This window comes from Bactrocera dorsalis, chromosome 2 (assembly GCF_023373825.1).
Source record: "Bactrocera dorsalis isolate Fly_Bdor chromosome 2, ASM2337382v1, whole genome shotgun sequence".
Lineage (NCBI taxonomy): Eukaryota > Metazoa > Arthropoda > Insecta > Diptera > Tephritidae > Bactrocera > Bactrocera dorsalis.
Genome location: NC_064304.1, coordinates 64,335,838 through 65,357,271, shown reverse-complemented (window position 1 = coordinate 65,357,271; position 1,021,434 = coordinate 64,335,838). Strand labels below are relative to the sequence as shown.

The following is a 1,021,434-nucleotide window of genomic DNA, read 5'->3' as shown; positions in this document are numbered from 1 at the left end:
AGCCGCTCAAAATAATGCGCAATTTTTCATGCCTATACTCGGAGTATAGGCAAGCAAATGCGGTCGTACATGTACGCTATGACGTGTGTGTGATTGTATGCGTTGGCATTATTTTGAGCGGCTTTGATATAAATAATGTGGTTTCCTCTGACGATTACGTTATTGTCCTTTCACGGTCAATAAGAATGCAATGTTGTAACGGCGAGGCCGGAACAAGTACGTTTATTATAGATGGAATACAAAATACAAACTGAACTTAATATTGAACTCTAAAAATATTATTGAACCTAAAATCATAAGTGTGCGTTACTATATCCAGCAAGCCGAATCAACATACGCCAACACAGTCGCTTGTGACTGAGACAAGTGTCGGGTTACCGCTACTGGCCGTAGTGGCTGGGCAACGAACTTATGCGTCAGTAAACAAAGTGCATTGCATCATTCTTGCATTTCACAAACAAAAAGTTCAATTCTTACGTGTTAACTACTCCCCCCTCAAGCTCATGACCGTCCCCGGTTGTCTTGTAGTTGTTGATGGCCTTCCGTACTTCCTTCGACGTTTGTCTTCCTTTAATGATTTGCCAAACGATGATAAAGTCAATGCCAACAACACAGAGCAAGATGCCTGCTGCAAACCAAACTTTATGTGATCTGGCCTCCAAATCGTCCTTGAAATTTTGAATGCCGCGCAAATTGTGGTTATTCATCCTCTGAAGTTGGGGCATGTTTAGCACTGGATCGTGGCTGATGATGTTGAGTAAAGGTGACCCTGCTACGCCTGGCGATCTGTTTAAAACTTAGCATCGATTTACATATCTTGTGCCGTTGATTGTGGCAGAAGAGAGAAGTGACGAGATGTGTCCCGTTTGTAGTAATCTCCGGCCCATCGTCTGTGCTTAGATTGGCTCTCGTTCTTAATAATAATGCCGTCATCGACGTTACGCATTCATTTACCGCTAGTACGTCATCGTTGTATTCATCTTGCAGCTGTAGTGTGACGTGTTGGTGTGCCACCGGGAAGATGGTGATTTTCTTACAGACAAAATTGACCTTAGGATACGCTATTAATATATGAACAATATTCTCGGACTGGAGGACCTTAACTTTAGATGCTTCGGTTAGGCTAACTATGGGAATTCCGACAGGTTCTTCATTCATAACTGATTTCAAATCATTATGGTTAAAAATAGTGGGATTTATTATATCCGCCTTAGCTAACATAATTATGAGTATCAATTTCGATATTTGACAATATTCTATTTCTTGATAATAGTGTTTCATACAAACCAATTCATTTTTAGCTTTAATTATTTCGTTCACCATATCAGTAGTTTATTAATTTGTATCTGTGTTTGTGAATTAATAACTACCTGTCTATTGCTTGCATCAATTAAATTGGCTTGCCATTACCTTGAGTGCTGAGTCCAAAAAGTCTAAGCTTCTTGCCATTCTGTAGTGCACTTTTAGTTCGGACAATAAATTTCTAATGTGTTGTGTATCCACGTCTAGCACTTTTCGCATGTGTGACGGGAATAATGTTGTTAAATTTATAGTTTCCTCTGCTATGTTAGCAAGGTCTGTTAAATTGGTTGAGTGTCTTAAACTATGAAAATGCTATTTTATATTAGAAAGTTTTTACTTGAAAGCAACCACTATTTAAGGTTGTCTTTGTGTACCACAGTATGTTTCCTATGGGCTCCCTCAGGATGGCATCGATCGCTTTTTGAAAAATGCTTCCGGCATTTATTTTACGTACTTTTTTAAAGAATATTGACATCAACCTGCTTCAGTCATTATAAACTACAAAGTTATAAATATTGGAAATGACTTTCAGATATTAGAAGAAAATGTTTAGAATTTGTTAAGAATTTAACCAATTCCAATAAATGTAGTATAATAAATATTTGCAATATCCTAATTCAATCAAGTTTGTAATAAGCAAGCTGTTTCACAAAGCTTTAATAATCAAAATACGATTACATTATACCTTTAAATTTTCGGAATTTTGTAGCTCTTATCCTAAAAATCCTAAATCCTAAATATAAGAAGAATTTCAAATTTAGTATATAAGATTTCGAGTATGCAGAATGTTTTTTGGTATCCACATTTTCAAATGGAAAAATAAACATTTGAGGTAACTTTTAGCTACATAAATAATTAGTTATCTACGGTTAAATTAATATTTTAATTTTTAGATTCTTGAAAACATGTTGAAAACATATTGGGTGTCAAAGTGCATTGGTCGTAATGGAGTTTCATTGAAAAAAGCGCTGTATGCGACTATATGGAAGCTTATCACCAAGACATTCTTTAGAGATATTACCAACAGATTCCATATGGCTATGGGAACAAGCTATAAAATATTTATTATAACTATAAAAACATTTTGTTGGCGTTTCCGTTTGAATAGTTAAGAGAGAATTAAAAATTTGTTCCAGCTTGCATATAATAGACGATTTCGTATATCCATTGGGCACCTTTCTTTTGGTGCTTTATAAAGATAATACATAGTCTTTTAACATCTAAAGAAATTAAATAAATAAAACAAAATTTTATGCTCAACAAGAGCATTTGGAATTTAAAAAAATCCGTATTTTGAAACATATTGATATGTTACAAGCAAATTTACCAAAAACTAACATAATGGCCTGTGTAATTCTTCATAAGAAAATTATTGAAAATTAAGATCATGAGGAAAAGGCACAAGCATTTTGTTTAGGCCAGCTCCTAACTTCTTTTTACCACCCCTAGTGAGTATATAACAAACCATTGCCAGTTAGCCGTTAATAGTTTTCACTCAACTGTTAATAGCTTTCACTCAACTGGCAATGGTTTCGTTGAAAACTCCCACTTAGCAAGCGATTCTGCTAGTGAGCCTGAAGTACTTTTACTAGAGAGCGAATCGAGGCAAGACGTCGTCCACCGGCCACCACAACCAGAATCACCACAAGCACAAACCAGTAAGTAATTTTTGGTAATCACGATTTAATAAAGAACCAAGATTTTAATTTGCTATATTAAACACAAACTTTGTGGTTTCATTTACTAATACACATCCTTTTTCCTGTTTCATATTCTCAACGATCGACGCATCGTCCGCGAGTGACTCGTCGAACGTTCGAGACATATTCATGGCCCTTCGAGCCGGATATTAATCAAGTATTATTTCACAAATCAGCAAGCAAGTTTTCTCATCACCATAACAATTGGAATTCACGAGGCGCTGCAAACCAGCAATCAAGTTTTCTTAACACCACCCACAGGGATTCACAAGGCGCTGTACACCAGCAACTCTTTTTTAACACAAAGTGACCTGCCACCAAAGAACACAATACACTTCACACCAACGCAAGCAAACCAGGTACGTGATTGCTTTAATATCACTTGGATACAAATCGTTTAAAAAAAAAAAAAAATAAAAGAGTTGTTTTTTAATCGCATTTTATTGGTGACAATCATAAATCGTTTATACAAGAAAAGTGACAAAGTGACTAGTGTTTTTAGTGTTTCAGTGGGATAATTACAAAAGCAAAATAATCCGTAAGTGCACGGTTGCGTTTACCGGATTTTTTGCGGTAATATTTTTTCTCGTATATATTTTCATATACATATCACTTACGGCACTAATTTTCGATTTTTTCAATTTTTTGATTTTGTGCGGTAATATCCTTTTCACATATCACTTACGGCACTAATTTTCGATTTTTTCTCACTTTTTTGATTTTGTGCGGTAATATCTTTTTGACATATCACTTACGGCACTAATTTTTTGATTTTTCTCAATTTTTCGATTTTGTGCGGTAATGCGGTAGAAAAGTACATATGTACATATGTCATTCACCAAACAAATTACCGGCACTCACCTTTGACACGGTTGTAAGCGATCGAGCGATTTTTTTTAAGTACGTGTAGGCGCACTGGTTCATCGAGAAAGAGGCTCGACGCCGTCCGTCAGTTGCTTTTGTTCATGGTGTCCAGTGTCCTCGTGTGTGGTGTGAAAGGTGTGGTGTAGATGATGATGAGTTGGTGTGTGTGGAATGAAAGATGACGTGTGGAATATGGTGTGTGTAGGATGAAAAATGACGTGTTGAATATAGTGTGTATGTGTGGGGTGTAGATGTGGTATATTTTGGGGGGGGCGCAGAAGCTCATTTAACCATCCAGGCCCCCCTAAACGACTGTTTAGCCTAGAAGGCGCTGGAGCTGTTGCAGCGTTGCCACCACGCTGCTCAGCCCCGTAGATCGACGAGGTGGGGGTGCAGCCTGCCGGCGCCGCAACGAGGTTCCGCTTCGCTGGGGTGCGCCACGAGCTGCGGATTGGAAGCGGGGTATGCGGCCACGCTGGATGGGTGGCCGATTCAATTCGCGTACGGCGCTGCGATGTAGCAGCGTGTGATGCGGCTTGTGGCAGATTTGGCAGAGCCCTCGTGAGTCACACGCTGCAGTCCCATGGGTATGTGACAGGCAGTTCTGGCAATGCCCGTGGGCCTGGGCAACTTGCTGCCGTTGCACGGGTCGCATACCCCTAAATATGCCACAATGGTGCAGACGATGTGGGCGCCGACAGATGGGGCACCTTAGGGTCTCCGTGGTCCGTGATGGGGGTGGTGGTGGTCGAGTGCCACCACGAGGTGCTGATAGAAGGACCGCTGCAGGCGCGGTTGCCGGTACAGATGCCGGCGTGGTTACCGGTGCAGCGGCCGATGCTGTTGCAACCACCGTCCGGGGCGCTGGTGTAGGCCCGTTACGTGGCACATTCGTAGCCGCGCGAGCGGTGGACGTATTTGCGGCTGGCGTATCTATATCCATTATAATCTGTATAGAGAAGATTATTGATTATAAATTGCTATCAGATAGGCAGACATGGTGAACGTGCCACGATATGTGGCATGAACGTGTCGTCGCATTGATCGACAATTTTTTGGCTAAGATTCTTGGTTAGTTTATACGGCGTTTTAATTCGAACGGTTATTATTTTTTAGCGGTTTGTTATTGGCGTACTTCTCGTTTTCGTGATAACTTGTGTGACTGTATTATATCGCGACATTATCAGTTCGGGTTTTTTCGATTTTCGGATTCGCGGCCGTCGATGGTTGGTAAAAAGCACAGCTTCACGAGCGGTCTGGTTAGTGTTCCGTTTTGCGTGCGAAGATCCACGACGCGTATGTGACCGTCGGAGCCATAGTGTAGCTTTTCTATGCGGCCGAGCCGCCACTCAGTAGGGGGTAGACAATCATCATGAATGAGGACGCAGTCTCCAAGTTTAGGCGCTTGTTCAGGAGTCTTCCAACGGTATCTTTTGTGGAGATCCTTTATGTACTCGTCCTTCCAGCGGCGGCTGAAATCGTGATGGAGAATTTTAATTCGTTCCCATCGATTTAATAATGATAGCGACTCCACGCCTGGCTCCGGAATGGCCAGGATGGGTGCTCCTTTTAGAAAATGCCCTGGAGTTAAGGCGGTGAAATCTGAGGGGTCTTGCGATAATACTGTGAGTGGCCGTGAATTGAGAACGGCTTCAATTCGATTTAATAGCGTCGTAAACTCTTCGTAATTGAATTTATAATTTCCAGCTACCCGCTTGAAATGGCATTTGAAGCTTTTTACAGCTGATTCCCATAAACCGCCCATATGAGGAGCGCTTGGGGGTATAAATTGCCAGTTGATACCTTGAGGGGCGTACTTTTGTACGATGTCGGGTGACACTTGCTTTAAGAAATCCACAAATTGCTTTTCTGTGGTTCGTTGAGCTCCAATGAACGTTTTGCCATTGTCGCTCATGATCTTTGATGGGTAGCCACGTCGAGCGACGAAGCGAGCAAATGCCGCGAGAAAAGCATCCGTCGTCAGATTACTACACAGCTCAAGATGTACCGCCTTTGTCGTGAAACATACAAAGACAGCCACATAGCCTTTCATGAGAGTGGGAGACCTTAACATGGACGCCTTTACTTGGAAAGGCCCAGCAAAATCAACACCTGTTGTGGTGAAAGGCAGAGCGAAATTGCAGCGTTCCGGTGGAAGTGCTGCCATAATCTGCGTTCGCATCTTCTGTTTGTGCATAGTGCAAATCTTGCATGTGAAGATGCACTTCTTGATTTGCGGCTTAAGACGGGGGATATAATACTCCTGGCGTACCATCTGTTGCATGAGACGATGTTCGGCGTGTAGCATTAAGATGTGGATGTAGTGGAGGAACAGTGTGGCAAATGATGACCTCTCTGGGATTATTATGGGATGGCGTTCGTTATATGTTAGGCTCGAATTAGCAAGCCGACCATTGGCACGAAGCAGACCTTTCGTGTCCAGAAATGGGTTGAAGACTAAGAGTGAGCTCTTTTTATCAATCGGCTTCGATTCTCTTAGTAGTGATATATCGCGGCTGAAATAGCGCGCTTGTGTATATGTTATTAGTGCGACCTTTGCCTTTTGTAACTCTAGGTGCGTCACTGTGTTGCATGGGAAATTATGTGATCCCTTAACTTTGCTTTTGAGTTGTTCTATGAATTTGAACATATAAGCGACTACTCTGAGCGCTTTTGGAAACGAGGAAAATCGTTCAAGGATGTCGGCATCATCCAATAATGTGTGAAAGGTGGCGATTTTTCGACCTTCTGGGGCGATAATGTTGCGCATGGGGGATTGTGGCCAAGAATCGGGAGATTCTGTCAACCATTGGGGGCCATTCCACCAGAGGGTGGTAGTGGCAAGGTGCAGTGGCTTGCACCCTCTTGTACCTAGATCGGCAGGATTGTCAGCACTGGCTACGTGACGCCAAGTGGCTGATCCCACTAGGTCAAGAATTTGAGACGTTCGGTTAGAAATATACGTCTTCCATGCATGTGGTGGTTTTTCCAACCAGGCTAGTACAATTTCTGAATCGGACCACATATATAGCTTGCATTTTGTCATATTTAAATGCATTTGCACCATGGCTACTAATTTTGAAAGTAGTAGTGCCCCACATAACTCAAGTCGTGGGAGACTTATAGTTTTTAAAGGTGCCACCTTTGCTTTTGCTACTAATAAGTTGCTTGTGGTCGTGGTATCACTTTGCGTGCGCACATAGATAGTAGCGCAGTATGCCTTTTCTGAGGCATCACAAAAGCCATGTAATTCGACTTTGTGTTCGGGGGAGTAGTTTACCCATCGTGGAATTTGTATCTGAGAAATGTCATTCAGATTTTTTGCGAACTGGGACCATTTTTCTAAGCGAAGAGGTTTCACTTGTTCGTCCCAGTCGGTTCCATCTAGCCATAATTCTTGTATTAAGATTTTCGCTTGGATCATAATTGGCGAAAGCCATCCTGCGGGGTCGAAAAGTTTTGCCACCGAGGATAAAATCTGTCTTTTCGTTATGGCTGATAATGCGGATATAGACTCTGTCGTGTATGAGAACTGGTCCGATATCGCATTCCATTGGATGCCTAGTGTTTTTGTGGTACTTTCCTTTTCGAAAATAAGGAAATTAGTGTCCAACAAATTTTCTTTTGGTATATTTTTTAATATACTTGGGTGATTCGCTGTAATCTTTTTTAATGGAAACCCTGCGGATGTGAGGGCTTGGATTACTTGTGATAAGGATTCGTATGCTTTTGGAAGAGTATGACTTCCTGACAAAATATCGTCTACATACGTTTGAGTTTTCAACACTTCAGTTGCCAGAGGAAACTCTGACTTTGTGTTGTCTGCCAATTCGTGGAGAGTACGAATGGCTAAATATAGTGCACAGTTAACGCCAAATGTAACTGTTTTTAATTTGAAGTCGCGTAAAGGACTGGTGGGGGATCTTCGGAACATGATACGTTGAAAATCTTGGTCGTCTTTATGTACGCCTATTTGCCGATACATTTTTTCAACGTCCCCATTGAATACGTATTTGAATATACGCCAGTTTAATATCAGAAGCATTAAATCTGGTTGGAGTGTGGGTCCCGTAAATAGAATATCATTTAGGGAATTGCCTGAACTTGTGGTCTTCGAGGCATTAAAAACAACTCTTACTTTTGTTGTTTTTTTGTCTGGCTTTACTACTGCGTGATGTGGCAGGTAAAAGGAGTAGTATTTGCCGTTGACGATTTTCTCCCCTGGGTTTACTTCCTCCATATGATCTAAATGGAGGTATTCTTCTAACACACCATCATATTCAGATTTGAGTTCGCCCTTTTTAAGTAGGTTTCTTTCCATACTTAGAAACTGCTGTATTGCAGAGGTGCGAGAGTGACCTAAGGCGAGTGTGTTAGGAAATTGTTGCTTAAGTGGTAGTCGTACGACGTACCGACCATTTTCTGATCTAGTAGTTGTGGCTTTGTAAAAATCCTCACAATACTGATCTTCAGGGGTTGTGACTGATATGGGGGGGAGTTCTTCTAGTTCCCAAAATTTTCTCAATTGTGAATTGAGGTATTCATTTGAGACTTCCTCAACTTGAGTTGTTAATGTTGTAACTGGTTCCGCAACTAGTCCGCTTAGGACCCATACGAAAATGGTATTTTGCGCCAGAAGTGTTTTGTTAATTTTCTCAATACCTTCGAGAATAATTTGTGGTATGAGATCGCTGCCTAATAGAAGATCTATTTGAGCGGGAGTGTTGCAGTTGGGGTCTGCTAACTTAAGGTGTGAAACCTTTTGCCAATGCTTGCTATTTATATGATAGCTTGGTAGCATGTTGGTTAATTGCGGTAAGACAATAGCTTCTGCTTGTATGCGTTTATCCGCTTTGGGGGAAAAGAGGGTAATGGGGCAGATTTTATTTGAGTTTTGAACAACTCTTCCGCCCATTCCCGTGATTTCAAAATTGGCCAGTTTTGTTGGCAACTGAAGCCTGTTTTGAGCCCTAGACGCTATAGATGATCGTTGTGATCCTTGGTCTATTAAGGCTCTGAGTTTGAACAGTTCTCCTCGGTGTTCGATGGAGACAACTGCTGTGGGTAATAGTACCCTACTGTGGTTTTCGCTATGTAGCGTTTGGGTTTTCATCGCCTTTGAGCAGCATGGTGCTTCTTGGCAGTTTTCAGGATTTGTTGTGGCAACTAATCCTGTTGCTCGTTTTACGTTTGCATTGTTTGGGAGTGAGCTGGAAAATTTTGTTATATGTAACATTGAATGATGTCTCTTATGGCAGTAAACGCAATTAAATTTGCTTTCGCAATCTTTAAGCGTATGCGCATGTGACAGACAGTTGGTACATAATTTTTTCGTTCTTACGAAATTGTTTCTATCGCTAACATTCATTTTTTTGAATTTTTCGCATAATTTTAGCTTGTGACCTCCTCTACACAGTTCGCATGACGTTTGCTTATATTGTTCGGATGTGAACGATTGATTTTTAAAAAAGCTTCTATTTAAATTATTGTGGCTACTTGCTTGGGGTCTATTGTAGCTTCTATTGAGGTCGTTTTGAATGTTTTTCGTTTTGACTAGTTTTTTATCTACCCTTTCTGCAATTTCGTATTGGGTAGTAAGAAATTCCTTCATTTGCTGCCACGTTGGGCATTTTCTTCGCGATGAGAGCGATTGCTCCCACAAAAGTAACGATTTTTCTGGTAATGCAGCAGTGCATATATTTACCAGAATGGGGTCCCAATTATCTGTGGGAATATTCTGTGTCGATAAAATCGACAAACAATTTGAAACCGTGGATTGAAGCTTTATGAATTCTTCACTGGTTTCTTTCTGAATTTTTGGTAAATTCATTAATATCGTCACCTGTTTATCGACCAATATTCTTTCGTTTTCATAACGTGCTTTTAGAGCTTCCCAAGCAAAATTAAAATTTTCGTCATTGAGAGCGAACTGTTTCACTATTACGCCTGCCTGACCTTTGGTTTTGTATCTGAGGTGATACAATTTCTGCGCTTGTGATAATTTAGGATGGTTTATGTACACAGCTGTAAACATGTCCCGGAAGGACGGCCACTGTTCATAACCACCATGAAATATATCTGTATCGCATATTGGCACTTTGAGGTGAATGCCTGAACTTGCCTCTTGGGCTTGTCTTTGTGGCAGCTCTACTCTCGGTTGTGGAGTAGGTGCAATTGCTCTTAATAGCTTGAGTTGATCAGAAATCATTGCTTTTGTGTCTTCGAACTGGTCTAGGCAGTGTTCATACTTGGTGTAAGCTGATGATTTAAAATTTTCGGGTAGATCTGAGTCGTCAGATTCTACGATTGCGTCATATGCCGCTTGGAGACGTGACCAAAAATTGTCTAAATTGTCTTTTTTAATTTCTAAGACCGATTCAGAATTGTCTTGAATCGGTGAAGATGAAAATCGAGTGCAGTACCGTATCAAACTGTCACTCTCAGCAATGAATTTTGTATAAGTAATGTCTTTACCCCTCTTTAGTTTTGTAGCACCTTGCTTTGAGCGTGTAGCTTCTGCCGGTGTACACGGACTTTTTTCGTCTGAAATCATTTTTGGAACTTTTAGCAACTGAGTTGTTTTAGATTCCTTTGAGTCTGAGCTCATTTAAAAGATATATAGAATATCAAAACGTCTTAGTGAAAACTAGACTTGTAAATGTTTAGAAAAGTTTTGTATAAATTGTTCAATAGAGGACTCTTTTGTATGCAAGAGTTTCAAAAAGATCAATAAAACCAATGGCTTTTGACCGAGATTTCAAAAAATATTTTCGTTTATATATGTATTTAATTAGACGAGAACTCTTTTAGGTAAATACGAGTTTTGAACGAAATTGAAATATAAGATAACGCTTAACGTATTTAATAATATGCGCGATCGCGAACTCTTTTAAGTTAATAAGAGTTTTTAAAATGGAATAAATAATTAATCGCTTAAATTGGATTTAATTATTTTATTTTTTTTTTTTATGCCCGGAAATTATTTTAAGTATTTTATTTTTCTGAGTATATTCCTTTTTTTCTTATATTCTTTATGCCCAAATGTCCTATAGGGTATACCTATAGGTGGATATTTTATTATGTGCTAGTGAGCGCTCGTATTAGAGATCACTGCACTTTGTACATATGCATGTATGTACATATGTATTACGCTTTGTTTTTTACACAATCCTGCTTGTTTTTGTTGATCAAAAATCAAGGGGTATTGCGAGAATATGCCAATGTGGACTTTGAATATATGTTATACGCAATCCTGCTTGGTTTTGTTAGCCAAAATCCAAGGGGTATCGCGGAGCTTATGCCAATGTGGACTTTGAAGCAATTAGCGTATATAACGGGTGATTTTTTTGAGGTTAGGATTTTCATGCATTAGTATTTGACAGATCACGTGGGATTTCAGACATGGTGTCAAAGAGAAAGATGCTCAGTATGCTTTGACATTTCATCATGAATAGACTTACTAACGAGCAACGCTTGCAAATCATTGAATTTTATTACCAAAATCAGTGTTCGGTTCGAAATGTGTTTATCGACAAATTTTGTTCAGCGATGAGGCTCATTTCTGGTTGAATGGCTACGTAAATAAGCAAAATTGCCGCATTTGGGGTGAAGAGCAACCAGAAGCCGTTCAAGAACTGCCCATGCATCCCGAAAAATGCACTGTTTGGTGTGGTTTGTACGCTGGTGGAATCATTGGACCGTATTTTTTCAAAGATGCTGTTGGACGCAACGTTACGGTGAATGGCGATCGCTATCGTTCGATGCTAACAAACTTTTTGTTGCCAAAAATGGAAGAACTGAACTTGGTTGACATGTGGTTTCAACAAGATGGCGCTACATGCCACACAGCTCGCGATTCTATGGCCATTTTGAGGGAAAACTTCGGACAACAATTCATCTCAAGAAATGGACCCGTAAGTTGGCCACCAAGATCATGCGATTTAACGCCTTTAGACTATTTTTTGTGGGGCTACGTCAAGTCTAAAGTCTACAGAAATAAGCCAGCAACTATTCCAGCTTTGGAAGACAACATTTCCGAAGAAATTCGGGCTATTCCGGCCGAAATGCTCGAAAAAGTTGCCCAAAATTGGACTTTCCGAATGGACCACCTAAGACGCAGCCGCGGTCAACATTTAAATGAAATTATCTTCAAAAAGTAAATGTCATGAACCAATCTAACGTTTCAAATAAAGAACCGATGAGATTTTGCAAATTTTATGCGTTTTTTTTTTTAAAAAGTTATCAAGCTCTTAAAAAATCACCCTATACATACGTGACAATACACTTTTGTACAAATTTTAGATTTTACAAAAAATCCTTTTTTTTTTTTATATATATATATATAAATATATGTATTTATTGTTATAATTTGTACCCAATGTCGATTTGGTATATCTTTAGAGGATTTCGTATGTATATGTATGCGCCCGTGTATATATAAGTATATGTATACGCATATATGTACATATGTTTGTTCGCGGTACGAAGAAACCACGAAAAGAGAATTAACCGACGATGGTTTTCGCAAATTCACTAGTTAGTAAGTATATATGTATTTGTGTAACTGCGCCGCATATACATAAGTATGTATGTACATACTTTTGCAGTGAGAAGAGGCCGCGAAAAAGAGTGTTAAATGATATTGTGATTTTAGAATGTATGTATGTATGTACTATATGTACATATATATTTGAAATTGAATGTGGATAAACTGGCGAAAGAGCAAGTTATGCTCTTTCTTTGCTGTAGAAATATTAGAAATATACGTGAATTGTATGTAAGTATGTATGTATGTATGGTGTAAAATTTAATGCGCCCATATGCTTTTTTGTGTTTTTTTTTTCCCGAGATCGCCGTAGCTTATTTTAAGCAATCCTGCTTATATATGTATGTATATAAGGGGTCTTGCTAGAAATTTCGTAAATACTTGAATTGTTACGTATATTTTTTCGAGGTTGGTTTGGGTTATGACCCAACGGTAAGTATTTACCGGCAATCCCTAATCCGCTATATACAGTACCAAACTGCTTTGTTAACGGTTTTCGGTTTTAACCGGAAAATAAACCGAACACCGAAAACAGTTTGGTAACGGTTTTCAGTTATTTTTCGACCGGGATTTTGGTCTGAACCGTAAACTTTATGTTTTAGTCTGTTTTAGATTTTAAACCATACATATGAATATGATATATGAAGAATGAAAGGAGACGAGACTACTCACTTTGATTTCCGCCAGGGGCTTTTGGGGATGATATGAGTTTATGTGTCTATGTGTATTTGCCTGTGTCTACGCTTGTGCCTGTCTTATGGAGTGCTTCTTTCTCCTTTCCTTGTGCTGCTTGCTGCTGTGGTGATTCTCTGGTGGATTTGTGGTTTTTTTCAATGTTGCTTTTTTCCTCCTTTTTTTCTTGTTTGTGCGTTATTTCACCCACTACTTCACTCTTATTTTCACAGCACAATTATTATTATTATTTTTTTTTGTTTTTCTTTTCTTTTCACCTCACTAATACGGTTTAGAACCCTTTTTGCTTTCTTTCTTTTTTGTTGTTGTGTTATTTGTGCTTTGCTTTCCACTTTTCACTTATATGTATGTATAAACTGCCGTACTTACCTTTTTTTTTTTTTTTTCTTCTTTTTTTTTTTTTTTTTTTTTTTCACTGCACGTTTGTTCACTTTTTATGTGTTATGTATACATTCATATGTATATGGCAAAAATTTCTTCTCTTTTTTTTTTTGAATTTTCTCACCACCGTAACTTCACATGTATGTATGTATGTATGTATGTTATTTCCACACTGCACCTTTTTTTTTTTTTCAATCACCACAGGTTTTTTTTTTTTTAAATGAGGTTTTATGTAAAAAAATTTTTGTCACTCTCGGTTTTTATTTCTCCAAATTTTTACCACAGGTTTTATTTCAAAATTTTCACAGGTTTTATTTAAAATGAGGTTTTATGTAAAATTTTTTGTCACTCCCGGTTTTTATTTGTCCAAATTTTTACCACAGGTTTTATTTCAGAATTTTCACAGGTTTTATTTAAAATGAGGTTATATGTAAAATTTTTTGCCACTAACGGATTTTTTTTTTTTTGTTTTATCACTACCGTTTTTGGTATTTTTCACTCCCGTTTTCCTTTATCACTACCGTTTTTAGTATTTTTCACTCCCGTTTTTTTTTTTTTTTTTGTTGATTGTTACCGCGACGCCGCGTCACCGCAATTAATTATATTGTTTTATATATATTTTTTTTTTTTTTAATTTTTCAATTTATGTCACCACTAGTGCCGTCCGGTACGGCTCGAAGGACCAATAGAAAAGTACATATGTACATATGTCACTCACCAAACAAATTACCGGCACTCACCTTTGACACGGTTGTAAGCGATCGAGCGATTTTTTTTTAAGTACGTGTAGGCGCACTGGTTCATCGAGAAAGAGGCTCGACGCCGTCCGTCAGTTGCTTTTGTTCATGGTGTCCAGTGTCCTCGTGTGTGGTGTGAAAGGTGTGGTGTAGATGATGATGAGTTGGTGTGTGTGGAATGAAAGATGACGTGTGGAATATGGTGTGTGTAGGATGAAAAATGACGTGTTGAATATAGTGTGTATGTGTGGGGTGTAGATGTGGTATATTTTGGGGGGGGCGCAGAAGCTCATTTAACCACATATCACTTACGGCACTGATTTTTTGTTTTTTTCTCAATTTGTTCAAGAAATTTCCGTTTTTTTCTTTTTTCCACTGAGACACTGCACTTTTTTCACTTTCAAACACTTTCTTTTAACAAATTTATTTTCGTTGGCGTATCTTGGGTGGCTATCCATATAAAGTGTGGCATATATATACATACTTACGTACGTACGACTACAATATATTCTCGTTTTTTGGTTGGCAGTGGTGTGCTGCAACTCACGTATATTAAATAAAGTACACTAAGCCAGATATATTGCGATATCGGCTACTTTAGTTAAACATTTTTTGTTGCTGACTGATATTCAAGTTTTACTATAGTTAAAAATTTTTCGTTTGCTGACTTATATTCAATAAATCAAATATTATTGACCAGCCAGATATATTGCGATATCGGCTAAAACATTCAAAAAATTTTCTTTTTTCTATTTTCGTGTTTGGTTGGCAGTGGTGTGCTGCAAATAAAAATTTACAATAGTGGGGAATTATTTTCAAAGCGATTCCCATATTCTTTAGGCCAAAGTCTGCTCAGTCTTGAGTATTACTATATTCCTATAAATTTAAATTTGAATTTTCAATTCTTCTTGTCTCTTATACCAAAACTATGGAAGCTTTCATGCGCCTAGTGGACTACGTTGTCGAATACGAGTCCGAATTCAGTGCTGCGTCAAAGGACATCTCGAAGAACGCTCTTGTGATGCAACAAGACGAGCTGAGAGAGATGTGGTGCAAAGCGAAAGCTGCCCATGACGACCTCAACAGCAAAGGGGACATGTCCTCAAAGGACTATGCCCTTATTAAAAAAAAAATTCAAGCTAGGTGGTCAATGCTACATACGTTGCATGGGGGCAATGAAGGATATGTCTGAGATCCTCTCAACCCCCAAAGACACAGAAAAATCTGTTGAGGTAGACAATAACCACTCCCTTCCGCCTTGCGATACGGATGTTTTCAACTTTCATGGCCAACATTCCGGGATATGTTCACGGCCGTATACATCAAAAGCAAGCGCCTGTCACCTGTTGAGAAATTATACCATCTCAACAAAAAGACACAAGGGGAGGCGAAGGTTATTGTATCAAAATGCCCGCTAACAAATGATGGGTTTGCAATTGCATGGAAGGGTTTGACGGACATGTAAGAGAATGAGCGAATTCTCGTCGAAACCCAAGTCGACATACTGCTCGACTTACCGTCAATCGACAAGGAGTGCTCGAGTTAGATAAAATGGCTACAGCGGGAGATCAACAGCTGCATCTCCTGCCTGACAGCCAATAAAGTGGACATTGGGAACTGGGACCCAATCATAATCCGCATATGTTCTAAGAGACTGCCACAAGCAACATTAGCCCTGTGGGAACAGTCTGTAAAGAACAAAACAAAAACGTCAAAGTGGGAGGAATTGGACAACTTCCTCATGGATAGATACCGTGATTTAGAGGCAATAGAACGTGCCAAAAAATCGTCCAATTCTGCAAAGCCTGTCAGTGCACCCACACCAAATAAATATACGTACCAAAACATCAGAACAGACTCGGCGCCTTCCAAGTAAGCGTTGAGAAATCAACATGTCTGATGTGCAAAGGCGCGGATCACAAATTAAGATCTTGCCCCATGTTTCTTAACATGGCACCGGCGGACAGGATCAAGTTCGCTAAGCGCAACAATCACTGCATCAATTGCCTCGGCTTTAGGCATTTAGTGTCGCAATGCACCAGTGCATTCAACTGCAGCACGTGCCACGCGAGGCATCACACACTCCTACATTTGAGGACAGTGCAGCCTAGCAGCCAAAGAGGCTCATCCACGCCATCGGACGAGATTCCGTCTACGTCCAGGCAAACGCAGCAGAGACGCAACTTCAACAAGTCGAAAGGCAAGCCAACGACTCAAATACAGTCGTGCTTCGCTAACAGCGACAAAGGTGTCTTGTTAGGAACGGCACAAATAAATATAAATTACAGCGGCGTTACTTATGCCGCAAGAGCACTCATCGACTCCGGGTCAGAGTGCTCTTTCATCACAGAAAGGCTGAAGCGCAGAATCAACTTGCCAGTTAGGAGGATAAATGCCCAGGTGTCAGGCATCAACAACGCCGTATCTGCGCAAGTGAAGGAAGCATGTTGTGTCGAGTTGCGGTCGCCAATTGACCCACTTATATCGATCACATGATGGTTCTGCCGAAATTGACGGGAAACTTGCCGACTTGCCATATTAGCGCACTAACTCGGCAGGCTTTCCCAGATCTCACATTGGCGGATAAGAGGTTCTTCGTCAATGAACCCGTGGACGTCATACTCGGTGGTGACGTCTATCCCCAGATTATGCTGGATGGCATACGCAAGAACGTGCTGGGATCACTTCTTGCGCAAGAGACAGTGTTCGGTTGGATAGTCACAGGGCGTGCTAATACAATTAAGCCAACCAACACTTGCGTCTCGTATTATAACGAAATATCGCTGGAAAAGCGGTTAGCTTCGTTCTGGGAATTGGGAGAGATCTCCAAGGAAAAGAAGTTAAGCGTGGAGGACAGGTACTGTGAAGAGCTCTATAAAGAGTCAACGAAGCGAAATGAAGACGGGAAGTACGTTGTATCGCTACCATTCAGGAAAGATTATCCGGTCAACATTAGTCTAGGTAGTTCCTTAAAGATTGCGTACTCCCAGTTTTATCGCAATGAAGCTCGGCTGTCCAGAGACGAAAACCTGCAAAAAGAATACAACAGAGTGTTAAATGAATATGTTGAGCTGGGTCATATGGCAAAGATACATACCAATCAAACGGCCGACTCTAGTAACAACTATTACCTGCCTCACCACGCCGTAAAGAAGGAAGAGAGCACATCGACAAAGGTGCGTGTGGTGTTCAATGCATCGCAAGCGACTTCAAACGGCACTTCGCTGAATGACATCCTTCTCCCCGGTCCAGTTCTTCAGGCAGATCTGACCATATTAATTCTGCGATGGCGTTTATTTAAATATGTCTTCAATAGCGATATTGAGAAGATGTATCGCCAAATCCTGTTGAAAGCTGATCAAACGAAGTACCAGCGAATCGTTTTCCGCAACCATCCGACCGAACAAACCAATGTTTTTGAATTGAAGACGGTGACGTTCGGAATCAACTGCGCAATAAGGACGTTACTCCAATTAGCTGACGACGTTGAAAGCTCACTACCAGTAGCCTCAAACATACTCAGGAAGTGCATGTATGTTGATATAGAGGCTGCAATTAAAGCTAGAAATGAGATTAGAACAGCATTGGAGTCGGCAGGTTTCCCATTAAGAAAATGGACAGCCAACTGTGGAAGAATTTTACAAGGCCTTCCAAAAGACCACTTGCTAAACAAAGAGTTTTTAGACTTCGAAGACACAAGTGATGTCAAGGCTCTTGGGATAAGGTGGAATGCGCACACTGACTTCTTCTATTTTAAAAAAAAAACCTATACTCAGCCCAGAATCATATACAAAGAGAGCTATCCTCTCAGATATCGCCAAACTGTTTAACCCATTAGGATGGCTAGCACTGATAATCGTCACAGCCAAAATGATAATGCAACATATTTGCTTGGAAGGAACACAATGGGACGAGGTTGTATCTCCTACCACATTGGATCGTTGGCACACATTCATGGATAACCACAGGTACATAAACAACATTAAAATTCCACGATGGGTCCACTTCTCGCCGACAGACGATGTGTCCATTCATGGTTTCTGCGATGCATCAGAGAAAGCATACGCAGCAACGGTCTACCTGCGCGTAAGGACAAGCAACGAAGTTTTCGTCAGCCTACTATTGGCAAAAACCAGAGTAGCGCCTGTCAAAACTATCTCTTTACCGCGTCTGGAACTGTGCGGCGCCGTATTACTGGCCGAAACAGTTGAATCTTTCGTCAACAACCTGGAGCTGACTCATCTTAGACTTAAATTATGGACGGATTCGACCATCGTTCTCGCATGGATTCGCAAGCCACCATGTTCATGGTCAACGTTTGTATCCCATCGAGTGACAAAGATTATAGAAAAGGTTGGCAACGCAAATTGGAATCATGTCGATTCAGGATCTAACCCTGCAGACTTAGCCAGTCGGGGACTTATGGCACAGGATTTGGTGGAAAACACCTTGTGGTGGCAGGGACCTTCATGGCTGCTAGAAGATCAATCCAAATGGCCATTACGACAAAATGACTACGAGACGACAATAGAGGAAAAACAGGTACGTGTACATGCTTGTACAACAATACAGGGGGATTCTAACGACATCCTTGACCGTTTTTCGAGTTTGCCGAGAGCTTTGGGAGTGTTATCATACGTTATGAGATTCTCTCAAAGAACTCATCCAAACACAAAGGCTTCTTTTCAACAAAAGTCTTGCTTAATTTCATCCGAAGAAATTAAAGCAACGACAAGACGTTTGATAATAAATACGCAGAAGCAGAAATATGGTCAAGAGTATGGTTGTTTGAAATCCGGTAAGCCCATCGATGCAAAAAGTGAAATCCTCTCTCTTATTCCATTCCTCGATAAAGATGAAGTGTTGAGAACTGGTGGCCGTCTCGGTGCGTCCCTCGACTTGTCATACAATGAGCGCCATCCAATTATCCTTCCATACAACTGCGTATTGTTTCGTCTAATAATCCATTTTATTCATCAAGTCTTTTTGCATGGAGAAAATCAGCTGATGTTACGGCTAACGCGGGCTCAGTATTGGATTCCAAGGGTGAAAAACTTGATCCGATACACCATCCATAACTGCAAGACGTGCACTATCTTCAAAAAACGCGCTCAGACGCAACTTATGGGTGCACTTCCGTCCGAACGATCCACATTTTCACGCGCTTTTACGAATACGGGGGTAGATTTCGCGGGTCCGTTCGAAATAAAAAGCTACCGTGGAAGAGGATGCCGTGTATCCAAAGGGTATGTCTGTCTGTTTGTCTGTTTTACAACAAGGGCCATCCACCTGGAGGCCACTACCGATTTATCAACACAGTCATTTTTAGCAGCTCTCTCTAGATTCGTTTCTAGAAGAGGTTGCCCTAAGAATATTTATTCTGACAATGGTACAAACTTCGTTGGAGCATCGAGATCCCTAAGGTCCGAACTTAAAGCCTTCATAGCCGATGCTCGCAACAATGCTATCTCAAAGTATAGCCACCAAGCTCTTACATGGCATTTCATACCTGCTGCAGCTCCTCATATGGGCGGACTTTGGGAAGCAGGTGTGAAAAGCTTTAAGAGTCATTTCCGCAAGATTGCGTCTGGGCAAAAATACACTCTTGAAGAGTTTAACACACTCTTATGCCGAATTGAGTCTTGCCTTAATTCGCGACCATTAAGCCCAGCCTCAAACGAACCTACTGATTTGGAGCCACTTACTCCAGGACATTTTTTGGTCGGCGGACATCTGATGGCCCCACCAGAACCGGATATAAATGAAAGCAGTGCCTCTATCGTAAATAGATGGCAAAAACTTAAGGCCTTACATCAATCCTTCTGCAAAAGGTGGAAAACCGAATACCTGAATGAAATGCAGAAGCGTATTAAGTGGAAACATTCCAAAACAAATTAAAAGACAGGTGACCTTGTCGTCATCAAGGAAGACAATTTGTCACCGAACGAGTGGAGACTGGGTAGGATTGTCAATATACACCCAGGTGTATCGTTTGCATTCCCCTCAACGCAGCTTGAAATAAATTTTTTTATTCTTTTTGTATTATAAATTTTCGCATAGATTTTATTTAATTCTCTTAAAATCTTAAATCACATTTTTCACACAATTTATTTTCAGTGTATTCGCACATCTCTATTCATTAATAGTTTTTTTTTCTCGTAATTTTTATTCAATTTAATTGTAACCGGGCAAAATGTTAAATATTTAGTTACGTACTTTCTCATGCTATATTGTTTCACCTTTTAATAGCTAAACATAAGCATGGAAATGTACGTTAAAGCAACTGGAAGAGCGTAAATCAGTGTCGACCAAACTACCACACGCACAAAATTATACAAATGTTAGTTAAGAAGAACAGGAAGCGAAGCAAGCAGCGAAACAAAAAGTAAACAAAGCAGCTACACCGAAAATAAAGAGCAACTATAAACGACGCCTTTTTCTTTTGTTTACCCTTTTCTTCAGTATCAACTGCTTTGTAAATGTTCATTTTTTTTAAATTCGCTATTTTGTTTTCTCTTTCGGAAATTTCAAGATTAGAAATATCTTTATGAGAATTTAAAAAATGCTTTTCTAAATTGAAAAGACGCTTACTCTTAAAGTACTCTTGCACAACATGCATTGCGCAAGATTATTTTCATTTTCATACATAAAAAATTGATCCATTTTTTTGCTCAGTGCAAGAACAAATTTTGCCGTAGCGAGTGTCTAATTTGCTGCGAAGCTTCGGGCATGTTGGTGTGAAAAAACGAAGACTAAAAATAGTAGGAGCTGGTCGAGGCTGGCGTAAATACTTATGTATTGTACTCATAGCATGTATTTTTTGAAGTACTACGAGTTAATTTCCATTATTGAACAATAGACTAAGCGAAGCATATAAGAATATGTGTATATAAATGACAATTGCACGAAGTTCAATCAATCGGCAATTATTAAAATAATAAGTATTTATGATTTAGGATTTCAGCAAACGTTTCTCACAACATTTGATTTTTGCAGGTTTACATCGAAATATTTGTTAATCTGGCCTAATGTTAACGTCATATTTACTTGTGCGTCATTTTTTTTCATTTTATGGTTGTGTTATTAAATCAACTTACCCCCAGCGTTGCCTTCCTTACGTGCAGCCTTCCATCCCTTGAGCCAAGGCGTGTTGGTGGATGCTTCCGGAGATTGACACGAATGCAGCAGCATCTGGATTGTACCGATCTTCTTGATGTGTGAGGATACTCCCTTCGTGATTTCCTCATAGCAAGCCTCACTGTATGGTGGCTCGGACGAATCCATCTTGTTGACTCCAGCGATCGGTTGTACATACACCCTCTGAAAATTCAGGCGATTGTATTACAAAATGATAATGGTGTATGGACAATATAGTGAATATTTACTTTCTAGCCTACGCATAGAAGGTTGTTCATGCGTATTTGGTTTTTTAAAATTGTTCGGAAAGTGGATCACATGTTTTGCGGGCGACGGTTTCCTAGCTAGCGCGTATAGTAAGTCGAAACATCTGCGCTTGTTTATTTCGGTTTTATTCCGTAAATCTGTAAGAAAAAGAAAATATTTAAATAAATCTGCGAATTTCAATATGTCCACCTACTTACCTGTTCAGCCGGCTGTCAAATCTCCATGTGCACATGGTGTGCACATAACCATACATACGAAACGTCATTCATGACATACGGTGATGCCATGCCGTCATTTTTTTAATTCGCCTTAAAAATTTTACAACAGTGAATCTAAAACTGTTTTATTTCAAACTATGAGGCATAACTCATGCTTATGAATTTTAAATTCAATTTTTATTGCAAATACCATATTTGAAAAATATGTTTTGCTAGCAAATAACGCAATTGCAAGCCGAAAGTCTCCTTCTACAGCAGTACATGTATGCATTGCTCTTGAACTTACTGAGCAAAAGGTACTTTATTGACAAGTAAGAATTGAGAATAATTATTAAACCAAATTGTATTTAACATTTTCTTCGGTGGAAGGTCACTTTGTCGAAAACATACGACAAATAAAACAATAACGATAACATAAATTTGATGCTAAAGGCAAAATGTTTTTTATTTAATTATTATTTGCAACACTATGGTAAGGTAAGGCAGTTCACACCACATAAGGCCGCCTCCACACTATGCAATATATATAATATAATTTATGCACTTTTTCTCGCCACCCAATCAGTTTTAGATGATATTCAAAACCAAACAACACAAAATCGTCAACAGATTAATTTCAGGAAGATGACTCGCTACAGTACCTTGAAGAAAACCGCGGCGCTACACCCAAACCGGTACCCGCTTTCTTGCACGCTGTGCAAGGGAAAGCATCCATTGCGGCTCTGCTCGTCCTTCCGGGCCAAGACACCGGAGGAGCGCCTACGGGAGGCACTCATAGGTAAATACTGTATAAATTGCCTTGCGGTCAACCACCGGTCAGCGAACTGCTCCAGCGACGCACGGTGCCGGCGCTGCAACGAAAAGCACCACACAATGCTCCACATCGGGGAAAATACCCGTCGCCGCCCCGCAGTGCCTCAAAACCAATCATGGAGCGAACAAATAAGTTCCGATGATGCTCTCTCCATCGATGCATCGGACCCTGGAACGGAGACTAGGCCTCTCCAACCAGAACCGGAGGAGGGAGAACTCCTTGAAACCGGAGCGGAAACACGGCCTTTCCGCCCATCACAGAGAGGGGAAACGGAAACCCGGACTTTCCGCCCCCTTCTGCAACACGAACGTTGCGCGCACAAACGCCGTCTGCGCCGTCGCCAAGCGCACAACCCGGCCAGACTGGAGACCAGGTCTCTCCAGCTGCACCGGGCTAGCTCCTTAAGAGCCGGGCTAACAAATCGAGCCAGCATAGTGGCTCATTCCTTGCTGCCAACGACAGCCATTTTACCGACGGCGGTAGTAAAGATCGAGGCAAGAGGACGCCTACATTTAATCAGGGCGCTCATAGACGCATGCGCCCCTACGTCGCTAATTGCGCGCGACCTAGCACGAGAATTTCAACTAGAGCAGACGCATATCGGCGGTCAACGCGGCTGCCTTTTAGTACTGCGAGGCAGACATGGGACAAATACCCGCATATCGACACATGTAAGGATAATGAACGACTATGTGCGCATCAGCCCAACCACCACGTTGGACGCCGACCTAGCAGCCCCATACACCCACATCAAGCTGGCGGATCCAAGTTTCTACAAGTCGTCGCCGATACGCTTGGTGCTCGGCGCGGATGTATACTCCCGCATCATGACCCAACAGGTCATGCCACAAACGTTTGGGCAGCTCCTCGCTCAGGGCTCCATATTCGGCTGGGTGCTTTCGGGTACGGCCCGGTACTAAATTAAGCTATTTTAGTATTGTTTTTTTTTAACTTATTCTATTGTTTTTTTTTTTTGCATTCCTATTTAGAATAAGTATTGGTTTTTGGATTGTTATTTTAAAAAATATAATTATAATAACAAATAAATGAACTTAAACTATTTTCTATTTAGCTGTACTCATATTGTGCCATAAATTTGTACATCGTTATGGTGGTCGATGGACATGTAATTTTTTTTTGTTGCTTACCGCAAGGGGACCGGTATGTTTAGGCCAGCGCCTATCTTCTTTTTACCACCCCTAGTGAGTATATAACAAACCTGTTAATAGTTTTCACTCAACTGTTAATAGCTTTCACTCAACTGGCAATGGTTTCGTTGAAAACTCCCACTTAGCAAGCGATTCTGCTAGTGAGCCTGAAGTACTTTTACTAGAGAGCGAATCGAGGCAAGACGTCGTCCACCGGCCACCACAACCAGAATCACCACAAGCACAAACCAGTAAGTAATTTTTGGTAATCACGATTTAATAAAGAACCAAGATTTTAATTTGCTATATTAAACACAAACTTTGTGGTTTCATTTACTAATACACTTCCTTTTTCCTGTTTCATATTCTCAACGATCGACGCGTCGTCCGCGAAAACAGATTTTCACGATTACCGACTCCAAGTCAACAGAGAGAAGAAGACAACAACGAGACGCCATTGCCACTTTATTATCTGCATAAATACTTAAATAACAAGTAAGAAAGGGCTAAGTTCGGGTGCAACCGAACATTTTATACTCTTCCAAAAGAATCAAACCCTGGGAAATATTTAAGGAGTAAAACGTCAACGTAGCCATAAAAGGATCAAAATCCAAGCAATTTTATATATACATGTCCTAATTATAACTCATACATTGACCGACATATTTGGCATAAGGTTTGCTAGAAAAACGAAAATAATTATAATATATGGGAGTTGGGGGTAGTAGCTACCCGATTTAAGCTATTTTTTTTTAATACCGTATACTAAAAACCAATCGAATAGAGTGATTCTATTTTTAGCATAAAGATACACTGTCATGAGTAAAACTCTCTCTCCAATTTTCGTTGAGATAGCTCACATTATGACCGATATATGCGGTACAAAGTCACAGATTATGGACCAAATGTATTGGGGAATACAAACCAAAATGCACTGACACTCGCGCCAGTGTGTAAAATGAGAAGAGCCGGGTATTTAAGGACTACAATTTATTTAAAATTATCTTTCATTTACATAATAATATATGTATCAACGCGAAGTAATCTATCGCGTACAATTGGGGTGGTATCGAATTGATGTCCAAAGTAAGTCGACGTGGGCGGAACGATGTCGCTCGAAGCAAAGGTAGTGTTGTCACTGCGCAGTGTGTAATCGAATTTACAAGGTCAAGGTCGGTTCCATATCAGTTGAATACGGGAAGTGGTTAATGCTTATAATGTGATTTTTGATCAAATAATCGGTCACAAGCGTCGATCGATGAGACGGAGCATTATCGTGCAACAAAGGCCAACTTTCGCTATATTTGAGCCGAACACGTCGAATACGGCGCACCAAACGCTTCAAAACTCCAAAGTAGAATACCGCATTGGACGAGTGGAACAAATTTTTTGTGGACAATACCCTTGGAATCAGCATTGCCTTCATTTTTGACTTCTCCATGCGCGATTTTTTGGGTTTCGGCTCGTACGTAATTTATGTCCTAGCGACCACTATGAAAACATTGAAATCGTACACTCAGCTACGTGATAGACAATCATCGTCATAAACTTGTTTTATAAATTGAGACGTTTCGGTAAATGTTAAAACAATTTTAAAACAAAATTTAATGTTGCGTCTTTGTTCGAAGCTCATTTTCGCACCGATAACACAAACATACTGACACTTAAAACGTAATAACTTCACTTCCAATATATAAAATGTCATGCAATTCTCACTGGACAATCGATAAAGATAGCAGATTCTAACGCCCCAGTCCTGTTTACTTTGGAACACATGTATGTATATAAAGCAAATGTGTTGAATCTGCTCAGGGGACCATCCTTTATGTTGAGTGGATTGATGACATGATTGGTGATTTGTGTTGTGTACGCGTGGTGTCGTCGAATATGATGTTTTGTACCCATCAAGTGCTGTATTGGTGATCATGTGGTGTATTGTGCTGTGCTTTGTTAGGGTGTACCCTTTTGGTGTCGAGTGGAGTTGTAAGGGTGCTTAACTCATTTAAAAATCCTAAGGCCCTAAACTAATATTTTGCCTAGTATTCCACCCATATGCATGTATTTCGACGAACTGCTGGTGGAGTAGCCGGGGCGCAGAATATTATATATCACGAGGAAATAGTGGTAGTGGTACATGAATCCAGCAGTTTATTACATTTGTATGTAGACGACTTTTTATTGTACGTATAATAATAAGTGCGGTTTTTGTTTAGTTGTTTTATTGACGCTTATTTATTAGTTCTTCATTATAGTCTTATTAAGGATAACGACTACACGCCTGGCTCAGATATGGCGAGAATGAGCGCTCCTTTGAAAACATGCCCTGACATTAGGACTGTGATAATAAAGGAATCTTGCGAGTGTGAAATTGTGATTATTAGCTAACTTTTTTAAAGCTTGAAGCTTTTAGAACTGTTTCCCATAAACCACCCAGAAGAGGAGCGCTTAGAAAAATGCAATAAGAGGAATCATTGTTTTTTGTAAGTCTAGGTGCGTCTCTGTATTGCATTGGGAGTTTTTAATGCTTATATCACAGGGAATTCCGACTTTATTTTTTCAGCCAATTGTTGAAGTGTTGGAAAATGGTTTTTTAATGGTAGTGGTTCGACGTACTGGCCATCATTTGGTCAAATAGTTTTGGCTATAAGGAAGTATGCATAATAGGTACTGATTTTTTATGGTTTTATTTGGTACGGAGGGAATTGCCCTAATTATCGAAATTTTCTTACTTGAATTATTTGGTTTGCATTATCTTCAAATTGAGTTGGTAACTGGTTCTGTAACTAGTCTACTTAGAATCCAACGGAATATACTTTTTTGCGATAGAAGGATGGTTGGTTTTCAACACTTTTAAGTATTATTTGCGATGTATGGTCACTGCCTAATATACTATCTTTTTGGGATGGAATGATGCATGTGCGAGCTGCTAGCTTTAAGTGTGAAGCATTTTGCCCATGCTCGCTATTTATGTGACAGCGTGCAAGCATGTTAGTAAGTTGCGGTAGGACTATAGCTCCTGCCTTAATTCACTTATCCACTTCAGGGTAAATTAGAGAATGGGGCAGAATTTATTTAAGTTTTGTATTACTCTTTCGCCCACTCCTGTTATTTCAAAACTTGATTATTTTGTTGGCTATTTTAGCTGAATGATAGTTGTGATCCTTGGTCTATTAAAGCACTGAGTTTGAACAGTTTTCCTCGGTGATCGATGGACACGACTGCAGTGGCTAGGAGTGCCCTACTTTGATTTTCGCTGTGTAGCGTTTGCGTTTTTAATTCCTTTGAACAGCATGATGCTTCTTGGCAATTTTCGGGATTTGCTGTAGCAACTAAACCCGTGGTTCTTTTGGGGTGTAATGGGAAATGTACTGTAGTGAACCATTAAGTGATATCTTTTATGACAATATATGCAATTGAATTTGCTTTCGCAATTTTATATGTGTGCGCCAGTGACAAACAATTTGTACATAACTTTTTTTTAGTTTCTTAAACTTCTCGCAAGATATTATATAAGTTTATACCCTTTTGTCCATAGTTCGCGTAGCGTATGCCAATGTGGACTTTGAAGATATACATGTTTTAATATATGTATGTTTGTATATACAGTGTTCACAAATTACGTAGATTTTGTTTAACAGATTTTTTGTATTCGTTTTAATAAATGTATTTTGGAATACTCAGTGCTACTTTATCGTACCGTTTAGTTATTTCCAAAAAAAAACGAAAGCCCTTTTTATTTTGAAAATTAATTAAGATTTATTAATTTGATATTTAGAACCCAGCATACCCTACTATCACCGGCTGATTTTATCCCGTATGATTATATGTGCAAATAACAATGGCCTACAAAAAAATTTTTTTGGTTTGGTGCAGCTCTGTGCGCATCAGTAGTCGGTGTAGTAGGTAGGATGAACCACTTTCCCGCTACTAGATGTCAGCTGACAGCTCTAGTTTACCTACAATTCTCATTTTAATTTCCCCACATATGTTTGCAAGCACTTGCCAGCCACCGCATCGCGTATCACTCATACGCCCTGGCATGCACAATTAATGTAAGCTTGTATGGTACTGTCCTGCATGAGGTCAGCCGTTTCAAATATTGGCTTCTGGCAATTTAAGTGAATAAACCAATTACACTGGCCTACAAAAAAAAAAAATTGGTTTGGTGCAGCTCTGTGCGCATCAGTAGCCGGTATAGTAGGTAGGATGAACCACATCCCCGCTACTAGATGTTTTTTTCTTCTTTCTTATGAACAAGAGCTGATATGGAAAATGTGACTTGTTTTCTCGTATCAACTCACAAAATAGATCCAAAATCAGGTATAAAATCTTAGGCAACAAAATAAGTGTAGGCCAGTGTAATGTATTAATGTATATTGTATGTTCGCACTGGAAAGAAAGCGCGAAAGCAATGTGGGTAATGTTAATGTATGCTCCCGTATACACTTTGTTGAAACATATATTTATTTTGTTTCTATTTTGTAAGGTACTTGTGACCTATTATTTGACCAAGCCGAATATCTCGAGAAGTATTAATGATAGCAATTTTGACCTCGGACCTTTTTTGTAGCAAATAAAATTTCCTACAAGTTTGTCATGTATATTTTTTCTATAGCTCTTGTCATTCACAAGATATATACAAATAAAGGCGAAATACGTAGACAAATCAGGTTTAAAGCCCCGTACTACCTCGCCGGTGTGAGTTTCGGCTTTGTCGAAATGATTGTCGTATATTTTCAGTGGAAAATTTTTACATGCCTTGGTCCAGTCCTTAATGTTAATAAGTATTAACTGCTCAAATTTTTAGGGTATTTCCAAGGAAATTTCATAATAGGACTGAAAAAAAATTATTAGTTAAAAAAACACCCTAGTAAATATGTATTTTTAATATAAAATGTTAGCAAGTATACGAGGGCTGTCTGATAAATAACCGACCTCAACGTGAAGCTAGCGGCACATCTGAAAAAAAAAAAGTTTCTACTTCAAATTGTGCATATTATAATAGCTACTCGCCAAAATTTCAGAAATTTATCTTGCGCAATTATCTGTTGACAGTCGTTTTTGTGAGTCTATTTCGGTGATTTCCCCAAAATGGAAAAAATTGAATATCGAGCTGTAATTAAATTTTTATTTTTGAAAGGCAATACGCCTTCACAAATCAAAGATGAGTTGGACTCTGTGTATGGTGACTCTGCACCATCGTTTACCACCGTAAAATTTTGGGCAGCTGAATTTAAACGTGGTCGCAGGAGCTGGGAAGATGATGAACGTCCTGGGCGTCCAAAAACTGTAACCACTAACGATAACATCGCTAAAGTTCATCAATTGGTACTAGACGACCGCCGGATTAAAGTTAGGGAAATAGCTGGGATTATGAAGATGTCAAAAGAAACTGTTTGTAACATATTAAACCAAGATTTGGGCATGAGAAAGCTGTCCGCGCGTTGGCTGCCGCGTTTGCTTACGCTAGACCACAAACGTGCGCGCATGAACATTTCCAGCGCTCTGTTGGCTCAGTTTAGAGGCAATAAGACCGAGTTTTGGCGCCGATTGATAACTGTAGACGAAACTTGGATTCATCATTATACGCCCGAAACGAAAGTGGATTGAAAAGGGGGAACCTGCCCCAAAAAAACCTAAAGCTGTGTATTCGGCTGGGAAAGTGATGGCGAATGTTTTTTGGGACAGCCATGGAATTATTTTTATCGACTATCTTGAAAAAGGAAAAACTATAACATGAGCATACTACGCATCATTAGTGGACAAGCTAAAGGAAGAAATTTCGAAAAATCGGCCACATTTGCAAAAAAAGAAAGTCTTGTTCCACCAAGACAACGCACCATCTCACACCTCAACAGTCGCCATGGCGAAAATCCACGAATTGCGGTTCGAACTGCTTGACCATCCACCTTATTCACCGGATCTAGCACCAAGCGACTTTTCTTTGTTTCCTCAACTTAAAACTGCGCTCGGCGGCCAGAGATTTTCGTCAAATGAGGAGGCAATCTCTTTCGTGAACTCGTATTTTGCAGACAAAGACGCCAAGTACTATTTGGAAGGGTTGCAGAGATGGGAGCATCGCTGGGAGAAGTGTGTGGAGTTACAAGGAGACTATGTAGAAAAATAAAAAAAAAAAATTTTGAAAAAGTCGCGTGCATCATGGTTAGGTCGGTTAGTTATCGGACAGCCCTCGTATTTATTATTAAGAGAGCTGCAGCGAGTATGATAACATCAGAACAAACAGTCATGCCAAAAACGGAATTAAATCAATTCAGTTCCGCATAGACAACATTGTTTATCAATTCGTGTATCTGTCAGCGTCAACTGACCTGAGGCAACACGAACAGTCTGTTCTTCTGCAATCACGATGGTGTAAACGTATGACCAGCTTCGGTTGCAATCGTATCATGTCAGTTCATAGCGTGGCATATTGTAAACAGTGAGTGAAAGTAGACGTGTTTCTTAGTGGTTTAGGATATCTGCAAAAAATTAGTGGTCATTTAAAGTAATAGCACGCTTGTTTTTGTATAGGACTTACCGGGAGACTGGAACTGCACTTTTAATCTGATTGGAGGCTAAGCACAGAATTAGCTAAGTACAAAAAATCTTTTAAATAGAATTTATTTGGCACTTACCTGCCTCTTTCTTGGCAAATTTATATAAAACAAAATAAAAACTAAATATGAATTTCCCCAGGTAACAGCGAATCAAAACGTGCACTCAGTTCTTTTCTGCCGTTTTGATTTAGTCTGTCAGCTGTTTTTTGTTCCTTTTTCTCCTTTCTTCGTTTTGCTTTGGTTACGGCATTGCCAACCATCAAAATATAAGTAAGGTTTGTTAGGGCAAAGACTGAACGTACCCACTGACAGGTGTTCCCAACTATTCTCTGGCAGAGTCATGGCCTCTGAGAACAGTTTGGGATGTACACCAGAGAATCCTTTTCGGAGGAACTCCAAAATCTTGAGAACGCCTCCAAAAGGCAAACCGGAAGAACCCACCGCTGCTGGATCAGCAAAAATATGCGAAAATGCCGAAAAAGCAGGCAAAGGTGGCAAATCTGAGGAGCTTAACAATGGAGAAAATCCCAATATTTTCTGCAAACTGGGTAGAAAAATTAGAGAGCTCGAAAGTATGATGTCCGGTCAGAGACATATAAATCAAGCTATGCGTAATCTTGTAAGCTGTATCACAAGCTTGTATGATAATGCAGAAAAGCAAGAGAAGCCGTCGAAAATAATCATGGTAGGGAAAGCGTCGCAGGTATCCCCTATTCAATGTAAAAAAAATGCTCCAAAGAGACCACGCGAAATATTGGGATATTTGCCACCAACGAAGAAGCCCAAAAACATGAATCACAAAGTGCAAGCAACACATAGTGAGGTCACGGAATACATGCACAAAGATAGTTTGGGTGACAAGCCCGCAGTCGAAAAGTGGACAGACGTTGTTAGAAGGAAGAAACCGATCGAGAAGAGAATCAGATCGAAACCAGACGCTATAATCTTAACAAAATAGGAGGGAGCGTCGTATGCGGATATTCTGAAAAAAATAAAATGCGACAGAGGCCTTGAAGAACTGGGCTCAAACGTGAGGTACATTAGAAAAACCCTCAAAGGAGACCTGCTAATCGAACTAAAAAATCAAGCAGAAAAGAAAGCCGACACGTTCGAAAGCGCCCTAGAAGGAGTTATTGGTGAGATGGCCGTAATGCAGCCAAAAACTCATAATATTACCATTATGTGCAAAGCCTTGGATGAGATAACCACCCCTGAAGAAATCTGTGAGGCATTACAAAAGGAGTGTGGGATCCAAAACCTGCGGAAGCAAAATATAAAGAATTTGCGGAAAACTCGAAGTGGCACACAAATAGCTCTTATAAGCCTACGAGCTAAGGATGCCGAAATTTTACTCAAGTGTGGCAAAGTAAAGATCGGGTGGTCTATATGCCGCCTCCGAGAATTTTCACCTATTCCTCGTTGTTTTAGGTGCTTCCAACTAGGACATATAGCGCACAAATGTTGCAGCCCCATTGATAGGTCTTCCCTTTGTACACGTTGCGGAACCCCATGTCACGTGGCAAAGACATGCACAAATTCCCCATGTTGTATGCTATGCAAAGGAGAGCACTCCGTTTTAAGTACGGTCTGTCCTAAATACGCAGATATGTTGAAGACAACGAAAAAATGAAGATATTGCAACTAAATCTGAACCATTGCGCTGCAGCACAAGACCTTTTAAAATAGACGGTGCTGGATGAAAACATAGATGCCGCCCTATTAAGCGAACAATACTCTCAACGTTCGGAAAGCACTTGGAGTAAAGATATAAATGGCAAGGCGGCAATATGGGCCTGCAAAGGTCAAGCTTTCACATCACGTTCCAACGAATCCCATAATGGCTTTACATGGGCGAATATAGAAGGAATTTATTTTGTAAGCTGTTATGCTCGTCCTAGCGCAACAATTAGGGAGTTTGAAGATTTTCTCCTGGAGTTATCTCTAGAAATCAGAAGCAAATCGTCAATAATAATAGCGGGAGATTTTAACTCATGGTCTACTGCTTGGGGTAGCAGAATTACTAATCATCGTGGTCGCCTCATTCTAGAATTTTTGAGTCAAACAAACCTTACAATTTTAAACAGTGGCACACAAAATACCTTTCAAAAGGGAAATAAAGGTTCAATAATAGACTTAATGTTTGCTAACGACGCACTTAGCAGGCATACTAAGTGGAAGGTGTCAGATATGTACACAAATAGTGACCATATGGCGATAATTGCTGAAGTTTCGTTCTCCCAGGAAACGGAACGCTGTCCGAGAAATACCTCTCGAAAACGAAGTTGGCGTCAAAAGGAATTTGAAACCGACGTTTTCCAGAGCGTCTGGAGTACGGCAAATGCATCAGGTGAAAACGCAGCCCACTTAGTATCCGCTGTGCGGAAAGAACTAGTTGCAGCTTGCGATGCAACTATGCGCAGGACGAGATACTATAACAATCGAAAGCCGGTATACTGGTGGAACTACGAAATTGCCAAGCTGAGGAAGCTCTGTCACTCAGCTAGACGCCGCCTACAACGCAACCTGGGAAGTGATAACGAATTCAGCCTCAGAGAAGCATTTAAATGCCAAAAAAAGGTCCTGAAGTCAGCCATTATTCGTAGTAAGAGATCCTGTTTCGAAAAGCTCTGCGAAGAAGCCAACATAGATCCCTGGGGAACGGCATACAAAATTTGTATGTCAAAGTTCAAAAATAAGTCGCAGCAACCCAAGAATGCATTATTTACACATGCCCCCATTTCCTATATTAGACGAAACGAAGCTACGGAGCCACCCCTACTAGTCACAGAAGACGAACTATTGGCTATTGCGAAAAAGATCAAAAACTCCAAAGCGCCAGGAATAGATGGTTTACCAAATAGAGCCCTTAAAGAAGCCATAACCCTAAGGCCCAGTTTATTTGTTAACATGTACAATGCGTGTATATTAGAAGAGGTATTCCCCGATCCGTGGAAGATACTGCGTCTGGTTCTACTGCCAAAGCCAAAAAAGCCACCAGAAGAACCTTCATATTATCGACCTCTTTGCATGCTCGACACAATTGGAAAAGTGTGCGAAAGCATTGTAAGAAACTGCTTGGAGTTAGCAATCCACAAATCCGGCGGATTATCAGAGAGACAATACGGCTTTATTAAAAAGAGGTCCACTATTGAAGCACTAAGGGAAGTAGTTGATACCGCGAAATGTGCAATAAGTGGAAAAAGATGGAAAGGTAGTACAAAAAAATACTGCGCGCTAATAACCCTGGATGTGAAGAATGCGTTCAACTCCGCAAAATGGGCAAATATAATAACAGCTCTGCACGATATACACGCTCCTCATTATCTGATAAATATTATAATGAGTTACTTTCAAAATAGGAGATTGCTATTCGAGACGGATGAGGGCACTCAGAGCTACTCTATCTCCAGTGGAGTACCGCAAGGCTTGGTTTTAGGCCCGCTGCTATGGAACCTGATGTACGACGGGGTGTTAAGAATACTGCAACCAAAAATTGTGAAAACAATCGCATATGCGGATGACCTCATAGTGGTAGCTGTAGCCAAACATCTGGATGACCTCCGGGTCAAATGCAATGATAGCATAAATGGCTTGCGTCTAGTCTAGAGCTGGCTGAGCAGAAAACAGAAGTCTTGCTCATAAGCTCTAGGAAAATTTAAGAGAACATATCGTTAACCATAGGAGAATGTGAGATTACTTCACAGCCGCAGCTGAAGTATCTTGGGGTAAAAGTGGACTCAAGGCTCAAGTTCAAGGAACACTTGGAGAATGCGACACGTAAAGCGAATAAAATATATAATGCGTTATCTAGAATGATGGCCAATAAAGGCTGTGTGCGTTCCAGCCGACGATGTTTAATAGCTAAGGCAATAAGTTCAGTGATCCTGTATGCGGCTCCAATATGGATACAGGCGCTAGAAACAAAATCATATGGTAGACCAATTAACACAGTGCATAGGCTTTCAGCAATACGAGTCATAAGTGCTTTCCGAACTATTTCAAGTGACGCCGCCGAGGTATTAGCCAGTATGGCACCGATTGACATCCAGGGAGACGAATTCGCGCGAATATATAATTTATCAGAGTCGTCTACCACAGCAAAAAGAGAACAGAGAAATAAAAGAATTGCAATGTGGCAGCAACGGTGGCAAAGTTCATGCAAAGGACGGTGGACCTACCGACTGATTTCGGACATACACTCGTGGATAGGTAGACAACATTACCCAAATACTCAGTGGACATGGTTGCTTCAGAAGCTACCTTTTCAAATATAGTCATGACTTTAGTCCATACTGTCCGACGTGTTCGGTTTTCAAGCATAAGGGAAAAGCTGAAAACCACCCTTGGAGGTAGTATCACGGTGGAAAATTTGACAGCAATTATGTGCGAGTCCTCTGTAAAGTGGAAAGCTGTCAGTGAAGCGGCAAATCAAATTATGACAAAATTGAGACAATTAGAACAGATTAGGCGTCAGTCAGTCCATGCAATATAGGAGACTTAAACGTCTTCTTCTCTCCCATGAAGTAATACTTTGTCCAGTGGTCCCGTGGGAGAGACATGAGGTGGGAGTAGGTTAGGTTTAGCGGATTAAAGTCCCGCACTCCGGCTTTCGATGCTTCCTCCTACTATAAAAAAAAAAAAAAGTTCATAGCGTTGCGACGGTTGTTTGAATTGAAATGAAACTTTGGGTAAACTATAAGTAAATCGAGTAAGACTATGGGTAAATCTATGAAAACAGCAAAAAACAACAATTTTCTGCTGGACTGATTTGAATCATGTTGGCAAAAAATGTATCAGCTTTGAAAATGTGTGCATGTTTCAAATTTTTGAAGCGTAAACAATGGAAATTCCATCGAAAACGTACATACATATGTATATACATACATTTGTTGTTGATGGTACATGTACATGTACATGTATATGTATGTATTAGAAGTATTGCTTGTAGTCGTGGGACCATATGTCCCAGAAATACTGCTTCAAATACGTCACCCGCTGCAATTGCGTTAACGAAGACACTATGTTCATAGTGATGGCTTTATCTGGCATCGACAGTAATGATGTTCCAAACAATAGATGAGCCGGGGTTAGTGCTTCGCCATCATTGGGACCATTTGAAAGCGGCGTCAACGGACAAGAATTTAAAATAGCTTCTATTTCAACTACGACGGTTTGAGGTTCTTAATATGTCAAGTGTGTGCATTTGACATGTTTTCTAGCAAAATAGATTTCATTGATTTTACTGCTGCCTCTTAGTATAAAATTGTTAGTAGAGAGGTCGGATACAAATTCTGCATACTACTTAGATGCAAAACATGCTAATATATAGTAGACAACCTTTGCTTTGTTTACATACATATACTCACCTCTAAGAAATCTTAGGGTGTTGTGTAACACTATTTTTGCTACTTTCATGGTAATCAGGGTGTTGTTTTAGCATTTGAGCTACATATAAATTTTAAATTTTGATGATCAACACTTTAAAATACATATATTAAATAATGCAAGTGTTTACGTTATTTAAGTGATTATATTGAATTATTTTGAGTCTCTGTTCAATTTTATTAGGATATTACTTGTTGTTTGATGTTAAATCAGTTGTTTTTTTCGGGCAATTTTTAAACACGCTTCAAGCATTTCTAAACTTTTGCATGCAGTAGGATACAATCCTGGGTGGTAATTTGTCGTTTGACATATGTGTACAAATTGACAATTCGTTAGCCGTTATAGGAAAACATCAATTGGAAATTGAGTTTAAACACAAACGTAAGTATATTGAAGATTTTAACAATAAATATTAGTGTTAGTTATATTAGGGGTACTCAGACCAGCCTTGTTAATTCGTTAATCGTTAGTTCGGTAGTTTTTACATGTATTTTGTTTTTGTAAAATTAACAGACTATCGTTTTACCGAGTAACGAACTATCCAGCTGGCAAGCTTGATAATTGTTTCGTTACTCGGTAATATCACATCAGCTGTTTGTTTGTTGTTCGTTGCTTTATTCATTTTCAACGGAAAAATAAGTCTGGCGTTCGTTGCTTATTTTTAAAGGGAAAAATTAATTTGGTGCACACTCGTGAGTTTGAAAAAATTTTGCAAAAGTAAGTATATCTTTAACAAATAGTTGCTTTTTATTTCATTAAATACTTATTTTCAGTGGAACCTCAAAAGAAGATACGTAAGAGGGCAAAGCCTCAAAAAAATGGAGTGAGGAGGAAAACGATTTAATTCTAGAATATTTACTAGAAAATGTGGAAATTGAGGTAGTTCTTTATATTATACAATTAGCTTTAAATAAACACTTTAATACATTTTTTATGGAAACCAAACGCCCAGTTGTACTATAAAAAATTAGTTGAAATAACAAATATTGATGCGACTACGGACATGCTGCGCTGCAAGGTCCGGTACTGGAAGCAGATGTATAACAAAGCTGAGGAGTGGCGCAAATCGACTGGTGCTGGAATAGACGTTGGCGATGATGTTTCCTCAATAAAAGGTAAATGCGGCTTTAATGTTAAGTGAAACTTTTTTGAGTTTTTAATAATTCTCCGTTCTATCAGCAAAACTTTCACAAATGTGTCCGAATTATGAACGGTTTTCGGTTCTATTTGGGAGTAAATCCGAAGCCAATTGTGTTGTAGAGACGTACAACCCTGAAGTGTCACAATACTGAAGCGATTTTGCAGACCTTGTGGAGGTAGTGGAAATTCCAGCCGAATCATCACAATCATCTGCGGAACCATCGGGTTCACTGAACGACAATGCAGAACAGACAACAGTAGGAGCAGAGGTAGCAACAGATCTTCCTACCACTCCGTCGTTCCTCGAAAAAGTGAAAAAACGTGCTCCAAAAAATATAGGGGGTAAGCAGAGTCTCCAGCAATCCACTCCTGTCTGAAAAAAATCTTGGCTGATATTTGTTTAGTGAACAGTTTTTAAATATTTTTGCGTCAGTCACCGACTAGCAGTCAACGTGATCGGTCACGCTTGTTAAACAGTCCATAAGTTGCTTTCTCTACCATCAATTCTCTTTTCTCACGCGTCGCGCACCAGTGCCTAGTGTATTTGTTTTCTTTTTTCTTTTCGCTACTTCTATACATCTAGTGCTTTGTAAACACACGTGCTTGACTAAACTTTTGACGTGAGATGGCTCCCGGGCCCAAATATCTCGGGGACAATAGATTTGCACTATTGTCACCGAGCCCTCGTGCAAAAAGAAAAAAACCAGCAAACGGTATTGAAGAATTCCCAGAATTGCCCGTAACAAAAAAAGATAGCCCCAAATTCCTTGTGATAAAATCTAAAGACGAAAATAAACCACTAAGTAGCTACTCCATTTTTGCGGTGCACAAATCACTTCTGGCTATAAGCATAGAAATAAACAAAATTACTCCTCTACGTGATGGTAGCTTATTGCTGCTTTTGAAAAATAAAGAAATAGCAAAAAAGTTTATTAACACCCATTCTCTACCGGGCCTTTGTCAAGTTTCATGTGAACTCCACCATAATTTAAATTGTGTTAAAGGGACAGTATACGCGCCATTCTTAAATCAAGTTCCAGAGGACGAGATTATTGAAGAACTCAAGCAATACAACGTCACTACCGTCCACAAATTACTACTATAGTACTACTATCATTCGACACCTATTTTTTACCGGAAAAAATTGACATAGCCTGGGAAATATGCACTGTGCGGCCATATTTCCCAAACCCGATGCGATGCAAATCGGGTCAGAAACTGGGACATACAATTAAAATGTGCAAAAACGCACCCGCCTGCGTCTCTTGCAACCTACCTCCCCACCAACCAGAAAACTGCATCAGAACATCATGTGCAAATTGTTTTGGAGAACACGCAGCCTCGGCCAACACATGCCCCAAATATCAACAGGCCAAAGCTATTCTTAAAATAAAAACTGAGAAGAAATGTTCTATGCGCGAAGCGTTAAAATTACACAAAATACAAAATCCAATCGCAGTCACAAATTCCATTTCATTCGCCCAAACAACAAAAATACAAGACAATTCTACAGCACAAGTAAATACACATAATCCGCCTGATTCCAACAACTCTACATCAGAAGCTCCTAATATTACGCAAGAAACCGTCATAGCAACTACTAGCAAAGACAGTATACAAAAATTTTTAACGGAATTCAACGCCCAGCCAACAAATAAAACTAATCTGACAACAACAACTAATTCAACAAAAGATCATACTATTGTTACATTAAATCAACACAACAACTACGGTAGCGAGAAAACGTCGAAAACAGAAACTGAAAAAGAAGCAGATCACCACATGGATACCGACACGTCTACGTCTACAACAAATACCATGAATAGAGTAATAAGCAAAGGAAGTCCCAGCGTACTGAGACGTTTACCTATAAAAAAAAAACAACGGTGCCAAGTAAACAACTTAAACTTAAACTTAGACATCCCAATTATCATTTATTTTATAAGTTATATTATATTAGAATCAAGTGTTTAATTTAATTTTTGATATTTTATTTACAATTGAAATGTCATTAAAAATCATACAGTGGAATTTGAAAGGATATGGCAACAATTACAATGAGTTAGAGCAATTGATAAAAGATCTTAACCCCCATATAATTTGCCTTCAAGAGACCCACATCCTTTTTCAAGTAACTAACACTATAATTCCCAAGACGTATATTGGTTACTTCTATAATGACAGTAAAAACAGATATGCGAAGCAGGGGGTCGCAATACTAATAAAACGGAATATTCCGCACAAACTTATAGCTATACATACAAATATCCTATCAATAGCCATAGAACTGCATCTCCTTACACCTTTCTCAATAATAAATGCATACACCCCACCAAGTCAAACATTTTCCGACAAAGACATAAGAGATCTCCTCCATCAGACCCAGGCTCAAACGCTACTACTAGGTGATTTCAATGCATGGAGTCCCCTTTGGGGTTCAGCCACTACCAATGCTAGAGGTACACAACTAGAAAATGTTATATTCGCGGAGAATCTGATTGTGCTAAACAACGGGTCAGCCACGCACTTTTCTACACACAGAACTTTCACCCATGTCGATATCACTATGGCTTCACCTCAACTAACCTTAACTTCCTTTATGGAAGCGACCATTACCCAATTCTGACAGAATTACAAAATAACTTGAACGTACAGAACCCGAAGAGATCTCCAAAATTCTTGACAGACTTTGCAAAATGGGATCAATTCCAGACACACTGTCTAGAAGCGATACAAGAGTGGCACCCTGTAAACATTCACCAAGAAGCAGCCACAATTACCAAGATAATTAGAACAGCAGCCAACAAAACGATTCCTCAAAGCAACCCAAAGGGGCATAAATCACGCTCATCATGGTGGAATAACGAGCTTAGTCTATTACGTACAAATAAACAAAAACTTTGGCAGGTTTATAAAAACTCTTGTAACATTGTCAACCTTATCGCTTACAAAAAGGCAAACGCCCAGTTCAAAAAACGCGTCAAAGAAGCAAAACGGAAATCTATATCTGAATTCACCGAAACTATCAATCCAAACTCTTCGCCACAAAAGATCTGGGCAAAAATCAAGACGCTCACTGGTATTCCAAGAGCTCCCATTATTGCGATACGTCATAATAACGCCTTTATTTCTTCCTCCACCGAAATTGCAAATGCCTTTGCTTCTACCTGGTGTAATTACGCCCAAGACACTAACTTTTCCGAAGAATATAATACGTTAAAGCAGACAATACTGGCCGAAGTATATTACCCCAGCACAGTCACAAAAGACGCTCTCTACCTGGAAACAGAATTCTCCCAAATAGAATTAGATGTCGCTCTGCAACACGCTAAAGGGAAGTCTCCAGGAAAAGACCGTATAACCTACGCTATGCTCCGCAATCTACCACTTCCAGCTAAACGTATCCTTCTGTCATTGTACAACAACATCCTCAACGGGGGGGTTTATCCTCACACGTGGCTATCGGCCACCATACTACCAATCCCTAAGCCAAATAAACGCCAGGATAGTACAAGTGGGTATCGCCCAATCTCACTAACCTCCTGTCTCAGCAAAATATTTGAAAAAATGCTCACGAAAAGGCTAATGTGGTTTTTCTTGAAAAATAATTTAATAAGTCACAACCAGTCAGCATTTAAAAAGAAACATGGAATCATTGACGCACTCCTCCACCTACAACACTTTATCGCCGATGCGCTCTCAACCAAAAATCACATCACAGTATTAGCCACTGACTTCGAAAAAGCGTATGATCGAATTGGCATTCATGTCATTTTAAATCAGCTCAAAGAGTGGAAAATTGGGAAAAAGATATTTCAAGTCATAAAATCGTTTATGACTGGACGGGCATTCCAAGTTAATATCAACGGACAGCTTTCAAAACCTATTCCACTCAATAACGGCATACCCCAAGGTTCCCCTTTATCGGTTGTTCTATTTATGATAGCCTTTGAGCAAATATATAGAATAACAATAAACTACAAAAATATCAATTTAAATATTTATGCAGACGACGTCTTTTTTTATACTAAAAATAAGGACTTACTAAGCACTAAAAATACATTTTTAAAGCTACTACTCGAACTCAAACAATGGGGATTAAGATCTGGAGCCACCCTTGCTTATGAAAAGTGCAAAATTTTGCACATCTGTCGAAAACAAGGCTGCCCCGCAATTGATATCAATGTTGAGCTCACTAACATTCAAAACGTAAAAAACTTAAAAATATTAGGCATTATATTTGATTCTAAATATTCTTTCAAAGAGCACTGTCAGCAGTTAAGAAAAAATCTAGCTACCAGGCTTAATATTATTAAATACTTATCATCACAAAACCTTTGTATACATACTAACACTTTAATTAATATAACAAGATCAATAATGCTATCAAAAATAGATTATGGACTCCCTATTTACGAGTGGTGCGCTAACACACATATAAAACTTTTGCAAGCGCCATACCATACAGCAGCTCGACGTAGTTTGAACGCTTTCCCCACTTCAACAGTTAAATGTATGTTAGCAGAAGCAGGTCTCCCCTCCATTGTTGAAAGGCGCGAACTCGCTACGTGGAGACTGATCCCAAAGTTTATTAATACCACAAATAAAACGCTATTCAACATATTCCGTCTCGCTGCATCCCACAAACGCAACTACTCCACCAAATCTACTATTCGTCGGTGCATATCCTATTGCAAAGAATTAGAGATTCAAATATCCCCAATGGGCAATCAAATTTGTAAGCAAGCGCCTTGGTCGCTATCACAATCTTCTGTATCCGAGCTTTTACACACCTACCCTAAATCACACACCAGTAACGAATGCTTTAAACATCTATTCATTGAGCACTTTAACAGTAGGCAGATGATCAACTGGATCCCCATATTTACAGATGGATCAAAAACTGACCACAGTACAACGTTCGGTGTAGTGCACCAAAATGGAACACTCATAACAGCCGGTTGGCTCCCATTGCACTGTTCTATTTATACAGCAGAAGCAGTCGCGGTACTACAAGCCGCAGAATTTGCAACTAAAAACAAAGGGCACTTCGTTATTTGCACAGATAGTATGTCTGTAGTCTCAGCTATTAAAAATATTTACCACGATAACTCTATTATCAACCGAATTAGGGACAGACTTATAAAATACAAAAATAAACTCCAAATCTTTTGGGTTCCTGGGCATAAGGGCATCCCAGGCAACGAGTTTGCCGACGATGCGGCCAAAAACGCAGTCTCATCGCCATGTCTAACTTTTAATACATCGCCGAGCAAGGATTTACAGAAGATGATAAATAGACACCTCCGAAACAAACAAATTTCAGACTGGTCCCATTATCAGCATCCTTACTCCACCATTAATCGTGAATGTGCTAAAGCGCTTTACCCAGCGGATTTGTCAAGGAAAGAAATTACCTATTTCACTCGACTGAGGCTCGGCCACACAGTGATCACGCATAGCCACATTCTACAAGGTGAAACTCCACCAGTATGCCCGTATTGTTTAAACCGTCTAACTGTCCAACACATCCTTGACTATTGCCCAAACCTATCGGCGCTCCGAGCAAAGAATTTTGGTACCACTGTACCGTCAACTCTACTAAATGAAATTAACATCGGAAACGTTAAAAAAGTAATAAAATATTTATATCAACGATATTAATCTGAGCAGCAAAATTTAAACCATTTTTAACCAAATAAAATATATTACAATATCAATATGTTAAAAAAAAAAAAAAATTGTAACCATTTATTCGCACCGTAGGCCCTGTTAGCTAGTGTGTATTTACTCAAGTTAGTTTAATATTTCATATTACTCTAATAAATAATAATAATAATAATAATAATAATAATAAATATTTTTGCATCGTGAGTAGAGCCACTGTAGCCAACGACAACATCGCGAATTTTGAGCTTGTAGTCGCAAACCATTTGAGCTTTAATTCCATATATGATTTCTGGAAAAGAACGCTTCATGATTTTTTATTGGGGATTCGGCGAGTTTTATTTCAGTGCCATCCACGTAACCTACACATAATGGTAGTTCGTTGAACGTTTCTCGTACTATTAAAGAGCGCTCAGTATTATCTGGCCAATATATATGTACATATATAAATGGAGTTGTTTTAAAAATGCCTTGAATACTCTGCGAGTAATATTTGTTAACGTTCCTCCGTCACCAATCCCAAGAGTTGACGCAATTTTTCGTATCGATGCACTTTCTCCAGAAGAGCCTAATCTATATAGAACGACAGCTAGCTGTATATCAATCGGGAATTGCTTGCCACTACATTTTTTAAAAACTTCGTCACTTGATATGAGGGTCAATAAGTGAGTAAATTGAGTTCGGTCTACACGCAGCATTTGACGGAACCGATTGTCATCCATTGTGGTTAAAATATCACCGCACCAGTGAATTGACTTTGGAACAATATTTTCTATACCTCTACGACAGTTTAGTGTAATGAACAAATCCTCATACACCTCGTCAATGGTATCCTCTACCAAATCTTCATCTTCTCAAATATGTCTTGAAATAATTTGAAAGTTAGTTCCATGCTCCTCTGTACATCAATTTAAAGTACTTACCAGTAATAAATTTCATCTGATCCACATAATTTTCAATTAAATTATTGAAAATTTTTGATTTTGCACTTTGTTGAGGCATTTTAACTCTTTAATAAAATTGAATCAGCTGTTTCGGAATAAAATTTACCATACTACCAAGGTAGAGCAAAAAGTATGTTCACAGTTAAGCCTTTTAACGAAGTATCAACTAACGAATTACCAAATTAACAGGCTTCGGTCTGAATACCTCTATTATATTTTTTATATTGTGAATAAGTGTTGTTGCTGAGATAAAGCTAAATTAAGGTAAGGTGTATAAATATATTAGAAATATGTCGAAGTTTTTAATAAGTTTGTGTTTACAGAAGAATGCCGAAATCTTGTGTGTGTGGATGTGCGGCAGCTGAATCTTTTTACAAATTCCCATCGGTACGAAAATTAGCAAGGTATGAATTTATTTTGGAATATGTGTTAGTTATTTTATTGATACTTGGGTGAATTTTTATATATATGCGTATATATGTATATTCATCAAATATTTAAGGGGCTATACCAGTGTTACTCATGGAAAATTAGACGAATTTCGTGATTTTTCAAAGAAAGTACTCAGTCGAATATTTCGAAGTTCTTTGGACATAATAAGGTATATTTTCGGCTATATTTTAATTTTTTTACAAAAATATATTGAATAATAACGAAGTTATGTGCTGTCTTCGGAGGTTCCGAAAAAAGTGTCTTTTTTAGGTAAACAATTGTCGTTTTTTTAATGGCAAATTGACAATTTTCAACCAATCAAAAAGATCGTAGGTCATTGTATAATAAATAATATACTATAGAATACTCAGTTTCAATTTGAAGTCGATTGGTCAATATCTCGTTGAGTTATGATGTCAGCAATTTTGAAAACGTCGTTTAAATTAGCAAAAAAAAATTAAAAAAACCGATTTTTTGAAAGCGTCACACTGGTATAGCCCCTTAATGCGTATTAGTTCTTATGCATACATAAAAGAGTGCATTATAAAAATTTAAAATCTTTTTTTTATTAATTCAAAACCATTGTTTTGCCACATGTGTATTATCTACAGGCAGCCTTTCCACCAATACAAACTACCCAAGTGAAGTGGTTATGTTTTTTTTCGGGATGGCCTACGGAATACAGTTTTAGTTAAGAACTTTTTTTAAGTATAATGAAAACTGTATTAGTTTTAATTAGGTTAAAGAACAAATGGCTTACAAAATTTTTGTTACGAAAGTGTTTAATTATAAATATAATTCATTAAGTAAATATTATATTAACTTATAAGAGCGTATTTATACAAAATATGACTACATGTTACTTTTAAATTATCAATACCATAAATAGTATTAATTACTTAAGGTAATTCATTGAGTTAAACCTTAAAAATTAGTCATAGATAATATGATAGTTTTTAAAAGATAAGTTTTTTTGTATGAAAATAATCGTATAAATAGTTTATAAAAAAATTTCAGAGACGTTTTAAATGATGCCTCTAAAGGTTGGTTCACTTCATTCATTCATTTAATGCTTTTCATGCGTTTTCGTTTTTTTTTGCACCATTTTAATTTTTACTTAAAAAAACTAACCAAGATTTGCTTGTTTTATACTAACCATTTTGCTTTTATATTATTTTGTTAAATTTATGAAAATTTTCATAGGCGAGGAAAATGGATGCAACTTTTGGGGGTAACAGACACCCCAAAAAAGGAGCTATTCGCCTGTCAGCGCCATTTATCGTTCCGGATGAGGAACAAATTAAGGTTAAGTAAACGGGCAGTCCCCGATTCTAATTTGTACGCACCCACAGTGGATGTAATTCCAAAAAATAATTTAGTGTTTGAAATAGGTAGCTTAGTCGTCGAACAGACGGACGCAAATGTATTGTTTTTCGACCAAATCTTCAATATTTTTAATAGTAAATGCCTCGGAGCATTAAAAAAATATGGTGAACCCTTTTCGGGCAGCTTAGATCAAATGAATTTTTTAGTCGAAGCCGAAGAAGCATTTAACTCTATCACCGTTTGTGATATGTTTGGTCGAGATATCACAAATACATTTTCGTTTATTAGAGGTTGGCTTCTTAACATTCGCAGTTTAAGACGATTTTGGCGGATATTGTCCCGGGAGGGTTTTGAATATATCAAGACAAGAAGACTTTGCCAAGACGAACTAGAACACTACTTCGGACAGATTAGGAAAGGGGGAAGATTGAACTCAAGAACAACTCCGTCTATGTTTTCTGACCTTTTCCGCCAATCTTGGGGCCTTAGACATGTCAAATTCGTGACACGTGGCAATGAATCTCTGCAGGGTAGAGATTTAGAACTATTTTCTTTCAATACCCTTGAAATAGTATGGAATGACCCTTTGATTCAGGATAGTTTTTTGCAAACATTTCAAGGTATGCCAAGACCGTTCTTAGATAGTCCCTATAGTGTTAGGAATTGTATCGAAATCGATGTAATTGAAAGCGATTTCTTACAGCGAAATTCATTTGCATATTTTTGTGGTTATATGTATTATGAATATTTTAAATTGCATAATTGTTCCCAACCTTTGCCACTTTTTGAAAAAGATCAGATCCCTGAAGACGCATTCACTTTTACAAAAGAAAAAGTGTACGATTCGTCAAATCTGGTAAAAGCTCCTGAACCCTTCATAGATTTTTTGAAAAAACTTGATGCTATATTGAATGACAATTTTGATTCTTGTTGTCATCTTATAGGATTTTCAAAAAAAGTACATAGTATGATGGGAGATGTAGAGCCTTTTTATTGCTGCGAAAATTCACAACCCGACGTTCTAAAATACCTTTTTATAAGAATTAGAACATATTTTTCTTTAAGAATTTTTAATAGACAGGCAGCCAACCCTCATTTTCGGCACATCAAATTTTTGTGCATTTCACATAGGTAACCCTCCCCCTTTTAAAAGTTAGTTTCGGTAGTTTAATATATTTAGTAGAGTTATGGGATTTTGGATACATCTATTGTAGGAGATTAAAAATCTTTATAAATTATTTTGTGCAATATTTTTATTTAAATTATTAACTATGTTTATTTTAAGTTGTAAAGGTGAAAATAGGCCTACCGGGGAACCGAACACCTAAAAAAAGTCGGTAACGCGCCTTATTGCAAACCTCAGGGGTGGTGTGGAAAATGCAAAACTTAAAGATTCAAAAATAAACTATTAAAAATATTTATAATGTTAATAAAATTTGTTTAATTTCGTTGGAATAAAGAGTTTATGAGAAGTACATATTGACTAAGCTTTATTAAAAAGTTCGTTTACTATTACAAATTAAAGTTCACAAATTTGCATTTTTTTACAATTATTTATTATCATGGTTCGTTTTCTTTTCTTGCATTGAAATGTCTTTTAATAAAAGTCTCGCCAACAATCAATGGCGTTACTAAACTAGCTTCTGCATACACCTTAACTGGTGAAGCTTCTTTCTTTATTTAACCCCAAGAAATAGCCTCATCTGGTCGAGCACCACTGTCACTGCCATCGAATTCCGAAGATGTGTTAATAAAAACGGAATAATCGGCTCCAGTTCTCATCAAATTCGCATTGCATATGTGATGCTTTATAATACCGCCACCAATTATAATCATTCCCGATCGAAAATCGGACAAAATATCTACCACTAATCCGGGGTGACGGAAGGAGAGGAAATACATCATGGCACTTAGGCTACCATCTGTGAGCGCAGGGCAAAACACAGGTATTTTATGTTTCGCAGCCCAGTGGTATATTAAGCTGGTGTCGTTTATCCTTTCCCCAAGTCGTTGTATAATACGAGAAGGAGACCAAAGCATCTTCTTCAACGCCACCCGCCACAATCCACCATTTGATGTTCAACGAGGAATCGTAATGTCCCCAGTAATCCCGACGACACTAGATTAGATGTGAATCCAAGGAATTTTGTACAGCTATGTTTTCGTCTAATGAATTCATCCGTTTCATGCAAATCAGCTTCCTTCAGGTTTCAACGGCTGCTGCCTACAATCAAGCTAAGAATATTTTAAAATACATAAACCTTACATGGTTACATTACCATTAGATTGATTTCTCTTATTGCCAACACAAGATTAGTAGCTTGAAACTCCGTATTAACATACGACTCAAATAATTTTGAGTAATCCATTCCTTGATTCCAATCGTAGCCCCCACGATGGGTGTGTTTTTTCACTTTGTTTAAGTACCGCTTCTTTGACGATATCTGGTTCAACGGACATTTTCTATTGTATAAAACCTATGTTCACTCCAATTATTAAACTTTAAATAAAAGATTTAGTAACTTTATACATGGAGTCATGTGTAGAAGTTCACGCAAGGGAGGAAAGTTCTCTGATTGCCATTCACTTGGGAGTGGCCAGAAACGATTCTTTTACATGTGACTCAAGCAGCTCACGACTTCCGGTCTTTGACCAAGTATCCTCTGGGTAGCCTAAGAACATCCGTTTGAAGGCGAGCTAAAGTGAGAAGGCGAAACATCCCCTGCATAGGGTTGTACGCTGGGTTTGGGACCCGCCACGTAAAAAAACACTCCAGGGAATAGTCATAACCAGCCTCGGATGAGAGACCCCCCTTTTGATGACGACCATGGCAAACGAAATAAGGACTACGAATTGAGGGCATGCACCTGGACTGTCCGGTCCCTTAACCGGGAAGATGCCACTGCCCAGCTGGTTGATGTCCTCGTGAAAACAAAGGCTGACATCACCGCCGTCCAAGAAATGCCATGGACGGGACCAGGACAGAGACGAGTAGGTCCTTGTGACATTTACTACAGTGGCCATATAAAGGAGCGCAGGTTTGGTGTGGGATTCGTGGTGGGAGAGAGACTCCGTCGCCGAGTACTATCATTCACTTCGGTGAATGAACGTCTAGCCACAATCCGCATCAAAGCGAGGTTCTTCAACATATCGCTGATTTGCGCCCACGCAACGACGGAAGAGAAGGACGATGTGACCAAAGATGCCTTTTATGAGTGCTTGGAGCGCACTTATGTGAGATGCCCCCGTCACGATGTAAAAATCGTGCTTGGCGACTTCAACGCCAGGGTGGGCAAAGAAAGTATCTTTGGTACTACGGTCGGTAAATTCAGCCTCCACGAGGAAACATCACCAAATGGGTTGAGGCTGATCGACTTCGCCGGGGCCCGAAATATGGATATCTGTAGTACTAGATTCCAGCATAAGAAGATCCATCAAGCTACCTGGCTGTCTCCGGATCGAAAAACTACCAACCAGATCGATCATTTTGTGATAGACGGAAGACACGTCTCCAGTGTTTTAGATGTGCGTGCGCTCCGAGGTCCTAACATCGACTCGGACCACTATCTTGTTGCAGCTAAGATTCGCACCCGCCTCTGTGCAGCAAAAAACGCACGCCAACAAACACAAGGAAGGTTCGACGATTCTCTACTCGGCTTGCACTCCTGCTCTCTGAGAGCACTCGTCAACAACTCGGTATAAGGGAACTGTGGGATGGCATTTCAAACTCCTTACGTACAGCTGCAACCGAAAACATTGGTTTTCGGAAAGTGCAAAAGAACAGCTGGTACGACGAGGAGTGCCGTGTCGCAGCGGAGAGAAAACAGGCTGCCTATCTCGAAACGTTACGATCGACCACAACACGTGCGAGATGGGATAGATACCGAGAGTTGAAGAGGGAAGCGAGACGCATTTGCAGACAGAAGAAGAAAGAGGCCGAAATGCGTGAGTACGAGCAGCTTGACAAGCTGGTCGACAGGGGTAATGCTCGAAAATTCTACGAAAAGATGCGGCGACTTACAGAAAGTTTCAAGACCGGAGCATACTCCTGTAGAACCCCCCAAGGTGATCTAGCCACCGATGCCCAGGGCATACTTAAATTATGGAGGGAACACTTCTCCAGCCTGCTGAATGGCAGTGAACGCATAACACCAGGAGAAGGCGAACCCGATACCCCAATCGATGACGATGGAGCAGACGTTCCATTGCCCGATCATGAAGAAGTTCGAATAGCAATTGCCCGCCTGAAAAACAACAAAGCGGCAGGGGCCGATGGATTGCCGGCCGAGCTATTCAAACACGGCGGCGAATAACTGATAAGGAGCATGCATCAGCTTCTTTGCAAAATATGGTCGGATGAAAGCATGCCCAACGATTGGAATTTAAGTATGCTATGCCCAATCCATAAAAAAGGAGACCCCACAATCTGCGCCAACTACCGTGGGATAAGCCTCCTCAACATCGCATATAAGGTTCTGTCGAGCGTATTGTGTGAGAGATTAAAGCCCAAGTCAACAAACTGATTGGACCTTATCAGTGTGGCTTCAGACCTGGTAAATCAACAACCGACCAGATATTCACCATGCGCCAAATCTTGGAAAAGACCCGTGAAAGGAGAATCGACACTCACCACCTATTCGTCGATTTCAAAGCTGCTTTCGACAGCACGAAAAGGAGCTGCCTTTATGCCGCGATGTCTGAATTTGGTATCCCCGCAAAACTAATACGGCTGTGTAAACTGGCGTTGAGCAACACGAAAAGCTCCGTCAGTATCGGGAAGGACCTCTCCGAGCCGTTCGATACCAAACGAGGTTTCAGACAAGGCGATTCCCTATCGTGCGACTTTTTCAACCTGCTTCTGGAGAAAATAGTTCGAGCTGCAGAACTTAATCGAGCAGGTACAATCTTTTATAAGAGTGTACAGCTGCTGGCGTATGCCGATGATATTGATATCATCGGTCTCAACACCCGCGCCGTTAGTTCTGCTTTCTCCAGACTGAACAAGGAAGCAAAACAAATGGGTCTGGCAGTGAACGAGGGCAAGACGAAATATCTCCTGTCATCAAACAAACAGTCGTCGCACTCGCGACTTGGCACTCACGTCACTGTTGACAGTCATAACTTTGAAGTTGTAGATAATTTCGTCTATCATGGAACCAGCGTAAACACCACCAACAATGTCAGCCTAGAAATCCAACGCAGGATAACTCTTGCCAACAGGTGCTACTTCAGACTAAGTAGGCAATTGAGAAGCAAAGTCCTCTCCCGACAAACAAAAACCAAACTCTATAAGTCACTCATAATTCCCGTCCAGCTATATGGTGCAGAGGCCTGGACGATGTCAACATCAGATGAGTCGACGTTGCGAGTTTTCGAGAGAAAAGTTCTGCGAAAGATTTATGGTCCTTTGCGCGTTGGCCACGGCGAATATCGCATTCGATGGAACGATGAGCTGTACGAGATATACGACGACATTGACATAGTTCAGCGAATTAAAAGACAACGGCTACGCTGGCTAGGTCATGTTGTTCGGTTGGACGAAAACACTCCAGCTCTGAAAGTATTCGACGCAGTACCCGCCGCGGGAAGCAGAGAAAGAGGAAGACCTCCACTCCGTTGGAAGGATCAAGTGGAGAAGGACCTGGCCTCGCTTGGAATATCCAATTGGCGCCACGTTGCGAAAAGAAGAAACGACTGGCGCGCGGTTGTTAACTCGGCTATAATCGCATAAGCGGTGTCTACGCCAATTAAGAAGAAGAAGGACTTTATACAAACTAAACTTTGTTTTGATTTAATTTCAATGTTCGAATATGGAAAGCTGCACCTTTTATGTTTTCTGTCGGTCAAATGTAAACAAATACATTCAGAAGAAAACTCACCACCGAGAAATCTAAAAACAGGGCTGCTTTTTATTAATAAGAACTCACTACATAAAAAATATCTGACTATCAGTAAATGATATCTTTATGGGCGAACCATGACACACTATGACGTTTAAATCACATATTACTAAATATATGTCATTAATAAATAATTTCCTTTTATATTAAGCGACAATATTTATAGTTTTTGTTATTTAATAGAATAAATTTGCTAAGTATTTACTACCTAAATTCATACAGCACTGCGTTGCTACCACTGAAAATCCAAGATGGCCGCTGTTCACCCCTCAGAAAGCTAACACGAAAAGGTTATCGACTGTAAATACTGTGGTCAACTTCGCTAACTAGAAATGGGCGTTGCATTTGCAAGCGATTGGCAAGAACATCCGGCTCAATTTGACCCATTAATATCTATACTAATTATATAAAATCGCTTATATGACAAATGTTTGTAACGGCTAATCTCCTAAAGTTCTGAAGCGATTTTTATAAATTTTTTTTTGAAAATAAAGCATTTGCTCTAGGCTCGCGAGTGGCATACTTTTTTTTTAACTTTCCGAAATCAAATCCTTTTTCTTTCGGGTTGAAGTTTTTGAAAAACCAAAAATGTTGCAAGCATAAGGTTTTTCGTTCACCAAACGCAGTCTACAGCGAAGCGCGCTTTGTTTGTGTGCGTGTGCCCTTTATCGTTTGCGGCACGCACTCTCTCTCTCTTCCATCTCTGCACATCTTTTCCAGCATAACGTAATGAAGTAAAATACATATGTACATATGTATGCACTCTCTCTGTTCCATCTCTCACATCTTTTACTACATAACTTATTGAAGTAAAGTACAAAGCAAAAAAGTTTGCATATATAAATGATCGCAGAACAAGTGAAATAACGCTAAACAGCAAGAATGATAGAGTACAAGATTGCGCAGATGAGAGACAAAACATTTTTCGTTCTGCGCATCTACGTCACACGGCTCATAAATTTCGTGAAATAGCTTGAGTAGCAAGTAAATATTGCTTGTTAACAAGAATGTTAGAGCAGTAGAGTTTATATATATTTACTCTGTTTTACAGTTACTTATTTTGCAGCAACGCACCGTTGCTTGAATTGCTTTTCTTATTGTCTTTGTACTTTTTTGTAACAAAGCACATTGAAAATAAAAACAGAACGCTCCCCGTAAGGAACATCCAAAAACCAATAAAATCAAATATTAAGATGTAATGTGGTTTTCATGTGTGTCTGCGAAATACTTACTTGCTGGTTTCTTCTAACTTTATTATATTTATGATCGTATTCTGCAAAGGGTAGAGTAAAATTGTAAATTTATTTAGGGTATTCCATCAAACTCATAAATGCCTCATAAAATTCATAAACTCGTAAAATTCTGTGCCTTATAAATGAGCTGTCAAAATTTGTATGAAAAAGAGTTTACGCGTTTCGTATAAAACTATGAGGCAAAATCGACGCGTATTTGCTTCATAAACTGATATTTTACCTATTACGCAGCTTTTATACGTATGAAAAAAAAGGAGTGTTCCAAAAAACTAAAGCGTAAATTTTTGAACTTACAAGTTTCTACATTTACGAGTTTGGTGGAATACCCTAATTGTCTTTAAATCAAAAGGTAAAGATTAGATTTAAGCGAAACTAATTTGGTTAATAATAAATATACGTTTTACAATAAAAGCTTTCAGAGATGCCAAAAGCAAAATCTCAATTATTTAGATCTTCATCAAATAGACGGCAAATTCGGCTAAGACGAAATGAGACGGTCGACGAGAGTGCAAATCGCGTAGAGAATGTAAGGTTGCAAATGATGCAGAATAGACAAGGGGCGGTTGCTTTCAAATCAGCGTTTAACTATAGACAGGATTGTAATTATATGGACCATTCCCTTTTATTCATTGGTCGAATGAATGGCATTTGCAATTTTCGTAAGGCTAAAAAGTGGGTGAAAGAGGCACCAGGTATGTGTTGTAGCAAGAGCCATGTAAAACTAATAGATATAGGTGAGCCTCCGCAGACAATCAAAGCGCTGCTTACAGGTTAGCATCAGTCGTCCTGTCACTTTAAAAAAAATATAAGAAAATACAATGGTTGTTTCGCTATGACTTCGTTTGGTGGTAATGAAATTAGGGAGGGTAATTTCATGCCAACGTTTAAAATACATGAACAAGTTTACCACGTTATTGGGAGTTTATTGCCAGCGCCGAACACAACACCAAAATTTAAATTGACTGCCAATATGCGAATAAATCTTTGTGGAGCTGGACCATCCAATCGGTTTGCAGAGTTCCTACTTAAAATAGGTAACGGTTGCAAATCTGTCACCAAAGATGGTTATGTAATAATGCCAGAAATTGCAGGAACCTGTGTTACAACAGTTGACCAACTTATTGATAACGTGTATCCAGATATTATTAATTTGCACCACAAAGACTCTAAGTGGTTATATGAGTGCACTGTAATTACTTCGACGAATTCCGCTGCAGACGAAATTAACAAAGCCGTTTGTCAAAGAATATTATCAGAATATAAAATTTACAATTCTTTTGACACAGTGACAGATGAAGGAGACGTTGTTCACTATCCAACGGAGTTTCTTAACTCTCTTAATCCCTCGGGACTACCTCCATTTCAACTAGAACTTAAAATTGGTACGCCAATAATCCTTCTACGAAATCTTAAGCCTCCCAATTTATGTAATGGCACTCGACTGAAGATAACGCACTTGATGCCTAATATCATTCAAGCAAACATTTTAACCGGACCTGCAGCAGACGAAAGCTCAATGATCTCTCGGATACCAATGATACCTACAGATCTTCCATTTAGTTTCAAAAGAATACAGTTCCCCGTTAAGACGTGTTTTGCGATTACCATTAATAAGTCCCAAGGGCAAACATTTAATACTATTGGCATAGATCTTCGAAACGAAGTATTTTCTCACGGTCAATTATATGTGGCTCTGTCACGAATTGGTTCCCCGCAAAACAAACTGTTCTCATTTCTGGCAATGGAAATAAAACAAAAAAATGTTGTATTCACTGAAGTTTTTAATAATTAAAATATATCCTTTTTGGTTATTGTTCCAAAATACATCAATTATAGTAAACCTTATTTCATACCTTGAATTAATATTTACTCTATACAATCCTATTTATTTTATGTAAGAGTTTTGAATTGTTGCCTTTTTGTTATCTATTTTTAATTTTTCTGTAAAAAAGAATTTTATAAACAAATTATTTATATCGTTAATGAATTTAAAAGTGTTTGCAATTAATTCAAATATGGGTAGTAAATATTTGTAAGTCTAACATAAGTTACATATTATACTCATGTATGTTTGCAATTAATTCAAATATGGGTAGTAAATATTTGTAAGTCTAACATAAGTTACATATTATACTCATGTATGTGTGTTTACATGTACGAATAAAGGTATTCTTTTATTTGCATTTTAAACTACATTAAATTCTTTCCAATACCCTCATCGTTTCAGTTTTTGCGGCGTAACAAAGTACGCCGGGTATTTGCTAGTAAATCTATACGTTGCGGTTTGTAGAAGTTTGGCTCCGCAAGTTGAAGATTTTTAGGAATATTCCATTTAGAAGTCTTTATAAAACTATTGGGAATTTGTATTGTAATACATATGTTTAGTTATAACAAATTCCAACATACAAGTAAAATCTTCAAAACGAGATTTGATTTTCGCATTTACTGCATACTTTGAATTAAAACGAATATCTAAAATACCTGATATTTCCTGATATGAGAAAAACCTTTTAAGCTGCAATCGCTTTGCTGTTTCTTCGGTTATGAATTTCAATTCGGAACAGGAATCCAATAACGTGCGAGTTATGTCAACTTCCCATTCCATTGAGTAGTTCCACTCGCTTCCGATAAATTGGGACAAATGACAAAAAAGCACTTTCAGTTGTTTGCACAACGAAACTACAGACCGGTCAAAATCATTGATCGAATTTACACACTCAATTGTTTGCTTGCTTAACAAATTTGTACAATAACCAAATTAATTTTGTTTTTTATAGAACAACCAAAATTCATTGATCACTTCAATAGTAACTCCATACTTTAATTAATTTTGTGCAACGTTCGATTTCGTCGACTTAATCGATTTTACAAACATAAGTATGAGTGCAACTAACGTTATGTTGAGTCCACAGTCGCAAATTTAAGAACTATATAAATATAAGTAGTTTTGAAAGAAAGTTTGTTAGTTCTGAAGCAGCAACCGAACTGTAAGTTACATAATAAATAAAAATTTTAAAAATTAATCTTTCGTTCGGCTTTAATTACGAAAGTGGCGCACGTGGATTAAGTCGGTATTAATCCAAAGATTAAAAAGTCTAAAATTACGTCGACATTAATCCAAAGATTAATAAGGCTAAAACCACGTCGGTACCATAAATATTAGTTTAAAAAAAATTATAAATTAAGAAGTAAACCAAGTGAAAAAAGAGCTATGGCGACTGAATCCAACAAACCCATTCACTTAACAGGTTCAGAACTAATAAAAGAAGCATCCAGAATAAAGAAATTCTCCCCCTTTTCAACAACAACATGCCACAGCAACGATTCACCTTTGAGAGGTATCTAAAAAATAAAATCCAAGGACCCGCCCTTCATGCAATAAGGACATTGGAACAGGAATCCACATGGAGAGATATTAAAGAAGAGCTAATCAAAAACCTGTACCACCAAGCAGTAAACTTGAAAAATTATAATGTAAGCAATTATTTTTCTAATCTCAGAAATATTTTAGACAAATTAAACACTAAATACGAACAAGATAATAATAAACCTTCAGAATTTAAGCCTTCAATAAATGAGTCGCTAATTATAAAAAACATCAAGCAAGTATTATCCATAGTAGAAATATAGTATAGCGTGTCTTAGAAGTTCATATTATTTATTAGAAGAAACAGGCATGGTAAAAAGATACCACAGTAGGCCGAATATACAGAACAGGTTTATACCAAATAATAGACAACAGTCACAATACTTACCACAACATAGAGTTCCCAAAATAATAACTTAAAAACATTTACGAATAACAAAAACCATAACTTGGGACAGTTATGTCAAAATAGTAATAACCCATATAAGAACTCCGGACAGTTACGTCAATGTAATAATAGTCTACATAATAACTCAGGATCATTTCGCCAACAATTTCAAAATTCGCAACGAACTATGCACAGTGATGGATTACCGCCTAGGCCCGCGAGGCCTGGGCCTAGGGCGGCACAATTTGGGGGGCGGCAAATTTTTCAAAATGTCAACATTTTAAATCTGATATAATGTAACGACAATACATTTTAAGGATTTATTCTGATTTTTTTTATATAAATTTACAAATAAATTTCTATGAAATAGAATGTAATTCATTTTCTGATTCACTTTTTTATTCGTGAGTACAATACTGATAAAAAATGTTTTATAACAGAAATAATTGAATATTGATAAGCTTTTTCTGAAGAATTTTCAAAGCTCCGTTGACTTGTTGTATCTTTAGTAAAGTTAATCTTGCAAGTGAGCCGCTTCTAAAATTACACAATGTTTTCTTATTTTATTTTCAATGAATCCGGTGTTTCATATATGAATTGATATAAGTATTCATTTAAAATTCATGTTTTTGTTTGTATATAAAAATATTTTTATTCTTAAAAATGATTTCTATAGAATCAAATAAATGAATATATTCATTTTATAGCCAATTTTTAGAAAAATGCAAACAATTTGAAGAAAATAAAAATTTAATAACATTGATGTTTCATTTTCGCAATATTGTGAATTATATTGACGAATATTAACGAACTTTTATAGCTTAAAGCAATAATTCGTAATTATTGTAAAATGTTATTAAAATTCAAGTATATATTTATGTCGATATATACAGCCGTGGTCACGCAAATAGCACACATACTCATAAGAATCAATAAGAGCTTATACAATTGACAAAGTTCTTTAAGAGGCTAAAATGGGTTTATTTGTTTATTAATTTAATGAATGAATTAATGTCCCTGGCTAAAAGATTTTTGGGTTTTTAGCCGGGATTAAATGACACTTCAGTACAAGATACCAAAGAAATACAATCGAATCTTCCTTTATTGCAAGATACAAATACAAACAACACGTCGTCAACTTTTCTTTCATCAGAAGATGCGGAAGAAAGTCAAGCAACAACTGATATGTTTCAATTAAGTGGTGATCCTTTTCTATGGGATATAAATGATGAAACACGAGATTTTATAACTATAAACGGTTTACCACAAAATAATGTAACGGATTTTAAAAATTCACAAAATTTTTATTATGATAAAACGAAGTTTTGTTCTAAAAGCTTATTTCAACGTAATTTAAAGAGCGGAGAAATTCAACATCGTGAGTGGTTAATTTATTCAGAAAGTAAAGGATTAGTATTTTGTGCTCTATGTTTACTATTTGGTAGAAGTGGCGAAGTAAACGCTTTTACTGGTGAAGGGGTTAGAGATTGGAAAAACTCAAAAGCGCGCATTGAAGCTCATGAAAATTCTGATTTTCACAAAACTAACATTAGTTACTTCAAAGCTCGAGCTGTCATTCAAGGCCGATGTTTAATGGAGCAGCTCGATGAAGAAACTTTATACTGGAAAAAAGTTTCGCATCGAGTAATTGAGATAATTAAATCTCTCGCAATAAGAGGGCTGTCATTTAGAGAACATTTAGAACGAATTGGAGATCCCCATAATGGAAATTTTTTAGGTTCAGTTGAGTTTCTTGCTAAATTTGATTCGTTTTTATCAGAACATTTAAAATTATATGCGCACCCTGACCGTGGAAATACTTCGTATTTATCTAAGACAATCTACGAAGAAATTATATTATTAATTCAAAATAAAGTATTGCAACATATTTCTAAAGAAGTGCAATCTGCTAAGCATTTTGTTGTAATTGTGGGTTCCACACCTGATATTGCTCATGTTGATCAATTCACGATAATTATTAGATATGTACGTAACAATGGTAAGCTTATCGAAAGATTTCTGGAATTCATTCCAAATACTGGCCATAAGGCTAAAGATATTGAAGATGCTTTGTTAAAATCTCTTGAGGATAATGGTTTAAATATTGGGTTGTCAAAAAAGTCTTGCGGTATTTTCGCTAGTTGGCGCTGAAAGCGCGTAGTTCTAGCTTTATTCGTCGCATCGGGTCATGCTATTTCTTTTTGGAAAGCTCATTTCGCTAACACGTGTTTGATTGATTGTCGTTTCTTTTAAGTCGTTGGTGAGTTATAGCGTCGCAAACATGGAGCAAAATAAAGTGAAAATACGGCATATTTTACAGTACTACTACGATAAAGGCAAAAATGCATCTCAAGCCGCCAATAAAATTTGTGCAGTTTATGGAACCGATACGGTTTTCATTTCCACCGCACAACGATGGTTTCAACGTTTTCGTTCTGGTGTAGAGGTGGTCGGAGATGCGCCTCGCCCCGGAAGGCCTGTAGTCGAAAATTGCGATAAAATCGCTGAATTGGTCGAAAGAGATCGGCATAGTAGCAGCCGTAGCATCGGTCAAGAGCTGGGCATGAGTCATTAAAAATTCATTTCAATTTCAATAAAAAAAAATCCATAAAAATACCGCAAGACCCAATATAATGAATTATCGTGGTCAATCTTACAATAATGCAAGCAACATGTCAGGTTTATATTCAGGAGTGCAAGCACGAATCAAAACAACTAATCCATTAGCTGGTCACCCTTTAAATTTTGTGGGAGCTTGTGTGTAGAATAATTGTTCACTAAACTTTATTGGTGAAAACAAAGATGAAAAACCAACTACGCGAGCTGAAGCTAAGGGACTGCAGCAAAAATTACAACATCTAGAAACAGCAGTTCGAGTTATTGTTTGGAATGCAGTTTTGGATCGCTTTAATGCTGCGAATATGAAGTTTCAGGATTCTCAAGCTGATTTTATCATCTGTGATAATATATAGTTCTTTGGCATTATTTCTCCAAGATATGAGAGATAAACAATTTTCTGATTATGAAAAAAAAGCCAAAGCACTATTACCATTATGACACCCGTCGTAAAAAACCCCGAAAACTTCAGGCTGACGAGTCACGGGAAAATGAAAGAAGAGCTTTATCTGGAGAAGAAAATTTTCGAACCAACGTTTAATATCTAATTTTAGATACTTTAAGTGTACAATTGACAGGACGTAAAAGTGCTTATCATAATCTTTAGGAAAAATTTAATTTTTTTGGCAATTTATATGAAATAGATACCAATGAATTAAAAATTCGCGCGATGTATTAGTTATTAAGAATTCTGATGATTTGGATGATACTTACGCGAATGAATGTATTCATTTGCACTGTCAACTCAAAGATTCTCTAATGAACACAAAAGATATTCGCTCCGTGCAAGGAATATACAATTTTTTGCATCCTCAAAATCTTCAAGATGTTTATCCAAATGTAGACATTGCTCTACGTATTTTTTTGAGTATTCCGGCTACGAACTGTTCAGGAGAAAGATCTTTTTACACCTTGAAAAGAGTCAAAACGTATTTACGCGCAAGTATGGGCCAAGAGAAACTCAATGCTTTAGCACTACTGTCAATTGAAGACCAACTAGTTCAAGAAATTGATTACAACGACATAATTGATGATTTTGCTTAGACGAAAGCCAGAAAGAAGATATTTAAAAATTAAGTTATACATTATATTTTAAGAAAACTGACTGATTATTCTCGAATTCTCAACGCGTCACTCAAGGAGGACGATGCGTTGATTATTAAGAATAAGAAAAAAAGGAAAGTGTATTAGTTTAAGAAAAAACACCTAATTTTGTGTTTAATATATAAAACGAATTTATTGTGTCTAATACGTTAAATTGTTATAAATTACCTTTGTTAATAAGAATGGTGATGATGGCCGGTGGTCGTCTTGATTCTCTTCCTTCTTGGTTGAGGGTTGAAAAAAAGTGATTAGCTTGCTAAACTATTGAGTGAAGTGTAGTGATTTTAACGAAACTATTGCCAGTTGAGTGAGAGTTGTTAGCGGTTTATGTCAACAGCTAACTGGCAATAGTTTGTTATATACTCACTAGGGTGGGTAATAAAAATTTAGGCACTGGCCTAAACACTGACCTTTATTTATGTTGTTAATATTTATTTCTATTGTTTAGCAGATATACTTTTATGAAATAAATATTATATCTTAATAAACTGAACGGACTCAAAGAAATAAAATTTAATCCTTTAAAAAGGGCGGCTAATCAGACAGGGCCTAGGGCGGCAAAATACTTAATCCGCCACTGACTATGCAAAGCCAAAATAATAAAAGAACACAAATGGAAGTGCACCACATTGAAACTAATGATGGTGAAGAGGTAATATTTCAATATCAGGCCGAGAATATAGTTTACCGATAATCACAATAACAATAAATAACACAATAATTAGGTGCTAATTTGATCTACCAATTCTTTACTCAATAAAAATCTTTACCACAATACCAAATCAAACGACTTATACAACCTTTAACTTTTAACATTATTAACGGAATTTTTAGTATCAATGAGGCAATCATAACTCTCCTGCCAATCGAGTTTAATGAAAAAAATTTTATGTGTTGGAAATTGACTACTTTTGGGAATAAAAAGTTTGATGCTATCATAGGTCAAAATATTTTAAAGCCACTCTCAGCAATTATTAATCTAAATGAAGAGTACGTCGAAACAAATAACATTAAAACTAAATTGAGGATGGAGTCATGTGTAGAAGTTCACGCAAGTGAGGAAAGTTCTCTGATCGCCATTCACTTGGGAGTGACCAGAAACGATTCTTTTACATATGACTCAAGCAGCTCACGACTTCCGGCCTTTGACCAAGTATCCTCTGGGTAGCCTAAGAACATCCGTTTGAAGGCGAGCTAAAGTGAGAAGGCGAAATATCCCCTGCATAGGGTTGTGCGCTGGGTTTGGGACCCGCCACGTAAAAAAACAACCCCAGCGAATAGTAACAACCAGCCTCGGATGAGAGACCCCCCTTTTGATAACGACCATGGAAAACGAAATAAGGACTACGAATTGAGGGCATGCACCTGGAATGTCCGGTCCCTTAATTGGGAAGGTGCCGCTGCCCAGCTGGTTGATGTCCTCGTAAAAATAAAGGCTGACATCATCGCTGTCCAAGAAATGCGATGGACGGGACAAGGACAAAGACGAGTAGGTCCTTGTAGCATTTACTACAGTGGCCATATAAAGGAGTGCAAGTTTGGTGTGGGATTCGTGGTGGGAGAGAGACTCCGTCGCCGAGTACTATCATTCACTCCGGAGAATGAACGTCTAGCCACAATCCGCATCAAAGCGAGGTTCTTCAACATATCGCTGATTTGCGCCCACGCAACGACGGAAGAGAAAGACGATGTGACCAAAGATGCCTTTTATGAGTGCTTGGAGCGCACTTATGAGAGATGCCCCCGCCACGATGTCAAAATCGTGCTTGGCGACTTCAACGCCAGGGTGGGCAAAGAAGGTATCTTTGGCACTACGGTCGGTAAATTCAGCCTCCACGAGGAAACATCCCCAAATGGGTTGAGGCTGATTGACTTCGCCGGGGCCCGAAATATGGTTATCTGTAGTACTAGATTCCAGCATAAGAAGATTCATCAAGCTACCTGGCTGTCTCCGGTTCGAAAAACCACCAACCAGATCGATCATGTTGTGATAGACGGAGGACACGTTTCCAGGGTTTTAAACGTGCGTACGCTACGAGGTCCTAACATTGGCGCGGACCACTATCTTTTTGCAGCCAAAATATGCAACGCCTCTTTGCAGCAAAAAACGCACGTCAACAGACACAAGGAAGGTTCGACGTCGAGAAGCTGCAATCACAGCAGACAGCCGAGCGATTTTCTACACGGCTTGCACTCCTGCTCTCTGAGAGCACTCGTCAACAACTCGGTATAAGGGAACTGTGGGACGGCATTTCAAACTCCTTACGTACAGCTGCAAGCGAAACCATTGGTTTTCGGAAAGTGCAAAAGACCAGCTGGTACGACGAGGAGTGCCGTGTCGCAGCGGAGAGAAAACAGGCTGCCTATCTCGAAACGTTACTATCGACCACAACACGTGCGGGATGGGATAGATACCGAGAGTTGAAGAGGGAAGCGAGACGCATTTGCAGACAGAAGAAGAAAGAGGCCGAAATACGTGAGTACGAACAGCTTAATAACCTGGCCGACAGGGGTGATGCTCGAAAATTCTAAGAAAAGATGCGGCGGCTTACAGAAGGTTTCACGACCGGAGCATACTCATGTAGAACCCCCCAAGGTGATCTAGTCACCGATGCCCAGAGCATACTTAAATTATGGAGAGAACACTTCTCCAGCCTGCTGAATGGCAGTGAACACATAACACCAGGAGAAGGCGAACCCGATTCCCCAATCGATGACGATGGAGAAGACGCTCCATTGCCCGACCAAGACACAGTGGTCGGGCTTATATGGAGCGAGCGGCCAAAAATACTTCTAGTGGAGATAAAAATTCTAAATTTTTTCCGAAATTCTATAAAAATATAAATAAATAAATAAACATAAAATATCGTTCACATTCAACTCACTTCTTAAGTTACACCCCCTGCTCCTAAGTCCCCATATCACAGAATAATGAATTTGTTTGTAATTTTAACAAGTACCAAGCATATTATTGTATAATATATTATTCTAAAATATCATACACATATTTATTAAAAATTGACTTCATTTCAGGTGGTATCTTTCGTTGTCCCGTTATGAAAGGATCCGATGAAAGGAGTAGACGATTGAGTAGGTCTTCATTTGTTGCCACTCGAGAAATTTTCCTTGTTTGCTGCAGGCGAAATTTTTTTATATCCTTATTTCTTGACTCAGCAGTTTCTACCGACAATTCCCCAATCGACAACAGGGCGTTTTCAATTATGGATGGTCCATGAATTAAAATCTTATGAACAGTAGGCGGAAGGTAATACCATGAATATGTCCTTGTTAAATCAAAAGCTATTTGGAGTGCAAATGTCCTAAATTTTTCAATATTAATTGTGTAAATAAGTGGCTGTCTTCCAAACTATTGTTCGCCACTTTCTGCTAGTATTCACTGTATCCAGAGCTTCCGTCGAAACCCCAATTCCCTATAAGTTTTAGGTTGCAAACAGGATCGGCGACAACATCATGTATTACATTATCCTGCAACTCAATAATGCGCTTTGTTGTGTGGTCCAATAAACTTTGAAGCTCCACTTCTGCATGTGCTTCACTAACAGTAATGTTTTCCGGATAACATTTCTTTTTTTCTTTTAAAACATTATCATAGCTACAAAAAAGCTCTGTAGAAATTTTGCTATTGACAAACACCCTAATGAGGATATATTGGTGCTTTGTTAAATTCGCTTCCATTATAAGCGAAATAATTTCATTAGCACTTGCAGGCGAGATTTTTTCTACAACAGCAGTAGAACGCAAATATTCAGCAGCAGACTCATCCAACTCAGCAATCTCAGCAATCCGTCTTCTCTTTGTTCGGCTTGAACACTCAGAGAAACTAATTTTGTGACGACCACGTTCAATATTATTTTCAGGTGAAGTGTGTAGATCGGAATTGAATGAAAACGATTCATGTTTCGAAAGCCTATCGGAATACTTTTCCAAAACGAATGTTTTATTTCGTTTGCAGTCACTCCAAAATATTGCAATTCTCTTGCAGCAGTAATTAACGCGTTTTTCCAATTGATCCAATATACTTTTAATCTTGACTGGATTTTACCTGTCACGGAACCCCACTTATTATATATATAAATGCGACTTACTTCGCATTCGTAAGAAGCTCCTATATAAAAAGAAAAGAATAATATAACTAAAAATTATAAATAACTTAAGAATAGAAAATTAACAAATGAACGGAATCAAAAAACAACAAGAGAAAACGCACAAAGACAATTACGATATTAACAACACACACCACATAAAGCACAGTTACACAAACGAAAAAAATGCTCAAAAGCGGCGAGACCACGTTGTTCTTTTCAAAGTTACGCAGCGGCTAGCAAAAACTAGCAGCTAGAATTTTCTATATATAATCTATAAATATTGGCTTATATTCCGATATAAGTTTGATCGTTAACTTCGATTAACTTCACAACTAAAAGTCTAAGTGAAAATTTTGTTTACGTATAAATTTTTAATACAACCCAATTTTACATTAAATAAATTAAGTTAATTAATAAAAACTAACACAACATTTTGAGTACATAAATATAATTAAATATAGTAGTTCATACCTTTATTTACAATATTAAATACTTCCATTATTCGTCTTATCTTTTTTTTTAATTATTTTAATTTTTTGTTATAAAGCCTCACTTGCACGTTGCTTACACTGCAGCGCATTGAAAACCAATTAAATGTTTTGCTCTATGTTAAACAGTTATTCTTGCAGAGTACAGCTGGAACAAAACAAAAATAACGGCACATTAAAAAAGTTTGAGCTATTATGAGACAGTGTTGGCACATTTTTTGCGAAAACTTTAACATGATTTTTTTTATTTTTGGCCTATGGGGGCGACCACTGTGCAAGAAGAAGTTAGAATAGCAATTACCCGCATGAAGAACAACAAAGCGGCGGGGGCGGATGGATTGCCAGCCGAGCTATTCAAACACGGCGGCGAAGAACTGATAAGGAGCATGCATCAGCTTCTTTGCAAAATATGGTCGGATGAAAGCATGCCCAACGATTGGAATTTAAGTGTGCTATGCCCAATCCATAAAAAAGGAGACCCCACAATCTGCGCCAACTACCGTGGGATAAGCCTCCTCAACATCGCATATAAGGTTCTGTCGAGCGTATTGTGTGAGAGATTAAAGCCCACCGTCAACAAACTGATTGGACCTTATCAGTGTGGCTTCAGACCTGGTAAATCAACAACCGACCAGATATTCACCATGCGCCAAATCTTGGAAAAGACCCGTGAAAGGAAAATCGACACACATCACCTCTTCGTCGATTTCAAAGCTGCTTTCGACAGCACGAAAAGGAGCTGCCTTTATGCCGCGATGTCTGAATTTGATATCCCCGCAAAACTAATACGGCTGTGTAAACTGACGTTGAGCGGGACCAAAAGCTCCGTCAAGATCGGGAAGGACCTCTCCGAGCCGTTCGATACCAAACGAGGTTTCAGACAAGGCGACTCCCTATCGTGCGATTTCTTCAATCTGCTGCTGGAGAAAATATTTCGAGCTGCAGAACTTAATCGAGCAGGTACAATATTTTATAAGAGTGTACAGCTGCTGGCGTATGCTGATGATATTTTTTATTTTTTTTTTTTTTTTTGTTTCAATATCTTTTTTATTTATTGAATCTGCTTTTTGTTTTGAAAGCCTAACAATAAGTAATAAAATCTTAAACCTATTTAAAAACTAGACAGGCTCAAGCAAGTGATTGAGCTGTTTTGGTGATACATTGCTCCTCAGTACGCGGGCATATCTCTTCTTTTAAGGCGTGTTTGATCGTAGGAATGTACCAAAGCATTAGCCAAAGGGTTTGGGTGATCACGGAGTTTAGATATATATTTATTTCTGCTGTCTTCTACTTCTTTCCTTACCATAGAAATACCAAGGTCTTTATGGATATTTTCATTACGCATGTACCATGGTGAACACGTGATTGATCTAAGCATTTTTGATTGGAATCTTTGTATTATGTCTATATTAGTTGCACAGGTCGTACCCCACAGTTGAATGCCATACATCCAAATCGGCTTTATGACCGCATTATATAAAAGCACTTTGTTGTCTAGGCTTAGTTTGGAGTTTTTATTTAATAGCCAATTTAAATTTGCAGCTCTTATCTTCATGCAAGTTATTTTACTAGATATATGTTTTCTCCACGTAAGTCTTCTATCTAGGTGAATACCAAGATAAGTTACTTCATTCGCTTGGGGTACTAAAATATTGTTCATTTTTACTGCCGGACACATTTTTGGTCTAAGCGAAAATGTAACATGCTTACACTTTTGTTCATTTACCTTTATACGCCAGTTGGCTAGCCATTCTTCGACAAACCTTAAGTGCTCGTCTAATATTCCTGATGCTATTATGTGGCATTTGTTACGGCTCACTATAGCTGTGTCGTCCGCAAAAGTAGAAGTTAATACATTGTTAGCTGTTGGAAGATCTGCTGTATAAATGATGTATAGTGTTGGGCCTAGAACACTGCCCTGGGGTACACCAGCCCTTATGTGTCTTTCATCAGATATGAAATCTCCCACTTTTACGATAAATTTTCTATTTTTTAAATAAGATTCCAATGTTTTATATAATTCTGGAGGTAGAATATTTTTAATCTTGTATAAAAGGCCCTCATGCCATACCTTATCAAACGCCTGAACCACGTCTAGAAATATAGCCGAACAGTACTCTCTGTGCTCAAATGCTTTTCTTATTTCGTTAGTGATTCTATTTACTTGCTCAATCGTGCTATGTTTTTCACGAAACCCAAATTGGTGCGTTGGTATTATATTATTTTCGTGGAGGAAAGGAGTCATCTTTGATAGTAACAATTTTTCAAATATCTTTGAAAGACAGGGTAGCAACTGATTGGTCTGTATGAAGACGGCTGTGTTAAGTCTTTCCCAGGTTTGTCTATCAAGATGATCTGCGACTTTTTCCATGAATTTGGATAGTATCCGAGATTAAGAATTGCATTGAAGAGCAAAGAGAGCACCCTTACGGCAATATTTGGTAACTCAATTAGCATTTTTGGGGTAATATTATCATGTCCTGGTGATTTTTTGGGGTTAAGTTCTTTTATTATTCTAGTAACTTCAGAAGTAGAAGTCCTAATAGACACATGCGACTTGTTTGCGGTATTGGGCAAGGTTGGCAACTCAAAGTTGTTCTTTGGGCAATTGGGTTGAAATACCTTTTCTAGGTGATTTGCAAAGCAATTTGCCTTATCCTCATCACTACGTGCCCAATTACCATTCAACTGTCTTAGAGGCATGTTGGAATCTACTGGTGGCTTGAAAGACTTTTGTGCTTTCCAAAGAGAGTTTTGCTTGCGAGAATTTGGACACAGATTCTTTATATAATTTTCAGTGCTGTGTTCCTCTTCGCGTTTAAGCGCTTTTTTTAACTTTCGTACAGCAGATTTCAGTTGAAGCAGAGTTGAAGGGGATCGATTTAACTGCCATTCCCGCCTAGCTCGCCTTTTCTCATTTACAAGTTTCTCTATTTCATTAATGGTGATCTTTCTAAAACCAACAGGTTTGTTGTTTCTTTTTGGTGTTGCCAATACAGCTGCATTAGTTATTATGTCATTAATTTCTCTTATATTTTCATCAATCTCTCTTCCTGTATTTATTTTGCAATCAATATTGATGTGGGTGCTGATATACTTTCTATATTTCAACCAGTTAGTTTTATGTGATGTTAGAGAAACTTTCGGCTCAAATATCATGGGCTGTTCGTATAACTTTATTAGTACAGGAGAATGATCAGATGACAAGTCTGTACATGTATCAGCTGTAATAAGAGATCTATCTATATTTTTGACTACAGCAAAATCTATTAAGTCTGGTATTTTTCTTCTATCACTGGGCCAGTATGTCGGCTTACCAGGAGATATTATATCCAGCTTATTATGCTTATTCATAATAGTGTAGTACAACTGTCGTCCTTTCGGATTAATTAGCCGTGAGCCCCAATACGTGTGCTTTGCATTGTAATCTCCACCTGCTATAAATCTATGGCCTAGTGATTCAAAAAAGTCTTTGAATTGTATGTCTGTAATTTTAAATCGAGGTGGGCAGTATATGGCCGTCAGATTTAAGTCCCCGCAGCGATTTTTTATAGTTATTGTTGTAGCTTGTAATTGCGCTGTGGCATAAGATTCTGATGTGTGGTGATTTAACCGTTTTCTAACCAACACTGCTGTTCCTCCATGTGCCTTTCCATCTGGGTGGTTTGTAACATAGAGTCTAAATCCCGGTATAAAGAAATTGTTTTTGTTCGTAAGATGAGTTTCGGACAATAGCATTACATCGATACTATTTTCATCCAGAAATCTAATAAGTTCCAATTTATGTTGGTTAACACCGTTAGCATTCCATAAACAAATGTTCAATACACTCATTTTTTACTTAAAAAAGTTTGCAACATTTGGTTTTGAGATTTGATTATCTCTTGAATCATATTTTGCATTGAAGCCATAAATTGTGTCATACATTGGGTAAGGTTTAAAATCATAGTTTCAACGCTTCCATTTGGTTGGTTTTGGGGCAATTGCATTTGTGTAGTATTGCCTTTCACAACGTTTGCATAACTCTCTTGTGTAGCATTGTCTTTAAGATTTTCTGGTTTCGAGATATGGACGGGGATTTTAATATTTTCATTAGATGGAATATTCATCATTTGATTACGACGTGCTTGGATACCCTGTGACAATTTCGATTTTAAATCTTTGTAAACAGGGCAACCCCTGTAGTTAGCAGTATGATTTCCTCCACAATTGTTGCATCTTTTATTTAAATCCTCTTTTTTAAGAGTACATTTTGAAGTGGGATGTAGATCACCACATACTACACAGACACTTCGTAGAGTGCAATATGCTTTCGTGTGTCCATACTCTTGGCAGTTTGTACATTGTACTGGACCATTTCTCTTGTGTGGTTCCTCAACGGTGATTCTGCGATGGAGAAGATATTTTAAATTGTAAATCGGGTGTATTTCATTTTTCTTTTTTTTGTTAGAATCTGGCATCAATTCTATTTTGAACATAGGTTGTGGGACTTTGTTCCTGTTAAAAATATTTACTACTGATTTAATGCTAAAACCACCTTCTTCTAGTGCTTCTTTAACGTCGTTAGAGTCTACCGAAGACTCTATACCTTTTATTACAACAACTAGGCCTTTTGAGCTCTTCAGTTGGTAAGAGTAGTAATTCTTGTTATTATCTGATAGGAATTTTACAATATCCATGAAACTTTTTTCAGTGTATGTTTGAATTTTAGTTTCATCTATGTTACCTTTTTTCAAAGGCACAATGTGAAAATTGTTTGTGCCTATTATATTGCTCAATTTGGAAACAAGCACATTTGAGCTACGCTCACGCAAATAGATTGGAGGGGGTTTGGCATTCACGACCGTGGTGGTACCCTTTGCTTCGTTAGGCTCTTTGCTTAATAAGGCAAATCTGTTGCCATTAAGAATTTCTGGCTTTTTACTGATTGGTGTGCCTGCCTGAAATTTTTTGGTATTGACCGCTGTTTTAATAGGACTCAATTTCCTTTTTACATTAATATAGCGATCAATACCAGTCTGAACTGATGGCCCTTTTTTGCTTGGTACATTCTCACCTTGCATTTTCTTTTCCTTCGCTGTCCGGGTGCTTGCTGGTACCTGCATAGTGGCTGCTGTCAGTTGATTTGTTGTTGCCCGATTGCTGTTTACTGCTGCTTCTGCTGACTGCGCTTGCTTAGTCTCTCTTTCATCTGATCGCTGCGATGACTCATCATCGCCGTTACGTTTGTTTTTGCCAGGCGTTGTTTTTGTTGGCTCGACAAAGCTAAAGTAGGCATTTAAGGAATGCCTACGGTTTTGCATGTGAGGCTGCGAAGCACTCATACTCATGATATTGATATCATCGGTCTCACCACCCACGCCGTTAGTTCTGCTTTCTCCAGACTGAATAAGGAAGCAAAACAAATGGGCCTGGCAGTGAACGAGGGCAAGACGAAATATCTCCTGTCATCAAACAAACAGTCGTCGCACTCGCGACTTGGCACTCACGTCACTGTTGACAGTCATAACTTTGAAGTTGTAGATAATTTCGTCTATCTTGGAACCAGCGTAAACACCACCAACAATGTCAGCTTAGAAATCCAACGCAGGAACACTCTTGCCAACAGGTGCTACTTCGGACTGAGTAGGCAATTGAGAAGCAAAGTCCTCTCTCGACAAACAAAAACCAAACTCTTTAAGTCACTCATAATACCCGTCCTGCTATATGGTGCAGAGGCCTGGACGATGTCAACAACAGATGAGTCGACATTGCGAGTTTTCGAGAGAAAAGTTCTGCGAAAGATTTATGGTCCTTTGCGCGTTTGCCACGGCGAATATCGCATTCGATGGAACGATGAGCTGTACGAGATATACGACGACATTGACATAGTTCAGCGAATTAAAAGACAACGGCTACGCTGGCTAGGTCATGTTGTCCAAATGGACGAAAACACTCCAGCTCTGAAAGTATTCGACGCTGTACCCGCCGGGGGAAGCAGAGGAAGAGGAAGACCTCCACTCCGTTGGAAGGACCAAGTGGAGAAGGACCTGGCTTCGCTTGGAATATCCAATTGGCGCCACGTAGCGAAGAGAAGAAACGACTGGCGCGCTTTTGTTGACTCGGCTATAATCGCGTAAGCGGTGTCTAAGAAGAAGAAGAAGAAAAACTAAATTCGTTGAAAGTTGTCCATTGCAATACAACGAAATACAAACGTTCAATACGAGGGAAAATATGAATACAGAGGAAAAACTGATAAACCAAAATTTAGATTTATTCTTTTAAGAAATACAACATGAGATAGTAACCACAACAGATAGACCAATATATTCTAAAATATATATACATATGTCCTCAAATCCTTGAAAAGGAAATTAATAAGCAAATGAGAGATATGCTCAGCCAGGGTATCATTAGAGAAAGTTCATCTCCTTACAATTCTCCTTTGTGGATTGTTCCGAAATTGGACAATTCAGGAAAGAAAAAATGGGGGATTGTAATTGATTACAGGGCCCTAAATGAAATAAGTGTCAGTGACAAATTCCCAATACCAAACATTGAAAATATGTTGGAAAAATACGGCCGTGCACAATACTTTACAACAATTGATCTTGCAAAGGGTTTCCACCAAATGCTTATTAAAGGAGAGGACAGAAAAAAACAGCTTTTTCCACACCCCTAGGACACTACGAATTCGACCGAGTGCATTTTGGACTCAAAAACGACCCCTCCACATTTGAGAGCCTCATGATTTATGTATTAAGGGGCTACATAAATAAAACGTGTGTTGTTTATTTAGACTACATTCTAATATTTAGTAGTACAATACAAGAACACGAACAGAAAATCCAAAAATCTTTCAATGCGCTACGAAATCATAATTTATAAATTGAAATCGGCAAATGTAATTTCTTTGCTAAATCCCCGGAATATTTAGGACATATTCCAACCACTGATAGGATCAAGCCCAACCCAAACAAAATAGCAGTAATCCAAAATATATTTTATTTATTTATTTGTTTATAATAATTCATATAACAAAAGGAGTTTTATTATATAAATACATAAACGCAGCACTTGGCTACGAGGCCTTCAGCCGCCTTGTAATTATAACTAGGTAAAAAGTTCTATTTGCTAAGGATTAGTAAAGATGTAAGTTGCGTAAATATGTTTTAACAAATCGTTGGTTTTTAAGAATCTATAAACAATCATAACGTTTTTTTCTGAAGGTTCACTTAGTAGTTTTATGAGATCAATGTTGCCAGAGTTGTGGGCTGTTGAGTGAAGCATCGGACAGAGTGTGAGTAAGTGTTTGATAGAAGCGGTGTCATCGCAAAGGGGGCAAATGGATGGGCTTTTACCCGATAGTAAGTGGGCGTGTGTTATGATAGTGTGTCCAACCCTTAATCGAGTATATGTCTTCATTGCGCTAGTTGGAACTGTTGACGAGTAGATTATTCGATTTCTGGCTGGGTTTATGTCCGCGCAGTGATGTTTAAATGTTTTCCATTCGCTTGCGTTTTTTTGATGCCTTTTGTGCTTAATAAGGTTAGAAATGTCTTGCTTGGATGAGGCATAGTATGTTAAGGCAGGAATCCTGGCTACATTTTTCGCAGCGAGGCCTGCAAAGTGGTTGCCTGAAATACCAGCATGGCCAGGGATCCACATTACTTGGATTTTCTGAGGGGCACCAATGACCGCGTCCCTGATAACTTCTATTATGGGATTGCGATTGGAAGGAGACGTTATTGCAGACATACACGATTTGCTGTCTGTACAGATGAGGAACTTTCCTTTAGTCTTTTTTGCGTTATTAACTACATGAAGGATAGCAGATCCTTCAGCGGTGAATACAGAGCTCGTTGAGGGGAGAAGCCAATAAGCTTATTCTGTGGGATTTTATCATTGATCAGCCAGGGAGGATGTTGTGTGGTGAATTTGCATGTTGCGTTACGTAAAATATTATTTTCTTCAGCGAAACTTAAGCATCTCGAAATAGCCGATTGTATTCTTGGAATTTTTCTTTTTTTCGTGGCATGGGTGATAGTTGCATTTAGTAATGGGTTGGTGCTCATTTAGTAATGTGTTGGTGTTCTCAGCCGTTCTCGCAAGAATTTGAAGCGAAGAATCTATAATTTTATTTTGAACAGTTGGTAAACCAGATTCAGCCATTATCGTTTTTATTGGCGAGGTTGGAAACGCCCGAAGACTTTGCCGTATTGCGCAATGGTATGGTGCATTTAAAAGGTTGATACTGCTTTTGGAGCAATTGCCATAGATGGGGAGCCCATAATCTATTTTTGAAGTTAGCAAAGCTCTGACAACATATAAAGTTACCCAAAACTAAACAAATTAAGTCCTTTCATGGTGTCACCGGATACTACAGAAAATTTATAAAAGACTATACGAAAATTGCACATGGAATGACAAAGTATTTAAAAAAAGATATTAAGTTAAGAAAAAACCCACAATATATAGATAATTGACACACCAATTCTTTGTTACCCCGATTTAAGGAAAAAATTTAAATTGTGTGTGCTAATGCAAGTGAAGTTTCGATTAGCGCAGTTTTAACGCAAGACCATCATCCAAATATACTATGCTAAATGATCATGAAAAAAAATATTTCTCCACAGAAAAAGAGCTATTGCTATCGTATGGGGCATTAATTATTTTAGACCATTCGTATATGGCATGTATTTTGTATATATTTTGGCCTCATGACTGACCATCAGACATTTAAATGGTTACAAACAAAATATTATATAAAGCGAAAGATATAAACCCCAGGTTGCAGCGGTGGCTGCTTAAGCTAGGTGAATATGATATTAACATTGGCTATATTAAAAAAAAGAAAATACATTAGCTGATTTTCTTACTCGATTAAACGGCAATACTGAAGAAATTTGAACAATAGAATCCAAAAATTCAGAAATCATTGGCAGAAATGAGGTGGACAATATGAGTACATGTGCAACTATATGTATATTCTCAACAAGAAGAAAATAATGACCACTTTGTTATATTATACACAGTTGTCAAACGTTTTCATACACAAGTTATCTTAACGGAAAGTAAAATCAGAAAAATCGAAATAATTGGAAATATACGAAAAATATATATAAGCTTAGACGACATAAAAAACGAATTTATGAGCGATAATTTTAGATGATTTATTAAAACGAGAAAAGAAGGCATATACTCAGGTATCTCGGATAGGGATTATATTATTGTTCAATTAAAACTAATAGAAATGTTCAATAATACCATAAAATTTTACAAATGCACATACATATCAAGCGAAAGGCATGATAAATGAAGAAGAAACATTTAGATATATTAAAAAATATCATAAAGAAGAAACAGGGCATGGCGGGATCAATAAAAATTATCAAAAACTAAAAAATTTAATTTAGTATAAAAGTCTAAAACAACTTATCTAAAAATACATTAATAATTGCGATGTTTGTTGTAGAGCCAAATACGATAGACGACAAATTAAACCAGAATATTTTCTAACAGAAACTGCTACAGATACGAATGGAATAATCCATATGGACACATATGTCATAAAAAAGCACAGTTTCTTGACGTTCATAGATAAAGTTTCTAAACTAGCTACTGCGATTTATTAATTGCTGATAATGAATTTAACTCAACTAAAGTGAAGGATTTCATGAGAAGAGAAGAAATATAAATTCATTTTACAAAACCTAATTCTTACACTGGCAAATGAATGGGTGGACGTGGTAAAAAAGAGAAAGCCGGTTGAAAAAAGAATTCGTACGAAACCAGACGCCATTATTATAACCAAATGAGACGGAGGATCGTATGCAGACATTCTTAAGAAAATTAAGTGCGATAGTAGCCTTGAGAAACTGGGCGCAAACGTAAGGCACATTATGAAAACGCTCAAACGAGACCTGCTACTAGAATTATAACCCCAAGCAGACAAGAGAGCCGACTCGTTCCAGAGCACTCAAGAGGAAATGATTCGAGAAATGGCTGTAATGTAAGCCAACAACGCATAACGTCACTATAATGTGCAAGGACCTGGACGAGATAACCACCCCGAAGAAATTTGCGACGCGTTACAAAAGGAGTGCGGTTTTCAGAATTGGTCCTATAAATTGGCAAATATCAAAAAAAAGCGGATGACAGGAAGCGGCACACAAATAGCCCTTATATGCTTGCGGGTTCAAGACGCTAAGGCTGCCATTAAAATAGGCAAAGTAAAGATCGGGTAGTCGATCTGTCGCCTCCGGGAATAGAAAATAATAGAAAAGAACAATGATGTCGACTTACTGAGTGAACAATATTGCCAACGTTCGATAAGTACTTAGATCACATATAGCTGCAATATGGTTCTGCAACGGAAAATCATTCACATCTTGCTGCAGAGAAGCAAAAAATGGTTTCACATGAGCGCAAATAGGAGGAATATATCTCGTAAGCTGTTATGCTCGTCCCATCGCATCCATTAGAGAATTTGAAGACTTCCTCCTTGAACTATCTTCAGAAAGCAGATGCAAATCGCCGATAATAATGCCAGGCGACTTTAATGCATGGTCTACTGCTTGGGGTAGCAGATGTTCAAACCATCGTGGGCGCCTGGTTCTAGAATTAAAGGTTCTATAATAAACCTGATGTTTGCAAATGACGCACTTAGCAGACACATTAAGTGGGAGATGTCGACATGTTTACATATAGTGACCACATGGCAATCATTGCAAAAGTTTCGTTCTGTCGGGCCCAGGAACCCTCACGCATTAACACTACACGAAAAAGAAGAAGAAGAATAACACTAGGCGAAGGCGGCGTCCACTTAGTAACCACATTGCGAAAAGAACATGCGACACTGCAATGCGAAGGACGAAATGTCACAATAAACGAAGAGCTGTATACTGGTGGAATGAAGAAATTGCCAAGCTGAGAAAGCTTTGTCACCCAGTCCGACGTCGCATACAACGCAATCAAAGTGGCGAAAGCGAAAACCGTCTCAATGAAGCTTTTAAAAGCCATAAGAAGCTTGTATTCGTAGCAAAAGAAACTGTTTTGAAAAGATCTGTTAAGAAGCGAATAAAGACCCCTGGGGGACAACAAAATCTGTATTTTCAAATTCCAAAATAAGCGGCAGCAACCCAAATGCGCTTCGTTCATAAAGAAAATCGTCAAGGCATTATTTCCGACGCAAGCCCGATTACTATCGCTGTGCGACGAAACGAAGCTCCTGAATCACACCTACTGGTTACAGAAGAAGAACTACTGGCCATTGCTAAAAAAACCAAAATCAACAAAGGTAGCTACTTATAATTACAAATCCTGCTCTTTTCGCAAAAATGTACAACTCATGTATAAAAGAAGGAATGATCCCTGGTGAGTCCAGCGCCTGGTTTTAATCCCAAAACCACCAGATGAACCCTCTTCGTATCGACCTCTGTGTATGCTCGACACAATGGGCAAAGTGTACGAAAGCATAATAAGAAACCGCTTGGAGATTGCAATCCAGGAAGCCGACGGACTATCAGAAAGACAATACGGCTTCAGAAAACAGGGGTCCACTATCTATGCACTAAAAGAAGTTGTCGACACTGCGAAAAGTGCAGTAAGTGGCAAAAGGTGGAAAAGTGGTACAAAAAATATTGTGCGCTGATCACCCTGGATGAAAAGAATGCATTCAACGCTGCTAAATGGACAAATATATTTGCAGCCTTAAATGAAATACGCGCCCCTAGGTTCCTCATATATGAGTTATTTTGAAACTAGAAGACGATCCTAGTGGGTGGTACTCCGTTTCAGTTTTAAACCTCCTCCTATGGAATCTAGTATATTATTGGGTGCTAAGAATTCCACAAGCAAAAAACGTTAAGCTAATCGCATAAACGGACGACCTTATAATGGTAGCAGTAGCTAAACAACTTGAAGTAAAAAATAACAAAATAAATGCAATGAATGCATAAATGGTCTTCGCCAATGGTTTTCTTTCATGAGTTTGGAACTGGCTGAGAACAAGACAGAGGTATTGCTCATAAGCACAAGGAAAATTGAGGAAAACATAACTCTCACTATAGGAGAGTGAGTGATTACTTCACAACCACAGTTGAAGTATTTAGCGGTAATACTGAACACCAAACTGAAATTCAAGCAGCACTTGGCAAACATAGCAAATAAAGCTAATAAGATTTATAATGCCTTATCAAGACTGATGGCAAATAGAGGCTGTGTGCGCTCCACCCGCCGACTTCTAATCGCAAAAGCATTGATCTCAGTTATACTACATGCAGATCCAGTATGGATACAGGCACAAAACATAAAAGCGTATGTCAGGCCAATAACCTCATCTAAAGGACGGTGAACCCACAGACTTATACCTGACATCCATACGTGGATAATTAGACAACAGGGGGACCTGGATTTCCACCTCACCCAAATATTAAGCGGACATGAGAGGCTATCTATACAAATATCAAAATGACGTCAGTCCGTATTGTTCGATGTGTACGGAGTCAATACAAGACTCTGAACACATTGTTTCTCCATGGTCCTCGGTTTCTAAACATAGGAGAAAAGTTAGAAACAGCACTAGGTGGTAGTTTATCGGTTTGACTGCATTTATGTGTCAGTCCTCTGACAAGTGGATAGCTGTTCGCGAAGCGGCAACTTCCATCATGACTACATTAATACAGTTACAGCAGAATAGACGTCAGTCCGTCCATGCTATAGAGGACACGTAAAATGTCACTTCCATAAGGTAATACCTTATCTGGTGGTTCCGTGGGAGAGTCTTGAGTTGGGAGTAGGTTAGGTTTAGCTTTCTTCTAGTACAAAAACAAAAAAAAAACTGTTAATGCTGACATTGAAAGATAAAGCTGTTAGGCATAAACAGGAACCCAGATACAAAAAATGGCAATCGATAACATCCACATAGCTAATATTAAAAGAACTACCAAATTTTCAGATAAAATCCATATTGACGATTACAAGACTAATGACGTTTCTGATATTGAGCAACGGAACCCTGGTGGTGGAAAACGTTGATGGTACAAACGGTTTTGCTGAAATTTCTCTTGAAAACGCAAAGATAACAGCCAATTATAGCACACTACATAGTTATTATCGACCCGTTAGAAATTATTAAAGTTACTGAAACTCTTGAACATAATATCGAACAAATCACAGACAATAAGGAAAAACACTTTTTGATACAAAAGTTAAATAAGGTTAAATCGAAATTATTAACTATTAACCCACATAGACAACGAAGAGGATTAATTAGTATCATAGGTTCGGGTATGAAATGGCTATATGGTACAATGGACGATAGCGACAGAGAAGATATAGACGAGAATAACCATGCAATAATAGCAAACTTAAAGAAGCTATAGATGAAGATAGGGAAAAATTCACAAAAAAAAAATTAATGAAATTGCTGCATGCGATCAACAATTAGAATGGAAAATAATGTATCTTGATACTCTGTTAAAAATTAAAATTTTATTAGACAATGTTGGGCACATACAAAACAACCTTGTGGTTGCAAAAATGAATAGAATGAATAACAACATATTAACTGGAGAAGAAATAGTCCGTTACAATATAGATTTATATAAACTGCAAAATATTAAAGTTAGCATAGCTCAATATAAAAATAATGAAATAATTTTTGTTATATATACAAATATGTACCAAATGAAACAATTAAAGAAAAAAGATTTTTATTTATACCAATTCCAAATTATAAACAGGAAGAGCTTTTGTTTGAAATGCAAGAAGTCATAAATATATAATAACTAGCCTCAGCCGTTGTCCTGCGTGAAATTATGTTTTTTGGAATGAAAAGATAAAAATTTTTATTGTGTTGGTAATCATTTATTTGTGATTTTCCAAATTTTTTTTTCAATGTACCGCAGCTTGATAAACAACATTTTTTGGTTTCTGTTCCGGTGCGTAAATGTACAGAGAAGATGATTTTCCAACTCGTGAGCTCGCCACGTATAGCATGCCAGACTTCGTACAGCGTAATTACATAAATAGCAATAAAATCCTGTCAAAAAGATTTATAATGTGACATTTTTACGTACGTTCTCGAAGAAGCGCAACCAACGCTTTTGCCCCAGTGTGGTGATTTCGAAAGTGCAGGAACCGTAAGTAAGTGATAACGAAATGCTAATTTTTATTCAATAATTATGGGAATTTGACATCGTATGGGAGAAGTGTATTTAATAGGCGACCTCCTACTCGAATTAAATTGAATGACAGCGACATATCCGAGTACTCATGCAAAAACTCACTCATACTCATACTCATGAAAATGTTGAGTTTCGCAAGTTTGCGGGTAGCGTGGTACCTTTACGCAATTTTTGAATAACAGTGAATAGAAAACTCAAATTTAGATCTTCTGAAGTCAGATCTTGTTCCCTGAAGGATTTTGGTGGTCGCCTGATCCATCGTAATTTATGCGACCACACGAAGCAATTTTTTATCAGAAGAGAATTTTTCAATGAGGTCCAAAATTGAATTTTTCTCAGCAGTCGAAATTAATGTAAATGTAGTTTTCTTCTTCTCTAATGCTAAGTCTTCTGGTGAGAGCTGGAAGTGGTTATTAATTGGCCATAATGCAGGGTCTTCTAGGAGGAACTGTGGACCGCCAAACCATATTGCATTATATGGTTACATCAATTCGTCTAGGTTACAACCCCGAGACACTTGATCTGCAGGATTTTGTTTCGTTGGCACATGTTGCCAATGTACTTTGTCAGTCAACTCTTGGATTTCGGACACTCTGTTTGCGACGAAGGTTTGTAGTGAGGATGTAAAACAATTTAATCCAATGTAAAACAATTTCAGAGTCTATCCAAAATGTAATATGTACTTTCGAAATGTCGACTCAACATAGGCGCTACTCTTGACCATAATTTGGAAAGAAGATGTGCTGCCGAGAGCTCAAGACGCGGAAGAGATTTGATCTTCAGCGGAGCCACTCTAGACTTTGCAATAAGCAGCATACATACATTTAACACCACTAGCAGATTGACTTCGTATGTATATGCAACATCCGTACGCCCTTATTGAGGCGTCGGAGAAGCCATGTATTTGGCAGATGACACTCGACTCAACGCTTACGTAACGAGGAATGCTTATCGATGAGAGCTGCATTTGGTTGGCTTTAAAGTTCTGCCTGCTAGTGTCAAGGCGCAATGGAATCGACTCATCCCAGTCTAGTTTTTGGATCCAAAGCTCTTGCAATAAGATTTTTGCTTTGGTAACTAGTGGGGCTAGTAATCCAAGAGGATCAAAAAGGCGAGCAGAAACTGACAATATGTTTCGTTTAGTGGCTCGCACATCATTAAATTTGTCATCTAAACCAAATCGAAACCAATCCTCTTTCAGTGCAATCACTGTCGAAAAATTTAGGGTGGTTCGAAAACCATTTCGTTAAGGTGAATCCGGCCGATTTTAATATTTGAATTACTTCACTTCTCAAAAGATCTAGAGACTCAAAATTTTCGGACCCTGTTAATAAATCATCAACATAAAAGTCTCTTTTGATGGCCAATGAACCGAGTGGATATTTCATGGTATTGGCATCACTGAGCATTTGCAAACACCGTGTTGCCAGAAATGGAGCAGGCGCAGTGCCGTATGTTACGGTGTTAAGACGAAAAATTTGTATTTGCTCTGAAGGATGCTCTCTCCACACAATAAGTTGACAATTTCTGTTTTCTTCATGCATAATTATTTTACGGTACATTTTAGTAATGTCCGCTGTTAATGCATACTTATATAAGCGAAAACGAAGAAGAGTTGAGTATAACTCTTCTTGGATGGTTGGACCTACCATCAAAAGTTCATTCAACGCTATTTGAGTTGAAGATCGACTCGAAGCATCAAAAACAACACGTAGTTTGCTTGTTGTGCTCTCGGGCCTTAAAACGCATTGAGGCGGAATGAAGTAGTGTGGCTCACTCAGGATCTTATTGTTCGTTGGGCTCATGTAGCCCAATGCTCTATATTCATTCATAAAGTCCAGATACATTTTGCGAAGTTCTGGATCTTTTAATGCCCTTCTCTCCAGGGCCTGAAACCGCCGAACTGCGGTTTCATAGGAGTGACCGAGTAACTTGCGGTCAGCTTTAAAAGGCATTCTGACTTAAAGCCGTCCTGAAGGCAATACTTGAGTTGTATTTACGAAAAATTTTTCACACTCTTGTTGCTCTTGTGTGAATTTAATGCCATTAGAATTCGAAGGTAATACTTCTAGAGCCCAAAATGTTTGGACTACTGAATCTGTTGACGTGAAGTCTTCTTCGGCTTGGCATAATGTGCTATGTAATCTGGGAGGAGAACTTGTATTACTGGCGTATTTGCCAGATACGTTCAATCCTTAAAGGGTTTTCCGAAAAGTTGGCTGGTTAGGACCATTTTTAATTTGGCCAACAGCTAAAAGATCGAAAAATGTTTCAGCACCCAAAAGGATATCCACTTTTTTAGATTTGTGGAATTCTGGGTACGCCAATTCAATATTGTGCGGAATTTTCCAGCCACTAACATTGATGTTATGGTCTGAATGATTTGCCGAAATGCATCGCATTACCCAGAATTCCGCCGAAAATTCATAATTATTTAACCGCGACTTGACAAACGCGCTTAGGTTTGACCTCACTTTTGTATTGGAATTGCCAATTCCTATTACACTTAATGTTTTGTGCTGACGTCGAATCCGCAACTTTTGTGCCAAGTATCCGTCATAAAGTTGACCTGGGAGCCTGAGTCCAGCAAGGCTCTCGCAGGCGGGTAATCTCCGCAGCTGATCCTCACTAAAATAACTGCTGTTGCCAACATGACCCGATCCGGCATACTGGCTGTATGTATGGCATGATGGTTACGGGGAAGGACACTGGATACTGGTGCAACAGCGAGTGATGGGATCGATTGCATATGCGGCTGTATGCATGGCATGTGTGGATGATGGTTGCGGGGAAGGACACTGGATACTGGTGCAACAGCGACTGATGGGATCGATTGCATATGCGGTAACGATCTGCTGTGTCCCTTACGCAAGCAATTTATGCATAAAGGTACCGATTTGACGAACTCGAACCTCTGTTGCACCGGAAGAACCGTGAAAGTAGGGCAGGCAGTTAGATGGTGCCTCCTCGATTTGCACTATTGGCAAAGAGGCTGCCTCGTATTTGCTGCAACTAGCGCCGATTTGGTCCTGTCCATATTTTGTTGTTTCCCATGATTCGCATTGCTTGTAGGTATGGGTTTCGTCTTAGAGTGTGAAGCTCTTTCCGCTGATAGCTGCTGGTATCTTCGATTTAGGGTGGCTTCACAGTCCTTCCACAGTGGCAGTTTGTCATAGTCCAGCGCTTCTTCCCATTTGAATCGGGTGGCAGGGTCAACCTTTGTCATTAAAATGTGTATGATTATTGCGTTCGTTATTTGTTTTTCATCGCCCAGCGATAGCAATGAATCATATACCGTTGACACTCGTCAATCATTGAACGTAGGGAAGGCGCAGAAGGCTTTGGGATTGTTGGCAGCTCAAAAAGTTTAGATATTGTATTGAAAAATATCAAACATTTATTACCATAAACTTTTTTGCGTCTTGCCAACACTTTCGGATAATTTTCATCGGACATCTGAAACGCTTTAACTGTTCCCAAAGGCTCTCCAGGTAGACAATTAACCAAATGGTTAAATTTTTCAATATCCCAGATTTGGATCATTGGGCAACCAATACATATATTTGGTATCGGTTACGAAAACGAAAAAAAAATAATATCGATTCCCAAGTATACGAAAGCCAAACCAATAAATGCGCAAAATGAGCAATAGCACAAAAAAGTAATTTAATCGGAAAATGTCCGAACGAAATTCGACAAAAATTGCGAAAAAATTACCGATAATTGCAAACGCGGATCGAAAAAATTGCAAAAAACGAGAAAATTTAATTTTGCAATTAATATTTTTTTCACCTTTATTTCAAAATAAAGGACTACCGCAAAATTCCAAAATCCCTTATTCAATTCGTATATGTCTGAGCATGTATTAATATATGTATATATGTATGTGGAGGATGGAGTCATGTGTAGAAGTTCACGCAAGTGAGGAAAGTTCTCTGATCGCCATTCACTTGGGAGTGGACAGAAACGATTCTTTTACATATGACTCAAGCAGCTCACGACTTCCGCTCTTTGACCAAGTATCGTCTGGGTAGCCTAAGAACATCCGTTTGAAGGCGAGCTAAAGTGAGAAGGCGAAACATCCCCTGCATAGGGTTGTGCGCTGAGTTTGGGACCCGCAACGGAAAAAAACACCCCCAATGAAAAACAACAAACAGCCTCGGATGAGAGACCCCCCTTTTAATGGCGACCATGGCAAACGAAATAAGGACTATGATTTGAGGGCATGCACCTGGAATGTCCGGTCCCTTAATTGGGAAGGTGCCGCTGCCCAGCTGGTAGATGTCCTCGAAAAGATAAAGGCTGACATCACCGCCGTCCAAGAAATGCGATGGACGGGACAAGGACAGAAACGAGTAGGTCCTTGTGACATTTACTACAGTGACCATATAAAGGAGCGCAAGTTTGGTGTTGGATTCGTGATGGGAGAGAGACTCCGTCGCCGAGTACTATCATTCACTCCGGTGAATAAACGTCCAGCCACAATCCGCATCAAAGCGAGGTTCTTCAATATATCGCTGATTTGCGCCCACGCCCCGACGGAGGAGAAGGAGGATGTGACCAAAGATGCTTTTTATGAGTGCTTGGAGCGCATTTATGAGAGATGCCCCACCACGTTGTCAAAATCGTGCTTGGCGACTTCAACGCCAGGGTGGGCAAAGAAGGTATCTTTGGCACTACGGTCGGTAAATTCAACCTCCACGAGGAAACATCCCCAAATGGGTTGAGGCTGATCGACTTCGCCGGGGCCCGAAATATGGTTATCTGTAGTACTAGATTCCAGCATAAGAAGATTCATCAAGCTACCTGGCTGTCTCCGGATCGAAAAACCACCAACCAGATCGATCATGTTGTGATAGACGGAAGACACGTCTCCAGTGTTTTAGATGTGCGTGCGCTCCGAGGTCCTAACATCGACTCGGACCACTATCTTGTTGCAGCCAAAATTCGCGCCCGCCTCTGTGCAGCAAAAAACGCACGCCAACAAACACAAGGAAGGTTCGACGTCGAGAAGCTGCAATCACAGCAGACAGCCGAGCGATTTTCTACACGGCTTGCACTCCTGCTCTCTGAGAACACTCGTCAACAACTCGGTATAAGGGAACTGTGGGACGGCATTTCAAACTCCTTACGTACAGCTGCAACCGAAAGTGCAAAAGAACAGCTGGTATGACGACAAGTGCCGTGTCGCAGCGGAGAGAAAACAGGCTGCCTACCTCGCAACGTTACGATCGACCACAACACGTGCGGGATGGGATAGATACCGAGAGTTGAAGAGGGAGGCGAGACGCATTTGCAGACAGAAGAAGAAAGAGGCCGAAATGCGTGAGTACGAACAGCGTGGTAAGCTGGCCGACAGGGGTAATGCTCGAAAATTCTACGAAAAGATGCGGCGGCTTACAGAAGGTTTCAAGACCGGAGCATACTCCTGTAGAACCCCCAAAGGTGATCTAGCCACCGATGCCCAGAGCATACTTAGATTATGGAGAGAACACGTCTCCAGCCTGCTGAATGGCAGTGAACACATACCACCAGGAGAAGGCGAACCCGATTCCCCAATCGATGACGATGGAGCAGACGTTCCATTACACGGCCATGAAGAAGTTCGAATAGCAGTTGCTCGCCTGAAGAACAACAAAGCGGCAGGGGCCGACGGATTGCCGGCCGAGCTATTCAAACACGGCGGCGAAGAACTGATAAGGAGCATGCATCAGCTTCTTTGTAAAATATGGTCGGACGAAAGCATGCCCAATGATTGGAATTTAAGTGTGCTATGCCCAATCCATAAAAAAGGAGACCCCACAATCTGCGCCAACTACCGTGGGATAAGCCTCCTCAACATCGCGTACAAGGTTCTATCGAGCGTATTGTGTGAAAGATTAAAGCCCACCGTCAACAAACTGATTGGACGTTATCAGTGTGGCTTCAGACCTGGTAAATCAACAACCGACCAGATATTCACCATGCGCCAAAAACAAAAGACCCGTGAAAGGAGAATCGAAACCCACCACCTATTCGTCGATTTCAAAGCTGCTTTCGACAGCACGAAAAGGAGCTGCCTTTATGCCACGATGTCTGAATTTGGTATTCCCGCAAAATTAATACGGCTGTGTAAACTGACGTTGAGCAACACGAAAAGCTCCGTCAGGATCGAGAAGGACCTCTCCGAGCCGTTCGATACCAAACGAGGTTTCAGACAAGGCGATTCCCCATCATGCGAATTTTTCAACCTGCTTTTGGAGAAAATAGTTCGAGCTGCAGAACTCAACAGAGAAGGTACCATCTTCAATAAGAGTGTACAACTGCTGGCGTACGCCGATGATATTGATATCATCGGCCTCAACACCCGCGTCGTTAGTTCTGCTTTCTCCAGACTGGACAAGGAAGCAAAAGAAATGGGTCTGGCAGTGAACGAGGGCAAGACGAAATATCTACTGTCATCAAACAAACAGTCGTCGCACTCGCGACTTGGCACTCACGTCACTGTTGACAGTCATAACTTTGAAGTTGTAGATAATTTCGTCTATCTTGGAACCAGCGTAAACACCACCAACAATGTCAGCCTGGAAATCCAACGCAGGATTACTCTTGCCAACAGGTGCTACTTCGGACTGAGTAGGCAATTGAAAAGTAAAGTCCTCTCTCGACGAACAAAAACCAAACTCTATAAGTTGCTCAAAATTCCCGTCCTGCTATATGGTGCAGAGGCTTGGACGATGACAACAACCGATGAGTCGACGTTGCGAGTTTTCGAGAGAAAAGTTCTGCGAAGTTTTATGGTCCTTTACGCGTTGGCCACGGCGAATATCGCATTCGATGGAACGATGAGCTGTACGAGATATACGACGACATTGACATAGTTCAGCGAATTACAAGACAGCGGCTACGCTCCACTCGAGATAGAGTAGCTCTTGGTACCTTCGTCTGTATCAAAAAGTATAGCTCAATATTTGTTTATGAGGTATTCAGGGGCGAGTATTTCATCCAGGGCTTCGATTATGTGTGCCCATTTTGCCGAGTTGAACGCGTTCTTTACATCCAGGGTAATCAGCGCGCAGTACTTTTTTGTGCCACCTTTCCATATTTTGCCACTTACTGCACATTTCGCAGTAGCAACGACTTCTCGTATTGCGTCAATAGTGGATCTCTTTTTTATAAAGCCGTATTGTCTCTCTGATAATCCGCCGGCTTTCTGGATTGCTAACTCCAGGCGGTTTCTTATTATATTTTCGTACACTTTACCCATTGTGTCGAGCATACACAGTGGTCGGTACGATGAGGGCTCTTCCGGTGGTTTCTTTGGTTTTGGGAGCAGAACCAATCGCTGTATTTTCCATACGTCGGGGAACACCTCTTCCTTTATACACGTGTTGTACATTTTAGCGAACAGTTGGGGTTTTGAGTTAGCGAGAACGACAACTGCCGTTGTAGTCGTGTCGTCGTCAAAATAACAGTGTTCATAAGAACGTGTGTATTTTAATATTTGACAGATGTCGTTTGTCGTTTGTCGTCGTATTGTGTTCCGCACTTCATTGGGATGCGCGGTATGAGAACGTCTTCTTCTTTATATTTTCCATTAAGGCTAGTTGCTCATATCACATTGTTTAGTAATTTTTTTATCGCTAACCGTGTGCCGTTGCAAAAACGTGCTTGGTTGATATTTCGCAACATTATAACTACCGATCCAACCATTAATTGAAGATTGTGAGGTGGCAAACCTGGCAAATCCAGCGATTTTAAAAAAATGGATATTTCACTACATCATTTTGGTTAGTAGCCGAATCAATGGGTTTATATATCTTTGATTCGCCTTTAATTTGTTCTTAAATTTTTTAATTTAATTCATTTACATCTATGTTTCTTGCAGCTAATATAGCTCGTTCGCTCAACCGATCATGATTTCTGTAATTTTGAGAAACATCTGGAAACACCTTCTGAATAAGTTCATCTTTTGATCGAGTTAGCTGACAAAAATTTGGAGGAAAGTTAATGCAGCCAATTAACATGTCTATAAGTTATTTTCCATTACCAATGTCAATGAGTTGTTTAGAGAATATGTTTCTAGATTGGTGATTTTGCAACTCGACGCGCATATTCTTGCTTAAATGACATGTGTTCACAAATTGGAGGACTTTAGACATGCATTGAGCTCATCAGCTGGTGTTGATCGTGGAATCACTGGCAATGTTTGACGTAAATCTCTTGCTAATAAAATCATTGCACCACCAAATTGGTTATTGGTTCTCTGTATGTATGGCATGATGGTTACGGGGAAGGACACTGGATACTGGTGCAACAGCGAGTGATGGGATCGATTGCATATGCGGCTGTATGCATGGCATGTGTGGATGATGGTTGCGGGGAAGGACACTGGATACTGGTGCAACAGCGACTGATGGGATCGATTGCATATGCGGTAACGATCTGCTGTGTCCCTTACGCAAGCAATTTATGCATAAAGGTACCGATTTGACGAACTCGAACCTCTGTTGCACCGGAAGAACCGTGAAAGTAGGGCAGGCAGTTAGATGGTGCCTCCTCGATTTGCACTATTGGCAAAGAGGCTGCCTCGTATTTGCTGCAACTAGCGCCGATTTGGTCCTGTCCATATTTTGTTGTTTCCCATGATTCGCATTGCTTGTAGGTATGGGTTTCGTCTTAGAGTGTGAAGCTCTTTCCGCTGATAGCTGCTGGTATCTTCGATTTAGGGTGGCTTCACAGTCCTTCCACAGTGGCAGTTTGTCATAGTCCAGCGCTTCTTTCCATTTGAATCGGGTGGCAGGGTCAACCTTTGTCATTAAAATGTGTATGATTATTGCGTTCGTTATTTGTTTTTCATCGCCCAGCGATAGCAATGAATCATATACCGTTGACACTTTTTTTTTTTTTTTTTTTTTTTTTTTTTAAAGTAGGGGGAAGCATCGAAAGCCGAAGTGCGGAACTTTAATCCGCTAAACCTAACCTACTCCCAACTCACGACTCTCCCACGGAACCACCGGCTAGGTATTACTTCGTGGGAGGGACTAGACATTTAAGTCTCCTCTATTGCGCGGACTAACGGACACCTCGTCTGTTGAAAAGATCTAAGTTTGGTCATTATGAACGCTGACGCTTCGCTGACAGCTTTCCATTTATCAGTCGATTGACACATGAGTGTCGTTAAATTATCGACCGTAAAACTACCACCGAGTGTGGTTTTTAGATTTTCCCTTGTATTCGAAAATCGAGGGCAATAAAATAAAACATGTTCAGAGTCTTCTATATGCTCTGTACACGTCGGACAGTTCGGACTAACGTCATTGTGGAATCTGAAAAGGTAGCTTCTAAAGCAACCATGTCCACTAAGTATTTGGGTCAGATAGAAATCTAAGTCCCCATGTCGTCTGTCTATCCACGAGTGGATGTCCGGTATAAGTCGGTGGGTCCAGCGCCCTTTGGATGAGGAATTCCACCGCTCCTGCCACATTCTAGTGCTCTTGTTTCTCTCCTCTGTCCTCGCCGAGACAGTTTTAGGCGTTGATAATTGATACAAACGCTCGAGTTCATCTCCCTGGATGTCAATGGGCGGCATGCTGGCTAACACTTCAGCAGCATCGGTTGATATAGTCCGGAAGGCACTTATTACCCGGATTGCAGAAAGTCTATGCACTGCAATTACTTTTTTGGCATACGCTTTTATATCCATTGCCTGTATCCATACTGGTGCCGCATACAGTATTACGGAACTCATTGCCTTCGCTATTAAGAATCGCCGGCTGGAACGCACACAGCCTCTATTGGTCATCATTCTCGATAGGGCATTATAAATTTTGTTTGCCTTGGCGGAAGAATACTCCAAGTGTTCTTTAAATTTTAATTTGGAATCTAATATTACTCCCAGATACTTCAATTGCGGCTGCGAAGTAATCTTGCATTCCCCAATGGTGAGCTCTATTCGTTCTTCTATCTTCCTAGTGCTTATCAGTAAAACTTCTGTCTTTTCCTCCGCCAGTTTCAGACTCATAGAAGAAAACCATTGACGTAGATTATTTATGCACTCATTGCATTTATCTCTCAGGTCGGCTAATTGTTTGGCGACTGCTACCACCATGAGATCGTCCGCATAAGCTACTAGTTTCACGTCCGTTGGTTGCTGTATTCTTAGCACCCCGTCATACATAAGGTTCCATAATAGTGGGCCTAACACGGAGCCTTGGGGTACTCCACTCGTGATAGAGTAGCTCTTGGTGCCTTCATCCGTATCAAAAAACAGCTTTCTGTTTTTAAAGTAGCTCGTTATTATATTTATAAGGTATTCAGGGGCCCGTATTTCATCCAGCGCATTGATTATGTCTGCCCAGTTCGCCGAGTTGAAGGCATTCTTGACATCCAGCGTAATCAGCGCGCAGTACTTTTTTGTGCCACCTTTCCATCTTTTGCCACTTACTGCACATTTCGCAATATCGACGACTTCTCGTAGTGCGTCTATAGTGGATCTCTTTTTTATGAAGCCGTATTGTCTCTCTGATAATCCGCCGGCTTTTTGGATTGCTAATTCCAAGCGGTTTCTTACAATGCTTTCGTACACTTTCCCAATCGTGTCGAGCATGCAAAGAGGTCGATAAGATGAAGGTTCTTCTGGTGGCTTTTTTGGTTTCGGGAGTAGAACCAGGCGCTGTATCTTCCACGGATCGGGGAACACCTCCTCTAATATACACGCATTGTACATGTTTACAAATAAACTGGGTCTAAGAGTTATGGCTTCTTTAAGGGCTCTATTTGGTATACCATCTATTCCTGGCGCTTTGGAGTTTTTAATATTTTTCGCAATAGCCAGTAGTTCGTCTTCTGTGACTAATAGGGGTGGCTCCGTAGCTTCGTTTCGCTTAATGTAAGAAATGGAGGCATGTGTCGGGAATAACGCTTCGACAACATTTTTCATAAACAATGCGTTGTTAGGTTGCTGCGACCTATTTTTGAATTTCGACATACAAATTTTGTATGCCGATCCCCAGGGGTCTATGTTTGCTTCTTCACATAGCTTTTCGAAACAGGATCTCTTACTACGGATAATAGCTGACTTCAAGAGCTTTTTTTGGCTTTTAAATGCCTCTCTGAGGCGGTTTTCATTTTCCCCTCCCTGGTTTCTCTGTGCGCGACGTCTAGCTGAGTGACAGAGCTTCCTCAACTTGGCAATTTCGTCGCTCCACCAGTATACTGGCTTTCGATTGTTATTGTATCTCGTCCTGCGCATAGTTGCGTCGCATGCTGCAACTAGTTCCTTCTGCACAGCGGATACTAATTGGGTGGCGTCTTCGCCTAGTGCCTTTGCCGCACTCCAGACGCTCTCAAAGACGTCAGTATCAAATTCCTTTTCACGCCAACTACGTTTTCGAGAGGTATTTCTCTGAAACAGTTCCCTTTCTTGGGTTAACGAAACATCCGCGATTATAGCCATATGGTCGCTATTTGTGTAAATATCTGATACCTTCCACTTAATATGTCTGCTAAGCGTATCGTTCGCAAACATTAGGTCTATTATAGAGCCTTTATTACCCTTTTGAAACGTATTTTTTGTGCCATTGTTTAGAATCGTGAGGTTTGTTTGACTCAAAAATTCTAGGATGAGCTGACCACGGTGATTTGTAATTCTGCTACCCCAAGCAGTAGACCATGCGTTAAAATCACCCGCTATTATTATTGGCGATTTGTTTCTGGTCTCTAGAGACAACTCCAGGAGAAAATCTTCAAATTCTCTAATTGTTGCGCTAGGACGAGCATAGCAGCTTACAAAATATATAGCTTGTATCTTCGCCCATGTAAAGCCATTATGAGCTTCTTTGGAGCGGGATGAGAAAGCTTGTCCTTTGCAGGCCCATATTGCTGCCTTGCCACTTTTATCTTTACACCAAGAGCTTTCCGAGCGCTGTCTATATGGCTCGCTTAGCAAGGCGACATCTATGTTCTCTTCTTTAACTGTTTGTTTTAGCAGATCTTGTGCTGCAGCACAGTGATTTAGGTTTAGCTGTAATAACCTCATTTTTTCATTGTTTTCATCACTTCTACGTACTTCGGACATGTCGTACTTAAGACAGAGTGCTCTCCTTTGCAAAGCATACAGCTCGGGGCATTTTTGCACACTTTTGCTAAGTGCCCTGCGGCTCCGCAGCGCGTACAGAGGGCTGACCGATCAGTCTGACTGATACATTTGTGTGCTATATGACCCAGTTGAAAGCACCTAAAACATCGGGTAATGGGTGAGTATTCTCTAAGACGACAGATAGACCACCCTATCTTCACTTTGCCCAATTTTAGTGCAACTTTAGCGTCTTGAGCACGCAGACAAATGAGAGCTATTTGTGTGCCACTTCGGGTTTTCCTCATATTTTTGACGTTGGATTTCTCTAGGTTTTGGAACCCACACTCTTTTTTTAGTGCCTCGCAGATTTCTTCCGGTGTTGTAATTTCGTCCAAGTCCTTACACACTATTGTAACGTTATGGGTTTTTGGCTGTATCAGCGCCATTTCACCCACCGCTCCTTCTAAGACGGTTTTAAATGATTCGGCTCTCTTGTCTGCCTGATTTTTCAACTCGATGAGTAGGTCTCCTTTCATCGTCTTCCGTATGTAGGTCACGTTTGACCCCAACTCTTCAAGGCCGCTGTCGTTTTTTATCTTACGGAGAATATCAGCGTAAGACGCACCCTCTTTTTTGGTTATAATGATGGCGTCCGGTTTCGTTCTAATTTTCTTCTGAATTGGTTTCTTCCTTTTCACAACGTCCACCCATTTTTCACCTGCGCCCTGTTGGCCCGTAATATTTTCCTGTATTACTTTTGTGGGCTCGCTGGCCATTTGTTGCGCCTTCTCAGTAGCTCTTTTCGGTTTCTTCGTTGGGGGTAAGTCTCCCGATACTTCACGCAGCCGCTTTGGGGTATTCATATCTTTAAAAATATGAGTTAGCTGGGTTGCTTTCTCAACCATAATTTTTTTCTCTGGTTTCTCGGCTTTTTTATATAAGCTCATTATGCTACTCAGTAAATCGCGCATAGCTTGATTTACGTGCCTTTGACCAGCCATCATGCTCTCTAATTCTTTAATTCTACAACCAAGCTTGTTAAAATGGTCGGGAGTATCATTATTTAATGAATTCTCTTCACTTCTGCTTACTCTGTCAGCAGTTTCCCCACTAATTGTTGATCCAGCAGCAGTGGATTCCTCGTTTCCGCCGTTAGGAGGCGTTCTCAAAATTTTAGAATTCCTCCGGAAAGGATTCTCGGGTGTACGACCCATACTATTCTCAGAGGCCATACCTCAGTGAGAAAATAGTCTGGGCACACCTGACAATCAGTATGTTCAATCCCTACCGCTAAAAACTTTACTTATATTTTCAATGGTTGGCAACGCCTAACCAAAAGCAAAACGAAAACAGGGACAAAACGAAAACGGAGAACAGCTGATTAATCAAAACAAAACGGCAGATTAAAAGAAATATTTGCACGTTTTGATGTGATTTGCTGTTAGTAGGGGAAATGGAAAATAAATTAAAACTAAAAAATTTACAAATTTGCCACGAAAAAGAACAGGTATGTACAAATAAATTTTTGTTTAAAACAAATTGTACTTTATCTATTTCACTAGGCTTATTATCAATTTGAATCCTCCGGATTTCCGGTAAGTGCTTAGACAAAATCTAGTGTGCTGTCACTGTGAAAACTGGGATTATTCCGTGAACAATCCTAGAGCGCAAAAAACACTTCCACTTCACTCAACACTATCACTGTGTCCTGTGTCCGTTGACACTCGTCAATCATTGAACGTAGGGAAGGCGCAGAAGGCTTTGGGATTGTTGGCAGCTCAAAAAGTTTAGATATTGTATTGAAAAATATCAAACATTTATTACCATAAACTTTTTTGCGTCTTGCCAACACTTTCGGATAATTTTCATCGGACATCTGAAACGCTTTAACTGTTCCCAAAGGCTCTCCAGGTAGACAATTAACCAAATGGTTAAATTTTTCAATATCCCAGATTTGGATCATTGGGCAACCAATACATATATTTGGTATCGGTTACGAAAACGAAAAAAAAATAATATCGATTCCCAAGTATACGAAAGCCAAACCAATAAATGCGCAAAATGAGCAATAGCACAAAAAAGTAATTTAATCGGAAAATGTCCGAACGAAATTCGACAAAAATTGCGAAAAAATTACCGATAATTGCAAACGCGGATCGAAAAAATTGCAAAAAACGAGAAAATTTAATTTTGCAATTAATATTTTTTTCACCTTTATTTCAAAATAAAGGACTACCGCAAAATTCCAAAATCCCTTATTCAATTCGTATATGTCTGAGCATGTATTAATATATGTATATATGTATGTGGAGGATGGAGTCATGTGTAGAAGTTCACGCAAGTGAGGAAAGTTCTCTGATCGCCATTCACTTGGGAGTGGACAGAAACGATTCTTTTACATATGACTCAAGCAGCTCACGACTTCCGCTCTTTGACCAAGTATCGTCTGGGTAGCCTAAGAACATCCGTTTGAAGGCGAGCTAAAGTGAGAAGGCGAAACATCCCCTGCATAGGGTTGTGCGCTGAGTTTGGGACCCGCAACGGAAAAAAACACCCCCAATGAAAAACAACAAACAGCCTCGGATGAGAGACCCCCCTTTTAATGGCGACCATGGCAAACGAAATAAGGACTATGATTTGAGGGCATGCACCTGGAATGTCCGGTCCCTTAATTGGGAAGGTGCCGCTGCCCAGCTGGTAGATGTCCTCGAAAAGATAAAGGCTGACATCACCGCCGTCCAAGAAATGCGATGGACGGGACAAGGACAGAAACGAGTAGGTCCTTGTGACATTTACTACAGTGACCATATAAAGGAGCGCAAGTTTGGTGTTGGATTCGTGATGGGAGAGAGACTCCGTCGCCGAGTACTATCATTCACTCCGGTGAATAAACGTCCAGCCACAATCCGCATCAAAGCGAGGTTCTTCAACATATCGCTGATTTGCGCCCACGCCCCGACGGAGGAGAAGGAGGATGTGACCAAAGATGCTTTTTATGAGTGCTTGGAGCGCATTTATGAGAGATGCCCCACCACGTTGTCAAAATCGTGCTTGGCGACTTCAACGCCAGGGTGGGCAAAGAAGGTATCTTTGGCACTACGGTCGGTAAATTCAACCTCCACGAGGAAACATCCCCAAATGGGTTGAGGCTGATCGACTTCGCCGGGGCCCGAAATATGGTTATCTGTAGTACTAGATTCCAGCATAAGAAGATTCATCAAGCTACCTGGCTGTCTCCGGATCGAAAAACCACCAACCAGATCGATCATGTTGTGATAGACGGAAGACACGTCTCCAGTGTTTTAGATGTGCGTGCGCTCCGAGGTCCTAACATCGACTCGGACCACTATCTTGTTGCAGCCAAAATTCGCGCCCGCCTCTGTGCAGCAAAAAACGCACGCCAACAAACACAAGGAAGGTTCGACGTCGAGAAGCTGCAATCACAGCAGACAGCCGAGCGATTTTCTACACGGCTTGCACTCCTGCTCTCTGAGAACACTCGTCAACAACTCGGTATAAGGGAACTGTGGGACGGCATTTCAAACTCCTTACGTACAGCTGCAACCGAAAGTGCAAAAGAACAGCTGGTATGACGACAAGTGCCGTGTCGCAGCGGAGAGAAAACAGGCTGCCTACCTCGCAACGTTACGATCGACCACAACACGTGCGGGATGGGATAGATACCGAGAGTTGAAGAGGGAGGCGAGACGCATTTGCAGACAGAAGAAGAAAGAGGCCGAAATGCGTGAGTACGAACAGCGTGGTAAGCTGGCCGACAGGGGTAATGCTCGAAAATTCTACGAAAAGATGCGGCGGCTTACAGAAGGTTTCAAGACCGGAGCATACTCCTGTAGAACCCCCAAAGGTGATCTAGCCACCGATGCCCAGAGCATACTTAGATTATGGAGAGAACACGTCTCCAGCCTGCTGAATGGCAGTGAACACATAACACCAGGAGAAGGCGAACCCGATTCCCCAATCGATGACGATGGAGCAGACGTTCCATTACACGGCCATGAAGAAGTTCGAATAGCAGTTGCTCGCCTGAAGAACAACAAAGCGGCAGGGGCCGACGGATTGCCGGCCGAGCTATTCAAACACGGCGGCGAAGAACTGATAAGGAGCATGCATCAGCTTCTTTGTAAAATATGGTCGGACGAAAGCATGCCCAATGATTGGAATTTAAGTGTGCTATGCCCAATCCATAAAAAAGGAGACCCCACAATCTGCGCCAACTACCGTGGGATAAGCCTCCTCAACATCGCGTACAAGGTTCTATCGAGCGTATTGTGTGAAAGATTAAAGCCCACCGTCAACAAACTGATTGGACGTTATCAGTGTGGCTTCAGACCTGGTAAATCAACAACCGACCAGATATTCACCATGCGCCAAAAACAAAAGACCCGTGAAAGGAGAATCGAAACCCACCACCTATTCGTCGATTTCAAAGCTGCTTTCGACAGCACGAAAAGGAGCTGCCTTTATGCCACGATTTTGGTATTCCCGCAAAATTAATACGGCTGTGTAAACTGACGTTGAGCAACACGAAAAGCTCCGTCAGGATCGAGAAGGACCTCTCCGAGCCGTTCGATACCAAACGAGGTTTCAGACAAGGCGATTCCCCATCATGCGAATTTTTCAACCTGCTTTTGGAGAAAATAGTTCGAGCTGCAGAACTCAACAGAGAAGGTACCATCTTCAATAAGAGTGTACAACTGCTGGCGTACGCCGATGATATTGATATCATCGGCCTCAACACCCGCGTCGTTAGTTCTGCTTTCTCCAGACTGGACAAGGAAGCAAAAGAAATGGGTCTGGCAGTGAACGAGGGCAAGACGAAATATCTACTGTCATCAAACAAACAGTCGTCGCACTCGCGACTTGGCACTCACGTCACTGTTGACAGTCATAACTTTGAAGTTGTAGATAATTTCGTCTATCTTGGAACCAGCGTAAACACCACCAACAATGTCAGCCTGGAAATCCAACGCAGGATTACTCTTGCCAACAGGTGCTACTTCGGACTGAGTAGGCAATTGAAAAGTAAAGTCCTCTCTCGACGAACAAAAACCAAACTCTATAAGTTGCTCAAAATTCCCGTCCTGCTATATGGTGCAGAGGCTTGGACGATGACAACAACCGATGAGTCGACGTTGCGAGTTTTCGAGAGAAAAGTTCTGCGAAGTTTTATGGTCCTTTACGCGTTGGCCACGGCGAATATCGCATTCGATGGAACGATGAGCTGTACGAGATATACGACGACATTGACATAGTTCAGCGAATTACAAGACAGCGGCTACGCTCCACTCGAGATAGAGTAGCTCTTGGTACCTTCGTCTGTATCAAAAAGTATAGCTCAATATTTGTTTATGAGGTATTCAGGGGCGAGTATTTCATCCAGGGCTTCGATTATGTGTGCCCATTTTGCCGAGTTGAACGCGTTCTTTACATCCAGGGTAATCAGCGCGCAGTACTTTTTTGTGCCACCTTTCCATATTTTGCCACTTACTGCACATTTCGCAGTAGCAACGACTTCTCGTATTGCGTCAATAGTGGATCTCTTTTTTATAAAGCCGTATTGTCTCTCTGATAATCCGCCGGCTTTCTGGATTGCTAACTCCAGGCGGTTTCTTATTATATTTTCGTACACTTTACCCATTGTGTCGAGCATACACAGTGGTCGGTACGATGAGGGCTCTTCCGGTGGTTTCTTTGGTTTTGGGAGCAGAACCAATCGCTGTATTTTCCATACGTCGGGGAACACCTCTTCCTTTATACACGTGTTGTACATTTTAGCGAACAGTTGGGGTTTTGAGTTAGCGAGAACGACAACTGCCGTTGTAGTCGTGTCGTCGTCAAAATAACAGTGTTCATAAGAACGTGTGTATTTTAATATTTGACAGATGTCGTTTGTCGTCTGTCGTCGTATTGTGTTCCGCACTTCATTGGGATGCGCGGTATGAGAACGTCTTCTTCTTTATATTTTCCATTAAGGCTAGTTGCTCATATCACATTGTTTAGTAATTTTTTTATCGCTAACCGTGTGCCGTTGCAAAAACGTGCTTGGTTGATATTTCGCAACATTATAACTACCGATCCAACCATTAATTGAAGATTGTGAGGTGGCAAACCTGGCAAATCCAGCGATTTTAAAAAAATGGATATTTCACTACATCATTTTGGTTAGTAGCCGAATCAATGGGTTTATATATCTTTGATTCGCCTTTAATTTGTTCTTAAATTTTTTAATTTAATTCATTTACATCTATGTTTCTTGCAGCTAATATAGCTCGTTCGCTCAACCGATCATGATTTCTGTAATTTTGAGAAACATCTGGAAACACCTTCTGAATAAGTTCATCTTTTGATCGAGTTAGCTGACAAAAATTTGGAGGAAAGTTAATGCAGCCAATTAACATGTCTATAAGTTATTTTCCATTACCAATGTCAATGAGTTGTTTAGAGAATATGTTTCTAGATTGGTGATTTTGCAACTCGACGCGCATATTCTTGCTTAAATGACATGTGTTCACAAATTGGAGGACTTTAGACATGCATTGAGTTCATCAGCTGGTGTTGATCGTGGAATCACTGGCAATGTTTGACGTAAATCTCTTGCTAATAAAATCATTGCACCACCAAATTGGTTATGATTGCTCCGTTGATCTTTTAAGGTTCTGTCTAAAGTCTCGAAAGATTTTTCTGTGCCATCATGCATTCATCCCAAACAATTAATTTACATTGCTGCAAGGCCTTTGCCAATGCAGAGTTCTTCGAAATGTTACAGGTCGGAGTTTCATTGTTTTGCATATTTAATGGCAATTTTAATGCTAAATGGGCCGTTCGACCACCTTAAAGCAAAGTTACTGCGATTCCCGATGAAGCGAGTGCAAGTGCAATTTTATTTTGTAATCGAATCGTTGCTAAAATTAATGAAAGCAAAAATGTTTTTCCTATACCATCAGGTGCATCTAAGAAGTAAATACCTCCAATTTCATCATTTGTTACTTTCATAAGAGTATCAAATACATACTTCTGTTGTTAATTCAACAGTGAAAGATTTGTTTGAATTATTTCTTTCAAAGTGCTGAGATCATACTGATTCTCTCGATTCAACTCTTGGTTAAAAGCATCATGCATTGGGACGATTGGTTCCGGTCAGACCTAATTGAATTTATAGTTTGTTTGACATCATCAAGCACATGTCCCCAATTGAAGTCAGTGCTTCGTTGTAAATTTTTTCACTGATTTGTATATTTGAATTTCCCATTCTATTTTGTATTTGATACAAAATATCATCCCACATATAATCTTTGTACTTGATCCACAAATTAATCGGGTTTGATGGGAAGCATGTAGATATGATTATAGAAAACAATGTTCGTATTTGATGAGCGTGTGATGATATTACAGCATCATTGAGAGTTTGATCCCAATGAGCGTCATTTTCTAGCAATTGGAAACGTTGACAGGCTTCTCTGTAAGATCTACACAATTCACCATCAACAGTTCGTAAATGTCGGAAGGACGTTGGACCACGTACATTGACTAATAGCAGTCGTAAATAAAAACATTCGTCATTACTTGGATGTATTGAATAAATTTGACCAATGGCATCTGTATACCACCGATCTGGGTATCTTGGAAATTGTTTTCCATGTTTCCGTCGTAGATATCTTCTTGAGGATTGATTCCAAGTATAATATTTTGGCATTTCAGAATATAGCCCTGTGCGTACAAAATCATCGCAAATGGCATGTCTCAAAAAAACTGGTTAACGTAGTAGATGGTGGCTGAGCAGCTCTTTGTACTGCGTTCTGTGCTGTAAAATACACTCTTTGTCCATTTTCTAAATGCACAGCTAGGTGAACAACAGAAGGGTGTCTCTCATGAATCGGAAAAGAAAATATTCGCCACTCTGTTTCATTACTACAAACATAGCGGCAGTGGGTAACCGTCATTACCAGTAATTGTTTCCGCTATTAATGTTCGTGGATATCGTTTTGAACATTTACCATCCATCACACATGGTGCATTTTGATTAAGACTTCCACAGGGACCATGTATCATATTTTTGATAACTACCTCATGCAATCCGGGATCTATTTGTACGTTAGGGATTTCAGCTGATATCACTGCATCAACTTCATTTGGCCTTATTTTTTCAACCAACCAAATAAAAATGAGCGCATGTGGCAATCCTCGTCTCTGCCACTCTACAGAATACATCCAGCATCGTGTCTCACCAAACACACAATGTTTTACAATGAAATCCATTAAAGATTTCAATTTTTGTCTAAAGACTCTGGCTGTAACATCATGACGATCAATGGGTGATTGCCCAGGGAATAACTCCTGCTTGATTTCCATCCAGTGCGGATTACATGTACATGTGATGAACAAATCTGCTGTACCATAATGACGAACATACGACATGGCATCTTGAGCATATTCGTGCATATGTCGAGGGCTTCCGATGTATGTTACTGGAAGAATAGTCATCCGACCAACATTCTGTGCATTTCCATCAGAATTAATCGCATCTCAAAGGTGAATATACCCTTCAGATCGGAGTTCGGTCTGATTCAACCTGATGAATGTGAATCTCTCCGTTTCAATTTTAACATACATGTCACCAATATACATATTTGTGATATAATCGCCGACATTTCAATAAGTGATTGTCTTCATTTTCCCGAATCATTAAGCGGTATGAATAATAGTTCATTGAACTGACTTTTTTATTGGTTTCAGAGCCTTTTTTTGGTGTAATAACATTGACATATAAAATTAAAATACATAATATAGTGACTGAGATATTTATTATCGCCATTGCTAAACTAATATTTTAATTACCTGTAATGGGATTTATCATTTTTATTGAGAAATCATAGCCATCTTCACCTTGCCAAAATATAATGGCAGTGCATCATATGAGCGGTGTGTTTCTTTTATACGTTGTAATTGATCATTTCGACGATGTATAACAATATCACGGGATTCCAAGTTTTCTCCAACTACAACGATAGCAACTTTATCAATAGTTGGTGCGTTAAATCGTCTTGCATGTTGACCCGAAGGTGTTTTATCAGCTGTGATTACAATTTTGTGATTATCAGATCCAGGGCAGTTTTAAATAATATGATCAATTGATTGTGTTCTTGAAATAAAGTTTGTAAATTGTTCTACAATAGACCTCTTTACTAAATTGTTATGTGCACAACGCAGATTAATTTATTGTGCTGAATTATCCATAAGATAAATTTTGGTATTTGCAGTTGCTATCTGACACTGGTAACAGAGAAACTGCTCTGTGATATACGAGTATTTGGCCTTGTATCTTTAAATTTAAAAAATATTACGTTTGTACCAAACACTAGTTATAAATTGTCAGTGATCAAACTTAAGTAATATTTATTCTTAAAAATTATATCTGTCTCCTAATTAGTTGTAACTAATATCTTTCATCAAATAATTATATTGGGTTTCAAAATAATAAAAGTGTCGCCAAACTGAATCACCATATAATATGATGACTAAGTGATGATTATGATCAGTTACACAAGGAACGCAAACGACCCTTACCATCCTAACGGCGATTAAATAAACCGTTCAAACAACAACATAAGTTACACATCTTAACTTAGGTGACAGAACAATTGCTGGCTAAAATAATTGTAATTAACTGCTATAATACATAGCTTGAAAGTTGGCATTAAATTCTCCCGAACTACATTTGTTGACCCAAAAGAAGTCATTTGAAAACAACGTTATATTGTTGTATATTTGTTAAAAAGTGTATAGAATCTGTTCCTATTCCTGAAACCAATGAGTACAATGGCTCTGGTGGTGATTCCAATGGTATCAATTTCACTCTACCATTTGCGCAACACAATCCATTAGCTTCATTTTTATATTTTAATGCTTTACAATGTGAGCAAACCGAGTTCATCGAACCAATAAAAACACATTGGTAGTTACTGTAGTCAATTGACTCATCGTAACTGAAAACAGCTCGACTCAAACTTGTGCGATTTTGTGTTGAATGTCGCGCTAATTAATAACACTTGGGTTATTTTATTCAAAAAAAATATTTTAGTTCTGCATTGACAGCAGAACGTTCTTTATTCAGTAATATTCAAAATACAAAAGAGAAGCGTGTATGGTTATGCTTCTATTTATACTAATGGGTAATCTACAATACATATAATTTGTCGTTCTTGATAATGGTGTAGTTTAGTGTTATCACGTACTTTGGACATTGACCCTTTGGGTGCGGTCGGTTGTTGCCATGTGATAGTGATGTGCTGTAAGTTACATGTGCCTTAACTCTCCCTCCTTTTAAAAAGAGTAAAGGCTCCTGCCTTTTTATACGGTTGTAGTGGTGTTCTTCTTGATTAGGTATTTCATTCTTTGTTTTCGTAGTACTTCCTCGTAACGTTTTTGATCGTTGTGTTCTCAATATTTTATATCTAAGTACTGCATAATATAACTTAAATGATAAATACTCGTATGTTAAAATTATTAAAATAGCGATTATACTTATTGTTATAAGACTTGTTTTAATAGGGTGTTCCTCAAAACGGATTATGAATTTATGTAATTTTTGGATGTTGCTAAATTTATAGTTAGATTCTCCATTCAAGATTTCTAATAGTTTAATTTAAGCCCGGGTCCCACTATCGGCGCAAGGTACCAATTTTCGACGTATTTCATGTACCGATAATTTGACCGCATTAAATATTAAGAAATGCGACAATCATGGCCGATATTGGGCCTACAATTCACAACCAAAATCGACCCAGTTGCGCCGATAATGTGAACGCTATAATGTTTGAGAGCAATAAAAATTGGAAAATGCGCAGATTTTTTTCGGGCACTTGAGCACCGATCGAATACGCCAATCACCACCAATATCTCTCTTTTTCAGCAAATTTTTAAGTATTAATTTGAAAAATTTTTCAATAATCTTTGTCTAAATGACTCTCGGCCTACCCTATCATGAAACACAGCCACACCACATTTCACCACTCACCTTCCATATCACTACACATCACACCAATACACTCAAACATGACACCATACTTCAGTTTACGCAAAAAAAGGGACGGACAACTCCAGCCTCCGACACTTCGTTTTTTGCTCCCGTAGTGGTAACGACCGTGCACTTGCGCCTACGCTTCCGCAGCATCTTCTTTTTCCTTTTTTCATCGCTCGCCGATTCCGCCGCCAATTGGGTTATTCGACCAATCTATCATTTTGTGAGATATACATAAGTATATAACTAAAATAGAAAATTTGTATCAACAAAAAACCGTGCTGTGCATCACATAACATCATCTGTAAAATAAAAGTGAATTCCGAACTTTGAAACCTCGTTCAGTGCATTATTTCTTTACAACAATTGAGGTTGGAAATAAAGGTGAGTTGCACAGGTATTGAAACATGGTCCTTCGAGCCTACAGAAAGGCACTATAGAAAAAAAATTAAATTACAAAAAAAAAAAACATTAAGAGTGCAGTGACATTAATACATATAAAAACGAAATAAAGTGAAGTAAAGAAGTGCATTGCTGTGAAAAAACAAAGAAAAAAGGTAAATAATAATAATTGATAATTCGGGTGGTGGAGCACGGTGCTCGCTCGTTCCGTTGATGTGGTTGGCCGTGGGGAAACGGTCGGCGCAAATGTATCCACAAATGTTAAATAAAAAACCAAATGTTTCATATAATACAAATATTTAATTATAAACAAATTGGAACCACACTTACCACGTCTGTATAGCAGGGCTGTCGCAAAAGAAGAGAGCGCGCAACTTTTTAGTAAGTGTTTAGTTGCGCGCGAATTTAAACTTCGAAAAAACTTCGAAAAGAGAAAAAGAAAAGATTGCTCTGCCGATACAGACGTGGCAAAGAAATTGGGCGGGGGCGGCGTCAACATTCTCCCCGCCTTGCAGTATTACTGCAAATGCAGTTTACAATCAATTACTTAAAACTAACTTAACTAACTGGCTCCTGCACTTCCTCTTCCACGTCTTCTTTGCAGATGGGGTGCCCGACGAGACGAATCGAGTCTGGTTCGGTCCGGGAAATGCCGCTGAGTTGAATCGAACCTCAGTCGGTCATTGCCATGCCGCCAATTTGCATAGAAGCCACCACCTTCCGAGGTCGGCGAGACGACTCGAGTCTAACTCGATCCTGGGTAGGTGGTGAATGTGAGAGGCGTTGGCAGCCAGTGCACTTTATTGTGCCGATGTTATACGACACCGGATATTATATATCCCAGTGTCGTATTTTGGGCATTATCTGCCAGTCTTAAGTTGCGAAATTGTTGAAATAAATTGTCTTCCAGAGACCTTACTGGCGTTGGTGGTAACGGGCGACGTTGTATTTGGGCACTCACGGAGATTTCTGTTTCTCCACCCTGGTTGTCCCGAAACATTAATTCGCACACTCGGCTGTCTCCACGTGCATGCGTATGCAGTCGCAATCGTGCAACCGTGGAGGCGAGGATAACCGTGGCTGGCCTAACTGGGCTAATCATGGCCCGCACTGTTACGAACTTCGTTGCAGTTCGAACGCTTATTAAAGCGGTTGGTGATAGCGCAAGTCTTTGTTGCCAAGGTTGTGTTGCATGCCTGTTCTTTATGATACGGCGTGCATCGGCTTGACGACGAGTGTCTCGTCCACGCCTTCGCTTCGGATGGGGTGGCCGGCGGAACGAATTGAGTTCCGCTCGGTCCCGACAATGTCGCTGAGACGAATCGAGTCTCAGTCGATCGTTGCCATGCTGCCAATCCGAAAGGAAGTTACCAGCACGCCGAAGTCGGCGAGACGACTCGAGTCTGGCTCGATCTTGGGCGTGTGGTGTGCGGGAGAGGCATCGTCGGTCAGAGCTTTGCGGCTGCTTAACTGTTGACGTCGGTTGATGTGGTTGATGGGGCTCCGAATACGCCGATTGCCAATGAGTTTTCCTTCATTTCCGCTGTCATGCCCATGTCAATTCAATGATATCGTCGTCTTCTTCTTCGGCGTCTGAACTGATGCCATGAAGCATCGTGTGGTGTGGGTTGCCGCAACGTTTGCAGAGCATTACGCTGTCGCATTCACTCTTCGAATGGCTCGACGCGAGGCAGTTGCTGCAATAGCGGTTGATTAATGTGGTCCTCAGCTTAGCTTCTGGGGACATCTGACGGAACTTTGGACACCAGCGGAGTAGATGGCTATCTACGCATAGGGGGCAGTTGATTGTTGACATTTTAAATAATTTTCTAAACGAAAAGAAAGATTATTAACGTGAGAATATTAACATTGTTTGGGTAAAATTATAATCTTTGTTATAGGCCTAAAAATTAAGCCACGTTGAGCTTGGATGTCTACCACCCGAACTCGTTGGTACAACCCTGGATGCACTTTGATTATCCTGCCCAATCTGCATTCATTTGGAGGTAAATTTTCGTCACGAACTACCACTAGGTCGTTGACTTGGGCGTTCTGTTGGGAATGTTTCCATTTCTTTCGTTTTTGAAGTTCCTTTAAGTATTCGGTCTTCCATCTCTGACAGAAGTGTTGACTTAGCCTTTAATTTTTGCCATCGGTTTACTAATGATAATGAGTTTTCAGTGATTTCTGGTTCTGCTGGTGCTAGCAGGGGAGCACCGACCAGAAAATGGCCAGGTGTTAACGGAGTCAAGTCATTGATGTCATCCGTCAGAGAACTGATGGGCCGAGAGTTTAGACAGGCTTCTATTCGAGTTAACAGCGTAGTAAGTTCCTCGAAGGTGTACTTCATGGATCCTGTCAATTTTTTTAAATGACTTTTAAAACTTTTCACACCTGCCTCCCACAAGCCTCCCATATGAGGAGCACCTGCAGGAATGAAATGCCATTTTAGGTGGGGGATGGCTATCGCGTCAGGGCATGTCTTTGAGAAGGCTTTGAAATCTTTCTTGATTTCTCTCGATGCTCCAACGAAGTTAGTGCCATTATCCGAATAAATGTGATTTGGGCAACTCCGACGTGATACGAATCTTGTGAGGGCACTCATGAATGCGGCCGTAGATAAGTAAGTTATTAGTGGCTTCAAGTTGGATAGCCCTTGTTGAAAAGCAAACAAAAACGCATACATATCCCTTTGTTATTAGGCAAGCTCGGCCTGTATAGTTTTTGATGTCGAATGGACCAGTGAAATCTACTCCGGTTGACTCAAAGGGCCTTGTAAGACTTGTCCGTGGCGCAGGAAGTGATGCCATAAGTTGTGTTTGCTCTCGTTTTTTATATAAAACGCAGATCTTACAATTATGTATCACTGTGCGGATTAGATTCTTAGCCTTGAGGATCCAAAATTGCATTCGCAGAAGACGCAGGACTAGCTGATTGCCTCCGTGAAGGGAAGTGAGATGAATAAATTTGACCAATAATTTCGAGAATTGACAGTTTTATGGTAGTATAATTGGGTGCTGCTCGTCGAAGCTGAGGGAGGGAGCGTTGTTTAAACGTCCGCCCACTCTTATGATTCCGTTAGTATCAACAAATGGATTTAATGATAGAATCGAAGATTTACTATTGATGGGAAGATTCTTAGTTAAATCTGAGTACTCAGAAGCAAAATGTGCCTTCTGAGTTAACTGAATAAGTCGGTGTTTGACAAATTTAACTTCATCAGAAGTGAGCGTTGCAGACGGTGTAGGAGTTTTGTATCCTGGATGAATTTTGTTGTAGAATCTGAAGACTCGAGAAATTACGCGGAGTGCTCTTGAAAATTCGGAAAAACGTTCCAAAACATCTTCGGTCTCAATAACTGATCTATGATGTACACGAATGCTCTTGAGAGAGTAGTATCAACGTCTACTGCATAATTCTGGTTTGGCCACTCGGATGGTTGATGTTTTAACCACTTGGGACCACACCACCAAAGATCGTTTGGTTGTAAATCTTGAGGAGATATTCCTCTGCTGGCCAGGTCGGCGGGGTTATCTTCGGAGTTGACATGCCTCCAGTTTCCAATTTGAGTATGCTCGCAAATCTTTGACAATCGATTCGCGACGAAGGTTGACCACGAACACGGTGGCTTACGTAGCCATGCGAGAACAATGGTGGAGTCAGTCCATAAATATATCCCTTGATGTACAATGTCCAATTTGGGTTGAAGATATTCAACCATTTTAGCTAATAAAAGAGCACCAGATAGTTCTAATCTCGGTATTGAGATGGTTTTAACAGGAGCGACCTTTGTTTTTGCTAAAAGCAAGCCCGTTTTAATCTCGTGGTCGTTTACCTGCACGCGTAAATAGATGGCTGCGCCGTACGCCTTTTCTGAGGCATCGCAGAATCCATGGAACTGTACTTGACAGCTCGGTGTATAACATACCCATCGCGGGATCCTAATATTGTTTATGTGTGGGTAATTTTCTAAAAATGTCTTCCACTGCTTGAGAGATTTGGAAGTCAAAGCTTCGTCCCAATCGGTTTTTTCCAACCAAATGTCCTGCATTAAGATTTTAGCAACGATGATTACTGGACTTAACCATCCTGCTGGGTCGAACAATTTAGCTATCATAGACAAAACTTCTCTTTTAGTGAAAGAGTCTTTGTTGTCCAGCGGCTTAGTGGAAAAGTAAAAGTTATCCGATCTCGCGTTCCATCTAATTCCCAATGTTTTGGCTTCGCTACTGCTGTCGAATTCCAGAAAATCTGTGGTCAAAAGATGATCGTTAGGTATGCCCCTCAGAATCTTCTTGCAGTTCGATGTCCACTTTCTTAATGGGAAGCCGGCTGAGGCTAATAATTTAATCAACTGGTCTCTTGAATCAATTGCAGTGGAGATTTCATGAGCACCAGATAAGACGTCGTCTACGTACGTATTAGCTTTTATTATTTTCGCAGCTAAGGGGAACGCTGATTTTGAATCTTCAGCTAGTTCCATCAGTGTACGGATTGCTAGATACGGAGCACAATTGAGCCCGAAAGTGACTCTGTTTAATTGAAACTCATTGACCTCCCCGTCCAAAGAATCCTTAAAGAGGATTCTTTGATAAGATGTATGCTTAGAATTGACCAAAATTTGACGATACATTTTTTCAATATCAGCATTGAACACAAATCTAAAAAGTCGCCATTTGGTGATCATAATAGTAAGATCAGCTTGGAGTGCTGGACCGGTGTACAAAATGTCATTTAAACTTACACCATTGGATGTGGGACATGAAGCATTGAAAACGACTCTAAGCTTAGAGGTTTTACTTTCAGGTTTGTAAACGGCGTGGTGAGGAAGATAGTAACTTTTGTACGGATTTTCTGCTATATTGTGTGGAATTCGTTGCATATGACCTAAGTCTATGTACTCCCTCAAGACCTTTCGGTATTCTTCCTTAACGAGAGGTTGTTTATTGAGAGATTTCTCACTTCTCAAGTATTGTTTGAACGCAATATGGCGAGATGCTCCAAAATTAGTTTCTACTGGAAAAACTTTAAATGGGAGTGAAACAATGTAACGCCCTTCTTTGTTTCTAATGGTAGTTTCTGAATATAACTTGTCACAATATTGTTCTTCCACGAAACTTGTCTAACTCAACCCATTTTGGGATCTCTGCATCCGAATCCAGAGATTGTTCCCAAAGCGACAGCGTATAGTCCGGCAGTCGGATAGAACACAAATACGTGAATATGGCATCCCAGCTATCTGTATTGGTGCCATGTATTTGTAAAGCTGAAATGCAGCTATTAATCTCCCGCTGTAAATTTCTGAGTTCGGTCTCAGATTCTGTAGAGATGTGCGGAAGCTTGAATAGTAAATTTAATTGTGTGTTGACAAGCACTCGCTTGGTTTCATACCTACACAACAAATTGTTCCAAGCCAATGCGAATCCGTCATTCGTCAGTGGCGCTTTCGAAACGATATCTTTTGCCTCACCTCGCGTTTTTTGGTTCAGATGGAATAACTTTTCTACCGGAGATAGCCTGGGGTTATTCCCATATATAGCGGCAAATAAATCCCTAAATGAGGGCCATTGTAAAACATCGCCATGAAATATTTCGGTATCACATGGCGGTAAGTTGATAGAATACCTCACGGGTTCTACAGTTTGTTGTAACCGTTCAGGTTGAATCACCGTTGAATTGGAAGTAGGGCTTTGGTTGAACCCCGTGAGGTCGTGGATGTGTTCGCCCAACAAGGCCGCGCAACACACATAAGCGTGGTAACAGCTTGTATATTTAAGTTTAATGTCGTCAACTGTTCTTGTGTCAGAAGGATCCACTTTTGTCAAACACAACTTGTATTCTGACTTAACCTCTGCCCACAGAGATTTCAGTTCAGCTTGTTGAACTTCAAGAGAGTAGGCACTTTGATTGTTTGCTGTTGGAGTAAAAGACTCCTCAAACTCTAGTAGAGCGTCTGCAGCTGTGGTAAAGGCTCTGATTGATTCCATTTTTTTTTCAAAAATTGAACCGGAACTGCAAAAATGTTGCACAAAATCGGATCTAAAACTTGAAATTAAGATTTAAAAAATATTTGCAAATATGTTGCAAAAATTCAAAAGTTATAGTACCAATCACGGACAGACTCTAAATTAGTAGATGGTAGGCAGTGCGTTGTTTCTTTATAAAACGTGAATTTTCGAAGGCACAAAAAAAAATTAATAAATTTGGTAAACTATTTCTGAAAGTATTTTTCCGAATGTAATTAGTATGTGCTTGTTGGGTAATCGGCCCAATGCACTTGTACTTGCACTTGCAAATTTAGTTCAATCCCAAATTTAATTTGAAAGTGCTTGCTGGGTATGTACACAAACAAAATTGATTTGTGTTTAGTTGCTTTATTTGAATGAAAATACAAACACAAATAGAAATTCAAAAGCACTTATTTGATTTAAGTCCACTATTCACTTGCACTTTGTGCACTGGGTTATTTTCGAACTAACGGGTGATTTTTTTGAGGTTAGGATTTTCATGCATTAGTATTTGACAGATCACGTGGGATTTCAGACATGGTGTCAAAGAGAAAGATGCTCAGTATGCTTTGACATTTCATCATGAATAGACTTACTAACGAGCAACGCTTGCAAATCATTGAATTTTATTACCAAAATCAGTGTTCGGTTCGAAATGTGTTTCGCGCTTTACGTCCGACAAATTTTGTTCAGCGATGAGGCTCATTTCTGGTTGAATGGCTACGTAAATAAGCAAAATTGCCGCATTTGGGGTGAAGAGCAACCAGAAGCCGTTCAAGAACTGCCCATGCATCCCGAAAAATGCACTGTTTGGTGTGGTTTGTACGCTGGTGGAATCATTGGACCGTATTTTTTCAAAGATGCTGTTGGACGCAACGTTACGGTGAATGGCGATCGCTATCGTTCGATGCTAACAAACTTTTTGTTGCCAAAAATGGAAGAACTGAACTTGGTTGACATGTGGTTTCAACAAGATGGCGCTACATGCCACACAGCTCGCGATTCTATGGCCATTTTGAGGGAAAACTTCGGACAACAATTCATCTCAAGAAATGGACCCGTAAGTTGGCCACCAAGATCATGCGATTTAACGCCTTTAGACTATTTTTTGTGGGGCTACGTCAAGTCTAAAGTCTACAGAAATAAGCCAGCAACTATTCCAGCTTTGGAAGACAACATTTCCGAAGAAATTCGGGCTATTCCGGCCGAAATGCTCGAAAAAGTTGCCCAAAATTGGACTTTCCGAATGGACCACCTAAGACGCAGCCGCGGTCAACATTTAAATGAAATTATCTTCAAAAAGTAAATGTCATGAACCAATCTAACGTTTCAAATAAAGAACCGATGAGATTTTGCAAATTTTATGCGTTTTTTTTTTTTAAAAAGTTATCAAGCTCTTAAAAAATCACCCTTTATTTCGATTTCACCACTACACTCTTTTGTTTGTTGATATGGCTGCTGTGCTGCCTTGCCTTTGCTGCTTTTCCTATGCCGCTCTCACTTTTCTGCTTGGCCTGTGCTGCTCTGCCTTTGCTGCTTCCTTTGCTGCTCTCACTTCGCTGTTTGGCTTTCTTGCTGTCGCTCACTTCACTTTACTGCTTGGCCTGTGCTGCTTGTCTGTGCTGCTTTGCCTTTGCCGCTCGCACTTTGTTGCTTGGCCTTTGCTGCTCTCGCTCTTCGCTGTTTGGTTTTCTGTTTCTCTGTGCTGCTTTGCTACTTGGTCTTTGGGTCTTCGCCTTTGCTGCTCTGATTTTGTTGTTGGACGATCTAGCCGTCGCTCACTTCACTTTTCACCAATTTTTGGTGTCACTCACTTCACTTTTAATTTTGTATATTTTTTTTGTTTGCACTCGGGAAACTGCAGCTGCGTTATTGCTGCTTGCCTTTATTGCTATTCGAGCAATATATGGAAAGGCAGAGTTGAGCGATTAGACTCAAATTAACCATAAGAAAAACCAAAAAACCGAGAGAGATTGTTGACGCTCCAAACGATTTTGTGCGTCCAAGAAATTTATAATTTTTTCTCGAATAACAGAGAGTGTGGTTTTTTCGCAAAGTGAAATAGTGCATTTGCCAGGTGTATTTGTTGTTGTACTTAAATGAAGTACAATACTACCTGCAATCTTGTGCTTTGCTTTTGTGGGTAGAGTGCCAAAAATAAGTTTGGTCTCCACTTCACACAGCACAATGGGTTTTGTACATAAATTATGCACAAATTAACCAATCTATTGCCTTTAGCTTGCAGAGCACAAATCCAAAATATGTTTGGCTGTAACTTACGAGTTGCTAAAGCGGGCAAATTATGCACTTTCACTTTAATAAAAAAATCGACTTGTTACCTGTTATCCGGCTCGAAGGACCAATGATAATTCGGGTGGTGGAGCACGGTGCTCGCTCGTTCCGTTGATGTGGTTGGCCGTGGGGAAACGGTCGACGCAAATGTATCCACAAATGTTAAATAAAAAACCAAATGTTTCATATAATACAAATATTTAATTATAAACAAATTGGAACCACACTTACCACGTCTGTATAGCAGGGCTGTCGCAAAAGAACAGAGCGCGCAACTTTTTAGTAAGTGTTTAGTTGCGCGCGAATTAAAACTTCGAAAAAACTTCGAAAAGAGAAAAAGAAAAGATTGCTCTGCCGATACAGACGTGGCAAAGAAATTGGGCGGGGGCGGCGTCAAAATTTTAATTAAATAAAGTGTGGTGACTAAAACATATATTTTAAAACTATAAAAGTGAAAAATACCTAAAACCATAAAAAAAAATTTTACATATACAGTATTAGTGCAGTGCAACACAATTGGAATATATAATATATCTAATATAGTGAACCAAACAAAAACGCGCAAAAAAAAAAGGAAAGACTAAACGAAAACAAAACAACAACAACAGCGGCCCCGAAACTAAATAAAACACACTAACGGGCGCGGATAATAAAAGCAAAAGCAACATACACAAAACCACTTACACAATTTACACAGGAGAATAGGAGGCATACTAACTGCATACTAACTGCGAGGACAAAACGAATAAGGAAATAAACATTAGGGCAAGCCACAAACAAATACACTCACCCAAAATTCCCTTGATGCGAGTAAGGGTAAGTGTATCGCTTCCACCTTACTTATATGCATGTACATACATATGTGTGTTTAGCAAAAAAAAAGAAACAAAAAACTGGTTTACAAATTATAACTCGGTTATAACTTTAAACAGTTTCATCAAAACGGAAACTCAAATTTAATACGGTGCTTTAAAAGACCGATATTAAAGTTGATAAAATACATACTTGTATTTAAATTACTAATGCCTATGTATGCTTTTCTTGGTGAACACAATCACACAAAACAAATTAGAATCAGTACAACAGCATCCAAGTCTCTACTTGTAATATTGCACTAATAAGCAAAAGGCATATTGAAAAGTACAAAACAAGAAATAAAAGAAAACATAAATGCGGAACATATGATTTATAAATCGAAACACACATACATATATACAGGCAAACCAACTTTTCTTAGCTTGGTAATTAACTAACATATACTTACCGTAATTTATTAGAGGCAAATATAGGAACATACATACGAGCATATATATATGTACATACCGTCACACAAGTGTGTTGAGTGCAGTAGTTAACCCTGCATTACTAACCTCAAATCATGTCGCATGGTTACTAACCATGGGTCTTATCGACCCTCATTTGTATTATCTATTAAAATCGTTTAAACTTATAAATTGCTAAAACGAATACGTCTTTTAGTATATTGTAGTATTTTATTGTTAAAATTATAAAATGATGTGTTGAAAAATTAATTTATATACTTAAATTGAAATTAAGTTTGTATTCATTACAACATAGCTAAAAAAGTGAAAAAAAGTTATCCAGCCAGATTCCGCATAAAATGATAAGTTTTAAAGATATTGACTTCAAATAAAGTGCATTTGAAACCTGAAATATAAAAGTAGATTGTTAAAAAGAAAAATTGGAATGACTAATGCAAAACTTTTTCAATTATGTAATCTAATCGACCCAGGCTATTTTTTAAACCAATTTTTTATGCATAATATTTTACATGTTTCTTATTCTTATTGTTTATAAACGTTTAAATATGTACAAATTTAGATTACACATATTACTTGCGTTAAAAAATATTCTTTATTTTTTGTTAATTTAAAAAGTTTGCGTGTCTGGGTCGATTCGACCCTAAGGTTAGTAATGGAGGGTTAAATACCTGCAAATATCATTTCTCTGCGTCATTTACTAGTACCGCGATTACAACAATAAATTGCATTTAAATAAATCGCATGCCTAGTGTATACCACATACATAGGACAATAAATTACACAATAAATTACAAATAAATTACGGGAATTTAATACAATTTTGGAAAATAAATAAACGTTAAAGGAATTTGCTAACGCGAATTAACAACAAAACGAGAAAAAAAGAAAAAAATTATTATATAAATACATAAAAGTTATTATTAAACCATATATACATATGTATATGCACATAAATATTCATATACTCAAAGTCCAAATTGGCATCAGGTTCAAGCAATACCCCTTGTATTTGCACAACAAAAACAAGCAGGTTTGCTTCATATTAAAATAATTTAAGCATCCTTATATGCATACGAAGCACATATCGTGCACACATACATACATACTTTTATACAAAAGGTATTGACCCTTTCCGGCCCACAAGTACGAGGGCATACCAATAAATCCGAAATATATACTCGCAATACATTAAAAAAAAAAAAAATAATAATAATAATAATAATATTATAATATTATTATTATAATTATTATAATTATTATTATAATAATAATAAACACAAACGCCATCAAAAGTAGATACAACGGCGAGTAATATAAACTATAAACGCGGATTTCATTAATTTTTATACGAAATAAAAAACTCTTATTTAACTAAAAAAGTTCTCGGTTAATTAAGTTCTCAGTATACACTGAAACAAAATATACACAAATATTTTACAAATTTACATTTTCTAAATGAATATAGATTCTAAAGAATCTAAAACATCTCAATTCCTAAAAATTCCAAAAATGATTTCTGACGATAAGAGTCCATGTAAACCTGCAGAAGCTACACGCTCTAAGCAAGGTGCTACAAAACAAAAGAGGGGGAAAGACATATCATACTCCAAATTCATTTCTGAGAGCGACTGCCTCATAAAATACTGCACTCGATTTGCTTCTTTGCCGATTCAAGACAATTCTGAATCGGCGCTAGAAATAAAAAGCCAAACGATTGAAAATTTTTGGACACGTCTCCAAGCTGCATATGACGCAATTGTAGATACTGACGATTCAGATCTACCAGAAAACTTTAAATCTCCTACATACGCCAAATTTGAAAACTGCTTAGACCAGTATGAAGACACAAAAATTATGATCGCAGATCAACTGAAACTTATAAAGTCAATTGCACCTACTCCCCACAGTAGAGTAGAGTTACCACAATTGCAAGCCCAAGAGGCAACAGGCATTTATCTCAAAGTGCCAGCGTGCGATACAGAAATATTCCTTGAAGGTTATGAACAATGGCCGTCCTTCCGGGACAAGTTTACTGCCGTGTACATAAACCATCCAAAACTATCGCAAGCGCAAAAATTGTATCATCTCCGATACAAAACAAAAGGTCAAGCAGGCGTAATAGTAAAACAGTTCGCATTAAGTGATGACAATTTCAGTTTGGCTTGGGAAGCTCTGAAAGCCAGATATAAAAACAAAAGAATATTGGTTGACAAGCAAGTAACCATACTCATGAACTTGCCGAAAATTCAAAAAGAAACAAGTGAAGAATTCATAAAATTAGAATCCACTGTTTCAAATTGTTTGTCGGTTCTAACGACACAAAATGTTCCCACAGACAGTTGGGACCCTATTCTGGTAAACATATGCACCGCAGCATTACCAGAAAAATCATTACTTCTATGGAGCAATCGCTCTCATCAAGAAGAGACTGCCCAACGTGGCAGCAAATGAAAGATTTCTTAACTGCCCAATATGAAATTGCAGAAAGGGTAGATAAAAAAACAGTCAGAACTAAAAACGTTCAACCCGACCTAAACAGAAGCTTCAATAGACCCCAAGTCAATAACAACAACAATTTAAACAGAAGCTTTTTCAAAACACAAGCGTTCTCTTCTGAACAAAATAAATCCACGTCATGCGAACTTTGTACAGGAGGGCATAAGCTAAAAGCTTGCGAAAAATTTAAAAAATTGAATGTGAATGAAAGGAACAACTTTGTCAGGTCAAAAAGACTCTGCACAAACTGCTTGTCCCACTCACACAATGTCAATAATTGCGAAGACAAATTTAACTGCGTATATTGCCACAAAAGGCATCATTCTATGTTGCACATAAACAACTTTCCCAACTCATCTCAAAGTAGCGCTTTTTCAAAAAAAGCCACGGGTTTAGTTGCAACAGCAACCCACAGCAGTGGGTCTCCATCGAACATCGAGGAGAACTGTTCAAACTGAGAGCCTTAATAGACCAAGGCTCCCAACGATCCTTTATAGCGTCTAAGGCCCAAAATAAATTGAAATTGCCAACAAAACATGCCAACTATGAAATTACGGGAATGGGCGGAAGAGTAGTACAAAACTCTAACAAAATATGCCCCATTACCCTAATTTCCCCCCAAGCGGATAAGCGCATTCAAGCAAATGCTATTGTCTTACCGCAACTATTATTTTCCGAAAATCTGCCAATAGTCCACTACGCGACTTTAAATTAAAAACAGTAACCTTTGGCTTAAACTGTGCTCCATACTTAGCCATTCGTACACTCCACGAACTGGCAGGAATCACAAAGTCAGAATTTCCTCTGGCAACACAAGTGTTAAAAACACAGACGTATGTAGACGATATCTTGTCTGGGAGCTACAGCCTCTCACAAGCATACGAGTCCTTATCACAAGTGATAAAGGCCCTCAACACCGCAGGGTTTCCCCTAAAAAAGATCACAGCTAATCACCCAAATATCTTGAAAAATATACCAAACGACAATTTGTTGACTACTAATTTCCTTATATTCGAAAAGGAAAGTACAACAAAAACACTGGGCATTCAATGGAATGCGATATCGGACCAGTTTTCATACACGACTGAGTCCATATCCGCATTATCCGCCATTACAAAACGCCAAATTCTCTCCTCTGTGGCAACACTTTTCGACCCCGCAGGATGGCTTTCGTCAATTATGATACAAGCGAAAATCCTGGTTCAAGAATTATGGCTAGACGGAACTGACTGGGACGAACAAGTGAAACCTCTTCGCTTAGAAAGATGGTCCCAGTTTGCTAATAACCTAAAAGACATTTCGCAGATACAAATTCCACGGTGGGTAAACTATTCCCCCGAATACAAGGTGGAACTACACGGCTTCTGCGACGCCTCTGAAAAGGCATATTGTGCCACTATATATGTGCGCACCCAAAGCGATATTGCAACTACAAGCCACCTACTAGTGGCAAAAGCAAAAGTTGCGCCTCTAAAAACCATAAGTCTACCACGACTTGAACTCTGTGGCGCTCTGCTACTAGCAAAGCTCGTCTCCATGGTGCAGACCCACTTAAACATGGCAAAATATAAATTATACCTCTGGTCCGATTCCGAAATAGTTCTAGCCTGGTTAGAAAAACCACCACACGCGTGGAAAACATATATTTCTAACCAAACGTCTCAAATACTTGATCTAGTAGGATCAGCCACTTGGCGCCACGTAGCCAGTGCTGACAATCCTGCCGATCTTGGGACAAGAGGGTGCAAACCCCTTCATCTCGCCACCACCACCCTCTGGAGGAATGGCCCTCGATGGTTAATAGAATATCCCGATTCTTGGCCACAATCGCCAATGCGCAACATAATTGCCCCAGAAAGTCGAAAAATCGCCACTTATCACACAACAATGGATGATGCTGACATCCTTGAACGATTTTCATCGTTCCCACGAGCCCTCAGAGTAGTCGCCTATATTCTCAAATTCGTAGAGCGGCTCAAACTTAAGGTAAAGGGAGCAACTTGCCCCCAATGCGATACATTGACGCACCAAGACTTACAAAAAGCGAAGGTCACTCTTATCGCATCAACCCAAACGCGCTACTTCAGCCGCGACCTAGGGTTACTAAGAGAATCGAAGCCAATTGACAAAAAGAGCTCACTCTTAGTACTAAACCCATTTATAGACACGAAAGGTCTGCTTCGTGCAAACGGCCGGCTTGCTAATTCCAGCCTTACGTATAACGAACGCCATCCCATAATAATACCAGAGAAATCCTCATTTGCCACATTATTCATCAATTATATCCATATACTCATGTTACACGCCGAACATCGCCTCATGCAACATATGGTACGCCAAGAGTATTATGCTCCCCGCCTTAAGCCCCAAATCAAGAAGTGCATTTTCACGTGCAAGGTCTGCACTATGCACAAGCAGAAAATGAGAACGCAGATTATGGCAGCACTTCCACCGGAACGCTGTAACTTTGTTCTGCCTTTCACCACTACAGGTGTCGACTTTGCTGGCCCTTTTCAAATAAAGGCGTCCATGCTAAGGTCTCCCACCCTGATGAAAGGCTATGTGGCTGTCTTTGTCTGTTTTACAACAAAAGCAGTACACCTTGAGCTATGTTCCAATCTGACAAAGGAGGCATTCCTCGCGGCATTTGCTCGCTTCGTCGGACGACGTGGCTTTCCATCCAAAATCATGAGCGATAATGGTAAAACATTTATCGGAGCTCAATGAGCCACAGAGAAACAATTTGTGGATTTTATGAAAGAAGTCTCACCTGACATTATACAAAAATATGCTCCCCAAGGCATCAATTGGCAGTTTATCCCCCCAAGATTAGAATAAAACTGCATCAACACATTTTTCTAAGAAGTTTTTGTACTCTCACATCGAAGAAAACAGGGGGTGTATGTAGACTTTTGTCCGCCACTGTATGTACGACAGTGCAGTTGAGCCCATGAGGGCAGCACTCCTACCTACCTACCTAAATAGTTTATAGTTACATACATATGTATGTAAAAAGTTCTATGCATCACATATGGTTCATGCAATAGAAACAAAAATATCATCGCAGAAGTTAGGTGAATAAAAAATATTTATGTTGACAGACAAAGGGTTAACAAAAGTGTGTGTTGGTTTGCAATTTACATGTTATTTTAGCAGAGAACGTATATTTACAGAGAAGGTCCAACAACGGACAAGCGTGTGAACAGTCAAAAGCTAACAAAATGCGATGGGTGCATTTCACCACAGCTGGCTAAGAAGGAGAAACTTTAACAGTGGCGCGTGAACAGAGCAGAGCATTCAATGAAAATTATGCTCAGAAATATAACTACATTCTTATTACAGACGTATGTATGTTAGTCTTTTGGATATAATTATATACGTTTACATGCAATCATATTAATTGATATGATTATCATTTTGCATATTTTTCCGAATGCATGCAAAACTGCTAACATTCTAATAAAATTATGCTATTTTCAAAACTATATTTGTAGTTAATGTGCGAATAATAGTTATTTATTAAATATTTATAATGTTTGATAATATTATATAATTTCATATAAATATGTATGAATATGGTTGTATATACATACATATGCTATATATGTACATATGCATGTATAAGAGATACCCTAAAACACTTAATATTATATATTACAACAATATCATATGTAAATCACATTTCATCATTTAAATTTTCATATGCATCTAGATATTAGCACATAGTTACATACATATATACATACTTATGTAGGTAGAATTCAAATTCAAATCCTAATATCATTTATCAGTAAAAAGTGTGCGCGCACTGCTCGATATGTACATACATATGCATATGTGTACGACATTGCTGAACAAATAATGTATATACACACCAACATTCAAATATGCGTACACAAGTAAATATGTGCGTATGACATTCCCACACAAATAATGCATACACAACATACATACTTATATGAATTCATATGTAGATATGTCACCCGCAAAAAGTACAAATATTGTTCAATAATTCAAACACAACAATCGTCTAATGTAGCATCAGCAGCGTCACAAGTCAATATGGCAGCCGAATTTTGCGAAGCCTAAATGTAGTAAATTTTACAACAAAAACGATTTCATTCTTAACGCAGGGGCATATGCCGCAAGCGACCTCGCTTCATTCATATAAACAGACGCCGTAACATCTCCCCGAGTATGCCTTTGCCAACAAGCGTCTTTTCGCGACGATGGCAAAAGCTAAAAATCATAAATTGAACAACTTTCTGATGCTTCTTCACAGAAAGAAGTCAGAAAAGTGGCAACAACGGAGTTGTCGATTTATAATATTCAATTCTAAAATATTTTTCCGTAGCTCGCAAAAATCAGCGTCGATATGTAAGCAAGTTCATACATATGCATACATATTTACGCACGTTGGATGCCGAAGCTGTTACAGCGGCAAGGGAAGCGGTAACAATCGGCGATCGTTTGTTAGTTTCTTTCGCGTCTCGTCGCGTCAGTGCTTCGACAGATTGATGTGCTGAACACATAGAACGCGACAGACTGCAAGCGCCATCTGAATCTGATATTGAAATACACACATTCTTAAGGACACAGTTATTTAGACAGCTGCACAACTACATAACTGTGTCCATAAGAACGTGTGCATTTTAATATTTGACAGATGTCGCTTGCAGTCTGCCCCGCTCTATGTGTTCCGGGCGTGACTCTTTGAGTTTCGTCCATTGACAAGGGAGATGCGAAAAATGCGTGCGACACTTGTTATTATGAATGTATGTACATACATATGTATGTGGCTCACATTTGCTTTCGTAAACATACAAATGTGCCCGTGAAACGAAGATTTCGCATGAAGCAATAATTGTACACATTTACATACAAAGTTGTGGGTAGACAAATTTACAAACATTATGCGTATGTTTCTTTATGTTTACATCAGCGTTGTCCACGGCCTATGCGCACAATAGCGCACGGGCAGTGCCAGACACCTCACACCAACATGTCGCGACAAGTGTCCGTGAAAGCACGATTGTGCAACTGTATTCAACTTCGTAGGCAAGCAAAGCAGAATTTTGCGATCAGTTGACGCTAGAATAACCAACACAAGCTTAACGTGCACACAGTCACGTTTGGCTTGGTCTTTTAACAAGTTATGAAAACTTTTAAAGACCTGACCTGTAAATACGAGGGCTGTCCGATAAATAACCGACCTCAACGTGAAGCTAGCGGCACATCTGAAAAAAAAGTTTCTACTTCAAATTGTGCATATTATAATAGCTACTCGCCAATATTTCAGAAATTTATCTTGCGCAATTATCTGTTGACAGTCGTTTTTGTGAGTCTATTTCGGTGATTTCCCCAAAATGGAAAAAATTGAATATCGAGCTGTAATTAAATTTTTATTTTTGAGAGGCAATACGCCTTCACAAATCAAAGATGAGTTGGACTCTGTGTATGGTGACTCTGCACCACCGGTTTACCACCGTAAAATTTTGGGCAGCTGAATTTAAACGTGGTCGCAGGAGCTTGGAAGATGATGAACGTCCTGGGCGTCCAAAAACTGTAACCACTAACGATAACATCGCTAAAGTTCATCAATTGGTACTAGACGACCGCCGGATTAAAGTTAGGGAAATAGCTGGGATTATGAAGATGTCAAAAGAAACTGTTTGTCACATATTAAACCAAGATTTGGGCATGAGAAAGCTGTCCGCGCGTTGGGTGCCGCGTTTGCTTACGCTAGACCACAAACGTGCGCGCATGAACATTTCCAGCGCTCTGTTGGCTCAGTTTAGAGGCAATAAGACCGAGTTTTAGCGCCGATTGATAACTGTAGACGAAACTTGGATTCATCATTATACGCCCGAAACAAAAAACCAATCTAAACAGTGGATTGAAAAGGGGGAACCAGCCCCAAAAAAACCTAAAGCTGTGTATTCGGCTGGGAAAGTGATGGCGAGTGTTTTTTGGGACAGCCATGGAATTATTTTTATCGACTATCTTGAAAAAGGAAAAACTATAACAGGAGCATACTACGCATCATTATTGGACAAGCTAAAGGAAGAAATTTCGAAAAATCGGCCACATTTGCAAAAAAAGAAAGTCTTGTTCCACCAAGACAACGCACCATCTCACACCTCAACAGTCGCCATGGCGAAAATCCACGAATTGCGGTTCGAACTGCTCCATCCACCTTATTCCATCTAGCACCAAGCGACTTTTTTTTGTTTCCTCAACTTAAAACTGCGCTCGGCGTCCAGAGATTTTCGTCAAATGAGGAGGCAATCTCTTTCGTGAACTCGTATTTTGCAGACAAAGACGCCAAGTACTATTTGGAAGGGTGGGAGAGATGGGAGCATCGCTGGGAGAAATGTGTGGAGTTACAAGGAGACTATGTAGAAAAATAAAAAAAAAAATTTTGAAAAAGTCGCGTGCATCATGGTTATGTCGGTTATTTATCGGACAGCCCTCGTAAATATGTATGTATGTATATATCTTATCGAACCTACATTAATTAAAGATTTACATACATACATAGGTAACAATGCATGTATGACTTTATTATATATTTCCAAAGATTTTAAGGAATTCATCATGAAATTGATCAATTTGTACGTACATACATGCTTCTGTGCTTTGATATAAAATATGTATATAGAAAATATACATACATACATATGTATGTACATATATAAATTATATGCAGTCGTTTGCGCATTGTAAATATACGAATCTGTGAGCGTACATTTCTAAACATTGAAATTAAGATATTTTTTCCCATTGGGTCTACCAACTACTCAGTTCTGTTATTGTCGTGCCTCTGATGTTAAGTGGTGAAATGCGCTAATAATTTTCTGTGGTCATCCAAAACAGTAAATATCCCAAAATTGAAATATCCCTAAATTTTTGATATCGTGAACCTTCTCTATAAATATACGTTCTCTGATTTTAGAGTTTCTCTTAGTTAATTTTACCTATTTCATAATAATGACGGCACATAAATATAATAATTTTTATGCATTGAAAGCTCTACTACTTGATAAAAGCACTTAACAACGAGCTTTGGAAACTGCTTCATCGTATATTAGTGTTGTAAACGAATACTTTCCACAAAAATATGTTCACTATAATAGTGTAATTATACATATGCGCAGTGGTTCTTAGTTTATTTGATACAACACTCTTTTGAAACTACAAATTAAAGAATTATAAAAATTGCGCTTTACATTTTCAAATTCTAAAATAATTTAAGACGTAATATACAATATACAATTTATTAATCGCGTTGGTTCAATAGAAGCTAATTTCAATTGCACGGCAAAGGGTATTCGATAAAGAGTCTGCGAGTAAGAATTTTGTGCGCTGAAGTACAGAAAACGTCAAGATGCAGATGAGTCACAAAATTTATATGTATGCTGAAAAAATAATGCGAATCTTATAGCGACTGCTAAATATAGCATAAGCCGCAAGTCACTTATTTGACCCTCCTTATATTTACAAAACTAAATGAGTATAACTTTTTAACTAAAAAAGATAGGGAAAAAATGAGAACGCATGTTTTTTAGTGGATATTAAAGGAATAACAGAGCGCTTAAATTTTATTATATGAACAAAGGGTTTCATAATTATTTAGGGTTTTTACATAGTCTCATAAAGTTATAAGTTATAACGATTCGAAAACATACACAACAATTTTTTTAAACAAGTGTAAAAATTTATAATTTTACGATTTTACGATGCTTTACGACGTGTTGTGAGTACCCCAATTATAATTAAAGAAAAATACTGATATTCTAAATGTCACAGCCTATAACAAAAGATTAACAAAATTTTAATATTTTGTGTGACGCCCCTTCTAGTCTACAAGTATGACCGTTTTTAGGCGCTTTGGCATAGATTCCACCACCTTTTTTTTGGTTTTTGGAGGTATTTTTGTTAGAGATCTGTCGTTTCCGAATATTGATATCCAAAATGGACCAGAGGTTTTCAATGAAATTTAGGTCGGATGATTGTGCCGTGGTTTCTTCACATAGGGACAATTGTAAATTAGCCAAGTTTGAACTATACCCGAAGTATGTTTGGGATCGTTGTCTTGGTAAAATTGTCCTTTACTCCTATATCCTTGGCGCTTTGAATCAAATTATCCTTCAGGATATTTAAATAAAGCATTTTGTTTATTGTTGACTCTATGAACCGGAGCCTTCCAACACCTACATCCGACATACAGGCCCACACCATTACATAGCCACCGCCATGCTTCAGAGTCGGCTTTTGGTGCCTGTCTTGGTTGAAGCTCTGTATTGGGCTTCTTTCACACATACGAACGTCCCAAAAATATTGAATTTGGACTCATCAGCAAAAGTAACATCATTTCAGAATCCTGGATCCTTTTTTTATGTGTTCCTTTGAGAACATCAAGCGGTTGTCTCTATTTTTTATTAATGAGCGGCTTCTTGTGAGTAACTCAGCCATAAAAATCATGTTCTTCTAAAACTCATCGGATGGTTTTCATACAAAATGTTTTGCCGGTTATGTCCTACATCGCTCTGGCTAGTTTTACGGCCGAAAATCTTGGGTCTTTTTTTAATTTTTTGCACAATATAACGTTTATCAGTATCATAAAAAACCTTATTCTGCTCTTTTTCTATGCAGTTTTCAAAAACGAATCTGTAGATGATGGCTTTCACAGTATCATCTGCTATATGTACAATTTTTAAAATTTCTTGCCGAGAGTTTTTGTGATTATGGACCAATTCTCGTTGTTCGATCGTTATATGCTTTCCGATGGTTGTAACACGTGCATTCTTGACAAAATTCAATCAAAAGTAAAAATTCTATTAAACAAAACAAGAACCGTTTGGCAAAGCTTCTTGGAATAGAAGCTGTGCATTAAATGCACTGTCTCAAATAAGCCGTGACTTTGAAAATATCAGTATTTTTCTTTTAAGTTGAATAATTGTGAAACCTTTTGTTAATTTAATAAAATTTAAGCGCTTTGTTATTCCATTGATATCCACTAAACAACATGTGTTTTTAGTTAAAAAAAACGTTAACTTCGGCTGCAAAGAAGCTAATATACCCTTCACAGGTGAATTTCTTTTGGTAACTATGTGTTCAGTTTGTATGGAAGCTATATACTATAATTAACCGCAGCTTGTTGAAGAGAAAATGACGTTTGCAAATTTTCAAAACGATATCTTAAAAACTGAGGGAGTAGTTCGTATATATAGTATACAGACAGACGGGCATGGCTAAATCGACTCAGCTCAACATACTGATCATTTATACTTGTATATACATATACTTTATAGGGTCTCCGACGCTTCCTCCTGGGTGTTACAAACTTCGTGGCAAACTTAATATACCCTGTTCAGGGTATAAAAATATACTAATTTATTTAAAATAATAATAATAGTTGGGTCAGATAAGCTGCCACTGCATGGTTCACGCCTTAGAAGTGGAAAGTTAGGTGAATAAAAAATATGAACTGTGTTAATAGACACAGGGTTAACAAAAGTGTTTACATGTTAAGCATTGAAAGCTCTTCTACTTGATAAAAGCAGTTAACAACGAGCTTTGGAAACTGCTTCATCGTATATTAGTGTTGTAAATGAATGCTTTCCACAAAAATATGTTCACTATAATAGTGTAATTATACATATGCGCAGTGGTTCTTAGTTTATTTGATACAACACTCTTTTGAAACTACAAATTAAAGAATTATAAAAATTGCGCTTTATATTTTCAAATTCTAAAATAACTTAAGACGTAATATACAATATACAGTTTATCAATCGCGTTGGTTCAATAGAAGATAATTGCAATTGCACGGCAAAAGGTATTCGATAAAGAGTCTGCGAGTAAGAATTTTGTGTGCTGAAGTACAGACAACGTCAAGATGCAGATGAGTCACAATTGGATCGGACAGTATGTCCGCCTTACGAAATATATATGCTCGAAAAATAATGCGAATCTTATAACGACTGCTAAACAAAGCTGCAGCCACAAGTTGCGTGAGAAATCGGATGTTAATTAAAAAATAACTAGATAAAATTGTTAACCTCAACGTACCCTAAAACAATTTTGTACAGAGATAAAGATCATTTAAACAGGAAAAATATAATAATTTGTTTTACCGTTCTTAGTTTTAAAATGAGCTGTGTCATAAAAGCCATGAGCTTTTCTATTTCAATATTGTCAATTTAATAGTATATAAAATAAATACAGCTCTTTCTTTTAACTAATTATCAACCACACTACTAAATTATAACATAAGTTGTTATTTATATTTCTGGCCTAATAATGAAAATAGGAATTTTTATCAACGAAAATTGTTTTTTTTTTTCTTCGTTGGATTTGGCTCGTCTTGCAAGACCCACACGGTCGATTGCTGTGTTGTTTCGGGCTCATACGCATAGATCCATGATTCGTCACCTGTCACAATCTTATAAACGTCTTTTGAAGCACCGCGATCGTATTTTTTCAGCATTTCTTTACACCAATCCACACGAGCCTTTTTTTGAGCGATTGTCAAATTGTGCGGGATCCAACGAGAACAAACATTTTTTACGGCCAGGTGTTCATGCAATATCGAATGTATGCTGGTGGGAGAAATGCATAGGCATGCCTCTATCTGAAGGTATGTTACATGACGGTCTTGCATTATCAGTTCACGTACGTCATCGATGTTTTCTGGCACAACGGCTGTTTTTGGACGACCTTCACGGAATTCGTCTTTGAGCGAGCGTCGGCCACGATTGAATTCGTTGTAACAGTTTTTCACAGTGCTTTAGGATGGTGCTTCATAGCCATACAAAGATTTTAGTTCATCGATGCATCTTGTCGTGATAATCCACGTCGAAAGTTGTGAAAAATGATCGCACGAAAATGTTCGCGAGTTAATTCCATTTTTTGGCCGAGATGAATTTTTTAATTCCCTGTAAATAAAACAATTCAAGATTAAATGACAAAACGTTCTGAGTGATGTTATGCTAAAAAATGTCAAACTTTCTAATGGAAATGTCAGATTGCACCTGGCAACACTAAGTGTTGCCTAGTCCGGAAATATATATAGCAGCCTATGTATTGACAAGGAACGTATTGATATTGTCACAGGTACTGTATCTAGACAGCTATGTATCACTTTACACAAGTAAATAAATAAGTAGAGTAAATATTAACATATTACGTGAAGACATCATTTGGCGGTAATAAAAATTATAATTTATTTGTTTTATTAAAGGATTCTAATGTGATTTACCAAAGTATAAAGTAAATCGTGTTCATGACAACATTTGGTTTAATCTTTTTGTGACACAGTTGGAAGTTAATCGATTTTGAACACTATTGGTGCTTGTATGTCATCTACAGAAAATATTAATAACTCAACCAAGAGTGCTTTGCTGCAAAACCAAATGTCGGTTGTTGGCAGTCATACGCCGAAAAGTGAAGACACTGATGCTCTCGAAGGTACTAACATTAGTAATACCACCAAGTATAAGGTATGTAGAAACAATATGGATAATTACCCAAGTAACTAAAATTTCTAGACTAATCATGAAGATGCAAAACAAAAGTTTATGGAATTTGATGGAAACAAAAATTGGTAGTACTCTTGTTGAATCCGAACTTCTCATACTTTCGCAAATATTTAACACAAATCCCTTTATTCGTCATGTTATTACCTCAATATAGTTTCTACCAATCCTTACCGCTGGTGGGGGGCAATGATAGACTTTTATTCAGGGAGAACTTATTCATTCTGATTTTATTTTGTATTTTCCTTGCTTATATACATATTTTAAAACTATCTTAAAAAACTAAATATATGTGTATGTGTGTATGTTTTTATGTATTGCAGCACATTGTTTATTGCTGCTTGACATGGGGTTGTTTTCAAGTGTACAATTTAATACATGTGTGTGTGTTTAATCTTATCTCTTCTGTAAATTTATGACTTGTGTACCATGCATTTAATTATTGTATATATGTATACGAGGTGTGTTCAAAAAGTATCGCGAATTTTGTGTTTTTTCAAAAATTATTTATTTATTCATGAATATCCATTTTGTCCCCTTCAAAGTAATCCACATGAGATATTATACACTTGTGCCAACGATTTTTCCAATCTTCGAAGCACTTCAAAAAATCATTTTTTTTATCTTCTTCAGCTCGTCCTTCGATGCCGTCTTTATCTCGTCAAGAGAAGCGTAACGTCGTCCTTTCATAGGCCTCTTCAGTTTAGGGAACAAGAAAAAGTGACAGGGGCCAGATCTGGAGAATACGGTGGCTGCGGCATCATAAGTGTGTGGTTTTTGGCCAAAAAGTCGCGCACAAGCAACGATGTGTGAGCAGGGGCGTTATCGTGGCGCAAAAGCCAATTTTTGTTCTTCCACAAATCCGGGCGTTTCTGGCGGATTGCTTCGCGCAAATTGTGCATAACTTGCAGGTAATATTCCTTATTGACCGTTCTTTCCTGTGGCAAGAACTAATGATGCACCACACCCCTGCAATCGAAGAAAACTGTCAGTTACGATTCGCGATACTTTTCGAACACACCTCGTAAGTATGCATGTTCAATGCTATTTGAACATATTTCCGAGGAAAAGAAATGATTACTTAAATTAGTAGGCTGTATTTTTTATGTTATTAATATTCTATCAGTTGGGAATATTGACAATGATCCTATCAGCATGATTCGCTTTATATTTATAACGGAAATATAGTATTAAAAGGCATAATATTACAATTACTACTAACACTAAAGATACATGTCCGCTATGGTTTCTTAAATTTAACTCTCTTAATTTTAATTCGTTGTTGCTGATTTTGTCAATGTCTTCTCGTAGCTTTCTCTGCTCTTCGTTGTCGTCTATTCTACTTATTTGAAGAGTAGTTATATGGTCCTCCGCTATTTCCTTTATAGTTGTCACGATCGGGTCCAACGTCGGATTGATGTCGCTCTGAATTTTAAATATTTGCATGCCGATTAGGGGCCATCCATAAATTACGTCACACGACTTTAAGGACTTTTTAACCCCTCCCCCCTCCTTGTCACAAGTTGTCACATTTTGAACTAGTCCCTCCCTTTCGTGACGTCCCACATTTTCCATTTTATAGATTTATCAAAAAATAAAAAAAACAGGTTATTCTCTTTATTCTTATATTTATTGAATAATCTTTAATAATCCACATAAATACTTCTTGATGCAACGTCTGCTGGGTTGTCTTTAGAGCTTACATGTTTCTACTTCACTTTAGAAGTAAGCATTTTGATGTCTTCAATTCGATTTCTTATAAATTTGTCTTTAGTTTTTGAATTTTCAATCCAGCTTAGAGTTATAGTTGAATCACTCCATACATAGATTGCTTGACATATGCTAATTGTTTTTATCACTTTACTGATCAATTTAGCTAACAAGTGTGTGTTCGGAATTGTTTTTCGATTTTTTAGGGAGTTTACTTTCGTTTTTGCTGTTAAAAGTTTAACATTGATACCCTGATTTATGTACATGAACACTCCTTTTTGTAATAATTTTTGAATTTTTCAAATTAATTTTGTATTGAAATTGATCTTCCTGTGGATCCCAATGCAGTCCAAGTGTTTTTACAGCTTAATTTTCCTTTATTTGTATGACTTCATTCTTTCCAGTATTAGATATGTTATTGGTAATGCTGTTTTGATTTGATAACCACTTCCTGAGATGAAATCCAAATTCCTGAAGATGTTTGCTGATGTTTCATTGGATATATTCACATTCTTCTACTGAATTTGCACCGGTCATAAGATCATCCATGTAGAAGTCTTCTTTAATTATTTTTTGTAACTTTTCATTGGACACTTATTAGCGATTTCAATTAATGTACGCACTGCTAGATATGGTGCTGATGCGGTCCCGTATGTTACTATTGTTAGTTTATATTCATCTATTTGTTCACGCCATACAATCCTGTGATATTCCTGATCCTTTTTAGCTATTTTAATTTGCGTGAACATTTTTTCAACATCAGCGGTGATGACAACTTCGCAAAGCCTCCATTTAAGTATGATATCGAATATGTTTCTTTGTAATTTGAGTCCAGTACACATGATATCATAAAGACTTCTACCATTGGATTTTTTTGCTAATGCATCAAATACCACTCGAAGTTTTGTTGTTATTAGTTACTTGTTATCGGGGAATACAAACCACTGTCGCACTAAGTACCTTTGATTAACATAAAAATGCACATGATAATCAAGTTTACGAGTACAACATTTATTCGTGGTTCATCAGGAATAGTCAAAAGAAATTATAAGTACACTCGTATATATGTATAAAATCATATGAATATAAAATTGATGACCAGATCAACGGCGATCAGACGGCGATCCGATTTTTGTGTGGATGCGGTAGCGAAGCGGACCGGGTGATGACGACGGGGCGCAATGTGTCAGCGAATGTGTGTATGACGAAAGTTTAGAACGAATTATCGTGCGGCTTGTGGAGATCGAATTGTGTTTAAAGTTGTCAACGCGGCGTAGTATAGATGTGCGAACTGTATGTGACGAATTGCTGGCACGAATGTTTTGAATCTGCTCAGGAGACCATCCTTTATGCTGAGTGGGTGGATGTACAAGTGTGGTGAGTTGTCTTGTGTGCGAGTGTGGTGTCGTCAAGTATTAGTGTGTGCTAGTTTTTCCGGTTAAAGTGGGGGGATGCTTAACTCATTTAAACAGTTATATTATTTTCTCGAATAACATCTTGATGAGGTAAATAATATTTACCTTTTTGTTTATCATCAACTTTTCTCATATAACCAAGGTCTCTATATTCTTTGATGAATTTGCTGTATTCTTCTTTGAGTTTACTGTTGCTCTTGAATTTGTTTTCCAATGATATTTGACGCGCTACTGCTTTCTTACGCGATTCTCCTAATTCCTTATCTTTTTAGAATGAAATTTCCACAATAAATCTGCCATCTGCATCTCTTTTGGTAGTTTCTTCGTACTGCTTTAAGGTGGTGTCATCTTCTTGTATATCGTCATCAGTTGAAATGTCTTCGATTTCCCAAAATCGTTCCAAATTAGTTACCGCTGTCGTTATTTTGCCAGTAACTTTTTCTTTAATTATGCCAGATAATATCCAGCCGAATTTCGTCGCTTGGCCAAGAACACCGTGATCTTTTTTAATTCCGCTTTCAATTATACTGCTGAATATATCTCCTCCAATTACCATATAAATTCTGTCTGATTTGTTGAATAACGGATCAGCAAAAGTATAATTTTTCCATATTTTAAACTTGTAATTAAATGAGATATCCGGTTGTGCGATGGTTAGAACTGGTAAAACTATCTGTGCTGCTTCTTCGGATATTGTAGTTATTTATGATCATTGATCTATAAGTGCGCGTAGCAATATATATTCTCCACTTGCTGTCTTTGCTCTTATTTTGAGCTGTAGCTAGTATAACTACTTTTGAGCTATTTGTTGTGGACATAACTTTTTTGCTCTCTGTACACTAAACTCACCTTTTAGGCCACTCACACTTTCCTTTAAAAAAGCCAAAATGCACCAATTCCGAAAATCATTATAAAGCCGTTTATTTGTTGCGAAATTCACTTCAAAATTGTTACAAAATTAGTTTTAAACAGTAGTTTAAAACTTTAAATATATAAATTATATATAAAATGATCAAAGGTAATTATACTCGTATAGTAAATGGAAAATAGCCGGTTTTAGAAACGTTAAATATATATATACAGGCGGGTAATTAGCGGAAAGAACCGGTATGCTTCGAAAGCGGAGCAGTTGCCTGATCGACGTCGTATCGACAAAAGGTGCGCTAGATCCTTTCTCTTTTCCGTTTGTTCTAATTGGACTGCAGAATGTCATCTCGTTTGGGTGCATGTGCGTGTATGTGTGTTAATGTGTGGTGTTCTCTCGCGTGATGAGGTGAATGGTTGATTCGGTGTGATGAATTGATGCAGAGGTGATGCGACGTCGCTACTCATTTAGCCATCCCGGCCCCCCTAGGCGAGTATTTAGCCTAGAAACCGCTGTAGCTGCTGTAGCGTAGCTACAATGCTGCTGAGACCTGTTGACCGGCGGGATTGCGGCCTAAGCTGATGGCGTCGTGTTGATGTTGACCGGTTTTGGCGCCAGAGACGGGATTCTGCTGGAGAGGATCCGCGCCGGCGGTATGCCGTCACAGGAGTCCTTTGAGAACGCCTGACGTTACCACTGGTGCGAGGAGCCGGTGGGCGCCCGGAGTCGCGTCTGGTAGTGCGGTGCAGCAGCGTATGATGAGCCCGCACACAGATTTGGCAACGATTATGTGATGGGAACTCCTGAGCTGCGTGGGAAGTTACCAGACAATTCAGGCAATACCCGTGCGCCTGTGTCACCTGCTGGCGTTGCATCGGCGGCATGCCTTTGAATATACCGCAGTGCGATAGCCGATGCGGGCGGCGGCATAGTGGACAACGAATTCGTTGCAGATCCGCTGGTAATGCTGGCGTGCTTTGACGCGGAGCCGTTGTCGCGGTGGAGCCTGTCGTAGTTCGAGGCGCTGCCGGTACAGTGTTGGTCCGGGGTGCTGCTATTGGAGCAGCTTCAGAGCGAGGGGCGGAAACCGCCGAACGCATGGTTGGCGTTGACGATGATGCCATATCCACGTCCATATTACTCTGTGAGAGAAATGGTGATATTAGTAATATATTTTGAAATTTACAATAATATGGACTTTTGTGCCACGATATGTGGCATGAATAGGATGTAATTTTTTTATCAGACATTTTTATTAAGTCTTTTGTGTCGTTTATGTTATTCGAGGTTTCGATTTGGTAAGCGGTTTATATGTTTATCCGATTTATTGATTAATTAACATTGCGGTTTTGGTTTTAAGTTTCTTTATCTTCGTCGGTTGGTAGAAAGCATAATTTGACAAGCGGTCTGGTTAGCGTTCCGGTTTGAGTGCGGAGATCAACTACTCGAACATGACCGTCGGAACCGTAATGAAGTTGTTTTATGCGGCCGAGTCGCCATTCCGTAGGAGGGAGACAATCATCTTGTATAAGGACGTAGTCTCCAAACTTTGGTGCCTTTTCTTGAGTTTTCCACCGGTATCTCTTGTGAAGGTCCTTTATGTAGTCTTCCTTCCATCGGCGGCTGAAATCATGATGGAGGATTTTAATTCGCTCCCATCTGTTTAATAAGGATAGCGACTCCACGCCTGGCTCAGGAATGGCCAGAATGGGTGCTCCTTTGAGAAAATGCCCTGGGGTTAAAGCTGTGAAGTCGGAGGGATCTTGCGAGAGTGGTGAGATAGGTCTAGAGTTTAGTACGGCTTCGGAACGAGTGAGTAATTTAGTAAACTCCTCATAATTGAATTTGTGGTTACCAGCTGTTTTCTTTAAATGGGACTAAAGCTCTTTACTGCGGATTTCTAGAGTCCGCCCATGTGAGGAGAACATGGGGGTATGAATTGCCAATCGATCCCTTGGGGTGCATATTTTTTGACAATTTCAGGGGATACTTCTTTCATGAATTGTAAAAACTCCTTTCCCGTGGCTCTTTGAGCTCGACAAAGGTTTTCCCATTGTCGCTCATAATTTTTAAAGGAAATCCGCGCCGTCCGACAAAACGGGCAAATGCTGCAAGAAAAGCCACAGTAGTCAGATCCGAACATAGCTCGAGGTGTACTGCCTTTGTTGTAAGACATACAAAGACAGCCACATACCCTTTTCTAAATGAGGAAGACCTTAGTATCGAGGCCTTTATCTGGAAAAGTCCAGCAAAATCAACCCCAGTGATGGTTGCAGCGTTCAGGTGGTAGGGTTGACATGATCTGCGTACGCATCTTGTGATTGTACATAGAACACTGTTTACACATGAAAATGGTTCTTTTAATTTGTGGCTTTAGTCGCGGTATATAGAACTCTTGTCGGACCATTTGTTGCATCAAGCGATGCCCACCATGCAGTGTAAGCTGGTGGAGATATATTAGAAATAAGTAGGTAAAACGGGATTTCTCAGGTATAATGATGGGATGTCGTTCATTGCAACTAAGGCTGGAGTTGGCTAGCCTTCCATTTGCCCGTAGTAATCCCTTAGCGTCCAGGAATGGGTTTAACACGAGAAGTGAGCTTCCCTTTTCGAGAGGTCGCTTTTCAAGCAACTTTGATTTCTCTTTGCTGAAATAGCGAGTTTGTGTATACAAGATTAGACTGACCTTGGCATGTTGCAAGTCGGAATATGTTAGTTTGATATCCTCTACACCTTTTGTTTAAGTTTATGGATGAATTTGTGCATATAAGCGACTACCGTTAGTGCTCTAGGAAATGAGGAAAACCTTTGGAGAATATCATCCTCTTATGGAGTGATATGAAAATTTTCTATTTTCCGACTTTCCGGAGGTATGATATTCCGAGCAGGAGACTTTGGCCAGAATTCTTGTGATTCTGTTAGCCATGTGGGACCGTTCCACCAGAGTGTAGTGCTGGTGAGGTGAAGTGGTTTGCAACCTCTTGTCTCCAGATCCGCTGGGTTATCTGCACTTGCAACATGTTGCCATTTTGCTGAGCCAACTAAGTCTAAGTTTTGTGATATGCAATTTGATACATACTGTGTCTTCCAAGTAAAGGGTGGTTTTTCCAACCATGCTAGAACTATTCCTGAGTCTGATCAGAGATACATTTTGTGATTGTTTAATTTTAGATGGGTTTGAACTATCGAAATTAATTTTGCTAACAGAAGAGCACCATTTTGTTCAAGCCGTGGCAGGCTTGGTGTCTTCAATGGTGCAACTTTGGCTTTGGCTACCAAAAGATGTAAAGTTATTTTGCTATCATACTGAGTGCGTGTGTAGACTGTTGCGCAATAAGCCTTTTCAGAGGCATCACAGAAACCGTGTAATTCTGCGTTAATGTTAGGTGTGAAATTTATCCATCGAGGGATCCGAATTTCTGATATAGTATGTAGGTTGTTAGCAAATTGAACCCATTTTGCTAAACGTACAGGTTTTACCTGTTCATCCCATTCAGTGCCAATCTTGCCATAATTCTTGAATGAGAATTTTAGCTTGAATCATGATTGGCGAAAGCCATCCTGCGGGGTCGAAAAGTTTTGCCACCGAGGAAAGTATTTGGCGTTTGGTTATGGCGGACATTGCAGATATTGACTCAATTGTATATGAGAATTGATCTGTTATCGCATTCCACTGAATCCCTAGGGTTTTTGTTGTACTGGCCTTTTCGAATTTAAGGAAGTCAGTATCTAATCAGTCTTCCTTTTTTATATCTTTGATTATTTCGGGATGATTTGATGTTATTTTCTTTAGGGGAAACCGTGCTGAATTTAGTGCTTTGATCACTTGAGATAATGATTCGCACGTTATTGGTATACTGTGGCTACCTGATAAAATGTCATCCACATATGTTTGAGTTTGCAACACAGAAGTTGCTAAAGGTAAATTTGTTTCACAAGTTTTTGCAGCTTCATGTAATGTCCTAATGGCTAAATAGGGTGCGCAGTTGATGCCGCAGGTAACTGTTTTAACTTTGTAGTCGCTAATTGGACTATTAATTGAATTGCGGAAGACTTTGTGTTGGAAACCTTGGTCATCTTCATGCACCAGAATTTGGCTATACATTTTCTCAACATCCCCGTTAAAAACGTATTTAAACATGCGCCAATTTGGTATTAGAAACATGAGATCAGGTTGTAATGTTTGCCCTGTGTATAATACATCATTGAGTGATTTGCCTGAGCTCGTACACTTTGAGGCATTGAACACCACTCGTACTTTCGTTGTGATTTTATCTGGTCTTATTACCCCATGATGTGGAAGGTAAAAAGATAAATATCTACCTTTGGATATTTTTTCATATGGTACAGCATCTTCCTTATGATTGAGGTCAAGATATTCCTCCATCACATTATCATATGCTGATTTTAGCTCATTTTTCTTCGTCAGGCTTTTTTCCATGATTAGGAATTGCTGGACTGCTGAGATTCTAGAGTGGCCTAGAGCTACAATTTCTGGAAAGGTGGATTTGAATGGCAGTCGCACAACATAACGACCATGTTCGTTTCTTGTTGTTGTGGACTGGTAATAGGCTTCGCATGCCTGGTCTTCTTCTGAAAGTTTGGTAATCTGGGGTACTTCTTCCACTTCCCAGAATTTTTTAAGTTCATTATTTAAGTATTCGTTTGTGATATCTTCCACTTGTGTTGAGAAAGAATTTATTTTTTGCGTGACTTGGCCACTTATAATCCACCCAAAGATTGTATTTTGGGCTAACAATTTATTGGAGATTTTCTCTATACCTTGAAGAATTATTTGTGGTATTAAGTCACTGCCTAATAATATGTCGATTTGTGATGGGGTATGACAGTTGGGATCTGCTAATTCGAGATGTGAGCATTTTTCTCAGTGTATTTGATTTACTTCATAGCTTGGAAGCAAATTTGTAAGTTGCGGTAGAACGATGGCTTGTGCATCTATTCGTATATCCGCATTTGGAGAAACTATGGTGATTGGCCATATTTTATTAGAATTTTAAATAATTCTTTCGCCCATTGCCGAAATTTGAAAAATGGAATGCTTTATTGGCAATTTTAGCCGATTTTGAACCTTTGATGATATAAAGGATCTTTGAGAGCCTTGATCTATTAACGTTCTTGGTTTGAATAAATCACCTTTATGTTCAATTGTGATGACCGCAGTGGGTAAAAGAATTTTGCTTTCATTTTCTGAATGAAGCGCTTGAATTTTTGCTGCTTTAGAGCAACATGGTTGTTCTTCCCTTTTTTCGGGATTTGACGTTTCGGGATTACTTGATGTAGTTGTAGCGACTAACCCCGTGGTTTTTTGAAATGGATTTTTCTTCACATTTTGAAAATTGGTAACATGAAGCAATGAGTGATGTCTTCGTTGACAGTATACACAATTGAATTTGCTTTCACAGTCTTTTGTCATATGAGAATTCGACAGACAGTTTATGCAAAGTTTGTGTTGACGGACCAGATTGTTTCTATCTGAAACGGATAATTTTTTGAATCTCTCGCAAGATCTTAATTTATGACCTCCCTTACACAGTTCACACAATGATTGCCATTGACTACTTTGATTTGACACGTGTGTGTGACTTTTATTAATGTGTCTATTATATTGTATGTTACTCGTATTACTGGCTTGGGGTTTGAACAAGTTTTTACTTGACTCATTTTGATGACTTTTTGGCTTTATAGATTTTTTTGTCTATTCGCTCAGCTATCTCGTATTGAGCAGTGAGGAATGTTTTCGTCTGTTGCCAGGTGGGCATTATTTTTCTTTCCACTAGTGATTGTTCCCATCGTAGTAACGCAGCATCAGGGAGTGTTTCTGCGCAAATGGTTACTATAATAGGGTCCCACGATTCTGTGGAGATATTTTGTGGTTTTAACACTGATAATCAATTGGTCACTGTGGAGTGTAAGTTTTGAAATTCCTGGCTAGTTTCTTGTTGGATTTTTGGCAAATGCAATAAAGTTTTTATTGGGTTTTCTATCATAACCCTTTCATTTTCGTACCTTTCGACAAGTGCTTCCCAAGCCAGCTTAAAATGTTCGTCATTTAAAGCGTATTGCTTGACGATACTGCCTGCTTCCCCTTTTGTTTTATACCTGAGATGGTATAGCTTTTGTGCTTGTGAAAGTTTAGGATGGTTTACATAAACGGCAGTGAACATGTCCCGGAAGGACGGCCACTGGTCATAACATCCATTGAAAACTTCAGTATCACAAGCTGGTACTTTTAGATACATGCCTTTATCTAGGTCTTCTTTTGTGTTGTAACTACTGTGGAAGTGGGAGTGATGGCTCTACTTGGCCTTACTGAACTTATTTGTTCAGTTATCATTCCCTTTGTTAACTCGTACTGATCGCGGCAGTTAACACACTTGGCTGTCGCCGAAGCCTTTGTGTTTTCTGGGAGTTCTGCGTCGTCAGTATCTAGTACTGTATCGTACGCTGCTAGAAGGCGTGCCCATAGACTAGACTATAGACTTTCTAATTTTATATTTAAAACTGATTCCGTAATGTGAGTAATAGGGGAAGCTTGAAACCGAGTGCAATATCTTATAAAGCTATTACTTTCAGTGATAAATTTCGATATTATTTGATCTTTTGATCTCTTTTGCTTTGTACCGTGCTTAGAGCGTGTAGCTTCTGCAGGTGTGCTTTGTTTATCGTCGTCAGCCATTTTTCGAATGGTAAGAAACTGACCTGATTTAGATTCTTTTGAATCTGTGCTCATTTAGGATAAATAAGAATTTAGAATTAAAATTTCATAAGATACATATATCTGATAAATACCGAAGACCGAAAACTCTTTTAAGTAAATAAGACTTGTTATTCCCGTAAATTTACTAAAATACGCGTTAATCGTGTTTATTAACCGCACTATTGTATTTAAGTAGTTGCGATTTTATATTTATTTTTATATATTTTATATTACGGATTTATCCGTATGTCCTTGTATATAAGTACTAGTACAGGCGGTATACGAATTCAATAACCTTTGTACATACTCGTATATGTGTACGCTATGTGCGTATTGATGTCCATATGCTATGCTAAATTGGTTGGTATTTAATCCCGCTTGTTTTTGTAATACAGTCGAACTCCAATTATCCAAACTCCGACTATCCGAATCGCCGATTATCCGAATCACAAACAAATGAAAACAGCAATCAACAAAAATTTGGAAGATGCCGTGTTTAAATGGTTTTTGCAGCAACGTTCTATGAGAAATCCGATTTCAGGTCCAATCCTTTGTGAAAAAGCCAAAATCTTAGCAGAAAAGCTTGGTCATTCATCTTTTAAGGTTAGTAACGGCTGGCTAAGGAATTTTAAATTCAGGCATGGTGTACGCGAGTTAGATTTGGCTGGTGAGAAGCTTTCAGCAGACTCTGCAGCTGCTGAAAATTTTATTGAAAAATTTAAAACTGCATCAGAATCCTATGATCCGGAGTTTGTTTATAATGCCGATGAAACTGGCCTTGTTTGGAAAGCATTACCAAAAACCACTTTGGCTTCTAAAAGGGAATCTAGTGCCCCTGGACATAAGGTCAATAAAGAACATGTTACAGTGCTTAACAGTACCAACTCCACTGGAAATCATAAACTGCCACTTCTTTTGATAGGAAAATCAAGAAATCCAAGAGCATTTAAAAACGTAAAAAAATTTCCACTCTTCTACAAAAGTCAACCCAAGGCCTGGATGACTGCAGCTTTGTTTACCGAATGGCATGAACTCCAATTATCCGAACTAATGGGGACCGGGACCCATTCGGATAATCAAATATTCGGATAATCGGATTTTTTTTTTTTTAAATTGCCATTGGAGAGAATAAAAGCTACGTTTTAATATTGCACTATTTTTTTATTGAATTAAATGAAAGAAACATGAAATTTTCACATGTTTTAAATATAAATAAAATGTACTTCTGTACAAGTTTGGAAATAAAAATCATTGTTTTTTAAACATCTCCGTCAATGTAAGCAGCGGTAAACAAATCCAGGCCTTGGGTTGACTTTTGCAGAAGAGTGGAAGTTTTTTTACGTTTTTAAATGCTCTTGGATTTCTTGATTTTCCTATCAAAAGAAGTGGCAGTTTATGATTTCCAGTGGAGTTGGCACTGTTAAGCACTGTAACATGTTCTTTACTGACCTTATGTCCAGGGGCACTAGATTCCCTTTTAGAAGCCAAAGTGGTTTTTGGTAATGCTTTCCAAACAAGGCCAGTTTCATCGGCATTATAAACAAACTCCGGATCATAGAATTCTGATGCAGTTTTAAATTTTTCAATAAAATTTTCAGCAGCTGTAGAGTCTGCTGAAAGCTTCTCACCAGCCAAATCTAACTCGCGTACACCATGCCTGAATTTAAAATTCCTTAGCCAGCCGTTACTAACCTTAAAAGATGAATGACCAAGCTTTTCTGCTAAGATTTTGGCTTTTTCACAAAGGATTGGACCTGAAATCGGATTTCTCATAGAACGTTGCTGCAAAAACCATTTAAACACGGCATCTTCCAAATTTTTGTTGATTGCTGTCTTCATTTGTTTGTGATTCGGATAATCGGCGATTCGGATAGTCGGAGTTCGGATAATTGGAGTTCTACCGTATTGTTAAATAATACTCGCCTATACGGGTTTAGAGTACGTACTATATACTAATATATTTATCGTTAATAAGATTTTATTATTTATTAATTTTTTTTTTTTTGTTAAAATTCCGCACGGCTTATTGTTTATAATTAAGCTATTATCGCAGCTTCTAATAATTTTGGATTTATTATTTTTCTTTTTATGTTTTGGATATATGTACCTCCTAAATCAGGGTATGTAGCGTAGGCAAAAAGAATAACGAATATATGTATACACTATGTTTATCATATATATGCATATTAGGGTGAGTCGATTCCGGACTTTTTTCGATTCGGGATTTCTAATAGTGCGGAAAAGTTGCCTTAGTACTTCCTGATTTCAATGCAACTTTTTGTTTTGTGATCGGATTGCGTCTTCAACCCCAACTCCGGCCTTGAAATTTCGGAAATTCGCCAAAAATCGTGAAATTGTCTACATAGCGCCTGATATACGCATCTCATGGCAAAATGTATAAAACAAAAGTTATTTGTCATTTGCTACCGAAAAGGCGGCGCGCCACAGCGCAAGGTGAAAATTGTTGCAGCTCTCAGCTAACCTGTATTGGTCACCCAGAACCCACCGCGTGAAGGTGGCTGCTCTTCGGGTTCCTCCCAAGCCCAACCCAACCAACCAACCATATGTCAGGCTTGTTTTAGTCTGAATCTGTGTCAAATTTATTGATAAAATCAGATTTTGTACTAAACTTTGGCACTTGTTGCCTAGATTTCAGTGTAGAGCGTATGAAATGATCACGAGATTGGGGGCCAATAAATTTCAATTTCCACACCTCTGTAGTGTCTCCCGACAGCCCTTTTATGAGTTCTTCGTTAGAAACTGAACAAAGAACTGGTGGAACAGTCAAGGTAATAGTCTTCTATTTAATCATATCGTAATAATTATTAGCTTTGAAATTCAGCTTTGGCACTTTATTACATCGAACCCTTCCATTTACAGTGTCAGACTCTGCTTCTCTGGCTGCCAGAAGACGGTCAAGGGCCAACTTTCTGACTTCTATCCGTTCGTCAGTCATCATACTAAGGAGAATGTTTTCTGGAAGAGCAAAGAAAGCATTCTGTTGAATGGATGAATCGACAACCTTGCGCAGTTTAGCGGGTAAGTATCTCGACCTTTGAATTGCAGCATAGAGATGGCGCGAGCCATCTTTGATTGAACTGTTGAATCTTATTGAGAACCACAAAGGTGAGTAAACTGTAAGTATGTACTTGACCAAAATCTTTATTTCCTTTGTTGGTTTGTCAGTAGAAATGTGTAATCTCAGAATTCTATTTGCACAGGTGAGCCAGCGAGATTTGCACATGTTACCTGGATGCATCGACGCTAAATCTGAGGAACATTGACCGGAAATAACAGCTTCTGATATTTTATAGAGATAAGCTTTGTCTGTGCTAAGTTGGGTCGGATTAATAACCTCAGAAGGTAATTGGCAGGATGGAAAACTTTCAAATTTGACAACAGGGAACTTCACACAATCAGGGAGCAGTTTACCTATGTCGCCAGAGAATGTATTTGGACTCTTTGAGACACCATCTATGTGTTCGAAAAGAGCACGAAATGGAAGTTCGTTGAAATGTAGAAGACAAACAACCCACTGTAATTGCCTACATATTCTTTCTTCTAGTTTCCGAATGATTCCACCTTTCCAACCTGTGTTCGTGTTGGTGCCATCAGCACCGACAACTTCTAGATGTTCCACATCAACTGAATTGTCTTCTAAATGTTGCCATATAGCTTGCGTCTCATCCTCAGCTGACCCGGAAGGAGAGGTGACATGGCCAAAGTAATGACAACCAGATTCCGCTATAAGAGAAATATGTTCCTCTTTGACAGTGTCGCGGTTGCACTTTTCACCTTCGCTGACTTGTGCAAGTGTATTGTCTTTGCGGCCGTTAAAATACAGCCCATATACAGAGTCAATACTTTCGGTGTTTTGGAGCTTAACTACAACACTTTTTTTGGTCGACTAATCTTGCATTTGTCAGTGACAAAGCTAGCCTGATCCTCTGTTATCAAACCTGCTTTTTTGGCATCCGCTGCTCTATCACTTACTCCAAATCTTTGGGCAGCTAAAGCAGTGTGTTGTAATACTAGTGTGTTTTGTTTGGTTTTATAGGATGGAAGAGAAAATTCATCATCAGCATCGTTTTTGGAAGAATCCATGTGCGACGCACCTACATTGTTGACGTCTGTTTGAGAGTCTGGCTGATCTGAATGGTAACGTGTTCTAGCTGATACTTTTCTGGTAAGTGTTGATGTTGAATGACGTTTTGAAAGCTTTTCTTTACGTTCATTTTTCTTTGTAATTTTTTTTCCAGGTTCCTTCTGGTTCTCTGGTCCAAGAGAAATGGTTGTTCATTGATAGGAACTTTCCTTTCCTTTGGACAAGTGCAAGAAGAAAAATAAATGCATGTACAAGCAGCGATGTCAAATAATTTTCCGGCAGAAGAGACAAAGTCGTCTCTTTCTTAAAAACATTTTTTAAGAGTCAGAAATTTCTTATGGTATGTGGTGAGCATTTGTACAACTCTGGTGTGTGAAACCTATGTAACCTCTTTACTCCTAGGTTCATAGTTGTCGCCTCGGAGTCGCCTTATACGAAATCTTTCAAACTGATAACACAAAAGAACATCCTGGTAAGCAGGTAACTGGGACTCAGAGAGATTGTACGGATATATGCCAAACACAGGACATTTCTGTCTAAATTTATATTTAGATACAGACATTTTGAGTTCTGTGTTCTGTTGAGAGAATATAAGTGATAGCACTCGGCGAAATCGCCGACAAGAGTGAAGGAACTCGATGAAAAAATATTTATGTGGAGACCAGTCCGAACGTGTCGTATGGCGCAAGGAAATGAATGTAAGTGATAGAACTCGGCGAAATCACCGACAAGAGTGAAGGAACTCGATGGAAAAATATTTGTGTGGAGACCTATCCGAACGTGTTTTTGGCGTAGGTGAATGAATGTGAGTGATAGCACTCGGCCGCATTTTCGCTCGTATCTCGGGAACGGTTCGTCCTACGGCCATGATCACATATACCATTTCGGTAGCAAATGACGTGACAAATAACTTTTGTACATTTTGCCATGAGATGCGTATTTCAGGCGCTTAGTAGACAATTTCAGGATTTTAGGCGAATTTCCGATATTTCAAGGCCGGAGTTGGGGTTGAAGATGCAATCTGATCTCAAAACATAAAGTTGCATTGGAATCAGGAAGTACTAAGGAAACTTTTCGCACTATTAAAAATTCCGAATCGAAAAAAGTCCGGAATCGACCCACCCTAATGCATATGTACTTATGTTTGCGCGATCAGAATATAGCGAAAAAAAAAATGGACAAAGTGCAGGTCATTAGCCTCTGCACTTGCGGATAAGCAAGTACATATATGCTTCAATATATTAATACGACTATTAATATATGTATATTAATATTAATATTAATTTTTTTGTATGTGTTTGAAAGTACAAATTTATGTTTGTTGCATTTATGTATTTTAAGTATGCTTATGTAATATGTCAATATGTATGTTTGTACTTATTCTCGCATTGGAAATTTTGCTTTTTATGTCTTTTGCTTACCTATTTTATGCAATCCTGCTTACTATTTGAAGAAACAGAAGGGGTATTGCTGGGAAGATTTGCAAGTAAATACTTGAATATAATTTGTTTGTTTTCTGTTGTAGTGGGTGTGTTTTTATACACAAGGGTAAGCTTAGAAGGCAGTAAATGATTTCCTTTTGTATTTATAAAAATATGTGGATGATATATTTTTTCAATTGTATTTTGTTCCGGTTTAGAAATTGATCAAACGGATTATATACATAGGTTTTATATTTGATAAAACCGTATGATATCATACATATTTACATATGTTCATAAAAAATGGAAACGACTTACTTTGTCTCGCCTCAAGGGAGTTATGGGAGAATACAGTACATACACATATTTATACTAGAGGACCCGCCTACGTTTTACTGTGGTAGTACTACTAATACCATCTATATGATTTCTATTATTTGGATTATAAGTATTTGTTAAGGAGTAATCGCATTTTTGATGAAGCAACACAAATAAATTAAAAAGCATTTCGTGCGTTAAGAAAGAATTGGTTTTTGGGGTAAAAATACTATTGAATTTGGGCTGTGCATCAGTAAAATCAATCGAGTCCAATCGATTGTCAGCCTGGTAGACTGCATATTAAGAAACGGTTCTCATGCGTGGAAAGACAAAAAAATCGGCTGGCAAGGTTATGGCATCAGTCTATTGGGATGCCCGTGGTATATTATTCATCGAATTATAAATGAGCCAGTTTTAATTCATTGCATTGTGTATTTGATTGCAGTTCTATTCTACCATTCACAATATTTAACAACTTTATTATTTTTCAGGAAGGATCAGTTTGAAATTGTACGCATATATGTATTCATCGTTCCCGTTTAAATATTGTATTGCTCTGTGCAATGCTTCGAAAAGATTTCTGTATATCTCAAATTTTTTATCAACACTTCAGTTATGTCGCTATTTTCTAATGCCAGACCTTTTGCAATTTTAAATTGCCTGTCAAGATATCCCCTCCAATAGTTAGCAGGTATGAAAAAAATGTTATAGCTACCCATAGATGTATTGAATCACCCAATTTATTACTTAAGAACGAACTCTGTCCTCAATATAAAAACTTGATCCACAGATGTTGCCTTTTACTTTGGCATCGTTTTGTTTAATGCACGTTTACGCCAATTTAAGGTTTTAATATTGGATACTGCGATGGTGGCGCCATCTATCGGTCAAACATTCCAAAATTAACAATTGATTAAAAATGAAAAAATAATTTAAAAAAACATTTTCCAGTGGACCAAATTGTAAATCTAAACCATTCTCGAATCTCCTTGAACATACACACAAAATTTCATCAAAATCGGTCCATCCGCTTAAGAGCAGTTCAAATGCAAACACACGGTCAGAAGATTTATATATATAAAGATAATTTTGGGGATATTATCCGCTTTCGTTTCGGTTTCCTCCTGTGTTTAGTCCTATTTCCTCCGGTGTTTAATGTTCCCTTCCTAATTTTCTCCTTTGTTTAGTGTCCTCTTGCTCCCGTTTCCTCCTTTGTAGAGTATGTATGTATGTATTAATTTTCATCTAATTATATCGCGCCCGATGCATATTATAATTTTTGGTATTTTTATTGTTAGACCGCGCCCGATTTATGTTTTACACTCTTTTTAATATTATTATTAAATACTAGTCACAGCACTGGATAACTCTAGTGAATTTTGTAAACTTAGTAAATTTTTATTATTTTCCTAAAATTTTCTTCCTTTATTTTATTATTTAATTTTTTCACAGAAGTTATTTATAATCTCCCAGCTCCCGTTAAAGAGAGAGTGGCATCTATAGCATAGCAATAATTTGAGAAATTTTGCTGCTATGGAGTAACAAATGCAACCCTGGTAATAAGTATGCGATGCAAAGTCACCCGGAAGTTCGAAAATCTTAATATTAAAATATATATCTGACGCATTGACCGATACTTTCAATAAAAAGTCCGCTATAAGTACTGGGGGGTTATATTAATTTTCATACTGGATCTAGGAGTTCTTATAGTGTTTGCACTGAGCAAATTTGGTTTTAGCCTTAGTAGTTTAAGAGATATATACATAAAACTTATTAGAGGGAGGGGTCACTTTTACAAATCACCCACAGGTGCCCCTTGCTACAGCGATCCTCTGTGCTTACATAGAATTTTATATATTAATTAAGCGCTTAGGTTTAGCACTTTTTAAGTTTTGGAATAATGGTGATTTTTGGGCAGTTGCCCGATTACACGAACTCGAATTGCGACGAGATATCTCAATTTGCACTCAAGTTACAACATGCACGGGCGGACGGTCGGACGGACAGATAGACAGAAACCCGGATTCCAACTTTCCTCGTCATCCGGATATTTTATATATATGTATATTACCCTTTATCTATCTCGCTTTGCTTTAGGTGATACGTACAACCGTTAGGTGAACAAAACTACGAGGTTTGACAATTAAGTAATGAAACTGATTTTATTGCCGCTTCCTCTTCCTCTGCTTCCCCCGGCGGGTACTGCGTCGAATACTTTCAGAGCTGGAGTGTTTTCATCCATCCGGACAACATGACCTAGCCAGCGTAGCCGCTGTCTTTTAATTCGCTGAACTATGTCAATGTCGTCGTATATCTCGTACAGCTCATCGTTCCATCGAATGCGATATTCGCCGTGGCCAACGCGCAAAGGACCATAAATCTTTCGCAGAATTTTTCTCTCGAAAACTCGCAACGTCGACTCATCCGCTGTTGTCATCGTCCAAGCCTCTGCACCATATAGCAGGACGGGAATTATGAGAGACTTATAGAGTTTGGTTTTTGTCTGTCGAGAGAGGACTTTGCTTCTCAATTGCCTACTCAGTCCGAAATAGCACCTGTTGGCAAGAGTTATCCTGCGTTGGATTTCTAGGCTGACATTGTTGGTGGTGTTTACGCTGGTTCCAAGATAGACGAAATTATCTACAACTTCAAAGTTATGACTGTCAACAGTGACGTGAGTGCCAAGTCGCGAGTGCGACGACTGTTTGTTTGATGACAGGAGATATTTCGTCTTGCCCTCGTTCACTGCCAGACCCATTCGTTTTGCTTCCTTGTCCAGCTTGGAGAAAGCAGAACTAACGGCGCGGGTGTTGAGGCCAATGATATCAATATCATCGGCATACGCCAGCAGCTGTACACTCTTATAAAAGATTGTACCTGCTCGATTCAGTTCTGCAGCTCTAATAATTTTCTCCAGCAGCAGATTGAAAAAGTCGCACGATAGGGAGTCGCCTTGTCTGAAACCTCGTTTGGTATCGAACGGCTCGGAGAGGTTCTTCCCCATCCTGACGGAGCTTTTGGTGCCGCTCATCGTCAGTTTACACAGCCGTATCAGTTTTGCGGGGATACCAAATTCAGACATCGCGGCATAAAGGCAGCTCCTTTTCGTGCTGTCGAAAGCAGCTTTGAAATCGACGAAGAGGTGGTGTGTGTCGCTTCTCCTTTCACGGGTCTTTTCCAAGATTTGGCGCATGGTGAATATCTGGTCGGTTGTTGATTTGCCAGGTCTAAAGCCACACTGATAAGGTCCAATCAGTTCGTTGACGGTGGGCTTTAATCTTTCACACAGTACGCTCGATAGAACCTTATATGCGATGTTGAGGAGGCTAATCCCACGGTAGTTGGCGCAGATTGTGGGGTCTCCTTTTTTATGGATTGGGCATAGCACACTTAAATTCCAGTCGTTGGGCATGCTTTCGTCCGACCATATTTTACAAAGAAGCTGATGCATGCTCCTTATCAGTCCTTCGCCGCCGTGTTTGAATAGCTCGGCCGGCAATCCATCGGCCCCTGCCGCTTTGTTGTTCTTCAGGCGGGTGATTGCTATTCGAACTTCTTCATGGTCGGGTAATGGAACGTCTGCTCCATCGTCATCGATTGGGGAATCGGGTTCGCCTTCTCCCGGTGTTGTGCTTTCACTGCCATTCAGCAGGCTGGAGAAGTGTTCCCTCCATAATTTAGGTATGCTCTGGGCATCGGTAACTAGATCACCTTTGGGGGTCTTGAAACCTTCTGTAAGCCGCCGCATCTTTTCGTAGAATTTTCGAGCATTACCCCTGTCGGTCAGCTTATCGAGCTGTTCGTACTCACGCATTTCGGCCTCTTTCTTCTTCTGTCTGCAAATGCGTCTCGCTTCCCTCTTCAACTCTCGGTATCTATCCCATCCCGCACGTGTTGTGGTCGATCGTAACGTTGCGAGGTAGGCAGCCGGTTTTCTCTCCGCTGCGACACGGCACTCCTCGTCGTACCAGCTGTTCTTTTGCACTTTCCGAAAACCAATGGTTTCGGTTGCAGCTGTACGTAAGGAGTTTGAAATGCCGTCCCACAGTTCCCTTATACCGAATTGTTGATGAGTGCTCTCAGAGAGCAGGAGTGCAAGCCGAGTAGAAAAACGTTCGGCTGTCTGTTGTGATTGCAGCTTCTCGACGTCGAACCTTCCTTGTGTTTGTTGGCGTGCGTTTTTTGCTGCACAGAGGCGGGTGCGAATTTTGGCTGCAACAATATAGTGGTCCGAGTCGATGTTAGGACCTCGGAGCGCACGCACATCTAAAACACTGGAGATGTGTCTTCCGTCTATCACAACATGATCGATCTGGTTGGTGGTTTTTCGATCCGGAGACAGCCAGGTAGCTTGATGTATCTTCTTATGCTGGAATCTAGTACTACAGATAACCATATTTCGGACCCCGGCGATGTCGATCAGCCTCAACCCATTTGGGGATGTTTCGTCGTGGAGGCTGAATTTACCGATCGTAGTGCCAAAGATACCTTCTTTGCCCACCCTGGCAATCAGCGATATGTTGAAGAACCTCGCTTTGATGCGGATTGTGGCTAGACGTTCATTCACCGCAGTGAATGATAGTACTCGGCGACGGAGTCTCTCTCCCACCACGAATCCAACACCAAACTTGCGCTCCTTTATATGGCCACTGTAGTAAATGTCACAAGGACCTACTTGTCTCTGTCCTTGTCCCGTTCATCGCATTTCTTGGACGGCGGTGATGTCAGCCTTTATTTTCACGAGGACATCAACCAGCTGGGCAGCGGCACCTTCCCAATTAAGGGACCGGACATTCCAGGTGCATGCCCTCAATTCGTAGTCCTTTTTTCGTTTGCCATGGTCGTCATCAAAAGGGGGGTCACTCATCCGAGGCTTGTTGTTCCTTTTCATTGGGGGTGTTTTTTTACGTGGCGGGTCCCAAACCCAGCGCACAACCCTATGCAGGGGATGTTTCGCCTTCTCACGTTAGCTCGCCTTCAAACGGATGTTCTTAGGCTACCCAGAGGATACTTGGTCAAAGACCGGAAGTCGTGAGCTGCTTGAGTCATATGCAAAAGAATCGTTTCTGGCCACTCCCAAGTGAATGGCGATCAGAGAACTTTCCTCACTTGCGTGAACTTCTACACATGTCTCCATCCTTGCTCTTAGTCGTGCCTAAAGCTCACAAGGGTTGTCTCCGCGCGCCACCCACGATGATTATTGCCTTTTTTGATAGCCGTGGAATCGTCCACAAAGAATTCATTCCACCTGGTAAAACTGTGAATCAAGTCTACTATTGCCAAGTATTCGAAAGATTGCGAAAACGTCAACAGGGTACGCCCAGACATCGCACGTAACTAGATCCTTCCTCACGACAACGCGCCGTGCCACACCGCCCTCAGCGTGTCCCAGTATTTGGCCTCTAAAAGGATCGCCGTGTTGCAACAGCCGCCTTATTCGCCCGAGATGTCACCATGTGACTTTTTTTATTTCCTAAAACAAAATCGGTGGTCAAAGACCCATTTTGAGTAGATTGTGGATATCCAGGCGGCCGTGACGACGGTACTCGCGGACATCCCAGTCGAAGCGTTCCAGAAATGTTACGAAGCATGGAAAACGCGTTAGAATCGCTGTATAGCTGACTATTTTGAAGAGGATGGCAGAGTTGTAGAATATTTTTCAAATATACGGTTTTTATGGAATCAGTCTCATTACTTAATTGTCATACTTCGTATTATACTCTGTAGCAACAGGTTGCGAGATTGGTTATTTTTGTATATATGTACATATGTATGTATAAATGGCCACGTTTACAAGAGTAGCTGAATTCCGTGTGCTAACAAAAGTTTAAATAAAAATGAGATATCTTAATGAAACTTCTGAAATTCTTTAAAATACCATAACTAACACAGAAATAAAGATAAAATCTGTAATTTGGCTCAGAGCATTGAGGTACGAACGCAGAGGCAGTACAAAACGTACATAAATAAACACATAAAAATATTACATATGTATATACATACATATGTGTGTTACATACAAGGTCTGTCGCAAAAGAACTTTTTAAATATAACTGTTTCCGGTGGAGCCACCTATTGGTGGGTATTTGAAATAAAAAGTTTAATCTCTTGTTGACATTTCGTAAAAATTTTAAGACAATTGGATAACTACAATCGATGTTATCGATCAAAAAGTGACAGCAGCTTTTGGTCATCGGTCGTAAAATGCATTTTGAACAAAGAGCAAATATTAAATTTTGTTTTAAACTTGGGAAAACGTTTACTGAAGCGGGCTAAACGCTGTAACGAAGCACAAGGAAACTACTTTGAATAAAAAAATATAATTTTTGAAAAACATTTTTTTATTAGCTGACCCCGCAGCCGTTTTCCTGCGTGAAATTATGTGTTTTGAAATGAAAAGAAAGTTAAATTTATCATTTCTTTTTCTTTTTCAATGTAACACAGCTTGATAAAGAACATTTTTTGGTTTCTGTTCCGGTGCGTAAATGTACAGAGAAGATAGTTTTCCAACTCGTGAGTGCGCCACGTATTTTTGGCCGTGTGAAAAACGTAGCAGTTCCAAATTTATGCCACACATTTTTAGCGACTATCCTTGTGTCCTGATGATTGTCATCTCAAATGCAATTTTTACTGGAAACGGAATTCGTTTCAACTGAAATGGCAAATCGATAGAACTCACAGGAATTCGTAGAATCAAGCATTCTGCCCCCTTGTATTCGATAGGTGCGTAACAATCAGTCAGGTTCCATTACACAGTTTCGATGCATTGGGAAACATAATAATGACAGATCCAACTTTGAGACGCAAATGATGCGACGGATTACAAAGACTCTCCAAAGAATTTAGAATTTCGATTGGATAATTCACGGCGTCGTCTTCATTGTCAGGACGATCGATCGATTTGTATGATGAGCGCAAGTCTCCCGGAATTTGACTTTGAATCTTCCAGTTTAAGTCATCAACATCGGTATTTTTGGAAGCTATCATTGCACGTGCACTCAAAGTATCGTAGTTACGATAATTTGGCCAATGTTCGGATAAACATTGGTGATGAGTTCATCTTTTGTGAATCGATAAACGGCAGATGGAATTGATATCAAACCACCGAATGTATCAACCGGAATTGATCCATTTCCAATTTTTAGCGAAGACGATGTAAAATGTCTTCGACAATGTCATTTTGTTCGTATACCATAATAGGCGCGGATTGGAAGGCTGATATGTGAAAATGATTATCGCCAAAAGTGTGCGAACTTCATTTGTATTCCAGTGGTTATCATTTTCCAGCAATTGTAATTGCTGGCTTGCTTCTCAAAAAGTTGCACAGACCTTATCATTCACAGTACGCAATGACTCAAATGAAGTTGATCCACGTACATTTATCAATAGTAACTGAAGGTAGAAACAATCGTCGCGTTGTCGTCGGGTGGATTATGTGAATTGTCCTAATGCATTAGTTGAGAACACTCCTGGATGTGCTGGATCTACTGGTTGGCCTTGCTTTCTGCGTAACCATTTCTTCGACGATACATTCCAAGTCTAATATCAAGGCATTTCTGATAAGAGCAATGTTCTCGCAAACGGATCACTGACGAAAGTTGAGCAAAAACTCGTAAATGTTAATTTTGTTGCTGGCGGTGTTTCCACTGGCTGTACTGTATTCTCTGGGTTGAAATACACTCTTTGGCCATTCTCCAAATTAACAGCGAGACGCACAACAGTCGGAAAACGTTCATGATTTGCAAAATTAAATATCGTACAAAGCGCTTTAGTGCAGTTCACGTATCAACCGTATCGTTCAAGACCGCCATGTTGCTTCCTTTGGTGACGTACTTACAAACGTATTTTATCGATTACAGCAAACTACAATACTCCGCATTGATATTAGTTTTGAATGTGAATTAAACAACTGTGGGAAATATAGTAGGTATGATCCATGTGTTGTCAGCTTCGATATTCACTCTTCTAAATTGAATGCTGAATGTTCTGTCATTGTTATCTGGTGAGCGATGACGATATAGTGGATATTTTCAGTTTGTGTTTCCGAGAGAAGAGCACATGGATTATCTTTCGTGCATTTATTGTCAGACATACAAATCGAAATGGAACTGTGGTGCTCGCAAGGTCCATGAACCTTATTGGTTTTTATCACTTCGTACAATACTGGATCTTTCTTTGCATCAGGAATTTCCGTATGATTGAATGATTTCATCAATTTGATCTCGTGTAACCACCATCCTCCAACCAAAGAAGAATGTGTGCGTGCGGCAAACCTCTCTTTTGTCACTCAACAGAGTACATTTAGCATTTAACAGCACCATATATACGTCGCTTCAAGATAAAGTCCATCGAAGCTGTTGCTTAAAAAGTCTTGGTGTGACATCGTGACTATCGCCTACTAGTTGATGCCAAAAAGAACGCCGACCGATATTAACGCGACCTCTTCGTGGCATCGTAGCAAATTTCAATCTGTAATTGATTACTTTGTGTGCAACACACATAACATTTTCTCTGAATAATTTTCAAAAATTTTTGAAACAAACGACAAATTTGAAAGGTTTAAACAATTGAAAAACAAAACAAAAAAAATGAAAAGAAATGTGTATGGAAAAATTAACTTTTTGGCATTTTCCAATTTTCCGACTTTTCCTCTCGAAAAGCATACAGGTTTTTTATTTCTAAACCTTTCCCGATCCCCACAGAACATTCTCTGAACATTTCATCAAGATTGGTTCAGTTGTTCTCTTAGCGTTACTAATAAACAAGCATTCATTCGTTTGTGTGGAAAAAAAGGGCTGTTTTTAGGGGGTTTCCGGCAATTATTCGAATTTTTCTTGCCGTAAAAAGCATCTTTGAACGTCAACGAACATTTAGAAAAAAGAATTGGCCAAATTGATCCAGGCGTTTTTGAGTTATGCGCTTACCAACACATTTTGCGATTCATTTTTATATATGTATAAGATTAATTTTATGTTGTTTTTTTAACAGTCCTGTTTCTTTTGCGACAGACCTTGTATACATACTATGAACATTTATATGAGACACACATGGCTTCATATGCTATACGCATGCATTCAATAAATCAAATAAACAACAATACTAACATATTTACTTAGGTTTAGGCAATTGATTACAAATGCACACGTGCTTTTGAACACAACCCCACACCATACAGCATAAACAATATGTTACAAAAATAACATTTAACACACACATGTATTGAATTTTATACCTAAAAACAACCCCGATTGGTGTGCAATACACACCAACGTACACATATCTTTAATTAGATATGTAAGAACCCCAAAATAGTATATAAGCCTTAAAAATCTTCTTCTTTTCTCGCGTTGACACCGCTTACGCGATTATAGCCGAGGTAACAACAGCGGGCCAGTCGTTTCTTCTTTTTGCTACGTGGCACTAATTGGAGATTCCAAACGAAGCCAGGTCCTTCTCCACCTGGTCTTTTCAACAGAGTGGAGGTCTACCTCTTTTTTCTGCTTCCCCCGCCGGGTACTGCGTCGAATACTTTCAGAGCTGGAGTGTTTTCGTCCATTCGGACAACATGACCTAGCCAGCGTAGCCGCAGTCATAATGGGAATAACGAGTGACTTGTAGAGTTTGGGCTTTCTTCGTCGAGAGAGTACTTTACTTCGCAATTGCCAGCTCATTAGTGGTGTTTATACTGGTTCCAAGATCTACGACTTCGAAGTTATGACCGTCAACAGTGACGTGAGAGCCATGTCGCGAGTGCGAAGACTGTTTGTTTGCTGACAGGAGATACCTCGTTTTCCGCTTGTTCACTGCCAGACCCATTTGCTTTGGTTCCTTGTCCAGTCTGGAGAAAGCAGAATTCACAGCGCGGGTGTTGAGATGATATCAATATCATCGGCATACGCCAGCAGCTGTACGCTCTTATAAAAAATAACCTCTTTTGGTATCGAACGGCTCGGAGAGGTTCTTTCCGATCATGACTGAGCTTTTGGTATTGCTCAACGTCAGTTTGCACAGCCGTAATAGTTCCTTTTCGTGCTGTCAAAAGCAGCTTGAAATCGACGAAGATTCTATTTGCACGGTTTTTCCGAGATTTGGCGAATGGCGAATATCTGGTCGCTTGCTGATTTTCCAGGTATAAAGCCAGTTTGTTGACGGTGGACTTTAATCTTTCACACAATACGCTCGATAGAACCTCATACGCGACCTGTGGGAGACGCACATTTTTTTCCTTATTTTTCATTGGGGTGTTTTTTACGTGGCGGGTCCCAAATCCAGCGCACAACCCTATGTAGAGGATGTTTCGCATTCTCTCTTAAGCTCGCAATAAACGGATATTCTTAGGCTACCCAGAGGATACTTGGTCAAAGACCGGAAGTCGTGAGTTGCTTGAGCCATATGTAAAAGAATCGCTTTTGGCCACTCGCAAGTGAATAACGATGAGAGAACTTTTCACACTTGCGTGAACTTTTACTCATGATTTCACCCTCCAGCCTTAAAAATACCCAAATGAAATTAGAATGTAATATTTATCATTAACGATCTTTATGTGTTGAACACATAGAGAGTGACACGACATGACTGCACGTGAAGCCTGCTACGTGAACATTTTTGAGACAGCAGCGACAAACAGCCGATGTACAACGCAATGGCCGCAATATATATAAAACAACACAAATGTCCATTTATACAAAATTTCATTGTTGCCATACTAATACCTTTCACTTCAAAGAAATTTTTATATTTTGTTCAAAGTGAAATTTAGTAGGTATGCAAAAAATAAGTAATAATGTAAATTTATTTGATTTTAAGTATCAATTGTTATTATAAATGATATAATACTGGCCAAATGAGCACCTGACCACCCTCTTAATATAATACTCCTACACCCCACACATACACACCATAATCAACACGACTACACCATCTGTATCATCCACACATCATACTCAACACATCTGCACCATATTCACCATCCACACCTCACACTCAACACACCTGCATCATATACTGATTCGATCCGTGCGCTTATACGTATGTACATACCAATCGGTCAACCGAGTACTCGTATCCCGTTTTTAATACGTTTTACCAGCAAAATCGTCGCCAACACAACGGGTAAGTGCCGCGAGGTTTTTTTTACAAAAGATTTATTTTTTCCATGGTCCTTCGAGCCGTACCGGACGGCAGTAGTTGTAACAAAAAAAAAATAAAAAATAAATAAAATAAAGTATTAATAATAATAAAAATCGGTCACGGTAGCGCGGTAATTAGTAAAACAAAAAAAAAAGTGTTGGTGAATAATCCAGAGTGTAAAACTGTTTAAACGGGCCGTTAACAGGCTAGAACCAGTTGAGAAAAAAAAAGTGCAAAAATTTGTGAAAAACAACGGTAGTGATGTGAAACATTTTAAAACGAAAAATCTATTATTTTACGACAAAACTCGATTTTCGAGTAGTATCGGAATCGAGTTTACCATCCCTACTGACAGCTATCGGGGCACATATAAAACCTCCGCACAATAACCACCACAAAAAAAAAATTATTTTTTTTCCATGTAATTTATATGGAAAACAGAAAATTTGAAATAGACACCTCGTAAAATTAATATTAAGAGCTCATCTTTTGAGTGACTTTTTTTTTTACACATTTTCGAAAGTTTTGAGCCTGTTTTTCAGTTGAAAAAAAAGGTTGCCTCAGAATGACACACCTTAATATACATGCATATATACATCTAAACCAGTGGTCGGCATGAGAAGATCTGTCACAGTATTGGTGAGCACGAAAAAAAAGTAGCCCAGTGAGAAATTGAAATTAAAATTAAGCATCTAATCTAAATAATTAATAGTATAATGAAAATTAACAAAAATGCCTTTTAAGGATATACTCCCGATTATCTTTAAAAGACTTGGAACGTAAAAGGCATTGCATGGCACCATAAGCATTTCGAATCATATAAAATTTCTCGTAGGGCATATTTGGTTTTGCGCTATAGTCTTGCGTGATGTTGTGATGTTAATTCGTTGCTGGCTCGACAAAGACTGAACGATAGAGCGTAAGCGTACGTGTGAAGTTAGTTAGCAAAATTTTGCTAAGAAATGCCGACCACTGATCTAAACGGTGATAGTGGAGTGACATATTGTACAACCTGCAAACAAAAGGAAAAAAGGAATACAAAAAATACTAGCTACAACACCAGCAACAAAACGACAGGAGAACTGGAGAAGCAAGCGAAACACAAGCACAGGCAAACGCACACCACCCACACATCAGATAAATACGTAAACTCACAACATCCCCAAAAGCCCCTTGCGGAAAGCAAAGTGAGTTGTATCGTTTCATTTCAATTTATATTTTATACATATGTAAACATATATGTATGATTTAATATCAGAAAATTAAATTTGCGGTCTGACCAAAATTCCGGTCGAAAAAGTATTGAAAACCGTTTCCAAACTGTTTTAGGTATTCGGTTTATTTTACGGTAAAAACCGAAAAACCGCTAACAAAGCAGTTTGGTACTGTATACAGCGGATTAGTGATTGCCGCTAAATGCTTACCGTTGTGTTATAACACAAAAATCATCCGATAAAACAAAAAAAAAAAATTTGTTCAAGTATTTACTTGCAGTAATTTCCAGCAAGACCCCTAATACTTAATCAAGTATAAGCAGGATTGCTTAAAATAAACTACGGCAATCACAAGAGGAAAAAAAATCAAAAGCATATGCGCAAATAAAATTGTATAACATACATACATACATATATGTTACATATACCGCTATAACATACGAAGAACATAACTTGCTCTTTCGCTAAGTTAAACCATATTCAAATCAACACCCTGCCAACAATGAGCGGGTAAAAAACCAGATAATCAGTGGGTAATATGGTGTGTGTCTTAGGCCGAGCGAATATCCTACCGTCTTTTCCCTTCACACGTACGTATACATGTGATCATACATCTCTGTTGCGCTCATTCAGCAGTGTCATATAAAAAAGTATATCTGTCCTGCTCTAATATCCCTAATCGACGGTTGATGCAGGGTTGCATTTTAAACAGCTGATGCAGGGTTGTATTTTTTAATTCCTACTTTAAAAATTTCAAACAAAACTTTTAAATTTTTATTTTATTTTTAACATATTCTCATAAAATTTTTATAAATTATATAAATAAAAATATATTCTTCTTCTTCTTAATTGGCGTAGACACCGGTTATGCGATTATAGCCGAGTCAACAACAGCGCGCCAGTCGTTTCTTCTTTTCGCTACGTGGCGCCAATTGGATATTCCAAGCGAGGCCAGGTCCTTCTCCACTTGGTCCTTCCAACGGAGTGGAGGTCTTCCTCTTCCTCTGCTTCCCGCGGCGGGTACTGCGTCGAATACTTTCAGAGCTGGAGTGTTTTCGTCCATCCGGACAACATGACCTAGCCAGCGTAGCCGCTGTCTTTTAATTCGCTGAACTATGTCAATGTCGTCGTATATCTCGTACAGCTCATCGTTCCATCGAATGCGATATTCGCCGTGGCCAACGCGCAAAGGACCATAAATCTTTCGCAGAACTTTTCTCTCGAAAACTCGCAACGTCGACTCATCTGTTGTTGACATCGTCCAGGCCTCTGCACCATATAGCAGGACGGGAATTATGAGTGACTTATAGAGTTTGGTTTTTGTTTGTCGAGAGAGGACTTTGCTTCTCAATTGCCTACTTAGTCCGAAGTAGCACCTGTTGGCAAGAGTTATCCTGCGTTGGATTTCTAGGCTGACATTGTTGGTGGTGTTTACGCTGGTTCCAAGATAGACGAAATTATCTACAACTTCAAAGTTATGACTGTCAACAGTGACGTGAGTGCCAAGTCGCGAGTGCGACGACTGTTTGTTTGATGACAGGAGATATTTCGTCTTGCCCTCGTTCACTGCCAGACCCATTTCTTTTGCTTCCTTGTCCAGTCTGGAGAAAGCAGAACTAACGGCGCGGGTGTTGAGGCCGATGATATCAATATCATCGGCATACGCCAGCAGTTGTACACTCTTATAGAAGATGGTACCTTCTCTGTTGAGTTCTGCTGCTCGAACTATTTTCTCCAGAAGCAGGTTGAAAAAGTCGCATGATAGGGAATCACCTTGTCTGAAACCTCGTTTCCTATCGAACGGCTCGGAGAGGCCCTTCCCGATCCTGACGGAGCTTTTCGTGTTGCTCAACGTCAGTTTACACAGCCGTATTAGTTTTGCGGGGATACCAAATTCAGACATCGCGGCATAAAATCAGCTCCTTTTCGTGCTGTCGAAAGCAGCTTTGAAATCGACGAAGAGGTGGTGTGTGTCGCTTCTCCTTTCACGGGTCTTTTCCAAGATTTGGCGCATGGTGAATATCTGGTCAGTTGTTGATTTACCAGGTCTAAAGCCACACTGATAAGGTCCAATCAGTTTGTTGTCGGTGGGCTTTAATCTTTCACACAATACGCTCGACAGAACCTTATATGCGATGTTGAGGAGGCTAATCCCACGGTAGTTGGCGCAGATTGTGGGGTCTCCTTTTTTATGGATTGGGCAGAGCACACTTAAATTCCAATCGTTGGGCATGCTTTCGTCCGACCATATTTTACAAAGAAGTTGATGCATGCTCCTTATCAGTTCTTCGCCGCCGTGTTTGAATAGCTCGGCCGGCAATCCATCAGCCTCTGCCGCTTTGTTGTTTTTCAGGCGGGCGATTGCTATTCGAACTTCTTCATGATCGGGTAATGGAACGTCTGCTCCATCGTCATCGATTGGGGAATCGGGTTCGCCTTCTCCCGGTTTCGTGCTATCACTGCCATTCAGCAGGTTGGAGAAGTGTTCCCTCCATAATTTAGGTATGCTCTGGGCATCGGTAACTAGATCATCTTGGGGGGTTCTACAGGAGTATGCTCCGGTCTTGAAACCTTCTGTAAGCCGCCGCATCTTTTCGTAGAATTTTCGAGCATTACCCCTGTCGGCCAGCTTATCGAGCTGTTCGTACTCACGCATTTCGGCCTCTTTCTTCTTCTGTCTGCAAATGCGTCTTCCTTCCCTCTTCAACTCTCGGTATCTATCCCATCCCGCACGTGTTGTGGTCGATCGTAACGTTGCGAGGTAGGCAGCCTGTTTTCTCTCCGCTGCGACACGGCACTTGTCGTCATACCAGCTGTTCTTTTGCACTTTCCGAAAACCAATGGTTTCGGTTGCAGCTGTACGTAAAGAGTTTGAAATGCCGTCCCACAGTTCCCTTATACCGAGTTGTTGACGAGTGCTCTCCGAGAGCAGGAGTGCAAGCCGAGTAGAGAATCGTTCGGCTGTATGTTGTGATTGCAGCTTCTCGACGTCGAACCTTCCTTGTGTTTGTTGGCGTGCATTTTTTGCTGCACAGAGGCGGGTGCGAATCTTAGCTGCAACAAGATAGTGGTCCGAGTCGATGTTAGGACCTCGGAGCGAACGCACATCTAAAACGCTGGAGACGTGTCTTCCGTTTATCACAACATGATCGATCTGGTTGGTAGTGTTTCGATCCGGAGACAGCCAGGTACCTTGATGGATCTTCTTATGCTGGAATCTAGTACTACAGATAACCATATTTCGGGCCTCGGCGAAGTCGATCAGCCTCAACCCATTTGGGGAAGTTTCGTCGTGGAGGCTGAATTTACCGACCGTAGTACCAAAGATACCTTCTTTGCCCACCCTGGCGTTGAAGTCGCCAAGCACGATTTTTACATCGTGGCGGGGGCATCTCTCATAAGTGCGCTTCAAGCACTCATAAAAGGCATCTTTGGTCACATCGTCCTTCTCTTCCGTCGGGGCGTGGGCGCAAATCAGCGATATGTTGAAGAACCTCGCTTTGATGCGGATTGTGGCTAGACGTTCATTCACCACAGTGAATGATAGTACTCGGCGACGGAGTCTCTCTCCCACCACGAATCCAACACCAATAATATCGTTGGATGGTGCATATAAGTGCAAAAATACCCTTTACAAGGCCTTAAAAAAAGTGGAATTAGCGTTACCAAAAGACATTAACAAAAAAAAGTAAATTATTAGAATGCTTACAGAAAAATACTTGAAAGAGGAAGAAGAAGCTCAAACAAAAAATACGGTTGACGAAAATGTTAAAATGATTTATGAGTTTTACACTAATGATGACATCTCTACGGAAACTGCCGGAAGAAAGTGCACACTTATATCAAAATCAAATAACCTTCCAATATCTAAAAGATTCATGGTTATGACAATTAGAGAAGCATATGAATTGTTTAAAACAACGTTTCCTGGAACAAATATTTCACGTACTAAATTTCATAACAACCGACCAAAACACGTGGAATTGTCTAGTAAGCTTCCACATAACATGAGTGTTTGCCAGATTCACGCCAATTTTTCATTTTTATTGGAAGCTATGTTTGGCATTTTTCGTATGTTCCCATCTAACTTCGGCAAATTTTAAGAAAAGTGTGTTGTGACGAAACCAATGAAGTTTGTATGATGAATGAATGCAACAAGTGCATTAAAGACATTACAGACGCTTTCGTCCCTTTGATTTACATTAATCAACTCGAAAAGCTTACTGAATGGAAGCATTGGAGAATCGTTGATAAACGCATCATCATTAGTTATACGAAAGGACCAATAACTGATTTGATTAATGAATTGGATTCTCAGTTACCTTCCTTTAAACTGCATACTTACGTTAAAAGGACTCAACAAAAATACTTTCAAGACCGAAAAATATCTATTAAACAAGATGAAGCTGTTCTGCAAGTCGATTTTGCGGAAAACTATAGGCTCCTCAATCAAAATGAAATTCAGTCTGCACATTTTAGTTACTCCCAAGTTACCATTTTTACTTGTGTTGCCTGGTTGCACAATTGCACAAGATCATTTGCTATTACGAGCGATCAGCTGTCACACAATAAATATGATGTTTATTGCTTTCTCCAGTTAATTGTAAAGAAACTTAAAGAACAAAACGCTATTTCGAAGTTATTTTTATTTTCTGATGGTTGTGCAAGTCAATTTAAAAACAAGTTCATTTTGAGTATTATACCATTTTTTAAAGAGAAATTAGATTTGACCAACTTTGAGTGGAATTTTTTTGCAACTGCTCACGGAAAGGGTGCAGTAGACGGAATTGGAGCTGTCATAAAGAGAAAAATTTGGCAAATGGTGAAAGCTCAGAATATTGTTCTTAATAACGCCCATGATTTTTTTAAATTGGCAAAAATTAATATAAATGGTATTTCTATTTTATATGTAAGCAGTACATATATAAAAAATACAACTGCATTTCTTTCGGAGAGATGGGCTAACGTTAAGAGCATTCCCGGAATAAAAAGCAACCATTATTTTTCATTTCTTAATGAAAATGAGCTCGAAATAGCACTAACGGCAGATTCAGCAAAACATAAAATTTATTTATAAACATATATATATTAATAAATAAATTTATAAACATAAAATATGAATTAAATAATCTTATTAAAAAAAGAGTATAAATTGTTTTGTTAAAATAAATACAATTGTTTTTATTTATATACTACTGGAAAAAATGTAGCGTGCGTAACGTAGCGTGCGCAACGTTGGGTTCACGGCCACTGATAAAAAACTACAAAATTTTTTGGCTGCATGTAAGTTATTTTAGAATTCTCTTATTTTCATCTTTCTTTAAGGTATTTCATTTGGTGTGCTTTATTATACAAAATTTGCTAAAAATTACGAAAACATACCTCAACCTTCAAAGCTACTTCCATTTTTTGTAGCGTGCGTAACAATACTTTGAGATCAAATTTTTGGCAGCTTAAACCTGTTACAAAAAATATTTTGATGACATTCGAAAGTACACTCAAATCCCACTAAACACTGTGTATAACTTGAAGGTATGTCTTTTGAAAGACCAAAAAATTGTTATATTTCAATCCGAAAACGCGTACGAATGTGGCGTGCGTAACGCAGGATTTGCCCATATACATATGTACGTGTAATATTTACGTGATTTGGAAAACTCTTATTTACATAAAAGAGTTCACGTCTAAACATTTCGTTCAAAACTCTTATTTACCTAAAAGAGTTCTCGTCTAATCATATAAATACATACATATACTAAAATATTTTAGACATCTCGGTTTGCCAAAAAGCCGTTGGATTTATTGATTTTTTGAAACTCTTACATACAAAAGAGTCTTCTATTCAACATTTTATATACTATATACTATACTTTATATACTTTTTCTAAACATATACAAGTCTAGTTTTCACTAAGACGTTTTGATTCATTCTATACATATCTTAAATGAGCTCAGACTCAAAGGAATCTAAAACAACTCAGTTGCTAAAAGTTCCAAAGATGATTTCAGAAGAAAAAAGTCTACGTACACCGGCAAAAGCTACACGCTCAAAGCAAGGTGCTACAAAACTAAAGAGGGGTAAAGATATTTCTTATACAAAATTCATTGCTGAGAGTGACAGTTTGATTCGATACTGCACTCGATTTTCATCTTCACCGATTCAAGACAACTCTGAATCGGTATTAGAAATCAAAGAAGACAATTTAGACAACTTCTGGACACGTCTCCAAGTGGCATATGACGCAATCGTAGAATCTAATGATTCAGACCTATCAGAAAATTTTAAATCCTCGGCTTACACCAAATAAGAACACTGCCGAGACCAGTTCGAAGAGACAAAGGCAATGATTTCTGATCAACTAAAGCTATTAAGAGCTATTGCACCTACTCCGCAACCGAGAGTAGAGCTGCCACAAAGACAAGCCCAACAGGCAAGTTCAAGCATTCTCCTTAAAGTGCCAGTATGCGACACAGATATATTTCACGGTGGTTATGAACAGTGGCCGTCCTTCCGGGACATGTTTACAGCTGTGTACATAAACCATCCTAAATTATCACAAGCGCAGAAATTGTATCACCTCAGATACAAAACCAAAGGTCAGGCAGGCGTAATAGTGAAACAGTTCGCTCTCAATGACGAAAATTTTAATTTTGGTTGGGATGCTCTAAAAGCACGTTATGAAAACGAGAGAATATTGGTCGACAAACAGGTGACGATATTAATGAATTTACCAAAAATTCAGAAAGAAACAAATGAAGTGTTCATAAAGCTTCAATCCACTATTTCAAATTGTTTGTTTGTAAAAAGCTTCAAATCCCATTTCAAACGGGTAGCTGGAAATTATAAATTCAATTACGAAGAGTTCACGACTTTATTAAATCGAATTGAAACCGTTCTCAATTCACGGCCACTCATCCTGGCCATTCCTGAGCCAGGGGTGGAGAAGGAATTAAAATTCTCCATCATGATTTCAGCCGCCGATGGAGGACGAATACATAAAGGATCTCCACAAAAGATACCGCTTGAAGACTCCTGAACAAGCGCCTAAACTTGTCCAACTTGTCCTACATTATGGCTCCGACGGTCACATACGGGTTGTGGATCTCCGTACGCAAAACGGAACACTAACCAGACCGCTCGTGAAGCTGTGCTTTTTATCAACCACCGACGACCGCGAATGCGGAAACCGAAAAAACCAAACCGATAATATCGCGATATAATAAAATCACGAACTTTCACTATAATATAAGAAATACGCCAATATCAACCGTCAAAAGAAATAACAAATCGTCAAAAAATAACACGCCGTATCATATAACAAAGAACCTTAACAAAATTGTCGATCAATACGACGACGCGTTCATGCCACATCTCGTGGCACGATCACCATCTCCGCTTATCTGACAGAAATTTATAATCCACAATCTTCTCTATACAGATTAACATGGATGTAGATACGCCAGTCGCTATAACGCCAACCACTCGTGCTACCAATGCGCCACGCACCGGGCCTACACCAGCGATGGCACCCGACCACCACCGCTCACATCAAGGACTTTGGAGACCCTTTGGATAAGGTGCCCCATCTGTCGACGCCCACATCGTCTCCACCATTATGGAATATTCCGGTGTATGCGACCTTTGCAACGGCAGCAAGTTGCCCAAGCTCACGGGCACTGCCTTAAGTGAAGGTTGCACACTCATGCTACTCCAGAGTGTGAGTCACGGGGGCTGTGCCAAACGTGTCACCGGCCGCACCACACGCTGCTACATCGCAGCTCGTCACGCGAAACGAACCGGCCACCCAACCATCGCGTTCGCGTATCTCGACTTCCACCCGCTGATCGTGTCATACACCATCGGAGTGGAACCCAGTTGCGGCGTCGACAGACTGGACCACCACCTCGTCGATCCACGAGCCTGAGCAGCGTTGTGGCAACGCTGCAACATCTGCAGCGCCTTCTATGCTAAACAGTCGTTTAGGGGGGCCGGGATGGCTAAATGAGCACCCGACCCCCTCTTAGTATAATACTCCTACACCCCACACATACACACCATACTCAACACGACTACACCATCTGTATCATCAACACATCTACACCATATTCATCATCCACACCTCACACTCAACACACCCGCACCATATACACCACACACGAGGACACCGGACACAATGCACAAAAGGGACTTACGGACGGCGCCGAGGCTCTTTCTGATTCGATCCGTTATACGTATGTACATACCAATCGGTCAACCGAGTATCCCGCTTTTAATACGTTTTACCAGTAAAGTCGTCGCTAACACAACGGGTAAGTACCGCGAAGTTTTTTTTTACAAAAGAAGACTTCTATTTTTTCCAAATACTATGTTCGGACCAACAACGAAAACATGTTTTCGTGGAAAAACTGGTTTTCGCACGAAAACTTGTGTTTTCGTCCATGTGAAATCTGTCAAACGAAAACACAGCTTTCGCTGAAAACTACTTGAAAACTTACATTCCACTCATTATAATCGGTGCCTGCTCTAGTTTAATCGATTTTTTTGGAAGACATATTTTGCCGGCCCTAAATAGTCACTTGATATTTGTTTATATTCCATATAAAAATACAGCTAGGATATTAATTTCAAAAATGGAAAAATAAAAATATAAGAAAAAAAGTTGTTGGAGCGATAGGGCAGAAGCCCTACTAATTGAATTGTGGAAGAGCAAAATAAGTGCTTTTCGCAGTCCTAGGAAAAACAACCATATAGTGGAGGACATGGCAATGGAGTTGCAGCAACAAGGTGTGCATTTCACGGCGAGTGAAATAAAATCGAAAATGCACAATCTTTCACAGAGATATAGGTATGTAATTAAATAAAATTAAGGAAAAATAGAGTTTTTACATATATATTGTTCGCTGCACTTAGTTTCACGGGCTATACTTACTTGTAACCTTGAATTATGTATCCCTTTTTTGTTAGCGCTTAATTGAAAGAATTATAATTTAAAGATAAAAGAGTAAAAATTTAAAGTAAAATCACTTGTATATTTGTCTTTTCGGGGAAAACATCAACAGGTTGACATTTAAGTATATTGACAAAGTTTTCGATTTTTTATTAAATATGTATGTATAAATGTTTTATTTGTATTTTTTACGTATATTCACTGCTACTGCTGCCGGTGCACAACCACACGACCGAACGATTTTTTTTGCAATTTGGACCACAACTTCGACGAAAAGAAAAAAATCAATAGCTGGCGAGACGCGTGTTGAGTTTACGGAAGTAGAAATCGAATTGTGAGCCACCCCGATCTAACCAATCCTTTTTGATCGGTTGGGTGGTAAAAACGATGTATGTTGTGGTATGGTGGTGGTGTGATGCTGTATGTTGTGTTGTATGATGAATGTTGTGTTGTGGGATGAATGTTGAGTTGTGGGATGAATGTTGTGTGGTGGGGCGAGATACCATGAAGTCGCACAAACATCCCGGCCCCCTAGGCGAATTAATTGCCTAGAATCCTCTGTAGTTTTTGTAGGGTACTCACTACAGCGCTGAATCCCGTCGCTTTTCGCTGGTTGCGATGACTACGATGTGGTGGTGTTTGCGAACGTGCACCTCGGGACTGTTTAGAACGATGGGCTCTTCGCCGTTGCACTTGAGTCCCATGTTGACTGTGCCGCTGTTGATTATGCCGGTGACTGGCGTGCGTTGACTGATCAGCGCGTCGAGGGAAGCGGTGAAATAATATGTGATGCGGTCGGTGGCAGTACTGACACTATCCGTCTGACATGCACTCCAATGTGGCGTGTGTGTCTGCCAAGCATGTCATGCAGTGGCCGTGGGCTCTAGCGATTTGTTGGCGCTGAGCGGGCGTCATCGTCTTGAATTTCGTACATTTCTTCAGGATATGGGGTCGATGGCATAGGCTGCATCGTGGCGGTACGTACTCGTGGCGGTACGTACTCCTCGAACTGCTCCTCGCCTGTTTCCCTGGCTAGTTGCACGGAACGATTTAAAAATCGATTTTCAGTAGTCGAAGTGGATTAAGAATCAGTTCTTGACATTCGAAAAATCTATTATTTTACGACAAAACTCGATTCTCGAGTAGAATCGGGATCAAGTTTACCATCCCTACTGGCAGCCATCGGGGCACATATAAAACCTCCGCACAATAACCACCAAAAAAAAAAAAAAAGATTTTTTTTCCATGTAATTTATATGGAAAACAGAAAATGTGAAATAGGCACCTCTTAATATTAATATTAAGAGCTCATCTTTTGAGTGACTTTTTTTTTTACACATTTTCGAAAGTTTTGAGCCTGTTTTTCAGTTGAAAAAAAAAGGTTGCCTCAGAATGGCACACTCTAGTGTATATATATATAAATGTATATATTTATGTCTTTATATGATATTTTTATTTATATGTATTATATATTTTATTGATATATGGATTTACTTGTTTATCATTAATCGCGTTCATTAGGGTTTTGGTTTGTACGTACGGATTGTAAAACGGTGTATTTTTCGTTAATTATTGCTTGATTTTATGTATGCGTTTGCATTCGCTTGTTTTCGGTGATCGGTTCTTCGGTATTCGGAAGAAAACACGATTTTACTAGTGGTCGAGTTAGTAGGCCAGTTTGTGTTCGCAGATCTACTACTCTTATATGACCATCTTGTCCCCGATGTACCTTTTCAATGCGACCTAGTCGCCATTCGGTTGGGGGAAGGGATTCGTCCTGTATGATGACGCATTCACCTGTACTGGGTTCCTTCTGGATCGTTTTCCATCGATATCTCTTATGGTGATCTTTAAGATAGTCCTCCTTCGATCTGTGGATGAATTCATGATGGAGAATCTTGATTCTTTCCCATCGATTTATTAAAGTGAGTGAGTCTCCTTCTGTCTCAGGTAGGTGTAAGAGCTATGAAATCGGAGGGATTTTGCGAGAGTGGTGATATAGGTCTTGAATTTAATACGGCTTCGATACGAATGAGTAGTATAGTAAACTCCTCATAATTAAATTTATGACTTCCAGCCGTTTTCTTTAAATGGGACTTAAAGCTTTTGACTGGTGATTCCCAAAGTCCGCCCATATGTGGAGAACATGGAGGTATAAACTGCCAATCGATCCCTTGGGGTGCACATTTTTTAACTATTTCAGGGGAAACTTCTTTCATAAAGTTTATGAACTCTTTTTTGGTGGCTCTTTGAGCTCCGATAAAGTTTTTCCCATTGTCGCTCATAATCTTTGAGGGAAATCCGCGTCGTCCGACAAAGCGTGCAAATGCAAATGTAAAACATACAAAGACAGCCACATACCCTTTTCTAAATGAAGAGGACCTTAACATCGAGGCCTTTATCTGGAAAAGTCCAGCAAAATCAACCCCAGTAATAGTAAAAATTAGAGCATAATTGCAGCGTTCAGGTGGTAAAGCTGCCATGATCTGCGTACGCATTTTATGTTTGTACGAGATACATTGTTTACACATAAAAATCGTCTTTTTAAGTTGTGGCTTTAGTCGCGGTATCTAAAATTCTTGTCGGACCATTTGCTGCATCAAGCGATGCTCACCACGTAGTGTAAGCTGGTGAAGATATATTAAGAATAAATGACCAAAACGGGATTTCTCAGGTATAATAATGGGATGCCGTTCGCTGTAACTGAGGCTGGAGTTCGCTGATCTTCCATTTGCCCTTATTAATCCCTTATCGTCCAAGAATGGATTTAAGACGAGAAGAGAGCTTCCCTTTTCGAGTGGTCGCCTTTCGACCAACTTTGCTTTCTCTCGACTGAAATAGCGATTTTGGGTGTAGATAATGAGACTAACTTTGTCATGTTTGCAAATCGGTATGCGTTAGTTGTACGCAAGGATCATTTGGTATCCCTTTCATTTTTTGTTTAAGTCTTTGGGTGAATTTGTGCATGTAAGCAATTGCTCTTAGTGCTCTAGGAAAAGAAGAAAATCGGTGGAGAATATCATCCTCTTCTGGAGTGATATGAAAACTTTCAAGTTTCCGACTTTCCGGCGGTATTATATTACCAGCGGGATACTTTGGCCAGAGTTCTTGTGATTCTGTTAGCCATGTTGGACCATTCCACCAGAGTGTAGTGCTGGTGAGGTGCAGTGGCATGCAACCTCTTGTCCCAAGATCCGCTGGGTTATCCGCACTTGCAACATGTTGCCATTTTGCTGAGCCAATTAAGTCTAAAATTTGGGATATTCGGTTAGATACATAGGTCTTCCAGCAATAGGGTGGTTTTTCTAACCATGCTAAAACTATTTCTGAGTCTGACCAAAGATATGTTTTATGATCCGTTAACAGAAGAGCACCATTCAGTTCAAGCCGTGGCAGACTGAGTGTCTTCAAAGGTGGCTTTGGCTACCAAGAGATGTGCAGATATTTTGTTATCGTACTGTGTGCGTACGTAAACTGTTGCGCAATAAGCCTTTTCAGAGGCATCACAGAAACCGTGTAATTCTGTGTTAATGTTAGGGGTGAAATTTACCCATCGAGGGATTCGAATTTCTGATATAGTATGCAAATTGTACCCATTTTTTGTACAGTAGCGCGTTTCTGTAAGGAATCGACAATATACTCGGTTATAGTGACGTCATTTCGATTCGATCCAAATTAGTCGATTGATCGAGAACGAGTGTTTCTGTAAGCATGAGTCGACAAAATATGAAACAGTGAGAGAAATGGAACGCCAATCGACGAGAAATCTATCGAATCGGACTGACAACTTCATGTTTGAGAAACTATTATTGAGAAAAGTAAGCATTATAGAAATGTGTGCATAAATATTTAATTCTTATTAATAAATAAAAATTGATTGTGTTTCAGCTATGAGTTTATTGGTAATAACGCTCGCCATACGGCATGGCAGAAGGAATATGTTGCGAATACAAAGGCGCACTTTAAGGGACTCGACAGATCCATTCAGCATTCCCGAGCCGTGTTTTCTTGAGTTATTCCGCTTCAGCAGAACTGCAGTACGGGCACTCCTTGTGTGAGATATAATTTTCCACTTCCTAAAGTTGATCCACTTGAAAATTCTCCGCATGGAGACAATGGTTCATTACTTAACATTTTAAATGAAGGAAGAGCTATACGAAATACTATTTTAAGAAACCACTTTTGTAGTTAACTCACATACAGTGGTGTTCAGAAAAATATGAGGAACACTCCAAATGATACTGTTTGCAAATTACATTTAACTCTTTATTTTTTATAATATATATTATAATAACAGTCGATTGTAGTGAACATTACTGTCCTTCCGGGAATAGATTTCAATGCAACAACAATTGGAGCGCGACTATGTAACCCCGTTTGAAGCAGCTACTGCTACTGGTGTACATACGCAAAGCCTTGGTCCCAACCAATGAATATAATATTTAGAAAATACTATGAATATTTTGCTGTGCCTACTCCTTATGCAACAGTCGCTAGAAGAAAAGGAATATTTATGAGATCTAAAGAACGTAAAAATTGTATCGCAAATTGTTACCTCCCGTCATGGTTTCCAGCAGAGCTCTCAGTGTATCGTGAATTCCATTTAAAACACCCATGTGCTCCTTGTGTTGTCTCTCCAAAATCTCTTTCAGCTGCGCATGGTGATTTTCAATGAGACTGCTCGCCTCTTCCACACAGCTTTTGTTTGTGCGCTGTTTGGGTTGCTGTCTGTTCGCCTCTTCCACACAGCTTTTGTTTGTGCGCTGTTTGGGTTGCTGTTTGTTTGGCACAACCTCAAGCACCTGACCCATTGCAACCTCTTCAAGTGCCTCCACTTCGAAGATGTCCAAACTGTCTGCGTTTGCCTAGAATTCCGAATGGATCACTAAATAGCTTAGTTTTTAGTTTTGTAATATGTTACTTACGGCCAACCCAATGTTGGCAGTAGCATCACCCTCATCCTCAATGGTAACATCGACCATTTCAGCAGTTGTCTGCAATATACACCAATTTTATTATCACATTTATAATCACAACTTTAAAATTTGACAGACGTTACTCACCGACAAACCAATTTCGGGAGTGAGCCCATCTTCGTACACCATGTCGCTGGAAAAAAACTCCAGAATTTTTGGACGGTTTTTGCAACGGCAGGTTTCCAGTTCGTCTGGCGAACGCTCTGTGGGCATTGTGCAGCTTCTTGACTGCCGATTTCCAGTCTATCCAACACTAAAAAAAACCAACACACATATGTAAATTTTAATGCTATACACAAGAATATTTTAGTTTTACCTTTTTCCACTGATTAGGGGACTTGTGGGTCCCTCCCAATGCATTTAATTCAGCAGCAACGGCAGCCCAAACCTCTTCGTGCTCCTTCCTCGCGTTTGGTTTCATAAATTGGTCCCTTCCAACTCTGCGGTGCTGCTGCATTAAGTGCAGTAACCGCCTCTTTTGGCCATTCGTAACACGCCCCGACGTACTTCTCTGTAAAGAAAATGCATCAAATCTTTTTTAACTATTCATATATAATATATTAACAAAAATATACTTACATTTGCTTTAAATTCAACTAATTCCATTTTGAATTTAAGGAAAAATTTGTTTGTCATCACCTCAAATAGAAGTGAGAAAACCAGTCGACAGTATTTCATTCAATTTGGTTACAGAAACACATTCAATCGAGCATTCCTACTGAAATGGAATGGAACATATTTGCTGACTATCGATTAAATCGAGTAATTATTTTAGAGAAACACATTGAGTGAGAGTGACGTCAAATTGAGAATTTGAATCGAGAACATCGATCGAAATAGGTTACAGAAACGCACTACAGGTTTACCTATTCATCCCATTCAGTGCCATCTTGCCACAATTCTTGAATGAGGATTTTTGCTTGAATCATTATTGGCGAAAGCCATCCTGCGGGCTCGAAAAGTTTTGCCACCGAGGAAAGTATTTGGCGATTGGTTATGGCAGACATTGCAGATATTTACTCAATTGTATATGAGAATTGATCTGTTATCGCATTCCATTGAATCCCTAGGGTTTTTGTTGTACTGGCCGTTTCAAATTTAAGGAAATTTGTATCTAATAAGTCTTCTTTTTTTATGTTTTTTATTATTTCGAGATGATTTTATGTAATTTTCTTTAAGGGGAATCCCGCTGAATGTGCTTTGATCACTTGAGATAGTGATTCGCACGCTAAGGACAGACTGTGGCTACCTGTTAGAATATCATCCACGTATGTTCGTGTTTGTAACACAGAAGTTGCTAAGGGCAAATTTGTTTCACACGTTTTTGCCACTTCATGCAGTTTCCTGATCGCCAAATAGGGTGCGCAATTGATGCCAAAGGTGACGGTTTTAAGTTTGGACTATTACTCGATTTGCGGAAGACTATACGCTGGAAATCTTGGTCATCTTTATGTACTAGAATTTGTCTGTACATTTTCTCTACATCCCCATTACAAACGTATATAAACATGCGCCAATTTAACATTAACAGCATGAGATCAGGTTGTAAGGTGGGCCAGTATATAGTACGTCGTTGAGTGATTTGCCTGAGCTCGTACACTTTGAGGCATTGAACACCACTCGTACTTTCGTTGTGATTTTATCTGGCCTTATTACCCCATGATGTGGAAGGTAAAAAGATAAATATCTACCTTTGGATATTTTTTCATATGGTACAGTTTCTTCCATATGATTGAGGTCAAGATATTCGCCCATCACATTATCATATGTTGATTTAATCTCACTTTTCTTTATCAGGCTTTTTTCCAGGCTTAGAAATTGCTGGACTGCTGATATTCTAGAGTGGCCTAGAGCTATGGTCTCAGGAAAAGTTTGTTTGAATGGTAGTCGCACAACATAACGACCATGTTCGTTTCTTGTTGTTGTGGACTTGTAATAGGCTTCGCATGCCTGATCTTCTTCGGAAAGTTGAGTAGTCTGAGGTAATTTTTCTACTTCCCAGAATTTTTTGAGTTCATCATTTAAATATTCGTTTGAAATATTTTCAACTTCAGTTGTAAAAGAATTAATTTTCTCTGTGACTTGGCCACTTAATATCCACCCAAAGATTATATTTTGGGCTAACAATTTATTGGATATTTTTTCTACACCTTCAAGAATTATTTGAGGTATTAAGTCACTATGTAATAAAAAATCGACTTGTGATGGGGTATGGCAGTTGGGATCTGCTAATTTGAGATATGAGCATTTTTCCCATTGCTTTTTATTTACTTCATAGCTTGGAAGCAAATTTGTGATTTGCGGTAGAACGATGGCTTGTGCATCTATTCTTATATCCGCGTTTGGGGAGACTATAGTGATTGGGCAAATTTTGTTTGAATTTTGTATAATTCTTCCGCCCAATTCCTAAAATTCGGAAATTTGAATTTTTGACCGGCAATTTTAGCCGATTTTGAGCTTTAGATGATATAAAGGATCTTTGAGAACCTTGATCTATTAATGCTCATAACTTGAATAATTCTCTCCTATGTTCAATAGCGATGACCGCAGTGGGTAAAAGAATTTTGCTTTCATTCTCTGAATGAAGAGCTTGAGTTTTTGCTGCTTTAGAGCAACATGGTTGTTCTTCCCTTTTTTCGGGATTTGAGATTTCGGGATTATCACTTTTGGTTGTAGTGACTAACCCGGTGGTTTTATGAAATTGATTTTGCTTCATATTTTGAAAATTTATAATATGAAGCAATGAGTGATGTCTTCGTTGACAGTACATACAATTAAATTTGCTTTCACAGTCTTTTGTATCATGAGAATTTGACAGACAGTTGAGAATTTGACAGTGTTTGGTGCGTGGGGTTGGGGTGTGATGCTGTATGTTGTGTTGTATGATGAATGTTGTGTTGTGGGATGAATCTTGCGTTGTGGGATGAATGTTGAGTTGTGGGATGAATGTTGTGTGGTGGGGCGAGATACCATGAAGTCGCACAAACATCCCGGCCCCCCTAGGCGAATTAATTGCCTAGAATCCTCTGTAGTTTTTGTAGGGTACTCACTACAGCGCTGAATCCCGTCGCTTTTCGCTGGTTGCGATGACTACGATGTGGTGGTGTTTGCGAGCGTGCACCTCGGGACTGTTTAGAACGATGGGCTCTTCGCCGTTGCACTTGAGTCCCATGTTGACTGTGCCGCTGTTGATTATGCCGGTGACTGGCGTGCGTTGACTGATCAGCGCGTCGAGGGAAGCGGTGAAATAATATGTGATGCGGTCGGTGGCAGTACTGACACTATCCGTCTGACATGCACTCCAATGTGGCGTGTGTGTCTGCCAAGCATGTCATGCAGTGGCCGTGGGCTCTAGCGATTTGTTGGCGCTGAGCGGGCGTCATCGTCTTGAATTTCGTACATTTCTTCAGGATATGGGGTCGATGGCATAGGCTGCATCGTGGCGGTACGTACTCGTGGCGGTACGTACTCCTCGAACTGCTCCTCGCCTGTTTCCCTGGCTAGTTGCACGGAACGATTTAAAAATCGATTTTCAGTAGTCGAAGTGGATTAAGAATCAGTTCTTGACATTCGAAAAATCTATTATTTTACGACAAAACTCGATTCTCGAGTAGAATCGGGATCAAGTTTACCATCCCTACTGGCAGCCATCGGGGCACATATAAAACCTCCGCACAATAACCACCAAAAAAAAAAAAGATTTTTTTTCCATGTAATTTATATGGAAAACAGAAAATTTGAAATAGGCACCTCTTAATATTAATATTAAGAGCTCATCTTTTGAGTGACTTTTTTTTTTACACATTTTCGAAAGTCTTGAGCCTGTTTTTCAGTTGAAAAAAAAAGGTTGCCTCAGAATGGCACACTCTAGTGTATATATATATAAATATATAAACATATTTATGTCTTTATATGATATTTTTATTTATATGTATTATATATTTTATAGATATATGGATTTACTTGTTTATCATTAATCGCGTTCATTAGGGTTTTGGTTTGTACGTACGGATTGTAAAACGGTGTATTTTTCATTAATTATTGCTTGATTTTATGTATGCGTTTGCATTCGCTTGTTTTCGGTGATCGGTTCTTCGGTATTCGGAAGAAAACACGATTTTACTAGTGGTCGAGTTAGTAGGCCAGGGGACCATCTTGTCCCCGATGTACCTTTTCAATGCGACCTAGTCGCCATTCGGTTGGGGGAAGGGATTCGTCCTGTATGATGACGCATTCGCCTGTACTGGGTTCCTTCTGGATCGTTTTCCATCGATATCTCTTATGGTGATCTTTAAGATAGTCCTCCTTCCATCTGTGGATGAATTCATGATGGAGAATCTTGATTCTTTCCCATCGATTTATTAAAGTGAGTGAGTCTCCTTCTGTCTCAGGTAGGTGTAAGAGCTATGAAATCGGAGGGATTTTGCGAGAGTGGTGATATAGGTCTTGAATTTAATACGGCTTCGATACGAATGAGTAGTATAGTAAACTCCTCATAATTAAATTTATGACTTCCAGCCGTTTTCTTTAAATGGGACTTAAAGCTTTTGACTGGTGATTCCCAAAGTCCGCCCATATGTGGAGAACATGGAGGTATAAACTGCCAATCGATCCCTTGGGGTGCACATTTTTTAACTATTTCAGGGGAAACTTCTTTCATAAAGTTTATGAACTCTTTTTTGGTGGCTCTTTGAGCTCCGATAAAGTTTTTCCCATTGTCGCTCATAATCTTTGAGGGAAATCCGCGTCGTCCGACAAAGCGTGCAAATGCAAATGTAAAACATACAAAGACAGCCACATACCCTTTTCTAAATGAAGAGGACCTTAACATCGAGGCCTTTATCTGGAAAAGTCCAGCAAAATCAACCCCAGTAATAGTAAAAATTAGAGCATAATTGCAGCGTTCAGGTGGTAAAGCTGCCATGATCTGCGTACGCATTTTATGTTTGTACGAGATACATTGTTTACACATAAAAATCGTCTTTTTAAGTTGTGGCTTTAGTCGCGGTATATAAAATTCTTGTCGGACCATTTGCTGCATCAAGCGATGCTCACCACCTAGTGTAAGCTGGTGAAGATATGTTAAGAATAAATGACCAAAACGGGATTTCTCAGGTATAATAATGGGATGCCGTTCGCTGTAACTGAGGCTGGAGTTCGCTGATCTTCCATTTGCCCTTATTAATCCCTTATCGTCCAAGAATGGATTTAAGACGAGAAGAGAGCTTCCCTTTTCGAGTGGTCGCCTTTCGACCAACTTTGCTTTCTCTCGACTGAAATAGCGATTTTGGGTGTAGATAATGAGACTAACTTTGTCATGTTTGCAAATCGGTATGCGTTAGTTGTACGCAAGGATCATTTGGTATCCCTTTCATTTTTTGTTTAAGTCTTTGGGTGAATTTGTGCATGTAAGCAATTGCTCTTAGTGCTCTAGGAAAAGAAGAAAATCGGTGGAGAATATCATCCTCTTCTGGAGTGATATGAAAACTTTCAAGTTTCCGACTTTCCGGCGGTATTATATTACCAGCGGGTTACTTTGGCCAGAGTTCTTGTGATTCTGTTAGCCATGTTGGACCATTCCACCAGAGTGTAGTGCTGGTGAGGTGCAGTGGCATGCAACCTCTTGTCCCAAGATCCGCTGGGTTATCCGCACTTGCAACATGTTGCCATTTTGCTGAGCCAATTAAGTCTAAAATTTGGGATATTCGGTTAGATACATAGGTCTTCCAGCAATAGGGTGGTTTTTCTAACCATGCTAAAACTATTTCTGAGTCTGACCAAAGATATGTTTTATGATCCGTTAACAGAAGAGCACCATTCAGTTCAAGCCGTGGCAGACTGAGTGTCTTCAAAGGTGGCTTTGGCTACCAAGAGATGTGCAGATATTTTGTTATCGTACTGTGTGCGTACGTAAACTGTTGCGCAATAAGCCTTTTCAGAGGCATCACAGAAACCGTGTAATTCTGTGTTAATGTTAGGGGTGAAATTTACCCATCGAGGGATTCGAATTTCTGATATAGTATGCAAATTGTACCCATTTTTTGTACAGTAGCGCGTTTCTGTAAGGAATCGACAATATACTCGGTTATAGTGACGTCATTTCGATTCGATCCAAATTAGTCGATTGATCGAGAACGAGTGTTTCTGTAAGCATGAGTCGACAAAATATGAAACAGTGAGAGAAATGGAACGTCAATCGACGAGAAATCTATCGAATCGGACTGACAACTTCATGTTTGAGAAACTATTATTGAGAAAAGTAAGCATTATAGAAATGTGTGCATAAATATTTAATTCTTATTAATAAATAAAAATTGATTGTGTTTCAGCTATGAGTTTATTGGTAATAACGCTCGCCATACGGCATGGCAGAAGGAATATGTTGCGAATACAAAGGCGCACTTTAAGGGACTCGACAGATCCATTCAGCATTCCCGAGCCGTGTTTTCTTGAGTTATTCCGCTTCAGCAGAACTGCAGTACGGGCACTCCTTGTGTGAGATATAATTTTCCACTTCCTAAAGTTGATCCACTTGAAAATTCTCCGCATGGAGACAATGGTTCATTACTTAACATTTTAAATGAAGGAAGAGCTATACGAAATACTATTTTAAGAAACCACTTTTGTAGTTAACTCACATACAGTGGTGTTCAGAAAAATATGAGGAACACTCCAAATGATACTGTTTGCAAATTACATTTAACTCTTTATTTTTTATAATATATATTATAATAACAGTCGATTGTAGTGAACATTACTGTCCTTCCGGGAATAGATTTCAATGCAACAACAATTGGAGCGCGACTATGTAACCCCGTTTGAAGCAGCTACTGCTATTGGTGTACATACGCAAAGCCTTGGTCCCAACCAATGAATATAATATTTAGAAAATACTATGAATATTTTGCTGTGCCTACTCCTTATGCAACAGTCGCTAGAAGAAAAGGAATATTTATGAGATCTAAAGAACGTAAAAATTGTATCGCAAATTGTTACCTCCCGTCATGGTTTCCAGCAGAGCTCTCAGTGTATCGTGAATTCCATTTAAAACACCCATGTGCTCCTTGTGTTGTCTCTCCAAAATCTCTTTCAGCTGCGCATGGTGATTTTCAATCAGACTGGTTGCCTCTTCCACACAGCTTTGGTTTGTGCGCTGTTTGGGTTGCTTTTTGTTTGGCTCAACCTCAAGCATCTGACCCATTGGAACCTCATCAAGTGCCTCCACTTCGAAAATGTCCAAACCGTCCGCGTTTGCCTAGAATTCCGAACGGATCACTAAATAGCTTAGTTTTTAGTTTTGTAATATGTTACTTACGTCCAACCCAATGTTGGCAGTAGCATCACCCTCATCCTCAATGGTAACATCGACCATTTCAGCAGTTGTCTGCAATATACACCAATTTTATTATCACATTTATAATCACAACTTTAAAATTTGACAGACGTTACTCACCGACAAACCAATTTCGGGAGTGAGCCCATCTTCGTACACCATGTCGCTGGAAAAAAACTCCAGAATTTCTCGGTCCATGGCATCCAACGGTTTTGGACGGTTTTTGCAACGGCAGGTTTCCAGTTCGTCTGGCGAACGCTCTGTGGGCATTGTGCAGCTTCTTGACTGCCGATTTCCAGTCTATCCAACACTAAAAAAAACCAACACACATATGTAAATTTTAATGCTATACACAAGAATATTTTAGTTTTACCTTTTTCCACTGATTAGGGGACTTGTGGGTCCCTCCCAATGCATTTAATTCAGCAGCAACGGCAGCCCAAACCTCTTCGTGCTCCTTCCTCGCGTTTGGTTTCATAAATTGGTCCCTTCCAACTCTGCGGTGCTGCTGCATTAAGTGCAGTAACCGCCTCTTTTGGCCATTCGTAACACGCCCCGACGTACTTCTCTGTAAAGAAAATGCATCAAATCTTTTTTAACTATTCATATATAATATATTAACAAAAATATACTTACATTTGCTTTAAATTCAACTAATTCCATTTTGAATTTAAGGAAAAATTTGTTTGTCATCACCTCAAATAGAAGTGAGAAAACCAGTCGACAGTATTTCATTCAATTTGGTTACAGAAACACATTCAATCGAGCATTCCTACTGAAATGGAATGGAACATATTTGCTGACTATCGATTAAATCGAGTAATTATTTTAGAGAAACACATTGAGTGAGAGTGACGTCAAATTGAGAATTTGAATCGAGAACATCGATCGAAATAGGTTACAGAAACGCACTACAGGTTTACCTATTCATCCCATTCAGTGCCATCTTGCCACAATTCTTGAATGAGGATTTTTGCTTGAATCATTATTGGCGAAAGCCATCCTGCGGGCTCGAAAAGTTTTGCCACCGAGGAAAGTATTTGGCGATTGGTTATGGCAGACATTGCAGATATTTACTCAATTGTATATGAGAATTGATCTGTTATCGCATTCCATTGAATCCCTAGGGTTTTTGTTGTACTGGCCGTTTCAAATTTAAGGAAATTTGTATCTAATAAGTCTTCTTTTTTTATGTTTTTTATTATTTCGAGATGATTTTATGTAATTTTCTTTAAGGGGAATCCCGCTGAATGTGCTTTGATCACTTGAGATAGTGATTCGCACGCTAAGGACAGACTGTGGCTACCTGTTAGAATATCATCCACGTATGTTCGTGTTTGTAACACAGAAGTTGCTAAGGGCAAATTTGTTTCACACGTTTTTGCCACTTCATGCAGTTTCCTGATCGCCAAATAGGGTGCGCAATTGATGCCAAAGGTGACGGTTTTAAGTTTGGACTATTACTCGATTTGCGGAAGACTATACGCTGGAAATCTTGGTCATCTTTATGTACTAGAATTTGTCTGTACATTTTCTCTACATCACCATTACAAACGTATATAAACATGCGCCAATTTAACATTAACAGCATGAGATCAGGTTGTAAGGTGGGCCAGTATATAGTACGTCGTTGAGTGATTTGCCTGAGCTCGTACACTTTGAGGCATTGAACACCACTCGTACTTTCGTTGTGATTTTATCTGGCCTTATTACCCCATGATGTGGAAGGTAAAAAGATAAATATCTACCTTTGGATATTATTTCATATGGTACAGTTTCTTCCATATGATTGAGGTCAAGATATTCGTCCATCACATTATCATATGTTGATTTAAGCTCATTTTTCTTTATCAGGTTTTTTTCCAGGCTTAGAAATTGCTGGACTGCTGATATTCTAGAGTGGCCTAGAGCTATGGTCTCAGGAAAAGTTTGTTTGAATGGTAGTCGCACAACATAACGACCATGTTCGTTTCTTGTTGTTGTGGACTTGTAATAGGCTTCGCATGCCTGATCTTCTTCGGAAAGTTGAGTAGTCTGAGGTAATTTTTCTACTTCCCAGAATTTTTTGAGTTCATCATTTAAATATTCGTTTGAAATATTTTCAACTTCAGTTGTAAAAGAATTAATTTTCTCTGTGACTTGGCCACTTAATATCCACCGAAAGATTATATTTTGGGCTAACAATTTATTGGATATTTTTTCTACACCTTCAAGAATTATTTGAGGTATTAAGTCACTATGTAATAAAAAATCGACTTGTGATGGGGTATGGCAGTTGGGATCTGCTAATTTGAGATATGAGCATTTTTCCCATTGCTTTTTATTTACTTCATAGCTTGGAAGCAAATTTGTGATTTGCGGTAGAACGATGGCTTGTGCATCTATTCTTATATCCGCGTTTGGGGAGACTATAGTGATTGGGCAAATTTTGTTTGAATTTTGTATAATTCTTCCGCCCAATTCCTAAAATTCGGAAATTTGAATTTTTGACCGGCAATTTTAGCCGATTTTGAGCTTTAGATGATATAAAGGATCTTTGAGAACCTTGATCTATTAATGCTCATAACTTGAATAATTCTCTCCTATGTTCAATAGCGATGACCGCAGTGGGTAAAAGAATTTTGCTTCATTCTCTGAATGAAGAGCTTGAGTTTTTGCTGCTTTAGAGCAACATGGTTGTTCTTCCCTTTTTTCGGGATTTGAGATTTCGGGATTATCACTTTTGGTTGTAGTGACTAACCCGGTGGTTTTATGAAATTGATTTTGCTTCATATTTTGAAAATTTATAATACAGTAGAAACTCGTTTATCCGGCCCTCAGTTATACGGATTCGCGATTATCCGGACTACCAATCGCGACCAATTTATATGTACCTACGTAGAAATTATGGAATCATGAACGTGTCGGAACTTGCATATTCCGCTCGCGCAGTGTGGGGTCGCTGCCGCTGCCCCGCGCGTTTTTCTGCGTGTGTTTGTTGTTGTGCCAGTGCACCGAGAGGAAATATATGCAATTCTTGCACCGTGCAAGGGGTTTGCAAGAGCGAGAGAATACCCCTAGAGTAATACTGTGAGTCTACTACAACTGAAACGAATTCGTGATATAGCAGCAATGAAGAGAAAAAGTTGCTTACGTTAAATGACAATTACCATTTTAAACCAAATTAAACTTATTACCTACCTACTTATTTCATGATTACCAAATGCAAATTCCCAAATACATATTGTAGACAAATTATTCGTACATACGTACCTAAATATTTTATTGTATTTCATGATTAATGCTGCAGTTTAGTATTACGTATGTAGTGTAATCTAAGAAAATATGTACATACATACATAAGTAAGTGTTCATTTCTTAATAAACATTGATTTTCGTTGCAGGATATGAATATCTATTTGTTTTTCTTCATACATTCGATTATCCGGATTTTCGATTATCCGAATGCATATCGACAACAATTAGTCCGGTTAATCGAGTTTCTACTGTATGAAGCAATGAGTGATGTCTTCGTTGACAGTACATACAATTAAATTTGCTTTCACAGTCTTTTGTGTCGTTAGAATTTGACAGACAGTTGATGCAAAGTTTATGTTGTCCGACAAGATTGTTCCTATCTGAAACAGACATTTTTTTAAACTTCTCGCAAGATCTTATATTGTGACCTCCTTTACATATTTCACATAATGATTGCCAATGATTTGTTTGATGTGTCACAAATGTTTGGCTTCTAACTATTAGCGTGCCTATTATATTGTGTATTGTTGCTGGCTTGGGGTTTAAAAAACTAGTGATTGCTCCCATCGTAGCAAAGCAACATAGGGCAGTGTTGCTGCACAAATATTTACTAGATTAGGGTTCGATTCTGTGGAAATCTTTTGTGTTTCTAACACAGATAAACAATGCGTCACTGTCGAGTATAGTTTCTGAAACTCCTGGCTGGTTTCTTGTTGAATTTTTGGTAAATTCATTAAAATTGTTATTTGGTTGTCTACCAGTACTCTTTCATTTTCGTATCTTTTGACCAGTGCTTCCCAAGCCAGATTAAAGTGTTCGTCATTTAAAGCGAAACGCTTGACGATACTGCCTGCTTCCCCTCTTGTTTTGAACCTGAGATGGTACAGCTTTTGAGCTCGTGAAAGTTTGAGATGATTTATGTATACGGCAGTGAACATGTCCCGGAAGGACGGCTACTGCTCATAACCTCCGTGAAAAACTTCAGTATCACAAGCTGGCACTTTCAAGAATATAAAGTCGTAACTACTGTCGGGGGAGGAGTAGTGGCTCTACATGGGCTTAATAAATTTATTTGGTCCAGTGCCATTGACTTCGTAATTTCATATTGTTCGAGGCAGTTTTCATATTTAGCTGACGCCGAAGCTTTTATGTTTTCTGGGAGTTCAGCATCGTCAGTATCTAGTACTGTATCGTATGCTGCCAGAAGGCGTGCCCATATGCTATCTACTCGTATGCTTTGAATTTTTAAATTTAGAACCGATTCTGTGTTATCATTAATTGGGGAAGCAGTAAATCTTGTGCAGTATCTAACAAAACTGTCACTTTCAGTTATGAACCTTGACTAAATTATCTTTGGTTCTTTTTTGTTTGGCACCCTGCTTTGAGCATGTAGCTTCTGCAGGAGTGCTTTGTGATTTGTCATCATCAGCCATTTCCGGAATTTCCAATAATTGAGGTGTTCTCGGTTTAACCTCTTTCGATTTATCAGATTGCATTTCTAGAATTAAATTGTAAGCTTTGACCTTAAAATTGTTTTGATTTGAAATACAATTAAAAAATTGATAATGGGAGCAAATGTGTAATTAAAAATAAGAAGAATAATAGAATTGAATCTTTTATTATTAATTAAATGAATTAGTAGGGTGGGTCGATTCCGGACTTTTTTCGATTCGGGATTTCTAATAGTGCGGAAAAGTTGCCTTAGTACTTCCTGCTTCCAATGCAACTTTTTGTTTTGAGATGTAGTGAGTAAACTGTAAGTATGTACTTGACCAAAATCTTTATTTCCTTTGTTGGTTTGTCAGTAGAAATGTATAATCTCAGAATTCTGTTTGCACAGGTGAGTCAGCGAGATTTGCACATGTTACCTGGATGCATCGACGCTAAATCTGAGGAACATTGACCGGAAATAACAGCTTCTGATATTTTATAGAGATAAGCTTAGTCTGTGCCAAGTTGGGTCGGATTAATAACCTCAGAAGGTAATTGGCAGGATGGAAAACTTTCAAATTTAACAACAGGAAAATTCTCACAATTAGGGAGCAGTTTACCTATGTCGCCAGAGAATGTATTTGGACTCTTTGAGACACCATCTATGTGTTCGAAAAGAGCACGAAATGGAAGTTCGTTGAAATGTAGAAGACAAACAACCCACCGTAATGGCCTACCTATTCTTTCTTCTAGTTTCCGAATGATTCCACCTTTCCAACCTGTGTTCGTGTTGGTGCCATCAGCACCGACAACTTCTAGATGTTCCACATCAACTGAATTGTCTTGTAAATGTTGCCATATAACTTGCGTCCTATCCTCAGCTGACCCGGAAGGAGAGGTGACGTGGCCAAAGTACTGACAACCAGGCTCCGCTATAAGAGAAATATGTTCCTCTTTGACAGTGTCGCGGTTGTACTTTTCACCTTCGCTGACTTGTGCAAGTGTATTGTCTTTGCGGCCGTCAAAATACAGCCCATATACAGAGTCAATACCTTCAGTGTTTTGGAGCTTAACTCTTTTTTTTGACCGACTAATCTTGCATTTGTCAGTGACAAAGCTAGCCTGATCCTCTGTTATCAAACCTGCTTTTTTGGCATCCAGAAAAGCGGATGAAACAATCAAGGCCGCTGCTCTATCACTTACTCCAAATCTTTGGGCAGCTAAAGCAGTGTGTTCTAATACTAGTGTGTTTTGTTTGGTTTTAGAGGATGGAAGAGAAATTTCATCATCAGCATCGTTTTTTGAAGAATCCATCTGCCACGCACCTACATTGTTGTCGTCTGTATGAGAGTCTGGCTGATCTGAATGGTCACGTGTTCTAGCTGATACTTTTTTGGTAAGTGTTGATGTTGAATGACGTTTTGAAATCTTTTCTTTACGTTCATTTTTCTTTGTAATTTTATTTCCAGGTAGATCAACACTTCCAATGCGACTAATTCTTCTGGTTCTCTGGTCCAAGAGAAATGGTTGTTCATTGATAGGAACTTTCCTTTCCTTTGGACAAGTGCAAGAAGAAAAATAAATGCATTTACAAGCAGCGATGTCAAATAATTTTCCGGCAGAAGAGACAAAGTCGTCTCTTTCTTAAAAACATTTTTTAAGAGTCAGAAATTTCTTATGGTATGTGGTGAGCATTTGTACAACTCTGGTGTGTGAAACCTATGTAACCTCTTTACTCCTAGGTTCATAGTTGTCGCCTCGGAGTCGCCCTATACGAAATCTTTCAAACTGATAACACAAAAGAACATCCTGGTAAGTAGGTAACTGGGACTCAGAGAGATTGTACGGATATATGCCAAACACAGGACATTTCTGTCTAAATTTAAATTTACATACAGACATTTTGAGTTCTGTGTTCTGTTGAGAGAATATAAGTGACAGCACTCGGCTAAATCACCGACAAGAGTGAAGGAACTCGATGAAAAGATATTTATTTGGAGACCGGTCCGAACGTGGCGTATGGCGCAGGGAAATGAATGTAAGTGATAGATCTCAGCAATCTCCGACAAGAGTGAAGGAACTCGATGAAAAAATATTTGTGTGGAACATGTCCTTTGGCGAAGGTGAATGAATGTGAGTGATAGCACTCGGCGAAATCAACGTCAAGAAGTGTGGCCGTAAGCCGATTTTCACCTTGCGCTGTGGCGCGCCGCCTTTTCGCTCGTATCTCGGGAACGGTTCGTCCTACGGCCATGATCACGTATACCATTTCGGTAGCAAATGACGTGACAAATAACTTTTGTTTCATACATTTTGCCATGAGATGCGTATTTCAGATGCTTGGTAGACAATTTCACGATTTTAGGCGAATTTCCGAAATTTCAAGGCCGGAGTTGGGGTTGAAGATGCAATCCGATCTCAAAACAAAAAGTTGCATTGGAATCAGGAAGTACTAAGGCAACTTTTCCGCACTATTAGAATTCCCGAATCGAAAAAAGTCCGGAATCGACCCACCCTAATGCATATGTATCTATATAATACGTATGTGCAATATAGCGAAATGTGCGGAACAATAATACTAAATAAGTATAAAATTTTTTTTATGTTTGTAAATATGTTAACATTTAAGTATGTACGTATGTTTGCAAATGTTTCGTTAATCTGCATACGTTAGTCAAAAGAAGCGCGAAAAAGAAATTTCAATAATTACCCGATGTATGCACATATGTATGTATATACTATAAGCATGTATGTACATATATATGTAAAAATGCGCATACGTAAATATGTGTGTTGGTTAATTTTATTTAATTTTCCAATGTTTGAATATGGATATCCTCCATGTACATATACTTTGATGATTTTTCTATGTTCCGTTTTGACGCCTTTTCCTTTGATTCTTTTTTTTTTGTTTAATTTTGTTGACCGTAGTAATAAATATATTTTATATATTATTACTAGTATGTAGGTATGTTTGTATTTGTAACCTTTATATTGGTACGTTGGTATATATTTTGACAGAGAGAAAACGTAAGAGAGATAAACGAGAAATAGTTAGATCGCGGTATACATATGTACATATATGCACATACATAAATATCCAGTGTTATGTTGTTGTTGTTTTTTTTCCTCTGCCTTTGCTTTGTATGTGACCTGGTCTACGGAAAGGAGGCTTAGGTGTCAAAAAATCAATTTTCACTTTTTAGTTGATTCACGTGATAGAATCCGAAAAGTCATAACTTGTTTGAAAGTTCCCTAAAAATGTAGAAAAAGAAGAGTAAAAATACGAAAAAATATTATTTTTTGTAATGAACAAAATACATTGAATTATAAGCTATAAAGACATGATTATACACTAGAAAAAGGTATTATGGGCCAAAAATAATAATGCTGTATTTTTCTTTGTTGTCGTTTTCCTTGAGATCTTTTTACGTGTTGATTCTGAGGAAGATGGACCTGGTTCCTCGTCTGGTTTGAGAACATCTTCAGTAGTTTTTGCCTTCCGTTTCTTCGATGGCAAATCTTTCGGCAATGGAGCCACAATATCTACTTTAGATATATCCGAAACTAAGCTGCGAAGATTGTGATAGATGTACCACTGACGTTCCAAAGATAAACCGGCTGGTTGTATAACTTTCGGCATTTCAGGATCGATCCGCCCAGCAAGCTTTGCGTATACACTTTCTAGCTTTTCGTTACTCATAATTCCAGCTTCAATGTGACTTAGTATCACTAAATCAAGTTCATTTTTCGACATCTCTAAACAATTGTTCCGCGTACTCTCGATCATTTCCCGTGGTATCAGTGTATGACATTTATTATTACAACAATCTTTTGAAAGAAATTTTGTTACAAGCTCCTCTTCCTTTACTTGAACAACAGACAGGTCAATCTTAACAAAAGTTTGTTCGGTATCATCTTCTGCCTGAGATACACATACTTTGTCTTCATCATAATCGCTCTCTTCATTGTTTTCATCATCCTTTTCATGAAAATATTGTCCGTATACGGCACTGAACTCCTCATCAACACTCATGTTTCATTTGATGCGAAATGCGAAGACGATAATCAACAGAAACACTTATGCAAGGCATACACACATCAATTAGTTGGTTGATTGAGTTGGGCTAGAAATTGTCCTTGTCGCTACACACGACACAACTTTTAATAGAATTTTGAGGGCAACTTCATTTTGAATATTCACTTCGTTGAAGTTGTTGCTTTACTTATTACATATGACGCGCTCTATTCGACAGTCGAAATAAAATGCCGAAATCGTTTGAAATCGCACGACTAACCCAAACACTATCCAACTAACACAACCAACTTCACAAAATATCAAAAAATTTTGATTTTCATCCAACCAGTTGATTCAACTCATACAACTGCCCCATATACGTAGCAATCAGTTGTTCAATTCGTTGAAGTTGATACAATAATTGGTGCATGTATGCCTTGCTTTACACAAATGTGATAACAGAACATCCGGAAAGAGAGACGAATGAAAACAAGACAACAGCAGCTGCGCGGTATTAGAGTAAACGTCACTTCTTCAGTGTTACTTTTTTAAATGTTCCACACTAGCAACTTACACGATGAACTAACGGGTGATTTTTTTGAGGTTAGGATTTTCATGCATTAGTATTTGACAGATCACGTGGGATTTCAGACATGGTGTCAAAGAGAAAGATGCTCGGTATGCTTTGACATTTCATCATGAATAGACTTACTAACGAGCAACGCTTGCAAATCATTGAATTTTATTACCAAAATCAGTGTTCGGTTCGAAATGTGTTTCGCGCGCGTGTTTTGTTCAGCGATGAGGCTCATTTCTGGTTGAATGGCTACGTAAATAAGCAAAATTGCCGCATTTGGGGTGAAGAGCAACCAGAAGCCGTTCAAGAACTGCCCATGCATCCCGAAAAATGCACTGTTTGGTGTGGTTTGTACGCTGGTGGAATCATTGGACCGTATTTTTTCAAAGATGCTGTTGGACGCAACGTTACGGTGAATGGCGATCGCTATCGTTCGATGCTAACAAACTTTTTGTTGCCAAAAATGGAAGAACTGAACTTGGTTGACATGTGGTTTCAACAAGATGGCGCTACATGCCACACAGCTCGCGATTCTATGGCCATTTTGAGGGAAAACTTCGGACAACAATTCATCTCAAGAAATGGACCCGTAAGTTGGCCACCAAGATCATGCGATTTAACGCCTTTAGACTATTTTTTGTGGGGCTACGTCAAGTCTAAAGTCTACAGAAATAAGCCAGCAACTATTCCAGCTTTGGAAGACAACATTTCCGAAGAAATTCGGGCTATTCCGGCCGAAATGCTCGAAAAAGTTGCCCAAAATTGGACTTTCCGAATGGACCACCTAAGACGCAGCCGCGGTCAACATTTAAATGAAATTATCTTCAAAAAGTAAATGTCATGAACCAATCTAACGTTTCAAATAAAGAACCGATGAGATTTTGCAAATTTTATGCGTTTTTTTTTTTTAAAAAGTTATCAAGCTCTTAAAAAATCACCCTTTATAATAATATTCCGACCAAAAACAACACTTACTGGACGTCCTTGAAGCCTCTGGAAAGGAGAACAATTAATGAGAAACTGACGAAACGAGTTGTTTATTTTTAACAACTGTTTCCCAGAAAACTAGTTTTCGCACGTTAGCACCCTTTTCGTAGACCAGGTCACATATGTTAAAGCGATCCTGCTTGTTTCTTTGTTAGCCCAAGGGGTATCACCAGAACTTGCAAGTAGGAATACCTGACTTTGAAAAATTTTTTTTTTTTTTTTTGTAGTGTGTTTGGAGACGCGAAGTAAGCTTGAAGGCTGGTAGTTTAACAACAGTTTTTCAAAAATTTTCCTTAATACAGTTTACTTATGTATGTACCATATGTCTATGAATGTATGTATATTAATTTCGGAATATAAAATTTGTTGCGGAAAGTTTGATGGCCCATCAATTTTTTGTATGTACATATGTAAGTTATGTTTTCTAGGGCGAAAACATATAAAAAAAATTATTTATTTTTTTTATTTTTTATTTTTTATTTTATTTTATTTGGACAGTATGTCCATCTTTATTCCGAGTCAATTCACAACTGACTTACATCTTAATAGCTAGTTCTTTTATATGCTAAATTTATGCTAACGCACCTGAAAGTTTGCTGGCTAAATTCTGAGAAGAGGTTATTGAATTTACGTACTGATCGGAAATCGCTCAAACAGCTGTGTCAACATTATTGCATTAGTGAATTACGTGCGATCTGTATTGTAACAATTGCACTAGCAAATTACATAGAATCTGAATTGGCACAATTAAATAAAAAGTTTAATATTTTTGATTCTTAAGCAAATTAACAAAAAGCTCGTGCCGGATGTTGGCTAAGGGTTATTAACATTGGTGAAATAAAGTGCGTGTGTTTGTAACACTTGTAACACTGCTTGTGTTAACTCTTCCCCTCTTAAATCGATTGTCCTCAATCGGTATTATTACTAGGGTGCTGAATTTTTAATTTGTAGGAATGGACCATTTAGCTCACTTTCATTGGTTTTTAGCGTTTCAGATGTAACATAAAATTTTTGCTTATATTTAAAAATACAAATAAGAATAATTGCTACAATAATAATAAAAATTGCAAGTGCTATGTCTGTGCTCAAACTAATTACATGAGTGCTTCTATTTTCGTTTAATAATATCTTAATATAATCATCATGTTTTAGTTGCTTTAGGTGCAGATTCTTTAGTTTTAATTCCGTAGTTGTTATATTCGTATTTTCTCTAATTTTTGTGATTAGGTTTGGCAATATAATTTTGTCGTATATTTTTATTTTAACGTTTGAGTATGTTTTGTTTTTAGCAAAGATTTCACAATTTTCAAATTTAAGTAGGAATGTTCCTTTTATTTTTAAATCTACTTTATTACAATTATGAGATAATTTAGAGAAAAAATTTTTGAAAATTAATATACCAGGTAATATTTCGATTATATCAGTGTTTGTTAACGTTTGCATAGCGCAGTATGCTTCTTCAAAGTTCAGTATTTTCGATATACATATATCAGAATTTCTTTTTAGGTTTTTCTTAAGATTATTTTTGATATTTATGTCATATACATTGTTGTTCGAGTCCGTAAAATATTCGTAAGTGCTTAATTTTATAGATTTATTGTTCATATTAGGAATAGGTTCGAAAATTATTCTTGAAAGGATATTAGGAGAATATTGGGGAATTTGGAGGATTATTATAATGTTTTGATCTTGCGTGCCGACTGCTATCTTTATATTTGTGTAGCTGTCAAAGTCAGTTATTATGTCTAGTTCTGTTTTTGTTAAAACGTCCGAAGGGATTATACCGAGCTTACTTGAAAAAATTATTTGTCCAATGTCGTTAATGTGATCTCGCAAAAGAGATATGTCATTGCCTATTCGGTACACCTGTTCTATAAATTGTACTTCGTCTTCTAATGTTTTTATCTTATTCTGTGTGTTTTCTTGAAATAAATTTATGTAGTCCTGAATAAGGGTCTGCTGCTCATTTATGTGACTCGTAATGTTACTAATTTGATTTGCTAAGATGTTGTTAAAGTAAGTTAGATTACCTATGTTGTTTTCCATAATTTGGTTATTTTGGTGAATTTTACTAAGGGCGTCATTGACCTGTTCTTCGTCCTCACTGTCCATAGTGCCTGCTATAAATCTCAGTCCTTTACCTAATATGTTTACTAAGCCTCGTTTCGTCTTAAGATGTGGGTGCAAATTATCTATTTTAGCTCTTAGTAAAATGAAGTTTTTATGTAAAGTATCCAATAATTGTTTGTCTTCGAAAGTTATTGCTGTTAATGCTTCGATGTTACGTGAAATTAAAAAAGTCGTTTCGTCGTATGCTGTCAGATTGACGAAGTGAAGGATCTTGTCGTAATGGTCGATTACTCTTAATTCGTCCGTCTTGATGGGAATATACCCGTTATTATTGGTCAAGTCTTGAATGTCAATTTGTTGAGCCATAATCGTCGTTGTCAGTAACAAATAAAATGCTATTTTTTCCATGATCCTTGGGGAAAACAAAAATAAGAAAACGTGTATTTATCGTTTACTGCTTAATATCATTCTTATGAACTATTTTTGCAGATTCTGTTTTGATTGTTGAGTTATAGTTTTGTGCTACAATCTCTTTTCTATACCTAGGTGATAATTTATTGCCTAATCTACGATTAATTTTTACGAATATTATGTCTCCTTTTAAATATTGCTTTGGTTGTGAACGATTTTTATTGTGGTAGCATAGGTCAGCGATTTGTTTATCCTGAAGTTTCTTTATTGTCTCTTGCCTATCAGCAAGTAATAATTTTGGATCGGAACTAACTCTTCTTCCAAAGAAAGTTTCTATTGGTTTTTTTCCAGTGGTGGAATGAACTGAATAGTTATATTCCTTAACAGATTTTTCTAAAAGTTCCTGAAATGATCTATGAGTTTTTTCTACTTGTAGACAACGCATTATTTCTTGAAGCGTGGAATGAAAACGTTCTACTTGTCCGTTTGAACAGCTTGTATATGGAGGGGTTCTATATATTTCTATCCCAAATTCATTTTCTATCATAAAATTTATTGATTCGGAGTTAAAGGATTTCTCATTGTCCATTACTATGGTTTGTGGCACAAAAGAGAAAAGAATGTCTCTTAATGGTTGCCTAATGTCTTCTGCTGCTTTTGATTGTATCATTTTTGCAATAGCGTATTTTGAAAATTTATCTACAGCGGTGAGAACTAATTGCTTGTTGGTTAGGAATATGTCTATGTGAACGATCTGACCTGGAAATTCTGGAATAGGTGTAGCCTGTATTTCGGGCTTTGACGGATGACGATCGTATTTATTTTCTTTACATGTAGTACATAGCTTTATAATTTTCTTGATTTTATTTGCCATTCCGGGAAAATAATATTTTTCTAAAATTTGTGTCCTGTTCTCCTTGCTATTTCTATGAGCACGATTGTGTGTTTTAATTATGAGTTCTTCTTGTTCTTGTTCACTAGTTATATCTTTAACTTCTACTTGTGTGAACCTGATCCGATATTTACTAAAATGTAAGGGATACAGTTGCTGAATCTTGCTCATTACAGGTTCGTTAGTTTTTATGCAATTTATCACCGACGGGTTGAGATATCTTTTGAGAATCGAAATTAAAGTTTGTTGGGAGTAGTCTGGTTCTGTTACAATATGACGATGGTATGTGGGAAATATTATTTTGAATTGATAACTAGAGACTTCATCTTGCTTCAGAAAAATTTGATTTTTGAAGACATTAATAGGTACTTCGATGCTGTATATTAAATTATGTGACGAGCTCTCGTCCGAGTTTGTTGCTATCGACAAGGTATTGACTTTAGACTCTTTTATTGGTATTCTTGACAATGCATCGGCAACGACATTCTGTTTGCCTGGTTTATAAAACAATTCATAGGAATATTCTTCTAAAGCTGCTTTCCATCTTTTCATTTTTGTATTACTGTTTTTGTTACTCAGCGCATATGTAAGCGGCTGGTGGTCAGTAAAAATTTGTACCTTGGCTGATCCGTATAGATAGTTTCGAAATGTGTTTAGAGCCCATATTATGGCTAACATCTCTTTCTCGTTAGCTGCATAATGCTCTTCAGTTTTATTTAGTGTTCTGGAGATGAACGCTAAAGGTTTCGAATCTTGAGATAGGACGGCTCCAATAGCATAGTTGGAGGCGTCTGTTACTAACTCGAATTTCTTACTGTAATCAGGGTATGCTAGTACAACATCTCTAGAAATAAGTGAATTTTTTATATTGTTAAAGGCTTGAACTGCTTCTTTATTCAAAGTGATTTTCACATGTTGAGATTTATTTTTGGAAATTCTCCCTTCTTCCCCTCTTAAGAGTGATGTCAAGGGTTTAGCTAATTTTGCATAGTCTTTTATAAATTTGCGATAGTATCCAGACATTCCCAGGAAGCTTCGGAGTTCCTTTAGGGTTGCTGGTTGTGGAAATTTGGCAATTGCATCTACTTTTATTGGATTTGTTTTTACACCATCCGGGTGATAACGAAGCCGAGAAATTCTACTTCTTTTTTAAAAAAATTACATTTGTCTAATTGAACCTTCATATTGGCTTCTTCCAGAGTTTTGAATATTCTTTTTATGTGGTTAAAGTGTTCTTCTTCAGTTTTGCTGAAAATAATAATGTCATCGATATAAACATAACAACATTTTCCAATGTGCTCCCGGAGTATATCATCCAATGCTCGTTGGAAGATAGATGGGGCATTTTTTAATCCAAATGGTAACCTTGTAAATTCGTATTTACCGTTGTTAATAGAGAACGCGGTTTTTTCGATGTCAGATTTTTTTAGTGGAATTTGGTGAAAACCACTTTTTAAATCAAGAACGGAAAAGAAATTGCTATTTCCGAGCTGAGATATTACTTCTGATATCTCGGGTATAGGATATCTGTCTGCGGTTGTGACAGCATTTAGTTTCCTATAGTCAATTACCATACGGTATTGTTTGTTACCGGCTGAATCTGCCTTTTTTGGTACGATCCATACTGGTGAATTGTATGGTGATCTGGATGGCCTTATGATACCATCGTTTAAAAGTTTTTTTACTTGTGACTCTACCTCGCTCCTAAGGGATGCGGGGTAAGGATAGAATCGTGTGTAAACGGGAGAGTCAGTCGTCGTTCTGATCTGTCCCACGACCTTTGTTGTGTAAGTAAGTTTTTCGTCTGGTTCCGAGAACAATTTTGAATTAACACTTACAATCTTTTCCATTTCTTTACTTTGTTTGGAGGATAGGTTTTGCATTTTAATATCTATTGTATTTACGCTTGGCGAAGGAAGCTGCTTAAGGTAAACAGTGAAACCGTTTCCTAGCTTCATATAGTTATTATTGGTATAGATTATTGCATTAAGTGCTTTTAGGGTGTCATTTCCTAATATTCCATCAAAAGTCTTCAAGGACGGCATTAGGTAAAGTCTTATTTTATTTGGGATATTAAAGAGTTGTACGTAAGTATGCTCACTAATCTTTACATCACCGATTATTGATCTTGCAAAAAATGGGTTTTCATTTTGTATTCTTTTTACAACTAATTCAGGTTTAACATAATTTTTACTTGATCCAGTATCTACCAGAAACTTTAAAATATTACCGCTCTCCGTCTTCACTTCGAAATAAGGAAGAGAAGAGCTAATCATGCTAAAAAATGGATATCGCTAGGCTCTCCATATTCAATTTTTTCATTTTCTTCTTCCATTGTATCAATGTGGAAGGTTCTCTGATGTTTGTTATGTTGGAAATTATTGGGCGAAGGCGGTCTCTTGCCTTGAAAGTGATTTTGAGGTGATCTATTCATATAATTAATTCGCCTTGAGTGGATACTTTGGTCAATATCCATTGGTTCAGGTTTTGGTTGGGGTTTTGGTGGTCTAGGAGGAGCATTTGTATTTTGGAAATGCATCTGTTGTCTACCCTGCTTGTCTAATTGCTGTGGTTGTGGCACATGTGCCAATTGAGGGTAAAAAATTTGGCGTTGACCTTGAGATGGATAATTTTTAGGAGAGAATCGATTATTGTGGTACATCTGTTTGGCGTGGTTTGCATGGTTTGTGCGAAAGTTCTGGTTACCTAATCTTAAGCATAGATGAAGGGCTTGTGGTAGGTCACGAGGTTCCTTTATGCCTAACAGTCTTGGTAGGTCTCCGTTTAGTCCTCTAATGAAGGTATCTAATGCCTTATCTCTATAGGACTGGGTCATAATGCGTAGGGATTCATTACCCATTTCAAGGCATCCTAATTTGTCCAAAATTAATGAAAGGTGTTTGTAAACTTGCTCATAAAACTCAGAAATTGTCTTGTTACCCTGTATTAAGGTTGTCATTTGATATTCCAAAGTGGAAAGATCGCGTTTGTCTGCATAATGCATAGTTAAGCACTTAGATATAGCTGACCAGTCAAGAGGCGTGTTGTATGATTCTAATGCCAGATCAGCATTCCCTACTATTTTATTTCTGACTACACTAAGTATACCGTAATATTTTGGTGTTCCCTTTTGGTTCTCATAGATATTGAGAATGCGGTCTACACTCTTTTTCCAAGAGTTAAATTCACCTGGACAACCGGAAAATTCTTTTAAATATTTTACTACGTCGGGTATTCTATCTAAATCCCCAAGATTTGTTAGATGCCTTTCTTCAATTGTCTGATCTACTGCGGAAGATAGGCTACTGTTAGGATTCAGTGTTGCTTCAACTACTAGTGGTCCTTGTCGCTTAAGAATGTCTGAAGCTATATTCGATATTAGGGCAGTTAAGTCGTCCATACTTAATTGGTTGTTTTGTGGTGCATTTGGAGCCGCCGGTGCTGCAGATGCAGCCGGTGCAAGGGAAGAGGGACGGATTAGGTTGTTAGGATTAGACATGGTTTTCTTTATCTATCCCTAGGACTCTCTCTTATAAAAATACTTAAAATACTTAAGCTTACGTTCTTGATGTATTTTCTGTTTTGTAGAGTTGTCTGTATTTTAGTTCCCTGATGGTCTCCTGGAAATCGGCGGTGTCTTCGTCTTCTCCGTATATTTGTCGTTTTGCGTCTTCTTCCGGGATTGGCGTGAACGAGGATATGGGGCTAGTGATGTCTTCCTCTGGATGTTGCTCGTTAGGCAGCATGAGTTTCTATCGCGTAGGCTGGTACGTAGTACCTCCTTTTTACCGAGGTTACTAAGGGGCCTTTGTCGAATTAAAAGTTTTTAGAGCCGCGGTTGCTAATGATTATATTTAGCGAAGAAGCTTTTTTTCTAAGCTTTTTTTTTTTTTTTTTTTTTTTTTTAATACTTTTACACGGCGCGTGATACAGATGGCTTTACGCTTCTTTGTATCCTTTCTTACACTTTACGTGATTTTTGATATATTTTTACGCGGCGCGTGATACAGACGGCTTTACGCTCCTTTGTATCCTTTCTTACACTTTACGTGGTTTTTACGTACAAACAGCTTTACGCTCGTTTGTAATCTGCTCGGGCGCCAGTTATGTTTTCTAGGGCGAAAACATATAAAAAAAATTATTTATTTTTTTTATTTTTTATTTTTTATTTTATTTTATTTGGACAGTATATCCATCTTTATTCCGAGTCAATTCACAACTGACTTACATCTTAATAGCTAGTTCTTTTATATGCTAAATTTATGCTAACGCACCTGAAAGTTTGCTGGCTAAATTCTGAGAAGAGGTTATTGAATTTACGTACTGATCGGAAATCGCTCAAACAGCTGTGTCAACATTATTGCATTAGTGAATTACGTGCGATCTGTATTGTAACAATTGCACTAGCAAATTACATAGAATCTGAATTGGCACAATTAAATAAAAAGTTTAATATTTTTGATTCTTAAGCAAATTAACAAAAAGCTCGTGCCGGATGTTGGCTAAGGGTTATTAACATTGGTGAAATAAAGTGCGTGTGTTTGTAACACTTGTAACACTGCTTGTGTTAACTTGTATATGCCCATATGTATGTATGTATCTTTTATACAGTTGAGTACCTTTACTTATATGTGTGCATATGTATGTATAGTATGTATATATGTATGTATGTATTTGCATATTCTTTTTTTGCTCGCCTTTGCTTATTTATTATAGGCGATCCTGCTTGATAATTCGGGTGGTGGAGCACGGTGCTCGTTCGTCCCAATGATGTGGTTGGCCGTGGGGAAACGGTTGGCGCAATTATTCCACAAATGTTAAATATATAAATAAAACCAAAAGTTTCATATAATATATATAATTTAATTATAAAAATTTGGAACCACACTTACCTACGTCTGTATCGCAGCGTTGTCGCAAAAGAAGAGAGCGCGCAACTTTTAGTAAGTGTTTAGTTGCGCGCGAATTAAAACTTCGAAAAAACTTCGAAAAGAGAAAAAGAAAAGATTGCTCTGCCGATACAGACGTGGCAAAGAAATTTGGCGGGGGCGGCGTCAACATTCTCCCCGCCTTGCAGGATTACTGCAAATGCAGTTTACAATAAATTACTTAAAACTAACTTAACTAACTGGCCCCTGCACTTTCTCTTCCACGTCTTCTTTGCAGATGGGGTGGCCGACGAGACGAATCGAGTCTAGTTCGGTCCGGGAAATGCCGCTGAGATGAATCGAGTCTCAGTCGATCGTTGCCATGCCGCCAATCCGAAAGGAAGTTACCAGCATGCCGAAGTCGGCGAGACGACTCGAGTCTGGCTCGATCTTGGGCATGTGGTATGTAGGAGAGACGTCGTTGGTCAGAGCTTTGAGTGACTGATGACGCCCGTTGACACGGTTGTTGTTGTTGCTGTGTGTCGTGTGTCAACGCGTGCGCCATTGCTGCTGCTGTGTTGTTGTTGCTGTTTGTGATGTGTTCGTTGTGTGGTGTGTGGCTGTCGACTGCGTTGCTCGTCTGTTTCTGCGCGCTGCATGTTGATTTACTGTTGTTGTTGTGGCCGCCGCATGTTGGTATTGTGTAGACGGCTGTTGTGACGTCACGTACGTTGCTGATTGGTCTTCTTGCTGTAATTGCGACGGCGGCGCCTGCTGTTGCTGGTGATAATAGGCTGCTCGCAGTTGATAACGCTGCTCGTATTGTTGTTGTAGCTGTAGCTGCATCTGCTGGTGGTGAAAGGCATCCGGTGGTGGATAGTGCGCTGTTGCTGATAAGGCCGCCACATCTGATGATGGCGGCAACGATGATGGGGGTGGTAGTCGTGGCGTTGCTGCGACAGTATGTTGGTGCGTTGCAGCTGTGACAGCCGTTGCTGCCACCGTTTTAGCGCCGCCCGTGTAATAAGCGAAACTATTGGTATTTGTCGCTTCAGCGCTGCTCGGCGGTGTGCTGCCTACAGATGTTGCTGACAGAGATAGCGCTGCTGCAGGCAGTGTCGGCACACCGACGCTACCATGCGTATCGGTGTGATTCGATGAGCCGGGCGCATCATTTGTTTCGCCATCATCGTTACTTTGATCCCGTTGTAGCTGGTACTTCTGCTGATGTTGTTTCTGTTGTGTAAATATAAAATTAGTATTATTTACTTTACAAAAATGATTTTGTGTTATTGTTGAATTTTGTCTGTCGCCTTTGCCATTTGTTTTTGTTTCTTCGGAGGGAACGGAACCTGTTAAAACCTAGCCGAACACCGTACGTTCTGCAACGAGGGATCCGAAGATTTTCGATTTTACCCCGTTTAGTATGATTTTAGGGTAAAGATCCGCTCCAATCAACAAGTCAACCCTTTGACTCGTATGGAAATTATTATCCGCCAAGGGGATATTAGGTAACCTTTTGACAATTGAAGGGTTTATTGATCTGGATGGAAGCAGTCCAGTCAATTTTGGCAGTACCAACGCTTCCGCTTCTAGTCTTAAACTTTTGTTACGGGACGAGCCAATTGTAATCGAGCATACCGATTGAACTCGTCCTGATAATGTATTATTCAGCCCTGAAACTCGGGCGCTGACCTTTTTGCTTGTCAGATTTAAGCGTTTTTGTAGACTTTTGCTTACGAAGGTTGCTTCAGATCCCGAATCAATCAGGGCTCTGACAGTGAAGATGCTCTCGTTGTGACATATGGTCACCATCGCTGTACCTAAGAGCATGCTTCGGCTGGTAGGCACATTTGAAACATTGGCCTTAATAGAGGCCACATGAGATTTAGTAGAAATCTCAGTAGTGTCTGTGCTGTCAGATATCTGAGCTATTCCCTCACTCTGATCCCGGTGAATCATAGAGTGATGTCTCTGTTTACATTTATTACAATTTAACATACTTTTACAATTTTTGACTTCATGTGAGTCTGATAAACAGTTTAGGCAGACGTGGAGTTTTCTGAAAGCATTTAATCGTGCATTAGGCTGCATCTCAATAAATCTTTGACAAGTTTTCAAAATGTGCGATTGAGATGAGCACAGTTTACATTTGATATTGTTTGTCTTGGCGTGATGGGCATTGATGGGTTTAGATCCAATCCTTCACTGCAAGGTTGGTGTCCGATCTTCACCATCAGCCGACCTAATTTTGGGTTGAGTATCTAACTCGCCTTTGAGATTTGATACTCTCTCAAGCGTTTTAACCCGTTTGGTTAGAATCTTGTCTAACTCAACCCATTTTGAGATCTCTGCATCCGAATCCAGAGATTGTTCCCAAAGCGACAGCGTATAGTCCGGTAGTCGGATAGAACACAAATACATACGTGAATATGGCATCCCAGCTATCTGTATTGGTGCCATGTATTTGTAAAGCTGAAATGCAGCTATTTATTTCCCGCTGTAAATTTCTGAGTTCGGTCTCAGATTCTGTAGAAATGTGCGGAAGCTTGAATAGCAAATTAAATTGTGTGTTGACAAGCACTCGCTTGTTTTGATACCTACACAACAAATTGTTCCAAGCCAATGCGAATCCGTCATTCGTCAGTGGCGCTTTCGAAACAATAGATTTTGCTTCACCTCGCGTTTTTTGATTCAAATGGAATAACTTTTCTACCGGAGATAGCCTTGGGTTATTCCCATATATAGCGGCAAATAAATCCCTAAAAGAGGGCCATTGTAAAACATCGCCATGAAATATTTCGGTATCACATGGCGGTAAATTGATAGAATACCTCACGGGTTCTACAGTTTGTTGTAACCGATCAGGTTGAATAACTGTCGAATTTGAAGTAGGGCTTTGGTTGAACGCCGTGAGGTTGTGGATGTGTTCGCCCATCAAGGCCGCGCAACACACATAAGCGTGGTAACAGCTTGTATATTTAAGTTTGAGGTCGTCAATAGAGCTTGTGTCAGAAGGATCCACTTTTGGCAAACACAACTTGTACTCTGACTTTACCTCTGCCCACAGAGATTTCAGCTTGTTGAACTTCAAGAGAGTAGGCACTTTGGTTGTTTGCTGTTGGAGTAAAAGACTCCTCAAACTCCAGTAGAGCGTCTGCAGCTGCGGTAAAGGCTCTGATGGATTCCATTATGTTCGAAAGTTGAACCGGAACTGCAAAAATGTTGCACAAAATCGGATGTAAAACTTGAAATTGAAATTTAAAAATATTTGCAAATATGTTGCAAAAGTTCAAAAGTTATAACCAATCCGGACAAGTTATAAATTAGTAGTGCGTTGTTTCTTAGTGAAGAGTGAATTTTCGAACGAACAAAAAAAGTAATAAATTTAGTGAAGTATTTTTTCCAAAATATTTTTCTCAAATTTAATTCGAATGTGCTTGCTGGGTAATCGGCCCAATGCACTTGTTCTTGCACTTGCAAATTTAGTGAAGTATTTTCTCAAAATAATTTTCCCAATTTTAATTTGACTGTGCTTGCTGGGTAATCGACCCAATGCACTTGCACGACTATGTACACAAAGAAAATGAATTTGTGCTTAATTGTTTTATTGAAATGTACAAATACAATGCAAATAATTGAATAAATTAACAAGCACTTATTTGATTTTATTCACTTTCACTTTTGTTCACTGGGTTATTCTAATTTATCACTGCACTATTCCGCTTGTTGCTGTCCTTCTGGAATGGCTGCTGAGCTGCCTTGCCTCTGCTGCTTTGCCTATGCTGGTATGCCGCTCTCAATTTTGCTGCTTGGCCTGTGCTGCTTTGCCTTTGCTGCTTGGCCTCGGCTGCTCTTCTTTGCTGCTCTCACTTTGCTGCTTGTCTTAGCTGTTTGGCTTTGTTGCCTTCGCTCACTTCACTTTTCCTAATTTTTCGTATCGCTCACTTCACTTGTAATTTTGTATATATTTTTTTTTGTTTTGGCACTCGCGAAACTGCAGCTGCGTTATTGCTGCTTGCCTTTATTGCTATTCGACCAATATATGGAAAGGCAGAGTTGAGCGACTAGACTCAAATTGACTATAAGAAAAGCCAAAAAACCGAGAGAGATTTTGACGCTCCAGACGATTTTGTGCGTCCAAGAAATTTATAATATTTTCTCGAATAACAGAGTATGCGTTTTTTTGCAAAGTGAAATAAGTGCATTTGCCAGGTGTATTTGTTGTTGTACTTAAATGAAGTACAATACTACCTAAAATCTTGTGCGTTGATTTTGTGGGTAGAGTGCCAAAAATAAGTTTTGGTCTCCACTTCACACAGCACAATGGTTTTTGTACATAAATGATGCACAAATTAACCAATCTATTGCCTTATAGCTTGCAGAGCACAAATCCAAAATATGTTTGGCTGTAACTTGCGAGTTGCTAAAGCGGGCAAATTATGCACTTTCACTTTAAATAAAATTCACTTGTTACCTGTTATCCGGCTCGAAGGACCAATGATACTTCGGGTGGTGGAGCACGGTGCTCGCTCGTTCCAAGATGTGGTTGGCCGTGGAGAAACGGTCGGCGCAAATGATTCCACAGGAGTATTAAATAAAAAACCAAAAATTTCATATAATATATATAATTTAATTATAAAAATTTGGAACCACACTTACCTACGTCTGTATCGCAGCGTTGTCGCAAAAGAAGAGAGCGCGCAACTTTTAGTAAGTGTTTAGTTGCGCGCGAATTAAAACTTCGAAAAAACTTCGAAAAGAGAAAAAGAAAAGATTGCTCTGCCGATACAGACGTGGCAAAGAAATTTGGCGGGGGCGGCGTCAACACTGCTTGTTGCTTTTTTAGCCCAAGGGGTATCACCAAAACATGCAAGTAATAATTTCTACGTGATTTTGAAACTTTTTGTTTACAATTTTTATTACACATTTTTCTTTCTCTCCATAACTTAAGTATATTTGATTTTTGTAATAATTGATTGCTTTTTCTGTAATAAATATATAATCCAAGTTATCTTCAAATGCGCTATGTATTGTAGCAGCTGTTGACAATGTCAACTCGTTTATCACTTTCTCTATTAACTTGGTTTTCTTCACGTAAATGGCTATTAAAAATATTCACATTTCCTAAATGTTTAACTTCATCTTTTACACAGTATCTACTTAGAACATCAGCGACTGTGGTATCTTTGCTTTTAATATGTGATATATCAAAGTCGTACTCATTAAGTAGGATTTTCCACCTTTGTAGTTTCATATTTGGTTCTCTAAAATTATGTAGCCAAACTAATGGTCGGCTGGCTCACTAGTAATAAGTTTTTTTAACGTTTCAAATGAATTTAGGAATTCTTGGCTTCTATAATCCAATACAGCATTTTGTTTTAAAAAACGAACCATGGGGAATGCAACTTTCGCATAGTCTCGCATAAATTTGCGGTAACAACCGGTGATTCCTAAAAATCATTTGATTTCCTTTATGTTTGTTATGTTATGCATTCTGTTTATTGCTTCAATTTTTGAGGGATCAGGTTTAAAACCTTCACCTGTTACAAGGTGTCCTAAAAATTTTGTGGTCAATGCAGCAAAATGACATTTATCTATTTGTATCTTTAAATTTGTATCTCGTAAAGTGCTAAATATTTTTTCAATGGACTCTATGTGTTCCTGAAAACTTGTGGAAAATATCAAAATATCATCTAGGTATACAACGTAAATTTTATTTATATGATCTCTTAATACATGATTTATTAATCGTTGAAATGTTGCAGGGGCTGTTTTAAGACCAAATGGCATACGATTAAATTCGTAATGTCCACTTGCAATTGAAAAAGCTGTTTTAGCCCTATCATCGGGGTGCACCTCAATCTGGTGGAATCCCTTAACAAGATCAATTGTGCTGAAATAACAGCATTTTCCGAACTTATCAAATAAATCTTCTATATTTGGAAGTGGGAACTTGTCGTCTATTGTTTGTTCATTTAGTTTTCTGTAGTCAATTACAATTCGCCATTTTTGCTTACCACTGTTATCTGGTTTTTTGGGCACAACCCATAATGTGGAATTGTAAGGACTACAACTCGCAGATATAACATTTTCGCTAGCATTTCCTGTATTTGTCTGTCCACTTCTGCCCGATGTATGACTGGGTACCTATACAGTTTACTATATATAGGAGTGTCAGTTTTTGTATTCATTCGATGACGAATTTCACTACTGAAAGGTAAGTTTTCACCATCTTTTTAAAAAATATCTTTAAGCTTATTTACAACAATCTTTAAAATTTCTTGATCTTTAGAATTTAAATGATTAGGAAATATACTAAGTGACGAATGTTCTACTATTTCTTTTTCTTCATTAATAAATATTTCCAAATGTTTATTTTTTTGATAATCATCTACTATTAATTCTTCTTCTTCGCAAAAATAAATTGGTAATGTTGCATCTTTTGTTATTAAAACTCTATTCTCGTAGTCGATTTTACAACTCAAATTAAGCAATATATTGTTATCTATTAGACCATCAATGTATGTAGTTATGAAATTTAAATTCTAGGAAATTAACATTAAAATTTGGTTTATGAAATTCTTTAAACAATGGAAAGCTATACTGTACGTCTATAGTAACAGTTCGATTTACAACTTTTAAAGTAATAGAACGTGATTTTATTCTCCATTTGGGATTACAAATATTTGGGTTTATGATACTAAATTATGCACCTGTATCTATTATGAACTTAAGTTTTCTCACGTTTGTTTCAACTGTTATATAGGGTAACTTCCTTGGCCCTCTAATTGAAAATTTTGTTCGTTTTCATTGACTCCTATTTCCATAGGCTCTACAACAGTCGTTTCATTATTGTTATTATTATTCTGATTAAAAGGATGGGGTCATGTGTAGGGAGGATGGGGTCATGTGTAGAAGTTCACGCAAGTGAGGAAAGTTCTCTGATCGCCATTCACTTGGGAGTGGCCAGAAACGATTCTTTTACATATGGCTCAAGCAGCTCACGACTTCCGGTCTTTGGCCAAGTATTCTCTGGGTAGCCTAAGAACATCCGTTTTAAGGCGAGCTAAAGTGAGAAGGCGAAACATCCCCTACATAGGTTGTGCGCTAGGTCTGGGACCCGCCACGTAAAAAAAACACCCAATGAAAATTCGGCTATAATCGGCTAAGCGGTGTCTACGCCAATTAAGAAGAAGATTCTGATTAAAAAAACTACTCGAGCTGCGATTAGTTCTGTATGTTTGGCTGCTGTAATTGCTATTAAAACTGGGTTGAGTAGAAGAGTTTAGTGTTGCACTGTTTGAGTTATTTTGTCGCTGATTGTTATTAATGTTTTTGTTGTTGTTCTGTTGTGTATGCTGTTGACTAAATGTATCGTTTGCTCTATTGCTGTAATTAAATTGCTGACTATTCAGTTGATTAACATAATTGCTCATATTAGCTTCTCTGTTATAATTATTATGTTGCCTATGATAAGAAAAATTCATGTTATTAACATTATGTTCACAGTTATTCTTTCCATGAGCGGTTTGGTGATGTTTATAGTTCAAGTAACCATTTGATTTTATAATTTCATATGCGTCTTTTAAAGTTTTTGGATTCCTGCTTACAATAATGCTTTTGACAGGATCGGGTAAACCATATTTAAATGAGTTTAAAGCAATCCTAGCATTGCTTTCACTAGGTGATGAATTGTTCACACTTCTTCTTCACATTTCGAGCGAATGCGAATTTCTTGGAAAAAACAAGTTTAAAGCCCCGTAATACCTCGCCGGTGTGAGTTTCGACTTTGTTGCTCTGGCCACTTTTGTAGAGTGAACAATTCTGAGAAACATGCGTCTAAAGTCAAGTGATGCCTTAAAATACCTCTGATCTGTAGGAATTTAAAGATAAATAAATATAGTTAAAAAAAAACTAAAAAAACACGCTTTTAAAGCATATCAAACTAAAAAGTGAAAAATAATTCTTTGTATAAACTAACAATAATAATGAAGGATTGCATTATTGTGAGAAAAGCGTGGCATGCTCGATATATGAAAAATATGTCACAAAGCAGCCCACGCTTTTCTCACAATAAGGAAATCCTTCATTATTATTGTTAGTTTATACAAAGAATTATTTTTCACTTTTTAGTTTGATATGCTTTAAAAGCGTGTTTTTTTAGTTTTTTTTAAACTATATTTATTTTTAATTTTTTAGTTTGATGTGAGAAACCTCAAAATTTGTTAAAATATGAACTATGACATGAAGTATTGGTTAAGTAAATCGATACTTTGGCAGCATTTAATATCTACTCGTAACATTTCATTGGCTAATTGTTACATTATTTGCGACCAAGTTCTATTGACGACTTTACGAATTATTACTTATAATCGAATCATTTCTTCTAAAGCTTCACTGTTACATGGGGTTTTACCTGTCAACTTTGAACAGTCCAGTTCTTCAATTCGAATACAGTCCAAAGATCTACAACGACTAATGTCGGTATTCTGCGTGAGACGATTGTCTCATGTCTCTAATAGTGACTATAGTAATTTAGTGATTCTGTTAGTCAGGAGTCTCATTTTGGTATTCTGGCAGTTACAGTATAGTAGTATACTGTAAAGTAGTATACTCTATTTGCCAGAATACCAAAATGAGACTCCTGACTAACAGAATCACTAAATTACTATAGTCACTATTAGAGACATGAGACAATCGTCTCACGCAGAATACCGACATAAGTGCTACATAAGCTTGTTCAGCAGCAAACAGTCGAGAGACCAGATAAATTACTGCATGTTCTACTGTACAACCTTGCATCTTATAACCGGTCGACGCTCAAATCAGTATGCTATTTAAATGTCACTAAAACTAGTTTTATATAGATTTTGCATACTTTTAAGCGCATCTTTTTGGTGAGCTGCTTAAACTTACTATTGCCTTCCTACAGTGTCGCTCAAATATTCCACGTTTCAGTACCACTTAAAAAAGTTACAAACATACATACATACATACATACAAGTGAAGCTAATAAAAGCGTATTAAAAAAGGAGTTTTCTACTACAGTTGCTTCTCGCAGGCATTTTGAAAACTAGTATCTGAATTTTTTTTTACTACAAAAATTTTATTATAAGTATTAATTTTTTTATTACCTAAAAGTCACATGTTTTGCATTATTTGATATTATTTCTTCTGGTGCGCGGTTATACTTATATATGTACATATGTAAGTATATGTATCTTTATAAAGTATACTTTCTTTATATTTCAGTATATACATATGCTACTCAAATGTCGCCAAAACTAGTTTTATAAAGATGTTGCATATTTTTGGTGAGCTGCTTAAACTTACTGTCGCCTTCCTACAGTGTCTCTCAAATATTCTACGTTTCAGTACCACTTAAAAAAGTTACAAGCATACATACATACATACATACATACGCCTTTTTGTATGATATTTCCAAGGAAATTTCGTGACGGGACTGAAAAAAATTAATAGTTAAAAAAAAACACCCTAATGTATACATACATACATACAAGTGAAGCTAATAAAAGCGTATTAAAAAAGGAGTTTTCTACTACAGTTGCTTCTCGATTTTTTACTACTGATATTATTTCTTCTGGTGCGCGGTTATACTTATATATGTACATATGTAAGTATATGGTATACTTTCTTTATATTTCAGTATATACATATGCTACTCAAATGTCGCCAAAACTAGTTTTATAAAGATGTTGCATATTTTTGGTGAGCTGCTTAAACTTACTGTCGCCTTCCTACAGTGTCTCTCAAATATTCTAAAACATACATACATACATACGCCTTTTTGTATGATATTTCCAAGGAAATTTCGTGACGGGACTGAAAAAAATTAATAGTTAAAAAAAAACACCCTAATGTATATAAAAAAGGCGAAAGTAATGTAGTTAAAATTAATTTCGAAAATTCATAGTAATTGAGTATTGTAATGCAATTGGAATAGATGATGTTTTTGGTAATATAAAAATGGTAAATATTTTACATAATAAAAAAATATATATAATTTATTCAATTATTATCTAATTGACTTTATTAATATATTTCTTAATATATTTGATTTTAGATTTATAAAGTCACTTGACGCAACAAGTGCCAAAATGATTTGCATAACATTTTTTTGTTTGAATTATTCAATTAATTCAAATATTACGACAGAGAATAGCAAAGAAAAGAAAAAAAACAACAAACATATGCGGGAGTTGTAGCACATGAAAATTTTCATTAGCTCTGCTGTGCTACCGCTCCCAATTTTTTGCTACTGCTACGCCAGAGCATAGCGCAGAATTTAATTTTTTTCTACCGCTCCAGCTATAGTTTTTTACCTAACAAAACTCGGAGCAGAGTAGAGCACTTCTTTTACATTGTTATGCTAAGGCTATGCTGTAGCGTGAGTAGCGTAGTTTTTCAAACGCTGGTTGTACTGCTCTGATTTGTTTTTGCTGTTTCATTTTTTCTTACTGCCTTCGTTGTCGTGTAATAACTTCAATACCTCTCTTGTTGTTCCTGCTTTTTATTCGTTGTTTTTTATTGGTTAATTTTGATTTGGTTACTTTTATTTCTGTTCTGCCGTAAGCTCTCTTTGAGTGCCAAAAATTATTCAAATACTCGTAGAATGATTTCTCTTTAAAACGGATTATTTACTGTTTTTTGAAACGGCTTCTTGATTACAGTTTTTTTCTTTTCTTACAATTGTATCGAAAAAAAAAAATTTTAATTTCTTTTGGATTTCAATATAACAGAAGTTCTTATGGAAACATTTTGTCTTTTTCCATACTTTTAATTTTTTTAAAAGTAATTTATTTTTCTTAAAGTTTCTTTCCGAACATATGTTCTTCAGCTTTCCTCTTTTCGAGTCACGTTAATCACAACAAGTTTTATTTTAAAACAAGTATTATTTTCGAACGTTTTGTCTTTTGTGTAATTAACTTTTTATTTAATTTTTTTTTTAACTTTTTATTTTTAATTTTTTTCCAAAACTTTTTATTTTAAATATTTTCCCAAAAACTTTTTATTTTAAATTTGCAGTGCGTGTGAGGTTCGCAATTGACTGCGCCAGAAACGATGTTGAATGTTTACTTCTTTGAAGTGTCTTTATTCAACTGACTCTTTACAAAAATTCTTATTAGCTAAAAGTTTAACTATTTTACAGTAATATTAATGAGTGTAGGAGAAAGTAGAGGTATTAATGTATGTTCGGGAATATGTTGTATGTATGTTTAGTGTGGGAGCGAACGTGTGGGTGTAGAGTGAGAGAAAGTATGTAAAGTGTGAGTGGGAGTAGTTTAAATAAGAGTAAGCTTAGGTAAGTAAATATAAGAGTAAGACTAAGTTAGAATCAAGAGTTCGATTATATAGGGCTATTATGTAACTATATCATTGCAACTTGGAGGAATTAATGCCGGGGAAATACCTTAAGATGTAAATTGTCAACCAGACGATCCGAATTCAAGCAACTTTGTATATACATATCGCTCATTTGCTGCAAGACCGGCATAATTCAAAAAACGTGATTTTTGAGTTAATGCTGCAGAATTGTTCATTATATCATACTTCATGTTGAGTGACAAATTCATATGAATACCTCTTATATGCTCCGCTTGAGAAGAGGTGTAAGGTTGGAGTCACCGTGTAAGGTTGTAGTAAGTTGAAAACTTTAAACGCGTTTTCTGGCGAATCGATTTTTTTGACTTATGCCGGTCTTGCAGCAAATGAGCGATATGTACATATAATATATACATACATAGCTATATAACTCATCCACTGATCTAGATATTCGGCATAAGATTTGTTAAAAAAAAACGAAATTATATGTGTCGGGATATGTCGACGGATGGGGCCGATTTCGTTTAATTAAAAGATATTCGTTTAGTTTTAACGTTATAAACTTCACTTTAATATGAATTAGGGTATATACGATATATATGTATATAAATGTGTGTGTGTGTATCCAAGATTGATTAAAGGTGCGTACTTTCTTAGTGGCTATTGTTAAATTTCAGATTAATATACATACATACGTATTGTTGTAATTGAATTATATTTAACTCCTTGTTGCGTGTTGGGTTTATTCCCTCGTTGTGGGTGCTTGAAGATTAAATTCGATGATGGTTGAAACTCAGGAAGTATCCGTGTTGTTTGTGTGGTAATAAATTGTATTTGACGTGTACCTTGTACGAATATTGTTCACTTCAAATATTTTCACTTCTTGTGGTTCACTTGCTGATTCACTGATTATATATATGTCTCCGTTCGCTTGTATATCGCTTGTGTTGTTCACTCCTATATCGCTTGTGTGTTGGCGGGATAATAACTTTTTGGTAAAAAACGCGGGAAAAATCGTCTCTTTTTGTTTCTCCTCCTGTTGCGTGAAGTTGGGGCGGTTGACATTCCTCTGCATTACGCCTGTATTACTTTATGTAATTTGTGGGAGTAATGCAGAGGAGTATTTGTTTGGATTAAACATCCCGGCCACTTTGCAGAATCTGCGAAATAATTGAGTATTAGTAGGGTAACATATATTGAAAGTTTTGAAATGAAATAGAGTAATTATCAGAAGTATACTTGGGGTTAGATGGTGCCAGTAAGGGTCCAGCCAAATGCTGTATTCTGCGCTACCACTGTACAATTGTCGGGTTTGAAAAGTCCACTTCTAATAATCTGTGGGTAGATATCCGCTCCAATCTCCAACGTTATTTCTTTGTTACTATGGAATTGAGGGTCAGCGAGAACTAAGTGTTCGAAGCGCATTTGCACATCGTCACTTAAGTCTCGCTCAAATGGTTTTTTGGGTAACTTGTGTGTTATAACTGCGTTACATTCCAAACAAAACTTTGTATCATTACTTGAGCTAATTTTGATGCTACAAATACGATAAGTGTTGAGGTATGTAATTGGCAGTTTTAATTTTTTAACGAGTTCGGCCGCTATATTTGTAATTTTTAGGGTAGGGCTCGAACTTTATACCATTCGCCATCGCATCTTAAACGGATCTTCAGTGTGGGTAATAGGGTCTGCTTATCCAGTAGGGATGGTAGTCGGGTCTCTATCGCAAGTGGATGTTTCTCAACAATATTTGCACGGTTGCCGGGTATAGCCTCGGATGTCCGTGTAGGGATGAATGATGTTTCTCATGACAAGTGGAACATCGATTTTTGCTTGTGCATCCTTCTGTCTTGTGCGACCTGGCTAAGCAATTAACGCAGTAGTGGTGTTTTATTACTGCTTCGTATTTTTTGCTTATATTGTATCCCGAGTACGTAGCGAAAGTCACTAGACGGTGGTCTTTTTTGCATATGCCGCAAGCGACATGACGGGATGACGTATTTTTTCTCTTATGTGAGATCGTTCTTCGGGTTGTGTGATCATCACGTTCCTTTTCCTCGCGAATAGTGGGAAGGGTCGACTTGAAAGGTTGAATGCATCGTGACATCGTTTCGTCTTCCGAAATCGGTGTAATGCTACGGGTTGCGCTACGGGACCGGATGGTGATTGTTGAACTCATACGACGAGTTTTGGGTGAGTTGGTGATTGTTGGGGCCATTTCACTAAAAAAGAAGAGAAAAATTGTATGTTATTCTGTATTTAATATCACAATTTTTGTGATGGGGCGGGTTATTGTGCCTTGAGCAGTTCGGATTTCAACCACTCGTGTTTTATTGTCTAAGCCGGGGAAGACCTTTTGGATTCGACCGAGCTTCCATTCGTTGGGTGAAATATTGTCGTTTCTTATAACGACTAAGTCGTTAACTTCGACATTACGTTGTGGATGTTTCCATTTATATCGTTTGTGTAGTTCCTTGAGGTACTCTTCCTTCCATCTCTTGCAAATGTGCCGGTAGAGTATTTTTAGTTTCTGCCATCTGTTAACGATGCTTAAGTTTGCATCCTCTAAATTGGGTTCGGCAGGGGTTAGCAATGGTGTACCTATAAGGAAGTGTCCTGGAGTTAGAGGTTCCAAGTTTGATGAGTCGTCGCTTATGGCGCTTATTGGCCGAGAGTTTAAACAACTTTCAATGCGGGTCAATAGGGTAGCAAATTCTTCAAACGTGAATTTTTGTAATTTTGCGATCTTTTTTAGGTGGGTTTTTAGACTTTTTACGCCTGCTTCCCATAATCCACCCATATGTGGAGCTCCTGGTGGGTTGAAGTGCCATGAGATATTTTGATGACTATGGAGAGATGTAATTTGAGTTCGAAGTGTCTGTAATAATTCACGCCGATCTTTCATTAGCAACTGTGAAGCTCCTATAAAGTTTGTTCCGTTGTCGGAATAAAGATTGGCGGGGCATCCACGCCTCGAGCAGAAACGGGAAAATGCTGCTAGGAAGGCTTGTGTAGTGAGATCGCTAACGGGTTCGAGATGTATTGCTTTAGTTGAGAAGCATACAAATACACATATATATCCTTTGGTGATTAGACATGCTCTCCCAGTGTAGTTTTTGATGTCATAGGGTCCAGCAACGTCGATACCAGTGGCAGCAAACGGCCGGGTTAGGATGGTTCGTTCATTTGGAAGAGCTGCCATTATTTGGGTTTGTTGAGCCTTGTTGTGTATGATGCACGTTTTGCATTGATGAATTATTGTTTTAATCAGCATCTTTGCTTTGGGTATCCAGAATTCTGTCCTTAGGAGTCGAAGAATTAGCTAATTTCCGCCGTGTAACGTTGCTAAATGGGTAAATTGAGTTAGTAATTTTGTTATACGACTATTATAGGGTAATAAGATAGGGTGGCGCTCATTATATGATAGTGCTGCGGAATTAGTTAATCTTCCGTCACTTCGCATAACTCCTTTAGGGTCAATGAATGGATTTAAAGTCAATAATGAACTTTTCTTATGTATTTGGGTTTTACGGGTCATATTCTTCTCTGAAATGTGTTTTTTGGGTGTGAATGATTAACTTCATCCGGGTTGTTTTGAACTCTTCCGGGGTTATTTCGTGGTTTGAGTAATCAATTTCTCGCCTCCTTGGTGAGGCATTTGCGCAAAACCTGAATAGGTAAGCGATAACGCGAATTGCTCTGGGGAATGAGGAAAACCATTCGGTGGTTATCGCAAACGTCTTAACGGGTTTGAATTCCACGGTGGTGTTGTATATTTTCTCCGTTGCTGGGAAATGCTCCTTTTCATGTTGTAGCCATTGGGGTCCATGCCACCAGAGGTTGCAATTCAATAGATCGGTGGGTGTACAACCTCGGCTTGCCAAGTCTGCGGGATTGTCTTGGCTTTCCACATGGTTCCAATTATCGAGATTGTAGTTACTCTATGACAAACCAAAGTGGTCCATGAGCAGGGTGGTTTGTTTAACCAAGCGAGAACTATGGTTGAGTCAGTCCAAAAATAATTTTTATATTGGGTTAGGTGTATTTGGGATAGGGTAGACTTAACAAGGTTAGCTAGTAGAACCGCTCCACAGAGTTCCAATCTGGGTAGGGATACGGTTTTAATGGGAGCAACTCTTGTTTTTGACACTAAGAGAGTTGTCCATATTTTGTGTCCAACTAAAATCCTTATATAAAGTGTCGCGGCATACGCTTTTTCTGAAGCATCAGAGAAACCGTGGAATTCGATGGTGGCTGTTGGGTTGAAATGGGTCTATCTGGGTATTTCAATTTTATTTATGTTTTCATAATCCTTCACGAAACTGTACCTTCGATGAAGGGTGAGGGGCTTCAGGCTTTCATCCCAGTCAGTTTTATCTAGCCATATTTGTTGCATAATTATTTTTGCCGTGATTATTATTGGACTAAGCCAACCGGCTGGGTCAAACAATTTTGCTATGGCTGATAAAACTTCACGTTTGGTGTGTGCGGGTTTTTTCTCCATTGGGTTGACGAGGAAGAAAAATGAATCCTTTTTGGAGTTCCATCGAATGCCCAGTGTTTTGATGTTCTCGGGTTCCGAAAGGTTTAGTGTTTCCGTCTCTAAAAGATGATCCTGTGGAAGTCCTTACAGAATGTGTGGGTCATTGAAGGTCCATTTTCGCAGAGCGAATCCTGGGGACTTCAGAGCAGAAATGAGTTCATCTCGTGCTGACTTTGCCGTGGTCAGGTCATGAGTTCCAGCTAAAACATCGTCTACATACATTTCCTGGCGAAGTATTTTGGCTGCTAATGGGTGGGTTTCTTCTATATCATCGGCTCGCTTCATGAGCGTACGGATCGCTAGATACGGCGCACAATTTATGCCGAACGTGACTGTTTGCAATTCGAAGTCTTCTATTGTGTCTTCTAGGGACTTCCTAAATAGTATCCTTTGGAACCGAGTATGATTAGGGTCTACGAGTATTTGCCGGTACATTTTCTGAATATCCGCATTAAAAACGAATTGGAAGAGTCGCCAATTTGTTATCAGAATAACAAGATCTTTCTGTAAAGTCGGCCCAATATGTAAGACGTCATTTAAGCTTTTGTTATTTGACGTGGGGCAAGATGCATTAAATACCACACCTAATTTCGTGGTTATACGATCGGGTTTAATGACTGCGTGATGTGGTAAGTAATACTGGGTCGCTTTACCAGAAGGGTCATATTCTACTTTCTTCATTTGTCCGAGTTCCAAATATTCCATAATTGCTTTGTCATATTCTGCTTTCACTTCGGGTTTTTTAAGTAAAGCTCGTTCATTTCTGAGGAATTGGGCCAACGCTATATGTCTAGAGTATCCGATATCAATATTGTCGGGTTCTTTGAAGGGTAGGGTTACTATATAGCGCCCATCTGGATTACGACGGGTAGTTTTTTGGAAAATTTCCACACAGATTTGGTCCGATTTGGAAACTACGGATTCCTTTGGGATTTCCACCACCTCCCAAAAACGTGTGAGTATATTCTCAGGGTTCACTTTATTGTGAAATAAGACTATGGCGGAATTTTGGGAGGCTTGGGTTATGGGTCCGGACAATATCCATCCGAATTCTGTCTCTTGAGCTAAGAGTGAACCTAGTACGTTTCTCTTTACTCCATTGAGTAAAATACTTGGATAGATATCACTACCGATTAGTATATCCACGGGTCTGGGTTTGTGAAATTGGGTGCCGGATAAAGTGAATCCAAGATTTTTAAGACACTGCATTGGATCTAAGGGGTATAAGGGTAAATTATCAGTTAGGCTATTTAGTATAAATGCCTATGCTGATACCTTATAATTTGTGTTTAAGGGTGAGCAAAGCGTGATTTCGCAAATACTCATTGGTGTTGCTGAAACTGCGTCGTTTAGTCCGGTCACTTGGGCTGATACAGAGTGGGTGGGTATATCCAAACTTTTCTGAAGTTTTCGAGATATAAATGTGGCTTCCGAACTTGAATCAATAAGGGCTCTCGCGGAATATCGCTGGCCATTATGTTCTATTTGAACCATTACAGTACCGAGTAATATCTGCTTCCTGCTTGGGTTGGGTGGGTCTTGGGTTGTTGATTTAGTGGACTGTATAGTTGTAGTGTAGGCTTGCCGATTTGTATTTGTGCTTTGAGTGGGTAGTGCGGTACTTGAAGCGTTTTCAGGGTTTGAACTAGTAACGTTTGGTATTTCCGGAGTGGATTCAGGTCGAAAGCTGGATTCTCTGTGTATCAGAGTATTGTGTTTTTTGTGACACTTACGACACGAGAATTTACTCACACAGTTCTTGTAGCTGTGTGATATGGCCAAGCAGTTATAGCAATAACCATATTTTTTGATTGTGGAGATACGCGACTCTACATTCATTGCGAGAAATTTGGGACATTCTCGAATAGGGTACTGCTTTTTGCAGAGCTTACAGCTTTCTGTATCTATATTATTTTGAGTAAAATTGAAATTATTATTCCTTTGAGTATTAGAGGGTCTGGAAATTGGCGTTTCAGCCACGTTAGCATGAAAAGTGTTATATTTCTTTTCATCTGTTCTTTTAACTGTACCGGTGTGGAATGGGGGTAATTTTGCTACTGAAGCTTTGAAGTTTCCAACAGATTAGAGGGTTTTGTATTTGTGGGTTAAAAAACTGTCGAAATTTGACCACGTCGGTATATCTGAATTATTAGCTAGGGTATATTCAAAGATTTCGAGAGTTTGTTTAGGTAGTTTTGAACTACAAAGATATATCAATATCGGATCCCAGCTTTGTGTGTCAATCTCAAGATTGTGTAAATTGATTAAAACGTTATTGACCGAACGTTGTAAGCTTTTTATAGCACAACCGGTTTCCTGAGTTACTTGGGGCAGATTAAAAAGGGTCTTTAATTGGGTGTTTACCTGCAACCTCTTATTTTCGTATTGGTCGACTACATTTTTCCAGGCAAGTATGAAACCATCATTTGTTAGGGGTACGTTTTGAATAACCTCTCTTGCTTCTCCTCGGGTCTTCTGAGTAAGGTGAAAGAGTCTTTCAACATTACTAATCCTTGGGTTACGGATATACAGGGCTGTAAACATATCCCGCAAGGTGGGCCAAGTTGTGTAATCTCCGTAAAAGATGTCGGTGTCGCATGGTGGAAGGTGAACTGCAGGAGCGAAATTCATCATTGTGGCTTCTGAAGTCCTTTCCTTAATGGGTTGGGTTGACACTTGTGTTTTACGCGCATCTACATCTTCGTTGATGGAAGCTAAGCAAGAGAGGTACATTCGATAACTTTTTTGGTATTTTTCTTTCACTTTAAAGAAATCGATGGTTTCATGACTTTCGCGAGAAATTCTTCTAATCGCATCGTATGAGCGCTTTGCTTTTTCATAAAGCGAATTTAGTTCGACCCTTTTAATTTCTAGGGTATAGACCGATTCATCTTCACTTTGGGTCTGAAGATGGTCTTCCACAAATTCCATTAAATCAGTTGTTGTAATTTTAAAATCTTCCATTTCCATTTTTGGGTAGGATATATTTAATATTTGGGTTGAATGAGAACAAGTCGCGTAGAGTTACGAAAATTTAAGAAAACAAACTTTAAAAACTTTTGTATAGTGATTTATTTATTTTCAAAATTTCAAATAAATTGGCTTGTTTTTATCTCGATGGTGTCCGATTGTTAATGTTGATGCGAAATTATTAAATTTCCGATGAATCGTAGAAAAAAAATCGATAAATATAAAATTTGTAGGGTTTTGCACTTTTTCCTACTGGGTCACCCTTTTAATTTCCTACTGGGTAATTGTCTTTTGACGCGCTGTTCGCCAACAAATTTTGTCGCCCACAAATATAAGCGAATGGGTGCGCTATTCGTATGCAGGTATGTAGCGGGTGTATATTTATTTAAGCATATAATTTTAGTTCAACGAGAAGAATGCAATAGCCGACGGCAAATTATATGCATATATTTTATTATTGCACTTCTTCTCTTGGGTAAGTATATGTAAATATGTGTATATACATATAATGAAATAGTGCAGCTCAAATTTTTGTTAACCCAATAAAACAAATAAATTGTGCTTAAGTCGGCTTAAGGACACAATTTGGCAATTGGGTGTTTTTAAACAATTTTTTGATTTGCACTTTATATTGTATTATTATAATATATTGAGAAATATATGAGTCGCACTTACAAATTTTTTCCAGTTTGTTAATTTCGGGTTGCTTTTGTTTATAATTACTTGTAGGCTTTTTGTTTGTTGGGTGCACTCTTTGGGTTTTTGGGTTTGGTTCAGGAACTCTAACGATGTTTTTGGTAGAATTCCCACGAAGACTTTTTCTTTTAATTAATCCGGCTCGATAGGACCAAAAATGTCGGGGTATGTCGACGGATGGGGCCGATTTCGTTTAATTAAAAGATATTCGTTTAGTTTTAACGTTATAAACTTCACTTTAATATGAATTAGGGTATATAAATGTGTGTGTGTGTATCCAAGATTGATTAATGGTGCGTACTTTCTTAGTGGCTATTGTTAAATTTCAGATTAATATACATACATACGTATTGTTGTAATTGAATTATATTTAACTCCTTGTTGCGTGTTGGGTTTATTCCCTCGTTGTGGGTGCTTGAAGATTAAATTCGATGATGGTTGAAGCTCAGGAAGTATCCGTGTTGTTTGTGTGGTAATAAATTGTATTTGACGTGTACCTTGTACGAATATTGTTCACTTCAAATATTTTCACTTCTTGTGGTTCACTTGCTGATTCACTGATTATATATATGTCTCCGTTCGCTTGTATATCGCTTGTGTTGTTCACTCCTATATCGCTTGTGTGTTGGCGGGATAATAACTTTTTGGTAAAAAACGCGGGAAAAATCGTCTCTTTTTGTTTCTCCTCCTGTTGCGTGAAGTTGGGGCGGTTGACATTCCTCTGCATTACGCCTGTATTACTTTATGTAATTTGTGGGAGTAATGCAGAGGAGTATTTGTTTGGATTAAACATCCCGGCCACTTTGCAGAATCTGCGAAATAATTGAGTATTAGTAGGGTAACATATATTGAAAGTTTTGAAATGAAATAGAGTAATTATCAGAAGTATACTTGGGGTTAGATGGTGCCAGTAAGGGTCCAGCCAAATGCTGTATTCTGCGCTACCACTGTACAATTGTCGGGTTTGAAAAGTCCACTTCTAATAATCTGTGGGTAGATATCCGCTCCAATCTCCAACGTTATTTCTTTGTTACTATGGAATTGAGGGTCAGCGAGAACTAAGTGTTCGAAGCGCATTTGCACATCGTCACTTAAGTCTCGCTCAAATGGTTTTTTGGGTAACTTGTGTGTTATAACTGCGTTACATTCCAAACAAAACTTTGTATCATTACTTGAGCTAATTTTGATGCTACAAATACGATAAGTGTTGAGGTATGTAATTGGCAGTTTTAATTTTTTAACGAGTTCGGCCGCTATATTTGTAATTTTTAGGGTAGGGCTCGAACTTTATACCATTCGCCATCGCATCTTAAACGGATCTTCAGTGTGGGTAATAGGGTCTGCTTATCCAGTAGGGATGGTAGTCGGGTCTCTATCGCAAGTGGATGTTTCTCAACAATATTTGCACGGTTGCCGGGTATAGCCTCGGATGTCCGTGTAGGGATGAATGATGTTTCTCATGACAAGTGGAACATCGATTTTTGCTTGTGCATCCTTCTGTCTTGTGCGACCTGGCTAAGCAATTAACGCAGTAGTGGTGTTTTATTACTGCTTCGTATTTTTTGCTTATATTGTATCCCGAGTACGTAGCGAAAGTCACTAGACGGTGGTCTTTTTTGCATATGCCGCAAGCGACATGACGGGATGACGTATTTTTTCTCTTATGTGAGATCGTTCTTCGGGTTGTGTGATCATCACGTTCCTTTTCCTCGCGAATAGTGGGAAGGGTCGACTTGAAAGGTTGAATGCATCGTGACATCGTTTCGTCTTCCGAAATCGGTGTAATGCTACGGGTTGCGCTACGGGACCGGATGGTGATTGTTGAACTCATACGACGAGTTTTGGGTGAGTTGGTGATTGTTGGGGCCATTTCACTAAAAAAGAAGAGAAAAATTATATGTTATTCTGTATTTAATATCACAATTTTTGTGATGGGGCGGGTTATTGTGCCTTGAGCAGTTCGGATTTCAACCACTCGTGTTTTATTGTCTAAGCCGGGGAAGACCTTTTGGATTCGACCGAGCTTCCATTCGTTGGGTGAAATATTGTCGTTTCTTATAACGACTAAGTCGTTAACTTCGACATTACGTTGTGGATGTTTCCATTTATATCGTTTGTGTAGTTCCTTGAGGTACTCTTCCTTCCATCTCTTGCAAATGTGCCGGTAGAGTATTTTTAGTTTCTGCCATCTGTTAACGATGCTTAAGTTTGCATCCTCTAAATTGGGTTCGGCAGGGGTTAGCAATGGTGTACCTATAAGGAAGTGTCCTGGAGTTAGAGGTTCCAAGTTTGATGAGTCGTCGCTTATGGCGCTTATTGGCCGAGAGTTTAAACAACTTTCAATGCGGGTCAATAGGGTAGCAAATTCTTCAAACGTGAATTTTTGTAATTTTGCGATCTTTTTTAGGTGGGTTTTTAGACTTTTTACGCCTGCTTCCCATAATCCACCCATATGTGGAGCTCCTGGTGGGTTGAAGTGCCATGAGATATTTTGATGACTATGGAGAGATGTAATTTGAGTTCGAAGTGTCTGTAATAATTCACGCCGATCTTTCATTAGCAACTGTGAAGCTCCTATAAAGTTTGTTCCGTTGTCGGAATAAAGATTGGCGGGGCATCCACGCCTCGAGCAGAAACGGGAAAATGCTGCTAGGAAGGCTTGTGTAGTGAGATCGCTAACGGGTTCGAGATGTATTGCTTTAGTTGAGAAGCATACAAATACACATATATATCCTTTGGTGATTAGACATGCTCTCCCAGTGTAGTTTTTGATGTCATAGGGTCCAGCAACGTCGATACCAGTGGCAGCAAACGGCCGGGTTAGGATGGTTCGTTCATTTGGAAGAGCTGCCATTATTTGGGTTTGTTGAGCCTTGTTGTGTATGATGCACGTTTTGCATTGATGAAATATTGTTTTAATCAGCATCTTTGCTTTGGGTATCCAGAATTCTGTCCTTAGGAGTCGAAGAATTAGCTAATTTCCGCCGTGTAACGTTGCTAAATGGGTAAATTGAGTTAGTAATTTTGTTATACGACTATTATAGGGTAATAAGATAGGGTGGCGCTCATTATATGATAGTGCTGCGGAATTAGTTAATCTTCCGTCACTTCGCATAACTCCTTTAGGGTCAATGAATGGATTTAAAGTCAATAATGAACTTTTCTTATGTATTTGGGTTTTACGGGTCATATTCTTCTCTGAAATGTGTTTTTTGGGTGTGAATGATTAACTTCATCCGGGTTGTTTTGAACTCTTCCGGGGTTATTTCGTGGTTTGAGTAATCAATTTCTCGCCTCCTTGGTGAGGCATTTGCGCAAAACCTGAATAGGTAAGCGATAACGCGAATTGCTCTGGGGAATGAGGAAAACCATTCGGTGGTTATCGCAAACGTCTTAACGGGTTTGAATTCCACGGTGGTGTTGTATATTTTCTCCGTTGCTGGGAAATGCTCCTTTTCATGTTGTAGCCATTGGGGTCCATGCCACCAGAGGTTGCAATTCAATAGATCGGTGGGTGTACAACCTCGGCTTGCCAAGTCTGCGGGATTGTCTTGGCTTTCCACATGGTTCCAATTATCGAGATTGTAGTTACTCTATGACAAACGAAAGTGGTCCATGAGCAGGGTGGTTTGTTTAACCAAGCGAGAACTATGGTTGAGTCAGTCCAAAAATAATTTTTATATTGGGTTAGGTGTATTTGGGATAGGGTAGAGTTAACAAGGTTAGCTAGTAGAACCGCTCCACAGAGTTCCAATATGGGTAGGGATACGGTTTTAATGGGAGCAACTCAACGGGTTTTTTCTCCATTGGGTTGACGAGGAAGAAAAATGAATCCTTTTTGGAGTTCCATCGAATGCCCAGTGTTTTGATGTTCTCGGGTTCCGAAAGGTTTAGTGTTTCCGTCTCTAAAAGATGATCCTGTGGAAGTCCTTACAGAATGTGTGGGTCCATTTTCGCAGAGCGAATCCTGGGGACTTCAGAGCAGAAATGAGTTCATCTCGTGCTGACTTTGCCGTGGTCAGGTCATGAGTTCCAGCTAAAACATCGTCTACATACATTTCCTGGCGAAGTATTTTGGCTGCTAATGGGTGGGTTTCTTCTATATCATCGGCTCGCTTCATGAGCGTACGGATCGCTAGATACGGCGCACAATTTATGCCGAACGTGACTGTTTGCAATTCGAAGTCTTCTATTGTGTCTTCTAGGGACTTCCTAAATAGTATCCTTTGGAACCGAGTATGATTAGGGTCTACGAGTATTTGCCGGTACATTTTCTGAATATCCGCATTAAAAACGAATTGGAAGAGTCGCCAATTTGTTATCAGAATAACAAGATCTTTCTGTAAAGTCGGCCCAATATGTAAGACGTCATTTAAGCTTTTGTTATTTGACGTGGGGCAAGATGCATTAAATACCACACCTAATTTCGTGGTTATACGATCGGGTTTTATGACTGCGTGGTGTGGTAAGTAATACTGGGTCGCTTTACCAGAAGGGTCATATTCTACTTTCTTCATTTGTCCGAGTTCCAAATATTCCATAATTGCTTTGTCATATTCTGCTTTCACTTCGGGTTTTTTAAGTAAAGCTCGTTCATTTCTGAGGAATTGGGCCAACGCTATATGTCTAGAGTATCCGATATCAATATTGTCGGGTTCTTTGAAGGGTAGGGTTACTATATAGCGCCCATCTGGATTACAACGGGTAGTTTTTTGGAAAATTTCCACACAGATTTGGTCCGATTTGGAAACTACGGATTCCTTTGGGATTTCCACCACCTCCCAAAAACGTGTGAGTATATTCTCAGGGTTCACTTTATTGTGAAATAAGACTATGGCGGAATTTTGGGAGGCTTGGGTTATGGGTCCGGACAATATCCATCCGAATTCTGTCTCTTGAGCTAAGAGTGAACCTAGTACGTTTCTCTTTACTCCATTGAGTAAAATACTTGGATAGATATCACTACCGATTAGTATATCCACGGGTCTGGGTTTGTGAAATTGGGTGCCGGATAAAGTGAATCCAAGATTTTTAAGACACTGCATTGGATCTAAGGGGTATAAGGGTAAATTATCAGTTAGGCTATTTAGTATAAATGCCTATGCTGATACCTTATAATTTGTGTTTAAGGGTGAGCAAAGCGTGATTTCGCAAATACTCATTGGTGTTGCTGAAACTGCGTCGTTTAGTCCGGTCACTTGGGCTGATACAGAGTGGGTGGGTATATCCAAACTTTTCTGAAGTTTTCGAGATATAAATGTGGCTTCCGAACTTGAATCAATAAGGGCTCTCGCGGAATATCGCTGGCCATTATGTTCTATTTGAACCATTACAGTACCGAGTAATATCTGCTTCCTGCTTGGGTTGGGTGGGTCTTGGGTTGTTGATTTAGTGGACTGTATAGTTGTAGTGTAGGCTTGCCGATTTGTATTTGTGCTTTGAGTGGGTAGTGCGGTACTTGAAGCGTTTTCAGGGTTTGAACTAGTAACGTTTGGTATTTCCGGAGTGGATTCAGGTCGAAAGCTGGATTCTCTGTGTATCAGAGTATTGTGTTTTTTGTGACACTTACGACACGAGAATTTACTCACACAGTTCTTGTAGCTGTGTGATATGGCCAAGCAGTTATAGCAATAACCATATTTTTTGATTGTGGAGATACGCGACTCTACATTCATTGCGAGAAATTTGGGACATTCTCGAATAGGGTGCTGCTTTTTGCAGAGCTTACAGCTTTCTGTATCTATATTATTTTGAGTAAAATTGAAATTATTATTCCTTTGAGTATTAGAGGGTCTGGCAATTGGCGTTTCAGCCACGTTAGCATGAAAAGTGTTATATTTCTTTTCATCTGTTCTTTTAACTGTACCGGTGTGGAATGGGGGTAATTTTGCTACTGAAGCTTTGAAGTTTCCAACAGATTAGAGGGTTTTGTATTTGTGGGTTAAAAAACTGTCGAAATTTGACCACGTCGGTATATCTGAATTATTAGCTAGGGTATATTCAAAGATTTCGAGAGTTTGTTTAGGTAGTTTTGAACTACAAAGATATATCAATATCGGATCCCAGCTTTGTGTGTCAATCTCAAGATTGTGTAAATTGGTTAAAACGTTATTGACCGAACGTTGTAAGCTTTTTATAGCACAACCGGTTTCCTGAGTTACTTGGGGTAGATTAAAAAGGGTCTTTAATTGGGTGTTTACCTGCAACCTCTTATTTTCGTATTGGTCGACTACATTTTTCCAGGCAAGTATGAAACCATCATTTGTTAGGGGTACGTTTTGAATAACCTCTCTTGCTTCTCCTCGGGTCTTCTGAGTAAGGTGAAAGAGTCTTTCAACATTACTAATCCTTGGGTTACGGATATACAGGGCTGTAAACATATCCCGCAAGGTGGGCCAAGTTGTGTAATCTCCGTAAAAGATGTCGGTGTCGCATGGTGGAAGGTGAACTGCAGGAGCGAAATTCATCATTGTGGCTTCTGAAGTCCTTTCCTTAATGGGTTGGGTTGACACTTGTGTTTTACGCGCATCTACATCTTCGTTGATGGAAGCTAAGCAAGAGAGGTACATTCGATAACTTTTTTGGTATTTTTCTTTCACTTTAAAGAAATCGATGGTTTCATGACTTTCGCGAGAAATTCTTCTAATCGCATCGTATGAGCGCTTTGCTTTTTCATAAAGCGAATTTAGTTCGACCCTTTTAATTTCTAGGGTATAGACCGATTCATCTTCACTTTGGGTCTGAAGATGGTCTTCCACAAATTCCATTAAATCAGTTGTTGTAATTTTAAAATCTTCCATTTCCATTTTTGGGTAGGATATATTTAATATTTGGGTTGAATGAGAACAAGTCGCGTAGAGTTACGAAAATTTAAGAAAACAAACTTTAAAAACTTTTGTATAGTGATTTATTTATTTTCAAAATTTCAAATAAATTGGCTTGTTTTTATCTCGATGGTGTCCGATTGTTAATGTTGATGCGAAATTATTAAATTTCCGATGAATCGTAGAAAAAAAATCGATAAATATAAAATTTGTAGGGTTTTGCACTTTTTCCTACTGGGTCACCCTTTTAATTTCCTACTGGGTAATTGTCTTTTGACGCGCTGTTCGCCAACAAATTTTGTCGCCCACAAATATAAGCGAATGGGTGCGCTATTCGTATGCAGGTATGTAGCGGGTGTATATTTATTTAAGCATATAATTTTAGTTCAACGAGAAGAATGCAATAGCCGATGGCAAATTATATGCATATATTTTATTATTGCACTTCTTCTCTTGGGTAAGTATATGTAAATATGTGTATATACATATAATTAAATAGTGCAGCTCAAATTTTTGTTAACCCAATAAAACAAATAAATTGTGCTTAAGTCGGCTTAAGGACACAATTTGGCAATTGGGTGTTTTTAAACAATTTTTTGATTTGCACTTTATATTGTATTATTATAATATATTGAGAAATATATGAGTCGCACTTACAAATTTTTTCCAGTTTGTTAATTTCGGGTTGCTTTTGTTTATAATTACTTGTAGGCTTTTTGTTTGTTGGGTGCACTCTTTGGGTTTTTGGGTTTGGTTCAGGAACTCTAACGATGTTTTTGGTAGAATTCCCACGAAGACCTTTTCTTTTAATTAATCCGGCTCGATAGGACCAAAAATGTCGGGGTATGTCGACGGATGGGGCCGATTTCGTTTAATTAAAAGATATTCGTTTAGTTTTAACGTTATAAACTTCACTTTAATATGAATTAGGGTATATAAATGTGTGTGTGTGTATCCAAGATTGATTAATGGTGCGTACTTTCTTAGTGGCTATTGTTAAATTTCAGATTAATATACATACATACGTATTGTTGTAATTGAATTATATTTAACTCCTTGTTGCGTGTTGGGTTTATTCCCTCGTTGTGGGTGCTTGAAGATTAAATTCGATAATGGTTGAAACTCAGGAAGTATCCGTGTTGTTTGTGTGGTAATAAATTGTATTTGACGTGTACCTTGTACGAATATTGTTCACTTCAAATATTTTCACTTCTTGTGGTTCACTTGCTGATTCACTGATTATATATATGTCTCCGTTCGCTTGTATATCGCTTGTGTTGTTCACTCCTATATCGCTTGTGTGTTGGCGGGATAATAACTTCTTGGTAAAAAACGCGGGAAAAATCGTCTCTTTTTGACATTCCTCTGCATTACGCCTCTATTACTTTATGTAATTTGTGGGAGTAATGCAGAGGAGTATTTGTTTGGATTAAACAATATGTATGTAGTTGGAGTAGGGGTATTAGCGACCCGATTTTATCTATTTTTGCTCATCCCACATACCAATAATACATACTCAAAAAATGTTCCCTGGGTTTCATTAAGATACATTACATACAATCACCAATCATATGAAACAAAGTTAGGTGGATTTTCGAAAATCTTAGTAATAGTTATATGGGGCATAGGTCAAGTTTTCGTCCATTTTTATCTCATTTAATCACAACAATATACTGTTATGAGTAAAACATGTTCTGTAATATTCATTGCGATAACTCAAATATTGGTCGATATATCTAGCATAAAGTCCCCTGGAAGTTCTAAAATCTTTATATTAGGTATAAGGTGGCTCAGGGAAGTATTTACCCGATTCAACCCCTTTTAAATGCATGCAATTATTATTGTTAGGAAAGGATTTCAATATCATATCCTCCGCATTGATCGATATTTTCGGTCAAAAGTCAACTATAGACACTGGGGTTCACATATTCTTTACCTAGGGGATTGAGCAATTTTGGTTGGATTTGGGCAATTTTCGATCATACTTTATGGCATACTTTAAAAGGATTTTTAGTGCAAATTTTTATCTCGATATATTAATTTGTGTACTGGAAAGTGAAAGAATCAAGTGCAATTTTAAATTCTGTTGTATGGGAAGAAGGCGTGGTTGTAGTCCCATTTCGCCCGTTTCCTCACGGTGGCATAAGAATATGAAAGCAAATCGGTCGAGCAGGTCCTAAAATATGTGATCTCACCTAAAAGTGGGCGGTGCCACGTCCATTGTCCAATTTTCCCACTGGCTTCTATAAAGCCCCTTTGATACCATGTCGGAGGTAAAAATTTAATGTCTTTGGCGTATTTAGTTGTTGATTTAATGCGCTTTTAGTAGTTTTGAACACTACCGTTATATGAAGAGTGACTGGGGTTATATTCCGATTTCATCCATTTTCACCCTATGGCTAGGATTCTAATAATATTTTTGGTAAGCAAATTTGTTTACTGTAGCTTTATTAGTTTAGGAGATATGTACATTAAACATATTATATAGCAGGGCCACACTCACGGAGGGACGGACAATCATCCGCATTTCAACTGATCACCCTGACCTATTATATAAATATATGTATATACATAACTTAAATATATAGACATATCTCGATTAGTTTTAGGTGATAGGTACAACCGTTAGGTGAACTATTACACTCGTTACAACTGCTTGCAAGAGTAAAAAAAACTAGGGGAAAGATCAAAAAATGTAAAACATTAAGAAGCAAAACTAAGCGCTGTATAATAACAGTTATCCCAAAAAATATTCAGCGGCTGTGAACCGAGGGACAGCAAGGTCAACTAGGCGACCAAAACAATTACCTCCAACGATTTTTTGAAGGATAAAAAACAATTTATTTAAAAAAAATAATAATTAAAAATGTCGAACACTGCGGACTTGTTACAACGCCAAAATGCGTAGAATATTGAAGTGCTATCTAGCGAATTTCACAGAAGCCATAAAAAGTTAGAACAGGCATTAGAAAAAGGAGTGAAAAAATTCAATATATTATAACAGAGGCAAAAATAAAAATTAATACTACCGACGAAACTGAAATCGAAAGATATGAACACCTTCTTAAAAATTTATTGAACTAGGAATACTTTAAAGTGTAAAACAAATCTTATAGAGTACAGTAATTCGGATGATCGAAAATCCTGATATTATTTATATAAAGGCTTGGCCAAGTTTTCGCTCGGATTCAACCCATTTTAGACCTACAGACATATCATTATAAGAGAAGGATCATCCCTTAATTTCACTCACATACATATATTACACATTGACCGACATTTTCGATCAAAAGTCAACTATAGGTACCGAGGTCTAAATACTTGGTACAGTTTTTATTGGATTTAATACATTTTTGGTCATAAGGAGCCACACACTAAAACCAATATTCGTGCAAAGTTGTATCCTGTTATATTATACTATGTTTGGACCGACATTGAAAACATTTTAAAAACACATTTGTGGGTTGTGGAATCAAAGTCGTTCGGACCGACAATGCGTGTTTCCAATCAGTTTTCACTGACAACTATCAATAGGGGCTCTTGCTCTTGCAAGATTGCACGATGACACAAAATGAAAAAACCCTATACCAAAATATGCAAGGCCGAGAGAGCACCCATTGCAGAATCTAGTGATATATGACGTCACCCAAATAAACATGGGTTTTGGTCTGACATATTTTGCAGCCATTCCAAATAATTTTCTGCGTATGTTTGTTGTTGTGCCGTTGCACCAAGAGGAAAATTCTGCAATTCGTGCACAGTGCACGGTTTTTGCAAGAGCAAGAGAATCCCCATAATATGAGAATATCAAGTGACAGCTGTATTTGTATATGGATTGTAAACAAATATCAAGTGACAATTTAGGGCCGGCAAAATATGTCTTCCAATAAAATCGATTAAACTATGGCAGGCGTCGATTATAATGACTGGAATGTAAGTGCTCAAGTAGTTTTCAGCGAAAACTGATTTTCAATAGGGGTATTCATATCGAAGCCTGTTAATTTGGTAATTCGTTAGTTGATACTTCGTTAAAAGGCTTAACTGTGAACATACTTTTTGTTCTACCTCTGTAGTATTGTAAATGGAAAATTATGTGGAGTAGATGAAATTTATTACTGGTAAGTACTTTAAATTGATGTACAGAGGAGCAGGAGAACAGCTGATGTGATATTACCGAGTAACGAAATAATTATCAAGCTTGCCAGATGGATAGTTCGTTACTCGGTAGAACGATAGTCTGTTAATTTTACAAAAACAGAATACATGTAAAAAACTACCGTTTGACAGATTTTACATGGACGAAAACACAAGTTTTAGGGCGAAAACCAGTTTTTCCCACGAAAACATGTTTTCATTGTCGGTCCAAACATAGTATAAATTGTTTCTAGTTTTTGTATGCTGGAAACTGAACGAGTCAAGCGAAATTTAAAATTGTGCTATAGGGGAAGTAGGCGAGGTTATGGTTCGATTTCGATCATTTTCATAACGCGACATGGGCATATAAAATTAATGCCACGTATCAAATTTTATCGAAAACGGTTTGTCGCGTCCCGAGATATGGGATTTCACCAGAAAGTGGGCAGAGACACGCCCATAGTCCAATTTTCAAACCAGGTCCCATAAAGCTATAGCATACCATCTCGGTGGTAAAATTTAATGTCTCTGGTAATTTAGTTATTGATTTATCGTGTCTGCTAAAAACACGACCGTTATATGGGGAGTGAGCGGCGTTACCCTACGATTTCATCCATTTTCACACTGTCAGTAGAAGTTCTTATAATATAATATTTGTACTCAGCAAATTTGGTTCTTGTAGCTTAAGTGGTTTAGGAGATATGTACATTAAATATATTAGAGGGCGTGGGCCCTTCCGCATTTTCAAAAAATTTTTGCCCAAAAGCGCCCCTTACTACTGCGATCCCCTGTACCAAATTACGGTTTTATATCTTAATTTAGTTCTTAGTTATGGCACTTTATATGGTCCGTTTACTCCCATCTACGAACTCAAGCTATTTTTTATTTGCTATTAAATCGTGTTAATTTACAAAACTAGTAATATGGCATTAGTTTAGAATGTGTTGACTTGAAATCACGAAAATTTCAAAAAAAAATTAATTTTCAAAGTTATAGCTGTTTGTGTTGACCCAGTTCCAAAAAAAGGTACTTGCGGTGACAACAATTTTCGTCGGTGAACACAATGTTTTCCCAAAACCAATACGGTTTGTTTAAATATTGTTTAGCAACCGCCGGCCTCTTCTTGTTATTAATCTTTCTTATGTATGGCTTACGACGTGCGATTCGTCTATGAAAACCAGCACTATTCAACACATTCCCTATTGTTTGGGGATTTATTTTTTGGCATTTTAAGCTTTAACATTAACTTTTTTTATTTATGTAAATAAAAATATTTTGATATGTTATATTTAATGCTAAATATACAACCTTGAAATGGATAGAAAGAAATCACAAAATTTATTGATTTTAAAACAAATAAACGTGTCCTAATTTAATAGAACTAGGTGTATGTAAACTTTATTTGGTCCACTGTATATACATACAGTAGAATCCGTTTATTATGACTCCGCCTATATTGACCAACTGGTTACTATGGTGTAATTACTCTACGAAGTTTGGTTTTCATATAAAATTCTTTATAAAAGAGTCGGATATAATGACTTCCCTTACAGTGACATGTCGCTATTTAGGACCCATTTTTAATAAATTATGTCCGGTTAGAATGACTGACATGATTCTTTACACCACCGGCAATGTTCGTTGATTCCCGACGCCGTTCGGAACGTGGCTCGATTTTGTTTTGAGTCTCTGTGAGTAATTGCTTGAGACGCTTGAAGGTCACGCATTGTTTTTTGTTTGTTACTGGGAAAAAATGTCATCACAACGACTTAAAGCATTTACAATTGAGGAGAAAGGTGCAATAATATGTAGATTAGAAAATGGAGAATCTAACTCATGTCTCGCAAAGGAACTTGGCGTGGGTCATTCGACAATCTCAATGATTTTTAAAAACAAGAACCGCATTAAGCAAACGCTTAATTCAAATGTTTTGAAACCGAAGAGGCTTCGAAAATCACGACAAGAAAATGTTGATCAAGCATTAATTCAGTGGAAACAAAGGAATACCTGTCAGCAGCCTTATGCTACAGGAAAAGGCAAATGGTTTTGCCGCGCGTTTTGGTATTCTCGACTTCAATTGTTCTGCAAGCTGGATCAGTCGTTTTAAATTTCGACATAACATTGCGGCGGGAAAAATTGTCGGTGAATCTTCGTCTGTTGATCAAAATTCAACAACAAACTGGTTGATATCTGTGTGGCCGGATTTACGAAGACAATTTTCTGATGATGAGATATTTAATGCTGATGAAACTGGACTTTTTTACAAATTAATGCCGGATAAAACTTTAAAATTTAAAGGTGAAAATTGTAGTGGAGTTAAGTTGTCGAAAGATAGAATAACTGTCATGGTAGCAGATAATATAAGTGGCACAGAGAAAAAGAAATTCCTCATTATTAAGTCACAAAAACCAAGATGTTTTAGAAGTGTCAAATCATTACCTGTCGATTATGCTAACAAAGCTTGGAAGACGTCAGAACTTTTTGAAAAATGGCTTCTTGATTGGGATCGTGATTTGGTAAAGAAGAAGAAAAAGATTCTATTGCTGGTTGATAATTGCCTAGCGCATCCAAATGTTACTGATTTAAAGTCTATAACACTTGCTTTCCTTCCGCCGAATACAACATCAGTACTACAGCCAATGGATCAGGGAATAATACGAACACTCAAAACGAATTTTAGGAAGAACCTTGTGCTCAAAATGATTAACTGTCTTGATGCTAATGAAAACAACTCTTCTACAAAAATAACGGTGCTAGGTGCAATTCTGATGGTTAATGAAGCCTGGAATAAAATGTCACAAAGTACCATTCGTAACTGTTTCAAACATGCAGGATTCATTGAAAGCCACGACGGTTTACCTATTTAAATATCAGAACATGAATTTGATGAAGTAAATGACATTTCTTTATCTTTGTGATCACGAAACCTAAATTCAGGTTCTTTAGAAGCACCGAAAATGTGAGAAGATTATGTTGACGTCAATAGCGCTCTCCTCACATCCCATGAAAATATCGTACAGAACATTAGTGCTAAGAAACAACTCGAATGTGATGGGGAAGAGGAAGTCGAGGAGGAACCATCACCTACCGCAGAAGAGGCATTAAAAGCTGCAGAATTATTATCACGATTTGTTCACAGCAATATTGAAAATGATAATTTGACCATAGCTACATATGTCTTCTATACACAATATTATTAGGAACTGTTTTTACAATAAAATGAAAAAACAAAAGCAGACAAAAATTACAGTTTACTTACAGTAAAAAATACACTTGTATGTGTTATAATGTGCTGATTACGTGCAATTTTGATTTTGATTTAATATGTACATATGTATACATATTTAATTACTATGCTTCTGTATTAAAATACTTAAGTACATACATACATATTTACATAAAAAAAAATTTTCATTTCACAAAACGCATTGTATGACGTCCGCTTATTATGACGTGTTTGTCAATTCCTTCCGATGTCATAATAAACGGATTCTATTGTAACGGGTGATTTTTTTGAGGTTAGGATTTTCATGCATTAGTATTTGACAGATCACGTGGGATTTCAGACATGGTGTCAAAGAGAAAGATGCTCAGTATGCTTTGACATTTCATCATGAATAGACTTACTAACGAGCAACGCTTGCAAATCATTGAATTTTATTACCAAAATCAGTGTTCGGTTCGAAATGTGTTTATCGACAAATTTTGTTCAGCGATGAGGCTCATTTCTGGTTGAATGGCTACGTAAATAAGCAAAATTGCCGCATTTGGGGTGAAGAGCAACCAGAAGCCGTTCAAGAACTGCCCATGCATCCCGAAAAATGCACTGTTTGGTGTGGTTTGTACGCTGGTGGAATCATTGGACCGTATTTTTTCAAAGATGCTGTTGGACGCAACGTTACGGTGAATGGCGATCGCTATCGTTCGATGCTAACAAACTTTTTGTTGCCAAAAATGGAAGAACTGAACTTGGTTGACATGTGGTTTCAACAAGATGGCGCTACATGCCACACAGCTCGCGATTCTATGGCCATTTTGAGGGAAAACTTCGGACAACAATTCATCTCAAGAAATGGACCCGTAAGTTGGCCACCAAGATCATGCGATTTAACGCCTTTAGACTATTTTTTGTGGGGCTACGTCAAGTCTAAAGTCTACAGAAATAAGCCAGCAACTATTCCAGCTTTGGAAGACAACATTTCCGAAGAAATTCGGGCTATTCCGGCCGAAATGCTCGAAAAAGTTGCCCAAAATTGGACTTTCCGAATGGACCACCTAAGACGCAGCCGCGGTCAACATTTAAATGAAATTATCTTCAAAAAGTAAATGTCATGAACCAATCTAACGTTTCAAATAAAGAACCGATGAGATTTTGCAAATTTTATGCGTTTTTTTTTTTTTAAAAAGTTATCAAGCTCTTAAAAAATCACCCTTTATGTATATAACAATCTATCTTCATTAGTTTTAGGTGATACTCTGTAGCAACTGGTTGCAATAGTATAAAAACATAGTTGAGAAATTGGAACTACCAGCGATAGAATTACAAAAATGCTGAACTAAGAGATGGCAACCATTAATAGAGTTCTTCGAGGAGTATATCCATAATAATAAGGAAAATAGTGACTACAAAAAGCTGAGTCTTCAAGGAGATGATAGACGAATACTTAGTCACCTGATAACGGGACCAGTTGTAAATTATAACACCGGTTGGGGGTTATCATCACGAGAGGCTTGTAGAACTACCACTGTTGACGGATGAATCAGCACACAAAATAAAAAGGTTCTTGGACGTCACGAATGGATGCATCACTAAAATCAAGAAAAAAAGGAACAATATAGGACGTGTTAGCACAACTGGTGTTAAGAAAATAGACAACTAGTTTGAGTGTACGAAAACAACGTTCGAAAACTGAAATACCAAATTTGCAGGAGGCAATTTCTTTTCCGGGGCATCAATACAGTACCCAGAATTCCATGAAAGAATCACATAAATAACTATCTCGAAGAGTAAACTGCTATCGACAAAACAAATTATATAATTCCATGCAAATTATATAAATTCCATGCAATAATCACATAGATATCTATCTCGAGAAATAAACTGGTAACAACAAAACAAGTTATATACTAATGTTATTCCACAACCGATATAAACAAACAATCCGGAAAGATAAGTTTTCGACAAAATTTTAAGGGCTGCCAAATGGCAGGGCGTGACATTCTTCGATGCGACAGTTTTCAAAAATTAAATGTCGAACGCCGCATAGAAGTAGTGCCCAATAATCAGCTATATACTATATATTTCAGATGCTTAGAGCAACACGCAACAAAATGTTGCTTCAGGATTTCAAAATGTATGGTATGCGAAAAATCACACAATACTTTACTACATGAAGACAAACCAAGTCAAAAAATATCGTCAAATATGAACAAGCAGAAAGGAGAAGGCACATTTTTAGCAACCACAATAATAAAAGCGGTAGCACCAATAGGAGCTTTGGAACTATGTGCCTTCGTAGATAGCGGTTCGCAGAAAACTCTCATTTATGAGGAAGGAGTTCAGATGTTAGGGTTACCGAAAATAAAGGTAAAAACCGAAATAAGCGGCATCTCAGCAGACTGCGCGGAAATTTCACGTCATAATGTACGATTGAAAATAAAACTCATACTTAAGAGCAAGTCTGAAGCAGAAACCGAAGCTCTGTTATTATCTAAATTGCACAAAGCACTTCCAATAAAAAGTCTAGAAAAGAAGGCGTATGTATGGAAAAATAATTTACTACAACACCCAATTTCAAGAAACCAAGTCACATTTAAAAGGTAATTGGATCTGATTTGTATCTAGAGGTATAATTAAAGCTGATGGATTATTAGGACAAGCCAAAGTGCTGGGTTGGATTGTGTGTGGTAATATTGATCCAGAAGCAATGAGGTAGTAGTAGCTATGACAATATTTAAACTAGATGAATTAGAAGAATCTTGGGAGATGGAAAGAGATGAAGAGGAGCTTGCACCAGAAGATGACATTTATGAACAAAATGTTATACAGACGACAACACGAGGTTCAACAGATAGCAGATTTATAGTAGCCATTCCATTTAAAACAGATAAAGAGCTTGGAAAAGAAAATCTAGAAATACAGTAGTCGCACGGCTTATCAGTATAGAAAAAAAATTGAGATCGGACAAGAGAGTAGAAAAGATAGGACAAGGTAAATATTACTTGCCCTATCAAGCACTATTAAAAAAGAAAGGACCACAACAAAACTGACAGTAGACTTTGATGCATCTGCAAAAACAACGAATACAATCTGAATGACATAATGATAATCGGACCGAGATTACAAAAAGACATTGTTGATATCATCGTAAAGTTGCGTATGTGGCGTTATGTAAAGAGAAATTGATACAAGCTTTACAGAGTGCAAATAATAGATGAGCATACACGGCAGGATAATGAAATTATTCAAATCGAGGAAACGGATTCAGTGCAGACATTAGGGTTACAATGTGAACCAAAACGTGACCATTTCAAGTTCAAAGCAGAACCTCAACAGATGGAAAAAATGGACGCTTGATTGGCTTGCACCAGTAACAATTGTTGGCAGGTACTTCTTGCCAAAACTTTAGTCGACAGGTGGATTTTTGGAAGAGCCGATAAAAAAAGTTAGAAAAAGAGTGGCTTAAATTCGCTGAAAAATTAGATCTATTAGATCAAATAACCATTCTAAGCTGGATTGGTACAAATAACTATATCAGTTTGGAATTATATGCATTTGAAGAGCCATCTAAAGAGCATATGCAGCAGTAATATGTATGTATATGCAAAAGTGGGGCGGCGAGTGAAGCTCTTGCTAGCTAATAGCAAAGTAAACCCTATTCAAAATTATAACTTTGCGGTGCACATTTGTTGGCTAATATATTAAAAAGAGTCAAAAAGACATTCAATTTACACCGTAAAATTTATGCATGGAGCGATTCGAAAAACAAGTAATTCAGGTGCAACCGAACATTTTATACTCTTGCAACTTGCAATCAAAGCCAGGGAAATATTTGAGGTGTAAAACGTCCACCAGAGGATCGAAATCTAAGCAATTTTATATAAAATATGTATATTAAATATAACTCATACACTGACCGCCATATTCGGCAAAAGGTTTCTTAGAAAAACAAAAATCATTATATATTGTATAATAGATGTGAGTTGGGGGTAGCAGCGACCCGATTTTATTTATTTTTCCAATGCCTGATACAAGTAAGGAAGGGTTAAGCTCCGGTGCAACCAAACATTTTATACTCATACAGACAAGTCAGCCGGATGTTCGAAAGTCCTGATATTAGTTATTTAGGGGCTAGGCCAAGTTTTCGCTCAAATTTATTTATTTCAGATGCAAGGATACACTCTTATGACTCTTATTTTCATCGGGATAACTCACATACTGGGCGATATATGCAATATACACCCGGAAGTTTGAAATTCTTTATATAATATATAGCATATGGGGGCTAAGGGAAGTATTGGTTCGATTCAACCCATTTTCGACATACAGATATACCATTATAAGAGAAAGTATATTCTTCCACTGCAGTTGTATATATCACAAACTGACTCACAATTTCGATCATAAACTAACTGTAGGTACCGGGGTCTTAATATTTGGTACAAAGTTGTATCCCGTTATATTAATTGCTTCGTGATTTGTGCACTGAAGACTGAACGAATCAAGTGGAATTGAAGCTTGTGTTATATGGAAAGTAGGCGTGATTGTTATCCAACTTCAATAAGAACATAAAAAGAATGCCACGTACTAAATCTTGTCGAAATTAATCAGTCGGGCCCCAAAATATGGGATTTTACCAAAAAGTAGGTGGTGCCACAACCATCGTCCAATTTTCACGGATAAAGCTTCTTCATATCATCATGGTGGTAAAATTTAATGTCTCTGACGTATTAACTTATTAATTTATCGCGCTTTTAGTAGTATTTAACCGTAATGTTATATGATAAGTGAGCGGGGTTATCGTCCGATTTCATCCATTTTCACACTGTCGGTAAAAGTTCTTACAATATCTGAACTCAGCTAATTTTGTGATTGTAGTTAAGTGGTTTAGGAGATATGTACATTAAACTTGTTGGAGCGCGAGGCCACGCCCACTTTTTCAAAAATTGTTTCTTCAGGTGTCCTTTGTAACTGCGATTCCCTGTGCCAAATTGGAGTTTTATATCTTAGTTGAATCCTTAGTTATGGAACTTTACATATTTTTTGTTAATAGCGATTTGTGGGCGAGGCAGTGCTTCGATTACGAACGAACCCGAAATTTTTTTTGTACCAAGGAACCTGCACACAGACAGTCAACCGGATTTCAACTTTTCTCGTCATCCTGATCATTATATAAAACCCTATATCTATCTCGATTAGTTTTAGGTGATACGTAAAACCGGTTGGTGATAAAAGTATAATACTCTATAGCAGTGTTTCCCAAAGTGGGCGATAACGCCCTCTTGTGGGCGCTGCAGGTGTCAAGGGGGGCGGTAAGAGACCCAGAAAGAAAATCGGGGCGTTGTGTAGAGGCTTGGGGGGTTATTTGTAATTTTATTTAGCTAGGAGGCCTCTTAGACAATGACTACATGAGCTCTCGACTCTCAATAAGAACTTGTGAACATCAACTAATATGAATTAAAGGATTGCTCAAACTCGGTTCTATATTTCTCTCCGCGTAGTTCATATATCTGTCCTATTTTATTGAATATAGAAAAAATGAAAAGCATGTCAATCGGTCGCTCCGTTTCATAACGTTTCATTTCGACAGGATAGAATTTATAGAATACTAACAGTCAAACGTATTGCTATTGCAATTGCCAAATCTGTATGTGGGCATTTGCTATCATACGAGTAATATAATCATTCGCGCAAAGGTGTAGGGTCAGTAGATTCGAGCTGATGTAGCGCATGCTTTGAGCTCCTGAACTATATTATCCGAAAAATTCCTTTGAGTAATAATTCTGTGCAAAGACGAATTGATGAAATGGCTGAAAACATTGAAGAATCATTGTGCGATCACCTGAGGATAAGCCAATTCTCAATTCAGCTCGATGTGTCACTTTACCAACTAATGAAGCATTGTTGTTGTCTTACGTGAGGTTTATTAAAGATGAAAAAATATATGAAGAACTATTATTTGCTAGAAATTTAGAGACCGATACAAAAGGCGAAACCATATTCAATATATTGGAAAAGTTTTGCGATGAGAAAGAGATTAATTATAAAAAATATTATTTCAATTGCTACGGATGGCGCTCCGGCTATGATAGGGTGCTATAAAGGCTTAATAGCGCACTTAAAAAATAAAATTCCAGATGTCCTTGGTGTACATTGCGTTATTCATAGACAAAATTTAGTTGCTAGAAACTAAAGTGAAAAACTATTTCAATCACTGCAATATGTATGCCATCAAAGCAGTCAATAAGATCCGCAACAGCTCTTTGAATGATAGATTATTTCATCAGCTTTGTGTTACTAATGACGAGCATATCAATCGTTTGTTGTTTTATACTGAAGTTCGTTGGCTATCAAGAGGCAATTTTCTGACTCGATTCTACAACCTGTTTGACTCTGTTATAGAGTTCTTGGAAACTAAAGACACAGAATTTCAAGACAAGCTCATAACATCAAAGAATGATATAGCTTAAATTGTTCAACGACATGAATCTCCAACTGCAAGGCGATAAACTAAATTTAATTAAAACACAAAACGTCGTTGCTGCTTTCGCAGCCAAACTGCTTCTACACAAAAAGAATCTGGGCAGACGTGAGTTTCACAATTTTTCGAATTTATCAGTATCATGCAGTAACGACGAATTGTTTGTCTACTGCCAACATTTGGAAAACCTCCACACTGACTTCATTGAACGATACCAGAACATTTTGAACTTGGAAATACCAGACTGGGTGTTGGATCCGTTTTCAAATGTCAACACAGCAATGTCACCTCAGCTGGAAGAAGAACTTATAGAATTGACAACAAACGAGGAAATAAAAATCAAGTTCAAAAATGGTTACCAAGAATTTTGACTACAAAAACCGATCTCGCAATTGTATCCTGGATTGTGGTCAATCGTTCAACGATTCCTGATAGCATTCCGATCGTCATATTTGGTGAACGTGGATTTAGTGCTGTGACAACACTGTTTACTAAAAATAGAAATCGTTTGCTTGTTACCGAACGTGACGACTTGCGACTGTTCTTGAGTAAATTGAAACCTGATATTAACAAACTTATTAAATAGCATCAGATTCATCCTTCACATTAGTTTTTATATATGGATCGATTATTTTAGTTTTATTTTTAATAAAAGATTCTCTGTTTTAATACTATAAAGTTGTGTTTCAATAATCATTCTTGCTGGCAGGTGGAGCCCGTACTGCGCTCAGGTTTCAAGTTGCTGGTTATAGTAAAAGTTTCGTTTAGAATTCTCCATTAATATACATATATACATAGGTCACAATAATTAATTTGAAGTTATAGTGGTTTTTAAATAGGTGAAAAAATGGGGACGCTAAAAAAATATTTATTCTCAAAGTGGGCGGTAGGCAAAATAAATTTGGGAACCACTGCTCTATAGCAACTTGTTGCAAGATTAAAAAAAAACCCATATGATGCGCAATACATACCAAATTACACATATATTTAATTAGATACGTAAGATTCCCAAAATATTATAAAAGGCTTAAAATTAGTCAAATAAAATTAATATGAAATATTTCTCAGCTCAGTAACGATCTTTACTTTTCCCCCACTTGCGGAAAGAACTCAAAGAATATTTATTGAGTTTATCCGTTTGATCCCACAAATCAAACAGTAATTATTGCTGAATGTTGCCTAAAAAATTTTTTACTATAAAGTTTTGTCAACATCTTAGGTTCTTGCGAATTTTGAGAGTACAAATGTTCAGTTTCATCCGAACGTGTCCCTTCCTTACTTGTTAGAGATTAAATTCCATACTCAGTGCATAACATTTTTTTTTTTTGAGACACTAGTCCTACATGGAGGACGGAGTCATGTGTAGAAGTTCACGAAAGTGAGGAAAGTTCTCTGATCGCCATTCACTTGCGAGTGGCCAGAAACGATTCTTTTACATATGACTCAAGCAGCTCACGACTTCCGGTCTTTGACCAAGTATCCTCTGGGTAGCCTAAGAACATCCGTTTGAAGGCGAGCTAAAGTGAGAAGGCGAAACATCCCCTCCGCAGGGTTGTGCGCTGGGTTTGGGACCCGCCACGTAAAAAATCTTACCAATGAAAAGGAACAACAAGCCTCGGATGAGTGACCCCCCTTTTGATGACGACCATGGCAAACGAATTAAGGACTATGATTTGAGGGCATGCACCTGGAATGTCCGGTCCCTTAATTGGGAAGGTGCCGCTGCCCAGCTGGTTGTTGTCCTCGTGAAAATAAAGGCTGACATCACCGCCGTCCAAGAAATGCGATGGACAGAGGCGAGTAGGTAGTCGACGATGTGACTAAAGATGCCTTTTATGAGTGCTTGGAGCGCACTTATGAGAGATGCCCCCGCCACGATGACAAAATCGTGCTTGGCGACTTCAACGCCAGGGTGGGCAAAGAAGGTATCTTTAGCACTACGGTCGGTAAATTCAGCCTCCACGAGGAAACATCCCCAAATGGGTTGAGGCTGATCGACTTCGCCGGGGCCCGAAACATGGTTATCTGTAGTACTAGATTCCAGCATAAGAAGATACATCAAGCTACCTGGCTGTCTCCGGATCGAAAAACCACCAACCAGATCGATCATCTTGTGATAGACGGAAGACACGTCTACAGTGTTTTAGATGTGCGAATTAATAATGTGGTTTGTGTTTGGGCAACTACGGGCAACTGCCTCGTTTTCTTTATTACATTTTCTTAAATACAATATTTTGCTTAAGCCTAGGTACAAATATTAATCTTACATTCTAGAAAGTATATCTACAATCCACTTGAGATAGGATATATGTATGTTACAAGTGGAAAGATTCATCTTACAATCTATGAGTTACATTTTTGGACCACCTAAGGCGGACAGTATTAGCAAAGTGCCATATGGGTTACATATTTATAACAGATATAGAATATATTCATGTAATCTGAACTGGTGGTATTAACTCCCCCACCTCTAAATTGAAGCGTCCCGATTCAAAGAGGAATAGTGCTTGATCCTTTCCATCATTTGATCTATGGGTTGGGCTTGATCTTGCATTGGAATTTGTTCAATGTTAATTTTAACATGTGTGCTTTTATTCTTTTTGTATTTACAGATTATTAGTATTACTATTATAAGGCTGACAATTGTTATCAGACTGTAATTTATCATTTAACTTTTTTTTTCTTCATATCTGAGTTCTGTTATTAGTAACCTTAACTGGATTTGGTAATAATTTCATTGTGAGAGTAAAGTTGTTAGAATTACAGTTGTGATAAATTGTTTTATTTTTTGCATTGATTACGTAAATATGGTTTGTATCTATTCTATCTACTTTTGATTGGTTATTATATTTATATTTACAATTCATCTTAATTTGACTCCTAAATAAATATTCGATGCAATCGTCTTTGTATTCTTCTAATTCTTTTTTAATGGAAGTCTTTTTATATGTGATATCATTTAGACATAAAATTTCCTTTTCTTGTATATTTAATTCTGCTTGATTTATATTCGGTATAAGTTGAATGTATATTGATTGATAGGTCTCTTTAGTAAAACTAGGAATCTTCACTAAAATCACAATATTTTCGATTTGAGTGACAATTACAATTTTGATCTTACCCAATTTTTCAAAAGTTATATTCAATTTTAAACTATCGTCATCTGAAATAATATCTCTACTTAAGAGGTTATTTTGGCTCGTCATTACAATATACATTAAATTCCCTAACAGTTTGTTTGTCCACCGTTCCTTTGCTACGAGTATTTTATTTAATTCTGAGCTAACTGCGTTTATATTCTGAAATAATTTGCTGTAGTGATTGTTAGTATTATCACTAATAGCTTTAATTTGGTAGTTAAATTTTTCATTAATGTTTTTCTCAACATTGATTTGTTCAATTGCATTGTGGGCATTGATTGTATTTATTTCTAATTTGCCTTCTATTTCTTGACGGTCTTCGTCGTCCATGACGCCATAAATATATTTAAGACCTGTCCCTATAATATTAACTAATCCCCTTTTCTCAATTCTATGATGTACGGTGAGTGTATATATCTGAGTTCTAAGTAATATGCTTAATTTTAGCCATTACAAGCGGATTCGGTTCTTTTTCTTTGAGTGCCATTTCTTCTAAATTGTCAACTATTTCTTTGTACATTGTTGTATTAATAAGATATGTAATTCTGTCGTATCTTTCAACCAACTTTACGTTTTCTAGGTTCAGAAGGGAATATCCATTCACGTGATTGAGATCCATGATTTCGATTTGAGCTGTGATGAATGGCATTGCCGTATAAAGTATGATGATGTATAACATTGTGAACCTAAAGAATTTTAAGATTTAATATTATCTTTATGTATTATTCTGTTTCTGTTTTGTATTTTAATTGTATTTCCTAAACCTTCTAATACTACTTGTCTTTTGTACTTGAGGTTCAATTTATTTCTTTCCCCATAAATTTTTTCATAAATAATATCTCCTTTCTGATAACTTTTCTGAAGCCTTTTCTTGTTATGATGCTCTAGCATTTTCTCTTGAGCATTTTGCAACACATTTTTCATATTATCGTTAGGCTCTTTATTAAATAAAATGTTGCAAGGTTGTTTACCTGTTACAGAATGAATTGTTTTATTATACTGTTGAACTTCTCTCATAATTGATTCAAAATTACTAATTAAGCTGTGTTCTTGCTTTAAACATCTGGAAATTTCAATCAGTGTTGAATGAACTCTTTCTATTTGGCCATTACTTGTACTGTGGCGTGGTGTACAATAATAAATTTGCACATTAATCCTTTCCATTAAAGACTTGAACTGTATCGTACTTAAGCCTGGTTCATTATCAATAACTATACTTTTAACATTTGTTTGTAACAGTTCAAAACTTTTTCTTCTAAATTTGATTTGTCTTCTATATATTTTATGATTAGAAATTTGGAATATGAATCTATACATGTAAGAAATTTAAGCTTTTGTGCGAAAAAAAATGTCTTATGGAGTTGTTCTCCCTCTTTTTTTGGTGTTGGTGCTTCCCCTATTGGAATTAGTTTCGGATGTCTTTCATATTTATTACTATTACATATGCATTTTTTGCATACTGTTTAAATTGTTTTATCATTAAAGGCCAAAAATATTACTGCCTAATTTGTGCCAAATTTTCCCTACAATTTCTATGCGCTCTAGTATGTGTTTGCTCGATTATCGATCCTTGATCTTCTTTATTGCATATATCATTAGGGAGTAGTTTGGTATATAGAAATTTTATCGTGGGAAATGTCTCCTTCACAATGTTTTTTATTACATATAGCACTTCAGGTGTGCAAAATATTCCTGTAACTACTTTTGGATTCATATATTCTTTTAAAATACCAATTATATTTTCTGGTCTGTCATATTCAATTAAAAAACGTTTATTATTAAAAGAAGAAATAGTCTCTAAGACAGTAATTCTTGCTCCATTATCGATTACTATCTGTTGCTTAAAATGATTCAAAGGTTTTTTTGTTTCATGAATTTGGTACTCATCGCTACTTTCTGCGGAATGTTGGGTTTCTATTAGTGAATCACTTGAGTCACTCGACTCACATGAACTAGTTAAATTATTTAATACTTGTCTTGATAATGCGTCAGCAACTACATTTGTTGTTCCCGGTTTATAAATTATTATTGGAGAAAACTCCTCAATAAAAGCTCGCCATCTTTTCATTTTAACATTTGGATTTTTTTTTCGGACATTGTAAATGCTAATGGTTGATGATCCGTATGAATTTCTAAATTTTTACTGCATAAAGATAATTGTCTTTAATGCCCAAACTATAGCGAATAATTCTTTTTCGTTTGTTGCGTAATTTTGTTCGGTAGTGTTTAATGTCTTTGAAATAAATGTTATTGGTCTTCCTTCTTGGGATAAAACTGCACCTACAGCAACATTAGATGCGTCAGTAGTTAAAATTAATTTTTTCTCAAAGTTTGGTTGAGCTAATTCAACTTGTTCTTGTAACGCTCTTTTTAAGGTTTCACAAACAACAATTCCTTCTTGATGAAGATTAATAATTGTACATAGATATTTTCATATGGGCTTCTTCGAGGGTTTGTGTTATATATTTAAAATGAGTTATATGTTCCTTTAGAGTTTTTGAATATACTATTATGTCGTCAACATATACGTGACAAAATTTTCCTATAAATTCTTGTAAAATATTATTCATTGCTCTCTGAAATATACTTGGACCATTTTTAAGTCCAAATGGCATTCTTAGGTATTCATATTTTCCGTTATTTACAGAAAATACTGTTTTTTTTCCTATATCGTTTTCTTCCATCAATATCTGATGAAATCCAGACTCTAAATCTATTGTGGAAAAGTATTTTGATTCTCCCAAATTAAAAAGTATCACGTCGGGATTGGGCATTGGGTACCTGTCGGTTATTGTTTTTTCATTAATTTTTTTAAAGTCGATGACCAGTCTTAATTTCGGACTACCATCTTCATTTATTCCTTTTTTTGGAACGACCCAAAAGGGAGAATTATACGGGCTTTTACTATGTCGTATAATCCCTTTTGCAACTTTCGATTTCCTTATTAACAAAATCATTTGCAGATATAGAATAAGGATATTGTTTGGACCATATAGGTTTGTCATCCCCAGTTCTGATTTCTGCTTTAATATCTGTTCTAAAAGGTAAATCCATGTTCACGTTTTGATGAGCTTTATTTATTATTTTAATAACATCCTCTCTTAGCAATGGAATGTTGATATCTTTCGTTTCATTATTATTATAGTTATACGTATCAGCAACTTCGTTAGAAATTTCAACATTATTTATTTTTAAAATATTGTGAGCATTTGGTTCATTAATTTTTCTATCCTTAGTATCATTTTTGGTAATATTATCATTGACGGATGCCTCAGGACTTTTTTGTCCCAAGGGGTTTAGTATAATTAAATCATTGAGAAAATTTATTTTCTCTGTTTTATTATTCTCATAAATCAATTTTCTATTCGGAATATCAATTGTCGCTCCGATTTTATTCAGGAAATTAATTCCAATTAAAAGATCGCTCTCTAAATTTTTAATTTCATAAAAACGTTCTTGTATACCAAACACATTGATATTATGAAAATGTTTTATTATGGTCGAACCATGAATGGTTCTAACCTTCTTCTTAATTACTAAAATGTTTTTATTATTATAAATTCCAGCCCGTATATATTTACTAAAAGTTTTTTATCGGTTTTAATAACATACGGCAAATCGGAGTTTACCCTAAAAAATGGTTCTCACCAATATTATTAATTCGTTGAATTTTTGGTTGAGGTTGCGTGCTTATTTGTGCACTTTCAATGGACCTTTTTGGTATATTTGTTGGCTGATAATTTGTTTGCCAATTATATCTGTTACTCCTCACATGTGGTTGGTTTCTTTGCACATGATTGGGTTTATTTGTTAATTGGATTGATTGATCCACTTCCATAGGTTCTGGGTGATTGGCATACATTTGGTATGAATTATTATTTGTTTGGGGGTACCTTAAGTTATTCTGAAAATTCGAATATCTTCGGTTAGCTTGAGGCTGGTTTCATGAACCAATTTCATGATTGTTTTTAGTAAATTTCAAAGCAAATTGCGATCGTATTTGGTTTGAATGAAGTTCTTGTGCTTTAGCAAGAGCATTTGGCAAATCCGTATGTGTTAGTGTAAATAATATTTGGTTTAGAGGGTAATTTAAATCAGTTATAAAAGTTCTTAACGTGGTTTCTCGATTCTTGATATTTAATTGTTTTGTAATATCTGAATTGGTGCCGTGCGTCATTATAGTTTTATTTATTAGTAATGTCAATTTCTGATTGACTTCATTATAATAATCAATTAAGGATGTCGATCCTTGTCTCATAACGCTCATTTCTGGATCAATTACGTGAATTGGTCGTCTGTCGGCGTAAGCAAAATCTAATGATATGATTAGTTAACATATCATTGGCATTACTACAATCTTATTTCAGAGGATAGTTAGCGCTCCAAAATACCTTCTACTACCTTCAATATATAGGCTCATCGAATTCTTAGCAGCTTCTCTCCAGCTGACATAAGATTTACCGGAAAATTCTGGCAAAGACTTTATTATGTCTAAATTTTCGTCACATTTTATAGAATCATTAATTCCTTGAGTTTCATACTCAGTTACGTGTGCCGCATCTGTTAAAGTTTTAATTCTATTACTCAACTGAGCTATCTCAGTTCTTAAGTTTGCGGTTTGTGTAGCTATTAATCTAGCTATATCGTCTACAGTAAAATTATTCACTGCCATTTTGGAAAATTATAAAATTATCTTGTTCTCTTAAAAATTCTTTATTCCTATCGCCTCTTTTTTATAATCGTTACTTTTCGGGTTTGCCTTTTTTATATACTATATGTATTTGTGAGTTTCATAAAGCAGGATATATAGTAAAACTCACAGTAAACAATTTTTATACTTAATATTAGAGGGTTTATTTCCCATTTAATTAATAACTATAAGCCTTACTTACAACTAATTTTATGTTGCTGCTTCTACTGCTGCTGTTGTTACTGTTGCTATTGCTGCTGTTGCTGCTGTTACTACTGTTGCGGCTATTGTTGCCTTTGCTGCTGCTGTTGCTTTTTGAGTCGAATTTTGGCGGTTGGTTGTGCAATGGCCATCGTTGGCGGCCGTGTGCGAGGTTTAAATGAAATAAGTTTTTTGGTGAAATTTCTGATTTACAGAAATTTCTTTTTATTTATTTGTTTTAAAATCACTTTATTTGTGAAACTGTTGTAGTCTTTTGTTTCTCAATTTTATTTATTTTTTCAATTGTTGTAACGCGTACGTTAGCTTGTTTTTCGCCCGTAATCCGTATAGACGTGGCGCGTTCGATAGGCAGTTGGCACAAACACACACTCGAATTTTTTTCAATTGTGGCGCTGAGATTTTTTCTTATGTCTCTTTTTGGACTTAGCGATTTTTCTTTTGCCGTTAATTGCTTTGCGCGCTTCTAATTACCACCGTACGCTTTAAGTAACACAATCGTACTTTTATATTTCTTTTCTCGCGACTTCGCGATACTTGTTTGCGTTTTTTTGTTGTTGTTTTTTTTTTGTTTCGGTCAAACAGGAGTTTTACGATACTCCTGGCAGGATCGCCTATTAATAATGTGGTTTGTGTTAGGGTAACTACGGACAACTGCCTCGTTTTCTTTATTACATTTTCTTAAATACAATATTTTGCTTAAGCCTAGATAAAAATATTAATCTTACATTCTAGGAAGTATATCTACAATCCACTTGAGATAGGGCATATGTTACAAGTGGAAAGATTCATCAATCAGATTACAATCTATGAGTTACATTTTTGGACCACCTACGGCGGACAGTATTAGCAAAGTACCATATGTGTTACATATTTATAACAGATATAGAATATGTTCATGTAATCTGAACTGGTGGTATTAACTTGCGTGCGCTCCGAGGTCACCACTACGAGTATATTGTTGCAGCCGGAATTCGCACTCGCCTCTGTGTAGCAAAAAACGCACGCCCACAAACACAAGGAAGGTTCGACGTCGAGAAGCTGCAATCACAACAGACAGCCGAACGATTTTCTACTCGGCTTGCACTCCTGCTCTCTGAGGGCACTCGTCAACAACTCGGTATAAGGGAACTGTGGAACGGCATTTCAAACTCCTTACGTACAGCTGCAACCGAAACCATTGGTTTTCGGAAAGTGCAAAAGAATAGCTGGTACGACGAGGAGTGCCGTGTCGCAGCGGAGAGAAAACAGGCTGCCTACCTCGCAACGTTACGATCGACCACAACACGTGCGCGATGGGATAGATACCGAGAGTTGAAGAGGGAAGCGAGACGCATTTGCAGACAGAAGAAGAAAGAGGCCGAAATACGTGAGTACGAACAGCTTGATAAGCTGGCCGACAGGGGTAAAGCTCGAAAATTCTACGTACAGATGCGGCGGCTTACAGTAGGTTTCAAGACAGGAGCATACTCTTGTATAACCCCCCAAGGTGATCTAGCCACCGATGCCCAGAGCATATTTAAATTATGGAGGGAACACTTCTCCAGTCTGCTGAATGGCAGTGAACGCACCACACCAGGAGAAGGCGAACCCGATACCCCAATCGATGATGATGGAGCAGACATTCCATTGCCCGACCATGAAGAAGTTCGAATAGCAATTGCCCGCCTGAAAAACAACAAAGCGGCAGGGGCCGATGGATTGCCGGCCGAGCTATTCAAACACGGCGGCGAAGAACTGATAAGGTGCATGCATCAGCTTCTTTGTAAAATATGGTCGGACGAAAGTATGCGCAACGATTGGAATTTAAGTGCGCTATGCCCAATCCATAAAAAAGGAGACCCCACAATCTGTGCCAACTACCGTGTGATTAGCCTCCTCAACATCGCATATAAGGTTCTGTCGAGCGTATTGTGTGAAAGATTAAAGCCCACCGTCAACAAACTGATTGGACCTTATCAGTGTGGCTTTAGACCTGGTAAATCAACAACCGACCAGATATTCACCATGCGCCAAATCTTGGAAAAGACCCGTGAAAGGAGAATCGACACACACCACCTCTTCGTCGATTTCAAAGCTGCTTTCGACAGCACGAAAGGGAGCTGCCTTTATGCCGCGATGTCTGAATTTGGTATCCCCGCAAAACTAATACGGCTGTGTAAACTGACGTTGAGCAGCACCAAAAGCTCCGTCAGGATCGGGAAGGACCTCTCCGAGCCGTTCGATACCTAACGAGGTTTCAGACAAGGTGACTCCCTATGATGCGACTTTTTCAACCTGCTTCTGGAGAAAATAGTTCGAGCTGCAGAACTCAACAGAGAAGGTACCATCTTCTATAAGAGTGTACAGCTGCTGGCGTATGCTGATGATATTGATATCATCGGCCACGACACCCGCGCCGTTAGTTCTGCTTTCTCCAGACTGAACAAGAAAACAATGCAAATGGGTCTGGCAGTGAACGAGGGCTGTCATCAGACAAACAGTCGTCGCACTCGCGACTTGGCTCTCAGGTCACTGCTGACAGTCATAACTTTGAAGTTGTAGATAATTTCGTCTATTTAGGAACCACTATTAACACCACCAACAATGTCAGCCTGGAAATCCAACGCAGGATTACTCTTGCCAACAGGTGCTACTTCGGACTGAGTAGGCAATTGAAAAGTAAAGTCCTCTCTCGACGAACAAAAACTAAACTCTATAAGTCGCTCATAATTCCCGTCCTGCTCTATGGTGCAGAGGCTTGGACGTTGACAACAACAGATGAGTCGGCGTTGCGAGTTTTCGGGAGAAAAGTTCTGCGAAAGATTTATGGTCCTTTGCGCGTTGGCCACGGCGAATATCGCATTCAATGGAACGATGAGCTGTACGAGATATATGACGGCATTGACATAGTTCAGTGAATTAAAACACAGCGGCTACGCTGGGTAGGTCATGTTGTCCGGATGGATGAAAACACTCCAGCTCTGAAAGTATTCGACGCAGTACCCGCCGGGGGAAGCAGAGGAAGAGGAAGACCTCCACTACGTTGGAAAGACCAAGTGGAGAAGGACCTGGCCTCGCTTGGAATATCCAATTGGCGCCACGTAGCGAAGAGAAGAAATGACTGGCGCGCTGTTGTTGACTCGGCTATAATCGCGTAAGCGGTATCTACGCTAGTAAAGAAGAAGAAGAAGAAGATGTACATATATAAAACGATCTGGACGAAGAGAAAAATTGAATTTCGGTTGACTGTCTGTCCGTCCGAACACAAATCGCCACTAACCGAAAATATATAAAGTTCCATAACAGCGCTCAATTAAGATATGTATGAAGCTGTAAGCACAAGGAATGGCAAAACGTGGGCGTGGCCCCGCCGTCTAATAATGTACATAGCTCTTAAACCACTTAAGCTACAACAACCAAATTTGCTGAGCATAAATCTTATAAGAACTTCTACCGACCAAAAGTGAATGAAATCGGCGGATAATCCCGCTCATTTCTACTAAAAGCACGATAAATTAATAACTGTATACGCTAGAGACCACCAGGATGGTATGAGAAAGCTTTATGGGAGCCGGTTTGAAAATTAGACGATGAGTGTGGCACCGCCAACTTTTTGTTGTAATCTCATATCTCGGGACCCGACTGACCGATTGCGACAAAATTTAGTACGTGGCATTCTTTTTACATTCTTATGTAACATTGTAAAAATGGACGAAGTCGGACAACAACCATGCCTACTTCCCATATAGCACAATTTTAAATTCCACTTGATTCGTTCAGTTTTCAGTACACAAATCAAGTATATAGCTATGAATATAACCTGATACAACTTTGCACAATTAATATCTTCAATGTATGCCACCTTATGACCAAAAATTGTTTAAATCCAATTAAAACTGTTCAAGCCCCCAGGAAACCGTATACTTAGACCCCGGTACCTATTTTCAGATTTTGTTATGTATTCTTGTAATGTTAAAATAATAAAAAAAATTATATTAAAAATATTAATTTACATTTTTTACCTGAAATTTCTGAATCTAGACTTAAATACGAGTATTCCCTTAACATCGTATTGGACGGAACGGGAAAAATAAGTTGGGGTCAAAGTAGAAGTTTCGAAGACCTAGACCACTGGTTCCCAAACTTATTTTGTCTACCGCCCACTTTGAGAATAAATATTTTTTTAGCGCCCCCCTTTTTTCACCAATTTAAAAACCACTATAACTTCAAATTAATTATTGTGACCTATCTTTATATGTATATATAAATCTTCTGACTGTGTGTTTGCCTTGGAATTGCTCCTAAACGGATGGACCGATTTTGATGAAGTTTTGTGTGTACGTTCAAGGAGATTCGGGAATGGTTTATATTTACAATTTGGTCCACTGGAAAATGTTTTTTAAATTATTTTTTCATTTTTAATCAATTTTTAAATTTGGAATGTTTGACCGATGGATGGCGCTACCATCGCAGTATCCAATATTCAAACCTTAAATTGGCGTAAACGTGTATTAAACAAAACGATGCCAAAGAAAAAGGCGACATCTGTGGATCAAGTTTTTATCACATCGCTTAATATCTATAAAAGAAAGTGATGTTAGTTACTACGCTTATAACTAGAGAACGCCTGGACCGATTTCGGTGATTACCACCAATTCGGATAGGTCTCCTCTCAAACAAGGAGAATATTTTTTTTTTAGGGTAATTCCAAAAAGTATCTTTTTTCCATAAACATTTTTTTTCAATTTTTGTTTGTTTTGTTTTTCAATATTTTGATTTGTAAATTATTTGAATAGTTCAATTTCGGTGGCTTGCTTTTTTATTCCGGCTATTCAAAAGAAAAATTATTCAGTAAAAACTTTACGTGCGTTTCACACAAAGAGGTCAATTGCAGATTGAAATTTGTTACGAAGCCACGAAGAGGTCGCCCTAATATCGGTCCATCAAAGTATGGCAGCCAAAGGCAAGGCAAGGCAAGAAATACTCCCAGGATGCGGTGACATACGTGCGGAATTATGGATCGCGGTCAATAAGCAAGCGATCGTCACTATGTCACAGCACGACTTTTCAAACAACAGTTACGATGTTTCATGGAGTTTATCTTGGAGTAGGGTAGGTACATATATGTGGTACTGTTAGATGCTAAATGTACTCTGTTGAGTGGCAAAAGAGAGGTTTGTCGCACGTACATATTCTTTGGATGGTGGATGGTTGTCACACCAGATCAAATTGATGAACTCATTTCTGCGGAAATTAATGATGCAGAGAAAGATCCAGTATTATATGAAGTGATGAAAACCAACATGGTTCATGGACCTTGCGGACACCACAATCACACTTCGGTTTGTATGCCTGACAATAAATGCGCGAAACATTATCCATGTGCTTTTCTGAAACACAAGCTGGAAATGATGGATATCCATCATCATCTTCGTAAATATCGAAGTTAACAACACATCAAAGTTGACAACACATGGGTCGTACCATATTCGCCACTATTGTCTAATTCACATTCAAAAGTCATGTGAATGTTGCGTATTGCAGTTTGGTGTAATCGATAAAATACGTTTGTAAATACGTCACCATAGGAAGCAACATGGCGGTTATTGGTTTTAAACGACACGGTCGATACGTGAACTGAAATAAAGTGCTTTGTAGGATATTTCTTTTGAAATTCATGAACGTTTTCCGACTGTTGTGCGTCTCGAAGTTAATTTGGGGAATGACCAAAGAGTCTATTTCAACCCAGAGAATACAGTACAGTCAACAGAAACACCACCAGCAACAAAATTAACATTAGCGAGTTTTTTCTCAACTTCCGTCAGTGATCCGTTTGCGAGAACATTGCACTATTCGAAATACGTTGATATTATACATGGGATGCATCATCGAAGAAATTGTTACGCAGGAAGCAGGGTCATCCAGTAGATGGACATCCAGGTGTGTTCTCAACTAATGCATTAGAATGAACTTACACAATCCACCCGAAAAACGAATGCCACTGTTCACACACATTTCGCGATGATCAGCCTTCAAATCCGCGTTATGGGATACGACCAAAAATTACATTGCCGAAGACATTTTACATTACATACGCTAAGAATTGGAAATGGGTCAATACTGATTGATACTTCCCATGGTCTGATATCAATCCCATATGCCGTTTATCAATTCACGAAAGATGGACCCATCACGAATGTTTATACGAACATTGGCCAAACTGTCGTAAGTACGATTCCTTGAGTGTACGAGCAATCTTAGCTGCCACAAATACCTATGTTGTTGACTTAAACTGGAAAATTCAAAGTCAAATTCCAGGAGACTTGCAATCATACAAATCGATCGATCGTCTGACAATGAAGTCGACACCGTGAATTACCAGTGGAATTTGTAAATTCTTTGGAGAGGCCTGGTATGCCACCGCATCATCGCAATCTGATTGTGATGCACCTATCAAATATAAGGACAGAATGTTTGATTCTATGGATTTCTTTTGAGTTCTAACGATTTGCCAATTCGGTTCAAAAGTATTCCGTTTCCAGTGAAAATTGAATTTAAAATGACGATCAACAGAATAGTCGCATAGTGGGTGGCATACATTTGGAAATGCTATGTTTTTCACACGGCCAGATATACGTGGCGTGCTCAAGAGTTGGAAAACCATCTTCTCTGTACATTTACGCACTGAAACAGAAACAAAAAAATTTTTTTTATCAAGCTGCGTTACATTGAAGAAAAATGTAGACAAATAGCAAATAAATGATTATCAATAAGATATGAATTTTTGTCTTTTCATTTCAAAACACATAATTTCGCACAGGACAACGGCTGCGGGGTCAGCTAGTATATGTATATTAACGGAGAATTCTAAACGAAACTTTTACTATAACCAGCAACTTGAAACCTGAGCGCAGTAGGTAACATACAACGGCGCTTAGGTCTCAAGTTAACTCTTACGGGCTCCACCTGCCAATAAGAATGATTATTGAAACACAACTTTATAGTATTAAAACAGAGAATCTTTTATTAAAAATAAAACTAAAATAATCGATCCATATATAAAAACTAATGTGAAGGATGAATCTGATGCTATTTAATAAGTTTGTTAATATCAGGTTCCAATTTACTCAAGAACAGTCGCAAGTCGTCACGTTCGGTAACAAGCAAACGATTTCTATTTTTAGTAAACAGTGTTGTCACAGCACTAAATCCACGTTCACCAAATATGACGATCGGAATGCTATCAGGAATCGTTGAACGATTGACCACAATCCAGGATACAATTGCGAGATCGGTTTTTGTAGTCAAAATTCTTGGTAACCATTTTTGAACTTGATTTTTATTTCCTCGTTTGTTGTCAATTCTATAAGTTCTTCTTCCAGCTGAGGTGACATTGCTGTGTTGACATTTGAAAACGGATCCAACACCCAGTCTGGTATTTCCAAGTTCAAAATGTTCTGGTATCGTTCAATGAAGTCAGTGTGGAGGTTTTCCAAATGTTGGCAGTAGGCAAACAATTCGTCGTTACTGCATGATACTGATAAATTCGAAAAATTGTGAAACTCGCGTCTGCCCAGATTCTTTTTGTGTAGAAGCAGTTTGGCTGCGAAAGCAGCAACGACGTTTTGTGTTTTAATTAAATTTAGTTTATCGCCTTGCAGTTGGAGATTCATGTCGTTGAACAATTTAAGCTATATCATTCTTTGATGTTATGAGCTTGTCTTGAAATTCTGTATCTTTAGTTTCCAAGAACTCTATAACAGAGTCAAACAGGTTGTAGAATCGAGTCAGAAAATTGCCTCTTGATAGCCAACGAACTGCAGTATGAAACAACAAACCTCGTCATTAGTAACACAAAACTGATGAAATAATTTATCATTCAAAGAGCTGTTGCGGATTTTATTGACTGCTTTGATGACATATTGCAGTGATTGAAATAGTTTTTCACTTAAGTTTGTAGCAACTAAATACATTTGTAAGAAAGGATAAAGATCCTTTTTTATTTTCCACATAAAAGATTTAAGGAGTTCAAAAGCTCAAAACGTGCGCTACATCAGCTACCTACCCGACGTCATTTCGCAAGTGATAAAATAAATTTTTCAAGAGCTCAAAGTATGCGCTACATCAGCTCGAACCTACCTACCCTACACCTTTGCGCAAATGATTATATTATGATAGCAAATGCCCACATACAGATTTGGCAATGGCAATAGCAATACGTTTGACAGTTAGTATTCTATAAATTCTATCCTGTCGAGATGCTCGTTATGAAACGGAGCGACCGATTGACATGTTTTTCATTTTTCTATATTCAATAAAATGGGACAGATATATGAACTACGCGGAGAGAAATATAGAACCGAGTTTGAGCAATCCTTTATTTCATATTAGTTGATGTTCACAAGTTGTTGTTGAGAGTCGAGAGCTCATGTAGTCGTTGTCTAAGAGGCCTTCTAGCTAAATAAATTACAAATAACCCCCCAAGCCCTACACAACGGCCCCATTTTCTTTCTGGGTCTCTTACCGCCCCCCTTGACATCTGCAGCGCCCACTAGGGGGCGTTATCGCCCACTTTGGGAAACCCTGACCTAAACTATATGGAGACATTATATGTTTAATAACACACACCTTTGCAAAAAGAATCCCATCAATGGGGCAAGAAACTGCAGCGAAAGTAAGCCTCGGCTAAATAAAAGAAATACGTATAAACACCACCTATACCCAAAACTTCCAAGTCGATTGTAGAGAACTAGGAAATGTGAAATTCTTTTAGTTACTTTGGCAAGTTATAGGCATGCACATTTGGTTTTACCAAACTTGACTATTATTTTGTTATTCTAGTTATTAATTTGAATTACATTTTTTTTTTTATTTTACGTAATTCATTACGAGTATTTCTTAAAATACTAAATTTTCTTAATACTTGTCCGTACTTAAATAAAACAAATCAGCAAATTTTTTTGCAAATTGTATCGATTCTTTATTAGCCGAAGGAACTTCGTTCCTACCTGGTGTCCCACGACACCACATTTCTTTTTTTTTTATAAGAGAGAGGAGAGTTAATACCAGTATCAACGACACTTATACTACACAAGTTAATACAACAAATATTTATTTCAACAATATTCATTGATACAATGTAGTTGTTAAAATTCAATAACTTAAAAGCTAACACAACAAATATTTATTTCAACATAACAACAATCATTGCAACAATGTTGTTGTTAAAGTTGAGTAACATAAATAAACATCCGCTGCAACTCCCAAAATTGATCGACATTATTGCTGATCAATAAATAATAATATCAACAACAATAATCAACTTCAATTCTTATATTTATGAAAAAAATATACAGATATTAAGTTTAATCTATATATATAAAATTAAGTGGCAAAACTTCCTGTTCGCATACTCCTCCTAGACCGCTTGCCCGATTTCAATGAAATTTTCAGGGGTGATTGGGGTCTGTTTGGAGGGTGCACATAAGAAATTTAATGTGTGTATCATTGCACGTTTTGCAAAAAAAAAAAAAAAATGATACATCCCGCCTATACAAATTCTCATGAAATAATGTTTTGCCGCAAGATTAACAGTCCTGTCAAATGCCTTTTACTAATAAAAAGGAACAACTGGCGGATGTTTACAATTAATAAAAAAAAAAAAACATTGACATCGCATGTTGATCGTTTTTGCCTGTCATTCGTTCTTTCTATGGATGACTGTCAAGCTAACAAGACATACAGAACGTAAGAGTTCCGAATGCACTGAGTGTATAAAAAAATGTTTCAACATTATGTGTATTTTTCTCAGATTTCAATGTGATTAACATTCTGCGTACAACACAAAGCAAGTGAGTATTGTTATTGTTTCGTAAGTGTTTCCATGCGGTTTGCAAATACACTGTTTGTGGGTCTTATTGCATATGCGTGTGTGGGTAAAATACATAGTTTAAGATGTAGTTTTAGGTTAATTTTTCCATTTTTATTTATGTACTTCAAATATGCATACTCTAGAAAATGCCTCGACTACGCCAACGTAATACGGTTGGCAGGCATACGAGTGATTCACGTCGAATGTCAATATCAAGAAGAAATCAAAGTGAAGAGCGACGCGCTCAAATGAATGCCCGAGGTAGAGCGGTGTACAGAGAGCGGCGCGCACAGAATCAACGGCCAAGTTACCGTCAAGGCCGAAAATGGTCAACGCGTTTATTTCACTGCAGACAATGTACCACAGAGCGCAGCACGACCACCGGGGACAACACTAACTACCTTTTTCGAGTTGTGTTCCGAAATACCACAATATTTCACTTGGAATCCATCATCGAAAACATTTCAACGACGAAAGCAAGAGGAGCGTGTTGACGGTTATCCAAATGTCCGTAAAACCGATGCCATAGGACGCATTTACACCATCCATCCGAACAACACCGAATGTTTCTATTTGCGTCTGCTATTAGTCAACGTGCGCGGACCGAGATCATTTGATGATTTGAAAACTGTTGACGGTCAGTTGTGTGCGAGGTATCGTAAAGCATGTCAGCGATTGCATTTGTTAGAAGATGATATGCATTGGGACACCGCACTTCATGACGCATCACTCACATCTCATCCAAAACAAATACGCGTACTATTCGCCATAATAATATCTACATGCCTTCCGTCAAATCTGCAAGAACTGTGGAATAAGTACAAAGACTGCGTGACCGAGGACTTATTAATTTTGGCGCGTAGTCGAGCATCGGACGCAGATTTGCTATATACATTACAAATGTGTAATGATGCTTTGATGTTGGTTGAAGATCTGTGCCTTACAATTGCGAATAAGGCATTAACGCAACTTGGCATAGCTGCGCCCAATCAAAAAAAGATGATAAGATTATACGAGCGGTTGACAATAACGCCGGTGGATTCTACTTTCTGGATGTGCCCGGTGGTACAGGGAAAACGTTTCTGACCTCTTTAATTCTTGCTACTATGCGGTCACAGTAGAAATTGCGCTGGCAATTGCTTCGTCAGGCATCGCTGCTACTCTAATTGAAGGCGGCCGAACAGCACATTCTGCGTTGAAATTACTGTTGAACATCTAAGTCGTAGAAACACCAACGTGCAACATATCAAGGAATTTAGCAATGGCAAAAGGTTTGCGAGGAGCTGGAATAGTTCTATGGGATGAGTGCCCAATGGCTAACAAAAAGTAATTACAAGCAACAGAACAATGCAAGATTTACGCCAAAAGCAACAACTTTTATCCGGCGATTTTCGGCAAACTTTGCAAGTCATTCAACTCCTGCCGACGAAATAAACGCATGTTTAAAATCGTCAGTTTTGTGGAGACATGTTCAAAGGCTGACTCTTACCATCAACATGCGAGTCTAATTGCAAAATGATCGATCCGCAGCGGCGTTTTCGAAGCAGTTGTTAGACATTGGCGAAGGCAAAGTACCAATCGATGATACCGGTTTGATCACATTGCCGAACAACTTTTGTAGACTTTTACAATCGAAAGAAGAATTGATTGAAAGTGTATTTCCGAATATTGTTCAACACTATCAACGCAACGATTATTTAAGTGAACGCGCAAATGGCACCGAAAAATGTACACGTCAACGAAATCAATTTTGCCATTCAAGAAAAACTGCCAGGAGAAGCTACAACATATACATCGATTGATAGCGTTTTGGATCAAGATGAAGTAGTCAATTATCCAACTGAATTCTTGAATTCTTTGGATCCCCCCGGTCTGCTACCGCATTGTTTGGTCCTGAAAGTCGGTTCACCCATTATACTTCTACAAAATCTGAAGCCACCGACTTTGTGTAATGGCACAAGACTTTCAGTCAAAAAATTGTGGCCAAATTTGATTGAAGCAACAATACTAAATGGCAAGGCAGCAGGTGAAGTTGTACTCTTACCACGCATTTCCATAATTCCAACGGACATGCCGTTTGAATTTAAGCGCTTGCAGTTCCCAGTACGTCTTGCCTTTGCGATGACCATCAACAAATCGCAAGAGCAAACGTTCCAAGTGTGCGGCGTCAATTTGGAAGAAGCGTGCTTCTCCCACGGCCAATTGTTCGTCGCATGCTCGAGAGTAACAGTTTTACAACAAGAAATAAAACACTAAGTAAAACCCCTCAAGAGTTTTAATCGATTTAGGAGTAGCGAAGCGCAAAGGGTAACAGCTTGTTGAAAATAAAAATTATATTTGAGAATTTTAAATTTTATACAAACAAATTGATATGAAATCTCAAAACTTAATTATTAAGTAGAAAACTATAATTTTATATAAATATGTCATAAAAATATTGAACCTAAGTGAAAGTGAAATTAACTAATTGAAATTGTGCATATAAAATTACAAATAATCAAAAGGGCGTAAGCGATAAAAAAATAATAGCTCCTACTTTTGCAAACAATTAACTTAACGAAGTTAAAAAGGGTAAAGCCAGCTACTGGTTTTCAAAAACAATAATAATAAATTAAAATAATGATACTGATTGATTAAGGCGAATCAAGAAAAACTTATGGTAGTAAAAATACTCCAATTAAGTTAATAATACAAAATTAAATTTTGAAAAAACGGATGGCTAATCCAAACAATTTAGTTAGACCTCCATTAATTGGTATTGAAGAAAATCCCCACCAAGCGACATTTCAAAACAACAGAAATACATATGACCCAACCTAGCGACTTAACAAATGCCATTCGGCAAGTTTTATATGAACAATTACCGATTTTGTTACAACAAACTCAAAGTCAAACATTTGATTTTAGCAATGTAGAGTGTCGAGAAATTGACCAAGAGCACCTAGGTAATTTAGGAGAACTAGACAAAGTGCCAGACATAGTAAAAGGTTTAAGAGAATTTTCCGGAGACCCAGCCGAGTTTGGCTCATGGAAAAAAAGTGTAGACAGAATTTTAAGAACTTACGAACACACAATTGGTACGCCAAAGTACTTTGGTATTTTGCATACCATTCGCAATAAAATAACTGGTAACGCAGACACTGCGTTAAAATCATACAACGTACCTTTAAATTGGAGGGCCATCTCCAAATGCCTTACGCTACACTATGCACATAAAAGGGACTTGGGTACATTAGACTACCAAATGACTACCATAACACAAGGTGCTAACCAATCTGTTGAAGAATTCCATCAAGCCGTCTATAAACATTTATCGCTGATCCTTAATAAGATAGGGTCTATGGAATTAGGCAGAGAATCGGAACAATTAATGACCAAGCTGTACAGGGATAAGGCTCTTGATACCTTTGTTCGCGGATTAGAGGGAGACCTTCCACGTCTTCTCGGCATGAAGAAGCCTGCTGATTTACCAACTGCATTGCATTTATGTTTGAAATTGGAAAATCAAGCATACCGTACCAATCATGCGTCAAATAGAGGACAACAAAACTTATTTAGAAATCAACCCAATAGAGCAACGTTAGTACCACGCCAGGTTCCGACACCTCACTTTTCATATTTTCAAGCTAGACCACTTCTTCCACCTAGAATTAGCACACCGCAAAACCCAACTATGAATCCCAGACAATTAAATAATTTTTTCAAACAACCACAACAAAGGCCATATTTTACTAATATAGGTAACCAATTCGCACAGAACCATAATGTACAACGACCATTATACCAACCATCTCGTCCTATGGTTGCCAAACCACAACCACGACCAGAACCGATGGACATTGACAGAAGTATCCGAGATAGCCAAACGACAAAGGAATTTTAATATTCAGACAGATACTTACCAACAAACAGGCACAGAAGAACCAGTACCAACTATGACTGATTATCAGCAAAGTATATCAGAACAAGAAGAACAGACAGATTACGATGAAACACTTAGCGACTATACCGAAGTTATTGAAAATAGTGACCAAGAACAGCAAACCGATTCTATTTATATTAATTTTTTAAAAATAACTGACTCCTCACTTCCATACTTCGAATGTAAGGTGACGAGCGGACAAACGCTTAAAATACTGATTGATACCGGATCCAATAGAAATTGTATTCAGCCAAAACTTGTACAGAATCCACTACAAAATGAAACCCCATTTAATGCAGGATCCGTAGGAGGTAAAATAAAAATAACCCATTACAAAATGGCTAATTTGTTTAATGATCCAAAATCAATAGTTAAATTCTTTTTATTACCCACACTCAGAACATTCGACGGAATATTAGGAAACGACAGTTTGAAGGAACTAGCTGTAATTACTGACACTGAGAGAGGTAAATTGTTTTTTTTTTTTAGAAATGGCATGAGTATTCCCATAAATAAGGGAAAATTTGAATCAGTAAATGCAATTACGTATATACCCAAATTAAATCATCTCGCAAATTGTCAACGAAAAGAATTAAACCATTTGTTAAAAAAATGCCCAAATTTGTTTGCAAAACCCGATGACAAACTGACTTATGCCACTAACTTACCTCACTTGGGTGAACTTCCACACATGACTCCATATATGTACATATGTATATATATATAATCCTATATCTAAGGACTGTCCCGTAAAAAATTGACGCTTAGTTTTTCATTAATAACAAGAAAACCAAACAATTTTTTCAAAGTCTTGTTTTATTTTTTATTAATGAGTACTATAGAGATTACAAATTAAGGCCCTTCATTATGTTTTGTACAGTGTTTTCATCGATAGTAACGTACGACCTTCGCCACTTATTTCCAAAATCTTGTAAATTTTTTGCAGTACCTTTACTCTTCCGGAGATTTGATTTTATTAGAGCCCAATATCTCTCAATAGGTCGAAGCTCTGGGCAATTAGGTGGATTTCTGCCTTAACGTAGGTTTCGTCGTCCATCACGCAACAGTCAAATTTTGTTAGGTATCCTTCATACAAATTTCGAGCTCGTTTTTGAGCAACCAATTGCTTTTCATCGGAACGGTCTGGGACTCTTTGAACTCTATAGAGCTTTAGCTTACTATCACTCTTTATCCTTTGTACAGTACTTTTAGAGGTACCTGCTTTAACAGCAACATCTCGTACTGAAGTGTTGGGATTCTGCTTAAAAACTTCCTTCACTCTTTTTGCCAAATTTCCTTCTGCACCTGATTTTCTACCCGAACCTTTCTTTCGTATAGTAGGTACACCCTGTTTGTAATTCGAAACAACCCTTTTGACAGTACTTTCCGATGCTCCAGTTTTCTTAGCTATAACTGAATATTTTAATTCTGGATTTTCCAGGTAAGTGGGCAAAACCAATTCGCGCACTTTTTCTTGATTGCTAGACATCTTAATAGTTTGAAGTATTGACACAAAGTGTTATACATTTTGTTAATCGTTTGTTTATCGTTGTTGATTATATAGAAAAAAACAAGTCCCCATTGAGACTAATGCCATGAACAAGTACGTCACAATCTTAAGGAATAAAAGGGTCAATTTTTTACGGGACAGTCCTTATCTCGCTTAGTTTTAGGTGATACGTACAACCGTTAGGTGAACAAAACTATAATACTCTGTAGTAACTGGTTGCAAGAGTATAAAGAGTACCAGCTGATACGAGTAATGTGTGCTGATAACCCACATCAGAGTAGACCGTCTTATTAAATCAATTAATTTTAAGGGGACCACTCTATTATCGAATGCATTCCAGATTATGAAGTGTATTGAACGCCTCTTCGAAGTCGATAAAGATGAGATAAAGAGGGAAGCGTCATCATTTCATTAATTTTTTCTATACCGGAAACAAAACGCTTTCTGGAGTCTTTGTGACAGGGGCCTAAGATCCTGGGTCTCAAACAAAGATACTTATAAATAGCCTTTTGAGCTCGAAGAGCTTACGGTCTTTTTCTTACGGATTTACTCTCACTTTTTTCAGTTAGGTCCCGCAGCAAAATCCCTATCTCCTCAAAGTCTGCCGTAAGGAACTGCCAATAATTCTTCGCTAAAATAAAAGTTAAATACTACATTTTGAGCATTATAACGAAAACTCAAACCATTAACCAACCTGCACCAAAAAATATGCAACAATTCAACTCTCCATAAACGTACCTAGGCAAGCACAATTCTCACCCAAAACTAATTTGCATACACAATTTTGCAAAACCTAAAGGTAGGCTATAGCTAGCGATCTTACAGTGTTTTTCTTACGGGTTATTTCTTACGGGTTATTTCATACGGGTTTTTTCTTACGGTTTTACTATCACTTTTTTTCAGTTAGGTCCCGCAGCAAAATCCCTATCTTCTCCAAGCTTGCCGTAAGGAACTTCGTTCCAAATAATAAAATGCCATCATTTTTATAATGTAAAGGTGGCTGTGAGTTGTTAAAGTTCGTGTAGTTTCTTTCTTTCTTGAGTAACTTGTAGTGTCCAAATTATCAGGATTATAATTTCAAAGGTTGTGATTGTGTAACATAAAGTTTGGATCGGGTGATCCTCAATTGGAATGAGTAGTTTATGTAACTTCCTGATATTCGTATACTTAGTTTCTCCATTGGAGTTGATTACTTCATCAATTGTTATGGTGCCTTCATGTTGGGTTATCTGCTTTATTGTATCCTGTATGTTTGTGTACTTTCGTCCATTTATTTTAATGGTGTCATTAAACTGTATCAAGTTTACTCCTGAGATAGTTTCGTTATTAATTTCATATTTTCCATCTAATATTATATAATATTACCATAATCTAATATTGTGATATTTGCATTTGTTTCTTCAATAATTTTACTATTTGCTTTTTCTTCTAATTTCGAAATACATTCATTATCCTTGTTGGTTTTACATATAAAATTATTTAGTGACTGTTTACATTCTTTTACTCTTGAATAATTATTTATATTACATTGAGCTATATATTTGTCTAATATATATTTGCCATGTAGATAGCTTAACGATGTTATTTTAAATAATTTACATTTTTGCGTTATTAAAGGATATTTATAAATGGTTACATATGTATCCTTAACTCTAATTACATTTATTGTGGAGTATTCCATTTCATTTAAAACTGGAATATCTAATTTTTCGTTTTTTATTATTTGTTTTATATCATTTAAATTTAAAGAATTAGACAAGTAATTTCCTGTCTTTACAGAATTTACAGTTTCGAATGGGGTTTCTAATTCCTTTAAAGTTTCAGATATGACCAGGCTTTTTGAGATTGATGGAGGATAAACCTTTGAGACTAATTGTTCAAAGTGTGAGTTAATGACTTTTTGTTGATTATTATTTTCTATTATTTCATTTAAATGTGTTTTTATTTCAATAAGATCGTCATGATCTGGAGTCCCAGTTGTAAATTTTATTATAGTCCCTAAAATGTTTATTGATCTTTTTTGTATTGAGTGTGAAATAGTTTGTTTAATTAAATTTGAGATTCTATTCTCGTTTATGATATTCTGTTGTGTCCTGCCAAATGATCTATATTCTATCTGTTTATATTTTTCCATTATTGTCGTTAAATTAAATAAATGGTATAAATATTCGGTATCTTCATATAGGTATGTGTCGTCAGGTGAAGATACATTTTTTATTTTTTAGATTGCTCAATGTGTATGCTTTTATGTTTATTATTAAATTCAATAGGAGTGTTACGAATGTTATCTTTATGTAAGACATGTTGTCTTCCTCCTCTCTCTACTAAAACTGTGTCCTCACGGTTGTCTATAACCATGTATTTTAAATATTTTTGTTCCGTTTTTGTACGTCGTTTTGACAGTGCGTAAATTATTTGTTTTGGTTCATAAACTTTTTGTGTTCTTTTTTTATTATGATATTTTAAAACTTTGTCTTTGTTTTTTTCAATTAATTGTTTTATTTCCGGATGATTCTTCCTATTGAAAAATATTTCCACTGGTTTTTGTTTTGTCACCGAGTGCATTGTCGTATTTCCTAAATATTTTCGTAACTGGATCGGTGTTATTTTGTTTAGCTAATGTTCCTGCGATTTCTATCAGTGTGTTATGTAAGCGTTCAACTGAAACGTTTATTGTCGAATGAGCTGTTGGCGTACGATTATGTGTTACGAGTATATGTAGTCGTCGGTATAGTGACATACAAGTTATCGATGTGAATATACTCTCATTGTCGGTTTGTAGGTTTCTACAATATGGATATGTAAGTGTGAGAATTTCTTCTAGTTTGTCTACGGTGTTGACTTTATCTGCTATTTCTTTCATTAATAAATATTTTGAGTACCTACACATATCAGTTATATATGTTCTATTCCCTATGTGGAATATATCCATACTTATAGATTCTCCTGGTAGATTTGTTGCTGGTGTTTTCCCTATCAGTTGTTTTATTGGTCTACGTTCGTGTTTTTGTTCATAACAATTTGAACAATTTCGTGCAAAGTTTTTGATTTGCTTCGCCATATCGGGCCAAAAATATTGTTGTCTAATTTTCATCGCGTTATTTTTCTCATTTCTATGCGCTCGGTTATGTGTATTTGTTATAATTTCCAATTGCTTGTTTTTGTCTGTTATGTCTTCGACTAGATTTTGTGCTATAAAGAGCTTGTAGTTTAGAAAATGTTATGTTTAATGTAGTGATTTTATTGTGAATAGTTCTTGTTCATCAATTTTAATCGCGTTTTTGAAATTAGGTATAAAAATTTCTTTTAAGGTTTTTTGTTAGATAGTCAGTGTTTTGATATTCAATAATATGTCTGTGATACTTTGGAAAAGTCGTTTATGTTTCTTTTTTATTTTGTTTAGTTTTCTTTAATATGATTTGATTCTTAAATGAATTTATCGTTTGTTTTGTGTATGTATAGTTTTCGTTTGGTGAACTACGTGTCGAGTGCATCGATTCTATTGTTGAAGTGTTAATTTTTTGTCTTGATAATGCATCTGCTACTACGTTTTGATTTCCTGGTTTGTATACTATTTTTGCTCCAGATTTTTGTATAAAATTTTTCCATCTTTTTAGTTTTATAGTTGGATTTTTGTCCGAAATAGAAAATATTAATGCCTGGTGATCAGTGTGTATAGTTAAATCTGCTATACCGTAAATATAATTCCTAAGTTTTCCTATAGTCCATACTATTGATAATAAATCTTTTTCCGCTGTACAATAATTTTCTTCTGTTTTCGTTAATGATCTTGATATAAAAAATATAGGTTTTTTTTCTTGTGATAAAACTCCTCCTATGGCGAAATTACTCGCATCTGTAGTTAAGTCAAAAGGTTTTGAAAAATGTAGTTGAAATAGTCCAACTTGTTCTTTTAATCTTGTTTTAATTATTTGTATAGCTTTTACAGGTTCTTTATCTAATTTAATTTCTTTCTTAGCTAACATTTTTTTACTTGTTATACCATTTTCTCCTTGTAGATGTATGGTTAGTGGTTTTGTTATTTAGCTATATCCTTGTATAAATTTCCTATAATATTCCGCCATACCTAAAAATGACCTTAATTCTTTCAGGGTTTGAGGTATCGGATACTTGTCTGATGTTTCTACTTTCTTTGGATCTACTGTTATCCTATTATGTGTTATTATATGTCCTAAATATTCGACTTGATTTTTAAAGAAGTGTGATTTTTCATCAGAGCTTTCCATATTTGCTTTATGTAATGCGCTTTCTATTATTTGTATGTGTTTAATATGTTCTTCAGGTGTCGAAGAATATATTAACACGTCGTCGATATATACAAACGCAAATTTATTTATATATTCTCGTAGAATATCATCAACACATCTTTGAAATATTGAGGGTTATGGAAAATGCTGTTTTTTTCCTATCTTCTTTTTTTTATCACAATTTGGTGGAATCCTGCTTCTAGATCTATCGTGGAAAAATATTTAGCTTTACTTAACGCTTGTATTGTCATGTTTATATCCGGAATAGGATATCTATCTGTTATAGTTTTTGAATTTAATTTTTGAAAATCTATCACTAATCTTTTCTTCACCTATACCGTTTTTGGTACTGTCCAAACTGGTGAGTTATAAGGACTTCTACTGGGGTGTATTATACAGTAAAAGCTCCTTATTCGCGCTTCCTTTATTCGCGTTTTCACTATTCGCGGATTAAAAAAATGAGACCTAATTTCTTTATTCGAGCCTTAACATTTTTTTATTCGCGAATCTAATACATAATAAAAAAAATTATTCCAATGGGTCTCCAACCCAATATTCTTGTCAAATGGACTAATAAAAAAGTAAAATAGATCTTATTACAAGTTAGCCTTAAGTAATGTTGTTAAATGATATCGCCGAGGACTTTGATACAAGCCGCCTTCGCCGCGATCGGTTGAATGAAAGCAACCTTATACCTCAATAAATAAAGTACATATGTTTATTTTTAAATGTTGTTGTTCCGTTTATAGTAAAAGCCGCTTTGCGTGTTTTATTGTTTTGTCTTTCACGTTAGTTACAAAAATTGTGGTCGAGTAACACGTCTCTACTGCACTCTTCCTGGTTCACAATGTCAACTAAAAAAAAATGAGAAACGAGTTTCGACACGAAAAAAAAAACGCCTTGGAGAGTCATTTGCATCCATATCACGTTCATTCAATGTCAACGAATCAACTGTCGTGATCCACCAATAGAAAAAATGGAAGTGGCGTTGTCATTATGGATCGAAAACCGCAACCAAAATAGGGTGCCCCTGAGTGGTCCAATGGTCCGGGAGAAGGCAAAGCGTCTTTACGCTCATTTTAAAGAACCTGATGGTAGCTTTAGTGGTGAATGTACAGATGGAGGATTTCAAGCATCAGAAGGTTGGTTCAATAAATTTAAGGTGAGACAATCATTGCATAATTTCAAAATCGTTGGAGAAGCAGCATCTGCAGACACTGCTGCAGCCGGACGATATCCAGAAGAATTTGCAAACCTTGTAGTTGATGGAGGATACAAACCTGAGCAAGTATTCAATGCAGACGAAACTGCACTGTTTTGGAAGAGAATGCCAAACAAAACAATCATTTCTAAAAGCGAAAAGTCTGCTCCTGGATTTAAGGCAGCAAAGGATATAGTTACACTGCTGCTATGTTCTAAGTCATCTGGAGATTGTGTCATTAAGCCACTGAATCTTTACAGATCGTTTCATCCTCGGGCTTTAAAAAATCAAAACAAAGACAACCCGCCAGGTTTTGGCGTGCTAATGTACGTAAAGCAAGACAAACATGCACCAATTATTGTATCAACTTCAACGAATTGGACAACTGATTGCTACGTATATGGGGCAGTTGTACGATTTGTATCAACTGGTAGGATGAAAATAAAATTTTTTTGATATTTTGTGAAGTTGGTTGTGTTAGTTGGATAGTGTTTGGGTTGATCGTGCGATTTCAAACGATTTCGCCATTTTATTTCGGCTGTCGAAGAGAGCGCGTCATATGTAATAAGTAAAGCAACAACTTCAACGAAGTAAATATTCAAAATGAAGTTGGCCTCAAAATTCTATTACAAGTTGTGTCGTGTGTAGCGACAAGGGCAATTTCTAGCCCAACTCAATCAACCAACTAATTGGTGGTGCCTTGCATAAGAAAGCGTGGGTTACGAGCATTGTATAAACCTACAAGTAACCAATCCTTCATTTTTCACTAACACATACGCAAAAATCTACTACAAATTAGGCACTTGGTACGGGTTGCCCTTAAATATTCTACAACAAATTAGGCACTTGGTACGGGTTGCCCCCAAATATTCTACTACTAAAACGTTCAAATGCCTCACATCTGATATAGTGTGTTGCCGTGTTAGGTTTTAAAATTTATAACTTTAACAATATTTTTATAAAATATTCATATATTTTTCGATTATTTAAATTCCTAAATATTAAATTTAATCAGTCCAAAATATTAATTATTGTATCAATATATTATTAAATGTTTCCAATTTTATAAAAAAAATATCTATATAACTTTTGAAAGTTTACCAAGACCTACCAATTCTACCTCATTTCAAAATACAGGGTGGCTGATGAATTTTGCTACATTAAGAAACTCAAATAATTTTTTTTTCAGTGTATGGAATTCATTTTTCTTTTATTTATGTTAAAGCTCATTCAATTTTATTAAATATAGCTTAATTAGTTTTAAAAAAAATGGTATTTAAATGCCCCCCCTGCTCGTTGATGCATGTGCGGCATCTTACCAAAAAGTTGTTCATTACTGCTTGGAGAGTTGAGACAGGAATAGCCGCAATTGTTTCTCGAATGGATAGCCTTAGTTCATTCAAATTTGTTGGTTTTGCTTTGTAGACTTCCTGTTTGCAATAACCCCACAAGAAAAAGTCAGGTGCAGTAAGGTCAGGCGACCTGGGTGGCCAACGGAATGTGGAGTTTCTGGATATCAGTTTATTGGGAAATTTTCGTCGCAATTCTGTCATAACAGGTTGGGCTATGTGAGGAGCTGCACCATCTTGCTGAAACCACACAGAGTTGAAAGAAATTCTCATTCGGCGTAATTCTGGATAGAAAAACTCTTTTAACATGCTCAAGTAATGGTCTCCAATAACCGTAACGGTGTGACCGTTTTCTTCGAAGAAGTAGGGCCCGACAATGCAGCGTGATGAAACTGCACACCACACTGTGACACGAAGTGGATGCAATTCCGTCTCATGGAGTATCTGTGGGTTGGAAGCACTCCATATTCGACAATTTTGTTTGTTTATGTTGCCGTTTAAATCGAAATGGGCCTCGTCAGACATGAAAAGTCAGTTCAACATGTTTTCATCCTCTTCCACCATTTGAAGCATCTTCTGGCAAAATTCCAAGCGAATCGGCAAGTCTGCAGCATGCAGTTTGTTGGCGATTTGAATTTTATATGGGAATAAGTCCAAATCTTTGTGCATAATTGACTGTAATGACTGTCTGCTTACACCCATTTGAGCAGATAAGCTTCTTGTCGAAACATGTGGATTGTTTTGTATGGCAGCAGCTACAGCAGCGATCGTTTCCTCCGTTCGAACTGAAGGGTTTCGATGGTAAGGTCTTATTTTGACTGTCCCATGCTCGGCAAAATTGTTTACAAGCCTCATTATGGTCCATCTGCTCAGTGGATTGCCGCCAAACGTGCGCCTATACTCTCTTTGAACCGAAACTACGGACTCGAGTGCGTGATAGCGACGGACAATCCAAATTCTTGTTTCAGTGTCCCAGTTATCCATTTTTGTTAAATGTAAAAGTCAATCTGCAAAATGAAAAAAAATTAACCATTTTTGGTAGCGGCTTTCATCAGCCACCCTGTATACAAATCGAGGTAAATGTGGACTTAGATGAAAGCAGCTTTCTACATAAAAATGCTTTTGGGTATTTTTGCGGTTATTTGTACTATAAATATTTTAAACAACATAATTGTTTAATGCCCTTGCCAAGATTTGATGGTGGTATTACTGAAGAGGATTTTTTCTTCACTTCAGAAAAGCAATATAGTAATTTCCAAATAGTAAAACAACCCCTTGAATTTATAGATTTTCTATCAAAAATCGAAGATACTTATACACAACATTTTGATTCTACTTACCATAGGATCGGGTTTTCCCAAATATTATTTGAAAAAATGGTTAACGTAGAACCATACTATTGTTGTGAAAATTGTAATTCTGATATTATAAAATGTCTATTCATTAGAATTAGAACATATTTCCTAGTAAACGCTTTTAATAAAAAAGTAAAACAAAGTGATTTCAAAAACGTAAAGTTCTTGTGTGTTACACATAAATAGTAATCACGTCCGTTTGTCTGTCTATATGAGTCGGAATTTATATGTATATATGTCTGTCATTTTATATTTGTCAAAAAGTTTATCTGTCGAAGGCCGCATTTCCATAGTTACCTTGATCTGTGATTTTGAAATGAGAATTTTAGCGGTTGGGTTTCTATGCTTATTATCAATATTTTTTCTTTGTTTTTTAAGTGTTTTCGTGTACCAGGTATAGGACCCTTCTTTCCACCACTATTCCTTTGATGGGGTTTTTAATAAGTATTTCGCTGTGGGTGATTTAGAATATTTTGTAAATATTATATATTACTTAGTAGATTGTTTTGAATATTATTGTTGTTGTTCCTGAATTGTACCTGATTTTTTATATTTTTTTTGTTAAAATAGTTTCCAGTTGATTGTTTTGACATATATTGTCAATGTTATATTTTTAATGTAATTAATATGCATGAATTGTACGTGAGTTTATATATTTATTTTTGTCTAGTCATATTTTTTATAATAAGTAGATTGATTTAAAACTGTATATATAAAAAGGATGAAAATAGGCCTCCTGGGGAACCGAACACACAAAAAAGATCGGTAGCGCGCCTACATTCAACCTCAGAGGTGGTGAGGAAGAGCAATAAATATCCAAAAAACTTTTGTTTCAAAAATATTCTTGAAATTTTACATTAATGTTTTCCGTTACAAATACTTTTTCACAAAAAAGTTGATCTACTACATTTCTTTTAAGTACAACTCTGTGCCTAAAAAAGGCAGATTTCGATCAGGTGATCTCAGCTGTGAAAAATTCTTGGAAAACAGCCAATTCTTTTGTTACTTGTAGGGTTATACAATGGGTACAAGCGCTATTTTTTGTGACTGGTTCCGGAAATGTTTTGTTCTCAGTATATATGTATGTACAGTAATAAACCTTTGCTTTGTTTACATACATATACTCAACTCTAAGAAATCTTAGGGTGTTGTGTAACACTTTTTTTGCTACTTTCATGGTAATCAGGGTGTTGTGTTAGCATTTGAGCTACATATAAATTTTAAATTTTGATGATCAGCACTTTAAAATATATTAAATAATGCAAGTGTTTATGTTATTTAAGTGATTATATTGAACTACTTTGAATATTTGTTCAATTTTATTGAGATATTAATTGTTGTCTGATGTTAAATCAGTTGATTTTTTTGTGCAATTTTTAAACAGACTTCAAGTATTTCTAAATTTTTGCATGCAGTAGGATACAATCCTGGGTGGTAATTTGTCGTTTGACATACGAGTATGTGTACAAATTGACAATTCGTTTGCCGTTATAGGAAAACATCAATTGGAAATTGAGTTTAAACAGAAACATATGTATGTTGAAACCCCGTATTAACATACGACTCAAATAATTTTGAGTAACCAATTCCTTGCTTCCAATCGTAGCCCCGCACGTTGGGTGTGTTTTCCGTATGTTTTTTCACTCTGTTTAAGTACCGCTTCTTTGACGATATCTGGTTCAACGGACTTTTTCTATTGTGTAAAACCTATGTTCACTCCAATTATTAAACTTTTAATAAAATATTTAGAACTTAAACTTTGTTTTGATTTAATTTGAATGTTCGAATATGGAAAGCCGCACCTTTTATGTTTTCTGTCGGTCAAATGTAAACAAATACATTCAGAAGAAAATTCACCACCGAGAAATCTAAAAACAGAGCTGCATCTTATTATTAAGAACTCACTACAAAAAGAATATCTGAATATCAGTAAATGATATTTTTATGTTCGAAATATTGCACACTATGGCATTTAAATCACCTATTAATAAATATATAACATTAATAAATAATTTTCTTTTATATTAAGCAACAATATTTATAGTTTTTGTTATTTAATAAAATAAATTTGCTAAGTATTTATTACCTCAATTTATACAGCACTGCGTTGCTACCACTGAAAATCCAAGATGGCCGCTCAGAAAGCTACCACGAAAAGGTTATCTACTGTATATACTGTGGTTTTGTTTCTGAAGTTGAAACTTATTTAAAAAAACAGAATTTTGACTTTAAAGCGCTCCTAGTTTTGGCCAATGCACCAAGTCACAAGTGACATTTTTACCTTCCAACATGACGGCTTTGCTTCAACCTATGGACCAAGGAATAATCCAGGCCTTTAAACTCTATTACATTAGACGAACCTTCAAAATCATATTGGATAATGTGGAATGTAATCCTGATATGAATGTTATGGAATGCTGGAAGAAATTTGACATAGCAAAATGCATCATAAATATGAAAGAATCAATGGAAGAACTGATGCCACACGCATTGAAGTCATGCTGGAAAAAACTGTGGCCTGCTCTGACTGCAGAAAATGACGAAGAATATGTGCAAGCTCAAATTTTGACGGCAAACATAGCCAGAAATCGCGAATGTAATAGGAAGAGATGGATTCGAACAAATAAAATCAAGTGACATTCAGGAGTTGCTTGAATCGCAAGATGAACATTTGACTGAAACCGACTTGGAGGAAATGTTAAATACACAACATATTGAAGAAGAGGCTTCAACAAGCACTGGAAACGTGACATTTGAAAAATCTCAGTGAAGATTTAAGAATGGCAAATGAGCTCTGCGATTTCTTTACGAACATTGATCCGTCTATGGAACGAAGTGTAATTTTTAAGAAACAAATTGCTAATGCGACTGCTGTGTATCAGTCTGAATAGAAGGAGCTTTTGAAAACTGCTAAGCAAGAAAAAATTACAAAATTCTTCAAACCATTGCCTAAGCCTTAATTTATGGAACATATACCCGGCGAATAAAGAGCTTTTACTGTATTATTCTTTAATATTTTTTAAAATTTTTTTTTATTTCTGAATTGATGAAATCCTTATCTGCATACGGATATTGGTATATTGTTTCGTCCAAACAGGTTCATTACTTTTTGTCCTAATGGTTGCTTCTATCGTTGCGGTAAATGGTAACTTTTTTGTTTTATTATTTCTCCTAATTATGTCTCTAATCTCCTCGTCATAATCTTTATTATCATTTGTGTAATTTATTTTTTGATTTTTGTTTTTATTTGTATATTTTAATTGTAGTGATGTGAAATCTATTTCTGCATTTAATTTTTTCAAATCCACAAAATCCTATTACCGTATCAAAATCTTTAATATCTTCTGGTTCAAAAAATGGTAAATCATAGCTTAACTGATGATTATTTTTTTTACTAGTCATGGTGGAATATCCATGCATTGATTTTGTCCATACAGGATCTATTGATATACTCTTACCTATTCTGCATTTTTTTGATGTGTAGTTGTTTGTAGCGCCTGAGTCGATCATGATATTCACTTCTTGTTGTGTCGGACCATCCTTGAGTGTAAGGCAAGGTAGTCCACCCCTAGCCTAAAAAAGTACTCGATGTATAGTCGGCTCCTTCCATGTGTCTGAAGGTTTGTTCTAGCTGCGGTTCAGGTTGTTGGTGTGTGTTGATCCTTGTATCTTCTGCGGAATGATGTTTTTGTTAGAGTGATTTCGTTTGTACCCACTGTTTCTTTGAGGTTCGTCAACATCCATGCGTTCTTGTAGAGGTTGATATGTATTAAATATTCTTTGAGGTTGTGCATAATTGTAATTGTTTCTCGTTTGTTGCCTTGGTTGGAATTGATTTTGTCTGAAGTTGTTATTGTGATGATTAGGTTGATTATATTGGCTCCTTGACCATTGGTTTAAATTATTATTTTGCGATTATGGTGGATTAAAATTAAAAGGGTTTGTCTTTTGTGGTTAAAAGTTATTTAAATTTTGTTTTCTATAGGTCGTCTTAGGTTTTTATTTTTACTAGTTTGTTGTAATCGTATTTCGATTTGTTTAGCACTTCTTTATGTTTGCATTAACAGCCCTATTCTGAAAAAACCTCTCAACTGAGTTGAGAGGAAATATTTGAGAGATTTCTTGTGAGGCATAATTTGTGAGGCTATTCTAGCGCAAACCTCATAAGAAAAAAGCTTAAAAAAGTCACCACGTGAGGTAAAAAGCTTTTAGCTGTCAAACAGCTGTTTTAAGAAAAATAAGCAAGCAAAAAAGTACACTACAATGGATAATCAGCATATGTAAGTAATTTTGCAAATTTTAAATATATATACATATATACAATAATTTTATATATTCCTAGGCGTACAAAAACGGAGAGAACAACTCAGGAGCAGCTGCAACATTACATAATGTTTTGCAAGCAGCATCCTGAGTTGGAACGCGGGAAGCTAACTCCGACCAACCCTCAAGGGCTGCAAATACTTTGGTCGGAGTTAGCAGACAATTTAAATGCCTTAAGAGGCCCAACTCGGTCGGCAGCCAAGTGGAAGGAGGTAAGTTAATAAATGCTTGTGTTTGTGTCTCATTATTGAAATACATACATATATTTCCATAGTCATTAATGCATTGGAAACACCAGTTGCGATCGCGAGCGCGCAAACTGAAAACACATGCGCAAGCGACTGGTGGAGGCCCTCCGATAAGTGGAATGACTCCATTCGAGGAGCAAGCCATAACAACATTTGGGGCAGCAGCGGTAGATGGATTGCCGGGTGTTGCGACTTTGGGTCATCAGGTAATTTTTTAATTTAATATTTGTCGGACTATTTATTTTTTTTTTAATTACATGAGGCAATAATTGGTCCGTTTTATACTTACAGGTTTTGCCGTTGTATATAAATACACTTGAAGCTCCAGCTTCCTCGCCAACACCAACAGTCGCATCGCCTGCTCCAGCACCCTCACTAGCAGTCGCATCGCCTGCTTTAGCGCCAACACCAACAGTCGCATCGCCTGTTCCAGCATCTTCACTAGCAGTCACGTCGCCTGCTCCAGCTTTTCCTGCTTTATCAATCAATTTTTCTTCCTCGCCATCACCTCATTTTTCTTCTTCACCATCACCTCCATCTTCTTCCTTATCTCCTCCCATACTATCTTCTTCTATGCCATCGCCTTCTTATATCCCTCCCGAAAAATTTACTGCAGCGAAGATGCTTGGAACAGTGCTAAAAAAAATGGAGGACAGAGAAAAAAGAGAGGAGGAGGCCATTGCTCTACAAAGGCAAATTGTAGAGCAAAATGCGCAGATGACAGGGGTGCTGACTCAAATGACACAGGCACTAACCTCGCTGTCAGAGGTTATGGCTAAGTTGTCCCAAAAATGGGATAAATAATATTAAAAATGTAAAAAATGAAATAGAAATGTAAAAAATGAAATAAAAATGTAAAAAATTAAATAAAAATGTAAAAAATGAAATAAAAATGTAAAAATGAAATAGAAATGTAAAAAATGAAATAAAAATGTAAAAAATGAAATAAAAATGTAAAAAAATGAAAAAGATTAAATAAAATAAAATGAATTATTTAAACATATGTAGATGTCTTTTTATTCATTCTTAGAGGAAGTAAAATGTACAGAGACAGTAAGTAACTTACATATATGTATATATATTTATATATATATATTTATAGTACATAACGCCACTGGAAATATATACATAAGTATGTATATTATAAAGACATAATGTAACGTTCTCTTACTTTAGCACCCTCCCTAAAATTAGGGTTTTCGAAAACAATTTCGGTGTCTTGTGATTCTTCTAAAACTTCTTCGAAGCCAAGGTCTGCAGCCACACCATGCTTCAGTAATATGTTGTGAAGAATTGTACACGCGTAAATAATCAAAGACGCCTTTTCAGGGCTGTAATGAAGAATGCGGTGTTTTGAGAGGCACCGGAATCGTGACTTCAAAACACCAAAGGCCCTCTCAATGGTATTACGTGCTTTGGCGTGCAACTTATTGTAACGCACTTCCCTTGCGTTTGAAGGTTCAGCGACTGGCGTTAACAGCCATGGCTCCAATGGATATCCTTGGTCGCCTAACAACCACGAATCACTTTGCGTGTTATAGGTATTTGTGAGGTGCATACCTGTTGGGGATGTGGTCCAAATACCAGAATCATGGCAAGACCCGGGATATCTCGCGTTGACAGCGGTGAACAGAAATCGATGATCACAAACCTGCCAAAAATGCAAATATATACATATGTATTAATAGAAAGATTGGTAAATAGTTTGTATAATATATAACATTACGTACTGCTTCTATATTAAGGCTGTAAAATCCTTTCCGGTTCATAAAAAGTGAGAGAGGAGTAGTGGCGTCTGTGCTTGAGGGTGAAACAATTCCAATATGGGTACAATCGATTGCGCCGATTGTGCCCTTGATCCTAAATTTCGTGTAAAATGTGTAAGGAAAAATTTATTTATTTATTTTTATTTATTTATCTTACCCCTTCTTTGCATTTGACACATCCTGCGCGCTTGAAGGGAAATAAATTTCACTTCCCTTAACATCAACAATTAGTTTTGAAATAAAGTGCAGAGCTCTTGATACTGAGGATTGGCTCATAGAGAGCATATAATTATTACCAACGCATTTTTGATACGAGCCATGCCCGTAAAAATATAAACTCGTCAGGAAACGCAGATCAAAAGGAATATTTGACTTCTGCACATCATGCGGCTCCAATTCACTTATCAGCAATTTACATAGCGATTTTGGGAATCGAAATGTGTTAATAAATGCAGTGTCTTGCATAGTAAAGGGATCGCTTTTGTCTCGCAAACCTTTTAAAATTTTTCTCCTACCCCCCGATTCCTCCTCCTCAACAATTGCCGCATATACAAATAATAGTTCCTCCATGCTAATAACACTCAATTCTCAATATTTAAAAAAATGTCAAATATGCAAAACAAAACAAACACAGATTCTTTGTATTATGATGCCTGCTTTCACACGTCACAGATATTTGTGAGAATAGTGAGCATTTGAGCTTTTGAATTTTCGCCAGAATGAGGTAACCCTCACTATAGTGAGAAACATCATTGTAGTGAGGTTGGTGACTTTTGTGAGGGCATGAGAATAGGGCTGTAAGCTTGGATATTTATTAGATGCTAAGGCTGTTGCCAGATTTTTATTTTTTAATCCTTTAATAAATTGTGTTATAGATTCTTGTTCAATATATTTGTTAATGATTTCTGTTTTTAGAAGGTCCACTGTATTTTTCATCAGCTTCCTGTGCAGTGTCAATATGTAAATAAGTGTCCAAAGCTTCCATGATACTGTAGAAGTTGAGAGGTGTGTTGTTGCATTCAAGTAACATATCTGCATGCCCCGTGATTCTTCTTCTGAAAGTTGTAATAATATTGTAGGATTGAGGTGTGTTCTGGAATACTTGGAGTGGTTCCATGACTTTCATTACATGTTCCATATCGTATATTCTTCTTTGTTTCCTTGAAAAATAGGTAATTACTTTATTACTTCGATTTGTACATTTGTTACTTTCTGGTATTGCATCGTGGGTTCTTAGTATATTGTTGGAGTAGAAGTTTCGCTAGTACTAGGATTTGTAGTTTGGAACATCCGTAATATTAACTCCTTGTCCTTTTTCCTTTCCTCGTCCAATTTCAAGAACTGATTCTGAATGTAGGACATTATGCAGTTTTCAGGAGTGGTATGGATTGTAGCTGAAGGATCTATGTCCTCGTTTGGCATTGTCCGTTTTGCTCCTTGACTCATTTTGTGAGGAAGATTTAAAGATTTTGGCTTTCTTTACTAAAGATTTCAGCTTAAGGATTTAGATGTCCTTTTTTATGCGCTTCGAAGATTCTTAAGGATGCCGAAGTCCTGCTGTACGATCTCCTTTTCCCCAGCAAAGAGCGGTTGAGGCCCAGTTAATTTATATACATACTTATGAATGGTTAAAAAAATACGTATTTACTTTTGCAGAATAAGATCTTTATTCTAGAAATTCACATACTTAAATGAACATGTTTTCGTATTATCCTATGGGTTACGAGTATACAGTCCCTGGCCAAATTATTAGACGCACTATTGATTTTTATGCAAATCTCAGGTTTTTGGTTTTTCTTTTCGGACTCAAATCTTCACATGATTCAACTTTTTTCTTAATACGTCGCACACTAGCTTCAGACAGCTTCAATCTTCGTGAAATTTCACGGTTTGAAAACAGTTTTGTATTAATGAGAGCTTTGACTTCGGCTTTTTTGCGTGGTGAAAGGTCCCCCACTTTACCCATCTTAAAAGATAAGAAAACGAAAAAAAAATCACGTTAATAACTTTTCTAAACAAAATAAACACCCGAGAAGTCGAAAGTCACGTTGCAAATACAAAAACGATACTGAAACACATCCACACTGTTAGTAATCACGCACGCAACCGGATCATGTTCAAACATGAATGCGACTTCTCGCTGTCATAACCCTACCTACCTACTATTGTTTATTATTGTTACGTCTTTTTTTGAAAATAAGTAAAGAATACTACTAGTCAAAAAGGTTTGGCTATAAAAATTAAGGTTTGTCTTATTATTTTACACTAAAAAGGCTATTAAAATAGGTAACCACGAAAAATCAGTGATGCGTCTAATAATTTGGTCAGGGACTGTATATTATTCGTTAAGTTGATAACATATTCGTGCTTTGTGGCTTAGGTCTAAAGCAGAGCCGCTCAAAATAATGCGCAATTTATTTACCAACGCATACAATCACACATTTGATATCTGCTAGTTAGTACACTGAGTGAAATCGTGCTATTTGGTTATTTTGTTATTAAAAATTTAGAAAAAAATAAAAAATTATGGTTTTTGATTAAAAAAGCAATTAAGAACAACAATAATTTTAAGTTAATTTTTTTTAACTTTCCATGATTCTTTCCATATCGACTTCAAGATCGTAAGTTTTGATTCTCATTAAGTCCTCTATATGCTTATTCGAAACTGAATTCCTGTATTTCGAGTGTATTTTTGACGCTGGCAGAATTAGCGTCATAGCGTACATGCTTCGACTGCATTTGCTTGCCTATACTCCGAGTATAGGCAAGAAAAATTGCGCATTATTTTGAGCGGCTCTGGTCTAAAGTCTAATTGCATTATTTGTTGTAAACAAGTGCTTATCGTGCGGTCTATGCATGCCTATGCATGTGTATGCATGTCTTGCATTCGGGTATGGTGTGGTATGAGTTCAAAGTCTTGTGTTTGATACTTTTGTTTATTTGATTAGGACAGATCTGGCTTTATCAGCGTTTCTCATATACTTGTGTATAAGAGTCGCTGATACTGGTATTAACTGGCGCGAAAATAAAAACAAAACAACAAAATTACTAACCCCGCGCGAAAAGTAAAACAAAAAAGAACAGGAACAGGAGGGAGGAACGGAACGCACTCAGTAGGAATCGCCGACGCAGAGCCCTGCACATATGTAAGTATTCAAAACCCATGCCCCTGGAGGAAATCTAAGTGAGTGGTATCATTTCTATATATAACTATATACTACGAGGGCTGCTATATATGTATATTTCCGGCCTAATAATGAAAATAGTAATATTTATCAACGAAAATGTTTTTTTTTTTTGTTTTTTTTTTCGTTGGATTTGGCTCGTCTTGGAAGACCCACACGGTCGATTGCTATTTTGTTTCGGACTCATACGCATAGATCCATGATTCGTCACCTGTGACGATCTTATAAACGTCTTTTGAAGCACCGCGATCGTATTTTTTCAGCATTTCTTTACACCAATCCACACGAGCCTTTTTTTGAGCGATTGTCAAATTGGCCGGGATCCAACGAGAACAAACCTTTTTTACGGCCAGGTGTTCATGCAATATCGAATGTATGCTGGTGGGAGAAATGCATAGGCATGCCTCTATCAGAAGGTATGTTACATTACGGTCTTGCATTATCAGTTCACGTACGGCATCGATGTTTTCTGGCACAACGGCTGTTTTTGGACGAACTTCGAGCGAGCGTCGGCCACGATTGAATTCGTTATAACAGTTTTTCACAGTGCTATAAGATGGTGCTTCATAGCCATACAAAGATTTTAGTTCATCGATGCACTTTTGTTGTGATAATCCACGTCGAAAGTTGTGAAAAATGATCGCACGAAAATGTTCACGAGTTAATTCCATTTTTTGGCCGAGATGAATTTTTTAATTTCCGGTAAATCAAACAGTTCACGATTAAATGACAAAACGTTCTGAGTGATGTTATGCTAAAAAATGTCAAACTTTCCAATGGAAATGTCAGATTGCACCTGGCAACACTTAGTGTTGCCTAGTCAAGAAATATATATAGCAGCCTATGTATTATATGATGCTGCTATGTATGCATGTTCAACTGCGATTTTATGCATGTATGTATACATATAAAATCGGTAATTTAAGAACCGCCTTAACGGTCGAAAACGGATATCACACTGCTTAAATTTTCGGTAATTTACGGGAAAACCGAAAATTCCGCTATCAAGCAAAAAACAGTTTGGTATAATATATATATGTATAGTAAACATATAAAAAATATATATTTAAAAATATATACATACATACATACACACAGAAATCACATATCAAATAAATGCCTATAAGCTTACTATTGTGTTCTAAAAACACACGAATTTTACAAAGAACTCACGTTCAAGCGTTTACTTGAAAAACATTTCCGGCAATACCCCTTTTGCTTAATAAAGCAATAAGCACGACTGTATAAACCAAAGCAAAGGCTGGACAACGTATGTATGTATATAATATACACTTTATATAAAAAAAGAGAAGAGAAGCAAAACGACAATATGTACATACATATCTGTCTAGGGCAAACATATTTTCATATATTACGAGTATATATGTATATACATATTACATTCTATAATACATCTCCATTTTAATAAAATTCTTATGTGTACAATAAAAGAAGCGAAAGCTTGAAATTTCTTATATGCAAAAAAATTTTATACTTACATACATACATATATACACATATCCAAGTGCAGACCGTTTCACCATTTCTCTTTCCCTTCGTACCGCGAAAATTAGGAAATACGCATACATATATACATACATATTAGGGTGATTGAAAAAAAAAATTCGTTTGGTACTCGGAAAAATAGGTTCCTAGACACCTCTAAGAAAGCCTCTGCAAATATGACGGAAACGTCCTCCTACATACAGTTTTCTAGTTTTTCTTATTATCAGATAGAAAAATTTATATCTCGCTTCCAACTACTTGAAGAAATATCTTGTTCCTTACATTTTATAGGAAATTGAATGCTCTACAAAAAAGATCTCGTATGATTTTTTCGTAAACTCAACCGTTTAAAAGATATTAACAGTTAAACTTTGATTATTTTTGGGAAATTTTTTTACTTCTTATTCTCTACGGCACGAATGAGCGAGAATTGTTAGCTATTGTCTAGGCTATAGGTAAATTACAATTACCTCTATGGAGCAAGAGAAATAAATATTTAATAATATTTTCACTGATCACGCATGCAAAAATGAAACGATGGAAGGCATTCTTTGATAAACACGACGCAAAAGTATTCTACAAACTAGGCAAAGAAAACTATGTGGCGGATGCCCTATCACGGCAAAATTTAAACACCTTACAAAACGAGATACAGTCAGACGCTGCAACGATTCACAACAAAAATTCGTTAACCTACACTTAGAAAAACCTTTAAACCGTTTCAAAACTCAAATCGTTCTTGAAGAATTAAAAATCCCATTGAAACGAGTTATCTATTCGAAACAATAGCGCCACTCATTAACACAGACGTAGTAAACGCAATACACTGCCAGAGAATTTAAAGCATAGAGAAGGTGCAAATTGAATTCTGTATGATGTTCGATTTGGCGGCTAACAGAGCTGATAGAATCATTGTAAGGAATTCACCATTTTTGCTGCTATTTAGCAGAATTGAGCACGTTCAATGGCAGAAATATATATGTATAAAACGACTGAATTTATGCGAGAATGAATAATGAGAAATGCTTTGAAGCAAAATATACAAAGTCACACAGAGAATGTAAAAAAGCAGTCACATAAGTATGCGTGATTATTTTTTATTATATGAACCATTGTTTTCCGAAAAATTGTAAAAATTTTCTTTTTTTTTACAAAATCGGAAAAAATTAGGTAAAAATAATTTAATATATTTTTTAATTTTTAAATTATTTCAAAAATGTAATATTTTTTTCGAATATTACAAAATGAAGATGTGCCAAATGAACTGAAATGTGCTCATAATTAAAAAAAAATTAATGACCTTCACATTCGTACCTATTCTATGGCATACGCACGCAAGCTATAGAAGCATAATACATACATACATATGTAGATACTTACAAATATTCATACGCCTGTGAAAGTCGCTAAAAATACAAAGCACAAAACATTAAATGTATATGTACACATGGCATACATACATATGTATGTGCACCAGGGAATCCCTTGTCTGTCACAACCATACCAACATAAATACGAGCCAAACAAAGAAACACTTGTATGTGTATGTGGCTACAAAAAGTTTTAAAATATGAATGAAACAAAAACAGTAACAACATTCGTATCAACACATCTTCCCGCACAAGCGTCGCTGCCCATAAATTATTTCTCGACAAGATGGCTAACCTTCTTAGAAGAAATGTTGCAACAGTGCAACATGTGCAAAAATGGCAAAAGAAATTATTTTACAATTTATTCTCATGGAAGAATAAAAGCTAAAAATTAAAAATAAATTCTGTCGACATTCGAACCCGTGTATTCATCTTGACTTTTGAAGCGCTTACCACCAACGTCACCATTGACACTTGAATTGCGTTGTCCTAATTATGGTTTGGTTATGCATGATAGAAATAATTTTGTTTAAGTATGAAATATGCTTTTGTCGAAGCACTAACGAGAAGACAAAGCGTCACAACATTGTGTTGTTGGTAGAATATCCGAGCTGTGCAGAAAGAAACTAACAAACGATCGCTACCGCTCTCACTTTTCCGGGAGCCACAGCATAGTCTTATAGCGGGATTCTGTAACCAGTTTCTAGTCTCTATTTGAGACATTTTGAGGCAAAGTCTCAATTTGAGACTAATTACTATTCACTAAACAGTCTCTAGCGTTAGTCTCAAAATATTGAGACCTGGCAGTTAGCCGGTCACAAAACTAAAAAGAGCTCTTGTCTGCCATTTTGAATATACTGAATAGAGATCATCATAGATATTAATCGATTGTCGTATTTTTATATTTTGTAAACAACTCAAACACGAAAAAGTTAAAAATGAATAAATTTTAGATAAATTTCGTAAATATTGTGAAACAAAGTCAACATATATTTTAATTTTTATTGATAACTATGTTTTTTGACGATGTTGTAGAAATTTTAAAATTTGTTATCGACATATTTATTTCCATCCAAGTGTAAAAACATCTCTGAATGATGAAATGTAATAGATTTTGTGACTGTCACTTACAGAATAGCAAAATCGTCTCAAGTCTCAAAAATTGTCTCTAACTTAAAATCTCAAATTTAGAGACTTGAGACTGTCTCACGTTACAGAATCGCACGGTTAGCATAATAATGTAAAAGAAGTGCTCTACTCTGCTCCGAAATTTGTTAGGTAAGAAACTATAGCTGGAGCGGGAGCAAAAAATTAAATTCTGCGCTATGCTCTGGCGTAGCGGTAGCAAAAAATTGGGAGCGGTAGCACAGCAGAGCTAATGAAAATTTTCATGTGCTACAACTCCCGCATGTGTTTGTTGTTTTTTTCTTTTTTGCTATTTTCTGTCATAATATTTGAATTAATTGAGTAATTCAAACAAAAAAATGTTATGTAAATCATTTTGGCATATTTTAAGAAATATATTAATAAAGTGAATTAGATAATAATTGATTAAATTATATATATTTTTTTATTATGTAAAATATTTACCATTTTTATATATTACCAAAAACATCATCTATTCCAAATGTATTACAATACTCAATTACTATGAATTTTCGAAATTAATTTTAACTACATTACTTTCCCCTTTTTATATACATTATTGTGTTTTTTTGAATTATTAATTTTTTTCAGTCCCGTCACGAAATTTCCTTGGAAATACACTAAAAAAAAAATTCCCTGAAAATTTTAGCCCTAAATATTAACATTAAGAACTGGACCAAGGCATGTAAAAATTTTCCATAGAAAATACACGACAATCCTGATTTTTTATCTTTAAATTCCTACAGATCAGAGGTATTTTAAGGCATCGTTTGACTTTAGACGCATGTTTCTCAGAATTGTTCACTCTTCTTCTTCACATTTCGAGCGAATGCGATTTTCTTCGAAAAATCAAGTTTAGAGCCCCGTAATACCTCGCCGGTGTGAGGTTCGACTTTGTTGCTCTGGGCACTTTTGTAGAGTGAACAATTCTGAGAAACATGCGTCTAAAGTCAAAGCAATGTAAGCCGTTCCTCGACCGAACTGAGGTTTGCTGTTTCGCTATAATTATTGCTTACGTTACCATTATAGAGTATATAGAAATAAGTACTAGTAAGTAAGAATTCGTACATATGTAAGTTTATAGTAAATAAGCAAATTCTGTATAAAAGAAATGTGTTTAATAAAGAAATTTGAGTTCAACTTCACCATTCAAAACAGCGTGTTGTTAATCATCTGGTGGCAACCATTAAATGGCCCCCGAGAACTTTAAAAAAACTTGAAGTTGCCTACACCAAAAGTATTAAAGTGAATCTGCACAAATATCATTATCCAGAAGGATAAACGAACGATTTTTATAGAAGGTTCAGTCGAATTTGACATAAGTCATTAAAAACAGTACATATTTAAAACCTTGTTCGGAAATTTAATTACAAGTGTACGCAAAAAACGCCGCAAAAACAAAAAAGCTCGACAAATGTCGTGACATATCTTAAGATTTGTTAAACAATAAAGCTAAGTGTTTGACAAATCAAATTAAAAATACTTATAAAGTGTGCAATTGAAACAAGAAGCCGCCAAATCAACGCCTGGAGTGACGTCATCCACCCCCAGTAGAGGACTAACGCTTCAAACAGGACCAAGTGGACCGTCCAAAGAGAATGACAAAGTTGATGCTGATACTCCTGTAAGTTAATATTAAGCTTACATAAAAATTATAACTACCCAATATATTAAAAATATTGCATAGCAATAAATATCGGTCAAATAAATTTTAAGTATTACAATAAGTACCCGATATCTAAAAAATATTAAAAATCTTGATAAGCAAATAAAATTTATACCCGATAGATAAAAAATCTAAAAAATTGTTAATAGCAATAAATATATATAAAGTATCATATTGTTAAAGCAAGAAATAGTCGAAATTGTAAATCACAGTAATGGAGCAAATTCAAGAAGCTATTACACACCTAACAGGTGCTGTTAATGCACAAATAGAACAATCAAAAATATTGAGTAGTAGGATAAATCAGTTAGAAAGTAGAATTAGTCCCCATAACGAAAGTTCTATTTCAAATAACCATATTCGCTTAACTGAGTCAGACTTAATAGAAATTAGAAGATTACCTGACTGCGTGAAGAACCTCCCAACATTCGAAGGAGATCCGATCCAATTCATATCCTGGATCCACAACGTCGAATCTGTTTTACAGGACTACGAAATAGTCAGAACAAAGCCACTGTATAGAGCCATCCTACGACATATTAGGCAGAAAATTAAAGGCCCTGCAGATACGGCCTTAATCTCATACAACATATTCAATGATGATTGGGGAACAATCAAAAATTGTTTGTCACTACACTATGCAGACAAACGTGACCTTAGGACTCTAGAACACGAACTAGGAACCTTATCCCCAAAACACTTCAGCGTAGAGAAATTCTACGCAAGAGTCAATCACCAACTATCGCTGATAATAAATAAAATAAAGAGTTATGATTATTCAAGAGAAACAAATAATGTTTTCCTGGAAACCTATAGGAATCGAGCCCTTGATATATTTATCAGAGGCCTAAACGGCGAATTGTCTAGAATGCTAGTCATTCAACACCCCAGCAACCTACCCGAAGCATACGCTTCCTGCCTTCAAAGTAAAAACATTAACTTAAGTAACTATTCAATATGTACAAAAAATGGAGGTAGCTCTAATCAAATGCAAAAACATCAAATGAATCCAAAACCAATATTTGTACCAAGGGTATTAAACCCTGCCGAAAAAAATTTAATCTCTAATAAAAACATGCAAAATCAAGCACCGCCACCACCCAGACGAACCAATCCTAAACCACCAATCCCTATGGAGGTGGACCCTTCAATACACTCACGAAGAATAAACTATATGAATCGACCGAACAATACGCCTATAGTAAGGCCATCCAATTATTCTTCAAATATCCCTAGGAAATCCCAAAAACTATTTAATGTGCAAACAGAGGACGAGGAAATAAATTTTATGACAGACGCCTGTCTACTCTACCCTATTTAGAACTAACTTTAAAGAACGGGGATATCGCGAAGTTCCTTGTAGATACGGGAGCTAATAAAAACTTTGTCTCCGAAAAACTTTCAAAAAATTCAATGAAACTTGAGTGTCCTTTTAAGGTTCACTCAGCCACAGGTCAAGTAAATATAACCCATAAACTACGTGGACCATTCTTCGGAAGTATAGGTATTACAAATAATTTTGATTTCTTTGCATTATCCAATTTAAAATCCTTTGATGGCATCATTGGCGATGATACCGTCAAAGAATTGGGAGCAATCATAAATAGAAAAAATGACACAATAACCATCAAAGATGTGGTACTGCCACTAAAACAAAATATCTCTAAACAAATAAATAATATTCAAGAAAACCCCTATGAACATGACGTTAAGGAAATGATAAATAAATATTCGGAGCTTTTCGGACCAGTCTCCGACAGTGGGACAATCAACACAACTGTATTAGCAGAAATTAGAACAACAAGTGAAGAACCGATATATAAAAAATCATATCCTTGCCCAACCAACCTACGGGGCGAAGTAAAAGAACTTCTAAACAATAGTGTAATAAGGCCTTCAAAGAGTCCATATAACTCCCCATTGTGGATTGTTCCAAAAAAACCAGGTCCATCAGAAAAAAAAAAGTATAGAGTATTTGTTGATTTTAAACGACTAAATGCAATAAATATACCTGATTCCTATCCAATACCTGATATAAACAATACTCTCGCTAGCTTAGGCGAATGTTAGTAATTTACTACACTCGACCTTACATCCGGATTCCACCAAATCAGGATGAAGGAAAAGGACATAGAAAAGACAGCTTTTTCTACAGCCAATGGTAAATATGAATTTACTAGGTTGCCATTCGGTCTTAAAAATGCCCCTTCCATTTTTCAGAGAATGATCAATGATGTTCTCAAAACGCTTATAGGAAAAGCCTGCTACGTTTATATCGATGATATTATAATAATGGGAAAAACTAAAGAGAAACACCTACGAAATATTGAAGATGTGTTCATGCTTTTGTACAAATCAAATTTAAAAGTAAATGTGGAAAAATCAAAATTTTTTAGAACAGAAGTAAATTTTCAAGGTCATATCGTTACGGCGAAGGTATTTTGCCAGATCCTGACAAAATATCCGCTATTAAAAAAATTCCCGCACCTGCCAACCTTAAGGAATTAAAAGGTTTCCTGGGTTTAGCATCGTATTATAGGAGATTTATAAAAGACTTTGCAAAAATTGTCAAGCCACTTACCAATTTAACTAGAGGTGAAAATTTACAGAAGGAAAGGAGGAAATTACACACGAAGAACCTCATCCAAGCTTCCACAGACATCTCATTAAATGTGAAGTTTACGATAAAGAAAACCTAAGTAAAATCTTGAAAAGCGTTCTAAACCCAAACATAATCAATGGAATTAAAATTCAAGAGAAATACATTACATTACTACAACAAATATATCAAGAAAGTTTCTCACAGTTTCGTATCAGGATAACACAGAAAGTAGTTACCGATATCACAGACGAAGATGTCAAATTTAAAATAATAGAACAAGAACACAAAAGAGCCCATCGCAATGGTAAAGAAAATAAAGACCAGATATTGTAAAAATACTATTTTTCACAAATGACTAAACTTATTGAAAAATATACTAAATAATGTGAAATTTGCGGATGCAATAAGTACGACCGGCATCCACAAAAACCCAAATTACAGGCAACACCCATACCTTCGTATCCAACAGAAATACTGCATATCGACATTATAGAAATGTCCGGCGAAAAATATATCTCGTGCGTTGACAAATTCACTAAATTTGTAAAATTTTTCAGGATAAAAAATAAATTAGTACTGCATATCAGGGATAAATTGATAAAGCTTCTACACTATTTCACTGTACCAAAGACTTTGGTCATGGACAATGAAGGCAGCTTTATAAATCCAATAACTCTGAACTATTTAGAAGGGTTAGGAATTGAAATCTATCTAGCACCACCTCATAAAAGCGAAGTCAATGTTGCGATAAAACGTGTGCATTCCACTATTATTGAAATAATCAGATGTCTCCAAGTGGAATATCCTGATTACTCTATTAAAGAAATTGTCAACATTGCCGTTGACAGATATAATAACACGATACATTCAGGTACGAAAAAGAAACCAGCTGATATTTTCTTTGGAAGAACACAGAGAATCAACTACCAAGATTTAAAAACTTTAAGGAAATAGTTAACTCTAAACTTAGAAATGAAATAGCTAGAAACCAAAAAAATACACTAAATTATCACAACAAAAATAGGTCAAAAATAAGGAATTACGAACCTGGTGATACTATATTTAAAAAGAACAAACAAATTAAAGGGAAAACGAAACCCATTTTTGAAAAAGAAACTCTCGCTAAAGACAATACCGTCACAATAACTACTAAAGATAAGAGAAAGATTCATAAATCACATTTAAAAAACTAACTGACATTTACTCTTTAGACTCTTACCTTACTGGACAACTGCAACAGTGGACACCTACGAATATGACAGCCCGCTCCGGACGATCAAACAAGGACTAGGAAAGATTGCAAAAGGGACGTATAAAATTATCCACACTATCGACTTGGACGACTACGAAAAAATTACCAACGACGTTAGACTTACTATATACCACGAAATTAGTAAGACAAATATTTTATTTCCACAATTAAAACATCAACTTTCCAAGATAGATAGCTTATTAAGCCAACTACGAACAAAAAATGCAACTATTCAAAAGAGATCAATCAATTGGATAGGATCTGCTTGGAAATGGTTAGCAGGAAATCCCGATGCCACTGACTGGGACCAAATACTTTCCACAACACATGAACTGACTGAAAACAGTAACATACAGTACACCACAAACCAATACCTTATCAAGACAAATAATAAAATATTAGATAGTTATAACATGATTGTGGATGAAATAAGTAAGAATAACAAGGAATTATTCGCACAAACATTTTATAATAGGTTAGGTATCGCAAAAGGCGAAATTGCAAAAACTATAATGGCACCCCAATTAGCAAAACAAGGAATCGTTCATTCTCAAATTCTAAACAAAGAAGATATAGCAAATATTCTCTCTCTTAAACTGAGACATTACCTTTTAAAAATGAACTGCAAGCACTCAAATATGGAGAACCTTCTACGATTATTAAAGACTCACTTCTAAATCAAGCTATAATTGAATAAATTAGTGAAGGAACAATATTTCTTTCAAATTTTATTGGAAATATCTATATATGTATATAAAATTAAGTGGCAAAACTTCCTGTTCGCATACTCCTCCTAGACCGCTTGCCCGATTTCAATGAAATTTTCAGGGGTGATTTGGGTCTGTTTGGAGGGTGCACATAAGAAATTTAATGTGTGTATCATTGCACGTTTTGCAAAAAAAAAAACAAAAAAATGATACATCCCGCCTATACAAATTCTCATGAAATAATGTTTTGCCGCAAGATTGACAGTCCTGTCAAATGCCTTTTACTAATAAAAAGGAACAACTGGCGGATGTTTACAATTAATAAAAAAAAAAAAACATTGACATCGCATGTTGATCGTTTTTGCCTGTCATTCGTTCTTTCTATGGATGACTGTCAAGCTAACAAGACATACAGAACGTAAGAGTTCCGAATGCACTGAGTGTATAAAAAAATGTTTCAACATTATGTGTATTTTTCTCAGATTTCAATGTGATTAACATTCTGCGTACAACACAAAGCAAGTGAGTATTGTTATTGTTTCGTAAGTGTTTCCATGCGGTTTGCAAATACACTGTTTGTGGGTCTTATTGCATATGCGTGTGTGGGTAAAATACATAGTTTAAGATGTAGTTTTAGGTTAATTTTTCCATTTTTATTTATGTACTTCAAATATGCATACTCTAGAAAATGCCTCGACTACGCCAACGTAATACGGTTGGCAGGCATACGAGTGATTCACGTCGAATGTCAATATCAAGAAGAAATCAAAGCGAAGAGCGACGCGCTCAAACGAATGCCCGAGGTAGAGCGGTGTACAGAGAGCGGCGCGCACAGATTAGAGCTGAATTCGCCGACAATCAACGGCCAAGTTACCGTCAAGGCCGAAAATGGTCAACGCGTTTATTTCACTGCAGACAATGTACCACAGAGCGCAGCACGACCACCGGGGACAACACTAACTACCTTTTTCGAGTTGTGTTCCGAAATACCACAATATTTCACTTGGAATCCATCATCGAAAACATTTCAACGACGAAAGCAAGGGGAGCGTGTTGACGGTTATCCAAATGTCCGTAAAACCGATGCCATAGGACGCATTTACACCATCCATCCGAACAACACCGAATGTTTCTATTTGCGTCTGCTATTAGTCAACGTGCGCGGACCGAGATCATTTGATGATTTGAAAACTGTTGACGGTCAGTTGTGTGCGAGGTATCGTAAAGCATGTCAGCGATTGCATTTGTTAGAAGATGATATGCATTGGGACACCGCACTTCATGACGCATCACTCACATCTCATCCAAAACAAATACGCGTACTATTCGCCATAATAATATCTACATGCCTTCCGTCAAATCTGCAAGAACTGTGGAATAAGTACAAAGACTGCGTGACCGAGGACTTATTAATTTTGGCGCGTAGTCGAGCATCGGACGCAGATTTGCTATATACATTACAAATGTGTAATGATGCTTTGATGTTGGTTGAAGATCTGTGCCTTACAATTGCGAATAAGGCATTAACGCAACTTGGCATAGCTGCGCCCAATCGTTCAGCGATTGATATACTTGACCATGAGCTTCAACTTGAACAACAATACGATTGCAATGAATTGCGTGCTTTCTTACAAGCTAACATTACCAAATTGAATATTCAGCAGAAAAATGCTTATGATAAGATTGGTTTTTACAATAAAAGCTTTCAGAGATGCCAAAAGCAAAATCTCAATTATTTAGATCTTCATCAAATAGACGGCAAATTCAGCTAAGACGAAATGAGACGGTCGACGAGAGTGCAAATCGCGTAGAGAATGTAAGGTTGCAAATGATGCAGAATAGACAAGGGGCGATTGCTTTCAAATCAGCGTTTAACTATAGACATAATTGTAATTATTTGGACCATTCCCTTTTATTCATTGGTCGAATGAATGGCATTTGCAATTTTTGTAAGGCTAAAAAGTGGGTGAAGGAGGCACCAGGTATGTGTTGTAGCAAGGGCCATGTAAAACTAATAGATATAGGTGAGCCTCCGCAGACAATCAAAGCGCTGCTTACTCGCGAGCATCAGTCGTTCTGTCACTTTATAAAAAATATAAGAAAATACAATGGTTGTTTCGCTATGACTTCGTTTGGTGGTAATGAAGTTAGGGAGGGTAATTTCATGCCAACGTTTAAAATACATGGACAAGTTTACCACGTTATTGGGAGCTTATTGCCAGCGCCGAACACAACACCAAAATTTTTGCAAATATATTTTTCGTAGGAAGAGGAACAACTTTCTTTACGTCAAAGTGCTACACCAACTCTTCAACGAGACATTTTGAAATCAATTCAAGAAATTCTTCGAGCAAATAATGTGTATGTTAGAAGTTTCAAGACATCTATAGACCGTATGTCCACTAATTCGAATAATTTTAAGGTTGTAATCCATAGACAATAGACAATAGAATAAATTGAGGTAAGCACTGCGACCTTGGGTCTATTGTGCCCTCTCCTAACTCACAGCAACTCACCAAGCCCCAACAATTCGATGTATTTTAGCATTTTGCTGGGAGCTAGTGAGTCGATGTGATCCCTATCCGGAAATGTAGTTCCAAGGGCCTTAGACCTGCGTCTGCAGACTGCAATGCAATCGATCAGCAGGTGCTCCGGGGTTTCAGGTTCCCTGTCGCAGAACCGGCAGTTAGAGCAAGAGGCAAGTCCTAAATTGTACATATGCCTTTTCAACTTGCAGTGGCCGGTGTAGAATGCGACCAGGAGCCTGAGCTTGATCCTTGGGAGGTTAATTATTGATTTAAACCTTTTGAGGTTGTACCCCCCTATCAGCAGCTTTGCATGCCGCATGCCATGCGCCCGTTGCCAATGACCTTCTCTGCCCTCTCTTTCCTCTTTGCGGAGCAGCTCCTTTATCGTATGGGGGCCCACCCCGGTAAATGGTTCGGGCCCTACCATACTTGTGGAGGCTGCAGAGCGGGCGAGCTCGTCAGCCAGTTCATTTCCGGCTATGCCTCTATGACCAGGTACCCAAACTAGGTGCACCTGATTCAATTCCGCTAGGCTGTTTAGCCGTTCTCTACACTCCTGCACTTGCTGCGATTTGATCTCGTAGGCCGAGATCGCTTTTAGTGCCGCTTGGCTATCGCTGAGTATGGTTATCCGCTCATTGCGATAGCCGCGGTGGAGGTTTATCTCTGTACACCGACTTATTGCTAAGACTTCGGCCTGGAAGATACTTGGGAAGCAGCCCATCGGTATGGATAGCCTTGTACGTGGGCCCGCGATCCCTGCACCAATACCTTCCGACGTCTTCGAGCCATCGGTGTACCACTTTAGTGTACTGTCCCTCAGCAACAGCTCAAGAGTGGAGTCATTCCACTCGTTCTTGCTGCCCAGGGTTACCTTGAATTTTCTCGTGAAGTTAACTGTCTTTGTAATCCCGTCCTTCGGGAGGAGGGCAATTGGATTATCTCCACTTATCACCTCCATCCTCTGGGTCGAGATTATTTTTCCTTTACCGCATCCCTCTGCCGTTATTTGCAGGAGTGAATGCTTGGCTACTTGGCCGATCACTATGTGGAGCGGTGTGAGTTCCAACAGGACCTCCAGCGCCGCTGTTGGGCAGGTTCGCATAGCGCCCGTCATGCAGACGCATGCTAGCCGTTGGAGCCTCGATAGTCTCATCACCACCGAGGCCTGTGCCGCCACAGAGGCCCAGGACACCGCTCCATATGTCACGATCGGTCGCACAATCATGGTATACAACCACCTGACAATCCTAGGCTTGCAACCCCAGGATTTACCTGCCAGCCGATTGCACACCATTAAAGCCTTTGTCGCCTTGACCAAGGTTTGGTCCACATGCTGCTTCCACCGCAAAGTGGAATCCAGAGTGAGACCGAGATATTTAACATTGCTGGTCATCTCAATCACTCTCCCCCCAAGTGTGAGGTTCCTAAGCCCGGGTAGGGATCTTCGCCTTGTAAAAGGGACGATGGTAGTCTTCGAGGGGTTGATGCTGAGATCAACTCCCCTGCACCACTCCTTTGCCAGATTTAGACCTCGTTGCACTAGGTCACAGAGAGTGTCCTCGAACTTGCCTTTCGCTATGATCACAATATCGTCCGCATAACCCTGGCAGCGGATGCCGTTGTCGGTTAGCAGTGCTAACAGGTCATCCACGACAAGGCTCCACAGCAAGGGCGATAGTACACCACCCTGCGGACAGCCCCTTGTTGTGCCTAGGCGAATCTTTGTGCCCCCTGCAGTGGTCTCAGCAATCCTGGTGCGGAGTACCGCCTCTATCCATCTACGCACTGGTGCCGCCACATTCCTACCTTCCAGTGCCATTGCCACACTTCTATGAGAAGTGTTGTCAAAAGCTCCTTCAATATCCAGGAAGGCGCATAGCATGACTTCCCCTTTCTCCAGTGAACTCTCTATTTCGGAGGTCAACTGGTACAGAGCTGTGCTGGTTGATCTGCCAGCTCTGTATGCATGCTGAGCTGCATGCAGGGGTACGGTCCTCAGCGCCTTAGACCTTAGATGATGATCTATAATCTTCTCCATAGTTTTCAGTAGGAAGGAGGTTAGGCTAACCGGGCTGAACGATTTGGCCAACGAGTAGTCCTTCCTCCCCACTTTCGGTATGAAGATTACCTCAGCTGTCCTCCATGATTCTGGGATGTAGGCCAGCGCCAGGCTCTCCCTCAGCAGCCTAATCAGGTGTGGCAACAGAATCTGCTCACCCTGTTGTAGAAGCGCTGGGAAGATGCCGTCCACTCCCGGAGACTTGAACCTTTCGAACGAGGCCATTGCCCACCTGATCGAGTCCGCAGTAAACAGCTGTTTGGCGATAGCCCAATCAGTGCGAGACGGCCTATGTTCGGATGAGGGTAGACACCGATAAACCGGGTCAGTCTCCGGGAAGTGAGCACGCAAGAGCTCTGTAGCTCTGTCCTCCGCGCTGGTCGTGAATGTCCCGTCGTTCCTTTTGATGGCTAGCACTGTGTCCGTCTTCCCTTTAGCCAGAGCTTTGTGCAGCCTGGCAGCTTCTGGTGTGGAGGAGACGTTTTCACAGAATCTCCTGAAGCTAGCCTGTTTTGCAGACCTGATTTCTTTATTATATAACGTCAGGTTGCTCCTGTACTCCTCCCAGACCCCCGTACGTTTTGCCTTATTAAATAGCCTCCGTACTTTCTTCCTCAGGTCTGCGAGTTTCCGTGTCCACCAAGAGCATTTGCGCCTGTCTGTGGGTGCAACTAAGGGGCAGCTGTCGTTATACGCGCTAATAATGGACTCACTAAGTGCGGTCAATCTGACCTCAATGCCCCGGCCCGTGGCGCTATTGTCAGTCTGCCCCTTCCTCCTTAACTCCTCGTCCAGCCTCTCCTTGAAGGTAACCCAGTTGGTCCTTCGAGGGTTGCGTCTAGGGGGGAATAGCTTGACCTCCGCCCTCAGCACGAACCTTACAATTCTATGGTCCGACAGGGAGGGCTCCGTTGAGACTCTCCACTGCGAGACCATCCCTGTTGCCGGCTCATTACTGAGGGTGATGTCTAGCACCTCCCTCCTGCTTATAGTTACGAATGTGGGTTCGCACCCTACATTCTCTACCGCTAGATTTCTACCTACTAGATATTCTAAAAGGGACTCACCTCTCGCGTTGCAGTCGGTAGTGCCCCATTCCGTGTGGTGGGCGTTCGCATCGCAGCCGATGATAAGCGGGAGCTTGTGCAGCCTGCAGTGCTCCACCAACCTTTCCACCGCCTCCGGGGGTGCCGTTGCTGCCTCTCCCGGAAAGTATGCTGAGGCTAGGACGAAGTCTTTGCCCTCACTGTCCCTAGCCTGCACCGCCACCAAGTCCTGCGTCAGAAACTCTGAAATGCAAAAGAAATCAATATTGCTTCTGACAACTATACACGTCCTAGGCCTCTCGCTTGAGAGGTCCCAGATTACCTTGTTTGCCTCCGTCTTGAGGCCCTTTACCTCGCCTTTATGGATCCAAGGCTCTTGGATCAGCAGCGTGCCCAGTTTATCCGCAGTGAACCTGCTTGTTATGACAGCGGACGCTGCCGCCGCATGATGCAGGTTCACTTGGGCAATCTCCATGTTGACGGCCATCATAAGTTGGGCTCGAGGAGTGAAAGATCCTCTACCCTGCCGTCAACCGCGCTGCTGTCGATTGAGTCTCCAAGTCCGTCTAGGAGCTCCTGTGTTGAGGGTAGCTCCATGCTCCGGCCATCGTCGGGGACGTCTGAAGTCGGCCCTGGCACTGCCAGTTCAGTCCTGCTCCCGCAGGGCTGCTCCGACGACTCGTCCACCTCCATCTTCGTTTCCTCCGAGGCGGATACCGGCACTGCCTGGCTAACGACGCCTTTGTCCTGTGGAGGCGCGGGCGTCTTGGCTTCCTTGCTCCCGGCGTCAGCAGTCATGTACGGCCGCATAACGACCGTGCTATACCTGTAAAACAGGCGGAAGCCCGCGGCCCGAACGTACTTGTATGACTCGTCGTCAATAAACACGTTCAACCTCCAACCCTCCATATCGCCTAGCTTTTCTTTCTTGCTACTGGCGACACACCAGGCCGAGATACTGAGCCCCCTGTTCTGGTTCCTCACCAGACTCAGGGCGTACTCGTAGGACCTGTCCCCACACCGAGGGAGGAAAACTGTCATGCTGTGCATGATTGGCACGTCCTCCACCCTCTCCCTCACAGAGGACAGGGCCCGTCCAGCCTCCCAGCTTTGGAGCGTGCTCCTTCAGCCAGTTGGCGGACGACTCGTCATGGCAGTCTACCTGCATCATACCTCCCCTGAAGTCGATGCCCAGGAAGGACGCCGTGTAGTCCACTCCTTGACACACCTCGTCCATGAGGATGTCCTGCAGCACGGTAAGCTCCTCCGGTTTTAGCGCCTCCGCCGGGTACTTGAGAGGCAGAACAGCCATGCGGATGCCTCTGACAGCGTCCGCATACCCGCGCCGCACCTCCTCCACCCGGTGAGGAGCCGATCCAGGTTGTTGGCCCCCGGTTTCCTTTACGTCTGTGCCCCGCACCCTCTTGGATCGTGGGGGCTCCTGTGGCGTGATTTGGCCGCTTTTCCGTTTTTCGGCCTGGGCGCTTGTGCCTGCGGGCAATGCCCTGCTGTCGCCCCGCCGCACGGACAGCGTAGTGCTGACCGGGCCACGGCCGCCGCTGCCGCTGCCCTGCGCGCGAGCTGGCACATTGTGGTCGCGTCCAGTCGCCGGGTTGACGTTACTCCTTTGGCTCTTGCTCCTGGCTAGAGCCTCCGCCTCCTCCGGGGTTTTCCCATCATGTAGGTGGCGTAGGTACCACCTCATGGTGGAGCCACTCATTCCTCTCCTACGTGGATCCCCACCCCCGCCGGGTTGGCCAGCTTCTGGGAGGGGGCGTTGCCCACCTCTCCTGCGCCTTCTTCTCCTTCTCCTCTTGGCGCCGTCAGGCTCTGCCCGACTCGATTCACCAGAGGCCGACCCACTGCACCCTCCGGCAGGGGATTTGCCGATGCTCCTAGGTACTGCTTCAGCTCCAGGCGTACCCCCCAGGTGAGCTCCGCTGCCAGAGGGCACGTCGTCGTCATCCTCCCTGGCGTGCTCCTCGAACAGCGAGCGCTCCTCAGGCGTGAGATCGTCAAAGTATTTAGGCTTACGCCTGGCACCTCGACCCCCCTTGCCTTCCGCTGCTGCAGTTTCCTTCTCCGTATCCGCTACCGTTGTCCTCTGTCGTTGGCCTTTGTCCGTCATCAAATCCGGTTTTGTTGTTGTTATTTTTTGTTTTTGGTCGTTCATCTTGTTCGTACGACCCTTGGCTCAACAAGGTGAGCTGTCGGGTCTATAGTCTATATGGGGAACGGGAAGGTCCGCCACACCAGAGCCCCTTGGCGTGGTAAGGCCACCGTTACTTCCCAATTCGGCCCGGTGTTGGGAAGGCTCCGTTAAAATACAGCCGAATTTACCTCCTGGCTGCAAATCATCCAATGGGCACGGGTCGCATGACACCCTGGATTAGGAGGTGGTAGACCTTGGTCGTCGCACGCATGCAGCTCCCGACAACCCGCCTGAATAGCGCTAATCAGCACTATCCATACCGGTTGGGGGGCGCCGAGTATGCCTTGCGACTAAGCCTCTACACCACGGCAAGGTGCCTACCAAGGTAGAGGTACAAGCGCCCCGCTAATGAACATTATGGCCGCTATAATGCCCCCGTCACAGATGAGGCCGCAGTATTGATGGTTAACGAAAATTCTGGCCCCCGTGATATTATTTTACATTCACGTGACAACACTCTCCATAGAGTATCAGAACTTCATCGTTCATATGATACCTTGCAGTACCCTCTTATATTTTTGAATGGTGAGGACGGTTATTGTAAATATTAATATACCGCAAACTTGTCCAAACAGTGGGGCGCCTATTCCACAAAAAACAATTTCGTGTATGCAATTTTACGCATATAGAATTATGGTAAGGGAAGATAGCTTTAATGCGATTCATAGGTATGGATATCGAATTGTTTCCAAATCAACGACCATGTGAGCGTCATGACATTGTTTGAAGAATATTCCATATCAAACTACATCAACTCATGAGTTTAATTACGAAAAAAGAAATTTTTGGGAAATTTAGGTGCCATATGTTTACAGTTGAATGGCAAAAACGGGGTTTGCCTCACGCGCATATTTTAATTTGGCTAGCAGACAAAGTTCTACCCGATGAAATGGATCGGATTATATCAGCGGAAATTCCAAATAAAGAAGTAGATCCTTTGCTGTATGATATTGTTACTAAAAATATGATCCACGATCCATGTGGGTCTAATAACCCATCAGCACCCTGCATGTCGAATGGACGATGCTCAAAAAGATACCCGCGCGAGTTTCTGCAGCATACTCAGACCGGAGAAGATGGATATCCAAAATATAGGCGAAAGTCTCCAGCGGATGGTGGACATAACCATTTACTTGCCTCTGGGTACAAAGTCGACAATCGATGGATTGTTCCGTTCTTTCCAGGTGTTTCTCCGCCCACATCAATGTAGAGTACTGCCATTCTGTGCAAGCAATTAAATACATTTGTAAATATGTCAACAAAGGCAGCGACGCAGCGACCTTTTCTGTTCAGAACAATAAAGACGAGGTGCAAAATTTTTTGAATGGACGATATCTAAGTACATCGGAGGGTATTTGGAGGTTATTGGGATTTTCGGTTCATGAGCGTTTCCCAACAGTTGTACATTTATCTGTTCACTTAGAAAATGGACAAAGAGTTTACTTCACACCGAATAATGTTGAACACGTGCTACAGCAACCACCACAAACAACTTTTATGTTAGACTTACAAATATTTACTACCCATATTTGAATTAATTGCAAACACTTTTAAATTCATTAACGTTATAAATAATTTGTTTATTAAATTCCTTTTTACAGAAAAATTAAAAATAGATAACAAAAAGGTAACAATTCAAAACTCTTACATAAAATAAATAGGATTGTATAGAGTAAATATTAATTCAAGATATGAAATCAGGTATACTATAATTGATGTATTTTGGAACAATAACCAAAAAGGATATATTTTAATTATTAAAAACTTCAGTGAATACAACATTTTTTGTTTTATTTCCATTGCCAGAAATGAAAACAGTTCGGTTTTGCGGGGAACCAATTCGTGACAGAGCCACATATAATTGACCGTCAGAAAATACTTCGTTTCGAAGATCTATGCCAACAGTATTAATTGTTTGTCCTTGGGACTTGTTAATGGTAATCGCAAAACACGTCTTAACGGGGAACTGTACTCTTTTGAAACTAAATGGAAGATCTGTAGGTATCATTGGTATCCGAGGGATCATTGTGCTTTCGCCTGCTCCAGGTCCGGTTAAAATGTTTGCTTGAATGATATTAAGCATCAAGTGCGTTATCTTCAGTCGAGTGCCATTACATAAATTGGGAGGCTTAAGATTTCGTAGAAGGATTATTGGCGTACCAATTTTAAGTTCTAGTTGAAATGGAGGTAGTCCCGAGGGATTAAGAGATTTAAGAAACTCCGTTGGATAGTGAACAACGTCTCCTTCATCTGTCACTGTGTCAAAAGAATTGTAAATTTTATATTCTGATAATATTCTTTGACAAACGGCTTTGTTAATTTCGTCTGCAGCGGAATTCGTCGAAGTAATTATAGCTCGCTCATATAACCACTTAGAGTCCTTGTGGTGCAAATTAATAATATCTGGATACACGTTATCAATAAGTTGGTCAACTGTTCTAACACAGGTTCCTGCAATATCTGGCATTATTACATAACCATCTTTGGTGACAGATTTGCAACCGTTACCTATTTTAAGTAGGAACTCTGCAAACCGATTGGATGGTCCAGCTCCACAAAGATTTATTCGCATATTGGCAGTCAATTTTAATTTTTGTACATGAGACCACAATTCCGATTTCTTTATGCACGCGTTAACAATATCTGCTCTTGTACCCTTAGGAACCACCGGTAGAGTTTGTCTAAAGTCTCCTGTGAATACGAATGTAACTCCACCCATTGCCGCATGCGAAGATCTTAAATCTTTAAGAGTTATATCGACCGCATCAATATGACACTTATGAGACATTGTGCACTCGTCACATATTATTAGCGATGCTTTCTGAAGTATTTCGGCCATAGGGCTATTTTTTTTGATCGAACAAGTACACCTTTGTTCCGGTAACAAACTAAGTGGTAGCTTAAACGTAGAATGAGCAGTTCTTCCTCCACACAGAAGAGTAGCAGCAATACCTGAAGAAGCAACTGCAACAGCAATTTTGCCCTCACAACGAACTTTAGCTAAAATTAGTGAAGTTACAAAGGTTTTGCCTGTCCCTCCTGGCGCGTCTATAAAAAAAACATTTCCCATATTATTATCCACACTTGAAATGATGTTATCGTATATTATTCGTTGCTCTGACGTTAGCTTTGGTTCATTTGCTAGTAAAAATTGCTGTAGCTCATGGGTATTATACGTTGTTTCCCGCGTGTAACAAATGTGGTCTAAGTTTGAGTTACTTCGATTTGGTTCAGGCAAACCGAAATCCTTTAAGTGTCTTTCTCCGTAAGAGAAAACTAAATTCTCAAGTAAAATTAGTCCTGTATTAAAAATGTCATCAGTAAACTCCATCTCAGGATCATTACTACTCTCGCGCATATTATGTAAAATATCTGCACATAAATCTTTGCAGAATAAATTCCATAATCCTTCCGGATCAGAAATTTCGCAATAAATAAGCATTATCGCAAAAAGCTCTCGCATTTTGCATGCGCTATCAGAAATGGTGGCATCAAACAATGTATTCTTCCAGTGGCTATCGTCCTGTAGCAATTGTCGTGCTTGGCAAGCCGCCTGATATGTTGAATACAGTTGACCATCTACTCGCCGTAAATCAGTGAAAGATGTCGGTCCTCGAACATGATGCAGCAATAGTCTAAGGTAGAAGCATTCTGAGTAATTGAGATGTATTGTGTATACCCTTCCTAACGCAGTATCTCGCTTAATACCGGGATGATTAGGGACATTCTGTCCACGTTTTCTACGTTGCCATTTTTTATTAGTCCAGGTGTAGAATGTGGGTACTTCAGAATACAACAAAGTTTTTGCAAAATTATCAACGGAACAAAGGGAAAAAAATCCTGTCAAAGTTGTTTGTGGTGGTTGCTGTAGCACGTGTTCAACATTATTCGGTGTGAAGTAAACTCTTTGTCCATTTTCTAAGTGAACAGATAAATGTACAACTGTTGGGAAACGCTCATGAACCGAAAATCCCAATAACCTCCAAATACCCTCCGATGTACTTAGATATCGTCCATTCAAAAAATTTTGCACCTCGTCTTTATTGTTCTGAACAGAAAAGGTCGCTGCGTCGCTGCCTTTGTTGACATATTTACAAATGTATTTAATTGCTTGCACAGAATGGCAGTACTCTACATTGATGTGGGCGGAGAAACACCTGGAAAGAACGGAACAATCCATCGATTGTCGACTTTGTACCCAGAGGCAAGTAAATGGTTATGTCCACCATCCGCTGGAGACTTTCGCCTATATTTTGGATATCCATCTTCTCCGGTCTGAGTATGCTGCAGAAACTCGCGCGGGTATCTTTTTGAGCATCGTCCATTCGACATGCAGGGTGCTGATGGGTTATTAGACCCACATGGACCGTGGATCATATTTTTAGTAACAATATCATACAGCAAAGGATCTACTTCTTTATTTGGAATTTCCGCTGATATAATCCGATCCATTTCATCGGGTAGAACTTTGTCTGCTAGCCAAATTAAAATATGCGCGTGAGGCAAACCCCGTTTTTGCCATTCAACTGTAAACATATGGCACCTAAATTTCCCAAAAATTTCTTTTTTCGTAATTAAACTCATGAGTTGATGTAGTTTGATATGGAATATTCTTCAAACAATGTCATGACGCTCACATGGTCGTTGATTTGGAAACAATTCGATATCCATACCTATGAATCGCATTAAAGCTATCTTCCCTTACCATAATTCTATATGCGTAAAATTGCATACACGAAATTGTTTTTTGTGGAATAGGCGCCCCACTGTTTGGACAAGTTTGCGGTATATTAATACAATAACCGTCCCCACCATTCAAAAATATAAGAGGGTACTGCAAGGTATCATATGAACGATGAAGTTCTGATACTCTATGGAGAGTGTTGTCACGTGAATGTAAAATAATATCACGGGGGCCAGAATTTTCGTTAACCATCAATACTGCGACCTCATCTGTGACGGGGGCATTATAGCGGCCATAATGTTCATTAGCGGGGCGCTTGTCCGCATGGATTACAACCTTATAATTATTCGAATTAGTGGACATACGGTCTATAGATGTCTTGAAACTTCTAACATACACATTATTTGCTCGAAGAATTTCTTGAATTGATTTCAAAATGTCTCGTTGAAGAGTTGGTGTAGCACTTTGACGTAAAGAAAGTTGTTCCTCTTCCTACGAAAAATATATTTGCAAAAATTTTGGTGTTGTGTTCGGCGCTGGCAATAAGCTCCCAATAACGTGGTAAACTTGTCCATGTATTTTAAACGTTGGCATGAAATTACCCTCCCTAACTTCATTACCACCAAACGAAGTCATAGCGAAACAACCATTGTATTTTCTTATATTTTTTATAAAGTGACAGAACGACTGATGCTCGCGAGTAAGCAGCGCTTTGATTGTCTGCGGAGGCTCACCTATATCTATTAGTTTTACATGGCCCTTGCTACAACACATACCTGGTGCCTCCTTCACCCACTTTTTAGCCTTACAAAAATTGCAAATGCCATTCATTCGACCAATGAATAAAAGGGAATGGTCCAAATAATTACAATTATGTCTATAGTTAAACGCTGATTTGAAAGCAATCGCCCCTTGTCTATTCTGCATCATTTGCAACCTTACATTCTCTACGCGATTTGCACTCTCGTCGACCGTCTCATTTCGTCTTAGCTGAATTTGCCGTCTATTTGATGAAGATCTAAATAATTGAGATTTTGCTTTTGGCATCTCTGAAAGCTTTTATTGTAAAAACCACATATTTATTATTAACCAAATTAGTTTCGCTTAAATCTAATCTTTACCTTTTGATTTAAAGACAATAAATTTCCAATTTTACTCTATCCTTTGCAGAATACGATCATAAATATAATAAAGTTAAAGAAGAAACCAGCAAGCATTTCGCAGACACACATGAAAACCACATTACATCTTAATATTTGATTTTATTGGTTTTTGGATGTTCCTTACGGAGAGCGTTCTGTTTTTATTTTCAATGTGCTTTGTTACAAAATAGTACAAAGACAATAAGAAAAACAATTCAAGCAACGGTGCGTTGCTGCAAAATAAGTAACTGTAAAACAGAGTAAATATAGTTGACACTGTATTTACATATCTACATACATGCATACATACGGCAATTTATGCGAGCAATTGCTTGTGCTGTTTAGCGTTATTTCACTTGTTCTGCGATCACTTATATATAAGTACAAACTTTTTTGCTTTGTACTTTACTTCAATAAGTTATGTAGTAAAAGATGCGAGAGATGGAAGAGAGAGAGTGCATACATACTTATGTATGTAACGGGTGATTTTTTTGAGGTTAGGATTTTCATGCATTAGTATTTGACAGATCACGTGGGATTTCAGACATGGTGTCAAAGAGAAAGATGCTCAGTATGCTTTGACATTTCATCATGAATAGACTTACTATCGAGCAACACTTGCAAATCATTGAATTTTATTACCAAAATCAGTGTTCGGTTCGAAATGTGTTTCGCGACAAATTTTGTTCAGCGATGAGGCTCATTTCTGGTTGAATGGCTACGTAAATAAGCAAAATTGCCGCATTTGGGGTGAAGAGCAACCAGAAGCCGTTCAAGAACTGCCCATGCATCCCGAAAAATGCACTGTTTGGTGTGATTTGTACGCTGGTGGAATCATTGGACCGTATTTTTTCAAAGATGCTGTTGGACGCAACGTTACGGTGAATGGCGATCGCTATCGTTCGATGCTAACAAACTTTTTGTTGCCAAAAATGGAAGAACTGAACTTGGTTGACATGTGGTTTCAACAAGATGGCGCTACATGCCACACAGCTCGCGATTCTATGGCCATTTTGAGGGAAAACTTCGGACAACAATTCATCTCAAGAAATGGACCCGTAAGTTGGCCACCAAGATCATGCGATTTAACGCCTTTAGACTATTTTTTGTGGGGCTACGTCAAGTCTAAAGTCTACAGAAATAAGCCAGCAACTATTCCAGCTTTGGAAGACAACATTTCCGAAGAAATTCGGGCTATTCCGGCCGAAATGCTCGAAAAAGTTGCCCAAAATTGGACTTTCCGAATGGACCACCTAAGACGCAGCCGCGGTCAACATTTAAATGAAATTATCTTCAAAAAGTAAATGTCATGAACCAATCTAACGTTTCAAATAAAGAACCGATGAGATTTTGCAAATTTTATGCGTTTTTTTTTAAAAAAAGTTATCAAGCTCTTAAAAAATCACCCTTTACTTTTCTTCATTACGTTATGCTGGAAAAGATGTGCAGAGATGGAAGAAAGAGAGAGTGCGTGCCGCAAACGATAAAGGGCACACGCACACACACAAAGCGCGCTTTGCTGTAGACTGCGTTTGGTGAACAAGAAACCTTATGCTTGCAATATCTTTGGTTTTTCAAAAACTTCAACCCGAAAGAAAAAGGATTTGATTTCGGAAAATTAAAAAAATAAGTATGCCACTCGCGAGCCTAGAGCAAATGCTTTATTAAAAAAAAAAATTCTAAAAATCGCTTCAGAACTTTAGGAGATTAGCCGTTACAAACATTTTTCATATAAGCGATTTTATATAATTAGTATAGATTGGTATACAAATTTTTGGTTTTTCCACCTGGCGCGTAAATGAATAAGCACCTTGGTGTTCCCACTCTCGAGCATGCGACGAACAATTGGCCGTGAGAGAAGCACGGTTCTTCCAAATTGACGCCGCACACTTGAAACGTTTGCCCTTGGGATTTGTTGATGGTCATCGCAAAGGCAAGACGTACTGGGAACTGCAAGCGCTTAAATTCAAACGGCATGTCCGTTGGAATTATGCGAATGCGTGGTAAGAGTACAACTTCACCTGCTGCCTTGCCATTTAGTATTGTTGCTTCAATCAAATTTGGCCACAATTTTTTGACTGAAAGTCTTGTGCCATTACACAAAATCAGTGGCTTCAGATTTCGTAGAAGTATAATGGGTGAACCGACTTTCAGGACCAAACGATGCGGTGGCAGACCGGGGGAATCCAAAGAATTCAAGAATTCAGTTGGATAATTGACTACTTCATCTTGATTCAAAACGCTGTCAATCGATGTATATGTTGTAGCTTTTCGTGGCAGTTTTTCTGGAATGGCAAAATTGATTTCGTTGACGTGTACATTTTTCGGTGCCAATATTTGCGCGTTCACTTAAATAATCGTTGCGTTGATAGTGTTGAACAATATTCGGAAATACACTTTCAATCAATTCTTCTTTCGATTGTAAAAATGTACAAAAGTTGTTCGGCAATGTGATCAAACCGGTATCATCGATTGGTATTTTGCCGTCGCCAATGTCCAACAACTGCTTCGAAAACGCCGCTGCGGATCGATCATTTTGCAATTGGACTCGCATGTTGATGGTAAGAGTCAGCCTTTGAACATGTCTCCACAAAACTGACGGTTTTAAACATGCGTTTATTTCGTCGGCAGGAGTTGATCGAGGAATGACTGGCAAAGTTTGCCAAAAATCGCCGGATAATAAGACTAATGCTCCGCCAAAAAGTTGTTGCTTTTGGCGTAAATGCTGCTGTGACCGCATAGTAGCAAGAATTAAAGAGGTCAGAAACGTTTTCCCTGTACCACCGGGCGCATCCAGGAAGTAGAATCCACCGGCGTTATTGTCAACCGCTCGTATAATCTTATCATAAGCATTTTTCTGCTGAATATTCAATTTGGTAATGTTAGCTTGTAAGAAAGCACGCAATTCATTGCAATCGTATTGTTGTTCACGTTGAAGCTCATGGTCAAGCATATCAATCGCTGAACGAATCGCTGAAGTTGCGTTAATGCCTTATTCGCAATTGTAAGGCACAGATCTTCAACCAATATCAAAGCATCATTATACATTTGTAATGTATATAGCAAGTCTGCGTCCGATGCTCGATTACGCGCCAAAATTAATAAGTCCTCGGTCATGCAGTCTTTGTACTTATTCCACAGTTCTTGCGGATTTGACGGAAGGCATGTAGGTATTATTATGGCGAATACTACGCGTGCGGTGTCCCAATGCATATCATCTTCTAACAAATGCAATCGCTGACATGCTTTACGATACCTCGCACACAACTGACCGTCAACAGTTTTCAAATCATCAAATGATCTTGGTCCGCGCACGTTGATTAATAGCAGACGCAAATAGAAACATTCGGCGTTGTTCGGATGGATGGTGTAAATGCGTCCTATGGCATCGGTTTTACGGACATTTGGATAACCGTCAACACGCTCCCCTTGCTTTCGTCGTTGAAATGTTTTCGATGATGGATTCCAAGCGAAACATTGTGGTATTTCGGAATATAGCAATGTTCTTGCAAATTCATCGTTTTCACACAACTCGAAAAAGGTAGTTAGTGTTGTCCCCGGTGGTCGTGCTGCGCTCTGTTGTACATTGTCTGCAGTGAAATAAACGCGTTGACCATTTTCGATATGAACTGCCAAATGAAGAACAACGGGATGCCGGTCGTGTATTTGGAACGATAAAGTGCGCCATACCGCTTCGTTGCTGCTTATACAACCGCCCATTTGGTATTGCTGAATTTCATCGATACTCTGATAATCAGCCACTCCGAAAACTGCCATATCACTGCCTTTATTTACGTATTTGCAGATGTATTTGATCGATTTGACAGAGTTGCAATATTCTACATTGATGTGCGCTTCGAAAATTTTTGACAACAATGGTGAATACGGCACGACCCAACGATTATCAGCATCAACGTCTTGATTCCGAACTTTTGTGACCATTGAATTACCGCCATCTTCAGCGGATCGACGCCGATATAATGGATATCCGTCATTTCCAGTAATTGTACCATCAACTAAAGCCTAGGATAGCGCTTTGAACACTTATTGTCAATCATGCATGGTGACGTTGAATTAATAGCGCCGCAAGGGCCGGGGATCATGTTTTTTGTTACAACGTCGAACAATTGTGGGTCGATTGCTTCATCTGGAATTTCCGCTGAGATGACTTTATCAATCTGATCTGGTCGTATTTTGCGAACTAACCAAATCAAGATGTGTGCATGCGGTAATCCTCTTTTCTGCCATTCTATCGAGTACATCCAGTATCGAACTTCTCAAAAAACACGAAGTTTCACAATTAAACCCATCATTGCTTTTTGCTTTTCGCTGAATGCACGTGCTGTTAAGTCGTGACGATCAGTTGTTGATTGACCGGGGAGCAAATGGCATTTGATGTCATTCCACTTGGGATTGCACGTGAACGTTATGAACAGATCCGGTCTGCCGTAATGGTGCACATACGACATCGCATCTTGCGCATACTCGTGCATATGGCGCGGACTGCCGAGGTATGTGGCTGGCAATATTGTCAGACGTCCAATACTATTCACATTTGCATCATTCATTACGGCATCTCTCAAATGGATGTACAGAACGCATTTTCGCTTGGTGGAATCGAATAAAGTTCACACGTTCGGTCTCGATCTTCGCATACATGTCAACCAAATACTGATGGAAAAGCTTGCGACATTTCAGGATGTAGTTGTCTTCTTGCGGACGAATCATTATTCTGCACGAAGAGAAGTTCATCGCACTGAGGTTTTTCAGTGTTTCTTGGCCTATAAATGAACAATATACAAAATATTGAATCGTAAGTAACATTTCTTCTGGAGCCGTCATCATCTCTCCAGGATAATATCGGATACTGTAATACATCATAACTACGGTGTAGCTCGGAAACACGCTGAAGTTGTTCGTTTCTACGGTGCAGTGCAATATCTCGCGATTCAAACTGTTCGCCAACAATGAGGATTGCCACCTCATCGATTGTTGGTGCGTTGAATCGGCTGGCATGCTGCCTCATCGGCATTTTGTCTGCTCTGATGACGATTCGATGGTTATCAGACGGCATGCGGTCCAATGCGATTTTGAACAATCGAATCAATTCATTGTGTTCATGGAGAAATCTTTGCAAATTTAGTACGATTTATCGCCTTGTGCCGGTCGCAATTTTACATCGTTGATTTAGTTGGTCAGTTTCATTACCGATGAAATATATTTGCAAAAATTGATAGTCGGCATCGGCAAATGGCCTGCTCGATGGTATATTTGTCCCTGAATCTGTAGAATAAAAATGTCAAATGTTTCACTAGAAATTCCATGCAAAGTAATCACCTTGAACGTCGGCATAAATGGATCTCTAATGATCTTTGTGACACCAAAAGAAGTCATTTGAAAGCATGAATTGTATGCTTGTATGTTCTACAAGAAATGCTTAGACGTCGGCGATTCTCCAGTGAGCAAGGAATGTAATGGTTCTTTGGCCGTTGATTGTCGGCGAATTAAGCTCTAATCTGTGCACTCTCTGTACACCGCTCTACTTCGGACACTCACTTGAGCGCGTTGCTCTTCGCTTTGATTTCTTCTTGATATTGACATTCGACGTGAATCACTCGTGTGCCTGCCAACCGTATTGCGTTGGCATAGTCGAGGCATTTTCTAGAGCAGGGATGGGCACATTAGCCCTCAGTGGCATTTTGCCCGTGCGGGCACGAGTGCACATTTTGAGGGCTAGGTGAGGGGATCATCGTGGGCAAACATAAGGAGGGAAGTGAGAGCAACTGTTTACCACTCCATATTTACAAATGAGAGCAACGTATTTTCCACCACCATTGACTGATCTATCACATGTACAGTGGTGTGAACAAAATAGAAACAACCACAAGGTGTGGTGAAGTTTTAAAATATGCTGTTTTCTTATTAAATAAAATTGTTTTTAGATACATAACATAACATATATATATTTTTTCCTAACAGTGATTAAAATTTCCCACCATGCAAAGGTAAATAAAAACAAATTTTAATGCGAAACTCTAAACTCTGCAAATTATGTTTACCCCTTTTTGTTCACACAACTGTACAATTCCGATATGAAGTAAACTTCCACCCTTAAATTTGTGTACAATGTCAGTATTGCCGCAACCACTCTGCGATGAACATCCAGTTACGGAGGAATGTAATTCATTTTTTTCGCAATTTTTCTCAACTTGTTATGCCCTTCTCTCCGTAAACTGACATTCCCCTCATCAAGCCCCCGTGCGCACTTTGCTAACTTTGCGGGCTAAAAATGTGCCCATCCCTGTTCTAGAGTATGCATATTTGAAGTACATAAATAAAAATGGAAAAATTAACCTAAAACTACATCTTAAACTATGTATTTTACCCACATACGCATATGCAATAAGACCCACAAACAGTGTATTTGCAAACCGCATGGAAACACTTACGAAACAATAACAATACTCACTTGCTTTGTGTGTGTTGCACGGTCAGCAGAAAAACACAAAATCGGTCCGAATAAATGTAGCAAATCGATGGAATTAAATCTGGAAAAAATACACAATGTTGAAACACTTTTTTTTTACACACACCGCGCATTTTCAAGCGACAATCGAACCGCATGGCATCACATACGAAACAACAACAAGACTCACTTGCTTTGTGTTGTACGCAGAATGTTAATCACGTCGAAATCTGAGAAAAATACACATAATGTTGAAAAAATTTTTTTGATACACTCAGTGCATTCGGAACACTTACGTTCTGTATGTCTTGTTAGCTTGACAGTCATCCATAGAAAGAACAAATGACAGGCAAAAACGATCAACATGCGATGTCAATGTTTGTTTTATTAATTGTAAACATCCGCCAGTTGTTTCTTTTTATTAGTAAAAGGCATTTACAGGACTGCCAATCTTGCGGCAAAACAACATTAGGAAGTTTTGCCACTTAATTTTATATATATAGATTATATAAAAGTAAAACTATTAAATATGCAAGTCCAAATTGACTATAAATATAACTATACAAATAAATTCCCGCAACGAGGGAATTTAAAAAAAAAATATATATCTTTCATATCCGCGAACGCGCGGATGAAATGAGAACACGTGTGGTTTTTGTGGATTGCCAAATACAAATCTAATCTTTATTTCCGAAATACTAATATATATACATTTTGGTTTTATTTACTTAAAATTAAAGCTGAAGTGTAAGCATCAGCTTGGTTGAATCCACAACAAAGAGTTAATTACAATTTTAGCTGTCACAGCAAATTCCAGCAGAACGTTAAGCGTTCTGATTTCTTTGCGATTGTTATTGTTATGCCTTCTTGTGATGGCGAGCGATATTTTTTTGATAGTAATGGATTATTGGATTCAGAACGGAAAAAGCATATCGAATTCTTAAATAATCAAAAACGTTAATTATATTTCTAATTTATGAGACAGTGTAATCGTAATTGCAAAGTGCAAAGATTCAATTTTATTTGCAGTTATTTTTAAGGTTTCCATGCGGAGGCATAGAAATGAATCGTGCTCGATTCACTATTATTTTGAGTTAATATATATATTTGGTCCAAAAGAGCAGTATAAGTGATTTCTTGAAATTGCGCATTTTCAATTGGTTTGGGAATTTTGCGAGATTTTTTTAATTTTAGTATTAAGTAAGTTATGAAAATTAATCCCAAGATTAAAATAATGTACCAGAAATATGCATGGACTGTAATGTTCTTGTTCCGTTCTGCTAAAATATTTATATTATCTAATTTTAACAGTTTGTTGGTGGTTTCAAAATATTCTAAAATTTCAAAATTATTTATAAGGTTATTATTAAAATAACTGCAAATTTTTTCTTCAATGTTTTCATTAGATTGATTATTTATTACAGTATAATCTTCAAATGTTATTGAATATGTTCCATTTAATTTTTGATTATCTACAATATTTTTTCCTGAAACTAATATCGCTCCTGATTAAATTCCTTCAATTTGTAAGTTTCTTTCTTTTAATTTATTACATTTTCCTTGTTTTTTGTTTAAAATATCTGACAAACAAGTGTTTTTTTATTTAGTTTACAATAGGTTTTTGAAATTTCTCTTTTTCAATTCTGAATATTAAAAAATTTAATATTACAGTATATTATGTTCTGGTCAATAATAAGCTTACCATCTAATTGAGCTATGGCTCTTACATTATAGTACTTACATGTTAGTTCTATTTTAGGGTATTTTATATAAATTATAATTACGTTTCCTTTTTGGGCTATTTTAAATTTAGAAATGTCCATTAGATATATAATATTTTCAAAAAAAGATTAATTAGTAATGTGAAACAGGTCCCCGTATTACTCATAAATGGAAACATCTCCATTTTCGATAAGTACGTAGTCTTGTCGGGTGTAGTCTACAACATCAGCGGTTGCTGAGCTGATTAGTGCAGTCAAAATTAAAATGATCATTTTGGAAACATATAATAATTATGATTTTATATTATCTTTATGAATAATTCTATTTCTATTATTAATTATTATTTTATTCTCTAAATTTTCCTTAACTTGTTGATTTTTATATCTAGGTTCTAATTTATTCCTCTCTCCTATTATTTTCTAGTAAATGATTTGGCCGGGATGATATTGCTTATCTGATCTATGTTTATTATGAAACGTTAGCATTTTCTCCTGTGTTTGCTTTAAAGTTGTTGGCAAATTCTCATGGTTTATTTTGTTATAAAGTCCTTCATTTGGTTTAAAATTTGTTACTGAATGTATTGTTGTATTGTATTTTTGCGCAGCTCTAAGTATTGTTTCTAAATTACTGACAATATTGTATTCTTCTTTTATACATCTGGCTATTTCAATTATTGTTGAATGGACTCTTTCAACTTGTCCATTTGTTATGCTGTGACGTGGATCACAAAAATAAATTTCAATATTTAACCTTTACATTAAGGATTTAAATATTGGTGTGGTAAAGCTTGGTTCATTGTCTAAAGTAATTTGTTTTACATCTGTGAAGCTTTGAAGCAATTCTAAAACCCCTTCTTCGATATTTGATTTATCTTCTATATGTTTTAATATTAAAAATTTTGAATAAGCGTCTACACATGTGATAAATTTTAGTTTCTGTGCGTAGAAAATGTCTAAATGAAGTTGTTCCCCTTCTTTTCTGGGATTGGGGCTTTGCCTATTGGTATTTTCTTGGGATGGCGATCATATTTATTTTTGTTGCATATCATACAATTCCGAACGTATTCTTTCATTCTTTTCCTCATTTCTGGCCGGTAATATAATTTTTCTATTTGTTTAATATTTTTATTATAGCTTCGATGAGCTCTATTATGGGTTTGTTCGATTAATCCGGACTGATCTTCTCTATTAATAATATCCATTGGAAAAAGTTTTGCTAATACAAATTTGTTCTGAAAAGCTTGTTTGAGAGTTTCTTGGATTCCATGCAAATCTTGAACAGTGCAGTGGATCCCCATCAGTAGCTTAGGCTGAATATATTCTTTCAAAATTGTTAATACGTTTTCTACGGTATCAAATTCTATTAAATGCCTTTTATTTCCAAAGGTTTCAATTAACTCATGAACCGTAAATCTGTTTTTACACAATATTATTTGTTACTTAAATTGATTTATGGGTTTTTGTGTTTCTTGTATTTGAACACTTTCACTGCTCTGTGCTGAATGTTGGGATTCCTGACTCTGGGAGTCATCGGAAATGTTATATAATTCAAGACGCGACAATGCGTCAACTAGAATATTGGATTTACCGGGTTGGTATACAAATTTTGGAGAAAATTCTTCCATAATTGCGTGCCATCTTTTCATTTTTGGATTAGGATTGCGAGGTGATAAAGCAAATGTTAATGGTTGGTGATCAGTATGTATTTCCCAATTGGTTACACCATAGAGGTAATTTCGTAGATTTTTTACTGCCCAAACAATGGCATAAAGCTCTTTTTCATTAGTTGCATAATTTCTTTCTGTTTTATTGCGATAGTACCGCACCCATTGCAACGTTAGATGCATCGGTAGTTAATACAAATGTTTTTCAGTAGTCAGGCTGTAACAGTTCCATTTCTGAAGCCAATCGTTTTTTTATTTTTTCCAAAACCGATATTCCTTCCTCATCTAGAGTTCTTTCAAATTTTTTTGATTTATTTTTAGAAATTCTACCGTTTTCTCCTGATAGGTATTTTGTCAAAGGTTTGGCTATCGCAGCATAGTCTTTAACAAACTTACGATAATATCGTGCAAGTCCCAGGAATCCTCTTAATGCTCGCAAACTTTTTGGTATTGGATAGTTTAAGATTAATTTTATTTTATTTGGGTCTGTTTTTATGACATTTTGCGCTACTATATAACGCAAAAACTCTATTTCTTCCGCGAAAAATTTTTATTTTTCATATTAGCATTTGGCTAAATGAGATAAGCCGCTACCATAATTCTCGCTTTCCCGATCGTTGCCTGCCCTAGTTTATCGTCAGTGTGCTTAAAACAGTTTGAAAACCGTTTGTGCAGTTATAAAGAAAAAAAAAAGTGTTACAACCAAAAGTAAAAAATTAATAATAATAATTTCAAAAAGCGCAAAATACTATTTAACAAAAAAAAAAAACATCCACACGGGCGCGAAGCTTAATGAACAAAATATAGTATTGGTGAAAATTAAAGATTTATAAACGTGAACAAAAAATTAAAAACACAAAAAATAATAATAATAATAAAAATAATACACCAAACAGGAAAGGAAACGGACAGGAAGCAGTTTGGACGAAGTGGCATAAACTAGACTAGAAAAACAAGAACAAACTAGTAGCTAAATACATAAGCACCGGGAATAAGTAAAAAGAAATACGCGTTCGCTATTTGATACATTGTGTATACAACAAAAAAAAAAAACTTTTTATCTTAAAGATTTCACGCGTACTTTTTGTTATCAAAAGTACACTGAGAGAATTTTTCTTTTCTCATGTACATATATGTTTCAATTATATCATATTATCTAAATGGACGGAGATTCTAAGGAATCTAAATCAACACAATATTTATAGTACAAAAAATGATTTCAGAAGAAAAGAACCCATGTACACCTACTGATGCTACACGCTCAAAGCAAGGTGCTACAAAGCAAAAAAAGATGAAAGATATTTTATATACTAAATTTATTGCTGAGAGTGACAGTCGATTGGATACTGCACTCGATTTTCATCTTCACCGATTCAAGACAATTCTGAATCGGTACTAGAAATCAAAAAAGAAAATCTAAGCAATTTCTGGACACGTCTCCAAGCTGCGTATGACGCAATTGTAGAATCTGACGAATCAGATCTACCTGAAAATTTCAAATCTTTAGCATACTCCAAATATGAACACCGCTTAGACCAGTATGAGCAAACGAGAGCCATGATCTCCGATCAATTGAGATTAATTAAAGCAATTGCACCTACTCCACAACCGAGAGTAGAGCTGCCACAAATTCAAAGCCAAGAGGCGAGTTCAGGCCTTCACCTGAAAGTGCCAGCATGTGACACTGATATTTTTCATGGTGGTTATGAACAATGGCCGTCCTTCCGGGACATGTTCACAGCCGTTTACATAAACCACCCAAAATTATCTAATGCACAAAAAATGTATTAGTCAAACAGTTCGCTCTTAATAACGAAAATTTCAATTATGCTTGGGAAGCTCTAAAAGCTCGTTACGAAAACAAAAGAATATTAGTCGACAAGCAAGTCACAATATTAATGAATTTACCAAAAATTCAAAAAGAAACAAGTGAAGAATTTATAAAACTTCAATCCACTGTTTCAAATTGCTTGTCGGTTCTAGCGACACAGAATATTCCCAAAGACAATTGGGACCCCATTCTGGTAAATATATGCACATCCGCATTACCAGAAAAATCGTTACTTTTGTGGGAGCAATCGTTCTCAATACGAAGAAAGTGCCCAACGTGGCAACAAATGAACGATTTCTTAACTACCCAATACGAAATTGCAGAAAGGGTAGATAAAAAAATGGTCAGAACTAAAAACGTTCAACACGACCTAAATCGAAGCTTTAGTAGACCCCAAGCGAGTAACAACAACAACTTAAATCGTAGTTTTTTTAAAACACAAGCGTTCACATCCGAACAAAATAAACATATGTACGTCATGCGAACTGTGTAAAGGAGGGCACAGGCTGAAATCTTGCGAGAAATTTAAAAAACGAAACATTAACGAAAGAAACAATTTCGTAAGAACAAAAAAACTTTGTACCAACTGTTTGTCTCATGCGCAGGCGCTCAAAGATTGTGAAAGCAAATTTAATTGCGTTTATTGCCATAAACGACATAACTCAATGCTTCACATTACAAACTTTTTCCAGCTTTGCTCAAAATAGCGTTATGATAAAAGAGCTGCGGGATTAGTTGAAACAGCAAATCCCGACTTACAAAATTCAGAAAATTGCCAGGAAGCACCATGCTGCTCAAAGGCTTTAAAAACTCAGACGCTACACAGCGAAAACCAAAGCAGTGTATTATTACCCACAGCAGTGATCTCCATCGAGCACCGAGGAGAACTGTTTAAACTTAGGGCCTTAATAGACCAAGGATCTCAACGATCTTTTATAGCATCAAGGGCACAAAGTAGGCTACAACTGCCAACAAAACTAGCTAATTTTGAAATTACGGGAATGGGCGGAAGAGTAGTACAAAACTCAAACAAAATCTGCCCCATTACCCTCATTTCCCCCCAAGCGGATAAACGCATTCAAGCAGAAGCTATTGTCTTACCGCAATTAACAAACATGCTTCCAAGCTATCATATAAATAGCAAGCATTGGCAAAAGGTTTCACACCTTAAGTTAGCAGACCCCAACTGCAACACTCCCGCTCAAATAGATATTCTATTAGGCAGCGATCTCATACCTCAAATTATTGTCGAAGGTGTTGAGAAAATTACAAAAACATTTCCGGCGCAAAATACCATTTTCGGATGGGTCCTAAGCGGACTAGTTGCGGAACCAGTCACAACAATGACAACTCAAGTTGAGGAAATCTCAAACGAGTACCTCAATACTCAACTAAAGAAATTTTGGAAGTTAGAAGAACTTCCCCCCATATCAATCACAACCCCAGAAGATCGATATTGTGAGGATTTTTACAAATCCACAACTACTCGATTAGATAATGGCCGGTACGTCGTACGACTACCACTAAAGCCAGAATTTCCCCACACACTCGCCTTAGGTCATTCTCGTACCTCTGCTAGCCAACAGTTTTTAAGTATGGAAAAAAACCTACTTAAAAAAGGCGAGCTAAAACCAGAATACGATAGGGTTTTAGAAGAATACCTCCATTTAAACCACATGGAGGAAGTCAGCCCTGGCGAAAAATTATAAAAAGTAAATACAACTCTTTTTACCTGCCACATCACGCAGTAATAAAGCCAGGCAAAAAAACCACAAAGGTAAGAGTTGTCTTTAATGCATCAAAATCATTAAGTTCGTGGAATTCCCTAAATGACATTTTATTTACGGGACCCACGCTTCAGCCAGATTTAATGCTCCTCATGCTAAATTGGCGTATATACAAATAAGTTTTCAATGGGGATGTTGAGAAAATGTATCGACAAATAGTCGTACATGATGATGATCAAGATTTTCAGCGAATTAATTTCCGAAAATCTCCCAATAGTCCACTACGCGACTTTAAATTAAAAACAGTTACCTTTGGCGTAAACTGTGCCCCATACCTCGCCATTCGTACACTCCACGAACTGGCAGAAGACACAAGTGGCAACACAAGTGTTGAAAACACAAACGTATGTAGACGACATTTTGTCTGGAAACCACAATCTTCCACAGGCATACGAGTCACTAGCATAAGTGACACAACCGCTCAATACAGCTGGGGTTTCCGTTGAAAAAGATAACGGCGAACCACCCTAATATTTTAAAGGACATACCTAAAGAAAATCTATTAGACACTAATTTCTTTAAATTCGAAAAGGAAAGCACAACAAAAACTTTGGGGATACAATGGAATGCGATATCTGACCAGTTTTCATACACTAATGAGTCAATATCCGCACTATCAGCTATAACTAAGGGGCAAATTTTATCCTCGGTGGCAAAACTTTTCAACCCCGCAGGATGGGTTTCGCCAATTACGATACAAGCAAAGATTCTAATACAAGAATTGTGGCTAGACGAAACTGACTGGGATGAACAAGTGAAACCACTTCGTTTAGTAAAGTGGTCCCAGTTCGCGGGTAATCTGAATGATACGATGGATAAATTATGCCCCAGAGCACAAAGTCGAACTACATGGCTTCTGTGATGCCTCTGAAAAGGCATATTGTGCCACCATCTATGTGCGCACACAATCTGACACAGCGACCACCAGCCACCTACTGGTAGCCAAAGCAAAGGTGGCTCCGCTCAAAACAATAAGTCTGCCACGACTGGAACTATGTGGTGCGCTACTACTAGACAAACTAGTATCCATGGTGCAAACGCATCTAAATATGACTAAATATAAATTGTATCTCTGGTCTGATTCCGAAATTGTATTAGCCTGGTTAGAAAAACCTCCACATGCATGGAAGACGTATATTTCCAATCAAACGTCTCAAATCCTTGACCTAGTGGGATCAGCCACTTGGCGGCACGTGGCCAGTGCTGACAATTGTGCCGACCTACGAGTAGGTACAAGAGGGTGCAAGCCTCTGCATCTTGCAACCACCACTCTTTGGTGGAATGGCCCTCGATGGTTAATAGAATCCCCCGATTCTTGGCCACGATCGCCCATGCGCAATATAATTGCCCCCGAAATTCGAAAAACCGACTCTTTTCACACGATATTGGATGATACTGACATCCTTGAGTGATTTTCATCATACCCTCGAGCCTTCAGGGTAATCGCTTACATGCTCAACTTCATAGAGCGACTCAAACTTAGAATTAAGGGAATACGCACAGTATATTCCCAAGGCGATACATTGACGCACCTAGACCTAGAAAAGGCAAAGGTCGCTCTTATAACTTATACTCAGTCGCGCCACTTCAGCTCCGAGATGTCACTACTAAGAGAATCGAAGCCGATTGACAGTGCTAAATCCATTTCTGGATACGAAAGGTCTGCTTCGTGCTAATGGTCGGCTTGCTAACTCAAGCCTGACATATAACGAACGCCATCCTCTAATATACCAGAGAAGTCTCGACTTGCAACATTGCTACTCAAGTATATACATATACTAATGTTGCACACGGAATATCGCCTAATGCAATATATAATCCGCCAAGGGTTTTATATTCCCCGACTTAAGCCTCAAATAAAAAAGTGCATTTTCATGTGCAAGATCTGCACTATGCATAAACAGAAGATGAGGACGCAGATTATGGCAGTACTTCCACCGGAACGCTGCAGCTTCGCTCTGCCTTTTACTATCACAGGTGTTGATTTTGCTGGGCCTTTTCAGATAAAGGCGTCCATGCTAAGGTCTCCTACCCTAATGAAAGGCTACGTGGCTGTCTTTGTCTGTTTTACGACAAAAGCGGTGCACCTCGAGCTATGTACTCATCTGACAAAAGAGGCTTTTCTCGCGGCATTTGCTCGCTTCGTCGGACGACCACCCACCCATTGCTCTCTGGAAAATTCTAGGAGCATTTTTTAACCCAAAAGGCATACTCAAAAATTCATATTTCCCATTAAAAGCTGTTTTCTCAATATCATTTTCTGTCATTAAAATTTGATGAAATCCTGATTCTAGTTCAATGGTTGAAAAATATTTTGCTTTGCCTATATTAGATAGTATTACGTTTGTATCCGGAATCGGATAACGATCAGAAATTGTATGCTCATTTATTTTTTTGTAGTCGATTACCATTCTAAGTTTTGGTGTTCCGTTATCATTTGTACACTAAGTCTAAAATTTGGGATATTCGGTTAGATACGTATATCTTCCAAGTATAGGGTGGTTTTTCCAACCATGCTAAAACTATGTCTGAATCTGACCAAGGATACATTTTATGATCGTTAATTAATTTTGCTAACAGAAGAGCATCATTCAGTTCAAGCCGTGGCAGACTGAAAGCTGCAAAGGTGCAACTTTGACTTTGGCTACCAGGAGGTGTGAAGATATTTTATTATCGTACCGAGTGCGTACGTAAACTGTTGCGCAATACGCCTTTTCAGAGGCATCACAGAAACCGTGTAATTCTGCGTTAATGTTAGGAGTGAAATTTACCCATCGAGGGATTCGAACTTCGGATATAGTATGTAAATTGTTAGCAAATTGAACCCATTTTGCTAAACGTAAAGGTTTTAGCTGTTCATCTCATTCTGTACCATCTTGCCACAATTCTTGAATGAGGATTTTTGTTTGAATCATTATTGGCGAAAGCCATCCTGCGGGGTCGAAAAGTTTTGCCACCGAGGAAAGTATTTGGCGTTTTGTAATGGCGGACATTGCAGATATTGACTCAATTGTATATGAGAATTGATCTGTTATCGCATTCCATTGATTCCCTAGAGTTTTGGTTGTACTAGCCTTTTCAAAGTTAAGGAAATCTGTATCTAATAAGTCTTCCTTTTTAATGTCTTTTATTACATCAGGGTGATTTGAAGTAATTTTCTTTAGAGGGAAACCTGCTGAATTTAATGCTTTGATCACTTGCGATAGTGATTCGCATGCTAATGCGATACTGTGGCTACCTGATAGTATGTCGTCCACGTATGTTTGTGTTTGCAACACAGAAGATGCTAAAGGCAAGTTAGTTGCATTTGTTTTTGCCACTTAATGTAGTGTCCTGATCACCAAATATGGTGCGCAATTGATGCCAAAGGTGACGGTTTTAAGTTTATATTCGCTGATTGGACTATAGATTTGCGGAAGACTATACGCTGGAAATCTTGGTCATCTTCATGTACTAGAATTTGTCTGTACATTTTTTCTACATCCCCATTGAAAACGTATTTAAACATGCGCCAATTTAATATTAACAGAATGAGATCAGGTTGTAAGGTTGGCCCTGTGTATAGTACATCATTGAGTGATTTGCCTGAGCTCGTACACTTTGAGGCATTGAAAACCACTCGTACAGTTGTTGTAATTTTATCAGGTCTTATTACCCCATGATGTGGCAGATAAAAAGATAAATATCTACCTTTAGATACCTTTTCATATGGTACAGCTTCTTCCCTATGATTGAGGTCAAGATATTCGCCCATCACATTATCGTATGCCGATTTAAACTCACTTTTCTTTATCAGGCTTTTTTCGAGGCTTAGAAATTGCTGGACTGATGATATTCTAGAGTGGCCTAGAGCTATGGTTTCAGGGAAAGTTGGTTTAAATGATAATCGCACAACATAACGGCCATGTTCGTTTCTTGTTGTTGTGGATTTGTAATAGCTGGGTAATTTGGGGTAATTCTTTTATTTCCGAGAATTTTTTAAGTTGATTGGTTAAAAACTTGTTTGAGATATTTTCCACTTGTGTGGTGAAAGAATTGATTTTTCCAGGGACTTGGCCACTTATAATCCACCAAAAGATTGTATTTTGGGCTAACAATTTATTGGAGATTTTCTCAATACCTTCAAGAATTATTTGAGGTATTAAGTCACTGCTTAATAATATGTCGATTTGTGATGGGGTATGACAATTGGGATCTGCTAATTTGAGATGTGAGCATTTTTCCCAGTGTATTTTATTTACTTCATAGCTTGGATGCAAATTTGTAAGTTGCGGTAGAACGATGGCTTGCGCATCTATTCTAATATCCGCATATGGAGATACTATGGTAATTGGGCATATTTTGTTCGAATTTTGGATAATTCTCCGCCCATTCCTGAAATTTGGAAATTTGAATTTTTGACAGGCAATTTTAACCGATTTTGAGCTTTAGATGATATAAAGGATTTTTGAGAACCTTGATCTATTAATGCTCTTAATTTGAATAATTCTCCTCTATGTTCAATAGCGATGACCGCAGTGGGTAAAAGAATTTTGCTTTCATTCTCTGAATGAAGCGCTTGAATTTTTGCTGCCTTAGAGCAAAATGGTTGTTCTTCCCTCTTTACAGGATTTGAGATTATCACTTTTGATTGTAGTGACTAACCCGGTGGTTTTATGAAATTGATTTTGCTTCATATTTCGAAAATTTGTAATATGAAGCAATGAGTGATGTCTTCGTTGACAGTACACACAATTAAATTTGCTTTCACAGTCTTTTGTCGTATGAGCATTTGACAGACAGTTGATGCAAAGTTTATGTTGTCTGACAAGATTGTTCCTGTCAGAAACGGAAAGTTTTTTAAATTTCTCGCAAGATCTTATGTTATGACCTCTTTTACAAATTTCACAGAATGGTTGCCATTTATTAGTTTGGTTTGACACGAAAGTGTGACTTTTATAAACGTGTCTATTGTATTGCTTATTATTGCTGGCTTGAGGTTTGAACAAGTTTTTACTTGAGTCATTTTGATGACTTTTTAGATTTATATTTTTGTTGTCAATTCGCTCAGCTATCTCGTATTGAGCATTGAGGAATGTTTTCATTTGCTCCCAAGTGGGCATTTTTTTTCTTTCCACAAGTGATTATTCCCATCGTAGTAACGCAGCATCAGGGAGTGTTTCTGCACAAATAGTTACTATAATGGGGTCCCACGATTTTGTGGAGATATCTTGTGGTTTTAACACTGATATGCAACTGTCGAGTATAAATTTTGAAATTCCTGGCTGGTTTCTTTTTGAATTTTTGGTAGATGTAATAATGTTTTTATTGGGTTTTCTATCATAACCCTTCCATTTTCGTATCTTTCGACTAGTGCTTCCCAAGCCAGCTTAAAATTTTCGTCATTTAAAGCGAGTCGCTTGACGATACTGCCTGCTTCCCCTTTTGTTTTGTACCTTAGATGGTATAACTTTTGTGCTTGTGAGAGTTTATGATTGTTTATATAAACGGCAGTGAACATGTCCCGGAAGGACGGCCATTGATCATAACATCCATTAAAAACTTCAGTATCACAAGCTGGTACTTTTAGATACATGCCTTTATCTAGGCCTTCTTTTGGTGTTTTAACTCCTCTGGGAGGGGGAGTTGTGGCTCTACTTGGCCTTACTAAGCTTATTTGTTCAGTTATCATTCCCTTTGTTAATTCATACTGATCGCGGCAGTTATCACACTTGGCTGTCGCCGAAGCTTTGCGTTGTCTGGGAGTTCTGCGTCGTCAGTATCTAGTACTGTATCGTACGCTGCCAGAAGGCAAGCCCAGAGATTGTTCACATTTTCTAGTTTTATATTCAAAACTGATTCTGTGATGTCAGTAATAGGGGAAGCTTGAAATCTTGTACAATATCTTATAAAACTGTCACTTTCAGTGATGAATCTAGATATTGTCTGATCTTTTGATCTTTTTTGTTTTATACTCCGCTTTGTGCGTGTAGCTTCTGCAGGCGTGCTTTGTGATTTATCATCATCAGCCATTTTTGGAATTTCTAATGATAGAGGTGTTTTTGGCTTAACCTCTCTTGATTTGTCAGATTGCATTAATTTGAATATAGGTTGAAGCTTTTAGCTTAAAGTTTTGTTAAATAGATATTGGTTCAAAATTAATATTGCTATAGCAATGTAGTTAATAGATTTTCGAAAGAGTATAAATTAAAATTTTATCAACAGAAGATGTTTTTTTTTGTAAAAAATTATATATTTTACCAAAAACATATTTGTGGTCAAATTTTTTGATTCGCTACCGCAAAAAAAGATTAAAGTTTTTTTTGTAAGAGTATTTTACGTAAAAGTTCGATAATTTTTTTTTTTTTATAAATGTGACTGAAAATTTTTAAAGTGTAGCAAAATATCTTTAGTTCACTCGCGCCTATTTGCATATTTGTATCGGCAAACGAATTAAGAACGCGAAAGAAAAAATACAATACGCAAAATTGTTTGTATGTATCTATTTATTTATTATATGTTAGCATATGCATATGCTTTATATGCGCCACATAACGTTTTCCTTTTTGTTTGGTTTTGCTCGTATGCCTTTTGGGTATGTAATTGTTATATATGTATGTACATATATATGTTATAAAAATGTAACATATAACAATTTGCTAATCGCACATAATTGTATAAATGCGCGGAAAAAACAGTAGGAAATAATATATATATGTTTATATATTTATGTCAGTATGTATGGTTTGAATTATATATGTATGTACATAAATGTGTATGTACTAAATAATCCGTTCAAATATGTATGAAGAAAGAATAATTGAAATATAATGTGCAAAAAATAAAAAAAAAATTGTATGTACATATGTCACGCGGAAGCTGCGCACATTGGTACATATATAAATGTAATGCCTTTTTTCTCTCTTTTTATTTCTTTATTTCCTTATTAGTTTTTTTTTCTATTATTATTACCTACCTTTGCTTGAATGTTATAAGCGATCCAGCTTGTTGCTTTATAGCCCAAGGGGTATCGCTGGAAATTTGCAAGCAACGAGTACTTGTCTTTTGTAAATTGTTTTTGTAATGTTTTTTGGTAGTGTGTTTCGATACACGAATTGAACATCCAAGCAGGTAGTTAATATTATAAAGGGTGATTTTTTAAGAGCTTGATAACTTTTTTAAAAAAAAAAAACGCATAAAATTTGCAAAATCTCATCGGTTCTTTATTTGAAACGTTAGATTGGTTCATGACATTTACTTTTTGAAGATAATTTCATTTAAATGTTGACCGCGGCTGCGTCTTAGGTGGTCCATTCGGAAAGTCCAATTTTGGGCAACTTTTTCGAGCATTTCGGCCGGAATAGCCCGAATTTCTTCGGAAATGTTGTCTTCCAAAGCTGGAATAGTTGCTGGCTTATTTCTGTAGACTTTAGACTTGACGTAGCCCCACAAAAAATAGTCTAAAGGCGTTAAATCGCATGATCTTGGTGGCCAACTTACGGGTCCATTTCTTGAGATGAATTGTTGTCCGAAGTTTTCCCTCAAAATGGCCATAGAATCGCGAGCTGTGTGGCATGTAGCGCCATCTTGTTGAAACCACATGTCAACCAAGTTCAGTTCTTCCATTTTTGGCAACAAAAAGTTTGTTAGCATCGAACGATAGCGATCGCCATTCACCGTAACGTTGCGTCCAACAGCATCTTTGAAAAAATACGGTCCAATGATTCCACCAGCGTACAAACCACACCAAACAGTGCATTTTTCGGGATGCATGGGCAGTTCTTGAACGGCTTCTGGTTGCTCTTCACCCCAAATGCGGCAATTTTGCTTATTTACGTAGCCATTCAACCAGAAATGAGCCTCATCGCTGAACAAAATTTGTCGATAAACACATTTCGAACCGAACACTGATTTTGGTAATAAAATTCAATGATTTGCAAGCGTTGCTCGTTAGTAAGTCTATTCATGATGAAATGTCAAAGCATACTGAGCATCTTTCTCTTTGACACCATGTCTGAAATCCCACGTGATCTGTCAAATACTAATGCATGAAAATCCTAACCTCAAAAAAATCACCCGTTATTATTGCATGTTATAGCTTCATGTAGATGAAGTTAGTTCACGTATGTACATATGTATCATACGATTATGTATGCATATAAATATGTACATATATTAAAATGGAAGACTTTGCAATATTAGAAGAGTAATGTGCTTATATATAAGTATGTATGTTTTAATTATATATGTATATATTTGGTTTTCTTTTTGTTCCGTATCTTCCGCTTTTGCTTAGGGTTTGAGCGATCCTGCTTGTTGCTTTTTTTTATAGCCCAAGGGGTATCGCAAGAATTATCGCAAGTTATACTTGACTTAGGAAAATTTTTTATTTTTATTTTTTTCGGAAATTATAAATATAACGGGGTGCCTAACGACACAAGCTAAGCAAAAGGCAGGTACTGTACTTTTTTCAGTTATTATTATTTTTTTTTTTTTGGTATATATGTACATATATACCATTGATTAGGTTTCTTCCTCTTTGTTGTTCGTTAGCGTAGTCTCTTGCGACTTATGTATATATGTGTATATGTTTGTTAATTTATGTGATTAAAACGGGCCCGTTTTTGATTTTAGGTTTTTTTTTTAATATATATTTATGTGTTTGCTAATTTATTTGTGGTTATAACGCGTCCGCTTTTGATTTTAGGTTTTATGTTTGTTAAATTCTGTTGCATTAATACCGCGCCCGTTTTAATGTTAGTAGGTTTTTTGTTGTTTTTTCACTCACTGTACAATTTCTGTTTCTTTTCTGTATCTTTTTCATTCACTTCAGGTCACTTTTCTTTTTTTTTGTGTGTTCAACTTGTGTGATCTTCCCGTGTTTTCTTTTTTTTTTTTTCACCGTGACTTTGTATGTTCTGTGTTCACTTTTGTTAACTTTAATATATATATATATACTAGCTGACCCCGCAGCCGTTGTCCTGCGTGAAATTATATGCTTTGAAATGAAAAGAAATTTGAAATGAAAATTCATATTGTGTTGATATCATTTAATTGAGATTTTTCTACATTTTTTCAATGTAACGCAGCTTGATAAACAACATTTTTTGGTTTCTGTCCCGGTGCGTTAATGTACAGAGAAGATGGTTTTCCAACTCGTGTGCACGCCACTTATATCTGGCCGTGTGAAAAACATAGCATTTTCAAATTTATGTCACCCACTATGCGACTATCCTGTTGATCGTCATCTCAAATTCAATTTTCACTGGAAACGGAATACATTTGAGCTGAAATGGCAAATCGTTAGAACTCAAAGGAATTCGTACAATCAAGCATTCTGCGCCCTTGTTTTCGATGGGTGCTTCACAATCAGTCGGGTTTCATTACACAGTTTCGGTGCATGAAGATTGCGAAACATAATAATGACAGGTCCAACTTTGAGACGCACAGGATGCAGTGGCATACCAAGCCTCTCCAAAGAATTTAGAAATTTCACTGGATAATTGACGGCGTCGTCGTCATTGTCAAGATGATCGATTGATTTGTATGAACGCAAGTCTCCCGGAATTTGACTTTGAATCTTCCAGTTTAAGTCATCAACATCGGTATTTTTGGCAGCTAACATTGCGCGTGCACTTAAGGAATCGTAGTTACGATAATTTGGCCAATGTCCGAACATTCGTGATGAGTTCATCTTTCGTGAATTGATAAAGGGAAGATGGAATTGATATCGAACCACCGGAAGTATCAACCGTTATTGTACCATTTCCAATTTTTAGCGAAGACGATGTAAAATGTCTTTGACAATCTTTATATCGAAAAGTATGCGAACTTCATTTTCATTCCAGTGATTAACGTGTTCCAGCATTTGTAATTGCTGGCTTACTTCTCCAAAACTTTCACATATTCCCATATACCATTCACAGTAAACAATGACTCAAATAAAGTTGAACCGCGTACCTTAATCAATAGCAACCGAAGGTAGAAACAATCGTTGTTTTTCGGGTGGATTGTGTAAATTCGTCCTAATGCATTAGTTAAGAAGACACCTGGATGTCAATCTACTGGTTGGCCTTGCTTTCTGCGTAACTATAGGGTGATTTTTTAAGAGCTTGATAACTTTTTTTTTAAAAAAAACGCATAAAATTTGCAAAATCTCATCGGTTCTTTATTTGAAACGTTAGATTGGTTCATGACATTTACTTTTTGAAGATAATTTCATTTAAATGTTGACCGCGGCTGCGTCTTAGGTGGTCCATTCGGAAAGTCCAATTTTGGGCAACTTTTTCGAGCATTTCGGCCGGAATAGCCCGAATTTCTTCGGAAATGTTGTCTTCCAAAGCTGGATTAGTTGCTGGCTTATTTCTGTAGACTTTAGACTTGACGTAGCCCCACAAAAAATAGTCTAAAGGCGTTAAATCGCATGATCTTGGTGGCCAACTTACGGGTCCATTTCTTGAGATGAATTGTTGTCCGAAGTTTTCCCTCAAAATGGCCATAGAATCGCGAGCTGTGTGGCATGTAGCGCCATCTTGTTGAAACCACATGTCAACCAAGTTCAGTTCTTCCATTTTTGGCAACAAAAAGTTTGTTAGCATCGAACGATAGCGATCGCCATTCACCGTAACGTTGCGTCCAACAGCATCTTTGAAAAAATACGGTCCAATGATTCCACCAGCGTACAAACCACACCAAACAGTGCATTTTTTCGGGATGCATGGGCAGTTCTTGAACGGCTTCTGGTTGCTCTTCACCCCAAATGCGGCAATTTTGCTTATTTACGTAGCCATTCAACCAGAAATGAGCCTCATCGCTGAACAAAACACGCGCGCGAAACACATTTCGAACCGAACACTGATTTTGGTAATAAAATTCAATAATTTGCAAGCGTTGCTCGTTAGTAAGTCTATTCATGATGAAATGTCAAAGCATACTGAGCATCTTTCTCTTTGACACCATGTCTGAAATCCCACGTGATCTGTCAAATACTAATGCATGAAAATCCTAACCTCAAAAAAATAACCCGTTATTTCTTCGACGATGCATCCCAATTATAATATCAAAGTATTTCCGAATGTCCTTGCAAATGGATCACTGACGAAAGTTGTGCTTCCTTTGGTCACGTATTTCCAAACGTATTTTATCGATTTCACCAAACTGCAATACTAAACACTGATATGAGTTTTGAATGTGAATTAGACAATAATGGTGAATACAGTACGATCCATGTGTTGTCAACTTCGATATTCACTCTTCTAAGTTGAATGCTGAACGTTCTGTTATCTGGTGAGCGACGCCGATAGAGTTGATATCTACCATTTCTAGTTTGTGCTTCCGAAAGAAAAGCAGAGTGAATAGTGTTTCGTGCATTTATTGTCAGACATACAAACCGAAGTGGGATTGTAATGTCCGCAAGGTCCATGAATCATATTATGGTGTAACCATCATCCAAAGAAGAATGTGTGCATGCAAAATAGAGGTTTTTGCCACTCAACAAAGTACATCTCATCCAACAGCACCACATATACGTTGCTTCAAGATAAAGACAATCAAACATCGTAACTGTTGTAGGAAAAGTCGTGCTGTAACATCGTGACGATCACTTGCTGATTGACCGCGAATTATAATTCCGAACGTATGTCTCCGCATCCTGGGAGTACTTCTTGCCTTGCCTTGCCTTGGCCTGCCATACTTTGTTGGCAAAAAGAACACCGACCGATATTAGGTCGACCTCTTGGTGGCTTCGTAACAAATTTCAATCTGCAATTGACCTCTTTGTGTGAAACACACGTAAAGTTTTCACTGAATAATTTTCAATAATTTTTCTTTTGAATAGACGAAAAAAAAGCAAGCGACCGAAATTGAACGAATCAAATAATTTACAAATCAAAATATTGAAAAACAAAATAAACAAAAATTGAAAAAAAAATGTGTATGGAAAAAATTTACTTTTTAGAAATGTCCAATTTTCCGACTTTTCCTCATAATGATATGTATATATCCAACGATATCGCCTTTTACTTTGGCATCGTTTTGTTTCATACACGTTTACGCCAATTTAAGGTTTGAATATTGGATACTGCGATGGTAGCGCCATCTATCGATCAAACATTACAAAATTAAAAATTGATTAAAAATGAAAAAATAATTTAAAAAACATTTTCCAGTGGACCAAATTGTAAACATAAACCTTTCCCGAATCTCCTTGAATGTACAGACAAAATTTCATCAAAATCGGCCCATCCGTTTAGGAGCAATCTCAAGGCAAACACACGGTCAGAAGATTTATATATATAAAGATTTTCCCGGCTTTATATATATATGTATATATATATATTTTTTTTTCTTTGTAATTAGGTGCCTTTCGGAAAGGCTCGAAGGACCATTTGTTCACTTGTAACACTAGTATACTTACTCGATATACTTGTAGTATACTTATGCCTTAAAAACACTTTCTAGCGCACACTGTATTCAATTTTTAAATTCAATTTTGTATTTTTTTTCTTCTATTTGTATAACAATTTAATTATTTCTTATTTCTGTATTTGTTTTCACACACTGACACTGTGGCGAAATCCGGGACTCACGTCACAACGTCACTTTGGCGGGAAGTCACAAAAAGGAAAAAATGGGGGGTTGCGGTTTTAGAAAAAAACGTATCGTTGCGGGTCGACCGTCTTACTTTGCGGATGAAACGAAAAAGAGAGTGATCCCGTTCGGATCTATCCCTTTTGATAGTTTGGGTGGTGAATAATAGATTGATCCGAGTCGTCCATTGATGATCGTGTGGTTGTTGTGTTGTAATAGTGAGCGGTGTCAGGTACTGTGTTTGATGCGTGTGTGTATAGTGGTGTGTGCTGTGAACTGTTGTGTGATGAGGTGTTGTGACGTGACGTGATGCGCTGCGACGTGAGGTGATGCGATGTGGGATGCTATAGAACGCTCATAGCTCATGTGAACAGTACTTAAGTGGTAAAATTTGATTATGGAATAGCCATTCACGGTTTTTATGCGCTTTTAAATTGCTAATTCGTTTTTATTATTGTAGACCCCAGGCTTGTTTTCTTTCATTGAGGGTGTTTTTTTACGCGGCGGGTCCCGCACGAAAAGGAGCTGCCTTTATGCCGCGATGTCTGAATTTGGTATCCCCTCAAAACTAATACGGCTGTGTAAACTGACGTTGGGCAGCACCAAAAGCTCCATCAGGATCGGGAAGAACCTCTTCGAGCCATTCGATACCAAACGAGGTTTCAGACAAGGCGACTCCCTATAGTGCGACTTCTTCAATCTGCTGCTGGAGAAAATTATTCGAGCTGCAGAACTTAATCGAGCAGGTACAATCTTTTATAAGAGTGTACAGCTGCTGGCGTATGCCGATGATATTGATATCAACGGCTCAACACCCGCGCCGTTGGTTCTGCTTTCTCCAGACTGGACAAGGAAGCAAAACAAATGGGTCTGACGAAATATCTCCTGTCATCAAACAAACAGTCGTCGCACTCGCGACTTGGCTCCCACGCCAGCCTGGAAATCCAACGCAGGATCACTCTTGTCAACAGGTGCTACTTCGGACTGAGTAGGTAATTGAGAAGTAAAGTCCTCTCTCGAACAAAAGCCAAACTCTATAAGACGCTCATAATTCCCGTCCTGCTATATGGTGCACACGCTTGGACGATGACAACAACCGATGAGTCGACGTTACGAGTTTTCGAGAGAAAGGTTCTGCGAAATATTTATGGTCCTTTGCGGATTGGCCACGGGGAATATCGCATTCGATGGAACGATGAGCTGTACGAGATATACGACGACATTGACATAGTTCAGCGAATTAAAAGACAACGGCTACGCTGGCTATGTCATGTTGTCCGGATGGATGAAAATACTCCTGCTCTGAAAGTATTCGACGCAGTGACTGCCGCGGGAAGCAGAGGAAGAGGAAGACTTCCACTCCGTTGGAAGGACAAAGTGGAGAAGGACCTGGTTTCGCTTGGAATATCCAATTGGCGCCACGTAGCGAAGAGAAGAAACGACTGGCACGCTGTTGTTGACTCGGCTTTAATCGCGTAAACGGTGTCTTTGTGTGCTTCCTGATTTTGTCCCCTATTGGCCTGAAAGTTTGAATTCGTTTGCATAGGTTTTACATTTCGATTAAAATTGCTATTTCTTTGTTGTTGGTAAAAATTGTTAGTGCTTTGTGGCCTCTCATATTAAAATCTATATTGTAAAGTCTGGATAGAGATGGATCTATATCCACAGGAGTTGGTTTCGGAAAATTATGTGTATTGTTATTGGGTGGGTTGTTCCTTTGAGAAAATCTTAAGTTATTGTTTGTGTACGTAGGCTTCACCCTGTTTCTGTCATACATGAAGTTTTGAGCAAACCGGGCTCTTTGATTATTTATTTCGAGTTCCTGAGCTTTTTCTAAAGCGTCGGGTAAACCTTGTGGGCTTAGAGAGAATATTATGTCTCGTAATAGGGTATTTAGTCCTGTTATAAAGATTCTTAAGGCGTGTTCCCTGTTCTTTTTGTTTAATTCTTTTGTCAGGTCTGCATTGTTTCCGTGTGTCATAACTGTTTTGTTTATTAATAGCGTCAACTTTTTGTTGACGAGGTTGTAGTATTCTACAACCGACATTGCACCCTGCCTCAAGATGCTTAATTCTTGTGCGATTATGTGTATTGGACGTTTGTCCGCGTATGCAAAGTCTAGACGAGATAGAATTGCATCGATATTTAGGACTGTTCCATGGTTTGTTAATGCATCATTTGCATCATGCGTTATTTTATTTCTAAGTATTGTGAGTGCCTCACGTATAGGCTCATGCGTTAAGCGCGGTCTCTCTCCAACTAACATATGAATTCATCCTACCAGTAAATTCAGGTACGGATTTAACTACATCTAACGATTCATGACAGGCTATATTATCTGTATTAGAAAATCGGTTGAACTAGTGGTATTGATTACTATTTGTGAGCGTAATTGCTCTACTTCCTCACGTAATGCTATCTTGCTGTCAGCAATAAAGCGAGTTATTAGGTTTACGGTCAAAGCGTCACCGTTAGCCATTTTGTCTAATTTTCAGTTTCTGGTCTTTTTTGTTGAAATTTTGTATTTTATCCCTTCTAGGAAGAGGTGCTTTTTTATTCTGGAGGGTCTGGAGTTCAGAATCGCAGAATTAAGCTTTATTATAAAATGTTTACTTTATTTTATTGGCTGTACAAGCCTTATTTATGTATTACCGTCTTTTTGGTAATTTTTTTTATTTTATCCCTTCTAGGAAGAGGTGCTTTTTTATTGTGGAGGGTCTGGAGTTCAGAATCACAGAATTAAGCTTTATTATAAACCGGAGGGTCCCCCTTGCGGTGGCGAATCGCGGTTTCAATATATTTTTATTGTATGGCTGGTCGAGCCTTTAATTATTGTTTTATTAATTTACCGGTAGCCTTTGAAACCTGGGTCATAGACACACTTTCTGCTTCTAAAGAATCCTTGTTATAATAGTCCTTTAATGTGGCTGTTTTATTTTTTCCTATGTAATTAAATACGCGTTCATGCAGTTTACTTTCTTATCTTCGTGGTGGAAGAAATTTAGTACATATTTTTTTAAATGTTTTTTTTTTATTAGAATTGCAAACCCTTATAACTATTTTGTCATAGTCCAAATCTCGGGCGCCCGAGTCTGGCATTTTGTTTTGATTTAAAAAATATTTTAGTTGAATTAACTTTTTATAATTCTCTGGGGGGTTCCTTGGGTGATGAATCGCAGAGAATTTTAAATTGTTATAAGCCGGAGGGTCCCCCGAGGGTGGTGAATCCCAGTTTTTAATTATGTTATTTATTGGTTGTACAAACCGTTAGTTATAGTCTTTATTTCTTTATTTTTTTAGTTTAGGACATTTCCTAGTATCGTGATCGCGCTTACAAAAGTCGAAGTACGGCAGTTTTTTAAATTTAATACTTGGATTATTTCTCATATCTAATATATATTCTAAGTATAGTTAATTTTAATTTAAACTTACAAATGTATTCTCTCGCGGTCTTTGTTATAATTCCTGCTAATGATGCTGTTGTTGCTACTACTGTTGTTACCGCTTGTTGTATTAAAAAGAGTTTTTTTTTTATGTGTACATATAAATATGTATGTTCATATGCAGTTTTCCATGGTATCTATTAGGACCGCCGTCTAATATGTATTATAGATATAGGATGTATGTGTGTAAATATACAAATAATTATTTTGCGCTTGGCAATTATGTAATATGTAACGCATACACATTAGGGTGTGCCATTCTGAGACAACCTTTTTTTTCAACTGAAAAACAGGCTCAAAACTTTCGAAAATGTGTAAAAAAAGGTAACTCAAAAGATGAGCTCCTAATATTAATATTAGGAGTGCTTATTTCAAATTTTCTGTTTTCCATATAAATTACATAGAAAAAATATCATTTTTTTTTGTGGTGGTTATTGTGCGGAGGTTTTATATGTGCCCCGATGGCTGCCAGTAGGGATGGTAAACTCGATTCCGATTCTACTCGAGAATCGAGTTTTCTCGTAAAATAATCGAGTTTTCGAATGTCAAGAACCGATTCCTAATCGACTTCGACTACTGGAGATCGATTTCGAAAAATCGATTATTTTACGAGAAAACTCGATTTTCGAGTAGAATCGGAATCGAGTTTACCATCCCTACTGACAGCTATCGGGGCACAATAACCACCACAAAAAAAAATGATTTTTTTTCCATGTAATTTATATGGAAAACAGAAAATTTGAAAAAGGCACCTCTTAATATTAATATTAAGAGCTCCTCTTTTGAGTGACTTTTTTTTACACAATTTCGAAAGTTTTGAGCCTGTTTTTCAGTTGAAAAAAAAGGTTTCCTCAGAATGACACACCCTAATATACTTATGTTTTCACTAAGTAGTTAGGTATTATTCGGATGCCCAATCAGCATTTCTATTTTGTGATAAAGCACTTCACTAGCATGTTTAATTACATATATCTAATGTAATGTGGAGCACACACTACTGCTTTAATTCAAATAACAAACACTTTGTACACTTTGGGTTTTTTAACGAATTTATTTATAAAATATAAATTTATATAAAATATGATGATTTGCCGGAGCTGGCGATCGAGATTCCGCGAATCGAGGGCGAATAGGTTAATCGCGGTAGAGTAGCGAGAAGATGAGGCGGCACCGTGTATATGCGAAGCTCTTGAAGACCAATGTTCGTGTGCGAATATTGATGTTGATGGGCGAACTCTCGCTGACGAAAATGAGGGTGACGAAAGTTGACGTGCGAAGTGTCAGTAAGCGATTATCCGATTCCTTTTTGTTAAGTTGATGGTGTATGGTGTCGTCGTGCGGTGATCGCTGGCTGAGCGTGGTGGTGTTGTCCTAGGGTGCGCCAGGTTTTCCCAGGCAGAGTGGTGTATATATGCGGGAAGTTGATGAAGTCATTTAAACATACTGAGCCCCCTAGGCAAATTTTTTGGCTAGTATTACGTATATGATGTTCTATGTACATTAGGGTGTCCGTTATTTACCAACTTGATTATTTTTGACGAGACGCCCCTTAACCCATTTTCGGCCGCACCTAGATCCACCGCATTGATTTCATTTCAACTTTTTATTTTGATTATAATTAAACTTTTAGTTTTCCATCTAAAAAAAATATCAGACCATAAAAAGCCCTTAATTTTCATAATAAACCTTGCCCCAAACACGATACATTTCCCATTGAAATTACATGGGATTTTGCCACTTTTTACAAATATTTTTTTTTGTCTGGAACTTTCTCGTTTGTAGGAATAAAAGAGTCATATTCTTCATTCAATATTGGATGAATAGTGTCGATTTTTTTTTTTTTTTTTTACTTTTTGAGACACTTTTGTTATGTTTTATGTTTAAGTGCGTATGCACTAATTTGACGTTTAGTACCGCGTTACATAGCTTGAGATTTTTTAAGCAGGATTTTTGTATCATTATTGGCGAAAGCCATCCTGCGGGGTCGAAAAGTTACGAACATACATTTCTGTTTTTATATGAGGTTGTCAGAGGGAATCTGACCTTCTTTTTCCTACCTTTATGTGGGGTATTGAAAAATTGTGGCATGACGTACCGGCCATTATATGATCGAGTAGTTGTGGCTTTAGAGAAGTGCTCACAATACCGATCTTTTATAGTTTTGTTTGTTAATGGAAGTTTCTTTAACTTTTGCGATTTATTTAATTGTGAAGTAAGGTTTTTGTTCTCAACTTGAGTTGGTATGGTGGTAACTAATTCGGTAACTAGTCCACTTTGTGCTTCGCTGTGCAGCGTTTGAACATTTTGTGCCTTTGAGCAACATGGTGTCTCTTGGCAATTTTTTGTATTTTAGCTTTCGTGATTTGCTTTTGCAATTGAACCCGTGGTTAAGTTTGTAAATGCGCTTCTTTGGAGAGAGATCGGATATCTTCTGTAATGAAGCATTGTATGATGTCTTTTCTGACAATATAAGCAGTTAAATTTGCTTTTGCAATTTTTAAAATTATGTGTATGGGACAAGCAATTTGTACAGAGTCTTTTTGATCTGACAAAGTTGTTCCTTTCGTTAATGTTTAATTTTTTAAACTTTTCGCAAGTTTTAAGTTTATGCCCTCTTGTGCATAGTTCGCATGACGTATGTTTTCTCTGTTCGGATGTGAACGCTTGTATTTTGTTAAAAATTCTATTTGATTGGTTTTTGCTTCTAGCTTGGGGTCTATTGAAGCTTTTATTTTGGTCGTGTTTAATGTTCTTATTTCTGATTATTTTTTCTTCATATTGGGTGGTGAGAAAATCTTTCATTTGTTGCCACGTTTGGCACTTTTTTCGTGATGGGAGCGATTGCTCCCATAGAATTAACGACTTTTCTGGTAATGCGGCGGTGCAAATGTTTACCAGAATAGGATCCCAGCTGTCTGTGGGGATATTAAGTGTCGATAGAACCGACAAACAATTAGAAACAGTGGATTCTAGTTTAATGAATTCTACACTTGTTTCTTTCTTAATTTTAGGCAAGTTTAATAGTGTCGTTACTTGCTTATCGACCAGTATTCTTTTGTTTTCAAATCTAGCTTTTAGAGCTTCCCAAGCCAAATTGAAATTGTCGTCATTTAATGCGAACTGCTTAACTATTTCGCCTGCTTGGCCTTTTGTTTTGTATCGGAGGTGATACAGTTTTTGTGCCTTTGATAGTTGTGGATGGTTGATGTAAACGGCTGTGAACATGTCCCGGAAGGACGGCCATTCTTCATAACCTCCGTAAAAGGTTTCTGTATCACATGCAGGCACCTCGAGTTGGATGCCTGAACTTGCCTCTTGATTGTCTATTTGTGACAGCTCTACTCTACTGTGGGGACTAGGTGTAATTGCTTTAATGAGCTTTAATTGATCGGAGATCATAGCTTTCGTTTCTTCATATTGGTCCAAGCAGTTTTCGTAAACATCGTAAGCCGATGATTTAAAATTTTGAGGTAGATCTGAATCGTCAGATTCTACAATGGCGTCATGAGCCGATTGGAGGCGAGTCCAAAAATTTTTAAGATTTTGGCCTTTTACTTCTAATAACGATTCCGAGTTTTCGTGAATCGGTGAAGCGGCAAATCTAGTGCAGTATCTTGTTAAACTGTCACTTTCTGAAACGAATTTAATAGCCTGTTTTGAGCGTGTAGCTCCAGGGGTACTTTGATTTTTGTTATTAACCATTTTTGTTATATTATATATTAAAATATTTGTCAAAATGAACTAAATTTTTCTCAGTTTAAACTGATTTGTAGTATTTAATAGGGCAAAAAGTGTAATAAATTGTATACTCTTTTTTTTTTAAATAAATACGAGTTTTTTCAGATTATATCGCTACAAACGTATTGTTGCGTCAAGCGACATATCTACAAATTTATACCTAAAATAAAAATAATAAATGAATTATAAAATATTGAATTATAAAAATTATGAAATATTGAATTGTTATAAATTAAGTTAAGAAAATCTATTATAAAATACTTACCCTAACATTGTTAAATATACTCACCTTAATCTATTACCATAATCTGTTACAATATTGAAAGAAAAGTTGAAGATTATTATACTTACCCCTTATTGATACATATTTATTTTACCACTAGTTTAAGCCGTTAGTTTTAAGATTTAGGCTTAGCAATTAGTTTAAGAAATAAAGAACTGCTATTGTAATTGAACCATCGAACCGTGCGCACGCGTTTTCATTTATTATCGCATTTATTTTCGTGACAGGCAATTAGGCTTTATTTTATTCGCGCATTTCCCAAGTTTATATTTTCGCATCTCAAAAACGCTTGAGATTTTTCATGGCGCCCGAGCAGGGACTAAGTGCGTGAACTTAGTATACATTTAATGTCTTTCGTTTTCGTTTATTAACTAATTATCGTTTCTAATTGCCTGTCAATCGGTTCGGTTTTCGGTCTTCGGTAAAGTGAAGTGGGAATAATCACCTAAAACAATAAAATAAAGACAATAAAAAGACAATAACATACATATAGTGGAAGTGACCAAGCAGTGATAGTGATACCTAAATAAGGAAAAAATTACAAAACATAAAATATAAAACACAAACCTAAAGTGAAAATAAAAAGTGGCTGGAAATGTGTTAATACTAACGTGAATACTTGACAAAAACAAATATACAGTGGCCAAATATAAACGCAAATATACATACATATATGTGAAACAGAAAAAATTTAAACATAATATAAAAAACAAATATAAATATATGGTATATACATACATAAACGTGAAGTGGAGTGCTAAATAAATACTTACCCATATACGTATCTAAAAGGAAATTTACAGTAGTGCAAGAACGAAAGACGAAGTGACAAAATTTCTAAATTGTGCTAAATTGTGTGCATATGCATATGTACGTATATACACTATAAATATGTATAATTCGCATATACATAACTAAAGAAAATAAGAAGTGGTGCTTACAAGCAAAGTTACAGTTGAAAAAAAAACAGTTTTCTAAACTGTTTGAAGTGCCGCAAATTAAAAAACCGGTTAGCACAAAAAACCGTTGCAATCATCCGTTCCTGCCAATCCGTTGCTGCGGTAATTACTTCGTTGAGATCACTTCCCTGTTATCGCACCGCTGCTGTCATCAACCCGCCGCTGCTGCCATCGTCGCTGCTGCCATCAAGCCGCTGCTACCATCACACCGCTGCCGTCGTGGGAATGAGCTGCAACTACATTCTCTGCAAAAGGGACGTAAGCGCCGGCAAACAGCCGACGCACCAGGTAACGAGTGCGATTTACTGAAAGCAGTGCAAAAAAAAGGCATACAACAAAACAAGTGCACTTTCAGTTTTTGGCTCTCTCTTTTCACTTTATATTATATTGCCTTGTATTTATTATACAAACATATACATATATATATACATATCTTAATATATGCTCAGACATATACGAATTCAAGTGAATAAGGGATTTTGGGATTTTGCGGTAGCCCTTTATTTTGAAATAAAGGTGATAAAATTCTTAATTGCAAATTAAATTATTATATTTTTCGCAATTTTTTCGATCCGCGTTTGCAATTATCGGTCGTTTTTTCGCAATTTTTGTCGATTTTCGTTCGGACATTTTCCGATTAAATTACCTTTTTGTGCTATTGCTCATTTTGCGCATTTATCGGTTTGGCTTTCGTATACTTGAGAATCGATATTATTTTTTTTTCGTTTTCGTCACTGATTCCAAATATATTTGTTGCCAACTTTTATTGCTAATAGTTTGGCTTTCGTATATTTGGGAATCGACATACATATATTTTTTCGTTTTCGTTATCGATTCTCAATATATCTGTTGCCAACGTTTATAATCTTTTTTTCGGAAATTTAATTTAACCAACGCAAAATGAGCAAGCCAAAGCCAACTCTCGCAAGCCTGTCTCCAAGTAAGGAGTTGACGGACTTAAAATCGTTAAGACGTCAAAGAACGGTTGCGAAGAGTAGTATTTTGCGCATTAAAACGGGCCTTCTTGAAAAGACAATGTCTTTAGATCCAATCGAATTGGAATATCGTCTAGATATATTAAATTCACATAGTGAAAAATTAAAGAAGTGCCAATCAAAGATTGAAGAAATTGATGAAGACGACATGGCCCGAGGGGAGTTAGAGGACATAATCGTTGAAACGAAGTCCATAATAAAATCAATTTTAGCGAAAAATAGAACTTCACTTGCCGAAACATCTTTTGTAGCTTCTCACAGCTCAAGGCTCCCTAAAATGAATTTGCCGAAATTCAAGGGAGAATATTAAGAATTTAAAAACTTTATGAGTTTGTTCGAGAGCTTGGTTCATAACGATCCAAATATCCCAGATATTGAAAAATTTAACCATTTGGTTAATTGTCTATCTGGGGAGGCTTTGGGAACAGTTGAAGCGTTTCAGATGTCGGATGAAAATTATCCGAAAGCGTTGGCAAGTCTCAAAAAAGTTTATGATAATAAATGTTTGATATTTTTCAATACAATATCTAAACTTTTTGAACTGCCAACAATCCCAAAGCCTTCTGCGCCTTCCCTGCGTTCAATGATTGACGAAGCGTCAGCGGTATATGATTCATTGCTATCACTGGGTGATGAAAAACAAATAACGAACGCAATAATCATACACACTGTAATGACAAAGGTTGACCCTGCCACCCGATCCAAATGGGAAGAAGCGCTTGACTATGACAAACTGGCACTGTGGAAGGACTGTGAAGCCACCCTAAATAGGAGATACCAGCAACTATCAGCGGAAGGAGCATCAAATTCAGGGACGAAGCCCATACCTACAAGCAATGCGCATCATGGGAAACAACAACATATGGACAGGACCAAATCGGCGCTGGTTGCTGCAAAAACGAGGCAGCCTCTTTGCCAACAGTGCAAATCGAGGGATCACCATTTGACTGCCTGCCCCACCTTCAAGGCGCTTCCGGTGCAGCAGAGGTTCGAGTTCGTGAAATCGGTGCCCTTCTGCATAAATTGTTTGCGTAAGGGTCACACGGTTTCCAAATGCAGAGCGGATCGTTGCCGCATATGCAATCGATCCCATCACTCGCTGTTGCACCAGTATCCAGTGTCCTTCCCCGCTGTACCTCATCCGCAACCATCAACCACACATGCCATGCATACAGCCAGTATGCCGGATCGGGTCATGTTGGCAACAGCAGTAATTCTAGTGAGGACCAGCTGCGGAGATTACCTGCCTGCGAGAGCCTTGCTGGACTCAGGCTCCCAGCCCAACGTTATGACGGAGGACTTGGCACAAAAGTTGCGGATTCGACGTCAGCATAAAACATTAAGTATAATAGGAATTGGCAATTCCAATACAAAAGTGGGGTCTAAACTAAGCGCGTTTGTCAAGTCGCGGTTAAATAATTTTGAATTTTCGGCGGAATTCTGGGTAATGCGAAGCATTTCGGCAAATCATCCAGACCATAACATCAATGTTAGTGGCTGGAAAATTCCGCACAATATTGAATTGGCGGATCCAGAATTCCACAAATCTAAAAAAGTGGATATCCTATTGGGTGCTGAAACATTTTTCGACCTTTTAGCGGTTGGCCAAATTAAAAATGGTCCTAACCAACCAACACTTCAGAAAACCCTTTTAGGATGGATTGTATCTGGCAAATACGTCAGCAATCTAAGTTCTCCTCCCAGATTACATAGCACGTTATGCCAAGCTGAAGAAGACTTAACGTCAATCGATTCAGTAGTCCAAAAATTTTGGGCTCTAGAAGAATTACCTTCAGAATCAAATGGCATCAAATTCACACCAGAGCAACAACAGTGTGAAAACTTTTTCGTTAATACTACTCAAGTATTACCTTCAGGACGGCTTTAAGTCAGAATGCCCTTTAAAGCTGACCGTAAGTTACTCGGTCACTCATATGAAACCGCAGTTCGGCGGTTTCAGGCCCTGGAGAGAAGGACATTAAAAGATCCAGAACTTCGCAAAATGTATCTGGACTTTATGAGCCCAACGAACAATAAGATCCCGAGTGAGCCACACTACTTCATTCCGCATCAATGCGTTTTAAGGCCCGAGAGCACAACAACCAAATAACGTGTTGTATTTGATGCTTCGAGTCGATCTTCAACTCAAATAGCGTTGAATGAACTTTTGATGGTAGGTCCAACCATCCAAGAAGAGTTATACTCAACTCTTCTTCGTTTTCGCTTACATAAGTATGCACTAACAGCGGACATTACTAAAATGTACCGTCAAATAGTGATGCATGAAGAAGACAGAAATTGTCAACTTATTGTGTGGAGAGAGCATTCTTCTGAGCAAATTCAAATTTTTCGTCTTAACACCGTAACATACGGCACTGCGCCTGCTCCATTTCTCGCAACACGGTGTTTGCAAATGCTCAGTGATGCCAATACCATGAAATACCCACTCGGTTCATTGGCCATCAAAAGAGACTTTTATGTTGATGATTTATTAACAGGGTCCGAAAATTTTGAGTCTCTAGATCTTTTTAGAAGTAAGGTAATTAAAATATTAAACTCGGCAGGATTCTCCTTAACGAAGTGGTTTTCGAACCACCCTAAATTTTTCGACAGTGACTGCACTGAAAAGTCATTAAGCTTCAATCACAAAAGTTCCACTAAAACGTTAGGAATCCATTGGTTGCCGAAAGAGGATTTGTTTCGATTTGTCTTAGATGACAATTTGAATGATCTGCGAGCCACTAAACGGAACATATTGTCAGTCTCCGCTCGCCTTTTCGATCCTCTTGGATTATTAGCCCCACTAGTTACCAAAGCAAAAATCTTATTGCAAGAGCTTTGGATTCAAAAACTAGATTGGGATGAGTCGATTCCATTGCGCCTCAACACTAGCTGGCAGAATTTTAAAGCCAACCTACTGCAGCTCTCGTCAATTAGCATTCCTCGGTATGTAAACTTAGAGTCGACTGCTACATGCCAAATGCATGGCTTCTCCGACGCTTCAATAAGAGCGTACGGATGCTGCATATACATACGAAGCCAATCTGCTAGTGGTGTCAAATGTATGCTGCTTACTGCAAAGTCTAGAGTGGCTCCGCTGAAGACCAAGTCTCTTCCGCGTCTCGAGCTCTCGGCAGCACATCTTCTTGCCAAATTATGGTCACGAGTTGCACCAATGTTGAGTCGACGATTCGAGAAAATTACATTTTGGACAGACTCTGAAATTGTATTGCACTGGGTAAAAACGCATCCATCTTCATTACAAACCTTTGTCGCAATTAGAGTGTCCGAAATCCAAGAATTGACTGACAATGTACAGTGGCGACATGTGCCAACGAAACAAAATCCGGCGGATCAAGTGTCTCGGGGTTGTAACGTGGATGAATTGATTAATTCAATATGGTTTGGCGGTCCACAGTTCCTCCTAGAAGACCCTGCATTATGGCCAATTATTAACCACTTCCAGCTCTCACCAGAAGACGAAGCATTAGAGAAGAAGAAAACTATATTTACATTAATTTCGACTGCTGAGAAAAATTCAATATTGGACCTTATTGAAAGATTTTCTTCTCATAAAAAATTGCTTCGTGTGGTCGCATATATATTACGATGGATCAGGCGACCACCAAAATCCTCCAGAGGCCAAGATCTGACTTCAGAAGAGCTAAACTTGAGCTTTCTAAAAATTGCACAGGTGGTCCAACATTCAGAATTTTCGGATGTTATTCAAAAATTGCATAAAGGCACCACCCTACCCGCAAACTTGCAAAAACTCAACCCGTTTTTGCATGTATACTCGGATAAGTCGCTGTCGTTCAAATTAATTCGAGTAGGAGGTCGCTTATTAAATGCACCTCTCCCATACGATGCCAAATTTTCGCTTTTATTAAATAAAAGTTCGCACTTCGTTACAACGTATTTACGGTTCCTGCACATGCGAAATCACCACGCTGGGGCTAAAGCGTTGGTTGCGCTTCTTCGAGAACGCATATGGCTAATTAATGCCCGAGAAGCTTGCAGTAGAACCGTAAGAAACTGTATACATTGTTTTCATTACAAGCCGAAGTTGCAAAACCAAATAATGGGAAATTTTCCAGTCGAAAGACTTCGAGCACTACGGCCCTTTCTTATATGTGGCGTAGATTTTTGTGGTCCGATATACACAACTTTAAAAATACGCGGTCGACCACCCGTAAAAACATATATTGCAGTTTTCGTTTGCTTTACGTCCAAATCAGTACATTTAGAATTAGTTTCAGACCTGTCAACTAATTCATTTATTCTCGTCCTAAAAAGGTTCATTGTACGCCGAGGAATCCCGACGAAGATATTCAGCGACAACGCCACCAATTTCATCGGCGCCGATCGCAAGCTGCGCGAATTGAAGGAGGCGTTTCTAGCAATGGGCCCAGAACTGCAGAGACTCGCAGCAGACGAAGGGTGCAGCTTCACCTTTATACCACCGCGGGCGCCGCACTTCGGCGGGTTATGGGAAGCCGCGGTGAAGTCCGCCAAGCATCACGTCGTTCGCGTAATCGGCAACGCGCTACTGACCGCAGAGGAATTGTCAACCCTACTGGCAGAAGTGGAGGCCATCCTCAATTCTCGGCCCCTAACACCGTTGAGCCAGGACCCCAACGACGGCGAGGCACTAACCCCAGCGCATCTACTAATAGGATGCTCCCTGCGGGCTTTACCCCCAGAGAAGGTACCAGTGGATCCGGTTCGTTGTTGCGAGAGATGGCAACTTGTTTGCTCTCTCAAGCAACAGTTTTGGCGACAGTGGTCCAAAACATATCTGACGGGCCTTCAGGAACGCAACAAGTGGCTGCACTCCACTCGCAATCTGCAGCTCAAAGACCTCGTCCTCGTCCACGAGGACAACGTGCCGCCACAGCAGTGGGTACTCGGCCGCGTCGTCGCCACCGTCGAAGGGCAAGACGGCAAGGTGCGAGTCGCAGACGTGGCGACTAAGGCGGGCACAATTAAGCGTCCCATTCACAAGCTGGCCTTGCTTCCAATGGAGGTTGAAGGAAATTGATCCTGTCAAGGTGGCCGGTGTTGCGTCAAGCGACATATCTACAAATTTATACCTAAAATAAAAATAATAAATGAATTATAAAATATTGAATTATAAAAATTATGAAATATTGAATTGTTATAAATTAAGTTAAGAAAATCTATTATAAAATACTTACCCTAACAATGTTAAATATACTCACCTTAATCTATTACCATAATCTGTTACAATATTGAAAGAAAAGTTGAAGATTATTATACTTACCCCTTATTGATACATATTTATTTTACCACTAGTTTAAGCCGTTAGTTTTAAGATTTAGGCTTAGCAATTAGTTTAAGAAATAAAGAACTGCTATTGTAATTGAACCATCGAACCGTGCGCACGCGTTTTCATTTATTATCGCATTTATTTTCGTGACAGGCAATTAGGCTTTATTTTATTCGCGCATTTCCCAAGTTTATATTTTCGCATCTCAAAAACGCTTGAGATTTTTCACGTATATTTTATTAATATCGTTTTGTATTTATTTGCAGTAGTATTAGTTTTATTTATGTTTTATTTTGAATTGTGAATTGCTATTAAAACCGTACTTTTTATTAATTAAAATATTTTATGTCCGAATATTTTGTATATAGGTACACCCTAAAATTTGGACTTATGTGTATGTTTGTATGTGCTTATGAAGTTGCTTATGTTTTGTGCAATTGAGAGCTCGTCGAAGAGATCAATATGCTTGGTAAATAAGTATGCACGAATTGTTTGTTATGCTTTGTTCGTAAGCAATTGAGAGCTCGTTAGAGAGATCAATTAGCTTTTTGTCCACAATCCTGCTTGTTTTTGTTTGCCAAAGAACAAGAGGTATTGCCGGATAATTGCAAATATGGACTTTGAACTTTTATGTTTTAATATAAGATGTATGTTTGCATATACGGTGGTACATGTATATATGTATGTTCGTACTGCGAAGCGAGCGGAAAAACGAAATAAGTGATGTGCAGGTATGTTCCCTATGCACTTATGTATGTACACTGGCGGACATAATTATTCACACATCACTGAGTTTACCACAAAAACGGTTGTATCTCTTAAATAATAAAAACTAGGTTATAGTTTTGTTCTAATGAAATCTTTATTCATATCTCTGGTATTTAAAAATAACAATAATTTGACAAATTAAGATTCTATTTAAAAAAAAACCTACAAAAATTGCATATGACTTCATTTATGTGAGGGACAAAATTATTCACACACTTTTGTTTAAGAAGGAAACTTATAATATAATAAAAAAAATTAATATTTGGTGGGCATACCCTTTTGTTTCAATACATCTTTAAGTCTATTTTGCATAGAGTGAACTAATTTTTTTGTCACACTGGGCGCTATATTTTGCCATTCTTGTTGAAGAACTTCCTTTAGTTGAGATTTGCTGGTAATATTTCGCTTACTCACACGCCTACCGAGTTCATCCCACAAATGTTCTATGGGATTTAGGTCTGGAGACTGTGGAGGAGTCGGAAGAATATGAGGCACATTGTATATGATTCACATACGCACGTCATGCGCAGTGTGTTTGGGGTCATTGTCCTGTTGGAAATAAAAGTGATCCTCAAGGTTTAGCTTTCGCGCGCTTTCTTTTAAGTTATTCTTTAGTATATTCAAATAAACTTTTTTATCCATTATTTCTTCAATGAATACGAGATTTCCAACACCCGCCGCTGACATACAACCCCATACCATGACCCCTCCACCCCCGTGTTTTACTGTACTTATCGTATTATTTTTCTCAAGTTCAGCATTGGGTTTTCTCCAGACCCGTATTCTGCCATCTGACTGAAAAATATTAAATTTACTTTCATCGCTAAATAGGATGTTGCTCCAGAACTCAGATGGTTTATCTTTGTATGCTTTTGCGAAGGCCACCCTCTTTTTTTTATTAACCTTGCTGACGAGAGGTTTTTTTTCGCGCTATACGTGAACTTTAGCCAGCACGATGCACAGTGTGAGATTTAGTCAATCTAGCATCTCGAAATTCAAAAAAAAAATGTTTTCGTAACTCGCTCATATTTTTTTTTACGTGAGAAGAGTCCTCAATTGTTACGCAAACAAACACAAAAGAGAATAAAAAAATGTTATTGCTGTGATAACAGCTATCAAACACGTGCAATTGCATAGCATGCTACAATTGATTTGCAAGCTTGCATTGATCACAAAAGTTTGAGTGATCAGGTCGAAGTTGTGAGTGGTTTTTTTGGCCTAAAATATTTTTTGTATTGAAGGTTATTACTTAAACTTAAAGTTTTTGTTTTATACAAAATTATTTTTGCACTCAAGTATTTTGAAAAAATTGTTTTATAACCACCTGAAAGGTAAGACTAATTTTAAAGTTTTCAAATATTTGATAGACTAGAACTTCCAAGTCCCACGGAGTTCCGCGATGGGAATGCCAGCAGAACCTTTGTTAATGTACCCAAAACAAATTTAAAAAATAAAATCCTGCCCATTTTTTGCCTTTTTTTAGTATGAGTGAAATATCGCGAGAGGAGCTATTTTGGATTTGGTTGAGCAAGGTGAAAAGCAAAAAAACAGAAGCGGTCGAAAAGCGCGTTATATCAATTTTTGGACCAGATATTGACGATACCAAAGTTAAAGATCGTATAAAAAAGCTTTGCTTCTAATTTCAATCGCGATGGAGCAAATCTCACCGTCATAAAGCAAGATTTATGCATGACAATGCTATTTGGCTAAGTTCAAAAATTTCTGCTGTTGATTTTGCTCTTGATCACGCACCATCAGCTTCAAACAAATACCTCAACGCGGAACTATGAATGAGATGAATGCCTTATCACAGCGCGAAATCGATGAAAATATGCTTGCTGTTGGTCTTTCACCTCTACATGTCTACATAAGGTTTATGGAGTGCTTGTTGCACATTTCTTACCGATTGGAAATAGAAAAATGGTACGTATCAGGCGATGAAAATAAGGAGAGCGTTGCAAGAAGGAAGAAAAAAATACAAGACAGGTTTAGGAACGAAATGGGTCTTCTTGTGGATATGCCGAAACAGAAAACAGGAAACACAAATGATGGCAATACGGCCAGAAGATTTTTCAAAGAAGCAGAAAAAACATCGGATATTACAGGCATAAATCAAGCGGTATCGAGTAATACTTATTTGCATAAACAGCGGCTATTTTATTAATATAAAGGGTGATTTTTTAAGAGCTTGATAACTTTTAAAAAAAAAAAACGCATAAAATTTGCAAAATCTCATCGGTTCTTTATTTGAAACGTTAGATTGGTTCATGACATTTACTTTTTGAAGATAATTTCATTTAAATGTTGACCGCGGCTGCGTCTTAGGTGGTCCATTCGGAAAGTCCAATTTTGGGCAACTTTTTCGAGCATTTCGGCCGGAATAGCCCGAATTTCTTCGGAAATGTTGTCTTCCAAAGCTGGAATAGTTGCTGGCTTATTTCTGTAGACTTTAGACTTGACGTAGCCCCACAAAAAATAGTCTAAAGGCGTTAAATCGCATGATCTTGGTGGCCAACTTACGGGTCCATTTCTTGAGATGAATTGTTGTCCGAAGTTTTCCCTCAAAATGGCCATAGAATCGCGAGCTGTGTGGCATGTAGCGCCATCTTGTTGAAACCACATGTCAACCAAGTTCAGTTCTTCCATTTTTGGCAACAAAAAGTTTGTTAGCATCGAACGATAGCGATCGCCATTCACCGTAACGTTGCGTCCAACAGCATCTTTGAAAAAATACGGTCCAATGATTCCACCAGCGTACAAACCACACCAAACAGTGCATTTTTCGGGATGCATGGGCAGTTCTTGAACGGCTTCTGGTTGCTCTTCACCCCAAATGCGGCAATTTTGCTTATTTACGTAGCCATGTCGTAGTCGATTATGTAGACCATAAATCGGACGTAAAGCGCGAAACACATTTCGAACCGAACACTGATTTTGGTAATAAAATTCAATGATTTGCAAGCGTTGCTCGTTAGTAAGTCTATTCATGATGAAATGTCAAAGCATACTGAGCATCTTTCTCTTTGACACCATGTCTGAAATCCCACGTGATCTGTCAAATACTAATGCATGAAAATCCTAACCTCAAAAAAATCACCCGTTAGATGCGTTCCAAAATTTTACGTCAGAAACAAGAGAGCTTTATTTGAGTTTATATCCTTGGTACTATATGCCAGTAACTCTCCACAAAATATTGTTTCATGGAGGAGCTATCATTTCTTCATGCATTCTTCCCATAGGAAACTTTTCTGAAGAAGCGCAAAAAGCACGCAATAAAGAGTCGAGATAGTATCGCGAACTGTTCGCAAGAAAAACGTCCCGAGTTGACACCAACATAGATTTATTGCAAAGGTTGCTTATCACGTCAGACCCTTTGATTGCAAGTTTACGTTTGCACCCAAAAACCAAGCGTTCTACTTTACCTTCTGAGGTCATTGCACTTCTGTCTGACACCCAACTAAATGATGAAATTGATTATGATTATGATTTAGCATAAAAAACTTTGCTTGCAGCTCTCTGGAATTTTTATTTTTGTACAAATTCCTTATTTTTTTTATTTCTACTTTTCGCTTTTTACTTTTGTATAATTTGTATATAATTTCTTTATTTTGGTTTTTGATTAATATCTTATTTTGAATATTTTCCATTCTTTTAAGAACTTTCGTTGAATGTTTTAGTTTTTTTTATTTTTCTCATTTGCAAAGAATCATCGAAAACTAAAGTTCGAAACTTGAAGAATTTTATAGAAATGGTTGTATGTGGGTGCTTATATCAATATATCGACAAGTTTTAGTTAGAAGAGAAAAAAAGAAGAAATTTTGAATATAAATGTGTAAAAAAAATTGTCCCCAACTAGTGTTTTTGAGGATAGTTCGGAACTAGTCCCCTTTGACACTAGTTGGAACTAGTTGTCTAACACCATATTGAAGCTTATAATCTCCTTAACGATCGTGCCAAATTTCAAGTTCATATCTCTACAACTTCATATAAAAATTAATTTTGAGATGCTAGATTGACTAAATCTCACACTGTGCGATGCAAGGTCCTGCGTACTGTTTTTGCGTGAATATGTTTCCCAATTTCTTCACGAACTTCTGCTGCCACCTGCGTAGAGGTAGTTTTGGGATTATTTTTAATTTTTCTTACAATCTGCCGTTCTTCAGCGTTGGTCAGCATTCGGGGTCTGCCGGTATGAGCACGACTCTGAAGGTCTTCTTCTCCTTTAAAGCGCTTTATGATGCTGTAAACAGTATATCTGCTTCTATTTACAAGTTTACCAATTTCAGCACTTGACTTATTTTGTTTATGTAAATTTAAAATTATTTTTCTTTCCTCGACGGTAGTTTCTTTTAATTTACGACCCACTTTCAATATCTACAACTTACTTGCACAAATAACAATACCGAATGTCGGAAATTCAATGTAAAATAACAAATTTCGAGTGTAGCGTTCATAGCGGTACTTCTCTAAATGCTTCCGTTAGATTTTAGTGCTAAATTTTTTCATTTAAATGATATGACTTTGAGTTGTGTGAATAATTTTGTCCCTCACATAAACGAAGTAAAATGCAATTTTTGCAGATTTATTTAAAATGGAAAGTTAATTTTTAAAATTAATGTTATTTTTAAATACCAGAGATATGAATAAAGATTTTCTTAGAACGAAACTATAACCTAGTTTTTATTATTTAAAAGATACAACCGTTTTTGTGGTAAACTCAGTGATGTGTGAATAATTATGTCCGCCAGTGTATGTAAGTATGTATAGTAATCAAAATGTTGTAATAATGTCTGCTGTTATAAGCATGTAATATGTACGTTAGCGTTTCTGTGAATATGTTTTTGTATATTAAGAATATATAAAGAGAAATATATTTCCACTTGATATATATGCGAATATGTATGTACATATGTCTGTTTTGTTGTTTAAAATTTATTTTATGTGTTGTTTTTTATGTTAAGATTTTAATGTTAGCCTTCGCTTACAAATTTTAAGCAATCCTGCTTATTACTTGACCAAGTATAAGAGGTATTTAATATTTATTTTGTTGAAAGGTGCTTTATGTATATATATATGGTATATACATATGTATCATATCTATTTATATTGCTCTAAGCGGTATTGAGGCTTTTATCGCATTTGGATTTTTTTTTTTGTATCTAGCCGTTTTTTATTACAAACTGTAACATGAATCGCACATATTTGCATATATTAAATTAGGATGAAAATAATACGCTCACTTTGTACTCGGTATGGTATGTTTTGTAGGGTGTACGTAAGTACATATGTTGCCCTATCACCTCCTCTTGGTTTGCTCCCCGTCCTGTGCTCCAGTGCTGCTGGGTTGTTGTGTGTACATATGTATATTTGTTTTAATGTTCGCGCCCGTTTGTTTTGTTTTATTGGTGCTTTAGTTTTTCGCACCCGATTTATGTATGTATGTTTTTTGCGTAGGTTTCGCGCGTTTTTGTTTGTTGAAATTGTTTTGTTTATTTTGGGAGTTTCGCGCCCGGTTTATGTGTTTTTTGTTTGTAAAGTTTTGTATGTTTTGTTTTTCTAAGTTTATGTCTTTGTCACTGCATCTTTGGTTTTTGTTTTTTCGTTACACTGCACATTTTTATTTTATGTCTTTTTTGTGTATATATCTACCGCAGTTTTTCACTTTTTGTTTTTTGATTTGAGCACACTGCGCTCTTTTCACTTGATTGCTGTTCTTGTTTTTTATTATTTTTTTTGTTTCGTTTGTGTCACTGCACTTTGTATTTTAGTTTTCTCCACAGCACTTTATGCATATATTATATGTATATATCGATTGCCACCAAATTTATTTATTATTGTTATTATTTTTTTTTTAAATTTGTCTGTTATAGGTGCCCTTCGTTAAGGCTCGAAGGACCATGTTTATTCGGATGCCCAATCAGCATTTCTATTTTGTGATAAAGCACTTCACTAGCATGTTTAATTACATATGTATATCAAATGTAATGTGGAGCACACACTACTGCTTTAATTCAAATAACAAACACTTTGTACACTTTGGGTTTTTTAACGAATTTATTTATAAAATATAAATTTATATAAAAGATGATGATTTGCCGGAGCTGGCGATCGAGATTCCGCGAATCGAGGGCGAATAGGTTAATCGCGGTAGAGTAGCGAGAAGATGAGGCGGCACCGTGTATATGCGAAGCTCTTGAAGACCAATGTTCGTGTGTGAATATTGATGTTGATGGGCGAACTCTCGCTGACGAAAATGAGGGTGACGAAAGTTGACGTGCGAAGTGTCAGTAAGCGATTATCCGATTCCTTTTTGTTAAGTTGATGGTGTATGGTGTCGTCGTGCGGTGATCGCTGGCTGAGCGTGGTGGTGTTGTCCTAGGGTGCGCCAGGTTTTCCCAGGCAGAGTGGTGTATATATGCGGGAAGTTGATGAAGTCATTTAAACACATATGTATGCATATGTGATAAGAATTTGTTAATTAATTTATTTAAGTTTTTAAATATTTAGATATACATATGTATGTACTTCTTCTTCTTAATTGGCGTAGACACCGCTTATGCGATAAACAACCGCACGCCAGTCGTTTCTTCTTTTCGCTACGTGGCGCCAATTGGATATTCCAAGCAAAGCCAGGTCCTTCTCCACTTGGTCCTTCCAACGGAGTGGAGGTCTTCCCCTTCCTCTGCTTCCCGCGGCGGGTACTGCGTCGAATACTTTCAGAGCTGGAGTGTTTTCGTCCATCCGGACAACATGACCTAGCCAGCGTAGCCGCTGTCTTTTAATTCGCTGAACTATGTCAATGTCGTCGTATATCTCGTACAGCTCAGGACCATAAATCTTTCGCAGAACTTTTCTCTCGAAAACTCGCAACGTCGACTCATCTGTTGTTGACATCGTCCAGGCCTCTGCACCATATAGAAGGACGGGAATTATGAGTGACTTATAGAGTTTGGTTTTTGTTTGTCGAGAGAGGACTTTGCTTCTCAATTGCCCACTTAGTCCGAAAAAGCACCTGTTGGCAAGAGTTATCCTTCGTTGGATTTCCAGGCTGACATTGTTGGTGGTGTTTACGCTGGTTCCAAGATAGACGAAATTATCTACAACTTCAAAGTTATGACTGTCAACAGAGATGGGAGTGCCAAGTCGCGAGTGCGACGACTGTTTGTTTGATGACAGGAGATATTTCGTCTTGCCGGCGTTCACTGCCCAACCCATTTCTTTTGCTTCCTTGTCCAGTCTGGAGAAAGCAGAACTAACGGTGCGGGTGTTGAGGCCGATAATATCAATATCATCGGCATACGCCAGCAGTTGTACACTCTTATAGAAGATGGTACCTTCTCTGTTCAGTTCTGCAGCTCGAACTATTTTCTCCAGAAGCAGGTTGAAAAAGTCGCACGATAGGGAATCGCCTTGTCTGAAACCTCGTTTGGTATCGAACGGCTCGGAAAGGTCTTTCCCGATCCTGACGGAGCTTTTCGTGTTGCTCAGCGTCAGTTTACACAGCCGTATTAGTTTTGCGGGGATACCAAATTCAGACATCGCGGCATAAAGGCAGCTCCTTTTCGTGCTGTCGAAAGCAGCTTTGAAATCGACGAATAGGTGGTGAGTGTCGATTCTCCTTTCACGGGTCTTTTCCAAGATTCGGCACATGGTGAATATCTGGTCGGTTGTTGATTTACCAGGTCTGAAGCCACACTGATAAGGTCCAATCATTTTGTTGACGGTGGGCTTTAATCTTTCACACAACACGCTCGACAGAACCTTATATGCGATGTTAAGGAGGCTTATCCCACGGCATTGGCGCAGATTGTGGGGTCTCCTTTTTTATGGATTGGGCATAGCACACTTAAATTTCAATCGCTGGGCATGCTTTCATCCGACCATATTTTACAAAGGAGCTGATGCATGCTCCTTATCAGTTCTTCGCCGCCGTGTTTGAATAGCTCGGCCGGCAATCCATCGGCCCCTGCCGCTTTGTTGTTTTTCAGGCGGGCAATTGCTATTCGAACTTCTTCATGAACGGGCAATGGAACGTCTGCTCCATCGTCATCGATTGGGGTATCGGGTTCGCCTTCTCCTGGTGTTGTGCGTTCACTGCCATTCAGCAGGCTGGAGAAGCTCAAGCTCTTCGTACTCACGCATTTCGGCCTCTTTCTTCTTCTGTCTGCAAATGCGTCTCGCTTCCCTCTTCAACTCTCGGTATCTATCCCATCCCGCACGTGTTGTGGTCGATCGTAACGTTGCGAGGTAGGCAGCCTGTTTTCTCTCCGCTGCGAAACGGCACTCGTCGTCGTAGCAGCTGTTCTTTTGCACTTTCCGAAAACCAATGGTTTCGGTTGCAGCTGTACGTAAGGAGTTTGAAATGCCGTCCCACAGTTCCCTTATACCAAGTTGTTGACGAGTGCTCTCAGAGAGCAGGAGTGCAAGCCGAGTAGAGAATCGTTCGGCTGTCTGTTGTGATTGCAGCTTCTCGACGTCGAACCTTCCTTGTGTTTGTTAGCTTGCGTTTTTTGCTGCGCAGAGGCGGGTGCGAATCTTAGCTGCAACAAGATAGTGGTCCGAGTCGATGTTAGGACCTTGGACCGCACGCACATCTAAACACTGGTGTCTTCCGTCTATCACAACATGATCGATCTGGTTGATAGTTTTTCGATCCGGAGACAGCAGGTAGCTTGATGGATCTTCTTATGCTGAAATCTAGTACTACAGATAACCATATTTCGGGCCCCGGCGAAGTCGATCAGCCTCAACCCATTTGGGGATGTTTCCTCGTGGAGGCTGAATTTACCGACCGTAGTGCCAAAGATACCTTCTTTGCCCACCCTGGCGTTGAAGTCGCCAAGCACGATTTTTACATCGTGACGGGGGCATCTCACATAAGTGCGCTCCAAGCACTCATAAAAGGCATCTTTGGTCACATCGTCCTTCTCTTCCGTCGGGGCGTGGGCGCAAATCAGCGATATGTTGAAGAACTTCGCTTTGATGCGGATTGTGGCTAGACGTTCATTCACCGCAGTGATATGTATGTACACTAGACAAAAAAAGCTTGCGTACAAGACTCATATGCTTCCTAATTATTAAAAAACTTCCAGAAATAACAAAAAACTCGAACAAATTTTCTTTTTTATTTACTTGTTGGAATTCAGTTTTAGTATACATAACATTTTAATACTTTTGGATAAATTAAATTAGGGTAAAAACAAGAATGAAATCAAAAATAGACAAAATTCCCTTCAGAAAAAGTTTGCGTACAAGAAAATAAAAAAATTACAAAAATGTATTTTATATGAAAATGACAGTTTCTAGTAACTAGTTGGGTACCCTTTGCATTGTAGGACCTCTCTTAGTCGTTTTGGCATTGAATTTACGAGATTTGATGTCTCCTCCGATGTGATTTTGCTCCATTCCTCAAGGATAACATTTTTTAGCATCTCCTTCGAAGAAATGTGGTGTTGGCGGATTCGACGCTCTAATAAATCCCATATGTGCTCAATGGGGTTGAGATCTGGAGATTGAGGGGGCGTATGTAGTTGTTTTGGCACATTGTAGAGGAGCCAGAGCTTAACAATTTCTGCAGTGTGCTTGGGGTCATTGTCTTGTTGAAACAAATACCTGTCTTCCAATCCCAATTTAACTGCGCTTTGCTTTAAATTCGCCTTAAGAATGTCCAAATAAACTCTTTTATCCATTATTGACTCAATAAATTGGATATTACACACTCCTTTACTGGACATACACCCCCACACCATCACGCCACCACCACCGTGTTTCACGGTCGCCGCGAGATTTTCTTTATTGAGTGCAGTTCCGGGTTTTCTCCAAATAAGCTTTCGTCCTTTTATTCAAAATATACAAAACTTGCTTTCAACTGAGAAAATAACGCGTTTCCAGAACTCAGGCGGCTTATTAATATGCTCGTTAGCAAATGCAACTCGTTTTAGCCTGTTGGTCAATGATATGAATTGCTTCTTTCGTGCGACTCGGCTCCGATAACCGGCTTTTTTGAAAATTTTGCATACGGTGTCACTGCAAATTGTTTTCTGGAACCTTATTTTAACATCTCTGGCAATATCTGAAGCCTTCACCTTTGGATTTTTTTGTAATTCCTTAAGAACGTAGCGCTTTTCACGGTGGCTTAGTTTAGGCGGACGCCCTGAACGAGGCTTTGTGGTGGTAGAACCTATCGATTTGTACATTTCGATCACTCTTTGAATCGAGGAGTGTACTCTGCCCACCGTCTGACCGATTTCGCGAAGAGTTTTACCTTCTTTCCATAATTTTACAATTATTTCTCTTTCGCCGCGGCTAGTTGGTTTTCTTTGTCTGCCTATTTCACAAAATTTTCTTTTATTGTTTAAAATTTCAGTAAAATAGTTTATTTGATTTGAACAAATCTGATGTAACTAGTTTTAGTGCGACTTTCCCAGAAAAAAACTGTTGGGACTCCCCTTGTTTAATTTTGTACACAAACTTTTTCTACGACGATGTTGCCAACTTTTTAATAATTGTTTTAAAAAAAAAGCTTGCCATATTTTGTGATGGTTTCAAATTTCGAAAATATCTTCTATGATATTCTAATTTTATAATGCAACCATAAAAATTAAAGTTTGTTTGTGTTAAAATTCATAATGAGCCATACAAATATGCTGGAAATTTTGTACGCAAACTTTTTCTGACTAGTGTATGTATGTATTATACCAAACTTTTATCGGGTTTCCCGTGAATTAAATTTGGGTTTTATAAGTTTGGTAACCGTTTTATAGCGCTGTTAAAATGGATTTTTATTACAGATTTTATGTTAGTATCCGTATTTTCTTTTTAATACATATATGCATATTACTATGTATGAAAAATGGACTAAATACGCTCACTTGGTTGCTTCAAGGGTTTTGTAGGTGTATATATGTATGTACGTATGTGCATATATTCCTTTAATGCTGTCTGCGTTTTTTCCTCTTCCTTTCTCCACTCCTTCTCTCCTTAAGGTTTGCAGACACTTCGAGGCAGCTTCTATTTCTGTTGTTTAATATTTTGTAGCTTTTTTCGCGCCCAATTGTTGTATTTTTGTGTATATTTTATTGTTTAGGCGCTTTTACTTTTCGCGCGCGACTTATGTTTTTTTTTTGTATTTGTACAGTTTTGTATGTTTTGTTTTTATAACTTTGTTTCTTCACCTCAGTTTTTTGTTTTTGTAATGTTTCGGAGCTGGTTTTTCTAATATTTTTCTGCTCTTATGATTCGGTTTCTAGTTTTATTTTTTGTTTTTGTTCGTTTCTGCACTTTGCATCACTTCACTTTGACACTGAAATTGTTTTCTTTTTTTTTGTTTTTTGTCACTTTGTTTAGGACTTATGTATGTATGTAGTTTATTTTGGTTTTGTTTATTTTACCGGGTAGAGGGGGTGGATGCTTAACTCATTTAAACAGTATTTTGATGATTAGTTATGTTTTAATTAATTATTTTAATTAAGAGTTTTTGAATCAATTTAAAAAATTTTAAAATTTCTTGTTTTCGTTAACCTGTGATTGTCACTTCGTTGCTTGTTCTTACTAACACAGTTATTTTTTTAGTGGAAGTTTTTCACTTACACTTTTTTGGTCACTGTTACTTTTGTTATTTTTTTGTGAAAGTTTTTCACTTACTCCTTTTTTGGTCACTGTTATTTTTCTAATAAATTATTTAAAAAAAAATTCTTGTTTCTATTATCCTGCGATTGTCACTTCGTTGCTTGTTCTTACTCACTTCATTTCAGGTTTTGAATAGTTATTTTTTAGTGAAACTTTTCACTTAGGTATTGTTACTGTTTAAATGAGTTAAGCATCCGCCCACTCTACCCGGAAAAACTGGCGCACCTTTATAAAACAGCTTAGTTCACCACAGCAGATGACACTAAAACACAACTCACCACATCTGTAAACCAACCCACTCCGCAAAAAGGATGGACAAGGGAAAATCAGATACACTTCGTCACAGAGAGTTCGAGCATCAACATCCGTCTTTATATATACTCGTTTTTTTGGACACCAATCTCGCGCGCTGCAGTTACCACTGTGACCCCCACAATCTAATAACATTAAACTTTTAAAACCATTTAACTTATCTGTTAACATTAACTTTTAATAATTAACTTTACAATAACTTTATAAAAAACAAAAGATTTTGATAATAGATTACATTGTGATTATAAACTCAAGTGTAGCCGGTACTTTTATTTCGATTTTGCATGACAAGCAGTTAAAAAGGTTAAAAAATAGAGATACATACATGTATATGTACATATGTATCTAATGGTTACGAACTTATACAGTTACTATATCCTTGGCTTGGTGTAAATTATATTATTTTAACTTAACTCTTTAGTAGGCACTTTAACTTCAATTTTTTTTAACTCGTGCCAAACTATTTTTAATGACAACTTTTTATAATTTTAACTTCACAATTTTTGATAACAACTTTTTATAAATTTTACTATACTAGGCACTTTTTGACTCATGCCAAACTATTTTTAATGACAACTTTTTATAATTTTAAGTTCACAATTCTTGATAACACAACTTTTTATAAATTTACTATACTAGGCACTTTTCGACTCGTGTCCCACGTTGGGCGCCAATTAATTCCCGCAACGAGGGAATTTAAAAAAATATATGAAATGATCTTTATTTCTGAAATACTAATATATATACATTTTGGTTTTATTTACCTAAAGTTAAAGCTGAAGTGTAAGCATCAGCTTGATTAATTCCAGAACAAAGAGTTAATTACAACTTTAGCTGTGACAGCAAATTCCAGCAGAACGTTAAGCGATCTGAATTCTTTACGATTGTTATTGTTATGCCTTCTTGTGAGGGCGAGCGATATTTTTTTTGATAATAATGGATTATTGGATTTAGAACGGAAAAAGCATATCGAATTCTTAAATAATCAAAAGCGTTAATTATATTTCTAATTTATGAGACAGTGTAATCGTAATTGCAAAGTGCAAAGATTCAATTTTATTTACAGTTATGGTAAGGTTCCTATGCGGAGGCTATCGTCAACTTGCATGCATTCATACAAAATTATACTCATATTATGTTTACATGTCAATATTCAATTGCCGACGGCAAAACGCGAAAGCATACATACATATGTATTTGCATACACTGCGATTCCCAAGTTGAAAAAAATTGAAGCATGAAAATATCACAATGCTGTTGTTGGGAGAATCATCATGGGCATGCATACATATATTTATGTCTCTTCATGTTCTTGGGTATGTGAGACAGAGAACATTAATAAAATGTCTTTATGTTCTCTGTGTGAGAGGTGAGTTTTGTACACATTTTTCGCTGTTCAAAATGGAATAAAATATAAACGAAAAGCAAAACTAAATTCTTCGTTGGGAGTGTACTTTCATATATTTCTGTCTCTTCATATTCTTTGCTTCGGCATATAAGTATGTATGCCATGTCATCATATGCCGTAAATACATATATTTATTTCTCTTCATATTCTCTGTTCGAATATGTCAGAGAATTGTAAACAATGTTAAAATTGTGAGATGAATTCCGGCCTACAATGTTAACAAATGCGGCGAATTTCTTACTTTGAATCTAACAAATGTTCGACATCGAACATGCACCTTCTCTATTCTTTACATTCTCTGGTTTAACTTAGTTTTGGTTTTGTCACCACAATTTATTTTTAATATAATTAAATATAACTGTCTTTTTATAAAAATCCGAAGGTGCCTTTCGGTAAGGCTCGAAGGACCATGAATAAGTTTGTAGTCAATATATTTGGGAAGCACCCACCACTGGGTTAATTAAAACAAAAATATATCTTTTTTTGCTTAATACACTAAGCTTTTTAATCAATTTTATTTAAATACACAATTTTATATTTTATAAATTAATCAAATATGAATACCGACGGGTGAGGCCGGGACACTCAAATTCCGAGAACAATTTGTTGGTGGATCGTGGTTGACTTGTATAATTGAGGGAGAGTAGCAAGAGAGTATGTAAAATGAATGTGTTCTCTATTCTTTTGCTCATCCTTTTTGTTGTGTGTGTTGGTTGATGTAGAAGTGTGGTGAGTTGTGTGATGTATTAGTATAATGTCATCAGATATGGTGCATTGAGCAGTGTTTTATTAGCGTTTGCCAGTTTTTTCGGGTAGAGTGGGTGGTTGTTTAACTCATTTAAACAGTGCGTATCTCCTAAGCCACTGAAGGTACAACAAGCAAATTTACCCAGCTGAAAAACTATAAGAACTATAAGAACTATTCAAAACTACTCAAAGCGCAATAAATCAGTAATCAAATGCATCAAAGACATTAAATTTTACCTTCGAGGTAATACCACCTAGAGCTTTATTCGAGTAGAGGTAAAAATTGTTCGATGAGCCACTTTTTGGTGAAATAAATATCTCGATATCCGACAGACCATTTTGGACTAAATTTGGTACGTGCCATTCTTCTCATATTCCTATGTCAAAGTACGAAAGTGGACTAAATTAGACAACACCCACACCATAAACACAATTTAAATTCCATTTCACTTTTTCACTTTCCAGTACACAAATAAGGAAGCAATAAATAAAAATACATAGATAATCGAATAATTTCTTTAAAGTATGCCCCTTTAGAAGAAACATCGCTGTCGTTTTTTGGTGGATTCATTTCTGGCAGAAATATTAGAAGTAGACGCTTCTTCTGCAGATTTGGAGTTTTCTTGAATATTTATACTCTCGCAACAAAGTTGCTAAAGAGAGTATTATAGTTTTGTTCACATAACGGTTGTTTGTAAGTCCTAAAACTAAAAGAGTCAGATATAGGGTTATATATACCAAAGTGATCAGGGTGACGAGTAGAGGTGAAATCCGGATGTCAGTCTGTCCGTCCGTCCGTCTGTGCAAGCTGTAACTTGAGTAAAAATTGAGATATCATGATGAAACTTGGTACACGTATTTCTTGGCTCCATAAGAAGGTCAAGTTCGAAGATGGGCAAAATCGGCCCACTGCCACGCCCACAAAATGGCGGAAACCGAAAACCTATAAAGTGTCATAACTAAGCCATAAATGAAGATATTAAAGTGAAATTTGGCACAAAGGATCGCATTAAAAAGGAGCATATTTGGAAGTAATTTTTTTGGAAAAGTGGGCGTGGCCCCGCCCCCTACTAAGTTTTTTGTACATATCTCGGAAACTACTATAGCTATGTCAACCAAACTCTATAGAGCCGTTTCCTTCAGGCATTTCCATATACAGATCAAAAATGGAAGAAATCGGATAATAACCACGCTCACCACCCATACAAAGGTTATGTTGAAAATCACTAAAAGTGCGTTAACCGACTAACAAAAAACGTCAGAAACACAAAATTTTACGGAAAAAATGGCAGAAGGAAGCTGCACCCAGGCTTTTTTTTTAAATTAAAAATGGGCGTGGCGTCGCCCACTTATGGACCAAAAACCATAACTTAGGAACTACTTGACCGATTTCAATGAAATTCGGTATATAATATTTTTTTAACACCCTGATGACATATACTAAATATGGGCGAAATCGGTTCTCAACCACGCCTTCTTCCAATATAACGCTATTTTGAATTCCATCTGATGCCTTCTCTGTATAAAATATACATTAGAAACCAATGATCATAGCGGAATAAAACTTTACTCAAATACGGTATGTGAGCTGAGGTATCCCTTGTGGAAAAATTGTTGTGATCGGACTATAACTTTTCAAGGTCCCTGATATCGAACACGAAGAACTCAGTGCCCAACCTAACCTAACCTAATTTTTCACCGAAAATATCGGTAAATCTCTCAGAATTTAATTCTAATTAATTTTACAGCAAAATAAAAAAATATGTAAATGACGGATAATGAAATCTCGATTATCACTTTATCGTGCGAGAGTATAAAATGTTCGGTGACACCCGAACTTTGCCCTTCCTTACTTGTTTTTACTATATTCTTAGCAGCGATTTCTCGCGGCAGTCTCTCTCTGCGGACAATATTTGGTTCGACCATTTGTTTCTAAGCTCTTCAAGAAAAAGTCTTCGCTTATAAAGCTTGTTGGTGTTCCATGAGGGATTTATCTCTGTCTATATTACGTATGCGTTATATGCCGGTATATCTAACGTATTCGAAACAAGGCCAACTGGCCAACGTTTGGTCTGACGTTTACATGTATAGTTAGCAACCAGCTGATCAAGCGCATCCACACCAGCTTTTGTTTTATTATAGTGAAGTATTATTTCAGGTTTTTTTCTGTCACCCTCATCAACAAGTGGAGAATGGTGAAGGGAGCTCAATGCTACAACAAATTTATATTTTTTTGGGACGTATGATACAATAGTTACATTCTCCGTAAATAAAATGTTCTTTTCCTTCATGTCGGCAATTTCTCGTGGCAAAAAAAGCTTATTTTTTCTCACTGTACCGACTAAAGTAATGTTCCTGCGAAGTAGCTAAACGGCGAGATTGTACGTCGTAAAAAAGTTATCGCAAGTAATGGTGTGACCTCTGGGAAGGGGTTCTGATAGGGATAGAACAACACGTTCACCTAAAAATATTTGTATAGAGACGGTTTATTTATACTGTACACAGGTTTGAGACATACAAAAAGCCAATTTATAAATGCATTACCTTGGTTCCTTTCCGGTTGTGTATTTCTTGCCCGTCCTAAATAAACTTCCATGTTCCAGGCATACTTGCTTTTTGAATCACATAAAGCCCATATTTTTAAGCCGTATTTTGCGGACTTCGATGGAATGTCCTGCCTGAAGCTGCAACGACCACGAAAAGGTACTAACTGCTCATCTATTGTTACATTTTCATGTAAGTGATAATATGACCTGAGCTGCCGATTCTATTGATCCCAAATGTTTCTTATAGGTGCTAATTTCTCACGCTGTCTTCTCTCATCCCTGTCTGCAGCGGGGTCAAAACGAAGGCATCGTGATATGTTCATAAGTGTTTCCAAGCTCATTGTGGCCCGAAAAATTGGTCTGCCATTATTTTCATCCCACAAATGAATTAGACCTTCATTGTGCGATTTGTATACTCCTGCTAAGATTTGCAATCCTATGTATGCTTCCAATTCTATAAGGTCTATTATTTTCCAATTGTCTCCAAAAAACTGCAATCCTTTGATGTTGCTCATTTCTACCACTATGTTTTTTATACTTGAGGGCATGAAAATATCAAAAGAGGATTTTATATCTGTGAAATATAATAGAAATAGCACACTTTGATATATTTAGCAATCACTTTCTTTATAAAAACTTTGATAAGCTCCTTACTGCGCGACAAAAAATTACTAACTAAACAAACAATCGACAGTTACTCTTTGCACAGGTGCATAAAATGGGATTTCCCCTTTTTCGAAAAGGCTATAAATTTATCGAGAATATATAAACATAGAGCTGTGCAAAATATACTCGATTTTCGATATCTACCTTTCTTTGTCGGCGTTTTTGATCGAGTGATGTAATAATAAACGGCAAAATGTTTCAAAATACTAGGTGGGTCAAATTGACCCAACAACGTAATAAGTGTAATGAAATTACATTTGGCATCCTCCGGCAACATAAAAAACAGATATTATTTTAATTTTCATATTTATCTATTCCTTTTACTGCAGTTAACAAATAGAAGTAGAATCAATACAATACGACTAGACTAACATGCGAATTTCGACGAGTTTTACTGAAAATTGGGTCAAATTGACCCAAACATAGCAGAAGGGTTAATATTTTTTATTTGACAAAGTCTTACAAATCACTTGCTCGAAACCGGTTTTGACATATTACGCAAAGTTGTTCACAATGATCGGTAGTTGGAAAAAAATCACCTCGTTCTTGTATACATACCTAGGTATATAAGTAATGTTTATTTTTTTACTTGTACAAATTCTTATCAAAAATTAATATTAATGGCTCTCTAAAATTTGTATTTTTTTACAGAATGCTACCCTAGAATGGATGTGTTGTGCACCTTGTATTTGGTTGCGAACTTCGACAACCGTTCATAAAATTGCTATAACGGCAGCTACAATTTTGGTAACAGCCTTGTTGGTTGCATCCCCAATACTATTTTTAATAAGTACAGCTCCTTCGCGCCTACCAAAAGAGTGTTTTTCCAGCACTGATGAATGTGTTTCAACATCTCCTCCCCCTATAGAATGCACAGAAATAATATGTCAAGCAGTTGCTGACAGTATTCAAGGAAACATCAATTGGAATTTGGATCCGTGCACAGAGTTTAAAAATTTTAGCTGCTCAGGAAATATTCGTACTACAAAGACTGTGCGGAGCATTCAAGGAACTGTTGACACTCAGATGCAATGTATGTAAATACTTATAGCACCATTCAGTTAATTATACACATGTAAATTATTATTTAGTAGTTTCACTCGGATTTTATTATTTAACTAGCTGACCCCTCATACGTTGTCCTGCGTGAAATTATGTGTTTTGAAATGAAAAGAAAGTTGACTTTACGTTGTGTTAAAAATCTTTTATTTTCGATTTTTTTTAATTTTTTTCAATGTAACGCAGTTTGGTAAACAACATTTTTTGGTTTCTATTCCGGAGCGTAAATGTACAGAGAAGATGGTTTTCCAACTCGGGAACACGCCACGTAGAACTGGCACGCACTCATGCAATCGTAGTTACGATAATTTGGCAAATTTGGTATAAACATTCGTGATAAGTCCATATTTCGTTGAAGTGAATTGACAAAAGGCAGGTGGAATTGATATCAAACCACTGGAACCGAAATTTGCCGATTTCCAATTCTTATCGAATACGATGTAAAATGCCTTTGGCAATGTAATTTTGTTCGTATTCCAAAATTGACGCGGATTTGAAGGCTGATATGTCGAAATGACCATCGCGAAAAGTGTGCGAACTTTAGTGGTATGCGCAGTGGCGGATTAACGTATAAGCACTACAAGCACGTGCTTGGGGCCTCTGTTCTCCAGGGGCCTCCATCCTCTGCTGGCGTTTCATTTTATACTTACATTTTATCGAGATTCATCCACAATAAATTTGTCCGAAATCACAAGACGCGAGCAGTCCGGGAGTGACCCATCATACACCCCTGCAGGGCCCTGCCCCTGCGCGTCCCGCCCGCACGTCGCATCGCGCCCCCGCGAGACTGAGTAAGTGAGTTGTCTTTGCATTGCAAATGATAGCGCCCATACCCATTACCGCTCGTACTTACCTACTTTATTTACGGAGTGGCTTTGATTAAAACTACATACACTTATCGTTACCCCACACAATATCTAGAGGGTTGCAAAATAGATATTAAAAAGTGCAGAGGACAATCATATGACAATGCTTCTAATATGTCAGGACGATACAATGGGATGCAGCAAAAAATTTAATAAATTTAATAAATATGCTGTATTTATACCATGCGCTGCATATTCTCTAAACTGGTCGTAGTGCTGCTGATTGTTGTACGATCGCAGTGAATTTATTTTCAATTGTGCAGTTGTTATACATTTTTTTCGGCTTCTGCTCATCGTTGGGCAGTTTTAGCATTCTGCGATAGCATTCTGAAGTCGCTGTCGGACAATCTTTGGGAAGCTTACGCTGTAGCTACGAGTGTAATATTACAATCCTATCCGAAAATTTTGGATGCTTTAGATGAAATTGCTGAGGACACAAGGTGAGATCAGGTTAGAATCACAAAATATTTCAAACAAAATGCAAAATTTTGAGTTTATATTTATGCTCACTTTGTGGAATGATATTCTACAAGCTTTTCATCGCACCAGTAGAGGACTCCAAGAAGAAGGATTAAATCTTAAAACGTGTTCCAATTTGTATCATTCTTTATCGGGTCATCTCGTTGAAATGAGGAATCAATTTGAAAAATTTAAAGGCGAGGCAAGAAAAATTTAACCTAATGTGTAATATAAGGAAACTCGAAGACGAATTAGGAAGAAACAAGTAAATGATGGAAATGCAGAGGAACTTGATTTGAATTCTAGAGACAAATTCCGCATTGAGGCTTTCAATGTAATAATTTACACACTTAATGCTCAAATGCAAGAAGAGGTGATGTATATCACAAAGTTTCACAAAAGTTTTCATTTCTTGCGGATCTAGATAAGTCATTTTCAGAATATGAAAAAGATATCCAATCGCTCTTAGAATCTTACCCAGAAGATTTCAATGAAAACATTCTCGGCGAATTTAATCATTTTCGCAAATATGTTCGAATAAAATATGAATTTTCAGAAATAAAGGTCGCCCATTTCGATCTATATAAAATGATTATTAAAGATAAAGTAAAGTGTGTTTTCCCAAATATAGAAGTGGCGTTTAGAATCTTTTACAGCTTAATTATTACTAACTGCTCTGCTGAACGATCCTTCTCACAACTAAAAAGATTAAAAAACCCGCAAAGAACAAAAATCCTTCCAGACAAGCTTAATTCTTTAGCATTAATGTGTATTGAGGCAGACATACTTCGACAAATTAATTTCGACGATGTAATTTCGGAGTTTGCTCTGATTAAGGCAAGGAAAAAAATGTTTTAAGTTTTAAATTATACTTACTACACTTTCTATTTTTATGAACTTTCATTTTATACTTTCTACCTTCCATTCTATTCCTTCCATTTCCATTTAAGTAATAGAGGGCCTACAAGGGCTCTGTGCTTAGGGCCTCGGATACTCTTGATCCGCCACTGGGTATGCGCAGTAGCTATCGAATCGTCCATCATTTGATTACATTTATTATCATGTTCCAGCAATTGTAATTGCTTGCATGCTTCTCAAAAAGTTACACACACTCTACCACTCACAGTGCGCAATGACTCAAATGAAATTGAACCACGTACATTTATGAATAGCAACCAAAGGTATGTATTAGCAATCGTCGTTTTTCGGGTGGATTATGTAAATTCTTCCTAAGAAATTAGTTGAGAACACACCTGGATGTCAATCTACTGGTTGGCCTTGCTTTCTGCGTAACTATTTCTTCGACAATGCATTCCATGTATAATATCAAGGCATTTCCGAATAGAGCAATGTTCTCGCAAACGAATCACTGACGCAAGTTGAGAAAAATGTTGTTGGAAGTGTTTCCGCTGGCTGTATTGTATTCTTTGGGTCGAAAAACACTTTCTAGCCATTCTCCAAATGAACTGCGAGACGCACACCATTCGAAAAACGTTCATGAATTGCAAAAGTAAATACCCTACAAAGCGCTTTATTGCAGTTCACATATCGACCGCATCGTTCAAGACCAATAACCGCCATATTGGTTCCTTTGGTGACGTACTTACAAACGTATTTTATAGATTACACCAAAATGCAATACTAAACATTGATATGAGCTTTGAATGCGAATTGACAACAGTGGAGAATATAGTACAATCCATATGTTGTAAACTTCGATATTCACTACTCTAAGTTGTATGGTCGTCTGATGAGCTACGACGATAGAGTGGATATCCATCATTCCCAGTTTGCGATTCCGAAAGAAAAGCAAGTGAATAGTGTTTCGTGCATTTATTGTTAGACATACAAACCGAAGTGGGATTGTGGTGTCCGCAAGGTTCATGAACCATATTGGTTTTCATCACTTCGTTTAATATTGGATATTTCTCTCCATCAGGAATTTCCGCAGAAATGATTTCATCAATTTGATCTGGTGGAACCACTATCCACCATCCAAAGAAGAACATCGTAACTGTTGTTTGAAAAGTCGTGCTGTGACAACGTGACGATCGCTTGCTGATTGAAGCCGATCCATTATTCCACGTATGTCATCTAGTGATGGCGATCCATTCCGAAAAAGATGGATTTTTAAATCGATTCGAATCGTGACCTGATAAATCGATCCACAAAAAAATCGAGATCTAAAGTATCGATTTCCAAAAAATCGATATTTTTTCCAATTTTCTATTGCAATATAATTATTAACCAATTTTATTAAAAATAAGACGAATGTTATAATTAACGATCTTTAATTAATAAAGTCAGGGACTTCGATAATAACAACTATTTTTATTACCATATCAAAGTATCAGATCCCATAGAAATTATTTTCAAAATTGACAAGTTTTAGGTTACAAAGCAAATAGATAATTTACCTTATAGTTCCCAATGCTTTCTATTTAACCTTTTTAAAAACAACAGTCTGTCAAGTCTACTGGGATCCAAGCGGTTCCGCTCATCACTTGCGATGTTTCCGGCAATTGAAAAAAGGCGCACACAAGGAACAGATGATCCCACAATACTCATATACATCATGGCTATTGAGTGAACGTGGTGATAGATAGAGTTTTTTTGTTCTTGCCAGTAAAGTATAGGGTCATACTTCAAGTGCACAACTGCTTGCGATAAATAATGTTTGAATTCTTCATTTAAGCTTTGACTTTCCTGTGCAAGTACATCGAAAGTTGCTTTTTTACAAGCAACTTATGAAAATCCCAAATTCCTTTTTTCATATCATTATCTGTCCCTTCTATTGCGTCGACTTCCTCAATATTATTTTGTGGAAGTTGTTGCCGAGTATTATCTAAAATTGAAGTGTTGATTCTATTTATTGCTCGTGAGCAAGCTACTTGGTCAGCAAAATTAATTTTTTTAAATCTTGGATCTAAAATGGTCGCAGCAGCCAACAAATGAACTTGCTCGACACTCCCAAATATTTTTTTTAAGCCGTCCACAATTCAAATTCTAGTTTTGGCACCAATATCAGTTGAAGTTTTCATTTTATTATACATATGTTTCAGTCAGGCAAGATACTATTGGTATGATTTTACTGGCTGTAACATAATCTTCTCCCGAAATTTCTTTTGTTATTACTTCTAATGGTCTTAGTATATTTATAAGATCTTTTATGAATTCTAACTGCTGTGCAGTTAGCATTGCTGGTGCTTTAGGATACTTGAGTAATATAGGCGCAATTATTTCGGATAATTCAACAAATCGTTCGAATTGATAAAAAACAGAATTCCATCTCGTACACACACACTGAATAAGCCCCAAAGGCTTTGTTCGGTGATCCTGAGCTTTCTTTAAAGAGTCAGCAGCATTTGTATTATGCTTAAAATATGTTGTTATATCTTTAACAGCTGTTAGTAAATTTTTAGCTTCTTCCAGTCCATCTTTAGTATCAAATGGTTTTGATGCTACTAGGTTTAATGTGTGGGCAAAGCATGGAATGTGTTCATTTTTGCCATAAACATTTGTGACAGCTTTAACGATATTTGCGCCATTGTCCGTGATAAAAGCTATTACTTTGTTATTTGTGATGCCCCATTTTTCTGTCATATTAATAATTACTTGTGCTAAGTAGTCAGCATTGTGGGGTTCTGTTAGAGCAGTTACACCAAAAATTATGCTCATTAATTTATTTTCATATACATATACAATGACCAGTTAAGTCTAAGTAGCTTTGACTATTATGCGAATCAGTCCAAACATCTGCAGTTAAAGATAATGTTTTTACATCTTGCATTTTTAATTTTAGTTGTGTCGAAAGAATGTCATATTTATCGTCAATCATATGAGTAATTGTTTTTCTGGCTGGAACTTTATAAAGCGGTGCTACTACTTTCATTAAATATTGAAATCCTGTTTTTTCCACAGTATTGAGAGGTAAACCATCCTTTGCTATCATGAAGACTATTGCATTTGTTATTTGACCACGCTTAACACCATTATCTGAAAATTAATAAAAGTTACAATTTTCGATTCTGTATGCATCTGATTTTCATGAAAATTGATTGAAAAAAGATTTGTATCATGTCTTACCTCCAAATGATTTTATAAAGGGTGATTTTTTAAGAGCTTGATAACTTTTTTTAAAAAAAAACGCATAAAATTTGCAAAATCTCATCGGTTCTTTATTTGAAACGTTAGATTGGTTCATGACATTTACTTTTTGAAGATAATTTCATTTAAATGTTGACCGCGGCTGCGTCTTAGGTGGTCCATTCGGAAAGTCCAATTTTGGGCAACTTTTTCGAGCATTTCGGCCGGAATAGCCCGAATTTCTTCGGAAATGTTGTCTTCCAAAGCTGGAATAGTTGCTGGCTTATTTTTGTAGACTTTAGACTTGACGTAGCCCCACAAAAAATAGTCTAAAGGCGTTAAATCGCATGATCTTGGTGGCCAACTTACGGGTCCATTTCTTGAGATGAATTGTTGTCCGAAGTTTTCCCTCAAAATGGCCATAGAATCGCGAGCTGTGTGGCATGTAGCGCCATCTTGTTGAAACCACATGTCAACCAAGTTCAGTTCTTCCATTTTTGGCAACAAAAAGTTTGTTAGCATCGAACGATAGCGATCGCCATTCACCGTAACGTTGCGTCCAACAGCATCTTTGAAAAAATACGGTCCAATGATTCCACCAGCGTACAAACCACACCAAACAGTGCATTTTTCGGGATGCATGGGCAGTTCTTGAACGGCTTCTGGTTGCTCTTCACCCCAAATGCGGCAATTTTGCTTATTTACGTAGCCATTCAACCAGAAATGAGCCTCATCGCTGAACAAAATTTGTCGATAAACACATTTCGAACCGAACACTGATTTTGGTAATAAAATTCAATGATTTGCAAGCGTTGCTCGTTAGTAAGTCTATTCATGATGAAATGTCAAAGCATACTGAGCATCTTTCTCTTTGACACCATGTCTGAAATCCCACGTGATCTGTCAAATACTAATGCATGAAAATCCTAACCTCAAAAAAATCACCCGTTATTTGTTAAGCAAGATCTCAATGTTTGCTGTTTTAAAACTGATAGAGAGGCAGCAGAAGAAGCCACACTTTCAGTATCCATATTATTAGCATTTTGCAAATCTGGAACTGGCACGGTGTCTAAAATGATGTTATCAACAACCTAAAATAAAAAAGACCATAGTTATTTTGATTTATTGAACTTTGAGTCTTATTTTTTTCAAACTCAACAAATTGGAAAATAAAGAATCTGGTATAAGAAATACGACACTAACTTGTCCATTTCCTTCACCATTTCGTGCATTATCACATTTACTACCCCCACCACTTTCACTCTCACTCTTCTTTTTGAGACTTACAGTGTTAATTGTTGGATGTCGTCTTAGTAAATGATTACGCAAGTTTGTTGTGTTTCCCTTAGTTTTTACTTCCTGGTGACAATATTTGCATGTGCCTCCTAAGTCCTTTTTTATGAAATGATTCCATAGATCGCTTTTACCCGACATGCTGAAAAATACATTAGTTTCTCATTAAACTTTATAAACAATGAAACTTAGTAACTAGTTATATACTAGCATTGAGTGATATTCAAAATCCTATTAGCAATCATTAGCATCAATTCTTATTCCCATGGAAATCGCTGACAGATATAATAACCAAAATGTATCCATTTTATAACGAAAACTCAAATCTTGTTTTAATATGAACGCATGATAACCAAAAAATATAACCACTTTATATCCAATATTGAAACAAAATTTGAGTTTTCATTATAAAAGGGATAAATTTTGGTTATTATATCTGTCAGCGATTTCCATTTATTTTTGATGATACATTGTTTTGCATTTTAGGTGACGATATATATATTTTTATATTTAAAGTTTGAGTTTTGGATATAAATTGGTTTTATTTGTTGGTTATCATGCACTCATATTAAAACAAAATTTGAGCTTTCGGTTTGTACTCATATACTTTACAATTAATTACGTAATATTATTATATAATATTACTTATACATATGTATGTATAATATTATTATAACATCATGGGCATGCATACATATATTTATGTCTCTTCATGTTCTTGGGTATGTGAGACAGAGAACATTAATAAAATGTCTTTATGTTCTCTGTGTGAGAGGTGAGTTTTGTACACATTTTTCGCTGTTCAAAATGGAATAAAATATAAACGAAAAGCAAAACTAAATTCTTCGTTGGGAGTGTACTTTCATATAACGGGTGATTTTTTTGAGGTTAGGATTTTCATGCATTAGTATTTGACAGATCACGTGGGATTTCAGACATGGTGTCAAAGAGAAAGATGCTCAGTATGCTTTGACATTTCATCATGAATAGACTTACTAACGAGCAACGCTTGCAAATCATTGAATTTTATTACCAAAATCAGTGTTCGGTTCGAAATGTGTTTATCGACAAATTTTGTTCAGCGATGAGGCTCATTTCTGGTTGAATGGCTACGTAAATAAGCAAAATTGCCGCATTTGGGGTGAAGAGCAACCAGAAGCCGTTCAAGAACTGCCCATGCATCCCGAAAAATGCACTGTTTGGTGTGGTTTGTACGCTGGTGGAATCATTGGACCGTATTTTTTCAAAGATGCTGTTGGACGCAACGTTACGGTGAATGGCGATCGCTATCGTTCGATGCTAACAAACTTTGTGTTGCCAAAAATGGAAGAACTGAACTTGGTTGACATGTGGTTTCAACAAGATGGCGCTACATGCCACACAGCTCGCGATTCTATGGCCATTTTGAGGGAAAACTTCGGACAACAATTCATCTCAAGAAATGGACCCGTAAGTTGGCCACCAAGATCATGCGATTTAACGCCTTTAAACTATTTTTTGTGGGGCTACGTCAAGTCTAAAGTCTACAGAAATAAGCCAGCAACTATTCCAGCTTTGGAAGACAACATTTCCGAAGAAATTCGGGCTATTCCGGCCGAAATGCTCGAAAAAGTTGCCCAAAATTGGACTTTCCGAATGGACCACCTAAGACGCAGCCGCGGTCAACATTTAAATGAAATTATCTTCAAAAAGTAAATGTCATGAACCAATCTAACGTTTCAAATAAAGAACCGATGAGATTTTGCAAATTTTATGCGTTTTTTTTTAAAAAAAAGTTATCAAGCTCTTAAAAAATCACCCTATATAATATTACTGGCTGGGATTTAGAATAGCATCCCCGGATTTCGGGAATAAAATGGGTATCACTGGTGGCGTTCTCCAGATCACGAAAATATATATACATATATAGTTGCCGCTGACTTATAGTTTTAAAGATATTTGCATTTAAGGTTGAAAAATTTTTAGGTTATATAGATGAACGGACATGAAGTAATAGTAAAGTATGAACATTTCCAACAATTGGGAATTCCACATATTACTTATTTCAACGCTCAAGTAATTATTTTTATGCACAAGTAAATTTAAATGACTATACATGGTTAGATTTAATAATAACAGAACAAACTGAAAATTATAGCATCAAATAAAAATAAGGAGCGCTTTACTTACGTAGTCTCAATTAGTTATTATTCCGCAACAATATATTTCGTTGTTCAGTGTTTTATAAACACTCACTTTGTTAAAAAACGAACAAACAAATAATTTATTAAAGAACACTTGTAGCCTTGCTGGCGTTTGTACAGATAAAAAAGTCACAATTATATAAAATTAAAGATAATTTATTAAAGGACACTTGTAGCCTTGCTGGCGTTTGTACAGATAAAAAGGTCACCACAATTATATAAAATTAGAGATAATTTATTAAAGAACACTTGTAGCTCTGCTGGCGTTTGCACAATGAGTGACGCTTCTTAAACTTGAAACTAAGAATTAGGAATTCAGTTGAAACTGAAATTCCAAGAATGTACAGAGAATGAATAACTGACAAACTGTGTTGCCATATGTGAGTGCCCACATAATTATGTAGTATATTAAATTTTATGAGGATTCACTCCTCTTGCTGATGGCCACTTCTATAATGGTCGATCCAATAACTTTCCTCGTTACTTTCTAACAGTGTTTTGATCCAACAACTATGTAGCGCCAGTATTTTTCCAAATAATTAGTACCGTTGTGCAATTAATTCTAATGTGCTGGAATGCGAGGAACGTGAAGGTCTTCATCACTATTTACTTTGTGGTTGGTGCAAGGTTGCTTACGTTATCCCTGTAATAAGAAAATGGAGAACAAAATACATCAGCCAACAGCCATTTCCAACATAACCCAACATACGAAAATGGGTAGCAGAATCAGTCATCCAAAAATGATACCTTAAATACCCCCGTTGTTAAAATCGAACGTCCTCGGATCGAAGTAAAGTCTATCTGGACTAAGTTGTTTTCGATGTTGGTATGTTCCTGTTGATTGACGAATTTTTACACAGTCGCTAACATTCAATTTGCGGAAGCAATTACTTATCTCAAATTAATTACAATATGTCGTATAAAGCTATACAGTGGGTATTTAAATTTAAATAATCACTCTTCTTCTTAGAACATAAAGTTATTAAATTAACAATGCTTAAAGCGAAAGACAAAAAATATGATCTTTCAAAACATGAAAAAATTGGTTTGTTTTGTTTACTTTTTTACGTTCGGTTTGTCAACGTGTTTCTATTGTCTTCTTTTCAGTAAATAATATATTTTATCGAAAATTGCTTTTGTTTATCCTTTTGCCATCTATTAAAACTGTGGTACCAATATCTTTCTCTATAATTTTCTGGACAAAAGTTTTATTCAATTTGTTGCCAAGTCTTTTGTTGCGCCTTAAGAAAACATACTCGCCGGGATAATATGATTTCATCCTTTTATTTTGATTACAACTTTTTGAAGTGTCTTCCTGAGCCGTGACTAAAAATTCCGTAAGACTTTCTCAACATTTTTCTGAGTTCTCGTGAAATACAACAATTGGCTTAGCATTAATCACGGAATGGATACTGCAATTGTACTTATGCGCTGCTAATAATACTAATTCTATAAAATCATCAATTTGCTGCTGCTGCTTGATATAAGTACATGGAATAATTTCAAGTAGTGTGGAATGAAACCTTTCCACCTGATCATTGCTTGTACTGTGGAGAGTTGGTATAAAAAATTGTGATTGATTGTCCTCTGTAGCAATTATATCCAATTGGTCATCCTTATTGATTAACCCTAGAACACACACCCAGAAAATACCACGTAAACACACACCCGGGATACGTTTTTACCGGGATCTCATTTTGCGGTTTTTTTAATGCTTATTCAACCGATTTCTATAATTTTTTTTTTTTTGAAATGTATATTTTAATATATAACAAGTATTTTTTCTTTTGTTTCATTCGAATATTCCTACTGGTTCCAGCGAAATGGGCAAATAAAGTCAGGACATGCAACAGTGGATTTTTGTTTTTGTTGTTGTCCTGATAAATGCAAAACACAATAATAAAATTTATAATAATATACTTGTAGAGTAACAACGAATACACATTTTGGTTTTTATTTCATTGAAATATTCTACCTGGTTCAAAAGATATGTGCAAAAAGGTCGCGCAAGGTATGGGTACGTAGTAGAGATGAGCGATATGGTGATTTTTCGATATCTGTGATTTCAGTGATTGCTATTTTTAAATCACTGTGATTTTATATTGCTATTGCGATCGCAACTAATAGTAGAAACACTCAAAAACGCTTCCTTCCTTCCTTCCTTTTCCTTCCTTATCGGCAAAATGAGTGCACAGTCAAAAACGTGGTAAAAACGCAGAAATCAGCCATCTTTGCTTTGTTTTCATTTGAACAATGTTGCCATTGCCCAATACGCATATATAGTTTTGAGCACATCTTTGTTTTCAATTACAATTTTTTACAATATAAAATATCAAAACTAAAAGCAAACTATTAAAAATAGTTTATATATTTATAAATAATAGCATTCGACTCTGATTTTGAGTTATTTTAAGAAAATTTCAAACATATTGAACAGATTGAATTATAAAAGTTGATAATTACTGCAGTATATCGATATTGACAACCTTGCGTTGTGAGAGAGCAATCAGCTGAGACATTTGCGACGGCAAAAATCCAAATGTCGCAGATTCTCACGTCAACGTCACGTCAGAGGGAAGGGAGTAGCGTTTTTCACTGTTCAGTTACATTGCGCGCCCATAAGATAGGTCGTCCCAGCTGACACGACCCACGATTCTGCGTTGTTCACTAACCAGCTTCTAAGTCGACGTTAAAACGTCGTTGTTGTTGTTGTAGCAGCAGATTCCGCCAATTTGACACTGTTTGGCCGAATAAAAGTCCTGATCTGTTCCACTTACGTAGACCCGACTGTCGTGTCGAAAACATTTTGTCGTTATTGGCGGCAAATTCTCTTTTGGCTCCTGTAACTCGAGTCAAGTTTTTCCGCCTTTCTTTTCACTACATTTTCGCAAATGTTGGAGCGGTTCGGCTACCTGACACTTAGACCATATAGCATAGTTCATTTGTATGTTGGTATGATGGTTTCACACATTTCTTAGAAGGAATTACCATTAGTGTGGTGATAATTTGTTTGTTTAGAATACCCGCTTTTAATATTTTCAAGACCTAATAATTAACGGGAGTTTCCTAATCTTTGGGAAAATATTAAAACCCCGTAATTTTTTTATTGCATAATTTTTTCTGAAATTAATTAGTTACAATTCTTGTTTTCATCACAAAAAGCTTTCATATTTGGTTTTAACAATAAGTAAAATTAAAAATTAAATTAAAACAAATTAAAATATTCCATATTACCATTTTGCTTACATTTCATCTACCACTTCAAACATCTGCTATACATTCACTTCTTTTCCTTGATACATTTCCTGCCATTATTAAAAATTATAAGAGCATTACACTCAAAACTTCAAACCGCTATGACGAAAAATAGCATATACGATATATGCATGTAGGGTATTGCCTGAAGAAAGTTGTTACTTTTCTGCTATTTGCTATTGTGATCGTAATTCACAGGTTCGAACTGCTATCGTAAATCACAGGTTCGAACTGTGATCGCAATTCACAGGTTCGAACTGCGATCACAGTTTCGAACTGCGATCGCAATCGCAGTTCATAGAAGCGAACTGCTATTTATAAAATGTGATCGCAGTTGCGATTTGCGATTTTTCAATCACAGTGAAAAAATCACCGGTAGTGAATACACTGGTATAACTGGTATAACTGGTTTTTGGGTTGTTTTCACATGAGGTGTTGTTATAAATGCTGCCTGTTGATATTTTTATTATTGTTTTGGTGCTCAAAAGTGTAAGAAGTGAAAATATAAGTGAAAATAAATATAGCTGAAACTATAAATAACTGGATACGAAATGACTTCAAGAAGAAACGAATATGTATCAAGTGCAGCATACAGAAGGTAAAAAATGTAAAATAAGCAACAATGTAAACATATACTAATTTTTTTTTTATTATACAGGCTAACCGAGGAACAGCGAGAATCATATATACAATCTTTATTTGATGAAATTTGTGACGATGACGCTCCCTGTGACTTTGACTCAGAAGATGAAGAAGAAATTCAAATTAATGACATTGAAATTGCTGATGACGATGCTGAAGTTTCGCAAAGTGCCGCAGAAGTATTACCTGATTATGCCGACTATGGGGATGATGAAGAAGACGATAAAGAAGAAGAAGTAGAAGAAAATAATGAATTACCTGCTAGTGCCGAAAAATTTGTTGCACGTGATGGTACTGAGTGGATGAATGAACCAAATGTAAGTCGTCAGGTACTCAGACAAAATATTATAAAGGAACGTTCTGGACCAGCTAGATGCACTGAAATGTTGTCAATAGAGCAAACATTCAAATGTTTCATGAACGTTGAAATGGCTGATATAATTATGCGCCACACAAATAAGTTAGCAAAAGAAACTTATAATGCTTACAACAATGCGCATCCAAACACAACTCCTGAATCATGGGCGCCTGTGTCAATAACAGAGCTGTATGCATTTTTTGGCATACTTACTTATTATGACTGGTGCGAACCATAGCAATGGAGAACATGTTCGAGATTTATGGAGCGTCAAAAACTATCCTTTATATCGCGCCACAATGGGAGTCAACCGTTTCTGTTCGATATTGCGGTTCCTAAGATTTGACGATAAAAACACTCGTGCAACACGCTTACTAACTGATAAAGCAGCACCGATCAGTGAGTTGTGGACGATGATGAACAATAATCTTGCTGCACATTACAAGCCCAGCTCATGCTTGACGACTGATGAACAATTATTTCCTTACTGTGGACGCACACGGTTTACGCAGTACATACCGTCAAAACCTGCTAAATATGGTGTCAAGGTTTGGTGGATTTGCGATGCCACAAATGCATATCTACTGCATGGACAAATATATACTGGCCAAGCAGAAACTGGTAGGGAAACGAACCAAGGCGAACGAGTGGTGAAGGATTTGTCTGCCAAATACCAAGGAAGTGGCCGAAACATTACAATGGACAATTTGTTTACGACCTTGTCAGTTGCAGAACTGCTTCTCACCTGGAAACTCACGATCGTTGGAACTTTGCGCAAAAACAAATCATATATTCCTAAAGAAATAAAGCAGAACAAAAACAGGACAATTGGCTCAACGACATTTGGCTTCAAAAATAAAGTGACAATGTGCTCTTATGTACCCAAAAAAAATAAAGCAGTAATTTTGCTTTCGACCATGCATAATGATGCTGAAATAGCTGACAGTGGGAAACCTGAAATAATTGAATATTATAATCGTACCAAAGGTGGTGTTGATCGAATGGACCAAATGTTTGCGGAATATCCAACACAAAGACAAACAAAACGATGGCCACTAGCGATGTTCTTCAACATGTTGGCCATTACAGCTCTTGCAGCCTACATTGTCTAGGATTTAAATAACCATATGTTGCCTTGGAGAACAAACAACAAGCGTAAGCAGATCCTGCGCAGCTTGGCTGAAGTATTGTGTATGCCCATTATTGAAGCCGGAGCCATAAATCGTCAAGTGACGCGAAATTTTTCGACTAAAATTGCTATTGAAGCATATTTCAACCGTACACTTCAAAGTTGAAAGTGGATACATTTGTACCCGGGTGTGTGGTCTAGGGTTAAATGTATGAAGAAGGTTCAATATGAATAGACTTAACGCCAGGAAGAGTTGATAATATAGAGTTTTGAATTTCACCCAATGGGGGAAGAGTACAGAGCATTCCACAGGTAACGTTAGGGTTATTTGCACATTTTAAACACTTAATATGACTCAACTGTGATAGTGTGTCTAATAACTTTTTGAAAAATAATCTTTGTATTTCTACTGCATGAGCCTGATTTAGATTACAGTAACTGATTTCTAAACAGATTTACGGAGTTTCTGACTCTCTTTATTACGTAACTTGATGATATTCGAGTTATGAGAAAACTGTGATTATAGCGAATTTGGTACTTAGGTGAAAATTCCTCAATATGTAAATGTGCGCCACCTTTTCATTTTGTTGTTCGGGTTTTTTTCTGACATCTCAAATATTAGTGGTTGATGGTCAGTAAAAATTTTGGTATCCTGTATTCCGTACAAATAATGGCAAGTAATTTAGGTTCATTTACAGCATAATTTGTTTCACTCTTCGAAAGTGTTCGCGAAATCATAGTTATTGGACAACCTTTTTGTGACAAAGTCGAACCCAGTGCCTTCGACGAAGCATGGGTTGAAAGCTTAAATGGTTGATTATAGTCGGGATATTGAAGTAGAATGTCATCAGAAGCTAAGATATGCTTCATTTTTTCGAATACACGTATTTCTTCGTCGTCAAGATTGATTTCGATCTGTTTAAAATTTTTTGTACCAACCTGCTTCTTTTCACCGCGAAGATACAGAGTTAAAGGTTTTACGATAAAGGCGTAATCCTTCACAAATCGTCAATAATATCCGAACAAACCGAGAAATGAACGCAAAGCACCCAGCGTTCTTGGGGTTTCATAATTGACGATATCGTGGACCTTATCTGTGCAAGTTCTAATACCTTTTTCAGATACAAGGAAACGTAAAAACTGTACTTCCGGTTTTGAAAAATTTTGGCTTTTCACATCATCGATAATCCTTTGGAATATACTGGGCGAGAACCTCAGACCAAAAGGTAGTCGACAAAATTCGTATTTCCCGTTATTAATACTGAAAGCGGTCTTTTGCGTGCCCAGTTTGCATATTATAATTTGATGGAATCCGGATGGAATGGTTTACAATCTAAAGTTGTAAACCATTTTGAACTTCCTAGGTTAGCCAATATTACAGACGTGTCCGGGATTGCGTATCGATCGGGAATGGTACGTACATTAGGCTTTCCATTTTCGTCAACGTCTTTTTTAGAAACGACGTGCACAGGGAAATTGTAAGGTAAACAAGATTCTTGGATGATACCATCTTTAAGAAGCGATTTGATCTCATTGTTAATGAATGGAGCTACTGATATCGGGTATGAATAGCTTTTGGTGTAAATTGGATCTCCGGTAGTTTACGGATATGAACCTGAACTGTCGAATTATATGGCAAAGCTCTATCTGGATTAGCAAAGGCATTAAAATTGTTATTTATAATCTTACGAAATTGTGGCTGATATTTTACTGGTACTGAGTCTTCTTCTATGGTAATTAGATTTACGGTGTCACATGAAAGAAAATGTAATTTAACTTTACCATTTCGATAAAATAAATACCCTTTAACAGTGTCAATTTTCGTATTGATTTGTTTTAAAAAATCGTACCCGATAATATCGCCAGATGTGCTTAAGCTCGGTAGCAAGTAAAACGTTGAAGTATTTTCTAAAATGTTTATTTCGCATTTTCTATTAATGACATTCTCATCATTTATCGATTTAAGTTTCAAGCCGGTGCCGGATTAGCCACGTAGCAAGAGTCCCGCGCTCAAACTGACCGTAATTAAAAAAATATCAATTTAGATGGAGCGAAAAATATCCTTACATGATATAAACGCGAAGCGTTTAGGCTATGCTTCACTTCCACCTGAAAATCTAAAACTCGATTTCGTCACGTTAAATCGTAAAAATATGTAGGCATTTTACGAACTTCTTAACTTTAATGTTCCAATATTTAATTATAAATATTATAATCGATATATTTAGACTAGTATTTATACTAGATACATTTCAATCCTTTAAACGTCCAGATTATTATTCTTTTATTAATATCCATTAATTTTTATATCAAAATAAAGTTAAATTTCTGCCGAATACCGCTGATGTGAATTTTTATTATTATTACCTATCTAGTTATTTATTTTTCAAGTACGCTGACCTCTTAACTGGGCAAACATTTTTAGTAAAGTCCAGCCTTAAGAGCATGGTGTTTCATAGTCTCAAGTCATGTTCTGCCAACTGGGCCAGTGGAAAGATTTGCTAAGTTCTTGGACATGGAAAGCCATACTGCTGAACAACTCGTCCAAAGTTTATTAGATTTCTTGAGTGAGAGTGGCTTTAATATCAAAGATTATCGTGGGCAAAGCAACATGAGTGGGAAATACATCGGCTTACAAGTCCGAATTAAGAAAATAAGTAAGTATGCAGAATACATTCCCCGTCTTGCACATTCATTAAATTTGGTTAAGCTAAGTGCGCTGCAGACTGCTGTACAGAAGCATTATCTTTCTTCGATTTAATTGAAAACCTCTATACTTTTTTTCCGCTTCTACCTATCGATGGGGTCGTCTTACGAGCGCACTTAAAGACTCTACTTCAAAAATTCCGATTTTGAAACGGTTATCGGACACTAGGTAGTCAGCCAGAGTTGATGTTACGAAGGCACTTTTATGTGGTTGTATCACTATTAAGCAAGTATTGGAAGACATTTTCAATAACGTGGATCAAAAAGCGGAGTGCCGTAATAAAGCTTACGGACTACTTTCAACGATGAATAAGTTAGAAATGGGAATAATGACAATTACGTGGAACGAAGTCCTAGAACGCTTGCAAGCGACTAGTGCTTCGCTGCAGTCGTCTGATCAAGACCTTAATAAAGGGATACGCCCTTTATGAATCATTATATGGCTACGTCCAACAAATCCGATCCACTTTTTCAGAAATTGAGGTAAGAGTCAAAGATCTGACCTGCTGTGAAGAATACCAGCAACATACATCACGACGAATCAAGCGAAATACAAAGTACGACCATTTCAGCGGCTCTACTACACTCGACGACTTTGTAGAAAATCAAATACCTGGACAACGTTTCGAATTTGAGGTGTTTATTGTCATTATTGATAACGTACTGTCTGCGAACGTTCTGTTTCAATATTAAACATGAATTAAGGGACACGATGGGCAAAGAACGTTTTAATCATCCCACTTTGTTGAATATAGAGCATGACTTGCTTAAGGAAATCGATATTGAAAGTATTATCTCTAAATTTGCATATAATAAATTCAGGAAAGTTTATTTGTAACAATTTTGTTTTATTTAGTTACCTAAACTTGAGAACCTATAGCAAACCAAGGGCCCCTTGACAGAATTTGCTACAGCCCCCGCGCTAGTTTAATCCGTCATTGTTTAAAGCTATTTTCCAATGCCTTAATTCCTTGAATAAATGGCAATGGCTTAATATATTTTTCTGATGTACCTGTATCAATAAGAATGCGAATACCGTTTTTGCTCTGCTTTGTTAAAAATGGTAAGAGCGATTTTGGTTTGAATTCATCATAATTATAGCGAGCTTCTTCAATTTGTTTACAATTGTCATCAATGCTGTGGTGTTCATAATTATACGAAGATAACACTTTATCTGGCATAAAATTAACTTTATGTATCTTATGAAACTGCAAACGATAAGATAGTAATCGAATATTACCACGCTTGAATGCCACCAGCGAGAAAGATTTGGATTCTGTGATTCTAAGTTACATTTAGGAGTAAACGCCTTTTGCGGTAAAGAGGAATTTCGCGAATTACTACGATGCCTGTAAAACAGCCTCGACCAGCTCCTACTATTTTTATAGGCTGGTTCGTGAACAACGCAGAATCGTGGGTCGTGTCAGCTGGGACGACTTATCTTATGGGCGCGCAATGTAACTGAACAGTGACGTGACGTTGACGTGAGAATCTGCGACATTTGGATTTTTGCCGTCGCAAACGTCTCAGCTGATTGCTCTCTCACAACGTAGGGTTGCCAATATCGATATACTGCAGTAATTATCAACTTTTATAATTCAATTTGTTCAATATGTTTGAAATTTTCTTAAAATAACTCAAAATCAGAGTCGAATGCTATTATTTATAAATAAATAAACAATTTTTAATAGTTTGTTTTCATTTTTGATATTTTATATTGTAAAAAATTGTAATTGAAAACAAAGATGTGCTCAAAACTATATATGCGCATTAAGCAATGGCAACAATGTTCAAATGAAAACAAAGCAAAGATGGCTGATTTCTGCGTTTTTACCACGTTTTTGACTGTGCACACATTTTGCCGATAAGGAAGGAAAAGGAAGGAAGGGAGTAGCGTTTTTGACTGGCTAGCCTTTTATTTATTGTGTGTACAATGGCAAAAAGTGAGTGTTCTCATGTGCTTGATAAGTGTGTTAGAGGCTCCAAAAGGAAAATAAATTTAGAAAATTGGAAAGATTTCAATAATAAAAAGCTAAGAAATAGTGGGCAATCTTATATTAATAGAAAAAAAACAAGTTATACCAGTAAAAAATGTCCCAAAGCAGGTATAGTGGAAAAACGTTTTAAGTACATAATTTTTATCTTTATATATATAAATCTTCTGACCGTGTGTTTGCCTTGGAATTGCTCCTAAACGGATGGACCGATTTTGATGAAATTTTGTGTGTACGTTCAAGGAGATTCGGGAATGGTTTATATTTACAATTTGGTCCACTGGAAAATGTTTTTTAAATTATTTTTTCATTTTTAATCAATTTTTAAATTTGGAATGTTTGACCGATGGATGGCGCTACCATCGCAGTATCCAATATTCAAACCTTAAATTGGCGTAAACGTGTATTAAACAAAACGATGCCAAAGAAAAAGGCGACATCTGTGGATCAAGTTTTTATCACATCGCTTAATATCTATAAAAGAAAGTGATGTTAGTTACTACGCTTATAACTAGAGAACGCCTGGACCGATTTCGGTGATTACCACCAATTCGGATAGGTCTCCTCCCAAACAAGGAGAATACTTTTTTTTTAGGGTAATTCCAAAAAGTATCTTTTTTCCATAAACATTTTTTTCAATTTTTGTTTGTTTTGTTTTTCAATATTTTGATTTGTAAATTATTTGAATAGTTCAATTTCGGTGGCTTGCTTTTTTATTCCGGCTATTCAAAAGAAAAATTATTCAGTAAAAACTTTACGTGCGTTTCACACAAAGAGGTCAATTGCAGATTGAAATTTGTTACGAAGCCACGAAGAGGTCGCCCTAATATCGGTCCATCAAAGTATGGCAGCCAAAGGCAAGGCAAGGCAAGAAGTACTCCCAGGATGCGGTGACATACGTGCGGAATTATGGATCGCGGTCAATAAGCAAGCGATCGTCACGATGTCACAGCACGACTTTTCAAACAACAGTTACGATGTTTCATGGAGTTTATCTTGGAGTAGGGTAGGTACATATATGTGGTACTGTTAGATGCTAAATGTACTCTGTTGAGTGGCAAAAGAGAGGTTTGTCGCACGTACATATTCTTTGGATGGTGAATGGTTGTCACACCAGATCAAATTGATGAACTCATTTCTGCGGAAATTAATGATGCAGAGAAAGATCCAGTATTATATGAAGTGATGAAAACCAACATGCTTCATGGACCTTGCGGACACCACAATCACACTTCGGTTTGTATGCCTGACAATAAATGCGCGAAACATTATCCATGTGCTTTTCTGAAACACAAGCTGGAAATGATGGATATCCACTCTATCGGCGTAAATATCGAAGTTAACAACACATCAAAGTTGACAACACATGGGTCGTACCATATTCGCCACTATTGTCTAATTCACATTCAAAAGTCATGTGAATGTTGCGTATTGCAGTTTGGTGTAATCGATAAAATACGTTTGTAAATACGTCACCATAGGAAGCAACATGGCGGTTATTGGTTTTAAACGACACGGTCGATACGTGAACTGAAATAAAGTGCTTTGTAGGATATTTCTTTTGAAATTCATGAACGTTTTCCGACTGTTGTGCGTCTCGAAGTTAATTTGGGGAATGACCAAAGAGTCTATTTCAACCCAGAGAATACAGTACAGTCAACAGAAACACCACCAGCAACAAAATTAACATTAGCGAGTTTTTTCTCAACTTCCGTCAGTGATCCGTTTGCGAGAACATTGCTCTATTCGAAATACGTTGATATTATACATGGGATGCATCATCGAAGAAATTGTTACGCAGGAAGCAGGGTCATCCAGTAGATGGACATCCAGGTGTGTTCTCAACTAATGCATTAGAATGAACTTACACAATCCACCCGAAAAACGAATGCCACTGAAGTTCACACACATTTCGCGATGATCAGCCTTCAAATCCGCGTTATGGGATACGACCAAAAATTACATTGCCGAAGACATTTTACATTGCATACGCTAAGAATTGGAAATGGGTCAATACTGATTGATACTTCCCATGGTCTGATATCAATCCCATATGCCGTTTATCAATTCACGAAAGATGGACCCATCACGAATGTTTATACGAACATTGGCCAAACTGTCGTAAGTACGATTCCTTGAGTGTACGAGCAATTTTAGCTGCCACAAATACCTATGTTGTTGACTTAAACTGGAAAATTCAAAGTCAAATTCCAGGAGACTTGCAATCATACAAATCGATCGATCGTCTGACAATGAAGACGACACCGTGAATTACCAGTGGAATTTGTAAATTCTTTGGAGAGGCCTGGTATGCCACCGCATCATCACAATCTGATTGTAATGCACCTATCAAATATAAGGGACAGAATGCTTGATTCTATGGATTTCTTTTGAGTTCTAACGATTTGTCAATTCGGTTCAAAAGTATTCCGTTTCCAGTGAAAATTGAATTTAAAATGACGATCAACAGAATAGTCGCATAGTGGGTGGCATACATTTGGAAATGCTATGTTTTTCACACGGCCAGATATACGTGGCGTGCTCAAGAGTTGGAAAACCATCTTCTCTGTACATTTACGCACTGAAACAGAAACAAAAAATTTTTTTTATCAAGCTGCGTTACATTGAAGAAAAATGTAGACAAATAGCAAATAAATGATTATCAATAAGATATGAATTTTTGTCTTTTCATTTCAAAACACATAATTTCGCGCAGGACAAGGGCTGCGGGGTCAGCTAGTTTCATATACATTTTGAACTATTTTGTAATAGGTTTTTGATTGCCATTGTAATTTCTATTGTGCAAGACTTGATAATGAACAAATGAAGAACCTTTTTGATAACTTTTATAGTAAAAATTATAAAGAGCAATGTTTATTTCTATCCTCACTTCTTGAATTGAGCGAGCCTAAAAGAAGAAGAGTTGAAGAGGGGAGTTCTATACGAAATACAATAGTATTACATTTTTTGGTGCTTTCAAACGAAAAAAAAGAGAGAGTGGGCAAAAAAATGTTTTGTCACACATTTCAGGTAAATATTTTCTTGTTGTTGTTTTTCGTTGATTTTTACTTTACTTTTTATTTTAAAATAAGAAGATAACGCAGCGCAGAGTTCAAATTTTGGTTGAAAAAGTAAAATATGGGAAAAACATTGATGATCAGCGAGGAAAACATGAAAATCGTCCCCAAAAAATCATGGAACAGCAAAACTGAGCGTTTATGAACACATAGTAAGCTTTCCCAGCCAAGAAAGTCACTATGGTCGTTCAACATCTCGAAAAAATTCCCCCAATTTAAATATTAAAACAATGTACGAGTTATACAAAGTTAAATATCCGGATACCCAAATTTCGTACAACACATACAAGCACATTTTTCATACAGAACACAAACTACGATACTTGCAAGGTTTGTGACAAGTATTTTATTGATATGATTGCCGCTGAAAATACGGAACGATTTGAAAATATTCAAAAATTAACGACAGCTCATCACGAGCAAGCAGATAAGCATATGCGCAACTTCGAGATGATTCCAACGCTGGCAAAAATTCACAAAATATCGTAGTCATATGTGTCGATATGCAGCAAGTGATTTTCACACCGAATCTCACACATTCTGATGTATTTTATTAGCGATAGTATTCCAATTATAATTTTGCTGTCCATAATATCTCAGAAAATACGGTCGATATGTACACATGGCACGAAACGATTGCTAAAAGAGGAGCTGCTGAAATAGCTTATGTATTTGGAAACACATTACATCAAAATTCAGTATTCTGGAAACTGATCAAATTAGAAAATTGATTATATGGTCCGATAGATGTGTTGGACAAAATAACAACTAGACTATGATTGCTTTGTGCCACAGCCTTCTGACCAAATACTTTTCTGAAGTGAATCAAAAATTTCTTACTTCAGGGCACAGCTTTCTGCCATGCGACCGGGATTTTGCACTTATTGAAAAAAAGAAAAAAACAGCTCAACTTTATACACCAGCAGATGTGTGTCATATGATTCATTTTGCAAGGTTTTCGAATCCATTCCAGATTCATGAAATGGCTCCATATGAATTTAAAAACTTCGAGTCAAAAATTTATATAAAAATCCTTTGTGCAAAATAACTGCTGCAAAGTGGATACAAATTTCTAGAAAGAGATAAAAGTAAGTGATGGAAAGAAGAAGGACCTTCTGGCAATGGCGTCGTATTTAGCGGAAAACTATGCACAGTTTTATAAACAGTTGCCATGAAAGATAAACCAATACATAAATTGATACTCTATACTATTTACTACATATCCGATGTGAATTACATTTTGCGGAAATATCGTTTAAATTTATTTGAAATAAAAGATTTTTCATTTTGTTTATAACCTTCTTTGTTTGTTTGTATTACTGAAATACAATTTTTTTGGTTTTGAAACCTTTACTTTCCAAATACGTTGACGGAAAAACGTTTAAAACGTCATCCTACTATATGTTATGCATAGTGGAATAACGTGTTAACATCCATTTAATTTTGGATATAACGGGTGATTTTTTTGAGGTTAGGATTTTCATGCATTAGTATTTGACAGATCACGTGGGATTTCAGACATGGTGTCAAAGAGAAAGATGCTCAGTATGCTTTGACATTTCATCATGAATAGACTTACTAACGAGCAACGCTTGCAAATAATTGAATTTTATTACCAAAATCAGTGTTCGGTTCGAAATGTGTTTCGCGCTTTACGTCCGACAAATTTTGTTCAGCGATGAGGCTCATTTCTGGTTGAATGGCTACGTAAATAAGCAAAATTGCCGCATTTGGGGTGAAGAGCAACCAGAAGCCGTTCAAGAACTGCCCATGCATCCCGAAAAATGCACTGTTTGGTGTGGTTTGTACGCTGGTGGAATCATTGGACCGTATTTTTTCAAAGATGCTGTTGGACGCAACGTTACGGTGAATGGCGATCGCTATCGTTCGATGCTAACAAACTTTTTGTTGCCAAAAATGGAAGAACTGAACTTGGTTGACATGTGGTTTCAACAAGATGGCGCTACATGCCACACAGCTCGCGATTCTATGGCCATTTTGAGGGAAAACTTCGGACAACAATTCATCTCAAGAAATGGACCCGTAAGTTGGCCACCAAGATCATGCGATTTAACGCCTTTAGACTATTTTTTGTGGGGCTACGTCAAGTCTAAAGTCTACAGAAATAAGCCAGCAACTATTCCAGCTTTGGAAGACAACATTTCCGAAGAAATTCGGGCTATTCCGGCCGAAATGCTCGAAAAAGTTGCCCAAAATTGGACTTTCCGAATGGACCACCTAAGACGCAGCCGCGGTCAACATTTAAATGAAATTATCTTCAAAAAGTAAATGTCATGAACCAATCTAACGTTTCAAATAAAGAACCGATGAGATTTTGCAAATTTTATGCGTTTTTTTTTTTTTAAAGTTATCAAGCTCTTAAAAAATCACCCTTTAAAACGTTTTTCCATTTAAAGAGTTTAATTTCGTTTTTTTTATTAGTTTAACTATTTTATTAATTTTTTATTTCAATTTATTCATTCTAAATAGACAGATTACTATTGAAAAAAATAAAAAAAAAATTCAAAATAAATAAAACTTTAAGCTTTAAACGTTTATTTCATTTCCTGAACATTTCTAAATCTGTCGCTTACAACGTTATTCGCGAACATGCTTCAATTATGAAAACTTTTTTCGGTGTAGCTGATTTGTTTACTTTTTGTTTCGTTACTTGCTTCGCTTCTTGTTCTTCTTAACTAACATTTGTATAATTTTGTGCGTGTGGTAGTTTGGTCGAGACTGCTGTAAAAGCTTGAAACATTATCAACTTTCAGCAGGATAGGTTTGTTTAAATTCTGGTTTCTCGTCTCTGTCGACTGACATTGCGCAGCACTAAGTAAGAAGCGGAATCACCTTTGAATTTCGGTATAGATTTAATTAAGTCTAAGCATTCACAATCTTGAATTAATGGATTTAAAGCAACCGGAAGGTATTGTTCAATGCTCGTTGGATGTAACTTGTAAACTGTTAAATTAAACTGACGCAAATTTAACTTACTTAGTCAAAAGCGATTTCCAGCATACGAAAATGGGTAGCAAAATAAATCATCCAAAAATGATCATGGTACACAAGTCAGAATATAAATTTTCTGGTTGCAAATAAATTCAGTATTTGTTATTTGACGAAAATATGATGCGATTACAAACATTTACTTCTCTACATGAAGTATGTATTATTTATATTAAAATCCACTTAACCATTAGAAACTCTTATATTCATGCTTTAGAAAACTATAGACCGATACAAAAATATTTATGTGAGGCAAATGCCAACCAAAAAAGCAGTAATCCGTATCGAAGCAAAGTGGGGGGCAGACAAAAATCCTAACCATTCAATTTCTATTTCACCGATAATGTATGTACCTTATAATCACCGGAAATTCCATCAAAACTGTGCGTGAATTTAGCTTGCGGCCATACCGGCCAACGAGCTAAAACGCACGTTCGACATGGTTTTGGACCATGCTAAAAGCTTTATTGAAGCAGAAAGAGACTATTTTGAATAAAATAAATTGATTTGACGAAAAAACCATTTGTTCTGTTTTTTTTTAAGTCCTGTTTACTTTGGAAAGTTCCATGTATGCACACTAAATAAATATTCATTCTAGAATTTTATTTACTTTCAGTTTTCAGCCTGATTTGTATACATTTTTGCAAATTCCAAGTTCATCTGTTGATTCGCCTTTGATGTATGGGACATTTGGCGTGATACTCGTTCATGGAAATCGCTTTTGTGCAATGTTCTCCTGATTGTACTAGCAGTTAATGGTTTACAAGATGTCTCCGCTATATCTTTTGTTATTTGAACAGCTTTTGAAGCTGTATCTGTTTTTACTTCCCGTACTATTGATCGACTTTCAGTGTCAGTAAGGCGCTTTGTTCGGCCCTGATCCATGTCTGATGTTTACCATGCCACTGTTTACTTTTTTTACGCCAAAAAACCAGAGTATTTTTAGTTTAAGTGAATTATTTTTGGCAGTGTTTAGTTTTATAATATAAGCCTTGAATTCTATAATAAAACATTTTATTATTGTATTAAAAACTGCGTTGCAATAAACACTTTAATATATATAGATAGAATTTCTGTTTGCTTATTTTTGACGCTCACAGTATATTTATTACACATATGTACAATATGTACATTGAAAAGTAAAGTCCTCGCTCGACGAACGAAAGCCAAACTCTATAAGTCGCTCATAATTCCCGTCCTCCTATATGATGCAGAGGCTTGGACGATGACAACAACCGATGAGTCGAAGTAACGAGTTTTCGGGACAAAGGTTCTGCGAAAGATTTATGGTCCTTTGCGCATTGGCTACGGCGAATATCGCATTCGATGGAACGATGAGCTGTACGAGATATACGACGACATTGACATAGTTCAACGAATTAAAAGACAGCGGCTACGTTGGCTAGGTCATGTCTAGGTCTACGACAGTAAAGAAGAAGAAGATGTACATTAGGGTGTTTCTTTTATTGAACTATTATTTTTTTGCAGTCCCGTCACGAAATTTCCTTGGAAACATCCTAAAAAAAATCCCTGAAAATTTTAGCTCTTAATATTAACATTAAGACCAAGGCCTGTTAAAATTTTCCATAGAAAATACACTACAATCGTGAGTTTTTATCTTTAAATTCCTACAGATCAGAGGTATTTTATGGCATCGCTTTGACTATAGACGCATATTTCTCAGAATTGTTCACTCTACAAAAGTGCCCAGTGCAACAAAGTCGTAGCTCACACTGGCGAGGTAGTACGGGGCTCTAAGCCCAATTTTTCCAAAAATTTCGCGTTCAAATTTGGAGCTTTCGCATTTCTAATCTAGTTAATATTTTAAGCGGCGATGTTTTTGTTCCACGAGGTTGAGTGTTATTTATCGTCTGTTGTATGCGTTCCATATGTTAATATAAAATTTTAAATTTAAAAAGTGGGCGTAAAGGATTGAGTGTAGCGTTTGCTGTATGGCACGTAGCGCCGTCCTGCTGGAACCAAATGTTTCCCAAATCTTCCTCTTCAATTTGTTTGAAGAAAAATTCGGTTAACATTGCGCGATATCGCTCACCATTGATGGTTACGGTTCCTTCTTCATTTTCGAAGAAAAATGGGCCGATGATTCCACCAGACCATGATGATTTTTCAGTAAAATTAACCATCCTCGGTCAAACGATTTTCTGCCCAATCTGCGAACTGTAGAATAATAGCGACCCATTTCGTAAATTTTAGACTTTTTACTGAATATCTGCCACTTTCCGAATGGTATTTGACGTTTCCAATGTCGAAAGATAGATAATTCAAATTTAAAACGTTAGATGGCCCACCCTATATACATACATATGTATAAAGCAAAATTTGTCACATATGGGATGGAGAGCAATTTGAAATGCCATTTCATACCGAGAAAATAACAGTTTGGTTTGGTTTGTGGAACGTTGCGATCATCGCTCTATATTTCTTCAAAAATGTACCGGTGAGGTTAAAAAAATAAGGAATCTCGGTATGGATCACCCTTTAGAACTGTTATGTGTATCAAGGCTCAGCAGTGGACATAAATTAAAAAGAAATGTACCTGGTTCCGCCTTCTGCGAGGTTTAATGTACATCTCTCGTAAGCCATTCAATCTAAAACAACCAAATTCGATAGTTTTTGTTCCGCTGTAAAAAGGGTGAAATTGAGTTATAACCCCGCTCACTCCCCATATAAGTCACATAAAATTATTCATTAAATATCGTACAAGTCTTTATAATTGTAGCAGCCGGTGTCAATTTGACCGATGAAGTCACATTTAGAGGTAAACTAGACCATCCACTGCTGATCTTTGATACTAAATGCGGCAAACCTAAACGCTAAATATGTGGATCCCAGTGCAAATTAATTAACACGCCAGATTATCGTGAGCAACTGCCCCGTTTTCTTTATTTTGTTTTCTTATATACAATATTTTGCTTAAGCCTATATACAAACAATAATCTTACATTCTAAGAATAATCTTACATTCTTCAATCCACTTAAGGCAGACCATTTCTTATAAGTGGAAAGTTCATCTTATAATCTACGAATTAAATCTTAGGTCCACTTAAGAAGGACCGTATTGGCAAAGCACAATATTTCATCTCACATTCTAAAAACTACATATCCAATCTACTTAGGACGGACCATATGCATCGTAAACGTCATAGATAGTAATAGATATGTTCATATTACATATCACTGGTGGTTTCACTCCCCCACCTCAAAATTGAAGCGCCCCAATTCAAAGAGATATAGTACGTGAGGCTATAGACTAAGTTATGAATTTGAACATTACCATTTTCAAATCATAATTTATATTTGCAATTCATTTTAATTTGACTCTTAAATAAATAAATATTTGATAAGATGCATAGTCTTCTAATTATTTTTTGTAGAAGTATTTTTATATGTGACATCATAAAATGTCTAAAGAATTTAAGATTTGATATTATCTTTATGAATTATTCTGTTTCCGTTCTGTATTTTAACTGTATTTCCTTAATGTTCTATTATTATTTGTTTTTTATACTGTTATACTGTTGAACTGCTCTCATAATTGATTCAAAATAACTGATTAAGCTGTGGTATTGCTTTAAACATCTAGAAATTCTAATCAGTGTTTAATGAACTCTTTCTATTTGGCCATTACTTGAACTGTGACGTGGTGTTCAATAATAAATTTGTACATTTATCCTTTCCATTAAAGATTTGAACTGTATCGTACTTAAGCCTGGTTAATTATCGATAACTATACTTTTAACATTTGGAAATATTTGTAACAATTCCAAATTTTTTTCAACTAAATTTGATTTATCCTCTATATGTTCAAATACCATTGAACATGCATACTTATCAGCAAAGCCGAAATACAATTAAAAATAAATATCTGTCTTCAAACATACATACATACATATGTATGTACATAAACAACCACATGCAATTAAATGCAATGTGCATCTAATAATAATAAAAATGCATGAGACACAAATCATAAATTTACAGAAGAGATAACATTAAACACACACACATGTATTAAATTGTACTCTTGAAAATAACCCCATGTCAAGCAGCAATAAACAATATGCTACAATACATCCAAACATACACACATACACATATATTTAGTTATTTAAGATAGTTTTAAAATTTGTATATAAGCAAGGAAAATACTAAATAAAAACTAGAAATGAATAAGTTCTCCCTAAATAAAAGTCTTGCATTGCCCCCCACCAGAGGTAAGGATTGTAAGAAACAATATTGAGGTATTAACACTATATGTTTGGAATATGACATGTAAGAAATTTAAGCTTTTTTACGAAAAAAATATCTATATGGAGTTGTTCTGCATCTTTTTTTGGTATTGGAGCTTCCCCTATTGCAATTCGTTTTGGATGTCTTTTATATTTATTACTATTACAATGCTACAATTTTTTGCATACTGTTTAAATTTTATCATTAAAGGCTGCCTAATTTGTGCCAAATTTTCCTTATAATTTCTATGCGCTCTATTATGTGTTTGCTCAATTATCGTTCCTTGATCTTCTTTATTGCATATATGTATCTTTAGGGAATAGTTTAGTATATAAAAATTTTATTATGGAAAATGTCTTCTTCAAAATATTTTTAATTGCAACATTTTCCTGTAACTACTTTTGGATTCATACATTCTTTTAAAATAAATATAGCTTAAAAAAACCAAAAAACACGCTTTTAAAGCATATCAAACTAAAAAGTGAAAAATAATTTTTTGTATAAACTAACAATAATAATGAAGGAAAAATTCCTGCATTATTGTGAGAAAAGCGTGGGGTGCTTTGTGACATATTTTTCATATATCGAGCATTCCACGCTATTTTCACAATAATACAGGAATTTTTCCTTCATTATTATTGTTAGTTTATACAAAGAATTATTTTTCACTTTTTAGTTTGATATGCTTTAAAAGCGTGTTTTTTAGTTTTTTTAAACTATATTTATTTTTAATTTTTCAGTTTTTCTTCTATGAGATTTGCCAATATTGTAAAATATAAACAAATATAACTTAAATCGTATTCTCCGCCATTAGATTCGGTGACAATTTTTAAAAAGCTCACATCGACGTGACAGCCAAAGTTAAAAAAAGGAGTTTTCTACTACAGTTACTTCTCGGAGGCATTTTGAAAACTAGTATCTGAATTTTTTTTTACTACAAAAATTTTATTATAAGTATTAATTTTTTTATTACCTAAAAGTCACATGTTTTGCATTATTAATTTGATATTATTTCTTATATGTACATATATATATGTACATACGTAAGTATATATATCTATATAAAGTATACTTTCTTTAAGGATATACATATGTATATTTCAGTATATACATATGCTACTCAAATGTCGCCAAAACTAGTTTTATATAGATGTTGCATATTTTTGGTGAGCTGCTTAAACTTACTGTCGCCTTCCTACAGTGTCTCTCAAATATTCTACGTTTCAGTACCACTTAAAAAAGTTACAAACATACATACATACATACATACATACAAGTGAAGCTAATAAAAGCGTATTAATATCAATTATATTTTCTGGTCTGTCATATTCAATTAAAAAACGTTTATTATTAAAAGTAGAAATAGTCTCTAAGTTAGTAATTCTTGCACAATTATCAATTACTAGCTCTTTACCCGCGGCTTCGCCCGCAGTGGAGCCATTAAATATGTAAGTATGAGAGATAAAGGGTAAGGGTATAATAATAGAAATGAGTCAAAATGATAACTAAATTTTATTGCTTGGCTGAGAACAATTTTTAAAAACTATTTAATTCTGAATTCTAACAATTTAAAAAAATAAAATACGGAGTGTTAATCTAGTATATTTTTGTAGACCATGTTATAAGTTTTCCCGTCGAGTGCAAATACATATATGTGTGAATTCTGGGCATTAGATACACGTGAACAGGCTACATAAAGTTGACCAAGAGAGAAGCATGGGTTTTCTAAATGCACTCCTGCTACCTGTAATGCTTGTCCTTGTGCCTTCTTTATAGTAACAGCAAAGCTAAGCTTGACGAAAAACTGAACCCTTTTTAATTTGAATGGAAAGTCAGTGGGAACAATTGGTATCCGAAGTATTATAACAATATTTCCCTTACCGACACCTGTTAAAATAGTAGCACCAAGTATGTTCATATATAAAATATCAGTGTTGATCCTATTAACAATTTCATTTCTTGGTGCTAATATTGCTCTTGCACACAACCACTGATCACTACACAAATTTTGTCGCAATTCCGGAAAAACATTAGCAATGAAATCCACATCACTTTCTACTAAATTACAAAATTCTCTTGACAGTAATATATAGCCTTCAACATCTAAACAACCATCACCAATTTTCAACAACATTTCTGCGTAAAGTCCTGAATCCACGTCATTATGAAGACACACTCTCACATTCGTTTTCAGGCGGAGTTTTTCAACTGTCGACCATAAGCGTGATGATTTAATTCGCGCTTGAATTTCATCTGCTGGTGTCCCCTTCTGAATCACTGGGAGGGTTTGACGGAAATCACCAGTCAATAAAACTGCCAATTTGGATATACCAGATTTCCGCTTCCGTGGCATTTTCTAAGAAAAGCAGAGTAAGAATTAACATCAGCGAGTAAGATCTAAAATAATAAAATGACTGCTAACCACAAATATTACGGATTACCTAAAAAATTTGAATAGTTTTATACTGCATGTAACGACAGAAGAAAATAACAATAAATATAGAAAAATTAATATTATTATGTTAATACAACTCTAACAAATAATTTCGACCAAATTAGTTATCACAAAAACGGTACTCACGGACTTTTTTTAGATCATTAAAAGAGAAATAATTCTTTCATACATAACTTTTGTGTATCTTGAACCGCTTTCGCAGCGCAAGGAACGGAAGCCCTCAATGATAAATAATTTCCCCCGTTTTTTACACATTTACCACACATTTCTTCGCTCCTATTGGTCGCAGTGTGATGCTATATAGCCTATAGCCTTCCTCGATAAATGGACTATCCAACACAAAAAATATTATTCAATTCGAACCAGTAGTTTCGGAGATTAGCGCGTTCAAACAAACAAACTCTTCAGCTTTATAATATTAAATAGTATAGATATCTGTTGCATAAAATGATTCAAAGTTGTTTTTTCATGAATTTGATACTCATCGCTACTTTCTGCAGAATGTTGGGTTTCTATTAGTGAATCACATGAACTAGTTAAATTATTTAATACTGGCCTTGATAATGCGTCAGCAACTACTTTGTTTGTTCCTGGTTTATAAATTATTTTTGGAGAAAACTCCTTCATAAAAGCTCTCCATCTTTTCATTTTAACATTTGGATTTTTTTCGGATTTGCAAATGCTAATGGTTTATGATCCGTGTGAATTTCTAAATTTTATACTGCATAAAGAAAATGGCGTCATGCCTTTAATGCCCAAACTATGGCGAATAATTCTTTTTCGTTTGTTGCGTAATTTTGTTCCGTAGAGTTTATTGTCTTTGAAATAAATGTAATTGGCAGCTGTCTCAGTTCCGTTGGCTGGCAAATTTAATTGTGTCATTGAATGCCCATATATGCGCACATACATTTCGTACACGTGCATACGGTAACAAATACAAGAGCAATAACAACAACAGCAATTTATTTCTATAAAGAAAGGGTTATTACAAATATGCAATGATCTGCAAGATCTACTTACCGCAGTGTCTCAGCCTATCTCTTCGGCGTTCGGAAATTGAGTGATTTATAATCCGAGTTCCAACAGTATGGACACCGAAAACGAACGTCGGGAGTAAAGGACACTGCGATAATTCACAATAATGTGCTTAAACTAATAATTCACAGTGATCCTTAAACTATTCAACTATTAACTATAAATTCGTTACAAATAATCGCCGTTTTGTTACATCCCCCTCTCCGTGAATCGATCCGATTCACTTACTCCACGTCCAAAACGGCTAACTTTGACACGGGGCGACGAAGGATTCCACTGCTGGTGCGTACATCGGCTCTCCTGATAACGCCATCAGATCCACGCTGTACCGCTTCTACCCGACCACGGCACCATTGCTTCCGCGGCATGTTAACGTCGCATACAAATACCAGATCACCAACCTGAATTGGTTTTGGTCTTTCACACCACTTCATTCGACGCGTAAGTGTCGGCAAATACTCAAGAATCCATCGTCTCCAGAACGTGTCTCTCAACTGTCGGGCAATGCGCCACTGTTTGCCAAGTGCGCAGGGTTTCGTGACGACATCGTTGACGGCTGGCGTTTGCGAAGTATTGGCAGTACCAAGCAAGAAATGATTCGGAGTAAGCGGTTCATCCTGATCTGATGACAGCGGCAAATGTGTAAGTGGCCTGGAGTTGACGATGTTCTCGGCTTCAATCAACAAACTCTGCAGCGTGTGCTCGCGAGGTGCAACTTCCTTTAAAGTTACATTGAGGACACGCTTTACACACCTTACCATACGCTCCCATATGCCACCTTCTGCAGGATTGTTCGGACAATTGAATATCCATTCGATTCCTTTCACAGCAAGATCGTCCTGAATGCGATGACAATCAAATACCTCGGAAAATCGTTTTCCTTCATTGTTGGCTCCTACGAAATTCTTACCGTTGTCGCTACGAATCCTTACCGGCATTCCGCGACGATTGATAAAGTTTCGAATTGCAAGAATGCATGCATCAGTCGAAAGATCGGCAGCAACTTCCAGGTGAATCGCTCGCGTTGTTAGACAAGTGAACAACGCCACCCATCTTTTCTCCTTACGCCGACCAACCGTTACGTTGAGAGGACCAAAGTAATCAATACCTGTGTAAGAAAATGGCCTCACGAATGGCGTTAGTCGATCCTTTGGTAATTGACCCATCATAGGCTGTGAGGGTATGCACTTGGAAATTTTACAAATAAGACATGTCGATATGATCTTCTTCATAGTACGTCGTATGTTCGGCACCCAGTATCTTTGCCGAACCTCACATATCGTCGCCTCCACGTTCTGATGTTTCATCCGATTATGACAGTCCAGTAAGATCAAACGAGTGAGATCATGATTTGGTGCTAGGATAATAGGTCGCGTGGTATCATACGGAAGCCAGCTGGCAGCATCGATACGTCCGCTAACACGCATAACACCTTCTGTGTCGATAAACGGGGAGAGTGTGTATAACTCAGACCCCTTCACTACATTTCCACCTTCTTTCAATTGATTAATCTCAAGTGAGTACGAGGCAGACTGGGCAAGGCGGCATAAGAAAATTTCGGCTACCTTTAATTCCTCAGCGGTCAGGCACCCTTCCACTTTCTTGTTACGACACAAATCTATAAATCGGATGACCCAGGCGACCGTTCGCTTTAGCTTAGTTAAACTTGAAAATCTTGTCATGTCTATAACACATGACGACGTGGCTAACATTACAAATTTCGGACGAAGCTCTTCGCACTCTTCTAACAGATCAGGGATTCCTTCAGATGTAGGCCAGGCTTTTTCTTATTCCGTTAAAAAATACGGTCCATTTAACCATCGTGATGTCGGATGACTGTCGAATGTCGTGCTTGGTCTTGTTGCTTCATCAGCAACGTTCTCCTCTGACGGTATCCAACGCCAGTCGTTAGCGTCGGTAACGGCGAGAATTTCTGCCACCCGATGTGCTACGAATGGCTTGTAGCGACGTGTTCCCGATTTAATCCAACTCAGAACTGTTTTGGAATCGCTCCACATCACGCGTTTTTTGATTTCAACTGAATGATCTTTGGCGATAGTCTCTAGCAGTCGAGTTCCTAAGACGGCTGCCTGCAATTCAAGGCGTGGAATAGTCATTGGTTTCAGCGGAGCACACCTCGTTTTGGCACATATGAGTACGACGCAAACTTTGTTATCTGAATATGTTGCTCTCCAGTAGGCTACAGCTGCAAATACATCCTCACTGGCATCTACGAAGATGTGAAGTTGCACTTCGGCAGGTGGTCCACGGGCAAAATAGTGGCGAGGGACTCTAAAATTCAATACATTTTTCAACTGACGGCGCCACTTGTCCCACTCTTTACATGTAGGTTCAGGCAGAGGCTCATCCCACCGCAATTCGTAACGCCACGATTCGCGCACCAACAATTTTGCGTTGACCATAAATTTGGATAAAAACCCAAGCGGATCAAATACTGACATGACTATGCTTAGTAGCTCCCTTTTCGACGGCCGTTTGTGTCCACTGATAACTTCAGCGTCCACGTTGTTAAATTTGAGTGTGTAACTAAATACGTCGCTACTTGGTTGCCAATACATTCCAAGCACGCGTTCTACTGCTAATGTGACTAGGCTATTTGTCAGTTGTTCCGGTTCATAACCATTCAGTGCGATTTTGGCTTCTAGAGAATTCGAAGAAAAGTTGCGTAGTTCAAACCCGGCATTCTTGTGAATACGTCTGACTTCATTGGCTACTTCAATGGCTTCTTTAACGTTGTCGAAACTATCCACGAAGTCATCAACATAGTGATGCTTTGTGATAGAGTCGTAGGCTCTTGGACAGCTTTCGCGGTACTCAAGTGCGTTAATATTTTTGACATACTGGGCCGTGCAAGGCGAGCATGCGGCTCCAAATGTCATCACCAACATTTCGTATACGTCCGGACGAATCTTGTCGTTACCGTCCCTCCAAAGAAACCTTTGGGCACTTCTATCTTCTTCTCATATAGAAATTTGGTGAAACATCTCTTTAATATCGGCGGCGATGGCAATTGCGCCAACACGAAAATTAAAAAGTACTGTCGGCATTGGTTGATATTGTTGAGGACCCTTTAGCAGGTAACTGTTTAGTGAACAACCGTTGACGGTTGCGGCGGCATCAAACACTAGGCGCAGTTTACCAGGCTTATTGACATTCATCACACCGAAGTGTGGAAGGTACCATGTTCTTGGACTTGTAATTGCAGCTTCTTCCGGGCTCAACCTTCTGGCATAATTTTTATTTACGTATTCCCGAATGATAGCACGATACTCTCGGGCAAATGTTTCGTCTCGTCTCATCTTACGCTCGATTCCGACCAATCTTCTCTCGGCCATGGAGTAGCTGTCGGGGAGCTGAACATCATCTCGTTTCCACAGGAGACCGGCTTGGAAACGTCCGTTAATCTTCGTGACCAAGGACTTGAGTATCTGGCGCGCTCTTTTATCATCATCGGGCTCGACGAGTGGTGCTGGACGTACACCGAAGCTCTCGACACTAAAGTAATCGGCCACCACATCATGCAGATATTTATCTTCCGAGACGGACATATGCAAACACGACGTCTTCCCTTGATTAAAGTTATCAGTCGGCCCGAAGACGATCCAACCTAACGTGCGGCATAAGGACCCTTATATTGTAGGGTTTCGATTTCACTAGGGATTCCCAAGTGACTGTGGTCTAATCCAATAAGCAACTTTGGAACGGCGTTGTCGTACGTTTGAATCGACAACCTTTTCAAACAAGCTTCATCTACGTCAGCTTTCTGTAAACTTTGTATCGGAAGTTGTAAATCCTGGATGCCGTAGACATGATGCAACTTATATTTCTGGCCTGAACTGGAACCACTAATCTCGATGTCGACGATAGTTGCATTATCAGTAGCAGCTCTTCCACCCAACCATTGTAAGGATACTTGGCTTTGGTGACCCTTTACTCCGAGCTGCTCAATCAAAGAAGAATCGGCCATAGTTATCGATGATCCTTCATCCAGTAGAGCGAAGGTCTTGATACGAGCTTTGTGGCTATGCACTGTAACTGGAACTATTCTAAACAACACTTTTTGTTTTTTCATTCCACTGTCTGTACAACTGAGTACTGCATCGGCTGTGGTTGGTCTAGATGGAATCTCAACCCGTTGCATCTTTGACAAGCTCCTCGGTGGCTCGTGTAACAGTTTGTTATGTACTCTTTGACAACCGTTCGTTCTGCAGGTTTTCCGTCGACGACAATCTCTTGTGGTATGACCACCCTGAAGACAAGAGAAACATAAGCGAAGGAGCTTGGTTTTGCTCCATCTGTCACGGATGCTTAGCGACTTGAACGTGTCACAATCGAAGATGTGGTGTCCAACATGGCACAGTGGACATAGGATTTCTCTGGCGTTGTTTGCGGTTTGAAGAAGAACGCGGCGCTTTGGTTCGGTCGAATGAGTCCGCCCACTATCTTGTACTGTGCATATTAGATCGGCCACTCCACTAAGCCAAGTACTGAAATCTTTGATTGTAGGATATGGCTGTATCGTCGATGAGGTTTTTGCCCAATCGAGTTTCTTGCTCATGGGTAGCTTACCCACAAGCTCCTCCAACAACGTTGGGTTACACAAGTGCTGCTGACCATTTACTGATTGTAGGAACACGGCTAGGTTTTTTACTTTGACTGAGAAAGGAATCATTTTGTCGATGGCGGATTCTGATATGTATGGCATCTCCCGTACTTGGCGCAGCTGGCATTTGATAAGTAATTCTGGACGACCGAATCGAAATCGCAAAGTGTCCATAACGGCAGGAACGTTATCCGGATGGATTAGGAGTGAGTGCACTGTCTCTCTGGCCTCACCCTTTAAACATCTTTGTAGACGTTGATTGTTTTCAAAATTCGAGTAGTTGTATGATGCAGTTGACTGTGCAAAGGCGGCGGCGAACATAGGCCAGTCTTCTGCGCGTCCGTCGAAATCTGGCAAATCTTGAATTTTTCTCGGTAGTGTAAGCAGATATGAACTGTCTGGTGTAACGTTAATAAATGGCTGCGACGGTAATGAAGTTGAAGGCATAGTACCTATCGAAGAGGCGGTGGCTGTGAAGATCGGCGATGTAGTACCTTCATAAGAGCACTGAGTATACGTATGCGTGGCGGCTGTATACGTTGACGTAGACTGCATAGAATTGTTCGAACTATTCTGCGAGTTCGCTGTTGTCTGCGTTGAGACTGCTGTAGGTTGTATAGCGGCATCTACAACGGGATCCACTGAGGTCGCAATGGAATTTGACCTTGATCCGTCCTCTACGCGTATCGTGGACTTCAGAAGTTCACACTGACGTTCACTTTCCTTCAACTTTACCTGGGTACCTCGTAGCTGGTTACTCAGGGCATTGATCTGCTCTTGCATGGCAACGAGCATTTGTTGCTGACTTTCCACTGTAGCTTTAGTAGATGCGCTAGAGTTAGTTGACGCACTACCTTGATGATTGGATCCGTTATCCACATCATTGTTATCCAATCTTTGATCTTCAATTGAAACTGACTTACTAAGGCTCTCTTGTTGTTGAATTCGCATACTCTTTCTAGTTGAGTTTTCCATTGTTAATAATACGGCGGCTTGAAGAAAATGTTACAGAAAATATGATCGGCAATTTGGCAATATAAGCGTTATAATTTTAGCGATAAATAGCGGGATGGCGACTCGCTTGGCGACGTGGCGACTACGATTTTGGCGACGAATAGAGGGATGGCTTCCCAGTGGCAATACAATACCTATGACGATGGCGACTAATAAGCGGGAAGGTGTCCCGTTTGGCGATATAAACGTTATGACGTTGACAGAGAATTGCGGGATGGCTTCCCGTTTGGCGACGTGGTGGCTACGATTTGGCGGCGAATAGCGGGATGGCTTCCCAGTGGCAATATAATACCTATGACGCTGGTGACTAAGAACTGCGGGATGGCTTCCCGTTTGGCGACGTAACGGTTACGACGTGGCGGCAAATAGCGGGATGGCTTCCCGTTTGGCGATGTAACGGCTACGACGTTGGCGGCAAATAGCGGGATGGCTTCCCGTTTGACGACGTAACGGTTACGACGTGGCGGCAAATAGCGGGATGGCGTCCCGTTGGGCGACGTAACGGCTACGACGTTGGTGGCAAATAGCGGGATGGCTTCCCGTTTGGCGATGTAACGGCGGATAGCGGGAAGGCGTCCCGTTTGGCGATAGACACGTTAACAAGTTGTGTCACGATGGCGACTCGTAACTAATCAGTTATCCCATAAAGCTTCACAATGTAAATTATATACTCCACTGGCACGGGAGTGACGGCAATGCAAGAATTGGCTGTTGGCAATCAATTTGGCAACAGTATAAATGAATGCATAGTCTTGCGTGATAAAGATGGTGCGAACGAAGCTTACGCACTTACAGGATATGCGAAATAAAGATCGCAAATAAGACCATGCGAAATAAAGATCTGCGAAATAAAGATCGCAAATAAGACTGCGAAATAAAGAAGCGCAAATAAAGATCCTACTGCGAAGTAAAGATCGCAAATAAGACCATGCGAAATAAAGATGTCTCAGTTCCGTTGGCTGGCGAATTTAATTGTGTCATTGAATGCCCATATATGCGCACATACATTTCGTACACGTGCATACGGTAACAAATACAAGAGCAATAACAACAACAGCAATTTATTTCTATAAAGAAAGGGTTATTACAAATATGCAATGATCTGCAAGATCTACTTACCGCAGTGTCTCAGCCTATCTCTTCGGCGTTCGGAAATTGAGTGATTTATAATCCGAGTTCCAACAGTATGGACACCGAAAACGAACGTCGGGAGTAAAGGACACTGCGATAATTCACAATAATGTGCTTAAACTAATAATTCACAGTGATCCTTAAACTATTCAACTATTAACTATAAATTCGTTACAAATAATCGCCGTTTTGTTACAGCAGCCTTTGAAAAACTACGCTACTCCCGTAGAATTTCATTTTACTCTTGTTACCGCTCTCACTTTGTCGCGAGCCACAACATAAGGCCTAACTATAATATGCATAAGCTGCCGTATGTTACTGTCAAAAAATGAACGAAAAGCCTGTCAAATGCATAACGAATGGAGAGTAGACTTTTGAATGACTATAATGTGCTTAAATGCATAAGAAGAAAGTGTCAAAAACAACTTGTGTTTTGGTTTTGTTTAGTTTGCATTTTGCAAAAATGAACAGAATATTAAAATATTTAAAAACAATTAAAATGCTTACTTCTGTTTTAGAAGGAATACGCATATTGACAGAAATTAGTGAAATTAAAAAATAGAGTTCGGTCATGTTCAGTGAGGGAAATAAACAGGAAGAGAAAGTAGGATAGTTTTTTTGTACGATTCCTAGAAATGAAGAGGACTGATCATATAGATTTTTTTATATACACCCGATTGAAAGAAAAGGCATATTGTTTGTCGTAAAAACATTTCCTTTTTCAATATTTTCCATTAAATTTTGTATAAAACATTCGTCGTTCTCCATCTTCAAATTCAAAACGATGTATCTGTTGACAAAAAGAGAAAACAGCTGATTCCGTACGGAACATGCGATCAGTTTCGCATTTTGCTTAAGCAAATGACGTTTGACAAAACTTAACGAAACTTGATGTTAAACACATTATAACTAGTTGCAACATACAATTTGTGTGTATTTGGACAGTTGCTTACGCTGGCTTAAGCTAGCTTATTCACATTATAGTTAGGCCTATAGTCTTAGCATAACAATGTAAAAGTATGTGCTCTACTCTGCTCCGAGTTTTGTTAGGTAAAAAACTATAGCTGAAGCGGGAGCAAAAAATTAAATTCTGCGCTATGCTCTGGCGTAGCGGTAGTAAAAATTGGGAGCGGTAGCGCAGCAGAGCTAATGATAATTTTCATGTGCTACAGCACCCGCTTGTGTTTGTTGTTTTTTTCTGTTTTGCTATTTTCTGTCATACTATTTGAATTAATTGAATAATTCAAACAAAAAAATGTTATGTAAATCATTTTGGCACTTGTTGCGTCAAGTGACTTTATAAATCTAAAATCAAATATTTTAATAAATATATTAATAAAGTGAATTAAATAATAATTGAATAAGTTATACATTTTTTTATTATGTAAAATATTTACCATTTTTATAATACCAAAAACATCATCTATTCCAAATGTATTACAACACTCAATTACTATGAATTTTCGAAACTAATTTTAACTACATATACTTTCCCTTTTTTTAAATACATATTTACCGCTAGTTTAAGATGTTAGGTTAAATTTTAGGCTACACCATGAAACTCTGGTAATAAAGAATTCTATTGTTCAAAAACCGTAATCGCGAACGGACGTTTTCTTAACCGGCATCTTTTAAATTCGCTTTTTTTTGTCCTCAAAAAACCTTGAGAATTCTTCAGCACTTTTGAATATTTATTTCTTGCGTAAAAGGGCATAGACAAAGAAAACCTTCAATGTACTTACTTACTATTAACAGAATGATAACGACCGCAAGAAATGTAAAACATGTTCATCCAAAAATCTGGCCAAAGAAATTGTATCCGTTTTAGACAAATATGAAATAGCACTAAGCCAAATTGTATCAATTACATCGGATAACGGTGCCAATATGATAAAAACTTCAAAAATTTTATCACAAATTCATACAACTATTAGAGAGTATTTGTTTCAGTGCCGAAATCTAATCAAGTACATTCGGAAGCCATCAAACGGTAACCGTGATTTGTTGGAGTTAAGAAATTTTACATTACCTCAATTGGATTTGCCCAACAAGATGGGGATCTACTAATAACGTGATTGACCAACTGAATAAAGCGAAAATAATATATATTAAGCCTTATTGAAACTGTAGAAAATAATTCACAAGACGAACATCTAGTAGTGAATGAACTGTTATGGGACTTCATGGACTCCTGCGTTACTATTATAGCTCCATTGCAAAACCCTATAGTGCAGTTTCAACAAGAACAGTTGCATTACGGAAAGCATTGTACTCTGTAGCTGGTTTGCAAACTGTCTACGAATCAGATTGTAACAACAAGCACTTCAAGTAAACATTCCATTATTTATACAATTGGAGAGATGCTTATTGAAAGTATGGAAGCACGAACTAAAAAATTAGTGTCTAATGTTGGCTTTGACGCTTGTTTATACTTAGACCCAAGATTCCGACATATACTTGACAGCTCACAAAAACAAAGAGCAATAAATTTTTTAAAGACATTGTAGGCACAAATAAAAATCCATAGTCCAATTTAAAATTTATCATTAACAAATTCAAAGACTTCGGATACTGAACATAAAGAAAGTAATTTAGATGTTTTGAATGACTTTTTGAGTGTTGGCGTTGTTCCAAATGAGTCAATAGATGTCCATGGTGTTATATTAACTAGCGAACTCACCTTTTGCTTTACCCAAACTCACTTTTTAGGTTTTTGGTATAAAGGAAATAACGCACAACACAAGTTTTTTTTTGGAAAAAACCAAGCAGCTAAGGCAAATGGAGCATGCTGTTGTAAGTTCCAAATCTAACAAATCCTCTACACTCGGTGCTATTTAAATTTCGGCAAAAACGAATTATTTTAACAGGGAATATTGCTTAAATGTTTCACCAAGTACGACAAGAAGACCCAAACTTTTTACGTTTTCTGGTATGAACCAAACGCCAATGCGCCACGTCATTCAAGACGTCGAAGATCTTTACTAGCTTTAGAAGCTTAGATTACTTCGTCTCAACTAGATATTTAATGCTGAACAGAAGTTTAGGATATTTCCAGCAGTATGTGTACCTTCCTTGTCTCTGGTCTGCATAGCGACCAGGTCCTGCGTTAGGACTCATGAAATATAGAATTAAGGAATATTTCTTCTAACTACTATACAAGCTCGGGGCCTCCCTCTGGAGAGGTCTCTGATTACCTTGTTACAGTCCAAATGGAGGCCCTTGACCTGTCCTCTGTGGACCTATGGCTCCTGTATTAACAGGATGCCCAGATTATCCGCAGAGAACCTGCTCGCGATTACAGCGGCCAATATGTCGGCTAACCAGAAGATATTAAGGTTATTGTGCCTATTTATAATAGTGTGATACAGCTGTCGGATTAGTGAGTAAAATAGTTTGCAACATTTGGTTATCTCTTGAATCATATTTTGCAATGAAGCCATAAATTATATCAAAAGTTGGGTTAGACTGAAAATCACAGTTTCAACGTTTCCATTTGGTTGGTTTTGGGACAAGTGCATTTGGGCAGTATTGCCTTTCACCACGTTTGCATGGCTCCCTTATGTAGCATTGTCTTTGAGATAGATGTACTGGATGTGAAATATGGAAGGGGATTTCAATATATTCATTAAGAGAAATATTTATCATTTGGTTACGACGTGCCTGAATTCAGTTTCATTTTTAAGTCTTTATATACAGGGCAACCACTATAGTTGCCAATGTGATTTCCCCCCCATTTACTACACTTTGTATTAAAATCTTCGTTTTTAAGGGTACATTTTGATGTGGGATGTAAATCACCACACACCACGCAGACACTGCGAAGGGTGCAGTACGAGTTTGTCCATAGTACTGGACCATTTATTTTATGTGGTTCCTCAACTGATATTCTGCGATGGAGCAGATATTTTAGATTGTAAATCGGATGTGTATCGCTTTTCCTTAGTTGGCTAGAATTTGGCATCAATTCTATTTTGAACATTGGTTATAGGACTTTGTTCCTGTTGAAAATGTTTACCACTGATTACCACCTTCTTCCACTGTTTCTTTAACATCATTAGAGTCTACTGAAGTCTTTATACCTTATATGACATCAACTAGGCTTTTTGAGGTCTTTAGTTGGAAAGAGTAGAAATTCTTGTTATTATTTGATAAGAATTTACAACACCCATGAAACTTTTTTCAGTGTATGTTTGAATTTTTATTTCATTTCCATTTACTTACGAATATTCAAAAATTTCGTCGATGTAGCTGAGCGATTGCGTTTACGCAACCATGATGCACGTGACTTTTTCAAAATTTTTTTTTTTTTTTTTTCTACATAGTCTCCTTGTAACTCCACACACTTCTCCCAGCGATGCGCCCATCTCTGCAACCCTTCCAAATAGTACTTGGCGTCTTTGTCTGCAAAATACGAGTTCACGAAAGAGATTGCCTTCTCATTTGACGAAAATCTCTGGCCGCCGAGCGCAGTTTTAAGTTGAGGAAACAAAAAAAGTCGCTTGGTGCTAGATCCGGTGAATAAGGTGGATGGTCAAGCAGTTCGAACCGCAATTCGTAGAACAAGACTTTCTTTTTTTGCAAATGTGGCCGATTTTTCGAAATTTCTTCCTTCAGCTTATCCAATAATGATGCGTAGTATGGTCCTGTTATAGTTTTTCCTTTTTCAAGATAGTCGATAAAAATAATTCCATGGCTGTCCCAAAAAACACTCGCCATCACTTTCCCAGACGAATACACAGCTTTAGGTTTTTTTGGGGCTGGTTCCCCCTTTTCAATCCACTGTTTAGATTGGTTTTTTGTTTCGGGCGTATAATGATGAATCCAAGTTTCGTCTACAGTTATCAATCGGCGCCAAAACTCGGTCTTATTGCCTCTAAACTGAGCCAACAGAGCGATGGAAATGTTCATGCGCGCACGTTTGTGGTCTAGCGTAAGCAAACGCGGCACCCAACGCGCGGACGGCTTTCTGATGCCCAAATCTTGGTTTAATATGTGACAAACAGTTTCTTTTGACATCTTCATAATCTCAGCTATTTCCCTAACTTTAATACGGCGGTCGTCTAGTACCAATTGATGAACTTTAGCGATGTTATCGTTAGTGGTTACAGTTTTTGGACGCCCAGGACGTTCATCATCTTCCAAGCTCCTGCGACCACGTTTAAATTCAGCTGCTAAAAATTTTACGGTGGTAAACGATGGTGCAGAGTCACCATACACAAAGTCCAACACATCTTTGATTTGTGAAGACGTATTGCCTTTCAATAATAAAAATTTGATTACAGCTCGATATTCAATTTTTTCCATTTTGGGGAAATCACCGAAATAGACTCACAAAAACGACTGTCAACAGATAATTGCGCAAGATAAATTTCTGAAATTTTGGCGAGTAGCTATTATAATATACACAATTTGAAGTAGAAACTTTTTTTCAGATGTGCCGCTAGCTTCACGTTGAGGTCGGTTATTTATCGGACAGCCCTCGTAATTGCGTTTTATTATCTTTTAACGTATTTAATAATAAACATTTTTTTTCGTTTATCGTTTGAGTGCAAAGCAATTTTTGTAAATGTGTGTGAAAAGTGCTATGCCTATTTTGATGATTTTAAAGAAAAAATAATAGTGCCAAGTAAAACACTCTAATTCAGACAAATATGAATTAATTTTCATAATTCTTTTTTTTATTCTTTAAAATATTTTTTTTTACATAACTTAAAATATTCACATAAGGTTTCAAAATTATTTTCTTAATTTTTTCGTGTTTGAAAATAAAAATTATAAAAAAAAAATATGTTAACAACTAAGTTTTGCCGCACAAACAGCATATAGGCCTTTTTTACAACGAATGCAAATAAGTCGGGATCGCTCTCTACTCCCTGTTTTACTACAAGTTAACACGTAAGAATTGCACTTTCTGTTTGTGAATGGCAAGAAAGCAAGAAGTTACTTGTTATGTAAGTTATTTTTGTTTTTAACAAGTGTTAAACACGCTTCACGAATTTCTTAAATTTTGCATGCGAAAAGATACAGTCATGGGCGGTAAAATTTTTTTTGACATACATATGGGACATTCCATCAATTGGCGACACGGTTTTGTACCCGTAGTTCTCCGATTTTGACGAAACTTTAGAATATCATAATATAGACTAAAATAAGAATATCTGTAAACTTTTTAGTGGCCAAAATTGCTCCATTGTTTTTTGGCGCGCACTTCAAATTGAGATCAAACAAAAAAATGACTTTTTCCAATCCAAAAAAAATTTCAAAATCCAAAAAAAACATGCTTTTTTCCAAAAAGCGACAAATTTGCATTTTTTTGCTGTTGATGGGATCAGAGTCCCATATTTTTGAACACTGATTCTTATGTAAAATTTAACGGGGAATCGAATAAAAATGTCAATTTAGAAAAAAAAGTGGGGGAAGAGCACAAAAAGCGGGATTTTTGGAAAAAAAACATGTTTTTTTTTGGATTTTGAAATTTTTTTTATCAGAAAGCTGAGATTTTTTTACATAAAAATGGATAACTTCAAAATTTTTTTCACTCAATTTTGAGGTCGTTAAAAAATAAAAGAAAAAGTCATTTTTTTGTTTGATCTCAATTTGAAGTGCGCGCCAAAAAACAATGGAGCAACTTTGGCCACTAAAAAGTTTACAGATATTCTTATTTTAGTCTATATTATGATATTCTAAAGTTTCGTCAAAATCGGAGAACCACGGGTACAAAACCACGTCGCCAATTGATGGAATGGCCCATATACAAATTGATTAGCCGTTACAAAAGAAAATTATGTGGAATTCGCATTTAGATATATGAATACAATTTTACAAATAATATAATTAAATAAAATAAGCGATTTTTAAGACAAAAAACAAGAATAGCTTAGGAAATCAGCACCTTTTATGTTTTCTGTCGGTCAAATGTAAACAAATACATTCAGAAGAAAACTTACCACCGAGAAATCTAAAAACAGGGCTGCATTTTATTATTAAGAACTCATTACAAAAAGAATATCTGAATATCAGTAAATGATATTTTTATGGGCGAAATATTGCACACTATGACATTTAAATCACCTATTAGAAAATATATATCATTAATAAATAATTTCCTTTTATATTAAGCCACAACATTTATAGTTTTTGTTATTTAATAAAATAAATTTGCTAATTTAATTATACAGCACTACGTTGCTACCACTAAAAATCCAAGATGGCCGCTATTCACCCCCCAGAAAGCTACCACGAAAAGGTTTTCTACTGTATATACTGTGCCATTGCCTATGTCGCAAGCGACTGTGTTGGCGTATGCTGATTCGGCTTGCCGGATATAGTAACGCACGCTTCTGATTTTAGGTTCAATAGTATTTTTAGAGCTCAATATATAGTTCAGTTTGTATTTTGTTTCCATCTATAATAAACGTACTTGCTCCGTCCTCGCCGTTACGCATTGCCTTTTTATTTGACTCAAAAGGGACAATAACATAATCGTCAGAGCACACAACATAATTGGCGCCTAACGAACGAGAATCTACCTCTTAGATTAGGAATGTCTCGTAATATGTAAGTTCTTTATTTTTTTTTTCAAATCATACCAAAATTGTAACTAAACCGCTGCGTGACATGTTTATCTTAAGTTATTCTAAATAAAAGTATATAACGAATATAACATAAAATATAAACATACATAAGTGCTTCATTCTTAAGCGTTTCATATGTATATACTATATTTCGCGACTATATAAAAATTCGAATGTAATATAACATAATACCACATATGAGCTGGGTAGAAGCAATTGAAAATATTTGAAATAATGTTTTTTGCAAAAGTAGCCCGATGGTTACTGATGGATGGATGACTTGACGCAGCTCTGGTGACTAAAATTAACGTAGCACTCAGGATAGGTGAATAATCGGGACGTATGTTGACGCGGCGCAGTGTAGAATGTGTTGAGGGTCGAATTGTTGACGTGCGAATTGTATAGATCGAATTGTGTATATACAGTCAATGCTGATAGCGAATGGTAATGTGCGGCTTGTGTTGATCGAATTGCGAGTGTCGAAAATTGCTAACAGCGCAGGATAAACGAAAATAATGTTTTAGTGGCGCAGTGGAGGATCGAATTTTGTGTCCGCTTTCCCTTTTGCTCATCCTCTTTGTTGAGTGGGTTGAATAATATAAACGTGTGGTGAGTTGTGTTAAGTGGTGTCATTATTGGTGGTGAATTGCGCTGTTGTATGAGGAACCGCCAGTTTTACCGGGTAGAGGGGGTGGATGCTTAACCCATTTAAACATCCTGTGCCCCTAGGCGAATATTTTGCCTTGTATTCCACGAATATGTTGTTGTCTGTATTTTGGCGTACTGCTGGTGGAGAAGCCGAGGCGCAGAATACCTTCTGACAGCAGAAGTATTTGATGATAGAGTTGTATTATACTCACATTTATCCGGGTGTGCAGAGAACAGATTTTGATTTAAACGTGACACATATATTTTGTATGTATTTTAATTTGCGTGCAGGTATTTAGGAGCAACTTTATTTTCCGTGTTTATTTGATTTTGCTTTTTTTTTCGACGACTCATTATTATGGCAAACAGCTTTTTACCCGCGGCTTCGCCCGCAGTAGAGCCATTAAATAAGTATGAGAGATAAAGGGTAAGGGTATAATAATAGAAATGAGTCAAAATGATAACTAAATTTTTTGCTTGGCTGAGATCAACAATTTTTAAGAATTCCTACAGACAATGAAGATTCAACACCTTAAAATATGCGTATTGAAATGCAACAACTAATGTTAAAATATATTTCACCGTAACAAAAATCAATAATTCTGAATTCTAACAATTTAAAAAAATAAAATACAAAGTATTAATCTAGGATATTTTTGTAGACCATGTTATAAGTTTTCCCGTCGGGTGCAAATACATATATGTGTGAATTCTGGGCATTAGATACACGTGAACAGGCTACATAAAGTTGACCATGAGAGAAGCATGGGTTTTCTAAATGCACTCCTGCTACCAGTAATGTTTGTCCTTGTGCCTTGTTTATAGTAACAGCAAAGCTAAGCTTTGCAGGAAACTGAACCCTTTTAAATTTGAATGGAAAGTCAGTGGGAATAATTGGTATCCGAAGTATTATAACAATATTTCCCTTACCGACACCTGTTAAAATAGTAGCACCAAGTATGTTCTGTCCCAATTTTGTTATCCGAAGCTTTGTTCTATTACATAGCAGAGGAGCATCTAGATTTCGCATAAGCATTACTGGTATATTTAGTTTCAATTGAAGATTAAGTGACGGTACACCCTATAGTTCAAGTGAATTTAAAAACTCCACAGGATATGAAGTACTTAGTTCCGTATCTGTAATTGTATCCATTGACAAATATTCCTTCATTATTCCTTGAACCTCGTTTAAAATATCAGTGCTGATCCTATTAACCATTTCATTTCTTGGTGCTAATATTGCTCTTGCACGCAACCACTGATCACTACACAAATTTTGTTGCAATTCCGGAAAAACATTAGCAATGAAATCCACATCACTTTCTACTAAATTACAAAATTCTCTTGACAGTAATATATAGCCTTCAACGTCAACAGCTAAACAACCATCACCAATTTTCAACAACATTTCTGCGTAAAGTCCTGAATCCACGTCATTATGAAGATGCACTCTCATATTAGTTTTCAGGCGGAGTTTTTCAACTGTCGACCATAAGCGTGATGATTTAATGCACGCTTGAATTTCATCTGCTGGTGTCCCCCTCTGAATCACTGGGAGGGTTTGACAGAAATCACCAGTCAATAAAACTAGCATGCCATTTTGGATATACCAGATTTTCGCTTCCGAGGCATTTTCTAAGAAAAGCAGAGTAAGAATTAACATCAGCGAGTAAGATCTAAAATAATAAAATGACTGCTAACCACAAATATTACGAATTACCTAAAAAATTTGAAGAGTTTTATACTGCATGCAACGACAGAAGAAAATAACAATAAATATAGAAAAATTAATATTAAATATTATGTTAATACAACTCTAACAAATAATTTCGACCAAATTAGTAATCACGGACTTTTATTTAGATTATTAAAAGAGAAATAATTCTTTCATACATAACTTTTGTGTATCTTGAACCGTTTTCGCAGCGCAAGGAACGGAAGCCCTCAAAGATAAATAATTTCCCTCGTTTTTTACACATTTAGCACTGTTTCTTCGCTCCTATTGTAGCGCGTAGTGCTATATAGCTTATAGCCTTCCTCGATAAATGGACTATCCAACACAAAAAGAATTATTCAATTCGAACCAGTAGTTTCGGAGATTAGCGCGTTCAAACAAACAAAGTCTTCAGCTTTATAATATTAGTATAGATTGGCGGTTATTTAAAATTTCTTATTTCATCGGTATGGTATACCGTTTGCTTATTATTTGCCTTTTCTGTGTTATCGGCTTATAAAGGATAGTAACTCCACGCCTGGCTCAGATATGGCCAGAATGGGTACTCCTTAGCCCTAGATTTAGGCCTATGAAATTAAAGGGATCTTGCGAGAGAATGGCCGTGAATGGAGAACGGCTTCAATTCGTAGAGTAGAAAATTCTTCTTAAATAAGTTAATGCTTTGTATAGCTGATTCCCATAACCCACCCATATAAGGAGCACTTGGACAGCTGCGATAAGGGCGACCTTTACCTTTTTGTAAGTGTGGGTGCGTCACTGTATCGCATTGGGAGTAGGGTGATCCCTTAGCTTGCTTTTGAAATTTTATTTATTTTCGATTTTTCGACCTTTGGAAACAATTTTGTTATATTTTATATTTAAATGCGTATGCATTAATTTGATGTTTAATACCGCGCTACATAGCTTGAGACCTTGTTTTTATACCTTTATGTGGGGTGTTGTTAAATTGTGGCTCTAATGGTTGTCGTACGACGTACCGGCCATTATTGGATCGAGTAGTTGTGGCTTTAGAAAAGTGCTCACAATAACCTCTGCAATTTCCTTAATTGTGTCTTCAACTTGAGTTGGTATGGTGGTAACTGGTTCTGTAACTAGTCCACCTAGTGCTTCGCTTTGCAGCATTTGAACTTTTTGTGCCTTTGAGAAACATGGTGTCTCTTGGCTATTTTTAGAATTTTGGTTTTCGGGACTTGCTGTTGCAATTAAACCCGTGGTTCTTGATTTATAAGCGCTTTTATAGGGTGAGATGAGATACATATGTGCTGTAATGAAGCGTTGAATTGTGTCTTTTGTGACAATATACGCAACTACATTTACTTTTGCAATTTTTAAGATTGTGTGTATGGGACAAGCAGTTTGTACAGAGTCTTTTTGATCTGACAAAGTCGTCCCTTTCGTTAATATTTAATTTTTTAAACTTCTCGCAAGTTTTAAGCTTTTGACCTCTTGTGCACAGTTCACATGACGTGTGTTTTCTTTATTCTGATGTGAACGTTTGTGTTTTGTAAAAGCTTTTATTTAAATTTTTGTTGCTTCTGGCTTGGGGTCTATTTAAGCTTCCATTTTGGTCGTGTTTAATGTTCTTAGTTTTGATTATTTTTTTTTCTAGCCTTTCCGCAATTTCATATTGGGTGGTGAGAAAATCTTTCATTTGTTGCCACGTTGGGCACTTTTTTCGTGATGAGAGCGATTGCTCCCATAGAAGTAACGACCTTTCTGGCAATGCTGCGGTGAAAATGTTTACCAGAATTGGGTCCCAGCTGTCGGTGGGAATATTTAGAGTCGATAGAACCGACAAACAGTTTGAAACAGTGGATTCTAGTTTGATGAATTCTACACTTGTTTCTTTCTTAATTTTTGGCAAGTTCATTATTGTCGTTACTTGTTTATCGACCAGTATTCTTTCGTTTTCATATCTCGCTTTCAGAGCTTCCTATGCCAAATTGAAATTATCGTTTAACAATGACGCCTGCTTGACCTTTTGTTTTGTATCGGAGGTGATACAATTTTTGTGCTTTTGATAGTTGCGGATGGTTGATGTATCCGGCTGTAAACATGTCCCGAAAGGGCGGCCACTCCTCATAACCTCCGTAAAAGGTTTCTGTGTCACATGCGGGTACCTCACTCTACTCTCGGGTGTGGAGTAGGTGCAATTGCTTTAATTAGCTTTAATTGATCGGAGATCATAGCTTTCGTGTCTTCATATTGGTCCAAGCAGTTTTCGTAAATATCGTAGGCTCGTAATGATTTAAAATTGTGAGGCAGATCTGAATCGTCAGATTCTACTATGGCGTCATAAGCCGTTTGGAGGCGAGTCCAGAAATGTTTAAGATTTTGGCCTTTTAGTTCTAATAACGATTCAGAGTTTTCGTGAATCGGTGAGCATTCAAATCTAGTGCCGTATCTTATTAAACTGTCACTTTGGGATATGAATTTAACAACCTGTTTTGAGCGTGTAGCTCTTGCAGGTGTATTTTGAATTGTGTCATTGTGAACTAGTTTTGATATATTGTGTATTAAAATATTTCTCAAATGAATTAATTTTTTCTCAGAGTAAACTGATTTGAATAAGGAAACTGAATTGAAACTTTTCTTAGGTAAATGTTTTTATTTTCGGTTAAGGTTGCTAACAAACGATCGAATTGTTTTTTCTTGTTAATAGTACCGTTTCTTTTTATTTGCAAATAATAATATTTATTTATTTTAATTTAGTTTTAAGTTTGCAAATATCCGCACTTTTAATTTATGAACACCTTTTACGGCCTTTTGTTAGTATTTAGGTACACCCTAATACTTGGACTTGTATGTATGTATGTATGTGCTATGAAGGTACTTAAGTTTTGTGCAATTGAGAGCTCGCTGAGGAGATCAATGCGCTATTTACCTAAGTATGCACGGATTGTTTGTGTATTTATGAGTATGGTTATCCTAAGCAATTGAGAGCTCGTTAGAGAGATCAATTCGCTTTTTATACAATCTTACTTGTTTTTGTTTGATAAAGAACAAGGGTATTGCTGAATATTTGCCAATGTGGACTTTGGATAAATATATAGTTACATACAGTTTTATATGTACCAATATCTATTTTTTTTTTGTTTATTTTGTTCAAAGGATCTTTATTTGTTTTAGTTTAAGTAATTATTTTCTATTACCAAAATAAACAGTATTACTTTACCGTATTATTTAATTATTTAAGGAATATTACGATAAGTACCCTTTTTGTTGGAAAATTAATAAAAATTTATAATTTTAATGAAGTAGAATGTAGTACCCGGTGTAGGGTATTAAATTACAGGCAGATTTTATGCCGTATGATTATATGTATATACATATGTATGTATGTATATTTGCACTGCGTAGAGAGCGCGAAAGCGAAGTGCTCCCATATGCACTTTATGTATGTTTGTCGGTTTGTAAAACAAATTCTTTATTATGCATTTTGGTAATGTTGTTGATATCAACATAAGTATGTACATACTCGTATATGTAGTATGTAAGTATGTTAAAATTATGCATAGAGAAGTAAGAAAATATGCATATGCAACAGTAACTGAATATAGGAAAAAATACGGTAGCATTAATAAATCAGACCTTTGCGCTTAAGTTTAAATGATTATAAAGAATTTTAATCATTAAACGTAAGTTAATTTCAATATAATAATATTTTAAAGACATATATGAAACATTTTACTTATATTTTCGTGCCTTGTCTCTTGAAAAGTCCATATAAACCGGTTTTAGCCACTTAAGTGGGCATGTGCCACGCCTTAACCTAGGGCAATCAGTCTAAGATTTTGGAATTTCGTTATTGGCATAAAAAGGAAAAATTTGCGGGGGCGGTACACTCTTTCTGCAAAAAAAAAAAAATTAAGTCCGGTCTAATGTACATATGTATGTGGTACACATTTTTTTTTGTTTTATTTCAGCACACTAGGCTCCTTGGTTTGATTGTAGTTGTTTGTTTGTGACACTGCACTTTTGTTGTTTTTGTAATTTTATATTTTTGTCTCCGCAGTTTTGGTTATTGCATACATATGTTCATATACGTATTTTTGCCGAGTCACTACACTTTTTCTTTGTTTTGCTCCACTCTACTTTTTTATTTTTTTTTGTGTCCTTTGATGTACATACATATATGTTACTTTTGTTTGTACATTTATTAGTTATTTCTCTTCACCACACTTCACCGGTTTCTGTTTTGCTTTAGTTTGTGGTTTGTCTTGTGGCTGTTAATTTATAGTGCCTGTCGTTTAGGCTCGAAGGACCATGTTTACTTTAGTTGATTTAAAATTATTCACTCACTACCACTTTGTTGATAAAAGACTGCAAGTGCACTTTATGTTTTAATTCCTTTTAATTTAGCAGGTAACAAATATGAAACGTATCAAATATGTAAATGCCGAAAATAAATATATGCACTAGATTAGCGATAAAAAGTCGAAGAGACGGTGTCCAGTTTCAGAACCGTGAAATAATGTTTTTTGCAAAAGTAGCCGGGTGGTTACTGATGGATAGATGACTTGACGCAGCTCTGGTGACTCGAATTAACGTAGCACTCAGGATCGGTGAATAATCGGGTCGTATGTATGTTGACGGAGCGCAGTGTAGAATATGTTGAGGGTCGAATTGTTGACGTGCGAATTGTATAGATCGAATTGTGTATATACAGCCAATGCTGATAGCGAATGGTAATGTGCGGCTTGTGTTGATCGAATTGCGAGTGTCGAAAATTGCTAACAGCGCAGGATAAACGAAAGTAATATTTTCGCGGCGCAGTGGAGGATCGAATTTTGTGTCCGCTTTCCCTTTTACTCATCCTCTTTGTTGGGTGGGTTGAATAATTTTTTTTTTTTTTTTTTGTTTCAATATCTTTTTTTTTTTATTTATTTATTGAATCTGCTTTTTGTTTTGAAAGCCTAACAATAAGTAATAAAATCTTAAACCTATTTAAAAACTAGACACGCTCAAGCAAATGATTGAGGTGTTTTGGTGATACATTGCTCCTCAGTACGCGGGCATATCTCTTCTTTTAAGGCGTGTTTGATTGCAGGAATGTACCAAAGCATTAGCCAAAGGGTTTGGGTGATCACGGAGTTTACATATATATTTAATTCTGCTGTCTTCTACTTCTTTCCTTACCATAGAAGTGATTGATCTAAGCATTTTTGATTGGAACCTTTGTATTATGTCTATATTAGTTGCACAGGTCGTAGCCCACAGTTGAATGCCATACATCCAAATCGGCTTTATGACCGCATTATATAAAAGCACTTTGTTGTCTAGGCTAAGTTTGGAGTTTTTATTTAATAGCCAATTTAAATTTGCAGCTCTTATCTTCATGCAAGTTATTTTACTAGATATATGTTTTTTCCACGTAAGTCTTCTATCTTGGTGAATACCAAGATAGGTTACTTCATTCGCTTGGGGTACTAAAATATTGTTAATTTTTATTGCCGGACACATTTTTGGTCTAAGCGAAAATGTAACATGCTTACACTTTTGTTCATTTACCTTTATACGCCAGTTAGCTAGCCATTCTTCGACAAACTTTAACCCTTTCGATCCGGAAAGCCGTTAATGTAAATATAACCTATTTCGCATAATAAATCGTGACAATAGGCATAATAAAAACGATTGATCCATTAAAAACTGGATTCCAGGAATTAGGGGCGGAGGGAGGGGCCGGGACAAATATGTCCCGTCAGTTATTTTGAATGGGACATATTTATCCCAATCAGTATTTTATGCTCACAAACCTGAGAGCTTATTAAATTTTTGTTTTTATATGAAAATTAATTTTATTTGTAATACAATGAACATTTTCGGTAAACACAAAAGAAATACATATTCCAAGTTAGACAATTTTATCAAATAAACTTGAAAACGAAAGAAATGGTTTGAAAATCAGTATTTATTTGTGGTAAGGTCCAAAACAATCCTTGCAGAGAGGAATCTGACATTCTTCGCATATTGTTTTTGTGCGCCTCTCCTTCTTTTGTTCTGCGCAACTAGCACAACGCCTTCGGTTGGGAATTTGTACAGGTAGGTGCCCAGCGACTGATATCCTTTTTCTACCAGCTATACCACAGCGACGAACAGCTGCTCTTTTTTTCCCCTCTTCAATCATGTTTTCAGCCAAAACTATCATAAAATCAATAAGAGGATTTTGTCTTCGTCCCAGTTGAGAACTGATTACCCAAGAATTTCCAATTGACATCATAAGGAGTCTGTAAAAAACCTTTTTCCACCATTTCGTAGACTTCCGATCCAACTCGTATTGACCTGCTATTTGATCGGCTCGATCTACTCCTCCCATGATCTGTCTGTAAAATTTAATCATTTCGGGGCAGTCTACATTAGCCTTTTGCCCATTTTTTAACTTTTTTTCTATGGTGGACATACCAGATGAATGGCAATTGCTAACAACGATTACTTCCTTGGTATCATGCCATTTGGCGTACATCAACCCTGTGCTGCTTTCTCGGAAAACGCATTGACCCTTGTTCAGCTTCACGTTGATAACTGGCAGTTTCTTACGGTTTGACATAACAGTGCCTTACGCGGCATAATTCAGGGTCTCAAGAAGATTGATGCTGGTAAAGAACCGATCGAAGCATAATGTGACATCAGTTTCTCGTATTGTAGCTGCTAATTGATTAACTACGCGCTCGCCAAGAGTTCCTTCGACAACTCCTTCTTCTTTACCGCAGTAAATGTTAAAGTCATAAGTATAGCCCGTAAGAGAATCACACCTAAGCCACATTTTAATACCACGCTTAGTGGGCTTCAATGGCAAATATTGTTTCATAGAAGACCGGCCCTTGAATTTCGTCATGCTTTCATCAATACTTTGGTATGCACTCTCCATCCTTGAACTTAAAAATCGAGATTTCAGACACTCCATCATGTCTTCAACGTAGTACAATTTAGATGCTCCGTCTGGCTTTTCAGGTGAAGCAAAGTACATTTTCGATGACAATAGCTGAAATCTATCCCGCGAATCGCTGATTTTATTGCATCGTTACCCATTGAATGATGTTTTGACCAATAGTGTCTAAAAGATGGCAGGCGGTTATATGACATAATTATCATACAACCTATAACAATCTTTATTTCTCCAATGTCTGTGAGTTTTATATTTTTGTGCTCCCGTTTAGATTTGCGAAAAATTTCAATTCGCTCGTTGGTGCATTGGGTAATACGCATAAAAAGGCTTTCCGGGAAAATTTTCATGAATATACCATAAGGATTATCACTCCTTTCAAAACGTTGTCCTATATCTGGAACTCGATGGCTACTCACAGTTTTTTTGGGTTCAAAAGCCACATTGGGTGCAGACCATGTAGTTGAAGTGTGCTGAAAATTGGCTGCAGAAAGAATCTCTTGTAAGTTATTTTCTATACCTTCCTGTAGATGATCAGAATGATGAGCATCCTGAACCATATTTGTATCTGTATCTTTATCACTGCTTTCAGCAGAAGACACCTCACTATCTGTAGGCTCATAATTATCACTACTACCGCCCGAAAAGTCTTCATTCTCATCAGAAGACTCTAAAATGTTAGCAATTACATCACAATCAAGTGGCTTTGTCATTGTGAGTCTGTACAAAAGTAATAAAATAAATACAAAAATAATAATAATTTAAACTCATTTGAAAACGTTGCTAAGAAATGTGTGCGGTGGATACCGACTGGGACATTTTTAGCCCAACAAGAATACTGATGGGACACATACATCCCGCAAAGATAAATATAGCAATAATTACCAAAATTCAATAAAATATTCGTACTTACCAACTTCAGAATATGACGAGAACAATAGCACAATCGTTTACTAAGATTTAAGTGTATTTAGAAAGTGTTAACATAACATTAATCACAAAATTCACTAGCACTTATTGAATTCACGTCCAACCATGCGCTCTATTTTCGCTAATAAACACGTGCTTACTACTAAAAACAACAAGAAAGCAAACAAATACCGTTAAGAATACTGTAAGCTACGAAATGGGACAAATTTGAACGATTTTAGCCCCATATTTTTTACGCCAGGTATCTTTAAACATGTACCGGGACACATACGTCCCGTTCGGATCGAAAGGGTTAAGTGCTCGGCTAATATTCTTGATGCTATTATGTGGCATTTGTTACGGCTCACTATAGCTGTGTCGTCCGCAAAAGTAGAAGTTAATACATTGTTAGCTGTTGGAAGATCTGCTGTATATATGATGTATAGTGTTGGGCCTAGAACACTGCCCTGGGGTACACCAGCCCTTATCTGTCTTTCATCAGATATGAAATCTCCCACTTTTACCATAAATTTTCTATTTTTTAAATACGATTCCAATGTTTTATATAACTTTGAAGGTAGAATATTTTTAATCTTGTATAAAAGGCCCTCATGCCATACCTTATCAAACGCCTGAGCCACGTCTAGAAATATAGCTGAACAGTACTCTCTGTGCTCAAATGCTTTTCTTATTTCGTTAGTGATTCTATTTACTTGCTCAATCGTGCTATGTTTTTCACGAAACCCAAATTGGTGCATTGGTACTATATTATTTTCGTGGAGGAAAGGAGTCATCTTTGATAGTAACAATTTTTCAAATATCTTAGAAAGACAGGGTAGAAGACTGATTGGTCTGTATGAAGACGGCTGTGTTAAGTCTTTCCCAGGTTTGTCTATCAAGATGATCTGCGACTTTTTCCATGAATTTGGATAGTGTCCGAGATCAAGAATTGCATTGAAGAGCAAAGAGAGCACCTTTACGGCAATATTTGGTAACTCAATTAGCATTTTTGGGGTAATATTATCATGTCCAGGTGATTTTTTGGGGTTAAGCTGTTTTATTATTCTAGTAACTTCAGAAGTAGAAGTCCTAATAGACACATGCGACTCTTTTGCGGTATTGGGCAAGTTTGGCAACTCAAAGTTGTTCTTTGGGCAATTGGGTTGAAATACCTTTTCTAGGTGATTTGCAAAGCAATTTGCCTTATCCTCATCACTACGTGCCCAATTACCATTCAACTGTCTTAGAGGCATGTTGGAATCTACTGGTGGCTTGAAAGACTTTTGTGCTTTCCAAAAAGAATTTTGCTTGCGAGAATTTGGACACAGTTTCTTTATATAAATTTCAGTGTTGTGTTCCTCTTCGCGTTTAAGCGCTTTTTTTAACTTTCGTACAGCAGATTTCAGTTGAAGCAGAGTTGAAGGGGATCGATTTAACTGCCATTCCCGCCTAGCTCGCCTTTTCTCATTTACAAGTTTCTCTATTTCATTATTGGTGATCTTTCTAAAACCAACTGGTTTGTTGTTTCTTTTTGGTGTTGCCAATACAGCTGCATTAGCTATTACGTCATTAATTTCTTTTATATTTTCATCAATGTCTCTTCCTGTATTTATTTTGCAATCAATATTGATGTGGGTGCTGATATACTTTCTATATTTCAACCAGTTAGTTTTATGTGATGTTAGAGAAACTTTCGGCTCAAATAACATGGGCTGTTCGTATAACTTTATTAGTACAGGAGAACGATCAGATGATAAGTCTGTACATGTGTCAGCTGTCATAAGCGATCTATCTATATTTTTGACTACAGCAAAATCTATTAAATCTGGTATTTTTCTTCTATCACTGGGCCAGTATGTCGGCTTACCAGGAGATATTATATCCAGTTTATTATGCTTATTCATAATAGTGTAGTACAACTGTCGTCCTTTCGGATTAATAAGACGTGAGCCCCAGTATGTGTGTTTTGCGTTATAATCTCCACCTGCTAGAAATCTTTGACCTAGTGTTCCAAAAAAGTCTTTAAATTCGATTTCTGTAATTTTAAAAGGAGGTGGACAGTATATAGCCGTAAGGTTTAAGTCACAACCCTGATTTTTTAGTGATATTGTTGTAGCTTGTAACTGAGGTGTAGCATGAGATTCTAGAGCATAGTGGTTAAAACGATTTCTAATCAACACTGCCGTGCCACCATGCGCTTTTCCATCCGGATGATTTGTAACGTATAGTCTAAATCCCGGTATATTGAAATTATTTTTATTTGTTAGATGAGTTTCTGAAATAAGCATTACATCTATATTCCTTTCAGACAGATATCTGATAATCTCTAATTTATGTTGGTTAACACCGTTAGCATTCCATATACAGATATTTAGTAAGCTCATTTTTTACTTAATAAATTTTGCAGCATTTGATTTTGTGATTTTATTAAATCTTGGATCATGTTTTGCATGGTAGACATAAATTGAGTCATACACTGTGTAAGATTTATAATCATAGTTTCAATACCTCCATTTGGAGGATTTTGCGGCAGTTGCATTTGCACAGTGTTGCCTTTCACCACATTTGCATAGCTTCCTTGCATATTATTATTGTTAGAAGTAAAATGATTTGAACTTTTTTCCGAGGTTGCTATTATTTCATTACTGGGTGTCTGTAACATTTGGTTACGACGAGCTTGAATGCCCTGTGACAACTTCGATTTCAAATCTTTATATACGGGGCAACCTCTGTAGTTAGCAGTGTGATTTCCCCCACAATTGCTGCATGTTTTATTTAAATCCTCTTTTTTAAAAGTACATTTAGAAGTAGGGTGTAGATCACCACACACCACACAGACACTGCGTAGAGTGCAATATGCTTTCGTGTGTCCATACTCTTGGCAGTTTGTACATTGTACTGGACCATTTCTCTTGTGTGGTTCCTCAACGGTAATTCTGCGATGGAGCAGATATTTTAAATTGTAAATCGGGTGTATTTCATTTTTCTTTAGTTGGTTACAATTTGGCATCAGTTCTAAAGGGTGATTTTTTAAGAGCTTGATAACTTTTTTAAAAAAAAAAACGCATAAAATTTGCAAAATCTCATCGGTTCTTTATTTGAAACGTTAGATTGGTTCATGACATTTACTTTTTGAAGATAATTTCATTTAAATGTTGACCGCGGCTGCGTCTTAGGTGGTCCATTCGGAAAGTCCAATTTTGGGCAACTTTTTCGAGCATTTCGGCCGGAATAGCCCGAATTTCTTCGGAAATGTTGTCTTCCAAAGCTGGAATAGTTGCTGGCTTATTTCTGTAGACTTTAGACTTGACGTAGCCCCACAAAAAATAGTCTAAAGGCGTTAAATCGCATGATCTTGGTGGCCAACTTACGGGTCCATTTCTTGAGATGAATTGTTGTCCGAAGTTTTCCCTCAAAATGGCCATAGAATCGCGAGCTGTGTGGCATGTAGCGCCATCTTGTTGAAACCACATGTCAACCAAGTTCAGTTCTTCCATTTTTGGCAACAAAAAGTTTGTTAGCATCGAACGATAGCGATCGCCATTCACCGTAACGTTGCGTCCAACAGCATCTTTGAAAAAATACGGTCCAATGATTCCACCAGCGTACAAACCACACCAAACAGTGCATTTTTCGGGATGCATGGGCAGTTCTTGAACGGCTTCTGGTTGCTCTTCACCCCAAATGCGGCAATTTTGCTTATTTACGTAGCCATTCAACCAGAAATGAGCCTCATCGCTGAACAAAACACGCGCGCGAAACACATTTCGAACCGAACACTGATTTTGGTAATAAAATTCAATGATTTGCAAGCGTTGCTCGTTAGTAAGTCTATTCATGATGAAATGTCAAAGCATACCGAGCATCTTTCTCTTTGACACCATGTCTGAAATCCCACGTGATCTGTCAAATACTAATGCATGAAAATCCTAACCTCAAAAAAATCACCCGTTATTTTGAACATTGGTTGTGGCACTTTGTTCCTGTTAAAAATATTTACTACTGATTTGATGCTAAAACTACCTTCTTCCAGTGCGTCTTTCACATCGATAGAGTCTACCGAAGACTCAATTCCTTTTATGACAACAACTAGTCCTTTTGAGCTCTTCAGTTGGTATGAGTAGTAATTTTTGTTATTATTTGACAAGTACTTTACAATATCCATGCAACTTTTTTCAGTGTACGTTTGAATTTTTGTTTCATCAATATTTCCTTTTTTCAAGGGCACAATATGAAAATTGTTTGTGCCTATTAAATTGCTTAATTTGGAGACAAGTGCATTTGAGCTACGCTCACGCAAATAAATTGGAGGGGGTTTTGCATTAACGACTGTGGTGGTACCCTTAGCATCGTCGTCTGAACTCTTGCTTAGTAAGGCAAATCTGTTGCCATTTAAAACTTCCGTTGTATTTATATTTGGTGTGCCGACTTGAAATTTTTTAGAATAGACTGCTGACTTTGAAGGACTTAATTTCCTTTTTATATTAACGTAGCGGTCAATGCCAGTTTGCACGGACTGGCCTTTTTTTAATGGTACATTCTCACCTTGTGCGTGCGTGCTTGCTGGTACCTGCTTAGTTGTTGGTGTTGACACGTTTGCTGCTGGACGTTGTTGGTTGCTGTTCTCTGCTGCTTTTGTAATTTGCTCTGCGCTCTGCTTATGGGGCTGCTCAGTTGTTCGCTTCGATGACTCATCCTTCGCACCGTTGCCTTGTTTGTTGTTAGGAGCTGAATTCGCAGGCTCGACAAAGCTGAAGTAGGCATTCAGAGAATGCCTACGGCCTTGTTGGTGGGGCTGCGCTGCGCTCATGTTATTTGTTTCTTTTATTGTTTATTTCGCACTTATGTATTTGTTTTTTTTTTTTTTTATTGTTTACAAAAGGTATAATTTTTTGTGTTTTTTATGTTTTTATTAACTCTTTCGGCGTTATTGCCTAACACTTGCACTTAATGCACTTTTTTGTTATTTGTTTATTTTTTAGTTTTGTTTATTTAGAAAGTTTTTACGGAGCGCATCACTACACGTCCGTTCAGATTGAAAGCTCGCACTTCCATGGTGGTGAATTGCGCTGTTGTTTTAGGATGCGCCAGTTTTACCGGGTAGAGGGGGTGGATGCTTAACCCATTTAAACAATATTAAAGTAGAATTAGACAGCAAAACAAAGTGGGACACAGAGGAAAGCAACTATCATGAATGTAGAAGTTAACGATAGCCACACACAAAGCGACATGAATATTAATCAAGTGCAAGAACAAAGATTAATAAAGTGCAAGAACAAAGATTGTACGTTCAAGCGCCACAAGTTGAAGTTTATCAAAGAATTTCAGTAAATCCAGAAATCAGGTGCGATATTCCTCTCGATATAATTAAGTAAATTCCCGAGTTTAGCTGGGGGTCTGAAGAGTACGTGACATGGACGCAATCGGCTGTAGACGCATACGAGCTGTTTGAACCATTTAACGGCAGCAGCACGCATTACCGAACGGTAACAATCATCAGAAATAAAGTAAGGGGTGCAGCTAAGGCAGTGCTAGTATCTCACAACACATTACTTAAGTTCGATGCAATCATAGGTCGGCTAAATTGCTCATACGCAGATAAAACCTTGCTACGACTATTGAGGTTGGGCCTGGAAATAGTTAGGCAAAGGGAACTAAGCCTCAGGGAGTATTATGATGAGGTCGAAAGGAAGTTGACCCTAGTTATAAACCATTTTAATGTCACACAAGGCGAAGCAGGCTACATTACTCAACGATGAGGTCAGCGTAGATGCACTCCACGCCTTCATTTCTGGCTTGAAAAAGTCCCTTAAGGCTTTTCTTTTTTCGGCACAGCCAAAAGATTTAGCGTCTGCATTAGCGCTAGCCAGAGTCGAGCATAGGATACAGTATGTTTTCGACATCCTACGCCAAAGCTATTGCAGAAAGAGAACAGACGCGGAAAAATAAGAGAATCGACCGCTCGCGAAACAATCGAACGGTTTGGAGAGGTTCTTTCCTACCCTGATGGAGGTTTTGGTGTTGCTCAACGTCAGTTTACACAGCCGTATTAGTTTTGCGTTATCAGTTCTTTGCTGTCGTGTTTGAATAGGTCGGCCGGCAATCCATCGGCCTCGCCGCTTTGTTGTTTTTCACACTGGTAATTGCTATTCGAATTTTTTCATAGTCGGGAACAGACGTTCCATTGCCATAGATTGGGGAATCGGGTTCCTCTTCTTCTGGCGTTATATTTTCACTGCTATTTAGCAGGCTGGAGAAGTGTCCCTCCATAATAGTAGTATGCTTTGGACATCAGTCGCTCGAGGCGGTTGCGAATCTTGACTGCAACAAGATATGACATTCAAAAGGACTGAATTCTCATTTTATAAAATAGAATGTGATAATATACGTGATAACATGTGATTTTTGTAATAATAAGTAAAATAAATACAAAATATAAAAATCCCGATTTTTAATTTCATTATATTTTATAATTAGAGGTTTCATATAGTCTCATGAAGATATAAGTTATAACGAACCGAAAACACAGTGTTGAGAATTGTAATTGCGTAAACTCATAGTGGTATGTGACCCAAGAACAATGATTCTTAAACAAGTGTAAAAATTTATGATTTTACGATGCTTTAAGATAAGTTGTGACACTCTAAATATATTAGTAACTTTTAGAACTTTAGTAATGGATTTTCTAGCCTTTAGTCCTTAGCGTTACGGCACAAGTGGCTAGCGCACAATTAAATTAATAACTATTGTGAACTCATAACCAAACCATTGTGAGTATTTGCTTAATAAAAGCAAGCAGCTTTTTCTCTCATAATTGTAATTTGCTTTCTTCATACTCAATTTTTCGCAAGTAACACAAAGTTGTGTTTAACTCATTCACTGCAGATCACTGTCTTTAACTGCTTTAATTTGTTTATGTATTTTGACTAAAAGTTTGTATTCTGCAATACTTACGTTTAATGCAGTGATCATTCATTTTTCTTGAAGTAATCTTCATATCCAATGCCATCTGCTATTAACTTTTCGTGATTGTTTCACGATTCGTCGAATTATTTTAGTATCACTAAGATATATGATCTCGTATTAAAGATGATTACAAATTAGTTAAACGAATTCATACTTTCCCACAAACCCTATTAATATAATGTAATTTTTTCATCTTTTAGGTTCAGATAGGAATTGGTTAATTAATTAGATATCTCAATAAAATTCGCTGAGATGTTACGATTAATTTAATGTCAAAAATATATGAAAACTCTCCATTTTTACTATTCTCCTTATTTATCCAACATAACAAATGTCATGCTTTTGGTTGACTTTATACCACATATTATGTGTGTGAGTACAAAATATTTCACTAAAATAACAAAAGATTATTTCAATTAGCAACGTGTGATTACGAAGTAAAATTAGTTATATGATGTATATTATGGCATATGAATTGACTTCTAATGAATATTATTTTAATTTCGAAGTTCGGAAAATTTATTACAAATATTTATTAAGGGGGTCCTCTTATATAATTGTGCAAAAAGTACCTAATATTTGATAATTTTGTTTGAAGAAGTAAACTGACGTGCGCTATTTTGCAATATGTTTATTCAGGTTTCATCTACATCATCTAATCAGAATTTTTAAGTGTCGTGTGACAAAAATGGCGTCCAAAATGGCGGCTCCAGCAAAAGGTGTTTTGAAAACTAATCTCATCTGTGGGCACGATACACGTTGCAATTCGTTGTCTACAAGCAGAAAATCAAACGAATCCTAATAATAACATTCCGTAGAGGCGCCCCAACCTAAAAAACATGAAAAAATTCGTTATAGAAACAAAATGGCGGCTACTTGAAATAAAGTATCATTTTTTCGCACTTTGACCTGTTGTAAAAAATCGTGCATGATCAAAATATTGCGATTTTGTAGGTTCCAGCGCCGGAGAATTTTGTTTTCTTTTAGGCGGGCAAAACGCGAAGATAATCGATTGAATAGTTTAAAAACGAGAATGCCCGCAGATTCGAAAAATCTTGTTTCGTGTCAGAGTTCGATGTCGATATGTCAATGCTCAGGACATAGGTCCGTTCAAAGTCGTGTTGCGACGGAACTATTTCACGGATCGAAAAACCATTTTTCCAACATATTCTAGACAATTTAAGCCTTATATTTGTACAATAAAAAAATTAATTTTTTTAAGAAATTTTAAAAGAGGACTCTTTTAATTATGTTAAATCACAACACGAAGATTTCGGTTATAAAATAGTACCCAGCTCTGGTTGCCCAGAGCTCTTTTTTATAGATTTTCTTATCCTAATTCATGTATGCACCACATGCAGAGTACATACGCATATCTTAATACTAACCTACTGTACTCTACCGACAGTATGTACACATATCTTAAACATTAGTGTTCCCAACGCCATACGCAACTATTTTTTATCTATTATTATTATAGGATCATCTGCGATCCTTTACATTGCATACATTACAGTCTCTAATCAATATACCCGAAATGAACATTTATTACAGTGATGATTAAAATGGGAATTTGTAGTATATATTTATGTTTAAGATTATATTAGTATGTGCTAGCGATAATGCACATAAATATTTGTAATATGATATCTATTTCTATACAGATTTACAAAAATATCTTATTTACAAATGTAGCCGTTAAGAACTGCTCAGAAATCTGAACAAGTTATTTGTTTTCCTGCAGATCTCCTTCAGCATAATACCACAAAGGGGCCTTTTCGAAAGCTTGGACGACTTTTTAGCAGTTGCATGCGGCAAACAACGAATTCTTCAACTATAAAATTCATTTTAGAACAGCTTGGTGGTTATCTCCCTACAGGAACGGTTGGTCCTACTTCAATATCATCTTTGATTAAAAAAATGTTGAAATTGGGTCCAACGCCTCTTATTGATATATATTACGATTTAAGCTACGGCCGCCGTCCTCAAGTGTTGTTAATAATAGGCAGACCTGGAACTTCACCGCCAATATTAGAGGTAAATAAAAGCAAAACTCCATACATTAAATCACATACAAATTTACTATATAATATGTACAGAAAAATATACGCTATTCCGGTCCAAAAGCACCACCGTATGAGTTTAAAAATGGAAAATATAAACTGCTAAAGAAACTGCTAGACGACTTTTTACCAAACGAGCTTTCTTCTGATCAAAAGTCTTCAGAGAAAGAGACGATTTCCACATTTATTGACGAACTAAACCAAGTGAGTTTCCGTAATTTGTATTCAACAGTGTAATAATTTATTCTATCTAATAATGCCTGCAGAGTGGAGCTTCAAAGCCGAGCCGAGCGCAAAGCTATTTTTGATCTGCGCTGATCGCAGAGGAAAATAGTATAGTGGTTAGTATACCACTATACTATTTTTTTCTGTTTCTTGTTCGTAACAGTTTCTTTTAACCGCAAAGTATTTAGTTCGACTACATTTTATTTAAAACAAGAAATAAAAATAATTAAAGAATGTTTTGCGCGAAGAAACTGTGTGTAAAATAAATATGGGTATTTAATAATTCCCGATAAATTAGGAAATTGCCGTTATAAATTTGGCCTTTATTGAAGGCTGGTATTTAATAAATTCTGCAGAATTAGGGAATTCCTCTTTTCCTTTAAAAATATTGATAACGCTTATTCTTAATATAGTTCCACCATAACCATTGTACTTCCTTTCAAGCAATAAATGAGACCAACATATATTGAGCATTGCAACACGCCCGTCAGCGCCAAAAAACGCTTCAAAACTGGTTTCTCTCATTGATCAGCGTCGGCTTCGGCATAAGTCCTGGCCAGTTTTGCGCTCGGCTCGGTTTTGAGCGTCCGCTCTGCAGTCACGCAAGGGGATATTTGGAGCTTACACTAATAGAAATAGTTAGATAAATTTATAATATATATACATGTATATATATATATATATATACATATATATTATTCTTAATATAGTATATATACATATATATATATATATCAAACCGAGCCGAGCGCAAAACTGGCGCGGACTAATGCCGAAGCCGACGCTGAAGCTGATCAATGAGAGAAACCAGTTTTGAAGCGTTTTTTGGCGCTGACTTGTATAAACCCCATTTGCTCCTTATATATTCCCAAAAGTGACAATTTTGTAATCGTACTCTGGCAACATTTAACTCTGAGTTTGATACATTATAAGGGGCCATTCATAAATTACGTCACACCTTGAAGGGGGGGGAGGGTATCATTCAGAAGTGACATTTTGTGACAAGGGGCAGGGGGGGTCAAAAGCTTTGTGACATCACATTTCAAAATTTGTGATGTACAAACGTGAAATTTATAGGTAAACAAAAAATATTAAACAATTATAAATACAATTTTTGTTTTCTAATACTTAAGTTGTAACGAAGCTTTTTACTGGAGTCACAGGGAGTGATGACAACGACGCTAAGTTTGCTCCATTATTACTACAGGTATTATTAAATCTCCAAGCATCATCCCATCTGAAACAAGTTCCATATAATAGTCATTGTCCTAGTGTCTAGTCATACTTGTTTAAAAGATCGTGTAGCATATGTGGCCTATATTTTTCTTCATATTAAGCCACCAATCAACACAAACAATCACATAAAAAACAAGAGCTGTTACCTATCGCGAAAATTCGTCCTCAAAGAATTCCGGCTAGGCGTGCCCGAGAGATTCTCTGTTTAATGAATGATGACGATGCTTTATGGATGGAAGAAGACGATGTTCCTGACATCCAAATTCAGAACGAAAATGAAGTGCCTGATTTGCCAGTAATAAATGACATAAAGGAGTGGGTCAAAAGTCCATGGACACAAGATGATTTAGTTTTGTACTTTTATTTAACATAATTAATTATCTTTAATTTCTTGACTAATCATTCGTTGTGTCTGTACTTTAAAATTTAACTAAATGTTGATTTCATTAAAGATTATTCAATAAATATAAGAATAAATAGAATAACCTTTTTTTTGATGAATCCATATAATTGAAAAACGTGTGACGTCACGAAAGGAGGGGGGGATAGTTCAAAATGTGACAACTTCCGATAAGGAGGGGAGAGGGGTTAAAAAGTCCTTAAATTCGTGTGACGTAATTTATGGATGGCCCCTAATTAAAAAATACAGTTATCAAAACAATATACATATATAGTTAATGTGCAAATGAGCTACTTTTTAAATAATTTTTATGTTTGAAAGTATAATACATTTTCTTATATATACATATGTATATATCCTATATATATGTATATGACATACTATCATCTATACTAATACAGGTATCCCTCGAATAACACGGTTAATTGGTTCCGTGTTATTCGAAATCGTGTTATTTGAAATTTAAAAGGTAAAACTTTATAAACGCAATAATTTTTAAATTACATATGTTCAACCACTGTCACTCTCCAAAGATTGATTTGTTTTTCCTTGAAGAGGTAGAGGATCCTTCAATTTCAATTTTTAAAAGGAATTTTCGCGGCTTCGTGTAATTCGAACCCCGTGTTATTCGAGGGTTGTCGCAATTTTTAACCGTGCTATTCGAGATTTCGTGCAACTCAAGTACCGTGCTATTCGAGGGATACCTGTATTATAAAGCTGAAGAGTTTGTTTGTTTGAACGCGCTAATCTTCTCTTTTAATAATCTAAATAAAAGTCCGTGATTACCGTTTTTGTGATAACTAATTTGGTCGAAATTATTTGTTAGAGTTGTATTAACATAATATTTAATATTAATTTTTCTATATTTATTGTTATTTTCTTCTGTCGTTGCATGCAGTATAAAACTCTTCAAATTTTTTAGGTAATTCGTAATTTTTGTGGTTAGCAGTCATTTTATTATTTTAGATCTTACTCGCTGATGTTAATTCTTACTCTGCTTTTCTTAAAAAATGCCTCGGAAGCGAAAATCTGGTATATCCAAAATGGCATGCTAGTTTTATTGACTGGTGATTTCTGTCAAACCCTCCCAGTGATTCAGAGGGGGACACCAGCAGATGAAATTCAAGCGTGCATTAAATCATCACGCTTATGGTCGACAGTTGAAAAACTCCGCCTGAAAACTAATATGAGAGTGCATCTTCATAATGACGTGGATTCAGGACTTTACGCAGAAATGTTGTTGAAAATTGGTGATGGTTGTTTAGCTGTTGACGTTGAAGGCTATATATTACTGTCAAGAGAATTTTGTAATTTAGTAGAAAGTGATGTGGATTTCATTGCTAATGTTTTTCCGGAATTGCAACAAAATTTGTGTAGTGATCAGTGGTTGCGTGCAAGAGCAATATTAGCACCAAGAAATGAAATTGTTAATAGGATCAGCACTGATATTTTAAACGAGGTTCAAGGAAAAATGAAGGAATATTTGTCAATGGATACAATTATAGATACGGAACTAAGTACTTCATATCCTGTGGAGTTTTTAAATTCACTTGAACTATAGGGTGTACCGTCACATAAACTTCATTTGAAACTAAATATACCAGTAATGCTTATGCGAAATCTAGATGCTCCTCTGCTATGTAATAGAACAAAGCTTCGGATAACAAAATTGAGACAGAACATACTTGGTGCTACTATTTTAACAGGTGTCGGTAAGGGAAATATTGTTATAATACTTCGGATACCAATTATTCCCACTGACTTTCCATTCAAATTTAAAAGGGTTCAGTTTCCTGCAAAGCTTAGCTTTGCTGTTACTATAAACAAGGCACAAGGACAAACATTACTGGTAGCAGGAGTGCATTTAGAAAACCCATGCTTCTCTCATGGTCAACTTTATGTAGCCTGTTCACGTGTATCTAATGCCCAGAATTCACACATATATGTATTTGCACCCGACGGGAAAACTTATAACATGGTCTACAAAAATATCCTAGATTAATACTTTGTATTTTATTTTTTTAAATTGTTAGAATTCAGAATTATTGATTTTTGTTACGGTGAAATATATTTTAACATTAGTTGTTGCATTTCAATACGCATATTTTAAGGTGTTGAATCTTCATTGTTTTTAGGAATTTTTAAAAATTTTTGTTCTCAGCCAAGCAATAAAATTTAGTTATCACTTTGACTCATTTCTATTATTATACCCTTACCCTTTATCTCTCATACTTATTTAATGGCTCTACTGCGGGCGAAGCCGCGGGTAAAAAGCTAGTCTATATATATAAAACTAAGTGGCAAAACTTCCTGTTCGCATACTCCTCCTAGAAATTTTCAGGGGTAATTGGGGTCTGTTTGGAGGGTGCACATAAGAAATTTAATGTGTGTATCATTGCACGTTTTGCAAAAAACAAAAAAAATATTATACATCCCGCCTATACAAATTCTCATGAAATAATGTTTTGCCGCAAGATTGGCAGTCCTGTCTAATGCCTTTTACTAATAAAAAGAAACAACTGCCGGATGTTTACAATTAATAAAAAAAAACATTGATTGTTATAATATTAGGTGTAGCGAAGCGCATATGGTAACAGCTAGTAATATCCTAAAAAACTGAATACATATATGTGGGAACGCATAAAGGACAGACTAGAAATGAACGAGCGTACGGACGGTGACATGCAACACTGACTGCAACAGACAACGAGTAGCGACGAAGGAACGAGTAGCGACTAAGAAACGGGTAACGAAGACTTTGGCAACGACAGTCAGTCGACACATGGCAGTGATCTGTAGTGAATGAGTTAAACACAACTTTGAGCTACTTGCGAAAAATTGAGTATGAAGCAAGCAAATTATTCACGGAATGAGTATAAGCGTGAATACTGCTTACTTACAATTACGAGAGGGAGACTTTTGGCTTGTGAGCTGCTTAGCTTGTATGAAGCATATATTCACAAGTGTTTGCTTATGAGCTCACAATACTTATGAATCTTTGCTTAGGATTCTCTGACATTCATGAATACAAAACACTTGTGAATATACGAAGAAGCTCAATTGTGCGCAAGCCACTTGAGCCGTAACGCTATGAACCAAAGGCTAAGAAATCCATTACGAAATTAGTAAGAGTTACTATTATATTATTGTATAACAACAAGGATTTTGTAACTGGTTCTAATAATGACTAGATATAATGAAATAAAAAACTGGATTTTCATATTTTGAGTTAATTTTCTCTATTATTAAAAAAAATCATATATACATACTTACATTATTATGTTATCACCTATAATATTACATTTTATTTCATAAAATGATAATTCATAATGGCATAAAAATTAAATGAATTATTACCAAAATAACACATTTCAGTTAATTTCGGTAAAAAATAAAAATACTAAGCATAACATTTACTTCAAGATTTATGTACATACATAAGATTCAACTCCAAAGGTACAAGTATATACTATAAGTATAGCTTCTAAATACATATACATATGTATATTAAGATTGAGGTATTGCACAAAATTACTTTTCAATATCATTGTATATTTTTGTTTTTCAAGTTTCTAAGGTCTTATTGTCATATTAGTTAGTCTTTAATATAGAATTCAGGAATATTATATTATCTACGGTTTGGGTGCAAGTCGATTTCTTTTATCAGTTATTAAATTGCCTGCCAAGAAAAATACACGTTCAGACGCCGCACTACTTGCAGGTATAGTTAATATTTTAAGTGCAAGTTTTGATATGCGTGGAAAGTTAGTTTTATGTTGCTTCCACCATTGAATTGCGTCAAAGTCATTATCAAATTGTACTCTTTCTGTAAAATATCGACCTAACTCATCAATACGCCCATGTTTGAAATATTTGGAAAAAAAGAATGTCAGGTCATTTGCAGGTGAAGACGTGTTTGATGTTGAAGTAATTGGTGAAGATGGAATAAACATCTCTCATAGCTTTTGCTGGAGGATATAAAAATAGTGCTACTTTGTGGTAAATGCTTAAATTAGCAAGCCATATACTGTCGATATATGTTGATATGTTACGTTTAAAGCTGACTATTGTTGGAATGTCTATATGAACTACTCCGCATATCGTTTTTAATCGAAAATTTCAAAGAAGTACAAAACATATTGACACAAAACCCACCCACATTTCTTGTATATATGTATCTCTTAGTAATTTTACTATGTTTTAATGTGATTTATTGTGCTATTTTAAAAGAAAACTGAATAAAAGGATAAAAAACAAAGAAGTTTCAGTTTTATAGTTTTTACGAAGTCACTAGACTCACTCGTTCCTTTTAAAACCCCTCCGCGTAGGTATAAACTTCAGGGACTCATCTACCTAAGCTCTTCACTTTCTAGAATGTAAGATAAAGCTTGCATCTAGGTTTAAGAAATAATTGAATAAAAGGATAATAAACAAAGAAGTTTCAGTTTTGTAGTCACTACAATCTCGCGTTTCGTTCCTTTTAAAACCCCTCCGCGTAGGTATAAACTTCAGGGAATCATCTACCTAAGCTCTCCAATTTCTAGAATGTAAGATAAAGCTTAAGAAAATAATTGAATAAAAGGATAAGAAATAAAGAAGTTTCAGTTTTTTAGTCACTACAATCGCTCGTTTCGTTCCTTTTAAAACCCCTCCGCGTAGGTATAAACTTCAGGGAATCATCTATCTAAGCTCTCCAATTTCTAGAATGTAAGATAAAGCTTAGGAAAATAATTGAATAAAAGGATAAGAAATAAAGAAGTATATGGTATGCAACGAATAGCTTAAACAATTGTATACAGAGAAGCAAGCCAAGCCAAGTGTGAGCGTTAGTGATTGTGAGACATATTCACACTCATTATTACACAAGCAAGACATGTGATTGTGAGAAGATAATATTTTTAGTGAGAGCAAGTGTGAGTGAACATTGGGGGTGATTCATGAATATGAGAGTGTATTTATAAGCCAAGTATTCACTGCAGATCACGAGCACCATTGTACAAGCAAGCAGTTGGTAAAAATAAAATCAGTTTTTGTAAAATTAAAATAAGATCCGTTCGTATAATCAAATAATATCACTTTTTGTAAAATTAAAATCGACTAATAAACCTTTTTAAAATGAACACGAATCCACCCCTACAAATTGGGGGCTCAACCGGTGGAATTGTGAAAGAAAAAAGTTTTAAAATCATTTTTTGCTGTGCGTTGAAAAATTGCGTCGTCAAACGCTATAAAAACATTCAACATTTAATTGTCCGTTGTTCTGTAATTGTAAGCGTGCAATACACAAACATATTACAAGTGTCGGCCAGCGTCTTCAAACTCTATAAAAATTTCTTAATTTTCATACGTACCAAAATTCTGGAAAGTTCGGGAAGCGTCATTGATTGTTCGTCGTCATACGAAGTCGGCATTTCAAAAATTAACGGCGAAGAAACAGACAAGTTGAACAAGTAGAACAAGCTGAGTGAAGAAACAGAAAGTTCAACTCGTTGAAAGAAGAAGCAGAGAAATCTAACGAAGTAGCAGAGAAGTTAAAAGCGCTAAGCAGAGAAGTTGAGCAAGTTGGAATACGTTGAACGAAGTAGCGGAGAAGTTAAAAGCGCGAAGCAGAGAAGTTGAACGGGGAAAGAACAGAAGTAGAACAAGTCAAATAAGCTGAGGAAAGAAGGAGACAAGTTGAATACGTAAAGCGAGAAGCAGAGAAGTTGAATAAGCTGAAGGCAGAAACATAGAGGTTGAACAAAGAAGCAGAGAAGTGGGACGCAGAAAGCAGATAAGTAGAATATAAATATTTACACATACTTATATTATTCATTATTTTTACATTTCTAGTAGTTTGTTTAGAAATACTTTTTAATTAAAAGTGAAAAGTTGAATTGTAACAGTGCATTGCGACAATGGACAGACAAGCAATACTGACACTAAATATTAGTTTTTACGTTTAATGATATCCAAGAAAGCCTAACACAATTTAGTGGTGACGATAATATCGATTTGCCATTGCTGAATGGATAAATAACTTTGAGGAGAATGCATTGGTAGTAGGGTGGAATAGTGTGCAGAAATTTTATTTTTAGTAAGCAGTTGCTGAAAGGAGCTGCCAAATTGTTTATTAGAAGTCAACGAGGCTTGGCCAGTTGGGAATCACTGAAAGAAGAATTGATCAGTGAATTTGGGAAAAAAGTGTCGTCGTCAGAAGTGCATAGTCAGTTGAGAAGTCGTAAGAAGAGGGTAAACGAAACGTTTCGCGAGTATTTGTATGTTCTTACAGAAATTGGAAAGCCATTAAATATCGATACTGAAAGTTTAATATCACATTTCATTGGGAGTATAATAGATACGAAACTAAACAAAGCGGTGCTGTACGAAGCAAAAACAATTAGTGAGTTAAAAGATAAGATAAAAGTTTACGAAAAAATCCATAGTAAACCAGACAAGTCAATACAGAAAGTCGTAAATACAACTTATAATCAGGAAATCTCTAAATCGTGTTTTAGATGTGGAAGCTCCACACATCTCATTCGGGACTGCAGCAGTCAACAAACCAAATGTTTCAAATGTAATGGTATAGGACACAAGTCTTTTGAATGCAATGGTACTGCAGGTATAGAAGTAAAGAAAGAATCAGATAAAATTAATGTTGTGAATATTGACAAATCAAAAACAAGTTTACCATTAAAAATAGTGAAGGTAGGAGGACTAAAAGTTGATGCATTAGTTGATACTGGGTGTTGTTTGTGTTTAATATGGAGCGATATTTTCAAAAAAATTAAATTTGATGGTGAAGTGGTCAATGATAAGCGAACTTTATATGGCGCTGGCGCCAAAAAATTTTCAACATATGGTAGTTTTGACGCAGAATTGGAGGTTGATGGTTTGAAATTCTTACAAAAGTTCCACATCACCAGTGAAACCGCTATTCCATATTCAGTATTCATAGGCACATCAGTACTAGATAAAGTCAATATTAATATAAACCCAGAGTGCAGAATTTATAGAGAGGAGTAATGTTGAACAAGAGGTGGAAGAAAGACGCAAAGAAAAAAGAATAGAGTTATTAAAAGAGTTTCAGGAGTTATGTTTGAGTGCAGGGGAATATAGTGACGACGTAGTTATTCAGGAATTGATAAACAGTTATAAATCAAACGAAAGGGCTTTGGCCGATTTATTGGGTCAGTTGGTGAGGGGTAGAAACAACTCATCACTTGGCTACAGTAGAGGGAGATTAGGAGGTAGTTGTGGCGGTGGCGGAGGTATAAATAATTATGGAGGTCCATCTATGGGACCGAATGGTGGTGGTGATGGTGATGGCTTTGGTGGTATGCCACAAGCAGGTGGCATGAACAATGACTACGGTGGCATGCAACAGAGCAACAATTATATGAGTATGTCAGGAGGTAATCAATGTGGTTATGGTGGGATGTCATCAAATAGGGGAATGAACAATCCAGATCAATGGTATAAAAACGTTGATAATGTATATAAATGTTTAAACAATTATCCAAATCGTAGCACATAGGTGTCGCCATTCAAGCTGTTAACAGGGCTTGACATGCGTGTGGAAAATCAGATAGACTTGAGTGAATATATTGAAAATGAGGTAATCAAAGAGCTAGAAACAGAACGTGACCAGGTTAGAGAGATGGCTAAGAAAAATATTAAAATAATACAGGAAGAAAATCTAAAAAATTTTAATGCAACAAGAAAAGCCGAACAAACGTATGAAGAAAATGAGTTAGTAGCTATAAAGCGTACGCAATATGGTCCCGCATTAAAGGTTAAGAAAAAGTTTTTAGGACCGTACAAAATTGTTAAGAAATTGAGTCATGGTAGGTATGATGTCGAAAAAGTAGGCGAACACGAAGGACCGTATCGAACAACAACAGTTGCCGAGTTCACGAAAAAATGGTGCACGTCGTTCAAGGACGAACGAAGGTCAGGAGTGCCGAGTGTGGGAACGCATAAAGGACAGACCAGAAGTGGGCGAGCGTATGGACGGTGACATGCAACACTGACTGCAATAAACAAAGATCGTACGGACGGTGACATGCAACACTGACTGCAATAGACAACGAGTAGCGACGAAGGAACGAGTAGCGACAAAGAAACGGGTAACGAAGACTTTGGAAACGACAGTCAGTCGACACGTGGACGAGCATCATTGTACATGCAAGCAGTTAGTAAAAATAACATCAGTTTTTGTAAAATTAAAATAAGATCCGTTCGTATAATCAAATAATATCACTTTTTGTAAAATTAAAATCGACTGATAAACCTTTTTAAAATAAACACGAATCCACCCCAACATATATTAAAATAATAATATAAGTAAATCACACCTTTTACCATTTAAAACTTCCATACACATCTATCAAGCACTTATGTATGTACGGATGTACATATCTAAGTACAATTTAAATTCAAATCAAGATATTGTTATTTATTCAAAAAAACTCTTACCCCCTCAAATGTTAGAGATTGACGAACAACAAAACGACGAAAAAACTCTAAATTTCACATCACTATGTTTAATCGTCTAATTGAGATAATGAAACATTGTTGCCGAAATTTAAATATAAAGCACCCTAGCTCACACACGTATGAATGTGTGCATGACATTGTCGTAAAAATAATTTATACACACATATCCGTACACACTACAAACATTGTTCTGCAAAAACAATAATTGTCTCAATTAGCATCAGCACCCTCACAAATCAATGTGGCAGTCAAATATCCGATAACCAACTTTAGAGTAAAACACGCAACAACAACATATTCCTTCATGAACGCAAACCCACTTTCAACAGGTAAACTCGCTTCATTCATAAAAGCAAACACCATTTCATCTCCCCGATTTTCGAAAATCCTGGTAATGGTTATAATGAGACTAGGTCAAGTTTTAGCTCATTTTATTCATGATATAAGGTATTAGTAAAATGCGTTCTGAAATTTTCATTGAAATAACTCAAATATTGGCCGAGATATCCAGCATAGTGGGGGCTCAGGATTAAACAAACGCTCACAGATTAACTACTGCAGCAAGAGAATTCTGTCTAAATTTCCATTAAATATCTCACACACTGACTGATCAATTATAGGTAATATTGGCCGAGATATCCAGCATAGTGGGGGCTCAGGATTAAACAGACGCTCACAGATTAACTACTGCAGGAAGAGAATTCTGTCTGAATTTCTATTAAATATCTCACACACTGACTGATCAATTATAGATAATATTGGCCGAGATATCCAGCATAGTGGGGGCTCAGGATTAAACAGACGCTCACAGATTAACTACTGCAGGAAGAGAATTCTGTCTGAATATCTATTAAATATCTCACACACTGACTGATCAATTATAGGTAATATTGGCCGAGATATCCAGCATAGTGGGGGCTCAGGATTAAACAGACGCTCACAGATTAACTACTGCAGGAAGAGAATTCTGTCTGAATATCTATTAAATATCTCACACACTGACTGATCAATTATAGGTCCACTTATTCGGTACCTAGGCTCCTGAACAGATTTGGTTGGTTTTAAACAATTTTAGGTCAAAAGGTGGCACGCACCAGAAACATTATTCGTACAAAATTTAATCCCATTATATTAATTGTTTCTTGATTTGTGTATTGGAAAGTAAAAGAATCAAGTGGAATTTAAAATTGTGCTATATGGGAAGTAGACGTGGTTATTGTCCGATTTCATTTATTTTCACAGAGTGACATAGGACTATGAAAAGAATACTACGTTTTCAACTTTGTCGAAATCAGTTGGGGGGTCTCAAGTGGGGGATTTCACCAAAAAGTGGGCGGTACTACGCCCATCGTCAAATTTTTACCCCGGTCTCTATTAAGCCTTATCATACCATCCCGGCGGCAAATTTTAACGTTTCCGGCGCATTTAGTTATTGATTTATCGCTCTTTTAGTAATTTGGAACAGTAACGTTATATAGGAAGTAAGCGGCGTTTTCATTTTATCCACACCATCGGTAGTAAATCTTGTAATATTCGTGAATTCGTATTTGATTGTTGTAGCTTATATGTACATCAAACTTGTTAGTAGGCGGGGCCACAACCGATTTTTCAAAATTTTTTATTCGCAGGGACCTCTTCCTTCCGCGGCTCCCTGTGCCAAATAACAGTTTTATATCTTAATTTAGTCCTAAGTTATGGCAATTTATAGGTTTTCGGTTAATGCCGATTTTTGGGCATCTACGATTCCGCCCATCTACGAACTCGATTTTTTTCCAGAAAGAAACCCACGTACAAAGTTTCATTGAGTTATCGCAATTTTTACTCAAGTTACAGCCTACACAGACGGACAGACAGATAGTCCACCGGATTTTAACTTTTCTCGTCATCCTGATCATTTATATATATGTACATAACCCTACATCTATCCCGATTAGTATCAGTTGATACGTACAACCGTTAGGTGAACAAAACTATAGGAATATTCAGACCAGTTTTGTTAATTCGTTAGTCGTTACTCGTTTTTTACGTGGGTTTTGGTTTTGTAAAATCAACAGGTAGTATGTATTTAATATAATTGAATCAGCTGTTTTGAAACAAAATTTACACCCACTACTGATGTACAGCAAAAAGTATGTTCAGCAGTTAAGTGTTTTAACGAAGTATCAACTAACAAACTACCAGATTAACAAGTTCGGTCTGTTCGGTCCCCTTATAATTTTCTGTACGAAGGTTGCAATAAAAATCATAAATTGAACAATTTCTGATGTCTTTCTAGAAGGGAAAGTGTCAACCCCGCAAACCATATAAACAAGTGGCAATGTAGTTCTTGTCGATTTAAAATATATTTCCGGAGCTCACAAAAATCGATATGTATGCAACCTCATACGTATGTATTTATGCTGGTTTATTGGCGAAGCTGTTAAAGCGGCAAGGGAAGCGGTAACAATCGTCATTCGTTCGTTCGTCTTTCTGTTTCGGTTTAGCTCAGATTTTCTACCAACAACACAATATTGAGACACTTTGTCGTCGCATCAGGTCTTCGGCCATTGGTTGCCTGTGACAACGGAGATTTCGCATGAAATAATAAGTGTACATATTTACATACAAAGTTGTGTGTGGACAAATTTACAAGCATTATGCATATGATTCTTTATGTTTACATGCTCACATAATTACATACGTGAACGTATCAAAACTGTGCATAAATATGTACATACATATATAAATATATAGTATATATAACTTATCAAACCTTCATTACGGGGCATCTCAATAGGATAAAATTTATGTCATACTAACTGCATTGCCGTGCCTATTGTATTACTACCCAGGTAGGAAATCACCAATGACCCAGCCTTTAACCAAGCCGTTCCCAAGACTTGGCAAGCTTGGATCAGGCTTGGTATCCAAGCCTAGACCAATAGTGGATGAGCATTGGAATGTAACGTGGGGCCAGACTTGGTAACTAAGGCTGGCCCAGGCCGTGTTATTAACACTGGTCCAGGCCCTAAAACCAGCGCCGTTCCAGGCTTATTTTTTTTTTAATACCTTGGCTTAGCCAGGGTTCAGATGTAATTTGAATAGGTATTTTGTGGATTGGCACATTCAATGAAGAACGATTTATCGGAAGTAATTATGTTTAATTGTCTTTATTATATTATTAATATTATATATATTGTTATTCATATACTTTAAATGGACTTCATCCACATGGAAAATGAAAAATAAGCATTATGTTGTCGTAACTAAACAAAACTCCCGATAATAATGAACAAAAAATATTAACGTAACTCCTTTTTTTTAAACACAAAAAATACAAAATTGTTGCCTGAATTGTCGTAACTGGACAAACCCCCTGATAATATTGAACAAAAAAATAACGTTAAAAATTAACTCCCTTTTTTTAACACGAAAAACAGTAAATTCGCAAAATTAAGTTTTCACTGACTGATGAGTTCTGTTTCAGTCCCTCTAAGCTCTTTTTTCAGTTAAACTGCACCAACTTTCTTTTTACGCTGTATGCATCCTCCATCTCTGTCGCCAGCACCTGCTAGCCAATCAATTGTAATCGTAATAATCTTCAATGGTTGATTAGAGTCTTTATATTTTGTCTCAATGAAATCTGGAAACCGAGTAAAAAAATCAATGAAAACCAAATAAGTCAGTCACCATGAATGGACTTCGTATACAAACTTCTCATACACGCAATTTTTTTCCTTTGACAACACGGCCTACGCCACTATAATTAGGTTGAACTTCTTTGGCCATTAATTCCTTGAGGATCTTCTTAATGTCTACAGCGTAATTGGATTCTTTATGCGTTAACACACTCATAAATTCTTTCTGAAAAAAATACCACAAAAATATTTTCAGACAATTGGCAAAGTCAATAATAACGCCTCAAAATATAAATATATTCCAAATAAACTCACAAGTGTCACACGCTTGCAAAGCCTTTTCAGGGTCAGCCAAATTGTCCTCATGCATTGGGTCGAGATTCCTCTCAAAATCGAGGAACTCTTCCAAAGTCTTAATAGGAAAGTTTGTACATAGTCCCTCCCCGCCATTGGTTCAGCTCCAGCAACATGATGCATGGTCATGTTAATCTTGAGCTCTTCGATTTTTCTATTTTAACCGTACTGGATGCATCGTTTTGAGTGAGAAATTGTCACGTAGTTTGTACATGAGGAAATCCAATTTAGGATCCCAGTAATCCATGACAAATTCTGAAAAATGAGAAAAAAACAAAGAAAATACACAAATTTCCTCCACAATATGGTTGGTACTTACCTTTAAGAGGATCGCCTATGGCACTCCCCTTCAGAGGTGTAAGGCAAGCTATCAATGCCGATTTTTTCTCTGATTTTGTGTCACTGTACGCTGTTCTACCTAATGAAAATGAGAATTAGTAGGTTCAATTTTCCTGAAAACAAATGAACACAGCTATTTACTTTCAGACGCTCCAGCCCCGGCTGCTTCATTATCTCTTGGTTGATTTTTATTTCTGGAAACATCAGCCTCAGGAATTCTCGATGTTCTTACCGTAGAGGACTCCCTTTCTTCGACAATTTGTTCTAAGAGAGAAAAAGTTTGCCTTGACATCATTGCCGCTTGATTTTTGGTTAATTTTCTAGCTCGATTGGTTTCAGTATCTGAATCTGTGGATTCTACGTTATCACTTTTTTATAAAGACATTTGATCCTCCTCTGGGCCTTGTCGTAATTCCCTGTAAAGAGTAGGTTATGTTTTCTCTAATAAAGAAGGGTTCATTTATTTCAATTCGATGATAAACGATTGGGTATGCGTGAAAAATATTAGTATAACGTTATTCATACGAGCACTTGTGAGAATTTCAACGTCAAATTTCTCCCACGATGATTCTGGAGGACTGAGATCTTTCACTATTGTGTCTATTATACAATATTTATCAGGGGGAGGAAAAGCACAAGTACTATTGTTGTTTCCATCGGTTCTGGTCGCCCACGACGCTGGAACGATTTCAAGGGTTTTTTCCCAGTCTCAGTAATTTTGTCCAGGAACTCCACAATTTGATACAATTTGCCATCTTCCTCTTGAGTACTCATTCTGAGGAAGTAGATGAATAAAAAAATGTGTACTTTAATGAGACAGTTTAAGTGAATGGTCCTTTTAATGTGCGAAGTATTTTGCAATAATTCTTCGAATAATTAATTGACGTAATATTCAGCGGAATTATTTTTAAAAAGTATTCTCTCAAATGTGTGAATTAACTGTCTAAAGTTTTTTTATCGCTCAATGTTTCAACATAGTAAATTATGGCGTCAACATCATCAGGAATGATTTTTAAAGGTTATATGAAAAGATTGTGGAAATGTGTAAAATTTTCGACAAATGCTGAGGCAACTAATAAAAGAGGAGAAGAGAATAATACTTCATTCTGAATCATAAACAATTGGCAAAAATACTTACATACGTGAAAAGCGAATTAATCCAAGCTGTTATGGCGCGTGCAGAAAAATGACGCAATATCACGTTACCGTTGTTGCGGGATATATAATACAGTAACACCAACATTTACAAATGAACCGCCGTTTGTCAAAAATTTGACACTGGATCCGTCTCCTCTCTCTGTACGAAAACCCCCGCAAAAACCATCATACCCGTCAAAATTGCACTATTGAAACAATCGACGTTATGAATGCAACAAGGACACAGCATAATATTTTTCTTTGATTTTCATCATTAAACACTTGGATTTCACAGCACCGATGGTTACCAGCTCATGCGAACCTGCTAATTTGTCAATTGCGAAAATGCCAATTTCTCTTGACGCACAGGGAGCGTCAAACACATCATTTAAGGAGTGCAGTTTAAATCCATCTGAGTAAATATCGTCCGTTGACTTTTCACTATGATGGCACTTCGATGTAACCCATAATTTTGAAATCACAAAGAGTTTTTCCGTGGTTAGTTCCCCGACATTGTTGGGTTCCACAGTATGTAGTATCATGTCATTATAAGTTACTGATTTGACTGATGAATATTCTTCACAACTTATTTTAATTGTCTCAGGGAATTTTTCAGGTTTCACATCACGTATTGTAACACGAGGTCTCACTTTTGCACTGTCTGATGAGTCTAAAGCACTAAGGCGATTGACGATTTGAGCCAAAGGTTTCGCTCGGCTACTTGCAAAATTATTCAACTGACCTATAAAATCCTCCCTCCAAAATGCAGAGTAGTGGCTCAGTGAGGTTTTAAAATGAGCTGCGTCATCACAGAGGTGACTGAGGTGATGAATTGTAATTATGACACTGTCTTCTCCATAATATATCGGCATTAGTTGAACGAAATTATGCAATAGAATCTTTGCCATGGGAAGACCCCTGGTTATCAATTTATCACTGCACAAAACACGACATGCTACATGAAGTAGCAGAAAGGGTTGATATTTGTCATCATCGAGAACAAACTGCAGGACAATGCCACCGGCGTAAAGCAGTAGAAATGAACACTGAGTTGCTTTCCATTGCCCAATTTCCTCGACATCAAACTCCTTCCTCTGAAATTCTGCCGTTACATCATCATTGAATTCATTAAATCTGAAAATTCTTTCAATTGTTGTGTTGATAATTTATAATTATTTTTCTACCACACAACCATCGATGGTTATGCCTTCGAGGATTAATTTTTTAGCTTCCTCCACGAAATCACCCAAAAAATCACTCACATTTTTTGGCTTGGACCTACCATAAAACAAGGCTACCACAAAAGGACTGCAGGCATATTTTTTTGTCACCAACTTCATCGTAATAAGCCGGAGACTTCCCTTGGAATAATGGTATACCTTCAATCCATCTATATGAACTAACACACCTACATATGTTTTTTTCTTTGTAGACATTCACGTCTATTCGTTTCTCCAAACCATTTAGAATTCCGAGATAAAAAAAATCCCCAATCTGATCTTTATACGCCATCATCGGTTTGGTTTTCACTCCGTGATTGAAGCCAAGAAGTTTATGGGCAGTGGATGGCACTTCAGTGTGTCCATACTACGTAGAATTTCTAAAAATCCACTCACCACTTTCACCTTGATGCTGCCTATATTGTCAAGTGTCAGCTGGCGTATTTTCTCAGTGAGGGTCTGAGGTGCTTCAATCTCAATTCCTGAGTTCATCAGCTCGGTCTGTTGAGGGGCTGCATCTGCTCCTAGACTGACAGGTGCTATTGCGTTGTCATCATCGTCGTCAACCGACATAAAACTTGAAAACCCTGCGAAACTCTCTAGCAATGTATCTTGTTGTAGAACTCCACTTGGAGATTCTGAACAATTTTCTAAATCATGAGATGGCTTTGCTTGGTTAGGGCTCCTTTCATCTTTCTGTGCTTGGAGAAAGTTTGTATCAGAAGAATTCGTTGATTCATCACGACTATCCTCATCAGAACTGTCCACACTATTATTATTATTAGAGTCTCCAAATTAAAAAAAAAAACGGTATTTTTTCACTCGTTCCCGCGAATTCGAATACCCTGTGGAACTCATGATTGAACACCACTCATTAATCGACTTTAATTTGTAGACGTTGACATTTGTGTTCTCGATGGATTACAAATATTGAGAAAGAAATTAATATGGGGCTAGCAATCAAGCATTATACTATTAGACACTGCAACGTTTTGATTTCGCAGCGAAGTAAAATCAGGATGCAGTCTGATTGAAAAGGAATCAGTTTCAGCCAGCCTGGGCCCAAGACTGGCTGAGAAACTATAAGCCAAGGCTGAATGAACCAGACTTCTTCCAGACTTGGTACAAACTTGGCAACCAGGCTTGATACCAGGGAGGGATCCAAGCCTGGACTTTACCCGGTGTGACTAAGATACCAAGCCTGGTTCAGTCCCGGACTACTAAAGCCTGGTTAACCACGACTAATCCACGGTTGATCCGGTCGTGAAGCTTGGAAATTCCTACCTGAGATAGTTTTGGAATAGTTATATTCATTTGTTTTTTTTGTTCTATATTATATATCTTACTTTTTACTCGTAAGCCCTAAAATGCATTTTTGGAATAGTTATATTGAATTGGACTTGTTTTCGTTGAGAAAAAAAAACTTTTAATGCAAAATAAAATATATTTATTTAAAATATATAATATATTTCTTACTTTTTAAATCCTGAAATGAATTTTTCTTACCTAAATTTGATTCACTATTTTTTGGGCTTTGGAAGACCAAATTACAAAGTCCAAGTCAAAAAGGCTTACATCCTGGGACCGAACAAATTTTATTTCAATGGAAAATGTGTGCAGAACGTTTCCACCGGTGATCACAATGTCGGTAAATGAAACACGACGTATGACCACGTAAGGCCACAATGTCCCATAATGAAAATCCCCCAATGCCCACGGGTGGTCACATTGCCCCAAATCGTCAAAACATAAATGTCCACCGGTGGAGTACGCGGGGCTCAAGTTTAGTGTGGCTATTAAGGGGTTATATACAGTTAGGATTTTCAAAAAATCGATTGCGTTTTCTTAATATATATACATTTGAGTATACACACACAAAATTTCAAGTCGATCCGACAAATATTTGCGCGCCGGCAACATGTAAAGTGCTTTCAAAACTTTAAACTCGTTTTTCTCGAAACAGTGTTTTCAAAGTCGGTGAGCAAGATTTTTCAGAAACGGCTAAACCGATAGGTCTGAAATTTTTAGGATTTCCCCATCCGATGAAAATTTCTTATTTTTTATTAAAATTGGCAATATCAACGTTCCCAATAATTATTTTTGGCAATAAAAAATATGTAAAATAGTTTAAGGTTGTCATAATATACCTGCCAAGTTTCAAATCAATAAACCAAATTGTTTGCTTAAAAAAAATTCTTGAAAATGCCTTTTTTTCGACCTCCTAACTGTATATAATCCCTTAATATCTACTTCTATTTACAGGACATCGACCCAAAATACAAATTGCACGTATAACAGCAGAGTTTTTATGGAATTAAAAATAAATCCATAGGTCCAATCACCAAACATTAATCCTATTCAAAATATTTTGAACTTTTTGGAAACCGTATGTGAAAACATCGAATATCATTGAAATAAATCCAAAAATAACGTATCATCGACTTAGTGGGTCAAAATATCCGGAAATAATACTAGATATCGTGTGGGGAGCGTGCGTCGACGTCTAGGGACAATAATTGCATTTTAAGCTTTAGCATTATTTTTTTTTTATTTCTGTAAAAAAATATTTTTATATGGTACATAGTATTTAATGTTAAAGCACAAAAAATCAATAACTAATTACACCAAAAACATGAAATTTTACCAGCGAATTGGTATGAGAGAGTTTTATGAGAATAGGTGTGAAAATTGGACGATGGGTGTGACACCGCTCACTTTTTGGTGAAATCCCATATCTCAGGACCTGCCTAATCGATTTCGACAAAGTTTAATACGTGGTATTTTTTTTACATTCTAATGTCACACTGTGACGAAATCGGACAACAACGACGCCTACTTCCCATGTAGCACAGTTTTAAATTTCACTTGATACGTTCAGTTTCCAGTACAAAAAACAAGAAGAAAATATTATCACGGTATAAAACTTTGCACTATTAATAACTTTAGTATGTGCCACCTTATGATCAAAAATTGTTTAAATCCAATAAAAACTGTGCAAGCCCCTATGTACCGAATATTTAGACTCCGGTACTCATAGTTGACTTCTGATCGAATATGTCGTATGTGTGCTATATATAACTGAAATTATTCTATTGTATTGGTATGTCTGTATGTCAAAAATGGGTTGAATCGGACCAATACTTCTCTTAGCCCTCATGTACTTAATATAAAAATTTTCGAACTTCCAGGTGACTTTGTACAGCCAATATCTGAGTTATCTCAATGAAATAAGGGAGCATGTTTTACTCATGACAATGTATCTTTGTGTCTAAAATAGATAAATTTGAGCGAGCCCTTTAATAACTATTACCAGGATACCATCCGGCTGATTTTACCCTATATAATTGGTTTAACACCTTAAAGTATTTCCCTGGCTTTGATTCTTAGAAGTTGCAAGACTATAAAATGCCCGGTTGTACCCGAACTTAGAGCTTCCTTACTTGTTATTGAATGTTATAGTTTTACAACCGATTCCCACCAACTACTCTTATGAGAAGCGCGTATATAGAAGCGCTAAGGGCGCCTGTACTTTTGTAAGTCTAGGCGTATTATCTTTATTTTTGACTTATTCTGCTTAAAAATTTGGGAAACTACAGTCCACGAAATACAAAATAATAGTGCACAAGCTAAAAATATCTTTTATTAATCTTTAAATTTCAGATGATTATTTTTTATGTTATTTATTAATGCAATGAACCTCGAGAATTATTTACACAACAAGGACACAGCATAATATTTTTCTTTGATTTTCATCATTAAACACTTGGATTTCACAGCACCGATGGTTACCAGCTCATGCGAACCTGCTAATTTGTCAATTGCGAAAATGCCAATTTCTCTTGACGCACAGGGAGCGTCAAACACATCATTTAAGGAGTGCAGTTTAAATCCATCTGAGTAAATATCGTCCGTTGACTTTTCACTATGATGGCACTTCGATGTAACCCATAATTTTGAAATCACAAAGAGTTTTTCCGTGGTTAGTTCCCCGACATTGTTGGGTTCCACAGTATGTAGTATCATGTCATTATAAGTTACTGATTTGACTGATGAATATTCTTCACAACTTATTTTAATTGTCTCAGGGAATTTTTCAGGTTTCACATCACGTATTGTAACACGAGGTCTCACTTTTGCACTGTCTGATGAGTCTAAAGCACTAAGGCGATTGACGATTTGAGCCAAAGGTTTCGCTCGGCTACTTGCAAAATTATTCAACTGACCTATAAAATCCTCCCTCCAAAATGCAGAGTAGTGGCTCAGTGAGGTTTTAAAATGAGCTGCGTCATCACAGAGGTGACTGAGGTGATGAATTGTAATTATGACACTGTCTTCTCCATAATATATCGGCATTAGTTGAACGAAATTATGCAATAGAATCTTTGCCATGGGAAGACCCCTGGTTATCAATTTATCACTGCACAAAACACGACATGCTACATGAAGTAGCAGAAAGGGTTGATATTTGTCATCATCGAGAACAAACTGCAGGACAATGCCACCGGCGTAAAGCAGTAGAAATGAACACTGAGTTGCTTTCCATTGCCCAATTTCCTCGACATCAAACTCCTTCCTCTGAAATTCTGCCGTTACATCATCATTGAATTCATTAAATCTGAAAATTCTTTCAATTGTTGTGTTGATAATTTATAATTATTTTTCTACCACACAACCATCGATGGTTATGCCTTCGAGGATTAATTTTTTAGCTTCCTCCACGAAATCACCCAAAAAATCACTCACATTTTTTGGCTTGGACCTACCATAAAACAAGGCTACCACAAAAGGACTGCAGGCATATTTTTTGTCACCAACTTCATCGTAATAAGCCGGAGACTTCCCTTGGAATAATGGTATACCTTCAATCCATCTATATGAACTAACACACCTACATATGTTTTTTTCTTTGTAGACATTCACGTCTATTCGTTTCTCCAAACCATTTAGAATTCCGAGATAAAAAAAATCCCCAATCTGATCTTTATACGCCATCATCGGTTTGGTTTTCACTCCGTGATTGAAGCCAAGAAGTTTATGGGCAGTGGATGGCACTTCAGTGTGTCCATACTACGTAGAATTTCTAAAAATCCACTCACCACTTTCACCTTGATGCTGCCTATATTGTCAAGTGTCAGCTGGCGTATTTTCTCAGTGAGGGTCTGAGGTGCTTCAATCTCAATTCCTGAGTTCATCAGCTCGGTCTGTTGAGGGGCTGCATCTGCTCCTAGACTGACAGGTGCTATTGCGTTGTCATCATCGTCGTCAACCGACATAAAACTTGAAAACCCTGCGAAACTCTCTAGCAATGTATCTTGTTGTAGAACTCCACTTGGAGATTCTGAACAATTTTCTAAATCATGAGATGGCTTTGCTTGGTTAGGGCTCCTTTCATCTTTCTGTGCTTGGAGAAAGTTTGTATCAGAAGAATTCGTTGATTCATCACGACTATCCTTATCAGAACTGTCCACACTATTATTATTATTAGAGTCTCCAAATTAAAAAAAAAAAACGGTATTTTTTCACTCGTTCCCGCGAATTCGAATACCCTGTGGAACTCATGATTGAACACCACTCATTAATCGACTTTAATTTGTAGACGTTGACATTTGTGTTCTCGATGGATTACAAATATTGAGAAAGAAATTAATATGGGGCTAGCAATCAAGCATTATACTATTAGACACTGCAACGTTTTGATTTCGCAGCGAAGTAAAATCAGGATGCAGTCTGATTGAAAAGGAATCAGTTTCAGCCAGCCTGGGCCCAAGACTGGCTGAGAAACTATAAGCCAAGGCTGAATGAACCAGACTTCTTCCAGACTTGGTACAAACTTGGCAACCAGGCTTGATACCAGGGAGGGATCCAAGCCTGGACTTTACCCGGTGTGACTAAGATACCAAGCCTGGTTCAGTCCCGGACTACTAAAGCCTGGTTAACCACGACTAATCCACGGTTGATCCGGTCGTGAAGCTTGGAAATTCCTACCTGAGATAGTTTTGGAATAGTTATATTCATTTGTTTTTTTTGTTCTATATTATATATCTTACTTTTTACTCGTAAGCCCTAAAATGCATTTTTGGAATAGTTATATTGAATTGGACTTGTTTTCGTTGAGAAAAAAAAACTTTTAATGCAAAATAAAATATATTTATTTAAAATATATAATATATTTCTTACTTTTTAAATCCTGAAATGAATTTTTCTTACCTAAATTTGATTCACTATTTTTTGGGCTTTGGAAGACCAAATTACAAAGTCCAAGTCAAAAAGGCTTACATCCTGGGACCGAACAAATTTTATTTCAATGGAAAATGTGTGCAGAACGTTTCCACCGGTGATCACAATGTCGGTAAATGAAACACGACGTATGACCACGTAAGGCCACAATGTCCCATAATGAAAATCCCCCAATGCCCACGGGTGGTCACATTGCCCCAAATCGTCAAAACATAAATGTCCACCGGTGGAGTACGCGGGGCTCAAGTTTAGTGTGGCTATTAAGGGGTTATATACAGTTAGGATTTTCAAAAAATCGATTGCGTTTTCTTAATATATATACATTTGAGTATACACACACAAAATTTCAAGTCGATCCGACAAATATTTGCGCGCCGGCAACATGTAAAGTGCTTTCAAAACTTTAAACTCGTTTTTCTCGAAACAGTGTTTTCAAAGTCGGTGAGCAAGATTTTTCAGAAACGGCTAAACCGATAGGTCTGAAATTTTTAGGATTTCCCCATCCGATGAAAATTTCTTATTTTTTATTAAAATTGGCAATATCAACGTTCCCAATAATTATTTTTGGCAATAAAAAATATGTAAAATAGTTTAAGGTTGTCATAATATACCTGCCAAGTTTCAAATCAATAAACCAAATTGTTTGCTTAAAAAAAATTCTTGAAAATGCCTTTTTTTCGACCTCCTAACTGTATATAATCCCTTAATATCTACTTCTATTTACAGGACATCGACCCAAAATACAAATTGCACGTATAACAGCAGAGTTTTTATGGAATTAAAAATAAATCCATAGGTCCAATCACCAAACATTAATCCTATTCAAAATATTTTGAACTTTTTGGAAACCGTATGTGAAAACATCGAATATCATTGAAATAAATCCAAAAATAACGTATCATCGACTTAGTGGGTCAAAATATCCGGAAATAATACTAGATATCGTGTGGGGAGCGTGCGTCGACGTCTAGGGACAATAATTGCATTTTAAGCTTTAGCATTATTTTTTTTTTATTTCTGTAAAAAAATATTTTTATATGGTACATAGTATTTAATGTTAAAGCACAAAAAATCAATAACTAATTACACCAAAAACATGAAATTTTACCAGCGAATTGGTATGAGAGAGTTTTATGAGAATAGGTGTGAAAATTGGACGATGGGTGTGACACCGCTCACTTTTTGGTGAAATCCCATATCTCAGGACCTGCCTAATCGATTTCGACAAAGTTTAATACGTGGTATTTTTTTTACATTCTAATGTCACACTGTGACGAAATCGGACAACAACGACGCCTACTTCCCATGTAGCACAGTTTTAAATTTCACTTGATACGTTCAGTTTCCAGTACAAAAAACAAGAAGAAAATATTATCACGGTATAAAACTTTGCACTATTAATAACTTTAGTATGTGCCACCTTATGATCAAAAATTGTTTAAATCCAATAAAAACTGTGCAAGCCCCTATGTACCGAATATTTAGACTCCGGTACTCATAGTTGACTTCTGATCGAATATGTCGTATGTGTGCTATATATAACTGAAATTATTCTATTGTATTGGTATGTCTGTATGTCAAAAATGGGTTGAATCGGACCAATACTTCTCTTAGCCCTCATGTACTTAATATAAAAATTTTCGAACTTCCAGGTGACTTTGTACAGCCAATATCTGAGTTATCTCAATGAAATAAGGGAGCATGTTTTACTCATGACAATGTATCTTTGTGTCTAAAATAGATAAATTTGAGCGAGCCCTTTAATAACTATTACCAGGATACCATCCGGCTGATTTTACCCTATATAATTGGTTTAACACCTTAAAGTATTTCCCTGGCTTTGATTCTTAGAAGTTGCAAGACTATAAAATGCCCGGTTGTACCCGAACTTAGAGCTTCCTTACTTGTTATTGAATGTTATAGTTTTACAACCGATTCCCACCAACTACTCTTATGAGAAGCGCGTATATAGAAGCGCTAAGGGCGCCTGTACTTTTGTAAGTCTAGGCGTATTATCTTTATTTTTGACTTATTCTGCTTAAAAATTTGGGAAACTACAGTCCACGAAATACAAAATAATAGTGCACAAGCTAAAAATATCTTTTATTAATCTTTAAATTTCAGATGATTATTTTTTATGTTATTTATTAATGCAATGAACCTCGAGAATTATTTACACAACAAGGACACAGCATAATATTTTTCTTTGATTTTCATCATTAAACACTTGGATTTCACAGCACCGATGGTTACCAGCTCATGCGAACCTGCTAATTTGTCAATTGCGAAAATGCCAATTTCTCTTGACGCACAGGGAGCGTCAAACACATCATTTAAGGAGTGCAGTTTAAATCCATCTGAGTAAATATCGTCCGTTGACTTTTCACTATGATGGCACTTCGATGTAACCCATAATTTTGAAATCACAAAGAGTTTTTCCGTGGTTAGTTCCCCGACATTGTTGGGTTCCACAGTATGTAGTATCATGTCATTATAAGTTACTGATTTGACTGATGAATATTCTTCACAACTTATTTTAATTGTCTCAGGGAATTTTTCAGGTTTCACATCACGTATTGTAACACGAGGTCTCACTTTTGCACTGTCTGATGAGTCTAAAGCACTAAGGCGATTGACGATTTGAGCCAAAGGTTTCGCTCGGCTACTTGCAAAATTATTCAACTGACCTATAAAATCCTCCCTCCAAAATGCAGAGTAGTGGCTCAGTGAGGTTTTAAAATGAGCTGCGTCATCACAGAGGTGACTGAGGTGATGAATTGTAATTATGACACTGTCTTCTCCATAATATATCGGCATTAGTTGAACGAAATTATGCAATAGAATCTTTGCCATGGGAAGACCCCTGGTTATCAATTTATCACTGCACAAAACACGACATGCTACATGAAGTAGCAGAAAGGGTTGATATTTGTCATCATCGAGAACAAACTGCAGGACAATGCCACCGGCGTAAAGCAGTAGAAATGAACACTGAGTTGCTTTCCATTGCCCAATTTCCTCGACATCAAACTCCTTCCTCTGAAATTCTGCCGTTACATCATCATTGAATTCATTAAATCTGAAAATTCTTTCAATTGTTGTGTTGATAATTTATAATTATTTTTCTACCACACAACCATCGATGGTTATGCCTTCGAGGATTAATTTTTTAGCTTCCTCCACGAAATCACCCAAAAAATCACTCACATTTTTTGGCTTGGACCTACCATAAAACAAGGCTACCACAAAAGGACTGCAGGCATATTTTTTTGTCACCAACTTCATCGTAATAAGCCGGAGACTTCCCTTGGAATAATGGTATACCTTCAATCCATCTATATGAACTAACACACCTACATATGTTTTTTTCTTTGTAGACATTCACGTCTATTCGTTTCTCCAAACCATTTAGAATTCCGAGATAAAAAAAATCCCCAATCTGATCTTTATACGCCATCATCGGTTTGGTTTTCACTCCGTGATTGAAGCCAAGAAGTTTATGGGCAGTGGATGGCACTTCAGTGTGTCCATACTACGTAGAATTTCTAAAAATCCACTCACCACTTTCACCTTGATGCTGCCTATATTGTCAAGTGTCAGCTGGCGTATTTTCTCAGTGAGGGTCTGAGGTGCTTCAATCTCAATTCCTGAGTTCATCAGCTCGGTCTGTTGAGGGGCTGCATCTGCTCCTAGACTGACAGGTGCTATTGCGTTGTCATCATCGTCGTCAACCGACATAAAACTTGAAAACCCTGCGAAACTCTCTAGCAATGTATCTTGTTGTAGAACTCCACTTGGAGATTCTGAACAATTTTCTAAATCATGAGATGGCTTTGCTTGGTTAGGGCTCCTTTCATCTTTCTGTGCTTGGAGAAAGTTTGTATCAGAAGAATTCGTTGATTCATCACGACTATCCTTATCAGAACTGTCCACACTATTATTATTATTAGAGTCTCCAAATTAAAAAAAAAAAACGGTATTTTTTCACTCGTTCCCGCGAATTCGAATACCCTGTGGAACTCATGATTGAACACCACTCATTAATCGACTTTAATTTGTAGACGTTGACATTTGTGTTCTCGATGGATTACAAATATTGAGAAAGAAATTAATATGGGGCTAGCAATCAAGCATTATACTATTAGACACTGCAACGTTTTGATTTCGCAGCGAAGTAAAATCAGGATGCAGTCTGATTGAAAAGGAATCAGTTTCAGCCAGCCTGGGCCCAAGACTGGCTGAGAAACTATAAGCCAAGGCTGAATGAACCAGACTTCTTCCAGACTTGGTACAAACTTGGCAACCAGGCTTGATACCAGGGAGGGATCCAAGCCTGGACTTTACCCGGTGTGACTAAGATACCAAGCCTGGTTCAGTCCCGGACTACTAAAGCCTGGTTAACCACGACTAATCCACGGTTGATCCGGTCGTGAAGCTTGGAAATTCCTACCTGAGATAGTTTTGGAATAGTTATATTCATTTGTTTTTTTTTGTTCTATATTATATATCTTACTTTTTACTCGTAAGCCCTAAAATGCATTTTTGGAATAGTTATATTGAATTGGACTTGTTTTCGTTGAGAAAAAAAAACTTTTAATGCAAAATAAAATATATTTATTTAAAATATATAATATACATATTTCTTACTTTTTAAATCCTGAAATGAATTTTTCTTACCTAAATTTGATTCACTATTTTTTGGGCTTTGGAAGACCAAATTACAAAGTCCAAGTCAAAAAGGCTTACATCCTGGGACCGAACAAATTTTATTTCAATGGAAAATGTGTGCAGAACGTTTCCACCGGTGATCACAATGTCGGTAAATGAAACACGACGTATGACCACGTAAGGCCACAATGTCCCATAATGAAAATCCCCCAATGCCCACGGGTGGTCACATTGCCCCAAATCGTCAAAACATAAATGTCCACCGGTGGAGTACGCGGGGCTCAAGTTTAGTGTGGCTATTAAGGGGTTATATACAGTTAGGATTTTCAAAAAATCGATTGCGTTTTCTTAATATATATACATTTGAGTATACACACACAAAATTTCAAGTCGATCCGACAAATATTTGCGCGCCGGCAACATGTAAAGTGCGAGCCCTTTAATAACTATTACCAGGATACCATCCGGCTGATTTTACCCTATATAATTGGTTTAACACCTTAAAGTATTTCCCTGGCTTTGATTCTTAGAAGTTGCAAGACTATAAAATGCCCGGTTGTACCCGAACTTAGAGCTTCCTTACTTGTTATTGAATGTTATAGTTTTACAACCGATTCCCACCAACTACTCTTATGAGAAGCGCGTATATAGAAGCGCTAAGGGCGCCTGTACTTTTGTAAGTCTAGGCGTATTATCTTTATTTTTGACTTATTCTGCTTAAAAATTTGGGAAACTACAGTCCACGAAATACAAAATAATAGTGCACAAGCTAAAAATATCTTTTATTAATCTTTAAATTTCAGATGATTATTTTTTATGTTATTTATTAATGCAATGAACCTCGAGAATTATTTACACAATATTCAAAAACAAAAATTACTATTTATAAATAACATAATTCAAAAACTTAATTCACTTGGTACGAAAAAAATATAGCGTACAAACAAATATTTCATATTAAATTAAACTTAATCGAAGTATTTATAACTTATATGGTTACCGTTAGTCAAAATAACGGTGTTTATTCGTCTCGGCTTGGATTTAATTAGAGAGCGAAGTGTGGAAATCGGTATTTTCTTACATTCGGCTTCAATGCACTTTCTTAGATCTCTAACAGTATTCCCCAGAGTTTTTCCATGGGGTTTAAGTCGAGACTTATGGCGGGCCAGTCCATTAATGATAAATTTCTGTCCATAAAGAAACGTTTTGTTGCAGCTGTATTGTGTATCGCGGCGTTATCTTGCTCAAAACTCTATCCTTCCTCACTAAATCGTTCCGAAAACTCTATTAAGACGATGTCTAATAGTTCAATATAACTCATAGCATTCATTTTATGAGTTACAAAACAAATTGGGATTGCACCATTGTATCCGAAAGCCGGTATGGATTAGGGATCCTCCCTGGAAATTTCTCGAATGCCTTGTTTCTAGTGGTCATCGAATATCTCTCCAATATTTGTCATTGCCATCAGGCCATCTAAATTAAATTTTTTTTCATCACTAAAAACCACTTTTTTCCACTCGTCATCCCACAATGAATGCCTTTGGGCATATTGCATCCTTGCAGTTTTGTGCCGAGGTAGCAACTTAGACTGAGGCGCTCTTTTGACATACTGGATGTTACTATTGTCTTTTAAAATCTGCTGAACTCGACGGGTGGACACTTCATGATTTAGTTGGAGCCTAATTTTTGCTGGGGAAATCAACAAGCGATAAATGGGTTCCGCGAGGCATTTCTAAATTAGTTACTAAATTAAGCTAATTAGGATGGATAAATATTTTTTTAATTGTTTCATATGTGTCGTTGATATTATTGAATGCGGTCAAAATCGAAGTGTGCTCCGCAATTGCCACAATTTACAAATAAACCAATCTGTGGTAATTCGTGGGTGTGTGCGCCGTGGGAAGCATTGATATTGTCAACACGTTTCATATTGATTTCCTTCGATTAATGATAGAAATTAGTTAAACTCATTTGAATCAAATTACATTTTCAATCGAAGTTTGTTTTCTTTTAAACAATTACAAATCATATAAATCAATCAAATAATTAATTCTCGCCGTGAAAAAAGTGCACATCAGCTGTTTCTTTTACACGTTATTTCTGCATATATTAAATCAGCTGTTCTGTTCTAACTATTTCCAATTGCAATCAGCGCTGCCATACTGGCCAAATAAAACCAAAAACAAACTACATTACCGACCAAACGACAGGTTTCTAATACCCAGTAGAGAAATCATTAGAAAATAAAAATGGCTGAACCTCTCTATGAGGTGACGCCGAGAAACAGTCTCAGTTCATTTATGTCGGTATTCTGCGTGAGACGATTGTCTCTTGTCTCTAATAGTGACTATAGTAATTTAGTGATTCTGTTAGCCAGGAGTCTCATTTTGGTATAAATTCCACGCACCAGGAAAATTGAGGAAAAATTAACTCTCACTGTATGAGAGTGCGTAATTACTTCACAACCACAGTTGAAGTATTTAGGGGTAATATTGGACTCCAAACTGAAATTCAAGCAGCATTTGGCAAACATAGCAAATAAAGCAAATAAGATTTATAACGCCTTATCAAGAATGATGGGAAATAGAGGCTGTGTGCGCTCCAATCGCCGACTTCTAATCGCAAAAGCTATGAGCTCAGTTATACTATACGCAGCTCCAGTATAGATACAGGCACTAAACATAAAAGTGTATGCCAAACCAATAAATGCGGTGCATAGACTCACAGCAATAAAAGTAACAAGTGCTTTCTGAACTATCTCCAGCGAAGCATCTGAGGTACTAGCTAGTATGCTGCCCATAGATATCCAGGGTGACGAGCTAACGAGATTATATGAGCTATCAACGCCAATCGCAGAAATTCAAAAGAGAGAAGAGAGAAAGAAGAGCATAACTATATGGCAGCAAAGGTGGCAAACCTCAACTAAAGGACGATGGACTCACAGACTTATACCTGACATCCATACGTGGATAGGTAGACGACATGGGGACCTGGATTTCCACCTCACCCAAATATTAAGCGGGCATGGGTGCTTCAGAGGCTACCTATACAAATTTCAAAATGACGTCAGTCCGTATTGTTCGATGTGTGCGGAGTCCATAGAAGACTCCGAACATGTGTTTTTCCATTGTCCTCGGTTTCGAAACATAAGGAAAAACTTAGAAACTGCACTAGGTGGTAGCCTAACGGTGGAAAATTTGACTGCATTTATGTGTCAGTCCTTTGACAAGTGGATAGCTGTTCGCGAAGCGGAAACTTCCATCATGACTACATTAAGACAGTTACAACAGAGTAGGCGTCAGTTCGTGTTATAGAGGAGACGTAAAATGTCTTGTCACTCACATGAAGTAATACCTTATCTGGTGGTTCCGTGGGAGAGTCTTGAGTTGGGAGTAGGTTAGTTTTAGCGGATTAACCTTTAACTTATGAGGTCAAATTTCGAAACGTAGATTTAGAGGTAGTAGTAAATTTTACACCATTTTGATTGTTAAAATTTATTAGAGATTTTTTTATTATAATACTTACAAATTTTATCAAAAAAATTTTAAACTCTTTGTATTTTTTTGAAAAATGTGTCGTTTATTTTAGAAGCCTTTTTTATGATTATGAGAAAATCAAAACACAAGGTGTAAAATTTAATACCACGTCATAAGTTAAAGGTTAAAGTTCCGCACTCCGGCTTTCGATGCTTCCTCCTACTATAAAAAAAAGATAACGATTCATGTGCTGAACATATACAGCGCGACAGACTTCAAGCGACAACTGTCAAATATTAAAATACACACGTTCTTAAGGACACAGTTATTTAGACAGCTGCACAACTTCACTACTGCAGGCCGTCTGTTGTCGCGCTCACTAACTTGAAAACATTTTTATATTTGCCAAAGACAGTAGAGACGACAGTAGAGTTGACAGTAGACAGGAGTGATGCCACTTATATGTAAAATGTATAATTATTCAAAGCTCTAAAAAACCTAACGTTAGTTTACAAATAAAAGCATAAAATGTCTCTGTTATATCATTTGTAATAACAATTGATAATTTAAAACAAAATTATTTACCCATTTACTTATTTTTTGCTTAAAAAATTTTACTTTGAACAAAATATTAAAATTTCATTGAAGTAAAAGGTATTAGTATGGCAGCAACGAAATTGTGTATACACAAAATGGACACCTGTGTTGTTTTGTGTACATGCCGGCCATTATTATGTCGCTGCCTTCTTGCAAATGTTCATGTAGTAGGATTCACGATGCCATGTACAGCTCACTGATGACTGATGTCTTGTCGCCTCACAGGGCTAGCTAGGGCTACTGTGGGGGTCAGCAGGTGACGGATAGTTGAACGGCCTCCAGATATGAAGGTTAGCTGCGAATATTTAATAAGCAGTCCCCGACCAAAGCAGCAAAGGTGTAGGGTGCAGCCTAAGAAGCTACATCTGTCCGACGAAGTATTAGTGATGGGGCGAATCGACACCGCACATATATAAGCGTCAAACCAACAAAAATCCCGGAAGCGTCAGACTCAGAGTGAGCGGCTTACAGAGCAGCGTCTGACTCCAGGTTAGGAGCGGCTGAACAACTCACCTTCCAGTACGTATAAAATGGTACGGGTAGGATCCCGGAACAAATAAAAATACTAAAAGTAGTAAAGTTACGGTGCCGAGTGTAAAAAGCCCAGTGCCGGCGGTTGTGGGGGTGAGCACGCAGGGTCCCGGCCATCGATATCCAATGACTGTGATACGGTGGTGGCCACTTAGCCAGCGTATCAAATAATGCTACAAGTATAGTTGATACCGCAATAATAGACCCCTCTAAGCTAGGGTCAAAGCTAGCTCGAACACCAGAAATGTTCTTTTCTATAAATAGGTAGCACTGAAAACTGTGCAAGCGAGTAAGGATTATATGGCAGTGCTAGGGGACAGCATCAATAAGCTCATAAGTTTGATGCGTCCACCTCAACGTTCTATTAATAATGGCATGCGAGAACTTATAAGTGCTATTTCGAGACTGCATACACGTGCACAAAAGCAAAATGCAAGCTCTAGAAAAGCAGACCCAGCAGCTAACCTCGTTAAAAGCGTGACGGAAGTAACACCTAAAAGAATGCGTGAAGAAAAGGATGCCAATCGGAAAACGCCAGCAAAAAAAGCAAGACAGCCGATCAAGTGGAGATATTCAAAAACAGAATTGAAGGCAAAATAGAGATGGCCCCTACAATGAAAGAGTAAAAGAAACGCCAAAGGATGGAAGCTGAATGACAGTCAAAACCAAAGGGAGGAAAGTCATCAAAGAGCAAAAGAAAGTGATTCGCAGGCCCCCCCGAAACCGGATGCGCTGGTGATCACGAAAACTGGGGACATGTCTTATAGTGAGATGTTAAAAAAGAGGAAATAAATAAATAAATAAAAATTTGGGCGAAAACTTGTCGCTTATCAAAAAAAACAGCCAAAGGAGAGATCCTGCTGGAGCTGGCGCGAGAACAAAGAGGAAACAGCAACGAATACAAGGAAGAAATCTGTAAAGTTCTAGGCAACAAAATGGAAATAAGAGTTTTAACGCACGAGAAACTAATAGAAATTCGGGACTTAGACGATGTTACTACAAAGGACGATGTAGTTCAAGCAATTCGGTCGCAGCTAAAAGAACTTTATGTGGAGAAGAGTTCTATTAGAAATATTAGAAAAGCGTATGCAGGAACACAAACGGCAGTATTTAAAATCGTAGCAAACACTGCCGGCACTCACCTTTTTGGCTCGTAGAATTAGCTTCGGAATAAAAAATCGAAAAGGCACGTACGGTTGATAGGCGGCCGCGGTCTTGAAGTGTGTATGCGCACGGATAAAGAACAAAAGAGGCTCGGCGCCGTCCGCCAGTCCCTTTTGTTAGTTGTGTTCTGGTGTCCTCGGGTGTGGTGTAAAAGTATGGTGCAGATGACTATGCGGTGGGCATCATGCCGATGTGTTGAAAATGGGGTGTGTAGTGTGGGATGAAATGTGATGCGCATGATGCCCATGTGTTGAGTATGGTCGACTCATCAGTTGTTGTCATCGTCCAAGCCTCTGCACCATATAGCAGAACGGGAATAATGAGTGACTTATAGAGTTTGGTTTTTGTTCATCGAGAGAGGACTTTACTTTTCAACTGCCTACTTAGTCCGAAGTAGCACCTGTTGGCAAGAGTTATCCTTCGTTGGATTTCTAGGCTGACATTGTTGGTGGTGTTTACGCTGGTTCCAAGGTAGACGAAATTATCTACAACTTCAAAGTTATGACTGTCAACAGCGACGGGAGTGCCAAGTCGCGAGTGCGACGACTGTTTGTTTGATGACAGGAGATGTTTCGTCTTGCCCTCGTTCACTGCCAGACCCATTTCTTTTGCTTCCTTGTCCAGTCTGGAGAAGGCAGAACTAACGGCGCGAGTGTAGAGACCATTGAATTATTTTCTCCAGCAGCAGATTGCAGAAGTCGCACGATAGGGAGTCGCCTTGTCTGAAACCTCGTTTGGAATCGAACGGCTCGGAGATCTCCGTCCTGTTCCTGACTGAGCTTTTAATATTGCTCAACGTCAGCCTGCAAGATTTATGTTTCTTATGTACTTTGTTAGTGTTGTTGATATGAATAATTTACCCAAAAAATAAGGTGGCATTGTATTTATTTTGAAAATTCCTTATTTATTCTTCCAAATCAATTTCATCCCCTTCAAAGTAATCTCCTCCCGATGCAATGCACGTATGCCAATGGATTTTCCAATCTTCGAAACACTGGTTGTAGTCACTTTCCGGGATGGCCTTCAGTTCCGTCTTCGCTACGGCTTGAATCTCCTCTTTCGTATAAAAACGTGGTCCCCGGAGCGGTCTTTTGAGCTTGGTGAACAGCCAGAAGTCGCACGGCGCCAGATCAGGTGAATCCTGTGGTTGCGGAACGATATGGGTTGAGTTTTTGTCGAAATGATCACGAATTACGAGGGCAGTATGGGATGATGCATTTCGTGGTGTAAAAACCAAGAATTGTCTTTCCACAATCCCGGGCTTTTTAGGCTGATAGCGTTACGCAAACGACGCATAACGTTCAAATAATATTCTTTGTTGACTGTTTGAAGGTTGGAAGGAATTCATAATGCACAACACCACGATAATCGAAGAAAACGGTCAACATGACCTTGATTTTTGAGCGACTTTGGCGCGGTTTTTTGGTTCTCGGCTCTCTTTTGGCATGATATTCGCTCGATTGATCGGTTGTTTCGGGGTCGTAAGCATAGATCCAAGTCTCATCGCCAGTTATAATGCATTTCATGACACCCTGGTAGTCGGAAAGTATCGTTTCGCACACTTCAACGCGACGCCTTTTTTCCAAAAAATTCAATGTTTTCGGTACCAGTCGAGATTTGACGCGCTTGAGGCCCAAAACATCCTTCAAAATGGTATTGGCTGAGCCTTTCGATATGCCAATTTCATCAGCAAGGTCTCTAATTGTTAATCGACGGGTCTTCAACACCAAATCTTTGATTTGTTGAACGTGAGCTTCGTCGGTTGAGGTTGATGGTCGCCCTGGACGCTCTTCGTCTTCGACACGTTCACGGCCGGCTTGGAACTCACTATACCACTTGTAAACATTTTTTTTAGACATAGCCTCATCACCAAAGGCTTTCTGCATCATCCTCAACGTATCCGCAGCAGAAAATTGATTCCGTAAACAAAATTTAATGCAAATTCTTTGCTCAACAATTTTCGACATCGCAAAAAACGAAAAACTCACTTTTAGCATTCACAAAACGACACGTATCTCAAACACTAATGAATATTTTGACATAAAATTTGGCATAAATGTGACTGACAGTACTACCAACCTAAAACAAAATTATTCTCCAAATCCTTCGACGCGTGCAGTTTATATTCAAATGTCACCTTATTTTTTGGGCACATAGTATATATAGTATATATGTACATTAGGGTGATTCAAAAAATTTACAAAAAAATCATAAGAGACCATATTTTAGAGCATTCAATTTCCTACAAAACCTAATTAACAAGATATTTTTTCAAGTAGTTGGAAGCGAGATATAAATTTTTCTATCTGATAATAAGAAAAAATAGAAAACCATTAGGCGGAGGACCTTCCCGTTACAATTAAAATCTCATATTTGGAGAGGCTTTCTTAGAGGTGTCTAGGAACCTATTTTTGCGAGTACCAATTGAAAAAAAAATAAAAAAAAATTTTTGAATCACCCTAATGTACATACTTGTATATTAAAAATATGTCTATATGAGAAAGGAAATTTGCATATATATGTAGTATGTACGTTGCTTTCGCTTGCTTCGTTTTTTATGTTTGTGTCTTTGCTTACTTCTTGTATGCAGTCCTGCTTATTGCATTATTAAGCATAAAGGGTACTGCCGGAAATTTGTTACAAGTAAATATTTAATTTCCTTGTTTTTGGTAATTTGGTGTGTTTTGAGAACACAAAGGTGTTTTGTTATACTTTTAAATACGTATGTATGTTTTGATAACATTTTATTAGTCGTGGTAGTGGATTTCAATTACAGGTATAATTATAGTTTGGGGATTTCCCGACCGGTTTATGTGTTCTTTTTAGATTCTTTCCACTGTTTTTTATATATATTTTTTTTGCTGGTACGCACTTTTAATACAATTATGTGGTAATGTGTTTTTTTGTTTAATTAGGAATTTTGTCCATATTTCCTGCACTTTTGAATTTGTTTTTGATATATTCTGTGCTACTGCGCTATTTCTCTGCTTGTTTCTTGTGTTTTTTTGTTACCAAGTAATATACATATCTGTATGTAAGTATGTACATTTGCGTACCACTAAATTAAGTAAGTGAATGAATGCATATGAGTTTTCTTTTTTGTTGTGACACTACACTGCTCTGGTTTTTGTGTTTTGTACTTTAGTGCACTCTTTTCGCTGTTCTCGAATTTCTTACAAATTCATGTTTCATTTGTCAGCATATATAATGTGCATTTTTATGCATACATATTTTATGTGGCTGTTAGTTTATAGTGCCTGTCTTTGAGGCTCGAAGAATCACGTCTATAAGGGTACAAAACTTATATAGAATAAACGTTTTATTAACATAAAATAAATTTGGTTGGTATCTTAACACTTTCAGTTAGCGAAATTTAAACTTTTTATATTTTTAATAATAATAAATGAAGACGAATTCCGACTTGTCGGCGTTGGCGATGCAATTTTCGAAGATCGTGGTCGAATTGGATGATCGCGGAATAGTAACGAGATGTTAATGCGGGGCAGTATATATTGTAGTATAAGCGAAAGTCAAAAAGCGCATGTTGATAAGATGTGTAAGGAAATATGTCAGCTTTCCCGATGTCCATCCCTTTTAATGTAATTTTTTTTTTTATTTTAAAAATATGGCAAAACAAAAACTAAAAAGGAATTAAATATATAACTTGAGGATTCCCCTTTCTATTTTACCTTTGTTCAGTAAAACAAAAACCAAGAATGGGAATTGCCTTGTGTTAAAAATTAAAAAAAAAACTCTCAGAAATTAGAACCATCAGCATTTGAACCAAGTTAAATTGAAATTCGTTCTTTTTGAATTTTGTATCCAGGCGCACTTTTTTCACAAGCAGAGACATATGTTTTATCTGGTAGGCAACGATAAAATAATCCGATTTCATCCGCAACCTAAAGTTCTAATTTCAGAGCCTTCGATGCAACAAAAAATGGGAATTCCCTTTGTTTAAAAAAAAAAACACTCAGAAATTAGAACTTCAAATTCGCGACATATTTCTAATTTCTTGATGTTCTAATTTCTAAGAGTTCTAATTTGTGAGCGTGTACTGTAGTCCTCTAGAGTTTTTAAAATGCATGTAAATAATATTTCCTCGGTAAATCGATGTTTTGGAGATGTTCAATTCTATTTCCATGAATTCCAATGATGATGTTGGCTGTTTTTCGATGAATTCACGCACAGTTTCGTTGGAATTTCCCGTGATCATGGATTTTGATTGGCCTAAAAGTTGATCGTCATTTACGTCCTCACGACCACTTTGAAAATGTTGAAACCACTCTTGCACTCTGCTACGGGATATGCAATCATCACCATAAACTTGCTTCATTAATTGAAACGTTTCGGTAAAGTTTTACCATTTTTAAAATAAAATTTAATGTTGGCTCTTTCTTCGAAGCTCATTTTCGCACCGATAACAAAAACATACTGACATTTAAAACGCAATAATTTAATTTCCAATCAATGAAATGTCATAAAATTCTCACTGGACAATCGATAAAGATATCAGATTCTAACGCACCAGTCGACATGTAGATGGCGCCACCAGGGATAGATTCAAAAAGTTTACTTTTTGCTTTGAAACACACCTTGTAGTTTCTTTCTATTTTACAAATTAATAGTAATTATTCTAGTGTCCATTTTAAATGTTTTCGTTTATATACATATACAGCACTTATAAGTATAATGCATTACAAACAAAATTTTCCGTCTTACAATATTTTTTGTGACATATACACATATATATGTAAATTATCACTGCGGTTCGCCGATACAAGTTATTGAACTTAAACATTTTATTTCCATTCATTTTTATACAATTTTTCTTACTATATAATGCTTAGAAATCTATACAGGGTGGCGTAAAAGTAAAGTAAAAATTTAAAAGACCAAATAAAAATAATCCACAAGCAGAATCAAAGTTTTTAAATTTTTTAAAAAAGTTTTTAATTTTTCAAAAAACATTGGAAGGTTATTTTTGCGCTACCTCAGTTATTTAGTCAATTCTACGCTCTTCATAAACTTTGACTACTTTGCAGGTTTTGTCAACTTAGCTGCGGCTAACAGACAGTCGTCGCACTCGCAACTAGGCACCCACGTCACTGTTGATAACATCTGGTGAAACGGGGGTATATGCTGAAGCCTTACCCTACGGCGCTCAAAAGCACAGCGAAGCAATGCGTGGATCAGCGCCCTGAAAATGCTAGACAGTTTCAGTACCGATTGGCAGTGTGGAATGGATACACCAACCACGGGTTCGAGGCCTTTCTAAAACCGCTTGAGCAGGTTTGAGCGACCTCAAAGGGCTCCTGCTCCTCATGGTACCATAATTAAGTCTCCGGCCAGACCTCGTAGCTGAAGCTGCTACCAGCTGAGCTTCCATACCTGGAGTGGTGGATACACATCCCATACACACACCACTCATACAAAAGTTAACCCTCTTCTTCTTCTTTACTGGCGTAGACACGGCTTACGCGATTATAGCCGAGTCAACAACAGCGCGCCAGTCGTTTCTTCTTTTCGCTACGTGGCGTCAATTGGATATTCCAAGCAAAGCCAGGTCCTTCTGCACTTGGTTCTTCCAACGGTGTGGAGGCCTTTCACTTCCTCTGCTTCCCCCGGCGGGTACTGCGTCGAATGCTTTCAGAGCTGGAGTGTTTTCGTCCATCCGGACAACATGACCTAGCCAGCGTAGCCGCTGTCTTTTAATTCGCTGAACTATGTCAATGTCGTCGTATATCTCGTACTGCTCATCGTTCCATCGAATGCGATATTCGCCGAGGCCAACGCGCAAAGGACGATAAATCTTTCGCAGAACTTTTCTCTCGCAACGTCGACTCATCGGTTGTTGTCATCGTCTAAGCCTCTGCACCATATAGCAGGACGGAAATTATGAGCGACTTATAAAGTTTGGCTTTTGTTCGTCGAGAGAAGACTTTACTTTTCAACTGCCTACTCAGTCCGACATAGCACCTGTTGGAAAGAGTAATCCTGCGTTGGATTTCCAGGCTGACATTGTTGGTGGTGTTAATGCTGGTTCCTAAATAGACGAAATTATCTACAGCTTCAAAGTTATGACTGTCAGCAGTGACGTGGGGGCCAAGTCGCGAGTGCGACAAGAGATATTTCGTCTTGCCCTCGTTCACTGCCAGACCCATTTGCGTTGCTTCCTTGTTCAGTCTGGAGAAAGCGGAACTAACGGCGCGGGTGTTGTGGCCGATGATATCAATATCATCGGCATACGCCAGCAGCTGTACACTGCTCGATTCAGTTCTGCAGCTCGAATAATTTTCTCCAGCAGCAGATTGAAAAAGTCGCACGATAGGGAGTCGCCTTGTCTGAAACCTCGTTTGGTATCGAACGGCTCGGAGAGGTCCTTCCCGATCCTGACGGAGCTTTTCGTGTTGCTCAACGTCAGTTTACACAGCCGTATTAGGTTTGCGGGGATACCAAATTCAGACAGTTCCTTTTCGTGCTTTCGAAAGCAGCTTTGAAATCGACGAATAGGTGGTGAGTGTCGATTCTCCTTTCACGGGTCTTTTCCAAGATTTGGCGCATGGTGAATAACTGGTCGGTTGTTGATTTACCAGGTTGAGGAGGCTTATCCCACGGTAGTTGGCGCAGATTGTGGGGTCTCCTTTTTTATGGATTGGGCATAGCACACTTAAATTCCAATCGTTGGGCATGCTTTCATCCGACCATATTTTACAAAGAAGCTGATGCATGCTCCTTATCAGTTCTTCACCGCCGTGTTTGAATAGCTCGGCCGGCAACCCATTGGCCCCTGCCGCTTTGTTGTTTTTCAGGCGGGTAATTGCTATTCGAACTTCTTCATGGTCAGGCAATGGAACGTCTGCTCCATCGTCATCGATTGGGGTATCGGGTTCGCCTTCTCCTGGTGTTGTGCGTTCACTGCCATTCAGCAGGCTGGAGAAGTGTTCCCTCCATAATTTAAGTATGCTTTGGGCATCGGTGGCTAGATCACCTTGGGGGGTTCTACAAGAGTATGCTCCGGTCTTGACACCTTCTGTAAGCCACCGCATTTTTTCGTAGAATTTTCGAGCATTACCCCTGTCGGCCAGCTTATCAAGCTCTTCATACTCACGCATTTCGGCCTCTTCCTTTTTCTGTCTACAAATACGTCTCGCTTCCCTCTTCAACTCTCGGTGTCCCTACTTTCCAGTTAAACACCTTCGCCGCTTAAACAACTCTCGCGCAAATGACCCTAACTGTTCGGTTTTCTGACTAGGGGTGATCACTCCATTTAGAACTAATCGTCCATCAGTCGGTGATCATATCAAAAGGGGTTGCACCTAACAAAACCTGCGCAGCATCTGTTGACAGGGTGCGACACACAGGCAAACAGGCAAACAGGCAAGCATCATACAACGCTGAATTGAGAGAAGTTTTTGGGACTTAAGACTGTCGTGGCTGCTTTCCACCATACAGCGGCTCCTTAAGTGGCATAGGCCACAAGCAAGCCACAATATATGGCGCGGACAGCACGACGCTCGAGACCCCTATCACTCCTCAAAATGCGACGTATTCTGCAACGGTTCCCTGCAGTCGGGTCTTCACATTCGCGAAATGTGGAATAAAACACATTCTTTCACTCACGGTCAGCCCCAGATATTTGACTTGTGTAACACATCTGATGCTGACCCCATTCATTCGGACAGTCAAGAACTGCAATCCCCACACTCTCATTCATTCCGACAAGAGACGCCTTTCTGTCCGAAAAATAACTCCCTAATTTCCGGAAAGCTCCTCCAGCCGTTGCACCACTCCCAGCTTTGCTAAACAACGCTCCCATAAAGTCAACAAATATGACAAGGACCGCATATCCCGCGCTAGGTCCTGAAGCCGTTCCACTATAACTTCTTTCCAGCAATTTTTCAATTACTGGAAGGAGACTGATGCCACAGTAAGAGTGAGGATCGCTCCTGATCTTATTCTTCAGAAGAGGAACAACCCTAGCACTTTTCTCTTCACGTTGAAAGTATCCTTCCCAGACGAATTTATTGTAAATCGCCTCCAGGTATTCCGTTATGAACTTCGACAAGTTTTTTGACATCTCTCCATTCAAACCATAAAAACCGGAGAACCGTTTAGACCTAACCAGAAACCAAAGGCGTATGCCAACTCTCCGTCATCTAGTAGAGGAATAGGCACCTCTTGTGCTTGAGGTATCTGCACCTCCGACCTTGGAATGAACACTCCAAACAGATCCCCCACACACTCATTCCACGATGATAACAGCGTGTCATTGACGCGAAGAGAAGTTACATCCTCCCTGCTACGACCCCGGCAGATCCTATGGACCTGACCCCAGGAATCGTATTTTTTTTCCATAACGAAGCTCCTCCAGTCTTCCTCTTTACTTCTCACTATCATATTTTTATATTCCCTATCCGTACAACTAAATTCATACTTAAACTGGGACAGCCTATCAGAATTAGACCGTCGAGTGCGTTGAAACTTTCGCTTCAATTGCCCGACAGTCCTTCTTAACTTACGCGTCCACCATTTAATGTTTCTAGTCATATAACTTTCACATCTCCTAAGTACCTTATCATTTTTCCTTCAAACTACCCCATACAGACGAACAATTTGCTCGTCCACGCCCAACTCTTCAAACTCTCGAAGCGGTGTATTAAATATCCGTTCCCTAAACGAGAGTACATATTGGTTCCAGTCAATACTAGTGTTATGCCATCGCCGTAATGGACTCTCATACCACGAGGGACGGGATAGAGGGGTAAACATAATTTGAATTAAATTCCCACCTCCCTTAATCGCTCACCTCACGCTGGAAGTCCTTTCTGCTGCCTGATTCATAAGCGTCACGTTAATGTCACTCAGGGCTCCAGGCTCATTCACAATGTGGAGGCTATTAGTCACCTCCCATTCGCTCAATGCCTCTCCACTAATTTGGCTTTGGTATCCAGATCTAGGATAAATGGGCTACTACTCGCAAGTAGTAGTAGCCTATCCATGTAGCCCAGGTAGGGCTCGAGGGGCTCGCTATATTTGCCATACAAGCTAACGACAACCATACTATCGAACTCCCCTTCACACAACCACGCAATCATAGACGGGTTCACTCACAACTATTGCGACATTAACCCTAAGGTCCGTGAAGACCTCAAAACCCTCAGGAAGACCCCGAATCACACCGTTAGTGGCATAGGGCTCCTGGAGTAAACACTACCACACCGACCTTTAATCATACAATGCCACAGTAAACAGTTGGTCTGGTCTTAAATGCGCAGTTGCGACAATGGGGTGCATGGACGCAACCGGCGGCTCCGTGGCCTTCCTGACCGCACTCCGACAGACATCTGATTTTGCCCTACACACAGCCACTCTATGATCCAAACCTCCTGCCTCGAAGAGGGCGGACATCAATTTGTCCTTACCCATAAGAACAATATTGGTGCTACCATCAAATGCCACTTTCCAGGGACGACTAACCGTCTTTACGTCCGACTTCTGTGATGCCGGGCTGAAGTCCTGGAGGTTCAGTCGCAGTAGCTCTTCCATGAATTCCTCATGGGAGATCTCCGTATGGACCCCCTGAACTACAATCCGAGGACCCAACGTCCGATGCCCTCTCTAAAACAGAGGGAGTGCGGATAACCGTATCACCTCCCTTAATCCGTCGGACTTAATGGATACTCAGTGAAGTATATCTTCCTTAGAGGAAGTTGCAGGCCCCTTATACTTAAACACAACCGCACAGGTCTGTACATACCTCGGCGTCGTCGTAATTGGTGGAGGCGCAGGCATCGGTGCCGATGGAGCCGGCATGAGGGTGGGTCGATTCCGGACTTTTTCGATTCGGGATTTCTAATAGTACGGAAAAGTTGCCTTAGTACTTCCAGTTTCCAATGCAACTTTTTGTTTTGAGATCGGATTGCATCTTCAACCCCAACTCCGGCCTTGAAATTTCGGAAATTCGCCTAAAATCGTGAAATTGTCTACCTAGCGCCTGAAATACGCATCTCATGGCAAAATGTATAAAACAAAAGTTATTTGTCACGTCATTTGCTACCGAAATGGTGTAAGTGATCGTGGCCGTAGGAAGAACCGTTCCCGAGATACGAGCGAAAATGCGGCGCGCCACAGCGCAAGGTGAAAATCGGCTTACGGCCACACTTCTTGACGTTGATTTCGCCGAGTGCTATCACTCACATTCATTCACCTACGCGAAAGGACACGTTCGGATAGGTCTCCACACAAATATTTTTTCATCGAGTTCCTTCACTCTTGTCGGTGATTTCGTCGAGTTCTATCACTTACATTCATTTCCCTGCGCCATACGGCACGTTCGGACTGGTCTCCACATAAATATTTTTTCATCGAGTTCCTTCACTTATATTCTCTCATCAGAACTCAGAACTCAAAATGACTGTATCTAAATTTAAATTTAGACAGAAATCTCCTGTGTTTGGCATATATTCGTACAATCTCTCTGAGTACCAGTTACCTACTTACCAGTATGTTCTTTTGTGTTATCAGTTTGAAAGATTTCGTATAGGGCGACTCCGAGGCGACAACTATGAACCTAGGAGTAAAGAGGTTACAGAAATAGTTGCAAAAAAGGTTGAAAATACTTTCAAAAGGTCAACTGTTCCGATAGTTTCACACACCAGAGTTGTACAAATGCTCACCACATACCATAAGAAATTTCTGACTCTTAAACAAATGTTTTTAATGAACCCAATAGGTTTGAGCTCTAAAAGAGACGACTTTGTCTCTTCTGCCGGAAAATTATTTGACATCGCTGTTGGTACATGCATTCAATTTTCTTCTTTTACTTGTCCAAAGGAAAGGAAAGCTCCTATCAATGAACAACAATTTCTCTTGGACCAGAGAACCAGAAGAATTGATCGCATTGGAAGTGTTGATCTACCTGAAACAAAAAAGATTACAAAGAAAAATGAACATAAAGAAAAGCTTTCAAAACGTCATTCAACATCAACACTTACCAGAAAAGTATCAGCGAGAACACGTGACCATTCAGATCAGCCAGACTCTCATACAGATGACAACAATGTAGGTGCGTCGCACATGGATTCTTCCAAAAACGATGCTGATGATGAATTTTCTCTTCCATTCTCTAAAACCAAACAAAACACACTAGTATTAGAACACACTGCTTTAGCTGCCCAAAGATTTGGAGTAAGTGACAGAGCAGCGGCCTTGATTGTTTCATCTGCTTTTCTGGATGTGTTGGAGTTAAGCTCCAAAACACCGAAAGTATTGACTCTGTATATGGGCTGTATTTTGACGGCCGCAAAGACAATGCACTTACACAAGTCAGCGAAGGTGAAAGGTACTACCGCGACACTGTCAAAGAGGAACATATTTCTCTTATTGCGGAACCTGGTTGTCATTACTTTGGCCACGTCACCTCTCCTTCCGGGTCAGCTGAGAATGGGACGCAAGTTATATGGCAACATTTACAAGATAATTCAGTTGTTGTGGAACATCTGGAAGTTGTCGGTGCTGATGGCACCAACACGAACACAGGTTGGAAAGGTGGAATAATTCGGAAACTAGAAGAAAGAATAGGTAGGCCATGACAGTGAGTTGTTTGTCTTCTATATTTCTACGAACTTCCATTTCGTGCTCTTTTCGAACACATAGATGGTGTCTCAGAGTCCAAATACATTCTCTGGCGACATAGGTAAACTGCTCCCTGATTGTAAGAAGTTGCCTGTTGTCAAATTTGAAAGTTTTCCATCCTGCCAATTACCTTCTGAGGTTATTAATCCGACCCAACTTAGCACAGACCAAGCTTATCTCTATAAAATATCAGAAGCTGTTATTTCCGGTCAATGTTCCTCAGATTTAGCGTCGATGCATCCAGGTAACATGTGCAAATCTCGCTGGCTAACCCATACAAAAAGAACTCTGAGATTATACATTTCTATTGACCAACCAGCAAAGGAAATAAAGATTTTGGTCAAGTACATACTTACAGTTTACTCACCTTTGTGGTTCTCAATAAGATTTAACAGTTCAATCAAAAATGGCTCGCGCCATCTCTATGCTGCAATTCAAAGGTCGAGATACTTACCTGCTAAACTGCTCAAGGTTGTCGATTCATCCATTCAACAGAATGCTTTCTTTGCTCTTCCAGAAAACATTCTCCTTAGTATGATGACTGACGAACGGATAGAAGTCAAAGAGTTGGCCCTTAACCGTCTTCTGGCAGCCAGAGAAGCAGAGTCTGACACTGTAAATGAAAGGGTTAGATGTAATAAAGTGCCAAAGCTGAATTTCAAAGCTAATAATTATTACGATATGATTAACTGGAAGACTATTACCTTGACTGTTCCACCAGTTCTTTGTTCAGTTTCTAACGAAGAACTCATAAAAGGGCTGTGGGGAGACACTGCAGAGGTATGGAAATTTAGTGAATTCCCCTCTCACACCGTGGCTGTCAAGAGAACTGTCAAAAGTTTAGTAAAAAACTGATTTTATCAATAAATTTGACACAGATTCAGACTAAAACAAGCCTGACATATGTATGGTTGGTTGGTTGGTTTGGGCTTAGGCCGGAGTTGGGGTTGAAGATGCAATCCGATCTCAAAACAAAAAGTTGCATTGGAATCAGGAATCAGTACTAAGGCAACTTTTCCGCACTACTAGAAATCGCGAATCGAAAAAAGTCCGGAATCGACCCACCCTAATATGCAGTAAGAATGCCAAAAAAAGTGAATTTTCTAGGTCCTTTTCTGAGAAAACTTTTACATTTATTGATCCAAAAGTTTGTACACATGTCAATGTATTTTCTAACTGTGTTTTAATACTTAGCATTAATAGCAATATTAACGTGGAAAGAAACTATAGCTGAACGCCGGGAGCTTCTCTCAAAATAGACGGTTTCTAAAACAAAAAAATCTATTTTTTACCAAATTTTCGGCCTTACATTATTTATAACAAATATTTATCTGTGAGAATAAAACCTTCGATTAATAACAATAATAAACTCGTATTAAATAATAAACTAGTATTAAAATTTTAAACTAGTTGGTGTAGCCGATTTTTCGATTTTCGAGTGTTTTCGACTTTGAAAACAACATCTTGAGAAAAAATTGCCTTGTTACTGCTTCCAAGCACTATGAAACGCCTTTTAACGCCTATGTATTACAAATTTTAAATACATAGCTATTTAAATACGAATATAAGATGTTACAGTCACCAATGTAGTGCGTCTAAAATACCAAATTGAAAAATTAGAACTAAATAAATTTAAAAGGCCGGATATAAAAGAAATAAGCGATCATGTAATAACAAAAAATACAAAATATGAAGAATGTATTTATTGTGAAAATAATATCAATTATTGAGCAAATTAGTAGACAAGAGTTGAGATAAAATTGGTGATATATGTATATGTCAAAAAATTACAACTGCGAGAAAAACTGTCATACTCGTATGAACAGATTGTGAACGAAACAAAAATAGTTTTTGAACCGACCGACTACTGTTATCACTACTGTTAGTGATGAATACGCAATAGAAGAATTCAGAAAATTAAAGAGACAAAAGGTACTCAAATTAGTGGGCCTAATATCAAAATTAATTAAAGCGAAAACATTTTAATGAGTAAAAAACACTATAATTGCTTAAATTAAATAAACAAAAATTGCCTCAAAATTGTTTTATGATATCGCTAACTCCAAAGGGAAATTTTAAACTTCCGCCTCAATGAAAAATAGTACAAATCTATCACATCATATGATAATCACATTATTTCCACTATGTTTGTAGAAATTTTCAAGTCAAACCGGAAAAGACGTTTTACTTATTTTAAAAAAGGTAAAACCATATTTTAAATATTATCCAGATGTGATACCCTCGCTGAAATCAAAAAATGCGATGGACGGGAGAAGGACTGAGGCGAGTAGGTCCTTGTGGCATTTGCTACAGTGGCCACATAAAGGTGCGCAAGTTTTTTGAGAGACTCCGTCACCGAGTAGTATCATTCGCTCCGGTGAATGGACGTCAAAGCGAGGTTCTTCAACATATCGCTGATTTTCGCCAAGGCCGCGACAGAAGAGAAGGACGATGTGACCAAATTTGGCCCCCGCCAAGATGTCAAAATCGTGCTTGGCGACTTTAACGCCAGGGTGGGCAAAGAAGGTATCTTTGGCACTGCGGTCGTTAAATTCAGCCTCCACGAGGAAACATCCCCAAAAGGATCGAGGCTGATCGACTTCGCCGGTGCCCGCAATATGGTTATCTGTAGTACTAGATTTCAGCACAAGAAAATTCAGCAAGCCACCATTGATCTTGTTGTGATAGACGGAAGACACGTCTCCAGTGTTTTAGATGTGCGTGCGCTACGAGGTCCTAACATCGACTCGAACCACTACCTTGTTGCAGCTAAGATTCGCACCCAACTTTGTGCAGCAAAGAAACGAACGCAATCGAAAACCATTGCTTTTCGGAAAATGCAAAAGAACAGCTGGTACGGCGAGGTGTGCCGCGCAGAGAAAACAGGCTGCCTACCTCGCAACATAACGATCGACCATAACACGTGCGGGATGGGATAGATACCGAGATTTGAAGAGGGTAGCGAGACGCATTTGCAGACAGAAAAATAAAGAGGCCGAAGTATGAAGAGCTTGACCAGCTGGCCGACAGGGGTAATGCTCGAAAATTCTACGAAAAAATTCGGCGGATAAAAAAAGGTTTCAAGAAAGGAGCATACTCTTGCATAACACTCAAAGGTGATCTACCGATCGATGCTCAAAGCATACCAAAATTATAGACGGAACACTTCTCTAGCCTGCTGAATGGCAGTGAACGTACAGTGCCATGAGAAGGCGAACCCGATTCCCTAACCGCTGATGATGGGGCAGCCTTTCCATTGCCCGACCATAAGGAAATTCGAATAGCATTTACCCGTCTGAAAAACAACAAGGCGACGTGGGCCGATGTATTGCCGGCCGAGCTATTCAAGCACGGCGGCGAAGAACTGATAAGGAGCATACATCAGCTTCTTTGTAAAATATGGTCGGAAGAAAGAATGCCCAACGTTTGGAATTTAAATGTGTTCTGCCCAATCCACAAAAAGGGAGACCCCACAATCTGCGCCAACTAACGTGGGATAAGGCTCCTCAACATCTCATATAAGGTTCTATCGAGCGTATTGTGTGAAAGATTAAAGCCCACCGTCAACAAACTGATTGGACCTTATCAGTGTGCCTTTAGACCTGGAAATTCAACAACCGACCAGATATTCACCATGCGCCAAGTCTTGGAAAAGACCCGTGAAAGGAGCATGGACACACACCACCTTTTCGTCGATTTCAAAGCTGCTCTCGATAACACTAAAAGGAGCTGCGTTTATGTCGCGATTTCTGAATTTGCAACACCAAAAGCTCTGTCAGAATCGGGAAGGACCTCTACGAGCCGTTCGACCACAAAACCCGCGCCGTTAGTTCCGCCTTCTCCAGACTGAACAACGAAGCAACGCAAATGGGTCTGGCAGTGAACGAGGGCAAGACGAAATATCTCCTGCCATCAAACAAACAGTCGTCGCACTCGCGACTTGGCTCTCACGTCACTGTTGACATTCATAACTTTGAAGTTGTAGATAATTTCGTCTATTTAGGAACCAGGAAATCCAACGCAGGATTACTCTTGACAACAGGTGCTTCTTCGGGCAGAGTAGGCAATTGAGAAGTAAAGTCCTCTCTCGACAAATAAAAACCAAACTCTATAAGTCACTCATTATTCCCGTTCTGCTATATGGTGCAGAAGCTTGGACGATGACAGCGGCTACGTTGGCTAGGTCATGTTGTCCGAATGGACGAAACCGCTCCAGCTCTGAAAGTATTCGACGCAGTACCCGCTGAGGGAAGCGGAGGAATAGGGAGACCTCCACTCCGTTGAAAGGACAAGTGAAGAAGAAGCCGGTTTCGCTTGGAATATCCAATTGGCGCCACGTAGCGAAGAGAAGAAACGACTGGCGCACTGTCGTTAACTCGGCAATAATCGCGTAAGCGGTGTCTACGCCAGTAAACAAGAAGATATTATAAAAGTTTTTTAAAAGAATGATGCTAATTTTAAAATCTGCGTCACGCGCAATGTGCATGGTGATATTTTTAACGTTTTCGTTTGTCATTTTTCATAATTGAATGTGGTAATCGAATTGCCATAAATAATTGACGGTTCTTCTCTATTTTGATCTGATTTAATTAATATAATTTGTTTTTTTATAAAAGTTTATTTGATTTTCTGTTATTTGAATAAACTGATGCAGCTTCACAATAATGGTTCTCTTCAATTTTGATTCTGAATAATGCATAAATTAAATTTTCAATTCCTTGAGGGAATAGATTGTTAAATCTCCTCCACTGTAGTTCAGCTTTTGGTTAGTTTAAAGTATGTAACGACCTACAGGGTTTATGGTTACAAGATATTTGGAAATTGCGACCATTAAAGCGGTATGTTTTAGCCCACGTGGCGTGTAATTCCTTTCTGATGGCTTTGTAATTTATTTCGTATTCAGTGTTTTAGTGCTTTGCTACTAAAGGATATACTATATATTGGGTTGTCATAAAAATCTTGCGGTATTTTCACTAGTTGGCGCTGAAAGCGCGTAGTTCTAGTTTTATAAAGGCAAAAATGCATCTCAAGCCGCCAATAAAATTTGTGCAGTTTATGGACCCGATACAGTTTCCATTTCCACCGCACAACGATGGTTTCAACGTTTTCGTTCTGGTGTAGAGGTGGTCGAAGATGCGCCATGCTCCGGAAGGCCTGTCGACGAATTTCGATTTGCCGACGTTGGCGATCGAGTTTTCGAAGATCGTGGTCGAATTGGATGATCGCGGTAAAGTAGCGATTATTGTAACGAAATGTGTCAGCTTTCCCGTTGTCCATCCTTTTTAATGAGTGGGGTATAGGCTGTGTTGTGTTGGTATTATGCTGCGTTTTATAAAGGTGTGAAAGTTTTTTCGCGTAGAATGGGTGGAAGCTTAACTCATTTAAACATACTTGGCCCCCTAGGCGAATATGTTGCCTAGTATTATGCGGTAACATGTTTTTTTATAATTTTTATTTGAAATTTCCTTACATCGGTTTGTTAAGGTTGGCTTTTTTTAATGCCTTTTGTGTATTATCGGCAATTGTTTGCATTTCTTTATTATTTTGAAATATAGCGACGACACGTCTGACTCAGAATGGGTGCTCCTTAGCCTTGAGGTTTGGGCTTTAAACTTAAAAAGATCTTGCGAGACAGTGGCCGAGAATTGCAAACGGCTTGATTTTGAATTATAATGTGGTAATTCCCAGCTATTTTTTTGAAGTGGAATGTTCAAGCTGTACAACCGATTCCCCTCAACTACCCTTATGAGGAGCGCTTATGTGAATTCACTTCATTTTTTATACTCTTGCCATCAGCTGCTACAGAGTATTATAGTTTTGTTCACCTAACGAGTGTTCGTATCACATAAAACTAAACAATATAGATATAGGGTTATATTGTATATATAAATGATCAGGGTGACGAGAAAAGTTGAAATCCCTCTAATATATTTAATGTGCATATCTCCTAAACCACTAAAGGTACAAAAATCAAATTCGCCAGGCGCGAATACTACAAAACTCCTACCGATAGTGTGAAATCGGATGAAAGCCTCTCTCACTAAGGGTAGTGTTCAAAACTACTGAAAGCGCGATAAATCGACCATATGCACCAGAAACATAAAATTCGATATAATTTAAAACGTGTCATTCTTTTCATATATTTAACGATGTGAAAATGGGCAAAATCTGACAACAAACACGCCTACTTCTTATATAGCACAATTTTAAATTCCACTTGATTCGTTCAGTTTCAGGTACAAAAATCAAGAACTAAAACTATTCAAGGCCCTAGGTACCGAATATGTGGGCCCCAGTATCTGTAGTTGACTTTTGTTCGAAAATATCAGTCAATGAGTGAGATATGCAATAGAAATTCAGATAGAATCTTTTTCCTGCAGTAGTAATTATGTGTATTCAAAATGAGTGGAATCGGCTCAATACTTCTCTGAGCCTCCATATACAGTAAAACCTGTCTATGTTGGACGCCTGCGGTTCATCACTTTTTGTCCAACTTATGCGAGTGTCCATGTTATAAAGAAATGATTATTTTCTTATTTTATTGACTTTATTTTAAAAAATAGTTTAAAAAACGTACATTGAATTCAATATATAAGTGTGTAATAGAAAAACAAATATTAACACATTTTAGAATACGGATATACAATATGTACAACTTATGTTTTAGAAAAATATGCATCGTTTTTGATCTATATTTTGTTTTTACATTTTCAATAATTTCTTGGTCGAGAGGTTGTATTTCTGCCGTTAGGTTTGGTGGCAAAAATTTTACAAACACATTTGAATATTCATTTATTAAACTGTGGCTTGTAGCGTTGTCAATGAACAAAATAATTTTTCTATTTTGCTTCTTCATTTGGTCATTGATAGAACTAAGCCAATACTGCAAAATTACACTTGTCATCCAAGCCTTTTTATTGTGAACCCATTGCACAATAAAATTTTGAGTGTCGATTTTATTTCGGTGAAATGCTCGCGGCTTCGCAGCGTTACCTATAACCAACGGCATTAACTTTTCTTCTGTACTGCTGCAGCAAAACAATACGCTCAGACTTTCTTTTGCCAGTTTACCTCCTTTACAAACTGCGCCTTTCGCAACGAGACTTCGAGTAGGTAATTGACGATAAAACAATCCAGTTTCATTCGCATTAAACTGATTCTCAGGTAAATAATTTTTGAAAAGTAGGAAGTTTTTCTTTCCAAACTGAGGCAGCTTTAAGATCTACATTCGCTCCTTCACCACTTAAAGCTGTAAATTTAATGTTATATCTCAAGTGGAAAGGTTATAACCACCCATTGCTTGCTTTGAAGTTCTCTATTTGTAACTCAGAAGCCAATAGCTTAGCCTTTTCTTGAATTATTGGGCCACTGATCGGAATATTCTAAGACCTGCTTTTTTCAAAAAACGATTTCACTCCCTCATTTCTTTTTTCAAAATCAGTAATACTTTTATAATACCAATATGATCCTTTTTATTTTTAATATTAGCGATTGTTGATTTGGAAACTCCATATTTTTCTGCCAATTTCCTTATAGATAGGCTTTTATTAGCCGGTTCATTCAATATCTCACTTTTAATTTTCAGAGATAACTCCACTGGGTGTTTTCTTTTTGACATGATTGCAACAACAGATCAAATATGCATAATTGTGTCAATAGCTAATCCATGAAATTTGATACATATGTACGCAAAAATAGCTGCATTGCATCGTTTGAAAAATTTCATTGATGCCGAAATACAAATAAGTACATTTGTGTGTAATATACATAGGTATAGTACATAAGTAAATAGCATACAAATATGCATACATATTAAATGTATTGTCCAAGATATAAAGGGATTTTAATGCTTTCTGTTTAAAAATTGAGACAAATTTTGTCCAACTTCCAAGATAGACAGTGTCCAAATTAAGCAGTGAATATATGGATATTTTGTACGATATTATTTTGGTACAGAACTTTTTGTCCAATTTGAGCGAGTGTCCAAGTTATAAGGGTGTCCAACTTTACAGGTTTTACTGTACCTAATATAAAGATTTCCAAACTTCCTAATTGCTGCCAATATTTGAGTTATCTCATTGAAAATTTCAGAACATAACAGTATATCATTGTGCCCAATACAATTGGGCGAAAATTTCACTTAGCCCCCATGTGATCATTATCCTGCTGATTTTGTATAATGACTACGTATAATGATTTTGGTTTTTTTAACAAATCTTATGCAGAATATACATATACGTAAGTCAGTGTACAAGTTATATATGGTGTATGTATATATAGAATTGCTTATGTTCCGATCCTCTGGTTGACGTTTTAGATCGTAAGGTATTTCCCTGGCAAGAGTATAAAATGTTCGGTTTCATCCTTTCTTACTTGTTATCCATTCTATTTGCGAATTTAGGAAACTACTTATTAAGCTATGTTTTATGAGAAGTGTCGATTCTCTATCGCTTTTGTTCTATTTTGTGTTTAAGTGCGTATGCATTCATTTGGCAAGTAGTAGCGCGCCATATAGCTGAAGATTTTGTATCATTTTGCATTTTTCTCAACTTGAGTTGTCTTGCATAATGATGCATTGAAGGGTGTCTTTTGTTTGTGTGTGTGTTTTTTCTGTTGGGATATGAACGATTGTGTTTTGTCTAAGCTTTTGGTTAAATTGTTTTTGCTACTAACTTGGGGTCTATTAAAGTTTCTTTTTAGGTCGTTTGGAACATATTTTGATTTAATTAGTTTTTTGCCTACCCTCTCAGGGACTTCGTACTGGGTAGTTAGAAAATCATTTATTTGTTCCCAAGTGGGGCATTTTTGTTGTGATTCGAGCGATTGCTCCCATAGAAGTAACAATTTTTCCGGTAATGCGGCGGTGCATATGTTTACCAGAATTGGGTCCCAGTTGTCTGTGGGAATATTTTATGTCGGCAGAATCGACAAACAATTAGAAACAGTGCATTGTGGTCTTATAAATTCTTCACTTGTTTCTTTCTTAATTTTTGGCAAGTTCAATAGAGTCATTATTTGTTTATCGACCAGAATTCTTTCATTTTCATATAATGCTTTTAGAGCTATCCAAGCCAAATTGAAATTATCATCATTAAGAGCGAACAGTTTTACTAATTGATACAATTTTTGGCTTTTAAAAGTTTTGGATAGCTGATGTAAACGGCTGCGAACATGTCCTGGAAGGACGGCTATTTCTGTGTCAGATCCGGGCACCGCGAGGCGGATGCCTGAACTTGCCTTTTGTGTGTCTCTTTGTGGCAGCTATACTCTCGGATCTCATGGCATGTTTTATAGTGAGATATTAGAGGCTGTTAAAAAAGAGGAAACTCTCCAAAATTTGGGCGAAAATGTGTCGCCTATCAGAAAAATAGCCAAAGGAAAGATTCTTCTTGAGCTAACGAGAGATCAAAAAGGCAACAGCAATGGATACAAGAAATAATTTTGTAAAGTTCTAGGCAACAAGGTGGATATAAGAGTTTTATCGCATGAGAAACTAATAGAAATTCGGGACTTAGACGATGTTACTACAAAGGACGATGTAGTTCAAGCAATTCGATCACAGCTAAAAAACTCAATATAGAGAAAAGTTCAATTAAACATATTAGAAAAGCGTATGCAGGAACACAAATAGCTGTTTGTTTTCTGATTCTAGCTCAACTTTGAACATAGGCTGTGGGATTTTGTTTTTATTAAAAATATTTGCAACATTTTTGGGGTTAAAACCGTGATCTTTAAGTGCTTCGTGGATTTCCATGGGTTCAACACTTGGCTCAATACCTTTGATAACAACTTGCAGACCTCTCGCACTTTTAAGTTGATAAGCGTAAAATTTAATCTTTTTCTCATTTAGGTATTTAGACAATGTACGAAAGTTCTGTTCGGAGTATATTTGCACTTTGGTTTCTCGGATGTTTCCCTTCGACAGAGGAACTATATGAAAGTTATTATTGCCGATAAGTTGAGTAAATATTTTCACGAGAGCACCAGAGTTTTCCTCTCTTACATATATTGGCGGTGGTTTGGGGTTAGTGACTTTTGTAGGACTTTCAGGAGTTTTGTTGCTCTTACCGTCAACGTTGTCGCTTAAAAGCGCAAATCGATTTGTGCTTAATGGCTCAGATGCATTTCCTTAGTTTATTTTTTGCTTAGCATTTGCTGGGTTTTGCGGACTAAGCTTACGCTTTATGGTAATGTACCGATCCATTCCGGTCTGTATAGCCACTTTTTGAGGTGTTTGGGTTATCCTATCTTTCTTATCTTGCGCCTTGCTTTTGTTGCCAGAGTCAGAGCATGCACCGACCTCAACTTGTACAACATCAGCCATAACGAGCTCTGCCGTTGGAATCGTTGACATTGAACAAGATCGGACTTTTAAATTTGGAGGAGGTTGAAGAGTGGACGATAAGTTTGACTTTACGCTTTCACTGTCACTCTGAGACCTGATCGAAAAGTACGCATTGTTGCGCTGGACGGAGAGCCCGCGTGCATCTTGTTCGCGTTGTCTCTGGGCACAGATATCGCTTTGGCTCATAATTTTATCATTTAGTTTTATTTTTTATTTCATTTTAAGAAACACTTACGTGAAGTGTTTCTTTACACTTAGCGTTCACGTTAAGTTATATGAACTGCCTTATCAACTGCTTTACCGACTGTAAGTGTAGATAATGAAATGATCCTGACCACTTACAACCCTGCGTAGACAGATGAATTGCCGTGTGAAAGAAACGGTTGATAGCCACTTCACATATGTACATAGGCGAAAGAGAATTTTTCAGCGAAAATTAGTTGAGTGTTTTTTATTAGATTTGTTTTATTTTATAATTCTATGTTTTTATAATCAAATATTTATGGTTTTTAAACACCAATGCAGATAATTTGTGGTAAATTGCTGTACGCGAGGTGTCAACGATGCTGAGGATCTCTAGCGAATCTGCCTGCGAGCCTCCACAGTCTGGAATTCACGTAAGTTAACACAAATTAAGGAGCACACTTGAAATTGTTAACCGTACACTTTGACCGATATATCGCAAACAAAAAGTGAGTGTGCTTATGACCACACGACTGAATTGAAACTTCTTTCGCTCTATCTATATGTATACATATGAATGTGTGTGTGCAATATATACATGTATGTACATATACATATATTAATTTCCTACAAATATTTAAATTTTTTTTATGTTTTCATTAGTAAATTAATATTTTTGCATAGATCTTTTATTTTTTTTTCATTGTTTTATTCGTTATTTTCATTATTGGGTACATCAGTAATTACTGTGGTTGATTGTAAAACCGAGACAATAGGCTTATGATACGAGAAATACGATACATATATTTTAGAATTAAAATTAGACAGAAATCTAGAAAAAACTGCATCGATTGTTGTTCCATGTCTTGTAGTTGGCTCATTACGGTCATTATTCATTTGTAATTCTAATTTATCTCGTAGAAAGTTTATCAAGAGTTGTCCATCTTCGGATGCGAAATTGATATTGAAATCTCCTGCTAAGATTAATGGCAACGTATGATAGTTTTCTCATAGTTCTTCAGAACCTACGCGACTATAAATCATAAGTCTTCTGTATATAAACTTTATGATATTATTAACTGTGTTATTGGGCGAAATGTAAACAACTACCATTATGATGTTTGTTCCATCGTCCAAAACACAGTGAGCAGCACATATGTATATCACCAATTGATGACTGACCAATATCAACTTCACGAATATGTCGTAATGGAATGTCCATGTTCGAAGTTACTATATTCGAGCTATCATTGGATTTCTGATAAATTGCCATTACTGCTGATCTAACATTTTTACGCTTGAATTTCGCAATACAATCAAAATTCGGGATGTCAATATTTTCATCGTCATTTGACAAGGTTTCTGATAAAAACAGGATATTGCTTGAATCAATTGCGGGATCGCTCAAGTCCGATACGTGTTTTCTGAGACTTTGGCAATTAAAAGTAACCATGGACAACTTTTTTCTGTCATTCATAAAATCGAGAATCGTTCTACCTATTGTTGACAATGTGTTCAACGATAATCGACAAAATTCATCTTGTAAAGATATGATCGATGTATCATTTCAATACTGGTAACTCGTGATAGACCAATCACTGAGAGAAAGTGAGCTAAACATTTCGTGAAGTGAGCAAAGCATTTTGGACCGAAGGCTCACATTGAACGCGAATGAGCGGTTCGTCAACATTAGCTGATTTTTACTCAACGCTGTGTTTTGCTCAGTGATTGGAATTGAATAGAAACTTTTGCGTATGAGCTGATTCAAGGAAAAAGTGAGTTTTGCAGTTCTCTGATACATACCAGGAACTGCAAAACTCACTTTTTCTTTGAATCAGCTCATACGCAAAAGCGAAACACAGCGTTGGGTAAAAATCGGCTAAAGAGAAAGAAAGAAAAATGTGCGCGCGCACTGCTGACGCTTCCCTATATCCCCCACCAATTACCGTTCGCCTCGCCTGATCACACTTTTCGTTACGTGTTCGTCAGCTTACTCCCCAAGCCAAGCGCGCGTAAAGAAGTTTGACTTCAAAAACTCAAAATCACTCTTAAAGCGGAATTTTTGTAAAATAATAAACATAGTACTGAAAAGAACTTTAATTTTGTAGTTCTGTTTTCTGTTGCTGAATAAAAACATACGAAATTTATGTTTGAAAAGAAATAAATTTTGTCTGTATTGTCACAATCTTAACAACGGAATTATAATTTTTAAAATTAGAAATGTTACACAATTTAATGTTAATAAAAAATAAGTGGCGACAAACGGGTTGGTGAGAATCCAGTTCAGACTTACTGGAGTTGGCGATTGAGTCCTCGCGGATGGAGGTCGAAAAGATTTATCCCGGTAGAGTAGCGGAACAGTGTCTCAGCGATAGTTGATTTGCGACTTGTGTAGATCGAATGCTTAGGTCGAATTGTGTCGAAAGGTGCCGACGCGGCGCAGTGAAGAAGCGAATGTTGATGTGTGTACTGTTTAAACGGGGGCAAGAGAAAGTTACTCTTATATTTTTTTTTAATACAAGTTAATTTATTAAAAAGGATCAATTTTGACACTTCACATAATAATAAAAATGTATAAGTAAAGGGTGATTTTTTAAGAGCTTGATAACTTTTTAAAAAAAAAAAACGCATAAAATTTGCAAAATCTCATCGGTTCTTTATTTGAAACGTTAGATTGGTTCATGACATTTACTTTTTGAAGATAATTTCACTTAAATGTTGACCGCGGCTGCGTCTTAGGTGGTCCATTCGGAAAGTCCAATTTTGGGCAACTTTTTCGAGCATTTCGGCCGGAATAGCCCGAATTTCTTCGGAAATGTTGTCTTCCAAAGCTGGAATAGTTGCTGGCTTATTTCTGTAGACTTTAGACTTGACGTAGCCCCACAAAAAATAGTCTAAAGGCGTTAAATCGCATGATCTTGGTGGCCAACTTACGGGTCCATTTCTTGAGATGAATTGTTGTTCGAAGTTTTCCCTCAAAATGGCCATAGAATCGCGAGCTGTGTGGCATGTAGCGCCATCTTGTTGAAACCACATGTCAACCAAGTTCAGTTCTTCCATTTTTGGCAACAAAAAGTTTGTTAGCATCGAACGATAGCGATCGCCATTCACCGTAACGTTGCGTCCAACAGCATCTTTGAAAAAATACGGTCCAATGATTCCACCAGCGTACAAACCACACCAAACAGTGCATTTTTCGGGATGCATGGGCAGTTCTTGAACGGCTTCTGGTTGCTCTTCACCCCAAATGCGGCAATTTTGCTTATTTACGTAGCCATTCAACCAGAAATGAGCCTCATCGCTGAACAAAATTTGTCGATAAAACACATTTCGAACCGAACACTGATTTTGGTAATAAAATTCAATGATTTGCAAGCGTTGCTCGTTAGTAAGTCTATTCATGATGAAATGTCAAAGCATACTGAGCATCTTTCTCTTTGACACCATGTCTGAAATCCCACGTGATCTGTCAAATACTAATGCATGAAAATCCTAACCTCAAAAAAATCACCCGTTATATAAAGGCATTCGCTACATGCCAAGATACGATCGAATAAAAAGCGTATCCAGATGAAAATTAGACGATGTGCAGGATCCCGGTCGAATTAATAGTTATACGCCGCATGCAGGATAGATCCGATTTTGTGTATGTAGTTAATTGTAGCGCGCGGGTTGGGTTAGGAATACAAAATTTATATTTGATAAAAACAAATTTTGTTTGTATTTTCACAATTGGATTGCAGAGATTATAATTTTTATTATTATAAATTTTTAATTTTATTAAAATAGATGTCGTTAAACGGGGCGGCGAGAATCCTGATCCGCCTTGCTGGAGCTGATGATCGAGTTTTTTCAGATGGAAGTCGAAAGGTATAATCCCGCTTGAGTAGACGTGTTGACGCGGCGCAGTGTCTCAGCGAAAGTTGGTAGCGAATGTGTTGTTCGAATGAATTGCTTAAGCGAATGTGTGCGCTTCCCCCTTGTCCATTCATTTTGTTGGTTGGGTTGAGATAGGTGTGGTGAATTATTGGTTTTGCTTTGCAGTAGCATCCTGTGGTGAATTGCGCTCTTTTATTAGGATGCGCCAGTTTTACCGGGTAGAGAGGATGGATGCTTAACTCATTTAAACATCCTGGGCTTCCAAGGCGAATATTTTGCGTATTTTACGTATAAGTATGTATTTCGACGTACTACTGGTGGAGTAGCTGAAGCGCGGAATATGTTCCGACAGCAGAAGTATTTCTTGATGGAGTTGTAATATACACATATGTATCCCTATGTGTAGAGAACGGATTTTGGTTTGAAACGTACCCATGTATTTAAATGTGCATTTTGATATGCGGGTAGGTGCTTAATCGAAGCAACTTTATTTTGCGGGTTTACTTGATTTGTAACTACTAGTTATTATATTGTATTTGCGGTTGTTTCTTTGATCGGTTTATTATTTATGGTTTTATTTCAAATTTCTTTACCATCGGCTTGGTAACCTAGCTGTTTATTAGCTGCCTTTTCTGTGTTATTCGCAATTGTTGCATTTAATTCATTATTGGCTTATGAAGGAGAGTAACTCCACGCCTGGCTCAGATATGGCCAGAATGGGTACTCCATAGCTCTGGAGTTAGGACTTTGACAATAGAGGGAGAGAGTGGCCGGTAATTGCGAACGGCTTCATTAGAATTATAATTTTTTTAAGTGGGATGTTCAAGCTTTACAACAAATTCTCACAAACTCCCCTTATGAGGAGCGCTTAAAAAGATGCACTAAGAGCGACCTTAGCTATTTGTAAATGTAGGTGCGTCACGGTATCGATTGGAAGTATGGTGATCTCTTAACTTGCTTTTGCGATTTTATTTATTTGAAAATTTTATGTTTTTATATATGCACTAATTTGGCGTTTAGTAGCCCGCCACCGCTCTAGGATCTGTTCAAATTGTTTTTTTTTTTTCATTATTGGCGAAAGCCATCCTGCGGGGCCGAAAAGTTGTATGCGCTTTTAACATAGGAGGAAGTATCCCTATATCTCGAAATTTCCTTAATTGTGAATTAAGGTTTTGATTTGATTTTTTCTCAACTAGAGTTTGTATGGTGGTAGCTAGTTCTGTTACTAGTCCACTTTGTGTTTGGCTGTGCAGCGTTTGAGCCTTTTGTGCCTTTGAGCAGCATGGTGTCTCTTGGCAATTTGCTGAATTTTGGGTTTCGGGATTTCCTTTTGCAATTAAACCCGTGGATCTTCCTTGTGAGTAAGCGCTTCTTTGGGATGAGATGGGATGAGTTAAATTTGCTTTTGCAATTTTTAAGATTATGTGTATGGGACAAGCAGTTTGTGCAGAGTCTTTTTGACCTGACAAAGTTGTTCCTTTCATTGACATTCAATTTTTTAAACTTCTCGCAAGTTTTAAGTTTATGCCCTCTTTTACATAGTTCGCATGACGTTTTCTTTTTCTGTTCGGATATGAACGATTGCGTTATGTGAAAGCGTTTGGTTAAATTGTTTCTGTTTCTAGCTTGAGGTCTATTTAATCTTATGTTTTGGTCGTGTTTAAAGGTCTTAGTTTTGATTATTATTTCTCCTAACCTTTCCGCGATTTCGTATTGGGTGGTGAGAAAATATTTCATTTGTTGCCACGTTGGGCACTTTTTTCGTGATGAGAGCGATTGCTTCCATAGACGTAACGACTTTTCTGGTAATGCGGCGGTGCAAATGTTTACCAGAATAGGATCCTAGCTGTCTGTGGGAATATTTAGTGTCGATAAAATCGACAAGCAATTTGAAACAGTGGATTCTAGTTTGATGAATTCTACACTTGTTCCTTTCTTAACTTTTGGCAAGTTCATTAGTGTCGTTACTTGTTTGTCGACCAATATTCTCTCGTTTTCATAACGTGCTTATAGATCTTCCCAAGCAAAATTGAAATTGTCGTCATTTAATGCGAATTGTTTAACTATTTCGCCTGCTTGACCTTTTGTTTTGTATCGGAGGTGATACAGTTTTTGTGCCTTTGATAGTTGTGGATGGTTGATGTAAACGGCTGTGAACATGTCCCGGAGGGACGGCCATTCTTCATAACCTCCGTAAAAGGTTTCTGTATCACATGCAGGCACCTCGAGTTGGATGCCTGAACTTGCCTCTTGATTGTCCATTTGTGGCAGCTCTACTCTACTGTGCGGAGTAGGTGCAATTGCTTTAATGAGCTTTAATTGATCGGAGATCATAGCTCTCCTTTCTTCATATTGGTAAAAGCAGTTTCCGTATATGGCGTAAGCAGATAATTGAAAATTTTGTGGCAGATCTGAATCGTCAGAATCTACAATGGCGTCATGAGCCGTTTGGAGGCGAGTCCAAAAAATTTTAAGATTTTGGCCTTTCACTTCTAATAACGATTCCGAGTGTTCGTGAATCGGTGAAGAGGCAAATCTAGTGCAGTATCTTGTTAAACTGTTACTTTCTGAAATGAATTTAATAGCCTGTTTTGAGCGTATAGCTGCTGCAGGTGTATTATGATTTTTTCCGTTATTAACCATTTTTATTATATTGTGTATTAAAATTTTTGTCAGAGTAACCTGATTTATAGTATCTATATGAAGCGATAAAGTATAGAAAATGAAATACTCTTTTATGTAAATAAGAGTTTGTTATTTCGGAAAATATTAGCAAAAAACGTATTTTTATTAATATCGCTTTGTATTTATTTGAATTGTTAATTGATAGTAATAACCGCGCTTTTTATTAATTAAACTATTTGAAGTCCGAATGATTTGTATTTAGGTACACCCTAATACTTGGACTTGTATGTATGTATGTATGTCCGTATGACGTTGCTTATGCTTTGTGCAATTGAGAGCTCGTTGAAGAGATCAATGCGCTATTTACATAAGTATGCACAATTTGTTTTTATGTATTTATAATTATGTTTCTGTTCTTAAGCAATTGAGAGCTCGTTAGAGAGATCAATTCGCTTTGTGCCTAAGGGTGCGAACAGAGTGGCCGCTTGTTGCCGAGCCGTGCCGGCTGACGCTTATTGCGAGAACCAATGCGAGAAAACTGGTACTATACAAATTAGTACAAATAAGCGCGAACAGGTCATAGTGGGCGCCGAGCTGGTAAGAGCGCAAAGCTGATTGAATGCGAGAAAACAGTTCCAAAGCGTATTCTAGCGCCGAAAACATTGTTTATTCTGCGAAAAGCTAGTTTTGGACATAAAATTCTTTGGAAAAAGTGAAATCACAAATTATATGCTGTCATTCATCATTTAATGGCATTCTTGTGTAATGTAATTTATTGATCTTTAAATTCCTCTTAATTAATTTATATTATTTATTTTTAATTTTTTTGTTTAATTTTTCTTTTCATTTATAAAAAAATGTATTCATGAATCTAATACAATAAATACAAATATATAAAACATAAAAAATTTCTTACCTGAGAGTTACTATCATTCACATGGAAATATTGGTACTTTAATAAAATTACTCCACTTCTTTTTTAATTTATCACCAATCTTTTCGAGAAAATAGTCGAAAGTTTCAATACTCATTCGAGTATATTTTTTAAACTTGGCAGGATATTTTCTTAAATCACTATATAAGTGATGAAGCTCTCCAAATTCACTTCGTTTATCATTTATTGGATGTTTTCCAAATGATTTTTTATTGATAAAATACTTTAAAACAGTAGCCGAAGCTAAATACTCATCATCTGACGAATCCATATCTTTTCAGTTCAATTTCACAAATACGAATGAACAACAAACAAATGCATACAAACATACATAAAACACAAATAATAGATAAAATATCAGCGCTGATTCTCGCATCCACTATGCACACTCAAACTTGTTTCTCGCATGAACAATTTCTCGGAATAAGCGTCAGCCGGCTCGGCTCGGCAACAAGCGGCCACTCTGTTCGCACCCTAAGTATGCACGAATTGTTTGTTATGCTTTGTTCGTAGGCTTTTTGTCCACAATCCTGCTTGTTTTTGTTTGCCAAAGAACAAGAGGTATTGTGGGATGTTTGCCAATGTGGGCAAATATGAATATAGTTATGTATAGGAGTGTATGTACATTGTACATTGTACAATTGTAGATGTACCAATAATATACATATTTATGTACTATATACAGTGTTCTTAAACTTACTTATATTTTGCGAAATTGATTTTTTTTGTTTTTGTATTCGGTCAAAGTATTTTGTGAGTTTTACTTTACCGTAAACGGAACGGAAAATTATGAGAAATTTTTCTTTGAAAAATTGATTAAAATTATAATTTTAATAATTTAGCTTGTGGTACACAGTGTAGAGTATAAAATTACAGGCAGATTCTATGCCGTAGGATTACATACATATATATACATATGTATGTTCGCGCTAGAACGAGAGCGCGAAAGCGAAGTGGGTAACGTGCAGGTATGCTCCCGTATGCACTTTGCATATACGTTTGCCAATTGGTAAGAAATTATTGTTGTTTATTACTTTGTTAATGTTGTTGATATGAACATATATGTGGTATGTATATTAAAGTTATGTATAGAGGAGAAATTTGCATATACATATGTATGTATGTATGTTTTTTCCCCTTTTTTTTACGAGAAAACTCGATTCTCGAGTAGAATCGGGATCGAGTTTATCATCCCTACTGGCAGCCATCGGGGCACATATAAAACCTCCGCACAATAACCACCACAAAAAAAATGATTTTTTTTCCATGTAATTTATATGGAAAACAGAAAATTTGAAATAGGCACCTCTTAATATTAATATTAGGAGCTCATCTTTTGAGTGACTTTTTGTTACACATTTTCGAAAGTTTTGTGCCTGTTTTCCAGTTGAAAAAACAAGGTAGCCTCAGAATGGCACACCCTAATATATACAAATGTTTTTTTTTTTTGTGTTTGGTGTCACTGCACTTAGTATTGGTTTGTATTAGTTTTCTCCACGGCACTTTATGTACATATATACATATTTCGATTCGCACTTCGATTGCCACCAAATTTATTAAGTTAATTATTATTGTTTTTAATTTGACTGTTATAGGTGCCTTTCGTTATGGCTCGAAGGACCATGAATAAAAACATACGAAATTTATGTTTGATAAGAAATAAATTTGTCTGTATTGTCACAATCTTAACAACGGAATTATAATTTTTAAAATTAGAAATGTTACACAATTTAATGTTAATAAAAAAAAAGTGGCGACAAACGGGTTCCGACTTGCTGCAGCTGGCGATCGAGTTCTCGCCGATGGAGGTCGAAAAGATTTATCCCGGTAGAGTAGCGGCACAGTGTCTTAGCGATAGTTGATTTGCGACTTGTGTAGATCGAATGCTTAGGTCGAATTGTGTCGAAAGGTGCCGACGCGGCGCAGTGCAGAAGCGAATGTAGATGTGTTTAGGACGAATTAAAAGTCAGCTTCCCCGTTGTCCATTGCTTTTGTTAGTTGGGTTGGTGCGAGTGTGGTGGATTGTATTGGTGTTGTATTGTAGTGGCATCCTGTGGTGAATTGCACTGTTGCATTAGGATGCGCCAGTTTTACCGAGTAGAGGGGGTGGATGCTTAACTCATTTAAACAGTTGCCTTTGCCTTTGCCTTTCCTTTTTACGCCCCGGCAGTTTCCGTTCTCACCCAGTCGACCAATGAACTCGACTTGATGAATCTGATTGAGTAATAATTCAGGAGAAATTAGACGTGCTGGAAACTCTATTATAATGCATGAATTTAACGACGTAATAAAATGTACTGAAAAGAATTTAACATTTCGAGAATAACAGAAACAGTATTGATAAACTCGTTTACGAGCTCATGCAATTTATGGAGTATATTGAAGACATGAACATACAGAACTTGCAGCTTTCGAGACTGGGGCTGTTTAACCCAAAACTACTAAATTACGACAAACCGAACAACATTAACAGCCAAAACATACTACTAATAAAAACATCCACTTGGATTAATTATAAAAGTAATGAACTTTTAATAATATCACACATTCCCATTCATTACGAACTAATCAACACAATTTAAGTAATCCCATATCTCGACCATAATGGTTATCAGTTAGATTACTCAAACACACAATCAAACTTTGAAAACGTCAATAAAGTTTAAAACCAAGAAAATAAAGAAATAAATAGCGAGCGCATTACAATTTTATTTAGATTAGAATGAATGGAAAAACATATAATAGTAACACAATGTAAAGTAGAAATTGAAAACATCGTTTTAGGCGAAAATTATTAAAACCCAGAAATTATAAAACATAAAGACGTGATGAAATTGATATAACAAAGCAATACGAGTACTACACTTTACATAATACTTGCAAATATTATTCTGGCTTTGGTTACATAACAATAAAAAATAATACAATCAGGAAAAGAAATTCAACAGTAGTCTCAAGATATCGAGCTTGAAGAAAACTCTTTACCCATATTACATCCAATGGTACCAGCCTAAAGTATACGCTGCCTTTCAAGGGGGGAGGAGTGACGTATTCACACTTCAACTAATTTACGTTATTTTACAAATAAAAGCATAAAATAGCTCTGTTATATCATTTGTAATAGCAATTGTTTACTCACTTGCTTTTGTAGCCTCTTCCAGACGTCCAATTATTCCGACACCTTTGACTTTCGTTAGTAACCACCAGTTGTGGGTGGTTTGTAAGCCACTTTTGCACGTACATATGTATGTATTTAGGAACTGATCAGCAAACACTTTCGAACGTATGTAGATATGGATTTAGGAAATTATCGGCACGCACTTTGAACGTATGTATATGAAAAATGAGAATTTAGCAGCAACCACTTTTGAACGTATGTATTTGAAACTTTGAAAACACTTTTATGCGGTTTTATTTGAAATATTGGAAAACCCTTTTATGCGGTTTTATTTGAAGAATATTGGAGAACACCTTTGTGCACTTGTAGTTGCAAATCCGAAGACACCTTTATGCGCTTTTAGTTGAAATATTGGAAAACACTTTTATGCACTTGTGCGTGGAAATCTGAAGACACTTTTATGCGCTTTTAGTTGAAATATTGGAAAACACATGTGCGTGGAAATCTGAAGACACTTTTATGCGCTTTTAGTTGAAATATTGGAAAACACTTTTATGCACTTGTGCGTGGAAATCTGAAGACACTTTTATGCGCTTTTAGTTGAAATATTGGAAAACTTGTATGCAAATTTATTTTAAAAAAGTTCACTTGTATAAAAAACGTTGCTGTCGTCACTCGCTTCGCACTTGTAGACCGCCGGAGAAAAATGACTTGTCGCCACGAACGGGAATCGCAAAAAAAAGGGCCGTTGCTCGTTACTGCTGATCTTTTTAAGGGCTGCTGAGTGGCGAGTACGCTGCATAACGGGATAGCGGTATGGTATTGCCATTTGCTTTGTCTTCATATGTGATGTATTCGTGTGTGGTCTTCATGTGTGGATCGTGTTGATGTCATGAGTTATCGTCCAGGGACGTGTGTTGAGGGGGGGGGGGGGGCGCTAACTCATCTAGCCAGCAATTAATAATTTAAAACAAAAATATTTACCTAGTATTTACTTATTTTTTGCATAAAAAATTCTCTTTGAACATTGTTGGAGTGTGATGTGTTGAACACATAGAGTGCGACAGACTTCATGCGACCTCTCTAAAATATATGAAAATGCACACGTTCTTATGGACAACGTTATTTAGACAGATGCACAACTACACGACTGCAGGCCCTCAGTTGTCGCTCTCGCTAACTTAAAAATATTTTTAAACTTGACGACGACAATAGAGAGGAGAGCAAAGAAATGTTAAATTATTCAAAGTTCTAACAAACTTCAAGTTTGTTAATATAGCTCTCTTATATCATTTGTAATAACTGATAATATAAAACGAATAAATTTACTTATTTTTTGCATACAAATTTTCACTTTGAACAAAATATTAAAATTTCATTGAAATAAAATGTATTAGTATGGCAACAACGAAATTGTGTACATACAAAATTGACAGCTGTGTTGTTTTGTGTTCACCCAAAAAGCAGTTTTAAGCCGAGCCCACAAAAATAAATATGCCCAAAAAACAAAGGTTAAAACTGTACATCGCTTTCCGCAATCCAATAGCTCAAAATTAATTAAAAATCAAAAGTAGCAATAAGCGATTCTGGGTGATCCCACTCAGGCGATCTCGCTCACTTAACATAAACCAATAACCAATAGCCAATATAGTTATACTTTCATAACCGACAAGAATCACTTATAGCGGGATTCTGTAACCAGTCTCTAGTCTCTATTTGAGACTTTTTGAGGTAAAACTCAATTTGTCACTAGTTACTATTCACTAAACAGTCTCTAGCGTTAGTCTCAAAATATTGCCTCAAATTTCAGACCTGAAAGTTAGCAGGTCAGAAAACTAAAAAGAACTCTTGTCTGCCATTTTGAATATACTGAATGGAGATCATCGTAGATATTAATTGATTTTGTAAGCAACTCAAACACGAAAAAGTTAAAAATAAATAAATTTTGTGAAGCAAAGTCAACATATATTTTATTTTTATTGATAATTATGTTTTCTGACTATGTTATAGAAAATTTAATATTTGTTATCGACATATTTATTTTCATTCAAGCGTAAAAACATCTCTGAATAATGAAATGTAATAGATTTTGTGATCACCACTTACAGCATAGCAAAAACGTCTCAAGTGTCAAAAACTTTCTTTAACTTAAAATTTCAAATTTAGAGACTTGAGATTGTACAGTGCGCGAATTTTGGTTAGCCGCGCTCATAAATAAAGTTTTAAGTTTTTTGTTTTTGTGAACAATAGTTGCTAGATAATATACATATATGTATATAAAGCTAGCATGCATTCAAAAACAAGAGCATATCGGTACTATAATTGCAAAATGTGAATATTTTCTGACGACTGATCCGAACTTTGGTTAGCCGCAGTCTTATTTTCATTGTTTTTTCGGTAAGTTCTCTGTGGTTTTAATAATTCTTTTGAAGTTTTGGTAACATTTACGCTTATTTGGCCAAATTGAAATTTTGAACGAAAACGGTCTTCTAACAGAGCAAACAGCCGGCAAATCAAAAGGTCAGAAGAAGTCATGAGAAATTTTCTGAGATTAAAATGGCATGACTAATAAAAAATCAAGGAGAAATACCAAGATAACCTGCGGGCAAGTTAACATTATTAAAGAAGAAGCTTGAAAAAGAACTACTAATCGGTTGAATGCCTCTAAAATAGTAGTAAAAGTAAATCTCCCAATTGGAAAAAGAGGAGTTCAGAAGATTTAAGCTACATACAGAAACATAAAGTGGAACAAGCAAATTAAAAACACAACTTACACATGTCCATAAAGGAAGGAGCAAATGGGTTGGACCGATTACTGGCACGATGTGATTTTTCTGATGAAAAAAAGTTTAGTTTAAACGAAAATGATGGGTTGAGTTATTATTGGTATGGGGTGGGTTTTCCTACCATGGAAAGCTCAAACTATGTTTTATTACGACGAATATGAATTCAGAAAATTACATTGAGTATTTAGAGAATAACGTCGTAATTACGTTTACCTTTTAGCAGAACAATACCAGCATCCACGATCCAAGAAGACAAAAGAATTTTTTGCTTTGCGCTCTATACCGTGGCTAGGATGGCCAGCTAGAAGTCCGGATTTAAACCCCATTGAAAATGTTTGGGGTATAATTGCAAGGGCTGTGTATGCGAATGGGCGCCAGTACTTAGCCGCGCAGGAGCTAAAAACAGCAAATTTGCAGGCGTGGCTGGATCTGGACAGAGGTATACTGCAAAAGTTAATTGACTCGGTCCCACCCTGAATTTTCCAAGTAATTAATAAGAATAGGGGTGCAACTTCATATTAAGAGCGGAAAATTTGCTAAACTTTTGCGAAAACCTCTTTATTACCTATTTTTTTCTAATGCGACTAAGTAAAGTTCGCGTTTAGTTAAGTTGTATTTTCAATATTTTAACTTTTTTGTTCCTGTAATACATTTGAAATGTAAAAATATTTTCTCTTTCTTTACAAATGAAGAAGTATTGAAAATATTCTAAATTCAGTTACTTTTGACAATAACTCTTATGTTAAACCACCAAAAAGCATGTGCGGCTAACCAAAGTTCACGCACTGTATCACAGTACAGAATCGCACGGTTAACATAAACAAATAACTAATAGCCAGTATAGATAATATTCCCAAAAAGCAGTCTTAAGCCGAACCCACAAAAATAAAGCCGTGCACTCGAAATTCAGTGTTTGTATTAAATTTATTCGGGATTTGTGCGTTGTCCTTAGTCAATACTCATCTTACTATACAGGGTTTGTCCGGAAATTAATGGGACTGATTTTTTTCCACCGCCACTGTACTTCGGAAAGTGCGAGTTACATATGTACATATATGACTAAACAAGGATACTTGCAATGTAAACAATTTTTATTTCAAAAAACCATTGCGGCTCAAATTTCATGTCACCGAACTCAAATTTATAAAAACTACTTGAAACATTATAACTTTTCCTTTCATAAGCAGAAGTCAAAGATAAACAATTATGCAAGAATATTTGTATGTTTTGTTTTACTTCACTTAAAAAAGTACTTAAGTCATATAACTGTCAATGCACTGAATATAATACTTGAAAAAGTATTGAACGGCTACATACTTGTACATATGTAATTTTTGTTTACATTTACTTATTTGTACTCAGTATCGAATGCTTCATTTTAAGAATAAAACAATTGTAAAATAAGTCTTAAGACTAAAATCAAAGAATAAAGAAGTATCTTTAATTGAAACAAGAAAAAGCGTTAACTTCGGTTACATCGAAGCTAAATACCCTTCACAGGTGCATTTATGTTAGTAACTACATATATGTTCAGTTTGTATGGAAGTTATATGCTATCCGATATGAACAGATATTTCGGATATATAATCTGTACCAAATTTTGTGAATATATCTTGTCAAATATGAAAGTTTTCCATACAATAACTAGATTCCGATCGTTTAGTTTTTATGGCAGCTATATGCTATAGTTAACCGATCTAAACAATTTCTTCGAAAATTACATTGTTGCCTTAGAAAATAATCTATACCAAATTTCGTGATTATATCTTGTTAAATGTGAAAGTTTTTCATACAAGGATTTGATTCCGATCATTAAGTTTGAATTGCAGCTATATGTTATAGCGGTCCGATATCGGCTGTTCCGACAAATGAGCAGTTTCTTGAATAAAAAAAGACGTTTACAAAATTTCAAAACGATAACTTAAAAACTGAGGGAATAGTTCGTATATATACAGACAGACGGACAGACGGACATGGCTAAATCGACTCAGCTCAACATACTGATCATTTATATATACACTTTATAGGGTCTTCGACACCTCCGTCTGAGTGTTACAAACTTCGTGACAAACTTAATGTACCCTGTTCAGGGTATACAAATTCTAGTCTTTGAAATTTTTAAAATATGTATGTATAAATATAAATATTAGGGTGTGTCATTCTGAGGCAACCTTTTTTTCAATTTTTTTTCAACTGAAAAACAGGCTAAAAACTTTCGAAAATGTGAAAAAAGTCACTCAAAAGATGAGCTCTTAATATCAATATGACTCTTTCAAATTTTCTATTTTCCATATAAATAACATGGAAAAAAATCATTTTTTTGTGGTGGTTATTGTGCGGAGGTTATTATATGGGCACGCGATGGCTGCCAATAGGGATGGTAAACTCGATTCCGATTCTACTCGAAAATCTCGTAAAATAATCGGTTTTTCGGAATCGATCTTCAGTAGTCGAAGTCGATTAAGAATCGATTCTTGACAATATTCGTAAGAGCAGAGGTACGGGATTAAATTCTGTGTGAAACTCGTTAAATCTGCCACAGAGACGTTTGATATGATCAAGCATGCTTACCTAGATGTTACTTTAGTAAGAAGTGGTGTGTTTCAGTGGCACCAGGCCTTTTTAGAAGGCAAGGAAGAATTTGCTGATGAAGACCATGCTGGGAGACCTGCAACTTCGACAAACACCGGCAATGTGACTCGTGTGCGCAAAGTGCGAGCCCAGATGTTAAATTTGTCAAAATCTGTGATTCATGACATTGTGACGGAGCATCTGAACATGCGCAAGGTGTGCGTGAAGATGATCCCAAAAGTGCTCGCTGACGACCAGATATTGCGGCGAGTGGAAGAAACCAAGAAAATTAGAACATGTGTGAAAGTGAGACATGGCTCTTTGAGTATGATCCCGAGGGGAAGACATTTTGAGACGACAGAGAGGATTGAAGCAGCATATACATCGGCTCTCAAGGCTATTCTGCAGAATGCCTCCCATGCTTGGAAATCGTGCTTGCAGCGCAACATCGACGCAGAAGGAGCTTATTTTGAAAGGTTTTAAAAAATTGTAACGATTGGTTCAATAAATATTTTTAAATCGACTCAGTCCTATTACTTTCAGGACAATTACTGTATATACATACATATTGCATAATCGAACAAGTCTTTTCGTATTTGTAATCAAAATTCAACAAATACGAGTATATAGCATATTGTCGCTTGAGTATCTTTCCTAATTTTTGAACAACTGTAACTTTTTTTTTAAATTCCCCGAATTTAATTTAATAAATGAATCTTAAAATCTCACCCTTTTTGTTATCTTTAAATTACGTTGAATCTGCTCTGTTATTCTTATATATTATCTATCATCGCTTTCTGCGCTATGATTGGTGTTTGCTTCTTCATTACATAATTCGTGTATTTTTATTTCTACTTCATTATTTGATTCATCAAAACTTACTAAGACCGTCGGCGATAACATTTTCCTTTCCTTTAATATAATTAATCTATTAAGTCAGGCTCTGGTATGGCCAAAATAATACTGTGATCAAATTGAAAGGTGCATTTTTAATATGTATAGTTATTTTTTTATAATTTGGTAGTACTGTTAGCAACATCTGTGCTAAATTTCACGTCAAAATACTCATTAGTATTTTAAATTCGCGTCGTATTTTGAGGTTTTAAAAATGAATGATTCGATTTTTACTATGTCTGAATTTATTGAACAGAGAATTGTGATAATGCACCGTCTCATACTGCATTGGTTATTCGTGATGTTTTCGCCAAGATTTCAACTAATATCGCAACCACCGCATTCACCTGATTTACCTTCGTGTAATTTCTTTCTATTCAGCAAATTCACATGACCACTCCGAGGATACCATTTTAACTCAATTGAGGATATAAAAGCTGAATCGAGGAAGGCTTTAATGGCCATCACGACGGAGGATTTTTCCAAGTGCTATGATGACCGGAAAATTCGTTGGCGTAAGTTCACCTTTCAATTTGATGACAGTAGGTGCTCCTTTTTAGAAAGCGCCCTAGGTTAGAGATGTGAGGTCTGAGAGATCTCGCAAGAGTGTCTTTAGTGGCCATGAATTGAAAAAGGCTTTAATTCAAATTAATAATGTTGTAAATTCTTCAAAACTAAATTTGTAGTAAACTGCCCATATGAGTAACGCTTGGATAAACTGCTAGTTAATGCCTTGGGGAGCACACTTTTATACAATCTCAGGTAAAAAAATCGAGAAACTGTGTTTGGGCTCCTATCTTTTGTCATTCTCGCTCATGAGTTTTGACGGATAACTGCGTCGTTTGACGAAGCTAGCAAATGCTGCGTGAAAAGCCTTCTTCGACAGATTAGTACATAGCTCAAGGTGCACTGTTTCTGTCGTTAAACCCCATTCTTGGGAGACCAACTGAGAGTGATCTTTTGTTTTTATCAATTGGCTTCGATTCTCTTAGTAATGATATCTCTCGGCTGAAGTAGCACGATTGAGTAGATTCGATAAGAGCGACCTTTGCTTTTTGTAAGTCTAGGTGTATCACTGTATTGCATTGAAAGTATACTGGGGGCAATCCTGTAACTTTAATTATGAGTCGCTTTAAGAATTTGTGCATGTAAGCGCTCAGTATCATCCAATGTTATGGAAAGAGTACAAGGTATGTCCAGAAAGTAATAGAACTGAGTCGCCTTAAAAAATTTATTGAACCAATCATTACAGTTCTTTAAAAACTTTTAAAATAGACACGTTCTGTGTCAATGCAGCGCTGCGATTTCCAAGCAGTAAAGGCCTCAGGGAAAGCATTCTCCGGAATAGATGAGATCCGAGTACACCTTGTGTATAGTATATTTACTTATTACTAGTTGTTAATTTTAGATATAATATATTATTTGTTTAGGTTTGTTTACATAAATATTGGAACACGTTCCTTAACTTGCGCACGCTTCGAAGTACAGTCAAGGCGGAAGAAAATCAGTCCTATTACTTTCCGGCCAAACCCTGATATATACGTCTTCCATGAATAACGTGGTTTTTCTAGCCATGCTAGTACAAATTCGGAATTGGTTCAGAGATAATTTGTATAATTTGTATTTTGTCATGTTTAAAAGTATTCGCACTAATGATATTAACTGGAAAGTGGTAGTGCGCTACAAACTTTAAGTCATAGTAAACTTATCGTTTAGAGGAACCGCTCTTGCTTTGACAACTATGTAGTAAGTGGCTCGTGGTCGCATTGTTTTATTCATTACTAAATATTGTTCTTACGGAAAATTAACCACAGAAATTAAAACAAAAAATTAAATTAAAACAAAAACAATTTTTCACACGTCACAACAAAGTGTACAGTATAAGAAACATAGAAAAAGAACGAGAAAGAAAATTCAAAAACTAATACTTTGTTTATTTTCCCATTGCACTAATAACCGCTTTCAACCTCCTTGGCATTGATCCCAATAAGTTGGATACTACTGCCTTCTTGTAAAATGGCCTTCAGAGAATTTTTAGCGGTTATTCTCCTTTTTTTTGCCGGTCATATGTTCCCATAGTGTTTCTATGTGGAGTTCAGAAGCAAATTTGCTTTCAAAATGTTTAGATAATCTGTCTTGTTCATTGAGCTATCGACAAACACCAGACTTCCCACTTCTTTTGCCGCCATGCACTCCCAAACCATCACCGAGCCCCCACCATGCTTTAGAGTATTTTTGTAATTTTGTAATTTTGTGTTTTTTTTTTAATTATTTATTTATTCATGAATATCTATTTTGTCCCCTTCAAAGTAATCCCCATGAGATATTATACACTTGTGTCAACGGTTTTTCCAATTTTCGAAGCACTTCAAAAAATCATTTTTTTTTTTATCTTCTTCTGCTCCTCCTTCGATGCCGTCTTTATCTCGTCAAGAGAAGTGTACCGTCGTCCTTTCATGGGCCTCTTCAGTTTAGGGAACAAGAAAAAGTCACAGGGGGCCAGATCTGGGGAATACGGTGGCTGCGGCATCATTAGTGTGTTGTTTTTGGCCAAAAAGTCGCGCACAAGCAACGATGTGTGAGCAGGGGCGTTATCGTGGTGCAAAAGCCAATTTTTGTTCTTCCACAAATCCGGGCGTTTCTGGGCGCACTGCTTCGCGCAAATTGCTCATAACTTGCAGGTAATATTCCTTATTGACCGTTCTTCCCTGTGGCAAGAACTCATGATGCACCACGCCCCTGCAATCGAAGAAAACTGTCAGTTACGATTCGCGATACTTTTTGAACACACCTCGTATATGACAGCCTGGAAACATATCTGTTAGTTGAGGTACGACTATTACTTCTACTTGAATTCTTTTATTCGCTTGGGGGGAAGTTAGGAAGATTATCACCAGACGTCCTTCGGCCATCATCACCATTATTATAAACACTAACAAGGTAATATATAATGTTTTATTAGTGATAATAAAGAAAAACGTTTTTCATATTAAACACAAAACCTGGTGTTTTTCTTTGACTAATATATTTTTCTTTTTTTTTCCTATTCTTAACTATCGACGCATCGTCCTCCTTGAGTGACGCGTCGATAGTTCGAGAATAAACATTGGTCCTTCGAACCGGATAGTCTTTCCTGAATGGTAGCGATAGACGAAGAACCTCTTGTCCGCCAACGTGAGATCTGGGAAAGCATGCCGAGTTAGTGCGCTAATATGGCAAGTCGGCAAGTTTCCTGTTAATTTCGGCAGAACCATCATGTTCGTTGTTATCAATATAAGTGAGTCAATTGGTGACCGCAACTCGACTCAACATGATTCCTTTATCTGCGCAGAAACGGTGTTGTTAATGCCTGACACCTGGGCATTTATCTTCCTAACTGGCAAGTTGATTCTGCGCTTCAGTCTTTCTGTGATGAAAGAGCACTCTAATCCGGAGTCGATGAGTGCTCTTGCGGCATAAGTAACGCCGCTGTAATCTATGTTTAGTTGTGCTGTTCCTAATAAGACACCTTTGTCGCTGTTAGCGAAGCACGACTGTACCTGAGTCGTTGGCTTGCCTTTCGACTTGTTAAAGTTGCGTCTCTGTTGCGTTTGCCTGGACGTAGACGGAATCTCCTCGTCCGATGGCGAAGATGAGACTCTTTGGCTGATAGGCTGCACTATCCTCACATGTAAAAGTGTGTGATGCCTCGCATGGCACGTGTTGCAGTTGAATGCACTGGTGCATTGCGACACCAAATGTCCAAAGCCGAGACAATTAATGCAGTGAGTGTTGCGCTTAGCGAACTTGATCCTGTCCGCCGGTGTCATGTTAAGAAACATGGGGCAAGATCTTAGCTTGTGATCTGCGCTTTTGTACATCAGACATATTGATTTCTCAACGCTTACTTGGAAGGCGCCGAGTCTGTTCTGATGGCTATTATTGTAGTATTTATTTTGTGTGGCTGCACAGACAGGCTTTGCAGTATTGAATGATTTCTTGGCACCTTCTATTGCCTCTAAATCACGGTATCTATCCATGAGGAAGTTATCCAATTCCTCCCACCTTGACGTTTTCGTTTTGTTCTTGACAGACTGTTCCCAAAGGGCCAATGTTGCTTGTGGCAGTCTTTTTGAACAAATTCGAATTATAATTGGCTCCCAGTTCCCAATGTCAATTTTATTGGCTGTCAGGCAGGAGATGCAGCTGTTGATCTCCCGTTGTAGCCATTTTATCGAGCTTGAACACTATTTATCGATTGACGTTAAGTCGAGCAGTATGTCGACTTGGGTTTCGACTAGTATTCGCTCATTTTTGTGCATGTCCGTAAAATTTTTCCATGCCAAAACCTTCATTTGTAAGATGGCATTTTGACACAATAACCTTAGCCTTCCCTTGAGTTTTTTGGTTGAGGTGGTATAATTTCTCAACCGGTGAAAAACGCTTGCTATTGATGTATACGACCGTGAACATATCTCGGAATGTTGGCCATGAAAGGAAGTCCCCTTTAAACACATCTGTATCGCACGGCGGAAGGGAGTGGTTATTATCTACCTCAGCAGATTTTTCTGTGTCTTTGGGGGTTGAGAGGATCTCGGACATATCCTTCATTGCCCCCTTGCAACGTATGTAGCATTGATCGCCTAACTTGAACTTCTTTTTTATGAGAGCATAATCTTTTGAAGACATGTCCCCTCTACTATTGAGGTCATCATGAGCAGCTTTCGCTTTGCACCAAATTTCTCTCAACTCGTCTTGTTGCGTCACAAGAGCGTTTTTCGAGATGTCCTTTGATGCGGCACTGAATTCAGACTAGTATTCTATAACGTAGTCTACTAATCGCATGAAAGCTTCCATGTTTTGTTGTAAGTAGTGACTAAGAAGAATTGAAAATAAAAAATTCTAAAAGAAACGAGAAATACTCAAGACTGAGCCGACTATGGCTTAAAGAGTACGGGAATCGCTTTGAAAATAACTCCCCAAGATTGAAAATTTTAATTGCAGCACACCACTGCCAACCAAACGAGAATATATAATTGTACGTATATGCCACTTTATTATGTTTTATTGATATATGTTTTTAAGTGTTTGCTAAAAATATATTCTATACATATATATTAGGGTGTGTCATTCTGAGGCAACCTTTTTTTTCAACTGAAAAACGGGCTCAAAACTTTCGAAAATGTGTAAAAAAAAGTCACTCAAAAGATGAGCTCTTAATATTAATATTAATATTTCAAATTTTCTGTTTTCCATATAAATTACATGGAAAAAAATCATTTTTTTTTGTGGTGGTTATTGTTCGGAGGTTTTATATGTGCCCCGATAACAGTAGTCGAAGTCGATTAGGAATCGGTTCTTGACATTCGAAAAATGGATTATTTTACGAGAAAACTCGATGTTCGAGTAGAATCGGAAACGAGTTTGTAAAATATCACCATTGCCCATCTATTTGTCCCACGTGCGACGTTGTAAGTCTCACACATTTTGTCTACGCTATCAACTCCACCTTTGGTTCTATTGTAGGCCATTATAATTTCCGGTTTACCTGTATCTATAATTGATCTGGGCATCATCGTGCATGCTGGATACGAGAAGGACATTTTTGCCTTTTTTTGGTACATAGGATACAAGACTGCAGTTGCCTCGGTGCCCGAATAAACTAGATTTTTCGGCTCTTCCTCGTATTTCCGTGAAATTTTTAGGCAATTCTCGTTTGTTTTTACGAATCGTCCCAATGACTGTCAATTTGTGTTGAGACTCAAGCTTATCTATCAATGGAATACTAGTGAAGAAGTTATCACATGTGATATTACGCCCAGTATTGTGAATATTTTCACTCAATCGCAAAACCAAAGCCAAAGCGGAGTTATCAACTTGGTTTGGACCGTCTGGCTGCTTCCCAACGTAATCTTCCATGGTGTGGGTATACAACATTTTGGCATCTTATCCAGTTTTATTCTCTCTTCTCGAGTATCTTTACTGTCAAATCTGAGACAACGCATCAATAGAAAGAACCTGGATAATCCCATAGTCAATTGAAATATCTCCGGAGTTCTGAAATAATCTTTGGCATTTAGACGAGCGTTCCTTCTGACTCCAGCAAACAGTAAAAGGCCTAAAAAAGCTTCAATTTCAATATTGTCTGTGTTGACGCAGTCTCTCTCTCTTGTGAAACTATGCTTCATGCGATTAATTTGTTCATTAGTGTACTTTACTATCAGGTTGATAGTGCCCTCCGAAAAAAAAGCCGCCACAGCTCACCTGGTTCCCTTAAATTTCTAGCTTCTCCTCTAACGCCTGGAAGTTGAGTAACTATGTTTCTAGCACGTCGCCTAGGTGGGTTTGAGGCAGGAGATGTATTCCACCTTGTCTGTCCATCTTTTCCTAAGTAAAAATCTTAGGATCGTTCATTATGTTTTTCTTCAGATATCTCGTCATTGTCATCATCTTGCTCGGTATCGTATGTCTCTTCTTGTACCTCCACGTTATCTTCCACCTCACTGTCATTTTCGTCTTCATAGCTTGAGCTAGAACTTAATTCTTCCAGCAACAATCTGATTTGATCATATTTAAGAAAACCAGAAGATATGTAAAATTAAGATATGAGAAGAAACACTGATCCTAAATAAATATTAAATGCAAATGCAGCCACATGATAGTAATAAAGGATAAGCAGCACTGTGGAATTTTCCCACAGATAAGAATTTTTGTAAATTAGAAGATAAGTATTTTTCCGAAGAAAATCCACACATAAATAAAAAAGAAATAAAAACAAAATCATTTTTAAAAATAAAAAAAAAGTCGTTTCGAGGCCTTAAAGCAGTTTTTATAAAAAAAGAAGAAAATTCGAACATCACCATGGCAGCTATTAACAGCTCCGAGCTCCTGAAGGAAGCTTCGAGAATAAGGCCATTCAATGGAAGTGATGGTTACGACCTATAAGAGAAGTGGATGCCATACTCCGCCTCTTTAATGATAACCCATCGTTAAAGGAACTTGTTATTCAACGCTACGTACTAACGAAAATAAATGGAGACGCCCTGAAGGTAGTCCGACCTTTAGGAAGCACACCGATGTGGGACGACGTAAAGGAGGAACTCATCCGGAACTTCGGGGTAAAGGAGAGCTACAGGAGTACCACCAGGCAATCAACGTTAAGCACTACAATGTAAGTGAATATTTTGTAAAATTAAGGGATATTTTAGATAAAACTAATATTAAGTACGAATTTGATAGTGAGAAACCCATAGCCTTTTCACCGGAAGCCAACGAAGCATTTTTTCTAAAAACCTTCTTAAACGGAATTAGTCCTCATTTGTCCTCCATAATTTTGAGTAGGGATATTAGAAAACTAAGGGAAGCTTTTTGTTGCTTAGAGGATACTGGATTAATCCGGCAAAATAAAAATAAATATAGTAACTATGGGCAGCGTTATTATCCCTCACAAAATAATTACTATTCAAAGAATAGGGTACATGCTAGTAATCCTCAGCCTTCTTTTCCAACACAACAACGTTTTTGGGGAAATAAAAGTAGAATGAATAATAATAATACCCCACAACAAGCATCACGAAATAGCTATTCACAACAGAGTAGGAATAGCAATAGAAGTCAAAGGCCTGTGCCCATGGAAGTAGACCATATGGATTACAATCAGGGCGAAGATTTTCGGTCACCAGCCCGGGGGAGAAGCTACCAATAGTAGAACTAACTATAGGTAGAAATAGATTGAAGTGTTTAATCGACACCGGTTCAACAACTTCAGTTTTAAATAGTAAAGTTGATTTAGACTAATATGTATTAAAAGATTGCTCAAACTCGGTTCTATATTTCTCTCCGCGTAGTTCATATATCTGTCCTATTTTATTGAATATAGAAAAAATTAAAATCATGTCAATCGGTCGCCCCGTTTCATAACGCGGCATTTCTACAGAATAGAATTTATAGAATACTAACTGTCAAACGTATTGCTATTGCCATTGCCAAATCTGTATGTGGGCATTTGCTATCATAATATAATCATAAAGATCCTTTTTTTACAAATGTATTTATAGGAAAAATAAGAATTCATACTTTTTGACTACTATATAATAATTGTGCTTAAGCACTCCTATATAAACAATGTAATTTTTATTTTATATTCATTTGTGGTTTTGCGCGCAATAGATGAGCATTACTTACGCCTCCTTTACACTACTCGCGAAGTTAAACGTATTTCTCAAAGCAAAACAATGTCGGAAGTAAAAAAGAAGAGACGGCAATACTGTGCAGAATAAATTAAATTCGGATTCATTGAAAATCCCACAAACCCTTTATGTCTTCTATGTCTAAAAACATTTTCGAATGAAGCAATGAAGCCTTCAAGACTGCAAGATCATTTGAATAAATTGCATACAGATAAGAGAGACAAGAATGTAGCATATTTTCAAGACCTAGAGAAGAGGCATTATACTCAGCCAAGTGTAGCAAAACTATTTTCGGCGGCTGCTAAGCAAGATGACGACGGACTTCGACCTTCGTACAATATCTCTTTGTTAATTGCTCAAAAAGGCAAACCACATAACATCGGAGAAGAGTTAATATTACCAGCAATAAATGAAGTAAAAACTACCGTGCTTCATAAACCGGCCGCAGATATTATCCGAAAAATTCCTTTGAGTAATAATTCTGTACAAAGACGAATTGATGAAATGGCTGAAAACATTGAAGAATCATTGTGTGATCACCTGAGGACAAGCCAATTCTCAATTCAGCTCGATGAGTCCACTTTACCAACTAATGAAGCATTGTTGTTGTCTTACGTGAGGTTTATTAAAGATGAGAAAATATGTGAAGAACTATTATTTGCTAGAAATTTAGAGACCGATACAAAAGGCGAAACCATATTCAATATACGAGTATTGGAAAAGTTTTGCGATGAGAAAGAGATTCCTTTGAAAAATATTATTTCAATTGCTACGGATGGTGCTCCGGCTATGATAGGGTACCATAAAGGCTTAGTAGCGCACTAAAAAAATAAAATTCCAGATGTTCTTGGTGTACATTGCGTTATTCATAGACAACATTTAGTTGCTAGAAACTTAAGTGGAAAACTATTTCAATCACTGCAATATGTCATCAAAGCAGTCAATAAAATCCGCAACAGCTCTTTGAATGATAGATTATTTCATCAGCTTTGTGTTACTAATGACGAGGATTTCAATCGTTTGTTTTTTCATACTGAAGTTCATTGGCTATGAAGAGGCAATTGTCTGACGCGATTGTACAACCTGTTTGACTCTGTTATAGAGTTCTTGGAAACTAAAGATCAAGACAAGCTCATAACATCAAAGAATTATATAGCTTACATGACAGACCTGTATAAATCATGTCGTTGAATCTCCAACTGCAAGGCGATAAACTAAATTTAATTAAAACAAAAAATCTACACAAAAAGAATCTGGGCAGACGTGAGTTTCACAATTTTCCGAATTTATCAGTATCATGCAGTACCGACGTTTGCCTACTGCCAACATTTGGAAAACCTCCACATTGACTTTACCGAACGATACCAGGACATTTTGAACTTGGAAATACCAGACTGGGTGTTGGATCCGTTTTCAAATGTCAACACAGCAATGTCACCTCAGCTGGAAGAAGAACTTATAGAATTGACAACAAACGAGGAAATAAAAATCAAGTTCAAAAATGGTTACCAAGAATTTTGGCTACAAAAACCGATCTCTCAATTGTACCCTGGATTGTGGTCAATCGTTCAACGATTCTTGATAGCATTCCCATCGTCATATTTGTGTGAGCGTGGATTTAGTGCTGTGACAACACTGCTTTCTAAACATAGAAATCGTTTGCTTGTTACCGAACGTGGCGACTTGCGACTGTTCTTGAGTAAATTGGAACCTGATGTTAAACTTATTAAACAGCATCAGATTCATCCGTCACATTAGTTTTTATATATGGATCGATTATTTTAGTTTTATTTTTAATAAAAGATTCCCTGTTTTAATACTATGAAGTTGTGTTTCAATAATCATTCTAATTGGCAGGTGGAGCCCGTAAGAGTTAACTTGAGACCTAGGCGCCGTTGTATGTTACCTACTGCGCTCAGGTTTCAAGTTGCTGGTTATAGTAAAAGTTTCGTTTAGAATTCTCCGTTAATACACATATGTGTATATAGGTCACAATAATTAATTTGACGTTATATTGGTTTTTAAATAGGTGAAAAAAGGGGGCGCTAAAAAAATATTTATTCTCAAAGTTGGCAGTAGACAAAATAAGTTTGGGAACCACTGAGCTAACCCATGCTCATGAAGTACAACATGAAATCGTTACAACAACTGAAAAGCCTGTATGTTCAAAGATTTATAAATACCCTCAAAAACACGAGGAGGGGTAACCAAACAAATTAAAGAAATGCTGGACTAGGGAATAATTAAAGAAAGCTGCTCCCCATACAATTCACCTCTTTGGGTTGTCCCAAAGAAAATGGATAATTCTAGTAAAAAGAAATGGAGAGTAGTAATAGATTATAGGGCTCTAAATGAAATAACTATATCTGATAAATTCCCAATTCCAAATACAGATAACATATCTGGAAAATTAGGTCAAGCAACATATTTTACGACAATTGATCTAGCCAAAGGTTTCCATCAAATTCTTATAAAAGAATGTGATAGGAAAAAACTGCATTTTCAACACCGTTAGGTCATTATGAATTCATAAGAATGCCATTTGGTCTAAAGAACGGCCCAGCCACTTTCCAAAGATTAATGAACTCTGTCTTAAGAGAATACATTAATAAAATATGCGTTGTTTATTTAGATGACATCCTCATATTTAGATCCTCTCTTCAAGAACACGAGGAAAGTATAGAAAAAGTTTTTAAAAAATTAAGAGAACACTGTTTAAAAACTCAAATCGATAAATGCATATTTTTTTGCTAAGACTACTGAATATCTTGGTCACATTTTAACTGCAGAAGGATTTAAACTGAATCCTAATAAAATAGAAACAATCAAAAATTAAAGCTTCCTGAAACAGTGAAGCAAATTAAATCTTTCTTAGGAGCAACAGGATATTATAGGAAATTCATTAAAGATTGCGCTAAAATTGCTATTGGCATGACAAAATTTCTTAAAAAGGGAGTTCGTATTAATATTAAAGATCAACAATTTATAACCGCTTTTTATATACTAAAAAGACTTTTAGTTAACGATCCAATATTAAAATATCCCAATTTCGAAAAGAAATTTAAAGTTGCAACTGATGCTAGCAATTTTGCAATTGGTGATAGACAAAAATTATTTCTAGCAAGCACCCAGCCGAAAATGGAGCCCTGCGCGAGAAGCTGCCGAAACATTTGTGGCATCACTTGTTGGGTCATGATGCGGGTATAAACATCTGCGCGAGCACCAAACATATCGGCGCTGACTTAAAAAATTGGAATCCGCGAACTTTATGTGTGTGCACAGGGCTGCGATATCGGAGTCTATCATGGTTATCGGGCTGATGCGCATATAGTCGTGCGTTACCCTTGCATGGGTGGATATGCGGGCATTCGTACCATGTCTGCCTCGCAGTACGAAGAGGCAGCCGTGTTGGCCGCCGACATGAGTCTGCAACAGTTGCAGTTCCCTTGCGAGATCGCGCGCAATTAGCGATGTAGGTGCGCAGGCGTCTATGAGGGCTCTCACGAGATGTAGGCGTCCTCTTACCTCAATTTTTACAACCGCCGTGGGTGAAATGGCTGTCGTTGGCAGCAAGGAAGGAGTTAATACGTTGGCTCTATCTGTTAGCCCGGCTCTAAAGGAGCTAGCCCGGTGAAGCTGAAGAGACCTGGTCTGAAGTCTGGTTGGGTTGTGCGCTTGGTGGCGGTGATGACGAAGATTGCGCGGGCGACGTTCATGTCGCAGAAGGGGGCGGATAGTCCGGGTTTCCGTTTCCTCTCACGGTGATGGGTGGAAAGGCCGTGTTTCCGCTCCGGATTCAATTAACTCTCCCTCCTCCGGTTCTGGTTGAAGAGGCCTGGTCTCCGTTCCAGAGTCTGAAGCATGGATTGAGAGAGCAGCGTCTGAGCTTGAGATCAGTTGTTCGCTCAATGGACAGTTTTGAGGCACTGCGGGCGGCGACGAGAATTTTCCCCGATGTGCAGCATTGTGTGGTGCTTCTCGTTGCAGCGCCGGCACCGTGCGTCGCTGGAGCAATTCGCTGCACTGTGGTTGACCGCAAGGCAGTTTACGCAGTACTTGCCTATGAGTGCCTCCCGTAAGCGCTCTTCCGGTGTCTTGGCTCGGAACTTCGAGAATCGCCGCAATGGGTGCTTTCCCTTGCACAGCGTGCAAGAAAGTGGGTACCGGTTTGGGTGTAGCGCCGCAGTCTTCTTCAAGCTACTGTAGCGAGTCATCTTCCTGAAATTACCCTGTTGACGATTTTTTTGTTGTTTGGTTTTGCCTATCATCTAAGACTGATTGGGTGGCGAGAAAAAGTGCACAAATTATTTGATCGTGTGAACGCTATATTAAATTGCATAGTGTGGAGGTGGCCTTATGTGGTTTGAAATGCATTACACTAGCATATGTAGTGTTGTAAATAATAATATCACTGTGATAGCTTTTTTCAAAAAAAAAAGACAAGACCAAATTCGACGGTTTCCCCCTATTTCGGGTCCTACGAATCGAACTGCATCATTACTTTTTTGAGTTACAATCATAGTTTCATACAAAAATTTTTGTTGAAGTTTTTCATCAAAGTGGCCCATTGTAGGAGAAAGGCACATTTTTCTTCGGTCTCTAACTTTTTTAATGTTGACTTTTTCGGTAAAGCTTCTCAGAATAAGTCCGTCTTTAAATTCTTAGATGACTGTAAGCCCCAAAATCAATATTTTTTGAGTCCTTATAGCCAATATGTCGAAAAAATTGAAATTTAATCAATTTTTTTAATGTTTTTTCCCTCACGTTTCGTCAATATTTTAATTTCCCCTTTGATACTTATACATTAAGTGACATCTTGTAAAAGTAAGAAACTTAAGCAAAGACAACGTTCTGAGTAAACTAACCATTAGAAAAAAAAAAATTAAAAAAAATTGTATTTTTTAAAAAAGCTACACACTATGTTTGTGTGCCGTTTTATTTTTTTGTATCTTATAAGTGTTATGAATAAATATCATAAATTTGTACACAATATTTAAATTAAGTTTTATAAGACTCATCTATCAATGTCCAACACAACTCAGCAAGCAACGAGTCAAGCTTTTTGCCGCTGTACCAATGTAGGCTCGGTGGAAAATGTTGGCGAAATATATCTGTCAGTTGGACTTGGACATCTTGGTATCGGAACATTTTCTGAGTGAGATACTGGTAACTGTGCAGAATGAACACTTTTGTAGACTGTGTTTTTTTTTGTTGAGTCTTGCAAATTTGTTCTTGCACGCGTAGCCGTTACCAGTATGATGCCCTTGTGGATCTATCTAAATCATTGGGATGCCGAACCCCATTTTTAGGCACAGTCTTTTTGACCAGTTATGCAGGTTGTTGTTGCATTGCGTGCAAATGGTATTTGGTACCCAATCTACGTCTCTTATAACGGGAAAATCGAAATATTCCTCGTTGATGCCGGCAGTTCCCGAAGATATTTTGCGTCTACTCCGAGGGCTTGTAAATTTTCCACATACGTAGCAGAACAACGATAGGCCAATTGGACACTTATTCATTTTAATTTATTTTCTTAATATACAAGGCACTAAAACAATGTTCTTTCCGCGAAGTCAAAGTCAAATTAACTACCGCAATCTACGCTTAAATTTTGACTCTTAGGCAAGCATTTAACGTTTCTTTCAAACGTTACTTGTTGTTATTTTTTATCAGTGCAGTGGTTAAAAGCTTGACTCGTTGCTTGCTGATTTGTGTTGGACATTGATAGATGAGTCTAATTAGATTTAATTTAAATATTGTGTACATTTTTATGATACTTATTGATAACACTTATAAGATACAAAAAAAAATAAAACAGCACACAAACATAGTTAGTGTAGCTTTTTTAAAAAATACAAATTTTGTTAATTTTTTTTTCTAATGGTTAGTTTGCTCAGAACGTTGTCTTTGCTTAATTTCAGTTTTTTCGACATATTGGCTATAAGGACACAAAAAACATTGATTTTGGGGTTTACAGTCATCTAAGAACTTAAAGACGGACTTATTCTGAGAAGCTTTGCCAAAGTTTACCAAAAAAGTCACCATTAAAAAAGTTAGAGACCGAAGAAAAATGTGCCTTTCTCTTACAATAGGCCACTTTGATGAAAAATTTCAACAAAAATTTTTGTATGAAACCATGATTGTAACTCAAAAAAGTAATGATGCAGTTCGATTCGATGGACCCGAAATAGGGGTAAACCGTCGAATTTGGTCTTGTCTTTTTTTTGACGATCACAGTGTATTTAAATTAAAATATTTTGCCTTTAGCATCAAATTTATGTAGAATTATGTTCTAGATGAGTAGATCAGTCCTATCTATTGATTATTCTTTACTCACCCAAAGGAATTTGTCTGATAATTTGATATCGTTATTGTTTTATTTGTCGTATGTTTTCGACAAAATGGACTGCCACCAGAGGAAATGTTAAATACAATTTGTTTTAATAATTATTTTAAATTCTTACTTGTTAATAAATTACTTCTTGCTCAGTAAGTTCAAGGGCAATGCATACATGTACTGCGGTAGAAGGAGACTTTCGGTTTGCAACTTCGTTATTTGTTAGCAAAATATATTTTTTAAATTAGCATGCGCAATGAATATTACAAAAGAAGAAAAAAAAAGAAATTTAAAATTCGACACAATTCCGATTTCTTTGGCGCCGCGATTTGAAGGTACCGTTGGAAAGAGGAAGTCCTCCTGATTAAAAAACATAGGGTCCGCAAACGCTTAGTTTAGGAGATATTCGGCCTTAAAGTTCAAAAATTCGCAAAATTGGACCATTTCAAGGAGTTATTTCACCACTTTAAACACACTTTTTTCTCATTTTTCACATCAAATTAATTAAATTGCATTATAATCTTTTAAATAAACCTATATTTTAATCTTTTTTTCACGTTTTTTACCTAAAAATCTTTATTTTAAAAACCACATTTTACACTTGTGTGAACCTCATTTGTTTACCAAAAATTACGATGAAATGGAGCGCTGTCATGTGATGATAAGGCAATTCGCTGAAATTCCTCTTTTTCGCGAAAATTCCTCTATTCATGCATATGAATATTTTCTTTTTTAAATTTATTGAGCAAATAAGTAATATTATATACATGTATTAATATTATATGTATATACATATGTGTAAATAATACGTATTACGTAATAAAGTGTGAAGTATACAGTACAGTACGAAAACTCTAATTTTATTTCAATATGTGTGCATGATAACCAAAAAATATAACCACTTCATACCCAAAACTCATGTTTTAAATATAATAATATACGAGTATATATCGTCGACTAAAATACAAACCAATGTATCATCAAAAATAAATGGAAATCGCTGACAGATATAATAATCAAAATTTATCCATTTTATAACGAAAACTTAAATTTTATTTCAATATTGGATATAAAGTGGTTATATTTTTTGGTTATTATGCACTCATATTGAAATAAAATTTAAGTTTTCGTTATAAAATGGATAAATTTTGATTATTATATCTGTCAGCGATTTCGATGATACATTGATTTGTATTTTAGTCGACGATATATACTCGTATATTATTATATTTAAAATATGAGTTTTGGGTACATATATATTGTCACCTAAAATACAAACCAATGTATCATCAAAAATAAATGGAAATCGCTGATAGATATAATAACCAAAATTTACCATTTTATAACGAAAACTTAAATTTTGAGAAAGGTTTACTACGCGAAAGTACTTCAGTCACCCCTGGTATTCGCTCGGCCAGGGTTATTTTTTTAGAGCGCGGCCGAAGGCCGCCAACGCAGAAAGGAGTACTACGCGAAAGTACTTCAGTCACCCCTGGTATTCGCTCGGCCAGGGTTATTTTTTTAGAGTGCGGCCGAAAGCCGCCAACGCAGAAAGGAGTACTACGCGAGAGTACTTCGGTCACCCCGGGTATTCGCTGATGATTTTATTGTAGTATAAAATTGTAATATGTACATATATAAAAATGTTATATTACAATCATATGTATAATATAATATTATCACACGATTTTACTTATCTGTGTTTATTAAATATACATAAATCACATATTATTCATATATGTATGTATGTATATAGAAAAGTGTTCACATATTCAATTTTAGCTTGAAAAATCTTCTTTATAGTTTTTTTTTATAGTTAATAAAGAAAAAGGAATCACTCGAAAGTACAAACAAAGGAAACGCTGTGAAACGCTAAAAAAATCCTTCACTTTTGGTTTTTAAGGTGTGGCAATGCTGGTTGTCCTCGTAAATATAAACACTCTAAGCTTTTCAGCCATAAATTTGGCAAGTGATTTTATATTATTAAATTTTGCTGAAAAATTACAAAATAAAAGTGAAAAGTGAACTTATTTCAATGTTAAGAGTGTATATTTAAATATAGTGAGTGAAAAACGTGAAAATATTCTGTGAAACATGGAGAAATAACATGTGTTCTTAGGGCAAATTTTGAATTTTTAAACGTGAATATTTTTAAAAATATTAGCTATTTTTACATAATTTTTGGATATTCCTCCTCTAGAGAAGCCCCCCTATCCGTACATATCCCATTTTCCCGGAAATTTGGTTTTTTTACCCCTCCGCCAAAGTAATCGGAATCGTGCCTAAAATTCATAAGCATGAGTTATGCCTCATAGTTTGAAAAACAGTTTTAGATTCACTGTTGCAAAATTTTAAGACAGTGAATTGAAAACTGGCGGCATGGCATCACCGTATAACATGAATGACATTTCGTATTTTTGGTTATGTGCACAACGTGTGTCCAAACAAATTTGACAGTTTTCGGTAAAGGTGATTTCACTCACACGAATTACGAAAAAATTTTAGACGACCGGCTCTTTAGAGTGTCAGAATAAATGTGTCTGATTATTTCAAAGATTTTTTTGCTTTTATAGTTTTACAAAAACACTTATCTTCTAATTTACAAAAATTCTTATCTGTGGGAAAATTCCACAGTGCTGCTTATCGTTTATTACTATCATGTGGCTGCATTTGCATTTAATATTTATTTAGGATCAGTGTTTCTTCTCATATCTTAATTTTACATATCTTCTGGTTTTCTTAAATAAATGTATCTTCTTATCTAGCAGACTATCTTCACACCATCTCTGTTTGCTGTTGTTCTTGGGTTAGCATGGGATGTAACTCCTCCCCCCTTAGATATAAAACTCTCCTGAGGTTTGTCTACAACTTCTATTCGCATTTGTTTTCTTAACATATACATACAAAAGAAGACTTATTTAAAGTAAAATAATAATAAAAATTACAAATGAAATTGAATAATTAATTTTCTTATAGTAATTAAGTTCTTCTATTTTTTCTATGTTCTTTAAATGTTCCCGTCTCATTTCTTCAAATGAAATTTTATTTGTAAAATTAGTTTCTTCATTTACAGGAAAGTAAAATATTTGTTGGAATATTTTTACCTCATTAGAGAAAATTTGATTGTTAATTTCTAGTGTACAATTTTGGTAGTGTATTAAATAATTTCCTTCCAGTATTACTTTGCTGTGATCACAATCTTGTACTAGCTTAGTATTTTTCAAATTTTTTAATATTAATGTTCTTAATTAATAGACATGTTTTTGTAAAAATACAATGTTTTGAAGTTTTTAATTCATTAAGTATTTTGCCTTTTCCATATGTATAACTTTTATTATTGTAATTAAAAACTGTTTCTGAAACGGAAGTAATTTCTCTCATTTGTTCATTTGAAATGGGCTGAATAACTTTTAATTGAACTGTGCTAAAATTTCGTGGTACTTTTACTATTAAAAGGGGCAGTTTTTCTGCATACTGAATTGCACACATTTTTAAATGTTGCAACTTAAATAGGTCTATTTCATATATATCAACTTCTTCACTTGTCAAAATTCCTGGATGTAATAATCCATGTTTGGCGGCTGCAATGCTATCTTGAATAAGATCAATTTTTTCGTTGAGGACATGTATTCTTAAGATTTGCTCGTTAAACATGTTGTTTAATGCAGCATCCTTTAGAATTTTATCATTTCCTCTTTCATAATCTAGTATTTTTTCCTTGTCTTGTTCTATTGTTGTTTTTAAATATTTAAACGTTTTTTTCAAAATATTTATTTATTTTAACTTGTTGGTTTAAGGTTGTAATAGAATTGTGCATATTTTGATCAATCACTTTCAAGTGATCCTCAATATCTTTCTATCTATGTCATCCATTGTTCCAAATAAATATTTATTCATTGTCCCAACCAAATTAAATAATCCTCTTTTATGCATATTCCCACTAGATTTAGGTATTAAGGTTTTGACTTTTGTTTTAAGGATTAAGAGTTCATTCCTAAGTAAATCGCGATGTAATGGACTCAAGAGATTTGTATTAAAAGTCATGTTGTTAATTAAATATAAAATTTCATAAGGGTCTATGACGTGTATTATAAATTCTGATGAAACTACAATTTCCGTGTTGGATGTACTAATTTCCACATATCCGCAGTTTTCATGAATCGGTTGGATGGTTAAAATGGACATTGCTGTTGGAGCCATTGTCATTAATATCAAAAATATTAGTGTCCAGTTGATCTGCAAATTTATTTTCTCTTTTAATATTGGTTATATGTACATTATCTAGTTTAAGCTTCCTATATCGTGGTGCGTTCTTATGACGTACTGCCACATAATTCTTAACAAATGCTTCTTTTTTATTTATTACAACATTTTCTCTCTTTTCATTAAGTTTTTTAATATTGTTTTCTTTTGTTTCTTTTAATTTTTTGAATATTATTTCTTTATTTACTTTCCCATTTTTTATGAAAATTGGTCTTTGATTAGTTACCGAATGAATCGATTTGTTATAAAATTCGATACATCTTGTTGACGCCGCCCCCGCCCAATGTCTTTTGCCACGTCTGTATCGCCAGAGCAATCTTTCTTTTCTTCTTTTTCGAAGTTTTTTCGAAGTCTAATTCGCGCGCAACTAAACTCTAACAAAAAAGTTGCGCGCTCTCTCCTTTTGCGACATCCTAGCGATACAGACGTGGTAAGTGTGTTTCCAATTTGTTTATAATTAAACATATTTATTATATGAAACTTTTGGTTTTTTATTTAATATTTGTGGATACATTTGCGCCGACCGTTTCCCCACGGCCACATCAACGGAACGAGCAAGCACCGTGCTCCACTACCCGAATTATCATTGTTCCTTCGAGCCGGATAACAGGTAACAAGTTGATTTTTTATTAAAGTGAAAGTGCATAATTTGCCCGCTTTAGCAACTCGCAAGTTACAGCCAAACATATTTTGGATTTATGCTCTGCAAGCTATAAGGCAATAGATTGGTCAATTTGTGCATCATTTATGTACAAAACCCATTGTGCTGTGTGAAGTAGAGACCAAAACTTATTTTTGGCACTCTACCCACAAAATCAATGCACAAGATTGCAGGTAGTATTGTACTTCATTTAAGTACAACAACAAATACACCTGGCAAATGCACTTATTTCACTTTGCAAAAAAACCACACTCTCTGTTATTCAAGAAAAAATTATAAATTTCTTGGACGCACAAAATCGTCTGGAGCCTCAACAATCTCTCTCGGTTTTTTGGTTTTTCTTATGTTTAATTTGAGTCTAGTCGCTCAACTCTGCCTTCCCATATATTGCTCGAATAGCAATAAAGGCAAGCAGCAATAACGCAGCTGCAGTTTCGTGAGTGAACAAAAAAAAAAAAACAAAATACAAAAATTAATACAAGTGAAGTGAGCGACGGCAAGAAAGCCAAACAGCGAAGTGAGAGCAGAAAAGTGAGAGCGGCATAGGCAAGCAGCATAGACAAAGCAGCAAATTCATCAACTAATTTGTAGTCTGTCCGTAATTAGTTCTATAACTTTGAACTTTTGCAACATATTTGCAAATATTTTTTCAAATTTTAATTTCAAGTTTTAGATCCGATTTTGTGCAACATTTTTGCAGTTCCGGTTCAATGTTCTGAAAACAATGGAATCAATCAGAGCCTTTACCACAGCTGCAGACGCTCTACTGGCGTTTGAGGAGTCTTTTACTGCAACAGCAAACAATCAAAGTGCCTACTCTCTTGAAGTTCAACAAGCTGAACTGAAATCTTTGTGGGCAGAGGTAAAGTCAGAATACAAGTTGTGTTTGCCAAAAGTGGATCCTTCTGACACAAGCTCAATTGACGACCGCAAACTTAAATATACAAGCTGTTACCACGCTTATGTGTGTTGCGCGGCCTTGATGGGCGAACACATGCACAACCTCACGGCGTTCAACCAAAGCCCTACTTCCAATTCAACGGTAATTCAACCTGAACGGTTACAACAAACTGTAGAACCCGTGAGGTATTCTATCAATTTACCGCCATGTGATACCGAAATATTTTATGGCGATGTTTTACAATGGCCCTCTTTTAGGGATTTATTTGCCGCTATATATGGGAATAACCCAAGGCTATCTCCGGTAGAAAAGTTATTCCATTTGAATCAAAAAACGCGAGGTGAAGCTAAATGTATTGTTTCGAAAGCGCCACTGACGAATGACGGATTCGCATTGGCTTGGAACAATTTGTTGTGTAGGTATGAAAACAAGCGAGTGCTTGTCAACACACAATTTAATTTACTATTCAAGCTTCCGCACATTTCTACAGAATCTGAGACCGAACTCAGAAATTTACAGCGGGAAATAAAGAGCTGCATTTCAGCTTTACAAATACATGGCACCAATACAGATAGCTGGGATGCCATATTCACGTATTTGTGTTCTATCCGACTGCCGGACTATACGCTGTCGCTTTGGGAACAATCTCTGGATTCGGATGCAGAGATCCCAAAATGGGTTGAGTTAGACAAGTTTCTAACCAAACGGGTTAAAACGCTTGAGAGAGTATCAAATCTCAAAGGCGAGTTAGATACTCAACCCAAAATTAAGTCGGCTGATGGTGAAGATCGGACACCAACCTTGCAGTGAAGGATTGGATCTAAACCCATCAATGCCCATCACGCCAAGACAAACAATATCAAATGTAAACTGTGCTCATCTCAATCGCACATTTTGAAAACTTGTCAAAGATTTATTGAGATGCAGCCTAATGCACGATTAAATGCTGTCAGAAAACTCCACGTCTGCCTAAACTGTTTATCAGACTCACATGAAGTCAAAAATTGTAAAAGTATGTTAAATTGTAATAAATGTAAACAGAGACATCACTCTATGATTCACCGGGATCAGAGTGAGGGAATAGCTCAGATATCTGACAGCACAGACACTACTGAGATTTCTACTAAATCTCATGTGGCCTCTATTAAGGCCAATGTTTCAAATGTGCCTACCAGCCGAAGCATGCTCTTAGGTACAGCGATGGTGACCATATGTCACAACGAGAGCACCTTCACTGTCAGAGCCCTGATTGATTCGAGATCTGAAGCAACCTTCGTAAGCAAAAGTCTACAAAAACGCTTAAACCTGGCAATAAAAAAGGTCAGCACCCGAGTTTCAGGATTGAATAATACCGTGCCAGGACGAGTTCAATCGGTATGCTCGATCACAATTGGCTCGCCCCGTAACAAAAGTTTAAGACTAGAAGTGGAAGCGGTGATACTGCCAAAATTGACTGGACTGCTTCCATCCAGATCAATAAACCCTTTAATTGTCAAAATAATTTCTATACGAGTCAAAAGGTTGACTTGTTGATCGAAGCAGATCTTTACCCGAAAATTATACTAAATGGGGTAAAATCGAAAATTTTTGAATCCCTCGCTGGACAACGTACAGTGCTAGGCTGGATTATAACAGGTTCCGTTCCCTCCGAAGAAACGAAGGTAAATGGCAAAGGCGACAAACAAAATTCAACCATAATTTAACAACAAACACAAAACCATTTTTGTAGAGAAAATAATTCTAACTCTATATTTATACAGCAGAAACCACATCAGCAGCAACAACAACAGGATCAGATTAACAATGATGGCGAAACAAATGATCCGCCCGGCTCATCGAATCACACCGATACGCATGGTGGCGCATTTCAAGCACCCGACGTTGGGATGCAATCGCACAACGGTGAAAACGTATCTGGCAGTAATTCGTCACAACAACAGAATTCGATGCCACACCTACAGGCATTCCACAGCGGTCTCCACTCGCATCTGTTGCGCCGCCAACAACATGCCGCAGCCGCAATGCAACGAGAATCCGCCAAAGCAAAAAAGCGAAAGAATCGTGATCCCGATGAGCTCTTCTTGCTCTCGCTCTACGAGGAGATCAAACGTGTGCCCGAAGAGATACGACTCGATGTAAAGGGCAAAATCATACAGGTGCTCCAAATGTACCAGAAAAACCCACCGGTGAAACAGAAGAAAGCCGAATCACAAATGACAAAATACAATTATCACAGCATGCTCAAATAACGCACAGCATGTATCAGCTGCAAAAGAAATATAACGAGGCCACGGGCCCCTGTCAACCGTGTCAACCGACGTCAACAGTCAAGCAGCCGCAAAGCTCTGACCAACGATGTCTCTCACGCATACCACACGACCAAGATCGAGCCAGACTCGAGTCGTCTCGCCGACTTCGGCGTGCTGGTAACTTCCTTTCGAATTGGCGGCATGGCAACGATCGACTGAGACTCGACTCGTCTCAGCGACATTGTCCGGACCGAGCAGAACTCAATTCGTTCCGCCGGCCACCCCATCCGAAGCGAAGGCGTGATTAGCCCAGTTAGTCCAGCCACTATTATCCTCGCCTCCACGATTGCACGATTGCGACTGCGTACGCATACACGTGGAGACAGACGAGTATGCGAACTCATGTTTCGGGACAACCAGGGTGGAGAAACAGAAATCTCCGTGAGTGCTCAAGTTCAACGACGTCCGTTACCACCGACGCCAGTAAGGTCTCTGGAAGACCATTTAGTTCAACAATTCCGCAACCTAAGACTGGCAGATAACGGATTCCACAGGGCAGCACCAGTCGAAATAATCTTGGGAGCGGACGGTTACTCCCGGCTCATGTTGCCCGGGTTACAACCAGCGGCAATGGGCCAACTCATCGCCCAAAATACGTCGCTGGGATATATAATATCCGGCGTCATCTAGCATCGGCACAATAAAGTGCACTGGCTGCCAACGCCTCTCACATTCACCACCTACCCAGGACCGAGTTAGAATCGAGTCGTCTCGCCGACCTCCGAAGGTGGTGACTTCTATGCAAATTGGCGGCATGGCAATGACCGACTGAGGTTCCATTCATCTCAGCGGCATTTCCCGGACCGAACCAGACTCGATTCGTCTCGTCGGCTACCCCATCTGCAAAGAAGACGTGGAAGAGGAAGTGCAGGAGCCAGTTAGTTAAGTTAGTTTTAAGTAATTTATTGGAAACTGCATTTGCAGTAATACTGCTAGGCGGGAAGAATGTTGACGCCGCCCCCGCTCAATGTCTTTTGCCACGTCTGTATCGCCAGAGCAATCTTTCTTTTCTTCTTTTTCGAAGTTTAATTCGCGCGCAACTAAACTCTAACAAAAAAGTTGCGCGCTCTCTCCTTTTGCGACATCCTAGCGATACAGACGTGGTAAGTGTGTTTCCAATTTGTTTATAATTAAACATATTTATTATATGAAACTTTTGGTTTTTTATTTAATATTTGTGGATACATTTGCGCCGACCGTTTCATCAACGGAACGAGCAAGCACCGTGCTCCACCACCCGAATTATCACATCTAAACATTTTTTCTTGAACTGAGAGAGTCCTATATTCTAATTCAGCAACTCTAAGTTTTTCGCTAATAGTATTATGAAACCGTTCTATATCCGAATTTCCTCTATGACTATTTGGCTTGGTAAAATGAACCTCCTTTCTACGTTAAAAAATCCTTAACATTAACGTTATTAAATTCATTATCAGCTATAATTTTTCCTTTAATAGAAACATACTGTCTAAGTTTCTGTTTTCCAAAGTCAATGCCATTGCAAATTTTGAGAATTTATCTATAGTTGTCATGAAAGTTTGCTTTAGGAATGTAAAAGTATCAACATGAACAATATCATTAATTTCAGTAGGAGTTTGTGTTATGTGAAACTTAGGTTTCAACGGATTTCTATCATACTTTACTTTATTACATATATCGCAATTGTTTATATATTTTTGTATTAACTCTTTTAGTTTTTTAATATATATAAGGTGTTTTAAGCCATTATAATTTTCATTTATGCCAGCATGCCCAGTTTCATATTTGTGGTACTTTGAAATGTACCGATATGCCTCTGTTTCATCTCACAAGTCTTTGGCATGAAATAAACATTTAAAGAATTTGATACTATTGCCAAATATTTGATTAATTTTAGTTGAACTTTGTTGTATTCGGAGTCAGCTATTTCTGAAAAAATTCGCGCTTTTTTAGTTTTAACATGTGTTCTTAAGATGTCTACCATGTATTCGCTATTAATGTCATCTTGGCTTATGTAAATCTTAAGATTTTTACCTATTTGTTCAGTGTCGCTTACTTTATGTTCACATAAAATAATTTGAGTCTGAAAACGATTGATGACAGATTGAAGTGTAGGGATTGTAGCTGCTGTACTCATGTTATCATCTTCTTCAGAAGTTTGATTTATGAGGCAGATTTCCCCAGGATCTACATCTAATCTGCTAAGAAAGCGGGCAATGTATTTTCTTTGCCTTTTATATATTGAATACATATATCGTATTCTCCAAGTTTCAGAAGCCACCTTTGTAATCGAGGATTTATGTCTTTTCCTTTATATTTTGTTTGCAACCACTTAAGTGGTAAATGATCTGCCAAATTTGAAAGATTTAAATAATTAAAAAACAAAACAAAAAAATTGAGTACAAAAATTTGTATGGAAAAAATTTACTTTTTGGAATTGTTCAATTTTCCGACTTTTCCTCATGAAAGACGTACAGGTATTTTATTTCTAAACCTTTCCCGATCCACAACGAACAACCTTTTACAATTTCATCAATATTGGTTCAGCCGTTCTCTTAGCGTTACTTACGAACAAACATTCATTCGTTTATATGAGAAAAAGAAAAGGGCGTTTTTTGAGGTTTTCCGGCAATTATTCGAATTTTTTTCTCCGCAGAAACCATCCCTGAACCTCAACGAACATTTTTGAAAAAGAATTATCAAATTTGGTTCAGTTGTATGAAAGTTATGAGCGTACATACACTTTGGCGATTCATTTTTATTTATATATGTACATACATATGTAACGGGTGATTTTTTTGAGGTTAGGATTTTCATGCATTAGTATTTGACAGATCACGTGGGATTTCAGACATGGTGTCAAAGAGAAAGATGCTCAGTATGCTTTGACATTTCATCATGAATAGACTTACTAACGAGCAACGCTTGCAAATCATTGAATTTTATTACCAAAATCAGTGTTCGGTTCGAAATGTGTTTCGCGCTTTACGTCCGATTTATTTTGTTCAGCGATGAGGCTCATTTCTGGTTGAATGGCTACGTAAATAAGCAAAATTGCCGCATTTGGGGTGAATAGCAACCAGAAGCCGTTCAAGAACTGCCCATGCATCCCGAAAAATGCACTGTTTGGTGTGGTTTGTACGCTGGTGGAATCATTGGACCGTATTTTTTCAAAGATGCTGTTGGACGCAACGTTACGGTGAATGGCGATCGCTATCGTTCGATGCTAACAAACTTTTTGTTGCCAAAAATGGAAGAACTGAACTTGGTTGACATGTGGTTTCAACAAGATGGCGCTACATGCCACACAGCTCGCGATTCTATGGCCATTTTGAGGGAAAACTTCGGACAACAATTCATCTCAAGAAATGGACCCGTAAGTTGGCCACCAAGATCATGCGATTTAACGCCTTTAGACTATTTTTTGTGGGGCTACGTCAAGTCTAAAGTCTACAGAAATAAGCCAGCAACTATTCCAGCTTTGGAAGACAACATTTCCGAAGAAATTCGGGCTATTCCGGCCGAAATGCTCGAAAAAGTTGCCCAAAATTGGACTTTCCGAATGGACCACCTAAGACGCAGCCGCGGTCAACATTTAAATGAAATTATCTTCAAAAAGTAAATGTCATGAACCAATCTAACGTTTCAAATAAAGAACCGATGAGATTTTGCAAATTGTATGCGTTTTTTTTTAAAAAAAAGTTATCAAGCTCTTAAAAAATCACCCTTTAGATAGAGATTATGAGGATTTTTACTATTGGGGTACAAACGTATCTCGGGTGTGTGTTTACGTATATAATGTGTTTGGAAGGCTGTAGCTCCTGACTAAATAACCTTCCTAGATCCTAGCGGTTAAGGTCTTAAGTTTAAATAGCTCTCCTCGGTGTTCAATGGAGACGTCTGTTGTGGTTAGTAGCACCCTAATTTCATTTTGGTTGTGTAGTGTTTGCGTTTTTAATACCTTTGAGAAGCATGGTGCTTCTTGGCATTTTTTGAGATTTGGTACTTTGGATTTGTTGTTGCAACTAAATCCGTGACTCTCTTGACATTTGCGCTATTTGAGGATAAGCTGGAAAAATTATTGTCTTTTTACTTTTACGAAATTGATGCGGTCGATAATATTAAATTTTTAAAATTCTTGTTCATAGTTCGCAAGACCCATTTATTTTCTGATCAGATGAGAACGATTGTGCTTTGAAGTAGCTACTATTAAAATTGTTGTTCCTACCGCAATGGTAATGGTGATATATTTACCAGTATGTGCAATTGCTTTAATTTGTTTTAATTGATCAGATCATTGCCCTTTTTCTTCAAACTGGTCTAATCAGCTTTTATATTTGGCGTAAGCCGAGTATTTGAAATTTTCTGCTAGATCCGGTTGGAAACGTGTTCAAAAATTGTTAAAATTTTCTATTTTGATTTATAATTCCGATTCAGATTTGTTTTGTATTTGAGCATGTAGCTTCTGTAGGTGGACGTTTTTTTGTCCGAAATCATTTTTGGTACTTTTAGTATATATGTAAATTTTGATTCTTTACAATCTGCGTTCATTTAGAAAAAGTTGAATTAATTAAGAAAGTTATCTGAGTGTAAACTGATTGAATTTAAACGTAAATTCGTTATTGCAAAGCAAAATCTCTTGTAAAAAACAGTTCTTTTTTTAATCGGATTATTTCAAATAGGATGTTTAATTTTAATTAATCTCGGAAATCGTACAATATTTACTTATTATTTGTCTCGATTGTGTTGTTTATTTAATTCGTCTTCTTCTTAGTTAGCGTAGGCACCGCTTACGCGATTATAGCCGAGTTGACAACCGCGCGCCAGTCGTTTCTTCTTTTCGCTACGTTGCGCCAAGTGGATATTCCAAGCGAAGCCAGGTCCTTCTCCACTTGGTCCTTCCAACGGAGCGGAGGTCTTCCTCTTCCTCTGCTTCCCCCAGCTGGTACTGCGTTGAATACTTTCAGAGCTGGAGTGTTTTCGTTCATCCGGACGACATGACCTAGCCAACGTAGCCGCTGTCTTTTAATTCGTTGAACTATGTCAATGTCGTCGTATATCTCGTACAGCTCATCGTTCCATCGAATTCGATATTCGCCGTGGCCAACGCGCAAAGAGCCATAAATCTTTCGCAGAACTTTTCTCTCGAAAACTTGCAACGTCGACTCATTAGTTGTTGACATCGTCCAAGCCTGTGCACCATATATCAGGACGGGAATTATGAGTGACTTATTTGGTTTTTGCTTGTCGAGAGTGGACTTTGCTTCTCAATTGCCTACTCAGTCCGAAGTAGCATCCGTTGGCAAGAATTATCCTGCGTTGGATTTCTAGGCTGACATTGTTGGCCGTGTTTACGCTGGTTCCAAGATAGACGAAATTATCTACAACTTCAGAGTTATGACTGTCAACAGTGACGTGGGAGCCAAGTCGCGAGTGCGATGACTGTTTGTTTGATGACAGGAGATATTTCGTCTTGCCCTCGTTCACTGCCAGACCCATTTGTTTTGCTGTTTATTTAATTAATTGTTAAAAATTGCAAACTATACTTTGTTAATTTATTTTGTGTTCTTATGTTTTATAGGCGAATGAGGTTGTTTGGATTTGTATCTATTTCTAAATGAGAGCTCGTATTAGAGAGTAATGCACTTTGTACATATAATAATGAGTTGTCAAAAAAGTCATTTTATTGAATTTTTTTTTATTGAAATTGAAATGAATGCCTCATGCCCAGCTCTTGACCGATGCTACGGCTGCTACTATGTCGGTCTCTTTCGACCAATTCAGCGATTTTATCGCAATTTTCAACGACAGGCCTTCCGGAGCGTGGCGCATCTTCGACCACCTCTACACCAGAACGAAAACGTTGAAACCATCGTTGTGCGGTGGAAATGGAAACTGTATCGGGTTCATAAACTGCACAAATTTTATTGGCGGCTTGAGATGCATTTTTGCCTTTATCGTAGTAGTACTGTAAAATATGACGTATTTTCTCTTTATTTTGCTCCACGCTCACGAACGACTTAAAAGAAACGACAATCAATCGAACACGTGTTAGCGCATATGAGCTTTCTAAAAAGGTATAGCATGACCTGATGTGACGAATAAAACTACGCGCTTTCAGCGCCAACTAGCGAAAATACCGCATGACTTTTTTGACAACCTGATATGTAACTATATACACACTTATGTATGTACGCAAACCTTGCTTGCCAAAAAATAAGGGGTATTGCCGAATATACATATGCCAATTTGGACTATGAGTATATAAAATAAAATTGTTCACAATATTTTTGTTGTTATTATATATTTATTATATCTTACATATAAAAATTTGCGCGCAACACGGAAAGACGTGAAAATTTGCACGAGTATTCCTTTAGTCCTGGGAAAAGTCCTAACGGCGGCCTTTTTTATAAAATCGCTCTCGATTTCGCAATTTATGTCAATATTTATAACTCAAGAACGGCTGAACCAATTTGAATGAAAATTGGTGATTAGGTAGCTTGTAGCCTCGGGACGGGCATAGGCTACTTTGTATCGTTATATAGAAGTCACAACAATTCATAAAAAAAATTATATTTCAAAACTTAAGCATGTGTTCAATATTCATGTAGGAATCATTCGAACATTTTTTTTAATTCAAAATTACAAAATAACATCACCCAGCTACTGGCAGTGTACAGTAGTTTTTGTTTACATACACTTATAGTAGGCGTGTTTTATTTGACCAGCAAATTAAGCTATTAGCTCATTTTGTATTATGTTGGCTTGTCAAGCTATCATAGCTTGCATATTGAACTAGAGGCATTGACAGTTCATCGCTTTTTTTATTCACAATAGCAAGGTTTTTCCCAAAAAAAGTAGTTGGCAAAGCTCATTTTGACAGATGAAAATGTAAACAAACCAAAATTATATATTTTTTGGATGAGTATTGAGTTGAAATTAAGACATATATATATGAACACTTGCTTTCCTTTATTTGTATTTTAGACCTCAAATAACTAAGATAAATATATTTGTATAGTTAGGCTGTTCACGGTAAGGTGGTTATCGGGTTATGTGATTATTAGATTAAAAATAACCTCAATGCTCCGTGAGTACCCTATGTTGTATGGTTATTTGCTTATTTTTACACAAACAGCTGTTCATTGTTTACAATTTTAGTTCAATGAAATTCCAACTTATAAAATGCCTTAACAAAGTTTAAAAAGCAAAATAATCGAATTTAAAATAAGTTCTGCTATTCAGGAAATGGAGGTATTGAAGGTATGTGCTTATTAAATAATCCGAATTTTAAGGGTTCAAAAAATGCTTTGTATAAAATTTGCAGACATCTTGCATAATTTGCTTATTGTAAACAAAAAACAGCTGTTAATAGCAGATTTTCCAATAAGAAAATCTAAATGGAAATGCCATTCGCTTAGTTTTATTTATTTTTTGTGCTGCCATTTAATAAAATTCTAACGACTTTCTAACACTGGAAATAAGCAAATAACCACATAATCTGTAAACAAGGGCCTAGGTTGGTCAACTTTGGTTATTTTGTCATAACGCGTTTTGTTGTTGTTTACTTAATCACATAACCACATAACCCGATAACCACCTTATCGTGAACAGCCTAAGTATATTAATATTCCGTTTACAAATTTGAAATTTCAAACTAAATTGTATATTAGCTGATTGTTCTTGTCCGCATTACCAACCCAATTCGTTTTTAAGCGAATATATGCAATAAACTAAGTACGATTTATTTGTCCATGATTTAGCTATTAGATTGTGTTGGTCAAATAAAACACGGCTAGTATGTACATAAATCAAAAGTAATTGCAATAGTTTTAGCGGTTTTTGCCCTACATTTTGTTACTATTATTGTCTCTAGACGTCGACGTATGCTTATTTTGAAGAAATTCGATGTTTTCGAATACGCTTTTTCAAAAAGTTCCAGATATTTTGAATAGGATTAATGTGCAGTGATTGCGAGACCTATGGATTTATTTTTATTTCCATAACAACTCTGCACGTACAAGATACAATGTGTATTTTGGGTCCGTATCCTGTTGGAAATTAATTTTGCTGCTATTAACAGCCCATTTAAGCACACTTAAAATTTACTTTTTTTCTTAAAATGCCCAGATACATGTGTTTATCCATTTTTTCACTAAAATTTATTAATTTTAAAACAAATAAACGTGTTATAATTTAATAGAACTGGGTGTATGTAGACTTTATTGGTCCATTGTATATGAATATTGATAGTTGTAACTGGACATGAAAAGGTTGAATCATAATTTGAGATAATATTTGATAATAGCTGATAAGCATTTCTGAAGCCTTGCACAGAACAATGCAATATTTAAAAGAAACGATGAAGTATGTGTTTTCTTACGAGTAGTATCTGAGTTTAGGCGTCGATTTTGCAATTATATCCGACGAATCTTGAACAAAACATTATCACATGATTAGATACATATGGTAGGCGTTAGGCGCGCCCTCTTCTGCTCTACTCCAGCACTGTTTCGCAATAGCAAGAAGAATATATACATGTGTAATTTATGTATATGTATAATGTAATACAATACAGTTGCAGTTACTGTAAAGATTTTGTTTAATATTTATGTATGTGCTATTCCTTAAGGGGGTTTTCTACTCTAGAAATCATATTTTGGGCAGTTTTTTAACTTTATTTAAAAAAAAAAACCAAAAATATTTTTACTATCCATTTTTATAGTGTTTTTATTGATATCTTAAGAATAGAGAAAAAAAATTTACAAAAAAGTATCAAAAATTAAAATAATTAAGGGGGGGAGCGACTTCTTCTTCAGTACTGGCGTAGACACCGCTTATTAGCTCAGTCAACAATAGCGCGCCAGTCGTTTCTTCTCCTCGCTACGTGGCGCCAATTGGATATTCCAAGCGAGGCCAGGTCCTTCTCCACTTGGTCCTTCCAACGGAGTGGAGGTCTTCCTCTTCCTCTGCTTCCCGCGGCGGGTACTGCGTCGAATACTTTCAGAGCTGGAGTGATTTCGTCCATCCGGACAACATGACCTAGCCAGCGTAGCCGCTGTCTTTTAATTCGCTGAACTATGTCAATGTCGTCGTATATCTCGTACAGCTCATCTTTCCATCGAATGCGATATTCGCCGTAGCCAACGCGCAAAGGACCATAAATCTTTCGCAGAACTTTTTTCTCGAAAACTCGCAACGCCGACTCATCGGTTGTTGTCATCGTCCAAGCCTCTGCACCATATAGCAGGACGGGAATTATGAGCGACTTATAGAGTTTGGCTTCTGTTCGTCGAGAGAGGACTTTACTTTTCAATTGCCTACTCAGTCCGAAGTAACACCTGTTGGTAGAGTAATCCTGCGTTGGATTTCCAGGCTGACATTGTTGGTGGTGTTTACGCTGGTTCCAAGATAGACGAAATTATCTACAACTTCAAAGTTATGACTGTTAACAGTGACGTGAGAGCTAAGTCGCGAGTGCGACGACTGTTTGTTTGATGACAGGAGATATTTCGTCTTGCCGGCGTTCACTGCCAGACCCATTTGCGTTGCTTCCTTGTTCAGTCTGGAGAAAGCAGAACTAACGGCGCGGGTGTTGAGGCCAATGATATCAATATCATCGGCATACGCCAGCAGCTGTACACTCTTATAAAAGATTGTACCTGCTCGATTAAGTTCTGCAGCTCGAATAATTTTCTCCAGCAGCAGATTGAAGAAGTCGCAAGATAGGGAGTCGCCTTGTCTGAAACCTCGTTCGGTATCGAACGGCTCGGAGAGGTCCTTCCCGATCCTGACGGAGCTTTTTGTGCTGCTCAACGTCAGTTTACACAGCCGTATTAGTTTTGCGGGGATACCAAATTCAGACATCGCGGCATAAAGGCAGCTCCTTTTCGTGCTGTCGAAAGCAGCTTTGAAATCGACGAAGAGGTGGTGTGTGTCGTGGATTGGGCATAGCACACTTAAATTCCAATCGTTGGGCATACTTCCTCCGACCATATTTTGCAAAGAAGCTGATGCATGCTCCTTATCAGCTCTTCGCCGCCGTGTTTGAATAGCTCTCCCGGCAATCCATCGGCCCCTGCCGTTTTGTTGTTTTTCAGGCGGGCAATTGCTATTCGAACTTCTTCATGGTCGGGCAATGGAACGTCTGCTCCATCGTCATCGATTGGTGTATCGCGTTCGCCTTCTCCTGGTGTTGTGCGTTCACTGCCATTTAGCAGGCTGGAGAAGTGTTCCCTCCATAATTTAAGTATGCTCTGGGCATCGGTGGCTAGATCGCCTTGGGGGTTCTCCGTATGGGAGTATGCTCCGGTCTTGAAACCTTCTGTAAGCTGCCGCATTTGCTCGTAGAATTTTCGAGATTTACCCCTGTCGGCCAGCTTATCAAGCTCTTCGTACTCACGCATATCGGCCTCTTTCTTTTTCTGTCTACAAATGCGTCTCGCTTCCCTTTTCAATTCTCGGTATCTATCCCATCCCGCACGTGTTGTGGTCGATAGTAACGTTGCGAGGTAGGCAGCCTGTTTTCTCTCCGCTGCGACACGGCACTCCGCGTCGTACCAGCTGTTCTTTTGCACTTTCCGAAAACCAATGGTTTCGGTTGCAGCTGTACGTAAGGAGTTTGAAATGCCGTCCCACAGTTCCCTTATACCGAGTTGTTGACGAGTGCTCTCAGAGAGCAGGAGTGCAAGCCGAGTGGAAAATCTTTCGGCTGTCTGTTGTGATTGCAGCTTCCCGACGTAGAACCTTCCTTGTGTTTGTTGGCGTGCGTTTTTTGCTGCACAGAGGCGGGTGCGAATTTTGGCTGCAACGATATAGTGGTCTGAGTCGATGTTAGGACCTCGGAGCGCACGCACATCTAAAACACTGGAGACGTGTCTTCCGTCTATCACAGCATGATCGATCTGGTTGGTGGTTTTTTGATCCGGAGACAGCCAGGTAGCTTGATGTACCTTCTTATGCTGGAATCTACTACTGCAGATTACCATATTTCGGGCACCGGCGAAGTCGATCAGCCTCAACCCGTTTGGGGATGTTTCCTCGTGGAGGCTGAATTTACCGACCGTAGTACCTTCGTTACCCACCCTGGCGTTGAAGTCGCCAAGCACGATTTTGACATCGTGGCGGGGGCATCTCTCATAAGTGCGCTCTAAGCACTCATAAAAAACATCTTTGGACACATCGTCCTTCTCCTCCATCGGGGCGTGGGCGCAAATCAGCGATATGTTGAAGAACCTCGCTTTGATGCGGATTGTGGCTAGATGCTCATTCTCCGGAGTGAATGATAGTACTCGGCGATGGAGTCTCTCTCCCACCACGAATCCAACACCAAACTTGTGCTTCTTTATATGGCCACTGTAGTAAATGTCACAAGGATCTACTCGTCTCTGTCCTTGTCCCGTCCATCGCATTTCTTGGACGGCGGTGATGTCAGCCTTTATCTTTACGAGGACATCAACCAGCTGGGCAGCGGCACCTTCCCAATTAAGGGACCGGACATTCCAGGTGCATGCCCTTAGTTCGTAGTCCTTATTTCGTTTGCCATGGTCGTCATCAAAAGGGGGGTCTCTCATCCGAGGCTTACAGTTGATTTTCATTGGGGGTGTTTTTTTACGTGGCGGGTCCCAAACCCAGCGCAAAACCCTAAGTAGGGGATATTTCGCCTTCTCACTTTAGCTCGCCTTCAAACGGATGTTCTTAGGCTACCCAGAGGATACTTGGTCAAAGACCGGAAGTCGTGAGCTGCTAGAGTCATATGTAAAAGAATCGTTTCTGGCCACTCCCAAGTGAATGGCGATCAGAGAATTTTCCTCACTTGCGTGAACTTCTATACATGACTCCATCCTCAGACAGTTGTAAAAAAATGGCTCCTTCTGGTGACATTGATCCTGACTCTCCTGGTGGTCTGGAAAAAAAAATCAAAAGAAATTCTTAATCAGTAAGGATGCTGTTCTAGTCCCTACCTCAGGGAACACGAAAAAATTTTTTTTTGAAAAATGGCGACTGCTTGAAAATACGAGTAAAAATCATTTTTTTTTTAAATTCCTGAATTTTTTTTAAATATTAAAAACAAAAGATTAAAGATTATATAAAGAAGGTTCACACAAAATTTCAAGTAAATCAGTTTTATAGAACTTGAGATAATGCCGGTACCGTGTGGAAAAAGTAGTTTCGAGAAAAACGCGTTTAAAAAAGGGAGTCTACCTACCTAGCTAGGTGCTGCGTCACTAAAGTAACTGTAGCTCTTAAAATAATTTTAATTTTAAAAAATCCTTTGGAAAATATGTTCTTAAGGGTCTAAACTTTAAATATATGAAAAATAACATCGAATTTTTCAAAATTCTAGAGTAGAATACCCCCTTAAGTGATTTACGAACTCAATAAAAAATGTAGATTGCCAATTTAACAATTCCGTTATATTGTCATCATGATAAATGATATCCCTGACAACAAGGAGCGAGCGTAGCCGCGGGGTTAGACAAGTATGTATGTATGTATATTACAAATTTGTGTTTACCCAACGTTTATTTTTTATATTTTTGCAACCAGTTGCTCAAGAGTATTATAGTATTGTTCACCAATTAAACGAGATAAACATAGGGCTATATACATATATATAAATGATCACGGCGACGAGAAAGGTTGAAATCTGGTTGAATGTCTGCCTGTCCGTCCGTCCGACGGTGCAAGCTGTAACTTGAGTAAAAATTGAGATACCTTCATGAAATTACGAGTTCGTAGATGGGCGTAATCGGACCACGTCCACAAATCTCCATTAATCGTAAACATACAAATTGCCATAACTAAACATTAAATTAAGACATAAAACTCTAATTTGGCACAGGGGATCGCATGAGCCGGGGGCACCTGTGGGTAAAAATTTTTTAAAAAGTGTGCCTGGGTCCGCCCTTAAATAAGTTTATTGTATATATATCCCAAACCCCTTAAGCTACAATAACCAAATTCGCTCAGAACAAATATTACAATAACCTATTGATCGATAGTGTGGAAATGGACGAAATCGGATAAAACCCCCGATCTCCCTCCCTATAACGGTACTGTTCAAAACTACTCAAAAGGCGATAAATCAATAACTAGACGACCCAGAGACGCAAAAATTCGCTTTATATTTCTACTTTTCCATTATGTAAGTCAAGAAGCAATTAATATAATTTGCACGAATAATGCCCTCAGTGTCTGCCACTTTATGACCAAAAATTGTACATGTCAAACAAATAGTGTTCAAGCCCCTAGGTACAGAATATTTGGACCCCAGTACTTATAGTTGACTTTTCGAAAATACGTCAGGATGATGGAGAAGTTCACGCGAGTGAGGAAAGTTCTCTGATCGCCAGTCACTTGAGAGTGGCCAGAATCGATTCTTTTACATATGGCTCAAGCAGCTCACGACTTCCGGTCTCTGAACAAGTATTCTCTAGGTAGTCTAAGAACATCCCTTTGAAGGCGAGCTAAAGTGAGAAGGCGAAATATCCCCTGCATAGGGTTTTGCGCTAGGTTTAGGACCCGCCACGTAAAAAAACACCAGCAATGAAAATTAGCAATCAGCTTCGAATGAGAAACCCCCCCTTTTGATGACGCCCATGGCAAACGAAATAAGGAATATGATTTGAAGGCATGCACCTGGAATGTCCGGTCCCTTAATTGGGAAGGTGCCGCTGTCCAGCTGGTTGATGTCCTCGTTAGAGTAAAGGCTGACATCACCGCCGTCCAAGAAATGCGATGGGCAGGACAAGGACTGAGAAAAGTAGGTCCTCGTGGCATTTACTACAGTGGCCATATAAAGCAGCGCAGGTTTGGTGTTGGATTCGTGGTGGGAGAGAGACTCCGTCGCCGAGTACTATCATTCACTCCGGAGAATGAGCATCTAGCCACAATCCGCATCAAAGCGAGGTTCTTCAACATATCGCTGATTTGCGCCCACGCCCCGATGGAGGAGAAGGACGATGTGACCAAAGATGTTTTTTATGAGTGCTTGGTGCGCACCTATGAGAGCTGCCCCCGCCACGATGTTAAAATCGTGCTTGGCGACTTTAACGCCAAGGTGGGCAAAGAAGGTATCTTTGGCACTACGGTCGGTAAATTCAGCCTCCACGAGGAAATATCCCCATATGGGTTGAGGTTGATAGACTTCGCCGGGGACCGAAATACGGTGATCTGTAGTACTAGATTCCAGCATAAAAAGATTCATCAAGCTAGCTGGCTGTCTCCGGATCGAAAAACTACCAACCCAGATCGATGGTGTTGTGATAGACGGAAGACACGTCTCCAGTTTTTTAGATGTGCGTGCGTTCCGAGGTCCTAACATCGACTCGGACTACTATTTTGTTGCAGCCAAGATTCGCACTCGCCTCTGTGCAGCAAAAAACGCACGATAACAAACACATGGAAGGTTCGACGTCAAGAAGCTGCATTGGTTTTCGGAAAGTGCAAAAAACAGCTGGTACGACGAGGAATGCCGTGTGGCAGCGGAGAGAAAACAGGCTGCCTACTTCGCAACGTTACGAGCGACCACAACACGTGCGGGATGGGATAGATACCGAGAGTTGAAAAGGGAAGCGAGACGCATTTGCAGACAGAAAAAGAGAGCACCCGAAATGCGTGAGTATGAAGAGCTTGAGAAGCTGGCCGACAGAGGTAATGCTCGAAAATTCTACAAGCAAATGCGGCAGCTTACAGAAGGTTTCAAGATCGGAGCATATTCTTGTAGAACCCCAAACGTGATCTAGTCACCGATGCCCAGAGCATACTTAAATTATGGATGGAACAAACCTGCTAAATGGTCGTGAACTTACAACACCAGGAGAAGGCGAGCCTGATTCCCTAATCGATCACGATGAAGTAGACGTTCCATTGCCCGACCATGAAGAAGTTCGAATAGCAATTACCCGCCTAAAGAACAACAAAGCGGCGAGGGCCGATGGATTGCCGGCCGAGCAATTCAAATACGGCGGCGAAGAACTGAGAAGAAGCATGCATCAGCTTCTTTACAAAATATGGTCGGACGAAAGTATGCCCAACGATTGGATTTTAAGTGTGCTTTGCCCAATCCACAAAAAGGGAGACCCCACAATCTGCGCCAACAACCGTGGGATAAGCCTCCTCAACATCTCGTTTAGGGTTCTATCGAGCGTATTGTGTGTAAGATTAAAGCCCACCGTCAACAAACTGATTGGACCTTATCAGTGTGGCTTCAGACCTGGTAAATCAACAACCGACCAGATATTCACCATTCGCCAAATCTTAGAAAAGACCCGTGAAAGGAGAATAGACACTCACCACCTATTCGTCGATTTCAAAGCTGCTTTCGACAGCACGAAAAGGAGCTGCCTTTATTCCGCGACGTCTGAATTTTGTATCCCCGCAAAACTAATACGGCTGTGTAAACTGACGTTGAGCAACACCAAAAGCTCCGTCAGCATCGGGAAGGACCTCTCCGAGCCGTTCGATACTAAACGACGTTTCAGACAAGGCGACTCCCTGTCGTGCGACTTTTTCAATCTGCTGTTGGAGAAAATAATTCAAGCTGCAGAACTTAATCGACCATGTACAATCTTTTATAATAGTGTACAGCTGCTGGCGTATGCCGATGATATTGATATCATCAGCCGTGTACGAGGACAAGACGAAATTTCTCCTGACCAAACACTCGCGACTTGGCTCTCACGTTACTGTTGACAGTCATAACTTTGAAGTTGTAGATAATTTCGTCTATTTAGGAATCAGTATTAATACCACATACAATGCCAGTCTGGAAATCCGACGTAAGATTACTCTTGCCAGCAGGTGCTACTTCGGACTGAGTAGGCAACGGATAAGTAAAGTCCTCTCTCGACGAACAAAAGCCAATCTCTATAAGTCGCTCAATATTCCCGTTTTGCTGTATGATGCAGAGGCTTGGACGATGTCACCAACTAATGAGTCGACGTTGCGGGTTTTCGAGAGAAAAGTTCTACGAAAGATTTGTGGCCCTTTGCGCGTTGGCCACGGCGAATATTGCGTTCGATAGAACGATGAGCTGTACGAGATATGCGACGACATTGACATAGTTCAGCGAATTAATAGACAGCGGCTACGTTGGCTAGGTCATGTTGTCCGGATGAACGAAAACACTCCAGCATTGAAAGTATTCAACGCAGTACCCGCCGGGGGAAGCAGAGGAAGTGGAAGGCCTCCACACCGTTGGAAGAACCAAGTGCAGAAGGACCTGGCTTTGCTTGGAATATCCAATTGACGCCACGTAGCGAAAAGAAGAAACGACTGGCACGCTGTTGTTAACTCGGCTATAATCGCGTAAGTGGTGTCTACGCCAGTAAAGAAGGATAATAAGGCCTATAGTAGACTTTTCGAAAATATCGGTGAATTTCTGAGATATATGATTGAATTTCAGTGAAAGTTTTTTCTTGACTATAAAAAAATGGGTTGAATGAGACCAATACTTACCCCTAGCCTCTGGCGAAATGAGATAAGCCACCCCAAAGCCACTACATCAACACAGTCGAATACACACATACAGAACCCACTTACCAACGGGACCCACGCATCAATACAACCCACACGCGAAATCACCTCACATTCATACACGCAAACACACACAACACTGGGTACCACCCAGCAAAAAGCGTCATCGTCTCCACACATCAATTCTTTTTCGTCAAAGCTCGATGTCTGCTCGCCGCCTTTTCGATCCTCGCCTATTCCATCGTCGCCTGCCGTATTTAATATTTAAAACCAGTCTTATATACCGAGTTTATGAATTTGAATCGTACTATTAACGAAATATATGAATATAAAACTCTAAACTAAAATTGTGTAAGCCGGGCGTGAGTGAAAGAAAGTTGTAAGTGTCATAAAAAGAAGGTGAAGTGGGCACCTATTCAAACATTGCGCCTTTGAGCCGCAACGAAAAGCATTATTGAAAAAAAAACAAAAGATTCAAGCGGTAATATATAAGAGCGGTGACATATACATATGTATATACAATAAAAAGATTCAAGCTACAAAATTAAAGTGCGGTATAGAGGTGGGCACGGGCTGAGCTTTTTTTCGTGGTCCGAAACAATTTTGATTTGATCGCGCTATTTTTTTTATTCTCGAATTAGAACCGCCATTTATCGCATTTTCATTCCTTAACGATACTATTATCGATTTGCTTATACTATATTTTACTTGTTTGCACACCACTAATTCAAAATTGGCTTCCTATTGTGAAAGGGCAGGAATGAGGTGTGGAAGCTGTTCGATTGCGTTAATTATAATGGCAATAATGTCGATTTTGTGTGCTGCCGGAGTTGTAAGCATGTGCTGGTGTATAATTCAAAACAAGGCACGGGCACCCTCAGCCGCTATAAGTGCATGTCTCAACAAGACGCGCTTAAGTCACAGCCCAAATTGGACATGTTTGCCAAAAAAGTTGTTTCGACGCGATTTCGGGATTCGTTTGCTCGAAAGCAGCTAGCCTTAGTTGCAAAAGACTTGCACCCTTTCAATATTACCGAAGGTAAGTTCTATTCCCATTGCATTCATTGATTGACTCTTTTTTTTGTGAATTGGTAGGCAGCGGCTTCCTTGAAGCCAAGCGCTTCTCAACATAGGAGCAGAATTTGGAAGTCAGTCTTTTGATGATTTGGTTTTATCCCGTAAAGTGTTAAGCACTATCATCATGGAGAAAGAGTATGAAACGTTGAAGACTCAACTTATCATAAGTTTGAAAGACCAACAACTGACATACACGACCGACATGTGGAGTGACGACTACACGCAGCGAAATTTTATATCGCTGACTGCTCACTATGTGGATGATAGCTTCCACCGCTCTTTTAGATACTAATATAAATCAATTTTTATAATATATTTGTGTGTACATATAATGTACATTAGAGTGGGTCGATTCCGGACTTTTTTCGAAGTGCGGAAAAGTTGCCTTAGTACTTAGTACCTAATTCCAATACAACTTTTTGTTTTGAGATCGGATTGCATCTTCAACCCCAACTCCGGCCTTGAAATTTCGGAAATTCGCCTAACATCGTGAAATTGTCTACCTAGCGTCTAAAATACGCATCTCATGGCAAAATGTATAAAGCAAAAGTTATTTGTCACGTCATTTGCTACCGAAACGCTATACGTGATCATCGCCGTAGGACGAACCGTTCCCGAGATACGAGCGAAAATGCGGCGCGCCACAGCGCAAGGTTAAAATTGTTGCAGCTCTCTGCTAACCTGTATTGGTCACCCAGAATCCACCGCGTGGAGGTGGCTGCTTTTCGGGTTCCTCCCAAGCCCAACCCAACCAACCAACGGCATGCCAGGCTTGTTTTAGTCTGAATCTGTGTCAAATTTATTGATAAAATCAGATTTTGTACTAAACTTTGGCACTTGTTGCCTAGATTTCAGTGTAGAGCGTATAAAACGATCACGAGATTGGGGACCAATAACTTTAGAAGATGCCTCTGTCACCAGTTTGACGGTTCTCTCGACTGCCGACTGCCACGGTGTGAGAGGGGAATTCACTAAATTTCCATACCTCTGCAGTGTCTCCCGACAGCCCTTTTATGAGTTCTTCGTTAGAAACTGAACAAAGAACTGGTGGAACAGTCAAGGTAATAGTCTTCCAGTTAATCATATCGTAATAATTATTAGCTTTGAAATTCAGCTTTGGCACTTTATTACATCTAACCCTTTCATTTACAGTGTCAGACTCTGCTTCTCTGGCTGCCAGAAAACGGTTAAGGGCCAACTTTTTGACTTCTATCCGTTCGTCAGTCATCATACTAAGGAGAATGTTTTCTGGAAGAGCAAAGAAAGCATTCTGTTGAATGGATGAATCGACAACCTTCCGCAGTTTAGCAGGTAAGTATCTCGACCTTTGAATTGCAGCATAGAGATGGCGCGAGCCATCTTTGATTGAACTGTTAAATCTTATTGAGAACCACAAAGGTGAGTAAACTGTAAATATGTACTTGACCAAAATCTTTATTTCCTTTGTCAATAGAAATGTATAATCTCAGAATTCTATTTGTACAGGTTAGAGATTTGCACATGTTACCTGGATGCATCGACGCTAAATCTGAGGAACATTGACCGGAAATAACAGCTTCTGATATTTTATAGAGATAAGCTTGGTCTGTGCTAAGTTGGGTCGGATTAATAACCTCAGAAGGTAATTGGCAGGATGGAAAACTTTCAAATTTGACAACAGGCAACTTCTCACAATCAGGGAGCAGTTTACCTATGTCGCCAGAGAATGTATTTGGACTCTGAGACACCATCTATGTGTTCGAAAAGAGCACGAAATGGAAGTTCGTAGAAATGTAGAAGACAAACAACTCACTGTCATGGCCTACCTATTCTCTCTTCTAGATTCCGAATTATTCCACCTTTCCAACCTGTGTTCGTGTTGATGCCATCAGCACCGACAACTTCCAGATGTTCCACAACAACTGAATTGTCTTGTAAATGTTGCCATATAACTTGCGTCTCATCCTCAGCTGACCCGGAAGGAGAGGTGACGGGGCCAAAGTAATGACAACCAGGTTCCGCAATAAGAGAAATATGTTCCTCTTTGACAGTGTCGCGGTAGTACTTTTCACCTTCGCTGACTTGTGTAAGTGTATTTTCTTTGCGGCCGTCAAAATACAGCCCATATACAGGTCAATACTTTCGGTATTTTGGAGCTTAACTCCAACACTTTTTTTTGCCCGACTAATCCTGCATTTGTCAGTGACAAAGCTAGCCCGATTCTCTGTTATCAAACCTGCTTTTTTGGCATCCAGAATAGCAGTTGAAACAATCAAGGCCGCTGCTCTATCACTTACTCCAAATCTTTGGGCAGCTAAAGCAGTGTGTTCTAATACTAGTGTGTTTTGTTTGATTTTAGAGGATAGAAGAGAAAATTCATCATCAGCATCGTTTTTGGAAGAATCCGTCTGCGACGCACCTACATTGTTGTCGTCTGTATGAGAGTCTGGCTGATCTGAATGGTCACGTGTTCTCGCTGATACTTTTCTGGTAAGTGTTGATGTTGAATGACGTTTTGAAAGCTTTTCTTTACGTTCATTTTTCTTTGTAATCTTTTTTTTTTCAGGTAGATCAACACTTCCAATGCGACCAATTCTTCTGGTTCTCTGGTCCAAGAGAAATGGTTGTTCATTGATAGGAACTTTCCTTTCCTTTGGACAAGTGCAAGAAGAAAAAAGAATGCATTTACAAGCAGCGATGTCAAATAATTTTCCGGCAGGAGAGACAAAGTCGTTTGTTTTTAGAGCTCAAACCTATTGGGTTCATTAAAAACATTTGTTTAAGAGTCAGAAATTTCTTATGGTATGTGGTGAGCATTTGTACAACTCTGGTTTGTGAAACTATCGGAACAGTTGACCTTTTGAAAGTATTTTCAACCTTTTTTGCAACTATTTCTGTAACCTCTTTACTCCTAGGTTCATAGTTGTCGCCTCGGAGTCGCCCTATACGAAATCTTTCAAACTGATAACACAAAAGAACATCCTGGTAAGTAGGTAACTGGCACTCAGAGAGATTGTACGAATATATGCCAAACACAGGACATTTCTGTCTAAATTTAAATTTAGATACAGACATTTTGAGTTCTGTGTTCTGTTGAGAGAATATAAGTGATAGCACTCGGCTAAATCACCGACAAGAGTGGAGGAACTCGATGAAAAGATATTTATGTGGAGACCAGTCCGAACGTGTCGTATGGCGCAGGGAAATGAATGTAAGTGATAGAACTCGGTGAAATCACCAACAAGAGTGAAGGAACTCGATGAAAAAATATTAGTGTGGAGACCTATCCGAACGTGTCCTTTGGCGTAGGTGAATGAATGTGAGTGATAGCACTCGGCGAAATCAACGTCGAGAAGTGTGGCCGTAAGCCGATTTTCACCTTGCGCTGTGGCGCGTCGCATTTTCGCTCAAATCTCGAGACCGGTTCGTCCTACGGTCATGATCACATATACTATTTCGGTAGCAAATGACGTGACAAATAACTTTTGTTTTATACATTTTGCCATGAGATGCGTATTTCAGGCGCTAGGTAGACAATTTCACGATTTTAGGCGAATTTCCGAAATTTCAAGGCCGGAGTTGGGGTTGAAGATGCAATCCGATCTCAAAACAAAAAGTTGCATTGGTATCAGGAAGTATTAAGGCAACTTTTCAGCACTATGAGAAATCCCGAATCAAAAAAAGTCCGGAATCGACCCACCCTAATGTACATGTCCATACATACTTACTTGTGTATCTTTTACAGGCATCAGGGAGTTCTTGGACGTGAAGAAAACTGGAGAAAATATTCTCAAAAATGTTCAGGACATTTTGCAGGATTTCAACACACTTGAAACTACCGATCGAGCTGTGTTCGTTACGGAAAATTGTGCAAATGTCGTTGCGGCATTTAAAAGCTTCAAGCGCCTATCTTGTGCTTGTCACAATCTGAGCCTTGTCATGGATGACGTCATTGAGAAAAATCCTCTTGCGGAAGTGAAGCCTTTAATAGATTGCTGCAAATCATTAGTCAAATATTTTAAACATTCTCAGCTTAAGAGTAAGCTCTCAAAAACAGCAAGTTAAAACAAGCTGGACACTCTACATTTTTTATGCTCTTGCGTATATTTGATGTAAAAGAGGAAATAAAAACTCGTTTACTTAAAAAAGATGAGCTACAGTGAATTAGTAATTTAGATTTTTCATTATTTTTTTTTTTTTTCAAAATTAATTTATTTATTGTATCTGCTTTTTCTTAAAGCCTAACAATAAGTAATGAAATCTTAAATCTATTTAAAAACTATACAGACTCAAGCAAGTGATTGAGCTGTTTTGGTGTTACGTCGCTCTTTAATACGCAGGCATATCTCTTCTTTTAAGTCGTGTTTGATCGCTGGAATGTACCAAAGCATTAGCCAAAGGGTTTGGGTGATCTCGGAGTTTAGATATATATTTAATTCTGCTGTCTTCTACTTCTTTTTTTACCATAGGAATACCAAGGTCTTTATGGATATTTTCGTTACGCATGTACCATGGTGAACACGTGATTGTTCTAAGCATTTTTGATTGGAACCTTTGTATTAGATCAATATTAGTTGCACAGGTCGTACCCCACAGTTGAATGCCATACATCCAAATCGGCTTTATGACCGCATTATATAAGAGCACTTTGTTGTCTAGGCTAAGTTTGGAGTTTTTATTTAAAAGCCAATTTAAATTTGCAGCTCTAATCTTCATACATGTTATTTTACTAGATACGTGTTTTCTCCACGTGAGCCTTCTATCTAGGTGAATTCCAAGATATGTTACTTCGTTCGCTTGGGGTACTAAGATATTGTTTATTTTTACTGCCGGGCACATCTTTGGTCTTAGCGAGAATGTAATGTGCTTACACTTCTGTTCATTCACATTTTTACGCCAGTTCGCTAGCCATTCTTCGACAGAACTTAAATGCTCCGTTAATATTCTTGATGCTACAATGTGGCATTTGTTACGGCTCACTATTGCTGTATCGTCCGCAAAAGTTGAAGTTAATACATTGTTAGCTGTTGGAAGATCTGCTGTATATATGATGTATAGTGTTGGGCCTAAAACACTGCCCTGGGGAACACCAGCCCTTATCTGACGTTCATCAGATATGAAATCTCCCACTTTTACCATAAATTTTCTATTTTTTAAATAAGACTCCAAGGTTCTATACAATTCTAAAGGTAGAATTTTTTTAATCTTATATAAAAGACCTTCGTGCCACACCTTATCAAACGCCTGAGCTACATCTAGAAATATTGCGGAACAGTACTCCCTGTGCTCAAATGCTTTTCTTATCTCGTTAGTAATTCTATTGACTTGCTCTATTGTGCCATGTTTCGCACGAAATCCGAATTGATGCATTGGTATTGTGTTATTTTCGTGGAGGAAAGGAGACATCTTTGATAGTAATACTTTTTCAAATACTTTTGAAAGACAGGGTAGAAGACTGATTGGTCTGTATGAAGACAGCTGTGTTAAGTCTTTCCCAGGTTTATCTATCAAGATAATCTGCGACTTTTTCCATGAAATTGGATAGTATCCGAAACTAAGAATTGCATTGAAGAGCAAAGAGAGCACCTCTACAGCAATAATTGGTAACTCAATTAGCATTTTTGGAGAAATTTTATCATGTCCCGGCGATTTTTTTGGATTAAGTTCTTTGATGATACCAATGATTTCAGAAGGTGAATTCATAAGAGGCTCAAGCAACTCTTTAGCTGTGTTGGGTAAGATTGACAACTTAAAGTTGTTCTTTGGCAAATTGGGTTGAAATACCTTTTCTAGGTGATTTGCAAAGCAATTAGCCTTTTCCTCGTCACTTCGAGCCCAATTTCCTCCCAAGTCTCGTATAGGCATGTTGGAGTCAGTTGGTGGCTTCATGGACTTTTGGGCTTTCCAAAGGGAATTTTGCTTGTTTGAATTCGGACACAGCTTCTTTATATACATTTCGGTGTTCAATTCTTCCTCACGTTTAAGCGCGTTTTTTAATCTACGTACAGCAGATTTTAATTGAAGCTGAGTGGAAGGGGAACGATTTATCTGCCATTCACGTATTGCACGCCTTTTTACATTTACAAGCATTTCTATTTCTCTATTAGAGATTTTTCTGAAACCAAGCGGCTTATAGCTTTTGTTTGGTGTTGCTAAGACAGCTGCGCAGGTTATTATATCATTGACTTCTCTTATACTTTCGTCAATATCTCTTCCTGTATTTATTTTATACTCAATATTAATGTGGCTACTGACGTATTTTTTATATTTTAGCCAATTTGTTTTATAAGAAGTTAGACCCACTTTTGGATTAACGAATATGGGTTGTTCACATAATTTTATTAGTACCGGAGAGTGATCAGAAGATAGATCAGTACATGTATCTGCTGTTACGTGCGATTTATCTATATTTTTGATTACAGCAAAATCAATTAAATCTGGTATTTTCTTCCGATCACTAGGCCAATATGTCGGCTTACCAGGAGATATTATTTCAAGGTTATTGTGCCTATTTATAACAGTTTGATACAGCTGTCGTCCTTTCGGATTAATAAGACGTGAGCCCCAGTACGTGTGTTTTGCGTTGTAATCTCCACCTGCTAGAAATCTTTGACCTAGTGTTCCAAAAAAGTCTTTAAATTCGTTTTCTGTAATTTTAAAAGGAGGTGGACAGTATATAGCCGTAAGGTTTAAGTCACAACCCTGATTTTTTAGTGATATTGTTGTAGCTTGCAACTGTGGTGTAGCATAAGATTCTAGAGCATAGTGGTTTAAACGATTTCTAATCAACACTGCCGTGCCACCATGCGCTTTTCCATCCGGATGATTTGTAACATATAGTCTAAATCCCGGTATGTTGAAATTATTTTTATTTGTTAGATGAGTTTCTGAAATAAGCATTACATCAATATTCTTTTCAGACAGAAATCTGATAATCTCTAATTTATGTTGGTTAACACCGTTAGCATTCCATATGCAGATATTTAGTAAGCTCATTTTTTACTTAATAAATTTTGCAGCATTTGATTTTGTGATTTTATTAAATCTTGGATCATGTTTTGCATGGTAGATATAAATTGTGTCATACACTGTGTAAGATTTAAATCATAGTTTCAATACCTCCATTTGGAGGATTTTGCGGCAGTTGCATTTGCACAGTGTTGCCTTTCACCACATTTGCATAGCTTCCTTGCATATTATTATTGTTAGAAGTAATAGGATTTGTACTTTTTTCTGAGGTTGCTATAATTTCATTACGGGGCGTTTGTAACATTTGGTTACGACGTGCTTGAATGCCCTGAGACAACTTCGATTTCAAATCTTTATATACAGGGCAACCTCTGTAGTTAGCAGTGTGATTCCCTCCGCAATTGCTGCATTTTTTATTTAACTCTTCTTTTTTAAGAGTACATTTAGAAGTGGGATGTAAATCACCACATACCACACAAACACTGCGTAGAGTGCAGTATGATTTAGTATGCCCATATTCTTGGCAGTTAGTACATTGTACCGGACCGTTTCTTTTATGTGGTTCTTCCACAGTTACTCTACGATGCAGCAAATATTTCAAATTATAAATGGGATGGGTCTCATTTTTTTTAAGTTGATTCGAATTCGGCAACAATTCAATTTGAAACATTGGCTGTGGTATTTTGTTTCTATTAAATATATTTACAACTGTTTTAATTCCAAAACCACATTCTTCCAATGCTTCTTTGACTTCACTAGAGTCCACGGCGGACTCTATACCCTTGATTACAACAACTAGGCCCTTAGAGTTCTTCAGTTGATACGAATAATAATTTTTGTTTTTATTTGACAAAAATTTAACTATGTCCATAAAACTTTTTTCTTATATTGTGGTCTGAAAAATTATGTAAACTTTGCAGAACTAGCACACTTGATTCCCAAATAATAACTGAGTTTAAAACAATGACCATAAGCGCATTAGAAGTCAGGTTTCTTCCGGCAATCGCTCATTTGGTTGGGCTTTTCTTGAACTTCCTTATAAAGAGATGAATTTCCTCTCAGAAGAAAAAAGTTACGAAATAAGTTATGTAAAAAACGAAAAGTTGAGAAAAACGCTATCGACATAGAGCTTCACAAATATTTGGCCAATCCAGTAGCACGTGGCACACATATTTTAGAATTCTGGGAAAATGCAAGGGACTTAAAATACCTTTCCAAATTAGCTCGGACCATTCTGGCTATTCCAGCCAGTTCGTCTACGAGCGAAAGGATTTTTTCAACATTGGGCCATGTTTTAAATGAAAAACGCACTAGGCTAAAAAGCACAAATTTAGAAAAAATTTTATTTTTAAATAAAAATATGACTTAGTTCGTTTTTTTTTTTAATACATAACAGTATTCAATAAATGTGCACTTATATATATATAAATTGCATGTCTTTTAAATTTCCTTATATGTGTAAATAAGTTTCGTGTCGGGCTGGGCCCGGGCCTTGGTGAAAAAGTTTCGTGTTTGTTTTCGTGCTGGCCCGGACCTCAAAATACAGTCCCGCGCCCACCTCTAGTGCGGTGACATACATGTATACAAAAAAAGCTGTTTGAAAAACGGAAAACACGAAAAAAGATGAGCTACAGTGAATTAGTAATTTAGATTTTTCATTATTTTTTTTTTTTTTTCAAAATTAATTTATTTATTGTATCTGCTTTTTCTTAAAGCCTAACAATAAGTAATGAAATCTTAAATCTATTTAAAAACTATACAGACTCAAGCAAGTGATTGAGCTGTTTTGGTGTTACGTCGCTCTTTAATACGCAGGCATATCTCTTCTTTTAAGTCGTGTTTGATCGCTGGAATGTACCAAAGCATTAGCCAAAGGGTTTGGGTGATCTCGGAGTTTAGATATATATTTAATTATGCTGTCTTCTACTTCTTTTTTTACCATAGGAATACCAAGGTCTTTATGGATATTTTCGTTACGCATGTACCATGGTGAACACGTGATTGTTCTAAGCATTTTTGATTGGAACCTTTGTATTAGATCAATATTAGTTGCACAGGTCGTACCCCACAGTTGAATGCCATACATCCAAATCGGCTTTATGACCGCATTATATAAGAGCACTTTGTTGTCTAGGCTAAGTTTGGAGTTTTTATTTAAAAGCCAATTTAAATTTGCAGCTCTAATCTTCATACATGTTATTTTACTAGATACGTGTTTTCTCCACGTGAGCCTTCTATCTAGGTGAATTCCAAGATATGTTACTTCGTTCGCTTGGGGTACTAAGATATTGTTTATTTTTACTGCCGGGCACATCTTTGGTCTTAGCGAGAATGTAATGTGCTTACACTTCTGTTCATTCACATTTTTACGCCAGTTCGCTAGCCATTCTTCGACAGAACTTAAATGCTCCGTTAATATTCTTGATGCTACAATGTGGCATTTGTTACGGCTCACTATTGCTGTATCGTCCGCAAAAGTTGAAGTTAATACATTGTTAGCTGTTGGAAGATCTGCTGTATATATGATGTATAGTGTTGGGCCTAAAACACTGCCCTGGGGAACACCAGCCCTTATCTGACGTTCATCAGATATGAAATCTCCCACTTTTACCATAAATTTTCTATTTTTTAAATAAGACTCCAAGGTTCTATACAATTCTAAAGGTAGAATTTTTTTAATCTTATATAAAAGACCTTCGTGCCACACCTTATCAAACGCCTGAGCTACATCTAGAAATATTGCGGAACAGTACTCCCTGTGCTCAAATGCTTTTCTTATCTCGTTAGTAATTCTATTGACTTGCTCTATTGTGCCATGTTTCGCACGAAATCCGAATTGATGCATTGGTATTGTGTTATTTTCGTGGAGGAAAGGAGACATCTTTGATAGTAATACTTTTTCAAATACTTTTGAAAGACAGGGTAGAAGACTGATTGGTCTGTATGAAGACAGCTGTGTTAAGTCTTTCCCAGGTTTATCTATCAAGATAATCTGCGACTTTTTCCATGAAATTGGATAGTATCCGAAACTAAGAATTGCATTGAAGAGCAAAGAGAGCACCTCTACAGCAATAATTGGTAACTCAATTAGCATTTTTGGAGAAATTTTATCATGTCCCGGCGATTTTTTTGGATTAAGTTCTTTGATGATACCAATGATTTCAGAAGGTGAATTCATAAGAGGCTCAAGCAACTCTTTAGCTGTGTTGGGTAAGATTGACAACTTAAAGTTGTTCTTTGGCAAATTGGGTTGAAATACCTTTTCTAGGTGATTTGCAAAGCAATTAGCCTTTTCCTCGTCACTTCGAGCCCAATTTCCTCCCAAGTCTCGTATAGGCATGTTGGAGTCAGTTGGTGGCTTCATGGACTTTTGGGCTTTCCAAAGGGAATTTTGCTTGTTTGAATTCGGACACAGCTTCTTTATATACATTTCGGTGTTCAATTCTTCCTCACGTTTAAGCGCGTTTTTTAATCTACGTACAGCAGATTTTAATTGAAGCTGAGTGGAAGGGGAACGATTTATCTGCCATTCACGTATTGCACGCCTTTTTACATTTACAAGCATTTCTATTTCTCTATTAGAGATTTTTCTGAAACCAAGCGGCTTATAGCTTTTGTTTGGTGTTGCTAAGACAGCTGCGCAGGTTATTATATCATTGACTTCTCTTATACTTTCGTCAATATCTCTTCCTGTATTTATTTTATACTCAATATTAATGTGGCTACTGACGTATTTTTTATATTTTAGCCAATTTGTTTTATAAGAAGTTAGACCCACTTTTGGATTAACGAATATGGGTTGTTCACATAATTTTATTAGTACCGGAGAGTGATCAGAAGATAGATCAGTACATGTATCTGCTGTTACGTGCGATTTATCTATATTTTTGATTACAGCAAAATCAATTAAATCTGGTATTTTCTTCCGATCACTAGGCCAATATGTCGGCTTACCAGGAGATATTATTTCAAGGTTATTGTGCCTATTTATAACAGTTTGATACAGCTGTCGTCCTTTCGGATTAATAAGACGTGAGCCCCAGTACGTGTGTTTTGCGTTGTAATCTCCACCTGCTAGAAATCTTTGACCTAGTGTTCCAAAAAAGTCTTTAAATTCGTTTTCTGTAATTTTAAAAGGAGGTGGACAGTATATAGCCGTAAGGTTTAAGTCACAACCCTGATTTTTTAGTGATATTGTTGTAGCTTGCAACTGTGGTGTAGCATAAGATTCTAGAGCATAGTGGTTTAAACGATTTCTAATCAACACTGCCGTGCCACCATGCGCTTTTCCATCCGGATGATTTGTAACATATAGTCTAAATCCCGGTATGTTGAAATTATTTTTATTTGTTAGATGAGTTTCTGAAATAAGCATTACATCAATATTCTTTTCAGACAGAAATCTGATAATCTCTAATTTATGTTGGTTAACACCGTTAGCATTCCATATGCAGATATTTAGTAAGCTCATTTTTTACTTAATAAATTTTGCAGCATTTGATTTTGTGATTTTATTAAATCTTGGATCATGTTTTGCATGGTAGACATAAATTGTGTCATACACTGTGTAAGATTTAAATCATAGTTTCAATACCTCCATTTGGAGGATTTTGCGGCAGTTGCATTTGCACAGTGTTGCCTTTCACCACATTTGCATAGCTTCCTTGCATATTATTATTGTTAGAAGTAATAGGATTTGTACTTTTTTCTGAGGTTGCTATAATTTCATTACGGGGCGTTTGTAACATTTGGTTACGACGTGCTTGAATGCCCTGAGACAACTTCGATTTCAAATCTTTATATACAGGGCAACCTCTGTAGTTAGCAGTGTGATTCCCTCCGCAATTGCTGCATTTTTTATTTAACTCTTCTTTTTTAAGAGTACATTTAGAAGTGGGATGTAAATCACCACATACCACACAAACACTGCGTAGAGTGCAGTATGATTTAGTATGCCCATATTCTTGGCAGTTAGTACATTGTACCGGACCGTTTCTTTTATGTGGTTCTTCCACAGTTACTCTACGATGCAGCAAATATTTCAAATTATAAATGGGATGGGTCTCATTTTTTTTAAGTTGATTCGAATTCGGCAACAATTCAATTTGAAACATTGGCTGTGGTATTTTGTTTCTATTAAATATATTTACAACTGTTTTAATTCCAAAACCACATTCTTCCAATGCTTCTTTGACTTCACTAGAGTCCACGGCGGACTCTATACCCTTGATTACAACAACTAGGCCCTTAGAGTTCTTCAGTTGATACGAATAATAATTTTTGTTTTTATTTGACAAAAATTTAACTATGTCCATAAAACTTTTTTCTTATATTGTGGTCTGAAAAATTATGTAAACTTTGCAGAACTAGCACACTTGATTCCCAAATAATAACTGAGTTTAAAACAATGACCATAAGCGCATTAGAAGTCAGGTTTCTTCCGGCAATCGCTCATTTGGTTGGGCTTTTCTTGAACTTCCTTATAAAGAGATGAATTTCCTCTCAGAAGAAAAAAGTTACGAAATAAGTTATGTAAAAAACGAAAAGTTGAGAAAAACGCTATCGACATAGAGCTTCACAAATATTTGGCCAATCCAGTAGCACGTGGCACACATATTTTAGAATTCTGGGAAAATGCAAGGGACTTAAAATACCTTTCCAAATTAGCTCGGACCATTCTGGCTATTCCAGCCAGTTCGTCTACGAGCGAAAGGATTTTTTCAACATTGGGCCATGTTTTAAATGAAAAACGCACTAGGCTAAAAAGCACAAATTTAGAAAAAATTTTATTTTTAAATAAAAATATGACTTAGTTCGTTTTTTTTTTTAATACATAACAGTATTCAATAAATGTGCACTTATATATATATAAATTGCATGTCTTTTAAATTTCCTTATATGTGTAAATAAGTTTCGTGTCGGGCTGGGCCCGGGCCTTGGTGAAAAAGTTTCGTGTTTGTTTTCGTGCTGGCCCGGACCTCAAAATACAGTCCCGCGCCCACCTCTAGTGCGGTGACATACATGTATACAAAAAAAGCTGTTTGAAAAACGGAAAACACGAAAAAAGATGAGCTACAGTGAATTAGTAATTTAGATTTTTCATTATTTTTTTTTTTTTTTCAAAATTAATTTATTTATTGTATCTGCTTTTTCTTAAAGCCTAACAATAAGTAATGAAATCTTAAATCTATTTAAAAACTATACAGACTCAAGCAAGTGATTGAGCTGTTTTGGTGTTACGTCGCTCTTTAATACGCAGGCATATCTCTTCTTTTAAGTCGTGTTTGATCGCTGGAATGTACCAAAGCATTAGCCAAAGGGTTTGGGTGATCTCGGAGTTTAGATATATATTTAATTATGCTGTCTTCTACTTCTTTTTTTACCATAGGAATACCAAGGTCTTTATGGATATTTTCGTTACGCATGTACCATGGTGAACACGTGATTGTTCTAAGCATTTTTGATTGGAACCTTTGTATTAGATCAATATTAGTTGCACAGGTCGTACCCCACAGTTGAATGCCATACATCCAAATCGGCTTTATGACCGCATTATATAAGAGCACTTTGTTGTCTAGGCTAAGTTTGGAGTTTTTATTTAAAAGCCAATTTAAATTTGCAGCTCTAATCTTCATACATGTTATTTTACTAGATACGTGTTTTCTCCACGTGAGCCTTCTATCTAGGTGAATTCCAAGATATGTTACTTCGTTCGCTTGGGGTACTAAGATATTGTTTATTTTTACTGCCGGGCACATCTTTGGTCTTAGCGAGAATGTAATGTGCTTACACTTCTGTTCATTCACATTTTTACGCCAGTTCGCTAGCCATTCTTCGACAGAACTTAAATGCTCCGTTAATATTCTTGATGCTACAATGTGGCATTTGTTACGGCTCACTATTGCTGTATCGTCCGCAAAAGTTGAAGTTAATACATTGTTAGCTGTTGGAAGATCTGCTGTATATATGATGTATAGTGTTGGGCCTAAAACACTGCCCTGGGGAACACCAGCCCTTATCTGACGTTCATCAGATATGAAATCTCCCACTTTTACCATAAATTTTCTATTTTTTAAATAAGACTCCAAGGTTCTATACAATTCTAAAGGTAGAATTTTTTTAATCTTATATAAAAGACCTTCGTGCCACACCTTATCAAACGCCTGAGCTACATCTAGAAATATTGCGGAACAGTACTCCCTGTGCTCAAATGCTTTTCTTATCTCGTTAGTAATTCTATTGACTTGCTCTATTGTGCCATGTTTCGCACGAAATCCGAATTGATGCATTGGTATTGTGTTATTTTCGTGGAGGAAAGGAGACATCTTTGATAGTAATACTTTTTCAAATACTTTTGAAAGACAGGGTAGAAGACTGATTGGTCTGTATGAAGACAGCTGTGTTAAGTCTTTCCCAGGTTTATCTATCAAGATAATCTGCGACTTTTTCCATGAAATTGGATAGTATCCGAAACTAAGAATTGCATTGAAGAGCAAAGAGAGCACCTCTACAGCAATAATTGGTAACTCAATTAGCATTTTTGGAGAAATTTTATCATGTCCCGGCGATTTTTTTGGATTAAGTTCTTTGATGATACCAATGATTTCAGAAGGTGAATTCATAAGAGGCTCAAGCAACTCTTTAGCTGTGTTGGGTAAGATTGACAACTTAAAGTTGTTCTTTGGCAAATTGGGTTGAAATACCTTTTCTAGGTGATTTGCAAAGCAATTAGCCTTTTCCTCGTCACTTCGAGCCCAATTTCCTCCCAAGTCTCGTATAGGCATGTTGGAGTCAGTTGGTGGCTTCATGGACTTTTGGGCTTTCCAAAGGGAATTTTGCTTGTTTGAATTCGGACACAGCTTCTTTATATACATTTCGGTGTTCAATTCTTCCTCACGTTTAAGCGCGTTTTTTAATCTACGTACAGCAGATTTTAATTGAAGCTGAGTGGAAGGGGAACGATTTATCTGCCATTCACGTATTGCACGCCTTTTTACATTTACAAGCATTTCTATTTCTCTATTAGAGATTTTTCTGAAACCAAGCGGCTTATAGCTTTTGTTTGGTGTTGCTAAGACAGCTGCGCAGGTTATTATATCATTGACTTCTCTTATACTTTCGTCAATATCTCTTCCTGTATTTATTTTATACTCAATATTAATGTGGCTACTGACGTATTTTTTATATTTTAGCCAATTTGTTTTATAAGAAGTTAGACCCACTTTTGGATTAACGAATATGGGTTGTTCACATAATTTTATTAGTACCGGAGAGTGATCAGAAGATAGATCAGTACATGTATCTGCTGTTACGTGCGATTTATCTATATTTTTGATTACAGCAAAATCAATTAAATCTGGTATTTTCTTCCGATCACTAGGCCAATATGTCGGCTTACCAGGAGATATTATTTCAAGGTTATTGTGCCTATTTATAACAGTTTGATACAGCTGTCGTCCTTTCGGATTAATAAGACGTGAGCCCCAGTACGTGTGTTTTGCGTTGTAATCTCCACCTGCTAGAAATCTTTGACCTAGTGTTCCAAAAAAGTCTTTAAATTCGTTTTCTGTAATTTTAAAAGGAGGTGGACAGTATATAGCCGTAAGGTTTAAGTCACAACCCTGATTTTTTAGTGATATTGTTGTAGCTTGCAACTGTGGTGTAGCATAAGATTCTAGAGCATAGTGGTTTAAACGATTTCTAATCAACACTGCCGTGCCACCATGCGCTTTTCCATCCGGATGATTTGTAACATATAGTCTAAATCCCGGTATGTTGAAATTATTTTTATTTGTTAGATGAGTTTCTGAAATAAGCATTACATCAATATTCTTTTCAGACAGAAATCTGATAATCTCTAATTTATGTTGGTTAACACCGTTAGCATTCCATATGCAGATATTTAGTAAGCTCATTTTTTACTTAATAAATTTTGCAGCATTTGATTTTGTGATTTTATTAAATCTTGGATCATGTTTTGCATGGTAGACATAAATTGTGTCATACACTGTGTAAGATTTAAATCATAGTTTCAATACCTCCATTTGGAGGATTTTGCGGCAGTTGCATTTGCACAGTGTTGCCTTTCACCACATTTGCATAGCTTCCTTGCATATTATTATTGTTAGAAGTAATAGGATTTGTACTTTTTTCTGAGGTTGCTATAATTTCATTACGGGGCGTTTGTAACATTTGGTTACGACGTGCTTGAATGCCCTGAGACAACTTCGATTTCAAATCTTTATATACAGGGCAACCTCTGTAGTTAGCAGTGTGATTCCCTCCGCAATTGCTGCATTTTTTATTTAACTCTTCTTTTTTAAGAGTACATTTAGAAGTGGGATGTAAATCACCACATACCACACAAACACTGCGTAGAGTGCAGTATGATTTAGTATGCCCATATTCTTGGCAGTTAGTACATTGTACCGGACCGTTTCTTTTATGTGGTTCTTCCACAGTTACTCTACGATGCAGCAAATATTTCAAATTATAAATGGGATGGGTCTCATTTTTTTTAAGTTGATTCGAATTCGGCAACAATTCAATTTGAAACATTGGCTGTGGTATTTTGTTTCTATTAAATATATTTACAACTGTTTTAATTCCAAAACCACATTCTTCCAATGCTTCTTTGACTTCACTAGAGTCCACGGCGGACTCTATACCCTTGATTACAACAACTAGGCCCTTAGAGTTCTTCAGTTGATACGAATAATAATTTTTGTTTTTATTTGACAAAAATTTAACTATGTCCATAAAACTTTTTTCTTATATTGTGGTCTGAAAAATTATGTAAACTTTGCAGAACTAGCACACTTGATTCCCAAATAATAACTGAGTTTAAAACAATGACCATAAGCGCATTAGAAGTCAGGTTTCTTCCGGCAATCGCTCATTTGGTTGGGCTTTTCTTGAACTTCCTTATAAAGAGATGAATTTCCTCTCAGAAGAAAAAAGTTACGAAATAAGTTATGTAAAAAACGAAAAGTTGAGAAAAACGCTATCGACATAGAGCTTCACAAATATTTGGCCAATCCAGTAGCACGTGGCACACATATTTTAGAATTCTGGGAAAATGCAAGGGACTTAAAATACCTTTCCAAATTAGCTCGGACCATTCTGGCTATTCCAGCCAGTTCGTCTACGAGCGAAAGGATTTTTTCAACATTGGGCCATGTTTTAAATGAAAAACGCACTAGGCTAAAAAGCACAAATTTAGAAAAAATTTTATTTTTAAATAAAAATATGACTTAGTTCGTTTTTTTTTTAATACATAACAGTATTCAATAAATGTGCACTTATATATATATAAATTGCATGTCTTTTAAATTTCCTTATATGTGTAAATAAGTTTCGTGTCGGGCTGGGCCCGGGCCTTGGTGAAAAAGTTTCGTGTTTGTTTTCGTGCTGGCCCGGACCTCAAAATACAGTCCCGCGCCCACCTCTAGTGCGGTGACATACATGTATACAAAAAAAGCTGTTTGAAAAACGGAAAACACGAAAAAAGATGAGCTACAGTGAATTAGTAATTTAGATTTTTCATTATTTTTTTTTTTTTTTCAAAATTAATTTATTTATTGTATCTGCTTTTTCTTAAAGCCTAACAATAAGTAATGAAATCTTAAATCTATTTAAAAACTATACAGACTCAAGCAAGTGATTGAGCTGTTTTGGTGTTACGTCGCTCTTTAATACGCAGGCATATCTCTTCTTTTAAGTCGTGTTTGATCGCTGGAATGTACCAAAGCATTAGCCAAAGGGTTTGGGTGATCTCGGAGTTTAGATATATATTTAATTCTGCTGTCTTCTACTTCTTTTTTTACCATAGGAATACCAAGGTCTTTATGGATATTTTCGTTACGCATGTACCATGGTGAACACGTGATTGTTCTAAGCATTTTTGATTGGAACCTTTGTATTAGATCAATATTAGTTGCACAGGTCGTACCCCACAGTTGAATGCCATACATCCAAATCGGCTTTATGACCGCATTATATAAGAGCACTTTGTTGTCTAGGCTAAGTTTGGAGTTTTTATTTAAAAGCCAATTTAAATTTGCAGCTCTAATCTTCATACATGTTATTTTACTAGATACGTGTTTTCTCCACGTGAGCCTTCTATCTAGGTGAATTCCAAGATATGTTACTTCGTTCGCTTGGGGTACTAAGATATTGTTTATTTTTACTGCCGGGCACATCTTTGGTCTTAGCGAGAATGTAATGTGCTTACACTTCTGTTCATTCACATTTTTACGCCAGTTCGCTAGCCATTCTTCGACAGAACTTAAATGCTCCGTTAATATTCTTGATGCTACAATGTGGCATTTGTTACGGCTCACTATTGCTGTATCGTCCGCAAAAGTTGAAGTTAATACATTGTTAGCTGTTGGAAGATCTGCTGTATATATGATGTATAGTGTTGGGCCTAAAACACTGCCCTGGGGAACACCAGCCCTTATCTGACGTTCATCAGATATGAAATCTCCCACTTTTACCATAAATTTTCTATTTTTTAAATAAGACTCCAAGGTTCTATACAATTCTAAAGGTAGAATTTTTTTAATCTTATATAAAAGACCTTCGTGCCACACCTTATCAAACGCCTGAGCTACATCTAGAAATATTGCGGAACAGTACTCCCTGTGCTCAAATGCTTTTCTTATCTCGTTAGTAATTCTATTGACTTGCTCTATTGTGCCATGTTTCGCACGAAATCCGAATTGATGCATTGGTATTGTGTTATTTTCGTGGAGGAAAGGAGACATCTTTGATAGTAATACTTTTTCAAATACTTTTGAAAGACAGGGTAGAAGACTGATTGGTCTGTATGAAGACAGCTGTGTTAAGTCTTTCCCAGGTTTATCTATCAAGATAATCTGCGACTTTTTCCATGAAATTGGATAGTATCCGAAACTAAGAATTGCATTGAAGAGCAAAGAGAGCACCTCTACAGCAATAATTGGTAACTCAATTAGCATTTTTGGAGAAATTTTATCATGTCCCGGCGATTTTTTTGGATTAAGTTCTTTGATGATACCAATGATTTCAGAAGGTGAATTCATAAGAGGCTCAAGCAACTCTTTAGCTGTGTTGGGTAAGATTGACAACTTAAAGTTGTTCTTTGGCAAATTGGGTTGAAATACCTTTTCTAGGTGATTTGCAAAGCAATTAGCCTTTTCCTCGTCACTTCGAGCCCAATTTCCTCCCAAGTCTCGTATAGGCATGTTGGAGTCAGTTGGTGGCTTCATGGACTTTTGGGCTTTCCAAAGGGAATTTTGCTTGTTTGAATTCGGACACAGCTTCTTTATATACATTTCGGTGTTCAATTCTTCCTCACGTTTAAGCGCGTTTTTTAATCTACGTACAGCAGATTTTAATTGAAGCTGAGTGGAAGGGGAACGATTTATCTGCCATTCACGTATTGCACGCCTTTTTACATTTACAAGCATTTCTATTTCTCTATTAGAGATTTTTCTGAAACCAAGCGGCTTATAGCTTTTGTTTGGTGTTGCTAAGACAGCTGCGCAGGTTATTATATCATTGACTTCTCTTATACTTTCGTCAATATCTCTTCCTGTATTTATTTTATACTCAATATTAATGTGGCTACTGACGTATTTTTTATATTTTAGCCAATTTGTTTTATAAGAAGTTAGACCCACTTTTGGATTAACGAATATGGGTTGTTCACATAATTTTATTAGTACCGGAGAGTGATCAGAAGATAGATCAGTACATGTATCTGCTGTTACGTGCGATTTATCTATATTTTTGATTACAGCAAAATCAATTAAATCTGGTATTTTCTTCCGATCACTAGGCCAATATGTCGGCTTACCAGGAGATATTATTTCAAGGTTATTGTGCCTATTTATAACAGTTTGATACAGCTGTCGTCCTTTCGGATTAATAAGACGTGAGCCCCAGTACGTGTGTTTTGCGTTGTAATCTCCACCTGCTAGAAATCTTTGACCTAGTGTTCCAAAAAAGTCTTTAAATTCGTTTTCTGTAATTTTAAAAGGAGGTGGACAGTATATAGCCGTAAGGTTTAAGTCACAACCCTGATTTTTTAGTGATATTGTTGTAGCTTGCAACTGTGGTGTAGCATAAGATTCTAGAGCATAGTGGTTTAAACGATTTCTAATCAACACTGCCGTGCCACCATGCGCTTTTCCATCCGGATGATTTGTAACATATAGTCTAAATCCCGGTATGTTGAAATTATTTTTATTTGTTAGATGAGTTTCTGAAATAAGCATTACATCAATATTCTTTTCAGACAGAAATCTGATAATCTCTAATTTATGTTGGTTAACACCGTTAGCATTCCATATGCAGATATTTAGTAAGCTCATTTTTTACTTAATAAATTTTGCAGCATTTGATTTTGTGATTTTATTAAATCTTGGATCATGTTTTGCATGGTAGACATAAATTGTGTCATACACTGTGTAAGATTTATAATCATAGTTTCAATACCTCCATTTGGAGGATTTTGCGGCAGTTGCATTTGCACAGTGTTGCCTTTCACCACATTTGCATAGCTTCCTTGCATATTATTATTGTTAGAAGTAATAGGATTTGTACTTTTTTCTGAGGTTGCTATAATTTCATTACGGGGCGTTTGTAACATTTGGTTACGACGTGCTTGAATGCCCTGAGACAACTTCGATTTCAAATCTTTATATACAGGGCAACCTCTGTAGTTAGCAGTGTGATTCCCTCCGCAATTGCTGCATTTTTTATTTAACTCTTCTTTTTTAAGAGTACATTTAGAAGTGGGATGTAAATCACCACATACCACACAAACACTGCGTAGAGTGCAGTATGATTTAGTATGCCCATATTCTTGGCAGTTAGTACATTGTACCGGACCGTTTCTTTTATGTGGTTCTTCCACAGTTACTCTACGATGCAGCAAATATTTCAAATTATAAATGGGATGGGTCTCATTTTTTTTAAGTTGATTCGAATTCGGCAACAATTCAATTTGAAACATTGGCTGTGGTATTTTGTTTCTATTAAATATATTTACAACTGTTTTAATTCCAAAACCACATTCTTCCAATGCTTCTTTGACTTCACTAGAGTCCACGGCGGACTCTATACCCTTGATTACAACAACTAGGCCCTTAGAGTTCTTCAGTTGATACGAATAATAATTTTTGTTTTTATTTGACAAAAATTTAACTATGTCCATAAAACTTTTTTCTTATATTGTGGTCAGAAAAATTATGTAAACTTTGCAGAACTAGCACACTTGATTCCCAAATAATAACTGAGTTTAAAACAATGACCATAAGCGCATTAGAAGTCAGGTTTCTTCCGGCAATCGCTCATTTGGTTGGGCTTTTCTTGAACTTCCTTATAAAGAGATGAATTTCCTCTCAGAAGAAAAAAGTTACGAAATAAGTTATGTAAAAAACGAAAAGTTGAGAAAAACGCTATCGACATAGAGCTTCACAAATATTTGGCCAATCCAGTAGCACGTGGCACACATATTTTAGAATTCTGGGAAAATGCAAGGGACTTAAAATACCTTTCCAAATTAGCTCGGACCATTCTGGCTATTCCAGCCAGTTCGTCTACGAGCGAAAGGATTTTTTCAACATTGGGCCATGTTTTAAATGAAAAACGCACTAGGCTAAAAAGCACAAATTTAGAAAAAATTTTATTTTTAAATAAAAATATGACTTAGTTCGTTTTTTTTTTAATACATAACAGTATTCAATAAATGTGCACTTATATATATATAAATTGCATGTCTTTTAAATTTCCTTATATGTGTAAATAAGTTTCGTGTCGGGCTGGGCCCGGGCCTTGGTGAAAAAGTTTCGTGTTTGTTTTCGTGCTGGCCCGGACCTCAAAATACAGTCCCGCGCCCACCTCTAGTGCGGTGACATACATGTATACAAAAAAAGCTGTTTGAAAAACGGAAAACACGAAAAAAGATGAGCTACAGTGAATTAGTAATTTAGATTTTTCATTATTTTTTTTTTTTTTTCAAAATTAATTTATTTATTGTATCTGCTTTTTCTTAAAGCCTAACAATAAGTAATGAAATCTTAAATCTATTTAAAAACTATACAGACTCAAGCAAGTGATTGAGCTGTTTTGGTGTTACGTCGCTCTTTAATACGCAGGCATATCTCTTCTTTTAAGTCGTGTTTGATCGCTGGAATGTACCAAAGCATTAGCCAAAGGGTTTGGGTGATCTCGGAGTTTAGATATATATTTAATTCTGCTGTCTTCTACTTCTTTTTTTACCATAGGAATACCAAGGTCTTTATGGATATTTTCGTTACGCATGTACCATGGTGAACACGTGATTGTTCTAAGCATTTTTGATTGGAACCTTTGTATTAGATCAATATTAGTTGCACAGGTCGTACCCCACAGTTGAATGCCATACATCCAAATCGGCTTTATGACCGCATTATATAAGAGCACTTTGTTGTCTAGGCTAAGTTTGGAGTTTTTATTTAAAAGCCAATTTAAATTTGCAGCTCTAATCTTCATACATGTTATTTTACTAGATACGTGTTTTCTCCACGTGAGCCTTCTATCTAGGTGAATTCCAAGATATGTTACTTCGTTCGCTTGGGGTACTAAGATATTGTTTATTTTTACTGCCGGGCACATCTTTGGTCTTAGCGAGAATGTAATGTGCTTACACTTCTGTTCATTCACATTTTTACGCCAGTTCGCTAGCCATTCTTCGACAGAACTTAAATGCTCCGTTAATATTCTTGATGCTACAATGTGGCATTTGTTACGGCTCACTATTGCTGTATCGTCCGCAAAAGTTGAAGTTAATACATTGTTAGCTGTTGGAAGATCTGCTGTATATATGATGTATAGTGTTGGGCCTAAAACACTGCCCTGGAGAACACCAGCCCTTATCTGACGTTCATCAGATATGAAATCTCCCACTTTTACCATAAATTTTCTATTTTTTAAATAAGACTCCAAGGTTCTATACAATTCTAAAGGTAGAATTTTTTTAATCTTATATAAAAGACCTTCGTGCCACACCTTATCAAACGCCTGAGCTACATCTAGAAATATTGCGGAACAGTACTCCCTGTGCTCAAATGCTTTTCTTATCTCGTTAGTAATTCTATTGACTTGCTCTATTGTGCCATGTTTCGCACGAAATCCGAATTGATGCATTGGTATTGTGTTATTTTCGTGGAGGAAAGGAGACATCTTTGATAGTAATACTTTTTCAAATACTTTTGAAAGACAGGGTAGAAGACTGATTGGTCTGTATGAAGACAGCTGTGTTAAGTCTTTCCCAGGTTTATCTATCAAGATAATCTGCGACTTTTTCCATGAAATTGGATAGTATCCGAAACTAAGAATTGCATTGAAGAGCAAAGAGAGCACCTCTACAGCAATAATTGGTAACTCAATTAGCATTTTTGGAGAAATTTTATCATGTCCCGGCGATTTTTTTGGATTAAGTTCTTTGATGATACCAATGATTTCAGAAGGTGAATTCATAAGAGGCTCAAGCAACTCTTTAGCTGTGTTGGGTAAGATTGACAACTTAAAGTTGTTCTTTGGCAAATTGGGTTGAAATACCTTTTCTAGGTGATTTGCAAAGCAATTAGCCTTTTCCTCGTCACTTCGAGCCCAATTTCCTCCCAAGTCTCGTATAGGCATGTTGGAGTCAGTTGGTGGCTTCATGGACTTTTGGGCTTTCCAAAGGGAATTTTGCTTGTTTGAATTCGGACACAGCTTCTTTATATACATTTCGGTGTTCAATTCTTCCTCACGTTTAAGCGCGTTTTTTAATCTACGTACAGCAGATTTTAATTGAAGCTGAGTGGAAGGGGAACGATTTATCTGCCATTCACGTATTGCACGCCTTTTTACATTTACAAGCATTTCTATTTCTCTATTAGAGATTTTTCTGAAACCAAGCGGCTTATAGCTTTTGTTTGGTGTTGCTAAGACAGCTGCGCAGGTTATTATATCATTGACTTCTCTTATACTTTCGTCAATATCTCTTCCTGTATTTATTTTATACTCAATATTAATGTGGCTACTGACGTATTTTTTATATTTTAGCCAATTTGTTTTATAAGAAGTTAGACCCACTTTTGGATTAACGAATATGGGTTGTTCACATAATTTTATTAGTACCGGAGAGTGATCAGAAGATAGATCAGTACATGTATCTGCTGTTACGTGCGATTTATCTATATTTTTGATTACAGCAAAATCAATTAAATCTGGTATTTTCTTCCGATCACTAGGCCAATATGTCGGCTTACCAGGAGATATTATTTCAAGGTTATTGTGCCTATTTATAACAGTTTGATACAGCTGTCGTCCTTTCGGATTAATAAGACGTGAGCCCCAGTACGTGTGTTTTGCGTTGTAATCTCCACCTGCTAGAAATCTTTGACCTAGTGTTCCAAAAAAGTCTTTAAATTCGTTTTCTGTAATTTTAAAAGGAGGTGGACAGTATATAGCCGTAAGGTTTAAGTCACAACCCTGATTTTTTAGTGATATTGTTGTAGCTTGCAACTGTGGTGTAGCATAAGATTCTAGAGCATAGTGGTTTAAACGATTTCTAATCAACACTGCCGTGCCACCATGCGCTTTTCCATCCGGATGATTTGTAACATATAGTCTAAATCCCGGTATGTTGAAATTATTTTTATTTGTTAGATGAGTTTCTGAAATAAGCATTACATCAATATTCTTTTCAGACAGAAATCTGATAATCTCTAATTTATGTTGGTTAACACCGTTAGCATTCCATATGCAGATATTTAGTAAGCTCATTTTTTACTTAATAAATTTTGCAGCATTTGATTTTGTGATTTTATTAAATCTTGGATCATGTTTTGCATGGTAGACATAAATTGTGTCATACACTGTGTAAGATTTATAATCATAGTTTCAATACCTCCATTTGGAGGATTTTGCGGCAGTTGCATTTGCACAGTGTTGCCTTTCACCACATTTGCATAGCTTCCTTGCATATTATTATTGTTAGAAGTAATAGGATTTGTACTTTTTTCTGAGGTTGCTATAATTTCATTACGGGGCGTTTGTAACATTTGGTTACGACGTGCTTGAATGCCCTGAGACAACTTCGATTTCAAATCTTTATATACAGGGCAACCTCTGTAGTTAGCAGTGTGATTCCCTCCGCAATTGCTGCATTTTTTATTTAACTCTTCTTTTTTAAGAGTACATTTAGAAGTGGGATGTAAATCACCACATACCACACAAACACTGCGTAGAGTGCAGTATGATTTAGTATGCCCATATTCTTGGCAGTTAGTACATTGTACCGGACCGTTTCTTTTATGTGGTTCTTCCACAGTTACTCTACGATGCAGCAAATATTTCAAATTATAAATGGGATGGGTCTCATTTTTTTTAAGTTGATTCGAATTCGGCAACAATTCAATTTGAAACATTGGCTGTGGTATTTTGTTTCTATTAAATATATTTACAACTGTTTTAATTCCAAAACCACATTCTTCCAATGCTTCTTTGACTTCACTAGAGTCCACGGCGGACTCTATACCCTTGATTACAACAACTAGGCCCTTAGAGTTCTTCAGTTGATACGAATAATAATTTTTGTTTTTATTTGACAAAAATTTAACTATGTCCATAAAACTTTTTTCTTATATTGTGGTCTGAAAAATTATGTAAACTTTGCAGAACTAGCACACTTGATTCCCAAATAATAACTGAGTTTAAAACAATGACCATAAGCGCATTAGAAGTCAGGTTTCTTCCGGCAATCGCTCATTTGGTTGGGCTTTTCTTGAACTTCCTTATAAAGAGATGAATTTCCTCTCAGAAGAAAAAAGTTACGAAATAAGTTATGTAAAAAACGAAAAGTTGAGAAAAACGCTATCGACATAGAGCTTCACAAATATTTGGCCAATCCAGTAGCACGTGGCACACATATTTTAGAATTCTGGGAAAATGCAAGGGACTTAAAATACCTTTCCAAATTAGCTCGGACCATTCTGGCTATTCCAGCCAGTTCGTCTACGAGCGAAAGGATTTTTTCAACATTGGGCCATGTTTTAAATGAAAAACGCACTAGGCTAAAAAGCACAAATTTAGAAAAAATTTTATTTTTAAATAAAAATATGACTTAGTTCGTTTTTTTTTTTAATACATAACAGTATTCAATAAATGTGCACTTATATATATATAAATTGCATGTCTTTTAAATTTCCTTATATGTGTAAATAAGTTTCGTGTCGGGCTGGGCCCGGGCCTTGGTGAAAAAGTTTCGTGTTTGTTTTCGTGCTGGCCCGGACCTCAAAATACAGTCCCGCGCCCACCTCTAGTGCGGTGACATACATGTATACAAAAAAAGCTGTTTGAAAAACGGAAAACACGAAACGGTTCCGTTTTGTTGTACCAAAATCAAAAAAACTGATATTAAAAAAAAAGTTTTAAATCGTGTGCAGTTATCAAAAAAGGAAAAAAAAACACATACAATACATACTAAATAAATACTGTGCTGCAAAAACCAAAATAAAAAGAAAAAAAAAATACCAAAAACCGAGCGCGAAGCTTAACAAACATATATGTACGTACATAAATACAATCTAATTTCACTGTGAAAACGAGAAAAAAAAACAAAAAAGCCAACCAACAAAGGAAAATCAACAAGTATGGAGCAAACAACAAAATGGACATGAAACGGAGAGGAAACGAATTGAACGCAGTGACATAAGCAAATAAAGTCCTCGAAGACCCTTGAAGCGGCACAAAGTAAGTATATCGACTCCATCTATTCTCTTAAAATTTTTACTTATTTGCACATATGTATATATGTATGTATGTTGAAAGTTACAGTTCATCTTTCTAAAAACTGTATACAAACCTGTTTATTTTTAATAGAACGGTTGCTACCAAACTGTTTGAACTTACAGTTAATTTTCGGGAAACCAAAAACAGTTTGGCGCACTATATACATATGTATGTACATCCAAATATATGTATGAACAGTATATAATATAATACGGAATTATATAAATATTAGCATATACATATGTATGTACCAATCTGAAAAACAGCCTAGTTATGCTTACACTTGTGCATTCAAACACACAAATTTTATAAAAATAAAAGAAAAATAAATTTCATGTATTCACTTGACAATATCTTCCGGCAATACCCCTTATACTCAAAACAATATAAGCAGGATTGTGCAAAAAGTAAGCTAGGGCAATTTTGAAAATTAAAACAGAAACGAAAAAGAAAAAAACCAAACATACATACATATATGCACAATAGTCACCACATATGTACATATGTACATACCTACTTTACACAACGAACCAAAGGGTGAAGCAAAATTAATGTAACATACATACATACATATGTATGTATAAACACCGTGTAATCACCTGAAACAAAAAAAAATTGATATGCGTTTTAAAAGTGATGTATTTCTCGAGGTAATCAGAAAGAGTTTTTTTGAGCACTTGGAAAAAAAATCGCGGTTCATTTGTTAATAAGCAATAGAAAAAAATGGAAAACAACTCTTTCTAATTTAAAACGCACATCAATTTTTACGTTTCAGATGATCCGGTAACATGCTTGTTTATTAATATTTTTCATTGAAATTTTTTTCTAATTCAAAAGTTGTACAGTAATATGCCATTAAATTTAATAAAATTATATTACTTATGTCGCCGCAAAAAAAAAATATGTATCCTTTTTTTTTGCTTTTAAAACCGTATCAACACCAACTCAGTGTTGTCTTGATGCATTCTGTTTACTGAAACAAAAGGTTTGATGTTCATTACTACAAGCATTATAAGGAATACGTTCCTTAACTCGCGCTGTCAATCGTAAACACGGAGTGGTAAAATACATTGCTCTCACTTCCCTCTTCTTGTTTGCCCGCGATGATCCCCTCATCTAATCCTCAAAATGTGCACGCGAGTTACATTCCTATGCTCTAAACATGCTGTAATAATATTGTATACAATATATGTACATATGTATACAATAAATGCTTAACTCGTACTAACATAGGATTGGGTTCCACATTAGGCTTTGTTGTGGAATAAGAGAGTGGGCGTATTTCGGGTATGCTAACGCCAACTCAACTAAAAACATAATAATATATGTATATACAGTAGAAACTCGATTAACCGGACTAATTGTTGTCGATAGGCATTCGGATAATCGAAAATCCGGATAATCGAATGTATGAAGAAAAACAAATAGATATTCATATCCTGCAACGAAAATCAATGTTTATTAAAGGTTGGTACGCAGCTCTCAAGTAATTGCTCAAGAACAAAAATACATTATTTCTGAAGTAATTTTGACAGCTGGTTACGCATCGTGAATGATCCACATTAGAAGAGCAAGAGAGAATAAACAAAGTAAACAAACTTTGTGCGTATGTATGTATGTATGTATGTGTATGGTAACACAAATATTTTCATTGAGATTTAAGGAATGTTGTTGACGATTGGTTGGTTTTATACAACATTTCAAAATGGAATATACTTTATAATAATGATTTCAACTAATTTAGGATGAATTTGACGATTACTTCGAATTTCCTGCAAGAAACAATTGTTGATTTGATGTTTCTTCGCAAAACCAGGTTTGCCATATTCACATTTTATTGAAACAAAGTATTAAAAATTAGTACTAGCTTTCTTAAGAGCTGCGTACTAGCACAAGTAACTTTATCGCAGGAACGTTTCTGGACCGTTTCTTAAGCGTTTTTTTATATGAAGTTTTTACGTTTCTTGAGAGCTGCGTACTAAGCTTAAGAAATGAACACTTACTTATGTATGTATATATTTTCTTAGATTACACTACATACGTAATACTAAACTGCAGCATTAATCATGAAATACAATAAAATATTTAGGTACGTATGTACGAATAATTTGTCTACAATATGTATTTGGTAATTTGCATTTGGTAATCATGAAATAAGTAGGTAGGTAATAAGTTTAATTTGGTTTAAAATATTTGGTAATTGTCATTTGACGTAAGCAACTTTTTCTCTTCATTGCTGCTATATCACGAATTCGTTTCAGTTGTAGTAGACTCACAGTATCACTCTAGGGGTATTCTCTCGCTCTTGCAAACCCCTTGCACGGTGCAAGAATTGCATATATTTCCTCTCGGTTCACCGGCACAAGAACAAACACACGCAGAAAATTATTTGCAAGGGCTGTAAAATATGTCAGACCAAAAACCATGTATATTTGCGTGTAATGTCATGGAAAAATATAATTGCAACCCTGTTTTAGCTGACATTTTACATAAAGTCATATAGCGTCGTTAAATTGTCTCTTACGCTTTGGCAGGTTTAAATATGTAGACGTGACCCGCACGTCAGAGCGGAGTCACAATTGCAAATGAACTAAAACAATAATGAAACGCGCGGGGCAGCGGCAGCGACCCCACCTGCGCGAGCGGAATATGCAAGTTCCGACACGTTCATGATTCTATAATTTCTACGTAGGTACATATAAATTGGTCGCGATTGGTGGTCCGGATAATCGCGAATCCGTATAACTGAGGGCCGGATAAACGAGTTTCTACTGTATAAATATAATATACATAAATATATAGAAACAAGCTAATATGGAACGATAAAACAGTTAATCCTAATATTAGAAGAGAACTAATAAGAAATGTAAAGTTAGTTAGTCTTAAGATTCACTTTAATAAAGACGGTCGTGTGAACAAAAGGCCGAAGCTCTGTTTTTTTTTTCTAAACCATAACTGGCGCAGTCGGGTAAACTTTGATCAAAAGATCAAAGAATTCGAACAATCGCATTGCCGAAAATATATTTAAAAAGATTAATTTAAAAAAAATAATCGAAAGTTTTATGCCGAAAAAAAGAAATCAAGATTAATGTTAGAAATAATTAAACGATACATAAATCAGTGAAATTAGTTAGAAATATAGAACAAATAAAAGTGCAAAAAGTTTAAAATGAATACTAAAATACATATTAAAAAAAAGAAAAATGAGAAAATAGTAAAAAATTCTATAAAAATCGAAACAGAAGTGCAAAAAATTTAAAATAAATAATTAAATATACACATCACTTGAAAAATATTAAGTAAAAATAAAGCGTTATATAAAAAGCATTAAAATCTTAAAGAAAAAGAAAAGTGAAATAAGTGCTAGAAGTGATAAAAAATTTAGAAAAAGTCGCAAGTCGTGCTAAAAAGTATCACAAAAAAGTACAGTATCGACAAAGCTAAAATTGACAGCTTTCAACACACGTTAAAACAGTAACAACGGAAATTGCGGTATATACATATATACATATGTATATGTACATATATATAAAGCACAGTTTCGAAAAAAACAGTAAAATAATACTGTTTAATATAAAACAAAATTGTCTAAAAAGTACAGTATCGACAAATATACATATATATAATATAAAGCACAGTTTCGAAAAAAGCAACTACATTTTTTAAACCGTTTTGTACCAATCAACAAAACCAATTCACAGTTCAAACAAAAAAAATTTCACATGGTAACAAAATTAAAGCCAACTTTCGACATAAAGTAGTAAAGCGTGCTACCTATCCTATTCTTCATCAATTTTTTTTTATCGAAAAAAACGTTTTTTTCACATTATCTAAAAATATATATATATTAAAAAAAAAATAAACTAAAACAAAAGCGAAAAATATTAAAACAAAAAAAGAATTGAAATATTAATAATGTGTCAAAATATATATATATATGAATATTGGGAAAAAATAAATAAAACAAATGATTTAAAACGAAAACGAAAAAAAATATATTAAGAAAAAAATTTAAAATATTTTTATGAAAATTAAACAATTTAAGAATTACAAAAAAAAGAACGAAAAAAAAAACATTTATAAAACATAAAAATCTATACAGACAATCGAATATAATCATCAAAATAAAGCAAAACACGCCAAGTTATACTGGTTATAGTGAAAATATTGAAAACAGGGAAAAAATATTAAATATATATATTAATAAAAATAATATTAACATATTAATAAAAAAGAAAAAAAAAAGTATTTCTAAAAGCAAGACTACATACAGTTACGCGGATATAATAAGGACAGCGGCATACAATTAACTAAGTTAATGTGCACACAGAAATAGAAACAAAATACAATTAAAAAAAGTTTCTAGAATGTTTAAAAGATTTACAAATAAAAGGAGAATACGTCTTTACTTTCTCACAACTGGTCCAAAAAGAAATACTTCGCGGACCACATCTTCAAACCACAACTAAAACGATTTATTTACAACTACTACAACAATGGAGAATCTAAACCAAACCATCGCCGAGCTGGAGAGGATTATCGTAAGGCAGGAAGAATTGCGACAATACTACAACTACCAATGAACCAACAACCACAATTTTACAGATTTCACATGTCACCAAGGGACATCATGGACCAAATCCGGAGAATGAAATGGAATATACATATTTGACCCTTTAAAACTGAAAATTTAGATAGGGATCTTGTTGATATAATGTTAGAGAAAATCGATTGCCCTATAAGGGCACATATAACCGAAACGGAAACATTAAATGATATTATCGTAAAATATTCAAAGTTAAAATTGCTTCAGGACAAAAGAGCTACTGATTATAGACATCGAAAATATGTCGATAAAAACAAAGTAAATTACGAAGGTTTCAAGAAAAATTATAGATCTTATGAACATAATAAAATTTCAGACAATAGACAAACCAAACCAACAAACGACAGTAGACAACAAAGCGGGAACAATAAAAATTACAATTAAATGTAATACAAATTTTAATCGCAACAATTACAACAATCGGAATAATTACGATTACGGGTATAACAATTCTACAAATAAAATACAACCAAATTTACCGAGACAAACTAAAAGCTCTCACATGAGCGTCAATTACAATTCAAGTACAAGTCGTTTGTCCAATAATTCAAATTTGATGGAAATTGGCATTGGTGAAGAAAAAGAAGTAAATTTTTTAACACCGCCTCAAACCCTCAACTCCCTATAATAACAGTAACAATAGGAAATCACAGAATTAAATGCCTAATAGACACAGGTTCAACAACTAGCATTATAAAACCAAACGCTCTATTAGAAAATTTTCAGAAGGAAAAACTTTCCAAACCGTTATGCTATGGAACTATCAACGGAATTAATGAAATAAAATATAAAATTGTAACACAAATTTGCGCACTCGATAAACTTTCTTTTACGCATGAAATCAAATATCAAATTAATACAACAAACGATAGACCCATTTATTCGAAAATTTGTAGGTATCTACAAGTTCACGAATTAGAAATACAAAAACAAATAAAAGAAACGTTCGAACATAATATAATTAGAGAAAGCAAAAGCCCTTTGTGGATAGTTCCCAAAGAAGCGGATGCAGACAGAAATAAAAAATTGCGTATCGTAGTCGATTACAGGAGATTAAACGAAATTACTATTAGCGATAAATTCCCGACACCTTATATCGATGGTATCATGGATAAACTAGAAAGAGCACAATATTTTTCCTCTATCGATCTCGCGAAAGGATTTCCTCTATTTTTTCTGAGCTGGTAAGCGTTTCTACCAGTATCGATCATGAAAGATATGTAGTGATGATCACTGCCAGTGTAATCCTCCAGGACTATCCAATTATTTATTGAGCCTGCCATGCGTTCTTTTGATAGGGTGATGTCTGGTGTGGTTTCCTCTCATCACGGCCTTCTGAACGTGGTTGCATTTCTCGTGTGGAGCACTATTAGACCTAGCCGCGCAGCCTTTTTAAAATTCGTTTTGCTCTCGAGTCAGTGTTTGGCAAACCCCACTACGGCTCTGGAGTTTAGGTCTCCGGCGATAACTGTTCCTGTATACTATCGCATGGCGTCAAGTAGCAGCTAATTACTGTAAAAATGTTGCACTTGGCCCAGACGAAACCGTTGCCGTTCCCATTGCTTACCGTGGTGGCGTTACTCCCTGGTAGTAACCATATAGCGGCGGTTGAGCTGCTATCTTCTAGCCATGTATTTACCTCTCTCTTTCTTTTTGTATTGCCCGCTTATAATGATTATCTCGTAGTCGTTTTCCATCACCATTTGCGAGAGTAGTGGGTCAGCGGCCTTGCATTTATGCATGTTGGCTTGTAGGATCTTTTTCTGTTTCGGTAGTTCCTATATACCGAACATTTTGCGGAGTCCGGGATGTGATCGGCTTTTTCGTGTTTAGCCTCTTCGCAAAGGCAGCATGAAGGAGGCTTTGTGCACTCTTTCAATTTGTGCCCTGGTTGGCCGCATTTTATGCAGACACCTTGTCCTCTTCTGTCGGGCCCTTTGCAGTCCCAGATTAAATGCCCTGGTCCAAAGCACCGGAAGCACCTTTTGGGGGTTTCTTTTAGCCGCCGCCTGCAATTAACCCGTCCAATTTTGATGCGTGCCTGTCGCATCAGTGTGTCTGCCCTATCTTGGTCCAGCGTTATGTATGCCCTTACCTGCTCTCTTGTGTTAGGAGCTGTTATATTAATTGATAAGTCTTCAGTGGGGTCCTGTAGCGCTTCTTTGACAGCCACTGCAACTTCCTCTTTTGTTGTGAGCGAGTCGAGGTCTCTGATTTCTATGGTAGACTTAGTTTTAAGGTCGGCGACAGTTGCAGTCTCTTTAAGTGTGGACTTGAGTGCCTCACAGAAGCTGGCCTTTGTGGACCGTCCCTTCTCTGGCTCTAGTAAAAGGGCCCGGCTCTTGTTTTGCGAATGCCCTTGATCTTGACCTCTGCTTTTTTTAGATCTACCTTACTACGGATATTCTTGAGGACTTCGGCGTAGCTATTCCCTTCTGCTGGTTTTATTATAACGGCCTCTGTTTGTCCTTTAGGCCTATTATTTGCTTTCTGGCTTGCAACCGTGTTGCTGATTTGTTGTCTCTTTTTTGCGTTTTTGGGCGCTTCTTCGCCCGTTCCTTCGTTTGCGTGGGTCTTTCTTGGCTTTTTAGGCAAAACTTTTTGCCACTGGCCGTCGTTTTTGCACTGTTTCTCGTGGCTCCACAGGGCTTGTCGCACGGCCCTTCGAGGTTGTTGACTCGGGGGTCGTGATGCGTCTGCTTAGATGTGCTCGCCTTTTTTCGTTTTCTGCAGTGAGCCAGTTTCTGCGGTAGCTCTTTATGACGTCGAAGAGTTCGACTAGCTGTGCCGTTCCATTCTTGATGTCCATGCTGACGTTCTTCTGTTTTGCCATCGCCAACTTCATTTTTTTCGTTATACTCTTGCACTTTTCTAGGGATTCCTCTTCTGCCCGTCTCATTTGGGTGATGTACTCTTGTTTCGGCGAGCTTTGGCAGCTGGGGTGCTCTTCCCTTCTCCTTGTTTTGCCGGTGCCTGCTTGTGTGACCGGAGTCTCTCTTGTGACTGTCTTTTCTCCATTTTCGTCTGGTTGTTTTGGAGTGGCGATGAGTACGGGGGATCTGAGTACCCTACTGCTTCTACGGAAGACTGTCCCGTACTCCTCTTCTTGGCCATCTTTGTTCTGTTGTTCTTTTTGTTGGGGTTTTTGTTGTTGTTGCGGTGTGTTCTTTTTTTCTATTGGGTCTCCGCCTCAAGCCGCTATCTTCGCACGTTGTAATAGTCGCCCTTAATGAACCCCGTGGTTATCTATGAAATCCGGGAGGCCACGAGAGGGTTGACACAAATCCTTATGGGAGCTTATGTTCAGAGCCAGGTTCGGGCAGGAATCAGGAGCTCGTCTCAACTGAACCTGTACGGCCAAGGAAATTTGGGCGACGTGCATTGAACGTACTTGAAGACCTGCCATGGTTTTAACGAGACGGAGGTGAGAGCAGTATTAACTTGCCAGCCATTTCGATAAGATATCACTCCTATCTACTGAGGTGACAGAATAGTGCCCTCCCCAGCCCTTTGTCAATCTGACCCGTATCGGTTTTCCAGTACACCATAATCAGAATTTTACTGGTCTCAATTCTGACGGGCTTTTGCCCAGGCTTGTTCGTCGTCTTCTGTTCCCTTGTTGCTTTGTTGCCTTCCTCTCTTGGGTAGGTTCTCCTTCGGTGCAACCCCGGTGGGGGTTGTGGACGCTTATTTTAAGGCGGCATCTTCTCGCCTCTTCGCGGGGGTTCATTTGGTGCGTGAGGCGTTTTGAGCCAAGCCCTCCTCTCCTGCAGCTCTTGGTGGGGGGCTGCGTATTACTATTCGCAGCTAACCTACTTAGCGTAGACCGTCCACTATCCGCCAGCTGTGACCCCGGTAATAGCCTGAGCTCTGCCTTACCTTGGGCCTTGTTGATGGTCATCGCAAATGATTAACGCACAAGATATTATAATCTTCGTAATCGTATCAAACATACTTCACATTCTGCTTAAGAAGTGAATACGAGTATCGTATCTTCAATCAAATTTGGCAATAACTTTTTCTCTGCCAATATGGTGCCATAACACAGTTTTGGTGGATTAATATTTCGCAATAATATAAACAAAGGACCAACCAAAATTCAAGCAGTGCGGTGGCATACCAGCCAGTTCCGATGAATTTAAAAATTCAATTGGATAATTCATTGCCTGATCTTCATTCATAACACTAGCAATTGATTTATAAAAATAAAATAAAAAAAACTACATCTGGCAATTTCACTTGAATTTGAAAATTGATGGCTACCAATGCCATTCCTCGGTGCTAAAATTACGCGCTCTCTCGACCAATCAAGATTTCTATAATTGTGAAGAGTTGTGTATATATCTCCAAAGACCTGATGACTTCAAACCGGCATTTATTTCAGTTAAAGATTTTGAAGACTTCCTTCTCAAACTTGCGCTAGAAACCAGAGGCAAATCACAAATTATAATCGCAGGCGACTTCAATGTGTGGTCGACCGCTTGGGGTAGTAAGCGCACAAACCATCGTGGTTACGATCTTGAAAATACTTTTCAAAAGGGAAACAAAGGCTCCATAATCGACGTCATGTTTGCCAACGACGCTTTTATCAAGCGCATTAAGTGGGCGATGACGGACATATTTACAAATATTGACCACACACCTATTTTTGCTGAAGTCTCATATGCCGAAGAAACGAATCTGGAAACAAAAATATTTTGATGCCGGACTTTTTGAGATGGAGTTCAGCAATTATACAAGGCGAAGACGCCACACACTTGGTATCTGTGTAGGACAGTACATCACAACAACCGGAAGCCAGCGTATTAGTGGAATGAAGAATTAGCTGGACTAAGAAAGCTCTGCAATTCAGCTAGACGCCGCATACAACGTAATCAACGTGAAGAAAATTAAAGCAGTCTGAGAAAAGCAAAGAAAAAGCTTCTGAAGTCAGCCATTGGCCGCAGTAAAAAGAAGTGTTTTGAAAAACATTGTGGGGAAGCAAACGAAGACCTCTGCGGAACAGAAAAAAAAATCTGTATGTCAAAATTCAAAAATAAGGCACAACAACCAAAAAGAGCATCTTTTATGAGAAATGTCGTCGGAACTTTGTTTCCAAAGCACCACATTATTTCTTATGCTAAGCCTCAAACCGAAGTCGTAGAGCCACCACTCCTCATTAGTGAAGAAGAAATATTGGCCATAGCCGGAACAATTGACGCACTATACGATGTCGTTGACACTGCGACATGCGCAGGAAGTGGTAAGCGATGGAAAGGCGGAAAAAAATATTGTGCGCTGTTCACCCTGGATGTGAAGAATGCCTTCAACTCACAAAGTGGGCAAAGTTAATCAAGGTTCATTATGACATACTCTCTTCTAAATATCTTATGGAAATTATTATTCGTTATTTTGAAAACAGGCAAGAGTTACTCTATTTCGACTGGAGTACCGCAAGGCCCAATACTAGGCCCCTTCTATGGAACATAATGTATGATGGGGTGCTAAGGGGACACCAACCGATAGCTATTAAATTAGTTGCATACGCAGAGTAGTAGTAGTTGCATAGTAGAGTAGTAGTAGTGGCTAAACATCTCGATGACCTCCGTAGCAAATGCAATGAGTGCGTAAACGGTTGAGCAAAAAACAGAAGTATTGCTCATAAGTACAAGAAAAGTGGAGAAAAGTATATCTTTCACCATAGAAGAGTGCGAGATTCATTTACAGCCACACCTTAAATATCTGGGAGGAATAGTACACTCAAGGCTCAAATTAAAGGACCACCTAGAACACACTGCAGGTAAACGAATAAAATCCTGAATGGCTTATCAAGAATGATAGCAAATAAAGGCTGCGTGCATTCCAGTCGGCATTTTTTACTCCAAAGGTAATGAGAGCGGTTGTGTTATATGCGGATCCAATATTGATCCAGGCGCTGGGCATCAAAGCATATGCGAGACATACATTTAAACACAGTGCACAGTCTGTCGACACTAAGAGTTATCAATGCTTTCCGAACAATGTCAAGTGATGCTGCTGAAGTAATAGCCAGTATGATGCCCATTGACATCCAGGATGACGAATACGAGCGAGTATACAAATCTCCAAAACCATCTATAGGAGCCAAATAACTATGGGGTATAAGTCTTTAACGTAGTTGTTCAACGTTTTTAATGCAGTAGTCGGTAACTTGTTTTCTTTTAACTTTCGCTTCTGCCTATAATTTCACTACCAGGGATAAAGTTCACCTTTGTTCAATAATGACGCTGTCGTTTGAATCTTTCTATGTCAATACTTCCCTAGAAAAGCGTGTATTGAAATGATAAATGTACACTGAGATCCTGTAGTATTCTTCGCAAGTTTTCACGCAGAAATTTTCGCGGTTTGTTTGTCGGCCGCAGATTATTGGTTTTTCTTCGTCAACATTCAGTTCTTCAGATCTACTTGAAAATTTAAAGCAATGGTCTAGAGGTGATGTTAATAAGACAATAAAAAAATTAAATTTTTTGAAACCTGTAACCCATGTAACAACTTAAATATTTCCGGGAGGCATAGTTTCCTATTTCTTTACCACAAACAGTTGTCGTAAAAAGGGGAATGTGTAATCTTCAGGTAGAACCCAGGGATTTTGACGAGAAGCTTCTTCACGTGTTCACTTTAACATCAGAAATTTGCAAATGAGTTGAGATATTCGAGGTAAAGATACGTCACTGCGCAAATTCTTCGTCTTCTCCTGCTGAAAGAAACTGTCTGCTTCAGCCATGATACTTGAGTTGTGATGCTGCTGGAAATGAACCATGCAAAACTTTTTCATCTTCTTGCACGTTTCCTAACAGTGCATACAAAAGAAAAAATATAAGTAACTAGGAGCGACCCGCCCCGGCTTCGCACGGATGCAATGCTGATGCTAAAGACATTAGAGAAAAACTGTGAACATTGCAGTGGATGTTGTTGCATACACATAGCGGCTTCGCACGGGCACTCAACATGACATTTACACAAATATTCACAATTTTTTGCGTCGAATTTAAAAAAAAATATGAAATTTAATTCTTATATATTATTTAAGATTTTTTTGTACTTTTTTCATTGTTTTATATTTTTTTTTTGTTTTTGTTTTTGTATTTTTTATTAGTGTTTTTTATATTTTTTTACGTTTTAATTTTTTTGTTTAATACATTTCTTTTATTTGTTTTTTCTCAATATCAGGTTTTTTTGTTTATATTTTTAATTATTGCAAAGAGGTCATAATCCCAAAAGAAAAACCTTTTATTGTGTTAGAGCTTCCCTATGAACTATATTTGATGTTGTTTTATTCTGTGGCAACAAAATAAATTGATTTTCAGGGGCTCCGACCCGCGATAGTCCAACATACATTTGACCGTGAGTAAAACATTTCTTTCGCAGGTCGATCCCTACTAATTCGAAGGTTTGACCTTGGGACTTGTTAATCGTTAATGCGAAACATGTTTTTACCGGAAATTGAAGCCGTTTAAATGGGATTGGCAGATCAGTCGGGATCATCGGTATCCTCGGTATATGAGCCAGTTGACCAGCTGCTGGGCCAGTAATAATAGTTGCTACAATTAAATTGTCCTTTAACTCTTTAATAAGCAGCCTCGTCCCATTACACATGTTCGGAGGGCTTAAATTTCTTAAAAGCATTATTGGGATTCCGATTTTTAGCGACAACTCATGTGGTGGCAGTCCAGAAGGGTTCAACGAATTTAAAAATTCCTGTGGATAATGGACTGTGTCTTCGATATTAGTCACATTGTCGATTAATTTGTATGTTTTAATTTGGCTGGAGACTTTTTGAACTATTAGATTGTTTATTTCATTAACAGTATCATTCTTAGGAGACACTATAGCCCTAGAACATAGCCAATGAAAGTCCTTTTGGTGCAAATTCTCGATATCAGGGAGTATGGAGTATTTGACCTAGGGACTCATCCAGAAGAATGTCACAATGATCGCTTAAATTTGGAGTGGGAAAAATTCCTTCTCCAAGTTTTAGCAGTTGTTGTGGGAAATCGCTGTCAGTGATTCCACGAACATGAGCTCTCATATTCGTTCGTAATTTCAATGTTTCAATTGAAGCCCATAAGGGTGACGATTTCAAGCATGCCTTGATGATATCTGCTCGCGTACCTCTGTTAATAACGGGGAGAGTTTGTCGAAAATCTCCCGCAAAAACAAAAGTAATCCCGCCCATGACTGCAGAGGAGTTCCTTAGATCCTGTAAGGTTCTGTTCACGGCCTCTATATGTAATCAATGAGGCGTCTTGTAGTAATTTACCAACAGATTGTTGCTCAAGATTTACAGATAGCGGAAGTTTAAAAGTAGAATGAGCAGTTTTTCCATCCGTCAAGAGAGTTGCAGCATTTCCTGAGGAAGCAACTGCTATTGCTATCTTCCCCGATTCTCTTATCTTAGCAAGTATCAAATTAGCAAGAAACGTCTTTCCTGTTCCACCGGGTGCATCCAAAAAGAACACTTTTCTTTTGTCTTTAATGACGCTATCGACTATAGTTTCAAAAGCATCTCTTTGATCTGGGACTAATTTTGGTAGGTTTTCATTAACAAAAGCGGTCAAATTATTTGTATCATAGCGATTGGTCATTGTCTCTGCTCCATTATTTTCTGTACGAACTGAACATGGTAATCCAAAGTCCCTTAGGCTTTTGTCATTTAATTGCATCAGTTTATTTTCTATTTGTATCAGACCTTGGTTGTAAATTTCCGCATTGTGTCTAATATCTTCACATAAATTGTCTTTGAAAATGTCCCATAATTTTAATGGTTCCGATGGCTGACAAAATAAAAGTATGACTACAAACAATTCTCTCAGTTTTTGTGAACATTGAGAAAGCTCTCTTCTCTCAGAGTATTTTCCCAATGGTCATCGTTTTCTAGCAAACCTCTAGCACGGCAAGCAGCTTGATATGTTTCTTTGAGAACTCCGTCAACGGTTTTCAAGTACTGGAATGAGGTTGGGCCCCGTACGTGATGTAGCAACATCCTAAGATAGAAACACTCGGATTGAGAAGGATGGACACAGTAGACTCTGCCTAATGCTGCATCTTTTTTTATTCCTGGATGGCCAACTACGTTCTCACCACGCTTCCTTCTTGTGAACTTATTATTGGCCCATGTATAGTATTGCGGGACTTCGTGGTATAGAAGTGTTTTTGCGAATTCATCTTCATTACATAGCTCAAAAAAAGCCAGCAAAGTTGGCTGTTCGATAAATAACCAACCTCAACGTGAAGCTAGCGGCACATCTGAAAAAAAAGTTTCTACTTCAAATTGCGCATATTATAATAGCTACTCGCCAAAATTTCAGAAATTTATCTTGCGCAATTATCTGTTGACAGTCGTTTTTGTGAGTCTATTTCGGTGATTTCCCCAAAATGGAAAAAATTTAATATCGAGCTGTAATTAAATTTTTATTTTTGAAAGGCAATACGCCTTCACAAATCAAAGATGAGTTGGACTCTGTGTATGGTGACTCTGCACCATCGTTTACCACCGTAAAATTTTGGGCAGCTGAATTTAAACGTGGTCGCAGGAGCTTGGAAGATGATGAACGTCCTGGGCGTCCAAAAACTGTAACCACTAACGATAACATCGCTAAAGTTCATCAATTGGTACTAGACGACCGCCGGATTAAAGTTAGGGAAATAGCTGAGATTATGAAGATGTCAAAAGAAACTGTTTGTCACATATTAAACCAATATTTGGGCATGAGAAAGCTGTCCGCGCGTTGGGTGCCGCGTTTGCTTACGCTAGACCACAAACGTGCGCGCATGAACATTTCCAGCGCTCTGTTGGCTCAGTTTAGAGGCAATAAGACCGAGTTTTGGCGACGATTGATAACTGTAGACGAAACTTGGATTCATCATTATACGCCCGAAACAAAAATCTAATCTAAACAGTGGATTGAAAAGGGGGAACAGGACCCAAAAAAACCTAAAGTGATGGCGAGTGTTTTTTTGGGACAGCCATGGAATTATTTTTATCGACTATCTTGAAAAAGGAAAAACTATAACAGGAGCTTACTACGCATCATTATTAGACAATCTAAAGGAAGAAATTTCGAAAAATCAGCCACATTTGTAAAAAAAGAAAGTCTTGTTCCACCAAGACAACGCACCATCTCACACCTCAACAGTCGCCATGGCGAAAATCCACGAATTGCGGTTCGAACTGCTTGACTATCCACCTTATTCACCGGATCTAGCACCAAGCGACTTTTTTTTGTTTCCTCAACTTAAAACTGCGCTCGGCGGCCAGAGATTTTCGTCAAATGAGCAGGCAATCTCTTTCATGAACTCGTATTTTGCAGACAAAGACGCCAAGTACTATTTGGAAGGGTTGCGGAGATGGGAGCATCGCTGGGCGAAGTGTGTGGAGTTACAAGGAGACTATGTAGAAAAACAAAAAAAAATTTTGAAAAAGTCTCGTGCATCATGGTTAGGTCGGTTATTTATCGGACAGCCCTCGTATTCTGCCGTTTCTGCGGTAAAATACACCCTTTGGCCATTTTCTAAGTGAACAGCTAGCTGCAAGACTGTAGGATGTCGCTCGTGGATCGAAAATTCCAATATTCGCCAGGCAGCTTCGGAAGTACTTATGTAGCGGCCATTCACGTAGTTTTCTACTTCATCATTTGGGTTTCTGACGCCAAATGTGGCTTGATCCGATCCTTTATTTATGTATTTACAAATGTATTTGATGGCTTGAACTGAGTGACAGTACTCAACATTTGTGTGAGCATTGAACGTCCTGCACAAAAGTGGAGAATAAGGGACAATCCAGCTATTATCTATAGTGAAATTACTGCTTCTGATATTGAGCGAAGCGCTCTGACCTCCATTTGCGGCATCACGACGACGATATACTGGATATCCGTGATCTCCGGTTTGAGTTTCGTTGACCAAACGTCGCGGGTATTTTTTTGTGCAAATTCCGTTTTTCATACATGTTGCTGTTAAGTTATGTTCTCCGCATGGTCCGTGCACCATATTTTTAGTTACGATATCGTACAATATTGGATCGTTTTGTTAGTTGGGAAGTTCCGCAACTATGACCCTATCAATTTCGTCTGGTTGGATTTTTATCTCTAGCCAAAACAGCATATGACAGTGTGGTAAACCTCGCTTCTGCCACTCCACACTCACCATGTAACATTTCACTTTGCCGAATATTTCATCTTTGTTGAATAATTTTATGAATTTCTTCATTTTTAAGTGAAACACCCTTGAAATGATGTCATGACGATCGAAAGATCGCTGACCAGGTAGTAGTTCCGCTTTAATTTCAGGCCATTCAGGATTGCACGTAAACGTGACAAATAAGTCTGGTCTCCCGTAGTTTCGGACATACGTCATCGCGTCTTGTGTTTTTTCATGCAGGTAACGTAGAGAACCTGTAAATGAAGATGGTAAGATTACGCGCTGACCGATATTTGATGGGTCAACATTTCCTTCTTGATTTAAAGCGTCTCTGAGATGAATGTATTCTTCAGCCCTTAGTCTCTGTTGGTTACGACATATGTAATTCAATCGTTCCGATATCATTTTTGCCATCATATCGACAATATATTGGCTAAATAAGTCCCTGTAATAATGTAATGGATTAAAACTGTTTGCTCTAACCATCAACCTGAATGCATAAAATTGCATGCACGTCACAGTTTTGTTACGCGCTGTACCTTCCTGTGGAATGGTTAAATAATAACCGTCTTCTCCTTTAACGAACATTAAGGGATACTGTAGTGGATCATATGATCGATGTAACTCGGATACCATTTTAAGTTGGCCGTCTCTTCCGTGCAGCACTATGTCTCTGGGGCCTTTTTCTTCGTCAACCAAGAGAACAGCTACCTCGTTTACAGCTGGAGAATTGTATCTACCCGCGTGAGCAGTCTGCGGTGGGCGGTCGGAAAGAATAATTAGCTTTAAATTATCCGAAGAGTTGCGTTCAATATTTTGTTTAAAGCTTCGTATATATACGTTGTGGCTTTTCAGTGCTGTCTGTAGTTCATTAATTAAATCTATTTTTAGCGTTGGAGCTATGTTTGCCCTCATCGATAGCTGATCTGCGTCTGAAATAAAATATGTCTGTAAGCATTTTGGATTTTGGCCTGATGGTGGTAAAAGGCTACCAATAAGATGATATACCTGGCCCTCTATTTTGAAAGTTGGCATAAAATTACCTTCTCTTATTTCTTTGGCGCCAAACGAAGTCATTTGAAAAATGCTATTGTGCTTACGGATGTTGGTTAGGAAATGTCTAGATAGCGAATGATTATTTGTCAAAAGATTTTTTATTGGCTGTGGTGGTTCTTGAATATTGGGGATAATAACTTTTCCAGAAGCACAACACATACCATTAGTTTCATCGACCCATTTTTTGGCAGAACACTTAGGGCAAATCTTATTCATGTCGCCGATTTGGACGGAAGACTGTTGAGCATAATCAATCTGTGGATCGTATTTAAAAGCCGATCTGTTACTGTGAGCTACAACTCGATTGCGAACTCTAGCTCTTGAAGTCTGTTGTCGTTCTCTCTGGTCTTGAAGGCGTTGGGAACGCTCAGAGCTTGATTCCCTAGTGCGGGATTGTATACTTCTGAAATTTTGCTCTTCAAGCCGCTGCAAACGCTCAGTACTTGACTCTCGCGCGTGCACATGAGAAGTTCTTAAATTTTGTTCAGCTAGGCGCTGCGAACGCTCAAGACTGGACTCCCGCGCGCGTCTTTGAGAGGTTCTCATGTTTTGTTCAGCGAGCCGTTGCGAACGCTCGGTACTCGACTCTCTGGCACGCGATTGCGCCACATATTCTCTCTGACTTAAAAGACGATTTTCAGTTTCAGATGAAGATTCTTTGTTCCTGGCATGGGAATTATTTCTAGAAAGTTGAGATCTTGATCTTTTGGGCATTTTTTTTTTAAATGATAAAAGAAAAAAACGCCTTTAAACTAATCTTTGAGGTTCTTACAACTACCTACTATAACAACATACAAAACTACAACCTATTTATTAAAATTAAATCATAAAACTTATTCAATTCATTCCTTAGGATAACTAAATGTACAATATCTGTGCTATATATATGGGTCTAGATCTGAAAAGAACTTTTTGAATGGGTTTAGTTACCTAATAAACGAAGTATTATCAAGCGACAAAATATTATCAAGCGACAATTTTTTTTAATTCCGCACACGACCATTCAGTAGGGAGCCGACCGCGCGAGTGATCTTAACCAAAGAATGTATAATAACACTGCATATACATATAATACATATGTACATTATTGCAACATTGAGATCAACATTCTCATTGAAATCAGTATTCTCATTTCACCTATTCTTATTTTGGCGCAATTTCACCCAATCCAGGGCATTGAATTTTTGCATTCATATTGACATTGACATTTTTCATGTTCTTTATTAATGTGGTGTAGTTTGTCGTGTTCCTTCATAAAGTGGTGGAAAATTTGGGTAGAGGAGTATATATCGCTTTTATTGTACGTATACCACAAAAAATTCTCTACTTCCAAAGTTGGCTTTGGTGCTGTGTGCTTAGCTGATCAACATTTTGCAACTCCAAATATTTTGTTCGGGTTCAAAGCCTACATGCACTTCTAAAATATGTATATATTTTTTGACTTTTTTGTTTTTTTATTTCCATTTTAATTACTATTTATTTGATTATTTGCCCTATAATTATTTTTTTGTAATACACATTATTTAAATTTTCCCTTATGCGCATTATCAAAGAACATCTGCGTGGGCAATTTCTATAGAGTTGTAGGTGTAGTTTCTCTGATACATTTTCTGTTCTCATGTTCCTTTATATCGTGGTGCACGCAATTGGCAAGTTCCCTTATAGAGTGGTAAACATTGGCTTGCTTCCCCTTTTGAATGGTGTGTTCCTTCATACTGTTCGAAATTTTTTCGATTACTCTTCGAAATTTTTTCGATGTTCCCTAATGTCAAATAACATTTTAGCACAGCTAACATTTGCTCCTTCTTATTATTATAGTTACATACATTCTTTGTCTTAACCCTGACGCCTACAACTCTACAACGCATAGTTCGCCGCCGAGCGACTTTTAAAAATTTTTAACTCGTGATATCTTTTGAATGGAATGTCAGAATCTAATAATTCAAAAAGTTTTATAAAGGTTTTGTAGCGATCTTAAATAATAAATCATTTATTTCGATAAGGATCAATACTAAGGTATAAATAAAGAGCCTTTTCAAGTAGTGGTATTTTAATTAATTTTTTTATATAAAATCGCTTATTGTGACAAAACTATAATAGTTAGAGGTATGTACGTTTTTTGTAGATAATGATAAGTTCTACAAAATTGTAGTACATCACTTTGTTATATCTTCAATTGTTTTCGCAGCATTCGCGATTAAAGAAAGTTTTTTGGTATTTTTTTTACATTATCGGAGTTTTGGTAAGGAACCCTATTTTTTTTTAACTAAATATAGCCTATGTCACTCAGGGATAGTATAGCTTTCCAACGGTGAAAGAATTTTTCAAATCGGTTCAGTAGTTTCGGAGCCTATTCGAAACAAACAAACAAACAAACAAAAAACAAACATTTCCTCTTTATAATATTAGTATAGATTACCATTTCAGTGTTCATTGATTTTGATATTGTTGTTTCTTCAAGATAAGTTTTCACTGCAAAAAACACGCCCTGTCAGCTTTTGCCTTTTCTATGTTGGAAAACTTGGAGGATAAAACGCGAAGAATATATCATTCGAATGCAGCATCTTTTTCAAGTTCTCTATCAAGCCTCGTAGTTTCATATTTAGCACTTTCAGTTACGGAGCATGCGTTGCTACAATTTGTAACTACAGTGGTATCTTAGCATTGTTTATTATATTCAAACTTGGAAACGGTCTTTAATTTTGTTTCTGAATTAAAATGGCAAATTTCTTGATTATATTTCTGTTCCTTTACTAAATTAGAAATGGGGGACATTCCCTGAATCCGGGAGTAGTATAAATTTAAACAATTCAAGACTCAACGTTTGGATGAATGCACTCAACAATATGTTTAACAAGTGCAATCGAACATTATACTCCCTTGCAACTTACAAGAATCAAAGCCAGGGAAATACTTTAAGGTGTAAAACCAATCACATATGTATATAGAATGAAGTAAGCTGGGTGTTCTAAAATAATGATATTAGTTATATAGGGACTAGGCCAAGTTTTCGCTCAAATATATCTATTCTCAGCACAAAGATACACTGCTATCAATGAAACATGCTCACTTACAAGGTGTGTTCCAAAGTAAGAAAGACTTAAAAAAATAACCTTACAAACGGTAAAATCTATTTATTTTATTCAAAATAGTCTCCTTCTGCTTCAATACAGCTTTTGCACTGTCCAAAAGCATGTTAAACGAGTATTTCGGCTCATTGGTATAGCCGCCAGTAAGCCAGTGCAAGCCTTTTGTATAGCCTCTACGTCACTTTCCTTTCATGGGCAAATGCATTTTTCCGAAAAGGAAGAAATCGCACGGTGCCATATCTGGTGAATGGTCAAAACGTGGTTTTTGTCAAATAATCAGTATCGAATGTTGGATTCTGAGCAATTTTTGGTCGTCCGTCAATTTGTGCGGAACAAACCGTGCACACACCTTTCGTAAGCCCAAATGTTCAGTCAGAAGGCGATAAATCGATGTTTTGTAGATGTTCAATTGCATTTCCTTGAATTTCAATGATGATTTTGGCTGATTTTTGATGAAGGCACAGTTTCGATGGAATTTCCGATGATCACAAATTTTAATTGGCCCACATGTGGATCGTCATTTATGTCCTCACGACCACTTTTGAAACGTTGAAACCACTCGTGCACTCTGCTAGGGAATAGGCAATCATCGCCATAAACTTGTTTGATCAATTGAAACGTTTCGGTAAAAGTTTTATCATTTTTAAAACAAAATTTAATGTTGGCTCTTTGTTCGAAGCTCATTTTCGCACCAATAACATAAACACACTGACACTTAAAACGCAATAACTTCACTTCCAGTCAATTAAATGTCATGAAATTCTTGCTGGACAATCGATAAAGATAGCAGATTCTGACGCACTAGTCGGCATATAGATGGCGCCACCAGGGCGCTCTAGATTCCTGTTTACTCTGGAACGCACCTTGTATTTTCATTATGATAACTCAAAAATTGGGCGATTTAATGCGGTACAAAGTCACTCCAAAATTCGAAAATCCTTATATTGAGTTTATGGGGACTGAGGGAAGTAATAGTTTGATTCAACCAATTTTATACACACATATACCAATATAAAAGATGGATTAATCCCTTAATTTTAGTTGTATGTATATATCACACACTGACCGACATTTTCGATCAAAATTCAAATGTAGGTACTGGGGACTAAATATTCGATATTAGTGCAAAACTTCATCCCGTTATACTAATGCTTTTTGATTTGTGTATTGGAAACTGAACGAATCAAATGGAATTTAAAATTGTGCTATATGGGAAGTAGGCGTGGTTATGTCCGATTTTGCTCATTTCACAACGTGACATAAGAATATAAAAAAAAATGCCACGTACCAAATTTTGTCGAAATCGGTAAGTGGGGTCCCGAGATATTGGATTTCATCCAAAATTGGGGGCCACGCCCATCGTTCAATTTTCACTCATTGCTACTGCGATACTCTGTACTAAATTACAGTTTTATTATCTTATTATCTTAATTTATCTTATCTTAATTTATGTGTTTTCGGTTACTGGTTACTGTTTCTGGTTACTGGTTTGTGGGCGTGGCAGTGGTCCGATTACGCCCATCTACGAACTGGAATATTTTTTTGTACTAAGAAACCCACAAACCAAGTTTCATCTAGATATCTCAATTTATACTCAAGTTACAGCTTGCACAGACAGACGGGCGTACGGATAGACAGACAGTCAACCGGATTTCAACTTTTCTCGTTATCCTGATCGTTTATATATATATAACCCTATATCTATCTTGCTTAGTTTAAGGTACAACCGTTAGGTGAACCAAACTATTATACTCTGCAGCAACTGGATGCAAGAGATAAAAAGAAAAACACGAAGCAATAATTATCGCTGATAAATTGCTTTAATAGAAGCACTTCCGCAATGAAATGACCGCATAAATCGCATAACAACATGACAATTTGACAGCTCAATCTTAAAAAAATTTCAATTTGACACAAACATTCATTATTAATATTTATTGAATTCATTTGTTACAAAAACAGGATAAATGAAGAACCGCTCAACCGATTTTGTGTAAACTCCTCATAAAAAATCTAAAAAATAGCCCGAACAAAGCAAAAACGTTTGGGTTAGATAGGTTAGCTCGTTCCTAAGTCATAAAATTACAATGAGAATTGGCACTAATTTTTATATATTGGGTGGCGCAGAAGTTATCCTCCTATCAGAAGATGCTATAAATTTTGCAAATGACCTCTAATGTCAGTTCTGTTTTGACATTTGTGTAGTTAACACATGCGAAATACACGTAAATAAACAATGGTACGCTACACTGGGTGCCACAACCGATATGCTGAAGGATGCATTTCCCGGGCGCCTATTTCCCGCCCGTTTCTTCTCCTTCCCGCTGCTTGGCGCCAATTGAGATTCTAAGCGAAGCCAGGTCTTTCTTCAACTGGTTTTTCCAAAAGAGTGGAAGTCTTCATATTCGTCTTCTTTTGCCGCCGGTTACTGCGTCAAATACTTTCTGGGCTGAAGCGTTTTTGTCTGTTCGGACGACATGACCTAGTCAGCGTCCATGTCGTCGTTTGATTCATACAGCTCATCTTTCGGGTTCGCCTTCTCCTGGCGTTATGTTTTCACTGCCACTCAGCAGGCTGGAGAAGTATTCTCTCCAACTTTTAGTATGCTCTGGGCATTGGGCACAAGATCACCTCTGGGGGTTCTACAAGAGTATGCTTCAGTCTTGAAATCTTCCGTTAGGCGTGGGCGCAAATTAGCGATATGTTGAAGAACTTCGTTTTTTTGCGGATTGTAGCTAGACGTTCATCCACAGGGGTGAATGCCAGAATTTGCCGGCGTGGTCTCTATTCCATCGCCAATCACACAGAAATTTTCACTGCTTTATATGGACACTGTAGTAAATGCCGCAAGGATCTACAAGTCTCAGTCCTTGTCCCATACATCGCATTATTGGATGGCGGTGATGTGAGCCTTTACTTTTACGAAGACATAAACTATCTGATTAGTGGCAGCTTCCCAATTTAAATTCAAGAAATAATAAAATAATGGTTATGTCATATTGAATCATGTTATAACTCATTAATCGAAACAAAGTTGAGCGTGTCGGTCGTGCGAAGGTTTTAAAGCAGATTATTAAAAAATAATTATAATACTTAGAAGATAAATTAAAAAAAAATAATAATAAAAAAATAATAATTACACAGTTTTACGAACAAATAGTGAAATAAAAAAAAAAAATAAAAATTAAAAAATATTTTGCTATTGTACCGCTAGGAAAGAAAAAAATTTGTTGAACTACCGAGATCAGCTATTTCTAAATATAGGGATGGACAGTTTTTTAGCCCGCAAAGTGCAAACGAGGGATAGATGAGGTGAATATCAGCTTACGGAACGAAGGGCATAAAAATCAATTACATCCCTCCAAAACTTGATGTTCATCGCAGAATAGTTGCGACAATACTGATATTGTACACAAATTAAAGAGAGGAAATTTAGTTCATATCGGAATCGTAAAATTGTGTGAACAAAAAGTGGTACAAATATTTTACAGGTTTTAGAGATTCGTATTAATATTTGTTTTTATTTACCTTTGTATGGTAGAAAATTCTAATCACTGTTAGGAAAAAAGTATATAAGTTATACTTGTATCTATTTTATTCAATAAGAAAACAACACATTTTAAAACTTTACAATACTATATTGTTGCTCCTATTTTGTTCAATTCAATAGGGGTATTCAGACCAGCCTTGTTAATTCGTTAGTCGTTATTCGGTAATTTTTTACATGTATTTTGTTTTTGTAAAATTAACAGACTAACGTTCTACCGAGTAACGAACTATCCATCTGGCAAGCTTGATAATTGTTTCGTTACTCAGTAATATCACATCAGCTGTTCTCCTGCTCCTCTGTACATCAATTTAAAGTACTTACCAGTAATAAATTTGATCTGCTCCACATAATTTTCAGTAAAATGACCAACAATTTTTGATTTTGCACTTTGTTGAGGCATTTTTACTCTTTAATAAAGTTGAATCAGCTGTTTCGGAATAAAATTTACCACACTACCAAGGTAGAGCAAAAAGCATGTTCACAGTTAAGCCTTTTAACGAAGTATCAACTAACGAATTACCAAATTAACAGGCTTCTGTCTGAATACCCCTGTTTAAATGAGTTAAGCACCCCCCCACTTTAGCCGGAAAAAGTAGCACACACTAATACTTGACGACACCACACTCACATACAAGGCAACTCACCACACTTGAACATCCACCCACTCAGCATAAGGGATGGTCCCCTGAGCAGATTCAACTCATTCGCCATACACACCTTTCGCCAACACATTCGATCTATACAAGCCGCACATTTACATTCGTTTGATACACGATTCCATACTGCGCCTGTCGACACCGTCTTTCGTTTTTTGTTTGCTTCGATCGACATCGTTCCACCCGCGCCGACTTGCAGCGATCCAGCATACTAATTAAACTATTGTTTTGTAAACAAAATATCATTTTAAATAAATTGTGCATTTTAAATTCTCAAAGACATCTTTTATTTTTTAAAGACTCGCCCGAGTGTGAGTGCAAATTGACACTTTAAGATAGTACAGTGATTTGTTTTAACCCATAAATTGGGTCAACATTAAACATGGTCCTTCGAGCCTCAAAGACAGGCACGATATTCTAACAGCCACATAACTAATATCTGAAATAAATTCGTAAGAAAAATAAGAACAGCTGAAAGAGTGGACTAAATGCAAAAAACAAAAAGTGGAACAGTGCAGGGTATACATACATACGTATAAATTTATTTAATTTAGTGGTACATAAATGTACATACTTAGATGCAGATATACATATGTTGCGGTGAACAAAAAATAAAAAAAGGTGCAGTGAACCTAACAACATAATATCAAAAGTCCAGTGGCGAACAAAAACAAACAAAAAAAATTATAATAATATGTACATACGTACATACGAGTGCATCCAGTAGAAACCCGATTATCCGAGTCAAATAAAACCAGGTTGTGCAGTGCAAAAACAAAAAAGTGCAGTGAACAAGCAGAAAAAAAAACGAAATACAAAACTGCAAAGAGCGAGCGCGAACTATCAAACAGCTTATGCAAAGAAAACAGCAACAAACAAACGCGAGTTGCGTCGTCAAACGACTCCACCACTGTCAAAAAACGACAAGTATTTTTTAAGTATTTTTTTTATTCCTACAAAATGTAAGTTGAATCTTCAGATTCAACTACATACATGCATAAATATATAATATGCATAAACAAGCATATATTTTAAATTCCAAATGAAATCAAATACCATTGTTTTTATTTGATATGTTTATTTAAGTTATGCCGGGTCGTTGATGCTGAGGAATGTCAAGTCAGCACAACGGCTTCAAGTAAATGTAGCAAGTAAGATTTGTATAAAGAATAAGAGAATTAATAATAAACTGGACGGCAAGCCGCACTGTACGGTGAAACCGGAGTTTCATTCATTTAAAACATTTTCTGTGCATTCGCAGGAAATCGTAATTGGCGCAGTCGGCTTTTGTAAGAACCAAGTTTTTGTTTGACCGCGACCGAAAATTGAACGCAAATAAATATATGAAAAAAAAAGGATTAAAAGTAAAAAATAAATATAGAAACATTAATAACTTTCCGTGATAAAATTGAAAGGTGAAACAATTCTTCTTCAGCAAATAAAAATATGAAAAAAAGCATTAAAAGTAATAAATAAATATAGAAACATTAATAACTTTCCGTGATCAAATTGAAAGGTGAAACAATTCTTATTCAGCAAATAAAAATATTTAAAAAATAAAAATTTAAAAAAATAAGCAAGAATTTGGAGTAAAAGTGAGGCAAGAATAACAACAACAGGGGTAGCAGCAAACTCAACAAAAACAGCAACAACATTAACAATAACAACGACACCAGTAACAGTAACAACAAAACAACAACAAAACCAGCAGCACCAACAGCAAGGTAAAATAATATTCAACTAATAATTTAACAACGACAACATTAACAACAACAACGACACCAGTAACAGTAACAACAGTAACAACAAAACAACAACAAAAACAGCAGCACCAACAGCAAGGAAAAATAATATTTAACTAATAATTTAAGTAGTAGTTTTATTTGAAGTCATTACTTTCTTTGTAAAAAAAAAAAAAAAAAATAGTCAACGCAGAAATTATACTCACTATATGTTTCAATCAATTCAAAAACAATAAAGTTAGAAAAAGAAACGAACAAACGAGAAAAGAAACAAGCTAACAGAGTTGCAATTGTTTTATAATTTTTGTTGCAAAAATAAAATAAAAATTAAAAATAAAAAATATGGCAGAGCAAATAGAAATGCTAACTCGATGCTTGGCATCTTTAACACAGATAGCTGCACAAAATGCAGCAATAAATCAACTTACAATTAGGCAAAGAGTCGAAAAAGACTTAAGATATGTATCTCCCTTTGAAGGAATTGTAAAAAAATTGCCATCTTTCATTGAAGCAGTTGACAGGGTACGAAGGGACTATGTAGGACAGGAAGAAATAGTATTCAGGGTTATTTATGATTTGAAAATTGGTGGATCAGCAAAAAATTTTTTGCAAATAAACCCACCTGAAAATTGGGAAAGTTGTAAAACTAAATTAAGGCAACATTATAGACCTACAAAAAATCAATTAATGATCACGAAAGAAATTTCGATTCTGAAAGTAAATAGTATAGCTGAATTAAGTAAAAGATTAAACGAAATCGTGGATGACATAACAGAATATAGTGCACTAAGCGAAAATGGTGACACTATGAGAGAAATTTTTTCAGGGATGCTAATTCAGCGAATAAAACAATTAGCATCAGGGACATTCGCATATACAGTGCAATCGGTCACATCATTAACGGAAATGGCGAATGAAATTTATAAATTTATTGGGTTGGATGAAGGCAATCTAAATCCTTATCTAAAAAAAGGGGGAAACAACTTTCAAGCTAATACCAAAAATAATGGTGTTAATAACAAAAATTTTTATTCAGGACAATATCGTTCACAAAATCAAAATCTTTCTGAACAACAGTATCGTCCACAATCCGGACAACGTCAAATAAACCTTCATCGACAACAATCCAATCAAACAAGACAGCCTCGATGGCAAAATCGTACAAACTATTCAGAACAAGTTCGAACAAATCCAAATCATTATAATTATTCACAACAGCAAAGAAATTCAGTAAATAGTAGACAAAAAGTACAAAATAGGGGACTAGAACCCATGGACGTGGACACAATGAGTAGGAGAGGTGATCCACAAGAATCAAACACGAACGAGGAGTTTTTTACAAATTAGCCTCGAAATCATCAAACAAAATTATAATAATATTAACATTTTTTGAGAAAAAATTTTATGCTTTGGTCGACCCAGGTTCAACCATAAGTATAATGAAGAAATCGAGTTTCGAAAAATTTAAATTACCAGTGCTTGAAAGTGAAAGCACTTTGGTGAATACTTTAAACGGGATAATTAAAACGCCAAATGTTAAAGCCCTTGTCCCAAAGAATTTAAATACCCGGAAAACGCAAAAATGAGATGGTTATTAATGGATTTTAATAAACCATATGATTTGTTAATCGGAAATGATTTCCTTTTTAAAAATGTTAAAACCATTGATATCGAAAAAATGACAATAATTTTGAAAAATGGTGTGAATCTTCCATTCTATATGAAAACTATGCAAGAGCAAGTTTATTCATTAGATATAAGTAAAGTAAAGAACATCAACCTCGATCATTTAAAATAAAATGAGAAAAAGGAAATCGAAAAATTATTAAAGCATTTCAATAAACTTATCTATAAAGAAGGGGACAAGCTCACAAATGCAAAAGCAATAGTTCATGAAATTAAAACAGTTACGGATCAACAAATAAACTCAAGAATTTATAGATTACCTCCAAAACATGAAGAAGAAGTAAGAAGACAAATTTCTGAATTAGAAGAGCAAGGGATAATAAGAAAAAGTCACAGTAGATATAGCTCACCTATTCTAATAATACCGAAAAAGATAGATAAGTCAGGAATACAAAAATTCAGGCTAGTGGTTGATTATAGGAGGTTAAACCAATTGACTGTAGACGATAAGTATCCTCTACCGAATATCGATGGAATCTTAGATAAATTGGGCAAAGCACAGTACTTTAGCACTATAGATCTAGCAAAAGGTTACCATCAGATTTTAATGGCAGAAAGGGACATCCAGAAAACAGCTTTTGTCACTCCGGCAGGACTATATGAATACGTCCGAATGCCTTTCGGGTTGAAAAATGCCCCAGCTACTTTTCAGAGATTTATGAATGACATATTGAGGGAATATATAAATAAAATATGTGTCGTATATTTAGATGACATATTAATTTTTTCAATTTCATTAGAAGAGCACATAAACTCATTAAAAAAAATTTGTTTGAAACTACAAGAGAATAAATTAAAAATACAGGCAGATAAATGCAGTTTTCTTCAAAGAGAAACTACATTCCTAGGGCACATTTTAACAAAAGAAGGCATCAAGCCTAATCCGGATAAAATTATAGCAATTCAAAAGCTACCAATACCAAAAACCGAGAAACAGTTAAAAGGATTTTTAGGAGCAACGGGCTATTATCGAAAAGATTATTCTAAAATAGCTTACCCCATGATAAAATATTTGAAAAAGGGCAATAAAATAAACGTTAAAGATCCACAATATATTGAAAGCTTTGAAAATTTAAAAGCACTCATTTCATCTCACCCAACTCTCAAATTCCCAGAGTACGACAAAGAATTCAGTATCACAACTGATGCTAGTGACTATGCTATTGGAGCAGTGCTTTCACAGCAAGGCCAACCAGTATGCTACATTTCAAGAACTCTAAATAATCATGAGCAAAAATATTCAACTACAGACAAAGAATTTTTAGCGGTAATTTTCTCTATTACATATTTTCGACCATATATATATGGCAATAAATTTAAAATAATAACTGATCACTGTCCGATCAAATATCTTGTTAATAAATATAAAGGAAAAGAATTTTCTCAACGCCATCAGAGATGGTTATTGAAATTGCAAGAATACAACTTTGAAATACAATATTTAAATGGAAAAAATAATGTTGTAGCTGATTTCTTGAGTCGAATTGAAAACTCACCAAAAATAAAAGAAGGTAACGACAATGAATCAAACTTAGCATTGTCGGAAACAATTCATTCAGCAGATGAAGAACTGCTTGAACACTATCCAATTAAAGAAGAAATTGTAAATAAATATAAAATTCAAATTATATTAACATATAGACAAAAAGAGCAAATGCAAAGACTCCATGGAAGAAAAATAATTGAAATAAACCCAATTGATGAAAAAGAAGAGAACAAGGAAACATTAAAAAAATATATAAAAGGAAACGGAATAGTAGGAATATTTTCAGAAGTATCTGAAGCAGATTACCATAAAATACAAAAGCTACTTATTGAAATGTTTGCTCAAGATAGAAGTTTAAAATTTATAAAATGCACAAAAAGAGCCTCAGAAATAGAAGAAGAAGAAGAATTACATAAGCAAATATCACTATACCATACAAAAGAATCTATGCATAGTGGCATAAATGAAACCCATAATACATTAAAAGATAAAATATATTTTCCAAAATTCAAAGAAGAAATACAATTGATAATAAATAATTGCCAAAAATGCCAACAAATCAAATACGATAGGAAACCCATTAAACCTAAATTTCACCTAACTGAAACTCCAACCAATAAAAATGAGATACTTCATGTAGATATATTTCATTTCAATAAGCAATCATTTGTAACAGTAATTGATAAATTAACAAAATTCGCAGCGGCTTATAGAATAACAGACAGAAACTGGAGAGCTAAAAAGACAATAATTATGGAACATTTTGCGAAATTCGGTAAACCTAAAAAAATTATTATGGATAATGAGTTTAGAGCAGAACAATTAATAAAATATTTAAATGACGAAAATGTAGAAGTCCACCACACAAAACCAAATAGCCATACAGGAAATGCAGACATTGAGAGACTGCACTCAACCTTGTTGGAAAAACTAACAGGAATTGAGGATTCTAGTCTTTCAACAGAAATGAGGATACAAATTGTTATATGCAACTATAACGATAGGTACCACTCAACTATCAAATGTTCTCCAAGGGACGCCAAAGAAAACATTTGTCCATCCATATTACAAGATAGAATAAATACAGTAAAACAGAAAACAATAGCCAAATTAAATCAAAACAGAGAAGAATATATAGAAAACAGACAAACAGGACCAATTAAAAACTACAAAAGAGTAAGGCATAAAGACCAACCATATTTCAGAATATTTCCCTTACAAAACGTTCATCCGGCAAATATAAAAAGACCAATGAAATTGGCAAATATAGAAAATCCAAATGAGAATGATGACGATTCATTCAGTCTAAGGGCATTTAATGTAGATAATAACATTTAATTCTTTTTTTTACATATATATACATGATTTTTTTTTTACCCCAGTGGTAATATATATATCTAGAATATACCCATGGTAAGAGATGCCTGTCGTAAGAGGCGACTAAAATCCAATTTAGTTTTTTTTAAATCAAAACTTAAAACGGTTATACATTTTTACTTTTACAGATGACAATAATAATTATTTTTTTAACAATAATCATATCAGTGGTGACAGCACTTTTGCAAATTACACCAATAATAGAAGATGCGGGGTATACAATTATACAAACAGCGGACATAGAAATAGTTAACGAAATAAGTACAGTCATACATACTATAAATCCGAACAAGATAGCAGACGTAGTTGATCAGGTTAAAGAAAATATTGAGAAACTAAATATTGAAAATAAAGAAATTTTGTTTGATGAAATAAAAAATATAAAAGCAAAAATCACATCTATAACGCCAAATATCAAAAAGAGAAATAAAAGAGGATTGATAAATATAGGAGGAATAGCATATAAATGGATGTTTGGAGTCATGGATGATGATGACAGACAAGACATTTTGAACCATTTAAAAATTATTGAAGAAAATGGCCATTATGCCATTGTAAATTTAAATAAACAAATAGTAATTAATGAACATTTAAATAGATCACTAAACTTATTAAAAGGAACTATAGACTCAGATAGGAAACAAATAATAGAAACTTTAAATATAATAAACAAAGAGGAAAATAGAATTGAAAGACAAATTTTGTATAATGATGAAATGAATAAACTAAAATTCATAGAAAGTAAAGTTCAGGAAATACAAAATAATATAGCGGCGGCTAAATACAATATGGTACATCCAAGTATGCTATATAGGGAAGAAATTGAAAAATATGAGATTGATTTTTACAAACTAAAATTATCAAAATTAGGGGTAGTAGTATACAGAAACGATACAATAATATTCGCAATTCAGATACCAAGAACATTTTTTCAAACTAAGATTCAATTAGTAACCCCAATGCCAAATAGAAATAAATTACAGATTATTGAAAAAGAAAAATTCGTTATAAAAATTGGCGAAAAATATTTTGATTATGTAGAAAATAAAGCATTTAAAAATCTAAAATTGCATATTTTCAAATACTTGCGAATTTAAATATAATAACAAAACATCAATACAAGAAATAAACGATGACACAATATTAATAAGAAATGCAAAAAATGATGTAATAAAACAAAACTGCGACGACAGAAAAATTGTATTAAAAAATAACTATATAATCAAATTTGTAAATTGCAAAATGGAAATTTTAAAACAAGAATTTAAAAATAATAAGACGGAATATATTCATACAATTATATACCCTGCCGAAAAATTAAATCAAAGTTGGCTAAATGAGCACCTGACCCCCCTCTAAATATAATATAACTACACCCCACACATACACACCATAATCAACACATCTTCACCCCACACTGCACATCCTATACTCAGCACATTGGCATCATGCGGATCATTTCCGGTCATCCCACACTACGTACCACACTCAACACATCATCTTTTACACCACACCTTTCGCACCACACATGAGGACACCACACACAATCAACAAAAGGAACTGGCGGACGAGGCCAAGTCTCTTTTTCATACGATCCGCGCGCCTATACGCAAAGTCATCGCCAAATCAAAGGTGAGTTGCCGCGAATTTGATATTTGTTTCTATGGTCCTTCGAGCCGTACCGGACGGCACTTGTGAAAAATCATAAAAAAAAAAAAAACCGTGGCGGTAACGCGAATCGCGATCACCTAACCAATATATATCAAAAAAAACGGTGACGGTAACGCGATAACCTAAAAAACTAAAAAAAAAAAAAAAACAAAAACCCAAAGGTGGCGTGACACAGTTAAAAAAAAAAAAAAAAAAAAAAAAAAAATCCAGTGGCGTGACACAGTTAGCAAACAAAAAAAAAAAAGTATTAAAAGTGGTCGAAAGACAACGGTGCTGAGGTGTGACAGTTAGGAAAAAAAAAAAAAAATTCTACAAGTGGTCAAAAGACAACGGTGGTGAGGTGACAGTTAGCAAAACAAAAAAAAAATAAAAAAACGAGAAAAAAATAAAAAATTCTACAAGTGGTCAAAAGTGGTGAGGTGACACAACAAAAAAAAAAACAGTGAAAGTGGTTTAAACAATTGTGCAAAAAAAAAAAAAGGTGGTGGTGACATACATATGTACACATAGGTTAAACAAGACCCGTTGGGGCCAGCATTATATACATACATATACATATGTACATACATAATTACATTACGTGCATAAGTGCTGTAACAAGCCTAACGAAGTGTGGCGGCAAAAGTGCAGTGAACAAATAGCATATACATACATACAATACACATACATATGTATGTAAAGTGTTAGTGGGTTCAAAACTAACCCACAAGCGAAAAAAAAAAAAAGAAAAAAGAGTGTGGTGACAAAAAGTGCAGTGTAGAGAGGAAAACCCGAGTAAAAAGAATCATACACCTGCGATATACATGCATATGTGCATATAAAGTGATAGTGCAGTGACATAACCCACGAACAAGAAAAATTCATAACAAGAGCACAGCTACAGCGCCAGCGACACAAGGACAGGAGAAACACGAAAGAGAAGGATAGTCACAAGCACAGACAGGCGACAGCACAGGCACACGCACAAGGCCCACACACACATACATACACACGTAAACTCTTACCATACCTTACTATCCCCAAAAACCCCTGAAGATCAGTATTGTGAGGATTTTTACAAAGCCACAACTGCTAGATCAGAAAATGGTCGGTACGTCGTACGACTACCACTTAAGCAACAATTTCCTAACACACTCGCCTTAGGTCACTCTCGCACCTCTGCAATTCAGCAGTTTTTAAGTATGGAAAGAAACCTACTTAAAAAAGGCGAACTCAAAGCTGAATATGATGGTGTGTTAGAAGAATACCTCCATTTAGATCATATGGAGGAAGTAAACCCAGGGGAGAAAATTGTCAACGGCAAATACTACTCCTTTTACTTGCCACATCATGCAGTAGTAAAGCCAGATAAAAAGACAACTAAAGTAAGAGTTGTTTTCAACGCCTCAAGATCCACTAGCTCGGGGAATTCCCTAAACGATATCCTGTTTACGGGACCCACGCTCCAACCTGATTTAATGCTGCTTATTCTAAACTGGCGTATATACAAATACGTATTCAATGGGGACGTTGAAAAAATGTATCGGCAAATAGGCGTACACAAAGACGACCAACATTTTCAACGTATTATGTTCCGAAGATCCCCCACCAGTCCTTTACGCGACTTTAAATTAAAAACAGTTACCTTTGGCGTAAACTGTGCCCCATATTTAGCCATTCGAACGCTCCACGAATTGGCAGAAAACACCAAGTCAGAATTTCCTCTGGCGACCCAGGTGTTAAAAACACAAACGTATGTAGACGATATTCTGTCTGGAAGTCACAGTCTTTCACAAGCATACGAATCATTATCACAAGTAATCCAAGCCCTCACATCCGCAGGGTTTCCATTAAAAAAGATTACGGCAAATCACCCGAATATACGCAAAAATATTCCAAACGAAAATTTGTTGGACACTAATTTCCTTATATTCGAAAAGGAAAGTACAACAAAAACGCTAGGCATCCAATGGAATGCGATATCGGACCAGTTCTCATACACGACAGAGTCCATATCCGCATTATCAGCCATAACGAAAAGACAGATTTTATCCTCGGTGGCAAAACTTTTCGACCCCGCAGGATGGCTTTCGCCAATTATGATCCAAGCGAAAATCTTAATACAAGAATTATGGCTAGATGGAACCGACTGGGACGAACAAGTGAAACCTCTTCGCTTAGAAAAATGGTCCCAGTTCGCAAAAAATCTGAATGACATTTCTCAGATACAAATTCCACGATGGGTGAACTACTCCCCCGAACACAAAGTCGAATTACATGGCTTTTGTGACGCCTCAGAAAAGGCATATTGCGCTACTATCTATGTGCGCACGCAAAGTGATACCACGACCACAAGCCACTTATTAGTAGCAAAAGCAAAGGTGGCACCTTTAAAAACTATAAGTCTCCCACGACTTGAGTTATGTGGCGCACTACTACTTTCAAAATTAGTAGCCATGGTGCAAATGCATTTAAATATGACAAAATGCAAACTATATATGTGGTCCGATTCAGAAATTGTACTAGCCTGGTTGGAAAAACCACCACATGCATGAAAGACGTATATTTCTAACCGAACGTCTCAAATTCTTGACCTAGTGGGATCAGCCACGTGGCGTCACGTAGCCAGTGCTGACAATCCTGCCGATCTAGGTACAAGAGGGTGCAAGCCACTGCACCTTGCCACTACTACCCTCTGGTGGAATGGCCCCCGATGGTTGATAGAATCTCCTGATTCTTGGCCACAATCCCCCATGCGCAACATTATCGCCCCAGAAGGTCGAAAAATCGCCTCCTTTCATACATTATTGGATGATACCGACATCCTTGAACGATTTTCATCGTTTCCAAGAGCTCTCAGAGTAGTTGCTTATATGTTCAAATTTATAGAGCAACTCAAAAGCAAAATCAAGGGATCACAAAATTCCCCATGCAACACAGTGTCGCACCTAGAGTTACAAAAGGCAAAGGTCGCACTAATTGCATACACACAAGCGCGCTACTTCAGCCGCGATATATCAGCACTAAGAGAATCGAAGCCGATTGATAAAAAGAGCTCACTCTTAGTTCTCAACCCATTTCTGGACACGAAAGGTCTGCTTCGTGCCAATGGTCGGCTCGCTAATTCGAGCCTAACATACAATGAACGCCACCCCATAATAATTCCAGAGAGGTCACCATTTGCCACATTATTCCTCCACTACATCCACACCTTAATGCTACACGCCGAACATCGTCTCATGCAACAGATGGTACGCCAGGAGTATTATATCCCCCGTCTTAAGCAGCAAATTAAGAAGTGCATCTTCACGTACAAGATTTGCACTATGCACAAGCAGAAGATGCGAACGCAGATTATGGCAGCACTTCCACCGGAACGCTGCAATTTCGCTCTGCCTTTCACCACATCAGGTGTTGATTTTGCTGGGCCTATCCAGGTAAACGCTTCTATGTTAAGGTCTCCCACTCTCATGAAAGGCTATGTGGCTGTCTTTGTATGTTTCACGACAAAGGCAGTACACCTTGAGCTGTGTAGTAATCTGACGACGGAGGCTTTTCTCGCGGCATTTGCTCGCTTCGTCGCTCGACGTGGCTACCCATCAAAGATCATGAGCGACAATGGCAAAACGTTCATTGGAGCTCAACGAGCCACCGAAAAGCAATTTGTGGATTTCCTAAAACAAGTGTCACCCGACATCGTACAAAAGTACGCCCCTCAAGGTATCAACTGGCAATTTATACCCCCAAGCGCTCCTCATATGGGCGGTTTATGGGAATCAGCTGGGAAAAGCTTCAAATCCCATTTCAAACGGGTAGCTGGAAATTATAAATTCAATTACGAAGAGTTCACGACGCTATTAAATCGAATTGAAGCCGTTCTCAATTCACGGCCACTCACAGTACTATCGCAAGACCCCTCAGATTTCACTGCCTTAACTCCAGGGCATTTTCTAAAAGGAGCACCCATCCTGGCCATTCCTGAGCCAGGCGTGGAGTCGCTATCTCTATTAAATCGATGGGAACGAATTAAAATTCTCCATCATGATTTCAGCCGCCGATGGAAGGACGAATATATAAAGGATCTCCACAAAAGATACCGCTGGAAGACTCCTGAACAGCCGCCTAAACTTGGAGACTGCGTCCTCATTCATGATGATTGTCTACCCCCTACTGAGTGGCGGCTTGGCCGCATAGAAAAGCTACATTACGGCTCCGACGGTCACATACGAGTCGTGGATCTCCGTACCCAAAACGGAACACTAACCAGACCGCTCGTGAAGCTGTGTTTTTTACCAACCACCGACAACCGCGAATCCGAAAACCGCAAAAACAAACCGATATTATCATGTCCCAATCAGCTAATCAAATGAAAACGAGAAATACGCCAATACCAACCGTTACAAAAATAACAACCGTCTGAAAATAACAAACCGTGAATAAAAATAACGAACCGTAAATAAAAATAACAAATCGTAAAGAAAACTAACAAAAAATGGTCGATCCATACGACGGCCCATTCATGCCACATATCGTGGCACGATTGCCAATATCCGATTGTATGACAGCTTTCTAATTAACAATCTCCTTTATACATAGATCACCATGGATGTAGACACATCAGTCGCAACCTCGTCGACCGCTCGGGCTATCAATACGCCACGCACCGGGCCTACACCAGCACCCCGAACTGTGGCTGCAACAGCGCCGGCAACAACGCCAGCAACTGCACCGGCAACAACGCCGGCACCTGTACCGGCAACCGCGCCCGCAGCGGTTCTTACCCCCGCACCTCGTGGCGGCACCCGACCACTATCGACTGCAGCGAGGACTTCAGAGACCCGTCGGATAAGGTGTCCCATCTGTCGACGCCCTCATCGTCTCCACCATTGTGGAATATTTAGGGGTATGCGGCCTTTGCAACGGCAGCAAGTGGCTCAGGCCCACGGGCATTGCCTCAACTGCCTGTCGCACACTCATGCGACTACAGAGTGTGAGTCACGTGGGCTGTGCCAAATGTGCCACCGGCCGCATCACACGCTGCTACACCGCAGCTCGTCACGCGAAGTGAGCCGGCCAACCAACCATCGCGGCCGCATACCCCGAGTCCAACCCGCAGCTCGTTCCGCACCCCAGCGGAGTGCAACATCATTGCGGCGTCGACAGCCTGGGCCGCCATCGCGTCGATCTACGGGTCTGAGCAGCGTTGTGGCAACGCTGCAACAGCTGCAGCGCCTTTAGGCTAAACAGTCGTTTAGGGGGGCCGGGATGGCTAAATGAGCACCTGACCCCCCTCTAAATATAATATAACTACACCCCACACATACACACCATAATCAACACATCTTCACCCCACACTGCACATCCTATACTCAACACATTGGCATCATGCGGATCATTTCCGGTCATCCCACACTACGTACCACACTCAACACATCATCTTTTACACCACACCTTTCGCACCACACATGAGGACACCACACACAATCAACAAAAGGAACTGGCGGACGAGGCCAAGTCTCTTTTTCATACGATCCGCGCGCCTATACGGTTCTCCGTCCAACAACCAAGTTTTTTCTTCAACCGACCGCAAAGTCATCGCCAAATCAAAGGTGAGTTGCCGCGAATTTGATATTTGTTTCTAAAAGTTATTCTCCAAAATTAACATTCAATGATATTGCAATAAAAAATATAGAAAATATAAAAGAAATTACAGAATTAAAATACCATAAAAATGTTTCGTATGGTATTAATATTTATAACACTAATAATCATTGTAATGGTAGTAATAGCAATCCTAATAATAATATTAAAGAAAAAAACAACAAAAATAAAAATTGTGAATACAGGAACTCAGGAGAGTTCAAACAGTAACGCTGGGGGAGTTGCGTCGTGAAACGACTCCACCACTGTCAAAAAAAAGACAAGTATTTTTTAAGTATTTTTTTTATTCCTACAAAATGTAAGTTGAATCTTCAGATTCAACTACATACATGCATAAATATATAATATGCATAAACAAGCATATATTTTAAATTCCAAATGAAATCAAATACCATTGTTTTTATTTGATATGTTTATTTAAGTTATGCCGGGTCGTTGATGCTGAGGAATGTCAAGTCAGCACAACGGCTTCAAGTAAATGTAGCAAGTAAGATTTGTATAAAGAATAAGAGAATTAATAATAAACTGGACGGCAAGCCACACTGTACGGTAAAACCGGAGTTTCATTCATTTAAAACATTTTCTGTGCATTCGCAGGAAATCGTAATTCGCGCGAAATCTTAAAACAAAACACAAATAAAAAACAAAAACAAAGTGCATTTAAGAGACTAAGTTACCGAAAAGTTAAAAAAAAACGCGGTGCAGTGACAAAAATAATAAATGTTCAAACATAAGACACAAACCAAAAAATCAGGTGGTGACTCAGCAAGAAGACAAACATCGAGCGCGAAAAGTTACAGCGCCTAAACAATAGCACAAACAAAAAAACAAAAAAACGCGCGCGATCAGTAAAACAAAAACAGACATAATACATAAATAACAAAAATTAACGTAAAATAGTACAAAAACAAACATACACAGGCAATCGGACGCGCGAAACCCAATAACAAAACGTAAATCGGGCGCGAAATCTGGGATTGCCTAAACAATAAAATACACACAAAATCAAAACAATCGGGCGCGAATATTAAAAGCCAAAAATAGAAGGTGTACGAGGGCTGTCCGATAAATAACCGACCTAACCATGATGCACGCGACTTTTTCAAATTTTTTTTTTTATTTTTCTACATAGTCTCCTTGTAACTCCACACACTTCTCCCAGCGATGCTCCCATCTCTGCAACCCTTCCAAATAGTACTTGGCGTCTTTGTCTGCAAAATACGAGTTCATGAAAGAGATTGCCTGCTCATTTGACGAAAATCTCTGGCCGCCGAGCGCAGTTTTAAGTTGAGGAAACAAAAAAAAGTCGCTTGGTGCTAGATCCGGTGAATAAGGTGGATAGTCAAGCAGTTCGAACCTCAATTCGTGGATTTTCGCCATGGCGACTGTTGAGGTGTGAGATGGTGCGTTGTCTTGGTGGAACAAGACCTTCTTTTTTTACAAATGTGGCTGATTTTTCGAAATTTCTTCCTTTAGATTGTCTAATAATGATGCGTAGTAAGCTCCTGTTATAGTTTTTCCTTTTTCAAGATAGTCGATAAAAATAATTCCATGGCTGTCCCAAAAAAACACTCGCCATCACTTTCCCAGCCGAATACACAGCTTTAGGTTTTTTTGGGTCCTGCTCCCCCTTTTCAATCCACTGTTTAGATTGGATTTTTGTTTCGGGCGTATAATGATGAATCCAAGTTTCGTCTACAGTTATCAATCGTCGCCAAAACTCGGTCTTATTGCCTCTAAACTGAGCCAACAGAGCGCTGGAAATGTTCATGCGCGCACGTTTGTGGTCTAGCGTAAGCAAACGCGGCACCCAACGCGCGGACAGCTTTCTCATGCCCAAATCTTGGTTTAATATGTGACAAACAGTTTCTTTTGACATCTTCATAATCTCAGCTATTTCCCTAACTTTAATCCGGCGGTCGTCTAGTACCAATTGATGAACTTTAGCGATGTTATCGTTAGTGGTTACAGTTTTTGGACGCCCAGAACGTTCATCATCTTCCAAGCTCCTGCCACCACGTTTAAATTCAGCTGCCCAAAATTTTACGGTGGTAAACGATGGTGCAGAGTCACCATACACAGAGTCCAACTCATCTTTGATTTGTGAAGGCGTATTGCCTTTCAAAAATAAAAATTTAATTACAGCTCGATATTAAATTTTTTCCATTTTGGGGAAATCACCGAAATAGACTCACAAACACGACTGTCAACAGATAATTGCGCAAGATAAATTTCTGAAATTTTGGCGAGTAGCTATTATAATATGCACAATTTGAAGTAGAAACTTTTTTTTCAGATGTGCCGCTAGCTTCACGTTGAGGTCGGTTATTTATCGGACAGCCCTCGTACATGAAAGCGGCTACCAACCACAAGGAGAAAAGGAGTGGAAAAAGGAATTGGAGCAAATCGCGCAGGCCTGCAAACACTACATACTCACAGCACATAAAACGCCCCATTAGGAAACACAAAGTGAGCGTATCATGTTCATCTTAATTTAATATGTATATGCAAATATGTATGAATAATATTACAGTTTTATTTGAGATAAAACTTGTAATAAAAAATACGCTCTAACGGCTAGAAAAAAAAAATCCAACGCGGAAAAATCCGCAATACCGCTTAGTACAATCTAAATACACATATACCATACATACATATATGTATACACTTAATAACATATAATAAGTTTTAAATTGAATGCTTATATGTACATATGCTTACGTTCGCGTTTTCCAAACACAATAAATATTCTAGAATTTTCTTGCCCTAGAATCCGCCAATACCTCTTATACTTGATCAAGTAATAAGCAGGATTGCCTAAGTTTAGCAAAGAAAAAAATCATAACATAAAAGCAGCACATATAAAAAATTTTAAAACAATACAACAGACATACATACATATTCGCATATTTACCTAGTGAAAATATATTTCTTCTCAAATATTATTAATATATGTATGTATGTACATATCACAAAAACATATTGACAGAAATCTCAACATACATATTACACACTTATAAAACCAGACATATTAGAACATATAATTATTTACACACGTAGATACATATGTATGTATATAATAGTGCATACGAAAAGCACCTGTTTTGCCGAATTCGTTTTCGCGCTCTTTTCGTCGTGTAAATATATTGCTAAACAAAAACAAGCAGAATTACACAAAACATTATAGCATATTCTTTGCTCATATATTAGTACATTAACACAAGCAATTCGTGCATATTAATATAAAAAGCGCATTGATCTCTTCAACGAACTCTCAATCGCACAAAGCATAAGTACAGTACATACGTATATACAAGTCCGAGTATTAGGGTGTACCTAAATACAAAATATTCGGACATCAAATATTTTAATATATAAAAACCGCGGTTTATTAGTAATTAACAATTCAAAATAAAATATAAATAAAAATAATAACATTGCAAGTAACTACAAAACGATATTAATAAAATATACGTTTGCATCGATATTATCTGAAAAAACTCTTATTTACTTAAAAGAGTATACAATTTATTATACTATATCACTTCGATTAGATACTACAAATCGGTTTACACTGAAACAAATTTAACTCATTTTGACAAATATTTTACTATACAGTAAAAACAATGAATAATAATAAAAATCAAAATACACTTGCAGGAGCTACACGCTCAAAACAGGTTGTCAAATTCATTTCACAAAGTGACAGTTTATTAAGATACTGCACTAGATTTGCCTCCTTGCCGATTCATGAAAACTCTGAATCGTTATTAGAAATCAAAATTCAAAATCTTGAAAACTTTGGACTCGGCTCCAAGTGGCTCATGACGCCATTCTAGATTCTAACGATTCAGATACACATAATTTTAATTCATCGGCGTACGATATTTACGAAAACTGCTTGGACCAATATGAAGAAACGAAAGCTATGATCTCCGATCAATTAAAGCTCATTAAAGCAATCGCACCTACTCTCCACAGTAGAGTAGAGCTGCCACAAATAGACAATCAAGAGGCAAGTTCAGGCATCCAACTCGAGGTGCCTGCATGTGATACAGAAACCTTTTACGGAGGTTATGAAGAATGGCCGTCCTTCCGGGACATGTTCACAGTTGTTTACATCAACCATCCTTAACTATCAAAGGCACAAAAACTGTATCACCTCCGATACAAAACAAATGGTCAAGCAGGCGAAATAATTAAACAGTTTGCATTAAATGACGACAATTTCAATTTGGCTTGGGAAGCTCTAAAAGCTAGATTTGAAAACGAAAGAATACTGGTCGATAAGCAAGTAACGACACTATTAAACTTGCCTAAAATTAAGAAAGAAACAAGTGTAGAATTCATTAAACTAGAATCCACTGTTTCTAATTGTTTGTCGGTTCTATCGACACTTAATATCCCCACAGACAGCTGGGATCCTATTCTGGTAAACATTTGCACCGCCGCATTACCAGAAAAGTCGTTACTTCTATGGGAGCAATCGCTCTCATCACGAAAAAAGTGCCCAACGTGGCAACAAATGAAAGATTTTCTCACCACCCAATATGAAATTGCGGAAAGGTTAGAAGAAAAAATACTCAAAATAAAGAACAAACACGACCAGAATGAAAGCTTAAATAGACCCCAAGTTAGTAACAAAATCAATTCAAACAAAAACTTTTACGAAACGCAATCGTTCACATCCAAATAGAAAACACATACGTCATGCGAACTATGTAAAAGAGGGCATAAACTTATATCTTGCCAGAGGTTTAAAAACTTAAGTATTAACGAAAGGAATACCTTTTTCAGGTCAAAAAGACTCTGCACAAATTGCCTGTCACATGCGCATACATATAAAAATTGCAAAAGCAAATATAATTGCTTATATTGTCACAAAGGACACAACTCAATGCTTCATTACAGCACATATCCCATTTCACCCTATAAAAGCGCTTATAAATTAGGAGCCACGGGTTTTATTGCAAAAGCAAATCCCGAAAACCAAAATTCTAAAAATAGCCAAGAGACACCATGTTGCTCAAAGGCACAAAAATTGCAAACGCTGCACAGCGAAGCACAAGGTGGACTAGTTACAGAACCAGTTACCAACATACCAACTCAAGTTGAAAACAAATACCTTAATTCACAATTAAGTAAATCGCAAAATTTAAAGAAACTTCCATTAACAAACAAAACTATAAAAGATCAGTATTGTGAGCACTTCTCTAAAGCCACAACTACTCGATTAAATAATGGCCGATACGTCGTACGACAACCAAAAGAGCCACAATTTTCTAATACCCCACATAAAGGTAGAAAAACCAAAGTCCGAATCCAATCTAACAATATCAAAAACTCAAGTATATGGTACATTTCGACGCCGCAGGATGGCTTTCGCCAATAATGACAAAAATAAACAAATTCGGAAAAAACAAAAAAAAAACAAAAAAAATCCTAGAGCTGTGGCGGGCTACTACTTGCCAAATTATTGCATACGCACATAAATATTCTTCTTCTTCTTAATTGGCGTAGACACCGCTTACGCGATTATAGCCGAGTTAACAACCGCGCGCCAGTCGTTTCTTCTTTTCGCTACGTGGCGCCAATTGGATATTCCAAGCGAAGCCAGGTCCTTCTCCACTTGGTCCTTCCAACGGAGTGGAGGTCTTCCTCTTCCTCTGCTTCCCCCGGCGGGTACTGCGTCGAATACTTTCAGAGCTGGAGTGTTTTCATCCATCCGGACAACATGACCTAGCCAGCGTAGCCGCTGTCTTTTAATTCGCTGAACTATGTCAATGTCGTCGTATATCTCGTACAGCTCATCGTTCCATCGAATGCGATATTCGCCGTGGCCAACGCGCAAAGGACCATAAATCTTTCGCAGAATTTTTCTCTCGAAAACTCGCAACGTCGACTCATCCGCTGTTGACATCGTCCAAGCCTCTGCACCATATAGCAGGACGAGAATTATGAGAGACTTATAGAGTTTGGTTTTTGTCTGTCGAGAGAGGACTTTGCTTCTCAATTGCCTACTCAGTCCGAAATAGCACCTGTTGGCAAGAGTTATCCTGCGTTGGATTTCTAGGCTGACATTGTTGGTGGTGCTTACGCTGGTTCCAAGATAGACGAAATTATCTACAACTTCAAAGTTATGACTGTCAACAGTGACGTGGGAGCCAAGTCGCGAGTGCGACGACTGTTTGTTTGATGACAGGAGATATTTCGTCTTGCCCTCGTTCACTGCCAAACCCATTCGTTTTGCTTCCTTGTCTAGCCTGGAGAAAGCAGAACTAACGGCGCGGGTGTTGAGGCCGATGATATCAATATCCTCGGCATACGCCAGCAGCTGTACACTCTTATAGAAAATTGTACCGGCTCGATTAAGTTCTGCAGCTCGAACTATTTTCTCCAGTAGCAGATTGAAAAAGTCGCACTATAGGGAGTCGCCTTGTCTGAAACCTCGTTTGGTATCGAACGGCTCGGAGAGGTTCTTCCCGATCCTGACGGAGCTTTTGGTGCTGTTCAACGTCAATTTACATAGCCGTATCAGTTTTGCGGGGATACCAAATTCAGACATCGCGGCATAAAGGCAGCTTCTTTTCGTGCTGTCGAAAGCAGCTTTGAAATCGACGAAGAGGTGGTGTGTGTCGATTCTCCTTTCACGGGTCTTTTCCAAGATTTGGCGCATGGTGAATATCTGGTCGGTTGTTGATTTACCAGGTCTGAAGCCACACTGATAAGGTCCAATCAGCTTGTTGACGGTGGGCTTTAATCTTTCACACAATACGCTCGATAGAACCTTATATGCGATGTTGAGGAGGCTAATCCCACGGTTGGGTCTCCTTTTTTATGGATTGGGCATAGCACACTTAAATTCCAGTCGTTGGGCATGCTTTCGTCCGACCATATTTTACAAAGAAGCTGATGCATGCTCCTTATCAGTTCTTCGCCGCCGTGTTTGAATAGCTCGGCCGGCAATCCATCGGCCCCTGCCGCTTTGTTGTTCTTCAGGCGGGTGATTGCTATTCGAACTTCTTCATGGTCGGGTAATGGAACGTCTGCTCCATCGTCATCGATTGGGGAATCGGGTTCGCCTTCTCCCGGTGTTGTGCGTTCACTGCCATTCAGCAGGCTGGAGAAGTGTTCCCTCCATAATTTAAGTATGCTCTGGGCATCAGTAACTAGATCACCTTTGGGGGTTCTACAAGAGTATGCTCCGGTCTTCAAACCTTCTGTAAGCCGCCGCATCTTTTCGTAGAATTTTCGAGCATTACCCCTGTCGGCCAGCTTATCGACGTGTTCGTACTCACGCATTTCGGCCTCTTTCTTCTTCTGTCTGCAAATGCGTCTCTCTTCCCTCTTCAACTCTCGGTATCTATCCCATCCCGCACGTGTTGTGGTCGATCGTAACGTTGCGAGGTAGGCAGCCTGTTTTCTCTCCGCTGCGACACGGCACTCCTCGTCGTACCAGCTGTTCTTTTGCACTTTCCGAAAACCAATGGTTTCGGTTGCAGCTGTACGTAAGGAGTTTGAAATGCCGTCCCACAGTTCCCTTATACCGAATTGTTGATGAGTGCTCTCAGAGAGCAGGAGTGCAAGCCGAGTAGAAAAATGTTCGGCTGTCTGTTGTGATTGCAGCTTCTCGACGTCGAACCTTCCTTGTGTTTGTTGGCGTGCGTTTTTTGCTGCACAGAGGCGGGTGCGAATCTTGGCTGCAACAATATAGTGGTCCGAGTCGATGTTAGGACCTCGGAGCGCACGCACATCTAAAACACTGGAGACGTGTCTTCCGTCTATCACAACATGATCGATCTGGTTGGTGGCTTTTCGATCCGGAGACAGCCAGGTAGCTTGATGTATCTTCTTATGCTGGAATCTAGTACTACAGATAACCATATTTCGAGCACCGGCGAAGTCGATCAGCCTCAACCCATTTGGGGATGTTTCGTCGTGGAGGCTGAATTTACCGACCGTAGTGCCAAAGATACCTTCTTTGCCCACCCTGGCGTTAAAGTCGCCAAGCACGATTTTGACATCGTGGCGGGGGCATCTCTCATAAGTGCGCTCCAAGCACTCATAAAAGGCATCTTTGGTCACATCGTCCTTCTCTTCAGTCGGGGCGTGGGCGCAAATCAGCGATATGTTGAAGAACCTCGCTTTGATGCGGATTGTGGCTAGACGTTCATTCACCGCAGTGAATGATAGTACTCGGCGACGGAGTCTCTCTCCCACCACGAATCCAACACCAAACTTGCGCTCCTTTATATGGCCACTGTAGTAAATGTCACAAGGACCTACTTGTCTCTGTCCTTGTCCCGTCCATCGCATTTCTTGGACGGCGGTGATGTCAGCCTTTATTTTCACGAGGACATCAACCAGCTGGGCAGCGGCACCTTCCCAATTAAGGGACCGGACATTCCAGGTGCATGCCCTCAATTCGTAGTCCTTATTTCGTTTGCCATGGTCGTCATCAAAAGGGGGGTCACTCATCCGAGGCTTGTTGTTCCTTTTCATTGGGGGTGTTTTTTACGTGGCGGGTCCCAAACCCAGCGCACAACCCTATGTAGGGGATGTTTCGCCTTCTCACTTTAGCTCGCCTTCAAACGGATGTTCTTAGGCTACCCAGAGGATACTTGGTCAAAGACCGGAAGTCGTGAGCTTCTAGAGTCATATGCAAAAGAATCGTTTTTGGCCACTCCCAAGTGAATGGCGATCAGAGAACTTTCCTCACTTGCGTGAACTTCTACACATGACTCCATCCTCCATAAATATTACTCATAATAAAATTTTCCACAAGGTCGAATCATATTCGCATCTACATAAGCGCTCCTCACATAGGTGAATAAATAATTATGAAGAATTCTCCACTGTACGAATTGAAGCCGTTCGCAATTACCGGCCACTCTCTCGCAAGATTCATCTATTGTCACAGCCCTAACTCCAGGGGTAAGGAGTACCCATTCTGGCCATATCTGAGCCAGGCGTGGAGTTACTGTCCTTCATAAGCCGAGAGTAAATAAAGTCCAAACGGTGCCGATAATACAGAAAAGGCATATAATAAACTACCGGTATGCCAAACCGATAACTAATAAATTAATAATCTATTAATAAAATTAATAAAAGCAAAGAACTTTTTTGGTATAATAATACAAAAATCGTCAAAGCACGCAGAATCAATTATTCCCTCAAGCACCAATATTTACACCAAATACAATTGGCTATTAAAACCAAAATCGCTTCTTACAGCTAATATTCTGCAACCTCGGCTACTTCGCAGACAGTAAGCCGAATTACATCTACCACCTTATACAAATACTAGGCAAAACATTCGCCTAGGGGGCCCAGGATGTTTAAATGAGTTAAGCACCCCCCCACTTTAGCCGGAAAAAGTAGCACACACTAATACTTGACGACACCACACTCAGCATAAAGGATGGTCCCCTGAGCAGATTCAACTCATTCGCCATACACACCTTTCGCCAACACATTCGATCTATACAAGCCGCACATTTACATTCGTTTGATACACGATTCCATACTGCGCCTGTCGACACCGTCTTTCGTTTTTTGTTTGCTTCGATCGACATCGTTCCACCCGCGCCGACTTGCAGCGGTCCAGCATACTAATTAAACTATTGTTTTGTAAACAAAGTATCATTTTAAATAAATTGTGCATTTTAAATTCTCAAAGACATCTTTTATTTTTTAAAGACTCGCCCGAGTGTGAGTGCAAATTGACACTTTGAGATAGTACAGTGATTTGTTTTAACCCATAAATTGGGTCAACATTAAACAACCCCTAATGTACATATATGTGATAAAACTGTTAAGGTTGATGATGCCAGTTGTAAAAATTCATTTTAGTTACAATTGAAAAATCTTTTCTCAAGTTGTGGGCTTTTATACGTACATATGCAAGGCAGTTTTATTTATCTACATATATAAAATAAAAAGATATTTGTGACCATAATATGTATTTTCTTTAAACATATTGCAATTCCGTTTAATGAAAATGCTTATATAAATATATAATTTGTGAAATTTTTCAGTTTAGTTTTTTTATAATTGTTTTATTAAATTTTAAAGATCTAAGTTGCCTCTGAAAATGTATTAAAATAATAATAACATACGTACGTTAGAAAGGGAACACAAATTTTCAAAAAACAAGAAATGCGCTGTCGTGGGACACCAGGCAGGAACGAAGTTCCTTCGGATAATGTAGAATCGATACAATTTGCAAAAATACTAATACCTTTCACTTCAATGAAATTTTAATATTTTGTTCAAAGTGAAATTTTTTTATGCAAAAAATAAGTAAAAATTGGTAAATTTGTTTTTGTTTTAAGTTATCAATTGTTATTACAAATGATATAATAGAGCTATTTTATGCTTTTATTTGTAAAATAACGTCAAGTTTGTTAGACCTGTGAATAATTTTACATTTTACATATTAGAGACATCACCACTCTCCTCATATCTCTTCTTCCATTCTACTGTCGTTCTACTGTCGTTGGCAAATAGGAATTAGCGAGAATGACAACTGTCGGCCTACAGTCGTGTATTCGTGCAGCTGTCAAAATAACAGTGTCCATAAGAACGTCTGTATTTTAATATTTGGCAGATGTAGTTTGCAGTCTGATCCGCTCTATGTGTTCCGCACTTCACTCAAAACTAATTTGCATACACAATAATGTTACAGATTTTCATACCTAATTATTTTGCAAAACCTAAAGGTAGGCCATAACTAGCGATCTTACAGTATTTTTCTTACGGGTTATTTCCTCAAACCCTGCGCCAAAAAATATGCAACAACTCAACTCCTCATAAACGTATTTAGTGCAAGCACATACAGCATGGCCGGCATGTACCAAGACAACACAGCTGTCCATTTTGCATGTACACAATATCGTTGTGGCCATCCATACTAATACCTTTCACTTCAATGAAATTTTAATATTTTGTTCAAAGTGAAATTTTTTTTATGCAAAAAATAAGTAAAAATTGGTAAATTTGTTTTTGTTTTAAGTTATCAATTGTTATTACAAATGATATAATAGAGCTATAATAGAGCAATTTTATGCTTTTATTTGTAAAATAACGTCAAGTTTGTTAGACCTGTGAATAATTTTACATTTTACATATTAGTGGCATCACCACTTTACCTCCTCTTTCTATCTTCCATTCTACTGTCAACGCTACTGTCGTCCTACTGCGGTTGGCAAATATAGGAAATATTCAAGTTAGCGGGAACGACAACTGTCGGCCTGCAGTCATGTAGTCGTGCTGCTGTCAAAATAACAGTGTCCATAAGAACGTCTGTATTTTAATATTTGGCAGATGTAGTTAGTTTGCAGTCTGATCCGCTCTATGTGTTCCGCACTTCACTCAAAACTAATTTGCATACACAATAATGTTACAGATTTTCATACCTAATTATTTTGCAAAACCTAAAGGTAGGCCATAACTAGCGATCTTACAGTATTTTTCTTACGGGTTATTTCCTCAAACCCTGCGCCAAAAAATATGCAACAACTCAACTCCTCATAAACGTATTTAGTGCAAGCACATACAGCATGGCCGGCATGTACCAAGACAACACAGCTGTCCATTTTGCATGTACACAATATCGTTGTGGCCATCCATACTAATACCTTTCACTTCAATGATATTTTAATATTTTGTTCTGTATTTTAATATTTGGCAGATGTAGTTTGCAGTCTGTTGCGCTCTATGCATAATTTGCATACACAATAATGTTACAGATTTTCATACCTAATTATTTTGCAAAACCTAAAAGTAGGCTATAACTAGCGATCTTACAGGTTATTTCTTACGGGTTATTTCTTACGGATATTTCTTACGGGTTATTTCTTACGGGTTATTTCTTACGGTTTTTATTTATTTTTCAGTTAGCTCCCGCAGCAAAATCCTATCTTCTGCAGGCCTGCCGTAAGGAACTTCGTTCCAAAAAATAAAAATAAAAAATAACCAAGTAAAAATATATTTGCGCAGTATGTCATTATTAACTAAGAGTGGCTAAGCAAACAAATAGAATACAACCGCTAATAGGTGTGTGCTGAGCGCTCATTTGTGCATTTGTGTTTGCAGAAACTGTGATTCATAAACTGAAGTTAGTATTATAATTTAAATAGCAATTGCACAATTGTTACCTACAGTACAATTACCTACACATATGTATATACGCGCGCTCTCATTTGTAAACAAGTATTGGGAAAATACGACATGAAAATATTTCACTGGAGTTGAGTCAAACTTTCCATGACTCATTTGAGCATTTCGACTAGGAAGTGGTCAATGACACATGTTATGTTTTGATTCAAGGCCGGATTGTCCACATATGCTTTAGATTTTGCGTACAGGAAATAGTCTAATGGTCTGATATCACACGATCTAGTGGCCAATCATCAAATAGCCGGTTATTATAATTCAATAACGGTCGCCACTGACAGACGCGTTCTCATCGGCAACATTTTTGAAGAAATAAGGAGCGGTGATTAAAACGGCCCCAAACCACACCAAACCGTTGTTTTTTTCTGCATGAAATGGCAGCTCTTGAATCTCTTAAGGTTGCTCTTTGTCCGAAATGCAGTAATTTGGCTTGTTTACATATCCATTGAACCAGAAATGGGTCTCATGGCTGAACAAAATTTGGCTCAAAAACATCGGATGTTCTTGGAACCGATGACGCTTGGGAATGTTGAGCGGCTTCGATTCTTGCACAAGTTGAATTTTGTACACTTTGGTGTTGCGAATGGCAAATTCAATAAGAGAATGGTAAAGAGGAAAAATTTAAGAGAAGTGAACGTGTTTACAAACGATGTTTTATAACTTCCAGCCAAGCTATTACTAAGAATAAATTTGTATAGAATAATGAAAGTGGTATTTTAGATATCGCTCACATTTAATAATTTCTATATTTGTACCTTTATCAGATAATGGTTTTGATAGTTCATTTAATTCGAACAGACTCATTGTCTTAAAATCGTTTTACAGATTCGTGTGGAACATACTCTTCGTGGTTTCTGGAACAGTTCGGTTTTATACAACATTTCCTCACTGCAGGATATTTATCCCCTGGTAAGTATAATATATGTATACATATGTGCTAAGTATTCGGGCTAATAACTAGTATTGTATTAAAATCCGGTATTATTGGAAATAATGCCACAATATTCCCCAGAATTCCGGGCTACCTAATTTAATTACGATAGTTCATTAATGTACCTATATATGTACAATAAGTAAAAATGAAAATAAAATAACCGAACAAATCGGTGTACGAGAGATCCCATTTTTATACGTTTCACAATATCTTATAAAAAATATTATTATTTTTCATACAAATGATATTTTTTATGGTATATAAATAAAATAATGGAGGTAGCTAACTTATATAAGTTAAGTTCTTCTTTATTGAATTTCTAAAAGAAACTGATACATAGAATCTTAAAAATACCCTAAGCTAGCTGTGGTTCAACGGCAGCGGCGTCGGCAAAGTTTAACGGATGTTGAATGGTCAGCAGAATTGAAGTTGATTATTGTTGTTGATATTATTATTTATTGATCAGCAATAATGTCGATCACTTTTGGGAGTTGCAGCGGATGTTTGTTTATGTTATTCAACTTTAACAACATTGTTGCAATGAATATTGTTGAAATAAATATTTGTTGTATTAACTCTCCCTCCTCAAATTCCTACTTGTCCTCAAGTAGCTTTAAAAGTATGGTATGTTATTAAATTATGGTTGGACTGATCTAGGAAAATTGTTCGTTTCACTCACGATTTCTGTCGGAACTTTTCCAATTTGTAGGATTAGGTTTTCCTTTGGCTTTATACAAAATTTTTGTATTACAACTATTGCTATAATAATTTGTAGGATTAGGTTTTCCTTTGGCTTTATACAAAATTTTTGTATTACAACTATTGCTATAATAATGGCCGATAGAAAAATTATAGCTATTCGGTTCGAGGAGGAATCTGTATTTATTTGGTCTAATTGTTTCCTATTTTTTATGTTGAGTGTGTGTAAGGATTCCAATGATAATATTTGAAGACGATCCAATTCTATTGGGGTCATTTGGATGAGTGGTGCTCCGGGTTTCAAAATAGTTTTCTCCTTGTTGCTGAATTCTTTATTATTTATGGTTATGTTCTCATTCCAATAGTGTACGAGATATTTCCTTTCAGATGATGGGTTATATTATTCTGTATTAGACTGCCGTTAAAGTTGTTAAGTAGGATTAAGCTGTTGTCAATCTCTTCGATTTCTGGGATATGGTCTGCATTACTGAAATCACACAGCGATTCTTTGCCCTCAACTAATTTAGAAATACATTTGGATTCTCTTAAGTTAATGGTTATATCTTTTTTACAAATTTTTATATTGTTGGATATTTTACAATTTTTTGGTACTTTTAACATAGAATTTTCGGACAAAAATATTTCATCTGTTTCTAAGTGAACTATTTAGAAATACATTTGGATTCTCTTAAGTTAATGGTTGTATATTTTTTACAAATTTTTATATTGTTGGATATTTTACAATTTTTTGGTACTTTTAACATAGAATTTTTGGACAAAAATATTTCATCTGTTTCTAAGTGAACTATTAGTTTATTTTTTACAACTGGTTTTATTAATAATTGGTTGCTTCTAATTCTGGAATTTTTACAATGTAAACTATAGCTGTTTTATTATGTAAGACTGATACTTCAGCGAACTCTAACATTTCTTCGACTGATAGAGTTGTTATATTATATTTTTGAAATGTTTTGTGGACTTTTTGTAATTCTATTTCGTTTAAAAGTAAAGTATTTATTATATTTTGTTTTGCCCATTGAGTTGCATATCTGACATTTATTATTTCTTCTTTGATTAGTCTTTCTTGATTTTGGAAACTTATTGCTATTTCATTATTAAACAAATTATCTTTCTTTATTGCATTTTTTAACATATTTGAAATTGTAGTTAAGTCATTAATTCTATTCTGTAGTTGTTTATTTATAATGATCTGGTTGTTATTGTTTGTATTAAGGCTATTTAGATTATTTTGTATTATTAATAGATCATCATGATCTGGATTTCCTGCAACATATTTCCAGGCTGATACAATCCAATTTATTGATCTAGTTTGGCGGTCTTGCAAAGTGAGTGTATTTAATGCAGTGAGTGATTGTACTATTTCGTGAGTTAGAGTATGAAAGAGATAACTTGTTTTAAGATCTTTAATGGTATGTTCACGAATTTTTAGAAGTTCAATTTCTATTTGCTGAAGATCTATTAAGTGGATTAATTTTATGGATGACGTTTGTAGCTTCCCTATTCCTTTATAGATGGTAATGGTATGTGCGTCTGTATAGTTCGTAATGTCGAGATTTGCCTTTGCCATTGGCAACCACAATAAGAGTTAAATTATCCTGGAACTATCCTGAATTATAAAAGGTTAGAAATAATTAATTTTTTTTTTGAAGTTATACTTCTTATACGACGCCGGAAAAGGTTGCGATAGATTCTGGTTGCGCAACTTCCATATAAAAGTAACGCAAAGTTGCGCAACCTTGTCTGCGAAGATGTGCGAGCAGCAAGCGAAGCGGTGACAATCGGCGATCGTTTGTTCGTTTCTTTCGGCACAGCTCGGCCTACACAACAACACAACACAATGTTCCATGCTTATGCTGTTGTTGTTTTTGTAGAACAATGTTTAAATTTTTGGTTGGTGACATATTCACATGTGTGCGCATATGTATGTTTGTATGCTTGTGCATTATTGAAGTTATACTTCTTTTTCTTTCGTTTGTCTTTCATTTCTGCGAATTCTCAACTATTTTACGTATGTTTTGGTTGAAATACTCTGCGTTGGCCTTTCAGAATCACACAGAATCATTTCTGTGGTTTTTGAAACTGACCCACGAGGACGAGGTATATGGTTTTATCTGGGAGCGTGAGATTTAAGAAAATCGTTCGCTTACAAGGGATAAAATGACTTCTGAGTGGCGATTTTAATGAATAAATTCACAGAATCATTTCGGTGCTTTTGGAAATCTATACTAATAATTATTTTTTTCTTACTAATAGAAAATAAATTTATCACAGCAATATACATAAACATATACATAATATTGCTGTGATAAATTTAATTTCTATTAGTAAGCAAAAAATTAAAAATAAATTTATTAAGACTATACTTCTCAGGGCATCACAGCAATGTTATGTATATGTATATACATATTATGCATATGTATATACATATTATGTAAATGTATATTGCTGTGATAAATTTATTGCGAAAGCAAATGTTCTACAAAGTAGGTATATTCTATACTTAAACAAAATTATTAGAACCATTGTATGTTTCTTGCATGAATAACCAAATCATACTTAAGTCAGCGCAACCTAATTGTCAATGGTGGTGTTGGTGGTAAGCGCTTGGAAGGTCAAGATGCTAACACAGGTCCCAGGTTCGAATCCCGCCAGAATAAATTTTTAATTTTTTGCTTTTAACATCGTATACAATACAAATTAATATTTTTCTTACTAATAGAAATTAAATTTATCACAGCAATATTATGTATATGTATATACATATTATGTATATGTATATTGCTGTGATAAATTTATTGCGAAAGCAAATGTTCTATAAAGTATATATATTTCTATACTTAAACAAAATTATTAGAACCATCCTATGTTATACTATAACTAGAACCATCGTATACAATAAAAATAAATATTTTTCTTTATTTTAATTTCTATTAGTAAGAAAAATATTTATTTGTATAGTATACGATGTTAAAAGGGATACATCTTCTATCAGTGGCGTAACTATAGGGTGGCAAGTCGGCAAAATGCCACGGGCCCCCAGCCCAAAGGGGCCCCCGGTCAGAGGAAATCTCAATTCCCAACATTTATTATTACACAAAAACATTACTTAAGTAAAAAAAGGTTTGTCTTTAATTTATTTGTTACCTTCTTAGTTGCATACACAACTAAAAAAAAAATAAACCTAGGTATTAAACTTTCAATGCATTAGTAAAAAAAAAAATTTAACCCAGTTTTAGAAAGAATGGTCAAAATTCAATTACTCGTAATAATTTCGGAAACATGTGTGGACAAACATACATCAAAAATGTGTATATTGGTTTACATTCATATTCACTGGGCATGTCTCAGGGTGTCTCGCTGAGACTAGGTATACTGCCGGCATTAAAATCAGTGTTGCCGTTTTAGCGCATTTCGCGCTAGATAGCGCAATTCTAGACTCTTCAGCGCTTTTTTTTCTCAATACAATGCGCTAAAAAATATTTTTCGGAATCTAGTAGAAAATTGTAAAAATTATTGACGATCGTAAATTTAAGCCAATAAGTTAATTGTCAGAGCCGTAAAACTTTAGGAAAATAACGAGCTGGGAATTCCCCAAAGGATTTAGTATTCCCCGACCACAATGTTATTGATGCGTTTAATATTTTGTCTTTTTTTTACATTAAAGTGTTATGTTATGACTGTCTCTGATTTTACTAACAGAGTTCAATTCTTAAGAAAAATTGCCACACTTTTATGTTGCCTGAACACGATTTGAAGAAAATGACTAAAACTGTAAAAAAAGAAACGGCATCTGGTGAAGGCACACCAACCGCACCCGAACGTAATGATGACCAGAAAGATATTCAGTTATTTAATTTAGTTGATTTTGATAAATGTAATAATGGTTAAATAAATTCACATAAAAACACATCTTCTCTTATTGCCATTAAAAATTCACAGCTAAAATTTAGCGCAATTTTGAAATGAGTTTGGTGTATTTTTTTCTTTCTCAAACGGCAACACTTTTTAAAATTTATGTTGGTAATACTTGCTGATGCTTGGGGAATCCCCGATTCGAGTTTGTATATATGAAAAACTCCACTATTGTATTACGCAAGAACTCACCAAGCAATTAGCAGTTTATTGTTGTAAGAATTGGTTGTTTGTTGCAAGTGAGGATATATTTAATTAGTTAATTGTGAAAATAGGCTGACAATGTCTACTCGGTAAGAATTTTATTCTAATATTTAAAATAATTTATACTATTACAATTATTTTAATTTTTAATCTACCCATAAAATTAATCATTTACGTCGTCGGTAGGTATCGGTAGTAAAGTTTGAAATCACAAGTTACGAAATTATTATTTAAAATAATGATTCTCATCGCGCATTTCAAAATCAATTCACTATTTTGACATTCGTAACCACCAAAACTATTTCGGTACCTATGTTCATCGTTCTTTCAAAACTTACAAAATTTGACACTTGAATTGAAGTTTGAATCGGTGGACTTTCGTTATAAACATTTTTACGGTCGCTTTTTTGGCATTTGTTAGCAATTAAGTAGATTTTTCAATAAATAAAAATTATAGTATTATTACAAACTTTTTGCGGTTTTGTTCTAGAAAGTATCAGAGTGAAAGCGAAAAACGAAAGCGAAAGAAGGAGTCTGAAGAACAAAATAAAAAGTTACCAAAGCGCGACGGAAAGGCAGAAAATGATGACATAAGTGGCAATATCGCAGGGCCCGATAACAGTGAATATTTAGATTCAGAGCAACCACAACCAGGTACGAGCAAATCTTTAAATGAATCATGTTTGGACATAGAAAAATTAAAATCTTTACCGCATGTTACTGCTAAAGATAACTTTAAAGAACTCAATGATCAAGTAAAACGGTTTGTGATCGAAAACGGACACTGTAAACCAAAAGGCCCCTTTTTAAGGGATAGTTACAATAGATCTTTCTTAGATAAATATTATTACACTGTTTCTAAATCTGGCGTAAAGTTAGAACGTACATGGCTGTCCTATTCTCTATTGCTTTAAAAAGCATATTGTGAACTATGTATGTTGGTTATTCGCAAATAGGGCATCTAAAAATATACAAAATATTTGGATGGAAGGCTATGATGATTGGAAACATATTGTGGAAGCCATAGAAAGACATGAGGCATCGAAAGAACATTTGCATTCATGTTTTGTACATCGACAGTGGCAGTTACATGGAACACTAGATGAAGAGCAAGAGTCCATTATCAAGAGAGAAAAATTTTTTTGGCGCCAGGTACTCACTAGACTCCTTGATGTTACTCTGACACTTTCAACCTGTAATTTAGCTTTTCGTGGCCATAAAGAAACGGTATATGGCAACGATTCTGGTCCAAAAGGAAATTTTTTGAGTATTGTTGAGTTATTAGCCAAATACGATCCTATTTTACAAGAGTTGCTAAGCAAACCTAAGGGCCAGTTTAAATACTTAAGTCCAAAAATACAAAATGAGCTCATTGCTGTTCTGGTTCAAAAAGTGGAAAATGCTCTGGTAAATGAAATAGTCACCGCACCGTTTTATTCCATTTTGTTTGGTACTACTCAAGATATTTCCAAAACAGATCAATTGTGTGAACTTTACCGTTACTGTGTAATCGAGAAAAATGAAAATGGAACGCTCGTAATTAAAGTCATTTTTAGGATTTCATGAGGTTAAGGATCAAACTGCCTTAGCAATGTCCAAGCAGATAATAAAATCCATAAATGACAAAAGTATTTCTCTGAATAAGTGCCGTGGACAAGGGTACGATGGAGCTAATACCATGAAAGGTACTTATGGCGGAGTTCAAAAACTCATACGAGATATAGAGCCAAATGCAGCGTATGTCCATTGTGCTGCTCATAATTTAAACTTGGTAGTAAATGATGCAGTAAAAGAGGTCATAGAAATACAAACATTATTCGAAACTGTGCAACAAATTTATAATTTTTTTGGCCATAGTATTAGACGATGGAATATATTATCTAGTTTTATATCTGACAACAAAAAAGGAGAAACCGTTGTATCATCAAATTCAGTAACATTAAAAACAATGAATCCAACTAGATGGGCAGGACGCTTTGATGCCATGTTTGCTTTAAAGGTTCGATTTGTTGATGTTCAAAAAGCGCTAACAAAAAGCATTTTATCAAATTTCAAATCAGATGAGAGAAATGAAGCTATCTTGCTAAAGAAGAAGGTATAGAACTACAATTTTATTATGTTGCTGGGTTTCCATTGCAAAGTCTTACAAACCATAGACGCGGCTTCTAAAGCACTTCAATCTAAAGCCATCGATCTTTCAAATGCTTCAAAGCGTTTGCAAGTCTGTCTAGAAGAACTTGAAAAGTATCGACATGAATTTGAAGATTTAAAAACGGAAGCAAATAGTATTGCAGTTAAATGGTCTATAAACCCTGAATTTTCTAAAACTCGTCAGAGAAAAGTGAAACGTCATTTTGATGAAATTTGTGAGGATGAACGTCTCCAAGATCCTGAAAGCTTGTTTAAAGTGAACGTATTCTATCGTGTATTAGACATCATCATTAATCAACTTAGATCGCGTTTCCTTGGAATGAATGAAATTGTTTCCAATTTTAGTTTCTTGCAGCCTGCCACTTTGCAAAACTTGATACTGATACTTGATACTGATTTATTGGAAAAGGCTTTAGGATTTGTCCATTTATATACAAAAGATATATCTACATATGTCCTTTTCCAAAGAAATTCTCAGTTTTCGATCCTCTTTTAAACACGAAATAGAAAGGTCATCTTCTATAAGAGAACTTGCTGACTTATTAATAATAAAGAATCATTTTATATCTTCAAGCTTTCCTGAAGTGTGCACTGCATTTCTGTTATTTCTCACCATTCCTGTAACTACGGCTAGTGCCGAGCGATCATTTTCAAAACTGATATTGATAAAAACTTATTTAAGAAATTCTATGGGACAAGAAAGGTTAAGCAATTTGGCTATTCTATCCATCGAAAATTCTATGGCCCGAAATTTGAACTTTGATGATGTCATTAACACTTTTGCTGAACAGAAAGTCCGAAGAAAGGAATTTTAATAATTAAAATTGTGTACTTAAAATAAAATTGTGATTTCAGTTCAATATGTACTTTAAATTAGGTACGTTTAATTAAAAGTGAATAACTAGAAAATCAAGAAATTATAATTATAAAGTTTGTATGTACCTACTTCACGTAGTGATTTATTAGTTAACTCTTACAAATAAAAGTGTATAAATAAATATAATAAAATAAAAAATACTATTGCTGTTGGTTCAGCTTCTTTATATATTGGGGAAGTGGGAGGGCAGGGGGCCCATTCGATGAATTTGCCACGGGCCTCGAACGGTATAGTTACGCCACTGTCTTCTATCCTATATTGTGTATCTGCACATGCTCATATGAGTGTATGTATACGCATGTGCGCGCATTGACTTGCATGTTCATACATTCATATAAGTATACTTATATGTACATATATTTGCATACATTGCCGAACAAATAAATCACAAGCATACAAACATACATATGCGTACACATAGAGAGATGATTACGCTGCATATTCTCTTCCGCAACGAAGCGACGGAACTACTTTCTGAGTCAAAATTCATTCATTTAGACTTTGCTTTATTCTTCATTTTATGTGCATAATAAATTTATAAAATGTGAATTTAAGTTTTCTGGTTTTCTTTCATACAAAATGATATGCATTTCTGAATATCACTAAGAAGTATAACTTCATCCGCGCGTAGGGACTCCACGCACCTTTTTTTTTATTTTTCTGTAAGTTAGACATTTGACTAACTAAACATTTTTGATGTTACTTTTATGAACAACTCTCCCATTTGCTGTAATAATTGTTGTGTGTTTGTCTTCTTTTACAATTTCCTTTTTATATCGTGGTGAAAGTTTAGATCCTAATCTGCTATTTTGCTTAACAAATATTGTCTGCACTGGTGTCTAAGTTTTAATTTTTTTGCGGTCCTTGTTATTCATTCCTTCATTTGAGTAAGTCTGATTTTAAAGGATCTTAAATTTTCCGGATACAGTCTTTGAATCTGTCCCATTATGTCTTCTGTCGTGTAGATTCCATTTGTTACTGAAGGGTTTAAGTACTTTCTCAATATTTTCATTAGATCATCATCAGAAAATGTTGGTTGAAAAACAGTGTGTCTATGGAATGTAGGAAATGGAATGGTAAACTTGTAGTCAGGAGGATGTCCTTTGTAAATAAAAATTTGGTTTATAACAGCGTTTATCGGTACCTCAATGCTGGGAATAAGATTATGAGAAGAGCTTTGAGCACTGTGTTGGGTTTCTGTTATTGAATTAATTTCATATTGTTTTGGTACTCGAGACAATGCATCGGCTACAATATTTTCTTTTCCTGGTTTATAGAGTAATTCCTTATTGTACTCATCCGGGTATGACTTCAATCTTTTAATCGCTATTCCACCTTTTTCCCAATTACAATTATGTGTAAGTGGTTCGTGATCTGTACTTGTGCGTATTTCAGCTTCAACGTTAGTGGTATAGGTCAGTTTGTCATCGGGTTTTGCAAACAAATTTGGGCATTTTTTTAGCAAATGGTTTAATTCTTTTCGTTGATAATTTGCGAGATGATCTAATTTGGGTATAATTGCATTTACTGATTCAAAATTTTTCTCTTTTATGGGAATACTCATGCCGTTTCTAAGGAACAATTTACCTCTTTTGGTGTCAATAATTGCACCAAGTTCCTTCAAACTGTCAGTTCCTAATATTCCGTCAAATGTTCTGAGTGTGGGTAATAAAAAGAATTTAACTATTGATTTTGGATCATTAAACAAATTAGCCATTTTGTAATGGGTTATTTTTATTTTACCTCCTACGGATCCTGCATTAAATGGGGTTTCATTTTGTAGTGGATTCTGTACAAGTTTTGGCTGAATATAATTTCTATTGGATCCGGTATCAATCAGTATTTTAAGCATTTGTCCGCTACTCACCGTACATTCGAAATATGGAAGTGAGGAGTCAGTTATTTCTAAAAAATTAATATAAATAGAATCGGTTTGCTGTTCTTGGTCACTATTTTCAATAACTTCGGTATAGTCGCTAAGTGTTTCATCGTAATCTGTCTGTTCTTTTTGTTCTGAAATAGTTTGCTGATAATCAGCCATAGTTGGCACTGGTTCTTCTGTGCCTGTTTGTTGGTAAGTATCTGTCTGAATATTAAAATTTCTTTGTAGTTTGGCTATCTCGGCAGTGGGCATGGGTGGTCTTTTACCTAAATCAAATTGTGGTCGGTTCATGTAGTTAATCTGCTTAGTTTGGATACTTCTGTCAATGTCCATCGGTTCTGGTCGTGGTTTGGCAACCATAGGACGAGGTGGTTGGTATAATGGTCGTTGTATGTTATGGTTCTGTGCGAATTGGTTACCTATATTAGTAAAATATGGCCTTTGTTGTGGTTGTTCGAAAAAATTATTTAATTGTCTGGGATTCATAGTTGGGTTTTGCGGTGTGTTAATTCTAGGTGGAAGAAGTGGTCTAGCTTGAAAATATGAAAAATGAGGTGTCGGAACCTGGCGTGGTACTAACGTAGGTCTACTGGGTTGATTTCTAAATATGTTTTGTTGTCCTCTATTTGACGCATGATTGGTACGGTATGCTTGATTTTCCAGTTTCAAACATAAATGCAATGCAGTTGGTAAATCAGCAGGCTCCTTCATGCCGATAAGAGGTGAATGTCTCCACGTAATCCGCGAATAAAGGTATCAAGAGCCTTATCCCTGTACAGCTTGGTCATTAATTGTTCCGATTCTCTGCCTAATTCCATACACCCTATCTTACTAAGGATCAACGATAAATGTTTATAGACGGCCTGATGGAATTCTTCAACAGACTGGTTAGCACCTTGTGCTATGGTGGTCATTTGGTACTCTAATGTACCCAAGTCCCTTTTATCTGCATAATGTAGCGTAAGGCATTTGGAGATGGCACTCCAATTTAAAGGTACGTTGTACGATTCTAACGCAGTGTCTGCGTTACCAGTTATTTTATTGCGAATGGTATGCAAAATACCAAAGTATTTTAGCGTACCAACTGTGTGTTCGTAAGTTCTTAAAATTCTGTCTACACTTTTTTTCTATGAGCCAAACTCCGCTGGGTCACCGGAAAATTCTCTTAAACTTTTTACTATGTATGGCACTTTGTCTAGTTCTCCTAAATTACCTAGGTGCTCTTGGTCAATTTCTTGACTCTCTACATTGGTAAAATCAAATGTTTGATTTTGAGTTTGTTGTAATAAAATCGGTAATTGTTCATATAACACTTGCCGAATGGCATTTGTTAAGTCGCTAGGTTGGGTCATATTTCTGTTGTTTTGAAATGTCGCTTGTCTTTGTAACTGTCTTTGTCGTTGGTGGGGATTTTCTTCAATATCAATTAATGGGGGTCTAACTAAATTATTTGGATTAGCCATCCGTTTTATCAAAATTTAATTTTGTATTATTAACTTAATTGGAGTGTTTTACTACCATAAGTTTTTCTTGATTCGCCTTAATCAATCAATATCATTATTTTAATTTATTATTATTGTTTTTGAACACCAGTAGCTGGTTTTACCCTTTTATCCTGGAGGGTCCTTTGGGTAGGAATCGCAGAAATGGGTTAAATTATACTACTTTAGCGTACAAAACTTCGTAAGTTAATTGTTTGCAAAAGTAGGAGTAATTATTTTATTATCGCTTTACGCCTTTTTTAGAAATATGTTATTTATAATTTTAATTGCTTTCAAAATGCAATTAGATATTCATATTTTTTTTTTTTTTTTTTAATAATTTCCACTTTGCTTAATTATAGACTTTAAAAATTTCCACATAATATTCACTTTATAATTTTTCAATATCTTTCACTTTACTTAATTATATACTTTAATTTTTATAGAGAATTTCAAAATTTTCAGATAATATTCACTTTAAAATTTTAATTTCTGATTTAATATAATAATAACATTTTAAAAATGTTAAATTTTCACACTTAATTTTTACTTAAATCTAACTTACATTGCTATTTTTTTTGGTGTGGCTGCCCTTCCTGGTAATCCGGATCTCTCCCGTTTGGTTTTCTTGTCCCTACTAGGGATCCTGCAACGTACTCTTGAATAGAAGGTGTCCTGCGGGCTTGCCTTACAAGACTTGTAGTCTACCGATGTTGTCCAACAATGTCTACTTTTAAGTTTTTATCCTCGTTGGTCCCTGCTCGGGCGCCAGTTAAGTTCTTCTTTATTGAATTTCTAAAAGAAACTGATACATAGAATCTTAAAAATACCCTAAGCTAGCTGTGGTTCAACGGCAGCGGCGTCGGCAGAGTTTAACGGATGTTGAATGGTCAGCAGAATTGAAGTTGATTATTGTTGTTGATATTATTATTTATTGATCAGCAATAATGTCGATCACTTTTGGGAGGTGCAGCTGATGTTTGTTTATGTTATTCAACTTTAACAACAACATTGTTGCAATGAATATTGTTGAAATAAATATTTGTTGTATTAACTTATATACGAGATGACGGTGGTGGTTGGAAAAAGAAAAAAAATGTCAGGTTGATGCAGAGGACATCAAACAATGAGAACGTGCAAATCGAGTTTTGCAAAGAACGTAAATTATAGAGAAGGTCCAACTGCAGACAAGCGTGTGAATTGTTAAAAGCTAACACAATGCGATGAAAGCTAACCGCGTGAAGAGAGCTGAACATTGTCTAAAAATTATGTTTAGCAGTTTGCATTGATATTACAGACGCATATTAGCCTTTTGATTCATATGCTTACACGCAATCATTTGCATTGACATCAATTGTACTTTGTGTATATTTGTGAACACGTGTCCATTTTATTACATTTCGTTGAAAATGTACTATAACGTGGAGCCAATTTAAGATTCGAAGCAAAGCCACATCCTTTTTCACATGGTCTTTCCAACGGATTGGAAGTCTTCCTCTTCTTCTCCCCTGGCGGATACTGCGTCGAATACTTTCAATGCTGGGGCGTCTTCGCCGATTCGGACGACATGATCTAGCCAGCGTAGCCGCTGTCTTTTAATTACTGAACTGTGTCAATGTCGTCGTATGTCTCATACAGCTTATCGTTCCATCGAATGCGGTAATCGCCGTGGCCAATGCCCAAAAAACCATAAATCTTTCGTAAAACCTTTCTCTAGAAAGCTCGTAATATCGACTCATCAGATGTTGTCATCGTCCATGCCTCTGCACCATATAACAAGACGGGAATAATAAGTGATTTATAGAGTTTTAGTTCGTCACATCTCAACTTCCTACTCAGTCCAAAGTAGTACCTGTTGGCAAGAGTTATTTTGCGATGGATTTCGAGGCCGACATTGTTGTTGCTGTTAATGCTGACTCCCACATAGACGAAATTATCTACGGCTTCGAAGATATGACTGTCGTAACATCAGAGACTGACAGTAACGTCAGAGCCCAGTCGCGAGTACAATGACTGTTTTTTGATAACACCAAATATTTCGTCTTGCCCTCGTTCACTGCCTGACCCATTTGCTTTGCTCCTTTATCCATTTTAGAGAAAGCAGAACTAACGGCGCGGTTGAGGCCAATGATATTGTATTAATATCGTCGACATACGCCAGCAGCTGTACACTCTTATAGAAGATTGTACCTGTTTGATTAAGTTCTGCAGCTCGAATTATTTTCTCCAGCAGCGTATTGAGAAGCCTTGTCTGAAAACTCGTTTGGTATAGAACGGCTCGTAGAGGTCGTTCCGGAACTTGGCGGAGCTTTTGGTATTGCTCAACGTCAGTTTACACAGCCGTATTAGTTTTGCGGGGATATTCAGACAACGCGGCATAAAGGCAGCTTCTTTTCGTGCTGTCAAACGCAGCTTTGAAATTGACGAAAAGGTAGTGTGTGTCAATTCTCTTTTCAAGGATATTTTCCAAGATTTGGCGCATGGTGAATTTCCAACCAGTTCGTTGACGGTGGGCTTTAATTTTTCACACAATACGCTCGATAGAATCTTATATGCGATTACACTAGCCGACAATTTTGACATTTTTTTTCTGCTCTGAAACCAAACTTGTTTTTTTATGTTGCTTTGATAAGGTACATATATAATTTGAATATAAAAAAAAATTGCTAGGTCCAGGTTAAGAGAAAAATAAAAGTAAAATTTTTGCAAAAAATATATTGAATATTACAAATTTTTATCCCTCAATTTATATTTTCTTGTACTTTTTTGAACTTCTGCTGTATTGGTAGTCAGGATTATCACGTAAACATATCCAGCAATAGTCTGCCAGCATGCTAGGAGTCCATTTGCCTTGATACCTTTTCTCCATACTCAATATGTCTTGGTGAAATCTCTCCCCATGCTCATCACTGACTGCACCTAAATTGGGAGGAAAGAAATCTAAGTGCGAATGTAGGAAATGTATTTTCAGGGACATATTACACCCTAAAGCCTGAAAATCCGTCAATAGGCTTGATATGAGTTCTTCATAATCGGGTGATTTGGTGTTACCCAAACAATTTTTTACAACCTCAACAAATGAAAGCCATGCTTTTTTTTCTACCGTATTTAGTTTAGAGACAAAGTTTTGATCCTTCATAACTCGTCGTATGTCTGGCCCCACTAAAATCCCTTCTTTTAATTTCGCATCACTAAGTCTCGGAAATATACTTTTAAGGTATTGAAAACCTTCTCCCGTTTTATCCATTGCTTTTACAAAATTTTTCATTAAGCCTAATTTTATATGAAGGGGTGGCAATACAATATTCTAGGGTTCAACAAGACGAAGATTGGACACACTTCTCTGATTAGGTACATAGTCTGTTCTTTTTGGCCACTCTTTTTGGATATAGTGTTTGCTTCGAGCTCTGCTATCCCATTCGCACATAAAACAGCAAAATTTTGTGTAACCAGCTTGCATACCTAGTAACATCCCAACTACGAGTACTTTTAAATCAGAACAAATTTTCCAAGAAAGTTTAGCATACTGTATTTTTTGTAGTAGATTTTTGATATTTTCATAGGTTTCTTTGATATGTACTCCATACGCTAGAGGTACAGATGGAAGTTCGTTGCCATTATGTAACAAAACCGCCTTCAAACTTATTTTCGATGAATCAATAAATAGTCTCCACTGATCAGGTGAATAGGTACAAAACATTTTTTCATAAGCCCATATATGGAAATGACAAATTTGGTAGAAAAGCCGAGCTGTGCCGAAAGAAACGAACAAACGATCGCCGATTGTCACCGGTTCGCTTGCTACTCGAACAAGGTTGCGTAGATTCATATTGAGCAAGGTTGCGCAACCTGAATCTATCGCAACCTTTTCCGAACTCGTATAAGAAGTATAACTTCAATAATATTATCGTAATTGGACCTAAGGATTTTTTTTTTATTATTTTTCTAATGATATACATACTAACAGGAACCAAAATATATAATTTTTATTTCAGAGCAAAATCCATTGTCGGCTAGTGTTATTAGGAGACATATCCCACGATAGTTGGCGCAGATTGTGGGGTCTCCCTTTTTATGTATTAAGCTGATCACTTATAGTATTTAACATATGACATATGATGGTTAGATTTACATACAATTACAATCGTAATTTATATAAAATCATTTAAACTTATATATATACGTACATATCATGCACATACGTATATATATAAGTACACCTACGCGTATTCAAATAACGATATTATCACTTCGAAGTAAAAAGACGTAGCGCGCATTGTTCTATAAGTACATTACACACTTATGTACTTATAGAACAATGCCATTATAGAAATTACCCATCAAATAATGCAAACTCAAAACTATATACACATATGCATACGAATGTAAATATGTCACCCACAAAAGCTCCAGACATTGTTAACAGTCAATATAGTCGATGCTCAAATTTATAGAAAAACACATAAAAACAACATTTTTATTCATGAACGCAAGCGCATTTTCAACAAGTACACTCGTTTCATTCATAAAAGCAAACACCATTACATCTCCCCGAGAGTGCCCTTGCCTACAAGCGTTGTTCATGTTGCTGCTGATCGCAAACCCGCAAGGCACAGAAAAAAGTGGCGACATAGCTCTTGTCGATTTAAAATATGTTACAATTCCAAATGATTTTTCAGTGCTCGCTTGATGTAAAATATATAGAAAATATTTATAAATTTTATGCAGAATCGTTTGAGCATTGTACAAAATATACGAAGCGTATATTTCTAAGCATTTAAATTAGCATAATTTTTGTCATTTAACACTCACTTATGTTATTTTCGTGCCCTGATGTACAAATAAACTGTGGTGAAGGACGCGAATAATTTTTGTGTAATGGCCGAATTGTATTTTTTACACAAATTTGGAATTGATGAGTTTAAGCAAAAAGTGATTTTCTTAACTTACAACTTTAGTGTTACAAAGCTAAAGAGTGCAAAATATATGTAAATTATAAATAAAAATAAACACTTTTTTGATTATATGGAAATGGACTTATTTCCATGAGTACCAGCTTAATACTAACTATATGTTAGTCTAAAAAATCAGCAAACTACACTCCCTGAAGGCATCCGTTGCCAGCTGCACTGAAGTTTCCTGTTTTTACCGGCGTAATAATGCTAACTCGGGCCACGCGGAACTTTTGCCGTAAATTGAACTTTGTAAACATTATTTTGATAACTGCCGCTGACTCAGGATACGCGCGACTTTTGCCGTAGCATTCACAAACATTCTCATGATAACTTCTGCTGACTTAGGCCACACGCAACCTTGCCGTAATATTAGACTTTTAAACAGTCTTATGATTCTTCTTCCTTCCTAAGTGGAGTACGTCCGCGGACCCTCTTGTTGGCGGCTGAGTGATGTTTTGCGCTAGTCTTACTATTGGAGCCTGCTTTCTCCGTTTTCTAGCGGAGGTTATACGGATCAGAAACACGACAATGACAGTTAATGCTATTAGGGTCAATGATGTTGTTGCCCATCCTGTCTTGTAAGCATTGGTTAAATGGCCCATTAGTCTAGAGTTCGGTGTCGTAAGTAAGGCAAACTCATGATATCGTCCTGCCCGGTTATATTTATCTCAGTGGCCCAAGGAAGTCCGGCTACTCTTATCTGGATGTCGTTTCAATTTGTGTAGATCGTTCCATTAACGTTAGCTTTAATTGAAAATGTTACTAGGTAAGTACATCTTTTTAGTGAAACAGTAGCGTTGTCATGTGTTACTGTTGCGGTGTGGTGATTTTTAACGACTAGGCCATAATCAATTTCTCGAATAGAATCTAGTTGGCCAAATGATGTTCTGCATTTTTCTATAACGCTGGCTACCAACTGTTGAGCGCACGTCGTAATTTTTAGATAGATAAATAATTGAGGAATGCACCGCGACCTTAGGCCTATTGTGCCCTCTCCTAACTCACAGGGACTCACTTAGCCCCAGCATATTGATAAAGTCCAATGTCCCGCTGGGTGCTAGTAAGGCGATGTGATCCCTATCCGGAAACATAGATCCAAGGGCCTTCAACCTGCGTCTACAGACTGCTATGCAGTCGATTAACAGGTGTTCCGGGGTTTCAAGCACTCTGTCGCAAAACCGGCAGTTAGCGCAAGAGGATAGGCCCACGTCAAATAAATGTTTATTTAACTTGCAGTGGCCGGTGTAAAATGCGACCAGTAGGCGCGATGCCTGCACCAATTCCCTCCGACGTTTTCGAGCCGTCGGTGTATCACTTCAACGTGCTATCTCTCAGCATTAGCTCAAGAGTGGAGTTGTTCTACTCATTCTTGCTGCCGAGGGTAACCTTAAACTTCTTGGTGAAGTTAATTGTTTTGGTAATGCTGTCCTCGGGAGAAGAGCAATTGGAATATTTCCACTTATCACCTCCATCTTCTGGGACGAGATTACCTTGCCTTTGCCACACCCCTCTGCTGTTATTTGTAGAAGTGAGTTGGCTACTTGACTGATCACCAAATGAAGCGGTGTGAGTTCCAGCAGGACCTCCAGAGCTGCTGTAGGGCAGGTTCGCATTGCGCCCGTCATGGAAATGGAAACGGTTATTGTCATGAAATTCTTTAAGCTTAGAAACTAATGACAAATCAGTTACGGTGATCTTGTTGAGTGACTTCAGGCATTTAGCGATTTCGCCAATGGTACTGTGAAATCTCTCCACCTGCCTATTAGAGGTACTGTGAAGGATACTTAACTGGATGTCTTACGTATTTGGCTTTTGTGCAGATTTTGCAATTTATTGCTACTTCTCTGGCCTTTTTCTCAATTCTAGGGAAAAAATAATCTTGCAGTATTTGTTTAACGTTTTCTGAGAAGCACGGTGAGCTCTATTATGCTGCTGTGCGATTAGCTCGCAATAAATACCATTAACTACATCAAATTTTAATACTTCTGGCAGCATTTTGAACAAAGTCTCATTATCAGTAAATGTAAGGAAGTGTTTCCGAAAAGCACAGATATTTTCTTCTACTGATGATTGTCTGATTCCAGAATTAATAGGTTTCGATAGACATTTACCGGTTTAGAGACTGTTTCTATAGTGTAGGTAAGTGGTTGCTGACTATGAATAGTGGCTTCATCTGACTCGGGTTCAGGATCTAAAGAATGTATAAATTGGCGTGATAGAGCATCGGCTACCAAGTCATCTTTCCCTGGTTTATAGTGAAGTTTTGCGTTATATCCTTCTATGAAAGCTTTCCACCTTTTTATTTTTAGGTTCGGGTTGCGATCTGATCTTTATGGTCGATGGAAATGTTTAATTCCTTGACACCCACACAATGATTAGAAACTCCCGCTCATTAGTGGCGAAATGCTCTTCTTTTTTATCGAGTGTTCTCGAAATCATTATGATTGGTCTTCCACCCTGGGAAAGCACCGCTCCAAGGGCGTGTGAAGAGGCATCGGTGGTCAGGTCGAACGCTTTTCTAAAGTCTGGATAAGCCACCATAACGTCTTCTGTCATAAGTATATTTTATAGTTTACTAGCTGTTGCCCTATGCGCTTCGCTACACCTAAATCGATTAAAACTCTTAAGGGGGTTTACTTAGTGTTTTATTTCTTGTTGTAAAACTGTTACTTATTTATAAAACATATTGGTATACAAAATTTTTGGTTTTTCCACCTGGCGCGTAAATGAATAAGCACCTTGGTGTTCCCACTCTCGAGCATGCGACGAACAATTGGCCGTGGGAGAAGCACGGTTCTTCGAAATTGACGCCGCACACTCGAAACGTTTGCCCTTGCGATTTGTTGATGGTCATCGCAAAGGCAAGACGTACTGGGAACTGCAAGCCCTTAAATTCAAACGGCATGTCCGTTGGAATTATGCGAATGCGTGGTAGGAGTACAACTTCACCTGCTGCCTTGTCATTTAGTATTGTTGCTTCCATCAAATTTGGCCACAATTTTTTGACTGAAAGTCTTGTGCCATTACACAAAGTCGGTGGCTTCAGATTTCGTAGAAGTATAATGGGTGAACCGACTTTCAGGACCAAACGATGCGGTGGCAGACCGGGGGAATCCAAAGAATTCAAGAATTCAGTTGGATAATTGACTACTTCATCTTGATTCAAAACGCTATCAATCGATGTATATGTTTTAGCTTCTCCTGGCAGTTTTTCTTGAATGGCAAAATTGATTTCGTTGACGTGTACATTTTTGCCAATATTTGCGCGTTCACTTAAATAATCGTTGCGTTGATAGTGTTGAACAATATTCGGAAATACACTTTCAATCAATTCTTCTTTCGATTGTAAAAATGCACAAAAGTTGTTCGGCAATGTGATCAAACCGGTATCATCGATTGGTATTTTGCCTTCGCCAATGTCCAACAACTGCTTCGAAAATGCCGCTGCGGATCGATCATTTTGCAATTGGACTCGCATGTTGATGGTAAGAGTCAGCCTTTGAACATGTCACCACAAAACTGACGATTTTAAACATGCGTTTATTTCGTCGGCAGGAGTTGATCGAGGAATGACTGGCAAAGTTTGCCGAAAATCGCCGGATAATAAGACTAATGCTCTGCCAAAAAGTTGTTGCTTTTGGCGTAAATCTTGCATTGTTCTTTTGCTTCTAATGACTTTTTGTTAGCCATTGGGCACTCATCCCATAGAACTATTCCAGCTCCTTGCAAACCTTTTGCCATTGCTATATTCCTCGATATGTTGCACGTTGGTGTTTCAACGACTTAGATGTTCAACGGTAATTTCAACGCAGAATGTGCTGTTCGGCCGCCATCAAGTAAAGTAGCAGCGATGCCTGACGAAGCAATTGCCAGCGCAATTTCTGCTGTGACCGCATAGTAGCAAGAATTAAAGAGGTCAGAAACGTTTTCCCTGTACCACAGGGCACATCCAGAAAGTAGAATCCACCGGCGTTATTGTCAACCGCTCGTATAATCTTATCATAAGCATTTTTCTGCTGAATATTCAATTTGGTACTGTTAGCTTGTATGAAAGCACGCAATTCATTGCAATCGTATTGTTGTTCACGTTGAAGCTCATGGTCAAGCATATCAATCGCTGAACGATTGGGAGCAGCTATGCTAAGTTGCGTTAATGCCTTATTCGCAATTGTAAGGCACAGATCTTCAACCAATATCAAAGCATCACTACACATTTGTAATGTATATAGCAAGTCTGCGTCCGATGCTCGACTACGCGCTAAAATTAATAAGTCCTCGGTCAAGCAGTCTTTTTACTTATTCCACAGGTCTTGCGGATTTGACGGAAGGCATGTAGATATTATTATGGCGAATAGTACGCGTATTTGTTTTGGATGAGATGTGAGTGATGCGTCATGAAGTGCGGTGTCCCAATGCATATCATCTTCTAACAAATGCAATCGCTGACATGCTTTACGATACCTCGCACACAACTGACCGTCAACAGTTTTCAAATCATCAAATGATCTTGGTCCGCGCACGTTGACTAATAGCAGACGCAAATAGAAACATTCGGCGTTGTTCGGACGGATGGTGTAAATGCGTCCTATGGCATCGGTTTTACGGACATTTGGATAGCCGTTAACACGCTCCCCTTGCTTTCGTCGTTGAAATGTTTTCGATGATGGATTCCAAGTGAAACATTGTGGTATTTCGGAATATAGCAATGTTCTTGCAAATTCATCTTTTTCACACAACTCGAAAAAGGTAGTTAATGTTGTTCCCGGTGGTCGTGCTGTGCTCTGTGGTACATTGTCTGCAGTGAAATAAACGCGTTGACCATTTTCGATATGAACTGCCAAATGAAGAACAACGGGATGCCGGTCGTGTATTGGGAGCGATAAAATGCGCCATACCACTTCGTTGCTACTTATACAACGGCCCATTTGGTACTGCTGAATGTCATCGATTCCCTGATAATCAGCCACTCCGAAAACTGCCATATCATTGCCCTTATTTACGTATTTGCAGATGTATTTGATCGATTTGACAGAGTTGCAATATTCTACATTGATGTGCGCTTCGAAAATTTTTGACAACAATGGTGAATACGGCACGAACCAACGATTATCAACATCAACGTCTTTATTCCGAACTTTCAGGACCGTTGAATTACCGCCATCTTCAGCGGATCGACGCCGATATAATGGATATCCGTCATTTCCAGTAATTGTATCATCAACTAAAGCTCTAGGATAGCGCTTTGAACACTTATTGTCAATCATGCATGGTGACGTTGAATTAATAGCGCCGAAAGGGCCGGGGATCATGTTTTTTGTTACAACGTCGAACAATTGTGGGTCGATTGCTTCATCTGGAATTTCCGCTGAGATGACTTTATCAATCTGATCTGGTCGTATTTTGCGAACTAACCAAATCAAGATGTGTGCATGCGGTAATCCTCTTTTCTGCCATTCTATCGAGTACATCCAGTATCGAACTTCTCCAAAAACACGAAGTTTCACAATTAAATCCATCATTGCTTTTTGCTTTTCGCTGAATACACGTGCTGTTAAGTCGTCACGATCAGTTGTTGATTGACCGGGGAACAAATGGCATTTGATGTCATTCCACTTGGGATTGCACGTAAACGTTATGAACAGATCCGGTCTGCCGTAATGGTGCACATACGACATCGCATCTTGCGCATACTCGTGCATATGGCGCGGACTGCCGATGTGTGTGGCTAGCAATATTGTCAGACGTCCAATACTATTCACATTTGCATCATTCATTACGGCATCTCTCAAATGGATGTACTCTTCAGAACGCATTTTCGCTTGGTTGAATCGAATAAAGTTGACACGTTCGGTCTCGATCTTCGCATACATGTCAACCAAATACTGATGGAAAAGCTTGCGACATTTCAGGATGTAGTTGTCTTCTTGCGGACGAATCATTATTCTGCACGAATAGAAGTTCATCGCACTGAGTTTTTTCAGTGTTTCTTGGCCTATAAATGAACAATATACAAAATATTGAATCGTAAGTAACATTTCTTCTGGAGCCGTCATCACCTCTCCAGGATAATATCGGATACTGTTATACATCATAACTACGGTGTAGCTCGGAAACACGCTGAAGTTGTTCGTTTCTACGGTGCAGTACAATATCTCGCGATTCAAACTGTTCGCCAACAATGACGATTGCCACCTCATCGATTGTTGGTGCGTTGAATCGGCTGGCATGCTGCCTCATCGGCATTTTGTCTGCTCTGATGACGATTCGATGGTTATCAGACGGCATGCGGTTCAATGCGATTTTGAACAATCGAATCAATTCATTGTGTTCATGGAGAAATCTTTGCAAATTTAGTACGATTTATCGCCTTGTGCCGGTCGCAATTTTACATCGTTGATTTAGTTGGTCAGTTTCATTACCGATGAAATATATTTGCAAAAATTTATAGTCGGCATCGGCAAATGGTATGAGCGAGCCTGCTCGATGGTATATTTGTCCCTGAATCTGTAGAATAAAAATGTCAAATGTTTCACTGGAAATTCCATGCAAAGTAATCACCTTGAACGTCGGCATAAATGGATCTCTAATGCTCTTTGTGACACCAAAAGAATTCATTTGAAAGCATGAATTGTATGCTTGTATGTTCTGCAAGAAATGCTTAGACGTCGGCGATTCTCCAGTGAGTAGGGAATGTAATGGTTCTGGTGGCGGTTCCAATGCAGGCAGTTTCACTTTGCCACTGGAGCAGCACATGCCAGCTGTTTCTCCTTGAAACTTCGCTGCATTGCAATGGGTACAAATAATATCCATTACTCCAATGGCACCATGCAGGCTGTAGTCGCAGTCAGGATCGTAGTGAAAGCCAACATGTTCCATTTGATCGCGAGGGCGGAGCGGAACTCGGCCTTGACGGTAATTTGGCCGTTGATTGTCGGCGATTTCAGCTCTAATCTGTGCACGCCGCTCTCTGTACACCGCTCCACCTCGGGCATTCACTTGAGCGCGTTGCTCTTCGCTTTAATTTCTTCTTGATATTGACATTCGACGTGAATCACTCGTATGCCTGCCAACCGTATTACGTTGGCGTAGTCGAGGCATTTTCTAGAGTATGCATATTTGAAGTACATAAATAAAAATGGAAAAATTAACCTAAAACTACATCTTAAACTATGTATTTTACCCACATACGCATATGCAATAAGACGCACAAACAGTGTATTTGCAAACCGCATGGAAACACTTACGAAAGAATAACAATACTCACTTGCTTTGTGTGTGTAGCACGGTCAGCAGAAAAAAACAAAATCGGTTCGAATAAATGTAGCAAATCGATGGAATTAAATCTGGAAAAAACACACAATGTTGAAACACTTTTTTTTACACACACCGCGCATTTTCAAGCGACAATCGAACCTCATGGCATCACATACGAAACAACAACAATTCTCACTTGCTTTGTGTTGTACGCAGAATGTTAATCACGTTGAAATCTGAGAAAAATACACATAATGTTGACACATTTTTTTTGATACACTCAGTGCATTCGGAACACTTACGTTCTGTATGTCTTGTTAGCTTGACAGTCATCGTCATCCATAGAAAGAACGAATGACAGGCAAAAACGATCAACATGCGATGTCAATGTTTTTTTTTTATTAATTGTAAGCATCCGCCAGTTTTTTTATTTTTATTAGTAAAAGGCATTTGACAGGACTGCCAATCTTCCGGCAAAACATTATTTCATGAGAATTTGTATAGGCGGGATGTATCATGTTTTTTTTTTTTTTGATGATACACACATTAAATTTCTTATGTGCACCCTCCAAATAGACCCCAATCACCCCTGAAAATTTTATTGAAATCGGGCAAGCCGTCTAGGAGGAGTATGCGAACAGGAAGTTTTGCCACTTAATTTTATATATATATAGATTATAATTTTATACCAAACAATTTATTTTCAAATTACTTTCTGTTGATTCGCCGTCTTGCATGGCACCTACTCCCGGCGAATTCTGCCAAGCTCGTGCCTTTGTATAGCATTGGCGCAAGTGCCTTGCCTTTAGCCTCACTAAAGACCAATCCAACCGCAGATTTTGTGTCTCTAAAAATTTTTTATAATATACCTGTGCTGTCGGTTTTTCAATCGGACGGTTGTCTCGCATGTATGCAATTAAATTCCTCATTGCTCCATTTCCTGTACGGTGCTTTGCGTAGACGTTTTGGTGTGGTCTAAAACATATATTTGGGATTATTTTATTTACATTTATACTTTTATTACATATTTTAATTTTACTTACAATTTTGCTTCCATAAGATTCCATTTTCAAACGTAAATAAAGTCAGCTGATGCCAGTTTGCCACAATTAATAAACAATCTCAACACAGTGGGAATAGTGGTGAAATTGTTTTTCACGTAAAACAAAAACAAAATAAAAACGACGTCGGTAAATATGGGAATATTGCCACCTGGGAAATTTAACATGCTAGATAACATTTAACTGTGAACAGCATAATTGAATTTTTTGTCCGCCTACCGCTCTTAAAATCTATGGAACAACCATCGTTGCGCAGTGCGCTAGTTAATGTTTTCATTAAGTAAAAAGGAGTCAAAAGAATGTATTTTGAGCTGCACCGAAATGTGTACTCTTTATTTGTACTCTTAAGACTAACTTATTACATGGTTCTTCTTCTATTTATACTAGTATGATACTTATTACTAGTTGATAATTTATTTAGATATAATAATACCATATGTGATCAGGTCTACGAAAAGGGAGCTAACGTGCGAAAACTAGTCTTCTGGGAAACAGCTGTTAAAAATAAACAACTCGTTTCGTCAGCTAAAAAGTGAAAATTGATTTTTTGACACCTAAGCCCCCTTTCCGTAGACCAGGTCACATATATTGTTTATTTACATAAATCTTAGTGCTACTTATACTATTGAGATGCTGATTGTTTACTAATAAATAACTATTTGGGTTGTTATTGATTGTTGTACTGATAGTGCACTTCTATTGTTCCAAGATAAGGTTGTTTTGATGATTTTTCTTTAATGTTGTTCGTTTACTGAAACATAAAGCTATTTTGATGTTTGTTTGTTTAAGATTGTTTGTTGTAGTGATAGTGCATTTCAATTGTTCCAACTCAGTGTTGTCTTGATGCATTCTGTTTCCTGAAACAAAAGGTTGTTTTGATGTTTATTACTACAAGTATTATAAGGAATACGTTCTTTAACTCGCTCGTAAGCCCCCGACATCTGGAACGCAAGAATTAGCCCTTTTTTTTCAGATTATTAAAAGTGAATATTTTCTGCGTTGTGTCATATACTTTTCAGTTTTTTTAGCGTGAAGAACACATGATAATTTTCTATTATTAAAATATATTTATTTAAACAAATGAATTGTGAAAAAATATCTATAATATAGCACGAACATTTTTCTTTGACTTTACAAAATCATAGATTTATCTCCAGTAGTTTATGAGAAAATAATTTTACAATTTTATCGTGCTCTAAATTTTAACCCTTAATACGTTTAACAAAAAATATATTTTTGACGAAATATTTATATCACGGGGTATGCGTCTGATCCCCTTCCTTATTTTCAAAATCGGTGTTTTGCGAAGTTCTTATGGACCACTCGACGTTGTTTGACCCTGATATGCATAAAACACGCTCCTTTATTTTCATTGTTTTCATAACTCACATATTGGCCGATATATGCGGTACAAGGCCATCCCGAAGTTCGACAATCTTTATATTAAGTATATGGGGACTTGCCATACAGATATACCATTGTTAGAGAAGGATTATCTTTTAATTTCGGTTATATACTATATATCACACATTGACCGAAATTTTTTTATCAAAACTCGACTAAAGATACTGAGGTCTAAATAGGTACTGGCACACACTAAAGACTTTATTCGTGAAAAGTTTTATACCGTTCCTCCATTTTCATACTGCGGCATAAAAAATAAAAAAAGTGCTAAGTGCTAAATTTTATCGCAATTGGTTGGTCGGGTCCTGAGATATGGGATTTCACCAAAAAGTGGGCGGTGCCACGCCCATCGTGTAATTATCACAGCACCTCCCATAAAGCTACCTCATACCATCTCGGTGGTAAAATTTAATGTCTCTGGCGGTGAGCGGAGGTTATCCTCCGATTTAATCCATTTTCTCACTGTCGGTATAAGTTCTTATAAGATTTGAATTCAGAAAATTTGATTAACTAAACCAGTTAGAGGCAGGGCCACCCCCACTGTTCAAAATTTTTTACCCATTGGTGCCGTTTGCTACTGAGATCCTTTGTACCAAATTACAGGCTCATGTCTTATTTATGTGCTTAGTTATGGCACTTTTCTATTAATGGCGATTTGTGGGCGTGGCAATGGTCGGGTTATAGGACCTATCAACGAATCCGAAATTATTTTGTACTAATTGTGTTCCACATACCAAGTTTCTTCAAGATATCTCAATTTTTACTTCAGTTACGTCTTGCACGGACGGACGGACAGACAGTTAACCGGATTTCAACTTTTCTCGTCATCATGATCATTTATATATACATAACCCTATTGGCTAAATGAGCACCTGACCTCCCTCTTAATATAACAAAGCTACACCCCACACATACACACCATACTCAACACATCATCTTTCATCCCACACTACGCACCACACTCAACACATCATCTTTTCATCCCACACTACATACAACAACTCAACGCATCATCATCTACACCACACCTTTCGCACCACACATGAGGACACCACACACAATCAACAAAAGGAACTGGCGGACGGCGCCAGCTCTCTTTCAATTACTATCCGCGCACATATACGCATCGTTTGTCAGCTCGCCGCTTGAACCTGTTCGGAATCTTCCTTCACCTTCGTCACTAATTCTACGGGTGAGTTCGCGGGTTTGATACCCATTATTATATGGTTCACATCGTAAGTTTCTATGGTCCTTGGAGCCGTACCGGACGGCACTATTGGTAACACAAATAATATATCGCGTTAAAAGTGTAGAAAAATTGGAAAACAAAAACACAAATAATAGGGGTATTCTCTTGCTCTTGCAAGATTGCAGATTGCAAAAATACTACACCGAAATATACAAGGGCACGAGAGCACCCATTGCAGAATCTAGTGATATATGAGCGACTGATTCAGTCAATTTATTGTAAATGACTATTGTGCATGGCTATTGTGAATTGGCGCACCTTCTGCATGCATTTTTAACAAAAGAACTGTAACAAAACTTTATAATTTAAATAGAAATTATAAAATCTAATTAAAATTTACCTTTCTCAACAGTTTAACGACGTAATAAAGGGTGATTTTTTAAGAGCTTGATAACTTTTAAAAAAAAAAAACGCATAAAATTTGCAAAATCTCATCGGTTCTTTATTTGAAACGTTAGATTGGTTCATGACATTTACTTTTTGAAGATAATTTCATTTAAATGTTGACCGCGGCTGCGTCTTAGGTGGTCCATTCGGAAAGTCCAATTTTGGGCAACTTTTTCGAGCATTTCGGCCGGAATAGCCCGAATTTCTTCGGAAATGTTGTCTTCCAAAGCTGGAATAGTTGCTGGCTTATTTCTGTAGACTTTAGACTTGACTTAGCCCCACAAAAAATAGTCTAAAGGCGTTAAATCGCATGATCTTGGTGGCCAACTTACGGGTCCATTTCTTGAGATGAATTGTTGTCCGAAGTTTTCCCTCAAAATGGCCATAGAATCGCGAGCTGTGTGGCATGTAGCGCCATCTTGTTGAAACCACATGTCAACCAAGTTCAGTTCTTCCATTTTTGGCAACAAAAAGTTTGTTAGCATCGAACGATAGCGATCGCCATTCACCGTAACGTTGCGTTCAACAGCATCTTTGAAAAAATACGGTCCAATGATTCCACCAGCGTACAAACCACACCAAACAGTGCATTTTTCGGGATGCATGGGCAGTTCTTGAACGGCTTCTGGTTGCTCTTCACCCCAAATGCGGCAATTTTGCTTATTTACGTAGCCATTCAACCAGAAATGAGCCTCATCGCTGAACAAAATTTGTCGATAAACACATTTCGAACCGAACACTGATTTTGGTAATAAAATTCAATGATTTGCAAGCGTTGCTCGTTAGTAAGTCTATTCATGATGAAATGTCAAAGCATACTGAGCATCTTTCTCTTTGACACCATGTCTGAAATCCCACGTGATCTGTCAAATACTAATGCATGAAAATCCTAACCTCAAAAAAATCACCCGTTATGTCTGTATGTAAAATGGCAACTACAACAGGGTTGCAATTTTATTTTTGCGTGACATTGCACGCTAATATACATGGGTTTTGGTCTGACATATTTCACAGCCCTTGCAAATATTTTTCTGCGTGTGTTTGTTGTTGTGCCGTTGTAAATCTGCAATGCTTGCACCGTGCACCGGGTTTTGCAAGAGCAAGAGAATACCCCTAATATATCGGTCACGGTGACGCGTTAACTAAATAAAATAAAAGTGTGAAAAAAAGGCAAAACAACGTTTGTGATACAGTTGAGAAAACTGTTGTAAAAATCGGGAAAAACCCGTGGGTGAATATTGGAAAAACATAAAAAACCGGTGATTGTGGGAAACCAATTAGATGAGGTGACGAAGCTTTAGCAATTACAAACAAATAAACCGTTGTGAAAAGAAAACAAAAAAAAAAAGCCGATGGTGACACAGTATAGCGGGAAAACCGGTAACAACAAAAAAAGACGTGTGGTGGATACATAAGTTAATACAACACGTATCAACAATTCGACAACATAACTTGCGCAACTACTACATAACTTACTGACTTAAGCAAATCATCCCAGCAGTTTCAGTAACAACGACTTGACTTCCGGCACGCGCACCCGAAATGCTTATGCACCTTCACAAGCCAATTCCTGGAAGTGCATCACGCCACCACACTGCAGGCTAGACGGAATTTAGGTATAAAATTACGTTAAGCACTAATTTTAGTCATTTTATGTCAATCAATAAAGTAACGCGGTCGCGCTGCCATCCATGCAGCACCGTTGTTAAACGCGAAAACAATTTTGTTTTTTTTAGCTTTCTCAGCGAGAGAAAGCTTAACTCATATATATAAATACATATGTACGTGCATATACCTCGGTGGTGACATAAAAAAAAAAATATATATGTATATTACACATAAAATTTCATGCGCATATGAAAAAGTGTGGCTAAAAAAAAAAACAAAAAAAACGAAAGTGTGGTGAAAAAGAGTGCAGTCTGAAAAGTAATATACATATACAAAACACATGTACATATATGAATGTAAAGTGACAGTGAGTGGAAATATAACCCACAAGAAAAAATAATAATAATAACTACTAAAAAGCGTGGTGACAAAAGTGAGGTGAAGCGAGAGAGATCAGTGAGAAGGAAGAATAATTTACACCTACTTATGCATACATGTATACATATAAAATAAAAAGAGATAGTGCAGTGACATACATATAACCTACAAACAAAAGGAATAAATTAATCATACAAAATCACAAGCTACAACACCAGCAACAAAAGGACTGGAGAAGCAGGAAACCAAGGACAGACACAAGCGAAACAAAGCACAAGCACTGGCATACACACAGGCACACGCACAAGACACACACATCAGATACATACATACGTACACTCATATCATCCCCAAAAGCCCCTGGCGGAATACAAAGTGAGTTGTATCGTTCCTTTCAATTTCATATACATACATATCACATTCATATACATATGTATGTATGGTAGAATCTAAAACTTAAATGTACGGTTCAGACCAAAATTCAGGTCGAAAAATAAGTGAAAACCGTTACCAAACTGTTTTCGGAGCTCGGTTTATTTTCCGGTAAAAACCGAAAACCGCTAACAAAGCAGTTTGGTACTGTCTACAGCGGACTAGTGATTGCCGGTAAATGCTTACCGTTGTGTTATAACACAAAAATCATCCAATAAAACAAAAAAAAAAATTTTTTTGTTCACGTATTCAAGTATTTACTTGCAGTAATTTCCAGCAAGACCCCTTATACTTAATCAAGTATAAGCAGGATTGCTTAAAATAAACTGCGGCAATCACAAGATAAAAAAAAAATCAAAGGCATATGCGCAAATAGAATTGTATATCATACATACATACATATATGTTACACATACCGCTATAACATATGAAGAGCATAACTTGCTCTTTCGCTAAATTAAACCATATTTCAAATATACATATACATAGGTAAATTCATATCTACCCAGTAGTTCGGCTGGTGTCAAGCGATTACCAGAGCGCGAATTCTACTAGCGATTTCATGCATTACCCTAGTGGTATTAGCGAGTTAGAATTAATGAAATCGCTAACGATTTTGAATTAGTCAAACCACCTGTAGTTTCGAATTAACGAAATCACTAACGATTTGGAGTCAGTCAAATCACTAGCCATTTTGAATTAATAAAAACGCTAGCGATTCTGTATTAGCGATTCACTCACGATTTTGGAACTAGTCATTTCACCAATGACTGGTAATGCAGCGTCGCAGCGCTCAATTACTCTCGTAGGATATTGCAATGTAAAAATCGTTAGTCAAATAACATTGCGAGTAATCGGGCTGGAACTGGTAATCGTTAGTGAATCGTTAGTGAATCGCTAATACAGAATCGCTAGCGATTCTACTGGTTCAATTTTACGAAAATAAAAGAAATTTTTATGAAATTCAAAGCAATAGATTAATTAAATTCAATTATACATATGATATAAAAACACAAATAAATGTTCGTAACTTTTCGACCCCGCAGGATGGCTTTCGCCAATAATGGTACAAAAATCCTGCTTAAAAACTCTGAAGTTATGTTGCGCGGTACTAAACGTCAAATTTGTGCGTACGCACTTAAACATAAAATATAACAAAAATGTCTCAATAAGTCCAAAAAAAAAAAAAACTTTTCATACAATATTGCCCCAAAGAGGATTAAATTTTCAAATAAATAAAAATTTAAAAGCAAGTTAAGGGATCATCACACTCCCAATGCGATACAGTGACGCACCTACACTTCCAAAAGGATAAAGGTCGCTCTTATCGTATCTATCCAAGCGCTTCTCATATCGGTGGGTTAGGGAAATCAGCTATACAAAGCATTAAATACTTATGAAGAAATCTGTACTGTATGAATTGAAGCCGTTCGCAATTCACGGCCACTCTCTTGCAAGGTCCCTCTATTGGCACAGCCCTAACTCCAGGGCTAAGGAGTACCCATTCTGGCCATATCTGAGCCAGGCGTGGAGTTACTATCCTTCATTAGCCGATCATAAATTAAATATCAAAAAAGTTGCAACAATTGCCGATAACATCGAAAAGGCAAATAATGAACAACCGGTATCCCATGCCGATAAATAATAAATTGTAAATAACAGCTAATAAAATTAATAAAAGCAAAGAACTTTTTTGGTTTAATAATACAAAAAGTCGTCAAAGCACGCAAAATCAATTATTACCTCAAGCACCAATATTTACACCAAATACAATTGGCTATTAAAACCAAAATCGCTTCTTACAGCTAATATTCTGCGGCCTCGGTTACTCCACCAATAGTAAGCCGAATTACATGCATCAGATTATATATATAAAACTAGGCAAAATATTCGCCTAGGGAGCCCAGGATGTTTAAATGAGTTAAGCGTCCACCCCCTTTACTCGGTAAAACTGGCGCATCCTAATGCTACATCGCCATTCACCACAGCTGATGACGCTACAGCATAACTCAACACATCTACGCCAACCCACGTAACAAAAAGGATGGGCAAAGGGAAAGCAGGCTCAATTCGTTCCTCACATTCCGACCATCAACATGGGCTTGTGCACTGCGCCGCGTTAGCTTTGTACGCTAATTTTCTTGATACCAATCGACAACAATCCTATGCGCATATCAACATACGTTTTTCTTCCGTCACCGATCTTGCGCGCTGTAATTACCTTATAAACTGAAGGAGAATCAGACATTGGCGGAAATCCAATCGGCAAATCCTTTTGTTTTTCTCGGAACCGTTTTTATATACAATTATTTTTATTGTAACGTAATAACTTTATAATAATAAAATAGACTCTAATCCAAAATAAATCGCATTTTAAATTATAAATGGTACTTAACGCGAGTGTAAGTGCGTTATTAACGATCTGAATTGTAGTGGGTATTCCCACGAATTGGGCATTCAATTAATCAGTGGGTATATAATTTATTGTATCTGGTCCTTTTAGTTATTGATTAATCGTTCTTTTACTATTTTTTAATAAAACGGATATAAGGGCAGAGGACAGGGTTATAAGCCAATTTCATCCACTTCTTCGGTAATTTAATGACACACCCCATTTGCGGTATCCCCGCAAAACTAATACGGCTGTGTAAACTGACGTTGAGCAACACAAAAAGCTCCGTCAGGATCGGGAAGGACCTCTCCGAGTCGTTCGATTCCAAACGAGTTTTCAGACAAGGCGACTACCTATCGTGCGAGCTCTTTAACCTACTGCTGACGAAAATAATTCGATCTTTTGTAAGAGTGTACAGCTGCTAGCGTATGCCTATGACATTGATATCATCGTCCTCAACACCCGCGCCGTAAGTTCGGCTTTCTCCAGACTGGATAAGGAAGCAAATCAAATGGGTCTGGAAGCGAACGAGGGCAAGACGAAATATCTCCTGTCGCTCATAATTTCCTTCCATCTATATGAGGAGAAAGTCTTAATGCCCACAGATTTGCCTTTCTGATAAAAGAGCCTAACGACAAAATAACTTAGATGAAACAAAAATTCAAACATACACTGAAGCATGTTGTAAAATGGTTGTCAAGTAATAACAAAAATAACTACTTATACCAACTGCAGATCTCTTAAGGCCCAGTAGTTCAGATAAAAGGCTTAGAGTCTTCGATAGACTCTAACGTTGTTAAAGAAGCACTGGAAGAAGTTGGTTTTAGTATTAAATCAGTAGTAAATACATTTAACAGAAATACAGTTCAATTATTATTATTTGCGTATTTCTAATCAAACTTCATATTATTTTTTTATAATATATTTATAATAATAATTAAATAAACAAATATACTATCTACCATTTTGGTCGATTTCTTTTTGAAAAATTTTAAAATATAACGAATTTTCAATCATTTTTGAACAGCTTTTGTAGCTGTAGCAATTGTGGGGAAGTCGCACTGCAAACTATAGTGGTTGCCCTGTATATAAAGACATTAAAACGAAATTGTCTGTCGGTATTCAATCACGTCGTAACCAAATGTAAAATATTCCTACTAACGAAATTTTTGAAATCCCGGTCCATATATATATCTTAAGGACAATGTTACACAAAGGAGCTATGTAAACAGGCAACACTGCACAAATGCAATTGATCCAAAACCAACCAAATTCAAGCGTTGTAACTATGATTTTCAATCTTACCCAATGATGACACAATTTATGTTTACAATGCAAAATATGATTCAAGAGATAATCAAAGCACAAAAGTAAAGTTTGCTAACTATTTAGTAAAAATGAGCACAGTGAACATTTGTATATGAAAGGTCATATAGATGTACTGTTATTGTTACAAACCACCCAAATGGAGAGGCACATGGTGGAACAGCAGTGTTGGTTAGATAACAGATTGAATTGATTTTGCTTTAATTAAAAATAAATAATAAAATAAATTTAATTTAAATCAAAATGCATAAATAAAACATACATAAATAGAATAATATCATGATCGAAATAAAGAGCTAGCCCACTTTTTCAACATGTATCCAAATTCCCATAGAAATGGACCGAAAGATATCGAAAGTACATCCAAGACGGTTAGAATATACCAAGAGTCTCAGCTCCGAGAATGCAAAGTTGTATATGTACATCTAGCCAATCTCCTCACACCAACACATCCATGACGTCGTCAATCGCAGCTGTCGCAGAGACCAACGATAAACGGCAATTTTACAATCAGGAGCATCTCTCAAGTGTTTGGTTGATGAATCATGCCAACTCTAGCCTTTCGAAAGGAACCAATCCAAACATCACGCTCATCATTTCTAACACCTACAGTATAATCGTCATCGTCAACATAGAAGTTCAATGGGATGCAGCTCTTTCTAGATGATTTATACAACATAACGTATCAGGAAGCACATCACTCAAGCTTGCACAATTATTTAAAAACTAAAATGTGCGTCTATTGTGTTGTACAATTTAGTTAATTTTTATTGTTTATTTTTGTTATAAAATTCCAGATATAAATTTACCAAGTTTACCGATATGAAGGGAGCGTTAAATACAAATGTAATGGAAGGAAAAATTTGTTGTTTACGAGCCTTAATTTTTTCCCCGTTTGGATGGCTTGACCTCTGTCAAACATGTTAAATGATCAAACCGCATCAGAGAAAATTATGGAATAATTTGGGCCAAGCATCAAAATCGACTTTAAAAACAGATCGATTCAGTAAGAAGTCAGTGCTCTATATTTGGAGAGTTTCGAAGGGTGTGTTATATGATGAGCTTCTAAAATTTGGTGAAACTGTTAATACTAATCGTGCTAGTAAAGACGTCAATGAAATTACTAGGCTTGGAGTCTAAAATTGGGTACCAGATTGGTTTGCTTCAAAAGACAAACATTTCTGTTAGCATGGTATCCACCACATGTCAGAAAGGTGGTCAAAATGTGTAAAAATCAATGGGAAATACTTTGAAAACATTTTTTTTACTCTCTCATTCAAAATTAGTATTTCACATTTGCAAAAATATCGGTACAACCGGTATGTTAGGGGTGAACGTATTTATGCCATTGCAGTTTATCACGCATCAAAGTACTAATTTAAATGTACCTTTAAATATAACCATGCTAATTCGAATATATAAATCACAAGCTGTAGACGTAATTATTATGCTCAATTTCAGTTGTAAGATATTCTAATATGCAGGCAAATACATATGTATGCACGCTCTTACTACTTATTATTATAATTTTTGTTACAATAAATCTATTAAATACTTTTACAATTCTAGCTTAATTGGACCGATTTATTGCCATATAAATGGAATAACCCTATCGTGGTTCGAAGTCCTGATTATATAAAAGCAATTGAAGAATTGCTAGTCAAATATTCTACACGCGTTGTACATAATTCGATGCTAATTCTTTTTACTCTTGGAATATTGCCACCAGATAATCCAAATCCAATAATATGTACTCGCGCTACAATGTGGGCTCTTCCCGATGTAACTTCGGCAATTTTTGTGGCTCACCATTCTACAAGAGATATTAAAAACGCAATAAAAAGAGTATAATATAATAATACAACTGTTTTCAGTTTATATACATATTATTTATATTCTAGACCAATCTTATTTTCAAATCACTCAAAGCTTATTTAAAGCGCGCGCCTTCACTTAAAGGGGCAGCGCTAGTTAAACTTTCGTCACTACGAATACAATCTCAACCTTGGAATGGCTTTATTAATATTACTTATGCAGCAAAAGATTTGGAGTCTATGGATATATCCTCAGACGACTGGTTTGAAAATATATTAAAAATATTTGGCAGAAATAAAATCGACCCCACATCCATAAATATTGATAAAAATTCTCACGATACGTAAGTACACAAAAATAAAATTGGTTAGTTATTCTTGAACATTCTTGGCAGCATACTATCTCTTGTTTTAACAGTAAAAAATTGTTCAATGTGTTATTTTTCATGTAATAAGAATTATTATGTATTTTAATAAGTAATAAGTAAGCCATAAGTAGATACTGAAAAGCCTTATTTCATTTAACATTGTAAAAATCCCATAGTCTTTACGTAAAGTCGGTAGTTTCGTTACCATTACACGTGTTTGGGTATACTATCATCATAACATGGAAAACTCCGGTAGAAAGCAAGAGAACAAAGTTAATTATCACGAAACCACAACAACAACCTCGGAATAATAACACTGAGGAACAATGTGAAACAAAATTTTTGTTGCTTTCGATTTTACAGCTGTTTTAGAGTTACTTAGGCATGTTAAATTCAAATCCGAAGTCAGTTTTCTTCTATCACGTCAAGTTTTTTTGTTACAGCTTATAGAAATGAGACCACTCCCTGCAGTGTGCTGCTTAGGTCATTAAACGGGGTACGCTCTTCTATAGACGGAGGTTTAATTTTTTTTATTTGGAATAAATGAATATCGCTGTAGGAGAATAGCAGCAGGTTCATGCTTGTGACGACAATCGTCTAGACGGTAGTTGGGACATGTATGAACCTGTCGTTGGTGACCTACGGCGTCATTTTCTTCTTCCCATACGAGCAAGTTCAGTTTCGCGCGAGATTGTGTGGTGAGACGTTGTTTGTACTCATACGTTACGTCCGGTTTTTTAAACAAGGATTTTTTTACATTTATTTCTGAGAACAACTTCTCATTCCTTTAGATCATGTCTCTGGCATTTCACGTCGATTCGTGCTGATTCGTTTTGCTATATTTGTGGCAGTTTTACTATTCCAAGTCAAAGGAGAAACATTAGTCCATTTGTCAGGCAAGCCTATTTAGCGTATTTTAAAATGAAAATCGGTGATCAGGATAAAGCCTGGGCCCCTCACAAGGTGTGCAAGCGGTGTGTCGAGAGTTTACGAATGTGGACTAAGGGAACACGTGATAAAATGCCATTTGGTATAACAATGAGTTGGCGAGAGCCCAAAGATCATTTAAGTGACTGTTATTTCTGTATGGTGAAAACGTCAGGTAATAACAAAAAAAATAGATGTAAGATAGAGTATCCTAGTTTACTATTCAGCTGAAATCCCAGTGCCAGTTTTCGAAGAACTACCCCTATCAGAAATACAAGAAAGCGTGTGTGATGATGATTCAAGTGACTCCAACGATGAAGACTTTGAAATTGAAGACGACTCTGCTCGAAAGGGATTTGATCAGAATGAGTTGAATGATTTGGCACGAGATTTGGGACTATCCAAAAAAGCTTCAGAGCTGATGGCATCCAGACTGTATGAGAAGAACTTGGAAGAACGAGGATACACAAAGTATCCCTGTTTTTTGTGTATGTGGGCCGCCAAGATCTGAGCTAAAACCTGGTGATCCGAACATTCTACATCAACCACTTGTCGACAGGAAGAACATTTTATTCCCACCTCTAGATATAAAGCTTGGGCTCATGAAATAGTTTGTTAAAACTTTGTCCTCTGAAGGAGACTGTTTCCAGTATTTAATTTTGGCATTTCCTGGACTGTCTTTTGAAAAGATAAAGGCGGGTGTATTTAATGGTCCACAGATTCGGCAACTCGTTAAAGATGAACATTTCATCGAAACAATGACAGAACTCCAAAAGAACGCTTGGTTGGCATTCAAAACCATTATCAAAGATTTTCTTGGAAATACTAGAGCAGAGAACTACATTGACATTGTCAACCAACTCTTGGAGAGTTTCAAAAGGCTCGGTTGCAATATGAGCATCAAATTGCATTTTCTACATAGTCATCTCGCCCATTCCCCACAAACCTTGGTGCAGTCAGTGATGAGCAGGGAGAGCGTTTCCACCACAAACCATGGAGGCTCGGTATCAGGGAAGATGGGATGAGCACATGATGGCTGACTATTGTTGTAGCATCAAGCGAGATTGTCCACAAACTGAACACTCCAGAAAGAGTTATAAGAGAAAAATTTTACCGTAATATTGATATCCAGGTTTGAGAAAACCATGTTATCCCTTCTACAATGTCAATTTCACTTTGGCTAAATGAGTAGCGACGTCGCATCACATCTACATCAATTTATTCACCTCATCACGCGAGAGAAAACCACACGTTAACACACATACACGCACATGCACCCAAACGCGATGACTTACTGCAATCTAATTAGAACAAAAGGAATAGAGAAAGCAGGTCGCGCACCTTTCGTTGATACGACGTCGTCCAAGCAACATCGCTTTTCGCAGCCTCTCAGCATCCCGGTTCCCGTTCGCTACCCGCATTTATATAGTTAAAGTTTTCATTTTATATTAAAACTAATTTCCATAACATTCATCATTGTGCATATATATATATATATTTAACGTTTTTAAACCGGCTGTTTTCAAATTATAATTACTTTGATAATTTCTGTATATATAATATACATACATTTAACGTTTAATTTAAAAATTAAATCATCTTTGGTTATACCAAATTTGAAGTGTACAAAAATAAAAGTTTATAACGATTTGCGGAATTGGTGCATTTTAGTTTTTTCTTTAAAGGAAAGTGTAAGTGGCCTAAAAGGTGAGTTTTTGTACATGGTCCTTCGAGCCATAAAGAAAGGCACTGTGGCTAATAAAGTCAAAAAAATGAAAAAAAATTAAGATTGTGATAAAATATAATAAAAATTTAAACTGTGAAAAAGTGCAGTAATAAAAACCAAAAAGTGAAATAATAAGTGACAAAACTAAATAAAAAAAAAAAAAGCAAACATATGTGCCAAAAACCGGTTTTGGTTACAGCAAGTGCAAATAAAATATAGTTCATACATATACACATTAGGGTTGTCCTTATTTGTAAGGGAAAATTTCAAAATATTTATATTACAGTTTCCCGGCCAGAATTTGGTTCCTTTATGTATTTAAACTAAACAGTTAAAATTTGGGGTCAATACGATAACATTTAGTGGGCCTGGAAGCCACCTGAAAAATTTAATAGGTCAGTATGGGCAAATATTGTATATTTTTATTTTTTTTTCATACATATTACATATTTAAATTTATATTTTGCACTAAATCAATTTTTTTGTTTGATTTGTATTTTTTGCGATACGATTCAACAATTTTGAGTACCAACTGCTTTTCCTCTTCATCATTCGTTAAAATTTTGTTGTAGTGTTGCAAAAATTTTATTCCTCTTTCAGCGGGATCATTAACAACTTGTAAGTTGCGGCAAAAAGTCCAATTATTTTCGAAATCTTAATTATTTTCCTATTGGGATGGATCCACGCCCAAAAAGGCTTAAGATAACCCAAAATTATTGAAAAAAAATTTGTCTTTTCTGAAACGAAATCGCTAAGTTCGTAAGTTCGAAAATCTGTCAATTTTGAGTGGCTTCGGATATTTTTTAAATGAACAACTGGTTCCTTGCTTTCTAATTGTTTTATCATTTTACGTTTTTCTGCGTGGGTAACTGATAAGTCAAAAAATGATAACGCTACTGTTTCTTCGGCGATGTACCATAAGTGGTTAGACATTTTTTTAATAATAGCTTCTGAAATTGTTGAATCTGTATCTGTATAATTTAGAGCGTCTTTAATAAAAAAAAGATTTTGATTAGGTGCTGAATTCGCATTTGTACTTCCGAACCAACTTTTGATGTACATTTAACACTCAATTCCCTGGTTGTAAGTTTAAACTGATAACGTAATAAATATATTTTGAGAGAATAGATTGCTTTTGGCATCCACCGTGCGTTGCTGGTTGCACCTGGAGCACATAAATTAAAGCAATCTGCACCAAGGAAAGTTAAAGCAAGTTGTAGCATTTCTTTGTAGTCATCGCGGCTATGCAATTTTTTTAATTGGTCCTGCGAGAAGCTTACAAGAGCGTCCCGTTCCACTTGGCTTATTTTTGATGCCACAAATTTATCATCAACACTAGTTTTAAACAAGGTTTTCTTAAGTTTTTGCCAGGCCTTCACAAATCATTCAAACAAGAGTATTTCTGGAGCTGAGTTTGACATCATCTTTGATTCAAAAACGTTGAGCAAAATAATTTCGTACATATGATGACGGCATGGTAGGTGCATGAGATTGCGTTGCAGTTTTTTTTCCAAAAAGACTGCGGCTTCATTTTTAACACCAGTATTGATAGCAGTTGTATCATAAGATATGCCTTTAACAAGTTCAACAATGTTCCAATCGACTAATCTCTAATAAACAGTCTCAGCAATATTTGCACCAGTCGACGACTGTATCTTTGGTGCTCCAAGAAATTTCGATGTTCCATCGTAACCATCGACCTTTTATATCTGTCATGAACTTCCCATCAAAATGAACAACTAGTGCTCCATTTGCATTGGCCTTGTTAAGTGTTTGAATAAATTAACATTAATAAAAGTGCATTGTCAACTATAGGGAACTCACCTTTTCTTTAAATTCAATAGAAATGTCTTTGAATTCTGCAGACCGATTTTGTTGACGTATACGATGAAGTGTTGATCGATTAATAACAAATTCTTCCACACAATGACCCAATGCTTCAGCAGCGGCTACTAAAATATGTACGGCCATACCATCTGACACTTTGGCATTGTCTAATGCTGCTAACAATCGTGGTATTATGATACTTTTAGTGCCTCGTCGCTTTTTACACTCAGTGTGCAAAAAATTTTTTTCCAATGGAATTACTACATTTTCATTTCCAGCTTCCACAAGTACTATATCATTTTCATTGCTTTCCTCGATTATATCAGAACATTCAGAATTTTGTTATTCATACCGCCTTTTTCGTAATGCTGCTTTCTCCTGTCTTTCTTGTGCACGCACCTCACGATTGTACAAAACCTTATCAACACCCATCATGCCGTCCTTTTTGACGTTGCATTTCAAGAAATTTCTTATCTTCTACTAACTTCATTTTTCAAGCGCATTAGCGGTGGCTATGTCAAATAAATCATCCAAACTTCCAACAAACATATCAACGACTTCTTCCTGTGAATTGGATCTCTTTCCTGGAACTGTTTTCAGGATTTTTTCCAACTTTCGTACAGTTTCAATTACTTCTCATCACATTTATCTTCTTTTCGTATCAGTATTCGTGCTTGTTGCCAAAATATTTGTGCTGCTTTGATAGCAAGTTTTGCGCTTTCCTTTGCTGAAAGATCTACAAATATCATATTGTAAAACAAAACTTCTAAAACCTGCCGATTAGATGGAAGTTTTGCACCTGTAATTTGATGCATTGTGTATCCAATCAAACTAACTTTTCTTAAATTGGCTACTGACATTCGTGTTGCTAAACTAGACATATTAGTTTATTTTATATAGTACTTTTACACTTTAAACACAACCGCCCACCGAAATTCAAACAATTTTAAAGTATTTATTAAACCAAATAATTATTCTTCAAAATAATTGTTATTTCTTGCTTGTGAACGCATACAATTATATTTACTTATTAAAATCACAATATGCACAAGAACCTCTTGCATGCTTTTCGAAATATTTCACAGCAGAAATGTCCCGTTATGAGCAGTTACTATTTTATTTTCTGAACGACTTATTGTCACCACACAGTTCACTTTTTCTCAGGAAATTTGTTTGCCTACAAACAGTGTGCTCAAAATGTAGAAACAAATTTCGGTAAATTTGCAAAATATCAAGCTTGTGTTGCATGCCTTTTTTTTAAATACGCAAAATTATCACAATTATTTTAAATGTTATTACCGAATAAGAATACAAAAACGGAATAATTATTTTTGTATACATATATGTTTTGTTAAATATACTATAAAAACTGCGTCTAATATAAGGCGAATGTATGAACATTGATATTTGCCCATACTGACCTATCGAATTTTTCAGCTGGCTTCCGGGTCCACTAAATGTTATCGCATTGACCCCAAACTTTTAATTCGAAGAAAAGTTAACATATGTACATTGCGGAAGTAGATGAAATTAGAAAAAATTTTATATAAAAATATATTAATTCAAAAGAAAGATTGGAAAGAACAAAAAAAAATTTTAAGAATAGTTAACATACTCGTATGTACATAAATATATTGTGAAAGTAGATGAAATTAAAAAAATTTTAAATAAAAATATATTAATTCAAAAGAAAGATAGGAAGGATCATTAAAAAAATATATATATATATACATATATATTGTATATATATATATATATATATAATCTTTACAATTTAAAAGAAAATATAACATTCATTGCCAAAATCAATAAAATTAAAAAGGAAAAGGAAGAAGTGGAAAAGTGGAAAAAGTTAAATAAAAATTAATTACATATCATTTTTGTGTAGGCATTATTTAATTCCAAATTCCTATCATTCGGAACCAAATTATCTTACGTAAATAAAACAAATTATTTTTGATGAGTAGTAAATCTAGATATTTTCCATATCCTAAAAGTTTTAAGATTTATAAGTCAAGAAGCTTACCCGTTATATCCTAGGACAGTACATTAAATTTTAATATGCTTTCAAATACAGAAGTTCCAAGTATATCAGGGACTCAAACGACAGCTAATAGTAACAACATGAATAATATCGACATTTTTAACTCACTTAGAATTCCAGATGCAATCAAGGACCTACCCAAATTTGATGGTAATCCAAGATTGCTCCACTAATTCATTAGTAATGTGGAAGAAATACTCCTTCACATTAGTGGAGCAGATAACACTCCTCATGGACTAATCCTCTTGAGGGCCATAAGAAATAAAATAGCTGGTCAAGCCAACGAAGTCTTAAACATGTATGGCACATCCCTCAATTGGGATGAGATCAGAGGAAACTTGATATCGCATTATTCAGACAAAAGGACAGAAACATCCCTAATTAGAGATTTTCATTGTTTAAAACAATACGGCAAACCGATCGAAAAATATTTCAGCGAAATAATGGAAATCCAATCAGCCTTGTCTAAGAATTTATCTATCCATGAGTCCGACACAAATATAATTAATGCAAAGAGAAATCTATTTTCTGAAATGTGTCTAAACTCATTTTTGTCGGGTTTACGGGAACCTATGGGATCTACGATTAGAGCAATGAGACCAGAATCATTGCCGATTGCCCTTGACTACTGCATCAGAGAACATTATATTAGGTCCAATTTGAATAAACCCAAATATCCTCAATGGAGACCAAATTACCAATATAATCCATATCCTAAGTATCCACAAAATTTTGTAAATAATGCACCAAGACAAGAAAATTATTACCAACCTAAAAGATATTCTAATTTTTCAACCATACCTTAATATGTTAATAACAATAATTTTGAGCCAAATTCAAACAATCAGAATCGTAATTTGTTACTCCAAAATTCCCAAGTACATACATACGTCGCGAGAATTTTTCAAATTTTAAACCCAGCCAACGCTTCGATAACTTTTCGAGACAAGCAAATTGGAGGCAATCACAGCCTCCACCAGAACCTATGGATACTGGTAGTGGATTTTCAAAATTTGAAAAGGGCACAAACAAATTTAAAACTAGCCCAAGCACTCAATTTAGTAGGATAACAAATAGGAATGAAATGAATAAAATTAACGAATTTAGAAGTCTTCGAAATGAAAGCTCTGTCCCATGTCTTGACCACGCTAACAAGATAAACCTGGACCAATATGAAAATTTCAATATTGACGATAATCAGGATTTTTTACAGTTAGCCCCAAGAAACAAACAGGATATATAGACTGCAATAAACATGGTGGTATTTTACCCTATATCAGTATAAGCTCTCCATTTGGCAGACAATTAAGATTCCTAATAGATACCGGAGCTTCTTCTTCATTTATAAGCCCGGAATTTATAAATCCCTTAGATATCAAGAAATTTATTCCAATAACTATATCTACCATCTTACATAAATATATAATTGCTTATATAATATAATTAAAAGCAAGTGACATTACCTATTTTCAAAGAAATTAGGAAAACAGGAACTCTTACATTCTTAGTTTTTAAATTCCATTATTATTTTGACGGACTGTTAGGCTTAGATTTTCTGACAAATATTAAAGCTAAAATTGATCTTGAAAATAAAATACTAATTCCAAATAATATTACAATACCTCTTAAAATGAAACCAAATTTTTCCTCTGATAAATTCACAATAGAGGCAAATTCGAAACAAATCGTAAAACTGCAGTTGATTCTAAGGAAGGAGATATTATGATAAATACAATAACTTTGGACAACGGCTTAATTATTTCTCCAGGCATATATTTTGCGAAAGACTGGTTTAGTGCAATAGAAGTAGTTAATCCCACGGGGAATGACCAAACAATTTTCTTAGAGCAACCCTGAAAACAAGTCCGTATGATTCAGAAAACTTCGTCGAACTTAATAACTTTAATACGCATTGCAAATCAAACAGTGAAAGAATTGCAAATTTATCTGACTTACTCCGAATAGAACATCTGAATGGCGAAGAAAAGCATAAACTTTTGAAACTATGTACTAAACATAGTGATATCTTTTATAGAGAGGATGAAAAGTTGACGTTTGCAAATGAAATAAAACACAGAATTAGGACGACGGACGATATTCCTATTCATACTAGGTCTTACAGGTATCCTTTCGTTCACAAAGAGGAAGTTCGAAGACAGATATCAGAGATGTTGGAGCAAGGGATTATTAAGCCGAGCTTTTCCCCATGGAGCTCTCCAGTATGGATTGTTCCAAACAAGAAGGACGCATCGGGGAAAGCGAAATGGAGACTGGTCATTGACTATAGGAAGTTGAACGAGAAAACCATCTCGGACAGGTACCCACTCCCGAACATATCTGAGATCTTGGATAAACTGGGAAAATGCCTTTACGTTTCGACTTTGGACTTAGCAAGCAGCTTCCATCAAATTGAAATGGATCCACGGGACATATCAAAAACAGCCTATACTGTGGAAGGGGGTCACTACGAATACGTAAGAATGCCTTTTGGCTTAAAAAACGCACCCTCAACTTTCCAGAGGGTCATGGATAATGTCCTAAATTATTTAGTTGGAAAAATCTGTATAGAGTATTTAGATGACATTATTATATTTTCGACGTCCTTCCAAGAACATATTGAGAATCTAGAAAAAGTCTTTCTAAAGTTAAGATGTTCAAATTTTAAGGTCCAGATGGACAAATCAAAGTTTATGCGAAAAGAAATTGCTTTTTTAGGACATGTAGTCACGACGGAAGGCATAAAACCGGATCCGACAAAAATAGAAGCCGTCCAGAAATTTCCAATACCACGAACTAATCGTGAAATAAAATCGTTCATAGGCCTACTTAGTTATTATAGGAAGTTTATCCCGAACCTGGCAAGACTTGCAAAACCAATGACAGAATTCTTAAAAAAGGGCAGAAGCATAACACTAAACGCCAGATACCTAGAAGCTTTCGAAACATGCAAGAACATTTTAATGAACGATCCAATACTGCAATACCCTGATTTCACAAAGCCATTTTTACTCATAACAGACGCAAGTAACATTGCGCTTGGAGCAGTCCTTTCTCAAGGTCACATAGGTAGTGACAAACATATTTGCTACGCAAGTAGGACTCTTTCTGAGAGTGAGATTAACTATTCCACTATTGAGAAAGAGCTTTTAGCCATAGTGTGGGCAACCAAATATTTCTGCCCATATCTCTTCGGTCGTAAATTTAAAATAATTAATGACCACAGACCACTTACATGGCTAATGAGTCTCAAGGAGCCCAATTCGAAATTGGTGAGATGGCGCCTGAAGTTGGAAGAGTATGACTACGAGATCGTATACAAAAAAGGAAAATTTAACAGTAACGCAGATGCATTGAGCAGGATAAAACTAGACCATGATAAAACCGCTGATATAAATTTGTGTGATTCGGAAGAACTGTCTACAATACATTCATGTAAAGAAAATGTGAATGATGGCATACCAATCTCAGAAAAACCTTTAAATGAATTCAACTTGCAACTTTTATTAGAAAGATCTGACAAAAAAACCCAGTATGACTGTTGAAACCATCTTTAGAAACAAACAACGTAGAACTATAAGAGAAAAAGAATTTTCTCAAGACACAATAGTTCAGATTTTCAAAAAATTTATACCCTCAGGTAAACTAATTGCCATTTTCTCCGATGAACCAACCTTCAGAACTATTCAACTGATATACTCAAAATACTTTTCAAATGGAAAACAATTTCGTATTGTCCGATGCACTAAAATCCTATCAGATGTAACTGACAATGATAAGCAAGTTGAACTAATTCGTACCTGTCATGAAAATAGGAACCATAGAGGAATTACCGAAATTTATGAATACTTAAAGAGACAATATTTTTTCCCCCTTATGCAATCTACATATAATAAATAAAATTTTAAATAATTGTGAAATTTGCAATACACTCAAATATGACACACATCCACCAAAATTAGAATTCCAAGTTACAGAAACACCAAACGAACCTCTTTAAATTTTGCACATTGACATATGTATATACTATAAATAATAAATGTATTTTGACCATCATCGATAACTTTTCTAAATATGCGACAGGCTATACATTACCATCAAGAACAAGCGTTTGTGTGCTTAAAGCTTTAAAAACATTTATGAACCTTGCGGGAATACCTAAGAAAATTGTTTGTGATCAAGGTACCGAATTTACCTCTAACATTTTTAAAGATTTTTGTAGACAATATGAAATTATACTTCACTTCACATCATTTCAACAATCCAGTAGCAACTCTCCAGTAGAACGACTTCATTCAACCCTAACTGAAATATACAGAATTATAATGACAACCAGAAAATCCAAGAAATTGGAATTAGGTCACGAAGAGATATTAGATGAGACGTTCATAACTTACAATAATACAATCCATTCATCTACAAAATTTACACCATATGAGTTATTCTTTGGAAGACCATATAACTTCTCAAGAGACATAAAATACGACAACAAACACGAATTTTTAGTTAAACTTAAATTAAATGAATTAAAAAAAAACTATACCCCATAGTTAAAGAAAAAGTTATGAAAGCTAAATTAAAAAATATTAGTCGTCTTAATAAATCTAGGAAACTTCCAGAGCGTGGGAACAAAGAAGAGGATATACTTATATAGAAAAGAATGTAGGAGAAACAAAATAACTGCACGATTCTCAAAACATAAAGTATTAAAAGATAATGACGTTACTTTACAAACTACTAAAGACAAAAAATTACACAAATCAAAAAATAAACTGAGACCACGAAAATAATAAACAATTATTTACCTTTAGAATAGCCTTTGCTTATGGACAAGTCTTGGAAATACAAAATTTTGACGAAGACCAGAATATGAAAGCCCTGAAGATTGGACACGCGAGAACGATTGAAAGTTATTTCAATTTCATTCATATAATAGACTTGGACAATTATAATTCGCAAACTTCAAAATTAATTACTATCGTAGACAAATTAAAAAAAAAAAATAGCCTTCTAAAAAATACTGCTAAAATTTGTAAGATGAAACTTAAGGGACTCGAAAACATACTACAGACATTAAATCCATATAAACGTACAAAACGAGGACTTCAACGGCTTAGGCTCTGTAATAAAATATGTAACTGGGAACATGGACGCAAATGACGCTATGACTATAAATAAACAAATACAAGAACTCCAGGACAAGTTATGTGTACACTATCATCCCAACCAGACACCACACAACAAAATATTGTAAATTGGACAAAATAAAAGATTAAAGAAAAACAAGTAAACATTACAAAAAATATAAGATAACAAGTAGAGATAAAGAACATAATGCAAATGCATACAAACATGTTTTGGTCCTTATGTTTGACTATAATGATAACCCAAACATTATCGGGTAAACCCCACAGTCATGTTTGTTTGCATTCAATAGAAAATAAGATTACATTTTACAAATATTGTATTCATAATGCAAATGCATACAAACATGTTTTGGTCCTTATGTTTGACTGTAATGATAACCCAAACATTATCGGGTAAACCCCACAGTCATGTTTGTTTGCATTCAATAGAAAATAAGATTACATTTTACAAATATTGTATTTCATAAGAAAATAAACAAAACAAAGAAATAGATTAAGAAAATTGTAATCACTTTAGTAGTTATATAAGCAGAACATAACTTGAAACATCAGAGAATAAAATATAATGTCATAGAAATAACATCATCGGCATTTTTATTCCTCCGCTCGAACAAACCTAAAACTGGCGCAGTCGGTAAAAACAAACTGCAAAGTTGAGCGATACTAAAAACTGAAGTTTTTAAGTTTCGTAAGCTTTAGCAACGGGAAGCAAATCTTAAGATTAGCTCCCATTTTAAAAAGATCTCTTATATATACAAATATATAAGTCGGTCGGCACAGATAGCCAAGTTTAAGAAATTTAAGTTTCTACACAAGTTATCTGGAACGTCGGAGAGCGACTCCGAGGACTACAATTTGTGAAGGCGAAGAATAGCTTCATTCCGCCCATCAACATTACCAGGAAGAGTGGGATTAAAGATTAATGCCCCACACACAGAAGACGCAGAAAGAGCGAAGTGCACCATACAAAGCAACAACAACAAGTTCAGTTGTAATAAAAGAGGATACATCAGCAATGAATCCAGGCGAGCAGCAACCACTTCAGATGACAGGATCGCAAATTTTGAAGGAAGCTTCAAGAATCATGGACTTTGACGGCAGAGATTTATCATCATTCATCAGGGAAGTTGACATGATCCTTCCTTTATTCAACCCCAACCCATCAATGTTGGAATTTGTAACGCAGCGACACGTCAAAACAAAAATTAAAGGAGAAGCAGCAAGTGTCATCCGGCCTTTGGGACCTACACCAACATGGCAGCAAATGAGAGAAGAACTCATAAAGAATTTTGGAGTAAAGGAGTCGTACCACACCCTTTACAATCAGGCGATTGTACTACGAAACTATAACGTAAGTCAATATTTCCAAAATTTAAAAGATATTTTAGATAAACTAAATTTAAAACATGAATTCGATAGGATAAAGCCTATAGAATTTTCCCCAATTAACAACGAAAGTTTAATTCTAAAAACATTTTTAAATGGGATACACCCCAACTTAAGCAGTGTAGTGATTAGTAGAAATATAAGCACCATTAGAGAGGCTTTTAGCGTTCTTCAAGAGACAGGTTTGCTAATACAATTTGATAAAAGACAAAACAATTATAAAAGAAATAATTATAGAAATTTTTCAAATAGAAATTCTTTGTCTCACAATTTTGGCAATTTCAATAATAACCAGTATATGCAAAATTCCAATAATTTTCAATTTGGACAAAATCAGCCGAGAGAATTTCGTAACAATTCTAACCAAAATGACAATTATCAACAATTTAGCTTTGGACAAAGTAGGCAAAATAATTCACAACAATCTAGAAGATATAATTCAGTCCAAAGGAGACAAAACCCCCCCGAACCGATGGAAATAGATCACGTTCAAGAACAAGCAAATTTTCGGTTGCCAGCCCAAAACAATCGTTACCGATAATAGAAGTGACCATAAAAAATTCCAAAATTAAATGTCTTATTGACACAGGGTCTACAACATCATTATTGAAATATAATGTGTTAAAAGATTATGAATGCATTGAGCTTGATAAACCAATACACTTTAGCACCATTAAGGAAAATTTTTCCCTAAATAAAGAGTTAGTCACCCCAACCCCAAACGAATTCAATGAAAAAAGTTATATACATTGGAAACTAACCAACATAAAAAATAAAAACTTTGATGCAATAATAGGACAAAATATTTTAAAACCTATTAAAGCAATAATTAACTTAGAAAAGGAGTATGTAGAAATAAACGGCAATAAAATTAAATTTATAAACTCATGCCCTTACAATTACGAAGATATTAATATACTTACAGAATGTAAAGAGAATTTGCTAGATATTTTATCAAATAGTGACATGAATGAAGAAGAAAAGCAAAAATTAGAATACATTCTAAAAGCAAATAGCGATTTATTTTTCCAAGAAGGTAAAAACCTTTCTCATACTCATGAAATTCAGCATGAAATAGTTACAAAAACAAGTAGACCAACTTATAATAAAATTTATAGATATCCCCAAATTCATGAAGAAGAAATTATTAGACAGATGAACGAGATGTTGCGCCAAGGTATAATTAAAGAAAGTAATTCCCCGTACAACTCGCCTCTTTGGATTGTACCGAAAAAGCAAGACAATTCAATGAAGAAAAAATGGAGAATAGTTATTGACTACAGGAAGCTAAACGAAGTCACTATAGATGACAAATTTCCAATACCCCATATAGAAACAATACTCAGCAAACTTGGAAGAGCTCAGTATTTTACAACATTAGATCTTGCAAAAGGCTTTCATCAAGTATTAATAAAAGAAGAAGATAGACCAAAAACAGCTTTCTCTACACCCCAAGGACACTTTGAATTTATAAGAATGCCTTTCGGACTAAAGAATGCACTAGCAACTTTCCAACGTTTAATGAATTCAGTTCTTAGGGAATATATCAACAAGATATGTGTAGTTTATTTAGACGACATCTTAATTTTTAGTTCAAGTATTGAAGAACATACCCAAAATATCACCAAAATATTTTCAGCATTAAGAAAACATAATTTAAAGATTCAGGTAGATAAATTCAAATTTTTCGCGAAAACAACTGAATTTCTAGGTCACACTTTAACAACAGAAGGGATACAACCAAATTTAAGCAAAATCGAAAACATACAAAAACTAAAGTTGCCTACTACATCAAAGCAAATTAAATCATTCCTAGGTATAACAGGTTATTATAGAAAATTTGTAAGAGATTACGCTAAAGTAGCACATGGTTTAACAAAATATTTAAAAAAGGATATTAAAATAAACACTCGCGATCCTCAGTACATATCATCCTTTGAAAAACTTAAAAATCTATTAGTAAGCCCACCAATATTGAAATATCCAGACTTTAACAAAAAATTTGGCATTTCAACTGATGCAAGTGACTTTGCAATTGGCGCAGTATTAACCCAGGACAGTCATCCTATAAGCTATGCTAGTCGAACACTTAACAAACACGAAAGAAGTTATTCCACTACAGAAAAAGAACTACTAGCTATTGTCTGGGCAGTGACATATTATAGACCATACATTTATGGCAGAGCATTCGATCTCTTAACCGATCACCAACCACTTAAGTGGCTCCAAATAAAAAACAAGGGAAAAGACATTAACCCAAGATTGCAAAGATGGTTAATTAAACTAGGTGAATACAATATTAATATAAATTACGTGAAAGGAAAGGAAAATAACGTAGCCGATTTTCTAAGTAGAATAGATAGTAACACAGGCGAGATTCATTCATTGGAAGAAGACAACATAAGCACAAATGCTACAATCCACTCTCAAGAGGAGGAACTAAATGATCATTTTCCAATTTTACACACTATTGTAAATCGCTTCAATACACAAATCATTTTAACAAACAAGAAAATTATGGAATCTGAAGAACTAGGCAACACGAAGAAAATTTTTATTAGCGCAGAAGATATAAAAAATAATAATTTCATAGATCTTTGTCGTAAGCACATAAATAGTGGAAAAGTAGGTATTTTTTCTTATTTAACCGATAATCAGTACAATATAGTTCAGCAAAAGCTTATTCAAATATTTAATAGACATGTAAAGTTTTTTAGATGTGAATTCCATGCTAAAGATATGAAAAATGAAGAACAAGTTTATAAACAAATTGCTCAATATCATAAAAATGAAACAGGCCATGCAGGTATTAACGAAAATTATGAAAAATTGAAAAAACTAATATACTGGAAAAATTTGAAAGTTTTGATTCAAAAATATATAAATAATTGCGACGTTTGCAATAGAGCAAAATATGATAGAAAACCTTTAAAACCAAAATTTCAATTAACGAAAACACCATCAGATATAAATGAAATAGTTCACGCGGATATATACATAAATAAAAAATGTTACTTCCTTACTTTTATAGACAAATTTGCGAAATTTGCTATGGCATTTCAGCTAGAAGATAGAAACAGTATAACTATTATAGAAAAGCTTAGATTATTCTTTTCTATCAAAGGTAGACCCAGAATGTTAATATTAGATAATGAATTCAACTCAATTAACATAAAAGATTTTTTTAGGAAAGAAGAAATAGAAGTTCATTTTACAAAACCAAACAGTCATACTGGGAATTCAGATATCGAAAGATTTCATAATACTCTATCCGAAAGAATTAGAGTCCTAGAAATTGAAAAACCAAGCCTTTCGACAGCGGAAAAAGTATTTCAAAGCATAGAATGGTATAACAAATCTTATCATTCTACAATTAAAGCCACACCTCTTGAGGTTATAAATGGAAAAACTGATAAGAATTTGATTAAAGACACTATTCAGAAGACTAAAGAAAAATGCATAGGAAAACTAAATAGAAATAGAGAAGAGTTTAATAACACTCAAAAAGAAGGTCACGTAAAAAATTATAAAGCAGTTCGGCACAAATACGAACCAAGGTATAGAAAATTACCATTAGATAATATTCACCCGACAAATATTAAACGTCCAAACAAATTTTTAGGTCAAATACATCTTCAAAATAACATTGATGATAGCAATTGTAATAATTAGCAATGCAGCCAAACTGGAAGTACATGAAATACATACCGACAATGGATACGCAGAAATTATCACCAACACTAAACAGATTGTTACATCATCTGACCTCGTAATTCACATAATTGACCCTCGCGAAATTCTTTACATACTAAATAATATAACAAAAATCTCGCAAACATATTCACATTTACATTACTACACCCTATCTAATGAAATTGAAATCTTGAGAGGTAAAATCAAAACATTAATCCCAAGAAAAGAAGTTAGTAGAAAAAAGAGAGGGTTAATTAACGGTATAGGTTCTGTACATAAATTTCTATTTGGAACGATGGATGATGGAGATAGAATAGATATTGAAAATCACCTTAAGAAAGTAGATGAAAATTTACATAATTCAATTACAGCTCTCGACCACCAAATAAAAATTAATAATTTCTTTTCGAACACGTTTACAAAATTAAAACAAATTATTGAAGACGAAAGAAATAATTCTTTAGTGTATCAAGAGAGAACAGACAAAATATTGATTCTTCATGAACAAACAATAAAGATAAACATTCTCAAAGACGCAGTAAACCAGATTCAGGAAAACATTATTTCAGCAAAAAATGGTATTTTTCACCCAAGCATTTTAACAAATGAAGAAATTTATAATTACAACATAGACCTCAACAAACTTCAATATATAAAATTATGCGCCTTGGAATATAAAGAAAATTTGTTAATGTTCGTAGTCAAAATCCCAAAAGAATTTCAATCGGTACAATTAAAAACTATTATTCCTATACCAAACACAGCAGGTAAAGAAATAACAGCAGAAATCGAAAATGTTTTTGAATACAAAAATGTCACTTATAAATTCGAAGAAGCTAAAACACTCAATGAACTACAAATTTCTAAACATTGCATCTACTTATTAAATTGTGAACTTATCAAAAATAGCATTACAGAAATTTTACAAATTGATGAAGAAACTATTTTAATAAAAAATGCAAATGGCATAGAACTAAACCAGAACTGCGACAACAGAAAAATTAAGTTGAAAAACACTACATTGATTCATTATAATAACTGCACTATTAAGACCCTATACCAAACATTCTCAAATACTAAAATTTCATACAATCAGAGATTCTATTATCCAAACTATGATACTCACAATTTCACTAACAAAATTACAATTAACGACCTTGTATTTAAAAACGAAGAAAATTTAAAAGAAATTAATGAATTAAAATATCACAAAAATATCTCTCATATTGGAATATCAATTTTAAGTATTATTGTGATTATAATAATAATTTTAATATCTTGTAAAATTAAAAAATTGAAAAACAATACTATTCAAACTCAGGAGAGTTTTCCATTAAGGGAGGGAGGAGTTATGTGTACACTATCATCCCAACCAGACACCACACAACAAAATATTGTAAATTGGACAAAATAAAAGATTAAAGAAAAACAAGTAAACATTACAAAAAATATAAGATAACAAGTAGAGATAAAGAACATAATGCAAATGCATACAAACATGTTTTGGTCCTTATGTTTGACTATAATGATAACCCAAACATTATCGGGTAAACCCCACAGTCATGTTTGTTTGCATTCAATAGAAAATAAGATTACATTTTACAAATATTGTATTTCATAAGAAAATAAACAAAACAAAGAAATAGATTAAGAAAATTGTAATCACTTTAGTAGTTATATAAGCAGAACATAACTTGAAACATCAGAGAATAAAATATAATGTCATAGAAATAACATCATCGGCATTTTTATTCCTCCGCTCGAACAAACCTAAAACTGACACAACATTAAATTCAAAAATAATAGAGAAAAATCAAAAAAAGTTTGAATATTCAAACGATACAGAGATTTAAAAATTTGACAGAGCATATAAATAACAATCAGGAAAGCATTACAAATTTTTTAGAAAAACTCTCTACAAAGACAACTAATCATATTCTAAAAGAAGACAATGCGCTATTAGAAATCCAATACATAAATCAGCTTGATTATAATAAAGGGTGATTTTTTAAGAGCTTGATAACTTTTTTAAAAAAAAAAACGCATAAAATTTGCAAAATCTCATCGGTTCTTTATTTGAAACGTTAGATTGGTTCATGACATTTACTTTTTGAAGATAATTTCATTTAAATGTTGACCGCGGCTGCGTCTTAGGTGGTCCATTCGGAAAGTCCAATTTTGGGCAACTTTTTCGAGCATTTCGGCCGGAATAGCCCGAATTTCTTCGGAAATGTTGTCTTCCAAAGCTGGAATAGTTGCTGGCTTATTTCTGTAGACTTTAGACTTGACGTAGCCCCACAAAAAATAGTCTAAAGGCGTTAAATCGCATGATCTTGGTGGCCAACTTACGGGTCCATTTCTTGAGATGTTGTCCGAAGTTTTCCCTCAAAATGGCCATAGAATCGCGAGCTGTGTGGCATGTAGCGCCATCTTGTTGAAACCACATGTCAACCAAGTTCAGTTCTTCCATTTTTGGCAACAAACAGTTTGTTAGCATCGAACGATAGCGATCGCCATTCACCGTAACGTTGCGTCCAACAGCATCTTTGAAAAAATACGGTCCAATGATTCCACCAGCGTACAAACCACACCAAACAGTGCATTTTTCGGGATGCATGGGCAGTTCTTGAACGGCTTCTGGTTGCTCTTCACCCCAAATGCGGCAATTTTGCTTATTTACGTAGCCATTCAACCAGAAATGAGCCTCATCGCTGAACAAAATTTGTCGATAAACACATTTCGAACCGAACACTGATTTTGGTAATAAAATTCAATGATTTGCAAGCGTTGCTCGTTAGTAAGTCTATTCATGATGAAATGTCAAAGCATACTGAGCATCTTTCTCTTTGACACCATGTCTGAAATCCCACGTGATCTGTCAAATACTAATGCATGAAAATCCTAACCTCAAAAAAATCACCCGTTAGTTATATGTAGATTTATTATTGAACCATATCTCTGACATAATAGAAGCTGTAATGCTCGCAAAACTTGGTATAGTATTAAAGCTTATTCTTCATCCAGATGAATTGGATGAAATAAGACACCATTTTAAGTCCCAGAATAGTGACTTAGTTTCGGGCGGACACCTTTACGAACTTCTGGAACTCCAAGCATATTATAATAATAGCAACCTAATTTTTAATATAAAACTTCCAAATTTGGCTAAAAGTACGAATTCGCTTTTCCATCTCATTCCTCTTCCTATGAATAATACAAAAGTAATTAAAACAAAACCATACGTAAGTTACAATAACCACGAGCTCCAATACTTAACAGAGATTTGCCCAAAAATTGAGAACGGGTATTACTGCCAGAGGCCAAATGACTTCGAAAGCACCAATAATTCAACTTGTATCGCTAGAATCTTGAATAATAAAACACCAATATGCCCTGTGAACGATGTGGGGCCCACTTCGAATATATTCCAACCGGAAGATAATTATATAATGGTTATCAACGTAAAGGGACTACCGATAACCTCTGATTGTGGGCAAAACTTCACAATTGAAGGAACCTCCCTTCTCCACTACACGAATTGTTCCGTCACGATAGCGGAACAACATATAAAGACAACCCTTCAGTCCATTGGGACACAATCTTCGTAGCACCACCAAATCTAGAGAAAGTGCAAATAACAAGAAAGTTTGAGCAACATAACTAACGCGACCACGAAGAAGTTGGAATAGCAAATACAAATCTAACAAGCTATGTCTAAATGTGGTATCCTCACAAAATCCGCTGTTTAAACTGACGTCGAGGAATGCCAAAAACTTAGGCAAGACCGGGATGGACCCCTTCGAGCCGTTCGATACCAACCGAGGTTTCAGACAAGGCGACTCCCTATCGTGTGATTTCTTCAATCATCTCTATTCTCTTATAGTTTGAGATAAAGAGCTAAATCGGGAAGGCACAATCTTTAATAAGAGTGTTCAGCTGCTGGCGTACCCCGATGATTGATACCATTGGCCTCAACATCCGTCCCGTTAGTTCTGTTTTCTCCAGACAGTATATGGAAACAAAGAAAATGGGTCTGGTAGTGAACGAGGGCAAGACGACATATGTATGTATCTCCTGTTAACAAAAGAACAGTCGTCGCACTCACGTTTAAGATCCCACGTCATTGTTGACGATCATAACATCGAAGCCGTAGATAATTCCATTTATCTTGAAACCAGTATTAACATCAACCAAATCCAACGCAGAATAACTCTTCTAACTCTTTCTCCAACAGGTGTTATTTCGGACTGAGAAGGCAATTGAGAAGTAAAGTCCTCTCTCGACGAACAAAGACCAACATCCACAAGTCACTCATCATTTCCGTGGTGCTATATGGTGCAGAGAAACAGACGACAAAACATCTGAAAAGTCAGCGTTACGAGTCTTCGAAAGAAAGGTTTTGCGGAAAATTTAAGATATTTTGCGTATTTGCAACGGTAATACCGCGAACGATAATACGTGCGAGATATGACGACCTTGACATAGTTCAGCGAATGAAGAGACAGCGGCTACGCTGGCTAGGCCATGTTGTCCGAATGAATAAAAACACTGCAGCCCTAGGAAAATTCGACACAGTACCTGCCGGGGGAAGCAGAGGAAGAGAAAGATTTGCAACGGTAATACCGCGAACGATAATACGTGCGAGATATGACGACCTTGACATAGTTCAGCGAATGAAGAGACAGCGGCTACGCTGGCTAGGCCATGTTGTCCGAATGAATAAAAACACTGCAGCCCTAGGAAAATTCGACACAGTACCTGCCGGGGGAAGCAGAGGAAGAGAAAGACTGATTTTGGCTTTGGAACCTCTTGCACTTTCATATGAGTAAATAAAAACACTGTCGATTCTGGTTCGAAGAAGATTCACAAATTATTCATGGATAATCGATACATTCATCAAAATTTACAGTTTCGTGTGGTGTTTGTTCTGATAATTATCAATTCCAATTTTTAGGTAAACAAAGTGGTTATAATCGAAAAGTCAACCATATGCATGCATTACATAGTGGCTTATTTTATTAAAAATTCAAACAGAAAAATCCTTTTACATTGCGTGTTTCATAACGCAAAACGATGACTGCCAAGCATCCGATTAGATCATCGATTTCGATTTCTTTTAAAACACTTGCTTTTTCTGGGAGCAACACACTCAATTGGTAACCATCCAAAACTTCTTGTGAAAAACGAGCTTCCTTTCTTTGATCGTATCCAGGAGAGGTATGTAGACAGAGACCCTGTAGTAATCTTCGCAAGTTTTCACGTCGTAATTTTCGCGTTTCATTTGTCGACCACATGTTCTCGGTTTTGCTTCGTCAACATCGAGTTTTTCCGCCACTTTCTTGGCTTCTGAATAAATCAATCGGAATATGTCATCAACTTTTTCCCTCTTTTTTTCCAACGTGGCAAGCAACGTCCCAATCATTTTTGATGCCTTCGCCAAATCAATTGCTTCCTTTTGTAGACCTACGCTGAGCGAATGGGTGAGCGATAGAATGTCGCTGAGACAGAAGAGCCCTACGATAAATTCGAACTTGAACAAAGCCGATATGAGAATTGTTGCTTTGCCTGTTGTTTCTCTGTTCTTCCACTCACTGATTTTTTACCGAGCTTCGATGATCAACGGTAACTTCGCAACAAATTGAAGGACAGCATCGTGCCTCTCTACCCATCTTGTTTCACACAACTGGACAATTTTTTCACCAAGTATCCTTGCTAATACAGTCACATGTTTTGGAAATGAGTGCTTAAAGAATTTGTCGACTTCTTGTATGGCACTGGTAACGTTTTCGATTAATCGTACTTTCACTGACTTTGAAATACTGTTGTTGATTTTGTACGAGAAACACGGAGTCATGACAGCATTTTTTGCTTCTTTCCGAATTTCGTTGACTGCTCCGATATCTGACAGCTTGACCGCACATCCATCAGTCCCTATCGAAGCGCATTTCCTCATTCGGAGATTCATTTTTTTCATGTTTCCAAGAACAATCCCCCCAATGGCAGATCCACTTAGAGACAATTCTTCATCGGTTCGGTCATTTTTTCCAGCAGTCCTGTAAGCCATTAATCCATCTTCATCCTCGCTTTTTTCTGAATCTGTGCCCACCGCGAGAGAATTCTTCGAAAGTTGGCCGAATGCGTCCAAAAAAGATACAAAGCCTTCTCGTATGCATGCTTCGCCAGAAGAAAAATCGACGTATCTGAATACAACGCTAATCTGTAACGAGAAACATTATCCTTCTGTAAATTTCTGTTTAGTTTCTTGGGAAAAACCACTATCCGATAGTTTATTTTTTTCTTAAATTTTTTTGTTTTCTTAAATTTAGAGATGTAGATGTTAAGTTATCGGAGCAGATGTTGGACTAGATGTTAAGTTATCGTTATTTAAGTAGATGTTAAGTTATCGGAGCATATGCACGTTAAGGACACTGGAGACATGTGCATCTGTCAAAACATGATCGATTTGCCTTTGAACTTTTCGACCCGAACACAGCCAAGTAGCTGATGAATTTTCTTGTCCTGGAATTTGACCAATTTTTCTGTTCCTTTGCTGTGCATTTTCAATTAAAAGTCAACTATAGGTACCGGGGTCTAAACATTCGGCACCTAAGGGCTTGAACAATTTTTATTGGATTTAAACAACGCGCTAGAGACCTTATTCGTGCCAAGTTTAATACCATTATATTCATTGCTTCTTGATTTGTGTACTGGCAACTGAACAAATCAAATGGAAGTTAAAAATGAGCTATTTGGGAAGTAGGAGGGGTTGTTGACCGATTTCATCTATTTTCACAATGTAACATAGGAATGTAAGAAGAATGCCACAAACTAAAATTTGTCGAAATCGGTTGGTCAGGTTCCGAGATGTGGATTTCACCAAAAATTGGGCGGTGCCACGCCCATCATCCCATAAAGCTCTCTCATAAGATCTTGGTGGTAAAATTTTATGTCTCCAGGGTATTTAGTTATTGATTTATCACGCTTTTAGTAGTATTTATCAGTACCGTTATATAAGGAGTGAGCGGGGTTATCTTCTCTATCTATTATTGTCTCTGTATCAATTTACAGTTTTATATGTTAATTTAGTGCTTAGTTATTGCATTTTATATATTTTCGGTTAATGGCGATTTGATAGCGTGACGGTGCTTAAAGGTGGTTATGGTAAGCAACTTTATTTTGCGGGTTTATTGTATTTGTCTTCGGAAGGCTTAGAAAATTATTATATTATATTGGTTGTCAAAAAAGTCTTGCGTTATTTTCGCTAGTTGGCGCTGAAAGCGCGTAGTTCTAGTTTTATTCGTCGCATCGGGTCATGCTATACTTTTTTGAAAGCTCATTTCACGCGCTAACACGTGTTTGACTGATTGTCGTTTCTTTTAAGTCGTTCGTGAGTTATAGCGTCGCAAACATGAAGCAAAATAAAGAGAAAATACGGCATATTTTACAGAACTACTACGATAAAGGCAAAAATGCATCTGAAGCCGCCAATAAAATTTGTGCAGTTTATGGACCCGATACAGTTTCCATTTCCACCGCACAACGATGGTTTCAACGTTTTCGTTCTGGTGTAGAGGTGGTCGAAGATGCGCCACGCTCCGGAAGGCCTGTCGTCGAAAATTGCGATAAAATCGCTGAATTGGTCGAAAGAGACCGGCATAGTAGCAGCCGTAGCAGTGGTCAAGAGCTGGGCATGAGTCATCGAAAATTCATTTAAATTTCAATAAAAGAAAAAAAAAATCAATAAAAAACCGCAAGACTTTTTCAACATGTTGCTATAGAGTACTATAGGTTTGTTCACCTAACGCTGGTACGTTTCAGCTAAAACTAAACGAGATAGATTTAGGGTTACATACTTGTATACTTATATATAATGTATATATAGTACTCGTACATATATATAGTAGACTAACTGACCTCGCAGCCGTTACCCTGCGTGGAATTACGTGTTTTAAAATGAAAAGAAAGTTGAATTTATCGTTTCATTTTTTTTTTCAATATAACACTGCTTGATAAACCACATTTTTTGGTTTCTGTTCCGGTGTACAGAAAAGATGGCTTTCAGACTCCTGAGCACGCCACGTATATCTGGCCGCGTGAAAAACATAGCACTTCCAAACTTGACAAACCATGTTGTGTCCTGTTGATTGTCACCTCAAATGCAATTTTCACTGGAAGCGGAATACGTTTTAATTGAAATGGCAAATCATTGGAACTCAAAGGAATTCTTAGAATCAAGCATTCTGCCTCCTTGTATTCGATAGGTGTGTCACAATCAGTCGGATCCATTACACAGGTTCGGCGCATACAGATTGCGAAACATAATAACGCAGGTCCAACTTTGAGACGCAAATGATGCGGTGGCATACCAAGCCTCTACAAAGATTTTAGAAATTCCACTGGATAATTCACGGCGTCGTCTTTATTGTCAAGTCGATTAGTCGATTTGTAGGAGAGAGTTAACAAACTGTTGTTTGTCGCGAGTAAAAGAAATTATATTTATTTGAGCAGTACACTTATTTTCGTGTTGCCTTTTTTTATTCATAATTTCTTACTGACTACATTTTATAATCTTAGTGCTATTTATTCATATGGAATGCGGCTGCTGTTATCTGCATACAACTTCTTTGTTGTAATTCGATATCCGTTATCTTGCTAGATAGTTTTGTTATGCTTATCAGTTTTTCGTTATGTAATTCTGTCTGTTGTGTTTATAATCCAGGAATTTTATTGTTTGTTTAGGTTAAGTGTGAAATTTACTTATGTCGGTATTCTGCGTGAGACGATTGTCTCATGTCTCTAATAGTGACTATAGTAATTTAGTGATTCTGTTAGTCAGGAGTCTCATTTTGGTATTCTGGCAAATAGAGTATACTACTTTACAGTATACTACTATACTGTAACTGCACTAAATTACTATAGTCACTATTAGAGACATGAGACAATCGCCTCACGCGGAATACCGATATTAGGCCATCTTCCGCGTCGCTAGCTCCCCTCCTTCTTAAAAACGAAGCGTCCTCGCTATGTTGTTGAAGACGATTCATTTCGCAGGATTATCATTTAGTATATTGATAGTGCAATTATCAGAGGATTGTGATTTACAAATAAAATTTAAAAAATTCTTGCATTTTGAAATTTTTTTATAATCATTACATTTTGCTATCTTAGGATCTAGAATAATTTTACCATGCTTATGAGCTTGGGGGTTTACATTAAATAATTTACATTTAGTTTCGAGTATTGGGTATTTGTAAATTGTAATTATAGTCTGTTCTAAATAACAAATATGGGTATCAGAATATTCCAATATATTTATTAGTGGGAGATCCAACTATTCATGGTTTATTAATTTTTGCACATCATTCAGATTAAGTGTGGCAGAGTAAAAAAAAAAAAAAAATATTTTGTTTCCTATTAATAGTATTAGTTATTGTTTGTAATTCGTTATAAATTTCTTCTATTATTAAATTCTCATTTATTGATTTAGGATCGAGTGTTTCAAGAATTCTTTCAAACTGCGAATTAATGCTCTTTTGTTTGTTAATATTTTCTAATAGCATATTAATTGAAGTTTTTATTTCGATAAGGTCGTCATGATTTGGTGTACCAGTTATAAATTTAAGTACAGAACCAAGAAAGTTAAGGATCTTTTGAGCCCATATATATTTGGTATAAGTTGATTTTTTAATGTTTCTATTTTATTAATTAATATTTTTGTTTCGGGCTGTTTTTCTAAATTATAAGAAGATCTCATAATGTCTTCATAGGGCCCAAGTATTTTTGATAAATTTGAAATATGATATTGAAAGGAACTATTTTTATATATATACACGAGGTCAATTTCTAGGAAAATACATTTTTTGTTACTTAAATCTATCATATTGTCGCATAATGCGATAGGGAAAAGAAAAAAGAAAATTATTCCGTACATGCCTTTACTCTTATGTTATCCTTATGGATAATCCGTCCTTTATTAGTCGTTACAGTCTTTCCGTTATCTTCTTTTACAACGTGCCTCGCGTATTTTCATACGTTCTTATTACGCCTGTGCGTCTTGGAAAATATTACGTCACCTGGATTATAGTTCCGCGGCTTTCGATTGTGATTATGATGACGCAAGAATCTTTCCTGGTTTCGTTGTATTCGTTCTTGGATGTCGGGATACCCCCTTTGATTATAAAACACGTCTTCGGGTTTCTCGTTGGTAACGGATGTTTGTGTAGTTTTGTTGCAATTTAATGGTTGTTTTACATGTTTGATTTTTTGTATAGGGGAGCTTTGTGCTGAATGTTGGGAATTATCAGAATTAGATGTGTTATTAATTTGTTGGCAGGAAAGTGCATCGGCAAAAACGTTCTGATGTCCAGGTTTGTAAGTGATTTTAGCAGTATTGGGGTTTTTTTCTGATATGGAAAAAAATTAAAGATTGATGATCGGTGTATATAGTTAAGTCTGCTATGCCATATAAGTAATTTCGGAGTATCTGTAAAGACCACAGAATTGCGGGTAACTCTTTCTCATTTGAAGAGTAATTCTCTTCGGTTTGACTAAGTGTTCGTGAAATAAATGATATTAGTTTTTTATTTTGTGATAATACAGCTCCAATTGCAAAGTTACTAGCATCTGTGGTCAATTCAAAGGGTTTGCTGAAATTTGGTTGGAAAAGTTCAACCTGAGCTTGAAGTTCTTTGTTTATTCTACTTAATGCTGCTATTGCAGGTTCATCTAATGTGATTTTAATTTTTGTGCTATGATTTTTTGATATTTTACCGTTGTCCCCTCTGAGAAAAGTGGTAAGTGGTTTAACAATAGCTGCAAAATTTTTTATGAATTTTCGATAATATTATATTATTATATATAACATTAGTTTGCGAGACCTAGAAAAGATCTAAGCCCCTTTAATGAAGTAGGAGTGGAAAATCTTTTATAGCTTATATTTTTACGGGATCGACGGTGATTTTATTGTACTTAATTATGTGCCCAAAATATTCTACTGAGTCTTTAAAGAAGTGTCACTTTTCATTGGAAATCTTCATGTTAGCTTGATGAAGTGCGTTTATAATAATGCGTATGAGCTCGATATGCTCTTCTGTGGAAGAAGAGTAAATGAGAACATCGTCTGTATAAACATACGCAAATTTGCCAATATATGGTCTCAGGATATCATCGATACACCTTTGAAAAATTGACGGTGCATTTTTCAGTCCAAAAGACATGCGAAGAAATTCATATTTGGCTCCACTTACACTAAAAGCTTTTTTCTTTCTGTCAGATTCTTTAATAAGAATCTGGTGGAATCCAGATTCCAAACCTAAAGTTGTAAATATTTTTGCATTACCAAGATTTTGTATAGTCATAGCTCCATCAGGTATGGGGGGTCTGTAATAGTTTGAGCGTTTAGCTTTTGAAAGTCTACAACCATTCTGCGTTTAGGTTTCCCTTGCTCGTCGGTACTTTTTTTAGCAACTGTCCAAATGGGTGAATTCTACGGACTTTTACTCGGTTGGATTATTTCGCTTTCTAAAAGTTTAATTATTTCTTTGTTAATAAAATCATTATCAGATATAGGGTACGGATATTGTTTTGTCCAGATAGAATCTTCGGATTTCGTCCTAATTGTGGCATATACACTGGTAGTAAATGGTAATAATGAGTTAGTACCTTCATTTTGTTGCATTATTTTTTCAATTTCAGATCTATATTCTTCATTGCTTACTGTATAATTTAATTTTTGCAAAGTATCACTTTCTTTCTTGGCCCTATATTTATAACTGAGCTTATACTCGAAAAGGTTAATCTCAGCTTTAACTGTTTTGAGTCCCTATTCGCCCAGAAGCATATCAAATTCTTCTAATGCATCAGTTTCAAAAAATGCAAGGAAATTATCTATCACTGATATAATTCTTTTAGATTTTGATATTGAGAAACCATGAAGAGTTTTTACTTTTGTTGGTTTAATTGGAATAGACTCACCGATATTACATTTGGTACTTATGTAATTGTTTGTTGCTCCAGTGTCGATGAGGATATTAACTGCTTTGCCTGTATCCCTGCAGTGGCGTTGAAGACACGGCAATTGATTCACTCGCTTGAGAAAAACAAAGCCTGTCTTATATTCATAATCGTCACTTTGTTTTGTAGCAGGTGATCGTAATTCATCGCTCTAGTATTCTGGTGTAAGCGATTGTAGTTCTTCGTCGTGTGTCTGGTTACACGTTGTATCTTTTCTGGTGCGTTGTAGTTGCGAGATGAAGGATTTTGGTGCCTCTTCTGTAGATCTCCTCAAATTGGGTTATTTGGAGGTAATCCTTGCATTTGACGACTACAGTTGTTTTGTAAAGGTGCAGCGTTGAAGTTGGTGGGTCTTCTGTACTGCCGTGAGGAATCTACGTCCATTGGTTGGCACTTTGGGGTGGGTGCACCCTGTGTATATTGCACTTGCACGTTTGGTCTATATCTTCGCTGATCATCACGGTATCTTCTGTTTCGAAAGGGTTGATGTTGCATATTGTATTTCCTGTAGTCATAGTACTGAGGAAAATCGAATTGAAATTACTCGCTGTCGTGGTATATCGTACTTGCGATAGCGTAGGCGGCTTCTGAGTCCTTTGGATTGTGGCTGTAGAGAGTGCCGCTTGTATACTTGCTGTTCAAGCCATGAATAAATGCTCTGACGGCTTCTTGATTCGCATACTTTTGCATTTCTGATGGGTCACCAGAGCTTCCCATTTCATTTTTTGTTAGAGCAAGATTCAATGCCCTGCTGACTTCGCAATGAAATTCCGCCAATCCTTTTCATTTCGTCTAGTAAGACGTAAAAAGGTCTCTGGTCCGCATACGTGTAGTCGAGGCGATTTATGATTGAGTAGAAGCTGGACTTCGTGTTGTGCTTGATGACAATATGGGCTGCTTCTCCTTGAATTTTCGAATGCAATATCGAAAGTTCGGTATAATATGTCGGGGTTGTGGCATATTCTTTTATGTTTTCCATGTGCGTCCACGCACGTTTTCTCCAGGATCTGTATTGATTTATATTGAAGTCTGGCAGTGCTTTAAAAATATCCAGGTTTATCTACATTTCGTTGATTATATTTGGTTTGTAGTCCTCGTGCTGATCCGTAATTGTCACATTTGATGGCAGACTCTTCTCCAGGGTAGCCACTCTTTGTTGATTCCCGGTAAGAGATGTAGTTAAAGCAGCAATTTAGGCCCTGAGATTTGCAATCTCCTGTGCAGACATTTCGAAGTTGTACGACGCAAATTGAACAGTTTTTGTCTCTTTTTATGAGATTCCAGCGAGATTTCGATGTTTATCGGTGCTGCTTCCAATTTTTCAGGAGATTATTTTTTTCCTTCTTCAGGAACGTGGATTTTAGTTTATCCCTTTATGTCAGGATATGGCTGGTTCAGTTCAGACGAAAAGAACGGTTGAACCCCCAGTTAACAAACCGTTGTTTGTCTCGAGTAAAAGAAATTATATTTATTTGGGCAGTACACTTATTTTCGTGTTGCATTTTTTATTCATAACTTGTTACTGACTACATTTTATAATCTTAATGCTATTTATTCATATGGAATGCGGCTGCTGTTATCTGCATACAACTTCTTTGTTGTAATTCGATATCCGTTATCTTGCTAGATAGTTTTGTTATGCTTATCAGTTTTTCGTTATGGAATTCTGCCTGTTGTGTTTATAATGCAGGAATTTTAATGTTTGTTTAGGTTAAGTGTGAAATTTACTTAGGCTATCTTCAGCTTCGCTAACTAGCGCAAGTCTCCCGGAATTTGACTTTGAATCTTACAGTTTAAGTCAACAGCATCGGTATTTTTGGCAGCTAACATTGCGCGTGCACTTAAGGAATCGTAGTTACGATGATTTGGCCAATTTTCGAATAAATATTCGTGATGAGTTCATCTTTCGTGAATTGATAAACAGCGAATGGAATTAATATCAGACCACCGGAAGTATCAACCGGAATTGACCCATTTCCAATTTTTAGCGAAGACGATGTAAAATGACTTCGGCAATGTCATTTTTGTTCGCTGGATTACTTCTCCAAAACTTGCACACACCGTACCATTCACAGTACGCAATGACTCAAATGAAGTTGAACCGGTGGATTGTGTAAATTCGTCCTCATGCATTAGTTGATAACACACCTGGATGTCCATCTACTGGTTGGCTTTGCTTTTTGGTTAACTATTTTTTCAAGGTATTTCCGAATAGAGCAATGCTCTCGCAAACAGATCACTGACAAAAATTGAGAAAAAACTGGTAAATGATACTTTTTGGTACTCTTTGGCCATTCTCCAAATTAACTGCGAGACGCACAACAGTCGGAAAACATTCATGAATCGCAAAAGTAAATATCCTGCAAAGCGCTTTATTGCAGTTCACGTATCGACCATTTGATATTTGCTGATCTCATCTCGTTCAAGACCAATAACCTCCATGTTGCTTCCTTTAGTGACTTACTTACAAACGTATTTTATCGATTGCACCAAATTGCAATACTCAACATTAATATGAGTTTTGAATGTGAATTAGATAATAGTGGTGAATATAGTACGATCCATGAGTTGTCAACTTCGATATTCATTCTTCTAAATTGAATGCTGAATGATCTGCAATTGTCATCTGGTGAGCGACGCCGATAGAGTGGATATCCATCATTTCTAGTTTGTGTTTCCGAAAGAAAAGCACGTGGATAGTGTTTCGTGCATTTATTGTCCGCAAGGTCCATGAACCATATTGGTTTTCATCACCTCGTATAATACGGGATCTTTCTTTGCATCAGGAATTTCCGCAGAAATGATTTCATCAATTTGATCTGGTGTAACCACCACCATCAAACATCGTAACTGTTATTTAAAAAGTCGTGCTATGACACCGTGACGATCGATTGCTGATTGACTGCGATCCATAATTCCGCACGTAGGATCCGATGACATCCTGGAAGTGCTTCTTGCCTTGCCTTGGGCTGCCATACGTTGCAATTTATCACTTTGTGTAAAACACACATATGTAAAGTTTTCAGTGAATAATTTTCAATAATTTTTCTTTTGAATAGCCGGAATAAAGAAGCAAGCGACCGAAATTGAACAATTCAAATAATTTATAAACAAAACAAACAAAAATTTGTATGGATAAGAGTTACTTTTTGGAACTATCAAGTTTTCCGACTTTTCCTCATGAAAAGTATTAGGTATTTTATATATTTACATACATAACGGGTGATTTTTTTGAGGTTAGGATTTTCATGCATTAGTATTTGACAGATCACGTGGGATTTCAGACATGGTGTCAAAGAGAAAGATGCTCAGTATGCTTTGACATTTCATCATGAATAGACTTACTAACGAGCAACGCTTGCAAATCATTGAATTTTATTACCAAAATCAGTGTTCGGTTCGAAATGTGTTTCGCGCGCGTGTTTTGTTCAGCGATGAGGCTCATTTCTGGTTGAATGGCTACGTAAATAAGCAAAATTGCCGCATTTGGGGTGAAGAGCAACCAGAAGCCGTTCAAGAACTGCCCATGCATCCCGAAAAATGCACTGTTTGGTGTGGTTTGTACGCTGGTGGAATCATTGGACCGTATTTTTTCAAAGATGCTGTTGGACGCAACGTTACGGTGAATGGCGATCGCTATCGTTCGATGCTAACAAACTTTTTGTTGCCAAAAATGGAAGAACTGAACTTGGTTGACATGTGGTTTCAACAAGATGGCGCTACATGCCACACAGCTCGCGATTCTATGGCCATTTTTAGGGAAAACTTCGGACAACAATTCATCTCAAGAAATGGACCCGTAAGTTGGCCACCAAGATCATGCGATTTAACGCCTTTAGACTATTTTTTGTGGGGCTACGTCAAGTCTAAAGTCTACAGAAATAAGCCAGCAACTATTCCAGCTTTGGAAGACAACATTTCCGAAGAAATTCGGGCTATTCCGGCCGAAATGCTCGAAAAAGTTGCCCAAAATTGGACTTTCCGAATGGACCACCTAAGACGCAGCCGCGGTCAACATTTAAATGAAATTATCTTCAAAAAGTAAATGTCATGAACCAATCTAACGTTTCAAATAAAGAACCGATGAGATTTTGCAAATTTTATGCGTTTTTTTTTTTTTTAAGTTATCAAGCTCTTAAAAAATCACCCTTTATATAGTACGTACATTAGGGTGTGTCATTCTGAGGCAACCTTTTTTTTCAACTGAAAAACAAGCTCAAAACTTTCGAAAATGTGAAAAACAACGTCACTCAAAAGATGAGCTCTTAATATTAATATTAAGAGGTGTCTATTTCAAATTTTCTGTTTTCCATATAAATAACATGGAAAAAAATCATTTTTTTTGTGGTGGTTATTGTGCGGAGCTTATTATATGTGCACGTGATTGCTGCCAGTGGGGATGGTAAACTCGATTCCCATTCTACTCGAGAATCGAGTTTTCTCGTAAAATAATCGATTTTTTGTAATCGATCTTCAGTAGTCGAAGTCGCTTAAGAATCGATTCTTGACATTCGAAAAATCGATTATTTTACGAGAAAACTCGATTCTCGAGTAGAATGGGAATCGAGTTTACCATCCCCACTGGCAGCCATCGCGTGCACATATAATAACCTCCACACAATAACCACCACAAAAAAAATTATTTTTTTTCCATGTTATTTATATGGAAAACAGAAAATTTGAAAGAGGCACCCCTTAATATTAGTATTAAGAGCTCATCTTTTGAGTGACGTTGTTTTTCACATTTTCGAAAGTTTTGAGCCTGTTTTTCAGTTGAAAGAAAAATGTTGCCTCAGAATGACACACCCTAACATACATATATTATATACAAATTATCAGGATGACGAGAGTAGTTGAAATCCGGGTGACTTTTTGGTTTGGTGTTGGTGCGTCCATCTGTCCGTATGTGGAAGCGTAACATAAGTAAAAATTGAGATATCTTGATATCTTGATGACATTTGGTGTGCATGTTCCTTAGTGCAATAAATTTACGAGTTCGTAGATGGGTGTAATCGGACCACAGACACGGCCACAAAACGCCATTAACCGAAAACTTGTAAAGTGCCATAACTAAGCATTAAATTAAGATATACAAATCTTTTTCGGCTGCAAGGGGAACCTGTGGGAAAATACTTTTGAAAAAGTCGGCGAGACCACGCTCTCTAATACGTTTAGTGAATATATCTCCTAAAAGAATTCCTACCGACACACATATTAGCATTTTGTTTCAAAAAAACGGACAAAAGTCCGGAATTACAAACTACAGCGATGCTACTCAATATTGATTTTTTTTGGTACCTATGTAACCGTACTACAATAAACCGATTAAATGATTGACCTTCAGCCCTCTATATTGCCACACAAGTAGTCGGAACCTGGACATTGTACAGTACGCACGTCTTTATTACCGATACTCTCCATTATTTTCCAAATAACTGATGGTGTTTCGTGTTGCGTGAAGTGAATTCTGAAAAATATTTGTTATGATTCTGGGACAACATGGTATACGTTTAATTTAATAATATAAAAATTAATTAAGTTAAAGTATTATTTTTTTTTCGGAAAAACAATGTGATATCAAAAAAAAAAAAAAACGAATCAAAATATAAAATTTTTTTGAAATTACAGTTTTTGTTAGGTCGAGTTATAAATTATATACATATAAACTTAAAGTTTTTCCCCATCTTAAAAGCGCTTAAAAAAAGAAGGTTGAATTAGGTTGCTCGCTTGCATAAAATGCTGCTTTTATTTATTTGTTTTAGTTAAGTACTGTAATAGTTGCCCACTTCACTTCACCTGTACGACACTTACCACTTTCTTTTACCTTTTTTTTTTTAAATAAAAGCGGCCGTCTTCGGTTATACTCAATTTTAGCTATAATTTGTTATATTCAAGTACTTGTATTATAGTATATTATGATGTAAATTCACAATCTCCGTTTTTAAAATGTTGCAATTGGTAAGCACACTGACGGTAACAACTATGGCAGGCGACAATCAAAAAGGCGAGGATCAAAAAGCAATGTATAAGCTTCGAGTGCAGATCAAAACGAAACTGAAAACTGTGACGATGATCCTTTTTAAGAGTACCCAGTGTGGTATGTGTTTGCGTGTGTGGATGTGAAATGCTTTCGCGTGCGGGTGGCTTTGATGTGTGGGTCCTGTTGGTATGGTGTATTGCAGTGTTTGCCTTGATGTGCTGTGTTAAGGTAGTGGATTTAGGAGGAGGCTTATCTCATTTAGCCATCCCGGACCCCCAGGGTTGTTGAAGTGTTGCCACTGCTCAGCCCAGAGGTACGGCGATGTTGTGGCCTTTTCGAATGGTCCCGAGTCGCTGCAATGCGTTGCGGTTACCATGGATGGGACTCAGGATGCGCAGCAGTGCTTCGTTGCCGTACCCCCGGCACAAATCAGCGGAAGCACACTCCTGTCTCACATGTGTGTGCGACAGACAGTTGAGGCAGTGCTTTTCATTTCTGTAATTTTTAACGGTTTGTTACGGTTTGCGGATTTATTGATTTATTTGATTTGAATATCATTTGTGTTTCGGTATTATGTTCGGATTGTTTAGTATCGGATTTTCACGGTTGGTAGAAATTTAACAAGCGGTCTGGTTAGTATTCCGCTTTGAGTACAAAGATCAACTACCCGGATGTGACCATCTGAGCCATAATGGAGCTTATCTATGTGGCCAAGTCGCCACTCGGTAGGTGGGAGACAATCAGCGATAATAAGTACACAATCTTCAAGCTTTGGCGCATTTTCCGATGTTTTCCATCTATAGCCTTGTGGAGGTCCTTTAAATAGTCTTCTGTCCATCTACGGCTGAAATTATGATGGAGAATTTTAATTCCCTCCCATCGATTTAATAAGGATAACGACTCCACGCCTGGCTTAGGTGTGGTCAAAATGGGTGCTCCTTTGAGAAAGTGTCCTGGGGTTGGGGCCGTGAGATCTGAGGGATCTTGCGAGAGTGTTGTTAGTGGCAGTGAATTGAGAACGGCTTTAACGCGAATTAATAGTTTCGTAAATTCTTCGTAATTAAATTTGTAGTTTCCAGCTAATTTTTTTAAGTGGGATTTGAAGCTTTTTACACCTGATTACCATAAACCACCCATATGAAGAGCTCTTGGTTGGATAAATTTCCAATTAATGCCTTGGGGTGTGTACAAAAGTACAATCTCAGAGGAGACTTGTTAAATAAAGATCATAAACTGTTTTTCTGTGGTTCTTTAAGCCCCGATGATGGTTTTTCCATTGTCGCTCATAAGTTTTGACGGAAAACCGCGTCCTATGACGAACGAGCAAATGCCGCGAGAAAAGCCTCTTTTGTCAGATTAGTACATATTTAGCTCGAGTTGTACTGATTTTGTCGTAAAACAGACAAAGACAGCCAAAAAGCCCTTAATTAGTGTGGGAGACCTTAGCATGGACGCCTTTATCTGAAAAGACCCAGCAAAATTGACACCTGAAATAGTGACGGCAGAGCAAAGTTGCAGAGTTCCGGTGGAAGTGTTGCCATAATCTGCGTCCTCATTTTCTGCTTATGCATAGTGCAGATATTACATGTAATATGAAAATGCACTTTTTTGAGGCTTAAGTCGGGGAATATAGAACTCTTGGTATATATTGCATGTCAAAAGCTTTGTGACATCACATTTCAAAAGACAACGACTCTAAGTTTGCTCCATAATTACTACAGATATTATTAAATCTCCATCTTAAACAAGTTCCATATGATAGTTATTGCCCTAGTGTCGAGTCATACTTATTTAAAAGATCGTGTAGCATATGTGGTCTATATTTTTCAGAATGTGACAACTTGTGACATTTTACGATTTTGGGAATTTTGAGTATGCAGAACATAATTTTTTAGCCCAATATATAGATATAAGCATAAATTTTGGTTGTGGCTATTTTTGGCCCATTTTCCAAATAAAACTCCGTCCGGAAAGGGTTAAATTCGTGTGACGTAATTTATGGATGGCCCCCAAGGTGCAGAGGCTTGCACCCTCTTGTACCTAGATCGGCAGGTTTGTCAGCACTGGCAACGTGTCGCCAAGTGGCTGATCCCACTAGATCAAAGATTTGTGACATTCGATTGGAAATATACGCCTTCCATGCAGGTGGAATTTTTTCTAACCAGGCTAATACAATTTCGGTATCAGACCAGAGATACAATTTATGTTAAGTTGTCAAAAAAGTCTTGCGGTCTTTCCGCTAGTTGGCGCTGAAAGCGCGTGGTTCTAGTTTTATTCGTCGTATCGGGTCATGCCTTATACCTTTTTGGAAAGCTCATTTCACGCGCTAAGACGTGTTTGATTGATTGTCGTTTCTTTAAGTCGTTCGTGAGTTATAGCGTCGCAAACATGGCAAAATAAAGAGAAAATACGGCATATTTTACAGTACTACTACGATAAAGGCAAAAATGCATCTCAAGCCGCCAATAAAATTTATGCAGTTTATGGACCCGATACAGTTTCCATTTAGACCGCACAACGATGGTTTCAACGTTTTCGTTCTGGTGTAGAGGTGGTCGAAGATGCGCCACGCTCCGGAAGGCCTATCGTCGAAAATTGCGATAAAATCGCTGAATTGGTCGAAAGAGACCGGCATAGTAGTCATCAAACCGTTATAAACCATTTGATGAAGCTTGGAGTCACTAAGAAGCTCGATGTGTGGGTGCCACACGAATTGATTCAATAAAAATACCGCAAGACTTTTTTGACAAACCAATATATTGCCAAATTTAGATGCGTTTGCACCATTGTTTGGCTAGTAACGGGTGATTTTTTTGAGGTTAGGATTTTCATGCATTAGTATTTGACAGATCACGTGGGATTTCAGACATGGTGTCAAAGAGAAAGATGCTCAGTATGCTTTGACATTTCATCATAAATAGACTTACTAACGAGCAACGCTTGCAAATCATTGAATTTTATTACCAAAATCAGTGTTCGGTTCGAAATGTTCGAAATCGTTCTGGTTGAATGGCTACGTAAATAAGCAAAATTGCCGCATTTGGGGTGAAGAGCAACCAGAAGCCGTTCAAGAACTGCCCATGCATCCCGAAAAATGCACTGTTTGGCGTGGTTTGTACGCTGATGGAATCATTGGACCGTATTTTTTCAAAGATGCTGTTGGACGCAACGTTACGGTGAATGGCGATCGCTATCGTTCGATGCTAACAAACTTTTTGTTGCCAAAAATGGAAGAACTGAACTTGGTTGACATGTGGTTTCAACAAGATGGCGCTACATGCCACACAGCTCGCAATTCTATGGCCATTTTGAGGGAAAACTTCGGACAACAATTCATCTCAAGAAATGGACCCGTAAGTTGGCCACCAAGATCATGCGATTTAACGCCTTTAGACTATTTTTTGTGGGGCTACGTCAAGTCTAAAGTCTACAGAAATAAGCCAGCAACTATTCCAGCTTTCGGCCGAAATGCTCGAAAAAGTTGCCCAAAATTGGACTTTCCGAATGGACCACCTAAGACGCAGCCGCGGTCAACATTTAAATGAAATTATCTTCAAAAAGTAAATGTCATGAACCAATCTAACGTTTCAAATAAAGAACCGATGAGATTTTGCACATTTTATGCGTTTTTTTTTTAAAAAAAGTTATCAAGCTCTTAAAAAATCACCCTATAGTAGCGCACCACATAGTTCCAGTCGTGGAATACTTATTGTTTTTAGTGGAGCCACCTTTTCTTTGGCTACTAGTAGGTCGCTGCGTCGGATTGTGTGTGCACATATATGGTGGCACAATATGCCTTTTCCGAGGCATCGCAGAATCCATGTAGTTCTACTTTGTGCTCTGGGGCGTAATTTATCCATCGTGAGATTTGTAAGATATCATTCAGATTGCCGTTTATCTTTCCTAACGGAAACCCTGCTGTCTTGAGCGCTTGTGTCACTTGTGCTAGTGACTCGTATGCCTGTGGAAGACTGTGGCTTCCAGACAGAATGTCGTCTACATACGTTTGTGTTTTCTACACTTGTGTTGCCAGAGGAAATTCTGACTTTGTATTTTCGGCCAGTTCGTGGAGTGTACGAATGCCTAGGTATGGAGCATAGCTTACGCCAAAGGTAACTATTTTTAATTTCAAGTCGCGTAGTGGACTATTGGGAGATTTCGGAAAATAATTCGCTGAAAACCTTGATCAAATTTATGTACTATCTATATATATAAAATTAAGTGGCAAAACTTCCTGTTCGCATACTCCTCCTAGACCGCTTGCCCGATTTCAATGAAATTTTCAGGGGTGATTGGGGTCTGTTTGGAGGGTGCACATAAGAAATTTAATGTGTGTATCATTGCACGTTTTGCAAAAAAAAAAAAACATGATACATCCCGCCTATACAAATTCTCATGAAATAATGTTTTGCCGCAAGATTGACAGTCCTGTCAAATGCCTTTTACTAATAAAAAGGAACAACTGGCGGATGTTTACAATTAATAAAAAAAAAAAAACATTGACATCGCATGTTGATCGTTTTTGCCTGTCATTCGTCCTTTTTATGGATGACGATGACTGTCAAGCTAACAAGACATACAGAACGTAAGTGTTCCGAATGCACTGAGTGTATAAAAAAAATGTGTCAACATTATGTGTATTTTTCTCAGATTTCAACGTGATTAACATTCTGCGTACAACACAAAGCAAGTGAGTATTGTTATTGTTTCGTAAGTGTTTCCATGCGGTTTGCAAATACACTGTTTGTGGGTCTTATTGCATATGCGTGTGTGGGTCAAATACATAGTTTAAGATGTAGTTTTAGGTTAATTTTTCCATTTTTATTTATGTACTTCAAATATGAATACTCTAGAAAATGCCTCGACTACGCCAACGTAATACGGTTGGCAGGCATACGAGTGATTCACGTCGAATGTCAATATCAAGAAGAAATCAAAGCGAAGAGCGACGCGCTCAAATGAATGCCCGAGGTAGAGCGGTATACAGAGAGCGGCGTGCACAGATTAGAGCTGAATTCGCCGACAATCAACGGCCAAGTTGCCGTCAAGGCCGAAAATGGTCAACGCGTTTATTTCACTGCAGACAATGTACAACAGAGCGCAGCACGACCACCGGGGACAACACTAACTACCTTTTTCGAGTTGTATTCCGAAAGACCTCAATATTTCACTTGGAATCCATCATCGGAAACATTTCAACGACGAAAGCAAGGGGAGCGTGTTGACGGTTATCCAAATGTCCGTAAAACCGATGCCATAGGACGCATTTACACCATCCATCCGAACAACGCTGAATGTTTCTATTTGCGTCTGCTATTAGTTGACGTGCGCGGACCAAGATCATTTGATGATTTGAAAACTGTTGACGGTCAGTTGTGTGCGAGGTATCGTGAAGCATGTCAGCGATTGCATTTGTTAGAAGATGATATACATTGGGACACCGCACTTCATGACGCATCACTCACATCTCATCCAAAACAAATACGCGTACTATTCGCCATAATAATATCTACATGCCTTCTGTGAAATCCGCAAGAACTGTGGAATAAGTACAAAGACTGCATGACCGAGGACTTATTAATTTTGGCGCGTAATCGAGCATCGGACGCAGACTTGTTATATACATTACAAATGTATAATCATGCTTTGATATTGGTTGAAGATCTGTGCCTTACAATTGCGAATAAGGCATTAACGCAACTTGGCATAGCTGCTCCCAATCGTTCAGCGATTGATATGCTTGACCATGAGCTTCAACGTGAACAACAATACGATTGCAATGAATTGCGTGCTTTCATACAAGCTAACATTACCAAATTGAATATTCAGCAGAAAAATGCTTATGATAAGATTATACGAGCGGTTGACAATAACGCCGGTGGATTCTACTTTCTGGATGCGTCCGGTGGTACAAGGAAAACGTTTCTGACCTCTTTGATTCTTGCTACTATGCGGTCACAGCAGAAAATTGCGCTGGCAATTGCTTCGTCAGGCATCGCTGCTACTCTACATAATGGCGGCCGAACAGCACATTCTGCGTTGAAATTACCGTTGAACATCCAAGTCGTTGAGACACCAACGTGCAACATATCGAGGAATTCAGCAATGGTAAAAGTTTTGCGAGGAGCTGGAATAGTTCTATGGGATGAGTGCCCAATGGCTAACGAAAAGTAATTAGAAGCATTAAATAGAACAATGCAAGACTTACGCCAAAAGCAACAACTTTTATCCGGCGATTTTCGGCAAACTTTGCCTGTCATTCAACTCCTGCCGACGAAATAAACGCATGTTTAAAATCCTCAGTTTTGTGGAGACATGTTCAAAGGCTGACTCTTACCATCAACATGCGAGTCTAATTGCAAAATGATCGATCCGCAGCGGCGTTTTCGAAGCAGTTGTTGGACATTGGCGAAGGCAAACTACCAATCGATGATACCGGTTTGATCACATTCCCGAACAACTTTTGTAGACTTTTACAATCGAAAGAAGAATTGATTGAAAGTGTATTTCCGAATATTGTTCAACACTATCAACGCAACGATTATTTAAGTGAACGCGCAAATGGCACCGAAAAATGTACACGTCAACGAAATCAATTTTGCCATTCAAGAAAAACTGCCAGGAGAAGCTACAACATATACATCGATTGATAGCGTTTTGAATCAAGATGAAGTAGTCAATTATCCAACTGAATTCTTGAATTCTTTGGATCCCCCGGTCTGCTACCGCATTGTTTGGTCCTAAAAGTCGGTTCACCCATTATACTTCTACAAAATCTGAAGCCACCGACTTTGTGTAATAGCACAAGACTTTCAGTCAAAAAATTGTGGCCAAATTTGATTGAAGCAACAATACTAAATGGCAAGCAGCAGGTGAAGTTGTACTCTTACCACGCATTCCCATAATTCCAACGGACATGCAGTTTGAAATTAAAGGGCTTGCAGTTCCCAGTACGTCTTGCCTTTGCGATGACCATCAACAAATCGCAAGGGCAAACGTTTCAAGTGTGCGGCGTCAATTTGGAAGAACCGTGCTTCTCCCACTGCCAATTGTTCGTCGCATGCTCTAGAGTGGGAACACCAAGGTGCTTATTCATTTACGCGCCAGGTGGAAAAACCAAAAATGTTGCATACCAATATGTTTTATAAATGTTTTATAAATAAGTAACAGTTTTACAACAAGAAATAAAACACTAAGTAAAACCCCTCAAGAGTTTTAATCGATTTAGGTTGAGCGAAGCGCATAGGGTAACAGCTAGTTTTCGATACATTTTTTCCACATCACCATTGAAGACGAATTTGTATATACGCCAGTTTAATATAGGATCATTAAATCTGGCTGAAGCGTGGAACCCGTATATGAAATGTCATTTAGGGAATTCCCCAAACTAAGGTTTTTGATTCATTAAAGACAACTCTTACCTTTGTGTTTTTTTTTTGTTTATTACTGCATGATGTGGCAGGTAGAATGAATAGTATTTACTTTTTATAATTTTTACGCCAGGGCTGACTTCCTCCATGTGATCTAAATGGAGGTATTCTTCTGGAACCCTATCGTATTCTGGTTTCAGCTCGCCTTTTTTAAGTAGTGTTTTTTCAATACTTAAAAACTGTTGGATAGCATAAGTGCGGAAATGCCTTAAGGCGAGTGTGTGGGGAAATTCTAGCTTTAGTGGTAGCCGTACGAGGGTCCTAAAAATCCTTACAATATCGATCTTCTGGGATTGTGATTGATATGAGGGGGAGTTCTTCTAACTCCCAAAATTTTTTCAGATGTATATTGAAGTACTCGTTTGGGATTTCCTCAACTTGAGTTGTCATTGTTGTGACTGGTTCTGCAACCAGTCCCCTTAGTATCCAAACGAAAAAGGTATTTTGGGCCAGAAATGATTTTGGTTTTCGCTGTGTAGCGTCTGAGTTTTTAATGCCTTTGAGCAGTGTCGTGCTTATTGGCAATTTTCGGAATTTTATAAGTCGGGATTTGCTATTGCAATTAATGCCGCAACTCTTTTAATAATAGCGTTATTTTAAACGATGCTGAAAAAATTTGTAGTATGAAGCATTGTGTTATGTCGTTTATGGCAATAAACGCAATTGAATTTGCTTTCGCAATCTTTAAGCGTATGCCCATGTGAAAAACAGTTGGTACAAAGTTTTTTGTTCTTACGAAATTGTTTCTTTCGTTAATATTTAGTTTTTTAAATTTCTCGCAAGATTTCAGCCTGTGCCCTTCTTTAAACAGTTCGCAAGACATATGTTTGTTCTGTTCGGATGTGAACGATTGTGTTTTGAAAAAACAACGATTTAAGTTGTTGTTGTTACTCGCTTGGGGCCTAATGAACATTCGATTTATGTCGTGTTGAACGTTTTTAGTTCTGACTAGTATTTTATCTACCCTTTGCGCAATTTCATATTGGGTAGTTAAGAAATCTTTCATTTGTTGCCACGTTCGGCACTTTCTTCGTGATGAGAGCGATTACTAAAACAAAAGTAACGGTTTTTCTGGTAATGCAGATGTGCATATGTCTGGGGAATATTCTGTGTCGCTAGAACCGACAAGCAATTTGAAACAGTGGATTGAAGTTTTATAAATTCTTCGCTTGTTTCTTTCGGAATTTTTGGTAAATTTATTATTATTGTCACTTGTTTGTCGACTAATATTCTTTTGCTTACGTAAGGTGCTTTTTGGGCTTCCCAATCAAAATTGAAATTTTCGTCATTAATAGCGAACTGTTTTACTATTACGTCTGCTTGACTTTTGTTTTGTTTCAGAGGTGATACAATTTTTGTGCTTGTGATAATTTTGGATGGTTTATGTACACGGTTGTAAACATGTCCCGGAAGGACGGCCATTGTTCATAACCACCATGCAAAATTTCAGTGTCACATGCGGGCATCTTGAGATGGATGCCTGAACTCGCCTCTTGGCTTTGAACTTGTGGCAGCTCTAGTCTCGGTTGTGGAGTAGGTGAAATTGCTTTAATTTATTTCAATTGATCGGAGATCATAGCTTTCGTCTCTTCGTACTGGTCTAAGCAATTTCCAGGTAGATCAGATTTGTCAGATTCTACAATTGCGTCATACGCAGCTTGGAGGCGTGTCCAGAAATTGCCTACTTTTTCTTGTTTGATTTCTAATACCGCTTCAGAATTGTCTTGAATCGGTGAAGATGAGAATCGAGTGCAGTGTCGAATTAGGCTGTCACTCTCAGCAATAATCTTAGTATATGAAGTATCTTTCGTCTTTTTTGCTTTGTAGCAGCTTGTTTTGAACATGTAGCTTCTGCAGGTGTTCATCGGCTCTTTTCTTCAGAAATATTTTTTTTTAACTTTTAGGTATTGTATCGACTTAGATTCCTTAGAATCTTCGTTCATTTGGATAATATGAGAAAATTTAAAATATGAGAAAAAAATTCTCTCAGTGTACTTCTAAAAACAATAAATACGTGTGAAATCTTTAAGATAAAAATGAATGAAACAATAACGAACGCGTATTTCGTTTTCCTTATTCCCGGTTCTTATTTCGTTGTGGTATTAGTTTGTTCTTGTTTTCCTTATATTTAATTTATTGTTTCGTACTCGTTAGTACTCGTAAATACTTGCGTAGTCGTATATAAGCAATAATGAAAAAGGAGAAAAAGGTTAATGACCTTTGTATATGAGTCTGCACGATATGTGCGTGTTTATGTGCATACGTAAGATGCCTAAGAATTTTTGTTTGTTTGAAATCCTGCTTGTGCTTTAACAAGAACAAGGGGTATTGCTGGAAAGGTGCCGATTTGTATAGCTTATGCCACTGAGTCCAATTTGTTTCCTCTCCGTTTCCTTTTCTTTTTGTTGCTAGTTCCGTAGTTGCTAATTTCCTTTCGTTGGTTGGCTTTTTTGGCTTTTTTAATATTTTTTTATATATTTTTTATTTATTTTTTATTTATTATTTCCCTTTTTTAATGGTTTTTCACATTGACATTTGATTTTATATACGTGTTAAGCTTTGTGACCGTGTAGAATTTTTTTTTTTTTTGTTAAGTAATATGTCGCTCCCGGTTTTAGGTATTTTTCTGTTTTTTGGTATTCAGCACAGAATTGTGTGAATATGCATATCTATAGGTGTTTTGTTTATTTTTTTTTAACCGCACACTATACACGATTTATCTTTTTCTTATTATTGTAAATTATGTTGTTTTATTTTGGTACCACAACACGGAACCGTTTCGTATTCTCCGTGTTTCAATTTTTTTTATATGTATATATATATGTATATGTCACTGCACCTTTTATTTTAGTTTATAATTTTTGGTTGTTGAAAATTTTATATATATATATATATATATATATATATATCACCTCATTTTACCGCTTGAATCTTTTGTTTTTGTATATATGTTTGTCTCCTCACTTAAATTTTTTGTATAATTGCACACTTACCACTTTCTTCAAAGCAAATACCGAAATCCTGCTAAATTATTTTAGACATGTAGTATATAAACGTTTTAAGGGAACCGGTGTGAATTAAAATATTCCACCTCTTGACGAAAATTGTCCAAATCCAACCAAAACTTTTAAAGCCCTTATTTACCCAATATGACAACATGACCTAGCCAGCGTAGCCGCTGTCTTTTAATTCGCTGAACTATGTCAATGTCGTCATATATCTCATACAGCTCATCGCTCCAGCGAAAGCGATATTCACCGTGGCCAACGCGCAAAGGACCATAAATCTTTGGCAGAACTTTTCTTTCGAAAACTCGCAACGTCGACTCATCACTTGCTTTCATCGTCCAAGCCTCTGCACCATATAGCAGGACGGGTATTATGAGTGACTTATAGAGTTTGGTTATTGTTCGTCGAGAGAGGACTTTGCTTCTCAATTGCCTACTCAGTCCGAAGTAGCACCTGTTGACAAGAGTTATCCTGCGTTGGATTTCTAAGCTGACCTTGTGGGTGGTGTTTACACTGCTTCCAAGGTAAACGGTATTATCTGTGACTTCAAAGTTATGACTGTCAACAGTGGCATCCATTCCACATTGCCAATTGGTACTGAAAATGATTAGCATTCTCAGGGCGCTGATCAACGCATTGATTTGATCCGCTGTGCTTTTGAGCGCCGTGGAGTAAGGCTGTCGTCAGCAGGTATCCACGTTAAACACACCGGACGTTGTCAACAGTGGCGTGAGTGCGACGACTGTTTGTGTGATGACAGGAGATATTTCGTCCTGCCCTCGTTCCTGCCAGACCCATTTGTTTTGCCTCCTTGTCCAGTCTGGAGAAAGCAGAACTACCGGCGCGGGTGCTGAAGCCGATGATATCAATATCAGCGGCACACGCCAGCAGCTGTACACTCTTATAAAAGATTGTACCTGCTCGATTAAATTCTGCAACTCGAACTATTTTCTCCCGCAGCAGATTGCAGAAGTCGCACGATAGAAAGTCGCCTTGCCTGAAACCTCGTTTGGTATCGAACGGCTCGGAGAGGTCCTTCCCGATCCTGACGGATCTTTTGGTGTTGCTCAACGTCAGCTTACGCAGATGTATTAGTTTTGTGGGGATACCAAATTCAGACATCGCGGCATAAAGGCAGCTCTTTTTCGTGCCGTAGAAATAAGCTTTGAAATCGACGAAGAGGTGGTGTGTGTCGGTTCTCCTTTCACGGGTCTTTTCCAAGATTTGGCGCATGGTGAATATCTGGTCGGTTGTTGATTTACCAGGTCTGAAGCCACACTGATAAGGTCCAATCAGTTTGCTGACGGTGGGCTTTAATCTTTCACACAATACGCCCGATAGAACCTTATAAGCGATGTTGAGGAAGCTTATCCCACGGTAGTTGGTGCAGATTGTGTTCTTCAGGCGGGTGTTCTTCTTCACGGTCAGGCAATGGAACGTCCGCTCCATCGTCATCGATTGGGGGATTGGGTTCGCCTTCTCCTGGTGTTGTGCGTTCACTGCCATTCAGCAGGCTGGAGAAGTGTTCCCTCCATAATTTAAGTATGCTCTGGACATCGGTGACTAGATCACCTTTGGGGGTTCTACAAGAGTATGCTCCGGTCTTAAAACTTTCTGTAAGCCGCCGCGTTTTTTTTGTAGAATTTTCGAGCATTACCCCTGTCGGCCAGCTTATCCAGCTATTCGTACTCACACATTTCGGCCTGCTTCTTTTTCTGTCTGCAAATGCGTCTCGCTTCCCTCTTCAACTCTCGGTATCTATCTCATTTCGCACGTGTTGTGGTCGCTCGTAACGTTTCGAGGTAGACAGCCTGTTTTCTCTCCGCTACGACACGGCACTCCTCGTCATACCAGCTGTTCTTTTGCATTTTCCGAAAACCAATGGTTTCGGCTGCAGCTGTACGTAAGGAGTTTGAAATGCCATCCCACAGTGCCCTTATATCAAGTTGTTGACGAGTGATCTCAAAGAACAGGAGTGCAAGCCGAGTAGAGAATCGTTCGGCTGTCTGTTGTGATTGCAGCTTCTCGATGTCGAACCTTCCTTGTGTGTATTGGCGTGCGGTTTTGTGCTGCACAGTGGTGGGTGCGAGTCTTGGCTGCAACAAGGTATGTTTCGCCTTCACACTGTAGCTCGCCTTCAAAAGGCTGTTCTTAGGCTACCCAGAGGATACTTGGTCAAAGACCGGAAATCGTGAGCTGCTTGAGTCATATGTAAAAGTATTGTTTCTGGCCTCCACTCTCAAGTGAATGGCGATCAGGGAACTTTACTCACTTGCGTGAACTTCTACACATGACCTCCAATTCATTTGCATTCCTAAAATAACTTTAAATAATTTTGTCCGGTTTTTGAGACCAAATACTCCTATGTGCGACATTTTGAAAATGGATGATATAAGTAGATATAAAACCCCTTTTACTCCCCATATAACGGTACTACCCGCTGTGTAAAATTTAATATCTCTTGACGCGACCGACCGATTTCGACTATACTTAGTTCGTAGCATTCTTAGGAATATGTATGTCACAGTGTGAAAATGGGTGAAATCGGATTGCAAGTAGTAGACATAAGTACTTCTCATATAGCACAATTTTAAACTACATTTGATACTTTCACTTTTCAGTACACAAATCAAAAAGCTATTAATATAACAGAATAAACCTTAGCACGAATAATGTCCTTAGAGTAGTCCATCATATATCCATAAAATGTCCAAATTCAACAAAAACTGTTCAAGCGGCTAACAAATTGTGTTAAATGTTATTGCACTATTGAATATATGCTAGTAGTCATACTTATGACTTTAGTTGTCTCAATCCCACTATAGGTCACATGACGGTTTTGCAATATCAGTTTGCCAGCAATAGTTTCCGGAACAAGAACTGAACGAAGCTTGTCTTGGAGTGATCTACGTCCTCGATTGGTAAACAACACAAATAGCGCTCGTATGTCTAACCGTTCTGAGTATATATAGCATCAGAAAGGTTAAACTTTACAATAAAGTTTTCAGTTGCCAGATTGCAACATTTTACCGTGGCTTTGTTTTGAGCAATTTTGAACGGGGCCACACTCACTGTTCATTTTGCGCTTAGGTATGGCAATTTATAAGTTTCTGCTTAATTGCGGTTTGTGGACAATGCCAACCGTCTTACATTGCCGAGAATATGTATATCTAAATTTTTAGTTACCAGCTTGCGCAGATGGATGTACGGACGGACAATAATTCTTCTTCTTTACTGGCGTAGACACCGCTTACGCGATTATAGCCGAGTCAACAACAGCAAGCTGATTGTTGGTTTTCATTGGGGGTGTTTTTTTACGTGGCGGGTCCCAAACCCAGCGCACAACCCTAAGTAGGGGAAATAATTACAAATTGGAAATAAATACCTGTTTTTATTTGAGTTGGATAATTTACGCTGTGGCGTGAATTTTCATATGTTTTTGTTTTTTTGGATTCCATTGAAATAAATGAACACTTTTATGTATGCTATATTAAAAAAATTATAAAAACGAAATAAATACAACACCTGCATACTACGCTTTTAGCTTTAACAAAATATTATGAAATATAGAATACTTACATATGTATATATAGCCACTTCAAATTGACTTGTATTTCACTGTCATTCAATCAGACAGAGTCTATGCAAAGATGAGAGAATACCTGCATCAACAAGTGATGTTTGAGGGCATAGTTTGTCAGTACCTAAACTTCTTGGTCAGCTATTATATTATATTAATTTATTCAAGTAAAAATTTATCAAAATATAATAGCTATGCCATAATTCATAAGGGACTCGTTATTGTTTCATTCCATGTAATTCAATTAATTTTACATGTTTTGATTTACAAAGATTTTTAGTCAAAATATCTACTGGCATATTATCTGTACTTAAATATTTTAAATCAATTACATTATTTTTTGCAACTTCTCGTAATAATGAAATCGTATATCAATATGTTTACTTTGATTGTGGTTAACTGGATTCTGCGCTAAATGTTGTGAACTCAAATTATCACCATACATTGTGAGCGCCCTCTTGCTATTGTTGCAATCCATTTCACTTAACAAATTTTTCAAATAAACTGCCTCTTTGGCTGCCGCCGATAACGCCATGTATTCAGCTTCGGTACTGCTTAAAGCAACTGTCACCTGTTTCTTACTCTCCCAAGAGAATACACAACCTGCCAGAGTGAATGCATAGCCGGTATAGGACCTTCTGTCATCTACGCTGCTACCCCAATCTGCATCTACGAAGCCCTCTGCTTGCTTACGCGTCTTTCTGAAATGAAGCTTTAAATTTTTCGTAGTAGAAATATACCTTAGTACATGTTTTGCTGATGTTCAATCTGAGGATCGCAATTCCTTTGCGCCAACTTGCTGACTGAATGTAAGATGTCGGACCTTGTCGTTACTACTAAATACATCAACGCGCCAACTGGGATTCTGTAGCATTTACCCTTTCGCATTCAATTGTAGAACATTGAATCTTGAAACCAGGATCAAGTGGAGTAGATGCCCCACGACACTTCTCCATACCACACTGCTTCAAGAAATTTTGCACGTATTGGGAGTGACCAACAGATATATCGCCTACGCTGCCAATACGTTCAATCTTCATTCCAAGAAAATGTTGGATCCTGCCTTTGTCAACAATATCGAAACTCTCAGCGATTTGTCTCTTTATCGCCAATAGGTGTGCCTCGCTCGAACTTGCCACGATAATGTCGTCAACGTAAACAGCAATGAAGTTATAATTTTTATCAACATTTTTCGCATAAAAGCATGGCTCATTCTGACACTGCTTAAAACTAATGGATTTTTTGTTTTGAAATCGGATTGCATCTTCAACCCCAACTCCGGCCTTGAAATTTCGGAAATTCGCCTAAAATCGTGAAATTGTCTACCTAGCGCCTGAAATACACATCTCATGGCAATATGTATAAAACAAAGGTTTTTTGTCACGTCATTTGCTACCGAAATGGGATAAGTGATCATGGCCGTAGGATGAACCGTTCCCGAGATACGAGCGAAAAGGCGGCGCGCCTCAGCGCAAGGTGAAAATCGGCTTGCGGCCATACTACTTGACGTTGATTTCGCCGAGTGCTATCACTCACATTCATTCACCTACGCCAAAAATACGTTCGGATAGGTCTCCACACAAATATTTTTTCATCGAGTTCCTTCACTCTTGTCGGTGATTCCGCCGAGTTCTATCACTTACATTCATTTCCCTGCGCCATACGACACGTTCGGACTGGTCTCCACATAAATATTTTTTCACCGAGTTCCTTCACTCTTGTCGGTGATTTCGCCGAGTGCTATCACTTATAATCTCTCAACAGAACACAGAACTCAAAATGTCTGTGTCTAAATTTAAATTTAGACAGAAATATCCTGTGTTTGGCATATATCCGTACAATCTCTCTGAGTCCCAGTTACCTACTTACCAGGATGTTCTTTTGTGTTATCAGTTTGAAAGATTTCGTGTAGGCCGACCCCGAGGCGACAACTATGAACCTAGGAGTAAAGAGGTTACAGATATAGTTGCAAAAAAGGTTGACTTGACTTTTAAAAAGCCATCTATTCCGATAGTTTCACACACCAGAGTTGTACAAATGCTCACCACATACATTAAGAAATTTCTGACTCTTAAACAAATGTTTTTAAGGAACCCAATAAGTTTGAGCTCTAAAAGAGACGACTTTGTCTCTTCTGCCGGAAAATTATTTGAAATCGCTAAAGAAAAGCTTTCAAAACGTCATTCAACATCAAAACTTACCAGAAAAGTATCAGCTAGAACACGTTACCATTCAGATCAGCCAGACTCTCATACAGACGACAACAATGTAGGTGCGTCGCAAATGGATTCTTCCAAAAACGATGCTGATGATGAATTTTCTCTTCCATTCTCTAAAACCAAACAAAACACACTAGTATTAGAACACACTGATTTAGCTGCCCAAAGAATTGGAGTAAGTGATAGAGCAGCAGCTTTGTTTGTTTCATCTGCTTTTCTGGATGCCAAAAAAGCAGGTTTGATAACTGAGGATCAGGCTAGCTGTGTCACTGACAAATGCAAGATTAGTCGGGCAAAAAAAAGTGTTGGAGTTAAGCTCCAAAACACCGAAACTATTGACTCTATATATGGGCTGTATTTTGACGGCCGCAAAGACAATACACTTACACAAGTCAGCGAAGGTGAAAGGTACTACCGCGACACTGTCAAAGAGGAACATATTTCTCTTATAGCGGAACCTGGTTGTCATTACTTTGGCCACGTCACCTCTCCTTTCGGGTAAGCTGAGGATGAGACGCAAGCTATATGGCAACATTCAGAAGAGAATTCAGTTGATGTGGAACATCTAGAAGTTGTCGGTGCTGATTGCACCAACACGAAATTAGGTTGGAAAGGTGGAGTCATTCGGAAACTAGAAGAAAGAATAGGTAGGCCATTACAGTGGGTTGTTTGTCTTCTACATTTCAACGAACTTCCATTTCGTGCTCTTTTCGAACACATAGATGGTGTCTCAAAGAGTCCAAATACATTCTTTGGCGACATAGGTAAACTGCTCCCTGATTGTGAGAATTTGCCTGTTGTCAAATTTGAAAGTTTTCCATCCTGCCAATTACCTTCTGAGGTTATTAATCCGACCCAACTTGGCACAGATCAAGCTTATCATTATAAAATATCAGAAGCTGTTATTTCCGGTCAATGTTCCTCAGATTTAGCGTCGATGCATCCAGGTAACATGTGCAAATCTCGCTGGCTCACCTGTGCAAATAGAATTCTGAGAGTATACATTTCTACTGACAAACCAACAAAGGAAATAAAGATTTTGGTCAAGTACATACTTACAGTTTACTCACCTTTGTGGTTCTCAATAAGATTCAGCAGTTCAATCAAAGATGGCCATCTCTATGATGCAATTCAAAGGTCGAGATACTTACCTGCTAAACTGCGCAAGGTTGTTGATTCATCCATTCAACAGAATGCTTTCTTTGCTCACATTCTCCTTAGTATGATGACTGACGAACGGATAGAAGTCAGAAAGTTGGCCCTTGACCGTCTTCTGGCAGCCAGAGAACCAGAGTCTGGCACTGTAAATGAAAGGGTTACATGTAATAAAGTGCCAAAGCTGAATTTCAAAGCTAATAACTATTACGATATGATTAACTGGAAGACTATTACCTTGACTGTTCCACCAGTTCTTTGTTCAGTTTCTAACGAAGAACTCATAAAAGGGCTGTCGGGAGACACTGCAGAGGTATGGAAATTTAGTGAATTCCCCTCTCACACCGTGGCAGTCGGCAATCGAGAGAACCGTCAAACTGGTGACAGAGGCATCTTCTAAAGTTATTGGCCCCCAATCTCGTGATCGTTTTGTACGCTCTACACTGAAATCTAGGCAACAAGTGCCAAAGTTTAGTACAAAATCTGATTTTATCAATAAATTCGACACAGATTCAGACTAAAACAAGCCTGACATATCGTAGGTTGGTTGGGTTGGGTTGGGCTTGGGAGGAACCCGAAGAGCAGCCACCTCCACGCGGTGGATTTTGGGTGACCAGTACAGATTAGCTGAGAGCTGCAGCAATTTTCACCTTGCGCTGTGGCGCGCCGCCTTTTCGCTCGTATCTCGGGAACGGTTTATCCTACGTCCATGATCACATACCATTTCGGTAGCAAATGATGTGACAAATAACTTTTGTTTTATACATTTTGCCATGAGATGCGTATTTCAGGCGCTAGGTAGACAATTTTACGATTTTAGGCGAATTTGCGAAATTTCAAGGCCGGAGTTGGGGTTGAAGATGCAATCCGATCTCAAAACAAAAAGTTGCATTGGAATCAGGAAGTACTAAAGCAACTTTTCCGCACTATTAGAAATCCCGAATCGAAAAAGTCCGGAATCGACCCACCCTATTCCATATACGCCTCATCGTCTATCTCGCTGCTAAGGTACGACGTTGATACATCCAGTTGATGCATATGTAGTTCTTTTTCAGCTGCCAATGCAAACAGCATTCGTATGGTAGCATAACCTACAACAGGGGAAAACGTTTCGTTGTAATCAACGCCATACCGCTGGCTACACCCCTTTGCAATTTTTTTCCAATTGGCATCAGTTAATGCCCATGTTTGTTTTCTAATAAACGAATCGTATTCTCTGTTCATAGCCTCTTGCCAGCGTTTACAGAGTACTAAAACAAATCCATTCAAGAGCTTCCTCTTGGTCTTGAATCTTGCTTGTAGAGAATTGTATTCGCGGGTACCACGTGACCTTTGGTATAAGCGTCTTACTTTTTGGCATTCATTTGGTAGTTGAGCAATTGTGTCGTTCCACCAGTAAAAGGGATGATGATTGCACCGTGAAAGCTTCGATATTGATATGTAGCATGCAGTTATAATGCAGCCCGTTATCAATGAACCGCTTGATTAACCGACCGCATGTTGTCGCGAAGAGTAGCAGGCCCAAAGGTAAAGGGTCTATAAGTGGAGCAGTGTTTGCGAAGAAATTATCTCAAATATAATGACATAGTGGTCGCTAAGAGTGTACATATCGCTAATTTGCCATTTAGATTTACGAACTAGGCTTGAGTTTACGAAGGTAAGGTCTATCACCGTTTGGCGCCCACCTTTGTTGAATGTGCATTGGTTACTTGTGTTGAGCAGCTCAAGATCAAAGGAAGTAAAAGCTTCTAGTAAGGCCATGCCCCTACTATTAGTTCTTTTGCATCCTCATTCAATAAATATTACTCTATTTAGTTCAACCTCGGGCATCGGTCACAAGGCTGTCGATAATTATTCCTAAATTCTTCATTAATGATGCTGGGGGGTAAATAGCAATAAAATATATACATATATATGTCGCTAACTTTAGCTCGAACAAAGCCATTGAAAGAGAATGTAGACTCCAGTTGAGGGAAGCTAGGGTTACATTTCCATACATCAGCCTTATTTTCTGTGTCACTTAACGAGTTTACCCTCCGCCTAGTTTTATATGGTTCGCTGATCGTCTGTTTTAGCAGGTCCTGTGCCGCTTGACAAGGATTAAGATTGAGTTCTAAGAATCTCATATATACCGGGCATCTGACGCTTCCAGTGAAATGCTTAGCTTCTTTGAATCCAGCCAGGCAGAGTAAACATTTCGGTTTATTTGTGCAGTCCTTGGTCTGATATTCACCTTCGCTACATCTTCTGCAAGTCCTAGACCTAACCTCATTTGTGCAGTTTTTTGCAGTGTGTCCATATTCGACACATTTAAAGAATCGCTGTGGTTGTCTAGCTACCTCAACCGGGAGTTTAATGAGAGTTGTTTGGATGTCTCCATAAGACTTTCTAAGTTCTTAACTATTAAGATCGTCAGTTCAAGGTTACCTAACACTCACTGTGAGCATACTTCTTCCTTGCTTGTAACTTTATCAAAGTCTTTGCTGTCCAGTAGATTCTCCTAGGTCAGAAGTTTAACGTTGGCTTGATCCCCAAGATATTTCTTCATGGTCTCCTGAGAGTCAGTTGGAATCACGGTTCCGCTTAGTTGTAGCAACATTTCACCACTTTGACTATTAAGTATTTTAGTGACGATATTTCCAACCGCTGAGGGTTGAGTCGGTCTTGATTTTCCGTGGAATCTCCGCATAGGTACCTATAGTTGATCGAAAAGGTCGGTTAATGTGTGATATATATAACTAAAATTAAGAGTAATTCTTCTCTTATAATGGTAAGTCTGTATGTCAAAAATGGGATGAGTCGGACCAATACTTCCCTTTAGCCGCCATATACTTACAATAATGATTTTCGATCTTCAGATTGACTTTACTCTATACGACAGATTTTACAATTTAAACTATTTCCCTAGCTTTGGTTCTTGGTTGCAAAAGTATAAAATGTTCGGTTGCACCCGAATTTGCCCATCGTTACTTTTTTTTTAACTATATTTATTGAATAAAATAGCTTGTATGTGTAAACATTGCATACGTTCAAAAAAAGTCGTTTCCTTTAAAATAAAAAGCACATAATTTAAGAAAGTTAAATCCTATTCAGTTTTATCAAGTCAGTTGACATTTTACTTTTAATTTTCACTGTAAACATAAGCTTATATGGCTTAAATTATGTTGACGAAAGAACATGAACGTTAATAGTTTTTTGTACCATCGATAATTGGATAAGGATCGTAGTTGACAACTTCTCCAACATAGAAAGGATTACTCTATTGACTCATTCAAATAAGCCATTGTCCCTCGGAACGCTCAATTATATTTTCGCTACAAAAATGTATAAATTTGGTTTTTGATTTTGAATAATTGTAACCTATGTGCTCAAATGCTTTATATGTAGTTCTTCGCCGTGGAATCAAAGTTGCCCGAGTATTCGATTTGTCATTTGCATTTGGGTACCTTATCAACATAAGCATGTAATGCAAAAACTGTCTTGCTTTCCTGTACCGCTGTCTGCGAGTTGATGTGAGCAAAATAGTGCTGACTAGGGATGGCAAGATTGGTTACAGAATCGATTCTCGATTCTGACTATTTTTCTATATTTTTCGATTCTAAGAATCGATTATCCGGGGGGAAATATCGATTCTTTCGATTCTAATCGATTTTAAATTAAAAGGACAAAAATTTATTTATTAAATCACAAGGCATAAATTGAATGAATAATTCAAATCGATTAAATAAAACACAAAAATAGTTAAAAACAATTATATTGTTTTGTTTATAAATAAGGTACCAAGAACATTACATTTCATTTAAATTTTCTTTTAAATAATTCAAGTTAATTAAAGAAGTTTAATAAAATAAGTTTTTAAATAAGCAATAAGCTAATTGTCAGTTTAAGAAAACCATACATTTTCCGGGACAGATCTTAAAAACAGAAGCATATTTAAGTGATCTGGCGTTAACCGGCTGCGAATTTGATTCGCAGTTAGCCCAGTATGCGAAAATAAACGGTCACAAGGTCTTGAAGTCGCAACAATTGATAAGTATTTTCTTGCAATCCTCGATACGTGAGGATACTCATTTTCGATACTTTTCCAAACATGTAATGGATCTTGTGTACTACCTCTATCTACTATCGGCCGATTAATAAATTGCCTTAATTCAATTGGTACTCCACCCGCTTCATAATTGTCGTAGTACGGATTACTCGATTGTACAGCTTGATCCAAAAAATCCCAGAAATTTTTATCTTTGTTTGATGGCTGTTGATCATCAATAGTTAGCCGACTATCACACTCAATAGCTAAGTTTTTTGACACTTTCACCTCCTCTTTTACCAGTGAACCTATACGTATAAAATTCCAATAACATATTAATACTACTTAAAGTATTATAATAATAAAAAAAATTAATTTTTCCCTATAGTTTAATAAATTTTCCATGTCAATGACGTACCCACAGTCTCTATAGCACGTGAACAGCTAAAGATACTCTGGAAACCAATTTTTTTGTATCGAGGATCAAGAAGCGTTGCGATGTGATACACTTTAACAAACTCAATGTTGGAAAATTTTTGCTTTAATTCAGCCATTAACTTTTTCTTTAATTCTTTACCAACTGTCGTGATGGGATTAAGCTGATTTGTTTTCTGCAAAAAAAATAAAATAAAAATTATACAGTTAATTAAAATTATTCTTTTATGATAGTATTCTTTTCATCTATTATTTTTTCATGATAGTAATTAGTTTTAAAAATCAGATCACCTCACTTTAAATGTATTATATAAAACGATAAATAGTAAAACAAAAAAATTACGTACTTCTTGAAGTCGTTTTACCAGTGGAATACATTTACTCAAAGTCACGAGCTTCATGTATAGCAAACCGCAAAGAATAAAAAAGATCCTTTATTTCAATAAGCGTATCAAGATCATCACCTGATAAAACATCTGGTGGCTTTGATCGTGAAGTTTTATCTCTTTGAACTTTAAGAAGAGCTTGATTCACGTAATCCGCGAGATTAATAAAACGGTCCAACATCTCATAGCCTGAGTTCCAGCGAGTTCTAACTTCTTGTATTAATTTTAACGATGGTTTTCCAGATTTTTCTTGTAAAATTTTCAATTCTCGAGAAGCATTTTCACTACATCTAAAAAATTTAACTATTTTTTAACCTTGACGAGTAAATTTCCGTCCGTATCACTATCGTTTTCATCGAGGGATTTAAGCATCTCACTTTGATCAGATTCAGATGCCGGCTGTGTAATATCAACTTCAATAAGACTTTGTCCAACATTATTTAGAGTGCAACCAATACATGAAACATGTTTTGCTTCACCAAAGTGTTTTTTGATAGCCCCTTTTATGTTGGCTCCTCCGTCTGACAGCACCGCACTGATTTTATTTTTATCAATCCCCCACTCTTCACAGATTTCATTTAATCTTCCTATTAAATATGGAATTGTTTTTCGTTCGGTTAAATAGTACGCACCAAGTTCATAAGAAGTCATTTCATAATCTGAAAAAAACGGGGTATAATCATATAATTTAAGAATAAAATTTACCTTTCAAATAATGAGTTGTGTGACATTGTGTGCTGATGAGTCCAAATGTCTGTGGTAAGACATATAGAATCTGCCTTTTTCAATTCTTCTTTAACTTTCAATTTTAATTCTTCATATTTTGCTTTCATTCGTTGGTCGATACCTAAAGAGGCTGTTGATACGCAGAACACATATTTAGAAGAGTGACAAAAGTTCGTCAAAAACTGGTTCAAACACATGTTAACATACCAAGGGTGATCCATTTCGAGGTTTCCTACTTTTTAAGGAAAAAACCCAGGAAATTTAATGCGGAATGTTTATTATTGTTAAGTAATAAAACGTGGTCGTTTTAATTATAAAACATAGGGTTTGTACGGAAAGTAATACGAATTAGTCGAATTAAAAAAAAAAAAATTGAACCAATCGCTACAGTTCTTTAAAGACTTTCAAAATAGGCTCCCTCTGCGTCGATGCATCGCTTCCAGCGCGATTTACAATCATTGAAGGCGTCACGGAAGACATTCTCCAAAATAACCTTGAGAGCCGATGTGCATACTGCTTGGATCTCATCTGTCGTCTCAAAATGCTTGCCTTTCATCTGCCCTTTCAGACAAGGAATCAAAAAAAAGGGATCTTACTAAAAAATCAGTGACTCGTCACCTGTGATTACGTTATTCGAAAATTAGGGGTCACTTTCGCACATGTTTAATTTTTCTTGGTATACTTCCACTCGCCGCAAATTCTGGTCGTCAGTGAGCACTTTTGGCACTCCGGCACATTGTCATGAACTACAGTTTTTGATAAATTTAACATCTGGGTAATTAAACGAATACACACGAGTTACATTGTCAGTGTTCGTCGAAGTCGCAGGTCTCCCTGCACGGTCATCATCAGCGACATCTTCCCGGCCCTCCAAAATGGTCTGGTGCCACCGAAACACCCAACTTCTTGCTAAAGCAACATCTGAGTAAGCCTGCTTAATTGTATCAATTTTATTTACAATTGTAGCCGTTAAGGACTGTTTAGAAATCTGAACATACTGTTCACGTTGTAGTGTTTCTTCTTCTTCTTAATTGGCGTAGACACCGCTTAGCCGAGTTAACAACCGCGCGCCAGTCGTTTCTTCTTTTCGCTACGTGGCGCCAATTGGATATTCCAAGCGAAGCCAGGTTCTTCTCCACTTGGTCCTTCCAACGGAGTGGAGGTCTTCCTCTTCCTCTGCTTCCCCCGGCGGGTACTGCGTCGAATACTTTCAGAGCTGGAGTGTTTTCGTCCATCCGGACAACATGACCTAGCCAGCGTTGCCGCTGTCTTTTAATTCGCTGAACTATGTCATTGTCGTCGTATATCTCGTACAGCTTATCGTTCCATCGAATGCGATATTCGCCGTGACCAACGCGCAAAAGACCGTAAATCTTTCGCAGAACTTTTCTCTCGAAAACTCGCAATGTCGACTCATCCGTTGTTGACATCGTCCAAGCCTCTGCACCATATAGCAGGACGGGAATTATGAGTGACTTATAGAGTTTGGTTTTTGTTTTTCGAGAGAGGACTTTGCTTCTCAATTGCCTACTTAGTCCGAAGTAGGCAAGAGATATCCCGCGTTGGATTTCTTGGCTGACGTTGTTGGTGGTGTTTACGCTGGTTCCAAGGTAGACGAAATTATCTACAACTTCAACTTGTCAACAGTGACGTGAGTGCCAAGTCGCGAGGGCGACGACTGTTTGTTTGATGACAGGAGATATTTCGCCTTGCCCTCGTTCACTGCCAGACCCATTTGCGTTGCTTCCTTGTCCAGTCTGGAGAAAGCAGAACTAACGGCGCGGGTGTTGAGGCCGATGATATCAATATCATCGGCATACGCCAGTAGTTGTACACACTTGTAGAAGATGGTACCTTTTCTGTTGAGTTCTGCAGCTCGAACTATTTTCTCCAGAAGCAGGTTGAAAAATTCGCACGATAGGTTACGCCTTGTCTGAAACCTCGTTTGGTATCGAACGGCTCGGAGAGGTCCTTCCCGATCCTGACGGAGCTTTTCGTGTTGCTCAACGTCAGTTTAGACAGCCGTATTAGTTTTGCGGGGATACCAAATTCAGACATCGCGGCATAAAGGCAGCTCTTTTTCGTGCCGTAGAAATTAGCTTTGAAGTCGACGAAGAGGTGGTGTGTGTCGGTTCTCCTTTCACGGGTCTTTTCCAAGATTTGGCGCATGGTGAATATCTGGTCGGTTGTTGAATTACCAGGTCTGAAGCCACACTGATAAGATCCAATCAGTTAGTTGACGGTGGGCTTTAATCTTTCACACAATACGCTCGATAGAACCTTGTACGCGATGTTGAGGAGGCTTATCCCACGGTAGTTGGCGCAGATTGTGGGGTCACCTTTTTTATGGATTGAGCAGAGCACACTTAGATTCCAATCGTTGGGCATGCTTTCGTCCGACCATATTTTACAAAGAAGCTGATGCATGCTCCTTATCAGTTCTTCGCCGCCGTGTTTGAATAGCTCGGCCGACAATCCATCGGCCTTCGCCGCTTTGTTGTTCTTCAGGCGGGCAACTGCTATTCGAACTTCTTCACGGCCGGTTAATGGAACGTCTGCTCCATCGTCATCGATTGGGGAATCGGGTTCGCCTTCTCCTGGTGTTATGTGTTCACTGCTAATTAGCAGGCTGGAGAAGTGTTCCCTCCATAATCTAAGTATGCTCTGGGCATCGGTGGCTACATCACCTTCGGGGGTTCTACAGGAGTATGCTCCGGTCTTGAAACTTTCTGTAAGCCGCCGCATTTTTTAGTAGAATATTCGAGCATTCTCCCTGTCGGCCAGCTTATCAAGCTGTTCGTACTCACGCATTTCGGCCTCTTTTTCTTCTTCTGTCTGCAAATGCGTCTCGCTTCCCTCTTCAACTCTCGATATCTATCCCATCCCGCACGTGTTGTGGTCGATCGTAACGTTGCGAGGTAGGCAGCCTGTTTTCTCTCCGCTGCAACACGGCACCCCGTCATACCAGCTGTTCTTTTGCACTTTCTGAAAACCAATGGTTTCGGTTGCAGCTGTACGTAAGGAGTTTGAAATGCCGTCCCACAGTTCCCTTATACCGAGTTGTTGACGAGTGCTCTCAGAGAGCAGGAGTGCAAGCCGAATAGAGAATCGTTCGGCTGTCTGTTGCGATTGCAGCTTCTCGACGTCGAACCTTCCTTGTGTTTGTTGGCGTGCGTTTTTTGCTGCACAGAGGCGAGTGCGAATCTTAGCTGCCACAAGATAGTGGTCCGAGTCGATGTTGGGACCTCGGAGCGCACGCGAATCTAAAACACTGGAGACGTGTCTTCCGTCTATCACAACATGATCGATCTGGTTGGTAATTTTTCGATCCGGAGACAGTAAGGTAGCTTCATGAATCTTCTTATGCTGGAATCTAGTACTATAGATAACCATATTTCGGGCCCCGGCGAAGTCGATCAGCCTAAACCCATTTGGGGATGTTTCCTCGTGGAGGCTGAATTTTCCGACCGTAGTGGCAAAGATACCTTCTTTGCCCATCCTGGCGTTGAAGTCGCTGTTGCGTCAAGCGACAAAATATATATTTAAACCTAAAACTGAAATTAAGAAAAATGAATTGTAAAAAATTATAAATATTGAATTGCATTAGTATTGTATACTTACCCTAATAATATTAAATATACTTACCATAATCTATTACTTTAAGTTAAAATGAATTACTCACCTCTTTTTGTACATACCTGTATACTTCCATTCCAACTGTTCTATCCCGTTAGTTTTAAGACTTAGGCTAAGTAACTAGATGAGCTGAAATAAAGAAATTATTGTTATTTGACCGCAATTGAATCCGCACGCGTTTTTCTATTTTTCGCTATCTCGTTCGTTCGCTTATTTTTCTTCACAGTATCGTGAGCCAAAGTGCAGGCAATTGGTTGAATTTTAATTTTAGTGATTTCACGTGTCCCGACTATTATTTTTATCTCAAAAACTCTTGAGAAATTTTTCATGGCGCCCAAGCAGGGACATGAGCGTGATTAGAAAATTAAAATAACTACATACAATATAAAATATCTTTTTCGCAACCAATTGCCAAATGTCGTTTTCGGTTTTCGGTTCTCACGGTTCTCACGATTAAGTGAAGTGGCAAGTTAAAAAAAAAAAAAAAAATATTATAAAAAGGATTAAGGATCCAACTATAAAAACATATATATGTATGTACATATATGTACATACATATAGTTAAAATATATTTGAAGTGCGTGCAGTCCAATACAAAAATATAATAAGTGGAACCTATAATAAAAATAACGAAATATACATTTACATACATATAATATAAGTGCAGTGGAAATCTGTGGAAAAAATATATACATATACATACAGTGTTAAATCAAGTGCTAAAATACTTACCGTATACTTACCTCAGCATAAAAATCCTAAGAGAAAAAAAAGGAGAAAAATTGTGGAGTGTGTGCTTAGTGTAAAGTGAAAAATTCACCAAAGCGAAGAAGAAAGAATTAAAATAAAAGGTGGTACTAAGGTGGAAGGTGAATTTTATATGCGGAACAGTGGTGGGCGCAAATAAAAGCTCAAAAGTTTTTGAAATACCAAAAATAATATTATAAATACGTTACTGTTGAAAAAAAAGGAAACAGTTTTATAAACTGTTTAAAGTGCCGCATAATTAAAAAACCGGTAAAGCCGGTAAAGTGCCGGTAAAAACGACAAACCGTTTCCACCGCTATCCGCAACTTTTTGGTGCTTCAATCCGCTGCTGTTATAACTCCGCTGCTGCCATCACGTCGCTGCCTTCAATCTATTGCTGTCGTCGCTCCGCTGCTGTTATAACTCCGCTGCTGCCATCACGTCGCTGCCTTCAATCTGCTGCTGTCGTCAATCTGTTGCTGCTGTCGTCGCTCCGCTGCTGCCATTACTCCGCCACTGGTATAACTTCGTTGCTGCCGTCTATCCGCTGCTGCTTAAGTCATCGTGGGAATGAGCTGCCGCTGTATCCTGTGCCAGAGGGACGTAAGCGCCGGCAAACAGCCGACGCACCAGGTAACGAGTGCGAATTATTGAAAGTGGTGCAAACAAAAAACAATAATAATAAAACTGCAAACGCACACTTTCAGTTTTTGGCTCTCCCTTTTCACATTACACGCCTATTTACACATATATATATATATCGTTTTCTACATATATTATATATTTTACATATACGTATTATATACTATACTTATATTGAAGTGAATGTGAAGGGATTTTGGGATTGCGGATTTGCCTATATTAAGGTGCGACCTTTTTGTAAATCGCCTAATTTTAAAATTTTAATTCGGTCAGTTTTTTCGCATATTATCTCCTGTCTTCGCAAATTTAATTCTTGGACAATATTTTTTCGCGTTAAGTTTTCGACTGTGCTAGTGCTCATTTTGCATAACTCATCGGTTTGGCTTTCATATACTTGGGAATCGATATTATTTTTTCTCGTTTTCGTAGCCGATTCCAAATATATTTGTTGCCAACCTTTATTACTATTGGTTTGGCTTTCGTATATTTGAGAATCGCTTTATATATTTTTTTTCGTTTTCGGTATCGATTCTTAATATATCTGTTGCCAACCGTTGTAGTTTTTTTTTCCGGAAATTTAATTTAAACAAGCAAAATGAGCAAGCCAAAGCCAACTATCGCCAACCTCTCTCCAAGTAAGGAGTTAATCGACTTAAAGTCATTAAAGCGTCAAAGGACGGTGGCAAAAAATAGTATTTTGCGAATAAAGACAGGCCTTTTAGAAAAAACCATGTCGTTAGATCCAATTGAATTGGAATGTCGGCTCGACATATTAAATTCACATAGCGAAAAGCTAATGAAATGCCAATCTAAAATTGAAGAGATTGATGAAGACGACATGGTCCGAGGGGAGTTAGAGGACATAATTGTTGAAACGAAATCAATAATTAAAAATATTTTAGCCAAAAACCGAACGTCAATTGCCGAAACATCCTTCGTAGCTTCTCACAGCTCAAGGCTCCCTAAAATGAATTTGCCGAAATTCAAGGGAGAATATTCAGAATTTAAAAATTTTATGAGTTTGTTTGAGAGCTTGGTTCATAATGATCCAAATATCCCAGATATAGAAAAATTTAACCATTTGGTAAATTGTCTATCTGGAGAGGCTCTGGGAACAGTTAAAGCGTTTCAGATGTCGGATGAAAATTATCCGAAAGCGTTGGCAAGTCTCAAAAAAGTTTACGATAATAAGTGCTTGATATTTTTCAATACAATATCTAAACTTTTTGAGCTGCCAACCATCCCAAAGCCATCCGCGCCTTCATTGCGATCAATGATTGATGAAGTGTCTGCCATTTATGACTCTTTGCTATCTCTGGGCGATGAGAAGCAAATAACAAACGCCATTATAATACATATAGTTATGACAAAGGTTGACTCTGCCACCCGATCCAAGTGGGAAGACCAACTTGACTACGATCACTTACCATTATGGAAGGATTGCGAAGCAACCTTAAATAGAAGGTTTCAGCAGTTAGCAGCGGAAGGAGCATCTTGTTCAAGAACGAAATCCGGAGCCACAACCAGCACGAGCCACATGAAGCAGCCACACATGGACAGGACTAAATCAGCTTTAGTTGCTGCAGAGGCAAAGCAGCCAACTTGTCAAAAATGCAAGTCAAAAGAACATCCTTTAACTGCCTGCCCCACTTTCAAGGCGCTTCCGGTACAACAGAGGTTCGAGTTTGTGAAATCGGTGCCCTTATGCATAAATTGCTTGCGTAAGGGGCATACTGTGTCCAAGTGTAGAGCGGATCGATGTCGTGTATGCAATCGATCGCATCACACATTGTTACACCAGTACCCGGTTTCCTTCCCCGCTGCATCTCATCCGCAACCATCAACCACACATGCCATGCATACAGCGAGTATGCCGGATCGGGTAATGTTGGCGACAGCTGTTATTCAAGTGAGGACCAGTTATGGTGAATACCTGCCTGCGAGAGCGTTATTGGACTCAGGCTCCCAAGTCAACTTTATGACGGAGGACTTGGCACAAAAGTTGCGGATTCGTCGCCAACACAAAACGTTGAATATAATAGGAATTGGAAATTCCAACACGAAAGTGGGGACAAAACCAAGCGCGTTTGTTAAGTCGCGGGCAAATAATTACGAATTTTCGGCAGAATTCTGGATAATGCGTTGCATTTCGGCTAATCATCCAGACCATAACATAAATGTTAATGGCTGGAAAATTCCGCGCAATATTAAATTGGCGGATCCAGAATTCCATAAATCAAAAAAGATTGATATCTTATTGGGTGCAGAAACCTTTTTCGAACTGTTAGCGGTTGGCCAAATTAAAAGTGGCCCTAATCAACCAACGCTACAGAAAACCCTTTTAGGGTGGGTTGTGTCTGGCAAATATGCTAGCAATCTAAGTCCTCCTCCTTCTGCAACTAGCACATTATGCCAATCTGAAGATGATTAATTCGGTGGTCCAAAAATTTTGGGCGTTAGAAGAATTACCTTCAGAATCAAATGGCATCAAATTCACACCAGAGCAACAAGAGTGTGAAAAATTTTTCGTAAATACAACTCAAGTATTGCCTTCAGGACGGCTTCAAGTTAGAATGCCCTTTAAAGCTGACCGTAAGTTACTCGGTCATTCATATGAAACCGCAGTTCGGCGGTTTCAGGCCCTGGAGAGAAGGACATTAAAAGATCCAGAACTTCGTAAAATGTATCTGGACTTTATGAATGAATATAAAGCATTGGGTCACATGAGCCCAACGAACAATAAGATCCCGAGTGAGCCACACTACTTCATTCCGCATCAATGCGTTTTAAGGCCCGAGAGCACAACAACCAAATTACGTGTTGTATTTGATGGTTCGAGTCGATCTTCAACTCAAATAGCGTTGAATGAACTTTTGATGGTAGGTCCAACCATCCAAGAAGAGTTATACTCAACTCTTCTTCGTTTTCGCTTACATAAGTATGCACTAACAGCGGACATTACTAAAATGTACCGCCAAATAATTATGCACGAAGAAGACAGAAATTGTCAGCTTATTGTGTGGAGAGAGCATCCTTCTGAGCAAATTCAAATTTTTCGTCTTAACACCGTAACATACGGCACTGCGCCTGCTCCATTTCTCGCAACACGGTGTTTGCAAATGCTCAGTGATGCCAATACAATGAAATACCCACTCGGTTCATTGGCCATTAAAAGAGACTTTTATGTTGATGACTTATTAACAGGATCTGAAAATTTTGAGTCTCTAGATCTTATAAGAAGTGAAGTAATTGAAATATTAAACTCGGCAGGATTCACTTTAACAAAGTGGTTTTCGAACCACCCTAAATTTTTCGATAGTAATTGCACTGAAAAGTCATTAAGTTTCAATGACAAAAATTCTACTAAAACACTAGGAATCCATTGGTTGCCGAAAGAGGATTTGTTTCGATTTGTTTTGGATGCCAACTTTAATGATCTGCGAGCCACTAATGGAACATATTGTCAGTCTCCGCTCGCCTTTTCGATCCTCTTGGATTATTAGCCCCACTAGTTACCAAAGCAAAAATCTTATTGCAAGAGCTTTGGATTCAAAAACTAGATTGGGATGAGTCGATTCCATTGCGCCTCAACACTAGCTGGCAGAATTTCAAAGCCAACCTACTGCAGCTCTCGTCAATTAGCATTCCTCGGTATGTAAACTTAGAGTCGACTGCTACATGCCAAATCCATGGCTTCTCCGACGCTTCAATAAGAGCGTACGGATGCTGCATATACATACGAAGCCAATCTGCTAGTGGTGTCAAATGTATGCTGCTTACTGCAAAGTCTAGAGTGGCTCCGCTGAAGACCAAGTCTCTTCCGCGTCTCGAGCTCTCGGCAGCACATCTTCTTGCCAAATTATGGTCACGAGTTGCACCAATGTTGAGTCGACGATTCGAGAAAATTACATTTTGGACAGACTCTGAAATTGTATTGCACTGGGTAAAAACGCGTCCATCTTCATTACAAACCTTTGTCGCAAATAGAGTGTCCGAAATCCAAGAATTGACTGACAATGTACAGTGGCGATATGTGCCAACGAAACAAAATCCTGCGGATCAAGTGTCTCGGGGTTGTAACGTGGACGAATTGAATAATTCAATATGGTTTGGCGGTCCACAGTTCCTCCTAGAAGACCCTGCATTATGGCCAATAAATAACCACTTCCAGCTCTCACCAGAAGACGAAGCATTAGAGAAGAAGAAAGCTACATTTACATTAATTTCGACTGCTGAGAAAAATTCATTATTGGACCTCATTGAAAAATTTTCTTCTCATAAAAAATTGCTTCGTGTGGTCGCATATATATTACGATGGATCAGAAGACCACCAAAATCCTCCAGGGGACAAGATCTGACTTCAGAAGAGCTAAACTTGAGTTTCTTGAAAATTGTCCAGGTGACTCAACATTCCGAGTTTGCGAGCGAAATCCAAAAACTGACGAAAGGCACGACGCTACCCGCAAACTTGCAAAAACTCAACCCGTTTTTGCATGAGTACTCGGATATGTCGCTGTCATTCACATTAATCCGAGTAGGAGGTCGCCTATTCAATGCACCTCTCCCATACGATGCCAAATTTCCGCTTTTATTAAATAAAAATTCGCACTTCGTTATAACGTACTTACGGCTCCTGCACATTCGAAATCACCACGCTGGGGCAAAAGCGTTGGTTGCGCTTCTTCGAGAACGCATATGGCTAATTAATGCCCGAGAAGCTTGCAGTAGAACCGTAAGAAACTGTATACATTGTTTTCATTACAAGCCGAAGTTGCAAAACCAAATAATGGGAAATTTGCCAGTCGAAAGACTTCGAGCACTACGGCCCTTTCTGATATGTGGCGTAGACTTTTGTGGTCCCATATATACAACGTTAAAAATACGTGGTCGACCACCCGTAAAAACGTATATAGCAGTTTTCGTTTGTTTCACTTCAAAAGCAGTACATTTAGAACTAGTGTCGGACCTGTCTACTAATTCTTTCATTTTCGCCCTTAAAAGGTTCATTGGTCGCCGAGGGATGCCACAGAAAGTATTCAGCGACAACGCAACCAACTTTGTCGGCGCCGACCGCAAGCTGCGCGAGCTGAAGGAGGCGTTCCTAGCGCAAGCGCCAGAACTAATGGGGTTCGCAGCCGAAGAAGGATTCAGCTTCGGCTTTATACCACCCAGGGCGCCGCACTTCGGCGGATTATGGGAGGCGGCCGTGAAGTCCGCCAAGCATCTGCTCGTCCGCGCACTCGGCAACGCTCTACTCACGACGGAGGAGCTATCAACACTACTGGCCGAAGTGGAGGCCATTCTGAACTCTCGTCCCCTAGCACCGTTGGGACAGGACCCCAACGACGGAGAAGCACTAACTCCAGCGCACCTTTTAATCGGTTGCCCTCTGCGAGCGCTGCCACCAGCACAAGTGCCAACGGACCCAATTCGTTGCTGCGAGAGATGGCAACTTGTTTGCTGTCTCAAGCAACAGTTTTGGCGACAGTGGTCCAAAACCTACATGACGGGCCTTCAGGAACGCAACAAATGGCTGCACCCCAAACGCAACCTGCAGCCAGGCGATCTCGTCCTCGTCCACGAGGACAACGTGCCGCCACAGCAGTGGGTACTCGGACGCGTCGTCGCCGCCGTCGAAGGGCAAGACGGCAAGGTGCGAGTCGCAGAAGTAGCAACCAAGACGGGCACGATTAAGCGCCCCATCCACAAACTGGCTGTCCTTCCACTGGATATTGAAGGAATCTGATCCTGTCAAGGTGGCCGGTGTTGCGTCAAGCGACAAAATATATATTTAAACCTAAAACTGAAATTAAGAAAAATGAATTGTAAAAAATTACAAATATTGAATTACATTAGTATTGTATACTTACCCTAATAATATTAAATATACTTACCATAATCTATTACTTTAAGTTAAAATGAATTACTCACCTCTTTTTGTACATACCTGTATACTTCCATTCCAACTGTTCTATCCCGTTAGTTTTAAGACTTAGGCTAAGTAACTAGATGAGCTGAAATAAAGAAATTATTGTTATTTGACCGCAATTGAATCCGCACGCGTTTTTCTATTTTTCGCTATCTCGTTCGTTCGCTTATTTTTCTTCACAGTATCGTGAGCCAAAGTGCAGGCAATTGGTTGAATTTTAATTTTAGTGATTTCACATGTCCCGACTATTATTTTTATCTCAAAAACTCTTGAGAAATTTTTCAGTCGCCAAGCACGATTTTGACATCGTGACGGGGGCATCTCACATATGTGCGTTCCAAGCACTCATAAAAGGCATCTTTAGTCACATCGTCCTTCTCTTCCGTCGGGGCGTGGGCACAAATCAGCGATATGTTGAAGAACCTCGCTTTGATGCGGATTGTGGCTAGATGCTCATTCTCCGGAGTGAATGATAGTACACGGCGACGGAGTCTCTCTCCCACCACGAATCCCACACCAAACTTTCGCTCCTTTATATGGCCACTGTATTAAATGTCACAAGGACCTACTCGTCTCTGTCCTTGTCCCGTCCATCGCATTTTTTGGACCGCGGTGATGTCAGGCTTTGTTTTCACGAGAACATCAACCAGCTGGGCAGCGGCACCTTCCCAATTAAGGGACCGGACATTCCAGGTGCATGCCCTCAGTTCGTAGTCCTTATTTCGTTTGCCATGGTCGTCATCAAAAGGGGGTGGTCTCTCATCCGAGGCTGTTTACACTTTTTCATTGGGGGTGTTTTTTACGTGGCGGGTCCCAAACCCAGCGCACAACCCTATACAGGGTATACACATTAGCTCTCCTTCAAACGGATGTTCTTAGGCTACCCAGAGGATACTTGGTCAAAGACCGGAAGTCGTGAGCTGCTTGAGTCATATGTAAAACAATCGTTTCTGGCCACTCCCAAGTGAATGGCAATCAGAGAACTTTCCGCACTTGCGTGAACTTCTACACATGACTCCTACCTCCAAGTGTAGTGTTTACATTTCATAATAATTCAAGTTTTTATAAATCTTTCGCCTTTTAATGAAATTTTTCTTTACGAGACTGGCGTGTCAAACTCGAAATAAGTTTTCTTAATAAGGTTTTTTTTTTATTGTCTACATTTTAAATTTTTAATAAAATTTTAATTCACTAATATTAACAACTAATTTCTAAAGATATAACCTCCTACCGGATATACATGCGGACTATTGTTACGATTACGCCACCAGCAATTAACAGGATTAGGTTGGTGGTATTAATGCCGTAGTGCACCATATCATGCCACTCTAAGTCCAACGGAAGTCCCCGAATAGTAGTTGGTCGCGGGATGTCAAGTATTTTGAATGTTTGTATGGATCCTTTTAATGTAAAATACTTTAGAGAGGAAGGTGTGATGTAAGGTTAGTTCCTGGTATTTCGGATTTAATTTTTTTTTTCAAATCGTATGCACAGAGATTTACAACCTCCGTCCTTAAAACGCGATTGATGTCTAATTTTATTATGACTTGTCCGTCTGAGATGGTCTATCCATGGCATTAAAAATATCCACGTATTAGGTGAGAAGAGCTGTAACTAAAATTCTTGTGTTGGCATAATATGTATTGACTTCATGTTGTAGTAGTATAGGTATGTCCTACGTTAAAAATACCATGCACTAGTGGACATATTCTCATTTTCATCATACGTTGACATCTGTACAACATTTCATCAGTCATGCTCTAAAAAATCGTTTTATTTTAATTGAAAATAATGTGACGATTTGTTCCCTTAATGGATGTATGTGAAGTTCTGCTTTGGTAACTAAAGGTATATTTATATTATGCAATATAAAATCTTTAGTAAATTTGGCTGTTGTGGCGGCTATATATCCAAGTTCAAAAGTATCAGTATTGGGAAGCCGTAAGCTGTGATCTCGGTTTTTTGAAACTAATTTTATTTGGTTTTCAAACTTTTTTATAGTTCTTCCGTGAAGTTACCTCTAGAAGGACGCATATAATGTCTCTTTTAAGCATTACAAATGTCTAAAAAAACACGCATTTCAATTGCTCATCGAGAATTGAACTCATTTAATAAATTGAGTCGTTCATTGTTTTAAAATTACCTCAATAGGCGAAGTATTTCACAGAAGATTTTTTTCGCAGCAACCCCAGCAAGTAGTTTTCATTCTCCTTAGCCTTATCTATTTTTTCCGTTATAATTTCTACATGCTTTTCATCCATCAGCCCAAACAAGGAATATCATAATGACCCTACAAAGGGTCACATTTACCTAGTCTTCCGTAGCATCCTCATCGTCGTGAACACACACTTCTTTATTTTCACTTCACTCGAACGTATGTAGGTGTCACCAATTTGTTAAGTAATAATACGTGGCGGTTTCAATTATAAAATACTCTATTATAGAGTTTCTTATCCTAATTCATGCGTGCTACACATATCTTAATTAATAGTATTCTCAATGACGTAAAACAACTAGTCCTTATATGTTTATTAGTTGGAGATCATTTGTGATCCTTTACATAGCCAGTTCAATATTTGTATTACATACATTAAATATTACTATCGGTATTCAATATACCCAACATGAACATTTATTACAGTGTTGATAGAAACGAGTATTTATAAATACATATGTATTTATGCTTAGGACTACATTCGTCTATACTGGCGATAATGCACATAAATATTTCTAATGTGATATCGGTTTCTGTAAAGATTTACAAAAATATCTTATTTACAATTGTAGCCTTTAAGCACTGTTAAGAAATCTGAACAATTATCATTCGAAAGAACATTCTTTGTCATTTATTTTTTGAAGATTATATATCTGTTTGAAATGTTGGACGCGATTACGTCTTAAGTGGTCCATCGTTGAGTTCAATTTTCGATGACTCGTTCGAGCATTTCAACTGATAACTGGTGAAGAAAACGCGTGATGTTTTGCTTCAAGGTACGAAGCGAAGCGAGATTGTCCGAATAGACTTTAAACTTTACATATACAAAAAATCAAGGGTTTGGCATCACACGACCTCTGTGGCCAATCGACCGGCCCAAAACGTGAAATTATCTGCTCGCAAACCTTTGTTTTTTCTGGATGAAGTGTCAGCTCTTGTTCAAGTTGCTCTTTATCTCAAATGCGGCAATTAAGTTTGTATACACTGTAAGGACGAGCGGCTTTAGTTCTTGCACAAGCTATAGTTTGTATGCGTTCAAATTAAGAGTTCAACGGAAAATGCTCCAAGCCGTTCCATACGTCGGTCTGAGTTGCTGCAAACGGCGGTGAATCGACTCTCCACGGTCTTCGTGCACACCAGGAATAAAGGGATGTACAAAATAATACTTTTTGGACATTTCAATTAAAACACCCAACATTTGATAAGAATAAAAATTAATATATAGTGGTTATTTAATACATAGATAATCTATTTAAATCTTTTATGGTATGTTAAAACAACTGAATTTTGACCTTTCAATACCTAATAAAAGGATTTAAGCTTTTTAGCTCTTAACCAATAAATGTTTTTAATAATTTTCCATTGAAAATAATACTATGATGCTTCACATTACAAAACGTTTCATCAAATACATTTGAATTTCATAAATTTATTTAATTTTCATTGTTTGACATTTCTTGTAAGTGGTATTGAACAATGCAACAAATACCTCCGTTTACATTATATATTTTTTTGGTAAGATTTCAATCTGGCCATCGCTCGTTTCCAATTGCTAAACGTCAAAACCTCCTGAACTCGATCAATTGACAAAGTTCAGGAGGTTTTGACGTTTAGCAATTGTTCTATCACTTCCAATGAGAGAGGAGTTGGACATCTCTTTATCTCTGGTGCACACCCTCAGCTGCGGCTGCTATATTTTCTTCATTGCGTGCTGGACTTGGTCTATTCGGTCGAATATTATTCATTAATGAATAGAGTTTCAAGATGGGTAATGGTGTTGCGAATAGTATGCTCATAGGCCGATTATGTTGACCATAAATTGGTATATAAGTTAGCATCCCATACATTCAGGAAGTATCATATGATGCATTAATATCATATGATACGAAGTATTATAATATGCCACACGTGTAGTGGCAACCTGTGGGAAGCGCAGTGGCAGCAAACTCCGTACCCGTTGCAGCGGCAAACGTAGGCTTAGAGTTAAGCGAAATAATTGTAAAATTCAGTTCTAACACAGAATTCAATAAAGGAGCATAACTCCCAAATAAAGGAGCAGTGCTCCCAAAAAAAGGAGCATAGCTCCCAGAATATATTTTTTTAATAAAAACAACAAAACGTTTTTTAACTTATATAGCATGTGTACATATATTGCGCCTCAAAAATGCTTTTTTTTACAATATTTCTTTATTTATTGGATTGGCTTTTTGTTTTTTGAAACCTAACAATAAGTTATACAATCTTAAATATATTTAAAAGCTAGACAAGCTGAAGCAGGTGATTGAGCTGTTTTGGTGATACGTTGCTCTTCAGTACACATGCGAGGCTGCTATATATATTTCTGGCCTAATAATGAAAATAGGCATATTTATCAACGAAAATGTTTTTTTTTTTCGTTGGATTTGGCTCGTCTTGGAAGACCCACACGGTCGATTGCTGTTTTGTTTCGGGCTCATACGCATAGATCCATGATTCGTCACCTGTGACGATCTTATAAACGTCTTTTGAAGCATCGCGATCGTATTTTTTCAGCATTTCTTTACACCAATCCACACGAGCCTTTTTTGAGCGATTGTCAAATTGTGCGGGATCCAACGAGAACAAACCTTTTTTACGGCCAGGTGTTCATGCAATATCGAATGTATGCTGGTGAGAGAAATACATAGGCATGCCTCTATCTGAAGGTATGTTACATGACGGTCTTGCATTATCAGTTCACGTACGGCATCGATGTTTTCTGGCACAACGGCTGTTTTTGGACGACCTTCACGGAATTCGTCTTTGAGCAAGCGTCGCCCACGATTGAATTCGTTGTGCCAGTTTTTCATAGTGCTATAGGATGGTGCTTCATAGCCATACAAAGATTTTAGTTCATCGATGCACCCTTGTCGTGATAATCCACGTCGAAAGTTGTGAAAAATGATCGCACGAAAATGTTCACGAGTTAATTCCATTTTTTGGCCGAGATGAATTTTTTAATTCCCTGTAAATAAAACAATTCACCATTAAATGACAAAACGTTCTGAGTGATGTTATGCTAAAAAATATCAAACTTACCAATGGAAATGTCAGATTTCACCTGGCAACACTTAGTGTTGCCTAGTCCAGAAATATATATAGCAGCCTACGTATATCTTCTTTTAAGACCTGTTTGATCGTAGGAATGTACAAAAGCTTTAGCCAATGGGTTTGGTTGATCTTCGAGTTTATACTCGTATATATATTTCATTCAGTTTTCCTCTATTTTTTTCTTTACCATAGGAATACCAAGATCTTTATGAATATTTTCATTGCGCAGGTACCACTTGAATTACCTCACTGGTTTCGTCTTTTTTCGCGACAGCTGGTTAAATGCCAAACAATAGGTAACTAAATCAAAGTGAGTTCCAATAAATAATGGCGTAAACTCTTCGTTGGTAAGTACTTTGTTTTGACTTCGAGAATGTAAGTATGTAGCCTTTCTTATTTAGATGAGGTTTTTCGAATCCAATAAAATACAGGATACCACTTCTCTTCCTGCTCTTGTGCTTAAAAATTCTTTAAACATAGAATCAAGTATTGATATTACTACTCCGCTAAACCAATCTGAAATTCTACTTCTTTCTTCAACAACGTTGTTAGTAGCCAGCTGTGATAGCAAAATTTTGGATAAACTTCGTAAAATATCCCGTCAAGCCTAAAAAAGCTTGGTCGCCTGTTATATTTTTCGGTACAATAAATTGTTTAACAGTTTTTTTATATATCTTCCAGGCCAAACCTACCATTGCGAACCAGTACACTACCATTACAAAAAAAAAAAGGTGCGTGGAGTCCCTACGCGCTGAAGATGTTATATTTCTTAGTGATATTCAGAAGCAAAATGCGAAACAATCATACATACATACATTATGTCGTTTGCACATTTGTCTGTATGTTGGCGAAAGCAAATGTTCTACAAAAGCATATTTCTATACTTAAACAAAATTATTAGAACCATCGTATGTTTCTTATGTATGTAAATACATAACCAAACCATACTTAAGTCAGCGCAACCTAAGTGTCAATGGTGGTGTTGGTGGTAAGCGCTTGGAAAGTTAAGATGCTACCACGGGTTCGAATCTCGACAAAATAAATTTTTAATTTTTTGCTTTTAACATCGTATACTATACAAATAAATATTTTTCTTACTAATAGAAATTAAATTTATCACAGCAATATTATGTATATGTATATTATGTATGTATATTGCTGTAATAAATTTAACTTCTATTAGTAAGAAAAATATTTATTTGTATAGTATACGATGTTAAAAGGCATACATCTTCTATCCTATCTTGTGTATCTGCACATGCTCATATGAGTGTTTTTTTTTTTTTTTTTTTTTTTTATAGTATTAGGAAGCATCGAAAGCCGGAGTGCGGGACTTTAATCCGGTAAACCTAACCTACTCCCACCTTACGTCTCTCCCACGGGACCACTGGACAAAGTATTACTTCATGGGAGAGAAGAAGACGTTTAAGTCTCCTCTATTGCACGGACTGACTGACGCCTAATCTGTTCTAATTGTCTCAATTTTGTCATAATTTGATTTGCCGCCTCACTGACAGCTTTCCACTTTACAGAGGACTCGCACATAAGTGCTGTCAAATTTTCCACCGTGATACTACCTCCAAGGGTGGTTTTCAGCTTTTCCCTTATGCTTGAAAACCTAGGGCAATAAAAGAACACGTGTTCAGAGTCTTCTCTACACTCTGAACACGTCGGACAGTATGGACTAAAGTCATGACTATATTAGAAAAGGTAGCTTCTGAAGCAACCATGCCCACTGAGTATTTGGGTAAGATGGAAATCGAGGTCCCCATGTTGTCTACCTGTCCACGAGTATATGTCCGAAATCAGTCGGTAGGTCCACCGTCCTTTGCATGAAGTTTGCCACCGTTGCTGCCACATTGCAATGCTTTTATTTCTCTCTTCTCTTTTTGCTGTGGTAGACGTCTCTGATAGATTATATATTCGCGCGAATTCGTCTCCCTGGATGTCAATCGGTGCCATACTGGCTAATACCTCGGCGGCGTCATTTGAAATAGTTCGGAAAGCACTTATCACGCGTATTGCTGATAGTATATGCACTGTGTTAATAGGTCTGGCATATGATTTTATTTCTAGCGCCTGTATCCATATTGGAGCCGCATACAGGATAACTGAACTTATTGCCTTAGCTATTAAACATCGTCGGCTGGAACGCACACAGCCTTTATTAGCCATCATTCTAGATAACGCATTATATATTATATTTGCTTTACGTGTCGCATTCACTAAGTGTTCCTTGAACTTGAGCCTTGAGTCCACTATTACCCCAAGATACTTCAGCTGCGGCTGTGAAGTAATCTCACATTCTCCTATGGTCAGCGATATTTGCTCTTCAATTTTCCTAGAGCTTATGAGCAAGACTTCTGTTTTCTGCTCAGCCAGCTCTAGACTCATGGTAGTAAACCATCGGCGCAAGCCATTTATGCTATCATTGCATTTGATCCGGAGGTCATCCAGATGTTTGGCTACAGCTACCACTATGAGGTCATCCGCATATGCGATTGTTTTCACATTTTTTGGTTGCGGTATTCTTAACAGAGATCTGCAACGGATACACAATTTCCGTGCACACTCGAACACTTACCCGAAACCGGCTTGTATTGCTTTCTTTGAACGAGCAGAAGGATTGCTTGTTAGCGACTGTGCGCAGACGAACGTGTTGATCACAACACTCGAGTGTCGTTCATACGTGTTTGTTTGGGTTCGGGTGTTTTGCGGATCAATATATTCGAGTGTCCGAGTTTAGGCTCGAGTGTGCAAAGCATTTTTTGTTTATGTGTAATCGTCAGAACAGTTGATTAATTTGCTTTGTGAGTGTTAAGAATGTTATATGATACGTATTACATGATATTTATTGAAAATAATGGCCGAAAAAAGAAGATTTTATTGGTTGCAAAATTGCGAATGGCAGTTACAGCTTGTCTGGTCTTATGTTATGGTTATGCAAATATATTTTTAATTTTAAAATGCGTCATTCCTTTGATACATGCATACATATAGTTTAAATGCTGTATTTCAATAATATTGACTGTTAAAGTGTATACAACATTAATAATTTCTCATATTTTTGCTCAGAAAAATTTGATACATTTCTTCTACACCCGTGTTCTGTCCGAGTATCCGTGGCAATAGTTGAACACATTTCGGGTTAGCTGCGGGTGTCGAGTGTGGACACTCGCTTGTGATCGTTTTGAAGAGAGTATGATCAAACAGACTCGAACACTCAGAAAGCAGCTGCCGGGTGTGCCACTCGATCGAACCCATTGCTGCCGAGTGTGGTGCTCGCTCGTGCTCGATTTTTAATGAGGGTGATCGAACAGGTTCGAACATACCCAATGCAGCTCTCTGATTCTTAACACCCCGTCGTACATCAGGTTCCATAGCAGCGGGCCTAAAACCGAGCCTTGCGGTACTCCACTGGAGATAGTGTAGCTCTGAGTGCCCTCGTCCGTCTCGAATAGCAACCTCCTATTTTGAAAGTAACTCATTATAATATTTATCAGATAATGAGGAGCGTGTATATCGTGCAGAGCTGTTATTATATTTGCCCATTTTGCGGAGTTGAACGCATTCTTCACATCCAGGGCGCAGTATTTTTTTGTGCCAGCTTTCCATCTTTTTCCACTTATTGCACATTTCGCCGTATCAACTACTTCCCTTAGTGCGTCGATAGTGGACCTCTTTTTAATAAAGCCGTATTGTCTCTCTGATAATCCGCCGGCTTTTTGGATTGCTAACTCCAAGCGGTTTCTTACAATGCTTTCGTACACTTTTCCAATTGTGTCGAGCATGCAAAGAGGTCGATAAGATGAAGGTTCTTCTGGTGGCTTTTTTGGCTTTGGCAGTAGAACCCGACGCTGTATCTTCCACGGATCGGGGAATACCTCTTCTAATATACACGCATTGTACATTTTAACAAATAAACTGGGCCTTAGGGTTATGGCTTCTTTAAGGGCTCTATTTTGTATACCATCTATTCCTGGCGCTTTGGAGTTTTTGATCTTTTTCGCAATAGCCAATAGTTCGTCTTCTGTGACTAGTAGGGTTGGCTCCGTAGCTTCGTTTCTTCTAATATAGGGAATCGGGGCATGTGTCGGGAATAACACTTCGACCACATTTTTCATAAATAATGCATTCTTGGGTTGATGCGACTTATTTTTGAATTTTGACATACAAATTTTGTATGCCGTTCCCCAGGGGTCTATGTTCGCTTCGTCACAGAGCTTTTCGAAACAGGATCTCTTACTACGGATAATGGCTGACTTCAGGAGCTTTTTCTGATATTTGAATGATTCTCTGAGGCTGATTTCGTTATCACCTCCCTGGTTACGCTGGTGGCGGCGTCTAGCTGAGTGACAGAGCTTCCTCAGCTTGGCGATTTCGTCGTTCCACCAGTATACCGGCTTCCTATTTATATTGTATTTCGTCCTGCGCATAGTTGCATCGCATGCTGCAACTAGCTCCTTCTGCACAGCGGATACAAAGTGGGCGGCATCTTCGCCTGATGCTTTTGCCACACTCCAAACACTCTCAAAAACGCCAGTATCAAAGTCTTTTTGCCGCCAGCTTCGTTTTCGACAAGTATTTTTACGACAGAGTTCCGTTTCCTGGGAGAGCGAAACTTCGGCAATTATAGCCATGTGGTCACTATTTGTGAACATGTCTGACACCTTCCACTTTATATGCCTGCTAAGCGCGTCGTTAGCAAACATTAGGTCTATTATTGATCCTTTATTTCCCTTTTGAAAGGTATTTTGTGTCCCACTGTTTATAATCATAAGGTTTGTTTGACTCAAGAATTCTAAAATGAGGCGACCACGATGGTTTGTAATTCTACTACCCCAAGCAGTAGACCATCCGTTGAAATCTCCCGCTATTATTATTGGCGATTTGCTTCTGATTTCTAGAGACAACTCCAGGAGAAAATCTTCAAATTCGCTAATTGTTGCGCTAGGTCGAGCATAGCAGCTTACAAAAAATATTCCTTGTATATTCGCCCATGTAAAGCCATTATGGGTTTCTTTGGAGCGAGATGTGAAGGCTTGTCCTTTGCAGGCCCATATTGCTGCTTTGCCACTTATATCCTTACACCAAGTGCTTTCCGAACGTTGAGAATATTGTTCGTTTAATATGGCTACATTTATGTTTTCTTCTAGCACCGTCTGTTTTAGAAGGTCTTGTGCTGCAGCGCAATGATTGAGCTTATGAGTGTATGTATACGCATGTGCGCATTCAGAAATTGAAATCATATTTTCATCACTTATCAATATACTTATTACATGTGCGCGCATTGACTTGCATGTTCATACATTCATATATACTTATATGTGCATACATATATTTGCATACATTGCCGAACAAATAATGCACAAGCATACAAACATACACATGCGTACACATATGAATATGTCACCAACAAAAAATTGATCTTCACAAGTCAATATGGCAGCCAAATTGGCGAAGAACAAGTGTAGTAAATTTTACAACAAAAACGATTTCATTCATGAACGCAGGGGCAAATTCCACAAGCGATCTCACTTTATTCATAAAAACAGAGGCCGTAACATCTCCCCGAGCATGCCTTTGCCAACAAGTCGTCTTTCCGCAACGATGGCAAAAGCGAAAAATCATAAATTGCACAACTTTCTGGTGCTTCTCGCAAAAATCTGCGTCGATATGTATTCACGATCATACGTATACATACATATATATTTACGCATGTCTGTAGGCGAAGCTGCTACAGCGGCAAGGGGTGACAATCGGCGGCCATTACTTTACTTATGCCATAGAAATTCTATTGCTACGAATATGGAAATGACAACGAAATAATGCAAATATGCATATTTCTAAAGGTCATTAATTTCTTTGATGAAATGAAAGGAATGAATGATCCTGAGAAGTATAGTCTTAACTTTTCAACGGCCAACGCAGAGCATTTCAACCAAAAGGAATTTATTCATTAAAATCTCCACTCAGAAGTCGTTTTATTCGTTGTAAGCGAACGATTTTCGAAGAAAAATCATTTCTAATATGCCACAAGACAAAATTAGAAATGAACTTCTTAAACCTCACGCTGTCAGATAAAACGATATACCTCGTCATCGCGGGTCGATTTCCAAAAAATGTAAATGAAGACTAACTACAGAAATGATCCTGTAAAGATAGCCTTAACTCGAACATCTTCGCAGACAAGGTTGCGTTAGATTCATATTGAGCAAGGTTGCGCATCCTGAATCTATCGCAACCTTTTCCGAACTCGTATAAGAAGTATAACTTCAAAAAAAACAACAATTATTTCTTTTAAGAACTTTGACTATTTTATTTCCAGACCTTAGCTTTGTGTCAACTGCAAAACAATTTATAATTCTTTAGACGTTCAACTGTTCTCCATAATACCATTACGCTACCATTACAAAAAAAAAAAAACAGTTATTACCATTAAGAACTTTGACTATTTTATTTCCAAACCGAAGCTTTGTGTAAACTGATAAACAATTTCCAAATTCTGGAACATTCAACCGTTTTCTGCCCCTGTTGTCTAAAAGTAACTACATAATACTATTTTTTTTTTATAATCGATCGAAAAATGTAGTTATGCGGTATTCATGAACACTGTTGGCGAGTTACAAAATCCAAACGGTTACTTAGCAAATTCAAACAAAACCTCTCTGGTTAAAAGAGCTGTATATTGACTACTTTTTTTGATCGGCACGTGAAAGAACCCATTTCTGAGATACATAACCGAAAAGAATTTCGCTGATTGCATCTTTTGTGACACTTCATCTATAATTAGAACAGGGAATCGATATTTTAACACGGCAGCATTTAGTTTACGGTAGTCTATCTAAGCACGATAACTTCTATCTTTTTTCTTTGCAAGGACTACTTTACTGGCTAGGTTTGCGTTGGATTTATCAAGTTTTAACCACTCGTTTTATTAGCTCTGAACAACAACAAGCTTTGCTGGAGATAGTCTAGCTGGACTCTTATTAATAATAAAAAACGGCTTTTGATATTATCTTCAACCAAATAGGATTATAAATCTAGTTAAGTGCAGGGTTGTATTCATACTTTAATTAAAAACATGGTTTTTGTATTTGGACAAGACTTCAAGCTGGCGGAGCTCTACAAAGTCCAAGTACATCCAACACAAGGAATAAAATAATCGTTACTAATATATAATGGAATCATTTTGAGTCCAAAAGGGATGAAGTCTCTTACCTGGAAAAATATCATTGAACGTTATCATATGATAGCCTTATTTGGGCTTAGGCAAGTTTTCTACAAGCAGTCTCTCTCACATTGACTAACGTTTTCGGTAAAAAGTCAGGAGTTGGCTCTGTGGTCTACATTTCTGGTATTTAGGGATTTGAAAAGGTTATGGTCCGCAGGTGATAATTGGTAGACGTGAGTTTGCATACCTTAAGGGGTTGCATGGGTTTTAACGGCCAAAATATGTCTATTTTCACATTTTTTATTTCATATAATAAATTAATTAATGTATGTATTACCACTTTTTAGATATATGTCATGTATGTGAATTAAATTTTCAGAATAATGCACTTCACTTCGACACCTAAGGGCTAGATTTAATACATTTGATCTCCTTTTTGGACGGGACGTTTTTTTTATAAATTTTTTTTACCCGTTTTCTTTGTTCATCTCCTAGTTACCTTTTATACATACACAGTTTTTTTTGCACGTGTTTTTAAATTTAGTTATATTTTTTAATTTTAGGACATGTTATCGTAATACCTGTTTAAAAATGCCAACGGAACTAGAAAATAATTTTCTTAACTTGGACCCAAGCACAGAAAGGTCTGTATGGTTACATCGCCAATTGAATTAAGCACCAGAATGCTACCGTGAGCAGTTTTCATAAGTAAAAGCAATGCTTAATTACGATTTTTTTAAATTATAAATGTCACATTACATGAACTTTGAAACTCATCATTATTATTTTACTTATTTTAATACATATGATGTATATCAATATAAATGAATTTTGTCCATTTCATTTCCTCCCTCAGTTATCATAGCACTTGGAAAAATCCTCCTCCATGGTGGCCATCACGCCTTCTTCGATTCAGCTTTTATATCCTCAATTGAGTCAAAACGGATTCCTCGGAGTGGTCATGTGAATTTGACCACTGGCTGAATAGCCTGAAGTTACACGAACGCATATCAGGCGAATGCGGTGGTTACGGCACGATATTAGTAGAAAATGTGTCGAAATTATCACGAATAACCAATGCAGTATGAGATGGTGCATTATCGCACTTCTTTGTTCACTAAATTCAGACATAGTAAAAATCGAAGAATTCACTTTTAGAGCCTCACAAAATGACGCCTATCTCAAATACTAATGCATATTTTGACAATTTCATGTCACTAACAGTACTACCAACATACAGACAAAACTTACCAATTCGAAAAACAAGCGAAGTATAAATCAAAAATTTACCTTTCAATTTGATCACGTTAGTAATACCATAAAAATCTATAGTGTTTTAATTGTGCAAATTCTCACAGTACGAGTAGATAGATTTGAATTTAAAATAAAATTTCTCTTGCACGCATTTTTTGTTAAATTAGTCCTAATAGTGAGTTTTACATGAAAATCTTATTTTTTATACGGTCTTTTTACAACTATAATTTACTGTCCCTGTTAACTGTGCAAAAAGGAGATCATGTGTACATGATGTTTATTTATTTATTTATTTATAAATGTGAAAAAAATAATACAATTATTTTTACACGAAAAAAGGAGGACTGGCTGCCAGGACCTTCGGCTCGCTGGTGGATCTAAGGCTAGATGACCTAAAATTAAGTTTTTAAGTAAAACAAAAACAAAGTTCTTATTTAAGCTAGGTAGGATGTCATATTAAATGTTTTAGACCGCATTTATCCAGATACATATTTTGATATTTTTGTAACGTTCTCGAGAGACGTAGTTTTCAAAAGTGTTGTAGGTGTTTGGTTATCGAAGATAGTCCTCCTGATTGCTGTGAAATGGTGGCATTCGTCGAGCAGGTGATGGATTGTTAGTGAAGCCCACGGGCAATGTTGGCAGTAAGGCGGACAGGACCGATTGAAGAAGTACGAATGTGTGGCTATTGTGTGCCCTAAGCGTAGGCGTACAAATGATTTAACATCGTTACATCGACAGTTTGGTGGATAGGTTGGTTTGCTCCTATCTGGGTTATTTACAGTGTATTGGTGCTGGATGTGTCTCCAACTCTCCATTAGCGACTTAAGTTGGTCTTGGTGTGCCATCTTATATAAGTCTTTATTCTCAAGAAAGTCAAACGTAACGAGCGGTTCACTAACCGCCAGTTCATTCCCGCGTATGCCGGCATGGCCTGGAATCCACATTAGTTTTATATTGGGGCTATTTTCAGCTAATTTGCTCCGGATGCAAGAAATGATGTTAGATTTATTCATAACATTTAAGACCGCTGATATAGTTGATTTGCTATATGTACAAATAATTGCTTTCAATTTGGAATTTGAAGCGAAAATGATAGCGTTGAGGATCGCTGCGGCTTCTGCTGTGTAAACGGAGGCGTAGCTTGGCAGGATTTCAACTTTAATTGTTGCTCCTTTGTCATCGACGACTGCGAATGATGTACTTGTCTCGGTTTTGGATCCGTCCGTGAAGATTAGAGTCCATTCAGGGGGAAGAGAAGTTGTAGACTCAGCAAAGAGTTGTTGATAAATGGCGGGGTTGGTGTGACTTTTGTTGAATTTCCCCAAGCTTAAAATGAACGATGTATGTTTTATCTGCCAGGTAGGAAATACTTCTCCCTGTCGCAGTAATGGCACGGTGATTCCAAGCTTTCTAGCGAGTTCTATACACAGTGAAATTGCCGACTTGCGCCCAGGGTTAATTTCCCTTTGGAGGTCTGATTTTACTGTTTCGTAAAGAGTACTGTTGTAACCTGTAAAAAGCTTAGGTATAAGTTTCATTAGGTTCAGTTCGATTGTGGATAAGCCGGCTTCCACAAGGACGAATTTGGTGGGCGATTTTGGAAATACGCGAATGCTTCTGCTTACTGCCATCGCAATTACCATAGATAGGAAGGCCGTAATCTATCTTCGACAACACAAGTGCCCTCGTTACATTTATTAGAGTTGCAGAGTTGATTAAACGATGTTAATATTCAATCGGGCAGACAGTTGCTTTCTTAAGTACAAACAATGTTCCGTAAAGGTAAGTTTCTTATCAAAAATTACACCTAAGAGCTTAAGATTATTAGTGTTTGAGATAGGGCTGTTATTGTAAATAATTGTAAAGTAATCACATTTGTGCTTGCGACAAATGTGGAAATTTTTGCATTTATTTACAGCCACGTTGGCGCCCGAAGATTCGGACCATATATTTAGATCCCTAAGAATATTTATGAAGTCTCGTTTAACAACAAATCATTCCGTTTATTGAAAATCAACACATCATCAGCATAGCAAATATGATCAATATTTATATATTTATTAATTATATGGCTCACTTCATTAAAAGCAGCGATAAAAAGAGATACAGAGAGGGGAGACCCTTGGGGTATTCCGTTGTGGAGAGTAAACGGGTCTGACAATGTGTTGTTGACTTTACAGACGAATCTTCGGTTTGTGAGGAATGACTGAATGAGTCTTAGAATATGGCACCCAATGCCCCATTTTTTCGAGTACAACGTGGACTCCAACCCGATCGAAGGCCTTTTCGAAGTCAATGCTAGTGCAGAGAGGTGGTTCCTGTTTGCTAATGCTGAAGATGCATGATTTTCAAAGAGCAGCAAAGCATCAATGGTGCTTTGCCCGTCCTTGTAAGCCATTTGCTGAGGGCTCATGGAATTTTTGGTTAAGGCATGCCACGAAATACGTCTGGCTATAATTTTTTCGAGTAGTTTTCTCAGGCAATTCAGTAAAGAAATAGACCTAAAGCCTGAAGTTTCTGTAGTGGGGTTGCCAGATTTTGGAATGGGGACAACGACTGCGTGCTTCCAAGCCTGAGGAAACGTACCTTGGCTTAAGATGTTGTTATATAGCATTAACAATCTTGTCTTCATACATGGGGGTAACTGTTGCAACATAGGATATGATATTCTGTCAGCTCCGTGGGTTCTCCCACTTAAAGAAGATAGAGTTGATTCGAATTCAATGTTATTGATCTTGCAGTCGGTGATGTTAGAAGTTGCAGGGGGACTCTTGGAACTACTGTTGAGGCATTTGTTCTTCTCTGAAAGGAAAGTAGGATGGAAATTTGAATCGTGTGAAGTGATTTGCTAATTGCATGTGGCCAAAGATAGGGCCATGAGCGCTATTAATTGAAGTAATATGCAATTGAGGTTTAGTGCCAGAAAGTCGTTTGATATCGGACCATGCTCTTTTTGGATTTGTTTGATGTTAATGGACTCGGAGAATTTGTTTAAGCACTCCCTTTTAGATTGTTTGAGTTTTTTCTTAAAGAGCGCATTAGCCTTTTTGTATAGCATTAGTTCAGAGGACCAGTGGGGCGCGATCTTTTTTTGAACTTTGGGATTGGATTGTGGAATAGACAGATGGGCTGATATGCGAATGATTTTTGTAATTGTGGCAACTTCCCTGCTGATATTGGGAGTGCAAGGACGGTCCGCGCAAAGTCTGGAAGCAGTCGTTCCAAACATGTCCCAGTTAGCTTTTTCTATAATAAACCTTGGCTTCTGTGGGCTTTTAGAAGTGAAAGGAGTGGAAAGGGATGTAAGGATAGGGTAATGATCACTGCCATGCAGATGGGAAAGGGTGTTTGTCGTTAATTTAGGTGCAATGTTGGAGGAACAGATAGTAAGGTCTACAGTGGTGAATGTTTTGTGTGTGGAAAAGTGTGTATAATAAGGTATTCAGAGAAGAATAAGTCTTTAATCATAGAATCCCTGATATTTGTGGTGGCAGAGCCCCAAAGAGGGCTCCACGCATTAAAATCGCCTACGATTATAAATGGGGTGGATATCGTCCGAAAAATATTTATTAGGTCGCTGCAAGAAAAATTTTGTGAAGGTGGTATATAAAGTGAAATAATTGAAAATTGGAAAGATAATGAGATTTCTATTGCTATTGTGGCTATATTTGAAGATACAGGGATTTGTTTGTGTGGTATGGACTTCTTAATTAAAATGGCGATGCCTTGCTTGCTAGTTAGATTTTGAGGCAAATTGTAAAAGTAACTTTGGTATTGATTAGGCGCCTCCGCAGACTTGCCCGCAGCAAGGTTAATTTCCTGAAAGGAAATAAAACTTGGAGCGTATTCTTTAATTAGTATATCCAATTCGTGAAAGTTGTTGTAGTATCCGTGCATATTCCACTGTAAGATATTAAACATTGTTGCTAGAAAAGGTTGCTAAGGAGGTTTTATATGCTATGTTGAGAGTGGTGGATACTAGTGATCGTCGTCTACTGACATGATCAGAGCATCGTTGTTGGCTTTGTCATCTAAATTGTTTTGCGTGAGACAGAGATTGATAACGGAGGTAATAGTTGTCTCTGTTGAGAATGCAGGTGAACCTGCGTTATATTGATAGGAGTTGGATTGAGCGATAATGTTGGCGAGAGTTGATTCGAGGTTTAGTTGTGTGTGTGTGAAAGACTGTGAAGCAGGGGTGAGAGAGGAGGCTGAGCTATTGCTGACTTGTTGATTGCTGATGTTTTGAGGTGAGTTTTCCGGTGGTGAGTTGTTGGAAGAAAGATCGTGTGAAGTCGTAATGGGTGATTTGTTGACTAAAGAGTGTGTAGGTATATCAAAAGAATTGGAGGTTGACATAGCGTTACTATTTGACAGCTGTGCTTTTCTGGCAACTACGGCGAAAGAAGTGTTCAATATTGATGGTGATTATGCTTTGTAAAGTTTAATTGCTTCTCTCATCGTTTCGCGGTATGCCCACGCAGTTGGCAAGATTTGCATCGCATTGGGTTGGGGTAATAGGGTTTTACTTTTGCACATCTCGAAGATACTTCTACCTTTTCAGGTAACTCAAAAAGATCAAATGTAAGTAAAACTACACCAGTGGGTTGGGGTAGTGGTACTCCCTCCGTCCGCCTAGTAAATTTGTAAACGTCGACTACACCTTGTCTTCTCATGTTTTCTATTATCTCTTTCTCGCTGACATTGTTGAGACAGGGAGCAAAGATTGTACCTTTCATGCTATTGAGGTTGTCATGGTATTTCGCTTCAATTTCACACACACCAGGAAGTTTTTTGGTTGAAATGAACTTTTGGGCAATTTGGTTATTTTTTACCAGCAGCAGAAGATTACCAGCACGCAACTCAGAAATTGAGATGATTTCTTTGCTAATAGCTTCTAAGGCTTTGTGGACAGCGAAGCAAGAATACTTCGAAATTGGCTTGTTTGGGTCAGTTGCATTAATGAGAATATATTTCGGGTTTTCTTTCTTGGCCTGCGTCAGGTCAGGAAAGTTGAGGGGGGAGTAAGTGGGTTTCTTTCTTTTTGGCTGGGATCTAGGGGCAAGCAATGCAAACCTGTTATCCCCAAGGTTGGGCGGCCCGGGGGCCATATTAAACAAATCTTAACACTTGATGCACTTATCTGCGATACACTTATGGATTGAAAGAATTCAAGAAGATTGGAAATGTAAACACGTGTACGTATCCGAAAATGTACGATGCGCAGAATGTCAACGATACGTAAAGAGCGAAACACGACTTCTCAGAGCGAGCACCTGTCGAAAACTGGTATATGATGTTTATAATTAGAAAATGCGGAGATGTATGACTTAGAAGGTCATTGCAACGCGTTCGAAATGTTCGAAAAAGATTGAGTGTTTTTCTTACTTGTTAATTCCTTGTATACAATAGATAATCACCAATTTTCTATACCATTTCAAACATTTCAAAGTAACGGAGATAGCATTCTGACATAACGTGTGTCTTTCCATTTAAGGTCTACTATACCATTAACATCTCCTCTACTTTGATTGAGCAGCAGTCTCCAGCTTCATATACATTTTATTATTATATTTTTTTTTTTAATTTTCCATAATATTTTGGAAAGAACCCTAGCATTTATTTTTAGTTCTTTTTGGATTTGGCGAACCAATCAACATTTGTCTGTTTTAGAAAAGTCTTAGATGGCTTTCAACCGACTTCTTATCTTTCCATGTTTTATACTCTTGCAACCAGTTGCTACAGAGTATTATAGTTTTGTTCACCTTACGGTTATACATATCACCTAAAACTAATCGAGACCGATATATATACATATATGTATATGTATCTCATAAACTACTAAAGCTACAACAACCAAATTCGCTCAGCACGAATATTATAAAAGTAACTACCAATATGAAAAAGGACAAAATCAGATGAAAACCTCATAACGGTACTGTTTAAAACTACTAAAAGCGCGATAAATCAATAACTAAATATGCCAAAGACATTAAATTTTACCATCGAGATGGTATGAGAGAGCTTTATGAAAGCCGGTGTGTAAATTGAACGTGGGCGTGGCACCGCCCACTTTTGGTCAAATTCTATATCTCGAGGCCAGACTGACCAATTTCCAAAAAATTTGGTATGTTATATTTTTTTTCATATTTCTATGTCACGTTCTGAAACTTACCGAAATCGGATGTAACGCCTACTTCCCAAATAGCATAACTTTAAATTCCACTTCATTCGTGCAGTGTTTGTCAAATCCAACAAAAACTATTCAAGGCCCTAGGTACCTATAGTTGACTTTTGATCGAAAATGTCGGTCAAGGTATGATAAATATAACTGAAATTAAGGAATAATCCTTCCCTTAATAATGGTATATCTGTATGTCAAAAACGGGTTGAATCAATACTTTCCTTCCGGTTGACTTTGTACCACATATATCGGCCAATACGTGAGTTATCTTTCTGCCTAAAATAGTTATATTTGAGCAAAAATGTGGCTTAGCCCCCATAAAACTAAATTCAGGATTTTCGAACATCCAGTTGACTTTACTCTATATGATTGGTTTTAGTATTTCCCCGGCTTTCATTTTTGCAAGTCGCGAAACAAAATGAATAGTTGTACGCGGCCTATCAACTAATTCAGTTATTTTGATTTCGGTGAAACCACTTTTAAAATGATTAACGATCAAATTTTTTGTGTCTTCACTTATTTATTTTAAATATTGCTTCTAAATAGAATTCTGAACAACAATGTTAAGCAAAATATTCAAACCGACCGTTATTCTTTACCGTTAATCTTTGGAAATTTCTCTCTTGCATAATAACAAAATTCATCCAGTTGCAAACTAAATAAAAGTTTGCTTTAAAAAAAAAATTTCTTTTTTTGGTTTTTTGCAACCGAAAATTTTATACTCTTGCAACTTTCAAGAATCCAAGCAATTTTATACATACATATGCTATATATAACTCCTATACTGACAGACACATAAAATTGGTTTTAAACCAGATTTTATCTATTTTTCCCAATACCACATACTATTAACATGCCATATACCAAGAAAAAGATCATATAGAGTAAAATCAGCCGGATGTTCAAAAATTCAATCAAGTCAAGTTTCCGCTCAAATTTATCTATTTTAGGCGCACAGATAAACTGTTATGAGTAAAACACGGTAGCTTCAACCCATTTTTAACATACAGATATAACATTATTAGAAAAGTACTATCCCAGAATTTATAGTATATATCACATTGATTGATATTTTCGATCAAAAGTCAAGTAAGGGTACTGCAGTCCAAATATTCAGAACCTAGGGGCTTGAACAAAGGAATTGTGGGACGGTATTTTAAGCTCCTTATATAAAAGAAAATCGACACACACCACCTCTTCGTCGATATCAAAGCTGCTTTTGACAGCACGAAAAGGAGCTGTCTTTATGCCGCAATGTCTGAATTTTGTATCCCCTCAAAACTAATAAGGCTGTGTAAACTGATGTTGAGCAACACTAAAACCTCCGTCAGCATCGCAAAAGACCTCTTCGAGCCGTTCGATATCGAGATTTCAGACAGTGGCCTCAACAACCCGATAGTTCTGCTTTCTCCAGACTGTATAAGGAAGCAAAGCAAATGGGTCTGGTGGCGAATGAGGGCAAGATGAAACATCTCCTCTCATCAAACAAACAGTCGTCTCACTCGCGACTAAGCTCGTCACTGTTGACAGTCATAACTTCGAAATTTTAGATAATTTTGTCTATCTTGGAACCAGTATTAGCACCAACCAAACCCGACACAGAATAACTTTTGCTAAAAGGTGCTACTTGAGACTGAGTAGGCAATTGAGAAGTAAAGTCCTCTCTCGACGAACAAAAACCAGACTCTATAAGTTACTCATTATTCCCGTCCTGCTATATGGTGCAGAGGCTTTTGCGCATTGGCCACGGCGAATACCTCATTCGATGGAACGATGAGCTGTATGAGATACACGGCATTGACATAATTCATAGAACTAAAAGACAGCAGATACGCTGGCTAGGTCATGTCGTCCAAATGGACGAAAACACTCAGCAGGTTCCCGAGATATTGGATTTCACCAAAAAGTGGGCAGCGCCACTCTGGCGTATTTAGTTTTTGATTTGTCGAGCTTTTAGTAGCTTTTGAACAGTAACACTATATGATTTTCACACTATTGGTGGGACTTCTTGTTATATTCGCGCTGGGCGAATTTAATTGTTGTAGCTTTAGTGGTTTAGAAGATAGGTATATTAAACTTGTTAGAGGGCGGACCACGCCCACCTTTAAAAAAAAAAATGCCAACAGGTGCCTCTTACTACTGCGATCCTCTGTGCCAAATTACTTCTTTATACCTTAATTTATTGTTTAGTTACGGCACTATCGGTTAATGGCGATTTGTGTGCGCGGCAGTGGTCCGATTACGCCCATCTACGCGATTTAAGTTTTATCGAGATATCTCAATTCTTACCTACGACGGACAGACAGTCAACCGGATTTCAACTTTTCTCTTCATTCTAATCATTGTATATATCTTTCTCATTTAGTTTTAGGTAATACGTACAACCGTTAGATAAACAAAACTATGAAACTCTGTAACAACTGTTTGGAAGATTATAAAAAATTAACTCATATCAAAGGCACTTCTTCAGCTCTCTAGCTCTTCCTATTTCACATAAAATTTAGTTATACAAGAATAATACAAATTCATATGTATATTTATACATTCACATGTTATCTATATCCTGTATGTGTAAATGTGAAGGGATTCTAGGATTTCGGATTCATTTGCTTTAAGGTGCGACCTTTTTTGTAACTTGCAAAATTTAATATTTTTAATTCGGTTACAGGGTCCGGCACTCGTGTGTAACCATTTAAAAAAGCCATAATTTCGGTTTGGAAAATTATTTTTTATTTATTTTAAAGTACAAAAATGTGTGAAAATAATCATAAATTCAGGACTATTTCACTTTTGCTCGATATGACCACCTTTTGCCTTAACTATGGCCTTGAGAAGGTCAAAACACGAATCGCAAGCTGCCAGAATGTGACTTGCCGGTATTTTGGCCAACTCACGGACAACGGCTTTCTTCAGCATCTCGAGACTGCTTTCCAAAATGACCCAGAGAGAATAATCCATTGGATTCGCATCTGGTGAAGTCGAGAGCCATTGTGTGGTCGTAACGTAGTTCGGAACGTTGTTTTTCAGCCATTCTTGGTTCACTCGCACTTTGCGAGACGGTGCTGAGTCTTGTTGAAACGTCCATGATTTGGGACCGGAAAGTTTGTTGTCCACGGCTTCGAAACAGCCTCCGGAACCCTTCTCGATAATATGTCGCATTTACTTTGACGCCAGGCTCGATGAAAACAATTGGAGAGCGCCCATCTGCGGTGACAGCGGCCCAAACCATTATTTGTGGCGGGCGCTGCCTCCTGGTGGCCAACCGATGATTTAGATTCTTATATGAATGGTCGGTCAAGTAAACCCTATCGTTTTGAGAGTTTACGAATTGCTCAATTGGAAAAATTTTTTCGTCAGAAAACACAATGTTCGGAATTTACCGCATTCGGCAAAGTGAAGCAACTGCTTCGCTCTCCCAAGTCTAACTTGTTGCTGCTTCGATGTGAGATCATGGGCCTTTTGGAACTTGTTAGGCTTGACCTTGAGCTCAGTTTTCAATACGCGTCGGATGCTGCAGTCGGATATTTTCAGTGCTTTAGCAATTTGATTGGCACTTCGTCCTGTATTTCTCTCAAGTCGCTTCTTCACTTTCCGAACCATCTCACGTGACATTGCAGTCTTTTGATGACCACCTCCATGGCGTTTTGCGATGCTACCAGTACCATTGCAACAAGTGAGCAACCGATTTTTTAGCGGGTCCCTCTTTACAGCCCCCAGTACCGCTACTGCTCCCTCCCTTTTCCCCACACTCTTTTCGCGGCCTTACGCCGCGGTGGTGACCTTAACGCAGGTCTCGCTCCCTTACCCGACGTGGAATCATCTATCATCGAGAATGCGGCGAATTCTCTGCTTTCAGCGAGGATCTGAATTCTCCTTCTCCGTGAAGGAGGCATTCCACTCACCGACTTCCTTTCAGGCAGACTGATCTGCCGGCGTACCATTGACGCAGAAGGGTCCCGGACAAGACAGGAAGGATCCTTTTGGCACAGATACCACTGAATGCCGGATGCTCAGCACAGCACTCCTGATTGGCAGCTCTAGTCAGCAAAAATGCAATCAACACGTTGCTCAACTGGAACCGTTATTTTTGCTTTCTACAGAATGGATAACGAAGCGAAGCATCGAGGCTAAGACGAAATATCTCCTGTCATCAAACAAACCGTCGTCACACTCGCCACTAAGTTCCCACGTCACTAATGACAGACATAACTTCGAAGTCGTACATGATTTCGTCTATCTTGGAAGCAGAGTTAACAGCAACAATAATATCAGCCTCTAAGTCAAACGCAGAATAACTTTGCCAACAATTGAGAAGTAAAGTCCTCTCTCGACGAACAAAAACCGCACTCCGGGAGAAGCAGAGGAAAAGGAAGGATCTGACTGCACTTGGTATCACGAATTGCTAAAAGAAGAAACGATTGTCTAGCTGTTGTTAATAGAAAAAATGTACTTTTGACACAGTTCTGTTTCTGTCACAAATTTGAGACAATATTTTACGACTAATTGAGATTTCACCTCAATATGTCCCAAATAGTGACTAGAGACTGCTTACACAATTGCGCTATAAGTATCCACTCCGTACATTTGTCCATAAACAACGAAGTGGTTTTCGAACCACCCTTAATTTTTCGATAGTGAATGCACTGAAAAGTCATTAAGCTTCTGTGACAAAATTCAACTAAAGCACTAGGAATTTGTTGCCGGAAAAGGATTTGTTTTGGTTGCAATTTTGAATGATCTGCGAGCAACTAAACGGAATTGTCGTTATCGGCTCGTCTTTTCCATCCTCTTGGTTTATTAACCCCACTAGTTACCAAAACAAAATCTTATTGAAGAGTTGAATTTATTGCGCCTTGACCCTAACAGAATTTCAAAGCCAGCTTATTGCAGCTCTCATCAATTAGCATTCCTCAATATGTAAACCTAGAGACAATTGTTATCTGCCAAATCCATAGCTTCTCCGACGTTTCAACAAGAGCGTCGGATGCTGCATGTATATACGAATCCAATCTGCTAGTGCTGTCAAATGTATACTGCTTACTGCAAAGTTTAGAGTGGTTGGAGGTACATTTTCTTACCAAATTCTGGCCACGAGTTGCGCCAATGTTGGGGCGACGATTCGATAAAATTACATTTTGTACAGAGTCTGAAACCGTATTGTTTTGGGTAAAAACGCATCACCTTCATTACAGGCCGAAGTTTCAAACCTAAATAATGGGAAACTTGATAGCTGATAGACTCCGAGCGTTGTGACCCATTCTTTTTTAGAAAGACGTGGTAGACCTTCCGTAGAAACTTATGTACCTGTTTTCGTTTGCTTCACCTCAAAAGCAGTACGTTTAGAAGTAGTTTCAGATTTATCTACTAACACTTGTACTTTCACCCTAAAAAGGGATGCACCAGAAAATATTCTGCGACAACGCAACCAACTTCGTCGGCGCCTACCACAAGTTACGTTAGCTGAGGGAGCTCAAGCTCCAAATCTGATGGGATTCACCGCCGAATTAGGATTTAGCTTCGACTTTATACCATCAAGGGCGCCGCATTTCGACGGATTATAGGAGGCGGCGATGAATTCCGCCAATAATCTGGTCGTTTGTACACTCGGCAACGCTCCATTCATAACGAAAGTCTTCTCAACGCAACTGGCCAAAGTGGAGGCCATTTTGAATCCGTACTGTTGAGCAAGGACCCCAAAAATAATGATCTCGTCCTCGCAGCAGTGGATACAAGGACGAGTCGTCGCAACCGCAGAAGGACAAGACGGTATGGTACGAGTGGTAGACGTGGAAACCAAGGAGGTCACAGCTCGCATTACTCCCCATTGATGTTGAGGAATCATGATCGTCTCAACGTGGTTGGTGTTGCGTCAAAGGACATCTAATTAAAGTTAAAACTAAAATAATGAAGTGAAATTAAATAAATTATTAAAATATTTAGTATAATTGAATTCTAAAGTTTTTTGGTTTTATTAAAATACTTATCTCAATAATAACGATATTTAACATACTTACCTTAATCTATTATCATAAAGCAACGAAATAGATTATACTTTCTATTATATTTTGGCTAAGAGATATGTGAAATGGAATAAAAAAATCATATACATTTAATTTACTAAATCATTTAAATACTATGATAAATCTTGTAGATGGAAAAATATCACTAAATAATCTGAATTTTAAAATAAACTATTTAATATGCGCTCTTGAAACAATAAATGAAAAAATAAACGAATTCGGTTAGATCATTTAAATACAGAAGCAGCAAAAATCGCTTACAGTCGCCTAGACAAAGCTATAGAGAATTTGAAAAGTATAGGGAAATTAATAATTCAATTTTTTTAAAAGGAAGACTCGGAGAGCCTACCAAGAATAGTAACAACAATTCAAAAGAAAAGATGAGTTGGGCTTATATCATAAAAAATAAAAATATAATTTTCTAATAGGGATCGATTTACTAAATCATTTAAATAATTAACAAATTAAGTATAAATTATACAGATATCCACTTCAAGACGAAGACGAAGTTAGAAAACAAATAAAAGAAATGGAGAAACAGGAAATTGTAAGAAAAAATAGTTCTAGATATCATTGTACAGTAATTATCGGATATATGCACCTCGCTTATAAGCACAACTCTTTTATTAGCACTAGAAATAAAAACATATAATTTCCGCATTTAAAATATAAATTATTCAAATGTAATGTTTAATTCAAAATTTCTTTATTTGCCGTCATCTCGGCTTAGTTGTCAAGTATAAAGTGACACTTATAATTATCCCTAACTTAGCTCAAGCCACCAACCCGCATCGCGTTGTGGCTCCGCTGTTGACGTTTTGCTGACCTTGCGCCTCGTGCATGGTGTTAGTTTACTTTGATGTCTGGCCAATGTTCTCACGCAAAATGTGCTAACTTAGCGACATGTGCAGAGTGGTAGACTCTTATTACGACGGGAATTAGGGTGTGTCGTTTCCTCGCGATAACTTTAGGGTGTGTCGTTTTCTCGCGATAACTCCTCCCCTTCTAAATGCGGAACGTCCTCGGTCCTCAAAGAAGCGGTTTTAATTGCAGTTTCAACGGATCTGGCTATGATAATCTCTCTCTTGGTCCTCCTTATCCTGAGAAGGACGTAAACAGTGAATGCCATGATTAATAAGTCACCAAAGGCTGAGAAACCTGTAACGTGGTCGTAATGGATTGATCGCTGCAGGTGATTGATCCTTTGAACATTCTCTAGATTCACATGGTGAAGACATTCTTACATCTAAACATATGAATCGGATATCTTATTAAAAAGTAAATTATGTTATTATACTGTAATATGTTAATTCTAGCTACTGCCATAACATCGGCCACGGTAAGGTCAGTGAAGTGCTCGTCTCCTGTTATGAAATTTATTTCGTTACTGTCTAAGAGAATGGGACTTAAGACCCCAATTTTGGCGAAAGTGACAGCTGTTATAATGTTATAACTTTTTGTTAATTGTTTATCATTAGAAACTCCTAGGTTCTAGATTAAGTTTAACGAAGGTTGTCCTTATGGACCCTCCTCCCTTTTATTAAAACTGTTGTACCCAAGTCCTTTTCCACCTCTTCCTCAGTATAAAGAGGCGTAAGCTTATTGCCTAGTCTCCTGCTATTTTTAACAAGTACTTTTTCTCCAACAGGGAACTCCCTATCCTGCCTGTTCTTATTATGAGTTTTTAGTTCTCTTTCCTGTGCGTTTCTTAAGCGGCATGGTATTTGGTTGTCATCTTTAATTGAACGAAATACGGTAAGAGGCTTCATCCCCGTTACTGTGTGAATAAACCTGTTATACTCAATCGTAGCTAAAAGCACAATTTCCTCAACATCATCAAGATGTTTGTCAAGTTTAAGGCATCGTGCTATTTCCATTAGTGTGTTATGGAATCGCTCCACCTGACCATTTGATGTACTATGTAGTGGTGGAGCATTCGCAATGTCGATATTGAAGTGATTATTTAATGTAGCTTTGATGCTGTGTGAATTCAGCGACTTCTCATTGTCGCAATAAACTATTCGAGTACCGAAAAACATGTTGAGTAACTGAAGGAGCTGTGGTTTGACATCTACTATCGTTCTTGATTTCAACGACTGTACTATCGCAAATTTTGAAAACTTGTCGATGCACGTCAAGAAGAACTTGGACCCGGTAGAAAATATGTCGATGTGAAGAATTTCTCCACAATATGTTGGTATGGGCGTTTGAGCAATAAGCTGCTTCTTTGGGTGCCGATCATACTTCGCCCGCGAGCAAGTTCGACAATATCCCACAAATTGTTTAACTTTTTTCTCCATTTTTGGAAAGAAATAATCCTCCAGAATTTGTTTTGTGTTCTCCTGCGCTGCTCGATGCGCTCTGTTATGTTCAGCAGCGATAATTTCCTGCTGCTCATTCGGATTCGTAATGTCGTTAACGAATTTCTCCGTATGTTTGAATTTAACTGTTGGAAACATTTCGACCAGTTCGTGTTGAAACTGTGCAAGTGCATGCAGATCGCAGTGTATTGCGTTTACTGCTGTTGTGTTTACGGCCTCCTGTAAAAGTTTTAATAAATCCTTTTTTTCTCGGTAAGAAATGATATGCCTTGTCTTTTTTCCAAAAATTATAAAAGTTTTTCTTTGAGGTTCTGTACCTACCTCCACAATAATCTGGTTGCGGAAGCAATTTACCGGTTTTTCCGATCTTTCAATTGTATGGGTTGATGATTCCTCGCTATGAATTGTCTCGACGCTCGTGTTATCTAAAGCATTTATATGTTGCCTAGATAGAGCGTCTGCCACCACATTCTCCTTTCCTGGTTTGTAGATTAGCTTTGCGTTGCATTCGTCTACGAAGGCTTTCCATCTTTTAATTTTCGAATTAGGATTCTTATCCGAAACCGCAAAGGTCAGCGGCTGGTGGTCAGTATAAACATTAAGTTTTGTTACGCCATATAGGTAATTTCTAAGAGCTTTCAATGCCCATACAATAGCTAACAATTCCCTTTCATTGGTAGCGTAATGCTCCTCGCTCCCGACAAAGTGCGAGAAATCATGGTAATCGGTTTGCCCTCCTGAGAGAGGACGGCGCCTATAGCATGAGCCGACGCGTCAGTAGTTAGGTCAAATGGTTTGTTAAAATCTGGATACGTCAGTGTTACATCCTCTGACGCTAAAATTTCTTTAATTGTTTCGAAGGTCTTTTTCTGTTCATCCGTCAAATCAATTCTGATTTTTTTTGATTGGGACGCAGTAACTCGACCGTTTTCGCCTCTCATGATGCTCGACAATGGTTTTGATATTCTAGCGAAATCCCTTATAAAACATCTATAATAACCCGCTAAACCTAGGAATGATCTGAGTCCCCTTAGAGTGGTGGGCTCGGGGGAACTTCGTATTGTGTCGACTTTGTCTGGACACGTTTTTATTCCTCCTTGTGAAACCAAGAAACCCAGGTATTCGACCTCAGTCCTAAAAAATTTGGATTTTTCAACCGACACTCTCATGTTGGCCCTAAATAATTCATTTAAAATTGATTCTATATCTTTCAGATGCTGCTGTTTGTTTTCCGAAAAAATAATAACATCGTCTACATAAACAAAACAGCTCTTCCCAATATGCTCTCTTAATACGTCGTCTATGGCGCGTTGAAAGATGCTCGGCGCGTTTTTTAATCTAAAAGGTAACCGGCAAAATTCATACTTGCCATTCTTGACGGAGAAAGCTGTTTTTTCCCTATCACGCTCCAATAGTTTAATCTGATGGAAACCAGATTTTAAGTCCAAAGTGGTGAAGTATTTACTACCACCCAAATTGGAAAGAATTCCTGTTATGTCAGGAATTGGGTATTTATCACCGATAGCTTTTTCATTGAGCTTCCGAAAATCAATAACTAATCTCTGCTTCGCCTGTCCGTTTTCGTCTACCCCCTTTTTCTTTACCACTCATATAGGGTTGTTAAACGGTGATCTTGATGGCCGGATAACTCCATTTGCTAACAAGTCCTTGATTTCTTTGTCCACGAAATCCGCTACACTCAGTGGGTACGGGTATAATCTTGAGTAAACTGGTGTTTCGTCCTCTGTGCGAATTGTTGCTATCACTTTTGTATTGTATGGTAGTGCCTCATTGGGGTCAGCAAAAACCCCATTCATCCTTTTGATCATCCTAGAAAAATCTTCCCTAACGTCTGTTGGTACTAGATTTGTTTGAAACCTAAGATGGCTTACGTCATGACTGGAAATGAAGAAGATTTCCTCCTCACCAAAATCATGATTTATTGTGTTCGATTTAAGGTCAATGTTCGCATGGACCCTGTTTAGTATGTCGAGCCCAATCACGCCATCAAATGATGTTAAGTCCGGTAAGATGAAAAATTCTGCCACTACGCCAAATATTTTTATGTAGCATTTTTCCATGATAGAAGAAACACCGTGAATAGATTTTACGGAGAATATGTCCCTGAAATGTTGTGTCCTTAAAGCCGGTGTTGGTTTCATATAACTCCTCGACGCACCGGTATCGATAAGGAGTTTCACTTCCTTCCCTCCTAGGGACCTTGAAATCCAGGGTAGGAGGGACCTTCCCCTAAAAAATTAAGTTGATCTAAACTTACGTCATCCGCCGCTTGTTCGGCTTCTGCACCGTACAATGATTCACTCTGTAGCTCAACTTCCTCCTCCAGATGATTAACACGTTGGATCTTTGGTCCTGTGTAACGTCCAGAATTTGCTGGACGTTTTTTTTGATAGCCCGTTTGCGTTCTATTACTGTTTCCTTGATAGGCACCTCGGTCTCTGTTAAACGATTGGTGTTTAAATTTTGATAAGGATGGATCAACGTCCATTGGTTCCGCTCTAACTAGTCTGTCTCTGTCACGTCCGTTATTTACCCTTTGATTTTCCGTAAAATGAGGTGCATGTCCGGGTTTGTACTGCCTATTACTATAGTAGTGTGGGGTCTTGTGAGCTGAGAGTGGATCGTAAGTGTTTGTCCTATGGTTGTTCTGGCTTGAAATTATATTATTATTTTTTTAATGTGGTTGCCCTCGACGTTCCTGGCAGCAAAATTGGCCGCGAACGCATACCGCTCAAGGTTTGAGTCTACCTCCTGTGCTAAAGCAAGAGCAGACGAAAGGTCAGACGGCCGTGAAGCGAAAAGAATATCGCATAAGGGCTTCCTTAAGCCGGAAATGAAAACTCTTAGGGCATCTGCCCTGTATTTCTCGTTTATAATTTCTGCCACGCTACTCTCGTAAGACATTATAGTCTTATTAGCTAGTAACGTTAGCTACTTTTCTACCTCATCATAGAATTCCAGACAGGACCTAGAACCCTGTCTTAAGGTAGATAATTCCTGCTCTATAAGATATACAGGACGTTTGTCCGCGTACGTAAAATCTAAACGTGCTATAATAGCATTAAAATTCAGCACAGTACTAAATGATGAGAGGACCGCATCGGCAGCCCATCTTATTTTGTTCCTCAAAATGGTAACTGCTTGGTAGTGTCGTTCACTGCCATCGTACCTTTTGAACAGTTCATAAGCGTTATGCGCCGCCTCGCGCCATGACACATATGTGCCTATGTGACCACGAAATTCGGGAAGTGATTTGATCGCATCAAGCGTTATGTCACATGTCACTAGTGGATTTACAGATACCTTTAGATATTTTTCTACCTTTGGCCTGCTGCCCGTCACCTGGTTTTGGATTGCTCCTAACTTCCTATCGAACTCCAACCTTTGTGCTGCCAAAGCACTTCTAACTTCCGCCTTAATTAACTCGCTTATTTGTTCTGTGTTCATATTTGCTTTCTGACTTCCTAACTTTAAATTTCTAAAAAGGTCTTCCAGACCTTCACTCATTAATTTTTGTTCTGTCACTTTCTTTTATTTTATTCACAATTATTGCTATATTTATTCCAGGAAACGAGCATCTCACTTACCCTTCCATTGGATTTGAATAGATTAAGATTAGGTTCAGGTTCTTCCGGTTAGTTGAACGGGCCAAAGGTTGTCTCTTCTTTAAGTCCACGTTGAGTCCAAGTAGTTGATTGTTGTTGATTTTAAGTGAGCCAGCTGTCGTAGTTACACGAGTCGAGTTAAGAACTTTATATTTTTCTATTAAACTTTTCACTCGCGGGCCCCACGTTGGACTCCAATTATTCAAATGTAATGTTTAATTCAAAATTACTTTATTTGCCATCATCTCGGCTTAGTTGTCAAGTATAAAGTGACACTTATAATTATCCCTAACTTAGCTCAAGCCACCAACCCGCATCGCGTTGTGGCTCCTCTGCTGACGTTTTGCTAACCTTGCGCCTCGTGCATGGTGTTAGTTTACTTTGATGTCTGGCCAATGTTCTCACGCAAAATGTGCTAACTTAGCGACATGTGCAGAGTGGTAGACTCTTATTACGACGGGAATTAGGGTGTGTCGTTTCCTCGCGATAACTTTAGGGTGTGTCGTTTCCTCGCGATAACTTTAGGGTGTGTCGTTTTCTCGCGATAACTTATACACAAAAAGTTTCGATTAATGCATTCCGCTTATAATCAGAACTCGGATATAAGCACTAAAATTTATATTTTCAGCTTAAAATTTCCCTATAATAATTACCTATATAAGCACAGTCACAAAAATAAAGATGTTTTTGACTGCTTTGAAAAACCTAATATGATATGACAGCACCTTTATTATTATGTATCGATATGGTTTGCACATCTTTATTAATGTCAAAATGAGTAAACGTACAACATTAAATTTCCGCCAAAAAAGGCAAATTCTTTCTGAAGTGCAAACTACGTGCAAAGAGAACTATGTGTTAAATATAAGTGTTCGCTATCAACAATTAATCGTATAATTCGTGAAAAAGAAAGACCTTCTGCGAAAAGGACTTTAAAAAACTTGAACAGAAAGCTCAACAGATGTAGCAACTCAATAGAAATTGAGTTTGGTTTAATCAAATGCGTTCATCTGGCGCAGTAATATCAGGCACTATGGTCCGGGAAAAAGCTCAATAATTGGCCGTCAAGAAGGATGTAGAATTCGAGCCCACTCTTGGTTGGTTGAGTGCTATCCTGGTAAGTAGGAAACTGGGACTCAGAGAGATTGTACGGATATATGCCAAACACAGGACATTTCTGTCTAAATTTAAATTTAGATATAGACATTTTGAGTTCTGTGTTCTGTTGAGATAATATAAGTGATAGCACTCGGCGAAATCAACGACAAGAGTGAAGGAACTCGATGAAAAAATATTTATGTGGAGACCAGTCCGAACGTGTCGTATGGCGCAGGGAAATGATGTAAATGATAGAACTCGGCGAAATCACCGACAAGAGTGAACGTGTCCTTTAGCGTAGGTGAATGAATGTGAGTGATAGCACTCGGTGAAATCAACGTCAAGAAGTGTGGCCGCCGCCTTTTCGCTCGTATCTCGGGAACGGTTCGTCCTACGGCCATGATCACTTATACCATTTCGGTAGCAAATGACGTGACAAATAACTGACAAATAATTTGAAACATTTTGCCATGAGATGCGTATTTCAGGCACTGGGTAGACTATTTCACGATTTTAGGCGAATTTCCGAAATTTCTAGGCCGGAGTTGGGGTTGAAGATGCAATCCGATTTCAAAACAAAAAGTTGCATTGGAATCAGGAAGTACTAAGGCACTATTAGAAATCCCGAAACGAAAAAAGTCCGGAATCGACCCACCCTATTGGTTGTACCGATGGCAAAAGAGTGATGGCATTTCAGTGAAACAAATTCATGTAGAGGGTGCATCTGCGAATATTAACCCTCCATTACTAACCTTAGGGTCGAATCGACCCAGACACGCAAACTTTTTAAATTAACAAAAAATAAAGAATATTTTTTAAAGCAAGATATATGTGTAATCTAAATTTGTACATATTTAAACGTTTATAAACAATAAGAATAAGAATCATGTAAAATATTATGCATAAAAAATTGTTTTAAAAAATACCCTGGGTCGATTAGATTACATAATTGAAAAATTTTTACATTAGTCATTCCAATTTTTCTTTTTAACATTTTACTTTTATATTTCAGGTTTCAATTGCACTTTATTTGAAGTCAATATCTTTAAAACTTATCATTTTATGCGGAATCTAGCTGGATAACTTTTTTTTTCACTTTTTTAGCTATGTTGCAATGAATACAAACTTAATTTCAATTTAAGTATATAAATTAATTTTTTAACACATCATTTTATAAATTTAACAAAAAAATACTACAATATACTAAAAGACGTATACGTTTTAGCAATTTATGAGTTTAAACGATTTTAAAAGATAATACAAATGAGGGTCGATAAGACCCATGGTTAGTAACCATGCGACATGATTTGAGGTTAGTAATGCAGGGTTAAAAGCGCCAATGACTTTTTTGAATTGCTACCCAATTTAATACAGAATTACAGCGCTAAGGACATATTCAACGCTGATGAAATCGGAATGTTCTATAAAGCATTGCCTAGGTCTACTTTAACCAGAAGTGGTGATAACTCAAAAGTATTTAAGTCATCAAAGAAGCGCCTGACGGTCTGCTTTTTTTGCAATGTATCTGGCGATACAAAAAAAATTTTCTTGATTGGAAAACCAAAAAATCCACCATGTTTCAAAAGTAAGACCTTGCCAGTACAGTACTTTTCACAAAAAAATGCATTTATGACTCAGGACATATATGTAGACCTCTATTCTAACTTCCTTTGACAAGGAGATGCAAAGTCAAAACAGGAAGGTAATTTTCTGTGTTCTTTTTGTGTACTCATTTCTTGCAGTGCCAATTTGTTAAAGAATCCTTCGAGGTTGAAGAGCTTTCACAAGAAGCAGATGAAATAGTGCAGAAGTGGTGATAACTCAAAAGTATTTAAGTCATCAAAGGAGCGCCTGACGGTCTGCTTTTTTTGTAATGCATCTGGCGATACAAAAAAAATTTTCGTGATTGGAAAACCAAAAAATCCACTATGTTTCAAAAGTAAGACCTTGCCAGTACAGTACTTTTCACAAAAAAATGCATTTATGACTCAGGACATATAGACCTCTATTCTAACTTCCTTTGACAAGGAGATGCAAAGTCAAAACAGGAAGGTAATTTTCTGTGTTCTTTTTGTATACTCATTTCTTGCAGTGCCAATTTGTTAAAGAATCCTTCGAGGTTGAAGAGCTTTCACAAGAAGCAGATGGAATAGTGGAACTTGTAAATAGCGATGGGTTTCTTCACGAGGAATATTTCACTTTCGTTCACTGCGATGACAATTTGCCCTGCTACGGTGAATCGACTGATGCGGATATAATTGCAGAAGCAGTTTCAGGGACAGAAGCACTTTCAGAATCTTCTGAAGATGAAGATGAACTAAGCATACCCACCAAGAGAGAAGTTTTTGACTCAATTAATGTTCTACGTAAAGCACTTACGCCTTCTAATTCATTTATGCAAGAAATTGAGGATATTGAACAGTATTACTTCTCAATAAGCTCCATAAAAAATGTTCAATCCGAAATAACAGACTTCTTCAAAAACAGTAATAATTAATTTAAATTAAAATTGTTTACAAATGATGTAAATGAACACGAAATGCTATAAGCAAATGCTAGATAAAAATTGATCTCTTAACTTTGGTGTACCAACTGTTTTTCTTTTTATTTTTGCTTTGTTTTTGTGTTTGTCAATTGAATATCTTTTTAATAAAAACATATTTATTTTTTCGAATTTATATTGAAGTATTATTTCGATTTGTATATAAGAGTACTCGTTTATAAGCACCAAACTTTGTGCATTTTTGCTAGTGCTTATATCCGATAAATACTGTATTACTGAAAATAGAATTGATTGTCTAGTTTTAAGTTTTGTCTATTACTCTCTCAATAAATACGAAAACCCCAACGCTTTACGCCGCCATACACCCTCAAGTAAAGGCTCCACCACCTTCATGCCTTACGGCAGGAGAAGGCATATTAGCCCTCGGCAGCATTTTGCACCGTTCGAGCACGAGTTAATGAAGCTAAAATATCATATTCACGAACCCAAATATATCAACAAAATTACATATATACATATTAATGTATTGTAATTATCAGTAACAGATAAGAACTTATCCAAATATACATATTTATCTGCTTAAAATAAGAACACAACAGAAGAACATGAATGTTCTGTTGATAGTACAATTAGCTGTTAGCAAACATAATGTTATTTAGTCTTAATTTTGCCATCAAACGTGAAGGTGGGAATATTAAACTCAACAAATAGATAAAATAATAAACACAATATTATTATTATTTATCTCACACGTGCACATTTTGAGGGCTGGATGAGACGATCATCGGGGGAATTAAGAATAGTTTTTAATTATTCTTTAAAAATATATTTTCCTTCGATTCCTCGAAGGTTCCTTTATTTAAATGTTTAATATTAGTCTACACAAAATAGTATAACTTATTATGTCTGAATTTCTATTCAAACTGAGGACAAGAGTTGTATGCGCGTCACTCTTTTATAGCAGTGCAGTCAACTCGTGTCGTCTTCCTATTGGCTAATTCCGATGGCGTGGCATCGTGGATAATGCCATGCTTTTTGTTGTTGGTCACGTGGTGGCTGTACAATCTTGTAAGATGATGCCTCTCCATGTGTCTGTATGTTGATCACGTTGCACATGCGTCATGTGGTATTGGCTTGCTATTGTTGTATTTACATATGTGTAGTGGTAGGTAATATGAGTCATACGTGTATGGCTGGGTGTTAACTCCCCCCTCCTCCGGTGAAAAGATCTCCTGATCTTTTTATACGCTAGTTGTGGCGTCCTTTTTGATGAGATGTTCCATTCCTTGTTGTTTTAATATTTTTTCGTATTGTTTCTGCTGTCTTTCTTGTAGTTTGAGTGTTTTGCATTTCATAATTGCATAATATAACTTAAATCTAACATATAATACCGACAAAATATTTTTACATTTATTAGAACATTTGGATATTTTATTGTCTAAAACAAATTTTCCATGTTTATATGATATAAGTAGGTGTTACATCGAATATCTCGCAATTTTCTTTTATAATTAGGTATTTATATACTACAATAAATGTGTCATTAATTCTACATACATGTATATCAGAATATTCCATAATATTGATTACCGGAATTTCTGTATTTTCTGATTTAATTATATTTCAATATCATTAATATTTATTGATGGTGAATAAAAGTTTTTATTCTTTGCGAAATTAATTGTTAGAGCTAAGTCTTCTAATTTTTTGTGCATTTCCTGCAACATTGTGTGTTGGGTAATTATTTTATAGTTGAATGTTTCTAACAGTTTCTCAAAATGGGTGTTGATCAATCTTTGTTTGTTATTATTTTCTATAATGTCGTTAATTTTTTTTTTTTTTATGTCTACCATTTCGTAATGGTCCTCCTGTAACAAAACTAAATGCTGATCCTAAAAAATTTAAACTTCTAGGCTTTCTCCTGATTAAGAGTTGGTTTTTTAGTATATGAATTCTATTAATTAATGCAGTTTCCTTTGCTAATCCTGCAGTGCTTTGCATTGAGTCATAAAGTGAGTCGTAGTATGATAAGATTTTGGTTAAATTAATCATGTGGAATGGGTAATCTGGATTTTCGTGGATGTAACTGGGATAGATTTCTGTTAGCAAATATTTTTTATTTTCCACATTGATCACTTGTAGCGCTGTTACTTCCTTTAGGAGGATCATTATTACAATCGTGCGATACATTTCTAATGTTGTCTTTGTGTATTATTTTATTCTTTGTAGTTAACACTGTATTTTCTTTGTCTTCTTTAACGATGTGTTTAATGTATCTTTTATTATATTTTCCACGTCTACTAGTTTTTTCGTAGATTGTTTCTCCCGGTTTAAATTCTTTTAGAGTTCTTTTCTTGTTATGGTAATCTAGCATTTGTTGCTGTTTTTGTTCAATATTATTTTTCACTGTTTCACTAGTGTCCTTGTTGAAAAGAAGATCGACTGGCTTCCTTTGTGTCACTGAATGTATAGTTTGGTTATATTCCTTGATGGCGGGAAAGATTTGTTCTTCCGTCGTAGATTTTTTATCCTGTGCTAAAGTGCGAGCTATCTCTAGAATGGTAGAGTGTAACCGTTCAACTTGCGCGTTAATTAATAACACTTGGGTTATTTTAGTCAAAAAAATATTTTAGTTCTGCATTGACAGCAGAACGTTCTTTATTAGTAATATTCAAAATACAAAAGACGAAGCGTGTATGGTTATGCTCCTATTTATACTAACTAGAATGTTTACTTATTACTAGTTGATAGTTTCTGTAGATACAGATTCTATTATTTGTTTAGGTTTGTATACATATACATTGTCTGTTGTATTGATAGTGCATTTACAATATTTGCTTACTTGCTAATGAGATAGTTTGGTGCAGTTTACATTTATGATGCTAGGCGAGACTATTGTTATTGTTTGTTTAGGTTACCAGTTGATAATTTATGTTTTCGATACAAAAATGTGATTAAGTAACACATGTTCCTTAACTCTCCCCTCCTTTAAAAAAGAGTAAGGGCTCTTGCCTTTTTATACGGTTGTAGTGGTGTTCTTCTTGGTTAGGTATTCCATTCCTTGTTTTCGTAGTATTTCCTCGTAACGTTTTTGTGTCATTCGTTGTGTTTTCAATGTTTTATATCTAAGTACTGCATAATATAACTTAAATGATAAATATGTTAAAATTATTAAAATAGCGATTATACTTATTGTTATAAGAGTTGTTTTAATAGGGTGTTCCTCAAAAGGGATTATGAATGTATGTAATTTTTGGATGTTGCTAAATTTATAGTTAGATTCTCCATTCAAGATTTCTAATAGTTTAATTTTATCATTAGAGTGTGTTTTTATATATTCGTTAATTTCTTCTTTTTGGTTATGATATTCTTTACCATCAATTTTTATGGTATCAATAAATTGTATTAAATAATTGTTTCATTATTAATTTTTTGTTCTCCTTCGAGGAGAATGTTTCCCTGGTTTATCTGTAATAGGGGGATATTATTTTCTTCTATTGTATTACAAAAGGCTTCTTGGTATTCTAATATTGGTATAGTACAATTGTCTCGTTTGTTTTGCTTACAAATATATTTACTCATATTATTTTTACATTTAGTGATTGTTATGAGTTTATTATTACATTGTGCTATCAATGGGTCTAATATAAGTTTCCCATGATGATATTTTAGAGCAGTTATGTCGTAGGTATTACATTGCTTTGATATTATTGGGTATTTATATATAGTAATGAAGGCATTATCTACCCTGACTATATGTATTTCTGCGTATTCTAATATATCTATAGCTGGAAGGGTTATTTTTTCTGTATTCAGGATCTTTTCCACTTCTTCTATATTTATTGCACCTGAATAAAAATTTTTATTTTTTGCAAAATTTATTGTTATTGTTAAGTCTAATAGTTCCCTGTGTATTTCCTGCAATACCATTCTTTGTTTAATGGCTTTAAGGTTAATTGTGTCTAATAATTTTTCGAAGTGTGAGTTTATTATTTGTTGTTTATTATTATTTTTCGACGTTAGTTATTTAGTATGTTTGTAGTTGTTTATGTAGTAGTAGTATTGTTACCAGCAATATCCATCTTTGTTGTGTTGACATTGCGTATGTTATCTTAGTGTATGATCCTCCCCTTGGTTGCTAAGACTGTGTCCTCACGGTTTTCTTTTACTATATGTTTTGTATAACGAAGACCGGATTTATCTCTTCTGTCTGTTTTTTCGTATATTATTTGTCCTTCTTGGAATTCTCTGTGTTTTCTTTTCTTGTTGTGGTATTCAAGCATGTAATTTTGTTTCTTTTTTATTTTTTCTGCTATGTCAGGATGTAGGTTCCTGTTAAAGAATACATCTACTGGTCTTGCTTCGGTTACTGAATGTAGTGTCCTGTTGCATTCTTTTACTGCCTGAAATATTTCTTCATCTGCTGTACTTTCCTTATCTGCTGCTAATGTCCTAGCTATTTCTAGTATCGTCGAATATAACCGCTCGACTTGTGCGTTTGATGTTGAATGATGCACTGCTGTGAGTATATGTTTAATCTGTAGTTTTTTCATTAGTGCTGTTGTGCCGACGCCGCTGAATATATTTTCGTTATCTGTCATTAGTTCGGTACAGTTGGGGAATATTTGTGTGATGACTTCTTCTATTATCTCGTGGAATTGTCGCTTCGTGTCGAGTTTACGTAAGTATGTGTATTTAGAGTAGCGACAAATGCTAGATAAGTATCTCGTGCCGCGTATTTGGAATATGTTCATTTGTATAGATGTGCCAGCTAAATTGGGTGTTGGCGTTGTTCCGATTATGTGTTTAATTGGTTTTCTTTCATATTTGTTCTTTGTACAGTTTGTACAGTGTCTGACTATTTTTTCTGTGTCTTTTCTTTGTGTTGGCCAATAACAAGTTTCTGTAATTTCTTGATAATTGTTTTTAGCGTTTCTGTGCGCTCTGGTATGTGTGTATTGTAATATATTTTCTCTATCTGTTGGGTCTGTTATGTCTTTTAGTTTGTGTTGAGTAAACACTTTTGCGTATGTATCGAATGTGAGCTTTATGTCTTTCCTCACCATGTTTTTAGGTCTGCGTGGAAAGCTGTGGTTCGTTTAGGTTTCATTAATTTTTTTAATGTTTCTATTAAGTATTCTTTTGTTTGAAATTTAATCGTAAACCGTTCGTATTCGGGAAATGGCGTGTTCGCTTCTAAGTTATTTTCTTTATCGTGAATTATTTCAATTTGTGTTTTAAAGGAATTAAATGCTGTTTTCACTTGTGTTATGTGTCTTAATTCAGACGATTCTGCAGAGTGCATAGACGTATCTGATGTGGTATTCATTTGACGCGATAGTGCATCGGCTACGACATTTTCTTGTCCCGGTTTATATTTTAATTTCGCACCATATTCTTCTATTACATTTTTCCATCTTTTCAATTTGGTGTTTGGGTTTTTTTCCGATATTGAAAAAATTAATGATTGATGGTCGGTGTAAATCGTTAAATCTGCTATACCGTACAAGTAGTTTCTTAGTTTCTGTAATGACCAAACTATTGCTAACATCTCCTTTTCATTCGTGGAGTAATTTTGTTCTGTTTTTGTTAGAGATCGTGATATGAATGCTACCGGGTTTTTTCCTTGGCTTAAAACTGCTCCTATAGCGTAATTGCTAGCGTCTGTGGTTAGGTCGAATCCTTTTTTGAAGTTTGGTTGGTATAATTCGATTTTTTCTTTTAATAGTTTCTTTATTGTATTTATAGCATCTAGTGCATTTTTATCTAGTTTTATTTTTACATTGGAACTTTTATTCTTTGAAATGTTGCCGTTTTCTCCTCTCAAATATATTGTCAGTGGTTTGCATATGTGTGCGAAGTTTTGCACGAATTTCCTATAATAGGAAGCTAGGCCTAAGAATGAGCGTAGTTCCTTTAAACTTTCAGGGGTTTTATACCTATCTATTACCCCTATTTTTTCAGGGTCTACTGTTATTCTACCGTTTTTTATTACGTGTCCTAAGAATTCGGTTTGTGTTTGGAAAAACTTTGACTTTTCTTCAGAGATTTTCATATTAGCGTTGTGTAATGTTTGTACAATTTCGGTGATGTGCTTCATATGTTCTTCGGGGGATGTTGAATATATTAGGACATCATCGATGTATACGTACGCGCATTTACCAATGTATGGTCTGAGAATGTCATCCACGCATCTTTGAAATGTAGATGGTGCATTTTTTAAGCCGAATGGGAGTCGTAAAAATTCATATTTAGCTCCGTTGATGGAGAAGGCTGTTTTTTCCCTATCCTCTTCCCTAATTAGAATTTGGTGGAACCCTGACTCTAAGTCTAGCGTCGTGAAGTATCTTGCTTCTCCTAAGTTTTGTAGAGTCATATTGATATCTGGTATCGGGTACCTGTCTGCAACAGTAATTTTGTTTAACTTTTGGAAATCTATAACCATTCTCTTTTTTGGTTTTCCTTCCTCATCTAATCCTTTTTTAGAGACTGTCCATATCGGGGCATTGTATGGGCTTTTGCTCTCTTTTATTATTCCGTTTGCTAATAATTTATTTATTTCCTTTTTTTACGAAATCTTGATCCGCGTATGGATATGGATATTGCCTAACCCATACAGGATCATTAGTTTCTGTTCTAATTTCAGCTTTTATTGTAGTTGTATACGGTAAGTTTTCGTTTCTATAATTATTTTTCATTAAATCTTTTATGCAATTTTCGAACTGTTTTTCGCCTACTGTATAGTTTACCTTTGCTGTTATTTGAATACTTGAAAAGATCTATCTTTGCCTTCATTTTCCTTAATGAATCTTCTCCTAACAGTATATCAAAGTCTTTTAATTCATTTATTTCTAGAAATTCTAAGTCGAATCCTACTAGATTAATTTTTCTTTTATGTGTTATTTTTGAACTACCATGAAGTGTAGTTGTATTAATTATTTTTCCTAATGGTATAATTTTTGCGTATTTATAATTTTTGCTTACGTAACTACTGGTTGCACCTGAATCGATCAGTATGTGCACGGACTTACCATCTGGTGCGGTTCTCTTGAGTGTTGGTAGACCGTGGTATCTTATAAAAAATGTTCTTCTTCAGTGTAGTTGCTGTTTGGTTCGTTGTAGAGTGACTGGATTTCGCTTCTTTCATTGTTGAGTTGGTTCATTCGCTGTGCTTTGTTGTGGGCGTTAGTGACTGTTTCGTCTCTATACCTTTTGAATTGGTTGCCAACTGTTTGGATTGCTTATCTGAAGGGATTGAAGGTTGGTTGTTGTCTTGGTTGGACTGGTGGGTTGTTTGGTAGTTGTAAGTTTCTTTGATGTGTAGGTCGTCGGAATCGTGTTGAGGAATCTGTTTCCATAGGTTCTACTCTGTGTTGTTGGATCCTTTGAGGAAATGTGTTCCTGTTGATTACTGTATAATTGTGTTGCGGATGTGGTCGCATCCTGGGTATGTATTCTAGGTGTTGATAGCCGACATCATGTTGCATAGTTCTGGCTATATCGTGAGCTTTTGTGAGTGATGCACAGTATCTGGAGTATAATGCGTTTTTGATTGAGGAACTTCTAATGCCGGAGATGTATGTTCTCGTGGCTTTTAATTGTGCTTCTTTACTATGTGATGCTAGGACTGCTTCGTTTTTATACGTCATTTCTAACTTTGACAGGATCAGGTTTAACGCTTGATTCACTTGATTGTAGTATTCATGTAGTGATAAATTTCCTTGTTGTAACCTTCTCATTTCATCTTCCAGGACATACAGTGGTCGTTGGTCGGCATAGGTTATGTCAAGCCGATCGATGATTGCATTAAAATTAGTTCTGGTGTTATTGTTAACCAGGACCTGTGATGCACTGCCGGTTATTTTCCCTAAAATTATGAGCACTGCTTGAGCAAATAAGTTTGTTCCTCTGAATTGCATAATGTTATTCATGTGAGTGGTCACTATTTTTCTCCATGGTCGATATTCTTTAGGATCGCCGCTAAATGTTCCTATTAGTTTGAACATGTTTAAGTCTATCTCATGTGCATTATTGTATACACATACGTCGTCCTCTTCCTCCGCTTGAGGAGTTAATGTTGGATTAGCTAGTTCCATTGAAGCTATTTTTCGCTGTAGTTCGGTGACACGGAGTGCTTGAATTTCGCCGTTCATTTTTTAGGTTTTAACTTGTTATTAAATTTTCACTTTTTATTTATTTTATTTGCGTTGATTTGAAGGATAAAGGTTATCCTTTTACTTTTTATCAGGAGCCACACGCGTAAGGATTTTATTCACTGAATCCTTTTTTGATGTGTGCCCCACGTTGGGCGCCAATTAATAACACTTGGGTTATTTTAGTCAAAAAAATATTTTAGTTCTGCATTGACAGCAGAACGTTCTTTATTAGTAATATTCAAAATACAAAAGACGAAGCGTGTATGGTTATGCTTCTAACTATTTATACTAACTAGAATGTTTACTTATTACTAGTTGATAGTTTCTGTAGATACAGATTCTATTATTTGTTTAGGTTTGTATACATATACATTGTCTGTTGTATTGATAGTGCATTTACAATATTTGCTTACTTGCTAATGAGATAGTTTGGTGCAGTTTACATTTATGATGCTAGGCGAGACTATTGTTATTGTTTGTTTAGGTTACCAGTTGATATTTATGCGTATTTCAGGTGCTAGGTAGACAATTTCAGGATTTTAGGCGAGTTTCCGAAATTTCAAGGCCGAGGTTCGGGTTGAAGATGCAATCCGATCTCAAAACAAAAAGTTGCATTGGAATCAGGAAGTACTAAGGCAACTTTTCCGCACTATTAGAAATACCGAATCGAAAAAATTCCGGAATCGACCCACCCTACTCATTACTGCTCCTATTGCGTGGTTACTGGGGTCTGTGGTTAGATCGAATCCCTTTTCAAAGTCTGGCTGATATAGCTCTATCTTTTCTTTTAGTTTTTCTTTTATTTCTTCAAGGGCCTTGAGTGCCTGTTCATCTAATTTAATTTTCACATTTTTGCTTTTATTCTTTGATATGCTCCCATTTTCTCCCTTTAGGTAAATTGTTAATGGCTTGCATACATGTGCGAAGTTCTTCACAAATTTCCTATAGTAGGAAGCTAATCCTAAAAATGAGCGTAATTCTTTTAGTGTCTCCGGTGTTTTATACCTATCTATAGCATCTATTTTCCCTGGGTCTACTGTAATCCTTCCGTTATTTATTATGTGTCCCAGAAATTCGGTTTTAGTTTGAAAAAGATTTGACTTTTCCTCGGAGATCTTCATATTAGCTGTATGTAGCGTCTGTACAATATTTGTGATATCCTTAATGTGTTGCTCTGGGTCAGCAGAGTAAATTAAGACATCATCGATATAGACATATGCGCATTTTCCAATGTATGGTCTCAGAATGTCATCTACACATCTTTGAAATGTGGCTGGAGCGTTCTTTAGGCCGAACGGTAGGCGAAGGAATTCATATTTTGCCCCATTGACTGAAAATGCAGTCTTTTCCCTATCTTCTGGTTTAATCATTATTTGGTGAAATCCAGACTCTAGATCTAATGTTGTAAAGTATCTTGCCTTACCTAAATTCTACAATGTCATTGTTATATCCGGTATGTGATATCTATCTGGTATTGTCTGCTTGTTTAATTTTTGAAAGTCTTTAACCATTCTTTTCTTTGGTTTTCCTTCCTCATCTATACTCTTTTTTGACACTGTCCATATTGGTGAATTATATGGGCTTTTACTTTCCCTAATTATTTCATTCTTTAAAAGTTTTTGTGTTTCCTTCTCGACAAACTCCTGATCTGCATATGGATAGGGATATTGTCGTACCCAAACAGGCTCTCTGGTTTCAGTCCTGATCTCTGCTTGTATTGTGGTCGTAAAGGGTAACATTCCATTATTATAATTATTCTTCATTAACTCCTTAATTTCTTTTTCATAAGTTTTGTTTCCTATCGTAAAGTTTATTTGTTCCTTTTTTAATTCTCCTGTTTCTTCAAAAGTTATTGAGTACTCAAATAAGTCTAGTTTGGGTTTCATTTTTCGTAAAGCGTCTCCTCCTAATATTATGTCAAATTCTTTTAAGTCTTCTGTTTCGTAAAAATCTATGTCAAACCCTACAAGATTGATTTCCCTCTTATGAGTAACTGTTGATGTTCCATGCAATGTATTGAATTTAATGGGTTTTGTTAATTTGATTCTTTCCGCAAAGGGATAACTTCTATTCACGTAATTACTGGTCGCACCTGAATCTATTAAAATATGCACGAATCTTCCATCTGGTGCAGTACGTCTAAGCGTTGGAAGACCGTGGTATCTTATAAAAAATGCTTTTGTACCTTACGACTATTATTTTCATAACTTACGCTAGGCGCTTCTTTGTAGAGTGATTCTGCATCATTTTCCTGTGCATCGTTTATCTGGTTCACGCGTAATGTCTTCCTTTGGTGTGCATTAGAGGTTTCGTCTCTATCCCGTTTAAACTGATTACCAATTCTCTGCATTGCTGTTCTGAATGGGTTTGGTGTCTGCCTTGGTTCCTGTTGTATATGTTGCGGTGCAGGATTATACGGTTGTCTTCTGAATCTTGTAGATGAAGGGTCTATCTCCATAGGTTCTACTGATTGCATTGCTTGTTGAGGTTGCATGTAGTTTGGCTGGAATCTTTGTTGGTTTTGTGGGTTTTGCCACTGCTGTTGATTACGTTGTTGCACCCTGGGTATGTATTCTAGTTGATGGTAGTGTAAATCGTGTTGCATAGTTCTGGCTATGCCGTAGGCTTCCATCAGGTTTGTACAGCTTCTGGAGTATAGCGCATTTTTTGTGGCTGAGCTCCTTAGTCCTGCAATAAAGGTTCTTACTGCTTTCATCTGGACTTCCTTGGATAGTGCACTGATCACATATTCGTTTTTATGTGTCATCTCTATTTTGGACAAAACTACATTAAGTGCCTGATTTAGCTGGTCGTAGTATATGTGTAGAGGTTTCTCTGCTTGCCTGATTCTCATCATATCTTCCTCGAGGACATAGAGTGGACGTTGGTTGGCATAAGAATCATCCAAACGATCTATGATCTCCTCAAAATTTAGTTTGGTATTATTGTTGATGAGGATTTGTGCAGCTCGTCCCGTAACTTTTCCTCTAAGCAAGATTGGGGCTTCTGTATAGATATTCTGGCCGCGGAATATCTTCACATTGTTCATTAATGTCACTGCTAGCTTTCTCCAGTTCCTGTATTCGTGATAATCTCCGCTAAAGTTCGTTAGGGCTGACTTAAAGAGCCCTAAGTCGACTTCCTTGGGATCTGTGTACGTACAGACTTCGTCCTGTGCCTCGATTACTGGTGTTGTACCAATTTGGGTTTCGGCGAATTTCCTCTGCAAATCAAGTACCATCGCTTGGAGTGCTTGGATCTCTGCTGCTTGTTGTGCCATTTTATTTTGTTTTTTCTTGTTTTGTTTTTAAGTTTTGAACCGTTTTGAAATAAACTCGAATTTTATTTCTGAATTCACAGTTATTTAATTAATTAAGAATAGTTTTTAATTATTCTTTAAAAATATATTTTCCTTCGATTCCTCGAAGGTAGTCTACACAAAATAGTATAACTTATTATGTCTGAATTTCTATTCAAACTGAGGACAAGAGTTGTATGCGCGTCACTCTTTTATAGCAGTGCAGTCAATTCGTGTCGTCTTCCTATTGGCTAATTCCGCTGGCGTGGCATCTTGGATAATGCCATGCTTTTTGTTGTTGGTCACGTGGTGGCTGTACATTCTTGTAAGATAATGCCCCATGTGTCTGTATGTTGATCACGTTGCATATGCGTGATGTGGCATTGGTTTGTTGTTGTTGGTCACGTGGTGGCTGTACATTCTTGTAAGATGATGCCTCTCCATATGTTTCTGTTTTGATTTTGTCCCCCGCTCGAACAACTAAAACTGGCGCAGTCGGTAAAAACAAACTGCAAAGTTGAGCGATACTAAAACTGAAGTTTTTAAGTTTCGTAAGCTTTAGCAACGGGAAGCAAATCCTAAGATTAGCTCCCATTTTAAAGATCTCTTATATATATGTAAATATATAAGTCGGTCGGCACAGATAGCCGAGTTTAAGAAACTTAAGTTTCTACACAAGTTATCTGAAACGTCGGAGAGTGACTCCGAGGATTACAATTTGTGAAGGCGAAGAATAGCTTCATTCTGCCCATCAACATTACCAGGAAAAGTGGGATTAAAGATGAATGCCCCACACGCAGAAGACGCAGAGAGAGCGGAGTGCACCATACAAAGCAACAACAACAAGTTCAGTTGTATTGAAAGAGGATACATCAGCAATGAATCCAGGCGAGCAGCAACCACTTCAGATGACAGGATCGCAAATTTTGAAGGAAGCTTCAAGAATCATGGACTTTGACGGCAGAGATTTATCATCGTTCATCAGGGAAGTTGACATGTTCCTTCCTTTATTCAACCCCAACCCATCAATGTTGGAATTTGCAACGCAGCGACACGTCAAAACAAAAATTAAAGGAGAAGCAGCAAGTGTCATCCGGCCTTTGGGACCTACACCAACATGGCAGCCAATGAGAGAAGAACTCATAAAGAATTTTGGAGTAAAGGAGTCGTACCACACCCTTTACAATCAGGCGATTGTACTAGGAAACTATAACGTAAGTCAATATTTTCAAAATTGAAAAGATATTTTAGATAAACCAAATTTAAAACATGAATTCGATAGGATAAAGCCTATAGAATTTTCTCCAATTAACAACGAAAGTTTAATTCTAAAAACACTTTTAAATGGGATACACTCCAACCTAAGCAGTGTAGTGATTAGTAGAAATATAAGCACTATTAAAGAGGCTTTTAGCGTTGTTCAAGAGACAGGTTTGCTAACACAATTTGATAAAAGACAAAACAATTATCAAAGAAATAATTTCAGAAATTTTTCAAATAGAAATTCTTTGGCTCACAATTTTGGCAATTTCAATAATAAAAAGTATGTGCAAAAATCGAATAATTTTCAATTTGGACAAAATCAGCAGAGAGAATTTCGTAACAATTCTAACCAAAATGACAATTATCAACAATTTAGCTTTGGACAAAATAGGCAAAATAATTCTCAACAATCTAGAACAGTGGTTCCCAAACATATTTTGTCTACCGCCCACTTCGAGAATAAATATTTTTTTAGCGCCCCCATTTTTTCATCTATTTAAAAACCACTATAACTTCATTTATTGTGACCTATATATGTATATTAACGGAGAATTCTAAACGAAACTTTTACTATAACCAGCAACTTGAAACCTGAGCGCAGTAGTTTAACTCTTACGGGCTCCACCTGCCAATAAGAATGATTATTGAAACACAACTTTATAGTATTAAACCAGAGACTCTTTTATTAAAAATAAAACTAAAATAATCGATCCATATATAAAAACTAATGTGAAGAATGAATCTGATGCTGTTTAATAAGTTTGCTAATATCAGGTTCCAATTTACTCGAGAACAGTTGCAAGTCGCCACGTTCGGTAACAAGCAAAATCCACGTTCACACAAATATGACGATGGGAATGCTATCAAGAATCGTTGAACGATTGACCACAATCCAGGGTACAATTGCGAGATCGGTTTTTGTAGCCAAAATTCTTGGTAACCATTTTTGAACTTGATTTTTATTTCCTCGTTTTTTTTGTCAATTCTATAAGTTCTTCTTCCAGCTGAGGTGACATTGCTGTGTTGACATTTGAAAACGGATCCAACACCCAGTCTGATATTTCCAAGTTCAAAATGGCCTGGTATAGTTCGGTGAAGTTAATGTGGAGGTTTTCCAAATGTTGGCAGTAGGCAAACAATTCGTCTTTACTGCATGATACTGATAAATTCGGAAAATTGTGAAACTCACGTCTGCCCAGATTCTTTTTGTGTAGAAGCAGTTTGGCTGCGAAAGCAGCAACGACGTTTTTTGTTTTAATTAAATTTAGTTTATCACCTTGCAGTTGGAGAGCAGTTGATAACCAACGAACTTCAGTATGAAACAACAAACGATTCTCGTCATTAGTAACATAAAGCTGATGCAATAATCTATCATTCAAAGAGCTCTTGCGGATTTTATTGACTGCTTTGATGACATATTGCAGTGATTGAAATAGTTTTCCACTTAAGTTTCTAGCAACTAAATGTTGTCTATGAATAACGCGATGTACACCAAGGACATCTGGAATTTTATTTTTTAAGTGCGCTGTTAAGCCTTTATGGCACCCTATCATAGCCGGAGCGCCATCCGTAGCAATTGAAATAATATTTTTTAAAGGAATCTCTTTCTCATCGCAAAACTTTTTCAATATATTGAATACGGTTTCGCCTTTTGTATCGGTCTCTAAATTTCTAGCAAATAATAGTTCTTCACATATTTTCTCATCTTTAATAAACCTCACGTAAGACAACAACAATGCTTCATTAGTTGGTAAAGTGGACTCATCGAGCTGAATTGAGAATTGGCTTGTCCTCAGGTGATCGCACACTGATTCTTCAATGTTTTCAGCCATTTCATCAATTCGTCTTTGCACAAAATTATTACTCAAAGGAATTTTTCGGATAATATCTGCGGCCGGTTTACGAAGCACGGTAGTTATTACATCATTTATTGCTGGCAATGTTAACTCTTCTCCGATGTTATGTGGTTTGCCTTTTTGAGCAATTAACAAAGAAATATTGCACGAAGCTCGAAGTCCGTCGTCATCTTGCTTAGCAGCCGCCGAAAATACTTTTGCTGCACTTGGCTGAGTATTATGCTTCTTCTCTAGGTCTTGAAAATATGCTACATTCTTGTCTTTCTTATCTGGATGCATTTTATTCAAATGATCTTGCAGTCTTGAAGGCTTCATTGCTTCATTCGAAAATGTTTTTAGACATAGAAGACACAAAGGCGAGGATGGGTTTGTGGGATTTTCAATTAATCCGAATTTAATGTATTCCGCACAGTATTGCCGGCTCTTCTTTTTTACTTCCGACATTGTTTTGCTTTGAGAAATACGTTTAACTTCGCGAGTAGTGTAAAGGAGGCGTAAGTAATGCTCATCTATTGCGCGCAAAACCACAAATGAATATAAAATAAATATTACATTGTTTATATAGGAATGCTAAAGCACAATTATTATATAGTAGTCCAAAAATATGAATTCTTATTTTTCCTAGAAATATATTTGTAAAAAAAGGATCTTTCTCCTTTTCTTATTATCTTATTTTTCCCAGAAATACCTTTGTAAAAAAAAGGATATTTCTACTTTTCGTATTATCTTATTTTTCCCAGAAATACATTTGTAAAAAAAAGGATCTTTATCCTCTTTTTATTTTCCCCAGAAATACATTTGTAAGAAAGGATAAAGATCCTTTTTTTTATGTTTCACATAAAAGATTTAAGGAGTTCAAAAGCTCGAAACGTGCGCTTCATCAGCTCGAACCTACCTATCCTACACCTTTGCGCAAATGAATATACTATGAAAGCAAATGCCCACATACATATTTCGCAATGGCAATAGCAATACGTGTGACAGTTAGTATTCTGTAAATTCTATCCTGTCGAGATGCCCCGTTATGAAACGGAGCGACCGATTGATATGATTTTCATTTTTTCTATATTTAATAAAATAAGACAGATATATGAACTACGCGAAAAGAAATATAGAACCGAGTTTGAGCAATCTTTTAATTCATATTAGTTGATGTTCACAAGTTGTTGTTGAGAGTCGAGAGCTCATGTAGTCGTTGTCTAAGAGACCTCCTAGCTAAATAAGATTACAAATAACACCCCAGGCTTCTACACAACGCCCCCATTTTCTTTCTGGGTCTCTTACCGCCCCCCTTGACACCTGCAGCGCTCACAAAGGAGCGTTATCGCCCACTTTGAGAAACACTGATCTAGAAGATATAATTCAGTCCAAAAGAGACAAAACCTCGAACCCATGGAAATAGATCACGTTCAAGAACAAGCAGATTTTCGGTTGCCAGCCCAAAACAATCGTTATCGATAATAGAAGTGACCATAAAAAATTCGAAAATTAAATGTCTTATTGACACAGGGTCTACAACATCATTATTGAAATATAATGTGTTAAAAGATTATGAATGCATTGAGCTTGATAAACCAATACACTTTAGCACCATTAAGGAAAATTTTTCCCTAAATAAAGAGTTAGTCACCCCAACCCCAAACGAATTCAATGAAAAGTTATATACAATGGAAACTAACCAACATAAAAAATAATAACTTTGATGCTATAATAGAATATTTTAAACCCTATTAAAGCAATAATTAATTTAGAAAAGGAGTATGTAGAGATAAACGGCAACAAAATTAAATTTATAAACTCATGCCCTTCCTATTACGAAGATATTAATATACTTACAGAATGTAAAGGGAATTTGATAGATATTTTATCAAATAGTGATATGAATGAAGAAGAAAAGCAAAAATTAGAATACATTCTAAAAGCAAATAGCGATTTATTTTTCCAAGAAGGTAAAAACCTTTCTCATACTCATGAAATTCAGCATGAAATTGTTACAAAAACAAGTAGACCAACTTATAATAAAATTTATAGGTATCCCCAAATTCATGAAGAAGAAATTAGTAGAGAGATAAACGAGATGTTGCGCCAAGTTATAATTAAAGAAAGTAATTCCCCGTACAACTCGCCTCTTTAGATTGTACCGAAAAAGCAAGACAATTCAATGAAGAAAAAATGGAGAATAGTTATTGACTACAGGAAGCTAAACGAAGTCACTATAGATGACAAATTTCCAATACCCCATATAGAAACAATACTCAGCAAACTTGGAAGAGCTCAGTATTTTACAACATTAGATCTTGCAAAAGGCTTTCATCAAGTATTAATAAAAGAAGAAGATAGACCAAAAACAGCTTTCTCTACACCCCAAGGACACTTTGAATTTATAAGAATGCCTTTCGGACTAAAGAATGCACTAGCAACTTTCCAACGTTTAATGAATTCAGTTCTTAGGGAATATATCAACAAGATATGTGTAGTTTATTTAGACGACATCTTAATTTTTAGTTCAAGTATTGAAGAACATACCCAAAATATCACCAAAATATTTTCAGCATTAAGAAAACATAATTTAAAGATTCAGGTAGATAAATGCAAATTTTTCGCGAAAACAACTGAATTTCTAGGTCACACTTTAACAACAGAAGGGATACAACCAAATTTAAGCAAAATCGAAAACATACAAAAACTAAAGTTGCCTACTACATCAAAGCAAATTAAATCATTCCTAGGTATAACAGGTTATTATAGAAAATTTGTAAGAGATTACGCTAAAGTAGCACATGGTTTAACAAAATATTTAAAAAAGGATATTAAAATAAACACTCGCGATCCTCAGTACATATCATCCTTTGAAAAACTTAAAAATCTATTAGTAAGCCCACCAGTATTGAAATATCCAGACTTTAACAAAAAATTTGGCATTTCAACTGATGCAAGTGACTTTGCAATTGGCGCAGTATTAACCCAGGACAGTCATCCTATAAGCTATGCTAGTCGAACACTTAACAAACACGAAAGAAGTTATTCCACTACAGAAAAAGAACTACTAGCTATTGTCTGGGCAGTGACATATTATAGACCATACATTTATGGCAGAGCATTCGATCTCTTAACCGATCACCAACCACTTAAGTGGCTCCAAATAAAAAACAAGGGAAAAGACATTAACCCAAGATTGCAAAGATGGTTAATTAAACTAGGTGAATACAATATTAATATAAATTACGTGAAAGGAAAGGAAAATAACGTAGCCGATTTTCTAAGTAGAATAGATAGTAACACAGGCGAGATTCATTCATTGGAAGAAGACAACATAAGCACAAATGCTACAATCCACTCTCAAGAGGAGGAACTAAATGATCATTTTCCAATTTTACACACTATTGTAAATCGCTTCAATACACAAATCATTTTAACAAAAAAGAAAAGTATGGAATCTGAAGAACTAGGCAACACGAAGAAAATTATTATTTTTTTTTTTATTAGCGCAGAAGATATAAAAAATAATAATTTCATAGATCTTTGTCGTAGACACATAAATAGTGGAAAAGTAGGTATTATTATTTAACCGATAATTAAGGTAAAGTTTTTTAGATGTGAATTCCATGCTAAAGATATGAAAAATGAAGAACAAGTTTATAAACAAATTGCTCAATATCATAAAAATGAAACATGCAATGCAGATATTAATGAAAATTATGAAAAATTGAGAAAACTAATATACTGGAAAAATTTGAAAGTTTGCAAGAGAGCAAAATATGATAGAAAACCTTTAAAAACAAGATTTCAATTAACGAAAACACCATCAGATATAAATGAAATAGTTCACGCAAATATATACATAAATAAAAAATTTTACTTCCTTACTTTTATAGACAAATTTGCGAAATTTGCTATGGCATTTCAGCTAGAAGATAGAAACAGTATAACTATTATAGAAAAGTTTAAATTATTCTTTTCTATCAAAGGAAGACCCAGAAAGTTAATATTAGATAATGAATTCAACTCAATTAACATAAAAGATTTTTTTAGGAAAGAAGAAATAGAAGTTCATTTTACAAAACCAAACAGTCATACTGGGAATTCAGATATCGAAAGATTTCATAATACTCTCTCCGAAAGAATTAGAGTCCTAGAAATTGAAAAACCAAGCCTTTCGACAGCGGAAAAAGTATTTCAAAGCATAGAATGGTATAACAAATCTTATCATTCTACAATTAAAATCACACCTTTTGAGGTTATAAATGGAAAAACTGATAAAAATTTGATTAAAGACACTATTCAGAAGACTAAAGAAAAATGCATAGAAAAACTAAATAGAAATAGAGAAGAGTTTAAAAACCCTCAAAAAGAAGGTTACGTAAAAAATTATAAAGCGGTTCGGCACAAATACGAACCAAGGTATGGAAAATTTCCATTAGATAATATTCACCCGACAAATATTAAACGTCCAAACAAATTTTTTAGGTCAAATACATCTTCAAAATAAGATTGATGATAGCAATTCTAATAATTAGTAATGCAGCCAAACTGGAAGTACATCAAATACTTACCGACAATGGATACGCTGAAATTATCACCAACACTAAACAGATTGTTACATCATCTGACCTCATAATTCACATAATTGACCCTCTTGAAATTCTTTACCTACTAAATAATATAACAAAAATCTCGCAAACATATTCACATCTACATTACTACACCCTATCTAATGAAATTGAAATCTTGGGAGGTAAAATCAAAACATTAATCCCAAGAAAAGAAGTTAGTAGAAAAAAGAGAGGTTTAATTAACGGTATAGGTTCTGTACATAAATTTCTATTTGGAACGATGGATGATGGAGATAGAATAGATATTGAAAATCACCTTAAGAAAGTAGATGAAAATTTACATAATTCAATTACAGCTCTCAACTACCAAATAAAAATTAATAATTTCTTTTCGAACACGTTCACAAAATTAAAACAAATTATTGAAGACGAAAGAAAGAATTCTTTAATGTATCAAGAGAGAACAGACAAAATATTGATTCTTCGTGAACAAACCATAAAGATAAACATTCTCAAAGACGCAGTAAACCAGATTCAGGAAAACATTATTTCAGCAAAAAGTGGTATTTTCCGCCCAAGCATTTTAACAAATGAAGAAATTTATAATTACAACATAGACCTCAACAAACTTCAATATATAAAATTATGCGCCTAGGAATATAAAGAAAATTTGTTAATGTTCGTGGTCAAAATCCCAAAAGAATTTCAATCGGTACAATTAAAAACTATTATTCCTATACCAAATACAGCAGGCAAAGAAATAACAGGAGAAATTTAAAATGTTTTTGAATACAAAAATTATCACTTATAAATTCGAAGAAGCTAAAACACTCAATGAACTACAAATTTCTAAACATTGCATCTACTTATTAAATTGTGAACTTATCAAAAATAGCATTACAGAAATTTTTCAAATTGATGAAGAAACTATTTTAATAACAAGTAAGGAAGGGCTAAGTTCAGGTGTCACCGAACATTTTATACTCTCGCATGATAAAGTGATAATCGAGATTTAATTATCCGTCATTTACATATTTTTTTTATTTTGCTGTAAAATTAATTAGAATTAAATTCTGAGAGATTTACCGATATTTTCGGTGAAAAATTAGGTTAGGTTAGGTTAGGCACTGAGTTCTTCGTGTTCTATATCAGGGACCTTGAAAAGTTATAGTCCTATCACGACAATTTTTCCACAAGGGATACCTCAGCTCAAATACCGTATTTATGTAAAGTTTTATTCCGCCATCATCATTGGTTCCTAATGTATATATTATACAGAGAAGGCATCAGATGGAATTCAAAATAGCTTTATATTGGAAGAAGGCGTAGTTGTGAACCTATTTCGTCCCTATTTTGTACATGTCACCAGGGTGTTAAGAAAATATTATATACCGAATTTCATAGAAATCGGTTGAGTAGTTCCTGAGATATGGTTTTTGGTCCATAAGTGGGCGACGCCACGCCCATTTTCAGTTTTTAAAAAAAGCCTGGGTGCAGCTTTCTTCTGTCATTTCTTCCGTAAAATTTAGTGTTTCTGACGTTTTTTGTTAGTCGGTTAACGCACTTTTAGTGATTTTCAACATAACCTTTGTATGGGAGGTGGGCGTGGTTATTATCCGATTTCTTCCATTTTTGAACAGTATATGGAAATGCCAGAAGGAAACGACTCTATAGAGTGTGGTTGACATAGCTATAGTAGTTTCCGAGATATGTACAAAAAACTTAGTAAGGGGCGGGGCCACGCCCACTTTTCCAAAAAAATTAAGTCCAAATATGCCCCTCCCTAATGTGATCCTTTGTGCCAAATTTCACTTTAATATCTTTATTTATGGCTTAGTTGTGACACTTTATAGGTTTTCAGTTTCCGCCATTTTGTGGGCGTGGCAGTAGGCCGATTTTGCCCATCTTCGAACTTAACCTTCTTATAGAGCCAAGAAATACGTGTACCAAGTTTCATCATGATATCTCAATTTTTACTCAAGTTACAGCTTGCACGGACGGACGGACAGACGGACGGACGGACAGAAAGACATCCGGATTTCAACTCTACTCGTCACCTTGATCACTTTGGTATATATAACCCTATATCTGACTCTTTTAGTTTTAGGACTTACAAAAAACCGTTATGTGTACAAAACTATAATACTCTCCTTAGCAACTTTTTTGCGAGAGTATAAAAAATGCAAATGGCATAGAACTAAACCAAAACAGCGACAACAGAAAAATTAAGTTGAAAAACACTACATTGATTCATTATAATAACTGCACAATTAAGATCATATACCAAACATTCTCAAATACTAAAATATCATACAATCAAAGATTTTATTATCCAAACTATGATACTCACAATTTCACTAACAAATTTACAATTAACGACCTTGTATTAAAAAAAATATCTCTCATATTGGAATATTAATTTTAAGTTTTATTGTGATTATAATAATAATTTTAATATCATGTAAAATTAAAAAAAAAAACAATACTATTCAAACTCAGGAGAGTTTTCCATTATGTGTACACTATCATCTCAACCAGACACCACACAACAAAATATTGTAATGTACAAAATAAAAGATTAAAGAAAAACAAGTAAACATTACAAAAAATAAGATAACAAGTAGAGATAAAGAACAGAATGCAAATGCATACAAACATGTTTTGGTCCTTATGTGTGACTGTAATTATAACCCAGACATTACCGGGTAAACCACACAATCATGTTTGTTTGCATTCAATAGAAAATAAGATTACATTTAACAAATATTGTCTTTCATAAGAAAAAATATATAAGCAGAACATAATTTGAAAAAAGATGAGAATAAAATATAATGTCACAGAAGTAACATCATCGGCATTTTTATTTTTTCCTCCGCTCGAACAACTAAAACTCGCGTGTATATAACGGGTGATTTTTTTGAGGTTAGGATTTTCATGCATTAGTATTTGACAGATCACGTGGGATTTCAGACATGGTGTCAAAGAGAAAGATGCTCAGTATGCTTTGACATTTCATCATGAATAGACTTACTAACGAGCAACGCTTGCAAATCATTGAATTTTATTACCAAAATCAGTGTTCGGTTCGAAATGTGTTTCGCGACAAATTTTGTTCAGCGATGAGGCTCATTTCTGGTTGAATGGCTACGTAAATAAGCAAAATTGCCGCATTTGGGGTGAAGAGCAACCAGAAGCCGTTCAAGAACTGCCCATGCATCCCGAAAAATGCACTGTTTGGTGTGGTTTGTACGCTGGTGGAATCATTGGACCGTATTTTTTCAAAGATGCTGTTGGACGCAACGTTACGGTGAATGGCGATCGCTATCGTTCGATGCTAACAAACTTTTTGTTGCCAAAAATGGAAGAACTGAACTTGGTTGACATGTGGTTTCAACAAGATGGCGCTACATGCCACATAGCTCGCGATTCTATGGCCATTTTGAGGGAAAACTTCGGACAACAATTCATCTCAAGAAATGGACCCGTAAGTTGGCCACCAAGATCATGCGATTTAACGCCTTTAGACTATTTTTTGTGGGGCTACGTCAAGTCTAAAGTCTACAGAAATAAGCCAGCAACTATTCCAGCTTTGGAAGACAACATTTCCGAAGAAATTCGGGCTATTCCGGCCGAAATGCTCGAAAAAGTTGCCCAAAATTGGACTTTCCGAATGGACCACCTAAGACGCAGCCGCGGTCAACATTTAAATGAAATTATCTTCAAAAAGTAAATGTCATGAACCAATCTAACGTTTCAAATAAAGAACCGATGAGATTTTGCAAATTTTATGCGTTTTTTTTTAAAAAAAAGTTATCAAGCTCTTAAAAAATCACCCTTTATTAGTAGTTGCACTTTGGGTAACAATTGTAAAACTGCATAACAATTTTAAGTTTCTTCATAACTATCATAAATTTATAAAACGTAAGACAAATAATAAAAAGTATAATACATATTTCGGAAGATGTGCTTTGGTTAAAGTTCTAGCTGCTTCCAAAATGCATTCTTTAATGAAATATCAGTCGAAAAATGAGTGGTTACTTAAAACCATTGTAAGTGTTATCGAATGGCTAACATGGATTGCACCGTTACTATCAACAGAACACTCCTAAAAGTACAATATTCCAGATAATACCATATTGCAACTTAATAATTTTCAAACCAATTTGTTGTCATAAGCTCATAAAAAAATCGGTACGGGATTCACCTGTATACCAATCATATTCGTCGTGTTGGGCTTCATAATGCTTTTGTATTTCTTCATCAAAACATATTTTTTACATAGCAGACATTGTGTGCTGCCAGAGCTTTCTTGACATAAATACTTTTCTTCTCATTCCACATTAAAGTAATTAATTTTTCTCTTTATATTTTGGACAATAATTCACGGTATTTTACTGATTATTATTAAAAGTGGCTTGCCTAATAACACATAATATTATCAAAGGATTGCAGGAAGCAGAACATTTGTTAGAATTGAAGAAGGAATTCACCTCACAACCAAATAATTCACGCTGTGAAATGTTAACATTGCTTCTTTCTGCCGACGATGTATGAATATGTAAAATAAATGAATACATTAGTCACTAACAGCGTTGCCGTTTTGATACAATTGTATCTTTTTTGATACTTTTTTTTCTAAATTTTGTGATTTGATACTTTTTTGTTCACAAACGGCCTATTTTGATACTTTTCTGCTTGTAGAATTTAATTTTTTGAAACTATGAAAATGTTAAACTAAAAACAAACCTATTGCATCTGGATAGTATTAAAAAGTTCTGGGAATGTAGGCCAATTAAAAAACCCAGAAAAATATAAACTGGACAGAGACATTTTTTTAACTTGCTTCAAAGTAATGAGTTTGCCTTATAACTCTGTGGCTGCTGAACTGGTTTTTTTTAGATTTAAGGGGAATTGTGAGTCGAAAATGGACTTCTTTTGAAAATTAGTTCTGAACTGAAAAGTCACCAATAAGGTTTCTATTATTTCTTTTAGAGTTTATTGTTAATCATAATACTGGAAAAATAAAAACTCAACTTTCAGTTTTCGTTCCATGAGCAAACTGTTGTGAAATAAATTTAAATTAAAAAACATTATGCTATTTGCTAAAAAATACTTGAGTGTCTTAACTAAAATGTCTATATTTTTAATAAAAATAACCAGAAAAAACTGGTCTGAATTAGATACACAACTTTACTTATTATTTGTTTTTCAAATGAAAATTTTTAAAACAACAGGTTGTGCTTTTGATACTTTTTGATACTTTTTTTGCTTGGCAACATATACTTAATTTTCTTAATTAGAGCGTGAATGAGAATAGAACAAATGAATTATGTGCGTAGGTGTGTTTTGTTCTTGTGCCGTTTTTGCATTTGCCTTATATTTTTGCATTCGTATTAATCATTGTAACTCTTTTGAGCATCAGTAAGCAGACGATTTTGACTGTTAATGTACCGTTACCGCAGTAGCGTCAATGAAATGTATTTGCTTACTGTACACAATGTGTACTACCCAGTAATTGGCGTCATTACAAAGTGGTCGTTGAAGAAAGTACTAGTTGTAAAAATGAGTGAAAATTCGATTAAAAAGTATTTTAAAAGTAGTGTTTTAAAACGCGTAAGTGATTCTCCCGTTATAATTAATGAAGAAAACGCTGCACCTAAGGTCACCCGAGTGGCAGTAAGTGTTTACTTTTATTTTCAATAAAAAAAATATTTCGTTTACCTATGTACAAATATCACGTTAATTTTAGGAGTTTGCAAATGATATCGTTAATTTTTGCAAAAAAATTGACGAAAAGCACACATATGAGCTTTTAACGAATGAGTGGCAGCCTGATTTATCATTTATTTTTCCGTCGTCTGGTGATCGAAACTTAAAATTTCAGTTGTCGTGGCTGAAGTCTTTTCCATGGCTAGTATATTCGCCTAGCCAAGTGGGGCCTACTGTCTATATTGCGTTGCTTTTGTTTGGAAAAACGTTGGAAATGGTAGTCACCAAAAGGCAAATGCTTTTGTTCAAACTGCTTTTAAAACTTGGAAGAAGGCACTTGAGAAATGCAAAGAACATCAGCAGAAGGATTATCACCGCAGAGCAGTGGAAGACGCAGCCAATTTCAAGCTGATTTTTGAAAATAAAAGAAACAATATATTAACAGAAATTGATCATGGCCGCAAAAAGCAACAGCTTGAAAATGGAGCAAAATTACATCCTATAATCCGTGTTTTGCTTGTCTGCGGGAGGCAAGGGCTTGCGTTAAAAGGCCATCGTGACGAAGGAAATCTTTCTTTAGAAATGCCTGCTGAAAACGACGGGAACTTCAGGGCTCTTTTGCGTTTAGCAATAGATAGTGGAGACGAAAATTTAAAAAAGCATGTTGAAACTGCAGCACGTAATGCACGAATTATTTCAGTTGGCGCATCCAAAATGAAATTATTGAAATAGCAGGACAAATAATACAAAAACAAGTAAGGAAGGGCTAAGTTCGGGTGTCACCGAACATTTTATACTCTCGCATGATAAAGTGATAATCGAGATTTCATTATCCGTCATTTACATATTTTTTTAAACGTGATACCTCAGCTCAAATACCGTATTTGTGTAAAGTTTTATTCCGCTATCATCATTGGTTCCTAATGTATATATTATACAGAGAAGACATCAGATGGAATTCAAAATAACGTTATATTGGAAGAAGGCGTGGTTGTGAACCGATTGCACCCATATTTCGTACATATCATCAGGGTGCTAAGAAAATATTATGTACCGAATTTCATTGAAATCGGTCGAGTAGTTCCTGAGATATGGTTTTTGGTCCATAAGTGGGCGACGCCACGCCCATTTTAAATTTTTAAAAAAAGCCTGGGTGCAACTTCCTTCTGCCAATTCTTCCGTAAAATTTTGTGTTTCTGACGTTTTTTGTTAGTCGGTTAACGCACTTTTAGTGATTTTCAACATAACCTTTGTATGGGAGGTGGGCGTGGTTATTATCCGATTTCTTCCATTTTTGAACTGTATATGGAAATGCTTAAAGAAAATGATTCTGTAGAGTTTGGTTGACATAGCTATAGTAGTTTCCGAGATATATACAAAAAACTTAGTAGGGGGCGGGGCCACGCCCACTTTTCCAAAAAAATTACGTCCAAATATGCATCTCCCTAATGCGATCCTTTGTGCCAAATTTCACTTTAATATCTTTATTTATGGCTTAGTTATGACACTTTATAGGTTTTCGGTTTCCGCCATTTTGTGGGCGTGGCAGTGGGCCGATTTTGCCCATCTTCGAACTTAACCTTCTTATGGAGCCAAGAAATACGTGTACCAAGTTTCATCACGATATCTCAATTTTTACTCAAGTTACAGCTTGCACGGACGGACGGACAGACGGACGGACGGACGGACAGACGGACGGACGGACAGACAGACATCCGGATTTCAACTCTACTCGTCATCCTGATCACTTTGGTATATATAACCCTATATCTGACTCTTTTAGTTTTAGGACTTACAAACAACCGTTATGTGAACAAAACTATAATACTCTCTTTAGCAACTTTGTTGCGAGAGTATAAAAATTATTAACCGTATTAATAAATCTCAATGTCAATGCTTTGCAATAATTGCTGATGAAACCACGGATGTTAGTGGCATTGAGCAATTTTCAATTTGTATACGGTATGTTGATCGTTTTGAGAATGAGGAAAAACTGAGAGAGGACTTTTTATGTTTTGTTCCTGTTGAGGATACAACTGGCAGCGGTCTTGCGAATGTGCTAATTGATAAATTAAAAGAACTTAAACTTAGTTTTGCACACATAAGGGGTCAAAGTGAGTTTTCCACTCTTCTATTTTTGGGACAATTAAAATTATACTTTTTTTCTTTCTTAAGGTTATGACGGAGCGCGGTCGATGAGTGGATATGTCAAAGGTTGTGCTAGTGTCATCCAAAATTTATATCCAGCGGCTCTTTATGTACACTGTGCTAATCACAGCTTAAATTTAGACATCGCAACGACTTGCAAAATACCTGCTATAAGAAATTGTATTGGTTCCATGAAAGAGACCGTAAATCTTTTTCGGATGTCAACTAAAGCAGGCACACTGCTCAAAAATCTTATTCTTGAATCCTTTCCAAACTCAAAGCAAGTGAGGTTACTTAAATTCTGCGAAACACGTTGGGTGGAGCATTTAGAATCTCTTTCTTTATTTAACGATTTATTCCCATTGATCTGTACAGCTGTGTTGCTTATGCAAATAATTTGTATGCTGAAATTAATGAAATGCGTAAGGATTCTGAACAATCGTTTAAACTAATTTTTGAATCAGTTAAAACAATAGCCGCAGAATTAGATTTAGAAATCAAAATTCCGCGTTTGGTGAAACGGCAAACTAATCGCGACAATTATGAAGGCGAACCGGAAGAATATTACCGCAGATCAATTTATATACCGTTTTTAGATCATTTTTTTGGACCAAATCGATGAACGATTTTTAAAACATCGAGAGCTGCTTTCCAAAATTGAAAACATTTTGCCAAATAAATGGATAAATCTTGACGTTATTGAGATGCAGGAGACTGTTCGTGTTACAGAAAAGCAATGGTCCACCGATGTAGAAGATCCCGATGATTTCGTTGCTGAACTTAGAATGTGGAAAAGGTTAAAAATCTTTTCTTCAGATTATATTTTCTAACTAAAATTTTGAATATATTTTCAGGAACTGGTTAAATCAAACAAAGAGATCCAAAACTTTTTTAGACGCGTTGAATTGTTGCGATGCAAAAATTTTCAAAACAGTGCATCGTTTCTTAAAGATTGGAGCAACAATCCCTATATCTGTCACTTCAAGTGAACGCTCGTTTTCCTCACTTCGCAAGCTTAAAACATATTTAAGAAATAAAACTGGAGAAGCAAGCCTGAACGGAATGGCTCTCTTGAATATCCATAGAGATATAGACGTGACGGAGGAAGAGATTTTAAATGTTATGGCCCAAAATAAAAGAAGATTAGACTTAAATTTGTGAATAAAATAATGAAACATTGTCTTCAAGTGCCGCACGCACCTCCGTTGTCATGGACAACAAATGGCCGAAACTCCCGTTTTGTCAAAGAGTTAATCTGTCGAAGAACTGACGCGACGACAAAGCGTCACAACATTTTGTCGTTGGTAGAAAATTCGGGCTGTGCCGAAAGAAACTAACAAACGATCGCCGATTGTCACCGCTTCCCTTGCTGCTCGAACAGCTTCGCCAACAAGCTAGCGTATATAAGTATGTTTGTTTTTGTATGAGCTTGCATACATATCGACGCTGATTTTTGCGAGCCACGGCAAAATATTTTTAGATTTGACAAATAGCGGGTGGGCCATATAACGTTTTAAATTTGAATTATCTATGTCAAATACCATTCGGAAAGTGACAGATATTCAGTAAAAAGCCCAAAATTTACGAAATGGGTCGCTATTCACTAGAAGAAAACTGGAAAATATTTAAAATTTTTTTCCAAAGTGGTAAGTCTTCAAACCATTCAATTTTACCGAAAAATCATTTTTTCGGACGAGGCTCATTTCCACCTCGATGGTTACGTTAACAAGCAGAATTGTCGCATTTGGGGCACAGAAAACCCGCACGTAATCGTCGAGAAGCTAATGCACCCAACACAAATCACTGTATGGTGCGGATTTTGATCTGGTGGAATCATTGGCCCATTTTTCTTCGAAAATGAAGAAGGAACCGTAACCATCAATGGTGAGCGATATTGCGCAATGTTAACCAAATTTTTCTTCAAGCAAATTGAAGAGGAAGACTTGGACAACATTTGGTTCCAGCAGGACGGCGCTAAGTGCCATACAGCAAACGCTACACTTAATCTTTTCCACTCTATCTTCGAAATTTCAAATTTTATATGGCTCACCCTATATTATAAATCGACAACAGCTATGTATGTAAGTTGCCACTTCTTTCTTAGAACAAACACCAGAAAGTTGTACAATTTATGATTTTTAGCTTTTGCCATCGTCGCGAAAAGGCGCTGCTCGGGGAGATGTTACGACGTCTGTTTTTATGAAAGAAGCGAGATCGCTTGTGGAATGTGCGCCTGCGATTATGAATGAAATCGTTTTTGTTATAAAATTTACTACATTTCGGCTTCGCCAATTTGGCTGCCTACTGACTTGTGATGCTTCTGCCATTTGAGACAATTGTAGTTTTTGTAGAACAATGTTTCAATTTTTTGTTGGTGACATATTCACATGTGTACGTTTCTATACTTGTGCATTATTTTTTCGGCAATGTATACAAATATTATAATATACATATATGTATGTACATTAGACCTGGCGCAGCTTATATGAGATTTTTTTTTTTTGGAATTTTGAGTACGGGGATTGGTCAAATATGCGATTCGATGTAATAATTCATGTGGTAAATTTTTAACTCGATCAGAGTGTGCCAACCTGTGCCATAATGAGGTCAAAGGTCAAAATATAGAAAAACACTTGGTTTTTTTACTGTTATCTGTTTATTTATTATATATAGAATGTAATGACCTCATTTTTTCTCAATATTTTGCACAATAATTTTTTCTATATGTCCAATGATAAGAAAATTTATAAATATTAGAAAAGAGTAAATTAGTAAAAATTCCATTGAACTGAGGCGGGCCACTGACTACACAAATTATCTGCACAAGACTGTTGTTGGAATTGAGTGGAATTGCGTTCACTGAGTTCACAACAACAACAAATTACTCGAATGTAATGTAGTCAGTGGCCCGCCTAACGGTAAATTCATACATTACCGTTCACATACGCCAATGTTGATAATTAGACAGACTGAGACGTGCAAATAGAGCTTTTAATATTTTGTCATTGCGAAATTGACTGTGGTTAAGAAAGGGTCTTTATTAAAATAATTAAAAATAGTAAAAGTTATACTGCAATATCGTGATGGCTGTAAATAATTTTGTTACACTTAGATCTGCTGACGCAAATGTATATTTGATAGGAAAATGTGAAAAAAATATACTTGGAAGCAAGTTACCGTCAAAACTACAAGTGCTGAAATGTTTTTTTTACTATGTGCGGTGTGAAAAGAAAACAATTAAGGAAAGTGCTAAATTGGCTTCGAAGGAAATATTGCCTTTTTGGGAAAGAGCACGTATTCCAACGTTAAACAAAAGAACTTGTGACGATAAATTAGTGAAATTATATGATGAGTTGAGAACAGTACAGAAATTTTGTAAATCTTCGTTTTCTAGTTCTCGTAAAAAGGAAAATGATTTCAATGATAATTTAAACAATTTATTCGATATTGCACATGCTGATGCTTTAGAAATGATAGCTATTCCTGAGGACCGAGACTTTTTAATTAAACAAAGAGAGCCAGGTCGTGTTGGGAGCATGATTTCTATAGATCAATGTCTCGCAAATAAAGAAAAACGGAAGGCGCAAAGGTTAGAAGAAGAAAATCGACGCAGAGCAAAGTATCAAAGATTGGAAAGCACTCAAGGTATTTATTTAATTCTGCTGAAACAAATAATATGTAAGTTTCTCTTTCAACTTCTTTTTTTTTAGAGTTGAGTGTAGACTATGATGTAAGTGACGAAAGTAAATGTGAGTCTGAAAAATCTGTAGAACAGTTGAGGATCGTATCAAACACCAACGAGCTGAAAAAAAAACGTGGTAAAAAAAGCTTCATAGATGATAGAATGCTTGCTTGCATGGATGCTGGCAATATGTCAACCCCACTCGCAATTCATTTTATTATTGCAACAGCTAAAGCTTTGGGTCACAATATTGAAGATCTGGTTATTAATTGTACAAGTTTGAGAAAACAGCGCAAGGAATATCGTCGGCGTCATGGTACAGAAATTATTGAGAATTTCAAGGTATAAAAGTTAATTTTGGATTTGTTATGAATACTTTTCAGAGCGAAAATTTTTCAGATCCCTGATACATTTGTGTTACACTGGGACGGTAAACTACTTCCTGCAATGACTGGAAAGGAAAAAGTAGAACGCCTAGCTATTGTTTTAACGGCAGATAATATATGTAGAAAAATTAATTTCCATCCCAATTATTGAATGTGGAACTGGTAAAGCAATCGCCCAGTCCATATATAATTACTTAGAAAAAATGAATATGATAAATTCGGTGGAAATGGTATGCTTTGACACGACAGCTACAAACACTGGTAAACGTAACGGGGCTGGAATGTTGCTGGAACAAAAATTGAAACGTAGCTTGTTGTGGTTGCCATGCAGGCATCATATTGCAGAAATCATACTACGAGCTGTATTTGAAATATATTTTGGAAAATCTTGTGGCCCGGAAGTTGCCATATTTGAACGTTTTTCGCGGGAATGGAACACTTTCAATTTAAAAGATTTTTCAATTGGTATCATGGATGAAGAAGTGCGACGTGCTATAAGTGCAGAGGAATGTGAAGCCAATAAAGAATTTTGCATCAAAAATATAGCAAAAGACCACATTCGCCATGATTACAAAGAGCTATTGCAACTCATGTTTATTTTCTTAGGTGGCAGCATCCCGAACTTTTCCTTTCGTGCACCTGGCGCGACGTCACATGCCAGGTTTATGTCAAAAGCGATATATGCCTTAAAAATGTTTGCTTTGCAAAAACAATTTAAAATGTCTTCCAGCCATTTGAATGGATTCCGCAATGTGTGTATTTTCCTGGTGCGTCTTTATATTCCGTATTGGTTTCGAACTACTAATGCAGTCGAAGCACCAAATTTGGATTTGCAGCTGATAAAAAACATTGCCGGTTATTACGACCCAAAAATATCTCTAGCCTTATTAGATAAAATGAAAAAACACTTATGGTATCTGTCCGAGGAAGCCGTTGGTCTCGCCTTTTTCGATTCTAATGTGGACTTAAATGTGAAAAGAAAGATGGTTGAAGCACTAGCATTAGAAAAGGAGTTTGAAAGCAATGACGATAATGGCGTTTATCTTCGTAAAAATGTAAATGCCAGCATTGAAGAAATGAAAGCATTCATAAGTAAAGATTTAAGTTGTTTTGTAACGCAAAGAACTAGAAATATCTTTTCACGATTGGAAATAGACGTAAAATTTTTCAACTTAGATCCCTCAAACTGGTGCGAAAATGCAGAATATTTAAAAGGTGTTCAAATTCTCAAAAACGTCACTGCTGTTAATGATTCTGCTGAGAGGAAAGTAAAACTAATAACAGATTTTAACCGGCCTTTAACTCATAGCGAAGAAGATAAACAATACTTGCTTCATATTGTCGAGAACTACAGGCAAAAGTTCCCTTCATATACTAAAACTTCGCTTTTGTAATATTATTGTGACATATATTAATGATTGAAATGCAAATTGTGGAAAAATTGCGTCATTTTATTTTTTCTTTAATAAATAAACAGATAACAGTAAAAAAACCAAGTGTTTTTCTATATTTTGAACTTTGACCTCATTATGGCACAGGTTGGCACACTCTGATTGAGTTAAAAATTTACCACATGAATTATTACATCGAATCGCATATTTGACCAATCCCCGTACTCAAAATTCCAAAAAAAAAAAAAATAACGCCAGGTCTAATGTACATTTAAGTATAAATTAATGTATAAGAACATGCAGATCAATGCGCGCACATGTAATACATACATATATTGATAAGTGATAAAATCATGATTTGAATTTCTGAATGGGCACATGCGTATACATACTTACATTCATATGAGCAGATAATAATATTATGATATGAGCGTGTGCAAGGACATAAGATTAATATGATAGAAGATATATAAGTACATACATATATACTTATGTACATTGTTTCGATAAAAATATAAATATGTATGTTGTTTAAAAACCAAGCAAAATTATTATTTGCCGATTTGTATTATATGTATTGATATGATTATTATTTGCAAATTTGTATGAATGCATGCAAAGTAATATCTATATCAATTTGGACTTCTGTTGATTATTATTGCATAAAAACCTTTGAAAATATAAGCCAAAAGACCAAAAATTAAAGGAATGATCAAATAAATGTATACATGCATTTTGGACTTCTTAACCAAAATATGCAAAAAATTGTTAAAAAGGTAAGAAAGCCATTCTTTGCCTCAACTTTTGCATATTCTCAATTCCACATTTGTGTAAAAAAATGTAATTCCTCCAATTTTTCTTCCAAAAAAAATATCACTCATACACACAGTTGTATGACATTTTTATTTTTGCTTGACATCTTCCATTATTCTCGTTTTGTACTCGTAGGCGTTTCGCTGTTTGTTAACAACCAGGGTTTTGCTTATTTCTACTAAATACGAGCGATAATTGTGAATTCCTTACTTCAATTCTATCAGCTCTGTTGGCCGTCCAATAGAACCATCATACAGAATTGAACTTGCACCTTCTCTATGTTTTAAGTTCTCTGATCTAGCTAAACTATAGCAAGAAGAGGAGATATAGATAGTTTTTAAGAAGAGCAATGATAAGGACACGCGTCTCGTTTCAGGGAAATAATGGTCCAATCAGTGCATAATAATGGACAACTTCAGAAGGCAGGCCATAACTGGACGGTAACAGTGAAAACGTTTTAGTCCTATCATAGTCATTTACTCGGCAACTTAGGCAACCATATGAGTGAATACACACAAGACAGTGGAGCAGAAATAGATAGACATAGATCCATTCCAGTATATCGTCATCTGAAATGCAAAATAACGTAAATTAAGAAAGCACAACGCCTATCAATTTTTTGCTCATAGTAGTACATACATTGTTCAAAAAACGGGTAGCACTCGCCAACATGCCTCCTGACGCAAATGTTTTAGTGCGCCCTCACTCTAGTTTTCTATAAAAAACTATAATTGACTTTTTTGACAAGACAGCAGCGTACACAGTTAGAGAAGAGAGAAATGACAAATCAAAGACTTAGCACAGTAGTACCTATAATGTGACGGTTTTTTTTTTCAATTATTTCAAGACCCCACATACGTAAGAGATCAATTGAAAAGTACCCGGTCTGTCACAAAGATGACACGACTAGAATTAAATCCAAGAATTTTAGTTAGCAGTTAAAAGCAAAAAATTGGCTTGGTGACGAACTGAGCATCGAAGACAGTAATTTTCGATGACCGTAAAGTGAAGTAGTTCGAGATAGCAGGCAGTTTAAAGATATCAGTTGAATGTGCACATCATATCATTCGAGAAAGCTCAGTGCAAAGAGGGTGCCGCGCGAGTTCCCTTTCGACCAAAAACAGCGACGAGTTAATGATACGGAGCAGAGTTTGAATATGTTCAAGCGTAAAAAACCGAGTTTTTGGGTCCATACGAACGATGCATCCGCTACACAGCGCAATAGTCGGCTGGCAAGGTTGTGGCATTTGTATTTTGGGATGGGTATGGAACAATCTTTAATTACTGCCTTAAAAAAGGAAGGACCATCAACAGCGACTATTACATTTCGTTATTGCAGTAACACATTTGAAGAAAAAGAGAGTGTTATTCGTCTAATGAAGAGGTGATCTCCGAAAGTAAGACCTACTTTAAAGTGAATGAGTGTATTACTTTAAAAAAATACCAAATTTGCCAAAAATTTGTGCTTTACTACAGAATGCCAAGACTTGCCGGTAATGATAGGATTACCTTCCTTCGAAGTAAATGCAGCGCTTATAGAACAAGTTTTCAATCATTTTGAAACTGTGCTGTTAGAGGCTATTTCTTACTAATTTTACATTGCACATCACTCGCAAAATTTTCCTTCAGATTTATTAAATAGTGTAATCAACATGTTTTGGCAAAATAACCAGTTCGAAAATGATATGAAAAGTTCATACATACTCGTATTTTTAACTGCGTTGAAATGGATGACGAGTTCTATGTAAAAGGGGGTTTTAAACAAATTCAAGGGCGTCAGTTTTACACAGTAAACAAAAAGAAAGATTAAACAAGAACAGAAACGTCTTTTGCCTTTACCAAGCCAATAGTGTTTCTTGTTCCCAAAAAAATTAATCAAGGGTCATTATTTAACCAAAACTATTCAAGATTCAAGAGGCCGTAAAAAATGCAAGGCTGTTTAAAAAAAGTAAGAAAGGGCTTTTATAATCTTGCAATTTGCGAGGATCAAAGTCGGGAAAATACCTTCAGATTTTATCAAAACCCTAGTTTAACAAGTAAGGAAGATGTAAGTTCGTATTTAAACCAAAATTTTAAACTCTTGCAGGGTAAAGTTATATGCTGAATTTAAGAACTCGGGTGACCCATAAAAGCTGAAGCAAGCTTTTCTTGCATTTGACACGGATCCTCATCGAAAAAGGCCTCTAGTTCACCATCGAAAGTTTTTGGCCTTCCTTCACCCGTCGATTTGTTTGACTGAAAGAACAAAATCAACACTTCCGGCAAATGACGAATATTTTCCGAAAAATGGGTCATATTCGCATGACCAAAATTATATGACAAATAAACAAAGTCACTAATGTGACAACGCAGTTTTTGGCGTGAAACGTCTTTAAAATCCCGCCGAAACATACGGGTAGCAGGTTTAAAAAGTGGACCGTAACGAAGAGAGTTATATAATCGTACCTTAATAATTAAAAAACTATTTGACTTAGAAACAAAAATGTGGTGTGAATATTTCGCTTATATAGTCAGATCGCTGTTATGACATTGAGTTTGTGTCGGGTTCGTACGGGGCGGCGGAGGAGGCATACTGCGTTAACTGTGCGAAACCGGCGCTCCCGCTTCTTTCTATTCAGTGTAACTCGTGACTCCGACTATATAACGCGATGATTCTTTCGTGTGTTTGTCAAATTTATTTAAACTGATTGATTTATATGAGCTCGTGCAAGAGCCAGCCAGAAATATAAATTACGGTTATCGTTACAAAGAGGGGGCTATGGGCCACGCATAGGTATCCCAATGTCCGACGCCGAGCGAGCTAGACGGTTTCGGGAACATCGCAAAGCTGCTGCTGTCGACCTCGCGAGTACCTCTACCACTGGAATACCTATACTTATGGACGTAACGAATGAACAGACGATCGATATATCTATTGGATCTGCCACGGAACTGAGAGATGTCAATATCAGTAGGAGTGAAGCAATGCAAAAACAGACTTAAATAAAGTGAAATATCGCAACATTTCTTTCCTTCAAACAAAATTACCCGATAAAAATGTGACGGAATTTCGCTTATGCACCTGTAGCAAATCGATAGATGCCAATAAAATCCCAACGCTGTCGCGCTCAAACGGTTTTCGTTATCCTCCAAAGCCGAGCGGACTGCCGCTGCTTGACCCGATCAGCATTCCATTGATTTCACCGTGGTTACTATTTATGCAAATTCGTCGATTATTCTACAAAGGTAACTTGGTAATCAATGTACCTGTCGATGTAAACAACATGGTGCAGCAATTACCGAGGTGGATAGACGACGATTTTGCTTTTTATGTCAACATAAAAAAGAAACTTATTCATAAATCGAATTTGTTATTTGATAAACAAACCGCTGTACAAACATTGTTCTTTTTTTATTTATTATTTTACATTGTACCTAGTATATAAAAAATAAATACTAACAACAATTCTGGTCTAAATAATTAGGAGAGATACTTAAAAGCTAAATGTTAAGAAATACATTTGCTGCTACTGTTGTATTACCAGGTCGGAAGGCTTCTTGCGTTTCAACCGGATTTCTCGCCCAGCAGTTTCGATGAGTCTGGAAGCTTCCTCATTAACGTGCTGTCTAAGCCTCAGTTCGTGAGACTTTGCTAATTTGGAGATTTCATTTACCACTGAATTCACGCCTAGATCACGGTGCAGGTCAGCAGATCTAATGTACCAAGGAGCATTAACCAAAGTCCTTAGTACTTTACTTTGAAAGCGCTGAATGCTGGCAATACAGCTTTGACTTGAGCAACCCCATATTTGGGCTCCGTAGGCCCAAACTGGCTTTAGGACTTGATTATATTATAACACTTTGTTTTGTACTGATAGCTTGGATTTCCTGCCAATTAGGTGGTAAAGTTTGCCAAATTTCATATCAAGCTCGCTCCTTTTTTTTTTGATATGTTCTTTCCAGCGTAGCTTAGCACCTAAGGTGATACCTAGGTACTTAGCACTGTTATGGTGTGGTATCGGAATGGTATTTATATAAATTGGACAATATGCCGGCTTTTTCAAGTAAAGTCGACATGAATTGATTTGGTGTCGTTTAATTTGATGCGCCACTTAGATGCCCACTTAGTAATTGCGTTGACTGCTGTCTGCACTCGTCGACTAGATACTAAAGTTGACTCCTGCTAACAAAGCTGTGTCATCCGCAAATGTCGCTGTCATATAACTAGGATCAGATGGGATCCTACATTGTGACATCAAGATCGACTGGAGTGTGTTTGACAAAGATATAGAAGACTATATCGGGCTCGAATTTCAGATTGAGTCTGTCGACCCCAACTTTGTCCCAGAATCTGAAATCTTGCTGGCTCGACAACAAACTTTGCTATGGAATGAGGAACAATGTTTGGATATTGCGCCGGGACAGAGCTCATCTCCGATAATAATAAGTAATTTGTGTTTCTATTATGTACCTGTTCCTTTTTTATTAAAATACTTAAAACAGCGTCAATCCTGTTTTCATTTCAATCTTTTACTTTAAAAGCGATTCGCTAACATAGACATTTCACGATAAATCCAACGGCCGTGTGCCCCGGCACAGCCTACCCGATTTTTTTTTTTTTCAAATGACTAAGATAAATTTATAACATTTTTTTTTGATAACTAAGTTTTCACAGTTCTATATCTTAATAATTTATCTTTTTATATCTTTTTGTTCTGTGGGCAGTGATACGACTACGACCGTCTACGAATTCGTAACTTTGTTGTAGTAGGAAACCTGCATACAAAGTTTTATTACGATATATTTACATATGAAGTTTTGCTCAAATAACAGCTTGCACTAACAGATTGACGTACAAAGAGTCACTCAGAATTGAACTCGTCCCGTCATCCTTATCATTTATGTGATTGATTTCTATTGGTTTTAGGTCATTCGAACAACCTTGAGAATATTTAGCCAAAACGTAACCAAAGTTTTCAGTAAAGATTCTGTGCAAGCGCTAATGAAGGATGTTTAGACAAATTATGATTATTCGCAGATTCCAAAACTAACTATGTTTTTTTATTTCGTATAATGTAACTTATAACTTGTTTAATTATTTTTGAAATTAAGTAATAAATTCGAGTTTAAAACGGCATTAGTTCGAACAATTTTTTATATGTTCCTCAAGTTAACAATGAATATGACAACTCACGCCCAGCGTACCCTAGTGCTATGCGCACTTTCACTCCCATACCTCATTCACTTATACCTATGGTACATACCTAAAGTTTCTACTATTTACCATATGATAGGTTTCTCTAAACATTTCAATGTATTTCATAGTCATTAGCGCTCGAATTCAACCAACCTTATTTATTCATTTGTTGGTCGTTATTGTAGATAGTATTTTATATAACTATAATACAAAATATTGAAAAATCATTTCATTTTCATTTTAGATGGGCTTATCCAATTATTTCAAAAGTATTCTATGATACACTAAGCCACTCAATAGGTAAGTAAAATAAATTTATCAGAATGCAGCAACTATTGTACTGTCATGTTGCTATAGAGCAGTGAAGCGCTTTACCTAGCCCGCGGGCGGCCGACTTTATTGCTCTCTCACAGATTCGTTCACACGTATTAGTCAAGCGCTCTCTATACATTGTGGAAAATTAATGTGCATTTGAAAATCACTTGGTCAACGACTGTTGACTGCTACGCATGTATTTTGTATGTGCGCGCTGAAGAGCTAAGAAGAACACGCTTTATTGTAGAAAAATATTCTAACCATGCAAGGCTGCAAGAATATCAACAAATCCTTGATATATTGCAGACTAATTTTCATAACCGATTTCATGACTTTTATAAAATTAAGCATATTATTGAAATTCATAACGACCCTACTGGGTGTAATACTTCTGGGGTGAGTTTAGATTTAAAATCCGAATTAGAAAAGATGCAACGTGATTTATTGTTGCCTCGACAAACAGGGCAACAGTTTTGGAAAAATCTGAACTACAACTTTTATCCGAAATTAAAGAATGAAATGTGGAAACTCTTTTCAATGTTTGGAACTACTTATTGTTGCGAAGTTTCGTTTTCCACTTTGAAATTAATAAAATCAAATACTAGAAATAAAATTAACGATCGGCACCCTGAAGACTTACTTCGTATAAAATTTTGCGGCTCCGAACTAGATTTAGATAAGTTGGTTCAAAACCATGAAAATATTGGTTTTTAGTTTTTTGATACAGCCGTTTAGGTGAAAACTTCAACATAAATTCAATATTTAAAATTTTTTGATTTTTAATTTCTTTTTGACACGTAAATTGTCTTTATTTTTGTAATAGATAAAAAATTAATAAGGAATTTCATTAATTTCACAATTTTGTAAAAGTTGTCGAATCACTTTCAAATTTTTTTTATATTAATTAATACTAAAGTTTTGTATTTTTTTTGGGTGTAGCAACAAGCTCTCTCATACTCCAACACAAGCACACAGTTTGGTAGTGTGCGTTTGGGCATCACTGCTATAGAGTCACTCCAGGGATGGGCACATTAGCCCTCAGTGGCATTTTGCCCGTGCGGGCACGAGAGCACATTTTGAAGGCTAGGTGAGGGGATCATCGCGGGCAAACATGAAGAGGGAAGTGAGAGGAACGTTTTACCACTCCATATTTACAAATAAGAGCAACGTATTTTCCCACAGCATGTTTACAAATGTTTGTATTCTATTTGTGTGCTTAGCCACTCTCAATCAATAATGCCATACCGCGCAAATATATTTTTATTTGATGATTTCTTATATTTTTGAAAATATGTGTTCCCTTTCTATAACGCGTATTATTATTTTAATACATTTCCAGAAGCAACTTAGATTTTTAGAATTTAACAGAACAATTATAAAAAAAACCTAAATTCTTTGAATATTTTGATGAAACAACCAAACTGAAAATATCACAAATATTAATATATATGTATACATATATTTATATGTATAAGCATTTTCATTAAATTATATATATATATATATATATATATTATGGTCACAAGTATCGTTTTTTTGTATATGCATATATATAAAACTGCCTTGCATATGTACGTATAAAAGCCCACAACTTGATAAAAGTTTTCCCAATTGTAACTAAAATGAATTTTTACAACTGGCATCACCACCATTGACTGATCTATCACATGTACAGTGGTGTGAACAAAATAGAAATAACCATAAGGTGTTGTGAAGTTTTAAAATATGCTGTTTTCTTATTAAATAAAATTGTTTGTAGATACATAACATAACATATATATACTTTTTCCTAACAGTGATTAAAATTTCCCACCATGCAAAGGTAAATAAAAACAAATTTTAATGCGAAACTCTAAACTCTGCAAATTATGTTTACCCCTTTTTGTTCACACAACTGTACAATTCCGATATGAAGTAAACTTCCACCCTTAAATTTGTGTACAATGTCAGTATTGCCGCAACAACTCTGCGATGAACATCAAGTTACGGAGGAATGTAATTCATTTTTTTCGCAATTTTTTTCAACTTGTTATGCCCTTCTCTCCGTAAACTGATATTCCCCTCATCTAGCCCCCGCGCGCACTTTGCTAACTTTGCGGGCTAAAAATGTGCCCATCCCTGCTATAGAGTATTAAATACATAGCCTTGTTCTTGTATGGCTGTGTAAGTAAATATGTTGATTGCCCGTGTTCTTTAAGGGGTCAGTAGGGTAACATTTTTTCAAAATTTTTGTTTGCTTTTTCTGTTCCCTTTTACCCTTAGAATTAATGTAACGGGTGATTTTTTTGAGGTTAGGATTTTCATGCATTAGTATTTGACAGATCACGTGGGATTTCAGACATGGTGTCAAAGAGAAAGATGCTCAGTATGCTTTGACATTTCATCATGAATAGACTTCCTAACGAGCAACGCTTGCAAATCATTGAATTTTATTACCAAAATCAGTGTTCGGTTCGAAATGTGTTTTTTATCGACAAATTTTGTTCAGCGATGAGGCTCATTTCTGGTTGAATGGCTACGTAAATAAGCAAAATTGCCGCATTTGGGGTGAAGAGCAACCAGAAGCCGTTCAAGAACTGCCCATGCATCCCGAAAAATGCACTGTTTGGTGTGGTTTGTACGCTGGTGGAATCATTGGACCGTATTTTTTCAAAGATGCTGTTGGACGCAACGTTACGGTGAATGGCGATCGCTATCGTTCGATGCTAACAAACTTTTTGTTGCCAAAAATGGAAGAACTGAACTTGGTTGACATGTGGTTTCAACAAGATGGCGCTACATGCCACACAGCTCGCGATTCTATGGCCATTTTGAGGGAAAACTTCGGACAACAATTCATCTCAAGAAATGGACCCGTAAGTTGGCCACCAAGATCATGCGATTTAACGCCTTTAGACTATTTTTTGTGGGGCTACGTCAAGTCTAAAGTCTACAGAAATAAGCCAGCAACTATTCCAGCTTTGGAAGACAACATTTCCGAAGAAATTCGGGCTATTCCGGCCGAAATGCTCGAAAAAGTTGCCCAAAATTGGACTTTCCGAATGGACCACCTAAGACGCAGCCGCGGTCAACATTTAAATGAAATTATCTTCAAAAAGTAAATGTCATGAACCAATCTAACGTTTCAAATAAAGAACCGATGAGATTTTGCAAATTTTATGCGTTTTTTTTTTAAAAAAAGTTATCAAGCTCTTAAAAAATCACCCGTTATAAACTCACTTTACCATTGGAAGGCTTTGAAAAAGGTCCAAAAATAATAATACCGCTCGACGTTCGAAGCGATCGGAGTGCACACCTGGCAGTACCTCAAACTTTAATTGCGTTTTTCTCAAAACACACTTTTTTAAACTGGCGGGCATGATTCTGGTTAAACTACTTAACCGATTTTCTTAATTTTTTAAATGTTCACAAAACGCCTGGCGATCGTCCCTATATTTTTTATAATTTATTGACAATGTTAAGACAAAATTTATGTATAAAAACATGTGGAAAAATTAAAAAAAGGACCGTTAATTACTTTTTTATTTATCAGCATTTTTTCATGATTCTGGTGAGGACGATAACCATTCACGTACTTTTTAAGAATATGTCACCAAAAAACTCAGAAAAATTTGTTTATAGACTCCACGACATGTGAAAAAGGTTCTATTGTAGAATAAAAATTAAAAAAAAAATGTCAATAAACAAAAAGATTAGCCAACTGACCCCTTAACTAAGTAGGGAGGAGATATTGTAGATGGGCATCATCGGGCCATTGCTACGCCCATAAAATGCTACATATTAAACGAAAATTTAAAAAGTTCCATAACTAAGTACTCAATTAAATTACAAAACTGTTATTTCGTTCAAGTTTAATATACATATCACACAAACCAAATTTGTTGAGAAGAAGTTCTTTTAGCAGCTCTTCATAAGCCATGAAGAATTATTAAAGTGTAATAACACATTAACTATGTAAATATGCCAGAAATCATGCCTGACATGGCCCAAAAGCGTATTTGGTATAAAAACTGCACAATTGACGTGGCACCGTTTCCAAATAAATTTAATGCATAATATTTCATTTAAATGTTTATGTTATATTGTAAATACGGAAAAATAAACCACGGCCATACCTACTTCTCATAAAAAACAAATTTAAACTCTACTTAAGTCTTTCATTTTACAATATACAAATCAAGCACCATTGAAGATACCGGGATAAATCTTTGAACAAATATTGTTTTTAAGATATTCCATCTCACGATTGAACGCTTTGCAATCTCTAGATACCTAATATGGGAGGTACATACCTACGGTCTCTAGTGGATTTTTACCAAAAATATGCAAAGGGTACTGTTTTCTAATAATAACGTACTCTTTTGCTAAATATGGGGAAAATAGAGTCTATTCTTCTCTGAGCCCCAAAATACCCAATATAAATGTTTTCGAACTTCAGGGGAATGTTTTCCGATAATAGTGTATTCATGTGCCAAATAAGGGTAACTAGAGTCCATACTTCTCCGACCCCATTATACAGGTTTTTAAACTTACGATGAGATCTCGTACGATATCGAAAAGTAATTAACATATTACACAGAGATGTTACAACAATAACAATGTGCCATATTTTTCTGGTAACACTATGTGGCCAATACTACGACTAGCCCCCATTAAGTGTAAATGTGACAACTGCATTAAACTCATCTTTAAATTTCTTTAATTCATGCATTCACAGGTTAATACTAAGTTCATTTATATTTGTCCAACTAAAGGTTAAGTTATCCTAAACTCTATTATTTTTTGCATTGTTATATTGGTAGCATCATCACCTGATGATTGTTGATCGCCGGTACCTAATTACACGTATGAAATAATAAATTCTAAACAAAGCATGTCAATTGGATTGCCTAGACGTGCCGTCGATCTTAAACACCAACGACTCATCAACGAAACTACTCGATTATGCACCTCTGGCACAATCACAGTCGATCAAATTTCAACAGCCGAATCAATCATCACAGTTTCGGCAACTGCTGTCGATTACTCCAAGATAACACCAGAGAACATTTATCATAGAGAAGGTTCACGTTTTAGATATCATTACTTTTCCCAGTGTACTCGGCAGAGATGAGGGAGTTTCACCACAGACAAATTTTACGCGTGTTTCACCAGAGTTTTGCAGCAGGGGACTCGAAAATAGCAGAATTGAGCATTTTCGTGGTTAAATGAGAAATATAATGCTAATTTCAATGTAAAGAAATGTACGCCTACAGATTCGTTTATTTTCTATGCGAAACCGACTCGGCATATAATTTATGTATATATGATTGGTATATATTTTGTATCAAAGCATATACATATGTACTTAGTATATAAGTATGTATGTATGTATATTAAAATTTACCTACATATGTATTTCATGATGATTCCATAAAATCATTAAAAATATATAATAGAGTAAATTTTGTATTATTACCCAAATAATTAATATAAGTTTAAGGTAATTGGTTTTAAATTTATACATTTACATTAAAAGTTTTGATATCATCTTAAAAGATCTAGCGGTCGCACATGTGTTCATATGTTTATAATTATGTGTGCATGTAAGCAAATATGACAGACCATACGCATAATGTTTGTAAATTTGTCTACATGTAACATATGTATGTATGTGAATATATACACTCAATGAATCATGCTAAGTTTCCGTTTACACTGACAACCAATGGCGAAGCTCAGGTTTTATCAAGGAGTCAATGTACCTACGGACCGATGCGGCGACAAAGCATCACTACATTGTGTTGTTGGTAGAAAATCCAAGCTGTGCCGAAAAAATAAGCGAACGATCGCCGATTGTCACCGCTTCCCTTGCCGCTCTAACAGCATTACCAACAAACTTGTGTAAATATGTATGTGTATGCATGAGCGTGCATACATGTCGACGCAGATTTTTGACAGCCATGGAAAAATATTTTAGAATTGACAAATATTATAAATCGACAACAGCTATGTTGCCACTTTTCTCCCTTCTTTCTGTGAAGAAACATCAGAAAGTTGTTCAATTTATGATTTTTAGCTTTTGTCATCGTCGCGAAAAGACGCTTGTTGGCAAACGCATGCTCGGGGAGATGTAATGAAGGTTGTTTTTATGAATGAAGCGAGTTTGCCTGTTGAAAGTGCGCTTGCGTTGATGACTGAAAATGTTGTTGTTGTGTGTTTTTCTACAAATTTGGGCATCGACTATTTCGCTGCCATATTGGCCTGTGACGCTGCTGATGCTATTTGAGACAATTGTTTTTGTAGAACAATGTTCGTATTTTTTCGGGTGACATATATACATTTTTTTTTAAGTAGGGGGAAGCATCAAAAGCCGGAGTGCGGAACTTTAATCCGCTAAACCTAACCTACTCCCAACTCCAGACTCTCCCACGAAACCACCTGATTAAGTATTACTTCGTGGGAGTGATAAGACATTTAAGTCTCTTCTATGGCACGGACTGACGGACGCCTACTCTGGTCTATATGTCTCAGTTTTGTCATGATTGAGGCTGCTGCTTCGCTGACAGCTCTCCAGTTCTCAGTGGACTGACACATGAGTGTCGTCAAATTTTCCACCGTAAAACTACCACCGAGTGTAGTTTTAAGTTTTTTCCTTGCACTTATAGAGCGCGATGCCTAGCGCCTTCATCTGTATCGAATAACAGTCGCCTGTTTTCGAAATAACTTATAACAATTTTTATCAGATATTGAGGAGTGCTTATGTCATACAGACCTTTGATTATGGTTGCCCATTTGCTGAGTTAAAGGCATTCTTCACATCTAAGGTGACCAGCGCACAATACTTTTTAGTTCCGCCTTTCCATCGCTTGCCACTTACTGCGCATTTCGCGGTGTCAACGACATCGTATAGTGCGTCAATGGTGAACCTCTTTTTCATAAAGCCGTATTGTCTTTCTGATAATCCGCCGGCCTTCTGGATTGCTATCTCCAAGCGGTTTCTAACTATGCTTTCATATACTTTTCCAATAGTGTCAAGCACGCACAAAGGTCGATATGAAAATGGTTCCTCCGGAGGCTTTTTTGGTTTAGGGAGTAGAACCAATCGCTGGACTTTCCATGGGTCGGGAAATGTTCCTTCTTTTAAGCACGCACTGCACATTTTTACGAATAATTTAGGTTTAAGAATCATGGCTTCCTTTAGGGCTCTGTTTGGAGTGCCATCTAATCAAGGCGCTTTGCTGCTTTTAATTTTTCCGGCTATGGCCAATATTTCTTCTTCACTAACTTGCAGTGGTGGCTCTATGACTTCGATTCGAGGCTTAGCATAAGAAATACTGTCGTGTTTTGGAAACAAAGTTTCGACGACATTTCTAATGAAGGATGCACTTTTGGGTTGTTGTGCCTTGTTTTTGAATTTTGGCATACATATTTTATACGCTGTTCCCCAGGGGTCTTCGTTTGCTTCTTCACAGAGTTTTTCAAAACACTTCTTTTTACTGCGACCAATGGCTGACTTCAGAAGCTTCTTTTGACTTTTAAATATATTCCTAAGACTGTTTTCATTTTCTTCACTCTGGTTACGTTGTAGGCGGCGTCTAGCTGAGTTGCAGAGTTTTCTGAGCCCAGCAATTTCTTCATTCCACCAACACATTGGCCTTCGGTTATTGTTTTCCATTTAATTTCCTAATGTTGTATTGTTTCTTTAGCGCTGGCCACCATACTAGAGCTCCATATATAAGTATAGGTCTTATGCCAGCCGTATAAATCCACATGATTATACTAAGTTTAAGCCCTCAACTCTTTCTGACAATTCTCATAGGATAGAGAGAGTGTTGTACCGTTTAGTACTGGAAATTGAAACTGGGAGAGTTTTATTCTCTTGTGAACAGCATCAATTCAGTTTTATTAGGGTTAACACCTAGTCCATTGATCTTAGCCTATAGGTTTAACCTTCGTAGTGCTCTTTCTATAATCTCACTGACTTTTGATACCAACAATACTATATCGTCCTCCACCGTTTAATTGGAGTAGTTTCGTTCAGCGCTACAACCCATGCAGCGCCGTTTGATGCTATACTCTTTCTATTCTCAAGCATCGATTTATCCATCTGCACACAGTGTCGTCCAAGCTGCCACGTGTCAGAGAACTAATGATAGAGCTTACTTCTATATTATTGAAGGCTCTCTCTATATCTAAAAATGCAGCCAATGCACTACTGTTTGTAGTGTAGTGATTTTTCAATTACACTTATTACATCGTGAAGGGGAGTTTCGGTTGATCGGCCCTTTATGTACGCATGTTGGGACTTCGATAACTTATCCGCCATGATTGTTCTTATATGTAAGTCCATTAGCCTTTCTAGTTCCTTCAGTATAAACTATATTAGGATTATAGGTCTAAAATCCTTGAAAATCGTGTGTTCTTCTGCCTGGTTTTGGAAGGAACACCACTTTAAGGACCCGCAGAATTATCGAGTAAAAAGCTTAGCACCATACTCGACAATCTGACATCGCTCTCCACACATCGTTCAGGTAATGTGCTGGGAGAAGAGGAGTTACCGTCTATGATGGCTGCTTGCAGGCTATCTCTGGCTACATCGCAGAAATGCCTTGCCGTTGTTGAGCTGCTATATTCTCCTTCAATCGGACTAATAAATTTTTAATAATATGAAGTTGACCAATTGACGTTAAGTAGTTTAGGGTAGTATGGGAAGCACCTATAAAGCTTTAAATAAATCTACTAAAACTTACGAATCGAAGCCGTTCGCCATTCACGGCCACTCTCTCACAAGATCTTTATAATTTTACAGTCCTAACTACATGGCAAAAGTAGTACAACCTAAGACACATTTTATAAAAAAAATGTTAAAATTTATATAAATGACTCCACATACATGCACTAATTTCAAAATTAAAACAAATAATGAGTTATTCAAAAGTAAGTTATCCAAATTTCAAAAAGAAACTCACATTAGCTACTATTGCAAGCAATTTCGCAATCGTGTCGTATTACAACAAAATGGACATCCTCTATGTTATGCGAGCAGAACACTCAACAAGTATTTTGTAAAAATATTATACAAAAGTAAAGAAGTTGTTAGTATCGTTTGGGCCACAAACTACTTCCAGCCATACTAATATGATTTCCAATTTGATTTGTTAACATATCATTAGCCATTAAAATTGATATATACTAAGGCTAACTGTAAAGATATAAATCTAGTCTACAAAGATGGAAAATAAAATTAGAAGACTACAACATGAACGTAGATTATATTGTATAAAAGGAAAAGAAAACAATCTCGCAGATTTCCTCAGCAGAATCAACAATGATACAAATTCAATAAATTTTATGAAAACAGATAGCAATCTATCTTTAGAAAATAATTTACGCGAAAACGATGCAAATACAATCCACTCTATACACCATATACCCATTTTGGACACCATAGTCAATCGGTTTAAAACTGAAATAATTTTAACAGTCAGCAAGCAATTGGAGTTCGAAATAAAACACAACAATAAAAAAATATATGTAGGGGTGGATTCGTGTTTATTTTAAAAAAGGTTTATCGGTTGATTTTAATTTTACAAAAAAACTGATTTTATTTGATTTCACAAACGTATCTTATTTTAATTTTACAAAAACTGATTTTATTTGATTTCACAAACTGATCTTAATTTTACCAACTACTTGCATCTAGCATGGTGCTCGTCCACGTGTTGACTGACTGCCGTTTCTTTGTCGCTACTCGTTCCTTCGTCGCTACTCGTTGTCTGTTGCAGTCAGTGTTGCATGTCACCGTCCGTACGCTCGCCGTCTATTGTAGTCAGTGTTGCATGTCACCGTCCATACGCTCGCCCACTTCTGGTCTGTCCTTTATGCGTTCCCACATATATGTATCACCAACAGATTTGGATAATAATATTTCTGATATCCTCAGCAGACATATCACTTCAGACAAAATTGGTATATATCTTCTTCTTCTTCTTTACTAGTATAGACACCGCTTACGAGATTATAGTCGAGTTAACAACAGCGCGCCAGTTGTTTCTTCGTTTCGCTACGTGGCGCCAATTTTAGATTCCAAGTGCTGCCAAGTCCTTCTCCACCTGGTCTTTCCAACGGAGTGGAGGTCTTCCTCTTCCTCTGCTTTTTCCAGCGGTTACTGTGTGGAGTACTTTCAGAGCTGGAGTTTTTTCGTCTATTCGGACAACATGACCTAGCCACCGTAGCCGCTGTCTTTTAATTTTTTTGTTTTGTTTGGTTTTTATTCGTCAAAAGAGGACTTTCTTCTGAATTGCCTACACAGTCCGGAAAAGTAACTGTTGGCAAGCGTTATTCCGCGCTGGATTTCCAGGCTGACATTGTTAGTGGTGTTTATACTGGTTTCAAGTTATACGAATTCAAATTAATGACTGTCAACAGTGACGTGAGAGCATATTCGCAAGTACGACGTCTGTTTGTTTGATGACAGGAAATATTTCATCGTGCCCTCGTTCACTGCCAGACCCATTTGCTTTGCTACCTTGTCCAGTCTTGAGAAAGAAGAACTAACAGCGCGGGTGTTGAGGCCAATGATATCGATATCATCGGCGTACGCCAGGAGCTGTACTCTCTTATCGAAGATTGTACCTGAACGATTAAGTTCTGCAGATCGAATTATTTTCTCCAGCAGTAGGTTGAAGAAGTCGCACGAGATGGAGTCGCCTTGTCTGAAACCTCGTTTGGTATCGAACGGCTCAAAAAGGTCCTTCCAGATCCTGACGGAGCTTGTGGTGTTGCACAACGTCGTTTTACACAGCCGTATTAGTTTTGCGGTGATACTAAGTGTAGACTTCGTGGCATAAAGACAGCTCCTTTACGTGTTGTTGAAAGCAGCTTTGAAATCGGTGAGGAGGTGGTGTGCGTCAATTCTCTTTTCACGGGTCTTTCCCAGGACTTGGCGCATGGCCACGCTGATAAGGTCCAATCAGTTTGTTGACGGTGGGCTTTAATCTTTCACACAATACGCTCGATAGAAACTTATACGCGGTGTTGAGAAGGCTTTTCCCACGGTAGTTGACGCAGATTGTGGGGTCTCTCTGTTAGTGGATTGGGCAGAGCACTGCACTGCAAACATCATTTTCTCATCAAGAAGATGTTCATTTGTCGGAACTGCTGATATCGGACCACTATAATATACTCGTATAGCTTAGAGTGTGCCATTCTGAGGCAACCTTGTTTTTTCAACTGAAAAAAATATTAAGAGGTGCCTCTTTCAAATTTTCTGTTTTCCATATAAATTACATGGAAAAAAAATCATTTTTTTTTGTGGTGGTTATTGTGCGGAGGTTTTATATGTGCCCCGATAGCTGCCAGTAGGGATAGTAAACTCGATCCCGATTCTACTCGAGAATCGAGTTTTCTCGTAAAATAATCGGTTTTTCTAATGTCAAGAACCGATTCTTAATCCACTTCGACTACTGAAAATCGATTGTTTTACGAGAAAACTCGATTTTCGAATAGAATCGGGATCAAGTTTACCATCCCTACTGGCAGCTATCGGGGCACATATAAAACCTCCGCACAATAACCACCACAAAAAAATGATTTGTTTTCCATGTAATTTATATGGAAAACAGAAAATTTGAAAGAGGCACCTCTTAATATTAGTATTAAGAGCTCATCTTTTGAGTGACTCTTTTTTACACATTTTCGAAAGTTTTGAGCCTGTTTTTCAGTTGAAAAAAAAAGGTTGCCTCAGAATGACACACCCTAATAAAGCTGCTATACAAACTAGACGATCGCAATCAAGTTCTTGGATGGAAAACTTTCGCATTTGACATGGTATTCACGAAACTTGACATGGAATACTACTTAAAGTAATAATATAATCTCCGAAAAAATTGCTCAGATCGGATTACTATAGCATATAGCTGCAATACAAACTGAACACATATGTAGTTAATAAAAGAAATGCACATGAGAAGGGTAGAACGAGTAGAAAATCGTTTAGCTGTTTGTTGTGATTGCAGCTTCTCGACGTCGAAGCTTTCTTGTGTTTGTTGACGTGCGTTTTTTTGCTGCACAGAGGCGGGTGCGAATCTTGCCTGCAACAAAGTAGCGGTCCGGAGACATCCAGGTAGCTTGTCGAATTTTTCTATGCTGGAATCTTGTTTTACGGATAACCATATTTCGGCCATAAATCGATCAGCCTCAACCTATTCGGAGATGTTTCATCGAGGAGGCTGAATTTACCGACCGTAGTACCAAAGATACCTTCTTTGCCCACCCTGGCGTTAAAGTCGCTAGCACGATTTATATATCGTAGCGGGGGAAGCTATCATACGTGTGCTACAAGCGCTCATAGAAGGGGTCTTTGGTCACATCGTCTTTCTCTTATGTTGAATACTTTCATCCACCGGGGTGAATGACAGTAATCGGCGACGGAGTCTCTCTCCCACCACGAATCCCACACCAAATATGCGCTACTTTATATGGCCACTGTAGTAAATACCAAGAGGACCTATTCGCAACAGTCCTTGCCCCGTCCATCGCATTTCTTTGACGGCGGAGATGTCAGTTCTTTTTCACGAAGACATAAACCAGCTGGGCGGCGGCACCTCCCCAACTAAGGGACCGGACATTCCAAGTTCATGTATATCCAAATTATCACGAGTTCAAAACAGGATACACTGAAATATCTGAGAAGTACGAGGGAATTAAAAGACACATCTGCTTTCCAAATTTGAAAAAAACTGATATAAGTTAACACATTAGTTTGCTAGTCTGCCCACTGTAGCGAGTTAACACATTAGTTTGCTTGTCTGTCCACTGCAGCGTTCTTAAGTGCTACTCCACACCAGCCAGTAAGCGTGGGAATAGTCCGTGTCAGCATTTTCACATCAACTGGCAAATTCTTCGCTACTCCAATATCAACAACAGCACAGCAGAACTGCCGAAATTATGCCAAAGCTTAAGGCATCAGACAGGGCTCATATTTTTAAGTTCTAGTCTTAAGCCAGACTTTAAGAAGAGCACATAGTGCTTAATAAAATTATTAAATTGTAAAAGTTAAAGTTTAAAGTTTATTTCCTGGACAACAGCCCGTAGGACTGATGAAATAATTTGCTCAATAAAAATTACTAAATTGTAAAAGTGGAAGTTTAAAGTTTATTTCCTGAACAACAGCCGTAGGACTGGAGGAATAATTGGCGCCCAACGCAGTTATAATCAGAATAAAGAATACTGAGGACTACAACTACTACTCCAAGGAATCAGAATGATCTTTAATATTTTCATGTAAGTACTCAGTGATCGATATAAAAGAAAAAAGAAAACAAAAAAGAAATAAATAAGTTATAAATAAAATTGATTGATGTTAATCTTATTGAAGTTAATAGAAAATAGCACATAGCGCTAAACTAGTGAAATTTCCCATTAAGAAATTATCGATATAATAAAAAAGGAAAGAATTAATAAAGTTATAAATAAAATTTATTGAAGATAATTAAAAAAAAAATTGCGCATAGCGCTATATTAACAAAAGTGTAAGTAAATTTTTTAAAGTGGCCGTAGAGCTAAAGTATTTATGTGTTTAAAAAGCTTTTAATAGCGCTAAAGAATAAATAAAATCATTGACAGTAAGTGTAAAAGATACATCAGAATGAATGAAGAGACTTTGAGGGTAATAGTGACAGCTGCCGTCACAGCAGCTACGGAAAGGACTAGGGCCTCTTTCGAGAGGACAATAGGACAGCTGACGGAAAGACTAAAGGCTTTAGAAACTCCATTGGAAGTGGAGGAATACGAAGCAGTGACGATAGACCCGACTGTTCGGTGTGAGGAGTCTTTAGAGATAATTAAATCTCTGCCGGAATTCAGTGGCGAAAGGTCACGATATGTTAGTTGGAGGCAAGCTGCATTTGCTGCCTATAAGTTGTTTGAAAATTACGAAAACAGTTCGAAACACTACCAAGCGGTAGCAATAATAAGAAATCAAATTGTCGGTTCGGCCGACCAAGTGTTATCGTCATTCAATACCGTTCTGAATTTTAAGGCAATCATCGCGCGGTTAGACTTTACTTATGCTGACAAGCGACCAGTCTATTTGATTGAGCAGGAAATGTCAACTCTTAGGCAAGGGAAACTTTCAATTGCTGAATTTTACGATGAGGTCGAAAAGAAATTGACCTTGATAATAAATAAAACTATTATGTTAAATGAGGGCAAAAAAGAACTGATAGAGTCACTTTGCCAAAAATATAGGCAGGATGCCTTGACGGTTTTTGTTTCTGGCTTACGGAAGCCAATGAGCGACATCATGTTTTCGTCGCAACTTAAAGACATGACTGTGCATTGGCATTAGCACAAGAATTGGAAGCAAATCATGCTCGATATTCGTTTGCAAAAAATGGTGGAAGGACATTTGCTCCACACCACTCTCCTCATTATAAACAAGTGGAAAAAAAACATGTAGATGCGGCAACACCCATGGAGGTTGATCCGACTTTATTGCACTACAGGCAAGGAGGAAATTATAATCCAAATTGGAGAGCTGAGCGGGTGTCTCAGAGAACCCGAATGGCATCCCAAAACTTTAATCAAAGGCCGACAGCCTATAATAATAACCTACACTCTCAAGAAAGGGAAACAATGAAAAGACCTCGCGAAAGCGATAGGCAAAATATTTCGAAAATACAAAGGGTTAATAACTTAACCCAAGATTCAGTTGAAGATTTTAATGAAAACGAGTCGCAATGTGAATTTTTGGAAGAAATACATTTTTTAGACGTAGGTCGCTCCTGCCTTATGTAGATACGATACTGGCAGGGCGACCAATGAAATTGTTGATCGATACCGGAGCGGGAAAAAATTTCGTTAAACCCAATGAAAATTTAAAAGGGGTAAAGAATGTAGAAAACTCATTTAAAGTCAGATCCATCCACGGTATTGCCGTGATTAAGGAACGGTGCTTAATTAATGTGCTCGGAAAGACGGCTCCATTTTACCTTCTTTCCGAACTTAAAACATTTGACGGGATTATTGGGTTTGACTTCTTGCAAGAGGCTGGCGCAAAAATAGACTTACAAAAGGGAACCATTCACTATAAAGGTGGTGAGAAAAAATTATCGTATTATGATTGTAAAAGTGTCAACAAAATAGTTGGAAATGAGAATTCCCTTAGGGAACCAGGGGATATGGAAAAGATTTCTTTTATATTGGAAAAACATGCAAAAGTCTTCGCAAATCCAGATAAAGCTTTGCCGTTTAACACTAATGTTAACGAACCGATTTATTCAAAGTCATACCCATACCCGATAGCCGCTTCTGAATTTATAAATCAAGAAATTAAAGATTTACTACGAGATGGAATAATTCGTTCTTCTCGATCTCCATATAATAATCCTATATGAGTTGTCGATAAAAAAGGGACAGATGAGAACGGGAGGAAGAAGATGAGAATGGTAGTTGATTTTAGGAAACTTAACGTGAAAACAGTTTCGGACAGGTATCCCATTCCAGACACTTCAGCCATTTTAACAAATATGGCGAAATAAGCATTTTTTACGACACTTGACTTAAAGTCAGGGTTCCACCAAATTAAGTTGGCGGAGAAGGACAGGGAAAAGACTGCCTTCTCTGTAAATAATGGAAAATATGAATTTTGTAGACTTCCTTTCGGGCTGAAAAATGCGCCCGCAATTTTCCAAAGGGCAACTTAAAAGAAACGACAGTCAATCAAAGCGCGTGAAATGAGCTTTCCAAAAAGCTCCCGATGCAACTTCAGGCGTTTAAAGCTGTATTTTAGTGATATAAATACATGCAAAGAAAAAAAAATATATATGAGGAATTTCTATTTATTGATTATATATGTTTGTATTTTAAGTGTGATAAGATAAAAAACAGTTTTTGTGCACATTGCAGCATAGATAAACTCCAAATTTTAAGCATTTTGAGAGAGGTGTTCCGGTTTTACAAAGACGGCATCGTCTTTTCTCTCCCCAAACTATCCAATGACCATTTTCCATATTGTTTGAGCTCGGGGGTTTTTCAGCAACATGATGGCGCTTCAAACTAGAAGATTCTAAAACCGAAGATGAATCTAAAGTTGAGTCGGTTTCTAAATTTTACATAGTACTTATTTTGAGTAGAACTGGAAAACACCGGCGTAGCGCGTAAGAGCTCAGTTAAAAGGCATATGTTTGACTTTTGAATTAACGATTTTGAGATGTTCCCAATGCAGGAACCAAGAATTGATAACTGAGCATTGTACTGCTTGAAGAATGGTCTTCCTAAAATATGCAATTAACCTGATAACCGAAAGCTTTTATTTTATTATTGCATTTGCATACCTCTGAACTAACCTTAATATGCTATGACCTGCTCATCAATGCTTTGAAATTTTTCTAGAGGCAGATTGCTGATATTTTCTTTTTGCAACGGACGAATTTTGTGTAATTTGTCATAATTATTATTGCATATACTATACATAGATGTTTGCTTCGACTTATCAGAAAAATTGATAAATTTCTTTATTTTCTCAAATTTATTTCTTGGCATCGAATCTGTTAATTTGAATTCTTGGGACCATGCCAAGTACAACAAAACTCTAAGAAATCGACGAATGTCATCATTTAAGCAATTGGTTTCACTGCGGGACTCTTTGAGGGAATACATACATATTTGACTGTTCCACAATTAATTTGATTAAAGCATCATCAAAAAAAATGCTAAAATATTGACTTGGTCTTTTCCAAGTAAGGTCTTGAAGGTCGATAGGTCTTTTTCGCAATTTCAATTGGGATACATCAACTTTTTCAATAATTAACTCATCCATATTTTCTGAGTTTTTATAAATTTCTTGGTTGGTAGTACTTTTTAGTATATCGATTTCTAATTCTTCACCATTTTCTAAAAGCTCTTTCAAATCTTTCTCCAGAAGCTCTTCGTCGTCTTCATCATACTCTTCGTCAGAAGATTTGCCCCAGTCCATCTTCAAAATCTGCTGTAGCCCTTTTTGTGCTTTACTCATATATTTTGATTATTTTTTTATAATCTGCTTTAAAACTTTCGCACGACCGATACGGTCAAATACGCTTCGAATAATGAGTCATATCATGATTGATCGTGACACAACCGTTATGTTATTCTTATTCCCCAATTCAAATTGATCAATAACATGTTTATTTTAAAGAGGTTTTGTGTATTTGACTTTTTATACGATGTCAAACATAGAACTTGCTTATAAACATCTTTGGAGCTAAAAGGGTTAAAATTGCGATTGTCAGTCTGAATTCTTTTTCTTGACGATTGTGGCTGTAGTGGTAGTCATACGACGTATCAGAATTTTGTTAGTTCTGGGGGGAAGTTTCCTTAACTTTTTAAATTTCCTTAATTGTGAATTAAGGTATTTGTTTGCATTAGCCTCAACTTAAGTTGGTATGGTGGTAACTGGTTCTGCAACTATTCCACTTAGGATCTAACCGAATATAGTGTTTTGCGTTAGAAGGATAGTTGATATTTTTTCAACACATTTAAGTATTATTTGCGGTATAAGGTCACTACTTAATATATATCTATTTGAGATGGTTTGGTACAGTTGGGATCTGCTAGCCTTAAATGTGCGACCTTTTGGCAATGTCTATTATACATATACATATGTGATAACTTGGGGGCATATTTATTAATTGCGGGAGGACTATAGCTTCTGCTTTAACTCGCATATCTGGGGAAATTATGGTAATGGGGCAGATTTTATTTGAGTTTTCTATTACTCTTTCGCCCATACCCACAATTTCAAAATTTGATTGTTTTGTTGGCAATTTTAGCTTATTTTGTGTCTTCGACACTATAAATGATCCTTGTGATCCTTGGTCTTGGCTCTGAGTTTGAACTGTTCTCTCTCCCTACTTCTTCTTGGTAATTTTCGGGATTTGCTTTTGAAAGTAAATATGTGTTTCTTTTTGTATCATTATATGTACTCTTTTGGAGTGAGCTGGGAAATATGCTGTAGTGAAACATTGAGTGGTAACTTTTATGGCAATATGTGCTAATGAATTTACTTTTGCAATTTGTGCGCATGTGATAAGCGATTTGTACATAATTTTTTTAATTTCACGTATTACTTCTTCCATTAATTTTCAGTTTTTTAAGCTTCTCGCAAGATATAAGTTTTTGTCCTTTTTTACATAGTTCGCACGACGTTTGCTTTTTCTGTTCGGATGTCAACGATTACGTTTTGTAAATGCTTCTGTATATATTGTTGTTGCTTCTAGCTTAGGGTCTATTGAAGGTTCTATTTTGGTCGTATTCAATATTTTTAGTTCTGAATATTGGGTAGTTAGAAAGTCTTACATTTGTTGCCCTCGAAAGTAATGATTTTTCTGGTAATTTTGTGGTGCATATATTTACCAAAATAGGGTTCCTGTGAGGATGTTTTGTGTCGATAGAATCGACAAACAATTTGAAACATTGGATTCTAATTTAACAAATTCTACACTTGTTTCTTCTTTATTTTAGGCAAGTTTAATTGTATCGTTACTTGTTTTTCGACCGTATTCTTTCGTTTTCGTATCTTGCTTTTAGAGCTTCTTAAGCCAAATTTAAGCAAAAATTTCGTCATTGACCTTTTTTTGTATCGGAGATGAGACAAAGTTTGTGCTTTCGATAGTTTTGAATGGTTCATGTAAACGGCTGTAAACATGTTCCTGAAGAACGGCCATTCTTCATAACCTCCATAAAATGTTTCTGTGTCATATGCGGGTACCTCGGGGCGGATGCTTGGACTTGCCTTTTGACTGTCTGTTTCTGGCAGCTGTATGTGGAATAGGTGTAATTGTTTTTATTAGCTTTAATTTATCGGAGATCATAGCTGCTGTTTCTTCGTACTGGTCTAAGCAGTTTTCGTATATTGCGTAAGTCGATGATTTAAAATTGTCTGGTAGATCTGAATCATCAGATGGCATCAATATGGCGCCATGAGCCGCTTGGAGGAGAGTCCAAAACTTTTAACGATTCAGAGTTTTCTTGAATCGGTGAGCCGGAAAATCTAATGCAGTATCTAAATAAACTGTCACTTTCTGGAATAATTTTAGCAACCTGTTTTGAGCGTGTAGCTCCTGCAGTTATACTTTGATTTGTGTCATTATTAACCATTTTTATTATATTACATATGTACAACTTTTGAAGTATATTAGAAAAAATTTTCAATGAAAAATATTAATAAAAAGCCTGTGACGGTGAATCTCCAGAAGTCCCTTAAAAAAAAGTGGTTTAGCGGTGAACATTACCGGTTCATCTGAAACAAAAAAATTGAAGTAAAAAGCGCAATTTTAGCTAAAAAAAATCGCGGCTAATTTGTTAATAAAAAGTAGAAGAAATGGGAAAAAATTCCATCTGATTACCTGTTGATTTATATGAAGAAGTAATGTTCAAATTTTCAAAAGAATCAGTTCAGTAGATTTTGCGTTCTAATGTTCACCACTTTTTTTTTTCAAGGCGCTTCTGGAGATTTACCGTTACAGGCTTACTTACTAGTATTTTTCATTTTTTTCTAATATACTTCAAAAGTTGTACAATAATATGTCATTATATTTAATAAAATTATATTACTCATGTCGCCGCAAAAAAAAAACACAAATATATTTTTTTTTTCGGTGTAACTGTGAATACTGAACTTTACTTCATGGAAGCTCTATAGCACGGACGGACGCCTATTCTGCTGTAGCTATCTTAATATTGACTTGATGGAAGTTCCCGCTTCGCGAGCAGCTCTCCACTTCTCAGAGGACTGACACCTACCTGCAGTCAAACTTTCTACCGTTAAATTACCATCTAATGCTCTCTTATGTTTAAAAACCAAGGACAATGCAAAAACAGAGTCTTCTATTGACTCCGTACACATCGAACAATATGGACGTCATTTTGAAATTTGTATAGATAGCCTCTGGAGCACCCATGGCCGCTTAATATTTGGGTCAGGTGGAAATCCAGATCCCCATGTTGTCTACTTATCCACGTATAGATCTCAGGTAAAAATCTGTGGGTCCACCGTCCTTTACTTGAAGTTTGTCACCGTTGCTGCTATATAGTTATACTCTTCTTTCTCTCTTTTGGATTTCTGTATTTGACGCTGATGGTTCATATAATATAGTGAATTCGTCTCCCTCGATGTCTATGGACAGCATACCAGCTAGTACTTCAGCTGTTTCGCTGGAAATAGTTCGGAAAGCACTTACTACTCTTATTAATGTGAATCTGTGCACCGCATTTATTGGTCTGGAATACGCTTTTGGTTTAGTGCCTCTATCCATACTGCAGCTGCATATAGTATAACTGAGCTCATCGTTTTTGCGATTAGAAGTCGGCTTCTGGAGAGCGCACAGCCTCTATTTGCCATCATTATTAATAAGCCATTGTAAATATTATTTGTTTTATTTGCTATGTTTGACAAGTGCAGTTTGAATTTCAGTTTTGAGTCCAATATTACCCCTAAATACTTCAACTGTGATTGGTTAGAAAGTAATCACGCCCTCTCTTAGCAATTAGCTTTACGTTTTTTGGTTGTGGAATTCTTAGCACCCCATCATACACGAAATTTCATAAGAGAGGGCATAATACTGAAGCTTGTGGTACTCCACTTGAAATAAGGTAGCTCTTAATGCCTTCGGTGGTTCACATTTTTTTTTAGTCCATTTCTGCCTTTGGATGCATTCTCAAAATTTTAGAATTCCTCCGAAAAGGATTCTCCAGTGTACACCCCAAACTATTATATTTTAAGAGGCCATACCTCTGAGAACACCTCTCAAAGGGTATGTTCAGTCCTTTGTCCTTGTTTAAATGAGTTAAACCTCCCCCCTCTCAAACAGCTGATTGACCAAAACAAAATGGCCGATTAAAATTTAGCTTTGCTATATGGGGAAAAATTTAATTTAAGTTTTATTTTATGTAATTTAGCAACAAAAAGGGGCAAGTAAGTAAAAATAAAATTTGATCTGTTTACTAAGCTGAGTACGAGTATCCAAACTAAATGGTCCAGTCTCCCGGTAGGTGATTAACAAGACTATAATACTTTCACTTATTATGGCTAAGAGTTTTCGCAAATATTTAGGGACTACAAAGAAACCCGTCTTCACTTAAACACTTTGTTGCATCTCGAGGGTGGTGTGTGTTGCCTAGTCGTGCAACGTGTTGCGGACGGGACTGAGGGTGCACTGCAGTGGTTCGATGTTGTACCGCCCGGTTTCTTGCCTTGGTCTCCTGCGTCACATGCGACAGACAATTGAGGCAGTGCTCCCGTGCCTGGGCGACCCGCTGACGTTGCGTCGGTGACATCCCTTTAAACAGTCCACAGTGCTGTAGACGGTGTTTCCGGTGACACGGAGGGCGCGAATGCGACGCAGTTCGGCTGGTCGGAACGGCATTGATGGGGCTGCTCGAGAGTCACTACCAGAAGCGATGCAATCGATTTAGTGTCTTTGGTCGATCGGGGCGTAGGAATAGATCCAGTGCGTGACACGTTGGTAGCCGACCTAACGGTTGGTGTTGGTAGGGCAGGCATATCCACGTTCAACCTGATCACTGAAAAAATGTTATTTTGAATATACATTTTAGCATGTAAATAGAATTGGCGACTGTTTATTGCAGTTTGAGAATTTATTTATTTATTTGAATTGGTTTTCAATTGTGTTTCCGTAGTATTGTCGGATTGTTTAGTATTGCATTTTTGCTATTATCCGCGTTTGGTAGAAGCATAATTTAACAAACGGTTCGGCTGGCATTCCGCTTTGAGTACCGAGATATACTACCAGGGTTTGAAGTCTGAGCCATAATGGAGCTTTTCTAAGTATGCTGCCAAACCGCCAGCATCTCCAAGCTTAGAGGCATTTTCTGAATTTTTATATTGATACCTCTTGGTGTGGTCCTTTAAATAGTCTTCTTTCCATCTGTGGCTAAAATTATAATGGAGAATTTTAATTCTCTCCCATCGATTTAATAAGGATAGCAACTGGCTCAGGTGTCACCAGAATGGGTGCTCCAGTAGAGGTGCTGCCATAATCTTCATCCTTAATGCATAGTGCAGATATTGCATATGAAAATTCACTGATTTATTTGAGGCTAAAGTCGGGGAATGTAGAACTCTTGGCGGATTACATGTTGCATTAGGCGATGTTCAGCGTGTAGCATTAGTATACATACTCGTATGTATATAACTGAGGAGTAATGTGGCTAGTCGGGACTTCTCTGGTATTATTAGCGGACGGCGTTCGTTATATGTCAAGCTTGAGTTGGCAAGCCGGCCATTAGCACGAAGCGGGCCTTTCGTATCCAGAAATGGATCTAGTACTAAGAGTGAGCTCTATTTGTCAATCGGCCTCGCTTCTTTTAGTAGTGATATCTCGCAGCTGAAGTGACGCAATTAAGTATAAGTGATAAGACCGACCTAATCGGTAAGGGCGACCTTTGCCTTTTGTAGATCTAGGTACATCAATGTATACTGTGGGTTCTCCATTCATTTCAATTTGAGATTGAACATGTAAGCGATTGGTTATGTGTCGCCAAGTTGCTGATCCCACTAAGTCAAATATTTGAGTACAATTTCGGAATCAGACGAGAGATAAAATTTTTATTTTGTCATGTTTATCTTCATTTGGACCATACATAGTTTGGCTAGTAGTAACGCACCACATAGTTCCAGTCATGGCAGACTTATTGTGTTTATTGCTGGGACCACTTTTCTAAAGAAGTGGTATCAGTTGTTTTTCCCAGTAAGTTCCGCCTAGCCACAATTCCTGTATTAGGATTTTCGATTGTACATAATTGGCGAAAATCCTGCGGGGTCGAAATATTTTGCCGCCGAGGATAAAATTTCATCTTTGTTATAGCTGATAGTGCGGATATTGACTCATTAGTGTATGAATACTGGTTATATACTAAAAAAATTAGTGTCCAATAGATTCTCTTTAGGCATGCCCTTTAAAATATTAGGGTTGTTCGCCGTAATTTTTTTTTAACAAAAATCTTACTGTTTTAAGAGCATGTGTAACTTGACCTAGTATGCCTGTGTAACAATATCGTCTACATACGTTTGTGTTTTTAACACCTGGATTACCAGATAAAATTCTGACTTGTTGTTTTCAGCCAATTCATGCAGTATTCGAATGGCTAAGTATGGAGCACAGTCATCGCGAAAGGCCACTGTTTTTAGCTTGTAGTCGCATAGTGGACTATTGAGAGATTTTCGGATAACAATTCGCTCAAAATCTTGATCGTCTTTATGTACGACTATTTGTTTTTACATTTTTTCGACGTCGCCGTTGAATAAGTGCCGGTTGATTGTCTGTTCGTCTGTCCGACCCTGCAAAGCTGTAACTTGAGTAAAAATTGAAATATCTCAATCAAAATTAGTATGTAGGTTTCTTCATACAAAAAAGAAATTCGAGTTGATAGATAAGCAGAATCGGTCCACTGTCATGCTCACAAATCGCCATTAACCGAAAACATAATAAGTAATCACTAAATTAAGATATAAAGCAGTATTTTGATACAAATAATCGCTGTAGCAAGGTGCGCCTGTGAGATTTTTTTTTTGAAAAAGTGGGCGTTGCAACATCCTCTAACAAGTTTAATGTAAATATTTATTAAACTACTTAAGCTACAACAACCAAACTTGCTAAGTACTATATAGTCTGAAAATGGATGAAATCGGATGATAACCTCGCTCACTCCCCATATAACGGTGCTGTTAAAAGTACTAAAAGCCCATCAATAACTCAATACGCCAGAGACATTAAATTTTAACACCGAGATGGTATGAGAAAGCGTTGTGAGTTCTGGTGTGAAAATTGAACAATGGCGTGGCACCTCCCACTTTTTGGTGAAATCCCATATCTCGGGACATGACCCACCGCTTTCGACAAAATTTAGAACATGACATTCTTCTTTCATTCTTATAACATATTATGAAAAAAATCAATGTTAAATTCCACTTGATTTGTTCAGTTTCCAGTACTCAAATCAAGAAGCAATTAATATAATGGGATAAAACTTTGCACAAATAATGTCTTTAATAAGTGCACCTCATGAACAAAAATTGTTGAAACCCAATAAAAACTCTTTAAGCCCCTAGATACCGAATATATAGACTCCGGTACCTATAGTTGACTTTTGATCGAAAATGCCGGTCAATGTGTGTTATGATCCTTCTCTTGTACTAGGGTGTCTGTTTGTCAATAATAGGTTGAATCGGTCCCATGAATACATTCCTTAGCCCCGTATACTTAAAATAAAGTTTTTCGAACTTCCGGGTGACTTTATACCGCATATATCAACCAATATGTGAGTTATCCCGTTATGTCAATGAAAATAATTGAGCGTGTTTTACTCATACACTCTTTGTGCATAAAATAGATTGATTTCCGGCTTTATTACTGCATGATGTGGTAGGAAAAATGAATATTTATAATTTTTACACCAGGCCTGACTCCTCCATATGGTGTTAATGGAGGTACTCTTTTAAGACCCTATCGTATTCTGGTTTTAGCTCACCTTTTTTAAGAAGGTTTTTTCATACTTAAAAACTGATGAATACAGAGGTGTGGTAATGATCTAAGGCGAGTGTATGGGGAAATTTTGACTTTAATGGTAATCGTACGACGTTCCGGCCATCGTTTGATAGTAGTGGCTTTCTAAAAGTCTTCAGAATACTTAGGATCCAACCGAAAATAATATCTTGTGCCAGAAGTGTTTTTGAAATTTTCTCAACACCTTCGAGTATTATTTGTGGTATGATGTCGCTGTTTAATATAATGTCTATTTGAGCGGGAGTGTTGCAGTTGGGATCTGTAAGACTATAGCTTCTCTTTGAATGAAGTTATCTGCTTGGGTGGTAATGGACCAAATTTTCTTAGAATTTTGAACTACCCTTCCGCTCATTCCCGCAATTTCATAATTGGCTTGTTTTGTTGGAAGTTTTAGCCTATTTTGTGCCCTAGATGCTATGAGTGATCGTTGTAATGCTTGGTCTATTAGGGCTCTCGGTTTGAAGAGTTCTCCTCGGTGTTCGATGGAGATGACTGCTGCAGGTAGTCACATTTTACTTTGAATTTTCGTGCCTTTGAGCAGCATGGTGTCTCTTGGAAAATATTGAGATTTTTATTATCGGGAGTTGGAGTTGCAACTAAGCCCGTAGTTCTTTTTTAGAAAGCGCTACTTTGGGGGTGTGTTGGAAAAATTATTGAAGAGCAACAATGAATGATGCCTTTTTGGCAATATACGCAATTGAATTTGCTTTCGCAATTATTAACATTGTACGCATGTAATAGACAATTTGCACATAGTTTTGTTGTTCTGACGAATATTTTTCTTTCGTTAATATTTAATTGTTTAAACTTCTCGCAAGATTTCAGCTTGCGCTCTCCTTTACACAGTTTGCATGACGTTTGTGTATATCATTCGGATGTGAACGATTGATTCTTAAAAAAGCTTCTATTTAAATTATTGCTGCTACTAGCTTAGGGTCTATTTATTGAGGTCGTTTTGAACGTTTTTCGTTCCGACTAGTATTTTATATACCCATTCTGCGATTTCACATTGGGTAGTAAGAAATTCTTTCAATTGCTGCCACATTCGGCACTTTCTTCGCGATGAGAGCGATTGCTCACAGGAAATGAAGGAGTTTTCTATGTATTTACCAGAATGGGGTTCCAATTGTGTATGGGAATATTGTGTGTCGATAGAACCGATAAACAATCTGAAACAGTGGATTAAAGTTTCATGAATTCTTCACTTGTTTCTTTCGGGATTTTTGGTAAATTCATTCCTATCGTCACTCATTTGTCGACCAATATTCTTTCGTTTTCATAACATGCGTTTAGAGCTTCACAAGCAAAATTGAAATTTTCGTCATTAAGAGCGAACTGTTTGACTATTACGCCTACTTGACCTTTGGTTTTGTATCTGAGGTGATAAAATGTTTGTGCTTGTGATAATTTAAGACGGTTTATGTACACGGCCGCAAAAATGTTCCGAAAAGAAAGCCATTGTTCATAACCTCCATGAAATATTTCTGTATCGCATGCTGGCACTTTAAGGTGAATGCCCGAACTTGCCTCATGGGCTTATATCTGTGGGAGCTATACTCTTGGTTGTGGTGTAAGTGCAATCGATTTTATTAGTTTTAATTTATCAGAGATCATAGCTTTTTTTCTTCGTACTAGTCTAAGCAGTTTTCATATTTGGCGTAAGCCAAATTTTTTAATTTGCTATTGCGTCATACTTGTACGCAGCTTCGAGACGTGTTTGTTTCTTTTTTGATTTTTAATATCGATTAGAATTGTCTTGAATCGGTGAAGATGAAGATGAAAATCAAGTGCAATATCGAATTAGACCGTCACTCTCAGAAATAAACTTAGTACATGAAATATCTTTCACCCTGTTTTGGTGTACACAGGTTCTTTTCTTCAGAAATAATTTTTTGTACTTTTTGATAATGTGTTGATTTAGATTCCTTACAATCTCTGTTCAGTTAAATACTAAGAGAGGTGAAAAAAGAGGAAAAGAGAAAGAGACACTGATAAGAGTTTGAAATCTTTCGTCACCTGTGACAATCTTATAAACGTCTTTTGAAGCACCGCGATCGTATTTTTTCAGCATTTCTTTACACCAATCCACACGAGCTTTTTTTTGAGCAATTGTCAAATTGTGCGGGATCCAACGAGAACAAACTTTTTTTACGGCCAGGTGTTCATGCAATATCGAATGTATGCTGGTGGGAGAAATGCACAGGCATGCCTCTATCTTAAGGTATGTTACATGATGGTCTTGCATTATCAATTCACGTACGGCATCGATGTTTTCTGGCACAACGGCTGTTTTTGGACGACCTTCACGGAATTCGTCTTTGAGCGAGCGTCGCCCACGATTGAATTCGTTGTAACAGTGTTTCACAGTGCTATAGGATGGTTCTTCATAGCCATACAAAGATTTTAGTTCATCGATGCACTCTTGTCGTGATAATCCACGTCGAAAGTTGTGAAAAATGATCGCACGAAAATGTTCATGAGTTAATCCCATTTTTTGGCCGAGATGAATTTTTTAATTCCTTGTAAATAAAACAATTCACTATTAAATGACAAAACGTTCTGAGTGATGTTATGCTAAAAAATGTCAAACTTTCCAATGGAAATGTCAGATTGCACCTAGCAACACTTAGTGTTGCCTAGTCCAGAAATATATATAGCAGCCTATGTATACACATTATATCAAATAACGAACGCGTTATTTTGCACAGTTCGCATGTTTCATTTTTCTTATTACCGGTTCTTATTTAGTTGTGCTATCAATTTTGTTTTTTTTTCTTGTATTTTATTATTTATTGTTTCGTACTGTGTGGATTGTGAGAAAAGAAAAAACGGCTCAAGTTTGCACAATATGTACGTGTTTTTGTGCTTGCTTGCCCTTTAACAAGAACAAGGGGTTTTGCTGAAAAGGTGCCGATTTAGTCTTTGAATACAGTGATTGTCCGGAACATAATAGGAGTAGTTTTCATAAGCCGCGATAGTACTTCTGAGTGTGCGCGCACCGACTGGATTCGATAGAGGGTGTTCCTAGCTCACGAACGAGCGGTTGGTCAGTTGTCTCCGAACACTTGGAGAGTCAGAACAAACATTTTCGCGCGAGGTGTTTCTGTGACTGGTGCAAGCCGCAAAAGCAGCATTCGTTAGAGCAGAGGTACGCGATTAAATGCTGTGTGAAAGTTGGTAAATCTGCGACAGAGACGATGGATATGATCAAGCAGGCTTATCCAGATGTTTCTCTAACAAGAAGTGGTGTGTTTTGGTGGCACCAGGCCGGGAAGAGGGTGCTGATGAGACCAAGCTGAGAGATCTGCGACTTCGAGAAACACCGACAATGTAACTTGTGTGTATTCGTTTAATTAACCAGATGTTAAATTTAGTTCATGACAATGTACCGGAGCTCCTGAACATGCGCAAGGTGTGCGCGAGTGCTCACTTGCGGCGATTGGAAGTGTACCAAGAAAAATTGAACATGTGTGAAAGTGGCCCCCAATTTTTGAATAACGTAATCACAGGTGACGAGTCATGGATTTTTTAATATTATGATCCCTTTTTTTGTTTCTTTGTCTGAAAAAGCAAGTAAATTACGAATAACCGTCTTCTTTCTTTATTATTATGACTTTATTAATCAGATCATGCTGTCTGATGAGTTCTCTGTTACAAACTGACCCTTACATTCTAAATCTAATGTCTTAAATAAGTCCCTGCACCTTGTCTTAGTTGTTGTTTCCCGCAATTCGTTGTTAGTAGTACTGGTAGAGTTATTGCAGCGGATACGACGCCGACGTTTGCGTTGGCAGTTTGCCGCTACCGCTGTGCCTTACCCGTCAGCGTGGGAATGTGAATTCGTTGACTCAGGCCACGCGCGGACTTTGTTGTTGACAAAGTGCTGCTTATGTTAACTGCTAGCTGCCAGCGTGAGAATGTGGATTCGCTGACTCAGGCCACGCGAGTTACATCTCAGGTTACGTCTGACGGCATGCAGTTGTGCACCACATCGCATGATCAGCCAGTACGTGACCAAAACAGCAGAATCAGCATATTTTGAGTCTGTTGGAATGTGCGGTACACCCACACACTTGGGCAGACTCGAGTTGCTGATCTGATGGCAGAGTCAGTCTGATTCTTGCAACAGAATAGCTCACAACCATTTTATTATATAACTGGCGCAGTCGAGGCGAGCCGGGAGAAAAAAAAAATTAAAATTGAAAAATAGTGTCAATATCCAACAAATATGTTCAATCAAAAATTTTTGCGAACAAATTCCATAAATCAACAAGGAGACTAAATTTTTCCAGCTAATTGAACTTTAAATTATTGAAGTGCATAAAGCAGACTGCGACGCAAGATCTACATATATTGAACTGATAACTTAAATAAGTGCCGAAGGTCTTATTCAGAAAAAACATAACAACCATAACATAACACAGCAGCTACATATTACAAGCTTCAGCATCAATAGCAGCATCACCGAAAACGACAGCGGCAGATACAGCAAAGCAACCATTCTTATTCAGCAAATAAAAATATAAAAAACATAACACAGCAGCTACATATTACAAGCTTCAGCATCAATAGCAGCATCACCGAAAACGACAGCGGCAGATACAGCAAAGCAACCATTCTTATTCAGCAAATAAAAATATAAAAAACAACAAAGTCAACAATAACAATACCAGGAGAAACAGCAAAGACAAGGCAACAATAGCAACAACACGAGGAGCAGCCAGCAGCAACAACAGTAAGAATATATTTACAATTATAGAAAAGCATTTTGTCAAAAGCAATTATTTTATAAGTTGTGATTTAGAGAAAAAAAAATTATTATTATTAATCTTAATCTGAATTAAATTAAATTTAAAACACACCAAGTATAATGGCAGAACAAATAGAATTACTAACTCGATGCTTAGTATCTTTAACTCAAATAACTGCGCAAAATGCAGCCAATAACTAATTGTCAATTAGGCAAAGAATAGAAAAAGATTTGCAATATTTGGCTCCCTTCGAAAGGAATGTGAAAAAATTGCCGTCCTTTGTTGAGGCAATTGACAGAGTACGGAGAGACTATGTAGGGCAGGAAGAAGTATTTTTTAGGGTGATTTATGATCTAAAAATTGGTGGTTCAGCAAAAAATTTTTTGCAAACAAATCCACCCGAAGATAGGGTTAGTTGTAAAGCTAAGCTAAGGCAGCATTACAGACCTACAAAAGATCAAATGACGATCACGAAAGAAATTTCGGAACTTAGGGTACACAGCATAGCGGAATTAAGTAGAAGAATAAAAGAAATAATAGATAGTATAACAGAATATAGTACACTAAGTGAAAATGGTGACACTATGAAAGAAATTTTTTCGGGAATGCTAATTCAGAGAATAAAACAATTAGCAGCAGGGACATTTGCATATACAGTGCAACCAATCACATCATTGACTGACATAACAAATGAAATTTATAAGTTTACTCGTTTGGATGAAGGCAATTTAAATCCTCATCTAAAACTAAAGGAAACCAATTTTCAAGTTAATACCAGAAATAATAGTATTAACAATACAAATTTTCGTTCGGGACAAAGGGGACATACCACTTATCAAAACCACTTTAGGAAACAAAATATTGGCGATCAAAACAATGATCGTTATTATCCACAAAATAATTCGGGACGATACTCTCAAAGAAATACCAACTTTTCAGGGCAAAATAATTATCACCCAAATAATCCACAGAGACAAACTAATTATCGGACAGGAAATTCAGGCCAATATACAAATCAATATCGTAAAAATAATATTAATAATAATAATAACGGCTGTGGTAATTTAGCAAGACAAAATATACAGAACGGCACTCGGCAAACAAGACGTTCATATGGCCCAACACCCATGGATGTTGATGCCGTGAGCAGGACAGAGGAAACGAATAACAACGAGGAATTTTTTACCAATTAGCCTCGGAAAATCAAAATAAAATATTAATTTCTCTTCTTTGTTTAACAAAAAATGGTGTGCATTGGTAGACCCGGGCTCTACTGTTAATATTATGATAAAATCAAGCTTTGATTATAAGTTACCTATTCTAGAAAAAAATAAAACAATAATTAGTACACTGAATGGCGATATAAGAGCGTCTAACGAAAGAGTTAAGTACCATGTCCGCTAGAATTTAAATACCCTCACAATGCTAGGATGAGATGGTTGAAAATAGACTTTGAAAAACCGTACGATCTTCAGCTAGGGAACGATTTTATATTTAATAATTTCAGTATAATCGATATTGAAATCGAAGAAATTGAGCTTAAAAATGGTGTTAAAATTACGTTTTATTCAAAAACTATCCAAGAGCAAGTATATGCATTGGAAGGAAGTAAATTGCAAAACATTCAATTGGATCATTTAAAATCAAATGAACGCAAGGAGGTTGAAAAATTGCTAAAGAAGTAAGAAAAATTGATGTGTAAAGAAGGAGATACCTTGACAAACACAAAAACGGTGGTCCACGAAATAAGAACCACCACAAACCAGCAAATCAATTCGAAAATATATAGGTTACCTCCGAAACATGTGGAATAAGCCATAAGGCAAATTAGGGAGCTAGAAAAACAAGGTATAATTCGGAAAAGTAGGAGTAAATATAGTTCACCTATTATCATAGTACCAAAAAAATGTGATAGCATGGGCAATAAAAAATTTCGGTTAGTAATTGACTACCGTAGACTAAATCAAATAACTCTCGATGATAAATATCCTTTGCCAAACATTGATGGAATCTTTGACAAGTTGGGCAAGGCGCAGTATTTTAGCACTCTTGATCTAGCCAAAGGTTACCATCAAATTTTAGTGGATAAAAAGGATATTGAAAATACAGCTTTTGTATCTCCGGTGGGATTATACGAAAATATAAGAATGCCCTTCGGATTAAAAAATGCTCCGGCAACATTTCAACGACTAATAAATGACATATTAAGAGAATACATAAATAAGATATGTGTCCTTTATTTAGACGACGTATTAATCTTTTCAACGTCATTAGAGGAACATTTAAACTCCTTAGAGAAAATTTTTTCAAAGTTAAAGGAACATAATTTAAAAATTCAAGTCGATAAATGTAGTTTTCTAAAGAGGGAAACAAAATTTTTGGGGCATATCTTAAGCAAAGAAGGGATTAAGCCAAATCAGGACAAGATAGCAGCAATACAAAATTTGAAAATACCTAGAACTGAAAAACAATTAAAAAGTTTTTTGGGAGCCACTGGTTATTATAGAAAGTTCATTAGGGACTACTCAAAAATTGCATATCCAATGATTAAATATTTAAAAAAAGGCTATAAAATAAATTCAAGAGATCCACAGTACATAGCTAGTTTCGAAAATTTGAAAACACTAATTTCATCGCATCCAATTTTAAAATATCCGGAATATGATAAGGAATTTACTATTACAACGGATGCAAGCGATTACGCAATAGGCGCAGTGCTTTCTCAACAAGGTCAGCCAGTGTGCTATATTAGCAGAACTTTAAATAACCATGAGCAGAAATATGCTACAACAGATAAAGAGTTTCTAGCTATTATATATTCAATAACTTATTTCAGGCCGTACATATATGGCACAAAATTTAAAATTATAACTGATCATTGCCCGATAGTATTTTTAAATAATAAATATAAAGGAAGGTAGTTTTCACAACGTCACCAAAGGTGGCTATTGAAACTGCAAGAGTTTAATTATGAAATTGAATATCAAAAAGGGAAAAATAATGTAGTAGCAGATTTTTTAAGCCGAATTGAAAACTCTCCAAAAATCGATGAAAGCAATGATAAAGAATCCAATTTAGAAATGTCAGATACAATACATTCCGCAGAAGAGGAACTATTAGAACACTTCTTCATAAAAGAAGAAATTGTCAACAAGTATAAGACCCAAATTATAATAACATATAGTCCCCAAACTGAAGTTCAAATAATACATGGAAGGAAAATAATCGAGATAAACCCTATCGATACGGAGAACATATTAAAAAATATTTTCCGAAGACATATTGACAAGGGCAAAGTGGGTATTTTTTCCGAAGTAGAGGAGACCGATTATCACAAAATTCAACTACTACTAATAAGCATGTTTTCTTGCAATAGAAAGTTGCAATTCATAAAATGTACAAAAAGAGCAACAGAAATTATACAAGAAGAAGACCTACATACACAAATTTCACTTTACCATAGTAATGAGTCAATGCATAGCGGAATAAACGAGACTTACAATACACTTAAGGATAAAATATACTATCCAAAGTTAAGGGAACATGTACAGCTAATTATAGGTAATTGCGAAAAATGCAAGCAAATTAAATATGACAGGAAACCGATAAAGCCGAAGTTTAAACTAACAGAGACACCTTCAGATAAAAATGAAATTATACATGTAGACATTTTTCATTTTAAAAAGCAGTCATTTGTCATAGTCATTGATAAACTAACAAAATTTGCCGCAGCATACAATATAACTGATAGAAATTGGAGAGCAAAGAAGGCCATCATAATTGAACATTTCACGAAATTTGGGAAACCAAAGAAGATTATCATGGACAACGAGTTCAGGGCCGAACAGTTAATTCAGTTCTTAAATACAGAAGGAATCGAAGTACACTTAACAAAACCAAATTCTCATACAGGTAATGCAGACATTGAGAGGCTGCACTCAACCTTGTTAGAAAAACTAACAGGAATTGAGGATCCAAGCCTCTCAACAGAAATGAGGATACAGATCGTTATAGGTAACTATAATGATCGCTATCACTCAACCATAAAATGTACACCCAATAACGCAAGAAATAGTATTGACCCAACCATTTTAAAAAATGCAATAGACCGGAAGAAACAAATCACCATACACAATAGAAATAGGTACAGAGAGGACTATGTAGAACTGAGAACAACGGGACCGATAAAAAATTATAAAAGAGTAAGACACAAGGACGAACCATATTTCCGAATAACCCCCTTGCAAAACATTCATGTAGCAAACATAAAAAGACCTCTTAAATTAGATAGAGTAGGCATGGAAAATGATGATGATAGGTTTAGCACAATAGCACATAATGGCGATGTATTTGAAAGTGTAAATTCACGAGTTGACACATTTTCAGATGATGTGGATAATAATGTTCCTGATGACCGCCATGAAATTGGCAACAGCATTCTTACAAGTGACACCGATAGTTGAAGAAGCAGGATACACCATGATCCAACTTGACGAAGTAGAGATCGTTGACGAAGTAAATATAATACTTCATAGTATACATCCGAAAGAGCTAAGAAGTTTGGTGGAAGAAATGGAAGAAAACATAAGACAAGCAGACTTAATTAACAAGGCACTTCTTTTTAACGAAATTAAAGTAATTAAAGCAAAAATTAGATCAATTACTCCCAAGGAAGAGGAAAGAAAGAAGATAGGTTTAATTAATTTAGGAGGGACAATGTATAAATGGTTGTTCGGGGTAATGGACGAGGAGGACCGACAAGATATAATTAGTCATTTAAAAGTAATAGAGGGAAATTCGCACAATGCAATAACAAATATCAATAAGCAGATTATCATAAATGAGCATTTTAACGATTCAATTAATTTAATGAAAACAATAATAAAAAATGACAGGAGTAAAATTTTAGAAGAATTAAATCAGATACAAAAGGAGGATAGAGAGCTAGCGAAATTGGTTCTTTACAATGATCAAATGAATAAATTAAGACATATAGAAGGGAAGATACATGAAGTTCAAAATAATATAGCCGCCGCTAAAAACAATTTAATGCATCCGGGGATGTTAACTAGAGAAGAAATAGATAGCTTTGACATAGATTTTTGTAAGCTGAAACTAGCCAAAGTAGGAGTGGTAGCTTTCAAAAATGAAGCACTTGTGTTCGCCATTCAAATACCAAAAAGTTTTTTTAAAGTATATGTAAAATTAATTATGCCTCTACCAAACAAACGAAAATTGCAAATAGATCAAGAGGATGAAAAAATTGTAACAATAAATAAAAATCATTATAAATATGAAGATAATACGTTATTAAAAAAATTAAGATTAAGTAGGAATTGTATTTTTTTTAATGCTTGTGAATTTAAATATAATAATACTACAATAATACAAGAAATAAGTGATGATACTGTAATCATCAAGAATGCAAAAAATTTAAAACTTAAACAAAATTGTGATGACAGAGATTTTGTACTGCAAAATAACTATATATTAAATTTTGCGAAATGTGAAATTAAAATTAATGAAGAAAAATTTAGTAACAACAAAACTAAATTCATTGATAAACTGATACATCCTGTAAAAATTTTAAACCAAAGCTATGAGTCGAAAATAAAATTTGAAGATATAGTTTTAAATCATTTCAAGAATATTAAAGAAATAGAGGAACTAAAATATCATAAGAGCGTATCTTATGGTATAAGTGCCTCATTAATTATAATAATAGTAATAAGTATAATTATTATTATTATGTATTTATGTAAGCAAAAAAATGAAAAAAATAGTTAAAAATTATAAATTAAAGAAATCAGGAGACTTCTCAGAGTGACTCTGGGGGAGTTACATCTCAGGTTACGTCTGACGGCATGCAGTTGTGCACCACATCGCATGATCAGCCAGTACGTGACCAAAACAGCAGAATCAGCATATTTTGAGTCTGTTGGAATGTGCGGTACACCCACACACTTGGGCAGACTCGAGTTGCTGATCTGATGGCAGAGTCAGTCTGATTCTTGCAACAGAATAGCTCACAACCATTTTATTATATAACTCGCGCGAACTTTATTGTTGACAAAGGGCAGGTTATGCTAACTCCTCCCCTTCTAAATGAAGGCCGTCCACGGACTTCTTAAGATTGTTTATGACGTTCTGAAGATTCTGGGATTTGCGTCTTCTTTTTCGCTCTCGGTATAGTTTAATTAGACCGTAACAGGAAATTAGTATGACAATGCTAGTGAGACCTGATATCGTTGGTCCTATCATAGTCCTCCCTTCGATTTTCCCGATAAAAAACAGGTTTTCCATACTTATCTTGTGAAGGTATGGAAGACTCAAAATCTCTTGATGACTGGTGATATTGAGGAGCGCCGTCGTTGCTGATCCTGGTAATTTTTTAAACATGCCGTTTACGTTTTTGAAGTAGGATACATTAATTTGAATCTCATTTTCGAAGGAAAGTAAATAAGTTGCCTTTATGGTCTTCTCGGTGTCTGCGGTAGTCTTGACTAAAGCGGTATTATCGTTAATGATGATTATGCCATCATCGACCACCATAATTGGTTCAAGGTGGCTAGGGCGAGTGCTGCAGTGGGCAACATTACCAGAATGAAGCTGCTGCGCGCACGTTGGATGTTGTAATTTTTTGCAAAACGTTGATGTGAGCGTTGCGCTGCAATTTCCAATCGCCAAAATTTGATTATGACAATCGGCAACATTGTTGTCATTCCCAAGGTGCAGGATTGTTCCGATGTGTTGGACAGGAAAGATAATAATTTTCTTACAGACTAGTACTGGCTTGGGATATTTGATAATAAAATGTAGAAGATTACCGTCTAATAGAACCTTAATATATGATACCTCCATTAAATCAGTGATAGTTGTGTTTGTAGAGTGCATTTTAATAATGTTTTTTATATCATTTGAGTTAAGCAACATTGGATTTATTATTCCTATCTTTGCAAGGGTAGTAGTTGAAATTAAAGTTTCAATTTCATTTATAATGATCCTATTTCTTGCAAGCAACATTTCATACAAGTGACCAGTGTCGATCTGTCCAGCTTTTGAGTTTTTAATGATGTGGTTAACCGTTTCCGTCAGTTCATTTAACTTTTCTTGTATCCTTGTGTTTATTTCTACCTGATGTCGCTCTGAGTCTACGAGTTCCTGTTGTCGGAACTTTAAGTTTTCGAAATCGTCAAAGTTAGGCGTACCTGCGATAACCTTTAGGGCAGTACCCAAAACGTTAATGCTCCTAGCCTGCCTGTGATGGATGTCCAGTGTTGTCAGAAGCACCTTTATATGTGCAATGTCTGCGTCGAGTAACATTCTCATATGGGATAGAGGGAATTGCGTTGTTAAGCCTTTGGTTTCCTCAACTATTCCCTTGTATACTGTAAGATTAGTTGTATGCCTTAGATAGCCAAATTCCTCCCAAATCGTCGCGTCACCATCCTGAATCGGTATGTAGTCGGAAGTCGAATAGTCGGTCAATTTTGCCGTCGTCGTTTGAATAAGGAGTATCCCAATCAGTATCCTGAAAGATAGTGTGAAAGAAGCTTAAATAATTTACCCTATGCTATTAAAAAAATTCTAAAAAATGCTAAGAATTTTCCCTTACTTTAGGTTGTCCTTGTGGACCACCCTCCCTTTCATGAGAACCGTGGTTCCCAATTCTGCTTCAACTTTCTCCTCAACATATAAAGGGGATAATTTATTTCCGAGTCGTCTGTTAGTCTTTACCAGTACTCTTTCCCCCACGTCGAATACTCTATTCCGTCTGGAGGGGTTATTCCTATCCATTTGTGCTTGTTGAGCCTTCATTATTTTCATAGTTATCTCATTCCTCAGTTCGGGTGGGTTGGCGTGAAGTATTTCGATTGGTTTCATATTAGTCACCGAGTGAATCGTTCGATTGTATTTAGATGTTGCCAATAATATGAGATCTGTCGTCTCGTTAATTTTTCTGTCCAGTTTCAAACATCTGGCTATCTCCAAAAGTGTACTATGGAGGCGTTCAACCTGCCCGTTCGAGGTGCTAAACCCTATTCCCCAACAATGTGGTTATCGTTTCAGAATTTAGAGAAGCTTCATTATCATAATAAATTGTTTTTGTGTTTGGAAATATATTCATTAACTGAATTATTGAGACCCTTACATCCACAATTGTTCGAGAAGGTATAGGCTGCACCACCGCAAATTTTGAGAATTTGTCCAGACAGGTAAGAAAGTACCTGTTATCTGTCGAAAAGATATCAATGTGCAACATTTCCCCGCTATAGGAGGGGATTGGAGTTACACCATGTTCCTGCTTACGTGGGTGTCCGTCGTATTTGGCCTTACCACAGACCCTACAATTCGCGACAACTTCATTCGCCAAATTTGTCATCTTTGGGAAATAGTAATCGGGAGGATTTATTTAATATTCTCCTGGGTTGCTCTGTGAGCTCGATTGTGGTCAGCAACAACAATCTCCCTCTGCTCGTTTTTGTTGACAATATCAGACACCATGTTTTTGCAGTGCCAAACTTTGTTGACGGAAAACTCCTTACCAATTCATGTTGTATGCTGGCCAATGTTGGTAGATCGCAATGTATGGCATTTACCACATTTGGGTTTACAGCTATTTTTATCTCCTCAATAAGGTGCTTCCTATTTGTAAACTGAATTATATGACGAGTTTTATTGCCAAAGTTTATGAAATTCCGTCTTAAAGTCATGTCTGCTTCTTCTAAAACGATTTGGTTTCGGAAGCAATTTAATGGTTTCTCAGTTCCTTCTATCGTATAGGATAGTGACATTTCGCTGTGGACTGTAGCCAAATCTGATTGAGCATCCTCCTCTAGAGCGTGGATGTTCTGTCGAGATAGCGCGTCAGCAACATAATTTTCCTTGCCCGGTTTGTAAAAAATTTTAGCGTTGTGCTCGTCGATAAACGCTTTCCAGCGTTTAATTTTGGCATTTGGGTTTCGGTCTGAAACCGCAAACGTAAGTGGCTGATGGTCTGTAAAAATGTAACTCGCGTTCGTTAGTTGCGAAGTTTTGCTCACGATCTTTCAAAGTCCATGAAATAAAGGTGATTGGCCTATTGTCTTGTGACAGTACTGCCCCTATACCCAAAGATGAAGAGTCTGTCGTTAGATCAAATGGCTTCCTGAAGTCTGGGTAGAGTAACATAACATCCTCCGATGTAAGGACTTCCTTCATTTTGTTAAAAGCAAGTGATTGTTTTTCGTCTAATTCCACTTTAGTCTTTTTCGATTGTGTGGCGCTAACCTTGCCGTTTTCTCCTTTCAAAATATCTGTTAAAGCCTTTGCTATTGCCGCAAAGTCCTTAATAAAGCAACGATAGTAGCTTGCTAAACCTAGAAAGGATCTGACATTGAAAAGAGTGGCGGGTTTCTCGTAGTTATGTATAGCATCTACTTTGCTGCGGCTCGTTTTAATGCCTCCCCTAGACACAACAAAGCCTAAGTATTCAACGCTTTCCTTAAAAAATTGTGAATTCTCGCGCTAAATTCTCATATTAAGTAGCTTCATGTAAACTCTGCTGGGCGCATTCTTCAAACCAAAAGGAAGCCTGCAGAATTCGTATTTTCCGTTGTCTACCGAGAAAGCGGTATTTTCCCTATCGGATTCTGCGAGAGTTATTTGGTGGAAGCCCGATTTCAGGTCGAGTGTTGTGAAATACTTGGCCTTTCCTAGATTTGATAGTATTACGGTTACATTGGGGATGGGATATTTGTCATCGATGGTTTTTTCGTTTAATTTTCTGAAGTCTATTACAAGACGTTTCTTCACATTGCCTTGTTCGTCCATTCCTTTTTTATCTACAACCCATATAGGGTTGTTGTATGGTGACCTAGACGGTCGGATAACACCATTTTTTAGTAAATCGCGAATTTCAGTATTCATGAATTCCGCTACACCCATTGGATAAGGGTATAGCTTACAATACACCGGGTCGTCACTTTCGATGCGAATAGTGGCGACAATATTTGTGTTAAACGGTAGGGCCTCATTAGGATCAGAAAAAACGCGTAATAAATTTTTCACCATTTTCTAAAATTTGCCCCTTACAAACTCGGGGACTTCTATGTCCTCTACTCGTGTGAAATTCACATTTGCACACTTTAAAAACTTTATTTCTTCTGAGCCATTATTAGTTATTATTTTTTTTAGATTTTAGATCTATTGTTGCGTTTGTTTGCGTTAGCAAATCCAGACCTACTATTCCGTCGAACGTTGAAAGAGACGGGAGCATAAAAAAAGTACTGTTTGTGTCGAAAAGGTTTACCGTGCACTTTTCTTTAATGTGAGTAAAGCCATGGATTGACTTTACCAAGAAAGAATTTTCGACAGGTGCTATGTGCTTAAGCACTTTTAGAGGCTTTATATAGTTTTTTGATGCCCCCGTATCAATCAATAATTTTTGTTTTCTCCCTGCAATTGTTCTTTCAATGAACGGTAGCAAGGAGTCCTGTCCAAAAAATTTAACTGGTTAGGTTCAGTAAGGTCGTCTTCGATTGATGAGGCCTCTGAGTTTGCTACTTCATGATACGTCGTATCTTCTTGATTAGAAGTAGAATTTACGTTTGGCAGGTAGTTAACCCGTTGTTGTTTTGGTCCTGTGAATTTTGCAGAACCATTACTTGGTCTCTTCACTGTCTGTCCGTATTTTTGATTTTGATTATTAGGATATCGAAATGAGTATCCACTATTTTTCTGTTGTGCTGTAGGTTCTCTGAAGCGTTGCGAGGTATCAACGTCCATTGGCTGTACTGGCTCTAGTTTCGGCGGAGTCCTGCTGTTGAAGTCCCGCGTTCTGTTAAAATGGGGATTTTTCGCAAGATACGTGTCATTTGTCTGATATCTACTACTTGTACCTTTTTGCCTAGATTGCTCTATATTTAGCCAGGCTCCTGGCATATGTGCTTGCGAACTGGTATCGCTCATGGTTAGATTCCACCTCCTGTGATAACGCTAGAGCCGAAGGTAGATCTTTAGGCCGGGCTGAGAATAACACATCACTAAGGGGTTTCTTAGTCCCTGAAATAAATACGCGTAATGCATCCATTCTGTATTTTTCGTTTAGTGATGCAGCAATTGATTTTTCGTAAGTCATTATCGTTTTGTTAGTTAAAAGGGTTAACTTTTTCTCTACCTCGTCGTAATATTGTAGTAGTGACAAACTTCCTTGGCGGAGAGTTGACATCTCCTGTTCGATCAAGTAAATTGGTCGTTTGTCGGAATAACTAAAATCGAGTCGATTAATTATGGCCTTAAAATTTAGAACGGTATTAAATGAGGCCAGAACCATGTCGGCCGGGCCTTTAACTTTATTCCTAATGATGGCAACAGCCTGATAATGTTTGCTGCTACCCTCATAGCCTTCAAAAACTTTGTAGGCCGTGTGAGCCGCCTGCCGCCACGATACATAATTCTCCTGCTTACCATCGAAGTCCGGTAAGGACTTTACAATATCGAGTGGCTCCTCACATCTAATCCCGAGTACAATTTCTGTTTCCCTATATGTTTCTATGTTCGGTGTGTCGATTTTAATGTCATTTAGTCGTTGATTAATACTTGCAAGCTTTTGTTCGAAATTTTCTCTTTGAGTGGCAAGTGCACTACAAACTGCACTTTCCACTAATGCCCTTAATTGGTCTGGTTCCAGCGCCATTTCTTGTCTTTTGTCTGCTACCAATTTCTGTATTATCCCTATTGTGCACTGTCTTTTACTAACTTCTATTCCGTTAAGGCTCTCAAATATTTTGTCCAGGTCCTGATCACTCATGAGCTTGAAGTAAAACCGATACCAATAAGCTGGCCTGCGCAAAATTTATTTCTCAAAAACTCGTGCAAAGATTTACAGTTATATTATATTTAACACAAGTTATTTTTTAGCTACTCTTTTTATTAGAGAAATTCAACATACTATATTTTTTGCACTCTACTTACATATTTTTGAATCTTAATTCTATTGTTTAATTTTTTGTAGAAATTTTCGATCCCCTTTGGTACGTGATTCCTTTTTTTGAGACGTCTCCTCCTTGATGGGTCCGTACAATTATTCCCGAATAGTTTTTACTATTTTTTATCGAACTTTAATTTTTTTATTCCCATATAGTTGGGCACCAATTACGAATAACCGTCTTTTTTCTTTATTATTATCCATTTATTAATCAGATCATGCTGTCTGATGAGTTCTCTGTTACAAACTGACCCTTACATTCCAAAGCTAATGTCTTAAATAAGTCCCTGCACCTTGTCTTAGTTGTTGTGTCCCGCAATTCGTTGTTAGTAGTAGTTGTAGAGTGATTGCAGCGGATACGACGCCGACGCTTGCGTTGGCAGTTTGCCGCTACCGCTGTGCCTTACCCGTCAGCGTGGGAATGTGAATTCGTTGACTCAGGCCACGCGCGGACTTTGTTGTTGACAAAGGGCAGCTTATGTTAACTAGTATATTGAGACGACGAATGGGATCCAAGCAGTATGCACATCGGCTCTCAGGGCTATTTCGGAGAATGTCTTCCGTGACGCCTTCAATGATTGTAAATCGCGCTGGAAGTGCTGCATCGACGCAGAAGGAGCCTATTTTAAAAGTCTTTAAAGAACTGTAACGATTAGGCCACGGGCCACTGACGACACAAATTATCTGCACAAGACTGTTGTTGGAATTGAGTGGAATTGCGTTCACTGAGTTCACAACAACAAATTACTCGAATTTGCGCAGATAATGTAGGCACTGGCCCGCCTAACGGTAAATTCGTACATTACGGTTCACATACGCCAATTGATAATTAGACAGACTGAGACGTGCAAATAGAGCTTTTAATATTTTGTCATTTCGAAATTGACTGTGGTTAAGAAAGGGTCTTTATTAAAATAATTAAAAATAGTAAAAGTTATACTGCAATATCGTGATGGCTGTAAATAATTTTGTTACACTTAGATCTGCTGACACAAACGTAGATATATTTGATAGGAAAATGTGAAAAAACTATGCTTGGAAGCAAGTTACCGTCAAAACTACAAGTGCTGAAATGTTTTTTTTACTATGTGCGGTGTGAAAAGAAAACAATTAAGGAAAGTGCTAAATTGGCTTCGAAGGAAATATTGCCTTTTTGGGAAAGAGCACGTATTCCAACGTTAAACAAAAGAACATGTGACGATAAATTGGTGAAATTATATGATGAGTTGAGAACAGTACAGAAATTTTGTAAATCTTCGTTTTCTAGTTCTCGTAAAAAGGAAAATGATTTCAATGATAATTTAAACAATTTATTCGATATTGCACATGCTGATGCTTTAGAAATGATAGCTATTCCTGAGGACCGAGACTTTTTAATTAAACAAAGAGAGCCAGGTCGTTTTGGGAGCATGATTTCTATAGATCAATGTCTCGCAAATAAAGAAAACGGAAGGCGCAAAGGTTAGAAGAAGAAAATCGACGCAGAGCAAAGCATCAAAGATTGGAAAGCACGCAAGGTATGTATTTAATTCTGCTGAAACAAATAATATGTAAGTTTCTCTTTCAACTATTCTTTTTTAGAGTTGAGTGTAGACTATGATGTAAGTGATGAAAGTAAATGTGAGTCTGAAAACTCTGTAGAGCAGTTCATGATCGTATCAAACACCAACGAGTTGAAAAAAAAACGTGGTAAAAAAAACTTCATAGATGATAGAATGCTTGCATGGATGCTGGCAATATGTCAACCCCACTCGCAATTCATTTTATTATTGCAACAGCTAAAGCTTTGGGTCACAATATTGAAGATCTGGTTATTAATTGTACAAGTTTGAGAAAACAACGCAAGGAATATCGTCGGCGTCATGGTACAGAAATTATTGAGAATTTCAAGGTATAAAAGTTAATTTTGGATTTGTTATGAATACTTCTCAGAGCGAAAATTTTTCAGATCCCTGAAACATTTGTGTTACACTGGGACGGTAAACTACTTCCTGCAATGACTGGAAAGGAAAACGTAGAACGCCTAGCTATTGTTTTAACGGCAGATAATATAGAAAAATTAATTTCCATTCCAATTATGAAATATGGAATTGGTGAAGCAATCGCCCAGTCCATATATGTATAATTACTTAGAAAAAATGAATATGATAAATTTGGTGGAAATGGTATGCTTTGACACGACAGCTACAAACACTGGTAAACGTAACGGTGCTGGAATGTTGCTGGAACAAAAATTGAAACGTAGCTTGTTGTGGTTGCCATGCAGGCATCATATTGCAGAAATCATACTACGAGCTGTATTTGAAATATATTTTGGAAAATCTTGTGGCCCGGAAGTTGCCATATTTGAACGTTTTTCGCGGGAATGGAACACTTTCAATTTAAAAGATCTTTCTATTGGAATCATGGATGAAGAAGTGCGACGTGCTTTAAATACAGAGGAATGTGAAGCCAATAAAGAATTTTGGATCAAAAATATAGCAAAAGACCACATTCGCCATGATTACAAAGAGCTATTGCAACTCATGTTTATTTTCTTAGGTGGCAGCACCCCGAACTTTTCCTTTCGTGCACTTGGCGCGACGTCACATGCCAGGTTTATGTCAAAAGCGATATATGCCTTAAAAATGTTTGCTTTGCAAAAACAATTTAAAATGTCTTCCAGCCATTTGAATGGATTCCGCAATGTGTGTATTTTCCTGGTGCGTCTTTATATTCCGTATTGGTTTCGAACTACTAATGCAGTCAAAGCACCAAATTTGGATTTGATGCTGGTAAAAAACATTGCCGGTTATTACGACCCAAAAATATCTCTAGCCTTATTAGATAAAATGAAAAACCAATTATGGTATCTGTCCGAGGAAGCCGTTGGTCTCGCCTTTTTCGATTCTAATGTGGACTTAAATGTGAAAAGAAAGATGGTTGAAGCACTAGCATTAGAAAAAGAGTTTGAAAGCAATGACGACAATGGCGTTTATCTGCATAAAAATGTAAATGCCAGCATTGAAGAAATGAAAGCATTCATAAGTAAAGATTTAAGTTGTTTTGTAACGCAAAGAACTACAGGGTAGGCCATTTAAAGTTGACCCATCTGGCAACGCTGTAACTTTTAACAGCGCTGACAAATCGGCTAATGTCATACCGCGTTAGAAGCGTCATTCGAAGACAATTTATACCATGGAACAGTACACTCCAAAAGAACGCGCTGAAATTGTTCAGCTTTATATTCAAAATAACTTTTCAATTGTGTTAACTCAACGTGCGTTTCGCAAAAAAAATAAAGTGAAAAGTGCTCCAGTTAAGAACACAATTAAGTCTTTATACGCAAAATTTGTGAACACCGGTAATCTCAGTAATGCCAGTCATGCATCCAGACAACGCACAAGACGTTCTGATGAAAATATCGAAGCTGTACGAGCCAGTATTGAGGAGACTCCATCGACATCGAGTTATCGCCGCTCTCAGGAATTAGACATCTCTCGCACCACTCTCCGACGGATTTTGCGATACCCATTATTCGCGAAAATGACATGGATAACTTCTGGTTTCAACAGGACGGGGCTACATGCCATACAGCTCGACCAACAATCAATTTATTGCGACCATTTTTCCCCGGGCGATTGATATCGAAAAATGGTGATGTTGACTGGCCACCGAGATCACCAGATTTGACGCCACCAGACTTTTATTTGTGGGGTTATTTGGCTAATAAGCCAAAGACCTTAGCTCAACTGAAAGCCAACATTCGACGTGAAACAGCCGCCATATCATCCGAAACATTGGCCAAAGTCATGGAAAATGTCGAAAAAAGAGTGCATTTAGCTGTCAAAGCTAAAGGTGCCCATTTACGCGATCTAATTTTTAAATATTAGCTGAAACAAATCCCCTTGGACCAAAATAAATTATTTTTGAAATGAACAAAAAACATTGTTTTCTTTTGTTCTTTTTTTTAGAAACAAATGGGTCAACTTTAAATGGCCTACCCTGTAGAAATATCTTTTCACGATTGGAAATAGATGTCAAATTTTTCAACTTAGATCCCTCAAACTGGTGCGAAATGCAGAATATTTAAAAGGTGTGCAAATCTTCAAAAACGTCACTGCTGTTAATGATTCTGCTGAGAGGAAAGTAAAACTAATAACAGATTTTAACCGGTCTTTAACTCATAGCGAAGAAGATAAACAATACTTGCTTCATATTGTCGAGAACTACAGGCAAAAGTTCCCTTCATATACTAAAACTTCGCTTTTGTAATGCAAATTGTGGAAAAATTGCGTCATTTTATTTTTTCTTTAATAAATAAACAGATAACAGTAAAAAAAAACAAGTGTTTTTCTATATTTTGAACTTTGACCTCATTATGGCACAGGTTGGCACACTCTAATTGAGTTAAAAATTTACCACATGAATTATTACATCGAATCGAATATTTGACCAATCCCCGTACTCAAAATTCCAAAAAAAAAATAAAGCATGGTCTAATGTATATGTATGTATGGACATTTGAAGATGTCAAAAAGAGTTTTACCTTGTGTATGTTGGATATACCGGCATGGGCAATTTTATTTTACAGTACGAATGACGCGGGAAAAGAAATTTGGTGAGGTGCAGGTATGCACTTTAAGTACACATGGAAATTTGTGTAAATTTGTAGAATTAGACTTTCCAACTTTGGTTTGTTACTTATACATATTTCAATTCTCTAACATATATGCATATAAGTATGCCCATATACAGTGAGTGTCATTGAAAATCGTACAGGCACCCTTTTTAAGTATTTTAGTGTCCAGTTCCTAACTACTTCAGATAATTCCAATTAAATATACTATTAGTCCTTTTATATAAAAACTTAAATTCATTTATTCACAAAACTTAAAAATATCTAATAGAAATAACAAATAACAGCTCATTTTAATACTCTTGGCTAAGTAATATTCAGTCAGTAAAAATCGTACAGTGCATATTTTTTCATTTTAAATGTAAAAAAGTTACACAAAAAATTAATATTATTGCTGAAAACTAATATTTAATATTTGGTTGGAAAACCTTTATTAGTTTCAGCAGCTTTTAGACGTTTGGGCATTGAACCAACTTCTTACAATAATCTAGCGATATTTTACTCCATTCACTTTGGAGCGCGTTTTTTAAGGCAGAAATGTTCGAAATTGGCAAAGCCCTAATTTTTTGATCCAAATGATTCCATACGTGTTCAATGACGTTGAAATCTGGAGACTGAGCTGGAGTTTTCAGCACTTTTGGACAATTATAGAGTGCCCACATTGGTGCCGAATGTGCTGTATGCTTTGGGTCGTTGTCAGCGTACAGCTTAAATGTACTTGCAATACCCATTTTTTCAGCGCTCTGCTTAAGATTTTCCTTAAGTATATTCAGATATTTCCACTGATCCATACAACCATCGATGAACACCAAATTTCCCACACCAAAGGAGGACATGCATCCCCATACCATGACTGAACCTCCCCCATGCTTGACTGTCGGTCGCAAATTTTTAGGATCCATTGCAGTGTTGGGTTTTCTCCACACATTTACTTTTCCATCGGACATAAAAATGTTAAACTTAGACTCATCCGTGAATATAACATCATTCCAGAACTCAGCAGGCTGCTTAAGATAGGTCCTTGCAAATTCAAGTCGAATCTTTCGATTATGCTTTTTAATTAAAGGCTTGTTGCGTGCCACTCTGCCGTGGAAATCATTTTTTCTAAGCACTCTACGAATAGTTGAATCACTTACTTCCTTTTTTAAGTAAAATTTAAGATCTGTGGCAATTTTAGGGGCGGAAATTGTTGGGTTCTCCTTAACGTTCTTATGATCCATCGTTCGTCAGTCGCAGGCAGCTTCTTCTTTTTTAATTTTTTTTATCTTATTTGCCACCCGATTTTCATTTTTATATCTTGCAATAATATACTGAATAGTACTTCGACTCCGATTTATTATTTTGGCTATTTCTCCATACGATTTACCGTTTTTGTAATGATTAATTGCCAGTTCGCGCATATCAATAGTCGTTTGCTTCATTTTACAAAAATTTTATATATTTATGAAAAAATTACTGCAATGAACACTTTAATACAAAATATAAACCGATTAAAATCAGTACGTTCCAATTTGTTGATTTGAATTCCAGGAATAACCGAATTTTTCAAATCATTAGTCAGCTGTACGATTTTCAGTGACACCCTCTTTGACCATCTTTGGGCAGTGATGCTCCTTTGATATAAAAACGGGAAAAGCTTAAGAAATAATTCCCATTGCATTTTGCTCTTAACTCTATAACAAATTATAACAAGGATGGAATTTTTGATTTTCCGGAAAAAAAATAGAGATAGTTAAGAAAACTTAAAATTTAACTTGCTGTACGATTTTCAATGACACTAACTGTACATAGGTATGTATGTTGTTTTTTGTTCTTTTCTTTTCCAACTTGTCCAAGCTTACTATTTGCGCAATCCTGCTTATACCTTTTGGAGCATAAAGGGTGTTGGGTCACCGGTTGCGAACCACTGCCTACTCCAACCATATGTTCTATATTTCTTGCTATTTCTCTTTCTTCTTATTTGCCTAATATTCAAGGTTAAGCATTTGAAGTCATTCACCTCAATGCAGTTAATAACTGTATTTGCATTGTGTGTGCACCAGAGAACTGCAAACGTCACTATTTTCTTGATTTACTCATACGCGAACTTTTTCATTCAACTGAACTCACTGAAAAAATCATAGTGATGAGTAAAAATCAACTCATTTTGCCGTACACATCATTCCGAGCATCCTGAGTCTTCGGTTCAAAATTTCTCACTCAATACAACTCACTGAACAAAAGTCAGCAATCATAAAATGAGCATGTGTTGACGAAAGCATCATTCGATTCAATTTGAGTTGATCGAGTATGAGTAAACGATTAGCGACAAGACGACGCGATGTGAGCGTTACGACTGCATGTACAGTAACAATTTGTATGCAGTTTGTTGTTGTAGCTTGTTTTTGTTGTCGTTCTTTTTAGTCAAAATTTTCCTTTCGCTATGACTCACATTACATTTTTGTAGTTCATAATTGTTATTTGAACGATATGGAGGGTATCATTGAAAAAATTCGCGCAAATGGATACCAATTGTCTGCCGGACGTAAGGGAAAAAGCAATATTTGGAACATATTGACAGAAATTGTGAAAGATGATGACGTTGCTCTGGATGGATTTTTATACTGCCGGTCTTGTCATAATCTTGTAAAATACTCAACGAAACAATCGACATAAATGTTGCAAGTTGCTTAAAGAGACAACATTGTTGATTACTGCGAAAACGGAAGAAAAAGAAGATGCTATTGACGCATGTGTGGAATGGGTGACACAGGACTGCCAACCCTTTTCAGCAATCAACGGTAGTGGGTTTAGGAACATCGCAAAGTTCCTAATCAATATTGGTGGGAGATATAAGGAAGGAGTTGATCTTGATGACCTACTGCCTGATGCAACAACAGTGTCTCAAGCTACGCTAAAGGTGGCGGATGAAAAAAACAAAATTATTAAAGATGAGATAACCGAAGTTGCTCATATGGGTGGAGCAACTGCCACAGTTGACTTGTGGACGGACCGTTACGTCCATCGCAACTTTCTTGATGTTACCTTGCACTACCAAAAATATTTAAAGATGGTGGATCTAATTTTAGGTGTTTAGTCAATGAACTTCGAGGGTTCAACCAACACAAACGTTTTAAATAAGTTGAACACTTTGTTTGCTGAATTCGGCATATATGGTATAGTTTAGAGCAAATGAAGTTCGTTACTGATAGAGGCCCAAATATCGTCAAAGCTTTGCAGAACAATATTCGGTTAAACTGCAGCAGCCATTTGCTTGCCAACGTTTTGGAGAATTCGTTTAAGTAATCGATAGAAGTTGCTGAATTAGTAGAAATGTGCAGAAAAAATTTTCAAATATTTTAAGAAAGCTAACTTACAGCATCATTTACAAATTATTAAAAACCAATGCCCAACAAGATGGAATTCAAATTTCACAATGTTTAAGTCCATTGTTGACAATTGGTTCAGCGTTAATGAAATTCTGAAAGAAAAACAAGAAAGCCAACGATTGTTGCTTATAAACATTTCAACACTGAAACAATTGGCAGATTTATGTAGCGATTTCGAAATAATTTTTAAGGAGCTTCAATTTTGCAGTTCTCTATCCCTAGGTTTCGTTATACCGTCCATTGAAAAATGCGACATATTTGCGCGCAACAAGTGGCAGATGTACTGGCTCTGTTAACATTAAAAGAAAAGATTCCTAATAATATTGATGAAGTCTGGATTCCAAATATTTGTGTGTGGCAAAAAGCTGCTTGTTTCTTGTTTCCACCTGCGTTACAAATGTAGCCCAACGATCAAGACGCAATAAAAAAATTTTGTATTTCACAAATTAAGGACTTGGGCGTTACATCAACAAGTCAACACTTAATAGATTCAAAACACCTGAAGATGAGCTGTAAGGCGACTGTAGAGAAATTGCTGATATAGGAGATGAATTTGATGTTTTAAAATGGTGGAAGGATAAAGAACAGACATATCCAAGACTCTCCAAATTCGCACTTAAAGTCCACTCAATGCCGGCAAGTAGTGCAGCTGCAGAGCGAGAAGAACCGTCTTTGCCCAAAATCTGTCGACAGCCTAATATTTTTAAATTCTTATTATGAAGCTTTCGACCACCTTAATGCCGGCAAGTAGTGCAGCTGCAGAGCGAGAAGAACCGTCTTTGCCCAAAATCTGTCGACAGCCTAATATTTTTAAATTCTTATTATGAAGCTTTTGACCATTGATTCCTTTCTACAATCTTTCAATATAATTTCTTAATTTACGTATGTATGTAAGTGTAAAACATAATTAGGTTTTGCATACTATAAATTTGAAATCAAAATATGTATGCACTATATGTAATTTGCGATGCAACCAATGAATATATTCCTTATTTGTTTTAAAATAAAATGAAAACATGAAAATAAACGCTTTGTTATGAAAACATTTTGATTGTGTTGTGTTTCACCTTCTTCTTCTCACATTTCATCTGTAGCTTGCTGCGCGCATGAGTACAATCATACGAGTTGAGTGTTGTTCTTGTTCAAAACAATGATTGTTGAACGGAATGAGCAAGCGCCCGAAATTATTATATTGAACACGAGCCGAACAAAAAATCGCACGCACCCGAGTGAGCGCATGCAAGTTTGATCGGCTGATCCGAACAGTATGATTATTCGGCTGTTGAGCGCGTACGAATATTTTTCATTCCCCCGAAGCCGTTCTCTGGTGTGTATGGTTTGTTCCGCACAAATTGACTGACGACCAAAAATTGCTCTCATCGATCGACGCTTGTGACCGATTTTTTGATCAAAAATCACATTTTAACCATTGAGTGGTTACTCCTCGTATTCACCTTACATGGCACCGTGCGACTTCTTCCTTTTCGAAAAAATGCATTTTATCATAAAAGGAAAGGGTTATGCAGACGTAGAGGCCATTCCAAAGTCTTAAACCGACATAGTAGTAGCGACCAACTCTCCAATAAGCTAAAGCACTCGTTCGATATGCGATATGCAAAAAGGTGTAATGAAGCAGAAAGAGACTATTTTGAATAAAATAAATTGATTTTGCCGAAAAAAAAACATTTGTCTTTTTTTAAGTTCTGTTTACTTTGGAACGCATCGTATACTTAGTTACTTAGTTTTATGAACTGTTAGAAGCTCATAACATATATATGTACATACTATACATACATATGAACAATAATATATGAATTAATACAAAGCGAAATTGTGTATTTAGCGGTATTGAAATATTGCATAGAATATTATTTAAGGAGAAGAATTATGCTAAGAAATTCAGTCTAATACCTGACCACCTCACAGTGTCATTTTCTCATTTTCTCCATTGCTGCAAATTCGCTTTACTTTTCGCTTTTTGAAAATTTGCGCGGTTATAAAAGAAGCTTTATATGCCTACATTTTTGGTGCCAGCGTGGGAAGTTGGTTCGTTATTCGTTCATCATTTCGGAGTTTGGCGGTCAGTATTAGACTGCATTGTTGGTGACTATCGTCATTGGAACTTCACCATTAGATATCTTTACCATTGGACACATCAGCATCGCTCACACACAGCACAGCAAATCTACTTGCTGCCGTTACGTTTCGCTATTACCACTTTCTGCAGGTGATAGACTTCCATTTCGTTTTTGCGATAAATTAACTAATTATTTATTACTTAACTACTCTCTAGAAGGATAATTTTAATTATTTGAAATAATATTAAAGCCACTTTAAAGTACCAAGAAAAATATCACAGGTATTAAAAATATAATCGATGCTAGCTTATGACCAGGTGGAAAGGTTCTTTCAGTGGCTGAATACGAATGCCGTTTAGGCATCTTAGAGTCATATTTTAAGCAGATTCCCTCAATTCAAACTGACATTGAAAGATTGTATGCTGAGGACGTGCTGACGTGGAAGAATTCTACATAACAACTAAATTGGTTATCCAATCGCAATTGGCAGAAAGTAACAACATTTCATTTGGTTCAATCAAGTTTAAAACTTCCCCCACTTAAGCTTCCCACGTTTGATGACGTGGCGATGGATTTAAGCAAAACTTTATTACATCTTTCAAGGAAATAATTGATAACGACTATTTTCAACAATTTACTACACAGGAGGCAGCCGTACATACACACATGAGTAATACATCGTTGGATAATGTAATCATTGCAACAGCAAAAAAATTCATTCGAAACTCAACGGGAAGCTATAGATTGGGTACTGAGATTCCTGTTCGCAAGTCAATTTCATCAGAGATGATTTTTCGCAAAGGTTGCTGCTGCCAAGAAACAAAAAAGACTTAGAAATTCAAAGCATCTGTTTGTCATCAACAAAACTTTTACTAACATCAAGTCGCAAGCCACCGGTTTCGAGCTTCCACTCACTTTTTGTATTACATTGCACTTAGCTTATCAACCAGATCCTGAAATCAACATTTCAACATGGAATATCATTCGCTGATGATGAATTTCATATATCAAAGAAAATCGATATGTTGCTGGTTACGGAAACGTTCTTAAGTCTTTTATCTGTAGGTCAAATACAGCTTGGGTCTAATTTATCCATCTTACAAAAGACGCTCTTATGCTGGATGGTTTCGGGATGCTATAAAACCGGCAGTAACAACATATCTAAACCATCTTGTTAATTTTTAGCCAATGAATCTTTTGATGCCAAATTGGAAAAGTTTTGGGAACTAGAAGAAGATACAAACATTCCAGAGGCTTGGACTCATGAGCAAAAGATTAGCGATCATTTATACAAGGCAACCGTGTCAAGAAGACCTTGCGGTAAGATAGCTGTCAAACTCCCTTTCAAGGATAATCCGACGTATTTGGGCGAATCATACACTATGGCATTGCGACGATTCAATGCACGAGACTGTCGATTAGCCAAATCACCACAATTGACAACATAGTACGCTGAATTCATGAACGACTACGAGAGCCTAGGTCATATGAACATTGTGAAGAATCCAAATCTCAGTGAACCGAATTATTTTATCATTGCGCTCTTAAGTCAACAAATACAACAACAAAGCTTCGAGTCGTATTTGACTCCTCCATAAAACTACATACCAAAAATCACTAAACGATATTCAGAGAGTTGGTCCTACAATCCAATGCGGACCTTGTATTTTTCTTCTTCGTTTCGATTTTGCACGAAGATGATCGAAAGTTCCAGTACATTCTGTAGACGAGTTCGCCGACTGAAGACATTCGCACCTACCAACTAAATACTGAAACGTATGGAATGTCTGCTGCACCATATCTTGCTATACGGAGTTTGTTATAATTAGCTGAACAGCATTCTGAGCTGACCAATTCCCAATTGGCGAAAAAATCGTGAAGACATCATTTTAAGTAGACGACTTACTTTGTGCTGACAGTCTAACCGAAGGCAGTCACAGACAAAGCAAGAGGTACCACAATTGTTAGAAATAGGAAAGTTTAAATTAGCAAATGGCATTCTAATCATCATCGATCCATAAAAGACGACTCTTTAAAGGATCTGAACATAGATTCATCTATTATTAACGCACTTGGACTAAAAAGGGGGAAGGATTTAGTATACCGTCCCAGGATTTCGGGAATAAAATGGGTATGGTCGAATAGAGGAGATTCTCCAGATCAAGAGTATATATACGACGCAGCATACTGGGAGTCCTTTGAACTTTTCGCCAGAGATTTCTCCGCTGACGAAATAGAAAGAGTGATGTGAGCTTGACTCTGTTGAGCTATCAGCGGTGGCGCGTGTCAGTAAACAGAAGTGGTCCTTGGTCAGGAAGTGTGCATTGGGCATAGGAGTAGTAGCCTATGTTGCCCCGGGTGAGCGCTGGTCTTTACGTGTTTTCCGGGACCGGCAAAGAGAAGGACTGGCCTCAGGGAACTGGAGTAGGGGCATTGCCTCGAAGGTATACCCGTTCTAGTCTATTTCGGCCCACCCCCCTACACACAATGCGCTGTAAAAAAAGTTAATAAAAAATAAAACGAGAAGCAATACAAACAACACAGATAATGGAAACGGCATTTTTGTAAATTTAATGGATAGTCGTGCTGAAAACTCTGGCTCGGAGGCAAATCTGACTCTGAAGATCCCAAATGCGGAAGTAGATCCCTTCAAGCGTGTACGGAGGATAGCCCAATCGCCTAATCAGACGCCCATAGTAAATAAACAGTTGCGCACGAGGTCATCACCACCGGTGTTAGAAGGTAGCACACCTCAAGCCAAGGTGGAGACTAGGAAGTGCTATAAAAAGACTGACTGACGCGATGCGTCCGGCGCAGCGGTCTATAAATAACAACATGAGGGACATCCTTAGTTCTATAGCAAAGCTATATTCAAAGCCCTGGAGGAGCACACAGGAATGAAGGAAGCAAGACGGAATGTACAGCTCAGGATCGCAACCACGGAAACAACACCAAAGAGGTCGCGGGAGGAAAATCCGCCGAAACGGAAAACACCGCCTAAAAGAAATAAAACACATGAAGAGGCACCAAACACTAGCAAGCGGAATGAAACAAAAAGAAGGGAAATAGCCCTGATAAATGCAGAGAGAAAGTACAAAAAGATAACGGCTAGGCTTACCAAGCGCAAACCACAAAGCCACAAGAAGGCTGACCGTAAGCAACCCCCACGGCCCGATACCATAGTCATAGCGCGCTCTGGAGATATGTCCTACAGAGACATCCTAATGAAAGTGAGAAAAGAAGAAAATCTGCAGAAACTCGGGCAAAATGTATCGCGAATTAGGAAGACAGCCAAAGGCGATATATTGCTGGAAAAACACAAATGGAAAGTACGAGAGAACTAAAGTGTGAAATAAGCGAATTGTTAGGAGACCAGGCACAAATCAAAGCGCTTACCCACGAAGTTATAGTAGAAATTCGGGACCGGGACGAAATCACATTTCGGAAGCTATACAGAAGCAGGTGAAAAAGCTTAATAATTTTGATGTGAGTGCTATAAAAAACTTCAGGGCGAATACTGCTAGATGAGCGAAAAATTAGGATTAACTGGGTAGTCTGCAGGCTAAGAGAAAAACCTAATTTAAAAACGTGTTTTAGGTGCCTGAAATATGGATATCTGGCAGCAGCATGTAACAATTCGGACGATAGGAGTAAGTGCTGTCTGAGATGTGGCGAAAAAGGACATTACGCCCAGACGTGCAGCAAAACTCCCTCTTGTGGTGCTTGCAAGAGCAGGGGAAGGGAAAACTCAAGACACCAAATAGATAGTAAAAGATACCGTCTATATCAGGAAGTATATAAGAAATTCAACAAATGAAAGTTATCCAGCTAAACCTGAATCCTTGCGAAGCTGCCCAAGATTTGCTTAAACAAACCGTCTTTGAAGAGAAGGTGGACGTAGCAATACTGTGAGAACAGTACACAAACATAGGCAATGCGACATGGGCTTCAGACGCCACCAGCAAAGCTGCCATATGGTCATGCGGAGGCAAAGCTTTCCAGGAAAAGCCACTATTAGGAAAGGCCTACCTCACACGAGCCAGGATCTGTGGAATCAACTTTTAAAGCTGACATGTACCACCGAGTTTTTCACAAGACGCGTTTGTGAGTATACTGGATGATCTGGTACAGGAAATCCTAACACCTACGAATAACGTGGTTGCAGACGATTTTAACGCATAGGCTGTGGACTGGGGAAGTGATAGTACGAACAAACGAGGAGACGCTCTTCTCAAGGCTTTTTCGTCGCTCGAAGTGGTGCTATTAAATACTGGAAATAGGAACACTTTCTAAAAAATTGTCGCAGATCCGTGATTGACATTACGTTTGTTAGACCGTTGGTACGATCAACATTCTGGGAAGTGTCTGCCCTCTATACGCATAGTGACCACCTAGCCATCATAAAGGAGATCGGAAAATCCAGGAGTTAAATATACACGGACACAAAGATGGTACAGGCAAAAGGATGGGAAGCAGAAACGTTCGACGAAGATCTCTTCCGACTTATCCTGGATGACAACATTGCAAATGTAGAAAATACAGAACAACAGGCGGAGATATTGGTGAGGCATCTCAGCAAAGCATACGACGCTGCAATGTACAGGAAGAAACAAGGCGCTAACGCTTACCAGCAGCCTGCATATTGGTGAAATACTGCAATCGACAGCCTGAGAACTGATTGCAACCAAGCCAGGCGTTCCTGCCAGAGAAGACGGAGTTCACCAGAATACGAAAACCTGCGCGAATATTTTAAAAAGAAACGCCGTGAGCTCAAGAAAGCAATTAAGAGAAGCAAACTCTCCTGCTTCAAAGAGCTCTGCAAAAATGCCAATGAAAATCCATGGGGCGATGCGTACAAAATTGTGATGACAAAACTCAAAGGCAGCAAAGGGAGAACACCAATCTGTCCCACTCTTTTGAAAAACATCGTGGAAACCCTTTTCCCTACGCAGAGGAACGAAGGCCTGTACTATCAAATAGTTCTACCGGCATAGACGCAACATCGGCTACCGACGATGAAGTGATGGATGCAGCCAAAAGGTTTGGAAATACCAAAACACCGAGTCTAGATGGAATCCCCAACAAGACCCTTAAAACAGCTATGAATCACAAAGCTCTTTACCCGCTGTTTGCAAGAATATGGAAGAAACAGCGATTAATACTTCTGCAGAAACCAAATAAACCGGCCGGTGAACCATGTTCGCACCGCCCTATCTGCATGCAGATGCTGAACACGTTTGGAAAAATTTTGGAGAGAATAATCAGCATACGACTGGAGAAGATCTGGAGCAAGAAATCAATTTAGTTTTCGTAATCACAGGTCAACCATGGATGCAATTACAAAAGTGACCATACATAATGAGCGCTCTCGAATGCAAAAGAACACCAAAGTATTTGTTGAGAATTATCTCCAAATACCTGTCGAATAGGATGTTGCTCTATGACATCGATGAGTGACTAAACAAGTACAGGGTGACGGGAGGGGTACCACAAGACTCAATTTTGGGTCCAATGCTTTGGAACGTGTTATATGACTGAGTGCTTCGACTCCGATTAGAAAGGGATGTCCAGATTATCGGATACGCCGATGACATTGCGGTAACGGTGGTAGGGAAAGAAATCAGTCAAGTAGAAAGCTTATGTGAAGAAACCGCTTTAAGAATAAAGAGCTGGCTCACGGCAAAAAAGCTCCAACTAGCAGCGCAAAAAAAAACGGAAGCAGTGCTATTTACCAGCAGAAAAAAAGTAGAAAATGTTACTTTTAATATTGATGGCGCATAGTGTAACGACTCAGCAGTCGTTAAAATACCTAGGCGTTGGAATAGACACGCGACTTAATTATTACACACACATGTGCAAAAACGACGCGAATAACGGTGGCCCTCTCCAGGATGATGGCTAATATTGGAGGACCAACCAGGGCAAGCGAGCACTCTTGCCTAAAATGAGTCTGTCAGTGCTAATGTACGCGGCGCCCATATGGGGACCAGCAATGCATAATAACACATACGTGAAGAAAGCAAGATCTCTGACTCGGCTTACTGCAATAAGAGTTATTTGTGGATTCCGCACCGTGTCGCACGAGGCGACTGGAGTCATAGCGGACATTATACCACCGGACATAATGACATTAGAGATCAAAAGAGTTTACGAAAAATCAAGAAGCGTTAGGAGGTACACGTGTGGCAGAACGAAATAAAGAAAGGGAGGAAAGTATATGTGAGTGGCAGAGGCGCTGTGACACGGCAGAAATTGGAAAGTGGACATATCAGCTAATCAGAAAGGTGAAAACATGGGTATAGAGAAAGAACGGCGATTCTAATTACTACCTGACGCTATTCTTAACCGGACACGGATGCTTCCGAGAGTACCTCCTTAAATACGGTAGCGGGACAGAATGTTCATTCTGCGAAAATGACAGCGAAAACGCGCAGCATATTTTCTTTCACTGTCCAAAATTTGAAGCAGAAAGAAACGATTTGGAAATTATCATCAACGAACGTTTGACTCCAGAGAATATTGTGCACCACATGATAAAAAGCAAAATCGTTTAAAATAAAGTGAAGAATCGGTCCGCAATTACCCTACAGGAACTGAGAAACAAAAAAGGCAACGAAGTAGCGAGAGCAGAAGAAGTAGAGAAGATTAGTCCAGAAAGGTTCCCATGAAAAGCCAATTTTGGCTGAGCGAAGAAATGCTTAACAATAGTCCCGTAAGATTACTGAACTACAGTCGGAGTTAGGGTTTAGTACACAAGTACAGCATGGTCAGTTCAGCCAAAGTTGATAAACCAAGTAATTGTGCTAATATCTGTCGAGCGACTCCATCTCGACTCTTTGCACGCTGAGGTATTGACTTCTGCGGACCAGTCAACGTATATTTGCGTATTCGAGGCAAAACACCTTTCAAATCGTACATAGCGATCTTCGTTTGTATAGCGACAAAGGCGGTCCACATCGGACCTAACCACGTCAGCGTTAGCGTTAATGAAGCGAATGATTGGAAGGAGACGGCTACCCCCTGACATGTTTTGTGTTAACGCAACAAATTTTGTGGGCGCTTGCAACAAACTAGCTGAATTAAAGTTATTTTTATTTAAAACAGAAAACAAACGTGCAATTATAAAATACTGTGCTAATGAATTTGTAAACTTTAATTTCATTCCTCCCAGAGCACCTCATTTCTTAAAACTGTATTCCAGGAAAGGACTCTAAAACACGAGGGGTGGATATTCGAACAACGAAGGGAATCTTTCGGCGACCAATTCATAAGCTAGCACTTCTACCTATTTGAAATGCCTTTCAACGGGGCCGGGATGTTGGCTCACCGATTGCGAACCACTGCATACTTTAACCATATGTTCATATTCTATATTTTTTGCTATTTCTACTTCGTTCGTTTGATTAATATATTAATATTTGAAGTCATTCACCTCAATGCAGTTAATAATTGTATTTGGCATTATGTTTGCTTCCGTTGGCTTTGTTAGTTTAGGTATTGCTGACAACTTTGCTATTCCCCTATAGTTTTCAATAGATGTAAAGGAATTATAAATGATTTTTTCCATATAGATGGAAATAAGCCTTGCTTAAGAGATGATTTAAATAGTTATGCTAAGGGTTCGTACATATATTTTGCACATTTTTTAAGATAGCATGAGAGAATCATATCTGGGCCATAATTAAATAGTTGTTCCAACATATTTAACTGATATAAGACGTCTGCTTCGAAAATGGTGGGTGCATTAAAAACAAGAATCGGACATAACATTTTTTGGAGATTTTGGAGAGTAATTGGACCTAAAGAATTCTGCGAACATACTAGAAATTGTGTGATTGTCGAAAAATATTGTAGACTTATATGTATTTCTTTGCGAACGGAAAATTAGATTTCTTGCGTTTGGAATTGACGAAACCATAGAACAATTTTGGATTACGTATAATATTATTTTTTACTTTGTTTATATATTTTTATAATATAGTATTTTGAATAGTCAGAAACTAAACCAGTTTTTTTTTAAGTTTAAAAGCACGAGATTTTCACGACAACACACTTCGGAACATATTTTTCAAATAAGTTTAAAATAGTTTCATTAAAATGGGAATCACTAAATTCAATATTGCCACTGTAATCTGACCAAGTTACTTTAGAAAGCTCGTAATTAATCTTCTTAAAATTAGCTTTCGCAAAGTTGAACCGAGAACAAAAGTCGTGTGTATTATTATGAGTAAAGTTGGCTATGATTTCGATATTAATTTCCTAAGCAGGATGATACGCGTCCTTTGGCAGAACCAAAGGATCACATCGGACAGATAACTCTGAAGCGTTATCAACGTACACCAGATCTAAGAGCTTATCAAACTTGTGTGAAATTAAATTAATTTGGTTAAGACTCAAATGGGACATTTCATCTAAGAACTCGTTAAAACATAAACGAGTGCTAACGGAATAATGTAATCATCAATAGATTTCCATGATACACATGGTAGGTGAAATCTCCCAAAACAATCATGGAATCAGGGCCCGAATCGCGGCAGTCGTGAGCGAGCAAGTAATCGTATCGAGTGAAATTTCGTAACGTGTCGAGTGTGCGGATCGTCGCACTCGATACGAAACGAATGGAAATTTTATGAAATAACTTCCCTGGTGTAGCTCTAAATGAGAATTTCGAGTACATTGAAATACGAAACAAAACAAAGTAAAAAACTATTTGAATTGGAATTGAACGTAAATAATCAATATACGTTTATACAATATGTGTAATAAAGTGTATATAAATTTACTAAATTTAGTTTTTGCATTCAATAAAATGAACCCAAACGTGTTTTTGTATATGTACAAGTTTATCTGATTAAGATGAAAAACATCACCAAATGGTCATAAGGTTCAGGATTCGTAATAAACGTAATCCCATGGCTTTACCTGAAGCAGCATAAGAAAATTTTTAATTATACTCGTATCGTTAAACTTGTTATAGATCTTATTATTATTTTAAATCATTTACAGATCCAGGCAGCGGTTTAGAATGACCAAAGACGCATTTACTTTCATCGGATCGGAAATAAAATTCAAAGGGCATTTATCAACCGCATACAGTTTGAAAATTCAACTATTGCAAATATTTTGTAAATCAAAACAATAATACAGAAATAAATCCGGGAAATGAGACTCAATTAACTAAATTGGGCATAATATTAGAGATCATATCATGCTGTATTTAGATAATAATTGTTTAAATCAATGTTCCAACAAAATTTGAATTCGTATTTTCTTTTAATAAATATATTTTCAATAAAAACAGCAACTTGGAATTAATATATCGTATATATTGGTGTTTATTTCTGAACTTTTCTCTTTAAAATATCAAGCTAATGAGATTTAATCTGCAACTCTACAGCTTTGTTTTGCATGTACATATGCTTTATGTACCTCTTTTTTTATTTGCAGCGATCTCTTCTTTAAAGCAATTAGTTTCTCAAGATTTTTTATTCTACTGCAACATCTATCCCCGTAGCTTGGAGGAGTTGCTCTTCTGCTACAGTTAAAAGCTTTTCCTCGTACTGACCACCACCAGTCCTTTGTTTCGAGGCTTTGTTGAATGAAATTTTCTTTTTTATATTGTGCTTTTGATCAGCAAATACCTATTTTTGTATTTTATTATTATTTTAATCATCTATTATTTTATTTATCTTACTTTTCGCCAAGATTTAGCATCTTTCATTGGTGGCCCGGCAGCGTTCAGTTTTAAAGTCAATGCCTCCCATAGCTTATTTGCTGCAACTTTACCTTGCCCACAATTAGGAAAAATATTTTTTGCCAAGTCCTGATGCTGTAGCATAAAGTCACTCATAACATTTTTTTTACGCATATTTATTTTGTTTACTTAAATCATTAGTTATAATTATAATACATTTTAAATAAAAGAAAAATAACTTACATTTTACCTCCTGTTATTTTTAACTGATATATTCAAAACTTTGTTTTTAATTATTTGTACTAATGGGTGATTTTTTAAGAGCTTGATAACTTTTTTTTAAAAAAAAACGCATAAAATTTGCAAAATCTCATCGGTTCTTTATTTGAAACGTTAGATTGGTTCATGACATTTACTTTTTGAAGATAATTTCATTTAAATGTTGACCGCGGCTGCGTCTTAGGTGGTCCATTCGGAAAGTCCAATTTTGGGCAACTTTTTCGAGCATTTCGGCCGGAATAGCCCGAATTTCTTCGGAAATGTTGTCTTCCAAAGCTGGAATAGTTGCTGGCTTATTTCTGTAGACTTTAGACTTGACGTAGCCCCACAAAAAATAGTCTAAAGGCGTTAAATCGCATGATCTTGGTGGCCAACTTACGGGTCCATTTCTTGAGATGAATTGTTGTCCGAAGTTTTCCCTCAAAATGGCCATAGAATCGCGAGCTGTGTGGCATGTAGCGCCATCTTGTTGAAACCACATGTCAACCAAGTTCAGTTCTTCCATTTTTGGCAACAAAAAGTTTGTTAGCATCGAACGATAGCGATCGCCATTCACCGTAACGTTGCGTCCAACAGCATCTTTGAAAAAATACGGTCCAATGATTCCACCAGCGTACAAACCACACCAAACAGTGCATTTTTCGGGATGCATGGGCAGTTCTTGAACGGCTTCTGGTTGCTCTTCACCCCAAATGCGGCAATTTTGCTTATTTACGTAGCCATTCAACCAGAAATGAGCCTCATCGCTGAACAAAATTTGTCGATAAAAAAGAAAAGAACCGAACACTGATTTTGGTAATAAAATTCAATGATTTGCAAGCGTTGCTCGTTAGTAAGTCTATTCATGATGAAATGTCAAAGCATACTGAGCATCTTTCTCTTTGACACCATGTCTGAAATCCCACGTGATCTGTCAAATACTAATGCATGAAAATCCTAACCTCAAAAAAATCACCCGTTATAACGTTTCTCAAATAGCTAACGAGTGAGATTTCGATTCTTTCGTTCAAACGAGAACACGTTATCGAATAAGGAAATTTCAAATTTCGAAAAGGCGTATTCAATAGCGAGTACAACGATCCGAAAACAAGAAAAATATTTGAATTTCGGTCGTTAACGTGTGCCGCGATTCCGGCCCAGAATTATTCGCCATGGAGAAAACATTATTTATTAAAGAAGCATGCTGCATATATACAAATATATTATATACATATGTCCGATTGAGAAGTTAAATAGATATGGCCACTATTAGCGCAAATTCGAATGCACTTAAATTCTATGAATTCTGCATGCGGAACTTAGGCTTATTCAGATGGAATTAAAGAATGAACAGCAAACAAAATAGCACCTCCTTTTCTGCCCAGCTGGTCATATCTAAAGATTTCGAATTCGCTATTGCATTTCATTATCAAAAATGTGGGGACTTAGCCAAGTTTCTGTGAAAGCAATAATTTTAAAATTACAATTAATGCTATTTAAATACATATCAGTAAGTTTTGTATTAAGACCTCTAACGTTTTGATAATAAATACTCAGCGAATTATTGTTAATCAATTTTTTGTATCAACGGGTTTTCATGGCATTTTAGTGAAAACTACAGGGAGTTTATCACGTTTATGCTCGAATTCGCGAACAAATACCCCAGATGCCCAGAATGAGTTGTCAAGTACCAATTGAAAATTGTTAGCGGATATGTCGATCTTAAACGACGAAACATCCTTGCTGTATTTGAAATGAAATTTACGGATATCTGTATCGTTCGTTTTTAATTTCGACGAGATACAGGGTAGGCCATTTAAAGTTGACCCATCTGGCAACGCTGTAACTTTTAACAGCGCTGACAAATCGGCTAATGTCATACCGCGTTAGAAGCGTCATTCGAAGACAATTTATACCATGGAACAGTACACTCCAAAAGAACGCGCTGAAATTGTTCAGCTTTATATTCAAAATAACTTTTCAATTGTGTTAACTCAACGTGCGTTTCGCAAAAAAAATAAAGTGAAAAGTGCTCCAGTTAAGAACACAATTAAGTCTTTATACGCAAAATTTGTGAACACCGGTAATCTCAGTAATGCCAGTCATGCATCCAGACAACGCACAAGACGTTCTGATGAAAATATCGAAGCTGTACGAGCCAGTATTGAGGAGACTCCATCGACATCGAGTTATCGCCGCTCTCGATGATGGAATTAGACATCTCTCGCATCATCTTTTGTGATACCCATTATTCGCGAAAATGACATGGATAACTTCTGGTTTCAACAGGACGGGGCTACATGCCATACAGCTCGACCAACAATCAATTTATTGCGACCATTTTTCCCCGGGCGATTGATATCGAAAAATGGTGATGTTGACTGGCCACCGAGATCACCAGATTTGACGCCACCAGACTTTTATTTGTGGGGTTATTTGAAATCCAATAAGCCAAAGACCTTAGCTCAACTGAAAGCCAACATTCGACGTGAAACAGCCGCCATATCATCCGAAACATTGGCCAAAGTCATGGAAAATGTCGAAAAAAGAGTGCATTTAGCTGTCAAAGCTAAAGGTGCCCATTTACGCGATCTAATTTTTAAATATTAGCTGAAACAAATCCCCTTGGACCAAAATAAATTATTTTTGAAATGAACAAAAAACATTGTTTTCTTTTGTTCTTTTTTTTTAGAAACAAATGGGTCAACTTTAAATGGCCTACCCTGTATAACTCTTTATGTCATCGACTGTGGTATCCGCAGCGAGTCTTGAGATAAAAATTGCCTTTTTCCGCGGTATTACAAATAAATTGTTATTCCCTGACTTGCACGAATTTGGAGGCGGGTCTTGAGAAGTTTTTCGCTTACCATGTTCAGTAACAGTTTTCTCTGTTTCCCGAGCAGACGAAACCTTCTCTCCTTGAGGACAAGGCGAAGAAAGATTGATGAGGTCAATGGTGGTTGGGTACATTCTTTTTAAGGAAGATGCAGTAGCCTCTTCATCAGACGGATGATTACGATTAGATGAAGGTTTTGTATTGTCTTCTTGAAAGTTTAGGCATTTAAATGATTGAAACAACGTTTCATAATGCCTAAATTTTTCGGTAAGGGTTTCAAGCTCACGACCACTCTCCTCGAAATTATTACACGCCTGCCTAAGACTTTAAATAATTCAATTTCTGTTGGTTTGCATTTTAAGCAACACCAGCGCAAGCCCTTACTATCAAGAATAGAATCCAATATCCTGTCTGTCAATCCAGCACATTTAAGATGGGCAAGCCCGTCACAAAGCCAGCAAGAAACAAAGCGTTCCGACTCGCCTTTCACACACCAGTTCAGAAAGCTGCAAGTCATAATAATAAAAAACAATAAATAAAAATTTAGAAAACTTAAATAATAAAAGCAAAAAGAGCAATGACAAAAATATTTATAACAAATAAGTGCAATAAAAATGGTTGGTTATCAAAGGTAACAACCAATGTAGCGAGCAGTTTGAGATGCACTGTAACACATGAAAAGTAAGAAACTCGCAAACAGCTGTGAACAAAGATGGAAACGAATAAAAACAAGAAAGAAATTTAAGTAAACAATATAAATTAACACTAACAATTGCACTATTTAAAAATGTATCACAAAAACAACTTGAAAATGACTCGGCGGAATAAATTCAAATTAGCTCTCACACAATTAAAGTAAATTTCAATTGCTTTAAAGTACAATATGAAAGTGATACTTATACATATATATAAATTAAACAAATTTCTAAGAGCATGAAAGCACCAAAAGTTGCCAGATTCTTGCCTCCTTATTTTGACATTTTATTTTGTCTGGCTTTACTGCTGCATGGCAAGTGGAATGAGTAGTATTTGACTGATGATTTTTTTGCATGGGCTTACTTCCTCCTTGCGATATAAATGAAGGTATCCTCGAAAAATACTATCATACTTGTAATATTGTGTGAGCTCACCTCTTCTAAGTATAATTTTTTCCATGTTTAGAAACTTTTGTATTGTAGTGATCTATGGCGGGTGTATCTAGAAATTATTGTTTTAATGGTAGTCGTATGATATACCGACCATTTCCTGATCTAGTAGTTGTGGCTTTGCAAAAGTCTTCACAATACTGATCTTCTGGCATTGTAATTGAAATAGAGGGGAGTTCTTCTAACTCCCAAAATTTTTTTACAATTGTGAATTAAGGTATTCATTTGATGTTTGATATAAAGGGTGATTTTTTTGAGGTTAGGATTTTCATGCATTAGTATTTGACAGATCACGTGGGATTTCAGACATGGTGTCAAAGAGAAAGATGCTCAGTATGCTTTGACATTTCATCATGAATAGACTTACTAACGAGCAACGCTTGCAAATCATTGAATTTTATTACCAAAATCAGTGTTCGGTTCGAAAATTTTTTATCGACAAATTTTGTTCAGCGATGAGGCTCATTTCTGGTTGAATGGCTACGTAAATAAGCAAAATTGCCGCATTTGGGGTGAAGAGCAACCAGAAGCCGTTCAAGAACTGCCCATGCATCCCGAAAAATGCACTGTTTGGTGTGGTTTGTACGCTGGTGGAATCATTGGACCGTATTTTTTCAAAGATGCTGTTGGACGCAACGTTACGGTGAATGGCGATCGCTATCGTTCGATGCTAACAAACTTTTTGTTGCCAAAAATGGAAGAACTGAACTTGGTTGACATGTGGTTTCAACAAGATGGCGCTACATGCCACACAGCTCGCGATTCTATGGCCATTTTGAGGGAAAACTTCGGACAACAATTCATCTCAAGAAATGGACCCGTAAGTTGGCCACCAAGATCATGCGATTTAACGCCTTTAGACTATTTTTTGTGGGGCTACGTCAAGTCTAAAGTCTACAGAAATAAGCCAGCAACTATTCCAGCTTTGGAAGACAGCATTTCCGAAGAAATTCGGGCTATTCCGGCCGAAATGCTCGAAAAAGTTGCCCAAAATTGGACTTTCCGAATGGACCACCTAAGACGCAGCCGCGGTCAACATTTAAATGAAATTATCTTCAAAAAGTAAATGTCATGAACCAATCTAACGTTTCAAATAAAGAACCGATGAGATTTTGCAAATTTTATGCGTTTTTTTTTAAAAAAAAGTTATCAAGCTCTTAAAAAATTTTGAGCTAGAAGAGTGGTTGAAATTTTTTCAACACTTTCTAGTATTATTTGAGGTATAAGGACGCTGTCTAATAGAAGGTCTATTTGATCGGGGGTGTTGCAGTTGGGATCTGCTAGCTTTAGGTGTGTAAACTTTTGCCAATGCTCGCTATTTAAAGCATAGCTAGGAAGTATGTTCGTAAGTTGCGATAAGACTATAGCTTCTCCTTGAATAAAGTTATCCATTTGAGGGGTAATGGACCAGATTTTCTTAGAGTTTTGAACTGCTCTTCCGCTCATTCCCGTATGCCGCATTGAAGTCGCCTATGATTATAATTGGTGATTTGCCTTTTGTTTCTAGAGGAAGTTCCAAGTCTGTTTTAGCAGATCTTGTGCTGCAGCACAATGATTTAAATTTAATTGTAATATCTTCATTTCTCTAAAGAATATTTATATTTTTCGACTTTTTAGTGGGAGATAAAATGCCGATTGTCTCACGCAGCCTTTTCGGAGTATTTACATTCTTACCCATTGGTGATACCTGCGACGGTTTCCCTACTATACTCGTTTGAGTAGGTTTCCGCTTTTCTCATCCTAGGCATTGCTTTGTTTATGTCTTTGGTCAGCCATCATATTCTCCAGTTCTTTCATTTTACTACCCAACTGGTTAAAAATTTGAGTGTTTTCACTAATTGGCATTTCCTTAGAGAGTTTGCCACTTCTAATTGTATTTTTGACATTTTCGCGTTTTTTTTGTTGATCCAGCGGATTTTAGAGTTCCTTCTAAATGGATTATCTGATGTGCATTCACTACTGTTCTCAGAGGCCATACCTCAATGAGAAAAATAGTTGAAAGCTCCCGACGATATGTATGATCACTCACTGTCTCTAAAACGTTGCTTATATTTTCGGTAGTTGGCAATGGCAAAACCAAGGACGAAACAAAACGAGAACAGCTGAGTGATCAAAACAAAATGGCAATGCAAAAATAAAGCACGCGTTTGTTGGGATTGCTGCTTCAGGGGGAAAAATAATATGTTTTCAGTAAAAAGCCGCAGAATATATGCAGTTAGTGCAAATGAATTTTTAGTAAAAAAATACAAATTGTACTTATCTTTTCTTGCAGACTTAGTGTCCGTTTGAATTGTTGTAGCTTCCGAAAAACTTTAGCAAAGAAATTTATAATAATTGGTGAAAACCAGGAATTTTAGGTAAAATCCCAGAACCGTACCAAAAACACAACCACCTTGAATTCATACTCTTTTTGTTTGATTCATCTGTAATTTTTTTGTCCTGTTTTTGTTTGGGACTTCTTTGCTAGTTTTCATTTGGGTTTTGTTGCCGGAGGTAAGAGAGGGGGCGGTTACTGAAGAGTAACTGAAGGAATTAGTGAAGGGAGTTTGTTGTTTGTAAAAAATTCTGGATTCGCTCATGGTGCATCTTTTCTTGTTTTTGTTATACTCTTGCAACCAGTTGCTATGGAGTATTATAGTTTTGTTCACCTAACGATTATACGTATCACCTAAAAGTAATCGAGATAGATATAGGGTTATATATATATATATATATATATATATATGTTAGCAGGGTGACAGTTGAAATACTGTTGACTGTTTGTCTTTCCGTCCGTCCGCCCGTCCGCCCGTGCAAGCGTAACTTGAGTATAAATGGATATATCTTGATGAAACATGGTACGGAGGTTTAAATAATAGTGGGCTAGCAAAATTAACGTACGGTGCTTTTTAGTGGGACCACTGTCTAAACGCCTATCACCTTTTTTGACCGTCCAATTTTTTTAACTCTTTCCTCTGGTACCAGGTATACTGACCAAATAGCTCCTGAATTTGCCATATTTGTGGCTAATTTTTCCATAATAAGTATATTTTGATGTCTATTGGATATTTGATTTTCTTCACTCTAGGTCTGGTGTATAAGGATCATCAGAAAGAGTATGCCTTTAATTTTTTCTGAAATTTGTTCCGGTCTTACACATTCTCAACGTAGCAGGTTTTTGTCGATTTTCGCTATGTGAGCCAGCGCTACAGATAAAGGATTTTCTTCTAAATGTTTTTTTCATTTGGACGAGTGGGTGATAATTCCACTGCCGTATTTAACGAAGCCTTCTCAAAATTTTAGACGACCAGTAGTCGAAAGTAGGGATTTCGATATTTTCACAGCACTGAATAAAAACTTATTTAAATTCTGCCGAGCTGTTGCCTGAAAAACATATTTATGACAATCACTGTGACGCCCTTCCTTCCAATGCTTTATTTACTATTATCACTAAAGTACTCCCTCGAGAGTTGTCTTCGAAAATGAAGTCGAATATGGCACAGACTGAAGCTTCTTTTCCTGCGATATCGAAGCTAAATTAAAAGGTAGACTCTACATCCGCAACCAATACTTACGGTGTCAGCGAAGCTTCTGTCACTTCTTCTGCATCTGTTTCTTCCGGCGTTTACTGTATCGAATAATTTCAGGACTGAAGTGGACTATGTCGTACATCTCAAGCAGCTCATTGTTCCATCGACTGTGTTATTCCCTGTTGCTAATGAGCAAAGGACCATAAATCTTTTGCAGAACTTTTCTCTCGAAAACTCGTAACGCCGACTCATAACATCCATGCCTCTGCACCATATATGTACCAGTGCGGGAATGATGAGTGACTTGTAGAGTTTAGTCTCTGTTCATCCAGAGTGGACTTTACTTTTCTCCTGCCTACTCATTCCAAAATACCACCTGTTGGCAAGCGTTATTCTGCGTTGGTTTTCGCTGCTAATGCTGGTTATGACTGTCACCAGTGACATAGAAGAAAAGCCGCAAGTGCGACGATTGCTTGTTTGATGACAGGAGAAATTTCGTCTTGCCCTCGTTCACTGCTAGACCCGTTTGCTTTACTTCCTTGTCCAGTCTGGGGAAAGCAGAACCAACGGCGCTGATGTTGAGGCCGATGATATCACGAAGAGGTGGTGTATGTCGATTCTCTTCTCACGGGTATTTTCCAAGATTTGGCGCATGGTGAATATCTGGTCGGTTGTTGATTTGGCAGGTCTAAAAGCACACTGGTAAGATCCAATCAATTTGTTAACGGTTGGCTTTAATCTTTCTTACAATACGCTCGATAGAACCTTATAGGCGATGTTGAGGAGAGGCTCATCACACGGTAGTTGGCGCAGATTTTGGAGACTCCCTTTTTATGGATTGCGCAGAGCACACTTAAATTCCAATCGTTAGGCATGCTTTCATCCGACCATATTTTACAAAGAAGCTGATGCATGCTCTTTATCAGGTCACCGCCGCCGTGTTTGAATAGCTCGGCCGTCAATCCATCGGCTGACGCCGCTTTGTTGTTCTTCAGATGGGTGATTTCTATCCGAATTTATTCATGGTCGGGCAATGAAACGTCTGCTCCATCGTCATCGATTGGGGAGTCGGGTTCGCCCTCTCCTGGCGTTATGCATTCACTGCCATTCAGCTGGAAAAGTTTTCGCTCCTTAAATTCAGTTTGTTCTGGGTTTCGGTTACTAGATCACTTCTAGGAGTATACAAGAGTATGCTCCGGTCTTGAAACCTGCTGTTAGCCGCCGCATTTTTTTGTAGAATTTTCGAGCATTACGCTGTCGGCCAGCTTGTCAAGCTCTTCATACTCACACATTTCGGCATCTCTCTCTTTTTCTGTCTGCAAATGCGTCTTGCTTCCCTCTTCAGCTCTCGGTATCTATGTCATCCCGCGGGCGGTCGTAACGTTGCGACTAGACAGTCTATTTTTTCTTGGCTGAGACTCGCCACTCCCCATCGTACCAACTTTTCTCTTGCCTTTTTCGAAAACCAATGCTTTTGTTTGCAGCGGTACGTAAGGAGCTTGAAATGCCGTCCCACAGTTTTCTTATACCAAGTTGCTGATAAGTATTTTCAGAGGACAGGAAAGGTAAGTCGAGTAGAAAATTTAAATTTTTAATTTGATAAATTTTCCAATACTAGAATTTAGTAATACATACATACAACCATGTTTCGTCGAAATCGATCAGCCTCAATCTATGTAAAGCTGTTTCATCATGGAAACTGAATCAACTGACCATTGTGCTAAAGATACCTTCCTTACCCTAGTCATCAAGCACAATTTTGACATCGTGGTGGGGGCAGTTCTCATAGCGCTTCAAGCACTCATAGAATACATCTTGGGTCACATTGTCCTTCTCTTCCATTGGGGCGTGGGTGCAAGTGAACGATATGTTGAATCTTCGCTTTGATGCGGATTGTGGTTAGACTATTCATCAACCGGGGTAAATGCTCTCTCCCACTACGTATCACGAACCGAATTTGCACTCCTTTATATGGCCACTGTAGAAAATCCCACAAGGGTCTACTCGTCTTAGTCCTTGTCCCGTCCATCCCACTCCTTAAACGGCAGTGATGCCGGTTTTTTTTTTAATAATGTGCTTTAGTGTTGAATATGAATGTAGCTGGTCCAGGCCTTGGGTTCAGCTTTATATCCCTGATTTCTGACCCTCTAATTAATTGTTTCCTCATATGCCCCATATATTAAATTTATCCTCTTTGCTTGAGTTTATATCACAAATGTAAATATATCTAATTTCAAATAATTAGCTTGATAATAAAAAAATATTACAGATAAGCAAAATGTAGTGATAAGACCAAGTGAGCCTTGGTTCATTAATATAAATTAACAAGTAAGGAAGGGATAAGTTCGGGTGCAATCGAACACATTGTACTCTTGTAACTTACAAGAGACAAAGACAAGGAAATACTTTATGGTTTAAACGTCAATCTGAGAAACGAAATCCAAGCAATTTTATATATACAATGAATCAAAAAAGTTTTGGCACACCTGAGTTTTTCCACTTTTAATTAACTGAACATACCAAACAAAAAACAAACATATTTGTTTAAATGATGTTTTTTTAACACATATATACAAAAGTTAAAAATAAAAAATTCATACAAGTAGGAAATTATCAAGAAAATAATGAAAAAGAGTCATATTCATATCAAAAAAGTATTGGCACAAATCAAGTTTTTGCATAGTCCTTGTTGACGTGTAACACTAGTATACTTACTCGATATACTTGTACATATTATATTTATGCCAAATAAGAACACTTTCTATCGCACACTGTATTGATTTCACTAATTGAGTATACTTATGTATTTTTTTCTCTATTGGTATAACAATTTATGTAATTATTTTTTATTATTGTATTTGTTTTCACACAGTGACACTGCGGCGAATTCCGGAACTCATGTCACAACGTCACTTTGGCGGGAAGTCACAAATTGGAAAAAAAAAATGCGGAGGTTGTGGTTTTAAAAACAAATGTATCGTTACGAGTCGACCGTCTTACTCTGCGGATGAAACGAAAAAAAAAGAGTGATCCCGTTCGGATCTATCCCTTTTGATAGTTTGGGTGGTGAATATTAGATTAATCCGAGTCGTCTCGCTAATGATCGTGTGGTTGTTGTGTTGTAATAGTGAGCGGTGTCAGGTACTGTGTTTGATGCGTGTGTGTGTAGTGGTGTGTGCTGAACTGTTGTGTGATGAGGTGTTGTGACGTGACGTGATGTGACGTGAGGTGATGCGATGTTGCAGAATGCTCATAGCTCATGTGAACATCCGGCCCCCCTAGGCGAATTAATCGGCTAGGAGCCTTTGTAGCTGTTGTAGTGTACTGAGTACAGCGCTCAACCCTGTTGAGCGTCGTTGTTGCTGGCGATGAGCGTGGCGTGGCAGAGATGGCCGCGTACGTCTTGTGGTTGGTTGGGTGCGTCGTCGTCGCCGGATAGGATCGCTGCGTGGTCTGGTACGGAACTTGGTGTGATTGGCTCGTGTGGGAAATCGATGGAACAGAGTGTGGTGCGGCCTGTGGCAATATTGACAGGCACCGTCAGCCCAGCACTCTATGGTGGCGTGGTCATCTGCCAGGCAGATCATGCAATGTCCGTGAGCCCTTGCAACCTGTTGTCGTTGAGCGGGCTTCATACTTTGGAAGATGGTGCATCGTTTTAGAGCGTGCGGGCGATGGCACAGGCTGCAACATGGAGGCCCCTGTGGCTCTACTAGCAGCTCTTCTCCTATTTCTCTGACTGCTGCGGCGGATGGCGGGGGGCGCATAACATTGGCCCTTGGAGCGGCAACGGGTGCAGCCGACGCTTTGGGTACAGTGATTTCGGACCTTACGGTGTTGGAGGTGGTTTGGGTCTCCTACGTCCATTTCTATGGGAAGATAAGATTGCATTAAATTGATTTTATTTATAATGTTATGATGTAGTTGTTGTAGCTACATATCTATACATATGTACTAGCTGACCCGGCGAACTTCGCCCCGCCCAATTTTTATTTTTTTTTGGAAGTCATAGACTCGTATAACTTTACCACAAATAATATAAACTTCAAACAACGCATTTTCATTTAATGTTTTTAATGTTTGTAGCGCCATCTACTGTAACATACCGCACTCAATACCACTCTTAGCGCCACCAACTGGTGGATAGCTCTTTGCTAATAATAAACAAATAATTTGCAATAAATAAATAATGCGACTATAAGGAGAGTTATAAACTATCCTATCTTTCAAGTTGGACCAAACTGCACACAGTGTTAAAAATTTCATTAAAATCGGTTCAGTAGTTTAAGAGTCCATCGCAAACAAACAATGTGACACGGGATTTTTATATATTAAGATATATGTATATAATAAGTTGATCTTCAATGCGCTTGTTTGAATTTAATTTTATGTACGGATTATAAAGCGGGTTATTTTCGAATTAGCGAAATTGTTTTATTATTTTTCGATTAATTTTGCGAGTTATTTTGCGATTTTGGTTGAAGTTGTTCTACGCCGTTTGGAAGAAAACACAGTTTGGTGACTGGTCGAGTTAATATGCCGGTTTGCGTTCGCACATCGACTTGTGTGACCATCTGATCCATGATGAACCTTTTCAATGCGGCCTAGTCGCCATTCTGTTGGAGGAAGGCATTCGTCCTGTATGGTTACGCATTCTCCTTCCTTGGCTTCCTTCTGGGCCGTTTTCCATCGATATCTCTTATGGAGATCTTTGAGATAGTCTTCCTTCCATCTGTGGCTGAATTCGTGATGGAGAATCTTGATTCTTTCCCATCGATTTATTAAAGTGAGTGAGTCTCCTTCTGTCTTAGGTATGGCGAGAAGAGGAGCTCCTCTGAGGAAATGACCTGGTGTAAGAGCTGTGAAATCGGAGGGATCTTGCGAGAGGGGTGATATAGGTCTTGAATTTAATACGGCTTCGATACGAGTGAGTAGTGTAGTAAACTCCTCATAATTGAATTTATGATTGCCAGCCGTTTTTTTTAAATGGGACTTAAAGCTTTTTACTGCTGATTCCCAAAGTCCGCCCATGTGTGGAGAGCATGTAGGTATAAATTGCCAATCGATCCCTTGGGGTGCATATTTGTTAACTATTTCAGGGGAGACTTCTTTCATGAAGTTTATAAACTCCTTCTTTGTTGCTCTTTGGGCTCCGACAAAGTTTTTCCCATTATCGCTCATTATTTTTGAAGGAAATTAGAGATGGCAAATATTTGAGTACCTGTGACTTTGTCACTGCTACTTAAAAATCACTGGTCACAGCTGTGACAAGTTTCCTAAAGTAGCAGTGACAGGAATTAACGCACAAAGTAGCAGTCACAGTATCACATGAAAAATTGCGACTGTGACAAAATAGCATTCACAGTATCATATGAAAAACTGCGACTGTGACAAAGTAGCAGTCACAGTATCATATAAAAAATTGCGACTGTGACAAAATAGCATTCACCGCGGAATATAAAAAATTGCGACTGTGACAAAATAGCATTCACCGTGGAATATAAAAAATTACGACTGTGATGAATTCATATTCATTAAAGCTATGAATTTTCTTCAATTTTAGAGTAGTATAAATTGGTTAACATATAAAAAGTTAATTTACCTTTAAACGGGTAATATTCATGTACAAATTAAATTGATTACAGAAACCTCACTGCTGTAGTAAAGCCAATTATAAAACTTTTAATCTTAAAATTGCATCAATTTATATACGAAGTAATTTAAAAAAACTTATAAAAAGTATTTTATAAGTAACGAAATATTTTTAAAAGTATGTTTTCGTTTACTTTAAATAGCTTCTATTGAGTATCCTTATATTGAAAAAAACCTTCAGAGAATATATTTAGTGCGACTTTAAAAATGTGCGTCATAAAAAATAACGAATCATTTACATTAATTTGTGTACGAAACTGTTACAAATCAGTTTACTTAAACTTAATAAAAATTAAAGATGTCTGTGTCAAAAAGAACCAAAATGAGTTATGTGTGGCAATTTTTTAAAGAAGTGGATGCTGTTTTCACAAAATGTGATATTTTGCCCTTGCCCTTCTTTTCCATTTAATGTAAATATTTTTAACACTATTTAATTTTATCTTTTATGTATATACTTTGTATATGGTGATTTTCTAAAAATGAATTTACTATGTTAATTTCTGTTTATTCTAATAAATATGTACATTGTACCTAAATGAAAAAAGGAAACAATTTTGTTCTACTTTATTGGCCTATGTCTGTTACAATTTTTATTCTAGTCACAGTCACAGTTTAAAATCACTGCTACTACAAAGTCACAGTCACAAGTAGCAGTGTTCCTTAAAAGTCACAACATCGCCCTTCACTAAAGGAAATCCGCGTCGTCCGACAAAGCGTGCAAATGCTGCAAGAAAAGCCGCAGTAGTCAGATCTGAACAAAGCTCGAGGTGTACTGCCTTTGTCGTAAAACATACAAAGACAGCCACATACCCTTTTCTAAATGAAAAAGACCTTAACATGGAGGCCTTTATCTGGAAAGGTCCAGCAAAATCAACTCCAGTGATGGTAAAGGGTAGAGCATAGTTGCAGCGTTCAGGTGGTAAAGCTGCCATGATCTGCGTACGCATTTTGTGTTTGTACATGGTACATGGTTTACACATGAAAATCGTCATTTTGATTTGTGGCTTTAGTCGCGGTATATAAAATTCTTGACTTACCATTTGTTGCATTAAGCGATGCTCACCATGCAGTGTAAGATGGTGTAGATATGCTAGAAATAACGTAAAGGTTTTACCTGTTCATACCATTCAGTGCCATCTTGCCACAATTCTTGAATGAGGATTTTTGCTTGAATCATTATTGGCGAAAGCCATCCTGCGGAGTCGAAAAGTTTTGCCACCGAGGAAAGTATTTGGCGTTTTGTAATGGCGGACATTGCAGATATTGACTCAATTGTATATGAGAATTGATCTGTTATCGCATTCCATTGAATTCCTAGAGTTTTAGTTGTATTAGCCTTTTCAAATTTAAGGAAGTCTGTATCTAATAAGTCTTCTTTTTTAATGCCTTTTAATATTTCAGGGTGATTTGAAGTAATTTTCTTTAGGGGAAAAATGCTCAATTTAATGCTTTGTTCACTTGCGATAGTGATTCGCATGCTAATGCGATACTGTGGCTACCTGATATTTAGTATGTCGTCCACGTATGTTTGTGTTTGCAACACAGAAGATGCTAAAGGCAAATTTGTTGCATTTGTTTTTGCCAATTCAGGTAGTGTCCTGATCGCCAAATAGGGTGCGCAATTGATGCCAAAGGTGACGGTTTTAAGTTTATAGTCGCTGATTGGACTATTACTTGATTTGCGAAAGACTATACGCTGGATATCTTGGTCATCTTCATGTACTAGAATTTGTCTGTACATTTTTTCTACATCCCTATTGAAAACGTATTTAAACATGCGCCAATTTAGAATTAGCAACATGAGATCAGGTTGTAATGTTGGCCCTGTGTATTGTACATCATTGAGTGATTTGCCTGAGCTCGTACACTTTGAGGCATTGAAAACCACTCGTACTTTTGTTGTAATTTTATCAGTTCTTATTACCCCATGATGTGGCAGATAAAAAGATAAATATCTACCTTTAGATACCTTTTCATATGGTACAGCTTCTTCCATATGATTAAGGTCAAGATATTCGTCCATCACATTATCGTATGCCGATTTAAACTCACTTTTCTTTATCAGGCTTTTTTCCAGGTTTAGAAATTGCTGGACTGCTGATACTCTAGAGTGGCCTAGAGCTATGGTTTCAGGGAAAGTTGGTTTGAAAGGTAATCGCACAACATAACGACCATGTTCGTTTCTTGTTGTTGTGGATTTGTAATAGGCTTCGCATGCCTGGTTTTCTTCTGAAAGCTGGGTGATTTGCGGTAATTCTTCTATTTCCCAAAATTTTTTTAGTTGATTATTTAAAAATTCGTTTGAAATGTTTTCCACTTGTGTGGTGAAAGAATTGATTTTTTCAGGGACTTGGCCACTTATAATCCACCCAAAGATTGTATTTTGGGCTAACAATTTATTGGAGATTTTCTCAATACCTTCAAGAATTATTTGAGGTATTAAGTCACTGCCTAATAATATGTCGATTTGTGATGGGGTATGACAATTGGGATCTGCTAATTTAAGATGTGAGCATTTTTCCCAGTGTATTTTATTTACTTCATAGCTTGGAAGCAAATTTGTAAGTTGCGGTAGAACGATGGCTTGCGCATCTATTCTAATATCCGCATTTGGAGATACTATGGTAATTGGGCATATTTTGTTCGAATTTTGGATAATTCTTCCGCCCATTCCCGAGATTTGGAAATTTAAATGTTTTATTGGCAATTTGAGCCGATTTTGAGTTTTTGATGATATAAAGGATCTTTGAGATTCTTGATCTATTAGTGCTCTTAGTTTGAATAAATAACCCTTATGTGCTATAGTGATGACCGCAGTGGGTAAAGTATTTTGCTTTCATTTTCTGAATGAAGCGCTTGAATTTTTGCTGCTTTAGAGCAACATGGTTGTTCTTCCCTTTTTTCGGGATTTGAGATTTCGGGATTATCACTTTTGGTTGTAGTGACTAACCCGGTGGTTTTATGAAATTGATGTTGCTTCATATTTTGAAAATTTGTAATATGAAGCAATGAGTGATGTCTTCGTTGACAGTACACACAATTAAATTTACTTTCACAGTCTTTTGTCGTATGAGCATTCGACAGACAGTTGATGCACAGTTTATGTTGTTATGTTATTTTGAGTTTTTGATGATATAAAGGATCTTTGAGATTCTTGATCTATTAGTGCTCTTAGTTTGAATAAATAACCCTTATGTGCTATAGTGATGACCGCAGTGGGTAAAGTATTTTGCTTTCATTTTCTGAATGAAGCGCTTGAATTTTTGCTGCTTTAGAGCAACATGGTTGTTCTTCCCTTTTTTCGGGATTTGAGATTTCGGGATTATCACTTTTGGTTGTAGTGACTAACCCGGTGGTTTTATGAAATTGATGTTGCTTCATATTTTGAAAATTTGTAATATGAAGCAATGAGTGATGTCTTCGTTGACAGTACACACAATTAAATTTACTTTCACAGTCTTTTGTCGTATGAGCATTCGACAGACAGTTGATGCACAGTTTATGTTGTCTGACAAGATTGTTCCTGTCAGAAACGAAAAGTTTTTTTAAATTTCTCGCAAGATCTTATGTTATGACCTCCTTTACAAATTTCACATACTGGCTGCCATTTATTAGTTTGGTTTGACACGAAAGTGTGACTTTTATTAACGTGTCTATTGTATTGCATATTATTGCTGGCTTGAGGTTTGAACAAGTTTTTACTTGAGTCATTTTGATGACTTTTTAGATTTATATTTTTGTTGTCAATTCGCTCAGCTATCTCGTATTGAGCAGTGAGGAATGCTTTCATTTAGTTATTATGATGGGGTCCCACGATTCTGTGGAGATATTTTGTGTTTTTAACACTGATATGCAATTAGTCACTGTCGAGTATAAATTTTGAAATTCCTGGCTGGTTTCTTTTTTAATTTTTGGTAGATGTAATAATGTTTTTATTGGGTTTTCTATCATAACCCTTCCATTTTCGTATCTTTCGACTAGTGCTTCCCAAGTCAGCTTAAATTTTTCGTAATTTAAAGCGAATCGCTTGACGATACTGCCTGCTTCCCCTTTTGTTTTGTACCTTAGATGGTATAACTTTTGTGCTTGTGAAAGTTTAGGATGGTTTATATAAACGGCAGTGAACATGTCCCGGAAGGACGGCCACTGGTCATAACATCCATTGAAGACTTCAGTGTCACAAGCTGGTACCTTTTGATACATGCCTTTATCTAGGTCTTCTTTTGGTGTTGTAACTACTCTGGGAGGGGGTAGTAGTGGCTCTACTTGACCTTACTAAACTTATTTGTTCAGTGATCATTCCCTTTGTTAACTCATACTGATCGCGGCAGTTATCACACTTGGCTGTAGCCGAAGCTTTTGCGTTTTCTGGGAGTTCTGCGTCGTCAGTATCTAGTACTGTATCGTACGCTGCCAGAAGGCGAGCCCAGAGATTGTTCACACTTTCTAGTTTTATATTTAAAACTGATTCTGTGATGTCAGTAATAGGGGAGGCTTGAAATCTTGTACAATATCTTATAAAACTGTCACTTTCAGTGATGAATCTAGATATTGTCTGATCTTTTGATCTTTTTTGTTTTATACTCTGCTTTGAGCGTGTAGCTTCTGCAGGTGTGCCTTGTGGCTTATCTTCATCAGCAATTTTAGGAATTTCTAATGATAGAGGTGTTTTTGGCTTAACCTCTCTTGATTTGTCAGATTGCATTAATTTGAATATACTTAGTTTGAAGCTTTTAGCTTAAAGTTTTGTTTAATAGATATTGGTTCAAAATTAATATTGCTATAGCAATGTAGTTAAATAGATTTTCGAAAGAGTATAAATTAAAATTTTATCAACAGAAGATTTTTTAATTAAAAAATTATATATTTTACAAAAAATATATTTGTGCTCAAATTTCTTGATTCGCTACCGCATAAAAAGATTAAAGTTTTTTTTTCTAAAAGCATTTTATGTAAAAGTTCGATAATTTTTTTTTTTTATAAATGTGACTGAAAATCTTTTGAAGTGTATCAAAATATCTTCAGTTCACTCGCGCTTATTTGTATATTTGTATCTGCAAACGAAACGTGAAAAAAAATACAATATGCAAAATTGTTTGTATATATCTATTTATTTATTATATGTTTGCATATGCATATGCTTTATATGCACCACATAACGTTTTCCTTTTTGTTTGGTTTTGCTCGTATCCCTTTTAGGTATGTAATTGTTATATATGTATGTTCATATATATGTCATAAAAAAGTAACATATAACAATTTGCTAATCGCACCTAAATGTACAAATGCGCGCGAAAGACAGTAGGAAATAGTCTATACTAATATTATAAAGCTGAAGAGTTTGTTTGTTTGAACGCGCTAATCTCCGAAACTGCTGGTTCGAATTGAATAATTCTTTTTGTGTTGGATAGTCCATTTATCGAGGAAGGCTATAGGCTATATAGGCTATAGAGCGAAGAAACAGTGGTAAATGTGTAAAAACCGGGGGAAATTATTTATCTTTGAGGGCTTCCGTTCCTTGCGCTGCGAAAGCGGTTCAAGATACACAAAAGTTATGTATGAAAGATTTATTTCTCTTTTAGTGATCTAAAAGACCGTTTTTGTGATAACTAATTTGTTCTGCTTACTGATTCAAACTGATTTTTTGGTTCCGGTATGATGATTGGAAATGATTGAACAGAAAAACACGATCGAGTCCAACGATGCACGAAAACTCTGATCGAACCAATCAGATCGAGAATTGCTTGCTAATATGTATGTGCATATTTGTGTGTTTTAACGGAAACAAGTTGCGGTGCATAAAATTAACTAAAACATTACTGCATATATTTCTTCATTTTTAACGCTTGAAACTAAAAGTCAATTAATGCTTAAAATTAATAAACAAAGGAAATACTTAAAATACAGGGTGGCTGATGAAAGCCGCTACCAAAAAAAATTAAATAACTTTTTTTCTATTTAATGAATCTGGTTAATTTTTTTTTATTTTGCAGATTGACTTTTACATTTAACAAAAATGGATAACTGGGACACTGAAACAAGAATTTGGATTGTCCGCCGCTAATACGCACTGGAGTCCGTAATTTCGGTTCAAAGAGAGTATAGCCGCACGTTTGGCGGCAATCCTCCGAGCAGATGGACCATAATGAGACTTGTATATGTATATATATATGTTTATATATTTATGTCAGTATGTATATGGTTTGAATTATATATGTACATAAATGCGTATGTACTAAATAATTCGTTCAAATATGTATGAAGAAGAATAATTGAAGTATAATGTGCAAAGAATAAAAAAAAAACTGTATGTACATATGTCACGCGGAAACTGCACACATTGGTACATACATAAATGTAATGCCTTTTCTCTTTTTCCTCTCTTTTTACTCTTTTATTATTTCTTTATTAGTTTGGTTGTTTTTTTTTTTTATTATTACCTACTTTTGCTTGAATGTTATAAGCGATCCAGCTTGTTGCTTTATAGCCCAAGAGGTATCGCTGGAAATTTGCAAGCAACGAGTAATTGTCTTTTGTAAATTGTTTTTGTAATGCTTTTTGCTATTGTGTTTCGATACACGAATTGAACATCCAAGCAGGTAATATTATTATATGTTATAGCTTCATGTAGATGATGTTAGTTCACGTATGTACATACATATGTACCATACGATTATGTATGCATATAAATATGTACATATATTAAAATGGAAGAATTTGCAATATTGGAAGAATAATGTGCTTATATATGTAAGTATGTATGTTTAAAGGCGGGTACTGTACTTTTTTTTCCAGTTATTATTAATTTTTTTTTTGGAGATATACATACATACATATATCGAACTGTTAAGAACAGTTAACGGCGTCCCGAAATACCGTCAAAGTTGTACTTAACATACATACATATTATTTAAAAGAGTACAAAATTTCTATAGAGCGCACGCTCTTAAATAAAAATGAATTTTATTCGTATTTTAAGAATTTAACCAAATTATAAATTTTGATGTTAAAAATTGTAATGTTAATATAAATCAATGTCGAAAACCGGGCGGCGAGTATAAAATTCCAAAAAGGGCGACAGCCGGTGCTTGTGTTATGCGTTGGTATTCTCATTGAATGTGTGTGTCGAATGTGTTCGCTATCCCTTTTCCCATCCTTTTGGTTGAGTGGGTTGATTGATGTAGAAGTGTGGTGAGTTGTGTTGAGTGGTATTGTATTATTAGTGTGGTGGCCGCTTGCTGGGTGATGTTCTCAATTGTGGTGTGATATGGAGTCATCAGCTGTGGTGAATTGAGCTGTTCTATTAGGATGCGCCAGTTTTACCGAGTAGCGGAGGTGGATGCTTAACTCATTTAAACATCTTGGGCCCCCTAGGCGAATATTTTGCATAGTATTCCACGAATATGTTATTGTCGGTATTTTGGCGTACTGCTAGTGGAGTAGCCGAGGCGCAGAATACGTTCTGACAACAGAAGTCAGTAATGTACCAACTTTTATCCGGATGTGCAGAGAACGGATTTTGATTTAAAACATACCATATATTTTTGTATGTATTTTAATTTGCGTGCAGGTATTTGAGAAAAGCAACTTTATTTTGAGTTTGCGGTTTTGACTCATTATTATAGCAAACAAATGTATGCGTTGTTTGCTTTTGTTTAGTTCATTAGCGGTTATTTGGCAATTGTTTATTATTTGTCTGTTCTTTATTATCGGCTGATGAAGGATAGTAACTCCACGCCTGGCACAGATGTGGCCAGAGTGGGTACTCCTTAGCCCTGGAGTTAGGACTATGAAATTAGAGGGATCTTGCGAGACAGTGGCCGTGAATGGAGAACGGCTTCGATTCGTAAAGTAGAGGATTCATACTTAATTTTTGATGCTTTGTATAGCTGATTGCCATAATCTACCCAAATGAGGAGCGCTTGGATAAGTGCGATAAGAACGACCTTTACCTTTTGTAAGTGTAGGTGATATTTTATTTATTTTTGAAAGTTTAAGCTTCGGCGGGGCAATATTGTAAGAAAAGTGTCGTTTTTCTTTTTTACTTTTTGAAATAGTTTTGTTATGTTTTAGCGCCTATACACTAATTTGGCGTTGAGATTTTTTAAGCAGGATTTATATATCATTATTGGCGAAGGCCATCCTGCGGGGTCGAAAAGTTACGAACATATATTTGTGTTTTTAAATGAGGTCGTCCGAGCGAATCTGACCTTGCTTTTTCTACCTTTATGTGGGGTATTGGATAATTGTGGCTCTAGTGGTAGTCGTACGACGTACCGGCCATTATTTGATCGAGTAGTTGAGACTTTAGAGAAGTGCTCACAATACTGATCTTGTATAGTTTTTTTTGTTATTGGAAGTTTCCTTAACTTTTGTAATTTCCTTAATTGAGAATTAAGGTATTTGTCCCCAACTTGAGCTGGTATGGTATGGTGGTTTTGCAACTGGTCCACTTTGTGTTTCACTGTGCAGCGTTTTAGATTTTTGTGCCTTTGAGCAGCATGGTGTCTGTTGGCAATTTTTAGTATTTTCAGTTTCCGGATTTGCTTTTACAATTAAACTCTTAGTTTGTGTTATAAATGCGCTTCTATGGGGTGAGATTGGATATCTGTTGTAATGAAGCATTGTATTATGTCTTTTATGGCAATATAAGCAGTTAAATTTGCTTTTGCAATTTTTAAGATTATGTGTATGGGACAAGCAGTTTGTACAGAGTCTTTTTGATCTGACAAAGTTGTTCCTTTCATTGACATTCAATTTTTTAAACTTCTCGCAAGTTTTAAGTTTATGCCCTCTTTTACATAGTTCGCATGACGTATGTATTCTTTGCTCGAATGTGAACGATTGTATTTTGTTAAAAATTATATTTGATTTGTTTTTGCTTCTAGTTTGGGGCCTATTTAAGCTTCTATTTTGGTCGTGTTTAATTTTCTTGGTTTTGATTATTTTTTCTTCTAACCTTTCCGCAATCAATTTCATATTGGGTGGTGAGAAAATCTTTCATTTGTTGCCACGTTGGGCACTTTCTTCGTGATGAGAGCGATTGCTCCCATAGAAGTAACGACTTTTCTGGTAATGCGGCGGTGCAACTGTTTACCAGAATTGGATCTCAGCTGTGTGTGGGGATATTAAGTGTCGATAGAACCGACAAACAATTAGAAACAGTGGATTCTAGTTTAATGAATTCTACACTTGTTTCTTTCTTAATTTTAGGCAAGTTTAATAGTGTCATTACTTGCTTATCGACCAGTATTCTTTCGTTTTCAAATCTAGCTTTTAGAGCTTCCCAAGCCAAATTGAAATTGTCGTCATTTAATGCGAACTGTTTAACTATTTCGCCTGCTTGACCTTTTGTTTTGTATCGGAGGTGATACAGTTTTTGTGCCTTTGATAGTTGTGGATGGTTGATGTAAACGGCTGTGAACATGTCCCGGAAGGACGGCCATTCTTCATAACCTCCGCATAAGGTTTCTGTATCACATGCAGGCACCTCGAGTTGGATGCCTGAACTTACCTCTTTATTGTCTATTTGTGGCAGCTCTACTCTACTGTGGGGAGTAGGTGCAATTGCTTTAATGAGCCTTAATTGATCGGAGATCATAGCTTTCGTTTCTTCATATTGGTCCAAGCAGTTTTCGTAAATATCGTAAGCAGATAATTTAAAATTTTGTGGTAGATCTGAATCGTCAGAATCTACCATGGCGTCATGAGCCGCTTGGAGGCGAGTCCAAAAATTTTTTAGATTTTGATTTTTTATTTCTAGTAACGATTCCGAGTTTTCGTGAATCGGCGAAGATGCAAATCTAGTGCAGTATCTTAAAAAACTTTCACTTTCTGACATAAATTTAGCAACCTGTTTTGAGCGTGTAGCTGCTGCAGGTGTATTTTGATTAGTGTCGTTATTGACCATTTTTGCGAAATAATTATATTTATTTTATTTTAGCTTTAAGTTTGAAAATATTCGCACTTTTACTTTATTACCACCTTTTACGTCCGTATGTTAGTATTTGGGTGCACCCTAATACTTGGACTTGTGTGTATGTAAGTATGTATGTGCTTACGAAGGTACTTAGTATGTTTTGTGCAATTGAGAGCTCGCTGAGGAGATCAATGCGCTATGTATGTACATAAGTATGCACGAATTGTTAGTGTGCTTATGGGTATGTTCTTAAGCAATTGAGAGCTCGTTAGAAGATCAATTCGCTTTTTGTACGCAATCCTTCTTGTTTTGTTTGTCCAAGAACAAGGAGAATTGCCGAAAAAGTGCCAATGTGGACTTTGAATATGTGTATATTGTTACAAAAGTAGTATTAAGTTATATTTGTATTACTATATGCATCCCTGATTATGAACAATAGCTGTAGGTATATGGAATAGCATTTGTCTTGTTGTAGACATCTGGCGCCACGGCTGTCTGCTCGTCGAAACAATAGACATCTGGCGCCGCGACTGTCTGCTTGCGTCTGGCGCCGTATAGCCGTATGTTCTGGTAATTTCCAGACGCAATATTCTAGAAGGACACGTCGGCATCAGCGAGAAGTGCGTGGCTATATAAGCCGTGGCAGCGCCAACGTAATCAATCAGTGCTAAGAGTAAACTGCTATAGTGTAGACGAGTTGTGAAATAAAGAGTTGTTGAATTAAATTAAACAGTGTTGATTTTATTTGTCAATCCAGAGATACGAACCTAACAAAGTAAACTAGCAAGCAGTAAATTCGTAACAATTGGTGTCAGAAGTGGGATTGTCAAATAATCCAAATTCAAGATGGTTAAATTCGGAGAATTGAGAATTCAGCAATTAAAAAAGGAACTGGAGGAGCGTAATTTGCCGATAAGTGGGCAAAAGGCGGATCTGCAGGCACGACTACGTAAAGCAATGGAAGCGGATGGAATTAATGTGGACGAGTTCGATTTTGATGGGCCAGAAACTTCTACAAAGGTAGAAGAAAAAGTAGAAGAACAACGAACATCATCAAGTGCAGACATGAACATGCTGTTAGTGGCTATACAGAAAATAGCTGAAAATACAGAAAATGCAGTGCAAACAGGAAATCGTCTGGCACAGCAAATAGCTGAAAATGCAGAAAAAGCAGTGCAAACAGAAAATCGTCTGGCCAGAAAATCGTCTGGCACAGCAAATAACGCAAATAGCTGAAAATACATCACAGTTAGAGTCTCGCCTTACACAACAAATGACTGAAAATAATACGCAGTTAGAAAAGCGTTTGGTACAACAGATTACAGAAAATAATACACAAGTGCAAGAGAAATTTTCAAAATTTGAAGACGAATTAAGCACAATAAAAAATGACGAAGAAAATTTAAGATCAGAATTTCTTCAACTGAGTAATCGTGTGCGAGAACTGCAACTGCATGGCCCTGCACCATCAACAAATAATCCAAGACTGAAGGCACCCACATTCGATGGAAGTATTCCATTTCAAATTTTCAAACTTCAGTTTGAAAAGACAGCAATGGCCAATAACTGGAATGCAGCAGACAAAGTGGCATCCTTGTTTGTATCATTGAAAGGACCTGCGGCAGAAATCCTTCAGACTATTCCAGACTGTGAACGGGACAACTATGAGGCATTGATGAGTGCGATAGAAAGACGATATGGTAGTGAGCACCGGAAACAAATATACCAGATCGAACTGCAAAATAGGGGTCAGAAGATGAACGAATCATTGCAAGAGTTCGCAACTGAAATCGAACGACTGGCTCATTTGGCAAATGCAGATGCACCTGCGGATTACATTGAGAGGGTAAAAATTCAAAGCTTCATAAATGGAATTCGTGATGTGGACACCAAACGCGCCACATATGCCTTGCCAAAAAGAACGTTTGCTGAAACGGTTTCGCACGCCCTCACACAGGAAACAGCTTCCCTACTAAGTAAACCAGCACACAAAGTACAAAGGGTTGAAATGGAACAACCGGCGCTGATGGAAGAAATGTTGAAGACTCTGAAGGCAATTGCTGCACCGCGAGTAAATACAACAGGCAGATGTTTCAACTGTGGAAAAGTGGGTCACTTTGCCCGGAATTGCAATATAAAAGTAAACCCATCAAAACGGAAACAACCAACAGATAACGAGGACGGAGCATCCACATCTCACAAGTCGTTAAACTAAAACGGAACAGTTCAAAGGGGCGTGAGCTGGTTCCCACAACTATTTGCCCCGCCATCTCGATATCGCAAATAGGTCGCCATGACAACAATCTTACTATCAACGGCATCGTAAATGGACGACTGTCAACGCTTACTTTGGATACTGGTGCCACACATTCAATCATCCGACCGGATGTGGTAAGAGGAACGGTTGAACCATTAGTCGGTTGCAAGCTTCGAACGGCCACCGGAGAGGAAGCAGCTGTCGCGGGAAAAGTGTTTTGCGAAGTGATGATTGGTACCCTGGAAGTTAATCACACCTTCATCGTAGCAGAAATCACGGATGAAATTATAATGGGAGTAGATTTCATGATTGATCACGGGGTTACTTTGGATTTAAACAAGCAAATGCTGTTTTGCCAGAACATGGAGATGCCTATAAACACCGGATATGTGACCAACGTTGAAAGTAAGAGGGTGATTGTTGATGATAATCAGAGTATTCCACCAAAATCTGAGGCGATTGTATGGGCTAAAGTGAATGGAGGAGGTGGGACTGAAGAGTTGTGGATTGTGGAACCAACAAAAATAGATACACCCATATTGGTAGGAAGAACGCTTGTGAAAACTAGAGAAGACGCCACCATTCCGGTCAGAGTAGTGAATGAATTCAACACGCCTATAAGTCTGAAGAAAGGAGCAGTAATTGGACAGTGCCAGAATATAAGTGCAATAGCACGATGCGAACGGTCACAACAGAAACCTACTATTGAGCCACAGCAGATAAGTCCTACACTCCTAAATAATTTGCTGAACGAACTGCATGGAAATGAAAAATTAAAAGCAGAAAAACTATTAGAAAAATACGCATCCATATTTGCAAACGAAGGAAACACAGGAAGAACCGGCATTGTCAAACATCGCATAAATACTGGGGACGCTAAAACAATCCGACAAGCTCCGCGTAGGGTTCCACTAGCAAAACGTGAGGATGCTAACAAAATTATTGAAGACATGCACAAAAACGGTGTAATCGAACCTTCAATAAGTCCATGGAGCTCACCTATCGTCTTAGTTAAAAAGAAAGATGGTAGCACCCGTTTCTGCGTAGATTATAGGAAGTTGAATGATGTCACAAAGAAAGACAGTTATCCTCTACCAAGAATCGACGATACATTAGACACCTTGTCTGGAGCGAAATGGTTTTCTACATTAGATCTACAAAGTGGATATTGGCAAGTCGAGATCGATGAACGTGACCGTGAAAAGACCGCTTTCAGTATGGGCGACGGGTTATGGGAATTCTCTGTGATGCCATTTGGGTTATGTAATGCGCCTGCAACGTTCGAGCGACTGATGGAACATGTGTTAAAAGGACTCAACTGGAAGACATGTTTGGTGTATCTTGATGACATTATCATCATGGGAAAAAGTTTTGATGATCATCTGAAAAATCTAGAGGAAGTCTTTCAGCGAATAGCATCAGCCGGATTACGCTTGAATCCCAAAAAGTGTTCATTATGGAAGAAGCAGGTCACATATCTCGGACATAAAGTGTCAACTGAGGGGATTCACACCGAGGAGGGAAAAATAAAAGCAGTTAAAGATTGGCCTCAACCCACCAACATACATGAACTCCGCAGCTTCCTCGGCTTATGCACGTATTACCGCCGTTTTGTACCTGGATTTGCGAACGTGGCTAGAAGTTTACATGATTTAACAAAGAAGAATCGCCCGTTTGTATGGCAGTTGGAACAAGAAAAAGCGTTTGAGCAGCTTAAAGAACTACTTTGTACGGCGCCGATGTTAGCTTATCCAATACCTGGAAAGAAATTCATCCTGGATACAGATGCGAGCGCTTATGGAATTGGAGGTGTCTTGTCTCAGCTCATCGACGGGCAAGAAAGAGTAATTGGGTATTACAGCAGAGTGCTCGGGAAACCAGAGAAAAACTACTGTGTGACGCGAAAAGAACTACTAGCTGTGGTGGAATGTGTAAAACATTTCCACAAGTATTTGTATGGACAACGATTCTTGCTGAGGACTGATCATGCAGCATTAAAATGGTTATTACAGTTTAAGAATCCGGAAGGCCAAAATTACACGATGGATCGAAAGATTACAGAATTACGACTTCGAAACGGAACATCGAAAGGGGATTCACCACAAAAATGCGGATGCATTATCACGTCGCCCTTGTCCACTGGAATGTAAAAATTGCTCCAAATCAGAAGGAAAAGAAGGTATAATCGACGTGCGATTACTGAATATAGAACCTGAAGATGATTGGACTCCTCACCGCATCAGAATCAATCAGCTGGAGGACCCTGATCTTGCAAAGCTGATAATAGCCAAAGAAAATGGGGTACGACCACCAAAGGAACAAATAAGTAACGAGAGTCCAACGGCAAAAGCATATTGGGCCCAATGGAACAGCATAAACCTCGTTAATGGATACCTTCATCGTACCTGGGAAAGCGAAGATGGCAAACAGTCTCGTCTGCTGATCATAGTACCGAAGTCCATGATCCCGAAAGTATTGAAAGAATATCACAATGGACCTAGTGGAGGGCACCTTGGAATTACAAAAACTATAGAGAAGATTAAACAACGGTTCTACTGGATCGGTTGTCGAGATTCCATAGCAGAATGGATAAGTAATTGCGTAGAGTGCATGGCAGCTAAAGGTCCTAAAGCCAAAAGTCGCGGTAGGCTACAACAGTACAACGTGGGATCACCATTTGAACGAGTCGCAATGGATGTTGCAGGTCCGTTTCCAACCAGTACGGCCGGAAACAAATATCTACTGGTTGTCATGGACTATTTCAGTAAATGGCCAGAAGTATATGCCTTACCAAACCAAGAAGCGAAGACAATAGCCGAAGCGTTCGTAGAAAATTGGATAACAAGGTTCGGAGTGCCCGTCGAATTACACTCAGATCAAGGCAGGAATTTCGAATCTTCCATTTTCCAAGAAGTCTGTACATTATTGGGCATCCACAAGACACCGACAACAGCGTTACACCCACAATCAGATGGGATGGTAGAGAGATTCAACCGAACGCTTGAAGAACATCTGCGGAAAATCGTTGATAAAGATCAACGGAATTGGGACAAGTGCATCCAGATGTTCCTGCTGGCGTATCGTTCAGCGAAGCACGAGACAACTGGTTACACGCCAGCAAAGATTATTTTCGGATCTGATCTGCGACTCCCTGCTGATCTTAAGTTTGGAACGAATCCTACAGCTGTAAGAAATGATGGAGATTATTGTTCTGCCTTAAAGGAAGAAATGAATGAATTGCATCTAATGGTAAGACAGCATACGCATCTGATGAGCAATAAGATGAAGGACCGGTTCGATCAAGCGGCAAATTCAAAAGGTTTTGAAGAAGGTGATCTGGTCCTGTTGTACAATCCACTTCGAAAGAAAGGCTTGTCCCCGAAACTGCAGACAGCCTGGGAAGGACCCTATATGGTGATGAAACGACTTAATGACGTGGTGTACCGCATACAAAGAAATGGAAAAGCACGATGTAAAATGAAAGTAGTACATTTGGAGAGGCTCGCCCCATTTGGTTCAAGAGGATTTGTGCCTAATCGGGACGATTAGGCTTTAGTGGAGGGCAGTGTTACAAAAGTAGTATTAAGTTATATTTGTATTACTATATGCATCCCTGATTATGAACAATAGCTGTAGGTATATGGAATAGCATTTGTCTTGTTGTAGACATCTGGCGCCACGGCTGTCTGCTCGTCGAAACAATAGACATCTGGCGCCGCACTGTCTGCTTGTCTAGGTAAACAATATCTGAGTCTGGCGCCGCGACTGTCTGCTTGCGTCTGGCGCCGTATAGCCGTATGTTCTGGTAATTTCCAGACGCAATATTCTAGAAGGACACGTCGGCATCAGCGAGAAGTGCGTGGCTATATAAGCCGTGGCAGCGCCAACGTAATCAATCAGTGCTAAGAGTAAACTGCTATAGTGTAGACGAGTTGTGAAATAAAGAGTTGTTGAATTAAATTAAACAGTGTTGATTTTATTTGTCAATCCAGAGATACGAACCTAACAAAGTAAACTAGCAAGCAGTAAATTCGTAACAATATGTATGTACATATATACGAATATGTATGCAAGTATAATATATGTATGTTCAATTATTTATTAATGTTGAGCTGCGTTTTTGTTTAATTGTTAGATTTGAATAAATTAAGTATTTGTTGGTATAATTTATTTTACTGGTAATTTCACTTAATATTTTTATTTATTTTTTACATGATAGGCAACCTTTTTTTTAAGTTATACTTCTTATACGACGCCGGAAAAGGTTGACAATTTTGCCATGCTTATGCTGTTGTTGTTTTTGTAGAACAATGTTTCAATTTTCGGTTGGTGACATATTCACATGTGTGCGCATATGTATGTTTGTATGCTTGTACATTATTGAAGTTATAGTTCTTTTTCTTTCGTTTGCCTTTCTGCGAATTCTCAACTATTTTGTGTGACTTTTAATTGAAATACTCTGCGTTGGCCTTTCAGAATCACACAGAATCATTTCTGTGGTTTTTGAAATTGACCCACGAGGACGAGGTATATCGTTTTATCTGGGAGCGTGAGATTTAAGAAAATCGGTCGCTTACAAGGGATAAAACGACTTCTGAGTGGCGATCTTAATGAATAAATTCACAGAATCATTTCTGTGCTTTTGGAAATCTATACTAATAAATATTTTTTTCTTACTAATAGAAAATAAATTTATCACAGCAATATACATAAACATATGTATACATACATAATATTGATGTGATAAATTTAATTTCTATTAGTAAGCAAAAAATTAAAAATAAATTTATTAAGACTATACTTCTCAGGGCATCACAGCAATGTTATGTATATGTATATACATATTATGCATATGTATATACATATTATGTATATGTATATTGCTGTGATAAATTTATTGCGAAAGCAAATGTTCTACAAAGTATGTATATTTCTATACTTAAACAAAATTATTAGAACCATCGTATGATTCTTGCATTCATAACCACATCATACTTAAGTCAGCGCAACCTAATTGTCAATGGTGGTGTTGGCGGTAAGCGCTTGGAAGGTCAAGATGCTAATAGCGGCCATACACAGGCACACTTGTGCGTTCGATCTGTGTGAATTCGTTTGCCCATACACGACACACAAATCCATTTTGCGTTCGTTCTTCACACAGTTAACATGTGCGACAGGCAAGCGGAACATTTCTTCGATTTTATTTCTAATGTAGCACTTTTATCTATTTCTTTGTATTTCGTTAATAAGTTATTCCAACTTTTATTTTTCTCAATTTTATTTTTATATTTATCACTTTTCGTTTGCCAAATTGCCAATTAATTTTTTATAAGATCAATAAATTCAGATACGAAATCTTTATTAAGGGGAGAGCCTGCTTTAGAAGATTCAAACAATCGCTTAAATCTCTTTAAAAATTATCTAACAACAAACAAAGTTATAGATTGGAACTCGAAATATTGTCGAAGCTAGAAGGGAAATAGTGTCCGAGCGTCAGACAGATTCATACAAGTATATGAGCGCTTGGGCAAAAAGCGAAAAGCGCGATTTCTCGGTTTTTTATTTTTACGATTATTTTAATTGGCGGGCAAAGTTGGAATTGGGCAAAGTTTATTATCTTTGGCATAAAATTGTCTTCTATTTAAACTAAAAAAAAACTAGGAAAAGTCAAGTTTGAACATATTTTTAAAAAAATAAAGTAAATTTTTTTTGGAATTCTCTTAGTTTAAGTAGAAGATAAGTTATTAAAAAACATGAATCTCTTTGAATTTTTTTTTTCCTGATAAATGCATATGCGAGATGCATCGGGTGATTGCTTCCTAAAGGCAGAATATCAAAGATTTCGTATTCAAAAAATTTGTGAAAGATGTTCAAATATATGACTATAAAGCCTAGAAATTTCGCTTGAATCAATTATTTCTTTCCCTCCCAAAAAAATCCTCAAAAAAATCGATTTTTTAAAGCCTCTAAAGCAGTCTCTCCCCTTAACACTTGCAATTGTCCGCGATCTTCACTGCTCGGCGACACGAGAGAAATGAGATTTTGTGCGCTCACAACGCCATACACGATAAACATGCTCGCGCACCGATCGTAAAAAATCAAACATTTTCGCGAACATGGATCGGTACGCGAACAAGCCCATACACGAGTAAACCGCATGTTTACACATACCGATCGAACGCACATGTGCGCCTGTGTATGGCCGCTATAACACAGGTCCCAGGTTCGAATCCCGACAGAATAAATTTTTAATTTTTTGCTTTTAACATCGTATACTATAAAAATAAATATTTTTCTTTATTTTAATTTCTATTAGTAAGAAAAATACTTATTTGTATAGTATACGATGTTAAAAGGCATACATCTTGTATCCTATCTTGTGTATCTGCACATGCTCATATGAGTGTATGTATACGCATGTGCGCGCATTGACTTGCATGTTCATACATTCATATATACCTATATGTACATATATTTGCATACATTGCCGAACAAATAAATCACAAGCATACAAACATACATACATATGCGTACACATATGAATATGTCACCAACAAAAAATTGATCTTCACAAGTCAATCCGGCAGCCAAATTGGCGAAGAACAAAAGAGAGATGATTACGCTGCATATTCTCTTCCGCAACGAAGAGACGGAACTACTTTCTGAGTCAAAATTCATTCATTTAGACTTTGCTTTATTCTTCATTTTATGTGCATAATAAATTTATAAAATGTGAATTTAAGTTTTCTAGTTTTCTTTCATACAAAATGATATGCATTTCTGAATATCACTAAGAAGTATAACTTCATCCGCGCGTAGGGACTCCACGCACCTTTTTTTTTTAATATTTTTGCACAAGTTTAATGTCTAATAGACCCAATGTATATAGGGTATAGCCCAGTCAGTTTGTATGACGTATGTTTGTATGTAAGCGTTTTTATATATATTATTTCGCTATAGAGAGAGGGCACGAAATCGGAATAGAAAAAATCCCTTGTATTTGTAAATATATAATTTAGCATATATGTAAAATCACACTTGTTCGGTAAGTAAGTGGGTTATGCCTATAAGTATATACGTGTACTTTGTACATGGTATTTTAATATGCATATATGTATGTATGTATGAATGTTTATGTTTATTTTTTATTTGTTTTTCTCTCTTTTTCAGTCCTGCTTACTTTTTTATAAAACACAGGGATGTTACCCAAAAATGTTTGGAAGTAAATACTTAGAATAAAGAGTGTTGCTGGAAAAAGTGTGTTTGAATACACAAAGGTTAAGTTGTTGATTTTACCGAACTGTTTTCGAATTTTCTAACAGTTTGGTAAATGTATTTTTTTTGTTATTACAGGCATTACATTTAAATCTGTAATTTTTACATTCATACATATACGCAGTATAAATTAAGTATATGTTCTTATATGAAATGAATACGCTCACTTTGGGCTTTGTAGGGTATAATATTGAATCTCCTTTCTTCTGAAGTCTTCCAGCTGTTTTGTTGTTTAACAATTTGATGTTTAGATTCGCGCCCGTTGTTTTGTTTTTGTTTGTATTTAGGTTTTGTATTTTAGTTTCGCGCCCGATTGTGTGTTGCTTGTTTGCTGGTTGAACTGTTGAATATGTATGTATTTACTTGTATATATGTGTGTATGTACATATACATTTTTATGTCACAGCTCCTTTTCTCATTTTTGATATACATACATATATGTATATGTATATTGTTCTTTTTTAATGTCTTACTGCACTTTCTATTGTTTCGTATTTTTTGTTTCCAATATAGTATAATAATATGGGTATGTTGGTTTTTTCGTTTTTTGCTCTGCTTGGTCACTGCACTGTTTTTTTTATTGCAATATGTATTGTTACAAAAGTAGTATTAAGTTGTATTTGTATTGCTATATGCATCCCTTATTATGAACAATAGCTGTAGGTATATGGAATAGCATTTGTCTTGTTGTAAACATCTGGCGCCGCGGCTGTCTGCTTGTCGAAACAATTGCTGAGTCTGGCGCCACGGCTGTCTGCATTTGTTTCTATAATGGATGATGGATGTTCAACACACAATTCTTTTTTTTTTTTAATTTTTCCCGTTTGTTTTTAATTGTTTCACTAATCTATAGTGCCTTTCATTATGGCTCGAAGGACCATATTTAAACGAGTACAAAATTTCTATAAAGCGCACGCTCTTAAATAAAAATGAATTTTATTCGTATTTTAAGAATTTAACCAAATTATAAATTTTGATGTTAAAAATTGTAATGTTAATCTAAATCAATGTCGAAAACCGGGCGGCGATTATAAAATTCCAAAAAGGGCGACAGCCGGTGCTTGTGTTATGCGTTGGTATTCTCACTGAATGTGTGTATCGAATGTGTTCGCTATCCCTTTTCCCATCCTTTTGATTGAGTGGGTTGATTGATGTAGAAGTGTGGTGAGTTGTGTTGAGTGGTATTGTATTATTACATAATATATATATTGTGGTGGCCGCTTGCTGGGTGATGTTCTCAATTGTGGTGTGATATGGAGTCATCAGCTGTGGTGAATTGAGCTGTTCTATTAGGATGCGCCAGTTTTACCGAGTATATGGAACGGACTCACATTACTTTCCGCCAGGGGTTTTGGGTTTTTTTTACTTATCCCCTTTTTCGTCCCTGTTTGTTCCTCTGTTAATTTCTATAAATGTGTGTGTATGTACATATGTCCAGCGCTGTCCCTTTTGATTAGGTTTCTTCCTCGTTTGTTGTTCGTTAGCGTAGTCTCCTGGGACTTATGTATATATGTTTATATGTTTGTTAATTTATGTGTGGTTATAACGCGCCCCCTTTTGATTTTAGGTTTTATGTTTGATAAATTTTGTTGTATTAATACCGCGCCCGTTTTAATGTTAGTAGGTTTTTTGTTGTTTTTTCACTCACTGTACAATTTCTGTTTCTTTTCTGTATCTTTTTCCTTCACTTTCCTATTTCCTTTTGTTTTTTGTGTGTTCAACTTGTGTGATCTTTCTTTCCGTGTTTTATTTTTTTTTCACCGTGATTTTGTATATTCTGTGTTCACTTTAATATATGTATATACATATATATTTTTTTCCTTTGTAGTTAGGTGCCTTTCGGAAAGGCTCGAAGGACCATTTGTTGACGTGTAACACTAGTATACTTACTCGATATACTTGTACTTAGTATATTTATGCCAAATAAGAACATTTCTATCGCACACTGCATTGATTTCACTAATTGAGTATACTTATGAATTTTTTCTCTATTGGTATAACAATTTATGTAATAATTTTTTATTTTTGTATTTGTTTTCACACAATGACACAGCGGCGAATTCCGGAACTCACGTCACAACATCACTTTGGCGGGAAGTCACAAATTGGAAAAAAATGCGGAGGTTGCGGTTTCAAAAACAAATGTATCGTTGCGGGCCGTCTTACTCTGCGGATGAAACGAAAAAAAAAAGAATGATCCCGTTCAGATCTATCCCTTTTGATAGTTTGGGTGGTGAATATTAGATTAATCCGAGTCGTCTCGCTAATGATCGTGTGGTTGTTGTGTTGTAATACTGAGCGGTGTCAGGTACTGTGTTTGATGCGTGTGTGTGTAGTGGTGTGTGCTGAACTGTTGTGTGATGAGGTGTTGTGACGTGAGGTGATGCGATGCTGCAGAATGCTCATAGCTCATGTGAACAGTCCTCTTTAAGTTGACTTCCTTTGATCCCGTTTTTAGTGACTTCTGTTAGATATTGAATATTAATGAATAATTAGAGCAATTGACTTTTAGTAATGTGTTTAGCCTTGACATAGATTGAGCAAAATGGGTCGCGGAAAAAGATAACCGTTGAAGTGTGGAAACTCATTTTGAGTCTGTACCTGGAAAAAAATCATTGCACGAAATAGGACAAATTGTCAATAGATAATTTTCCAATGTAAGGAATGTAATAAACCATTACATATACAGCGGAAAAATAGAAAGCATTTACAGATCTGCGAGGCCAAAAACTTTTTCTGACATTTCAGCTATCCCAAAGGCGACGACCGATATTCTCAAGAGCATTCCGAAAAATGACCTTAAACACTCATTTGAAATGCTAATTGACCGGGCTAAACGCTGCGCCGAAGCACAAGGAAACTACTTTGAATAAAAAAATATAACTTTTGAAAAATATTAATTTTTTGTTGTTTTTTTTAACAGACCTGTTTCTTTTGCGACAGACCTTGTATATGTGTGTACTTGTATACAAACATATTCTTTTATTAATTTAAATTGTGTATGTCTGAATAAATACAGTAAACAGTAGGTCTTACAACTTAATTAATGGAAAAAAAACTTATTCGTCGAGAATATTTAAATTAAGTATTCTATTACTTCTTTAATTTTTAGTGGTTCCTTTATCCGTTATGCTGGTGCCATACTTTGATGACAGACTACCGCCATATCTACAGTATGCCTCAGTTGGCGTCCACATTGCCAAAGAAATTCTACGATCTATTACGAAAAGCTTCGAGGATAAAGCAATTCGCTGTGTACCCGAATCAGTCAAGGTTTTCTCAAATCACAGTCAAATGGAGATACTAATACACTCTGGAGGAATGCAAATATCATATCATTCAATGTTATCTATAACCGGGCCGCTGAAAGGAATGGCTCGTTTACCATCTTTGAATTTGACTCCTACCCAAATTTTTTTTTTGGTAACATCACAAGAGCTGTGTGAGGAGTCTAACTATATTGGTATAGATACAGAAACGGCGGATTTCGAACACATGTAAGTACTAATGATGTAATGTTTTAAATATCAGAAATGTATAAAGTTAATAAAACTAATCAAACTACACTTACATAATAATGAAGCATCGAATATTTTTAAATACATATATAAAGAAATTACACAATTTATTTAGTTTAGGCTATGATTAGTTGTTTAAGATCTTTAAGTGAGTAAAATTGTTGTTCCTAGTAACAACTTTGATCAAAACTCTATTTTTCAAATTCCAATTTTCAACTCTCCCATACAAAGCTTCGTAGCTTTCGACAATTGTCTTTAAAATAATATCCTTTCACCTACAATGGCTAGACACATTGCTTTATCACTTCTGACTTTATTACATATTGAACCACTGAGTTAATTGTAGGAAAATAACTCTGGTGTAGATGTTTCACCCTTCACTTCACTTTCACTGGTATGGGAATTTGCCGACATCATTGTTTCTTAGAGCATACGAATTTCTTTTGAAACAAAAGCAAGATTTTCATTGAGTAGAACAGAACATTTCTAGACTGAAAGTTTATATATGTATTTCCATCTGAGTTTTGTTAAAACTTTCTGCATAAGTTTTCGTATATTTTTAGTAGGGAGTATGAGATTGGGGAGCATGGCTTTTGCACCACGATAACATCGTTGCTTGTGCGCGACTTTTTGGCCAAAAGCAACACACTAATGATGCCGCAGCCACCGTATTCCTCAGATCTGGCCCCCTGTGACTTTTTCTTGTTCCCTAAACTGAAGAGGCACATGAAAGGACGACGTTACGCTTCTCTTGACGAAATAAAGTTGGCACGAAGGAGGAGCTGAAGAAGATAAAAAAATGATTTTTTGAAGTGCTTCGAAGATTGGAAAAACCGTTGGCACAAGTGTATAATATCTCATGGGGATTACTTTGAAGGGGACAAAATAGATATTCATGAATAAATAAATAATTTTTGAAAAAATACAAAATTCGCGATACTTTTTGAACACACCTCGTATGCAGGGTTTGTTGCTTTTTGCCTTTGTTGAGCTGCGCAATTTTTAATAGAAAAAATATTGAGTGCTTTAATTTATGTGGCCAAAGTAGTGTATTTTGAATAATTTCGCTGTTATGCATAATGCCATAAAAAACGCTAATTTTGAGACGATCACACACTGGAAGGAGTTGGCATTCCTCTATCCTTGGATGAAACCGAGCGCGGGAAGTCGTATATTTATGGCAAAGTCAACTTCGTACCAACATTCATATAAGACAAGGATATCTTGACGTCATTGAACCTATACCGTCATACAAGGTGCGTTCCAAAGTAAACAGGACTTTAAAATAAAACAGAACAAATGGATGTTTCGGCAAAATCAATTTATTTTATCGATAAAGATATCAGATTCTAACGCACCTATATATACATCGACATATAGATAGTGCCACCAGGGGGCGCTAGATTCAAAAAGTTCTGTTTACTTTGGAATGCTCCTTCTACTTACAGTGGGACGAATGTGAAAAAAAAAATATATATTAATTATTTGGCTGTGTTTATTCTTTATTTTTTCTCTTTTTATCCGATTATATGATATATGATTAGATATAATTATACCAAGTATACTTCGTATTTTCTGTACACTCGGCATCAGTTTTTTTTATAAATAACTTCTATATATGTATAGTATACCCCACCAAATATTCTAAACCATCCACCGCGTAGCCACTGTCTTTAAATTAACTGAACTATGACAATGTCGTCGTATATCATGTGCTGCTCATCGTTCCATCGACTGCGGTAATCGCCGTTGGCAATGCGTAAAGAACCATAAATTTTTCGCAGAACGTTTCTCTCGAAACTTGTAACGCCGACTCATCAGAGTTTGTCATCGTTCATGCCTCTGCTCAATTAGGGTGTGTCATTCTGGGGCAACCTTTTTTTTTCAAGAGAAAAAGAGGATAAAAACTTTCGAAGAGGTAAAAAAAAAGTCACTCAAAAGATGAGCTCTTAATAATAATATTAAGAGGTGCCTCTGTAAAATTTTCTATATTCCATTTAAATAACATGGAAAAAAATCATTTTTTTTTGTGGTGGTTATTGTACGGAGGTTATTATAATATATGTGCACGCAATGGCTGCCAATGGCCGAGTGGCTGGTAAACTCGATTCCGATTCTTCTCGTAAAATAATCGATTTTTCGGAATGTCAAGAATCGATTCTTAATCGACTTCGAGTACTGAAGATCGATTCCGATTTTATAATGTGTTAACAATAAATATTTAATAATAAAACATAAAAAGACCGAAAATTTAATCACAGCTTAAGTAATTTTTGTGCTGTTTTTTTTTTTTCTGATGTATTTTCTCAATTTTAATCACAAATAATATTTTCCACACTTGATTCATAACTTGGAAAAGTTTTACGTCGAATCCACATGTTGATCCTTATTCAGCCGCTTTTGGAATTTATTTTCATTATCCGCTTAAGATCAGAATTCGATCGATTATCGCCAATACATTTTCTATCCAGTCTGTGAGCACTGCATATTTGATTTCCCGTAATGCGCTGTACACTCGCTTTTCGCGTAAAAAAAAATATTAGCGTATTTTACCAAAGTTTACATCAGTGGAACGAAAATAGCAGGGTCGCTATTTTTTTTAGGTTCCCATACATTTAACATAGAAATTTTCCTTTTTTCATTGAAACTAAAATTTCACCAACTAATTTTCGTATCTCAAAAATAACCTTCACATATTCAGAAAGTTCACTTTTCAAACTTTAAAAATTTCTGCGACAAAGTTTGATTATCTCAATTAAGCGATTAAAAATAGTGCTTTGAAGTTTTGAATTTTTTCAATAAACATAAAATATTTATGTAAAATATTTCTGAGAATAATAATTGTATCGCGGAAATTTTTCAAGTTTGAAAGGCCAGCTTTATGAATATGTAATAGTTATTTTTGAGAAATGAAAATTAGTTGGTGAAAACGAAAATTCCTATGTTAAATGTATGGGAACCTAAAAAAAAAAATAGCGACCCCTTAGAGTTAAGCTACAGCGCCTGGCTTGAGGGAGGATTTTTTGTTTGTCAATCACTAACATTTGAGGGGGCAAGAGTTGGAAAAAAATTAAAAAAAATTTTTTGAAGCACCCTACTGTATATGGATATGTATGTATGTATATGATATTTCTTATCTTATCTTATTAAATATAACGACATGTTCAATTTTTAACATTCTCCCGGACCGCAAAAGTGACTGCTGGAAAGGTGACAACAGCTTGCGATCCTGTCATGGTCGACAGCTAAGTGAAGTTCACGATGTTTATCGCCTTCCTGTGTTGCATTAGTGACAGTTTCCAAGTAACTATTTTTTCAAATTCGTGTCCTGTAGGTTTTTCCTCTTTTACGTCCGACGACGGTGTACCTTTGATTTTACCTTTCTTTTTTTGTATGTTTGTATACTCTGCTGCACTGATTCCGTCCTTCGGTGATTGTTGTAGTTGTTTTGTCGGCAGACATCCCATCCAATTTTCTTCATCTTGGCTTTTGGGTTCAGTTCTGCACCTTCTGCTGTCATGCCTACATCGTCAGCGGCTTTAATTCCCGCTCTTCATTTGGCTCTTCGTCAGGTAGATCAGAGTCCAATGTTGAATTAGCAATCGAATTGGTTCTGCAATTTAGCAGCTTCGCGAGCTGAACTTTTTGGCTCCTTATAGTTTGCAAAATTTTCTTCTTTTGCCATGTTTGATGTTTTAACTAACTCAATTGGTTTTTTTTATATTTGCAGAAGATAGAGGGAGTAATCGAACGGTTATTGGTTTTTCTTCTTCTATCTTTTGTATTGCATTAATAAGTTTTGGTTTCGTCGCAGTTGTAGACAATTGGAGTATCATTATTCTGTCCCCCTGCGTTGTTAACATAATTCGCTGATCATCATACTTTTGCTTAAGTAGACTCCATGCAGCTTCATAATTTTTTTTACTCGTACAACTTCGCCTTTTAAGCATTGACGAAGACGCAGCATTTTTTCTGTGTTCGGCATCTGCTCGTTGTCATGTACCATAACTTGGGACATATTGTAAAAATTTCTTCATTGAAATCTAATTTGTCTTTAAGATTTTGAATATCTACAAATAAAAAGTCTAAACACTTTAAATGATCGTTGTTAATCGTTAATTCCATAGTAAGGTCATCCATTTTTCTTCTGAGGTTTTCAATTTTCCTCATGAATATAAAAGTTTTTCGATCTAAAGTGTTGGACGTGTACAACACCATTTCGGATAAATCTGCCTGGGCATCAAGAATTTTGTTCCCGTTTATTCCCATGATTTTTTCTTGGATAGCAGTTAGATCACTGCGTTTAGTCTCTGCTTATGTGTTCGGTTTAATATGGGGGAATATACACCCGTCTTACAATTATTATTTTAATGTTGCTAACGTACGAGAATACACCCCCGTCTTATAATTATTATTTTAATGTTACTAAAATGCGGGAATATACACCCGCCTTACAATTATTTTTGTTTTAATTTGTTTGTATTTTGAACAGTGCTTTTTTGTATATTGCCTGTTTTGTAAACACAGCACTATTTAATTTGGCCGAGCTCTTTATCCCGCTCGAAGGACCAAAAATGTTTGATTTATATGTATCATCAAACACTGACCTCAAAAAATAATTTGTGATTCTATATGGGTGGGGGGAAATGAAAAGTCTTATCTCGAAATTTGATATTTTCATTGCTTATATACAATATTTCAAAGTATCTTAAATAACTAAATATATGTGTAGGTCTATATGGGGAGGATGGAGTTATGTGTAGAAGTTCACGCAAGTGAGGGAAGTTCTCTGATCGCCATTCACTTGAGAGTGGCCAGAAACGATTCTTTTATATATGACTCAAGCAGCTCACGACTTCCAATCTTTGACCAAGTATCCTCTGGATAGCCTAAGAATATCCGTTTGAAGGCGAGCTAAAGTGAGAAGTCGTAACATCTCCTCCACAGGGTTATGCGCTAGGCACATAAAAAATCATACCAATGAAAAGGAACAGCAAGCCTCGGATGTGTGACACCCTTTTTGATGACGGCCATGACAAACGAAATAAGGACTACAAATTTACGGCATGTACCAGGAATGTCCGGTCCTTTAATTGGGAAGGTGCCGCTGCCCAGCTGGTTGATGTCCTCGTGAAAATAAAGGCTGACCGAGGTCCAAGAAATGCGAAGGACGGAACAAGGACAGAGACAAGTAGGCCTTTGTGGCATTTACAGTGGCCATATAAAGGAGCGCAAGTTTGGTGTGGTATTCGTGGTGGAAGAGAGACTCCGTCGCCGACTACTATTGTTCACTCCGGTGAATGAACGTCTAGCCGCAATCCACATCATAGCGAAGTTCTTCAACATATCGCTGATTTGCGCCCACGCCCCGACGGAAGAAAAGGACGATATGACCAAAATGCCTTCTATGAGCGCTTGGCGCGCACTTATGAGAGCTGCCCCGCCACGATGTCAAAATCGTGCTTGGCGACTTTAACGCCAGGGTGGTCAAAGAAGGTGTCTTTGGCACTACGGTCGGTAAATACAGCCTCCACGACGAAACATTCCCAAATGGGTTAAGGCTGATCCATTTCGCCGGGGCCCAAAATATGGTTATATGTAGTACTAGATTCCAGAACAAGAAAATACAGCAAGCTACCTGGCTGTCTTCGGATCGAAAAGCCACCAACCAAATTGATCATGTTGTGATAGACGGAAAACACGTCTCCAGTGTTCTAGACGTGCGTACGCTCCGAGGTCCTAACATCGACTCGGACCACTTTCTTGTTGCAGTCAATATTCGCACCCGCCTCTGTGCAGCAAAAAATGCACGCCAACAAACACAAGGAAGGTTCGACCTCGAGAAACTGCAATCACAACAGACAGCCGAACGATTCTCTACTCGGCTTGCACTCCTGCTCTCTGAGAGCACTCGTCAACAACTCGGTATAAGGGAACTGTGGGACGGCATTTCAAACTCCTTATGTACAGCAGTGGAGAGAAAACATACTGCCTACCTCGCAATCAACAACCGACCAGATATTCACCATGCGCCAAATCTTGGAAAAGACCCGTGAAAGGAGAATCGACACACACCACCTCTTTGTCAATTTCAAAGCTGCTTTCTATAGCACGAAAAGGAGCTGCCTTTATGCCGCGATGTCTGAATTTGGTATCCCCGCAAAACTAATACGGCTGTGTAAACTGACGTTGAGCAACACCAAAAGCTCCGTCAGGATCGGAAAGGACCTCTCCAAGCCGTTCGATACCAAACAAGGTTTCAGACAAGGCGACTCCCTATCGTGCGACTTCTTCAATTTGCTGCTGGAGAAAATAGTTCGAGCTGCAGAACTTAATCGAACAGGTACAATCTTTTATAAGAGTGTACAGCTGTTGGAGTATGCCGATGCTTTCCCTCCTGCCCTGCTTTCTTCAAACTGGACAAGGAAGCAAAGCAAATCGGTCTGGCAGTGAACGAGGGCAAGACGAAATATCTCCTGTGATCAAGCAAACAGTCGTCGCACTCGCGACTTGGTTCTAACGTCACTGTTGACAGTCATAACTATGAAGTCGTAGATAATTTCGTCTATCCTAGAACAAGTCTAAACACCACCAACAATGTCAGCCTGGAAATCCAACCCAGGATGACTCTTGCCAACAGGTGCTACTTCGGACTGAGTAGGCGTTCGAGAAATTAAGTCCTCTCTCTAAGAACAAAAACAAAACACTATAAGTCGCTCATAATTCCCGTCCTGCTATATGGTGCGGAGGCTTGGACGATGACAACAACCGATGAGTCGACGTTCCGAGTTTTTGAGAGAAAGGTTCTGCGAAAGATTTATGATCCTTTGCGCATTGGCCACGGAGAATATCGCATTCGATGGAATGATGAGCTGTACGAGATATACGACGACATTGACATAGTTCAGCGAATTAAAAGACAGCGGCTACGCTGGCTAGGTCATGTTGCCCGAATGGACGAAAACACTCCAGCTCTGAAAGTATTCGACGCAGTATCTCTACTCCGTTGTATGGCCAAGTGGAGAAGGACCTGGCTTCGCTTGGAATATCCAATTGGCGCCACGTAGCGAAAAGAAGAAACGACTGGCGCGCTGTTGTTAACTAGGCTATAATCGCGTAAGCGATGTCTACGCCATATTGTTTATGCCGCTTGATATGGGGTTGATTTTAGGTGAACAATTTAATACTTGTGTGTGAGTGATTAATGTTATCTCTTCTGTAAACTTATGAGTTGTGTTCCTATTCATTTTTATTTTTATTGGATGCACATTGGATATAAATTCATATGCCTGTTCAAGTATATAAGTTAAGTTTTGCTTTATTGAGTTAAGAAATGTAACTGAACATAGTATCTTAAAAATACCCTAAACTAGCTGTGGTTCAACGGCAGCGGCGTCGGCGTTCTTAACGGCAGAGTTTAGCGGATGTTGAGTGATCAGCAGAATTTATAGTATATTGAAGCGGATGATTGTTTATTTTCATTATTATTTATTGCTTAGCAATCATGTCGATCGATTCTGGGAGCGGCAGTGGATGTTTGTTTTAACAAATTTCTGTATGTTGTTGAACTTTAACAACGACATTGTTGTAATGAATGTTGTTATGTTAAAATAAATATTTGTTGTGTTAACTCTCCCTCCTCAAATTCCTACTTGTCCTCAAGTAGCTTTGAAAGTATGGTATGTTATTAAATTGTGGTTGTAAAGATCTACGAAAATTGTTTGTTTCATTCATGATTTGTGTCGAAACTTTTCCAACTTGTAAATCAGGGCTTCCCTTGGTTTTATACAGAATTTTTGTATTACAACTATTGCTATAATAATGGCCGATATAAAATTAGAGCTATACGGTTCGAGAAGGAATCTGTATTTATTTGGTCTAATTGTCTCCTATTTTTAATACGCTTTTATTAGCTTCACTTGTATGTATGTATGTATGTATGTATGTTTGTAACTTTTTTAAGTGGTACTGAAACGTAGAATATTTCAGCGACACTGTAGGAAGGCGTTTTTTTTTTTTGTTCTTACACGAGGAGGAAGCATCGAAAGCCCAGACCCCATGTCAGTGTGGAACTTGAATCCGAATTTAACCTCCTACCGTCCTGCACCGTTCCCCCCGGTACCACCGTCAAGTATTACGTCGGGAGGATGGTGACACTCATATGTACGTAATGGTCCAAATGCAGTCAGTTGGAAGTTGCATTTATCTGGCCCCACCTCTGTCGGTCTGATAACCCCCCTTGTACATTGTTACATTGATACAAGATTGTGATGAAAAAACTCGGAGCAAAACAGGCCACCCCTGAGTTAAACGCCGCAGTTATGGAGAACATCGTAAACACCCTGTTCCCAACCCATGATCTGGGAAGAGACCCACCAGAACATACACAAGAGAGCTCATGTCCGCCTTTCACATTGGAGGAAATGAACACTGCAGCAAACACTCTAAAGACTAGAAAAGCCCCTGGGCCTGATGGGATACCGGTGGAAGTGCTAAAGCTAATCGCTACGGAACGCCCACATTTACTGCTATCCATGTATAATGCATGCCTAAACGAGGGCATTTTCCCAGAAATATGGAAGAAGCAGCAGCTGACCCTAATCAGCAAAGGCAAAGGAGACCCAGGAACACCATCAGCATACCGACCTTTATGCATGCTAGATACAGCAGGAAAGTTGCTAGAAAGACTGTTGAAACCCCGCATCATATCCGCCATAAACGACGCTGGAGGCCTATCAGAGCGACAACACGGATTCAGACCAGTCAGGTCCACGATCGGAGCTGTGGAAGACGTCGTGCGCAGCGTGGAGGAAGCTCATCGAAAAAATAACTTCTCGAGACCAATAGTCCTCCTCGCAATAATAGACATAAGGAATGCATTCAATAGCGCAAAATGGGCAAATATGATCGACGCACTAGAAAGCCGCTTCAAAACGCCCCTTTACTTAATGAAAATGATACGAAGCTATCTTAAAGACAGGAAACTACTGTACGACACGAGTGACGGCCTAAAAAGTAAGGAAATAACCTCTGGAGCAGCGCAGGGATCTACACTTGGACCAGATCTATGGAACGCCAGCTACGACGGAATTTTAAACGTTGAAATGCCTGACAATTGCTACCTCGTAGGCTATGCAGACGACATCGCCGCCGTCATAACCGCGCGTAATAAGACATGGCCAGGCGCAGACTGACACAAGTTATGCTGCGAACACAGGCATGGTTGGACTCACACGGCCTCAGCCTAGCTGCAGAAAACAGAACTGATCCTGCTCACTAGGAAACACATCCCGCTGGAGGTAAACATGCAAGTCCATTCAGAAACTATCCAAACGACGAAAACCCTAAAATACCTAGGAATAAGAATGGACAACAAACTGATGTACTGGGCTCAAATCCAACACACTGCAAAAAAGTCAGCCAATATAACAATGGCGCTAGCAAAACTCATGGCAAACACCGGAGGCCCACTTGCAAGAAGAAGGAAATTGCTTATGGACACAACACAGTCAGAGCGAAATATGGGCCGACACATTAAAGGTAGAACATAGAAGGAGAGTGCTAGCTAAAGTGCAGAGGACAGCAGCCCTAAGAGTCGCCTCGGCGTACCGCACTGTATCCGAACCCGCAGTGCTAGTGATAAGCGGCGTCATCCCAATAGACCTTCTCGCAAAGGAGAGAAGACAACTCTGGCTATGGAAGAAAGACGGAATAGAAATACACATGGCCACAAGACAACAGGCGAGGAAACAAACTTTTGAACTCTGGCAAGATCGGTGGACAAGAGAGAGCAAAGGAAGATGGACCGCCAAACTGATTAAGGAAATAGAGACGTGGCACAGTAGAAACCACGGCGAGGTAAATTACTACATAACACAGATGCTGTCTGGGCACGGGTATTTTCGAAAATACCTGTACAACATGGGAAAAACAGAAAGTCCAGCATGTATTTATGGAGACGAACCGCTAGATGATGCAAACCATACCTTTTTCAAGTGCCACCGATGGAAAGAAGCCCGAAGCACTGTAGAAAATAAGCTCGGAGAACTAAGTATGGAAAATATTTCAGGAAAAATGATAGCAAGCAAGGAAAACTGGGAAATAATTGCCGGGTACGTGGAACATGTTTTACGCACTAAAAAAAGAGACATGGATGAGGACTCCCAATAGAAGATGAGCCAATAGCTTGATGCTGGCTAGAAAACCGTAGGCATCCCTGGACGCAGGGAGAGTAGAAACTGAACTGTAATGGGTCCATCTTGGAAACCTTGCCCTGAAGTAATGCTAAAGCGGTCCATGATAGAAGGGGGGAGTGTTTTAGTGGGTACACCACTCACATAGGATGACGATCCCTATACGGTGCGAAGGCATTTAAAAAAAAAAAAAAACATTGTTCGTCGCCCACCCTTCCCGTCACGTCAATGTTAGTGTGTTTGGGTCGTGGTTGTTCGTTACGTTTAACCGCTCTCTTTTCCGCCGCTGTTCGCTAGCACGTTGGGATTTCATAACCCTGGCTGCCACTTCGCAAGCAGCTTTCCACTTCTCTACTGATTCGACCAATTGGTTTACCAAGTTATCAGGAGTTGGGTCTACACTGAAAGCATTTTTTAAGTGTTGCCTCTCATGGTTATATTTCGGCAATATAAAAATGTGTGTTCTACATTTTCGACGGTATCGCCTCCGCAATAATCGCATGTGTCGTTGTTTTCGTGTCCGAATCGTTTCAAATATGCTTTGAAGCAGCCATGTCCTGTGAGGGAGTTAGGTGGAAATCTACCTCACCGTGCGGTCTGTTTAGCCATGGTTCAACGTTGGGGATCAGTCGGAATGTCCACCGCCCGTTTTCACTTTCCTCCCAGCGTTTTTGCCAGTGATTCACCGTCTCTGCCCTTGCAATTTCTTTCAGTGTATTATGCGGTAACCTGTCATTTGTGAGACATTGAATTTCTTTCGCCAAGAGGTCTAAAGGGTGTAGGCCCGAGATTATTAAGGCAGCATCTTCCGATACTGTGCGAAACGCTGAGCAAACTCTTAGCGCGCAAGTGGCATATATAGAAAAGAGGACACGGATATAAGATTGCGACTGACTTTAATACACCAGCTAATAGTCGTCTTCTATTTTGCTTTAGCCCGCGGGTATTTAGCATTAACCGGGTCAAGGCTCTGCACACTTTTGTAGCTTTTTCGCATGTGTACGCTACGTGTTCTTTAAAGGACATCCTTGCATCAAGAATGATTCCTAAGTACTTAATTGCGGGTTGAGTAGTGATGCTTACACCTTTTGTGCTGAACGTGGCAACTTCCCGAACTTTTCTGCCAGTAATGAGTACCGCCTCGGTCTTGCTCTCCGCTAGGGTCAGTCCGTTAGTTTCGAGCCAATCGCTTATTAACGTTATTGTTCTGTTAGTAATCGTAACTATATCGTGTATGTACTTTGCTATGACCACCACCGCGATATCGTCTGCGAACCCAATGATGTGTACGTTTTCCGGTACTTTGAGTCGCAGTACTCCGTCATATTTTATATTCCAGAGGAGGGGCCCGAGTACAGATCCCTGTGGCACTCCCCCGGAGATTTTGTATTTTTTATAGCCCTGGTCTGTGTTATAGCATAGAATCCTATCGTTGAAGTAACTGACTATCAGGTTGTAGAGATATGCCGATACAGAGAAGTTCTTTAACGCACTTAGAATACTTGGACAATGCTGTATTGAAGGCATTTTTGACATCGAGGGTTGCAACCATACAATTTGATGGTGCCACCTTTCCATCTTTTGCAACTAATGGCTTTTCCGCCAGTGTCTTCACTAAGGTCACCGCTCCGATTGTTGATCTGGCCTTCCTAAATCCAAATTGGTTTGGGGATAAACCGCCGGCGTCGTCATTGGCCTTACTTAAGCGTTGATAAATGATGCGCTCAAGAATTTTTCCCGCAGAGTCTGTTGCGTCAAGCGACAAAATATATATTTAAACCTAAAACTAAAATTAAGTAAATTGAATCAGAAAAATTATAAAATATTGAATTATATTATTGTATACTTACCTTAATAATCCATTTGTAATACTAATATATTACTCACCTTACTTACCTCAACGTAATCTTTTACAATAGTTAACGAATGTTAAAAATTATTATACTTACCCCTTTTTTTGTAATACATATTAACATTACCACTAGTTCAAGCCGGTAGTTTTAAGACTTAGGCTAAGCAACTAGATGAAATGGAATAAAGAAGTAATTGTTATTAGACCGCCATAGAATTCGCACGCGTTTCTATTTTCTCGCCGTCGAAATTTCGGAACACTTAAACATTCCACGTAGGTACAGGCAATTGGTGTATTTCCGCGAAGTGAAATATTTAATATAATCACATAAACACGCATCCCTAAAAAAAAAAAATTATTCTCAAAAACGCTTGAGAAATTTCATGGCGCCCGAGCGGGACTAAGTGCGTGAGTCAAAAATTTAATTTAAAAACGTTCACAGTGTATAAATACATAAGTGCACAAAATATTTGTCGTAATTGCCAAAGCTACCGTTTTCGGTTTCGGATCTTTGGTGTTCACGGTTTAGTGAAAGTGCCAAAAACAACAAATTACAAAAGGCAAAACGTTGTAATAAACCATAAAAAGGATTAAATATTATTTCGTACAGTGACGAATTAAGTTCAGTGAAATCTGGAAAAGAAATAGAAAGATAAAAGTGCAGTGAAAACATCTAACAAAAAATATACATACATACGTGAAGTGGAATGCAAAAGAAATACTTACCCATATACAAAAGATCAAAAAAAAATAAATAAAAAAGGGAAGTATTGTGAAGTGTGTGCACATATACATATATATATATATAATCAGCAGATAACGAAAAAGAAAAATAATAATAATAAAAAATAAAAGGTGGTACTTACAAAGTGTGCGAGGTGAATTATTTATGCGGTAGATTGGTGGGCGCAAATAGAAGAACTAAACGTTTTGGCCTTACACAAAAAAAATATATATATGTATATATATATATATATATACAAGTATATATGTATATCTGCATATATATTAAGTTACAGTTTTTTAAAAAAAATAAAAAAACAGTTTCTGAACTGTTCAAAGTGCCGCAACATTAAAATACCGGTAAGCGAAAAAAGCGTTAAAATCACCCGTTGCTGCGGTAATACTTTGCTGCCTTCAATCCGCTGCTGCCGTCAATCTGCTGCTGCCATCACATCGCTGCTGCCGACAATCTGCTGCTGCCTTCAGTCGCGGCTGCCATCCCGCCGTTGCTCTTATACTCGTATCTCCGCTGCTGCCGTCAATTTGCTTGTTTAAGTCGTCGTGGGAATGAGCTGCCGCTGCATCCTGTGCCAAAGGGACGTGAACGCCGGCAAACAGCCGACGCACCAGGTAACGAGTGCGAATTATTGAAAGTGGTGCACACAAAAAAGAAAAGAAAAACAATACTAATAAAATTGCAAACGCACACTTTCAGTTTTTGGTCTCCCTTTTCACATTACACGCCTATTTATACATACATAAAGGGTGATTTTTTAAGAGCTTGATAACTTTTTAAAAAAAAAAACGCATAAAATTTGCAAAATCTCATCGGTTCTTTATTTGAAACGTTAGATTGGTTCATGACATTTACTTTTTGAAGATAATTTCATTTAAATGTTGACCGCGGCTGCGTCTTAGGTGGTCCATTCGGAAAGTCCAATTTTGGGCAACTTTTTCGAGCATTTCGGCCGGAATAGCCCGAATTTCTTCGGAAATGTTGTCTTCCAAAGCTGGAATAGTTGCTGGCTTATTTCTGTAGACTTTAGACTTGACGTAGCCCCACAAAAAATAGTCTAAAGGCGTTAAATCGCATGATCTTGGTGGCCAACTTACGGGTCCATTTCTTGAGATGAATTGTTGTCCGAAGTTTTCCCTCAAAATGGCCATAGAATCGCGAGCTGTGTGGCATGTAGCGCCATCTTGTTGAAACCACATGTCAACCAAGTTCAGTTCTTCCATTTTTGGCAACAAAAAGTTTGTTAGCATCGAACGATAGCGATCGCCATTCACCGTAACGTTGCGTCCAACAGCATCTTTGAAAAAATACGGTCCAATGATTCCACCAGCGTACAAACCACACCAAACAGTGCATTTTTCGGGATGCATGGGCAGTTCTTGAACGGCTTCTGGTTGCTCTTCACCCCAAATGCGGCAATTTTGCTTATTTACGTAGCCATTCAACCAGAAATGAGCCTCATCGCTGAACAAAATTTGTCGATAAAAAATTTTCGAACCGAACACTGATTTTGGTAATAAAATTCAATGATTTGCAAGCGTTGCTCGTTAGTAAGTCTATTCATGATGAAATGTCAAAGCATACTGAGCATCTTTCTCTTTGACACCATGTCTGAAATCCCACGTGATCTGTCAAATACTAATGCATGAAAATCCTAACCTCAAAAAAATCACCCGTTACTTGTATATAACTCAGATGCTCAGTATGCTTTGACATTTCATCATGAATAGACTTACTAACGAGCAACGCTTGCAAATCATTGAATTTTATTACCAAAATCAGTGTTCGGTTCGAAATGTTTTTTATCGACAAATTTTGTTCAGCGATGAGGCTCATTTCTGGTTGAATGGCTACGTAAATAAGCAAAATTGCCGCATTTGGGGTGAAGAGCAACCAGAAGCCGTTCAAGAACTGCCCATGCATCCCGAAAAATGCACTGTTTGGTGTGGTTTGTACGCTGGTGGAATCATTGGACCGTATTTTTTCAAAGATGCTGTTGGACGCAACGTTACGGTGAATGGCGATCGCTATCGTTCGATGCTAACAAACTTTTTGTTGCCAAAAATGGAAGAACTGAACTTGGTTGACATGTGGTTTCAACAAGATGGCGCTACATGCCACACAGCTCGCGATTCTATGGCCATTTTGAGGGAAAACTTCGGACAACAATTCATCTCAAGAAATGGACCCGTAAGTTGGCCACCAAGATCATGCGATTTAACGCCTTTAGACTATTTTTTGTGGGGCTACGTCAAGTCTAAAGTCTACAGAAATAAGCCAGCAACTATTCCAGCTTTGGAAGACAACATTTCCGAAGAAATTCGGGCTATTCCGGCCGAAATGCTCGAAAAAGTTGCCCAAAATTGGACTTTCCGAATGGACCACCTAAGACGCAGCCGCGGTCAACATTTAAATGAAATTATCTTCAAAAAGTAAATGTCATGAACCAATCTAACGTTTCAAATAAAGAACCGATGAGATTTTGCAAATTTTATGCGTTTTTTTTTAAAAAAAAGTTATCAAGCTCTTAAAAAATCACCCTTTATATCGTTTCTATATACATATGGGCCAATCCATCAATTGGCGACATGGTTTTGTACCCGTGGTTCTCCGATTTTGACGAAACTTTAGAATATGATAATATAGACTAAAATAAGAATATCTGTAAACTTTTTAATGGCCAAAGTTGCTCCATTGTTTTTTGGCGCGCACTTCAAATTGAGATCAAACAAAAAAATGACTTTTTTTTATTTTTTAACGACCACAAAATTGAGTGATTTTTATGTAAAAAAAATCTCAGCCTTCTGATAAAAATATTTTCCAAATCCAAAAAAAATTTCAAAATCCAAAAAACCATGGTTTTTCCAAAAAATCCGGTTTTTTGTGCTTTTCCACCTTTTTTTTTTCAAAATTGACTTTTCCATTCGATTCCTGGTAAAATTTTACATTAAAATCAGTGTTCAAAAATATGGGCCAACCTCCCGTCAGTATCGTTTAATTAGATGTAGTCCGAGTCTTAACATAAGATATAACAATACAGCTTTTAGAGTAGCGGTAAAATTTAAGAGCACCGTTCATTGAAATAACATATCGTACCAAGCACAAAGAATGAATGAAGACATAAATTATATTAATATAAACTAACATCATATTTTTATGAATGAGAATACTGATTTCTTTATTAACTAAATTCTAAGAATACAATTTACACATTAACCTTCTTCACACAACCTTCTAAGCGAACAGACTACGCCGTATAGCGACAACTTTGCATTTTTTTTGCTGTTCATGGGATCAGAGTCCCATATTTTTGAACACTGATTCTTATGTAAAATTTAACGAGGAATCAAATAAAAATGTCAATTTTGAAAAAAAAAGTGGGGGAAGAGCACAAAAAGCCGGATTTTTGGAAAAAAAACATGGTTTATTTGGATTTTGATTTTGAAAATATTTTTATCAGAAAGCTGAGAATTTTTTACATAAAAATGGATAGCTTCAAAATTTCTTTCACTCAATTTTGAGGTCGTTAAAAAATAAAAGAAAAAGTCATTTTTTTGTTTGATCTTAATTTGAAGGGCGCGCCAAAAAACAATGGAGCAACTTTGGCCACTAAAAAGTTTACAGATATGTTTATTTTAGTCTATATTATGATATTCTAAAGTTTCGTCAAAATCGGAGAACCACGGGTACAAAACCATGTCGCCAATTGATGGAATGGCCCATATATTATATATTATACATATACGTATTATATACATACATATATTGAAGTGAATGTGAAGGGATTTTGGGATTGCGGATTTGCCTACATTAAGGTGCGACCTTTTTGTAAATCGCATAATTTTAAAATTTTAATTCGGTCAGTTTTTTCGCATATTATCTCGTGTTTTCGCAAATTTAATTCTTGGACAATATTTTTTCGCATTAAATTTTCGACTGTGGTAGTGCTCATTTTGCATAACTTGTAGTCTTTTTTTTTCAGAAATTAAATTTCAACACGCAAAATGAGCAAGCCAAAGCCAACTATCGCCAACCTTTCTCCAACTAAGGAGCTAATCGACTTAAAGTCATTAAAGCGTCAAAGGACGGTGGCAAAAAATAGCATTTTGCGAATAAAGACAGGCCTTTTAGAAAAAACTATGTCGTTAGATCCAATTGAATTGGAATGTCGGCTCGACATACTAAATTCGCACAGCGAAAAATTAATGAAATGCCAATCTAAAATTGAAGAGATTCGTGAAGACGACATGGGCCGAGGGGAGTTAGAGGACATAATTGTTGAAACGAAATCAAGAATTAAAAATATTTTAGCCAAAAATAGAACGTCAATTGCCGAAACATCCTTCGTAGCTTCTCACAGCTCAAGGCTCCCTAAAATGAATTTGCCGAAATTCAAGGGAGAATATTCAGAGCTTAAAAATTTTATGAGTTTGTTTGAGAGCTTGGTTCATAATGATCCAAATATCCCAGATATAGAAAAATTTAACCATTTGGTAAATTGTCTATCTGGAGAGGCTCTGGGAACGGTTAAAGCGTTTCAGATGTCGGATGAAAATTATCCGAAAGCGTTGGCAAGTCTCAAGAAAGTTTATGATAATAAATGCTTGATATTTTTCAACACAATATCTAAACTTTTTGAGCTGCCAACCATCCCAAAGCCATCCGCGCCTTCATTGCGATCAATGATTGATGAAGTGTCTGCTGTTTATGACTCTTTGCTATCTCTGGGCGATGAGAAGCAAATAACAAACGCCATTATAATACATATAGTTATGACAAAAGTTGACTCTGTTACCCGATCCAAGTGGGAAGAGTAACTTGACTACGATCACTTACCATTATGGAAGGATTGCGAAGCAATTTTAAATAGAAGATTTTAGCAGTTAGCAGCGGAAGGAGCATCCTGTTCGATGACGAAATCCGGATCCACAACCAGCATGAGCCACATGAAGCAGCAACACATGGACAGGACAAAATCTGCTTTAGTTGCTGCAGATGCAAAGCAGCCGACTTGTCAAAAATGCAAGTCAAAGGAACATCCTTTAACGGCATGCACCTCTTTCAAGGCGCTTCCTGTACAACAGCGGTTCGAGTTTGTGAAATCGGTGCCCTTGTGCATAAATTGCTTGCGTAAGGGCATACGGGATCCAAGTGCAGAGCGGATCGATGTCGTGTATGCAATCGATCGCATCACACATTGCTACACCAGTACCCGGTTTCCTTCCCCGCTGCATCTCATCCGCAACCATCAACCACACATGCCATGCATACAGCGAGTATGCCGGATCGGGTAATGTTGGCGACAGCTGTTATTCAAGTGAGGACCAGTTACGGTGAATACCTGCCTGCGAGAGCGTTACTGGACTCAGGTTCCCAAATCAACTTTATGACGGAGGACTTGGCACAAAAGTTGCGGATTCGTCGCCTACACAAAACGTTAAACATAATAGGAATTGGAAATTCCAACACGAAAGTGGGGACAAAACTAAGCGCGTTTGTTAAGTCGCGGGTAAATAATTACGAATTTTCGGCAGAATTCTGGATAATGCGTTGCATTTCGGCTAATCATCCAGACCATAACATAAATGTTAATGGCTTGAAAATTCCGCACAATATTAAATTGGCGGATCCAGAATTCCATAAATCAAAAAAGATTGATATCTTATTGGGTGCAGAAACCTTTTTCGATCTGTGGGCGGTTGGCCACACTATTTCATTCCGCATCAATGCGTTTTAAGACCCGAAAGCACAACAACGAAATTACGTGTTGTTTTTGACGCTTCGAGTCGTACTTCATCTCAAATTTCATTGAATGAACTTTTGATGGTAGGTCCAACCATCCAGGAAGAATTATATTCAACTCTTCTTCGTTTTCGCTTACATAAGTATGCACTAACAGCGGACAGTACTAAAATGTACCGTCAAATAATTATGCAAGAAGAAGACAGAAATTGTCAACTTATTGTGTGGAGAGAGCATCCTTCTGAGCAAATTCAAATTTTTCGACTTAACACCACGGTGTTTACAAATGCTCAGCGATGCTAATACAACTAAATACCCACTCGGTTCACTGGCCATTAAAAGAGACTTTTATGTCGATGACTTATTGACAGGATCTGAAATTTTTGAGTCTCTAGACCTTATAAGAAGTGAAGTAATTAAAATATTAAACTCTCCAGGATTCACTTTAACAAAGTGGTTTTCGAACCACCCTAAATTTTTCGACAGTGATTGCACTGAAAAGTCATTAAGTTTCAATGACAAAAATTCAACTAAAACAATAGAAATCCACTGGTTGCCGAAAGAGGATTTGTTTCGATTTGTTTTGGATGCATTTGGATGCCACTAAACGGAACATATTGTCAGTCTCCGCTCGCCTTTTCGATCCTCTTGGATTATTAGCCCCACTAGTTACCAAAGCAAAAATCTTATTGCAAGAGCTTTGGATTCAAAAACTAGATTGGGATGAGCCGATTCCATTGCGTCTCAACACTAGCTGGCAGAATTTCAAAACCAACCTACTGCAGCTCTCGTCAATTAGCATTCCTCGGTATGTAAATCTATAGTCGACTGCTACATGCCAAATCCATGGCTTCTCCGACGCTTCAATAAGAGCGTACGGATGCTGCATATACATACGAAGCCAATCTGCTAGTGGTGTCAAATGTATGCTGCTTACTGCAAAGTCTAGAGTGGCTCCGCTGAAGACCAAGTCTCTTCCGCGTCTCGAGCTCTCGGCAGCACATCTTCTTGCCAAATTATGGTCACGAGTTGCACCAATGTTGAGTCGACGATTCGAGAAAATTACATTTTGGGCACACTCTGAAATAGTATTGCACTGGGTAAAAACGCATCCATCTTCATTACAAACCTTTGTCGCAAATAGAGTGTCCGAAATCCAAGAATTGACTGACAATATACATTGGCGACATGTGCCAACAAAACAAAATCCTGCGGATCAAGTGTCTCGGGGTTGTAACGTGGACGAATTGAATAATTCTATATGGTTTGGCGGTCCACAGTTCCTCCGAGAAGACCCTGCTTTATGTCCAATTAACGCTCAGTTCCAGCTCTCCCCAGAAAACGAAAGAAGCGTAAGAAATTGTACACACTGCTTTCATTACAAGCCGAAGTTGCAAACCCAAATAATGGGAAATTTGCCAGTTGAAAGACTTCGAGCTTTACGACCTTCTCTGATATGTGGCGTAGATTTTTGTGGTCCCATATATACAACGTTAAAAATACATGGTCCACCACCCGTAAAGACTAATATAGCAGTTTTCGTTTGCTTCACTTCAAAAGCAGTACATTTAGAACTCGTCTCGGACCTATCTACTAATTCTTTTATTTTCGCCCTCAAAAGGTTCATTGGTCGCCGAGGGATGCCACAGAAAATATTCAGCGATAACGCAACCAACTTTGTCGGCGCCGACCGCAAGCTGCGCGAGCTGAAGGAGGCCTTTCTGGCGCAAGCTCCAGAGCTAATGAGATTCGCAGCCGAAGAAGGATTCAGCTTCGGCTTTATACCACCCAGGGTGCCGCACTTCGGTGGATTATGGGAGGCGGCGGTGAAGTCCGCCAAGCATCTGGTCGTTCGCGCACTCGGCAACGCTCTACTAACGACGGAAGAACTCTCAACGCTATTGGCCGAAGTGGAGGCCATCCTCAACTCTCGCCCTCTAGTACCTCTGCGCCAACATCCAAACGACGGCGAGGCGTTAACACCAGCGCATCTATTAATAGGATGCTCCCTGCGGGCATTACTCCCAGAGAAGGTGCCAGTGGCCCCAGTTCGTTGTTGCGAGAGATGGAAACTGTTTGCAGTCTCAAGCAACAGTTCTGGCGACAGTGGTCCAAAGTATACCTGACGGGCCTTCCGGAGCGCAACAAGTGGCTGCACCCCAAACGCAATATGCAGCTCAACGACCTCGTTCTCGTCCACGAGGACAACGTGCCGCCGCAGCAGTGGGTACTAAGGCGCGTCGTCGCAACCGTCGAAGGGCAAGACGGCAAGGTGCGAGTCGCAGAAGTAGCAACCAAGACGGGCTCGATTAAGTGCCCCATCCACAAACTGGCCGTCCTTCCACTGGATATTGAAGAAATCTGATCCTGTCAAGGTGGCGGTTGTTGCGTCAAGCGACAAAATATATATTTAAACCTAAAACTAAAATTAAGTAAATTGAATCAGAAAAATTATAAAATATTGAATTATATTATTGTATACTTACCTTAATAATCCATTTGTAATACTAATATATTACTCACCTTACTTACCTCAACGTAATCTTTTACAATAGTTAACAAATGTTAAAAATTATTATACTTACCCCTTTTTTTGTAATACATATTAACATTACCCCTAGTTTAAGCCGTTAGTTTTAAGATTTAGGCTAAGCAACTAGATGAAATGGAATAAAGAAGTAATTGTTATTAGACCGCCATAGAATTCGCACGCGTTTCTATTTTCTCGCCGTCGCAATTTCGGAACACTTAAACATTCCACGTAGGTACAGGCAATTGGTGTATTTCCGCGAAGTGAAATATTTAATATAATCACATAAACACGCATCCCCAAAAAAAAAATAAAAAATTTTATTCTCAAAAACGCTTGAGAAATTTCAGAGTCCAACATGCAGAGTGGTCGGTAGTGAGACGGGTCTGTCAGAGGTTTGTTGGGTTTTGGCAGTAATATGAGGTGTTGCCTTTTCCAGATTGTTGGGAAACAGCCATCCTGCGTACATAAATTGAAAAGTGCTCTAAATGGGTCTATGTTCCTAGCAATCGCTGTTTTAAGTGCAATATTTGGGATGCCATCTGGTCCTGAGGCTTTACATGGGTCGAGCCGGTCGCATGCCTCTGTGACCTCTTCGTTCGTTACTTCTGGTAACACCTCTCTTTGTTGCACCACCTCGATCTCTCGAGGTAGTTGGGGCCGGGTCGGGAAAAGAACTGAAACAATTCTGTCAAGGGTTGCAGAGGAAGTTGGCATTTGACCTCGAATGCGTAATTTCCTCATTACGGTCTTGTATGCGAGTCCCCAGGCATTGTTTTCAGCATCGTCACAGAGTTTGAGAAAATATTCCTGTTTACTTTTTTTGATAGTCTGTTTCAAGAGCTTTCTCTTGGCCTTGAAATTTGCTTGTAGAGAGTTGTATTCGTAGGTACCACGAGACCTTTGGTATAGGCGTCTTACTTTTTGGCATTCTTTTCGCAGTTTAGCAATTGAGTCCTTCCACCAGTAAGCGGGTATTGCGTCGTGGAAGCTTCGACATTGATATGTCGCATGCACTCCTAATGCGGCTCATAATCAATGAAGTCGCCTGGTTAACCGAGCGCAAGTTATCAGGTAGAGTAGCGGGTCCAAAGGCTTCTTCGAAGAGGTCTGGGTCGAATGTTTTGGGTCGCCATGAACTTCTTGTTAGGGTCCGTAAGTGGAGCCGTGTCTGCGGAGCATTTATCTCAAATATAATGGCATAGTGATCGCTGAAAGTGTACTGATCGCTAATTTGTCATTGCGCTCTACGAACCAGGCTTGAGTTTACGAAAGTAAGGTCTATCACTGATTGTCGGCCTGTCGACTGTAGGAAGGCGTGTGTATGTATGTATGTATATTTGTAACTTTTTTAAGTGGTACTGAAACGTAGAATATTTGAGGGACACTGTAGGAAGGCGATAGTAAGTTTAAGCAGCTCACCAAAAAGATGCGCTTAAAAGTATGCAACATCTATATAAAACTAGCTTTATATCGGTATTCTGCTTGAGACGATTGTCTCATGTCTCTAATAGTGACTATATTAATTTAGTGACTCTGTTAGTCAGGAGTCTCATTTTGGTATTCTGGCAGATACAGTGTAGTAGTATATTGTATAGTAGTATACTGTATCTGCCAGAATACCAAAATGAGACTCCTGACTAACAGAATCATTAAATTAAGATTGTGACAATTAGAGACATGAGACAATCGTCTTAAGCAGAATACCGATATTAGTGACATTTAAAAAGCATACTGATAGCTATGTAGCACTTAGTCGTTGTAGATCTTTGGACTATTCTAAGTTGACAGGTAAAACCCCATGTAACAGTGAAACTTTAGAAGAAATGATTCGATTAAGAAGTAATAATTCGTAAAGTCGTCAATAGAACTTGGTCGCAAATAATGTAACAATTAGTCAATGAAAGGTTACGAGTAGATATTAAATGCTGCCTGAGTATCGATTTACTTAACCAATACTACATGTCATAGTTCATATTTTAACAAATTTTGGGGTTTCTCACATCAAACTAAAAAATTAAATTCCTGCATTATTGCGAGAAAAGCGTGGCATGCTCGATATATGAAAAATATGTCCCAAAGTACCCCACGCTTTTCTCACAATAATGCAAGAATTTTTCCTTCATTATTATTGTTAGTTTATACAAAGAATTATTTTTCACTTTTTAGTTTGATATGCTTTAAAAGTGTGTTTTTTAGTTTTTTTAAACTATATTTATTTATGTTGAGTGCGTGTAGGGATTCCAAAGATAGTATTTGAAGACGCTCCAGTTCTATTGGGGTCATTTGGATGAGCGGTGCTCCAGGTTTCAATATAGTTTTCTCCTTGTTGCTGAATTCTTTATTATTTATGGTTATGTTCTCGTTCCAATAATATACGAGATATGTTCCTTTCAGATGGTGGGTTATATTATTTTGTATTAGACTGCCGTTAAAGTTGTTAAGTAGGATTAGGCTGTTGTCAATCTCTTCGATTTCTCTCAACTAATTTAGAAATACATTTTGATTCTCTTAGGTTAATGGTTGTATCTTTTTTACAAATTTTTATATTGTTAGATATTTTACAGTTTTTTGGTACTTTTAACATAGAATTTTCGGATAAAAATATTTCATCTGTTTCTAATTGAACTATTAGTTCATTTTTTACAACTGATTTTGATAGTTGGTTGCTTCTAATTCTGGAATTTTTACAATGTAAACTATAGCTGTTTTATTATGTAAGACTGATACTTCAGCGAACTCTAACATTTCTTCGACTGATAGAGTTGTTATATTATATTTTTGAAATGTTTTGTGGACTTTTTGTAATTCTATTTCGTTTAAAAGTAAAGTATTTATTATATTTTGTTTTGCCCATTGAGTTGCATATCTGACATTTATTATTTCTTCTTTGATTAGTCTTTCTTGATTTTGGAAACTTATTGCTATTTCATTATTAAACAAATTATCTTTCTTTATTGCATTTTTTAACATATTCGAAATTGTAGTTAAGTCATTAATTCTATTCTGTAGTTGTTTATTTATAATGATCTGGTTGTTATTGTTTGTATTAAGGCTATTTAGATTATTTTGTATTATTAATAGATCATCATGATCTGGATTTCCTGCAACATATTTCCAGGCTAATACAATCCAATTTATTGATCTAGTTTGGCGGTCTTGCAAAGTGAGTGTATTTAATGCAGTGAGTGATTGTACTATTTCGTGAGTTAGAGTATGAAAGAGATAACTTGTTTTAAGATCTTTAATGGTATGTTCACGAATTTTTAGAAGTTCAATTTCTATTTGCTGAAGATCTATTAAGTGGATTAATTTTATGGATGACGTTTGTAGCTTCCCTATTCTTTTATAGATGGTAATGGTATGTGCGTCTGTATAGTTCGTAATGTCGAGATTTGCCTTTGCCATTGGCAACCACAATAAGAGTTAAATTATCCTGGAACTATCCTGAATTATAAATCAGCAGGCTCCTTCATTCCGAGAAGGTGTGAAAGGTCTCCACGTAATCCGCGAATAAAGGTAGCAAGGGCCTTATCTCAGTACAACTTGGTCATTAGTTGTTCTGATTCCCTGGATCAAATATAAATGCTTATAGACGGCCAGATGGAATTCTTCAACAGACTGGTTAAAACCTTGTGCTATGGTCGTCATTTGGTACTTAAGTCCCCTTTGTCTGCATAGTGTCCGCTAAGGCATTTGGAGATGGCACTCCAATTTAAAGGTACGTTGTACGACAGTGTCCACGTTACCAGTTATTCTATTGCGAATAGTATGCAAAATACGAAAGTACTTTGCCGTACCAACTGTGTGTTTGTATGTTCTTAAAATTCTGTCTATACTTTTTTCCATTAGCCAAACTCGGCTGGGTCACCGGAAAACTCTCTTAGACTTTTTACTATGTCGGGAACTTTGTCTAATTCTCTTAAATTGCCTAAATGCTCTTGATAAATTCCTTGACACTCTACATTAGTAAAATCAAATGTTCGATTTTGAGTCTGTTGTAACAAAATTGTTAATTGTTGATATAAAACTTGCCGAATGGCATTTGTTAAATCGCCAGGTTGGATCATATTTCTATTGTTTTGATATGCCACTTGTCTTTGTATCTGTCTTTGTCGTTGGTGGGGATTATCTTCAATATTAATCATAGGAGGTCCAATCAAATTGTTTGGATTGGCCATCCGTTTTTTCAAAATTTAACTTAATTGAAGTATTCTAACTTCCTCAAGCTTATTACTGATTCGCCTTAGTCAATCAATCAATCATTCCCATCATTATATTTAATTGTTATTGATATTTTTTTAGAATTGGGTTAAGTTACACTACTTTTGCGTACAAAACTCCGTTAAGTTAATTTTTGCAAAAGTAGGGGTTATGATTTTATTATCGCTTTACGCCCCTTTTAGAAATATATCATTTATGATTTTGATTACTTCCAAATGCAATTCGATCTTTTTCAATTATTTCCACTTCACTTAATTATACAATTTAATTTTTTATATTATAATTTATAGGATTTAAAAATTTCCAGATAAACTTGCAAGAAGTTTACAAAATTAAACATTAACGAAAGGAAGAACTTTGTCAGATCAAAAAGACTCTGTACAAACTGCTTGTCCCATACACACAATCTTAAATCTGGTAAACGCAAGTTTAATTGCTTATATTGTCACAAAAGACACAATTTAATGCTTCATTACAGCAAATATCCCATCTCACTTCAAAGAAGCGTTTATACAAAAAGAACCACGGGTTTAAATGCAAAAGCAAATCCCAAAAACCCAAATTCTTAAAATTGCTGCACATAGAAGCACAATGTGGAACAGTTGCAGAACTAGTTACTACCATACCAACTCGAGTTGAGTATAATGCAAACAAATACCTTAGTTCACAATTAAGGAAATTTCAAAAGTTATAGAAACTTCCCCCCATATCAAACAAAACTTTAGAAGATCAGTAATATGAAGACTTCTCTAAAACCACAACTACTCTATCAAATAATGGTGGGTAGGTCGTATGACTACCACTCGAGACAGCGTTTTCCAACACTCCACGAATTGGCAGAAAAAATAAAGTCAGAATCCCTCTCTGATAGATTCACATAAAAACACAAAAAATATATCTTTTCGCCAATAATGAAACAAAAACAAAATCTGAGCAAATCCTTGAGCGGTGGCGGGCTACTACTTGTCGGATTAGTGCATACGCACTTAAATATTATACATATATAACAAATTTCTCCAGAAAGACGAAAAGTCACTACATTTCGATCAATATTCCCAATCGAAGCCGTCCTCAATTCAAGGGCATTCTCTCGCAAGATCCCTCTATTGTCACAGTCCTAACTCCAGAATTAAGGAGTACCCATTCTGGCCATATTGGAGCCAGGCGAGAATAAATTAAATGCAAGCAATTTCCGGCCATACACAAAAGGCAATTAATAAACAACCGGTATCTAAAATTAATAAAAGCAAATAACTTGTAACCAATTAAAAAAGCCATAAATTCGATTTGGAAAATTATTTTTATTTATTTTAAAGTACAAAATGTGTGAAAATAATCATAAATTCAGGACCAATTCACGTTTGCTCGATATGACCACCTTTTGCCTTAACTATGGCCTTAAGACGGTCAAAAAACAATGGCTGTGGTGTATTTTTACTTCGAACCTTGCTTTCCAAAATGACACAGAGAGAATAATCCATTGGATTCGCATATGGGGAAGTCGAGAGCCATTGTGCGGTCGTAATGAAGTTCGGAACGTTGTTTTTCAGCAATTCTTAGTTCACTCGCGCTTTGTAAGACGGTGCTGAGCCTTGTTGAAACGCCCATGGTTTGCGACCGAAATGTTTGTTTGCCCATGGCTTCAAAGCAACTTCTAGAACACTTTCCCGATAATATGTCGCATTTAATTTGACGCCAGGCTCGATGAAAACAATAGGGTGCTGCCTCCTGGTGGCCAACCGATGACTTAGATTGTCGTATGAGCGATCGGTCAAGTAAACCCTATCGTTTTGAGAGTTTACGAATTGCTCAATTAGAAAAATTTTTTCGTCAGAAAACACAATGTTCGGAATTTGACCGCTTTCGGCCAAGCGAAGCGAACTACTTCGCTCTCTCAAGTCTTACATGTTGCTCCTTCGGTGTGAGATCATTGGCCTTTTGGAACTTGTTAGGCTTGACCTTGAGCTCATATTTCAATATGCGTCGGATGCTACAGTCGGATATTTTCAGTTCTTTCGCCATTTGGCACTTCGTCATGGATTTCACTCAAGTCGCTTCTTCACTTTCCGAACCATCTCACTTGACGTTGCAGTCTCTTGATGACCAGCTCCGTTTTACGATGCTACCAGTACCATTATAACGAGTGATGGTGCGATAAACAAAAACTTTATTCACATTAAGGTGTTTGTGCTCACGAACAATTGCTGGCAGTGATTTTCTAGCTAAATATGAAGCAATCACATTATTACGTTTGAACTCAGTCGCGGATCACTTTATTTTGCGTTCACTTTTGGCAAAACGCTTTTGTACACTTGTGAACAATACTCCGAACTGTCCTTCAGCAAATTTATAAGCAGCTGATTCCAGTGCGACAGTAGCGCGAACGGTGTGAAGTTGGTTACACTTCGAGTGTAATACAATAAGTCGTCAAAATACGCAAAAGCAATTACTACCTCAAGCACCAATACTTACACAAAATACAATTTTAATTGAAAACCGAAATTGATTCTTACAGCTAATATTCTGTGCCTTCGCCTACTCCACCAACAGTAAGCCGAATTATATATTGTACGAATAAAACTAGACCAAATACTCGGGCCAGGATGTTTAAATGAATTAAGCATCCACCCTCTCTACCCGGTAAAACTGGCGCATCCTAATAAAATAGCGCAATTCACCACAGCTGATGACATTACATCACAACTCACCACATCTGTACACTAACCCACTCAACAGAAAGAATGGATAACGAGAAAGCAGACACACTTCGTTACACACAATTCGATCAACACATTCGCTTAAACACTGCCGCGTTAGCACCCTACGCTAATTTACTGCGCTACGATCAACACAGATCCTGTGCGTCACGGAAATACTTTTGTTTCGTCAGCGGGCGCAAGTGTCACATCACCTTAATTGTTGATACTTTTTTACAATCAACTCCATCTACGTGCAGCTTTGGAGTTTTTCGAGTTAAGTCTTTCATGAAGTGTAAATAAAATTTGTATTGAAAATAAATGATCACTTACATATTTCATATTGGTTAAGAGGAATGCATTTTCACTATTAACACAAACGCAAGTTTAAGTGACTCATATAAACTTATACAGTGACTCATAAAAACTTATATAGTGACTCATAAAAACTTCTATACAGTGGTGTGCTTCGCAATTAGCTGAGCACCCAAATGTTCATTAGTTTTTTTTTTTTTTAAGGCAGACTTTTCTACGGTTGCAGCAGTACTACAGATAGTAGTATATTACTTACGGTGTGAGTAAATGAAACTAACGCAATTGGTATGTTTAATATACATACGTAATTTCTAAACCACCTAAGCTCAATGAACTAAATTTTAACAAAACAAATCCGTTTATCATTCCTTTCGAATTTCTTTATTTAAAAATGTAGTGTTGAAATCACATCCCGTGAAAGCATGAAAACTAATTAATCTTATTTTCAACGATTTACCGAGGTGCCCTTATAAATATCTCAGTGGTGTCAATAAACCTTTCATGGTTTCCACCCAAAGAAAGAAAGAAAAACGTTTGGGAACATATTTTCGTGCACATATTCAGCAAAAAAAAAAAAACAAAGGAGAAAATATGACAAATATTATATAAATATTTATAAGCTTTGAAAAAAAAGGGTTTTGCTTCTTTTTGTTACCAAATATTTTTAAAGAACAATTTTCTATATTTTGTCTTAACTCCTAATAACTATGTTTAAACCATTTCTATCGCTCAAACTTGCGCCATGTAAAACTTCCACAGACTCGAAAAATTTGGTTTTGAGAAAAACGCGTTTACGCTAAGCCGATGCAGACCGGCGCGCTTAGCACCGTTCCAACAAACGGCCGATAACTTCTTACATATTCAAAAATTTATACGGTATAAATAAAGGCCATCCTAATGAAAATCTTTTAGTTATTAGGTATATGAGAGATAAGAGTACTATTGAACCGTCAGTGCCATTAGCAATGTATTAACATAAGAATCTCAGAACTATGGATGTCTGAAAATACTGATATTAGTTATATACATAGGTCTTGGTCCAATTTTCGCTGTATTGTGCGATGTATGCGGTACAAAGTCACCCGAAAGTTCCGGAAAGTATTGACCCGATTCAATCCTTTTTTGACATACAGACATATCATTATAAGATGTAGGATTATCCCTTAATTTCATATATACGAGGTGTGTTCAAAAAGTATCGCGAATTTTATGTTTTTTCAAAAATTATTTATTTATTCATGAATATCTATTTTGTCCCCTTCAAAGTAATCCCCATGAGATATTATACACTTGTGCCAACGGTTTTTCCAATCTTCGAAGCACTTCAAAAAATCATTTTTTTATCTTCTTCAGCTCCTCCTTCGATGCCATCTTTATCTCGTCAAGAGAAGCGTAACGTCGTCCTTTCATGTGCCTCTTCAGTTTAGGGAACAAGAAAAAGTCACAGAGGGCCAGATCTGGGGAATACGGTGGCTGCGGCATCATTAGTGTGTTGTTTTTGGCCAAAAAGTCGCGCACAAGCAACGATGTGTGTGAGTAGGGGCGTTATCGTGGCGCAAAAGGCAATTGTTGTTCTTCCACAAATTCGGGCGTTTCTGGGGGATTGCTTCGCGCAAATTGCGCATAACTTGCAGGATAAATTTCTTATTAACCGTTCTTCCCTGTGGCAAGAACTCATGATGCATCACGCCCCTGCAATCGAAGAAAACTGTCAGTTACGATTCGCGATACTTTTTGAACACACCTCGTACACTCGTGGCCACGCAAAGCTTACCACTCAAAAATTTTCAAGTGTTGTGCATGTTGGACAACACTTTATAGCGGTACTTTTTGCGGTACAGAAATTTTTAATTTAGGAATATGTTAATGACATGTATCAAAAATATTAAAAATTAAAAGCAAAACACATTCAGATATAGACAAAATCATTTGAAAATTTGTGAAATTTGCAAAATGAGGTCGAAATGTGAGCGATGAATAAATTATTTTTTTTATTTTTTTAATTTATGTAATTTCATTTGCACTATAATTGAAATTAATGTTTTAACTATTTTACTTTTTCTAATTGAAACACGAAGTTTAGTCGTGGTATTACTATAAAAACAAAAAAACCGTCCGCTTTTACATAAGCACAGAAAAGCTAGTTTGTGTTTTACTCCTTAAACGTAATAAATTAAAAACTATAATTATAATTAGATAATATAATTTAGTTTACTTTTGCTTACTAAAAACTTAACAGAAAACCAAATTGAAGAAAATTCCGCACGAACCAAATAGAACTAAAAAAATTTAAGAAAATATAGTGGTAAGCTTTGCGTGGCCACGACTGTATATACTTATCATGAATTGACCGACATTTTCGATCAAAAGTCAACTATAGGTACCGGGGTCTATATATTCGGTACCTAATTAGTTATTGATTTGTCGCGCTTTTACTAGTTTTAAACATCACCGTTATATGGAGAGTGAGCCGGGGGCCACTAATTTTGGGCGTTGCATTCATTGCACTCTCTAATATGAGCTTTCCTAGAGTTTTGTTAAAATACCTCCTTTAAAAACTTCTAATATTCGTACCTGTGGTACCTTAGTGACGCCATAGCTACCTTAGGTGGGCTTAAGTGGCTCCGGATTTCTTGTAAGATTAGTAATGCAGCAAAATTTCAACTTTGGTAAAATATATACCATCTGCCGTCCACTGGCTCTTAGACCAATACCAATATTTAGTATTTATTAAATACTATAAAAATAGAGTCATGTGTAGAAGTTCACGCAAGTGAGGAAAGTTCTCTGATCGCCATTCACTTGGGAGTGGCCAGAAACGATTCTTTTACATATGACTCAAGCAGCTCACGACTTCCGGTCTTTGACCAAGTATCCTCTGGGTAGCCTAAGAACATCCGTTTGAAGGCGAGCTAAAGTGAGAAGGCGAAATATCCCCTACATAGGGTTGTGCGCTGGGTTTGGGACCCGCTACGTAAAAAAACAACCCCAGCGAATAGCAACAACCAGCCTCGGATGAGAGACCCCCCTTTTGATGACGACCATGGAAAACGAAATAAGGACTACGAATTGAGGGCATGCACCTGGAATGTTCGGTCCCTTAATTGGGAAGGTGTCGCTGCCCAGCTGGTTGATGTTCTCGTGAAAATAAAAGCTGACATCACCGCCGTCCAAGAAATGCGATGGACGGGACAAGGACAAAGTCGAGTAGGTCCTTGTGGCATTTACTACAGTGGCCATATGAAAGGAGCGCAAGTTTGGTGTGGGATTCGTGGTGGGAGACAGACTCCGTAGCCGAGTACTATCATTCACTCCGGTGAATGAACGTCTAGCCACAATCCACATCAAAGCGAGGTTCTTCAAGATATCGCTGATTTGCGCCCACGCCCCGACGGAAGAGAAGGACGATGTGACCAAAGATGACTTTTATGAGCGCTTGGAGCTCGCTTATGAGAGCTGCCCCCGCCACGATGTCAAAATCGTGCTTGGCGACTTCAACGCCAGGGTGGGCAAAGAAGGTATCTTTGGCACTACGGTCGGTAAATTCATCCTCCACGAGGAAACATCCCCAAATGGGTTGAGGCTGATCGACTTCGCCGGGGCCCGAAATATGGTTATCTGTAGTACTAGATTCCAGCATAAGAAGCTTCATCAAGCTACCTGGCTGTTTCCGGATCGAAAAACCACCAACCAGATCGATCATGTTGTGATAGACGGAAGACACGTCTCCAGTGTTTTAGATGTGCGTGCGCTCCGAGGTCCTAACATCGACTCGGACCACTATCTTGTTGCAGCTAAGATTCGCACTCACCTCTGTACAGCAAAAAACGCACGCCAACAAACACAAGGAAGGTTCGACGTGGAGAAGCTGCAATCACAACAGACAGCCGAACGATTTTCTACTCGGCTTGCACTCCTGCTCTCTGAGAGCACTCGTCAACAACTCGGTATAAGGGAACTGCGGACGGCATTTCAAACTCCTTACGTACGGCTGCAACCGAAACCATTGGTTTTCGGAAAGTGCAAAAGAACAGCTGGTACGACGAGGAGTGCCGTGTCGCAGCGGAGAGAAAACAGGCTGCCTACCTCGCAACGTTACGATCGACCACAGCACGTGCGGGATGGGATAGATACCGAGAGTTGAAGAGGGAAGCGAAACGCATTTGTAGACAGAAAAAGAAAGAGGCCGAAATGCGTGAGTACGAAGAGCTTGATAAGCTGGCCGACAGGGGTATTGCTCGAAAATTCTACGAAAAGATGCGGCGGCTTACAGAAGGTTTCAAGACCGGAGCATACTCATGTAGAACCCCCCAAGGTGATCTAGTCACCGACGGCCAGAGCATACTTAAATTATGGAGGGAACACTTCTCCAGCCTGCTTAATGGCAGTGAACACACAACGCCAGGAGAAGACGAACCCGATTCCCCAATCGATGACGATGGAGAAGAGGTTCCATTGCCCGACCAAGAAGAAGTTCGAATAGCAATTACCCGCCTGAAGAACAACAAAGCGGCGGGGGCGGATGGATTGCCGGCCGAGCTATTCAAACATGGCGGCGAAGAACTGATAAGGAGCATGCATCAGCTTCTTTGTAAAATATGGTCGGACGAAAGCCTGCCCAACGATTGGAATTTAAGTGTGCTATGCCTAATCCATAAAAAAGGAGACCTCACAATCTGCGCCAATAGCCTCCTTAATATCGCGTATAAGGTTCTATCGAGCGTATTGTGTGAAAGATTAAAGCCCACCGTCAACAAACTGATTGGACCGGCTTTAGACCTGGTAAATCAACAACTGACCAGATATTCACCATGCGCCAAATCTTGGAAAAGAGCCGTGAAAGGAGAATCGACACACATCACCTCTTCGTCGATTTCAAAGCTGCTTTCGACAGTATGGAAAGGAGCTGCCTTTATGCCGCAATGTCTGAATTTGGTATCCCCGCAAAACTAATACGGCTGTGTAAACTGACGTCAAGCTGGACCAAAAGCTCCGTCAGGATCGGGAAGGACCTCTCCGAGCCGTTCGATACCAAACGAGGTTTCAGACAAGGCGACTCCTTATCGTGCTTTCTTCAATCTGCTGCTAGAGAAAATAGTTCGAGCTGCAGAACTTAATCGAGCAGGTACCATCTTCTATAAGAGTGTACAACTGCTGGAGTATGCCAATGATATTGATATCATCGGTCTCAACACCCGCGCCGTTAGTTCTGCTTTCTCCAGACTGAATAAGGAAGCAAAACAAATGGGTCTGGCAGTGAACGAGGGCAAGAGGAAATATCTCCTGTCATCAAACAAACAGTCGTCGCACTCGCGACTTGGCACTCACGTCACTGTTGACAGTCATAACTTTGAAGTTGTAGATAATTTCGTCTATCTTGGAACCAGCGTAAACACCACCAACAATGTCAGCTTAGAAATCCAACGCAGGATAACTCTTGCCAACAGGTAGCACCTTCGGACTGAGTAGGCAATTGAGAAGCAAAGTCCTCTCTCGACGAACAATAACCAAACTCTATAAGTCACTCATAATACCCGTCCTGCTATATGGTGCAGAGGCTTGGACGATGACAACATCTGATGAGTCGACGTTGCGAGTTTTCGAGAGAAAAGTTCTGCGAAAGATTTATGGTCCTTTGCGCGTTGGTCACGGCGAATATCGCATTCTATGGAACGATGAGCTGTACGAGATATACGACGACATTGACTTAGTTCAGCGAATTAAAAAACAGCGGCTACGCTGGCTAGGTCATGTTGTCCGGATGGACGAAAACACTCCAACTCTGAAAGTATTCGATGCTGTACCCGCCGGGGGAAGCAGAGGAAGAGGAAGACCTCCACTCCGTTGGGAGGACCAAGTGAAGAAGGACCTGGCTTCGCTTAGAATATCCAATTGGCGCCACGTAGCGAAGAGAAGAAAGGACTGGCGCGCTGTTGTTGACTCGGCTATAATCGCGTAAGCGGTGTCTACGCCAGTAAATGAGAATTCGTCTCGTCATCCTGAAAATTGTAATTAGTACATACATACCTCTAGAAGAATATCTTTAGTGGAAAATATATCCGTCTATTATTTTCCGGGAATCTCCCGATTTGATTCGAATGTATGCTTTTAATACATAGGATTTTTATTAAAGCACGATTATACTTTCTTACATATGAGAGACATAATTGCAGCTAACCGTCAAAATTTACATTTGCGCGAACGAGTTAGAATTGGATTAAATTGTTCAACAAAATTGTGCTAATTTGTGATTTTAAAGTAGTGTTAATTTACAGTCAGCGTTATGTTTCATCGAACGGTACTAGCAAATATTTTTTTTCGGTTTTATTCCCCCAAATGCAAAAAGTTCTTCCCTATATAGGAAAGCTTGAAAGTAATTTAATCCTTATGCAAATTGATTGATTGATTATATTTCAAAACGAAAATGATAAATTGAAAAGAGTAAAACTTTTACGTCATATTTCATCGTACGCACCATATATATTATTATTATATTATACAAGTATACGATACAAAACTTTTAAACTTAAAATATAGTATATTGTGGGTCCACCATTTAAAGTTATTACCTCTTGAATATTATTTGGCACAGAAGAAATGAGTTTTGCTGTAAATACAGTGGTTATTTTGTTCCACTTTTCTATTAAGGCCTTTTTATTACAGTGGCCACTGACGAAATTGTATGATTTTGAAGTTTATTTTTCAAATAATCATATATGTAATATTTGGGGTTCAAGTCTGAGCTTTGTGGGGAAGCATGGACGCAATATCTTTGGGTCGTTGTTGTTTTGGAAATTATAATCATCAGGTAAAGTGATTATGCTTGATCGGCAGTTTCACAGTTTCAGATTTCGAATGCTTACGATTTAACTTGATATTCGACCACTGCTGATTAAATTTTAGTTTTAAGAATTCAGTCTGAAAACCAACAGAAACGAATAAAGTTGAATTAATATAACAATAACATAGGTCCACAAAAAAAATCGTTGAAAGGTTCCTTGGATCAAACATGGTGGATTATATGTATTTTGGGCCGCTGAAACCGAATCTGAAATCCGTTTTGCTCCATCACGTCAGGATTTTTTCCTAACCTCAAAATACATGTCGGATTTTACTTGACAGAAAAAAAATTTTAAATATTAACGGATTTAGCTTAATTTTGGAATGGAGGGGTTTTAAGGGGTCCCTGATTACGAAATTAAAGACAAATTTTCAAAATAAAAAATGGCAGATCCAATATGGCCGTCAAAATTTTCAAAAAATTCTTGAATTTTCAAAAAAATTCTTGAATTTTTATAAAATTTTGTATCAAGGAATTTTCGAGGTCACTGATTTCGAAATTAAAGGTAAATTTTCAAAATACAAAATGGTGGTCAGAAAAAAAACTTCATTTCATTCATGCATTCAGCTATATACCCAGGAACAACGACGTGGACGTAGCAGGCTTCTGTTCCCATTGGGGTGCTTGTTTATAGTGAGTGCCCTTGCCTCCCACTATTCTTAAAGGGGGATTGACTAAGTCCTTCGTAGAGGATTGGTCAACCACAACTCACCTTAAGGAGCGTGATCCAGGGACTCTGCCGGATTACGGAACAACGCCGTTGCCCGCCGTCACCACGTGTAGGTACCCTGGATGCAGACACACGATATAATTTGTGGGCAGCGGCCCTAAAACCTTCTAGATATATACTAAGTTTTTTGAACATTAAAGAAATTTGTATACATCCGACAGCCATATTGGATTTTCTATTTTGTATTTTGAAAATCTGTCTTTAAATAAGTTATCAGTGACCCTAAAAACACCTCTGTACAAAGTTTTATGAAAATTCAAGAATTTTTTTTCTGACCGCCATTTTGTATTTTGAAAATTTACCTTTAATTTCGAAATCAGTGATCTCGAAAATCCCTTGATACAAAATTTTATAAAAATTGAAGAATTTCTTAAAAAATGAAGAATTTTTTGAAAATACAAGAAGTTTTTAAAAATTTTGACGGCTATATTGGATCCGCCATTTTTTATTTTGAAAATTTGTCTTTAATCTCGTAATCAGGGACCCCTCAAAACCCCTCTATTCCAAAATTAAGCTAAATCCGTTAATATTTTTATTTTTTTTTCTGTCAAGTAAAATCCGACATGTATTTTGAGGTTAGGAAAACATCCTGACGTGATGGAGCAAAACGGACTTCAGATTCGGTTCCAGTGGCCCAAAATACATATAATACACCATGTTTGATCAAAGGAACCTATCATCGATTTTTTTTGTGGACCTGTGTAATTCGTTTTATTTACATATGTACATGTAAACGTATATACAATGTATGTATGTATATGTATATTATACATGTAAGAGGAATAAAAGTCAAAATATAACTGGCGCAGTCACGGGGTTACTTCTCTCAAGAAAAGTAACTAAAACGAACAATCGTTAAACTGTTCAAGTGAAATTTAAATAAAATCAAATTAAAATAAAACGTAAAAAGAAATGACATTAAAACCGCAGACGCAGTGTTTTAAAATTGTGAGAAAATATAAAAAATACCAAAAAAATATATATGTACGAATATATATTTGTGGAAATCAATACACGGATAAAATAAAACATGAGCCGCTTCGACGCCAATAGGAACCTTGACGAAAGAGAAGGACAAAGCAGCAATCAACAACAAATAAAACAAATGATAAATACCATTAGCAACAACAGGAAGCAATTAACCAAATTACGTTTCAGTTCGAGAACCAGATGCAGACACAACCTTTATAAACTCCAAAAGAATTAATACAACAAATCAGACAATTGAAAAGTCTAGATACTGGACAAAATGTTATGTCTTTTACCGAATCTGTTGAGGCGATTATCAACTTGTCCCCGCCAAATAATCAACAACTGATGACAATGACTATAGTGGCCAACGAAAAAATTCTAGGAGATGCCGGCAACCATATACAGATATTAGACGACAACGCTACGCTGGATGAAATTAAATCCAAACTGCTGGACCAATTCCGACCAAGGACAACATATGGCGACATCTTTAATAAATGCAGAAACACAAAAGTAAGTAATCTAAGAGAACTATATTTGAAAAAGCTCACCATGAAATTAATCAAGTGAATTTGATGAAAGTAAACGTAGTATTTACAAACTGGATAGAGTTGATAGTGATTTAGTTAATATATTAATAGAAAAAATAGACATTCTTATGCGAATGCATTTAGATCAGGTCAGTTCATTAAATACTATAATAATGAAATATTCACAAATTAAAGCACTAGATGACCCAAGAGCCATACATATAAAATATAGAAAAAATCAAAATAATTACAATAAACCACAAAATTCTAATAAATATAACACAACTGTAAACAACAACATAAGTACAAATAGACATAGTCAATATATTCCATTTAATCAGAATTATCCAAATACACAAAATATACAAAATAAGAATATAAATGATAATCGAAGTCAACAATTTAGACACTATTATATTCCAAGTAACCAATATCGTAGAGATAACAATACTAATCAAACTAGAATCACCAATAGAAGTACTAACTTTCATAATACCAGACCAGCACCTGAACCAATGGAAATAGGTACCTTTTAAGAAAACCAAATTGAAAAGGAAAACGAAATAAATTTTTTTAGCTCACGAGCTACATTACCCATAACACACACATTAATTGGGAAACACTTAATTAGATGCCTTATCGATACAGGTATTATACTAGTATAATAAAAAATGAGGTATTAACGGAATACCCAGAAACTACGAGTATTCTCCACCAACCATTATTCTATAAAACATTTAACGGCGCAAATGAAATTAATATCATTATTACAACACCATTTCCAAAAGAATACGGATGCCTTGGTACACTTCAATGGAAAGTTATTGACTTTCCCAACAAAAATTTTTTGCTATAATGGGGCAAGAATTGATATTAAAGAAAAATATGGTCAACTTCTAAATAATAAAATATATTTCGACGAATACAATTATCCTCAATATATTCAACATATTTATAATTTACAACAAAACCTAGTGATGCAACAAATAATTATCACATTTAATTACTGAAGAACACCAGGCAACCTTAAGGCTGCTTACTGAGTTCAATGATTTATTTTTTAAAGAAGGATGCACAAATGAAGAGCAACATGAAATTGCTGCCACAAATGATAGATCTTTATACACTAAAATTTATAGGTACCCTCAAGTCCATGAAGAGGAAATAAAACATCAAATTAAAGATATGTTGCAACAAAAAATAATAAAAGAAAGAAATTCTCCATACAATAGTCTTCTCTGGATTGTTAAAATAAAATTAGACAATTCGGGGAAAAAGAAGTACTTTACAACTTTAGATTTGGAAAAGGGATTTAATCAAATTCCAGTTAGAGAAGAAGACAGAGCATTTTCAACACCATTTGTTCAATACGAGTTTATTCGTATGCCTTTTGGTCTAAAAAATGCCCCATCAACGAATATATAAATAACATATGCGTCGTTTACTTGGACGATATCTTAGTGTTCAGCACTTCATTGAAAGAGCACCTAATTAATTTAAAATTAATATTCGGGGCTCTAATAAAATCCAAAGTAAAAATACAAATGGACAAATGCGACTACAAATGCGACTTTCTAAATAAAAAACGGACTTTTTAGAACATATTCTCAAAGCAAATAGAATAAAACCAAAACCCGCTAAAGTTGAAATTACCAGAAATTTAAAAATACCAAATAGCACAAAGAAAGTAAAATTATTTTTAGGAATGACAGGTTTTTATAAAAAATACAATACTTAAAAAAGGATATAAAAGCTAACGAATACGACCCCACTTTCATAACTTCATTTAAATTAAAGGATATCGTAACACACAACCAGAGAACGTTTATAATAGAGAAGGTTCACGTTTTAAATATCGTAACATTTCGAAGGGGTACTCGGCAGAGATGGAAATACAATCAATCCCGGTTAGGTGCCATAATCAAAGATAAAGATGTTTGTGGTTTGTAAAACTAAAAATATAATATGGCACATAAGCGTGTGCGAATACTTAAGCGAGTGGTACTTAAAACAATAATTTCTATGTATTTCATAAAAATAAACCGTGAGAAACAGCTTCGCATACAAACCAACGTAGACATTAGTGATGAGCGATATTTCACTACCGGTGATTTTTTCACTGTGATTGAAAAATCGCAAATCGCAACTGCGATCACTTCTTATAAATAGCAGTTCGCTTCTATGAACTGCGATTGCGATCGCAGTTCGAAACTGTGATCGCAGTTCGAACCTGTGATTTACGATAGCAGTTCGAACCTGTGAATTACGATCACAATAGCAAATAGCAGAAAAGTAATAACTTTCTTCAGGGTATTGTATGTATATATCGTATATGCTATTTGGCGTCATAGCGGTTTGAAGTTTTGAGTGTAACATTCTTATAATTTTTAATAATGGTAGGAAATGTATCAAGGAAAAGAAGTGAAGTGTGATGTTTGAAGTGGTAGATGAAATATAATCAAAATGGAATATTTTTATTTGTTTTAATAAAATTTTTAATTTTACTTATTGTTAAAACCAAATTTGAAAGCTTTTTGTGTTGAAAACAAGAATTGTAACTAATTAATTTCAGACAAAATATGGAATAAAAAAATTACGGGTTTTTAATATTTTCCCAAAGATTAGGAAACTCCCGTTATTAATTTGGTCTTGAAAATATTATTAGCGGGTATTCAAAACATTCTGATGGATTATGGAGTTTATAGTTTTTCTTTGAAAATATTAAAAGCGGATCATACCAACATACAAATGAACTATGCAATAAGCTCTAAGTTTCAGGTAGCCGAACCGCTCCAACATTTGCGAAAATGTAGTGAAAAGAAAGGCGTAAAAACTTGACTCGAATTACAGAAACCAAAAGAGAATTTACCGCCAATAACGACAAAAGGTTCAGTCGTTCCCACGATAGTCGGGTGTACGTAACTGGACGGGACCCGGACTTGTATTCGGCCAAACACTGTCAAATCGGCAGAATCTGCCGCTACAACAACAACAACAAAAGGTCTCCGTTTTAACGTCGACTCAGTTGCGATCGCAATAGCAATATAAAATCACAGTGATTTAAAAATAGCAATCACTGAAATCACAGTGATTTAAAAATCGCAATATCGCTCATCTCTAGTAGACATGTATGTATTTGTATGAGGGTGCATACATATCAACGCAGACTTTTGCAAGCCGCTTAAAAATAATTTTTACATTCCTTGACAAATATTGTCAATCCCGGTTATGTGCCATAATCAAAGATACAGAAGCTTGTGGTTTGTAAAACTAAAAATGTAATATGACACATAAGCGTGTGAATTACGAAACAATTTTAGACGACCGGCTCTTTAGAGTGTCAGTATAAATGTGTCTCTTTATTTCAAAGCTTTTCTTGCTTTTATAGTTTTACAAAAATACTTATCTTCTAATTTACAAAAATTCTTATCTGTGGGAAAATTCCACAGTGCTGCTTATCCTTTATTACTATCATGTGGCTGCATTTGCATTTAATATTTATTTAGGATCAGTGTTTCTTCTCATATCTTAATTTTACATATCTTCTGGTTTTCTTAAATAAATGTATCTTCTTATCTACCAGACTATCTTCACACCATTTGTGTTTGCTGTTGTTCTTGGGTTACCATGGGATGTAACTCCTCCCCCCTTAGATACAAAACTCTCCTGAGGTTTGTTTACAATTTCTATTCGAATTTGTTTTCTTAACATATACAAGAGAAGGCTTATTAAAAGTAAAATAATAATAAAAATTACAAATGAAATTGAATAATTAATTTTCTTATGGTACTTAAGTTCTTCTATTTTTTCTATGTTCTTCAAATGTTCCAGTCTCATTTCTCCAAATGAAATTTTATTTGTAAAATTAGTTTCTTCATTTACAGGAAAGTAAAATCTTTGTTGGAATATTTTTACCTTATTAGAGAAAATTTGATTGTTAATTTCTAGTGTACAATTTTGGTAGTGTATTAAATAATTTCCTTCCAGTATTACTTTCCTGTGTTCACAATCTTGTACTAGCTTAGTATTTTTCAAATTTTTTAATATTAATGTTTCATCGTCAATTTCAATATTTCTGTTATTTCGCTCTTAATTAATAGACATGTTTTTGTAAAAATACAATGTTTTGAAGTTTTTAATTCATTAAGTGTTTTGTCTTTTTCATATGTATAAGTTTTATTATTGTAATTAAAAGCTGTTTCTGAAACGGAAGTAATTTCTCTCATTTGTTCATTTGAAATGGGCTGAATAACTTTTAATTGAACTGTACTAAAATTGCGTGGTACCTTTACTATTAACAGGAGCAGTTTTTCTGCATACTGAATTGCACACATTTTTAAATGTTGCAACTTAAATAGGTCTATTTCGTATATATCAACTTCTTCACTTGTCAAAATTCCTGGATGTAATAATCCATGTTTGGCGGCTGCAATGCTATCTTGAATATGATCAATTTTTTCTTTAATGTTGTTTAATGCAGCATCCTTTAGAATTTTATCGTTTCCTCTTTCATAATCTAGTATTCTATTGTTGTTCTTAAATATTTAAATGTTTTTTCAAAATATTTATTTATTTTAACTTGTTGGTTTAAGGTTGTAATAGAATTGTGCATATTTTGATCAATCACCTTCAAGTGATCCTCAATATCCTTTCTATCTATGTCATCCACTGTTTCAAATAAATATGTATATATTCATTGTCCCAACCAAATTAAATAATCCTCTTTTATGCCTATTCCTACTAGATTTAGGTATTAAGGTTTTGATTTTTGTTTGAAGGATTAAGAGTTCATTCCTAAGTAAATCGCGATGTAATCGCCTCAAGAGATTTGTATTAAAAGTTAAAATGGACATTGCTGTTGGAGCCATTGTCATTAGTATCAAAAATATTATTGTCCAGTTGATCTGCAAATTTATTTACTCTTTTAATATAGGTTATATGTACATTATCTAGTTTAAGCTTCCTATATCGTGGTGCGTTCTCATGACGTACTGCCACATAATTCTTAACAAATGCTTCTTCTTTATTTATTACAACATTTTCTCTTTTTTCATTAAATTTTTTAATATTGTTTTCTTTTGTTTCTTTTAATTTTTTGAATATTATTTCTTTTTTTACTTTCCCATTTTCTATGTAAATTGGTCTTTCCTTAGTTACCGAATGAATCGATTTGTTATAAAATTTGATACATCTAAACATTTTTTCTTGAACTGAGAGAGTCCTATATGCTAATTCAGCAACTCTAAGTTGTTCGCTAGTATGTAGTATTATGAAAATACTATATCCGAATTCCCGGTATGACTATTTGGCTTGGTAAAATGAACCTCTATATTTTCTATGTTAAAAAAATCCTTAACATTAACGTTATTAAATTCACTATCAGCTATAATTTTTCTTGGCTTTCCTTTAATAGAAACATATTGTCTAAGTTTCTGTTTTCCAAAGTCAATGCCATTGCAAATTTTGAGAATTTATCTATAGTTGTCATGAAAGTTTGCCTTAGGAATGCAAAAGTATCAACATGAACAATATCATCAATTTCAGTAGGAGTTTGTGTTATGTGAAACTTAGGTTTCAACGGATTTCTGTCATATTTTCCTTTATTACATATATCGCAATTGTTTATATATTTTTGTATTAACTCTTTTAGTTTTTTAATATATATAACGTGTTTTAAACCATTATAATTTTCATTTATGCCAGTATGCCCAGTTTCATATTTGTGGTACTTTGAAATGTACCGATATGCCTCTGTTTCATCTGAAAAGTCTTTGGCATGAAATAAACATTTAAAGTATTTGATACTATTGCCAAATATTTCGATTAATTTTAGTTGAAATTTGTTGCATTCGGAGTCAGCTATTTCTGAAAAAATTCCCGCTTTTTTAGTTTTAACATGTGTCCTTAAGATGTCTACCATGTATTCGCTATTAATGTCATCTTGGCTTATGCAAATCTTAAGATTTTTACCTATTTTTTCAGTGTCTCTTACTTTACAAATGAGGCAGATTTCTCCAGAATCTAAATCTAATCTGCTAAGAAAGTCGGCCAATGTATTTTCTTTGTCTTTTATATATTGAATACATATATCGTATTCTCCAAGTTTCAGAAGCCAGCTTTGTAATCGGGGATTTATGTCTTTTCCTTTATATTTTGTTTGTAACCTCTTAAGTGGTAAATGATCTGTTGAAAGATCGAATTGCCTACCATAAATGTAGGGTCTAAAATAATTAACTGCCCAAACGATGGCTAAGAGTTCCTTTTCTGTTGTACTATATTTCTTCTCGTGTTCATTAAGTGTCCTGCTAGTATAGCAAATGAGATTGCATTAATACGGCACCAATTGCAATATTACTAGCATCAGTTGCAACTTTAAATTTATTAACTTTAAAATTATTTAAAAAGCGGCTATGCATTGTTGATCTTTAATATTAATACGAACTCCCTTTTTAAGAAATTTTGTCATGCCAATAGCAATTTTAGCGTAATCTTTAATGAATTTCCTATAATATCCTGTTGCTCCTAAGAAAGATTTAATTTGCTTCACTGTTTCAGGAAGCTTTAATTATACTCTCGCAACAAAGTTGCTAAGGAGAGTATTATAGTTTTGTTCACATAACGGTTGTTTGTAAGTCCTAAAACTAAAAGAGTCAGATTTAGGGTTATATATACCAAAGTGATCAAGGTGACGAGTAGAGTTGAAATCCGGATGTCTTTCTGTCCGTCCGTCCGTCTGTCCGTCCGTCCGTGCAAGCTGTAACTTGAGTAAAAATTGAGATATCACGATGAAACTTGGTACACGTATTTCTTGGCTCCATAAGAAGGTTAAGTTCGAAGATGGGCAAAATCGGCCTACTGTCACGCCCACAAAATGGCGGAAACCGAAATCCTATAAAGTGTCATAACTAAGCCATAAATAAAGATATTAAAATGAAATTTGGCACAAAGGATCGCATTAGAGAGGGGCATATTTGGACGTAATTTTTTTGGAAAAGTGGGCGTGGCCCCGGAAACTGCTATAGCTGTGTCAACCAAACTCTATAGAGTCGTTTCCTTCAGACATTCCCATATACAGTTCAAAAATTGAAGAAATCGGATAATAATCACGCCCACCACCCATACAAAGGGTATGTTGAAAATCACTAAAAGTGCGTTAACCGACTAACAGAAAACGTCAGAAACACTAAATTTTACGGAAGAAATGACAGAAGAAAGCTGCACCCAGGCTTTTTTTAAAAACTGAAAATAGGCGTGGCGGCGCCCACTTATGGACCAAAAACCATATCTCAGGAACTACTCCACCGATTTCAATAAAATTCGGCATATAAAATTTTCTTAACACCCTAATGACATGTACGAAATATGGGTGAAATCGGTTCACAACCACGCCTTCTTCCAATATAACGCTATTTTGAATTCCATCTGATGCCTTCTCTGTATAATATATACATTAGGAACCAATGATGATAGCGGAATAAAACTTTATACAAATACGGTATTTGAGCTGAGGTATTCCTTGTGGAAAAATTGTCGTGATCGGACTATAACTTTTCAAGGTTCTTGATATCGAACACGAAGAGCTCAGTGCCTAACCTAACCTAACCTAATTTTTCACCGAAAATATCGGTAAATCTCCCGGATAATGAAATCTCGATTATCACTTTATCATGCGAGAGTATAAAATGTTCGGTGACACCCGAATATAGCCCTTCCTTACTTGTTTTTGAATTGCTTCTATTTTATTAGGATTCAGTTTAAATCCTTCTGTAGTTGAAATGTGACCCAGATATTCAGTAGTCTTAGCAAAAAAATTGCATTTATCGATTTGAATTTTTAAACAGTGTTCTCTTAATTTTTCAAAAACTTTTTCTTTACTTTCTTCGTGTTCTTGAAGAGAGGATCTAAATATGAGAATGTCATCTAAATAAACAACGCATATTTTATTAATGTATTCTCTTAAGACAGAGTTTTTTAATCTTTGGAAAGTGGCTGGGCCGTTCTTTAGACCAAATGACATTCTTATGAATTCATAATGACCTAACGGTGTAGAAAATTCACTTTTTTCCAATCACATTCTTTTATAAGAATTTGATGGAAACCTTTGGCTAGATCAGTTGTCGTAAAATATGTTGCTTGACCTAATTTTCCAGATATACTATCTGTATTTGGAGTTGGGAATTTATCAGATATAGTTATTTCATTTAGAGCCCTGTAATCTATTACTATTCTCCATTTCTTTTTACCAGAATTATCCATTTTCTTTGGGACAATCCAAAGAGGTGAATTGTATGGAGAGCAGCTTTCTTTAATTATTCCCTGGTCCAGCATTTCTTTAATTTGTTTGGTTATCTCCTCCTCGTGTATTTGAGGGTATTTATAAATTTTTGAATATACAGGCTTTTCAGTTGTTGTAACGATTTCATGTTGTACTTCATGAGCGTGGGTTAGCTGTTCATTTTCTCTAAATATAAGGTCATTATTTTTCCGTAGTATTTCCTTTAACATTTTCCTTTCTACAGTGTTCATATCGGGCCTTTCTAGGATTGAAAAGTCTTTCTCAATGGGTTCAATTGAATGAATTTCTTCCTTAATAAACGGGCATGGATTTAAAAATTTAATTTTATTGCCATTAACATAAATGTGATTTTTTTCAAAATTAATTATTGCGTTTAATGGTCTCAAAATATTCTGCCCTATTAAGCAGTCGAATTTTCTATTAAAAAATGGTCTTAAATGCCAATGCACGAAGTTTTCACTATTGAACAAGGGAGTTTTCACTTCTTCAGTAATGAAAAATTCACCACTCATTGTTTTTAATTTAATGGGATTTTCTAATTTATTTTTCCTAAATCCTAAATCTACTTTACTATTTAAAACTGAAGTTGTTGAACCGGTGTCGATTAAACACTTCAATCTATTTCTACCTATAGTTAGTTCTACTCCGCGCTGGTGACCGAAAATTTTCGCCCTGATTGTAATCCATATGGTCTACTTCCATGGGCACAGGCCTTTGACTTCTATTGCTATTCCTACTCTGTTGTGAATAGCTATTTCGTGATGCTTGTTGTGGGTTATTATTATTATTCATTCTATTATTATTTCCCCAAAAACGTTGTTGTGTTGGAGAAGAAGGCTGAGGATTACTAGCAAGTACCCTATTGTTTGAATCGTAATTATTTTGTGAGGGGTAATAACGCTGCCCATAGTTACTATATTTATTTTTATTTTGCTGGATTAATCCAGTATCCTCTAAGCAATCAAAAGCTTCCCTTAGTTTTCTAATATCCCTACTCAAAATTATGGAGGACAAATGAGTACTAATTCCGTTTAAGAAGGTTTTTAGAAAAAATGCCTCATTGGCTTCCGGTGAAAAGGCTATGGGTTTCTCACTATCAAATTCGTACTTAATATTAGTTTTATCTAAAATATCCCTTAATTTTACAAAATATTCACTTACATTGTAGTGCTTAACGTTGATTGCCTGGTGGTACAGACTCCTGTAGCTCTCCTTTACCCCGTAGTTCCGGATGAGTTCCTCCTTTACGTCGTCCCACATCGGTGTGCTTCCTAAAGGATTATCCATTTATTTTCGTTAGTACGTAGCGTTGAATAACAAATTCCTTTAACGATGGGTTATCGTTAAAGACGCGGAGTATGGCATCCTTCTTCTTCTTAATTGGCGTAGACACCGCTTACGCGATTATAGCCGAGTTAACAACCGCGCGCCAGTCGTTTCTTCTTTTCGCTACGTGGCGCCAATTGGATATTCCAAGCGAAGCCAGGTCCTTCTCCACTTGGTCCTTCCAACGGAGTGGAGGTCTTCCTCTTCCTCTGCTTCCCCCGGCGGGTACTGCGTCGAATACTTTCAGAGCTGGAATGTTTTCATCCATCCGGACAACATGACCTAGCCAGCGTAGCCGCTGTCTTTTAATTCGCTGAACTATGTCAATGTCGTCGTATATCTCGTACAGCTCATCGTTCCATCGAATGCGATATTCGCCGTGGCCAACGCGCAAAGGACCATAAATCTTTCGCAGAATTTTTCTCTCGAAAACTCGCAACGTCGACTCATCCGCTGTTGACATCGTCCAAGCCTCTGCACCATATAGCAGGACGGGGATTATGAGAGACTTATAGAGTTTGGTTTTTGTCTGTCGAGAGAGGACTTTGCTTCTCAATTGCCTACTCAGTCCGAAGTAGCACCTGTTGGCAAGAGTTATCCTGCGTTGGATTTCTAGGCTGACATTGTTGGTGGTGTTTACGCTGGTTCCAAGATAGACGAAATTATCTACAACTTCAAAGTTATGACTGTCAACAGTGACGTGAGTGCCAAGTCGCGAGTGCGACGACTGTTTGTTTGATGACAGGAGATATTTCGTCTTGCCCTCGTTCACTGCCAGACCCATTCGCTTTGCTTCCTTGTCCAGTCTGGAGAAAGCAGAACTAACGGCGCGGGTGTTGAGGCTGATGATATCAATATCATCGGCATACGCCAGCAGCTGTACACTCTTATAGAAGATTGTACCCGCTCGATTAAGTTCTGCAGCTCGAACTATTTTCTCCAGCAGCAGATTGAAAAAGTCGCACGATAGGGAGTCGCCTTGTCTGAAACCTCGTTTGGTATCGAACGGCTCGGAGAGGTTCATCCCGATTCTGACGGAGCTTCTGGTGCCGCTCAACGTCAGTTTACACAGCCGTATCAGTTTTGCGGGGATACCAAATTCAGACATCGCGGCATAAAGGCAGCCCCTTTTCGTGCTGTCGAAAGCAGCTTTGAAATCGACGAAGAGGTGGTGTGTGTCGATTCTCCTTTCACGGGTCTTTTCCAAGATTTGGCGCATGGTGAATATCTGGTCAGTTGTTGATTTGCCAGGTCTAAAGCCACACTGATAAGGTCCAATCAGTTCGTTGACGGTGGGCTTTAATCTTTCACACAATACGCTCGATAGAACCTTATATGCGATGTTGAGGAGGCTAATCCCACGGTAGTTGGCGCAGATTGTGGGGTCTCCTTTTTTATGGATTGGGCATAGCACACTTAAATTCCAGTCGTTGGGCATGCTTTCGTCCGACCATATTTTACAAAGAAGCTGATGCATGCTCCTTATCAGTTCTTCGCCGCCGTGTTTGAATAGCTCGGCCGGCAATCCATCGGCCCCTGCCGCTTTGTTGTTCTTCAGGCGGGTGATTGCTATTCGAACTTCTTCATGGTCGGGTAATGGAACGTCTGCTCCATCGTCATCGATTGGGGAATCGGGTTCGCCTTCTCCCGGTGTTGTGCTTTCACTGCCATTCAGCAGGCTAGAGAAGTGTTCCCTCCATAATTTAAGTATGCTCTGGGCATCGGTAACTAGATCACCTTTGGGGGTTCTACAAGAGTATGCTCCGGTCTTGAAACCTTCTGTAAGCCGCCGCATCTTTTCGTAGAATTTTCGAGCATTACCCCTGTCGGCCAGCTTATCGAGCTGTTCATACTCACGCATTTCGGCCTCTTTCTTCTTCTGTCTGCAAATGCGTCTCGCTTCCCTCTTCAACTCTCGGTATCTATCCCATCCCGCACGTGTTGTGGTCGATCGTAACGTTGCGAGGTAGGCAGCCTGTTTTCTCTCCGCTGCGACACGGCACTCCTCGTCGTACCAGCTGTTCTTTTGCACTTTCCGAAAACCAATGGTTTCGGTTGCAGCTGTACGTAAGGAGTTTGAAAAGTATGGCATCCACTTCTCTTATAAATGAGGACAGGTCGCAACCTCACTTCCGTTGAATGGCCTTATTCTCGAAGCTTCCTTCAGGAGCTCGGAGCTGTTAATAGTTGCCATGGTGATGTTCGAATTTTCTTCTTTTCTTTTTTATAAAAACTGTTTTAAGGCCTCGGAAACGCCTTATTTTTATTTTTAAAATTGATTTTGTTTTTTTTTTTTTCTTTTTTTTTGTATGTGGATTTTCTTCGGAAAATCCGAGCGACCCGTTTGACCAATCTTAAGATTATGTCAGACGTTTACCGACTGCGCCAATTACGAAACAATTTTAGACGACCGGCTCTTTAGAGTGTCAGAATAAATGTGTCTCTTTATTTCAAAGATTTTCTTGCTTTTATAGTTTTACAAAAATACTTATCTTCTAATTTACAAAAATTCTTATCTGTGGGAAAATTCCACAGTGCTGCTTATCCTTTATTACTATCATGTGGCTGCATTTGCATTTAATATTTATTTAGGATCAGTGTTTCTTCTCATATCTTAATTTTACATATCTTCTGGTTTTCTTAAATAAATGTATCTTCTTATCTACCAGACTATCTTCACACCATCTGTGTTTGCTGTTGTTCTTGGGTTAGCATGGGATGTAACTTGTGCGAATACTTAAGCGAGTGGTACTTAAAACAATAATTTCTATGTATTTCATAAAAATAAACCGTGAGAAGCAGCAAGATGTAGAGAGTTAAGAGGGATGATTTTCATTTAAGGAGTACTACTTAACCGGGACTCACTGTACACATTACTCAGAGGAATAATGAATATTGTCTTTGATACATTTCTTGACTTGAAAATCTACAAATAAACTACTGTGAGCGTCAAAAATAAGGAAGCAGTAGAGGGTTATTATTCAAGAGATTAAGTGCAGTAAAACATATTTTTTATATCATTATGTTTTTTTTTTGAGGTTAAGTCGCTAAAATATCAATATTTGTAATGAGCAAGTGAACGACCACTGAAACAGTTAAAAACTCATATTAGATTTGCACAAAAAAGATAAATTTTTGCGCGAAATCGGAGAAATACTATTGCACAATAAAAAAAATTATTGATAAACATGGTACACATCAGACTGTTGAAAATTTGTCACGGCCGTGCCGACCAAAGCGCCTTACTGACACTCAAGCGCGATAAATAGTACGGGAAATAAAAACAAATCCAGCTTCAAACGCTGCTCAAATATCAAAAGATATAGCGGAGTTTGCATGGACGAGTACCTCGCCAAATGGCCTATACATCAAAAGCGAATAACAGATGAACTTGAAATTTGCAAAAAGTATTTAAATCAGGCTGAAAATTTCTGGGAAAACATTTTTTTATACAGACAAAAGCAAATTCGAAATATTTGAATCGAAAAAGTTTCCCAAAATTTGGAGATCCAAAAATAAAGCCTTTACTGATAAGTGTGTTACCCACACTGTAAAGCACGGTGGAGGATCGCTTATGGTCTGGGGCTGTATGGCAGCATCTGGTGTTGGGAATTTGGTTTTTATTGAGTCCACGATTAACACATTGGATTATTTCAACATAAAAAAAAATATTGCTCAAAGCATTGAAAAATTAGGCCTATCAGGAAACTGGATCTTTCTACAGGACAACGATCCTAAACACAAGTCCAAATTTGTAAATGAGTGGCTGTTATATCAAACACCAAAACTCTGGATAACCCTCTTCAGACCCCAGACATTAATCATATCGAGCATCTGTAGGAGCACCTTGACCGAAAAATCAGACAGAAGGACATTTCAAGCAAGGACGACCTAAATAAGGCTTTGATTGAAGAATGGAGCAAAATCTCTCCAGAATTTACAAAAAAAATTTTGCAGAATACATGCCCAGAAAAATAAGTGATGTCCAGAAGTCCAAAGGAAAGTAAACAAAATACTAGAATGAATATTGATTTAGTTTACGTACATAGATTTTAACTTTACAGAACTCTGTTTACTTATTTTTGACGCGAAAAAACGAGAGTATTTTTAGTTTATGTAAATTATATTTGGTTGTGTTTAGTTTTTGTTTATTATTTATGCTAAGTTAAGTTCTTATAATATAGACCTTGAATTCTGTAATACAACTTTTTATTGTTGCATTAAAGACTGCGTTGTTATAAACATTTTAATATTGATAGAGCTGCTGTTTACTTATTTTTGACGCTCACAGTATGTTGTCAATTTCATTCTATACTTATATTTGCGGGGTTGTCGCTGATTGTTTTTTGTTGTTAAACATTGACCTCAAAAAAGAACTTGTCATTCCTTACCCCTGGTGGGGGAAATGAAACGTCTTATCTCGAGGCAGAATATATTCATTCTAATTTTTATTTAGTATTTTTCTTGCTTATATACAATTTTTAAAACTATCTTAAATAACTAAATATATGTGTATGTTTTAATGTATTGCAGCAAATTCTTTATTGCTGCTTGACATGGGGTTGATTTCAAGTGTACAATTTATTGCATTTGTGTGTGTGTGTGTTTAATGTTATCTCTGCTGTATATTTATGATTTGTGTCCCATGCATTTTTATTATTATTACTCATAGATGTGCATTGCATGTAAATGCATTATGTATATACATATGTATGTATGTATGTAAGTATATTAATATATAAATAGATATTTATATTTAGTAGAATTTCGGCTTTGCTGATAAGTACGCATGTTCAATGATATTTGAACATATTGCCGAGGAAAAGAAATAATTATTTAAAACTAGTGGACTGTATATGAATATTTATATGTATGGTACTTAAACTTAACTTTCTTAAATCTAGTCCTCTTGCGCTTGTAATATCGATGCATCCATTTCTTCACTTTTGTGCTCCATATTGCTGCAGTCGTTGGTGTGCATCTACTTCGTCTGTCACCAATCCAACGTTGAAGTTCTTTCCGTTTGGTTATGGTTGTAAAATAATTCCAATCATCTTCCGCGTGGTTCTGCATTTTAGCAGTTTTGCGAACTGTAATTGTTGGCTGCTTTCTATAATTTACGAAATCTTTTCCTGTTTTGATAAGATTCGGATTTGGCTCAACTAAAACATCTTTGCCCTTTTTCGGCAATTGTGTTGGTTTGTATGTTAACTGAACATCCTCTTCCTTCTTATACGCTTCAGCATCATCTTCCAAAATGTATTCAATTACTTCAGTTTCGTCCTTATCTTCAAACGATTTCTGTCCGACATTTCTCTAAAATGTGAGCCTGCCGAAAGAGATAAGTGCGAAGGTACCAATTCATTTTGTTTTTCCTTTTTATTTTTCTCTATTATTTCTGTTGTTTTTTCCTCAATAGAAGATAGAGAGAGTAGTAGAACTCTTATAAGTTTTTCTTCAGTTTTTGAAGGTTTACGAAGTTCTTCAATTGATCCTTCTTCAACTTCATTTTCCTTTCTATTTTCCTCTATTACTTCTGCTGTTTCTTCCTCAGCAGAAGATAGATATATACAAGGTAGATAAAAGATTGGAACCTTTGTACATTTTAAATCCGAGTCAAAACGGTACAAAATTTCTGGTTCTTCTTCTATCGTAGAATCTTCCAACAGCACATGACGCTGAAGAGAACTGTATGTAATTTCGGGCTCTCCTTCTTTTAATCTCGATTTACAAAGTTTGGGATTTTGGAAATACTCCGCCGTTATTTCAAATAATGAAAAGTACATTGTGTGAAAATTGTGCATTTGAAGAAACACAATTTTCAAATGTTTAATATGATCACTTTTTATTGTAGTGATTTTGTGGAGATCATTCATTACTTTTCTGAGGAATTGAATTTTCCTCTTGAATATGAAGATTCCAAAATCCAAATCACATGTATCTGATTTGACTTTATTTGTCATGATGTTAATATGCGGGAATATACACCCGTCTTACAATTTTTATTTTTATTTAGTCAATATGCGGGAATATACACCCGTCTTACAATTTAATTTTGCCTGTATTTTTTATAATATCAGAGCTTTTTTAAATTTGGCTGAGCTCATTTTTTTTAGGCTCGATAGGACCAAATTTGTTTGTAAAAGTTATTTTATGTTGCTAATATGCGATAATATACGCCCGTCTTACAATTATTTTTGTTTTAATTTGCCTGTATTTTGAACAGGGCTTTTTTGTATTTTGCCTGCTTTGTAAGTACAGGACTTTTTAATTTGGCCGAGCTCTTATCCGGCTCGAAGGACCTAATGTTAATAACTCAATAAAGATTTATCATTCCTTACCTCTGGTGGGGGGAAATGAAAAGACCTTCATCGAGTGAGAATTTATTCATTCTCATTTTGTTGTGATTGTTAATATGCGGAAATATACACCCGTCTTACAATTATTATTTTATGTTAAGTCAATATGCGGGAATATATACCCGTCATACAATTATTTTTGTTTTAATTTGCCTATATTTTGAACAGGGCTTTTTTGTATTTTGCCTGTTTTGTAAGAACAGGACTTTTTAATTTGGCCGAGCTCTTTATCCTAACTGACTAAAAATGTTTGATTTATGTTGTCAAACATTGGCCTCAAAAAAGAACTTGTCATTCCTTAGCACTGGTGGGGGGAAATGAAACGTCTTACATTGAGGGAGAATATATTCATTCTAATTTTTATTTAGTATTTTTCTTGCTTATATAAGTTAGTGGATCGACCCTCATCTCAACTCTCTTAAAGGCATCATTGAATCCGATCGTGTCTTTTTCTTCATTATTACCATTAAAGCGACATCAACTTGCGGTAACTAAATCTATGGAAAGCGACCGCTGATCGCATACCTGACACCATCAACAACAACCTGTTTATTTCCACTTTGTATTTGCGTAGGATGGAGTCATGTGTAGAAGTTCACGCAAGTGAGGAAAGTTCTCTGATCGCCATTCACTTGGGAGTGGCCAGAAACGATTCTTTTGCATATGACTCAAGCAGCTCACGACTTCCGGTCTTTGACCAAGTATCCTCTGGGTAGCCTAAGAACATCCGTTTGAAGGCGAGCTAAAGTGAGAAGGCGAAACATCCCCTGCATAGGGTTGTGCGCTGGGTTTGGGATCCGCCACGTAAAAAAACACTCCCAATGAAAAGGAACAACAAGCCTCGGATGAGTGACCCCCTTTTGATGACGACCATGGCAAACGAAATAAGGACTACGAATTGAGGGCATGCACCTGGAATGTCCGGTCCCTTAATTGGGAAGGTGCCGCTGCCCAGCTGGTTGATGTCCTCGTGAAAATAAAGGCTGACATCACCGCCGTCCAAGAAATGCGATGGACGGGACAAGGACAGAGACAAGTAGGTCCTTGTGACATTTACTACAGTGGCCATATAAAGGAGCGCAAGCTTGGTGTTGGATTCGTGGTGAGAGAGAGACTCCGTCGCCGAGTACTACCATTCACTGCGGTGAATGAACGTCTAGCCACAATCCGCATCAAAGCGAGGTTCTTCAACATATCGCTGATTTGCGCCCACGCCCCGACGGAAGAGAAGGACGATGTGACCAAAGATGCCTTTTATGAGTGCTTGGAGCGCACTTATGAGAGATGCCCCCGCCACGATGTCAAAATCGTGCTTGGCGACTTTAACGCCAGGGTGGGCAAAGAAGGTATCTTTGGCACTACGGTCAGTAAATTCAGCCTCCATGACGAAACATCCCCAAATGGGTTGAGGCTGATCGACTTCGCCGGGGCCCGAAATATGGTTATCTGTAGTACTAGATTCCAGCATAAGAAGATACATCAAGCTACCTGGCTGTGTCCGGATCGAAAAACCACCAACCAGATCGATCATGTTGTGATAGACGGAAGACACGTCTCCAGTGTTTTAGATGTGCGTGCGCTCCGAGGTCCTAACATCGACTCGGACCACTATATTGTTGCAGCGAAAATTCGCACCCACCTCTGTGCAGCAAAAAAGGCACGCCAACAAAAACAAGGAAGGTTTGACGTCGAGAAGCTGCTATCACAACAGACAGCCGAACGATTCTGTACTCGGCTTGCACTCCTGCTCTCTGAGAGCACTCGTCAACAACTCGATATAAGGGAACTGTGGGACGGCATTTCAAACTCCTTACGTACAGCTGCAACCGAAACCATTGGTTTTCGGAAAGTGCAAAAGAACAGCTGGTACGACGAGGAGTGCCGTGTCGCAGCGGAGAGAAAACAGGCTGCCTACCACGCAACGTTACGATCGACCACAACACGTGCGGGATGGGATATATACCGAGTGTTGAAGAGGGAAGCGAGACGCATTTGCAGACAGAAAAAGAAAGAGGCCGAAATACGTGAGTACGAAGAGCTTGATAAGCTGGCCGACAGGGGTAATGCTCGAAAATTCTACGAAAAAATGCGGCGGCTTACAGAAGGTTTCAAGACCGGAGCATACTCTTTTAGAACCCCCAAAGGTGATCTAGTTACCGATGCCCAGAGCATACTTAAATTATGGAGGGAACACTTCTCCAGCCTGCTGAATGGCAGTGAAAGCACTACACCGGGAGAAGGCGAACCCGATTCCCCAATCGATGACGATGGAGCAGACGTTCCATTACCCGACCATTAAGAAGTTCGAATAGCAATTACCCGCCTGAAGAACAACAAAGCGGCAGGGGCCGATGGATTGCCGGCCGAGCTATTCAAACGCGGCGGCGAAGAACTGATAAGGAGCATGCATCAGCTTCTTTGTAAAATATGGTTGGACGAAAGCATGCCCAACGACTGGAATTTAAGTGTGCTATGCCCAATCCATAAAAAAGGAGACCTCACAATCTGCGCCAACTACCGTGGGATTAGCCTCCTCAACATCGCATATAAGGTTCTATCGAGCGTATTGTGTGAAAGATTAAAGCCCACCGTCAACGAACTGATTGGACCTTATCAGTGTGGCTTTAGACCTGGCAAATCAAAAACCGACCAGATATTCACCATGCGCCAAATCTTGGAAAAGAGCCGTGAAAGGAGAATCGACACACTACCTCTTCGTCGATTTCAAAGCTGTTTTCGACAGCACGAAAAGGAGCTGCCTTTATGCCGCGATGTCTGAATTTGGTATCCCCGCAAAACTGATACGGCTGTGTAAACTGACGTTGAGCGGCACCAAAAGCTCCGTCAGGATCGGAAAGAACCTCTCCGAGCCGTTCGATACCAAACGAGGTTTCAGACAAGGCGACTCCCTATCGTGCGACTTTTTCAATCTGCTGCTGGAGAAAATATTTCGAGCTGCAGAACTTAATCGAGCAGGTACAATCTTTTATAAGAGTGTACAGCTGCTGGCGTATGCCGATGATATTGATATCATCGGCCTCAACACCCGCGCCGTTAGTTCTGCTTTCTCCAGGCTGGACGAGGAAGCAAAACGAATGGGTCTGGCAGTGAACGAGGGCAAGAGGAAATATCTCCTGTCATCAAACAAACAGTCGTCGCACTCGCGACTTGGCACTCACGTCACTGTTGACAGTCATAACTTTGAAGTTGTAGATAATTTCGTCTATCTTGGAACCAGCGTAAACATCACCAACAATGTCAGCCTAGAAATCCAACGCAGGATAACTCTTGCCAACAGGACTACTTCGGACTGAGTAGGCAATTGAGAAGCAAAGTCCTCTCTCGACAGGCAAAAACCAAGCTCTATAAGTCACTCATAATTCCCGTCCTGCTATATGGTGCAGAGGCTTGGACGATGTCAACAGCGGATGAGTCGACGTTGCGAGTTTTCGAGAGAAAACTTCTGCGAAAGATTTATGGTCCTTTGCGCGTTGGTCACGGCGAATATCGCATTCGATGGAACGATGAGCTGTACGAGATATACGACGACATTGACATAGTTCAGCGAATTAAAAGACAGCGGCTACGCTGGCTAGGTCATGTTGTCCGGATGGATGAAAACACTCCAGCTCTGAAAGTATTCGACGCAGTACCCGCCGGGGGAAGCAGAGGAAGAGGAAGACCTCCACTCCGTTGGAAAGACCAAGTGGAGAAGGACCTGGCTTCGCTTGGAATATCCAATTGGCGCCACGTAGCGAAAAAAAGAAACGACTGGCGCGCGGTGGTTAACTCGGCTATAATCGCGTAAGCGGTGTCTACGCCAATTAAGAAGAAGAAGATTTGCGTAGGCTTGATAGGCTTAGTTTTTTAAGCAAAAGAAATTGTATCGAATCAGAAAAAGAATCAGAATAAATGTGATTGCCGAAGTGAGCAAGTCTCTGGTTTTTTAATTTTGATTGCCGAAGTTTCCGGTTTTTTAATTGGCGCTCAACGTGGGGCTGTCGTAAAAAGCAATCATACTTCATTGTAAGCAGATTCTCCAGGAAGGATAAATCTCGAATCGAAGGATAGCACGGCAGGCTAAGAGCCTCATAATCGAATTATAAAATCATCAACGAATTATTAAATCATCAACGAATTATAAAATCATCAACGAATTATAAAATCATCAACGAATTATAAAATTATCAAAGAATTATAAAATTTAAAGGGCTCAACGATCCTCGCTTCAATCATCAGATCTCAACATACCCAAGAATTTTCATAAAGAATATTTGTAAGTAATTATTTAAGATTATTTCTTGTGGTGATTAAGTGTTATTATTAGTGAAAAATTTCAATATCAAAGCGAAAGTTTAAAAATTAAATTTAATTTTGTTTGGCATCTAAGTACTTCCTTCCTTAAATTTGATTTTTTCGTTTCTTTATAAAAATTGCTGAAACCATAGTAATTTGTCCTGTAAAGAGTTTGAATTATTTTCACCCAAGTCCCTGCTTTAGGAGTGCCTTTTCAAAGGGCATACGGTTTCGGTTTGAAATAAGAAAATTGTGTTTTATAAGTTACGTGATTAAAAATGAGTGTTACACGTGAACAAGTAATAGAAATAGAGAAAAAAAAGCAATGAAGAAATTAAGCAGGGATTGCCGGAGCAAATTTGCCGCCTTTCTCAAGCTCTTGACCGGCTAATTCCACCTAGCGGGGAAACTTACTTACCGGTAAGCATTGATCCTACAGTTAGTTCAGATAATTTAAGTTTAGATTTAATAAAATCTCTCCCAGAATTTAAAGGGGAAGCCTCAGCGTATCCCGTTGGCGCACTGCAGCTCATTTTGCTAAGAGCTATTATAAAGAACATTCAGAAAAATATTATGTCGCTATGGGAATTTTCAGAAATAAAATCACAGATTCAGCTAATATATCCCTTTCTTCCTTTAACACGGTTCTTAATTCTAAGGCAATAATCGCAAGGTTGGATCAGACATACGCGGATAAGAGACCGCTGTATCTTTTAGAAAATGAATTAAGTATTTTGAGGCAAAGCAATCTATCGATTGCTGATTTTTACGATAAAGTTGATAAACAACTGACACTAATTATTAATAAGCAAATTATGTTCCATAATGGCAACTCTGAAGTTGTCACTGCTCTCAATGAGAGAGCAAGGGAAAACGCACTTCGTGTATTCGTTTCGGGTCTTCATAGACCATTATGTGACATACTCTTTTCCACCAGGCCAAAGGACCTTCCAACTAAGCTTGCAGTTGCTCAGGAGCTTGAAACTAACCACAAAAGGTACGATTTTGCACGTATATTTGCCGTAGGAAATTCGCAGACGCCGAATATTCCTGTTACATCTCAGGGCCGTCAGCTTTTTTTTAGGAATCAGCTAAATCATCGCACTTATTCAAATCACAACAATAGACCAACTCCTATGGAAGTTGATCGTAGTATTCCTTCTACTCGGCAACATGCGAATCCTTACACCAACAATGCTCTTCAAAAGCGAGACAGTAACCATTTGCCCAACTCAAATCCTCCCATTAATACTTCTCGACCACAACAGAATCCAATCATTTTCCAGCCCACAGTTTTTAAGCGTGGTCGCGATCAAACATACTCTAATAGATCACCATTCCCTAAGGTACAAAGGGTAAACTATATGCCACATGAAATAGAAGCCAATTCTATCAATAATTACATAGAAGGAGATCAGGATAAGCATGAGTACGATTATGGTTGCGAGCATCAGGAAAATGATTACAACACCAATGACTGTCATGAAGATATTGAGAGTAACTTTGCAGACGAAATCAACCATTTAAACTAAGTTCGCTCCTGCCATTTATTACGAAAAAAACGACAAATGGTCAGGAGCTACGCATTTTAATAGACACAGGTACTTCCAAAAATTATGTCAAAAACTATTTTTTCTTGAAAGGCGTGAAATCGGTGAAAAAACATTCAAGCTTAAATCAATCAATGGCGTCAATCTGATTGATAAACAATGTTTAATAAATGTCCTAGATTCTACCTCTACTTTTTATTTACTAACAAATTTAAAAACGTTTGATGGTATCATTGGATACGACTTTTTGAAAAAAAATTAACGCTATAATTGATATAGAGAGGGGATACTTATTTTACCGCAATGGCCAAGTAAAACTTCAGCATATTTCTTGCAGCCAAGCAAATTTGATAACCATAGAGGATTCGGTTCCAAATAGTATCCGAAACCAATTCAATGATATGGTTAGTAGCAATATTAATGCCTTTGCCGATACAGATAGAGCACTGCCTTATAACACCAAAGTACAGGATAGAATTCGTACGATTACGAATGAGCCAATTTATACCAAAAGCTATCCCTATCCTGTTTCCGCAGCAGAGTTCATAAACAAAAAATTATTAGCTCTCCTTAGAGATAAAATAATTCGCAAATCTTGCTCTCCATATAACTCGCCTGTTCATGTGGTTACAAAAAAGGGCTTAGACGAAAATGGTAGGCAAAAATTACAGATGGTGATAGACTTTAGGAAACTAAATGAGAAAACAGTTTCAGATAGATATCCCATTCCTGACTCGTCAGTAATTTTGGCAAACTTAGGGAAATCTAAATATTATACCACCCTCGACTTAAAATCGGGATTTTATCAGATAATTTTATGCGAGGAAGATCGGGAAAAACCGCTTTCAGTGTCAACAGTGGAAAGTATGAGTTCTGTCGTCTGCCATTTGGCCTGAGAAATGCTCCCAGCATTTTCCAGCGAGCTATCGATGATGTCCTTCGTGAATACATAGGAAAACGTTGCCACGTTTATATGGATGACATCATTATTTTCTCTCCTGACGAATCCCATTTAGTTGACATAAACATAATTTTACAAAGTTAAGAAAAAGCAGGAATGAGAGTTTCGTCCGAAAAATCAAAGTTTTTTAAAATAGAAGTTGAATTTTTGGGATTTGTAGTTTTACGAAATGGTATCCAAACATGCCCAACTAAAGTGAATGATATACTCAATTATAAAATTCCAACCACTCTTCGAGCACTACGATCATTCCTTGGGCTATCAGGATATTATCGAAGATTTGTAAAAGATTACGCTAGAATTGTGAAGCCGCTCACAAAATATCTGAGAGGGGAAAACGAAAATGTAGGTGCGAATAAATCAAAAGCCCTTGTCATAGAACTTGACCATGAAGCTATAAAGCATTCGAGAAATTAAAACAGGTATTGGAATCTGAAGATGTACTCCTGCAACACCCGGATTATAGCCAACCTTTTGAACTTACTACAGATGCCTCATCAAGTGCGTTAGGAGCAGTTTTGTCACAAAATGGTAGACCAATCACTATGATTTCTCGTACTTTGTCTGCCACAGAACAAAATTATGCTACAAATGAACGAGAGCTCCTCGCAATAATATGGGCATTATAAAATTTGCGCCAGTACTTGTATGGTATTAGTAATATTAACATTTTTACCGATCACCAGCCCCTTATTTTCGCTATATCTGATAAGAATCCTAACTCAAAATTGAAAAAATGGCGTGCTTTTATCGAAGAGTTTTCACCAAAATTTCACTACAAGCCAGGAAAAGAAAATAAAGTAGCCGACGCCCTATCTAGACAGTTCATCCACAACTTGAATGAATCAGGGAAGATGGAAACCGTTCATAGCGAACAGTCTTCTAGTGATGCCATTAAAACTATTAAATATCCTGTAAACCAATTTAAAAATCAGTTAGTGTTATCTAAATCCGAACATTTTAGTAAAATAAATAAAATTTTATTTCAAAAGCTCCGACGTCATATTATTTGTTTTGACACCATCGAAAACCTAATGCGCTATCTAAAAGAAGCAATCAATCCAAATGTCACAAACGGCTTACAATGTGAACATAAAATTTTGGCAGAAATACAAAATGAATTAGTGAGGCAATTTCCTGGAGTTAAATTCGTACACACGGAAAAACTTGCAATTGATTTAACCAACGAGAGTGACCAACTAGAAACAATCGCTATGGAACATAATCGAGCTCATCGATGTCTGAACGAGAATTTTCAACAAATCTCAAATGAATATTATTTTCCAAACATGAGAAAAATGCTAAAATCTTTAATTGCGAACTGCAGAATTTGTTTGCAAAACAAATATCAAAGAAAATCATTTGATCCTGGTATTGGAAAAACCCCCATACCGAAATACCCTGGCGAAATACTCCATATTGATATTTTTATCACAGCCAAACAGCATTTTTTAACTGGTATTGACAAGTTTTCTAAATACGCCATTGTTAAGCCAATAGCTTCACGTTCCACAGTTGATATAAAAGATACAATGCCAGAAATACTGCTAATTTTTAAAAATACCAAAACTATAGTATCTGATAATGAAAAAGCTTTCCATTCCATCTTTCTTAAAAGCCTTCTTAGGGATAATTTTTCGATAGAACAGTTTTTTATTCCTACACTTCATAGCGAGAGTAATGGACAGGCTGAGACGTTCCATTCCACACTGCTGGAAATTGCCCGCTGCATTAAGGAACAACAACAAATAAGTGAGAATACTGACCTAATGTTATTAGCCACACATAAATATAATAATAGTATCCATTCTGTCACAAACTTGAAGCCAATTGAAGCTCTCTATAGCTCAGCAATAGAAACACTAGAAACGGTAAGAAATAAATTGAAACTTGCACAGGAAAAACGCTAGACAGATTTAATAAAAACAAAAATACTAAAACGTAAGTTAGCAACACTAAAGTTAACTGCCATAAGCAGAATAATGCTGGATAAGCAATTAACCAACTAACATCCGGCACGCGCAGTGTAAACTACAGCCAGGCCGACCAACAGTAATGCAAGCATTGCAACAATTGCAAATCAACATCCGGCATACGCAGAATTACGCGGCACAAGTAAATAAGTCAATAGTGCTAGCATAAGTAATTTTTAAGGTATAAATAAGGGATAAATTAAAAATGTAATTACACTTAGCAGAACGTTTGTCAATAAAGGTCATCTTGACCAAAAAATAATTTTTTTTTGTCGTTTCAATGTAACCGGCAATAATTGGCGCCCGAGCTAAAGAAGAAAGCTTGTTCGGTTCGCGAAAGTTAAAAGTGCAGTTAAAAAAAAAAAAAAAGGAAAAACGCCGCGAAAACGACAAGGTTAGCCTTTAACTGGTGACAAGTGGTCCCACAGGCCGAGCGGATTAAAGGATAAAAAAGTAACCAACACATTAAGAGCGTGAAAAGGATAGGAAAATCCTTCCTGGACGCTCCAGCGACACCGACAGGAACAGCAGCAAAAAGCCTACAAAAACAAAAACAGTGTGAGAAAGTGTACCCCAGTACAAACACGGAACAGGACAAATACACACTCATCGGTTTCGAGGATCATCATGAAGCTGTATATAGTGTAAGTAGCATAAGAAATATAATTAATAATAAGACCAGAGAGGAAAAATTGTAGAAAAAGTTTAGGAAAAAAAAAAAATTTTTTTATTAATAATAAATAAATTATTAAGTGAAGCTATAGTGTAAGTAAATATAAATAACCAAAAAATAAAATACGGCTTGTACAGCCAATAACATAAACTAAACTGAAAATAATATTGCTTAACTCTGCGATTCCGTAGCCAACTCAGGAGTTGACCGGACCCTCTAGGGTAAAAAAGCCCCTTCCTAGAAGGGATAACAAAAAACATAAATATTCAAACTAAAATAGTGGTATAAAATTTTTTTTTTGAAAAAAAAAATAATAAAATTTAAAAATGGCAAATCCAAACAATCTAATTGGACCCCCCGTACTTGGGATTAATCCTCCTGCTGCATCAACAGCACCGTCAGGCCCTAATAACACAATTCCGCCAGAATTGGCGAACATGATAAAAAAACATGGTAACTTTAGCAATAGAGGCAAGTGTACCTAATGTAGTCCATAATATTCTTAATAATAAAATAAACCCGGTCATTACGAACCAAACAATAGACGAACAATTCCAAAACAACTTGAATGAAATGGATAAGATTCCAGACGTTGTGAGATCCCTAAGAGAATTTTCAGGCAATGCCTCAGAATTTAGTTCCTGGAAAAAAATGTTGAACGCATTTTAAGAATCTACGAACCCTCAAAAGGGACAACTAAATATTTTGGCATTTTAAATGTCATCAGAAATAAGATAGTTGGAAAGGCAGATATAGCCTTAGAATCCTACAACACCCCCTTAGACTGGACAGCAATCTCCCGCTGCTTAACCACTCACTACGCAGACAAACGAGACATAGGCACTCTAGAGTACCAAATGACATGTCTCATACAAGGACGAATGACAATTAACGAATTTTACCAAAAGGTATATGGACACTTATCTTTACTTTTGAACAAGATAGGATGTATGGAGATAGGAGAAGAAGCAATTCACTTGTTAACGGAGAATTACCGCGCTAAAGCTCTCGATACTTTTATAAGAGGACTTTCTGGTGATCTTCCCCGGCTACTTGGCATTAAAGAACCAAAAAGCCTACCTGAAGCCCTCCATCTTTGTCTCAAATTAGAAAACGAAAGCTTCAGAGCTTCTCACGCTAATAACCAAACCTTTATCACACCAACAACTTCTCGTCAACAACTCATAAATCAGCAACAGCCACGACAGCAATACACCCAACCCAGATATCATCAACCATTAAACCCTCAAACTAGATTCAAATTTTATCCTGAACTAGCTTATCTACCAAATCCCTTGACATATTTCAACCCACAAAACTACCATAGCAACCAACTAAACCTTAATCACCCTAACATCCAACAACATTCAAATCGGAATCTAAATCAATTTAGTCAACAATATCGGCAACAAAACCAAAATCTATATAGTCCACAGCAAAACATTGCTCCTCCCAGACCCCCTAAACCACCTCAACCGATGGACGTGGATGAGAGTATAAGGACAAGAGCCGTTAATTACGCAAATCGGCCAAAACCCCAAGAATTCGGTAAAAGACCATCAAACGCTTCAATGATACATAACCCCCCACAAAAAATGCAGAGAAACTTTCACATAAATTCTAACGAACCACCAGAGGACCAATACAACGAAAGCGTATACAACTACAATGACCAATACAACTACAATAACCAATACGACTACAATGAGCAAACATACAATGAGCCAAATCACGAGGACACAATTGAAGAAACACTCGACCTCACTGACGTACATTTTTTAGACTAAATAGCTCTTCGCTACCTTATTTTAGATGCAGGACGAAGAGCGGCGAAATAATGCAAATATTAGTAGACACCGGATCCAATAAAAATTACATACAATCAAGCTTAGTAGAAAAAGTAAACGCGAACAATACTCCTTTTCTAGCCAACTCAGTAGGCGACAAAATAAAAATTACTCACCATACATATCTAAATCTTTTCAATTTGAAAAATTGCAAATTAAAATTTTTCCTATTGCCAACACTCACCACTTTCCATGCCATATTAGGAAACGATAGCTTAAAAGCACTTTCAGCAATCATACACACAAAAGAAAATTACATGGTAGTAGCAAATACGAAAAGAATCTATCTAAGACAATATAGTGTACAGGACGTTAACTTAATACATATCCGTGACGAACATATGAGTACAGTAGAAAAACATGCAATTAGGAAACTAGTACAAAAGCACCGAAATCTATTTTCGGAACCGGACGAAAAACTAACCTACACAACAAAAGTAGTTGCAGGAATTCGAACAAATTCAGACACGCCTATATACTCCAAGTCCTACCCTTATCCTATTAGCCTTAAAGAGGAAATTGAAAAGCAAGTAAATAAACTATTAGACGACGGTATCATACGACAATCAAGATCACCCTATAACTCACCTGTATGGGTAGTGCCTAAAAAAGAGGACGCGTCTGGCAAAAACAAATTTAGAATGGTTATAGATTACAGGAAGCTAAACGCAGTTACAGTTGCAGATAGGTATCCAATACCTGAAATAAATGAAGTTCTCTCCCAACTAGGAGAAAACCGAATTTTCTCTGTGATTGATTTAAAAAGCGGTTTCCATCAAATTCCTCTTAAGGAATCTGACGTGGAAAAAACAGCATTTTCAGTGAACAATGGAAAATACGAGTTCACCCGACTTCCGTTTGGTTTGAAAAACGCCCTGCCATATTTCAACGGACATAGGCAAAATATGCTATGTATACATAGACGATATAATTATATTCAGTAAAGACGAAAAATCACACTCCGAACACATAGACACAATTTTTGATACCCTCAGTAAAGCAAACATGAAGGTTCAAATCGATAAATGCGAATTCTTCAAAAAGCAGGTCGAATTCCTAGGATTCGTTGTATCTTCCAAAGGAATTTCTACAAACCCTTCCAAAGTACAATCAATATTAAATTTTCCATATCCCCAGACGATCAAGGACTTACGATCATTCTTAGGCTTATCTGGATATTATAGAAGATTTATCAAGGATTACGCCAAATTGTCCAAGCCACTTACATCCCTTCTAAGAGGTGAGGAAGGAAGAATGTCAAAAAGAACCTCGAAAAAAATCCAAATAAATCTAAATGAGGAAGCTAAATCTGCATTCAATAAAATTAAATCCACACTGACGTCTAAAGACGTAATTTTACAATATCCCGATTACAAGAAAGAATTTGACTTAACTACTGACGCCTCAAAGTATGCCATAGGCGCCGTTTTAGAGCAAAATGGCAAACCAATAAACTTTATATCAAGAACATTGAACAAGGCCGAAGAAAATTACGCAGTCAACGAAAAAGAAATGCTTGCCATTATATGGGCATTGAACTCATTTAGAAACTATCTATACGGTACAGCAAAAGTTGTAATACATACAGACCACCAACCACTTACATACGCTCTCAGTAATAAAAATAATAACTCCAAACTAAAGCGATGGAAAGCCATACTAGAAGAATACAACTATGAATTAAAATACAAACCTGGGAAAGCCAATGTAGTTGCAGATACATTATCCAGGCCTTTTGAAGTAAACTCCCTATCAGTTGCTACACATTCCGACGAAAGCTCATCACACAATCTAATTCCAGCAGTCGAAGGACCCATAAATGCATTCAAAAACCAAATTTGGATCTCGTTAGCAGACGAAGACAGCTACCAGTTTAAAATACCATTCCCGACCTACCATAGACATATAATAACTAAACCCAACTTTTCAACAGAGAATTTAACTTCACTATCGAAACGATACCTTAACCCCTCAGTGATAAATGGTATATTTACATCTGAAGGAATAATAGGGAAAATCCAAGAAATTTACCCACTTTACTTTAGTAATTATAAAATTCGTTACACCCAAACAGAAGTAAAAGACATAACAAGTGAGGATGCACAAAACGAGGAAATACTAAACGAACACAAGCGAGCACATAGGAATAGAGACGAAAATAAAAAACAACTAATACAAAGATGTTACTTTCCAAAGATGAAAGCAAAAATAGAAAATATAATTAAACAATGCAGAGTCTGCAAGGAAAACAAGTATGATCGCAACCCTAATAAACCGCAACTATTAGAAACCCCAATACCTCAATACCCTGGAGAAATTGTGCATATAGATATTTACAGTACGGAAAAAAAATTAGTTCTAACAGCAGTAGATAAATTCTCCAAATATGCTCAAGTCAAAATAATAGAGTCAAAATCAATAGAAGATAACAGAGAACCTTTACGTCAAATACTTTTCGCTTTTGGTATACCCAAAACAATAGTTATCGACAACGAGAAATCTTTAAATTCAGCTTCCATACAATTTATAGTCGAAGACCAACTAGGTATTAAAATTTTTAAAACTCCCCCATACACAAGCACAGTTAACGGGCAAGTAGAAAGATTTCACTCTACCCTGTCTGAAATTATGCGCTGCCTTCAAACGGAACGCACACACCGCTCATTCTAAGAACTCTTAGACCGATGTACATACGAATATAACTACACCATACATTCCGCAACAGGGAAACGACCCATAGAGACATTTTTTGGCAGACGTGTTACAGTAGACCCAGAGCAGTATGAAAATGCACGACAGGAAAATATAGAAACCCTTCGGAGAAGACAGGCAAAAGATTTAGAAAACCATAATAAAACACGAAACCCTATGAAAATATATACTCCTGGAGATGTAATTTATGTCAGAATAAACAAACGAATAGGGTCAAAACTTACAGCAAAATATAGAAAGGAAACTGTTAAGGAAGACAAATCCAGTGTAGTAATCACTGAAAAAGGACGGACGGTACATAAAAGCAACATCAGACAATAGTAAATTTTTTTTTTCTTTTACCTTGCAGGTTTTTTGTGCACCTAGTGTACGCAGATTTTAAAATAATAGACTATACAAATTCACAATTAGCAACATTTGATACAGGATTGACAAGAATACAAACAGGAACCTACCGAATAATACATAAAGTAGACCTAGACGCATTTCAAATGACACTCGACGAAATGGACAACACTATTAAAACCAAGATAACATCAGAAAATCCCTTTCTACCCATCTTGATAAATGAATTAACCCTTACCCAAACTTACCTAAATAGACTACGACCCAAAAGATTTAAAAAATCCATAGATACAATAGGAAAAGTCTGGAAATGGATCGCGGGAAATCCCGATCATGACGACTTAGTAATTTTAGATAATCAAATAAATAATATAATAAACAATAATAATAATCAAGTAGTAATAAATAAAATAATTTTTGATAGGATAAATAATATTACGAGAGTATCAAATAAGATTTTAAAAACGGTACAATCTAATGAAGATGTACAACACAATTTTGCTATAGAACTAAAATATAAATTAAAGATTGTAAAAGAAGAAATTATTAATATTGATTATGCGATTCATTGGGCCAAAGCCGGAATCGTCAATTCGTATATTTTATCAAATGAAGAACTAGCATTAGCAAAATCCATTTTTATAAAAAATAACTTCACATTAAATAATGTAGAAGAATCGCTAGAATTTGCGAATATAAAAGTAGCCTCAAATGAAACAATGTTATTTTATATGATAGGAATACCTTTAATAAACGAAGAAATTTGCGATTCAATTGTAATCAAACCCATAAAGAAAAATAGATATATTAATAAAATTCCCTATGAGGATATCGTAACATGTAGTAAACATAAGGTATTTGGAATAAGAACAAAATGTAATGAAAATAATCATATAAGAATTTGTAACTAACGGGTGATTTTTTTGAGGTTAGGATTTTCATGCATTAGTATTTGACAGATCACGTGGGATTTCAGACATGGTGTCAAAGAGAAAGATGCTCAGTATGCTTTGACATTTCATCATGAATAGACTTACTAACGAGCAACGCTTGCAAATCATTGAATTTTATTACCAAAATCAGTGTTCGGTTCGAAATGTGTTTCGCGCGCGTGTTTTGTTCAGCGATGAGGCTCATTTCTGGTTGAATGGCTACGTAAATAAGCAAAATTGCCGCATTTGGGGTGAAGAGCAACCAGAAGCCGTTCAAGAACTGCCCATGCATCCCGAAAAATGCACTGTTTGGTGTGGTTTGTACGCTGGTGGAATCATTGGACCGTATTTTTTCAAAGATGCTGTTGGACGCAACGTTACGGTGAATGGCGATCGCTATCGTTCGATGCTAACAAACTTTTTGTTGCCAAAAATGGAAGAACTGAACTTGGTTGACATGTGGTTTCAACAAGATGGCGCTACATGCCACACAGCTCGCGATTCTATGGCCATTTTGAGGGAAAACTTCGGACAACAATTCATCTCAAGAAATGGACCCGTAAGTTGGCCACCAAGATCATGCGATTTAACGCCTTTAGACTATTTTTTGTGGGGCTACGTCAAGTCTAAAGTCTACAGAAATAAGCCAGCAACTATTCCAGCTTTGGAAGACAACATTTCCGAAGAAATTCGGGCTATTCCGGCCGAAATGCTCGAAAAAGTTGCCCAAAATTGGACTTTCCGAATGGACCACCTAAGACGCAGCCGCGGTCAACATTTAAATGAAATTATCTTCAAAAAGTAAATGTCATGAACCAATCTAACGTTTCAAATAAAGAACCGATGAGATTTTGCAAATTTTATGCGTTTTTTTTTTTAAAAAAGTTATCAAGCTCTTAAAAAATCACCCTTTATAAGAATATGATAGATATTAGTAACACTACTTGTGTCCCGCAATTACTCAGAAGCGAACCAGCAGAATGCACTCAAATAAATAACCAGCACATCCCATCGACAGAAAACATCTTCCCTGGCATCATATTATTAAACCAGTATAATGGCACAATTCAAATTGATAATCAGAAAATAAATCTTGTGGGATCATACGCCGTTCAATATCGCAATTCCACAGTTTTAATCGACAACCAAAAACACTCCTTTAACGAAACACTAACTAGCAAACCATTACCCGCAATCCTACAGTCAAATATCCCTTCGAACAAAGAGGAAGAAATTCTCAGCCTTGAGATGATGAAGGAACTCCACATAAATAACACCAATCATTTACAAACACTGCAGACAACCCACACAGCAGCTCTAATAACAAATTTTTCATTAGTAGTTATTTGCCTGATCAGTCTAGCAACAATAGGCACTGCACCAATCATAAGGAAAAATTGCAAGACAAAACTAATAGAACCATCGAGCTACAATGTAAACGTGAATGTGGCCAATAACAAAGAAGACACATCGGAAACTCCCACATCACAAGTGCCAATAACCCTAATAGTTTGAACAAACGAGGACGTTCGTTTTTGACGGCGGAGGAGTTAGCAACACTAAAGTTAACTGCCATAAGCAGAATAATGCTGGATAAGCAATTAACCAACTAACATCCGGCACGCGCAGTGTAAACTACAGCCAGGCCGACCAACAGTAATGCAAGCATTGCAACAATTGCAAATCAACATCCGGCATACGCAGAATTACGCGGCACAAGTAAATAAGTCAATAGTGCTAGCATAAGTAATTTTTAAGGTATAAATAAGGGATAAATTAAAAATGTAATTACACTTAGCAGAACGTTTGTCAATAAAGGTCATCTTGACCAAAAAATAAATTTTTTTTGTCGTTTCAATGTAACCGGCAATAATTCGTATAAGCCTGGCGTAAAGGTGCTTCTTAAAAGGAATAAAAGACTGGGAAACAAGTTCGGCAGTGTTTATATTGAAAAGGTTATTGAAAAGGACTTGGGAACAAAGGTACTAATAGATGGTAAAAAGATTCACAAAAGCAATATACGTTAGACATTTTTTGTATGATATAATAAACTTGTATGCCAGAAATTAAAAAGTATACATCTAAAAAATTATAAGAAATTAGTACTAAAATAAAATCCACAAGCATATGATCTTGAATATTTACTTTTATTTTAAGTTCAAGATAAAAAAATGTAAACATGAAATACTACTTTTTGTTATTTGGATATTTGTATGCCAAACCAATTAAAAAAGGCACACTGTCACAACAACTGTTAACATCTGCATCACAACCTACTGATGGCGTTGGAATTTTAAATGATACAATACAAATGCAATGTTGATGGAGTAATGAAACCATCCTATTGAACTGCAGCCTAAAACAAGAGATGGTCATCGAACCGGGGACGATTCGATCTTAAGGAGGGGAATAGTTAGTGGATCGACCCTCATCTCAACTCCCTTAAAGGCATCATTGAATCCGATCGTGTCTTTTTCTTCATTATTACCATAAAAGCGACATCAACTTGCGGTAACTAAATCTATGGAAAGCGTCCGCTGATCGCATACCTGACACCATCAACAACAACCTGTTTATTTCCACTTTGTATTTGCGTAGGCTTGATAGGCTTAGTTTTTTAAGCAAAAGAAATTGTATCGAATCAGAAAAAGAATCAGAATAAATGTGATTGCCGAAGTGAGCAAGTCTCTGATTTTTTAATTTTGATTGCCGAAGTTTCCGGTTTTTGAATTTATACAATTTTTAAAACTATCTTAAATAACTAAACATATGTGTATGTGTGTATGTTTTAATGTATTGCAGCATATTTTTTATTGCTGCTTGACATGGGGTTGATTTCAAGTGTACAATTTATTGCATTTGTGTGTGTGTTTAATGTTATCTCTGCTGTATATTTATGATTTATGTCCCATGCATTTTTATTATTATTACTCGTGCATTGCATGTAAATGCATTATGTATATACATATGTATGTATGTATGTATGTAAGTATATTAATATATAAATAGATATTTTTATTTAGTAGAATTTCGGCTTTGCTGATAAGTAAGCATGTTCAATGATATTTGAACAGTCGCTTTTTCCTTCTCATACAAATATCAGAAATTGTTCAATTTATGATTTTTGGCTTTTGCCACCGTCGCGAAGAGACGCTTATTGGCAAAGGCGTGCTCGGTGAGATGTATTGGTGTTTGTTTTTATGAATGAAGCAAGTTTGCCTGTTGAAAGGGCGCTTGCGTTAATGAATGAAAATATTGTTGTTAGGAGTTTTTCTACAAATTTGGGCATCAACTATTTGGCTGCCATGCCTATTGGCTTGTGACGCTGCTGATGCTACTTGAAACGATTGTTGTTTTTGTAAAGCAAGGTTTGAAGTTTTTGCGGGTGACATATCTACATGTGAACGCATATAAGTGTGTATCTTGTGTATGCGTTATTTGTGTGCCAATGTCATACGCACATATCTATGTACATATGTACATACATATGAGCAGCGCGCACATGTTATTATTGATAAGTGATAATATGGCGGGTATTGTCACTTGCGAAGCGAATTTATTTGGCGAAGCGAACGTTTTAGCGAACATACCCCAAATTTGCATTGTGAATGGCGAATGAACGTATTCGCTAAAATACGTCGTTGCCATTCATGAAAAAAGTAGTGCGTTCATCCGAATTTGACATTTGTGCCATTTATACTTAAAAATTTTTTTATTATATCAACTGAAATTCGAAAATATGTTTAATAGCGCGGATCTGTATTTTGAAGATAAATACGATGTGGAAACGCGAACTAATCTTCTTCGACAGCGCCGTTTTATTAGAGATAATTCTAATCCTACAGAGCTACCTAACACAGTGTATGTATCCAGTTCAATTATAATGAATAATAAGAAGTTTTTGTTCAATGTACACGTATTTGTAGATTCGTTGCGAATTTCCGCTTAAACAAGGACGCATTTATGTATGTGCTGGATAAAATCAAAGACAAATTTCATTGTCGGATGTCGTCTTCCATAACGCCGATGTTAAAATTGTGTGCCGCACTCAGATTTTTTGCACATGGCAGTTACCAACAAGCTATAGGGAATGAATTTCAGTTGGGACTTGCTCAACCAACAGTTTCCCTTATTTTAAAAGAGACCATACCCATTTTGGAAAATGAAATTTGTAGTACCTATATAAGCGTAGATATGAGTGAAGAAGAAAAGCAGCAGGCAAGGAGCAAATTTTATTCAAGATCGGGAATACCAAATGTAATAGGCTGCATCGATGGAACCCATATTGCGATTTATGCTCCTACGGCAAACAAACACCTCTATCTAAACAGAAAAGGATTTTTTAGCATAAATGCAATTATTGTGAGTTTTTATGAATTTAATACAGTAAAATTGGTATAAAAATTTTGTTATATTTTTATTACAGGCTTGTGATCATGATATGAATATCCGTTTTGTGGATGCTAGATATGCTGGTTCTACACACGATTCGTTCGTATGGAACAATAGTTCTCTAAAGGCATGTTTAGAGGCAGCGCATCAAAATGGAGATCAGAACTCTATTTATTTAGGTATTCGCAATATTTGACTACTGCGCAAGTTTAATCTTGACATATGAATATTGAAAACAATAATACATTTGCAGGTGACTCCGGATACCCACTAAGCCCTTATTTATTAACACCTTTCCGTCATGCAGAATCTGGAACTAGGGAGTCAATTTTTAATAAGAAGCACGCGAAAGCGAGAAATGTTGTTGAACGTACGATTGGAGTTTTGAAATGCCGTTTCAGATGTCTTCTGAGTGATAGAAAAATGCGCTACGATCCTGCTAAAGTAACATCTGTCATTAATATATGCTGTGCCTTGCACAACATTTGTAAAAAATTTAGAATCGGTGATCCGGAGGAGGCTGAAACCTTCTTTGATGCCGTTGTACCATTGGAACCAATTAATGAAAATGGCAATGGTTCACCAGGAGAGCGCCGCAGAAGACAAATTGCTGATGCTTTGATGTAAATGAAACTATATCGACTTCAGTGAATAATATATTGTATTCTTTTATTTTATTCAATACTTTGAAATTCAATATTACATAGATAATAAATATATAAAAATTACAAAAACTACATGCTTTTAAATTAAATTAAAAAAATCACAGATTCAATTCCGTCACTTACAATAATAAAGTAAAAATAAATTCATCACATGGTTAAAATATGAAATAAAAAAAAATTCATCACATTCTTATGAAATAAACTTTAAACTAAATTCAATCTATTTACAAGCACCCTATTTTTTTGCATTTTTAATTTGTAGTTTTATTTCCATCTTTTCTTTATGTCTTTTTTTTCTCTAAATATTCTTCCTTCTTCCTTTCTTCTTTCATTTTCATTAATTTAATTTCTTCCTGTTTAAGTTCATATGTTTTCCCGCCTGAAGGTGAAGAAGCTCATCCACACTTTGCTCTAATGGAGATAAACTTTGCTGAGCATAAGGTCCTCCTCCTGTGGCAACAGTTTCGCGTCGGTTTGTCGCTATTTTTTTTTTAGTTTCAGTTTATAATCTAACCAAACCTAAATGCTACACATAAGTAACTTCAACCAAACAAATTAATTAAATTTTTACCTTATTCCACTCGCGTCCGTTTCGCAATGGTGGACCAATGGCATTGAGTTCGGCAGCGAACAGGTCCCATTGCTCTGCCCTGCTTTTCTTCGCCGATCCAAAATTCCCCATTCCTCTGGCGACGTCCGGATTATTTTCCATTAACGCAACCAATTTTTGGAATTGTTGCGTTGTTGTACGTTTTGTTCTAGAAGTATCGTTTTGTTAAATATAATTAAATAATTACATTTGCTCAAATAACGATCAAAATTTACTTACGTCCTTTCCATTTCAAATAGCGAATAAAAAATACATTCGTCAAATTCTGACACTAATGGCGAAGCGAATGACGTTTATTCGCCAGTGGCAATACCAGAAATTTATTTTCGCCACTCGTTCGCCATTTTCTGGCGAATTCGTTAGAGATTCGCAACTTACAATTCGCCACGGCGAAACTCGCCAAAATTTTCATTCGCTTCGCAAGTGACAATACCCGCCTATGATTTGAATTCGCGAAAGCGAACATAAAAATTAAAACATTTATTTCTATTATTTATATTTATTTCTAAGAGTATGTAACTCTTACTTTATTGAGCCGATGAATATGACTCGCTTTGTTGAATCAATGAATATGACTCTTGCTTTGTTGAGTCAAAGAATATGACTCGCTTTGTTGAATCAATGAATATGACTCTTACTTTGTTGAATCAAAGAATATGACTCTTGCTTTGTTGAGTCAAAGAATATGACTAACTTAGTTTACAAAAATTCTTAATCTTAAATACAAAATTGCTAGTAAAGACAGAAAGCGAAATACAATTAAAATTCCAAAGAATTCTTATCAGCAAAATCAATAAGTGCAACGCCTCTTAAGAATGTCGATCGTAAAGACATACTTGAAGCAAAGCGGAAATGCACTTAAAATTCTTTAGAATTTTGGTTACAAATAATTATCAATGCAATTTTGACTATTTTATAAACAAATGAATACAATTAAAGAGTTCGATGCCTCTTATGCACAATTAAGTGGAAAACAATAAAAGAACTTAGCTTATTTTAATTTATGTACTAATGACGTAAGTATGTTTAAGTGTACATGTATGTATGTATATAAACAGACATACATGTATGTTTATATTAATATTTTGTGTGATGGTGAAGTGGATATCATAACTCCCCCACCGTTAGCCTGAGGCTCCGACGAAGAGATTACATAAGTTCTGTTATTGTTTTTTATACAGATTATAATAATAGTACAGATAAAAGTAATTAGAATTCCTATATTACTCCCAGTGTTTATTATAGTATTTCTGGAAAGATTATGTTTTACAGCCTTTATTGTTTCGTTAAAATGTATTTCGTTAAGATTTAAATTCGGGAGTGATATATTATTTTCTTTAACTCTTAATGCTAGTTTGTTTAGGATAAACATTTCTTTTACATTTATTTTATAGTTTTCATAGATTTTTAAATTAGTTTCTACAAAGCAATTTTCATATTTTATCAAAAATGTTTTTAAATTTTCAAATATTCGTGGTTTTTTACAATTGGTAATAATTTTATCATGGTAATTTTTAAATATAAGTAAGCCTGGATAAATTTCTTTTTCTTCTTGGTTTTTCATTGTAGTCATATTACAATTAGGTTCTAAATTTTTTACAATGTTTGTTAAGCAGTTATCATTTATTTTTGTTAATTTCTTATATTCTAAAGCGTTCGGTTCATATATTTCATTTTTATATATTAAAACAGTATTTTCTTTTAAAACTACAGTTTTATTTTGGATGTTTGGTAGTGGTTCAAATACAACTTCAGCGAATGTTTCATTTAAAAATTTTGGGATGCTCAATGTCAAAACTACTAACTTTTCTTTATATGTAACGGATACTTTTGTGTGTAGGTAAGATTCTGTTTTGTTAATAAAATTGAATTCTTCAGTTGTCAATATGTCTGATGGAATTATTCCTAGTTTTAAATTAAAAATGACGTGTCCTATTTCATTTACGTGGTCTATCAACAAGTTGATATCATTATTAATCTGAAAAATGTTTTCGAGAAAATTTGTTTCGTCTTCTAAATTGAGAATTTTGTTTTGGATTTCGGTTTTAAACTTATTTATATATTTTTGAATAGTTTTCTGTTGTTTGTTAATATGGTTTGTGATATTTAATATTTTGTTCTCTATGGAACTCCCCAGATAATTCATTTCGTTTAGGGCGGTCATTGTTTCAGTCTTACTTTTTTCTAGAGTTTGAATTTTGTCCATAATTTCTTTTTCGTCATCACTATCCATTGTCCCTACTACAAATTTAAGTCCTTTCCCTATTGCGTTTATTAGTCCTCGTTTCTGTCTAAAATTAGGAATTAAGTTTTTAATTTTTGTCCTACATATGTCCATGCTTTTGTTAACGTTTCCTAATAGAGGAGTAACATTTGTATATGTGTCCGAAAGTCTATGTATATTGTCTTGTAAAATATTTACTGTTTCAAAGTATTGAGTAGTGTTAATAATATGTATTACTCTTAGGTAGTTTTCAATAATTTCCGTATCCTTCAGTTTAATTGGTATATAACCGTGGTTGTCTGTCAAGTCTTCAACTTCTAAGTATTGTGCTCCTGTGTCGAGTAGCACTGATGCGTAAAGTAATATAAGAAAAATCATCTGAAAAGGTGGTATATTAGGAGTTTTGAGGTATTACGTTATTTAAATTTTGAAATTTTTTATTTCTTTTAATGTGTGATTTGTAATATTTATGTCCTCGATCTGTTATAACGTGTTCATTATCTAATCCAGTGACGGTTATTTTTCGAAATTTAGAATGGTTTTTACCTCCTCTTTCATCCTTTAAATAAACAGGGCCTGTCTGAATTTCTACATTTTCGCGTGTTTTGTTGAGTTTATTAATAGCTTTTTCTTTATTCTTTAGTATTAGTTCTCTAATTATTTGATATTCGCTTGGGTCTATAATTCCATTTCTAAAATTAATTGGTTTCTTTCCTGTACTTGAATGGATTGTATTGTTATAAAACATAATTATTTTATATATTTTTTCTTCTGTATTTTCTGTGTCTTTATTAGGATCATGTTTTAGAATTCTAATATGTTCATTTATAGTGTTGTGTAACCTCTCTACATCTGAGTTAGATGTATGATTATTATTTGACGTGTAATGTATCTCAATTTCTTGTTCTCTAAGAAATTCCAATAGAGGTAGAGCTTTAAAACCTAGTTCATTATCTACAACCAATTTCTTTATATTTCCTACTGTTGACAAATACTGCGTTAGGGCTAATTTAAATTCTATCCAAGATCTATTTTTTATTTTAATTGCCTGTGCAAATTTCGAGAATTTGTCGATAAACGTTAAAAATAGTGTTTTCTGTAAACTATAAAAAACATCTACGTGAATAATTTCTCCAGGTTTCTCAGGAGTTTCAGTTATTTTATATTCTTGTTTGATTGGACGCCTGTCATATTTTTCCTTGTTACAAATATCGCAGTTATTTATATATTGGGTTATTCGTATTCTTAGTTGGGGGTGATAGATTATTGTTTTCAATTCTGCAAAGTTTTCATTTATTCCTCTGTGATTATTTCGTTTGTGTTCTTTTTCAATTTTTTCTGTTAACTGATTTTCATCTGCGATATCTTCTAGTAGCTTTTTACATCTAATGATTTTGAATTGCCTATTTTCGTTAAAATATTTCTTGACTGTTTCATTGAAAATATTAAATAAAGATTCATCTGTAATTAATATGGCATTAGTCTTATTAGGATTAAAATGGTTTTTTATTATGGTGATAAGTGTTTGTTCGTCGAATATTTTTGCAGTTATTGTTTTTCTTTTATTTTTAAAAATATTTTCGTTTTTTATTTTTAGTGATCCCGATACAGTTTTATTAAGAATTATTTGCCGTCGATAGGAATTTATTGGGTAATTAGTTTCTAAAATGGTATTTTCATTCTGAGTCATCTCGACTGTTTCATCCATTTCAGTATTTTGGGTTTCTTCATTAATATTTATTTCAACTCTTGATAATGCATCTGCATTACCATTTAAAACTCCTTTTTTATATTTTATTTCATAATCATATTCTTGTAGACGAAGTCTCCATCGGACCAGTTTAGAATTCGGTTCTTTAATAGAAAATAGCCACGTTAAGGGTCTATGATCCGTTTCTATCAGAAATCGCCTGCCGAACAAATATGGTCTCAATTGTTGAGGAGCCCATACAATTGCTAGTAATTCTTTTTCTATAGTACTATAGTTTTGCTCATGATCATTAAGTGTTCTACTAGCAAAACAAATAGGATGTCCATCTTGGGACAACACTGCTCCCACTGCGAAGTTGCTTGCATCCGTTTGCAAAACAAACTTTTTATTGAAGTCTGGATACGCCAAGACAGGAGAATTAGTTAATAATTTTTTTAGAGTATCAAAACTTTCTTTATAATCAGGATCCTTAACATCGATTTTAGCGTCTTTCTTTAAATACTTTGTGATTGGTCGTGCAATTTTCGAGTAGTCTTTAATAAATTTGCGATAATATCCTGCGAGACCTAAGAATTGTTTAATTTGTTTTTGGGTTGTTGGTAATGGAAATTTTTGTACGCATAAAATTTTATCTGGGTTTGGTTTTATTCCTGATTCAGTTACTATATGTCCTAAAAAACTAGTTTCTCTTTTCAAAAATTCGCTTTTATCTAACTGGATTTTTAAATTTACTTCTTTCAAACGATTAAATACTTTTGTTATAGGTTCCAAATGTTCTTGAAGTGAGGTTGAAAATATTATTATGTCATCGAGGTATACGAGACAAATTTTATTAATAAAATCACTTAGGACATTATTCATCAGCCTTTGAAAAGTGGCTGGTGCTGTTTTTAGTCCGAACGGCACTCGTAGTGGCCGCCTTCTACGCGAAATGCGGTTTTTGGAATATCTTTTTCATTTATTTCAATCTGATGGAAGCCTTTAGCAAGATCAAGGGTCGTAAAATATTGACACCTTCCCAATTTCTCCAAAATTTCGTCGATGTTGGGAATGGGATATTTATCATCAATGGTGACTTCGTTTAGCTTACGATAGTCAACCACCAGTCTCCACTTTTTCTTTTTGCTTGCATCCAGTTTTTTCGGTACAATCCATACTGGAGCTGAATATGGTGAATGGCTGGGTCTGATTATCCCGGCATTCAACATTTCTTTAATTTGTCTACCCACTTCTTCCTTATGAATGTATGGGTATCGATAAGTTTTTGTATTAATTGGAATGTTATTCACAGTCCTTATTTCATGCTTTATTGCATTGGTAAAAGTTAAATTGCTATTTTCTGAATAAAATATTTTTTTAAATTTGTTTATTAACTGTAATATCTTTTCTTTTTCTTCGGAATTGAGGTGTTCAACTCTTATTTGTTCCGAAATTGGAAGTTGTTGGGTTTCCTCTCCTACATTATATATGCAAAAATTTTTTGTATTAGCGTTTTCAATTTTAAGAGGTGAAAATTTTATTATTTGTGGGGTGTCTCCACTAAAATTTATTGTAGCGTTAATTTTAAAGTTATCTGCTTCATATATGCCTTCTAATATTTCTAGACTTTTATCGTTTGAAAATACTTGGTTTTTATACACTAATCCTTCTTTGCACTCTACTGGTAATTCAACTTGATATATTCCTGGTTTTCCAAAATGATGTTCCACTTGTTGATCTCCATATATTAAAGGTATTTTATTTTCACCTATAATGATTACGTCGTCGTTTAAATTTATTATTGCTCCTAATGGCTTTAAAATATTATCTCCTATCAATCCATCGTAAAAATCATGGAAGTTACAAATAAAAAATTCAATTGATACGTCCTTACTACCTAGTTCTTCAAAAAGAGGGATACGAACCTTTTTATTTATTTTGATTATATGTTGTAGAGTTTTAATAGTTATTTCATTCGTTGGTATATTCCATTTTGGGTGGCATATGCCTGGATTAATAATTGAATGTGAAGCTCCTGTATCAATTAAAAATTTTAAGTAGCCTAATTTAGATTTTATTGTTATATGTGGTAATTTTCCCGTGAGGCTGGAAATTGAAAATTTTCGTATGTTGGTTGTTTTTGGAAAATATTTACGTCCATAGGTTTTGGTTGATTATTTTGCTGGTGACTTACATTGGGTGTATTATAAGAACTATAAGAGTTTCTTTGTTGGTTTGAGTTATTGTTAGGCCTATATTGAAAATTTTGTCTAGAATAATTTTCTTGCGAATTATAATTAGGTTTATATTGGGTATTTTGTCTATTATAATTATTAGAATTAAAATTATGTCTGTTTTGAAAATTTGAATTTGGTCTTTGTGAATTAGAATTAATTCTGTTATCATTTTTGTAGTTTTGTTTATTAAAATTTCTATTTCGTGGCTCTTCTTCGATTTGTTTGGTCTTGTTGCCATTATATGCGTAGCCTGCTTGGAAAAGAATTTCCATTGCTTCCTCCAGCGTGTCTGGATTTCTACAAGTCAAAATAGTTTTCATTGGTTCGGGAATTTTTCCTTTAAAAATGTTAAGTGCTGATTTCATATTATTTCTGGCTATTTCGGATGTGCCAGTATTTTCTCCCATTATTAGATTGGTTTTATTATTTAATCTCCGTAGCTTATCTTTTATTTCGTTATAAAATTCTGTCGTGTTTGTTCTGAATACTACTGCTCTCATATTATCATAAAGTTCTTCTACGCTCAATTTTTCTCCAAAATTATTTATAAGGACATTCTTAATGTCCGCCCACGACTGTACATGAAAATTTATTTCTATTATTTCCCTAGCTCTACCTTGTAACCTACTTTTTATTATATCAGAGAAGAGAAGTTGGGACATTTGGTCATATTGCGTTAGTAAGGGGTGTATTCTATCTATCAGAGTAGTAAAGTTGTAAAGGTCATGCCGTTGTCCGTTAAATTCAGGTAATGTTTTGAGGTATTTGATAGGGTCAAGGGTAATAGAAGGTGCTTGGGTCATGATTAAAAAATAAAATGAATTTATATATGTAACACTTTGAATTTCAGTTTGCAATTTTGCTTAGTAATCTTAATGGTTCTCTCTCTTTTTTTTTTTTGTTATTCAAATGATTTTTTTTTTTGTAACAATAATTTTGTAAAACGTATACTTATAATATATATGCAAATAACTTACTTTACACAGGATTCTTCGTAAATGTTGTCTTCTTCTTGTAGGAACTCACTTTATATAGGATTCTTCGTAAATGTTGTCTTCTTCTTGTAGGAACTCACTTTATATAGGATTCTGTTGTCTTCTTCTTCTCTTTGATGTTTGTTTTTTTTTTTTTAATTGTTGGTTTGTTCACTACCTTAATTTTTTAAGGATCGTATACTTCACTACCTTAATTCTTTAAGGATTTTAGTAAAAAATTATTTGGTACGCGTTAATTATTGAAATAAAAAAAGGTCCTTGATTCTTCAAAGAAACTTTTCCGCGTATCCCATCCTCGTCGCCAATTAAAACATTTATTTCTATTATTTATATTTATTTCTAAGAGTATGTAATGTAACTCTTACTTTATTGAGCCGATGAATATGACTCGCTTTGTTGAATCAATGAATATGACTCTTACTTTGTTGAATCAAAGAATATGACTCTTGCTTTGTTGAGTCAAAGAATATGACTAACTTAGTTTACAAAAATTCTTAATCTTAAATACAAAATTGCTAGTAAAGACAGAAAGCGAAATACAATTAAAATTCCAAAGAATTCTTATCAGCAAAATCAATAAGTGCAACGCCTCTTAAGAATGTCGATCGTAAAGACATACTTGAAGCAAAGCGGAAATGCACTTAAAATTCTTTAGAATTTTGGTTACAAATAACGGGTGATTTTTTTGAGGTTAGGATTTTCATGCATTAGTATTTGACAGATCACGTGGGATTTCAGACATGGTGTCAAAGAGAAAGATGCTCAGTATGCTTTGACATTTCATCATGAATAGACTTACTAACGAGCAACGCTTGCAAATCATTGAATTTTATTACCAAAATCAGTGTTCGGTTCGAAATGTGTTTCGCGCGAGTTACATATATAGTTCCACAAACAACAATATGTAATGAAAACTCCAACGTAGATGAAATAATAAGAAAATACTTAAATCAACCCAACAACATTACTGTATAAAACATTTATTTATTTGTCGGCTTGATTTAACTTGACACTAATATAAATGTGTATAACGAAAATGCAAGTGTCGTTGCTTCATAAAAAATTAAACAACGATACTTGCAATGTAAACATTGTGGCTCAAATTTCATGTCACCGAACTCAAATTTATGAGTACTACATGAAATGTTATTACTTTTACTTTTATAAGCAAAAGTCAAAGTAATATCAAATTACGTAGGAATATTTGTACTTAAGCCACATAAATGTCAATGCACTGAATTATTTGTATGTCCACTTAAAAACTGCTTAAGCCACATAAATATCAATGTAATTGGATAAGTATTAAAAGATTACATATGTATGTATATGATTTTGTTCATATTCGATTATTTTGATCAATATTGTAGGTTTCATTTTAAGAACGAAATTATTGTTAAGTCAGTCTTAAGATTCAAGTGAATAAAGGAAGATATAACATAACAGCTTAAGCTTGTTTTTTTTTAATTCGACCTTATTCTACATAATTGGCGCAGTCAACGGAACTTTATCTTAAGATAAAGCGAACTATAAGCTTAATTTAAAATTTATTTAAATAAAAGAGTTTTTATAAAAGACATATACATATATTTTTCGGCAATTCGACGTTTTCTTCCGAGTGTTACGAACCGTTTTGAAAATTAACAAACAGAATTATATACTCGAACGACAGAGTATAAAAATAGTGAATAAAATAAATAAGTGACATTAAAAACGAAAACGCAGTGTTTCAAAGTTGGGAGAAAATATATACATATAAAAAAAAAAAAAAAAAATATATATAAAATAAAACATGAGCCGCTTCGACGCTAACAGAAACCTTGACGAAAGGGATGGACAAAGCAGCAATCAACAACAACAAATGGAGCAAATGGCAAATGTCATCAGGCAACAGGAGGAAGCAATCAACCAAATGAGGCTTCAATACGAGAACGGAATGCAGACACAATCGTTATTAAACCCAAAAGCGCTGTTACAGCAGTTTAGACAGCTGAAGTGTTTGGACGAAGGGCACAATATAATGGCATTTATTAAATCAGTAGAAGCCATTATCAACTTATGCCCACAAAACAACCAACAGTTGATGAACCTGGCGACAACAATAATAGCCAATGAAAAAATCCTGGGAGATGCAGGAAGACATGTACAGGAACTAGGCGACAACCCAACATGGCAGGAAATCAAAACCAAACTAATACAACAAGGAAGGCCAAAAACTACATATGGCGACATCTTTAATAAGTGCCGAAACATAAAGGTAAGTAATTTAAGAGAGTTATTTTCTTATTTTCAAAAAGCTAAATTTGAAATAAATCAAATATATTTATTTGACGAAGATAAGCCTTATATTTATAGGCCAGATAGGGTAGATAGAGACCTAGTCAGTTTATTAATTGAAAAAATTGATGTACCTATGAGATCACATTTAAATGAAAATTGTTCGCTTAATGATATTATAAATAAATATTCAAAAATTAAAGCTTTAGATGACACTAGAACTATACACATTACACACAGAAAAAACTCAAGCAAACAAAATTTTATTATGAATAAAATGCAATATTTTCATACTGATCAAAACACAAATAGGAACAGCTCAGTTACACGAATTAAACCAAATACTAATATGTATAACCAAAATTACCAAAACACACAAAATACTAATACATGTCAAAATGAACAGTATTCACACAATTTTGCGCAAAATTACGGCAGAGGAAATAGTAGCAATAATACCAGATTTTCGCGTAGAAGCACTAACAACAATAATACCACACTAACACCTGAACCAATGGAAATAGGTGTACTTGAGGAAAACGAAGTAAATTTTTTAATAACGCCTCAAGAACAAAACTCCCCATAATAAATATAACGATAGGAAAAACTAAAATTAGTTGCCTTATAGATACAGGATCAACTACTAGCATATTAAAAGAAGGGATATTATCGGAAAATTATCCCATAATAACAATGAAATATCCTATAAAATACAAAACTTTAAACGGGGTAAATCAAATGAAAAGTGTAGTAACCACACCATTTCCTAAAGAATTTGGATGCTTTGGTACCCTTCAATGGAAACTATTGAACTTTTCAAACACAAAATTTTCAGGTATAATAGGCCAAAATTTCTTAAAACCTTTACAAGCAAAAATTAATTGTGCGGAAAACTACGTTGAAATTTTAAAAAATAAAATTTATTTCGAAGAATTTAACTATTCCAAATACATAGAAAATGTTTGCAATTTGGAACATACTAAACAAAATTATTTAAAAGATAAATTCAATTTTTCCCATTTGAATAAAGAAGAACATCAAGCAACCTTAAGGCTGCTCAATGACTTCGAAGACCTTTTCTTTAAAGAAGGAGATAAACTATCATGCACCAATGAGGTACAGCATGAAATTATAACAACAAATTGTAAGCCTTTATATTCCAAAATTTATAGATATCCTCAAATCCATGAAGAAGAGATAAAATGCCAAATTGAAGAAATGCTACAACAGAAAATAATTAAAGAAAGCAATTCACCTTACAATAGTCCCTTATGGATTGTAGAGAAAAAAGCAGACAATTCAGGGAAAAAGAAATATAGAATTGTCATCGACTACAGAAAATTAAACGAATTTACCGTGGATGACAAATTTCCAATTCCAAACCTAAATTCAATCTTAGACAAACTAGGTAGATCACAGTACTTTACCACCCTAGATTTAGCCAAAGGTTTTCACCAAATCTCAGTTAGAGAGGAAGACAGAAGAAAAACCGCCTTCTCAACACCATTTGGTCACTACGAATTTATTCGAATGCCATTTGGATTAAAAAATGCTCCATCAACTTTTCAAAGGTTGATGAATAGAGTCCTTAAAGAACATATTAATAAAATATGCGTCGTATATATGGATGATATTTTAGTATTTGGCACTTCTTTAGAAGAGCATTTAACTAATTTAAAGCAAATATTCGAAGCCTTAAGGCTAGCAAAGTTAAAAATACAAGTGGACAAATGTGAATTTCTCAAGAAAGAAACTCAATTTTTGGGCCATATTTTAACATTAGAAGGAATTAAGCCAAATCCAGCTAAAGTTAAAATCATACAAAACCTAAAGATACCTAATACCACAAAAAGAATAAAATCATTCTTAGGTATGACAGGATTTTATAGGAAATTTATTAAGGATTATGCAAAAATTGCACATCCTATGACGCAATATCTGAAAAAAGGACAAACAATAAATATATACAACCCACAATTTATTGCAGCGTTTGAAAAATTAAAGGATATAGTTACAAATTCACCTATATTACGATATCCTAATTTTAATAAACAATTTAGGATTACAACTGATGCTAGTAATTTTGCAATAGGAGCAGTTCTGTCTCAAGATGGTCACCCCATTGCATATGCATCAAGAACACTAAATAATCATGAAACAAACTACGCTACTATCGAAAAAGAACTTTTAGCAATAGTATGGGCCGTGAAATATTTTAGGCCTTATGTCTTTGGTAGACAATTTGATTTGGAATGCGACCATCAACCATTGAAATGGTTAATGACAAAATACTCCGGAAAGGATATAAGTCCAAGACTTCAAAGATGGTTAGTGAGTTTGGGCGAATATAATTTTTCCATAGAATACATTAAAGGGAAAAACAATTATATAGCAGACTTTTTGAGCAGAATAAGAAATGACGAAATTATTTCCCACATAGAAGTTTTCCAAGGGGATGAAGGTAGCAGCATGTCAGTAGAAGCAGAAACTGTCCATTCACAAGAAGAAGATTCAGGATTTGAAATTCCAATATTAGATACAATTGTTAACAGGTTTAAAATACAAATAATAATAATAAAGGAGAAACAAACCGCCGTCGAATCTATATTCAATTACAAACGAATTTATATTGATGAAAGAGATATTGGAGAAAATGGAATAAGAGACATTATTAGAAGGGAAATATTTAAAGGAAAAGTAGGTATATACTCGCATCTTAGCGATCATGAATATTATAAAGTACATAAAATTATTGAAGAAGAATTTGCATCTAATCTTAATGTGAAATTTGTCAAATGTTCTTATTTAGCAAAAGATGTTGACAACGAAGAAGAATTAAGAAAACAAATTGCATTATTTCACAAAAATGAAAGTGGTCACTGTGGAATTATAGCTACTTATGAAAAATTAAAGAATAAATTATATAATCCTCATATTAAAGAGCAAATACATCGGGTAATAAATAATTGCGATACATGTTCAGGCGGCAAATATGATCGAAATCCTATAAAAAACAAATTTTTTGTTACAGAAACACCCAAAACTACTAATGAAATAATTTATGTTGATACCTACGTAAATAGCAAACATTCATTTATCGTTTTCATAGATAAATTTTCAAAACATGCTACATGTCTACCACTTACGGACAGGAATAGCAGAACCATTGTAAGTCAATTACAACAGTTTTTATCCATAAAAGGAAAGGTAAAGAAAATGGTGTTCGACAATGAATTTCGATCCCAAAATATTGAAGATTTTTTAAAAAGAGAGGGAATACAATACCACATGACTAAACCGAATAGTCACACTGGAAATAGTGATGTGGAAAGATTAAATAATACAATCACAGAAAAAATTCGGACTCTAAATCTTGAGCATTATTTACCAATTACCCAACAAATTTTTAAGGCTATCACATACTACAATGATACTTATCACAGCACAATTAAATGCACCCCAATAGAAGCACAAAATAAAATAATAGACCACGCAATAATTTATGATAGGCTCTGTAAAATAAAACAATCAAAAATAAATAAAGCAAATATGAATAGGGAAGAATATACGGAAACTAGACAAGAAGGATTTATAAAACACTATAAAAATGTAAGACATAAAGAGGAACCAAAGTTTAAGAAAAAACCCTTACAAGGAATCCACACCACTAACATAAAAAGACCTACCAAATTTGGCAATTAATCATTGAACATCCGTATTAAAATAATTCATTAATTTAAATTTGCAGGTAATAATGTGGATATTATTATTAATCTCATCATCTTTAGTAGAAGTAAAAGGTAATTTAATCACTAAAAAAATAACACAAACTAACGGATACATAGAAATTAATAATAATAATCAAAGCATACCGATAGAATCTGATTTAATTTTACATAAAGTAGACATTCAAGAAACAAAGAATCTACTTGCATCAATGAAAGATAACATAGATATTTTTAGTGAAAGTCAAAGAAATTATATAATAAATCAAGTAGATATACTTATAAGTAAATTAAAAACAATAACACCTACAAGTAGACAAAAAAGGGGACTAATAAACATAGTAGGCAATGCATGTAAATATCTTTTTGGTACAATGGATAATACTGACCAAGAAGATATAACCAATCATCTTAACAAAGTCGATTCTAACTTACATAATTCTATAACAGAATTAAATCAACAAATAAAAATTAACAGTCACTTTAACTCAACAATACAGCTTATTAAAGAAACAATAAACCAGAATCAGAAGAATGTTATTTATCAGATAGGAGGATTGCATAAAACTATAAAAGATGTTTTGCTACAAAATACCTATTTAGAAAAATTACTTATGTTAAATTCAATTAAAAATCATATTGAGCATATTCAAATATATATAACTACAGCACAAAATGGCATAAATGATGCCAATATCCTTACAAAAAATGAAATAGATTATTATAATATAAACATTGAAAAAATTAAATACTTAAGAACAGCAATATTTGAAAAAGAAAGAGAATTAATATTTGTAATCAAAGTACCAAAAATATTTTTTAATATACAAGTAATAACTATAATACCTATCCCTTATATAAATAAAGAAATAAATGCTGAAATTTCAAATGTATTCAAATACAATGATAAGATTTATGAGTATAAGAAGAATAAATACATAAATGAATGTACCATATCAAAACATTGTACAATAGATAAGACATGTGAATTAATTACAAACGTTAACTCAGAAATAATTAATATTAATGACGAAATCATAATTGTAAAAAATGCAAAAAATTATTTAATTCAAAATAATTGTGGCTCAGAAGCATTACAATTAAATGGAAATTATGTAATAAAATACAACAACTGTTCAATAGAATTAGCAAACCAAAAATTTTCCAATAATTACAAAATGTTTATTGATAAAATCATATTATCACAATCTAACAATATTACTTTTAATACCACTCTAACTTTAGAAGAATTAAAATTAACGTCGATACATAATCTAAAAGAAATAGAAGAAATAAAATACAAAAATAAAATTGTAACATACAGTACACCAACAGTGGTAATATTAATAGTAATATTATTTGTAATAATATTAATGTGCAATCATTGTAAAAGAAATAAAGAAAGAATTCAGGAGAATCCTTCGTCTAGGGGTGGAGGAGTTACATATATAGTTCCACAAACAACAATATGTAATGAAAACTCCAACGTAGATGAAATAATAAGAAAATACTTAAATCAACCCAACAACATTACTGTATAAAACATTTATTTATTTGTCGGCTTGATTTAACTTGACACTAATATAAATGTGTATAACGAAAATGCAAGTGTCGTTGCTTCATAAAAAATTAAACAACGATACTTGCAATGTAAACATTGTGGCTCAAATTTCATGTCACCGAACTCAAATTTATGAGTACTACATGAAATGTTATTACTTTTACTTTTATAAGCAAAAGTCAAAGTAATATCAAATTACGTAGGAATATTTGTACTTAAGCCACATAAATGTCAATGCACTGAATTATTTGTATGTCCACTTAAAAACTGCTTAAGCCACATAAATATCAATGTAATTGGATAAGTATTAAAAGATTACATATGTATGTATATGATTTTGTTCATATTCGATTATTTTGATCAATATTGTAGGTTTCATTTTAAGAACGAAATTATTGTTAAGTCAGTCTTAAGATTCAAGTGAATAAAGGAAGATATAACATAACAGCTTAAGCTTGTTTTTTTTTAATTCGACCTTATTCTACATAATTCGCGCGTGTTTTGTTCAGCGATGAGGCTCATTTCTGGTTGAATGGCTACGTAAATAAGCAAAATTGCCGCATTTGGGGTGAAGAGCAACCAGAAGCCGTTCAAGAACTGCCCATGCATCCCGAAAAATGCACTGTTTGGTGTGGTTTGTACGCTGGTGGAATCATTGGACCGTATTTTTTCAAAGATGCTGTTGGACGCAACGTTACGGTGAATGGCGATCGCTATCGTTCGATGCTAACAAACTTTTTGTTGCCAAAAATGGAAGAACTGAACTTGGTTGACATGTGGTTTCAACAAGATGGCGCTACATGCCACACAGTTCGCGATTCTATGGCCATTTTGAGGGAAAACTTCGGACAACAATTCATCTCAAGAAATGGACCCGTAAGTTGGCCACCAAGATCATGCGATTTAACGCCTTTAGACTATTTTTTGTGGGGCTACGTCAAGTCTAAAGTCTACAGAAATAAGCCAGCAACTATTCCAGCTTTGGAAGACAACATTTCCGAAGAAATTCGGGCTATTCCGGCCGAAATGCTCGAAAAAGTTGCCCAAAATTGGACTTTCCGAATGGACCACCTAAGACGCAGCCGCGGTCAACATTTAAATGAAATTATCTTCAAAAAGTAAATGTCATGAACCAATCTAACGTTTCAAATAAAGAACCGATGAGATTTTGCAAATTTTCTGCGTTTTTTTTTTTTTTAAAGTTATCAAGCTCTTAAAAAATCACCCTTTAATTATCAATGCAATTTTGACTATTTTATAAACAAATGAATAAAATTAAAGAGTTCGATGCCTCTTATGCACAATTAAGTGGAAAACAATAAAAGAACTTAGCTTATTTTAATTTATGTACTAATGACGTAAGTATGTTTAAGTGTACATGTATGTATGTATATAAACAGACATACATGTATGTTTATATTAATATTTTGTGTGATGGTGAAGTGGATATCATAACTCATAAACACATACTCGTAAGGTCATGATACATGTGCAATTTAACTTCTCTGGCGTGGGAAGTATTAAAAAAAAATGTATTCCGTTCCGCTACGCGCGGTAGAAATAAAACACAAGTGTTGGTTTGAGTGCGATAATATATGGTGCGCTTCGATCATCAAGATGATCTCTCAATACGTTTGCCGATTATACACTGATCTTTATTAGTAAAAGCACTTATATTTATATTCTTATTATTCTATGCTTATTACTAAAGATTGTTGGTTTGAGTGCGATAATATATGGTGCGCTTCGATCATCAAGATGATCTCTCAATACGTTTGCCGATTATACACTGATCTTTATTAGTAAAAGCACTTATATTTATATTCTTATTATTCTATGCTTATTACTAAAGATGCTTTGGCATTACATTAAGTGATGAAATGCCAGAGCATTGGATTTCCAATTATTCTCATTATCAAAACAAATAATGGAATATTGAATTTTGCTTACTTATCAAAAAAAGTGATGTATTGATTTCTTATTAATTAAAGTATTCTGCTGATCAAGCAGTAATACTGTGAGAAGATACAATTTGTTTACATTTATCATTAGGTCTCTGTGTGGCTGCTGCCGTTAACTCCCCCCTCTCTAAGATGAATCGTCCCCGATTCAATATCATTCTTTGATATATTGTAGATTCTTTCTAAAATAGCGTTGTATGATAATTCTTGGAATTTTATTTTTTTACTTTGCTTATTAGTTTTATATGATTTTTTTAATTTTAAAATCTTATAGATTATGTATATTATTATAAATAGTACAATTATTACAATCATGTTCCAGAAAAGTGAATGATTTCTAAATTCTTTAATTCATTCACTCAAAATATTTATGTTTTCAAATTTAAATTCTTTATTTTTTGTTTCAATGTATTCTATAATTTCAAAGTTATTAATATGATTATTAGTTAAATAATTCCAAATTTTACAATACATTTTCGTAAGTTATATTATCAATATTTGTATAATTTCCAAATGTTACAAGGTAAACTCCATTTATGGCAGAGTCATCTATAGGATGATTTCCAGAGACTAATATTGCTCCTTCTTTAATTATATCTATGTCTTTATGTTCTTCTTTAATTTTTTTACATTTTCCTTTTTTATTGGACAAAATATCTGATAGGCAAGTATTTTTCTTATTAATTTTACAATAAGTATTTATCATTTCTTTTTTGCAGTTTTTTTATGTTTATATATTCTTTTTTGCATTTCGCAATTTCATTATCAATTATTAATTTGCCATCTTTTTGTGTAATTGCTCTTACTTTTTTTTTTTTTTTTTTGCGGGTGAGGGGGTGGAAAATGCCTTCCGCATCATCGGTGCTGTCGTCACAGCAGCGGTATGTGCCACTTGCAGGTCACTAAAAACCCCCCCTCTAAGGAACCGTCGCCCACCCTGGAACCGCTTTTGCATTACTTCAGGGTGGCGTTCCATTTTTCTCATTGAGAGATTTACATCTGCGCACCTGCGTCCAGGTCCCGCTTTTTGCTGCGTAGCAAGAGTGCAGCGAATTTCTTGATAATCCCCCAGTTTGCTTCACTCTCCAACATGACGCTGACTACATTGTCCGCGTTTATTGGGCCAACCAGGTTCTCTACGGCGGTGCGTTCTCTTTGCCAGTGCACACATTCGAAGAATGTGTGTTCAGCGTCGTCTTCTGTCGCGTCGTTGTATGGACATGACGGCTCTTCGACTTTTCCCATTCTGTGGAGGTACTTTTTGAAGTACCCGTGCCCGGATAACAGCTGGGTTGTGTAAAAATCTACCTCTCCGAATTTTCGCCCTGTCCATGAGTCTAGATCTTTTATAAGCCTGGCCGTCCATCTGCCGCGACTTTCGGTGTCCCATCTCTGTTGCCATGTTATTATTGTTTCTTTCTTTATTTGTTCTATTGCTCTCTTGTTGTTATCGGATGACTGCTTTAGCTCCCACAGCTTTTTCCTTTCGTATGCTAGAAGGTCAATTGGGGCATTTCCGCTTATAACTAAAATTGCCTCGCCGGACACTGTTCGGTAGGCTGATGCAACTCTGAGGGCTGCAGTGCGGTGCACTCTGGCCGCTACCTTACGCCGGTTTTCCTTTTTGAGCGTATCTGCCCATATCTCAGCTCCGTATAATAAAACGCTGATTGTTGTCGACATTAGGAGTTTTCTTTTTTCTTGGCTAGGGCCTCCTATGTTGGCCATTAGTCGGCTCAGTTGAGAAGTGATCTTCGCTGCCTTTCCTGCGGCGTGCTGGATTTGTACCCAGAAGGTTAGTCTGGGGTCCAGTCTTACGCCCAGGTAGTTAACTGCTTTTTTTGTCCTAAGAGTATCCGTAGTCGTGTGCATGCTTATCTCGAGAGGTATGTGCTTGTTTGTTAGCAGCAGTAGCTCTGTTTTCTCCGTAGCGAGCTGGAGGCTGTGTGAGTCGAGCCATGCTTGCGTCCGTATCATGACCTGGTTCAGCTTTCCTCGCGCTTCTTCCGTATCCCTTGCTGTGATTACTGCTGCGATGTCGTCCGCGTAGCCTATTAAATATGAGTCATTTGGCATTTCTAGTTTTAATATAGCGTCATAGCTGATGTTCCACAAGTCTGGTCCGAGGATGGATCCTTGTGCTGCTCCTGACGTAACCGCTATCTGTCGTGACCCTTCTTTAGTTTCGTACAGCAGTTTCCTGTTGCTAAGGTAGCTCCGCACCACGGCCCTGAGGTAGTCGGGTACTTTAAAGCTTTTCTCGAGAGCGTCGATCATATCTACCCATCTAGCGCTGTTGAAGGCGTTTCGGACATCTAGAGTCGCCAGCAACACTATTCTCTTGTATTTATGCCATCTACGCTGTGCGGCTTCTACGCTTTCAATGACGCATTTTATTGCTCCTATGGTTGATCTGCCGGGTCTGAAGCCATATTGCCTAGGGGACAGTCCTCCTGCTTCGTTGATGGCCGCTTCAAGTCTGGGTTTAAGCAGGGTTTCATATAGCTTTCCCGCTGTATCAAGCATACATAATGGGCGGTATGCTGATGGCGAATTGGGGTCTCCTTTTCCCTTGCTGATTAGCACCACCAGTTGCTTTTTCCACGGTTCAGGGAATATTCCGGCTTCAAGGCAGGCGTTGTACATGTTCAGTAGTACTGCCGGGCGCTCTGCAGCGATTATTTTAAGAATTTCGGATGGGATTCCGTCCGGTCCGGGTGCTTTGTTGGCCTTGAGCTTGGCAGTGGCTAGTTGCAGCTCTTCGAGGGTAAACTGGGGGATTTGCGTCGATCCTAGAATGTATTCTGGGTCACTAGCCCTTGTTTCGTGTGTGGGGAATAGTGCGTTCACAATGTTATCCATTTTCACAGCGGTTAGGTCAGGTGGCTTTGCTCGAGCGCCGAGTTTCTTCATCACTATTTTGTACCCGAGTCCCCAGGGGTTTCTGTTTATATCCTCGCGTAGTTCCTCCCATTTTTTCTTTTTACTGTCGTCGATGGCTTGCTTCAGCTCCTTTTTTGCTAATTTGTATTGATCAGCTTCTTGAGTTGCGGCTCCTCTACGCCTGGATCTCGTGTAAGATCTGCGAAGGCGGAGACATGTTCGACTGAGTTGGGCTATATTTTCAGTCCACCAGTAAACTGCTGCTTTATGTTTGCTGTGAGAGGCCTTGGGCATTGCTTTTTGACAGGCTCTTGTTATATTCAGCATTGTGTGCTCGACAGTTTTTCTTGCAATTGTGGGGGAGTTGCTAGATGGGTCTTGGTCGTCTAATGCGGAGATTAATTTCGAAGTATCTAGTTTCGCGACGTTCCACTTTCGTTTTCTAGTTGTTTTCCTGTGCTGGTCAGCGTTTGTTCCTGTGTCGATCATAAATGAGATGTAGTGATGATCGCTGCCAGTGTAATCCTCCAGTACTTTCCAGTTCTTTATTAAGCCTGCCATGCGTTCTGTTGATAGGGTAACGTCTGGTGTGGTTTCCTCGCATCCCGGTCTTCTAAACGTGGTTGCGTTCCCCGTATTGTGCACTACTAGTCCTAATCGCGCAGCCATTTCTAGAATGCGCTTTCCTCTCGAGTCCGTGTTTGGCAACCCCCACTCTACCGCTCTGGAATTTAGGTCTCCGGCGATAATCAATTGACCTTCTATAGACCTGGCTGTGTCCTCTATGTTGTCGAGCTTTTCTTGGAATTTCTGTATATTATCGCTTGGCGTCAAGTAGCAGCTAATTACTGTAAAAAGGTCGCATTTGGCCCAGACGAAGCCGTTGCCGTTCCCATTGTTTGCAGTGCTGATATTACTCCCTGGCGGTAACCATATAGCGGCGGTTGAGCTGCTATCTTCTAGCCAGGTACCTCTCTCTTTCTTTTTGTATTGCTCGCTTATGATGATCATCTCGTAGTCGCTCTTCGTCACCATTTGCGAGAGTAGTGCGTCGGCGGCCTTGCATCTATGCATTTGCCTCGGTAATTCCTATATACTGTGCATTTTGCGGACCCCGGGATGTGATCGGTTTTCTCATGTTTGGCCTCTTTGCAAAGGCAGCATGAAGGAAGCTTGTCGCATTCTTTCAATTTATGACCTGGTTGGCCGCATTTTATGCAAACGCCTTGTCCCTTTCTATCGGGCCCTTTACAGTCCCAGGTTAAGTGTCCTGGTCCAAAGCAGCGGAAACATCTTTTAGGGGTTTCTTTCAGCCGCAGCCTGCAACTAACCCAGCCAATTTTAATGCGTGCCTGTTGCATTAGTGCATCAGCTCTATCCTGGTCCAGCGTTACATATGCCCTTACTTGCTCTCTTGTGTTTGGAGCTGTTATGTTAATCGCCAAGCCTTCGGTGGGGTCCTGTAGCGCTTCTTTGACAGCCCCTGCTACTTCATCTTTTGTTGTCAGCGAGTCTAGATCTCAGATTTCTATAGTAACTTTAGTTTTAAGGTCGGCTACCGTTGCAGTCTCTTTCAGAGTGGACTTAAGTGCCTCACAGAAGCTGGCCTTTGTGGGCTGTCCCTTTTCTAGCTCTAGTAATAGGGCCCGGCTCTTGTTTTGCGGATCCCTTTGATTTTGACTTCTGCTTCTTTGAGATCTACCTTGCTACGGATATTCTTTAGGACTTCGGCGTAGCTATTTCCTTCCACTGGTTTTATTATAACGGCCTCTGTTTGTCGTTTTGGCCTATTATTTCCTTTCTGACTTGCGGCCATGCTGTTGACTTGTTGCCTCTTCTTAGGCGCTTCTTCACTCGCTCCTTCGTTTACGTGGGTTTTCCTGACTTTTTTAGGCAAAACTTTTTGCCACTGGCCATCGTTTTCGTGACGTGGACGCACTGTTTCTCGCGGCTCCACAGGGCTTGTCGCACGCCGCTTCGATGTTGCTGACTCGGGGGTCGTGATACGTCTGTTTAGATGTGACCGCCTTTTCTCGGTTTCTGCAGTGAGCCAATTTCTGCGATAGCTCTTGATGACGTCGAAGAGTTCGTCTAGTTGTGCCGCTCCGTTCTTTACGTCCATGCTAACGTTCTTTTGCTTCGCCATCGCCAATTTCATTTTTTGCACTATCCCTTTGCACTTTTCAAGGGATTCTTCTTCTGCTCGTCTCATTTGGGTGATGTATTCCCGTTTCGGCGAGTTTTGAATTCCGTCTTTTGTGGTTGCTGGGGTGCTCTTCCCTTCTCCTTGTTTTGCCGGTGCTGCTTGTGTGGCCGGCGTCTCCCTTGAGTCTGTCTTTTCACCAGTCTTGTCTGTCTGCTTTGGAGTAGTGGTGAGTATAGGGGATCTGAGTATCCTGCTGCTCCTGCGGAAGACCGTTCCGTATTCCTCGTCTTGTCCGTCTTTGTTTTGTTGTTCCTTCTGCTGGTTTTTATGTTGTTGTTGTTGTTGTGGTGTATTCATTTTTTTCTGATGGGTCTCCGCTTCAAGCCGCTATCTCCGCACGTTGTAGCAGTTGCCCTTTATGAACCCCGTGGTTATCTATGCAAGCAGGGAGGCCACGCAAGAGTTGACACAAGTCCTTATGGGAGCTTATGTTCAGAGCCAGGTTCGGGCACGAATCAGGAGTTCGTCTCAACTGAACCTGTACGGCCAAAGAAATTATGGCGACGTGCATTGAACGTACTTGAAGACCTGCCATGGTTTTAACGAGACGGAGGTGAGAGCAGTATTAGCCTGTCAGCCATTTCGGTAAGATGTCACTCTTATCTACTGAGGTGACAGAATACTGCCCTCCCCAGCCCTTTGTCGATCTAATCCGTTTCGGTTTTCCAGTACGCCATAATCAGAATCTTACTGGGCTCAATTCTGATGGGCTCTTGCCCAAGGTTTTCCGTCGTTTTCTGTGCACATTTGGTGCTGGTCGCTGTATCCCTCGTCGCTTTGTTGCCTCCCTCTCGTGGTTAGGTTCTCCCTCGGTGCAGCCCCGGTGGGGGTTGTGGACGCTTAATTTAAAGGCGGCGTCTTCTCGCCTCTTCGCGGGAGGTTCATAGGGCGCGTGAGGCGTTTTGAGCCAAGCCCTCCTCTCCTGCAGCTCTTGGTCGGGGGCTGCGTATTACTATTCGCAGCTGGCCTACTTAGCGTAGGCCGTCCACTATCCGCCACCTGTGACCCCGGTAGTAGCCTGAGCTCAGCCTTACCAACCTGAGCTCAGCCTTACCTTACTCTTACTTCATAATATTTACAATCATATATAATTTTTGGGTATTTAATATATATAACTATTACATCTTTATTTTGTACTATTTTAAAATTTGAAATATCTATTAAATCAGTTATTGTCAATCGTCCATGTTCATTTTTAATTATACTTTTAATCTCGTCTAAATTTAAAATTGTCGGGTTTAAAATTCCCATTTTTCCTATAGCTATTGTATTAATCATATTTTGTAATTCAGTTATTAGGAATTGAATTTTCTGTTTCGTTAGAATTTTAATATTTGAATTTTCATTAATAATATTAATTGTTTCAGTTAATTGGTTAATAATTCCAAAAATTTTTGAATTTGTTGTGTATTGTTTATTATTATTTTCAATTAATTCGTAAAAATATATGATTAAGATTTAATATTATTTTTATGTACTATTCTATTCCTGTAGTTAATTCTAACTTTATTCCCTAAGTCTTCTTTTACTACCTGTTTCTTGTATCTAGGATTTAGTTTATTTCTCTCTCCTGTAATCTTTTCATATATAACATCTCCGCATAAATATGTTTTATTAATTCTATTTTTATTGTGTCTTTCTAGCATTTTAGTTTGTGCTGATAAAAGTTTGTCTGGTAAAATATCATGAGAGACTTTATTATAAAGTACTTCAAATGGTTTCTCATTAGTTACCGAATGTATATTTTTATTATGTTGTTGGGCAGCTCTAAATATTGATTCTGAAAAGCTTATTAAATTATATTCTACTTTAATACATCGCGAAATTTCAATTATTGTTGAATGTACCCTCTCGATTTCACCATTCGTGGTACTATGATTTGGGTTACAAAAAAATATTTCTATTTGAAGTCTCTGCATCAAGGAATGAATTTTAAAGATTGCGCATAGAATATATCCATGTGTATCTGTACTCCTTCCTCTGTAGGTATTGGGACCTCTCCAATTGGTATTTTTATAGGATGTCTATCATATTTGTTTTTATTACATATGTTGCAATTCCTTACATATTCTTTGAATTGTTTTCTCATTTCAGGCCAATAATATATTTTGCAAATTTGATCCAAATTTTCTTGGTAACTTCCATGTGCTCGTGTATGTTAATTATAATTCCTTGGTCTTCTCTGTTTGTTATGTCAATTGCAAAATTTTTCATATATACGAATTTATTAGTAAATGTTTCTCTTATTTTCGCTGGTATTTCGTACAGATCCTCTATTGAGCAATGTATTGCCGTAACTATATTTGGTTTTTATTCATTTAATATTGTGATTAAATTATCAAAAGTATCATATTCAATTAAATGTCTAATTTTTCCAAATTCTTGAATTTGCTCATGTATTGTAAATATATTTTTACTTAGTAAAATTTGTTGTTTAAATTGGTTTAATGGTTTTTTTGTCTCGGGTATCTGAGTATGATCACTACTTTCAGCTGAATGTTGAGTTACTGTGGTTGACGATTCGTCGGATAAATTATTAAGAAATTGTCGTGATAGAGCATCTGCTACCACATTTGTTTTACCTGGTTTATATATAATTTTTGCTCCATATTCTCCAATTAAAGTATGCCATCTTTTCATTTTGGCATTTGGATTTCGAGGTGAGACTGCAAATGTGAGTGGTTGGTGATCGGTATGAATTTCTAAATCTGAAACTCCGTATAAATAATTTCGTAGATTTTTTAATGCCCATACGATAGCGTATAGTTCTTTTTCATTAGTCGCGTAATTTTTTTTCGTTGAATTTAATGTTTTAGATATAAATGTAATAGGTTTGCCTCCTTGGCTTAAGACTCCACCAATAGCTTCATTTGATGCGTCTGTCGTTAATATAAATGTTTCGTTAAAATTTGGTTGAATTAATTCGACTTGATCTACTAATATAGACTTAAATTTCTCAATTGCCAAAAGTCCTTCTTATTCCAATCTAATTTTAATTTTTTTAGACATATGTTGTGAAACTCTTCCGTTTTCACCTGATAAATGTATCGTTAATGGTTTTGCTATTTTAGCATAATTTTTAATAAACTTCCTGTAATATCCAATCATACCTAGGAAACTTCGTAACTGTCGTAGAGTTGTCGGAACTGGAAAATTTAAAATTGTTTCAACTTTTTTTGGATCTGTCTTTATAACATTATTTGCAACAATATATCCCAAAAATTCTTCTTCTTCCTGGTAGAATTTAGATTTTTGTAATGAAATTTTCATATTTCCGTTTTTTAGTACTTCTATTATTATACTTAAATGTTTTTTATGTTCCTCGAAGCTTTTTGAAAATACAATTATATCGTCAATATAAACGTGGCAAAATTTTCCAATAAAGTCCCTTAAAACATTGCCCATCGCCCTTTGATATATACTAGGCGCGTTTTTTAAACCAAATGGCATTCTTAAAAATTCGTATTTTCCGTTATTTACTGAAAATGCAGTTTTTTCAATATCGTGTTCTTTAATAAGGATCTGGTAAAAACCTGATTCCAGACCTATTGTGGAAAAATATTTTGAGCTTCCTAAATTTGAAAGTATTATATTGCTATCCGGAATTGGATATTTATCTGATTTTGTTACTTCATTTAATTTTTTGTAATCGATTACCATTCGCAATTTCGGCGAACCGTCTTCATTTACACCTTTTTTGGTACAACCCAAATTGGCGAATTATATGCGCTCTTACTTGGCCTTATAATTTTATCTTCCATCATTTTTTTTACCTCTTCGTTTATGAAGGAATTAGCAGAAAGAGGATATGGGTATTGTTTACTCCATATAGGAGTTTCAACAATTGTCGTTATTTCCGCTTTTATACCCGTTCGAAACGGTAAATTCATATTTATTGAAGAATGTATTTGATATATTTCATTTCTAATTTCCTCTCTTAAATTTTCAATTTCATCTTCGTTTATGTTGGTATTTCCTCCGACTGGCGCTTTAGAGAACTTTTCCTCTAAAGTAATTTTGTTTACATAGTTTTCCTCTTCTATATTGCCGGTATTATCATCGGCTGGCGTTGTAGAACTTCTTTGTTCCACAATATATTTTTTATTTAATTTGCCGGTATTATCATCGGCTGGCGTTGTAGAACTTCTTTGTTCCACAATATATTTTTTATTTAATTTGCCGGTATTATCATCGGCCGGCGTTGTAGAACCTTTTCGTTCCACAATATTTTTTGCATAATTATTACTTCTACTCTGCTGGTATACTCGTAAATCTACAGCTGGCGTTGTAGAGCTTTTCTGCGCCACAATATGTATTTTTTTATATTTGCCGGTATTTCCATCGGCTGGCGCTTTAGAAGTCTTTGCTTCCAAAGTAATTTCGTCTTCCTTTACGATCTTTAAATTATCCTTACTTTTCTGATGCTCATATTCGCATCCTAAGCTAAATATATCCTCCTCTTTTTCATTATTTATTATTAATTTCTTTTTTCCAAATTAATCACAGCATTAATGTCGTTTAAAAATTTGTATCCTATTAATAGGTCTGCTTCCAAATTTTCAATTTCGTAGAATATTTGTTTTTTACCGAATAATGTAATAATGTGATAGTAGCGTATTATCGAAAAGGCATTAATTGTTTTTACTCTTTTTTGTATATCCAATTTATTTTTATTTTTGTATATTCCTGATTTAATATAGCAACTAGTTGCTCCTGTATCTATTAATATTTTAAAGTTTTGACCAGTAACCCTGTCATCTAGAAATATATATGGCAGAGTTAATTTTGGCCTAAAAAATGCTCCTCCTTAATATTATTAATGCGCTGTGTCTTAGTCGGTGGCTGCACATTCTGTTGTGTACTTCCATGTGGCCTTTTTTCCAAATTGTTTTGATTAAATGTTGTTGGCTTTTGCAACATACGGTTGCGTGTATGGGTGCTTGAGTCGACATCCATTGGTGTAGGTCGTGGTTGGTTATTTTGATAACCCATTCTTTGGTTGTAATTTCTTTGTGGTTGGACTTGTGGGAACCGTAAATTATTATTAAAATTACCATTATTGAATCTGTTGTTAGAAGTATGTTGCCTGTTATTATTGTTGGGATTTGAATAGTTTTTTCCAAATTGTATGCGAATGCTGCTCGCATATTGTTGGATTCTAATTCTTGTGCTTTTGCTAAAGCATTTGGTAAGTCGCTTGGCGATAGTGAAAATAAAATGTTTGCTAAGTTTCCGTTTAGCCCCGTTATAAATGTGCGTAAGGCATCCCGCCTATTTTTAGCATTAAATTCTTTAGTTACGGCACTATCTGATCCGTAAGTCATTATGGTTTTGTTTGTTAGCAAGGTAGGTTAATTTCTCATTAACCTTATTATAATATTCAATTATGGAGTAGTTGCCTTGACGCAGGATACTCATTTCTTGCTCAATTATATGAGCTGGTCGCTTATCGGCGTAAGCGAAATCTAATCGTGCTAAAATAGCATCAAAATTTAAAACTGTTCCGTGGTTGGACAAAATGTCATTAGCATCGTGAGTAATTTTATTTCTTAATATAGTCAATGCAGCAAAATACCTACGGCTGCCTCTTACGTATAAACTCATTGCATTGTTAGCCGATTCCCTCCAGCTAACATATTTGTTCTGTTTTCCCCCAAATTCTGGTAAAGACTTTACTACTTCTAGGGATTCGTCACAGCGAATCTCTGAATTTATTACTTCAGGTTTGTAATCGGTTATTGTTGTAGACTTCGTTAAGTCTTCTATTTGCTTGCGCATTTCAGATATTTCTAATCTAAGTGATGCGTTCGTTGCGGCAATTAGTCTTGCAACTAAGGTCTCATTTTCGCTACTTAAAGCCATTTTTGATTAATTAATTTTTTCCTTTCTTTTCCTTTAAATATGGACAATTTTCAAATTTATGGTTGCCTTTACAGTAATCGCAATAATGCAACCTTTCGTATTTTGGAGCACTTATATTACTTCCCATTTAAAACAAATCTTCCTTTTTTGATACTTGTATCATCTCTATAGTCTCAGACATAATTGTCTCCTGATTATAATAATCCTCTAAGAGTGGCCTTTTTATCTTTACCTATATACCGAAAAACTTTCTCCATACATTTAATTTTAAGTTTATCTTTATTTAGATCCATTTCTTTTTTGTTAATCCTATTGACTTCTACAAATCCTTCAAGATTTCTAACTATTCTGTCGACTTCGTTATAGTCCAAGTCAGTTGGTAAAGCATCTGTCATTTTGTTGTTTTTTATATTATACTTTTTATTTTTGATCCCTTCTAGGAAAGTAGACTCTTTTATTCTGGAGGGCCTGAAGTTCAGAATCGCAGAATTGAGTTTTTGTTATAAACTGAAGGGTCCCCCTTGCGGTGATGAATCGCGGTTTTAAAAATATTTTATTATTTGGCTGGTCGATCCTTCAATTAGTCTTAATGGTTTAAACTTAATTGCTTAAATTTATTGGCTTAAATATTATATGTATATGTATATTCAATATATATTACTTAATATGATTGGGTTTATTTCTCATTTAATTAATAAATATGGTCTTACTTACAACTAATTTTATGTTGTTGCTGCTATTGCTGCTATTGTTACCTTTGCTGTTGCGCTGTTGCGGTTATTGTTGCCTTTGCTGCTGCTGTTGCTTTTTGAGTAGAATTTTGGCGGTTGGTTATGTGATGGTCGTCGTTGGCGGCGGTGTGTCAGGTTTAGATGAAATAAGATGTTTTTGGCAAAATTTCTGATTTACAGAAATTTTTTGATTCTTTTGTTTTTATGATGGGCTTTTAGCGTTTTTTGTGTGGATGTCTTATGGATCCACACACTTTCTTTTATTTCTTTGAAATTTTCACAAATGTTCATAGATGTTCACTTTCAGTTTTTTCCTTCAATTCAAACTTTGAAATCAATTTACATTTGCTGTTGTAGTTTTTTGTTTTAAATCCTTTGTTTTTTTCTTTTACTTTTCTCCCTATTTTTGGGATACTTGTTTGTTTAAAAAAAAAAATTTAAAGCGTACTACCTCTCGCACGAGGTTTATTGTACGTTTAATGGTTCCGGCACCGGTGTTCATTAATCGCGACTGTTACGAACACGTGCCCTTAACGTTGGGCGCCAATTAACTTCTCTGGCGTGGGAAGTATTAAAAAAAATGTATTCCGTTCCGCTACGCGCGGTAGAAATGAAACACAAGTGTTGGTTTGAGTGCGATAATATATGGTGCGCTTTGGTCATCAAGATGAACTCTCAATACGCTTGCCTATTATACACTGATCTTTATTAGTAAAAGCACTTATATTTATATTCTTATAATTCTATGCTTATTACCAAAGATGCTTTGGCATTACATTAAGTGATGAAATGCCAGAGCATTGGATTTCCAATTATTCTCATTATCAAAACAAATAATGGAATATTGAATTTTGCTTACTTATCAAAACAAGTGATGTATTGATTTCTTATTAATTAAAGTATTCTGCTGATCAAGCAGTAATACTGTGAGAAGATACAATTTGTTTACATTTATCATTAAGTCTCTGTGTGGCTACTGCCGTTAACTTGCATATACATATGTTTTGAATGATAAAATTTACGATTAATGTGCATTTATCACAATTGTAATATATTTCATTTTTTAATAATATTATGATAGTTTGTTATATACATACATATGTTATGAAGTATACATATGTATGCATATGTATGATTTGATATATTCAAAAAATAATTATAAAATAAGCTTTATTTTCACATTAACTACGAATATTGCTTTGATTTATGTAATTCAAATGTATTCAAATTGCACATGTATTCATTAATAAGTACAAAAAGAATTCATACGAATACACATGTTTGCATATAAACATATAAGAATATTATCAAAAGAGCGAACATACGTCTGTTAGAGCAATATATAGTTTTGAGCATAATTTTTATTTTACGCTCAGCTCTGTTCAGGCGAAAATGTTAAAATTTCTTCTGCTAAGCTGGCAGTGGTGAAACTCTTCCATCTCTTCCGAGTTAGCCAAAAATATTTTTACGATCTCCGCGCCGTGAACATTCTCTATGATAAACATTCTCTGACACAACTTTACAAAAAATTCAAAATCACTACAGATGCTATTAACTTTGCAATTGAAATAGTTTTGTCTTAAGATGAACATCCCATTTCATTTGCATCAAGAATATTGAATAAACAGAAAACAAATTATGCTACAATCGAAAAAGAGTGGTTAGCAATAGTATGGGCCGTTAAATATTTTCGCCCATACGTTTTTGGCAGACAATTTGGGTCGGCTTCAGTATACCGTCCTAGGATTTCGGGAATAAAATGGCTATGGTCGAATAGGGGAGATCCTCCAGATCAAGAATATCTCGAAAACTATAAGCTTCCTGCGGCTATAACTATATAACTATGTATATATTCTTGATATGGAGAATCTCCTCTATTCGACCATAACCATTTTATTCCCGAAATCCTGGGACGGTATGCTAAAGTTTTCCCGACAATTTGATGTAGAAAGTAATCATCAACCATTAAAGTGGCTAATGACCAAAGATACGGGCAAAGACATAAGTCCAAAACGGGAAAGATGGCTTGTTAGTTAAGGATAATATATCTTTTCACTTGAAGATATAAAAGGAAAAACTAACAATATTGCCGACTTCTTAAGCAGAATAAAAAACAACGAAATCAATGCTCATATAGAAATTCTCCAAGGTGGTAATGAAAATAACAGCCTGTAATTAGAAGTAGAAACGGTCCACTCACAAGATGAAGATATAGGATTTCCTATTTTGGACACTGTAGTGAATAGACTTAAAACACAAATAATCATAGTACAGCAGAAACCAAACCCCGTTGAAATTATATTTAATTCCAAGAGAATTTAGTTAGACAAGAACGATATCAATCAAACAATGTGCTAAATATCATTAGAATACAGATAAATAAAGGAAAAGTAGGCATATATTCCCACCTTAACGATCACGAATCGTACTAAATTTACAAAATTAGAAGAGTTTTCAGCAAATCCCAACGTGAAAGTCGTTGAATGTTCACGAATGGCGATTGATATAGAAAATGAAGAAGAAGTAAGAAAACAAAGTGTTTTTTTTCATAAAAACGAAAGCGGTCAATGCGGTATAACAGCATGCTTTGAGCAATTAAAGGCCAAGCTGTATAATTCTCAACTTAAGGAGCAAATATATAGAGTAATTAATAACACAGTGCAACAGCTAATCTGGGGGGTCTGGGGGGGGTTAATTTTTTTTCTGGCCATAAACTACTAAAAAAAAATAAAGTGAACATTTTTATAATTTTTTATTTTTATTTCATTTATTTATTTTAATAAATACTGCCTAAAACAAATTTTATAAAAAAGGCGATAAATGACACTTTTTTGAATAAAAACAAATAAAAACAAATAGAAATTGGAATGCTTAATTTTTCTAAATTTGTTTCATCAAAATCGGACAAGTGGTTCGCGAAAAACGAAAACTTTAAAAAATTTCTTCGAAAGGAGGAAAGACAGTATCATATTACTAAACCAAATAGTCCCAGAGGCAATAGCGATGTAGAAAGATTAAATAATACAATTACCGAAAAAATCAGTCCACTCAACCATGACCAACATTAACCAATTACACAACAAATTCTAAAAGCCATTACACTTTATAATGACACATATCATAGTACAATTAAACGCACGCCATCAGAAGTGCAGAATAACACAATAGATCAGAAAATAATTTACGAAAGGCTCTGTAAAATAAAACAAGCAAAAATACATAAAGCAAATAAAAATAGAGAAAATTATACAGAAACAAGACAAGAGGGATTTATAAAAAACTACAAAAATTTAAGGCATAAGGAAGAGCCAAAATCTAGGAAAAAGCCGCTACAAGGAATCTATACAAGCAATATTAAAAGATCTGCAAAATTTGGTAACCACTAATAGTCAATAATATCATTAACAATTCCTAATTACAGACAATTATATGGATCTCATCATCTCAAATCCATGCTAATATAATTACACATCAAATAATTGAAACTAATGGTTACATTGAAATCAACAATAATAATTGTAGCATTCCAGTTGAATCAAACATAACCAAAGTTTGTCACATAACAGCACAAAATGCTATAGGCGATGTAAGCATTCTTACAAACAAGGAAATAAGCGATTATAACATAAATATAATTAAAATTATGTACCTAAGGACTGCTATATTTCAAAATAACAGCGATTTAATATTTGTAATTAAAGTACCTAAAACGTTTCAGACTATATATGCTGTGACAATAATACCTATTCCAAGACCTGATAAAGAAATAAATGCAGAAATAGAAGTAGTAGTAGTTGTTGTTGTTGTAGCGGCAGAATTCTGTCCGTTCCAGTTACGTAGACCCGACTGAAGAAGAAGTATTTGAGTATGGTAGTAAAATATACACATATAAGGAAAATAAATATAATTAGGGAGTTCACAAGTCGTACTATTTGTCGTATTTGGTCTATTGCCTATTAAATTATGATAGTTGTAAAAGGAATCTTGTGAGCGCCCTGTACTATTTAATGCACTATTGCATGCGCTATTTCTGCAATTAATCAGCTGATTCAAACAAAACAGAAAAAATTCATAAAAATTAAAATGCCTAGAAGAAATGAAAAGAGCAAATTAATAGCTGCAATTTGCGAAAAATACTTACAAGACCTACTCATGTTGGAATTAAGTAAGTTGTCCGTTATTTCCTCCAAAAATTTTTTGTAAATGTAATTCTTTTAGGTGATGACGATGAGCAGGAAGAAGTGGATGAACAATTTAGAGTGAATATGCTTATATTATTGAACAATCACCGATGTGCTCACTTAGGAGTTTCTAAGTCGAACCACTGGGAGCGGAATGCATAAAAGCATTTTGACAAAAACAGATTTTGCCAAATGATGCGCTTAAACCAAACAGAATTTGCTTACCTTCTAAACTTAATGAAAGATGATGATGTGTTTCGAAATGATTATAACGCAGCACAACTTTCGATCGATACACAAGTTAAGATCGTCCTTTTTCGATTAGGATCATCAGGTGAAGCTCTTTCGGTTCGTAAAGTGGCATCCTTGTTTGGTATGGAGCTGGCGGTACCATTCAGATCGTAACCAGGCGAGTTTTTAAAGCTATTATTAACTTGAAACAAAAGTTTTTATACTGGCCCGATGAAAGGGAGCGATTAAAGCTTATTGCAGCAACAGAAAAGGAAATGCCTGGGTGTGTTGGATACATTAATGGGTCTGAAATTAAGTTGGCCGAAGCACCAGTGAGGAATCACGAAATATTCTGTAAAAATTCAAGTTATTTGTGATCATCGGCTACGCATAAGACAACTTACACTTGGTAGCCCGGGAAGTGTTCATGATGCGAAAATGTTCTCGGGATGTTTGCTCTCAAAGCATCCCAATAGATTTTTGTCAACCTCGCAATGGATAGCTGGAGATAGTGCATATCCATTAAAGCCATTTTTAGTAACCCCGTTTCGGCAAAATAGTACAGAATATAGCAGAGAAGAAAGAGAAAAATTCAATAAATACTTTTCCAAATACCGCGTACGTATTGAAAATTGTTTTGGGGCCTTGAAAGAAAAATTTTCAAGTCTAAAAGAACTCAAGTTCAGATTGCACACTATCCAAAACAAGAGAGAGTGTAATGAGTGGATAATGGTCTGTTGTATTTTGCACAACATTTTTATAAATTTCAACAACGAAGATCATGAAAGCAGCGTGGAACCCAGTGTAAATTTATTACCATCAACAAACCTTAGAAATAGTCTACTGAACTTTATTCAAAACCAACCTATTGTTTAACGTTTCTACTTATATAAATATTCATTGAAATAAAAAAACTAACTTTACCTACTAGTATTACTATTGGAGGTATTATTATTGGAGAATGGAGTCATGTGTAGAAGTTCACGCAAGTGAGGAAAGTTCTCTGATCGCCATTCACTTGGGAGTGGCCAGAAACGATTCTTTTACATATGACTCAAGCAGCTCACGACTTCCGGTCTTTGACCAAGTATCCTCTGGGTAGCCTAAGAACATCCGTTTGAAGGCGAGCTAACGTGAGAAGGCGAAACATCCCCTGCATAGGGTTGTGCGCTGGGTTTGGGACCCGCCACGTAAAAAACACCCCCAATGAAAGCAAACAATAAGCCTCGGATGAGTGACCCCCCTTTGATGACGACCATGGCAAACGAAAAAAGGACTATGATTTGAGGGCATGCACCTGGAATGTCCGGTCCCTTAATTGGGAAGGTGCCGCTGCCCAGCTGGTTGATGTCCTCGTGAAAATAAAGGCTGACATCACCGCCGTCCAAGAAATGCGATGGACGGGACAAAGACAGAAACGAGTAGGTCCATGTGACATTTACTACAGTGGCCATATAAAGGAGCGCAAGCTTGGTGTTGGATTCGTGGTGGGAGAGAGACTCCGTCGCCGAGTACTAACATTCACTCCGGAGAATGAACGTCTAGCCACAATCCGCATCAAAGCGAGGTTCTTCAACATATCGCTGATTTGCGCCCACGCCCCGACGGAAGAGAAGGACGATGTGACCAAAGATGCCTTTTATGAGTGCTTGGAGCGCACTTATGAGAGATGCCCCCGCCACGATGCCAAAATCGTGCTTGGCGACTTTAACGCCAGGGTGGGCAAAGAAGGTATCTTTGGCACTACGGTCGGTAAATTCAGCATCCACGAGGAAACATCCCCAAATGGGTTGAGGCTGATCGACTTCGCCGGGGCCCGAAATATGGTTATCTGTAGTACTAGATTCCAGCATAAGAAGATACATCAAGCTACCTGGCTGTGTCCGGATCGAAAAACCACCAACCAGATCCATCATGTTGTGATAGACGGAAGACACGTCTCCAGTGTTTTAGATGTGCGTGCGCTCCGAGGTCCTAACATCGACTCGGACCACTATATTGTTGCAGCGAAAATTCGCACCCACCTCTGTGCAGCAAAAAACGCACGCCAACAAAAACAAGGAAGGTTTGACGTCGAGAAGCTGCTATCACAACAGACAGCCGAACGATTCTGTACTCGGCTTGCACTCCTGCTCTCTGAAAGCACTCGTCAACAACTCGATATAAGGGAACTGTGGGACGGCATTTCAAACTCTTTACGTACAGCTGCAACCGAAACCATTGGTTTTCGGAAAGTGCAAAAGAACAGCTGGTACGACGAGGAGTGCCGTGTTGCAGCGGAGAGAAAACAGGCTGCCTACCTCGCAACGTTACGATCGACCACAACACGTGCGGGATGGGATATATACCGAGAGTTGAAGAGGGAAGCGAGACGCATTTGCAGACAGAAGAGGAAAGAGGCCGAAATGCGTGAGTACGAACAGCTTGATAAGCTGGCCGACAGGGGTAAAGGTTTCAAGACCGGAGCATACTCCTGTAGAACCCCCAAAGGTGATCTAGCCACCGATGCCCAGAGCATACTTAGATTATGGAGGGAACACTTCTCCAGCCTGCTGAATGGCAGTGAACACATAACACCAAGAGAAGGCGAACCCGATTCTCCAATCGATGACGATGGAGCAGACGTTCCATTACCCGGCCATGAAGAAGTTCGAATAGCAGTTGCTCGCCTGAAAAACAACAAAGCGGCAGGGGCCGATGGATTGCCGGCCGAGCTATTCAAACACGGCGGCGAAGAACTGATAAGGAGCATGCATCAGCTTCTTTGTAAAATATGGTCGGACGAAAGCCTGCCCAACGATTGGAATTTAAGTGTGCTATGCCTAATCCATAAAAAAGGAGACCCCACAATCTGCGCCAATAGCCTCCTTAATATCGCGTATAAGGTTCTATCGAGCGTATTGTGTGAAAGATTAAAGCCCACCGTCAACAAACTGATTGGACCGGCTTTAGACCTGGTAAATCAACAACTGACCAGATATTCACCATGCGCCAAATCTTGGAAAAGACCCGTGAAAGGAGAATCGACACACATCACCTCTTCGTCGATTTCAAAGCTGCTTTCGACAGTATGGAAAGGAGCTGCTTTTATGCTGCAATGTCTGAATTTGGTATCCCCGCAAAACTAATACGGCTATGTAAACTGACGTTGAGCAGCACCAAAAGCTCCGTCAGGATCGGGAAGGACCTCTCCGAGCCGTTCGATACCAAACGAGGTTTCAGACAAGGCGACTCCCTATCGTGCTTTCTTCAATCTGCTGCTAGAGAAAATAGTTCGAGCTGCAGAACTTAATCGAGCAGGTACAATCTTTTATAAGAGTGTACAGCTGCTGGCGTATGCCGATGATATTGATATCAACGATCTCAACACCCGCGCCGTTAGTTCTGCTTTCTCCAGACTGAACAAGGAAGCAACGCAAATGGGTCTGGCAGTGAACGAGGGCAAGACGAAATATCTCCTGTCATCAAACAAACAGTCGTCGCACTCGCGACTTGGCTCTCACGTCACTGTTGACAGTCATAACTTTGAAGTTGTAGATAATTTCGTCTATCTTGGAACCAGCGTAAACACCACCAACAATGTCAGCCTGGAAATCCAACGCAGGATTGATTGCTTGGACGATGACAACAACCGATGAGTCGACGTTGCGAGTTTTCGAGAGAAAAGTTCTGCGAAAGATTTATGGTCCTTTGCGCGTTGGCCACGGCGAATATCGCATTCGATGGAACGATGAGCTGTACGAGATATACGACGACATTGACATAGTTCAGCGAATTAAAAGACAGCGGCTACGCTGGCTAGGTCATGTTGTCCGGATGGATGAAAACACTCCAGCTCTGAAAATATTCGACGCTGTACCCGCCGCAGAAAGCAGAGGAAGAGGAAGACCTCCACTCTGTTGGAAGGACCAAGTGGAGAAGGACCTGGCCTCGCTTGGAATATCCAATTGGCGTCACGTAGCGAAGAGAAGAAACGACTGGCGCGCTGTTGTTGACTCGGCTATAATCGCGTAAGCGGTTTCTACGCCAGTAAAGAAGAAGAAGATTACCCTCTACTTTACCTGTACAGAATTCGGTATGACGCTATGCTTTCAAATGTTACAAAAAATATATGATTAATTTCACTAAATCAAACAAATTTTATTTCATTTAAATTGTTTTGTTAGATATATATATATACTAGCTGACCCGGCGAACTTCGCCCCGCCCAATTTTTATTTTTTTTTGGAAGTCATAGACTCGTATAACTTTACCACAAATAATATAAACTTCAAACAACGCATTTTCATTTAATGTTTTTAATGTTTGTAGCGCCATCTACTGTAACATACCGCACTCAATACCGCTCTTAGCGCCACCAACTGGTGGATAGCTCTTTGCTAATAATAAACAAATAATTTGCAATAAATAAATAATGCGACTATAAGGAGAGTTATAAACTATCCTATCTTTCAAGTAGGACCAAACTGCACACAGTGTTAAAAATTTCATTAAAATCGATTCAGTAGTTTAAGAGTCCATCGCAAACAAACAATGTGACACGTGATTTTTATATATATAATATATAGATATACACATACGTACATTTGTCGGATTGTTTGTTTTCTTTTGTTTTTTAGCTTTTATAGAAAAGTAAACAAATATTTATTTTATAAATTACAGCATTTATATATTTTATAAAATCGTATATATGTAAGTGGTCGTCATATCTGAAACACCAAAATTCAATGTAATACTGTTTGGAACTTACGTTTACTAATTTATTTTCAATAATTTTTTATAAAAGTATAGCTCATTCTATAATATAAATTACAAAATTAAATATTTGTGAATTTCGTAAAAAGCTTGAAACTTTTATTTGTATGGTTTATATTATAGAATGAGCTATACTTTTATAAAAAATTATTACATTAAATTTTGTTGTTTTAGATATGACGAACACCTTATGTAATTAAAATGTTTACATATTTAAACTCCGAACTATCGCAGCGTTATTACAGAGCTTTCGGCTGTTTCCTAAAACTATTTTTTGGCACTTCAGGCGTAACATTAATAAATTGAATGTATAAATAAAAATATAAGTTAACGAAATTCATTTTTTAATTTAAGCAAAATCAAATTCAATATATTAAATTAAAGGCTGACTTTATAAACGCAGTTTGCAATGCAACACTGCAAAAAAATTCATTTACAATGCAAAGCAATATTGCACGGCAACACTGCTTTGTCAAATAAGTTGTCGGCATTTTACTGCATTTATGAACGCGCAAAAGATTGGTACCTTGCATCACTAACATTAACATATTCGACAACAAAGTTTTTTTAAATGAGTGTGCAGGAATATTGCTGTATTCTTTTGTAAACAGCCTCGGAATTGGCTGATAATAGAGAATCAAGCAGCAGTGTCAAGTCAAAAATATAATAAACAAAAGAAAACGCCGTCGTTTTGCATTATTAGGTAGCGAAAATTCAAGGAGAAGAATTTCAAAAACCAAAAATTTTTGTACGGTTGTCGAAAGCATGGAAGAAGATGTATTTTATTCTCATTTTCGAATGAAGAAAAGTACATTTCAGGTATTTATTATAAAATACATAAAGTATTGAGTAAGTTGATAAAACTAATACCCCAAATGTAAAGAAGTTGCAGATTGCGATTAAGCGCTGGTGGAATTCAAGTGAAACTGGACGTATAGCAATAACGTTGAAAAAAGCTTTACAAATAACAATTTGGAAGCTAAGCAATAATTGCTCTTTCAGAGATGTCAGCGATCGGTTTGGTGTGGCAGTTGGCCTCGCATATAAGGTGTTTCTGAAAATAATTAAAATGATTTGCCGCTTGAAGGGAGATGTAATCAAATTTCCCAAAACTGCAGCGGAACAAAAACAATTAAATGAAGAATTTACAAACCTGCGGTATAATCCTTTTCCTTTTGTAGTTGGATGCATCGACAGAACTCATATTCCAATTTCGCGGCCAATCAGAGATGAAGTCAGCTATCGCAACCGAAAGGGAACGTATTCAATCATTTCACAGGTAAAAAATTAACTTTTTGCAAGATTATAATTATTAACTGGAAATATTTTTTTCAGGCTATTGTAGATAGTCGAATGAGGTTTATATGTAGATGCATTTATCGGCTGTCCAGGTGCATGCCACGACGCATCAGTTTGGCAAAGGAGCTCTGTCAGAAATGCTATAATTAGCAAGGAGATTAAAATCTGTTCTATTTACCATTTGTTGGGCGATGGAGGGTATCCATTATAATTGTTCCTTATGGTGCCCTATCGTGATAACGGGTTCTTAACACCAATGTAAAATGCAATGCGATTCTGTCTTCAACTCGCGTTGTTGTATCGAATGTATCGAAGCTCAACGTCCATATATGCCAAATTAATTACAATGAAGTGCATGATTGTTCATAACATAATAATTGTAACAGCTTGGACTTTAAAATTATAGTTGTTTTTAAACTTTACTAAACCCAATAAAGAAAAAATTAAGTTCATTTTTACTTAAAATTTAATATGAAAAATTCATTCAAGGTTAAACGTAAAACTTGAATTCCAAGATTTGTCGAGTATTTTCTGGAACAGTGTACGAATTTCTTTCAATTCGACCAATTTTTCTTTTTCCACTGCTAGCTTCTCTGCCTCCATGTCCAGCAATTTCTTCATAACTTTGGCATCTTCTTCCGATTCCTTGTTTAAAAACTCTAACACATTGCTTTTTCTTGTTAGTTGATTTCTTGGAGTGCTAGTACTAGGTAATGTTGCATCTAAGTTCAGCACCGTAGGGCTATCGGGTGGATCATTACTTAAATCTTGCATTAAGGACTCAAGGGATTCCAGCATGGCATCAGGCACAAGGACACTACAGCGGCTGCCGAAAATTTCATCCAATGTTTGGAAAAATTTCCAATTTGTTGCGCCTTCCCCAGATCTGGTTTTGCGTTTTTTTATTCGTTTGTAGGTGCCCATTATATTAAAAAAACATCTGGAACTTTCATCCTTGGAGAATGGGAATGTGTTATCTATTTCCTTCACATCCCGCATTATTTGCTCCCAGCTGTTTGTTTTGCAACGAAATCTGGTTCATACTTCAATCATATTTCTATAAGTAAAATCTTCCTCTAATGGTTCCACTTTTTTTCACTATGCATTTACAGAAAATATAAAAAAAATCATAAGTAAAACTACAATCTTTAAAGTAAACCACTTTTACTTACCATAAATCCGCGATTTTCACTACAAATTTATATTTTGTTTCTTGTTTACTTTTTGCCGCCAAGAAAAGCCACTAAAGCATCACAAATAAAAACAATGCACAAGTTTGGCATATGTTGCGCATAAAAAAGGATTGCCATGCAATAATGAACACGCGGCATTGCCAAGGTTATGTCTGATGCGATGCACACAAATGAGTATATTTATAGCGATTTTTCTTACAATATTCGCAATGCTTTTCATGATAAATTTTTTCATAAATTTTTTAAACGAATTAGTTCAAAAAGCATATAAATCAAAATTTCAAACATTTTACAACATTTATAAAAATCCAACAAACTCCCATATGAACTTTTAAAAAATTTTCGAGTAAGTTACAAATTTTATTTTAGATTATTATGCCAAGTTTCAAGTGCCTTAAAATTTCCGTTGATTTTAGATCATTTTTTGCTGACGGATTTGTAACTTACTTACTTACAAACTCTATAAGTCGCTCATAATTCCCGTCCTGCTATATGGTGCAGAGGCTTGGACGATGACAACAACCGATGAGTCGACGTTCCGAGTTTTCGAGAGAAAAGTCCTGCGAAAGATTTATGGTCCTTTGCGCGTTGGCCACGGCGAATATCGCATTCGATGGAACGATCGGCTAAAGAAGAAGAAGAAGATTCCATTTTTGTTTTTAATTATTTTAACTATTAGCCTGTAGACAAATTAACAAAATCAGAATGTAAATAGAAACAGCTGATCGAATAGCATCCACAAATAGCAAGGCAAACATACCTTTCAGAGTTGTATTGTGATATTAAAATTTTACTTGCGAAACAAAAACAAAACGTTTACAACTGTTGTATTACAATAGCGCGATAGACCAAATACGACAAATAGTACGACTTGGGAACTCCCTAAATAATTCAATCGCAAGTAACTGCGATATAGCAAATAAAAACTTATATGGAAATTTTGTAATACAGTACAATAATTGTTTAATAGAAATTACAAACAAAAAATTTATAAACAATTTAAAAATGTACACTGATAAAATTATCATACCAAAATTCAACAATATTACATTTAATACTACACTTACTGTTAGAAATACTCAAGACATTTATGTACCCGTATGTATGTATATACAACGCAATATTCGTAACTGTAAAATCCCGTTGCCTGCGAGCAACAAGTTTCTCATATACTATATATGTATACTAAGGTGGGTCGATTCCGGACTTTTTTCGATTCGCCATTTCTAATAGTGCGGAAAAGTTGCCTTAGTACTTCCTGATTCCAATGCAACTTTTTGTTTTGAGATCGGATTGCATCTTCAACCCGAACCTCGGCCTTGAAATTTCGGAAATTCGCCTAAAATCGTGAAATTGTCTACCTAGCACCTGAAATACGCATCTCATGGCGAAATGTATAAAACAAAAGTTATTTTGTCACGTCATTTGCTACCGAAATGGTATATGTGATCATGGCCGTAGGACGAACCGTTCCCGAGATACGAGCAAAAAGGCGGCGCGCCACAGCGCAAGGTGAAAATCGGCTTGCGGCCACACTTCTTGACGTTGATTTCGCCGAGTGCTATCACTCACATTCATTCACCTACGCCAAAGGACACGTTCGGATAGGTCTCCACACAAATATTTTTTCATCGAGTTCCTTCACTCTTGTCGGTGATTTCGCCGAGTTCTATCACTTACATTCATTTTCCTGCGCCATACGACACGTTCGGACTGGTCTCCACATAAATATTTTTTCATCGAGTTCCTTCACTCTTGTCGTTGATTTCGCCAGGTGCTATCACTTATATTCTCTCAACAAAACACAGAACTCAAAATGTCTGTATCTAAATTTAAATTTAGACAGAAATGTCCTGTGTTTGGCATATATCCGTACAATCTCTCTGAGTCCCAGTTACCTACTTACCAGGATGTTCTTTTGTGTTATCAGTTTGAAAGATTTGGTACAGGGCGACTCCGAGGCGACAACTATGAACCTAGGAGTAAAGAGGTTACAGAAATAGTTGCAAAAAAGGTTGAAAATACTTTCAAAAAGTCATCTATTCCGATAGTTTCACACACCAGAGTTGTACAAATGCTCACCACATACCATAAGAAATTTCTGACTCTTAAAAAAATGTTTTCAAGGAACCCAATAGGTTTGAGCTCTAAAAGAGACGACTTTGTCTCTTCTGCCGGAAAATTATTTGACATCGCTGCTTGTAAATGCATTTATTTTTCTTCTTGCACTTATCCAAAGGAAAGGAAAGTTCCTATCAATGAACAATCATTTCTCTTGGACCAGAGAACCACAAGAATTGGTCGCATTGGAAGTGTTGATCTACCTGAAACAAAAAAGATTACAAAGAAAAATCAACGTAAAGAAAAGCTTTCAAAACGTCATTCAACATCATCACTTACCAGAAAAGTATCAGCGAGAACACGTGACCATTCGGATCAGCCAGACTCTCATACAGACGACAACAATGTAGGTGCGTCGCACATGGATTCTTCCAAAAACGATGCTGATGATGAATTTTCTCTTCCATTCTCTAAAACCAAACAAAACACACTAGTATTAGAACACACTGCTTTAGCTGCCCAAAGATTTGGAGTAAGTGATAGAGCAGCGGCCTTGATAGTTTCATCTGCTTTTCTGGATGCCAAAAAAGCAGGTTTGATAACAGAGGATCAGGCTAGCTTTGTCACTGACAAATGCAAGATTAGTCGGGCAAAAAAAAGTGTTGGAGTTAAGCTCCAAAACACCGAAACTATTGACTCTATATATGGGCTGTATTTTGACGGCCGCAAAGACAATACACTTACACAAGTCAGCGAAGGTGAAAGGTACTACCGCGACACTGTCTTATAGCGGAACCTGGTTGTCATTACTTTGGCCACGTCACCTCTCCTTCCGGGTCAGCTGAGGATGAGACGCAAGTTATATGGCAACATTTACAAGACAATTCAGTTGATGTGGAACATCTAGAAGTTGTCGGTGCTGATGGCACCAACACGAACACAGGTTGGAAAGGTGGAATCATTCGGAAACTAGAAGAAAGAATAGGTAGGCCATTACAGTGGGTTGTTTGTCTTCTACATTTCAACGAACTTCCATTCCGTGCTCTTTTCGAACACATAGATGGTGTCTCAAAGAGTCCAAATACATTCTCTGGCGACATAGGTAAACTGCTCCGTTATTGTGAGAAGTTGCCTGTTGTCAAATTTGAAAGTTTTCCATCCTGCCAATTACCTTCTGAGGTTATTAATCCGACCCAACTTAGCACAGACCAAGCTTATCTCTATAAAATATCAGAAGCTGTTATTTCCGGTCAATGTTCCTCAGATTTAGCGTCGATGCATCCAGGTAACATGTGCAAATCTCGCTGGCTCACCTGTGCAAATAGAATTCTGAGATTATACATTTCTACTGACAAACCAACAAAGGAAATAAAGATTTTGGTCAAGTACATACTTACAGTTTACTCACCTTTGTGGTTCTCAATAAGATTCAACAGTTCAATCAAAGATGGCTCGCGCCATCTCTATGCTGCAATTCAAAGGTCGAGATACTTACCCGCTAAACTGTGCAAGGTTGTCGATTCATCCATTCAACAGAATGCTTTCTTTGCTCTTCCAGAAAACATTCTCCTTAGTATGATGACTGACGAACGGATAGAAGTCAGAAAGTTGGCCCTTGACCGTCTTCTGGCAGCCAGAGAAGCAGAGTCTGACACCATAAATGGAAGAGTTAGATGTAATAAAGTGCCAAAGCTGAATTTCAAAGCTAATACTTATTACGATATGATTAACTGGAAGACTATTACCATGACTCTTCCACCAGTTCTTTGTTCAGTTTCTAACGAAGAACTCATAAAAGGGCTGTCGGGAGACACTGCAGAGGTATGGAAATTTAGTGAATTCCCCTCTCACACCGTGGCAGTCGAGAGAATCGTCAAACTGGTGACAGAGGCATCTTCTAAAGTTATTGGCCCCCAATCTAGTGATCTTTTTATACGCTCTACACTGAAATCTAGGCAACAAGTGCCAAAGTTTAGTACAAAATCTGATTTTATCAATAAATTCACAGATTCAGACTAAAACAAGCCTGACATATGGTTGGTTGGTTGGATTGGGCTTGGAAGGAACCCGAAGAGCAGCTACCTCCACGCGGTGGGTTCTGGGTGACCAATACAGGTTAGCTGAGAGCTGCAACAATTTTGACCTTGCGCTGTGGCGCGCCGCCTTTTCGCTCGTATCTCGGGAACGGTTCGTCCTACGGCCATGATCACATATACCATTTCGGTAGCAAATGACGTGACAAATAACTTTTGTTTTATACATTTTGCCATGAGATGCGTATTTCAGGTGCTAGGTAGACAATTTCACGATTTTAGGCGAATTTCCGAAATTTCAAGGCCGAGGTTCGGGTTGAAGATGCAATCCGATCTCAAAACAAAAAGTTGCATTGGAATCAGGAAGTACTAAGGCAACTTTTCCGCACTATTAGAAATACCGAATCGAAAAAATTCCGGAATCGACCCACCCTAATGTATACTATATGTGTACACTCGAATTTAGCCGTCAGTCCGAAACACTAGTCTTGAGAAAAATCGTGTGGCAAAATTTGATTATTGTGCAAGTGACTGATTAATTAAAAATAAATAACACACTTAATTCAAGAAGAAAAGAAAACTATAAACCAGAGCCGCTCAAAGTAATGCGCAATTTATTTACCAACGCATACACATTTGATATCTGCTAGCGTATGATTGTGTGCGCGCGCTTGCTTAGTACACTGAGTGAAATCGTGCTATTTGGTTATTTTGTTATTAAAAATTTAGAAAAAATAAATAATTATGGTTTTTGATTAAAAAAGCAATTAAGAACAACAATAATTTTAAGTTAATTCTTTTAACTTTCCATGATTTTTTCCATATCGACTTCAAGATCGTAAGTTTTGATTCTCATTAAGTCCTCTACATGTTTATTCGAAACTGAATTCCTGTATTTCGAGTGTATTTTTGACGCTGGCAGAATTAGCGTCGTAGCGTACATGCTTCGACTGCATTTGCTTGCCTATACTCCGAGTATAGGCATGAAAAATTTTGAGCGGCTCTGCTATAAACTAGAATTGAAAAAAAAACTAATAACTTAAAGTGACTAATTGAAGTTTCGCGTTAGAAGACAAAATTAATTCCGTTATGCACTCGATTGAGTGATGGGTCGTACAGATGAAAAGTGTGCTCATACATGCAGAGTTATGGGGCGTAGTTTGCGGTCGTATCGTAAAAAACAACGAAGATACTTCGTTTGATGCAAAAGATGAAAAAGCATTAGCCTGCATTATGCTATGCATTAAGCCTTCACAAATAACTAATGTAAAAAAGCATTTAGAGAAATTCACAGATCTGATTGAAAATTTGTGTGAGATTGGTTTTTTACTGCCCGAAGAATGTTTTTGTATACGGTTGTTGTCAAGCTAGACCGAAACCTTTGATAATTTCGTGGTAGCAATGGAATCGCGTGGTTCTTTGACGGCATTAAGTGCGTTAAAAATTAAATTGCTCGAAGAGAGTAAAAGGCGTAAGGAGCAAAGAGAACAACAAGAAGAGCAAAAAATTTTACAGAATGTAAAAGATGGACAACAAAAACGAAAAAACGTAAGTTGCTAGTCGTGTGGTTGCCGGGAACACCTTTCAAAGAATTGCCAAACAAAAGTTAGCGAAAAAACGAGAGCGTCAAAGACAACGTAAATGAGAATGACGACAAAGATCGAAAAAAGTCGTACTCAGTGTTTGCGTGTTCTAGGGGTAGCAAAAAACGTCTGGAGCTTGGACAGTGGTACAATGGCAAATTTGTGTTGTAATAAATCAAGTTTCATCAAATTCGAACGGTATACTGAGAACTTGTGTGAGCTGGAAACAATTATATTGTAGGAAGTGGTTGCGGTACAGTGCGATTGAATTGGCGTGAAAGAACAGTTGATTTGGTAAACGTATTATATGTGCAGAACCTTCAATGCAATTTCATATCTGTAGCAAAAATAATACAAAAGGGGTTCAGTGTTAAGTTTGAACATAAAAGTGTGAGCATTCAAAATCTTACCGTCTTGATTTTGAATGCTCACACTTTTGATTTTAATGGCTAAAGAGCGGCAAGATTTCTTTTTATTAGAGACAAACGATAATAAGTGTTTTGGTGCACAGTCTGATTGGACTGAGATTATATAATGCGATGGCACAATAGGTTTTGACATTTGAACTTTGGTAGTCTGAACAAAATGATTAATAAGAAACTAGTGCATAGTTTAGAAACATCAAAAGTTTGCAGTGATTTCAATAATAACATATGTGAAACCTGTGCAAAGTGTAAAATATGCGTAAAACCATTTCCAAAGAAAACTGAAAATCGCTCGAAAGACGTATTGAATCTGGTGCATACAGACATTTTTGGACCAATGAATAAATCCTCATAAGGAAGATCACGGTATTTTGTAACATTCATTGATGATAAATCGCGATACACGTATGTAAGTTTTTTGAAATCTCGCGACGAATTATTAGAAAAATTTGATTTGTTCAAGGCATTCGCTGAGAAGCAGACTGGAAACAAATAAAGTGTCTGAGAAGCGACAACGGTCGGAAGTATTTGAATGGCGCGTTTGACCAACTCCTGGCAAGCAATGGTATTAAAAGACAGCTTACTGTACCGCACACACCTCAACTACATTGGTTGAGATGGCGCGCAGTATGATTCTACATGCTGGTCTGGATGAGGGCTTCTGGGCAGAAGCTATTAACATGGCTGCTTACCTAAGGAACCGTTCGGAAACATTTGCTTTAAAGGACATGACACCATTCGAGACGAAAATGTGGAAAACGCTGATGCTGACCACGATGCGTCTGATGGAGTTTTGTCTGAAGAATACAATGAAGATGAGTCAAACATCAGGAGGGGTCCTGGGCGACCAAAGCTGATCCGTACAAGAAATACATGGCGTCCAAACAAGCAGTATAACATTTTGAATGTTATGGCAACAGATGATGTGGCAGTACCAGAAACAGTAACTTCGGCTTTAAGTTCTGATCATGCCAGTCAGTGGAAGGCATCGATGCAGAAGGAGATGGACAGTCTAAGGCCAATAAAATGTGGTCATTGGTGGATCTTCCGAAGGGCGAAAAGGCGATCGGTTGTAAATAGGTGTTTGCAGTAAAGCGTGACAAGCATGGCGACATCGCTCGTTTTAAGTCTCGTCTAGTGGCCAAAGGCTGTGGCCAGAGATTCGGTGTCAACTATACTGAAACGTTTTCTCCTGTGGCACGGTATTCAACAATACGTCTAGCAATTGCCATAGCGGTTGAGAAAGGTATATATATGCACCAAATAGATGTGTCATCTGCTTATCTCAACAGTGAACAGCGGGATGTGGTGTACATGAGTCAATCAGAGGGATTTGAAGACCAAGAAAATCCTGGGAATGTGCTCAAGCTTCAGAAATCTCCATACGGCCTAAAGCAAAGTGGTCGTGAATGGAACACAAAACTGAATGAGGTGCTCCTGAACATTGGACTCGTTTCATGTGCTAGTAAACCGTGTCTGTACACACTCCGTAGTAGTACGGCTTTCAGCATGGTCATTGTCTATGTTGACGACTTGATTGTTACCAGCACATCTATGAAAGCACTCAACAAAGTGAAGGCGCCAATAGCAAACGAATTTGATGTAATCGATGGCGGTCAGCTGAAGCATTTCCTTGGTATGGAAATAGAAAGAGAAGGAGTAACTGGCAACGTTTATGTTGGTCACAAACAATATATCGGGAATCTACTACACGAGTATGGTCTGAGTAATTGCAAGCCAAATTTCATTCCGTTGAGCGTAGGATTCCAGGCTAAATGTGACAACGATGAGTGCCCGCGAGCAAACCAGTTAAGCTATCAATTCCTGATAGGTTCGCTGATATATCTAGCCATAACAACCCGGTCAGATATTTTACACTATGTTACAAAGCTTTCACAACGAAATGCAAATCCTCATAAGGAACATGAAGTGGGTGCCAAGCAAGTTTTGCCCAAACTTAAGGGCGCTGCTGAGCTGAGTCTGCACTATCAACGTACTGGAAAACCTATCGAATGTTATGTTGATGCTGATTGGGCTGGAGATTGCACAGATCGAAAATCGTATAACGGCTGGACGTTTCTTGCAGCAGGAGCAGTGATCTCATGGGAACCGAAGAAACAGGGCTTTGTGGCCTTAAGTAGGACTGAAGCGGAGTACATAGCTTTGCATTGGCTGCCAAAGAAGCAGCGTATATCCGCAAACTCATGAACGAGATGGGTTTGAGTGATGGTCATGCAACAAAAATATTTAGCGACAATCAAAGTGCGCAATATTTCGCAAAAGATTCGAAATACCATGCGCGCAGTAAGCATATAGATATTAAGTATCATGTCATGTCAGGCAAATGGTCAAGGACAATGTAATTGAAATAAAGTATGAATCAACTGAAAATATGATATCTTATATCTTGACCAAGAACCTTTGTAAAATTAAGCATAAGAAATGTATTAACATGATGGGTAATGTTAACTTTTAGTTGTCTAAGAACATATTGCGTTGAGAAGGAGTGTTAGAAATACTCAAGATATTTATGTATGTACATATATACAACGTAACTGTAAAATCCCGTTGCCTGAGTTATATTATTACGTTCCTTCGTTAATTCCACCAAATAAAACACTTTATCTTCTTGAAGGTTACACCAATAATGATTTTATTTTTAAATTAATTTAACATGAAGGTAAATAAGTAAGTAAAAGAAATTTGATGAGTCAAGAAAAATACAGTAAAAAATAAAACAATAATAATTGTATAATGTATTGATGTGACGATATAACTCCTGCGAGCAACAAGTTTCTCATATATATGGGCCATTCCATCAATTGGCGACATGGTTTTGTACCCGTGGTTCTCCGATTTTGACGAAACTTTAGAATATCATAATATAGACTAAAATAAGAATATCTGTAAACTTTTTAGTGGCCAAAGTTGCTCCATTGTTTTTTGGCGCGCAATTCAAATTCAGATCAAACAAAAAAATGACTTTTTCTTTTATTTTTTAACGACCTCAAAATTGAGTGAAAAAAATTTTGAAGTTATCCATTTTTATGTAAAAAAATCTCAGCTTACTGATAAAAATATTTTCGAAATCCAAAAAAAATTTCAAAATCCAAAAAAAAACTGTTTTTTCCAAAAATCCTGCTTTTTGTGCTCTTCCCCCACTTTTTTTTTCAAAATTGACATTTTTATTCGATTCCTCGTTAAATTTTACATAAGAATCAGTGTTCAAAAATATGGGACTCTGATCCCATGAACAGCAAAAAAAATTCAAAGTTGACGCTCAAAATCCAAAAAACAACATTATTTTCCAAAAAATCCGGTTTTTTGTGCTTTTCCACCAACTTTTTTTCAAAATTGAACGGCGCATATTTTTATGAATGAAGACAGTGATTTCTTCTTAATCCAAGTCTAAGAATACAATTTACACATTTACCTCTTTCACACAACCTTCTAAGCGAACACACTGCGCGGTATAGCGACAACTTTGCATTTTTTTTGCTGTTGATGGGATCAGAGTCCCACATTTTTGAACACTGATTCTTATGTAGAATTTAACGAGGAATCGAATGGAAAAGTCAATTTTGAAAAAAAGTTGGTGGAAAAGCACAAAAAAACCGGATTTTTTGGAAAATAATGTTGTTTTTTGGATTTTGAGCGTCAACTTTGAATTTTTTTTGCTGTTCATGGGATCAGAGTCCCATACTTTTGAACACTGATTCTTATGTAAAATTTAACGAGGAATCGAATAAAAATGTCAATTTTGAAAAAAAGTGGGGGAAGAGCACAAAAAGCAGGATTTTTGGAAAAAACAGTTTTTTTTTGGATTTTGAAATTTTTTTTGGATTTCGAAAATATTTTTATCAGAAAGCTGAGATTTTTTTACATAAAAATGGATAACTTCAAAATTTTTTTCACTCAATTTTGAGGTCGATAAAAAATAAAAGAAAAAGTCATTTTTTTGTTTGATCTGAATTTGAATTGCGCGCCAAAAAACAATGGAGCAACTTTAGCCACTAAAAAGTTTACAGATATTCTTATTTTAGTCTATATTATGATATTCTAAAGTTTCGTCAAAATCGGAGAACCACGGGTACAAAACCATGTCGCCAATTGATGGAATGGCCCATATATGAAACTGAAATAAACTGTACAACTAAGACTTACCATAGAAGAAGTAAAATTACATAACAGCAGTTCAAAATTTAAAAGAGATATAAGAGCTCAAATATAATATCCAAGTTATAAACTATAGCATACCAGCAATTGTAGTTGTGGCAATAGTAAAAATATTGATGGTAATACTGTAGGACAAATCTCTAAAATCAAACAATAGAATTCAGGAGAATTCTTTATAAAAGGGTGGAGGAGTTACGTACATACTACCACAAACACCCAATACCACACCGAGAAGCTCTGCCACAACTTCAGATATTGAAGAAATTTTACAAATACTTATATTTAGACAAATTCAGCGACACTTATGTATAACGATACTTAAATGTCGCTGCCTAATCGACATTGGTGTCGTTTCACTGAAATAAAATAATATCATGTAAACAATTTGTCACTTTAAGTAAATTACAAAAAAAATGCTTAGGTTTCGTTATGTAAACAGTCTGCAAAAATGTTGCTGCATTATGCATAATCAATATTAAAGCAATAACAAACGAAATTGCTGATTATGCTTGATCGGCAGTTTCATATTTCGAATGCTTACTTTTTAACTTGATTTTCGACCACTGCTGACTAAATTTTAGTTTCAAGAATTCAGTATGAAATCCAACAGAAACGAATAAAGTTGAATTTTTCATATAACAATAATTCGTTTTATTTAAATACATGTATACGTATATACATATAAGAGGAATAAAAGATAAGATATAACTCAGGTGCAACATATTGAGATACATTTTTTGTTCTAGACTGGTGACTAGAAAAACTGTTCTTTGTTTTTACATGGTGTTGGTGGATCGTATTCCGGCAAAGGTGCTACCAATACATTATTATTGGCCAAGCGTCACACATTTTATATAACTGCATACATCAGAATTTTTATCAGCAAACAGAAACAATAAATAAATACATAAATGAAATAAATTTTTAGAAACAACCTATAATCAAGATGATTGAAGGAGAGTCACCCTTCCAGAATTCGTTGTAGTACTGCCAAAAATATGCGAATGGAAGAATAGAACGAATGCAGTAAAGCGACAGTACTGTGCAACTTCGAATTTATTATTGGCATTTTCGGTCTCAGTGATGTTTTGTCACTGACGCAGCCACTTGGTGTGATTCTGCAGAAAGAATCAATCGACCTTGCGAAAGCATCAAACGTCATAACAACATTGGTTGCAACAGTGAAGACATGAAGGATGCATGCTGATCATCACTTTAAAAAATTTGTGTCAAATGCTGCACAGGCGGCTGAAAATTAGATGTTGAAGTGAAAAAACGCAGAACATGTGGTCGTTAGAGTCATCGAAACAATCACTCATCTCAAAGCTGTGAAAACTTTTACAGGGTTTCTGCATACATTCCACTCATTGACGCAGTCATGCAAGATTTAAAAACTCGGTTTTCCGATGAAGTTCTTGTAAGTTTCCATTTGAGTTAGCTGTTACCAAAACTTAACCAAAATTTGTAGGAAAAGGATTTAACTGTAATCATTGAATACCTAGTTAGACGTTTTGGGAAAATCTTGCCCAGAAACAAAGATATGCAAAAAACAAAGCTCAAAGCAGAAGTAGCGCATTTTCAACAACAACTCTTTTCCTTAGAAACCCAGCCCAAACAGCACTTGCGATAATGATATACATATATCCGTCGATTCATATTATATAGAGTAAAGTCAGCAAGATGTTTGAAAATCCTGATATTAGTATATAAGGGTCTAGTTTTCGTTCAAAATTATCTATTTTAGGCACAAATATACACTCTCACTGCGATCACTCAGTTAGTGGCCGATATTTGCGGTACAAAGTCACCCTAAAGTTCCGGGAAGTATTGGTCCGATTCAACCCATTGAACATACAGATATGCCATTATAAGAGAAATATTATTCCTCAATCTCAGTTTTATGTGTCACATTGACCGATATTTTCGATCAAAAGTCAACTACAGGTACTGAGGATTAAATATGCGGTACCTAAGGGCTTCAACAGTTTTTATTGAACTTAAACAATTTTTGGTCATAAGGTGGAACACATTATTCGTGTAAATTTGTTTCCCGTTATATTAATTGCTTTTTGATTTGTGTACTGGAAAGTGAACAAATGAAAAGTAATTTAAAATTGTGCTATATGGGAAGTGGGCGTGGTTGCTGTCCGATTTCGTCCATTTTCACAATGTGACATTAGCATGGAAGAAAAATGACACGTGCTCAATAAAAATCGGTTGGTCGGGTCCCGTGACATGAGATTTCACTAAAAACTGGGCGGTGCCGCGCTCATTGTCCAATTTTAACACCGGCTCTCATACAGCCCTGTTAAACCATCTCGGTGGTAAAATTTAATGTCTTTGGGATATTAAGTTATTGTGTAATTTCACTTTTATTAGTTTATAACAGAACCGTTATATGAGGAGTAAGGGGGTTTATCCCCCATCCATTTCACACTGTCGGTAGAAGTTATTATAAAATATGTACTTAGCAAATTTGGTTCTTGTAGGTCGAACGGTTTAGGAAATATGTACATTAGACTTTTTAAAGGGCGGGGCCTCGCCCACTTTATCAAAAAATTTTGCCCAGTCGTTTCTTCTTTTCCAAGGTGGCGCCAATTGGATATTCCAAGCGAAGCCAGGTCTTTTTCCACTTGGTCTTTCCAACGGAGTGGAGGTCTTCCTCTTCCTCCGCTTCCTCCGGCGGGAACTTCGTCGAATACTTTCAGAGCTGGAGTTTTTTCGTACATTTGGACGGCAACCTATCCAGCGTAGCCGCTGACTTTTAATTCGCTGAGCTATGTCAATGCCGTCGTATATCTCATATAGCCCATCGTTCCATCGAATGCGATATTCGCCATGGCCAACGCGCAAAGAACCATAAATCTTTCGCAGAACTCGCAACGTCGTTGTTAGTTGTTGTTGTCATCGTCCAAGCTTCTGCACCATATAGCAGGACGGGAATTATGAGTGACTTATAGAGTTTGGTGTTTGTTCGTCTCGAGAGGACTTAATTTCTCAATTGCCTACTCAGTCCGAAGTAGCACCTGTTGGCAAGAGTTATCCTTCGTTGAATTTCAAAACTGACATTGTTGGTGGTGTTCATACTGGTTCCAAAATAGACGATATTATCTACAACTTCAATGTTATGACTATCAAAAGTGACGTGAGAGCCAAGTCGCGAGTCGACGACTGCTTGTTTGATGACAGGAGATATTTCGTCCTGCCCTCGTTCACTGCCAAACTTCTTTGCTTTGCTTCCTCATCCAGTCTGGTGGTACCCCTCGCTGCTGCGATCCTCTGTACCAAATTACAGCTCTATACCTTAATTTAGTGCTTAGTTATAGCAGTTTATATGTTTTCGGTCGAGTTTCATCGAGATATCTCAATTTTTACTCAAGTTACAGTTCGACAAACAGTCAACCCGATTTCAACTTTTCTCGTCATCTTGATCATTTATACACATATTGCAAGAGTATAAAAATGTCGTACGATGAATTGTGATGCAACAACTTTGAACATTTAGTATACCTTGAAGTTTCATTTATTTTGAAAATAATTTGCGCAACTGGACTATGTACATAATATATTTTGTTTTTATTTTTATCAGTTTATGGAAGAACTTTTTCATGTGCGTGGATTGAAAACGGAAAAATTGAATTTAGAGTGCCGTACGATGAAATATTACACTGACTGTATGTAGTCTTGGGTTTTAATTAAGCAGTATTTATATCAATAATAAAGAAAAAGTTTATATTTCTAACAATTGTCCAGAAAATGGAAGTTCTGAATAAATTAAATAGAGAAAAAACACTTTGTCAGCTTGTAAAAGAGTACAACTTAGGCAAATCTACAATTTCCGACATAAAGTTGAATGAATTAAAGCCTAAGTTAGGGAATTTTGAATAATTTCATGAAATTTAGTATTACCTTGCATACTAAAAATCCGGTCCTGGTCTCTAAATTGGTAAGGAAAGGGTGACTCTTATAGTTTGCTGAAATGCAAATAGAGAGAATAAACTTAAATTATATATGATCGTAACAATAATTTGTCGGGCAAGGCACTTCTACTGCTAGACTTGCCATCCACATTCATTAGCAGATCTTGATGAGGACATATGTCTTACGTTTTACCACCAATTTTCACTGCTCTGATCCAACCCTTGCTATCCGAATTTTAAAAATGAATCATCGCAAATGTTTTGCTTTATCTTTTGTCTAGTTCAGATAAGAAGTTAGTAGAATCATAAAAAAATCATTGAAAGGCGTGCCTTTTCCAACATCAAACTTGGGGATATCGTAAACGGAAGTGTCCTTAAAAAGTGCTTCAACAAAATTCTTTATGACGATGAAAAGTACTCAGATGACGATATGCCTTTTGCTATGTTGCGTACCAATAACTCAACGGAAATAACTGATTTATTGTCTAAATATCCCCGGATGTTCATTTTGGTGATGAAATTAGCTAAATGGTGACACCCATGATCAGATTGAATGAACGAGAAAATCAAGATCCAAAAGCCCAGCATGCT

General features: G+C 37.2%; 11 protein-coding genes, 2 long non-coding RNA genes and 4 pseudogenes across 31 annotated transcripts; 11 read left to right on the top strand and 6 right to left on the bottom strand.

The window, feature by feature from the left end:
- Positions 1-45,490: 45,490 nt before the first annotated feature.
- On the bottom strand, positions 45,491-47,740 carry LOC125776767 (probable deoxyhypusine synthase; annotated as a pseudogene).
- A 57,703-nt stretch (positions 47,741-105,443) lies between these two features.
- LOC115066192 (uncharacterized) lies at positions 105,444-107,246 on the bottom strand. The gene has a single exon (XM_049447019.1). The coding sequence runs from the start codon at positions 107,025-107,027 to the stop codon at positions 105,444-105,446; it is 1,584 nt and encodes a 527-aa protein (XP_049302976.1). The 5' UTR covers positions 107,028-107,246.
- A 16,633-nt stretch (positions 107,247-123,879) lies between these two features.
- LOC105233125 (endothelin-converting enzyme 2) lies at positions 123,880-913,579 on the top strand. 14 transcript variants are annotated; one of them, XM_049449935.1, is made up of 12 exons: positions 123,880-124,065; positions 125,547-125,728; positions 359,045-359,426; positions 425,479-425,771; positions 425,834-426,001; positions 616,107-616,190; positions 651,458-651,733; positions 651,790-652,046; positions 733,751-733,831; positions 794,872-794,927; positions 891,931-892,315; positions 912,484-913,562. In XM_049449935.1, exons 2-12 carry the CDS (start codon positions 125,585-125,587, stop codon positions 912,986-912,988), a joined length of 2,631 nt encoding a protein of 876 aa, XP_049305892.1. In that variant the 5' UTR covers positions 123,880-124,065; positions 125,547-125,584; the 3' UTR covers positions 912,989-913,562. The 14 variants fall into 14 exon arrangements, with proteins under 14 accessions (XP_049305892.1, XP_049305891.1, XP_049305897.1 ...); XM_049449934.1 differs by having other exon boundaries at positions 125,470-125,728; XM_049449940.1 differs by lacking the exon at positions 123,880-124,065 and adding an exon at positions 125,062-125,342 and having other exon boundaries at positions 125,470-125,696; positions 912,484-913,565.
- LOC125776800 (uncharacterized) lies at positions 124,407-125,991 on the bottom strand. The gene is made up of 2 exons (XR_007421972.1): positions 125,912-125,991; positions 124,407-125,164 (listed from the first exon to the last, which is right to left on the bottom strand). It is a non-coding gene; the product is annotated as an uncharacterized LOC125776800 (long non-coding RNA).
- LOC125776709 (uncharacterized) lies at positions 130,252-131,181 on the bottom strand. Its single transcript, XM_049450250.1, has one exon. It carries the CDS (start codon positions 131,002-131,004, stop codon positions 130,252-130,254), a length of 753 nt encoding a protein of 250 aa, XP_049306207.1. The 5' UTR covers positions 131,005-131,181.
- On the top strand, positions 158,763-178,872 carry LOC125776689 (uncharacterized). 2 transcript variants are annotated; one of them, XM_049450218.1, is made up of 2 exons: positions 158,763-167,426; positions 174,914-178,872. In XM_049450218.1, the coding sequence occupies exon 1, from the start codon at positions 158,799-158,801 to the stop codon at positions 159,735-159,737; it is 939 nt and encodes a 312-aa protein (XP_049306175.1). In that variant the 5' UTR covers positions 158,763-158,798; the 3' UTR covers positions 159,738-167,426; positions 174,914-178,872. The 2 variants fall into 2 exon arrangements, with proteins under 2 accessions (XP_049306175.1, XP_049306174.1); XM_049450217.1 differs by having other exon boundaries at positions 167,497-178,872.
- Positions 167,981-176,429, bottom strand: LOC125776747 (uncharacterized). 3 transcript variants are annotated; one of them, XM_049450303.1, is made up of 6 exons: positions 176,291-176,429; positions 176,038-176,227; positions 168,534-168,602; positions 168,345-168,473; positions 168,164-168,293; positions 167,981-168,101 (listed from the first exon to the last, which is right to left on the bottom strand). In XM_049450303.1, exons 2-6 carry the CDS (start codon positions 176,185-176,187, stop codon positions 168,088-168,090), a joined length of 492 nt encoding a protein of 163 aa, XP_049306260.1. In that variant the 5' UTR covers positions 176,188-176,227; positions 176,291-176,429; the 3' UTR covers positions 167,981-168,087. The 3 variants fall into 3 exon arrangements, with proteins under 3 accessions (XP_049306260.1, XP_049306259.1, XP_049306258.1); XM_049450302.1 differs by lacking the exons at positions 167,981-168,101; positions 168,164-168,293; positions 168,345-168,473; positions 168,534-168,602 and adding exons at positions 175,490-175,518; positions 175,581-175,839; positions 175,900-175,968; XM_049450301.1 differs by lacking the exons at positions 167,981-168,101; positions 168,164-168,293; positions 168,345-168,473; positions 168,534-168,602 and adding exons at positions 175,546-175,839; positions 175,900-175,968.
- LOC125776829 (uncharacterized) lies at positions 202,470-203,916 on the top strand. The gene is made up of 2 exons (XR_007422005.1): positions 202,470-202,891; positions 203,136-203,916. It is a non-coding gene; the product is annotated as an uncharacterized LOC125776829 (long non-coding RNA).
- On the top strand, positions 249,966-718,057 carry LOC125776616 (uncharacterized). Its single transcript, XM_049450003.1, has 2 exons — positions 249,966-254,550; positions 693,682-718,057. Exon 2 carries the CDS (start codon positions 715,396-715,398, stop codon positions 717,229-717,231), a length of 1,836 nt encoding a protein of 611 aa, XP_049305960.1. The 5' UTR covers positions 249,966-254,550; positions 693,682-715,395; the 3' UTR covers positions 717,232-718,057.
- Positions 567,150-593,194, top strand: LOC125776676 (uncharacterized). The gene is made up of 2 exons (XM_049450198.1): positions 567,150-591,226; positions 591,345-593,194. Exon 2 carries the CDS (start codon positions 591,587-591,589, stop codon positions 592,589-592,591), a length of 1,005 nt encoding a protein of 334 aa, XP_049306155.1. The 5' UTR covers positions 567,150-591,226; positions 591,345-591,586; the 3' UTR covers positions 592,592-593,194.
- Positions 618,979-619,108, top strand: LOC125776901 (small nucleolar RNA U3; annotated as a pseudogene).
- On the top strand, positions 621,017-623,172 carry LOC125776757 (uncharacterized). Its single transcript, XM_049450311.1, has 2 exons — positions 621,017-621,140; positions 621,542-623,172. Exons 1-2 carry the CDS (start codon positions 621,130-621,132, stop codon positions 621,963-621,965), a joined length of 435 nt encoding a protein of 144 aa, XP_049306268.1. The 5' UTR covers positions 621,017-621,129; the 3' UTR covers positions 621,966-623,172.
- Positions 731,981-732,183, bottom strand: LOC125776953 (small nucleolar RNA U3; annotated as a pseudogene).
- Positions 780,621-794,797, top strand: LOC125776650 (uncharacterized). 2 transcript variants are annotated; one of them, XM_049450119.1, is made up of 3 exons: positions 780,621-786,824; positions 786,890-787,203; positions 787,261-788,015. In XM_049450119.1, the coding sequence occupies exons 1-3, from the start codon at positions 786,263-786,265 to the stop codon at positions 787,396-787,398; spliced, it is 1,014 nt and encodes a 337-aa protein (XP_049306076.1). In that variant the 5' UTR covers positions 780,621-786,262; the 3' UTR covers positions 787,399-788,015. The 2 variants fall into 2 exon arrangements, with proteins under 2 accessions (XP_049306076.1, XP_049306075.1); XM_049450118.1 differs by having other exon boundaries at positions 780,623-786,824; positions 787,261-794,797.
- Positions 835,885-840,831, top strand: LOC125776680 (uncharacterized). 2 transcript variants are annotated; one of them, XM_049450203.1, is made up of 3 exons: positions 835,885-837,726; positions 837,791-838,100; positions 838,158-840,831. In XM_049450203.1, exon 3 carries the CDS (start codon positions 838,294-838,296, stop codon positions 839,278-839,280), a length of 987 nt encoding a protein of 328 aa, XP_049306160.1. In that variant the 5' UTR covers positions 835,885-837,726; positions 837,791-838,100; positions 838,158-838,293; the 3' UTR covers positions 839,281-840,831. The 2 variants fall into 2 exon arrangements, with proteins under 2 accessions (XP_049306160.1, XP_049306159.1); XM_049450202.1 differs by having other exon boundaries at positions 835,885-838,100.
- On the top strand, positions 886,017-886,146 carry LOC125776982 (small nucleolar RNA U3; annotated as a pseudogene).
- A 51,122-nt stretch (positions 913,580-964,701) lies between the features above and the next one.
- Positions 964,702-966,421, top strand: LOC125776674 (putative nuclease HARBI1). Its single transcript, XM_049450181.1, has 4 exons — positions 964,702-964,831; positions 964,897-965,332; positions 965,397-965,541; positions 965,616-966,421. Exons 1-4 carry the CDS (start codon positions 964,710-964,712, stop codon positions 965,987-965,989), a joined length of 1,077 nt encoding a protein of 358 aa, XP_049306138.1. The 5' UTR covers positions 964,702-964,709; the 3' UTR covers positions 965,990-966,421.
- The last annotated feature ends 55,013 nt before the right edge of the window (positions 966,422-1,021,434 follow it).

Coding starts and splice junctions, on each gene's coding strand:
- LOC125776747 (XM_049450301.1), bottom strand. CDS start 176,187: ATGCCCACAGAGCGTTCGCCAGACGAACTGGAAACCTGCCGTTGCAAA. Junction 175,969..176,037: donor CTCCCGAAATTGGTTTGTCG/GTGAGTAACGTC, acceptor TGTATATTGCAG/ACAACTGCTGAAATGGTCGA. Junction 175,840..175,899: donor CTGCCAACATTGGGTTGGAC/GTAAGTAACATA, acceptor TCGGAATTCTAG/GCAAACGCGGACGGTTTGGA.
- LOC125776674 (XM_049450181.1), top strand. CDS start 964,710: ATGTTTAATAGCGCGGATCTGTATTTTGAAGATAAATACGATGTGGAA. Junction 964,832..964,896: donor ACAGAGCTACCTAACACAGT/GTATGTATCCAG, acceptor ACGTATTTGTAG/ATTCGTTGCGAATTTCCGCT. Junction 965,333..965,396: donor TTAGCATAAATGCAATTATT/GTGAGTTTTTAT, acceptor TTTTTATTACAG/GCTTGTGATCATGATATGAA.
- LOC115066192 (XM_049447019.1), bottom strand. CDS start 107,027: ATGCAACGAATTCCACACAATATAGCAGAAAATCCGTACAAAAGTTAC.
- LOC125776709 (XM_049450250.1), bottom strand. CDS start 131,004: ATGTCTGATAAAAAAATTACATCCTATTCATGCCACATATCGTGGCAC.
- LOC125776689 (XM_049450218.1), top strand. CDS start 158,799: ATGATGAATGAATGCAACAAGTGCATTAAAGACATTACAGACGCTTTC.
- LOC125776650 (XM_049450118.1), top strand. CDS start 787,451: ATGAATATGATAAATTCGGTGGAAATGGTATGCTTTGACACGACAGCT.
- LOC125776616 (XM_049450003.1), top strand. CDS start 715,396: ATGAGCAAGCCAAAGCCAACTATCGCCAACCTCTCTCCAAGTAAGGAG.
- LOC125776676 (XM_049450198.1), top strand. CDS start 591,587: ATGGCAGAGCAAATAGAAATGCTAACTCGATGCTTGGCATCTTTAACA.
- LOC125776680 (XM_049450203.1), top strand. CDS start 838,294: ATGGAATTGGTGAAGCAATCGCCCAGTCCATATATGTATAATTACTTA.
- LOC105233125 (XM_049449935.1), top strand. CDS start 125,585: ATGTCATCTACAGAAAATATTAATAACTCAACCAAGAGTGCTTTGCTG. Junction 616,191..651,457: donor TGCAGGATATTTATCCCCTG/GTAAGTATAATA, acceptor TTACAATTCTAG/CTTAATTGGACCGATTTATT. Junction 651,734..651,789: donor TTAAAAACGCAATAAAAAGA/GTATAATATAAT, acceptor TTTATATTCTAG/ACCAATCTTATTTTCAAATC.